The sequence below is a fragment of the Erithacus rubecula genome, assembly GCF_903797595.1.
Source record: "Erithacus rubecula genome assembly, chromosome: Z".
Taxonomy (NCBI): Eukaryota; Metazoa; Chordata; class Aves; order Passeriformes; family Muscicapidae; genus Erithacus; species Erithacus rubecula.
In genome coordinates this window covers 14,213,317-15,163,448 of record NC_136661.1, presented here as the reverse complement: position 1 = coordinate 15,163,448, position 950,132 = coordinate 14,213,317, and the positions used below count along the sequence as shown (strand labels likewise).

The 950,132-nt window shown below is 37.2% G+C and overlaps 7 protein-coding genes across 24 annotated transcripts; 2 read left to right on the top strand and 5 right to left on the bottom strand.

Annotated features, from left to right (window-relative positions):
* The first annotated feature begins 26,017 nt into the window (after nucleotides 1–26,017).
* RAB3C (RAB3C, member RAS oncogene family) lies at nucleotides 26,018–155,023 on the top strand. The gene is made up of 5 exons (XM_079330623.1): nucleotides 26,018–26,123; nucleotides 34,935–35,162; nucleotides 86,644–86,762; nucleotides 133,444–133,568; nucleotides 146,852–155,023. Exons 1-5 carry the CDS (start codon nucleotides 26,100–26,102, stop codon nucleotides 147,037–147,039), a joined length of 684 nt encoding a protein of 227 aa, XP_079186749.1. The 5' UTR covers nucleotides 26,018–26,099; the 3' UTR covers nucleotides 147,040–155,023.
* A 25,655-nt stretch (nucleotides 155,024–180,678) lies between these two features.
* On the bottom strand, nucleotides 180,679–692,127 carry PDE4D (phosphodiesterase 4D). 11 transcript variants are annotated; one of them, XM_079330593.1, is made up of 17 exons: nucleotides 691,908–692,019; nucleotides 608,567–608,687; nucleotides 546,157–546,392; nucleotides 275,864–276,055; nucleotides 264,266–264,302; nucleotides 262,226–262,299; nucleotides 261,429–261,478; nucleotides 227,190–227,302; nucleotides 197,566–197,659; nucleotides 193,950–194,122; nucleotides 192,927–193,025; nucleotides 192,673–192,837; nucleotides 190,902–191,001; nucleotides 187,185–187,339; nucleotides 186,552–186,674; nucleotides 185,898–186,080; nucleotides 180,679–185,352 (listed from the first exon to the last, which is right to left on the bottom strand). In XM_079330593.1, the coding sequence occupies exons 2-17, from the start codon at nucleotides 608,606–608,608 to the stop codon at nucleotides 184,939–184,941; spliced, it is 2,250 nt and encodes a 749-aa protein (XP_079186719.1). In that variant the 5' UTR covers nucleotides 608,609–608,687; nucleotides 691,908–692,019; the 3' UTR covers nucleotides 180,679–184,938. The 11 variants fall into 11 exon arrangements, with proteins under 11 accessions (XP_079186719.1, XP_079186723.1, XP_079186726.1 ...); XM_079330597.1 differs by lacking the exons at nucleotides 608,567–608,687; nucleotides 691,908–692,019 and adding an exon at nucleotides 562,067–562,087; XM_079330600.1 differs by lacking the exons at nucleotides 546,157–546,392; nucleotides 608,567–608,687; nucleotides 691,908–692,019 and adding exons at nucleotides 419,975–420,237; nucleotides 420,913–421,140.
* A 32,803-nt stretch (nucleotides 692,128–724,930) lies between these two features.
* Nucleotides 724,931–743,004, bottom strand: DEPDC1B (DEP domain containing 1B). The gene is made up of 11 exons (XM_079330639.1): nucleotides 742,915–743,004; nucleotides 742,254–742,519; nucleotides 738,345–738,480; nucleotides 736,041–736,168; nucleotides 733,186–733,316; nucleotides 732,243–732,290; nucleotides 731,638–731,778; nucleotides 728,382–728,548; nucleotides 726,718–726,894; nucleotides 725,863–726,048; nucleotides 724,931–725,548 (listed from the first exon to the last, which is right to left on the bottom strand). Exons 1-11 carry the CDS (start codon nucleotides 742,960–742,962, stop codon nucleotides 725,387–725,389), a joined length of 1,590 nt encoding a protein of 529 aa, XP_079186765.1. The 5' UTR covers nucleotides 742,963–743,004; the 3' UTR covers nucleotides 724,931–725,386.
* Nucleotides 743,005–747,019: 4,015 nt separating this feature from the next.
* On the bottom strand, nucleotides 747,020–777,955 carry ELOVL7 (ELOVL fatty acid elongase 7). Of its 7 annotated transcripts, XM_079330777.1 has the most exons (9): nucleotides 777,771–777,824; nucleotides 767,613–767,670; nucleotides 758,556–758,644; nucleotides 756,435–756,625; nucleotides 754,112–754,192; nucleotides 753,506–753,562; nucleotides 751,707–751,812; nucleotides 748,778–748,914; nucleotides 747,020–747,460 (listed from the first exon to the last, which is right to left on the bottom strand). In XM_079330777.1, the coding sequence occupies exons 3-9, from the start codon at nucleotides 758,617–758,619 to the stop codon at nucleotides 747,257–747,259; spliced, it is 840 nt and encodes a 279-aa protein (XP_079186903.1). In that variant the 5' UTR covers nucleotides 758,620–758,644; nucleotides 767,613–767,670; nucleotides 777,771–777,824; the 3' UTR covers nucleotides 747,020–747,256. The 7 variants fall into 7 exon arrangements, with proteins under 7 accessions (XP_079186903.1, XP_079186904.1, XP_079186902.1 ...); XM_079330778.1 differs by lacking the exons at nucleotides 767,613–767,670; nucleotides 777,771–777,824 and adding an exon at nucleotides 777,860–777,955; XM_079330776.1 differs by lacking the exon at nucleotides 767,613–767,670 and having other exon boundaries at nucleotides 777,771–777,879.
* Nucleotides 777,956–793,194: 15,239 nt separating this feature from the next.
* On the bottom strand, nucleotides 793,195–826,928 carry ERCC8 (ERCC excision repair 8, CSA ubiquitin ligase complex subunit). Of its 2 annotated transcripts, XR_013777099.1 has the most exons (13): nucleotides 826,761–826,928; nucleotides 824,761–824,856; nucleotides 824,516–824,617; nucleotides 816,441–816,564; nucleotides 815,154–815,235; nucleotides 814,513–814,581; nucleotides 813,302–813,368; nucleotides 811,926–812,029; nucleotides 810,739–810,863; nucleotides 808,311–808,508; nucleotides 801,709–801,795; nucleotides 799,911–800,081; nucleotides 793,195–794,432 (listed from the first exon to the last, which is right to left on the bottom strand). XR_013777099.1 is itself a non-coding variant. In XM_079329839.1 (12 exons), exons 1-12 carry the CDS (start codon nucleotides 826,835–826,837, stop codon nucleotides 800,013–800,015), a joined length of 1,200 nt encoding a protein of 399 aa, XP_079185965.1. In that variant the 5' UTR covers nucleotides 826,838–826,927; the 3' UTR covers nucleotides 799,709–800,012. The 2 variants fall into 2 exon arrangements, 1 of the variants encoding a protein (XP_079185965.1); XM_079329839.1 differs by lacking the exon at nucleotides 793,195–794,432 and having other exon boundaries at nucleotides 799,709–800,081; nucleotides 826,761–826,927.
* Nucleotides 826,929–826,960: 32 nt separating this feature from the next.
* NDUFAF2 (NADH:ubiquinone oxidoreductase complex assembly factor 2) lies at nucleotides 826,961–880,491 on the top strand. The gene is made up of 4 exons (XM_079329840.1): nucleotides 826,961–827,216; nucleotides 859,119–859,208; nucleotides 868,097–868,137; nucleotides 880,136–880,491. The coding sequence occupies exons 1-4, from the start codon at nucleotides 827,090–827,092 to the stop codon at nucleotides 880,391–880,393; spliced, it is 516 nt and encodes a 171-aa protein (XP_079185966.1). The 5' UTR covers nucleotides 826,961–827,089; the 3' UTR covers nucleotides 880,394–880,491.
* Nucleotides 880,492–882,504: 2,013 nt separating this feature from the next.
* Nucleotides 882,505–883,071, bottom strand: SMIM15 (small integral membrane protein 15). The gene has a single exon (XM_079329841.1). The coding sequence runs from the start codon at nucleotides 882,947–882,949 to the stop codon at nucleotides 882,725–882,727; it is 225 nt and encodes a 74-aa protein (XP_079185967.1). The 5' UTR covers nucleotides 882,950–883,071; the 3' UTR covers nucleotides 882,505–882,724.
* Nucleotides 883,072–950,132: the final 67,061 nt, after the last annotated feature.

The following is a 950,132-nucleotide window of genomic DNA, read 5'->3' as shown; positions in this document are numbered from 1 at the left end:
TGTGCACCTCCCCTGCCACCTATGGACAGAAGGTACCCAACACAGAAATCTTTGGTGGGAAAAACAGGCTGCCTGAATGGTCTTAATTAGGCAGGAAATGAAGGCTTTATTTTATTACAGAAGATGCAGTGTATGTTAATCATGCATTGTTCCATTTAGCAGAATTAGTAAGTGCCTTACTTAAACTTGTATTAATTAAAGAAATAGGTAAATCATCAGAAAAGAGTTGCTAGAAGATTCTGAAGTCTAATTTATTTCAGAAGTATATTTCAAAATTGGAAAATTAAAGAGTAGAATAATGTGTTTTTGTAGCCCTTTCAAATGCTACAATTCTCCTGCAATCCCTTTTTAGGAGTTGCAGCCTTGATACTTGAGAAGCCCTTCAATAGCTACAGGTCTCTTAAGAACACCATAAACTTTCTGGGCCTCAGCTGCCTTCCAATTCCTGTTTCTAACCTTCCTCAGGCACCCTAGTCTTGGCAAATACCAGCCCTTCACAGGCATTTCAGTGCAATAATTGTAAAAAAGAAAGTTAGATCTTCTTTTACAGTGTGTGGTGATTCAGCTACCTCCCCACATCACACAGGTACAATAATCAGTGGTACCTCTATTATGTAGACCTTTTCTAATGGAAGGAATTCACTGTTTATCAGCACCTGCTCTTCCTCCTAAAACCCTGGATGCAAACACCAAATCTACTTTCTAACATTATATATACTTAGCAGGCCTGATCTGCACCTCTCAAGAAGAAAGTTCTTATTTTCTCCTTAAAGAAATTTGATAATTGTTGCAAATATTTATGTGTGAACTTGCCTTGGAAGGAAAAGCTCCCTGCAGGGGAAACTCAGCCCAGAAAAATGTGTAGATTCAAGATGGGCTGGTGATGCAGAGCTCTGTGGCTTGCAATGGCTAAGTTGCTTATTCACAAGCAGCTTCCAAGTCTCTGATTGCTTTGAAGCATATGGCAACTATGAAACAAAATTAGGGTATATTAAATATTCAGGTCTTTTATTTCCTTTGGGAATTTTGCTTTTTTACTAAACCCAGCAATGACCCAGATTCCTCATTGGATTTGTGTTTGCTTTTGAGAGCTGGAATAACAATTACAACTTTTTGGTGCAGATCATGAGCCCTTGCCCTAATTCTAGATTTAAAAATTCCAACCCTTGCAGAAACACTTTTATGATAGTGAGCAGGACCAATTACATTCTTTGGTTGCTTGGCAAATGGAGAAGAGCCTGTGATATTAAAATGGGCTTCTATTAACTCCCCTAATTGAAACTTTGCATATTCCCCAGACTTCCCTACATTTACATCTACAGATGGTACATGTTTGTTTGCTGCTGAAAGATATAAATAAGGTTTCATCTTCTCTTCGTGTGGAAATTCACAAAGTAATATTGGACAAAAGAGTATTAGTTGTTTTTGTTGGATAGAAATCCAATAGAGCATTTGAAGACAGTCCCAACCTTCCCTTTTTCTCAGTTTTTTAATAAGGTTACAAAGTGATTCAGATTTAAAATTATGACAAGGGACATATATGCTCTATGAGAAAGTTGTGATATGTAGCTTGACCTATCTTTGATCATGTACTTCAGCTCCAATTGTTCCTTTTGTGGGTGCCTTCCTTAAGGGTAGGGGAAAAATGGAGTGAGTTGTTAAAGCTTCAAAAGCCTTGACAGTGAAGAAGAACCCACTTTAATAAGCAGAGTTTTCAAGCTTTCACATCATAGGCAAAGAATACTGAGGCAACAATCTCATTCAGTGGGAGGTTATAATGTTAAAAATAAAACAACACAGTTGTTATGGGGTTAGGAAGGAATAAAAACAACCAAAAAGTGTCTGATTACCAAAAGCAATATAAATTTATATTCTTTCTCCTTATATACTAATATGAGACAATTAAAGCAGACATCCATTATAGCTTCTTTTTTTTCTGGTTCCAGAAAAATATGTGTAGCATGGAAATAATGAAAACCAGGATTTTAGCTAAAGATCAGGGACTAAAAGGATGGCCAATTACTGCTTACCATTCACAGCATTTTTCACACTGTGACAAGAGGCAATCCTGGGTGAGCACTGTACCTTGAGGGCTCTTCCAGTCTCTGGCAAGTCATCCTTTGGAGGAACAGAGAAATCTTTTTCCATAGTCTAGGGTATGGAATACTGTAAATACCTCCTAGGGTGAAAACAAGGTTGCAAGAGGCAGGTGATTGTTGTTTTTAATGGGAGTGCCTCCAGGGTGCCATCTGTAGGGCACATTTCAAACTTGTGCTTTATGGCAGAGCTGTAGTTGGTGACACTGAACTGGAACCTGTTGCAATCAGGAAGAGAATCAATGACACCAAGACTATTCTTTGCAGGTTACTGTCCTCTATTCAGAGAGAGGTATTGCTAATTCCTTCATTAGCCCTTTCTATTACAACCTTTTCTTGTGCTCAGAAGTTTGCTGCAGTATATAAATCCATCATTGCCAACCCCATTTCTGGTGAATATAGGGAAATATTTCTAATTTTACTGCTTTTCAAATATTTTAAGAATGTTGTATTGTCTCCCACTCTCTTCTTGGTTAAATTAATCTGTTTTTCTTTTTGTCGCACAATTTCTACACCCTGCCAGTATTTGCTGTCTGGACCCCTCTGGTTGAATTTATTGATGCAATGCCAATTTTCCTGGAACCAGATTATTACAGGACATTATTTTCCTGTGTTTGAAAGAAAAACCCAAAGTGACTTTCTGCAACAGTGCACTTAGCACTTTTAGCCATTTAAACCATTAGCCATTTAAAATCCCAGAAATAGGTATAGTATTATATATCCCCCATAATCTGCCAATACTGTCATTCCTACTAAGAGCCATGCTAGTAATTTAGTTTCTATAACGGAAACTACTAATCCAGCAGACACGCAGAAAAAAAGGACAGAAAAATTTTTCATGCTGAAATGACAGAAGTGTCACAATGAACAGCTACCAGATTAGAAAATGAGAATTTATTTAAATATGTATATACATGTATGTCCATCATACCATTTTGATTGTGCTTTTTGGAAAGAAATTGCTTTTATGAATAAGAGAATTTACTGAAACCTTCAGGATTCACATCATGGCTACCATAATAACTTATTCATCTATAAAGCATACGCTGGTTTTTAACAGAAGCTGCATTCAACAGGATTCTTTCTATTTTTAAGATGAAAAGAGCAGTCCTGGCTTGGAATGACCAAAACATTTGATCAGAAATGAATATAATGGTTAAAATTCACTTGCTTTTTTTGTAGAGGTTTAACACTGGCTAGAGGCCAGGCACCCACCAAAGCCTATCACTCCCCTCTGCAGCTGAACAGGGGAGAGAAAATATAACAAAGGGTTCATCATTTCAGATAAGGTTGGGCAGAGATCACTCACCAAGTACTGTCACAGGCAAAACATAGGCTAGAATTAGAGATACTAATTGAATTTCTTATTAACACAATTGAACCTGGATAATTAGAAAAAAATAAGACCTTAAAAACACCTTCCTCCCACTGCTCCCTCCCTCCCTTCCAGCTCTACTCCCACCCAGTGGTGCAGGGAGACAAGTCTGTGGTCAGTTCATCATGCACTGTGCCTGCCTCTGCTCGGGGAGAGGAGTCCTCCTGCTGCAACATGGGATCCCTCCCAGGGGAGACAGTTCTCCACTAACTTCTTCAATGTGAATCCTTCCCATGGACAGCATCCAAAACGCCTGCAATGTGTGTCATTCCCCCACAGGGTGCAGACCTTCAGGCACAACCTGCTCCAGTGTGGGTCCCCTGGGGTCACAAGTTACTCAGTTCCCAGGAATGTTGTCCAGTGTGGTCAACATGGGTCTCTCCATGGGTGTGCCAGCACCTGCTCCAGCATGGGTATCCCACAGGGCCCCAGCCTCCTCTCGGGCATCCATGTGCTCCAGCATGTGTCTCCTTCATGGACTGCAGGTGCATCTCTGCATCTCCTTGAGCTGCAGGGCACAGCTGCCTCACCATGGGCTGCACCAGGGGCTGCAGGGGAGCCTCAGCTCTGGCCCCTGGAGCACCTCCTGTCCCTCCTTCTGCACTGACCTGCGTGTTTGCAGGGCTGCTCCTCTCACATATTCTCATTCTGCTCCTCTTTGGCCATGATTACATATGTGCAATAACATTTTTATTTTTAAATTTGTCATCACAGGGGCATTGCCACCATTTCTGATGGGCCCAGACTTGGTGAGTGGCACTTGGTCCATCCTGGAGCCAGCTGGCCTTGAATGGGGAATTGGAGGAAGCTTCTCATAGAAGCCACCCCTGTAACCCTCCCCAACAACCAAAACCTCAACATACAAACCCTTTCAGCTAAAAAGCCTTTCAGCTAAAAAGCCTTTTGCAAGTGAGGGAATGTTTAACTCAAGGTAACAGAGCTAGCTTCTGTTCTTCTGCTGGTTTTGGTTTCTTCATACACTTTTTGGGTAACTTTTCAAGGTTGCCCCAGAGCAGCTGTCAAGTAAGATGATGTGTGAAAGGTAGAGCTTATATCTCTTATCTTAATGTCAATAATAAAGGCAAGAGATGAGTTCTATTTCTATACTTTGACCTACAAGACTTTTACTTCAGATTTGTTGACTTTGTATCTCAGGATAGTGAGTCCTATGGGCTGTCTCGAAGTGAAGTGAATGCCCTTCACTTCATGTAACAGTGTCTGCTATTCAGTAATGACATCCTGAAGCCTTTCTCAGACAGATGGCTTATCTGTTTTGTGTCCCCTGACTTTTCATTTTCTCCTCTCTTCCTACTACTAATCTCACATCTCAAACAATACTTGTAATTTTCTTATGATTTTTTTAGCCCAGAGGAAGTAATCTAGTCTCTTCTGTCCTAGAAATACGGGTCAGAGAATTCTACCTAGTGATGGCACATTTAGCCCAAATTAAATTCTCCTTGACCTGCTGGATTTAATGTGGAAAGTCAACCAGTGTTGATGCTTGCTTTCTACCACTTGGAATTCTCTGTACCCTGTTATCTCCTTAAACGTTTAATTGTTCTTTCTGCTAATCTTGCTTTACTCTCAGTTTGAGCCTTGATGACTTCAGCTTCATACTTCTTACATCTTGCCTTTCTCTGCTATACTGAAATAAAGTGCTACTATCAGCTGTCTTCAGCAAGGCCTGCAGAGTGCAAGTAAAGCACTCTTACCCTGTTTCTCACAAGCTAACTCAGCTAGGAATCTGTCAGCTGTCAAAAGAAAAGGCTTCATTTTTTTGATCTTTCTAAAAAGAAAGGTTTTTTAACTATGTGTGATTGAGGCATGTTAAGGACATGGGAAGAATATATAAAGGAGACAGACACATATGCATAAAATACTGTGGTAACCTTAAAAGGCAAAACGCAGACTCTGACCTTCCATGTGCTCCGTCACATGTGGAATAGCATCAGCACCCTATGGCTCAGAATCCTTTTACCTTTATTTATTAACACTACATGAAAGGTGATAGACAAAGCATAATCTTAAAAGGCCTAATGTTTCAATATCTAAAAGCCTGAGTTATGAGTTGGTTTTAATATAAGGTGAGCATCAGCCACTAGAGGTCCTTCATGTCCAGGAGACTGGCTGAGCCAAGAAATCATAGAGTATCCCTCTGCTTAGATTTAGTACACCTGGTGGCGAAATTATAAACCACCCAGCTGAGAAGCAACATACAGACTGTCATTATTAGATACCTCTGAGAGGATCTGGTATCTTCTCAGCTGGTGCATTACTCAAAAAACCACCCTTGAAATTAAAGTCCTTCTACTCGGGCATGTATTTTCATTCCTTTCTCTTCATCTAATTTTCTCAGTTGCTTAAACTGGAATACGAATGCTGATCTTTTATACTGCTTCTGGTGTTAGTGCCAAAGGCACCTTGTCTATAAAGCAGGAGGGGACCCTGGGCCCAGGTGGGAGAGGCATCAACAGGGCACATAGGCCACACTGCTCTATGTATGAGCCTCCCTAGTTGAAACAAAGTACATCAGGCTAGATCTGCCACAAAAGAGGACTCAGAACTGCAAAAATTGTTAGTGTGCTAGATGGAAAAGAGTTACTTTTCATGTAAGAGTGAAAATTTTAATTCAAGAGTAAGTAATTCAAGTTTCATGGCTCTTTCTGATGTCCTCCTGGGAAAGAGGACTCACAGTGAACTACAATTACTTGTGTTACTACTTTGCCAGTAGGAACTGGGGTTTTTTTTTTTTGCTTGATATTTTTTGAATAATAAATTGTATTGCCAGCATATAATGCTGGTCCAGCTCTCAACTCTAGAAAGCAGAGCTTGGAATATACTGATACATTGAGAAAAGTGGTTGCCAGGAGAAAAATTATCCTTTGCCTTGTAAAATGTCTAATATATTCTGCAGATTTGCTTCCTGAAGGTCAATAGTGATGCCTGGCTCGCTGCCTCCTTCACAACACCATACAGGACAATTACGAAAACCTAGTACTGTAACCTGCTGGGTTTTTAAAATGTGTTTGTCTCTATAGCAATTATTTATCACTCCTGTGGTCTTTGGTGCTATGATAGTCACACAAAAATTAAAATAATCCCAAATGGAGAATTAATGACATTTCAAAGTTGTAATTAAGTGAGAAAGGAGTTCTTTTAAACAACTCACACCTTGTTCAAGATCAAAATAACCCTCTGAAATGGCCCAGCAGAACTTTGAAAGGCTGATAAGATCAGAAGAGTTATTGAGCTACTCAGATGAACAATAAGGATCAGAAGAGCTATGTGTTATTTGGAATGTTGTAATGTATGAAGGATAAAGTCAGTTCCCAATGTGCTAACACCACCACAGAAGAAAGCAGATCTGTGTGAAAGAAGGACAACAAGTTTCAGAAGGACAAGAAACACATTATTCAGTAACACTCTAAGAAGCTGTAATGAATCAAGGATCCTGTCTAGGGTGCACAGACTGTGAGCTGTAAACAGAGTGATTAATGCAGAGAGCCTCTTAGAGATTACCAGCTTTAGAGCTTTATAACAAACAAACTGTTCTGTGATTGTGATGTGCCCAGCTTTGTTTTTCATTAGTTTGTATTCCTTCCACTTTCAAAAGGGTGTATTTTAAAGAGAGCCTTTTCTTGTACTTGCCTATTAATGTGATGCACCAGATGCTGGCTGATTAGCAAGGAAGATAAAATGTTTACTATTTTGCAGAGTAATAGAAAGAAAGCAGAAGTCACAAAATGGACTATGACTTGCCGAGACATACTCACTGACTGAACAGAACAGAGTGTCAGTGAAAATGCATTACTGTGGGGAGAAAAGAATAGCAGAGAAGAGGCTTTTGATACTTTAAAACTTCCTAATTGCACAAGAAAAAAATAATTGTGGGGGGTATCTATTGGTGTTTTGATTTCACTGCAATGTACATCTTTGCAGCTCTACCCCACTATTCCTTTCCCTTTCCCTTTCCCTTTCCCTTTCCCTTTCCCTTTCCCTTTCCCTTTCCCTTTCCCTTTCCCTTTCCCTTTCCCTTTCCCTTTCCCTTTCCCTTTCCCTTTCCCTTTCCCTTTCCCTTTCTCTTTCCCTTTCCCTTTCCCTTTTCCTTTTCCTTTATATTGCTTCTCTTTGCATACATGAATTTGCAAAAGGGGAGAGAAAGCTTTTGTGAAGTATTAGGGCTGCTCTCCAGTTTTTCTCCCAGATTACCATGGCAGGGCATAGTTGGAGGGAAGGCATGAAGGACTACCAGCACCCCTGCCCCAGCCTTGCCAGTGAGCACAAAGCCCCTGGACACTTAGAGCAGGAGCTGTGGCACACCAACTTCAACAGCCAGATGTGGCCAACCTGTGAGTGAAACTTTTCCTGAGCTGAGAAGTGCCAGTGCCCGGAGGGGAGTCAGCAGATCCTCTGAGTTCCTGAGGTTCATACCTCAATGAAGGCGGGGGCGGCTCTTGCGCTTTTTCTCTGCTTTATCAGGCTGTGACCTTCTGAGGAACATTTTCCTGGAAAATCAAGTCAATGTGGCCTGATGAAAATTCAGACCCCTAGGTGATAGAGTAGACTATTCATTCTCTCTGTATCATTATAGAATCCATCTGTGCCTTGTCTCTGCTGTGATTTTCCGCTGCAGGCAGACATGGTGCTGCGAAAAAAAGCCTGAGATTTCTCCATCTTTTCCCATCTAGGTCTTTATCCCTGCTTTGAGTGCTTCCCTATAAGCCCAACCTATGGAATAATGAGCACAGTTTAAGGGTATTTGAAGTCTTGGTAAATTTCCTTTTTTCCTTTGGACTCTTTTTAAACAAAAGTTGAGGTGAAGCATGTTAATATTGGGCAAAACTAGGAAAAGTACAGATCTTGACCTGACAAGATCTCCTAGAAGAGAGGTGGCATTATCTTGTATAGCACTTGCACAAAATAATTGTTACATGTTTGTCATTGTGGACGAGAGGAAAGCACCAAGATTCACTCTCTGCAAATAAAAGTATTTTTGGGGATCCAGTGTCTTAATGGATTTTATTTTTCCAAATCGGTTTGTACAAATGTATGTATTTAGGAATATTTTCAGTATAAAAATGCATGGAATGAGTACCAGAAAACATTATTAATAATACATGTCATGTACCCCAAAGTGGCAAAATTAAGGCTTTCTGTGCAATATGATTCAAGCTCTTTGTGTAGCTGTATTTATGATAATCTTCTCTATTTCAGACTGTATGTGCATTTTCCACTCTCTTTGCATAGGATAGATGTAGGCAGCACTCAGTTAATGATCTTCCAAGTAGTAATTATGACCCACAAATCATTCTGCCCTGAAGACAATATAATGAAGTTTCTTCTTGCCAAATTACATGAACTTGAGAAACCTTAAAAAAAAAAAAAAAAAAGCAAGCAGAATTTAGCTATTCCATTCCCATTTTATAGCTGGTAGGACAAAGGCTCAGATAACAGACCATACATTTGTTTTTTTAGATGCAACCTGAAGAAAACTAGCACTATTCAATTTTTGTGACATAGATGGCTTTCACTAGAGTCAGTATTACTGCTTAGCAGATTCTATTTTCATGAATTTAAGAGATTAACTCTGTTATTAGGTAACATTAAGTTTTGAAAACACCACAATCTTACCAGGGGACACCAGATTTTTAATACATTTAAGCAGGAAAGTGCAACATTATTTTGAGATATTTTCTACCCACAGAAACTGAAATTCTGAAGCAGAATTTCAAAAAAATTAGAAACTGACAATAGTCCTAAAATGTGGGTGTCTGGCAGTCCCAGAATAAGCTGTCAGTCACATTTCCTCTAAGTGCAGAACTTACTGTGAAGTAGTGGGGGTAGCTTAACTTCCCTTATTATTCCTTTTTTTCTTTTTTCTTTCCACTTTTAAAAATAGCTATTGTAAGAAAAAGAAATGGTAGAAAAGAAAAAAAATCAAGAATGTGATAAAAAATTGATTTCTTTTTTATCATAATCTTGCTAGACCCTTTCTGGGTACGCCTCACTTAAAAAAACTAGCTACCTGTTGTGAAATCCATGGTTGTTAGGAAGGAAAGAATATAAAGGTTATCATTTACAAGCTCCTAGTCTTTATCTCTTCAAATTACTGCAGCTGCTAGAACTGAACTTTGACAACTCATGTCAGACTCTTCAACTTATGCTGACATCTGATCTTTAAGATATTTACTTTAAAAGCAATTTTCCTTAATATTCTTTCCCCAAGGGCTCAGATTTACATAAATTAACAATTACTGAGAATAGCTTCATACGCAACTATATTCTTGAATTCAGTAACAATATTATCCCTACTCCTTATTGACAAAGCTATCATTTAATCAAATAGTCTTCTAAGCAACATATTTAATGAACAGTTAAAAACCCCCACCAAACCCAAACCATTGTGCAAAGTCCCTAGTGATCAACAATAGCTGTTATGTAAATGAAAGGGTGTTTGTTGTTGCCAGGATGCAAGCTGGAAAGCAAAATCAGGCAGTGCTCTGAAAAATTGTAGGAAATGAGTTGGGTTTAAATTCTTAAAGATCAAATGAATATATAAGAACCTTTTTGGCTTATCTTTTAATTGTGTTGCTAAAATGATAGATTTTGAAATATTTATGGTTTTATGTTGCAAACCAATTCCGTGTCTTATATTAAAAAATTTTGATCAGTATAAGAAAAAAAAAAGGATTATCCATACAGAGATAATCATCTTTACCTTTCCAATTTTTATGTTTCAGATCACTTTGGAATTGTTTAATGGCTGGTCAAACTGCCTCACAGAGAGTTAAAACCTGCTGTTAATTAAGCCTTATAAAAGAGATTCTCTTTTCCAAGAATCATTGAGATACACTTCAGGTTGAAAAACATGCACTAAGTGTTTTCCTGGTAAGTGTATTTTGAGCTAGAATGTGATTTATGTCCTGTAGCATAATGATTGTATTGAACTATTTCGGCTAAGTGTTCCTGACAAAATGGTGTGCACACTATTTTGCCTGTTCCTCTGTAATTGACTTCCTGGATTTTATTGCAGTGAGAAATGATTCAAAAGTTTTACTGTGTTATATACCCTTGGATACTGTGGCTAATTCAGGCACAGGCACGGAAGCCTGAGAGGCTTTCAAAGGGCACAAAGGAGGGGCAGAACAAAGGCTCAGATTTGAGGCTCAGCCAGGAGGGAGCTGCAGTTGTGTCAGGGTCTGTGGTCAGAGGAAAGTCAAGGGAAGAAAGTAATAAGTATGGAGATCAGAGAACTCTCTGTGTAGAAGGTCCAGCTGCAAGGGCAAGAACCAGCGTTTAAATTAGGAAAGTAAATCAATAACTGAAAAATAAAGATAGCATGGAGTAGGCAAGATTGGCATTTTAAAAGTTATTAAATTAATTGTGATGAAAAAAGGTTTAATAAAAGGTGTGCTTACCCTCTCTTAAGGTACAAAAGACAATAGGAAGATGAGTTTGTCCAGTTAACAGAACTGAAAGAAAAAAACCTGGCACTAGTGTATGAAGAATAAGTGTATACAGAATGTATGAAGATACTGGAAGAATGTGGTCAATCATGAGAAATGAAAGGAGTGACAGCAGTCAGTGCAATCTGGATTGAACTAGTGATTGGATTCAGTGCTTTATAAAAACTTAATTGAAAACTAATTAAAAATACCTCAGGAAAGAGCTGTGTTAAAAGAAATTCCCTTCATATCTGTAAAAAAATGATGGTGACAGGAGGGGGAACTGCTTGGATGATAGCACATGTGTATACATGGGTGTGTGAAAAAACATTCTCTTCCAAAAGACTGTTCTGCTAAGCCAAATTTCAGTTCTTTGTTAGTGATTGATCCAGGAGATGGAGTAATTTTTTAACAAGTACTGTACTGGCAAAACTCCCTGTGAACATTTAACTTTCAGTAAGAAATTAATAAACCCAGAAAACATTTGCTATTACATTTGTGAAAAATCAATTTCCTAACAAAGACTCACTGGAACAGTAATTACTCATGAAGGAGAAATGAGACACCACATCAACTGCAAGAGGAGAAATACAAGAAAGGTACTTAGAATTAGTTTGCTGCTAAACTAGTCATTTAAAACATTTGAATAAAAACAGAAACCCAGCCAGTATAGCCTTGGATGAAATGTTAATATATTTTCCCAGTTTGGAGTTTAATGTCATTGATTTTCCATGAACATCAAATTTCTGTGTTGAGATTCCTTTCTTCATCCCATTTAGCTACAGCAACACAGCTATTGGAAAGGAGAGCTGAGAAACTGCCAAACTGGTCACAGGGCATAGACATGCATGAAAACCCAGTAACTCTTGACTCTTGAGAAAATATTATGATGTGAAATGTCTACAAGTAAGAACTTCACATGAAATGTTAATATATTGAAGAGTTCAAGATGCAAGAGGCACGGATATCCACTCCCTTTGCTTTCCACCTGGATGCATAGTGTGGGATAGAGAAAGAGTTGCTACTTAGGCATTTTCATCATCAAAGCATCAAACTTGGAAGAAACTGTAGCAGGAAAGGAAAGTTAGAAAGCTGCCTTGGTGAGTGTTCAAAATATGATGTGATGTCACAGTTCTAATAACGATTTTTTCATAAACTCATTACATAGAACTCTGAATAAGAAATAGGAAAATGTTCTAAAGTAAATAATAGGGAATATTCTGAAGAAGAGAGTGACACGAGTATTTGAAAGTAACGTATGGCAGCAGAAGTGTGTAAAGAGCACTATTGATGATCTTAATTGCCATGAGACCTGAGTATTTTGAGGGTTTATTTTCAAGAAAAAACATTTGTTGCATAGATAAAATGTGGTGAACAGGAGCATAAGTGTTAAAATTGTGTTGGAAATTAGGCTTTAGTTTAACAAGTATTTAATTTGAAATAACGTAAACAATTTGGATATTGGGATGGAACCAAATATAATGGGAGTCTGTAGGAAGGGTTTATTTTTCTTTCTGTGCATTTGGGGATTTCTATGCAGAAGCTAACTCATATAAAGCCATAGAATGAGTTAGACATAAATCCCTTGTGAAAGAGATCTCTGTGGATTCAAAAGGGAAAATATGAACAACATGAATTCTGTAAAATTATTCTGCGGTGCTGATTAGAAATAGAAGAAAACAAGTCCCAAGTCCATTTCAAAAGATGCTGTTCAGTAGCAAAAACATGCAGAGCTCATGGAAAGTAGTGGAAAAACTATCCACTTTTTCAGACCTGAAATTAGTTTAGCCACCAGCTGAAATAGTTTTTGAACTAGTTCAAAAGCAGACTGCCATATGCTTTTTAACTCTCCTTGTTAAGAGAGTAATCTCTGCATAACAAGCAAACCAAGGGCACTGAGGCATATGAGAAGTCAAGGGACCAATTATACCAAAAGCATCTTCACAGGCATTGATGCTGATGATTAAGATTCTGACGAATCTTGTCCAAAAAGTATTTCTAGCTTGGAAGAGTCTCTGACTAAAGAAGGATCAAGTAGCATAAGGAAGCAGTGCAAACTATTTTTAATACCAAAAAATCCTTAGTCGAAAAAACGGTTAAGTCATTGCTTCATTTAACTATGTGACACTAGCACAGGAGCTAGAGGGGCTCAGCAGGAGAGCTCTAAATGAGCTTGGAAGGGGGAAAAGGACAAAACCAAGTTCACCAATGATGAGCAATGGGATGGTGTGCCAAATCTTGTAGAAATGAGCACTAGCAGGAACCCTCAATTTGCTTCACCACATTTTGGCTATGAAGTACCTCATGTGGAAGTGTTTCTACACCACTGCATGCAAGAGATGAACAAGAAGAAGAGCTTGAGGCTTTGGCCCACTCCTAGAGATCTGACATAAGTGAAACCTGGTGGAATGAGTCCTGTGAGTGGAGTGCCCTATTGGATCATGACAGGGTCTTCAGGAGGGATAGGCAGGGCAGAAGATGCACAAAGGTGGCACAGTGTGTAGTGGAAGGGGTAGAATGTATGGAGCTCACAGGTGGCAATGGCACAGTTGAGAACCTCTGGGTAGGAATCAAGGTAATACAAATAACCTGGATGTCATTGGGGAAGACTGCTCTATGCTCCTGGCCAGGACAATGGCACTGATGAATTGTTCTTTGAGGAAATAAGAGATGCTTCCATGTCAAAGGCCATTGTCCTTTTAGGGCAATTCAACTTGCCAGAAATCAACTAGGAGTGTCACACATCTGGTGCAACCTGAGCCAAAAGGTTCCAAAAAAAATGGATTATAACTTTATTTATGGAACAAGTCCAAAGGGAGCTGACTCAGAAAGATGCTGTCCTTGATCTGCTGCTGTTAACAGGGTGGATTTGTGGAAATGGGGCCATCTTGTCCATAAACCACAGCCACAGAGATTAAAATCTCTATTGACATGAGGAAAAGTGCCAGCAAAACATCAGCGCTGGACATGAGGGGAGCAGACTTGAGGCTGCTCAGGTAATAAATAAATAAAGTCCTCCTGGGAAGAAGTTTCTGCAGGTGCAGGGGTCTGTCAGTGCTGATCATTTTTTAAACATCACCTCCTTAGTACATAGGAGCAGGAAATTCCCCAATGTCAGAGATGTTCTCAAGCAGGCAAGGCAGAAGGCCAGATTGGCTGAGCAGGGATATTCTGCTGAAAATAAGGCAATAAAAAAAAGTGTCTGCCCAGTGAAAGCAAGGTCAGGTGACATGGGAATAATACAGAAATGCTGCTCATCATAGTAGGGAGAAAATTAATGCAGCCAAAGCTCAGCTGGAGTTGAATGGCAAAAGGCAGTGTAAAAATAATTATAGGATGAGAATGGTGATCTCACAAACAGGGGAGTGGACAAGGCAGAAGTGTTTAACATATTCTTTTCCACTTTCTTCAACACAGATGAAGTAGCAATAGGGTCTCAGCACCCTGAGCTGGAGGATCATGACCGAGAGAATGATCAGCTCCCAGCTGACCCTGAAATTATGCAAGATCTTGGTCTGATGGGATTAATCCGCGAATCCTTGAAGATTTAGCTGTATCACTGCTCAACCTCTCTTGATGATTTTTGAATGATTTTGGAAATCTGGAGAGGTCCCAGCTGGCTGGAAGTTTGCAACCTGAGCTTGTCCCAGTTTTCAAGAAGGACAAGGAAGAGGACTCTGGAAACTATAGTTCTGTCAGTCTCAGTTCAGTGCCCTGTAAAATAATGGAAAAAAATCATCCTGGGAGGTATTGAAAAACACTTGAAAGACAAAGAAGTCATTGGTCACAGCCAACATGGCTTCATGAGTGGAAAGTCCTGCTCATCAAATCTTATTTCCTTTTCTGACAAGGTTGATCAAGGGAAGCCAGTTGATGTGATCTTTCTGCATTTCAGTAAATCTTTCAATATTGTCTCTCACAGTGTCCTGCTCTGCTCAGCACCTGGAGTGCTGGGGGAAGTTTTGGGTACCACTGTATGAGAAAGACATTAGAGAATGCCCAAAGGAGCGGCAGACACTGATCTCTTCTCTGAGTGACTGGTGACAGGACCTGAGCAAATGTCCTGAATTGTGTCAGGGAGGTTTGGGCTGGATATCAGGAAAAGATTCAGAGGGTGGTTGGGCACTGGATCAGGCTCCCCGGGACAGTTCTCACAGCAAGCCTGACAGAGCTCAAGAAGCATTTGGACAATGTTCTCAGGCACAGGGTATGATCTTGGGGTGACCTGTACAGGGCCAGGAGTTGAAATAAATGATCCTTGTGAGTGCCTTCCAACTCAGCATATTCTGTTATTCTGTGATTCTAGAAGACATCCACCAGCCCTCTGGGCAACCTGTTCCATCACTAGATAGCCAAGCCAATATAGTGTGGCTTATATAAACTAGGCATTCAGTCAGGTTATACAGGCAAGATTCCTTGGGTTAAAATGTGTAAACAAAGCAAACTGTCAAACTAGGTTCTGAAAATTAGCGTTATACAACGTTTGAACTCCAGGTTCAGGATCCTAGAAAGAAGAAATTGGAGGACACCATTGAAGGATAATAAGATTAAAATACTCATGGCATTTTTTCCTCCAGTTATCTCAGTTTCTAGAGGAAAAATCTTCAGCAGAGAACATTTTGTACTGCCATAAATTATACTTGTTACACAAGCCAAGAGCTTACTTACCTGCTTAATATTTTCTTGTTCACTGCTCCACTAATTTCTCTTTGACAGTTACGACAGTCTGCTAAAGGAGATACAGCATTAGAAGTTGAGTTGCAGCCATTCAAGGCACACAACAGATAAATATATTTTCTGGACATAATTACATATGAGAAGTCAATTCTGATTTCATGGGGTGAATGATACATGGATATATTAACGACCTTGCTTGCTCATTTGGTGAGAATAAAGGCAGTGCATATAAAGAAAAATATTTCATAGTGTTCAGGAATACTAATATTAAGCTATGTTTTCATTGCTGGCTGGGTGAGAACATTTAAAGAAGCAGCACACATGATCCAGCACTGTTTAATTCAATTTTTTTTTCTGTTAATGAGATCTATGATGTTGACACTGTTTCCTCAGAGAAAGTCATTGAAAAATCCATTTGAAAAATAGTCAAATGTTTTTTGTTAGCAAATGCAGAAAGAGGAAAAGGAATAGGAAGAGTCTGTGAGCAATCTGAAAGAGTTGTATCATGATATTAGCCAGCTCAGATGTGATATCAGCCTTTACCAGAGTTCTGGGAAGAAGCAGGCAGGAAGGGAATGTGGAGGATAAAGACTGTTCTAAAGTATCCTAAAGAAACTAATTTTTCCTGCCATTGCTCCATGAGGCTTCAATAGCCCCCATTCTCTCTTTCCTCAAAACAATGAAGTTTTATGTGGCAAAAATATAGTGTCACATGTTTATCATAATGTCTTGGCTCTGGCCCAAAATGAGCTTCCCTCTTCCTTAGTCATCTATAATTATAACCTTAGTCAAAGTAATTCTGGAAGAAAGGAAACATATATGTTATTTGTGTTCCCAGTTGTCCTGTCTTTAAGTAAAGTGATACATAGTTAATACTATTGTCCTTGTTTTATCAAAAATTTCAGAAAAAGATTCTGATGCCTACAGATATATATTTTGAAATATATTCCTGGCTTTATGCTAATAGTAATCAATATTTTACTCATCTAGCATAAGCATTAATTTATTACCTTAAACCAGACTTCTTTTATGGTTGTTATTTTGTGTATGAGGGAAGATTTTTAATACACTTTATATATAATCTTCTTGTCTTCAGCAGTTGAGATTGTAAGAGGTATACAAAACACCTATATTATTATCATATAGGAAAATGGACTATAAACACTTAAATGTTATGAATCCTCTTTTCTACTTCTGAATTTAGCACAGATAGTACAACCTTCTACAGCATAAATACAGCACAGCTATCAGTATTGTACAACACAGACCTGCCAACTCTGACTTCTGTCACTTAAATGGATAACTGCAGTAGTCAGATATGAAATACAAACTAAAATATCTGCTGGTCTGTTCAAAACAATACATATGTGGTCTATATGCAATTCTGGTTAGCATAGAGAAAAACCTCCCATACTGAATATGTCTTTAGAGCTTAATTCTGACTTTATTCATGAGGAAACACCAGAGACCATGGCTGGAGTTGACCATTTAGGCCAAAGCTGCTGAAGGAAAATAGTCACCCATTCTTCCTTAGCCAACTGTGTTGCAGTACTGAGCATCTTTTATTGCTAAATGCACTCAACAAGATTGCTGACACTGCTTAGGGCCTGAAATACTGTATAGACTGCATGTTAAAACCCTGGGGTGCAGAGCCAGGGACTTTGGGAGAGACTACTTCAGGCAGCTGAAGTAATCTGAAGCAGCTTTGCAGGAGCAAAAAAAAAGCATATGCTGGGTAACTAGATTTGATCTCTTATGGAAAAGTGTTAGGAAGCATGGGGCACTGGTGCAAGTATTTGGATTTGAATCTGAGATGGTTTTACTTATGATGTGTGGTATTTAAAATTATGTTTATTGTCAGCTTCAACTGGTACTTTTTGTTCCACATTAAAGACTATTCTAAGGAATAATCCTGCAGTCATGAAAAGTTTGTAAGAACTTTTCTCTCTCCTGGAAATATGTGTTAAGTGCTCACCAGTCCCTAGGAAGGAAAACTTCTTTCCTCTTTTCCTTATTACTCCCCCACCTCTCATCCACACACATGAAGGCAAACACAATCAACTTCTTCCTGGAGTCATTGCAGAAAATCAATTTCCCTGATTGTCCACTTTTACATGAATTTCCAGTGCCTCTGTTGCTTATGATGTTGAAATACGTGTTTGTCAGTCTCATTGTTGTTCAGGTCTGGGCACTGCACCAGTGTATTTTCCTGAGTTGTGGATGCAGGTCAGAGAGGTTTCTTGACATTCTTCCCTATGACCAACCTGTTTTGGTTTACCAAAATTGTTGCTGCAAATCAAATAGACTGTTTAGCAACTTTCTACTGAAGAATAGGAGCAGGTGCCATGTCTGTGATAAATCTTGACTCTAAAGCCAGAAAAGCAAGTTTCTTGAGTGCTTTTTGGCATGGCTGACTCAAGAGCTGTTACATACATGCAGTGTATTGACTGACACACCTGCTTTTCCTCTGCACAACAGGAGCTCCTGTTGGCTCTAATCTTCATTTTGTGATGCGTTGCTTTTAGAAAGCAATATTATGTTTGTTCCCTGTGTAAAACCCACTGTTCATGCAGTGAAACTATTCCTGTTTGAGAAGCATATGCTGCAAAAGTAAGCATCAGTGACAAAATTTACATGGATGTGGGTCTCAGACAGAATGACAGATTCAGCCTTCTCATTATTTCCATCTAAAGGTTTAAAAATACATGGAAAACAAGTTTTCTGCTTAGTTACACTCCAAGCTTTTTGATACTAGAATTTTAAAATAAAATATAAAATATATGGGGTTTTTGGTCATATTTCTATAGGTGAAAAACTAAAGGCCATCTAGGTCTAACAGATTACTTCTTTCTCCAGATCTGGTCAGAGGAACCAGATCTGTCTTCTTGCAAGATATTAGAGCTCAGAGGAATGGTGCTGAAAGACCAGTGCATGAAAACATGTGCTTGTCCCCTGAATGCATTTTTCCTTCCTCTTTACCAGTGTCTGACACTGCATTCTGACCATCCTAAAAATACATATTTGAACAGTAGAGGTCTTGATGTAATACTTTGCCTGTGTGTCCATAATTAGAATGTTCGTTGCTATTGGTTGACTGAGCCTGTATTGTATTTAAATAGTTGTCAAGGGCTGCAATGATCTGGTATACTGGATGAATACAAAAAAGTTGACATTTCCAAGGCTGATGGGTGAGTAATTATGAAGGCAATCCTAGTGGCAAATTAGATTATCATGCACAAACCTGCATTTCATTTTCTAGAAACTAGAGCCATATGAACTTGTTTTGTGTTTCTAATCAGATAAGAATATACGGACTAAATCTGAGGAAGCAGATAAAGTAAATCCTTCCTTCTGAGTGTACCCAAACCAAGAGCATGAAGAATGGCTCTTAAGTTAGAAGAAATTGTTAACATAAACCGTCAGGCCCTAATAGAAGCTAACTAGAATATCTCAGTGGTAATTTTTTAACTGTGTATGTCATAGAGATTTTTGTTTTCCTTCTGTTATGCAGAGCAAGTAGCTAAACTTTGGTAAACATTAAAAAAATATAATATTTTCTAGCATAATGGAATTTTCTTGAAGTAGTATTTTTTACTTGTAGTTATTTCAACAGGCAAAATGCTGTCTGAAAAGCTGTACCAGTGAATGCTAGAGAATGCAAAGCAAGATTAAAATTTATTGCCAGCACAGCAATGATAAAATTGTCATTCCTCTGCATTTTGTTACAGTTACCAGAAATATGGGCAGAAACTTCTCAGAGAATAGAGTTCCAACTGAATAATTAATTTGTTTTTTTCATCATATATAGACATATGCTTCTTTAGGAGTAATTGTCCACTTATTTTTCTGCTCTTATTTGTAAGTATCTCACATTTCATGGATCATAATATGCACAATTTTCAAAGAATATGATCTAATTATTTTTTTTTCTTCCAACTTTTGGTATTTTTCTGTTCCTATCATTCCTATCAGAGCAGCTATGACGAGATAACAATATAGTCTTATTTTACAAGAAAGGAAACAGGGACCAAGAGACTTTCTTAAGCCAACAATCAATCAGTGGGAAAGGCAGAATCCAGACTACTTTCAAGCAATTTTCTGACCATGCTTACACTTCCATAACAAGCAGCTTGGCATTTTGATTGCACTTGTGAGAATGTATGCAATTAGGCAAGCTAAAATGAGAAACATGGAAGTTGACTGTAGTGACAGTTTCTCTGCATCGTAGCAGGGTAAGGGATCTTTCCCTGAGGACTGTTGAAAACTGACTATGGAAACTGGTCTTCTCTATAAAATGTCTTAAAATGACACAGTGGTTTCTGCAGTGAATATCTAACTGTGCACTCTATGGCCAGCTGCCAGAATTTTGCTCAGTACCTTATGCAGAAGTCTGGGTTCATTTGCAAACATCAATCCAACACATCCTGTCTTTATCTACCTGCCTTTATGCTCTAATTTCTGCACAATTTGCAAGTTCCAGAGCACTTGGGACAGACTATGCAAACAGGCTGATTAATTCCCTTCCTGATTAATTCCTCTGCACCCTCAGCCCTGCATACCAAATGAGCCCATAGGAGTGCCAGGCACAGTGAGCTAAACCAAGGTACCATGGCTGAACTTGCCCTTAGGTTCAGATGTTTGTGTTCTGTCATTTTGTTGAGGTGTGTACAATTTTGCTGTAAGTAAAAGCAAGAGAAACAGACATCCAAAATATGAATGTACTAGATAGATCAAGAGGCAGTTACAAATATTTGAGATGAGATGTGATGATTTCTCTGAAACAATGGAAATGCTCCACTGTAATGGAAATAATAGTGACCTAATGCCAGAGGCTACTGCCAGGTCCCTAGCATGATAATGTACTGCATGTATAACAAGGAACACAGAGAATTGTGGAAGCATTTAACTTGGAAATAAGGAGTAAAATGCAGATAGACAATATGTCATTAATCATGTATGGAATCTGACAACCATTCAACATCTCTACTCTGGTGAACAAATTATTACCTGCTTTTAAAGACTCCAAACGATTACGAAGTTGATCTGATATTAAAGACTGAGTTGGAGCTCCTTCCTTGGTTCTGATTTTCAGCTTAAGTTTTCAGATCTGAGAGAAGGTGAATGCCTCTAACTGAAAGCTAATGAGATCTACAGGGGATCAGCATCTCACAGAATTACATCCCCACATTTGACCTCCAGAGGCTTATTCTTAATATCCCTGATGAAACAGGACTTATGTCTGAGTAGATCTGATGATTGGTACTTTAAGTACCTATGCAGAATAGAAAATCAAGCAGTGATTCTTTTTCTTCCTGAGTCATGCACAGCTATGGGACCCAAAAATAGCTATTAGGTTGTTTCCTGCCACAACAGCCTCTTCTAACACAGCTGCAGAGTATTCATGGGAAGTACTTGATAAAATCACCATGATATCATTAGCAGCACCGGTGCTTCTGTCTTGAAATGCTTTTCAGAGGAGAAAAAACAAGAAAAACTCTTACATTAGAACTATATGTGAATATATTTTTTTCTCATTCATTTTTATATTTCTGATTAAAAAATATACAAGCTGACTATATGTGGTTCTTTCAACCATTTATTCTTTTCACCTTTTTACTTAAGTTCTATAGTTACTATAGCAGAAATTTTTTAAAATAAAACCTAGTGAACTGTAGAAGAATTAATGAACTGTAGCTACTCCTGTAATTTCCATTAATTATTGGGAGCTTTGTGCTAACATCATGCTGAGTGAAGACAGACAAGTCAGATGCAAAATGAATAAACACAATATCTACACATCTCACTGACAATGTGTATATCTGATAAAACTAGTCAGATTCTTTCTGTAACCAATCAAACTCTCCTCAAGAGTAGAAAAAATGCATTACATAAGAAATACATTTGGCTTGTAATTTAAATCCATTTTTAAATTTGACTATGCATGCAGTGATAGTAAATATCTCTACAGGTATAGGCACAATTTCAAGCATGGACTTTAGTTCCATAATTTTTATTATCTTTAACCACTATCTACCCATCATGATGAATACACTTCACTTTGAACTCCTCTTGAATGGTTTACAGACTTTAACTGTTAAGTCCCTTTTACAGCTGAGCAGATATTTTTAAGATTTTGAAGCTAGAGCTGGAATCGAACTCTGTGCTAGAATACATGTTACTGCCATCTTCAGCTCCAGGTCACTGGATATGCAGATGCATAGTGGTGTGAATGCTCACATTAGTGATGGTGAGTCAAGAGTTAGATGTTTCTATTCTTCAGCCCCAGGACACACAGCATAGGGAGATGCCTTCAAAGGGAGAAGTGTGAAACGCCTCTTTGATCTCCACAGGCCTCAGTGACCTTACTGCACACAAGGCCATGGTACTGTGCAAAAGAAAGTGAAAACCACAAGCTCTCCCTTTTCTACACAGCAATGAAACCATTGCATATAGACTATGAGGATGCCTGAAATGTGATGGTGTATGTGGTGCTGTGACCCAGTAGCCATGGCAACAACAGTGCAAAGGCAGATTAACCCAATGCTCTTTTCTGTCAACAGCAAAACTGTGATTTATGCTGGTCCTTTATACACAAGATGAAAAGCTGCATTTCAGTTCCAAGTTATAGTTCTAGTGGTTGCAAAGTTTAAAAGTGAATAGACCAACAGTATCTTCTGTTATGAGAATCAGAAGGAAAAGATACCATCCCTGACAGAACTGTTTGCTTGTCTTTCATTGTAATGCAGGCCTGTCGCCTCGTGTGATGAGCATCAGACTTGTTCTTTTAGCAACTGTTTCTCATTCCCTCCTGTGGCATCTCCAGTTCATGCATCAGCAGTGTGCTGTCATGTGGCCTGATGTGTGAGCCTGGTCTGTTGGGATTTTAAGGATTTGCAGAATCTGCCAAGGTCACAAACCCAAGTATCTATACAGCAGTGAAAAATTTTCATCTGTTGCAAATACACCATGGTTTACCCCATGACAAGATTCTATGTTCTTTGTTTGTCTTCTAGCCCAACAAGAACTCCCCACAGATATTCTTTTCAATGGCTGCATATTGGAGATCTGTACTTGAGACAGATTTTGTCTCAGTGCCAAATCCACTATCAATTTCTAGCTTAATTTCATATTTGTATTTTGTTAATTTATGCCTGCCTTCTTGATGAAATGATGTTTAAAACTGGAAAGAAACATTCCTGAGATCTGTAATCACCATTTTCTTGCACTCTACATTTCCTGTTTACCTAGTCAAAAGATATCATACTTTTTCCTTTTTTTCTTTTTTTCTTTTTTTTTAAGAAGTATCTAAAGAAGGCATACATCGACATTTACATTTTACACTCATAAATCAGATTTGAAAACATGACAGACTGAGTGAGGATGAAAAAACCTTTATTGGTTTGTGAAATATTTGTGACTCCCTTTTTTTCTGTATTCAAAGTCCAATTCCAGAATAAATCAAATGGCATTCTGTAGTAAAAGAAATACTGTTTTCTAAAAGCTCAGGGAAAAAAAAGAAAGCTATTTGACCTCATGGAAGAGAACATGACAGAAAATATTGTCAAGTGGTACTGATTTTCATAATGACTAGAATTATGTATCTAATAAGAACCTTTATTTTCTTTAATCAAAAATTGAAAGGATTTGTATGTTGATCTAAGAATTACAAGAAATGAACCATGACAGTTAACTGTCATTGTCTTATTATTCTCCATATTAACTCAGATTTTGTCTACATCTGAAACTTACTGACTTGCTAGAATTACAGCATGGGCTACACTTTGAAAGAGAATATTTGCTCCCAATATATACACAGAATATATGATGTTATACTGCATCTGTGTTATCTTTACCAATGTAGACCTCTAGTGCAAAACTGAGAAACAGCTTTGCTAATGTCTCCATCATTTCAGAGTTCAAAACAACTTAGTTGGTTACAAACCAGCTGCCTCCTGGTGCCTTTATTATTACAAGTTTTCTTACATCTCATATGCAGGTCTGAAAGTTATTGTTTATCTTCCATGTGTTGTAGAAAAGTGTTTTGGACAAAAAACCAAACTGTGTTACAAAGATTAAAAAGTGTTCTAAAATCACACTGTTCTACATCTACATAAGTCAGATTGGCTATATGAACTATTTTACATGCAGCATGTTCATTCTGAGTTAGCTTTTGTGATGACTTATATTATTTGAATTACTTTTCTCCATAATCTAAAGAAAACTAATGCTTCTCTTTTGTTTCAATTAGCAAATAATAACAAACTATACTATTTCATTCTGCTCCATTTCTCTCTGGTTCTGCTCCATTTCTCTCTGATATTCTTCAAAAGGCTCTGAAGAATACAGAAATAAAAAGATAAGTTTCTGCCACACAACAAAGAGACAAAAATGGAGTAATAAATTATCCCAATATCATCTCTTCAACAAAATGACAAGGCCAGGCTGGATGGAGCTCTGAGCAATCTGGTCTAGTAGGTGTGGTCCCTGCACAAAGCAGGGAAGTTAGAACCAGATGACCCCTTCCAACACAAATTACACTATGATTCTACAAAATCAGTGTTATTTGTGCATTTTTATGCATTTGAAAATTAAAGAAAGAAAAAGTATTGTTTATGTATATATCTGTTTAGTTTAACATTTGCACTAGAAGAAAATAAACCCCATGTTTTACAAAAGGACATATGATAATGCAGAAATAACACAGCTTTATGGTCTATTAATAGTTGCCTGTATGGAGATTTTAGGTGGGAGACTGTTTCAAGACTTCAATGCTAAGATAAATGCAAATATAAATGAAAACTGTGGAGGATCTCTGTCTTGGGATAAATTTAGGACCTGGCATCATCTAAGTCTTAATTTTCTAATGTATCTGCAGTAAATCTACTTTAAAGCGTTAATATAATAGCAAATCCATAGTATCTATTTTCTAAATTCCATAATGAAAAACTTCTACTGCTTCAAATATCTGTTCAGCTAGGATTTAAAATGAATTTCCATTTTATGGAAAACTAAAGTTGGTGAGCTCCAAAAAATGCACAATGTCTTTGGAAAATACTTGCTTCCTCTATTCATAATATAGTGGGATAAGTATAAACAGCTGCAAATGAAATTAAAAACCTGCAGTTAGAATGAAATTTCTTCTGACATACACTTTAATCCATATTCATGTCTCTATGACACAATTCGTTCATGTCCCAGCTCCTATGGGCGCTTCACTTCATGCAATGCATACCATGTATGTTAGGGGGATAACCAACAGGGCAAATTGCTGTTTCCATTCTGCCTCAGCCACCACTGCCCTTTCCTCAGCCTGGGATGTGTCCAGCTCTCAGACCTTGGGCAGACATCCCCAGAGTCACCCATGGCTCATCTCCACCCTTTCATTAGAGCAGAACTTGCTGAATCTGAAATCTGGCTCCAACACACTTTATACATTTTTCTACCCTCTATGGAGCCGTCCATTTTGGCCCAAGGTAAATATGGCCTCTGCATTAGAGGATGGGACAGGTATTTAAAACGTCTTCTTGGATGATCAAACACTACCTCATAATCACCTCAGGACGGACATCAAAAACGGCTGCCACCATCCAGAAGCGATGTTCCCGTGTCCCGACGGGGCTATGGCACGGCACGGAGCTGCCCGACCCTGTTTGTCAGCGACCGGGTAAAAGCCAAGCGAGGCTGGAGCGAGCAGGATAGCGGGATGCGAGGAGGGGACAGCCCAGGGACTGTCACTGTGCCCAGCGGGGACACCGACCTGCAGCCCTCGGTGTGAAAGGCGCTCGGCCAGCGCGGGCTCTGGGCCCCGGGGCGCGGCCGTGACAACGGCACCGGCCCGAATGCGGGATAACGGGGCAGGATAAAGGGAGCGGGATAACGGGGCGGGAGCGGCCCGCAGCCTGCCGGCGCGCCTTCCCCCTGCCCGCAGAGGGCGCTGTGCAGCGCCGCGCCCGGACCCAGCAGAGCTCGCTCCGCTCCGCTCCGCCGAGCGCCTCCCGCAGCCCCCGAGCGCCGCCCGCGCTCCCCCGGCCGGCGCTGCTCCTCCTGGCTGCGGCCGGGCCGGGAGGGCAGCGCATCCGCCGAGCCGGCGGTGCCTGCTCGCCCGCCCCGTGTCCGCTTTCCGCTCAGCACGGGCAGTGCCCGCCGCACCCCCGCCCCACCACGGCGGCCCCCTCCCGGCCCCGCCGCCCTCCGCGGCCCCGAGACGGGATCGCGGGGGCTCCGCGCCCGCCGCGCTGCCCGCTCCGGCCCCGCCCGCTGGCGGCCTGCCGCCGAGCACCCCGGGAGCTGTAGTCCCCTCCCCCAGTGCCAGGGCGACAAACCCGGGCAGCCGGACTACGACTCCCGGGAGGGCACGGGAGCGGGGGCGGGGCGGGCCGGGGGCGGAGCGGGGACAGCTCCGGTGCTGATCTCGGCGCGGGTTTGCCGGCAGAGCCCGGGCGGGCGGCGGCGGCTGTCGGCGTGCGGCAGCGAGCGGCAGCGGGCGGGCGGGGGCCGCGCCCAGATATGAGGCACGAAGCGCCCATGCAGGTCGGTGCCCGGGCCGGAGTCGAGCGAGGGGTGCGGCGGGCGCGGTGCAGCCGAGAGCCGGGACGGGGCAGGAGCCCCTCCGTCCGGGCCGCCGGGCCGGCTCTGCTGCTGCGGGCGGAGCGTGAGGACACCCCCGGCGTGTGCGAGGGCTCGTGTCCCGGAGGGAGAGCCCCCCGAGGGCCAGGGGTGGGTTTGGAGCCACTGTCGGGCACATGGAGCCCCTCGAGGCCGGTCGCCGCTCTCCTGGGAGTGACTGTCTGTCGGGTTTGGGTGATGGCTGGACCGCGCTGGACCGAGGAGCGCAGGAAGTTGGCACGATGCCTCCAGCTGTGCAGCCATGGAGCATTGTCCACCCACGGCGGGGCTGCGGCTACAGCTGGGGCGAGCAGAGGGGCCTGTTTTCAGCAGTTTTTACACATGGAGAGATGTAATACTGCTTAGCTCTGGGTCAGCAGGTGCTAGACAGATATAAGTTACATTATGCACAGTTTTTAGCAGTTTCTGTGTTGTTATCTCAAAACATTTTTTTGCTGGTAAACTGTATTCAGTCATTAATTGTGGCCTGTTTTGTAATCCCATACAGGAGCTCTGGAGCCCCCATACTGTACATTTGAATATGACTCTTTTTCAGTAGAGAAGTGGATTGGTAACAATCATTTTATGATCGAGTACAAAGAGCACTTTTGCAGTCTGTTGTGATTTAAGTTATGAGCTGCGGCCCTGTTAGCTAATGTTTTTCATGCTTGATATCTATTCTGGCAGTAATAAAATTCCAGGCTAAGGGTAGATCTGCAACCTTTTTGCCGGCTGCATGCATGTGTCAGAAATTTATACACATGTTTATTGATCTACTGAAGACATGTTTAGTATGTACTGGCTCTGGAGAGCTTTTCATTAAAGGTAATTTTGTTAGTAAAGGGTGCCTATTGTAGATTGGTTGCTACTGTATTTGACATTTTTGACACGTTGTTGAATTCTCCGAAGTTTTTAAATAGTTGTAGAAACAAAATGGTAGTACAACATCATAACAGAATCTAAAGAAAAGAGAGTTCAGATATTAAGGAAAAAAAAAATCTTATGCATGAATCAGAGAACAGCTTCTTTTTTTTTTTTTTTGAGATTGTCAGAACTGGAATTATTGTTGAACATAATTGAGTAAAAGTCAGCAGAAATGCATCCTCAGAATAAAAAGAGATAGCAGAAGGATGTAAACCCCCAATAAATTTCATTTTTTCAGGACTGCTGACATGGTCAAACAGTGGCTATTTTTAAGCATATCACATTCAAAATTATGATCATACACATCTGGATTTTTCCAAAATGTGAAAATGCAGTGTAGCACACAGAGCTTGATTTTCAATTGTAGTTTCTGTAGTTTTTGGTTTTTTTCTTCTTCTACTTATATTATTCCCAGCATACTTATATATTATTCCTATTACTGATTCCAGTAAAACAATTTTCTGTTTTGGGGTCTCCTACAGAATCCCTTTTTCCCCAACATTAGGCTTATATGGTTGAACCTTGTTCAACAGGGTTTAGATTGGCTGAACTAAGTGCTAGATTTATTTTTTATCAGCTATGTGATTTCCTATTGCATGAAACTAATGTAGTTGTTTTGCACACAACAATTTGCAGCAGTCTGTTAAAGAACTACCATCTCTGAATTGTAGAGCAGGAGAAAGAGTGATCAAATGTATGTCTTTTGATCACATCAAAACAACTCAGAGGAGAGTGTAAGCATATTTTTTTGCATTTCCATCAAGAAATAATTTAAAAGAAAACTAAAACGTTAAAATAATTTAGCAGGATGAAAAAAGGGCCTGAGCACTGTCACCATCTTTCTGTGTTTTTGAGTTCTTTGTTTCAATCTCAAGTTCAGGTAATTTCTCTGAAGACAGGAAGGGCCAACAATTACCCGAGAAATAGTCCTTCCAGGAAAGACTTGTCTAGTGAAAAAGTTTGCTGCTGTCATCTGCTGTATCTGGATCACAATTTATGACTATTTTTTATTTCTTTAGCCATGCTGTGAAAGAACAGACACAAGTCTTAGGAGTGCTTTTGGCCGTAGAGGAGTTTTTAGTTTTAAAGCAATTAACTTTCTTTTCTATGAAACACTGAATTCCTTATGGTTTTTGCATATTCTTTTTAGAGTTGGTCTGAATTATGTGAGATACCTATGCATCTATGTATCTTTCTCAGTAATGTCCCTAAGGATTTCATGGTGCTTTTAAAAGTGCAGGTTCAGTGGGAAGTTTTTAGAGATTCATGCACCAATTCACTCTAGTGAATTCTAGTTTCATTCTTGTCTGATTGTAGCATGCAGGTCTTCCACATACCTGCACTTTGGCAAAATACAAAAAGCTGTAGTTTGGATAACCTGTTTTTAGTGTTTATTAGAGTGCATGGACATTAATGGTGGCAGATTGTAGAAAACACTAAATCTCTAGAGACATCCTCTTGCATTTGCCAGGGCATTAGATCAATTCAAAGGTAGCTGAGGGGAGAAAAAATTAGAAAGATAATGTGTAAATTATATCCTTGCCAAGGAAAGAACTAAAAAAGATTTTCCTTAGTTTTTCATATCCTGTTGTCACTGACAATAGGTACATCTAGACAAGGCATGTTTATAGCTGGCACATCCAGACACAATGGAGAACAGCAATAGCAAGCCAAAATGCTGCTTACAGGTATTTAAGAAGTTATTATAAAATTGTGATAAAAAGGCCAATGAAGCCTAGATAGAGGAGTTTGCATGAAAATTCAGCACCTATGCCTCAGCAAAAGTATTAGATATGTCAGTGTTAGTTCATAGTTCATACTAGAGTCTGCCAAGCCAGTAAGACCACAGAGAAACTTGCATACACCTTTTAATTAATTGATCTAGCTGCATCTGGAGTTTGGAGTCCTCCTTCTGTCACAACCCCTTTTGGAAGTGTACCGTGGAAGTTTGTTCCCTTACTGGTTAGATACTTACTAACCTCCAGCTCAGAGGTACTCAGCTAGTTTATACTATTGATAAACAACCAGTGTCTGCTCCAGTATACATCAGTCTAAATAGTCCTTATTGCATCATGACCAGATTATTATCCAGAGAAACAAGCTCATGCTTTGTTTACTGTGTTTTTGTTTGGTTTTGTTGTGTTCGGTTTTTATTTCTGCCATAAGTTCTTTCTTCTAATCTTCCTGTTAACCTTTCTGAGTGTTTTCCCATTTGAATTTGGCATTCATAAACACTCTTGATCAGAACTGTTGCTAATACTGTCTCACCAGTGCCCTACACAGTGGCATTAGTATTTCATTTAGTCTCTTAACCTGATTCAGCTTCTCTGGCAGGCAAAACTTTCCTAGTCTCATGACCCTGAGTGCTGCACTAAATAGAGTAAATGGCAGAAGGCTTTAGCCATCTCATTTTCATTCTTTTATATTCCTCGGTAAATATAAATTTATTTCTTCTCGAGTACCTAGGCTGACGCAGCTTCTATTTTTTCTTTTCATAGCTGCACTATTTTGGAGGTCTCCTAACATCCTGTGTTATACTAACTCACTTAGGATTGTATCTCTGGTTTTGCCACTGTTTAATAAAGGGCTTTTTTACATGCTACCTAGAGTGGGAATTAGAAATATGCTTCCTAAGCTACCCTTTTCATAGATAAAGTAAATTAAAGTTAAAGAAAGAGAAATGAGGGATAATTTGCTAGCTCACCACAAGAATCCACATATTAGAGCCTTGCCATAACTGTTTTTTACTCACATTCTAGTGCCCTGAGCACATCTTGGCAGTGTTCCCATATTCATGCTAGTTTTGCTGATATGAAGCAAGTAGAGCTTCTCTGAAGTGTTTTAGACCTAACATCTCAGTGTCTTCTTGGTATTCCCCAACTTCACCTTTCAGTATTCTGCTTAAAAACACCCTGTGCCTTTCTAACCTCGTTTCTTATTGTGTATTACACATATACATGATTCTGACCTCATAATACCTTGAAGCAGATAAGCTTTTCCTGATGCTGCCAAGTACATTAGTTTACAAGCTGTGCTCTGCAGATGGCTGGCAATCAGTAAATTCCAAATAAGTGGCCAGCGCATTGTGTACTAAACCCTGTTAATTCTTATTAATTGGTTAAAAATAAATGATAAAGATTTGTGAGAATTGGCTGTGATCTGCATCTGTGGATATCAATGTATTTGTTGAGAACACACCAAAAATACAAGAGAGTAAGCAACTTCCCCATGATACAGAAAAGAAGAAAACAAAAGTCATAGGATGCCTCCGAAAGAGTTAAGATTAAAATCCAATCCCTAGATTAGTCTGATATTTCACCTCAAAAGTAATTAATTTCTTCATGACTAGGTTGTTTGTCACAGTGTTCTTATGAGGATTTTGGTAACATTTTAACTACTCTGATGATGTATGTTGATCTACACCTGAAAGACAACTATGTGCAGTGAGGGTCACTCACTTGCACATCCTCCATATAGTTTGGTAAGTTACAATAATTGAATTTTTCCACTGTATTCTGTTGTTTCAATATCCATTGATTATGTTTGATGAATTACATTTTACAAAAGACAGAATGTCCACCTCGAAAAAGGCTGCATATTCAAGAAACTCTCTTTTTACTAAAATACCAACTAAAGTCAGCTGCCCTGTAGAAAGAAATAGAAGTGTATATATTTCTAGCCTGTATATAGGAAAGAACCATTTATCTTTCCCCTGCAACTATGTATGTGTAAACACTATGCATGTTTCACTCTAGCCTGACCAAAGTGATCTATTTAAAAGGACCTCAGTAAGCCCACTTTCTGGGGCAGGCTGTAACAGCACTAGGATAGAATGAGTGTTGCACTTTGAAACAACTTAAAGTTCACTAATCAGTCTCTATGTATCCTCATTGTACATGGAAGCAAGACCTTTTCTTTGGACTTACTGTTGATCTTTCCCTTTAAGACATGACTGTTATTAGAGTTTTTAAAAGAAAACAACATATCTACTAAAGGTGTGAAGGAATGAATCTCAGTGTTTTCCATGTCATATTTTATTGCCTTTTGCACCAGGGGCAAATCCTCTTACACTAAGCATGCAGAGTGGAGTGCACATATAAGTGCAAGCTAAAGGTGTGTGCAGGCCAGGGAGGTCACAGCATCCTTCACTGCTGAAGTAAGAAAGCTGTTCAAATTGATTCTGTCAAAGAATGAAGCCTGCCAAGGCATAAAGAGGCACATAGCCAAATGTTTCATTATAATGAAGGTGGCAGGTAAACAGTTTTTCTGATATTTGTTCTCAACCCTGCTCTATTTTCACTTCTTGTTTTGGGATCAAGGAAACAGCTAAACATAAGACTTGGAAATCACGTGAGTCTGAACAGAAAATTCTGCTAAATGATTGAACTTGCCTCTGCTCTTAAATAATCCATGTGTAAGGAGTTTAGAGATGTGGTGTAAGCAGGGAAGCATACAACGCTATCCTTTATTTGTCCTTGTACCTTATTCAAGCTGGCCACATAACTCCTCCTGGCTTTGATAAGGAGCAAACATGTGAGATCTCCTGTCTATAGGTCTTCTGTTCATTGTCTTGAGCTTAGACTTTTCAGTTGAATTTCAAGTTTGTCCTAAGTCCTCTAGGAAGGGGCTTGAGACTGCTTTTGGTGCTAATGAAAATAAACCTGTGCATTTTCTCTTCAATTTTACTGAATAATGGCGGTGTTGTACTGAAAACTCAGCGTGCTTTGTTGAAAGTGATGCTTGTTTGATATATCCATTTAACCTTCAAGAAAAGAACTTTGTCAAAATCCATTTTACTTTATTGGAAGCAGAATATCATAACATTAGTGAGGTTTATTTGTTCCTCATCCATGTATGTGGTGTTTAATTACACATGGGAACACAGCACTCCTAGGGATTGCTTCCAGCATAATTTCCAAAGCATGATATTCTTCATATTTTAAAAATGCCTCTAATAGGGTCAGGAGTGAACTGACATATTATTACCTTGGAAAGTGGATTACAGTGCGTTCCATACTTAATTTTTAAGTCAGCAGGTTATATTTAAGAAACAGAAACACTACAGGCTTATTCAAAAAGTTCAAGAGGACCAAGCATCTATATTTCCCTCACAGTCATCAGAAATACAGATTTTCCTTTAAGGTGCCATTTTTATTATGAACATAATGTAGATTGTGCTTAGAAGAATTTGTCAGTGTGCTTACCTCAGAAGGAGTAAATTTGGAAAGTAATGGCAAAGTCTTAGCAACTGCATGGAGTTTGATGTTTCTTTGCACTAGTGCAGGCTCATTTGGATTTTGGCAGGAGAAAGGATCACTATCAGTAGTCTAGGGAGACTGGCTCACTAGGCTAAATTTAGTCTTTCCAAAATTTAAATTATTAAATTATTTAAATTTAAATCATTACCTCGCTAATCCTCTTGGAGAAATCAGTCCTTTCCCATGCCTTTCAGACATAGTCCTGTGCCCAAAATAAGAATAGATTCAATTCTGTGTTCAGCATCCTGTAATTCTGCCTATGATGCTGCAAGTAAAAAAATTAGTTTACGGCACAGTGAAGGTGTTGGGTTTTTAATTTATTTTTTTCCAAAAATGTTAAATAAACTGCTGCATGAGTAATGCATATAGCCTCAGTAATTTTGAGGAGCACTGGAATTTCTGTGACTAAAGTCCGTATTTAAAACTATCCACAGGAAACACATTATTACTCAGGAAGGCTACACAATGTACATGGTCTAGCAGGACTATTATTAGAATCCAGGTCTCCTGATTTCTCTGCTCACTGAATCATGCTGTTTCTGAAGTGTTAGGCACTAAAGTACATGGGGATGAGTTGGAAGCTTCATAGGGCTCAGGGAAGCAAATGGATGAAAGCTTAAACCTCTCTTAAGCTGGTTGAAGAAGCTATGTGAAAGGCTTCCTAGGAGATAAAATCAGGAAAGAATAGGATATTCCTCCTTGCCACAGGGGTAACTTCTGCTTTCAGCTGCAGCACAACAGAGGGGAGCCAGAAGGGCTGTGGAACAGGCTGCTGTAGCAACACACAGTGGGCACACATCTGGCACCCACAGCCACTGCAGTCTTTGGTCAGATAGACCCCATTGACCTCTTGTTGCAAACTCTCTGCAACATCAGCATGCCCTGTGTTATATGCTTTATAGCAACTTGTGAGTAGACTCATTTAATCAATATTTGATTTCCTTTTTCTTGTGTTCTAAGCAAAATATCCCCAAATAGTTATGCAATATGGGACAGTAATGAAAGTTTCCGTGTTTTCTATAGAAATAATAAAGCTGAAAAATTAGTAATGTGTATGATTGACAATATTCAGGTTTGTATTCTAAAGCCTCTTTGTTGCATACCTGTGGAAAAAGTGAATAAATGTTAAGGGCAATGCAAGCACTCAGGTTAGTAGTGTGTAAGTGTCCAGTACCGCATTTAATGAAGAAGGTAATTCTGAAATCAAATACTCCCTGCTGTGTAATTCATAAATCTAAATTTTGTATTAAAAACTTGCTCCTTTCAATGTCTTTTACAGAACTTTTTGTCTCCACTCCTGTATGCCTCTTCAGTAGCCCAGAGAATCTGGCATAATATTTTTAATGCTATCTAAAACAATTATACAGTAACTAAAATTTTGGTGAGAGTGTGGGTTAGTGCACAGCTGTCACCCTGGTTCCAGTTGTCCTTTCTGATTGTCCAAATGTGTTCTGAGATGCCTAAAGTAGAAAGCTTTTACATGAGCTGCTTTTCTGTAAGCCTTTATGTTAAGTTATTGTGTCTGTCTGTCTCAAATCAGCATGCAAAAGTGTTGTTCTTAGAGTAATCATATAAAAAAAATTCCACAGACTATCAAAATATTGATGAATTTTCTTAAAAACTCATCTTAAACACTCCAAGTTCTTTATTTTTGCCATTTGTTTTTGAGCAACCTAGGAAGAACTTTGGTCAGGTTTTCACACAAATCTCTGCAATTTTCCTTAAAGCCTAAGGTGTACTTTATAAATAGAATCCATGATCTTTGAAGTGCCTAGAGCAAAATAAGTTTCTCTTCACTGTATTCAGTAATCTGTGCTTATTCAGGTGTTTTATATAGATTAGAAACTGTATTTTAAGGACTCAAATTTCCAAATGTTGATGTCATCCAGCAGGACCTTGACACAGGAGGGAGATGAGCCACTGCAAACCTCAGCAAGGCAAGTGCCAGCTCCTGCCCCTGTGCTGGGGCCAGCCCAGACACACAGGCTGGCACAGGAGTGATTGAGAGCAGCCCTGTGGGGAAGGACTTGGGGGTGGTGGCTGATGGAAAACTCTCCATGAGCCAGCAGTGAGTGCCCCCAGCTCAGAAAGCCAAGGGAATCCTGGCTGCATCCAAAACAGCCTTGGCCAGCAGATTGAGGGAGGGGACTGTGCTGCTCTGCTGAGATCCCACCTGGAGCACTGCATCCTGCTCTGGAGTCCCCAGCATGATGACAAGGAGTTAGGAGCACTTAAGCACCTCCCCTATAAGGGCAGGCTGAGCAAGGTGGGGATTTTTAGAATTTTTTTTTTGTTTGTTTTGGTACCAGTCACCAGTCATTTTTACATCCTCTATTGCTACCAGAACTACTACTAGGTATAAGAATCACAAAAAAATATTAGATCTCTCTAAATTTCTTGAAGTTCACATTGAAGCATACACATTACTAATCTTTCAAGAAGATATCCTTCTTGAGCTTCATTGATACCTGGTATGGAAAACTCCAATAAAATGTAAATGTTTCCATCTTTTATGAGAAAAGAGACAATATTTCTTTTTTATTTTTAATTACAGATGGCATCCGTTCAAGATTCCAGATATGGCCAGAAAGATACGTCTGACCAGAACTTTGATTACATGTTCAAACTGCTCATTATTGGCAACAGCAGTGTTGGAAAAACCTCCTTTTTGTTCCGATATGCTGATGATTCCTTTACATCCGCATTTGTAAGCACGGTTGGGATCGATTTCAAAGTAAAAACAGTTTTCAAAAATGAAAAAAGAATTAAGCTACAGATTTGGGTAAGCTAAAAAATAATTCTCTGAATTAAGTGAATTGTAGTAGTTTTGATAGCATTTACACAGCTGCAGGCTTGCATTGAGTGTAATAATGCTTATCTATATACAGAGAGAGCATGGGAATTAAATAGCAATTAATTATTTATTGCATAATTTTTCTGTCTTGAATATTAGAGTGCAAACAGTATTTTTAAGGTATTGAAGTACAGTTCTTTATCATTAATTAAATTTCTTTCAGAAATAAAACAGGTCGATAAATATTATTATCTGTGCTATAATATTACCTGAGCTATAAACATCTGTGCAATATGTAGACTATTGAAAGTGATACATATTATATCAAAGTAACTTGAAATACCAATACATATTATATCAAAGTAACTTGAAATACCAGTTTTAGGATCTGATGTCTACCCTTAAAAAATTATGAATTCATGTAGGAGCTATACTATTGGATACATAACAGAAGGCATAATTTTTTTGCTCCGTCACTCTGACTACCTGAAACATCTTCCATCTTCTGCTGAGGAAGGAAACTTGTGCAAAGAGATAGTGTTACCCATGCTTATAAACTCCTCCATTCCTTGCCTATACCTTGGAGACAGTAGAAAGATGCCCAGTGGAGAAAAATGACATGCCAGGTAATAGGTTTCCTTTTCCACAAGCTCTCATCAAAGATAAATGACAGCCAAAACTTATTCCATAGCATCATAAAACATTCTGAGTTGGGAGGGACCCCCCTCCTGGCCCTACACAGGACCAACAATCCTCCATTGTGCCTCAGAGTCCTATCAAAAACTTATTGAATTTTGACAGACTTGGTGCCGTGACCACTTCCCTTTTCCAACACCCAACCACCCTGTGGGTGAAAAACCTTGTCCTAATATTCAACCTAAAGCTCCTGTGACACAACTTCATGCCCTTCCCTTGGGCCCTCTCACCAGTCATAGAGAGGAGAGATCGGTGCCTGCCCCTCCTTGTCCCCTCCCAAGGAAGGTGTAACTGCAGTGAGGTGTCCCCACAGTGTCCTTTTGTCCAGGCTGCACAGACCAGGTCATGTCAGCTGCTCCTCATACAACTTCCTCTCAAGGCCTCTCACCACTCTTACATCCCTTCTTTGGATGCTTTTGAATACCTTTGTATTGTTTTTGTATTAAGGTGCTCAAAACCACACACAGGACTTGTGGTGAAGCTGCCCAGTGCATGATGCCTTGGAGTGGCTACCTAGAGCAGGTGCTAGACAAGGTTAGGAGAGTAAAAGTGGGTATTTATTAAAGGCCTTCAGAAGGTACAGCTTGGGCAATCAGAAACCTCTGAGAGGCTACACCCAGGATAGATGATGCTCATGAGTTTTTCAGACTGATATAAGTTTGTTCTATTTACATGCCAGGGTTTAATCCTCCAATTACAGCTTCGGGTAATTCAGTCATATACCCCCAGTTTGCTCCCTGCCTTCAACTCACTTTTGATTATACTTTTGGGGCCTGGTACAGTAAGGTGTCTTTGAGCTTCCAGCCAGGAGAAATTGTTTTGTCTGACCGTTTTGTCTGTAGCTAATGCTCTATATAGAGTTTTAGAGTTATACACTGAAGCAATACAGAATTTGAAAGACAGAAAAGCTAAAATCCTAAGGCATCATTCCCTTGAAGCCATGATTCCTCTAGGCTGAGGAATGCAGAGCAGAGCAGGACAATCCCTTCCCTTGCCCAGCTGTGGCTGGAGCATCCCAGGACACGGTTGGATTTAGGACAGATTCACTGATGCTTACATCCCCTAATTCTTGGGTGATAGGCAATAGTAAAAGGAGAGGGTGGAATAGCAAGACCTTTAGTAATGTGGAGATAAAACTTCAGGTATTCCTGGTGTACTTGAGGGCTTTGAGCAGTGTTTCCTTTGTGAGACATTTGTAAGGGCCTTAAACCTCAGATTTTCTTTTTTATTTTTTTCTCATTAATACAAATTATTTGAAATTTGTTTAATAATGAGCAGCCATTAAATCTCAGAATATCTTGGTCCAAATCTGACCTGTTCATCTAACATGATTTAAACAGCAGATAAATTGACTATTTTCTTAATGCTGTATAATGGAGAACTTCCCAGGGTTTGCTAGACTCTATCTCATTAGGCTTCAGCCCTTGGTATCTCAAATAATGTGTTATTGTGTATATATATATTAAATAAATAAATAAATAAACCTCAATAACATGCTGGTTTCATTTAGCCATTAAATGCTGGATGTCACATTGATATAACCTTATTATTTTTTTAATGTAGAAATTAAAATGTGTTCATATTAATGTTTTTACACAGTTCTTCTTTTAATCGCCAATCATTTTTTAACCATTACAGTAGATTTTATTCTTCATGTCTTTCTTAGCAAAAGCAGCAATTTTCATTTACAGAGTTATCATGTGATTAGTTTGGCACCAGTGTATTTTTCACCTCTCCATGTCACAAATACACACTTAGCTCAAAGCTGTCCAGTGATCTAAATGCATTCAGGTCTATCTCTGGTGTAGATAGGATGTAGCAGCTGTATTCTTCCCAGTTCTAGCAAAACGTATTTTGTTGTTTTTTGCATGGCATTAACATCAGAGTCCAAACAGGCTCTGACAGTTCTTGCCTGAAAAAACTTACAGCCAGAACGGTTGAAGCAAGCCCAGGAGCTCTGTGTTCCTTAGGGAAGAGGAAACAGAGGCTCAGGGCATAAAAGAGACCTTCCTGCTTTGTGAAGACTCATCTGCCAGGATGTAGGGTTAGAGACAAGACTTCAGATCACATTTTCATAGGCAAGGGTTTTATGCCAGCCAGTACTGCATCTTTATTTGTGTTGGTGGTTCTTTCTTTTTATTGTTTTTTGTTTGGTTTTTTTTTTCATTAAATTTCTAATGCCAATTCTTAAAAGACCTTATCATTGCCCAATTAACTCAAATTGCAGCAGCTCACTTGTAGCTGTCTGTGCCTCTGAGATGGAGTGTTCTGTGTTGGAACACTGTGTTGCACTTAAGCTTGCTAGTAAATCTTTTGGTTGTTGCACCTCTGAGACCTTCAATAAAATCAGTAAGGGATCTCATGAAGCTATTCTAGTGCACAAAATATAAAATAGGGCACTATTACCCTGTCTCCTAAATTACATCCAGAGCAGAATTGTTCTTTATAGGCATTGTCTATATGGCTAACTTTTGTCTATATTATATTATACTTTGTTATTATTATTGGATATGCAAATAACTTTCTAAAATGAATAATGCTCTTGCAATATCCATTTTCATGTATTAAGTTATTCATTTATGAAAGACAATTCATGTTAGATAGAATATAAAATCCAATTAATCATAGCAGGTGTGGTTTGATGTTAAATCTGAGTAGAAACATGGGGTTATAATACTTGCATGAAATTATAGCACTTTTCTCAAAATCAATGACGAAGTACTTGGTGGCATCATGTGATGGCTGATGTTCAGCATATATGAAATAAAATATTACTGAAAATCTCACTGTTTTGTAAACTCAGAAGAATGGAAATGCAACTTTAATATGTGTTTTGAAGGAGAAAATCAGAACTGAATTACTTTGCCATGCACTTACGTGAAGAAATACATGAAATTATGCTATTTCTGTTTGACAATAAAATGCAGAAACTGTAAATAGTAATGCTGTTAAGTCACTGAAATTCCCTATCTAGATACACAATCAAGCCAATCCAATTTTTCCTGTTATGATATTCTTCTAGGTTAATGTTCTTGTTTAATAGTGTTTTCAACAAGATATATTGTGTTCAACTTGAAGCCAGTTGGAGCTTGCAGATTCCATCAGAAGAGGGTTCTCATATGCATACCAGTGAAGGTTACAAGTTTGTTTAAAGTCAGGATGGGCACTCAAGGAAGCAGAGTCATTATTTAATAATAAAACTCACAGCATATTTTCACAGATGAACTATGAAGGGTTATCACATTGAGGTAGGTGCTGTTTACATACTGAGATGCTCTAAAATTCTTTTCTTTCTTTGAGGTATTTTCTTGCTTGGAGGCAATAGTGTCTTATTCTTGAACTGTCTTCTTCCATTTTTCAAGTCAGGGAGGATGGGTCTCCATCTAGTCCTTGCTGTAATATCATTTTCTAAAGGTCAGAAAGAGCCTGCTGGGACCACGGTAACATTTGCTTCTTTTCCTTCAGAGCCAAACATCTTCTTTCCACAGCATTTACTGCTGGAATTGAAAGAAGTTCAGAAGTCAAGTGGTATATTGATTAGAGGTCGCACATTACCTTGTCATAGGACCACCATCTGTCTCTGAAATTTTGTTTCACAGGGTGTTATAAGTGTGAAAATCTCTTATAGACATTAGAAAGACAGAATATTAAAATGTTTCCTTCATTTTAGAGGACAGGAATTCAAAAAATATTGTGCTTTAGATAAAAAGGTATTAATTCCTCCATTGAGACTATAAAAACATTTTGTGAAGAAAAGTTGTCTGCATGCTGCACATACAGACACAGGATAAAAGTTCATTAGAACTTTAGGATGTTTTACAGTGAAAAATAATAAAAAGTAATATATATTTCCTCTATTTGGTTTGAATTAGTAATATTAAAGGAATGAGCTGAAACTAGAAGGCTATAATGTTTTCTCACTTTCAAATTTACATTGAATTTTAAAAAAATTATTTCTCAATATTAATTCAGACAAAATGCATTATAACTAAAATAATTAACTGCTCAAAGGTGTGTAAATCAGAAAATAAAAATAAGAACCTTTAAAATCTATTGGTAGCTGTGGTGCTATAAATCCTTGCATTACTTTTGTGAACTGTCAATGATACAGTACAAATAACAGCCTGCAAAAGTTTATGGACAAATTATATGGTTCTTTGGACAATAGAATTTGTTAGCTAACGTGTCAAAATAAACCACAGAATAGAGAGGAAAAAAATAAGGAAAAATGAAGTCCAGATACTGGTTCTTAGAAGAAAGCATAAAATTTGCAAAGACAGGTCTAAGTATTTGACTGACAATTTACCCATACCTCCATACCATATCCATACCTGGCTCATTTTTTAAATTTACTTGATCAGAAATCTCAGTGATTTCAAACTGATTTCAGTACAAATTTTTTCTGAGGTGCTAAGTATCAAGTTTTCCCTCTGTGATCGGTTTACTGCGCAGAAGATTTATAACTTCATTTATTCAGCCATATCTGATTGTAGCAATTTGGTGCAAATTCCAAATGAGAACAGTGCACTGCCTTTTGCTGCTTAGTTGGCTTTTGCTAAGGAGTAGCCATAGACTTCAAGGACTAGGTGCAATAATCACAGAAATATATCCTCCTAGAAAATACAGGATAAGAGCTGCTTGTGTCAGCATATCCTTCTCAGAAGTGTCTGTGACAATTTCATTTGATACCCAAAATGTTGCTTCCTTCACATCAACAGCTTCTATAAATTATCATAGGGCTTGGGGACTAAGTGAGGAATATGTTTTACAAGCTGACAGAGAAAATGCAATGTCATCATTCAATAACTAAAACTACTGTAACTGTTAAAAGAAAATCTATAAATATTAGACACTTGATTTTTCTCTACAAGCTTCCTAACAGTCCTTTAGCAATAAATAGAATTCAGATATTGGAAAAAAAAACCGTATGTGTGTGTGTGTGTATGGTGGAAGGGTCTGTAGGAGTACCAATATGCATGAGAATGCCTTGATATTGAAGTCTTTGAGGGGTATCCTGCAGTAACTTCAAAGTGTAGAGGCAGTGCAGTATTGCAGAAACTTCCTGAAATACTGTGGGACTATAAGAATCAGTTCAAGAATCACTAAATACACTGTTTCAGTAGAAAGATAGTGAAAGGTGAAGCAATAAAAGTGGAGGCAGGAGTAGCAGGTGGAGAAAGAGGAAACAAATATAACAAGTATTTCATTGCAGGATTTTCAGGTCCTGACTTTGTCACATCTATCTCATCTGGATGTTTTTAATTCCTGTGATAGCCACTGCAAACTATATTTCATTATTCCTTTCTCAGCTGCTGGTGACAATGTGTAGCTGGTACTTGAATATACAATATTTTTAGATGAGGATAATAAATCTTCCTCATCTCAGCATGAAAGTCATATGTGTATACTGTAATACATCAAAGTGATTTGAAGAGAGTGATGTAGAATCATGGAACATGCTGAGTTGGAATGTACCCATCAGGGTCATGCAGTCCCGCCCCTGGCTCTGCACAGAATGCTGCAAGTGTTACATACACCATGTCCCTGAGAGCATTGTCCTAATAGTGGTGTGACACTTTCATGAGGACACCATTCTGGTGCTGGAATTTGAGAATTCTCTGGGTTCAGCTGTATTAGTAAATGAAACATTCTAAGATCTCCTTTGGCACTGGTATTCAGCTGGTATGGAATAGTCTTTGTCCATATGTTTAAACGCTTTCAGTCTCTGAAAGAGAATGGGCACATCCAGATTTTGTGTTGGGAATGGTCTCTTTCTTTGCTAAGTCCTGGACTCTGCCCAGGAACTGTTAGTGCTTGCAAGCCTGGGTCAAAACTGTATGCCAAAACATGCTGACAGTTTCACAGCATAGACAAATTTGATAGCCTTGAAATACTTCATGTCACAACTTAATTTGCTGTTACAGACATGGCCTGAAAGGGCAGCAGCTCCAGGCAGACCTGGGTGGGGCTTACCTGTCCATGTGATAAGCAATACAATATGTTCACAAATGTTGGTCACTTAGAAGGCCCTAAAAAAACCATTGCTGAGAAAATATGGTTAATGGGGAATGTGATTTTGACAGATAGAATACAATCTCTTTTTGGACTTTTGCTGTTAGCTGAAGCAAGGGAAAATTCTGGGAAGCTTTTGTTTCATTTTAAGATGCCCTTCAATAGGTTATCCAGCTGTAATTGGATATGGTTTGCCTGGACTATTTAGTTTCTCTTGTTTGCTTATTTCTACACAACAGAAATAATTGTAGAGCCTGAAAGTCTTGAGGTAGGATCATATTTTCATACTACAATAGTATTTCATATAATGCTTATTACATATTCATCGAGAGTACTTCCAGTTATGTGCATGTCATATTTGGTGGGCTTTATTTCTTGGAAATAATAGTGAAATTTATTAATCATTATTTTTGCTTAATTGTTTTTTACCCTTATTTTTCATAGCATCTGGAGGTGTCAACAACAAATATTGAAAATTTGTACAGTCAAAGGAAAGCCTATTATCATACAGGGACAACTATTGTATTCAGATCTATCAGAGAACCACCAGGAATTTTTAATCTCTGTATAGCTTTAAGAGAGTCTTAGTTAATTTCAGAAGTTGGTTATTTCTGAATTTAGAGATTGGTAGTGCTCTTTTTACCTTGTCCTGTTTATTCTCTTTTCTGTTTCCTGTACTTGTTTTTCTGTTTATATTAAAGTTGCACCCATGGATCCAATTCAGCTACAATGTGCCATCATCTTAGGTAGGTAGCCTAAAAAGAAATTGTTGAAAAGTTCACTTTCAGCCATTCAAGTGGTAATGAACAGTAGGAAGGGGAGATGCTGCTTACCTAAAAGGAGACAAGACAGTTTGTCTTTTCTCTGAACTTTAGTACATACTGATAATTTGAATAATCTATATAATGTATGAAAATAGAAATAACTAGTATAGCTTACATGTTAAGGGCATCAGAGCAGAAGGAAATACAAGCGGGGACTGGAAAGATAATATGTGTTCTGCTGTTTGAAGTTTGGCTACCATTGCTCATACTATGAAGTAGGATGTGAAAGAAAGCACCAAGAACTTGAGTGAAAATGGGACTAAGAGTTTATGAATTAGGCATCATAAATGGTGTGAAAAATGAGATACTACATACGATGATTAGTATTTTTTCACAGACTACAATACACTACAGAATCACACTACAAAAGTGCTAAAAGATGTGATACTGCAGACCTTTGAAAACCCAGAACCACACTCATTAAATTTTTTTTGCAAGAAATGCTGCCTTGGGAAGTATTGAATGTGTAAAAACATAGATGCATTCATTATAAATAATACCCATCTTGTAAAACTAACTGCACTTCTTGTATGGAACCAGGGTTCAATCTTCAGTACCAAAGATCTTGGCAATTTAAAAGGTATGTTCAGACTTCAGTGCAAAGAGCACATGCTGTACACTTTGTGGGACAGGCCATGTTGGCCAGTGATAGTACTTTAAAATATTCATATGCTATTTATTTAAAATGTAGCACTGGCTGTTCAAATATTTATGAGATATTACAATTTTATTGCTATTAAAAAGTGCCTGTCTTGAGGCTTTTAAACACTGTCTTTAAACCCAACTCAAAAAAAGGATGGTAACTCTAAGTTCAGCATCCTGTCTATACAGCCCTGTGTCCTGCTGCATGCTTGCATGCTGATGCTGCATGGTTCCTCTAAAACACACACTAAAGTGTTTGCAAATTCCTGGCCTCAAATAGTTTGGAGAGGAAATGTGACGTAAATGTTCTGCAACTGCAACCAGCATTAAGTTCCTATATTTCTCAATATTCCAACAGTTTTTTGAAGGCCTTTTGTAGACTCTTGGGTCAAGGATTTCACTCTTTTACAAAATCCTGTGCTTTACAGAGCCCTCCAATGTTAACTTCGCGTTGCTGGACTTTAAATATTTTTGACAAAGCCTCCTGTTATTAGCAAAATGGTGTATCTGTATTCAAAGGCATTTATTATTTGGAAAGAAAAGGTGTCATTTAGCATAATTGAGATTCCAAATAAGGCTTATCTCACTGTTTAAGTTGAAGCTTATGTGGGAATTCTTTGAGAGAAACTTACCTAGCCTAGGATCCATCCCAGAATAATTTTATATAGTGTATCTTAGGCAGTTTTCTTCACTGAACTCCAGGGAAACGCATCCTGCCATGTTTTAGGCCAACAAATCACCAAACTTCCACACTTCAAGTAATTGCAGCTTCTCCTAATCTGTAATCAGACTGCTTTTTGGCATAATATTTTTTCAGCTGCCCTTGCCTTTCAGATAATGATCTGTGAGTCACCAGCTTGTGACTGTCAGGATGCATATACCAGTGGAAGAACTGTCATGACCCAGCACTTGCACACATGAAAATATCATATAGATCATATATAAGTTATATTAGTTATATACTTTGGCCTCCCTAAAAGCTGGCAATGAGAAAAGGAAAGAGAAGATAGAAGAGTCTTTTATAGATGTGTATCTGAATATCAATATTTTAGTTTAGTTTAGTTTAGTTTAGTTTTTTCAAGAGAGGAGTCAGGGTAGGAAAGAAATAATGAAAGGAATGATTTTGCTGGAACAGGGAGCTGGATCAAGAACAGTTACGTTGGACTAAATTAAAAAAAAACAAACAAAACAACATTTTAATTGTACAAGCTCAACAGTATTCAGAGAAGCCTGACAGTGTACTTTAAACTGTCAATATAACTTATACTTACCAAGTTATCATTGTAATAAGCAAAACTAAGCCTATTTCTAAAATGAAATTAATGTTGACAGCACTCCTAAAAGTGAAATCAACTGTGCTGTGAGTCCCATGAGCCATTTTAGAAGCAAATTATTAACATCTATACAGCTGCAGTGAATCTACAAAGAAAAAAAAAAGAAGAAAAGAAGCCAATACATGCTCTTTGCTGAATTTAAATAAGATTCATGTTGTAGATTAGAGCAAAATGTTGCACTCTTGCTGTGCAGTTGTTGCTTTGAAATCACAGGACCAGAGCCTTGGACAGGAGCCATAATATAAATACCATGAAAAGGGGAGTGTAGAGATAGTATTTAAAGCTCACTTTTGCCCTCTCCTGCTGCTCAGTGCAAGCTGTTTCCCTATGCTGTGTTACAACATCTTGAAGTTGTTCTGAAATCATTCTGCATTGAAAGGAGCACAAGTGACTGAAGGAGGATATGGGAGTCATATAAAATGAACTATTTATTTAGTGCTAGTCAATTTGCATTTTGTTCAGAAGGCAAGCTTAGGTGCATTTTGTAAAAGCACAGAGCCATCAGGGTCTCTGTGTCACATGAGGATGTTTGTAGCAGCTTACATATATAATGGGCAATGAAAGCAGATTTTACATGTGAAATTATGCTATCAAACAAAACAGCATCTCTGGAGAATTTAGCTCTGTATTCACATTGCTATTTCTTGGTCAGATAATAGAAAGCAGTTAGTATATCAGTTGCAATTTTTTTTTTTCTATTACAGAAACTGCTTTTTCCACTTTTCCTTCTTTTTAGTGTAGTTGAAGGCTAATCTCCTTCAATCTTTCCTGAATAAATGTATTGTTCTTTTCTAATCATCTTGGTATTTTATGGTTTAACCCAGATTGTTTTATTACTCACTTTTTATAAACAAATTCTTTCCCCAGTTTTTACTTGTTATGACTTTATTTATCCATTAATTGCAGTTTGAGAAATACAGAGAATTTTATTTCAATGAATTCAGTCAGTAACTGAAATGGAAGTTGTCAATGGTGTAATTTGCTGACTTGTTAACTCTAAAATTAGTATTCTATCTATCTATCTATCTGTCTATCTATCTATCTATCTAGGTAGCTATATATAGGGAGAAAGAGAGAGAGAAAGTTCTTACTTTTTTGGTCATCAGGTTATTATTTATGTGCATTCATAAAAAGGAAAAGGGATTTGGGTCTGCCACAGGAAATCAATTTTTCTCTTGTGACAGCAAAAATGGTACTCAATGGGCACTGTTTCCCCATATAGATTAGTTACTATTGACTTTGGTTTGTTTTATTTGGGAATAAAGCCCACTCTGCAAAAAAATGAATATGAAGTAAACTCTCATAGGTATTTCTGGTTTTCTTTTATAGCTAGTTTGATTTGTGATGCTGACTACCAAGGCCTATATTTGTTCTTATATTATTATATATATTATATCTTACTGAAGCATTCCAGAATGAGCTGAGCTAAATCAAACACCTGGATATTTAATGTCTCAGAATTCTATATTCACCTAAAATGAGGGCATGTACTTCCTGCAATGTCCTGAAATATTTTGGGACTGTTCATTTCTCACTTCTTCTCCAAAAGTTATTAAAATTCCAGTCATCCTACAAGACTTTTAAGCAGCCATTTATGTAATTTACTTCAGGTGCAATTTCTTTGGAGAATTCTGTGATTAGGGTTTCTAGATTTTAGTGGATATGATCATACATGATATAGCATCACATATGCTAACCATGAACTAAAAAGTGGGAGCTGAAGTGTGAGAGCATCTTACCTGACTAAGTGTAAATGTATGATTCTTCAACTGTATGAGCAAAAGGAATCAAGATAATTTCCTGGAGGGCACTGGCTTCAGTACTGGAAAAAAGAGTGGATGAGGAACTAACGACAAGCACTTTTGGCAGGAGAGGAGATCAGACTTAAAATGTATTGTGTAAAGGGTTTAGAGCTCGAATAGTTAGTAAACATAACACATAGTAGGTATATGCAAACTATAAATGATTATAAATAGTGGGAAGTTGGAATGTGTTACTAGTATAGAAGAGGATCCATATATCATTCTTTAAAAACCCCTACTAGCTTTCAAGTTTCAGGGACTAGAACTGGAATTTAATTTAACAATACCAAACTGGACACTGGGAAAACAAGAATAAGAAGAAAGTACTTTTTAAAATATAAGTTATTTAGTTAATGACTACTGAATAAAGACATGATCTGGGTATATGAGAAATCAAAGGGATTCCTACTAACCATCCAAGGGAAAACAGTTATGACTTTTGCTTGTGCCTGGTGAAGTATTTCCAGAGGAAATAGGACTATTTCGTTATCTTTTGCACTGAAGATACTTCATGTGGAGAAAGAAGTTCAAACTGACAACAGGTAAAGAAAAAATCCTATTGTACTACATAGAGGAACTAAAGGAAATAGAAGGAGACAAATAATATAAGTTTTTTACTCCAGGAAACAAAGGCAAGACTAGTACTTTAGTTTTTTATAAATCTTGTGATTTGGTTTGGTTTGATTTGGTTTGGTTTGCTTTGCTTTGCTTTGCTTTGCTTTGCTTTGCTTTGCTTTGGGTTTTTTCCACAAACACACTTAATTTTGTCCATATATGCACAAATGCACAATTCTCCACTGAGAAACAGTTTAGATAAGAAAAAAATGTATAAGCAAGCCCATTACTTGTTATGTCAATATGCTAAAGAAACCTGTAACAAGTGAACAGGATATGCACTGAACATCTGTATAACAGATAGAGTCAAATTTGATTTAAAAAGCTTCTTTGGATTTGGGCTGACAAGTGGCACTTGGACCTTTCTGAATCATTACAATTGCTACTTCCCCTATTGTATGATTGTATGATACTTCGATTATGGTGGTACTCTTGTGTAGAGTACCTAAAGGATTCAGGTATTTGTCTTTCTTCTCTTTGTTTCTTGAGACAAAAACTTTTTTTCTCCTCTTATTTAGAAGCAGAAGTAATCAATAGGAACTGAGCACATGATGTGTCTGGTAGACAAAGAAGCTCACTAAACAGCTGCTGAGTGTAAACATGTCTTTTGCCATGATGCAGGTACTATGGAAGGTATTGAGGCAGAAAGATATTAAAAAGATTACATAATGGCAAGTGAGCCTATGGTGTCCTTGGCTGGGAAATGGAAATGCTGGGATTGTAGCCAGTATTGTGCTAATTAGAGGAGAAGAAAGAAAACCAAAAGGAAGGTGTGATGGATACATATATAAGGACTCCTGTGAAAATGAGTGTTGAACCTGAAGCAAGATTATAATTAGGAGCCTAAGGGATGAAAAGACCCTACAGAAAATCAGATAGTCCAGGACAAATGGCTCTATGCTAAAGATTATGAACGCCATTATGATTGTACAGAAACAGGAACCTAAAGGTAAGTGGAAGAAGTGATGATAGAAAATGGCATTTGTACATGGAAGAAGCAATGATAGAAGGCACATAACACTCTTAATTGGACCTCAGCTCTGGAGATTAAACTTACATATATTTAGAGCTTATTTTTCTTTTCTTGCTCTAATTGGAAGGCTAAGGCATTCTAAAGAAATAACCTGTTTTAAACCAACCATCATAATAGCCAGTCTGCATGAGAAGAATGAGCCTGTGGTTTTAAATGGATTGAAAAGGGAAAACCTGGAATTCTTCTTAAATTTTGTCAGTCCCATACACATAGATAAACAATGGCAGTTCTTGATAAAAGTTTATGTGAATTAAGAGAAGTCTGGGACAACTCATGTTAAGAGATGTTCACTGAGAGTACTTTTAGACACAGAAACTACTTCTAGCTCAGGAAACTGGAGAGCTGTGTGTGGTTGGAGATTGGTGGCATATTAAAAAGGACTATATATGTCTATCTTGTTGCAATTTTCCCAAAATATTTAATAAACACTATTAGAGAAGATACCAACTAGCTATAATGTTTTCCATTTGACCCATAAAGACTGGCCCTACATACAAGTATATTATCTACAGTTCTTTGCCTTCTCCCAGGAAAAGCTTCCCTGCTTTTGATGAAACTGTATTTCTTACCTAGACAAGTGCAAGATAATTCAGTTTTGGCCATTTTGTTGCTCAGGCCTCTACTATATACACGTGAGTCTTAATACTTTGAAAACGATGGGATCCAGGACTATAGGAAATTTGCCTGCCTGTCCCTTACAATAAAGATTTTTATGAGCTTGTGGTAGTTCACAGGTGATCACAGAAGGGGTTGAAGGTAAGGCAGGGCAGGATTGCAGTCTTCTTTCACTGTGGTGAAGGATGAGGAATCAGACACTGGACGGATTCCAGAAAATCTTCTGGTAATACCTGTGCTTTGATTCCCATTTTTAAATATTGTTGAGAGCTAGATTTTTTTATTTTTTAGTGTTTAATAGATTACATACTAGCCTTCTTTTGCTAAGTTATAATTTTAAAATTTTTTGAAGTGTCAGATATCACAGACTATTTCTATCTGAATTCTTTTACAAATTCTTGGCTCCAGTGCAGTTGTTCTTAGCCATTCATGTTTGGGCAAGTGGTGTCCTGTAGGACAATCAGACAGGAAGGAACACAAATATGAAATACATTCTTGTTCATGTAAGTAAGGAACGAAAGTGAGAAAAAAGTAGTAGTCTATTATTAGCCCAGCTAGTACACAAATACACTAATACACTAGCTTAGTGTATTTGGCTAGAAATAAAAATTCTTGTGGGGCATGCTGGAAAAATAAGTTGAGTAACCTTGACTTGGAAAGCCTTATTTATCCTATGCAAATATAGGGACACTACTGTCTCCCACCTGACTTGCAATTCTTTCTTGAGCTTTTAGTTTTTTTTCTTCTTCCTTTGTATAAACTATGGGGTTCACTCTGACCACCACACAGCCCCTGGGACCTAGTCCTGTGATATTTTTCATTTTGTGTTGCCAGTTAGGAAGTGAAAAAACTTTGGGTGACTTCCCTTTACTGGGTATAAAATAATAAATTAATATATACACCTTCTTTAAGGGTGGGAGATATTCAAGCAAGACTGAGTTGAGTATGGATCAGGAGACTGTTGTATTTTGAATATATTCTGGCAAGATGCTAGGGGCTGTCTGTTGACAATGATGAACATATATTCATCTTAGACAATTTTGTTTCAGTTCAATCACTGTGTAAAGCAGTGTTGCCATCACACAGCATGCTACCACACCAAGGTTCTGAAACATGAAGCAATGACACACAGGTACAGCATGACCATCCTTACATTTTTAAGTTTGTGGAGTTTTTTTATTTGACCTTTGTTTTTCTTTACCTGATTTACTTACGTGTAATACAGTGAGAACATGCAGAGCACCCAGTGCTTTGCCTTAATTTGCAGACCAAGGCAGATAAATTGCTGAATGCAAAAGTAAATTTGTTTTTTTTTTTCCCCTTCTGTAGATGAGGTCTTGGAAAATGGGATTCTGTATGCCAGGAGAACTCACTTCCTTACAGGTGTTTTTTTCTAATCACGTAGAAGAAAGGCTGAGTGAGTTGCCCAATATAACTTTCAACAGAGCAAAATGAGTGTATGTTTCTTGTGAAAACTCAGTTTTTCAAAAGCAGCACTCACCTTCTACTATAGTATTTCTCTTTGGAGGATACAGTTAAATCTAATGATATTGGAATATCTTCTTTAATGACATGGCCTGTTTAGAATGGAATTTTTGAATACTGGAAGTTTCTCTTATTTTACAATTTTTTCCCACATAAAGTGTCCATTAGTATATTTTCCATTGTTTTGTGTCAATGACTATAACTACAAACCTAAGTAATACAGGATTTTTTTTGCTTTGTTTTGTTCTGAATGTCTTGTGGATTTTGTCAATGCAAGGTTTTAAATATAGTTGACTGTTTCATAGTTTTTGATCACATATAGACTAATCATAGAAAAAAATCCTTTTCTATGGAAATAATTTCCAAGACAGAGGGAACCAATGTTGGATCACTGTGATTCATCCCCTTGGTAACCCAACTTGTATATCAAGGGCTACTAGACTTTTAGCATTTAGGAGATTCATATGCTCTATTTTCTGTATCTGAAGTGGATTTTGTTGTTGGTCTTTGAGTAGGTAAGGGAGAAAGAAACAAAATACATTTAATAGCTTTTAATGTCCTTGGAAGTCTTAATTCAAGTGATTGTACTTCATCTAGAACTAAATCAACTGTAAATCTAACTTAGCCATTAGTGCAGTGACTTTGTGATTAAGTTAACAGCCACGTTATATCCAAGTCAACTTCTAACTACTGCATCAGAAAAATGGTCTCTTAGACAACTAAATTGTTTCCTGTACCTATGATGAGATTTTCCACTCAGACTTCTAAATCTGGTAAATTTATGGACAGAACTTCCAAACCTGATGATTTCGAGTAATTCAAACCAAAAAAGCTTTCAGAAAAGTGTACAGCAGCGACTTCTCATTTAATCTGTTCTGAAAATGTAAGTAATGCTTACACAAAAGGAGAGGTTCTCAGTTGGTACACAGCTGGTTCTCAGTGTTCCCACAAAGTGAAAAGATCCAAGTTAACAAACAAGCATCATTAGATGGGGATACAGGTATAAGATTAGAGAGTGAGGGAAAGGGAGGTAGTGCAGAATTGGAATGAGAAACTCAAGATCTTAATAAGCTAAAATTTAGATATTTGTCTGAAGTTAGTTGTTTACCATGGCTCTATGACTGGAAGCCAGAAATATCTATCTTCAGAAGATGCTTTATTCTGTACTAAAATGCATCTCTAGCTCCATCTAAATTTTTTTTCTCTCTGGAAATATGTGTCCTGTTAAACACAGAAATAAGTGGACATAAATATAGTAAAACAGATGCTTACATTTTTGATGTCTGAATCACACCTTTATCAGTTGAAAAAAAAAATAAATAAAAAGGAGGCCTTTGCCTTTATCAGCTGGAAAAAGAGAGGGCTTTGACAAGAAGAACAGCCAATGGTTAAGAGAATAATTTCAGTTTAATCATGGCTTTTCAGAATTTTTGTAAAAATCAGTATGCTGTAAATTGATGACCACCAGACCACTTTGGGCAAATTATGAATGGCACAAATGATATTAAGGAGACATAAACAAACCAATGAATCACTGTTATGTCTGTAGAAGCCTCCTTTAGTTGGATGCTATTGCAGAGATGTTGCCAATAGTTGATATTATTAGGGCATTTTTTGTGTTTATTAGAACAAGGTGCTTTTGTTCACATTCTGAATTTCACTGTCTGGTGGAAAAAAATGGATTTTTTTCAGAAGGAATACTAGGATGAATGGTAATAATTATCAGTCAGGAAAGTTTAGAGCACAAAGATGTGAATATACCAGCTTTGTTAATTTTTCAGAAATGGCTTGAGAAAAAGCATAGCCATCAAAGCAGAAATTGCAAGTGAAACAATAAATCCTAATCCCACATCTATAATGTATATATTGATGCTTGCATCCATTTTAGTGAAAAAACAGACATATATTGATTATTTGATGTGATGTCTCTATGGAGACCAAGTGCTTGTCTGAATTTTATTTTAATCATGGATGTTTATTGGAAAACCTTTGCAGCAGAATCCAGAATATTCTAGGAAATCTATACTTTTGGTCCAGGAAATGATGGTGTTGATGCTATATTTTTACAAATACATGCCAATTTGTTTTGGTGCAAGATTATATTCCAATCTTTTGAAGATAGGTGACAATAACTGTTTCGGGCTGATAAGTTTAAAATCTTCTGTAGCCCACTTATAGTTTCCAGTTTATAGAATCATAGAATCTTTTTGGTTAAGTGTTTGGTAAGAGACCTTAAAGATTATCTAGTTTCAACACCTCTGCCATGGAGAGAGATACCTTCAACAAGGCTAGTCTGCTCAGAGCTCCATCCAGCCTGGTATTGTTCCGGAAACTTTCAGGGATGGGGCATCCACAGCTTTTCTGGGCAGCCTGTTCCAGTGCCTCACCATCCTCTTCCAAAGCAAAGAATTTCTTACCTGTTTCTAATCTAAGCCTGCCCTTGTTCAGTTTAAAGCCATTACTCCTTGTCCTATTACTGTCTGACCTTGTAAACACTTTTCTTATAGACTCCCCTTTAGGTACTGAAGGGTGCAACAAAGTCACAAAGCCTTCTCTTCTCCTGGCTAAACAGCTGCAGCTCTCTCAGCCTTTCCTCACAAACAGGTGCTCAAGATCCCTGTTCATTTTCCCTCACCTTTGCTAGCTTCAGCAGATCCAAGTCCTTCTGTTGGTGGCCCCAGCTGGGCCCTGCTGCCCCAGGGCTGTGGGTGCACCCAGCACACGTTTGGCTCTCTGGGCTGTGAGTGCCCATGGCTGGGTCATGTCCAGCCTCCCATCCACCAGCTCCCTGAAGTCCTTCTCCTCAGGGTTGCTCCTAAAACATTCCTGCCCAGCCTGTATTTGTTGGGATTGCCCTGGCCCATGTGCAGGACTTTGCGCTTGGCCTTACTGAACTTCACGAGATTCCCATGAGATTCCCTCCTGCCCAGTCTGCCCGGGTGCCTCTGGATGGCATCCCATCCTTTGGGTCAGTCTAAAGCACCACTCAGCTTGGTGCCATCTGCAGAGGGTTCACTTGATCCCAGTGCCCATGCTACCATGTGTTGTTTGTGATTAATCCTGCCTATGGAGAAAGAGGCTGTAATTTTTTACATTTGATATTTTATAAGCATTTCTGGGCACGATTTTTCGTAAGAAAGAGTTACTTTATAATTGGTGGCCTATAAACAGCTTGATGAGGAGTTTGTATGATTTAAGTCTCTTAGAATTTTTTATTGGTAATTTTTTATAATGCTTTTAAATGTTGTCTTCTTTTCCCAAAATATTCTACAAATGTCTATGTTTTCATGTTTGGAAAAGGACAACATAGATCCTAATGGGACATGAGCCAGGCAACAAAAGGTCTCCTGGGGGAATACATTAGATCAGGAAAGAACTTTAGAACAAACTGGCAAGGATTTCTTTGTTTTCTCCTGTTAGTTATGGGGGCAGGAATCTGTGCTTCATAACCATAGCTTTGGAAAAAGATACATAATTAGTTTTCTCAGTAGTGAGTTCTGCTCATCAATCCATTTTCTCATTTGTTTATATCAGAGAACACTGTGTAATGCTTGCTGCCATTCCTCTTACTGTTAATTATCTGGACTGTAATTTAATTGTCCTTTGTAGTGTTCTGCATTAGAAATCTTAAATAGTTTATTTCCTAAAAGCCAGGCATTTCCCTTGAACCCAAGCCAAGATTTTGCAGTGTATGACTTAAGTAAATGAGTTGCATGTGATACTAATCATTTTGGTTTTGTCTCTTTCAGTCTATAAAAGACTTTGGCACAAATCTGTACTTTTCCTTGTATTTTCAAAATTATTTCTGTGGTTCTTCAAAGAGGGGAGTCATAAGTAATTTTTGTGATTTGACTTCCATGCCAGTATGCTGCTTATGTGTGAGAAAATAGCATGCTTGCCTCTACCATGCACAAGAACATGCTCAGAAGAAACTCAGTTCTTTGTCTTTGTGCTCCTTCCCATTGTCAGGAGTTTCCAGAATTGAAATCACTTCCAAGCAAAAATCTGAATTTTCAGTTTTAGATCTCAGTTTGCATTCTCTATGAGATTCCTGCTCACACAAATAGGACTATTGCAAAATAGTTAACTTGGACAAGGCAAATAAAGGCTGAAAAACAAGACTATATTATTTACCCGCTAAAGTGGGGTCCACATTTTAAATAATTCAGTTTCAAATGTTACCATCAGTTTATCTCATGGCTAAATATATCTCTCTCTAGTAGCAACTAATTCCTAGTGGCAGCTGCTGTTCTCAAATCACATTTTGTACCCATGTGCCTGTAACACATGTAGTTAATTATGACAAAGGACCTGGAAATGTTATTAGAGTCCAGCCACTCAGAAACCCTCATTAATTGTGTGTGGGGCTACTTGTGATTGGTACATTGGTCCTTAGCTACACTGGACACTTAGGATCATCTGTGTACTGTTGAGTCTGCATAGAGAACAAATCATGAGAATTAACATGTGGAAAGAAAACACCTACATTTTTCTCTGATAAGGAGAATATTGCCTAAGGATCTTCAAAAATAGGAGAAAAATTCATATTGATATTTCGAGAGTGCCTAATTTGTGGTGGAATATCTGAAGTACTGATGTTAGATGAGTACATATGTTCCTTTCTTTTTGTTATAAAATAATTACCTTGTCATAAAAAATTACTGTTATTTGTGAGGAACGTTAATACTCCTTGGGTTCCCTACGGAGTTTTTGGGGAAGGAGGGAGGAGGAATAACATTAGGTGAAGGGTGCACTTACAGACATAAGAAACCTTCTACTTTTTACAGCTGAATGTCACGTCTTCGGGACTTGTTAATCTTCTTGTTTGTACACACATCACCTATTCTTATAGTGTAGGCTGAGGTGAGACCTTTTTTCACAAAAAGAGGCAAAAACATTGGAGTAGCAGCTAGGGTAGGACAACATAAGAGAGAAAAAGTAAATTTAGGGTTAGAAACTTACTATGAATTTTTTCCCCTCTTAAACTATCCTTTAAATATTGAAGTGTCTTCTCTCTTGTTACTATTTATTTTTATGAATGTAATTTTATGTTACAGTAGATAAGGAGAGATTATCCTTGTGGTTGCTAGGAATGTGCTTTTGGCAATAATGTGAATAGTGGTGTCTTCCCCATAACACTGACAGCAACAGGAGAGTGTCCACAACTTGCATCAGAATTACAAATAAAAGCCATAATTATTCAGTTTTCCTCTTGCTTCTTGAGGTTTCTTGTTTCTTACCATAAGCTTTCGAAACATCTGTGAAGAAATCAGCATATATGGTCTTCCTATATGCTTGCAAATAAGTTTATTAAAAGCTGCAGCACAAAATTACAGTTGTATCTTATTTTTGCCTGACTTTGCTGGGCTTTTAATTGCAGTATTTCATAACTTTGCCATGTTATTCTATAATGTTATTTTAAAATAGGGAATTCAGTGAGCAGGGTATACTTTGCTTAACAAAAAAGTTAGATAACTTTTACTTAAAGCATTTAGCATTTCTCCACAGATCTTTGCTGTAAAGAAATTAAATAAATGACATGATAAATGACAATCCTAACAGTAAAACAATGGATTGTGTAGAAGTTAGGAGCAGCAAAACAAAGTGTAGGTTATGTGCTAGCTTGTTGCATAGGGATAAATATCATTCTTGTATCTTAAAATATTGGCTTGATATCACAGCAGGGTAAGGGACTATTTAAATAGTAAAGCATTTCTAGCAAAATTTTAAAACAAAATGTGTCTGCCAGTACTTGTGAAAAAGGGCAGGTAGTAAACTGGAAATCTCATTCTTTCTAGAAAGCACTCATTCAGTAATTTTGCATTCATGTGTTTTGCTTTATTTTCATGTGTTTCTCTTCTGGCTTTCAAGATTTCTTAGTGTGTGATTCAATCTAGTTTGGCACTTTACTGTAAGCTAAGAATGATTGTTGTGCTTCGTTTTTCCGTCTTAAGGGCCAAAGTCCACAGTGGTAGGAATTAACTGGAGCTAACAGCGCTAATCATCCCCCTTGTATGGATACTAGGAACAGCTGATTTAGTCTGCTCCATTTTCAGTAATTAGCTCATTACTTTCCTTCTCCTATCATTGTTCTGATATTCATCAGATCTCTGCATTTGCAGTGACTGGATTTTAGATAAGAAACTTAGCACAGATGAAAGGTCACAGCTAGTCATTTTAAAATGATCTCATATTTAAAACACAGCTCTTTGGTTTTTCTATAAAGCCTCTCTTTCACTGGGGTATGATTTGTGTGAACTGGGAATGACACACGTACATTTTTGTATTCACTCTTCAAGGAGGCAGCAACTGGAACAAACTTGGTGTCCAGATACGTCATTGCTGCTATTTTCCAGTAGCAGAACCTTTCATGATGCTGTTGATCTTGGGACAGCAATGTACAGAGATTAGTGCAAAGCTATTGTCAACTGGGAAATAGTTGTTTTTATCACCTGCAATAGCAAAATAAAGCGATAGTGTTGCTGAGTATGGTGCTTCATCTAGTATGGGTTGCCTTTTCAGTGGTTAGGAAAGTGCTTTAGGTTCAAGTGGAACTGGATTCCCTAGCTATCTTCATAAAAGCTTTTTAAAAACTAAAATTAATTTTATCTGTTAACTTTATCTATCTTAACTTACATTACTCCATACAAAAAACATGTATACATATATGTGTTGTGTGATCTTTAATAATATTTATACTATATTCACCATTGATGCTGCTTGTCCTGGTTTGAAAAAGACGGGTGTATGCTGGGAAAGAGCTGGGCCTTCCCTCGAAATGGAGCTAATAAATCCCTCCCTCTGAATTAGTATACTTTTGGAATTAAGGGGCTGTCAGCAAAGGTACGGGGATAGAATTAACAGTTCCTTACTAATGATTATGTATATACGTATATATAACAAGGCAAAAAAAAAGCACAAACAACTCTGAAATTAACAACAAACAACAGGAACGCAGTTGCAGTTCTTTCGGTTGTAGGCACCTTTCTCCTGTGGCGCAGCCGCTGTCCCAGCTGCAGGCAGTGCCTCCCGTTCCCGGTACAGGGAGATGCGGTGATCCCGCAGGCAGAGCCGCCGCTCCCGGTGGGCAGAGGAGATGCGGTGATCCCGCAGGCAGAGCCTCCCGTTCCCGGTACAGGGAGATGCGGTGATCCCGCAGGCAGTGCCTCCCGTTCCCGGTACAGGGAGATGCGGTGATCCCGCAGGCAGTGCCTCCCGTTCCCGGTACAGGGAGATGCGGTGATCCCGCAGGCAGTGCCTCCCGTTCCCGGTACAGGGAGATGCGGTGATCCTGCAGGCAGAGCCTCCCGTTCCCGGTACAGGGAGATGCGGTGATCCCTCACAGCTGCAGGGGCGCTGGGGGCGATGGCGGCTCTGTCCCGAATGGGAAGGGTGGAGGAGGGACGCTGCTCACGGATCCTTGGGACAGTGTCGGTCTCGCTGCTCCAGCAGGAGCTTCAGCAGGCTGAAGCAGGAGCCCGTCCGAGAGAGGCTTGTGGGGTCCCACAGCCGAGGAAAGCGGCTCCCGGCGTTGGGATGGCGGGGGTCGGGGTAGGAGCTGTGGCTGTCCTCTCCCTCCAACTCCGCGAGCAAACGGGGCGAGCCAGGGCCTCCCTCTGCTTTCCCTGTTTCTGATCTCGTGGCTTTTTCCCCCCTTCCCCCCTGCCCCCTGTCGCTAGCCATCAGTGCTAGGGCCTAGCCTTCTTAGGCTTCTTAATATGTCAATGGGGAAAATTCCACAGAGAGGAAAGTGAAAACCACAACCCCCAACACTGCTGGGAAATTTATAGAAGATTTCTCTAGCATTGGGAGGTCTATTAGCACGAGCACAAGTCTCTTAATTAACTGCATGCATGACACTGTGTTTTCCATTCCCTCCCACTTTCCCCATGGATGACATACTGGAGCAAGTTCAGCAGAGGGCCTCCGGACTGCCCAGGGAGCTGCAGCTCTTGCATTGTAAGGAAAAGCAGTAATTTAAGCTAGCTGGAGGGTGGTAGGTTTCAGAAGGACTTCAGAGCATCGTTCTCATATATATAAGGAGGTATCAGGCAGTATGTCACAGAATCATAGAATTGTTAAGGTTGGAAAAGACCTTTATGATCATTAAGTACAGCCATGGACATTCTGCCAGGAGGAAGTATATCTCTTTGTATAAGAAAATGTTTTTCTCCACAATGGCAACAGTAAAGTAGTGAAAGGGATTGCTCTGAGAGTTTGTGTAATCCTATTTTTTGAGGTTTTTCAATATCCAGTTGAATACAGCTCTAAGCAACCTGATCTGTTCTGAGAAATGACCCTACACAGAAGTGACGACTGGGTTAGATGATCTTCCAAGGAGCCTTCCAATCTGAAATAGTTTATGGCCCTACAATTAACCAAATAATTGAATAATTGATCAGTCTGCAGCTCGATTTACTGCAAAATAGTAATTGCTGCATTGAAATTTATATTCCTGTGGTCCTTAGAATTTTGTAATAAATTCAAACAAAATTTGTGTAAAATTGGAGGGATAATTATAAGTAGTATCTTCTTTACACTTAACCAAATATTTATAAGAGCTATTTGGTATAGTTCTGTTGATTGAGGAATATGTATGGTCATGCTGCTAGTAATAACAATATCATAAGAAGTACCTTTGTCTTGGTTCTAGCTGTGCTATACAGACAGTTTTCCTGTGGAAAAAGTATGCCAGAAGATCAGCCTCTTGGTTTCTTGTGCACTGTGTCCTGTGAAGCCATGGTATTTTTGCTCAACAAATCATATCAAGATTGTTATGTGGAGAGGAGTAAGCTCTATTTCTTATACTGTTGGATGGGTCCAATTAAGTTTGCAGTGTCATGATACCCAAAGAGAGATTAAATTTTGCTTTCTGTGGCTATATTCCTGCATATACTTCTGGCATCTGTGGAATAAGCATTCTGGAGATGAGCTTTATCAATCTTTTGAGGTCTTATAAGTGAGATGTACTACACCTCTAACCAACTGTTACAGTAAAATAGAATCAATATTATCAACAGAGACTTCATAAGTTGATTTTACACTCAGTAAAACACTAGTTTTTCAAAAGTTTGCATAAAACTACCAAAATAAAATTGATAAAATAAAGCTAGTATTACCAATATAAGCTCCATAAGTGGAGTTACACTAACGAGACATTAGTGCCACTTCCATTTCTGGGCTGCATGACTTAACTGCATATTAAAAAGGAATAATCTAATTTTCAGCTGTCATGGTTATATGTACAGGGAGCAGTAATAACAGTGGTGTGCATAGTCCTATGAAAAACAGAGTGTGGTCAGCAAATATGGGTGAAAAGTGTTCAGCAAAATGTGCCCTGAATTTAGCAAATTCAGCAGATTAAAAACTGAGATTTGACATAACAATACAGAATTGCTAGCTTTTGTTTGAACTGTGACTCAACACTATTGCAGGAATTCTCTATGCCCACCAGTATCTGAGGTTTCTAAGTGTAGATCACAGATTTGTTGCCAAGCTGTGGATATTATAGAATCCAAAGAGTCAGCCCCTTTAGTTACAGGTTGTCCTGAGAAAGCCTCCTCTGTGTGCTACAGTGCTGAAGAGCTTGACTGCCAGCAGTTCTTGTCTCACTCCTTTCTTTTCCCTATGAGATGAAAGGAGTACCCAGGAAGCACTTGCAGAGTTCAAAGCAGATGGGATAACATCCTCTGAGTGGGGATCTTGTGGCACTCTGCCAGCAGATAGAAAACAGGCTGTGATAGGAAAACAGATAAAGCTGAAGAGTGGAAAGAGCTGTGGGAGCCAAAATTTATTGCCCAAATTTGTAAGATTCAGAGGTATGTTCTGTACGATGTATGTCATACAGAGGCACTCTTAGCAACCAAGTCAGTCTTATTTATTTGAAAAATTAGATAAATATACCTTCTCAGATCACCATGTCATTCACTGATTTCAATGTCTTGGCAACAAATATCAGAATAAAAAAAATAGAAAGACACAATCTTAGACACAAGGATCTGTCAGATAAGGCTCATTAGCTGGCAGGTCATAAAGTCTGGTTCTGTGTCTGGCTAGCTGCTTGTTTGTCCTGTGTGTAAGACTTTCCCCAGCAATGATCTTCCAACTCTCTGCTTGATGCAGTAGGCAGGTCTTTTAACCAAACCTTTTGAACCTACTTGCCCTTACAGAGCAGAGAAGACCTCTTTCCATTTTTTGTTGTGTTTTAATTAATCATGTTTGGGTTTGGGGTTTAATACTTGGGAGAATCTTAGTGGTGGAGAACAAAAATTCATTCTCTATTCAAAGTGAAATATGGATGATATTTTATAATTCTGTTAATGCTCTTTTGTACAGGAGCTAAAGAATTAAGAAAAATATCAATTGGATAGTATATTGGTCCATTTCATCAAAGTTTGAAGTAGAAGTGTTTTTATTTTCACCTGGTTTCTGTCCATAAGTTCCTTTCTAAAGTCAACATTTCTGTTATGTGAGATGGAAACTTTCTAATGTGTTTGGTTGGCATATACCTGCAAATTTAATAATGTACTATTTATAGCATTTATATTGCATATAGAATGCATATGTGCATATTGCATATAGAGTATATGTCACTGTCTGCCAGGATCTCCTGATCCTGAGATCCTCACAGCATGACATGTGTGTGGTTTTCAAAGTCTGTGTTCTTCTCAGCCCCAGTGCCAAAGAAAATGCTGAAGGCTGTTTTTCAGGGTTTTCCATGGTTGTTTATTGTTTTCTTACCTAAGGAATTTTTCTCTAGCTGACAGCAGTCTGTCCAGCACATCGATCCAGGGCAGAATGCCCCAGTCCTGGGCTGGGCTTATCTTTTATACTCTAAACTACGTACCTAATATTTACAATTATTTTCCAATAGACTACAATTTTATTATACTGTCCAGCTTTGCCCCTGTCCAATCCAAGGATCCCAGCATGCCATCCAACATGGCATGGAGAAGAAGAAGGAAGAGACATACCACATCCCAAATTCTCCATGTTAGCTAAGAACCCTCTAGTATAAACATTCCTAAAAATCCACCTTTTCTACCTTCTGACAGTCTAATTTATACTCTGCTTATCTTTGTGGCTTGTATTTCTTCACGCAATGTTGGCAGATTTTTCCAGGGGCTTAAATCCAGCCCCCAAGACTCCTGGGTACCATGAGTACCCCTGCCAGGGGGGGTTTAGAGGCATTCAGGGAAGCCAGGGGAATACCCTGGACTCCCACAAGTATAGGCAATGGCAGTTTCACAGAATCTGTGGGAACACTGTCCCCTCATCCCTCCCCAGCAATTGTCCTGATACTGTTTCTTCCATCAGCTGACATCAACATGAAAATTGGAATAATTTTTCTCTTCTCATCTTCATTTAAATTACAAAGTTGAATCTATTTTACAAATTTCAAAAACATTTTTGGGAAGGTGCTTGTGCAATTACAGCAATCATGATTTTTATCTTAATACGTAATCCCTCTTAAAAGTACATACAGTTGGTTATGTGTTTAATAAAAAAGGGGACCTGGTGAGAAGAACAGAAGAATACCCAAATATTTGAGAAGTCAGGCATTCAACACAAGAGTTGTAAATGTGCATGCAATAGCAGTGAAAGTTTAAACCACCTGCCCAAGGTGATGAAGACTTCTCTTCTAAGATTGCATTTGCTATCCTTTCTTGTCTCCTTATTTAAAATGGATTATCTGTAGACTTATTTCAGGTTAGGGGATTTTTAAAGGCATTCATGTTGTCTTTTGTAGTGGCTTGTAGTGGCTTTTGTAGATGAAAATGCCATTATTTAATGTTTTCAACTAAAAATATTCTTTCATATAAAATGTTTTCCAAACTTCTCATACTATGTCAGAAAAAGGCCTTTATTTTTTTTCCTTCACACTACCTGAATAATTTGTGGTTGATTTGAAGGCAGTTAAAAATGGGCTTTGTCTTCCCTTTCTTTCCACTGTACAAGGGATCCTTTGAATTAAAAGTATTCAACTTTCTTACCTCATTTTTTTTACTCTAGGTATTTTTCTATATTATCTTTATATCAGTGGAGAACTACTATTTTTTCCTTTTATGAAACTTTTAAAATGTTCCCCCTTTACTAGTAGATGCAAAAAGTGCTTTTCATCAAGGCAGCTGATTCATCTGTGTCAGTCAGTTTTGAAGCAGAGGCATTTACTGATGATAATGCTGCAAAAAAGCAGCATATTGGGTCAGAATGCATATCCTCCAATTTATTGCTTTGGCTCAGATGCCAAACGCTCCCAAGGACACTAACAATACAGATCAGTGATTTCTTTCAAAAACTACCCTTTGTATATATTTTTTGGATTCAGAAAAATATTCTTAACAAGCCCTGTTCATAAATAGGTGGAATGCATTCTGGAAACTTAGTGAAATTGATGTTCCTAATTCACTGTAAGTAGAAATATGGTGTAGGCTACATTAAATCTCATTTCGTGACTGATGCTCTCTGCTTTTCAGACAGTTCAGATATATTCTTAGTGACCTCCACTGTGGCAAACATTATTCCGTGAGGAATCACGGCCGAAAAAAATGACTTAAAAATTGATTAGAATTTGAAATTTTGAATTTGATTTGAAAAATTGATTTGATAACTGTTGGTGTAATTCTGGCCCCTGCTCTTAAGTCATAGAATCAGAATCATAAAATCTCTTAAGTTGGAAAAGATCTTTGAGACAACTAACCCAGCACTGCCAAATACACCACTAAATCCAGAGGGCCACATCTATATGTCATTTAAATATCCTCAGAGGTGTTGACTCAGCCTCCTCCATGGGCAATCAGTTCTGATGTTTGTAAGCCCTTTTAATGCAGAAATTTTTCCTAATATTGAATCTAAGCTGCCACAGCACAACTTGTGGCCATTTTCCCTCCTGTCACTGGTTAACCTGCGAGAAGGGAGTGACCCCCCACCTGGCTACCTACCATCTTCCTTCAGGCAGTTGTGTAGAGTGACAAGGTCACCCCTGAGCCTCCTTTTCTGCAGCATAAACACCCCCAGCCCCCTCAGCTGCTCCTCACAGCTCTGGTGCTCCAGACCCTGCCCCAGCTCCATTCCCTTCTCTGCACTCACTCCAGCCCCTCAGTGTCTCTCTTGCACTCAGGCCCAGAGCTGGACACAGCACTCGAGGTGTGGCCTCAGCAGTGCCCAGGACAGGGGGACAATCCCTGCCCTGCTCCTGCTGCCCACACTATTGCTGATCCAGCCAGGATGCCATTGGCCTTCTTGGCCCCTGGGCACACCCTGGCTCATGTTCAGCTGCTGCCACCAGCACCCCCAGCTCCTTTCCAGCCTCTCTGTCCCAGCCTGTGGCACTGCCTGGGGTTGTTGTGACCCAAGGGCAGGACCCAGCACTGGCCCTGTTGAACCTCACACCATTGGCCTCAGCCATGATCCAGCCTGTGCAGATCATAGCTTGAAATTAGTAATTGTGCACATCTTCTCTTTCTGACCTTGTTATCTTATATTGGCTTTGATTATGAAATTTTCTTGGTGGGTTTTTTATTTTGGTTTGTTTGTTTTGGAGTTTTTTTTGGCTTTTTGTGGTTTTGGGTTTTTTTGAGGCAGGAGGGGGTCTTTTATGTTTGATTCATGTTTGCTTGTTTGTTTGAGGGGGTTCTTTTGTTTTACTTTGGTTTGTTTTTGTTGTGGTTTTGGGGCTTTTGGGGGGTCTTTTGTTTTGTTTTGATGGCTTGGTTTTGGTTTTTTTGTTTTTGTTTTGTGTCTTGTTTTTGTTTTTTCCCGAGGTACTGATGAATCTGTGCTTTCCTCAAATGGTCATTTTGTAATCTGGACATGACTGAAGACACAAACATAGCTAAGAAAACATTGCCATAGTTCATATATAAGCAATATTTCCCCACATATATTCCTATGACATTGCATTTTTTTCATAGCAATGACATTTCTTTCCCCCCAAAAAAGTAGTTGAAGGACATGTGTGGAAGAAGCAGTAAAATGAGAACAGGAACAATTGCATTCTAACCAGAATAAATGTAACTTGTTTATGAGTAACAGTTTTCACTATTGTTCCAGATCTGCTCGTCAGTAATTAAAAATGGAGGAAATTCCTAATCTTTTAATTAATATATTAAAGAATTAAATACTAACTGTGCATGTGCAGATGGCCATCTCCACTGTGAACTGTTATGCTTTAGTTTAAAGGGAAAACTGGATAACTCTACTAGAATATAAATGTGTCTGTGGACAGTGAGATTACAATTGTTGTCTTTCTGGCATAAATGAAGGTAAACCTAATTACTTGTGTTCTGTGAGTGGCTGAGATGAACATGAAGCAGTGGATCATGAAAATTCTTCTGATACTCAAGACAGAAAGTCTCAAAGATCACTTGATGTTTTCATTACCCTTACATTGCAGATCCACAAAGTGAACAAGAGCTCAAGTTTGGATTTCCTAACTTGGTCTCATGCTGGTGGGTTTGACTCTGCTGACATAAGTACCAAGACCTCCTTCCTGGGCAGCAGAGAGAAGGGAGGGTTTTCTCTCACAGGCATGGCTTCCTGCAGGATGCAGGTGGAGTAGGATTGTGTATCAGCTGTGTTGTAGCTAGAAGATTAGGAAGGAAAATATTTCAGGGGAAATAACATCACTACTCTTCTGAGATAGCAAATCTGATTCTAACCACAGAAGAACAGAAAACTGAGTTTTAGTGAATCATAGGTTCCTATTTACATATTTATATCAGAATTTCCATATTCTGTTTTGTCTGCCATGTGTTCCCTTGAGTCCTAGGTGGAAAATACTTTGTCTTACTAAAGAACCTTCCAGTAGATACTTTCATTCTGTTTCTATGTTAAATTTAGGTTTCTCTTCTTTAGAGCATATAATGGAATATGACTTAGATCAGTTTTAAAAAACCTCCATTTTATCAATGTAGTCTTTAATAGACTCTCCATCAGACTTTAACTCAGCTGTCAGCTTTTCAGATAGCTTCAGTTGGCATCTTAGGCAGCTGACAGTCTAGCAAATCCCTGGCCTGTATCCCTGACTTTTTTTCCCTGCTAATGTATAAAGGAAACTCAGCTGTTTTATATAGTTATTCAGTAAGTCAATAGTCTTTTCAGAGTTTATTTTATTATGCCTGTCTGGGCAATAAAAAAATCTTGATCTGAATATCAGCTTCTGCAGTGTGTTGTCTGGCTGACTTTCTGGCCTTTCTTCTGTCATGCCTGCTTCAAGCTGATGAACCTGTGTTATTCTGTGATTGACATTCCTCTTGTTTTAGCTGTCTTCAAACTGTATCTTTCCTTGGAGTTTACTTTTTATACTTGCATCTTTGCTTTTCCTTGTGCACTTAGCACTTCCGTAACTTTTTTGCTTGACCTTCTAGATTTTCTTTCTGATCTGGCCACACTTTTACTCCTGATTCTTCTCCCTATGACCTATGTTCAAGCCAGAAAAAAATGACACTCAAATATTCCTATTCCCAAATGCTATCTTAATTTGTGTTTTCAGTTAGCCTCCAAGTCCCAACTCAAATAGTAATTGAGGATGAAATCAGAGGATGTCAGTGTTTAAGAGTTAAAACAAGACGTTTATCAAATTTATGTGGAGAAGGAGTGTTTGCATTTATATATCTATGAATTGACTAAATATTCATGAGATCTTCTTCAGGTCTTTCTATTCTCATAGGAGCAGGCCCATAAATGCTCTTAACATTTCTTCTACAGCTTTGTTTTTCAGTCCCAGCAGGACCTGTGCAAGACATTCTTTTAATATGGACGAGGTCTTAAGCATTTTCAGTACACTTCTGAGTTTTTTAGACCAACTTCAAGTGGAGCATCTCATTCATTGGGGAAATGCTTCAAGCACTGTGGATTTCTGGGCATACAATACTCTGTGTACAGCACTGAGTATTAAATCAGAGTCTTGACCACACCACTGCATATAGAAAGCACTGATCTGGTATAAACTTTCAGGGTATCATGTTTGCTTGCTAAATGTTTGAGATCCCATTGGATGCAACAGCTTTATATCATATTTGCCCAAGTTACTCTAATCTTAATAATGTCTATCATTCTGCAAGTTATGTACAATCATGATGTCAAATTAATTTCTATAAAGATACATTCTGGGCAATTGAGTAAAAATTTGCCAAATTGACTATTCTGGGTCTGGATCAATTTCATACTTCCATATGTTCTCTTATATTTGTGGAACTGTAAATGTCATTAGCAAATAACTCCAAAGTTCCTAAAATATAGCCAAAGAAAACAAAAATTCTAGCAGAATTCAGTTCTTCTGATAAATTAATGTATTTTACACAAGTCTTGATTAAACATACTTTATTTAAAAACCATGCTATAATGCACAAAAAGACTACCCTTTTCACATTTAAGTTTGTTACTTAAAGCAGTGGAAATGTATTGATTTGTTACTATCACTGGGACATGGAAAGATGCAGAGAAGATGTGTATTTTCCATATTGAGGTATAATGCAAATGTTTATCACCTTCAGATTTTTTGTTGCAAAACAAAAAAAAAAAAACAACAAACCCCCATCAACAAAGCAAAACAAACAAACAAACAAATAATCAATCCTCAAACCCTAAAAAAAAAAAAGGCTTCACATGCATATTATTATCTTAATATTCCTTAGTTAGAGGCTTAATTTGTAAAGGAAATATCGAATTTGATATTTCAATTAAATTGCTATAATATTAAAGCTGAGAATTGTGTTGATGTGTTTTTTCATGAAATTGAAACAATTTTCAGATTTTTACCTATGAGCTTTTGAAAAAGTGCTGAATTGAAATAAATCACCCATATTTAAAGGAGACTGTCTAAATAATTTCCTCTCCCTTAGAAAGAAGCTATGGGTAGATACCTTACAGCATGAAGAAATCAATCCTTGTCTCTGCTCACCTTGACCTCATTTTGGTATTAGTTCAGGATACTAAGATGTTAATTTCTTCCTGGATAGGTGCTTTCTGTTTTTCTTGTCAGATAACTTTCTCATTATAGATAATATGGGAATTTTGGTATAAATATTTGTAATTTCTCTGATGTCTGTCCTATCATATGTGGCTAGTTTAACAGACATGAAAGGCTCTTTCTTTAAATGTCTGGTGTTAAGATAATTTCATTAGTTATTTACACAATAGGCAGTAAATAATGATATTGACAATCAAAATTGACATAGTTATATCTTGATAGTGCAAATGTTAATGCAAATGTCATTATGCAGCTCTCCTCTCACAAAAATTAATTGGGAAAGTAAAGAATTTAAATTAATATGTGTTTTTCTGCTAGAATTCACATTAATTTTATCTGTTCTTTGAGGAATTAAAATATCCTAAAAGAATACAAGAGGCAAAGGAGTTGGTGTTGTTTCAGATTGCCATCATGAAAATTATTCTGAAGGTACTGAAAGCCTAATGCTGCAGCTCTTACAAAATGATCCATCTGTTGCAGAAGGATTGAGGAGAATCTTGTTAGGAATCCGTGTAAATATAAAACCTTGCAATAACTCAAGGCTTCTTTGACATATATTGGCTGTGTGATTTAAATCACAGAATTTTCACTTTTTAATAAATGGGAAATAAATGGCTTAGTAACTGTTAGAAGAACTATACAGGCAAGAAACAAAATAAACACAATGTGAATGATGAAAATCTTCATGCTAAGGATACAGAATGTCAGCCTTGAGGGTCATGAACAAAGCCAAGAACCAAGTTAATGTTAGCTAAGGTTACAAACATTTACTCATTCTGTTTGAAGTGTAATTCCCATGTAAAGTGTGGAATTAAAATGACATAAATTAAATATGTTACTATATTTACTTTTCACACAGTTCTCTTCTTTAAGACACAGTGTAGAAAAGTACCTATTTGTAATAGTTTAGAAAGAAAACTGTCAACCAAATGAATCATAATAATTGTCTTATTTACATATATGTACATATATGTAGGAAAAAGCAACCTACTTTATTTTAGCTCATTTACTGGGCTCTACAAATTGTGACTTACAGACCTCTTTAGCTCAGGCTGAACTTGCACCACAATACTTGGTGTTTTAGTGAAGTAAATATTCGCCACAGGTCAAAAAACAGTACAAACTTAACACAAAATAGTAAGAAAAATGACAGATTTAAGAGTTTATCTTCCATAAATACTTTGGGGTTTTTTTTTTTTACCCTTAGTGTTAGAAATCAAATAGGCATTTTATGAGCTACACATTTTTCTCTAATTTACAAAGAGCTTCACCTCAGAAATTAGGCTATTTAAAGAATAAACTGTGACTTTCAATGCTTGTCGAAAATTGACAGCTCAAATGGTCTATTACAAAACAGAAGTTTAAGTAACTCATATCTTTGTAAATTGTTAAATATTGTCTCGTTTTTATTTTCTTTTCTGTTTTGTAAGGTAGTGGCACTGTCAAATATTCAAGATCTACTCGATTTTTTCTTCCTGATTAAATTAGGGACTGGCTCCTTCTACTGTTGTTCTAAATTTAAATAACCATGGTAGAGTAGACATGTCAGCTGTGGGGAAAACATTGCCAATTTCATAAAGTGGCTATGAAAGAACTCTATGTAAATCTCAGTGGCTATTCACCAGCATAAAAATGATGGTACATGCTATTGGGTTTTTGCTGTTAATCTGCAGCAGAGACGTTTATCACTATTTTATTTAGTGTTTGTATTTATATGAATTTATTATACAAGTCATAGCATAGAAAGATAGAGCCCTCGAAAGATCTGGTCCAACCTTTCATGGAAAAGGGAGCCTAGATTTTGTAAAAAAGTATTAAATTGTTAAAAACAAATGGACAGATTGAAAATGCAAAGGAATTTTATTATAGTTACTATTTTTAGTTTTTTCCTAGATTCCTGGAATTCTCTGTAGGATATGTAAAACAGTATCGGTATTGGCAACAGATTTTTTAAAAAGGACATGTCAGTAAAGTCTGCCTCAGAAATCCATTCCTCTAACTCAATAAAATGCATTAAAACATTGCTAGACATAAATGGCTTCTATGTTCTTTATCTGTGTGTTGAACAACCAACTTACTCCTAATCTAGGGAAGTCAAATTCAGTGCTTGCTGCTGCCAGAGTCAGAACCAGTGTTCTGTTCTTCAAAAAGTCCAACCTGCAGGGTCTGGAGATAAGTCTTGATGTCCTCTATATGCTGCGTGGATCAGAGTTGTATCTGTGAGGTTATCACGTAAAAATTATGACTGACAGTACAACCACCACAGAACTGAGGTTTTTGTGAGAAAAGTGGCAGCAGCTGCAGTGTTTTGTGCTGAACTCAATACTGTCAACACGTCAAAAGCCATTGTTAAGGGAAACTCCTTGGGGTTTAATTACCTAGGCATTCCTAGTTTGCAATTTACGAGTATATTTACAATACCAAGAGGGACGCTTGACCTAGGCAGTGGGGTACGTTTTACACAGGTGTAATTACATCATTAAGACAACTATTAAAAATGGTAAAATGGGCACATATGTTGTCACCCAGGCAAGAAAGGTGTGGATTGCATACATGACATTTGAATTCTCTATCCTACATGTCCACACAGCAATAATACAACTGAAGAGATACTTGATAGTCCCTGGATTTTCAGAGAGGTCACAACCATGAATTTATGTGATGCATATACCAAAAAAAAAAAAAGAGGGTAATAGCAAATACTGAAGTACTAGCAACTAAATTCCCACAAAACCATGAACATATATTTGAATATCCAAATAGATACTGGCTATATCCACAGCTCTTATTAAATGTGGGGAATTTCTTCAAATAAGACCATCTTTTTTGTGTTCAGCTATACATGCTGTAGTTCAAATGACCTTACTTATGTTAATGTAATTTATAGATTGCCTTCTGGCAGCATTCAACAGGAGTTGGAAAGATCACACAACTCACTATTAGATGGCTTTCAGAGCACCACTTCATATGACTCATGTTGCACACCTTTGCACAGAAAACGTGGCTCACAATTATAGTATGGCTCTTTATTTGCAGTAGTTCCCACACTGAGCTTCCTGTTTTTCATTGTGCACAGCTCTGTCTCTCAGCAGTGCATCAGTATCAGCGTGATGCTGACTGGAGTGGTAACAGGGCACTTCACAACAGGAGACTATGGGAGATCAATGGCTAACTTTAAGCAGTACTTAACTGAAGCAGAAGGGTGTATCAAAAACCAGATGAGATAGGGCTAAAGCAGAGCTAAGGAAGCCACCTCACACACAGTGCAAGCAGACACAGGGAATGAGATGAAAGTTGAGTAATGTGAGTGAGGGAGTGGATGAAGCTGGTCAGCAGAAGCTGGTTGTGCTCTGGGGATGTTGAGTGCACAGCTCTTCTCTCCGGGCAGTGATGTGTGGTGAACAGCCACAGCAGAACATCCCATGGCCACACCCAGCTGACAAATGCTGCTTTGTCACCTGTGAGCAGTGGCTGCCAGCTGGGGCAATAGATACTGAAAATGAAGAGGGTCACTTCCAGCAAGCCTGAAGGCCTAGCATGCTGCACTGGAGCTGAACCAGAAAGCCTCAGCAGGAATAGGTTTACAGGTTCCCCTTTTGCTGAGAGGTCTTGAATTCACTCTGCAAGATGTCCTCATTACTGTGGCTAACAATTACTTTTTGAAGATACCAATTTCCATGATACATTTTCAATTTTCAGAAACGGGTAAATAGCTCTTTTGATTTTCATTGAAACATATAAGAATCCCCCTAAAAATACACAGCATTTATGATCCCTGTCCCTGGTTAAGAAAAAAGCTGTTTGATGGTGATAGGTTTTTAATTGGAAAAGATGTCATGATTGATTCTTAAAAAATTTGAAATGTAATATAGTCTAATCTTGATCTAAATTTTTGTTGAAGTTATAGTTTGAATTGATACAGAGCGCATTTTTATATACTAAATGCCAGAGGATAATATCTATGCTCTTGTGTCTTAATGACACAGATCCCATTTATAAGTTTATTCTGTGTGGTGTGTAACATGCAAAACACAGTACCCTGTGTATACAAGATACTTATTATAAAAAGGTTATCTATATTTACAGAAGTAAACACTTTAAACTATATCTTTCATAAAATCCAGTCCTTAGACCTATGTTAATTAATTTTAAATAATGTAATAAATTTTTTGTGTACTAATACCCATTACAATTCTCTGAGAATTAACATAAGTAATATAATGTGAGCTATATAAATATAGTGTATAGAGGTATCCTTTTTTTCCCCCACTGCAGTCAGGCATCATGTTGCAATTACTGTCTTTATGAGGAAAGACATGGAATGATACTATACAGCAGGTTTTGCTGGTTTAGGGGCAAATAAATGATATACTAAGGATACAGTTAATTCTTAGATAGTTGGAAGGGAAGAGAAAAACTGGCACATTTATAAAAGGTTTGTATATTTTGGATATGAATATCTTGGATTTAATATTTTGTGTCATTCTACAAGGATAATTAATTCAAGATATTCTATGTTTTAGACACGCCACCTGGGAGGTATGCAGTTTGCCTATTTCTTTGTTCTGTACAAATGAACAGGTTATATGTGCACAAAGGAGACTTAAGAGTCAAAGAGAAGACAGAGGGGAAAACACATAGCATTTAAAATGCAAAGTATAAGAGTTATATTGGGCATTGAGAAAGAAAAAAAGAGATTTTTCTAGTTTTAGTCTTCAGCATTCTGTTATAAAAATTAGAGAATTAAAAGATAAACAAACAAAACAACCTCCAAACAATTCTGAACTTTCTCAATTAAGTGGAGCTTTAATAAGAGACCACAATGGAGGATGAAGTATCTTAGGTCATCAGTTAGGACCCAAGTTCCTTTACTGTCACTAGTGCATTGTGATCTCAGACCCTTGCTCATGCTTCTTGCCATGCTTCAGCCAGTTCAGACTTCACTAGCCCTGATCATGCTGCCTGGATCCTGGGGTGATGGCCAGCAGAGAAGAGAGACATCTGTCTGTGTGTCATGGGCTGAAAGTATATCATCCCCTCTTAAACACTGTATTTCTGCCCTATATGTTTTCTTTGGTAAGATTTAGTCTAAATCATCCTCCAAAAAATGGAATTGGCATTTTTGTGCTTGAATTGGTATAAGTTCTTTTTTTTTTTTTTTTTAAAGGAGAGTTTATATATCATTATATGTAAGAGATTTGTTACTAAACACTTTTATGATACACATCATTGAAATGGATTTAATGGGTTATTTTCAGCAGTGTTTCCAAAGACTTGTTAATTCACAAGATGTTCTGATAAAACACAGGGTGACTATGATGTTACAGTTATTCTATTTTAGATAAGCATATGGCAAGTCTAATAAAAGATTTGAGGACAGAGAGTAATTTTTGTGGTTGGTACTTTTGCTCCAAGTTCAGTTAAATTGTTTTGTGAGATTAGGATCCTTCTTGGGTGTATGAAGTGACTAGATTGAGTGTATTTTGTTTGAATTTATGATTTAAAACTACTAATTAGTTAGTGATTTCATCTACTATTTCTGTATATTACATAATAAAGTACATGTTGTACTTTATTCTGAAGTTTCCATGCTGGAACCACCTGAATCTCTTCAGTCTTATTGAACACCTAATGATGACTTATGGGGCTGTCCTCATTGAAAGTTTTGAAGACTAAGTACCTAAAGTATTCAGGAACTCCTGTACATTAAAGAAGTTTGGTTTCATAATTTTGGAGAACATATACTTCGTGCAGGATCTAGTAACTTGATGGTACCTGGCCTCAAAGAAAATGTAATGTGAAGCCAAGAGATTGTACTATGTCCATCTTAGACAAAATTATGTGTCACAAAGATAACATTTTCATCACATTAAAGATTAAAAGGAAAATAATCATGTGTTCCTCATATTCATTTGTTATCTCTGCTCATCAGTAAATGTGGCTGTTAAATCCAAAGCAATCAGGTTTAGGAAAATTAATATCTTCTGTTTGAGCTGTGGGCTGAAACAGAAACTCCTGGAAGCCTATGTGGAACAAACCTGGCAGGTTATAGTCAAAGCACCAATCTTTGAACATGCTTACATGTGAAATGACCAGAATTTTTTTTCCCATCATAGTACAGTAGAAACTATATATTAGGAAAAAACCCCAACCCTCCTTTCTCACTTTGATCTTTATTCAAGTCTCCTCTTGGATGTCAGTCTGCCTTTTCAGTCACAGAAGCATTTTGTCAGCTGATGGATGATAATTCAGTTATGTTTGCACAATGAAATAACATGTTCCACAATTTAATCAAATCAAGGTAGAAAAAATCTCCAGTTTTTATCTGGGATCAAAGAACATATGTTTTAATGTCTAATAATGCAATTTCCAGTTAATAAGCTGGTCAGTTCTGTGTTCAATGAGCAAATTACTGGGCTTTTTATCTAGATGGCAGAAAAGGTAAAGTTAGCATCAAGGAAAAATACAAGTCCACCCAAAAAGGTGTCTTTTGCAGTGAAAAAAGCCTGGAGAGGCGTTGTTAAGGAACCTGGAGTATGTTCTCTGCTGTGTACTTGAAAGCTGCCCTGTCAGGGGAGTTATGGATGTGGCTTTTCAAATAATTTAATTTAATCTGTATTTGGAAAAGATTCATTTAATTTGCTATCATTTACATTTAATTTTATATTGATTTTCTTTGGTAAATCATATATGAATTCAGAATAATTCCAATGTTTTAGTATGTTTGCGGATCTGGTTCACACTCATGAATTTAACTCTCTGTTAGGTAATTCTACTATTTGTTTATAATTAATAAAATGCAAATGTATATAGCAACAATTATGGTGAGGTACATTTCCCTCTCCTCATGCTTTGAGGAGGTCAGTAAAAATTCTGGAACCATAGGCACAAATTTGGAATGAAAAATTTGCATTTTTCTTCCCTAGCGAAAAGGCATAATACATAGGCGAAGTTTACAAAAATCCCACACCACTTTGTATCACAATAGGAATAGTGGAATATGTACGATTTTTGTTATATTATACGTACATATATGCACATATATACTTGTGAATTACAGTATGTACCCAGGAACACTCCCCTTTGGGACTATATTTTAACAAATTAGTAAATACTACTACTACTACTACTACTACTATTACTACTACTACTACAGTAGCTCCTCTAAAACCACTATTATGTGAGAGTTATAAGAGTCATTCCTGGGAAGGAATGGGATAGAGATGTAGTAGAATATGATGGCTTTCAAGTACCTGTCTCACTGATTTTTTAAATTACAGAACAAATATCACAATGTATAAATTAATGCAGAATTTTTGTGATCAGACATCCACTACTGCAATGCAGTCAATGGTGCACTGTAGGCAGCAAAGCCCTTTGAAAGTTATTTACACTCAATTTGCTTTTAGGCTGTTCTTTGACTGTGTATAAGCCCAATGTCTGGTTTTGAAGTAGCTAGTGCTTTAATGTAGCTCTGATTATAATTATACTTGCTACAGATTTCACAGCTGGTCATTTTTCCTGCTTCCATTAGACAGTAATTTCCTATTCCTTTATGATGCATTAAGACAGAATAATTCTGATTTCTGAAAGAACACCTGTCATTCAAGAATCACAGCTGAAGAATAACACTAATTATAGATCATCATATATGATCTAAATCCTACCTCTAGAAAGTATTTATACCAGCACATTTATTTTATTGAAATATTTGCATTCAAAACTTCAAATAAACTATGGCCATCATTCTGTCTGATAATAACTATGAAAATTATTGAATATTTAGGAAGGAATTGTTCATTTCACTCGGTCCTTTTACCCTGACAAGTCTAAACCTTTTTATTGTTTTGATTTGGTATTTAAACTCTTGTAATGAAATTGCAGTTTCAGGATTAATGGGATTCTACTCCTTTACTTATATCAGCATAAATGATTTTTGTATTTTCTAAAAGGTTAATTAATTTATAATAAGGATCCAGTGTTTCTGCCTTTTAATATACATTTTGTTACCAAAAATAAAGTTAAGAATGGATGTGATGTAACTACAAAAGCAAGTCTCTGTGTTCTGCTTGAAAAATCCATGTTAATTGATAATTAACTGTTTTGCTTGCTTAAAAAATAAAGCAAAGGAAGATAAATTTAGCACTGTGAAATTGAAAACACTGTGAGTTCTTCAGAAAACTGAGAGATCTATCTGCTTGGATTCTAAAAGGATCTGTCATTTTTGGGTGACACATTAGAAGTGGGTCATCATAAATTTTCAAGTGTAAAGTGCTGGGGCATCTCAAGCCTTTGTGGATGTTGTGCTTTATATGCCTGTAAATGTGAACCCAAAACCAGACTGGGATAGCCATGTTTTCCATATCCAACAATGTCTTTCAGGAAATGTTTTTATGATTCTGCTACTCCCTGGATCTCTATAGCCTCTGACCTCTTTCTAGAGGAAGTTATTGTAAGATTCTGGCCTTGATGCGTTTTAATCCAATTACCTACTGTAATGAAACTTTTCACACAAACATAAACTTAGCAAAAATTGATTTGAGTAGTCCAGCATTTTCCAGTGAAATAAGCTTGCACCAAAAATCCCAAGTGCTAGTATTATTTCTTCAGTTAATTAAGCAGTTAAATAATGAACTTTTTATATAATCTTTTTCTTTCCATAGGGTCTTATTATTTAATGTCTGTGACTCATAGCAAAACATGTTCATCACTTCTAAATGAAAAAGAATTAGCAGCTTCACATTTTTTTCTGAAGTTCTAAATACAAAATATAAATTTTACAAATTTTTTAACCCTCACCTGTTTCTTTACCTATATCTAAAAAATTAGATTTTCTTAGAAGTCCAATGAGTAATGTTTGCCCATCTGATATTTTATTCCAGTATGTGATTCCTGTTCTAGTCATTATCCAGCAAAGCACCTGAAACTTGAATTCCTTATAAAAATTACTTTGCTTTATCAAGATTTTTGAAAATGTCTCTGTCAAAGTGCATTAGCATACCAATGCATTTATGAAGTTTTTTGTTAAGAATCAGTCTGTATTCTCTTGCCAGGTTCCATGGACACTTTTAAAACTTCAAAGGCTATTCCTTGAAGTGCAGAGGTATTGCTGCTCTTTTGTTTGCCTGGTGCTTTTTGAAATAGATATATAGGAGGAAAATCTCCTAGCTAATAACTTTCATCTTTGATACATGTTCATTGCTTCACTTATTGCTCTGTTTATTGAAGAAACTCTTGAATATTATTTCTTTCCCTCCTGGGGATGAGGTCCCTACCCCCAAAGCTGTCAGTGTTTAAGAGTCATTTGGACAGTGCTCATAAGAACGTGCCATAACTTTTGGTCAGCCCAGAGTGGATTGACAGCTGGTCAGTGGTCAGATAGTTGGACAGTCTCTTCCAACAGAATTTTTCATGGGACAGTCCCTTCCAAATGAAATTCCCTTTGCCTTTGCCTTTTACTTTGCCTTTGCCTTTTCCCTTTACTTTTTCTTTCCCCTTTTTCTTTCCTTTCCTTCTATCCCTAGGTTTAGCGTTTATGCTATCTGGTAAGACTGTGATTTTTCTCCAAAGTTTGATTTTAAAATTACTAAGTCATTAGAATTGCCAAATATGCTTATGCATATGCTAGGCACACAGATCTCAGTCTGACCTAAAAGAAAAAGAGAGACTAAGAGCTAAATTAAACAGCAATTTAGATGATATCTGATTTAATTATGCCACTTTATGCCAGAATTCCCTACAAAGAACATGCAAATATAGGGGCACTGTACTTGAAACAATGCAAGATTTGTAGATTAATCACATCTGCTATATTTAAATTATTTTTGCAACTCACTCTTTAACTTGCTGCTGTCGCATTTTCATGATAAATAATTATTTTCTTATAATAACCTGTTCTCTCTTCAATTGCATCTCTCATCAAATACCAGGACAATAGACAAGTGTTCCAAGCATGACCTTTTGATATGCAGCCATAGTTCAGAAGTTTTTATCGACAAGCAAGAGAACACAATGTCCTTTTTTTAAAATGAAAATAATATATTTTTGGACAAAACCCTGCTCTCACATCATGTAGTAGATTAAATTTTACTTATAGTGTATCTAAGAATTCAAAGTTGCTTTGATGGGAGTCTTTTTGGTCACTTCAATCCAATTTAGAGTTTCCCCAAATTAATAGATAAATCTTATATGTAGGTAATTCTAGCAGCATATTGATAACAAAAGTATCTTTATGTTAAAAGTATCTTTATGTCCTCTTATTCTTTCACAAGAAAACTAAAATAATTAAGGGTAAAGAAAAAGTGTTTACCAGCCCTCATAAAAGTTCTGGGTGGGATTGGACTTCTGCCACACCTGAACTCTTCCAGAAATATTGTGTTAATAGCTTCTTACATGAAGTAGATAAAATGTGACTGGTTCTGTGTTGCAAGTTGTCTTCTTTCCTTTAACAGATTTTAAGTGGAAAAAAAAAAAAATTAAAAAAAGGGGGAAATTACAAATTCATAGTAATTCCAGGGAGTCTTTAAACATGTTTTTTAAACTTAATATTCTGACTAGAAGTGCATTCATTTACTCCTGGGGAGGTTTGGAAGGTTATTAATATTTAATAGAAATGTTTCTCTAATTTGTTCCAAATGAGAGAAACTTCACTGCAGATTTAAATGTAGAGGTGGGGAGGGAGTTTCTGGCAAGAGTGCTTGATTTATGGTTTTAAAATGTCCTTTTTACTACCAGATATTTTTCTCGTAGAGTTGGAGTGTTGTAAGACCGTGCTTCTAAAAAAGACCCAGAATAAAATGTGCTAAGCTCACTGTTGTCATGAGGAAAGAGTTATTTTCGTAGCTCTCAATAGCCAAAAGGTACTTCTAGCTAATCAATAGACAAAGGTTTGCATAATATTGTAATATGATGGAACTATTATGCAAATTTTTTCAGTACAATGGGCCACTAACATAGAACTGTTATCAAAGGGTTGGTCAAACTTTTTGCTATCTGTGGATCCCAATTCATCTTGAATAATAAGGGTAAGTTAATTAAATATGAGTAATGAATATTAATAGAGAAAGCTATTAGAGATGCAGAATAGGACTGAATAACAAGGGGAAGAGAAAGATGAAAGGTTATTATTTTGTGAAGAGAAAGGTCTAGAGAGAAGCAGTTAATCAAAAGACTTATAAGTATATAATCAAAGTGCAGAAATGGGAAGAGGAGTGTACTCTGGCATTCCAATATCCCTCAACATTGTTCCTTGTTTATATGGTAGCAGTTGACTTGGCTCCATGTCTGTTAACTTCTCATATGGATCAGTGTTTTTTCTGCTCTCTGCTAAATGAAAGGCATTTATGCCTCTTTATCTTGCATCTGTGGATGAAACAGCTCTACTTCTTATTTTCCTAATAGGAATAGGCATAGCTCCCATGGCATTAGGAAGGACCTTTCCTAACCAAACCCATCCCACTGTAAGTGTGGCACTGTTTAGTGTCCAAATTGCCAAGTACAGTCTCGGAGCTTAGGGACACTTTCTCTCAAGTCTGAAGTCTGTCTCTAGGTGTGTATGAGGTTTTTAGGATTACTGTTCCTTTTAATGTTATCATAGATCTTATATTTCTTCTTCTTCTCATGTCTTGTCAAATGCAGGTTGTTCTGATCCTCTCAAGCTTTCCAGAATTCAGTGTCAGATTTCAGCATTCTGAAATGGTTTTTGTTCTAGAAAAAAATTTATTGATAATACACTTATTTTGTTTTATATTAAAAATTGTTTTTGCTTTTTTTCGTTATGCCCCAGGACACACTTTTGGTCTCTGAATATAAAGATTAAAAAGAAAAAAAAAAAACATTGCTTTTCTTGTATGATCTCAGAACTGGGAGCAGGAGCTTTAAAAACAAAAAAATTATAAAACTAAGAATATCACATTTTTTACATGTGCTACTTCTTCCCATATGACAGTAACTACCTGTAAAACAAAGATACTTGCCACAGTATTCTTTGATAGTTGCTGGTTTTGATTGTATAGAACTGTTTTTTTCAAAATGGGTCTCTGTTGCTTCATTATTTTTCTGAAGAATGTGAGAAAATTTTTAAAGTCTGATTTACAAGTATTTCAAAATAATACAATTAGAAAGTTATTATCTCATTTTTTTTCTGCAGATATAGTGACGAGCTGCATTCCAATATTCATTTACATTTTAACTCTAAAATATGCTTGCAAAACTACATTAAATGAAAATTAGATTTTATAAATTCATTATTTCCACTATGCAGTTTTGATAGCAGTATATAACCCTTTATAAAATAAAATAGAAAATAAAATATCTTGAAAGCACAACCTGAACCTTTTGAGAAAGAAGTTCTTCTTAAGACTTAACATGAAGTTTGGTTAAAATATAAAAGAGTACTTTAATTTGTTTTACTTTTGAGGATAAGGCCAAGTTCTACTCGTCCAACACATGTCCAAAGCTGGACAAGAGGAATTGATACTTACATCCAGCAAATTAGGATAGATGCTAGGCAAAGTGAAGACAAGACCAGGAGAAAGCTACAGCCTGTGGTGGGAAAAAAGGGGGGCATACTCTGAATTGGCAGCAGGGCTCAAAAAATTAAAGCCAGATCTGATGGCAACTGAGGTGAAGTTCCACTGGACTAGAAAGGTGACAGTGCTACCCTGCTTTCCTAAATTTTGTGCTTTAGGAAGGCATGGTAGCTGAACTGCAGAGAATGGACATATTATGTGAATCTTAAAAATAAAGGAGAGAGAAGAAAGAGCAGGAAAGGAGAAAAGCAGAAAATTTAAAATTATATTAACTTCAGGCACAATGAGCAGCTCCATAGATAGAGTGGGAGAAAGTTAATCTGGCAGCAAAATATTTTCCAGTGGCAGCTCAAACTGTCTCTTAGTGTAGTCTCTGCTGTTCCTTTGTACTGCCAGGACAGCCTCTCCAGGCTCCTTTTTGTTGGCCACATTTGGAATAATGTCTCTCCCCACTGCTCTGACCATATTTCCATATTTCCAGCTAACCCTGACCGTATTTCCAGCTAACCCTGCCATGTTCCTGTATCCTTCCTGTTTGCAGAAGGAACTCTCAGTTCTGATTTTGAGGTGAAGTTCTGAGGACTAGGACATAAGGTTAGCAGGTATCTGTTGGCAAACTCAGTAGCTGGCTTTTCAAGATCCAAATGCTTATATATATGTGTGTGTGTATGTGTGTGTACATATATATTTCTATAAATATATGCGTGCATTCACAGATACACTCATATATTTATACACGTATAAACACGTGCATACATACATATATATATGTACACCTATGAATATAAAAGACAGACTTCCAGGGAAAACAAAGCCATGAGAAATTTAGAAAGAGCTGCTGACAGGAAATATGTACATAAGCAAAGACTGAATTGGCTGTGTTGCATTTTTCGTGTATACATAAACTAAAATAAGTGTTTTGAACTGTGTTTTCCTTTCCTTGTTGTAAGTGTTCATCTGCCTATGTTTCTGCATGCCTAACACTCTCTGTTGAAAGTGTTGTCTGTTGAGAAAGAGTGCTCCTGGAATAATCAGCTCCTCCTGCTCCAGTAGCTTTCTCTCTGTCTTTTTTCTCTGTGCCAGTTGCTTCTCATATAAACCCACAGCTGCTCTTCCTGGTTGGTTAGCAGCAGTCTTCAGGTAGGTTTTCTCCTCATCTTGAGAGGATTTTTGTAGAGGACATCTCTTGCCCCTTTCTTGAATAACTTTTTGTTTGTTTGTTTGTTTGTTTGTTTGTTTGTTTTGAGGTGGGTGAACATTTGGGGTTTTGGGTGGGGTTTTTTTGTTTTTTTTTTGGCTGGTTGCTTGGGTGGGGTTGGGGCCAAGAGGCAGTTATGGTTTGTCACACTTTTATTTTTATCCTTTTTTTCCTGAGACCTCAGAAATACCTGAGGAGACATCAGAACAGTTAGAGAAATACAGAGTCTCTTTAATTTGTGTAGCAGCAGCAGGAAAGAAAAATCAAACTCAGTGGGGTGCTGAGGTTCTTGGTTGCTGTGCCAGTTATGCCCAACAGAAAAATCTGGTCTGCAAAGTGAGGATTCACCCAACTCATACTTCTTATTTTATCTTTCTATTTGCTTTACCTTCCAATGGTGTGGATATGAAGCATAGGTATAAACAGCACCAAAGAAATCCTCCTCTACTCTTGACAGGTTTATGGCACAAGGAACATGCTGTATTATGATATGAGTAAAATTTGTAGTGGGGAAGGGGATCTAAAGAAGATATGTGTGTTTGGCATACAGAGCAGAAATGCAGAGGCTCAGAATCACTCAAGCATTCTAAAAAATAAATTTGTGTTTTGCAGGCTGAACATCCATGACAGTTTTCATTAAAAGTTCTTGCTGCCAAATGCTGTTTGTTTTCATCTTCAGGACTATGTTAATAATGAACAACTTCCCTTGCAAGTTATTTGCACAAAGTATTGTTCCTGTCACTGGTGCAGTGCTAGGTGAGCATGAGATGGAGGGCACACAGCAGATTATTTCAAGTGTCTGATTTAACCCATTGCAAAAACATTGGTGTAGTCTAAGCTGGAATGGCACATCCTCAATGAAGTCTATCTTAGCAGGGCTTAACAGTAGGAAGGGTTTACTACTGTTGAATTAGATAACTGCTCTTTTTAAGTAAGATGCTAAATAGTGTCACCAGGATTACTATCAAAACCTTGGTTTTTATTTTGAGACCTTCCCCTAAACTCTAAACTTCATGTGAAACACATGGTTGCTCCTGAGTCAGCTAACTTCCTCTCCTCAAGTGTTTCTACTTTCACAGATGGCTATTACAAGTTCTTTCTCCATTCCTATGGGAATATTCTGTCAGCAGCTGGTGCATTTCCCATACCCAAGAGCCTCCAATGATATTGCAGTCCCACAGTAACAATCAGAATCTGTAGGAAATTTTCCATAACATTATTAAAGAGAGGAACACAGGACAAACACTTATTAATGTAGTTACTGTACAAAAAAACTAACATATTTTTTCTGATTGTTTTATTGTATGTCAAATTTCTCAGTTATAACTTTGACACAAATGAAAAGCCAAGGTACTATGGAATTATTTATCTGTCTACCATTTGATACATATATCAAGGAAGAATGAAATGACAGTTGGCCAAAAGCATACCAGATGCTATCATGATCAAGAGGCAGAACCAGATATTTTGCATTCAATCTATACCTCTGCCATTCTTCTTTCTCTGTCTACAGATCTACACCCTCTTCAAGACCTTTACTGGTAGAAAACTTTACTGGTCCTTTTAACTATCAAATCACTCACAAAAACAATGAGTTTTTCTAATATGAAATCATACTATAAGGATCTGGAGCATGAAAGTATTTGCAGATGAGTAATTTCCATTATACATGAAAAAAATCAGCTTAGAAAAGAAGCTGAACAAAGCATACTAGTGGCATCAAAACATGACAAGGAAATCTGTGCAAATACCAGTATCTGCCAAATACTCAAGGCTGTGGGATATTAGCCAGTGTGCTGGTATATATATGTGTGTGTATATACACACACACATATATATATGTACAATGCTCAGAAAATGGACAATTTCTAAAGTACTGTGACCACTAAACCTTACATTATGTGATTAATAATTAAAATCTGATGCCTACTAAAAAAGATTCACAAAGATAGGATCGTCTAACTAAAAGCTAATGGAATAGTGTAGCTGTATTAAAAATTGAATTTATGAAAGTGAACATAATATTTGAAAATATTTATTGTAATTGGTAAGGTTTGTGTGCATGTGTGTCTTTTGTCTAAGATTTGTAAAATACCTCTTTTTGTGTTTTGTGTGTGGTAGTTTTCATAAAACATTCCCTCACCCTCATTCACTCTCCTCTGCTTTCCCACTCGTTTAATGAACAGTCATCTGTTCCTACCAGACATTAACTAAATGAACAAAGAAGTCCCCAACATCATCTGTGTGTCTTATTTTCTGCTCATCAAAGATAAAAATGCTTAAAATTGCAGTCAATAATAGACCAAATTTTATTCTTCTTAGGGCTTATTTTATTTAGTTTGCTTAGAAATAAATGCCGGTCAGTGCAAATGCAGATGTTATATTTTAAAATTTAAATCTAAGAAGACAGTTATCAGATAAATTCAGTGATCTTGCCAAATAAGACTAAGATAACATAGCAGCAGAGAGGAGACCTACCAAAATTGTAAAACGTTTTCTCCAAGTGCAAGTATGTAACAGTACCTGAGGATAGAATCACAGTGATGTACAACTGATTAATGTAATTACTGTACAAAACCCCCATACTTTATCATATAAATATAAATAAATATAAATATGATAAAGTATGGAATTCTGTTATTTTCTGTTTAGTTCTTCCTTAAAAATAAAAGCTAATAAACAGGTTAGGTACATAGTTGTATACGTTTCCAATAAATAAAATTAGTGTAATGACTATAATATTTAATATTAAAGTATATGATTTTTTAAATATGCTGTCTCTCCTGTCAAATGATATTTAAGTTCCTGAATGGTCATATGAAAGGACCTCTCCTTAGGGCACTTATGAATGTGTGGAACACCAAAGTTTTAACACATTGGTTATTTATATTTGGTTCATTTCTTATGACCATAAACACTTTACTGCATAAATTTTGCATCAGGACTGTTAAAATTTTAATTGTTTTCTCATTGCCAGTGAATATAAAATAATACCAAGAAAAATGTGATTATCTATGTTAGGACCAATGTGCCCTCTTTTATTAATGGTCATCCATCTATGTCATATATACTAAAATATCCCTTTAGAAAATCTTTTTTTATCATCCTATTAATGTAGCATTAGTTATGAATTTTGAATTATGAATTAGAATTTTAGAACAACTCCAAATACCTGATTCCTCCCCAGACTGACAAAATCCAATGCTTGGTTCTAGACAAATATCTTCTGTTCCATAATCAATCAGTGTTTGGATCATTATCTTTATCTGCAGCTACACCTTTGTGTAAAAGCATGTAATAACTTTCCTCTCGATTTGTGTTCTTTTAAACTCATTCTTTATTTTCATTATTTATGTTTATAATCAAGAGTTCCTAAGTCCATCCTACATGGCTTTACACTGCACAGAGCATGGTGTCTTGGGCAGAGAGCATCATTGACTAATGGCTGCATTGCTAGGGCATTTCACTGTCATGCAGTGAAGGTGGGCTTCAGTGGAAACCACCCAGAGCAACACAAGCCTGTCTTCAGTAAGAGTGGCCTCCTGCTGCTCATACTGTCACACTTACTAATCAATATGTCTATAACTAAAAACAAAGCAGAGAGACATGATGAAATTTGTTTGAAAATCCTCGCTTTTCTGTACAGGCTGAATGCTTGCTGTGGGCCATATTTTGCTTCTGTCTCTTCCAGATGTTTTGTCTATTAACAAATCAAATGAATGAAACCAACAGCAACAACAAAAACCCCCACAAGCTCAAACACCAAACCAAAAAACAAAAAAAAGTGAAAGTAAAGCTTTTTAAATTAATGAAATATTCGCCTTAATGCACATCTTAATGCCTTAATATTCAGGAACACCAGAAAATCTGGGAGCAGCTGTCCAAGCTCCAGACCACAGCTCTTAGAGGCTCAGCCAGTTCAGAGCACAAGCAGAAAAAGTGTAGGTCTGTCTTGCCTTTCCCTCAAAGATGTAACCTAACTTCATGGGAGACCTGCTAAAGTCTAACTACTACTTTAGCTTTCCATCTTGAACCACTAAAACTACCTCAAAGCAGCAGCTGCTGTAATCCAGTGTGAATAGCAATCATATATCCTACCTAATATTAGTTTCAGTAATGACCTTGGATTTTTTTTTAATATAAAAGTAATTTCTGTTGCATGTAGAATTTTATTATTTTATAAAATGAGTAGCATATTTGCAGAAATGGAGGCCCATTTATTTTTCTTTTGCTTACAAGGGAATACTTCTAGCCTAGAAACTATTTCAGAAAACATACCAATATATTTGCTACTGGTTAGTATTCTTTGTAGGAAGGTAAATGAAATAGATTTATCTGTTTAGTAATCTATTTCCTACCTACGAAAAAAGCTATATTAATTTTTATTATTATAATTTATATTAATTTTCAAATTCTGTTATAATTAAATGTACACAGATGATCTGTTAATTACAGGATTGCATTGACACATGTCTCCTGTAGTGCTAATAATATTAATGGCTTAAAAATTTTAAACAGGTATGCTGGAACATGAAATAGTTATGCATTTCCTGTATTTCAGTTATTGTTGTTGTGTCTCAGTTTTAGTGCAGACATAGGTGCTTGTATCACAGAATCAGAGAATATTTAGTCTCATCTCTTAGTGAAAGGACCCCTGGAGATTGTATTGTCCAAATGCCTGCAAGGAGGGGTCACCCAGAGCAGGTGACACAGGGACACATCCAGCTGGGTGTTGAGTGTCTCCAGGGAGGGACCCTGCTCCAGTGCCACCCTCAATGTAATGAAGTTCTTCCTCAAGCTGAGGTGGAACTTTTTGTGTTTTAGTTTATGGCCATTGTTCCTTGTCCTGCCACTGGGCACTTTGAAAAGAGTCTGGTACCATCCTCTTGACACCTGTCTTGAAATATTTATATTATATTTGTAAAAGCATTGATGAGTTCTGCTGCCACCCTTCTTTTCTCTAGACTAAACATTATGCTAGACATTGCATTGAATATATTAAAAGCTAGTTGCTATCCTGAAAAGTTTTAAATGGAAATAAGGAAAGCAAGGAATAGGAAATATGACTTACATCTCTACCTTTCTTGCTTTAAAGACAGTTAATTAAAATGAGTGAGAAAACTGGTTTGAGGTAAGGGACTGATAGGAAATTTCTTCTTTCTTTTTTTGTCAGATATCATCCTTGTTTTAAGAGCATTGTCTTATAGTCTTCTGTTGCAAAAGCTGTGTTGGTGCTTGTTGACATGAGCACCTGTGCATTAAAATCACAAGAACAGAACAATTAGACATTGAGTTTTTGTTCAAGATGTTTCCTGGCTTCAGGAACCATCCTGTTATTGTAATGAAGGCCCTAAGGGTGCTATGTTGTTCCAGCATTTTATCCAGATTTTACTTCTGTGACACTGGGGAGATACAAGGCAGGAGCAGAAGTGGAAGTCCTTACCCAGCTCTCAGGGTGAATAAAATCAATCCCTAATGACTCGGGATATGTGGGCTGACAGGGGGCCATGCCTTTCTGCAGCTCTCCACTCTCCCCTCATAACAGAATTGATATGCCCCTCCTATTATGATCCACTGCAGGGTTCTCCAATTTCTACTTATTCTCAGGGTTACAATAACTCTTTTCAGACTTTTCTTTCTATAACAGAAAAAAAAAAAAAAAAGTTGGCAATTTATGTGCTATGTAAAAATTTTGTTTGTTACTGTTTCAGGACACAGCAGGCCAGGAAAGGTACAGAACAATTACCACAGCTTATTATCGAGGTGCAATGGGCTTCATTTTAATGTATGACATCACAAATGAAGACTCCTTCAATGCTGTGCAGGATTGGTAAGTAAAAAATTGGAATTTATTGGAATTAAATAAATACTTAGAGAGTATGTGTGATATCACTTATCTGGTGTGACAGTGTAAATTGTTTTGGAAAACTTATTTCCAAATAAAATGCTCAAACATTGTTATACCTGAATATATGGGTGGTTGGGTTTTTTTAGTCAGGAAAGATAATGAATATTTAAGAATGTTTCTCATATAATTCATTGTTAACCATTGTGCTTTTCTGTAATTTCAGTTCATGTATGTTATTGATATTACTAAAATCAGAAACAGGCTAATCTGGAGATTAACTGCTAATATACCAGAAAGTGTTGCCATTCTTTATTGAAAAAAAATGAGATACCATGTTTGTGGGTAATTTTTTAATTTATTTTTTTATCTGTACCTGTATATATATGGTTCTGTCAGTCCTGTGAATCAAGTGTTAAAAGAGTGAACTTTATCAGAATAGCCCCTAGAGTGACTGGAATTTGATTTACCTGGTGCTACATGAATGTCCAGATGTCTCTATAAAAGCAGAGATATCATTTTAATCACGTATGGGTCAGTCAGCATACAGACAGATTTTTTTTGAGTAAAGCTAGCTTAAAAGGAAAGCCAGAGTTTCCCTGAGTGATTTTTTTCCCCTGTACAAGTTATTTTAATATCCAAGAGCCTTCCAGCAGTTTCTGAGTGATATGAATAACATTTGTCATGTGTGCTCCACATGCTCTCTTGCATGTTAGTTCCCATGAAGCAACTGTGTTTGAAAGAGGATTTTGTTCAGCATTTGTGTGATTTGCTCGGTATGTTTCTTTGGCTTTTAAAAATTTATTTTAAGATATGTTTTAGTGTTTACTTCTCTCAGGACTGACAAGGTCAGAAGCACATTTCACACTCAAATGTAGTCATGTCGTGAGGCCTGGTTTTACCAGAAATTGTTACACAGCATTAAACAATCTAAGAAAAATAATTTTCTCTCTTTCATACTCTTCTACTTATTATTGTGGAAGGAGATGTTGCAGAACCCATGGGACACTTTCCCTCTCTACACTTGGAGTTTTTCTTGGTCTGTATAACATGAAATTGGTTATTTATCACTCTGAAAATAATAACTGAAAACCTTAGCTTGACTCTGCTGTAGTGAAATGGGATCTTGGGTTGCCCAACATTTCCCATGTAAGCATCAGGAATGTAGCCATTCACAGTCCTCCAGGGGAAAGGGACAACTCCAAACTGCTTCCCATCTTTTCTCTATCAAGTTATCTGTATGCCTCTACACCAAATTGCTCTTATGAGCAGCTCCTTCCATTTTTGAGAGAATCTATGAGCTCACATGAGTAGTATAGATTGGATAACTATCTTTGAACAACTGAATGTGTCTGAGTGGAGTCTCTGATTCTCCAAGAGGAAGGAACCTTTGCTCCCTGAGAGTTGTTATGACAAAGGGATGTTTGGCTCATGTTGTACAACCTGGAAATATTGTGTAAGTACTTGCTGTTAACACATTTGTGACTACTGTTCTGTTCAACAGCATGAGACAGAATCTCCTACCTAATGGGAGCTAGCTGAAAGTGTTAGTTTCATAGCAGCTGCTGCAAAAGATAAACAAAAACTGGGAATCAAGGAGTACACCAAGCTGAACCTGCAGATGTGACTTCCAATGGCACTGCTTCCTGGTCCTGCCGGTTGAGGCTTTTTCTTGTTTTGCCCTGCTTTTCATTGTCCATGGGCTGATTCTATTCTAGCACTGGGTTGATAATGTCTTGTCTAGGACCAGCTGTGATCTGAAAATTTCATTGTCCCATCTCCAGGCAAACCAGATGGCACACCATATATTATCTCTCTTCCTGTAACACAGTCTTCTTTTATATCAAGTGTAAATATGAGTACTTATTATAAATTTTCCCACCCGTTTGTTTTCCAGTCTCCTAGATCTGTTATGTTTGGCACTCTTTATCTCCTGGTAAAAAGTAACTAGGCTTCACACTAAAAAGAAAAGAAAAAAAGTCACTGTAAAGTGAAGCAAGAAAATATTTTAAAGTTATGGAGTTCTTGAATAGATTCATTATGAAATATGATTTTTCAGTACTTTTTATCTAGAAGTTTTATGAGTTGGCAGCTCTTACAGAAATTTGGTGGAAGGAAGGGATTGCAGCATTATGTGTCGCGAACTACTGAGAAGTCATCTGCAGGATGAATGACAGATATGTTGTCAGAATGAGACATAGATTTGTATGTTATCTGTATTTTTAATGTCATAAGCCCAGTTGCTGTTCTTTCTTTTTTTCTTTACTCCCATCTCACAGCTCATAATTAATTTTGATCAGCCCTGGCTTCAATTTTGATAGTAATTGCACAACTTGCTTCTAAATGTGAGAAAAGATAAAGAAAACTGGGAATTACCAATTCTGCAGAAAAGGAAGCATCACTATGTGCAAGTATTTCTGTCTTTCTGAAAGTTGTATGAGGAGAGAGCGGGGGCTTTTAAGTCCATTTGGGGTTTAAAGTGCTTTTCTCTGTGATAAATGTGCCTCTGTAAGCAGTAGTGTCATTTCATATACATGCACAACAGGTCAAATCCAAGTTCAAATCACATCACATCAGCTTCAAGACATGATCTAGAAACTGCACTCCAGTCAGGACAGTGAATCTACAAGTACCTTTTAGGTTTGGATAAAATACTTTAATTTAAAAATTATTATGGGATTATTTTTATATTAAAAGATATTTTTTGCAGCCTGAAATATGACTGACATTTCTCTTTTTTAACTACAAATATAGATAAATGGTAGTTGTACCTCTGGATGCCATATCTAAGTCAGCATGTGTCTATTCAGCTGTGAAAATTATATAGCCAATGTTACTACTAACATTTTGCACGAAAAAAAAATCAGAATCCATAATTTTTCTGTATCTATTAGCATTTATATATGTAATATGTAGCCAAGAATTCAGAGAGAGTGGATTTGTGCTGATAGTCTGTCTGCTAGCAAAAACAGCAAATCATACATTCTCTGGCTAAGCAGCTCTCCTATGAAACTCTCCCCAGGGTCTGAAGCTGCCTTTACTAAGAGGCTTTTTCTTTCAGTAGTGCAGCTAATGCTGCAAGATGTGTACCTTGAAATAGCTTGATGTGCTTTGGTCATGCTCTCCTAAAAAGATGAAGATTTTGGGAACGGATGTATTCCCTTTAAATAGGAATCAGTTGTAGGGCTTAATTTTCTGCTTGCCTGAGTTTTAAAGTAGAAAAAGGGTATAACCAAATAACCAAAACTTCACATTTAGCTGAATTCTTAAGACAGCATCCATATTTCAAGAAAGAGGCCTAGTGGGATCTATTCCCTTTAGAAATTCCTTCTAATTAAATTTGAAGGGGAAATTGTTTAGAGTGGCTTAATGCCGCCTCAGTGAGTAATTTTTAGTTCAGCTGTAATGCCACAGTCCTTGCATTAATTTCTGTTTTATACTACCACCTGTAGCATCTACATTCTTTAGCCTTTTACCTCTATGCATTTCGTTGGAGGTGTGATGCCCCTTTTCATTTTAGTGTTTCAGCCCACCTAAGTTGTGGCCTTTACACCAGTGGTCCCTTATGGTAGAGAGGGGGAAGGCTTTTTACTGTCTTTGTAACTGATACCAACTCAATATGCTGAGTTCTGTAGAAGTTTCAGGAAAATAAATGTCTTGAGTTGAAGTAAAATCTGTTTTTACAAACACTTTTCTAAAGACTGAATTAGAAGGAATTTAAACATCCTTATACTCAGCATGTTTCTAATGCAGTATCTTACCTAGGTCAGAAACAGGAGGTATCTAAAACATGATCTAAAAGGATGAAGTTTTATGTTCCAGGCTGAAACCCTATATGTGAAACTTCTCTAGGTCTGAAAGAGGGATGGTGATAGAGCACATAATATAGAGTTTTTTTACACTCAAAGTTGCTCCTCTGCACCTTATCCCAACTACAAATATTTTTCCAGCAATGTCTTCATGACAGTCTGGTGGCTCTGAAGACACTGCTGTGTAGGGCTCCCCTGTGCATTGATTCAAAATTTGAGAATTTCACTTTGCTAAAATCTCAGATTCAGGAATGATTTCTCAGGAAACACATAAGGCTGAAGGAGTCAAAGAGACTTTGAGCTGTTGATGATCTGTGTTTTGTAAACCTGCCAAGGTATACAAAATCAGTTTTTCCTGCATTTTTGGCTGAGCTCTGTGTGAGCAAGGAGGAAAGTATGCTAGGGAACACTTTGATTGTCCTCACCCTTTAAAAAAATATAGCATTTGTGAAAAATTATAGGATGGATGTTTTTTAATATCCCTGTTGGAAAGACTATGGTTACATATCTTCTTAAAGAGTTCAGAGAATCTTCCACTGAAGATACTTCTCTTTCCTTTTCTTCTTTTCTTTTTCTAAGGTGTCATTTTAACTGCCCCCTTCTCCCCTGCTGCAGACTGCTCAAGCTCCTGATCTTTGAGAAGAAATCAGCTGTCAGAAGATACTATTTCATGAGGTGACAGAACCTCAGTTCCCAGCAGACAATTTGTGATTTTAAGAACTTCATCACACTCTATTTACTTCTGTATTTAGACAGAAATTATTTGCAGAATTTATACCAACCAATATACTCAGAGCAGCATGAACACTAATTTAATTTCAAATAAGAGCACAATTAAATACTGATTTTGCATTCTTCATCTGTTCCCTTAACACACAGTAGATAATTATTGAGAAGTAGGTCTAGGCAAAGACTATAGGAATGCCATGAGATAACACCAGAGCAAACTTTGAATTGTGCAATATTACTTTAGACACTACAGGAAATATATGGGGGGTATGGGGGACTGGCTGTTCTTGTGATATGCATATCTTGATTAAATTTTTCAAGGCATAATTTTAGATAGCTAAAAGTAGAATCTTAGAAAGAGTCTGTGCTACTTTCAATTCAAGATAACACTGAGAATTAAGGCATGAAAAATATGAAAGCTTTCACTTTCACATGACATTTGGCTGCTGGACTTACTAGGTATGTCAGTAGTAGTTATCATTCTGCAATAACATAGTGGAAGAAATTCTTCCATTTCCTTGAACATTTTCTGTCTATTCAACACCACAACTGAACTGAAAGTTGGCAGCTACAACTAGAAATTGGGTGTCTATGTGTTCTGTTATGTCTTGCAATGGGAGATATGATGGCATTTTTTCAATAGTCATTGAAGCAAAGGAAAAAACCAAACTGGAAAGGATGTTAACCTGTTATGGGCAAATGTAAGAAGTCCTCAAAGCAAACCAATTCATTAAGTTAATGTCAGCGCTGCTGCACACATTTGTCAAGGGCATGTGTTCATACCTTCTATCTTCCACATCTAAAATTTTAGTCTAATATTCATTAGATGAAAATGTGTATCTAAACTAGCAAGTTTGGTATACAGACAGGCTACTTTTCTTTTACCTCCCAATACTGAACCTAGTTCTATCATTTAAGAAAAATCCATTATCTGCTGTATACCAGGGAACAAATCCGGAAACTGCCTCTAGGCAAATTTAGCCTCCACCTCTGTTTGCCAAAGCACATGAGCTGTCCTGCAGCAGCTGCTGGGTGCTGCAGGCAGACACAGAGGGCAGACACGTGTGAGTGTGTCCTGGGGAGCCCTGTCCCTGGGAACACCGTGGTGGCACTGTGCCCACTGTGACCTACACAGGGCTGAGTGTCTGCGTGGGGCTGGCACACCTCACACAGCCACACAGCTGGAGAGACCCTGCCTGGAGCAGACCGTGTAAAATACATACACAGCTTATATTGTATCATACACGTATTTAAAAATATATAGAATAACTTGTGCTTGATGCTGACACATGTATAAGCAGATTGCCTTCGGTTGTTTTTGACATATTCATAGTTTGCAGCAATCGAGGAGCAAGGAGTTGCATGCTGGTGGATAATTTAATATCATTCTCCTACTTAAAACAAAAGACATGGAAATTATGTCCTGCGAAAAAAGGAGTGAAATTTATCACAGTTTGATACTATAATTTCTTTCTGCGTCTTTCATCTGCACAATGGATAAGGGGAAAGAGAATGATGTTATTTATGGACTCAAATATAAGAAACAAAAATGTATTTTTCAATTTGAAGTATTGATAGGAGTTGCAATTACATGAAATTTACTATTTTCTTTCTTAATGCTTACTATTAAAAATGCACTTTCTTATGCACAAAATAGCTCTAATATTCTTTTCACTTTTTACCTTCACTTATACTTTTAAAGGACAAAGACCAGTGGCAAACTGGATGTTCTTTCTGGAAAATAAATTTTCTTATTTAAAAATATTATAAAAAAATGTGAAAAAGTTATCCTTGGCGGAACAACTGTTTTAAAATCTGTATTCCAGACCAGTTTGCTTAGCCACTCTTCACCCTTAGTTTGCTACATAATTCCTGTCATAGGAAATTGCATATATGAAACAATTCTCTGATTTGACATCTTATGTTTTCCCTCAAAAATCTGTCATCAAACTTTGTTTTACAAATGCTAAATTGATGCTAGTTCAAACTGCCTATATGCTTTCCAGTTTTAAGACCTGCTTCAATGTCTTCCACAATGTTTCTCCTAACATATCAAAAAAATAGTATCCCCCCTTTTCAAACTGAAGGGTAGGGCATAGCCCTGGATATTTGCAATTGAGTTTTCCCAAGAGGAAAGAAACATGTATTTAGTATAGAAAGGAGAGAAAATCTTGGAAATAGGTCATCTGAAGTTTTTTAATGGTCCTGTAATTTTCAGAAGATCGCTCAGGATAGACCAACAAAAATACATTGTGTCATCCAAAATATTTAACAATATAACAGAATCATAGAATATGTTGAGTTGAAAGAGACCCTTGGGGATCATCAAGTCCAACTTCTGGCCCTGTGCAGGACACCCCAAGAATAAAACCTGTGCCTGACAGCATTGTCCAAACACTTAACTTCTGTCAGGCATGGAGCTGAGACCACTTCCCCAGGGATCCTGTTCCAAAGCCCAGCCACCCTCTGTGTGGAGAACCTGTTCTGATAAACTGAATTCCCCTGACTAAATTTCATGATGTTTCCTCGGGTCCTGTTACTGGTGACAGTGGTGAAGGGGTCAGTGTCTGTCCCTCTGCTTCCCCTCATGGAGATGTTGAAGACCACAGTGAGGCCTCCCCTCAGTCTCCTCCAGGCTGAATGGACCAAGTCACCTCAGCTGCTCCTCCTTTGGCTTCTCTTCCAGACTTTCACCATCCTGTTGTCCCTCCTTTGCATGCTCTCTAATAGCTTGATATATGTCTTATATTGTGGCAAAGCTGCCCCAGCTCAGAGCACAGCAGGACAATCCCCTCCCCTCCCTGGCTGTGATGCTGTCCCTGATGCCCCCAGGACACACTTGGCTGACAGGGCACTGCTGGCTCAAAGTTTTGTTCATGCCATAAAGTATTACCCTTATCACTGGCATTGCCAATGCATGGCTTTAGGAAAACTCTTCATGAAAAAAAGACAAACATATACCTGTTTTTCTAAAGGCTTTTCTTGATAACATTTGATGTTAGTATTAAGCATCACTCTAGCCTGAGCTACTCGCTTTGATGAAGACACGTTTTTCTTCCTATTAGACCCTGAATTTAAACATGCACAATAGGAATTTCTACAAATGTTAAGTTTTCATGGCATTTTTCATTCTTTCCTATCTTTATGCCCTTAAACCACAGAAAGAAACATGTTTGTGGAATGGAAATTTTTTGTGGTCCTTGGTCCAATTGGCCTTTATTCACCCTTGCTCCTTTCATTCATTTTGTTGTGGGACTAAGAGCTTCTGTTGAAGGTTTTACACCACTCCCTTGAACCTCCTTCACTGTAGATATGACATTTTCTTAGATTCTAGGCATCCACCCAGAGTCATGGTGTTCATTCAGCTGTCCTCAGCTGCATCAAACCCTACTAATGCTGTCTGTGGGAAGTCTAATAGGAAAGAGACGTAAATACTGACAGGGTGTACTGTTTTCCTTTTCTCCTAATGTGACCTCAGGCAGTACAGTCAGTAACCCACTGACAGCAATCACACACCCAGGTCCTACTCAGTCACCAACTGGTGAGTGCAGCTCCTTAGTGGACCTTGTCTCAACCACATGCTTTAGGATTAAGTCACTCGACTTCCACTGGACCTAACTGGCTTAAATAATTTTATCTATCTGTCTATCCATCCATCTATCTATCTATCTATCTATCTATCTATCTATCTATCTATCTATTTATATATCTAATCTATATCTATATCTAATCTATATCTATATCGATATCGATATCTATATCTATATCTATATCTATATCTATATCTATATCTATATCTATATCTATATCTATATCTATATCTATATCTATATCTATATCTATATCTATATCTATGTCATCTATATCTATATCTATATCTATCAGCTGACATACTAGTTGATTAGGGCAGCTGTTGGCCATAACTGGACCTGCTATTACCACCACATTGTAGCCTCCCTGTTAGCACCAGCTGCAGACTGGCAGCTACATTATGAGCGTGGCTGCATTTTCTCTGCAGCTGCCACCCCTTAAGATAAGGGTTGAAGTTCTGGGGATTAATTTCTTCTCTTCTTGTTAATACCTGGTAAGGAAGGCTCCATCACTCATTTCCTAAGACCTTCTTCCTTAGTCATAGAAATGTTTTGGTCTGTCTGATATGAAATGACCAAAATCTTTTATCTGGAAAAAAAGATGTCAAATTAGCAATATACTCTTCATTCCTAGCAACATCTGGTAAGAGGATGGCTAAACTATCCCCATAAACTTGCTTTGTTGGATTGGAAATTTCAAAGTGGAGATTCATTGTGCAGTTAAAGAGGTAACATAAATACTCAGCCCTTGAGATAACTGTTGTTTAATAAAGGAGGTGCCTTCCAATCTGTACCACATCCTGCTCTTCTTCAGATATGATCACTGAGGATTACACTGAGGTGGATAAAAGCAAGCCAGATGATCAGATAAGTATCCGAATGCTGCTGTGCTGAACTTCTATCCATTAATTAGATTATGCTAAGGTAATCTTAATGAGATTTTCAGTTTTGTCTGTTTTTTCCAATGATAATGCTTTTATTTTTCAAAAGGTTAGAGTGGAAAATATCTCTGCCCAGGCTAGTGGTGAGCTGCTGGAGTTTATCAGAAAAATAAACAAACTTAGGGATGGTAAAATACAACAGTATGCTAAAGAAGGTATATAAAAAACTGAGTCTAATATTTAGCAATATTATTGTCCATTTTATAGCTACACACTACCAATAGTAAAAGAAACAAACCCTTGTGTACTATTATCAGCTCACAGTGTTTATTTTTGTTAGTGATAAAAGCCATACAATCTTGTGACAATAATAGGTTTTATTGGCAGAGTAGTAACTAATGCACTCTTCTTATCACCCTATAACTGTATGTTGACAGAATTACACGTTGCTCAGCATTCCCAAATGAAAACTCTGCTGCCAGCCAACAACGCGAGTCCAATCAGTGACTTAGTAAGGTCCCTGAACTATTTCCACTCTCATCTGAAGCTGCAGATTATTGACTTTTCTCAATACTCTAATATTCTGAATCTGTTACTCTTCATCAGAATATCATGGTCCCTGTACCACAGTCAAAGCTTGAGATTTGCTGATGGAGCTGGTTTTTTGGGGTTTCAGTTTTGCAGGTATCTTCTGTGGGGTAGTATATCTCAGTAGTATTAAGACTGCAGTTTCATTCATGCAGCTTGGATGATTTGCATTCAAAATCTCAAAACAACCAGATTGTGTGAGTCAGTAGTAAAGCAGTGTACAACTTTGTGGGCAGTTTAACTGAATCCTTCTCCCTCATGAACTTTCTCACCTCTGCTTCTCTGTCCCCTCCTTTCCTCTGCACATGATTTCAAGATGCACTGTTTTGAGCATCAAGCCTTGGCAGTTTTGAAAATATATTAGCTGTGTGAGATACAGTCTATATGTGGGGGATTACGAGAAGTTTTATGGAAATTGATCCCTCTGGTCAAAAATTATCATTAATATTATTGTATTGAAACATAAACTGCAAAGTAACCTGCTGGTAGTGGTTATTTTTAAAGCATATCCAAATGATAAGTGATTTAGGTTGTCTTTCAGAACATGCAAGGCCTTGGCCATTAAACTAAGGCATTTGTAGTGAATACTTAAAAATGAAGGTTTTCAGCCTTCTTTTTAAGTTAATTTTTTTTCCTAATTTCATTTGTTTGCCGTGTTATGCTAATCAAAAAATTCTTAATTAAGAAAATGTTAAGAAAACAAAGCTTTAATTGTAACTACTGTTCAGTCCAATTAACATTCTGCCAACGATCCCTGAAAGAACTTTTCCTCTTAGTGTCAGGTGACAGCATGTTAAAGACAAATAAACATTTCTAATTTGGTAGATTTATTAATATAAAGTAATTATAAAATAAGGAAGGGAAAAAATATTTTCATTCCAAATTAAAGTTTCTACTTATACCTGGTGCTTGCTCATATTTTCCACAATACAAGAGGGATTACAGTCTCTTTAAGTAGAACAAAAAAGCCTGCCTGCTATTTGGGCCAAGATTTTGGATGCTTATTAAATACACTTTAGCAGAAAACACAGTTTAAAAGCATTTATCCAGACATTGTGAGATACACTTGCAGAGCAGGCAATAAAAATTGCACCTTCAAGGTCACAAAAAGGGTGTTAAAACTCTTCACATGAACCAGAGGAGGGACTGTCATTTTCTGCTTTAATTCTCTGTGTTGGCCACCAAGCAACTGAGGATCACCTCAGGGCCTGAATATGTGACAGTTGCCTTTGGCAAATAATGCAGCACCACAGAAACCTGCAACCAAGCTGAGATGTCCCAGGGACAGTCTGGGATAACAGTGTTTCCAATAAATTTAACTGCTTCTCCCGTACTTGGATATCATGGCGCAGTGCTCAGTTCATACAAATTTTTCTTGCAAAGTTGTGCAGTTGTCCCTGAAATTTAACCCAGTACACATTGCTTGAGCAATTTAGGACTGGCCATTGCAAGGGGTCAGGTGGTGTCAGCTCAGTGATAACTGAGTGTGAAGCATTTGGTCTCGACATCATTGTTTCAGTAGGAGATTTACACCTATAGTTTAATTGGAGTTGGGGATATGGTTTTATTTAAGTTGAGGAGGGGGAAGAGGGGGAAGTAGAAGGCATTGGTCTGTGCACAGCTCAGGGAACAGCAAAGAAAGTGTGGAAAAGCAGATACTGCTGCACAGCAGATTAGTTTTAACTCTACCAAGGACAGCTGTGATTTATCCTTTCTTCTTTCTTGATACCACTGTGATTTTAAGAAATCAAACTAAAAGTTGATTCCCACATGAAAACACAAGTCTAACTGCCCAATGTTCACAGCAGGGAAGGTTTTCTTAAGCTCATCGCTTCCCTCTACTTGTAGCAAACATGCTCTGCCATAAGGTCATATCATTAAGAACTCCAAGGAGAAGAATAAATCAATGTTTTTTTATTTTCAATTTCCTTATCCCACTCATATGATGCATCTCTGTTTACAGTGCATTGGACAAAGAAAGTGAAAAGAAAATATTATATAATTAAAAAGCAATTTATATAGAATGGCAACCTTGGAAAATCTTAATACTGACAAAACTTATTTCAGGCCCAGTTTGGCAAAAAATGGGCATGACATTTTCAGTTTTTCTCTATTTGCGTGATTTCCCCAGTTTTGTTTTTTAAAATGGGCCATTTAGGTGATGCCTGTAACGGGCTTACCTAGAGACAGAGTCCAAACAAGGTTAAAAAGAAAAAGCAGATATATTTATTGAAGGGCCTTCAGACATTAAGGGCAGACAAAGCCTCACCAAGGGGCTACACCCGAAATGGACAATGGTCACAGGTTCTTCAGACAGATATAATTTTGATCTATTTGCAAAATAGGGGTTAATTCTCCAATTACAGCTTCAGGTAATGAAGCCATATACCCCCAGTTCACTCCTCCTGCCCCAACTCACATTTTTTAATACTTTCCAGAGCCTGAGGCAGTGGGTGTTCTTGGTTCTCAGGCTTACAAAGATTGATTTTTCTGCCCAAAACACTAAGAGATCTTATTGCCACTCTATATGGAGCTCAGAGTTATACACCAATGTAGTACAGGATCTGAAAAATATAAAAGGTAAGATCTTAAGGCATGAAGATGTACACTAAGCAAGAAAATGAGCATCTGTCACCACCTCATCTGTCATTAAGTGGTTATTTTTTCCTATTGGTCCTGGAGGGAAAAACTCTATAACAAATTGAACATATAATTGAACACATTAAATTCTTAATTAGATATGTGTGCACATTAGAAGACACAAAGTGTAATAAAGAAAGCTAAAATAAAGGAAAAACATAAGATAAATTCTGCTTCAAAACAATACTGAAGAAAGCACAAGACTCTAGCAGTTTCTTTTGCTGGTCAGTGAGAGGAGCCTGTGTATTACAGCTCACTTGTTAGGAGCAAGGAAGTAACAGAACTGACTGTTAACAGCCTCTGGGAGAAAGGGAGAGAACAAAATACAAGCCAGGCAGAATAGAGGGAATCCAAACCCTCCTTTGATGTAATATTTAGCATTAATCCTTTCAGTATAACAGAACTGAGTGTTACGGCCTCTGGGAGAAAGGGAGAGAACAAAACATGAACCAGCCAGAATGGACGGCAATGCCAACTTTCCTTTGATGTAATATTTAGTGTCAGTCCTTTCAGTTTTTCTTGCTGGGAGAGAATCAGCACACTATTAAGACTCAATGACGAGAAACCTGTACCTGCAATTAAAAAAAAAAAAAAAAGAAAAATATGTAGGTAAAATTGTTTATATAAGTTGTGGTAAATTTGAGAGAAATTATAAATATTTAACTTAGAGGTATAACTTATATATATATATGTTATATTTCTGTTTATATAATATATAATTTTTGTATTATATTTTTAGATGCATAATTTGCAATTAGCCATTTTAGCCTCTGTCCTTATTTAGTACATCCTTTTTAATCTGCGTATTTTCTGAGCTTTTAAGCCACAAATGCTCAATTCCTTTCATAGAAGTTAAAGTTATAATTCTAAGCAGATTGAAACACATTTCCTTTGTGGATGAAGAAAAATCAGTATTGGTAGTTCATCTACAATACAAATGCTTATTCAGATTTTATAATCTCAGAGTTTTGTTGTCTATGCATATTTGAATGAGTTGATTACAAAATATAGAGAAGTAACTAAGAACGATTGGGAAACGTTGCCTCTAGCAACTCATACAATATCTGTTAAGAGAGATTTATATTCTGAAAGTCATGGGTGTTTAAAATTACTTTCCAGTCTCCATGGAAACTCTACTGAGTTAGTTATTGCAGTCACAGCTTAGATATATAAACAAAAGCAAGAGTATGATGGCTAGAGGGAAAGTCTGTGTCTATCTGAGTTTGTTAAAAGGCTTTTCACAGTGTATCTACCATAGTAAACCAGTCCTCTAATCCAGTGGGCTATTAAATATCCAAAACCTACTCTTTTAAGTTAAGGTTTTAAACTTTAAATAGTTAATTAGGTGTCTTCAATTTGCTTTGCCAGAAGAGAAGAACTCTCAGGACTCATATTTTCAAGAAGTTTGGGATATGGTACAAGCTGTTTTATGAGACTATCTAAACTGTAATCTTTGAGCTAAAGCTGAATTTGTTTTATTCCCATATCTATTCTCTCTTTCCCAATAAAGTCATACAAGGAAATCTATTCAGAATTCACAAGATCTGTCCTGTCAGCTTTATTTGAAGTATCTCAGGAGGAAGAAGGGAACTGTGGAAGAGAGTGATAAAACTGTGATTCTCTTCAAGATTCCAAAAAGTGATGCTGATCTACTCAGCTAACAGGGACTCCAGACAGGGAAAGTGAATGGTCTGAGACCCTGTCTCCTCTTTGGAGAAGATGGCAAAATCTCAAATGAACAGAAAGAAGGTTTTTAAAGAAGGCATGTGAAAAAAGGAATAAATAGCTCTTCTAAGTCAGCCAAGGAAAAGCAAAGATGTTTATCCAGAGTGGTACTTATGCTGAAGAGTTTTTGTTGTTTTCGCTGTTGCTGTTCTTTTTGTTGTTTATTTTTTGTGGAGAAGGACTGGAATGCAATCAGACATCCTTCTGAACTTTCCTCAAGCCAGGCTCTGCAGCGGGTGAAGGGCAGAAACTCTTGCTGAGGGTTATAGTATTTGTAGTGGAATGGGGATCACAGATCTGTGGGAGCTAGTGCAGTAAATGCCATTAATCAGGGGGATCTGAGTAAGAGCTGTGGAATGAGCTTGAGCACCCACTGTGTCTGGGTGAAGCAGGCAGGCTCACACACTAAAATCACTGGGGAATGGTTTCTGTAAGCTTGTCTTTGTTTGGTATTTCTGTTATTGATGTTTATTTAATTCATACATTCCCTCATGCTGATTTCCCACCTTAATCTCTACTGAATCACTTTAAAAATAATTCTTCACTGTTTTCTGACTATCTTCCATATCCTCCTTTTTTTTTTTTTTTTTTTTCTTTGTGTGTGTGTGTGTGTGTTTTTCTCCTGAGTCCAGAACACCAACATCTTTTTGAGAAGCATCTTCCAAAAATGAAAGATTTATAAAATTTATCCCCTCCTCACTTAAGTGGTGAAATACTTTGTGAGAAGGGAAAAAGGAGGAAGGAAAAAGGCTTTTTCTTGGAAGAAAAATGCTGAAGACTGTGAACACACCATAAAGTAGATTTGTAAAATATATTTAAACCAGTCTTGAAATGTTTCTGTTTTTACTTAAAGTCTGCCAGAAACCACTTATGGACACGTGTCTTGCTGGAAAGTTTCTGACACAGATTTTTTGTATTTCACTCATTTTTTTTCAATAATAAATTGCTGAAGTTTACTTTTCTAACTGCAAAGATTATCTGGAAAACCATGCAACAAAAGACCAAACTACAGCATTTCAATATTGATCTGGTCGATTCATACCACAAAGCAGAAGCTGATAATAACAGTCCTTTCTCCACAAAATTGTTTCCTGAGCACTGACAGCTAGCAGGCACTTTCAAAGCACACTCAGCTTCAAACAGCAGAGATCTGGATTATCCCAGAAGTGCAGGAATGGCTTGGAGAAGCACAACTATCCCCACTTGTATGGGCAACTCCCTGCTGTAAGAACATGGTCCATGTCTCCCTGGGCAATAATAACACACACTGCTCTCAAGGAGCTGTTTCAAGCACTAGTGTTCATCCCATGAGTTACTGAAAGGTGATGAACACAAAGGCTTGTGCTAAATACTGTGTAGCTTAGTGCAGTTTGTATTTCCATGAGGTGTGCAAGGTGAGGACAGCTGGACACTGTCACATTGTCATAAACAGAAGAAATGCCTAAGTTTGCTTTTATGGCTTCCAGACTAAAGCTTCCTCATCTGGGGCTACCTTATTCCCCAGGCACAGACAGAGTTTGCTAGCTTCTCTTGCAGCTCAGCCAGACAGAAAGAGCTGAGATTGTGCTTTGAAGTGTGAAGTTGCACTCTATGCACATGCTGGATGAAGATGCTGATAGAGAACCCCACAGATTCCTGTCACAACTTTATTTGCTGCAGGTGATTTTTGCCTTTGTAAAGGCAAAAGTCTTCTCGTGTGCACCATTTATACATATACTGAAACCAGTTTATACATTTATCTAATAAAGATGTTGGAGAAAATTAATAAAAATTAAGCTTTACAAATTGCAAGACCTGTCAAGGCAAATTAACATGTGAACTTATTCTTGTTTAGTACAATGTTCAAATAATTACCTTATTCTATGACATATATGCATGTATTGTATGTTTCTATACTTTTTATGCCTATTCACCTTTTTAATAGTCCAGCAGAGTCAGTACTGACCTCTTCTAGACTTCGACTGACTTGAACCAGAACCTTGATTTCAGTTTTGCAAAAAAACCAATAATTTCCTAGCAGTAAAAGCCATAAGGATGTGAATGGAGTGATAAAGTAACTATTTTGATATTTGAGTAAATTCAAGTTTTTTATTAGGGATTACTCTTATTATTATTAAGTAAAAACTGCCAGGAAAGTGGCACTACTTTCTTGTGTGATAATATTTCAACAGAAGGATAACATAAGAATCCTGGGAAAGGAAGAACTTAAAAACAAAAATGTTTGGATTCACTTTTCAGCATTATTAAGTCAATCATTCAATACAGATTTCATAACCTTAATTTTTAATTTATTGGTTTTCAGAGTTTTTTGTTTATGCTGAGGGCATTGTTGCGCTTTCCAAAGCTCACTTAATTGAAAACTATTGATTCATTACATTGGTTGCTCTCCTTTTTTTTCTTTTTCTTTTTCACAGTCATGGTGAATTCTGTACACATAAAAACCTGGTGTAGAGAGAGCTGAAGTCCTCCACATGTAAAAATCTGGTCTTAAATATCTTTTGCTTTTAATTTTTCAGCTATGACTAAGGCCATCAGGCCTAAGGAATCAGCCAATCCTTCTTAACTGAGTGCCTGAAATATATGAATGCTTGGAGTATTACTTGTTTAATAATTAGCATTAGTCACTATTTTAGGATTTAATTTGATTGCCATTTCATGATTTATTATTTTTAATTGAATTCTGCATTCATAAAAAAACCTCAGGAAACCTAAGAAAATGAAAGCAGAGAATTTGTGTAAAGAGTGTGCACATACCTTACCATGATGTATGTAATTTGCTTCTGAGACTAAGCAATGAATTCTGCTGGAAATATGCTCTGGCTTTGTTTAGCATCTAAAGCAAGGGGGAAATGGGGCAGGCATAAGGGGAAACAAAAGCATCAAAAAATTGAGATGGACTCTTTGCTGTTATATCAGGTGACTATTTTGTTGTGTTTTTTGTTTTTTGGTTGTTTTTTTTTTAAATTAATTTCTGTTTACATAAAGGTGTAAACCATGATACTTGGTGGATGGAGATTATTTTATTGGGCTCTGGCTTTTGGGAACATGGTTGTATAATAAAGGAGCAAAAGCCTGACTGCAAAATAAGAGGCCCAAATAAAATGTCTAAACAATGAGTGTGGAGGGTGGCATGTGTTTTAAGAGTGAAAATCATGAGAACTGTACTTAGGAAGGGTAGGATAGGAAAAACATAGTAAGAATTCCTCTTTTGAAGAAAGAGAATTAAGATATAAAGTTGCTCTGGTGGGCTGTCATCAGGGCAGCAGCACTGCCTGTTCTCATTCCACACACTCTCCATTTTGTGAAACTCCCACTTGCCCACAGATGTCTGACAAGCAATAATCATGTTGTGCATTTGTGCACCTTTTGCTCTCCGAGATGCAAAAGGGCAATTTTAAGCCAGAGCAAGCTGCCGTATTTAGAACCTGCAAGAGCTTTTCTGCTCACTCAGGGCAAAGCCAGGACTGGCCAAGTTTCCTGGACTGGCAGCATGCTTGCTGCCACCACCAGAGTTTTAGACCTCCAGGGGATGAGGGTCAATAATAAGTCAAGGTGTAAATGAATTCCAGAAAAATTATAAGGAAAAAGATAATGTTCAGAGAAAAAAAACCCAGTCAAAAATATATATAAAACTGTGGAGATGAAAGACAAGGATAAAATAAAGTGTAGCGTATTCTGTTTTTCCAGACATTTATTCCTTTGCTCTTTGTATTAATTCATGGCAACAGCAGTGAATATTAATTTCATTAATTTATTTAACCACAATATGCAATAATGTGTCTGTAACTTAGTGAACAGCTAGCAGATGTATTATAATATAGTAACAACAAACACTGGAGAGTGTGTTGAGCAAAGCACATCCAAACATTTGGTGTCTTACACACATTAAGGAGAGACACTGGGTTTTAAAGCATCTAGAAAAACTTCAGCCAGCATGTTACTTTCCATGGTAATCAAAAGGACATGGACACATTCCTTCTATGAGCTTATGACTTAGGTAATTTGTAGAGCAGCATTGGTACTGTTCAATTTTTTTGGTTATACATCACTGTTGTGAAAGAGTGTGATGTGAATGAGGCAAGGAATACATTCATAGTGCTTCATTGTTATTTTGAAATATGTATGACTGTTAAAGGAGTACTTGGAAAATTAGCAGTGGAACACCATTTTTCACTGCCTCGAATTGAAGAAATAATTTGGTTTAATCTCTTCAGTTTAAGTAACTCTGCTTTTGATATGCAACCTGTGAAGTATCAGTTTTCCTTGATACATTTCAACATGATTTTTGATGTTTCTGATCTGTACTAAGCCATGAAAAAGAAAAAAAAAATCTATGGAAGAATTGGTTCAGAAGCATGAAAAAAATCTGTTTTACATAAAGTATATACACCATTGACAGATGTTCAAGGAAAGAAAGTGTTAATCTTCTGTGAGATAGATTTAATTAAAGTAATAGAAGCATATGAGAATGAGGGCTCTAAAATGCAGTACTTATGCTTATATGTCAATATATAACAGGAGAAACGGACAATTGAACTTTGGGACAATATGAGCTGCAGAGAGATTATAGCCTAACTGGTGACATTTTATCCATATGAATGATTTTTATGATGGATTTTCAAACTCTTTTGTAATAGCTTCAATAATTACCTGGCCTGAACCCAACACACACTGAAGAAGGACAAAAACAAAATGCTCTGATAATCATTTTAAGCTGTCCTCTGCCAGATATGTGCCCAATGTTTTAAAGACAGGCAGGTCCCTGAACACAGGTAGGGAGTACATCCTATTAGACCAGCAGCTGGAATCATCACTGGACTGGGAAAGTTCTGATTCTGTGGCCAAACTGAAAAAAAAATTTAAAATTTAGTCTGTCTGAGAATCTTTATAACTCCAAAAGAATATTGTTACCCAAGTAGGATCTGAATGGAAGAGGAGGGAGAGGTTGGTATGAAATACCAGAGTGAAATAAATATTTGGGTCTCTCTTAAAACTGGAAAGGGATTTTGTGGCTTGCAAAGGACTCCATTTTGTTTTGTTTCCATAGGCTGAGGTCCAGAAGTACTTTTTTTTTTTATTTTTATATGTTTTTCAGATCTTTACCTTGACAGTCAGAAGTATCCCCTTTTAAAAAAATGTATATAATATCTCAATCTCAAGAGCAAATATTTAGAAGGAAATGCTGAGGTTTATGATATTTTTAAAGAAAATGTGCAAAACTATAACCTTTAATGTATTTCCTAGCAAGAAACATACCCCACCACAAACAAATCCATCTGTTCTCCCTGGAAATTACTAAAACATGTACAGCCTCAGAAAACAGGATATATACAATGACCTTAACAATGACTCCTAAGATTATGTTATCATTATATATGATGATTTGAAACAACTTTATGCAGTTTGCAATAATTTCCTTCATTCAACAGGTCCAGTTGAATTTAATTTGGTGAGCTCTTTTGCTGTGCTCTCTTTCTGCTCCTTGCCTTGCTTGGAAAGCTTGTGCTTTTGGTGATGCCAAGGAATATAAAATAAATACACACAAACCAGTTTGGACCAGATAATTGATATAAGCACCAGGCAGGGAATCTGACTGCTTCTGGGATTCAATGCCATGTCCCTGTGTGCATTGCTCTGTATTATTTAGACATCCAGACTATCTAGGAGGTTCCCTGAATTAGTAACACATGATGCTGTGCACATGCTCTCCATCTGTATTTTTGTGTTTATCAACCCTATAATAATGATCCTTTTTATGTTTTCCTCAAATTTAATAGAATATGATGAGAAAAGTAGATTGATTTAGCTATAGTTACCTTTCTGCTGTTAATGCACTGCATTCAAGGTCTTCACAGATCTGACTGCCAGTTGTATTAGGCTTCAAAAAATGTCATATAAAATGTCACTTCTTACAAAAAGACAACTTTGGAGCTGAGATGGTGGAAGACAAAATAAAGCTAAGCATCTGCACTTGTCTCAGAAACTCTGTAGTTTTAGGTTTTGTAATGGGACAGGGAGTAGCTGTTTCCATAAACAGCTTTTTAACCTATATTAATTAAATTATTATTTGAAAGAAGATAATATAATGACCAAAATGTTTTTAGGGGGTTTTTTTAAAGTTTTTTTTTTGGTTTATTTTTCCACAAGTACTTCATGTACCTTGGAAACAAATTCTTTTTGAGGCTAAATGACAGCCTTCTTCAATTTTGCTTTTCTGTTCTCAAATGTTTTTTCTCACTTCAAAAGCTTAGTGGTATAGAGGAAACAAATGAATGCTTTTATCCAGTAAATAAAGATTCAGTGTTGATAGTAAGACCTTTTTCTATAAACTTTGCATATGTAGTTCCACCTTAAATCCATACAGCAGTTGGAAATAGGTCAACACTGAGCATCTTGTTGTTTGATGAAAGAATGCAAACCTGTTTCCAAGGTAACCAATCCCATCCACTACAAATCTCTGCCTTGCTTCTACCTGTTTTGTGAAGCTGAATGCTTTTTTCATTTCCTGAGGTATAACTTGAACTTTAACAAACACATGTGCGCACACACCACATGCTGCTTTGTTTCCACTGTGCCAATGGAGACAACAAAAGTAAATAGGAGTTGGTTAATATTTAAGCTGTTAATGCAGGCGTTTCAGTAGTACATTCATAGAGCTTTTGTAAGTGGTGCCAAGCAGCCCTTGAACAAACAGCTTTTACAGGAATGGCAGATTAATTTTGGATGAATTTCTGGGTACCTGGGCATCAGGTCATTATTGTCTCCTTTGTTCTCTGTTCTCTACACAGGCTAGGAAGGATACTCTATTCTGTGGAGAATAATGAGGATGTGTCAATACAGGCAAATTATATTCAGTAATACTGTTTAGTGCATAAACTGCCGTGTCTCAATTGCTTTAGATAATTGCTCCACATATCTGCATGAAAGGACAGAACCCTTATTTTAGCAAGTTTTCTTCGCACATTCCAAATGCATCTACACACATTAAAACATTTTCTGCAAAAGTTCAGAAAGATTATTTTTATGTTTTCTTTTGAGACACTGAGTCTTTGAGATGGTTGGAACACAAAAATACATGGCACTAGAACACAGAAGAGTACAGAGTAAAAGAGATGTGTCAGGCACTAAAAAACATCCTCAAAAACATCTTTTGTCTGGAAAAAAAACTGTGAACATGATACCTGACTGATGACATTCTGAATATTCCCACTATTTTAAAGAAAGCATATTCAACTTTATTGTTCTTTTGCCTTATTTATTTACATATGGACCACATAGATTTTCTTAAATGGATGAGGGAGTAAAGTAAAACAAAATAATTGCTGCAAAACAAAAACTGCTCCTGCTCTGATCAATAGGAAATGTATCAGTTCTACCTCTGATTTTTAAGGGAGGACTTAATAATGATATAGAAGATTGTTGGTCTACAGAACAGTCCTATACAGTATTAATCAAAGAATATCTGTCTTCACTTATTGCTAATACACTTCCCTGAAGCATGATATACACTTTTGGTTTTGCTTTTGGAAATTTAATTTGCTGTCTGAAATGTGACCAATTGTATCACCTACGTTAGTAAATTTAGACTCCCCATGACAGACTGTCTCTAATGAAGGAAACAGGCAATTCACTAAATTCAATTGTATAACTGCATGAGTGAATACACTGTTCTTCCATGCCTTGCATTTAGTTTTTAAGACTGAGGATTATCTTAAGCTTCAGCTTGAAGTGTTCTGAAGTGTTGAAGATTATTGCTGGTGGAGTCTCTTCTCTGGAGAAGAGATTCCTTCTGGCCAAGAAAACACGGTGGAGGTAGTTGACCAGCACTGTTTATTGTTGATTGAGGAGATTTTCCCAAAGAATTTATTTTATTTTCTTATACTCTCTATCATTGATATTGCTCATTTTCTCATTTCTGTTTCCAGTAAATTGCTTATCTCACTCTGCAACCTTTGCCTTTTGTATCTCCAGCTCCACTGGAGACTCCATCCCCCTGCAGCAGGAAGCAGGAGGTGAAGGGATGCAAGAAAGTGACCTGTGGGAATCTCACTGAGGGCTTAGTTTTCTATTGACAGAATTGGGAGCAGAAAGCAACTACCATAAGTAAACATCAAGAACTGATATTGCTCTGAGTAAGTCTAATGAAGGTGACCTTCAGAAGCATTTACCTCTGTAATGGAAGGTGTGCAGAGTTTCAGTGTGAGGTCCACAGTTTGAGAAGCAGTGGAATAAATTCATGTTCACTTTATAAAAAATCATATTCCTCTAGCTCTTCTGTAAAATGTCTTTTTACAGAAACATATCTGCCTACATAATTAGTAGCACAAAATCCACCATTTTACATAGGCATATTTATTTAAAAATTGTTTATTTTGAAATTTTATTTAATTAAAGCTGTTCATATAGCCATGGCCTCTTTAGGTCTTTTATAATAGCCTTACACATTTTGGCTGCAGGACACATTGTGTTATTTCAAAAACTGCTTGTTATCATAGTCATATAGAAAACTTTATGTTCAGTAAATTCCTCTTTTAGAGAAGTTTTGCTGCTTACAAGTAAAGATTTCTATTGGTAATTACTAAGTCACCACTGGATGAGAGTTTTCTTTTACCTTTGATCTCCATTTGTATTTCTAGTCCAAAGCTATTTTTTTTCTCTGCTCATATTTAGCATCTTCAAATTCTTAAAAGTCTATTTACTCACTGTAGGCATTTTATATTAATCAACGTTCATTTGTCTTTTGCTCTTCAGATCTGTGTAAATTTAGATGATTAAGCAATATAATATGCTGGAGTTTTAATAATAGAATCAATCTCTCTTAACTTTGAATCTCTCTAAATTTAGGTTTTAGTCCAATCCTGTCACCAAGTGTCTATGATAATCAAATAAGAGAAAATGGAACCTGGGACTGGTTCACTCTATAGTGATTGTAGAGTGGATTGAACTGCTGTATTTGCTTTGACTGTAGGTTGAACTGTGCCTTTGCTTTCCCTGAGGAAGGACTCAAAGCACCTGGATTACACTGGGTGTCTAGGCTTTCAGATGCTGAAGTTAAAAATATTGAATTCTAGCCTTGCCTTTTTTGGATTTAGGATTGCTCACAACTCCATGTAAAAAAGCCCTGTAGATATTCAGGATGAAAATATCCATCTGAGGTTACTTTTTTTTTTTTTTTAAATCTGACTGGAGTTTTTTTTTTAGTGTTTTAGAGTAATCCCTACTGCCACTTTGTCTACCATAATTTCTAAATTCAGATTATAATCTAAGATTAAAATCCTTTATTATTTTTTCCCAAGACTGTAATTCTTTGTTCTATCTTGTTTCTGTCCTCTACAATCTCCTAATTTGTCTCAGGACTGAGGCATTAAAATGTAGCAAAAGTCCAGAAAATGCTGAGTAGGATGAATAATCTTTGTTCTTTATAATATCTCTTAATTCCATCAGGCATCAGATTTGTTTCATCACTTTATAACTCACACTCACTTTTTGGTCAGTTCAGCCCATCTCCTTTTCTTTAGAAACATCATCTGGTCACTTGTCCCAAAGCTCATATTTATGCATTTTCTCTCTTTTTGCAGAAGATAGCACCTTGCACTCATGTTAAATTCTATCTCATTGATTTCAGGTTACTCCATCAGTCTAACAAAACCACATAGAATTCTGATTCTGTTCACTGATATTCATGCAGATACTTCCCTCCAGCATGGCCTCTACAGAATGAATCAGTGTATTTCCTGATTTGTCATCCAGATCATTAATACAAGAGCAAATGGAATTGACACCCCATGTCCAGATTGCCCTTTCTAGCTTCAGTGAAACATTCCTAGCTAACCTGAGAACAAGTTTTAAATTGTAAATGTAATTTAATTTTTTTTTAAATTTTAAATTTTTTCAGAATCTTCTCAGCATTTCTACTTTGCTGCTGTACAGAAAATTATGTGTTAATCTTACTAAAATTAAGAGGAACATCAGTCATTTCCTCCCCTGTAACTGCCAGGTTATTTTGGCTATCAGTGAATGCAACAAAATCGGCCTGGACTGTCTTTGTTACTGACATAGCAATGTCAGTAACACTCTTCAGGTGATTTTTATTTCCAGGCATTAAATGGAGTTATTTGCCTGCAATTCCTCAGCTTCTGCATTTAACTTTTTTGTTTGTTTGTTTGTTTGTTGTTTTTTTAAATATGATTTCTCTGCATTCCTGTGCTTAAATTCTTGGGGACATACTCTAGGAGTGCTCAAAGGAAATAGCTATAGAAATAGAGATCACTTCAACAAGTTCCTTAATGCCTTTAAAAGAATCACACTCTCCTTTAAAGTGAAGAATTTCTTCCTAATATCTAATCCAAACCCTCTTTCTTTCAGTTTGAAGCCATTCCCCTGTCCTACAGGGGACTAGTCCATGCTCCTGTAAAAAGTCCCTCTCCATCTTCCTTGTAAGCTCCTTTCAGGTGTTGGAAGGCCAGAATTAGGACATCCTGAAGCTGTCTCCTTTCCTTCTGTACAAACTCATTTCTCTCAGTCCTTCCTCATAGAAGACATGATCCATCCCTCTACACCAATTTAGTGTCCACCCTTGGATTTGCTTCAGCATTTCCATGTCATTCCTGGGGTCTCACAGAGCAGAGCAGAGCAGAGCAGAGGGGCAGAATCCCCTCTGGCCCTGCTGCCCACTCTGCTCTGGATGCACCCAGCACACGTTTGGCTCTCTGGGCTGGCAGTGCCCATGGCTGGGGCATGTCCATCCCCTCACCCTCTGGTACCACTGTGTCCTTCTGGCCAGGGCTGCTCTTGGTCTGTTCATGCCCAGCTTGTGTTGATAGTGGGGGCTTGCCCCAGTCCAGGTGCAGCACTTTGTGCTTGGTCTTGTTTAACTACATGGGCCCACTTCTCCAGCTTGCCCAGATCCCTCCTGATGTCATCCCATCCTTCAGATGTGCCAACAGCACCACTCAGCTTGGGGTCACCTGGAAATCTGCTGAGGGTGCACTTGTTCTGTGACTGTTTATATCACTGATGAAGATGTTTAATATCTCTGGTCACAATACAGATCCCTGAGGGCACCACTTGTCACTGAAGTCCATTGGGACACTGAGTCTTTGACCACAACCCTCTGGATGAGACCATCCAACCAATTTCTTTTCCATCTAACAGTTTGCTCCTCAAATCCATCCAATTTAGAAAGGCATATTTTTTTATTAGCAGATATTCTTCACAGAAAAATATGAACAGGTTAAACACATCGATAAAAATTGATTTTGACTGAGAATAGACAAAATGGTCATACTTTGTACGTACATTCTTGGCACAATGTTAAACCTTTGAGATGACTGATTTCAAAGGCTCTTGCCAAGGGGTATCATAAAACAGTGATGTATGATGGCATGGGCAGGGCAACAATACCTGGAATAGTGTGTATTGCTCACCTTTCTGAGAAATACTTTTTAGGTCTGCAAAACTTCATGATTTAACAAAGATATTTTGACCAAAATGCTGGAAGAATTTTACATACCAATTATGACAGACTTGACATTGGTGCCACATCTCTTGTAATCAGTTTTGCCTTCTCAGGTTTCTCTGTGTAGCAATGTTATAACCCAATCAGAAATATCCTAAACAAATAATTTTGGAAGAAGTCCACATGTTATATCAAAATATTAATTTCAAAACATCTTAGTCCTCCTACAGGCAATCCCTTTTATTTATGCATTTGTCTGTTCCCTAAATAAAGTAGGGAAGGAAGGAAACAGTCATGTTGAGCACGAACCTGCTCCTCAGACTGAGGAATAAGAAAGAAATGCAGAGACAGTGGAGCAGGGACAGGTGCCCAGGGCAGAGTAGAGGCATGTGGTTCAGGTGTGTAGGGAGGGGACAAGGAAAGATGAGCTGCAGCTGGAACAGAGCTTGGAAAAAGATGTGGGAATAACAAGGGATTTTATGTGTACAGAGATCAGAAAAGGCCAAGGAGACTGCATTTCCTCTGATAAACAGGAAGAGAACTGGTTACATATATGGAAGAGGCTGAGACAGGCAGAGAGTTCTTCCCCTCAGTACTGGTGTCAGGCTTCCCATGTCTCTCAAGTCCCTGAATTGGGGGAGTGAAGCCCCTCTCACTCCAAGCAAAAGACAGGATCAGTTCCAGTTGATAAAACTGAATTACTACAAGGATACAGGCCCTACATCCCAGAGTTTTGAGGCAACTCTGATGATCTAATTGTTGATATTGCCAAGCCACTCTCCATCATACTTGAAAAGTTACAGTACTCAAGGGATGTCCCTGGGACCAGAAAAGGGGAAAAATTTTTATAAAAAATGAGGAATGGCAAATACAGGGAACTACAGAGCAGTGAACCTCAGCTCTGTGCCTGGGAAGATCATAAAGCAGATCCTCTTGGAAGCAAGGTTATGGAACATACAGAACAATGCAGAGGTCTGAGACAGCCACCATTACTTCACTAAAGGAAAATTGTGCCTGAAAAGTTTGGACCTTCTAAAATGGAGTGACTTCAACAGTCAGCAAGTGAAGACTGACAGATGTCATCTATGTAGTCTTCCTTAAGGCCTTTGACACAGTCATATACAACATCCTGATCTCCAGACTGGAGAGATATGGGTCTGAAGGATAAGGAATTGTCTAGCTGGACAGAGCCAGAGTTACAGTCTATGGCTCTGTGTCTGGGTGGTAGCTGGAAGTGAGTGGTATCCCTCAGGGCTATCTTGGGACCAGGACCCTTTCATCTCTTTATCAATGACACAGACAGCAGGATCAAGTGCACCCTCAGAAACTTTGCAGGTGACAGAAGCTGAACAGTGCAGGTGACATAGAAAACATCCAAGTTGCCATCCAGGAGAAATGGACCCACAAGAACCTCATAAGGCTCAACAAGGCCAAGTGCAAATTGCTGCACCTGTGTCAGGTCAATCCCAGATTTGAGTAAAGAGTGGAGAATAGCTGATTGGCAGCAGCCCTGAGAAGGACATTGGGGTTCTTGTGGCTGAAAAGCTGGACATGACCCAGAAATATGATTTGCAGATCAGAAACCCAATTGTATCCTGGGCTGCAGCCAGAGCAACATGGGCAGCAGGGCAAGGGAGAGGATTCTGCCCCTCTGCTCTGCTCTGGTGAGACCACACTTTGAATGTTCGATCTATCTCCTCATAAGGAAGTGGAGCCCTCAAAATAAAGAAGCCATGAGCCTGTTGGAACAGCTCAGAGGAGGACCTAAAAGATTTTCAGGGGCTGAAGCATCTCTCCTATGAGGACAGACTGAGGCTTGATCCTTGAGAAGGTTCCAGTGAGACCTTTCAGCAATCTTCCTGTACATAAAGAGGGCTTATAAAAAAACAAGAGAGCAACATTTTGCATGGACATACAGTGACTAGACAAGGGGAAATGAATCTTGAATGAAAGAGGGAATATTTAGATATTAGGTGGAAATACTTTACCATGAACGTGGTGAGACATTGGAACAGGTTGCTCAGGGAGGTTATGGATGTCCTGTTCCTGGAAGTGCTGGATCAGGTTTTGGTCAACCTGATGCAGTGAAAGATGTTCCTGCCCATGGAAGAGAAGCTGGAACTAGGAGATTTTAAGGTCCTTTCCAACCTAAATCATTCTATCATATCATAATTCTTTGCATAATTAGTAGAAAAATTTGTACCATCCAAACAGAAAAACATGGAGATCTGACCAAATCCTTCATTTTTTTTACAAAAATCAAATACCAAGGTTTACACATGCATGGAGGATGGTACAAGTGGTATTGTAATTGTAATAATCTAAAGACCTAAGTAGACAGACATTGATATGCAAAGGTGTTCATTTTATTGAGTCACACAGTATATTTTAAAATACAGAGAAGACTTTGGATTGTCTTGAATAGTCTGAAGTCAAGCACAGTAAGGTAGGATACAAACTGCTATGCTTAAAAAGCACAATATTGTTACAAATTTTTTTATAGGGAAGGGTTGTTGAGCTGAAAAACCCAAAACATACTTGGTCTGCTTGCACAACAATTTAATCAAAAGGATGTTCTCCTCCTGCCTATTTGGTTTTTTGCTGTAAAGCACACTAAAAGTGTTCTGGCACTGAAAAAGTTCCTGCAGGATGTATTTTGCTGTGTTTCTCTGACCCCATAGTTACCTATGAGAAATGCCTGAAGAAGAACCTTATGAATTGTTCAAGCTCTCCTTCCTAACATCTTCAGAAATCATCATGTTTCTGCTGTCCATGGATTCAAAGACTATTGAACTTCCTTTTGAATTTATCTACAGTTAATTGCAAGCTTCCACCTTCAGTGTTTTGGGTTTTTGTAAGACATACTTGGCTATGGGAAGGTTGAAAACATCCCTATTAAGTCTATTGGACAGAAAACCTTGATTTATTCAATTATGTAGCAATTATGGCAATTGGTATCAGATTTAATGGGAAAATTGCATGTTGAGCAAGAAAAAAGGTATTAATTCCATGTGAAATGCTGAAGTCTGGAAAAAAAGAAGTTAAATACTCTTATTTTTGAGGCCTACAAATTTGTAAGTCTGTGCATTTCTTGGACAAACTTATTGGGGTTTTTTGCTTCCATCTGCTACTTTTTTTTGTTGTTTGTATTTTTGCTTTTTACATTCAGTAACCATCAGTTACAACAAGCTTAATTAAGACTTTTGGCTTATGCTCATGGGCCCTAAACTGGACATAATTCTGGCTTGCAGCTAAGACACATAAAACCCTAGAATAGTCTTTCATCCAAGTACCAGACAGCTACATTCTACTCAGTTAAAACAACAGATTGATTTATTTTTTTTTTTTTTAATTTTGGAAGCTTGATAAATAGATGAGCAGTTTTCAGAATGACTATGGCATGCATCAGTCATTTTTCATTACTGAAAGTAGATGCAAATGTAGTAATTATTTGTTATAGGTATAGGACATTATCAATGCACAGGACACAAAATTTCCAATTTCCATACTGTGTGCTTTTTCTCAAGTCTTGTTTATACCTCAAGGCTGATTTTATTTATACTTTTCTGTGCCAGAGAGACTGGAACTGAGCATCTTGTTCCAAACAAGCTTCTGCAAAAAAAAGTTTATGTATTGGAATTACTGGGCTTTTACACTGTAAATATCTCCATTTAGACAAGATGGAGCCTATTCTATGTATTTAAAGACAGAAGACAGAGAAACAGCCAAAACAAATACTCCCCCCACCTCCAAATATGAAGACTTGACTTCCAAGAAAATGCAAGGAGTTCTTTATGTAAGGATTTCTTTTGGGAATAGTTTGGGTTTATGACATTTGGAGTGGTGAGAAAAAATAATATCTTCTATTTAATTTCTATTGTGACCTCTGCTTTGAGCACATTTTTGTATGAAGAAACTGCATCAAAGATATATGAGGTACTCTCCTACAAAAATGAAAAAATAAATAAACCAACAGAAACACTCAAAAGCACACTGCTGAAAAACCCATGAAATTGGCTAGTGACCTTAGGCAAGAGGATTTTTTTTAGTATTCTCAGCTGTGCTATGCATGCAGCAAGCATCAGTTGTTTAACTGTTGCAGCATATTGAACACTGATTTTTGTTAGGCATCTTGCAATGGCACTTGAGATTTTTCCTAAGTGGTTGTAATTCATTTAGACTTCATTAGAGAAGATTAGTAGTACAGATTATCTCCTCTAATGTGCATGTTTTAAATTTATAAACACTAAATTTTAGTAACTGTGACTCTGTCCATTCATTTTGATTCCTTCACTCATGTAGAAATGACTCGGTCATTTTCCATCCTGGCTATCTAACAGGGATTTTCCATGCATTCTCATTTTATGTCAGTATTATTATTATTATTACTGTTATTTTTACTGTTTACAGTTATTTTTACTGTAACATTGGAGACATTGCTGCTCTTTTTTCACCAAATTAAATGTTGATTTTCTCTTTTTCTTGTGTTTACTATCCAGTTTTTATTTGATAATGGCATTTTAGGGCTTGTGCTTTACTGGTTTGTTTGGGTTTACTGCACAAACCTCTGCAATAGCCTGAGATGTTAGTTCCCTACATCACCTATCTTTAGCTGCTCTTCCTTTATGTTGTTGTTATACACAATTCAGCAGGACAACACAGCAGCTCAACCAGCTCATATCCCAGATTTATAGTTAGTCCTCAGTTAAGTTTATATATTGCTGTGGGTGAAAATATCTGAGAAAATATCTGTTATGTTTAGTCTCTTACACTAAACCTCTGGCAGAAAAAGTAGCTAGGTGATTGGGGTTTCATGTGCCCAAATCCTTGAACTTCTTTTAAAAGTTTCAAAATTTTAACAGTCCAAAGGAACTGTGCCAACCAAGTGATTCACAATTAATAGGAAAGCAATTACTGAACTTTGTGTATTTCTTTGGAGTACTTCAACTGCATATGAATTTTCCATTATGGTTTCTGTTCAAAAGAAATCTTACTCTCTTTGACCCTGTAGAATCAGACATAGCATCCTTGAAAGTACAATAAATATCGAGTTTATCTGCTGCTTTTATTTTCTTATCAACATTTTAGAATGCTAAAATAGGGTGTGTGTATGTGTATTTTATGATGCCCACATAAGCACCCTATATAGCTTATATTCAGCCTTTAGCACAGCTGTTTCTTTCTGATGCAGAGATTTGTTCCCTATTCAGGTGTAATAATGATTTCATTTACAAATACTCATTAAGTGTCCTGTTTCCATGAGCACAACAGAAGCCAACAAGCGCCAGAATTCTTCATGTGCTCAGTACATGAAATTTCCCCTATCTTTCTCCTGCATCTATATCTGGTTCTGTTTACCTCTCTTGCTCCTATTTGCCCCCAAAAATGAGACAGACCAATACTATATTGTATTTCCATGTTCTTTGCTCTAACCTGTAGTCTGGCTTAGTCCTTGGTCTTTTCTTGAGTGTTTGCAGCTTTCTTTGTTATTGTCAAGTCTGGAGTGTGTGCCATACCATTATGTTAATCACTGCACATTACTATAAAAAATTAAAAATAAAAATTCCTGCCTAAAAGAGTCTGAGTAAAGAATGAACACAAGCATACAGAAAAAACACAGGCTGCCAGCAAAACAGCAAGAATTAGTGCAATATATTCAGTCCTAACATGCCAATTGGCTATTCATTGAAGAGGGACATGACTACAGAGGTTATTTATCAGCAGAGATTTAAAGAAGGATAATATAATGCTGCTTTTTTTTACAAAAGACAGATTGGAAGAATGTGTGGAGGTTACTATTAGAATAATGAAACGTTGCAATCCAGGCTTTGACTCAAGTCAGAGGTGGGGTTTGATGGCGTCTTTACATATAAGAAATGTGAGGGGTTTTGTACAGAAACATTCCAACCAGTAGCAGTTATCTGGGATTTCAGAAAAAGAACAAAATCTTTCATCCATCTGTTTTGTTTTGTACTTAAAGATTGAGCCAGATCATGTGAAGATTATTTTAATGTTAATTATGTGGATGTTTCATGTCTGAATATTACACACTATGCTGAAAATCATCAGGAAGCCATGAAAATGAGAGGCTTGCAATTCTTCTCATCACTTGTGGGCACGATAAAAAGGAGGGATGATTTACTATTTGAATCCATTTAATGCATCTGTGAGAGGTCGTGCAGAACATAGCTCTAACCATTATATGATCTTCTAATTGATAGTCCAAAGACAGATTTATAAATCTATATTGAGACAATTGAAGAATCAAGCTAGTTTAGCAGAACTCAACACACAAATTCACAGCTCGGGATAGCATTACTCCAAATTTTAGATGTTGTTTCTCTGAAAATGTCAACTTTGAAGTATTGCAGCACAATATAGATTGCAACCTAACCAAATCCTGTTAGGACACTACAGTTAACATCTGTCAGTAATTTATATGGTAATATTTGAGATTACAAAAAAACCACCCAAAACCAAACAACTTATTTTCCTCTTGTCCTAAGTCAGAGAATGAAGAGTTATGATGTGTCTACTTTTTCTTTCACCTTTCTGATCAAAGGTGTTAGGCTCCTGCTCCTCACAATGAGCCCTAGGGACTGCCTGTGCACCTTACTCCCTGCCATGCATTTGCAGGGAGCAGCCACATAGAGGATTGCATTCAGAATACCTGTTACCTCCAGGACTGGAGCCCAGGCCTGATGCTTGCAAACTGGCACTTAACAGAGCGAGCAACACTGACTGTTTTACCATTAATTTAGCTCAAGATCTGCACACAAGGAATGAGTGTGCAGCATACCTGAGGTATAATTTGGGAGAAAAGCTGTTTGTACCATGTTTCAGGATCAGGATAGGGAGCATTGTCCTCAGTTTTCTTTTGTGCTGGTGTAGTGCATTGTCTCTCTTCTCTCAGCCTTTTAGCCTTTTTACCTGCATTGAAAAATATTACGTATTCTTTTTAAAACCCTGAACAAAGGTGAGGGATAGAGGCCTGTAGAGATCAATTGTGCATTACCTATTGTTTCTCTGCATGAGGCTTTTATAACATAAGTCATTTATTTGATTGCTAGGTATGCTTAAAGTGGTTGGCTAGAAAGCTTTGAACTTCAGTGAAGTAAAAGAAGCAAGCTGTTCATTTAATCAGCACATTTAATTCATCCTGCTTTGCATGCTGTGCCACACTGTCTTCTTTCCATATAAGGATTCTGTGGTATCTTCCTGCAGCACCCCTGCCTCTCTTCTGCAAGCAGCCAAAGATGGCTTTGTGCATATTGCTTATATATACGCTATAGGCCCAACTTCTTTTTGGTGTGCAATGTAGCAGCTACCTCCTTCTTGTATATCTCTTCTTTTCAGGTGAGTTGTTTATATTAAAGGTTGCTTCTTTTTTTTTTTTTTTTTTTTCTTTTCTTCACACTGACTGGGAGCATGTTCTTAATTTATCTTGCTTTTAAATATTTATCTTTGCATTATGTGACTAAGTGGGAAGTGAATCAACAAACTGAGTTTTAGTTATACTAAGAATTTATAACATTTTTAGGTGTCCTCTACCTTTAGATATTTCATTTTGTTTATTGCGAGTAATTAATCAGATTTCTCTTTAAGCAGCCATTGTTTAGAGTGCAATAAGGATTTTCGAATGCTATGCAAAAATTTTAAAAAAACCTTCAAAGAAAAAAGGAGGAGAGGGAGGAAAGATTTTCTAATTTAGCAATCATATTATATTAAGGAAAAAATTAGCATATTTGTTTTGTGGTGTAGTAATATTAAGGCTATCTATTTTTTCTCTCAGGCTCACTCAGTCACATGTAATACTTAAACATATAACATGTAATTTTCAAAGAATTAATAGAACCTCTTGTGTCACTTTCAGTAATCTTCATTTTTTTTATGTGGTCTACCTTCATATTCAAAATTGTTTAAGTGCAGTGAGGCACTTCAGAGCCTTCAGAGATCATCTACCACAAATGTTAAAAAAAGGAACTTGGTTATCACTTAGTATCTCTTCATACCTTTTTTTTCTCAACTGAATGGTTTTCAGATAACTCATAATTTCCTTCAGTCACTTCCTCTTTTCCTTCTAAGTCCTTCCCCTGCCTGATGCCCAAAGAAAGAAGTTAAAAATTATTTATCAAATAATTGATCTATTTAGCACTGCTGTGGGAAATGGGAAAGGAAGATACAGATTTCAACTTTGTTGTTCAAATTATCTTCTCTTTTTCCAAGTGGAAGACTGAAGCTGTCAAAGCTCACCTGGGGGTCAGAGGGCTGCCATGAGAAGCACTAGTCCATGAGACCAACCCTGTGTACTCTGCATGTCCCCCACAGGCTCTGTGGCTCTCAAGAAAAGAGAATAGTTCAATTGCATTGCAGTTGAAGTAGTAGTTTAGTTGCATTCTTCTTTCCCTGCCAAACCTCCCACATCTGTGCTTCAGGTTGGCTTGAATTGCATCTATTAATTTATATGGACTGCTGAGAAAGGCAGTCATCATTTGTGTCTTTGAGCACAAGCCTTGATGAGACCACACACCCTGCTTGAAATTTCTTCTCTTTTTTGATTGTTGTGGGTTTGTTTGTTTTTGTTTTTTTTTTTGTTAAAAGAGCACCATTGATCTCCTCTTCACCCCTTGGTGTGTACCCCTGGTAATTCCCCAGTCTTTACATTCACAAAATCCATTGTACAAAAGCCTACTCATAGAGGGCACCCTGTGTCTGTGAGCAGAGCTATCAGCTAAGTCCTTGTTTTAGAGGACGATCTGGAGGTGACCAGATTGGAGGTGACTTGGTCAAATCTTGAAATCTACCCTCACACCGCAGTAAAATTTGGCAGAGCCAGGAACTGCTTCCACTTCAGTCAGTGTGTGTGGTCTGTGACCCCCATGCTTACAGGGTTAAATGACCCCACAGCAGCACACATTGCTAAGATGACAGTGAGGGTAGCTGAAATTTCTGAGGTGTAAATATTTTATATGCAGTGATTTCATATTCTAATCCCAGCAGATGCTGTTTATACATACAAAGACATGTATAAATAAAGCCAGGTTTACTGTGACCTCCCATTCATCTGTGAACAACAGAGACCTCACTTTCAAATGTTGTTATACAGATTTTAGCTTCATTGAAATACAGGAATTTTTCTAGATTAAATCAGCCACAGCCTCTCTTTGTTGGTTAATACCATCAGGTTTTTCAGATTTTTTGCTCTTCCCTTTCAATCTTTCTTAGCTCTGCTGCTCAGTGTAGGAAAACAAAGGGTTATTTCCCCAGACACAGTGTGGTTGAGGGACAGTTTTGGGTGAAGGGATCAAGTGATGAAAGGAGGCTGGATGACAGGAGGTGCTAACCCTCCACAGTTCTGCCATGCACACAGAGCTGTACTCAGCTGACCTCTGTGGAGTCTGCCACAAGCCAAGCCCTGCCTTTTTCCTTCTTTCTCTTCTCCATGTCTTATAAAGATCTGGTTGTTAAGTCATTTATTCATGTTTGAAATTGCAGACTTTGATTTCTGGCCATGCATAGGAAATTTATTATTCTTTTAATCTTTCAATAAGTTCCTTCTCTCTGCCCCACAATGCAGAGCAATTCTAATGAACTTTTGATTTTTCTGATGCTTATCCTTTTAATCTTTCCATGCAAAGATTACTATCTAGGTAAACACCTGTTTAATGAACATAGTTGTGTCCTCTGAGAGGGGTTTTACTCACTGAAGTCAGTGACAAAGTCCCAATAGAACAACATTAAACTGTTCTTCTTTCAGAAAGAAGTTATAACCTTTGAAATTTGTGAGCAAACATAGTTCAAACAGTATGGTTTAAAGACCTCTCAGGCAAAGTGAGATAAACTTTAATTTTTGAAAGTTCAACATGAGCCCTAGGAGAGGGCTGTAGCTTGTTGAAATGCCATGGTGTTCAGTTTTCAAGAGTATTAAAAAGTTTTCTATCTAAGTGCCAGGTTTTGCTAGAATGCTTTATTTATGCCTGCATGTGTTGCTGTTAACTTCTGCAATACTCAGGATCTGTCTTTTGGGGTCAGGGAAAAACACTATAATTTTGTTTTCAGAACAGAAAAACAGTAAGAAAATGAAAATAAAAATATATACTAGCTAGGGCTGGAGAGGTAAAGATATGTATATATATTTACCCATATGTATCTATAAACCCAGTCTTTTGATTTGTGAATCATGGAGCAGCACTACTGACATTCCGAATGAATACACAACCCTTTCCCCTGCCTTTTTTTTTTTTTTTTTTTAAATCCTACTTTATTTTTAATCCTAGAAATAAAATCTGAAGTCCATCTTCTGTGATTCTGCAGGAATAAACCTGCAGTTTGCTTGCTTGCAGTGTGAGTCAGCAAGACAATTCTGCCACCCTGTGCCAGACAGGATGTAGACAGGGAAGTGGTTTCCACTGTTGTCTTTGGTCACTGCAGCCCTCACAAAATGAATTTTAATCTGCAGTACTCCAAAAGCAAAATGTGGTCAGACAAAAATTTACACTCATGACCTCAAAGGAAGAAAAAACAACGTACCAACCCCTCCAAAATCCCAGTACAATTGTGTAAATAATTCTCAATGAATTAACCAGTTAGCATCAGTTAACAGAGAGATTAAGATAGTTGCTTTTTCCCAATCCAGTTCCAGATATCTGTGATAAAAGTCAGAAACTCAGATGTTCAACTTAAAACTAGGCCACATTTCAAAATTTTAAGCCTCAAATCCGCTATGTTTTCAAGTGTTTAGCACATAGTGAAATTACTTCCAAAGAGATATGGTTGCAAGGACACAGCAGGAGAATCAAAATTTAATACTTCACTATAGTTCTGAATGTTCTTATTGCTCTGCTTCCAGAGGATAGCAGGCTAAACAACCTTAAAGACAAAATACTGCCAGGATAATTTGTGTAAAATAATAGTAAAAGAAGAAACACACCCTTGTTTCAGTAAAACAATGCTGTCTCTCCCATCAAGAAGTAAAAATTCACATGGTTGCCCTAATACTTCCAGGCTTCATAAATCCTTAACAAGGATAAGTCCTGATAATTTATCACAGGTGGCTTCAATAACCTGGTAAGATTTTTCAATGATTACAATTAGGTATGATATATTTCAACTCTGTTTCTAATACTTAAACACAGCACTTCAAGATTCAATTTATGTGCATATAAGACTGAATTGTTTATAAAAGAGTTAATGCAAAATACCAAAGGAGAAATATAATCCACAATTATCTAAGACAACTAGACATAAGAGGAAAAATAGCAGAGTTCATTTAAACTTCAAAAAAAATAGAGAAAGCTAAAACATTAGAGGAAATGAAATGCAAATAAGTAAATTTGATAAGTGAGAGAAACTTGGAAGATATTCCTCATGAAATAGGTAGAAGGGGATTAAGAGTGACCAATGTGCAATGCATTTCATAATGAGATTAGACAGTGAAAAGTCAGAGTCAACTCAAAATTCCTGAGAGCTGTTTAATCAGAAGTTCCTTAAAATAGAGATGTTCTGTTGACAGATATTTGCTATATATATTCTAAATATGAATCTGGATTTGTTATTTAAAAGAGAACAAAAATAAATAAATAACTCTGTGTGATCCAGCTCAATTATTCCTATAGAACTCTCAATATTTTTACCAAACAAAGGAACTTGACTGCCTTTAAGAACTTCACTACTCCCAAAATGCCAGTGTTGGGTAGGTGCTCTTTGGGGCTGGAGATGAGAGGCTTGTCAGTAATCCCAGAGGCAAGAGCCTCTTTGGTAGGCAGTGCAGTCCAGCAGTAGGGGACTATTGTATGTGCAGTGAAAAGGAAATTATTAGATATGAGAATCTAGCACCAAAAGAACTTGTTCAGCATGAGTATTGCTTGCTTAACTGTATTTTTTTTAAATTATCAGAAGTCCATCACTATATGAAAGAAAAACAGAAAATGAGGACACATACATGTCTGTATCTGTTTCCTTTTATATATATTCTTATATATAAGAATACAAAATAGCAAGAAAACAAATTAAGTGACATTAAATTGCTCGTTTACTTGAAAATGCAATATACTCAAGCAGATGCCGTAGTTGTTTTAATAAATTTCTTCATAACTCCCTTGTTTTATAGCTCTGTTTTTCAAATACCAGAGCTAGGATCAGCTGGATTGATAAGGGTCATTACTTGGAATTCCAGTGACAGTCTGGGCAATCAACATAAATTGGTGATAAACAGAATCATTTATGTGGAAGCATCTGGAATGTGAAAACAAGGGGATAATCAAAAGATATGCAAGTGCAGTCTGTATTTTGCCTTTTATTGTTTCCATGAATATTATTTTCCTATAAAGACTTTTTTCCATCTCTTTTCAAATCCCTTTTTTTTTTTGGATTGTTTTCACTGTGCCTGTGTGGTAGCAGCTTTGAAGGATGATAATTTAATGGTGGGTTTCTCAGTGGGGAGAAAATTAAAATGTACAGCCTTTTGTCTGTGTGGCGAGTTGTTAAATCACTTCCCACAATATGACACAGCTTGTGGCATTATGCATGACATAAAAACTCTTCATTAACATGTGTCCTACTGTGAAAAATGTGCTGTATTAGTTGGCCTGCCCATAAGTAAACCTTGTTGTAAGAGAGGATTTTGTGCTCCTGTGAATAAGAATTAAATATTGAGATGTATTTATATTGTTTTATCTTGACAAAAAAATACAAGGAAGTTCCTTGGAAGATCTCTTTGCCCTTAGTGTCTAACACACTACTTTTGTCTATTATTCACTGTTTTTATAAATATCCATTCTATTTTTTTAAACAAAAAGTCTGGAAAACCAGGATGTAGTATACATTAGTAAAGGAAGAAATGTGATTGACAAGGAATTTCCTCACTTTTATGAATTCTGCATACCTTCAGCCAAACCCCACCTTGTCTTGGATTAGATCATGAACTCCCCCACAAATTCTCTGCTGTGTGTCTCCGTGACAAAACAGTCTCCAGTGTGTGCAATGTGTGCAGGTGTGCTGTGTGTGGTGACCTTACCCTGCTAGGGCTGAGGTGTGCTGGCTCTGTAGGTACAGGAAAAAGCACCACCTGCAGGACTTTTCCTCTAAAGAGAGGGTCATCAGAATTCAAGCACAGGAGATACTGGGAGGGAGGATACAGACTATAGTACTAACTTACAGCACAGCCATTTTTATTTTTATTAATTTCATACTGGGCTCTTGCTACACTAGTATTGGAAAGCAGTTTCAAGGTTTGACAACTGTGAAAAGAAGCATTTTGCAAAGATTGTGCCAAAGATGTAAAAACTAAGGACATCTACAATGTGATTAATACAAATTGAATATGTCCTGTAGACTTCTAGTCCTTCACTGTAATGCCAACTGAAGAGAAGTACGTAAAAATTAGAGTTTAAACTTAATGTCTTTCACCAAAAATATCTTCATTTGATATCACAGACTATTATCCAATGGATTTGCATTTTAATATCAGAAAATAATTTTTAGACAATAACAAATGCTTGGTACTCTTATTTGAAACTGTACAGAAAAGGCACTAAAGCTATAACATGGACTCAAAAAATATTTGTATATTACATGAAAGATGAAATGTAACTCAATGAAGTGCTCAGCAGAGAACTCTGGATGGGAAGGCACTTCCATGGGCAGAGTAGGAACAGATAGAGATGGTTGACTAGAAAGACAATTCTGATTTATGAACATCTATAACGCCTTACCTTTCATCCTAATTACCACACAGAATTGTGTAATTATTAATGCTGGGTCAGTTCTTATTGCATTCTATTAAATGCAGACCCAGAGTGGACATCACTGGGCAAGCATATAATTCCTCATTACAATTATGGTAATTGAATATCACAAAGAATAAATAAGAATAAATGTCATAAACACACAGAGAATATCAGGTCTTACATCTTTAGCTGTTGTCCCTTACCATCTTCTTTTTTGTTTTTAGGTAATTAAACTTTTTGCAAATTGTCTTATTTCCTTGCATAAGGTTATAAAAATGCACATATTAAAGACCTCAAAAAAACTGGATTAATTTTGAATATCTTTACAGCCTGTCAAAACTGAAATGTAACACATGGTTTTCTAAAATGAAGTTATGGACTCAGAAGCTTGTAGAAAAGTTTGGGGTTTTTTTATTGAAGTAGATGCAGTTCTTACCAGAAAAATGAAACCCCATGATGCTCTGGGTAATTTTGACTGGCTTTCTGGCTGATAATGAACCATAAATTTGTTAATGTTGCACCTGTCATGCAGCTTCTGCATCATCAGTCTATCTTCCTCCAAGGAAAGGTTAAATGTGAAGCCTTTCTTTGCACGGTGTGCATTCTTTGGGTCTGCACAAGGAAGATAAAGCCTGTCAGAAGAAGTGGTGAGTAATTGGCATTGTTCTTGTTTCTTCAATATCAGTGTTTTTTTCACAAGCATAAGGCATTTTTCTTCATTTGCCCTTCCATCCAGACAGAAAACACGGTATTGTATAAACAACAGCTGACACATCAAACAGAGTCAGTCTGGAGCAACATTCATATATCCTGCTCTGTTGCAAGCATGGAGGGGTTGATGTATCCTACTTTTGCTATTTTTTATCTATATATTTTTTATCTATTTTACCCTATTTTTGCTATTTTTGCTGGGACCAAAGTCTCTTCACAGCAGGTGGCCCCAGTGAACCCTGCAGGTGCTTTGACTCCCTACACACCCCACACTCACAGTCAGACCAGATTTCCTCCTTGAATCTCCTACCTTTCCCATAACACAGCCTCACACATCCACAGCAGACTGTCAGATGTCTGTATTCTTAAAATAATTTAATCATGGTGCAATAAAGAATTAACAGCTCAAGCTGGTGTCTTTGAGGAGGGACCCTAATAAAGACATGCTGGCTTTTTACACCCTCAGTCTAAGCTCTCAAAAGTCTGGGGTCAGCAGTTCCTGCCATGCCTGATTGTCCAGCCCCCAGAGGTTCCCAGGCCTTTTCTTATGCAAAAAGTAGCTCAGGTTTACTTTTCCTGGGCTCCTGCCTCACAGAGTACAATCTACAGCTGGAACTGTCCTGCTTACTGAATTACCCACACTATGCATATCCTTAGCACATCCACTTCTCCCCAGCAGAGAGATCCCCAGATCCTTTTCCTCTTGCTGTTTTGTGATACTGAGGCTGGAGTAAATTTATTTTTCGCATTTTTGTTCCTCTTTAATTGCCCTTCTCCATCAATTTTCAGTACTTCTTTGTTGCTGGGTTGTCTTTGCCTCTATCATATGTTAGTAATCACTTGCAGTTAGAGGGTGCCAGTGCCATAAGTGAAAATAAACATCACAAATTCAATACACCATGCATTCTGGATAGAAGTGAAGATGCTAGAATGTCTGCTGGATTTTAAACCCTTCTTGAGAATGATTGAGGTACAATTTCTCCATTCTGGTTACATGTTCATCTACATTAACTTTTTATTTTGCTAATTATTTCCTTTATCTCTTGCTTTCCATTGTTTTCAGTAATGGCTTCAATAATTACTAAGGAGTTCATAAATGCAAGAGCTAAAACTATTTGCATTAGCCACAATCATGGAGATTTTATCGCCTGAAGGTAGAGTACACCAGAAAGATGAAACAAATAGAAAAACTCCAAAAGTTGCAAATATCCAAATTTTCCTTGTCAGTAGAGGAGGAAAGATCCTGGCTGTTTCTTAAAGATAACTCTATTTCTGTGTATGGCTCCAGCTATTCATCAGTTCAATTAAAATCTGGCAAATGTTAGCATATTCTTTTTTTTTAATTAATGCCATTATTACTAATTATTTCTAGTATGTTTCTGCTATGTCAATAACTGTGGCCACAAAAAGTCTAGTATTCAAGTGTACCAGGACCCTTTGTCTTGATTTTTTTGCTAAGCTTTTTAAATTTAGTACTCTCTTCAAAATCTCTATTAGAGAGCAGAGTTGGTTGGTAAGCTTATATATTTTGAATGGCTTGTCACCCACTAATACTAGATTATTTACTGGAGAACAGATGAAAAGCCTGAGGCCACCTCTCTCCCTGCCTTGCCTGCAGCAAGGTCTAAGCACCCAGTGCAGAGCAGCTGGTACAGAGCCAGATTCCAAATGGCCATCAAGACCATTGAACATTGCAGTCATTTTATGTGCCATACAGAATAATCCAATTTTCATCATATCCAAAAGATAAGCATGAGAGAGAGAGGAAATAGGTAAACTCCAAGATGCTGGGGCATCCTTAAGGCACATAACCTGTCAGCATTGCTGGCAATTATAAGAGTTTAGGAGACACAGAGGCATCTATGCATAGATGCACAGAGCATCTCTGGTGCTGCCTCTCACCAAATAATTAAACTGAGAGAGGATAACCTGTGCTCCACCTCAGATCCCACCACTACACCATGACCTCTAATAATTCAGCTAATGGACTTTGCAGTCACCATGCTGCAGATAAAAATGGCAGAATTTTAAGGATTAATCAGTGGACTCAACATAACAGTAACTAAAAAAAAAAAAAAAAAACACAAACAACTTTTTTTTAGAGGTAGTGGTTTCTTTAATTTGGTTTCAGTTTGTTTTGAAGTTTTTTGCTTAGGTTTGGGGTTTTTTTATTTCTTTTTCCTGGCAAGATGATGCACCTCAGTACTCCTTTCATGAATCAAAACATCAGAAGAACAACAGGTTTCCTGAACTTGCTATAATAAACATTATACATAGCCCCCTCTGGAGCATTTTCTTTAGGGTGCTTTTCTTGCTGTCTGTGCATGTGACTTACTACATAATTAATCTAAAAAGTCTGTAGATACCAGCCTCTCTATGGTAGCCAAACATCCTTGGAGAACTTGGTCCAAAGAGTTGTGAATAGATTGAGACTATGTCTAAAAGTTCATATTCCTGATATATTTATTCTATGGATATGTCTTTACTGAATATATTTGCTTGCCTTCCATGCAAATGCATGAAAATACACTAGTGACTGTTCCAGGTTATATGAATATTTCCCCCAGACATAGAAGAATTAGTAAAAAATGATTGTCTGAAGAAATGCTAAGAGTAAACTCAAGTATGCGTGCAAACTGAAATATGCTAAGTGCAGCGAGCAGCATGTTTGCCTTCTGTAGCAGTTTCTCCAGGAAGCAATGCAGTGTTATCAAGACACACCAAGTTAAGCCTGAACTCAGGGGAAAATATATCCTGCTGGATCTGACTGAAAGAGGAGAGGCTGCTGCAGCTCCATACCCCAGGTCCAACCTGGGGTATGTAGTGAGTAGTGAGGCTGAAGATTTATTCCTAGCAGGCCATATGCACATAACTCACAAAGGCACAACACATATATGTGCATATACACATGACCATATACACATACGACCATGTGCACACTCATATTGCAGACAAAACCACCCAGGACCACCCAGAGTGCTCCCAAAAACACCAAGAGCATCATCACCCTCACACTGTTCCCCTCCAAAACAGTGCAGCATCAAGGTCCACTCATATGTATCTGTGTAGACATACACATTGTGACTCTCTTCATCAGCTGGGCTCATAAATTCAATCTGCCCAGTAGCTGCCCCTGGATCCCAGTCTCCTCAGTTTCTGGCACCTGGACATAAACCTCCAGTGATGGCTTGCAGTGATGGGTTTCATGCTGTACACTGGGGCTAGGATTTGCTTGGAACAATCCTGGAAGGGGCCTGGCTGTGGTCTTTATCTGAGTCCTGATTTGGTAACCTGCTTCAGTACACTCCTGCTCTACCAGGCTAGTGGACATAGGTTTTGGATAATCTGATGTTTCCTGCAATAGGCCTGGGAGCAGCCAGGGCTATGATATTACCTGGGCTCTTTCTCATGCCATAATCTCTCTGTGCTTCTTTTGGATGTACTTTTATCACCTAATCTGATGTGAGCAGTCTAGTTTCCACAGCAGCAAGATCAGAGCAGCTCCCCCATATTGCTCTGTGCTCTCTACCTTGGCTTCCAGCATCTCAGCTGCCTCAGCCAGCCAGGGTTGTATGTTCCTGAACCCCCCTCTGTCACACTGGGCAAGCTGACCAAGAGCACACACAGGCCCTCACCACTGCTGCCTGGGCAGTTATTTGAATGTCTCACCATTTTAAGATAAGCCAATAGCATTGCTTTTATTTCCATTCAGGAGGTGCTCTTTTCTGACAAGGGGCTGGTAGAATTGTAGTACAAGGAGAGCAAGCATGATGTGGATCATAGGAAGTAATGAATCATTGCACTCCTCCATCAGTCTGCCCCTCTGGAGTCTATACATGATAAAAATTCAAGTATGATGCAGATTGCCTGCCTACCATAGGACCAGAAAGGGAAAGATTTGCAGGGTAAATTACTATTGACATGCACCAGGTCACTGAGAATGAAGAAGAACTGTCTTTTTCAGCTTACTTCAAACATCATCTTTGCCTTTTCATGTCTTCAATCTTCCTGAGCCTGAGGTTCTTTACAAGAAGAAATGTTTGTGTTTTGGATTAATCAGAAGCCTTGGTCATTTGAAAAGTCATGTATGCAAGGAACAGCAAAATCTCTTTTTTTTTTTTTTTTCAAGTAACCTATGTGTTGGTTTTGGTGGAGAGTTGTGGGAATCAAAAACTACATAAGTCTAAAAGAAAACGTAACAATGATAAACTTATCATGTCCTTTGAATCGATCTTCTGCTGATGTGGTGTTGGGTATGAATACATTTCACTAATTTTCAGTTAGTTATGTTTTTTCACTACAGTCTTGCAAAATGTAAGCCTTTCGTTTTATTTGCAAGGACAAGATCTCTTCCTGTTACTTAAAAAGGTATAACTAGAAGATGAGACAAAAGCAAGACAGACTTAAAAGTGTTTATGGATAAAATAAGTTGCTTTGGTAATGAGAAGAATTTGAACGTATTTGTATTTGTACTTGTATTTGTAGAATAAAAAAAACCACATCTGGCTGCTGTAAATGAAGGGACCTTACATTCTTAAAGAAACTCATGTAAAGCTCTGGAGGCGGTCTGTAAAACATGGCTGAATTAATGCTCTTTACAGTTGTGTGATGATATTTCTTCAGGCTGTATTTATTCATCAGTTTATTCCATTTCAACTTTAGAGATTATGTAACTTATTCCTTCTGTAAAGCTTAAAATCTTTATTGCATATTTTGCTTTTGAAATGTATTTGATTTCCTGCTGACATAAAGAGAATAAATTGGCTCCCAACTAATAAATTGGCTCCCAACAATATACTTGTTCAGTGCTAAGATCTTTTAGAGTCCTTAATGGACTAACATACTCTGACATTTGAGGTACTAGTGTTTGCAAAGTTGCTGTGGTGACAAATGTAATTCCAGTTAAGAAACACTGTAGTAATTCTGCTTTGCTTAACCACTCAGCATGATTCCAAAAGTGAATTTCACCATTTCTGACAAAGTGATTGCATGTTGTCCTTTTTTTCTGAGAAATGGTATCTTTAGTAAAATATGAGTGTATGGGGAAATCTGACTTGTCTCTGACTTGATCATACTACCTTACACATACTCAAATTACTATTAAAAACATATTTAGAGTAGCACAGTGTCCACTTCTTGAAGAAAAGATCAGGTCAGGTCCGGGGGAACACTCTGTAGCACAAAATGTCTGGGACTTGCCTCAGCTTCTTTTTGGTCATTGTGATAAAGTGAAATATTCCTACAGGCAGTGATCCTTTGCTTTACATTTCTCTGCCTGGCACTGCAAACCCATCAGACATGGCCTAGAGGTTATTTGACTCATGCACAGAACCTGTAGGCAGTGGCATTGGACCCAGGGTCACAATGATAGCAGCTTTTGCCTGTGGCAACCCCTCTGATTTTGCACTAAGCAAAGCCATCTGGGGAGATTTGATCCATTTTCAGTCTTTCATTAGAATCAGTTGTCAGACTAGATCATGATCTTTTTTTATTTTTGAAAGTAAGAGTCTGCAGGCAGGGGTTTCAATGTGTAGAGATGATGGCTGTGTTATGAGAAGGGGTTCTAGTGAATGTACCCATGCTGTACCCATGCAGACCAGCTTTCAAGACATTTAGGTCACAGATTTTTGAAACTATTTCATTTTGTGTCCGAGGGACTTTGAGAAAAAAGGTCTAGGATATGCCACAGGATCCCTTTCCAGGCCATTCTCTCATAAACGTGCAGTTATAGAAGATGTTTCTATTCTATTGCCATTTTCCTAAGCACCGAGTATTTTCCAAGGAGGGAGGGAGGAAGAAAATGGTATGGGACAGGCTGGCAGAAAGAGGTATGCTCTCTGTCTTTTTCTCTTTCCATTGATCATATAGAGACAGAAAAAATATCCGTACCTCACCAGAAAATTAGAGCCTAGAACTAGACATAATCACAAGTCCAAGACAAATCTTAAGTGCTTGGACTAAGTCTCCTGCATTCTGTGTTACCTTCAAGGGCAAGTACTGCTCCCAGTCAGAAGGTGGTAACCATCAGCATCCCTCTTGGCTGAGCCTGGAGCCAGCTGTGGAGATTTCCTTCTATGAGCAGGTCTGGGTACCAGCATGATGGTGTCAGGCAGCAACTGAGAAATACCACGAGTATGGTTCTAAGTCACCTACTCTCTGCTCATGTTCAAAGAGAACATTGTAAGCTGTTTCACCTGCAGCACTCAGCCCCTATGGTGTTTCAAGGCCTCAGATACTTCCACTCAGCTGCAGTCATACTTAAGGCTTCTATAATTTAAATGTAAGGTAAATCAAAGTTCAGACTCAGACCCTGCCCATGGCTTAACGCACAATGTAAGTGATACTGACCTTCTGGGAGATCAAAGATGTGCAGACAAATGTGCTGGAGAGAAACACCAGAAGGAAAACAGACAAACTCTGAAATTTTTAAAGTTTTTCTGCTAAATTTACATCCTGATCTTAAAAGTAAAAGATAATAAATTAATACATTGCTGACTTTCTTTCAGAGCTCTGTTTTTAGATTATGAGGTTTGTATTACAATGTGAAAATGGAAAAAAGGAACATCTCTTCTTTCTAAAAGTATAGGAAAAATATTATTTTTTACTATGCAAAACCTGTATTGATACTATCTCCATAACAGTAATGCCTGAAAGATAATCATTAGTTTATTTGAAATTTTTAATTCAACAGAATCACGTTACCCGAGTTGTTCAAATCAGTATTGTCTTTTTCATCTTTTTGCAACTCTGAAATTGAATTAAGGGGAATTTACTTTGATTTGACTCCTCTCTCCCTCTCTCTTTTAAGGTCAACTCAAATCAAAACATACTCTTGGGATAACGCCCAGGTTATTTTGGTTGGCAACAAATGTGACATGGAGGATGAACGAGTGATCTTCACTGAGAGGGGAAAACATTTAGCAGAGCAACTTGGTAAGAAAGACACAACAAAAGCTTTGTGATTGTTTGTGAGAATGCACAAATAAATTTCATTAATTCCTACAGTACTTGTAAATACTTGTTTATGACACATTCAGTGTAAAGGAATCTCACACACTGCTTCCCTTTTATTTCTACAGCCTTTATGATATGGAACAAAGAAACAAGTAAATAAAAAACTCCAAGCACTTTCTCATCAATTAAGAAAAAAAAAAAAAGGAGATGGGGAGGGAAAGGAAAAAGAAAAGAAAAGGAAATAAAAAAAAAAAAAAAAAAGGAGAGGAAAGGAGAAAATGCAGAAAAATCTTACGAGACCTTTGACCTTTTGGCAACTTGAGTAGATTTGGGTTATGACTATCAATACCAGTAATTCAAATACCTGCTGTCCAACTCCCACTGCTAACACTTCATCCACTGATCTACTGTACAGCCACAGAGCTGTAGATATGAACTAGTTTCATAAAGTCTCCCTCTGGGAAGAAAATTCTGTACACACAGAAAATTGCCAAGCTGTGAGTACCTTTGTTGTTTCTGTTTCTACACAACAGTGTAATCCTTTCATAACATGAAATGTTTTTGAAGTGGCACTGGCCAAACTTTGATGGCAAATCTCCAGAGCATCATTGTAATACTACTACCAGCCTCTTTTCTCCTTCAAATTTCCTGATCTCTGGAGAGTAAGCTTAGCAGGTGTGTAAATCAAACTCTGACATTGTCAGAGGTCAATTTATGCTTGGAATCATAAATTATGGGCATAGGTTTGCCATTTATTTTAAAACTGTGTGGTAAAAGCACAATCTGGTCAAAATATGTGTAACTAAGATCTCCTTGTTGCTACTGCTGTATAGGTAGGTTGATGAAAGGATGTTTTAAGAGATCTAATTTTGTGCTAGTGGTTCTTAGGTTATGTATATTTATAGGTCAATGACCTTATTTATAAAAAAGTACTTTTTTCTCCTTGTACAATTCTTTTACTAGAAACCATTTCATCAGAATAACATACCTTTATATTGCACCTCTCTTAGTAACTGTTGTGTACGTGAAAAAAGCTCCTTGAAAGAATACATTAAAGATAACTATAAGTTAGTCCTTGAAAGATGACACGAAATATTGAACAGGAGATTATATCCATAAAACTTTCCAATATTATTTTAAAATGGAGTTTCTCAAACTTCTTGCAACAAAACCATTAACAGAGGATTAACAGAGGATTTCTGTCTTTGCAGAAATACCTGTCATATTTTTACATATATTTTTCTATATCTGTTCTTCTCATTTATGATATTTACTCATGGTACTAGAAGATAGGAAAGTGTATTAATGGGACAAATAGATCCCAAAACCCTAATGGTATACTTTTACCACAAATTTTGACTAGGTGCTGAAATGTTTAGAGACAGCCATAAATTGTCACTATAGAGTTTGAAATTTTTTTTAAAGTCACATAACAAATCTGAATTTCTATTCCTTGAACCATATTCCTATATTAAAAAAAAATTCAGTGAATTGACAAAACATCCCCAAGTTCATGAATTTATGAAGACAAGAGGAACTTGGATGCTGTACAGTGAAGAATCTTCACATGTAATAACCAATGCTCGAACAAAAGAAAAAAGGGTAATGTGATAGATATCAAAACTCATGTTTCATGCTTTAAAACAAGTTCTAACTCCTGGGGTTTAAAATTCAGTCTTTATGGAAGAAGATTATTCTTTATTTCCATATTTGTATACTCAGGGGGTTTCTTTTCTCAGATATATATCCTGTGTCTCTCTCAAGGGCAGATTATTGTATTAGATAATTTGTGTCTCTGATCCAGTCATTTACTATAGTCAGACTGCATACACAAATGTTTGCATATTTCCTGTACAGCTGTAATATCTTCAATCTGCCCAGAAACTGGGTGAGATGGTTTCAGGAAGAGCAGAAGAAAGACTTTCCCTTAACTGCAGTAAGTGCACTGGTCTTGCTGGCTGTTTAGGAGGGCACCCATTGTGTTTTACAAGTGGGACTGTCTTTTGCTTCTATGGCAGTAAATTGATACATCTCTTGCAGACAAGCTTTAAAAATAACAATACAGATTTTTTTGTCCACCCAGTCATTTTACAACTGTGGTCCCTTTGCACTCAGTGTTGATCACAAGCAAATACAATTCATGATTGCTGTACAAAAACTACATTGTGACACCTCCTGTTCTCAAGTGTGGTTTGATTTTCAGCCATTTTTATTTAAAGTCACTGAAAACATAAACACATGCACCTTCAGGGGTGAATATTCTAAAGGTCAAAAAGAGCACTGGGCATTTAACCCTCTGGGAAACACGGTGCTCTGTTGAGAACAGTGTTATTGGAAAATTGACCCTATTTTCGTCTCTTCTCTGAAAAGTGTGTGTAACAAGGTGTGTAATCATTCATTTATTTAAATCTCTGTGCAGGTTTATTTCTCAAGTGTAACCCAAACAAGGGGTCTAAATGAACCAGTAATAGGTGTCATTACTGGTGGAGGAGATCTGCTGGACTAGTCAAGTGTTCTGTGGTGCCTCTGCATACCTCTCTCATGGCACTCCTCAAAGTTCTCAAAAAAATGAAGGAATAGTTAGGAACTCAGACCTGTCCTTGAGGGAAAGTTACAGAATGTTTATGAGGTCAGAATCTGTCTTGTTTGCTTTGAAGATTTTTTTAAACATTTATTATTAATAACATGACACGGGCAATACTCCCATGAATCATGGCTACAATCAGTGTATGTCAGTGCTTTGTGAAGGATCTGAACTGGTGAACATGCAGTGATGCTTTCTAGGACCATAGCAAACTATATGTGGGTCTCATGAACCTTATGCAATACATTTATATTCAATCGCCCATTCGTAATTTTTCTGTGCATTTGTACAATGATGTCTTTGAAGCCATATAGAATCACATCACCCACAACATCCTTTAAAGATGTACAGTTCATCTGTTGTCTACTTCTCCTTTGAATTGGCCCCCAATAGTTTTATTTTCTTTTTCTTCCCTGTTTTATTCTTAACAACCAGTGTACAATTGTTTGCTGTTACCTGCTGTGTACCTCTATAGGTTTCAGAGACCTCAGTCATAATACTTTTTTTTACATATGGCAATTCCCAAAATATTTAATTTTTCCAGCGTAGACACAAGGACTTGCATTAGTCATTCCTTATCATCCTATTCAGCACTTTTTAAAGTGCTTTTTCCAGAAATCAGTTCACGGTTGTTTAACACAATAGAATCATTAAAAGATTAAGGTTAGAATGAAATGAAAATAGATGAGATCAAATAAAGTCAAGTAACTTTTCCTCACATAAGTATTCCTCATTCTTGAATGTGTACAAATGTGACAAACCAGCACAGAGAGAAATAATTAATGCAAGATTAGTATTGATTTGGTTATCACAGCAAACACATTTAAAGTAGTTTATTCATTAATCATTACCAAAAAAAAGGCATAGAATATAATTTTAATGATCCTTTTTGTCTTCATGAATATTTGCTCTCAGCAGTACATGGATTGGCTATGGAGTGAATAGAAATATAGTCAGCATTCACATGCTTCAAAACATTTTAGTAAAACAGAGTTAGACCTTGCAAGCAAAATGTATGCATTCTTACCAGCTGAATTACTTACAGAGTTTTCTGAGATATTGCTCTCATGCCTTTCAGCAAAAGTCATATATATTTTCAGAAGAGAAAAAAAAGGAGTGACTCAGAGGTGGCTTGATGTCTTGGTTCTTCTATTCATGGTCTGTATGATATATTCATATTGTTATCCACATTCCAACTAAGGATTAGCAGGTAGAGGTGTGCACAGACCTTTGAGTAGAGTCTGAATAACTGCACAGGCAAATTTGCATATGAGTTTGACATACAGTTTTTCTATTTGTTTGGGACATTCTGCTGTGTATGTTAATTAGATACATCAATTTTTATGTGTTCTTTGGTTTCTCAGGTTCTTCTTATTCTTTGCCATCCAGGATCAACCATACCTAGGGGCATTCCTCATGTCTAAGCACGTCCTAGGTTGCACTTGTCTGTTTTCTATATTTATCCTGGCATGCTATCTCTCCTAGAGGTCAGCATCCAATGTCAGGAAAAAAAAAAAAATTAAACAGGCCCTTTCTGGGTGATTCCTCGCATTCTTTTCTGCAAGGGGCAGTAGAAACCAGCCTCACACTCTATTCAGAGAACCTGCAAACGCCTCTGAATACAATTTGTGTCATGGTCAGTAGTCCCTTCCCTTCCCTTCCCTTCCCTTCCCTTCCCTTCCCTTCCCTTCCCTTCCCTTCCCTTCCCTTCCCTTCCCTTCCCTTCCCTTCCCTTCCCTTCCCTTCCCTTCCCTTCCCTTCCCTTCCCTTCCCTTCCCTTCCCTTCCCTTCCCTTCCCTTCCCTTCCCTTCCCTTCCCTGAAACTTCCCTGAAACTTCCCTTCCCTTCCCTTCCCTTCCCTTCCCTTCCCTTCCCTTCCCTTCCCTTCCCTTCCCTTCCCTTCCCTTCCCTTCCCTTCCCTTCCCTTCCCTTCCCTTCCCTTCCCTTCCCTTCCCTTCCCTTCCCTTCCCTTCCCTTCCCTTCCCTTCCCTTCCCTTCCCTTCCCTTCCCTTCCCTTCCTTCCCTTCCCTTCCCTTCCCTTCCCTTCCCTTCCCTTCCTTCCTTCCCTTCCCTTCCCTTCCCTGAAACTTCCCTGAAACTTCCCTGAAACTTCCCTGAAACTTCCCTGAAACTTCCCTGAAACTTCCCTGAAACTTCCCTGAAACTTCCCTGAAAGTTCCCTTCTCTAAAACTTCCATTCTTTGAAACTACCCTTCCCTTCCCTTCCCTTCCCTTCCCTTCCCTTCCCTTCCCTTCCCTTCCCTTCCCTTCCCTTCCCTTCCCTTCCCTTCCCTTCCCTTCCCTTCCCTTCCCTTCCTTCACCTTCCCTTCCCTTCCCTTCCCTTCCCTTCCCTTCCCTTCCCTTCCCTCCCTTCCCTTACCCTTCCCTTCCCTTCCCTTCCCCTTCCCTTACCCTTCCCTTCCCTTCCCTTCCCTTCCCTTCCCTTCCCTCCTCCCTTCCCTTCCTTCCCTTCCCTTCCCTTCCCTTCCCTTCCCTTCCCTCCTCCCTTCCCTTCCTTCCCTGAAACTTCCCTTCCCTGAAACTTCCCTTCCTTCCCTTCCCCTTCCCTTCCCTTCCCTTCCCTTCCCTTCCCTTCCCTTCCCTTCCCTTCCCTGCCCTTCCCTTCCCTTCCCTTCCTTCCCGTCCCCTTCCCTTCCCTTCCCTTCCCTTCCCTTCCCTTCCCTTCCCTTACCCTTCCCTTCCCTTCCTTCCCTTCCCTTCCCTTCCCTTCCCTTCCCTTCCTTCCCTTCCCTTCCCTTCCCTTCCCTTCCCTTCCCTTCCCTTCCCTTCCCTTCCCGTCCCTGAAACTTCCCTGAAACTTCCCTGAAACTTCCCTGAACTATCCCTGAAACTTCCCTGAAACTTCCCTTCCCTTCCTTCCCTGAACTTCCCTGAAACTCCCTTCCCTCCCTTCCTCCACTTCCCTGAATCCCTTCCCTTACCCTTCCCTTCCCCTTCCCTTCCCTTCCCTTCCCTTCCCTTCCCTTCCCTTCCCCTTCCCTTCCCTTCCTTCCCTCCCTTCCCTTCCCTTCCCTTCCCTTCCCTTCCCTTCCCTTCCCTTCCTTCCCTTCCCTTCCCCTTCCCTTCCCTTCCCTTCCCTTCCCTTCCCTTCCTTCCCTTCCCTTCCCTTCCCTTCCTTCCCTTCCCTTCCCTTCCCTTCCCGTCCCTTCCCTTCCCTTCCCTTCCCTTCCCTTCCCTTCCCTTCCCTTCCCTTCCCTGAAACTTCCCTTCCCTTCCCTGAAACTTCCCTTCCCTGAAACTTCCCTGAAACTTCCCTGAAACTTCCCTGAAACTTCCCTGAAACTTCCCTTCCCTTCCCTTCCCTGAAACTTCCCTTCCCTTCCCTGAAACTTCCCTGAAAACTTCCCTGAAACTTCCCTGAAACTTCCCTGAAACTTCCCTTCCCTGAAACTTCCCTGGAAACTTCCTGAAACTTCCCTTCCCTTCCCTTCCCTGAAACTTCCCTTCCCTTCCCTGAAACTTCCCTTCCCTGAAACTTCCCTTCCCTGAAACTTCCCTGAAACTTCCCTTCCCTGAAACTTCCCTGAAACTTCCCTTCCCTTCCCTGAAACTTCCCTTCCCTGAAACTTCCCTGAAACTTCCCTGAAACTTCCCTTCCCTGAAACTTCCCTGAAACTTCCCTGAAACTTCCCTGAAACTTCCCTTCCCTGAAACTTCCCTTCCCTGAAACTTCCCTTCCCTTCCCTGAAACTTCCCTTCCCTTCCCTGAAACTTCCCTTCCCTGAAACTTCCCTGAAACTTCCCTTCCCTGAAACTTCCCTTCCCTGAAACTTCCCTGAAACTTCCCTGAAACTTCCCTGAAACTTCCCTGAAACTTCCCTTCCCTGAAACTTCCCTTCCCTGAAACTTCCCTTCCCTGAAACTTCCCTTCCCTTCCCTGAAACTTCCCTTCCCTGAAACTTCCCTGAAACTTCCCTGACCTGAAACTTCCCTGACCTGAAACTTCCCTGAAACTTCCCTGCAACTTCCCTTCCCTGAAACTTCCCTCCCTTCCCCTCTCCCCTTTCCCTCCCTTCTCACCCTCTCTCCTCTTGATTCCCAGTGCTCTGAAAATAATTTCCACCAAAAACATGGAGAAAAATCCTTACTGCAAATAGAATCATCCTTCCCTGATTATTTGGTTTGCATTTTGTTCTTGGCTCATATATTTATGCAGGTTATGGTGTTACCAGGGAGACAACAGAGACACGATGGAGCTGTGATTGCATTTCTTCAAATTAAACCATTTAGCATTCCAGTAAGCCTGAAAGTGGGGCATAGTGTTGTAGTCAGGGCTTAGAGAGGCTACAATTTTATGTGGTCTGACCCAGCCTGCAAGAGCAGAGCTGCTGCTGAGATGGAGCAGGAATGACTTCTTTCAGAATCCTTCCAGGGCTAGAGCACAAGGCAGCAGCTCCCCAGCACCAGGACTGGGGTGCACCTTCACTTGCCTTGGGGTCTGAGCCCTGGGGGCAACGCTACATTCGGCAGCTGTGAGTTTAGGCACTGAACTGAAGAGGCATTTTTAATGCTGTAATTTTGGCTTGTAAATCAGGGACCAAGTGTGAACTGACACCTCAGCACACAGCTTGCCAGAACAGTGAGTTCTGTTTTGCCTCTGTAGCTGACTGGAGGCTGTGGTGCACAAGGCAGGTCACCCACAGCTGAGAGAGCACGGACATATGGCTGCATCTAGCTTTGCATTAAAAATGAAAATAATTGGCCTGTGCTATAATATGCCTGTTCAAACTTCCATCCTTCACTGTTTTTCAGCTCTTTTTAATGGCCAAATGTTAGTTCCAGGGGAAAGAGACAGACTGACAGCACTGACAAATACCAGTCTTCTGTTTAGTTACATCACAGACAGAGTATTGGCAGAACAATTACAGGCTCCTGTCCCCAGGATGTTCTTTTACTTGTGGGGGGGAGGGTGGGGGAGCCAACCTGCCATTGCCTTCACATACTGAGAGCTGCATTACAGCAGTAATTTAATAACAATGGGGAGCAAGGGATTGCTCAACCTGTAAACACATACACAAAAATCTTTGCCAGAAATCTAATTTATTGCCCAACTGCACTCATTTAAAAGGTATCTGGAAACCAAAATCTAAATAAATACAAAATAAATAATAATAAATAATTATAAATAATACAAAATCAAAATAATTTCACAAATACTGGAATTTATATGAAACCTTCTGTTCTAAAAGACTGAAAATGAGATGTTAGCTAGAGCATGACCTGTGACTGTTCCTTGTATCTGTCCATTCTGCCACAGCTGGCAGTCTTCCTTTAGCTTTGTTTTTGTTAATAAATTCAGCCATCCTAAAGAATGGATAAATACCTTAGCATTTCTGTTAATAATCTTTCCTTTTAATTCTCTATCTTGAATCTATCTTTATGACCATAAAGCACCAGTCTTCACCGAGATAATATTAGCAGAGTCCTGACCTGAGGCTTAATGGTGTTTTAATAATTTTCTTATCATAGTTCAACGTTTGGGCTTGTTAGAGCAGCAGAGATCCCATCCTAATGATTTAGAGAGCAAAGCACAACAAACCAGAACTGCTGCCATAACCAGATAGTTGCTAGTGTAGGAGATACTTCAAAGAGCAGAAGTCTCCAGCTACTTTTTCGCCCAGTTTCCTAGGAGAGGTGACCTTTGCAGTCATGGCATGTGTGTCCTTTCTCTCTTTAACTAAAAGATATTGACAGTTCTGAGGAAGTGGACATCTGAGCAGAGGAGAAAGGTCTTGCAGTTGCTTTGACTGACAGACTGTGATGTGAATGCAAAACTTATTAGATACTATTCATAGCAGGCAAGAAGGTAAGGCCTCCCAGTGCACCCCTCAGAACTGCCCACAGGATACAATTCCAAGAAAATAAGGCCTTATTAACATATCTCCTTTATATATAATGATATTGTTAAATTATTAATTAATGACTTCCTGCCTTTTACATTCCACTCTTACAAAGGGAGCAGCTTCCTCCAACCATTTTTTCCTCTGATGCTGCAGTCTCCTGCTAGTCAGAATTTTGGATTGAACAAGACACTGAGCAGCACTGAGGACCACAATTCAAGCTTGTCTTCATGAAAGTTTAGAAGGGTAGTTATTGAGGGAACATACCCTTGTGTACATCTGTAAAACATAACATCAGGGGTGATAAATTATATTTTCTTTGTTGTAGACAAACACTCTGAAACCAAAATGCCTTCCTGATCAACTGGTGAAACATCAGCATAGTTCTTGTCTGTATTGTCTGTGGAAATATGCTTAAAATTTACAGTCTAGCCTATGCTCTTGATGTCATGTTTTCTCAGGAGGATGAGAGGGTGCAGAATGTTCTTCTCTTTGTGAATGACTCTGCTTTTTGGGCTTTTTTCTTCTCTGTGTTTTGAAAGCAGACATAAATAAGTGTTAATGAGCAGTCATGAAGGAACCTCTACAGAGCCAGAGCACATGTGAGGCAGAGAGGGTACAAAGTCAGTAATTCTGGCTGTATGTATGATTTAGGAACAGTAATTCTGGCTGTATGTATGATTTAGGAAAGTCATCTAGCTGCTGTGTGTGTGTTGTAGGTCACCAGGTGAGCAATAGCACCAGTTGTGCCCTGCCTAGTACTGCTGCTGTAGTGCTCTGTAGGACCTGCCAAGAGTTTGCCAGCTTTCAGTCAGTAGTAGAAAAGGAGGGAAAGAATCAGCAAAGGAAAACAGAATTAAAAACAAAATAGGCATTTAAAATGTTGTATTGCATGTTCCATACACTTTTTACATACACTCAGACAACACTTGGATGTTTGGGGTTTTCTGAGTTTCAGCTCTGTTCTGCCTTACCAACTTACCTCTTGGGCTTGTCATGTCTTTGCAATAATCTCCTCTGCCTGGCCTCATCCACGTCAGTAGTACAGATCATCACAGGTGGTGGGAACATGGTGTGCTTTGAGCTCTGCTTCCCTGGGTATCACCAGATAGCTGCCTAGTTTCACATTTATACCCTCATAGAAAATGTTTTCACTCCATTAACAATGAGCAGTGGAAGAAAACCCTGAAGAAAGTATTGAAAGTTATAGAACTTAGGCTGTCATACACAGGGATTTATGAAGCTTAGGGTGTCTATGAGCCATTAGTAAAATAATTGCAAGATGAATCAGGAGAGAAGGAGATGTCACGGGGATGAAAGATCTGCAAAATCTTCTGTAACAGAATGAAAACAAACAGAATTCAAGTGCTGATTCCAGGCACACTGTTAGGAAAAATTCTGTATAGCTCCTAGAGAAACTGCTCCACAGAGAGAGTTTTGGTTAAACAAACAAACCAGACAAAATAATCTATCTAAATGGGATATCTTGTACAAGGTAACACTCACATGAGAAATTGAATCCCTTGCCCAGGACATTCACTTGCTGTTTGGGTGGCTACAGGAGCCTCTCTTGCAATGGTCTTTGTAATGGTGTCTTTCTCTGCATCAGATGGGATTCTGAACTCCTGTTCTGCTGAATTTTTGTAATTCAGCTGGTCCTGCTTGCTCAGTACATACCAGATGCTTTGACAGTCATTGCCAGAAACTGTACAAAGCTTTTCTTAACTGTCTTAATTGGCTTCAAAAGATTGCTGTGTTTCCATTTCTGTATCTGTGAGAACAGTTTCCATGGACCATCTACAAGTGTCTCACCTGTGTGCAGCTGTATCTGCTTTACTGAAGGAACTGCCTGGAAGGAGCTCACATGTGTGCCCTGTTCTCTCCATGGGAAGATGGATTTTATTTCCACATCCAAGCATATAGATAGCACCTCTCATTGGCCTGCACAGAGCAGAAGCTATTTGGCCTAATTTCCAAGACTGTCCAAAATCCCACCTGTACAGTTCCAGTAAAGAATAAAGCAATAGTTTTGTTGTGGGGCTGACTGGGTATTCAGCCACTTTCTCTCAGGTCTGTCCATTGTCTCATCTATGCAGATAAGCCTAGCCTAGAGGGTCCAGGCAATTAATGTCTAAGATGATGGAATACTATCATTGCCTGATATCCAGCTACACCACTGCTATGACTGCAGTTTCTTTCCTATATTGAAATAATATCTGAAATTCCATAGAAATCACCACAGCAGTACTTTATTTGAATCAATTATTTTGTGTTTGGCACTCTCTAACCCTCCATTTGACTTGGAGAATGGGTGCCTTGTAGTTTTTCATTATGTTCTCATACAAAACATCCTCACCATGACAGTGGCCCTTTCTTGATCTTATCCTTGTTATATTTCTTGACATGAATGTCCTCTCTTCTTTGTGAGTTTCCTTTCATTTTCTGCTTTCCTCCATCCAGGTCTCTTACCCACATATCTGATATTTCATGATCATCTGATGTGCTCATTATTCCATCTTTATAATTGTAAAAACTGTTGCACTCCTAAATGTCTTTAAGATTCTTTGTTCTTCCTATCATCTCCAAAGCTTTCATCTACCATTCCCCCATTGTCCCTCAATCCTTCTGCCGTGGGTTTCTGCTAGTTCCTCTGTGGAAAAGCTGCCTTCCTCTTGCTTCCTGCAGAGAGTTGTGGAAGATTCTTGATTGTGTTGCTGGGCTAGAGTTCAACAGCATACTGAAATTGTGGAGGATCTTCCTTTCCCCAAGCAACTCCCAAATGATCTGAACAGCTTTCTCCTGCATGGAGCTCTGCAGGAGGCCCAAAGTCACCAGCAAGTGATGCTGCACTGGCTTTCCTCATTTTCCTTCTAGTTTAGAACAAAAGAAATATGCAAGAAAAGCTAAACTAAAGAAATATTGTATAGATACTAACTGTATTCCTGTATGTAATTTTTCTAGAAAGTCTTTTATTATTCACAGTTGTTCTGCTTTGCAGAGAAATGTGTAATGGAAAAGTTTTTATGGCAATGTATTCTCATACTGGTGAGCTTGTCCTTACACTTCTTCCTGATACTAAGAGGAAGACTTCCTGTACAATATTTGTAGCTGTTGTTATCTAAACTCCCTATAAACACTTGCTTTCACTGGTACTTACTTAGCTCTTATACATTTAAACATTTTAGTACTTTGTGATGCTTCATCCAGCACCTTACATAAATTAAAAATACAAAAAAATTCAGAGCAGAGTTGAGTTCATACATTGCTTATTACTTCTCACTGGGTTATCATGCCAAGCTAAATATAATTATCTGCAGTAATTCTAGGGTAGAACTCAAATTGCAAAAGCTGTGTGGAAAACAGTTATAGGACTGAATGTGGAGATTACATTCTGTTTAGATGGCATACTGAATACATAATACGATTGTGATCAAAGTACTTGCATTTAAATTTCATGTGGCTTTTCAAAACAGAATTAAATACAACATTAATAAAACCAAACCAAACCAAACCAGCAGACCCACAAAGATCTGTTTTCTGTCCTTCTGCCAGGAGTTTCAAGTAATTGAAATTTTCTGACAGGGATTTTTCTCATAACTAAAGACAGTGATAATTGCACATTAATATTTAGATTTAATCAGAAGGAGTCAAAATAGTTATGCAAAGGCTAAGCCAGATTGTGCAAAGGCTACTGTAAAACTACCAGTGAATCAGATGTTTTGTAAAGTGTTTTGATATTGAACCCATAGGCAACGGAACAACAGGAAAGGAGGAAAATTTAGAATTATCAGGGAATGGGTGAGCAATGCTGTAACTGGCTGAAAATGTAGGAAAAGTCCTATAAAATTATAATTTAAAGAACACAAATTCTTTGCAAAGGAAACAAGCATGTGGGAAGACCCAGCACTAGCAGAAGCCCTCGAGGTTGCAGGCTGATGGCCAAGCTGCAAACCTGGCCTAGATGAATGGGACACATGTGGGAGGTGAGCTGGGGTACAAATGGAGGCAAGGAAGAGAATTCTAGGAAGATTGTCTCTGGAGAGCTCAAAACAGCTGTCTCTGCTCCATAAAGACTTCCAGCATCCCTAAAGGGTTAAGGACAGCTCTGGTTTTTGCCTTGGGGTAATCACACAATGAATAGATGAAAAGTCCTAATGTATAAATGACTTAAGATGTTTTCTTCCTTATATGCATTTCTGGGTTTTTTGTTCTTTTCTTTTGTTTTGCTTGGTTTGGTTTGGAGGTTGTTTTTGTTTCTGTTTTTGTTTTTGTTTTTTTTAATTAGTTCTATTTGTGGAGTTAAGAATCCTTTTGGTCTCCTGGGTTTGTGTCTGACTTTAGTAAATATCAAATTGCAGAAATCTTTTTTTTCTCTTGCTTGGCTTTTTACCTGTACTTTTCTATGCATTACTTTGTATTTTGGCACCACCTTAATAACACAAAGGAAATAGCTGTTTCCAACTGAACAATGCTCAGAGGAACATGTTACCAAGAGATGGAGCAGCAGATTACTTGCTTCCAATGGCTTTAGGGCATTCCTAAAATAATACTTTGAAAGAGGTATCAATTTTTAGATGAAACTGTGTTGAAGTAGAATTTTTCTAAGGGAAGATATTTGAAGTGGTTGCAACTTTATCTGGCCTTGTATAAAGCCAGAAGCACTCGTGCATTTCGATTGTGTTACAATTTTGACTGCTCTTCTTTCATTTGTGTGTTCTTACGTGTTTCCTTTCTGTCTCTTGCTCAAGAGAAGTTTGTATATTATTGGAGATACCAAAACATGCCTAGACCATAAACATGTTGTTTATTTTCTTAGGATTTGAATTTTTTGAAACAAGTGCCAAGGAAAACATTAATGTCAAGCAGACGTTTGAGCGACTTGTGGATATCATCTGTGACAAAATGTCAGAAAGCCTGGAGACGAATCCCACCATTGCTGCCAGCAACCAGAACACACAGCTAAAGGACACCCCTCCTCCACAGCAGCCCAACTGCAGCTGCTAATGCAGCTATCAGCAAAGGCAGCTCCAGTGTGTTCTATTGCCAACAGAGTATTTATGAATGGTCTATATGCCTTTATTTATACTGTCTTATTAACTTATTTGGCAGAACAGTCTTGTTTAACATCAAGCTGTTTGGATATGCATATGGGGATAGAGCAGTTTTTAGTCTGAGTCTGATCCATATTTTAGAACCTGGCTTTTGCATGCAGGGTATATATTAACTTCTCTTTCCTTTTTACTGTTTTATGTCACACTTCAGCTGGTGCCATGTCCTCAGACCACGTTTGCCTATAATTGTCTCTCGCTTCATAGTTGAATCTTTAGGGTAGTGGTCAGGGTGTTTTGAGTTAGCTTCCTGATGCCACTTGCATATTTTCCTGACTGAAAATGAATTTAGAAGCATTCCTGTAGTGAGCCAATCCCTCATTCTGTCCAGATCACTTGTACAGGGAGCACTTCCTGGAGCACATTGCCTTGGCAAACTGTGTTACACATCCTGGCTGACCGAAAACTGCAGAAATTAGAAGGAAGTTAGATCCTGGGCCCAAAGCCATTAAAATTCCCAGTGAATTTCTGAATGGATGTGGATATTCAGTCCAGACTCTCAGAGATACTAAGTACTTCATCCTGTTTGGATAGCTAGCGTATTTACTTTTACATAGGAGCTTCATGTCTATCTAAAAATTTTCTGAAATTGGACCTAATTTCTCATTCCATCATTATAGAGATCCCAGTTTTACCTGCCCCTGTAGTAGAAGGCTAGCTCTTTCTATTTCTGCCTGCATGAGACATTAACCATGCAGTCCTATATTATGTCTGACAGAGCCAAATCCATTGTGTTTGATTGTTCACAGCCAAAAGCTGCCTTGTCATGTTGCTGTCAAACCTGCATGGTTCAGTTTTCAGGAATTTCCTCTCCCATTCAATCACTGAGACAGCTACCACCACAGTGGCTACAGATGTCTGTATTTTGCTCAGACCTGTTCCAGAAATGCTGATGGTGTCAGTGAACTGAAGTTTAACCTCGTTTTTTCCCATTTGTTTTGGCAAAAGAATTGGTATTTTTTAAAACCTTAGGAGTAATAACAAATTGTCAACATTTCTAATCTTAGGCTGAATGCATTGAAGAGATCAGCAAAAGACTGTGAAGATAGCAGAATAAAGTACACAAATTCTTTTATGATAAAGTGTTAAAATAGTTATATTTCACAGTTTTTTACTCCTCTAGTAATTGGTGGAAGTTTCTTGCATCTGGGTCTTGAAGTACTTTGTACAACTCTTTACTAGCATTACAGTGACCTTTTTAAATTAACAACATAATTGAAGAAGCACTGATTATCTTATTTTTCCAATTAGACAGAATTTAAGACAAGGCTGACATTTTTTAAACTGTCAGCAATAGGAAAAGTTTGAAAAATAAAAGAAAATTAAATAACATAGTATACTGAATGACTCACAGCTGCAAAGAAATCCTTCTTTACAGTTTATGTTTTTTGAAGGTAATTTATAGAATTCCTGATACACACAAAGAGAAAATGGCCACTATTAAAAATTTTGATTAAATAATCTAAATACACTTTGACACAGTAGAAGTTGCTTCCAAACAAGGCATATAGACACATGCAAGATGGATATGCCAGGAGGCCTCTACCTGGGCTGCCTAACGTAAATGAACCAATGCTGTCTTCAGTCTGGGTATTCAAACCATCTGTCCTGTTAGCTAGTTTATTTAAGAGCTTTTTCCCCTGGTAGACATGGAGACTGATTTACCTCCATAAAGAGAAAGCACCCTCCTTTTAAGAGTGAAGATCCAGCCAGGTGGAAGAGGTATTTGCCATCCAAACCATGATCCTGTCTCTCTCTTTTTCTCTCCCCCATTTATGACAGCAGGTGTTGCCAAGAGCGCTGAGACACTTTCACTAGCACATTTTCACCCACTAGGTGCCAGCTGATTGGAAAAAACAGAAGTGATATGAAGTTGAGCAAGCTTCATTTGAAATGGCTACTGGGCAGTTTTCCATGCTCTTCTTGTTATGTCAGGGATTTCTGCTCAAGAAGAAGGAGTAGGAAAGCCTTGAGAGACAATTCAGCTTCAGCTCTTGAGTTCTTTAGACAAATTTTAGGTCGTAATATTAGTCTGAGGCATCTCAGGCAAGGAGGGGAAATACTTAATCACATTGTCAAGGATCTTGGGCATATCCTGAATATGCAGCATGGCTAGAAGTGTAAGTATTCTTCCAACTTTGCTCTGAGATGTTTGATGTGAAATGGTAATCTCCTGTGCACAGTGCTATAAGGAAAAGAGACTTCAAGTTGTCCCTTGCTGCAGCCACACTTTGCTTGTATTCCATTGCAATGAATTTAAGACCCTCCCTGCCTGGCTATAACCATTTAGACTCTAATTGGTGGTAGAAATACATTATTAGCATATATATTTTTAAACAAATTGAGTGGTAGATAAATAGTTCTTTATGTAATGGGATTCATTAATTGCTTTTAATTTTCATCAGGAGTCTGGGCAGAAGAGAAACAGCAAAATCTAAGGAGAACACCTGAGACAACTAACCTGTTAGGTGTCCACACATATTTGGCCTTCTGCCTGACATGGAGTGGCTGGAGGAAGCAGCTCTCAGAGTAGTGCTTTTCCTTAGAGTGCTAAAAATGTGTGAAAAGGAAAAAGCTCATCTGAAATACAGCAGCAGAATGAGTCGGTATCTAAAATCTCCTCAGAACTTTGTACCAACACTTAGACATTGTCATGGAGTGCAGTTAGATTCATTTTTTAAATGTTCAAATAAAATGCTTGGAGTTTTTCAAGATCAGACTGTCCAAAACTGGGAAAACCACTCAGCCCTCTCAGCTGACACTGTTTTGAATTGAAGGTTGGAAAAAATGACCTGCTGTGGTCCCACCAAACCAAATTTATCCTCTTGTGACTTTCTCTGAACTTGAAAATATGTGGAAGTTCAAGCAGGCTTTTTCTTTTCAATCTGAGTTACCTACTGTCAGAAAAGTAGGCATTGATTTTCCATCACAGATTGGCTTTTGCAATCACATGCTAACCAGAAATACTGAGTTTTCTGCTATAAAGTTGGTCACATTTAGATCATGAGCATCATGAGCATACCTCTCTCAACTAGAACTTGCCTTTTGTAGGGAAACAGGGAAGACAGAAAAGCTTTTGAGGAATAACTCACTTTTTCTTCCCCAAATATTCCAAGAATTCTGAGGGGACTAGCAGTGTTAGAATTTTCATTCTGTCTAAAATTATTTCTTGGCTTCCTACAGGATAGAATATCCAATAGCAGCCTGTGTCTGGTTCAGCTCCTCCTGACTTACATGATAGAACTGTAGTTATCTTGAATTCTGGTAGGCTGAACATTTTTGAAGAACCTTTCATAACTTGATCAAGGGTCCAAATTTAAACAATTAATGCCTTTTTCTTCACATATATCCAGTTGTCACTGATTATGAGTTCCTTGAGAAGACAAGCAGGTTTTGTTATATCCCTGATCTATCCAGAAGTTTGGCACAATTCCTTCAAGTACCAGGTTACAATACAGTGTATTTTGTGATGGAAGAGGAGAGGGCTCAGAGAAAAACTGGAATAGCAGAAGCAAAACTACTTTCAGCCTCATCACAAATATTAGTGAAAAATTCTTGCACACTTTGCATTAGTTTCTTGTCACTTCCAACATAGAAATAAGACTGAATGTCACAGCAAATAATTGGTCCAGCCCTAGATACTCCCCTCAGCAGAGATTTATTCACTTGGTGAGATACAGCAGTTGATACATAGAGTATGTTAAATTTCTGAGAGATGAGATGCCTTTGGGCAGAGAGTCCTGAGCTCCATAGCACCAGCTGAAGCTGAACTAATACAGCACAATCCTTTTTCCAAGTTATGATCTAGACTAAAGCTTATAGCAGCAGGCTAATCCTGTGCATGGGCAATGTGCCAGCCTTATCATGCTCTGACAATGTGCTGCTTGCTGCACTTTCAAGCTACTGGTCAGAAAATACCTTGGGAGCACCCGGGAGAATGGGGATTGACTGGTTCCTGGGGTGCACTAACCTGCCAAACAGCTAGCCAGCCCTGCTGGGTAAACATTCAGATGCATGTTTTTCATTATTTTAAGAGTTCATGTTCACAAGTTACAAGTGCAACTGACTTATTATTTTATTTGTTATTTTTGATGGTGGTAGTTAGTTTATTTAGATTTGTTCATTTGGTGTTTTAAATAAATATGAACTAGCCTAATTTTCTATCAAAAATACTCTTTGAATGACCTTTAAACAACTCTGAATGGTGTAAGTGACTGTAACCTGGAATTGTTTGTTCCTTTGTGCTTATACTTAATGCAACACCTAAAGAAATTACCTGAGCAGCTACATCTATTTTCCAGAGGCCTTTTCCAGAGCACCAGTCTGAAAGATTAAATTTTCTTCCCAGTCTGTTCAGCTCTGCATATTCAGCCATACCACCGGCATGTTCTTTATTTTAGAAATAAAGTGCTATTTCAGGATGCACAAAATTTGCTGGAGTTTGAGAATTTGCTGGAGTTTGAGAATTAACTTTGAAAATTATTTAAATCTGCCATTTTTAGGGAAAAAAAAGTAGATAAAATTCTAGATATGGTGGTTATACTCTTGTTTTTTCAAAGCAGAAAAATTATTTTGCAATTGCGTTCCAAAAGTAACCTCCTAACAAACTCCACCCCTACTGAGCAATTCTTTTCTATATTTGTTTTTTGAGAAGTAAGTTTTATTATATAACTTTTTACAGGCATCAGCTAAATTTCAGTTTTGATGACAGACCAATTCCTCCTTGGCCTGCTCCATATAGAGTCACAATGTACGAGCCTAGCTCTTCTTTAGCATGACAGATTTAGCAATGTGAGACCATGAGTTTGAAGCCTCACAGATACATCCTCACGGGGTTTAGCAACATATCTTCACTTAGGCCAACAGGATAATAAAGTGTGTTAATTTGCACCATTGATCCATACATTCTGACTCCAGATTCTCCAAGGCTGATCACTTGTCCAGTCTCATTTAAAAAGCAACACATTTCAATTATTTGAATGAGCTCTACTAGTTTTATTTAGGAGTAAATGTAGTTCACCTTTGCAAATTAAGCTTGCTTTTTTTTTCTCCCTTTTGTTTATCCAGGGGTATTCAGTAAAGCAAAATGTGTGACTACACATTATGGACATATATACAGTAGTACATCTCTGACACTCATTCATTTCCCACTGTTGCTTGTTTCTATTCAGTGCCACCTTTCCCAAATTTACCCTTAAGTTGTCTTTACCACTGGAAATCAAATGTGTTACATTTGAAGACCAAAGGTTTATTAGCCTTGGTTCCAGCAGAGGTAGATGGCTTGTCATTTGTACAAAAAGGTACTTGCTACCTGATCTGGGGGAGATGCAAAAGTCCTGATTTTCCCATAACTTCTTATTCACCTATTACACATATAAATGAAAGTTAGATAGAGATTGTTTACCACTTTTGGTGATAAATTTCCTCAAGTAATTCTGACATGTACCTGCAACTAGTGATATATGAAATGTTTGTTCTGTAACTCCTGTTTGGTATTTTGTCAGTAATGTCAGATGTGTTGTGACTCAGTTGGACTGTCACAATGTGTAACCTATATACTAGCGTTCGTGAATTTCAAATGTCTTACATGTTGCATGAAAAAATGTTATAAAAATATATATTTTTTCTATTTTTTAATACCTCAAGAATGAGGAATCATGGGCCAATAAGTGCAATATTTAATTATTTACTCAGTGTATATAAACTTGAGTGAAAGGGAGAAGCATCATGTATGTGTGACAAGCTGTTGATGCCTGTGTGGCTTAGGATTTCTAGTAAATGTACACGTCTTGTAGAAATATTATATAGTAAACACTTTACCAGTGTAGTATAAGAATACTCTTGAGTAACTTAAACTATTTTTCATATATGAGACTATGGTTAAATATATTTGTATGTTTACTGCAAGTGCATGTCAATTTTACTTTTAGAGTTCTGAGTTCCTTTCCTGAGAATTGTCATGTTACACCACTAGTGGGACAGGCCTTCTGTCAGAAATTGCTTAAAACCATTTACAAACTATCTGCCTATGTTTTTTAAGGCATGTGCTCTAGAAGCATTAAAAGAATCTCTTAGAGCTCAGCATTTATGGTGAGTTAATTGTTTATTCTTAAAGAGTCAGTTATGTGCTCTGTCTGCCTGTATTACATAATATCATGTAGACATATTTTCTTTAATCTGATACAGTTAACTCATAATACTTACCTGAAATAATAAATAGTGATACCCGATATTCTTACAGATGACTTGCCAAACTTCTGTTGGTGCCCTGGTTTAACATGCTCCAAACAGCTTCAACCATGGTCAGCAGAATAGCAGACTGGAAGGTGACCTTAACTGGTCACTTTTGAAAATTCAATTTCTTATCTTCTCTAGATACTAAAGATGGAAGATACCTCCTTAAAGATACTGACCCACTGCAGTTTTGCATGGCTTTCAGAGTTCAACAATATCTCCACTAGTAGGCATAAAGCTGAGGTACAAATGGAAACAAGATGCAGGCCAGAATCTAACCATGAAATTAAAAGGACACACCCAATAATTTATTCCTGCTTCCTTGCATAATTCTAATGGTTCTCTAAGAACATGAGCAAGGCCATCAGTACTCAGCAACACTTTTGAGTACATTTGGAACCTTAAACTCTGAATCACTGATGTGCCATGGGTTCACAGCAGTGCCCATAGAGCCCGCAGAAAAGCTCATTCTGTTAATTCTTGCTAAATCTCCGGTTTCAAAGGCATGTATCATCTACATTGGGGATTTACTAAACAGAGATAGGCCACTGAGCCTGGGCCATGGGGAGGAGTTGGGGAACTGGTTTTGCCAGGCAGTTTTCCTGAAATATATATTTATTAGTACCATACTAAAAGGTACATAAATATATCTTTTGTTTGATCTGATGCATTTTTGTGACAATGTACGAGGTTGAATAAGTTGTGGTTGTTTGTTGCATTTATTTGTTTTTTCTTTGAATTTGCTTGTTCTGGAAAAGAATGAAATTCCAAAGCCTACTGGAAACCAGTATCCTGGGTTTCCTTTCCAATGTTATCAAATACAGTCTCTGAGGAAGCAAAGTAGCCAAATTGCATTAAGAAGCACATGACAGTACTTGCAATGATGTGAAAAGTCCTTAAAAAAGACTTTTTTTGTACCTAATGCCATTAAAACTTCTACAAAATTATATAGACCAGAGCGAAATTAAGATGTATATAGATAGAAATTTGGGATTGCTTAATATAAAAAGGAAATTCTTGACATCATTGTTGCTGAGCAACAAAGTAAGAGTCAGAATATGAGACACCACTAAAATGGAAATATACAGCCTGCTACAGGACTCCCTAAACTTTTTAATGTTAAGTGACCTGGCAGTTCAAGGGCTGGCAGATAATTTTACCCAGCTTTTTTATAATTCCTCATAGACGTGATTACATGCACGAAAATAAATGCTTACCTTGATAACATGTAGCTGTTCTGGTTCTCTCAAACCAACTTGTTTGCTGAACTATTCTTGAAGAAAAATTGAAGTACGTGTTTAGGAAACCTTTGTGAGGGGTTGACACGCAATCTCTGCCTTCTCCCCTGACTCTTACTGCAATATAGCTACTGTGGTTTTAAAAAATATGTTAGCTAAAATGCTGCTGGGTGATAAATTTTGTGAATCTTCTCCATAAATCCGTGGAAGCTCTTGTCTGAATGTTCAGTACAAGTTTTTATCCACATGGAGAGTTCTAATTCTGTGCAGACGTAGCGACCATGTGTATTCCATTGGATATTCTGTTTGTATGTGATTTCTGTATACCAAGTGGATTTTGCTTGTTTAATTCTTTTGCTGAAAGTTTTTTTTTCCCTTTTGCAATTACAATAAATATTCAAGAGACTATATTCACGAATATCTCAGTTGTGGTGACATGGTCTTACACCCCACTTCTCTCCCCTCATTTAGTTTCTTTTACTTACTAAAAGTGGAAAATAATAACTTCATTTTTTTTTACTAAATGATTAACAAAGATACTATATCTGCAATAATTCATTTCACTAATATCCTCTCAATAGCACTGGTGACTGTAGCTCTGTATGAATTTCACAAAATTTACTGAAGACTTTGCCTTAATAGTCAGAAAGATTTTTTAGACATTTCCCTAGCAAAAGCACGCTGACTCTATGCTGATCCTTTAAAATTGGGCCAAGCCTTTTCTTTCGATTTTTCATTATCAAAATTGTTAAAGAGTATATGTGCTTTTTGGATACTGTTTTTAGTTGATTATGTAATCTTAGTTCAAATGCACCATCCCAGTTGTGGTGGGTAGTTATATCACACAAATCATGATGCATCACTGTCCAGTTACTGCTTTTTCCAACACTTGCACACACACTGTGCTAGTTTGAACCCTGAGCTTATTTTCCCTCCACATAAGTCCTAATCTTCAATCAATCTGTGGATCAGGTTGCACCATCCCCTGTTCCCCCAAACTCCTGCAAGCAGGTGTCTACCTACAAACTCCTTTAGCACATGTGCCTTCTCATTGTTCTACTGTGTTCTAGCCAAGTCCTCCTATTTTTTCGAGTATACTTACAGTTCATCTGCAAAGTATCTCATGACAATTGCTTAATTTTCTCTCCACACTGAGTGTTTGCTTCCTTGCTTACAGCTTGTGATCCTGTATCTCGAGACAGGTTTTTGCTGAAGGGTCTCTTTGTGCAGCTCACTGCCATCACTCATAGACTATCTCTTTATAGAATGGACTCTTGTCATCATCTGAGAATGAAACTCCTTAATTCCTTCAAGATATTGGCAAATGTAGTGTCTTTTCTGTCTACCTCATTCATTCCATTGCTTTCTGAGATTGGCCCTTATGTACTTGCTCTGTGTATCACAGAGAGTAGAAGACAAAAAAAAACAGGTGTAAGAGAGGAAGGATAGCAGGGAAAAACCAGATCACTTCTGATGGATAACTTGAAATGAGGGAGTTTTTGAATTAATTTTATTTTGAACATGCTGAAACTTTTAAAGAACTAGACTAGGGAAAATCACAAATCGACAAATCAGTAGATGAGAACCATGATCTACCAGGATAAAACCTCTCACAGCAACAGGTATTTCTTGCTAAAGGAAGACCATTTTTATCCTATTTCCAGTCAGATGGCTGAAGACAAAATGTTTCTAATGAAAAAAAAAAAAAAAAGAAAAAAAAAAAGGAAAGGAAAAATAAAGAAAAAAGAAAAAGAAAAAGACATGGGAAAGGATACTGGAAATGGGAAATATAAAGAGATGCAGAAAAGTGTCCCAGCTTTGCATAAAAAGGTCAAAAAGCAGAATATCCCCATGAAGTAAGAGTGGGTGGCTTAGCAGTGTGATTCACCAAAACTGAGAAATACAAACTCTGGCTTACACCTAACTAAGGGGACTCAGCAAGGTAATGGAAAACTGAGAGTTGTTTTTTGTATAGATGTGTGCAACCCTTGAGCTGCAAATTAAAAAACAGAAGTGTCTTCAAAAATGTGAAGTGCCTATCTACATCTGTGTATCTCTTGGCACCAATGCAAGATCCTGAAGAAATTAACTGTAAGACAGAAGATTTACAGTTTGACTGTCTCATGTAAGAAACGGATGTGCTTTAAACCATGGCGAACACAGGTCATTGGCAGCAGGCACAGGCAGTAGGAAGCTGGTATGAGATCCTGTTCTCCATGATATCCCAGCCAGAGGGCCTTCCATTGGGTCTGGTCTTAATGCTCCCCTGGCACTGGAGAAGCTGGAGGTGATGAAGGAGGATGAAAAGACACTCTGGCCCTGGCTAAGCCTAGGAATGTAACCCACTTCACTGCAGTGGAAAATGAGACCAGAGATCATTCCACCTGTGGAAAAATGACAAGGAAGGTCCAAACACCATCCAAACTCTCAGATTTTAGGAAGATAAAAAAAATTGTCGTGGAGAGTTCTAAACTCTGGTATTACACTCTTCCTAACAGCTATCCCTGGGGAGGCTATCTGGGGCCTCCCCAGTCAGCAACTTGGTTTCCTGAGGTGATGTGCCTTTCCCACATGTTCAAGCACATGTGAAGAGTGTCCTTGGACTGCAAAATTAACACCCCTGTTGAGGCACTGCAGCTAACCCAAAGCAACTTGGCCAGGTGCAGACAATCAGCACACTCAGCAGAGCAACCTCACTCTGGGATCCCTGGATATTCTGAGGCTCCACAAAGTGCATACTGTCTTGATTCAAATCAATGGCTGTGGTTAGAAAATAAACCTCTGAATAGCCATAAAACATCTGGGGGTATAATACAGAATTTGTGCCTCTAACCAGACTCGAGAGATTTTAAAATTTAGATAGGCTTCTAGGAATAAAAACTGCCCTGCTATTCTTTCAAGAAGATTTGCCCTAAGAGATATCTTCATTTTTACTGTTTTCTTTAATACTTACCCAAGCAGGAGAAGGCTCAGCCCCCGAGCCAGCAGCACCAGCCCCTGTGCAGGCCAGCAGCACAATGCCCACAGCCAGCCAGCCAAGCCCTGCAGCATCGGCTCAGGAGCCTCTCAGAGTCCCAGGTGGAACCTGCCTTTGGGCCAGCTCTTTCATTTCTATTGAGGAGCTGCACCATAAATCGTGTCGAAAATAAATCCTACTTCAAATTGAAGTTTCCCTCTTCAGTAATTAGCAATAGGGAGATGAATTTTTTGATGTCTGTGCATGAGCGCACATAACCATCCACATGCCACCTACATGGTTTTCTGCATGACAGATAAACACCAGGGTTTTACTCTATAGCTATCAACATGGAACAAAAGTTGCTTTGTGTCTATACAGGTTGAAAATATTTATCTAACATTACTGTCAAGATGGTTAAATAGCTTCCTTTAACCTTGCAGGGAATGAGGACCATCTACCAGGATGGTACTTGGTGTTCATGTCAAGTCTACAGGAGCACACACAGGATTTCAGATACAGCTATTCATTCATTTCAGGAGTCCTGTGCCTTTGGTCTGGCTGCCATCTGCTTTTATTGTATTAATGCTCTTTGTGCAATGGTATTAGGGGACATAGGATGAGCATTTCTGCCTAGAAACTGTCTAATTCCTCTTCTGCATGTGACTCCCAATTTTCTTCTACTAATCATTTTCCTGAAATGCAAAAATAGAGATTCCCAAGCCATAAGAGGAGGGATTTCTTCCCATTTTCTTAGAAGATAACATTTTCATTATTACATTTCAGAGGAAGCCAGAAAGACAATTTATTAGTCTGCTAAGCATTCTCTCTTGCCTTATCAATCTTGGCTAAAGATAATCCATGTCTGCACAGCCCCATAATGCACAAATCACTAACTCAGAGTGGCAGGTACCTGGCCACTATTAACAAAGAGAAAGGGAGAATTCACAGAACTACATTTTGGAGATGTGCTGTCAACTGACATTCCTCCTGCACTAGGCTCACTGTGGATTGGGTAAGAAACCTTAGTGTCTCAGTGCCAAGCAAACAGACTCTCCTCCATTCCTCCATTCACCAATTCACCACTTATATTCCAAAGAGAAACTGATCATTTTGTGCTGAGATTCTGGAAAGTGAGGTTTTTCAGGGCTTTTTTATTTTGGTTTGGGTTTTTTTGGTTTGGTTTGGTTTGGGTTTTTGTTTGGGTTTTTGGTTGTTGTTTTTGTTTTGTTTTGTTTTGTTTTGTTTTGTTTTGTTTTGTTGTTTTTTGTGAGATCAGATAACCAGAAGAACAATTCATTGTATCAGGAGATCTGTGGATAAATGTTGTACCCAAAAAATATGCCACAGCATACATGAATGCTGATCATGACACACAAGCCACGGAGAAAAAGAGCTGGGCCTGTATGGTTTTGGTGACCACAGATACCATCCAAAGCTACTTTCAAGCATGAGCAATGGAAACTTTGATTTTGTGGACAGCCACATTTCTGGCTGTCTGTTTGCCTTCAGACACCCATCATGATCTAGGCATGAGGCTTCTGAGCACTGCATTTTCTCAAAGGTGCTGCTTCAGTGCAACAGGTGGGAATCACACAGCTAATGGTCTTAGTGCTAAAAGAAGATATGGGGAAAGGGGAAAAGGAGGGTGTGTCCATAAGAGTTGCACAAAGTCTCAGTGTAAAGACAATACTCTTCAAGTATAGGAATAAAGTTAGTAGATCAACAATGACCATTGTCCATTTTAGCAGTCCAAGGGTTTTTGGCTAGTCAGAGCCCTAGTACAAGCACTTTGTAAATCTTGCTGTGGGTCCTACACCCTGGCCTATGCACACCTAGGTACAGAGATCCCAGGGGGTAGTCAATAGAACCTGCTGCTGGAGCCTCACTCTGCTGTGATCCAGTCTAGTGATCCACTGCTGTGACCCATGGCCAGTTTTCAACCAGCTGTGTTATTGCATCTTCACTTTGAACTGCCAGGTAATGACAGGCTCATCTAAAAATCTTGCTTTTCTCCTTCTTTTACCTTTTCTTTGCATTGAAATGAAAATCAGATGCCAGAAAAACCTTTAATTCACCATATTTTCTGGTCTCACAGCAAGAATCTTCCTTTGTGTTATTTCAACACCCCATAGAGATACCAGAGGGTAAATCTCCCCCCCAGCTGCCTTCCAAGCCGCTTTCCTTCCACCCTTTGGGAAAATGCAGTAGGTGTTTTCTGTGCAGCTCATGATTTGATAGCCCTCTAATGTGTGTGTGCTGCAACAGCACCTTGCTGTGCAGTGCAGCTGCTCCCCACCACCTGGCAGGGACCTGTCCTGTCACCTGTCGCCTGCTGGCAGAACATTTGGCCTTGGGAGCAGTCTTCTGTCATTTCAGCTTTCATGGGAAGAAGTTTCAGTTTTCAAGCCACACACTCAACCCCAGGTGCTGCTGAGCCTGGTAAACAGATTGACCTACCCATCTCGTGAATCCATTTTTACCATTATGTTTATCTCTATGGCTGAATGTCAGTCCTGAGAACTAAGCCTGGCTGCATTTTCTAGCTGTGCATTACCCCATCCATTCTCTGCAACACACAGGGAAAGCACACATGCAACACAGTCTGCTGGTATAAGAGGGGTTGGCCCCTAATTCTGCTCTCCTAACCAGGGCAAGAGCTAAAGTGAGGGCTCAGAGAGCTTGCAATGCACACTGCTGCACCAGTCACAGCGTGGAGTCACCTTGACTGTCTTCCTGACTCCTGCTTGACAGTGGCAGTGTGGGCAGTGTGCCCAGGTGGGAAAGAAGGCCAGTGGCATCCTGGCTGGATCAGCAATAGTGTGGGCAGCAGGAGCAGGGCAGGGATTGTCCCCCTGTCCTGGGCACTGCTGAGGCTACACCTCGAGTGCTGTGTCCAGCTCTGGGCCCTCAGTGAGGGGCTGGAGTCAGTCCAGAGAAGGGCAATGGTGCTGGGGAAGTTCCATGAAGAGTGGCTGAGGAAGCTGGGGGTGTTTAGCCCGAAGAAAAGAGATGACCCCATTGTACATGAAAGGAGGTTTCAGAAAGGTGGGGGTCAATTTCCTTTCACAGCAACAAGACCGGAGGAAAAGGCCTCAAGTTGTGGAGGGGTTTAGATTGGGGAGAAGGAAATATTTCTTCTGGAAGGCTGGTTAGGCATTGGAACAGGCTGCTCAGGAAAGTGAGGAAGCAGCAACCCCAGAAGTCTGCAAAAGGTGTGTAGACAATGCACTTGAGGACATGGTTTAGTGGTGGACTCGGCAGCGCTGGGTTAAGAACTGGACTTGGTCTTAAGCATCTTTCCCAGCCTAACCAGTGCTCTGACTCTGTGCTGTGATTCCTGTGCCTCACTACACCACAGCCGTGTACAGACGAGTATCACTATATCCTAGGGACAGCGCAGCTCTGAAAACTAACGGGGTCATACCTGATAAATGCTCAGTTTGCCCAAGCCATGCCCCCACGGTTCCCGTTCCGAGAGCGGAATTTAGGGATGATTCTCGCTGGGAATTCCCAGCCGGGACAAGGTCGGCAGCAGAGGGAGCGCCGGAGCCGCACAGTCCCGCATCGCATCGCATCTCATCGCATGGCATGGCATGGCATGGCATGGCATGGCATCGCATCGCATCGCATCGCATCGCATCGCATCCGAGCGCAGCCCCGGCCCGGCGCACCCCGGGGGTCTGCCCTGCCCCTCTGATACTTCGAACAAAACATCTGCGCAGCTCGCTCCCTGCAGCTTGTCTTTACACGAGTGCCTAGCTTTCCCCGTTTTCCTGATCAGAGAGGCGGGAGGGCTTTGTTACCGACGCCTCGCTTGGCCACGATGTGGCGACAGGGCTTTTTTCTTAGCTTATGGCCGTCTGATGGATCCCTGGCAGGTATCCTTCTCTGCTCCTTGCAACCCTCACGGATCCAAGCGTGGGAAAGATTTCTGCTCCACTCCAGCCTTTTCCTTTTTTTTTTTTTCCCATGCATACCACATCCTGCTCCCACCGCAGCACACATTTTGGTGGCAGCTGTGAACAGTTTTCAACTCTGCATTTAATTAAAGGTTTCAATATTGTCATTCTTGTAATTTCCCAAACCATGAGTCTGACTCCGGGAAAGCTGTGAAATAGGCGCCTAAAAAACCATACAATATGTTGGTTTCATCCCTTCTATTGTCTGGTACATAGGGTTTCTTGTCTGTACTCCAAGTGCGTCTGAGACGTGTTTAGTGTGTTATGAGTTGCTGCTTAGGTGAAGGGTAGAAAGAGCAAGGAGAAATACTTCATGCTGTCAGCTCTCAAGAGAAAGGAAAAAAAAAACCTCTTCTAAAGAAAAATGATCAAAGATGATCTCCTATCCCTTGTGGGCACCCGGATCTGAAACTTCGCATTTCAGCTCAGCACCACAGTGCTGCATCTCCTTATAACACCTCCCACATTGTCAGCCTTTCTGCAAGGACCAGGGACTAAAAACTCTCTGGAGAATTAGTGCCATGAGACTCTTTAATCGTTTCTTACCAACCCTAAGGCAAGAAATTATAGTTCCATTGCCAGAAACAACTCGGCATTGACAAGCTCAGAGGCTTTCAAAATTCTGCTTTTTTTTCAGGCAAAAGGTTAGTTATGCATTTGCCAGCACTTCCAGATGGGTTCACAAGGACACCCTAACAGGCTTTCTTGTTCAGGCCCTGCAATTCAGCCAGAAGCAGAAGCTGCTGTGGCACAAACAGCTTGTTGTGGCCTAGGCATGGGTCTGGAAGGCAGAAAGAGCTTCTCACCCACAGCAGCTGCAGAGAGCAAACACATTGCTTTAATGTGGGCTCCATAAGGCAGATTACACTGCCTGTGTGAACAGAGGTTTTGCGTCTCTCCCTGACATTTTTTGGTCCCATCTGATCCCAGGATAGGAGTAAGGCAAAGCTGGTTCCAGTTGTGAAACAGGAAACATCTTTTGCCTGGAAACTTAATGCGTCTCATTTTCTAGTGGAAAAGTATCCTGACACAACATGGGAAGAGGATTCACTGAGATAACAAAGCAAGGAAATTTTACTCAGTGTTTTAGGTTTATCACATTATAAACTACCTTTTCTTTGCCATTTGGCAGGCATGAGGTACACAAAGTTTCAGTCTATTAAAATGATGCATTCTACTGCTAGTTCACATGATGCTATTGCAGTTCACATTTTCTGGAGTTAATTTTAAAACCCTAGCTCTAACAGTAGCTCCTCAGAATACTCCAAAAAAATGTTGATGTCTTCCCATACATTTATTACACTGGTAAGTTCCCAAACCTCAATTTTAAAGGTTACCACACAGACCCACTAGTGAAAGAGTAGGAGCACCAAATGTGTTTCTTATTAACTCATTGCCAGGAGAGTTGGGCCTGCTCCTACCTTGTGCTCCTCCACCTGGGCAGTACATGCATGGGGATGTGGAGAGACTAGGGACAGGCTGGCCCTACTCTTCATTGGGCACAGACTGTGGACATCTCAGGCCTTTTGACAACCATCCTTTCATCAACCCCAGATATGATGCCACCAAGTTTGGAGGCCCTGGGCAGGCATTTACATTAAATAGAAGTTTAGTTTTGAGAGGGAGCAGAGCTGGCTGCACATTCTTAATCAATGACCTCCTGAAATATCTGGGGGTCCTGTCCCCATTCCCATATGGGAGAAGTGATTTCCATGCAGGAATGGAAGTGATCCTCTGCTCACAACCCCCACACTTAAAATGTTCCCCCAGGCAGCTAGAAGGCAAGGAAGACACTCAGTTCAGACAGATGATGCACAATTCTCCTGCCCTCCCTAGTGAGCAATGCAAGTCTCCCAGCCCCAGTCTCATGATATCAGGAGGAAAGGTGACTAACAGCACAAAGGCTCTCTTCATGTGGTACCTGGTGCTGTGCCCTCTGAACCTCTCCTGCATACAATGCAGAAATATCTCTTAACAGAGCCACATGCAAAGCATGAATCCCAGTGTTGCATTCCAGAGCCATCACCTGCCAATCTCATTTCTGAGGGGATTTCTTAGGGGAGGAATATGTGTTCTTGCCCTTTTGGCTGAGTGGAAGAGAAGGATGGCTGAGGGAAAGGCACTGCCAATACTATTACCCAGAAATTTTCTCATGGGCTGGGGATGGAGGGCAGAATCTATGTTCCATGCAAAACCTACTAAAATTATGGGTTTCTCCCTCCCAACCTTTCCCATCACTTCCCCATTCATTTAAAGATTAAACTTCTTCTATAATCCTTTTCTTCTCAAGGGAGATATCATGGCACAGCTCTGCTGTGCAGGTTCTGTGTTCTCATATCAGAGTATTCTGCCTTAATATGCCTACAAAAAGCAATTAGGAGAAATACTTCAGCTCTAATTTATATGCAATGGCAGTAATCATTGCTCACAAGAGCATGAAGCATTAAAAAAAGGAAAATAAAAACCCAGACACGAAGGCAAAGCAACTCATTTGAGGCATGAGTTGGCTCTGCAGTGGCTTTTCATGGAGGGCTGTGACCTGCCAAGGGACTTGCCATGCCCATGTTCACTCTCTTATGCCCCTGCTTTGTCTTGGCTGTCATTTGTTTGTTCTAGTGGCCAAGGCTTTGCCTCTGAATGGTGTGTCTGAGAGAGAGTGGTGTTATAAAAACCATGCTTTCCTAGCAGGCCAAGAGCACCTGGAAGAACTCATCCCTGCTCCCAACAGACCCTGGTTCTTGCATCTCCTACATTCTCTCACTTTCTCAATTTAAACTGACTGAAGAGGTCCCACAGCAGAGCAGGGTCCCAAGTGTCAGACAGGGAGAGGTGCTTGCAGCTGTAAGAGGCAACATGGCAGAGTTTGCAAATTTAGATCTTACTGAGATGTCTGGAAGGAAATAAAGCCATGTATTAAGTGTTGGGTGGAGGAAATTGTACATAAGAATTTGGAAGCATCAGGCTTAGAACAGATTTTGAAAATTTGCGGACACTGACTGAAAAATGAAAACAGTAAGAAAAGATGAAACATAGAACATGGATGCAATTTCAGACCATGGAAGCATCTTATCTTTCCTACCACGACATTCTGTTCCTGGTTCTTTTTGAACAAGAGAAGATGTTGCCCTAGTGCCTTTCTCAAGGGGGAGCAGAGCTCTGTAGGATGGGGAGATGAGGATGATCAGAGCTAAACATTATGTGGTCATCCACATCCATGTTCTGCACCTGTATTTCATGAGGAACCTTGTGAGCCTGCTGGGAGTCCCTCCAGCAGACCAGCCCCAGGGACAGCACCACTGCTCTTATGGGGTCAGCTGCTCCCCTGCTGCCTGCCCTAATGCTGGGTGAAGACTACTTTGCTGCAGAACCAGAAATGGAGAGGCCCAGCAAGGACTGCACAGAACAATGCACCATGGTCCAGTGATCCCAAGAAATGGACAGCCATAAAAATATGCTGGACTTGGTAACCACATCTGCAGTGGGAGCATAATCTGCTTCTGCAGCAATGCCTTTGTTGATGGCCAAAGGGCACTGATGCAGTCATGGAAAGTCTTCAGTCAGCAGTCCCTCCCAGCAAAATCCTGAATGAAGAGGAGCCTCACAGAGGGAGAGACAATTCTTGTCATTTTAGTGGAAAATCTCTTCCCCAGACTCATGGGGTTTACTGCTAGCTCTCCCAAATTCTCTTAACATTAAATCACATGCTGACATTTGGAGGAAAAATAAATGTCTTGGACTTTCCATGGGGATCATAGAATGCTTTGAGTTTGAAGGGACCTTAAAGATCATCTAATGTCAATGTTGCCCCATCATGGGCAGGCCACATTTCACTTGACCAGGGTACTTAAAGCCCCATCCAACCTGTCCATGAATATTTTCATAGACAGAAGAGCTAATACTGATTCTTGTGCTAGATGGTTCTAGTTCCTTCTAGATACACAAGCAGATTCCCCCTCCCCCTGTACCCCTGCCTTCCAGCAGATGGAATTTCAAGTGACAATTGTCTAATGAAAACAAGGCTATGACTCTCCAAATAAAAATAATTTCAAGCATCTGCTTGCAATCTTATAAACATTTTACAGTCCCTTTAATTCTTCAGTACCCAGGCTGAAGCTTCTTTCTCAATTTATATTTCAGTCTTTTGGAGATTAAAGTTTTACCTGTACTACAGTTACTTAATGCTCATCAAAAACATTTTCAGGTTTAAAACAGGAGGAACTCTACAGTGAAAATATGTTTTCACTGTCAAGTTACTGTGATGACTCTCTCTGGAGCAGGTTCACAGTGTCACATTTTCACCTTTCAGCAATGCAGAAGAACCTTTGCTCCTCTGGCCCATCACACTTTTCCAGTGGAAACAGAGAAGCAATTTATCATATAATCTAATATTATAATTTTACATTATTTAATTAAATATGTGTTGAATGCCAAGCACTTCCCAATATTTTTACATTCCTGCACGATTTTTTTTCAGCTATTTTTTGATTTTTAAAATAGTTTTGGATCAGCAGAGCAACAGAAATTAAAGTCTGCTGTTATGATGTGCAATGAAAGGTTATCTTGCTCCTGCAAAAAGGTCAAAATTTACACAAAAGGAAGACAAAAACAGCAACATGTATAAATAGATGTGTTCAACAAGTAATAGCAATTAACACAGTACAGCATACATAAGAGTGCTTAGTAAATGTGTGAAGACTGATTCACCTTTTAAATAATGTTAAACATAAGTATCTCTATAAAAATTAGAAATTATCTACTGCAATGCTACCAGTTCACAGTGTGTTATTTTCAAAAAGGGCATTTCAATGATGCAAAGGGAGAGGAGAGGAGAGGAGAGGAGAGGAGAGGAGAGGAGAGGAGAGGAGAGGAGAGGAGAGAGAGAGGAGAGGAGAGGAGAGGAGAGGAGAGGAGAGGAGAGGAGGAGAGGAGAGGAGAGGAGAGGAGAGGCGAGGAGAGGAGAGGAGAGGAGAGGAGAGGAGAGGAGAGGAGAGGAGAGGAGAGGAGAGGAGAGGAGAGGAGAGGAGAGGAGAGGAGAGGAGAGGAGAGGAGAGGAGAGGAGAGGAGAGGAGAGGAGAGGAGAGGAGAGGAGCAGAGAGGAGAGGAGAGGAGAGGAGAGGAGAGGTGCAAAACCAAAGAGGTTCACAGAGAGAGACACAATTTCAGGTGGGTTTGATGTAATCAGGTTAATTTTACTTTGGTTCAGAGGAAGAGAAGGACTTTAGTAATGACTAAGGAAAGGCAGCAAGAAGTGTTTTGTGTACTTCATACTCCTGTACCTTTTCAGTCTTCAGCTACTCTTGTGTTGACTAAGACATTAGTATCAGGTCAGCAGCTTTCCAGACAGATGTCCATGTCCTATAATTTCAAAAAAAGCTGAAGCTATTGGTGGTTTCATTTTATGATTCTGGTCAACCAGAAGCAACCACATTGGTATTACTTTTCAAAAGTCTGTTTGCTGTATCAGCTCCCTTCTATGTCATAGAGCATAGGACCAGGTACCTTCACCATCAACTCTTTCCCCAAGACCTCTACACCAAAGCATTACCTGTATATTCTTAGTGGTGACCCTCTTGCACTCCAAGAAGGCTTTCTAGAGCCCACACTGTCACTGTGCTGTTACTTAGTTTAAGGTTCTCAAAGATTCCTCTCTTTCCCCCAGAGAAGTGCCCTGTCAGATTCAGGGCTGACCATGCTCATGTTCTCTTTATACAAATAAATCCTTCTCTAATGGGCTGCTAAGCAGCACTGTGGCAGCCTCACAGACTGATTCCTCACTCAGTATAGAAACTTGGACAATGTCTAATGTAGAGACTTGAGGTGGGACTTCCTTGTCCTCAGCAGCACCCTTGTGCCCTTGCTCAGACACCCAGGGCTTTCCTGTCTTACCAGCTCAGACAGACTTCCTGCATGTAAGTGAATTTCATGTTTGAAGATGATGATTAGCAAAACAATGAATTACATGTGGCTGGGAAGCCTGTCAGTCCAGCTCTGACAAAAGTTGCCCTCTAGAGAAAGAAGTCTCTTCAGAAGAGATAGTTTCTCCAAAAGAAAGATAAAGCACTTTGGAATAAGAGCTTAAAAGAAAAGTATTCAACTACTTGAATATAATACAGGAAGATTTTCTATTTTAAGTCAAACTGCTTTGAGTAAGTACATGTAAGTAAATGAGGGGGGAGTGGGGGCTTATGGCCCTTCTTATCTTAATGACACTGAAGCCACAAAGAATTCCTGCCTCCATTTTCAGTATCTACAGTGCTTCCTCCACCAGGACTGACAGCTTCCTTCCCCACCAGATCATGTCACTGGCTTTCACCAGTGGATTCACATGTTGCCTGGTTCATATGCGACATGCTAACTAGAGTAGCTTAAAACAGGCATTTATGAGTCACTTGCTATTCATCTGTGCTATCAAAAAAACACAGTTTGAATACATAAGGTATGAAATAAACACTCTTAAAACACTGAATAATTTTCTCTGACACTATTCATTCTCAAGTTGAAAATGCTGCAAGTTCCTGGAGCAGTGCAGCCTGGTTTTATCACCACAAGCACATCTGAACACAGGTCAGGGCTATTTGATATTCCTCAGCATGACAGCTTCGACCAGTACTCTGTAAGCACGAATCACATCTCAAGGCAACGTGCCCAGCTTCCCACTGCTGACTGCTGGCCTGGAAAACCACAGTTTTCCTACTCACATGTTTTCCTAGCTTAGGAGCTGCTAAAAGGTGGAGATATCAACAGAGAAAATAAAGGGAAGAAGAAAAATATCTCTCATGCCCACAAAAGTGCATATTTTTGGCTTTCAGCTTGTTTTCACATTAGACCACACATTTTCAGTACTTAGATAAAATAATTTCTTTCATAAATTAATTTACTGCAGTCAGCTTAGTGAAAGCAAGCTTAAATCAGTTATCCGTGGCAGGCATTTGAAACTCTTCATGTTTCTGAGCCTGCATAGCTTCAGGTTGAAGAGAAAAACATCCTTCAGGCATGTAACTGCACGTACCCCATGAGGTCTACATAGCAAGATTTTTACTTTCAATTGACTAAATTATGCTATGACCAGGTGGCACTGCCATTCCTTAATGCAACATGTGATGCTGGCTGCGTTGGAGGTGATTCAATAGAGGCAATGAGCTAGAATTATAGCACGCACTCTTGGTTCCTGTTGTTCTCATTAGGAGCCTGAATTTCCGACGCACGTTTATGATTCCAGTTATGGGAGAGCCAGATGCAATTTGCACCTGCGTAGGAGGTACAGGAAGAACAGTGCTCTGCTTACGTCTCACTTTTAAGCAGTGCTTTGAACAGATTACAACTTTTTTACTGATTCTTGGAAAGAATCACACCTATTTTTGAAGAAGGCAAAGCCACTGCACACATAGTGGTTTACAGTGGTTCTGCCAGGTGACTGCAGATTCAGACCTAACCATAACCTCCTCCTGAATGTAGCAAAGATGTCAGCTTCATCTCCCTGCTCTGTTCCAAACATCTTAAATGCTAGGTGGAACACAGAGTTGTGGCCAAGCTAGAGACTTCAAGTTTTGCAAGGTTTCAAGAAAAATGGACAAATCAAACAAAAATATCTTATTGCTTATGCTTGCTCATAGCATCAAGTCATGAAAGAGACAGGAACATAATGATCTGTCTTAACCTCATCCTTTTGCATATTCTCCATCCATTCAAAATTTCCAAGTGCTGTAAGAAAGAGCTGGGAAATAGCTAGCTTCTGACAGAATTTTTGCTTTCATACCAGGGTGCCTTCTGTGTACTGAACTAAAAGTCTGTGTCAAGATGTAATACTGCTGTGGGATGTGAAGCCTGAGTCTATTGTAAAAAAAAGGGTTTGTGAAGTTGGGCAATGGATGTTAATACTGAGGGGCTTTGGGAATAATCTTTTCTCCACGACAGAAGGAAGCTGGGTCTGCCCAGCACAAGTGGCCTGGACATGAGCACCCCAAGGCAAAACTCTGCTGTGGTCAGACTGATAGTCATATGCTGCAGAAAAATGGGGAAAGGAGGTGCTGTAACAGGGACATGCTGGGACAGACTGGTTCACACTGCTTCAATGGCAATCACACACCCTCACCTGTGAGCTGTGCATGACCTGTGCAGGCAAACTAGATTATGCCTCTTCGCCTTGCCCTGCCACTTCTGCTTCTATACAGGTATCCATAAGCATCAGATGTCACCATGGGAAAGCAGAAAACAACACTACTTTTTTTCTCCTACCTATAAAAATACATGACCTCATCAGCTTTGTTCCATTTCCCCCTTTTTTTTTGGCATGCTACATATACCCATTCCGACGCTGGAGATGAGAAAAGAGGATGAGAGGCATCAGTCATTGCTTGAAATGGTTTGGCATTAACATGTCACCAGCGTATCAGGGGATTCATCAAAGTCAGGAATAGCAGGTGACTCACACCAGTGTCTCTGCTTTTGTACTTGCCTGGTTCAGGTAACATGTTCACTCATCGGATTTTGTGTGTCATGCAAGTGAGATGGGGGATTTGTCAAGGCTGCATCTGGGTTTGGGTGTTGGAGTAGAGCCTCCACACGGTGCAGATCCCTGAACTGGGCCTAAGCCGTGTGTGCTAATCACATTTCTGAATGGCTGCACCCAGGACACTGAAGGGCACAACGAGCACTGTCCTGGGAGGAACATCCATGTCCACATAGCTGTGGCTCACTGCACAGAGACACCCTCAAAGAGCTTTGTTCAATGGTTTGTACTGCACAATTCCCATCCCAATACTTGGACTCTGATTTAGGTTGGCAAATTTTCTTGTTAAGGTGGTAGCTGATGGAGACTGTGGGAAGAACTTGGTGCCTTGCAGTCACTGTTTTTTATATCCCTGAAGGAAAATGGAATATCTTTTCTCTCCACACCCTCCATTTTCTGCGTTCTTCCCCAGTGTGGCAGATGGAATCCTCTCAGAGACAGACAGGATTCCTCAAGGGGTGCCTTGCTCTGTATCAGGTTTGAGTGAATTATGAGTGTCCTGGGGACCTGGTGGATTGATCTCTGCCAGCTCAGCAGCTGCCTGTTCATTTCAGCAGCAAAGAACAGCCTGCTGTTTTCAATACTGTCTCTAATAATGGCCAGGACTAGCACTAAAGCACCCAGACACAATACAGCTACTACCACACTTCCCCGTGATCCAGGTACTGCCCCATATGCAGAGGAAATTCCTTTGGTTGGGAGATCCCTCTATGGGATAGGGCAAAGCCCTGGGCTTTCTCCACAAACCAGAGGAAGGCAGCTTGCACAACAGTTCCCTTCAATTTTTGTTTACTTTTCTATTGCTTTGCAGAACCCCTCCCCTTGGAACACACGCTGAGGCTCCTGTCAGAGCCTGATGCCCTGTGTCCAGGTCAGCCACTGCCCTCAGACATCCTTCTGTGCTTGAAACATTCCTGCGAAGAGCTCTCTGAAGCTATTCAGTGACCCCACCTACATTTTGGTGCCACATGAAAATCTTTTCTCAGACCCAGTCAGTGGATTCCTTTGCCAGGCTGGAGGGACAGTCTGGATTGACTGCCTGCAGACACCAACTTCCTTCTGGAAGGAGAACAAACCTCTCCCCTCAGTCACTCTTGCAGACCTGGTGCCAGGGAGGGCTGGGCACAGCACTCCCACCTAGACAGCCCACAGTAAGACATCATGTAGGCATCAAAACAACTTTTTCCCCACTCAGCCCACTTTTGGTTATGGCTATCTTTCCAAGTGCAGTGTGAGGAGAGGTAAAATCAAACAGGGTTTCATAGCATGGTCCAAATCCTGTAACCTTAGATTTAACAGGCATCCTTACAACTAGTAGTAAGCTTCTGCCTTGTTTTTTCCAGACAAATGCAAATAGCTTAATTGCAGGCAGATGTTCTTTACATAGATGCAGCTCAAAATATAAGCTTGAGGCCAGGTTTCATCATTTTCTGATTGGATGACCAGGCACTGAGAACCAGCCTTTAAAAACTTTTACGCTGCTGGGACTCCTTGATCAATCCCACAATTGTACCTGGGCACTTGAGCTTGTTTAACATTTTTGCTGTGCAGACATCTGTCAAGCTCAGCTTTCAACTTTTTGTTTGTTTGTTTGTTTGTTTGTTTGTTGCTTTTGTCACATTTCTCCAAGCAGAGGAAAAGTTGTCTGGGTGATTCAGTGCAAGATGTCTTCCTAGGTCTGATGGACCACAGCCTCCTGCTCATGGAGCAGCAGAGAGCCTGTGCATGCACAGTGGCCCTTCCCACCCCACCCTGCACAAAGATGTGGACAGACTCGGTGTGAAAGCAGCTACACCTACCTGGGAGGGTGCGAGTATGTGATGGCAGCAAACCATTCACACTGGGCTGGCTGCTACACTCTCTGTGTAGCAGAGTGTCATCTCCACTGTTTGTGAAGATGCCTTTTCTGTGCAGAGACACAGGAAGAGAGCAGGCACCAAACAGTAGTTGCTTCCTTGCACATTTCTGTGTCTTTTCACAACTCCAGCTTCAGTGTCAGTGTCATTGGTGATGCTGGGCTTTCTGTGGCAATGGTTGAATCATAGGCAGTGTTCCCTATGGGTGACTGTGCCCTGGGAGAAATACTTTCCCAAGGGGACAGGAGGCAGGTCAGAGATCCCACATGCTCTGTGTGTACTTCATCAGAGTCATAGGAAGGAACCAAACACTTCCTGCAATCTGGAGTGAGACAGCTTATGCTTTGACAAGAGAATGGGGCAAAAATCCTTTTGCTTAAATGCTGTACGAGTTTATTTTTAATGCAGAATCAAAGGCACATTTTATGGTTGAAAATACCTGTTTTTGAATGATGTTTACCAGGAAGGAACATCTGAGGAGGCTGTTTCTGGGAAACTCAAAGCCACAAGAAGAATGTTTGTCTGTTATGTACCAATATCACCCACTTCAGGTATCTGTTCTAAACAACATAATATGGTAGAGGGGCATCATCCCATCCTAGCAATAGCAAAGAAAGAAGAACAACCTTCACAGTGTTTAACCAAGGAAGCTGAAAATGTGAGAGGATCGAGATGATGATGTGAAATACAAAGAAAGAAACCTCATGGGACCAGGGAAAACCAACAGTGAATACTCCAGCCTGAGAGGAAAGGACCCACGTGTTCAGCAAATCTGTGAGCACAAAGGGTTGCTGAGAGGAAAGATGTGAGAAGTGATAATGAAATGTAGTGAATATGATGAACTGTTCTTAAAATGCAGTTGACAAGTGGCTTAGTTCTGCAGAGGTGTGAAAGAAGTAGATTTGTAGGGTGGTCAGACAGAGGCTGTAGCCCCTCCTTTGACTGCAACCTCATCCAGCTCCTCCCCTCCTCCTGGAGGCTGAGAATCACTTTGGGAAATGGGTTTTGTTGCAGCCTAGCTACTGGAAGAAGAGTAGGTTTTTAGTCCCTTTTTTAGTGCCTGGCAGGAAAAGGAGGTAACAGGCAAGAAGAAGAAAGAGAGGAGGAGGAGGAGGAAGAAGAGGAAAAGGAAGAAGAAAACGAAGAAAAAGAAGAAAGAAAATAAATTAAAAAGAGGAGGCAACCACCTTCACTGGCCTGCACAGCCAGCCTCTCTGATACCATCTCACCTTTTCTACAGCTAGGGTGAACCCTGAGCCAATGGCTGTGTGAACTTTATTTTTCTGAGTGTCAAATTTAAAGTAAATTTTAATAGTTAAAATGTCACTACATGTTTGATCCTTGAAACTTTCATGACTGCTCCACTGTGGAGTATATGACACACTTTCAAAGTGCAGACAGAGTTTGCTCTGTTGCACAACTTCCCCATGGCTCTGTTACTGTGAGCCATCTTCAGGAACGTCTGAGCTGTGCTCCTCATATATAGCACAGGAACATCTGAGCTGAACATATGTGCCTCTGAGAGTGTGTGTGTTTGTTATTAACTGTGCTTAGCTATGGAACTGTCTTTAGTCTTGCATCTAAGCCATGTGCACTTTGCTGCTTATATCCAGAGCAAGGGAATGGTGCCTCAGGACATGCTCATCCCCCAGCTCTCTGCCCCCTGCAGCAGAGCTGGAGCTGTGGGACCAGCCACATCAGAGCACAGCTTCCTCACAGCTCTACTCCTATCAAAGGTCATGTCAGTCAGAGCCTGCAGGACTTGCATTGCATCTGTCAATAAACATTCACAGGTTCCCTCTTGCTGACATTTTTGCTGTCCTTTATTATAGGCGTCTGACCAGACATTCACCCCCTGTAACTGCTGGAATTGCTCTAGGGCAGACCCACTAATTGGCTGTGGAGGGTTCCTGTTTTCTGCAGAGCAAAACTGCTGCACTAGAAAAGTATATTCATCCATTCATTCATGCAGAATTTCCTCTTTTAACCAGTATCTATTTCTATCTCTATCTCTATCTCTATCTCTATCTCTATCTCTATCTCTATCTCATCTCTATCTCTATCTCTATCATCTCTATCTCTATCTCTATCTCTATCTCTATCTCTATCTCTATCTCTATCTCTATCTCTATCTCTATCTCTGTCATATCTCTAATCTATATCCATATCATCTATATTAATATCATCTACATCTATATCTATATCTATATCTATATCTATATCTATATCTATATCTATATCTATATCTATATCTATATCTAGCTATATCTAGCTATATCTATATCTACATCAATATAATCTATATCTATATAATCTATGTCTATATCTAATAATCTAAATACATCTATATCTTTATCTAATCTATTATCTAGCTATCTAATCCATCTCATCTCATCTCATCTCATCTCATCTCATCTCATCTCATCTCATCTCATCTCATCTCATCTCATCTCATCATCTCATCTATATCTAGCTCTGTCTGGGTGTATGTGCATCTATATGATTTTTCACACCAAACATGGATTAGAAGCACAATAATCTTCCCTAAGGAACTAGTTTCAAAAGCTCATTAAAGTATTATTGACTTCTGTACTGTACAAGCTTTTCAGAAAACCCTAACTTGCACACATGCACACACCTTTACTGAATTAAAGCTTGTTAACTGATGTTGAGCAACCAACCCATCATCCTGATATGGATAATTGCTGAAAGTAATCAGACATTAATTTCCCTCAGTATTGGAGGAACTTGCTATTTTATCTTGGTGAGAAGAGATGCTAAAATAAGTTGTAGAGGGACTAAAATAGGATCCTAATCTGCCATGCCAGTCTTCACCACAGCTGTTTACAAGGGCCAGATTTACTCCAAACAAGTTATCCTGTAGACATTCCTCCAAGGACCGTTTTCCTCCATGTGCTAGCAGTGTGACAGCAGAAGGTTCCTCCTTCATCTTGTAAGTGTGCTGTGACCCCTGCCTCTCAATGCTTGCTGCATGTGCAACTTTACTGCTACTTTAGAGATGCTCCCATCATCCTTTATCCACCATTTCCCTCTGTGCTCAGATACTCACAATAACACAATTCCTCAGCCTGGATTATGCATGGGAGTTTGTGACTGGGCAAGCAGCCAGGCCAGCTGCATTTGCAGGGTGGGTCCAGGAGGCTGTAGGGCACCAAGACCCAGGCAGTCTTTATTTTGCTGCAACCTGCCTCATGAAAAAACTCAGGGGTTTTTTAGCTGTTATTTAAGAGATTCTCAGAAACCTCATTTCCCTTTCCTCTGAGAAGCATGATTGTGCTGCTGTGCCAGCCGTGCTGCAGATGTCAAGGTTGTATTCTCTACTGCGTGTTTGTTTTCTCTTCCTAGAGAGCCTTCACTCATTCACCTTCACTTCACCTTGTATGGTGCCTTCACCTTTTGTCACCTGCCACTGTTAGCTACAGCAAGAAGCACAGATTTCTGTTCCCTTCTCTTGCACACAGAGTGGTTCTTCCCAGAGCCTTGATGTAAAAGCAGCTGTGTGGATCTGCAGACATGCCCTTTGGCTGTGACAGAAGATAATGTGGCTGAGCCCCGCTTCCCCACTGAATTAATTATTAATGAAGCTGAACATAAGAGCAGTTCACAAAAATGAAAGGAATGATTCACCCTTGCTAATGCTTTCAGATTTACTGGATTTCCAGTGGCCCAAAATTATATCCCCATTCCTTCTCTTTTTCTTTCTAAATCAGGTACAAAGCTCTATCCAGCTAGAGGAAATTTCAATTTCTTAGAGGCAGAGTGATCTCTATATGACACCATCAAGTCACATTCAAAACCCTCCAAGAGCAATACCTGGAAATGCAACATGGGGTTTTGGATAGGAAGTCTACTTCAAAGGGCTTTCTGATCTATTTTTCACAGTAGCATGCTGTTCTGTACTGAAATGAACGAGTAAAGATTAGCATGTGCCCAAAGCAGCATTTTCCTCCCATTATGAGCACAAAAGAATCCCATTGCATTGGCCAGGGGCTGGCTACACTGCTGCTCTGCAGTGCCGCGGCAGCAGCACAGGATGTGCAGCCCGGGGTTGTGGCACAGCCAGCAGCACCCCTGCATCGAGGGTGTCCCCAGAAGGAGTGGGAATGCACTGCCTGCTGCCGAGTCACTGGGATTTCATATCCATCCCTCCCGAATCCAGCAGAGGAAAGTTTGGGTACCATCGTGAGGATACCTTTTGCCAAAAGGAGCCAAATTCTAACGTCTGCTCCCCAGGGAAATAAACACCATTAGTGATGCCAGGGAGAGATGCAGGACTCTGCAGAAATGCATCAGAAAATTGTTCAAATTTATCTGAAAAAGACCCTCCAAGTTCTTAGGTTAGCTGTGGGAAACAGTACGGGTATCCCAAAACATCACCCTGGCTGCTATACCCAACCCCCACACTCACCCCCACAAAACAGAGCCATTGCTTTTGCTTGTGATTTCCACCACTCTCCAAGCACAAAGCCCTGATGATTCTGCAGCACTGAACTGATCAAAACTGTCAGAGAACAATCCTGCACCACTATGCAGTTTCTCCAGCCTGGCAGCTTGTGCAAGCTGACTGTCAGCAGAGGAGCTCCAGGACTGTGCTTGCTGCCATCCCACAAGGAAACAGCGTGGAAGACTCCCACTGCTCCTGGATGGTGGAGCCCTGGAACCAGCAAACCCAGCAGACTGGAGGGTCTGAGGCTTGTTGCCAGTTTACACACAAAGGCTGAATGGTTCTTCAACAATGAATTTTTAAAGGGAGTCCCCACTAGTCTCTCTGGACTGCAGCTGGCATCGGAGAAACACCAGAAGGTATTAATATTCATGGAGGGAATTCTGGTGAGGAAAAAATGGATAATAGTATCAAACATCTCTAATGAAGCATGAACTCAAGAGTTATTTTACTTACCTGCAGGGAAAAGATACCAAATCATAACTAGTTCAGTTAAAAGTCATGCTGCTGAAGGCTTTTTCAGCTTTGACAGAATAATGAATAAATTGAATAACAATGGTGTTCATTATTACTAATTACTGACTGTGGAGGAGGGTGCGAAGAGACAGCCTGTGTCCTGTGCCCCTGCTGGGGACACTTTCAGTGGATTACATCTGCCCTGACCTTGCTGTGCTGCTGAGTGCTGCAGATCAGAGGCTCAAAAAGGTGTAGCACCCCATTCCCATTTGGAAAAACAAGATTTAAAGGCCTTTGAAATTTACAGAGTGCACCAGCTACTGCTGGCTAGTCCCAAGTGAGGGGGCAGTGATACTCCACAGCAACCCACAGGAGCACAGGTTTCTCCCTGGACAGCTGCTCTTGACAGCACCTGAGAGAGTTTTAGGGGTGCATTTCAGCCTCAGGACAGTTTTCAGGGATATCCACCCTTCCAATGGCTTCAGAGCAGCTCACACCACGGCAGCATGCTGTGTTGAGCAATGAGCACCAGCCGTGAGTCTGGCTGCACCACGGTGTGGGCAAGGAGCACCTGCACAGCCAGAGCATCAGCATGCAACACACAGCTCAGTGTGGGGTTTGGATGTCACCTGAACCTCCTCTATCTTCCCCAGAGCAGCAGTGGTTGTGCTTGAGCCATTCCTTGAGTCAGAGCTTTTTTCTTGCTTTCCTCATGTTTCTCCCTCTCTGTCCCCACTTCACCAGCCCCTCCACTGCTCTCAGTGTGAAGGCACATATGCCTACTGCACAGAACTTCAGAAGATGCAGTTGGAGGTTGTATCCCCTCTAAGAAATGTCAAAACCCTGAGCCAGTTTGCAACAATCTCTTTTTCAAATTTTCTTTTAATCCTTTTTTCCCAAAACATTTCCTTAAAATATTTCCTCCTTCTCTCTCCTAACCTGTGTGTTTCTCTGAGTTTTATAGTCCCCTTCAAGGAAACTCCAGACAGATCCCTTTTGATAGGTTTCAATGAGATCTTGTCTTGGTTTAACCCCAGCCATCAACCAAACTCTACACAGCTGCCCCACAAATGGGGCTGGGAAGGAATAAGAAGAGTAAAACCTGGAGAACTTATGGGTTGAGGTACAGACAGTTTAATAGGGAAAGCAAAAGCTGCACATGCAAGCAAAGCAAAACAAGGAATGAGTTCAGCGCTTCCCATGGGCAGGCAGGTGTTCAGCCATCTCCAGGAGAGCAGGGCCCTGTCACATGTAATGGTGACTTGGGAAGACAGACACCACCACTCCAAATGTTCCCCCCTTTCTCCTTCTTTCCCCACTTTATATGCTGAACATGATGTCACGTGGTCTGGAATATCCCTCTGGTCAGCTGGGTCACCTGTCTTGGTTCTGTCTCCTCCCAATCTCTCAGGCACTCCCAGTCCCCCTCACCAATGTCGCAGTGTAAGAAACAGAAAAGATCTTGGCTCCATGTGAGCTCTGCTCAGCAATAACAAAAGCATCTCTATATTATCAATCTTGTGTTCAGCACAAATCCAAACTGTGAAGATAATTAATTGTACCCCAGATAAAACCAGCACAGGGTAAAATAACAAATTTAATTGAAGTCCTTAAAAGATTTGGCTATTAGTTTTCTGGAATCTCAACTATCAGAAGATTCTGGGGATTTTAAGCTAACTTTAACTGTCTCAGCTCAGCCTCTTGCAATGATGGCTCACAGCCATTTGCTGCAAGCCAAGCCCTTTTACAAAGCTTGTCACTGTAGTTTGACTACTACAGCTGCAAACCCATTCTTTTGTTTCCCAGACTTCTTCAGATAAACAAAAGATGGTCTCTGCTGCACATTAGAGATGCTGATATTGTAGGCATCTGAACTCAATGCATGTTAGAGAAGAATGGAGGTAGGACTGAAAATAATATAACCAATGATCAATTCTAATCTCAGTATTTGCTGTCTGCCCAGCTCATCAGCACTGGATAAATAACACTATCTGGAGTCCTATGCCTTCTTCCTCTTGCTTTCACTAAGGGGTGTTTACTCAGGTGTGATGTCTCCCACACCAAGGGCTTGTTTGTCTGAGACAGACATCCCACATTTTGTCTTTAAAGCTGAGATTAACTCTGCATTGTTCTAAATTTGTATACACTCAAATGTATCATCATCTTCTATATCTTTACTCCATAAAATGTTTTTTACCACTACCACTGTAACTTCAAAGAACTCAAAATATTTGCTCAAAAAAGGCAAAAACCCATACAGCTTTGTACCCAGAGAACTGAGACAAAAATCAAGCTCAAACTCAGTCCTCCTAATGTATCAAATTGTATTCAAGCTATGAGATGTCTTTGATGAGATGAGATTATTTTAGAGTATTTCTCCCTGCTCAAGTTTTGCTCCCAGTTTGTCACTCAGATTTCTGTTTGGACTTTCTATCCCCCTGTATTACTTTTGCAGATTTGTCAAACAGTTTTACAGGAGGAAGCTAGAGATTTTCTCTTTTCTTCAGACCAAACTAAATTGAACTAACCAAAGGCTTTTATAACATCTTTGAACTTTTTTGATTTTTCTTTTCCTGGAAAAACCTAAGCAAAATTAATCACAGCTGGAATGAAATTGGACTCATCATTCCAGTAAACACTACGTGTGCTAGTAGCTGTGACTTTCATTTTCCACCTTGCAGAGAGATTAAGCCAACAAACCTGCAGCTATTTAGACTATTTGTCTCATTAGGAGATAGAAGAGTCATTTGTTCATAAATACATTGAATTGCCACAGCAGCAGCTGTCTGCACTGAAACAGAGGATACATTTTGGTTTTGCTCTGAAACTTCTCTATTCTGATTCATTATTTGCGTGGACAGAGACTGACAAAGTAGTGCCAGAGGATGTAGGAAGGAAGCCATGAGCTGCTGCTGCCAGCTTCAGGCTTATGCATGACTGTGGTACCTGATCTGCTTACTGAAAAGGCTTTAGCATTGTCAACAGTAATTTGGGACTCCTTCTTCCTTATAATAATAGCCATGGTATATGCAAGCCATTTTCTTATTAGAGCTGCTGGAAACCTGTGAGGAGGAGCCTGACAGGAGTGACAGACATCATATAATTTATCCACTAACTGTAGCATCCTTCATCTTCCCCACATAGCACTTACCAGCCTTTTCTGACACAAAGGTGTGAATAAAAAGGAGTCCTAAGAATTTATTCTCCTTGCAAACGAAACCCTTAATTCAAAAAGGGTATAAGAAACTTAAGGAAAAAAAAATGAACATAGACATTTTTTTTTTTTTAAATTCAACCAGGAGATATTTTCAGTTAAGCAAAGAGTTACACAAAACCTCACACTCACACTGATAGTGAAAGCAAAGTACCTAAAATGTGCCTGAAAACCACTTTATGATTTGGACTTGCATTAAGGCCTTATTTCTTCCACAAGAAAACACTATAATTTATGAATTTCATTTTCACCAGCAATTTCTTTTTATCATCTGTTTGGAACAGAGATTGTGACAATGTTTAACAGTGGTACACTTTTTTTTGTTTGTTCTGATTTGGTTTTGTTTCTTTATGGTATCCCAGGATATTGCTCCCCTAGACATCTAGTTTCTTTAAAGCTGTTGAAGCCAGTCATAACATTTCCTGAAAAAATGTGCATCACAGCTTTGTGGATTAGGTTCCTTAAGAAATACCATACATGATTGATTTGCTCACATTTATTTTGTATTATCTATGCGAAACACTATTCTGGCAAAATACAGTAATTAAATTATTCTGAAAATGTGTTTTCTCTTAAACTTTTAAAACTATGGGATGCATGTAAAAAAAGTTAACTTTCAAAAAAAAAAAAATCAAATACAGTAACTAGGCAGAATCAACACATGCTTTTATTTCCATTGCATATAAAATTTCATATGAAGGTATTGATGTACAGTACTAACCCATAGGCTGTAAGAGAGGCTAAGAAACCAGTGAAAGAATAGCCATGTGCAATGTTCACAGAAGTTGCCACTCTCAAGACATCCCCAAAGAAAATACCGAATTAAAACAGTAACAAGAAATTGTTCAGGATTTCTGTTTTTGTAGTGTCCCTTTTAGACCATATAAAACAAAAGCATTCGAATTCCTTTGGGCCAGGGCTGCTAAAATCTACAGTTTGTGTCAAAAAGGAGACTCTGGTTTTTCTTGGAAAAGAAACTCTCCTTTCATGAATAAGTCGCAAGTTACAAGGGCTGGGCATCACTGGAATGGAGAAGAGGTATTTACCTCAGTCTGACAAATTCAATGATACCAGCTCTGAGTTGTCTGGAGCAATGTGGTAAGCCAAACAGCAAGAGTTGCTCAGTCCAACCTGCCAACCTAATAGTAGTGTTATTAAAACATCTAACAGTTTGCTGCTCTTCTGGAGAGCTAGTGCACTATGCTACACACACCTGCACAAAGCTTTAGCTACACCTATATAAAATAAACTTTGGCTACTTGTAACACTAATATTGGAAAGCATTTCCAAGACTGAATTTGTACATCCTACTATGGATTCTGCTTATACAGTGATCATTTGTGCTACTAAAGAAGAGACATTACAGACAATTGTAAAAGTGTATGAGTTACACCCTCTTAATTCTGACCCTTCCATTTCACCATATGCATTAAAATCAAATGTTTATTAGAGATGCTTTCCAAAGCTGTTTCAGCACAGTTCAGCGCTGAAATGCAGCATCAATTATTTATCATTTTTTAGGAACAAAAAATGGCTGCAATAATCCCCAGTTACAGGCTGTAAAAAGATATTCAGAGACAATACAATTACATTACCAGAAGTCCGCAAAAGCTTGAACTTCCAGCAGGGTCAAGAATGAAAGTTTATTGTAGTATTACACATATTAGCTCGTAAGAGTATCCCCCATCAGTTAGCAACTAAAAATATGGTAGAAATGCCCAGCCCCAGCCCCAAGGCTACCTTACTTTCAAATGCAGCTAAACAAGAAAATATTGTGTAAAGTTAAGGCACAGCCCTGGGACCAAAGACCTGCAGCTTTTTAAATCGATATATCTTTATGTATTTTATACTTTTCTTGAATCTTCCATAAACGAGCTCTATGGTGACACTGAATATATTACAGGAGAAGAAATGTACAAGGAATATGTATACACAATAGTCATTCTCTCACCAAGAGTTTCCAGATACAGCAACACCACCCTGGACAAGGATGATGTTATAATAAGAACTGATAATTTACAATTAACATTACAGTATGTACATTACAATAAATACATGGTTGTAAACAGAGACAAACAAGACTGTATTACAGGTAAGGTCATTTGGTGAGAAAAATGCATGGCACAAAAAATAAATAATGCATTTGAAAAGAACTGTCAAAGCTTTCTATAAAATCCTTTTCATTCAAGTTTTTAAACTTCTGAATGCTATTTGTTCTATCTATATTCTTTCATTATCCTTTTTTAATGACACAAAACAATTTAAGAATTTAAATACAGCATTACTGAGTACAACAACTTGCAAGCTAAAGTGTACTGTTATAAACAAAGTGATTTTTTCTTTTTTTCCTCCCACTCAATATCCACTCACTGCATGGTTTTATGGCAAAAATATTCACAACACATAAAGCCACTTGTAAATTGTATTGTTTTAAAGCAGTGTACAATGCTAAAACACACTTTGGCAAAAGAGGAAAAAAAAAGATTGTACAGTGCATTATATCCCCAACTCTAAGAAATGGTATAATTTTCTATGATTTGATTGTCCACATGTACAGGTGTATATCTCACAACATGGTTTTATGTTTATTTACTTTCCATTAATGCAGAAACAAAACCTTCCAGGTCCTACTGGTTATTCTGGAATTTATATTGCTTTTCTGCTGCTGAGGCTCCAGGCACTCTTGGGGGCTGAAAGGACTTTTAGATGTATCAGGTTCAGAAAGAAACAATGAAAAAAAAAAAAAAAAAGATACGCAAAAAACCTAATGAATTACCTTCATTCTTTCACTCCTTCTACATCTTTTGTGCTAAGGCCCTGTGAGGGTTAATGGTAAAGGAAACTATGGCCTGGATAAAGGAGATGCAAAATTTACTTAAAAGTTGATCTATTACACAATTAGTTTAAAACAGGGTTTTATTCTAGATCTCTGGTAATTCAGAAGTACCTGCATTTATCTCTGCAAATCTGCCACAAAAAAATCCAAAGGGAAAATAATGGTTGATGCTATCACCTTTTGTTAAGAAATTATCTTGATATTGTCATTTTAACAGAATTTTACAGTATGGAAGTCTGCTAGCCTCCCTAGGCAACTATTTCCCATCTTCTACACCCAAAACTACAGTTCTAATGAAGAGTAAAGTGGAGAAATTACAATCTTCTTCCATGTGACCAAGTAACAAGACTGAAAAATTACAAATATGAGCTCCTACCTCCCTTTATCTTTACAAGTTATGGAAGCTTTCAGTACCAATCAAACTGAAAGGTAGGATTCCCTTAGCACAAACTGAATAAAGGATGAAAATATCTAAGATTGAAATAATATGGAAAAAACTACAACTTTGATGATACACTGCTCACTTACATAGTAATATAAAAAGACAAGACTGGCCTGGCTCTTCTTGCAACAAAGACACTAAAAAATAATTCTAATCATTATTTCTATGTTGCCCACCTCTCAGATTAGCAAATGGTTTCTCTACATAGTCACCCAGGTTAAAAGTTACTGGGAGTCATAAACTAAAAATATTACACTAATGCTTTTTTGCACCAGAACAAATATTTCATACATTTATTAGTCTGTTCTGATTTTGCAGTCTACAGCTCCCAGCCAAAAGCAATCTGAAAAACCTTGTTTCAGAGGATCAAATTTTATTAGAATAGCAAAAGAGGTGCTTTTGTATTGATGACAATTCATTCCTCTTTCTACAGGCTCTGGTCCTGTGAATCCTATACCCAGCTGGTATCACTGGGACCACTTCTTGCAGTAAGAGAGAGTCTGTAGGATCAAGCCACTATGAGGGCAAAAGCACTACATAAGTCCACTAACACATCTGGGAAAATTGTGATGAAAAAACAAATAAAACAAGCTATCATACTGAAAAAGTTTTATGTAACAAAGAATATTCATGGAACTCCCTAATATATATAATAATAGACTTTCAAAGCTCAATATTACTAAGATATTCTAAGGTGCCAAAAAAAAAAAAAATTAAAGACAAAATCCTTAGAAGTATTATCCAGTGTAGTACAGAACTGTACTGAAAACTTGTAAGTTACTCTTTCAAAAAAAAAACCAAACCCAGTAGCAGATGAAAGTGGGTTTTTTTTTTAAATATAATACCTCCGTATATTTAATAAAAGTAAGTTTTAAAAAATATCTCTCTTTCACATATTATACAAAATGGAGAGGTTACTGCAACCCACTGGGTCACATTTTTTTCAGTCACGTTTCAGAAGATTAGAAATTAGAAAATTATGCAATTTTCACAGCTTATATTCATGTTGGTAACAGAATCCATTTGTCTCTCATAATTTTTGTGAATTTGTTTTCCAGTAGGAACCTCAATGTTTTTTCTGTCTGTTTCCTCTACAAATGAACATTAACCAATGTCTCACAATACAATACAATGAATTCAAAAAATATCAAAGCACAGCAACATTTTTTTGGCAGGTGCTACTCCTCTGAAAGCATTTGCTTTATTTAATAGAATCTGCCAAATAGAGATCTTATTAAAATGTAATTTATGGATATCCTCCCCCAGCTTTCTGACTCCATGGAGGTGAAAATTCTGGTTACAATATTCCTGAGTGCCGAACTGAGTCATCAACTTCAGTTTTGATCAGCAATCATCCTGGCAGATAACACCAAGTTCTGACAATGGTTGTAGTATGTGACATGTACTTCGGCAATAATTACCTACATTAAAAAAAAAACAAGAACAAAAAAAACGAAACACAAAAAACCCAAAATCCAAAACAAAACTGAAACTGCCTCAACCCCATCCCCCAACCCCATACCCCCCACAAAAACAAACAAACAAACAAACAAACAAACAAACAGCTAAAAGAGAAAAAGGAAAAGAAAGGGAGAGAGAAAGAGAGAAAGATACTGCGTTTTCATTGTTATGTGTCAGGAGAATGTTCTTCTACCATACAAGGCTCCGATGTTTGGTTCTCCTCCTCTTCCACTTCTTCCCCTACTTGTTCATCAAGAGGAATTTCAGTGGACTCTGAATCCTGGGTGCAAAGAGTCTTGGAGTCGCTGAAGCTGGTGTCTTCTTCTACTTGACTTCCACTGTCCTTTTCGGTGTCTGACTCACCATCTTCCTCCAGTGTTAGTTCAAACTGGAATTTTTCAGTTTGACCCTGCTTTCCCTCTTCTTTTTCTTCAGGAGCAGGAGAGGGACTCCGAGGGATTGTGCTCTGGTACCATTCTCGGTTGTCCTCCAGTGTATCTAAGATATCCTGGGCGTCCGGGTGAACAAGATCTGCCCATGTCTCCCACAAAGGATGAACAATGTAATCTATAAAACCCACCTGTTTCAAACAATAAAATAATATGGTTATTCACAGAGAAATTAATGTCATGCAAAGTATGAGAAATACATTGTTACAAAGAGACACATGACATATTACCCTTGTAGATGGCTGAAAGGAAATCATACTAGTTTATATAACAGATAAGATCTTTTACTTTTCAAAAGTCTGATTCAGGATATTGGATAAGGGCATGAAAAGGATTTGTTTTCAAGTGAACTGCTCATTTTAAACAACTCCACTGCATCTAGTGAGTCAAATATCTGCTTTATATTTAATTCTGTTTTTGAGGGAAACCCTAATCAGCTGTACTGTAATCTCTTTTGGTGTGTATGCTGCTTTTCAGGCCAGGACAGTGATGGAATCCCTTCAGCAAACATACTGCCATGCACTATGTTTTCATAGTAAAAGTCTCAATTTGCCTCACTTACTACTGAGAAGCTGAATTAATTATCTCAGAGGAGGAAAAAGTGCATGCAGAAATTATTCAAAACATGACTATTCTTTTATTCCAAAAGATATGACTACCTTATCAAATCAATTACCTGCGATTTTTCTACAGACGCATTGTGCTTATCACACATGGGACTTATCTCCATTCCCCTCTCTCTTTCCCGGTCTCCCTGACGGAAAAACTCCTCCATTATTCTGTCTGTCCATTGGCGGTAGAGATGGAGTGGCTTGGTGGGGTTGCTCAGATCTGCACAGTGCACCATATTCTGGAGAACCTAGAACGGATTGAACATCTGTGGTGTCATTACACTGAAGAAAATCAGCTCCTTTTTTACTTACATTTCTGATGACTGCAAAACAAAATCTTTAAAATACATATAATGCAAGATTTATTCTAAACAGCCCAAACTTATGTGCTTGTGTGCTTTTTACACTTGCAGTAATAGCTGTGAATTACCTGGCTTCTGCTGTTTCTGCCACCATAAAGGTGATAAAACCCTTGTGAGAAAAAGGATCACTTTTGATAATTTGAAGGGAAGGACAAAGTCTCATTTAGTCCTGAGATACTCTAGCACTTTGTTAGTCTCCCAGAGTCACTTAGACCATGTCACTTAGACCAGGGAGGAAACAGAGGCAGCAAATCATGGTGTGAAAGAGACAGCTCCAATCCATGCTCCAGAATGCAGAGGACAATGTTATTAAGTATGCAATACAAGCAACCATTTTTTTCACATGCATTTCCTTACCTGAATCCTGTCTGAATAGTTATCAAGAAGCAGGACACCAGAACTGGTCACTTTTTTAGTTTCAACCATAGTTTTTAAATCAGCCAGTAGATTCATATGCTTAGACATATCTGTTGCAAGCACCTAGAACAAAACAAACAAAAAAATGAACACTATATAAATTATTCTACTGAGGTTTTTTGAAACTTAATTGAACATATAAAATCAACAGTTTTGGAAGGAACCCATGGCTTCTATGTCTGAATACATAATGCAAGTATGAGCCCTGTATGTTCATTATAGTAGGTTCTCATATTAGTTATTTTAAGAATATGACAAAATCATTGCTCTGCATTCTTCAGAATAGACTGATCAGCCCAAATTTATAATTGATTCAGTAGCAAATCTTTAACTCTGATGGTAGAAAAGCATACATGTCAGTACAAAACCAGTTTGAAACAGAATTGTATACCTTTTAGAAATGCATAGAAAGTTACTGAAACTTAAACAAATCCACTGTTTGTGTTTGAGTAAGACATGACAAAACTTTCACTTCATTGTTCACAGGCCTGACGACATGCGATTTATCATAAAATGCTTTTGTGCTTTATTATTCAATGTACTAGCTCTATGGAAGATGGAGTCTCAACTCACAATGTCAATGACCATTTTCCTCAATGATTGTCTCTGTTTTTTGGTCAAATTCTGGAAAATGTCACAATTTTCTTCCTGCAGCAGCTTGAAACCCACAGCTAAGTGATGATTCTCCAGGACTGATGAGTCATTGTACATCAAGGCGAGTTCAGAATCTGCAATAAGAATTGCAGGGCAGAACGTTACTAAAGCCTGCACTTTTATCAAATCTCTTAAGTTTTTTTTCAAATTCATTAGATGCATAACAAGATTTACAGATAAACTTTTAGTAGCAGCCCTGAAAGTTACAGAATTATTGACTGAATGTCTTACTAGGTCAAGCCAAAGTATGTTGAACAAAACAAAGAAAAGGCTTTGCAATGACGCATGTACATGTGCCTGGAGTGGCAAGTTAGAAAAAATATAAGAAAGGTAATTTTCATATCTGCATGAGGTAACTTAGAAAATATTATATGCATAATATATGCACAAGCACATCTCAACTAAAACATACTCTGCTGTCTTCTCATGCCTCTCTCCATCACAACACCTAAAATTCTATTGCTAGTCAAGTTTCAGCTTTCCAGCACTTTGACCTGGGAATACACAGCTGAAGCTTTTCTGCAGGTCTGCTGCAGAGCACACACTTCTTGGTTTCCAAATCATGTCTTTCTGCAGTTATCTAAGATGCTCAGATGCCTAGTGAACTAGGCTTAGAGTTGTTAGTCCATGACAACTGGAAGCTGGTAACAGCTCTGCTTCTGTCTTTTTCATGAAATGTCATGTGGAGTGAAACTGCAGCAGTGGCCTTGCCTGCTGCCTTGTTTGAGTGTGGCCAGCCCCTGATGCTGTCTGTAATATTGCCTTCACCTATGGAATCATTCTTACCTCAGTCACCCCATACGGCTGTGAGAATAGCACACACCTTCCCAGCCATGCCTGTGCTAAGGCACACCTGAAAGGTCACCTTAGACCTGCTGAACAGACAGCTCTGAAAAATGGAAGCAGTTACAAAACTTTCTGCACAGGTTTAGCTTTAACCCAGGAATACTGCGGAGTCAGCTTGCATATGCTTTAAGATTCATCTTGCTAATAAATCTATCACAAAAAAGTCAAATACTTTCTCTGCAATCATACTTTCCATGTGCTATATTAACTTCTATTTATTACAGCTGTTCTAGCCTAAGTCTAAACATACATCAATCTTCCACTCTTTGTACTCTCTTTTTCTTTTACAGCAGCTATGTTTTAAAATGCTTCCAGTTCAATGGGAGGCCTCTAAAAGCTTTGATCTTCAGATTTCATTAATCTGCTGCATAATCTCCTGCTGTCTTCCTCTCCTGTCTTGAATAAATCGATCTGTTGAATCAGAAAACTCTTTCTGTGCCCTGCCTTATCCCAAAGGCAGCAAGACTGTAACAGCAGAAGTAGAAAGAAAGCAAGTCTGTAAGATGCTCTTTCATCTTTCACAGAACACATACAAGGCTTGCACACTTGTTCTTCTTATGCAGAAAACAGGCAGTAGTTTATTTTCCTTTCAAACAGCCTTCTAACAAACACTCCATATTGTCAAAATACTTTGGAAGAGCTGGAACTACCAAAACAGCTAAAATGCACTCAAATTCAAAATGGATGTAAAAATGGAAGAAAATTTCCCTTTGGCAACCTGTATAACACATTATAAAATACAAAAATATTTTTCTGGAAGGACAGTTACAATGGCAAAATAAGCATCTTCTCTGATGCTAATATACTTAATATTTTTTTTATTCTATAGCAGCATTCAAGAGGGATCAGTTTAGCTGACAACTCTATAATAGACTTTAAATAGGAAAATAATAGTCCAAAAAGTCACAAGACTAATTATAAAAAATAAGATGGAAATATGGCAAATATGCACATGCTTCAAGTAAGTAGGTCTATCTTCTTTTTTTTTTTTTAATGCTTTCATATATTTACTGAAATCTTAATACATTGTTTGGTTCACTGGAAAAACAAAATTAGATTGGAAGCAAATTATCTTCTGAATATTTTGGATTTAAGAAACCAACATTGGATTGTCTTTTTCTGTCTCTGTCCCTGCAGTTTCTTTCTTGTACACATCAAAAAGAAAAAGAAAAAAAATCTTTGTTTCTTTCAGCCTTGCAACTGCAGTTTCAATTAGTGTTGTTATTTGACTGACACACAAGCCTCCTTTATCAAAAGCTGAATTGAGAAAAACAAGATATATTTTCTAAGCTGGTAATTATCAGCATGAATATGACTCCTACATTAGATGAATTTCAATCTGCCTAACTAGAAGCAAAAGCTTTATGCACCACTACTCATCCCCTCAATTAAGTCAACCCCCTTAAACCTAAACAATTCATTGGTTTCCTCATAGAACCTTGCACCCACCACTATAACCTGATAATCAATTTCTGACACAAAAAGCAAAAAACCTATACTTACCTATGCCCCCTCTAAAGAATTCAGATATTATATACATTGTTTTTTGCACAAAGCTTGACTCACTCTCTGCCTGTACTGTCCTGCTGAACTGTACCGGTCCCCAGTAAAGCACAAAAATCCAGAGTCAATCTTAATCCTCTTCCATGTAGGTGAGTCATCAAATTCAATTTCATTATAGGTGGCCATTGAGACAAACAAAACTAGGTGCAGGATAAACTGAAGTGCATGTCTTGTTTGAATATACAGCAGCAATGAGTCAGAGGAGAGCTCCCTTCTTCAAACTCTACTGCTGATTTGGGGTCACTCTCTTTTAACACCTGTGAAATAGACTCACCCATGTGCAGAAGTGACAGTATCTATAAATGTGCAACCAGACAGGTCAACTACACAAGCCTAGGTATGTTTCCATTTCTGTTGCTTTTTCTTCTTCTGTGCTTGGATTATTAGTGCTTTCCAGTCAGTTATAAAAGGAGAAGTTGACAGAGAGCAGAAGAAATAACATAATATGATGGAACTTGTACTGACCTACAAAGTGCTGCCCACTGATAATAGTGACATAAGTCAACAAAATCCAAGCAGGCTGCTGCTGGGCCAACAAACCATTGAGTAAATATGTCATGATCAGGTTCAGTAAAGTGTTTTTCTTTCAGTAGAGGAATAAAGAGGGGATAGAGGTTCAGCAATGCTGCAGACAATAGCCTTGAGGAATGCAGAAGTACATTGGTTTTCAAATTTGGAGATGACATTAGGGTCAGAAAAAAACAAACAGGTTTATCATAGCTGCAGAAACAGGGTGAGGAAATTCAGTCTACAAGGCATGAGAGATCAAAGCCAAATACAGGATCCAGGCAGAGATCATCCTGACTGTCTGTTTGCTAAAAAGAAACTTGCTTTCCTGCTTTCTGAATTTCTATTCTTGGTCATGTCATATGTTTCCAATGCAAACCTTTAAAAAAAAAAAAAAAAAAAGCAAAACATTTCCTTCATTCTCTTCCTGAAATTTTATCTATTTAATGTAAATCAACTGTATTTCCAGGACAGACAACATGGAAACAATGCCAAGTTTAGAGTTCATACCTTAGTAATTCTTTCTAAAGTGTACTATATAAATGATTTCTAAAGTTACAAAAAAAGTAAAGTAATATCAGGTTTAAAATATAAACATCTATCTATTCAATGTGAAAAGTTAGAGACAGAAGCCAACAAGGAATGTACTGTGTATTTTCCAGGTGCTATGTACAGATCACACTGCAAATTTTTGAGAAAACCACTAAACAACAAACTTACTTGTGTTGATAAGAAACTGGTTTGAAACTCCAGGATGATCTACATCATGTATTGCACTGGCAAAAATTGCTGCAAGAATCTCCAAATCAGTAAACACCGCCTAGAATGTAATGAAAGAGACATGACAATCACCAGCCAGTGAAAATGTGTTTTCAATAGAAAGGGCTGTACCTTGAACCTGGATGTCAACAAGCAAAACAATTTTGAAATATACCATGACTTCCAGAGACTTTACAAACAAACACAAACTATCAATCCTTTGTAAAATCATCAATTACGTAGAATTTCATAAATATTTCAAGTTTGGCCAAAGAAAAGTGATTTGTATTTCATACAGAGGGCATTACTAAATTCTGTCACAAATTCTGAAGTATTTTCAGGTTCAGTCTGTAAATAAATCCACATTTATTAGACAATTAAGTACAGGTTTCTACTTTATATCACAGATTAAATATTGATTAATTAAATTATTTATTAATTAAATATTTCAACTTGACTCCTGTATTGTCCTTTACTTGAAAGATGCACATCTCCTATATAATGCTAAAGGAAATAGTGAACAGACTACACAATATGTCACTTAGAATTTACTGATTTTCTATTTGCATGAGATTATTAGGAAGACAGGAAAAGAGGACTGCAATGGTCTTGGAATGTCACTGAGCTCAGTGTCCTGTTGTCAGAAGCATCCACATGATGCAAATGCTTTCAAAATTGATCCAGGACAGCTCAGAAGTGCATAGACCAGCAGTGGCACTGGGCAGACATTGCCACTTCATCGATAAAAGCTCCACTGAGAAGAAGGCCATGAACAAAACTGATCTGGGAAAAAAACTCCAAAATTTTACTGATGACTAGTTCAGATGTGTGGTGAACTGAGTGGTGTTTTAAGAACTTTGTCTGATCTTTCTTCTTGAGGGTAAGAAATCTTTGAGATTTCCAAGTATTTGAGGATACAAACCTGTCAACAATCTCAAGGTCCACTTATAACCCTCTTTTTAAGAAGAAGGGAAAACAGATGTATTTAGTAACATGAAATATTGGCCATTATAGGAAAGAATCAAAATGCAGCCCTTCTTGAAAATGGAGGCAAATCCTTTCGAACTAATAAAACTTATACTGCTTAATTTACTTGAATTTTTCTAACCATTTGCTGGGATGCATCAATGCATCAATGTTAAGACCTGAACTGGGCTCAAAGGAGGGAAAATCTCCAGCTTTCACATGCTTCTACTTCAGAGATTTAAGAACTTTCAAGAAGAGAATTGCTACAAAAAGAACAGATTAATTTTTTTCCCCAATCAATTTTGTAATATTTATGGGGCAGGTAAAAAAAAAGAGATAGGTAAGTGAAAATCTAGCACATGTTCCAATCTGTCTTAGAAATAAATACAAAAGTAGTCTTTCCAGATCAGAAAAAACTTTCCTAAGAAATTCCACTTACTGCAGTTACATAGAGTCCCACTTGGGAAATAACTACAGAACAAGATGTAGCATAAATAATAAGATGGTGGAAACAAGATATGCAATGTCTTATCTTACAGTGAAAAATGTTATGATAGCAAAAGTCTGCATGATTTAAAATGAAAAGTCATGATATTTTCTGCACAATATTTACATGTAAGTTCACAAAGTATCTTTAAAAGAACTGAGTTCATTAAAGAGATGACAAGATTTATTTTAAACTAAGATCTTGAATATTTAGTTTAGAAGACTCTCAGTGCATCCCCTTCTCTCACAACTGCCACTTTTCTTCTTCAGTGTAGTTTACCTCTAATGCTGGTGTTGATAGTAGGACATGGGTTGACTGAACAACATCTGCAGCATGTATGTTATTGTGGTATGCCACATCTGCATGGTAGTGGTCTTCCAGAGTCATCAAGTAAGTTATTAAAGTATCTACTGGAATCTTAAAAGTTTTTAATAAGTCCCGCTCCTATAAAAGTGAAGGAAAAACAGTTAGATTTCAAAACACAGAACAATCTCCAAGATAAGAAGAAAAGCAGCAGGACTGCAACTACTTGCCTGAAAAATAGTGTGCATGATGACAGTCAGAGGTCTGTTTCCAGATAACTCTGCTACTCTGAAAACCTGAAGGCCCCACTTGTTCAAATCTTCAAGTTCCTAGAGTAGAATCAAGCAACGAACAGGTTGAAACCTAACACAAAAATTCCTGAAATTTTTGAGAGAAGCAATTATAAAGAGAGGACTTATTCACACCTGGCCACTGTGCAAGTTACATGCTAAACTTTGCAAGGGCTAAACTCTAAACTCTGCAGCTGCTGCTAATCCTGCAATATCGGAATTTACATCTACACGTGTTTCAGATTTTACTTGTCTAAGCAGGAAAGACTGCCTCTTAAGTGGATTGCTCCAGAGGGAAAAATTCCACAGTATCTTGAATGAATTTAACTGACACACTTTGCTATCTCATTGTCCATTGACAAGGCAGCTCAGTGAGGAGAAAACCTCCAGAGATACTGCAGTTCTGCTGCTCTCATCCTGGTTCTCAGCAACTCTCTTCAATGTTAAGATAGGCATATTTTAAAATGCAAAACTCCATCAAAAATCCCTTTATACCTGTTGCTGCCGGTGCAAAAAATAGTAAGAAATTTCATTAAGAAAATAAGAGAAAGGATGTATGTAAAATGACACAGCTAAAAATAGGAAGGGCAGTTCTAATGCTATATACGCTTGTGCAACTTAAAAAAATAAGGTTGCTATCCATACATTTTCATTTCTGTGATATTATAAAATACATTTACTCTTCAATCTTCAGATACTATTTATGAATTGGCAGTTTTCTTAATGCATACACGAATGATAATTTACATTCCATCTCCAGATGAAATTGTCTTCATGCTGAAATTAACCCTTATGGTCTGATTCTGATTTTACTTGCTATTCTACTCCAACAAATTTGGATTATTTCAAGTGATATCAATGTTTGGTGCTGCAGCTTGAAATCAATGTATATAAGCAGAGGATGGAATAATATTCAAAAGGCCACACTCTATTTATATAAATTCAAGGATATATATTCTCTACCTTGGCAAGGACATCTTCTTGGTCTGTTTTAACTCCGAACCTGGGAATACTGGAATTAGTTAGGCTGGAGCTGTGCATGAGTTTTTTGACTCCACTGATCTGGGACATTGGCCTCTTCTTTTTCTCTTTCTCTTTCTGTGTTGGAGAAGGGATTTCAACTTCGTGCTGCTTGTCTTCAAAAGAGAATAAAAAGAGAATAAATAATAAAATATTTATAAATATTATAAAATTAATAAGTTGCAACTTGTGGACTTTCTAATTCTTAGCAAAACTTCTTTTATGATTTTGCAATAGATTCTATCAAGATCATTAAACCCATGAAAAGTTAAATATAGACCTATACTTCAGTACAAGCAGACCTCTTTTACTCAAATTGCCTCATTATTTCTGAATTGGCTTTAAAAGCAGCTTGTGATTGTCTGATTACCACTTCTACCATATCCCTTGTGCTGTAGAAAGGGTCAATCATCTCAGTCTAAAAACGATATTACAACCACACAGGAATGTATTTTTCAAGAAAAAACAATTTTGTTTCTTTTTTTCAGGAGAAACATTCTCTGAAATTGTGTTTCAGAAACTGTCTATGTGTGTCCTCCTGTAAACCTTTAGAAAACTTTTTCAGGACTCGAAGGATTTTCAGACTTTTGGATTGGTCCTGTCTATGAAGGCTGTAAAATTTGGAAAGTCTTTTGCCAGCCACATCTACGAGCACTTTGGATTGTTGGCACCAATGCAGTGATTCTGCACCTCCCAACTAGAGTCAATAACAATGACAAAACGAGTGCTTTGTTAACCTCTGAATTTTTTACCCTGTAGCAGTATCAGCAGCATCACTTAATAAAACTTATCAACATATGTGACAGCAAACTTTAGGCAAAAATTAAACAGAGAGTAAAGTATATTTAGGCAACTGCCCCAGGATTGCTGCAAAAAACAGTATGGGGTTGTGAAGCATTGCAAATATCTGCCCCAAAGAAATCCAAGTTAGTGCAATAGAGGGCTTTTCTGTCAAAACTACTAAAAACATGAGCTATTTTTGTTCCTTTTATCCATGCTGCAGTTCAATCTCCCTTCAAACTATCTCTTTTTGTTTGCTTTTTCTTTTGCTGAAATGTATCTCCACCTTTTCTAGATCTCAATGAATATACCAGTAATACCTCTAAAATCCAGAAAATATGTTTCTGACAATGGGCATGAGCCAAAACAGCTAAAAAAACATCTTAAACCAAAATAAAATTTTAAAAAGAGTAAGAAAATTTGAATTTTTACATGTGCATATTTTCCTTTCTGCAATATTTATTGCCAATGCCACCAGAGGAGGTTAGAAAGTCCATTTCTAATTGCCAGCTTGTTATATGTTTACTTCTTCACTTTCCTTTTTTTTTTTTTTTTAAATGATCTTTAACAGATACATTAATGGACACCTCAAATTCCAAACGAATCACAATGAAGAAGACATTCTGGAAATGTCACCAAGTTGTAGCCTGCAGCACTGAGTCCCCAATAGCCCATCATACCTCCTTTGTAAGGAGGGAAAGGGGAGGTGGAGCACGCCAGCCCCTGTCTGTGCACACTGACAACAGATGAGGAGCTGCGACTTGTGCTTGTGCTCTGATGTTTATGGTTTCAGTCATATGCACAAAGTTTAGACCCATCACACAGAGGTTCGTTAGCTGAACTGTCAGGACAACTCAAGTGAAAGGAAGTGTGTGTCTGAATGACTTAAGATCTCCACAGAAACTCCGTGGGACTGCCTCTGCCCCTGTAACTTTGAGCACATAGGGCTGTGCCCATCTGAACATCCAGAAAAGACAGCTTGCCATTTTGACCCTGTTTAAGCTATGCTCAATGACAGGTTTTCAAACATTTTCCATTCATAGAAAACAGGTTAATGATGCTGAAAAAAGAAAACATTGCATGTTACTACACACAATGTAGGAGCCTTATGTCTTATACACAGATTATATTTCTTGTCATTATAAATAACTTCATATCTTCATATAGCCCTAAAGGAAAACAGTTTGGATTTTTTTTTTGGGGTTTTTTTTTTTTGGTTGTTTTTTTTTTTTTTTTTTAATAAGAAGAATGGAAAACCCAGTTTTCTCATGACACCTTCCTAAATTACAAATGTGAGAAAATTGTAGATATTGAGGAGATAAATGATGTATTTTAAAAAATGGATAATAAACTCATTAAATATTTCTAGTAAAGTTTTCTCTTTACATAGATAGTCAGAATCTATATACTTAGACCGTATATTTTGAAAATATTGAAGCAATATATCTGTAGACGAGGTGTTTTCACTATTGTGCTGCTCTTATATCTACAAATTTAAATATCCAGTTTTTCATGCAGAGAGAAAATTGTGCCTATGGTCCAGTAAAATAGGAAGGATTGACTTTCCAGCCCTCTTTCTGCTCAAGACTGAGATCTCAAGTGAAAGGCTGATGGATGCATTTCTTTCCCCTGTCAAAGTAAGTCTTAAGCTTTCAAGTGAAAGCAAGCAGAAGCTGGCATCCCAGTCTCCAGAGCCTAAGTGGGTCATCCTTCCAGGCAACTGCACACTGTGGTTTTCAGGGCATCTGAAGCTGGGCAATATGCTTGTCCATGAGAGAGGTTTATCCTTCTCCCACTGAGAAGGATATCCCTCCATCCTTTCTCTGCTGTGCTACAGCAGTTTTCTCACTACTGCAACCATGGGCCAGCTGAACAGACACCTTCAGCCATCCATTTTGGACAGGATGGCAGCATGAAATGTGCTTTACAGAAACCCCACTTCTTTCAGGAAAGCCACAAAAAGAACCTGCTATGTTATCTTACACACAATAAGATGGGTCTAAACATGTATTACTGTCACTTTTTAAAGTCCTTGTTATCCTAATTTAGATGCATTTGACTGTGCCTCTCTTATTACACTGTCTTTATGAACCAACAGCATTTTGCTCAAAATATATTTTGAGGTTAGTATAGTATCTTTATATTCATGTTCAAAATCAACAATATGGAGCTAAGTTTTCTTGATTTTCATTAATTTGGGGTGGGGAGGGGGTGGGGAATGCCATGGTGAAGGAGCCATATTCTTTGTGATATCGTGTTGGGCTTTTGTCAATGCTTATATCCCAGCATGCCAAGACCTGGAGCTGCAAAATCTTCCAGGAAAAAGTCTATTCAGATGTTTATTTAGTCACACGCACTAAACTGTGCATGTGCAGGTAAGGAATACCAAAATGTCTTAACTGCTTGCTGTGAGATTTTATGAGGTTACATGTACCTATGTGCTCCTAGCACACTGAGACCTCTGAGTAATTCCAGTAGGAAAATACTGTGGTCAAATTCTCTTTACTATATAAATATATATATATAATTACCACTCTGAGATTAGCCTAGTTGGTTAGTGCATGGTGCTAATAAAGCCAGGCTTCTAGGTTTGAGCCCTGTATGGGCCATTCACTTAAGTTGGATTTGATGATCCAAATGCTTACAACAATATACTAAATGCACAGTTTCTGAAAGAAGAAATTAGTATGGAAATCAACTTCATTTTAGGCTCTAACACAGCCCAGAGAGATATAAAAACCACCCAAAGGCAAAAAAAGTTAACTCTTTATAGTCTTACCTAAGAAAGTGTTTGATATAAATTCTGAGACCTGATTGCCTGACCTGCTCATTTCAGAGAGGTGGGTCAGCTCACGGTTGAGCATTCTTTTAAACTGGAAAAAAAGAAAAAAAAAATTGTAAAGTTAGTTACATCAAGACATATTTTAGTTAGGATAAGAAAATGCAGTCACTTTATATCTGGGGAAAGAACATGGCATTAGGAATACATATTAAAATAAGACAACTGTGAAAGGAGAAATTCCATGTACCAAAGATCTACCCAACCAACTGGATTGAGCAATGTAATTCTTAACCTCCTAAAATACACCACAGTGATTCAATGACTAAGGTACAGTGTCCTACTAGTAACTGAAAAATGAGGCATTTGCACACACACAAATTATAATATTGTCTTTCTTTTTTAATTTGGAAAGTGAATACAAATGTATTTATAAAGGAGCTATTCTCAACTAGTTTTCTCACAAGATTTGCAAATTAATCTATTTTTGCATTTTTTGCAATTCATTAGGTAATTTCAAGTCTATCTTACCTCTCATCCTTAATCTACTCAATCATTGCTCCAAAATATCTGAATATCTTATTGATTTCATACTAGTCAATATGAGAAGAGGTAGGTTTTGTTGTCTCTGACTTAAATTATTATATTCAACCAGTCCAATGACTTGACCGTTCCACTATCTCAGAAAACTGCAAGCATCTCCAAGAAACATTGGAGTGGAAAATGCCCATCTGTGGAAACACCTTCTATTTCCTTCTTAGTTAGCAATTGAGTCTAGGCACTCTATAGGATAGAAGCAGGTACTTATATCCCATGAAATGTATAATTAATTAGGTACACATCACTGAGCCTTTCTTGATTCCTTCTAGACTCCAGAGTGAAATGATATCCTGTGGCATTATGTTTGACAGGTTAATTGCATAATACAGCTCTCACTGTCTTAGATGGATTTTCATTTACTATAGCTCTGCTTTGATATTACCAACAAACAGAAGGCAGCAATACTTACTAACAAACTCTTGCCAATGAAAATTAGCATGCATCTGTCACTATTGAATTTTGCCTCCTATTGTGCCATCCTTTCATTTTGTTGTTAGATTTCTCAGTCATCTTTTTTCTTAACAAAGCCAAATTTTCTGTGCCACTTTCAGAATCACCTTTTATCTTGTTCATGCAGTCATGACTATCTGTCATATTAAGGAATAGCTACACTTAAACTATATACATGTAAATAGTCCTCTTATTTGAAGACTGGTCATTTATAGTTTATTCTTCTTCAAAGGAGATAAACCACTGTAGTAAATATTAACCATCCCATTTCCATCCCACTGGAATCATCAAAGCTATTTCTTCAAAGTGGCCTTGCACAGTGAAAGGTGCTCTTTTCTTCACAGTATCTTTGTAAGCCACCAATTACCATATTGCTCACGTGTCCAACAAAATTACCTTTAATAAAACATTCTAGCCATTAGTCACTGCATTTTCCTGCCATCTTGACATGTCATCAGCTCAGGGAGTTCCAGAGCTGCAAAGACTGGACCCTGCTTTAATCACAAGCCAAAGGTATAGCCATGTGCTAAGAAGTGCTCAACACACCTGAAAATTAGAACCATACTGCAAATACAGCTACACATACTATGAGAACTACAGACCTATACATTCTAGACAAAATCAGTCCCAATCTCTTCAGCAATCTCTAATGTTTGTCACTAAATTCAAATGTTGAAAAATCAAGCCAAATTTACCATACAATAAAATGACTGGTCCAAAAATCCCAATATTTTATTTAAAAGTCAGTCTTTAAACTTTTAAATACTTAGCACACTTAAGTCATGCTTACATACTTTTTCTTCTGTTCCCACAAAAGGTGAGAAATTATAAGATTGAAGATGTCATAGAAGAGCTTGTCTCCAGATGGCATCCAGAGACTGCAGCTTCAAATTAAATATTGCATATAGGAATCTTAATAAAATGTCAGGGGTTGACAAAACCACATTAACTTCCAGGCATGTCATCAGTTTATCCATTATACTTCAATATTCTCTCTTCCCTAATTTAATTAGCTAGTTCATTGGATCCTAACTTCTATAGATCCTCATCTGCCTGGTTGTAAGTAAAGCTGGAAGTAAACTCTTCTATACAATGCCCAACATGGTGATGCTGCAGAAAACCACTAATTGTGTCATGTTCCACACTCATGAAAAAAAAAGACGATCTAGCCACCTGGCATGTATTACTCAGGAAATCTTTTTAAAAGTTTCCCAGCTTTGAAAGTGTTTGCAGTAACCTGACACAGAAAATAGGAAGGATTCTGTCCCCCCCCCGCCCATCCCCCACCCCTTCCCCAAATAATAAATTTAACTGCAAGGAGTGGGTAGAGGGGTTTGTTACTGCATACTGGGAATCACCTTATGGAACTTACGGAGCATACGTTCTCTAAGAATTTTCATGTCAGTATATTTTGCATGAATATCCACAAATGGATAGGTACATAACAGTCTTTTCTAATGCTATGTCCCCCACTAGTCTGATGCAAACCCTCCTCTCCCCAGCTCCCATCACCCCACAAGCCAACAGAACATAAAAACTCAACCATTTGCATGAGAACTGCAGAGGAGTCTGTGTTACTGCTGAAAAAGGGTGTAAAGTAAAACAAGTCCCTCAGCCTCTGCAAGGCCCTCCTGCTGAGAGCAAATTCAATTGGAGATGCCTTTGGCTTTGAAGAACTGTGGCTGCATGACTTCCCCATACTCTTCCACATGTTGCTGACGCCACAGGACCAAGACTTTAATTGACATTTATTTTGAAAACTTCTAGACTACGCAGGAGTTTAGAGAACTGTTTTGATTTTCTAATTATCTGACAAAGCCCTACAACCGTCATTGCCATTGAATGAGATGAAGCTGAAGACCATATGCAGACAGCAGTTTCTGATGCAGAACAGTATTTCTCTTTGAGAACATTAAAAAAATCAAACATGAGAGAGAAACAGCAATCAAGATACGCAGGCATTATTCTTGTTGTTTATACTCTTTTTCACTATATCTGTACATTGCTCAATCCCCTTATATTTAATAACTTGTCCTTTGAAGAAAAAAATCATTTTTCTAAGGAGAAAAGAAAATTAAAGCAGCAAAACCAAGTTTAACCTCATTATTTTTTCCAAATTTCACCTATTTCTCAAAGATTTAATTTGGGCACAAGTGCGCCCATATATAATTACTGTTCAAAGATCCACATATTTACAGAGCTCTGTGTAATTACTTTATAATGAAATTTTGCCTCTCATATGGCTCCCGCAAGCTCTTATTGCCAACCAAAGAAGTTGGTTATGTCCATGAGCCAACACTGTTTTACTTATCCAAGAAACATCCTTAAGTGCTTGAAACTTGGCTAGACTCCACAATCTCATAATTTGGCCTCCTGGAAGTAACACTTTGCATGTTATGTTCAAAACAAGTCAAACAAGGCATAGAATCACCTTATTCCTAACAGCAGTAAATATTAAAGATGATAGTTTCAATGAGAATTTCAAAAATCTGAATGCCATATACTTTCCAAATTCACAAAAATAAAGCATAAAGATAAAAAAATCTTATTACTAAATATTACTAAATATTTAAGCCATACACTTTGATTATGATATTGTCAGCTCAGCACAGGGAGGAAGCAGAGGTTTTTGCCTGATCAATATGTGTATTTTGTTCTTTTTTAGAAAGAAAGATTTTCACACATCCCACTAGGCATTGTTAGATTGGAAAAATGACACATACATCCCTTTGGAACACCACAGTCCTTAACTATAGCCTTAGAAAATCCCCCTGAAAATGACCTGGCTATTAAAAGTCCATTAAGTCAATTATATGGTTCCTCACTGCCAAATACTGCCAGAGCAATGGAGCCACAAACTCTTTTCCAAAAAAAAAAAAAAAAAAAAAAAAAAAAAAAGTTCTGAAAATATTTCCTTAAGCTGAGCTTTTAAAATGTCATTTGTTTCCATCTATTTTAGATTTAATCTTAGCTGGGGTTAAGGGGATGGGGGAATAAGATGCAGAGCCCCCAACACAAATAAGCATTCAAATAGCATTAAAAATGTCCCTAAAGTGAAAAAAGTAGATGTGCACCTCTATCTCCCTTTATAAGTCTAAGAAATCTGCTGCAGCAAAAACTGTAATACACAGGAATAAAGGTGCACACATTAAAGATAATGAACTGAGAACAATTTCCTAAATTGTGCTCACTTCCCAAGAAGGGGTTTGTAGTTTAGCTCTTTTGGGGCTGAAGCCAAATGTGTGCACATCTCTGCATTTGTATTACTGCTGTCAGCCTAGGATAAACATACACGGAGGAGTTTTTGAAAAAAAAAAAAAAAAAAAGATACTTTTCTGATGTCAGCAAAGATACATAGAAAAACACAAACTTTTAGAGAAACCATGTTCCCAGATGGCAACCAGAGCACTGATACATTTCTAGGAAGAATTTGAATGCACGTTAGAAAGAATTAACAACTCCAAGATCCAAATAGAGTTGATTCATGGCCACAAAGAAGTTTGGGCTGCAAGCTTTATATATACAGGGGTTATTGTTTACACTTCAGAAGATTCTACAAATTTAGTGTAAAGTTTTTCACTCAGTGACAACAGGCTTAAGTAAAGAAGCAGCCAGCAGCTGGGGGTGTCTAGAGGAAGCCCTGAGTGCCACTCTTTCTGTAGATTCCTGCAGCAGCAGGGTCTCCTCCATGCAGGCTTCCTGCTCCTCTACAGAAACCTGCTGCATCCTAGGGACTGTACAGAGGCTGCCTCCAACACAGCCTTTGGCACCAATACTGAAGGTGAAGCTAGAGTTAGAAGGCAATCCATGGACCAAAAAGCCCAGTCCCACCTGGCCTTTGGTTTGGGCGTTTATCAAGTCCCCAGTCCAGTGGAGGCTGGAATAAAAATGTTCAACACTGACAGGGGATTCTCACAGCACTGGCTTCCAAACCCACAGGGCCAAGATCCCAGTTTCAGCATTTCTGGCTGCCTCTTTTCTAGGTAACATTTCTAAAAGCTTACATCAACAGAATAAATTTACAGAACATTCAATTAATAGTTGTAATATTCAACTTACGTAACTATATTTTGTTTCTGAAATATCTACCAATGTTATTTTTAAAATATGCTTGTTATCTCAAAGGGAATAAACTATATTATATCACTAGATTACAAGAAATGCTTGTATTCTACAATAAAACAAAGAAGGAATTTTAAGCAAGTCAGCCTTAGAAATCAACATAAGGCTTCTCTCTATACTACTTATTGATGCAAAACTATCTTTGATTTTAGCAGCATTCTGGACACCTGTACAGTATTCTTAATAGCTAAAGGTTTGGGCTGGAAGCCCATGGGTTTAATTAACATCAAGGACAGGCACTGTTTTTCATAATAAGCTACAGAGAGGCAGATATCTCTAAGGCTGTCATTGTGATAGTAGTGCTCACTTTTTTCAAGAAAAGATACTCAGCAAAAATCATGGGTAAACATTCTCATTTTTCAATATATAATTCACAGGAGATAAGCACAGCCTGAAGCACACAGAAATATGTGAATAATAAGGGACAGAAACATATATAATGTTATATCTGACAGTACATACAACACAATATCTGAAAATAAGATATTTCAACCCTCAGAAATTTGTAAATACATAATTGTTTTGAATGTCATAAAAAACAGAATATATTTGCTTCTTCTCACATTTTTTCTCACAAAAAGCACTGTTATAAAATTGTGCTCAAACACGACTTAGCTTCTTCACTGAAATCACTGTATGCTGACAGTATAGGACTCTCTATACAAAGGACATTTTTCCCCATATGTACTCAATTACAGCTACCATGATCTCTACTAAACTTCTGTTGGCAAAAAAAAGGCTATGAATTCTAAAGGCTAAACAGTAAGAGGGAATTTTTTTTAACTGGCGATAGAATTTTTCTGATTTAGCAAGGAGAAACATGACAGCAGCTGCCTAGAAATGCAGGAAATACTTTCTAGTAAATTACAATACATCACTTTTACCTGAAATGCAAAGTAATTTCATCTTATTGTTTAGGAAGCAAGAAAGGAATCTACCTAGCTAGCATAATAGGATGAAATTTCTTTACAGGTGACTGATCAAAATCCTTAATAAAATATTGTAACAATTCAACATTAGCAGAGAATACTCATAATTGGACATAAGCAGGCTTTGCATTTCTATTTTAAAAGACAAAAGACTCTAAAAGTAGGTATTAATAAAAGAAAGCATAAGATAATAATTTGTGCAAAAACAATTCTTGTGTAATTTTTAGTCATTTAATTCAACATAAGCATTATTTAGTTCAGGAAAAATAAGAATTTTTTTAAAGCAGAATGATTTGGTACATTTATTGTATGTCAAGCAGAAGATTATTTTTTTATTTTTACACACTCACTAACAATTATAAAAGTATAAAAGCAGCTGCATTTCTCTTAAGCACAAACATAATTTTTCGGAATAAACCAAAGCTCAAATGTGGTTTTCTATTAAGTGGATTTCAGTTCTGTGTGCTGACAGGCATACTGATTTAACTCCTTGATGCAAAACTTTTCTGTAAAAGAGATAAAGCCTATTTAATTCCATTTTCTAGCAGTACTGGCATTTCACATTGCTCCACATAACAATATAGTTCAATATTAGAATATGGCAATTTCCAGTGTTTTAATCAATATGCTGTCACACACACGGAGGCTACCAAAAAATGCTGTGAACTCAGTGTTCCTAATTTCACCTTTCTTCAGCAATTAAAACTCAGTATGAGTCATAAATACACCCATTATCCTCAGCTTCTTTACTCATGTCCTCTTCTGTTGCAAATTATCTATGTTTTGGAGTATTAAAACCTTTTAGTGGCTACAAATACAGTTTTGTAGCAACCTTTTTCGTAAAGAACACCAAACTGTTCTGAATTTCTTTGGCTTTAGACTTGGTCTAATCATTCATGGCAATAATATTGTTTTAAAAGTCCCAGCACAGTTTCTAAGAAAGACTGTACTGTGCAGTTTATTCTTCTTGCTGAACAAAGGCTTGTTATCTGTTTTTTTTACTTCACATTATTCATGATCCTACCACCCACAAATCCTCATGCTATCCAGTGATCATGCAATCATGCACCATAAATCAAAGTTCTTAAAATGTAAAGTAAAATCCTACCTTTATGTAGCCCCAAGAAACTGAGAGTAAATAGTTTGCCTCAGGCATTTTTGATTTTTTCAATACTACCAATCTAAGCTTATCAGTTCTTTGCTATCTAACAATGCAAAAGACTTCCAACAATAAAGATTCCTTCTTTCCTCTCCTAGTTCCTTTTGCTGGTCTTCAGGTTCTCAGCAACTGAGTGCTCAGGAGGCACACTGAAATGAAATCCAACCGTGTGCTCTTCCGATTGTTTAAATGCCATTTGTGAAACTCCAAGCATTCAGAGGCAACGTTGAAGACACATATTGCAAGAACTGAAAAAATTTCTGAAGAGCTAGGGATATGCATATTTCCTGAGCACCAGGATTTAATGAATAATGTATGTCAAGATGCTCAGCTGCTCAAAGACTTGCTCTATCAACAGCTACCAAATAAGGACCTGAAGAGGAAGCCACAGACAGTGGCAGCAATCCCTCCCATAGAGCCATACTAGCAGCCAATAGTGTGTCACCCTAAAAGATATAAATCTGCAGGGCTGGTGTCATGATGTACGGTAATTTCTCATTGGCTGATGCTGGGGCCTCTCCCGGGCACGGGATATTTCTTTTTTTCTTTTCCTTTTATTTTTTTTCCCCCAACAGCAAATGCCCTTTACTAATGGCATCCCTGCCTGCAGCATTCACATGCCATTCAGAAATAATTGGGCTAAGGTCTCATCGCTTCAGCGGCATTGAAATCAAGTTTTCAATGGATACACCGTCCAAGCAGTTAAAATCAGTACTGTGTGTATATCCCGATTGCCTAGTGGGTTTAATTTGAATATGGAAGAAAAATATATTTTGAGGTGTTTCTTGTGGGGAAAAAACCCTGCATAAATAGATTAATCTCATTTCTCCAGCAGCTTATGCTGTACTTCAACAATGAAAATTTTTTGGCTTTTATGCCATGTACATTAAAAACCAATCTACCTCAGACTATCGGGCCAGGCTACTACTTACTAATGCTTTTTTATTTAAAGAGATAAAAGCAGTTACTATTAAGCTAAAGCAAGTCACGTGTCTTACAATTCCCAGTAACTGTTAAGCTTCCATGGAGATGTAAGAAGTGAGATAATAAGAGTCTTCAAATTCTCACTTTATTTATTCAACTTTTGCTCTTTCTGCCTCAGCAGATTATTATAATCAATTACAGCTATACATCACTGAAAAAAAGAAGGGATTAATTGAAAGTGGAATGTGTCAGTGAGCTGACTCAAGCATTAAATAAAAGATCCCACCATCTGCCACTCAGAGACCAGAACTTGAAAGGAGGAATACATTATGCCCACAGCAGGGGGGTTGGAACTAGATGATCTTTAAAGTTCCTTCCAACCCAAACCATTCTATGGTTCTGTGATTATCTTGTTCCACTCTGTGCAAGGCACAGTGCTGCAGTATTGCAGCAAATTTCTGAACCTTTGTTGTGTCAAAAGAAAGGGAGAGTTACCTTATATGACAATGGCAAATGCCTAAGGACAAACTGAATGAGGTGCAGCATTCAGCCTAATCCCACACTGCTGATTCACTGGAAGATGCTGACTGAGAATGATAAGAGAGGTTTTGGCTGAAGTAGTCAGCAACACTAAGTGCTTCAAAAAGAATTGAACCTGCAAAAATCAATAGGGCAAAATACAGTGTCAACAAATCTCTTCCTTACAGGAGAGAAATCTAGAGAAACGTGACAACTGGATACAATCAACAGATCATCAGTACTCAAAGTATTTTCATGTGGAAGGCATACTGATTGCCTTAAAATAGATAATATAAAACATTTGTGACACATTTTAATATTTACAGTTATACCTGGTCTGGATCTATGAAGCTAGATGTATATAAAACAATTAAGTTTAGAAAACAGACCTGGAATTACTAAACACTTAGAAAGACATTAAAGAATTCAAAAAGTACTTGTAGAAAATATTTCCCCTGATTCTTCCAGCTCAGCTTTGCAATGCTGAATATAAAGCTTCACTACATCTGTGTTTCATTGTCTTCTGATCATCCACAAGAGAGCACTGCTGCCACCTACCCAGCATCAACACAGAGCTGGAAATATGATGCCTCTTTTCAGGAAGGAATTCCAAGCATGACTTAAAAAATGGTAAAATAAATTTTGGCTACTTTAGGAATTAAGTATGTGGGTATGAAATTTTGGTTGCAATAGGTAGTATAAGAAGGCTGTTTCCACATGCAATATTAACAACTCTTCCCCAAAGATCTATTCCCAAAAGAACTTGATTCAAATAAGGAATATTAAAATGGTTGGTATGTAAATTACACCAGCTGTTTAGCATGCATTAAAAAAATCACCAATTTTTTTTCTTCCCCACTAATATATGAAACGAAGATACATCCGTAAGAATTACTGGATTACAGTTGGTTGAATTTATTGATGGATGGTGTTTATTAAGTTATTAGCTAGGTCATTTTGATATAAAAACAGGAAAACACATTTTCCTCCAATGCTACATCACTTTCCTCCAATATGTTACATCAATTCAATCTAGCTGCATACTAACTATACTGATAATAGGAAATTACACCTGATACACACTGCTTATTACTGACTTGTATTAGTTTTTCAAGACTCATAGTCTCAACCTCATAAAATTAATGATTTCTGTAATAGAATTTAACTGTAGGGTGTCACTGATTTAGAAAGCATGCCCTTACTTCGGCCACATGTAGTATAATCTTAGATGTGGGTAGTCCAGAAATTCACAACAACCCTGATTTAAGGGAATGGTTTTGGCTGCTTTTCCTCCTGAATTCCCAGGTTGCAATCATTGAATAACTAGATTTAGAAGAGGTAATGGTGGATAGATGAGTGCATGACAAATATCTGCCACTAACTAAATACCTAGAGGAATTAAGACAAGTAAAACAAAATTTAGAGATTCTTGTTTTTATACAAATATGCATCCACAAAGAAAAAACTAGGGGAAGAAGGACATAATGACATTTTCTGCAGTGGTTCCAATTACGCGAAGTATATGGAAATGGGAAAGGTGCAATTTGAAATTATAGTAAGTGAGCAATAAAATAATTCAGGGGGAAATTAAAATAAAGAAAGATGATCACTGCTACATGTTTTGAAAAAACCAAAACAATGAACTTGAAAGAAAGAAAGATTATTAAGTTCCTTATTACCCTTTGCAAATGTTAGCTATTATTTATCTATTTATCTATTTAACTATTATTATCAATGATTCTGGACAACTTTCCCCAAGGAAGTCTTCAAAAGAGGTGACAGAGATCCCAGGAGCTGTGATGTTCAGTTTTAGAACACTTTTAAAGACTACAGAAATGTTAATCTGTGCTAATTAAAATTTGCAAGCAGGATGGATGGGTAAATTCAGGCTACTTAAAAACCCAGTCCTGGGTATTTATCAGAAAAGCTAATATACATATATTCCATGTTTTTGCTTGATACAGAACCGAGACATAAGAGTGTAATTAACACCAGTCAGTATAATTTATGTATTTGAACATGTAATATTCTTGTACTGTCATGCAGCATTTGATTTATTACTGTAAAATATTCTGCAACACCACTCGCAATGTTGAGAGAAGGTACATTGAATGGGCAGAGAATCTGATTATAGACTAATTTCTGATGTTTATAAACAGGCTGTCTTCATCTAAATGGGACTGTTTCAAGTAAGGCTTTGCAAGACTTGAAACTTTTTGTGGTACTAAATTTCTTCTTTGGTGATCTGAAATTAAGTCACTACCATGAAGATTTCCAGTGTGAAAATTTTCTGAGAACAGAAACAGTTGAGGGGAGGAGTGGTTCATGGGATAAACTGTGAGGATGTGAAAATCACCACCAGCAGCCTCACTTGTTTAGAATGTTGAAATCCTTCATGTAAACTACAGTTCAGAGAATTCAACTGCAAAGACATCAGCAATAAGGAACATGATTAATGACTAGGTAAACTGTACTGAAGAAAGTAGGAACACTGAAGAGTTTATAAAGTCACAGCAGGACATTTCATAGTAATACTCTCCCCCCCCCCCCCCCCAAAATCTGTCTTCTATGACTCTAAATAGAGAGGCCCCAAGCTTCTCATTCTGGCAACACAGGTAATGGAATACTGGACACAGCTTTAGTGTATCTTTTCCTAATTGCTATTGTGTTGGAAAAAGACTTGCAAATATTATTAATGACAGAGAAAATCTTCTGTAATAAAAGAAAAACCTTAGTTTGTTCAATTTATAAGCCCACAGATACTGTGGAGAATCATGACAATAAGAAAGTACAGCACACCATAGCTGATCCTCTAGCACCAAGGAAGCATCAAGAAGCAATGGAAGGCAGGTGAAACTGCTTCAAACCAAACAAACTCTACTCAGCCCCTCACCTGGAGTGCTGTGTCCTGTTCTGAGCTCCTTAGGATGGGTTAGACATGGGACTCCTGGAACAAGTCCAGAAGAGAGAAACAAAAAAATCAAAGCATCTGTTACAATGAAAGGCTGAGGAAGTGGGGCATGTTCAGCTCCAAGAAGAAAAGGCTGAGAGGGGCCTCATCAATGTATACAAAATCTGAAGGGAGGGTGTTAAGAGGATGGGCCAAGCTCTTCTCAGTGGTGCCAAGCAATAGGACAGGGGGCAATGGGCAGAAACTGCAGAGATGCACAGAAAGTTCCACCTGAACATGAGGAAGAACCTTACTATGTGGGTGACTGTGCACTGGAACAGATTTCCCTCACTGGACACACTCAAGCACCATCTGGACTCAACCCCATGCAATGTGCTCCAGGATGGTCCTGCTTGAGCAAGAAGATGGGACCAGATGCCTCATGGAGGCATCCAACCTTATTCTCTGATCCTGTGACTCAGCTGCAGTACTTTCATGAATTGTTACATGGGAGACTTACTAGGTTGGTCTTTCCTACTACAGATAAGTGGTGGGTAATACAAAAACATAATTACCTTTGAGGGAAGAAGAGTGCTCTCAAATGCAGCCCTTGGATTGATTATGAAGTTGCACTAAGAACATTCTGAGAGATGCCTGAGCATCAAATCTGAATACAGGTGTGCTAGATGTATGCATATCATCTAGTAAGCAGAAAAAAGAAAAGCAAAGAAGTGGATATCTAAGCAGACCATCAGTTTTAGTTTTTAAGGTTCTATGCATATACAAACAAAAACAGATAGCCTGAAAAAATCTCATAAACAAAAAAAAGAACCTGTGAAAACATGAAAAAAAAAACAAACCAACAAACAAAGACCCTTGACAGGTGGGTCAGAACTGAATAATCTTTAAGGTCCCTACCAACCCAAACATTTCTGTTTCTCTGATTTTTAGACTAACCTTCACACACCAGAGAACAGAAATAATCTCCCATGTCAAATCCAACTCCTACTTATCACAAATGCATGCAGCAGTGTTTTCACAGCATTAGCCAGCTCCATCTGTGAGTTGTGCTGGTTTGCACACCACCAGAAAGTTTCTCCACAAAATGGAAAGTCTACTCAGCACTGGAATACCACAGCAGAAAAAATGGTCATTTCATCCTGCAAGCAAGAGCATGTGGATGGACTCAGCCAAAAAACAGAGCTGGACTAGAGGAAGCAGCAGGACAGCCAGAAAAATATGCTGAATCAACCAGCCTCACCAAAATTCTCTTGGTACCACATAAAACCCCCCAGCTAGGAGAAAAACTGCAGGATTTTAGTACAAAGTCCCAAAGAAACAATCAGTAATTTTACAAATATGAGAAATTGTTTCAACTGCAGCAACCTGCTGCCACACACTGAGCTGCAGGGGCAGTGAGAAAACTGAGTCTCATGCTGCTACCAAAAAGAGATGAACTTCACTGGTGGCTGAGAACTGATGACTCTAAGTGGAACACTTCTCCAGTTCTTTTGAAGGAGTCTCAGTTTTAAGTGTGCTAAGTGTAGCATGATTATACTGCTTCAAAAAGGTTTTCTTGAAAGCCTGCTCCCTCCCAGAATCACGTTTGTTAAAAATTATAGACTAGCCTATGCTGTATCATTTTATGGATCTTTTTATTTGGAATATATAATTCTTATGCATAAAGTATAAGAATTTTATGTTCAGACTGAGATGACAATGTTCATCTGAACTATTTTAGGGAAAATAGGTAGTAAAACCCAGGAGCTAAGGTGTTTTATAAAGAGTTAGGCTCCCTTATTATTAAAAAAAAAAAAAGGAAAAAATTAATGCATTCTGAAAAAATACATAATTCAGTATTTGTATTTACTGCCATCTAGTGATAATAAAAGCATTAGCTAGGAATATGTAAGGAATATTGAGCTTTTTTCAGATCATAAATGTCACAATGTGGCTCACTAATTTTCAACCATACCAGAGTAGGATCTTCACAGGTATTATCTACAGCTGCAGTATTTTCAACAGACAGCCATGAGCAATTGCACAGGCAGCAGAACAACACCCTATTTAAACTCTTATTTTGGGGACCACTGTCAATCCTTTATGACACAATATATACTAATCATTCTCTTGAAAGTTTTCCACATAATGACAGAGCACATATGTATGTAATAGTCTCTAAAGCACCCCACACCACATGAAGTTTAATTTCAACAAATATTTAGCTTTTTACAATATTCTGCTATGGATTTATTTTCCCCTGAATCTGATACTAACAAAACTGTAAAATACAAAGAAGCTACTATTAAAAGCTAATTTAGATCAAAGGAAAGTCACCCAGGGTGTGACAACAGCTGCAGTTATGACAGCATATTTGAGGAGACAGAAAGCAGCAACGAATAGTTCAGATGGTTATTGCTCTGACAGATCAATAATCCTAAAAATGCAGAATCTATGAGAACCTTTTTTCTCTTTTTGTATGTAGATGCACCCTGCAAGTAAAGAAGCACCCTGTGTTTACCATACCCACGAAAAAAGTTTATACCTACATCATGCATTTTTGCAGATAGCTATATCTAGAAAACATGCAAAGAGGTGTAATGCTTAATTCAGAGAGCTGCAATGGCTCACTCATCCTGAGACTGATACAGCTGTACTAGTACAAAGCCTTACAGGGATTCCTATTTCATACAGAAAGCTGGTTTGTTATGTAAGAAACCTCAGCTTTTCACAGGTATTGCTGGACTAGTCTTACTTCTCCTGTAACACGGCATTCTTATTTTAATGATGTGTTCCTACTGTAGACCTTGCCAAAGTCAAGCTTTAACAGTTCATCAGAAATACTGCTGATTGGTTGTAATTCAGTACAAAAAGAAACAAGTTTTTGTACATCTTTGTACAGTATGAAAAAAGAAAAATATTCCACAGACAAAAGCAGAGCTTTGTGGAAAATGAAGTGATTAATAACACTGCAACAGGCTCAATACAGCCCTGATGAACATACCTTAGCAAATGCCCATAAATCACACACTGTAAACACCAACATTTTGAAAGCAAACTGCAAGTTGTTTCATGAGATTTTGTTGGTTCACGCTCCAGTTCTTATTAAACCATGGCTGTTGTATTTCTTATTAAGGTGCATGTGATAGCATCATTGTTCTTTCAAGGAAGGTTACTCACTAACTAATACTCTTTTCAATGTGTCCTTCATACCTTTCATTTGATTATTTATTTAGGCGCTATAAATATGCTCTACACCTATAGAGATTCACAAAATAATGAACATCTATTCATCTGGAACAAGAGAAACAACCAGTCTCATCCATTACATCCTTGTCTCATGCACACAGGGAAACAAAACAAAATTTCATGCTTGTTTTTGTGTGTAGGGGAGCATTTCACCTGAATGCCTCTAGGTCAAATTAAGCAAACAATCAAAAAAACCCAAATGATTTCCAGTCCCAGAGTCAGGTGTACTGCAAAGTTGGGTTTATGGGTCCACATGAGGGAGATGATAACCAGGCTAAAGGCAGCTCTGTGGTTTCCTGAATAGCGTTTATTACCTCTGTGATTTAAAGCCCTCTTACAAGAAGTTTCAGTACTTGTGTGAGGCAGCTTGTGGTGTGGCCATGTTTCCTTGCTCCGTGTCCATCAGTACCAGTGCCCTGCCTCTCACCCTACACGCAGAGTGCCTTTGGGTCTCTGCCTTCTCGCGCGGTGGTGGCAGCACATGCTGGGTCCTGACCAGGGGGACCCTGCCTGCGCTCAGCTCATCACCAGGGATGACTGCACTCACACACAGGGCTTAGCAGGGTCAGACCAGCCACGCTCACAGACCCTGGGCAATGCTGACAAGAGCCAGTGACGTGCCCACACCTGATGCTGAGCACTCCTCACTGTCCCCAGGCACCATGTGCCCGCTCGTGGCTCTTCCACCAAGGCAGACCTGCAGCATCACTCTATCCCAAGAGCGTTTTCATCCTTCCTACTCCAGAGCACAGCACAGGTTGCTGTGAGACAGAAGTGTTAACCCAGAACCATTCTTGTGCCCAAAGGCTCACACCTCGCCAGCTCAGAGTCCATGGGTACAGCCAGAAGCCCTTCCAAACACAGCCGGGTTTGCACCAGGTTTTAGCTAAGAGAGCTACAGCTCACACAAACCCTGTATCTGTTAGGCTCCAACACAGCAATCACAACACTAGAAATTGTTTTGTAGAAGCCCTCTTACCTGCATGAATTTCTTCTTTTTTAAACTAATCTAACACCAAAGCAAGCACCATGACTATCTCAAATCACACGTATTATGAGTATAAACTTACACATTTCTCATTAGCATTGTAGAAATTTATTTTGGGTGAGAGACCCCCATTTACTCATCCTATGGGATATTTTTCCAATATTTCTATAGTATTCACAACTGACTGTTCAAATGTAGAAAATGCTTTTATGCTAATTTTTCTTCAAGAATAAGCATTGCTCCTGAGAAACCTCAGTTTGACAACAAATCCATATTTTCAAGTAAAGAGTTTAATAATTAAATCAGTATTTCCTTTTTAAATACTTAAATGTATTGTACTTAGCAATTTCTACTATGTACTGTAATATCAACACCGCTTTTATACATGGTCTATAATCAGTTAACATTTTGTACTTAACAAACATTAAAAATGCATTCATAAGAAATTAATTAATATACTTTAGCTTTGATAATTTAATTCACTTATGAGCATACACAGCACAGAAAAGACTTAAAGAAAATTTAATTTAAAATTAAAAACCTCTGTTTAATCAAAGATAACCCATAAATGATCATTTCTTTTCTGAACACTAAATGAATGAATCTGGCCATTCATACAGAATTTGAAGTGAAAAGAAAATTGAAAAGCATGAAAGTAACATCGTATACCGAAAACTGATTAGGCTCCATTGACTGAAATACAGGACTAGATCGAGGTGTATTCTCTGATGGACTCACAATATGGACACAAAATACACAGACATTATTCAAGTGAAAGACATTCTATTAATCTTTCATTATTATTAGGTATTTTAACAAGAAACAATGCATTTTTTTATATTTCGGTTATCTTAAATAGATACTCTTACATCTCTGTAAAAATCATCCCTAATTTGAAAAACATCTTAAAATCAAGCAAAACCAGTAAGTGCTAATTTGGCATGGCATCATCATCTTTGGCTCACATTTTCATTTGTGGGGAAAACAAAAACAAAAACAAAAAAAAACACCCAAAAAACAACCTGAGAAACTTTGTCTGCTTTTTTGGCCATTTACATACAATATTTGGAGCAGCTCAAAAAGCTCTGAGCAGTGCATGAAACATTGGAAAGACCTCGGCAGATGCAGAAAGACATCAGCCTATCAAGGTACTTGGCACCCATGCAGAAACCCACTTTTGCCTTGACGAGGCTAGAAAGTTATAAATGCTCACAATCTGCCTCTAAATAAACTTTCTCCAGTCTTCCAAAGAAGCTCATGTGTAAGAGCTGATTCTATCAGCTCTTTATCAAAGTGACAACAATGACAAATATAACCAGCTTTGGGCTCCAATCCCAGCCTGATGAAATAAATGCACTCTTACTAACTCCTGACAGTCGAACTCACACAAAGTGTTAAAATGTCCCAGGCAGCAGGAGGAACAGCCTGATACATCAGCCCTGCCCAGCCCTGTCCAATGCCATCTTTTGTTCAATCTCCAAACCAGAGAAAAAAACCTGAAAGGGAGTAATAAGTGCAGTTTATCTGTGAAGGCCTGTAAAGTTAACCAGTTTGTCTCATCTAAGGCAAATTCCATTCAAAATGAGATACAATATTTGATAACTTCAGTGAATATTTAAGTTAATTTTCATACTCACTTCATGAGATTAGTAGACCTATATTGTTGACTGCTTAGTTTACTGCTACACACATAAAAATCATAATATAAGCTTTTAAATACAAAACATTTCTTATTTTTCAACTCCTCTCCGTGTATTAGGCCATGAGAATTCCCAATATCACCCAGTCCAGTGTAAGCACACTTACTTTTCATTACTAAAATGAGGATTTGCCTTGGCTATTGTCTAGTGCACCACTAGACAATAGTAACCATATTAGTAACCTTGTATTAAAATATAAGTCACTAATACCAATTAAAGTCCCAGAACTCGAATACAAAATTTTCTGTGAGAAAAAAGACTATGAAGCAAAGCAGAGCTATATGTCCAAGGCTGAAAATAGACTTTGCAAAGACCCCTTGTCAAGAAGTTAAGAAGTACAAGTCAAAATGGATCTTATCCCTTCCAGTACTGCTACCTATGAGTCCATCACATCAGCAACAATCAGCAGACACAGTACATGTCTCTGTGACCATTCAACAAAATTACGTGCAACACCAAAGGTAAGGACAGGTAAGACCACTGGGCAGGATGTGGGGATGAAAAGAGAAGCTGGAGAACAGAAAGATTTGTATAAGAACACTATTCCACAATATCCAAGACACTGTAGAAGGAAACAAAGATAGAAAACAAAAACAAACCCCATATAACACATCCCTCGAGTAATTAAGGCATGGTTTCATACTTAGCCACACTATTGTAATGATGGGTTGTACTAAGATTCAAAACTTAACATCTGTGCTCTCATTCTGCCTCTGATCAGTAAGGCAGTTTTAGTTTTCTACAACTGGGACATTTTTCAAGCTCTGATAACAATTTCAAGAACAAACCAGACCTGCCTTTGTACATCAGCAAGCTTTTATTTATACCACATCTATACAATCTAAAAGACATATGACCTCAGGAATAGTATCTATCTCAAAAGACAAAACACCACAACATAGTTATCAAACTCTTTTTCTTTCTGCAGAGTTTTATCCCAACAGCACAGTTGTAATTTGTATTATCATTCCTATAACCTATCTTTCACAGGCCTGAGAGAAAAAGATCAAATTACAGATGTATACTCCTGACAACAAAAAAACAATTAATTTAACATCCAAATGCAAAGATTTGGTTTTGAACAAATTTTTGGAGCACTTCATCATTTTGTATTTAAAATTTACCTGTTTGATTTTTAAAATAAATGTAAGTACTGAAAACCAAGCTAGGAACACCAAGCTCTAACTCAAAAACTTCTTCATCTTGAAACTTTTCCAGTAACAAAAAAAAAAAAAGAAAACCCATCCTGGATAGAAAATGCACATAAGTGTTTACTGATGATAAGAAAGGGGGGAAAAAATTACCAAATTTCAGAATGCAATCTAACCTGGGTCCAATATTCAGACACGCAAAACATCAGCCATGCTTCAGAATATAGGAAAAATACAGTCATTTTGCTGAGAAGTTTGGGTGTTAGACTTTAAAGCTTATGTAGCCAAACAGATATTCAGTGATTTGTCAAAAAATAATTCACATTTACACTTCTAGGACTAAACATGGTTGTAAATTTTCCAGCTAAAGCTTCCATTGCAAGCCAAAAATAAATAATTTAAAGGTACTCTTACAGATTTAGTTTCATCTTTTGTTTTTTTCGAGCTGTTTTCCTGCAAGCGGTGTATAACAGCGAAACTCTGACGCATACACACACAATAGCTCTGTAAAAGCATTAAGGGTACTTTCTGCCTTCTTGCTGAGACCCATAGGCTACATTTACCAGAAAATGGCACCCTCATCTCTGCTTGTTGCCTTGGCCACGACATAGGTCAGGCTTACACTTTTCCCCCCAGGACCTGTTTGATTAGGACAGGCCCAGGCTCTTCCTCTCAGGGTGCCTGGGCCAGCAGGGCGAGCATCCGCAGCAGCAGCAGGAGCAGGAGCTGGCTCTCTGCGAGGAGATCAGCAAGCAGCAGAGGGCAGGAGGGCAGAGGAATCCGAGCACTCTCCCTGCAACACCAAACACAAGCTCTGCTTCGACACACACCACATCCCATGCAAAAAAAGCACCCGGAGTAGCTGCAGAAGCACTTTTAAGCTCCAGTTCTCCGTGGCAGCAGAAGCTGAACAGGGGTGAGGTAAGGGTAAGAGGGAAGAATCCCAGATAGCTACAAGTTTAGAAAGCAAAAAACCACTGCATTTTGCAAGGTGTTAACTACCTGGCTGCCCCCCTGGTTCTGAGATGCTGCTATTGAACCTCAAAGTGAGCAGTTTAATTCAAATAACATGAGCTCAGTAAAGAAACATGCTTACAAACATGCTAACAACTAACCTTCATAATTATTTTACAGCGTTTCGTTCATTTCAGCCAGCAAACTGAAAACATTATTTCTTGCAAACTTTTAGAAGAGGTCCCTTTGTGAATGGAGAAAGTACGGCCAAAACCAAAGTGTTAGAGACTCTCATGCGACCATGCATCACTTCTTATGTATCAGGGTGTCCCCACTGTACGGAAGGTAACAAAGTCACCAATGCCCCTATAGCAGCCACAAAGCTTTCCATAGCCAAGAATCCCACTACTGCTGACATACCAAACAACATCACCCACCTGCAAAGCCAGCAGTAGTACACCTGCATAATCATTTGCAAATGAAAAGACCATTTTTTTTTAAAGTTATCATATCTTTAAAAATACAAATTCAAATGTTGCTTGTATTTGTCGTTACCTGTCACAGTGCCAATAAAGTTTGACAAACACATCAACTACTCAAAACAATATTACATGTGCAAAAAAAGTCTGTGCTCTAGTCTGTCTTGGCAATTTTTCATTAAAACATACTCTAAGATGCTCAGGTCCACAATGTCTATCCAGCAGCCTGCTTTATATTTGTTTGTGTTCCATAGATTCTTTTTTACTCTATGCCTTCTACTCAGAAGTCAGTGATGAAGTTTGTAGGAATAAAGAACATAAAGAACATAAACCAAATGAAACCTAGGATGTTTATCCTTTGTTTATTCTGATCAGCTCTGAAAACAACCAACTGCTTCCTTGTGTCAGCAAGTACTCACATCCTCAATTATTAAAAATTGCTCTTCATTTTGATGACTTTCTGAAGCACCAAAGCTGGGGGGGTAGCAATATGTTATGAAAAGCCATTCTTTCTTCACAAAGTAATCCTTCCATTTATATTTTACAATGTTCAATTTAAAAACCAATACATTAGGAAAGAGTAGGAAAAAATATCTGACACCTTCATACCTAGTCCCTGCAACTTAAATAACTTTTTAAATACCAACTGGTGCAGGAGTTCTGAATCTGTTGACAGGTATCAGCATAGAACAAGAGAACTGTATTTTATTATAAAATTCTGCTACTCAGTTCGGAGTCTTCTTAGAATTAGATTTATGGTAACTAAAGCATCATTATTATTGATTTTACTCTTGGTCATTAGAAAGACATCTCTGCTACAACTGCTAATTCTGGATCACAAATATTGTGTTTATGAAATATTAGTATCTCAGCTGGCAGTGTGAGGTTGTTTGTAACCCTAGGTAAAACTACTGAATTAAGGCTGCACAGCCAACCTTGAACACAGATAGCCTGGTTTAAGTACATTAATGCCTGCTTTTACAGGTGCTGTAAATCATGTAAACAATTTCAATTAAAAACCACACATCTTTACATGCATCAAAAAATACTCCTGGACTTACATATTTCAGGACTATGACCGATGTAGTGGAATGGTTAGGGGGCTGCAGTTAACCATATGTTTCTCCTGTAAGGCTTGGCTGTTTAGTCCATAATAAAACTAACATTTATTTTATTTTGCATAAACCAGAAGTCTTTCTTATTGCAATTCTGAGTGGAAGGTTTGGTTGATGATATTGTTTTGTTGTGGGATCGTATACAAGTGTTCAACCAGCTCATTTTCATCAAGTGGACTACAACTTAAAAAAAGCAGCAAGCTGTTTAAATTTTGTTTCTAGATAATCTTGTAAATATTAGCTTGATTCAGTGCTGCTCCACACCGCTGCTGATTGGAGATGGTACTATTGTCTGCACAGCAACAAGTGGAGCAAGCGAGCAGAGAGAACAACAGGCAGAACGTGAACTTGCCCCAGCACAGACACGTCCCTTGGCTGTGGATCCAGAAGAAGCAGCAGACCCCAAGGCAGCCCATGGTGCCCAGCAGGCTCTGCAGCCACAGGGCAGGCTCCCTCTGACCTGCTCAGGGGTGAACAAGCTCAGGAGGCAGGTGCTGGACACCACCCTGCTGACATGGTTCCAAGGCAGGATGAGCAGCATCACTTTTCATCATGCCTTAGCTTGCCCAGATTCAGTTTTGCAGCTCATTTGGAGACTGGTTGTGAGTTAATCAGAACTGGGATCAATTTCTACTGAGATAAGCTTTATTTAACTCCCCCCCCCCCCAAAAAAAAAAACCCACCTAAATCAATAAAAAATCACAGACCAGAAAATATATATCTACAATATATTTAATTCGGTGGTGAGTCTCCTAAATGTGTAAAGTTTTAGCAGATTATACCAAAACCCCAACTAATATAACTGAAACAGGAGAGCAGTTTCTTAGTATACACTGTCTTTATAAGACAAAGTCTGACGTGATGTTTCAGCAAACACCACATTTTTTTGTACCAAAATTTCATATAGTAGTAGAAGATGCCTCTTATTGGAAACACAAAATTGATGGGAAAAATATGGCCTCTGGTTTCCTAAATTCTTCATATGTTACAGTCTAACATTGACTAAAGCAGCACCCTAGCAGGAATACTATGACAACATTCTTGGCTCTAAACACTGCTACAAGGACCCACAAGTATTTAGATACTTCTCATGCCTTTCAGTTGTCATGAATACCACCTTATTACTAAGAAGGAAGTTGCTAGATACTCATACCCATGAAGAACCTTCTCAAGTAAGAGTTTTGGAAAAAGATTATTTTTTTCCCCCTAAATGCCAAAAATAGGCCCAGTGATGTCTGCAATGTAACTAAATAATTCAACCCCTGGAAAAATTTCATAATTTTAAAATCCATTATGGTGGCTGAAAATAATGTTATTTTCCCACATTAAAACCTGATTATTTACTCTGTAACATTTTGTCTGTGTTTTTCTGTCCCATTATGCTAAAGGAAAGAATCTTTCATACTGAGGTATTTCCTATAATTAAAGAGGCTACAAAAAATGTATGTTTGTATGTTGGCATGGACCAATTGTTTATATTTCTGGAAAAAGTTATCAAGTTACTAGGGACTGGGAAGCTTTGCAATCTTAGAAGCAGCTAAAAAGCTGAAAAGTGTTAAATAATAGCAACCCTCAGAGAGGCATAATGCCTCTTTTACACATCTCTTACATCCACGACCTTTCAAAAAAGCAGTGAATGAGAGATACAAAAACCTACTTTTCCTCTAAAATTTAGCCCACAAACTGAATATGTGAGATTAAGAGTTCCCACCTTGTTTTTGAGCCTTGAAATATCAACGTTCTTTCTATCAAATGTTATGTCTATGAACTTTAGGCTCCTTTCCACTGGTGCAGAAGTGCATAATTCTGTTGGAGAAGAGCCCCCAAAAAAGTGGAAGGGGCTGACCCCACCACAGATTCAAGATGTTTTGAAATTACACTTACCTGCTTGTCATGGCCTGAGGACGCCAGTGATTGCCACCAAGTACCCACACAAGGAGCAAGGGCTGCTTACAGCTCAGTTGCCTTGAGCCTCACTCACCATATTTACTTCACTATCCTAGCAGAAAAACTATGTTTCATGATTTTTCTTATCTGGCAGCAACCCCATAACCTCTATGGAATCAGCAGGATTTGTACAGAACAGATTCAGCTGAAGTGGCATCACTACTCCATCCACTTGTTTCTGAGAAGATAGAGGTGTCCATAAATCATAAAGAAAGGCTGGTGCAAACCATCTGCAAGAAAGCAAGTTTCACTCTTTATCTTGCTGGAGCACAGCCTTGTACAATACAGCCAGGAAAGTGCTATCTCCTTTTATTTTTTTATATATACATATATATATATACACCTCACTCATCACTGCAGATACCCAAGGACAGATCTGCTCTCCAAAAGCATGAATAGTCTTACATGAGAGCAAGTAAAGCTGAGTATAGGGAACTGCACACCAGCCCAGAGGTCTTAAAATCCTTCCAGATTGGTTTCAGTGAGTGGAAGAAAGAGCAGTCTTCCTAGAAAGCCAGTCCTTCCTTACCTCCACAATAGTCTTGCCTTTTTCTTTGGCTATAAAGAACAACAAAACTGGTATTAAGTATGCATTAATTAAAAATCAGGCTTGCCACTTATCAGTATACCTTTGTTAACTGAAATCCTCAATGAATAAAAGATTGCCTGATGCTGCACTGAACAAGCAGTCTTTTGCCAACATGTGCCCCTTAATCATAATCTTCACCAGAAGCAGCACTCTAAACAGCTAACCAAATCCTCAGATTTTCTTAGAGAGATCCGAGAATTTAAGACACAAATAAATTATCATGTCAGTCAATCAAATGCAATGGCACTGTCAGACGTTATATAAGAGGATTGTCACATAACAAACCCTATATTTACTCATGAAAGCAACAACTTTTTTTTTCTACTGCTACGTTTCCATTACTTATTTTATATGTGCAATAGCTAACCCAAGTGAATGACCCACGTTTCAATCCTCTTAAGTGGATATGACATATTATCTTGTCCCTTAAGTGGAAACAGGTCAATCCAAACGGTCGCTGTGACAGAGGAGACAATTTTACTCTGGCTGAGCTTCAGCATTAGAAAAACCATTGCAAAAAACTTATGCTTTTGCATACAAAAGGTAATTTCTGAAGACAAGCTCCTTACTGTGCCATGAACCTGACCTCAAAGTTGGAAGCAAGAACACAAACAAGACAATGCTAAAATCTAGCCTGTTAACAAAAGACTGAGTCACACTGATGAGTTCTAGACACAGCCTATCTAGGACCATACAAAAGTACTGGCCACCATAGCACTTAAGCTTTTTCACAGAACAAGACTAAGACAAATAAATGGATTGACTAAATCAGAAGTCAGTCTGTCATCAGTTATATTTATTCTGGGCCTGGGTAAACTCAGAGAGCTACTGTCATCCTGGGGTAAAATAATAATGCTTCTGCATTCAGTGGGGGCCTTTGTGAAGAGCTGCCAAGGGGCTCTGGCCCTGCTTTTTTCACAGTGAAGGTAACACAGTAACTCTGTTTGAAGCATTTTAAGATTTACACATGATCCATTATTTGACCTAAGTAACAAATTCAGCCTCACTCTTTCCCCAGACATTATGTTAGTCAGCTCCCCATTACTTGTGTAAGCTTTTTAGTGTTGAAAAGATGAAAGGAAAAATACTTTTTAGCAGCAAGAAAATATGATTACAAACCAGCTCAAATTAGCTGAGGAGGAAATGTAAAAAAAGTAACTGAACAGATTTGAAGTTGCCTTCAAATATCATTTTAGTTTACATTCAATATTTACAGATAAGTAATTATTTTTTAAAAACTATTATTAATATTATTGTTTGAATGTGCATAGTGGGTGACAATACAGGGCTATAAAGGACTATAAAGCAGTGCTACACTAGGGTAGGCTTTCGATTTTAGTTGGTTGATAAACTTAATGCTTTGGGTATTTTCAAATCACTGAAAAAAATCTCAAAACATTTTTTAAAAAGTAACTAGCACTAGCAACTGTCTTTAAATAGACTTCTACTCTAATCTGTAAACCTACTAGTATACAAGCTGGATCATGATAAGAAAACCTATAGTTAAAAAGAAAACCTATAGTTAACATGGTCTGACTAAATGAAATCAAAATTTTCTCAGTTCTGATACCTAAAAGAGACTCCTGGAGAAGGGTATTCTCTTGCATTTGTAGTGGGAATGAATAATATCTTCTAAGCTCTTTCTCTTTACCAGTTATTAGCAAATCTTGCAGAAAGCATCATCTGCAAGAGAACTAAAGCTGAAACAAAAACTACTCAGTTTGAAAATTTTCCCATGCCTAAGTTCAGGTACTTAACATGCAAGAGCACCAAACAAGAGATGCTCACAAAAACATGAATACAGAAGTGAAAATACACTTTTGAAAAGAAGCTTCATTATACACTCTTCCATGTTTGACTAATCTACACATAATGCTATCTAACATCTTTATCACTAGAATTTTTAATTTGTGTATTTTCTATCACAGAATAACTCTCAGATCCATAAACTAGGTAGTGCTAAACTGAATACTGGAAGAAGACAGTTATCACAGAGAACGTAAAATCTATTAAATTTTGCTTTAATCTTATTTAACAGAAAACAAAAACCAAAACCAAAACCAAACAAAACCCCCAATAAAACAGGAAACAGGGTGTTACTCATTAAAAAAAAAACTATTAAAAAGAAAAAAAACAAAAAATTATCAGTTGAAAATTTTAAAATAGCATTTGCTTGTATATGTGCATGAAAGCACTGCTGTTTCTGAAGCTAGAAATCACAACAAGCTAGAACCCCATAATTTTAGGAGATATTACTCAGAATTCAGTTTAGCAAAAAGTGATACGTGTTAGGATCTGTGGAAATCTCTCTGAACAGTTAAATATTGACATCTAATTATGCCATGGGATCCTATCTTTAATGATCCAGATTTGTAAACTATTTCCTAAACTTATTTTCGGTCTGTTCAAGAAATCATTACTCAGAAAAACATAGCAATACCACCATCCTCTGACATTAGGCAATATTAAAAGGACATGATATAGAAAACCAGAAAGAGTTCTCCAAAAATGAAAGACATTTTAGTAAATTTTCCAAATTTAAGGTGTTTCTTATGTGTGTGTGCGCTTTCAAAACTTTTAAGGGTTTCTAGAGGAGAACTAAGATGACAAACTTTCTGTGCTTTTAAAAGCTGTTTTTTTTCTTGCCAGTACCCAATTTCAGAAGCTAGCAATGTAAGCAAACACAAACACCAAATACTCTAAGATTTATAACAACATAATGACAAGTGTCCTCTCAAAATCACATTGATTTACAAACTCTGCCTATGGATGCACCAGAGATCCATCAGTTACTTCACACAATGGCTGCAGGCTTTTGGAAATTTTTTGCATCACAGGGATGGCTGGGAAATGGGAAATTATCTGGATATCACAATTGTACTGATGTAATGTAGGCAGCCAAGAAGCACAGCAGGCTTCCTACAGAGCAGACCTACATTCTGTTTTCAAAGTTTTTGGGTAACACTTAGTCCCACAACATGCTGGGGCTCATCCAGAAGTTGCGGATAGCACCCTGTCCCTACTGCTTTAATGAATTTTAAACTTCTTATGTACCTGTGTCAGTCCACTTTCTGTCATCCAAAGCCATGAGCTGGGATGTCATGGACTATTGCGAATTGAGTAAGAGGGGCATTTAAACAAAATAAATATCCCTGGATTGGGATAAGCTAAAGCTAGTCCTACACAAGCATTACAACAGTAAAGGGATCCAAACAGATGAAGCCAACAGTTCAGACTGTCAATTCACTGCACAGAGAGGGACTGGACTCACTCCCTGGATTACTCCAAGCATTCAGGACATGAAGCACTGCTCCCACACAGTTTTTTCACTCTACTACAGCAGCCTTTCCACAATAGGCAAAAGTTCCTTCCTAGTGAAGAGCTCAATTTTTATGCCTACCCTTATGTCTTGCATGTGCTTACATAAATAAGGAAAACCAATGCTGATGAAAATGCTGTTGCATACAAAATAAAGGAGAGAGAAATAAGGAAGGGAAGTGCCTGAAAGTCCAGGGGAAAAAAACCCCACACCAATAATCAGTTAGTCTTGTGGGCTGGTTCCTGAAGAAACTCAGATAAAAGGAAAGAGATACATCCAGTGAGAAACTATAACATCAACATTCATTTTCCTGACTCTCTCATCTGATTTTACAGGACCTGCTCTTCAGATAGAGAACAGAGCACCCTTGCATGTTCACTTCTCTACAGAAGTCTATGTTGTCAGCCTTGAGCAAAGCATTTCTACTTCAGTCTCTTAGTAAACTAAAACGGTGCAATTTACCTATATGCATCACTGAGAGGTCAAATTTTGCAGTTATATTACAATATGAGGTATAAATTCTGGGTATGTTTCAGTAATCAGAACTGAAATTATTTTTTAGAACAATCTGCTGTACCCCTGAAATGAAAATCCTCCTGCACTAATTTTTCTCACACTCTTGTATAGGCTTGCTGTTTTATATTCAAGATAGTTCACAAGATGGTTAGGCACAGATTTACACTTTGTTTTTGTTGGTTTCTTTTGGGCTTTTTTGTGGGCTTTCTTTAATATCTTACTAACCAAAACAAAAAACCTCTCAAACAAACACTGAAAGATGACACAAATTTGTATAGGAGCCAGATTTCGAAAAAGAGAGTGAAGATGCTTGCTTATTCAAACAAATACAAACAAAGCATAGTATCAAACTCAGTAGCACCTCTGAGTCTACAGATACAAATACAAATCAGATTTGTATCTACAGATACAAATCAGTCATCAGATTTTATTTTTAAAATGTCTTCTCTTTGTAAGAATCTGAATATACTTGGCAAAACTTAAAAAAACCATTGATTTGCAGTTAATTTTACCTCATTCTAGAAACAGCTTACCCTCACTGTTCAACAAATACATTGTATATCTTACCTATTATAGGGAGTTAAGAAGTAAATACTTTGGAGAAAAAGCAGCATTTTGTGAAAGATTGGTAATACAGATATCACAAGTCAGGAAATCAACAGGTGTCCAAACTTGTCAGCAAGGAAATACTGGGTTGCACCTGTCGGTCTGGTCTCACTCCCTTTGGAAACAAAGTCTCAGACTCATACAGTGCTGAAACAGCCTTGGAAGCTCTTGACTTTATAACTTATCGATGCATACACAGTAGGTACTGAGTAACAAAATCTTTCAGCTGCAATAAAAACTGAAAATGCAGTTCTGAGAACAGTGTAATGCCATCCAGGTAACCCTTAAAACAGAGATAGAATTGGTGCTAAGAGTGTCGAAAGCCATGAAAAGCACAGGGAATATTACATTGTGGGATTAAACTGCACAAGTGTAATAATGTTTCATATCTGACAAGCAGGCATACTTCAACAGGAACTTAAAAACAGTCAACAACAAAGAGCAGATACTTCATAAAAGCAGTCACAAGATAGGAGAGTATTAAGAAGGCATAAACTGAGTCCAACAAAATATTAATTACAACTGAAATGGTTAAAAGATACTAAAACACCATCAGGAACTTTTGAAGACATAAGAGTAGGAAAACTAGCCTGTTTAATTAAAGCTTTCTTCTCATTCCTATTTGAACATGTTGCTGTTCAAGTACTAAGTTGATAAAAAAATATAACAATACATTTTAAAGTAACACAGCACTTTTATTAATTCACCTTAAAAATATTAATTCCAGAAATGTACCTGCATATTCCCTGCAAATAAAAATCAGGAAATAAAGTTTACTTGTAAATTGAGGATGTGAACCCGAAGCATATACCAACCATAGCAGATCCTGGCACAGAGTTCCCAGATAATGCAAGTCCTCAGCTTCCAGGATGCGAAGGGAGTGTGCACTCTGTTGCAGAAGCACACCTCTGGATGTAGGTGTTTATTGTGATGGCACTTTGGTTGAGAGCGTGTTCTTTCATAACAAATAGCATTATAAATGCTGTCATCATCACTGTTTACAAATAGAATTCACCATACAGCTGCTCTGGGCTTAAGAACTATCTTTATCACCTTTCATGCTACTTTCTACATCGTTTCTAGGAAAGATCCCTAATTCTGTAAGGGATTCTGCGAAAAGAAGGAGCAACCGAAGAGATTATTGCCAGTAGCCCTGAGCAATCTCTTTTTGTCTTCAAACTGACACACACAAGAAACTAGCGTAGCTTTACAAGACCTGCACCACTTTCACAACTCGCACTGAAATTAAAAAGAATGCTATACAAAACCACATCAGGAGCTTCTCCCGCCCCTGCTCCCAAACCTCCGTTCGGACAGTGCTTGATCACGCCAAGTTTCTCCAGCGCCCCGTCCCCTCCGGCCGCCCTGACCCCGCGCAGCCCCGGCTGCCGCGACCCCGGCCCGCCAGGGGCTCCTACCTTGTTCGAGGCCATTTCGCTGACGGAGTGCCTGGTCTGCAGGGTCTCCAGCTGGTCCAGGCACCAGTCCAGCTCCTCCATGGTCTCGCTAGCCAGTTTTTGGTAGGCCTCCTCTGCGAAAAGACAGGGAAAGGCGCGCTCAGCCGGCAAGCGTCTCACGGGGCTCACGGGGAGCGGCAGCGCGCCCATCCTCCGCCGGCCGGTGCCCGGACACGGGCGGCGCTCCCTCATTCCGCCGCCGCGGCAGCGCCTCTGCCCCTCCGCGGCCGCGGAGCACCGGGGCAGCGCGGGCAGCTTCGGCCCTGCAGCGGCCCCGGGGCCACCGCCGCCCGCAGCGCCGCCCCTCGAGGGAGGCGTGCGGCCCCGCTCCGCGCCCCGGCCCCGCTCCGCGCCCCGGCCCCGGCGGGACAAGGACGGCAAAGCGCGGGGACACGGCCGCCGAGGGCACCCGCGCCCACCGCACCCGCCGCAGGGCGCTGAGCCGCGCTTCCCCTACCTACCCACCGCGGCACCATCAGAACTAGCGGGTTAACCTCCGCAGAAGCGTGGGGAAAGGTACAAGAGCACATGCAAGTGCCCTGAACAACGCTGGCCCGCCGAAGCGCCAGCTGTCAAAGGCTGCTGAAATAACTGCAGTCGTGCTTGTTGTATCCCAAAGCCTGTGTGTGTGTGCTAGAGCAGGCACAAAGTATTGCATGTTGGTTGTAAGCACAAAAGTACCGATGAAAGTTTTGGAACTGGACATTGGAACACAGTATGGGAAATGAACCCGATAATGGTATGGAAAACCATGGTTTAACCAAAACTGCTCAATATTCAATAGTAACTAACTCTCTTGCAGAAATTTCAGTTACAGACAGGAAGACCTACTCTTCTATAATTCCCCAACAACAGGAAATCTGTCAGTATGCAAATAATTTTAGAAAAATAGTTCTATATACAGACTGCCAGCCTCACCTACCAAGCCTGTCTATTTTTTATTCTATTGTAGATCTGAAGACCAGAGTGCTTCTCCACATTGATCTCAGAGCTGAGTGAGTTTTAGCCCAGGTATCCAGGTCTTGCAAGCTGTGTATCAGAAACATCAAGTTTTGAAACTGCTGGAATGGACATATCTAGATCAGCTGCATGCAAACATCACTCCAACACAGAGAAATGTTTCTTTGGTCGGCTTGTTGTGGACATCCGTAACATCTCCCTTGACTTGCTTCACATCTATAACATCTCCCTTAATTTGTTTCACATCAAATTAACATTATTTTCAAAATGTGAGACAAGCAAAAACTCAGAAGAAGAAATTAACTACAACTCCTTTTCAAATAAAACACCCCATCATGGACTACTGCTAAATAGCTCAGTGCATTGCTGTACAACATCCTGGATACCAGACCTATATCTTTCCTATGTTTCTGAGCACATGCTCAGAAACTTTAAGTTCCCTCATAACTATTAAATTTCACATACATGTGGCTATTGCAAAAGGACCGCACAATTTTGAATAAAGTTCACCTCCATCTGAAAAAAAGTACACAAGAAGAAATTTGAATTGAGATTAATTGGCAGAAAAAATTAATGAGAATTTTGCAGTGCTTGCCATTCAGTAAACACATTAACCAACACTCAACAGAAACCATTCCCATTAGATTGTAAATCCTGTCATTCAGATGCATACTTACTAGAAATGCTCTCTCATCCAAAGGAATTCCCTGGCCAATAAAGTCAGGATTTCCAGACTGTTTATCTATCGAAAGAGAATCCATGACGGTCTATAATACAATATACATCACAGATCACTAGTTCTTGATCACAATAAAACAAATTATCCTGCTAGCTTGCCCAACAGCTCTTTTCAGCTCTTGAAATTTAGATACTGGGAACCATATTTTTCTTAACAAGATCGTTTTTCTTAATATTCCTGCTAATATTTAAGGGAGTATGTAGATGAGGTTTTTTCCCAAGAAGTATGAAAGCAACTAAATAAACTCAATGGGTACAATAATGAGGTAAAACTAATAAAATGCTCAGTTTGCTATTTATTTAGCAAAAATAAATACATTATAAATGGCACCTTACGTTCAGGCATCTTTATCAACTATTCACCTTCCCAGCACATCTCAAAGAACATTAGAAAGCAGAATCCATCACACACAAGTATCTCACCCTCAGGATGCTTCTCACAATCTCCCACTTCAGACTGCCACACTTCAAAGAGTCTGTGACTGCTGTGGGGACCCGACTGACCACTCAGGCTGAGTAAAATTCTGATGGCCAATGCTAGGCTTAAGACTTGCTGGACTTGGCACCTCCTGACAATTCTTAGAACTCAGAGCTGTCAGACCAATCTTAAATGGAAATAAAAGGTTTTCTAAATGATGGCAAAGTACCCATCAAATAAGCACACCTGCAGTTCTGAAGGGCAGAACAACCGTAGGAAAGCTTTTTTCTGAACCGTACCAAAGCTCTAAATTTGGCCCACACTTTTGTTGTTATACAATGTGGTGGAAAATGTTGAGGTTAACAGCTTTTCAAGTATAACACTCTGGTGCCACTAAGCTAAGAATAAAAGAATAATTATCAGCTGTGCAGCTTTGAGAGCCTCACAACACTGTTTCTGACTTCTCTGTTACCTCTAAGACAGCGTGCTGTAATTAGATCCAGGACTGATCTACTAATATTTTTTTTTTTGTTTTAGACATAGACCGTGATGATGAAGTCCTAAAACAGATTAACTTCTGTAAATGAGAGGTATCTTGAAAAGTCAAAGGTTCTTTTTATGTCTCATTAGGCCCTAATATGAGGAAGAGAACATTTTAACACCAGCTGCTTTTAGAATTTGCATGTTATTTTGTATATGCTTGTAGAAAAAAGGAAGTGACAGCAAGTGTTCCCTTTTCAGTTTACAGATTACAAGCAATTCCAATATATGTAGCTTTCAGTATGGTACATGAAAAAAAAAAAAAAAAAACAAACCAGAAAACACCAAAATAAAACCAACAAATGTAAGGCTAGCAGAAAGAAAACCTCTGCAATAATAATTTGGCACTGCACAGCTTTTTTAAAGAGTGCTCTACTGTCTGTGTTTATAAAAGACTTGATTCTTAGCACAGCACCTAACACCACCATAGATGGCTGCACTTTAATTCACATCATTATTTGAGGACAATTTCTGTTCAAAAATTTTGAATGTGGCAATATTTATGTACAGTGCCCACTTTACATAATGTTTTGTCATGATTTTACAACATACGTTGTTCGGTTGCTCCTGGAGAACAAAAAGCAATATACACTTTTCTACCCAAGAAGAAAAGCACTCAAGCATATTTGTACTAATTTTTGCAGTATTTTAATGAATTTCAGCAAAATAAAAAAATTAGTACAGATTCTCCATTATTGTCTGATCAGTTGAGATCATCTAAGTGATACGAAGAGACTGGAAAAGAGTTGACTCAGCAAGCACACAGCAAAGGGCTTTGACCACTTGCCTTAAAATGGGAGTGTCTTGGAGGCAAGACAAGTACTCTGCTGAGCAGTGATGTGATCCAGATAGTCTTGGCATGTTACTGTCTTTTGGAGCTGCACACTGCTGGAAGAAGCTCTGAAAACCTCCAGGCTATTCTAATTAACTGAAGATCTAACCAGAAAAGGAAAGTCAAAGAAGGTGTGCACCTTCTTAAACAATGCTAAAAATAAACTGGCCACAACAAAAGAAAAGAAAGCTGAGGTACTCAACAAATTTTTGTCATAATCTTCATTTCTCTTTTCGCACACCTCTTGAGCTAAGTCCATTGAAAGCAAAGAGTAGGTTTGTGATTACCTAAGGAACCCTAACACAGATAAGTCTATGGGACCCAACAGGATATATCCCAGAGTCCTCAGATAAATAGCTGATGTAGTTACCAAGCCACTCTCCATGACATTTGAAAAGTCATGGCAGTCAGGTGAGAAGTTCTTTGTGACTGGAAAGGCGGAAGCATTATGCCCATCTTTAAAAAGGGTAGAAAAGAGCTGGGAACTACTGACCTGTTAGGGTTACTTCTGTACCTGGGAAGATCACAGAACAGATCCTCCTAGAAGCTGTGCTAAGGCAGATGGAGGACAGGGGGGTGATTTGAGACACCAGCACAGCTTCACCATGGTCAAGTCCTGCCTGACAAATCCAGTCCTTCTGTCTGTAGTGGACTGACTGCATCAGTGGACAAGGGAAGGGCTGTGAATGTCCTGAACTTCTGCAAACCTTTTGACATTTTCCCTTACAACATCCTACTCTCTAAATTGGAGAGAGATGGATTTGAGAAGTGGACTGTTCGATGGATAAGAAATTGGTTGGATGACCACATCCAGAGGGTTGTGGTCAGGGACTCAGAGTCCCAATGGACATCAATGACAAGTGGTGCTCTCAGGGTTCTGTACTGGGACCAGAGTTATTTAATGTCTTCATCAGTGGCATAGACAAAGGGATCGAGTGCATCCTCAGCAGATTTGCAGGTGACCCCAAGCTGAGAGGCGCTGTTGACACATCTGAAGAATGGGATGTCTTCCAGAGGAAACTGGGCAAGCTGGAGAAGTGGGCCTATGTAGTTAAACAAGACCAACCACAAAGTGCTGCACCTGGATTGGAACAAGCCCCCACTATCAACACAAGCTGGGCATGAACAGACCAAGAGCAGCCCTGGCCAGAAGGACTTGGGGGTGCTGGTGGGTGAGAGGATGGAGATGCCCCAGCCATGGGCACTGCCAGCCCAAAGAGCCAAACGTGTGCTGGGTGCATCCAGAGCAGAGTGGGCAGCAAGAGGGGATTCTGCCCCTCTACTCTGCTCTGCTCTGGTGAGATCCCACCTGGAGCACTGCATCCAGCTATGGGGTCACTAGCAAAGGGAGAACATGGAACTGCTGGAGCAAGTCCAGGGAGGCCACAAGCATGATCCACAAGCATGATCACCTCTCGTATGAGGAAAGACTGAGTTGAGATAATTCAGGCTGAAAAAGAAAAGACTTTGGGGTGATCTAATTTTCAGTTCCCAGTACCTGAAGGCAACCATCAAGGAAGATGGAAAGAGAACTTTTACATGCAAATAAAGTGACAGAATAAGGGGAAATGGCTAGAAAAGAAAAGAAAAAGTAGGTTTAGACTAGGTTTTGGGAAGAGCTCTTTACTGTGAGGATGCTGAGGCACTAGAACAGGCTACCTAGAAAAGTTCTAGATGCCACCCCTGGAATTGTTTAAAGACAGGTTGGATAGAGCTCTAAGCAATCTGGTCTGGTAAAAAGTGGCCTTGACCATGGCAAGGGGTTTAGAAGTAGGTAATCCTCCAACCCAAACCATTTTATGATTCTATGATCTACTCTGAGATTCAGACCCTGGGCATCATCCCATTTTCTGACCAACTTTTTGCTCTTCAGCCTACTGCAAGCTTGAAGTTTGCAGCAATAGAATTGCAGAACCAAGATTTTCAGTTTCTCTTACAACTACCATTTAAAAAAAATCCTTCTTTTTCTGAAAATGTGGATGTTCATACTTAAAGACCTAAAATTGAAGTGACTGATATATTTAGTCAATATTGGTAGTTTCTATTAATTATAGCCATGCTAGTTCCTATTCGCACAGAAATAACATCTGTTTTCTTACAACTTTTCTTTTTATATCTTACTGAGAAAATCACATATATTGTGCCTTAAAAGACTATCTTTGTCAAGTGTTCACATTTCTTACTGTTGAAAAAATGAAATTATGAATGATATTTTTGTTCAACATGTAGAAATTTATGCACATCTGTCCACGATCACAGATAAACCAAAATAGTCTTGATCAGATTTTTTTAGAATGTGCATCTGAGAAAATCACTCAGCTGCAGCAGGTTTCTCAACAAGTGTCTTTATGGTCCCACTCATAATACTCAGTTTTTCCATGCTAGGAATCTCTCCAAGTTTATTCTCCTAGTAAAGAAAATTTTCTTGTACCTGTTAGTAGCCTTACCCATACAAAGACTGTGTCCAAATGACAAGGATATACTGCTTTATAAAAGTAGCACTAGCCTTAGGCTGTGAAAACTGCCTTATCTCCTTGAACAGAGAAAGTAGAAACTTTCAGGGTACAATAGGAGGAAAATGATAAATTGCAGTTATACTCAACTTGTCAAAATACTTGATTAACATTACATAATAAAAAAGGAGTGCATAAGAATTGTATGAAGGAAACACACATTATATTAGGATCTAGGAAAAAAGTAATTTTTATTCCTGAAATAATTTTTTATTTCTCTCATGGTCTTAGAACAATCAAATATCTCATGTGACAATATCTCTGTATACTAAGACTCTGTGTCAAGGGCAAAAAGATGAAAAGTATGTGTTTATATTGTTATGAAACCAGGTAACAGGAACACTGCAGATATCTAGGAAGAAGTTGGTGAGCTCTTGAAACAGGCCTATAACAGTTGGTTTAGAGTAAATAAAACACTTGTGATTCCTTTAAATAAAGAACTGTATCATTAGGCTTCTTACTATGTGGTTCGGTTTCTCTGTGTGGGACTGCTAACTTATGCTTTTTTTCCCCTCTAATAATTTTATGTATTTCTTGGAAAAAAGGTCTGGAACAAAGTTACTCTACTGATGTATTTTGCCTCAAAATCTGGAAGAATTTCTGTATGAGGTATTTGCAAATTCTCTTGAGTCTTGAGATGCGATAGTAAGGCAGAATATTGAAAAAGTGTCTTCAGTTGAAGCCAAGCAGGAAAACATGCATTCAGTACAGACAGTATATTAAAGCAATTTACTGCCTCAATGGAAAAGCACACCAAAATTTTGCAGTGTGAATGTTTAAATCCACTCTTTCCTATATCAAATATCCAACAAGGCCAAATGAATGTTCTTTTGTTACCACTCATCCCTACTCAGTGCTCCTTTCCCCTCTGACCAATTTGGCAAAGCACTAACACATTCCTTACTCCACTGCCTGTAAGAATTTGCCAGAAGGACCACTGTCAGTTACTCACTGGCAAAAAGAAACAAGCTTTTTCATCAAGCAATCAACCTTGCCCAAATCTAAGAAAAAGAAGGAAGCTCGAGATTTTCAAGTAGCTCAAGTAGTACAATGTCCTTCTAATGTACTTTATTGCTTCCTTTTCATGAACAAACTCGATTTTGAGAAAAGGTCTGTTTCTTTTTAAAATCTCTTTTTCTCACAACAGTTGTGAGAGAACTGTGTCAATTCTATTGCCATGTGGACAAGGAGTTCAGTGATGGAGTCATTGCTCAAGTTGCTTTCTTATCCTATTTCTTGTATCATAGAAAAAAAAAATCTTCTAGTGGAGAGGATATATCCTCAAATCAGTTTTCCCTGTAGCTGTAAGCCAGTTTCTTTCCAAGAAGGAAACTGCTATTGATTCAACATAATGAAAGCAGTGAAAGATTTTCAAAGTGGAACAGAATCAGAGGCAACAGGCACAGACTAAACTACAGGATGTTCCCTCTGAACATTGCAAAACTTGTACTGTGAAGGTGACTGAACACTGGCACAGGTTGTTCTGTGGAGTCTCTATGCTTGTAAATCTTCAAAAGTCATCAGGATGTAATCTAGGCAACCTGCTATAGCTGGCACTGCCTGAGCAGGAGAATTAAGACTATATGGCCCACAGAAGACCCTTTCAGCTTCAACCATTCTGTGATTAAATTAGCAATTGTAAAGAATAAAAGCCATTTTTGCAAAAAAATGTGGGTGGCTCAAATGACCACACTGTCATGTTTGCAATTCTGTAATAGTCTTTGTCCTGACTAGAAGGGATCAAAGGATATCAAATGATATTAGTTCTCATTAGCATTTTGATCAAGAGCTCATTTCATGTATACTATATGGATGTTATTATGAACTCAAGAAATACAAATTACTAAATGTAAATGTGTAAAATTTCACTGTTAAAAACACCAAGTCATAGTTTTGTTTTCCTGCTTTCTTAGGGCATATAATCCAAATACGAAGGAACAGCTCAAGTTTTCATTAAAAAATGCCCATTAGAAATCATCAGCTTCACTTTTAAGCAGATTGATATTGATTTTGCCTGAGATGTCAACAGGTCCAAAACCTAGAAATTCTTCTGTTACAAAATGTTTATTATCAACTGGAATTTGCTTAGATTAAGCTGAAATGAGAAAACTCGGGGCTCCATTTGGGAAAGAATTTTATAATATCAGTTTGGTTTTGAGTACTCTTCAGAAACTTTACAAATACATATTCAGATATCACTGTGGAATAAAATAAAAATAAAGTAATATGTAAGTACCAAAGCAAATAATTTCCTTAAGCTTTGGTGTCTTTGTGTGTTTGACTGCTGAACTTCCTGACTTGCAATGGTGCAGACTGAAATCATAGTACATTAAAAAAATATAAATGCCAAAGTTTAAAAAAAGCTTAATCTGTCTCTGCCAAAAAATCTGAGTAGAATTCTTAGTGTCCAATAAAGTGAGAAAATTGAATGAAAGCCTTCCAAGAGTTAAGCAATTCACTCGGCTTTTCTTCATATAAATCCTTTGGTGTCTAACAAGAAATGTGCTCAAGCTGCATGTTGTGGGTTTTTGTTTGTTTGTTTGTGTGTTTAAAGACAGTGTTAATGGTCTCTTCTACTAATTCACCATTTTTGCATGGTTTATAACTAATACATTTTATAAATCACTACCTCACTCTCAGATTCAGCTGGCAGTGGTCAGTGATTTAGAAAGTTAACAGGTGCTGGTAATGTGCACTTATTTCCTAAGGGAAGCATTCTAAAATGTCTGACTGGTTTTGGCGTTAATTGTAATTTGAAACAGGGGTGCATGACATTGCTGAGATAAACTAACTTGACTGATGGAAAGAGTGAGCATCTTGTGAAGATAAGATAGATCCGTGATGAATGTCTCAAAGTAACAGGAAGTAGAAGTTCCAGAGAAATATGTTGATCCCTTCATTTCAACCAGCTTAGTCTCTACTGGGGACCTGTGCAATAAAGACTTATGCTAAAGGTCCTTAGTAGAAGTATCTTTTAGGTTTGCATGTCCAGGTTGTGGTAGCAGGGAGGCTACAGGGGTGGGTACTGTGAGAAGCTGACAGAAGCTTCTTCTGTGTCTGAAAGATCCAGCACCAGGCAACTCCAAGATGGACCAACCACAGGCCAAGGCTGAGTCAGTGACAGTGGCAATGCCTCTGGGATCATGTGTCTGAGAGGAAAAAACAATTTATTGTGCAGAAACAAATTGTGACGAGAAAAGAGTGGGGTGAGAATACGAGAGGAACAGCCCTGCAGACATCAAGGTCAGTGCAGAAGGACAGGAGGTGCTCCAGGGGCAGAGCTGAGGCTCCCCTGCAGCCCCTGGTGCAGCCCATGGTGAGGCAGCTGTGCCCTGCAGCCCTGGAGGAGACCCAGGCCAGGGCAGGGGATGGCTGAGACACAGCTGTGACCCCACAGGAATCCTGGGCTGGAGAAAGGTCCCAGCAGGGACCTGTGACCCTGTGGGGGACCCTTGCTGCACCTGAAGGACTGCAACTCGTGGAAGTGATACATGCAGGAACAGTTTGTGAAGAACTGCAGTCAGTGGGAAGGGCTCACATTGGAGAAGCACACAGAGAACTGTCTTCTGTGGGAGACATCCTGTAATGGAGCAGGTGAAGGAGTCTTGTCTTGAGGAAGATGCAGTGACAGACACAAGTATGATGAACTAACCATAATCTCCATCCCCAGTCCTCAGCAACAGTGGAGAGGAAGAGGCAGAGGAAAGTGGGGAAAAAAGTTAAGCACAGGAAGTAGGGGACAAGGTGGGAGGGTGATTTTAAGATTTTGACATTTTAAGATTTAGGTTTTAATTCTCATTATCCTATTTTGATCTGATTGTTAATAAACAAAGCTAATTTTCCCAAGTCAAGTCTGTTTTGCCTGTGATGGTAATCAGTGAGTAATAGCTTTCTGGCCTTATCTCAGCCTGTGATCCTTTTTTAATTTTTCTCTCCCTGACCAGTTTAGGGAGTGATAGAGCAGGTTTGATAGGCATTGGTGTCCAGCAGAATGCACATCAAGTTTATTGTACCTACTAGAGGGAAGCCCCCTATATGAGGAGTTAAAAAATACCAAATATAGTTATGATGAACATTTTCTTTGATTGTTTTGGAAGTCATAACATTAGATAATGAAATTCAATGAAGAATATAGGAGCTGATTGAAAAAGAGTAATAATAGCTATAAAACAAGATGAGAGGCTCAATGTGGTCAGACTCCAGAATGAGACAGTGAATTTTCCAAAAGGGAAAATGTTATAAGATGAAGATTATAAAACTTCTTAACATGAAAAGAACATCAGCTAAAACCACAGCTCCAATGAATTCTTGCGCATAAGTCCCACTGCCTGCAACAAACAAGAATTTCACTGAAGAGTCACTCCACACAGTTCTCAGGAGTGATAGATAGAAGGAGTGACAAATGAGGTTGTAAAATGACAGTGGTGGTTGTGTTTTCTTTTTTGATCTCTTAAGGTGTGGCCTCAGCAGTGCCCAGGACAGGGGGACAATCCCTGCCCTGCTCCTGCTGCCCACACTATTGCTGATCCAGCCAGGATGCCATTGGCCTTCTTGGCCCCTGGGCACACCCTGGCTCATGTTCAGCTGCTGCCACCAGCACCCCCAGGTCCTTTCCAGCCTCTCTGTCCCAGCCTGTGGCACTGCCTGGGGTTGTTGTGGCTCCAGGTTAGGCTGCAGCACTTGACCTTGTTGAACTTCATACTGTCAGTCTCAGCCTATCTATCTCTCCAAACTCCTCTGTAAAGCCTTCTGATGCTACCACCAACATGATGTGGTCCCCAAAATTACTGAGGGTGCACTCAATCCCCAAATTCAGATAATCAATAAAGATACTGGACAGGACTGGGCCCAGTTCTGAGTCCTGAGAAACAATGCTACTGACCAGAATAAATTAAAAACTGATTATTTTAAAAGAAATGTGTACTCACTAGAAATAAAGACATAGTAAGCTAGAACAAGTAGCTGAACCTTCTGCCATAAGAAACACTAAATCAGGCTTTGATTATCAAGTAAATTCTCTTAATCTCTGTAGCACAGCTATTATAGGGCTCCAGATTGCTTCTTAATGTGTTTCGCAACCTTTTTTAACCTTAAATGTGGAAGAGAGTTCTGATTTAAATTCCATTAGGTCCAGTGTAAAGGTCACCTTTTTTTTTTAAGGCAAGGAGTGTTTTGTACTCAGATATGCTGTTTTAATGCCTTATCCTCTAAAAAACAGTACATCTCAGCAAAGGAAATCATAGAAAAACAAATGGCTACATCTTAGCCAATAGGTAGGCATCAGATTTTAATAGTGGCACATTGATTCACTGTAGGTGAGGATGTGGCTTGTAGCTTACATTTGTTTATACAAATGAATTCAAACTCAGGAGTGAGAAGTCAAATCTGTAAAGTTAGTCCAGCAAACAGAAGAAGCCATGTGTTCCAGTGAGTTTGGACAAGTGGTCAAGGTAACAAAATGTGAAAGGCAAAAATGAGTGTTTTACATAATCTACAAAGTTACCTCGCACAAACCTTAAAACAGTTCATTGTCAAGGCAGCATTTGTTTCTCAAAGAAAAATAGCAGTTCCTGAGCTTGATTGAGTGCTGATGGCCCTGCTTGCCAGGCACAGAACACTGGTGAACAGCAGCTTGGGCCACCCCAGAGTGTCTAATAGGAGCAGTCACAGGATGAGGCTGTGCTGGTGCACTGTGTGCTGCACAGCTCACTGCAGGAAGGTATGTGCTGTGCACAAAATCAGACAATCTGATCTTCTCCTCTGGGATCATGCATTGAAGTGAACAACATGCACCTTGCCATCATCAAAGTTGTGTGCTTTTTACCTCCTGCCAGAGATGCTTCATAGATTCATAGAATCATGGAGCAGTTCAGGTTGGAAGGGACATTTTAAAGGTTGTCTAGTCCAAACCTCTCGCAATGAACAAAGACATCTTCAACTGGATCAGGTTGTTTAGAGCCCTGTCCAACCTGAATTATTACTGCAGAATCCTGTAAAATTCTGACAGCTTCCAACTTCTGGGATTCAGATGATCTTTGCTTTGACTGTGGATAGGTAAAGATCTAAGTAGTTTAAAGTCTTTCAGCTTTTCCCTGAGGATAAGGAGAAATGCACCTTCAATCTCTCCTATCCCTTGAAGCTGAAGGAGAAAAATATCAGAGCACAGTCTAAAGGAACACATATAAATAAAGAGTAGGAGAAGCACATTAAAGGTATTTGGAGACAAGAAAACAAGACAGATTCAACTGACCAAAGAACTCTAATGTCTCTGCATGTTACATATCGCAAATCTGAACTGGCAGAAGCCTGCTTTTGAGAACACTGCAAAAATTTAATAAATAACATTTATACAAGGATGTAACAATTCTTTCATCAATCCACAGAGAGCTCCACAACTACTCTTGCTATCTACCTCCATGTGCCAGCAAAGGGGTTTTAATGATTGGCAGAATATGACAGTCATTAGAAAAAAAATTGAAAGAAAAAGACTCAGAAAATTTTCTTTATATCCCAAATAGAACTCTGCCCATAGCTGGCAATGAGAATCTCTTCCTCAAGTGGTACATGTAGGTTACTCAGTAAATACATAAGGAAACAGCCCAAAGGAAGCTCAGCTTGCTGCTGCAGATTAATGAAATGCTTTGAACTACAGTCAATATGCACACCCAAATTACATACTGTAATACAATATCTGAGCTGCTCCACACAGTAGAAGCCAATTATTCTTGGCAAGCATCTTCATCATGCCTTCCAGCTCCCCATCCTTAACATGTGGAGTATTGTCACATGAAAAGAACCCAGCCAAAAATTCTGTAATTTCTTACAGATGAAGATCAAGTGGAAGAAATACTCTATGCTTTAGAGTAAGATTTTGCATAGGAGTAGCATTCATCTGCTCACAGGTGTTATCAATATAGTTTTTTGCAAGCAAGAATAACAGCTGGAAATTCAGTCTAGATAAACTTATGGTGCCTATCAGTCTAATGACTTTGTGTTTTACTACAGAGAAATAAAGTGAAGCAATGGGAAATATGAATTACATTACATGAAAAAAATCAAATAAATACAATTCTTGTTATGGAGTTGTACGTTTCTACAGAAGTTTGGTCACTAGCTGGCTTAAGGTGCATTAATTATACATACTATAGAAATGTTAAACAAGTTAAAAAACTGAACTTCAAGTCTCAAATAATACTTACTAAAGAACATTGCATTAAGACACAATCCACAACCTAAAGCATCTGTTTTCCAACAGAGAGGCACAGAGGGGATAAAAAGTTATGAAATCTATACCATATACCTTGCTTATCCACAACCATGATCAGAAGTCAGATCTCTGAAATTCAGCTCAAGATTTCACCTAGGAATCACACTTATCTAGAAGTAATGTAATTAAAAATGGTTCCCAGGTACTCTGTTACCTTCAAAATCTTCTATGTTTTCTTCATAAAACAAGAATCATTTTGGGTCACAATTTGACTTGCATCACCAGTTACAGGAGAATGATATTTGGACAACATATGACTTGCAGATAAAGTTAATATAGTAGTGAATATAGGAGTGACAGAGAATATAAAAGACATGTCTATCTCAAGTGTTCCACAACACTGCACTACCAAGGGCTGTGATACTCCAATGACAGTCCTCAGTGTATCCAAAAGAGCAAAATGTTATGTTTGGGATGGGAGCAAGTACTCCATTTATATCTGCTCTAATAAATAAAAATATAGGAAATTTCTGTTTGAGTCTGCTAGGGAAGCAAATTTTAAAAAGAAAGATCTGCTTGCTTATTATGAGAAAAACCTTATTATTAGCAAAACTGTTAGGTGGAAGAAGAAATTCATGATGGAAGAGAAATTAAGAAGAAATGCAATCTCCCTATCATTCATGCAGAATATGATATACTTGCTAACAAAGGTCAGGCTTTGCTGGTGCAAACACAATTAGTGGCTGACTACAGCCATTAGTACTGCATCAGGTCTGGGGAAAAAAAAACCCCTCCAATTGTTGTCGTATTGTTTAGCAGGATAAGGAGGTGTGTGCAATTACCTCTGTCAGAAAATGGAACTTATTACTAAGAAGGAAAGGACATCAGATTACAATGCAACATCATCAACACAACAAAGTCCTGGGATGCTTGGGCTATGCAGCCACGATGTGACAGAGGAGGAATATGCTGAAGGAAGTGTATTCCTAAAGGAATTTTGCTCTCTGCTACTCCATGGAGAAATTTGGAGTGGAAGAAAACAGACAGTTCTGTAACATTTCTTTTGAATTTTAAATTATCATTCCACCAGAAAAAGATTTAAATCATTTCATCAAAATTCCTAATGTTTGCTACACTTTGTTTTAAATTTAAATATAAAATTATATTTTATAATAAGTCCCTAAAGCAAGTATGAGCTTTTGGATGGGGTAAGAGCACACTATTCAACAATGAAGGACAAGGACAAAACATAAGTGTTTCTAGGAACCAGGGATTGTATTTACCTAATCTATCACAAATGAATCTCCTGCCTACCGAAACTGGTCCTGAGTTAGGTAACTGGAAATAGAAACTTTTATCATCCTACAACAAATTCCCAAATGATTCAGTCCTAATACATGGCTAAAGCATATTCCATGTGATTAGTATCTCATATTTGCAATTATTTTGGAAACTTAAAGTCAACTGTTATCCAAAAGGAAAAGGTTTTCAGGGTGAGCTCAACACCACTGTATCTTACATCATTATTCCCACAGATGAGTGCAACAATGGGGTATGTCCTTAGATCCTCACACTTGGTGATGTCCTGAAAAAGGCTAAGGTTAATTTTTCCTTCACTTACATTTTCTCTCCTACTTTAAGATAAATGAGAGCAGTTTTGGCTAGTTCATGATTTAAAATAATTCAGATTACTTCTGTTTACTATTTTAGAGGCAAGTAATTCAGTTAGTATCTTTAACTAAGCTCTAAATTGCTCCCAAAATTTGGCACCGAGTTTATAATTTTCTTACTTTGTTTTCTTTCTTCTTTTTACATAGACATTGGTTTATACTCCCTACATATAAACTACAAATGATTTAACTGCCCTACTCAGCTTGACAAAGACTTTTTGAGAAGCACTTCATAATCTGCCCAGATTAGCATTTTTGATCACTATAAAGGCTGGTGTAAGGACACTATTAAAGTCTCTAATATGCATAAACATTCAGAACCACTCACTCAAATTCATGACATCTGTAGCACCAAAGCTCATGAAGGTAGTCAGTGGTGAGATGTTAAGAAGAAAGAAACCTGTGCTCCATACTATCATTTAAAGGTTTGAGACCAGAAAGTTGTTTGTCACTGTGCATCTGTACACATAAATTAAGTCTCCCCTGCCATGTCTTTCTAACTCAGAATCACAGAAGCACAAAATAAGCTGAGCTGGAAAGGACCCACAGGCATTACCAAGTCCCACTACTGGTCCTGCACAGCACCATCCTCAAAAAATCCACCACTGGTAAGAAGGTTGAAAGAGTAAGGGATAATAGATGTCAATAGACTTCAAAGAGAATGCCAAGTTCAAATGTAAATAAATGTAAAGCACTAGGAATAAAATTCAAGTTAGTGATGTCATGTTACAGTATGATGTCAGGCCTGAAGAAAACATGGTACAGGCAGAAAAGTGAGGCATTTTTGTCCAAAGTTCACAAGAAAAGACTGTGTCTTTACAGTAGGTTAAAATAAAATAAAATAAAATAAAATAAAATAAAATAAAATACAATAAAATACAATAAAATAAAATAAAATAAAATAAAATAAAATAAAATAAAATAAAATAAAATAAAATAAAATAAAATAAAATAAAATAAAATAAAATAAAATAAAATAAAATAAAATACAATGCAGTACCCAGCGCATGATGCTTATTATTTTTAAGCTATTATTCTGTAAGTGGCAGTGTATTAATTTCTTTCTTCCTCTTTGTCTGTTGGAACTCACTGACACAAAAGGGATATTTTTGGTACAGTTAATGTAGCTGCATGCACATAATGTCAACGAAACAAAAGGTTGTTATTGATTTTATGGTTTCTTTCCAGTTGTGTTTTTGATGTTCAGATAAACTACCTAGGAAAAGCAGTTTATTCTTCTATCATCAAGTTAAACGCAAGCATGACCTTTAAAAAACTCTCTATAACAATCTTCATGGATGCCTAATGGTTTTTTATTGTTGAACATTTCCTGAGCTATTCTATTATTTCACTGAATATACTTGCACAACCTGTATGCTTCTCTTTTATTTCATACCCCATTTTGCTATTATTTCTCTTATTGGAAATTATGAAAAAGTCATAATGACTTACAAGGAATTCCTGTATTTAACTATCAGAAGTCATAAATAAACATTAAACATGCAGTTTTATTCTTAGAGTTTCCTTGAATTCAAAGTCAGAGCTATTTAATAGCAGCACAGCCTTATCCATTATTATCTTTAAACACAGTCACCAAAGAACTTTAAATTGTTCACCTAGCTAGCATGGAGGCATGGCCTTTCTAATTTTTCTCAAAATATTGCCCAAAAGACCCTGGATTTTATTGTTTATATCGATTAAGTGTAACTTACTTTATGCTTTAAAGCCTATTGCTTTTTCTTTTCATGTTGTTAGCATCGATTTGCAGAACCTAATAGTTCAGGCTTGCACAGGCAAATCTAGAAAATAAATAGCTCCTCTTATGAGCTATTACATGTGTTAACCTGATCAGTGGGAGACCTGTAAGCATCAATGCAATTCCAGCAAAAGTTACAAAAGCATCATTAAGGTAGAAAGAAACATGTTTATTAGATAGTTCTTAGAAACAATTTCAGGGCTTGAGTAAGAATATACCCAGCAGGTGCTTCATGGCAGCAGGATCTGGCAATTGGCACAAACCAAGCCATAACTTCCACCAAGAAAATAGGTAACAAAATGGTTTTAAAACTTTGTGAAAAAATGAATATAGACCAAATCTCCATAACTTGCTCAGTCTCTGTATGTTCACATTATTCATAACATCCCTCTTATGGCTACTTCTTTTCCAATGTGCCAAAAATTATCTGTCTGCATTAGGGTCTAAGTAAATTACAAGCTGTTTTCTGATCTCATTCCTGACTCAGCCCTAAAACATTACTTATCTGGTCTCTTCACCTTTAAGCTGTGACATTTGCAGTTCTACTGCAGTTTCACAGATCAAGGATCTTGTCTGTATGTTAGCAAAATTTTGCCATTCAAAGTTATGCCCCTATGTTCCAATTGCTCTGATGTATCTAAAACTGCTAAATCCAAGCCTCTTCTGTTTTGCATCAACTGCCTCTTGTGCCAAATAATGCCACCAAGGTGTTTTATCCCTCATAATTTCATCATTCCTTTCTTCTGAATCTACCTATCTATACCATCTGCCTTCTTCCTTTTCATTCTAATAATAACAAAAACCTCTTTGAGAGACAGACCAGCAGCTATAGCTTATCAGTACAAGCCTCACCTAGGCCTGGAGCTCCTCACTGGTAGAGTGGTACTGGCAACAAAAAACAAGACTTCTCTTGTTATTAAATGCCAACAATCAAGAGCATCAGAGTGTGGAGTCAAACACCTTCAGAAATACTGAAAAATCCTATTTTAAAAAGTTGATTAGCTGCCACTAGTTAATTCTTCCAGCATTAAAATATTTACTGTTTTTAAAACTTTAGCCAGAACAAGTTAGTCCTGACACTGCAAGTTATAATCAGGTGACAAAAATAAATCAGCCTAACATCCTTATTATTTTGACTTTTTCATACAGAAAGTCCAGCTAACTTCACTGCCTCTATTACTGCCTTCCTACCTCTGATTGTGTATCAGAGGATAAACAGTTAACATCCAGAATTAAAACTAAATCTTCCAGGATGCCCATGTTAAGTGTTAATCTGGTTCTAGATTTAGAAGTCTGCATAGGAACTGGTGGAGGGCAAAATGTACAGAAATTATGTATGTGCTCATTATTCTCCAACATCAATAATATTCTCTTACAGGATTTTCTTTATCAGAAATGCAAAAGTTAAAGCCTAATAATGAATATTTATAATAATAACAACTATTAGATAACAAATTTAACTAATGATAACAGCTTTCTAATTCAATAATTCACATGGTAACTGGTACAATTCAAGGTAGAATTGCTCAACTTATTTCAAGGACAGTTCAATTACAATAAAGTTGCTGTAACAATTAATGTACATTGAAATGGTTCTGATACCATCTAGGGATTTTATGTGGTAAATGAAATCAAATCAAACACCAAATAAGGACTACAGCTAATACCACTTACAATGTCCTTAGCTGAGTTATTTAATGGAGCACAGTAACTAAATGTAGGAAATTTGTCATTAAGGAGTTTGGGAAAACCCTTTGGAGAAATACAGAAAGTATTGTACATTCTCTCTCTCTTTCTCTTTTTAATGTATAACACTTTTATTTCCAAGATATTTTATGGATTACTGAGCAAATAGGTGTGATATTAATTCACAGTATCAGATACATGATGTATAGGCTTAGGCTGAAGAAAACTATAAAAGTAACTAGGAAAATTAAATAGGAGCTAAGCAAACTGAGAGTGTTTTACAATGGTTGATGTGTACTCAGCAAACAGGGGCATTCTCATTTCAGGGCAACCACTGTTCTCTGGGAAATCAGTTTAAAAGTGTTTCATTTAAGTGAATTCATGTCCACATCCATAAGGCTATAGAAAGCTAGCCAATTTAAGCAGCATTCAGTTATAATCCAGTTATAGAGTGCCACAGTTGGACAGGCACAAACTGTCTCTTCCAGCTATATTTTCTAGACTATCTCATAAAGTATCTACTTTAAAATCTGAAAATGGGAACTGCTTCACCTTGCTAGCAGGGGGATTTTCAGAGATCACACTGACACATCCAAAGTCAACTGAGGGAAAGGCACACAGAGTTAGAAGATCCTCTAAGCAAATTGCTGACTTCCAGATGTAGGAGGAAAGGAGTTTTTTTGATCGCATGTTCAGACAACTTTGCCTCTTTCCTGGTACTATTGCTGTCTAATATCTTAATTAATGGCTCTAGGGTGGACTTGAAGAACAGTATTCTGAATCATGGCACAGACTCTCAAGATCTTTAGAAATGTGTACCTATCCCCATATATGCCTTATGTGCAGTGTATAGCTAAAGTCTAAACCAGAAAAAGTGTCATTCTACCGACACTGAAGCCAATTTTTAAGCATGCATTAAGGAGTAGGGATACTAGAAATATCAAAAATCAAAAAGGAATAAAACATGAATAACATTAAATGGAACTGATGGGGTTGAATAAGAGATGCTGAGATTTACATGCAGATGGAAAAGCACTCTGACATCTGATTTTGATTTGACACTTTATAGGGAAATTGTTGATGATTTTTTTGACTTTACAGGGATATTGAGGAATTAGAGTAGTTAATTCACTAGGTAATATATAAGGAAAAACCACTAAATTATTACTACATTGTATGGAAGTGCATCTGTGTATTTTAAAGGTGATTCCAATTAAGTTAAGGGAATTGTGATTGTTCAGCCTGGGAAGAGAAGACTTCAGAGTGACCTTATTGTCATAACCTTATTGTTACATAAAGGCAGCTTACAAGAGAGCTGGAGAAGTGCATTTTAAAGCAAGCGTAGCTTTAAACATAAAGGAGAGAGGTTTGCATCAGGTGTCAGAAAGAAATTCTTTACTGTGAGGGTGGTGAAGCACTGAAACAGGTTGCCCAGAAAAGTGGACACCCTGCTCCTGAAAGTCTTCAAGGCCAGGCTGGATAAGGCTGGTCGAGGTCTAGTCGAGGTCTCCCTGCACGTGGCAGAGAATTTGGAAGAAGATAATCTTTAAGGCACCTTCCAGTCAAACCATTCCACGGTTCCACAGACACGACCACGCAGATTGCAAACACGTAAGAGCTCGGTTCCAACGCAGGGCCGCGACGGTGACACAACTCCGGCTAGATGTTCCCTGTTCGGAATGTTACTGGGCACAGACCGCGCCCGGAGGGAGGGGAGGACAACCGGGAAGGACGCTCCGAGCGCCCCTTCCCCGCTCCGCAACCCCGCTGGGGTCATTGCCATCCAGCCCCGGGATGTGCCCTCCGGCCGGCTCCCCTCCCATCCAGCCCCGGGATGTGCTCCTTAGCCGGCTCCCCTCCCATCCAGCCCTGGGATGTGCTCCTTAGCCGGCTCCCCTCCCATCCAGCCCCGGGATGTGCCCTCCGGCCGGCTCCTTTCCCATCCAGCCTCGGGATGTGCTCCTTGGCCGGCACCTCTCCCATCCAGCCTCGGGATGTGCCCTCCGGCCGGCTCCTCTCCCATCCAGCCCCGGGATGTGCCCTCCGGCCGGCTCCTCTCCCATCCAGCCCCAGGATGTGCCCTCCGGCCGGCTCCTCTCCCATCCAGCCCCGGGATGTGCCCTCCGGCCGGCTCCTCTCCCATCCAGCCCCGGGATGTGCTCCTTGGCCGGCTCCTCTCCCATCCAGCCCCGGGATGTGCTCCTTGGCCGGCTCCTCTCCCATCCAGCCCCAGGATGTGCCCTCCGGCCTCGCCCCTCCCATCCAGCCCCGGGATGTGCCCTCCGGCCGGCTCCTCTCCCATCCAGCCCCGGGATGTGCCCTCCGGCCGGCTCCTCTCCCATCCAGCCCCGGGATGTGCCCTCCGGCCTCGCCCCTCTCCCATCCAGCCCCGGGATGTGCTCCTTGGCCGGCTCCCCTCCCATCCAGCCCCGGGATGTGCCCTCCGGCCGGCTCCCCTCCCATCCAGCCCCGGGATGTGCCCTCCGGCCTCGCCCCTCTCCCATCCAGCCCCGGGATGTGCCCTCCGGCCGGCTCCTCTCCCATCCAGCCCCGGGATGTGCCCTCCGGCCGGCTCCTCTCCCATCCAGCCCTGTCCCTGTCCCCGGCAGCGCCCGGACGAGCCGCGTTTCCCTTACACGGGTTACCCGGCCCGGACCCGGCTCTCGTCGGGTAGCCGGCACCACGGGGAGCTCAGCCGAGAGCCACGGAAAAGTTTTTTTCCTAAAGGCATTAAAGGTTTAAACAATGCGGCTTCCAGCCGAAGTGTCTGAAACATTCACCTCGAGTCTTTTCCCTTCCATGGCAGTGTCGTGTCACACCTGCTTCATACATCATCCCTGTTTTCCATCGCATCCCTCCTGACTACAGCAGCAGAGTATGAGAAGTACCTGGCACCGCATGGTTGGTTATTTTGGCACCATGGGTGGTGGGGTTTGACAGCTGACACTCCTTCCGGAGTATTTAAGCTATTTAAGTATTATGGAAGGCTTGAATGTTCAACATGATGCTGGGAAAACCGTGTGGAAAGAACAGGCATTAGAAGTGTACGTGGCAGCTGGGAGATCAAGGCAGCTCATGTGGACAGAGTATTGCATCACTGCAGACACTGTGTTGTAGAAAAGAAAAGGGAAAAAGAACTTCTGAGAATTTACGAGATAAAACATATTCCAAACCTGAACTGGTGGGAAAACTGTGGGAGAGGAGGACAGAGTTTGTCAGACTGGTTTGATGATACCAAGTCTTGCAGGATTTACATTGAAATCTGCAGCACCCTCATAGTGTGTCAGTCTGGTGTGCCCCTCATAATGTGTGGCTCGGCTGATAATCCCTTATCCTTACCAGCTGTTACTATAAATGCCCCCAAATGCCTGTTCATACAAACTTTCCTGTCCAAACCTCTACTATACCTTGTCTATACCTCCCCAACATACTGTAAACATATTCCTATGTACAAAATCTAACAAACTCATTTTTATAAAATTACTCCGGTTTATGTCCTTGAATCTAAACTAAATTACCCTTTGAATCATTTAATCATTTAAGCCCCAGGTTTTTCACATACTAATACCAATTTCTGAATTCTGATTTTACAGTCAGATCCATTTTAACAGTTTGTAACTGATGTACTGTGAATGTAATGAATCATTAGCACTCCCAGCCACCCAAAAGTGAGAGCCAAATGTTCAGTCCTAGTAAAAACACTTCAAACTCCATTACTTTTCAAAATAATTACAGCTGTTGGTCCTGTATATGACTTCAGCCCACAGAGTGGGCTTTGATGGACTTTCAGAGGTAAAGCATAACAGACTGGCAGAGCTGTAGACACACCTGCTGCTGCTGAGGTTCTTGCATTGTTTCATTGTAATGTCTGCACTTCACAAATATTGGTGTTACTTCTGTTTTAAAAAGTGGACGGTTACGCATGGATAAGGAGATAGAAAAAGCATGTAGAAATTACACATGTTCTCTTTCTGCTAAACAAGCACATCACTCATTTCAGATGTATTTTTTTCTTCAATTATTGGAAGTGAACAATTTCCACAGAAAGCAATAAAACTCAAAAAGGTTGAAATAGAAAAGAGTGGAAATCTAGCAGCATTTTCTTAATCTGATAGTCATATATTATCCTTGCTCATGGTGGCATCTGCCTCTTACAAGAATGTAAGGGAGAAAATAGAAAAACAGGGCCTGTCCTATCTGTGTTCTTCAAAATAGTGATTCTTCTTCAGAACGGCAGATGTGTTATAAAATTGTCCTGCTGCAGCAACAGGATTAAGCTGCAGTTGGCCTTTGCCTTAAAAAGACTGGAAAAAACTGTCAAAAATGGTTTGAGGCAACCAGGCTTAATCCGTTTATAGACAGCTTCCTACAGCCATGACTAAATTCCTTAATTTTTAAAATTGGACTGTTGTTGTCGTCACTCTTCCAGCCACAGCAATAAAGGTGCAAATACAGACCAGTCATCACCTTTTTCAATGAAAACAGCTGTGATACTACCAAGCAGAGAGTTGTGACAGGACTGCTATCATTTATACCACCTGTGTTGTAACGTGAAAATCCAGAGAAACAGAAAAAAATTAAGTGAAAACTTGGTCAAGCCTGAAAAAACATAATTAAATTCTACTCCCTGAGGTTGCTACTTCAATTCCAAACTGGACAGTCAAACCAAGAGCAGTAACCGAGAAACGAGTGAAATGAAGCCCAGATTTCCACTCATTAAAATTTAAAAAAATGGTTAAGATTCAAGCCTAATAGTCAATGAAAGAATCTTCAAAAACTATTTTGACTTAATTCTCTTTATCTTGAATGCAATAGTATAGGATCCAGTGGAACTGTCATCTCTGAATGTGGAATTTTATAGAAATCCCTTGATTATTGCTTGTGATGAAATCAAGACTCTCTGGCTCTGGGAAAACAATGTATTTGTCTTTATGTATAGATGTCAAAAGAAATTCAGAAGTTATTGAGAGGTTTCTGAGTCTAAGCTAAGAAAAAAGAATTCTGATTGTGTAACTCTTTCAAATGAGATAAGACTTTTATTTGTCTAGGACATAGAAGACATTTAAGATCATTAGTATAGCAGCAAAGACTACCAGAAAACAGTCTCTACATCATATAAAGTGATTTGTCTGTGCACTTACAGGAGAAAATAAAATTTTAAATTTACTGTTCTTCTTATTATATCTTAAAAAATGAACTTGTAATAATTTTGAGTCAAACATGAAAGTAGTAGAACATTGAATTGGCAGGTAACTACCTATACAAAGTAGATATGTACAGTGTTTCAGGATAAAACTGGAAAGTAAAGTAATTTTCAATTTAGAAGCCAAAATTTTTTCACCAGAATTGGTAGCCAGAGGATATTTATTTCCTCAAATGTAATTTTTAGCTGGGTGTTTCTGATAAATCCACCTAACAGACTCATGCACAATGACAACCACTGATCCATGTTCTTTGCCTTAGGAGTGGCCTTGAAATTCCATTTCCATTTTCAGCTGTGATGGACTACAGTCTGTTGTGCTAACATTTCCACTTCATAGGAGAGCCTGACATTTATTCCCAGCTACACATTTCCCAAGTGTTAGTAACACTGTATCCATGTTTTCATATTACAGGAGTTACTGTAATGGTGAGAAGCAAAATCTGAAGCCTTGAAATATGGCCAGATAGAAATAGTGGCCATGTTAGTATCATAAATTACATTCTCTTCATGGAGAAACTCTTTACAGAAGAATACAGTAAGCAGAACCCCTTCTTCTCTTCCTGCCCCTTTAAAGCACAGTTTCTGTTTCCAGCCTCAGCTAACAGACCAGACTGTATGAAGTGAACCAAGTCAAGAACACTATTGTCTGAGTCATGTTCCTCTGCTAAACAACTTCACTATTAAACAATAGATGTAGGAAATAATCTTTTCTATGAAACAGTTCAAGCTTTAATTTACTGTGCCAGTATTAACAAAGCCTTTGTTAATGATCCTGACCTGGTAACAGTCCATCCTCCAGCAAGGCAGCCAGCCACACAACACAGACACAAGTTTGAGAACTTCTAGAAGCAGTCTTGTGAAAAGGAAAGTGGCTAGTATGGACTTTATATATGTGATAATTTTTTATTTAAAGCTATGTTGCTACTGATGCTAGAGACCTGATCTCAGGTAAACCAGCTTTAATGTGCTGGCCATGGATCTGTGGGAGTGTGGTCTTCAGCCAGGGGATTTACTGTCACTGAGCATTTGTTCTGGTGCATGAAAGCCACACTGTGCTTCTTCATTTCTGTTGGTGTCTGGTCACTAAACAGAATGAGCTCAGGGGTATGTGTACATAGCAGTTCTCCTCATTTGCAAGGCTGCCTGGGAATGCACTAGGGAAGCTCCTTCCCTGCACTGAACACTAGCTTCCAAATAACCTTGTCTAAGCACTGCCAGATGAGTAGCTAATCAGTAACTCAGAGAGTAAAATGGTTATCTGCCTTTTCCTAACTTGCTGAAAAAATGTAAAAAATTACATTAATTCCATCTTATAAGGAGAAAGATGGATTTTTATGGTGTCTTTTTGACTGATGGAGTTGTTACTTTGAAAGAACAATATTTATTAAGAAAATTTTATTATATTTTGATTTTATTCTATGGAATTTTAGTCTTTAGAATACTTCTGCAAACCTTTTTTGCTTTGCAAATGTAATGTGGACATAGTAGATGTTTTATAATTCAGCTCTGCAGGATTGAGCTGTGATTGGAAATAATGCTTACAGGACTGACATCTCACAGAACCATCAAAGCATACAGTTCTCAAAAATGAATACATATGAGTAAATATGTATACTGTGAAGTAGAAATATCTATTTATTTTAGTAATCAAGCTTCAAAGAAATTCTTGGAAAATAAGTGCAATTTTTATAGTCCTTTTATAGAGAAAGCTAACTTTTATAGAGAAGGCTAACTAAATTCTTGAAGAATTTTAAAAGTAGAACTGACAAGTATTTTAGTGCACCACAAATATATTTGTTGAAGCAACATTTATTCCTTTGACCATCAACTCTGCATTTCAGTGGATATGTTTGGACAACAGTATTTGTGGAACAGTTCTGTTCCTTTTCTTTTGGACTGTGTACTGAGGCTACAAAGAGCCAAACACAGAACTCAAGGGAGTATAAATCTGCAAGGAGAGTAGAACACCACTAGACCAAAAAAATAGTGTTGTAAAAAATTAATTGGTGGTGCAGTTTCAGATTTTACTCAGCAAAGCAAAAACTCACAGATTTCATTGTGAGAATCAACAGAAGCAAGGCAAACAGAGTTTGGATTCCCAATACCATACAGTGAATATCTATGGCTGATTGGTAACATGCTTACATACATCTTCAACAGCAGAAGCATGTGATAAATACATGGTTTAACCACTTGACTGTTGTTTCCCCATGTGAAAGAAATACAATAGTAACTAACTCAGCTGTTTGCTGTTTGAAAATACCACCTCCAACTGCAAGAACATATATAGCTGTAGGACTAATGCTTCTCTACACACCTCTTTTATGTGGCAAGCTTTTAGAGTTGAACATTAAACGAGGAATGATGAGATTCCAACAAACAGAAGAGATTGTGATGAGATTCATGAGATGAATTCTGATGAGATTCAAATTCTCTTTATCTTATATCTGATATGCAAAAAATGTTTTGAGATTCACCCACAAATACACCAAAAATAAAATATATTAAAAAAAAAAAAGAAGAGGAAGCCACTAGAGAAGAAATACATTTCTGCAGCTGAAATGCTGAAATAGATGATACACATAGAACTCTTTCTGTTCAGGGCAGAATACTAAACACAGTTTGGGGTTCAGGTATCAATTGCTATTGCTTGTATTAGCTGGAATACAGTTTAAAAGAATGAATCTACACAAAATTCTGATTTTTCTTTTTACCTCTGAAAAGCAGAGTTCAAACTCAGTATTATTAATAGCAAAACCAACCACATCTACAATAATTATGACAACAATATTGAAGACTCTTCCCCAAACAAATAGTGTTTTCTTTTCCATTAGTTGCCTACTGTTGTCTGTTGGACCTACCCAAATCCTGCTCATAGCATTTAGTTAGCTCATCATTCCAGATTTTTAAACTCTGGATTGATTTTTTCCTTCATTTCTACAGCACAGACTTCTTCTTAGGCTTTTTATTCTAGTCATCTTCATACTCCTTAAATCAATAGTTCTTACAGAGTGTGCACTAAGTAGGCTATTAGCATATTATTTACTTGGTATGAGGGGAATTTGTAAATGCTTGCTAATCCAGTAGTCACTTCTGTAATATGCTTTTGATTTAATTAACTTATTTTTTTAGCATAGTAGTAAGTTACATAGTGGCAAAATTCACTTACTTGGATATAATCTTACCTTTCTCATTATAATTAAGAAAAGAAATATTTTACTTTTATCATAATATCCTATGATTTAAGAGATAGATCATGAATTTTTTTCTCTCATCATATTTAATTTACATGTTTAAAAATAAATATCATTGCAGAAATTAATTTAAAATGTGTGGAAAATTGATCAGATTGGCAATTTCATGCTAGCAATTTAATATAAATATTTGGGAATAATTTTTAATATTTTATAACAACTGAAACTATATGCATGTGACCACAGATACTTCATTAACTCAGAATATCATCATAAGGAGAATAAAATCAAGACTTTCCCAGTATAAAAAAATTTCCGTCTACTCAAAATAGAGATTAATCTTCTTGATGGTGAGCTGATTAAGGACTATGACAAAAGCATATAAATTTTACAAGTCTGTTAACAGAAAGCAAGAGTTATTTAGCTGTGAAAACCTGGCTGAATACTATGGTGTGGGTTTGATTAGGAAATTTTAAAGTCATATCCTGGCACATTTAACATTTCAAGTGAAGGTTCTGCAGTAAGAAGCACTGGCTCTTCCAGCATTCCTCCCATCATTCCTCCCAAAGCCCCAAAGTCAAATTTGGTGAAATTTTCCCTGCAGCTCTTCTTGAAAAGTTTCTGGTAGAGAATACTTTAGAATATTTGGGACTTTGCTAGGCCACCCACTGCTGGTGTCTCTCACGGATGGTGACATCGAAGTATTGTCCTTTGTATAACACAATATTTTGCAATGGGGGGTTTAGTGCCTCTCAGGGCATGTGGGCTCCCTGAGATGCCTGCTTGCTTCCCCTGGCTGTAAAGAATGCATGTGGCTGCTCAGAGGGATTTGATACCAAGAGAGCCAACGGGAAGGATGAAGCACAGGGGCATGTCTGAATGCATGGCTGGATGCCAGTCAGTTGCTTCCATGGTGATTATTCCCGTTATCAAATATTTTCTGAGTTAAGTTACCTACCACTGGAAAAAAAAGGTCTTTTTGCATGAATATGTTGAAACTTTACACCTGAGAGCTGAAGACTGAATTTTAGGCATTACTTTTTCTTGAAATTTTGAATTCTAGTTCCTGAGAAAGTACAGTAAGTACAAGTGGATGCTCCTACAAGAGCCAGAATTACACCTTTCAGTTGAAGATGAGTCATTTTGCAGAATGTGAAGCAAAATACACGAGGCCAGAGAGACAAAATACAGAAAAGGAAGGCTTTGTTGTAGCTTGTCTCCAGGGTTGTCTGACCATGGCTTCTGGTCCTTCTGATTCCCTGCTGTGTTCAGGCTCCTTACTCAGGAACCTGCATATAATAAAAGCAGAACTTATGCACTTTAATGGGTGATTTCAGTGTAGCCCTTAATTTTTAAATGGATGCTCAGGAAAGTGAATAGACTTGAATAGGCCAGTTTCTAAGTAATCTATTACAGGAAAAAAAGATCTACTTTCAAGTATATCCTTCAAACTGGACAGGTGAAAATGTATCCCTGACCAGAAATGTCAGAAGCTGGATGAAAATGTGAAAAGAAAGTAAATTCAGGCTTCATTCAACTGTCATACCAGAACCCACATCTAATTCAGTTTTATTTCCTATATTCATCAGACAGAGGCATCTGTAATAGGAATGAGAAAAATGACACAGGAAAGAGTCCTATTTTTCTTTCTGATTCTTCTTGACTCTATCCTAAAAACCAAACTATGGTTTGGTATATTCACTCTTTTCAGTTGTTTTGCTTTTGTTTTGAGTGCAATAAACACATACGAATTGGGGTCATGTCTCTGCTGTGCTGTACTACCAGTGCCTCTAAGTGGAACAGGCTGAAAGGAGAAGCACAAGAAGCTTGTCACCCTGTCTCTCTAGTGAGGAGAACAGTTTGGGTGAAATGATGATATAAGGACTTTTACTGGTGCAGCAAAACGTGAGACCAATTTGAAGGTAAGAAGCAAAGATTTATGTGGGGTTGCATATCAGATTAGTGATGTGGAGATTGATAATGTTTCATTTTTAAATGGATCCCTAATCTAACTTCAAAATATGTGAGTCTGTAACAAAATCAAGGCTCTGCTACACTGCAGTCTTATGAAAAAGTAACCTGAAGTACTAGATGAAGGTAACAAGCAGAGGGCAGCCCTATGATGCATTCTGGTCTCTATGTGCTTTAATAATCACCACATATTTCTACTAAAACACTCTGTTGAAAATTTGAATTCATGCACAAGGTCCAGGTGTTGCCATCTACACACTACAAAACATCTACTTTTATTTTCTAATTTTTTATTCAAATGATTTGTTTTAATTATACTATATTCTTGCCAAAAATCTTGTAAATTATGACTTATATTTCTTTGTTTCACTTTCTATTTTATGAAATCTTACATATTTGCCTATCAGGTATCAGTATTAAAGAGCACTATTCAAATATAAAGAGTATTCTACTTTGTACCCTGGTTTTATTCACTTCCTTGAAAGTGAGATGATACATGAACATCTTATCTGGTTCAAAATCATGTCAGTCCTCTTCCTGCTCTACTGCCTTAAGAAGGTTAATCAATGTTTTACAAACCCACTGACCCCAAAAGAGCCCTACATAGAGATTTCATTTGAAGTCTTACAGTTAGAAAACTTCTGCAATGTTAATTAAAATTCTACAAATCAAGATGAAGAAAGCATTCAGCAAGCCTTCACAGCTGTATCCTGTTAATAACAACCTTTTCCCTAAGTTAATGTGGCTGAATTGGAGACAATACATGCTGAAAAGGAAAATCAGAATTACTCCATTTAAGCAGCTTTTTTTTTTTTTTTTTTTTTTTTTAACTGTAGCACATGAAAATGCTGCACCATCTGACACTGAGAAATTCTTTCTGAATGCAAGTAAATATGGCTTTCATTTATTAATATTAAACACTCACAAACTCTGCATGGGCAGGAGATAAAGCTGCTATTCAGCCCCAAAGATGAGGGAGGAAGTAACTGTGAAAGTCAGGGTGGGGAACAGACTCCAGACTCTCTGATGCCTTACCTATTAGTGCATACCTTACTTCCTATGGGTCAGGGGATATATGAATGAATTTCAGTCTGAATGTAATTTGTGCCCTGTATCTCAAAGCAATATGATTTTGTTTGTGTTGCGGCTAACAAGGCTATAAGTGAGATAACTCTCTGTTTGGTTATCATGACCTAGATAAGGCCTTTTAATGATTAACTGAAAAGAGTACCTGGTGTAAATATGGCTGGATTCCAAATCTGTCTTATTTACGAAAAATAATATTGATTGCTTAAGAAAACAATTTACAGGTCACTTTAAAGTGCTTTTCACAGTAATGATGGGAAACTGGTTCAACTCCACTAAAATTGCTCAACTCCACTAAAGCTGATAATTATCAATCCTATATTCTAAACACTTGCTGGAAAAAAAATGTAAGCTTGTTTTTGAAAAATGAGATGATAACTGAAACTAGCTAAAACAATGGATATCTGCATTGCTGCTAGATTACTGAACTTCATTGATCAGATGAAGGGATTTCAAGAGAAGATAAATCTAAATATCCCCTGGACTGAAAAATAGAAATGTGTTTATTTTCCTCTACTATTAGAATTCAGAGAATCATAAATGGTTTGTGTTGGAAGAGATTTCAAAGATATCTAGTTGCAACACCTTCCACTAGACCAGGTTGCTGAGTCCCTGCTCAAACACTTCTAGAGATGGAGCACTCAGAATTTCTTCCTAATGTCCGCTGTAAATCTGTTCATTTTAAAACCATTTCCCCTTCTTCTATCATGGCAAACCCTTGTAAAGAGTCCATCTTCAGCTTTCCTGTAGGCCCCTTTATGTACTTGAAGCCTACAATGTGATCACCCTAGAACCTCCACTTCTCTGAAGAGAGCAATGCAATTAGCCTGTCCCCACAGGAGAGGTGATCCAGCCCTCTCTGATCATCTCTGATCTTGGCTGCCCCTGGACTGGCTCAGTCCTTTCTTATGCTGAGGGTCCCAGATCCAGGCACAGTACTCCAGGAGGGGTCTCAGCAATGACTTCAGCAAGGCCTTTGACTCTGTCTCTCACAATATCATCATAAGCAAACTCTGGAAGAGTGGACTGGATGAATGGACAGAGGTATAAAACCGGGAAGCTCAATCCTTAAGTCACAGATAGTTTCATTTTTTTGAAAACAAAATTTGTATTTCACTGGTTGTGTTAAGAGAATTACTGTCAGTTTGAAATGAAACACCAGGAAATATCTATACTTATATATCTATATATATATATATCTTTTGGTTGAACACCAGAACACCAATCATGAGAGAACTGTTCAGCAAACCCAGTTATCCCAGGCTGGTCCTAGTGATGAGAGAGAGATGGCACTTGTAGGAAATTCATATCCCTTTGAAGACTTCTAATAGAAGTAAGTTTCATCTCCTCTTATTTCCTCTTAAGTTGAAAGTGATCTTTACTACCTATAGAGTCTAAAGCAAGTATGAAAAGTGCCATCTAAAAATTCTATTGTTACATGAAAAGCTCCCATGTCCTACCCCCTAATTAGTCTGCAAAAGGAACACTAGGCATGCTATAGCATAGTTGTCTGATAATGAACATGGCATTGTATGTCATTGATATTCATTAGCTCATTTCAACACAGTTTCCAAAAGGGATTCATGTGGATATACTGAATAGAAAAGACTTTATTTTGATCACAACTTCTGCATATTTACATTGAAAAATCACCATACATTCTATGGTGGCTCACCATGGTGGCTCTTGCTTCTTAGAATTTTAACATATGATTCCTGTACTGCTTCATTCCTCAATGTCATAGTTTCTTACTTTTTTGCTAAGGTATGTTGCCACAGATTTATGCCTCGGGGTGAATTCTTAAAATAGCAAATGAGAGAATCTTGCTCTTGCTTTTTTAGTTAGTTAGCTTTACAGATTGCTTTTCATGTTTCCCTTGTTGCTTCCCCAGTATCTTCTGCAGTAGTTCCCTTCTGTGATCACCTCTTTCCTCAGAGAGAATCTTCCCAGAGATATGCCTTCCAGGAAGTTTCACAACGTAAAATTTCCATCTTAACTGTCTGTTTTCTGGTTTATCATCAATATAGCTTAGTGACACTGTGCTCTCCAGTCACCTAGATTGCTACCTTGCCAATAGGCTCTTGCTGAGAATGCAAGCTGAGCCATCTGGATGACATGATGATGGTTGTATTGCTCAGGATACCCCATGGTACAAATTCTGAGGACAGCAAAACCAGCAGGATTTCTCAGCAGGAAGAATCTGTATAAGCTACACTTTGAACATTCCTCACAAGAATTAAAAAAAAACTTAGTAGCATCTGAAAGGGTTTTCAATTATTACATAAAATGTAGCAGAAGTTTTTTTAATATATCCTCCTTCTTAACATGCTGCTAATATGTTTTACTAGGATTCTATATGCCCCAAGAACAAACCTATGCATATTTCTGCACCTATACCGTGAAATTTGTTGCCATGGAAATATGAAAACCAGCTTATAACTAAGAATAGGCAAACCCTTTCATGCAAAATAGTATCCAGCCTCAATTTCCATTCAATAGCCAAAATGAATTGTAGCCATTATCATGCTTTATAGTGGCTTCATATCTATGTTATATTATTAAAAACTTTCAAGCACTTATATCTAGTCTACACAGGCTACAGATTATCTGATTCAATGCATAATTTGGGCACAGCAATTCCAGCAGCATCTCTGAGAAATCATACTAAAATTAATTAGATTAAATTGCTCTCACTATTTTTTGCCTTTTCTTACTGCCTTTGAATTCATTGGTAAAGAAGAATTTTATAGCTTGAATGGAGAACTGACTGTAGTATCTTCCTTCTAAACTTTAAAATTTCAGATGATTTATGGCTGACATATAGAGAACAGTCTGAGGATTAACTGAATGGAAACCTTCAGATAGGGGAGAATATAAAAAGAGCAACAGTATCTTCCAACAGGGAATGTCTTGGGTCCTGCTGTCTGAACAGCTTCTCCTGCTGGAGAAAAGAAGTTGACCTCAGACAAATAGCTGTGGGACAACAAGAAAGGTGGTGTTCACAGGCATGCACATCTTCTCTTCTGGATGTAATTTTCTTTTATTGTCATGAATTTCATTGTGTTATTGATTTTCTGAAGTTAGTCCCTTGGAGTAAAAGAAAGAGCCCTATTTTTGGATATCTCTGTCTCTGGTTAACATACTTCTGCTATGAGACAAATCACAAAATCAAATGAAATGGTTTATTGTGAGCAAATTGAAACCAATGCCCAAAATTACTTCTTCAAGAAAAATATTTTAAAAGGATCATGAATTTAATAGGTCTGCATATATATCTCTATCTTCTTACTATGATGCCCTTCTGCTTATAAAATAGATTTAAACACATAACATTCTGTTCCCTGATGAGCCCTACACACAAATATTCATACTGTATGACATCCTAGGAGGACAAAACTGTACAGAACTGCCAAGATCGGGTCCTTTTAAGGTGAGAGGCTAGCTGAAAAAACCCATTTATCTTAACACATTCCAGGGCCTAAAGGAAGAAACTATTGAACATTGAAAAGCCACACAACTCCTTAAAATTGCTGAAGTACCACTTTTTCTTAGAGATAAAAATGCCTAATTCAGGCATTTTGAAAATTACTGAAATTTGCATTTCTAGTTGTGGTTTAAATGATCATTTGCCTGTTTAGTAAGAGTCTGTATACTTTCATCAAGAAGAAAAGCAAATGCTCTTTCACTCTGCCAGAACATGATAGAGAAAGTAACTACATGTAAAATTACACAGTGTAAGTTGTGGATTAATGTGATGTAAAAAATACGGTGTCCAATAAAGAATATTTCCATAAAGACATCCAAGACCAAGTTGTCATCAAAATAACCAAAAGTAGTGTGAGGTAAAATTTTCCGAAATATTAACTTAATTTATGCTGCTAGTCTTGTTTTTAAGTCAATGTTTCCTTAGAAATAATACTATCTTTTAAAAGTATTTTTTAGCCCATACAAATATCATAAAAATAAGATTTGCAATTCTAAATCAGAAAATTCAGTTTTGAAAATTTCTCCTCACAGCATAAGCACTTTTAAAGTGAAGACTTTGTGTCTATATAGCTACAGAACTCCATGTCCCTAAAAGAAAGATGAATAGATTCTACATATGTTTTTTTTTCTACTAGATTTCCTTGCAAAAAAAACCCCAAACTAATGAATGCATTAATGACACAGTCACACACTGATATATAAGGAAAAGTAATTGGAATAGAACTTAAATTAAACTGGAATAATGAAACAGAAGTCAGAAGTTAACAGAATAGAACACCGAAAGTCACCAAGTTGAGTCATTATGTGACTCAAAAAATAAAAATCTCTTTAATAAAACTAGTATAGGGATAGGAAGCAATATAAGGATATGAAGCAATATGTGTTTATTATTATAAAATGCATTTTTCAGTTATATCTTTTATAAATAAATTATTCTTACCTGTTATAGTTGCTTTGTTAATAGATGGTTGGCTACACATGGGTGATCTTCTATTAAAAAAGAAATAAAAAAAGGTTTAAGCCTGATAAATTCACTGATGACTGAATCCTTCAGCATTATAACCTGGGCATTAATTTAGGAACTCCAGGACAGGAATATTTTAGGAACTTAGAAGTTTATTAAAAGCCAGCCTAATCACATCTAGAGCTTATACATAGTTTGAAATGTGACTTATAAACATATGCAAAGACATTTTTTCCTTTGGAATTCTAACTACTTCTAGGTCTCCAGATACATGTTTTGGGTAAGCGAAATAACTTCACTCTATTTGCCAGTGTAACTAACATTAATGCTAGCTGTGATGCTGCAATATGACTGAAGAGAGATCATATTTATAATGCCTAATTTATAATTATGGACTACTGTGGATAGGTAGGGTGTCACTTCCTTGGATGAGTGAAGTAGAGTTGAGATTTCAGTGAGTGCAGCTGCCTGCTCACTCTGTTTCATTTGCAAAACTCAGACAATGCCTGAATGATCATCTTTGAATGATCTTAGACATATGACTACTTAATCTAAAATCATATAACTTGAAAAAATCTACTCCAAGTTTGAGCAATTAGAAGGCAAGAGGGGTCTTGTCTCAGCTACCATCTACAACATCTTCAGGGGATTAATTAAGGTATTCCTCATCATCATTTCATGCTGGTTTGGTGGCACAGACTGAGATCTGTAACATCCATTTGTCTTCTTAGTTTACATTTTAAAAAGTATCACTGCCAAAAAGTGACACTCACTTGCTGGGTGCCCGGTCTTGTAAATTGGTTAATGCAGCAAAGTTATTCCGGACTGTTCGCAGGCTGGCCAGAACCTGGAACAGAAAAAGGGTTTCAGTACAAAGCTCTGCACAAGTGAGACTTGTCTATCTCTGCTCCACTGTGCTGAAAGAAAATGGAAAGCACATTGCAAAACCACTGTAAAAGGTTTCCTGGACTGGTTAGTCTGGAACCTTTGGCTGTTATTTAACGGTAATGTGTCTGTAATACAAAGGCAGTAGTTTATTTCTATTTTCTGTTCCCCTCATAAACTGCTCATTATCTGTTTGAAGGCAGGCTGACTTGCAGGGGAGGAAAGTTTTTACATAATTCTACTTATTTCTTTAAAATAGCAATAAAAGCATTTGACTTTGGAAGATAATAGCCCATTCAACGCTAATACCTCATGCATAAGAAATAATTACAGAATCTTAATTGCAGTTCAGTCCTCATAAACTCCGAAGGACAAAGGGAATGAGATTGTCTAGACTGCCAGGAAAAGTAAAGAAGTAAAGGTCTCTCCTCTGAGAGGCACAGCTGATTTGGAGACTTAGTGCAGAAGGCTAGAGAAAGAAGAAGTTATCTCCTGAGAATGTTATAAGTGGTATAGGCACTCTCTTCTGAAGGCAGTTGGGTAACATGCAAAAAATTTTTTTTGAGGCCCCATGAGTAGATTTGAGCTAGGCTGGAAATGGGAGAAAAGCAGCAGCACTAATCACTGGTATGTCTTTGCAGACTGGGCTGGGTTCCTGGTGAACCCATCTGAAGAATAACAAAAGCAGCAAAGGGAAGCTGGGTTTCAGAGATCTGAGCTGAGGAGTGCACTCACTTTTCATAGCACTTTAAATGCATACAGGAGGTAGGAATGGAGTAGGACTCTGAAGTACAAAAAAAAAAAAAATTAATGGAAGCTTGTAACAGAAAGTATTTAAGAACTAGCAATGAATGGCAGTGTTCAAATTATTGGAGATAATTTCCAAATGAGTTAGGATAATAAAAAATACATTTGGCTAACTAAACAGCATTAATTTAGTTATGTGTTTCTTTCCAAAAATCAGGAAGCAAACTGACGTATTTTTAATTCAGTGTGGATCAAAACCAATTATATATGTCATCAAATCTGCATGTTCAGGATACAGTGGAGATTTCAGAGTATTTTTATAAAAGACCCTTGCTAAATCTTTTCTCTGCTAGCAAAAGATTATGGTTTTATTCATATTGAGGACTTGAGTCTTATAAACATTGCATCTATTTACAATGTAATTAAATATATAATAAACTATTAAATGCATATTCTTTCAGCAGCTTATTATTCAACCAAAGCAACCTGTATAGTGTGTCTGAAGCTGACACTTTATTCTTATTTGAATCTGCCGTGTGACTCAACCTTTCTCTTTCCATCCACCTTCAATCTCATATGACTTCATAATTACAGTGATTTGACTATAATTCCCATCTGTTTTGGAGTAAAACCCATCAGCATAAGTTCAAGGAATAGCAATGTTAACCTTTCATACTTTATAAGGCAGCTCTATTATGAACAATTGTGGCGTTTTTATCTGAATTATAAAGAATCTTGAGATGATATTTTATAAACCAGAATCTGAATAGAAAAAGCAAACCTGGTTTTGTAGAGGAACGTAAGTGTTCTGGATAAAATTTATCTCATGTCTAAAAATCTCATTGTATTTAATGCATAAAAGATATTCAAATGGAGAAATTGTAATTAGAAAAATAACATAGTAACAGGAATCAGAGATTTGTCTTAATCATGACTGCTGGTTACAATATTTAGAAACGGATAGAGGTATTTTACATGCTGTTGCACTTCAGCTTCTCAGATGACCAAAAATTGTTAAAGAGAGGTACAGTTAACAGAGTTGAAGATTTATAACTTTCTGTTAAAATACTTTTCTCGTTTCAAGCCAACATATGTAATATCAACAACAGAAAACAAGTGGTTTGGCCATTTCATCTTTAAATTACAAGGCCATGTGAGAAATATGGCAAAGCTGTGCCTACCTGAGCAAATGGTGTCACAATCAAGTCATCTCCGTGTCTGAAAAAAATAAGCAGAATTGTGAGTTAGATATCACCAAAAATTTGCTGCATGAACAGAAAGAAAATCAGATTTTACAATGCAGTATAGATAACTCCAGTTTTATTCTTCTGCAATTACACTCTATTATTGCTCCACACATTCTTTGAAAAGCAAGCACCAATTTAGTTATTGCCCAGTCTATGGGAAGGTTGACAGACCACTTTCTGTGCTGTGGGTTGGGCAGGTGACTGAGTGTCCAGCATTAATCTGCAGACATGTCACCCCAAAGGATAGAGGTGAACGTTCCAAAAGTGACTCCACTGAGGGTTATCACCAGGCTTATGAGGACAGAACAGAGGGATGGCTGGACAGCCTATCACAGATGAATAGAAACACCCTAAAACTTCCAAACTGACTGTGACTTCTGTAGTTATGGGGCCTGTGACCAAGGGTCTGCTGTCACTGTGACAACCTCACCTCCATGAGGGGAGATGCATGGACAGGGTGCCCAGATGATGCACTATAGGGAAAAAGGCAGGAAGAGAAAGTGGGGCTCCTTCTCTTCAGCATGGACAACTGCTGCTTGAGGTGGTTGTCAAAAACTACAGTCCTGTAAAGTAGACTGAAGGGCATAAAAGTAGCATCTGCAGCATTGAGGATGTAGAGTCAACACACAGGGACAGGGAAAATCTGGCATTTGCAGTTATCCCATCCAGTACATGACAGCAATCAAGGTGAAAAGAAATTTTCCAAAGACAAAAACACAATATGTTTTTAATTTTCTTGTATTTTCCTGCAGCAAATTTATGATGATAAATTGCAAGTTGCAACTTCTAACAGAAAATCCCATTGATTTGGCACTATTTCAATGTAATTTAAGTTTTAGTATAAAATATGAGTTTTGAACATTGGATTTCAAGTCCATGGAAATATAATTAGAAAAAGGCTGATAAATGGAGAACTGTGACTTGTGTTTGACCTACTACAACATTATTCTTATAATCTATATACTGTCCACAAGACAGCAGTGGTTTGCAGATACTTTTTGTAAAAACCTAACTAAAAAAGCAGTGTGTGCAATCTGTACCACTGCATAATCTGTCTGTAAGGATGAAACAAAACTCCCAAATATCATCAAAATATTAAATAACTGTGCAACCATTTTTATTATAATTTCTTTTATTCTTTTTGTAATGGAAGAATGGATTTTTAAACACACCGTGGAAGAAATCTGCACTTTGAACACAGTCTTTGCAAGAGTGGTTCAAACAGAGAGTTGCTTCAGGTGAAACCAGAGGCTCAGACTGGATGGAAAGCATTCAAATCTGACTCTTACAATAAATCAAAAGAAACATGTCCTCCATGGCAGGAACTCAGAGGCTTTAATTGCTCAGGGAAGCCAAATCCAATCGGGTATAATAGACATGAATCAGCCCTGAGTATTAACAGGAGAGTTAATGACCAGCTGGGTTTAGTACCTCTTTATGTTTTCATTGGGTCAGGAAAACATTGGCAAATGCCCTACACTATAATTTTAGATAAGGGTTGCTTAATGAATTACACAAAGGCTTTAGCAGAAAATAAGCCAAATGCATTTTTTTTTCTTTTCTTTTTTTTTTTATCCTGTTCTCCACTGAGAGTGTGACTATGCTACTTCACTTCCAGGAAAATTATGCTCTTTGTCTTCGAGTTCTGTGAAATGGCATTATCTGATATGTGACAGCTGGCTTCAACGTTTCTCAGTACTCTTTTAATTTCTTATCTTTTATAAAGGATATTTTTATTATTTGCGTAAAGCAACTCCATTTTTTGCTTCTGTTTTAACACTTAAAGGGAGCCCAGCTCAAAACATAAAACCATTTTTTAGTGATCTTCTCTAATTTGCACATTTGGAAATTATGAAAGGGCAGAATTCTGAAGATGAAGTGTTTACATGCAGCAGCAGCACTGGACAAAGAACAAAGTATTCAGTTGTTTCTATCTGTAAATAAGACAGTGGAGACATGGAGATAATTCTTTCTAGCATCTGCCAGTAGTAAACACTCCGAATGCCCAATATATGGCACAAATGTACAAAATATTCACCAGTGCCTCAAAGTACCAGGTAACTCCTGAAACATAGTCACTAACAGCTAAGGTCAGACTGGCAAAAAATGTGAAAATAGGATTGTCCCCCTCAAAATCCCTTGTGTGATTCTTTTTTGGAGGTGATAATTCCTCTTCTTCCCATTTAGCTCGGGTTTGCCATTCCTTGGATGCTGAGGTACTCATAAAATGCAACAATAGTTACAGGTCTTTGGTTTTCTGCCCTGGAAGATCTTTTTTTTTTTTCTTTTTTTTTTTTTTCTTTTTTTTCTTTTATGTAAAATAACATGATCCCATTTTTCACATTTTTAAACAATTCTATTTGAGTTGTTTCTGGACTGCATTTTACTGAAGAACACTGATATCATACTGTAGCTTGTTATTCTTTAGAAGAGACATAATTAAGTAGTAATTTAATGTACTGAAATCAAGCCAGGACTTGATTTTCACTTTTCAAATCCCCCTTGTGTCAAGAGCAACAATTCCAGATATTATTATTATTTTGGTGAGCCTGATACTGAAAGCACAGATATCCAAAGCTTTAGCAAAAAAGTTTAGTACACACCAGACCAATTGAACTTCAGTTGAATCATCAAAGGTGATGAGCAATCTTTGATCCATGTTGGGTCAGAAAATGTGAACAAGGTGAGAGTGGTCAAAAATGGAGCAGTCATGTCCAAAGAAGGTGTGGTAATTTTTGTACAGATGACCAAGAACATGTGATTCAAAATGCCATTGATACACTGTACTACAGGGGAATAAACACTGCTATGTGTAAGTGTTCTCTTGTTTGTAGATGACATGGAAGCTGATGGGTGATTCTTGCTGGATTATAGACAGGATAGTGCCACATACATGTTTACAGAAGCTGCAAGAGGGCATGTAAATACTACAATATGGCATAAGCTTCTAAATATAGACAGAGGTATTAGCCATTAAAGTTAGAAGAAATTGTTCACACCAGTGTTAGATTATCTTAACTAGAATGCCTGGCACACTTGTTCACATCTTCAATTTTTAAAGTAAATACACATTTGAAAACAGAATAATTTTCACATTAAAAATTATCAGTTCTCCACTGCCAAAGAACACTGCTAAAACCTTCACTGATCTACATGATATGAATGACTGCTACATAAAAAAGGAGCCAAACTTTCTTTAGCAGACCAAAGTTTATATACCACATTGCCAGCTGTTAGCCACAGTAAAGTGGTGAAGCCTAGACTTCTGCAAATTTCTGTCTTTTTATTCCTAGCATTTTCTATATGGAATTTAAACTTGGACCATATAACCTATGATAATCCCCATCCTGAAGAAGAGATGAAAGTTCTGTATTGTGTCAGAAGTTAGTTGGACATGTTCTGTACAAGAGTTCTACCTCCTTTCCTCAGGATTTGCATCAATTTTTCTCTTCAGTCCCAACCACAGAACACTAATTAACTTTTCCCTTATTAAAGAGGAACTTAGAGATGCATGGACAGATAGAGAAGTAGGCAGGAAGATTAACACAAGGATAACAGGGTGACTGCATAACCTATACTTCATAACTAAATTGTCACAATTTAATATAACATCTAATAAGAGAAGTACTAGAGAGATATTCAGCAGATCCACCAGGATACAGTTAAGAAAGAGTGGATTTTTTTTGTAGTGGTCAGAAAAAACTCACGATATCCATTAAGGAGAAAGGAATCCCAGGCTTTAGAGACCAGGAGGAGAGTGAAGGTTTGTCTTTCCAAAGGCCATAGCAAACACAGATTAAGGCTTTCTAGGTGTTTCTAAACTTACACATAAATACTGAGTGATCTTGAGGACATGCATTGAAGTTGTGAGATATGAACAGGATATATAGGAGCTCTGCCTTATTTGGAGAGGAGAAAACATACAGCACATATTCACACCAGTTTGACACAAATGTATCAGTTTAAAGTATGATCTTATTGGTTTGCAACACTCCTCCACTTGAAACAAAACCTTACTTATATCCCCAGGAGAAATACTGTCTGTGGATGCTGGTCAGGCCTTAAATCCCACTGGCATAGTCCATGTTGGATTCTCTGGCTAAAAGCTTTGGACACAGACCATTTGAAAGAATAAAGCTGCCAAATGAATAGAAAAACCCAAGAGGACAGTGGCTGTATGGAATCCCTGAATGAAGCTCAGCATCAAGAGCTCTCATGAATTTATGAACACTGCCAAATGAATTTACTCCATTTTTAAAGCATCCACACTGTCTATATACAATGCAAAAAATAGGAAAGGAGATGAATACTAAGGAAGTATCTTTCTGTCACAAAATATATGGCAGCTTTTGCAGTGTAAACATTTAGATTTGGATTAAACACAGCATCCACTTGTTTCTGTATACAATGCTGAATCAGACTTACTGTCCCATAGCATGTCTCAGCTTAGATGAGACATTTGTGCTTTGTTTGCATATATGCTGGAACACAATTATACCATATACAAAACCACAAATGAAAGACAGAGAATAAGCTGGTAGAGTACTCTGACAGGATTTTTTTTCTGTCCCAATAACATTTCATAGTTGAAGCCAAATATGCACACACAAAATGTATGAATTAGGCATGCTGAAGTAATCACATTGCTCAGATTCACATTTTAGCAGCAATGAAAGATGATTCTAGATTGAACCCTGATGGGGCAATGGAAGCATCATGGAATGGTACTAGCCATCAGAAGCTGTGCTTTGAGGACAGTGAGCATCAGTGGCTGCCTGCCCCATCCAGATTGATCTTTATCATCATCATCTGCATTAGGAAAATATAAACATGGTGGTTTGCAGAATTCAGAACTGCAGAAATCACAGTGCTCCAAGCCAGCTTATTCTGCAAGAATAATGCTTAAGTCATGTCATCTCAATTTTTAAAGACTTTGAGAAAAATTTTCTAGTCCTGAGATCGCTTAGGCCTTGCTCAAAAGCAAAGACTAAATGAGAGTAAGTGTTTTGCCCACATTAGGAAATGGGGCTACAGCTTTTTCTAGATAGCCAGTGGGTTATTAGTGATTTCCATGTCTTTGAAAGGGTAAGCACAATCTGGGGGATGATCAGGTATCTCAGGCTGGGTATAGAGACCATGGCACTGAGACCAGGCTGGGATTTAGGGCTGAGAGAACAGGCAATTAAAATTGTGGCCATGAGCTAAGAGGAGGGGGTTGTTTTTCCCAGAGCATTTATTTATTTCTGCGAACGTGTATGTAAGAGAATTGTTAAAAATGAGCTACTTGAAACCACAGAAATTAGACCCTGAATGAAGCAGACTCTCAACAACTATTGTCTGAGTGTTGCTGAACACCACAATTTTCTATAACACTATGCAGTTATGTCCTCCTGATACATCTGTCTAATTCAGCAACACAGCAAGCCCTAATTAGCAAAAAAGTATTGCTGCAATATTGGGAGTTCAGTACAGTTAATTTAATTGAGCTTTACCAGATGAAGGAGGATTGGCTCAGAAGAGCCACAGCACCTGAGAAGTCCATTATCCCAGGAAAAGGAAATGCTGGTTATAGTAATTCTCCTTGGAGTGCCTAACTAAGAAAGTGAGATTTAGAAAGACTAAATGGAGAAAAACATTTTCCAGCATAACATCACTAGTAAAAATTTCAGATGTAAGTCTTTCCAAAGACCCCGATCGACTTCATAGGAGCACAAATTACAAGTTACTCCACTATGATGTTGATGTAGAAAACAATTACTGTCTGCCTTACAATCAGAGATCCAGAAAAACCACAAAACAAATGTGGATTTTTACATTTTGCTAATACACATAAGTTATGAACTAAAATATCCAGAGTCTTCCAGATACAAACTTATATTTTATATAAGAAAATACTTTATTTTGTCATGCTACCTTTTTAGTATCTCATGTCCTGAAGATACTCTTGATTAGGTTTGAAAGAAACCTCTGAATTCTTGGAGTCTACCCTATTGCAGTCATCAGTGTTAGGTTACCCAAGCTGCAATCTTAATTCAAACTGCATTAGCACCAACAGTGAGAGACTCTCTCAAGAATTGAAAAGACAAAAGGACCACATCTGTTACAGATGTATCATATTTCCCTAGTCATCCACCAAGCTTCACTTATTTAATTTATATAGCAGACCATATAGATTATAGGAGACTTGTGGCCAGCTACTGAGCAACAGGTCAGTATTAAATATGACAGAATTACTCAGCCCTGAAGGGAAACAGAGGATTGCCTTGCCAGAGTATTTCACTGCTGCAGGTGGTTTTCCTTCTAAAATCAAAAGGTAGTCTGCCTGGGGGTTACTGAGGCCATGGCAAAGGGAAAGAAGCTACAGCAGTGTGGGGCTTTGTTTTGTGCATTGGAGGAGAGGCTGGATTAAGCCAGAGAAGATAGGATTTTGAATGAGAAAAATGCTGGGCTCAATCAGAGGAGCCCAGGCCAATTCAGCAGTGCCACAGTTGAAAATCATCACTGAGCTATATTAAGGCTGAAAAATAAACAAGCATCAGAGAATGCAGAGCAGTTCTGTTTTCCTCTCAGTTCAAGAAAATTAGTGACTGGGTTTGCATACATGACTGGAAGCAATCAAGTTAGTGTCATTTAATGAGTTACTATTAGGGAGTTTTGATTGCATTAACTGACACATAAACTCTTACCTTGGTGCAAATGAAAATAAAATGTGTTGCCTTCAATTACTTTCAATCGCCTGGTATTTGGTTGCTTGCTTGTCCCTGTCCCACATGTTTTAAGTGTTTGAAACTGGTATGGATGTGCTACTTCTGAAGAATAAGACCAGGTGACTTTCCATGTGAGCCTCCAACTCATGCAGGCTGAAAGATTCACTCTTTAGAAGAAATAGCAGAGATGCTGAGAACAAGGCACTCATGCAATGCAACCCACCCTGAGAGAGCTAGGTACCAGCCAGCCACAGAAAGTTTAAAAGTTTATAAAAAAATGGTCCCTTAAAAACCCACAGAGGTCCCTACAAAGATCTGTGAAAAGAAACAAGCTAACTTCAAGAAAAGCAAATAAAATCCATTTTTAATTGTATATTTTCAGGGATGTACAGCTAATGTTATCCTGGGTTTTGAAATAAATTTGATCTGTGCACTTAGGTGATCACTGAGCCAGAAAAACAGTCCAAAAGGATCCCCCCCTCAAAGCATTCAAGTCCCTTTTTACAAAGTTTTCTTTGTTAACAATTCTCCCATCCTTCAGTATTAATGGTACACAAAATTCACGTGTCCACCCTCCACTGCAGATCATTGCTGCAAGCCCAGAGAGCAGTGGTGTTGTGATGTACCTGAAATAATAACTAAGAATTGGTTTTGGTACCATGTCTTTAAGAACATGCCACCTCTGTCTGAAAAGATGTAGGAATTCAGTCTGGTTTTGTTGTAACTTCAGTAGTAACTTGTTATTTTCCTTCAAACATCCATTATTTACAGAGCAGAGAAGTAAAAAAAGCCTAAAACATTAGAAGTGTTTAAAGAAGAAGTGATGCATTTAACAACTGAAAGCTATGTTTGGAAAAATGTAAGTTTTTAGCAAACACACAGAATCAATCATGATTCTGTATTGAAAGAAAATAAAATAAATTTACATTTCATCAACAAAAATTCTCCCCTGAGTAAAAAGCAGATAAAATCTTCTCAATGCAAGATGCTTTATTTTTGTTTTCTGACATAACCAGTTTCCTGATGAACAAAGTTAACACAAATTTATTATACAACTTTAGGCTAGTTACATTCTAAGTTGGGTTGTTTTAAATTCCACCAGGAAAATGTGTCAAACAACCAAAAATGAGAGACATCCCTTTTTTTTCCCAAGCTTTTTTTTGTTTATAACTCAAAAAAATCTTGTAAATGACTTGCAAATGACTTAGATTAATTTAAGCTGCAACCTGAAACTTCATTAAAGGATCTTAAAAACAAAAAAGAAAAACACAATGAAGCAAAACATTTGCCTGCTTTTCCCAAAGTGATGTAGCTACATTTCTTTCCATGGACAAATAAATGTATCAACCAATTTAATGTATTTTTTAATTAGAGATTGTTGCTAAACAGAATCACACAAGGAAGATTATTCTTAAAAGATATTTTTAGAGCAGGCTGAATTTTGAAGCTTAAGTGTCCATTTTCAGTCAGTAATACTCATGATATAGTAATATGAGAGATTCCTAGAATATAATACAATACATCAAAAGTATTTGAGTTGCGATTTTTCCGGAGAAAAGAAAATTATTTCTAATTTCTTAAACTGAAGTTCAATGACTCCTCTCAATAAATGCATGTCTTGTCTGCTGTCCTAGAATCCTGGCTGGCACCTTTCATGAAAAAGGTGTGTTTTTCCTCCATAACTTAAAATTCATAATCACAATATTTTACCAATAAAACCAGGCCTTACTGTCTCAGAAACAAAAGAATAAGCTTGCTTCAGATTCTCAGAGGATGAGAAAATATTTCCTCTGTAATAGTAGTTATAGGGAAAATGTCATGGAGTAAACTTCATCCTCTTGATGCTGCTGTCTTCAGAAGTTACTGACAGGGCAGCAGCAGGGTGTCCAGTTTAGGGAATGGGTGCCTGGTGCCATTTGGCAGATCCCCAGAGCAGTGACCCTGCAGTTCCCCACAGCCAGTGGGGGGAAACTTTCAAGCAAGTTTTAATAGAAATCAGCAAATTTTGTTTATTAATACTAGTTGGAGGTTTTAGTGATAAGCTGATGGAGAAAATAATGCTGGGCTTCTCTAAAGAAGGCTGTAAAACTCCCCCAGAGTTGCTTTTTTATGAGCGAGGCTCAGTTGGCCAAGGTTTGAGAAGACCAGGATGCCAGGTCCGAGCTGTGCTCTGAGAGCTTGTGGAAAAGGAAGAAGAACAGACTTAAATGAGAGGTCAGGATGTCTTCTTACACTCAGAAGAGCTTGGATACACTCTGTACTGAGAATGCCTTGGTCCTCTGGTCTAGTCTGCTATCCTCTGGTGTACTTTTTCCAAATCACAGGCTATACTTGTTTTCACCCTTCAGAGTGGCATAAAACACAGGCTGTGACGCAGAGTGGACAGCTTATTGGCTTTTTTTCTAGGAACCTATTTTTTTAACCTGATTAGAGACCTGAGTTTTGCTAGAACAGAAATTCTTTACTAATTTGATCTCTTGCTCCATTTACCAGGGCAGTGATCCCTTAACAAGAAGGGCACAGAAAGTGTTATCACTTCCACCTCTTACTGGATTTATAAGTTCTGGGCAGCCACAGCAGTTCAAATGAGGCAACACTAAGCAACCAGGCTTCTTCTGCAAGACATCCTCACAGCTCTCTGCTTCACTAATGTCTTCAAATATATGCCTGACAATTTTTCCAATAATGATTTTGCACATCTTTCATCTAGATGCTACTCCCTTTCTCATCTGTGTTTCTGTTGGGATTCTTTTTTGTTGTTGTTGTTTGTTTGGTTGGTTTTTTCCCATTCTTTATCCTCCTTCCCTTTAAACTTGCTTCCCTGTCTTTCATCACAGATCCTGAGCTATAATTCCTCATATTGTCTCACTGCCTCACTCAGTTACTTCTTTTTCTCTTGCACATCCCTATCTCTGCTGGAAATCCCAGAGAGAGTCTTCACAACACACCCATGCTCATCTGCCTTGGACCTTGCATCTTCCTGTCTAAGATGTTCACCTTTCCAGTTCACAAATTTTAGCAGTTTTTCCTAATCTGTTTATATAATCTCCACATCCTGCTTTTATTATTCTCAAAAACCATGTTGTTTCTTCCAAAGGATTATCAAAACAGTGTTACTGACCCCCACTCCATTTTTATGTGCTTTTCCTTTCTTAAACTCAGCTGCTTTTTCTGCCTAACTGAACCGATAAAGTCTATCAAGATGTGAGGTCAAATAAATTTTAGATGTAAATGTATTTCCAGAAAAATTTGAAAAGAAGAATAGAGAGGGAAAAAGGGGAAAAATGTGTGCTGTTTCAGTAATTATATTATTTATCCAGTTTACTGCCATGTGCTGAAATATTACCCAAAATTCTAGGAAATTAAGTGGATTATGAGTTCAAGGATGGAGCACTAATTGAATTTTTCATTGAAATGACTCATCTAAGCAATGCAGTCAGCTGGATTGTCCTCCAGAATGTAAAAATCTTTACAAATGTTATCCTGGTACAGGTGCCATACGAAAAGCTTGAATCTTCTTCCTCTAAAAAAAAGATACCTCTCAGATGAGGATTTTCTGGAAGGGGTGTACTATTCCCAAGAATAGTGGTGATTTGTTTGGTTTTTTTTTTTTTTTAATAACAAAGCATGATGAATTGCTCTTGTTCTAACCCATTTTGTCTCAACAAAAACTGGTCTTGTTTGGCATAAAGCTTACTGAGTATTTCAATCCACAGATCTTAACTGAGTCATAGACCTTACACTAACACTCTCTAAAGGCAGGAATTTTTCTTACCTTGACACTCTACATAGAAAAAGAGCTACAATTAAACAAAATAACAATTCTAAAAATTATATAAGTGGAAAAAAAAGGAGTGTTCATTTATGACCTCAAGTTAAATATCAGCTCTAATTTCACTCATTATTACAAAAGCCCTTCCTCTTTTAGATGCCTAGTCTGATTATTATCTTATGGTCTTTGTCTCATTAAAATACAGCATTCACTGTAGTATTGTGACAAACCTCTTCCTTTATTTTAGATATATATATATATATATATATATATATATATATATATATATATATATATATGTATATTTTGGCCATAAAATTTGGAGCCAGGTAGGGGAAAAAATAAACTGAATTAAATTTAAAAAATTATTAATTGGTCTTACTTAGAAATGACTAGAAGATGAAACATTTAAATATTTTTGGTATCTTACAAATAGACAGTGATTTGCATCTGGCTTCCACTATACATGGGACCTGGGGTCCAGACATACTTTAAAAGCATGTATCTAGCAGAAAATACATATTTCACAGACAAGTGAGAAAGGACAGAATAAGCTTAGAAAGGTCTTTTATTAGAGGTTTTTTATTTTAGTTAAGAGGGTATTTGAAATATTTTTTTCCCTCTCAGATATATTATCTTTTGCCAAGTGGTAAATCTTTTCTCTAAAAACTTAAAAGACCCCTGTTGTAAATAAATGGAATCTATTTCTTAAAATCATGAAGAAGCATAAATTGAGTTTGTATTTTTTCTCTTGAAAATACCTTAATAGCAAGAAAATAGTTCTCCTTAGTGCTTTAATACACCAGTATTGACTAACATTATTATTCTGTCAAAGCTAATAGAGTGCATAAACATGTCAAGTGCACCCTCATGATATCCTTCAAAAAGCTGCAGGAGCAAGTATAATCTTCATTAAAGAAGTAAACAAACAATTTTTCATTACTTCACTAGCATAAGTGATTGAAGTCTGATCTTTTAAAGAAATTTCTTGTGGCTGCAAAAATCTTGATATTGAACAAATTATAGGCTAATAGAATTTTACAAGGTACTTACATATCACTGGCAATGGAGGAATTCCTGCTCATGGACTTTGGAGACAGATCATAATCACTGTCTGACCGGTAAAGGAAAGACTCCCTACGCTGACTGTGGACAAAATTTGCCTGAAGAATTAACCCTGACCCAGGGCTTGTCATGGGGTCCAAGGGACTTCGTCCTGATGATGTTCCATTGTCTACATCGAAACTGCAAAAAGAAGAGAAAAATTTTTTATGTTATTGACCTAAGAATTTTAAAATTTAATAAACACCCTTCTGACAAATTATCACAACTAATTGCTCCTTGATAGTAGTGGAGAAATAAAGACCTGGTTGCATCTATTGCTATGAAAAAAGAACAAGTCACACAAGGCAGATACTTTAAAATTACTGATAAACAAACACAAAAAAACCAAACCAAACCAAACCAAACCAAACCAAACCAAACCATAACAAAACAAGAAACAAACAAAAAAATAAGTCAGAAGGAAAATAAAATTGGCAGAGAAAAATCCCATGCTAATAGAAATACAGGAAGCTTTATATTTCTCTGCATGTAGAGTATCTACGAGCTCTATACTAGAGGGAACATGATGTTTCATTATTTACTTCTTCAGGTCCCATCTCTCCTGAGCTGGACACAAATTATCCTGCCTCCCACTGCTAAGGCAGCTGAGGGCTTTTTCCTCATTGAGCCCCCAGTTCTAGTATTTTATTACTATAAAAGTATTTTGAGTCCATACTTTGTTTTGTCCCAGTAAACAAAGATCCAGGGTGGCATTGAGGCACATATGTGTGTTTGAGCACATCTGCCTGCATAAGATTTGCTGTTTTACAAACAGATAGAAGCAGGGAGTCCTTTTTTAAAGGCCAAGCAGCAAAACCTCTGTAGCCATTTGTGTCTTTGAACCACACAGTTTAGATTCAGCGCTTGGTTGTTGTGTGTGGTATGAAGAGTGGTAAAGAGGCTTATCATTCCTAGAGAACACTTTTCTCATGAAAGGCTGAAGGACAAGGGAACAGAAAGAAAGAGGAGACAGTGAATGCTGTTTTACATAGATGGTAATGTTTCCACAGAGGGCTTTGAAAATCAGTGCAAAGACCTTGAAGAGGAGTCTGCACACAATTATACACTGGTACAGGGTGGGTTGCTGAGAGGAGGTGCTCATGGCAACCAGTTTTGAACAGTTGAGTTTGGTGCTGTATGGAGACTTTTGCAGCATGTGGCTTCATGTTGGGATGTCTTGTGGTATGCAATCTGAGAGGTCAGAAATGTGTGGATTAGCTAGACTAGGTCTCTAAGCCCATTCGCCATACTAATGGGGATAAAAATAACACTGCTAAATCACTTGAAAATGAGGGATGAACAGAGGATCTTTTATGATTTTTTTAAAATGTAGATAAGCACCATACTAGGCATTTTTGCTGAACCCATATAAAGTACTCATTTTGAAAACAGTGCTCCTTGAAGGGCACCCACAGGTTTCCAGTTACAGCTAATGACAGCAGAAAATAAGAAGTGCAAGTAAGCTGTTGATTAGGCTTCAGCCTAGCACAAGCATCAGAGCTGGTACCTGCTGCTCTGTACCAGCTTGTTTGACATCCCATTGACCTGAGATTCCAGTGAGGTTGCTGCTTCAATTCTATGGTGAAGTGACTGCATTCCCATGTCCTTTTCCACCCTTTTTTAAAATGAACTAATCAAAGAAACATATGCTGCTTATTTTGACACACATGTAAATTTGCCTGGCAAAGGATAGATTTTTGCTTCATTATTTATTTCATTGTTTATTTTTTACTTTGAACATATTTCTGTAACTGCATGCTTACTGTCACATTCAGACTATTTTCTTTGTATTATCAGTTCCAGATTGAATGTAGAAAAGAAAATGCAGTCAGTTTGTTTTTCTTTTTTAAAAAATAAATGCAGAAAATATTATTTTAATGCTTCAGGAGAGCATAGTAATTTAATTCTCTTTTCACTGTAGTTTTCAGAACAATTACCTGTCAGTAAATCCAAACACATAAACTTCTTCCCAGGACTGACTTAATTTGATTATGCCTGTAGACTTTCTTCTGTATTTTTAAATGTTCTGCTGCTTTATCAACCTCAAACCAAGAAAGCTTAAACCATGAGACATCAAAAAGTTCTGCCACCAGCCTTCTAGGTAATCTTGGACTGTGCAGAGCTCCTATTTTTTTCCCCCTATTTTCCCAATTTTTGCATCTTTGTGATAACTGAGATCTGATCACAAAGAATATTTGAGAATGTATTGGAAAGGTCAGGATACCATGAATGCTCCAGTAAAAAGTCCTTTGCAGCTTCTAGTGCCTTCAGTTCATAACCACATTACCACTTGCATGACTGTTATTACTTGTTACCAATCAATATCCTTTTAGCTTGTATTCCTAAGTATTGCAGGAGCACAAAACAATCACAGTACTAATGAAGGGTTTAGCTCATCATACCCAAATTTACTAGCATTTATATTGCAATGCCTGAATAACTTTTTTCCCATTTAAACAGCTTCGAGAAAACACAGGTTCCTAATAAATACATAGTCTGTATATTTAGTTTTTCCATTAGGGAAGGAAGGCAGATGATTCCTGCAATTTTAGGTAAAACAGAAGATTGTTCACAGTAAGTCTAATTTCTGCAATGGCAGTATCATTTCATATGATATCAATTTAAAATTTATATAAATTTCAAATATATATAAACTTGCCTGGGAAGTTTAAAAACTAGGTAGAGCTGCAATTTCACCAGCTGGGAGAGGCCCTTTGGTTTGCATCACCAGGAAACTAACCACAAGATTGTGCGAGGCATCGCTGCCGTGACAGAATTTGTGTCCTGTTGTACTGCCTGGTCACCACTAGATGGGTGTAAAAAGTAAAAAACGGGACCCAAAAATATCAGCCGGATTTGCCTCGTGCTGTTCTAAGAAAACGTCTTTTCTGAAAATATGCCTCAAGAAAAAAATTGTTCAGTTCTACAGTCAAAGGGAGTGTGAATACAAAAACTGTTTTTTCAGAACCCCATGTATATATTAAAAATATTCTGAGGTGAGGCAGTAGTAAAGTGTCTTATGCAGATATTTCTGAGACATTTGCCAACTTTCAGATACAAAAGCTTGCAGAACTATAAATCAAAAGAAGGGTTATTACAATGAAAATTATATAAATTGCTTCTTTGTCTGAATCAAAAGTCATATTTTTAAAAAACTGTACTTCTGACTACACTGTATCAACAGAAGAGAGAATCAGAATGGAGAATCAAACACTTTCACACCAGTTCTTTGCTCTTTGTTGTTGCATACACTGAGAAAATCAAAGGTTTAAGACACAAAATAGGATAGGCTCTTTAACTTGTCTGAACAGAAATTGCAAAATGTCAGCTGTGTTTGCTTCATATCTATCTTTTCACTCCCAATTAGTTTAAGCTGAAGAAAGAATATACTGTGAATTAGAAAGAACAGAGAAAATGAACATCTTCATGGAATTTGTTACTAAAGAGGACAAACTCTTTTGCTTTCATTTCACAGGCAGTAAGTGGCAATTTAAAGACAGAATTTTACACCACTGCTCTGCAGCCAGCTCCAGGCACTTTGCATAATGCATGCAACTGCCTTTGGTGACAGGAGCACTTGGCACAGACATCACAGAATTTTATATGTTCAAAGACCTTTGCTGCAACTCTGGAGATGCCAAAGCCCTGAAAAGTCACTGGTAATTCAGCAACTTTTGTGTCTGTATTTTGACAAAATGTCTTAAGGCATTAGGGGATAGTGCTTTTCCTTAGAGCCTGTCTTATTCAGTGTTCAATGCAGACAAACCTGACATGAGATGAAATTCAGAGGTTTTTTCCCTTGTTTGGCTATTCATCTTGTTTGTACTTCTTGCCCACTTTCTGTCATCCAGAATCTGCACTAACATGGGCACAAAACTGAGTGATTTGTAAACATTCATGGCTGATCTTCCCTGTCCTCCTAATGCAGCAAATACAAGTAAAACCACAAGAAAATTTCAGGAAGATTATTAGAGATTTGCTTAAGACAATATTAGGACTCTGTGTAGCAGCACTTCTTCACTGTTAATGACTGCACAGCTTCTTTGCATGTTGAAAGAAACTGTGGACTTCCTTCTGAGTCCCTAAAAAATGGTTTTCTACTCTCCAAGGCTGCTAAAAGATGTGGAGGTCTGTATATAAAAAATAGGCTTCAGTTGCACAAGTAATAATGGCATCATCATTACTATACCCAAGAGTTTGCAATTATGGCTGCATGAAAATCTTAGTATTGGTTTTCCATAGTACTGATAATATAGCACTAATACTGCAGCACTTTTTTGGTTGTTTTTTTTTTTTTTTTTTTTTTTTTTTTTTTTTTTTTTTGTTTTTTTGTTTTTGTTTTGTTGTTGTTGTTGTTGTTGTTTGGTTTTTTTTGTTTTTTGTTTTTTGTTTTTTTTTTTGTGGGGGTTTTATTTTTAGAGAAATACGCAATAGTAGGAGAGAGAAGGAAATTTCACCCTAAAATTAAGAACCTACTAGAATTTTTAAGAATGCAAATTGTGCTCGTGCTGTTCCCCCTTTAGTGTCTGCCCATTTTCATCTTATCTTGGAAATTACAGGGAGGGAGAGCCAAAATAATTGAACCTCTTGGGGACATCTTATCTTTTAAGGCCATCTTTAGCATTACAGAGGGACAGGCAAGTTCTAGAGGAGCAATATTTTTCCACCATCAAAGGAGTCAATTGTACTAGTATCAAGCAATCTCTCCAGCCATCTGTGCTATGACCTATATACACATCTCAATGTCCTCACTTCCAAGAAATCATGTCCTGTTTATTCACCTGGTAGCACAATCCCAGTATCACACAAAATAGATGCATTAAGTATAGCAGCTGTAATTCATCAAAATTATCACAGAAGACCTGTTCTGCTGCAAATCCCTTTGAGCAGGATCTAATTTATGGCAAAAGCAAGGTAGTAAAACTATAAGGTTCCAAGGAAAGGGTGAACTATTTATTGCTTTTGCCCCAGGACAGGAGCCCATCTCTGGGGAAGGAGGCCTTAGCAACTGGAGAAAGGGAAAGATTGGATGCTGCCTTCAAAAGCAGAATCTGAATTTATTGCTTAGATTGTTTCAGTTTTAAATAAGCAGTGGGTCACCACAGCTGATGGCATGCACCATGAGTATGGAGCACTGTAGAGAAAGGCCCCAGTGTGCCTGTATTTAAGATTGCTTGGTAGGTCTTTGTGATTTCACTTGGGCCTTTTTATTGCTTTTTAATAAACTAAGCACTAAATTGTGACAACAGCTGACTTGGGTGTCCCTTTTTTCTTGTCAGGCAAAGTTACCCCTAAGTGAGAGATGAAACTTCAGAATTTTCTTTATCATAAATAAATAATTTTTCACAAGTCTGCTCCTGCCATGGATCCCCAGAAGATTTTAGATGTTGAATAGGTTAACCTGCAGCATCAGAAAAGATCAAATAAAACTAAATGAGTGGATTTATATAATTGAATAGCAGGCTAAGTCTTTGTTTGAAACCTTTCAAAATGCTTTCTTATTGACAGTAATCCAGAAGAATTTCTCTTTCTTTCTGTCTTTTTCCCCAAGACTAGTAAAAATAAAGAACCCAAAAAATAACCAAACAAAAAAAGAAAAAAACAACAGCAAAAAACCAACAAAAAAACCCTCAGTAAAATGAGGGAAAAGAAGAGAAATATTTGTATTGCTATTTAAGAAGAAATATAACACCTACTTTCTACATTTGAAGAAAAAATAGGTTTATATGTGAACTGATTTTTTTTGTAGCAATATTAAAAAAAATTTTTGCCTTCTATTACTTAAATATTTCCAGTCAATTGTAACCAAATGATATTAAAAGGAACATATGATCTAAATCTGAATTTTCATGTACCACTGTAGAATTCAAGCCAACTATATGGTTGTGGCTTTGAGTTTCCAGTTCAGTGATTCAGAAAGCAAGCCCTATGATTAACTCCATATTTAGAAGTGGTGTGGATAAATTTTCCAGTATCAAAATTCCAAGCAAAATAATAAAATGTGACATTTTGTGATTTTTATTTAGCAATAGAACTTGGCTTTTGCTCTTGGCATAACTGTTTTTAGAAACATTTGAGTGTAGAAGGTTTAATATTAGATCTAAAATTACAAGATTTAGTATTAAAGGCCCAGAAAATGGGCAAAAAGAGAAGTGTAGGACAAAAAGACAGTGAAGCAGACTGGTTTGTGAAAACCAGTCAAATCAAACATGTTAACAAAGGAACTCCAACTATCTATTTATCTTGTGTGTCATGTTTTTCTATCAAGCATCTCAGGAAATCCAATCTCTCAAAACAAAGTGCTTCATATTTCATTACGAAGTTTCCAAGCAAGGAGTTTCCTGTGATGACTATTCAATTTCTTTGGTACTTCAGCTTTGAACAGTTTCCTGGTACTCAACTGAAGATGTGCTTTCCACAATCTCACCACATTATTCTTAATTATATCTCAGTGGTCTATCCATTTGGCATGATACACTTTTTTAAGCATCTACTAAATCAAATTGCCTGTTGTGCTCAGCCATACTGGGATTCCCTTTGTTATCCCTTTTATTTTTTTCTCAGAGAGAATATAATTCCTCACCTACCAAATTTCACTCTTTAAACTTGGTCTTGGAGTGAACTTCTTTCTACTAATGTGATGTTCAAATAGGATGTGAGATTCCAGATCCTTTCACGTGGATTTGATATTTTGATGTTTCTTTGAAGTTGAAATAGTTGTCTTATTTTAGTATAACAGTTCAAACAAAAGCCACAAGAGAAATGAAATGAAAAATAATTTCCAAGAAATGCAGTAATCTGTTCATGCTTTTAGTAGATTTATATCACTATGTATGGTTCTTCTGATCTAATAGACCTAATGGGAATAATATTCCTACTTTTAGAGAACAAAAAAAGCCACCAAGTAATTATTTTTCCCAATATTTTTGTTAAAGTCTGCATCAGCTTAAGATCTGAATGAGAAAATCTGCATTAGAAGCATTTAAGCATTAGAAGTATTTTGAGCAGTTGGAGAAAAAGAATGTTGAAAAACAGAACCACTTGATCCAGACATGAGAAAGATTAGGCAGCAAGCCCTGGGGTGCTCCAAGTACCCCACAAGCCTGCTGGTCTCTGCCATTCCCCTATGCCATTGCTGCAGACACACTTCAACTGCATTTCTAGGAGTGCAGTCTCAGCTGGACTGATGTTTTTCCATTCTATTACTGTCATTATTTGATTTCAGTTTATCTATCACTATTCACTTTATTCATACCACAATCCTATGGATTCCCAGGGAGGGAGCATCCACAACTTTTCAACCTGTTCCAGTGCCTCACCACCCTCACAGTAAAGAATTTTTTTCTAATATCTAATCTAAATCTACTTTCTTTCACTTTGAAACCATTCCCCCTTGCCCTGCCACTACATGCTCTTGTGAATGGTATCTCTCCTTCTTACAAATTCCCTTTGAGCACTTGAAAACTGCTATTAGGTCTCCCTAAAGCCCTCTCTTTCCCAGGCTGTACAAACTTAGCTTTCTTAGTATTTCCTAACAGGAAACAGGACATGATCATCTTGGTGCCTCCTCTGGCCTCCCTCCAGCAGATCCATGTCCTTCCTGTGCTGGGAGCCCAGAGCTGGTGCAGCACTGCAGGTGGGGTCTCAGCAGAGCAGAGGGGCAGAATCCCCCTGGCCCTGCTGCCCACTCTGCTCTGGATGCACCCAGCACACGTTTGGCTCTCTGGGCTGCCAGTGCCATGGCTGGGGCATGTCCAGCCTCTAAAGTCCTTCTCCCTGGACCTGTTTTTGATCTGTTCATCCCCTCAGGTTTGCCCTCTCCAAAGTCCAGTATCTTGCACTTCATCTTAATAAATTTCAAAAAATTCCCATGCACACACTTCTTGAGCCTGTTTAGGTTCCTCTGGATAGCCTAAATACTGAACTACCTTCAAATAATTTTTTAAAAAGTCACTTTACTAGTTTCTCCAAGAAGTTCAATAAAAACTGTTTTTCTTTTCAAGGTGAGATTTGATCCAGCTGTACCAACTTGTTTTTCTGTACCTCTACTTTCTGAGCAGTATTTGTATTCTGGGATACAAAACCCACTTGCACTGAGTGCAACCATATGGCATGAATTTACTGTAATACACAGTGCCATTAATTTTCTCCTATTTTAAATGTAGTAGAACAAAATTTCAAAGCATATAAAAATATTTATTTCTCAATTCATAAAAATATGCAAGCTATCCACCAAACATATTTCCTAATCCCAGTTAAAATGCAGTTTTCCTAAGATATTAGCATGGTTGAGAACCAAACTTGTACCAGAGAAGGAAAATTAAATACACTGAAAGAGCTCAGCCTCCTCTTTCTGGAAATCCAGTTGGCTGCCATTATGAAAGCTATTGAATTGCTTGTATGTTCTTTATTAATTACTAGTGTGATAAAGCAAGTGTTTAGGAAAAGAGGTAGTTTCTCAGACCTATTATATTTAAATCAACACTCTTCAGTACTGATGAAAACACAGAGTTCATAAAACAGGTAAAAATATTCCAAGGGATAACATTAACATGCATTACAAATCCTCCCAGCAAAACAAGTCTTTCTGAAGCACCATCATATACAGACCCAATGGTGATAAATGCTAGGTCACAGAAGACATGGTTAAATTTGCCCTGTGATTAGTGGAAAAGATCTTTTACAAAGAGTACCTGTGGCAAAAGGTGGCAGGACTAAGCTTTCATGGTTACTCCATACTACTCTGACATGCCAGAAAATACAGCACAGAATGATAGGATCATAGACTGGTTTGGTTTGGAAGGGACTGAAAAAATGATCTTGTTTCAACCCACCTGCCATGAGCAGGAATACACCCTGCACCAGATCAGGTTTCTTAAATCTCCATCCAACCTGGCCTTGAACACTTCCAGGGATGAGGCACTCACAACATCTCTGGGCAGCCTGTTCCAGAGGCTAACCATCCTCACGATGAGGAATTTCTTTCTAACACTTTCTAAACTTATCCTTCTTCATCTCAAAGCCATTGCCTTGTCTCTGTGACTACATTCTCTCATAAAACATCTCTCTTTAGAATTCTTTCAGGCTGCCTTCAGGTACTCCAGGAAGATGTTCTCCCTGATGTTCTAAGTCTCCCTTCTCTTCTCCAGGCTGAACAAGCTCTCTCAGCCTGTTCCTCTAGAAGAGCAGCTCCAGCCCTCTGATCTCTTCATGGGCTACTCTGAACTCATTCAACCAGGCCCGGATCTTTCCTAGAAAAAGATCCAGTGAGCCAGGAAGTGTGATCACTATGACAAGAGGATCTGCAATCCTCAGCATCACTTAGATCATAATTATTAAATCTTTCCACAACCGACCTTAGGCCTTTCTTCAAAATTTGTGCATTGAAGAGAATGGATAAAGGCTGTGGACAGAAGGGGCCAAAGAGAAAAAGCTCTAAAGCCCAAACTATAGGGACCATGAACATGAAAATGATTAGTTTCACCAGTAAAATGTGCACACAAATATCAAGCCAGTTCAGGGAAGGGTGGACAGGAGACAGCTGGATAAGGGATTGCAGTTGTTTCTTTAGGTATGGTTCTAGATTGCCCATGACAACGAAAGCTCTAGGTAAAGAACACATAATTATATTTGACAGGAAGAATTTTTCTTTTCTTACACCATTGTAGTATTCCTCTCATTGCAATAAGAAATTGGTGGCAGCAAACCACAACTGAATTCTACTTCCACAAGAATTTGAGTTGGAATATGTTAACAGGAATTGTCACTGGAAGCAAGCTATGTATTTTGTAAAGAGTGAAAATTCAAGACACTAAAAGCTTCAGAGTTCTAAAATTTTTGTACTTCAGTTTAGTAAAATTGTTTCATCCTTTCCACTTCAACTCATTTCAGGTTTTTAAATTCTGGGTATTAGAACATTTTTTCCTTTAATTTCTATATTTTTGTGATAGATTTTTTGACGCTCCCTTCCCTAGGCTTCTACTAAATGCATCAAGGTGCATGTAGTGATTTGAGTTCTGGAAGTTCTTTGCCACATCCAAGCAACCTTTAAAAGGAGACAAGTTCAACTAATCTCGGAAGACTGCTGAGATGAATTATCTTGTGTTATTATCTTACAGACACGCCTCTGTGAGATTCACATTTTAAAATGAACAAACTTCAGGAAAGTTCTCTTGACCTTCTGGCCACAGCACAGGTAGCACCAACCCAGGCCCTTTCACATGGTCCAGGAACATTGTTTAGGATGATTTATCTTATGCAATCACACTAGTGTTAGACCCTGAACACATTTACTGAATGCATGTAATGTCAAAGATAATTAATGTCACTAGTTCAAAGCAAATTATAATCTAGTACAATGTATAATTTAGGTCTTGTTTTTCCTGATTTTTAGGACATTATTTTAATGTTAAATATATTATTACAATGCCTAATAGCCTTACCTAGGAGGGCTGCCTGATGTTCCACACTATAGGACTGCATTTTCTTGTTGCTAAATTACTAAATTGTGTGCTGCAATTTTCTTTTCAAGTTTTTAAGAGAGAAAGAGGGTCAACTGTTTATACAAAGTGGAAGAGAAAAAAAATAATTTTTGTAGTTAAGACATTTTGGACACTGTTTTGTGAGACATTCTAGTGACTCATATTTTACTGCATGAAGTAGGGTTTAGCCAAGTATCTGCAAAATGTTGTGTCTTTTTACTGATTCTGTGAACCTCTTTGTAAATTTCAAAAAGTTGAAAGTATGGGCCAAGCTTAAGTCTGCCACCTCATGTATTAGCATCATTGAAAAAATCAGAAGTGCAACTCTAGCATTTTTTTTAAATTTCGTGTCTTGCTCAGAGTCCCAGAGGACTCTTAGGAAGAAGCCCCTGTTGGTGGGTATTTTTGTCTCTCACTGCAGAAGATAGATACTGATTAAAGGGTTATTGAGAGGTAAGAGTGATTTTTTCATCAGGAATTGGAAATATTATTTGCTCAAGCTTCAAAGCACCTGATAATGAACCGGTCACACCAACTTATCGTGCATCACTAGTTAAGTGTTTTTCATTCTTGAGCTATCCACATATTGGCTTAAGTCATCACCTCTCACAAACAGATTGCCTCAGAATGTCTGAGCAGCTGCTCAGGACAGATCAAAGGTCCATCAGATCCATTATTCTCTCTATAGAACTGCTAAAAGTGAATGCCAATGAAAAAGGGTAGGGAGAAGCAAGTAGAAGTGCTACATCTCCCTTGTAACCCAGCCCCTCATCATTTGCTCACCATTTCATTGAAACAATGCTCTGAATACAAGAGTCATTCCAGGCCAAAGAGATAAAAACAAAAAGTCCTAGAAATCACATTTTGAATGTTTGAGTTAGGTTATACTTTCACTTTGATCTCTGTTGTTTAATACCTATTAAGTAAGGATGATAAGAATTCCTTCAATCACAAGGATGATGTGAAAATTAATTCGATAATCTGTGAGAAGTAATAAAGTGTCACAATGATGAGCAACATAGAAAAGATAATGAAAGAATTAGGGCTGCTTTTACAATATATATGAACAGCAGATTGTCAATAAATCATGTGACCATATAATGAGAAGCAAGAAAATTATAAAATACCGAATATCTCATTAATTGAGTTGCATTCATTATGAGTATTCAGTGAAGTAAAAATAATATAGAACTATACAGGTAAATTATAAAATTATTTGTGCATGGGACTATACCCAAGTTCCAGATTCAAATGCAAACTTGGCTTTTTAGCTTGACTTTTCAGTCATAATAACATGGATATTAGGTTATTGTGTATGTATTTGAGCACATGTTGAAGAACCTGGCATTTACTATTGCTTATTTCAGTTTTCTATTTCAGCCTGCTGTAGCACTACCAACAGCTGTTAATGGTAGACCATCAGAAATCTCAGACTTCAAAGGCAGTGTTGCAGGTTTGCCTTCTAATGGTTAGTACACAGATGAAGAAGAGCACATTCCATTTTGGTTATAATGCCTGTTTGATTAACTGCATATTCTGCTCATCCTCCAGATCATTGGAACACTTCATTCACAGAATCATTTTGATTAATTACTACTTTAATATAAGCATGTTGTTGTTTCTTGTGCTTCTACATTATCTGTTTCTACCAGTCACTCTAAGATCCCTATTGAGCACATGACTGTTGGACTCTGAAAGCAAATGTGACAAAGCAAAACCTACAGAGCTATAAATATAGCCCTTTAAGTATTAACAAAATAAAGAAAATAATATGAGGTGTGAAGTTAATACACATATTATACAACTCTCAGTTGGTAAAACATCCAAATGAAGAGAAGTCTAAAAATGCCCAAGGAATATTAAAAAGCAAACTAGAAATGAGTGAAAAACCTCTAACACTGTTTGCTACAGTCTTCAAATGCCACACACAGTGCTAAGCTAAGCATGCCTCATCAAAGAAATGAGTCTCAGTGAGGGAATGTAGTAACAGAAATGCTAGTTTACATTGCTTGCAGCAAGCATTTTTCCCCATAAACAAACCCACAAGCAGATTATATGTAGTTGAAAGAGAAGCTGAAAAAAGTACGCTTTTTAAAATAAATGTGAGCGACCTGGCAAGCCAAAGCTGTTAAAAAACACTGTGTATTGCAAAACAAAAATCTTCTGTGAAGTTCTTCTCACAGAGCAAAACCAAATCATTCTATTAAAATTTGCAATTCAGCCTTGACCCATGCAGAAATATCTGTGGATCTATCAAAGCCAAAAAATTTCTCATTAGCTACAGTTATCTGTAAGCACAAGCCAGTTCCATAGTATAAGATTTGTGCTACAATTTGCACAAAAATAAAATTGGGAGGGGAGATGATTGCTTTGTACTGTTCTTGTCCATCAACCATCCTTTCTGCTGTAACCATCCTCATCTGCTGCCATTCTCCATTGGGCAAAACTTGCTATCTTTTCTCATCCTTTCCACAAACCCTTCTCCAAACACCAAAAGAACATATGTTCAAACTAACAAAGTCATGGCAAAGCCTGGGAAAATCATAGCAACTGAACTATGTAGAGTTTCAGTTTCTTGAGACAAAAATCATTATTAACATGACATATGTTAGCAGAAAAAAAGAAATAAAATGCATAAGTGCATTTTTTGTATGAAGAAATTTCATGTTACCGGGGAAAATTATTCATGATTTACTTTTTACTTGACTTAGTGCAAAAAAAGAGTTGTCAGGCAACTTGATTCCAGAAGTCTATTTTCTTGATCCTGATGTCATTACTAAAATTGGGATAGGACATGCCATAATTGCTGGCGCCAAGGAGGTGATTATATCACTCAGGAAACATTACAAAATGCACAATCCAAGAGAGCAAGGAGAAAGCCCACTATCTCTCATCAGTCCCTTCTGATGAAAAAAATGTCACTGTAACATTGTTGCTTTTGGAACAACGTCTTCCTCTCTTTTCCCCTGAAATCTTGTTATTTCACCCTGTGAAGTGCTCCCAGGAGAATCAGCATTTTGCCAAATGAAAACCACTTTCCAAGTGGTGCTTTCCAGCAAACCAGAGCAGGATGTGACACACCCTCCATCACTTGCTAACCAAAGATCTGGGTGAAATCCATGCTCAGCCTTTGCCTCTCCAGGAGAAACCCTCAGCAGAGGGAGTGAGGTGCCCAGGCAGCAGAAGGAGGCTCAGACTAACAGGATATCCTTTGTTACATTTGCTTCTTTTGTGGGAATAATGTAGGATAAGAGGATGCAAAAACCTGTTCACTGTCTGGATGAGTCATCCCGACTGAATCATTTTATCCCCCTCTGTGGCTTACATTTCCCTACCTGCAAAATGGGAACTTCGTAAAGTGCCAAGAGTTCTGATCCCTAAAAACAAAACAAATAAAAAGTTTCATACTACCCAAAATTAATACCAATTAATTTTGGAAGGAGTGGTTTTAATTTAGTAGTAGGAGCTTGGGAGGAGTAATGAGACCAGTAGAAGTATCAGAAACACTGTTTTTAAGGATCTATAAAAAGCAGATATAGGTGAGAAAAGCAGAAATTTAGAAAATTTGCTGGTTTTCCTCATAGAAAATGTGAAGGAACAGGAAGAATAGAAGACTGACTTGTTTACTTGTTTTGGTAGATGTGTTTTTCAAGATCCCCTCCATAAAAATAGAGTGGAAGAAGACATTAGGCCATGTATTTCTGTAACATTTCCATGTTATAGAAGGGAATAATGAAGAAAAAAGGCAACCAAACAAACCACCAGCAAACAAATAAACACCCTTTACCCTTTACTTTTATTATAAGGAATTTTATGAAAAATGTTTCAAAAATAAAGAAGAAAATCTTTCTCACTTCAAGGGAGAAGTTAATTAAGTTTATTATAAAATGTGTTTGTTTTTTTTTTTTTTCCCCCAACATGCCGTACTTCTATAAGACACAGAAAACCATTCTGAATTCTCCTTTCAGACAGAATTAAATGGGTTTTTTTGTTTTTTGCTTGCTTTGGTTTGGGGTTTGTTTTGTTATTTGTTTGGTTTGGGTTTTTTTTCCAGAACAATAACAGAAAGAGATAATAAAATAAAATAAAATAAAATAAAATAAAATAAAATAAAATAAAATAAAATAAAATAAAATAAAATAAAATAAAATAAAATAAAATAAAATAAAATAAAATAAAATGTTAAACAGACAATTAATGCATCCGATGAAACACTACTGAGGTAGAAAGGGGGAAAACCTGCCAGTGGCTAAATATGTGCTTAGAATGCCCTACTACACAGCCCAGCCAGGACAGCACTTGGGCAAATATCTCCTCCTGGGTATCTTGTAGTTTTGATTTAGGAAGCCTTGTCAGTACATATCTTCCCACACTATTCTTTTTTTACCCTTCCCAGTCATGACTTTTTGCCCACAGAGGAGAGCCTGTCTACCCATGAGAAAAACAGTTATTAAAAAAATAGCACGTTTGTGTACTCTTTGGAATTTTTCTGAGATTGATAAAAGTTAAGGCAATGAAAACAGCAAGTGATTTGTATCTGGCTTCTCTAATGCATGAAGTAAAGTGTGCAGTAAAGCAAAATAAAGTAAAGCATTAAGTAAATACAGTTTTTCCTAATGAACCTCAGCATAAAAGTGCAATTTAGTAAGCATAAATTTTCAGAATATTCATGAGTTTGTACAATTTCAGAGATAGCATGCTTGAGAAATTAAATGTTTGATTAAAACAAAATAAATTCCTCAAGGAGTATTTAAAGTAGAGAGGGAAGACAGAGAATTTTTGCTTATATTTTAAATTTTAAAGTTCATACCATTCCGTGGCACCTGAGAAAGTGAAATAAACAATTATGGGAATATCATTAAAATCTTCAAGAACTACTACATTATGCAATAATGTCTGCGATTGTTTCTATATTCCATCCTTTATGAGAAAGTAGATTTAATTTATTTTATATCCCAATAAAAAATATTGCACAAGACCTGATTCTGAGAAGTTAATTTCAGGAAATGGGTCCTTTAATTTACCATCAATGAATACAGTGTCTGAGGCTAATTTAACATCAAATGAACTAGAAAGAAACTCTGAAACCAAATGCTGGTTCTGAGCCACACTGAGATAGCAAGGTCAAAGATGTTCAGAAGTCTGCTCTCAAAATCATTATTTCAGTGGTCTCTTCTGAGGGTTTTTGAAAGCAACTGGAAAGTTCTTGAAAACTAACTCTCTCTTCATTTTGTGATGCTGGATTTCCATTTGCCAACAAGTATTTAAACTAAAATAAAATCTTATATTGAAGCACAAGCCCAAATATTACCATGCTCTACACCTCAAATAGAAAAAATGGAGAAGACAGAGAGAGCAGCTGGCCTATCTGAATGTTAAAAAATATCCAGTGTTTTGCTCTCAGTTACAATGAATCATACAGAATTTCTATTTCTAGTACCAGGAACTCATAAGAACATAACTACTGGTTAGAAAATCAATCAGTTTTAGGTGATGAAGCAAAACATTCTGAAGAGCTACTGGAAACTGAAAAATGCATGCTTCCATCCATCTAAACCCAGGTAATGATACATATGCCATACTAATGGCATGAATAGCAAGCAATATTTTACTTTTTATATAAATAACTGTTAGAAAGTTGTAAATGCACAATATCACTCACAAAGTCATGCGGTCATCTTATTAACATGGGGAGAGACTGTGGGGGATGGAATTCTTTCTGTGGTGGAAAAGCTGTTTGGACAAGATGAAAAGCTGTGATGGCTTTACAAAATGTCATTTCCTAGTTATTCATTTCCAGCCTTTTTCAAGAATGGATATTCCAAGGAGAAAAATACATTGCTTCACAGCTGTGAACATCCTGCTTGCCAAAAATGCAAATGTAATTACTATCTGAGAATCAAATAAAAACTGTGGCACTGCTGATAAATACGAGTGAGGCCCAAACCCTGGCATGTTCACCTCATCCCTGGAAGTCTTCAGGGCTGTGCTGGATGGGGCTGCCAGTAACCTGACCTAGTGGAGGAAAGGTCTCTCTGCCCATGACAAGGAGGTTGCTGATAGATGGTCTTTAAGGTCTTTTCCAACATAAACCACTCTAAGGTTCTATGGCTTTATGGAAATGCAGATCTCTAGAGGTGAAATTCAGATTCTTTGGGAAGGGCTCTGTGTGCATGTTTGTAACAGCAAGAATATCAGTTACAAACTCACTGATACCAGGATCACAGCTTTAAGAGAAAAAATCCTTCTAATAGGCAATTGTGGTATTTGAATTGCCACAAATGTTAAGAGTTTATGAAGGCTGACGCCACCACTAGCAGTTCAAAGAGTGGTTCCTCCTAATGTTTTCCCAGCTCACATCTCTGACCCTTAAAGAATGGAAAGCATATGTCAGCAATTAAGTCACTAATCATACTGTTACCAAGCATAAAAACAGTGACTGTGCCAATATCAACTGAGTCACTTAATATGTTTTCTCAAATGCCCCGGACTCTACATGGCACCAAACCTAAACAGTCATTTTGGTCATACTGAAACCTAAGCAAGCATAGAACTTCCCTTAACAGCAGGGAATTCAGAGGAGATGGCACTGAGGTGACTATCATGTCCTGACTAATGTCAAAAGGGACATTAGAACTAAAACTAAAACAGAGATTAGCTTGGGCAGTGTTCTCCAGAGGATAAATCAAAACACAAGCTTTTGTGGACTAGTCTGTAAAGAGCACAGTTTCAATATCACTGAGCCAGCAGGCATCATTTTTCAGATCTTCAAATAAAGGGTATCTGAACAGTTTGCTTGAGAACTGACACAGAATAGGCTGAACTTTAAAAAAGTAATCAATTATAGAATGGTAGTGCCTTTCACTGATGATTAGCAAACTTAGACCAAGGGGTCCCATTGGCTTTGACACGTGTTCTCTTCTAATGCCTTTCAAAAATATTCTAACTTTTAAAAGATCCCTTATGCTGTGTATATTTCCCCTTGAATACTATAATTCCCACTCCCCCTTGGCCCCCACCCTGTGTCAATTACTCCTTGATCCTTGACAGATTTCCTCTATGTGTGGGTAAAAATGAAAGATTATTATCACCAGGATTTCCTGTAATAAAAAGAGTGGTAACAACCTGGTATACAGTTTTACTGTCTTTGGGTTCTAAATTACAGATTCTTTCTATTGTGAAATATATTTTGAACGGTCAGCAAATTAAGGCAGACAAAACTATTAAATCAGGACTTAAATATAATAAAGAGAGGGAGAAGGGAACAATGCAGTGACCTCTTTGGACACTGACTGTCTTCCAGAGCTAATAGAGTAGTTGTAGAAATGGGCACTGAACATTGAGCAGTAATACTAAAAATTTGGAGGTATTAGGATACTTATGGTGCAGGTTTTGGTGTATCATAAGCTGCATACTAGGGACACATCTGTTTTCTAAAACACAAGAAAAGAACTGAGGATTATGAAAGCATATGAGGACAGATCCAAATTGTTTGCTATCCAAGACACAAACCAAAGAACATCTAGAGTGACTTGAGCAGAATGTTTTTCCCTTATCACAGAAAAGGCACACATCTACTATCTCATTATCTTATTCATGCAGAGGTTTACACTGCAGAATAAAAGCAGAAAAGAAGTCAGGGAAACATCATTGTTATTCAGTCTGGACAGAAACAAATCACAATAGTTCCTGACACACACCCAATTCTCCTTTCAGCCCTGTTCTGTTGACAGAACACAATCAGGATTGGTTTGACTTTTTCAGAATCTCTGAGAAATTAAATTGTGAAACAGTGGGTATTAAAGGGTAAATAAGCCTTAAGAAATTTAGAAAAGGATGGAACAAGAGGTAGAATATGAGCCAGGAATGAAAAGCTATCAAAACCCAAAGGTCTGCTGCTATAAATAAGCATTTACTTAATTCATAATGCAGACTTTTTTTTCCATTTAAATGAACAGTTGTTCCCAAGTAAACAAAATTACAGGACTGAGCAGAATATGTTTGAAACTGTAACTTGCATTGAACTGTTTCATGTCCAGGTGGTTGAACAACTGGCAAGAGATAAAAAGGATGGTAGGAAATCAAATTATTTCAGTTTTTATATTTTAATTTCAGAATTCAGTACTATTTTAAGACTAAAATACTATAAAATTGAGGATGACATACAGAAAACCTGTAACTCATTTGGAAGCATTAACAACATCTCTAAATGCTCCTTTCAATCTAGCTGCCAACTGCAATTTAGTTTCAAGCTATGTTTTACAGAAACATGCTCAAATGGAATGACGTTTGTACATTTTCAATTTCTTCTACATCACTGAAAATTATTTGAAGAAAACTTGGGCTATAAGTTTTGTAATGGGTGGGAAAAGGGTCTTCAGCCTCCAGCAACAGATCTCTTCAGGGCCTTAGTTCCACTTACACACAGTGAGAACATATGTTGTTTTTTTCCTTTCTACTCCTGAACTTAGGGTAACTCTGTCTGTGGTAGCCAAAATAAGCATGCAAGGAGTGCAACAAGGGTCTAATATGGCCACTGCCACTAAAAAAAAAAATCTGCTGATTAGTACAACCAGATATTCTACCAGCTGAGGAACTGGTGTTAGTGCTGTTCTTTTGTGATCTGACATTTTAATTTGTCATAGGCAAATATGCTTAATTTTACTCTCATTGGGTCTGTCAGAGGAAGTTTAAATAGAAGTCTCACACTCTCATGGCAAGCGCAGGCCTGCTGATTTTTAAATGTTCATCTTTACCTCATCATATTTCTGTTCACAAAATGCAGCTATACCTGCCAACAATTTTTTTTTAAATGCTGTTTCAGACTTAACAGAGGAAAAATAATTAGAAACTGCACACAAGAATCAGACAAAATTTATCCAGCATCTGTGAAAGAGTGGTTCAGTCTATCAAATGTCCTTCCTCTGTATTTCCTTTTTCCTGTGTACATTCAACACCAGATAAAAGCATTATCACAGCATCTTTATGCATAACATGCAAAGTAAATATACATGTGAATCAAGAATAAAAAGTAAATACACACGCACACACACAAAAGGTCCCAAACATCACTTGGCAAAACTTGAAAAAACATCTTTTTTGAGATCACACAGGGAAAATTAGCAGCACAGGTTTGCACAGATGTCTAAACTTGAAGGTCAGGCTCCTCAGAAGTCACTGGGGAGAAAGCTCAGAGGATAGCTGAGAGCACCTCTCTGTGTTAGGATGTAATTTCTGTTTTCTGAACAGTCTCTAGACTTGTATGAATTCCTGTGTTGACTATGCAAGCATAGGTGAAAGGACTGTCTTAAAATGCTAAGATTATGAAAACAACAGATCTTTTACTCAAGCTATTGTGTTCCTAAGGGGGAAAACAATAGAAGAGTGATGAAAGAAAGATTTTTATGAAAAAATATTATTTGACAGGAACAAAAGTTAGAATTGGGGAAAGAGAAAAGGTATTTATGCACAGAGTTCAAATCAGACACCTCTTAGGATGGTAAGCAATGAAATCAGCAAGACTAAATACTAGTAAGACCAAGAGGTTCACTTATGGAAATGTAGTGCTCTACACTTGGTCTTACAGAACATTATGAAGATATACAACTAGTGAGAGGGAAATTTTTTTTTTTTTTTTCACTGGACCTGGAAAATATGAAGATACATGCAAGGAAACTGCAAGTTACACCATATAATATAGATTATATATTTTAAGTAGATATGCACATTTTCACAAAAGGGCTTTTGATCAAAGTCAGGCATTACAGGCATTATATATCTAAAGTACAAATATACTAAAAGGATTAAATTGATTTGAACATATCTGCATTTTCATGATACAGCAATAAGGCTGCCAAACAATATAGGAGATGTTGAACTAGGAAGGATGGAAGCTGCAGTTTCACAATTTCTCTGTTTTACATACAAAACTCCTATTTTGTATCTGGAAGCTTTGAAGGCTGAATTTGAAACCATTATTTTTTTCATTAAATGAAGATAACACTATGAGAAGAACAGTTTTCTAGCAGTCTTGCCAGAAATTTTAATGGCATTCAAATGGCAAAGTCTACTTCGAACCCAGCTGGAAAGGAAACTCAGTTGGAAGGAAAAGGTGCAAATGGGAGGAAGTAATGGTAAGCTAGTTAGAGTGTCAGAACCCAGCAACAGGGCGGGTAGGACAAGAGAAAAATAGATGTTGGCTAAGTCAAGGAAAGGCCACACATCAATGAAAGCATGGCTCACAAGCTTAAAAGTACTAAATGTGGAAACGTCTGAGACAATAAAGATGATTATTAATATAAAGCTCTGAGAAGATGATGTTATATAACTGATCTTGTGTAGGGGACACTTCAGGGCAGCAGCACCCACGGAGTTTTCACAGTGACTGGCTGTGTACTTCTCAATATGTACCTCTTGGAAAGAATTTCCTCAAAGTGCTTGCTGTGATCTGCCCTGATGTGTGAGGAGGTGGGTGCTGGCAGCAGCTGTGAGACATGGTTCACACAGCACCACGTGGAATTAGTCACTGGGGTTCCACAGGCAGCCTGCCACGGTGCCAGAGGGTAACTGGCCCTGGTACAGCAGCATCCCACCAGCCCCAGGGCAGACAGAATGCAACTCCCTGCCACTGTTGTCTTGTACTGTAGGAATGCAGCATCTGTGTCCTTTTTTTGAAGCTTTTTGTGGGTACACACTACAGAGATTTCTTAGTAGGGTATTATATAACTGTATATGGGAAGTTCTTCAAAATGTAGATAACTAACCAATGTAATTATCCTAAAACTGAGACTTTTCCAAACCTCCCCCTACCAAAAAAGAGTTTACAATTATTTAAAGAAATTTAAGGATAAATTTCACAAATACTGAAAGGTTTTTCATAAAAATAAATTCCTTTTTCTTTTTTTAGTCTAAGATGAATTTTTATTCAAATAGTGTATTTAAATAATGACTTTAAATTACTAAAGTGCAACAAAGCACAATGAAGATACAAAATTATTTTTTTAATTGATTTGTGCTGGATTTATTTTGAGAAGTCTGACAAAGAAAAAACAGTAATTAATAATACTGAAGCAATCCTCTTTTTTTTTTAATGCCTAACACTTTGAAAGAAGTAAAACAGTATTTCTTAAATAACTGTATAGAAAACTATTTTTGAATTAGTGTGTGAGGTTTTGAATGTATTAGTATTTCAGTGTATTTAAAAAGGCACCAAAAGGCACTGTTATAAAACTTGCAAATGAAATAGAGAAGCAACAAATTTAAGTCATGGGTTCTCTGTGCCTCTTGAATCCTTGAAAATGAAGTCAGATGAACAAATCTTTTTCTGCCACTTAGCTTCTGAAACTATTCTGTCTTTTTATATATTATAGATCTGAAAAGCTTTCATGATTTTTGATGACTGAAAAAATATTCAAAAAATATTCAAAATACCATACTATGCACCTAAGTAAGGAACGCCCCCATCTTCACAGTATTAGCAATGGTACCAAATAAAGGAGTGCAGAAATTTCCTTCTACTTGTGTAATGTGAGCTAAGAAACATGCTCTAGTGCATTTTAGTCTGAATTAGAAACCACCATAGCTGAAATCTGATGGGAATCACAATAATGAGAGGAAGACATTTGTGCTGTCACTGGAATGATGACATCACTGCTCAGTGATTTCATGGCTGTGAATTGACCTCACTTTGTGACTGAAAAGTTCTTTCAATATTATATTTAGCCTAAGTAGTTGGTTTATTCTTGCTGTTGTATTATAATACTTTCTATTCCATACTGGACTTTCTTTATTTTATGTGGATGTTTCCCTTATATTGTAAGCTAATAATGCAACTGCTAAATTCTAAGGCATGTGTCCAGCATAAGTTAAGTTAGTTGCATCAGAAATAATTAATCTGGCTGTATATGCACATGGCAGGTGTCCACATACAAGTTAGATTTCACTTATATGTATTACTGTATGTTGAGTGGAGTTTAGGCTGATAAAACCAGTGATATAAAGAGTACCTCTTTTTCTGAGGTAGACATCTAAAACATTCCATAGACATGTCATACCCTGACAGCAAGTATTTCTCTCCACCAAGAGGTTACTAGATCAGGTGTGATAAAAATCTGTCTAGATGAGCTGAATCCCACATGTTATGCCTTACACTGTAATTGTCCTTCTCAGAATACAAGGTAGGAAGAAAGGTAACCCCTTAATGTGGAATTAAATGCAAAAACTGGCATGTTGTAGTGGAAGGCAAGGGAGAAGACTTCCATCATGGTATCACAACATTGATCCAGGTTGGGAGTACCTTCTATCCTCACTTCAACTCCCTGTAAATAGGCTTTTGGTCATTCAGGCTGAGCTGACAAGTGAACTCCCCATGAAACTTGCTGTTCTCCCCTTATTTTATATGAGGAACAGACTATGAAGTGCCACATCTTCACTGGGCCTCGTGGTGGTTGGATTTGAACAGAGCTTTGTCCACAAGCTGGTAACGTAGCAGCACTCGAGAAGGTGTGAGAACTGTGCTGTAAAGAGAAATTATATTCTCAGGAAAACTGAAAACAGATTGTGAATAATACTCAAGTGAGAGACAGAGGACTGAATTGTGTAGTTGTGTGTGGTGGAGAAAGAATTTTTCATGAGTTTATTTGAATGTAGCTTGAAAGAAGTATCTCCGAGGAAGTGCCTTTCTATGCAATTTCTACTCTTTGGCATGTTTTGCAATGTTTTTTTGTTTTAAAATATCCACATTTGTTATTTCAAGACAGGAGTTCTTATCACATTGATGTTAAAGTAACTGGATTTCATGTTGGCAAGTCTACAAAAATACAGAGATGGGAACATGCCAAAAAAATGGCTTAAAAACCAGTAAAAACTATTTTAAATCACTAACTCAACTTGAAATTACAGTCAAAAAAAGTTACCAGCACAGTGGACACTAACAAAAGTGCCGAGAAAAAAAAAAAGCAGGTATAATTTTACCACTGTGTGAGGACATTAGTGTGTTCAAATCTTGGGTAATGCCTTCCCTCTGGTCTTTGTATTTCCAGGACACAGTGGTCTGTGAGGAAATACGATGAATGGGAGCTAAAAATGATGGGGCAGTAGCCTGTTTAGGAAAATATAAGAAGGCTACAACTTTTCCATTTCTACAAGAAAAGGCTGAGGATGTCATAACTGAACACTGCAGAATCATGAAGCTGTTGGATAAGTGAATGCAGACTCATTCATTAAATCCTGCAATGACAGAACTAATTTTAAAGAATAGTGAAGAAAGTGTTTTCATGTGGCAAGTTGTTTCAAGTGGTGCATATGCAGAAAGGTTGTCAGGAGGCTCCAGGAGAAGACAATTTATTCAGAAAAGAGATTAGGCAAATCTCTTTTCAAATCTTAGGCATACAGGTACATAGACAATCTGAAAATGAGAAGGCCAGGGTGAACTCTGTAATACCCCTAATAACATCAGAATATCCGGGGCAACATAATGGGCAGCAGAAACTGGACAGGGACTCAGGTATTCCTGTTGCTACAGGTGATGACAGAATACTGGATTAGGAAGACTATTGGCCAGGTCCATTAGAATACGTCTTATTCTGTTTGAAAACAGATTACAAGATCATTCAAAATCCACCACTACTTTGTTGACAAAATCGCATTTTTTCCATTTCATTTTGTAAAAATAACAGTTTTTAACATATTGCACTCTGGAAAATAGTGTCATGCTGACTGTGCAGACTTCCTCATTTTTAGCACTGAACAATAAATAGAAACATATTTAGCACCTTGACTTTCTATGGCTGTCTGGATTTGAGGCCCTATTTTTCTTAATGAAGTCACCTATGAAGTCCACCAAAGTGAGATTTCATGTAGGAAAGGCTATCTATAGCTTGCAGGCTTTCATCAGCATTCAGGAATCCCACTATTTTACACAGGAAACTAGTACTTCAATCCCTGCCTATGAGTTTGAATGCTGGGCAGATTGCATTGAACTTTCCCAGTGTGCTGCATTCAATACCTCCAACTACTAAAACTGCAATTAGATATTATGTGAGGTCCCAACCCTCTTTTGTTTAAGAGTAGTTTTGTAAGATATGGCAACAAGGGACAAGTAACATCACCAACAATGCCTCACAAAGTCAATCATGACACTGGACAGGTAAAGTGTTCTGTGTTCACCCAACACAGAAATAAAAACCTTAACCCCTTAGCAGCCAAGTGATATGAATGTTGTAAATATTGTTCACAGTTATATTTACCTGTGTTTACATTCTCTGCCCTGTAGACAAAGATTCATTCAAGGAATACCATGGTTTTGGTGTTGATCTCATCAGCACTGGGATTCCCATCCTGGAAGTCAGCAGCTGACTTTAAATATAGGTCTGATAATAATAACCTAGACATTCATGACTCATTCAGTGTCATTTATTGAATATATTCATCATCTTTGCAATGGCAATGGGCTTGCAAGCACCAAAGGCTTAACCAAGGAACTGAATTGTTTTGGGATGGCCAGAACAGGGTGATGTGGCCACAGAGTTCTCTTGTCAGACAGAGCTACCAAAAGACTGGGCCACACTTACTGCAGAGTTCCACTTCACAGAGTCAGGAAACCAGTGCAGATACCTGAGGTCAGCACAGCTAAATGTCAGCTTGTTTGTTTGTTCTACCTCTTCTGCCCCAGAAACAATGTTATTCACTAATGTCAATCCACAAGAATTTTACTGTCTCCATTCAATAAAATTTTATTTAGCACGCCTCTTTTGGTCCACATATTAAGGATCAGAGAAAGTCCATAGAAGAGATCAGGTTTGTCCCACTTATCTATAAATATTTCATAGATTAAGAAATACATATTTGACAGTATCTTTCAGTAATTTCCAATATACCAAACTTAATCTTATTGCAAATGAGCAATATCACCTACTTCTAGAGCTAAGTAAGAACAGATTCATTGTCACCACAGACTGAATTATTGTCCGGGCCACTGGACAGGCTGTGCCCTTTGCAGATCAATCAGCTTTAAGTTTCAAAACCCAGAAAAGCCCAAACTGGCCAACGTTACAAAAACAAAATAAAACCCAGTAATGTCAATTCACAAAGTATACAGGTAATTGTCTCTAGTCACATCATGCAGAAAGAACTGTGGAAAAAACCTGACAATACTACAGAGGCCTATAGCTCTTTTGGGTAGCTATATGTTTAGTGAAAAACAAAGGCTGTTCTAAAATCTGATCAGCTCCACCATTTCTAGCCAGTAAGTTCTGTCCAATTGAGGCTGCTTGCCTCACTTGCCATCAAGCAAACATTTTCAACTTCTCATTTAAACCTTCAAAATTTTAATTCAGTTCTTCCAAATAGATTTTTAAAAAATACGTTTAAAATTTTCTTTCATTACAAAAGGAAAAAATCAACAGAAATATGACATTTTCAGTGGAACACTACTACTTTATAGTTCAGTGGCAAATAGTCAAGAAAATGTAATCATATTCTCATTTGTCACTCTCAGCCAAAGTTTAACTTACTGTCATTTCCTTACTTCCTTGTTATTTCTTCTCTGGAATAAAAAGACACAATTGTCTTACTTGAAAAGTTTACACAATCATTTGTCCCTTCTAGATTATTCTCCAGAAGATTTATGATATAAAACCATACTTCACAATAACACCCTGAACTGGGGAATGAGTAGGAGTGAGCGATAGAATTGAGCAGCATTAATGTAACTGGTAATAATCATTATATAAGTCACTTTCTTGTTCTGTGTAAATACCAGCTTTTAGTTCAGTCACATAACATGAGGATAAATTTACCAAGGCACATTGGAAAGAGATTTGCCTCCAGACCCTACCATCACACTTAACAGCAGCTATCCCCAAAGCCAGCTTTAAAGGGGAAGCATCAGCACAGCCTGGGCTCACCTGCATCTGCTCAAAGTCAGCTGGGATACCCATCACAGCACCACCAGTGGAAACACCCTCTGATTGTTTTCTAATACTGATACTGAAAATGATATGATGCTTTTACCACACATACACTTTTATGTTGAACTTACTGTATCTTTTGGACAAAGAAGGACTCTGATTTCAAGGCACCAAGAGCAGAGGTTTCTTTTTCTTATATTTACACCTCTTCTTTCCCTGGCCTCTGTGTGTTGGGACCCTGGTTTCTGATCTTCATAGGAACTTAGTCACATGAGAAATAGAGGAAATCCTGGGATCATTTTTTCTCAAACCCTTGTAAGAGGGGTATCCACTTTAAAACAGTCCTGTCTGTTCTTGAGATCTGTCCTCTCCTTCCTCTCTGCTACTCCTGCTCTTCATACATAGAGTGGGACCACTATGTCAACAGATTCAGAAAGGAAAATTATGCTCTTCCTGCCTTCTGGCCTGAACACCTACCAGTGCTTCTGATTTAACCCTGACTTAATTTGTCTCTAAGCACCAATGTTTAGCAAGATTACAGCACTGCTATTCTCTCTTAGAGAGCTGCAGGAAGGGGCTGACCCGTGGGTACAATCCTCATACTCATGCAATAATGCTCACAAAGTGAAGTCAAGCAGATGTTTTGGGAACTGGTGCCCTTCAGGCCAGCTGGAATGCTGCTGGCTGGGCAGGGTGGGCAGGGTGGGTGGGCTGGCCTCAGCTGCCCCTGCCCAGGGCAGCCAGGAGCTAGCCCAGTGTGGAGCAGCAGCTGCCTGCCACTGCTGTTATCTCTGCCCTCCCTGTGGCTGGGACAGGCCTGGCTGGGCTCCACGCTGCCACAGAACAGCATGTACCTCTCCAGCTGCCTTCAAGTGTCTCCCTGAGAGCCACCTCTGAGCTCAGGTCGAGTTCCCAAACAGCAGGGCAGCAGAGGACTCCCAGTTTACAACCAGCAAAACAGGTATTCTCAGATATCAGATTAGCACTATAACTAAAGGCAACAGCAACAAAAGGGAGGCAGAAAGGTATTTTAGACAGAATACTTAGTATTCAAATTACCCTGCAACTATCAGTTACAAGGACTTTTTTTTCCTTTTAAACTATTTTTTTTCCTGTAAGAATTCATGAAGGCAGTCAACAACCAAAAAAATTAAAAGAAAGAAAGAAAGAAAGGCAGACTTAATCAGAGTTACTGATTTATTTGCATAGTTGTACGTAATAGCTAAGGTATGTATGTTTTAGCTCACTTCCTTGGAGACACCCTGCAGAGTGCAGCACATTAGCAATACTTAGTTTACCAAGATGGCATTGCATTTTAATAGAGACACTACTTACTGCATTTATTTCAGCAAAACTCTGCCTTCACGCTTTCTGAGAACAAACAGGACTCCTCATTAGATTGAGCAGGGTACTTGTTTAATTATCTTTTACTACAAATTAGTTTCAGTGAAATATAACTGGGAAAAAAGTACTAACTGCTTTAATGCTAATACTGATATGGCTTTAACTCAGAGCTAAAACTATTTGAAACATGAAGATTTTATAAGGATAATATGCAATTAACTGGATGCATTTCCTCACAAAGAACTGTACTTACATAGTAGTCTATCCCCCAGTAACACATCAGCCATTAAATATTTTGAAAAGCTACATTTTAAAATACATCTTCTATACCTATAAAATATAGCTCTGAATAAATAAATTATGTGTTTATTAAAATTATGGTGTTTGTTTTAGGATACAGAGGGGAGAAAAAAATGTTTGACACATTAAGAGAGTAAATGGAATTAATTTCTCATACTTAATAGGAAACTGTCCTGTCAGTGCCTATCAAGTTTTAAAAATCATAAAGGGATGCTTAAAAAGCATAAGGAAAAAAATTATTCAAAAGACAAAGCTTTACTGATTAATAACTGAAAAAAATCTGCAAGAAAAATCATACAGACAGATCAATATCAAACACTACTTCCACTCCTCTAAGCCTCAGAGAGCAGGGGAGGCACGTAAAGCATAACACAACACAGTCTCACACATGCTGCTACAAAGCCTGCTGCTTCACAGCACACATCTCTACCAGCCAGTCTATTTATGCAGCAAAACTACATGTAAGCATCCCAAAATAGCTCACACGAACTCTAACTTCATTTTACTCTCCAGCCTCCAGTAATGCCAGCTTTTTGTTACAATTTCTCCTACTGAAATAAACCTTCCTCTTACTGAAAAAAATCTGAAGATTTTTAGATGGTATCTCTAACTGTAAGGATTGAACCTGACTGCTGAATGGATAAAAATCTCTGTAATGTACTTTACAAAAAGTATGAACAGGGTTTTCTTTTTAAAAAAAATACATTGTATTTTACAACAAAAAGCTACATAATTTTGTTTCTTACTAATAATTGTGCAAACATTTGCTGAACATATTCAATAACCATGCAAAATCTACCAAATCAACATCAGAGCCTGTGACTTTCTTGGGACATATCTCTGTGTCACAGTAGGAAGGAGAGCCTGAAAGAAACAAATGAGCCACATTACCACATTGCGTCGGCAGTCCTTAAGGAGCTGGTAGATCGGGATCTTGGCTTCATAACAATGCTCATTTTGAAAAATTCCTCCAGTGTTACTAGCAGTCAGATGTCAGTTGTCCTTAAAAAACTCATTCTCAAAGTACTCCATTTCAAAGTATTTTTAAAATCCTCTGCTTTTTAGCACCCTCCACATCCGTCTTGTGTAAAAATCCAGGCTGTGGAGGAAGAATTCTAACATGCTGCAACTCCTTCCTTTTTCATGCTGAGTTTACTCTAGCACGGTGCTGTTCGGAAATGACAGTGCTTTTCTCTTCTGTCTTGTATTGCCCTGGGAGGAACTAGTCTATTTTGAACCTATTCTCCCTTCAGGTCACATGAGAATGAAGGCAGCTGAAAGGAGTCCCTATCTCTTTCTTGCAGTTTGATAACAACAGGTTTAAAGGTCAATAACATTAGAAAAAAGAAAAAGAAAAGAAAAAAAAAAAAGGGGGGGGGGAAATACTTCTGGATAAAAAAATGAAAGGAAAGGATGAATATAAGTTACAGTAACATTTATTTCTGAGTTTGCAGAAAAATTCCACTGACAGACATGTTAGATAAATTAGTCTCTGTAGATTAAAGAAAAGAACAAAGATTTTTTTCATTCCAAATCAACTAAAAAGCTTAACCAGAAATGTAATTATTCCCTTTCTCTTTCTCATAACTCTCTCATTTCTTAGATAATGTGAATGAATGCTATTGTCTAACTTCACAAACTAGAAAGTATTCCCTATCTGAAAGACATTCAAAACTCTGTAGGGAAGTTAAGTAAAAGTTAAATTCCTTGTTGACTGTTAAACACACATACAGATAGTTATTGTTATTAATCACTGAAGGACAAAATACCTTAGTTGAAGAACTTTAACATGACATCCTTTTTGCTGTACTGCAGATATTTTTCCCTGTTATAAGTACATTAATACTTTATGCTTTAGCAAAAAAATTGCATTTATAGATTCTAGCAAAAAAATTATCATAAAAACTTTGAGAGTCAATTTATGTGCTGATATATTTGGCAATTTCAGCATTAAAAGAGGGGGAAATTAATAAAAAATAAATAGGGGTTATATTGTTTACTTCATAAATTTTTGAAAATACCCTGAACGGTGTTAGAATTGGTTTTAAACTGAAAGAACAAATTTATTGCTGAACAAGTGTTTGCATGCTTAATAGCCATTCCTTTGCAGTCTCAACAAGTGTTGCAGTACATTATTTTGGATGGTAGTGCATCTAGGTTAATAAAGAAAACAAGCACTGAAGATTGCATTTATAAAATTTATATAGACTTAGCGAATAGAAGGAAAATATGATAAATAGATTACATATCAAAAAAATCAAAAACTTAATCCAGTCTGAATGCTAGTAAGGCTCTCTACAACCTTTGCACTTTATTTTATAACAGGACAATAAAATGCATTAGCAACTACACTGTATATCAACAGGAAAGATCCTAACTGCCCTGGAGGCTTTTGCCAGTGATCTGCATATAAAGTGATACACAACAGCAGGAGGAATGTCAATAATGTTTCCTGTTCTGCATTCTTGTCCTTCACGTTTCCATGTTTTCTGGACTTATCTCTCAAATACCACCTAGTGACTTACAAAGGACCATTTGTAGGGGTCCTGTGGAATCCAAAAATTAACTTCAATGGATGGAGAAGGCATTTGTGGCAAACTTGGCTCCAAGGGTCCTTCAGTCACACATCCTTAAGTAACAGCTGGGTCTGCCACTGTGCAGGTCACACGTCTGCACAAGTGCACATAAACCAGACATCACATTGTGAAACTTTTTTATTCCTCTAACAGATGTGTTAGGTCATGAAAAAATAAGTCGGATAAAATAGAGATCCTCAACTCTGTTACAGAATACCTGGCAATTTTAAAGCTGGGGTTTTTTTTGTTTTTGGTCATTTTTAAATCTTAGTTTTCTTGATTTTTTTAAATAAATACAAACATTATTCCAATTTTGTGTAAGCAAAACAGAGCTTTTGACTAAATTTTTTGCAATACCATACTGAAATGGAATATTCAGACTATTTCTGCTTTGCCACAAAGTAAATATCTCAAGATGGTCTGTTTTCAGTAAAGTATCAGATAATATGCTGCCTCTTACTTGAAGTTACTAGAAATAACTAGAAATATTAATGTATTTAGATACTAAGCACTACTATACAATATAAACACACTCTAGTTGCAGGCACTCAAATATTTGAGTTATGACAATTTCAATGGCAATTCAGAAGAAAAATTCTCATGGGATCACATTTCTCCATCTCATTAACCAAATACTAACACCTACTGCAAACCTGCTTTCTTCATTAGTCTCCATTCTCAGCTCTTTGGAAGTAAACTCCTATTCTCCTGGTGCCTACTAACTTCAACTATTATGAAATATATATTAAGCAACCATACTTCAAATCAGAGATTGTCTTCAGGGAGCAATCTTAGAATCATAAGCTTCCCACGAAAAAAGGGAGGGGCTCACAGACCTCTGGGGAATGTTAGTTTTATCTGAAATGTATCAGTTGACTTTATCAAACCTGAAATAAAGAAGCCTCTTAATATTTATTATGAGAAAGGCCAACCTTTTTCTAGAGAGGTTTCTAGAGCACACATTAGTACAGCTTTGGCAATTAACAATAGCTTCTAATTTATACATAAAATCTGTTGTGCTGCAATTAACATCAAAGGCAGATTTGTCTAAGTTTTACATAAAGAGAGGAGAATACTAGTCCACCGTGTTCACAGAGGGTGGTATAGCATTTATTTTTGCATTTGGCATGGGGCCAAAAAATAAAAATACTCAATTTCTCTTAATTGGAGAAATGAAGAGAAAAAACAATTAAGAAGAATTAAGAGAATAAATAGAGAGAGAAATGGTAATTGTTTAAATAGTTGATTTGTGCATGTAATCCTGCAGTTAAAAAAAAAAAATAATAAAACCTAGCAGATCCATATTTTTTCCCTTTTTGGAATCTTTTTTTTTTTTTTTTAATTATGGCAGGCTTTGCAAAAGATGTCATGTTGGGATGCCACCACATTTAGAGAAAGTGTTAATTTTATAATAAAAAAATTAAGAAAATATTTAAAATCAATGAAAATACTAAAAGGTGGAGAAATTCAGTACCACTACACACACTAATAGTAAAAGTATCAATAAAAGCAACAATATTTCTTATATGCATGTATCATTAACCCAGGTTTTAGCTGTATAGATAAAAGGTCTAAGGGAAAAAATATGCAGAAATAAAACAGCATTAAATGAAAAGTGTTCTGGATTCAGCCCAGTTTGAACATGCTTACATCTTAGTTACTTATCTTCAAATTAGTAACTAATTGAATTAAACCAGTGCTACAGCACAAAGAATTGAATATTTAAATGAATTGCCAAAAGCGTGGCTTAGGGACTGACTGTTCTGTTCCACGCTTGGGAACATCTCTTTCATGAGGTTATGGAAAACTTGCTTAAGCATTCTGAGTTTTGTCTTCCTAGTTTGTAAAACAGGGATAACCCACATAATGCTGCTTGAAAAGTACTTGGACATCAAACTCATGAAAAAACCTCATGCCATATGTGCCAGGTTATTATTGCTGCTCTATGCAAGCTGAAGAAATGGATTCACAACCTCAAGCCTTCAGACATAAATAATGACTGGGCTCTTAACTGTGGTGTTTGGAGTACACATAGCCAAATGAAAGCTATAAAACAATCTGCTGCCTTTTGATATGCAATCTTAGTTTCACCCTGTCTCTTTTTTCAAGTAGATAACTAAAATATCTTTAAAAACTTGGACTGGGCTCATTCTCTCAGGACTATGCCTTAGCTAGTTATTTCTTAGCAACTGCTGTATCTAGTCTTGCTCACAGTTTGTATCTTTGCTTTCTTCATTTATACTTTCCCGTTTCCACACTTATATGAAATACATTTTTTAATAAATAAAGAATATGCATTTAAACTTGAAATCAAGCGTTCCAATCTGCTGGAGCACACATTCCACTGCACAAAGCAAAGCACCACATCAATTAGTTTTGTGAAACTCTTGAGTTGCACAGTTCATTCTAGTTCATCCACAGAACTAGCTTATCCTCTTACTGTCCTCCTGCATAACAAGCTGAAGGACAGAAAAGATTAACAAAATGTTCTTATACTACCTTTGTAAGTGGGCCTGAGAACTAGTAATGCAGGTGTAGGTTCAGGAGACATATCTTTCAAAACAAGTATAAGAAACAAATTTTTGACCCTGCCGCAGATTTTGCCACTCCTCAACATAGCAAGTGATTTTTAAAATATTTTTTTTTAGAGCTAGAATTCCAGTAAACTAACTTTTTCCATTCATGTCGAGGTAACAGCAAATTCCCTTTGACTGGAGTTCTTTGGCAAAGAAGAAAAAGTTACACATAACTGCATAAATAAGAGAACTAAAAAATGTAATTATAATAGATCGTAGAATTCGTAATAATGAAAAAAGGCAAACCAAAGGCCTCAGAAGAAACATGATGTATGTCACTGGTGCTTTCTTCCTGCATCCACCTATATCTAGCTGCCTGGATTGAGCTATCCAGTTTATAAATATGGTTTATTAGCTCAGTGCTTGCAGCGTAAAAAAAAAGTTACTATGTGCTCTACAAAGGCCTTACACAAAGTCAAATGTGCAAAATTCCTCATAGACTGCATGGCAGAGAGGGTCTTCTGTAGGAATACCCAATTCTAGTATGGTGCCTTGTCTGAAGATGCTCAATCTCCTTTGAAGTTGCTAGGTGCTGCTGCCTGAGCTGTACCACCATGAGCACCAAAGGAATATGAGACACACAGAGAATTTGGAGTGCCTTGCTCCCTTACATAGCACATCAGGCTCTTGACACACTGAAAAGGACACTGAAAACGTGTCCCTCTGCCTTTAGTGCAGCCTACTTTGATTTAATCAGTTGTGCAATTAGAAGTTACCAGCCTCAGAACTGGCTATTGCTGGTCAGCATAGATTCCATTGCAGAAGGTAAAACAGAACCTATGCAAAACTTCATTGCTAAAGATTCAAAATAGAGTTATTTTTTAGGAGTAGGAGACTACTTTTATTCTGAGAAACATTATATTCTAGGTAAACAGTGCCATCAGCTATGCTGTGGCCTATGGTTATGTCTGTCATTAAGGCTGGAATAAATTATGTCTGTTAATGTTGAATTAACATTGTATACTAGCAAATAACCTAAAATTAAATACTACCCTACTGGAAGACTTTGGACTTCAGCTGATCTAAGGCTGCATAGTGTGCCAGGCTGTTTTTCTCTTTCTCTAAAAATAAACATAAAAAATTCCCCCAGATTGATCCATGGATAGGTATGTATATATATATATGTACACAAACACGCAAACATATAAAAATATGGGTTGCATTATAAAAATATGGTCTTTTTGTCAGATCTAAATTACTGCAGTAATACAGCACTAATTACAAGGTAAAATGAAAAATCTATAAATCTTTCCATCAAACCTTCTATTTTTTAACTATTTGCTCCACACAAACTTGCACTACAATTTCTTAGATAAATAGCTGCTTAAAAAATAATTGGTGGATCTTACTTAGTAGGGAGTTAAGCAGTAGCTATTGTTTCCAAGAGTAACATGCCAGCTCTTTCAGGCCAAAAAAAAAAAACCAAAGTAGACTAACATTTTTTCCTCTTTGGTTATTTTTTTGGGTTGTTTGTTTGTTTGTTTGTTTGTTTTCTTTTGTTTTTCAAATGCAGCAGTGGCTTCTAGGAAAAGACAAGACAATTGTACTCCTTTTACAAAAATTTCATAAATAGGTCTGGTCCCAGAGAAAGTTACTTTTGAGTATCATGCTTATTATCTGATGACCATTGCATTTTGTAAGACATGCCCTCTTTCATCATTATCTTGTTCAGAAGAAAGAGGTAGTGTGAGATTAACAAGAGAAGGTTGGAAGACCTAGGAATACCACCATTGTTAGACTATGTATGTATATCAAGAGTACATACAGACCCCTGTTTCAAGCAAACAAAACTTGTATGCATAACCTGAAAATTTATTCCTAAATTTTAAGTATGTTAGCTAGTCTTATATAGTAAAGTGTGCCTTTTTTTTCAAATTTTGTCTTGTCTAGAACAGAAATCAAACATTAACAGAAAAGCTGCCCAACCCAGCCATGCATACTCTAAAATGAATGTTTCTCTAACATTTTGTCTTTTTGAAACAAGCAACTTTTACAGAAAGTCATCCTGAAAGCAAATCTGGGGTGAGATAAGTACATGAATATAACAGAAGAGCTCTCTACAAAACAGTGGAGTGGATTTCTCCATGTCCTTCACTGGAAACTTGGCATCCACAGGTATGGGACCATGACCTGAATGAGTCAGACATGGATAAGGCTCTTGTTTTGTAGAATGACCTCATCCATACTTCTAAGTCCTTCAGAAAAATGTCAGGAACTAAAATTAAATCTAAATTATTCATTATGTTACAAAGCCTTTCTTGAAGAGAAAGTGTACCTCTGTATCACTTGTGTTTAAAAAAAAAATCCATTTGAATTTGTATAAAATTTGCTAGTCATGTTTCACTTCTGTTTGTTTTTGAGGTATGGAAAACTCCAAAGATTTAATATGGCTTTTATGACATGAAAAAACAAAAAAAAACCCCAAACATTTCATAGGAACACTCAAAAGTACAAAATGTGTTTGACTTTTAATGCAAAACTGTCAAAGTCAAAACTGTAATTAAAAGAAAAAACTATGCATTTAAAAAAGGTGCAAGTTACTGGAGAGCTTCTATGAGAGCAAATGAAGGTTACATTGAGAGTACATTACTTGTCATGAATTATTCACTGAGAGTTAAACAAGGCACACTAAGAAGGGAGTTTTCTCGCTAGCCAGAGGATTGGTTGCTCATTTAAATGGTCAGCTAGGCTCCTGCTAGAGCCAGCTCTGATAGGCACTTGCTAGGGTAGTCTGTTTCCATGATTCAGACATCTATTTTAAGACAGACAGAACTGCTTCTCTCAGCTGTCTGTCCTTCTGCAGTCTATGGTTTCCTGCTTATTTTGTGTTGGAAACCTAAGTTTTGGGCAATTCAAGATGTACTTGATAAATTCTACGGTACCAGGATAAAACATAAAAGTTTTTATAACATGAGAACAGCAGACTTTTTGTCTCTCTATCTTAGTTGTAGCAATTGAACTGAATGTAGAAAGGATAAATATTTTTCCTTTTATAGAAATGTAAACTTGACATATTTCCATATTTGGCCTCACATCTTATCATATCTGGATTGTGTGCCAATGGCACCACTGTCCCAATCCATATTTAATATAGTAAAAAAAAAAGAAAAAGCTGAGCTTCTGACCTCTCCCCCTCTTCCTTCTCATAGGGGGAAAAGCAAAGTGATCAAAAGGAATATCCATGCGTATAGTATAGCAGTTATACCTACCACTGAAGATTCATGTAAGACTTACTTCCCCTGAATATTCAGGCATCTGGAGGGAGAGATACAGCATGTTCTGATAGTCATTGATTCTAAATTTCTTCTCAGTTTAGGACTAATTTGTTAGATTTATCTGAACTCTTTATTCCACATTTATATGTTTTAATTTCTCCTTATTCAACAATGTACCAGGCACAAGATAATAATGTTGCACTACAAATAAATCCTCAGCAACACTGGCTGTAAATACCACCAGACATGACAGTAGCCAGAACCTTCATGTTTTTGTGGAAATATAAATTGCCTAAATTGGATACAAGCATTTCAGTATAGCCAGCAGATTGCCATGGACAATGTGCATCTTTCCTCTTTACTCTTCTGTGAGTAAGAGATACTTTGTGTGTCACCAGACATGGCACAGCTTCTCCTATTACATGGATAGCCACTGAGAAATATTTATATGTAGACCTCAACATACTTCCTGTAGGACAGTAATTCTCAGACTAGTACAATTTTACTTGATATCTAGCTGGTGTTTCACATACTCTAATGACAGCCTTCTAATATAGCAAATCAATCTATTTTTACTTGACGGTCTTCTTCAGTATTTGAATAACAAAGCTATCTCTATTTTTATTGAATTCAATCCAGCTAACTTCTTTCTAGATATATGCTGCTTTGTTACATGCAGAAAGAGAGAATCCCTGACTAAAATAAGATGAAAGGGATCAAATTTTCCTTTTTATTTAGTGTGTTCTTTTTTTAATTAAATGGTGTTCATCAAATATACAACATATTTATTTTAAAATAGGAAAAAAATCACAGAAACATAGAATGGCTTGGGTTAGAAGGGATCTTAATTATCACCCAGTTCCAGCCCTTCTGCCACTGGCAGGGACACCTTCCACTGGACCAGGCTACTCAGAGACCCCTCAAACTGACCATGGACAATGCCAGGAAAAAGGCACTCAAAATGTCTCTGAGCACTCTGTTCCAGTGCCTCACAGTAGTAATGGTAACTCAGATGGTAATCTGGATAAATAATTTCTTCCTAATAGCTAATCTGTCTCCTTTTTTTTTAATCTTAATTTTCCCTTGTTCTATCACTATCTGTCCCTGTAAAAACTGGTCTCCCTCTTTTGTCTATGTCACTTGAACTATTAAAAGGCTGAAATGTCAAGGCTCTTCCTGGAGCCTTCTCCTCTCCTGGCTCAACAATCCCTACACTCTCAGCCTCTCTTCATAGAAAAGGAGCTCCATCCTGCTCATTATCTCCGTGGCCTCCTCTGGACTTGCTCCAACAGATCCTTCCTCTGCCAGAACCCCCAGAGCTGTGTGCAGCACTGCAGGTGGAGTTTCAGCAGAGCAGAGCAGAGGGGTAGAATGCCCACCTCTCTCTGCCAGCCACGCTGCTTTGGATGCATCCCAGGACACATTTGCCTTTCTGAGCTGCAAGAATACAGTGGTGGGTCATGTCCAGCTTTTCAGCCACTAGAACCTCCAAGTCCTTCTCAGCAGGGATGCTCTCAATGTATGCTCCTCTCAGTTCTGTATTCAATTCTGGGACTGCTCTGGCTATGTGCAGTACTTGGACCTTTTAACATCCTTATCTTCTCATGGTCTCAGTTCTCAAGCTTGACCTGGTGCCCCTGGATGGCATTCCACCTTTCTGTAGTGTCCCCTGCACTGCTCATCTTCTGTCACCTGCAGATGTTCTGAGGGTCCCTTGGTCCCACTGCCTCTGTCACTGATGAAGCAGCACTGATGAAGAGCATCAGTCCCAAGGCAGCCCAGAGGGTCACCACTCATCACTGGCCTCCCCCTGGCACAGAGCCACTGACTGCAGCTCTGGCTGCACCCATCTCACCCTCTCAGTAGTCTACCCTTAAAATCCAACTCCAAATCTCCAGTGTGGGGCTTATCATTCCATGAGGAGCAGTGTTTAAAGCATTCAGAAGCCCAGGCTGATCTTCACCAATTGGTGAAGATCACTTTTTGTGCATTGCAGTCAGTCCTTCACAGGAGAGCCCAGACACTGGTCAGGCCCTTTTTGTCCTGAGTGAAGCCATGGCTATCTTGGTTCACCTCCTTGCTTTCTATATGTCTGAAAATTGCTTCCATGAGGATCGATTCCAGGAATATAGAGAAAATAAACCTAAATTGCAACAGTTCTTATTTAAAACAACTTAATTTATGCAGCATGTCTAACAGAATGTGCTCACTGTTGGTTAAGACCATATGGGCTGTATTTCAGTGTGTTTGCACAAAGCCTACAAAAACTAGAGTCAGCCCTTTTAAACTACTGTCAGCATTTTACATGTTACTTTGAAGGGTGGTTTGTTTGGTTTCAATTACATGTCTAAGGGAGGATGAAAAAATAAAACAGATTGCTGTGAAAAGATACTTCTGAATTCTTTTAAATTATCACCTAAGATTACCTATGAAACTGCTGAAAAACAAAGGAATCTCTAAGACTATGTGAAAGCTTTAATGGAGTTTCATTTATAGAAAATCTCAGAAAAATTTGATCTACAAATATTGTAATGGTGAATTTTTATTTCTTTTATAATAAATCACTATATTAAAAATTCAGAAAATGGTTCTGTTTTTATATTTTATATTTTATATTTTATATTTTATATTTTATATTTTATATTGCTAACATTGCTAAAGCCAACTACTGATGTTAAATGTTGGCTGTAATAATATATTATTTTAATTTACATGCTCATAGGTATGTATTTCATAACTCATAATTTCATTTGAACTGGCATTCAAAATACAGTGGCAGGTTTACAAATCACAGCAAGAAGCACATTACTGTGTCTGGAATATGAAGTTATAAAATACTGGAATTTATCTTTGCTGCTTAAGCAATTTTATATGTGTAAATAAAGTCAGTCTAGCAAAGTCAATCCAGCTGATCATAATCCAGATAAAGTGACATTTAAGAAGAGAGAAATTGGCAGAGATTTTTTTTTCTTTTTTGCTTCTATCCATTGTGTTCTGTTACTTTGGACAAGAACACAAATAAATTATTCACTTTTGCCTTTTACAACTTAAAAAAAATCTTGGCATCTAAAACCTTTCTCAGTAAGGATGCCATTTTTGCAAGGATGAGCTAAGCTGCTTTGCCTAAAAAATTCTCAATCTGATACATATTGCACTGACTCCAGAAGAAAAACTAGGATTTCTTCAATGTTTGTTTCAAACTGTAAATAACAGTGTTGATAAATTTAATAGTGTTATGAATATTTGGAGTTTAGTTATCCCATCTCTTTTCTTCAAAGTCCTCTGAGCAGTGTGTTGGAAGTTCTCCTGGTTTGTTTCTGCACTGTGTTTTCCTTCTAGCATAGCAGCTTTCCCCCCAAGCACTCTGTTGCTTACTTTCTTTATGACCCTTGCCCAGATGATTCAAAAGAGTCTCAATTTTAGAGAAAGCTCTGTGCAGAAATCTTTATTCTGAAAAAAATTTACATAGAACCATTTATAGCAACCACTTATTCTGGCAATATTCTTTCTCTGAAAGGCATCAAAGGAAAATAAAGACTCAGAAACTTTTCTAATAATTAATAAATTTTCAACTACCTAGAGCAACAGAAAAGTATTATTTTGACTCAAGCAAATGAGAAACACATATTTGAAAACATGATTACCAGAAGTATGATTGTGTTTCTCAGCTTTGTAGTCCATGAAAGGTTCATGCCCTCTTGTCTGAGGATATGCATGGGTTTGTTTTTTTTTAATGGAGACCCTCTGCATGCCCCATTCCAGCAAATGAAGGAGAAGGATCTCTGGCTGAGTTGCTTGACACTGACATGTGCACATCCATCACTGGAGGGGCAGAGGTCTCAGGGAAGAGGCTGAGCTCTCAGAATTGCAATCTGCCTTCAGATTGCCACTCATAGCCTTGATAGGGATGACCACAAATTTCTGAAATATAGGTCAGTAGTACTTGTACTAAACATCAGTTCTTAGCTTCTAAAAGAGTAAGGATGTTGAAGAAGGATTGGTTTTGTTTTCAAAATAAAGCTGGCTAAGTTTTGTCCTTCTAAGATCTGAATGAAGGTTTTCAAGTATGTAGATACTGACAATAAAACCTGCAGTGCCAAAATAAGTCAGAGTTCAAATATGGTAATGTTCTAAGTTCTTAATCAATGAAAGACATTTATAGAGATGTCACATTTGCAGAAAAAGATGTCTCTCTAAAAATGATTTGACAATGCTAGAATAAAATGAAACTACAGGAAAACAAAACAAAAGAGCACTCAAGAAGAAAGAGATGCTGAAAAAGGAAACAAATGGATCTGTGGAGAGCAAAAAGAGAAAAGTAGCATCTATAGAATAGAAGGTGACCAGTGGAATTATAAGGAAACTATAAGATTGAAAATAACAATGACTCTGTGATTCTCTTAATTTTAGTGTCTAGCAAAATGACAACTTTCAATTCCCTGTCTTGCCCTTTGCATGTCACATTGGGGGATGAGAGGCAACAAAGCTCCTCTTGTTTTTGACCTTCCTCCAATGCTTCAGAAAGAGGATTCTAGGTTACAGAACTTGTCTATTTTGATTCACATGGTTTCTATGACAATGTGCAATGTAGGGGATAAAGTATTTTACAGTAATGAGAGTCTGTGGATTTTAATTTTTTAAAAAAGGTATTGATTAAGGTAGATTAGGAGGTGCATTGCATTCTTAATAGATGAAAAAATTCAACATGAAAAATCTCATTTTGTGAGTCTAAGGCTTTTGCCTTTAAGCTCTGTCAAATCCCTCTTGGCTTGTCTTGGCACGGCTTTGTTTTGTTTTTTTGGAGAATGCCATTTAAAATATTCCTCCTTCTACTCTGTAAACTCCTTAGCTAAGGGATTTACAGAGCATTGGAGAAAAGAATAAAAAAATGCATTGGCGCTTAAGAATAATATGAGTAATTTCCCTGACAAAAAGTTCTCTTCAACTCTTATCAACAAACAAAGTCTTAATGAAGAAAAGCCATTGAACATTGAAATAGTTAAATTACTTTTCAAAACAATCTTTAGGCCTCTCCTATAGTATGGGCATCCTTTCATCCTTTATGTATCCTGGTTTTGGTCCAGTTTTAGTTTGAACCTGAAACTTATTTAATCTTTTGTCTCTTGCAGTATGTAATTAAATGCATAACTTGAATCTTTCTGTCCTACAGAGATTTATCCACAGATATATGGAACTGATAGAGCTTCAGAAATTCCAGTTTGTGGTGTGAACATGCATCTCTGGTTTAAATATGAATATGCATAACAGCACCACATCCAAAGTTATCCCACCTCAGCTCTTTTAAGAGACGTCCTTTTGATAAGGCAGAGCAGCTACAAAAGAGTGACAGAACCTGTTTCTCTTCCCTTGGCAGATATATCAGTCAAAAAAGTCATAATATATGTAAGCTTTATCCCTAAAGTGGAAAACATGACTCATATTGCAAAAAAGCTCTACTAATAGTGTTACTGCTACACAAAAATTAATGTTAAAATAATAATTTCCCACCATACTTGACTTGCTTTTCTTCAATTTAGACTTCAGATCTCCCTTCTGCCTCTATGGTTTGTAGTCATCCTCAAGTCTGAAATCAGTCTGTGATCTCTTTCAGGCTCAGCTGATGGGCCATTATTCCTGAACAACTAAGCCTTGCTACAGCTAACATGGCTATTAAGTACACAAAGTGGTATTTAACTGCTCGATATATTTAGTTTACATGACAGATTTTAGGAACACACATGGATTTTTTACTCTGTTACAATTGATTTATAAATTGAAGTTGATGATCGCCAACACTTTCCTGCCTCTTTTTGCATTGTAACCAGCAAGCACTAACTCTAACCACTCAGTAAACTGGCAGTTTATTTGCACCATTAGAGAAAAAAGCACAGCAATAATATATCATGATACTCTTTTTTAAAGTCAGTTCGCAGAAAGACTAAGATAGAAACCTCACCAAACAACAAGCCCTTAGGTTTAAAAAACCAAACCATATAACTATTAAGAATGAAATATAAAATAAATAATGAAGAATGAACCAAAGCATATGCAGCTTTTGTAACCAGGTTTGTATTTGAATGAACAGTTGGAGACCCTCTTCACATCTCAGAGCTGTGTTTTCTCACGTGTTCCACTGTCACTTCTCTCTCTCTCAATATATGAAAGTGAGAAATCCAACTATACTATAGACTATACTATATAGACTACCTATGGTGAAGTATCATGCATTTGAATTTTGGGCTAAATGATTCCCTAAATCTCTTGCAGTCCATGTATTTCCTTGGACAGAATCGACTTGAATTACTCATCCTGATACGACACTTTCTCAACAATCACCTCAGCATGGCAGGTTCAGTTCAGGTAACTTCATTTCCTATGATACTTGAAAAATATTTTTCTCTGTAAATTTATTGGTATAAGTAGCAAGAAGCTGAACTACCTCAGAATTTTCTTCCCTGACTACTTTATATTTTTTTACTATTTTGTATATATCAAAGTCTCACAAAACATGCAAATTGTAAAGTTGAACCAAATGAAATAGATATCAAAGACCCAATTCTGCAATTATTTTTCCTGTAATTTTGTCTAACACATCAGTGGACCCTAACTGCAGTCTACTACACAACATTCTTCATGAATTTGAGTGCATACCAAATTATAGGTAAAATATAAGTTTGTTTCTATACTGCATGTGTCGTCTGTTTATAAAGTTCAGGAATATTCAACTTTGATCCATATCTTAGAGCTACATTGTAGGGTCCATTTAAAATAAGCCTCTCTCTTTTTTTTTTTTTTTTTCTTTTTTTTTTTTTTGAGGGGAAAAATGCAAGTTTTGTTTTGAACTAAAAATAGAAAAGAACAACAATAAAAACTCTTAATTTCCTTATCAGCAAACACTAAGTCATTGTACCATTTCAGAATGATTGAAGATTAAATTCAAGATTTCAAGGCAATGCTTTACACAAGCTAAATTTTACAGTATTGACTACTTCACTTTACAGCAGAGAGAGAGGAGAGAGGAGCTGAAGCAGTACTGGTTTACTGTTCATTACCCCAAACTATGCAGACCTACAGATGAATGGTGAGCAGGAAAGTTGTTTTGGTCCTGTGAGCTGATATTCTAGGAAATTTCAGTAGCTGCAGGCCACTTGGGTGGCCTGGATAGTACATCAAGTAAGTTTGTAAATTGTATTTCCAGCAGTGTTGCTTAAATGGTAATTCCTTCATTGAGGAGGTCTTTAGAGAGCCTCTAAGCTTTTGCCATATTTTTGATTAAATTTAATTAAAAGAGGCCTCAACAGCTACCTTGCAGATTCTAAATATTTGCCAAAAAGAATCACAACAATTTTTTTTATAGTAATACCGAATTCTTCATGGTGGACTAGGTTACAAAAATAAATTAAATAAATATCTCTGCAATTACAGTGGCTGAGAGAGATACAGAACATGTAAAAAACCATGTAAGATATTATGGTGGTTTGAGGCTGGAAACAGGAAATTTCTGTGTGCTAGCACCACTGGCCTGCCATGTTTGTCTATTCTACGGGGTTTACCATAAAATTTTGCCTTGAAAACTGTAATGAAGCTTATATATGACTGTAACTGACACCTGCATCTAGGTTCTACTCATTACTAGCAACCTGGGATGGCTCTGACCTGTCCCTGGCCATTACACATATTACTAGCTGTTTATTAGACAAATGCTTATAATCAGTTAATTTATATTAGTGGAAGGGGAATCCATACCATGGATTGACCTCATCAAGGTGCAACCACGAAGGTGATTGCCACCTCCAGGAACTCCTGGATCTTAGGAGCTCCAAATATTGACAGGTTATAGGTATATTACTATCTGGCATTACAGGTCAAAATGTTCTAGGCAGCTGGGAAACAATTTCAGCCTTTCAAACCAGAGAAATGAAAAGGTTGAGCTGCAGCAGTGTGATGTGCTTTTTGCTACTGAGTGAATAGACAGAGGTCTTACTGTCATACCCTGTCTCTTTCATTGCATACTATTCCCCCTGAATAGTTCGTTTCTCCTTTCTGCTCTTTGCTCTATAGGTTTCTGTCATGTTGCAAATACAACCTGTATATCAAACCCATAACAGTCTGCTCTTTTACTCCTCTGAATTTTCTGTAGCTAAGCACTTCTTTAAAGTGCAACTCTGAGTCCACAGGTATTTCAATGCTGCAGTGAAACTTGACATTTGTATTTGAAAAATATCAGATTGTTTCAAATTTTAACTTAAAGTTGTGCTGACAAAGCCTAAGGAAATCACTAGATTATTAGAAATTCAAAAAATAAAGACAACAATTTCTCTATCTTCCTGTGATGAATGAAAAAATATTTTTTCATAGATATCATATTGACCAAGCATTAATCTACCAATGGTAAAGGAAATCATAGTGTTAGTACATATTCTTAGTGACACAAGAAATAGAAAGAAGGTAACTAAAGCAGGCAATTCGCTAGCCAGAAATAAATTCCTAACACAAGACAGGAATTCTACAGTGACTTCAATTAATGAACAGGATAACAGCTATAATTAAAAGCAATTATTAGGTTTTACATAAAAACATTAAATACAGATGAACTATAGATGTAAAAATTATTGAATAAAAATACATCCCATTTCTTAAGGAAATAGAACCACAATGTCTAATATTACTTTCACACTTTACTTTCCTAGAAGATCAACATAAATGCAAAAATTATGCTACTGCCCAAAGTTAAGATAAGCACTGTAGAACTTCAAGTGCAGATGCCCAAGAACACTCATTACCACGAAGAGTCTTACATTTTTTTATATTATTACCACAGCTTATAAAGCAATTATTTTGAAGTGACTTTGTAAACCCAAAGAGCTGGCATGAACAAGCTCATGTCTCACTGAAACAATATGTTCTTGGAAGCAGTTTTATCCTTTTATAGTAATAGAGTGTATGACACTTAACGGTGAATTAAATGTTCCAGGATCAAATAAAATATATTGCACCAAAAGGAAATGTTATGTAAACCATTTAGAAGCATAATATGAGAAAACATTTACAATAAATTGCTAATATAATCCATCCATTTCTCTTAATCAATGTTAAGAACCTGCTGAACTGCAGATCAATTAGACAGTTCTACACTGTAATAAATCCATTTCAGTTCATCCTCTGACTGCTTTTTATCCTCCTTCATTTAAACTTACATTAGCTACTGTAGACCATAACCAGAACAACATATTAATGCAAAATGAATGGTCCAAATTATAAAATATCTTCTTGGTCAAAGGCCAGATGTATCTTTGAAAGAGTGAAGAAAGTACAAATCCAGCAAATCTTTCTCTTAGTGGAAAGAGCAAGCACAGCTTTTCCAGGACTGTCTGCTGCTTTCCCTACTTCCTAAAACAGTTGCATTAGATGGCTTGGAAATCTGCATCTTGGAAGATTGTCAGGGAAGAAGATGCTGATGAGTTTTGCATGGCAACATTAGTCTGGGTGAATTCCTTTACTACTGCCCAACTGCTCTCTCCTTTGAACCCCAGAAGAAAAAACATCACAATGACCACTCAGGGTCACACATCCACTCTGTGCAGTGAAAACTAAAATTTTAGATAACTAAATTTTTCAAGGATGTGGATGTCAAAGTCACACTATTCTGCCTTGATACCCTCTGGAATTATATTTCTAGTCTCATAAACTAAATATTTTCCTTAAAGATTCTAAAGTCTAGGTTTTAGAAGAAAATCTCAAAGGCTTCTTAAGAAAGCTCCTGGCTATAGTGGTTTTGATAAACCCTTTAATATTTAGTTGCTTGAGGACAACAGAGGAAAGAAAGACTTTTTAAACAAACTTTTGTGATTCTCCAAGACATAACTAAAAAAAGTTGGAGTTGACTGTACTGTAACACGTACAAGTAGAAAACAATATAGTCCTGTAGGAAACTGTGATCAATCAATTCTAATGCAGTAGAAAGGCTGAAACCCCTTCTTGGTTTGTATGCTACTGGGGACCATCTGATCCCTGAAGCAAGGACCTGTCCAGAGGGGTATTTTGGCCCCTCCTATTCCATTCCAGGGAGCAGGAGTGCTTAGCATTACTGACATGGCCCCATACCAGAAGCAAGAATTAACTAGGTTGGAAAAGACCTTTGACATCATCAAGTCCAGCCTATGACCTGAAACCACCTTGTCAACTAAGCCACGGCATTGAGAGCCATGTCCAGTCTTTTTTTAAACACCTCCAGGAACTGTGACTCCACCACTTCCCTGAGCAGCCTATTCCAATGCCTCTCAACCACTATTTCTGTAAAGAGTTTTTTTCCTAATGTCTGGCTTAAAATTCCCCTGGCACAGCTTACAGCTGTGTCCTCTGTTCTGTTTCTGGTTGCCTGAGAGAAGGCTCCCACCTGGCTACAGCCTCCTTGTCATGTCACATCATCTAGTCACAGTTCACCACTTGAAAAGATTTCTGGGTTGTTTTATTCACTCTACAGATTCAGCCATTAAAACACCAGTGCCCTCACACAGTACTCAGTAAAATCAGAGTAGTTAGCATTTTGTTAGCATCAAGCTACCTAAAAAAGAGGTTTGACATCAGCTTTTTACAAAAACATATAATTTGTGACTGTCAGCATTTATAAGGCTGTCATATCGTTGTATCATTAGATGTTTAACAGACACTACCTGTATTACTACATATTTATACTTAAATATTACAATAATTTTTAGGTTAATATATGGTGCATTTAGTAACCCAGACTGAAGTTTATGTACAGTATAAACAAAACTTTATATGAAGAACTGTGAGAGCAAAACTTAAATCTTTTGTGTGTCATAGAAGCATTTGTTCCTCTGTATGTGAGGAAAAAATTTGTCAGTATCATGAAACAGGTTTTTAGTGACATAACACTACATTTTGCTGTTGGGCCCATCTACAAATTAACATACCACCTGTTTAAAATAGTTTTATCTGTAAATAAGCACTCTTTTGGCATTAATGTGTGCTTGTACTTGTACTGTGAAACCACTCTGCCTAGAATTCCTTTCATCTACTGTGATCCCAAGCAGAGCTCATCGTAAACCAGAACTACCTATTTTTATGCCAAATGAGATAAGCCTCAAATATGTCATGTTCCATGCTCCAATTTGCAGTTTACTGTGTCATGTGTGAGAGAGCTTAAACAAAGACTGTGGCCAAGAGGAGACATGGAACAAACACCATTTGCCAGCCACTTACACGGTCATTAAGATTTCCTCATTACGAGAATCGTCTCGATGTTAAGAGATTATATTCCCTTTTTATCTCTTTTTTTCCTCTCATTTTTCCCTCTTTTTTCTCCCCTCTATTTGAAACAGAAACATTTCTTTACAAAGCAACATTTTCTTTATTAAGGGTCAGTAGATTAACCACATATGCTAGACTAGTGTAAATTTCTTCCTGATTCTCAGGTGCCAATGGCACTTCTCTTGAGGAATCCATCTCTTCTAGATATTGCATGGCAAGTTCATTGGAGTGTTTTTCTCATGTAATGCTTAAAAGAAAGTTAATCTTCTCCTTTGCCACTAGTAGAAACTTAGCTCAGTGGATTTTACCTCCACTGTTTTAGAGACACAACCCATTTTCCAAAGAATCATTTCTCTGATCGTTTCTCTAATTGTTCATTCCCTAGTTCAGTGGAGTGCAAATGATGTTGAAACACTTGAATTGGCCTCCAGTGCATGATATAAACCAGATTAACTTTGTTACTTAAAATAACCAATTTTTCTGAGTTTCCAATTTAGTCTGCACAACCATATTTACATTTCCTTTTTATGTCACGAGGAAGAGCAAGAAGTAAAGAAAAATCATGCCATTGGTGGTTGCCTAGGATTTTAAGCACATTTCACATACTTAGGAAAACCAAGTAAATTTAAGAATGCATCCACACCTATTAGTACATAGGAAGGTAAAAAATGCATCTGTTTCATGGTGCCACACAATGCTTGTGCCTTACACCAGAATTGTCTAAGCAGGAGATTCTGCTCCTTCTGCAATGACCATTTCCCTGCAGCTGCCAACTGAGTTGGAGTCACAGGGTAACTCATAGCATCTATCAAAGTAATGCACGTGTAGCTTCAGCTGGAGTTATAAATTTATTTATTTGTTATATTTGTCCCTTCACCTACATCTGCTATAACAAAAAAGTTAAGCCTCCCTTCCTCCACCTGAAGACAATGATATCCCTTTTAAATAGTTTGGGGTTTTTTTCCACTTAGGTTTCTTTACTAGCTAAACAACTTCAGCTAGTGTTCACAAGACTTTATCTGATCCCTGTGTTTGTTCAACTGTGTCATTTACTTTTATAACTGCAACAGAAATTTGTACCAAAGCCTGTGAAAGCTAAGTCTCTGAAGAGCCAAGTATTGACTGGAAATGCTACAAAGGTAAAACAAATAAAGGAAAACCAAGTTCATGCGGACAAACAATAAATAATAAAGTAAGTGCTGCGTATTCAGCTCCTTCCTGGAAAACCTCTGATAGTTTGTACAGCTCAGTGAAGGATACACCCACATGTGTGTGTTTGTATGTGTGCAGACTGTTTACACAGTACACATGTATATAGTGATCAAGTGTATGGGTGTGCTGATGGGAAACATCTGTCTCCTTCTATTGCTGAATCCCCACATTTCTTCAGCTGCATGCATTACGACATATTTCCTGAAGGACTTCCTAGCCTTCTAACACATCAGAAATCCTGAAAAGAGACACTATAAAAAAAAGAAAAACTGAATAACATTTTGTATTTCCTTATTTTAAAATAAAAATGCTCTTCCCATAGAAAAATACACAAAACTTTTTGCTACAAGGTTGGGGTTTTTTCCATTTATAAATGCAAGATTTCCAGTGAGACTTAAATTCCGCCTACTGAAATCCTTGTTGTCTTTACATAATTCTGTCCTGGTAAATTTATCTGAGAAAAGAGAACGGGGAGAGATGAACTAAAAAGTACACAGTAATGGAAGCAAGACTGCCCAACAGGGTTAAGAACACAAAATATGTAGCCTGGCCAGTGCAGACACTACTAGGAATGGGAGCTTATTTTTCATCAGTTAAAACCACTTAGACAACAAGTCTGTTACTCAACATCAGAAATGAGATATAGGGGAATAATAGAAGTTTCATAAGGGATTATTTTCCCATAAGAATAGTAGTATTTTAATTTCTGACCATTTCTCCTCATCAGAAGCTCTGTGTTTGCTTCTGGTCATTCTGCATTATTAAGAGCATTGCAATAGGAGGAGGTGTTAAGAGATTTACAGAACAAATGATATGGACACAAAATATTTCCACAGGAAAAAATTAGAAAAACTGATGAAAAAGAGTGGCCTATAAATATATAAAATAATAAATCCTTGGGTCACAATACTTCTACTATAGGAAATTTAGACACCAGGATGAAGAAAACCTTGTACATTTCATAGGGTTCATCAGTGGAAGTGACTGTCAAAAAATACTGTAAAAGAGAAAAAAACAGTAATTTTTTTTTTATTGTATAATGATCAAAATTTATTGTAAATAAGTAAAATACTTAGAATTTCTAGTCTAAGTAATATACACAGTAGGGAGAGTAATGGCATATTCATACTCAGGGAACTACTGAAAATGCTGTGCATTTTATCCCTCAAGAAAGATTATACTGTAACCACAGAGTTTCTTACTGTTGCCATTCAAATATTTGCTGCTGACTTCTAGCAGAGACCAAGAGCCAGATTAGCTTGCATGGACTCCCCGAGTGCTAAAGTATAACTGCCCCTGTTTCTGAGGGCACTATCAGCTAAGGCTGAAATTTGTGACAGACCCCTCTAGATGGGCTGGAGCCTCTTTTATTTCACTCTTATTTTCCTTTATTGCCCCATGAAGCAATGTGTTTTAAAGCATTAAATAACCTTTCAGAATATTACAGAATTAACACTCAGAAATTCCTCTCATAGAGACAACTAAAACACAAAATGACCTGGAGGTTTCTAGGGCACAGAAATTAATTGGATTTACTAGTTCAAACAGGAAATGTCAGTTTTCCATTAAAAAAAAAAAATCTATCCAGATCCACAGTGGAAAAAGCAAATTCTAGAATGCCATGAAACAAACATTAATATGTTACCCTTGTACTACTTCTCTTATTTAATGAGGTATCTAGAAATTAATTGCAACATTTGGATATGGCACACGCTGAACTTGCGTCAGCTTGTTGCTGATGTATTCGGTATCAGATTGAATGATAGGTCTATTTATAGTGCTCCCAGAATTTGTGACACATCAGGGAATTGCAAGCCAGATACTTATGACATTTACATAAATATTCATGAATATCTGCAATTTGTAAATCAAACAGAGTGTTTCCTGGTGTTTATGGTTACTGCAATCTTTTCCTGCATCCCAAGAGATGCTAGTGTCTGTGCCTAGCCCCATCTCGAAGGTTGGCTTTGTGTGGGGACATTTTAGCCACAAACAACAAAGCTCAGCCATTTATTTATTGTAAACTGTAGCAACACTAGTCATCATTATCTCACTGTACGAAGATATGTTTCCTGTGGCTATTCATAGAAGATCTGGCTTTGGCTGTCAGAACATATTTAAGCTAAATTACAAAAAAAAAAAAAAAAAAAAAAAAAAAAAAAAAAAATTGCTAATAAAGCACCTATAGACATGCTGTTTTCTTCTGTTTATTTCACACTAATTAAATCACTTCCAAGATTTGATGCAGCAAAAACCACAAGATTCCACTGAATAAGCACTCAGGTAACAGTAATCTGAAGAAGTGATAAGAAACACTGACAGATGCAACCTGTCCTACTGTGATAGATTAATTTAACCTATCTGTGCGATGATATCAAAAAAGTTTTAATCAAAAACTAAGGCTTGTGAACATGTCACTTCTCTGCATTTTTTTTATCGTTTTTTGGGATGTAAGGACTGGAGCTTGACTTTCTGAGCTGTTAGGAAATGGTATTGAGACTACATTTATTCACTATCTGTATGCAGTTTTCCCAAGGATGTAAGTCTGCAGCAACACAAAGAGTTAAGTGTGATTCACTTGCACCTGGTCTCTTATCGATGCTTAATCTGACTTGCAATGTGCTTTGCTATTTTGCCACTTTTCCCAAGACTTCAAGTCAACATTGCCAAATGTCTGCATTGTGTAGATGATACTTTGGCATGTAAATTCGTCTAAAATAAGTCTGAGTGAGGTTCAAAACAACTGTTTAGTTGTGACATGGCTTTCTATGAATTACAGAATATAAACAGCTGAATTTGAAATAAAATGTGTGACTCACACTTATGCATACAAATATTTTATTTCCCTGAAAATGTTGAATCGCTGGTCAAATAGAACAAAGATATTTCCAGTGAGCTGGGACTGTAATGCCTAATAAATAAAATAATAAACTTTAATCTCGTTTCTATTTCCATATCATCACCAAGCTTGTAATAGCAAAAAGTTATAATATTACACTCTTCTCACTAAGACAGCTTTGACATAATTAAGAAATCCCCTTAGAGAAAGGATTCCTGGAAACTGCTGTTTAAGAGAGATATGCCACTTTCCAGCCCAGTTCCCAAGAGTTTAGTGGCTTGGAGTACAATTATCTGGCAGGAGGGAATCTGCCTCCTTATGTACAAATGCCGTGAGCAGCTGGCTGCAGAAGTGGTGTTGGCAGCAGCTTCAGCCACATGACTGTTCTTCTAGTCCAGGGAAATATGCCAGATGGCAGCCAAAGAGGAAAAACAGAAAGAATGCAGAACAAAAGAAAATCATATCTCCCATCAAAGAACCTCCCTTTCTTTTCCAGGTGAAGGTATAAGTGTCATGATTGCTGTTTCAGGAAGTGTACCTCCACAGCCAACTAATGAAAATGATGAAGCTCTGACAATGCAATAATTTAACAAACTTACTAATTATTTGATTTTTCAATTTAATGTATCTTATTGTCCATGCCATTTCTCCATAACACACATTGTATTTTGGAGCTTACCATCTCTACAAAATTGTTTCCAAACAAAAGGTCTTACACAGCTGATAGTGATTCTGCTTTTCACAAATGCTGAAATAATTTACATACAGTGGAAAAAGACTTAATCACCATCCAGGGAGATCCTGATGCCTCTGGAGAATCTTCTAAGTGATCTGGAGGACCTGTCAATAGGTCAGTGGGAGGAGTGTTTATTATCTAGCAGGATTGAGTGTCATATAACATGTTCTTATTCATACATCTGAGTTATGTGCAGGCAATTTTGATAGGCACTTTAGCTCTTCATCCATGTGTGACAGGATTTAGGGATCATGAAAAAAGCTTCTAAAGCTTCTATCTCTATTCATTCTTCAGAGGTTTCAGGAGGCTCTAAAGCGTGACTGTGCTGCTGTTATGATACAGTTTTCACAGTCACATCTAGTGCTATTTTCCCAAGAAAATCTAAAAGCAGCTGGAAAACCATATCCCTATTTGCATTTCAGTAAGGGAGGTGTGCTTCAGTTTAGACAAACTCAAGACTTTAAAATGAAAGGCAAAAAAAGGAGAGGGGAAGCAAAATGGAATAGAGGTGAATTTATCTGTGTGTTCTGGAAACAAAATAAAGATGCACACTTTTTTTTGTAAAGGAGTAGAAGAATGTTCATCTTCCTGGGAATAGAGTGGGGACACGTCCCTACAAAACAACCTAAACAACCCTCCTCCTCCAGCCTTCAAGAAGTTATGTAAATTGTAAAATATTTGGCAGTCTCCTGAGTCTCCTCTCCTGGCCTTGGCTCTACATCCAATGCTATGAATATTTGCATTTCTAGGGTAGAGTGATTAAGAGTACCTACCAGCTCTTTTAGTCTAATTCTTTGCTTTGTTTGATTCAATTTGCTGAAGTTCTAAGATATGTTTTTTTTTGATGGGACAGGTGGAGCAAGAAGTGTCAGTGACTGCATTACATTCTGGCTCTTCCTAGAAAAATTGCATTGTTTCAAGGCATATTTTTCCCCTATTCTGGGAAAACTTGCATCAGCCTGGGTCTTCTGTTACATTTTGAAAGCACTTCCTGATGAGCTAAGAAATTAAATTCACTATTTTGCCACAAAGTGCCATTTTTCATTTGCCTGTAAGGGGGATCAATGTATCACAGAATCTCCCAGAAATTAAAACATGATTTTTTTAAATCTATTGATGATGAGTATCTCAAAAAGAAACATTCTGGATTTTCCCAGAATGTATGAAAAGGAAATTTAAATTGATGGCAAGCTTCACGGTTTAAATGGTTTGCTGAACAGTGACCATCATGGAATGGGTGGACAGCCCTACCAGACATGCAGTTTTAGAAACCAAAGTCCCTTGACATCAAATGTTTGGGTAACGTGAGCAGAACTGTCGGTTGACATAAACAAGGTTATTAAATTACATAAGCACTGAGTACCGTAAAATTTTGTAGTAGATTTCTAAATATAACCTACAGTGTGAATGGAGCCATGGCAGTGACATGGCTATATATATATATATATATATATATATATATATATATATATATATATATATATATATACATATATATATATATATATATGTAAAGGATTTTTTTCTCCTCTTAGAGACTTAAATTAAATAGTAGCAAATAATATGGATCAAATTCAGTAATGCAACTATGATGCTTTTTAAAAAAAAATTATCTTCAACCTCATCCTTCTTAAAAGCTCTTGAAAAACAAACATGTAATACTCTAGGGTAGCACAAAATTCATTCACACCTCTGGACTTTTGATAAAGGTTTGTGGTTTTCTTAGTTTAATTAACAATTTTAAAGAATATTTTCACTTTGTTATATTGAAAAATTAGAAAATGTGCAATATGTGCATAATAATGAAAATAATCAGATTCTATAATAACGTGTTATATGAAACGTTTCTTTTTGCTTTTAAAGCATTAAGATAGATCAATAGATAGATAGATAGATAGATATAGAAACAGAAATAGATATAGACAAAGATATATTGATACAAATTCGTAAAAGAAATATAAGCAGCTTACTTTAAGCAAAAAATCCCCCATAATAAGATTTCTTAAGGGAATCTCAACTGAACTCTATGATCTAGTTTTGAACAGATACCATATTTTTATTTTCCTTTCTACTTTTATCTGTTAATTTTTCTTTTTGTCATAAACCTAACTCCCTCTGTATAAACAGACTAACTTTTACAAAAGAAAATGCTGAGAGAAGTTGGACAGTACCTTGCCAGTTCTTTTTGACAAAATTTACCTATACAATGTTTAATATCAGTAATCTTACATAAAGCATTTATCCTCTGAGGCATTTTGTAATTTGCTTGTATATAAATAAATTCGAATATTTCATTGATTAAAAAGTTATGATTCAGATGACATGAAGTAAGTTTTTCAATTAATTATATACAAATTGGAGATTCATAGGAATTTTTACTTGAAAATACACATTAATTTGTTATAAATAAATGTAAGGAAGTTGAAGAACAAATATTGGTTAAATTGCCAAAAGTAATGTGACAAATAATGAAAATCAAGCATTGCTAGTGTTATTTTTAAACAATTATTTTGGAAAAAGTATAATCGGTGTGTTTTTCTCATTTGCTATACTTTCAAAAATGTTTAACACAAAAATAATTAACAAATATGATTTTATGGCAAAAGCCTCACAACTATGATTACTAATTCAGATTTGGTATTCTATATCAGTGTGTTGTATTTTAATTAAATATGCTAACTTATGATAAGTACTCAGAATACTTAGAATTAATATTTTCATAAGAACACTGGCATAAACCTTTTCTCCCAACTCAGTATGCCAAAAATATTCAAAGTTATAATTTACTTGAAAAGAGCAGTTTCATACACTTCCATGATCATTTGTTCACAGTATTTTTTCCTACACAGAAACAATACCCTTTTTTTCTGATACACCACGTTCAGAGAAACCTTTATAAGCTCAAGACAACATGATTAATACAATCCATTTCCAATTTTCTTATATACTGTAATCCTCTAGAAGAATAAAATAGATCCACAGTTGCAACTATTACCACTGACAATTGCACTGTAAGCCACCAGAAGAGATACCTGTAGGACTTCAAAAAGCGAAATCTCATCTTATTTCTTGGAGATGGACGAGGCATGTAGGCTCCAGAAGGATCCCACAGAAAGGCCATGGGAAAAGCTAATTCTGAAACTATCTAATAAGTATAGCCCTGGGAGGACACAGGACAGTAGTGCTGGAAGTGCCCCACACTAATCATGAAACACTTGTAACTGTGTAAGGGTACGTCCTTTCCCTATGGTATGCTTTGGCAGAGATGTGGCTGGCTGAGAGCACAGGCTAAAAGGATAACTGGGATTTCCTGCTGTGTGAGGCTTGCCCTTTGCATAAACATCTCCTATGTCCAGGGCTCTTATCGCATTATTCAAGTGAGAACTCTTATGGTAAACCCTTAGATAGTTACAGCAGCCACTAAAGAGCACAGAACTACAGAGCTAAAGGAGACCAGAAATAGCCAATGCTCTGATTATTCACTGCTGCCCAGACAAGACCCCTCAAATTCTTAACAGTCTGTTGAAAGTATTTTTAATGTGGGTTATATTTGAACAACCTGTTCCAACTGACATCAGGCAGCTAAGAGCATGGAGGGGAAAAATAGCCAAATGAACAAAAAAAGCCCCCAAATTAAAATCTGCTGCATCATTCAGAGTGTGCCCCCAGCACAGCAAGGAGCTAGTAAACAGGGAGTAAAACTGCTACTGGAAAGACGATTGCAAGTCCCTCAATTGCCTCTTTGTTTAATTCTTAACTCTTGTCAAGTGTGTCTTCCATCCTCATAGTTTCTTAAGAGAATCAATTTATAACATTAAGCAGCTTTCCTGAGAGGACTTAATGATCTTCAAGAGATCAGCCACTCTAAGAAAGCACATCTCAGTCTGGTGGATGATTTTCAGGCCTCTCTGCAGCTTTTCTCAATGACATCACTCCTGCGCTGAATTACCAGCAGTGATGATGAGAATTGAACTCAGTTCCTTCCTACCTGAGGTCATTTCAGTTTTTTTTGTTGTTTGTTTGGCTGGCTGGGTTTGCCCTGTTTTTTTTTTTTTTTTATTGGATATTTTTGTTCATGCATCAACTCTTGCATTGTTTAGCCTGCCTTCAGTAGTGCTAAAAGCAAGTGGCTCTCAATGTGGCTATGATCTCTCAGCACTGGTAGGCAGAGTATTCTCCCCTTCCACTGATCTTGAAACAAAATAAATTCAAATATTTTTATTCATAAGAAATGTGATCAAAAAGAAACTGAGTATTCAGCCAGAGCAAGGTTAAAGATAAAAATTTAAAATTACTTAATGCTTTACCAGCAAAGTTCAGAGACTTAGAAAAATTAATTTCTGGGGATACATTATCCATCAATCGTCTGATAAAATGTACTATTTTCATGGTGAAGTGTACTGTGAGTAAGTACACCCTTCAGAAAGATTGTAAATGTATTATAACTGGCTATATTTTTCTCCTTGGAGGAACCATTTTTCTCCTTTTACACTGACAAATGTGCTACAGTGTCAACTGACAATATCTTCACATAATAAGATTTCAATATGTGGGATTCGTAGGTGAGAGCCTTGAGAAGGCCAAAAGTAATTTTTTTTATTTGAGCACTTAAAAGTATAGACTGTATAATTGAATTAAAATAATGTAGCAACTAATTTTCAAAGGAATGGAATTGAAATCATTCCAACAGTGGTTAGTAAGGTGCCTCCTGAATATTATAAACTATAGTCTTCTTCAAAATCATCATATGATTAAAGTATGACTAATTAATAGATCACTTTAAGCATATTAGTTTGAATAATACTGAATACGAGTGTTGCCAGGATCAATATTTCTCTTTTGGCAAATAATGCCAGGGTAGATTGCATTTTTAAAATTGTATCCTAAGTATCTTTATATTGCCAGGTATTATTCCTTTTCACATTCTGTTTCTAGAAAGGATTTTGCACAACACCTTAATGCAGCAGCAACAGTTGCCTTTTTATTTATTTTCATAAAGAAAATTGAACCAAATAATCTGAACAGACTTATTGTGAGCTTTCTTTCCTCCTTGGTACTTTTCCTTCACTGTGGCACTAAATCTTCTAATGAAGGCAACCACAATAAGGTCATAGAAATAAGCTTCTTACAAGATTACTAAAGACTAAATTTATACCTTGATATCAAAACCACTTATTGTCACTGTGTAGTGGCATGCAGTAAATCACTGTACCAAAACATGTCACAGTGCTTATAGAAATTCAAGGAAATGAAGGAGCATATAAGTCTGTAATACACCTTGACTTTTACAGAGGAGCTGCTAGACTCTTCCAGCCATTTCCCTTTTCTTTCAGACCAAATAAACATTTATAGAAACAGTCAAATAGCATTAAATGATTTGACATAAAGTTTCTGCTTTTTAGAGTTTTTTTTTAAACAGCTCAATAGTGTGAGTAAAGAAATTCATTGTTTTATATAAAGAGGTATAATCAATATTGCATTCAGTGACAATTCATACCTCTTACAGAAATGAACACTGTAATAAACAAATATTGTGCCATATCATTGACATTCCATGCAGTTTTGTGATTTCAACTTTTCCTCTGTAATTTTTGACAGGTAGTGGGATATCAGCCCCACACTCCTAACTGGTCAATGGTACTGCTGTAGTGTGCTATGATGGCTTCAAGTCACAAAAGGTGAATTTTTAGAAACATTTTCACTATTCTCCCATGTATTTCAACTGCTACTTTATACAGAAGATTTTCATATAAATAAATAAATAAATAAAAACCCAATATTTAGCATCATTAAAGATTTGAAACTTAAAGTAATAATGAGCTCATAAACCCACAAGAAATTAGACTTTATTTTGGTCAGTCTAAGTCAGGTAAGCGTAAAATCTCCTGTAAGTAACTAGGTCTGATCATAACCATAAATATCCTCACAGACATGGCATGCATTCTATTTTGACAGATGAAGTAGTGGTAAATGTAGGGAGCAGAGGAATAAAAACTATGAGGGTATTTTGAAGCTGAGGGCTTTTTTGCCTCATCCCTTTGTGCCTCCTGCACAGTCATGCTCCTTCTCTGGGCAGCCTTCCCAAAGCCTGTATCCTCTGTGTGATTCTATTGTATGCAGAGTTTACTTTGAGAAAAAGGATGTTACAGTTCCTATTATGACAATAGCAACCGCAGGGCTGAGTTGGGATGTACTGGTCAAAATAAAAGAAAAGAAGGAACTGCATAGACAGTTGGAGCTAGGGTGCGTGACACAGGAAGAGTGTAGAGAAGGATTATTTAGGATGGGGTCAGAAAGACCAGGGCAAAGCTGGAGCTGAACGTGGCACAGAGCACAAGGAACACCAAGAAGGGCTTCTTTGGGTGTGTTAATAAGAAAAGGAAGGGGAAAGGAGGAGTAATGGCCTCTGTTGAACAAGGCTGTGAAACTGGTAACAAGGATGAGGAAAAGGCTGAGGTACTCAACAATATTTTTGCTTTGGACTTCAATGATAGCCTCTGTTTGCACCTTTCTCAAGTGGATGGGCAGTAGGATGGGGACTGGGGGAGCAAAGTCCTTCCCACTGTAAGTAAAGATCAGGCTTGTGACCACTTGAGGAATGTGCATAAGTCAATGGGACCCAGTGAGCTGCAGCCCAGAGTCCTGAGGGAAATGGCAGCTGTAGGTGCCAAGCCACTCTCCATGATATTTGAAAAGTTATGGCAGGGAAGTGAAATCCCAGGAGACTGGAAAAGGAGAAACATTGTACCCATATTTTAAAAGGGTGAAAAGGAGGACTAAAAGTATCAAGCTGTCACAGGAATGATAGGGACTGGTGGGAGCAAGTTCAGAGTTCACAAGAATAATAAGAGGGATGGAACATATCTCCTGTGAGGAAAGACTGAGACAATTGTATTTATTCATCTTGGAAAAGATAAGGCTTTGGGGTGACCTTATTACCTGAAGGGAGCTACAAAGAAGACACCATTCACAAGAGCCTGTGGTGACAGGGCAAGGGGAATGGTTTCCAGCTGAAAGGGAGTAGCTTTAGAATAGGAATCAGGGGGAAGTTCTTTGCTGTGAGGGTGAGGCAGCAGTGGAACAGGTTGACAGGAAAAGCTGTGGATGCCACATCCCTGGAAGTGCTCAAAGCCAGAGTGGATGGAGTTCTGACCAAGCTGATCTAGTGCAAGGAGTCTCTGGCCATCCAGGGGGTTCAGATGATATTTAAGGCCCCTTCAAACTCAAATAATTCTATATTTCTGTGGTTCTATGATATAAACTCTGTCATGTTGTTTAAAAGATTCTGATTTATCAACAACTGGAAACTCAGAAAGAGTTCAAACTGAGGTCATTACAACAGGCAGGATGGTTTACATTAGCATACAGAATTTTACAGATGCTTCTCTCAGAGTTATTTCTCCTCTTTTCAAACACTGTCTCACGGTTTAATTAGACACCTCCAAACAAAATGTCACTGAATTTTGTGCAGCCAGTACCAAATATTTACCCACTATTTCAAATATATATCTTGCATAATTCAAATTATAAAACATTTAATAATATTAATGTAAATTTTTTTACGGACTAGATATTTTTCCATCTTTTTTTTATTTCTCTCTTGCTATCAAGACAACTGAAACACAACCTTCAAAACAAGAATTAGGAGGGAACAATTTGAATATGAGATGAAATTACATTTCAATTGTCCACATTAGAATGATAGTTTTTAGTTTCACATGGAGATATCTCAATAAAAATGTATGCTGGATAGCTAAAAAATATGTAAGGCCCAGAATGAAATTATTTTCCAGAATTCATTTAGTTTATAGACAACTTCAAGCTTATTTTAAAAAATATTCTTCTAGCTTCCATTTTTTACATTATTCCTGCTCAGAATATAATAATTCATAACAGAGATATTTTCCTTTGTAATAAACACCCTGAAATTTGAAGTATTCCTTTTTCACCTGAAAAAGAAACCCAAAAAGGGTCCCCCTAAACAAAAAATCTTAGCCATATCTGATTGAATTTTAGACTGAAAACCTGAACTTTCAACCCCCTCAAAAGGTGAGCAGATTTCCTTCAATCTTTCATATTTCCCATCACCCTGATCTATTCTAGGGAGTCTGATACAAGGTTGGACCTTTTAAAGCATGCAATGCAAAATAAATCACAAGTTATTTTATTTGGGGTGAGGTATTAAGAAAAAGACATGTTCTCTCTGTGTTTTCTTAAGTTTAATAGTCTATCCAAAACTAGTACCTCTTTGCACTGCAAATACTTTCTGATTATTATTGCTTATCATCCCTCCTTAGCTTAGTCCTGCAGTATCTGTGCCTGTGAAAAAAATCTGGCTAAAATATTTCTTTAAGATTTTTTTAATTGAACAACTGTTTCTGAAGTGGTTGGTAGTAGTGACACTAGTCTTGTGATTTGAGCATCCATAAAAATGCTCTGCTAAGAATTTTTTGTGATTTCTAAAGAGCCAACATATCCTGTAGCCCTTCTGTCAAGAGGGTTTCTTCTATATCTAGCCTACTTCATTTGTGAATTTCAAATAATTTAATTATCTCCCAGATTCCTACAAAACAATTACACTAAAGGGTTAAAAATTATGTTGAAGGAGTACATACAAATATGCATACACAAGAATGCACTTACACACATTCATTTTCTAATTAGGAAATATATAATAATTCTGAAAACACCATAAAATATCTGAGTTTTGCTTTTTCAGTTACTTTTATAATAATGTATTTTTTGATAGTGCTAGTTTTACAGATATATGTAAGACATCCATGTTATATAGAGTTTTGTTTCATCAGTTGTTAAGTATTTGTGCCCTCCCATTTATTTATTTTGTGGAAATTATTGTAAATAGTGATTACCAATTTAAAGTGAGAGGAAGTTTAATGCTCTTGTCATTGTCACCAGAGTCATTTGATGAAGCTCTCACTCAGAAAGTAAAATGACTGTGTCTGTGCTGGAAGCAAATCACATGAATAGATAAGTTCATGAAGGATTTAAAAAGTGTGAAATTCTTTCCTAGAGATTAAAGTACTAATATTGGAGAGCAAGAAGAGAGATGTCAAAAATGTACCAGCCTAAACAGATAGCTCTTCCATTAGTCATGCATGCAGGCACTACCTACCATAGGTGACAGATATCATCAAGAAGGGAATGTCAGAATGAAAACCAGGAGAGACCTGAGCTCGGAAGTAAGTTCCTTTAATAATGAAGTTGTTAAGCCATACAGTAATGTTAAGACTATTGAATTATGTCTAGCAGAGTTTTTATGAAATTCCCACAAGCAGATTTTATTGAGCAAGGTTTTTGTCTGAGTTTCTCTTAAAACTCCCGCAGCCTGTGTAAACACATTATTCCTGGTACACACTATTCTGGTTATCTATGGACATTATACAAGCATTGTGCATTATCTTCAGTTTACAGAGTTGCAAACTACAGAATTCTGTAAAAAACACATTAGAAAATTTTGGGTTGTTTTTGTTTTTGTTTTTTAATGGTAGTGATATAAAATGTGTCATAGAAATGCAGTGACTCCTGATAATTTTCCAATAAATTTTATTTTATTTATTAAATCTATATTTACCCAAAAAAAATGTTTTACATAAGAAATGTGTGTTGTAGTCATTTCTTTTTAAATCACTGCTGAAATCAAAGCTTTTCTATTTATCTGTTCTTTCAAAGGATGCTGATAAACTTCAAGGACAAATGGTGTCTCTAGAACTACTGAGGAACCTAATTTTAGTACAAATGAAATTGAAGAGCTTGTGCAAATGATTACCAGGCACCTTTGACTCATGTTTGGAGCTGGCTTATTGAAAGGGGATTTCACAGATAAACAAAATGTATATTCAGCAAACTACCTAAGAAGCCTTTCAGTTTTCCTCTGATTCCTCAAAGGTCTGCTAGAGAATTATAATCATCCCTTGCCCTGAAGACTTAAAATCCTATGTTTTTAGTGGGATTTCAAGAACTATTTGGCAGGAACATATTCTACTTCTAGGTGACTGCAACAGAAGCAGCATCAGAGTCACTTAGATCAGAGCTAATTTGAGAAGTGCCTTAGGACAAGGGCAAAAAATGGGACAGCTCTGGACAGTGCTGTAATGCAAAAGAAACAAGCTTAGTTTATAGTCTACTTTTCATTTATATTAATATATTTATATTCAGCAAATATGTTTACTGTTAACACATATAAGAGGTTCTAAGTGATTAATTAATAATTAAGTGATTTTTTTTTTTTTTGTAAAAGTGGAAATAAAGATCCTAGTTCAATGCCTGAGCAGTAGAAGACAGAATTAGCTGACAGCAAGACTTAGGAAATATGAGTCTTAAAGTCTGTGCAACTCAGTCCTGTTTGTCTGTGTGACAGTGGATCAATTCTCCTGCTGCTCAGAGAGGTGCATCCATCTGTATTTTAAAGAGGATGAACAACATTTATAAGTAAATTCTTAAACAGGGATGTTTGTCTTATGCCTCAGTCTTACTCAGAAGAAAGGAACAATTAGAGAAAAGGCATTAGGGCTGCCCAGGACAGACTTTTTAGAGAATTAGCAAACCATGGTTTACTTTTATTCTCCAAGAAAATATAGCCTGTGAAAATGAGTAGAGTGAATTGGTGGTCTACATGGCAGAAAAAAATTCTGGAAAATCCCAGAAGCAATGCCTTCAAAGGAAAAAAGGGAGATAACTCTCTTGTCTACAAACCTAAAAATTGATTCAAAATTCAAACTTCCCTGGTATTGTTAAAGGTTTAAAGAAACAAATTAACCAACATTTTACAAATTTAATATTTAAAGAGAACTTTAAATAAAGTGCTCAAGAGAACACTTTGGGCCTCTATTTTGTGTTTCAACAATTTATTAAAATGAAAATTATCCTTATGTAAGTAAGTATTTTTTCATGCAGTGAAAATGGAAGCTGAAGTAGGGAATTTAGACATTTGAACCTAAACCTAAAAGCTTATCAGTATCTGAACTAGGATCAGAACCTTGCTTAATGTATGCCTCTAATGTATAATAATAATTCATAATGTATAGTAATGTAAATATAGTAAATTTAATTTTGAAACAAGGAATTATTTTGCAGGTAAGAAAAAGTATTATATTTAGTTTTTAATAATTTTTCATCATATTTATTCCCATTCAATTTCTACTTTAGCATATTAAAATTAAGATAACTATATTTATAATTATTTCCTTTAGCTCTACTAACTTATTTAATTGCACAGTCCTAACACAACAATTACTATATTAGATGATAAGAACAGCTTATTTACATTTTATATTGAAAGCGATATCATAAAGTTCCGAGCATAAAGTATGAAAATTAACTTAGGAAAAGAATGAAAGAAGCAATACTTGGCATTGCAAGTTACCCTAAAAACTGAGCAGATGTGAAAGTAATATTAGACTGTTTGTTACTGCAGATGGCTGAAGAAAATTCATTGGTACGAATTCAGTGAAATATTTGTGACAGAAATTTTAAAAATTATGCAAAATTATTGCATAATAGTTTTGGCCACTTCACATTGAGAGCACACTGAAACTGCATGCAAAATCATGAAGATAACAAAGTGCATGGTCTAGGACCACCTGCTCCAGGTGACCCTGCCTGAGCAAGGGGACTGGACTGAAGGATTTCCAGAGCTGCCTTCCATCCTGAGATTCTGTGATGCTGTAAATCAGTCCCACTTTTAGTAGGTTTTGACATCATGAAAATTATGGGATTCAGAAGTGCTTTAACATGCTTGCAAAGCATTTCTCCCTCTGTAAAAACACGCTTTCATGCCCTCTGGTGTTCAATGAAATAAAAAGTGTTACTCTCAGAACAAGTACTTCTAAAATAACAATACAACCATAGCCATGTCATTTTCTTCTTTTGGAGGGGTTTGTTCAGCTACCTGCCAGCACATGTGTCTAAGTAGGGAGCTCAGCTGATCTTTAAGCTAAAATTGACTGTTTTGACCAGCTGCCTCCTGCCTGCAGTGGCTCCATCACCTCTTACACATGCACAGACCATACCTTCATTTAGAAGGTTGTCCTAAACCAGAGCAAGTTCCTTACCTGGTTTCCTAAGGGTTTAAAACCCTCAGGAAACATAGGTTAGACAACGTTTTTCAGGGCAGCACAATTCCCAGCATTTAAAAATGTGAGCTGTGCAAAATTCAAAGTGCATTACATAATATTCAATCTCAACACTTTGTAACTGTAACAGCAGCAGTAACAAATAAACCAATTTAAAGATGATTGCAGCAGCAAGGTTGACATATATCTCTCTTCCTAGTAGGTGGGGTAGAAATATATCTTTTCTTAAAGAGGAAAAAGCAGCAACCATTTGTACATTACTTACTTACTTACTTACTTACTTCTTCAATATTTGAAACTGTGAGGAATATTGAGACTATCTCCAACACACAACTCCCATACCGACTGCTGACATCCATGAATCAGAAATTATAATTTAATTCAGCAGTTTGGGAATAAGTCCACCAGTAAAAGTGTGTGCTCGTTAAAAAAGGATCAAGCCCTGCTGGTTCAAAAAGCAGAAGCCATATATTTTCAGGTTATTGACATGGCTCAGAGTTTGCTGGTGTCTCTTTGTCACTGGTCACTTGATGTCCTCCTGCATACTGCACTCCTGGCCCAGCAGGAAGGGGCACCCTGGCTCCTCCAAGGAAGCCTAATATTTCAACAGGCAGGACTATATCTTTATATAAACTTAAAAATACACATGTATTTTATATATATAATTTGAATATACGCATATATGTGTATATGTATATCTTCATATACGTTTAACCAACCCCTAAGAATTTCACTTGCCATGAAAAAGTCAATCTGAACCCCAAATCTCTTCACTACTAATAGCACTCCATCCTGTCAGTTGCTAAAAAATATATGGAAACTGAAGATTAATTCTAAGCAAAAAAATATTTTTTAAATACAGATTCTGAAATAAAGACAGTGAAAACATCTTTTCCTCTCAAACCCTGATAGAACTGAAAGAAAATTTCAATGATTTCCTTCCATCCCATAAATTTTTAAAATGGTTATTTTGGTAATGCAAGTAGGAAAAGAACTATCAACATTTACCATGATATGAGGTTGTAAGACACAGACTCCTGTAGAGAATTCAGACACAGCTGCTCAACCACAAATAATTCCTTTCTCATGAACATGTGAATAATCGATTTATATAAAGTTTTCTACCCCAAAGAATTGGACTAGGAAGTTGGAAGAGAAGCAGAATAAAGATCCAAACAGACTTTTTAAAAATTCTTTTCAGAAAGAAAATATTAAAAACTATCAATAAGAACACATGAAAAAAATTTAGCAGCAGAGATTCTCCAAGCAGATAAATGCAGTGATGGTACCTTTAGATAACCTTTATTAAAAAGTTATTTACCAAGTGCTTTTTTCACATTGCATTTCAGGTTATAAACCAGATTAGATTATTTTGCACTATGCTGCCTTTTACTTATTTGTACAGCAGAATGTGACTGTTTAGTAAATGTGTTTCTTAGTTTCACATATGAAATTACATAGAATGCAGTGTGTGTGTGCCTGTAGAAGCAGACAGAACTCTTTGCTCAGAAGAACAGCAATATTTTTCATGAGAAACCAAGGCCCAAGAGTAGAGCCAGGTGCCAGTCTTGGAGTCAGGTGCATCTAGCCAAAAGTTTGAGTATGCAGAAGATCCAATTAAAGCCACAGGAAAGGAGAATAAACAGGATTCACAGAGATTGATGTAATACTCTGAGAAAATAAGGAAAGATGGAAATCTACCAGAAGAACTGTAAAACCAGGTTGGAGTTAGCCGACAAGGAAGGAATATGAGATGTGATAAGAAGCACAGAGATGACAGAGGAAATATGACTGAAGAAACCTCTGGTTTAAAATTCAAATAAATTTCTGGGGAAGGGAGGAGGTAATTTCTAGTCTAAAATACTTTTGCCCCGTTTTATTTTTCTTTCTTTCTTTCCAGTTCCTGGGAGAAACTGCTTCATTATCATATACATGTTTTTGGTGAGAGAAGAATTATGTATGCCAACCATTTTCAGCAAAAAATTGTTTTCCCCTTATACAAAGTCCTGGTGAAAGCCCATACAAAAATCTAAGCTTTTCCCACAGACTTGAAATATTTTGCATGACTTTGGCTGCATACCTTGGGAATCTGTGCTAGGCTTTTATAGGTGCATTAACTAGTACAGAAAATGTGTTCATGCTAAAAATATAAATTTGGAACGAAATTGCCATAGTACTTTTAAGAGCTCAAGTTAAAAGAAATACACATCTGAGAGTTCCTGGCAGTGATTATTAACTTGGTTTCATAGTTTTTCTTTATTTGCAGGTGTAAGTCAGCACTTCTGTTGCTCAATATTCTCAAATTATGTAGAAGTTGTGATTATACATTGTATTGCAAGATTACCTTTGAAAACAATGTTGAGTATTATGCTGATTTGCAAAATTGGTTGCCAGTACACTGAAACATTTTTATCAGCTTCACAGTTCTGGAGAAAATAAAATATTTAGTTGAATGAATAAAGACAATTTGGAAATTTGTTCAATGATATTTTTGTAAATTGACAGTTGACTGTAACAGATGAAGCTGAGTCATCAGTCAGCCATGGCTGAAACTAGGAAATACAGCTGTAGAATACATTTATCTAATATCTATTATGCTGGTAAAAAATCTTCAAGACATTCTACCATTTCTGATCAAATTTTAACTCAATGAAGGTAATTTAGTATCACTTCATAATTTTATCTGCTTTACAATAAAGACTTTGCTGATTGTTAATGTTTCTCCTCTTTTTCTTATTTTGTCAATATTTCTCCACATTAGAAGTCTAGATATTTAAAATATTTTCAACCATAAACTTTTCTGATGGATTTGCTCTAAGAATCAGTTGAAATGCAACTGTTAAATTGGGTATAAGTGAAAAAAAAAAATGTGATTACTATAAAATATGAGTTTTTTCTGTTTGTAGAGCTACCTTTCCAAGGCTGAGACACCTTAACTGTGTCCATCCATTCTGTGCATTCACTGCTTTTTTCTGGTAAAAATCCCAAACCTAACGATTTCCCAATACTGTTGGTATTTTGGCAGTCATGGACTATCCTGCCCATCTGACCTCAGACAGGCAATGCCACCACCAGAATAGGTGTGAGGCGCCTGGCTCACCTCACATTATCTTATTCTAGCCATTTGAAAACTAAAGACACTAGTGATTGAAGTTCATCCCATGAACTCGGCTGAGTTTTCCTCCCTAGTTTTAAGAGTTGAAGTTCCATCTTGCCCTAAAATCATTGCACAGGGATATTGGTACAGCCATTATTTGACAACAATAATATTTTTCAGCTAACTTCAAAGTAAAAGACAAAATGAAACACTGACAATTCAGTATTAATGCTGCAAAAACTTTCTAATATCTCTTACATCATCCTGTAAAGAAGCAACATATTCTTCACAGGGAGGTTCATCCTGATTTGAGGGCAACAATAGGTTTAGAAGTAGATAATGTGTCTAGTATTTAAATAAGATAAATTAATTGTGTAATCATTTTTTAATTATCTTTCAAATAAGATTACCTTATTTATTCAAAAGCAGCTGTTAGGAGAGTAGAAAGAGTGCCCTGGCATTTAAATTCAAAATGTACCTATGTTTTTCTATGTGATGCACCTGCTATGGTCTGGTAACTATGACTGATATTAAGCCTTCTATTTTAACAAAAATATTACAGTCCCTGTCAGCAAAAGCTTGTTATGTAAATCCAATAATACACATTATTTTTTTAACATAATTGCCTCCACTCATAGTTACATTTAACAATTTAATTATATGTTCATGAAGACGCACAATGCAAAACATTTAATTTAAAAAACCTCAAACCAGGACAAGAAAAAATTACTTTGTTTCCAGGATTCTAATTCAATACACACTCAAGTTTAATACGGTATCTCAGAAATGTTAGCAATTGGCTTCTGTGAAGGGAAGAGAACATTGGAGCCACTTGATGTTGAAAGTCTAATTTCTAGTTTTTAATTCAAAATGTTTCGCATGGTTTTGTTTTAGACCCTTGGGATTATGTAGCCTGTTGTGTAGAAGACCACTTTTCACTTAATAAGAGCAACTATGTAACTCACATATGACATTGGACATTTAGATTTATGTAATTGCTGCCTTTGTGACAAAACTGCCTATCATATGGCAGAATGAAAAAAATGGTGATTCTGTACTCTTTGGGTCACTGTGTTGTGAAATTTAGTGGGCAAAACAGAGAATTCCTTATTCAGTGTCCACAATACACACACGTATTGGCACTGTCTCAACAAGCCTGGATTCAAAAATCTTCAAGAGAATTGGATTATACAAACTCTTCCCTGTCCTTTGAGGTCTCTTATCAGTTATTGGGGGGAAACACAGAGAAATCTTGTTTTCTACTAGCCCTTTCATGAATCCAATCCTGACTGTTCATCCAATTAATATTAGTAATCCAAAATTCGTTACATTTTTCTGCTAGCTTATATTGCTTAAAAAGTATTCACCTATCTTTATTTCAAGCAGCTAAGATGCAAAGAGGACTTCTTGTGTTAAAAGAGCACACTGAGAATCAGAACGTGTATGAACACAATTAACAATATTTTCAATTATAAAGAGCTGTTTCAATTACAAAATACCTATTATTGAAGAAACTTGCAGCTATCCTTGTCTAGCTGTTATTAGCCTCTTACTGCTGGCTTCAGACCATTACACTCCTCCTTACTTCTTCTTTCCTACTTGAGTAATTTTAAACATCTTTTTAGCCCTCCTTGCAAGCTCCCTTACTGATGGCTTCTACAAATCCCTCTCTAATCAGAGCTGCAGATCTACAGGAAATATTTCAGTAACTCACAATTTATGATGAAAATAACTGCTTTCATTGATTGGCTGGCCACAGATCTCCTAATGTATCTCAGTATGGAGCCTGTTTTGCTCATGGTGAAAGTGTGCTATTAGCTCATATTCAACCAAAAATCTCCAAGTCCATCAAAATCTCTAGGGGCTTTTCAGTAGAATTCCCAGCTAGCTATTCACTCTCTGGGTTTTTGTGACCCAGCACCATGTATTTCTCCTTATTGAACTTCACGGGGTTAGCTCAATCCTCCTGTCAGTCATATCACATGAATTGCTGACATTTGTCATCTTGGTCACTTTCCTTTTTCCCCCACAAATCAAAATGCCTTCTGGATGTGCTTTGCTTGTTTTGGAATACATATGGTCTTACTTTTATTTAATTCTATAAATCCTAAAAGCCATTTATCCAACAAGTGGAGTCTTACTTTAAATACTGAATATTTAAAAGTTATTAATTATTTAGTGCTGTATTTTATGCTATTTCTAAATTATTTTGAATTGGAAGACTAAATGAAAATGTTCAAGTGAATTTAAGATTAATAAACAAGTAGTCAATCAATTTTCCTGCGTTGATAAAGTCAGATAAAAATTTGTTTAATTCTTTAAAAAGTTACACATGTATTGACAACAACTCATATTTCACATGTGCATTTAAACCAGCAAATCTTAACTATGCATAATAATTTTTCATTCTTAAAAATGAAACTTCTATCTTCAAGGATAATTCTGTGATCTCCAAACTTTCCTCTTTTAGTAAATAGGATGTCAAGAACTTGAACACTCACAGAGCATCAATATGGACCTTTTTGCAGCAGTCACTATACACACACAAAGCAAATGCAGCAATCTTCCATTTCATAAAATTGAAATTACAGGAGATTATTCTATCAAATTTTTAAAGATGTTGACTTCTCATCTGGTGTTTTACATTGTTTCTGGTAACTCAAGAAAAACTGTTCTAGATAGCTTTACTTGTTCCTATTGCAAATGATGGAGGACGAAAAAATCTATTTTTTCACATGAAATGTATTTGCCTGACTTACTTTCAGTTATTTAAAAGTTCATTTAATCTGAAATATTTTCACTAGTCTGTGTATAGTAATGAACGAAAAGGCATCCTGATAATGAGATTAATTTAATTTAACTTAAAGGTCAGTTTTTGACAAAACTTTAGAATTGCCCTTCTCTTTCTATACTCACAAAAGAAATTTGGGTGATTATTAACAAAGATGCTTGTTTTTAAATGACTGGGTTGGGAGCTGAATCACAATCCAAATGATTATTGCAGGATGTAGCTGTATTAATTAACTTTCTTTTCTTGCTGAGTTCCTTTTTTTCAATCTTCTAATCATAAAAACACATTATTTTTTGTGAAAGAAATTACTTGCAAACCATACAAAAAGGATAGAAATTGAATTTGGCATTGTGACTATCAAGGCTTATTTTAATTTCTAACCAATACTTTTCTTCATTGTGGAATACTGGAATGCAGAGTATGTATTCTACACTTATCTTGCTACACAGGAAATCAAACACATAGTGCTACTCCTTACTGTAAGCACCTTTCTTCACACAACTTATTATGCAGTGGTTAGAGGATTATCTTTCCCATTTTCCAAACAGTCATCTTGTTGGCCAGTTTATTACCTATTTTTAAGTTCTCATTACACCTAGTTCTGTCACACCTTGCAAATAAAGGGTTGGGAATGGGACATTGGTTTTTCTGGTTCTTTGCCCAGTATGGGAAGGGAGGGGAATTGGCCTAGGAAGTGTCTGGCTTTGTTCAAGCTCTGAAATGCTACAGCATCAAGGAAAAGACTATTACAGTATTAGAGAATCATGATGGACCTGTCTCAGATGAATTGTCATAAAGCTTGCTCTTTCTCAGAGAGACAGCATATTGTGCTGTGATAAATCACAGACTGTGTCCCATTACAGCTGTCATCTTGAGGAAAGCACATTTAGTGATAGTCTTGGTAGTGCCTTGTGTGTGATATTTCCTTCTATTTTGTGATAAAGAATCCACATTCCTAATAATTTTATTTTGTGAAGCTGAATGCTATTCCATACAACCATAAAAATGTTCTTTTCAGCAGCTCAGATGTAGCTTCCTTTTGATAAGTAACATTTCTTCAATAGATGTTTTATTTCAGAGGCCTGCCATATCACACATTTCAGCAATAATCAGAACTAGGAATGTCTACCCCATGCATTTACTTTCTCGTCAGTAAAACAATAGCTTATCTCAAAGTTCAACAACGGCATTTTTTATTATCACTTATTAGGAGTCACTGTAATACCTAGGAGCCTTCAAAGTGACCTGGGGCGCAGGGTTATTAGCTGTGAACCAAGAACATTTCAGCCACACACAGGCTCTGATACTCAAATAACTCCAATACACTAATCAACTGACCAATAAAAGAAGGAAAAATTTATCTAAATTTATTAAAGTTGACATTTGTGTTTTCACTTCTTTTTTTTTTTTTTCCCCTTTTTTTTTTCTTCAGGAAAATACGGGTTTTATAAAGCTTTAAATTAAATTGAAAATCTTTGGGTTCCCAAAATTTTCTGATTAAACTGAGCATATTTCACAATTATCTATTTCTGCAGTATCTCATAAGCAGAAAATAAAAATTTTTCAAGTATTACATTAATTCTGATAATTGCGGCTTGTAAATAATTTGTAGTAATATCCTCTTATGCCAAATAAATAAATAAACACATAAATATAAATTGCTTTTTTGACCCATGTAAACTCAATGAAAACATCCTTTGATGAAGATTTCCATTCCTTAACCATGCATTTCATGGAAAGGTGTTTTCCTTGCTCTGTTACAGGACTGCTCTCTGCTCCTGAGCTTTGTCATTGTTCTGAAGAAGATGCTGAGCAGCTGTACCCCAGACATACTCTTCATAATCTTTCTCAAACTTTCCAGTTGTCCTTTCTCTAGCCTTTAAAAGGCTAGAGAAAGGCTAGAAAAACTCTAGCCTTTGTTCAGTTTCTAGGATGTTCCTGATATTCATCATATTTGCTATCATTTTCTGTAGCTGTTTCAACTACTCTTTTTTGGGAAATCAAGATAAATCAGAGCAGCTAACATTCAAAACATGCCCATAACATAGCTATAAATAACAGCATAAAGTTTCTTTTTCTGTTCCTTATATTTTTCTTCATAACTCTGGATAGAATTTTCTTCTTTGGCTGCTAAACAATGCTGGCAGAATATTTTCAGGGAGCTATTAAAACATCAAGATTTTGTTTCTGAATGGAATTTTCTTTTTTGGCCACCCGTCTTAACCTCATATTTATTAGGTTTTATTTAAGTCTGTTGTTCTGTTAAATATTTGCCACACTGAGGTCCTTTCCCAGCTTGTTTCTGTTGGTATATTTGAGATGGATTCATCTCCTAACAGCCGTCTGCAGAGCTGCCCACTGATTTAAACTGTTTCTTCTTTCTAAACACTTTGTGTTTTCTACGCTGAATTTCATCTGGATTTGATCTCAGCCTTCTAACCTCTCCTCAGATTATCATCAAATTTCTTCCTGTTTCACCACTTAGATCAAGATCTCCACAAAAGTTCATTTAATTCATCCTATTCGACATTAAATGTCTGCTATTTTCTGAAAATACATTTAAATGTAAAGATGGATACTCAGTTTATACTAATTTAATCCAAACCACCGTAACTGTTCTGCTTGCAAGTCTCTCAGGGAACAGTAGAATAATATTTCCTATAGTTTTCCTCAATGCTAGTCCAGTTATCCTGCTAAAGAGCATTACATTGGTCAGTCACCATTTTCTCAGGTCCAAAAAACCTGTCAGGGCTTCTGTTCATTTAATTGTCTGCTAGGTGCATATGTAATGATTGTGTGATAAATCATTAACTAACCTTCTCACCATGAAGAATAAGACTCAAATATGCAGCTACACTTGAAAAGTTTGCTTTCTTCTTCAAAGCCAGACTTCTGTGTAACTTTTTAGTTACAAGCCACAGGCTAAATGTTTTAAATTTTGACAGACAATACATTATTTCATCTAAAAGATAGAAATACAAGAAGGTACTACTGCCTTACTAAGCTAGACAGTAAATTAATACCCAGGGTGAAATCCACGCATGGCTGAGGTTCAGAAACTGATTGATTAATAGATCAAACATCTGTTTAATTGTTATAAGCAGAACAGCTGGCTGAGGGTACTGACTGAGAGTTTGAGTTATCTAATTTTACTTTCTGTATGTCTGTCCAAGCTCTCAAATCACACTAGTTGACACTGAAGGTGAGTAACTTTTTCCTTCTGACTACAAAATGCAGGAGTTGTTACCAAAGATCAAAGAAATGAGGTAACACAGCCCCGTGCCTCAGCCATCAGGATGACTGCTGTACTCCAGGCAGCTATTCCCTCAGCCTTTAAGGATGAAGCTTTGTTTGTTCTCATTATTCCTCTTGATCTATCTCACTGCATGAAAATAAAGAATTGCCCATTTATTTAGGTAATTTCTTAAACATGTTCAAAGTTACTAGGAAGTGCACTGTCAAAAATCTAAAATTGGTTGTTAGTGACAGAGCTGCTTTTCTCTTAGGACTGAAACATTCACATTCTCGCTGGTAGAATGACAGCCTTCAAATTTCAGGACTTTTTCTTGCCCATCCACCTAAGTCCACCATCAATGTATTTGCCTGCAATACTGTGTTACCTAAGCCAGGTAATTTAGGAAACATCAGTACTTGTTTTCAGAACAGTTCTTTCAATGAAGAGAAAGTTTGAAATCAGACCGTACTTTCAAGCTACATTGATATAAAGAAAAATTACTCAGTTGGTCTTACCCTTTTCCCCTCATCCTCAAGCACTGCTATTGACTATGTAATATTTAATTACTGGTTAGCAAACTGAATTCTAAATGCAACAGACCATGCACACTTCAATAATATCTCTCCAGTACTTATTGTGACAATCAAAAAACACAACTACTTATTTCCAAACTGCTATGAAACTCTGTTAGTCATTGAAATTCCTGACAAAAAAAAACCACTGCCATCATTTCTTTGCTGGACTAGTTCTACCTTTGTTCAGATTGCTCCCAAACCAGGCAAATACCATCCAGGGAAATAGAGTATGAAGTAGAAAAATGAATGGGAATTTTACCACAAGGATCAGTATTGTAAGTCAGTTGAGGGTCTTTCTCAGTTTGCCCCTACACTTTTTTGATCACATGATAACCTACTAAAGCAGCATCTCTTCCAAAGGCTTCATAACTTTAATTTCAAAAGTAATCTACACAATGGAAAGTTACAACAGGGAAAACAGAAAGAATATGGCACAGTTTTAATGTGATGAAGCAACTCACTTTAGAATTGCACCAAATAAAAAAGCAGTTTTTAAAGATAATTTCAGACAAAATAGAGTACTAAAATGTTGCAATGCTTGATCTGCTTGTGAAATGAAGTTGCTCACACCAAATGAGAACAGAACAGAAATAAATTAAACAGTAATTCAGCTCCCTGGTTTGTGTCTGCCTGTGACACAGATTAAGAAGCACTAATGATAGGGTTTAATGCTCAAGTTTTATATCAATATCTGACTAGCCAAGTGCTCATTAAGTTGTCACTTCCAGCTCTACCAGACCACCAAAGCACTACATTAACAGTGTGTATGATATATTGTATTTTAAAAAATATATATTTTCCCCTTGCATATCAGATATAATTTCCCTCTGGGGTTCAGGGGTTGGTTTCTTTCTATTTTTCATTAGAAAAAATAGGTCTTCCTTCTTAGAACAAGATGAGATTTGCTACATGGTTCCCCATATATTGGGATTCACTGATTGTTTCGTTCTGATTCTATGGACTTGGAGATGTAACTAAAATATTGCCATGAGTCTAAGTCCTACCACTGTGCCATTGCAATTTGAACATTTAAAAGATATAATTAGAAACTGGCAACTAGCTTGGTGATTTGACAAAACCCCCTTCTTGTACTCAGGGGCAGGACAATATCAGGAACAGTCCTTTTGCATCAACTGAAAATATTGCAATTCTTAAATTTCACCCTATTCCAAAACATAATACTAATGCAGAAAATTCAAGTGACTCAAGATTTTAAAAGGCTTGCATGTAGGTTAATTGGAATGTATTTGGTATTAGAAACATTAGAAATGTTTCTCCTATTTGCTGGGGTTTTTTTTTTTATTAGTGTGTGGAAGCCTTATGATATAAAAATCTAAAATCAAAAATCTCTTTGAAACAAACATTTGCACATTTCTTCCAAAGGACAATAGGAAATACCAGTTTGAAAATCTTCAAGGAATTTGGTGTTATAATTTCTGTAAAAATTACTCACTTTCAAGGCACACTGGGAAACATACAGCTAGCACTGCTGAAATAGAGAAATGCTTATCTTAGTTTTGGCAACAGCCCTGAAAACAAGCATTACATCATTTCAGAATGTATATATTTCTGTGTGTGTCTATGTAGAAGGTTTATATGTGCACATATAAGTGATTGGTTTTTTCCTCTAAAAACAGACATCAAAATTTATCAAATTAATTCATAGTTCTAACTCCACAGCCTCTCACCTCCTGAGTTCCTGGTTGGGAGAGATTCAATTACTTCCCCAAGCCATGATAGTTTGCATTGATGACAAAAACCAAGTCAGCTGGGAGACATCTTGCATGTCAAGGAGCACAGAGTATGATCTTTGAGAAAAATTGTTGTATGTCATACACCCACTGGAGGCAAGAATAAACAAAAGCTACCTAATGGCAAACAATACCCATAAAAGTTCTATCCACACTATGCTTTTTTTTTTTCTATTAGCCATGGAAAGTCTTTTTTGTAAGTACTCACTAAGAAATACTAACTTGGTGTGTTTGGAGGAAGAAACATTCTCAGTCATCTTGGCATCTTAAATGTTGGATGGTCTGCTTCAAGTTCTGGCTTCAAAGTTACAATAAATATTTTCATTTCCACTATATAAATACTCCCATTTGCCTTAATACTTTTAAATAGTTTGAATTCTACTCTCTTACAAGCTCCTAAATAATATTTGGCATGAAAAAACTAATCATTATATTTTGCTTGGAAATTCTTCACCTGCAATTTTTACAAGTCCTGCCTCAAACTAATGCACTGAGAAATGTGATCCATATGCATTTTGTGTATATTTCAAATTAACTTGTACATAGAACCTCTTCTCTCTGAAAAAGTCAGCGAGTGTCCCAACTGTGAAAAGTATGGTCCTGAACTCTTTATGAGTTTTCTAAAGAAGGTGAAACAAGTAAAAACCAATGGAACAGTGGAACATCTTCAATTACTAATATTATTTTGTTTTTAAACCAATTTAGGTTTGAGCTGCCACAAAAGGAAGAAGAATGGATAGTCATACAATGCATCAACCTCTTAAAAAATGAAGACCCAAGTACTATAGCAACTATAATAAAGGATAAAACTTAACTAGAACAGTTATTAAACAAGAGAGCATAATAATTCTGAAAGGCAGTAGTGCAGTAGCCTCCAGATTAGTGTGATACCTTAGAAAAGCCATGGAGATGGAGAATGATAGATATATCATATCATATCATATCATATCATATCATATCATATCATATCATATCATATCACATCATATCATATCCAGCAGATGCTAGTTTTTTAAAGACAGCTGAGACTGAAATACATTTCCAATTTTTAATACAGTGTAACAGGAAATTTGTCTGACTTACAGACAAAAAATAAATCACTGATTGCAAAATCAAGTTATGCATTTGTACAAGACCATTTGTATTTCACTGTTGGTTTGGTTTTATTCTCCTCATTATATCACCAGATCTGATGAAGACATATTAATATGTATTCAGCAAACATGGAAATCTAAATGGTGGGAAATCATCTACAGACCAGAGAAATACACCCTTCTAGTACAAAATCAAAACTCAAGATTAAGCATACTATCTTAGGATAGGGAAATAAAATCCTGGGAAAAATTATGTATTACACTGAATTTTCAAACTGTAAACAATTAAGAGTGAAATAGATATTGTAGCAAAATCATAGTGTTTTCTAAGCATTAGATTTAAAAAGCATTACAATAAAAAGTACCTATTAGTGTGGTTATATTTTAAACAGTATTTTTTTTAAAATTAACATCAGAAAATATTTTAAAATTTTTCAACTGGAGAAAGATTTTCATTAACTTTTCCTGTAGATTTTTCATTCTCCTACTCAAAATTTTATTTTCTATTTAAAAGCTAAATATAAACTGGGAATTTCAATAAAATGTACTCTGAAATATATAAGCACATGTAGGATTCTGAACTATAAATATTCATTTCATCTGAAATTACTTTTGGTGAGGTAGCTGGTATAAAAATTCATTTTTTTTCTTAAGACAACATTTTCATTACTATCTCACTTTTTTTTTTTTTTTTTTTAATTTCTTTTTTAATTCAAAAAAGCCTCTGCTAAAACATATCACCATTTCTCTGATTGGACATGGAACTTTACATCCTTTTTTTTTTTTTTTTTTTACCAGTGGGACAAAATCAAGGAAAACTGATTATTTTCACAGAAGTTTCAGCAACTCTTTCAATTCCATTATTAAAGAAAGTTTCTCTTCATATCACAATTTGATAAAATTGGATGGAAATTCTGCTGCAATGAACAACATGCAAAAGTTTCAGCTATTCATGTTTCAGCTATTTTGCTAAAATATGTAACAAATATATTCCAGACAAAAAGATATAAAATATCTAATGTTGTACATAATGTACATAATATCTGACAAATTAGATTAAGAAATAATCTGTCACAATTTTTAATTAAGAATAAATAGTCAAGTTCCTGGTATATTTTTCCTTGAAATTTAAAAACAATAGCCTTAGTTACCCATACTTAAAAATTAAGTTACCTCTTAGCCCTGAAAAACTTTCTAATTATAGCACAAATATAACTTACTGCTTTTTTTTTCTGCTATCTGATATTGTACCTTTTTCTTTTTTCACTGCACTCTTCCATGACTCAATACTGAGCACAACAGTGAAATGTGTTTTATAGCACACCCCTTCTCCCCCTCTCTCTGCACACAAGCACAGAAGGTTTAGAGGCAGAAAGCTGTGGACAAACACTTTGCTGAAGAATAATGAGTCTCACACGATCCCCTTTGCTGTTTAATATCAACTGGCTTGCTAATAGCAAAAGGTGACCTATGAGTGCAAACATTCTGGAATCTAGCCACTTCCCCAAAGCCAGGGGATCAGAACTGGTGGTAAACTCATTTTATCCCAACAGAAAGAGATGGTTTTGCGTGTATCGAAAGATCACACAGGAAGAAGGAGGATATACCCACTGGTAGACTTAAAAAGATAAATTACTTTCAAGATTCACAATGTGAACTCAGACTGCTTAGATTTGGTCTACAAATTATTTCAGAATTTTATCTCTATGAAGACAAAATTGAGATAATGTAATTTATTATATATTTTTTTAAGTTTTATATTCTGAGGTGTGTGTGTTATTGCATAGCAAAGCATTCTCCACTAATACGAACTAACAAAATGTGAACAAGCCTATCTGATAACCTACTCTAAAAACATCAATGTATAAAGTTGTTTACTCATATCTACAAGATATTTTATACAATTCTACAATGCAAAATTACCTGTGGAATTACCTTTATTTATGAATCTACATCTACTTGGCCTCCACTATCTCAGTCTCTGTGCAAAGCTCATAGAGGTCTCAACTACAAAAAAATCCAGAATAGTACTACAGTGCTACTTTCACACACAATGAAATTATGAAGTGCATTTTACAGTATAGCATGACAGTCTGAGGGACAGAAAATATATTTATGTTCAGCAGAGAAAAAAAGTAGCATGGAGAACAGGAAAACGGGGGGTGTGTTTTATGTATCATATGCAAGTATGATAAGCACCTCAATCTATCTGGCTGGTATTAATCCCCTTGAACTCTCAGCATTAAATCAAAGGATGCTGCAAAGGTGAAAACCTAATAGGAAACAAGACAGAAAGAAAGATAAGGCATCTTGTGAGAACACAGGGCTGCTCCCAAAAGGGGAATACCTTGTGTCTGTCCCCAAAGGGGGTGACAACATTTACCTTTCCCAGCCTGCAGCTCACTACAGAAGGAAAAATAAGTGAATGGCAAGAATGTGCCCAACACACTCAGTGAAAGCAGACAGGTAGCAGACGTGTCCAACAGAATGGGCAGCAGGATACCTTGCCTTGGGACTGCTAAAATGAAGTGGAATCAGGGGTTCAAGGGTTCAGATGGACCAGGGGGTGCTCTGGCCTGCAACCACAATGCAGCTGCTCCATGTGCTGCCACCCTCAGTGCCAAAAAACCAGAAGGAATTAGTCATGGAACCTTGGCAGATGTCAAAGCCCTCACAGGACTTTTGAGATTATGAAAAAACCAGGCAAAAGATGGACAGTCATCTATAACATGTGCTTTCCTTGCATCTAATACAAACAGATAAATGTACAGTTTAAGACTTTTTATAGGTGGTTCATAGTTCTATTTGTGTCCTGAATCTTTTTTTTTCTATATAGCTAGAGTATAATTTTGCATGTACATGCATTATAATATTGAATTCAATCCAATTAAGCTTTCTATTGCATTAACAGCCACTCTAAGTAAAGAGGAGCCCATTCCTTTAGAAAGACAAAAATATGACTGATGTGAGCTGAAAATCTACACTAGTCTTTTAAATATGACATTAGTATAAGGCTACATCTGATTCTACTTAGGATAGAAAATACCAACAGTTAAAGAGTTATTTTAATTAAGCTTTTTACAACAGAAAGCTAAAATAAATAAATACATCTAACCTAACCCCCAAGCAGCTATTCTCCAACATTCAAACACAGTTATTATGAAGAAAAAAAAAAAACCAAGCTAAAAAGCAAGCAAGCTGAATACCCTGCCTATTAGCTTTTTAGTTAAGAAACAAAAAGAAAGGAGGAAAAGGTAAGGAAAGCAGGCAAATCTAAAAATCATTTAACAAAAATCAGATCAAAGGAAAATTAGAGGATTTTTCCTCAGTTGTGCCTTTTTTATTGGGTTCTTGTTTGGCTGGGGTTTTTGTTTGTTTATTTATATTTGGGGTTTATCTAAGTGCAACTGAAGTTGGCTGTAAACCAGTATTATCATATATGAAACAGTTTCTCCCTTGTTAATGAAGGGGAATAGTTTATTTTCATTTCATAATGGGTACATACGCACAACTCTGAATATTTGTTCCAGACACAAAATTGATTTAATTTATGCATTGAAGATTCTTCGCCGAAGAAGGAATTAAAGAGGGCACAACAGCACCTCAGGAGCCATGCTGTGTCAGTAAATTCTCCACTGCAATGCTGGTGCCTGATGCACCCAGCCACCAGGCTGCCTCAGCATCACTGGACTGGAAGCACTGGGAGGCTCCCATCTTTCTCCCAGTCTTCTGTCTTTGGAGGCCATGAAAATTACTGGGAAATTTACAGCAAACTATATCTTCCCCTCTCATGGTCTGTGATGACATGTGGGATTCAAAGTATGGAGCTGTTATAATTTTGGAGTCTCACTGGTACCAGATACTCTCCACAGAACTTGACTTTTACCCGAGAGTTCTTTTATTCCTCAGTTAAGGGTGAATTTTCAAAAAACAATGTGTTAAACACATCTTCAGCTTTAACGCCTTTGTAAAGTATGTAGCCAGAAAAAGTGAATTTACTTTGACATCTTTCCAAAATAATGTGTGTGCAGGTAAATAGACCATGTTTAAATTATTCTCAAGGGAAATTTTAGCGGAACAATTTACCATAAGGATATATCAAGGCATTTTGAGATTGGATTGACTTTTATGGAATTTTGGCAGAAAAATTAAAAGATTAAAATTAAAACATTTAAATTTAAACCTAATCTTGTTATCTTAAGAGCAATCTAAATTTTTCTATAAAGACATGATCTCCATATGTTACAATACTCAAAAATTCTCTAAAATCAACATTTATGTGAACTAAATATCTTCAGTTTTTCAGCCTGATATATTCAAGTTGATGTAAAACTTATTCATCTGAGATTTTACTGTGTGGATGGATATTGATATTTTGGATTGGCAGTTTAATTTTAATATTTAAAAACACTTGAAAAAAATTAAAATAAACTTAATTGTAGTTTGTGCCCATAATATAGTTGAAGATTCAAGTATTACAGAAACATCTTCCTATTTACTTCACTTATGAAAAGTTTTTAACACTTTTTTTTTAATTTTAACTTTAAAAAACCCTATATTTCTATTATGCTTCATTCATATGCCCAAGTCTCAGTGAAGGGCAAAATACTAACCTTGTGTCTTTTAAGGAATTACAATCATTTTGGCATATGGTATATTTGTATTACTATTTTATATATCAAATTTTAACAATGTTTGCAAAACTTTTAAAAGTAATTTTGATTTTTGTTTGACACCAGGAAATAACTAGATATTGAATAATAATTAGCAAAGTGTTGTCCTGCTGTATAATAGAAATTACATAAGATTTTGGCTCCTATCACTGCTGTTACTACTGCTATATTGCAGAGTTTTAACTAGATGGCCCCAGCCAATGTCAAGGGCTTCACTAGACCATTTTAACTAGAACATTTTAAGGGAAAGTCAAATGTTCTTCACATTTTTTCCATCCCAAATCTATGAAAGGATTTTTCTTCATCTGTATAGTGTTAGTCTCTATCTACTGACTAGACCTTTTTCCTTGTGACAAGACCTTTTTTCCAGAAAAATTACTGACAAAGAATTGACAGTAGAAAATGGTTTGGCAACATGTAACAAATTTTTCTGAGGTCTATTAATTATAATTAAGAATCTTCATTTCTAGGTTGAAAGACTGGACAAAGCTCCCTTTCCCATAACTGTTTTGAATATTTTATCTTCAGATATATATATTTATTTCTAAATAATTATTTAAAATATTGCTTATGAACATTCCCTGAGTGCTGAATATGTGCAATTATTTAACTCTAAGTAGAAAGGCAAAAGAAATATGGGAATAAAAGTATTATTTCAAAACATATCTTCTTGATTGGTGAATATTTGATTATCTCTCCCACTTTTAGGTAATGGATTTCCTAAAGAATGTACTGCTAATTTATTTAAAAAGGAGACTATTGCTTGAATTGTCCAAAACTATTTACACATGCTTTTCATCCAGTGCTAATGGGTAGTAATCTGAGAAAGCAGGTTATATGTCCTACATAGTGCCAGCCAAAACAAACACACAAAAAAAAAATCATAACATATGGCTCATATAATAATGTGAATAAGAACCAGCTCTTGCTTACACTACTGCACAGATTGCACAGACATATTGTGAGTCTTTCTGTTACATATGGGGGTAATGAAAATGGTTTTATATAGTCTGTATCAAAGACATATGGAAAAGACCCCCAGTGGAAAGGAGTGACACAAATATTCAATAGTAGCATATACTTGGCTTCAATTTTTAATGTTTAAATTTGTCTTACAAAGATGGATCTGGTTTAAACATATGTTCGTTTAACTCTGCCAATACACTTTTGCTATTGAAATGTAGGGCTACATGCTGCTGCCCTTGAAGACCTTTTTTTTTTTCAATTGACTCCTACACACTTTTTCTTCCCTTTATCTCATTAAATAACACGGAATCTTTAATGACGACCTTCTTTTCTCTACCTCACATATCATTAAGCCATTAGAAGAGCTGCAGTGGGCCCATTCAGCTCAGAACCTCAGACCACACTGGCCCAGAAGCCTGCCCTTTACTTGGCATGCATCTTAAATATAAAACCTAAAAGGTTTGAAAAGTTGAACTTCTGCTATCTACTGCAAGGAAATCATGTTCTTCTTACAGAAAAATCATTTAAGAACATAAAAAGCTGGTGAATAGAAGCAATTAAAAAAATCAGGGGTTCTTATTAAATTCAGTCTGCAAGCATAGATAGTGTCACTGTATATAATGTTACTCATTAAAAGACATGAATGACATACTGCAGTAGTTGCACAGCAGAACAATTCTGTTTATTCATCTCACCAAATGAACATCTTCTTTAAACATTGGCTGCTACTACTATATTTAAGATATCAAGTTAGTATTGCCAATGTTGTTTATTGAATAAGCAAAATAAAGACATTTTAGAAATGTTAGGTGCTGTTAATATGCATTACTTCTATGGCATACTAAGTACAAATTTGTCTATTTAGGAATAAATTTTATGTTTTGCATATTTGGCATAGATTAATAATCAAGTAATTTCTGGGGGCATTTTTTAGGCATATGCCTCTGCTCTTTTTATTTATTCTATTTATTGTTTTATTTACAGTGTTGTCCTGATTTCAGCTGGAATAGACTTTCTTTCTTCTCAGTAGCTGCTACAGTGCTATGTTTAGGATTCAGTTGAAAATAGTGTTGCTAACACACTGATGTTTTGGGTTTTGCCAAGCTGTGCTTATCCTAAGTCAAAGAATTTTATTTTTCCCTTGTCTCATGCTCTGCCAGTGAGGAGATATGTGAAAAAAGAAACAAAAAAAAACTTAACAAAACTGGGATAGAGCACTGCCAGGACAGGTGACCCAAGGTGGCCAAAGGGATATTCCACACCACAGAAATCATGCCTGGGATATAAACTGGAGGGAGGTACCAGGAAACATTCCTGATGTGGGCTCAGGAACAGGGATCTAACTTTGGTCAGCAGGTGGTGAAAAACAGTATTGTGCATCACTTGGGCTTTTTTCCTTTTTGTTATCATTATTACTTAAAATTTTAATTTAATTTTATTTTCAATTATTAAACTGTTCTTACCTCAATATACAAGTTTCATTCTCCTCCCCATTCCATTAGGAGTGGGTCAGGGAAAGAGAAAAGGGGTTGGGCAAGAGGCTGCATGATGTTTCATCCATAGGTAGGCTTAAAAACATGGCAAATGCACAGTATGTACATTAGGCTGTGTATTACACTACAGATTTCCATGGGTAATTAATTTTCAAGAAAGATATTTTCCATCAGAAATTGTTAATTTATAATGGCTATGACTTCTTGTTACTTTTCAACTTCGTTGTTTTTACTTTTTTTTCTTTTTTATTAACAGCTTCATGAATAAGGTGAAGACACTGACCTTATGAAAACTTTCTGATTCCCACAGAAAAACTATGAGGATATCTCTAATTGGTAAAAATTCACCTCCACATTCCGTAACATTTTAAAATTTATAGTATGGATCTAATAGTATTCTTTATCTCTTCCCAGAATGATATAACCAGGTTGTATTAAACCTTCCCATAGAACAAAACAAAATAATAATAGAACAAAACTCACTGTGATACTGTCCATATTCCTGTCACACCCCACACAAATCCCACATAAGAGAAAGAGCAGAAAGATGTGCCTTCAACTTAACCTAGCTGCTGGGAAAAAAATCCTTTCCCGAAGGAAAAGGAGTCTTAATTCTACATTGCCTAGGAAAAGGAGGAACTTTTGCCCTAAAAACAGGGTGATCTAACATAATTGCAGGATGCAGCTTGATACATATTCTAACAAGCTGAGTTCTTCTTGCTCTGAGGAATTTTCACAGTACCTTGTGCTGTTTGCTATGATATATCACTCTAAAGAGTTAAGGGTTTGTTTAGGAATCAGGACTAAAATATCTTTTCCTTATGTTTGAAAATAGAATACCTCTTAAGATGCTGAATGTCTCACAACAGTTTTGACTGTCCCTCAACCTGCCAGAGTTGAGCCTGGATAAAGGTGCATGTGTGTACAGACACAAAACTGAGCTGCCTCCAGCTTCCCTCCTGCTCTTGTTGGGTGAGTTAGAGTGCTCATTTGAGCCCCTGGTGAATTGATTCCAGTTATTAACTGAAAGAGCAAAGAAGGAATTGATGTTTTGCTAAGATGAGTATTCAAACTTCTAGAATGAAAGATTTTATTCCCTAAGAATACTGATGTATTTTCCATTAAAAGTGCTCAGTACAACATCCCCAAATCTAATGTCTACAATAGCGATGCCTGCCTTTACTCAGGTTGAATAAAATTTATCATGGGATCCTTTTTGCCCCTATTCTGGAAATGCTGAACATTAATTTGTAAGTATTTGGTGAGCAATATGGGCAAAAAGAAGCCATAAAAATACCCCCACAAAATAAAACAGTCAGATCATTGGTTTGTAAATTAAATATTCAAAATAAATAGTATATGTTTTTGCCATTGATCTTCCTCTGTCAGTCAATTGAAGAGTTGCTACCAGGTTACTGTAAAGATAAATGTACAGATCCAGATATTATGATGTTGAACATTTTAGAAAAATTAACAAGGGAATAATTTTTTTTTATCAGTCAGGACTCACAATGCTCTATAGTCTGTGGGACAGAATTGCTTTTTCAAAGGGCAAAAATGGTAAGGTGATTCTCCTTACAGTGAAGATAAAATAAGAAAGTGTCCTGTCAATCTCATTGAATACATAAGGTCCTATGTAAAAAATCACAATCAAATATCTGAAGACTATCAGTCCATGTATGCACAAATAAAATTAACTTTAGTAGATAAGGATAATTTAATCCTTTATAAAACCAGAATCCCAAAGTTTCCAACACATATGTTTCTTAATGTTTTTCTTTTGGTATGGAATTTAAAGTTGTAGCAGATGAAGCAAATTAAAAAGATGATAATGTTCACAGTTATGAAAACACTGCATAAACCAAAGTCTGTATACAAAAAACAAATCCTCTTTTTCCTACAGAGATCTTATAAGTACTGCACTTTAGCTTATTCACTGTGATAGCTGCAACACTTCACTGTGCAGCATCAACCATGTTGAGTATTGGACTCTTTCCTTAATGCCATCATCCCAATTCCTGATCTCTGCTACAAATGAACTTCATGCACTGTAGAGAAAATTACATGCTGATTTGCAACTGAAATGAACAGAGAAACTGCTTTCATACACAGGGACACATCTTCTGTGATGCTGCTCCTGGTGTTACAGATATGCTATTATGGTTTGTTTTTTACAATAAAAAAACAGTTTTATTTCTGTGGTAGAAACTGCTGGGTAAGGTTTCCTTTCCCCTTATCAAAACGCTTAAAATATTTAGTATTTAGTCATCCTCTCTTCCAATATAATGAATGTACCTGTTTGTATTCTGTGTCTATTATGGAAAAGTTCTGATTTCTATCATGATGAAATACAAGCCATCAGCACTGCATAGAAAGCATTTCTTTACAAAATGGTTTTATTGTATGAAATGAGTCATACTGCTTCCTGGGGTGAGATGCAGAGCAAGAGCTAAGGAGAACAATACAGTCACTAAGTATTTGCAAATATTACTTCACGCTCCTTTCAAAACTTATTAAAAATTAATATATATATATATTACCTACTCTTGTGTTTAAATCAGAGATTTAAACTAGTGGAAAAAATGAAATAAATCTGCTCTGTAGTGTTGATTTTAATTAATACATTATAAATAAAAATGCTAAAGTGACATTTGTCAACACTTTAATGTTTTTTATGGCTGGAGGTTAAACCTTAGAACAGCCCCAGATGATACATTATGCCATCTTAGGTATAACTGCAGCAGGTAAAATGCCAGGGAAAAAAATCAGGAACACTGCCTAGCAAGCCCTGAGAGTAAGTAAGCAAGTTATTTTCAAAGCTGGAGTTGGGCTGGAGTTATAAAGATCACAATCCCTTTTGTTTTATGTAAGTGTCAGTGTAGATTCAATTGTGGACAACTGACAAATTTTACCCCTGCAGGATGGTGGAAATGAGGAGTGCCAGCATAATCAGTCAGACTGTAATGCCACTCTTAAATCTGTTATGTGATCCTGTTAACTTTATATGTTTGACACAGATGAACATCATGCTGCTTCTTAGAACACTTTGAGAACTGCTCTGTCTCCAAGATAGACTCTGAGAGTCTTATTGAATATGGGTATGTGGATAGAGCAAGCCTTCATTCTGATGGAAGATAAACTCAAATATATACTCTGTGATCATAGCAGGACAGAACTCTCCCTGCAAACTTAGAGTTCTTCAATGTATTCAGTCTAACTTGGTCATGTTTTTTCACCCCAGAAATCACAAAGACCATAGCGTTTTACTTTCAATACAATAAAGCATAAACGAAATTAAAATTTTGCAGACTTACCAATTAATTAACACCTTGATTTCAGTGGTGTTTTGAAGGTAATTTAGTAACTGATTTCAGTTCATGTTACTGTGAAGAGTCCTTTAGGGAGGCTTAGCCATTATTTTGCTCAAAGCCTTTGTGGGCTTCCAGTTAAGGAAGAAGCCACTTGGAAAAGAATTGGAAAAGAATACTACAGAAACAAGTGGTGTAAGCAGAGCAGTTTGAAAAAGGCCAAAATGAGACTGCTCGTGAATCACAGGGAACTGATTTTAAGTTTTGAGGAAGGAATACAGTATAAAGAGAAACCATCTTTGGAACAAAACATGTAACAGAGTCAGTTGTAGAGGAGGCTTTTGGATGTCATAATAATGTGAAATCAGACCTTGGAACAGCATGAGCACAGAGTGAATTTGTACCCTGAATGTACATCACAGTTGCATTTAAAAAAAAGACATGGTCTCATCTAAAAAGTTTCAGAATATGACGGAATTCTCAGTTGAGAACCCCAGCAGCTAAAAACCCTCAGAGTCACAATGGTTTATGTCTGACAAGTAACTTGCGTGTGAAGCTCTTGAAGCAAAAAGGGCTAGGATGTAGGAGAAGAAGAGTAAAATTTTGCAGTATAGCATCATGATATAGTATAGGGGTGTACAACTTATGTGTACAATACACAAGTTAGATCTCAAAATATGGTCTTCCATTTTTTAGAAGCCTAAAGTATATGTAAACACAGGGCAATTTTTTATTTTGTTTTCTGGAAGCTGCCAGTGGACCACAAGGCTGGGGATAAAAATAGCCCAGAGGATATCTGGAATAAAGGAGAAAATTGGGAATAGAACCATGCTGATAAAACAAGGCAGATTGTGCTGAGTGAAAGGGCAGAGAGCAAGACAAAAAAACCCATGTCCATCTAACAGCTCTGAAAGTTTCCTGTGCATCTCTGATGACAGGGTGCAGACTGGCATGCTGGACTGTGTTTGTTTGTTCCAGGTCCAAAATGAAAGAAGTAAAAGCACACAACTTGTAGAAGAGTCAGGAAACAGGTTATTCTGGCCTCAAAAAGGTGAGTGATTTAGAAAAATATACCTAAGTATACTACCCACAGATCAGTCACAAACCCAAAACTAAATGGAAAAACACAGGTCCTGTAATTTCCCTCTAGATACCCCACATTTTCTATATGCAAGAGGGTCACTGTACCAAAATCACCTATCTCTATAGTGCAGACTTATTTGTATTAGGATTATGCAGGAGTCTGAGCAAACTATATTATGTTAGTAATTTTACATGCATTCCAAATATGGAAAGTATGCAGTACACTTAGAGTCATCTGATACTATCTTAAACACGTGAGACTACTTGCCACAAACTGAGATAAGAACAAAAATTCTGAGCTTATCTTAGAAACAACAGTGCAAACCAGGTACATTTCCATTTCTGCTGTCATCATCATGTAGTAGAACCTACTACCCATGATTGCTCCTTTTATTAGTCCATTTGCTCCAAAACAGCAATTTAATACCTCTGTCCTTATGACTTCACAGCTAAAATTCCTGTAACAGCCTATGAGAAGATATATTATTTGGTCTTTTGAAGAACACATTCTCAGTGCTAAATTCCATACCTGTAGTATAATGCAACAAGTATGGGGATGACAAAGAAAATGCATTCAAAACACAGTAAAAGCCCACTGTGTGCTCAAAAAAAAAAAGGTTTAATAAAAAAACCTAAAACAAAACAACAACAACAACTAAAACCCAAACAAAAAAAACTTCAAGCTTTTAAGTCATTAAGATTTTCCCACTAAATACGTGATTTGCATACAGCTTTCCTCCAGCAGAAAGAACAGCTGCATATTAAATTGATTGACAAAACGTGTTAGGAAAACAGCAGAAGTGGCTAGAATGTAAAATGCCAATATTTAACCCCAAAAAAGATTGGGTTAAAAAAATTTAAATATTAGAGAGAACTCCAAAGCACGCTGCATTCTATTTCAGCTTGCTCTGTATTTATGAGAATGCAATTATGTTTGCACCATTTGTCAATGCTGTCACTTGTGCATGCATGAGGTACTGCAAGATATCATATGTATACACAAGATACTACCTAAATAGTACAATTTGCACAGTTGAATGGTCCCTGCAGAAATAAATAAAAGGTCTTGCTTGAAATATGTCTGTTACTTTATTTTGCACGGTACAAAAGAAACTCATTCTACCTTCCAAACCCCAATTCCTTTCCTCTTAAGGAGCCCTTTCTGAATTGTTCTATTATTTGTGCCTTGAGGATGGCAATACAGAGATCACAGTAGGCAGTTCTCAACAGGCTCCTTGTCAAAAAGTCACAGAAGTCAGATTCAGCCTAATTTTCTGTCAGAAAGCATACAGCACTATGCAATCTGCTAGCACCAGAAAATAAGAGGCTGCCAGACCCATTTGTCATGGCTGATTTTTACCATAACATAGAACTTGTTCCTCTCCCTCAAAGAGTGTTTTAAATTACAAGAATTTTAATTTATGGAATGGATACATAATCATAGGTGTGTTCTATACATATTTATCTACATACAAAAGAATGAATTTAACCTCTCCCTTTACATACGATGCATTAGTCTGAGGGAAAATATTGTGGAACGTGGTTATAAAAGCTTTACAAGATTTTACTTGGTTATTTAAATGATTTTGCTTTCTTGCTTCTTACAAGAACTGCAAAGCAAAAGACTCTTAAAAAAGAAACTAAAAATCATCACTTTGAAAGATAGTTTCTATTCCATAACAACTCAAAACAAAATACAATATTTTAGTATTTTGAGCAGCAAAATCTGGAAACAACTTGCATGATTTTTAAACTCCTTATACTGAGGCCTGAGTGAATTTTCTGATTCCTGATTCAGCTAATCACTTGATATTCTAAAATCCCTATAATTGTACTCTACAGGTTGATTTGGTAACATACTCCTTTTTTTTTACCATTTTTTGCCTGAAGTACATTATGTTCCTTATATTTTAACAATGACATCTATGATGAAAAGCTTTAAAAAGATGCCTTCATCATTATTTTTCTCCCTGATATTATCAAAACAAATATAAAAATTTTAAAGATTTCAATACAGAGTCACTATGCAGACTCACCAAGAAGTCACTAAATGAACATGTAAAATGTGAAAAAAACACAGCATGTGTGGCTTTTGATTTGTTCCTCATTGCTTCTTATTTAATTTTCTTTTAGTTAGAGGAATATCTGATTTTACAGCTGGATTAAATAATTTATAGACAATGGACAGAAGTTTGCATTTGCAATAGTCATTACAATCTCCTGTTTTCAGTAACCTGTAACATTTTAAGGCAATATTCCTCTATGTCTGAACTTCTTGAGGTGTAAAAAGCTGAAGTAGACATTCTTTAAAATGAGAGAAATACTAAAATATTGCTTCTATTCTTTTTACTTTTAATCAAGATGGAGATGTTTGTCCATCATACCAAAAACTGTAGTAAATATTATTTAGTCTTGTCCTTTTTAGCCTTTGAATCTTTCTTCAAGAAAAATTTTTTAAGCTGCTTTAATTTTCATTTTCCAAACTATCTACCTCGAAAATAATGTATTTAACTTTTTACTGCAGTTTCCACTGGTTTTTTTGCCACAGACGTGCACTTGTACATCTATGTGTGTGTGAACACAAATATTGTGACATTTCATGTAGGCAGTGTATAATTAGGCAAACTAAATTAGTACAAGAGTAAAATTAATGATCATTTTTCAGATGTGCCAAAAAAGCTTTGGTGTCTAGAAAGCACAAGAACTTGTGTTTTGCAGTGAAACATGTATTGATTCCTAAGGCAGAATTTGCCAGTCTGACACTGGTACTACAAAGGTCAGGTAGATAGATGGGATTTATCTGGACCCCTGGAATCCCCTTAGCATCACTAAGGGTTCAAAAATCAGATTTGGAGAATGAGTCCAGAGGACATCACCACTCCAAATATCTTTAGTTAGGCCCTGGAAAGAACTGGAGTGTGAGATTTGTGTTTTCTGCTGTAAAAGCATTCACTTGTGTCATTTTCCTTGTAATTATCCTCAGTCTCCTCCTCTGCTGGCTTTTTTTCCTCTCCTTGGCCTTCTAACAAAAAATTATCAGTCCTAGCCTGGTTAAGGGTGCATCCTGCATTTTTGTAACTGTAACATCACTGAAGCCATCAGTAATGCCATAAAAAGCTTCAATTCAGTACAGAAAACCATATTTTGGACAAGTTCAGAAGGCCATCTGTTCTACTGCTTCATCAAATTGTTATGAGACAAACCAAAAAAATCACAGTTAAAGGCATTTTCCCCTATTCTTCACTTTTTGCTATTGCCTTGTAATTGCCTTGTTTCTCTTCAAGGAAGCAAGATCAAATTGTGATTTAGTAAGATCCTCATTACTGCTTCAGATACCTTGTGCAACACCTTTTACAAAAGGGCAGTTTCTTGCATCATTGATATGAGCCAAATAACTTTCAAACATAGAGATTTCTGCCAAGAAAAGTCTCCAGAAATATATTTCAGCCTTATATGACATAGAAAAGCCTTTTCACTAAGGGTGTGACCTGACCCAGGAGGGGAGGCAGTGCTGCCTGCAGCTCACCTGGGCACTCTGGCAGTGCCACCAGCATTTCATGAGCAGTTCTCTGAATGGGGGCTCTCACCCATTTTACACAAACCAATCCTTCTAACAGGTGTGTTGCCTCAGTTAAAAAAAAAAAGAAAAAAATAGATGAGCATGCAAACCAAAGTAAATTCTTACCAAACCGTCCTTCATTTTTGTTGTCTTGACTTTTACCTCTTTCACTGAACTTCAAGAAGGCAGAGAAGAATGTTAGGAAGAAAAATACAGAGTACTTACCTAGGAAATAGAACATTAAGAAAGAAATCATTAGAACATGGAAGCTTACAATACAGAAGCCCTAGAAAAAAAAATATTTCTTCTCCTTAGATATTATTTATATTTTTTATATTATTGCACAATTAATGTAAAGTTAGCTCATAAATATATACACAGGACACTGTGTGTCTTTGGATAGTCAAAAATCTTTCTGACTTTTGTCAAGAATCTTCTTTCTTATAATACTTAAAATTTAACACAGCACTTATTTTTGATAGCTTCTGTACAAAATGTTTATGTCTTTCTGTGAACAATATAATAAAAATTTTTATTTCAATTACCAGCTACTGTCATTAGCTTCCAGGACATATTTTTGTGGAGTTGAATTTAAAATTAGCTTTACTTTAGTAATATTGAATATAAGTGTATTTACTAATATCAAAACATGCAAGTAAACTCATATCTTCATAGAAAAAGTACTTTTTCAGTCATTGTACATACAGATGGATAAAATTTTAGATATATTAAAAGGGAAATATTGAAGGCATTTTAAGATCAATGAAGTTTCTTTTCTATTCTTATTTATTTGCTAAATTCCATAAAAATATTCATGCCACAAATTGGAAAAAGACTAAAAACATGCATGCAGTCATCTCAGTTACACGTGCACAGAAACTCCTGGCCAAATAAAGCTCTTCACAAGTAAAAAACTTAAAACCAAAGGAAAAAAAAATCTTATTATTCAGTACTACTGAATTTACAACCTATTATACTTTCAGGAAATATGCTGTGAAAATACGATTAACACATGTCTGAAAGTTCAGTCCAGAAGTGACACTGAAAACTCCCATGAGGAATACAAGGCTATGAAAGTGAATTTGACACACATTAGAAACCATGGCTACTGTAAAAAGCTTTTCTCCCTGCTTTCCTATTCATCATTTTGCTGTCCCGTTTTTAATCCTCTTTTCCTCAGGAAATGCCACCTGGTGGTGTTGTCAAGCCTAACATCTGGACTCCCCAAACTTCATGATGTACCTGCTCTGTGCCAGCCAGACACAATTAAAGAGACTCCAAGCACCATGCAATCCAGATGCCAATCAGTGACCAAGGCAAAATGAGGAGAATAGCAGAGGGGAGAAGGTATTTGTAAAAGGTCCTATAAATTGTTGTGGAAGCAATTGTGTATGATACATTCCTACAAATGCTGACACTGTGTTTTATTAAAAATACTGGGGTTTTTTTCTATATTTAATAGTTCGTCTTAATGAGTTAGAAATGTAAATTAATAAAAAATCCTACAATAAAAGTGTTACAAAAAGCCTGTTATTAGACTTAAATTAGAGCTCTTACAAAATTGAAGTTTATATTGGACATAACTCTTAGAATAAAAACAGGAGTCAAATTTTTTCTGGAAAAGGTACAGCATTCAGCAGAAACAGGTTGAAAAAGCTTAAGTGGATGAAAGAATGACTATTATTAAATTAAATTTCTCAGTACATAAAGGCTAAGAATATTTATAGTCAGGAGAACCTGACAATTGATACTTTCATGTTTTACATCTGTAGGTTGACTTACATTTTGACTGTTTGCCAAAAGAGGTTTTTAAGACGTCTCTTTTAATCTCATTACATCTATTCTTTTGCCCTTAGAGAATAGCAGAAATAAGAAGATTATAAGAAAATACCTGTGATAAATGCCACATAATAAGACCAAAAGAAAAATCAGCAGAAGCAAAAAATCCTCATTTTAAAGAGAGGGTTTTTTTCTGTTTTAACACATTAAAGGCAGTATGTGGTACTGGTGTAGAGTACAGCTAACTTTGCCAAGCAGAGAAAATAGATTTGGATACTTCTTCAGACCCAGAGGATCAAAATATGAGCAAAATATGAGAAAAATATCCCTGTCTGCTATCCTAAAATAGCACAATATGTCTCCCTATTTTCTCATGCTTGTTTCAGTGATAAAAGAGCTGCAAAGGGGCTAGAATAACTGGATTAGCTTTAATGTAGCTAAGGAGGCTATAACTGTCATGTATAAAGCTGGAACATTCATGATTTTCAAATAGCCAGACCTTCAAAGATACCAGCTTCTGACAAAGAGTTGTAGGTTTGCTTGCTGAACTACTGTGGCAACGCTTCATACCCTCCTGGGTGCTGTGCAGTGTCAAAACTTCTGCTGGCAGACCTAGGTGCAGGAAAAACTGGAAAGCTGTGCTGAGTAATTGTACTGGACAGAGTCAAGCCCAAGTTCGTATGTTCTGTTTCCCAGTGGGGCTTATTAGCCCAGGTTAATGTGTTAACATCTTCAGTGGGGTTTATTAGATTGTCTGCTGGACTGGCTTTTATCTCAGGCACTTCTATTAATGACTATTAATGGAGCCATCACAGAACTTTTCCATTGGCAGTAGGAAATGAGAGTTGGATGGAGGAATGTCTTGCTGAGACACGAGGAGAGGAATGGTGAATGAACAGGGTTCAGGAGTGGTGAGATAGCAGGGATAAGGGGAGAGAGATATAATTACTGTACTCAATTACCTATGGGAAGGATATAGAGAGGTATAGCTGAACTCTTCCCAGTAACTGATTCATGGAGATTAAAGAAAGAAGCTGCAGTTTGCACAAAGTAGTATTTCAAATATTACAAGGAAACGCAAGAAAGAATAACCTTCACAAATATGATGATTAAGAACAGAAACCAGCTGACTAAACTCCCATGGAACCTCCACTCCCTTAGATACTCAAAGCTTCAATGATGAAGACCCTGGAAAATTTGATCAAATTTCAGTGTTAGCCCTATTGTCAGTAGAAGATTGGAAGAAATAGCTTAGAGGGAAGCTTGTCAAGTTGGCTAATTTTATGATTCAATGATTCTAAATCTGTAGTTACAACTAACAATGTTTTATAAAAAGATAATAGAAATGAGAAGGCCAAGACATTCTCTATACCTTTCCCTCTCCTTGATGTGATGCTATGCATTCATCAGCTGTAGGCATCACTCCAGGCCCTCCACACAGCAGGACAAATTTTATTTCCTATGTTTAAAACTAAGAGCTTCCTTATTGCCATCATTTTTGTGCCCATATGCTCTGCAAACAATACCATACACTTAGGCTACAAATACCTTCTCAGAACACATAAGTCTTGTTAAACATTTCCTGTTTCATTAAGTAACATGTTATAAAACAGTTTTGAAACTCAGGAAAAGGATTTGGAGAGTTCCTAAGAAGCAGACATTCTTATCAGTGTCCTAGTGATTTGTGAATTGATATTTAGTTTCTGATCTTTTTTAATCTAATCCAAAATTTGTTACAAAATTTGTTTTTAAATACCTAGGACTATTCTGAAATGTATTTATACTTTTCTTATTGTAGCTTGTACTTGTAGATTCTGGGCCAGGTTCTTTCATTCCAGGGTTGAGTTGAAAGAATGTGATGGAAATGACACATAGGAACAAACCCAAGGTATGATATTATTGACAACAATGTAACATTGCTACATTTAATTAGTGTTAAAAAGCATTAAAAGTGTTATTTCATAATGTTTGTCTACTATTATTCATTTTGCCAGTCAGACATGCCCCCTAATGCCATATGAGAAGGACACATCCAGGAAGCACTTTGGCAATCAGTGTTTGCATGTTGATATTTGTATGTATCTGCAGATGGAAAGGATGCGCTTCTGTTACCATTTAGATGAGATTCTCTGATAGTTTAAATATTGCAGCCGAAATCATCATAAAGCCCAAAATTGCACATAACTCCAGAGAGAAGTTCCATCTTAGTAAACCTATTTTCTTTACATGCCATAGCATGTACATTTATAATGTTCAAACATTGGCATTGAAGGATAGTTTCACAGTGGTGCTATCACAGAACTAATTAAAGCCACAGCTGGAGGAATTACAAAGACAAGAAGAAATCTGGAGCAATTTTAGTTCCTCCCCCCAAATGCATTCAAATCCTCTCAGCCTTTTTTGTAGAAACTAAATGAAGAAGTATAATTTGCTTCTCACTAGATGGAAGAATAAAAACGCTTGGATAATGAATATTTGAAAACTGACTGTTATATGGTACTGCCACAACACACAGAGCATTAGCTCTCCTACTCTTTCATGTGCTCTTCTTAGTAAAGATCAAAGATGTTCACTCTGATAATAATGGTTCTCAAATGCTGAAGGCAGATATTAGGCAGAGAAACTCTTCTCTGCATGCTTCTGTTTATAGTTTATGACAACATTACACAGATAGAGGAACTGACAGCAGAAGAGGCATGTATGGGCTAAGGTTGTATGAGTATTCATCTCAAAAAGAAAATGTTATTTACTGTGTACAACAGTATTTCTACTACCCAATAATGTTTTTCTTTCCTCCTCCCAAGCACTTCCTGACTTTTGTACACATATCTGTGTTTAGTTCTGTGTAAAATCACTTCTTTCAGGTCCCTTCAGGTCCCACAGGGATCCTGTGTGACTGTGGAGAGACTGAGAGCTGCAGTTCTGCTGCCTCTGATAATCCTGCTTGCTGCAACAGCTGTGATGCAAGGGACATTAGGCCTTTTAGGAAAGCCTGTTTCCCACACCTATTAGGCAAGATAAAGATAAAGCAGTGATGAGGTTTCACCTATAAGTACATAATTTGCACACTATTTATTTGAGCCTTAATTATGGGCATACCTTAATGTGCTCCCACTTGAGCATTATGTAGGATTCTAAATCACATAATTGAAAATCACGACGGCTAGAGAAGAAGATATGTTTCAGAGAGATTAATTAAAGGATTTTAGAGAAGTTGTAGTATTGAATTGCCTTCCATTTACTGCTGCTCTACTTTCCTCACTACTGCAATTCCCCTCTTCAAAACTTTCCACATATTTAAAGTGTGGATGTGGTAGTTGTAGTTCCAATAGTTTTCAAACATTCCACTGAAAATATACCTCTGTAAAATAAATGCATTTAGCTGATAACCTAATCTCATAGCTCCTTTTTTCAAGATTATATATTTCTCTGTGCATAACACTATGGCTGTCCTAGCAGTAAGACAAAATTAATATGAAATTTGTGTTATATTTTGCAGGACTTCATTCCAAAGAAACAAACATGTGATACACTATATTTTAAGGATTTCAAAAGTTGCTATGGCAATGAAAATCCTGTGTTATTCTCAGAATTTAGGAAAAATGACCAATGATATCACCAACATACAATCAAGATAACAGAAACAGCATTAAAATAAAGGGAAAGAACACAAAAAGGTTCCATGCATCAGAAGGTATGGATGATACATTTATGACAAGATTACCATCCTCCATATTTTCCATTGCCAGTACACCTTATTTTCCAATTAGTCATTATTTTGATAATGCCTGTATCTTTTCCTCAACAATATTTACAGAGGTAGGATAAAGAAGTTTTACATGAGAAGCTGCTGTTGTATTGCACATAACCCGTGAGACAGCACTTCCAGAAATGTGTTAAGAGGGGCCAAGCAGATGGAAGCACTTGCTGGAAACACTTAAGAAATAAAAGACACAGAACAACTGCTTTCCCCAAGTCCTAGCTGAAACAAGTCTATAATCCATCCTATCTAGCACCAGATCAAATCTAAGAACTTGTAATCTAAAGTTGCATTACAATACAGGGGGAAACAAATCTCTGTTTAGCAAAAGTTACCCAGATAAATACTTTAGAAGTTTAGGCCATAACAGTAAATGGCTAAAACACTAGTTCTGCAGTAAATATTTCTGTCTGTGGCTGACCAACTCCTCCATCACCTGGAGAAGTGTTACAAAAAGCAAGGATAGTCTATAGTCAGATAGTGACAGGACAAGGGATAATGGTTTTAAATTGAAAGAGGGCAGGTTTGGATTAGATGCTAGCAAGAAATTCTCTACTCAGAGACTGCTGAAGCACTGGAGCATGTTGCCCAGAGACACTGTGGATGCCTTATCCCTGGAAGTGTTCAAGGTCAGGTTAGGTGGGGTGAACAGCCTGACCTAGCAAGTGACACCCTACCCATGGAATTGAGTTTGGAACTAGATGACCTTTAAGGTCCCTTCCAACCCAAACCATTCTATGATTCTAATTCTCATTTATATGCACCCTGATTTCAAACTGCTTAGAGATTCCAGAAACATTTGCACTTTGTAGGGTATTGTATTATGAAGAGTCATTAATATAAAAACTGATGAGCATTCTTTAGGATAATTGCGAATAGAAATGAAGCACAAAAAAATTCTTTATATAATTTTTATGCCATCACTGTATTTCTTTTTCTGGGCAACTATTAAAAAAACGTAAGAAAAAAGTTCCTTAATTCCAGGGCTTACCTAATCGTCCAAGTTTTGTTTCCATTTGCTTTGAATCATTTAACATCTTAACTACAGATGCATAGAATACAACATTCATATAGCTTTACAGGGTTTTTAGTTACTCACAGCAGAAGTCACTAATGTAGAAATACTGATTAGCAAAAAATAAGTCACTATTGTATCTGTGTCAGATTAATTCAAAGTGACATTCATCCCTGTCCTTTTGGATATCTCAGAATAGTGGTTTTTATGAGCAAAATACAGTTAATTTCTTATTTACTAAGAATATTTAATTTTTCCATAGTAAATGTCTTCTAAATGCATTGCTTAGATATATGAGATTTATGATAAACAATTTCTGATCAGTAGATTGAAATAACAATTGGTGAATGTTACAACTACATACAACACACATTAAATATAAAGAGATGCAAATTTATTTCTAGAAATAAATTCTAGAAATACTCCTGAATTCAACATGCATTCCTTGGTTTCCACAGGTTGATGAATTAGTGCTGTAAGAAAACCTGTGAACTGGTTTCTGGGAAGCACAATAAGCCCCTTTGCAGGTGTATTTTGATAGTTCCTGTGTCATGCAGAAATCTTGCAATTACTGAATGTAATAATGCATCTTCTTTGGTTATAACAGAATATTTCTTTTTATTACACCATCATAAGGGATAAAACTTGTTCTAGGTCAGAATTGGATACTTTAGTTTTTAAATAAAAATAAATAGTGTTTCTTCCCTCTTCCATCAGAGAGGGTATCATGTAAAGCACAGTGTCCATATACTTAAAGATTACAAAACAGCATTCACACTGAGAGGGTGTACTGAAAAAATTACCTTTATATTGACATTTTCTGATTCCCCAATACTTCACTTGAAATCTTTTTTGAAAGTAATTAGATACATATTTGCTGTTCTGAAATGTGAAGTCCGTGACTGTAAGCCAGGAAATCTGTTTGCTCCTTGTTTCTACCCAGTAAACTTGCATAATCTGGGGCAAATTGCTTCACTTACTTGTCCTTTAATTTCTAATAGCTGTCACTTCATTAGGTAAGAATGGGAAGTTGGGCTTTAAAATAAAACCCTTTACTGAAAGTTAGAGTTTTTGTCTATCAAGTGTCAATAATTAGGGCACCAAAACCATTCCATCTGTAATGTCTCATGTCTCTTGATATTAAAGCACCCAGAAGACAAATATATTTGGGATCTACAATCTGAAATATCCTTCACTACATTTTGATAAATGTTTTAAACTTTCTGCAGATCTACCCTCAATACTCACATAAGTTAATTTCAGTCTAAAACGTGTGTTTAAAATGCAACAGACCCCATATTTTCTCCATCCTAAATTTTTCAAGAAAAATTCAGGAGCTAGCAATCACCTGTATTCAATATAGATTTTATTTAATCCTTTATATACCATGTCCTCTTTTAATACATAGAACTCAGAATAGTGGGATTGAAGGGAGTTCTGGAAATTCCTCCTAAAAACAGGGCAAAACTCTGTGAAGCTTTTAAGAAATAAATGAGGCAAGTTGGTGAAAGCATCAAACTTTTAGTATTTCTTCACTCTCATTGGACTTCTCATAAAATTTCTATGGATTACTTGTCACAAAAAGCAAATCAATCTATTTCTCCCTTAATGCTTAAAAAGATACTTCCAAACATCCAATCAAACACAGAGCTGCTGCACTCCTGCTTCTGCTCTCATCTTTTGTACACCTCTAAATTCCATTTATTTCTTGCCTGCACCCAGTAGAGTAAGTAGAAAGAAGCTAAACCCCAAGAAATTTAACCTTGAAACTTTTAGTGTTTATTGGGAAAAGCCATGATCCTGCAACTGGACCTACATGTTTTGGCTGGACCACTTCTGTCTGGATACGCACCTGTATCACAGAGTTATAGAACAGGAATAGAATGGTTTGGGTTGGAAGGGACCCTTAAAGGTCATCCAGGGCTACCCCCTCAGCCGTCAGCAGATCAGAGGCCTGTCCAACTTTATTTTACACATTTCTAGGCTAAGAACATCCACCATCCCTCTGGGCAAACTGTTATATTGTTTAACTAACCTTACCCCACAATATTTCATTTTTCTATCAAGGTTGAACCTCTTTTAGTGCTGTCTTTTCTTTCCAACTTCTCACCAATCAACCAAATATGATTTGCTCCAGTCATCTGGTTTTCTGAACACTTGAAAAAACATAGTATTTCCAAACTGCAAAATCAAGCAGGCTGTCTTTGAAAATACTTGATAAGACAACACAATTTTCGATGAATTGGCATTTATTTTATTTTCATCGGTGTTAGCTATTTTTGCAGTATGCACACTCTACCTACATATACAACGTTTGCCATGTATTTTTCTGATATAGCTGGTGCAATTTCAGACATAACTGAATATACACTGAAAAACTGAAATTTATTTAAAAACTATTGGGTTCAAATAACTAATTGAAGACAATAGTGTCTAAAAGTAAAGTTTCAGAGAAAACAATGTTCAACTTAATTTGCAAGAAGTTGATGAGCAAAAACTCAATTCCTCCAAATTTATGTCTAATGGAAGAATAGCAAAGTCAGAACAGTCTTTGCGGAGTTTATGAATCACTATTTGTGAAAATTCAGAACAGAATATATATTCAAAATTACATGAGTATATAATGCATTCCTCTTTTTACACTGATGCTCAGGTTACCTTTACATTACAAAAAATTAAAAGCATAACATGCTCCTTACCAGAAGAACACCCACAGAAGAAAACTTCAAAATTGCTTTCAGCATTCCCAGCGCCACTGATGACAGGTTGCCTTAAAAGCTGCAATTTGCTTGGCTATCTTCTGACACCTGTGAGAACCCCACCTCTCCAAAATTATTTCCAGCTAAAAGCTGGCCATTATAACTTTACAATATCAGGACCAGTGATTACTAGAATTTTCTCATTTCTAGGATATTTTTCATGACTTTTTTTTTTTTTTTTTTTTTGTGTGTGTGTGTGTGTGTAATAAACATAAATGTTTATTTCTTATTAACTTTTATTCAAATTCACAAGAGCTGAGACTTTTTTGGAACTGCTTGGAGTTATTTGGGACTGATTGGGAGAGTCCTCCTCTTGCCACAAAAAAATTCTAAGCTTTTTTACATATTTTCCTGCATGCTTTATTAAACAGTCTTTAAGGCAGATGCCACCTGCACCCAGAGCAGCAGAGTGCCTCTTGTCAAGGAAACAACACCATTCTCATGCTTTCTCTTCTCTTACCTCCTCCTCTCCTCATTCACATGCCTCAGCATCAAGGGCAAATAGAAAAAGGCTTCCACGATTGCAAACATCTGAAAAAATTACATCTTCACATACTTGTGTAAAGTAGAACAGTGTTACAATAATATGAAAAATTTTGAAGTCCTGTTAGCAAAGCTGCAAATTACAAATTGTGACTTTCCATTAAAATTTTACTTTGCCATAAATATATCCTATAGATATATTGCATATATAGATATATATAGATATATAGGATATTTATGCGTGTTACATTCTTTCTATAAGCTCTGGATTGCAGACTGTTGATCCTGCTCAGTGATGCACATAGAAATAAAGATACTTTGAAGATGAACTGAAGAGGATACTCTGAAAAAAAAAGTTCTTCCACATAACTAGCTGTGGCCCAGTGGAACAACTCACTTAGACTGATTACAGTGGGATGCAATCACAGGTAGAAAGATTTTTCTTACCTGTGCAGTCAAAATTTAGTAGTCAATTAATTGCAACACAACACTTGCAAACAAATCTTAGTCCAAATTTAAACAGTAAAGCTGTATCAAAGTAAACTCTGTATTCTTATATTTTCTTACAAGTTCCTTGTTTTCCAACAGCCCACTCCTATTTCTCTGAGCACCTAAATAAGAGGTGAAGCAGCCTGACCTGCGGATGTTTAACTGCATTTTTCTAGAAGCACATTATCTCACAGCATTTTTTTTTAGGAAACAAAACAACTTCCCAAACATTGTAAAAAACAAAAACAGAAGAAAAGAGGAGCCCAGGCTCCATTTAGTCATTAACACAAAGCCACAGAGTAAAAAAACAAATGCAGAAAAGGACCCAGAAATGGACATCATTATTCAACCCCCAGAGAAATCGTAGCTTAACTATTCCCGACTGCAACAATAACTGCATACATTTCTGGCTCCAGGAGATAGAGCAGGGATTGCAACCAGACAGTAAATGTTTCCAAACTTCAATGCCATTAGGAAATAGCAGATAGATGCTGCCAGGGCTGTGGGTGCAGCTATGCTTGCTCTTCCCAGGCTGACTTCCTCTCCAGGAACTGGTCCATTCCTGCTCCTCACAGCCATTCCAGCATGTAAAACCTCACAACCCATTTGCTTCAACAGCTGAATGTGCAACCCAGAGCAGCATCCTGCTGCTCACCACTGCTGATCAGGGAGATGGAAAGGAATGGTCTTTTGCTACAAGGAAATTTTCCCCAAAACTCTCCTGCGAAACCTTTTCACTTTATCAGTTTAAAAATTAACAAGGGCACTGCATCCATTAATATTAATTTAGTGGAAAACAGATCTCATTTATTAATGTGCCACATATTATGCTCAGGTATTTTGTACCTGCAGGTGAGGATATCTTCACTGATGAAGGAGAGAATCCCAAATAAGAAAATACTGCAGCCATGAAGGGTCCTACACTAGTCCTCTGCTGCAACAGTCAATGCATTAAAACCAGTATAATTTATTCTGCTAATTCAAGTTTGGAAGAATTTTGAACGGCAAATTAACTTATGTTTTCTTTAAGAAATCTGGAACAAATTAGTTTCTCAAGCAGAATTTAATGGAGATGATCTTCTTACCCAGATTTTCCCTACTGGATCTCCTGGCACACTATGTGACCTCCTCCAGTGACACAGCAGCAATAAACACCACTGGTGGGCTCAGATGGCCAATAGTACTTACAAAATGAATCCCCTTTCACACTGGATGTTGTGTATTTAACTACACTAATAAATGTGAAAATGAATTGTTTGGACACTTCCTGCCTATTTTTTGAAATATTTTTATATAAACTGAATATTGTGCAGGTTGATCGTATTTAGGGCTTATATTTCATTCTAAAATACTCCAGATGAATTAAATAAATTACAGTTTATATAGAGTTTATAAATAGAGTTAAATAAATTAGAGTAAATAAATGAACCTTAAGTTTTTCTAGGTGCTTCCATTATGAGACCCTATGTGTACAATAAAAAAGGGATTTTAATCTCTTTTACTATGCAAAAAAATTAATTTACAGAGAGAAATAAGCAAACTAGAAGCCTAAGTTAATTTTTAAAATCCTTTAAAAAAGGCCAAAGAAACTATTATTTCCATAAGTATATCCTTATGAAAAAATAATATTGATAATTTAAGGAACAGTATCATCACAAAGCCCATTTTGAGCCCATATTTTAGCTTGCCTAACATAATAAAATCAATATATGTCAGTAAAATTAATAAGTTCAAGAGTATTTCTATTAAAAACTTTAATCAGTTATGTATCTAATTTATTCTATAAGTGAAAATATCTATGACTAGAAGTAATATTTTCATATTGTTCCAAAACCATTAGCTTATAATTCCGTAAGAAGCATTGTCTTTTCTGGCAATATTTTTCTCAGTCACAGAAGATAAAAATAACCTGCTTATGACCAAATAAACATACCCAAGCACTAATTTTATTTACTTTCTACTTTTCTTCCTCAATTGAAGGAAGATTTACTTTTTCTCCTAAAAGTTAACAATGTTAACAGCCTTTCATCACAAACCAGAGATTGTCACAGCAGGAAATAAGACAATCAGAACCAAGTAATAAAGCAATCTTTTCTTTTCTTTCTTACATATTCCAGTCCTACCAGGAGGTGATGTTGAGAAGTTGAAAAGAATAAGAATAAATACGAGTGTACAGTGAACTATGACATTGTGCCAAATTATCTGCTTATAGGTGAGCAAAACTCCCACTGAAGACACATCAATAGATGTTTTAGTCTTTTATGATATCAGAATTTGTTCTTATAGTGTAAAAGCATGCTTCATTTTTAATGCAGTATCTCACAAAATCTGTCAGAGTTAGAGAACAGCAGTGACATGAGCATATTCTACAAAAGAACAGCAGGGCTTCCTCAATGCAGCACATCTTGATGCATGGACATTTTCCAACTCTGCCACACTTCAGCTGATGGACTGCTACAGCTCAGAGGGACATGCAGATAGGGTCCTAGCACTTAGTGTGGTTCAAAGGGCCTTGGGGATTATTTTGTTAATTAGAGGTATTTTGGGAAGTGGTGGGCAAAGTAGCCATTTCCTTAGCACAAAAACTGCACGCACACTGAAGAAAGTGTATCTTACTAGTGTAGTAACAACTCTATGAATTTTTTCAGGTCATCAAATCTTTCAAGTTTTCCTTTTCTTGGATTTGTCAATAGCACTGTGCCACTAGTACAGCTTTTCCAGCACCTTCTGCTTGTCTCAATACATTTCTTGAGCTCAGAGGATTGGTGTCACCCTCTTCCTGACTTTACTTAATCCTGAAATTATAGGAAAATTTAGGAAATCCTCAAACAATACTTAAAAAAAATCAAAAAAAACAAAGAAAACCCAAACAAGTATTATTTCACAAACTAAAGTTGAATGGTTTTATTTCAATATTTAATCCTTCTTCCTCCTTTATAAAAGCATAAATCTTTGCTCTGCTGCCTCAGTTAAGAAAGCTGCAGGATTGTCATCACAAAATTCTTTCTGAAAACCAGACAGGATCACAGATCCAGCCTTTCAACTCCATGCATTACCAAGGATATAGCCTACTTCTTCCCTTCAGAGATAAAATTTTTCAGCTTAGGTTTTTTTTTTTGCCTTGCTACAGTTCCTGACTCCTCAGTCTAGTTTGTTAAGAAGATTGTAAAGATACTTTTTCACAGAACAGGAAATCTAGTAATTTTGGCAAGCCCTGAAGCAAAGAGAGCCCATCAGAGCATTTAGCAATATCTATTATTCTAACAATATCAGAAAATGTCCACCAGCCAAATAAGGAATTGATTTTTCCATCAATATTCTTTCTGGAAAGGCTGCTGAAAGATGAGTATAAAATTAAATTTCTTTGCTACTTGATTGCCTCTCACAAATACATTATGGGAGTATGCAGAGCATCAACTCAAACACCAATATTTTCAGAAAACACATAATTTGGTAAAGAAAAGAAGGCAAATATTTAGCATATAAAACAGCATGATTTTGAAACAGAAAATAAATCTTCTGGAATTGTCTTATGTCTTGATCTTCAGAAATAAAATATTCTTTCCTTCCTCACAGATCGTGTTTATTACCAGATGCATAGGTTTGGTACCAGGGATAGTTGGATGTCTCAATATTTGTTTTTCAAAGTTCTCCTTTCACTGTTTAAAGTACAGACTGGACAAGGCATTATAACATGACTAATAGGGATCCATGTTGCTATGAAGTGACTCAGGCTTGCAAGGAGAAATTGTCTTGGTGCTGTTTAACACTTGGATTTAAATTATAAACACACAAAATAAACATATTGTAAAAAGCAAAGAGTTTCAAATCCTAATGAATTCAACCTAGTAAAACAAATCTTGAAATCTTTGCTGAAGTCTCCACTGAAATCTTGCACTGACTGCAAGCTCCCCCTATGCCTTTAGACAATCATTTATATGAGTTATTCCTTGGGTGGCTAGGAACAAATGGCTTGGTCTCATGTGTAAAAGAGAGGTAAAATTTCAAGAAAGGAGCAGTTTGGCAAGGCAGAATTAAGAGCTGCAGCCAGGCAAGCAGAGTGACTCTCAGAGCATCCTGCAGCAGAGGGAGCTCCAAGCCAGGCTGTGCAGCCAGCCCTGCTCCACAGCCAGGCTGGGATGGGAAGGATGCGGGACAGAGGGATTCTATGGTGCAACCACAGCCAGGCAGCATCTCCTAAACATATGTGGGACAGAACAGAAAAGGGTTCAGCGAGGGTGCCTCAAAACGCGATCCCAATTACAGGACTTTATCTTACGGATTAGAATTTTTAGAAAATAGCATGAAACTATTGAATAGTTCCTATTTAGAACTATATCCTGAGGTAGGAGGTGAAAGGAAAGTCAGTGACAAACATGAAAAGCATTTTGACAGATTCTCTAAAAGAAGAATTTCAGAAAAGCAAGCTCTGAGTTTATCTGTGATTTCTTCTAACATCAACAAAAGCATGTGAAGAACAATCTTCACTTTCCCCACACACTTAACAAATTATTTATATCTCAGTAAAATACACATGATTTTTTTTGTGTCTTCATGTTGATTTTACCCTTCTTTAATTATTAATTTAAACATTTCTTTTAATGACCCTTCTTTAAATTTTTTTTCTTTTTTTTCTTTTTTTTCTTTTTTTTTTTTTTTTTTTACTCTTTGTTTTAAAACTGGTTTTTGTTTGGCTTTCTTAAAATCATGATTATTGTCTTACTCATTAACCTTAGCCTTGGGGCCAGATAATAAAGGCATAAATAAATAAATCTGCAGGTTTAGCTCTTTAAACAATTATATGTAAAAATTGGAAATAAATAATATGCCCAAAACAATAGTGTTGTACCTTTTGAAATTAACAAGTAGTAGCTGGTGAAAAAGCATCGGTACTCTTTGGTTCTTGGGGTTTTTTTTTGTTGATTTTTTTTTTTTTTTTTTGAGTAATGTATACTGTGTTCAATTCTATTACAGAGTGAAAAATTAAATCCCCAAACGGGGACATGAAAAATGAAGAAATTAAAAAAACTATAGTAACAAAAGGCTTTTTTATTTATATCAAAGCAAAAGAAAATCTGATACAATGAAATTCCACTACCAGTTGTTTCCCAAGTTAACTAGACAATCATTTACACATTTCAAGGAAATAAGTAAAATGCCCAAAACTGATGACAATCTCAGGATAATTCTGTGAATGGCAACAAAAATTATGAACAGCAGACATTTTGAACACGTGTAAGAGGACAATGACACAGAGAATCTATTTATTAAACTTTCTTGTCCTGCAAGTGTCATTTCCTAGCCTTAACAGCTGTGGAAACAGGGAAATTGCCACTCATTTTTAGGCTATAAAGAGTACTCTGTGAAGTGCCTTGTGCATGCAGGTGAGGGAACTCCTCACATGGGCTGCAGTAAATCAGCTGGCATTTGGAAGCTTATCTAGCTATACCTCTCCCAGCAGTAAGATGCTAATGCTAAAATCTTAATTCTAAAAATATTTGGCTTTTTTGAAATCCCCTACTGCACCTGCTTCTATAGTAATATCACAGCAGGGAAATGCACAGATCAATTAAAACACTGTTTCTTGAATATATTTTGCAATTTTATTGCATTAGAATGTATATTATGGACATTATTGTTGATTCTCTAGGACAAAGATTACAGTCACTGTTCTTTTTTAATAACTCAGAACATTTAATTTAACTTGCAACCAGAGACAGTGAGTGGTCCCATAATTCTAATACTGATGTTTTTTCCAACTTGAGACTGTACAGAACTTCTGCACAAAAATTAGGGCTTGGCAGCTGAGGCTTAACAGCTTTAGCTTCATCACTGAAGATTTCTCCTGCCTAAATCTCCAGTGACTAAGCCAGGATGTCAGGTATCATGCTAGGTCTTAGTTATATTCATCTTACTCACTTGGGGAAACTACAGCTGTATTGAACTGGTGAGAGCAGTTCTGCCACTGACAGATAAGCTGCCATTTTTAAAATAGAGTTTACAGAGCCTGAAAGAGACATGACATAAGCCCTGGGCCTAATTTACATAACACATTTATCTCCTTCCTGAGAAATCATGCTAAAAAGATGTTGGTGAACAAAAAGTACATGCTGCCTGTGCTGACCTGCAAAACTTGAAAAGGTTTTTTACTTGAAAGAATGAAAGGACACAGTTCCTTCCTTAACTCTGCCACAGAATTGTGATTAGAGACTAAATTTCCTCAGTATCCCCTCATCTTCCTTCACAACATCCTATCCCATTTTCAAGACTGTAAACAACTTATTAGGAATAGACAAATAAATTTGGCTGTAAACAGTAAAAATGAAATAAAATAAAAATATGGATCTAACATACATAGAAAAAAGACTGAAAAAATATTTTGAATCAATGGCATTGATATTCCAAATTATAATTTCTATTCCAGTAATTTCTTCAGATCCCCATGAGTTACTGTACTTAATACTCTTTGGAAATACATGAGAATGTTGTTCTATCAAAACCTCTAAAGTTTAAAGGGGAAAAACATTGGTCAGCTGGACAAGGGAAACAGTGATAAAAATCTGATAAGTTCAGCTGGTTTATATTTTAGCTTTTTGAATAATAAAAGACAAAATAATGAAATAACTTCTCATTTCAAGTTTTTCACATCAGAAAAAGAATACAGGCAGTCACAAAGAGCTACTAAACTCAAATGCTTTATTTCTGTGCTGAAGATCAGAATATTCTGAAATCACGGCCTCATAATGAAAGGTGTTAGGGATTCCAGAGCCATGGAGTTAAAGATACCAGATGATTGTACAAAATACATTCCCTCCCTCACATATGGGTGAAAAAATCCTGGAAAACTAAGTTAAATAAAACAGCATTTTTAAAAGTGTTGTTATATACAGATGTGCAAAAGAAAGTGCACATGCAAGAGAGAGAAATTGCCACTTTAAAGATTGCATTTACATCATTTTAGAACACCAAAGGTAAATTTAAAAGGAACATAAACAAATAACATAAAGTATATCATCAGTTGTTCAAGAAATTTATGCCCTCTTAACAGGTTTCAGAGTGCACTTGAATAACTTCTTGACTTTGTTTGTGCTGGTTTGAAGTCTTAGGCTATTTTTCATCAGCAATACCTCACTTAGTTGGATTGCACCAGTGGTTTGGGATCTTAAATAAAAGTAAGTGGGCACTAAGAAGAAAAACGTTTTCATTCATTAGGCAATCCATCACAGGGAAATAAAACAGGCAGATAAATTGCTACAAGTCTAAGTTGAGAGTAAGGAACTGAATAATTGCATAATCTTTCGGCTCTGTCAATACAGATTCTCCAAAATTGCTATAGTTAGGCTTGCACAAACCTTTTAAAATTTTTTTTCATACTCAATTTAGTACACTTTTGCACTAAACATCTAAGGAATGTGGTGGCTTTGTTAAATGGTACAATACACAGCAGTAAGAGAATGTGCATTACATTATTTTTGACCCAAGGTAAGTTCAAACATCACTTTAGAATATGATTCTGTGAGCCTGACCAATATGAGGTGCTCCAAGGTTTCCCTGGAACTTTCAGATGAAGGCCAAACCTGGTCCACATTGTTTCATTATTTATCTATGCTGCTTTAACAACACAAGGTTATTAATCTTTTCTGCAGAACTGAATCTACAACAGAAGAACTCTTCTGAGTAAAATGTCTTCAACCAAACAGCTACATCTTCACAAATCAGTGTTGAGAAATGGTTTCATCACAGTTCAGAGTAAATATGTATCTCAGAGTGTAAACCAAATTTGGTTCATTTTTCTTCATATCTTGAGAATATTTGTTGGCTATGTTGAATAACACTTAAGTAGATCTGTCTTGCACATATTAGTATAATGAGAAGTTTAACAGATTATTAGCAATATTTTAAAATTCTGCCTCAGTGCACTGAAAAGTATGAACTCCTATCTGAGTAATTTGAAAGTCTTTGTAGCTTCAAAATTCTAAGCACATTCTGCAGCCAAATGAAGCAATTTTTTTTTCTGCTACTCTTTCTTACAAAACGAGTACATAAATACCTGCTGAGTTAACTGTAAAATGCACTGCTCGTGTGGTTATCCCCTAACCAACGAGCACATTCACATACATATATAAAACAGTATTTAGTGAACCTTATCTCCTTCTTTTCCTGGTGAACAGTATCAAGAACTGAAAATCCTAGTTTAGGGAATATTTTATTTGCCATGTTATATTGGCTAAAAGTTGTTTATAACTTGCAGCACCTTGAGTACACGTAAAATATGCACATGAAATCTCTCCATCACTGGCACTGAAAGTTTTAAAGCTTGTCATTACTGGTACTTTGAACCAGGAACCCACTATGACTCAAAAGAAACAGAGACAAAAATTATAATTAACAATTTTTATAGAAGCTTGTTAATAATTTTCCCAGTTGAAATAACTACTTCAAAGTCTGTTGAAAAACTTTAAAGCACTGTTTGACATTTTTCAAAACACAAACAGGATGTGCTCTTTTCTCATTTAATACAAATGGAATAGAAGTATTGTCATATTATTAAGTATCAAACCATTTAAAAATAGTAGCCAAATAATGACAGTGTAAATACTTAGTAGAGAATAATCAGGAGAAAGTGAAATCTACCCCAATGTGTTTGTGTCTATCACATCACATCAGATCGCATCACTATCTGAAATATTATTTAGGTAAGTGATTTTTTTCATGACCTGCAGAATACCAGTGAGAGCTCAGGGTATTGGAGAGGGAAGACAATCCCAACATGGAAAAGAAGGACCCAGCTTAACTCCAATGCAAAAAGTTCACAAACCAAGACTCTAAAGGATAACATTTTAATAAGCAGACAAAATAACTTAAAATCTTGCCAGATCATTATGACTTTCTCTGGCAAAATAACCAGTCAGATACAGGTAGAAACTGAAAACTGTAGGTTTCATCTATTTTAGGTTTAGCAAAACTTTATGTAATGCTTTATATGATGTACACAGGAATGATTGGGTTAGATTCAATTAATTCAATTAATTTGACAGAAGAAGATAAATAAAAAAGTGAATATAGAAAAAAACTTCTGTCAAGTAGTAACACCACATCTTGAATTAGGCTGCATCATGTTTCCATTACTGTCTTGAAGTAAAGCATGAAGTGACTAAGAGTTGATTTTATAAGTAGAAAACGAATGGAAAACATTTAAGACAGATGGATTAGCAGGCTATTGATATTGGTAACCTGGACACTGAGAAACAACACTGGGAAAAATACACTGACTGATTATTCATCTTGCTCTCTGAGTTTAGACAAGAAGCTTGCATAATTTGGAGCCAGGGAAATTTGGCCTTGATGCCATTTTAAAGATAATGATGCCCAAAACCTGAAATACATTTCCTGCTCATTGGATACCATACAGGACAGATCTACTACGTTAATTAAAATCTTCATAAAGTTTCTGGAGTATGTGATCCTGCATCACTTAATTACATAATAATCTCTTCAGTTACCTTCATCTCTTTCATTCTGATAGAAGTAATAACACCCATTCAATTCAATTTTCAAAATTATTTTTGAGGCAATTAATATGATAGCTAATCTATGAGTAATGGATGAATATATTAAATATTAAACGAATACTTGTAAATTAGGTGATAATTTGAGTAAATTATGCAGATAATCAGAAGGTATAGAAGAATAAATATATGTGTTTTTTCAAATTTAAAATGGCAACCAAAATGACAACTAAAATTTAGCCACCTGAAGGGTCTCCCATAGCTATCAGCACCTTTACTTTTCTGTACTAATACATGCTTTAGGAACCATAGATCCACACTGTTAGTTGCTGAACACAACAGCAACAAACTTAATCCCTATCTCCAAGTCCTTAGACTCCAAGGAAAAGAATTTGACACAGGCAGACCCAGATAAATAAATATGACCAAGAAAACAAATTATCACCACATGTTATTGTTGGGATGGTAGGGAGTAGGCATAATCTATCAGAAACCTAAATCTAATAGTTTAGATTTCTGTGTGTTGTTGTACTGAGAAAGGCATAAAGACTTACCTAAGAACCTGAGCAATATTTATCAACAGAGCAGATAAGCTACTTTATTGAACTTAAACAGGTTTGGTTTATATTCAGCAGTCATAGGATAGAGGTGAAAAAAAAAAAGAGAGAAGCAGATAGGCAAATTAATTTTTCATTTCCATTTGACTGCTTCTGAAAACTAATACCTTTTTTTGGACTCTCTTCAGACTGTTCTCATGGAAAATTAAAATACTGGCTGCCAAGCAAGGCACTGGAGATTTTGACTGTCCCCTCCAGTTCAGGTACACAACTTCCTGTATCAAAATCAATAGGCATTAGACACATAAATGCACAGCACTATGGTCAGAATAAATTATGCTGAGATAAAGGTCACAGATCTCAGGTGTGTTGGCAGGCAAGGGTTGTCCTTTTGCCACTTTCTTTTTCTCCTTTATTGCCAATATTTTTGATTATTTTTGTTGTGTTTTAGTACTGTTTAATAAGCGACCAGTTGATAATTTTGGATTAGACCTAAATTTTCAAAGGAGAATAGGCTGGCAAGTCTCTCAACTATTACTGTGTGAACATCACATTGAATTAATGATTACACATTCAAACTGAAAAATAAAATTAGGATAGAGTGAGAAGCAATGTACAGATGTGGCAAAGTCAACTATACACAGAAAACAAGAAAATGAGAAAAGTTTGCTTTCATTTTCTTTTTTTATGTAGAAACAATGAAATGAAAAATTATTTGAAATACTCATTTGACCTTTGCAATTCTTGTAAAAAAAATTCTCAAAAAAGTCCTGGTGAAGCTGTGAGATAAAGGCATAGTCTAAAAAATAATGGAGCTGGACAATATCAAAACAGGAGAAGGACTGAATTTAAATTGAAATGTGCTTATGTGACTTTGTAAATCACCATGTGAGAAATTGTTTTTTTCATTTTTCTCTCTTTTTCCCCTTCAAAATAGATGAATTCAAGTGTAGATTAAATTGCCTATAAAATACAAATACCAAGAAAGAGAAGAGCTTCATTCCAAATATTTTTCCAGCTAATTTAAAAGGGAATACAAATTCATTTAAAAATAGAGAAGTCTGTGAAACATAATAGAACAATATAAGGAAACCCCCCTGGCACCAATTTACTCAGTCTAGGACTATAAAAGGTACAGAGAACCCAAGCATACATCCTGCATGTGGTTTTCCTTGGCATTATTTACTTCAGGAAATGTTCCTGCCTGCTGTATAAAGTCTGGCCAGTGTTCATACAGAGCACTGGGATGCAGGATTATGATGAAATTTTTAACATTATAAAAGGCACAAGAATCACAAGAAAGGGAAATTTGCTCTGCAGCCTGCATATTGCTCTTCAGACAGACAAAAGGAAGGAAAATCTAGTCCTGCTCAATATGCAGATATGCAAATATGGCACTTGCTCTGTAGAACCATTATGGTGTCCATGTTACTGGAGCTGTGTAGAAAATCACTAGTGGGTCCAAGCAATTTAAGCATGTCACTAAAGGGTTAAAAGTACAGAATATTTTTAACAATTCTTTCTATCTCTAAAGAATTTGTCTCAAACACTTTTTGAAATTGTCAGCTGTGGGAGATCAATGAGAAAGTTGATATTGGCCCCAGCAGGATCTGATTTTTACTTCAGATATCCATAGAAAAATTTAAGATATTATTTACTACTATAAAATCACAATTTTAAATTGCCAAGGCATTTTCCTGTAGAATGACACCAATCCTGTACACTTCCACCATATATATGTTTGAAAGCATAAGCATTTTCAAGATTCTGAGATAAAGCATAATACAGAGAACAGCAGAACTGAACTTCAGTGGTGTACAGCTCACAAACTCTATTTAAAAAGCCTCTATTCCATCAGTGTAGTTCAAATTTCTTTTCAGGATTCACTTGAAATATTAGCTGTTCCCAAGTAAAAGACATTTCTACACAGACTCTATGAGAAGCTGAAAGGGGCCTTTTCAAGCAACAGACCATGGATGCTTTCTACTACATCTTGCAGCTGTCATTTCAAAACCTCACATTCTTGGGTTACTAGGTAATTGCCTCCATGTCAGCTATTCTCTATTTCAGTAAAGGTGATTTCCATGCAAAACAAGTCATCTACTTGGATTATACTAAAATCAGAAAATGTTGCTTTCAGGGATTTTCCTCTTTAATGAAAAAATACCATTACTTAGCTTATTTTAAACAGCATTTTGTTAAAGCAAACTTCACCATTAATTGTCATTAAAACCTGAAGCACTTCTTGTTTCTCTTCAAATTTTAGGATTGGAATTTTAGGAAACTGGACCAGAATTTTTAGGATTTTATACATAAGCATACTTTCCCTGTTATTAAAGTTACTTCAAAAAGGGTGGCGGGGCGCAGTTACTTTCATCTCCCTCTTTTCTTAGAGACAGAATTTCATAATTAATGCAATATACTTTATATAATTTGCACAATATATGAATTTTTATGTTGTTTCTGAAATTTTTTTGAGAAAAAAGCATTTTCTCCAGAACATTTATATGTTATATTGAAGTTCTGCAGGTATAGTTAAAGTAATTACCTTAATAAAGATTAGTGTGTTCCCATTCAGACTTTTTATTTCTACTCACCAAACTTGTCTTCTACCTAACATTACTCTGCAAGTCTTTCATTTATTGTTGAATACCTAACCCTTTCTTTGTGCTGGGTTTCAGATATTTTACTTTCAAAATTATCCCTTGTTATCTTCAAGCTTCATACAAATAGAGAGTAGTATTAATTAGAACATTTTTCTACAAAGTAGCAGTATTTCTGCAAAGTTGGTAGGAATTTCATTGTTCCTCATATATAAAGAGTCTGACAAGACCTTGAATTTTTTTCTAAAACGTCAGCTAAGAAAATAACTGCAAGAATCTCAACTTCTAGTCACACAGCCTGATCCCAGCTTCTCTAGGGAAATTTGAAAGTGCAGCTCTGATCCCATTTCAAGACTGTCACCACAACTAACAGTGGGGATCCAGGGAGGCAAGGGAGTTCCCCAGGCTGGCAAGAAAGGGAGAACTGCCAGGGCAGCACAGTCTGCTTGAACAGCAGCATGTTTTCTCCTCTTCTACACACAGAGCTCAGAGGGCTGCATCCTCTCATGTGGCAGTGGAATGTTGAGGATGGCTCTGCATGTGAACACTGGCCCTTATAAACAGTGAATTTACTACTACCAGCTCCTCACAGGCAGTAGCCAGGGATGCAATTCCATCATTCTAGGGCATGCAGGGCAACTCAGCAGATGGAGCGTATTACAGTTTTTGTTCTGGAATGACAAACCTCATCTGTATTACTGAGGAGCCTCAAGCATCAACCCTAGAGCAAAGACAAGAATTTTTGGGGTTTAAATCCAGCAGTATTATAGAAAAACTTAGGATTTTTTTTTTTTTTTAAATTTTTGATCCCTTAAGGTTATAATACATTTGGTTAAAATAAGTGAGTTTTTGTAGATTTTTTTACACAAAACGAAGGCATTAAGGCACTGCTATACACTACAGAAGTTCCTCTTTCCTCCTTTACTGCTCAAGTTTTTACCACTGGGAGGAAAAAAACAAAACAAAACAAAAAAACCCAAAAACAAAGAAAAAAAAACCAAAAAAAACCCAGCAACAACAAAAAAATGGAACATAGAAAATAAAGCAATGACACAGTAACACAGTCTTGGTTTACCACTACCTCACTAATCCAAATTTCTCAGAAGCTGAACATCCAGTCCAATTTTTGCAAAAATATTTTTTCTCCTATACCAGATCAATAAAAATTTTACTTAAGTATTACATTAAAATCAGTATTTTTTTCTACAATTAGCAATAGACTTTTCACAGTGTACATTTTCTTCCAAAAATTAAAATATTAGGGTATGGCAAATTGGTAACATGTACAGACTAAGACCTCCTTCCTCTGTGAGACCAGGAAAAATGCTGCTGTAGGAACCAATTACCTGGCTGTGATGCTAGCCTGCTGCACAAATACTTCTGCCAAGTCTTCAGCTCCAGCTACTGTGCAATCATTCTTCAAATGCCCAGGCTCAGTTATTTATTCAGGACAGCTCATTTAAACAGCTAAATAATTGGTGGAGTCAGACCACATTTGGCCTCCAGCATTCCTTGGATGTCTGACCTCTAGAAGTGTACAAAAATTTATTACAAAATGTACAAGTCTGGAGTGGGATTGCAGCAGCTATTTGCCTTGACAAGCTCTCTGTCAATGCCACTTCAGGGGTGCTGTTAAATCAGAAAGATATTTACCCCATTTTTTTTAATGAGATGAGCAATAACACAGCCACAACAGCTTGCAAAATATCCAATATATTTCCTTAAAATGCTTACTAAAACTATTTAATGATGTCTTAACATAAAAAACTGGTTTTTTACATCTCTTTCCATTAAATAGCTTGTAGGGCCTTTTTTGAGCCAGTAATCCCCCATTACAGTTATTAGACAATACTTCATTTATTTCTGCTGCGCTTTCCTACAAAATACATTTATTTTTTCAGTCCATTTTTAAAAATGTCTTTCTTTCATGTACATTTTTCTTTATATATGCTTTTAACAAAGACTTATCACTTAGTTTATGTGAAACAATGCAGAAGTTGCTTAAAATGCCATTTTCAGAGTAACAATAGAACCATACAGAGAATGTAATTTATTTCCACACACGTTCACAGACAAGGAGGAGCACAGAGCCAGGATGGGAGAAGTGATACCCCAACAGCCCAGTCACACAAAGGGAGTCTTCACCTGGCCCCTCCCTGGGGAACTGATTGGAGAGGTTCCCACTGCACCTTACAGACTGAATGGTTATTGCCATGGGGCAGGGAACAAGTTATGGAATATCAGGGAAGAGCACTCTGGGCTTGGATTAGATTTTGCCCGGAATGTCCAGGGGAGGAAGTAAAAGTGGGGGGAAAGACAGATAAGGTGGTTTGCAGAGGAGTGAGCATGGCAAAACAGAGGGATAAGGGGTTAAAAAGGTGGCTGGTTCCTTTGTCAGACTGTGCCCTGTGCCAAATCCCCAGAGTCTGTTCGGAATGCTTATTAAACTGCACATCCTACTCTGCTCCTGGGAAAGGGAATATCCATCCTATGCCAAAGCAACCACAGCCAGATGGTTTATAGAGGTGTCAGGAACTGGACAAAGTCCCTGTGTATTTGTCAAGGACCATCCAGACAAGGTGAGCAGTCTGAGCAGCCTAGGAGCCTGTGCTGCACCTGGAGAAGGCAGGGACAGGGATCAGCCAGGGACTCTGGTAGGATCTGCAAGGGTACAAGGCAGCAGAGCCTGCCAGGGCTGGGTCAGGCTGGGTCTCCAACCTGGCCAGGAGGGGATCCAAGTGTGTGTGGGTGTCCATGTGCACCCATGCACACTGACACAAGTGAGGAAACCAGGGACCAGCTGCTGGACACATAACAACTGGGGCTTCAGGCCCCTGGAGAGGCCATCAACACTTGCATGTCCCAATAACAGACCTTCATGCTGATCAGCCAGGCGAGGACATGAGATGCAAACAGAGCTGTTTGGGCTTGCCTTGAGTGCCAAGGGGTTCTAGCTGTGCTGATACGTGTGGCCATGACCATAACCATGTGCTTATCAGTGCTGCACCCCACTGAGTGCCTATGGGGAAGGCAAGCTCCAGCTGCGTCCAGGCAGCCCTGATAACACCAACCTGCAGAACCGCGCTTCTACCGGGCACTGCTCAAGATACAAAATCCAAGATCATTTGCAAAACTGTACAATTTGTTACACTGCAAACCTTTAAAGCAAAAACAATATTACACCCCATAAAGCTAGAAGGACAATTTAAAACAGAAACCACTACATTGTTTCAAGAACAAAAATCAGGACAAGTGAAGAACAGAAATCCTTGATGCAATCACCATTCGTGTTGCTGGAAACTTTAGTATCCATTACTAGCTCACTAAATAAGTATGAATTATTTACTCTTTCTTTGTTTTTAGTGCTGTAAAAGAAAGAAGAAAAAAGAATCTGTTCAATCGGATCTTTGGTGGCTGGCTTCATTTGAGCTGTGGAGGAGTTTTCAGTAATTAATAGCCAGCTGCACATCCTGATATAATGCCAGATGGGTCCTGCGTCATTAAGCATTACTGAAACAAGTTGCTGTTTATCAGGTAATGGTCCAGGAAAATAAATCCTTGGAAAAGCAAAACAGTTTTCTTAAGAGGCAAAGATGTATTTAAGGATTAACCTGGTGGTCATTATTTAATTCCATTTAGGAAAAAGTAAGGACATGAAATGCTGTTTCTTGTGCAAATTATTCATATATGAGAAGGACAAAATCTAGTACTAATCTGCATTTATGACTCAAAATAAGTTATTTTGACAAAACGATGACACAGTTGGATCTTAGAATTCCCTGATACTTCTTTAAGATGTTACTTTTTAGTTATTTATAGATTTGCCTAAAATTTTTCACTGAGCCAGAAAATTTTATATTGGGTATAAATCCCAAGATTTTTCATTATTGACAGTGTAGTTGAGTAAAATTATATTTTTGGGCGAAAATGGGGCACCTACTCTCAGTCACATCCACATCCTTCAAAGATGATCTCCACAGGCACCTCCTTCAATTTTGGCAGTGCTTGGCTCTGAACTTTGGAGACAGATTAGTAGAAAGAGCATTCCCAACTGCAAAAAAAAGTTGATTTCAATATATGCTTTATGTTTTGTACTATTGAAGTACTAGAAATGTTGGATAGTTTCTGAATATAGCAACTCACTCCACATTAATGGACAGTACTTCATATTCCAAATCCCTATCTGTAGAACAGACCTGACAATATTTTGTCAGTGCTGTTACAGCACAGCTTTAAATCTTTGTAAAGCACATAGCTTCTACAATGGGAAGAGTTTGTGAAGAAATAGGCCTTTTCAAATCTGGTGCAGATTGTAAATTGTTTATTTTGAACAAGAAGTGCTGGGTTGTCGATTGAACTAGAAATATTGGGCAGCTGCCAAGGCAGTGAAGGGATAAGGTGTGCTGTGGAAGATACATTGTGCTTTGGTGCATTTGGAACAAGAAACTGACACGCATAGGAACGCCCACTTCCCAGTCACCATAAGGTGCAAATTGCCAAAGCTGTAACATTTCCTAACTTTTCTTTCAAATCTTCTTCTTTTAACAAGATTAGGTTTGTTTTCATGCAAGCTTATAAACCACAGTTTCATTCTTTGGTACAAAGGTGACTTATACACAATGCTAAATTTATTCAAACAGCTGTATGTGAAATCATGCCTTTGTACATTCTGTAAATTTCAATGAGAGGAAACAGGGAGTCTATTAAAAAGCCTCTTTGCAACTACTTCATTTACATGTGCCTAACAATGAGAATGTAACTGGTGATTTCCACATTCCCCATCATTAAACTTCTTGAAACGCTTGAAATTTACAAGGCATGATTGGTTTGGTACAGTCAGGAAAAGTATTTAAACACTTTAAAATACTTTTGTAATATTTCAACTCTGAATCAGACTAGCAGCATTATGTACCACTATATGGAGGCACATGAAGTAAGGACAGATAATTGTTGATAATGATATTGTCTTCAAAAGTAGGTATAAAATTTTTGGCCTTATATTTCTGTTCCTGCCTACCCCTGACTCTTAAAGGAAATAAATTAAAAAAAAAAAAAAAAAAAAAAAAAAAAAAAAAAAAAAAAAAAAGTTTCTCTATAGAATAAATGACAAGACAGGAAAAAATAACTGTAAAAATAAAATTTCTACAGCAAGAACATTTAAAACAGTAAGAAAAAAGTCCAAGCTGCTAATATTCATCTTTGCTATCAGGTACTATCTTTTCACCTGAACACAGATAAATAGAGGGCAAGGAACTGCACGGCATCCATAATTTTTTAAAAGCTGTTTTTCTCAGGCTTTTGGAATCACCTTATTTGAAAGAGGTCAAAACAAGATTAAAGGCTGACAAACAATCACCATCAGCCTCAGAGATGGTCTATTTTTTACATATGGTAACTAAACAAGAACACGAACAAGATTTTTTTCAATGAGAAACTGATGATACCTAACAGAACCCAGTATTCTGTAAATTTTATAAATCTAAATTTCAGTGAGTAACCAGTTCAGAAAAAAAATATTAAACTACATTCCAAGTGAAAACAGAGGATGTTCTCTATACAACAGGTAGCTGTTACTTGAGGGATTTCCTCCCAAAGGATGTTGAAGATGAAAAGGTTTTCAAAGTTTCCAGAAGACACTGGACAAAAGCTTAGGAAATACTTGAGCTGAAAATAATTGGAGGTGGGAGAGTAGTTGTGGGAAGTATCATGTTGCACTTTCTCCTGTGAACATCTGCTTAAAGGCCAGAATGCCAGCCTACAGGTACCATGGGTCTCATCCTTTACATCCTTTCCTAAAGCACTGTTACACAACAGAACCACCCATACACAATGAGATTGAACTAAAACATCGTCTGGTGTCCTCTGGGCAAGATGATGGAGCACGAGATACAGAGTTACAAACCAGAAATTAACCTTCAGGACCCCACAAACATTTTGTCCTTATTGTGCACTTCTCTCTACCTTTGAATTCTACCCTGCCCCCTGAATCTGGATTAAACTCGTCAAGGCAGAGGTTACTTCTTGCCATGAATTCCAACAATTCCAGCTCTCAAAACAAAAATTTTAATCTTACTTATAATCTTTACAGTCGACTGTAATAGCAATAAATAACACATATTTTAAAAACAAACACAACAGGTAAAACTGCTTCCTGTGCTTCCATTTATCCCCCTCTAAATTTGGTAAACACAAAGAAGTGTTGGTAATTACCTTTCCAAAATGAACTTCGATATTCTGATAGGAAAAAAAAATAAATTAAAAAAAAAAAAAAGTATCGTTCCAATGAAATATCCTAGAAAATACAGAAATTAAATAAATAAGGATTTTTAAAAAAAAAAAAATCCTTCAGTTCTCTCACACAATAAATATTTTTAATAATAAGCTACCCATGGAAACATAAAAGTATATTTAAGTATATTTAAAATACTATGTTCCGGATTTCTTTCTAGAGTAGTGTTCATCATACAACTGGGTCACTATTACACTAAAGTGAGAGAAGAACCTTAGAACTGCAGATCCAAATTCCAGATTTCTTAAGAAAAGAGTAAACAATTTTCCAACATCTGTGAAAAGGATGTTGAATGTTACTTCCCACCTTTTCCCCCACTCCTGTCCCCCTGCTTCCTCCCCACCCCCACTCATCCCATCCCCCCCTCCCCCATGCACAAAAGCAACTTATAACTCTTACAGGGAAAGATATGCATTTTATCATTTTCAAGACTGGGGAGGGGGAATTCAGGAGATGGAAAGTGACATTCCTGTAGTTTAAATATAAATTAAAATATACCTTTGGCATTTAGATTAGAAGTTGTCTTTTATCTTTCTAGTTCCAACCCTGACAACCAGAGAAAATCACTGTATTATCAAGGGAGATTTGAGAAATATTCAAAATTTACATTTATCTATAATCTTCTCATATGAAATGTAACAGAAGACAGTTTGATAGCCTAGAACTTTTTGAGTCCTTCCCAAATCTAAATCTAATGTGACTTGTGCAACAGCATCATATTCAAGAACTGGTGTCAAACACATCATGCAAGCTGCTAAGATGAAGACAGAATTGAACAAAGTTGTGTTTTTTCAGTATTTGAAAGAGCTCTATTAACCTCTGACACATAGTCCTTCCTGTAAAACATCTTATAAAGCCCAGTGCTTCATATCTGCAAATGTCATATTGCACAGAATGGCTGTAATACCTGCTATAAAAAACCACAAAAATTAAGATACTAGATTTTCATTACAGACATTTCATTATTTCTTCCAAAGGAAGGAATTGAGATAAAGATATAACTTAATGCTTCTGTTATTCTAAGTGCAAAATGAACTTAAAACCAGATATGTCTTTAGTGTCCTTATGACTGAGAAACAAACAGGATGCATAATGAAACATGTGAAAATGAAAATTTCAAATTTTATGTCACGGGGCTCTCTTAATCCTTTCAAAAATCACACTTTGTATAGTTAATTTAGTGGGACAATAAGTAAGAAAAGAGAGAAAATCACAGTAGATGAAATTGGGCCCTTTAATATATTGCAAATATATTGATACCCTTGAGATTTATAGGCCATCTCATTCCCCTCAAATTTTACATGGGTGTGTTTTTGTTACTAATATACTTAACCTGTATCTATTGAAGAAAACCATGATGCAGAAAGGCATTTCACAGTGGAAAGAACTAGCCTGAAGATCAGTGAGTCTCATCTCCTAATGGTAGTTATAAAAATTTGGTTGAAAAAGACTCTGTTTTCATTACATATAAAGTGGTAGGTAAGACCTTAAAGTGACAAATGAGGCATAGCACTTGTTTTCTCTAAACGTTTTTCTGCTTTTCTGAAAATTTCAAGTAATCCATGTTTGACCAAAGCAAATCACAATAAAAAATAAAACATCATAAATCCTTCTTTCTTAGTTTAACAAGATCATATATCACTTCTTCTGGTTGAGCTGGAGGCAGAAGCATTTGAGCTATCTTAAGAAACAGAGCTATACTATTCTCTCAGGAAGAAAAATTCCAGCCAGTAACTCCTAACTATATTCCCAAAACAAGTTCAGCATTCCTACAAGTGGCACACAAAAATCAAGTACTTCAATTTTGTTTATTTGTATGCAATTTATAGTTTAACTGTTCTTTATTTCAAAGAGAGAATAAAAGGTGTTACTTCAAAATTAAGCAAAAGGTCTTTGTCCCTAAAAAAAACAAGCTATATAATGTACAGTTAGCCTTTTAAAATTATCACCATCAAGTTTGATAATATATGGATTTCCATTTACTTCCACAAACTACCTCTTGATCTGTAAGAAACCTTGGCTTATTGCATAATAATATGTCCCTCAAATTTAGCTACAAACTTGGAGGATACCAAGGCCTCATATCTTCTGACTCTTATCTTTAAAAAATGATATTTTCAAAAAGAAGACTGAGTGAAATATAAAACAATAATTTTGAAAAATAATCTTAATAGATGAGATTTAGTGAAAATTCGAATATTTTAATTGGCATAAGACTCTAAGACTTGTGAAAAAGATCTTCCCAAAGCACTTAAGCCACAGAGTGATACTGGACATAAAGTTTTGTGAAGAATAATTAGTGTATTAAAAGAGAGGCCAATTGTGTAATTTATACACAAATTTAAATATTTTATTTTATGGCTCATGTACAGGGCAGACTCAACAAAACCCAAAATACTAATATCAATATTTAGTCTATTAGATAAATAATCAGCTCTGAAAAGAAGAAAATAATGTACTTTAAGAACCTTGCTGAAACACTGATTCACAGAAAAAAAGCCAGTAGTTTCAGAATGGTATTAGAGACTGCTACTGATTCCATCTCTACACTTTAAATGGGTATTATTAACACCATGTAATTTTAGGCTAGTTAGTACCTTGTGAAAACATAGTTTCAAAACTATTCAGAATGCTAAAAAACAGAGAAGAGTTTGACCTCCAAGAGCTGCCATCCTTTTACAGAGGACATTATCATGAGTAATAAGCACACTGTGGCTTTGATGAGTGTGAGCCTCAGGTCCTCCACCACACACAGCCCACTGAGCTTAGCACTGGGCTGTGGCAATTTGGCTTTTTCCTTGCCACAGCAGAGCAGCTGAGGACTTTAGGGAATCCCTGAGAGCACAGTCCATGTGCTATTTCTCGTATACAGGGAGGGGGCCACTTCCAGGCAGAAACCCTAATGGGACTTGGTGTCCTGTTTAAGACAATAAAATGCTGTTTGACACAACATCTTTTGTTTCATATTCCTAAAAGGCAGAATGTTTATCCTCAGGAATTTGGTTTGACATTGAAAAGTATACAAACAATGAACTTACTAATTTTGGTGATAGCTAAAAATAAAATAATTCTCAACTATCATAATAAATGGAAAGCTATCCAGACATAGTTTTCAAAATCACAACTTGGAGGTGGGAGCATACAAAATAATGCCTTCATCTTGACAAATATTTAGCAAGCTCAGCTCTCTTTGACTCATGTGTATATATTCTAAAATTAGAATTATTTCACTGGTTCCAAAAATCTCTCTTGTGCCAGCAAGTGATTTTTTAAAATTTTAGTTTAACTTTTAAAAAAATCTTCCAATTTTTAATTAAGCAAAGATATAACTGAACTTTGTGGGATAGGGATCTTGATTATTTGAAACACTTTTTAACCAAGATTTTTTATTCAAGCATGTTGATTTCATTAGATCAGGACTCAAATACAAAAGATATTACAGTGAAAGAAAAAACTGAGAGAACCTCCACCTCTTACACCAGACAAAAAAGTGTGTGCTAATTTAAAAACGGAAACCATTCTTTTTCATTTTCCTCAATCTGTCTCAGTATGTTGTTCTGTGCTCAGCAGCCAGTGGTTGGGAAGACATGACCATGGTACCGCAGGCTGAAAATAAGAAATAATTGGCTACTTCAGCAGTAACACATATCAATTTAAAGAGAAATAATTAAATGTCAAAGAAACATAAACATTTATTTAAACCTAGCAAACAATTGCTAGAGGAAAGGAGAAAAAAGAGAAAAAGGGAAAAAGAGAAAAAGAGAAAAAGAGAAAAAGAGAAAAAGAGAAAAAGAAGGGGGAAGGAAAAGGGGGCCAATAGTCCTACCTGATGTTTAATAATTTTATAATTATGAAACAAAACTCACTCAAAAAAACTCAATGTGAAGTCATGGTTCTGCAGAATCAAGCCTTAAAAAAATCAGTTCACTAATTACTGTACTATTTTCAAAAAAATTTAAGTGGGGCATTTGAGAATCCTAACACAAGTTTTCATTCCTGCTATCAGAATGGAAAGAGCATTTTAAAATACCAAAAAATTTGACAGAATAAAAATTAAATCAGGTATGCAGGGTGTTTTGCTCCTACAACTATGGCAATTTCTCACATACCTTTTGAAAATATTTTTCTGAACAGAGATCTATCAGAGACAGCAACTGCATTGTAGTGCTTCTGAAAATAATTTAACACGGGCATAATTTTCAAATTATCTACTTCTGTGTTTTTATAGAATATCTAGAGCATCACCATCTCACCTAATTATTTGCACAACCTAATCAAGCTTTCCCCTAAATCTAACCTGAGTTTTTGGGTTTCCACTGTAACAATTATCTTTTAGAGTTGTATTTAATGTTCAGTCAGACTGGGTTCATGCCTACTGAAAAACAAAAGACCATCTACTATAGAGGATTTTTCATATCCTAATATTCCTTATAGCTCTGTACATTTCATCCTGTTAGCAGATCCATAAGATTATTCTGCAATTAATATGATTGGTAATATTGCATTACTTTGGCTTGAGTTTTCTGTTTTTCCTTCCTGACTGCAATGAGAACACAGGTCCTTTTTTACCAAAAAACTTAGCCCAAAAATCTGCACATGATCCTTTTTTTTAGTAAGTGAATGTCAAAATAAAAGGGCTTAATGATGGCACAGTAGAAGTGAAGTCCAATTTTATTAAAACAGGTGTCTGATGTGTTGCAAAGTGAAAGATATCATTAGGAGTAGAGAAAAAGGAGAAGAGTAGTCACATGGATCCTTAAGAGTGATAGCAGCAACATTGGTGAGAATAATAGCTGCTGACGTCTCAATGAAATTAGCTACAGCAGAGCTGGATTATGAGGCACTGAAATAGTACCCTGAGAACTCAGAACTGACCTATTAATCACATACAGAGCTAAAAAGCCCTACTGGGTACTAAAATCTCACCAATGAGAATACAATTCACTAGAAACTTTCTGATATTTATAGTCATAGTCTATACACAGAAGTAGGGTATGTGAGAAAAAAAATAATCATGCAATAAGTATTCTGAAACTTCTGCTGGAGGTATTTCATCTTGAATGAGTGGAGGGGAAAAAACACACCAAGAAAATAACGTGAGATGTTTGCCGGTTTGCCATTTTTCAGAAAATGTTTTCTCAAAAAGCTACTGTCCTTAAAAAAATTGAGAAAATGCTTCATTAGGTTCCAGCAGCAGTCATGATTTCCATCCTGTGTGTTATTTGAATCAGTGTTCTGTAATGCAAGATATGCAGCTAGAAACTACATAGAAAAAACATATAGAAGTACTAATGTTGTCTTATGAAGAAAAGATGCAGGTATTTAATAGGAACTAAAACTAACTCAAAATATAATCATAAAACTACTAAAAATAATAGTGAAATATGAAATGTAAATAAGCACCAAATGTACCAAGCATTATTGAAGAAATAAAAAATAATGCATTCTTAATTAGGATTCAAATTACATGCTTGAAATGTTATCTGGAAGCCATTGAACAAATAGTTTATAAAAATAATCTTTTAAATCATCTATCCTTTCTGTCTAGTGAGGAAAAGCAAAAACTATGCAACATACTCAAGCTAAATCAAAATAGAAACTATTTCTATAATTAAATGAGATAGAAAAAACATAGTATGCTTGTCACTCTATTTCAGATATTACATTACAATAGAATATGCACAAAGGAACTAAAGTGATATAAAATTTCACCCAAATAATTCATAAATAATGTAAGAGAAAGTCAGACTCTCAGTAAAGGATATACAAGCTCTTATTAGCATTTTAGCATGTTAGCAAAAAACGCCTTAATATATCACTTTAGGTTATTTAGTTTATTAGAAAACATTAGAACTCAGAAATTACAGAAAAGCATGCCTTTTGTCCGGGCATAGAATACACACAGAAAATCTTCAGCAGAAATAACAGAATTATTAGATATGTGATGCTAGGATAATAAGTACACTATTTATTTTTTATTTAATAGATTAGTATCTTGAGACCAGTCTAAAGAGATATTTCATACTGGATCAGGTTGAAAATACTTAAATTACACAGCATAGTGAAATTGAAAGGTACCATCAAAGTTATGTTCAATTAGAGAAAGCAGTTGTGCTCAGCCATGTTAGTTTTTTTGATCCAAATGAGGTGTGAGCCCTAAGTATTAAAGGATTATAAAATAATCTAACTAGGAAAGGGAAAAGAAGTTTCCAAATAATATTGTCGAAGTAAATAGATTTTTGATTTGGTTTCTCATTAAAAAAAACAAACAAAAACTAAACAAACCAAACAAAAAAAACTTAAAAATCAATTTGGATTATTCATAAATTATTTTTAATCTGTTTTTCTCACTGAGATGAAAAACCCATTGAGATAAGAAGCTGCTGCTAGGGGCATCATAATTTATTAAGCAGCTCTGCCAGGAGACAATAGGATCTACATTTAATTGCTTCTGCTGTTTGCTGATTGTCCTATTCACCTTGATACAGAACCACTAGAGGAGCATTCTACATAAAATGTAAAATGTCTCAGCAAAAAGAACTGCAATAAATACTTGTAAGATTACTATGTGGCCTAGTATTCAGGGCATTCTACAAGTCTGTGGAATGTGAGAAAACAAAATCTCTGCACTCTTGCTCTTATTTTTGGTGGACAAGGATACCATTAGAACCATAAACTCTCATTAGAGCAGACTGCTCCAGCATAGAACTACCTTTATTCAATGAACAACCCTTTTAAACGTCTAAATTGCTAAAGTAATTTAAGCCAAAAGTGCTCCTGGTATTGATGGGGACCAAAGAATGGTTTTCAAAGAATGCCTTGATGAAAAAGTTTTCTACTGCTATAAATCCCTTTTTCAAAGGTTTAAATGACTTTTTGAACTTTCTTCATAAGTCTATTATTATACCAAGAATCTACTTTTTTCACAGTTTCATCAATTTTTTTTCCTTGTTTTCATAACTTTAAAAGAAGTAGATGATCGCTAGCCTGTAGCAATTAATTTTTGAAAAGGTAAATTATTCATACATAACTTTAAAAAATATATATTATTAGTTAAAATATGAGAACCCAAATGCATATCAAGTATAATTTGAAATAAATATTAAGTCTACACATTTTACATATCACTTATACTTACTTACATGAGCACCACTAAAGCAGTTCTCCTAGATCCCTATTGTTCCAAAATTTTAATCCTCAAAAATGGCAGGTAAAAGAAATGAAAACAAAGAAAGAAGGCAAATGCAAAAAAAATCCCCAACCAACCTATCAACCAACCAGGCAGGAAAAAAAAAGTAGTTAAATTAATTCATTCACCAAAATGGATTTTCTAGCTGCCTCGTTGTCACAGGCTCCACATTGTACAAACTTCTTCATGGCTATTTTTAACATGCAACAGTCAATTATTTTCATGCCTTTCTCCAATATGCTACTGAAAGTCTGTTCCAACAGCCAATTAAATCCCATTGATTTCTTCTATTTTGCCAACACAGCTCTTACAGTAAAGTATTAGAAAATCCAATGACTGTAGCTAAATCTGCCTAGGTGTGTTGGTTAAACTTGCCCTTAAAACTTTTCCACAGTAGAGAACCCACAGGTGAGACATTCTTTTACCATCTCAAACACATCTTTATCAAGGGCTGCTTTTCTAAAATCATGTTGTTTTTTTCTTAATAAGAATTCTCTTAGATTCTGCCATCACCTATCATTGCAGATATGTATTTAGAATACAAAAATTATCTAGTATTTGCCATTCTATTTCACAGTGCACGAGGAATTGTGTTGTTCAGTAGTTGAAAACCTATGTGCAATAACAATATATATATTACCAAACATATTTGCACACTAATTTTTTATTTCCCTGTCCTGACTTCTAATGTAAAGAAAAATAATTCAATAATATCATAAATTATTTTCTCCTGATAAGAAAACTGCAGTGATTCATAAAGGAAAGTCTCACTTGCAAGTCCTTGGCAATGTCATGGCGGTCAGGTGAAGTCCCTAGTGACTGGAAAAAGGAAAACCTTGATCGATTTTTAAAAAGGGTGAAAAGAGGACTCTAGGAACTACTGACCTGCAATCCTCCTGGAAATTGTGCTAAGGTTCTCAGAGGACCTGGAGGTGATTCAAGACAGCCAACCTGCCTTCACCAAGGGCAACCTGCCTGACACACCTGGTGACCTTTTATGATGAAATGACTACATCAGTAAACAAAGGAAGGGCTATCCTGGACTTCTGTAAAGTCTTTGACAAGGTACCCCACAATATCCTTCTCTTCAAATTGGAGAGAGATGAATTTGATGGACAGACTATGTAGTGGATGAGGAATTGGCTGGATGGTTGCATTCAGAGAGTAGTGGTAACCAGCTCAATGTCTGGAGGGAGATCTGTGATGAGTGGTCCCACAGGGATCTATACTCGGATCAGGAATGATTGCTATGTTCAATTACAGAGAAGGATCATGTAAGTTTGCAGACGATTCCAAGATAAGTGGGGCCATTGACAGGCCTGGAGGATTGAATACCAGCCAAAGGGACCTGGACAAGCTCAAGAATTTAAAATTCATGTGAATTTTAAAAGACTGAATAAGGGCAGGTGCAAAGTCCTGCATCTGAGTTAGGGCAACAGTCAACATCAACACAGGCTGGAGGACAAAAGGATTGGGAGCAGCCCTGCCCACAAGAACTTGGGGGTGCTGGTGGGTGAGGAGTTGGACATGACCCAGCCATGGCACTGCCAGCCCAGAGAGCCAAACGTGTGCTGGGTGCATCCAGAGCAGAGTGGGCAGCAGGGCCAGGGAGGGGATTCTGCCCTGTTCTGCTGAGACCCCACCTGAAGTACAGTGTCCAGCTCTGGAGTACTCAGCACATGTCAGAAAGACATGGATCTATTGGAGTGAGTTCAGAGGAGGGACTGATCAGAGGGGTAGAACAGCTGAACTACAAATACAGACTGAAAGAACTAGGATTGTTCATCATGGAGAAGTCTCCAAGGTAACCTTAGAGTGGTTTTTCAGTACTGAGAGGGAGCTTATAAGAAAGATGAGGACAGACCTCCTAACAGAGACATAGGGGCAAGGGGTAATGGTTTTAAGCTGAAAGAAGGCAGACACAGTCTAGAACTAAGAGAGATTTTTTTTTAAATGAGGGTAGTGAAACATTGGAACAAGTTGCCTAGAGAGGTAGTGGACACCCTTTTCCTGGGAACATTCAAGGTCAAGCTGGAAAGGGGCTCTGAGTAACCTGATCTAGTTGAAGATGTCCCTGCTTATTATGGAGAGGGTTGGACTAGATGACCTTTAAAGGTCCCCTCCAACCCAAAGCATTATTTGATTCTATGTGACCCCCCCCAAGACACTCAGAACAGAAAAAAAAAAAAAAAAGAAGAAAGAAAAAAAAAAAGAAAAAAAAAGTTCTCCTCATTTTTTTTTACTTTTTTAAGACATGCAAGCATACTTTTGCTTTTTTCAAAGTATCCCTTAACAAACATTAATAGTGCAAAAGTTATCCAGGATGCCAAAATCTGTTTTAATATCAGAAATATGATACATCTTAAAGCCTGTAGCACTCACTGCTGCTACGGCAAATCTCATTCCAAATGTATTGATGTCCTCAACTTACATTCCTGAAACCTAAAACTGAGGCATCTTGAGTACTCAGCGTTTTTAGAGAACCTCAAGCAATGGTGAATAGCTGGAAAAGAAGCAAATGTTTTTATGAAATTTAGGAATGATTCTAACTATCTCATTCTGTTTTCTGTAACTGAGAGTTAAAATACTGAGCACATTTTTGATAGGAGAAATGTTACATCATTGTTCTGACAGGTTCAGGTGCTTTTCCAATCCGTTCTCTTACCTACAATATTGACAATGCAGAAGGATAACACACCTGGACTAGCCTGCCATTCTGTATGTAAGGGCATTCCTCTTCAAGAGTTCAGAGGCAGCTAAAGCACTTAAGAGCTGTATGAGGGATTCTTGAAAGCATTCAGACTATGATGCTAAGAGACTAACATACGTGACTATCAGAGATATGGACTAATCATCACTGCAGACTCCATTCTGTTTCCTGAACATGGACAATGTTTGGACTGTGCTATTTCTCACCCATTTGTAATAACAGACTTCACTGGCATCATTGTCATAGTACACCTGAATTGCAAGAGTCAGTTGCTCCATGAAGAATTTGAAGCTTAGACATTTCCCCAGTGATGCATCAGTACAAGCTCAGTTTGAGGTGCAGGAGGCAGGAAGCACTGAGCTGACAAACAGCTCTATAAGTGATTTGCTGGCCACTGCCAGGACTCAGAAGTCATTTCCATAGGGATAGCACAAACTGAAGGCATTTTCTAACCAAGACTGTTTTGTGAAAGACTTAAGTTTTAAAAATCTGTCTTTTAAGGTTTGGTTGAAATCAGACAACAGGTTCCAAAGGTTAAAAAAGGCAGAGAACAGATATATTTGATAATGTAGGCCTCATTTCTTCAGGAAATCAGAAAAATCCCCCCACATATAAATACTTTCAGATTTATATGGGAATTTCAAAGGACTTCTTCCTGCTTAGCATTCAGTATCTGTTCATTTGATTAAAATCCAGTAAAATACCTGTGAATGGAAAGTAAAATGGCATTTCCAGAAAGCAGTGAACTTAAACTCACAGTCACAAGTATGTTTGTGTATTTTATATTTTTCAAGTATCAAAATCTTAATTAAAAGTACTGGATAAGGAGATAAGCTTTTTTTCTCCTTTTTTTTTTTTTTTTTTTTTTGTCCTAGGGGATGCAAAAATTAAAGATTTAAATGACAGTTGCAAAGTGAAAGACTGAAAATTTGCAAGCGTGTTTGTTTTACCCAGTGATTTAATTTTTATTTATTTTCCTATATACAAGTTCTAAAGGCAGATTCTGATACATTATACTGTATTCTGTTCCAGGAAGTACTTTCATTTTGCCTCTCAGAATTTTTTTTAAAATATATTGTATAGCAATTTAAACAATGGCCTGAGCAACTGATCTTCTAGTAGGATTGCATGCAGCCATGGTTCAAAAGCATTCATTATGCAAAAAACCTCTTAAAACTTTTATTCATAGTCACTTTGCAGGAGATAAGCAATGCTCTAAATCATCTTCTCTAAAACCCTTCTTCTACTTCATGGAACAAACAAGGGAGCCTCTATCTGGTACAATCCCTACCTTATTATGACTTAATCTCTGACTCCTGCTTGGTTGCCAAAAATAGGCAGATACTAGCTCAGCTGCAGCTCAGCATGCACACCTTTTTGTGACTGTGGCATTCCCAGTGGCAGTCAGCTCACAAGCCATATCTCCTTGCAAAATGAAATCCTACAGAAAAAAACATGATTAGGGTTTGAGGATTATACAGTGTATAGAGATCCCACTCTTGCTAACGATACTGTATAGTAAATAGCTCACCAATGTGTGCTTCAATGATTTAGAATAACAGTATTTAAAATTTAAAAATACTTATTATACATATAATCAACATAGAACCTCAACTTTATTTTTATGCAGATATCATGTCTTACATTCCAAACTAAACCCCCCAGTAAAAATCTGCCTAATTCTGGAAAGAGTAATTTCAGTATTCGTGGGACTGGATATTCAAAATAATGTTGAATTAGAAAGGGGAATACAACCCCAAAAACACAGAAGTACTTTCCTTATCTGGGCAATCTCTAGGATTATACCTTCACAGGGCAAGTTACTCTTCCACAGATATTCCATGAGAAAGACCACTTTCTACTCCAGTTACTCAAAAAGATGAAAAATTTGTGGGGGAACAGCACAATATCTGCTGTATTTTTACCCTGAAGACCATTCCCAACATATTTCAGGTGAAAAGTCAGAACAGTAACAAAGAAAGAAGTTTTTGATTTGTCACCTTCCCAAATCTCCAAGATTTCAATGTTAAAGACAGAAGAACTATACTCTCCCGGCATTTGAGACAATCAGTAAGAAATGTGGAAGGCCTGAACTTATGTCCAAACATAAATGGATGTGTGGCTGGGTATGTCACAGCCTGCACATGAGAATATGCATTTCTGTATGATGCTATCCTAACATCCAAGGAATTTATCTCCCACTTTTCTCTCAGTTGTTAAGTATTTCACCTCAAAATTCTAAGTAGAATACAGAGAAATTTATAATTTTATTTAACCTTGTGCGCTGGGTTTATTTGAAAACAAGAAGACTAAAAAGATGACATGATGGATGCCAGAACAAAAAAATTTCATGCAGTAGAAAACATAAAAAAGCCAACTATAGCAAATGAAATTCTGTGGCTAATTTGGAATGTCTGTAAAGGTTCAGGCTCACTGTTTACAAATCAAAATATTGAGGAAAGGCAAAACCCAGAAGACAAATAGCTGTTAGAGGCAATGTCTGTAAGAACAGTTATGCCATGAGACCTATTGCATGAAATGATATTTGATAATGGGCAGGGAAAAAAACAAGTGACAGATTTCAGACAGTTGCTGGGACCTTTTGGATTCCCTATTAATTGAAAAGCATTTAATAAAATACCTCTATCTGAGTTTAAGGATTAAATAAAGTATCTGAAGTTAGAAGACTAAGTTATTATCTAGATGCCTAGATATAAATAAGTTGATGAATGGATGCAATCAAATGCAAAGCTTAATATATTTACTTCTCATAATGATACTATTTTAGTAAGTAAACCTGCTAGATAGGGATGGTGTGATTTGTATATTGTTATTTTGTTAAATACATCCTATTAAAATTGCATTTTTTGTCCTGAATATGTACATTTTAGTTTAGTTGAGCATTGATTTCCATACATTTCTGAATGTATCTAGATAATGAATGTGACATGATACTTGTTTCTCTGTCTGAAATTCTGATACTGGGTATGGATGACATATTTCACTCCTTTTTTGATTATTGTCCTTATACTGTTAAAGACAAATTATCTCAAAAATTAACAGTAGAAGATGACATTCTTAAATTCACAGACCTTGAAAAAAAATTTTCAAAAATGGCCTAAGATGCATAAAAACTTTGATCTGGAGAACAGATTGAGAACAGTTTTGGAAAAAGAGACTTCAGGGTATTTGTGAACAAAAAGCTCAGTGTGACTCAGACATGGGCACTCCCAGCCCAGAAATCCAAAAGTGTCCAGGGCAGCATCCAGACTGTGGGCAGCAGGGCCAGGGAGGGGTTTCTGCCCCACTGCTCTGCTCTGGAGAGACCCCACCTGCAGTGCTGCACCCAGTTTTGGAGTTCTGAGCATCAGAAGGATATGGACCTGTTGGAGTGGATCTAGAGGAGTGCCATAAATATGATTAGATGGATAGAACACCCCTTCCATGATGAAAGGCTGGGAGGGTTGGGATTGTCCACCTTGGAGAAAATAAGGCTCTGGGGAGATCTTACAGCACCCTCCAGGACCTGAAGGGGACCTACAAGAAAGCTAGAGAGTGACTTTTTACAAGGATATAGAGAAGGAGGAATGGCTTTAAACTGAAAAGGAAGAGATTTAGGTTAGGTATTAGGAAGAAATTTCTTCCTATGGGAGTGGTGAGGCACTGGAACAAGTTGACCAGAGATTGTGAATTCCCCAGCCCAAGAGGAGTTCAAGACAAAACTGAGTTAAACTCTGAGTTACCTGGGCAAAGTACCTGCCCATGGCATGAAGTTTGGAGCTAGATGAATCCTTAAGGTCCTTCCAATCCAAACCATTCTGTGATTCTACAATTTTCTGTATCAAGATAATTTTTTACTGGTCAATATTCAGTAAAAATAAAAAATAGCAACTGAAGTCATGATCCACCAAACTAAATCCTATTACAATATCAGTCAAAAACACAGTCAACCTCCTATTTTTAATATATCTCAAGTATTTATTTGTACACTACATGAAAATAATGCTGTAATCAATAACTAAAAGATTTGATAACTAAAATTGGCTCACTTTCCTGAGGTCATTCCTTGTTCCCTGAAGGCATAATTCTGCCTATAGAGAAAAAAATTGTATACTGTAGAGGGGGAGGCTGTCACAGATACAAAGGCAAACAAAACCAACTTTTAAAACATTTTTTCCTTAGTATCCATATGTGTATATCATGGGGGTCTATAAGCCTCTAAGGTTGATGCTTCTACTATTACAAGAAAGGCAGTATCACCATGAAGGGCTTGTCCAGTTCTGAATCTCCAAGGTATATAAAAAATCAGCTGTATTTTTTTTTCAAAAAAAAGGAAGTTAAACTGGAAACTTTTCCATGTTTGGGAGTAATTGAGGGTATGCTGACAGTAACAGAAAATAAATTGCTCTTAAAAAAAGGATGGTTTTAGAACTTGACCTTTAAAATCTGTTCAAATAAATTTATAAAAAAAAAAATCCATTAATAATGTGAATAAGGCACATGAAAGGAATGGAATATGAAGTGTTATGACAACATGGAATTCTTTTTTTTTTCTTAAATTGTTATAAAAATCACAATTTTATTCAAACATGCATAGAGCTGACCTTAGAATTTCACCACATAACTGTTTTGCCAAGACAAACAGCTCACAAAGGACACACAAATGTTCTGTAAGACTTACATCTATGTGATAATCCATATGATTGAAATCTCAGCTACTGAGATAAAAAATGTATCCACCTGTCATTTCAAACATTTGGTAGTGGCTAAAGCTAAGAATTTGGTCAGTGTTATACAAAACTCATTACATAAGGAGTTAGATTTCATTGCAGATGGAAAGAATTAAAGTCATCTCTTTTCACCTCCTTAAGAATTTCATTTTCATGAAGGGAATAAGCCATCATCTGTCATACCAAAGTAAACCAATTAAATGGAGACAATATGAAATAATGCAATCTAAACTGATTGCTGCAGACAATTTAAAATATGAAGCCATGCCACTTTAGAAAAAAAAATTAAATCTTCCACACTTTTTGTAATGTTACTGAGTAAAGTCATTCAGTAAAATTAAAATTTGTGACATAAGTAGACTAGAGATCATCTTTGTGAGAGATTAACTAAATCAAACAGAACTAAAATAAACAAATTCCTCCATATAACTGAATTTGAGACTTGGTTATCCTCAATTTCCCTATCGCTTTCCAGAGGTTGAATATCTTAAATATTCAGGGAATTGTTTTATTCAGTTCACAATGGCAGAAGAGTTACTGCCTAAAAAAGACAAAATACAAATTTTCATACCAATTTTCACTATAAATTTTTAAAAGGAGTAATAAATTATCAATTTAGCTAGTTGTAAAATTAAATAAATAAATGTGCTTTCTTTCTCTTAATACTTTTACATTCTTCAGAGTATAAATTGATCAGATGCTTGAAAATAATTTCTTAAGAAAAATTATTCATTCCTTTTTCAGATGTTGTGCTTGGTTTTATCCTTTCTTTTGAAGCCCTTTATTTCATGCCCTCCATTTTTGCTAATTTCATGTAGTGAGTCATAGAGGGGAAATTATTCTGTTTATTAACATCTACTGACAACTAGATTTTACTGGAAATATTCTTGTATTTTGTAATGGTTAAAATAACAATTATCTTAAAACATTTGCTATGATCAGAGAGTTAAGTGAGTCACAAAAAAATATCTAGCATCATGTACTTAGTTTAGGTTTCAGCAGGGAATTATGAATTAATATTAGAACAAAACTTGCCATTCAGTGTAGTGTGTCCCTGAAACCTAACTAATTCTATTTTAATGAGATGAAAGTACAATAAACTGTAAATTATAATTGTTGACCAACCTTACTAATTTTTTGTCAGCTTTCAAGATATTTTTTCTTATCTCTGCCTCTCTCTGCTCTCCTTCCAGCCTGCAAATACTGTGCTAAAAATATCAAACAAAATAGTCAATCTTCACTTACAGACCTGGACAATTCTTTGGCTGTCTATGAATGCCAAATGTAGGTATTTCAAGTAAATCTGCTAATTTACCATGTTATTTAACACTACAACTTCTCCTTCCAGTGAAGGAAGGAAGGAAGGAACAAACTCCTCTGTGAATAAAGACCACACCCATTAAAGTCAGGCTGCAATGTTTAGAACCAATATAAGCACCCACTAACCTACATACAAAATACTTTAAAAATGAAACAACATAAATAAATAATATGTAATTAGTTGTACTTAATGTAACAATAAATTAATGGGTTTGAAGTTTTATTAAACTAGACCTAGTAGGTAGGGTTGCAGGGTAGTTTCTGTTGACTGAAATTGCACTATGGATTAACTCTTCCCAAAGGAAAGGAAGCTCTTTGCAATCAGTTGAGTGAAAAGACTGTAGAAGAACTGCATGAACACTCAACAGGTGTTTTGTAAGGAGAAGAAAGTTTATTCCGTTTATTTTCTACTAATGTGACTTGATTTTCCAAGAAGATATAAATCGGGATTATATTAAGTGACAGTTAAAACTTTCTACAAATTTATAGGATTCTTGAAAAAATTACTTCAATATATCCTGAAAATGATGGGTTAACATATGTTTCCTATTTATAATGAGACATAGTGTGTCAAAGTGTTTTGCAACCAAATTGACAAAACCAATAGTACATCAAAAGGATTGAGCAATACAATAACTGCTTCATTGCAGATTATATACTGAGGACAGAAAACCAGAAAATAGGGCTTGGCAAGATCCATAATTCAAATATTAAAATGTTTAGTTTGAGTCAGTTGTGGTAATATTAGTAAAATTGTGATCTGAAAATGCAGGTTATGTGATCTCATTATTGTGGAAAAATAGATTAGGATTCCAACAGCATACTCATCTATCTAGGACATCCAAAATGAGACATTAGAGTTTATATTAGCTTCCATGGCTTAATTGTCATACCTGAGCAGAAATTCATAAGTGGCATAACTATTTTAAGGAAAACTACAGAACACTTCTGTGGTAAGGGGTGCAATTTACATACACATCTATAGATATATATCTAACCCAACCATCAAGGGTTCTGTCAGGCTTAGCTGAGTATGGTACCTGGAGCATTTTCAAATTTTCACATGCAAACATTACAGAAAGTTAAATAACTGCTAAAAAAACCCAAATGAACCCTTGCCCTGCTTCCAAACTGCAGAAAATATTTAATCTCTTATCTGATATTCAGAATGCTGAATGCTGGTTAGATGCTATTGGGCAGAAAAGGTGTTATAAATACAAAGGAAAAGGCTTAAATACCTTAAAATTAAACTCTTTGTATCAATCCTACTACATCTTACTGCGTTCATTCTAACTTGAAAAACAGACTTTGACTATGCCCAGAGAAAAGTTACACCTTTCCTAAGAAAACAGGGATTTAGGTGACCTTTCATATTTAGCAGTACTGTCAAAATCTACTGTTCAGAGACCAAAATTCTTCACTCTTAAAAATATTGCTTCTTAGTTTAAGAAAACCAATTATTTTTTTCATAAATTCAGATTCAAATCCAGATTTCAAAAGGATAAACTGAGATATTCCTCTAGCGTTTTTATGTTAAGTATAAACTATGTGAAAGCTAATTAAATACTGCAGTGAAACGCAGTTAGGAAAGAAGCCTTTTTTCTTACCCCACTATTAAATATAAATAATAAAATTCTTCCAGAAAAAGCGGATGAATAAATACTGCATGAAATATTTTGATTAGAAGTGAAGAGCTATGCCATGAGAAGGGCATAGCACTGGTCAAATTCAGTTCCCCATGATAACTGCATGAGCTGTGGTGACTCATCACATCCTAAGAACATAAGGAAAAGTTGATTTCAGGAATTACCATAATATCTTCATTTTCCATCCGTTCTCTTTACAGTTACACATTCTACTTTTACAAACTGGAATAACTTGCATAATAATGGAAAGTCAAACCAATTTTGGCTGGATGATAAGGAGCAAAAAAAAAAAAAATTGGCACCATTATTTTAGAATACTGGCAAAAACAGAAGATTGAAGTTTATCAACAATTGCATTATTTCAGGGGTTTACTAATCACAGAATCATTTGACTTGGAAAAGACTCTGAAGATCATGAACTCCAACTTCAAACTGACAATCTTCAACTAGACCATAGAACTAAGTGTCATGTCCCATTATTTCTTGAACACGTCAGGGATAGTGACTTCAATGTCTCCCTGGGCAGCCCATTCTAAAGTTTAACAGCAGGGTTCAGTGAATACACTCTTCCTGATAAGGCCATGTCCTCTTATCCTGCCATGTGTTTCCTGGGAGAAGAGATCAACCCCCATCTGGCCACACTCTTCCTTCAGGCAGTTGTGTAGAGTGATAAGGTCTCCCCTGAGCCTCCTTTTCTGCAGGATAAACACCCCCAGCCCCCTCAGCTGCTCCTCACAGCTCTGGTGCTCCAGACCCTGCCCCAGCTCCATTCCCTTCTCTGCACTCACTCCAGCCCCTCAGTGTCTCTCTTGCACTCAGGCCCAGAGCTGGACACAGCACTCGAGGTGTGGCCTCAGCAGTGCCCAGGACAGGGGGACAATCCCTGCCCTGCTCCTGCTGCCCACACTATTGCTGATCCAGCCAGGATGCCATTGGCCTTCTTGGCCCCTGGGCACACCCTGGCTCATGTTCAGCTGCTGCCACCAGCACCCCCAGGTCCTTTCCAGCCTCTCTGTCCCAGCCTGTGGCACTGCCTGAGGTTGTTGTGACCCAAGGGCAGGACCCAGCACTGGCCTTGTTGAACCTCACACCATTGGCCTCAGCCATGATCCAGCTTGTGCAGATCCCTCTGCAGAGCCTTCCTGCAATCCAGCAGATCAATAACCCACACAGCTTGGTGTCATCTGTGAATTTACTGAGGCTGTGCCCAACACTCTCATTCAGATCATCAGTAAAGAAACTGAACAGGGCTAGTCCAATCCTGAGCTCAGGGTAACGTCACTTATGACTGTCACCAGCTCCATTCACAGCCACTTTCTGTGCCCAGTCATCCCGGTTTTTAACCCAGCAAAGAGTGCACCTGTCCACTCTTCGGGCTGCTAGCTTTTCCCAGAGAATGCCGTGGGAAGCAGTGCTGTGGTGGGAAAGGCTTCCCTGTAGCACAGCCAGGCTACATCCACAGCCTTTCCCTCATGCACCTGGTCACGTAAGGCGACCAGGCTGATCAAGCAGAACCTGCCCTTCCACATCCATGCTGGCTGGGCCTGATCCTATGTTTGCCCTGCAAGTGCCACATATGGCACTCCAGATCGTCTGTTCCATGGCCTTCCTCAGCACCAGGGTCAGTTTGACAGGCCTGTAGGTCCCCAGATCCTCCTTCCAGCTCTTCTTGTGGACGGCCATCAAACTGGCCAACCTGCAGTCATCCATGACCTCCTCTGTCAGACAGCACTAATGATAAATCATGTTAATGGTGATAAAAGATGATACTAGGAAGTTTTTGAAAAAATAGTTAATAATAAAATTAATAAAAGGCAAAGGGTAATATCTATAATCATGCAAATGCACTGATTTTCATTTAAGTATAGAGCAATAATAGTCAAGTAAAAATGGGAGAATTAAAAAGGAACCAAGAAAGGATTTTTTTTCTTTAACTCACTGCCTTGATAAGCAAACTAAATTTTATTCAGTCTTAAAAGGCTGGAATTTGATAGAAAAGGATGAACAGTCACAGGTTACATTTTTGATTTTGAAGTTAAGGAATTAACTTGTGGTTTAATTTCAAAGCTTTGCCAGTTTAAAGGGAGACTTTTCACTTCTATTATCCTTATGGTAAAGCTAAAAGGCACACAAAGTAATTGTTTATGCAATTAAGCAAGCTAAAATTGAATACCATCTTTATTTGGTTTGTTATCACAAATGCAGATAGAATGCAATGGAAAGGAAGGCCAGGTTACATAACTCAGCAGGAAATATTTCTAAACTGATTTTCAATGTAAATGGCAGTAGGCTGCATATTGTTGATACATAATTTATGCTGTATAGTGTGCAATGTGCTAAGTCACTATAAAACTCTACTCCTCCAATTATCACCACACATGTCACTATTTCCAGGCCTAACTTTATCCTCACCCAGGACATGACTTGTTCCAACCACTGCACCTCCTTAATATATTTTCAATTCGCTTCTCTGTAATCCAAACTCTGAAACAGTTTCAGATGAAATACCACTTTTGCTTACTCCAGTCTCAATTTTGTAAGCTGTTTAGAGTCTATTCTAGCTAGACTAGACTAGACTAGAGTCTATTATAGCTACACTTATCCGTCTGATATAGTTGTGGTCCCAGTCATACTGCCTAAGAGCATACACATTTTATAGCTGCTTCTTGGAGGTAGTTGATTCCTACCTATTGCTAACATTATCAGGAGGGTTCAGATACTGGAATTTTCACTATATTTACTAAAGGTTATTGATTCCAAATCAAACCTTGCTCTATAGGCCATCACATTTTTGCCTGTTCTTTCCCTAAATCCAAATAGAGGGCCTAACACAAAAGACATGTGGACACCCTTAACTTGTTACACAACATTAAATCCTGGATATTCAAAACAATAAAATGTATTTCAGAAATACATTTTTATTCCCCACAACTCTTGCTTCTCATATTCCATGCAAGACAAACAGTAACCGGCATATGAAGGTGCAATGCATGTCTCTAATGTATAGAAAATACCTTTAATGTCAATGATCTAGTTCTAAAATACTGGGTTTTGCATGCTCATAGAGGTTACAAACATCATGAAGCATATGACACAGGCCACAGGACACCTCTGATGTGTTGCATCAACGTGAAAGAAACATTATTAAAGATGATCAACCAGTATTTGTATTAATAAACATAAAACTATTTGTGTCCCATGAGAGATATTCTTTCCTTTATCTTCACTGTCATCCTTTAAAGCACATATGAAAGTAGCATGAGAGACTATATATATATAGAAAGAGAGAGAACACTTCATGACAATTTCCATTCCCAACAGAAAAGGACAGCATACCTTACAGGCATTGTATGGATTTTTGAAGGTTCAGAATGAAACGAAAAGCAGTGACTGGCAACGTAACATCCTGACACCCAAAAATTCCTCTTACAGATCTACTGTAGCATGAATAAGCAAACTTGCCTATTCTCTGAGAGCTGAGATTAATAATAGCATTCTAAAAGTATTTGCATTCTAAATTAAGGCTTGTGATTAGGTAAGCACAAATGCAGGCAAAAACCATAGTATGGTTTGCATTCAATTAAAATAGCAAATATAGAACATATAATTATCTTCCTATGTCTTCCCATTAAACACTTCTGCTGGGCTTCCCCAGACAATGGGGCAAGGGCTGGCAAGGAGCAGAGAGGGAAGACAGGCACCAGCTTTTAGGGAAGATAAAAAAAATCACAGTTTGCTCCAAACGTCTTTCAGCAAACTTCACTGTTCATGTTTGAAAAATGCTTAGGAGCTTAACCTGTGGGTTAAGGAGTGCTTAAAACACTTCTCTAAGTCAATAAAAACAGAAGTAAACCATATCCTTAGAAGACAATGGAAGCGGTTTCTCTGTCAGGTGCGGGCACACCTGCAGTGTCCTTTCCAGCACACTCTGCTTAAAAAAAAAAAAAAAAAAAAACACATCCGAGATCTCGCTATTAATTTTCGGGGGGGAAATGGTTTGAAGCCGGATCTCAAAGGGCTTTGCAGAGACTGGAACGGTCTTAGGGCAAGGCGGCATCAGCTGTAATTAAGAGCACAAGCCGAGGCGCCGGCAGCAGCGCGCGCCCGCTAATTGTCCGCGCGGCGCCGCCCCCCGCGGTGACGCGCGGGCCCTGCCATTGGCGGCGCGCGCTCCCCGCGCGTCCCCGCGCGTCCCCGGCGCGTCCCCGCCCGCCCCGCCGCCCTGCCCGGCAGCGCCGGGCGCGCTCCCTCAGCGCTCTGAAACACCCCGCGCCTGCCCGAAGGGCAAAAGTTGTGCGGGGAAGTGCTTCTGCCTCAGCTAATAATCTTCATTAAGCGCCAACCAAGACACTAATTCCAGCATCAGGAGGAAGACATGACGCAACAGCCACTGGTAGAATTTATAAGCAAGTTGACTGCACTGTATTGCGAGGCAAGTAGAAAGATTTTTCAGTCAGGAAGAACTATAGATGCCTGTGATTCAAAGAGGAAACAGATGTTTTAGCCATGATAAAGGAATTTTAGTGCTATGTGATTGTCTTTCAAATGACCAATTTGAAACCTCCCATACAAAAACATTCTACAGCATTTACGCATCTCTTTAATAAATGACTACTGAATTGCCATATGAATGAGCATCTTTCCAGGTCACTTGAAAGTATATAAATAAATAAGTTCTAGGACAAAAAAATATGGGGGGAAAACATGCCCTTGTTATTTTCTTCAAATCAGGCTAAGAAAGAAACGTGAAGAACTGTTCCTTTGATACAGGAAGAAAATACATCACCTTGCTCGAAATACTTATGTAAGAAAACATGACCATAACAATACCATTTCTATGACTTGCCTATTTTGCAAATATGAAGTGCTAAACTCCTATTACTTCATCACTACTATCTCTGTCTGATTTTCATTTTTTCTCACAGTTCTGTTAGTCCTCACTTGACATTTATTTAGGTAAAAACATAGCATCTAGTCATTGTCACAGTATTTTGCAAATAAGCATTTTGAGTTTAACAGTGTATAATGTGTATTGATTACTCACCATATCCATGAATGCCTCCTAAAGGGGAAATTATTCACATGCATCATGTTCACAGGTCTTCCAACATTAGTTTTTTTCCTTGTCAGACTGATTTATCTGTTATGGTATTCATAGATGCATGCCAGAACAACTGCATGAGCAGTCAACAGCAGGGATTATTGCAAGAATTACTGTAATCCACAAAAATAAAAATTCCCAGGATCCAGTGAAAGACTTCTCACAGGGTTTTCTAGGTACACGTCCATCCATTTATGCATCACTTGCTATTTTAAAAAAAACATTAAACTAATCAGTATAGAGAAACTGTTCTGACAATGCCAATAGTTTGCCTTGATAAAAATCCAAGTGCTTTGACTGTGAATTAAAGCATCTTCATATGCAGCATTTTGAACAGTTGGAAAAGGTTAGTTAAAAGATAGTTTCTTGCCACCAGTGCCAAATCAGTGTTTAGGGAGAGATGTGTAACTTCAGATTGCTTTGCCATGTTCAGAAATGAATACTGCTTTTTCTTCTTTCTTAGACACATATTCATCAATGATCAATTTAATGCAGTTTTCCTTTCTTACGAGCCTGGGGAACAGGAGGATGTTTAATAGCCTTGTACAACAACCCCAAACTTCTTTCTGAATTTGGTACTGTGACTTTGTTTCTTCAGCTAAGAAAGAAGGAAGGAAGTATGCTTTTTCCACTCCATAGGACAGGACTACAGTTAGATACCATCAAGGGATATGATCATGTCAAGGGATATGATCATGTAACGATCAAATTCATTTTTGCTGTTTAACCCCGTAATAAGGCTGCTCCCTTTAAGTGAAATGACTAAGCTATTGACTCTCACTGCAGAGTCTAGTTCTGTTTTGATATTATACTGTATATAAACCCACGTGCATCAATTTGTATGTTGCAAAACGAAAGCAAAGCTATAAGTCCCGTGTTACCTAAGCATTCTTTCACTGCTGTCCTTTTTTCCCAATTCAGCTCCCAGACAGTAGTTATCACTCCTTACGCTCTGGCAAGCATCCTCGGGAAGATTCTTAAGCCCAGGCTACAGAGACGGCATCTATTTTGAAGCAATGCAGCGTCAACAGGCTCACACTCCCCTTTCCCGGACCAGAATCTCCAGCCTGCCCTCGGGCTGCTGGTCTCCTTGCCCAGCAGCAGCAGCAGCAGCAGCAGCAGCAGCAGCAGCAGCAGCAGCAGCAGCAGCCCCGGACAGTGTCGGGCTGCGTGGCACTGGTCCTGCAGCAGACTGGCTCGGCTGCGGAGAGGGCTCTGCCTGGCAGAGGCTGCGCTGGCGTCAAGGGGGCCCTCTAGGTGGGTTCTCCCGGCGCCGCGCAACCTGCCCTGCCGCTCCCACCCGCCCGGGATGGAGGGCAAGGACGGGCCACGAGCGGACGAGCCTTCCTGAGGACGGCCCGGGCCTCCAGGGTGGCAGAAAGCACTGAAAATGATGCACAGAAGTGCAAAAATCTGCAGGAAAAGAGACGCGCGGGAAGCAGAGTTCACCATGCTGATCTGTACTGAGATGTAAAAGATTTCTGGACTTTTATACTTCAGCATACTCAGGTCATACATTGTTTGCTTGCCGTTCTTCTAAATGGTTTACACTGTACTAAGGCTTCCTAGACTTCTAACATCCCCTTGCCCTTTTGGACAGGAAATCCTGCAGTATGGAAGCCAGCTGCAACTTCAATGACATTAAAACGTGTGATAAGACTTTTTATTTGATTAGGGTGTGGGTGAACTTGGGAGTAACATGATAAGGTATTGCACGTCACATTTGTATAGATCCTATTTCCTCAAGATCAGTTCTGTCACTTGTCACAACCCTATTCTACAATACCCCAAATTAGCCCTAGTAGAGTTGATGCCACTCTAAAGACAGAATAAAATATTGAAGTACTTGAATGTCACAGTGTATTGACAGTGAAATGGCATGTATTTCAATTCATTTATAAAAAGGGAGCCTATACTGCCACACACATTTTTATGTTGCTGAATCTTCATAATATTTGTAAAAGTGTATTTGTAATAGTATTAATATCAGTAATATGAAATACCATTTGAAGACTTACAGTGCAAAAGTACAACAGATTACAACATTTAAAGGGGCTGTAGCATAATTTATGTTCTACTACTCTATACAGAAGGTGAGATTTTTTTTTTTTGTCCTAAGTACAACCATGCTAGAAAGCATACTCTGACAGTTAGTAATAATGAAAATGCAAATTACCATTTTTCACTAAGATGCTACAAAATAAAATATATAATCATTCAGTAAAGATAAGTATTTAGTGTGACTTTTAAGGGAGCAGGCAAGCTGTTATGTTCCCACTTAGTTTGGGAATATATACCAGAGATATTTGAAGAGAATATAAACAAAACTCTAAAAACTGCAACACTGCATGATTCATCTGAATATGAAAAAAATCTATTTAATACCTATTCCTGTTGTCCATTGGTTCCTCTAAGCTAGATAAACTTATTATGAAATATTAACTGTAGTGAATGCTGCACTGGTCTGCACCATCATTACTATTTCATATTGCACTTATCTCATTGCATACTTGCCCGATCACTCACAGGCACTGACATTTTCAACACTAGACTTACATAATGACTTGTACTATCTTGAGAAATAGCTTCTCAGCACTGACCTGTCACTTCCCACATTTGAAATCTGTGAATGAGTCTACTCTGCATATGTGTTACAATTTCTCTGTTTTTCTTTAGTGTTAAGTTCAGCACAAAGCCTAGCACCCATTGACTCAGCTAATTTCATTCAGAAGCAGAGTTGCAGAAGGAGTGTGGGTGTATACAAAGTTACTATACAGTATTACAAACCAGTTAAAGAACTCACCAGCGACCTGGAATGCACAATATATGGGCTTTCCTTAGCAGGGATAAATCAAAGCTAGAGACTTTACCCAGAAAAATAGGTTGCCTTGTGAAATTCTTCCGGTTCAAGCCCATAATAACTTGTCAACCACTCTGCATGTGAAAAACAAAATAAAGCAAAGCAAAACCAACAACAGAAACACAACGAACAACAAAAACAAAAAAAAGTTGGAAACAGATTTTAATTTGATTCCTTGCTTACCAGAAGAATGCTCAGACCACTAGAATTTAGGCTATATGACAGTGCAGTCGCTCTTCCCTGTTCAAGCAGAATCTTGACTACACATGAAGAAGTTGGAGGGAGAATGACACAGACACAAACAGAAGTGTACAAGTGATTATGAATCTTTCCCGATGTGGAGGAACCCTAGATTCCAGTTCTTATACAAAATCTTCTTGAATATTAAATTAATTGGGACAAAGTATGTTTGTAGCAGGAATCAGATTATCTAAAAGCACGTCTCATTTCTAATAATAGTTGCATTGGACTACAGAGCAAGGATCTTTCTCTCTCTTAATAGTCTTGGGAATCTTTCAGTTCTTACTGCCCAGTGAAATATCTAAAGAGGAGGGATTAAAGAGTGTCCTATAAACCTTATTTTTAACCAGTCTATTAATACTGCAAAATTGCAAACACCTTTCCATTCTGTTTTTTTGGTGAAGGAGAACCAAAAAGAGGATTATTTCCATGTAGTCTTCCTCCCACAGCACTCAGCTTTTCAATTACTAGCCATACCAGAAAATTCACTTAAAAATTGACTAAGGTCTATGTCTCTTGAACTGAAATCCCCTAGAATAGTTTCTCTGCTTCTCTTACAGATGCCAATGCATTAGCAGACACCAGAGGAAGAGTTTACCTTGTGATGGTTCTGGCCATTATCCTGCCTGGAATGGTTTTGGTTGGAAGGCACTTTTAAAGGACATTTAGTCCAAACCCCCTTCAATGACAGGGACATCTGCAACTAGAACAGATTTTTAGAGTCCTGTCCTGCCTGATCTTGAACGGTTCCAGGGATGGGTCATCTACCAGCTCTCTGGGGAAACTTCCAGTAGTTCACATCGTAAAAAATTTTCTTTCCTACACCTATTCTGAATCAACTCTCCTTTATTTTAAAACCTTGTATCTTATGTCCAATCTCTGCATACCTTTCTAAATGATGACAGTACTAAGAAATATTTAATAGTAATAATGGCAAATGGCAGATTTTTTTGGACTATGCAAGATGAGTGGGTGACTTAAACCAGTAAATTCTGGAGAAGTATCAATAAAAGAAAACTTATCAAACTTTCAAATTCCATAAAAAGTTTCAAAAAGCCCTCCAAGTAATGAATGGTTGTGGAGCCTGAAATATGCTACCACTAAAAAGGAGAGTTTCTGGAGATCAACTCCACACATGTAAGAAATACATTGTTTACATAAATGACCAGTGCAGAAGGCAATTTCAGGCTTTGGGAAGAAGGCTGAAATAAAAATTCTTATTAAAAAAATAAAAGGATAGTATTTTAGAACGCATTTTTAAGGAAAAAAAATATAAAGAGATTCTTTAAAACAGATGGAAAGAATTGAAAAAAATAGTCACCTAAATTCTAATATGTGTTCATCTGCAATATTATAGAAATATAACACATGGATGTGAAAAATCTCCTTATTTGGGATTAATTTCTATATTTTAAGTGTTAGGATGCCATCATTATTCATAAACTTTCCATGAAGACCACATAAATTAAAATATCAGTGTGGCTAATGAAATAAGAAATGTATCCCACTGCACATGTGAAGGAAATCATGCAAATTATAGGGTTTTTTGTCACACAATGTTTTAGGTCCCCAGAAGTTGTCTTCAGTAATAATAGCATAGAAAGTAAAGGCACAAATTCATCTCATCAGGATCCTCATCAGAGTGAGCAGATAAACCCAGTGGAATCCTTAACATATTTACATTTCTTAGCTCACAAACAAATGTTATATGAGTGTGTGTCAAGACAAGAAAAGCTTGTCCTGTGTTCTTCCTCTGCCATCTGCCCTGCAAGGAAATTAGCTCTCTATTGGATCCTCTTCTGGAGTAAGGAAACTAGATGTTCAGAAAGAAAGAAACACAGATTCTAAGATTCAGCACATAATCACTTGCTCAAGCAGTTCAGATAACAGTAGTTTTTCTCCATTCTTCCTATACAATCTTGTTACATCCTTACAGACTTTCAACCCTCGGATATTTTCCTGACGAATCATAAGACAAGCCACATGCATTTGGTGTCATGCTATAGAAACATCACCCCAGTGGGCTCTGACAGAGCCTCACATGATTTCAGGCACTTTGAACTGAAAAATGACAGAAAATTTGTTTCCTGTACCCAGAGAGGTCTAAATGAGCACTATGCAGTGGAGAAATAACCCACACCACATAACTTGCCCCGAGGGCTTGAGGGCTTAGAGTCATAATTATCTCATTGAAATGACTACTAAAAGAGAAATCTTCAAAAACATACAGTTCACTTTTGAACAACAATCATGAATTAGGTAATGTTGCTAAGAGCTTGCGGCTATCCCTTAAGAACAAAAAGAGCTTAGTTATCAAGTATATTTTTGTTCTGAAAATGATGTGCTGAACTATAAATGTAATTTGAGCAGAACATTCTCCATCCAAGGCCCCTACCCTTTTTGAAGTCCAAAGAATCTTCAGGTCAAAAACTTTAAAAAATGAATATTTCATGTGTCTTCTATTAAATCCTTAGCTTGTTCTGTGTCTTGCTCTTTTCTCTTCAATTAGAGCAAGAGATTTTTTCAGATAATCTCATTTTAAAATGTAAAATCTTCTTAGGTGTATAAAAAATTGTTATTTTTCCTCATCTCATTTGGTAAGCATCAGCTGTTGTTATACTTTTGTTGTGCCATTTATGTCTTATAACTGATATAAAAATATCCCTAGAGCTCCATAGATTTAAACTGGCATTGAAAGAGTGGTGTGGAAAAGAATGCCAGGGCATCTCAGGGAGATTAAACTATTTTTGATCTCATTTGAAGAGAAATAATTTTGCTATCCTACATACCACTGATTGGTGATACCTAAAAAAAATACATGTCATTCATAGCAGCATACTTCCCTGGATTAAGCACCACTGGTTTTGCTCAAAGACTCATTTTCTTACTATTGCATAAAACAGGGTACAGATGCCTTAAAGATCATTCAAGAAATATACAGAGAAACTACATCTATGCAAAAGAAATGTAAATTAGAGGTGCAGATTATTTTTTTCTCTTTTCCCATTGTACTGCTTTTCCTACCCACTGATCGACCAATGAATTTTATTTGCCTTAAAAAAAGAAAAAAAACCCCATAGTTATTCTATTTTGCTAACAGAATATATATTAACATATATAATTAACAGATTAGGCTTAACATATTAAAAGGAGTGATAGTTTAGACTAATGTTTATCACATTATTTTGCCTCCTATATCCTAGATATCTTAATTTTTGGGCAGAAGCAGAGGTTGAGCTCTGTGTAAGGAGTCACTACTGCTATGGAATATGGGCCTGGTAACACTCTCAGTTTGGATGTATGTCTGCTGTGAAATAGGAAGTGACTTCCAGTAACCACAAATTCTAAAATTTTACCTCAGTGAAAATACTAGATATGACCAACATTGCCAAAGACAGTTTGGAAGCATTTATACAAGAAAACAAATTGTATGTTTTCATAACTGTAAAATGACATCTTTTTATTTATATAGTGTTAGCAAAATGAGGTCAGATTAAATACACTTCCAGCAAATAGTCATGACCTGTTCTCTAATATGGAGATTATTGTGCTTATTTTGGTCAACTGCAGTTCAGAGTACTTGAATCTCAAATGACAAGGTAAGATGAAATTTTAAATTACAAGGCAGGATGAAATTTTATTTGCTAATACTTTTTGTTTGACTTTATTTACCACATCTGGTAATGTTTACATTACATTCACTACCCAGTTGCACATGTGAAGATGGCTTCTTTCTACTTTACCAAGTAGAATATGTGATTCTGGACACAAGAATATTTTGTAAAATGAATGATAACTACTGAACTGAACAAATCAGTTATGATTTACAACAAGAAATGGAGAGAAAGGACTTTTCTTGGCAGCTCTTGTTGAATCTTACTTAGACATACTTTTTTTTGGCACTTTCCTATCTAGGTAGTTTCTTCTCTGGGATGGGGAAAGAAAAGCAGTGGAATGTAAAACACAGGACAATGCTTTATTTTTTTATGAGATGTCATTTCTCCTAATATATCTTATATTTCTATCAAGTATGCTTTTCTGATGTCAAATAAAAAGTTCAACCAACTAATTTCAATGTATGATTTATAATATGGTTTGCACATTTGAATAACCATTTTAATAATTTAATAATAATTTAATAATCTCAAAAAAGCTTCTTGAAGATCTAAGTTTTAGATGACCATCTAGAACTATTAATGACCCATTAAAATAATTCTGTTTTGTCTGGAGCTGTTTATTCACCAAAAATTTTTATTATTATTTTTCAGATGGAAATACTTCAATATTTTGCCTTTTAAAAAATGAAAATGAATATTTTCTGTGTGAGGATTCCTAAAACTTCTTCAGATACCTTAATGAATTTTGAAATTTTTACTATTATTTTCATAATAAATAACCTAGATCTTTCAGCTTTTTATCAAACAAGAACCTTCAATATAACTTTTCTGAGGAAAAAGCCAAAAATTACCCACATTACTATAATTTCTTTCTGAAATCAGAATATGAAGTTTGGTATTTGAGAGGTAATGTACACTAATTATTTAAAATATTTTTTATTTGATGTGACTTGCCTTGGTTTTGTTGCTTTTAATTTTATTTATAAGCTAATAATTTCTGCCTGTTTGGAACTTAGACATAAATAAATATTTTATGTCAAAACCTTCAGGTCTTGCAAAATCATATAATTTCAACATTGAGATTATGTCACATAAAAAAGGCTAGTAATTATGAAAGTAAAATAAGTAGTGTTGAGTCACTGAACTTGCCTTTCAGTTGTGGCCAACCTGTGCTCATTGTTATCAATAGACTTTGCATTTTCCTTCATAGTTTCAGAAAATTTCAAGACATCAAACATGTAAGCTTTACTTTCCCTCCTACTGAACTACTGCAAGATTCTTCTCCATAGTGGTAGTTTCCTACCACTGAATCATATGAAAATGTCACTTGTGCACTCCATGAATGAAAGCACTAACTGAAATATTGAACTCTAGTAACATTTTACTTGGGAAATAATATTACTTTCTTACAGTTCTTTTTTTTCTTCTGTTACTACCTCCTAATCTGCCTTAAACTTCTTTACTTATACTCATGTTTTCTATTATAAATAGTGATTTCCCAAGTAAAATTATAACAAAGATCACCTCTATGAGCCCACCTACTATTTTGTCTGCAAAATAAGGCTGCAGAGAGCAAATTAATTTAGTAAGCTCATAACAATTTAATCCAATTTCATATTTGTCTTGATGATTAGTAACCCTTCAAAAGTCTTCAAAACTTTTTTCTTTTTCTTTCTTAAATGAAAAATGCTTTCTACTTGCCTAGATCACTGCTGATACCTTAAAATGCAAGTAACATGTTTAATATTATTCTGTTCCTGATTTTATAATCTTATTAACAATCCCTACTATAAGAGTGAGATTTCCTGTACCAGTTCTTTCAAAGTTTTTGAGCAAAGGACATCCAGTCCCCTTAACTTAAGAGCATTATTGCTTGAGATTTGTTTCTAGATAATATTTGTAATTTAGATTTAAATACCTTTGTTCCTATCATCTACCATGCCTGTCTTGATGCTCAAAATAATTTTCCTTATTAGCACTATGCACCTTCTGCTTTCTGTTCATTCATTGAATATTGATAAAGATAGTGATGAGTTTTATCTTGTCAGACTATTCAGCCCCTACCATATTTTACAGATTCTTCCATGCAACACAAACATTGAATTTTTAAATCATTCCTGGTACTGATTTCAGGAAATATCCACCCAACACACCTTTTTTTGCATATCTGGAACATCTTCCTTTTCATGTTTGGTATTTTCAATTCATCAAACTGCAATTCCCATGCCCCTACCAGTGGATTCCAGAGAGCCAATTTCTGCAAGCTGGCCCTTTTTTATTTTCCAATTGCCTTTCCCACATTTCTCTAGAACCAGTTCAACAAACTCCAGGGGTCTGCAGATCATCTTTCATGCACAAATATATAATGTTGTCCACACACCTTTACACACATGTACTGATAAAGAGTTCTTTAGACAGGAATTATCATGATTATTACCTTTCTACACAAGTACTTTTTTTCCTTTCTGTCAGATGCTGCCAAAACATGAATTTGTGATTGTGCATTCTAAGTCTGGCACCTTCTAGCTTTAAGTGACAACTTCTATTCTGACAAAGATATATATTTGTAACTTGAATTAGAGTATAAGAACTAAAACTCAAAATTGAAAAGATATTAAAGATAAAGTAAACTTCTTAAGTAAAAGCTGTTTAAGAATGAACACCTAATTTAAATTGCTGAGTGTCTAAAGGAAAGCTAATTCAGGTAATAGTTCTGTTTCCCTGCTACATGTAAAAGGGAAAAAAACCCAACTAGACTTTTTGTAATATTAAGAGATTCTCACTGTCCCAGGAATTATATACAGAACTTGCTCAAATATATACAGCTGAATGAAAAATTGTTTGTGCATATGTAGCTGAGTTGTAGCTATGGATAAGTAGAATATCATAGTACAGTACTTTATAGCTACATAGAACCACAGATTCTTAGGGTTATTAAGAAACATAGAAAATACAATATCTTTATCTCAAACAGTTTACAGTCCTAAAATAAGTAGAAAACAGAGGGAAATTATTATCATTACATAGAGAAGTGGACTAAAACATTCTTAAAAGAAGCAGAATAATGAGCTGATTATGAAGTACTTAATGAGATTTATAAGATTAATATGGGCCCGTATTCCCTGTATACAAAGCCATTCTTAGTTTCTTTTTAATGTTTTAAAGGAGTACAATAAAGAGCAAGCATGTGACCATCTAAGTAGCAAACCTCTCTGATTTGCAGATTGAAGTACAAATTTGCATGAGATTATATCAGCCTTTTCTAAAGTTTGAAGTCCAAGTCCTACTGCATTTATATCACTAATAATGCTGAATACTCCAATGCCATCCATGGTGTTAACTGCTAACAGTGTGACTGTGAACAAACTGAGAAGTTCTGAAGCCTCACAGATTTCCTCAAATATATTTGGTAGAAATGGAAGTCTTTCCTCACAATATACCTCAGTCTTTTTAAACTGCAGTGCTTAGAAACTGCCACTTTTAAAAAGCATAAAAAATTACTGAAACATGCCTTGTTTTTCCTATATGCTCCCAAAGTTTTTGAAGAACAGACTCCAAAACTGAGTATCTGTGAGACAGACCACAGCTTTAGGTGCTTTAGACAGCTCGACTACAGACCTGTCTCTTGTCAGACTACTGAAATATCCTTCAGAGAAATCCCTCCATTTTGAAAATTATTTAAGTCAGATGAGATGAGGAAAAGCTATAGGACCTGTACACTTCAATTCAGACATATATGTGATGTATTTGCAGGATCAGTTGAATCTAGGCCTAGCTCCCCATTGTATCTGAAGACCAATAGCAAGGCATTGCATTATATCCTATATTTACACACTAAATTTTAGATCTAATCTAGGGAAGTAGAGAATTAAATTATCACTGCAAACATAAGACACCTCTTTGACATTTGTTTTTTTTTTTTTTTCCTTGCATTTGATGACAAAAAAGGAGCATATGATTGGTACAAAGGCAGACATGGAAAGGTCCAGTCAGAAGATTAGGTCTCTGAAGTCATGCCCTCTAGTCACTAGCTATTAAGACTTGGGAAATTTGGAAAGCTCTCATGACATGGATTGCTTTTACTGTACTTTGCCAACATAACCTATGAGAAACAGAAACTTTTTAGCATTATGGAAAGCCAAGGTAGCACTGCTTGAACTATAAACCTTTACTGTAGTACTATAGTAACCACACTGCTTGCTGCTTTTGCTATTTATTCAAAAATACAGATATTAAAACAACGTCTTAGTAATAAATAAAGTCAAGTGCACTGCAGACAAAATCTTAGAGATTAGAAGAAGAAAATCAAGAAAGCTATTACATTTTAAAGACATTTTACCCTGAATATACATCTTCCAGACTTATTTTAATTAAAGTTACTAGAATACTACTATTTCTGATAGAAAATGCTAGCAAAAATTATTCTAAACACTCATGTAAATCCATATTTAAACTCTAAACTCTACTTAAAAATTAAGCAGGTTTTTTTTCTGGCCATTTGATCACTTGAAAGGCCATGGTGCCATAATTTTTTACTGAAAAAATGAATAGAAGTTTTGATTTTCCAAAAGAAAAGGTGAAGGCGAAATTAATATTTTTCAAAACTAGGAGAATAACAGAATTACCTAAACTAGAGCTGAATATTTGAAATTGTCCTCTACAGGGCTGGACATAGAGCAGCTCCACTGAATTAATAGGAATTTGCAAAGCTCAGCTGTTGAAAAAACAGGCTGATTGACTGTGCTGGTAACACTGAAACCCATGTTTAATTTTTTTTCATTGGAATATGTCATATTAAATTAGCACAGAAATCATACCCAACATAAAATTGCTGGCTGCTATTACAAGAATGAGGTAGTTGTTGTAGATATGTAGTTGTAGATTTCATCTGCACAGAAACTATGACGTCTGTATGGAAGGGAATAGTAACTAAACCCAGGATCACCTACTCCTCAGTCTAGTCCTTAGAAAGCAATACAGAAATGGACATGAAACTCTTGGTTCCATTATTTGAGCACTAGGTACCTCCTTATGCTCATTCTTTAGAGTGCTCACTACTGAACTTAGTTTTATATTATTTCTTATATGCAACAAAAATTCAAAAATATCTGAAAACCTGAAAACATCTTTAGATTCACAAGCAATAAAGGTCACAGGAAATTTTCAAACTTATTTTATAATTACTGTTCTGTTGTAGCAATAACTATTTAAAATAAGTCATGTAGTCATTGAAGCATAAACACATAGCATAAAATCCTCATTTTTCCCAGATGCCAAGAAGCAAAGTTATGTTTAATTGAAGAAGATTTTTAAACTGAGAGCTGCTGCACTGTAATAGACCCAAATGGAATTTCTGATGGTAAATCAAGTGACATAAAATCTTGGCATGTAGATTTTCTATAATGAATCCAGGATGTTTAAAATTTTTATTTGAAGTCACTAATGCAACTTATCTTGACATAAAAGCATGTTTCAAATAATTTAATGCAAATTTATTGGAAGGTAAAGGGCAGAAATTGAAGTTCAATGAAACAGCAATTCACAATGCATCTACAGGTTGAAATATTGAAATATATCAATTCAAGGATGTTTCATAGGCTTATGGATATATTCTGAATCCTCAATTTACAGTGCTATTCATTCAGTCTTCTTACATTTCTCCATGGTAATATTTCAGAAGCACACAGATAACTTCTGCATATAAGGAATTATGTGCATATATGTTTCAATACCATATAAGAAACAATTATTAAGGCTTTTATAACAAATTATGCATAAATGTTGTCAAAAAGAATGACAGAAAGTTACAATATAGTTTGTTTTTTTTAGTACTGTACAATACCTGATCTATCCTACACAAAGAAATCACCTCCAGAGAGCACATTTTAGGTGTCATTTAGATTTCTTACGTCATTTTGCAAAAATTAATCATTCTTCATAATCTGTTTTAAAGATGTAAGGCTATCTGTGACTGCCAAATATAATTAATCTAGTTAATACACCAACAGTGCATGTAATACTGTTCAATAATAAATGCCTTTGTGATACTTACATGAGTTTGATGGCCCATTGCAATTAACCAGTAGAGTGTGCTATTTTTAAACTGTGGTAAGCTTCCTGGAAGATCAGTTCATCACCCTTCACAAATTTTTTTAAGATTCTATATATAATATTAGAAAATTGACAAATATCTGAACATATTAGCAATCAGTACTTAAGCACTATTTGACTAACTGAAGACTTAACATTCAATCAGCAAGATTTCCTTGTAAAAAAATTACTACTGAAAATATTTTTAAAACATCATCTCTTAATTCATTTCTTAACCGAGCTGATGACTGTACAGAAGAGCAATTCTTTATTTTCAGGAAGTAGTCATGGAACTGGGATCACACATGGATGGACAAAGAAGGTCCGATGGCAGGTAGTGGTTTTTATTACCCAGGCAGTTAATAGCACACACCTCAAATTACTTGATAAAATTTCAGAATCATTTGATAAAATATCTTTGGGTTTGGACAAGGAAGTTTTATGAAAACAAGCTTCTTCCTCTGCTCCAAATTTATTGTCATATTTTAAACACTGGGTGTGGAATCCTATTACATTGACCCAGATGAAATATCTAGAAGGGCTGTCTTTTTTATAGCAATAAAAATACAGCTGCCATAAAATGCAGCATACCTAAAACCTGACATTTTAGCTGTGAAGTTGGTGGCAATATTGAAAGAAGGTGTATTCAGTCACATCTAAAATTGCTCTCATGCAAATACTTATTATAAAATACATCAATACATAAGATTTTTTTAAAATTCTAAAGATGTAAAGAAATACTGTAGAATTTGAAGCATGTTCTTAAGGAAGGCTTAAGGATATGTTCTTCTTCATGAGCGTTTTAGATAGGCATGCATTCATTTTTCTAGGAAAGATACTTTTTATATAGATTCTGTAATTTTTTCATTGTTCATAAAAAGCTTTTCTTCCTCACAGAATTCAATTCAATTCCAGCACAAATGCAAAGAAAATATAATTAGAGATTTGTGGGACAAAATTATTAGCTTCTCATGTAAGAACACTTGGTCCTCCTTCCAGCACTAAATGTTTATATTTTTCCCTAGAAACTTTTTGAGTTTTACAAGTGTTCATATGATAACTATTTTGCAAGTGAGTAACATTTCTGTGGAAATCTCAAGGCAAAATCTGGAGTACACAGGTTAAGCATTTTCTAAAGTCATAGTCCATCTGTATACATTCACTAAAAGTTATGTAACTTTCAGGTCTCTTTATTTATAGGCACATGCATAGCTGAAAATACAACAACACAAACATGTTCAAAACTGTGACTGGACTGTCTGGTAATTAGCTTACAAGCACACTGAAAAGAAAGCTCCTAAATAATAACCCATTTATTCCAGAAATGCAATGATCTGAAAAAGCCAATGTTTGAAAGAAATCATAAACACACAAATTCTGGCACAACTGAGCAAAGTTTGTAAGAAGGTACAGTAAAGGTATGCAGCAGCTTGTGACATGTCTGTAAAAATGGAAAATATAAATTGGCTGTCTTTCTTTTAAAAAAAATGTAAATAAATTCTCAGGAAGATCAGGCATTTCTGGTTTACTGCTGGTTTTTGTTTGCGTTGTCTAGGTTTTGTGTGTGTGTGGCTTGTTTGGTTAGTTTGTTTTCAATGTAGAGAGACAAGCAATGCTTCACTGATCAACATTTATACTGAGCTGAAGGTCAGACTGTCAGCATTTCTGCAAGCCCATATATCTGAATTAATAATTGTCTTTCAGGTACTGGTGAGCTACAAAATCATTACACTGCCATTTAGAATCATGGAGGCATAAAACAGACCAGGTTGGAATGGACTTCAGAAAATCACCTCGTCCAGTCTTTCCTGGGGAAGAGATCTTGTATTTGGTACAAAAAATAAAAAGAAAAAAAAATTGTTACAAAGCAGAATGGAGAAATTGGAAACACAAATAAAATATTTTCCTGTTGCTGTTGCTATTGCTGTCACCTGGAATTCTCTGTTGGATATATAGGGTATTTCAGTTCTTATATTTTCAACCTGGGAGAGATCACTATAGGCAGGAGTTTTTAAAAAGAAAAAAAATGTCAACAAAGCTTAGTTCATGAATTTTTTCAGTTAACCCATTAAAATGTAGTTTAAACTTTTCACATGCTTTCTTGTTTTTCTTTTGGTTTTGATGGTAGCTAGTTTTTGCTTTGTGGGGCTTTTTGAGAGATTAATTTAAAATGCCTTTATATATCTTCCTAACTTTGTACAGTGATGGAAGATTGTCATAGCTTTCCCTGCCAGGTTAGAAAGCATATGAATTTTAAGTATTTTAGTGCTGTGTTTTCTCAGGTAGTCTTTCCACATTTAAAATTCAATAATTATTTCTTAAATTATCCAATAATGTCCTTTATAGGATGTGGTGTGGTTTTGCCCAACAGTGTCTGATCAAAGCTTTGGTGCAGGTATATTGCAGTGCATGCTGTTCCATTTGGGTAATAAACTCAATTCTTTACAACATCACCACCACCACTGCCACCACCACCACCAAAAACTTCTCATGAACAAGATGAATCTTTGTCATGAGGCTTTACCAATAAAAACATTCAGGTAGGAATACCTCCCTAGCTTTAATTATAAATCTATTCCTATTTAGTCCTTTGGTAAGTCCTGTCCTATTGCATTCCTATAGATAGCATGAAAATATTCTCCATACTTCCAAATCCTTCTTTGAAACATTTGTGGACTTCACTTTTTAAAGTAATAATATCAAGAATCTTCTATTTCCAGTCACCAAATAACCTCAGACACAAAGATTCAAATTGTGAGTTTGTCTAGCTCTACACTCAGATCTTTTGATCAATACACATACAGGAGGAAGACTGACCTTCCTTAACTACCAGCAGTGTTGTCACCTGCAGTACTGCCAGCCTCAGCATGGTCTGTGCTCACACTTCACAAACAGAGACAGCCCATGAGCTGCCAGGCTCTGGAGCCACAGTCTCTCCAGGGCTTTTCTTCAGACCACTCCAGCTCATTCTCTCTAAGACAAAATCAGGATAGGGTCCTGAGGTAGTTCATCCTGAAGATGAGTTCCAGCAGGGAATACAGACCAGAATGCATCAAGTTTGGTTTCCTTGGACCTACATAATCCTCCACTGCTACCCTAGAATTTTCTATCCCCAAATGCCACTAAAGCTATGCAAAAGCCCAAGCCACACAATGTAAGTGACACTTGGCAGGCTGCAATACACCCTGGGTTATCATTTCAAACACTTTCAAATGAATGTATACAAAAAAAAAAAATATTACCTTGCTGTCTTAAGGGTATCATGTAGGATCCAGAGGGAATTCAGAGTCAAATGCTATGGAAAGACAGCCCACTGTAGGGCCCTGAGCAGCCTGGACCACTCTGTATCATTTAACTTATACATCACAACCAGTAATTGATGCATTTTGCAGGACAGATGGAAGATTTCTTCAATCTTTGCAGAGTTCAGTCTGTGAGGACAGTCTGATCAGATAGCTGTGAAATGGCCTTAGGTCTCAATCCAAAATGCACTCAGAATATTAGGCAGAAGGTCTTGATATCTTGGGATAAAAGTTCTTCAAAGAGACGGAGGAGACTAACTCTCCTAAGTTTTTTGGAGAGATTTTGAAAAATATTTAAATCTTAAAAGTTTAACATAATTTAAATTAGCAAATGGAAATAATTTAAATATTTTAATCATTGATTAAAAAAATTTTTGTTAGCATTTTTGTTATTTAACCTAATGAAATGTTCATCTCCTTTAAATTTCACACTTATTTTTACTTATCGAGATACACTATACCTGTGTATATTTGAAGTAACTCCATGGTTCAGTAGACATTTATTTTTCACACTATTTTTGTGATGTTTTAAAATTTGATGAGAAAATTTTTTTATTCCAAGTTTCTGGAAAGCCACATTTCACTGGAAAATAGAATTCTATTACAATACAGAACACAGCACTTTTGAGTGTTTGTTGTTTATTAGAGTTGTTTTAATAGAAAATAATTAATATGCTATAGATATTTAAAGATAATAAGTGGTGTGTATGGATTTCAACTAGCACAAAAACAATTGAAAGTATTGCAAAAGACTTCTTTGTATCCTTCAAGACTTCACAACTGAGACTCAGCCTCGAAGGTGTTTAGAGAACTCTGTGTTTGAGTTTAGTTTGTTTTTTTTTCTGTTTTCTTAACATGATTAGGAGAAGAAAAATCATGGCTGATAAAGCAAAAAATCAGATTTGCTATTTCATTATTGACAAAACAATCTGATAAAATAAACATTTTTAATACACTCTTTTTTTTCCTTCAGCTGTGAAGAATAAGCTACTGCTTCTTATAGCCAGTTTAACTTTTCAGGATACTGATTTTAAATGCTCAGTCAGGAATTAGGATAACTTTAACTTACTGCAAGTTTTGACAGCAGACAGAATAGTAACAAAACTACTCTTTCTAAATACTGTAGTTGGGTTTTTTGGTTTGGTTTGGTTAGGCTCTTATTTTAAAAATTTTTATTTCTTGTGGTCTTTCCAGGTCTATAATCTGCAGTAGTATGTCTTTCCATTTTAGGGTTTTTTTTGGCATTGTATAAGTCTACCAGGATGTCAATAACATATTGCCAAAGCCTGAATAAGACTCTTAGTGTGTCATCAGGTCTTGGAGAAGCATTCTTTTAAAAATGATTCTTTGTACATTGTTTCGTGAGTGAGTCTGCTGTGGTTCTAAACTTGGGGACAAGACAAACTTACTTGAAATGCCTGACAACTACACTAATACTGTTTTCTGAAGCAAAAGTCCCCAAGGCAACATCTTTCAATCCAAACCACACCTAGGACATGTTGTAAAAAATTTGTGAATAAATCTCTCTGACAGCTTTTACAATGTAAAGAAGGAGGTGGAAATGGGAAGTTTTTTGAACTAACATTTCCTGGCATTGAATTTATTTCTTGGACTATGTAAAAGACACATTTTATGTCCTAAGGTAAGCAGCTTTCAATAGTGCTAACTCATACTGTGGTGGCTGTGTAGTGTTAAATATATTTAATAGATATTTCAGTTGCTGGGGGCTGAAAATGCATTTCCATTTACACTTAGAAATTTCACGACATTTTATTCATTTTGCTGTCACTGCTTCATATTTTCATCAACTGAAACCCCAGACATAAAATTTTGCAAGTTTGCAAGTACTTTTTTCATTATACATCAGAGGGACATCAGAAAGAATAATGATATTAAATCATATTATTTGAAATACTGCATTTTAATCCTTTTGATTCAGAGATTCTATGTTTCTTATGTCTTTAGGCAATTGCTTATCTTTGTTTGCTGTTACAATAGAAGTAGTAGTTACAAGATATATTAACTTCTGTAATTACTGTCAATAAACAAATTAATACAAGATTTACAAAGAAAAGGCTATGTGTTCTTTCTTGTTTGAAAGAATTTCTTGCTGTTCTTGCTGTTCTTCAGTGTAAAGATATATTACACATCCCGAATTTTTTGGGGGGCAAGAAGAGATTAAAATAGACTAAAATTAATAAGAAGTGGGAGCTAAATTTTTATTGTTATGACAATAATAAAGAGGCTATACACAACAGCAAAAATAAAATTAATGGGAAAATTAAATATAAACCAAAAGAATTTTCTTTATATTTAACACAACCTTTTACAGAACCAGCTTAAGAGAAACACTCAAGAGAAATTTGCCTCAAGCACATTACATAAATTCATTATCACTTCGGTGCTGTAAATTAAGTGGTCTCCTCTCTTTGGTGTCTGTAATGTTTTTCTGTCTTTACCCTCTGCTGCTTTTTGCTGTAAAATTGTTTCAGCTGGTCCTATTCTTCAATGAACCTTGACTGTGCCTGCCAGCCAAATGGGTTCCAAATAAAAAAATAAGATTAAGTAATTAAATGCTGCATCATTATAGATTTATACAAAGAGCAAGAATGAAAGTCACCTGTCCAAGCACAAAACTGAAATTTTTTTATTTTCCTATATTCCCATCTTGCTAATTAATGCCTCTGGAGTGGGAGCTAGGTGTGAGCACTGCTCAGGAAGTGTTAACTCATCATAGCCCTGATCACACCTGTCTGCTATAGCTTGGGCAGATGATGAGTTACCAGTGCTGTACCTGCTGTGACAACACACTGGCTTCCAGATTTGACCACAAAATCTGCTGCTGTTGCCTTGTTGACGCGGCAAACCTCCAGTTTTAGAAATGTGGAGTGTATGGTTATTTTGGTAGGCTGCCTGCCAAACATTTCTGAGGAAGATAGTCAGCAGAAGGAAAAATGGTACTTCAAGCAGTATAATTAAGTTAGCTGAGCAGAATTCATCAGAAGGATGAACTTCTCTATCAGAGTGATTTTCAGTGACTGCTGAATTTTAAGAAATCTTTGGTGGTTTTTCTGCAAATATTGGAAATATGAGAAACATATTTTATTTTGCAACTCTTTGTAAAACACTGTTTTACAGTGTTTAAAATAGTTACACAGTGTTTAAAATAGTGTTTTAAATAGTTACGCTATTTTAAAAATATTAAAAACAGCAGAAAAGAAAACTGTTGCACTACAGGTTTTATAAAAAACCTGCTATAGAAAATTCACAGAATATTCGCTGGAGAGTGGGAAGAAACAGCAGGATGCTGATTGCAGTTTTTTGCTCTATTTTGATACCTATGGTGTTCTGATTTTGACAATTCTACATTCTTGAAATTATAATCTATACTACAGTGGTGAGATCAGAAGGAAAGGGACAAGGACAAAGCATGTTAAGTATTAAAGGAGATAAAAGAAGATATTTTGCTTTGACCTCATTATCTAGAAAATGAAAATCGGACATGTTGCCCTGCAGATCATGAAAGGATAAACAGATTGAGAAAATGTAAAAATCAGACTGCATGCTTAGGTTGGGTTTCCAGGAATTCTAGTTATCCCTTGCTAAAGGAATGAGCAGTGTTGTGGGAAATGCACACTAAATTTCAATGCTGGCACATGCAGAGAAAGAACTTGTACTTCATCTTCCTATATCACAATTAAGCACATTTTTATACATTTTCATATTGGAGAGCATGGGGAAATGGCTGTTCACTGTCACTTAAATTTTCTGTTTATAAATTTACAAAGTTTGGGTTTGTTCCAGAAATACAAAAGAAATATTAAAATTGCTTCTCCCCAGGAGCCAATTCTCATTTTCCAGCCAGATCTGGGTATTCAGGGCCCTACTTTTGCCCAGTGAAAGCACAAATTATTTTAAATTGTTAGCTCTCCCTTACAGATGCATATTGCTCTCATTTTATTTTTCCCCTTATCTAAACATTTTTCTCTCCTCATTGCTAAGTCTATCAGGTATCATTAGTAGGCATGCACAGCACTTGCAGTACTGTATCATGCTGTTTTCAAGGCAGTACAATATTAAATATGCTCACCAATAGTTCACTGTGCACAATATTATATTTCATACAATGTATTTTGAAAAATAATGTTGACTAGTTTCTTTAAGAAAAATCTATAGAAATTTCTTTGCTGCATTTTTTATCTCTGACAATGTCTACTGCTCCCCTTATTTCAGTAGTGGCTAGCACACAGTATCACATCTACTTCAGCATGGTCCCCAAACTGAATAATAGAGATCTTTATTATTAGTACATCTCACCACTGAACTGTACATTACTGCTTGTCATCTTACTTGAGTGAGCTGAAAAAGCTCACTGATTAATACAGTACTGGATAACTGAGAATCACAGGATCACAGAATCATTTAGATTATAAAAGACTCTTAAGAACATCAAGATTGATGGTTAAACCAGCATTGCCAAGTTCCATCACTAAACCATGTACCCAAGAGCCATATCCATATGATTTTGAACACTTCCAGGGACACCTACTCCACCACTTTCCTGTGCAGCCTGATCTTCACATTTCAGTGAAGAAAATTTTCCTAATATACAATTAAAGCCTCCCCTGGTAAAATTCAAGGCCATTTCCTCTTGTATTATCTCTTGTTACCTGAGAAGGAGGTCAACCTCCACCTGGCTACAGCCTCCTTCCAGGCATTTGGAGAGAACCATAAGGTCACCCTGAGCCTCCTTTTCTGCAGGATAAACACCCCCAGCCCCCTCAGCTGCTCCTCACAGCTCTGGTGCTCCAGACCCTGCCCCAGCTCCATTCCCTTCTCTGCACTCACTCCAGCCCCTCAGTGTCTCTCTTGCACTCAGGCCCAGAGCTGGACACAGCACTCGAGGTGTGGCCTCAGCAGTGCCCAGGACAGGGGGACAATCCCTGCCCTGCTCCTGCTGCCCACACTATTGCTGATCCAGCCAGGATGCCATTGGCCTTCTTGGCCCCTGGGCACACCCTGGCTCATGTTCAGCTGCTGCCACCAGCACCCCCAGGTCCTTTTCCACTGGGCAGCTTTCCAGCCACTCTAAGTTTGTATGGTCAGTAGACCCTTGCTGGACACCAGGTATCCACCTATCAGTCCCCTTTGCCACTGGGCAGGAGTGAGAAAATAAAACAAAAGGCTCATGAGTTGAGATAAGGTCAGGGAGATATTGCTCACCAATTACCATTACAGACAAAAGAATCTCAACTTTGGGATATTACTTGAATTTATTAACACTCAAAATCAGAGTAGGATAATGAGAAGTAAAATTTATCTCAAAAATATCTTCCCCAATCCTAACCTCCTCTCCAGGGTCTACCTCCTCCTCCACAGCAGCACAGGAAGATGAGAAATGGAGGGTAGCCCCAGTTCATCACAGATTGTTTCTGCTGCTACTCAGGAAGAGGAGTCCTTCCCTTGGTCCAGCATGGGGTCACTCCCAAAGGAGAGTTCTCCCCAAACTTTTCCAGCAGGATTCTTTCTCACAGGCTACATTCTTCATGGGTGTCTACCTGCTCCACTGTGGGTTTTCTCCAAGGGCTGCAGGTGGATCTCTGCATCCCCATGTTCCTCCAGGGGCTGCAGCACAGCTGCCTCACCATGGGCTGCACCAGGGGCTGCAGGGGAGCCTCAGCTCTGGCCCCTGGAGCACCTCCTGTCCCTCCTGCTGCACTGACCTTGGTGTCTGCAGGGCTGCTCCTCTCAAATATTCTCACTCTCCTCTTCTCTGAGAGTGACTACAACTGCATAATAACTTTTTTTTTTCTTCTTGTATATGCTATTACAGAGGGGCTACTACTATCTCTGATTTGTTTGGCTAGAGGTGGGTCCAACTTGGAGCCAGTTGTCATTGACTTGGACATGGGGGAAGCTTCTCACAGCTTCTTGCAGAACCTCTCCTGTAGATTCCCCACCACTCCTCCTAGCCCACTTCCAAAACCTGACTCTGCAAACCCAATACAGCCTATGGCACTGCCTGGGGTTGTTAAGACCCATGGGCAGGGACCAGCACTTGGCCCTGTTGAACCTCACATCAGTGGCCTTGGCTCATTGAGCCAGCCTGCCCAAATCCCTCTGTAGAGCCTTCCTACCCTCCAGCAGATCAATACTCCTGCCCAGTTTGTTCTTCTGTGCAAACTGACTGAGGCTGTCCAGATCCTCTTGTCCAGGTGATCAACACAGACATTAAACAGAGCTGACCCTGATACTGAGCCCCTGGGAGCTGCACTGGTGGCTGGCTGCAGCTGGAGGTAACTCCATTCAGCTCCACTCTCTGGGCTCAGTCACCCAGACAAGTTTCCAGCCCGTGCACAGCACACCCACCCAAGCCATGAGCAGACATTTTCTCCAGGTGAATGCTATGGGAGATAGTGTCGAAGGCTATGCTGAAGCCCAGGCACATAACATCCACAGGCTTTCTCTCACCCACTGAGTGGGTCACCCTCAAAGAAGGAGGCCAAACAGGATCTGCCTTTCACAAAGCCCTTCTGGCAGAGCCTGGTCCCCTGGTTGTCCTGCTTGTGCCTCATGATCACCCTCTACATAAGCAGCCTGTGACCATCCCGGGTACTGAGGTCAGAGATGTGCAGAAGTCAAGATCTACTTTCTGTACCTCATTCATTTCCAAAGCACAGAAGTTTCATTCTCTGCAAGAACTTGCCTGTTAGATTGTCATTATGCAAAGAGGGGAGTCAAGTCAGAATCATAGCATTGCTGTGGGAAGGATTTGCTAATAGAAATATGTGAAGATTCAGAATTGTCTTTAAAAGGAAATGCAGGCATAAGGACAGGTCAGCAATAGATCTGTTCATAATTTTTTTTCCATAAAAGGTAGCTAAATGCTTGTTTTATAAAAATATACACATACAGTCTAATTTTAATTTCAATAAATGTAGATACTGAGAACAAACATGGCTGTTTCATCTCCAGCTATAAAATCTAATTGTTTTGAAAGATATATTGTTTTCAACTTCAGGTTCTAACAAGAAGGAAATTGCTGAGTTTAAAAGGTTCCTACTGATAATCCATTTTCATGCTTATAATCCCCAAGAATGTAACTCCCTTTTTGTTTGTACAGTGCCATGGGCTTTCATGGTTTAAAGCACTATAGCTTATAATTAGCTAAGCTATGTCAGATAGATGAAAAACCTCCAAGGCCAGCCTTGGAGTATAACTATGCTGATATGTTCCTCATTAATATGGCAACAAAGTGATAGTTTTGACTTCATTTTTGAGTCTGCAGAGTTACAGATTTCTTATTTATAGCAAACACTGTAAGGAGGTATGGATACATACTGAAATGGAATTCAGTTCAAGACATCAGCAAGTGAAAGTTTTATCAAGGACACTAAAAAGAAGGACACTCAAAAACCAAGGCAGCAATTTAAGAAAAGAAAATAAAAGCCATGGCTATATTCCAAACCCATTTTCTTATTACTGATAGGTTTGAAAGACGTTAATGGCAACTACCAGAGATTATTGAATGTGGCCTGTAACCCACAACTATAAAAAGCTAATTCCAAAGAGTGTTTCAAACACTTTTGGGCTCAGTAATGAGGACAATTAACAGAAGGCAAATAACAGAGGTGAAGAACTGTGAGTTTCTTACCAGTATCTCTGGTATCGTGAATAATTGATTACAGAGATGTTAGCACTTCTCTTTGACACTGCTGAGGGAATTAACTCTTGGTCAAAGTCATGACCTGGGCTACGCAGTCCAGCATTATGAAGACACACTCCCAACCCACACTTTTTCCATTCAATCTGTCATTGAAAATAATCACACTAAGAAATTCACCTAGACATTAAGGATAAGTTACAAATCTGAATTTTTAATTTGCAGTGATACCAGTCAGTTCCACTATGAAAATTTGCTTCAGTTTCAGAAGGAAAATTCTACCTCTACTTTTATTTTTGCCATGATAGACTTGATATTAAAACTCATAGTCTAAATTGTAACAAATAATACATACAGAAAATACAAAAAATATTGATTTCTACATGATGCAACGTTAGACAAGAAATATCTTTGAAGTGAAATGAATATTTTTGTATTACAATTATAAAAAATAATAATTAACATTAAATATTGTTTATTTTGTAGTACATCCTGCATAGATGGATTTGAAAACATACTGCCAAAGATTTTAAATGCTGCTAACTAACAAACGTTATGTAGCCAGCACAACAACCTGTGGCTCACATTTTGTCTTGAAATCCATTCAGAAAGTAAGGCTTATAGAAATTTAAAGTAGCAATTTTTCATTGGAACAGCTTATGATATTTTTGTTTGATGTTCCTATTGAAATAGCTTTCTGAGATACCATTTGCATCTGCCTGCTATAAAATAAATTTGAAAGTCACAGGGGTTTTTTCCATAAGATTTAGAAAATAAAACTAATGTCACAGTATATAAAATCTCTAATGTAGTTGTTTTAAAAGAAGAATCTTAAGCCCATAACTCATGTACACATGCATTAACCACCTAATTTCACAAAATTTCCAGAAGAGGTTTATCTAGTAAGGAATTAATATACTGTATCTTATATAAGAAAGTGGAAAACAGAGTTGAAAGTTCTAAGAATTTGCTTTTATAAGTGATCAAATTGCCCTTATTCAGGAAAGACTACTATACAAATTTCTAACACTTTTTTTGCAAACATTATGGCTATGAAAATTGAAAAAGTTCTCTTTTTATAGTAATTTTGGGCAAATAATATCTATCTATCAGAACCAACTTATTTCCTAATTAATTTAGCACATATCAAGCCAGAAAGCAAGATTAACCTGTAATTACTTATATCTTTTATTGACACACTGAAGACAAAAAGACTAAGACATTCACTTAGAATGTGATTAGGAAAAAAAAGAAAAGGAAAATAAAAGATAGAAAAGCTTAGCTCTGACAATTAGTTAGAGATATTTGAAGCAGGTGATCTTTGCACACCCTCACATCAGATAGCATAAGGTGGTAATGAGATTGTCTCAAGCAGCTCTGAGAGAGCTTTGCTGCATTTTATCTTTGAGACAGACACATTGAATACCCCTGAATGATGCTTAATCAATAAAGATGACTTTTTATCAATAAGGTTGACCCAGACCACAGAGTGAGTTCCTCCCTTACAGTTCACCCTCAATCAAAAAAAAAAAAAAAAATCTCCTAATCATCTGCCAACCACGTATTCCCAGCCATGCCCCTGGGAAAAGATTTGTTTTCTCCTATTGTTGTGGTCTGGTCACTCATCCTGCTCTTTGTCTTATTCAGAATTTTTGCCTAGCTCTCTTCACGCTGTGGTTTCCCTGACTTTTTCTCTCTCGGGCTCTCCCATGTCCCACTCATCTTTAGCTATTCTCTGCAATAGTACAAACAATCTGTTCTCCAGAGCTTCATCTATTCATTGTGAAGTGGTTAGAGCAAGGTGAATGGGCAGCCTTCATTCCTGCAGCCTGTGCACAGAAATTTACACAAAGAGGAAGAAAATCACAACCAACAAAACAAATTACGCAAGGCATCTCACTTCCTTTAAAGAACAAAACTCTCTTCTTTATAACATATTATCAAATTATACCCACTGAAATATTGGACATTGAAATATTGGTCTACTAGCAGTATTGTTGAGAAAAACAATGACATCTAGTGACAAGACCGAAAATCACAACTCAGTCTTCCCTGTGCAGAACTAAATGAATACACATCCACCTCTACACTTATGGCCACAATATACTCCCTGGAGCTTCAAGATGAACTGCTTTTTATGTTAAAAATCAGCACAAAAGGAAAACGAAACAAGACTTAAATTGTCTTGCTTACTTGAATCTGTATCCAGCAGTATTCAAATCCACAACATTTCAATTTTGCAAAGCAAATGTCCCCCAGACTCTAAGTTCTTACACACTGGCATGTTCAGAAAACAGTAAATTATAACTTGCACTTGACAGATTTTTTAAAACTAGCAAAAATTAGTGTACTATTTATATTCTTCCATCTTGCACCCAATATGGATGCTACACTAAGAAAGGCAAGAATTTATATTATTCTGTCCACATCACGGAGAATAAGATAAAAACTTAATGGTAGAACAGCAGTTGTAGATTTACATGAACATGAGTTCAGCAACATTAGTCTCTTTGATTTTTTCTAAACAGTTGGTGTTTTTTTCCTCCAGAAAGCATAACTTCCTTCATAGTGTCCAAGACAGCAAATGAATTTCTAGGAAATAAAATTTGTACTTGCATTTCTGCATGTCAGTTCTTCATAACATTGCTTGTATACTGTGGAAAGTTTTCAGCTTTTACTTTAGTAACCTGAGAACATTGTGTAAAACAGCATCTGTATTATTTAGAAGTTCATTTTATGTTCTATCAATTATGTGTTGGTAAAAGGGCACCAAACATCACATCATTGTAGTGTAGGTGGCTTTGTTGTACCATTCTGGATGTTTTTCTATCTGTCCTTGATGGGAAATTTGTTATAGAAACCTATAGCTTTTATTTTCACAGGACCTACATTATACAATGGGTTCTATATATATATATATAACATTATGGTTCTTCCTTTTTGTCTGATAAAATTTACAATTAACTTGGTTGCTTCAGTAATGACACAGTAATTCAATTGTCTATTTCTTTGTTAGACAAAAAATGCACAAAATATACCAGGCCATTTTAGTTCACTGGAGCGTATTTCTGCAATGTGTCTTTTTATCCCAATAGCTAATATATATAAATATAAATTCCATTGGATAATTATGAAATCTAGACATATTTTCAAATGTGTTCTGAAGAGTAGCACAAATGAAAATTTATACAATTTTTGTGCTGACCTCAGATCATCTTTCTCCTGTTATGTATGTAATAGTACTGTTGGAAATTCCTAAAAACAGGCATTCTAAAATAGAAGATTTATTTACATGCATGCTTGTTCCCATTAAAAGAAGTGGGCAAAGATATTTTGCCTTTTGAGTGTGCACCAAGTTTTAAAGAGAGCACCTCTACAGAGATTAAAGGAATTTGTAAACATATCTCATTTCATTTTAGCTGACTCTTAAGAGAGGCACTAGGGAATTTTGGAAAAGCAATCAAAACATCTACATCAATAAATTCTTACTATTAATCCTAGTTGTCAAAACAAAGATTCTAGTTTAAAGACGTCTCCATCTATTGTGTTTCTTCCTGCCTAAACAACCAACATTTAGGTTATAATAAAACAATAAATTATTAATAAAATAGATTGCGTAATTCAGATACAAAATGGATTGTTTCTAATTGCAATGGAAAACCCAAACCACCAACTTAGCTGAAGTTTAGGATGATGATAAAATTATGTAATTAAAACCAGCTCTAGTTTGCCTAAATTTATTTACAAAAAATTATACTATAAACTCCATCTATTTTTTCACATTAGAAATAAAGTATTGAATATATAATTGTAGTTGCAAAAGATGAAATGACTTATTTATTTACCTGGTCCATATGGTTGTTCAGTGTAACAACAGTTATATATAACCCATTTTCATATATTTGACCAAACTTTGAAAGCATTTTAAAAAAAAGCATAATTTTTCCCTCCTTTCAGAGTTCTTTTTCTCGATGACCTATGTTATGGTGCTGTTGTTTAAGGAACATAAGCACATTCTCTTCCCGTAAAACACCTTAGCAAAATCAGCAAATTAGATTAAATGCCCACAGTCCAAGGTTGCATCTACATTTGTGTTTCGGTTTGGCTCAGGAGTGCATTGTGAAACTAGTGCACCTTTACCACTTGGTTGTGCAGAGTAGAGAATTCCTGCAGTACATAAATAGAACATAAACAAAGTGAGACCAGAGGTCTGTGTACACAATAAGAAATAATCTCAAGTATGGGCAATGTAGGCACTGGTTTATCAGTACTGGCTGCTTGAAGCTGCAGTAACCTCCCTGTTATACCCCATTTCCCATTAAATTACAGCCTAAGAGGTGTTTATGAGATTATAATCCCTCTGAGAAAACCCCCCCAAAATACTGAGGGTGTCTAAACCTGCACTGTAGAAAGCACAAATTAATATCTGTTTTACCACATACAGTAATTGAGATTAATTTCTTAGTAGAAGAGTCCCTAACACCTATGCTGCATGAAGTGAATCTTCCAGTCTTCCTCTACACTGATCTAGGAACACCCAAAGGGATCTGGATATAGTCTGCTCCCTGCCTCTACTGAGATAAGATCATGCTTTGAACACACAGGCATAGAAATGAGTACCTGACACAGGATTCTGCATATGAATTTCTAACATGGAACAGTGGAAATCCAGGAATCTTGTCCAGAGTAGACTGGGGAGGGTACAACGAAAGAAAAGTGAGTTTAGCCCACAGAAGTGCTCCACAGAAGTGGAGGCCAGCAGTGATTCACATCTTCAAAATATATAAAATATCTGTACAGTTCATGTAAGTCTGCTGGTTCCTGAATGTGTTGCTGCTTTCTAAGGCAGAATATGTATAGACAGGTATGTATGAGTTGCAAATAGAGATGAAAAGCATCATCTTCAATCTTGTATCTTGCAAATTTTCTTCATTTATTTTTTCTATTTCCTAATATGAATTGAAAATGAAACTTCTGACAATACAACATGGTTCAGCACAAGTTTTTAAGTAGCTCATGTACCTCCATATAGTCCAGAAAATGGTTCATCAGAATTACTGTAATATAAAAAATGCTCCTTTTTTGCTGAACATCATGTGAGCATTGGCTTAACAGTTTGTATTCTCTCCTAGTTTTCTTCCTTAAAACTCTTTGCATATAAGCTTCAAAAACTTTGGAAGAAGTTCTGGTATATTTACTGATTTCTTGATATAAATCTTGATGCAAGTCTGCAAAGCAGCATCATTCAAAGTAATTCATCTGACTTCAGATTTTCAGTAGAATGAGAGTAATGAGCCAATACCACTGCTAGCTGAAAACACCACAGTTAAATCACTTACAGGTTTTTGTACTTGAGTTCTAAACACGGAAAAATACCATGAATATTGCCTTACTTGGCAGTCATTTGAAGCAGTATGTGTTAGAGAAGAGGACAAGAGTGTACTTGTTGGTGTATTCCTACAGATCTCATGCAAAATCCAGAGAACACAGCAGAAAGATTTAATTACACGTGACAGCATTTTCTGATGAGTTAAAAATCTCGAGACATTAAAATATTCTGTATGCACTCACTGGACATACGAATTCACAGGAGGGCAAAATGCAAACACCCAGCCAAACTATGTGCTACTTCAGAAATGGTATGTAACATAAAAATCAAATAAACAGAAAGAGGCATTAAGTACATATGTAGAGACACATGTACATATTAGCATAAAAAATTCCACAATATTGTACTCACAAATTTTATACTGGCAAAAGGTTCCAGCCAAAACATATTTCTGGATTTGCAATTTATAATCTGTTCATCATGAATATTCAGATACATTAAAAATATTCTCCTATCAGCTTTGTTTTCCATCTTTCCCTCTTGATTTTGGAAAGTCACAACTTTTAAGGGCTAAAAAGACTTGCAAAATTCTGCTACTTACCCTACATTCAGATTTTCAGAATCAATTGCAACAGAAAAATATTTTGAGAAAGGTTTTAGTCACAGAATTAAACAAGTAACAAAACCCAGATGTATTTCTAAGCAGCTTATTTAAAAGGTCAAGAATTTGTAATTTTATGCAGTTTTATATTCTAATTTCAGAGAATGCTACCCTGAAATTCTAACTCTTGACAGTATCTCAGCTCAAAAACTTGAAAATATTTAACATTAAATAACCTTATATATTCATAGATCAAATTTTTCAATTCCACGTACTGTTGACAGGGTAAAAAAAAAAATGAAACAACATAGCACAAAATTCACTTGTTCAACTTTGCAAAAGATCAGTCAATAATCAAATTGAAACAATAGTCCTCAAACACACAGTCATGTGACATGTAATGGAGAGAGGACAAACATGATTAATCTAGCTCTTTAAAGTCATTTAAAACCACTAAATTGTGAGGCATTCTTTTGTTTTCAGTTCTGGCAGAGAGGAGGGGTAAAAAATAAAGAGGAACACAGTAGAAATTTCTTGATGTGTACAAACTTCTAAGCTGTGAATTTCTTGCTTGAGCTTAGACAGAGGTTACCAGAACAGATCTAGTTGTGTAAAACAGTCTCCAAACTGTTGTATGCACAAACATGAATGAAAAAAAGAAAATAACCAAAAACCCTTACCAAAAACACCAAAACCAGAAACTGCAAAAACAAAACCAAAAGCCTCCAAAACAAACTTCAGTTAATTTTATGACCAAGTACTTCTATGTCTGCGTGGGGTTGATCCATACCCCAGTAGTGCTGCACTTAATTATTTTGTGTTGCTGTATATAAATGTTTCAATTCCTTTGCATCTGCAGTCAAAATAAATCAGTACTCCACAGCAACAGAGAACCTGAGCATTTGTCAAGTAGAGAAAGGTTTCAGTTCCTGTTAAAACTAGAGTTAAGAATGTGATTTGATACAAAAGGTATGTTATGACACCAGGCAATGTAAGACATCAATTTATTTCACACCATGCTTTGTTTGCTGTGAGCTGCTTCTGCACAGCAAAACGCAGTGTCAGGATCCACTTCAGGCCGAGCTGTATTATGGATTTATGAAATAGCAGTGAAGCTGCTGCACTGGGTGTTGTAATGCTCTGCCCAGTAACCTGGTTACAACAGTAATTGGCTTTTCTTTTTTCTTATCTATAACACAAATGCTCCACTTTTGCCAACCAAGGAATTTTGTGGTTCCAGCAAACATGCCCATCTGTGCATGACGTGCATAACAAAGCTGGAAAGATATGTGTATACTCTTTGCCTTTATGACTTTCCTTATCCCAGTCATGATACGCAGATAGAACAGCCAGAACACCACCAGAAAAAGGTGTCAGCAAAGATTTTAGCCCAAACTAAAACTCAAAAAACCAGACATATATGTCTTAAATTCAGTCAAAACAATAGAGAGTCCTGCTTCACACACTTTTTATTGTAATCATTTTAGCTTTTGAAAATTACTTACATCAAGCAGAAAAAAAAAGAGGTTATACAGATCATGATTTGCCCTAATAATAAAAAATAATGATATTTTAATAATAATACATATAATAATATTTATAATACTTATAAGAATAATTAATTAAATAATGATAATTATGATGATTAAATAATAATAATAATAATATAAACAAATAAATTCAGAGAACGTAAGGATTCCTTATAAGATTTATATTATCTTCCAACATATCCTATTTTCCAACATACCCTAGAAAAGTCTTTACAGACTGAAAGTGTGCCTGCTGTCTGTTGCTGTTGAAACTTCTACCTAAATGATGCAAGTTTAAAAGCTATTTCACAGGCAAATTGTACGAAGTGCTTAATACAGATTATTGAATATATCCACAGAAAATAAAAATAATGCTATGATTAAAAAAAATAATACCAGATAAGAGGGGAAAAAAGAAAGAAAAGGAATACCAGGAATAATTTCTTTGTCAGTTCTCAAGAACTGCAAAATAAAATTGGAGGCTCTAGGCCTGCCTACACGAGCCTGAAATCACATGAGCCTGAATGAAATGAATGAAATGTCATTCATATCCTGAGGAGCACTGAAACCTTATCATTGCTTAATTAAAAATAAAATAATTATAATTCTTAATACTGTGTAGTTCCAGGATTTTTGTTGGGTTTAGTCAATTTGTGAGTTCACTGAAACAGTTCAACAGTGTGCGTCAGCAGGGAGTGGCCATTCTACCTACACAAATATGCCAAGAAAACTCACTTCTAAGCCACAGATTATCTCTCCTTCCACTTGTGCATCATTCTTAGAACAGAGCAGTAAATATCCTAACATGTGGTGTGGGTTTACAAGATGGTGTTAACATTACCAAATATTGTGGGTTTACAAGATGGTGTTAATATTACCAAATATCCTTAAACATGAATTTTGAGGGAGATTACTTGTTTCACTCTATGTTATAGTGTCAAGCTGGCTAAGCATTTAAAATCATTCATAATTCACGGTTGTAAGTAAACATTTCTTGTGGCTGACACAATGGAAAACAGGTGAGTATTACCCTGGTTATGTACCAGCCCAAGTGTTTTCTTGGTTGTTACCTGATCAACTGAGGTCTTTGTGTGGTCTCTTCTTCTTTTTTTCTTTTTTCTTCTCCCCTTAAACATAAACCTTAAATTTCCTAATTTCCAAAAAACTTGAGAATGTTTGCATTCTTCCTGTTAAAATGCATCATTAAGAATAATACAGAAAATGAACTGGAATATTAGGACTCTACAAGGACTACCAGAAATTAAACTATTTTAGGCAAATTACTCATATTAATTTCATGGCATCAAAAGGACTTCAAAATTCTTTGCAAACTACATCTTTTGCCTAATGTAATTGTATTAGAATGACAGAAATCATAGCAAAAATAATCAAAAAGAACAAGCACATATTTTCTGTATCAACTTCTGCAAGTTTAGCTGTTGGGGTTTTGCTTTGAAATATTATTAACGCTGAAATATAAGGAAACCAGAGTTTCACAAAGCATAGTGAGCTTTACAACACGAAAAGACATAATTATGGAAGTCTGCCAACAAACTAACAACCTAACTGTGCTATGTATGAGATATTACACAACAAAAAAATAATTATGAGCTTAGTATAGTTAAAGAACTAATTCAATATCATTAAACTTACACTGCTTGCTTTCTTATGAATTATAAAAACTGGAAAATATGCTACAAAAATAATGTAAATATTCAGATGGAAAATAATATAACCCAGGAGTTATTTTTCCTCAGTTTAATTAATCAAGGGCTTTATAGACTATCCATTTATTTTCCTCCTAATTTATAAAATAAGGACTTCCAACTAGCCTGAGGCTGGCTGCCTACCTACTAAATTTTGAGCAAAATAAATAGGAGCTGAGAAACTATGACCTAAACAGAAACTTGATCCTCCCATCACACCTGCATTACATGTCCTCTTTTAAACATTAGAATCTCATGTGCAGGATGTTGTATTTCACTGTCCCTTTGGTTCTCAGTGTATGCAACTAATGATGCAACTACCCAAAACAAATTATAAGGGAATCCCTGATAAATATTTTAAATACAAAAACAGGGTGGTATTTTTATTTTACATGTAAGTATAAGTCTTACACATTCAGCCTGATAATATGCATTCGAATTTGTTAGCATTCTAAAAAAAACCTTTCAGTTGCTAGTTTTTCTTCTGCTCAAATACAGGCAAGAGCATCCACATGTTGTATTCTTACAAGTAACACAAATTAACCACCTCGTATGCTATCACCAATGATACATCCATTGGAGCAGAGAAGCAGAGTTCACAGGCATTTCTGAGAGCCCACAGGGAGCCCTAGTGATGAAGCTGTTCATGAGCAGAATATTTTTTGTGTCATAAAGGGGAAAAAATAATTCCAATACAGTAAACTAAACATTTACAATACACTGAACTAAAATATTTTTATTATTTATGTATGATATTCATACAAAATGAAAAATAATCATCAGACTTTGCACAGTGCAAAGTCACATGTGCAGGACAGGATTACTCCTCTAAGAAGTCTAATAGCAAAATATTGTCTGCCTCCACTTCAGAAAGGCTTTTGTCTCCCATGAGTTCTTCAGAAACAATCTAATGGGGCATGGGCTGGATGAGTAGACAGAGAAGCAGATTGAAACTGGAGTAGCTGGCTCCATAGGTGGTGATTACTAGCATGAAGCCAAGCTGAGCCATCTTCTAGGCCAACATTCTGCACCCCAGGCACAGGATCCAGCTTCACTCAATTCTGCATTATTCTCATTGAAGGTGGAGCATTCCCCAAGAAGTTTGTCAACGACTCAAAACTGGAAGATGTGGCTTCCACACTCAGAGGTTCATGCTTCCATCTGCAGTAATCTCAAAAGGCTGAGAGAACCTCCTGCAGTTACAAGGGTTAGAGCAATAGAGCAGGAGCTGCTGGGGGGCACCTTTGGAAAGCAGCTTTCCTCCAAAGCCCCAGCACTGTGCCCTGATGGCAAAGAGGGTTCATGGCCTGGGCTATGCTGGAGAGTCACATCAGACTGAGATGTGATCCTTGTGAAGACACCACCCTTGGACACACTCAGGAGCTCCCTGGAGGCTGTTCTGGGCAACCTGTTCTAGGTGGCTCTGCTTGAGAGGCAGGCTGGACTAGATGACCTTCCAAGGTCCCTTGTGGCCTCAACAATTCTCTGGGTCTATATAAAAAGATACTGAACAAGTAAGTCAAATTTAAATTTAATAGAGAATAATGAATTATATAATTTTAAATGTCTTTTTTACTGAACTCCATATGCTTGTCAAAGAGGTTGTCTTTTTGACAGGCCTTTTTAATACTAAATTTAGATAAGTGACTCAAAAAATATTACTTGTTTTAAAAAACCCTAAATTTTAATAGTTGCCACATGAAATGATTACAAATCATTAATATTTTCTTTCAATCCCATTTAAAAAAAAGGAAAACCTGATTATTTTTCAACTCATTTATGTTCTGTAGACTACTTTAAGCACTAATTGTATTGTTTATTCACCTTCTTCGGCAATCTTTTTTTTCTCTAGAATATAAATTCTCTGTTGCCCTTTCAGCATTTATAGAGTCGCACTGTAACCCTTCCAGTATCTGTATAACAGAAGAAAAATAGTCTCAAATTTGACAAGGGCAAATAAATTGTTTTTTATTACTTTGCTTACTAATTTTACTAATGATAGAAATTTCTATTCTGAGGAAAAAGCAAATACACTCTGTTTGTTATACACAGAAAGTATTACTCTCTTACTATTTTTCTTTTTCCAATTTTGAAATGCAAAATCAAGATTTTCAACAGAAAACATTGGCATTTAAAAGTTCGAAGGGTTTTTTAAAAGTACTTTACTTATAAATCTCATCCATATATGCACTTCTCTTTGTCAAAAGCTACATCCTATAATATCAAAAGAGCAAGGGATGGTAGGAAGAAGCAAGCTTACAGTGTGGTTTATACCTTATGGTATGTTTGCTACATGCAAATGTTCTGCCTCACATTCTGCCCTAAATTGCTGCCTAGACTAACAGGAAATTGCTTTATTTCTGTTCTAGCATTTCTGTATGAGCTGCTTTTTACTGTATTCAAGACAACAAGTAGTTCAATGAATATTGTAAATTAGCAAGTCATGCAAGTCATGTTATCTTTCATCCAATATTATAGTACAATGATTACTTTAATGACAATAATGGACTAAAATATATGTATACAATAATGGATTTGTTTCAAGTCTTTGTTCTGCAAATAATAGGGACTAATTACCTTATGAAAAGAAATCCAAGTCACAATTAAACTTTCTTTAAAGATTGTAATTATAATCTACATTATTTCATGACTCACTTTTTCTAACATAGTGTTGGCATACTGCTGCTCAGAAAATCTGAGATTTTCTCTTATTTTTGCTGCAGTGCTCATAGAAAGCCTAATGAGACAGCTTCATAGGTAAATGTGCACTGACAAGGTAGGGATTCACAGGCAAGCTTAGGTAACTGGGCTGTCTCCAAAAACTGACAAGTTTATCATGCTCATCTACCCAATTACACACCTAATTCTAATTGTTTTAAAACAATGGATTATTTTTTCTCTCTCTTATTAGTATCATTGTCTCACACTGTTTCTAACACTGTGCTCTATTACTATTATTAATGCATTGTAATTCTACCACCAGAATACCCCAAACATTGCTCAACCTAACACCCTTTATGAACCAATTTTTTTTTAATTTCAAAAGTCACTATACTAGTTCTTTACAGCCACAAAATAAGTAGCAGAGAATATACTTATATTCTCAACAGTGACTTGCACCCTCTAAAAAGCATGTTTCAATTGCTTCTTTCCTGATAAATTTGACAATTTTCTATTGCGAACGATTTGCACTGGTAGTCCACATGACAAATAGAGCTTTGCCATAAGCTTCCATTCTCAATCACAGAACTCTTGGCTAAGTTCTAGGATATTACATTTCAAAGTATCTGGCAAGCCAGAATGTATAAATTGAAGTTCTAGAAATGCTAGGGCTCAGGTCAGGAAAGTAGAGGCAGCGTAATAACTTAAAAACTGAAACACTGACAAGTCTTCCTGGGGTTAGAAGTTTTTACAAGTTTATTGCTCTGTGGTGTTTGCTCATATGCTCATTTTTACTGTGCAATAGATAAGAGACAATGCAATATGTCTTTTTTTTCTTTGTAAGAGTCAGTTCTCCTATTAACTAAGGCTCTGCATTCAGTGTGACTGATGATTTTTAAAACACACAATACCTAGGCTTGTCCAACAAAATCATTTTACCAAAGAGTATACTTCCCTGATATTTTTTATTTTAAAAGGAGAAAAAAAAATCTCCCCCTCAAATTTTCCTTTTTAATTTTACTTTCTTTCTTTTTGCTTTACTGCTGGAAGCACACTCTTAAAGAGTGACATAATAACTTGAGAAGACTTCAGGCCTGCTGTGAATCACCACAACGCTCATCTTCCTTCAGCTCTCACTAGAACTCCCCATTCTTTCATTCTTACCTAGGACTCAGCAAACTTATGAAAAGACTGCACATCAGTTCAAACACATTTCTCAGCAGACTGAAAAAGAGGGGGTGAGGTTAACCCCCATCATATTCTTCTCTCTGAAATTGATGTGGAGTGTCTGTGGAAGCAGCTACTGTCAGAGGGAGTCAGGAAACAACAGCAGAGCAGGACCAAGCAGCAAACACAGAACAACTTCCAAAATGCTGCACAAAGCACAACAGAGGTATCACAGATGCTGAGTTTGTGGCTAAATACTGATGTATAGCTTTATATTGTTTTATTATGTGCAAAAGTGACAATAGATACTGGAACATGGGGCATCAGTGACAAATACATGAAAAACAGGAACATACCGTTAATTCACATGGTGGTTTGCTCCACTATAACAAAAGATGAAGTTATAACAGCTCATCAATTGTTAATTTTTAATCAATTGTTAATTCAGAAATTCTGAGGGCAAATTAATTTTTCAGGATCGCTCAGTCTAGAATATCCTAATTGACATAACCAATACAGATTAAAGCTGTGAATCAGCTATTGCTGTTTTATGCTTCTTCATCTTAAAACTGACTAGCAGTAAACATATGCTTTTTATATACATGTAAAGATACAGGTCCATGAATCCATAAGTCAGCTAGATATGTTTCAAACTATTTTTAAAATTTTCTTCTTGATTTATTTAGCCCATAATCAAGCTATAGACAGTCAGGTGAAGAGTGCTAGTTTACTACAAAAAATGCCAAATATGCACAAAAAAACCCCCAGATAAGAATAAACATAATTGATAGCATTATGTCATTTAATAAAGGGTAGATTTAACTACATGAACACACTAAACCACCTGAAATATTTCCATGGGAAAGCAGGTAGAAATTCAGTTAATTCACTTATAAAGTAAAATTTAAACCACATTTTATGCCTTCTGCAATAGATTAAATGGTGCAATATAACACTACCCCAAAATGTCTTCTAAAGTGAGAAAATATGTGACAGTTTTCCAATAAAATGAATATCATAAATATATAATCAATGATCACAAAAAAAATCTCTATTCTTAATCAGCTTAAATACTGTGAAATTCCTGGGAAATTATTTTTATCCGACAGCAGGCTACTGCCTGTTTGCCAATCTTTTGAATAAATTAACCACTTTTTTGTCTTACACATTTCTGATGCATATCACACACATGCCAAGTTTATGCACCATGGGAAACAGCAGTGGATTTTACATTATTCTACAAGAAAAAGGGAAACAGACAGCACAGTACACACCTGAACCAATTCCTCCCTAAGCATTCTTACTCTAAGTATTCAATAACATCAATCTTTTAACAAATGCAACATAATATGCCCGTATCCTAAAAATATTGAAAATCTTCTGCTTTGTAATTATTTAATGACAAGATAAATCTACCTAGGCATGAGGAACAGCATGGTATTTTCATCTACTTTCTGCAATACCAAAAAAGACTAGTTTGAGCAATGAAACAAGACTAAGATATTACCAAATCTCTACAAGTAAGCCTCACCTGTGTTCTGTAGTCCCACTCAGTCCCACTCATACCCGCACTAAGTTTTTGGTCTTAAACACAAAGAAACCCCTTTAGGATAGAAATCAATCAAGTAAAAGTAATAAATGAGATCAATCAAGTTATCAAAGAGTCAAATATTAGTTAAAAGTCATCAAGCTGTTTGAGTTCTTGGTAAAGGTTTGCTAGTGATTATCCAGGTTGCTACAGGCACATTTATTTTCCTTTTTCTCAACTCAGTTTGGCCAGTGTTGTTATAAGTAACAAAGGAGGTTAAGGTATGATGTTGCTTCCGTTGAAAGCAAGTGTAAAAATCTTTCAAAAGACGAATTAGTCAGTCTTCCCATGGACTGAGCAATGATAGTAATTTGACAGAATTTGAGGCTGATGAAATACTGTCTATTCTGCAGATAAAAAATATTCAGGATACATGAAAATGACAGGCTTGCAGGTGAGCAAGAGAAGCTGTCACAGGGATTTTTATTAATTACTGAAAAGCATTAAAAGAAAAGGAGAGATTTCCTGCCTTTGATACTGCCAAATTTCACACTTATGTATTAGGGAAAAAATTCAATTTTACATGACACCACTGAATTCATATGAACAGTTCTAAAAATATCTTTTCTCTTTGGGTACCCTCTAGCTAGGACTGGTTGGACACAGACATACAAACTCTCTAGTCACACACACACATGGACATAACCTCACTGGGCTGGAGTATATATTGACCTGAATTTTTGACCCTCTGAGGGGGCTGCTAAGAGGTGCTGACAGAAAATGGGAAAATAGAACTTCAGAACAGAATGGCATTTCTCTCAATATGTCCTGTCAGAATATGGAAAGATTAAACTGTGGTTTAATGTATATAATCAATGTGTTGAAAAACTCTCAACAGGCTTTTATCATTAGATTTTACCTAAACATATTTTATTGCACATATACTTTGACATTCATATAAATGTATTTATTATGCTGAGAAAAAATAATTTATTTGAAACCTGATAAGTACTGAGTGACCTGGTTTTTACTTGAGAAATAGCTAGTGACTTTTTTCAATTTCCTCATCATCTAACACCTGTGTATATTTCTGCAGAAATCCAAGCTATTTTCCAAACTGAACACCTTAGCCTATCTGATCAATCTTTAATTTTTCATTATTTCTTCTCAAATAACTCCTAACAATCTAAGTATCTTTTAAGACTCCTGCTTAGCACCAAGTAGATATTTTCAGACAACCACCCACAATGATTGTTAGAATCCAGGAGTGTTATTTGAGATCCATTGTTAGCTATGCATAGCTAAAGTTGTTTTTTACCCTCTTGTATTCTTGTATTTATTGCCAATGAACTTTCTTCAACATGTTTCTTTTCTTGAAATCATTTGATAGTGAAATTGCTTGATAGCCTTGACTCTAGGAACTCTTAATGGGTACAATATAAAAAGCTATTTTGAAATTCATATATATAAAAATAACTGGATCACGTTTCTTACATTCACAAAATCATTAAAAAAAATAAAAATAAATAGGAAAAACAGCAAAGGAAACTCCATAGAAACAAAAGCATAAAACTCAACATTATCCCCTTCTCCCCCACAAAAAACCCCAAACCAGCCACACCCTCCAACTAGTTTTGAATAATGCTTTTCTTCTATGAAAGCTCACTGCAGTAAAAAGGTTTTTTCAATTCCAAAAAGTTTCTGGAGTTTGCTCAATACAATACAGCATTAAGGCATGCTTGCTAGAAATACTCTGGATTCTCCAAAAACAAATAATCCTTTCTTCTCTAAAAGCAATCCTACTAAAAATACAGCATCATGTTTGCCATATTATCTTTAGGTAATAACACTGACAGATGGAAGTAATAGCTTTATGGATTTGAATTATTTTGGAAATACTGAAAGAAAAAATCTGAACACATAATCTTACTAATTTTGGTTTTTCATTTTGAGCAGTCACTGGTCTTTGTCTGAAGCAAGCATTAAATTCATCACTTGCAAACAAAAGTTCTCCTGCAAAACACAGCCTAAGTTATTTTTTAGTGAACTATGATAGAAGAAAATTGGTTTGTTTTTCTGCTCTTGCTTTAAATTTTTTGACCATCTTCTTATCTCTCAATCCCTTATCAGGTGATATATCAAATGTTAACACACATAAACACTGAGTCCTTTCCAAAAGGAATTACAGAGTGGGCTAGAAAAAGCTCATTATCCAACTGTGTGAAACCACAAAACCTGAAACAAGCTCTGAAGAATTGAAGATACATTAATGTGTTGCACAGTACACTTGATTCCAACATATAACAGAATTTACTTCAGAATACTTCACTTTAGAAATACTAATACTGGCCTTTAATATTTGGAATTAGGCTTGATTAAGTATAAAGCAAAATGTAGTCAATTTTTGCTATTTAGAGAGGTATGCAGGGACTAGACCTTAAGCCAGCCCTGTATTCTTTTCTCTTCTATTCTTTGCTAGACTGAAAAATAACACTTGTGGAAAATTATTCTTTTTGTCCAGACAAATATTTCGAAGAGTCTTTGACTACAAAAATAAAGTTTTACTTAGAAACTGAACATTGTCAGACAACATTAGCTTCAATTCTATAGATATTTAAGCAGAAAGATCTAGTCTTTGAAAATAACTTGCCCAGTAACAAAAAGTTTGGGTTTATTCTTTGCACCACAAACACATTCATTTTTTCTCTCTTTTTTTTTTTTTCTTTTGGAGTGAGGGACAGATGAGGGACACTTGGCACAAAAAATAGCTAATTTTAATTAAACTATACAGGATTCACTTGTCTTTCATTGAGACTATTAATGCTACTGTTTTCAATAAATATTTTAAATATCAGTATCAAAGAGTTAACAGTCCAAGACTGTTACTTCTCCCTTTAGCAACTGGCATAATTTGCCAAAGTTTGTCAAGCACGAAACCTATTAATTTTTCAGACAGGAAATTGACATTATGAATGTTGGAGTTAGTTATATTTTTCACTGAAAACACTGTGCTGATTAACAGAACTGAAATTGTCCTATATTACCTCAACTGAAAATTTATTTCTTATTTTTTCTGCAGTATTGTACTGAAATGTAGTAGAACTAATCACACTTTAAAAACCCCCACACAGTTAATGGGTTTACCTATGTTGTGTTCTGTTCAGTACATATTCTGTTCTGAGGTATCAAACACTTCAGCAGGGGAGAGCTAGGGCAAGCTGCAAATGAACAGGGATATTTCACTTCAGTTTCCAGGCAACACAGGAAAGTAATGGCTATGCAGCATGCTGGTCTTTGTTCCAAAAGGTGCTAGAACTCATAATTACCAAGCAGTTTAAATATAAGCATTTGCTTCTTCCACCTCATGTATTCCAGTCCTTCTCCCTTTTCTTTTTCTTTTTATTTTTTCACTTTTTTCTTTTTCTTTTTTCATTAATTCCATTCCTTTTAGCTATGTTGGAGGACAGCCTTTTTCTGAAATAGTGTCCATGTGTATAATTCGTGTAGTTCCTTGGAGAAAGTCACTTAATAATCATCTATACTTAAATGATATTAAAATCAAATGGTAGTCCAGAGAAGGGCCACAAGGATGGTCAGGGGATGGATCACTTCTAGTGGGAGGAAAGGCTGAGAGAACTGGGTTTGTTCAGACTGAAAAAGAGAAGGCCTAGGGGTGGCTTAATTGCAGCCTTCCAGTACCAGCAGGGAGCCTACAAGGAAGATGGAAAGAGAGGGCAAGGGGCAATGGCTTCAAACTGAAAGAGGGTAGGTTTAGATTAGCATTAAGAAGAAATTCTTCACTATGGAGGTGGTGAGACGCTGGAACAGGCTGCCCAGGGAAGCTGTGGCTGCCCCATCCCTGGAGGTGCTCCAGACCTGGTAGCACTGGACTCTCAGCAGTGTGGTCCAGTGGAAGGTGAACCTGTCCACAGCCCACCTTGAACTTCCTCTCCCTTAATACATCTGTGATATAAATATAGATGTAATATATAGATATAAATACAGATATATAGATATAGATATATAGATATATAGATAAATATATAGATACAAATATTTATCTAGCATAAATACATGGGTTATCTCATAATAGTGATTATCTTATGAAAGTGATTCCATGAGGCAATTTATTCCTCAAGCAGCTATAATTTTGGTTTCAGATGTGGAAGAAGACACCCTCAGAGCCATGGCCAAGGTATCAACCCTCCAGGCAGCATCGGCTCACTGCCAAGTGATCTCCAGCCTGAGTGGATTAAGCAGCCAGCAGACTGCTTCTGACAACATACCACCCACACCCTCTCTGCATGTTCAGACCTGGTCCTTGCCTGGCACCCACGGCCTCCAACTACTGACAGCACTGCAGCTCAAAGAACAATAAAGTCTCACAGCTCCACTGTCTGTGCTTTGTTCAGCGACTAAGGAGAATCAGCTTGCAAGGAAATCAGTTATTTTGCCATGTTTCTGTTAATTAAATACATTCATTCTCCCACACAAATAAAACAGAACTTCTACATTTGACATCTAAGCTGGTCAGAAACAGCAATAGATAGATTCTGTTTCCTGAACTAAGTTGTTTTCACAACTGATCAGTTTCTAAATGGATGGATAATTATGATAAACAAAAAAAGAAATCAAAGCTTTACAATATAGTCATGCAACTTTAATATATACAAAAATACTCACAGGTTAAGACTCACTTCAACAAACTCAACAAGACAATTTCCTTTGATTATTCTTTGAGTACTCTTGGGCCTGCTGTCTTTCCTTTTATGTATTTAACTGTTGTATTTTCCCTTGCCTTTAATTCCTGATTTTTTTTAATGTGTTCATTTTATGATTGCATGCCCGTCTTTCTAAATTGGCAGCAATAAATGTTCAAGTATTTGAGTATTTTGTTTAGGAGATAAAGAAATGCAGTCTACATTTTAAAAGAATATTTACATTTCTATGTTCTTAGATTTTGGACAAAGCTTACTTTACAAAACAATAGTCTTTGCAAAATTAATTTAACTTGATTTCTTTTAGCAAAGCTATCATAACATTTTACCCACCACTCCCTACACATTTTTCACAGTAAGGAAATAATCAGCATGACATTAATTTTCTATTTTTTTTTCCCACAGAGTGTAACAGCAAGGAGAATTTCAATGACATTAAATTTCCAATGGCTAATTCAAGTTTGCCATGTTTAAATTATTTTTCATTTAAAATTGATTTTAATTAATTCTTTTTATTCAATTTTTTACCTCTAGAGCAATCTCTGCAGTTATCATTAGCAAATATTACAACAGGACTGTAATATTTGCACTGCTCCAGCTTGAATTTTAGAATTGATAAAGATGTTTTTGCTACCATGCAAATAGTCCTAGCTTGCACTGGAAGAAAAATATTTTGTGCTTCTTATGTCAGTATAATTACTATAAGAATGGGAATATTTTCTTTTATCTTCTTCCCCAGTTTCCATTTTTTCAGACCTGTATAGAAAGAATAAATTTTTTACGCAATTTCAGTGAATGTTCTGCAAAATTCAGGGGTCTTACAGGCCTACAGGTGCAGATGTAGCACAAATGAAGGTCTCAGGAAGGTTATAACATACCTTACCATATGCAAGAGACATCAGAATGCAAAGACATTGTTTATTTTGTTTATTTATTTAACCCCTTATCTGCAAAATGAGTCACCACATACATGATAGACATTTCATGGAAAGTAAAGCCATGAATAAAAACTTTGGATTAATTACTGAAGTTGTGAGTATGGAAGTACATACAAACAGGGAGCAGAATGTAAAACTAAAATTAATGAAACCCCCATAGAATATAAAATGATATTTGGACTTTAAATGTTCACCTTTTAACTCTTTAGTATTTAATTTGTATGTCTGTTTTCTGGAGGTGATTTTTTTTTGTACTTAGATCTTTAGGAGAGAAACTAGAACCCTGTCCCTTTAAAATACAAAACTTAAAAAAAAGAGTTTTAGACTTCAAAAAATCCCCATAGCCCTTCTAGTTAAATTAGTAATAGGTAAGCATTGTAGAAATATGCCAAGATCAGTCAAGAAGACTTTGCTGGAAAAGAGCCATCTTTTTTTGATCCCTAATGGTTTAGATTAGTTCCAAGTAAAATAAATTATATTGAAAATTAAATATTTAAACTTTCTTGCCCAATAAACATCTGAATGCCTGGAAAATAAAATCCCACAAAAAAAAAAAATTTTAAAAAAACAAAAAAACCAAAAAAAAAACCAAAAAAAAAAAAAAAAACCAAAAAAAAAAAAAAAAAAAAAGCAAAAACAACAACAACAAAAAAACCCATACAAACAATAAAAACAAACAATTTCTGCAGTGTTGCATGTTCACCCATCTTGAATATATCGATACATGTCTAATGTACTTAGCCAGATATTACGTGGGCTCCAGCATCCCAATATTAGAAAATTATTTCACCTCTCTGTAAATCCCTTTTAATGTAAGTATGGAAGGCAGATACAGTACAGTCAAGCCTGCAGAAAAATGAAGAAGATAGTATAAAATAATGTAATTTTTTTTTTCATTAAAAAATTAACTAAAAACCCAAACCTGCACTCAGGAAAGGCCTACAGGAAAGGTTATAAAGATTTTAAGACAGGCTCTTAAGTGCTAAAAATGCTAAAACTGTTTATTCAAGCATCCATAATTTGCTCTTTGTGTACAGCATACATAATGACAGTCATGCTCTTTAATAGTGATGACAATCATCTTTTCCATCAGACCAGCAATATTTTGGGTGAGCAGAACAAATGTATTTTCCAAAAAGTGAAAGGGCCAAAGGGTCTCAATTGAGGGGTTGCCCCTCAGTTTTTGAAACTGTATTGTAAGAAAGGAAAACTGTAATGTAAAAAAGGGGAACATACACACTGTACTGAAGAAGGAATCTACTTATTACTCCTTTTACTTACTACTTTGTCAAGCTCATGTTTCACATTTTCTCCACCACAGAGGATGTCTGTGCCTTTATCAAAGCAGGTAAACTTTTGCATTGACTGCTCTTCCTGTGAATCAGACACAACTGAGCTTTGGACTGCATAGTCAAGGTTAGTGTGGCACATATCACCTCTAAGTCTGACCACAAGCAAGAAAAGTTGGTTTGTTTGTATTTCTCACACTCAACTACTTTAATGTTTCAGATTTTTGCTGCAGGTCAGTTGGTACTCTAACAATTACATGTAATGCTTTAGGTTTCTGCTGCAGTTAAAAAGTTCAAAATTGTTTTTTTAGATTCCTACAGTACCTGGAATGATGATACCATAAAAAACTATAAATCAGTATTTCATATTCAAAAGATGAAAACCGAACATTTTCTTAACTTGTACACAATGATAACATTTCATAATTCTCAATATTTTTCCAATATTTTCCAAAACATTCTCAAGATAAATATTATAATGTTTTATGTCAAGTATTTAGAAATTAGGACAATATCTTATTAACAAATTTGTTCACTCAAAAGTATAGAAATTAATGACACAGCTAGGTTTAAAATCACAGGATATTTTGATTCAGCCTCACAACATTAATTAATAATGAATGATAAAGTGTTATGAATTAACACTATATTCAAACAAATTAATGGACCAGGAGCAGGTTTTGCAGAAATGCTTCCTAATCATTACCCAAAAATTTTACCCAGAAAAACCAGCTGTAAGGAATGTTGTAATGGTCTTTCTGTAGAAAAGCTGGACTTCTCTTCTTGAATTTACAGGCAGGAAATTATTATCCAAAGATATGATTTTGTGATAGCATTTTTAAACAATTTAAATTAATTTTGAGTATCACATTTTAGTCTAAATATGATATCGGTTATTTTTATTAGCTATTGCATGAAAATGCAATGATATTCAAATACCATCATTTTAGGGGCAACAAAAATCCTGAAAAGGCAAAATAACTTCAAATAAATACCAAAATCCATCATGTTACATGCAACCATATAACTATGCCAGGATGAGTACTAAAGCAATTAAGATTTCTAGAGAATTAGTGATAAATTAGTATTTATTACAGCACACAGAACAGGGCCTTGCTGCAGAAAGAGTCATCATTTCTCACTCGTTAGACTGGATTATAATAGGCAAATAACAATTGTGTTTAACAACTTCACAGGAATTAGAATACTCTGAAATGAGATGGTCATTGATGTGGCCTGCATTGCAACCTGTTTGTCAACATACTGAGGCATTATTAGTCCTCTAGAAGCCAGAAGTGAGTCAGACAATTTTACTGGCTTTCAGTGAAATGACTTTCATATACACCCAAGCATTACAATTTTTTCCTCCAGCCTTCCTATGCCTCAGGTCTTAACATTGCTGACAAGGCTCTACTGCTAGCTGGTTGAGTTTTGTGTCATATCTCAGCCAGGCTACTTCACCTGTCCTCAAATGCCCTAAAGCCAGCTACCTGTACACCTCCAGTTGTTCATCTTGAATTCCTTATCTAAGACTACTGTTCCTCATGAAGCCTTTATTTTACCATCTGCAAAACATAACATATTTAACAGGCTACTTTGTAAAAGTCACACTTAAACTGTAAGCTTCTCTGTAAGTTATTATATGGATGGAACTGAGTATGCAAAAGTATTATTTATCTTTGCAGATCTATATGAAGAGCTAAGCCTACTCCAAGGTTTAAACATCCTTAAGAGGATTAATTTACATTTCATGTAACTATTTTGTTTTACAAATGAAGACTGTATCTATTAGTAACTACATCACTTTTCTATTGAAGAGTTTCTTTCACATAATATACACCATATTCTGGAAAACTATATTCTCTTCTGATGTAGGCCTTCTGAACTTTCCAGCCAAATTTTCTAGACTTCAGTTCTTGCATACACTAATGTATGACACCCTATTGATTGAAAAGAAACCACTGCCTTTATAATATTAGGTGATTTCCATTTCAAAGTCATTCTTTTTTGTCTTCTTTATAAGTCCTTCTGTGATAACTAAAGCATAATGTTCTGTTACAGAAAGGGTGTGGATGGAAACAGCAGCTACTGAACAGCTTAACTTCACAGCACAAGATCGTATGAAGAAAACATTACCAAGCAACTTTTACAGGCCAAGGTCAGTTCATGTTTTTATCTGCCCTTGTCATTGCAACAATGATAGTTCATCGTGTGCATTCAAATAAATGATAATATTTCTATATGACTTTTAAATATTAATAAATATCTTTTGTTTATTTCTGTTTGGTGATGATCTTTGCACTTTGGACACGGAAGTAGCAACTTGTAGCAAAGACACAACACACAGAGTATCTTTGATTTTGTATGGCATGTATAGATCAATTTTTATTTAAATGTAGCACATAGTCTGCAGAACTATATATGTGAGAATATATGGAGAAAGAGGCTTCCTTCCTCGGAATCAGCAGGGTTTTTATTTTTACTCCTCCTGCCTCATGTGAGAAAAGGCCTCACACCAGAAACTGATACTCCCACTCATTATATTCACAAGATTTGCAATAGATGCTCCACAGTCTGAAGGAGTTGTGAAAACACTTTCTGATGCTGTCTATTCAGAATCTGCTTCAGTTAACAAATTAGTAATTAATTATTAAATAGTCACATCTCAACAATTCATCAGACATTAATTAAACTATTTTCACAATGTGAAACAATTGATTTTAAAAGTTTTGCTTTTATTGATCTATTCACAAAGATCCATAAGGCATATATTTTAAATTCAGCAGCACAGAGTCCAACTTCTACCTTGTTACATAATCTCTGAAAGAAGCAGAGACTGTCATCTTCTGGAAAGCCTTATAATTAAAAAACCCACAACTGTTATATGAAGAGAAGGACAATGTGATGGCAAGTCATTTGAACTAAGAACTAAAAGGAAGTTCCAATAACTTATCAAAAAACAATTTTGACAAAGATTCTGTAGAGAAGATTTATAAATTGTACACTTTCAATTTTTTGTGTTATATATTTTTTGAACAAAAATACTGTGTATTTTTAGGAATTACATACATTCAGGGTTGTTGGTTTACAGGCCAGATTAAAAGATTCTCACACAAGTCATAAAAATTTGAATAATTGTCTGAACAAAATCAGGTTAAAATATTATTACTAAATAAATAACAAAAATATTTACTTTTTTTCTCACAGAAGGACTTACATGTAATGAAATATTGGATATCATGCTTCTGAAAGCATGGTTGACATGATGCTGACCTTCTCAGTTGGAATAATGGGTATCAGAACACTTGTGAAGAGATAGCAGTGCATGTGATAGTGTTCCAAGGGAAGGCCTCCAGACTCAAGCAAAACCCAACAAAATACGTCAGAAAGTTATTTTGATAATGTAAAAGAGACAATTAGAATAATTGGCAGATTGGCCACTGAGTATACAGTGAATTTACTAAAAGACAAGATGTTGAAACAAGGCATTCCTTGCTCTCAGCAATTTCTTGGAGTCAGGTGGATGGGAAATTCTGAAGCATTTCAAATTAAATATTTCAGTTACAATAAATTGTAATTTTGCAATATTTTATCAGAAAATTCCTCACAAGTTCTATCTGAAATCTATCTTATTCTGTTGAGATAACTTTTTACACACGGGAAGATTCAGTCCAATCTTAAACTCAGCATATTTCAGTGTTAGTGCTACATTTCAAATTGCTTACAATAGTCACATGATGGGATTTAATTTTTCTCATACTCCACTCCCCTCCCCACAACAAGTATTGTTTCTACTGGCTAGTTATAGTTGATGGAAGGCCAAAAGTTTGAAATTGTCCCTGGTGTCATGCTATACTAGTGCCACCACATAACACCGACTGTTGTGTGGCTTTGGCTGCAACTCCCTCTCTGATACATAGACACAGACATAGAGATATAAATCATATACCTGCACAGCCACTGCAGACAATGCTGGGGCAATGTGCTCCCCAGACCCAGCCAAAGCCAGTGGGGCTGTGATGGCCACATCCAGCTTTCTGTGACTTTGGGGCATGGATGGACCCTGGCAGCCAAGGGCTGTCTGGACCAGTGACCCACAGCTCTTGCTGCAGTGCAGCTGTGGCTGCAAGGCAGTCAGCTCCCAGAAACATGGGCAGCCCAGGCAGGGATGCTGGGCTGCACCCCAGCATCTCCCCAGCAGGAATGTCTGTCCTTGCAGCAGCACATTCTCAGGATGTGATTAACTGCGTGCTGAGCTTTGACATCTCAGCTGAGTGACACAAAGGCTCGATTGTGTGTACAATCCTTCAGACAGAAACCACTGCCCAAGTCTGCCCTGCTGGGGCTGGATCCAGCCCCACCTCAACTCCTTTCTGAGCAGTTTAGAAGCAAGGGGGCCCTGTCTGAAACTGATGCTCAATGAATTGCCCTTCCTGACATCTTTGTCTGACTCTGCCCTTTCTGCTGTAAATGACCTTTGAAACAGTCACATCTACTGCTGAAATTTGCTACATCAACAAAGCGTATCATAACTTGTTTCTTACAAGTGAAGTGCATGACGCCATCCTTAACACACTCACTGGAGAACCACATGGAAGGCTCCAAACAGCAACTATTAGCCACAAAATGTGAGAAATATTAAAGTACACAAAGAGTCTTAGAATGGTCACCTTGTAGCTGGCATAATTAACTTAGCTCTCTCAGACGTATCTTGCACTCCTTGAAAATGAATGAAAAATACAGTTATTTAGAACTTTCAGATATTTCTTCCGTGGTAAACATTTTAATGTGGCAAATATAGTTCATTGTACAATCATTTCTTAGGCATTTTAATGAATATTTTTAGTGATCTTACTGGATTTCTACATTTAATTATGTGGTCCATTCTATTTCCCATGACAGCATGCATTTACACAACTCGTTATTGTTTTTTTTTAATCTGTAATGTACCACATGCTACGATTGCAATTAACACCTTTGGAGAATTTAATCTCTATCATGCCAACGTGCATAATAATGAGAAGGTCCAAGATGCACGTATTTTAAAATAATTTATACTTTATTGCTTATGATGTGCTTAAGAACCTGCAGCAGATTGCAAAGGTTCTTACAGTTCTGTAAAAAGACTGGAAATACAACAGCCAATGTGTCCGATTCATCATTCAGTGAACCACCCCAACCTCAAAAGAAAATAATATATCCTATCTGTGATTGTATGTATCTTATTCAACACAATATTATTTTTATAGTAAGAGTCAAATAAAGCATTTATTTGCATATATCTGGAAGACTCTTACAACATTAAAATGCACATCAGAAATGTGTATTTATTTAATATGAAAATACATATTTTTTCAGATGAAGATAAAAAATGACAAAATTTATTTTGAATAAAAAACATTAGCTGCCTTATTCAAATTTAGGGAGGGAATAAAAATATATATATTCTTAAAACATTTTGTAGAGATTCATTATCTAGCATATTCTCACATTCTGGGGATTGTCAGGTTCAGCAGATGCAGATCTATGACAGCAGTCCCATAAAGCATAAACCACAAAAAGCTCCCACAAATATACAAAATCCAGTTCATATGTTCAATCACTTTATTCACGATTATTTATTTTGGGTTTTTTTAATTAGCAAAAATCTATCAAGAGATTGTCCTGGAGATAAATTAGTCTATGAAGGAACACTATGACAGTTCCTGGACATTCCAGCTAAAGTTAGTCTGGCCCATAATATATTTAATTATATGCCATTCATTTTATATTTTATGACACCTTGAAGTATTCCAACTTTATTTGAACAATAAAAGTCTGTTACTAGCTGTCTACAATAACTTTACTCCACTATCAGGAATACACACCTGTTAAGCACTGGTCACAGGGAGATTCTAACTGATAAGTTCTACGTTATAGTAGGAATATTTAATTAGTGTTGATAAATTTGGTATGCTGAAGAATACCAAAGAGATGTGATCACTAAGAAGAAAATGGGTTATAAGTGAAACATTATAAGATGACCATGAGTGCTTATTTACTAAAAATAAAAATACAAATAAATGAAACAGAATATATCCTTTTTTACTTACATTTCACCCTGTGCATGTAGTTCTTTTTTCTTACAAATTCTGTATGTGTCCTTTTTAAACTGAATGTAGCGGTTTAGTGAAAGCAAATAATTGAAAATAAAAGATAGGAGATACTCAGCATTTACTAAGAGAAGTATATACTACTACCAGAAGAAAAGTTTTCTGCTAATATAAAGTGCTACCCACATACTGTCATGCCCTGTTTGATGACAGGGAAAGAGGATAAGAGAGCTTGATGTATTTTGAGGGTTTAGAAGATGAAAAGTCAACACACAATGGATTTACTCAGTTTACTATATAGTACAACACTGTATAACACAGTATATAGTGTAATATAATATACTACACTACACAAGATAGCAATAGAAGTTTTACAAGTTTATTCCCTAAAATTCTGCAGTGACAGCATATTACAATATTAGCAAGCTTCTCTAGTGACCAAGATCAAAAGTTGGTAGACAAGAAAGAAAGAAAGAAAGAAAGAAAGAAAGAAAGAAAGAAAGAAAGAAAGAAAGAAAGAAAGAAAGAAAGAAAGAAAGAAAGAAAGAAAGAAAGAAAGAAAGAAAGAAAGAAAGAAAGAAAGAAAGAAAGAAAGAAAGAAAGAAAGAAAGAAAGAAAGAAAGAAAGAAAGAAAGAAAGAAAGAAAGAAAGAAAGAAAGAAAGAAAGAAAGAAAGAAAGAAAGAAAGAAAGAAAGAAAGAAAGAAAGAAAGAAAGAAAGAACGAAAGAAAGAAAGAAAAAATAGTACTTCAGTAACTAAAATTTATGAAGAAATTCCAAGTTTACAAGGCAAGCGGGTCATAAGCAAGGGAAAAAGGCTCAATCAAAATAGTTGAGATACATTTTCTTTTGAAAGAAAAGGAGAGATGCAACAGGTATTTTTTTTTTGATAAGTGACAATTCCTGTACTACCAAATCTAGTCAGCCAAATGTAACATTTTTTTCTTTTTTGCTCTGCTCTTCCTTGCTCAGTTATTTGTCCCAGTACAATAAAAACTTAGAATTTACTCTTTGATTGTTCACTGATCTCTCTGAAATGGTTTTCAATTTCCTACCCTGTGCTACAAACTCTCTTTAACACAACTCTTATTTGAGAAAATGCATCTTAGCCATTTCTTTCTTTATGGAAAAATTAACTCTCTCCTCATCTGTCTTTCTTCAGGTCTGAACTGTGTAGAAGCAGTATTATTTCTCTGTGGTAAATAAATTTGTCAGCAGCTAATACTGTTGTGCACCATTCTTAGCTTACCACAAACCACTCTATAAAATATCAAAGATCATCACGTTTTCAAAGCTTATTCTTTTTCTCTGTCCCACTAACCTACAAGCATCTATACAGGTATGCACCTCCATATGTATCAGAATTTCAAGAGTGGATATGTGGATTGAGTTCCCTAATATAAGACGGTATGTCTCTGTGAAAATATTGTGAATTAAATTATTTCCTGGCAAAGATTTATGCACGAGTATGATGCTATGCATCTGTTATATCTTTACATTTTATCTAAAGTGGTTCATGTATTTTTCTTGAAAAGGAGTGTGACAACTCACTCTAAAAAGTCTGAAAAAAGGGAATAGAGTCCATTCTAATATGCCAGGTGTTACCTTGACTACAGCTTTATGCAATACTGGTGATCTGATTTAGAAAGTGTAAATAAATTTGTGTGAGAAAAACAAAGAAATAGAGGAAGAAGTTTTTTCATTGAATAAGAACAAGTAAGATTACATAGGCATATATGCACTTTATCGTCATAGAATTATAGAATATGCTGAGTTGGAAGAAACCCAGCAGGAACATCACGTCCAACTCCTGGCCTGAGACAGGACACTCCAAGAGTCACACCATGTGCCTGAGAAAACCCCATACCCCAAAGAGGTTTTAACTCTGCCAGGTTTGGTGCTGTGACAACTGCACTGGGGAGCCTGATCCAGTGTCCATCCATAAACAGGGTGAAAATTTTTTCTGATATCCAACTTAAATATCCCCTGGTTCAGCTTCAGGCCATTTCCTTGAGCTCTGTAACTGGTCATGAGAATGAAGAGATCAGTGTCTGCCTCTCCATTTTCCATCACAAGGAAGTTGTAAATTGCAATGAGGTCTTCCCTTAGTCACCTCCAGATTAAACAAATCAAATGAGCCACTCTTCACATTTCTCCTCCAGAGCCTTCATCATCCTTTCTACCTTCGTCTGGATGCTCTCTAATAGCTTATTGTCTTTTTGTGTGTGTGTATTATGGCACCCACACTGCCCCCAGCACTGGAGATGAGGCTGCCCCAGCTCAGAGCACAGCAGGACAATCCCCTCCCTTGCCTGGCTGCTGATGCTGTCCCTGATGCCCCCAGGACACTCTTGGCCCTCCTGACTGCCAGGGCACTGCTGGTTCATGTTTCAACTTGCCATGGACCAGAACCCAGGGCCCTTTCCAGCTCTCCAGCCTCTCATTCCCCAGTCTACACACAATCAGCACCTGTCTCAGGTGCAGAATCCAGCCCTTGCCCTTGTTAAACTACAACTTATTTGATGGAAATCATTAAATTGATGGCAAACTTCATCTTACTCAAGCAATCTCCTCTTCTTAACTCTATATGAAACCTCATCTCCATGGTGAACAACCCCAACTCTACAAGCCATTACTCATAGGGGAAGCATCCCATCTTTCTGAACACTTTTTTGTCTCTTCTTTGAACCTGTTTCAAAAGGGCCATGTAATTCCTTGCGGGAATCCTAGAACTGCATGCAGTACTCCAGGTGGGGTCTCATCAGAATGTAGTAAAGTGATAGAACCTCCTACAACCTGATGAACATGTTGCTGTGGATGCAGCCCAGTATATATATATATATATATATATATATATATATGTATATTTGTTTTTCTGAAGTAGTTATTCACTTACTATCTTGGATAGTTATCTTCTTTGATGTTTCTTCCTTTTGAAATTAATTCCATATGCAAAAATGTAATTACTTTAGTTCCTGAAAAGTGCTGAGTAGTGAAGGAGAGGAGAACATAGGTATTAAAAATATTTTAGGAAAATTTATTCTGAAAGAAGAAAACAGTAGTGATAAAAAGTGTATTGATTCAGTACAATCAGCTTCATTCTGGTTCCATAGCTGAAATGCATTGAACCAGGCTGTGTAGAATCACATCAAATTAAATACGTTGCTCTTCTGCAATCCACATATAGTTAGCTATACTTAAGTATAGCTAGTTAAATTATATAGTTAGCTAACACTTAAGGTTTTGTTGTTTTTTGTAATTAGCAGTGAAAGTGCATGAAAAGATATTGTGCAATAAAAATGAAGACAAACCTGGTTTTATGGGTAGACTTATGACAGTTACATTCCTGAAACTTAAAATGGCACACCTTACCCATATCTAACTAAACTATTTCTAAGGCATCTATCGTTTTCATATCTGAATGCCAAAGTCAATGTAAAATATTTACTATGGGTGGGGACAAAGACTGGCTAAATTCAGATGAAAGTACTCCATCTAACTGAGCACATACTTGTATTTTTACAGTTGTATTAAATGCTTAAGTTTGGGGGCACGTGTTTTTACAAAACATCTAAAGAGCAAAAACTCTGAACATCAGGAAGTACTAAAATGAACTCCACAACAGCTGGAGAAGGAACAGTTATCAGAAGGGAACATTCATACTGGACCTGTGAATAACAAATCCACCTCATATGACTAGTTTCTGTCTGTCAACACACACACAAATAAATCACAAAGGTAGCAAATACACTGTCAAAAGTTATATACAACATAGAAAAAAACAACTGCTCAATCTTTATATTTTTATAAAGATATATAAAGATTATAAACTTTATATTCACTGAGAAATATTAAGGCAGCAAACCAAACTCAGAAAAAACAAGCACATGTGTTCCATTACTTCATGCTTTCAATTAAACTGATATAATTTAGTTGGTATGTTCCACTGACCTTACTATCCTGCTCCAAATATTTATGTTTCATGCTTTTCCTCCCATCACAGAAAGGAATTTTTCATAGGAAGTTAAAGAAAGCTGAATTTCCACATGAGTTGACTAAGAGTGTATGATTTAAAGTATTTAAGCATTCTTCCACAGATCCTTGGACAGTGTGTGTGTGTGAGAGAGATCACACACATACAGATGGGAACTGACAGTCTCTTCCCTTGATATGAACACCCTCTCTCCCCACAAATCACAGCACGTGATCAAGATATGTCCTGCCAAAAGGCCTGAGGTAATCAGCACATTTAAAAAGCTTTATGAAGAGCAAACCAAGACAATCCAGTAACTGATTTTGCCAAGCACATACCAAAGGACATAATTTATCTTGTCCATGTCCAGCTGTAGGATGTGCTGCGATGTCACTATATTGGTGAGATCTTAAAGCATTACAAATAGTTTTACAGGAATGCAATGTAAGACAGATTTCTGAGGAAATGGAATTTAGATTTGGGTAGAGGTTGTTTGAAATCCTGGCCACAAAACTTTCAAACACTTGCAGTTGCTGCAGTTTTTTCCTACAGACTGTAGACTCATATTGTTTACAGACTGAGAGGAATCCAGGCTAAAAGTTCAAGATAAGTAGTTTTAATTTCAGTTTAAGGCAGAACTAACATTCTCTGAAATTGTAAGATATTCAGAAATTTCTCCAACAAAAATGAAGGCTTTATGCACCTCTGCCTCTTAAGCCCTTCTATTTCAACTCTGAAGGCCATACTTTTTCATCTCTGAAATCCAAAACTAGCAGTTTATTTTTCAAATGCTTGAAAGGAGTACAGATACAGAATAATTTTTTTAAAAAAAGGAAGAAGAGAAGGACAAGTAAAATTACTAAAAGTGATAACCCAATTATTACTGTGAAAAGGCAATGGTCATATGATAAAGAAAATGTATTTTGGTGTCAAAAGTTCTACAACCCAAGCCATTATAGAGCGTGAGCTACAAAAAAAGGAGGATAAATAGGTTTCCAGAATGATTAATGAAACTCCCACTCACTTCTTGACTGTATGTGAATGCTGTTTCAAAACCTTGAAATCAGGGAGCTAGGTACAATCTAAATTAGGGGGTTTTGGCATTCTGGATCTGTGGTGGCTGTTGCATCACTGCAACACACAGCAGCATCCTTAGTGTCATGCATTTATTTCTTATACCCATATATAAAATCTTTCAATCACCAGGAAAAAAAAAATGAAAAAAAAAAATAGTGACATTTTGCAAAGTCAGAAAGGCTTACCAGCTTACTGGTGATTTGAATAACATCATGTTATTAAAATTTTTAATGCCTGTATGAACAGTGCACTAAACAAAAACATGTATGAATACATGAATGTATATGGAAATATGCATGAAATACATTAATTCAACAACTTTTCTTATATTATAAAACTGATCACATTAGAAATACAAGATAAATAAAGCAGTGATGGTCATTACTACAGTGTGCTAAACTAACCCCAGAATGGATCCTTCATAGTACAACATCCATTTTCAAATGAACTGTTTTCCTATAAGCTGACTAAAGTGGATTAAATGCATATGGAATTAAAACCACTATAGCACCTATGTAGCCAAAATGTACAGAAACCACAGGTATATCAAATAACATCTCAGTTTTCTGACTAAATAACCAAGTGAGGACATATCAGTAACTACAGACCTGATAATAACAAATAAATTTTGTAGGTCCTTCATATGCCTGTAACTCTGATCATGTATGTTACTGCATTGTGACATCAGAAATACTATTCTTTGCAGGTTCTTAGATAATTTATTGTAACTTGCAGCTTTACTCTCTACTTGTCTACGTGCTAAAAAAAAAGCATCATTACTCTGATCAGCCCATCTCATAAATCATAACAATGAAGTATTGATTTCAGATCCAGTATTTCACATACTTGGGAAAATCTCAAGTGTTTTCCACACTTATCCTGATGAAAAAGCATTCCACAGAAACTTCAGAAGCTAACTAGACAAAGTGCATTTAAACAAAATTTTATTTTTTTAGTGCTGTGCAACTATTAAAATATTATTACATGTCCTTTTATGTTGCCCAAACATGTTTTTTAACTTCATATTTTTCCTCTTCATTTGTCACACAGGACTGGCTACACATGCATAATCACAAATGATAACCTTCCTTCCTAAACTTTCAGATTTTTTTTTTTCATTTTACACTGTAAGCCAGATCTGCCTGAATTACTTTTTAAAGTACTTAATTACTTTTTTCACACATTCTTATGTACAGAATGTTTTATAAATTACTAAAACACAGAACAGCAGCTGAGATTTCTGCATAATTGTTAAAGAAACATGAAATATCCTGATTTCATTCAGTTGTCTATTTTACACATGCAGGATTTGAACAGGTTGGCTTCAAAAAATTATTCTTATATTATAAAGACACATGTTTTTTCTCATGCTTTTCAGGGGTAAAAATATTTTATACAAGAAGTACTTTAGCTACATCAATACATACACAGTAAAGATTTAAGCACACTAATATACAATGTGCAATGCACATACCAATTACATAGCTACAGTGTAGATCTAATTTCAGAAAAATTAAGATAAACTTCAAGAGCAGATTTTTTTGCTGCTTCGAATGCATTACTTATTTTCTTTGAACATTTTCTACATCCTCCTTTCTTTATATTACATTTTTGTGAGATGGGTAATGGGGAGAATGGAAGAATTCACAAGCAAAAAAACCTAAACATCACAGGATCATCAAAGCAAACAGAAATGTGTTTCTGAATTACAGTAATCTCATACACAACATCTTTTGAAATAATAATTTTCAAAGTATAACAACACTGTTTTACAGGAGATAGATGGAAAAAATGAGTGTCTTTTTTAGATTTGATCACAAGTACATCTAAGTGTTCAAGTTACCAAAGAAATACTACTAGTCAATCATTTACCAAGGGCTTCTCTTACTATCTTTCTTGTTGATTCTAGCAACTGCTTTAATAAAAATCACTGTTTCACATGAAATATCTGTTCCTATAATTCTTCTCTATCATGCCCTTCTTAATTAGAGCACTGTTTAAAAAAAATAGACTAATGCTATTCTTCTAAGAGGATGAGGGGTCCAAAATAGGCAATAAAACAATAAAACATTTTCAAAAGACACGTTAAAGAAAAGAATTGCCAAGTCACTCTGACCAGAACAGCACAGAATGAAATAATTTTTTATTTTGGAAGGAGAGGAAAGAATGGTGCTACAATCTAAGAAATTAGAGGAAAATTGGCATCCTTTGTGCATGGAAATATGTATTTTCTTACTTCATAATAATTACTATCTTAAACTTCTGGACTGCAATTAAGTTTAGTCACAAATTAGAACTGTCTCCTTCAACCAGAGAGAGATTAATGCAGAGATCAAACTAAGAAAGAGAACTACAAACATCAAGGAGATAAATATTCCATGAAAAAAAAAATAATATTTTATCTCAACCACTTCGGTGCTTACCAGGTATGTGCCACAGTGAAACGACGCTGTTTGGGTATGTTGCTATTTAAAAACATCCTTCTCAAGAGCCTTGGAGAGTTTCGAGGAGAAATAACTGGACACAGCCGGGAAGAAGCAGGTGAAGATTTTTGAGCTGTCCTGGACTTTTCATGTTGCAACAGGTTTTCCCTCAGGGTCTTCACAAGATCTTCATTTAGCCATGGATTTTGACTCTGTGTATTATCCACTTCAGGAACAGGCAAATTCTCTGGGCTTGTCTGCTGAGCCATGTTTCTCAAGTAACTTTGTTGTTAAGGTCTAATACAATCGAATGTTGGCTTAACTGCTTAAAATATTTCCGTTCTAAATCAGCTCCCAAGAACTGTTCAGAGACCCTGCACTAGTTCAGCCTATTCTGTTTTCAACATGGTGTGCCTGCCCTTAACGTCTTTCTATAGATAATGATCTACAAAGGAAAAAGCAAGCTAACTCCTCCACAGAAACCGATTAAACATTACCACTCCTTTCACAGCCCTGCTGCCAAAGATCACTTCTGAGCTATCATAGCAAGTGAGCATGAGAGGAAGAAATTGCTTCAGCACAACCTTTATCAGAGCTGTAAAGCTGCCTGTTAAACTATCGTAACTAATGTGCTGCAGCTGCTTGAGTGACTTCTGGTTATGTACATAAAAAGTGCTGGAGGAGGGCTTAAACATCAGATGTGTGCTCCTTTTGTTTGATTATTCTTTCCTCTGCTTATTCCTGAACCTTCAGGGAGATGGAGAGGAAGGGGGACTGCTGAATAACCTCTTCTGCTTTTTCAAGTATCTACCATGTTTGTCTTTGTCCCCAGGAAAATTTCAAGATTCCAAACTATTACCTCTTAAGCTAGAAAATGCTACAATTAAATAGTGCAAAAGGGCTTAGTTTCTCCCTTCTCCTCCCTGCTCTCAAGTCACTTAATCACATGCAGTTTCCAAATGCATTTAGCAAAGTCAGATACTTGGTACATATATTTTTCAGAAAAAAACCCCTAACATTTAAGAGATGCACATCAAATAAGACTATGTATGTGTTTAATTAGATATTCTTATTTTAGTATTTTCATCATATTTCCAGTGTTTGAACCAAGGAAATGCCTTTTTTCTATCCATAGATGATGGGGAGATAAAATATCAAAAGCTATTCCAAGAGAACTTTCAGAAGATAAAATGGCAAAGCTGCTTGCATTTATTTGGCGAATGCATACAGCTAATAAATTCCATATTTATTTTAATGTAATTTTGCAAATTAGATATTGGGGAATTTTATGATACAACATTTTTGTAAATCAAACTTGAGCCTTACACTTGTTTTCAGTTTTAATAAAATAACTTACTTCATTTATAACAAAAGACAAAGATTTTATAAATATGTTAAACTGTGTTGATAACTCGCTCATAGGAGATGAACTCTAATAACAGGAGGCAGGTGAAAATTTGTTTAAAATTTCGTTTTATAGCAACAGTAACAACAACAGTCTTTTCAGTTATAACCATACTTCCTGTTCATCCTACAGGAACAAAGAATCAACATTTTGTGAGAGAATTCTCAGTGAGAGATTTCTTTTTAAAATCAGAACACCGGTTTCATATAATTTTCATTGTTGCAGTATATTGTTCCTCTTATACTTTGTCTCAGAACCCAGCTATCCTTTGTGAATAAGAATTTCCTTTGAAGCACACACAGTGTCTTGGCTTTCGGTGAGATGAAGGGCATTTACAATTGCATGACCAGGTGTGAAAGGCAAATACTGCTCCCTGTTTTGCAGCAAAATCAGAAATCCTGCAAAAGCAGCTTTCCCTCACAATGGAGAGGAATCACCTTTGTACTTAGCACTGAAGCCACAATTCCTGATGAGGATTATGAAGAGAACATCATGATGCTGACAGGAGTAGATCGGAACAGCAGAGGAAAGGTCAGCTTACATTAAGAATGACATTGCTATCAGGTGCCAACCCCATTATGTAGACAAGTTTTAACTGTACTGCGTCATGTGTGAAATTTGATAACAATGTACTTGCAAATTTAACTCAGTATTGAACAGCACTACACAATGCAGAAATCACTGTGCCTTGTGTTTTTGTGTATTTTTCTAAGGTCTTATAGAAAATATGGAAACTAACACTTAAATAAAGAATAAAGCCCAGATATTATTAAAACTTTAAAAAAACCCACAATTTTTTAAGCAGTTTCAGTAAGAATAAAATTTAAACTGGAAATAAAGTGTTATTTCACAGACAGAAATAGAATTTGATTAAATCATAACTAACACATAACTACCACAATAACTGCTTCCACACCTTCTTGATTGGAAGAGTAGTACACACAGAAATGGTCTTCAAAAAGTAGACAAAATAAAAACATGATATATTAAAATGTTTTTAACTGTGAAAAACAAACATCACCCTTTGTTAGATTGTTATTTTTTCATATTTAGTAAAACCCACTAGCAACTACATCATAACAGCAGGTACTTCTTCTAAATAATGCAGTCTGTATAGAGAGAGTTCTTTTATGCTAGGAAATACTGCCACCTGATGTCTATTCTAAAGCATAGTCTTCAGATAACTGCAGTGGCTATATAAAACTAGTCCAACTGGCCCATTGGAGATGAACAATCAACACCACCATTAAGACAATTAACATTTGTCATAGTGGGCCTGGGATCACATTTTAATATGCTCTGTGTTTCAAAGGTAATTATGAAAGAGGAAAGCATTAGTCCATGTATTAGCAGTTTTATTATCCTTTTTCTTAAACTAGATCAACAAGGGCCTTTGACACCTTGCATTACAAGTGGGCTTGTTACATTTTCAAAGAGGTAAGATATCATGTATATAGATAAATCTTTTTAATAGAAAAAGTGAACTAAGTCATTATTTGCATGAATAGCTAACGAAAATGCTTTTCCTGACTGTGTTAGTAGGCTACATTTCTGAACACAGATGATCCAAATACCTCTTTCTGGCGTATGCCTACCCATTGTCCTACTCTTTGTCCTCAAAGAAAAAAGAAAAGCTATGAAAAGTATCAAGCATGCTCATAAATTTAAATTAAAGCCTGCAGACTGACTTTATTATAGACCAGAAACATGAGCAGTCTTCACTGTAATAAAAAAGCACAGGTCTAACTTCCAGCAATATCAAATAATCATTATGTGAGTTTCACAAAATACCCCATTTAGGAGTCAGGAACTGGGGGAAGATAAAGTAGAAAAATGGCATGATGCATGAGGTGTTTACACAGGTACTAGAATAAAGACTTATAAGAAAACTGTTCCATAAAGAAAAAACAGCTTTTCCATTTTGTGTTAAAAAAAGACAATGAAGTACTTCTTTTTCTATTAAGATTTAGAAACAGGTCTACTAGACTGTGTTTTAATAAAAACACCTCATTTCCTTACAAAGATCACCAAAATTATTAATAAAACTTTGAAAAACTTCCCCAAGTGAAAAACAGTGTTTTTTCACATATATCAAGAAAGCATAGGGTACAATTAGAAAACTTCTCAAGAGGTTTTAACCAAGATTACAAAAAAAAAAAAAGGTATTTTTACATACTTTTATTCTGATGAGTTAATTTTCTGGTTCCTTCCCTATTGAAAAGAAATAACTGAAAATTTCTATTAAATTCAATTTTTAAAAAATTACTGGTCCTTTTGAAATAAAAGCATTTGAGAGCTGATACATACCTAATTTCCAAATATTCATACTGACAGTGCTTTGAGCATGTTGTATATCTATTTTAAAGCAATGACAGTTAAATTTAATTTTGCAGATTTTGTATAGTCGCATCTCATAGGTAAAAGTTCTATTAAGAACAGATGTAATTCTGCCTGCTATGCATTCAACTGAATCATTATAAAGCTCAAAAGTATAGAATCTCCTAAAAAGGGAAATTCATTACAAGAAATCTAGAAGCAGCAGCAGCTTTTAATGTCTTCCAGTGACCACCTAAAGATTAAGGTGTTCAGTTCTTCTACTTCTCACAAACTTTCCTAAGAAATATGTACTGTATGATAAATGTACTTTAAAAAAATACAGGCTTAAAGTGCTTACTTTTATGTTAATTACTGAGACTTTCTGAGCTGCAGCATATAGAAACAATAAGTTAATTGGTTCTGTAGAGAATATTGTGCAAGATTAAACAAGTGTTTGATCTCCCATAAAAGACACCAAACAAGATTTTAAAGTACTTTCTTTGTAACAACGACTTTGTATACAGAGTATGATAAACTTACTTTCATATTTTAACTGCTAATCAACATATAAAACCAATTATGTGATTGCATCTATTTTAAATTACCTTGAACATGGTTTTTCTTATTAGAGAATAAATGCAGTCACTTGGAAGGTACAGAACATTTTTCTACATCTTACTTGGGACCAAGTAGAGAATTCCAGACACACAGGAATGCAAGCCAAAACCAGCCCTCCAATGGGTTACAGCCTTGAAAGCATGAAGATAACTATCACAGAAGTTGATAATGACCTCCCCTGATCCAGCCCACTCTCCTGCTCAAAGCAGGAGCAGCTGTAAACCACACCACACTGAGGTACTAGAGCATCTGAGAGTGGCACAGAAGTGGAGAGAAAAGAAAAAAGCAGAGGTGGTTGTGAAGAATGGCTGGTATGCCATGATTTAATTTTCTGGAGCAAATAACATAATACTGAAGGTATGGCGTGACTGAAGAGAATTGTTCCAGATAAAGTGAAAAATGAGAATCTTGGATGGCAAAATGATTCTTACTTGGAAAGAGAGGTTAATAAATGACTTAAGGAGCATAATAGACAGGAAAAAAAGGATAAAAGAATTATCAGGTGATAGAAGTCTTAATAAATGTTTTCTATCAACAAAGTTCAATATCTGCCAATTGTCACATTCTCGAGGTAGTGGCATGGTATTTATGGATTTGCCAAGTGAAGGGTGATGTTTATCAAACTGTTTTCCTAGCAGTTACATGTATGTCCTGCTGAGGAGACCATAGGTACCATGCAGCTGCCAACAGGTAACCAAGAAGGGGACTGCCACAGAAATGCAGGTATCCACCAACAGATAAAAGTTTAAATAGACAAGGTATGGGAAACACATGCACCTCTAAATATTCAAAGGAAATTCTAGGCTGCTGTTTCCACTTTCTGTCTTTGATCTGAGCACATTTTTAACATCCTAACAGAGCAACAGTACCTAAAATGGCATTAAAAGACCTTTCAAAATCATAATCATATACACATACATTTACAAGTATATTTTCAGAAGAGGAACAGAATACACATGAAGCCAGGTATGGTATTTTTACCACTATAATAAAACCATTTGCTGTCACTTAAAATTCTAGAGCACTTCTAATCCTGAGAAGTTTCTAAAAAAAACTTTTCAGAATATCAGCTCAAATTCACTTTGCAAGTCAGTAAAATGTGACTTCATCAACCAGCTTTTTTTCCATGTTTGTTAATATCATCACGATTCCACATTAAAAAAAAAAAAAAAAAAGACAACAACAAAAAAATCAAAGAAAAATAAGCACAACCCCACCTCCCCTTCAATAAAAAAGTCCCAACAACAACAACAAAAAAATAAAACCCCAAAGCAACAAAACAGAAAGCCCCCACATATCATGGGATAAAATCAAGGGAAATTAATGTACTTCTACACAATTATGTCAAAGAACAGGCAGAAGTGTTGGGCAGCATTTCTGCCACCGCAATGCACAAATATATCTGGCAATTATTAGCTGACTCCAAGGAAAGGACTTGGCCCACATGAATAAAAAATAGTTATGAGCATGAATTTCTTTGAAGAGCAGTCCTGAGGAGAAGGGAAAGGAGAGGTCAGTGGAAAGGACAGGGCACAGAAGGAACTATGCTGAGTCCAAACCCCCAGTCTGTGTTTCCCAGGGATATAGACGTCATTTAAAGGAACTGCAGCCAAGCAAGTTGCTGGTTGTAGTCCTAGATCTCTAAAAGGTAGACTCAAGGCAGATACTCTTAGAACATTCAGAAAACTGTTTAGCTTAATCATAGGACCATAATTTTGCCTATTGATAGCAGTGAATGCATGATGGCTTTTTAAAAACCTAAGGATTATAAAGTACCGTAAGTACTTGGCAAAGAGTACATCGACATTCCAGATTCCTAAACTTTATAGTTTATTTCTCAAGCTCACACAAGCAATATGTCTTACCAAACAAGACTTAACCCAGATTCTCCAAGTATGGTAGTTAAGCCAGAATGTAATGTACAAATAAACAAGTACATTTCTCTGAGGTCACACACACGCACAGATAGTTTACTTTATAAGAAATCTACACCATCTGTTGTATTTCAAACAATTTTTTATTTTGATCATGCACTAAAAGCTGAGAAGAATTCAAAGAAATATTTATAAAGTTGTGAGACAGTAGAAGACAATGTCTAAAAGTCTACAGTAAGACTGCATAACTAATTCATTGTCTGGAGATAAGCTACTAAATGGCAAAAAAGTAAGGCGCTGAATGAGGAATCAGAGCTATTTAACAGGGTTTAGTATCACAGGATGCCTCAGAGCCTGGAGATTCCTTTTTACGCTGTTTAACTTATAAAGGCTTCAGTTCAAACCTGTTACTGTAAGTTGCTTTTTAGAAGTGTTTTCTGTATCTTTTCTATACACGTCAAGCTGGTCACTTTGCAAATTTGAAAGAATTGGAATGTAAACGACACAAAGGATTTTCTTGTACAGTGTTATTAAGAATTAGTACCCTGAAAGAGTTTCAAGGGGAAAAAGTTCCTTTCCTACATGGAAAAGCTTGGGATTGTGACACTTTAAATGTATAACACTTTTTCTTTTATAGAATTTTCCCAAAACGTAGTATTTTCAGAAACCTCTCTGGAATCAACATGAGGTATTTGTGTGATTGCCAATTCTATAGTGTGTCTATCTTAAGTAGGACTTCAGTAGGTTCCATACATCTTTAACTATAATTTAAATTTACAGAATTCTTGCAGAATTCTACCCTGCAGTTTTAAATACTCCTACTTTTTTCTAAAAGTACTTGAAAAGAAACTTTTAAAACTCCTCCTGGTTGCATACACCATATAAATTTCTTTTGTATAATAAGAGATCTGTTCTGTGTGAGACTAGAGCATAATGCACAGTATAGAAAGTTAGTATATAAAAAATGTCTTAGAGAAAAATGGAAACAAAGTGGACATTTTAATACACCTATATGGAGACATCCAAAATAGTTTATTGAGGTACATTATAGGGTAATTGTAATTAAAGAAAAATAAAAATATATTTAAATACAAAATATATTTATTTAAATCTGAAATACATTTAAATAAGAACATATGTTTAAATCCGAAAATATATTTCAATCTTCAGATTTAAATCTGTTACCAGATACTCCAAAGAACTGCAGTAGTCTGTGTGGCGAAGAAAGCTAATACATTTAGGCAAAAAATATAATTAGCAGAGCTTTAAGATCACCTTATAGACTGGCCAAAATTATTACTACAACGGGTTTTTTTCTGAGCTTATGTCTACTGACTTCAAATGGAGAAAGGAACAATTTCTAGGACCATGGAAAAAGATATCATTAGTTTTCTGTCCCATTCTACAGGAAAAATCCTAAACCAGAGGGAGTTCTTAAAGCAGAATTAAACAAATCTGTACCACCACTTCACCATTGATTCAAGAGACCTGTATTTTCAGATAGGTTAAATGTTTCAAGCATTCTTTTCAGGTCTAACTATAATCAAAAATGTCACTTTTTTCATTTGATGGCAAGAACAATTGTCAGATCTTTACAGAATACATTAAATATTTTTGCTACATTAACATCCCTGGATTACTGACTGAAATCAAATCATTCTAACTTGACAAAAAATTAAATTAAAGAGTTGCAATTGCATAATCCAAAATTCTAAGCTGAATTTTAAATTACACTTTCTGTGCTGTTTAATATTGGTAAAGAACACACATAAAGCTCACAAAAAAACCCACATTTGCCAGCAAATTGAAAAGAAACTAAGGATACAGTGGGATTTCTTTTCATATGAATGTAAAACATGAAATCTATTAACTGAAAGAGATAATCCAAAGGACAAACCATAAAGCAGCTTAGTGTTTGTTCAGTTTTATAATTCTGCTCTTTGTTTCTTATTTTTCACAATGTCTGGGAGGTTTATTATATTTGAGATAATTAGATATCATCCTAAGATAACTATTAAGAAGAATTATTGAGTCTATTTATACCTTGACCCTCTGAGACCCTGGAATTTGAGAAACAAGGAAATGAGGATGTGGATGAAGGTTCTTCTGGGATGGAGGGATCACCTAGGGAAGGACAGCCTACCCCTTGCATCACAGTCTCCTCAAATATGAAGAAAAGAAAGGTAGCAGTCCCCTTTTAAGAGGAATGGAGGCCCTAATACACCAACCAGACTCAGACCACAGGGAGGTGTACTATCACTGAGGCCCAGGTAAGAGACATCACCAAGAAACTTCCTAAACTGGTACAGCCCATGAACTACCACCTCCAATGGTTTTCTCAGTAAGCACTGATGAGGTCCTGACAGAAAGGCTGTAGGCAATCAAGACAGAAATCAGGCCTTGGGACAACTGGTCAAGGGATCTGGAGCACATCCTGTATTCTCTCCTGTCCTGTCACTTGCTCTGAATGATGGGGCAAGAAACAGGATAATTATGCAGAAAAATATCTGGCTTTGAGACAGGTCTTACCAGGAAAAAATAGGAGGTTTTGATCACGGTCAGTTAATACAACAGAGAGCCTGGTAAACAATGGGGCTGTCTCAAAGGTGGTAAAGGATCTTAGCTGACAAACTGGAAGGGAGAGAGAGGCCCTAAAACCAGATTTGAAGGAGGATAGGAATATTGCCAGTCTCCAAGAGACAAGATATGCAAAGCAGAAAGCCATAGTGATGACCTCAGTAGCAAAAGGAGGCTCAAGCAAGCAGAAGCAGTGAAAGACCTAATTACCAAATTAAGACAGGACTACGGGGCATCCCTTTGCAATCCAACTGAGAAATTGACACAACCAAATGTAAACCAATACTTGCAGCATGGGGAACAAACAGGATGAACAATAGATCTGTGTGTGCAGTCACAGGACTTTGATTTCATTGTGATAAAAGGAGTTGACCCTGCTCATCAGCTCAGCCTTGGTGAGGCCTGACCTGCAGTGCTGTGTCCAGTTCTGGGCTCCTTTGGATAAGAGAGAGGCATGGAACTCCTAGCTCCAGATGAGGGTAAGAAATATGATTAATGGACTGGAGCATATCTCTTATAAGGAAAAGTTGAAAGGAGAATTTGGCAATGTATCAGGTATATGACAGAAGTGTGTCAAGAGGATGGACCAGGCTGTTCTGGGTGGTGCCAAACAGGGCAAGAGGCAACAGGCAGAAACTGATGCACAAAAATCCCATCTGGGCATGAAGAAGAACTTCTTTACTGTGCAGCTGGCCTACTGAGCACTGGAACAGGTTATCTGGAGAGGTTGTGGTGTCTCCATCACCAGAAATATTCCAGAACTGTCTGAACACAATCCTGTGTCATGTGCTCAAGGGTGCCCCTGCTTGAGCAGAGGGGTTGTACCAGATGAACCACTTCCAACTTTTACTGTTCTGTGGTTCTTTCACTCTACAACCAAAAGGAAAAGAACACACTGAGAAAAAGCTAAATTCTTCCTGAAGTTATATAATTTTCATTGCTAAGGGAATAGTTATCTATATGTATATATCAGAAGATAAGGTGATTAACTAGAAAGTGTGGAACCTGAATGTATTGTAAATGATATTCAATAAGGGGTAAATACAGTCCTGGTTTTGGCTGGGAGAGAGTTCATTTTCTTTCTAGTAGCTGTACAGTGCTCTGGTTTTGGATTCAATATGAGACTAAAATTGATAACACACTGAAGGCTTTAATTATAGCTAATAGTGTTTATTTTGATTCAAAGCTTTCTCTGCTTCTCATGCCCAGCCAACAAGAAAGCTGGAGATACACAAGAAGTGAGGGGACACAGCCAGGTCAGCTGGCCCAAACTGTCCAAGGGCTCATACTATATAACATCATGCATAGTAGATTAAAAAAAAAGGAGGAAAGATCGCTGGAGACACTGCTTTGAAATTGTCTGGGCATCAATCAAGGAGTGATGAGCAATTGCACTGAGCATCACTTGTTTTGTGTGTTCCAGCTCTTTTACTTATATTACATATAATGCTTATATTATAAGCATTACTATTTACTTCCTTTTCTGTGCCATTAAAAAGCCTTTGTATTAATTAATGAATTTTCTCACCTTAACTCTTCAATTCTCTCTTTCATCCTACTCATGGGATGGAATGAGCAAGAAGCTGTGGGATGCTTAGTTGCCAGCTGGCATTAAACCACAGCAGTGCTATTCCAATTTTCCATGCTGCAGCCTCCACTTTTCCTCTTAATTTTTGTCTTCTGAACATAGCTAGAAATTATAAGCTGCAATACAGATAAGGAGAAGCATAGCTGCAAGTCCTACAGTATGGAACAGTAGAAAGGCTTGACTCAATTAAAAATGCAAACCAAGTTTTAAAGTGGAGGAACCAAAGCAGAAAACAAAAATAATAGGTTTTGTCCAATGTATCTTGAATAAGAATGGCAGGTAAGGAAACATCATGTTTACTGCATAAAATAAAATTATAGAACAGAGTAAAATTACATATGAAAATTGGCAAGATCATTCCCAAATTCAAGGGAAATGCAGATACTTAATCAAGTGTAATTAATTCAAGTGGCTCTCTTATACAGCCAGTGATACTTCATCTCAGTTGAACTGTATCTGCTTGTAACCACTAGTCAGTAGAAAAAGTTTGATTCACACTTTCCACCTGAAGGGGCAAAGTTTGTACATTTCAAGCAGAGTTAAACATGTTGTGCCTGGTCATCCTAGGTAATACTGGAAGTATGGAATATCTTCAGCCAGCAGTTCTTTTCCTCACAGGATGCTAATCTGTTCATAGAACTTAATTTTTTTGAAGTTATGAAATTGGAAGCACCGAGGATATAATTTCTTGTGCACACCGTGTTAAAGTGACTGGAGGATGGGAGGAATGACAGGTCAGCTGTGTGAGAGGCAAAGTGGTGGGCACTAGGCTGAAACTGTAAAATCTGCTTCTAGCTGAGCTTCTCTGAGTGCACTGCAGATAAACACTGTATGGCAAATATGGTCACTGCAGAGGCAAGCTGAGCAGGCAGGGAGGCAACATAGGAACACAGACAGGAAGAAAAATATAGTACCTGAAACTTCCCTAACACCCATTAGCAGCATCTGCTTGACCTTTGCTTTAAATATTGCTTTGCACTGCATTTAGCAAGAAAGTAATCTGTTGCACTTCGCTTCTATTCAGTGGCATTCACCATAACAGTTTAACTGTTCTTTAGCAGTGAAATTACTGGTAACTTTTAACCAATAATAAAAGTTTTCTTTCTTTGTTCAAACACATTTAATTTTAAACATTGATAAACTTAAATTTCTATTTTTAACCTGCATCTCTAGACTGCCACAAAACCTGAGTTTTCTGCATCTGCAACAGAGAGCTGCAGTTGTGACAACACCAGACTGGGGGTGATTGATAAATTAAAGGGAAGGCTGCTATTTGGAGCATAAAAGTATTTTGATGCCAGGATTGCCATGGAGTTCAACAATGATTAAGTGCAAAATGTTGTAGCTGGAATGGGATAACCCCATGTAGTAAGTACAGGCATTTTTCTGTCTAGCCAGGTAAAAGCCATCCAGAAAAGACACAAGGTTTCCGGTGGACAGGAACTTATTTAGTAAACTAATAAACTTCCACAGTGTGTCCTTGCAGTAATGAAGGCCTCATATTCATTCATTTGTATTAACAAAATTGTTCTCAGCTGATGAAGGAAGTGATTTTTAACTATCTTAAGACCACATGGCAAATAGCATGCAAAAAAGCATGCTTTCGGGCCTCTAAGTGCAAGAAAGACACTGACATAATGGAACAAGTCCAGAGAATGGCTCAAAGACGAGACCAACAAAAGTAAATTTGTTCATCTCTAAGAAAAGTTGGGACCTCAGCACTGTCTGCAATCACTTCAGAGGAATGTACAGAGAAGAGGGAGTGAGACAGAGCAGAAGTACACAGATATAGGATAAGTGGCAGTAGATGCAAGTTGGAGCATGTTATATTCTGACTGTAAGTATAAAAGAATAATTCCCATGAAGGTGGCTGAACATGAGAACATGCTGTCCCAAGACACTGTAGAAACCCTGCCCATGGAGATACTCAAAACCCTAGTAGGCAGTGCCTGAGCAACATGCTTGTAGCTGGAGGCTGGCTAGAGATCTCATATGGGAACATATGGGGCTTTCTGAGCTGCCTTACCTCTTATGGACCACAGAATTCTTAAAATTTAATACAGGTTTTCATAAGTAGGTTAAACTCATGATAATGCACTGCAAATGTATAAGAAAAACAGAATGTAAGAGAGGTAAACAAGATTATGTCTAAGGAAAGGGGATATGCTAAATATTTTGTTCTGTTTTCTGATTTAGGGACTGGCATGACCTGAAGCTAGTGGGGATGAAGTTCAAATATTAACAATTCAGTTCTTTATGTAACAGGCAGCTGATCTCTGGAAGTGAAGAGTGGCTACAGATAACAAAAGTTTGTATGAGCTGAAGGACACATTAAACAAGTTCATGGAAAAAAATCCATGTCATGTTGTTAATTCAATAGGATCCACATCCTGAATATAAAACTCATAGATGAAAATGTCTTAAAAAGGTTTATCATATATGCTTGTGCTGTTCTTAAACTATTTCTTAAAAGACTTTTTCTTAACAATTTGCCTACGGAGAAATCACAAAGAAATTTTGGACTTAATGAACCACTGCCCTCTCCAAAAGCAACTGCTCTAAGGTAAAGATACACAGTGCTCACCATTTAATAGTTAAAACCCGTGGTAACATGCAAGAGGCAAAAGTTAGTAAAAAAGAATTTCTGAAATGGAAACCGCACAGATTTGAAGATGAACAATTTGATTTTTAAGTTCATATGGAGTGGAAAAGAGAGGAGGAACAAATGCATTCAATAATATGATTAGGAACAAAAGGAAAAACCTCAGCTGAATCACAAAACCAGACTTTTTTAAAATTAGTGTTCTGCATAATACACCAGAAGTGAAAAATGAGGACACCAAAAGCACCTAAAGACATCAAAATAAGCATAAGGTTTGCTTTTGGATCAGAAAGTGAGAGTAAGGAATTTAGAAACATGCATAAAGAAAGTGGATGATTTTCAGAGTGCAGTTTTCACAAAAAGTCTTTATTGCAGGCCTGAAAGTTTAGATATGCTGAGGTACCATAGAGTAGAAGGAATATAAGAATATAAGAACATGTAAATGTGTGTAAAATTATAAAGAATTGTGAAAATTTATAGTGATGGCTCCCAATAACTGTTCCTGCAAATGCCATTTCTTATAAATTAGCTTGTTTTTAGTCATCTTCAATTCTGAATGGGCTTGGAGTAGATTTGTAAGTGAATCTGGATCTATATTTTATATTGATTGAAGTTATTTCAAGGAAGAAAACACTTCTATCTCCATTTGCATAAAACATGATTGTTGGGCTATAAAATAACAGTAATGTAATCATTCTCAAGGAAACACAGACTTTTAGAGATATCCAATAACAATGTTATAATCTTCTTAAAGTGTCACTTGAAGATAAAGCATTTTACATTGCACAGCAGGAGAGAAGTGTCACCTTAGAAAATATTTAAGAGAACTACTTTAAGAATACAGAAATATAGTATAAAAGTCTTTTGAACAACTTCTTACAACATAGCCTCAGATTCTTATGTACTTCTTATGTTCAACTGCAGTATGTGTATGCTAATCCAAATCCCATTCTTCAGTAATAAACGGAGTGAGTATTCAGTTAGTTTGTCTCAGAGTGCAATTAAGAAAACTCCAGTTCTTGCTTGTATTAATGGGGCATGTACTACAGTAGAAATGTCTTTCCTAACCTTTTTCAACAAGTACCAAAGTTTTCACACTTAAAAGATCCAGCAAGTGGATAAAAGAAATCTTTCTCTTTGCATATGACAAAGACCATCTTTCATAAGTACCTCTTTATATTTTAAAATAAAATCTGAATCATTCAAAGGACTTAAAATAAATCTAGCTAGGTTATCATTACAGATTATGAAAACTCACACAGAGATAAGGAACTGCCCTCATAGTGTTAAAACATGCCTTAAGAAGTCTTTTTATTAGTACTGATGAAAGAACTTTTAACCCCCCATATTAATTGAAAGAAAAACAACAAACAGCCAAGTTGCTATTCTCAAAACAACTATGAAACAGTTCCAGAGAAGGCAGTCTTCAAAAGTGTAATTTTGATATATTTTTTGTCAGTAATTAGCTAAGTAACCTGTAATTGAGACATCTCTTTTATTTTCCAGTACTAGAAAATAAAATTACACATTTTTTTCAGGCACCACTGTAAAAACATGGCTCTCTGGCACCCTGTGCTGAAATTAAACTTATTTTTTAAAGGTCACTTCTATAACAAAAGGAATATAATTCAAATACACACACACACACACACACACACACACACAAACACCAAAAAAAAAAAAAAAAACCAATCAAACACAAAAACCCCAACAACAAACACCAAAAAACCAGTTCCTGAAGCCCAAGTGAAGTCTCACAGACAGAGTACAGACGTAAAATAAGAGTGCCTGCAGCTGTGCAGCCAAAACATGAGAGTTACACATCTGACAAGTGAAGTCGCCAAGTTCTGTACACTGTTCTTTTCTTTTTCCCTGAGATTCTACAGATTGTGATCACCATGCATTAAATGAAAATATCATGCTTCGTCTTTACATCTAATCCCATGTTGTATTATGAAGAAAGGAAAAAAAAAAATCAGAGATGTTGATTACTGCATTTTCCCCAACCGTTCCTGTGTTATCTTCGTATTTGTACTTACAAAAGGAAAAACCTCCATGCAACAGCACTGGCGTCCGTCTATCAGTAGAGGGGGCCCACTGCCTGAGAAAAAGATCCCGGGTTTGCCTCGACAAAGTGGAATTTACTGTCTTCACTACTATTACTAGTGAAACGGAAAACGTGAAAAAAACACTTGCAAGCATATTATCGAAGAGAGTCACTGTGCATTGAAAATCAATAGTTATTCTAATTCCCCACAAGTTCTGACTTACTAGGAAAACCCATCTTAATTTTACCTAAATTGTTTACTTTATATAAAAACAGGTGTAGAAAATAAGTCAGAACAATAAAAAGAAGGGAAGGCTATTACAACACACAGTTGCCATTATCTACCCAGTGTAAATGTGAATTTTCTGTCCAGAAAAATTATTGATTCATTCGGGTTTGATGCCATGTTCTTAATTAGTTGCTTCAAGAAAATTAAAAGTAAATAAGACCATGACCCCACATTCTTTAAATTAGGTCAGTGGCACTGTAATGCTTAAATCGCCATTCTGATTGATCCCACTAAAGATCCATAGAAATCTTTAGTTCTTCCCACTGAAAACATAATTACCATTCCCCAAAACAAAAATTGCGATTTCCCTTTTTTTTTATTCTTCCCCTTAATTACACATATTGGAGCAGCAATCTTTTTATTTCTCCAACATCGTAAGTAATTGCATATTCCTGTTACCTGGGCTGTTTCATTGACCATATATTTAACCTAACCCTATACAAATGAAAAAAAAAAAGGAAATAACCTACAGACGCCTGCAAGCTACTACCATTTTCAAAAATGTATGGCCTGAGGTGCAATTTAAATACTAAAATGCAAAACCAATACTTTTTCTGTTTGGTGTTTAAATTTCCAGACATGATCCTGTTATTTTTAAGAAAACACAATAAAATATGCCCTCTTTCTGATTTGCATACTGACACCCTAATAATAGCATTCTTCTATTTTCAATGGCTGAATTTCTTTGTCACCAAATTACAGTGGCATATATTTTATAATAACGGAATCACTTAGTTGTTTCTTGGGGGAGGGGAGAAATGTCTTACTAAATATATTTAATAATGATCAAGTTTGTTCAGAATAATTCTTTCAGCACTCCAATGAAGGTTACTCATATGCAGGTTACAATGGTGATCAATCATAAGCATGTACAGAGGTGAGGTACACTTATAATACACCAATAAAAGGGTTTCAATATAATACTAAGCAAGTTTTTCTTGTAGGAAATAACATTCTAATTAGTACTTGCACTTTAGCAAGATCACGATTAAAGTGTTAAAGACAGATTTTGTTCAAATGAAGTACTTTGCTTCAAAGGTATCAAAAGCTGTTTCTGGCTATCTCTCTCTTTTTTTTTTTTTTTTTTTTTTTTTTTTTGTCTTATAGCACACAACTTCTCTCTGGGACACTGCTCAAAGTTATAGCTGTAGTGCACTCTACTAAGTCAGCATATAACTTTTTCTTCAATCCTCACAGCAGAATACAGTGTTCCCCACTACAGCAGTTAAAATGCCACATTTCCAAACCAGCCCCAGGAGCTACTTTTCAAAACCAAAACCAAATAAATTACACAGATACTTGTGATTTTGGCACACCACTAGAAACTAACCAGTTATCCATATAGTTAAAATTAGATAAACTACAAAATTGATTTTACAGGGAAAGCTTCATAAGAAAATACGTCTGCACAGGGTGGTTAGGCAGTTAAAAGGGACTTGGAAGAGATTTGTTCACACATCAAGCACATCCAGCTCTCAGAATATGAAGCAACAACATGATCTTATAAGTGCTATTAATTTTTTATATGGGCATCTATTAGTCATTTCTTACATAACATAATAAACATTTTTACAGAAATGAAAACCCAAACAAACAAACAAAACCAAAAACAAACAGCAGAAATCCAGGCAACCTAATGGATTTGGACACGTAAAATACATGTTTTTTCTGTAGATTTGAAATAAGGGGTAAACCAAATGAAGACAAAAAGGAGAAGAAAACATCCAACATACGACAAAATAATTGCATTAAAATAGTATTTTTAAAAGCCTAACTACCAGAGAACTAAACTTTTCCTTAAACTATAGATGTCAAGTCTTCAGCAGAAGCAGTTATGGGTACTCAGAACAAATTTATTTTAAAGTTGCTACAATGTGGGAAGCTAGATTCTTCTCTGCTAAAATTAGCTTGAGATAAAATTTTTCCCCAGAACAAACTACTGAGTACAGAAAAAATTTTCACAAAACTCAGATGCCCAGAATGTTACTCCACTGTAGGCACTTTTTGTAGGCACTTTTTGAAATGGGGTCTCCTTGCTTCTCAAGCAATTTTTTTTCAAGGTAATTTTTACCTTGTCCTTTGAATCACCCTTATAATTTGCACAGTAAATCAGGTGAGAAAGTTATGTCAGATGAAGTTATTCCCACCAAAATCCCCACAGAATCCAAATTAATTTACAACTGAATTAAATACAGAAATTAGTATATTCTATGTCATCTGGAGTAAAGGAGGCAGCTGGAAGGTAGATTTATTAAACCTGCCCTGAAATAATAGGAATGAGTTCAAGAGATTCTACAGGTGCAATTAAATAGGTATCCCTCTCTTGAAACTTAATTTTACAGGACAAAGTTTATAAACATGGATAGAGGATTAAACTTAAATAACTATGTATTTCTAAATAACTCTCAATACCTTTTTTTTTTTTTTACAATTACAGAAAGCTGGGATTTTAGGTTTTTTTTTCTTGGAATATTTTCCATAAATCAAATTTTGCATTTTGAGATGAAGAATAGTTTTATTCATAAAATTATAAACAAATAATTCAAATAGAAATTTTTCAATTAACGCTATGCAAAATAAACCTTCACCTAGAAAGAAAAGGGTCTTAGGTTAAAATATTAAATATCATGCTACCAAAAAATACCTCAATACGTTTAGTCTGATTATGTTAATGTCCTAGAAAGACATTAAAAAGTCTTTAAAAGACTTTTTAAAAAAGACATTCCAAAGTCATAATGACTTTGGAAGAAATTGACCAATTAAAGGATGAAACTGTAAAAATTAAGAAATTCAAAGCAACAGTATTTATTGACTGCAAATTCTCTAAGGCAGCTAAGGTAAGGGAGAAAAAATTGTAATTGCAGCTTCACTAAATAGGTTTAGGGTGAACTTTGCATCCAAAGGAAACACATGGAATAGAATAATTATGGATGATGCAACTTCATTTAGAAGACTCATTTTGAGAACACACTGCTTCAGACACCAAAACCAATCAATTGCAAGACCCCAATCTGTAGCTAAACAGGCTCTCTTACTTCTGCTATTCCTTAAGCTTATTCTTCAAGCCTAGAAAAGGGTAATCTGGGTTATTAATGCTGTCAGAACAACAGACTTTCTACTCCTACTATTGGCTCACATTGGAATTATATCTCTATTTCTAAGAAAACAAAGTTGTTTTGATAATGAAGCACTCCTCCCTAAATTTGCATATACTCTAAACTAGCATGAATTTCTGTAGAGCTGCTGCAGGTAGGTCAGACATAAGACAATAAATCTGATTTTTGCAAATTAGCTTTAGATCAGTTTGAATTGTTATCTTGAAATGAGGTGCATATTCTAACAAACATTCTTATGTTGTAAAAAATGTACAGTACAGTAGTTGCATTAACAAATGTTGATTAAGAATTTAAATCTTAAAATCATAGTTGCAATTGGAAGAAATGTTGAAATATTATCAAAGCTCTACATAGAGAAGCATAAAATTATTTATGCTTCAAATATTCTAGGGAGGAGATGGACTGCATCCTCTTTTACCAAGAAACAGCTTTACTGAATATTTTCTACAGTTGTAACTTCAGGAATTGATCAAAAGTTATATTAAATGAAATAGTTTACTGGCTAAATGTTCTATTCTAAGGATTTATATCACGTGTCAATTATTTCTTTCTGTAGTAATAGCATTCTGCTGTTGTTTTTGTACTTCCTGATCCAATTTAAAAGTGTATTCTCTGTTCTCTACTTTTACTTTTTCGGAACTGCTAACTCCTGTTCCCTGGAATCAGTCTCTTTGCTGGCTTGAAAGGAAATGGCACAAAGGACTCCACAGTCATATTTCTTCTTGGAGTGGCCTGCACAAATGAGAAAGCAACTCCATGTACCTTGCCACTTAAAATATCTTTAAATACAGGGACTCAAGGCAGAAAATGGTACCAGTTTACCAGCAGGAGAAGATACAGATGTTGCCTTGCTGCTCAGTTTCCCACTGTGTGATACTGAGTTTGGGTCTTCTTCTGTTTATGACTGAAAATTATACTTGTGTCATTGACTAGTATTTAATTAATTTTAGATGGGGTAGAGGGATATTTAATTCTTTTCAAGATGAAACATTTTTTTAAAAAACTCCTGCATCCTTTCATTCATTTTGTAGTTGACATTAAATGTTTCCTTGAGGAAACTTGTGTTTATGCATATGACAACACAAGCAAAGCTTTTTATGATAAATAATAACTATAAGAAATATTTTGAGAGTATAGAGGATAAAAGGTATTCAGCTTGCATATGCAACATATACCCAATGTTCCCATTGTTCCCAAGGTAGTCCAGCAATGCTGAATAGATGTGAAAACAAATAATTCAAATGGATGCCTAAAGCAGACAAGATTTCTCTTGAAAAATCTGCCATCTGTCTTACACTACTATGGCCATAATCTTCAAAAGTTGTCTGATGCTGAAATTAAAATTAAAATTAAAAGTATATATGAATGCCAAAACAATATTTTAGAGTTTAGGATATACAGACATAAACAAATCTACAGATATAAACAATGATTTGGATATACAGGCATATACAAGCATAAAAAAAATTTATATTATAGAGTGAACTTTAATTCAAAGATGAGATACTTTTCACATATAAATATGGGTCAGCAATCTTTAAACAATGAAAATGTTAATAACAAAGGCAGGCATTTCTGTTGCCCATATATGCCCCTATCCACACCACGGGCTGTAATCTAGTGTTGTGGCAAAACTAGCATTAAAATGTACAAAGGCAATAAACAACAGAAAGTGAAACATACAAAATTAATGTAAGAAAATATTATTCTGTTTTTATTCCTGGCAGCTGAAGCTCATATACTTTTTAATAATGTGAAAATTTATCTAAAATTTGGCAGTATCTCCAAGTAATCATTTTCATTAAAAGCATTACAAATTTGTTTTTCATTGAGCTGGAAGAATAATTACTGTCAACAAAAAATGAAATGTTGTAGTGCACAACATGACCTCGTGCAATAAAAGTGTTTTAAATGGCAATAAACACAGTCTGCGGAAATGTGATAGTGGTTTTGCTACAATATATCTGTAAGGGTTCTACTTATGTATAGTAATGACAAAATATCATTTCAATTTGTTCTGTCAGGTTCCTGTCAAACAAATGGCAAATTGAACACCAGGCATTACAATCAAAACTTAAGTAAAATTGATCACACAAAGAAAAATAGTAGTGACCCACAGTTTTTTTCAACCAGCTGAATCGTCCCAAAACCACTAAAGTTTCAACAGAAGATCAGCAAAAATTAGTAAATTGCACAGTTGCAACCATTTCAGTATCTTTACTTCAATTCCACAAAAAAAATATATAATCTAAGCACACATTTTGAGTTCAAAAATGTTTGTTCTTGGTAATGTATCTTGATAATGTTTCTTCAATGATTAGCTATGACCTAGGCTTAACTAGATTACTGTTATTATAGTGCTGAAATATTACAGCTTTATGAGAAGAAGATATTAAAATGTTATACAGCTACTATGGAAAAAAAACAAACTAGATTCACAACAAATATTATTCACTACAATTCTGTCTCTGTCTTCCCCAAAGATTTTAAGCATATTTTATGTACCTCTAGTCTTAACTTCTTGATATCTGACCTTGAATTTTATCATTTAAAAACTGACTTTAATTTTACTGCATTCTAAATCACTCTGTAGAATTTGGATGATATTTCATCTTTGATACTATTTAAGTGTTTTCTTAATCTCAATTGAAACCTATCTCTCAGGGATTTTTTTTTTTTTATTTTACTCTCCAAACACTGTTTATAAAGTACCAAAACAATGTGACATCCTCCTAGAAATATGTACATTGGAGATACTCTATCAGAAATTGGCTGAAATTAGTTTTTGACATTGTCAGGTAGGTCTTACTTGGTGTTATGCTGATTCTTCACTAGTTTAAATGTACTAAATCAGAGTTTTATATAGATATAAGTCAAATAGCTCAAGCAATGGGAAGAATAAATGAGACGAATTTGTTAGCCACATTTATTATCTCATTTAAAACTAGTATTAAATATATAAATGTAAAAAGAAAAATAATGAGAGTGAATATAATATCAAATATCAATCAAGATATGCTGAATATCCCATAGAAGACCATTAAAGAAACAACTTACACATGAGAATTTCTTCAAAGAGATTAATCATCAACAAAGGTTTGCAACGCAGTACTCTTCAATCCTTTGTATAATGCAACATCACCTTAGCTGTCCATTCTGATCCTCTCAGTACTAACATTTCTAAACTGCACTACAATAAAAATATTATTTTAAAATAATCTGAACTACAAATTACAATTTGTGTTATCATTTCCACCAGATAGTATTCTGCACACCTTTCCTTTCTCCAGGGAATCACAGGATCTGAAATATGAGTCATACAATAGGCTGTCTTCTACAGAGCTGCACATATGAGTTTATTGTAAAAAATATTAGAATTCGGTAGTTTATAGACTTCTACAATTACAAATACATTATATCATCATTCTTCCATAAACTCTTAATACTAAATTCTAAGAATTTCCTATTATCTGCATGATAGTAGGCACCAGACAAAGTAACATTTTTATGAAAACTATAAAAGGCCTGGGCAAAAACCACAGCTGTACCTCATTTCACTGTTCAGTAATTCACAGTTTTGTGCTATACCCTGCCATGGGATGTCTAGATTGACATGTGAGTCACACAGCTTTCACTAGCCTTTCAATTTACAGAAGGTGGTAGAGCAGAATTTGAGCTAACTGCTGAGTTAGAGATGTAACCTCTGCCCCCAAAGGTGTCTTCATCTGTAGTCAGAAACTTTGAAAGTTTTTTTCAATAGATTTACAGATTTTGGGGTTTTATTTAAAACTATGGTAGTTAAATTGATTTAATAAAAAGCAAAGCAATGAAAGGTGTAGTTCTAGGTTAGGTACTTTCTCTCTGCTCTTCAGACAGCACACTTTTCCCCTGCACTAAATAGAATACCACACAGTGGATCTGACCATATCATTTGCAAAACTACCTGCAAAACAGGGTAAGTGTAGATTTCCCTGAAAACACACAATTATAACTAGTTCACAACATTTTACAAAAAAAAACATTATTTTATTTTGTCACATTTATTTGCGACAGGAAAAAAAAAAAAAAGTACACATTGGGTATCATAACATAATTAGGTTTTGGAAAAGGGTGACTCTTTTTAAAAACTGTCCATCGTCTTGGAAACTTTACAATTTAATTAAGAGCACTTCAGATTGCTCTTCAGATGGCTAAAGTGTGAGGTTTTCTGGTCAATTCTACTAAATAGAAAGGAAGTGAAGAGTGACCAGAAATGACTATCAAACAAGGTGTAATTCAAAAAACAAAACACATCCATAGTAATTCAGAAAACAAAACACATCTATAGATTGCAAAACTGTCCATTTGTCTGCATTTTTAAAGGAGTTCTGTCTTTCATGTGAAACTGGGGGAAAACACTGAGAAAACATCATCATCACCATATTCAAATGGGACTTATAGTTTAATTTCATATATGCAGAGCCATATATAAAATGAGTAATAGGTTACTTGTCATATATGACTATATAATCATTGAATAATAGATAGCTTGAAAGAACTTGTGTTTGACACCATTCTCTGGGTAGATCTATTTTATAGTCTCTGAGGTGAAACTTAAAATATAGACTTGATGCATGTTCCAGTTTTTAGCTTCCAGTTTCAGTTTCCAGTTTATTTGTAGGAATTCCCACTGCAGGTTAAGAAAATAAGAAAGTTTTCCTTCTTTCTTGTGCATCACTTTGCATGCTAAGTAATCAAAGCAGGAACAGAGAATATCCTAATATATCCCAAATTTACAATAATTTAATTTACAACTGTATTTATCAATCCTGTTATTTATACAGCAACTACAAGAATAAATTATATATATATAGAACTTGAGATTGATCCCTAAGGAAAGCAATTTTTCCTAGACTTCCTATTTTAAAAGTGAAAGTGAACAACATTTGTCTGTTAAACCAAATTCTCTATAAAGTAGTGACTGATTTATTTCAATTTCTTCCTAACATATTTTCTCATGTGCTTATATAATCTCCATTTTCATAAAGGTGTAACAGTTGTAATTAATGTACATTGCTTAGTCTCAAGATGTTTCATATTCATTCCATTATTACTAAGTTTACAATTTTCATTATGTTCTATACAGAGAGAGAGAAGAATGTCCCTGCTCCATACAGACACAGATAATGAAAGCAGTGCAATTACTCTTAATATTAACACAGAATAGCTGTTTGTACAGACATTTAACTTACATTTACAACATCTCTGTTGCTGGTCTTTTTATATACTTTCAGTAAATCACCAGAATCATACACACACGAGTGTTCAGACAACACATATAACAGGTACCAGTATTCACATAAATATAAGAACACATTAATAGATATATTTAAAAATTCTTGCAAAACCCATCTACCCAAATATTATAAAAATTATCTCAAGGACAAATACTTGCTCAACAGTCCAAATTTCTGACCTTTTGTATTTTTTCATTTGGAAGAATGCAGTATTTTTAAAGGTGAAGCAGATTTTATGTGAAGAATAAAGCCTGTGTGAACAGTACTATATAGAATTATCATCAGGTATCCAAAGTTTAAATGTCTGTTATTTACCCATTGCATAGAACTGTATTAACTAATTGCTAGGAATTAAGCAAATATATCAGGTTTATATTACCACTCTCCCAGTATCAAATTGTTTTCAACCCTAACCTGATAGAAAATGTGGAGTATCTTATTCTTCAGTTGCAGTTTTTCCAGTTTTTCCTGAACTATCTTCTCCTCACATATCTAATGAGAAATTATTTTGAGTTAACTCTAAAAGAAACTTTTGTAGAGATGCATCTAAACAAAACTAGAATATTATTTTGCATGTCTTTCCATTTTAGCTGGCAATTTTTGTGAAAGTAATTTCTGAATTTTCAAAATGGGAGTTTTGTGAGGGCTTTATGAATAATTGAAGCACTTTGCAGGCTATAGTCTCTGTGCAGTGTGCTAGAAAAATCTAGGTTTGTAAACCCACTTCTCTGTAAATGAGTTACTTGAAGTCCTTTCCCCAGTCAGGTGTAGGGAAATACTTTTTATATATCACTAAATTAAATGAAAAAAGAATTAAAAGAAACAGAGAAAAAAGAAATTCATTTTTGCACAAATATCTAGTACTTCTCAAAGTATCCTTGATAAATCAAGTTCACCGTCATTCTCAGATTTCTAGGATATTAATGTTAGTAAAGAAAGTCTAAAAATGGTGGTCTAGACAAAATAAGAGGATGATGTGCCATTATGTGATAAAATGAAGTAGTGTAGGAGTCTCATTCTCAAACAGTAGAGTGAGATAGTTAAGGACAATAACACCCACGTGCTGGTGAAACAACAGACCTTCCTGGCAAAATAAACATAGAGTTTCACTGGAATGCTGAACATGCTATGAAAATATCTGGAGCTACGTTTCTCTTTCACTGATAGACAAATTCTAGACATGCTGGGAGGCATCCCTCAGGGCTTTTTATCATGTTTCACTTACAAATGGATAACAGCATAAGTACCATTTCATATTTATCTAAAATCATGTTATAGGATTCCTACCAAAATACAGTATAAACCAAAAATACTTATAGAAATATACAGGAAATAAAAGACATCAAGTACTAGAGAATACATATTATTTTGAGCCTATAGAATTCCCAAAATAAATTCATATAATGCACAACTCCTCTACATGTGGCTGAGTGTTGTAGAAGAAGTTACAGTTTGTAGCAGCTGAGGTTAGATGATGCAAGGATGGTTCAGCCTGGAGAAGAGACTGAGGAGAGACCCTATTGTAGTCTGCAACTTCCTCATGAGGGGAAGCAGAGGGGCAGGCACTGACCTCTTGTCTGTGGTAATCAGTGACAGAACTGAGGGAATGGCCTGAAGTTGGTCAGGGGAGGTTTAGGTTGGGTATTAGGAAGAAGATAGGTAGGCACTGGAACAGTCTCCCCAGGGAAGTGGTCACAGCACCAGCCTGACACGTTCAAGAAATGTTTGGACAGTGGTCTCAAGCACATGGTGGGATTCCTGAGGTGTACAGCACAGGACCTAAAGTCCAGGATCCTTTTGGGTCCTTTCTAAGTCAGGTTATTCTATGATTCTATAAACTAAATAAAACTGAATGCAGTTGCCTAGGAGTGTAAATATATTCTGCAACTGATACTTGTTCAGGACTGTCCTATGTAAGGCAATAGGTGCATAGCCAAATGAAAAACCCTTTTTCCAGATCTCAGATGCAATTTTTCCTATTCATCTGTAGAGATACTAACCTCCAGATTGTTATTAATTTATACCTACTTTATTCACACAGAACACTGCTGCAAAGAAAATTCCCTAATCTCCTGTTGTCTTTCCTCACTTTCTATAGCATCAAATAGAAGCTGCTCCTTTCAAAGCTGTTCATTAGTTATTCCCTCCTTATCTAGATCTTCCTCTGTGAAAACTCCCACTTCCAAATCACCTCAGGATACCAACTCACAATTAACACGTGTCAAGTTTTCAAACAAGCTGAAAATGTTCTTTTCTTTCAGTGAGAAATCCACCAGAGAGTAATTTGCTCAGCTAACCCATTACTCTCCACTGAAGTGACTGCTTTTCATTTATATTTGCAAAAATATTGATAATATTCTAATGAATATGACTTGAAGTTATTAAGCTTGACCAGTAAAAAATTCAGAGGGAATCAACCTGGGTACTGTAGATTTAATTGCAAATTATATATCCTGCTATACATTGAGCCTATTCAGATAACCGTTAATATCCACTATTAGCATTCCATAGAAAATAATCCTTCAAGTAAGAAAATAATCCTTCAATATCAAAGTAAGGCCTGACATCTGAAACAGTAAAAATATTATTTTGAAACAAAAGCTACTTAAAATTAGCATTTGAATCACTTACAGTATGCATAAATTTTACTGGTGTTAAATTTTAATACTGTCCCAAAGGTTGGTCCATTAAGTTCCTTCTAAGTAATGAAAAAAAGGTGATTTTATCGGACTCCACCACCTTCCTCCCACTCAGATATCCTTCTGCTTGTCCCAAGAGGCAAAAGTGCTCACAGATAATACAGAAATTCATAAAACTCTGAAGCACTTACAAAATCAGTGGAAGCAGAAATGGAAGTTCCCATAATTTAAAAGCTGCACAGTGCAGCACTGTAGAGATGCTTTCCTTCTGAGAATAATCAGAGAGTGATGCTTTTTCGGTATCATCAATATCAATATATCAGCATCAATATATTGGTATTTTTCAATTACATTGTTTTAGGTAAATACTAAAAACCTGATTTTTTGTGATGGTCCAATATTCCAAGGCACTGCAGATAAGATGATTGTCCCTACAATTTTAAGAGACAAGAAGGTTTATCTATGGAAGGAAATATTTTTGTGACACCTTGTTATTCTGATCTAGGCTGTTTCCCATAAGTGCTGTCTCTCTTCCTTGCATCTGCTATCTCCTTCTATATATCTAAATTCTAGAATCTTTTGACTTATTACAGGACAGTTTGATCTGTGGAATGACTCGTCATTCCATCTGAGGCTTCAATGCTACCAAAACTAAGGCAATGGTAGCCTAATAACAGATATAACGCAGACAGGCTATAAATAACCACTTTCTTTTATTGAGTCAGTTTTGAAGGGAATACACACTTTTTGGCTTCTAAACTTTAATATCACGTCTCAATAAAAGAATGTCTCATATCTCTTTGAATACCCGGCTATAATCTAGCCATGTAAAATTAAATATATGCAATACATAAGGTGCCAGAAATTAGGAATTTTTTCTAAGAAAATGGAGTAAAATTTGTGCAAGTTTCAAAATGTAACACCTAATAATGTAAAAGAAAATATATCTATTTTAATTTCCACCTAAGTATCATTTTTTTTAATCAAAACAATTTTAAATGTTTTTCAACCATATGTTTATTATACTAGATGTCCTGTGTAGCAAATTAATTACCTATTTAGAATATATAAATATTAATTAATCTTAATTTAAGTAGCCCAAATGTTTTTTTTTTTTTTATTTGCAATAGTTTATCTTAGTTCCTTTGGCTGGAACTTTGGAACCTTCAAAAGAAGGCATAGGCAATTCAAGAGGACTACAACATCATGAGTCCATATGAAAAGAAAGTCAGAAAGGCCAAAGCCCAGCTGGCACCTAATCTGGCTACTGTAGTAAAAGACAACAAAAAAGGTTTCTAAAAATGTATCAGCACCAAGAAGAGAACCAAGGAGAACTGCCTGCCTTGATTAGTGACAAAGGGTGAGGAAGAGGCTGAGGCACTTAATGCCTTCTTTGCCTCAGTCTTTATTGGTAAGATTTGGTTCTTTGGGTATCCACACTCTAAACTAGAAGTCAGGGACAGGAAGCTGAATGAACCCCCATAATCCAGGAGAAAATGGTCAGCCACCTCCTAGACCATTTTGACCTGTACAAGTCTGTGGGGCTAGATGGATCCACCCTGGGGTTCTGGGAGAGCCTGCAGATGTGCTCACCATATAACATTCATCTGCCACCCTGCTCAACTGGGCAAGTCCCAGTTGACTGGATGTTGGCAAATCTCTACAAGATATTTTGGCCCCTCTACAAGAAGGGTCAGAAGGAGGACGCAGAGCAATACAGACTGATCTTGGTCCAGGGAAAGTCCCTACAGCAAGTGCAATCAGACAATCACGAGGGTCATGAACAGTCATCATGAGTTCCAAGCCAGGCAAGGCAGGTCCTGCTAGACCAACCTGATCTCCTTCTACAAAAAGGAGACCTGTTGAATAGATGAGGGAGAGTGTGGATGTTGTCTGCCTGCCCTTCAGTAAAGCCTTTGACACCATTTCCCACAGTATTCTTCTTGAGAAACCAGCTGTTCAAGACTTGGATGGCTCATTCCTTCCTGGGTTAAAAAAATGTCTGGATGGCCAGACCCAGAGTGTGGAGGTCAACAGACTTACACCCATTTGGCAGCCAGTTACCATTGGTGCTCCCAAAGAGTGAGTATCAGGGCAGTCATGTTTAATGTCTTTATTCATCACCTGAAAAAGGGGATTGAATGTATCTTAAGCCACTCTGCAAATGACACCAGGTTGGGCAGGACTGTTGATCTGCTGGAGGGCAGGAAGGCTCTGCAGAAGGATCTGGACAGGCTGGATCAATGGGACAAGGCCAGTGGTGTGAGGTTCAACAAGGCCAAGTACCAGGTCCTGCTCTTGGATCACAAAAACACCACATACACCACTACAGGCTTGTGGCAGCATGGCTGGAAAGCTGCCCAGTGGAAAAGGACCTGGGAGTGCTGGTGGCAGCAGCTGAACATGAGCCAGGATGTGCCCAGGGGCCAAGAAGGCCAATGGCATCCTGGCTGGATCAGCAATAGTGTGGGCAGCAGGAGCAGGGCAGGGATTGTCCCCCTGTCCTGGGCACTGCTGAGGCCACACCTCGAGTGCTGTGTCCAGCTCTGGGCCTGAGTGCAAGAGAGACACTGAGGGGCTGGAGTGAGTGCAGAGAAGGGAATGGAGCTGGGGCAGGGTCTGGAGCACCAGAGCTGTGAGGAGCAGCTGAGGGGGCTGGGGGTGTTTATCCTGCAGAAAAGGAGGCTCAGGGGTGACCTTGTCACTGCCACAACTGCCTGAAGGAAGGGTGTGGCCAGGTTGGCCTCTTCTCCTGGGTAGCAAGGGAGAGTACAAGAGGAAATTATTTGGATATTAGTAGGTAACTTTTCACCAAAAGAGTTGTCAAGCATTGTAACCCTTGCCCAGGGAAGTGGCTGAGTCACATCTCTAGAGGTTTTTAAAAGACATGTAGATGTGGCCCTTGGGGACATGGTTTAGTGGTGGACTTGGCAGCAGCAGATTAGTAGTTGGACTCAACAATCTTAAGGGCCTTTTCCAATCTAAATAAATCTATAATAAAAATGCAACACTAAAAATTCTCTGGACTTAATCCAGTTCCTTTCAAATCTACCAAAATAACATAATCACTGCAGCAGATTTTATTAACATGGATTTTAGGAATTACTGAAAAAGCAGTTATTTTAACTACAGTTTTCAGAAACACTTTTTTAAAGTTTAGAACAGCATTATAGAAATGCAATTATCTTCTTTAAAATACATAAAATTAAATTAAAGTAAATTAAATAGGGTGAACCAATTTAATAATACATAAATGACAAAAAGAGACACTAAGTATGTTGAAGATGATAACCACAAGTGAAATTAATGCTGAAAAATCCAGCTGGGAAATTAAGTATTTCGAAAGTAATTTATTTTTTAATCTCTGTTAACATTCTTAATGTTAATATGATCCATGTCATAAACTAAAATAGCTATGTAAGTCCTAGAACAAAGTAATTTCTTAGAAGCAAGGAAACAGGTATAGGTTTAATACACAATTGGTTAATCATCATTATTATCTAGAATAAAAGATAGTAAAGCAGAATTCAACATTTCCAAACTATTCAGTACCAATCAGTTTTGTATGTTTTAATTTCTGCTCAAGACATGCAATTTTACACGGATATAATGCTAAGAACTTTGAGAACAGAATGTTAACATTACCTTAGTCTGTCTTTAGGCCTATTTTTTCATGCTGTGGCCTACATATTCACAAACAGATTCAACATTCTTGCAGTTTACTTATATGGGGTAAGAGTTGATCAGCTGGATATATATATATATATATATATATATATCCTTTCTTACAGGCAACAAACTACAAAAGTGGGAATCAGATACTGAAGAACAGGTCTGCTGTATTGAAATCCTTGCACTAATGAAATCAGCAGAAGGCACAGGACATCTTGGCATCTTTATTAATTTTTCTACTGAAAACAGCATGTTCTACTCTAGAAGTCACCACTCACTTTAAACTTATTTTGGCAAACAAGCTATTCCAGGGAGTTTTAAATAATTATTTGTTACATTTTTAATACATTCCACTCCTCAGAACATGAAGTTCATATTGAGATATTCATTATGAATTTTCATTGATCATTTTAATTTAAAGTTGTGGGATTTTTTTCCTTCCATATATATATATATATATGTATAAATATATATAATTTTTTTTTTTTTATTTCTGAGCAGCACAGCAAATTAGGGCAAAACTGGAGAAGTAAGTATCTCAAAATAAATTTAAATAATTTAATAAATTAAATAAAAATTCACACTGCAGTACATTTGAGCTAGAGTCAGAATGGTGGTAAATTGCTACTAGAATTGTTACTTGATACCCTGCATTTAAAGCATGTGTTTAGTCCATTATAACACATTGCTAATGGCTGTAAACCCTGCTCTCACAGAGCAGCATTTTGGAAACACATTTAATTTCTTACCTGAATAAAACTATAGAGCTAAAAAGTGTTAGAACCATTTGAATTGTATATTTTTATTTTGGTGAGAAGGGCAAATAAGTGACAAAGCTGGCTTTGCAATGCTAAGGCTCATATTAAGCAAAAAGTCCTTTAGTTCTAATAGGAGTGTTTTTTTCCTTAGAAATAAACTTGTAAAAATACCAATACTCTGGCACCTCTTGGCATTTTCATATCTCTGCTGAAAAATCTAAAGGGACAAAGTTTACTGAAATTCAGACTTCAATTAGTTTATTACACATGGCTCTTGGAAGGGGAAGCAGACACGGAAGCAGAAGTATTTTTCACTATCTGGAACATGGTAATGACACATTACCTTAAACTTAATGCAAAGTATATAAAAGCAAGAATTTAGATGATTAAGTTCTATAATTTAAAATAAATTGGAATCTACTTAATTGTACTTTTTCAGTTAATATCCAATTATGCACCAGTAAAAATTTTTTAATATCATGTATTTTGAGGACAGAAAATGCATGTGTTTCGATCTGCTCATTTCTCCAATTTTCTGTGCCAGTTTAATTTCTGAGTTCTTTCAGTTTTGTTACCACCATCTCAGACTAAGTTGTGTTTTTCTCTGACCCATGTTTCAAATTACACATCAAGTTTCCTTACTCTTACTAAGGGCAGTTATAAATTTAACAAAAGATGGGTTTTTTCAATAGAGAGAAAATCAACTACTTTAATTTGCTTTTTGGGCACCAAGGTTTTCTAAAACAATACAAAAAATATTTGCCATATCTGATAATTTTCTTTTTTCTTGGTCCAGTCATTAATTTTTTAACCACATTTCTTCTCATTAAAAGTTAAATAGGTCTAAAAAGATTTAATGTACATTCTGGACAAGTGTATAGAGGACTTTTACAGCTGAAATTTTGCTGATATAATTTTCCTTCTGAGTGTGATCCATGTAAGGATTAGTCAGTTGTTTCCATTCATTGGATTATGCTATTATTGCTGCATTATTTAATAGACATAAGAATTTCACAATGAATAATTTAATTATTTGCTTTATATTTCACCCCAAGAAAAGAGGCACTTCAAGTTACTTCCTTAGTTTGTTTCCTCCGAGTATGCATTTCTCAATATAAAAACCCAACCAAAAACTATGGGGTTTTTTTTTATACTACCCTGCATTGTATTACACTAATACTTCTATTACTATAGTATCCATGTTTGCCTGTTACTTCAATGGGACTATCAAGTCCCAGGCTTTATTCTAGCTGTTTATAGACTACTAAATGTTGCATCAAAAGTTTCAGCAATCTAATAGGGCATCCTATAGACCCTGGATTACATGTTACTTGGTGTAACTAAAGCTGTTTAGATTACAGGCATTTTTCATGCTTCATGAACTCAAAGTACTTGATATCTATTTGGGGATTTGCAAGAACACACAATTGGTGGAAACTGTGGAACTTCAGCATTAGGTAGCAGTTTTATTGAAGAGCATTTCAGATTACTGTGCATTAAAAGCCATTTATGATAGACTACATCCATGCCGTTGGAAAAAAAAAAATCAATCATCAAACTAGGATAAATATACAGAGGCATATCTTGCATGACACTTTATATATGCTTCTGCTCTTTGCACATCCAGCATAGTGCTGAAGGCTTGAAACAGTTTTGGACGTGTTACATAATGAAAGGTGTGTTTAAAAATGTAAAGAGTGTAGAAGAAAAGAACTACCAGATTAGACCACCAAAAATATGGGAATAGAGAGAGAAAAACAGAGAAAGAAAGACAGAGGAAGAAAGAAAGAGAGAGAGAGAAAGAAGGAGAAAGAGAGAAAGAAAAGAAAGAAGGAAAAGAAAGAAAGAACGACAAGAAAGAAAGAAAAAGAATGAAAAGAACGACAAAGAGAGAGAGAAAGAAAGAAAGAGAGAGAAAGAGAGAAAGAAAGAGAGAAAGAAAGAGAGAAAGAAAGAAAGAGAGAAAGAGAGAAAGAGAGAAAGGAAAAAAAGAGAGAAAGAAAGAAAGAGAGAAAGAAAGAGAGAGAAAGAAAGAGAGAAAGAAAGAGAAAGAAAGAGAGAAAGAAAGAAAGAGAGAAAGAGAAAGAGAGAAAGAGAGAAAGAGAGAAAGAGAAAAAGAGAGAAAGAAAGAAAGAGAGAAAGAAAGAAAGAGAGAAAGAAAGAGAGAAAGAAAGAGAGAAAGAAAGAAAGAAAGAAAGAAAGAAAGAGAAAGAAAGAAAGAGAAAGAAAGAAAGAGAAAGAAAGAGAGAAGAAGAGAAAAGAAAGAGAGAAAGAGAGAAAGAGAGAAAGAGAGAAAGAGAGAAAAAGAAGAGAAAGAGAGAAAGAGAGAAAGAGAGAAAGAGAGAAAGAGAGAAAGAGAGAAAGAGAGAAAGAGAGAAAGAGAGAAAGAGAGAAAGAGAGAAAGAGAGAAAGAGAGAAAGAGAAGAAAGAAAGAAAGAAAGAAAGAAAGAAAGAAAGAAAGAAAGAAAGAAAGAAAGAAAGAAAGAAAGAAAGAAAGAAAGAAAGAAAGAAAGAAAGAGAAAGAATCTGCAACAGGTATAGCTGATTCTGCTATGTGCTCTCTTCCAGCTATGAAATCTCTCTCATTTTTAGGATTCTAAGCCAATGATGGAAATTTTTGGCATCCACAAGTTTAAAACTTCTATATAAAAGATCTGCTATGCCTATAACAAAAAGTTATTTTGAGATACTGTATAACCTCTCCAAAAGAAAAATACAATGCTAATACAAAATCTTCCTTAATTCAATGAAATCTGACACTCTTCAGGAGATCAACATGGGACGTTAGCTTATTTGTACTTTCCTAATGATATGTAGAGTTTCTGATAGTACAAGGTGGGAGAAAAACTACTTTGCTCAGAACAATCTCCTGCCATACACTTAAGCTGCTCTGTTGGCTACGCTAGAAAAATTTGTATTTTCCAGCTGAACACCCTTCCTGTTACTGTTAGTAACTGTTAGTTACAGTCATTAAGCATGACTGGAAATGTATTTATTTCCTAAGGAAAGACAAAAAATCACTGCAGAGATGGATTGACAGAAGCTAGTGAGAACACCGGCCAAAAAATTGTGAGACTTGCCAGACAATTTTAGTGAAGGTTTAATGGTAGGCTCTGTTTCCTCAAAACAATTTCTATTTCTCTCTTCCAATATCTTTGTTTTGTAGTGTCCTCAGAATGTTACTAGTGGTTAATGTTAGTATTTCTTTAGCATTTTTGTAAGTCATACTAAAGGAAAATAGAAATTCAGGTAAACACCTGAGTAATTTGTATTTTATGCTATTCAGTATTCCTTGCTCATTGATGAAAATAAAATAGATCTTCAGTGAAATTTCTGCAATGTTAAATATCCCGGAGGCATTTTTCTGCTCACATATGAGAAACCCTATAAACAATGTAGATATATCAAAATACCTATCTTAACTGTAAACTGTTTTTATTCTCAGCCAAGCACAAATTATGCCTAAAAATTCCTAGAACATTGCTGCATAGAGAAATGGATTTGCTGATAATCAAAGTTTTATAAGTAGAAAGAGGGAAATTAAATGAGCATCAGTTCCTGGAGCACATATGCACATCCAGCCACCCTTTATATCATTATCCTGTCACTGGGTAGGGCATTAGTAATGTTTTATTTTATGTTACCTCAAGTGTTAGAGAGAGATACACAGAGAGAGAGAGAGAGAGAGAGAGAAAGAGAGAGAAAAGAACACCCACAAGTGCATCCACAAAAAAGCAACTCAAATCTGGTATGTTTTTATTTGATATTATATGAGTGAGTAAAACTGTTAAACAGAATGTTTATCCCCTTTCCATATACTCTCTCACTATACCATTTCTTTTCACTTCTATAAAAACCCCCTTCACTGTGTCTTAAGAACCTAGCTTTACCTTGAAATACTTGATGCTACTTCATTTCCTAAGTGGAGAGAAAAAATAAAGTAAAACAAAAAACAAAAAACAAGGAAGTTCATGAGTTTAACCTAAAATTATGTGTGTAGAGGTAATACTTGAAAACAAAGGTAAATAACTAATTACCTTTCCAAAACAGTAAAGGTTATTTGAATGGCAGCTGCTGATGTAAACAAGCTGTGCTGGTTCCACATGGAAGGGGGGGAGGGATGGAGCTGCCTGAGGGAAAGCAACACCAGGCAGGGGAGCAGGAGGGGCTGTCCCGTCTGTGGGGACCAAACAGAGCTGATTTAGTAGTGGACAGCTTGGGAAACCAATTAAAAAGTTATTTCACTTTCACAAATCACATGGATAAAGTTAACTAATCCTCTTTCGGCTTCCAGCCTCTGCAGGTGCAGTGCTCTCTGGGCGGAGCCTTGGCCTGGCTCGGCCGCATGGCCCCAGCCCGTGGCCACATGGCTCCGACACGGCCCCTGCCCTGGCCCTGGTGGCTCCAGCCCTGCTCGGCTCCCTCTCCACATGGCGTGGCCGAGCAGGGAGATGAGGGAGCCACCAAAGGCTCTCCCTTCACCCCCTCCCCATTCTGAGAGAAGAGGCCTCCAGCTGCCCACCTGGCTTCTTCACAATCTGGATACAATTTTAACTTCTCAATGCCTGGATAAGATTCTCGATCTCCTGAGCTCCCCTGAATGAGAAGAAATAAAGCATGGAGTGTACGGAAGTCAGTGGAATGAAGATAAAGTTCCTGATGGGAAGAGATTGAAAAGATGCAACTGATGAATAGCTGAAAACCTTTTGTTGTGGGGCTATAAGGGGACTGTGACTACACTGAAATTCCTTTATACTGTGAAATATACTTGGGGAGGTTTGGGTGCTTGAAAAGAAGACATTTTGCCTCGGGGAAATGGGGCTCTCTGTTTTGGGACTGGAATATTGACAGAGACATTTGATAGAGAAGGAGATGAAGAAAATTTTGTTTTTCAGCAGCCTGCCTTTAAAAGTAGTACCCCATGTGTGCATCATAACCCATAGCACAGCTATGGAAGGACTGTGGAAATGGGAGGAGAGTCATAATCTGCAATATTTTCCCAGGCAGATGCAGACTGTGAAGGTGAAGACACCTCCCTAAGCCTAAACTAAAAAAGGAACTCTTCTCTCTAAGTGAACTGAAATTATTATTTAAGTAGATAACTGACTGAAGTGTTTTCTGTATGTAATTGTTAAGAAATGTGGAATGAAGGGAGGGGGACGAGGAAATAATCTAGAAATCTTACTCAAAATCTTTTTGTGTTATTAATAAATTTCTTCTTATACCCTTTTAAGTTTTCAGCCTGCTTTGTCTCTACTCCTAAATCCTATCTCTAAAAGAAATTAAATATATGAAAATTGGCAAACCCAAGTCACACCGTGACACAAGCACAAATGTGAAGGTATGCCAAAATACAGGTCTGAAAAACTGTAGTGATACTGAGTAACAATGATCCAATGGTTTCTCAGTTCCAGAATCAGACATGAGATTTTCATCCCTCTGCTATATCCTACAAAAGTTGAAAATATACCTTTGCCTCATGAGCTCTGCATTTAATGAAAATGTATTATTAATTGAACCCTTCTAGCTTTAAATTTACACAGTTGGACTTAATTCTCTGTGACTAAATGGGTTTTGGTTCTGTATGTTCAAATATACATCCAAATAACTCCTGGATGTTTTGAGGTTTTTATTACCCCTCCTCATATGTGACCAAGCACTCATTTTATACCACTACTTTTTTGTATGAATAATGCTCTATAACTTCAGTTCAGGAGGAATAACTAAACAAAGCTAAGCACTTATTACATATATTTGGAATTTTCTAGTGCCTTTCAAGTCCTGAAAGATGGTAGACTTCTAAACTTTTTGACCTCTAGACTTCTCCTGTTACATCAGATAAGCTTATGAGAAGTTTTCTACACTGTACAGTTCAGAACAACGTACTTTTTTCCCAGGGAGGCTGGATTTTGAAACATCTTTTGGAAGAGGTTATAATGGCAATGGGAAAAAGAAAGTTAGTAATTGGGGTTTCAAGATCCAGCTTGCAATCTCCAATTTTCATGGCATTGTGTCATGTAATAAATAATTGAAACCTTAGAATACTGGAAGTAACAGAAAGTCAAGCTCAGCAGTCAAAGGCATAGATTCAAGTATTGGATCAGGGATTTTTGAATAAGGTTTGGTTTGCATTGTTTTAGTTTTTGGAATTACAAGGGTGGATGGATGGTGCAGAGAAAACCATTCCCATCATGCTTACTTTTCCTGTCTGGAGCTGTATATGGCCTTAGATCATCTTGGCCAAGCCAGGAGGGGAAAGAGTGGAAATATTCATAACATCTCTGAGAGATATTAAGTAATAAACTATTTGATTGGAAATCATGGTGGTACTTTCCCGTTATTATTCCTCTTGAGTATTCTTGCTGCTGAAATCTCTCCCTGAAATCAGAGAGAAAAGAAGCTATATATCCCAGAAAAGGAGAGAGTCAGGGGATAGTCTATGCAAACTAATCTACCAAAGGAATCAGTCATTCCTAGAATTGTGTATATAATAAATGGTACTTGAAAACAACACTAAGAGCACTAGACTTCCCAGTAGAGCTGTGAAATTCCTATTACACATTTGTGAGACTGCACCAAGGGAACTATGCTACCTCCCTGATCGGAGAATGGATACAAAGAAGATGGAGTGAGACTCTTGGAAGTGCACAGTGATATGATGTGAAGCAAAGGACCCAAGCCAGAACACAGCAAATTCTGACTAGATATTGGAATAGGGTTCTACCATGAAGTGGTCAAATCCTGCAACAATTTATGTAGAGAGACTATAGAACCTCTTTTCCCAGGAATGTTCAAGAACCAAACTGAAATGAACACCACACTGGGAAATCTGCTCTCAATAGATATTCTCTGAGCAATGGTTGTACCAATTGACTTACAGAGATCCTTTCCAACATAAATCATTCCATTATTCTATGATTGTGAAGTGCTATATATCCATATTTTTTCTTTGGCCCTTTCATATCTATTTGCATGTACTAGGTTAACTCAGCAGGCCGATTTGTCTAATTTATTCTTCATTACTGGACTAAAAGATACTTTGCAACTTTGGGACAAGTACTGTCATGTAACAGTGTAATACAGACCTATTTAAAATAATTTTTAAGTAGCCAGGCACATATGCACAATGGCTGAGCTAAGAGGTTAGTCTGATATTTCCACAGCAGGACACACTAAGTCATTAGGAGCACACAGGAGACAGGGCAGATACCTCTGAAAAGAATCTTGGGAATGAACCAACAGTGGGACATGTCCTAGCTACTAATAACTGACAGCTATTGCTCCCCTTCTGTAACCCTTGCTACATATAACTTAAGGCCTTTAAGCATCAAGGAAGAGATGCAGGTAACAGGATCAAAATAAATATTAACAGAATTTAAAATCTTATCTATACATTTTCATTCCTACTAGCAAATGTTATTGTAACCTTGTCACCTTTAAATATGCAAACTAAACATGCATTACTAAATCTAATTACTAATTACTGAAACTAGTTTCTTTAGATTTCCAGAAGAGCTTTGGATTTGATCCTGAAATGGTGGCAGATCCACTCCATTACCAAAAAACATCACCAGTTCTAAGAAATTACCTGTATTCTTGTTCATGAAGAAAAGCTCAAAGTTCATCTTTTCTGCTGAATACTTTATACTGACTATGGCAAAGGAGCATTGACACTTTTCACACTGGCAAAGACCAACCTACTTTCAAATCACCCTATCAGCTGATATAGAGTTGTGTTCGTTCAACACCCTTTTTCATTAAACCCTTGCCTTCCAGTAGCAAAAAGTTCATTCTTGGAACTCATCTATTGAGGCAAAATATTTAGCAGTCAAATGGTATTGCCTTATGCTCTTGTATGTGGCCAGCTTCCTCTCACATTCATAGTTTTATTATTTTAATTATTTAAAATTAATATCACAGGTTTTCCTGCTATCTTCAAAGTCTTCTCTAAAGGAAGACTACAATGTAGTCAAAATTATTTAACTCTGTTCAAGATGACTGTTAAAGAAACCTACTAAAGTTCTTTTAGTGTTTAGACTAAGTTTCCATCTAAATTACTCTTCAGCTATGCACCTGGTGTCTCCACATATATAGAGCATCAGCTGAGCACCACTGACCCAACACCATGAGACTGTGTGTTCAATGGACACCTTCACTAACTCTCAAATAATATTGCTATATTAAAACCTATTTAAATATAGGGATACATTAAACAGTCATGTTAATAATCTTAGGGTATATGGCTACATCTTTAAGAAAAATTGTTTAAATCCTGATTATTCACTGTTCGGTTATTAAGAGATTGTCCTGTTAAATTATCAGGTGTATACTCATTAAATTAAGAAATCTGGATCATTCATTTTCAGAAGTATTGATATTAAAATATATTTGAATATTTAAATTTTAAATTCATATTTTTACAAGTTCCAACAGCATGAAAGTTAATGCTACTCATATAGCTCAGGTCACACAACTCTAACAATCAGAAAATGTAACCCTTGCACACCATGAAAATAACACCCTTAATAGTCTCTTATTTAAAATATTGACAACATTTTCTTATTTAATTTATCTCTATGGAAAATTATAAAGAACAGTAATTCAACAATGTTTACTAAACTGTAAAATTTATTTGTCTTTGAGGAAGTGCTACCATATGCCAATTATCTTAACATCTTGGGTGCCAGTACTATATAGTAGTAAACAAAGCAATAATACACTGCCAGGCAAGTAAACAACAAAATTCAAAATTAGTAACTGTTACTAAATTCTGAGAATGTTAAGTTGGAAAACACTCTTCTTATTTTTCCTTTGTTTGTGTGGAAGTAGCTAAGACATAATAGATCAAGAGAAGCTTTCCAAACCAATCAGGAGGAAGGAATGGGGCTTAGGATGGAAAGAGGTGTGTATTTTACTGGAGAACCAAACAGATTTGCAAAGACTCCCTTATTTTTCCATGGGCTCTACATGTAGCTACAAAGCCCAAGAGTTTATCTATCTAAACTATTAAAGTGGTATACAGTATCCCAAACTTCAGGAAATAGAGAAACTAATGCATAAGCCTCCTTTCTTCTCCTAATAGAGAATAAAGCCTCTGGGCAACTGAAATATTACACTGCATCCAATTTTGAGTGTTATTTTGGTTTATTAACCATTACTGAGTGGTATAAGGACAAGATTGACACTTTAAGAAAAAGAACCATACTTCAGGGCAATGTTCATATGTAAGCAATGCAGTAATGAATGCTACTTGGTCAGACCAGATCCCATACATGAAATGGAAAGAGGGCAAGTAGGTTTTTTTTTGACAGCAACTAATTTCAATGGTCACTTATGAAAGTAGTTTTTTAAACATACAGCAATAGGGAACAAACACAAGGGTTACTGGTTTGTAAAACCTAGTGTTGCCTCACCATTGTGCAGATGTTTATGTTTGAACATTGATGAAAAGTTGTTTTGGTGAAAAAGCCCAGACCAAAATAACACTTGAGATAAAATTTACAGAAGACCTATTGTAAAATAATAATTGTCTGAGAAACCTGACAAAAAGAAACTGAGACACTAAGATATATTTTAAGGATACAAAATCCTGGGAAATTCCACTAGCGGAATTAGGACTGTTGGTGCTTGTTCTCCAGTTTTTCCAGTCTGAAATTTCAGTAGTGAGAAATAGAACATAGAAAGATGATATAATAAGATGATTTAATTGACATATGACTAAAGGCCTTTAAAAATGCCAAGGTGGGATTTTTTTAAACAACTAAGCTGTGTGTATAGACCATGTAATAGTGCTAGTTATGTGTTAAGAGGTACCTGATATTTTTAAGACAACCAGAATAGCTTCATTAATTACACAGAATATTTGGTATTATTGACTGGAAAATTATTTGAGTTGAAGTACTTATTTCCCAATTCCACTACTACTATTTATTATTACATGGTACTTTTTATTCTATGAACTAAAAATTCACTTTAGCATGAATTTTTATTCTATGAACTAGAAATTCACTTTAGCATGAACCTGTAATTAACATGTTTCTTTTTTTCTTTTACATAAGAGAAAATATGATCAGAAAGAGATTAAATGACTCGCACAAGACCACACAGTAAACAATTGGCAAAAACCCCCAGATCACAGATAATCTCAGTCATCATCTTGACTATCCTGCTTTTTGTACAGCTCTTGTGTATATTAATGCAGAGCACTTACCTTCTCACTTAAAAAAGCAGAAATAATCTTGACTTTTAGCAAAATACATTGGCTGATGATCCTGATATATCCTTCTGTATAATGAAATGCTACTGTACTCCTTGAAGGAATTACAGTGCTGTTATAAATAAGTTGAGTGCAAAGTTAGGGATGGTCATGAAGAGACAGAGAAAGCATTGGAATGATTATAAGCAGTACTTAATAGCAAACTACAAGCACATAGCATTTTTCAACTAACTCAGTTTAGAACCTTTGCTAGTTGATTTTGTCTTTTAAATGTTAATTTTCTTCAGTTTGAATAATAAAGATGTACTAGTCAGGTCTAACTCAAATTTTAACATATGTAATTTCTCCTCATTTTTTGGAAAAGCTGTAACTGTTGCATATTTTTAAGTTCTTTACCAAAATTAAAAGAGAAAATATTTCAAAGTTGTATAATTGACTTATTAGGTGTCCTTGATGATTTTCATTGAGGTTTTCAGAATTGTGATACATTTAGAGTGAAACAAAATAAATTCCAGAAAAACAATTATATAGATATATATTTTTTTTTACATTCTAGACATCAGTGTATAACATTACATCTATCTTCTGATACATTTTCCATACTTTTATATACAATTTTGCCCAGTTCTCAACAGTTGTATATGCCATATCCAGAGTAATGTGAGGTCTTCTGAAATATAAGCTTGTCACCTTACATCGTAATAAATCCATAGGAATCCATTCAGAAATGTTCTTCTGACAACAGTTTAAACAAGGGAGAAATATAAAAAAGTCTAAATATGAAAAGTGAACTGCAATACTTCTAAAAGGACAGGTGTCTTTGTGTTTCCATAATATAGTTGTTTGCTTCATTCAAGATGTTTTACTGTGAGACTTTATTCTAAGAAAGTAATTTGATTATATTCAACTTTTTTTCTCTGCTTTGCTTTACTACTTCCAAAAGGGAAGCATTTCTGAATGAAGCCTTTTTACTAATCCCATAAAATTAAAATAAAATCCAATGACCTCAATTAAGCAGCATGTCTTGTCAAAACAACGTTTTTGTGTTAATAAATAGAATGAAGGTATAAAAAACAAAAATACTTTTCATGCTGAATTTTTAATTCCTGTTTAACTAGGTGTCATATGAATTGTAATTTAAAATGGCCCTGAAATCCTAATAAAAGAAATAGTATGTGTACTCTCCCTTTCCATCTTGACTTAGTATCCCCTCAATAAGTAATTACTTAAGGAATAATGCTGAATATATTCAAGCCAACCATTATGATTTATAAAAATTAAACTTTTCTGCAATTAGAAAACAGAAATTCAGCAGTCAGTCCTAAAGGTCAAAAATATTAGATCCCTTGAGGTTTTTTTATATAAAAGAAAAATAAATATATGGGAAAAAAGCTTTAAATTGAACATTTGTTAATTTTTTAAGCTTATTGCTTTTTCTTTAAAATCTTACATGCTGAAAAATTTAACATAATTAACTTCAGACAAGCATGAGTTCACAGAAGTGATACAAATGTGTAGCAACAGAACGGCTTCTTGAAAACTAGAGATACTAAAAGACATATTTAAAGATCACTTATTTGAAAATACAGTTCTAATTTACAATTGATGAATCTCTTATTTCTTAATTATATATTAAGTGGAAATGAAGTGATTGTTAGGTAGAAATAGAGCTAACACTGCCGGAGAATATTCAAGTATGTCTTTTTCAGATTTATGGCCAAGACTCCATAATAAAGAATGCGGTGTGCACCACAGAAACACACAAAGCAATCTTCGTTCAGAAAGGATTCTATTATTTATTCATCAAGCATATCACGCTATAAACATCTCATTATCCAGGAAATCAAAAAATCTACATGGTACCTCAATATCAAGTATTGTCCCTCTGCCCACCATTCTCTCCATAAATCCTTTATTCACAATGTCTGCTTAAAATTCAAGTGCAAGCGTGTGTCTTTCTTATAAAAGGAAGTGGTTCCAGCTACTAAAAATGAAGTCCGAATAATAAATTGATTCTTCAGATACAGTATCTTTTTGATTTTGACGGAGAATTTGATTTTAAAACAGATGCCTGTTACAGCCATCAAGGGTAAAATAGGCATTGGTAATCTACACACTAAAAAATAAATCCACAGCTCATTTAAAAGGGAACAATAGACTAGTAGATGACGGAGTCCTCCCTCTGGCTACGAAACCATTAGCCTATTTTCTCAACTAAGCTCATTCAAACTAACAGGACCCTAACCCTGGATTTGCCAGGCTGTCTCCCACCCCCCAGAGCTCTCATTATTTCAACTTTGCGAGGCCGTCACACGGATTGCGTCCCTCCCGCGCGGCAGCAGCGCCGGCGGGCGGCGGGGAGGCGGCGGGAGCAGCGGAGCGGCGCCGGGCGCAGGGGCACCGCGGCCCGCTCCCCGCCCCGCTCCGGCTCCGCGCCGCCACAGACGCCGGCCCGCTCCCACCCACGTGTTCCGCGCCCGCTTTTCCACCCACAGACAGGCGTGTACGGGACGAGGCGGCGCCGCCTGTGCCCCGGTCACGCCCGCTTCAGGCGAGCCCTGGCCGGGGGTTCCTCGCAGCGTCCCAGCTCGGGGTCCCCGGCGCGGCAGCGCAGCTCGAGCCCACCTCCCTTCCGGAGCCTCCGCAAGCCAGAGTGCCCCTTCCTTATTATCCTTGCCGCCGGGGGAAGGGAGGCCGGTCGGACGGGGGTCCCGCGGTGCCCAGCCCTCAGCTGAATCCCGTCCCCGCGGCCCCTCACGGCGCCCCGCCGCCGCGCCCCCACACGCGCGGCCGGAGCGTTTGGCCAAGCCCTCTCCTACCGTCTGAGTCCCTGGAAGGAGGAGGGCCAGGACATCCGCGATTTTTTTCAAGCCGGGCCGGTGGCCGGTCTCCACGGCGTAGGAGGCGCGGTCCATGGCTTGGCAGTAGAGGTACCGCTCCGTGTCGGAGTAGCCGCGGTGCCTGACGCGAGCCCCGGCCAAGCATCGGCCCCGCGACACGGGAGACGGCGGCGGCTGCCCGGGGTGCTGCTGGTGCTGGAGAAACTGGTGCTGCCGCAGCTGCGGTGGGTAGTGCTGATCTTGCCGCCACAGATGCTTGGGGGCTTTGAGACCCCCGCTACCGTCGCTGCCGCCGTCGCTGGCGCTGCCGCCGGGCATCGCGGACAAGCCGCTGCCGCTCTCTGCCTCCATGCTGCCGGCGGTCGGGCCGCGCCGGGCGGGCGGGCAGGGGCGGCGGCTGCCGCCTTCCTGCGGGCAGCGGCGAGGAAACTGTGCTGAAAAGTTGGACAGCTCCTGCCGCGCCACCCCTCGCCCGAGTGTGGGAGCGGCTGGGGCAGCCGCGCCGCCGGGTCTTGACTGCTCCGCGGGAGGGGAGGCGGGGAGAGGGGGAGGAGGGGGAGGAGGAGAGGAGGGGCCGGCATCCCGCTCGGAAATATTTAAAGCCAGGCTGGAGCGCGGGCGGGGAGAGCGGACCCGCCAGGGGGCTGTGGTCAGGGAGCGGAGAGCTTGGGGGTCCGCAGGACGTGAGAGAGGCGAGACGAAGATGCCGGCAGGGCGCGGGGGTGGGAATGGGACCGGGAGTGAATGCGGAGGGGCCCGGTGCCGCTGATGCTGCAGCCCTCCTCTCCTGAGCTGTGCCTCTGCCTCCCTGAGGCCGTGGCTGCGGCCGGACAGGACTCCCTCCAGAGGGACTCACTGCCGGGCGGTGGCAGGTGTCAGAGTTGCTCACGCCTCTGTTCACCGAGAACTTTGAGGTGGGTTAAAAATGGGTTCTAAGTCCTTTAACTCTCCCTCCCGCCACCCCTTATTGCCTATATCGTGCTGCCAGTTCACATCAGGTTCAGAAATCGTGTTTCCCAACTTAAAACCTTCCATTGGTCTTGTCTTCGCCGATGAGTAAGCTCCCTCCACACAAGGAGTAAGACTGGCTGCAAATCAAGGCGAGGAAGGTTTAATTATAGCGATGCTGAGCCTACTGCTACAGAGAAGCTTTTACATGACATACCACTTGCTCCAGGACATTGTAACTGCCGCGGGAAAAAATTATTTAAAGTTAAAATCCACAGAACAGGAGCTTCATACTAAAGTGATCTTTTTAATTAGTTTTGCATTTCAAATTCTTTTCTGCTCACATACAACCAGTAATTCACACTGGAAGGAAATTGCGCTTTATTAAGTTTCTTTTTCTTTTTCTTTTTTCTTTTCTTTTTTTTTTTTTTTTCCAGCACTGATATTTGTCCTGCATGGCAATATTCTAAAATCGAGCAGCTGTTATTCAGAGCAAAATTATAATCTCCAGCTTCTTGTTAAAATATGAGAAGGGCACATGCAAGTGTTCATTTGAGAACTAATAATACAAATTTGTTAGGACCTTCTCTTCTGTTTGCCAGAGTATCAGTACTAAGAAAGCAAGTTTTGCAAAAATATCTCTCCTACAGTATCTTCACAAAAACATACATCTTCTAATCAATGTTCATCTACTCATTAGAATGTTCTGATTAGCTTCATGCACAACTTCTACTTTCTCAGTCATAAAATTGGTCTTGCCAATCCCTTTCCCTTTCCATCACAGACCTGCAATTATTTTAATCCTCATATATCTTTCTCTGAACTAAATTCATTATTAATGCAAAAGTACTCTTTATTGTATTGATGTGATTTTTCTGTTCTCCATCTTAAAAGTCTGCCTTCGTTTCTAAACATACAGTGCTCCTAAAATTAAGATTCATCCTCCAGATACATACATACAAGATTTTGTTGGTCAAAACTCCCAGTCTATGTTTCTTTGAGCCATGAGTTGCTACATAATCATGGTAATCATGAACCATCCCTTCAAGTTTTCTCTCCTAATCTAAAAACCTGTTAGTTTCAACAAAATATCTCCCAGAAAATAATAAATTGAAATAAATATTGCAAGTATCAGAAAAGAGCCCAAGTAGTACTTCCATTGAAGGAAACTTGAGCTTGAGCTCACATTCATCAAGTTCTAAGTCTCCTGCTATCTATCCAGACATTTAAGACTATTTCCAAGGCAGACATCTTAGATGCTACCATTTTCCCAGCTGTTTCAAGCTATTTTGACAGCATGTACAGGAGACAAAAGTGGGACAACAAAAAGAAAATACACTCAAAATGTGACAATGGGGATAATTGCATCATGCAATTATAGGCATATAGGATGCAATTCTGTGAAAAACTCAGAGAAGAGAAATAACTTTTTATCCTTGTTAACCTCCACTGGGATATTGCAAGGGGTCTGTATTTCATAACTGCTTGTTCCCTCTACCTTAAAATTAGACAAAGCTTTTGTGCCAATTTCACAGAATCACAGAACTGCCATTTGGAAGGGCCTTTGTAAGATTGTCCAATCTAGCCTCAAGCTCACAATGGAGTTCTCATCAGTACTAGATCACATCAGCCACAGCTTTCTCTGAATCTCAAAACCCTTCAACAAATTCACCAACCTCTGTGGATGGCCTGCTATGATGCTTCACCACATCCCTAATGAAGACAATTTTCCTGATGTTCAATCTGAACCTCCCAATCAGGGGTTCTTGCCCCTCGTTAAACAGCATGCCACCACTGATGAGACCTTAAATTTGCTGTCTGCTGCAAATATCTTCCTAAAACTGAAGGGTCCCTTTGGAGTACCTTTTACCTCCTCCACCAGACTCAGTAAGCTCTGCCCCCTCAAGCACTCATCACTGATCATGTGGCCCAAGCCATCCCGGTCACCTCTTCTGGGTTCTCAGCATTTCCATTCATCCATGATCTGCAGTCACTTTGGGACATAGTTTGCTTTACTTATGATGAAAGGTGCACGATTCAGCTGTTACCCACCCCTACAGTCCACGGAAGCTCCCACATCCATTCCATGGGGCCATGATCTAGTCAGTCACTTGCCAGCCAGTGCTTCAGCTGATCTGTCTGGGTACCAAACTACAGTTCAATATGAGTATCAGAACTGGTATTAGCCAGTTCTACTGATGTACTGTTTACTACCAGCCAGATTCTGAAATACCATTCTCTACACTTCAGTCCTACCTGGGTCTGTTCATCCAGTTGACACTTCCTTAGTTTCACAATTAAAATGTTTTGAGGAATTATTTTAAAATCTTTACTAAACTGAAAGTGCCTTACACCCAATGTTCTGTATCCTGAACAGTCATTCCATAATGGAACGCAATCAGGTCAAATACACATTATTTGCCCTTGGTAAATCTAAGTGCTGAGTAGTCCTAACTATCTTCCTGCTTTTACAGGTCTTGAAATAGATTTATCTTTCCAGCAACAGCTGTGAGATCAGTAAGTCTATAGTACTTTCATTATTCTTCTTACCTTACTTAAGAGTGGGTGCAGCAGTGACCTTTTCCCAGCTGACAGGGACTTCCCTTAACCATCACCACTCTCCACAGATATAAAACAGCAGCCTCATGGATGCCCTTTGATTTGACTGGCACTGCGTTTTGGCAATGAGCTTACATTTGAGCTTGTAAGGCACTTTTGGTATTCCCCATTCAATCTCAGAGTTTGTCTAAAGTTTTACACACCAAGTTCAACTTGACAGATAATCAAAGCACATTAGCATTTTAAATTATAAAAACATGTCTCTGAGAAACAGAAAATACAGCAGAAGTACAACCTCCTGTACAATAAAATGCCAATACTTGCACAAGTAGAAGCTGAAGTTGCATTAGAATTAATAATGAAATCTACGTTAATTCTTACTTTTTTCTGACCATTTTGTTTGTTTTTTGTTGTTAGTTGCTTGGGGGTTTTTCTCTTTTTATTTTTCTATTTGGGGTAGATTGGGGGGGGTTTGTGCAGAAATCTTACTGTACCTTCATGCCAATGAGACTTCATAAAATTAGTTTCTTCTTTTAATGACAGCATTGATGTATTCCATTTGAATATCCATTTTACAGTATTAAAAATGTGGTTTTGAATTTACAAAGTATGTTTCAAAATCTTCATCAAAAAGATAAAAATAGAATGTTGCTTGCTACAGTATTTCACAAGTAGAATCTGAACCATAGGGCATAAGATATGGCACAGTAAAAAGGCCATGTATAAAATATATGGAAAAAAGTATAAGTATGTTCAGATGCAGTTAAATATCTGACTTTCATTTCACCAACCAATCTTTGTATTTACATTTTTATAATTACATTTATATGACCAGATTTTTATTACACCAGTATGCTAAGACCGCACAAGAACATTTACAAAAAATATTTATACTTCCCTGCAAAATGCAATATAAATGGAAACTGGTAGCTTTATCTAAAAATCAAATAGACAAGTAAAAAAGAAGCATATAATACCTTTTTGTCAGTATTTCCAATATAAAGTCAAGACAGTTTTTTCTTACTGGCCTAGCTTATATCACACACAATCCTCAAAAGTACTAAATATGGTGACAACTCAATAGCAATAGAACAGTGTACATTTGAGAGTTGTAACTAAAAATTATTTAGAAGAATACCTTTCTTTCCATTTTCCTAGAATGTGCCTGAGCCTCCTCAAAAGAAACTAGAAACTCCTTGGTGAGTTGAGGCTCAAGTATGAGAATTACTTCTCCAGCCACACCCAGCTTGAGAGCCTTGCCTTTTCAGAGATTTCTGTGTACACGATACCAAAATGCATGAAGATTCATTAAATATGTTGAAACATTTTGTCTCATAAGAGAATGCCATTTTAAGTTATCCTTAACCTTTCAAATATTCTTTAACAATATGTCCTTGATTTCAAGAAGTACTTAGAATAATTGAAAGAATTGCTCTCAAAAAAATAACAATTCTGTTTGCTTTTGTAGCTTTGTTGACAAAGGTTTTGATAATATTTTCAAGGCTCACTTCAGCTGATGGTGCTAGTATTCACAGTGTACTAGATAAACTGCTATATCACTTACACCTTCAGAACAGCACTGCAATTCTTAGCAGACATTTGTCTTAACAGATATTTATAACAGTACTGCACTAAAGAGAAGTATTTCTGACACACAGAAGATAATGGGGTTCCCCCTTATTTTTACCTTCATTTCCTGGTGTAATAATGGCATCCAGTCCTTACAAACCAATGTATTTTATTTTTGGACAGAATATAAGCAAATATACTATCTATGTGCAATAGAAAAAACATTCAAAATTGAGATAGAAACATATCATTGAAGGAGAAAACAATATATGAAGGAGATAAAAGGTGTAAGTGGATTAGGAAGGAAATTATTCAGCTATTTAATTAAGAAACTAACAACATCCACCCACTTCATGTCAGAGAAGATGCTTTTTTAATAGTTTACAGACCTTGTAAACAGTGGTAAAGGGAGAGGAAATAACTTGCATCATCTCTTCAACAAAATAATGGTAACACCTGAACATAGATGACAATAAATTTTGTTCAGTAGAATTCACCACTGATTTCAGCATTGATATTAGTCCTTATTATTCAGTGCAATGGCACTTAAGAAACTGAACCATATTTACATATACAGATTCACTGAGGTCTTTTAAGTCCAATCAGATTGAATTTCAGATACAGTGAAGAGTCACTAGCTGTTCATATAAATTTTTGTATCACATCTGACTCATAAGACTGAAACACATTCCCACTGCTAGCAGTGTAAAAGGAATTCAGCAGATCATCATTCTGTAACTCAACAGAAAGCATGAATTATTAAAAAGGAAAAAAAGAATGAGTGCTTTAAAAAGTAGAGGACTGAGTAAATATAGAATATTTTATTTAGCTGTGTAACTTCAAATCCTAGAAAAAGAAAATATTAATATAGCCATATAAGTATCACACAATCTACTTGTAGAATGTTTTTTATATTACACAAACTTTTTTGCCATTGCAAGCAAGAGGCAGTTAGACTAAGAACCACTGTATCTGTTTCAATATATATTCTGAAATACTATTGCAGAAAGAAACTAACAACCAACAGTCTTTTTTTTGTTGAATGCCTTTTGTAAATAATGGAACAACTCCGTAATCTAATTCTACTGAAATTACTATTATCCTGATAAAAAGAGGATTAATCTTGAATTGTATAAATATGAAGGTTTGATTCTTATCCCTTATTAGGAAGGCTGTTTTTACCAGTTTATGAAAGATATTCCTGCAGGTAGCTCCATGGGGATATTTTTAATATAGTTTTAAGTCAGGAATAACACTTTCCATTTTGAAAGAAAAATTAACACTGCAATATGATTAGCTATCTTATCTTGTGTTTTCTATACATAAGTATAATTAAAGTGCTTAATTACCCCACAGATCATATTTTTGAGTACTTTTTAACTTTCCTGTGTTCAGTCTCAATGGATTCAAAGATCTGTTTAGACTCAGTGATATATATATACCAAATAATATATAATATATATATTATATATATACACCAAATTAATTTATAATATAAAGCAAAAGAGAAATCATATCCATTTGAGTATTTGCTGCAATAAAAAGTACTACATAGCTTTCCAAATCTGAATATAAACCCAAAGCTAACAATTTCTTGTGAGCACAGTTTCTATTTCTTACAGTTTATGCATACCAGGAGGATGTTTCTTTGAATTTATTGACATTTCAATTGTAAAAGCATAGCTTTTCTGAATAGATTGTATTCTTGCTTTGTATATTAAAACATTGAGTTCAGTCCAGTGCAATACATTCATTACAACCAGCCACAGAGAAATACCCTGACATACAAAACCAGCCCTCTCCTTTTACCCAGGTAGTTTAAAATATGTCAAGTATGAAAGAATCGAGTATTTGATTGTGCAGTTACATGGACAGACGTTGCTAAAGCCTGGGTTTTGACACCCCCAGGCTGGTGCAGAGCTCTAGTGATGAAAAGCTGAGCTGACTGAGATGAAAGGCATTTTGCACCCACCAAGTTCACAATTTCTTGTAACCTCCCACTTGGAGCAGTGAGCAGACTCACTCTATTTCAGAAGCTAAAAACCACAAGTTCAATTCTCTCTTGAACTGTGTAATTACTGAACATAAAAGGGAACAGATCTTAATATTTACTTGACTGCCTTGATTTGCAGCTGGAGTAGGAAACAGCAGCAGTTATTACTTTGCCAGTTGGATAGCACAAGAGCAAGAGGGGAGGGATTTAGTACAGTTAGTGCTCTTCCCATTGCCCCTTCTCCCCTGTGCCACAGCAGCAGATTAAACAAAGCATAAACCTTGAGACAGCCTCTGTGGAGTCTTTTTATGTAGCAATAGGGTATGGTTCTACGTTGACAGGAACGTTTTTCCAAAGTCGTTCCCAGATAATACAGCTACTCTTCATCAGCCATTGATCAGAGAAAATATCACTAATTGAGCACTTAATCCATTTTGAACAAAGTTTGAAGGATAAAGATACTTCTGCAGTTTCTTTTACATTCTATCAGTTGAATTAGTGATTTGCTCACTTCAAACAGAGGACCATGGGTGGTATCCAAAATATTTTTTTAGGTTTACACTTTTATGGAACATGTTGGTTTCAGGTTTCAGAGGTTTATGAGCATTTATTTTCTGTAAAACATTATTGCACACCTTGAAATCCTCTTGATTTTACTCTGACTTCTGACAAGCACGAAATCCTACCAATTAAAAAAAATCCCTTAAACCTAGTTACACTCAATTCTTGGCCAAAAAAACCATGAAACCAAACTGAAATAACAAACACTAGGACAAAAACTTACAAAAAACCCAAAACCTGGAACCAGGCAAAATCCAAGGCAAGTGAGTGTTGCATGGTTTAAAGTTTTAATCAATCTCTTTTTAAAGCTGCTAGAAAATTCAAATTCTAACTGTAAAGGTTGAGCTTTTGAATAAGGATAGATAAGATATTTATTCAGATCTAGGCAGTATAATTCCAGGGATTCTTTATGTCACCCAAGCCATAAGTGAATCTTGCTACTCATTTTCTAAATGTATTTCAAAACTTCTAATCAGAGTTTGGGTTACTGAACCATGCCTTATATCTGCTATTTAAATTCTCTTGAAGATACAAAAACCAAACAAACAAAAAATAGGGGCTACTACATATCCCATCAATTCAACTGAACTGATATTTCTGGTAGGGTTGATGTTGAAACAACTATTTTAATTAGATATTTTTCCCTCTTCATTTCTTTAATTTCTTTAAGCTCTCACTTAGATTTAAATGTTTAACAGTCTCCAAATTTATCAAGCAGGATAGAAAGTAAAATTATGTTTTAAAATTAGCTCTAAAGTAGTCACTTTGCAGAAAGAGCAAATGCATGTATTTTGGCTGACTGTTCTCAGGTAGTAAGAAGGCAAATTAATGGAAAGGTTCATGCCAATAGATTCCAGATAATTATACTCAAGCCCTTCTAAAAATATATATTATCCTATTTTATTTGTATTTCTAAATAAAAGCAATAGATCCTATAGCCATCATTCTAATGAATAATAGAGTTAATTTTCTTGAAAACAGCATTCAGAACAGCATTACATTCATCTGTATCATATATTTCTGTAACTGGACTTCTTAAGATGTATCTAATCTTAACTTTGTAAGACACAGACCAAAATTTTAAAATATAATACTTTTAAACTAATTAAGGTGTAAAAATCTGTAGCAGGGGAGAAACTTCATATTTTTAATTATATATTCAAGAATAAGGATTAGTCATTTTTTAAAAATAAATTATTCTTAAACAAACAAGTCATATAGATGTAATTTATCTTAACAAATTACTTTTCCAGTAAAAATCATCCTTTTTTACTTGCTTTTGATGAATCAAGAATATTAAGAGTTTGAATTATAAAATGTAATTTTGCATGTCGATGGATTTCTTGTTATTTAAATGAAGCATAGAGGAGAAAGTAGCACCCATTAATGTATGTGAGTGTAAATATTGGCAATTTCATTTCCCTCTGTAATTTTCCAAAGTAAAGGTCTTTATTGAAGGATATTAACTTCAAGATTTAAAAGGGGTTTAAATCATTATTTATCAAAAATTTCATTTGTTACTTGTTCATCTTACACTCACTGAAGATTCTTTGATGATATTAATGGCTTTCTTTTCTTAGCTCAGGTCATATTGGTTTGATAGTCCTCCAGCTAAAACCACTAGGAGGTTTTTCTGCTCTCTTCATTGAAACTTGGATTGTTCAGCTCATATTTGAGCTACAAGTGAACATTATTTAAATTGCAGTACTTGCCTGAAGCCTGTATATTATATCAGGTTTAGTTATACTCTGAAAATATGAAATTCATTGGCTGAAAATTCTGTCACATTTGTCAAATTAATCACTTGCATAAGAAGAGTACTGCCCTCCAGAGACAAATGTGGAAGATCTCATAGGCAACTGTTTGCACAGTAAAATGCCATGTTTTTCAAATTACTTCTTTTACAGAAGTGATGGAATGCTATTATCTGATCTTATCACTTCAGCTAGCACCCACCCATTCTCTTCACCTCCTTCTTTCCTCTCATCAGTATTTTCAAGTGGAGAGAAATAAAGATTGAATTATTAAAATGTACTTTTCAGTCCTTAAAAAAAAAATTAGAAATTTGAGCTTCTGCTTGATATTTGCAGAATTTATAAGCCCTATGGGCATGCTAGCCAGGTTATCACTATCCAAGGCAGCAAACACAAAGAGAGAAATCCTGAAACCATTCATAAAGCTGTGTTTCTCCCAGGACAGTGTTAACTGAAGCACTGTTACCCTGCTTCTCCTCTAGCTCATCCGCAGCTTTACAGAGGTAATAGTAGACTTAGAAATTATTACCTCTTTTAGAGTGCTGTGACTACATGCTGCTTGTACCAACATGGCCCAGTGCAATCAGAATGTGTTAATTTTGTACTCAAAAAGAGAATAGGATGGGGTCAAGGATACTGGAAACTATCAATGCCCATCTGCTATTGTTAGAATGTGATTAACACCTCAGAATTAAGGGGGAGCTCTTGAAAAGTTTTATCTTTCCATTTTTATTACTGATGATTTGGAGATTATATGTCTCAATGTTTCTTTAATAGAGGACTCTTCAAAGAAATAATGTTCACATAATCAGCATCATGAGGGTATTCTTGAGCAAAACAGCGCCTTTCTATGCTCATAAAATGTTGCTAATGAATACTTTCCCAAAAGTAGATGTAATCTGTATCCTTGTAGGAAGCAACAAATACTGCAATATTGACCTACAGAATAAATTAAGTACCAGTTTATTTTCTTGCAATGTGAAATAACAGAAAATTATTTAATGGCATTAGATACAAGCAAACACTTCATACACCAGGGAATTAGAATTTTGAGCGACACTGATCACTCTGGTGATGAAATAATCACTTTTGATCTTACTCACAATTAATAGCTAATATTAATTTAAAGTAAAAACCACCACCAGTAGTTCAACACTCATGATTTCTCTGACTGAGAGGCAGTGCTCAGTAATACACTTACTTTTTTTATTACTAAAATAATTGCTGACATAAAATTGCTGTCATAAAACAGGTAGTGTTGGGCAATATCAGTTGAAATAATTGAGATTAAAAAAATTTCCAACTATAAATTCTAAGTGAATTTTATATTCTTAGTTAATTCTCTTTCACTACTCAACTGGTATTAAAAATATTCCCAATATTTCCAAAGCATTTTGCACTCTTTAATGTGTTGTGGCAAACCTTTCTAATTCTCAGTTCAGCACATTGTATATTTGATACATTTGTGTTACGTAACTATTAAACATCATACAGGTCTTGATTTTTTTTATATGGAAAATGCTAGGATGAGGAGAAATTATATAAATTTTAAAAATTTAAAAAATTTAAACACTGTGATTTATTAATTCTCATCACAGTTCTCTGGTACTCCCTGTTATTTCAGTCATACTCCATGCACATTTTATTAGCCTTGACAAAATGTATGAAAATGGTAGCATAGCTTTTCCAGGAAATTTCTTTGCTTGTCTTCACCTTGCTTCTTGGCAAATGCCTTAACTCAATCAAGCTTGGCTTACAAATTTGAGTTTCTGTGTTTCAAAGAGTGAGAAGTTTTCTCCAAATATCTTCAAAATTTTTTCTGGAGGGGAGGTATTTATCTAATAACCTTTCTAAGCTATCTGTACTATTTAAAGTAATTTTAATTTTTAATTAAACAAAGCAGATAACAATTACTGAATTCCCTGTGTTAAAGCTGCTATTCCTATCACTTGGAATCGAATGATCAATAAAATCTGTTTTGTCTTGTTTTGTTTATTTTGGCTTTTAAAATTGGCTTTCTAAATAAGCTTTAAAACCAAAAGTGAGTACACAAAAATTATTTTTTCTCATTGTAATGCTAATAACATCTAATGAATTGGTGCAACAGAAAGTAACAATTGCTACTGCTGTGTCAGAGAACTGTATTACTTCTGTTATCCTGCACTATCATCAAGGCTCATTGGAAAGCATTCTACAAAGGCTTTGCAAATTTTTTGTTTAATTGACTATGCTGACACACTGAGACTGAAGAGCAAAGATTTATTGTCAGTTGAAGCACAGCTATTCAAAAGTCTAAATTAAAATTAAAAAGTTCTAGGCTTGGATGTCCCTGATTTCAATTACTTGTAGCTACACTACTGTGGATATTCAAGCTGAAATGCAGAAACCTCAAATGCTTTTTGAAAATTGAAACAACTACAATTGTATTTCAGTTTTCTTTAATACATGCTCTATAACATTACCATCCTGGTCATCTCAGATTACTTCTGCTCAATATTTAAAAGAACTATAACAATTTAGTGTTTATTTTCTGGAGTTTTTAAACATAGTTCAAGGTCTGTTTCTCATCTTTACTTGGTAGATTTTGCTTTGGTAGACTGCTCTCACTAATATTTTTCTTTATTGCTGGAGCTTTTTGTTTGGGGGTTTTATTTCAAAATTCAAGGTGTATCAAGGCTAGGCAAAACAACACAATATTGAATTCACTGTTCTCAAATAAAAGGGAAACTCTTACACCTAGAATCTCCTAGAAATTCCTCACCTTTTTCATAAATTGCAGATTTCACATCAGTCAACAGTTGTTATGTAAGATCAAGCACATATCAAAGGAATAATGGCTCTTAAATTCAGCCTGTAATTGAAATGCTACTTAGAGTTGACTTGGGATTTGGGATGCTCAAGTTCTATTCAGGTTCTATTCTGTGATGGAGATCCCAAAAACCACAACAGACATGATTTGATTACACACTAAGGCAATTGGCAAGAGGAAAAATCCTCTGAGGTCAGGTCATCACAATCATAGAAATTTTTCTAATAAAAATTCAGTATTAACTAATATTGAAAGAAATACAATTTTCAAGTGTATTCATCTGTAGGGATAAAACTGTTTTTCAGGTTGGCAACTTCTACTTTACTTTGTGTAAATCTTCTCTAAAATACATGTAACCTTTGCTTTATCCAGAAAACTGGTAACAATCATCTGAAGTATAAGCATGTTACTGAAGAGCTTAAAGATTTTTAAACTACAGAAAGCCCAACTTTTCTTGATTTATGCTTTTATGTTAATATTAGGGGTTTAAAGGCTTTTTTAATATCTCCTTCATTTTTGTGTGATTTCCTCCTCTACTGTTAAATTAAAAATATCATAGTTCTATTGATATTAAAATAATTGCTATTCACTTTAAACCAGCATGTAATTTACACTTAACAGAGAAAATCTAAATATTCTTTTTTCCTCTATTTTCATTTGAGGCTACATTTATGGAACTATCTCCAGAGGAAACCGTCGATTACTGATGTCTTTACATTAATCTCCCACACAGCTTTTAGCACCTCTGTGTAGGCCACGTCCTGTCACCACTTAATTAAAAAGGATTTTGCCACCATCTCTTCATGCAGAAGAATCAGGCTTTGCAAGAATGTTCTAAATCAAGAAATTTTAGCATGAAACATAAACGTGACAAGAGCATGGCTGTTGACAGAATTTACACCAATTAATCTGTGAATCAAAAATCACAATTATATACTCATACTTGATGCAGAAGAGAAATTGCTACTGATTCATGCATACATAATAAATGAAGCATTTCAACAGCAATATTTGGGCTGAAAATTTTTCATACGTTTTACTTTTGCAATTATAAAACATGATTAGACCTTTGTGGAAAATAACTAGCATGACATCAAGCTTTATTTCTATTTATTTAATACCTTGCTGTAGTTTCCTCTCTATATATATATCAAGTGTTGCTATTCACATTTGAATTTATGTTACTTATAAAAAAATCTGACATTTCATTTCCCACAGTTGCACAATGCATTAAATAATTTTAACATCAAATACCTCAGAAACCATGGTACTCAATATAAGTTACTGATACCCATTTTGTAAGTTACTGTATGCAGTCTACCCAAAATACTCCATCAGTCATGCCTGTGTCCAGAGGTAATAACTTCAAAACATATTGAACTCAGCTCTTCTGTTGAAGATAAGGAACAGATACAAAAATGGCACAGACCATGAAATACAGCTATCTTATGGTGTGGCAGGCTAAGAAAATCAGAATATGTGTGATCAATAGATATCTTAACAGTTTATGGAGAATATAATAAACATTAGTAGGAATGGAAACATCTGGAGGAGAAAGGAGATATGAGCTGAAACAGATTAACAGAAGGAAACTAAGGAAGGAAATGCAGCAGTATGATTGCAATCAGAAAAAGACACAAAACACACTGAAAGACACTTTTCAGATAAAGTTGTCATAAAAGTCCAATTGCTTGTATATAAAACTAGATAAAAGTCCACACTGCTGATTTGTCTCAACTGAAATGTTTCAAACTCTACTGTTCAATGAATTTCTGGCCTTACACAACTATCAAAAATTATCTTTATTTTCTGTTAAGGATATGCAGACAACTCTGACATGTTTGATCTGATAAGGCCACAGTGTGTCATAATGAATCTTTTTATTGTAAGGGCTGTGAGGTTCTCTATCCATCTAATCATACTTTTCTCATAATCAAACTGTTGTATTTAATCAACCTGTCACCTATATCAGAAGAAAAGAAAAGAGTTACTTTTGAATTAAAGAAAATTATAGTTGAAAAGGTATGTGGCAAGAGAGAACAGAATAAAACTATTACCTAGCCATTACCTGAGATTGCACAGAAATTTATTTTGTTGAAAGTAATAACTGTCAACCAGATCTTACACTATCTCATGGAGTAGATAGTCTATATTCAGAAGTTAAAGCAACAGACCTGAGAAAAACATCCATAAAATTTATTCACTGCTTGGAGAGAGGTAAAGCCAGAGTCACAACCTTTCATGGTTTGGCCCTTCTATTTTCTTTGCTATAACAATAGCAAAAACTATCTGTCCATATATTTTTTAAAAAGAGATTTGAAATTGTTTCTTTCAATCTGAACTTTATAGACTTGATGTCTTTTAAAAAAGCCCATTTTATGGAAAGTTAAACTATGGTGATTCTTCTGAAGAGGATCTGATTAATTTTCTTTTCAGAAACCAAATGTCCAGTCTTTATCTGAAATGAAAGGAATACCAGGAGATAATCCAGAGTCTTAGACTAGAAACAGAAAAATAAAGTTATTAATTAAATGAATTTACTTTGAAAACTGTTCTCAGAGAATACACCTAGTGTAAAATATGTATAGGGAAATTGATTTCTATGGTGGAGTATTTCAATGTATCATTTTAATTGCAAGTGTGAAGAAAACAACTTCCTGTTTTCAGAAGATCCCATTTATTCCCCTGTGTTGCAAACTGGAATATTATTCATTTTCTGCTCTATGAATTTTCCACTTATTTTTTTAATGGGAATCAAAGAATTCATAAATAAATTTAATAAATTCAAATGTGAATTTCTCCATTTAAGCTTTATACTTTAGAAAATATTATATTATTTAAAATGAAAAAAAATCCTCCATAATGAAAAGAAAATGAAGTTTCATCAGTAAGAATACAAAACGATCTTTTTCTCTAAATAAAGTTTAAAAAAATTATGTCATTTAATGAAATAGCATTTTGGTAGGACTTTCTCATTATGCAAATTCTTTTTCCATTGCACCAATGTGTAATCCTAAAAGAGAAATGCCTTATCACCACAATCTAAATTACTCTATATATACTTGGATTTTATATTTTACACTATTTAAAACATCAATCTTGTAAGGTGTTGGATGTTTAAATTCCAAAGTTACATTTGGAATCTGCTTTAATTGTATAATTTGCTAATAATGTGAACTGTTACTGGAAACACATTACACGTTAAAAAGATAAAAATCATAAAACAAATTAAGGCCTTGCTATGCACATGCTTATGTATTAGTTAAGCTATGGTTATCAACAGTCTGAATATGGATCAAATTTCTGCAGAATCAAGCTGAAGAAATGCATATTATTAACAGAAGGCCATGGACTATCCTAATTACCTGGCTATGTGATCAGATGCTCCTCTCCACACAATTGTACTGAAGAGATGTAAGAAATGCTGACAACCTCTTGGTTCCCTACACAGCCCACACCCTTTCTTTGCTTGTACAGCTCTATGTCTATACTGCTAATTTAAAGAATCACAATTGACAACAAAACCTCTAAATCAGTCTTAACAGAGATCACACAATAGCAACTCCATATACAGACTTATAGAAATATATAAATGCTCATAATTAATATGTTTCTGAATTGATTTTCTCTCTTGTATGCTTTGGTTGTTCAGAGACTAGGCACCATTCTTTATACAGCCACACCAGGTGCCTCTGAGCTTCTCTTTGCTCTCCCTCAACAATCAACCATATCCTTCTGGACCAAGGCAGCTTGGATGAACTTGTCCCAAAGGCTGGATCACCCACAACTGCTGCTCACTTGAAGTGATTTCTTTTTTTCCCTTAGCTTTATGTGCCTTTGACAGTCCAGTTTCTTGTTTGTACTTAAACACTGCTGCTATAGAGGTGATTGAAATGTCAATCAGAGAGAGGCCAACAAATCATCACTAGTGAAGCTAATTTCCAACATGAAAAAATCCTTGTGAAGATGTATTCTTCTGTCTGGATAACTTTTCTGATTTCTTTTGTCATCTCTAAAATGGTAATAAATATGACATACTGAAGAAGTATATATTAAGATAATATTGTGTTATGCATTACTTTCCACAGTGCACTATCATTGGTGAATCACTATGTTCAAATTTGCACAATTTTAAATAGTGTGTGCATTTGGATTTGATTGACTGTCCAAAGAAGTACTTTAAGAAAATAACTACCTCACTGATTAACTACCCAAAAAAACCCCAGACAATACCTGAAAATTAGAAATCTTTTGAGAAATATTAATGACATGACACTTATGGCACAGAAAGTAAAGCTGTGTTAATGAATGCCCAGCCTTCCCCCACCTCACTGAAACTTTAACCCATTAGAAACAGTCTTTTACTTTTGAGATATCCCTAAGAAGGTGAATCATTGTAGCTGTAGACCTTGGCACTAATAACCATCTAAGCAGATGACTGTTGAAGAGATGAAGAACTATCAAGAGAAATAATTTAAAGGGGTCATTTTGCAAATTATCTGTGTCTTTAAAAAATCAGATAAGCTATGGAACAAGAAAACAGTCTCTAGTGCTCTGTTTAATACAAAGAAAATTATGCGAATGCAAAAAGAGTGTAGTTATATTAAAGGCCCCCCCTTTGTGGAATTCATAAAGGAATTTCATAAAAATTGAAAAATAAAATAATACTTTAATTTTAAAAATACTACATAATCAGTCATTGACTTGTTTTCCTCTAATATGATGGATAAACTGTGATTAAGGGCGTAGAAACAATAGAAGGACACCAAATTGGTTGAACAGGCAATCTCTGATAGAGATAAAAAAGTGCAAGTGGTATAAGAACAAACAAATTTCCAAGTAGGAATACAGAAGTATTCCCTGGATTTTTAGTCATGGCACCAAGAAAGCCAAAGCTCAACTCAAGATGAACTTGAACAATGGAGATGAAGGGTAACAAAAAGGTATGTCAAAGACAAAAATGATAAGAAGATAAACATGGGTCCACTGCTGAAGGGAGTAGGAAACCAAGTGACAAAGGATGTGGAAAATGCTGAGGTATCCAAATTCTTATTTTCCTTATTTTACTGGCAAGATCTGTTCTCAGGCTTTCCAGGTCAACTTGTCCAAAAGCAAAGTTTTGAAAAGAAGATGCCAACCACTGTGGGGAAAGATTAAGTTAGGTTTAAATTCCTGGAACCACATAGTATTGTTTCAGATTTTTTCAGATTATCCACTGTTTGAAAGTAACTGTTCCAAAATGTGTGTTTTGAACAAAAATTATACTTTCTTTTCTAAACTAGAAAACACATGCACACATAGAATATTCATACACAATTTACAGTAATGTCTATGTTCCAGTCTATGCTATATAAATAATTACATAAACTGAAAAATTAAAAATTCAACCGTGACTAAAAAGAGCAAGAGTTGATCAAAATTCCAATTTTTAAAAAGGATTTTAGAATAATTAATGCTGGACTGTACACAATACCTTCTGTCCTCCATGTCCTCCACCCGAGCATCAGGACTAAATCATTCACTTAATGCTAGAGATAAGTTTTAAAAAATCCTTTTATTTGGGAGATGAGGGGCTGGAGGTAATTGTGTCACTTGAAGTTATCCTCAAGTACTAAGAATACTATTATGCAAATAAGTGTTCTGACACAGGATCTGACATCCTCACAGCTTCCTTACATCTCTTTAGCACCAAGTCACTCCAACTCTTGACCAACAGAATTTTTTTAATATTGTTCTTTAAATTTATTCCAGGATCCATAGAGCACCATAGAAAATGTGAACACTGGTCACCAGAAGAGAAAAGCCAAAGCTCGGATTCTACAAACATTAAAGCTTCTAGGATTCATTTTACCTCAAAAATTCTCACTGACTTTTCCCACTGAGTAATGTGCACTTAAATGCTCAGTTCTGGTTTCCACAATAACTGAATATAGTTTTCCTCACAGATACTGTGGTCAGAGTTGGGGGTGACTGAGGCAGTCTGTTAGAAACACAGGTTAAACGTGAGTGTCGATGCATAACGACCATGATGTGCTTAACTCCTACTACTAACAGTTTAAAACCTTCCAAGACCTGATCTGTAAAATTCTCCCTGACATAGGAGAATTAGTTGAAAGGTTGAGACGAATGTAAGGCGTGGCTTTTTTCCCCCCAAGAGCTATCCTCAGCTAACAGGTAGAATAAAGCAGACACAAAAACAGGATTCAAAAACTCTCAAATTCTCTCCATAGTTTGATTCCTGGCTTGTTCCTTAGCCTTGGCCAGTGGCACTTCCCCTTTCTTTGCTTGCTTCCCTATACTCTAATTGGAAAGTTTATCCAAAGGTATCATGAAGATTTTCTCATGTTTATAATGCTTTTAAAATACAGAAATACATAAAATAAAAATGCTAAGAGTTCTTGTGTTGCTCTTCATAATTCTTTACTAGTAGGTGACTCAGGGAACACAGATGCTGTTAAAGAGAGCTTAGACTCATGAGAAGCTTTTTGAGAAAAGTTACTACTTGGCAGGCTCAAGGTTAATTCTAAGTTAAAGATAAGTGAAATAACAAATCTTCTCTTTTTTTTCCTCTCTCTTTCTCGTTCTTAAGTATCTAAACCATAGTTCCCAATTATTTTCACTATATACATTATTCTACTGAGTAGCAAATAAGTAAATCTGAAAAGCAGCTTTTTTTAAATTTTATTTTTACTGTGTGTTACTCAGCTATGGTCAGATCTTAAAGCTTTATGATCTCTCTGTAACACTTAATTCCTTAAAACAATAATAGAAATTTAGCATCCTAGCTTTTCTTTTAAAAATAGTTTGCTAGTAAGTGAATGACAGCAAAATTATGGCTCAGAATTCACATATTTCAGTTTCTAACACTTGAAAAGGCTTTTTTTGCCCTGAATATAGAGGACAGAATCTGGTCTCTGAGGTATTCCTTGGACATGAAAAAGACCATGAGCAAGCAACTGGTAGGCATTAAGACATATTTAGCTTGAAACTAGATGGATTCTCTATTGCCATAGTATCAAACTTACAGTGATGCTAATAATAAGTTGCTAATATTTATTTTCAAAAACAGATATTAAAAATTTTAAGTTCATCTTGAAAGGGCCTGGGGATAGTTTTGAATCAAGTTTTTATCTGATTTCCAGTATAGAGAGTGTTGATTGCCTCTTTAGTAGATAATAAAACACAGAAGTTTTAAGCAATATGATGACTATCTAATCCACAGAACTTAAATTAAGCAAAAACATAAATTAAGACAGAAAGAACATTGCAAAAAAGATACTTCAGAAATTAACTGTCATGTAAGTTGTTCTTGTAGCTCCCTAGAGTTTCATAAACACACTAATATGCACTCTCTAAATTGTACATAAGCAATATGAAAGCAATCTAAAATAGATTTTATGTTGTACAATTATAATAATCTCTCCCAAATGATGTTTGAGCAAAGGCTAGGATAAATAGAAAGAGGAGACAGTATCCATACCAAATAATAGACAACTAAACGAAACACCAGATTATTTTATATATTTTTGCTATTAAAGCCCTTTGATTGCAAAACAACTTTTTGCTTTCAAATAATGATTTTAACAAAATCTTCAAGTGTTTGATATACTCTTATTCTGGAGTTTGCATGCAACGGACATGACATTTTCCACCAGATATTGCCTGTCGTGTTACGAGGATACAAGTATCACAGCAACAACCGGCATAGTTCTTTTTCACTGGAAAACCTATTCTTAAAAGGCAAAACAAAGAAATACTTCAGTCCCTGACGCCTTGGTTCTGTACTGTGGAAAGGGAAGGTGTATGTGCCCTGGCAATTCACAGTGCTCAGCAGGGGCTGTGTCCTATCCCACCTTCTCATAACCATCTCTTCTTTGCAGTAAGACAATTGAGAGATTGTTTCCAGAACAAAGGTGACTGAATAGACTTTCACCATATTTCAGGGGTCTTTGGACAAATCAAAACCACCATTACAAAGGATTTGATTCATTATTCTTAATCACGAGTTTGAAAGAAGAAATAAAAAAATATTTGAAAGAAGAAATCAAATATATGGTACCACATGCTACATAATGTAAATATTCCCTAGAGCATTGTATCAGGGTGAGAGCTGTGGCTATTGGTTAAATACAGAAGTAAATAAACTTCTGAAATAGTTATTATAAAATAGGTAAGATAAAAACCTTAAATATCTTCAAATAAATAACTTTCCATACAAAACAGGCCCTTACCACTTTAATACCAGCTACTTTGGAGAAAACAAATGTGTTCTACTGTCAATCATTTCTTATCTGCGCATCCCCTATTAAATGCCATTATAGCTGTTGCTCACACCAAAGCCATCAGTAAATTTAGTTGCAGTTACTTGAGGGAAAGCTGGCTAATGTATGCACCACACCCCAAATAACCAAGCTATCCCAACCTACAGTAAAATATCACAATAAATATTATATGCATACAGGTTATTGCTTATAAAATAATAAAAATAAAAATAAAAATAAAAATAAAAATAAAAATAAAAATAAAAATAAAAATAAAAATAAAAATAAAAACAAAGGAAGAACTGACATATTAAAAGCAATTGTCTGCCTGTTTCTAATCTTTCCCCTAAAAGGTCTGACAATTATTACATTTCATAATTGTAAGGACCAGCTGCAGGGTCAGTCTAACAATTTTTAAGCACTTCTTCTTATAGTACAATAAGCATTTCTGGACGCGATACTTCAATAGGAGACATAAATTCTTCATCTTAACTATGATCTTTATTAGGGTCTCAGTCTAACCTGGATTAAAAAAAAATAAAAATCTTTATCCATGTACTCATAGAAGGAAATTAGAAGGGTGAAAGAAATGGCAAGGCATTGTGATGTCTGAGAGTTGGAAGGATAAGAATTGAAAAAGTATGAAAGATTAAGAAAAACATTACTGAACATCTGCTTTCCAGATTTCAGCCTATGCTGCTATTAGGATTTTGTTTCAATTTTTTTTTTTTAATATAAACTTTGTTTTAATTCCTCTACAAAGCTAACATACAACCAGAAACAACCCTATGACAGCACAAAGAGAGAGAAATTGAGAGAGAACAAGATATTGAAAATGTGCATGTCTACAAATAGAACCCTTATTTTATTTTAAAAACTACATCCCCATCTCTGTTTTTAATTTTGCCCATTGCAGTCATATAATCAAAGCATAAGTGCCTTATAATGCTAGAGTTTTTGAATCTTTTAGTATATTCTCCCAAAACCATACATTTATAATTTAGGATGTTTTCAGTGGTGAAACTCTTCTGCTTTAGAATTAGTTTCTATGACCCAAAAGCTTTTCTACCTTCATTTACCTACTGAAGACAGAGAATCTTCACACCCACACTTTGATTCCCTTTCCCCAACTTCACATTTCAAAGGAAAGGGAGGTAAACTGCATTTCTACAGACATAATAGGACCCCTAAGTTTATGTACTTTCATGCAGATAAGAAGACAGATAAAAGGATAGCTTTTTCCAGCTGTTTGGCTGGTATAATAAGCATATAAATGGGAAATTCATAGCTGCTTGAGAGAGAGCTAACAACCGAAAAACAGCACTAAACATCTAGAGAAATTTAATTTCCTGAACAATATTCTTCCTGTATCACAATAATTGCTCCTTAGCTAAGAAAGAATCATATAACCTAAAGATTTTATGCTACAAAGCATGATCAAAATTACAATTGCTTTTGCTGTTTGGATTTAGTTTATTTGTTTAAATAGCTCGGCAGTTCCATTCAACAATCTGTCTGCTGTTTCCCTGTCACTCTCAGAATAAATCTTGTTTTGCCCATCTCCAAAACTCTTCAATTCCTACCAACCACAGGAATAAATGGCACAGACATGGTACAAAGCTATCTCTTACTGCTGAGGAGAGATTCATACCCACAGAGAAGCCTCTCAAAGAAGAAATCATTCTCTGAGTACAGCAGATAGTTGTGTATAGAAACCACAATGTTTTAGATTTGTTCAGTAACCTTCAAACTGTCTTTCTCTGGTGTGTTTGAATCCAGCCTAGAAAATAATGCAGTCTCCAGCAATTTATAATCACTTAGCCACTTCCATAAGACGATATTTTTCATTCTTTTTTCTAATCTGTCTGAGGCATCACATCAGAATCACACCTTTTTTTTCCCAGTCAGTGTTACTAGAAGTGTTGCATTTATTTTCCTTCCCTATCTCAGACAATCTTCTCTCCAGAGAATGGATCCACTCCATGGATAAAAACAAAAAATCAAGACACAAGTCTATCATCAAAACATCACTAAATTTTGTTATATTTAACTGTCCAAATAATATTTTCATTTGTAAACAGTCTAAAAGTGTACATGATTTTATGGATGTAGTCAGTATTTTTATGAGCATATTTCAAAAATGGGTCTAACTTCTTCAAAAAATAAAGACATCTAGGAAGAAATAAGATATAGGAAGTGGTATTAAATTCAATGTTAATATTAGCTGTCTTTTTAGCTAATCACCCTAATGAATACTTATGGGTTTACTTATGTACTACGAGTCTTACACTCTTTTTATAACTACATTATTCAGAATATTCTCTCAGAACATGTGTTCTAAAATTCTTAAGAACAGCATTTAACACTCAGTGTGTTCTTGTTACCTTTTCCTTATGTATTATCATACAATCAAACAGCTGTAGTGCCTTCATTTGGTAAGCAAAATTTTCATACTAAACACATTATAATTTGGAAAATAAGGACAGACAATAGTATGTCATCAGAAAATTTTAGAACACTAAAGTTTACTTTGGAAAGCATGTATTGTATAAAAATTCACAGATGTAATATGAAGAAACTACAATAGAGATCACTATAACCATATAGACCATTTATGTTACAAATAATGTGGATATACAAGAGCAGGCAAAATCCCCTTAGGATTTCTTGAAACTAGTTTTGAAATTGTATGATTTTTTAAAATTCTGGGTATAAAAAGCACCTTTCATTCTCTACCTCCTCCTCCCCTTCATCATCATGAATGGTTAATCAAACCTCCAGAAATCTTCTTTTGGAATATGAAATATACTATTAATGTTCAGAAAAAAATGTTTTTTACAGCTTGTTTTACTAGATATGATCAAAAGCTTTACAAGCAGTTTTACCAAGTGTCAGGCACAATTTTACAGACATTTTATTCAACTTTTTCATTTAGTGGCTTTAGAAAAGAAATATACTTTTTTCCTAGAAGCAGCATCTGCAGCCCTGTACCTGCCACAGGGAATATTGAATAAATAACAAATTGCTGGATCTTACCTGCTGGACTCAGCTGCTGTAATGGCAATCAGAGGAGGTATCCTTAGTGGAAGAGTCGTGGGCCTTGGGATAGTCTCAGTGTCATTCTTTTTATCCCAGTCTGCCTGTTCTAGCTGCCTGAAAGCCAGAGGAGGAAGCTGAATGTTACGGGACGATAATCTCCGCACGAGATAGGGCTCCATTCCCTGGGAAGGCTCTTCATCCTCAGTGCTCTGATGCAGAGCTTCTTCTGAAACCTATGATGAAGGCAAAATCATATCCATCATATAAGAAAATACTCAAAATGTTAATTCGATAACTCTTTTATTTCCTTTTTGTAACTTAGTTTTTAATAAATATTATTTGCTCTTTAATATCATTATTGAGAAAGTTAAAATGAATGACAAAATACAGTAAAAATTTCAGGGATTTAAAGAATCTGTTTTTAAAAGCAGAGAGAAATTATTTTTATAATGAGATTAGCACACTACTATCTAGAATATTTATTCATACCTCTATAGTGAGCAATAAACTTTGTATTAGATTAATTTCTTTCCTGTAATATATATATTTCCCTGCAAGTTATCTACCTTTTGGAAGAACTGAAGGTCTAAAGACTGAATTTTTTTTAAAGTAGTAATCAGAGATTTAAAACTGTACTTTCTTGGCTAACAACAGCAGAAATTTCATCTTATATTTTCTCAGGTGTCCCAATTCCCATCTTTTTCTTGCTCACAATAATTTCATGCTAATAGTAAGAACTGAGCATTTAAAGCAGCAACTATAGATCTTAAAAGCCTCTGAAGGTGAGACTCTAATTGAGCCTTCTGTTTAAACATTAGCAAACATTATTTTCAATTTAATCATCTAAAGATAATATTAAAAATAATATTCTCTGGGTCAAAGAAAAATGATAATTCAATAAAGAAAACTCAACTGATAATGATTTGAAGGGAAAAAATTTGCTCTGAATGTTTCTGAAACTTTTAATAAACATCTTACTATTGTGAAAGAAAATTCTCAACAAGTTTACATTTGGAGAAAGCTTGGTAGGGGGTGGCTCCTGCGAGAACATGGCAGAAGTTGTTGCCATGTCTGACAGAGCCAGTGCCAAACCAGCTGCACGATGGACACACTGCCCAGCCCAGCTGCACCTTATTGCAGAAAGGGAAAAAGCCCTTGAGCAGCTGCAGCCAGAGAGAGGATGTGTGAGAGCAGCAGCTCTGCAGATACGCGGCTCAGAGGACAAGGACAGGCAGGAGGTGCTCCAGGGGCAGAGCTGAGGCTCCCCTGCAGCCCCTGGTGCAGCCCATGGTGAGGCAGCTGTGCCCTGCAGCCCTGGAGGAGACCCAGGCCAGGGCAGGGGGATGCTGAAGGGAAGCTGTAACTCCATGGGAAGCCCTTGCTGGAGCAGGTCTGATGTCAGGAGCTGTGGCACCGATGGCGAGCCTGTGCTGGAGCAGCCTGCTGCTGAAGGACTGCACCTCGTGGAAAGGGCTCGTGTTGAAGCAGAACTGGGGCTTTTGAGAAGGACTCAGGTTGTGGAGGACCTTCTCCAATGGGAGGCACCAGAAGGTGGAGCAGGGGAAGAGGGTGAGGAGTACTCCCATGGTGGAGGAGAGAGCAGTGGAAACAGCATGATAAACTGCCTGCAGCCCCCATCCCCCATCCTCCTCCTCCACTTGGTGAAGAGGAGGTAGAGAACTCTGGAGTAAAATCGAGGCTGGGAAGAGAGAGGGATTGGAAGGTGTTTCAAGATTTAATTTCATTTTTCTTGCTAACCTGCTCTGATTTTATTGGTAATATATTGAACTTCCTTGAATCAAGTCAGTTTTCCTGTGATGGTAATTGGTGAATGGCCTCTTCCTAGCCTTATCTCACCCCCTAACCCTCCCATCTTTCTCCTACTTTCTCTCCCCTGTCCAGCTGAGAAGGGGAGTGATTGAGTAGCTTTGGTGGGCATTTGGCATCCTTACAAGGTCAACCCACCACAGCAACATTAATGAGAGCTCCATTTGTACTTGGAACTTGAGCAGTTGCTGTAAGCAAATGGTTTCCAATTTTTAATCATCAAATCTTGATTAATAATTTAGCTATTTTTCTTAATCCATCTGCAATATAATTTAAGAAAACAAATATTATAAAACGATATGCATTAATGCAAATACTCTGAAGGAAGTCAAGAGTAAAATCAATCACTATAAAAATACGACAAGAATTAATGTGTTATAGCTATCCAGGGAGAAGTTTAACTTCATGGTTATTTTTTCAGTGCGTGCATAGTGTATACTTAAGACAGCTGAATAAATTAAAAACAATAATTAAATTAATTATAGCTCTGCAAGAAATGAAAAATGCTGATATCAAAGTTAAAATAATCTATCACATGAGGTTTTTGATACATTTCACCAGTTGGGGTTTTTTGGGGCAACTCCAAACTCCATAAAAATCCTGGAACTGGAGCCACGTAAAGTCAGAACTAAATAGCTGAATTGAGAAAGTAAACTTACTGGGCAGCTTCTTCAATTCCTATTCAAAAATTAGAGAGGTGGAAGAATATGATCTGAATAAAGCTAGAAATAAATGGAAAAATTCCAACACAAATATTAAAGCCAAGCTTTGGAGAAATGAAATTAAAGGCACCTAATGTGGCAATGAAAATTAAATCAATTTGTGGAAAAACTGGCCACCTATTCAAGTACAAATGCTCAGGCTCTAAACCAGGAAATGTTCATTATAATGATTTTATCCATCCTGGGAAACAGAAGAGAAACATGCTTTGGTAGATATGTCTAATTTTTCAGATTGTTTTTAAGAAGCATTAGATGTATTAACAGAAATTTAGGCAATTTATACCAGTATTCCATCATTAAATTTTTGAGCAATCATAGTTAAAGCCATTGCTGTCATTACCACAAAACCACTCACTAAGTATGAAAACCAAGCTTTGGCATGGCAGGTGCATCATCTGCTACATAAAATAACCCAGGATCATGATTGCTGATAAAAAGAAAACAAGAAATAGCCTGCTCCTGACATTTTCTTATCTCTGAGAATGTATAAAAGAAAAATAAAGTTTCTATAAAGTGTCTGTTCATTAAATCAGTTAAATGGAAGATATTAGACTTTCTTTTTTACCTTAAAGGTCTGGAAGACTCTCTGTTAATCCCTGCCCTGTAACCAATTAACTGAATTCTAGAACATGGCAACCTTTCAGATACCAATTAACTTACTTCAACATTTTTTGTCCAGAGCAGACTCTGGGCTGGGACATTTAAAGTGTCTGTTTCCTTTTTCATTTTTTCCTGGTTGGTTAACTTAACGCTCAAGGGATCGCTTGCTAGCCTTCTAATTAGCAGGCATGTTTCTTAGTTCTTTTAAGTAATTGCTCATTAGTAGGCATAGATTTTTGTGCAAAATAAGCCATTGTAACCTAAAGAACAAAAGTCAGCGACATATCACAAGTTTGCCAGAAAATAGAAATAGCATGAGAAGTCAAAAAGTGAAGAGTCCTGACACTGAAATGCAGACTGTTTTTTCTGCCACTTCACTGCAGACCACTTGACACACTTAACAAGATTATCTATTTCTCACCTCCCTTAGCGTTTTGTTAAAAATATTTTTTTAAAAGCATCACCGTATACAGATCTGACAAAGTGTGTAGTGTCAGTTCTTGAATCATCCCTAACCAACCCACCCTAGCACAGCTTTCCATTCTTTCCAATTGAAGCTCAGTCTTGTGTCATGGATCAGATGACTGCTTGTATCCTAAAGTTTTTCCTTTCTCTTCCAAGAACAAATAGGAAAACATGAAAGTACTTTAAAAACCCAGCACTGCAGTCATTCTTCTAACTTTGACATTCCAACACAGCGCTGTTTAAAAAAATACTAGTCGGGGGAAAAAGAGGGTACAGTGCGTTGTGTTCTTGCCTTTCAATGTCATGTCCAATAGCAGAATTGAATCATAAGTTATCTGAAAAATAGGCTAAAGTAATCACCTCAGTTTGTTTACCTGCAGCCCAGAGGCAGGCTGAGTACCAAAGAGCCAGAGGCTCATTTTGGAGGCTTGACACCATTTCTCCTCATGAATAATAGGGTTGTTACTGTCCCACCTACAAAACAACTTCTTGACTCAGCTCTGTGACTCAATACTCGCTTGAGTCAGAAAATAATAATCTCTAATAATTCTATTTACATCTGTACAAAATAATTTTCTCATTTACAACAGAATATTGTGATTAAAACACCTAAATACTAATTTTATTCTCTTACTTACAATAAGAAGTACTGATTTTATGTTTTATTAAAAGATGGAGTAGCATTATTTATGATTATCTTAAGTGTTCAAACAGTTCCTCTAAAAAGACAGTGGCTAGGTACTTAGTGTTTTACAAACCAATAACATATCTACAAAACACAAAGAATAGATGCTGGCTTGACAGTATTATTATCCAGACTCTCTTCTGCTTTACTGCAAATGTTAATGGCACTGGCAATACTTTCACCACGACCACGCCTCAGCTCTCCTGTACCTGGAGAACTGATACAATTCCCATCGAGCTATGACTGTGTTTGAGATCCACAACCACTATTTATTAGCACAGCTATTTTAGATCTAGACTAAACACACTACTCTTCGTTCAAGCAATGTTCTACTTTCCATTTCTACATTCTCTTCACTTCTTTGTCACCGGCGACTATTTAAATACTTTGAAAATATAACTCAAGGAAACTATCAAACCAGTAAATGTTCTTGCTCTTGGATTCTCTAATTTTTATTAAAAAGTAAATGAGAATATATTATTCACAGACCATTTCAGAGATGCATTTCACTGTGACTAGATTTATTGCTATTCATTACTTCAGTATGGAAAAGAAGAAAACAATGATGATTCATACTCCTAAAATCATAGTTAAATAAAATTAATTTTTGTTCGGTCAGGCAATTCTTTTCCCCTTTTTTCTTTTTTTTTTTTAATGATGAAAATATTTTTAGTGAAAAAAGCCTCTACTTATGTTCAGGATAATTTTTTTGCTATACCATTCTACAAGTGGCTTAAAATAATTAGACCATTTAAAATGTGATTATGCATCTCAGTATAAATTAAGGAGTCATTTACTTTAAAAAATTCAAAATTTTTAGTCATAATATAGTTAATCAGATTGAAATAATGAAACTATTAATGCTATAAGGAATACCTATGTTTATTCCTGGTATGTATTTAGAAGGATGAAAATTATATACTTGAGGCAAATGAAAAGGAAATAGTTTGCAGGTCATCAGTGTGTAGAGTTTTCTAAGGAAAAAAATTGTTTTCATTCAACAGAACAAATTATTTTCACAGAAAAAGTCAAAAAACTACAGTAAAGGGTTCTTTATCTCTTTTAAGAATGATGAATCCTGGGAAGCAAAGGAAGTCTGAAAGAACTGGAAAAATACCTGTTCTAACAGAGCAAATTAAAGGCCTCAAATTCCAGTAGAAGCGTGGTCCTATCAATATCGCACAAATAAATAAATGCAAGAAAATGTAAGAAGAATCCAGTGAGTTTGACTTTGTAGTAAGCATCACCTCAAACAAACTACTGTCATTTTGTTGGTATATATGACAAAGTTTTGCAACACAGCAACATGAAACTGATGACAAAAATAATGCTGTATGAGCATCTCTGTCTCTGAGGCAGACACCCTGGGAATTTCCTACCAGACTTTCAGGTTCCCAAACTCATCATGAGGTTATTCTCAGCTCAGCAGAAAACTGAGATCTAAGTGAGTAAACTCTTTTTGATCCTGAACTGCATTCTTAAGAACCATAGAATCATTTAGTTTCGGAAAGATTTTTCAGATGATCCAATTGTAAAACTAATGCTACCAGGCCCAAGAGTAAGCCACATCTCTAAGCACCCCATCTTCACACCTACATCTTCTAAACACCTTCAGGGACTATGACTCAAATACCTTCCTGGACAGTCTGATCCAGCACTTGGCAGCACCTTCAGTGAAGAAATTTTTCCTAATGTTCAGTCCAAACCTCCTGTGGTAAATCTTGAGACTGTCCTGTCATTTGTTTTCCTGGAAAGATATAGGGTAGGTCTAGCTCAGAGATTAAGTAGATCTACCTATCCCAAAGGTGTAAAATCCAAGGCTCCAGCCTGTGGACTTTGTGTACCCTTCCAACATCTTTAGCCCAGGTGCTGATATATTAGACAATTTTCTTAGTCTTGCACTTCTTTGATCAGAAAATTTCCCACAAACCCTTTTTTATCTCTAGCAATTATTATTCTGACAGCTTTTTTTTTTTTTTTTTTTTTTTTTTTTAATTATCTGCAGATAGGGATATGCTCAGCAACGAAAACATCACGCCAAAAAAGCAAGGATAAAAGTAACTGAAGCAAGTTCTTCAAAGTCACGTTGATGACACAGTTTTGAAATTCAGATCTGTTCATACAGGAGATTATGCCAAGAGTACTGCATTCTCTGCTGCACATGCAATGAAAATCCTGTAGGTATACAGACCTAGGTTTTGTGGGTTTCAGTAAGGCAGAACTAGTCTCACTTCAGCTTCATGATGCATTGTCAGTTGCGTAGGAGGACCTCATTCAGTAATAATCTCAAATCCTATGGAATACATAACTAAGCTACATACTTGTCAGAACATTCCAAAAATGCTAGTAAAAGATTGAGCCTTCTTGATTTTATTTGAAAAATCAAGAAACAAAGGCTCATCCATTCTTCCTTAAGTGTATAGTAACTGCTGTTATTAAAAAATGTGGGGTTTTGCTATTGTCTAGGGTTCTGTAGAGTGTACTCAGGAATACTTGCCTCTGCATGAGAATGAAAGTTGAGATCCTCATGCAAAAAAGAGTAAAGTTCTTCCATCCTATTGCCTAAAGAAAAGAGTTATGTGGCAGGAAATATGTTGAATCTTTCAGGATAAGTTAAACAAATACTTTACTTGTTGCTGTAAATGCACCTTTATGACAAGGACATCCAAGAGGAAGCTGACAAAATGTTGATATTAACATTTTTCCTTCCAATCCTGAAACACATGACTCTCTTACCAGAAATACTGGGTTGAAGTCCTTTCACTGCTCTCATCCAAATTCTGGAAATAAAACTATGCATTTATATATATATATATATATTTTTTTTTTTTTTTATAAATATGCTTAAGTAGGGTCATAACATTAGGGTCATAACATTGCAAGCACATTACAAAATGTTGGGACCCCCTGGTAGCAGAGATTTATTTTAGGACATAGCCACAGCAAAGTAGTGTACAGAGATAATTTGTTTTCCAAAAGGGAAATTCATATTTTTAAATGAGAATCCATTTGCAACTCTGAGTATAAAACTTTACCCATGAATCTTTACAGCATATTTTTCCACTCTAAGAATCAGTTATTTAGCAGGTCATGTGATTATTTATATATACTAAAATACAGATATGGTCTCTCTGTATTTCCAGTACACATTTTGAATTTTTTCAATTAGGTATTGCCTCAACTGACATTGCCAAATGTGAACTCCATGCATTTTAACCCATCCTTTAATACACCACTCCAGCTCTTCTGCCCTGCCTATCCTTCCTGAACAGCCTGTAGACATCCAGCAGGGCAGTCCAGCCAAGGAACTCATCTCACCAGGTTTCCCTTATGCCAATTATGTCAAATATTTGGGACTGGGACAAAGCTTATGTATACTCTTATGTCCTCAGAAATGCAAATTAAAAACACATTAACCTCAATATCAATGAAGTAAGTTTTGTCCCTTTTTTTACTACACACACTACCCTTGTTCATTTTTATCATCCTTCGACCACACAGGTATTGGATGACTGAGTTTTTCAGGATATTCACATATCTGAAAGCATTGCAATTTCCCTGTTGCCACAACTAATGAATAATTTTTGCAACAAATTTCCATTACAGCATAAGAAATTAGCAAGTTCTAGGGAAGTCTGAATGAAGAAAAAATATGTAAAAAAATGTTCCTTCCAGCAAAAAAAGGATAAATGAGGCTAGTTTCATGATTATTGATTACATGCAAAACAAGCTGAAGAAACTTAGCTGCTGGAACAAAAGGAACATTACATGAAGAAAAGATACAGACTCATTTCTGTAAATGAGTTTTACCAGAATATGTTTTGTGACTCACCTGAGAAAATCTTTGTCAAGCTGAAGAAAAAAGCATAAAACCCACCAGTATCAGCATCCAAAATACTCTTGTAATGTTCTGAGACTACAGATTTTTCAAAGGCTGAGTTCTGGATTAACCTGTCCCCCTATCCTCTCTCTGTGACTGGAGCTGAATAACACAATAATCTTCTAATTGCAGAGAAAGTAAGTCTTAAAGAAATAGGAGTGATATTAAAATATTCTGTCCTTCAAAAACAATAGAGTAATATTTAAAAATTTCACAACAGAACAGATTATCCATTTGAATAGAGATCTCTAACAGCATCAGAGAGAAAAACTATTTCTGATCTAAATGTAATCCAGCTAAACCATATCTATTCTTGCTTTTACGATGCTCTAGAAATTTGCAAATTTAAATACACTTTCATAAAGTTTTAGAATATTATAAAATTCACCAGACTTTAAAAACCAAAAAACATAAAGTTTTAGGCAAACAAATGAATATCTAGCATTAACTCACTTGAAAGATTTCATTTTCTTAAAGAAAAACCCAACAGAGTTAGTTGAATTAAATAAAATAATGCAAAACAAAATAACAGGACATAATTTTCTGTAATAGTGCAATTATTTCTTGTTGTACTTAAACAAGTATTCCTGACAGGTGTTTACTGCTCTTGGCTGGGGTAGAATTAATTTTCTTCCCAGTACCTGGCATGGGGCTGTGTTTTGGATTTGTACTGAACACAAGATTGATAATATAGAGATGTTTTTGTTATTGCTGAGCAGAGCTCACATGGAGCCAAGATCTTTTCTGTTTCTTACACTGCCACATTGGTGAGGGGGACTGGGAGTGCCTGGGAGATTGGGAGGAGAGAGAACCAAGACAGGTGACCCAGCTGACCAGAGGGATATTCCAGACCATGTGACATCATGTTCAGCATATAAAGTGGGAAAAGGAAGAAGAAGGGGCACATTTGGAGTGGTGGTGTCTGTCTTCCCAAGTCACCACTATGTGTGTTTGGGCCCCACTCTCCTGGGGACAGCTGAATTCTTTCCTGCCCATGGGAAGCACTGAATTCCTTCTTTGCTTTTCTTTGCTTATGTGAGGCCTTGGTGTTCCCTATTAAGCTGTCTTTATTTTCAACCCACGAATTTTCCAGCTTTTACCCTTCCAATTCCCTTTTCCATCCTCCTGGTGGGAGAGTGAGTAAGTGGTTTCATCATACTTGTTTGCTGGCTGGGGTGACACTGGGACAGATACTAAACTACAGGTACAAAATCTTCTATACACCAAAATATTATTTTTCAAGTTTTCCCAGGTAATACTTTAATATTATCTTTTTATGGTCAGGCATCAGAGCTGGCTTAAAGTAGTCCAGCTATGGTTTAAAGGGGAAAACAACTTCATCCTTCTCGTTGGGGTATATTTCTTGCATTTCAAGCTGTTCCTAAGCAATTTCATAAGCAGGGAAATACTAAACTTGACTATGTATACTTTTGGAGACATGATTATTACTTTAAGAGAATGCTAATGCACAGTTCACTTAATCAGGAAACCAGATCAGTACCAGATAAATATGCTTCTATTTTACACTAACAAGAAATACATTACAGAACCTTCTGAAATCTTCATCATGTACTTTGAAATTGCAATCCAAGGTACATAATTCATATCCTTTTAGCTCACCAAGATTCAACTACTGCATGAACAAGACTTTTAGTTATTATTTGTTTACCACTGCCGGCCTTAGTTTTACTAGGGTGTTCTGTTTGCCCAAAAATAAGGAATCCCCACCAGGAAGTTTGTATTCAGAACAAATAAGTATTTGGCTCTCTATTTAGAATAAATAAATATACTGAGTTTTAGTTCTGTAATTTAAAAAAAAAATATGAACACCACAGCTTCTTACTTTGTTTGACACAGGGAGAGATGGCCATACATCCCATATTAATTCTACACCTACCCCAGCAGCCATATGATGGCACTTTGAAAGAGATGATTAGGGAAACTGTGTTAGAAAAAGACCAGGACTAAAAGTGATCCACCTCCACTTTGCTAATATTTATTCATTAAAATCAAGTTTAAGATATTCTTGCATAGAGGTTTCATTTGGGCTGTTGCATTTAGGATTAAAACTCATAGTTGATTCTATTAATTTATATGCTTTTTCCCAACCTATTTATACAATTTCCTCTTACACTTTGCAATTTTTATTTCTACATTTTCTGCAAAAATATAGTCCCATTGGCCTTTAAATGCATACCACTTGTATTTTTTTTTTTTACTTTTCTCTCTATGTCCTTCTGAAAAATACCTAATATTTTATTTGACTTTTCACTGTGGGCTATTGAAGTGATTTTTGTAGATGAACACTCACAATGTCCAATTCTGTTCTGAGTTGAAATAGGCAATTCAAAAAACCTTGGCTACATACTCCTAGTAATTTTATATTTCCCATGTACATTTTTATTTCTTGCCAACAGAGTAGGTAAAGCAGATAATGTTTTGAAATATCTTAGAATCATAGAACTACAGGACTATTTGGGTTGGAAGGAATTTAAATTTTTTTTTCAGAAAATTAAGAACTATCTTTGATTTTTCAGCCCATTACCTTGCAAACAGTTATCTGTACAGTTCCTAAGTAAAGATAATTGAGAACAGTCTCTGACAAAGAATCTTCATTTGTGCCTATTGGTTCAGACTAATTTTTAAAAGGAAGACAACTAACAAGAGAGGAAGATGCTCTATTTTAAGTTCTTAGGTTTATAGGGAAATGGAATGCCTATGATTTTATATAGGGAATACTTTGAATTATGTTGCAGGAAGACAGGCAGGAAAATAAATTGCAATTCATGGTGATTTATTTAAAATATTGGAATTTCTTGCCATCAATAGCTGTCAATTTGTTGAATCATGAGCTAGAAAGACCATCTCACTCAAGTTAGATGTTATATTCTATTAAGTAATAGTAATCAAAAATTTCTTACTGCATGTAATTGTAAAAAGCATAACTTGACAAACACACATAAAACCAAGTGCACATAATACAAGTTATAATTTCAGGATGGTCCTCCTGTGCTTGTATGTCATGATTCCTTTAAAAAACCAGAACCTTCACAAACCAGTGTGCCAATAAAAGTATATGGAGAGCTCTGCTAAAGACATGTTTGATAATTAAGAAGGCACTGCCATATCTAAATACTCAAAACAAAGATAGGAAAATTAAAAAGTAAGGAAGAAGAATTAATAAAAGTCTTAAAGCAATTTACACTGAGAAGCATAAAGCCAAAAAACCACCCAAATATATTATTTTATGAATAAACTCAACAATCTAAATCTATTACTATAACCATCTTCTCTTCACAGGCTTTTCTTCTTGAAAATCAAAGTACAGTTTACATGCAGTTAAATTCTGGCACTTCCATCTACATTATTTAAACTCAGATCACTTGAACTGCCAAGGTATGGGTAGAAATTCAAATGAAAATAGCATTTGAGATTGTAATCTTATAGAGGGGTCAGATAGGGCTGCTACCTCTCTGTGTTCATGCTTCACCAGGTCACTAATATTGCTTGAGTTAATTCAATCATAGTTCAAGGTAAAAATATGATATAGACCAGTTCCATTACTAGGACATTGTGTAGATATTTTATATAATATTGCACAAGTACACTCTCTTCCAAGAACACTTATGCCATCAGTTGAGTAGGAAATTGGTTTTGTATATTGCCTAACTGTTCCATCTCAGAGATCTTCTTATTCCATGACATATGAAAAGAAAGTTATTTCAACATTTTCATAAAAAGCATGGTACAAGATGTATGTTTTCTCCAACCTTTCTCCTCAGAGTCAAATAGTCCAGGACACCAAAATCTCCTGGAAACCAAATCAACCAAAAGTGAATGTCCTAATCACTGAGCTTGGAAGAACTCTGTGGAGGTCATCTCTGTTCAAGCTCTCTCAGAGTTCAAGCTCTGTTCAAGCCAGCTCAGAGAGTAGTTTGTCAGAACAGTGCCAAGTCAGGTTCTGGACTAATCAGTAGGCTACTCCTCAGTCTTTCTAGACAACTTGGCTCAGTGTTTGACCATCTCTCAATAGGATAATTACATTATTATTATTATTATTGTTATTATTATTATTATTATTATTACTATTGTTGTTGGTAGTGGCGGTGGTGGTGGTGGTTTAAAGATGCATAGTTAATAAATAAAATTTAAAACTTCAAAAAGGTGTTTTGTTGTGTTCAGATTAAATTTCATGTTTTAATAGTTAATATATGCCCATTGCTTTTTGCCTTGTCATTCAGCTCTACTAAGAAGAAACTGGTTGCATTATGAATATTCCCCCAAAAGGCATTTATTCACATTGATAACCTCACCCCAAAGCCTTCTCTTCTCCAAGCTAAACAGTTCCAGCCCTCAGCCTTCTGTGTCACATAATGTTTCCTTAATCATCTTTGTGATTCTTTGCTGCACTCATTTAATGATCCATGATTTTCTTGTAGTGAGGCACCCAGAACATAACACAGCACTTCAGATACGTTTCCAGTAGGGCTGAGTACAGGGAAAGGATAGCTCTGCTTGACAAATTAGAAGTGCTTTTACTAATGCTGTCCAGCATCCTCTTACCCTTTTTTGCTACAAAGCCATACTGCTGCCTCATGCTGAGCTTGTTCACCAGGGTGCCCAGGTATTTTTCTGCCCATCTTCTTTCCAGATGGTGATCTCCAGTGTGTACTTTGGGTAGTTTGGTGTTTTCCCTCTTGTTTGTTATCAGGTTCCATGATCCATTCAGCAGCAGACCCACATTTTCCCTAGTCTTCCTCTCATTGCTGAAGTACCTGTAGAAACTTTTCCTGTTGCCTTTTATATCTTTCTCCAGATTCAACCAAACATGAATTTGGCTTTAGTAACCCCATCCTTGTATGTCCAAACAGTATTTCTATATTTTACCTGAGTCACATGCCCCTGCCTTTCCTTCTTGTATGCTTCTTTTTAATGCTTGTGATTATCAGGAATTCAGGAGTTCTTTATTATGTGCTGGCCTCCTCCAACATCTGCTTGATTTTCCCTTTATTGTTTGCATGTACTGTTCTTGAATTCAGAGAAGGTGATCCATGAAAATCAATCAGGTCTCCTGGTCCACTCTTCTCACCAGGGCTGTATCCCATTTTTAGGAGACCCCTTAATGGTCAAAGCCTACTGTCTAGGAGCTATGATCTTGTTATTTCTCTCTTCTCTCCTCTCATGATCCTGAACTCCACACGTCCCACAGCCTTTGCAGTTAAGGCTGTTGCCCACATTAAATTCCTCTATAGGTCCCTTTGTTTAAATATTAGGTCTACTTGAGAGTTTCTTCTTCTTGGTGCCTTGATTACCTGCACCAGAAGTTGTCATCAAAGCACTCCAGAAGTCTTCTAGGTTTCATGTGCATTCTTATGGGGTGCCTCCATAGGACTAAAACCTGTAAATATGAGTCTTCTTCCAGTTCATTTTTGACCTACTACCTCTTCTTGACAAGGATGTCTGAAGAAGACTCCTACCAGAATACCACTGAAGTATGTCTGACCACTAACCCCAATTCATAAGGTTTCAGCTGCCTCATCACCTCACAATATGCATAGCTCCTTTCCTTTCTTCCTGCTGCTCTCCTAAATGAAAGGCAGCTTTACTCCTCATTTTCCTTCTTAAAGAGCCAATATCGATCCATCAAAGCACTCCAGTCATAAAACACAAGGACTTCACTCCCCTGCTGTCCTCTCAGAAGGATTTCACTAAAGTATTGGCTGTACTGGGATAGGCCTTTCTCAATCTCTCTTATTGAAACAGATCATTACCTACAATTTATTACTTCTGAGGTGGGTGGGAAGAGATGTACACTTCATCTACATAGATAAGTTACAGACTAGTTCATGTTCAAATTAAATATAAATCAGAATAGCAAAATGCATGTGGAGAGAAAAGCAAGGAATTGAATTATTCTAATGAGAAATCCAGTTTTGTATCCAGGGTAATCTTCAGTGAATGACTCATCAGGTCCTGTCTACATTTGTATGGGAAGTTTCAGTCTTCACAAATTGTTTTCTCTTTTAATCATAAAAGTAAACTTAAAATCATACCACACACATGTTATGGGATGTTGAAAATGCAAGCTGATACTATCAATGTCTACAATGATGAAACAGGGTGTCATAATGCAGGACATGCTATTATGCAGAGTGAGTTAACCAGCCTGCACCAGCCTGAACGAGCCTGCAATGACTCAGAAAGAGAGGGATAGTCTCAAAAAGTTGCATAAAGCAACAACTACAGGAAGCCTTACTAGAGGTGATGTTTCAGCAGCTGCTCCCTGCAGTAGTAATTTCTACAAAGAAAAGTATTGCTTCTTTCTTCTTTTTTTTTTTTTTTAAGTAGAATTCCATGATGAAGAAAGCTATACTGCTCTCTAAAGAATCAATTTTCTAAGGGAAGAAAGCTACTCTAATAATCTGCTTATTATGTCTTAAATACTTTGAAGTTCTGACATACTGAGTTCCAGTATTTAAAAACCCACAAAACTTGGTTCATATTAGAATGCACTGTAGGAACTGATCATCCAGAATTTTTGTTTAGCAGGAGGTGTGATAGAGGAACACAGTGATACAGGAAATGTTTCACTGAGTATCATGGTGGGGCAAATCCAGACAGTTACTTCTGCTATGGCAGCAGAAAAAACATAGCATTGTCACAAAATTGCAACTTTCATCACAACCCAGACAAGACTGGAATGAGTTGGACCAGCACACCCATTTGCAGGCACCAATAAACCCGGTCCCTGCATTGATATAATCCAGTTTTTAGAGGTCTAAACACAGAGGGTCAATAAAGAAGAAGCAGCAAATATGATATATAATTGCTTGAGTTTTTTGCAGTTAGGGGATGACAATATTTTATGAAGGCTCTCTGACTCGTGGTGGGGAATCCTTCATTTCCAGCACCTCTTTACTGCCTTTAAACCTTGCCTAGCTGCTCAGGACTGGAAAAGACATGGGGTAGAAGAGAAGAAAAGGAATTTCTCAACATGATAGGTAATCATGTATCAGAGCAGAACCTCAGGAATCCTCAAATGAGAAAAAAAGTTCAGCTTTTACATATTAGACTAAGTGATTCAGCTCAACATGACTCCAAGTAATACTGCTGCTCTGTCATATCAAGGCACTGAAATTTATCAGTATTTTAGGCTATAATACTTTAATATTTTATATTAGACTACAAAAATGCATTTCTATCTCTTAGTATCCACTGGCAAAAGTACTGCACTTTTTAAACCTCATTTATAGTTATTTTCTGAATAATCTCATTCATTTTCTTGGGGTTGCATAAAAATTCTACTAGCTCACGTCCTTAGGCACCCATGTGTATGTCATGCTTCTTTTTGTTTCTGCTTCATATTTTCTTCTGAGAATCCTGAAAACTGAAATGAATCAGCCTGTCCCTGATGAAAATGTATACAATTTTTCTCTACTACAAATCTCTTTCATCACATTATTTCTTGTTCTGGTGCTCTGAATTCTGAAAGCAGTGTAACAGATGACTCACCATCAGCTATCAGTCATTGTCATCTAATCACTTATTGAATTTTGAGGTTCTTTATTAGAAGTTCACACTTTATCTCCCATTTAATCTTAATTCATATTTTGAACTATTTCTAATTTATTTTTTGTTTTCATTATTAAACTGCAATAGTTTAGTGGCACATAAAATCACTGATGTCGAAAGTTATTACTGTTTATGTACAAAAGCCAAATTACTCACCTGCATTCATATTTTGAATGTATTCAAGATTCAATACTCACAAAATACCTGTACCACTAGGTGATAGAGCTATTTCTTCTGTATTCATGTTCATCTGTTGGCTTTTCTTATGCATAGCTGTCTATTTTCTTCAAAAAAAGCTGGACTGTACAAGCACCTTTCCTTTTAGCAATTTGTTGAATATTGCTCTTTATATGCTAATAAAACTCCCATAAACTTGAATTTTTTGATCTTGATTTAACAGCATATAAAAGAATACATGTACATTTCCAGGCCCTTCTCCCTCTGTCTCTTGTTTTGTATAAAAATTACATTCCTTCTCCACCTGCAAAGCTTTAGAGTCATGCTAGATTTTTCTTCCCAGTCCCCATAGTAAATATTCTTGTGGGAGTAAGTCTTATACACCCAAAATTATTTTGTCACATATCACTGCATCCCTAAAATTAGTAAAATTACATCCTATTGACACTGTTTGAAATTTCTGACATTCCAAAAAACAATTTCTTTTTGCTATTATCTTTTTTGCAAAGTTTCTCTTGTCATCATTTCACTACCTCAAGGTTATGTAATTTATGAATTTTCATGCTTGCTTTTTGCTTGGTTTCAAATGTACTACTGTAACATCATTTCTAGTTAGAGAACTACACATCATAATGTTTCTTTTGTTTCTTGTGCAACAATGTTAGCTCAATCTAATATTTTCTAAAATACTTTTAATAATTATTTAATTTGTTTCAAGTAGTCAAATTAATATTGTTTAACTATTTCAGTATACCTTGTAGGTATTCACTTGTTCTGCAACCTCTTAGACTACTTCTATGCAAAAAATGGCAATATGTGACTCCCAAAATGCTGAAATGTCAATTTCTCCTTATTCCTTGTTCTAGATTCAACAGCAATTTTATGTTTCTGTGGACATCTTCATGAAGAAGAGGTTGAAACCTGGTGAATTTTTGTTTTAAGTCTTCTTGAGAAGACACATCAAGGATTACTGATTTTTAATTTAAAATATTTATCCCTTAAATCTGTTCCAAACTCTGCCAGTTTTTATTATTACTCTAACTGTGTGTACTTCTATCAGTTTTGATGTACTTTAAAACACTAGCAGTAACAACATATGATCGAAAAATCTTTAAAACCAAATAATTTATTCCTGGCACTGCTGTTGCTGTTTTTTCCATAAGACCTGTGACAGGAGAGAAAAATGTCAGCTTTAAATGTACTGGAAAAAGAGCATTTACCTTTAACAGGATGAAGTGCTGGATCCTGCTCTTGGGTCACAGCAACACCCTTATACCACAGGTTTGGGCAGCATGGCTGGAAAGCTGCCCAGTGGAAAAGGACCTGGGGGTGCTGGTGGCAGCAGCTGAACATGAGCCAGGGTGTGCCCAGGGGCCAAGAAGGCCAATGGCATCCTGGCTGGATCAGCAATAGTGTGGGCAGCAGGAGCAGGGCAGGGATTGTCCCCCTGTCCTGGGCACTGCTGAGGCCACACCTCGAGTGCTGTGTCCAGCTCTGGGCCTGAGTGCAAGAGAGACACTGAGGGGCTGGAGTGAGTGCAGAGAAGGGAATGGAGCTGGGACAGGGTCTGGAGCACCAGAGCTGTGAGGAGCAGCTGAGGGGCTGGGGGTGTTTATCCTGCAGAAAAGGAGGCTCAGGGGTGATCTTACCACTCTTACAGCTGCCTGAAGGAAGGGTGTGGCCAGCTGGGGGTCTATCTTTTCTCCCAATTAATAAGCAATAGGACAAGACGAAATGGCCTGAAGTTGTGCCAGAGCAATTTTAGATTGGATATCAGGAAAAATTTCTTCATGAAAAGGGGTTGCCAAGCATTGGCACAGTCTGCGCAGGGAAGTAGTAGTCACAATCAATGGAGGTATTTAAAAGACACATAAATGTGGCACTTAGGGACATGGGCTAGAGCTGAACTTGGTAGTGTTTTTTGCAGTTTGACTTAATGATCTTAAAGAGATTTTGCAACTACAATGATTCTGTGTTTCTCTCTTCTTTAATCATATTTGAAGCATAATCCTACCAGCTCTGTCATGTTTTGTTCCTTACAATAATAGCAGCACAATTTCAATTACAATAGAAATAAACCAAGAGGAAGATTATGTTCAAATAATAGCAAGGTATTTTTTCTAGCCTCATTTGGGAATTGGTGAGAAAGGGTTATTTAGATTAAAGATTAATTGAAAAGCACTGGAACATAAAAATATAATTTTCCTATTGCATAGCCTAAGAGTTTGACTCTAACAGCTCCTATACTTGTAAGTTCTCCTTCACTGGTGATTATGAATTGTATATAATTCATACATCTACATACACACACAAAGAAACAAAAAAACAAAAGCAAAAGAAAACATATGTTGCAAATGTCATATATTTAAAGGAAAATCTAGTCTACATTTATCAAATAAATTAATTAGTGTAATTTCCATATTAGACCAGATTTACAGCTAATTATTTCAGGATTGGCTAGTGGTCAGCAATAAAAAAGTCTATCAGAAGCAGGTAAAAAAATCCCCTTGTAAAACTGAGAGCAAAGGAAATCTGATCCCTCTAAAGTCTTACCTAACCCTATTAAAAAATTCTTAAACACAGAAACATTAAATTTTTATCCTTCTCATGTTTTTTTCATTCTATTTCTTCAGCATTAGTTGTTAAAATTTCAGATATTATTCCAGATCTATATAAAAAGTAATCTATTTATAATTCAAGTTTGTAAAATTAGGGGTTGCAACAGTATATTGTGACAATTAATTATGGATTATGTTAGTGGATTTAATACCGAATTCCTGTTGTTTGCCTTTTTTTATTGTTGTTTTTTTGATCCAGTCTGTGTTCATTTTGTTTTGTAACACAAGTCTTGAGTTCTCCAATGAGGTAATCAACAGTTCAAATGATAGATCCTGGTCAAGATCTCAGCAAATTCTAGCCAATTTGAAAACTGCATTAATATTTTTAAATAGGTATATATAGGCCTAGATAAATTCTATGTTTCTAACTACTTTTAAATTTAGACTGATTTTTAAAAGCTATGGATTTTTTTTTTAAGTATTCTATTTTTACAGGAATCAGGAATAATGTTATATTTGTAGGCTGACTCACTGGATTGCCCTGCCATGGAACTCAAGCTGGAAACACTCCTGAAGAGTCAGCTGGCCTGCCAAATTTCCAGGAGTAATTTTGGCAGTTACCATGCCCTTTATGTGTCTTTTGCTGTAACCTCAACACCTTTGCCAAAGTATTTGGTCAACAAGTTTTATGGGGAGCATCTGAGGGAGATGGGATTGTTTAGCGTGGAGAAAATGAAGTTCAGAGGAGATCTAATTACTCTCTACAATTACCTGAAGGGAGGAGGGTGTAATGAGGTGTTGGTGTGCATTTTATTCCAAGTAATAAGTGATAGGACAAGAGTAAATGTCCTGAAGTTGCACCCAGGGAGCTTTAAACTGGATATTAGAAAAAACTTCTGCATTGAGAAATTTTCAGTAGGACAAGCTGACCCAGGAAATCATTGTCCCTGGAAGCATTCAAAAAACATGTAGATGTAGTGCTTAGGGACATGGCAAATGATTCCGTGATTCTATTTCACTAGAAAAAACTACCTTGCTGTACTCTGAGTGCAAACCACCATGTAGTGTTTTTGGTTAAGCTCATTCATGAATTAGCACTCAATTCCTAGTGTCATCCACAATAAGAGAGAAAAATGTTAATCAGTAATGCCCCAATTGCTTTTCTTAGATTTTCATGTAATTATATGAGCCCTCTAAGCACTCTAAGTAGTTCAGTAAACTTAAGATAATGAAATACTGAAATAGCAAGCATCACTTCGGAGGAAATAAAATGCCTTGGGAAAAAAATCACATACTTCTACCCAAAGAGTCTCCTGTTGTGAAGGTAGGACCACACCGGTTAATAATTCTGTATAAGATCCTGTAATGCTAACTACATAATTTAGTAAGTTCTGCAACATTAATGAACTGGAACAAAATATCTTTTTTTTTTAATAATTGTGTCAGTTTACTGATGTATCACAGTTTCCTATAAATTCCCATGAAGTTCATGAAGAAATAATAGAAATTCACACAGAAAATTATAGCCAAGCTAAAACAATAAGAGACTCCCCCAGTGCTGAACATTTACTTTGTATTTGAGCATTACAGTTCATTTGGCATGTCAAATCATTCTCTGCTGTGAGGCCCCCATAGAGAGCTGTATCATTAGGAAAGCTAACACCACGAGAAGTTAACATCTATGTTTTCATTTTCAATCTCAAGATCTTGAATTTTGAGGTTTGGGATGGGTACACTGTCTGACTGAAAATATCTGGCTCTATGTAATCTGTTTTCCCTCATGGGATGGTGAGTTTCCCATACATTCTCAATGTAATACTATTTCTAAATAAATGACCAGCAATTTTATAACTTGAAACTTTTGTGGCAAAAAGAACAAGATTTTCAGTGAAAATTTATAATTTACAATGATTGATAGAAGCTAACATCTGCAAATAAAAGTGAGAAAGAATCACAGTGCATAGAAGACATATACCTTAGCTCCAAAGGAAAGCAATGCCTGCATTACAGAAAACCTACCATTTTGGTGAAATTAATGGATGTATACAAATAAACTATAGAGCTTAATTTCTGCCTTGTGCATGTTTTCCACTAATGTGTATTTCCTTCAGGCAAAAAATTTCATGGCAGCAAGAAGAAATCATATTTCATCTCTGTTTTCACCTGAGTAGTGTCTGTAGCACTTTCCATGTACAATGAGAGGTATTGGATGGGTGCTGCAACATAGGCATAGGTCACACCACGTAGATTTTACACAGTAACTTCTTTTTCCTTCATTCCTGTATGGGCTAATAAGGTTCTCATACACTCTTGATCACCCAATTACTCTCCAAGTTGCTCAAAGCAGCACTGGGCTATTTCAAACTGTACTGTATCATCTTGTAATCATATGATGCTGTCCAAATACTGCAGTCCAGCAAAAAAAAAGAATTATTAAAAATGTCTTAGATACAGACAGAACAGCTAAGGTACCAGTATTTGTACTCTTAAACAAAAATTGGTGCTGCAAGCACCTCTTCAACTCTAGTGAACTGGAGCTGGTGAAAGGGCTGGAAGGCATATCCTGTGCGGAGCAGTTCAGGAGCTGGAGTTTGTCTGTTTGGTGAGAAGGAGGAGACTGATGAATGACCTCATGGCTCTCTGCAGGCCCCTGAGGAGGAGAGGTGAAGAGAGAGGTGCTGATCTCCTCTCCCTGTGATGGGACACAGGAATGAGGCACGGGAGGTTTAGACCAAAGAGCATTTATTGGCCAAGAGGGTATTATAACCCAGGAACAGGCTTCCTATAGAGGAGGATAGTGCCCCCAGCCTGTCAGCGTTTAACAGGTATGTGGACAACAAATGCTGAGGGCATGTTGCTATTTTGGTGAGCCTGAAGTGGTCAGGTAGTTGGTCTGGATGATCATTGTAGGTCTCTTACAATTGAACTATTGCTATTCTATTGTATTCTAATTCAGGGAACAAATCTAAGGTTCTGCCTTTGCTATTTAATGTACCAGAAGGACTTGCTCCAAAGGTAACCTTAAATTGACAGAGATGGTTTTTTTTTGTTTTTTTTTTTCAGTATGTGAGTGAGTGAGGTTCTTTTATAATGGGGAAGAACAAACCTATTTACTAATAACTGGGCATGTAGTTTTTTGATTAATTGCCTTCTGAAGAAAAAAACAGTATGAAAACACTAAGGATGAGCAGACAATATCCAAAGCTGGGGGCAGAGTTCTACAATGTCAGACTCTGCAAATCCAAGTTCTTTTCAGTACTCAGATGAACAAAAAACCTGTGGAAAAAAGCAAACCACTTTAATGTCTGCAAGCATAGACTTTTTTACATTTATTTCCTCAAAAAGGTTGAATATGAAGAAGCAGCTACTGATGAAACAAAGCAGTTCTATCTTCTTTTTCTGGGATATACTAAAAGTTCAGAAAAAAATTTGAAGTGATTATAAAATTGATGCAAAAAACACTCAAGAAGTTTATAATGAACATATGAAAGAGTTATGCTTAGCTTCTGTGCAAAACAAAAGTGTGTTTGTATGAATAAACAGCAGCTTCACTGCTAATTTTTGGCTACTACTGTTTTATCAGTGTTGGCAAAACTAAGTATTTATTTTCTAAGTACTCCTACTCAGCTACAATACACAAACAAGAAATAGATAGAAACTATATTATCATTTTACAGGACACTGTGTGGCCATCAAATAAAATACTTACTTAAAGTGTATGTTTGCAGAGAGGAAACTTTAGTTTAATGTCTTTCCTGTACTGTAGCAGCCAGAATTGCCCCCAGCACTGGAGGTGAGGCTGCCCCAGCTCAGAGCACAGCAGGACAATCCCCTCCCTTGCCTGGCTGCTGATGCTGTCCCTGATGCCCCCAGGACACTCTTGGCCCTCCTGGCTGCCAGGGCACTGCTGGCTCATGCTCAACTGGCCATGGACCAGAGCCCAGGGCCCTTTCCATGGCACAGCTCTGCAGCCTCTCATTCCCCAGCCTGTCTGTACATCCAGAGCTGCCCCAGCCCAGCTGCACCTCTCAGCATTTACCCTTAAACTTCATATAAATGAGAGTCACTTGGGCCCTCTCCTTTATATGACTTGTACCTTGTATGAATTCCCTTTACTGTACTACCTATTGCTGCTGAATGTTGTGACAAGATTATTAAATGTATGATACATCCTACTGGGTAATAAAATAAATTAGGAACCACAAATGAATCATTGGTAGCTGTTTAAAACCACAGTCCTCCACCTGGCTTCATGCTCCTTTAGGGAGCAGTTCAATCCACTCCCCATACCAATTAAATCTTGCAGACATGGTAAGTGACTGCTCACTTCTCCATCTAAAATTTGAGCATTGGGCTATTTTAACCTCTCCCTCTATACTTCATAACTACTCAAGTTATAAGAAGAAATAGACACTGTAGCTGAGTCTATTAGCCAGCATTTGTGCAGCTTTAGGACATTGCTAAGATCTGAGCGTGAATTCTTGAAAACAAGATTTCAAATAGGCTTGACATGGATTCCACTGGCTAATGAAATTATCTCAGCATTTTTCAAAATATAGCCCAATAAAAGGACAATGCATGTCTAAAGACTGGAACAATAACTAACCACTGACCCTCAGTAATTTTTGTCAATCAATCTTTACAGCATTTTTATGTATCTTTAAAAATCTTCTGTCTTTCACCTACCTTTTTCTGCTTCCTAAGTTTTTTACTAATTATAATTTTTGTCATGTTGGATTTTTATGCTGAAGTGTTAACATTTGCAGCAAGTGTGTACATGCAAGTTAGATGCAAAAATTAAACCTTACTTTTATATTTTCCTACCCTGAAATTTATTTTAATTCTTGCAGGCAATATTAAAGGTGAAAAGAAAGCTCACATGTGGAATATTTGTCACAACTTTTATGATGTATGTTACTTAAAAATATTATTTTCAAGGTCATTCATAAAATGGTCTTGAACTTCAGCTGCTTAATAAAATCTGTTTGAGCAGGTGCAGTGACAGATTGATTCAATTTTTATTTAGTATATCCTGCACAATTACTGTCAAACACAGCAAAATTAACCCACTACACATACAATTTTAATTAATTTATTCATTCATTAAATAATAAAAAATGTGACCAGGTTTTCAATTAAAAATATAGCTATTCTGACAAAAATATTACAAATAGCCACCTGACAAAGAATTAGAAAGGTAAAGGCCATGATTATTTTTCTAACACAAGGTATGACATAAATTAAAATAATATATCACACAGAAGGATTTGTGTCTGTTTAAAAAATCTAGCAATCTAGAAAGTTCAGCAATAAAAAAATCTCCAAATTGATTTCATGATATAGTAAAGAGAGCTATTTTTAATACTTCCACCTATTAATAGTGAAATATGTGTTTAATATCTCTCACAAAAAAAGAAATCTTGTAGAACCAGTGTGTCAAGTAACCTATTAGATAGCAATTTGCTTATTAGGCATGAATGGAGTGCTTTGGTCAGGAATTGTTCTGACTTTTCCATTCTAGGAGACCACTTCCAGCTCAAGAGCAGAAGGCTGGCTGGTCTGTCTGAAGGCCAGGGGAAGTCACACTTGAACACCTGCAAGTGAGTTCTGAGGACACCCATCAACACCCCCACTCACAACTTTAAGCCCAGTTACTGCTCAGATTTCTGTCGTGTTCTGAGTCATGCATTACAGAGAAACAGCAGATTGTTGCCATAAAGCACTGATTAGAGGCTAAGGTAGAAAGATTACCTATTTTCATTACCACCAAGTACAGATTTCCTTTGCCAAATGCTAGTTAAATAGGTGTAATCCTTGGCCTCTATGCAGCATGAACTGAAAAGAATGGTTTTGTGTCTACACAGTAAATGCCTCCCCTTTTTTGGCTACTCTGCCAAGTTAGCCTGTTCATTCTGCCTGTTCATTTTCTAAGCGTGTTTTTCTGATCCTTGTTTCTTTTCAGCTGAGCACCAATAATGAATGGTAAACACTTGAAGCAAAGCCCATTGTTACTTATGCAGGCAACCCAGAGCAGAGGGGATAAAACAATAGGAATGCAAGGCTTATCAGGATACCCTCAGACTCCACTGTTGTGAACAGATGCTTTCCCTCTGTACACAAAGATCATGTACTCTACCCTCCAAAAAAATAGTACCACCCACAAAATAACACATCTGAGCACACATAAAGCTGAATTCACACTGATTTGAAGATTTATTTTAATTGCTCCTTTTGTTACACCTTGATGTTACAGAAGTGTATGTACTACCCTTTACCTTCCTATGCTACCTGAATTAAAGAGGATACAACACTGAAATTTCCTTCTCTTCAATTACAGAAGCTAGAAACACCATAGCTTTAAATTAAGCAATTATCTTTTAAAAAATAAGAAAAACAACAAGAAAACACAACACTTTTTAAAGAAATAAGGCAATGCTTTTACAATATGAAAAGTGCATAGTTGTACAAGAAAATACACTCATCTAAATCAAAAAATTCAAAATCAATATTTACAAAATTTAGCCTTTGTTCTAGACTAGCTTTTAGACAGTATATTTAGGATTGTGCATATAGACAAAGGTAGACCAAAATACTAGATGAAACACTATGAAGAAAGGTGTACAAGGCAGTTGAAAAGTGGAGTTCCACTATATGGCATCAAATCCTGAAAGAACTAAGAGCAATCCAAAGCAAGGGGACTCAGTGTAACAGAACCAAGTGGAAACAAAATTACTTTAATGATAAACCACATCCAAGGTAGCAGTGAAATTTTAGGTAGGCCAGATAAACCACTGATTCAGATGCAGAATAATTCCATAGAAGGATAAAGTATTTAAGTTAGAGGGACAAAATAATCACTATAATTATTCCCCTCAAATAAAATGAGCTAAGCAAAATCTTAATTTATTCAGTTATTTAGAAGAGAATCAGCTGAAGCTGAAGCTGCCCAAGAGCTCTCAGCTGGCCAGAGAATGGTGCTGACAATGCCATAGTTGTGTGTTTATTCCCTATATGGGCCATTTACTTCAAAGCTGAATCGATAATCCATGTGGGTCCCTTCTAACTCAGAATATTCTGTAACTCCTGTTTGCTACTCTATAATGCACAGGATAAAAGCAATAAATTTATGTTCTCTTTTCAGATCATATCCATGTAGGAAGAAAGAACTCTCTTCGAAATGGTCACCCATTCCCAATTCCTGATTGATGGAAAAGGCAGAAAGATTTCACATTCCCCAGTATTCATATCAATCCTTTAGACTAGGGAGATTTTTTTTTATCCTTCCCATTTTAAAATACATCCAAAGAGGTTATAACTTCTGCTTCTTCAGAGAACATTCTTTGTTCCAGAAGGAGGGTCCACAATGCACATTTTGCCACATTCCCATGGCTATGAAAATAGTATTATTTCTAATACCAAACATTTTCAATCTTAAATTAATCTTGCCTAATAGATCAATTTCTGTAACAGCCAAAGTGAGAACTCTAAATCAACCAACTCCTCCTTTCACTCTCTTAATAACTGTCTTATTAAGAGTTTAGATATTACTAAAAATCCATTTGTAAATATGAAAATCTGAAGGCTATTTCAGTTAAAACTGAAGAATACACATTGATAGCCAAGGTTGCCAATGACAAGGAGGGCTTTTTCAAATACAATAACAAAAGGGAAACAAAGGACAGGACTGTTACTAAATGAGGTGGGAAGAACCTGGGTAACAGAGAATACAGAGAAGGCAGTGTTAGTGAATGTCTTCTTTTCATCCATCTTCACTAGCAATACCAGCTCTTAGATATTGACCTTAGATGTCAACCTTAGATGTTGATTTGTGAGTCTGAGAGGATAAAGGAATGTTGGAAGGAAGGCTTTCCCTTGGTCAAGAAGGATGGGTTCTCATGACACTGGGCAAATTTGAGATTGTCAAGTCCATGGGCCCTGACAGAATCCATCCCTGAGTGCTGAGAGAGCTGGTGCACCGTAGTGAGGCCAGTCATTGCATCTTCTTTGAAAGGCTGAGGAGGAAAGGAGAGGCTCCTGAGGCCTGAAAGAAATAAAATATCACCCGAAAAGAAAAAGAAGGGGGAAGAGGGACCTGATTTCAGTCAGCCTCACCCCAGTCCCTGGAAGTTCAGATGGATAACAAGGTGATCAGGAACAGTCAGCACGGATTCACTGCAGATAAATCATGCTTGACCAACCTAATTGACTTTTATGATGACACAACTGTCTGAATGGAAGAGGGGAGTGCGGTGGAACCTCAACTTCAGCAAGGCTGTTGACACTGTCTCTCACAACATCCTTGTAGGAAAACTCAAGAGGTGTGGGCTGGATGAGTGGACAGTGAGGTGGGTTGAGAAGTGGCTGAATGGCAGAACCCAGAGGGTTGTAATCGCTGGCACAGGGTCTAGTTGGAAGCCTGTCACTGGCAGTGCCCCCCAAGGTTCAGTACTGTACAAATTTTCCATAGAGGTTGTGGTGTCTCCCCCACTGGAGTCACTCAAGAACCACCAGCGCCTCATACTCGAGGGTGGCCCTGCTTGACCAGGGAGATTGGCCCACTGTGGTCCACTCCAACCTTATCTATTGTGGGATTCTGTGATGCAGATTAATTTCTTACTCTGAACATGTCTATTTCAGCATAGCAGCATCACTGTATACAAAAAATATAGCAAAAACAATAAAATAATGTGTTGGGTTGATGGGTCCAGAAATGTGTATTCTACCACCATCTGTTAAAACCAGATGGAGTGGTGATTCCTTATCGCTGTGGCACATACCATCTGCTAATGGGCCATCTTTAAGACAAGATGGGGCAATCATCTTTATCTTTTCCACAACCCATCCTCCCTCCAGGAAGGATGCTGGAAGGATGCTGCTGCTGGGCCATTAAGTCTCACTGTATGACTGATAAAATTACATCATCCCACTGGGAGATGCTCCAGCCAGGGGGAGAGGCCAAGCCTTTCCTAACTAGATAAAAACTGAGATTTTGGACAGCAAGGTACCTTCTTTCCAGAGGAAAACCAGACCTTTCCACATCATCCCTGAACCTTTAAAGGAAAACTGTACCTTCTACAGGAGCACTGCTCCATCTGAACCACATCTGCCATTGCAGGAGGACTGTAGACACCATTTAATGTGACTTCTACCAACACACTCACTGACAGGGTGTCAGGTTGTATTCTGACTCTGTAGGGATACTATATTTCTATTTCAATTTTCCCAGTAAAGAACTGTTATTCCTAATTCCCATATCTTTGTCTGAGAGCCCCTTAATTTCAAATTTATAATAATTTGGAGGGAGGGGGTTTACATTCTCCATTTCAAAGAGAAGCTTCTGCTTTTATTGGTAGATAACTGTCCTTCAAACCAGGACAAATAACTTTCTACACATAGAAATACATCAAAGACCATAAAAATCCCAGATCATTTATCCTTGAGAATCTTATGAAACTTATATTCTTTCCCTTCAAAATTAAGCAATTCAGTGGAATTTATTACCTGATTTACACAAAGAAATTGCTTCAAAATAGACTAGTTCATGTTTATCAAGTGAATGAGCTGTCTACTTGGGGTTTTTTTACTGACAAATTAGTTTTTATGGGAAATATATATAATTCTATCACACCAATTAGTGTACCATGTAAGCAGGTGCATTGAGACCAGGATTTATTCCACTCTTGCAGACACAGCAACCAGTCAGCAGTCTGCAAATCATTAATCTAATTAGCAGCACATTGATTCTCACAATGTACCCCTTCCTTTTGCACAACTATCTGGCCAAAAAAAGCTAAACATGAAAATTAATATAGCTTCCCAAAAATTAATATACACCCTGAGTTCCCTGATGAAACCCAAACAATTTAGGTAGTCGAAAGTACTCTAACCAGTAGGGGATGAAAATATTTCAGTAAGTGTTCCCATGTGTTTAGTATATACTTGATGCACTAAAAATATCCCTCATTCAAAAATTCCTTTGTATTCAATATGAACTACTTGAAAATTGTTTTGTGATAGTTTTTAAAGGTATTTAATATGTTTTTATTATATGTTTGCAATTGACTCTGATGAAAGATCTTCTCATGTTTAGCAAAAGAGAGAAAAATTGGCATCTTGTTGTCTGAGAACCTGACAAAATAAAAAATACTTAATAATAAGCCCTGTCATCACTTCCCCACATTAATTAATGAAAATGTATCAATTAAAAACCATCCCAAATTGTCTGTTTTATATACTCTTTTTATGTATATAAAGATTTTTTATATAGTCATGGTCATGTAATCTTTATGAAAAGTTAACAACACAAAAGCTTTAGCGTTGCTGGTTAGAATCAATAGGATTCACTGAGAAGCTTTTCAAATAGCAAACTTCACATATATCTGAAACAGAAAGGGGGAAAAAAGGCATCCCAGAGTCTGAAATGATGAAATTTACTCCTTTCTAGAGAAATGTTATGGCAGGATATTTACTTTTGTTCAGCCATCCTTCAATTGAAGAGTATTCTGAGTTTATGGTGGTTGCTTTTAAAGGTTCAGGCTAAGGCAGGTAGGCAGTGTAGTGAAAAATTGGAAGACAGGGTTGGCTACATATTTTACAAATTTAAAAAACACTTGGACAAGTACCCAAGGAAGAAATAGCTGCCAGCAGTTAAAAGTAATATTTCTCTTTACATCCTGTTTGCTGAGGTTGCTACTCACAACACTGGCATATCAGCAGAAGGGAATTTTTGTTGGCACCCAAGTTGCTTCAATCCAGAATTTAGGTTTTAAGCCATGATTCATTATAAACTGATGGTCCTTAAATTAATAATTTTACTTTTATAAAATTAATCCCTGTGCTGGGTATAAAGCTTATCTTACAGAGATGTGTCAAGGGCTTCAGAGGTGATAGGAGCCAATAGGTGAGTGCAACTGACATATTTCAGGAGAGTTAAGGCATGTCCTTCTGGAAAGGTGACACGGCCAACAGCACAACTGAAGTGCCTCTACACTAATGGATACAGATGGACAACAAACAGGTGGAACTGGAAGCCACTGTGTTGCTAAAAGGCTATGAACTACTTGCCTTTATTGAAAGCTGGTGGGATGAATCCCATGAGTGTGGCTGTCAATGGCTACAGGCTGTTCAGAAGGGACAGGCAGGGCTCTCTGTGGGTTGCCCTCTACATAAGAAATGAAGGGATTGTGAAGGGCTGGTTCTGAAGAACAGCCACACACAGGTCAGAAGTTCATGGGTGAGAATCAGAGACTGAGGTAACAAAGGGAACCTTGTGGACAGTGTCTGTTAGAGGCTGCCTGATCTAGGGGAGCCTGTTGACAACACCTTCTTACTCCAGCCACAGGAGGCACTGAGCTACCAGATCTCATCCTGCTGGGGCACTTCCACCTCCCACATCTGCTGCAAAAGCAGCACAGTGAGCTGTAGGCAATCCAGGGGACTACTGGAATGCAGGGAGGAAAAATTCTAGGCCAGGTAATGGAAAGCCCTGACAGAGGGGACCTGTTACTGGACCTGATGGTCACAAGTGCAAGTGAGCTCGTGGGTGATGTCAGGGATGGAGGCAGCCAGGGCTGCAGTGACCATCACTGGTGGAGGCTGCAGTCCTGAGGAATATGGGGCAGGTGAATGACACAGTCAGGACTCTGAATTTTAGGAAAACAAACTCCAGCTGTTCAAGGAATATCAGTAGGATGACATGGGAAACTGCCTCAAGGACAAAGGAGCTGGCAGATCTTTCAAGACAATTTTCAAATGGCACAGCAGCTCTTGACTCACAGTAAGAAATCAGGAAAGGAAAGGAAGAAACTGGCATGGATGAAACAGGACCTGCTGGTTAAAGGGTCAAGAACTCACAAGACAGGACAGGTAACCTGGTAAGAGTATAGAATGCTGGCTGGTTATGTAGGGATGGGTCAAGATTGAGGTACAGCTGGGGCTGAGCTTGACAAGGGACAAGAGTACAAGGAAGGCTTCTACAAGTATGTCAGCTAGAAAAGGCAGGTCAAACTTTGTACCCTTCTGATTAATGTGGCTGGCAAATTGGTAAAAATAAAGGATGAGAAAGCTGAAGTACTGACAACATCTCTTCTCACACCTCTTGAGTAGGTGAACCTCAAGATGGGGATGGGGGGAGCAAAGTCTCTCCCACTGTAAGTAAAGATCAGGTTCATGACCACCTGAGGAACCTGAATGTACATAAGTCTTTAGAGCCTGATGAGATGAATTGAGGAGTCCTTGGAGAAATGTAGCTGCCAAGCCACTCTCCATGATATTTCTGAAATCAGGGCAGTCAGGAGAAGTCCCCAGGTGACAGGAAAAAGGGAAACATTTCACCCATCTTTAAAAAAAGTGAGAGGAGTGCCCTGGGAACTCCTAACCTGCTAGCCTCCCATCTCTGCCTGGGAAGATCACAGAATAGATCCTCCTAGAAGCTGTGCTAAGGGGGACAAGGAGGTGATTTGAGACAGCCAGCACAGCTTCACCAAGGGCAAGTCCTGCCTGACCAACCCAGTGGCTTTCTATGAGGGACTGACCAAATTGGTGGACAAGGAAGGGTTACAAATGCCATTACCTGGACTTCTGCAAAGCCTTGGACACAGTCTCCCCCAGCATCCTTCTCTCTAAAGAGGAGATAGAGGAATTGCATTGATAGGTGCAGTAAAATCCTATCACAAGGAGTATGTGGGCAAGTGGCCCAGTAGAAATAAGTTCGGGCAAAAAAAACAGGGATAAAACACAGTAACAACATTTTAATTAAACTCTATGCTTATAAATTTCCTTACAATAGTTTCTATTTTTCTAGTTACTCAGAAAACAAAATTACATGCTGAGTGATTGTGATCAATGCTCAATACAGATGTGATTCACAGTCAACACTTGTATTTTGCGGGTATAGTGACAACAAAGAACATTAAATTCCATTTTCAGAAATGCTAAAATTTTAGTACCCTTAAAGATACTAGTTTTATTTTACTGTAAATGAATGCCCTAACTGTCTGCTATTTCTTGCTAACAGACATGGAGATGTGTCTCCTTGTCACATAGCATGAAAATGACTGTGTTCTTAAGGAACACAGAATTAATCCTTTATAATACAGGATAAGTTGTCTCTTTCTCTACTAAAACGAGAACTCTGAAATGGAGGCAAACTTCATTTTTCTTATAATTTTAATCTTTTCCATGAAGGGCTTGAAAGAAATGAAAAATTAATTTGTACAGTATGATAAGGCAATTCAAGTGTAAGATTCCAGTCAGGCCTTGCAGACCAGATGGCTTTTAATTTTCTGGCAATGATGTTGATTGGAAGCCAGGATGCAAACTTCTTATTTTAATCAACTTTAGGCAACTGAGGGTTTTTTCTAATCATAGAAGCAGCTGCATACTGGAAGTATCTCAGTATCAATATTACCTTGTGCAGTACATATTAGCTAGGACAAGAGTAACTATAAACAATAATCTGAAGTACAGTTCTAGATCAAAGGTCACTACTTTAAAAAGTCAAAAATATAAATTTTTGGGTTTAATGAATATGCTATTCTTCATTCTCCATTTTTCATTTCTTAAAAAAAAATTCAAAAAACCACAAAAATTCTTTATGTTGGTTCAGTATAAAAAAAATAAAAATAAGTAAAATCTCTGATTCTTCCTATAAAGCAAACAGTTGAGAATTAAATGAGGTTCTCTTTTTGGCATACTTTTAAGAGAGTGTTAAATAATAAAGAGTGTTAAATAATAGAGTGTTATTTGTGTTAGAAAGCTAATGATTTGTTTATTCTTTTCAAATAAAAAAAAAAGTAGAGGAGTTATCTTGCAGTAAAAATAATGTTATAGTATCAAATTAGGAACTATTTATAGAATAAGAAAAACTTATTTCAAAAGCTAGAAATAGGTTTTTGCATTTATTCAAATAGGCATAATTCCAGAGGATATTAATTGAAAGAAACAAAGTAATTGAAATTATTTGAACAACTTTGCTTATCTCTTATTTTTATCCTAGGAAGCCTGGAAAACCAGAAAGGTTCTAGATTGCCTAGCTGAATTATCTTCTTTGGCAAATTTTGCATGTTACTATGATAATTAATGTAATGTGTGACAAATATTTTTCATGCATGCAAAAATGATCAATGTTGTCAGAAGATGTACTTAGTTTATCCTCACAATATTTTATCACAGGCCAAAGATTTTTTTTTCCTCTCCTGGTCTATTATTTCATATTTTTGTTACAGTAGTACAAAGAACTCCCCATTCCTAACAGCTCTAAGTAAACACTGGTCACAATATAAAGAAGACTGTGTCTTTCTAAGCATTAGTGAACACATTCCATATTTGCTCCACATAGGGCATTTTTAATGCACATTATCTTACAGAAAACCTGTTGAGGTATTGATGTTTCTTGGAATAGACTTCAAACAAATGCCAGGCTGCAAGAACACAACGAAGAGAAGTGATTATTTTGCTCCTTTCCTTTTCCTCTTCATATCCATGGAGCTGGACAAGAAATGTGCTGGATCCAGCTTTAAGCCTACCCAGTGCAGAAGGCAAAAGGACAAAATGGAGAGAGTCCAGCAGAGGAAGGTCAGTGAGGTCAGGAGCTGGAGCTAATGGCATTGAGAGGATGCTGAGTGGGTGGGCTGGTTAGGTCTGGAGAAGAGAAGGCTCAGCCATGGGGGAAACTCACTTCCCACTTCCACAGTCTTGAGAGTGATTGAGAGAAGAGGTAGACTGTTTCTGCCCAGGAGTGCCCAATGAAAGGTCAGAAGGAAATAAATTGCACCAAGGGATATCTTGTTGGGCAAAAGGGAGAAAATTCCCTGTAGGATGTCCACTACTTCCTAAAGCTATGCATGGGACTTAGGGGATTTCTAAAGTTTTGAACTCATTGATAAATCCAGCAAGAATAGAAATGGCTATGACTTCTGATTTCATCTTCAAATCACTCATTATTTTTTATCAATGCACTGCAACAAGTCCTCCACCTCCACATTTTGAAAGAACAGCCTAGTCTGAAACTTTGACTTTAAAATGTTCCACATTTGATTTTTTTAGTCTTAAAGCTCTGCTTGTTTTTTCCCAATATAGATAGAAAAACATGAGATCAAAAACATGAATTATCAAAAAAATATTATTATGCATATAAACCCTGTGTGTCACTTCCATCATTATTTACTCCTATTCTTGAGATATTTTGTTTTTGAGATATTTTAGACTGAAAAGTTTCAGTGAAGTTTTCTGTAATAAGCAATTACCTTTAGAGGAGAATTATGTATTATTATTCTAGAAAAGAACATTTATGATTAACTACTGAACTGGTAGTTATAATTTCTTTCATCTCTCTGAATAGTGCAACAGTCAAGATCATTAAATTAAACATTAGACCTTTTCATTAAGGTTGTGGTATTATCACAGGTATCAGCTACTCATGACTCTTGACCACACTCATGAAAAATAATGTAAATAGCACACTGTAGCAGCTGATCTGTATCTATCACATCTCTTTAAACCACCAGTTATTCAGATGGACTGAACTGAAGTCTGTCTGGCAATCATTTGTGACACTTTCAGTGTCACAGAAAAGAGATAACTTTGTGTCTACATTCTTCTCATTTAAACATTGCTACTTTAATAGATCTCTGTTCTATGACATATTAACTATCTAGCTGCCATTTTTCTTTCCCCACTTAATACTTTCCTGACACACTCCTACATTCCTTATTATCAGAAAATCAGACACATGGCAAATGGATATTGAAATTTTGTCCTGATTATTGTCTAGAATCACTTTATTTGGGACTAGATGCTTCAATTCTGTCAGGACTTTTTACTCTAATTGTTTGCAGTTCACTTCATATTGCCCTTCTTCATGATCAGATTTTTAAAAAATAACTTGAATGCAGGTATTTGTTAACAAAGCTGAGGTAAGTGTTCATAAGACAACTAACATTTAACTAGATTATGTTAAATTTCCTTCTTTTTTGTTGACAAATGTCAGGTCTTCTGTGGTGCAACATTCATAACTCTTTATTGTGATTAAAATATTATTCTAGCCAAGGAACAATATCAAATATATTGGCTGAAATTTGAAAACTTATATCTGTGATAATAGAATTATATTTTTGTGTGTTTACACAGTTTTTCATAGGTTAATAGTGATAGTTTAAAAAAGTATTGTGATTTGAAGGCTTTTCTTATGTCAAGTTTTTATTTATGATCTCCAGAGTTCAGCTGGTTTGTAACTCAGATCAATTTTATTTCCTTTTTAAAATATGACATTGCAAAATATTTGGACTGCAGATTAATTTTTAGAAAAAAAAATTGAGCAGAAAAATTTTAAGTAGTATTATAAATTACTTCTATTTTATGGAATTTGCTCATAGTGGATAGCTAAAGAAAAAATATGTCAACCAATCATCCTTTCAAAATGGTGACATAGTCTGTGCACTGGGAAGAACACCAAACTAGTCAAGGTTTGCTTGAGTAAGAGACGTTTTCTAGCAGTTAAAGTTGTGAGGGTAAGAAAGATAAATGACTTCATTGTGGCAAGATATTCCTGCCCCTGTGGAAAGCCTTTGTGCAAATGTATCACATACGTGCTCGTGTACACAAAAGCTGGACCACTGAAAAATACTGAAATAACCAACAGGTGAACTGCCAGGATTAAAGCATCTGGGGTGGATGTGGATTGGCAACATAGCATTGAATTATAGAGATAATTCAACATTGAATTAAAGAGATACAGCCTGTACATGGGCTCATGGCTGAGAGGTGAACTTAGCCACAGGCACTGTTGCACAGAGTGCAAATATGTGAGTGCAAAATGAGTGCAAAATATGTGCTGCAATTAATAAGACAAGCGGTTAAAGCCCTCTTGCATGGAGAATGGTGGCTGAAATGCAAATATGGGAATGCCTTGCAGCATCCATACAGCAAAATCAAACAATGCAATGGACAGCTAAAAACTACATGGAGAGCAGTGGGAGGTGGAATCTTCAAATTCTGGGATACACGTTGAGTAAAAGCTGCTGCACTAATCAGCTCTTGGGGACTGGTCAGTGGGCTGGCCCTGCTCAAGCAAAACTTCTGTGTACTGTAGTAGAACAACAAAATTCCAGTAGTGCAGTTAGAAAGTATTCTGAGAAAGCCATTCTGGGTTATTTCTCACTCAGACAGAGTCATTTGTGGAACTGCTTTTACTCAGGGACACAGATGGACTTTATGGATAATGTAGAAAGATGAGAAAATCCATTGTGTACCTTAAAGGGATTTGATTTTGGATGAGAATAGCAAACTAATTATATTGTATTCTGTTAATTGCTATAAAATATTATATATTATTACTTCTCTTGGAGCTACAAACATCCTTTCCCACCATTACAGATGTTGGGATCTGAACTTACCTCGCTTTTTGGCCAATGTAACAAGAGTATTACTGTAAAAATCATCCAGACTAAGGAAGGATGAATTTTGGTGAAGCTAGACTAGTACAGTGGTGAGGGACTCAGAACTGGCTTTGTCATGCGGTATTCTAGCACCATACACAATTTTTCCTGAAAGACTGATAAAGTAGTTGGTGCCCAAAGTCAGTCAATGAAAGGAAATCAATGGACAATTTTAGGGCTGACCCATGGACTTATAGAGTGCCTCTTCTTTGTAGTACCTGGTACCACTACTGTGTTTTGGGATTAATATGAGAATAGTGTTGATAATTCACTGACCTTTTATTTGTTGCTAATTAATGCTTACCCTAAATAAAGGACATTCCAGTGTCCTGTGCTCTGCCTGTGAGCAGATAGAAAATAAGCTGAGTTGCAGTGTGGCCAAGGAAGCTGACCTGAACAGGACAGAGAGATATTCCTTGCCACAGGATATGATGCCTAGTATATAAACTGGGGAAAGTTGGCCAGGAGGAGCCAGTCACTGCTGGGGGATGGGCTGGGCATCAGTCAGCACGTGGTGAGACCTGGTGCTGTCTATCACTTGTTTATCTGGGGTTTTATTCCTCTTTATTTGCTATCTCTCTTTTCATTACTGCTAGTAGCATGTATTAGCTTATTTCAATTACTTACCTGTTGCTTTCTCAACCACGGGTCTTACATTTTGATATTGTATTTCTGACTCTCCTCTCCATGGTACTGGAGTATGTGAGCTAACAGCTGTGTGGCACTTAGTTGTCAGCTAGAGCTAAAACATGAGGTCAGTCATAAACAAGCAATTTTGTACAGGCCTGTCCAGTAACAAAAAAATTATCCATCAAAATATTTAAAACATGCTTTTAAATCAACAATTAATACTCATATTGATGCCCAACTGAAGAAAAGAAAACAAAAGGTTTTAAAATTATGGTTTTCATATGTTTTTGAAATGTTTGGGTTTGTGTTGCCATATTAAAAAAGAAAGTGGAAAAAAATTTTAATACTTCTTAAGGCTTTGCAGAGATTATTTTTTCCATGCTTTCTCCTCTTGAATTCTTCCATAAAGGAAGCAACAGAAGAATTAGCACTCCACTAAAACTCAGTATCAGTGAAGTAAATAGTGATGGATTCACTCTCTATGAATGCTGCAGAAGCTGGTAAAAGGACCAATAAAAAGGAACATTTCTGAACCCTTCTGGTAGTTTATTATTCTTTACTGAACTAAGGGAAACCTCCAACACCATTTCAGACTAAGCCAGAAGAAATTACATAAATTAAATCATCTATACTGTTTTATTGACATCATACATATGCAAGAAAGACAGATCTAGCAGAAAGTACAGAAATGCAATCTCCTCTCCATCACTATTAACACCACTTCAAGAAAACAAATAGTTCTGTTTTGATAAAGTCATCATACTCAAAGGCAGGCAGCTACCAAGAACAACTAATCAGACTCTGGATACCAGCAGGATTTCAAATTTCAGCTTCACCTACACAATATTAATGACATTATCCTACTTTTATTCCTTTACTAATAACAAATGTAGCAGTTTTTCATTTATATATTTCTATGGTAACTAATCCAGGGAAAGACACAATAGGCACTCTTGCAATATTAAGTATGCATATTCTGACATCTAGCATGCAGTATATGTGCACATTCCTTCTGTGTGGGCATCTAAATATTATTAGTAAGGCTCCTTGCATATATACATCTATGAAAAAGATAAATGAAATAAACACAAAAATTGCTTTTCCAAATATGCTAGCTACTAGAAAAAAAATTCCATTATCACAGCATATGCATAGTCCTTGATTTATGATTTGCCTTTTTATGGACACCTGTTGTTAAGAACATTGGGACACCATTCTGCATTGGTAGCTGTGTTCTTCCTGTTTTTATTTCTTTCCATTATACTTGAAACAAATAAAGATGCTTTCAATTTTCAAGGAAACTAAGAAAACACAAAACAAAAACCCATTGAGGTTTCATATTGTTACCTTCAGCTCTGGAGAAAAAAAAAAACTAGGGTATCTCCATTGCTGGGGGAACTTGTATAAAACCTGTTAATGTTTATACAGATTCAGGGTCACTTCATTCAAGGAAAGAAATTGAAGTGGGTAGTTAATATATTCCAAATAGGACCTGGATTCATCTACCCAGACAGCAACCATACTTCCAAAAAACTTCCAGTTTCTTAATTCCAGAATCTTCGAGTTCCTTTGTTTGCAAAGTAGAAGCTACAGCATCTCATCATAGCTATGAGTTCTGCTACACAAAAGTTGTACAGTAGATGCTTAATCCACAATAGCCAGTTCAGCTCAGTTTAGACACTTAGGTTTATTTGAACTGATCACTGAAGCTCCACCTTGACTGGATTCATGCTAGTAAACTGGAGTTGAAAGTCTCTGTATCCAATAATCTTCCAAGAATATCAAGTGTTATTAGACATGTCTTAGCAATTTTTAGTCACATACAATGTGCTAATAAAAGACATAAATCACCAAACTTATCTGTGAAAACTATTTTTTCTAGTGGTGATCAGAAAGAGAAACTTTATGCTCTCATTTCCTCACTGTGTTCCAGGTATTAAGGGCTATATTGAACTGGCTTTCAGCACTTGACAGAAAAGCTCAAGCTTTTCAGGCTTCATCAAGCATGAAAACAGCATTCAGCCCAATCCTTGCCATTTTGTGCTACCATTGAAAAACATGTAACATAACATGACATAGCAACATAACATAACATAACATAACATAGCATAACATAATCTTGAAATCTCTGCACAATGCTACTGAAAATTATTTTGGGAGCTAAAAATTATTGAAATGCAACTTCATGTAAAGAAAAGTGCTTCTGTAGTTTAATTTTATAAGATGGGCAATTTATTGTACTCTTTCTAGTGGCTTACATAGACAATTTTTTTTTTTTTGTTCTTTATTTTTATTTCTTTATTGTTCTTGAGAGTTCAGTATACATAAATAATACACACGCCTCATAATCCAGTATATGCTGTAAGCATATTTCTGTCATTCCTATGAAAATCTCCTAGGAAAAGGAGTAACATTTTCCAAGGCAGATTCATAACATATATATGTTATGCAATAGCTAAGGAACCAGGTTGTGTCATAGATGGGACATCCAGGAAGAACTCAGTTGCGTTGGGAGAACTTATCCTGGGATATTTTTGGGTGCCCAGGCTGGCTGGCTGCCTGCCTTTCCCTTCTTACTCTTTGTGACAGGATCAATGGATCCACCTGTAGCTTTTCTTCTGCGACACTAATATATCAAAACATTTTTGAAAAAGTATGCTGTATGTGCCACTCTCTTCTAATATGGGGTTGGTTCCTAGCACTAAATTGTGTTTTCATGATAAGCACCACTATCTGAAGTCCATTCAGCCCTGTTCCCCAGGTACTATCCCTCATACTATGACCTAGATGCATTTTCCCCCTGCTCAGTGCTGGGGTAATGTGGCCTGAAAAAGCAGCTGAGATACTTTCAGATTTACCATTCTCTACTCACCTCCTCTTTGTGCTCCTTGGCAATTCACCTCTCAAGTGCTGTCCCAAGCAGTACCTACCTACCACTTACAGGGTGAGGCAAGGTAAGAATTATTGCAAGCCTTAAGAGAAAGAAAGACACTCAAGTACAGCCTCCAATATAAAATTCCACTTAGTGACTTCTAAAGGGGACTAAGGGGTGAGAATCACACATACCCCATAGCCTCCCACCCACTGTCCCCAAAGTGCTGTTTTCTTAAAGAAATGAATAATTAAGATCGCACTTGTGATCCCTATGAAAAAAAAAAAAAATAAATGGAGAGCACCCCTACAGGTTATCTATCATGATATCTTTATGCCAATAGGGCTGGCTTCAAAGCCAGGTGGAATTGGGGCACACCCCCTTTTCAGATATCCTCCAGACTCTATGCACAGCTCTTGCAAGTGGTGGACCACACTGACAGGAAGAATTTCTCTCTTTTGCCCAACAAGTTATCCCTTGGTGCCATTATTGCTGCTTTTTGATGTTTCACTGGGCAATCCTGAAGAGAAACAGTCTACCTCCCCTCTAGAGCCACCCTCTAGACTGGTAGCCCATCTACCTCAGCCTCCCCACTGAATGCCCACTCCTGGCTGCAGTTCTGGCCTTTGTCTACTGGGGTCTATTTTGTCCTTTATTCTCTTGCACTAAGTAGGCTTAAAGCTGAGTCCATAATAAATTCAGAAATTATATTAATGAGCGCCATTTCCTGTTCTTACCACCCATTTATTCTGATGTCATAAAATACCACCTTGTAAGAAAGTTAAAACAGCTTTTTTTAGGGTAACAGCAAATTAGCAAAAGTTGCAGCAGCAGCTACTAACAATGAAGCACTCTGACCTCAGTAATAGATAAAAGAAATCAAACTGTAGTGACTTTGACTTATTATATTGCATAAAACCCAAACTCAAAATATCATGTTATCCTGGGAAGTAACTTTGAATTGCAATGGGCAAACAATGGTGAGGTGAATTCAGCACTACTCACTTCTTTCCATCTGTGCTTAAAGAAGCCAGTGCCTATGCCCCATATAAATGGTCATAGATATGATAAAAATATGAAAAAGAGGATTAGCTACCAATTAGTTATTAAATAAAAACTGAAAGACCAGCATGTAAAAAAGTCATTAGAAAAGTATCTTCGAAAAAGAAATCCCAAGAGCAATTATATTCAGGTGCAATTAAAACTAATGTTTTACAAAATCAAACCTTACACATTCATCAAAATTGAATTTTAGACTGCAGTCCATAAAAACAAAATTTCACTACAGTATCTGTTTGTAAAGGGGTTTTACTGCTTTTATTTGGCTTTATATTTCTTGATGTATCACCTAAACAATCTCAAGGTAATCGTGGCACTTAGTGCTGTGTCTAGTTGACAAGGCAGTGATTGGCCAAAAGTTGGACTTGATGAACTTAGAGGTCTTTTCCAACCTAAATGATTGTGCTGAATTAGGATACAGTGTCTGAAGAATCAGAGGGTAAACCATGTGTAAGACTGCTACACTTTGATTTATTGCACATTTTTTCCTTTTTTTAGCCTTTATTCTAAAATTGAATACAGTCCTGAAATAGATGCTGCAGCCAGAACAATAGTACTGCTGTGCAAAGCAGTGCAGTGATCCAATGAACTTCAGATTTTCCTCTCAAGCAGGAAATGTGCAGTTAGAGCATCATCTGCCACACTGCCCTTTGGAAGGAGGGAAATTACATGGATTCAGTGTCTATGAATATTTCAGGAATTGTTTTAAAAATAATTTTAGTTTAGGATGAATGCAGTAAGTGATACAGGTATTGGATATTCCAGTGTTAGGAGTAGGATGTGGCTTCTCTGCATATCACAATCACAAAAGGATTTCCCAAACAAAAAGGTATGACAAACAATCTATGCATATTAATGATTTCATCTTGTGAAGCAGTTCTGCTTGTTTTGTCTACACTGATTTGAAGGAATAATATAAAAATTTGGGGGAGCTGAACTATAATATTCTGTGCTATGGGGTTTAGAGTGCAACAGATTCCAGACACAGACTTCAGCCTGCTCTAAGCACTTTAGCAAGGAATTTAATTTGCTTTCTTATTTCATAATATTCAAGACAGATAGTTCTACTTCATGAAGAAGAAATCCATTTCCAATGAGCATGTCTTTTAAATAGTCTATAACTTGATCTTGTTACTTAGTATCCTTACCACTTCTTTATTCAAAAGGAAAAGTTTTATATCCTTAGCACCCTGTAGAAAAAGTATATTGTATTAATAATTCTAAACTTAAATTGACAAAATAATTCTCTGCAGATGCATTCTGTATACCAACTTTATTTTAGGAAGTAGCATTTAATGATAAACAAAGATGTCTATTTGTACCAGCAAGAGTGTGCCAAGTGATAAGAACTTGGTGGTCTATATAGCAAAATCTGGAGCTATATTTATAATAAGGAAATAATAATCACAGCTTTATTTTTAAGGAATAGTTAAATAAATTTCTGCTGACACAGATTAAGTTATTCTTATTTACAAGCAGCTCTTTTTTCATTACTCTAATCAAATTCTATGCCTCAGAAAATCTATCTTGGTGAAAAGCCTCTTGTGCTGTCATGATTAACTGTAAAAATAACAAAAACAAAACATACATAAATCAGGAGCCAGGAGTTATATTGGGCAAAGGCTTACAGAGGCACTCAGGGTGAGGCTGAATACAAGGCCCTTGAAGATACACTAAAACACCTTTTCTCCAAAATATACAGAATTATGTATTGAAATTGCTAGAGGAAATTGTCTGAAAGAGTTTTAAATCTGAACTAAAGTTCTTATTTTAAAAATAAACAGAGACTGAATGAAAGGAATGGTTTTTGCAGGGCACTATTCTCATAAAAATTGCACAGGTTACATTTTTCATGTAGTGCTAGTTCTGAGCAAAAAAAAATGTATTTATTTGACTTCTTACTGTACAACCACATGGAAATTCATAGGTCTATTAGCACAGAGAGCTCTTCTGCATTACATTGCACTTACTTTGTAAACTTGGGACTCAATTATTAAATATTCATCTACAGTCACTCCTTGATTTGTCAGACTGCAAGAAATAAAAGTAAATGTAAATTAATGGAAAGTAAATTAATGGAAATTAATGGAAAACCAGTAAAAGCCAGTGAAAGCCAGTGAACTAGACCATCTTTGACAATATCTTTTGTATATAAAGTAAATATAAAAATTTTAGGGACAAATCATCAAATGAAGATGGCAGGAGTAAGGTTCAAAGGAGATAAAGGGACAGAAGCCTCCATACAGTTGGCTGAACACTGGAATTCTGCTGAAATTATTGCAGATTGTAATTTTTTTTTTTATAAAAGAAGAGACTCAGAATATCTACTCACAGAAGGGTAATGGAGTGAAGCTTCCTAATGAAAGTTTAAAAAACGCGTTATTGACTAAATTATCCTATGTTCTCTCCTGACATAACTATTCTTACATCAATGTGCTTTAAACTTACAATTTTTGGTAACACATGACCTCAGCTGATGGTAATCTGTAGGATCCAATTTTTCAGATCAGTTTTTCTCTTTATTAACTCTATGCAATGATAACCCACCTCCCTCCCTGGACTTCCTTATGCAATTGGGTATCAAACAAAAGTTTGATTGGGTATCAAACAAAAGTTTTCACAGTTTTAAAAAGCATAATTCTGAATTCTATCTCTGTCAAACTCACCTATACTGGCCAAAGACCCAAAGCATCATCTCTTGCAGGCAAGGGAGGATTTGTGTAAAAACCATCAAGGCTCAGGAAGCATTACACATAATGGTTCTGATGGGCAGGAAGCCCATCCAAGAGTGTAGACCTCATGCTGATATGAAAGCAGATCTCAGTGCTCTTGAACACTATGGATTAATGCTACTTGTTACATTCACAGTGCTCCTAAAATTCCCCAAAGTGCCTCTTCCAGGGCACTTACTATCTGCAGCACTAAACACATCTGGTACTAAACTTCTCCTTGGTATATTTTGTTGATCATTAAAAATTGTTCCAAATGTCCTGTCTTGTAAGTTGTATCAACTGACTCCAGAGTGTAAATTTATCAGCCTGGAAGGGGGAGGGAAAAAGATAAACCCTTCATACAAAAGCGAAAAAAAAAATTCAAAATTGAAGACCATAATTATCCATCTCAGAGAAGTTTTGCTGTTTGTGAGGCTTCCTATAAAGAAGCAGATCTTTAAGTTAAAAGCTTCTAATTGGAGTATTTTATCAAAAGTCAACCAAAAATACGAATGTACCATAACTCTTTTAAAACTGATATGTCTGCTTTTATGAAGGATGCCATTAATTATTTTAATTAATTATTTTAGTTTAGACCAAAAAATCCTGAAGAAATCATCAAATTTGACATATTAAGCAAGAAAATAGCACATACAGGGAAAGACAATGGTGGAGGAGCATTTGTAGCTGGGAAGAAACCACTATATTGTGCAGAGTCTATGTATGAAATTTAATACCCATAGTTTTTATATTTACTGAGCTGGGTGTTGACATTTTGAATATTATAAAATGCTATTTGAATTCATGTTAAGATGTGAATAAGTTTCCTATAATGTTTCATTGTAACCTAAAGCAATTTTAGATCTTGCTGGACCAAAAATTACTTCAAAGATAGAAAGATACCGTTGGGATGGGGCAGCTGCTGTTATTTCCTGTGGAATATTTTTTGTTTGTTTGTTTGTTTGTTTGTTTTTGTGGGGTGGGGTTGTGTTGGGGTTTTTTTTAATTTGTGGAGGGGGTTTTTTGGTTAGTTGATTGGCTGGTGGGCCTGTTTGAGATTTTCTGGGGAAATGGGGCTGGGATGGGCTTTTATGTCCATTTTTATCCTGGGTGGCAGAAAAGTGTTGAATAACCCAGCAGGCAGAAATGTTAAAAAGCTAGCAAGAGAGATAAAACCACATTAGAAAATAAATCCCTTTTCTATAGAGAAAGGTTTTATTACATTGTCCTGTTTTCACTTGAAAGGTATGCCAAATATATATCTTTTGAAACAGAGATATATCTTCTAACTCTACCAAAGATACTTTATCTACCTTTAAATAGTTTATACAATGCCGTCTAAAAGCTCCATGAAATCTTTCATTGCATCAGTCATCATGCATTACATCATTTCAGAACATACACTACTGAAAGGAGTTGTCATATAAAACCAAATGCAAATCCCAGCAGATGAAGTAAATCATGTACTAGGAGTTACCTCCAGATTTCCAAAAGTGAATCACCAAATTTCACTAAAAGCAGGAATTAATATCATAAAAGTCAGGGCATGCACATTTATGTTTGCCCCTCTCATAAACTAAATTCTTATCTTAAATGTTACTAGATTAAGAAGAGTATTTTTTCGCAGAATGAAGACACAAGATGACGTTGTTTTTCTAGTTCCAGACACTTCCTTGCCTAAGACTTGATTGTATTACGGCAGCCACACAGACTTAAATAAAAGCAAACACATTTGGCAGCTGCATTTTTCTCCACATCCACAGTCTGAATATGTAGACTTTGCTGAAAAACCAAGTGTTCAAGTAGACAAAAAAAGTCTGATGCTGTCTTAACATCACTTATTTTCCTCTTCTACTGTCTTTATATCACTTATTGTCCTCCTCTTTCCTCCACTTCCAGTAGCCTCTCAAACTCTTGGAAATAAAGGCCCAAGTGGAAAGAATCTAAACCCGAGGAAGTGGATGGGAAAGACAGGTTAACACAGACATCAGGATCAAATTGTGGATATTCATCATCTGAATGATTAAATGTAATCTTCAGTCTGGAAGCAAGGTTCCTTATCTATTCAGCAGAGAAAGGAGTACATTCCCATTTTGGATATTCTGAATTGCCCTGGAGTTTTCTTAATCAGAATGAAACACACCTTCCAGTCTGGGACTTGAGCAGAGTACATTTGGTATGACTGATAGTTGCCCTCTTTGTGTCCCAAAAGTGACAGTGTTCCAAGAATTATTTTTTTTATATCCAAAAGTTCTCTTTATCTGGATGCCACAAGAAAAATTCTACCATTTAGAAAATTTGCTTCACCAGAAATTTTAACTATCTTGTCACTAATGAAACTTGATTAAGAAACCTATCAACTTCATATTCTGTAAATCTGGAAGGCCTAATTATCCATCCACTGACCACGAACTATAACATGTTCCTTATTTTATCTTGCTGTTAAAAATTCTAATAATTATATTCTGTCACAAAAATGAGCCTTCTGCTATCACTACAGCCACATAATTCCTCTTACAAAGTAATCAATATTATTCGTTCTAACTCATGAATGAAAAATGAAAAACTTACAAAGTCTGCCTTGAAATCTCACTTTTCTGGCACCTTACACCTGAATACCCAAATTTCTTTATAGCCACTTCATTCTTTTTATTTTTGGTGCTGATATTTCCTTCAGTTTAAGCAAGGTCCTATTTTTCCTGGCTCCCAGACTCTATTTATCCCTTCCTATCACTGCTAATGTCTTCACTAAGAGTATTCAGCAGCACAACATCGTATGACTAGTCCACATATTTCTCCCAATATGGAAAAACCTTTCACCAACTCAAGTAATGAGAAATGTATAATATATTCCAGTGAGATCGTTTTCCACTGTACAATAAAACAGTATTTCAGTCGTAGAAAGAGCTTGCCTTCTATGTTCTATAATCCTTTCCTGTTTTTCACAGCAGCCTCATGTTAACACATAGTCAATCTATACTCTGCTAAGAGACTGAGGTCTGTCTTGTCTTCTGTACTTTGTAGTTAGTAAGACTTCAACTTATAGCAGAAATATTTGTAATTATGTCCCCTGTGTGCATGATTTTTTATTTCAAGTTATTAAATTTCCTCATATTTCAGCTAGGCCACTAAGCCAGTAACATCTTCACAGGAGATAGTCATATACTTCCATTTATAGATGATGCATCACGACTTGAAATAAATCAAGTTGACCAAACCACAAAGGAAATCTTTGTGTAACCTCCCACTAACATTGTAGATATCACTTCAATAAAACTTGCTGCCTGTCCTTTAGATAATTCTTTGTCCAACCTTCAGTTCTTAAACTGATCATTGTCTTCTCCACACTAACTAATCAGCACATTTGGGACGTCATATCAAATGTTCCAATAAAGTCTGGCTAAATTAAAGTTGTTGCATTTTCTTCTCCAGAAAATGAAATGAAATAATTATTTTAAAACATTCTATTGCAAAACAGTGACACATTTTAAAATTATTCTGGTTTAAAACTCATATTTTTTAATTATACTTCAAAGCATGCTCCATGAACTTTTGGGCACCACAGTCCACCCACCCTAAATGACATTAAGCAACTAGTAACATTTTAAAAGCCATAATTCATAAGGGGAAAATATATCAGGCACAGCAAGCAAAAATATATTTAAAAAAAAAAAATTCATTTTGTGCAGAACTGTTTCTCAGACATGACAAGAAGGAAGAACATGGTAAGAAATTAGAGGTATGATTTTGCATTTTTATGCACTTCAAACTATCTTAAATTATTCTATAGGGACTTTATTGTAAGCAAATATTTTAATTTAAAATTTGAAATATTTTATGAGAGTTTTTTCTACTCAACAATATTCTTCATGATTTATCATTTTCTGATTCAGCTGAAATAAAATTTTCTTGCAAGAAAATCATTAATAAGAACACATTTTTCTGATTCAGACATTTTATGACCTATACAAAAATTTTATATCTAAATAACTTTAAAATGTTTATGTATTCCTTTTCACTGCTTTTCATATGGCTTCCAGAACATCACATCACTCTTTGCAAGCTACTACTACATATTTCCCTATTTGAACATGCTTGTATGCATGGGTAACTTGAAAATTTCTAGACTTATCTCATGCTTGGAATTCAGTGTTATAGCTCCTTAGGAATTTTGCCTAAAGGTAGTAATGACTACATTCCACAGAAATTTCATTTAGACATTATTTTGTAGGAAGTTTTACGTGATCTGTAAAATTTGATAATGCTACATCTCTAGAACAGTCAAGCTCTGATATGGACTAATTATGTTTGATATACAATTATCTTTCAAGTTACAGTATAAATTTACAAAGAACAATATGTATAATTTTACACATATTTAGTTTTCATTTTTATCACTTACAGGTGTTCCAATTGCTTCATAAGTTCTTGATTTTGGAGAAGAAAGCCCAGGAGACCTAACTATATTACCCCACAAATTTCAGGTAGTCAGGTTTTAAACCAAGTCTTAGATTTCAGGTGGTTAAAAAGGCCACAGGTCACTGGCAGCTGTGAGGCAGATGCATAATTAAATTCTACTGGCCAGTAGTTAGAGATTAATACCCAATTTTAATCAAGAATGGCCACTTTTCCAAAGTGATATTTTGATTGAAAGGTATTTCAGTTGACTTTTAAATTCAGAATATGATGACATGAATAGATTTCCAAGAGAAGACTTCCTTAGACCTCTATAGAGTCATATTTATGAGAAGAACACGTAAAACTCCAGAGTTAACTAATGCATATGTATATTAAATTTTGTTGCTTCATAGTAGTACTTGCTTAACCAAAGTATTACAGCCAAATTATACAGTCTATTGCAACAAAGGCAGTGCATGCAGCAGGCATAAATCCATACTGCTTGATGCATGATTTAACACCAGTGAATAAATAGCCAGAATCAAACTACAAATTATACTACTCTCTTTAGTAACCTTTAGCAAACTGTATGAGGTTCAAGAGTTACAGACTGTCCATTTCTTTTACAAGCAATAACATCTTCATGCTTTTCATCCTAGCAGTGAGAGGAGAGAGATTGATAGTTCCATCTACTCAGTCGAGTGTAGGGTACATAAAAATCTGACTGTTGCTCCAATGTCTCAGACCACTGTGAATGTACCACACTACTGATGAATAGCATTTCATATCACTTCCAAAGTTCACATTAACTATGTGAAAAAACATAGGGAAATCTCAATAGTTTTCATCTGCATGGCAGTAGAAGTGCCCTCTGTGTCAATACAAGACCTTGATTATTTCCAGACTGTATTACCTGTCACGTTTAATAACAGCTGGTCAAGCAGCAAGAGCTGCAGAGTGCTAAATTTATCACTGCCATATCAGCAACTTATCCTAAGGTCTGACTACAAGGAAGGCCTGCTCCAAAACCAGATTTCCAAATGATTTCCACAATAGATTCCTTCCTGCAAATATTAAAAACTGAAAAATGGAAAACTTGCTCTGAAGAGGACAGAACTGGGGCTGTAATATAATCACTATCATCCTAGATTCTTCCTCTGCTTAAAAAGTAAAAATAAAATGAGATATGATTTATGGCATCGTAAACACCTATTTTGCATATTTTTTAGCTTAATATCCGTTAATTTCCAAGCAGTAAAGAGATTTTACTCTAAGCATCTTAAATAAAACTTCCATAAGGTAATTCCTTTGGAAAAAAAACAGCAAAAAAATCAGCCTGATTTATTTAATTTGTTTTCCGCTGGAATAACCAGCATAAAAATGGTGTTATGATGCCAAAATATATGACCTCATCTAAACTGTGGAATCACTTCAAATCAAAGATATTTCTCTCACTGCTTTCCATTCCTCTTTACACCATCAATCTCACTGGCAATACACAGATCTTTGATTACAGAAGTGTTATATTTTAAAAATATACGTTTCAACAGCATAAAAAAAAGAGATTGTAACTGTAGGCATATGTACAGAGATTTCTGCTGTTGAGCACCAATAAAATCCACACTTTTTTGTGCACTTCTAAAATTTCTGCTGCTCTTAAAATATAGATTTACTGTTTGAGCTCTGAGTCTCCTGGAGAATGGGCAATCACAGTGTAGCACATTCCTGGTACTACATACAGTTCTGTACAGACATAAAAAGTGGCTGTATCTCAACATGTGGGCAGGAAAATTTCCTGAGAATGTTGTTTTCACCTGAGAATCTGGCAATTAGCATCTAACATCCAATTTCTCACAGACAATAAATAAATATACTTACAAGTATAATCCATTTTACACCCATTGTAGACATTTCATACAATAGCATTATAAATATATTATTTGTAGAGATTCATTGCTTTCAAAAATAATATAAAAAATCTCCATGTACTGTGGGGAGAGGAGGAAGAGGAGGTTGATGGTTTACCACTTGGATAGGTGTGAGAGATAAAAATGGACAAAATCTAAACAAAATTTGTAGTGCCATATTGTGGAACTCAAGGTAGACAAATTGCTTATCTCTGTCCATTCAAGCACTCCATGTATTGACAAAATTTTCACCTGTTCTGAAACTGGCACTGTACAAACTCAATCAAAAAACTAAAAATTTAAAGTTTTTTTCTTTTACCAAATCTAAAACTTCTCTAGAAACAGTATGCAAACTTTCAAAAACCAATCTCTCAGAAAATCTTATGTATCCATTTACTACTGTTAAAAATGTTGAAGGACAGTTATCTGAAAAAATTACAGAGCAAGAGGAATCATTCCACATTCCACATTCCACATTCCACAGGTGCTTTCAAATACATCTGCTACTGCTACTGTGGTGTCTGTAATTTCAATTTATCACACCTCTAATGAAAGCATGCTTACAGTGTTATTTCAGAGTTCCTTGGTGATGCTATTAATGAACCTTACTGCCCATAAAATAGATTCTTACACTAGAAATAGATTTTGATTTTAGTAGTACTGGACATTGGTGATAGACCCCTGAATGTGAAGAACACCAAGATAGCATTTTGGTGCAATTTCTGTAAGTCCTTTACATTATGTATAATTCTAACACCCAACTTTTCACCTTAGTTGTAACCCCAAACTTTTCACCTTCACATCAACAAAGGTAAATTGAGCAATTATTTCCCTTGATAACTTCCCCTCAGTAAACACTTCTGTAGCATGAGTGTTTATTTCAAAGCTCCAGAAGGAGCTACTTGAGGCAGGGGGCTACGTGCTGTCATGGACAGAAAAAGGCAAAATGGAGTGCTAATGCTTAAAGCAGTTGCCACTATCCTTGACACACAGCCTGAAGTATACACCATTGAATTGGAAATAAAAGTATCCTAGCAAATTGTTGTTCACTATTGGATAATTCAAGAGTTGCAAAACTTCTATGCATTCTTTTATTTTCCCTGGTTCTTGCTCCTGGAAGAAAGCAAAGAATATTGTACACTAAAACAACCACAGGTACTTCTGTAGCTTTTATTTCTCTAGGTTTTTAGACTCAAAAAGTTCCAAAGATTGCAATGCAAATTGTCCATGTAAAGAAACATATTTCTTTTTGGTTCATCAATTGCCTTCTATGCCCATGTGAAACCCTCAGCTGCAGTGCAGCATCCAGCTCTGGGGTGCCCAGCACAGGAAGGTCACCATCCTCTTGCAGTGAGTCCAGAGAAGGGACACCAAGATGATCAAGGGGTTGCACCTCCATAGAAGAAATGCCTGAGAGAGTTGGGGTTGCTCAGACTGGAAAAGAGAAAGCTTTGGAACAACCTAATTGCAGCCTTCCAGCACCTGAAGAGAGCCTGGAATGAAGATGGAGATGGGCTTTTTACAAAGGCATTGATAGGACAAGGCAGGGGTGGTTTCAACTTGAAAGATGGTAGATTTAGAGCAGATATTAAAAAGAAAAATTTTATTGTGAGGCTGAAGAGGCACTAGAGCACAATGCCCAGGAAAGCTGTGGATGCCCCATCCACAGGTCAAGGGCAGAATGGGGTTTTGAGCCCTGTTCTAGTGGCAGACAGGTGTACTGGCTCATGGCAGGAAGTTGGAACTAGATGATTCTTAAGGACCTTTCCAACCAAAATAATTTTATGAAAATATAGTCAATGTTTGATTAACAAATCCATGATCCCTGGCTGAGAAGGCAGTAGTACTTATGTCTCTGCTCTCACATCACCATTTAAAAATTTAACTTCCACCAACATTATCCTTTTCTTAGTGTCTCATAGAGGCTGAGGCTGGTAGGAGAAAATATAATTTTGTGCAGACAGTATTTATGGTTGTATGTTACAGTTCTTTTAGTAACTGCATGTTACTCACCACCCATTCTTTAACTGAGACTGCTCTTGACTGAAAGCCAGCATGCAGGATCTCATTACAGGTAAAGCATAATGGAAAAGGTAAAAAAACAAAGCTAAGTGTGAAAGGGACACCATCCTTATATCCAAAGGTATCACATATCGTAAGGTACCTTACCAGAGCCATGGCAAAAGTAATAAACTGATTTCAGATATATTTTACATTGCACTCTACCAAGCTCTGAGGATCCTTTTGCAAAGTTTCAAGGAATATTGCTAAGCCAATAGATGATTTTTCTGAGGGACTGGTTTTGTTCCAGGGGAAATAATATAATTCAGCTCTATTAAAGTGGTACTTTGGTCTACTTAACCATATGATACTTAACTGCAATATTTTTCTTTTTTTTGTGTTTTCCTTAGTGATGGAGTGATGCATAAATTCCATCATATTAATTCTTTCAGTTTATGCATCACAGATACTTTGCAATGTTTTGATAGACAGAATAATATTCTCTCCCATATTCACTTCTCTTACTGTGGTTTTTCTATTACATCTCTATTCATTGATTAAACCCTAGAACAGTATAATGGATTTTTTTTCTTTTTAGTTACTTTGCATTTATCACTTAGAGGGATTATTCATGGAGAAGCATAACTAGAAGAGAAGTTAAAGCTTAAAATGGAATCACAAAGAGTAACTAGAAGACTAGAAGTAACAGTTATGCATGGAGGAACAGAAAAAGAACATATGATTAACTAAACAAAAAAATGAACAGAGACCTAGTACTTGTGAACACTGGGGAGAAGAAGGGGAAGGAAAGATTAAGATATAAACACCAATATATTTATTTCCAAATTTGCATCCTGTTTTATCTTGATTACTCTGATGAGTGATGAAGTCTGTTGGGCAGCAACTCAACAACTCACGATATTGTGGTCAGCACTAGCTAATTAATTAGTACATATTTCATAGCAATAAGACGTTTTTAGATGGATAAAAAAAGGAATAAAAGAATAATAAAGTACACTCTCATTGGGAAATCAGAAAAAAGACAGGAATTTCCTATCTCCAAAATAAATTTTGTGAAGACTGCAGGCAGCTCTTAAGAATTCCACATTATTAGCTATTGAAAAGCAATGCTGCAAGACAACAGTGTTTAACTAAACTTGGTACACAAAGTAATTGAAATAAATTACCGAATTTTAATTGTTTTAATTTCTGTTCATCCACAGAGGAATCTCAAACTGCTGACTTGTAGTTGAGTAGATCACATCTGTTGTCTGTTATTTTAACTACTTTAATTAAATCTTTGTGCCGAAGTGCAGATGAAGAGGAAGACACAATCATGAAAATAGCAGATGCTTGTAAAATAGCAACAGTTCTGATCAGACTTCTGATGCATTCCTGATTAGGAAAATGTAAATGGTTAACTGGGGCTGCTTCACTACACACTGTACTGTGCAAGAGAAGAAACCAGAGGACAGTTTGGAAAACATGAAGCACTTTCAATAAAGATATTTATGGCTTCTCTAATGAGGTTCAAAAGTTTTTAAAGTGTTCCAATTATTTTTATCTGCTACTATCACGTACCAGTATAGGTAGAAACATAGCAATTTTTATTTGATCAAGATAAAATGCAAAAAGAATATAAAATACTGCTTTTTCTATATATTTTTATGGACTGAGATTTTTCACTCTGAAGTGACCCCAAAGGCACAGGATGGAAAAGAGCTGTAAGAGTAATTACATGGGTAAGTGACAGGTATCATTATTGTCTCTCCTTTACATGAGAGAAAAAACACTCCTTTAGTTTTTCTAAGATGTAGTTGAAGATGCAAGAAAGAAAAAAATATGCAAAATATGCAACACATAGAGAGAGATGCCAGAAGAGCCTGCAAAGCAAACTGGATGAAGGTCTGGGTACAGCCATAAAGCTATGCTGTTTTTTGTGATCACACATGTCCTCTCACAGGTTTTATGTTATAAAACATCACATTTTAAAAAAATATTATTTTTCTATGCTTTATCTAACCACATTTTCCAATCTAGTTTCTTGTTTTTCTTTCTTTAAAACACCTCCTTCCTATAACAGAGGAGCTACTCTTTCAAAAGTGGAACAGAGAAATCCTAATTTTCTCTCCCAAAAGAGGATCATGAAGTAAGAATATTTGCACTGAGAATATAGTTTTATGTTGAAAAGAGCATAGCAAAACCGTTGCAACTTCATCTTTTACTCTCTGGATTGTGACAATGCACTGGGCCAGTTTCTAATAAAGAGAATAATAAGTGAAAGTTATTTCTAGAGGAATCTTCAAAGGTAACAAGAAAAAAATCTAGCATCTCATTTCTGAAGCAAAGACACCAAAAACAAGGCCAGATATATAGATAGATATATTGTAGATATATAACAATTTAATGTAAGTTTTTCCTCACTATCTGTCCAAATTTCCCTTCCCATCCTTATTAGTTTGTTCTTTTTTTTTTTTTTTTTTTTTTTTTAGAGACTGTTGTTACTAAGCAAAGTCTTGACATGCATCATGTAATGCAGATATTGATCCCTGGTAAAAAAGAAACAATGTTATGCAATGTTCTGCTCCAGAAAGAGATGAAAGTTTGCTATTAATTGTCATTATTTATGAAGAACATGCAGAGTAAAGGATGTAGGTAAGTGTCACAGCCTTTTTCTAAGTTTCAAATTGCATTTATAGAGAGTTGTAGTTTATTTACTTAACAGAGAAATTGGACATTATTGCCTTTAAGTATTTTCAAAAGTACATTTGTGTTTTGAAATAAATTTTCTCAAGGGGTAGTTATTTAAAATGCATAAGAAGCATAACATGTATATGAAAAAAATCCCCCATCTCATACAAAATAAGATGATTTTTTCAATCCTTCAGCCAAAAAATATTACGTATGCTAATTCACTTTTTAAAGTCATCTTGCAATCGTTGTAGTTTGTATTTACTTAAGACCATACAAATTACCTGTGTTTCATTGAGACCAAATTAAGTGTTTCTTTGATATTGCTGCACTGGATTTTTCAGGTGAGCCCTAATTTTTTTCTTAACTCTGTTTTTGTTACTATATTTTACAGTAAAATGTCCAGATGAGGAGTTGTAATTTTCTAATCTTTAATATCTGGTAAAATAGTTAACTGAATTTGGCTTAATTTGCACATTTTAACAGACTAATTATTTTGTACACCATTGCCTTTGTTGCTTTCTGGATCTTAAACAAGGAAAGGAAGATGGGGTGGTCTAAAATCCTAACAGAGACCTAGAAAATGCTCCAAAAAAGTAGATGGGACCATGAAAGAGCTATAAGCATGTGTCAAAAGCATAAGTGAAAGCTAACAGCTAGGAACCCAAAGCAAAAGAAAAGCTTGGAAGTTACACCTAAGAATGCCTTGTGTCCAGGAGGGCCACAAATCACAGTGAAAATCATCAGATTCAAAGGTTTCTATTGTTTTATATACTTATAAAAAAAGGTGAAATGATAATTAATTAAATCTCTAGGCAAGTTATTCTGACTTTAAAATAAGGGGGGAGGTGGGAGAGGGGAAATGAGAACAGAACATAGCAGTATAAAAAAAACAGATCTGAAAAATCAAAATCAAATAATTTTCTAGAATGTATGATCCGAGATATGAGATATGAGTAGTAGCCCTAGAGCAAGTCTGAGTCTCCTTTATTTTTCCAGCTTAGGGCTGACAGGGCAAAGGCAATAAATCACAGCCTTTTGGATATTTCAAAATGAAAAAAAGACATTTTTGTTAGGATTTGCTGAAAGTGTGAGACAATACTTATAGGCTGTATGAAGAGACAAAAGGAGGAGTTGGAAAATTTCTAGTTATTATGCCTATTTAAATGTGAAAATTGCAAATAACAGAAGTGAAATATGGAAGGACAAACTGTGAAATTTTATTCCTTTGACACCTCTCTTTACAAAGATTTGAGACAAATACCTAATAGGCCTCATTTGGTCTTTTGGAAACACTATTTAAGATCTACTCCCAAATATTCAGTTGCTGACCAAAAAATTTTATCAAAAATCTTGGAAAGAGGTTTTTCTCCACTTTGAAAATCAAAATCTTTGCATGAATCAAGTCCCAGTTCTGAGGGTAGAACTTCATGGGGACTTTTGCTGCACATACTTGGCTAGAGATAATGATGCTTGTCATTCTGTTAACTGTGTTCTCAAACTGTATTGAATCATTAAATCAAAGCATTCAGTGAAAAGCAGAAACTCACCAGGTCTTCAACACATCCTTCCTTCTCTTTAGCTGACTTTTAGTTGAAAACATAATAAAATTTAAAAAGGAGAGAGAAAGAAAGGAAATAGACAAAACAGATATTCCTAGATTCTGCAACGCTGAAAGAAATAGGTGAGAATGCAAAGATATAACCAGCCCTTTCATGGATAATATTAGGCTTTTCAAACTCAAGCCACCAGATGCTCAGGGGTTACAGGTTATACAGTTTCACTGCTCACAGGCAGTTTGCAGTGTTCCTGCTGAGGTCCTATGTAAGGCAACAGACTTCAAGTTCAGTGAGAGAAGCCTCATATTTCACAGAGAAGCAAGTTTGATATCAGCCCTTTCCAGAACCAGTTTTTTTTTTTAATGGAACTTTTTATTCATTTAAGGAAATCTGATCATGTTCTTTCTTCATTAAGGACTTCCTAATGGACATACATAGCATATGTTTTCTGCCTTTCTAGGCTCTATATAGATGTGTACAGATGTATGCATACATAGATAAAAGATAAGACATTCTGCCTGTGCCACAAGGGAAAAACTGTACAGCATTAAGTAAAAAGATCTCATTTTTTACATACAGTTGCAACAGCTTCCAAAGCCATTGCTAAACAAACAAAATAGAAATTGCAAAACTCCAAGAGCAAGACCACCATCTAAGAGTTGAAGAAAAGTATTAATTCTGGGATGTACTGCTCTTGTCAACCTACTCAAGTTTTAATACTACTCAGCTGTTCATTGTTCTTAATTCCTCATGTCTCCTGTTGCTGTCAGTGGCCAAACAGCAGCAATCCTTGCCAGGGAATTATCTGTTTTTTTCATTACAACTAATATGAAGCCATTTCCATTTTCAACAAAAACATCTAGCAAAATTTTCTGCCATAAATTCAGTATTTGTTCCTTTAAAAATATTGTCCATGTGACTGCTGCTTTCCACTCTTTAGTATTCTACATCTATCATGCTTTCAAAGTCTTGAAATTTTATACTTCTACTGAATGTATTTAATACTTATAAATATCTCAATGACCTTGTCATGCAGGAGAACCTGAATATGCAATATCCATTGCACTCTGAGAGATACACAGATATTGACAATAACTACCTGCAATTTAAAATGACAAGTGAAAGACAAGTAAGAACAGAATGTACATTAAAAAAGGAATTACACAATATAGCATTTCCCTCCATATATAGTGTGCATCAGTTACATGCTCATTCTCTGTATCCCTCACTCTGTCAGCATCAGTCAGCCTTCTCCTAGGCACCATTTCAAAATTTAGTCTGAAAGAGGAAATCAAAAGATGCAGTGTTTGCAAACTAAAGAGCCAGAAAGACTATCTTCATATTTAAAGAGAGAAGAGTGTCTAGAAGCTCAGTCGTGGATTAGAAGTATAATGTAATAAGTAAGTGGGAAGCAGAAGTATGGAGATCATTACATCTTTAATGTTATCCCATTTTGATTACATTATCCACCACCTTCATGCCTTTCTTTTACTCCTCCCTGACCACTAGCTGCCTTCAATATGAAGTGCAATGTATAAAGTCCTTTATTGTCTTTATTCCTAATTTGCCCTTTCCAGGACTCAAAGGTCCTCTACCTGTGTTTTCCTTTTCTAACCTTTTAGCATTTGATTTACACTCTTTAGGTTAAGCATATTTTCTTATAGAGTGAGATCTTCAGGGTACTTTAATGTTATTTTCACCAGTGTAGTAACTTATTCCAATGGTAGGAGCAGTTTCCATCAAACAGGGGTGTCAGATATGGGGCAATTACTCAGAATATAACACAGAATGTAAGGTGTAATTCTGGTACAAATGGCTGGCAGGTCCCAGTCCTTTCGATGAAAGAGGGGTGAATGGTGCCTCTTCATGACACTTCAAGAGGGCCTGAAATCAAGCACTGGGCAGAAAATTTGTGAGCATAAATTTATTGCTGAGAAGATATAACATCCCAGCAGACAATCATTGTAGACAGGAAGAACTGGGACAAGGGATGATAGTGACACAAACATGCAAGAACTCCAAAAAGTGGAGCCCTAGGTGTAATTCAGGAGTTTGCTGGGGTAGCTGAGCTATAAAACTCTCTGTCAGACTCACTCAAACCATTAAGAGATTTTTCCTGTTGATGCAGTTTGGACTAAATTAATATCATTGTCCCACAGATTTTTCTTTTTTATCTGCATAATAGTGGGTGACATTTGAGTTACAGATTAGGATTTTTATGTCTGTTAGCACATAAGTGGGAGTATTTGCATGTTCCAAAAGGGTGCAGTTATGTCTCAAAATTTTAAGGAATGCCCAGGCCCTAGATAAGGAGGTGAGACATACTTCAAAAAGGCTGGAGCTTAATTAGGAACATAGGCAGGATATGAACTAGGAGAAGAGTCAAGAGAAGAAAAGAGAGATTTATGACAGAAATATGTCTATTAATCTCAGAAATATCAGAGTCAGAAGGAAGAAAAGCAAGAAGAATAGATTTTGAGATCTGAACAGAATAGGGTAGCTGGAAATGTTAGTCACTACTTCAATGAAAGATTGGAGAAAGTGGAAGACTAAAATGAAGAAATCCAGGATGAGTGGGAGGAAATGAACATGTGCAATATCTTTGTCAAGAATAAACTAGTGTATTCCTACTATAGTACCTCTCCTTTCATTCCAAAAGATAATCCCACTACTAAAAGGATATTATCAAGTACACATATGTAAGTACACATATGTGAGTACAGCAAATTAATATAAAATAATTAATTTAATAGAATCCAAATCCAGCTATTGTTTCTCAGACTGGACTCTCACAATAGGCATTAATTACTAGGCCCTCTAGAAGAAATGTTTGAAATAAAGGATGAAAGCTGTGCCAGGCATTTTTACTTTCTCTTCAGAAATTCTCTGCACATAAACTGCTGCTTTACATAAGGAAACATGCTGCCTAAAATGTTCCATTTTGCCAGTCAACCAGTGACATTAAGTGAAAAATAGCACCACTGTATGAATTTCAGTTTGCCCTTTAGCAATGTCCCACCTTTGCCTTTTCTATCCCTTATTTCATTTGCAAAGGCTGTAATACAGATAGAGAGGTGGAAGAAGGCAAAGAATATGTAATGTAATTGCTTCCCATTAATTAGGAATTTAGTCCAAGCAATCTCCCTCTAAGTATCCTTCTATCAGATAACAAATGGACCTACCCATTGGTGATGAGAGAAAAACCAATTTATTTGTAACTAATGCAATTTTATTATGAAAAATGCTTCTGGAACACTGCAAGTTTGTATTTGACAAATTGCTTACTTAGAACTATTGACCTAAAGCAAGAATTTTTGTCTGACAGAGCTACACTGTGCCAGAATAGGGCCTGGAAGAACTTCTTTGTAATTCCTTCACACTCTCAGTAGACAACTACATCACTCTACTTTTTTGTATTGAGTGTCTTACTGTGCTGCAGACTAACTGTCCTAGCTGGTGGGCAGAGATTGGAGTGCATTTGTCTGGGGTAGGCAGGATGACATTCCCTCTCCCTGCTGGAGTGGCAGACAAAGAGCCCTTGGCCCTTGTCTTCTCTGAGACTCCTAACACAAGGAAAAATGAGCACAGGAATACAAGGAGTGTTCAACTTCTCTCCCCCTCATCATAAGCAAAGGTTATGACAATCTCGCCCTAAGAATTTGGAAGCAAGCATCTCTGTGAGTCAGATGCTTGCAAGGAGCTCTCTGCCCTGCTGTGCTGTTCCCTAGAGGTGCTCCTGGTTTGCATTCCCACTATTTGCCACCTCCACCTCCCCCCTCTCACAGCTTCTGCATGCAGATGAGCTCTCAGACCCTTTCCTGCAACCTCTCTTTGGAGAGCACTCCGCTTTGAGGTCTGCCATTTTTTTACCCCAGTGGTCAAAACTTTGTTTTTGAAGTTTTGATCATAAAATGTGAGCTGCTTTAGCTCCTATTAGTGGTCTGTAGTTTACCCCAAAGCTATTGTTGAACAAATGCTTTTTATATTTATAAATTCAAAAGTATTCAATTTCTAAGCTTTTACAGATAATAATAAATTAAAATATAGACAAAATACCCTTAAAGTTCCAATTTTGCTTTCTGCCCCCCAGCTCTTTTCTTTTGTTGAAGCTGTTGAAATGCCACGGTTTAAGCAGACCCAGTTGCTAAATATATCTTCTTTCTTGGTTCATTTTCTTGCAATACAGCTACTTTCAGATTTCACAAGGATTGACTCACTTCCGACACAATGTTCTAAGATAAGATCCCACACAGTGTGACATTCAGACTTCATTCTTGATACTAGCATGCTCATCACCTGAAAGCACTCTTACTTCCTTTAGATGACCAAACATGATCCAATATTCTCTCACAGACATCTAGTTATTATAATACTTTGTTGAAAAAATATTTATTATAGATGGTGTACTAACTGTAAGCAAAGCTATACTAGTATCACTGAAAATAGGCTGGAAGTCTGATTTTGAAAGTATCAATAAATATATTTCATTGTGCTTTTTGCTGAAGAACAAATTATATTCACATATGCAAAACTGTAGAAAAAGTGTGTGGAAATACTTTGTCTTGCTTATATAGTCATGAAAATAATGTGAAGCCCTTCTGAAACACACAAAAAAATCAAGTTAACTGTTTTATTATAAAAAATATTTTTAAAAATCTCATTCTGTGGTTGATCAGTACTAACTAAAACTCCATTCTTTACTATAAGTAACTTTGTGGCTGAGAGGGGGTGGGAATGGAGGAGGAAAACAAATTACAGTGAGGGAGAGAGAGAAGGAGACAGGGAGAGACAAAGATTTAGCTGTCTTTTCAGAAGTACCAGATGATAAGTTATGGAATTATGGGCATTAGACCATCTAGAATATTCTAAGAAGATGAAAATGCTGGAAAAAGAGGAACAAAAAAGGAAAGGAAGAAATAATTTAAGAGGAAAAGTTATAAAATATATAAAAAGCTACTTAAGAATACCTAGGGAAAAATATTAAGAAAATAGTACACAGACTGAAGAGGCATGTATGCTGACGTCCTCACTGAATGCTGTGAGCAACACTGAAAGAAAGAAATTACTACTATATAAACCCTTTTCACAAACACAGTTAAAGGCAACTCCATAGGCTACCAACAAAGGAATGAACAGCAATACTATGCAAACCATCGAGGAGAGTAAAGGTCTAGCAGGATTAGACATATTGTGCCATCTGAGGATAATTCAAGTAATGGAATAAAAAAAATCTATTAGAAGAACAGTTAATAAATAGCAACTACATATTTTTATTTACAAGATGACTTGCAAATTATTTTAACAGTGCTAGACATATTGTATTGTCAGAAAGGTATGGAAATATTTAGGTATTTTTTACCAGCAATTTCTATTATGCTACACTGTTAAAGCTAGCTTCAGTCAGTTCATGATGCAGAGTGAGTTCTATATTTGGTGAAAAATACCCAAATGTTCACACATATCTGCAGGTTCATATTCTATATTAAGTAAATTATGTTCACTGACATCTGAAACCACTGAACTAACACCTTGATTCCTATGCTTCCTAAAAGGATAAGAACTTTCATGGAACATATGTGACACATCCCATTAAAGAAAAATAGAAGTCATATTCTATCTTTTTTAAAAATTATTTCATTCAATTGATGGCATTTTTACTTATCTACCAGTTGGTCTTTTCAGGGAATGACTTTTCTGACAGAGCAGGGATGACAATGAAAATTCAAATTGACAGGCATGTGGAGTGATGGAAAATGTGATATATGATATGAAATCGTTGGCTGTGCTCAACAAGTCTAATCAGGCTTCTCCAAAGTCACTTTGTTCAAATAGCATAAATAATTTCACTATTCCCCTACAAGCAGCAGTCACAAAAATATTTATGTAGCATGACACTTCATAGTTTAACATAATTTCTCAGAGATTGTGTTTTTACAATTTCAAAACAACAAACACTAGGAAATATTCTATGTACCCAGTTCAAAGAAAAAATAGTTGCAGATGGTTCTAATTAGCAAGATATGCTGGGATTTAACACCAAAATAAGGAAGTTTATTTTGCAGGTTAGAAAATATCTTTCAGAGTCTGAAATGTCCAAACCTCTCTGTTTCAGGAGTACTCTTAGATACAAAGAGATGTATATGTATGGGACAAAACACATGACAAAGACCAGAAAATAAGCAAAATTAAGCCTTATCCAAATCTGTGCTTATATAATTAGCTAATTTTCTCATTTATCTCCAGGAACATTTCACAGTCAACACTTTGTATCAAACTAAGTGCAGTCCCTGACATCAGCACAGGAGCATGCGTTCACAACAGAGTACAATGTAGGCACTCTATAACCTTATATCTCAATGAATGCTCAAGAAAAAACTAACTTCTAATAACTTTTTTAAAATAAACTGTGGAAAATGAATGTGTCAGTTACAAAAAAAAATAAAAGGAAAATGTTACTCAAATCATTCAATAATCTTATCTCTGAGTGTTGAAGACATACATATTTATTTAGGTTACAGATATAATAATAAGGTACAAGTAACAAAGATTTTATAATTCTGCCTCAGAAAGTGGCATTTGAAAGGCTAATGCAATGTACAAGTAGTGTGGAAGAGTATTGATATTAAATAAAGCAAGAAAAAGAAAAGCTTCTACTTACACTCTTGCTCTTCCCACGCAGACTAGATGCATTCTTATTCATGGTGACTAGGACTAAATCAGGAGTATTTTGCAAGTCAGAGGTGAGGTTTTATCCCTCGATCATCCAAGTAGCTTCTATACTGTAAGAAATGAATTTACATCATTAGATCAAAGGTCTTTCAAGTTGTTCAACATTCAGGCATAAGACACTTCATCAGTGTATAAAAGTTGCACACTTTCTAAGATCCACCAGATCAAATGTTTTGTGTATCACTAGATCACTCCACACACAGTCACCCTGAACCATACAGCAAGGATATCTGTGAATAAATCATGCTTTCCAGTCAATAATTGGATACCAACTCAAAAAATTGCAGAAGATTACAGGCTTCTGATTACAGGTTTTTTGCCACAATTATATTTAACTAGACATTGGCAGTATTGTTTGTAATAATAAAATAAGGCTTATTGGATATTTTTATCCAGTTTCTCAGTCTAACGGCATTTTTTTACTTATATGCTATTCAGACAATGGCATATGCTAAAAATTCAGAGGAAGAAGGTCATCTAGAGTAATTTTCAAATCCAGGAGCCTAAGAGTGCTTAAACCAGCAGTGGGGTACCTTCATATAGTTGTCAGAATTTGACAGATTTGCCACTGTATTAAAACAATAACTAAGGAGAAACCCCTAGCAGCTGATGATGGCATGGCATCACAGCTTTGAAAAGAAGCATTCATCAGCCTCTGGCTACATGCATTGCAATAATCATGGAAGAGTGGAATTAAAGGGAAATTCAGATGCTCTGACATCAGGTAGTTAAAAGATTTATCTTGTCGTTTAGGCAGATACATCTCTGCACACTTTGTTTTTTTCCTTAGCTCAGCCTGCCACAGAGGAGATAAAGTGTAATTTCTGACCAACAGAGATGCTACAGTAAAATCTCCTAGCACAGTATCAACTCTATCAGTAAAAATCGGTATCTGCAAGAGTATCCTCACATTACTTTTTCAACAGATACAAAAGTAAATAAATCATTGCTCAATATATTCTAGCAACACACACAAGAGAGAAATACACTTAGTTAATTAAATTAGTTGTTGCATTTAGCAAGATTCATAGAAGTCTAATAAAATATCTAGAACTATGTATGAAGTTGAGGGACAGGTTTGTGGCTTTAGGTGAAGAAAGCAGTACTAGCACATTAAATGGGGGTCAAATACTTATTCTACATATTACAAAACTTTCTGTCTTAAACACTTTCAGTCATGTTTCTATAAACAACCACAATAGATCAGTCCATATCACAGAAAACAGGATAGTATAGCTCTAAAAATCTTAATATAAAGGAGAAAAATGAAAGCTATTCAGTACTGTGTTGAAGTCTGGAGAGGTCACTTCTTATCCTGAATACATTTAATTGAAGAGACTGAAGAACTTTCCCTAATCTCCATTTTTCTGTGGGTGCAATACCTAGAGTTTACATACAACACCACAAGAAAAGATCTCACTGCACTAGCCTGGAGGTATTTCCAGCAGCCAGACTGGTGCCATTTATTGTAACAGGGACATGACTCATACAGACAGATGCCCTTCTTCCAGACCTTACAATCTTTCCAAGTTTTCATTAAAGGATTACGGATTTTACTCCAGTGGAATATGATATGTCCAAAATATTAGCCAAAGAAATAGTGCAAACAGAAGATATTCATTTTGGACTATAAGCTGAAAAAAGCTAGTGACTTCAAATTGATTTTTTTTATTATTTCTTATTTTCTATATTATAGGGGACAATGAAAAGGTAAACTCTTCTACTGAGCTGCTTGCTCAATTACAATTTTTTTTCTTTTTCTGAACAGGTGACTAAGAGATGACAAAATCAATAAAAACAACTAGCCCTTATGATCTGTTTCAAACTAGTTTTCACTACTTTTTCAAGATATTTTCACGGTGTGGAGTTCTATTGAGCAAAGTGACACATTCATACAGAGCAAAATATTATCACTTCAGGTTCAAAGAAGTTTAGAAAAAGATGAGTAGAGAAATATCATAAGAGGATGAATAAAAAACAACAAAAAATTCTGACAGAATGCTTGAGCAGATTCTAGGGTAAACCAGGAGATTCATGTTCTTGTGACATCTGGGATATTGTTCTTTATTTGTTTGTATGCGTGTCTGACTCTTTACAGAAAAGCATATTTTCTTTAAAGAGAGTTAGAGAACACTGCAAAATAGGAGTTGCTGCACAATTTGACAGACTTACACTATTCCTGCTTGCTAGATAACCTCACATTTCTTTAATGGCATTTATTTTTTTAAAACTCTATAAAATTTGCACCGGAATGCATCACACTACCTGGGAAATTCTTATGCCATTTTATCACATATGTCTTGACCTTGAACAATCTCTCCTGTGTGCAGCAGGTGTCTGTCCACCCTCTAACAGGCATTTAGCAATCAGAAACTAAGATGAAGACATTTTCTTCCATCAGGAACTGACACTCTGTATGCTTATGTGTTGTGTTTGTTCATTATCATATATGACGTTTAAGCTGGTTTATCTTTGCCACATATATAAAACCTGAGCAAAGGGAATTCAATATATTGTGTAGAAAGAAGTGATTTTGGGGAGGAGACTGCTGGAAGCTGGCATTATAGTCAGAAAAACCAAGTCTGACTCTAGGGTCACCTGTGCCTGCATCAGAGCTGTGTTTAACAAAATACAGAACTAGACTTAAAGGTTTTATCTTCCTTTCAGATTGACAACTATACAATGCTATGTACTTAATCATTTGGAAATATTCATGATCTAGAAAGATTTTCAGTGGTGATTTGAGCTGCCAATCACTGCCTAAAATCTTTCTATAAAAGTTACAGCGAAGATTTGAGCTAAAGCTGAATCCCTGTTGCCACCTGACCTCCATTTATGTGAGTGAGATGAAGAACTGATGCTGACTACCTCCAACACGTCTCTGTTTCTGGTAAGTTAGCCAAATTTCTTCCAGTTAAGTAGACAGGGAAAAAACACATTATCATACAGGACAGAGAGCTCCTGCATGATCTTCTGTCTCTCCAATCTGCTGCAAGAAAACTGCCATTTCTCTGAAAAAAAATGTGTTTACAGACTTTAATCTCAGAGCCAAGCAAAGCACACTCACAACTGAAGATAAAGGTCTGAAAAGTCTGAGCTTATATCTGCAGAGCATGCCTCATTCAGTGGCCAGGACCACTTCTGGAATACTTTAATGTGTTTTGTATAATTTCAGTTGGTCTTGTTTCCCTAGCACATGCACAAACAAAGGAAAAGAAAAAGAATTTTTAAAAAAACAAAAGAGCAGAGACATTCCAATGAATCTAGTAAGCTCTACTGAAGAAATTTTCCAAAGCAAAAGGCTGTGAAAGATCTAGGCAACTGGAACAGATGTGAAAGAAAGGCAAAAGCTTCATCAGCACGTGCTCCCTCCTATGCTAAGCAAGCCACTGTATTTTCCCAGTTATGACTGACTGGGAAAAGCAGCAGCTTATAGCTGAGACATGAGAAATCTGTTATTAAGGAACTGTGCAAGTAAACACGTGAATATTCAGATATTCCTATTATCATGTCATTTGTTTCTGTAAATGTCTTACAAAGCATAACCCAAAAATCACTCAAACTTGCCTAGTTAGACTAGTTTTTGCCTCCTTTAATTCAATCATATATTTTCTATACAGTTTGTTTCTCATTTAAGGCCTTTTTCAAAACACTTCAATATTCATAAAGCATTTTTACTACTTTAAAAAAAATTAGAATAGGCATGAGTGTGAACATTCCACTTTACACATGCTAAATGCAGAGCAAGCAAGACTACAAATGTCACACCAAAAATCTTGTTAGATGAGTTAAAAAAAAAAGATAAACACCTTGTTTGCATAATTTCTACTTTCTTTATATTCTCCAAATTTAAAAACACTACAATAAATGCCATTGCTCCAAAACTACATGGAAGCTACATGGAGAAATATAGACAATATTAACAGAGACAATATTAACATGTCTGAAGAGTGCATAAAAATGGCCTTTAAGCTTGTCAACTAAATCATAACTGTTTAGTATTTTAGTGGGTTTTTTAAACTTCCTGATCTACAATAACCTCTTCTATAGTCATGAACGAAACATAAACAGTCTCTGTCCAGTGGAGAAAATGGTAATTTGGAGGTTAATCCAAGTAACACCAACATTTTAATTCAGCAGGATGTACATGAACTCTTATCATACTTGCAGGGGCAATTTTCTTTAATTTTTCAAAGCAAAATAGTATTTATCATTATCTGTTTTTTAATAATAACACCAAATAATTTTACTGTCAACCCTTGATTGTTAAGCACTGTACTCTTTTGGTGATACAATATTAATTCCCAAATATTATTGAACAGATTAAGTTAACACTGGAGAATTACTTTCCCATAATTTTTTGCCTACATTTGAAATACAGGTTATGACAACCACTTCTCAGGAAACACTAGCAGCCTACAGAAGAAGAGCATATTTTCAGAAGTTTTTTGAAGACATATTGCTATATGTCTAACACGAGCATCAACTCCAGATGATTTGGAGGACTTGTTACTGGAAATATCATTAATCACAGGTATGTATTAGATAATGTATTTCCCAGTACGATGCTGGATTTTTAATACTGTAAAAAATCTGTACCAGGTTATAAAGCACTGAGGAATGTAAAAATATTGCTATATTTTCTATTTCTTTCCTTGGATATCATAAAGCCTCATTTTTTGGAGACAGGGAATATGATTTTAATAGAATACAGCTTGACCTCTAGAGAGACACTTTAGTCCTCTTAGTGCATTTTTTTTCTTTTTTTTTTTTAAGTAATTCCATTCATCCCAGGATACATGTCCAGCACTTACTCCAAAATATGCCCTAGAACAGGTAGATAGAGACACGAAAGCTGGGGAAATTAGGTTTTGAATCTGGAGAAGGAACATGAAAAAGCAATTTGGGTTAAGAGTATTTCCATTAAATATGTTTTCCTTATGACTAGATATATTTGATAACTTTGTTTATAAGCTTATAGACCAATTGCTAGTATTTTATTCATCTCCTCTATGTTAGTACTGAGGACTCAGCTGTTGGGTTGATCTGATTCAGTCCTAGTGATTGTATCAAGACTGAACAAAATAACACAGGCTTTCCCCAAAGTACATGCAGTCCTATTACATGTACAAGGTTAATTTCTACCATGAACATTTTGACTGTTACACATGCAAGAGAACATTGTGTGTGTCCTGACACTACGCATCACACAACAGCACTGACAAGGTCAGGCACTGCTAGTCCCAGGTTTATGCCTGTTAGGTAATGACTGTTTCAAGATTGCATTCTTCTTAATGGAGGAACAGGCTTAAAATAGCTGTAATACTCTGCAAATCATCCAATGTGCCTATTCTCCCAGCAATGAATGGGTATTTAACAAAAATGGGTACCCTTCAAGACCACTGACCAGAATGTCCTACACTGCTGATCGTGCAGGCAGTCTTGGCACACATGCAGCAGCATAACAATACCTCATATTCTGCTGGTTTCCACACAGTTCCTAATATTTCAGCTTCTTCCTTGACCTCTGAGCATCAAGCTAGCATATTCATACAGTTGATTGCTTTTGTTCAAAGACTCTTTTCTACACAGTGATGTTCAAGTCCATCACGCAACATCAAGCTTGCCATACTCCCAATGAGTATGATTTCACATTTCATTTTAGATTTCATCTGCTATTTTACCACATTCTGCAGTTTTCCGATTTTGCACAGTTGTCTTTAAAGGTATTAATAGCTTGGAATTGCCAGATTCTTTTTTTTTTATCCCAAACCCTATTTAGCATATAGAACAGTGCAAAGCTCTGCTTCCTGGCTTGGCTATTTTACGTGTTTATTTAGAAATTTCTTCTCCTATTACCTAAATGTGGGGCAGGTTTTGATGTCTCTTACAACAAAAAATCCTATCATAAGAGACTTTGCAAGTTCTCCTGTACTGCATCTTTGTTAAATTTTCCTTTTATTTTACTTATGCCCTTCCAACCTATCTAGCTGACTTCATGATCTGGAGGAGATTTCTTAAAAGATTACTATATCTTTATACCTTTGTTTCTATTGCCCTTTTCTGGTCTTTCACATTAGATTTTTATACGCAATATTTCAAAATTTATAATATATTTTATTTTTCTCCTTTGAGCAAAACTTCACATTTTTGAAGCATGTCTTTGAATGATCTATCTTTATCTTATTTTTTCCCCATGAAAGATTTCTTTCACTTCCTAAAAAAATTGCAAACTTTATATTCATATCCTCTCAGTTGTTTCTCTTGGGTTTCTACAAGTTTTACATACACACACACACACACACACACACACACACACTCTCTCTCTCTCTCTGTCACAGAAAATTTACAGAACCATGTCATTTTTCTCCTTCACTGTGTCTGATAATCCTGTCACTGCTTTTTTCCTTTCCAATTTCCTGTTTGATAAAAATTTTCTAGCTCTACTTTTCTTTAGAGGAAATACCTAGGGGAATACACGTTTTGAAATTATCTTCCTTCCCAAAATCTTGTATTTGAAACCTCAGATAAAATTCCACCTCAAAGGGTTTAAAATCTTAATACAATCTTCTGATTTGATATGTTGCCTACTTCCTTTGAGGTTCAGATAAAGGCTATCCCTCTAAATAGAATTGTCCTGTTCTAAAAGCATAAATCCCTTGTTCTTGATTTTCTCATTCACAATGCTGTCCCTCTGCTTCTTCTTGCATTTTCTCCTGTAATAGAGAAAGCTATGGAAAGCACTTGAGAGAATACCACTGCAGAGATTGAATGTTACTTATACAAGTTTTGAAATCTTTTTCTAGAAGTGTTTGCACTTTCCCCATCTCTTCATATACTCATTTGAATAAAGAATAGCAGTAACACCATTTCAGATAACACAACCACCTTTACTTTTCTTTCTATAACTACAGCTCTTAAAATCTACTGAGGCAGTTCTGGCACACCAAATTCATATTTGATACCTTAACTTAAACAAGCAAATATATTTAAAAATCAGTATACTATCCAGCTTAAAAATGTTTTTACTATAAGGCATCAGTAATTTCTGCCTTCAACCCAAAACATGCATTTACATTATGATCTTACAGAGCAACTCAGTGGCTGTATAATGAATGGGTTTTATTTCTTTTATGGGCAGCGCTAACTTTCACCTGTGCCTTGAAGCACTATAATTTCTTCACACTTTGTGCTTTTCTAAAAGCCATCATAATTTTCCTCCTTCTGTTCACATTTGCTACTGCATATATTTCCTATTTTTCATAGTTCAAGTTTATTAAAAAATAATCCATTTGCCCCAAGCTGATCAAATTTATCTTTACTGGGCATTTTCAGAGAAACTGGTCCAGACTGTAGTAGTAGAAAAGCACTGGAACTCTGAATTTGGCTTTGTATCAAGACATATAACACGCTGCATACCAATGACTGTTTAAAAAGAAGTGTGTGATCCAAGTGACAAACCCTTGAAACTTGCTATGCAAGGCTAACTGTTGTGCCATTTAAGACAGATGTTTTCAAGTAAGATTCTTCACACAGGTGAGGGCTGGGAACAGATGAAGAGATTTCTTGAAAGCTGGAAGTAAAACCTTTACGTATGATAATTTCCTATCTTGTACTTGAATAGAACTTTGCTACAGAAGAGTGGAGTAAAATCAGGGCTGGCAAATTTAAGCTGAGAGATCAACAGTGTCAGCTATGAAACAGCTACTATTTTGTCTAATAGTCAAGTAGATACCTAGGAGATTTTGTAGACTAGAAAAATCTGGGACATATTTGCTACAAATAAACCTCCTGCTTTATATTCCTCTCACATGCCAATGACTGTCAAGGTCAAATTGCTAATCTCTGCTTCTTGAACTCAAACACAAATATATTAGTAACAAGGATCTTAGCATTCATAAAACAAGACACACATCTACCTTTTGATGATTTTACATAATTTACTTAAATTATGACCAAAATGAGAGGCATATTACTCTGAAATTTTTTGAGGTGACTGAAATTGAGCTATCCTTATGTTTGACAAACCTGAATTTGAAAGTTTATTATTATATGATAGTAGATTGAGAGGCATATAAAATACAAGTTTATGTCATTCTTCCTTTGGCTGGATTTAATTGAAGGAGATTGGAGCTCAAAATCAATTTGTTTTAGCTGCTGTTCAATATTTTAAAAAATATTCATTATTTTAGATTCTAGATTTTTATTACAAAAGAAGTTTAATTTTCTGCTTATCATATTTATAGTCTGGAAGGCAATGGAAGGCAAGTTCCTTATGGAAGAGGAGCTAATGTGATCAAAAACAGTAACAGAAGGATCTTCACAGGATAGCTAAAATAAAGGTTTCTGAATATACTAGCAATTAATTTGTTGTTTCCAAGAAAAAAACATTCAAATTAAAAGTATTTGAATGAAGTATAAAAGAAAGGGAAAGAGCATTTGTAAAGAAACAAAAAAACAAAAACATCCCCAAACACACTTTCAGACAACTGCAAATGAGAAATCCAAGTTTTCTCTATATCCAAGGTCTAGTCTAGCCTTTTGGATTTTCCTAGCTTTTTATCTCCAACTGAACAGTAGCTTTCACAAAAACAGCTGGCACTAGTTTCATGATATCATAACTTTTATCAATCCAGCAGTGTAGATAAGATTTCGATCAGGACAAGAATTGGATTTTGGATACAGCAAAGATAAACCCAAATCTTTATCTTTACACACTCAGGAAAGGCTAAAAGAACTTTTATTTGATCAAATTTTTCTCCTTCTTCTGGCAGAAGAAACAGAGCAATTGAGAACTCCAAAAAAATAGTCCTCAAGAAGAGAGGACTCAGGTTTGCTGGTTTTCTTACAAGCTCTTCAGGAGGGACAGACAGGGTGGAAGAGGTGAAGGGGTGGCATCATATGTAATGGAAGGGTTAGAATGTGTGGCACACTTGGCAATTACACAGTTGTCAATGGCACAGTTAAGAGTCTCTGGATGAGAACCAAAGGGCAAATAATTAATCTGGATGTCATTGTGGAAGTCTACTATAGACCTCTTTGCCAGGACAACGGCACTGATGAATTATTCTTTGAGAAATTAAGGGATCCTTCCAGGTCAACTGTCCGTGTATGGGGGACTGCAGCTAGCCAGAATTTAACTGGGACCATCACACAGTTGGTGCAGCCTGAGGCAGATGATTCCTTAAAGACCTGGATGAAAACATTATGGAATAAGTCCCAAGGACAGCTGACACTGTCCTTGATCTGCTGCTTGTTGACAGGTTGGATCTCATAACCAAAGCAGAGACTGGGGCCATTTTGGCCACAGAAAACACAAAAAGATTGAGTTTGTAATTTCTGCTGACTTGAGGAAAAGTGCCAGCAAAACCTCAGCGCTAGACATGAGGGGAGCAGACTTGAGGCTGCTCAGGTAATAAATAAATAAAGTCCTCCTGGGAAGAAGTTTCTGCAGGTGCAGGGGTCTGTCAGTGCTGATCACTTTTTAAACATCACCTCCTTAGTACATAGGAGCAGGAAATTCCCCAATGTCAGAGATGTTCTCAAGTAGGCAAGGCAGAAGGCCAGATTGGCTGAGCAGGGATATTCTGCTGAAAATAAGGCAATAAAAGAAAGTGTCTGCCCAGTGAAAGCAAGGTCAGGTGACATGGGAATAATACAGAAATGCTGCTCATCATAGTAGAGAGAAAATGAATGCAGCCAAAGCTCAGCTGGAGTTGAAGCCACTCCGACTTCACTTTTATTGTGGGGAACGACAAATAGGAGATTATTTCAAATATATTAATGGCAAAAGACAGCATAGAAATAGCATCAATCTATTACAGGATGAGGATGGTCACCTCACAAACAGGGGCATGGACAAGGCAGAGTTGTTAACACATTCTTTGCCTCTGTCTTCAACATTGACAGCAGACCAAGGGAAGTCCCAGTACCCTGAGCTGGAGGACCATGACTGTGAGAACAATCAACTCACAGTTGACCCTGAAATTGTCCAGTATTGGCAGCTCCAGCTGGATCCCTGCAAATCTATGGGGCCTGATGGGATTCAACTGAGAATCCTCAAAGAGCAGGGGGTGTGTTCACAGTGCCTCTCTCAGTGGTTTTTGGGTGGTCTTGGGACTCCAGAGAGGTCCCAGCTGACTGGAAGCTGGCAAACACGGTCCCTATTTTCAAGAAGGGCAGGAAGGAGGAGTCTGGAAACTACAGACCTGTCAGTGTCACTTCAATGCCCAGTAAAATAATGGAAAATATTTTTCTGGGAAGTAATGAAAAATACCTGAAGGGCAATGCAGTCACTGGTAACAGTCAGCACAGCTTCATGAGAGGAAAGTCCTGCTTGTTGAACCTAAGACAGGATAGCTCGGGTAGCTCTCCAGCCAATTAATGGAACCAGTAGAAGTGAACTTTTAGGACTTCAGAAATGTTTTTGATACCATTTCTCACAGTGTGCTTCTGGACAAAATGCCCAGCCCACAGCTGGATGGGGTTATGCAATGGGCAAACAACTGGTTTCCACATTGGGCACAAAGGGTTACAGAGAGTGGGGTGACATCAGACTGGTGACCTGTCACCAGCACGGTTTCGTAGGGCTCAGAAGAATACTAAGTTTGATGAGAACACCTAATTCAGAGGAGCTGTTTAAACCCCCAAGGGGAAAGAGGCCCTGCAGAGAACCCTCAACAAGCTAGAGGGCTGAGCAATCACAAATCATATGGAGTTTGAAAAGGCCAGGTGCTGGATTCTGTAAATACAATGGCAACCCTCTATGGATAGGGTGGAAAGTGAGAGGCTGGAAAGCAGTACTGCAGAAAGGTCCCTGGAGGTTCTGGTCAAAGTTAATAATGAGTCAGCAGTGCCCCAGCAGCCAGGAGGGATATACATGTCCTGGGGTCAGGATCCATGGCATCAGGCACAGCATCACCAGCTGGGCAAGAGAGGGGATTGTCCTTCTCTGTTCTATACTGGGCACCACCCTCACCTCGAGTCCTGTGTGCAGCTTTGGATGCTCAAGTATAAGAAATGACTGCTAGAGAGTGTCTGAAGAAGGGCAACAAAAATGGTGAAGGTCTGGAAGTGAAGCCATATGAGGAGTAGCTGAGGTCAGTTGGTCTTTTCAGCCTGGACAAGGGGAGACTGAGGAGAGATGTCACTATGTTCTTCACTGTCCTCACAAGCAAAAGGAGAGTACAGCTACTGATCTGTTAATTTCTATGACCAGTGACAGGACTCAAGGAAATGGCATGAAACTGAGTTGGGGGAGATTTAAGTTGGTTATCAGGAAAAGGTTCTTCACTCAGGAGCTCGTTGAGCACTGGAACAGGCACCCCAATGTTCACAGCACCGAGCTTGTCTGAGTTCATTTGGACAATGCTTTCAGACATATGGTGTGATTCTTGGGGTGTCTTGCACAGACCCAAGAGTTGGGATTGATAATCCTGATGGGTGCCTTCCAGCTCAGAATGTTCTATGATTCAATGATTCTAAGAATATGATTTCTAATTTTTAGAAAGAAACTGAGAGACTCAGAATGTGTACATCCGCTGGCTTACCGCACAAGAACACGTTCACAAATCCCTAATCATAGAATGATTATTACATTAATCCCCCTGAGCAAGATACCCGTTAAATCTTCCTTATGGAAATTTAGACAAGAAAAGCACTAACTGCCAAATTCTTCGCTGCTGCCCTTCATGGCAAAATGAGCCAGTAGCAATTTTACAGATAGGGAAACCTGAGAAATATAGGTACTCCATGGACACCAACAGGGGACAGAAAATGGGGACCCACAATTTAGGCCTTCATATGAACCTGTTACACAAGCAACAAGACCTGGAATTTACATATTGGGGGCTTAAAGCTCTTACTCAGATTTCACAGTAGATATTTTTCACAGTGTTATTTCTTTTGCAGTGTAAAGATAAAGAAAATTTTAGGAAAAATTAAACAAAACATAAATAAATAACAAAATGTAGTCACAACAAACTCAGTAAAATTACTTGTAAGTGCACCTAGATGATGATGTACCGAAGTGCTGACAATATTTCTCTAAGTTTATCCTTTGAACTGAATACATTCCCATCTGAACTATACCAAGAACCATGATAATCACATGCAGACTGCAAGGCCTGGCCCACTGGTTACACCTGCAGCAATGCAGGTCTGGCAAACAAAGAATTTGCCTTTTACTGTATCCTTGTTTTAGAAGCATGGGTTTTTACTAGATTAGAGAAATGGCATGAGTTTATACTGGTAAATTCTTTAGGCTTAGGACTAATCTGAAATACCACAAAATTGTACTTAGGAAATGCAGGCATGTGTGTGGTCATGGTTTCCAACACTGTGTCACTTTATGTCTGAATAATTAAATAATAGAAAATTATATAATCAAATCTACATCAGGCACAGACCCATGCTTGTTTTCCCATTCTAGTAACCTAAGTGGATCTTTAGAAAGTAAAGAAGAATAATTGTGCACATTTGACAGTCTTCATTAGATGTAATCTGCTCACTACTGGATGAAATCATCCTGGTACAAGTGGAAAATTGAACTTGTTCAAGGAATAGTATTTTGGGGTTTGATGAGGATTTTTTTGTTCTTCCACCAATCAAAATATTATTTTTTTTTCTTTCTTTAAATTGTTCCTAAAATATCTGGCTTTTTCTTCAAAGACTGTGTTACAAACGAATGTTACAGTAATTGTTGTATGAACAATTCACAAAAAATTCTGCTTTTCTGAACTGTCTTCATGTCCAGCAATATATACATAACCATCTTACTAAACTAATTCTGTATGCCTATTTTTTCATTATCTAGCTATTGCTAGACCAGGCAGTGTAACAAAGATCTGCAGTTGTTTTATATCCAATTGTTTACCACTAGAACACGTAGTTTTAATCACAACTAGTTTTCAATCCTACTGCTTTCTATTTTGAGAGCTCAGTCTGGAAGAAATCTATGAGGCCTGTTATAATTTTACATGTTTTCATATATAGAGATACACACATATATTTGCCTGTGCAAAAATACACACATTTTGCTATATTTATGATGAGTGGGAGACAGAATTCTGAAATGCAAACACAGCTCTCATTCTATTTAATTAGATTATGACTAAGATAATTTGTGTGACTATGACTTCATGAAGCACTTAAAAAGAGGCCATAAAAATTAGCAATACTTACATCCAGAAGGGATTTAATTCACAGCTCAAGCAAAACACATGAAGGTGAGAAAGCATCTGAAATCATCTCATCCAGAAGAAAATGTTTTCCCAGCTAGATAAGAGAAGCTGCATTGATCAGAACTTCTGAATGGATGATTCTGCATCTTTAGATTTAAAATCCTTGGAGCAAAGAATTGCTCAAAATTCATTTACTATGCCACTTCTGCCACAAACCACACAGTTTAGCTGGCATACTCATTTTAACAAAATATCAAGACAAAAATATTCATAATATATCCATTTCTTCCTAGGTCAAAGTTATACAAATTATTAAAATGGCAGTTCTCTAGTCTATGAGATGTTAAACAAGAACACTGGGGTACCCTTTGATTTAACTCTATTAAGTTCAATAAAGGAAAAAAAAACCCTCAACAGTTATACGAAGGAGAGATTGCAACCAAAGGGAAACATCCTATAAATGCTGCAATTTATGGACATGTTTTAAAATATGTGCATACTTAAATTCAAGAAAAGCATTTCTTAAAATTATCATAAATATTTCTGACCTTTAAATCTGAAGTATAAGAATATGCATATATTGGTATGGAAACAAACAAATTACACAGAAAAACTCACAGGAAATTTGTTTCAAAATTGTCATGTATGTTTAAAACATAGAGGAGAAGTTTTTCCATATGTAAATATCATGTATCCCTTCCTACTTAATGCTCTGTCTTCCTTGTCTCTGCAACATCACTTTACAGTGCAGCATACCTTTGTGATGTTTGACATTTTGGGGACAATAAAAATAGCTTCATTTATTTTCATGTTGCCATTCACTAAATCTACTATTAGTTTGTGTATTTTTTGCTGTTCTCACTTTGCTACATTGCCACAGCATAACTTTTTGTAAATTTGCATTGCAAATGCAAAGGGAGTCTGCACTGGAGTCTGGCTTCTTCTAGTTCATTGGTTTTGTTTTCTTGTTATTTGACTTACTCTTCACTAGCTTGAAGTAGTTGTCCTCCATTTCCATATTCTCAGCTAAATCCCACTACTTGGTATTCATCTGAGCATTTTAGCTTTCTACACAAAGAAACTAACAAAATTATAAAAAATCTGGTAGGCCATTGCATCTTGTAGTATATCCCAAAAGATTCCTGGAATCTTCCCACTGCAGTATTCACTGCTTTGATTCAGTCTGTAGCTGCCCAGAGAAACCACTGTCTACCTGTCCTTACAAGCCTCAACACAATAGTGCCCCTGACTGGTTTTCCTTCTGTTACTGTCCATGGAATTTCAGCAGATCCCATTCCTTCTGCATTCTGAAATCCAATCCAAGCATACATATATTTGAATATAGTAGTGCTTCTGTCAAGTTGTCCCAAATCTCAAATCACAAATCCCTGTTATGTCAATTAAGTTGTAACGTTAATTGTGTGCATTATTACATTTATCCCTTCTTCCTCATTTCTCATTCTTTCAGTATTAGCATCCAGGCTGATTAAAAGAAAAAAATGAATAGGTAGAGACATACAGTAATAGGATGTGTGAACAAGGACCTTAATGATAAAGATGGTAAATCATAAAGATGGTAATGGTAAAGATTTCACAAATTTTCCTTTAAGAACTGAATATTTTTAACATTTTTATCCACCTACTTGTTCAATTTCACTTTGCTCCATGGTAAACTTCTGTCTGGGAACTTTCAAATTTTCTTTTTCAAATCTAACTTACATCTGTGTAGCAGAATAAGTTTCTAGAACACCTAAATTTTAAGGAGACCTAACAGCTGTCATTCAAAATCAAGTTTCTTCGCTGTTCTTTGTATAAGCACAACTGGAACATCTATCCTTGCACCTGTGTTGACCCTGTGCTATGAAGACAAATATACATGAATTAACTAATTTTGGGAAATTGGAAACAAATAGAGAAGAGGGTTCTTAGGATCCTTCTCTAGGATCCACAGGTTGGAGTCAGTTAGCCATAGCAATTCTCTGCTTAAATTGCATGAACCAAAAATATACAAACAAATCCAATACAGCTGTGCTGTGTACAGCACATGGTTAACAAAGAAAACAAAAAAAATTATTACTTTGTCAATGTCCTCTCTTAATGGATCTTCAGGGATTTTGTAGCGTAGGAGTTAGAAATACCAGATACAAAGTGCAGCAAATGCTATTACAGTTAGAACACAAGGTGGTGAAAAATTAGAAAAATAGCTTATGTTTTAATACATCAGGGAAAAGCAGGAAAAAAAATATCTCTTGCCTTCTTCTCTCACCAAAATTATTACAAGCTCTAGAATACATATTGATACGCTTATGTAAAATGCCCATTCTCAGAAATTGTAAGAACATTCATAAGGGATTTGATGACACATTTAATGACAAAAATCTTGCAAACTATTTTTATAAATATTTAATTTTCTATTTTCAAAATATGACTATGGCATTTGCAAAGAGGATACAGCCAAAGATTCACAAATCATATCACCAAAGAAAAGGAAAAATTTTATAATAGCATCAGGATTTTTTCATCTCTGATGCAGTCAGAACTATTCTTGCAGGTGGGTGAGATGAGAGTTCCTTTTCATTTAGCTCATCGCAAAAAAGTAAAACTCAGTACCTCTCCTCAGAGGTCTAACTCCTGACTATAAAATGATTTGCTGCACCCATATTTTTTCTAACCCTATGCTTCGTAGTTTAGTCCTGCCAATCTTAAAGAGCACCAGCTCTTTTACTGTTTTAATAACTGAAGTAATTTTTCACTTTTCACACCCCGTCTTTACTTAGTCCATTCTTCAGACAGACTTTAAGGGTAGTGGCCCCCACTGATTAAAGAAAAAAGGTGATTCTCTATTCCCTGAATAGAAAAGTAGCTGCTATACCCATGACACCAACCAGTTACTGTTCAGCACAGAAATCTTAATGGAGATGACTTAGACCCATTTGTGTTTTCAGGCATCTCTAAATATTTTATTCATTATTTGTTTCTTCTCTCACACAGGATGGGCTCAGATGAGTTTCTTCCTCAAGATGTTTGTGTTAAAGTTGAGATTTTATTTTCTATTTCCAAGTCCATATCCTACTCTTTAAAGATCTAAGTATCATATCAGATCTGAAAATATTAAAAAGATGAATGATACACCTGATTTGTGAATAAAAGTAAATATTTGTAAGTCTGAAAATTAAAAAAAAAAATTTAAAAACATACAAGCATGGTCCAAAAGCCCAAAACAGACTATACACACCTCTTCTCCCAAAATAAACAATTAGCCCAGGCCCTGCAGATGCTTCTTAAAAAATGAAATGCAGCTGAAATGTTTAGACTTAGTTTCTTTATTTCCTTTTCTCCCTCTAGCTCAGTTTATCTAATCAGGCTGTATCTTGTCCCATTGCATACAAAAAGCTTCTAAGAGCATCACTAATTGATCTGGAAACAGCAGTAACATCACAGTCAAGGAATTATTGCCAAAGTTCAGGCATGGTACAAGATCAGAAATTATCTGCAAGTGGATGTTTGGATGCCTAGGAATGTAAATCTCATTGAGGAAGAAAAACCAAACTATGAAAATGCAAATATATATCTTCCTAGATTACTTCATGGCTCATTCTACAGCTTGACCATCACTATTCTGTCTTTACCCTAATTGAGAAAAATATGGGTCTTTGCCAACCTATGGTCCTCACATTGAAGGAGATTTAAGTCATCAATTTAAATAGAAGTATTTAAATACTGGTAGTCCATCTATTTTCAAATGACTAATAATAGCTAACATTTTAAATCAGGATTTACAAAGGTTATCTTGAAAAGGAGCTTAGCTAAGCTAAGGAATCAAGCACATCAATACAGAAGTCAAACATGTCAAGCTCAAAATGTCCAACATGCTTTAATTAAAATAATTCCCTTCTGTTTGTGTACAAGCACATTATCTAGCACATTATCTGTCACCAGGCAAAGGAAATGCCATGCAAAATTACTTTCTCAGGGGTGGACACAGGCAGAGGTTATACTGATTGCCACCATATGAGGCTGGAGAGGCAACCATTCCACGTTGTGTGCAAGATGGAGTTAAAGGTTCTTGGTGTTCAAGGACCACGAGAAGAAAAAGCCAAGCTCTGGAGAGGGTGTTTGTGGCAGGGACAGACATGCACTCTTGGCATGCATTGAAACTGCCTTGCAAACCAGAGCTCTTAGTGCAGCACAGTGGAAGAATTCACAAAACCCTAGGAGAGGAGGCAATGGCTATCTACACTTTACTAATCTAGGAGAAAGTTAAACAAATGTCCATGAACGCTGAGAAAGCTTCATTTACAATTCTTTCATTTTGCCTTGGAAGTAGAAAGGTGCTCTTACTGTGGTATTACTTACTCCAGCTAATGTGGTGAACATAAGGGTGGTAACATTTTATGATACCTCACTGGAATACAGAGTCTGACATTAAGTGTATCCTGCATATTAAAGGAAGGGACTAAAAATGACAATTAGAAATAGAGATGGCATGAAAATTCTTGCATAAGATTACTTATCCAATTTTTGTTTTTTGTTTTTTAATCATGGCTATAACTAAATAAGCAGAAAAACTGCTCAAAGTTATCAGATTAAAAATCCATGTCATACAATCTATTTGTTTTTCACTGGTAAATACCAGATGCCCATGAAGGTGCAAGAGAATATATTATGTTATCCTTGCATATTCTCTGAGACTTCAGCAACTTCCAGGACAGGAACAACTTAAGCCAGAATAATGTCCTGGTATTCAAAATGCCTCTGGTACATTTATTTTTATAAACTAATATAAATTAATATATATAATAGGTTAAGTCACCTGAAGTTTGAATAAGCTGTATCAGTTAGAAAACTACAGATATATTCATGCTTTTCAAATAAATAAATTTTCACTTCAAAGAAACAATAAGGACAGGCAATAGATGAGGTCCCTTTCTTCATTCCATGTTATAAGTGCTTATTTTTCTACAATGTATATAATTTCACAATGCACAGAAGAACAAAACATAAATACCATCCATTTCAGTTTCTAGATTATAAAGATAACTGCTGTATTTCACCTGGAAATACTTTGTCTGTGTTGATGAAAGAAAGCAAAATTCTCCTGGCTTAATTTTAATACAGCAATGTATTGACTATTGTTACAGTATATTTATATTTATATTTATATTTATATTTATATTTATATTTATATTTATATTTATATTTATATTTATATTTATATTTATTGCCTAGAAAAAAGTGCAAAGATAAACATGCAAGCCTATATCACACTCATCAAAAAGCTATTTCTTGAAACAGAACTGAAGTAATTTTTTTCTATTTCTTCTTGGGGGCCAAAATGAAATAGGATAAGAAGAGTAATTGAATATATTGGTTAAAAAGAAAAAATGTGTTATAAAGTAAATATTACATTATTTTTTCTTACAGATTCAAATAATCACTACTCTCTTCTATACAATTTAGATAAATAAATGTCATGCTACATTGTAAGTTATTTGAATAGAAAGAGACTGGACTCTAAAAATGTTCTCTCTAAGATTAATGAGTAATATAGTAGAGGTAGTAAGACAGGTAGAAAATACTGACAATGGTAAGTCATTACATTTGTCCAGCTGAAAGGCTTTTGGAATACATCATGTCTTTTTCTCCTCAGAAAAATATGTCCTCTTGCTCAATGAAGAGTGAAGAGGAGAATCCACCGAGGATTTGATATTTGTATTTGAAGAAACTTTTAATATTTCTCACGTGGCTGCTTCTATCTTTGGTCTTCTTTCTTAGCAAAAATTTTCTCATGATCGAAACAAAGAGATAAAATTAGCGACATGGTACCTTGAGAACAGCAAAAGATCCACACTCATTTACCATAAAAGTCTTAACTAGATGTCTAACAAACTCTGGAGTCTAACAATAAGAAATTGGAAATCCTATCTCTGAGCTTGGTGTATTTCAAGTGACCAAGACAAAAATAAGCTGACAATTCAGGAATTAATACTCATGTTTTTGAACATTTTTTATGACTGTGAAAACAGTCAGATCAAAGCCATCAAATAAAAGATAACAATACAGAGTAAACAAACTGAAATTAAACTATTATGCCAACAGAAACAGGAAAAACACATCTAAAAGATGATACAAATTAAAACAAATATTAAATGTCTTAGAAGACTGGCATTGTAGTGGAGGTGTATAAAATGTGTCATGTATGGTGCAATATGTTTTTAGCTGAACTTCTAACAGCCTTACTAAATGTCAGCAAGCAAACAAAAACTTCTGAAGCAAACGGCTTTTTCTTTACCTCAAGAAGAGAAAATACTGCACAATAGAAATCCTCCCAAGACTCAGAGGTTCTTTTAGTAAAACACAATATCTAAAAAATATCTAAAAAATTTCAAAATTTATTTCATTTCATCCCTATGTGATTAATTGGAAAGTCTTTAAAGACTATAAAAATTTTACACACATGAAATTTTCTAAAAGCATCCCAATATGTTCTTCCTTTCTCTATTCTTAATTTAAAACACCTTACATCACTACAAAATTTAAAGTTATCATTTTGATCAAAATCAATTACCTGCGTAACACAAATGATCATGTAGATTTAATTGTCATTTAAATGACAAGATTCACTCTTAAAATATCAAAGTTTGATTAAAATGTTGCCACATTGAAGACTCCATGACAATCTTAACAACTAATATTGTGATTGACAGCACTCAAATTCTCTAAAAAAATTTATGTTCCTCAATCATCCAAAATTATTTTGCTTCTGTGTTTGGTACTTTAATGCTGTGCTACTTTCAGTCTTCTCTAATCCACTTGATTGAACTCCTTGAGTCTTGTCATGTCAGGTCATTTTGCCCAGGTATTTTTTAATTTTTCATTATCCTTGAACTTAAGTCTCCATAATTCAAAACAGCACTCCACAAACTCACTCGCAAATTGAAAGATAAATTGAGTAGGAAGATTGGCCTTGTTACAAATCTAATCTTAGAAGAATATAATAGGGTCTGCATCTAGATCATTCTTCAAGTACTTTCACACAAAGCATCCATGTATTGCATGAGGCCTGGAAAGCAAGTATTTTACATTTTGGAGTAGAGGTAAATGCAAGGCACCTAATCAGAGACCTCAGGTCTCCTGACTCCCATGACTCCCATGAACCTGACTATATGACATTATATAACCCATTCATTTTAAGCAAAATACATTCTTATGATATTTCATAAGACATAGCCCTAAATGATGAAACATTTTTTTATAAATACTTGTTTCAGATATTGGTTCAAACATGGAGTTTTACATCCTTGTTTTATTTCAACAGACCTACATCATTTTGAGTGGTGAAAAGTGAACAGGACCTCAGTTTCACACCTCTGTCATCCCAAAGCAGTACTTGTATTGATGCAACATAAGCCTGATATTATTTTATAACATTGTATTTTGGCAGGATTGAAGACTCTAGTTCAAATGCAGGTGGATTCCCTACACAAGTCAGCAAATCCTTAAAAATGCATGAAGTTCAGAAATGGTGTTATGGATCTTTGACTATGCACAAAAACCTTAGTCTTCTATTCTCATCTCCTGTTTTGCCTGATTAAGTAGTTGCATAGTAATATGCATTGTGTGATTGATATTGTAAATAGTCAAGCATGCTTATGCAGCAAATTAAACTTGCAGCAATATTTTTCCTACCAGCAGAAAAGGTGAATAGGGTTTGATGGTGAGACCATTCACTGTACATGCATCTGGAAAGATGTAGAAGTTCGAGAAATGAAAAGAAGCAGCACGGGGTCATGCTAGAATGAGGAGAAAGTGACAGAGACTTCCTCACATCAGAATTCCAGAATAAGTGGCCTTTGGCTGTGGATTTTCCATCCCAGACCAAGTAAAATAAAGCCTCAGAGTCTGGGACCCAAACACAGGATTAGTCACTCTCCTTTCTGCAAATTTTTGCTTCTTCTCTTTTCCTTAATATGGTCTCCAATAAACATATACCCAAGCCCAGATTGCAAATGATCTATAGGAGGACGATAAGAAAAATTTATTTCAGCAGTTCTGTGATTTAATTTAGCTTTGACAGGCTCAAACTGAAAGGCTCAAACTGTACTAAAACATGATCTCATGAGGAAAAAGCAAACAAACAAACAAACAAATCTAAACAAGCAAACAAGGAAACAAAAAACTGACTGACTCATCACTAGCATGATAAGTGCCATTTATTGGAAGGCTTTAAGCAACAAGCCTTTACTTCCTTCATACATTCTTCTATTTTTTTGAACAGCAACACTCAGTGTTAGGATTACATCATTTTTGGAAGGCACCCTGCTCAACTATTATTATATTTTTCTAATTTCTCTTCAACATGCTGTCAGAATACACAGGAAAATAAAAAAGGCAAAAAACTGATGTTTTAGAGGGAAAACAAGGAGTTAATATTTGTGTGAAACTGAAGAACTCTGACTTGACATGTAATTGTAGAGTAGCTTAAAACAAAAGGGCTATTTAAAAGAGAGCAACGAAGTACATTGTATTTATCATTGCAAGCCTGCCATGTTTCTGTTTTTGTCCTTTCTGCCCCAAAATGCAAGATATTTGGTAGAAGATAAAGAGATAAAGAAAGGATCACAGGAGTTACTGTCCTTCACCCTTCCCTGTTCTGAGCATTCTGTGCAGGCCCACAATGAGTGCTTCATCTCACTGCTTCTCACAGCCCTTCCTGACATTTAATAAGAACAGGATAATAGGAACAAGACAGGCAGGTGTACGTATAGAAATAGATCATGAATTGTCCCACTTTGAACACCAACAAGACATATACCAGGGTATGTCATGAGCAGTCTCGCTGGGAATCTCAGGGAACAATTATGTGGTCACAAAGAGATTAGCCACAGATTATTTTTAAAGCCTCAGACCGCTGCACAGAGTGCCATTGCATCCTTTAAAGAATGTAATGCTTGCATTCATTTTGTTCCTCTGCTTCAAGAAACATTGAATGCCAACTATAAAATTGTCTAAGTGGCTATTGAGTTTTCAGTGGAGAAAACTAAGAATCAGTGTATTGACGAAGCATCAAGAAAATAACAGCTTAAACTCAAACAGAATGTGAATTCTTAAGGCATTAATAGATTTTTTTAAAGTATTTTTTGAAATATATATGTAATAGCAGCTATGTAGGTGTTCATTCTCTGTCTTCCATTTAAGTCTCTCTCCTGAGAGGATGACAAATAAAAGCCTGCAACATTTTTTCAGATGAATACAGTTTCTAAAATAATAGTATTACCACTAGCTACACTACACTAAAATAACACACATGCAGCAACCAGACATAGCCAAATCACTTAGATACCACCTAAGAGCTAAAAAACTATTTAAGACAGTGGAATTGTGTACAAGCTATATCTCACAGTTATTAAATGCTGTGCCTACTTTCTTTGTTTCTTTGAAAGTTAAAATGATAATTAAATTGAGAATGTTCACAGCATAGACAGAACCAATTCTCACATTATTAAAAAAAATTAGAAATTCTTCCTGAAATCATAGAGGGACCTCCAAAAAAGATAAATCAGTAAGTTAATTATTCATAAACTCCACTGTGAATTAGCACAAATTCTTGAGATGAGGAAGACACGACTTGTATTACTACCTTTAAAGTTTGACAAAGAAATAATATCTGAGAGAGACTGCATTAAAAAAATAAATAACTATAAAATATCAACACCAGTAATACCAGTCTATGTATCTTAGTGTATTTAGTACACAAATAACCTCACAGACAAAATGTGGCTAGCATTAGCTGCTCTTCATTCTAGAGAATAACCTATATATGGAAGTGTACACAGCTACAGTTTCATTAGTTTTTAAAAAAATTATTTGATTAAAGCCTTTGGCCTCCCTAATGTCTCCCTAATTTTACCCCCTTCAAGCTCAAATCTGTGCCCACACCTTTACTCATTATTGTAAGTGTTATCATTGATAATATGGTTATTCTGCATGCAATTCCTTGATAAAGAAGCCAATTGTGTTGTTTGATATTGTAAAATAAATGGCAGTTTCAGCTCGGAGAAATGAGTAGTACTGAGAAACAAAACAGGAATCCATGTACCATGTTGGATTTTAAGTGGAGTCATCAGATACTCCACATACTAACACAGTGAACACATGCTTTTCCAGGGAAATTCAGGGTGGGAAAGAAAACCCTTAGTAACTGTAGGAAATTAGAGTGCATCTGCAAGCAAGAAAAATTCAGCAAGTTTCAGCTATTTAATTTGCCTCCCCTTGATTTACAGAAATATCTCAATTTAAACCAAGATAAGGACAGCATAGCATTCCAAAAAGAGATTAGTCAAATAATCTAAAAAGACATTCATTTTTTGTACAGCAAATGGATTTACTCCTAATGTTTCTACTACTTGAGTAAAATTTTTCCCAATAAAAAAAACTGCTTCAAAGAATTGGAAAGAAGACTTAAAACAGCAACATGCAAAACAGAAAGGTGGAAGATAGACAGCCTCTAATCTAGTATTAATTAGAGCACTGTTCCTAAACCATATTCTATAACAATTTTAAAAGAGAAGTTACAATTAAAGTAACAAGCTCTTCTATTTGAAACATCTTAATCTGTGAGTACCCGTACTTTGCAGGCAACTTGATTTTGAAAGCAAAGAAATGTTTAATAATGTAAGATATATTTAATATTTGGTTATGAATTAGGAATAGTTAAATTCCTCACAGTTTTTCTATTAAAGCACATTTTTATCAGGCTGAAGTAGTTACCACAAAAATACCACCAGCTATAATAAAAGTAAAAAAAAAAAAAATTCAAAAACTGAATCCCACACATGAAACAATAAAGGAAATGGACCTCACTCTCCACTTTCTAAATCAGTATGTGTCATTTAAAACTTTTCATCCTTTTTTAGGCGTATCTGGGATCAATTTTCATAGAATGATAGATTGGTTTGTGTTAGAAGAGACCTTTAAAGGTCATCGAGCTCAATCCCCCTGCAATGGGCAGGGACATCTTCAATTAGATCAGATTGCTCAGAGCCCAGTCCAACGTGACCATGAAGGAGCCCCGGGGGTGAGGATATTCACCAGCTCTTTGGACAACCTGTGACAGAGTTTCACCATCCTCATTGTAAAGAACTTCTTCTGTTTTCCCTGAAGAAAACATTTTTGCAGTTGCTGGAGTTTGCATTTGGTCGTGAGAGTTGCCGAATTATTGTAAATGCCCTCTTTATTTTTGGAATACTATAAAAGCTGGCAAATGCATCATGCTTAAATGTGAGTCAGTAATTCTAATTGGTAATAGTTGAGATTCTTCACAGTATGTAATGCAAAAGTCACCAAGCCTGTCAGAAGGTGAGATCACATCACCTACCACATCAATTAACATTTGAGCATTTGAAGAAAACCACCACACAGTTTAGCACAATCTGTACTTTCTGTTCAAGAGAGCCTTAGACTGGACCAGCAGGAATACCACAGATTTTTCAGGCATTTCACTCCTGTCTTGTATGAGAGTTTGCACAGACGTGCCTAATCAATCATTTCCAAGAGCACTAGCTGAAAGCATCCACTACCTTGAGTATCAATTTCAACCCCAGAAAGGGTGAAAGGAAGGTTTATTCAGGTCAGCTATGCATAGACTATATAATTTAACTGTACTCTCAATATTCCAAACCAAATTTGCAATCCTCTGCTGTAGTATCTGTTGGGAGACCTAAGTGGTACTTGAAGCAATCTTCTCATATTAGGGAGAATTGGAAAGAAGTGAATCCCTGAATCTAAATAGGTACTCATAAGCAAGTCACCACCCTTTTTAGGCAGAAAAATAAGTTTAAATTTAAGCAGACCACTTAAGTGCAAAGCACTGATGTGGTGAAGTGTGCCTGAGCTGACTACTAATTTCTTCCTTTGTTCTTTACTTATATTTTAACCTTACTGCCATCTGCTCATCACACTTGAATAGCACCAGGATGCTGAATCCATGTTTAGAAACATGTTGAGGAATCTAACCACTAGAAGGATCCAACTGGCATTAGATAAATTCAACCTACAAGTAAAAAATACAATAATGTTGTGTAATCATTGGGCTATTTGTTAAGGGGCACATCTGGTTAATCTCAATTGAAGTTTTTATTTCAGGTTGGATGGCTACTGGGTCCAGTAAAAGACTTACTGTAGACTACTAGATCTTATATTATGAGGGTGGGATTGTATGGCCTCAATGCTCTTTTCCAGCCTTTAAAATATGCTGTTTATACACAAGGCTATTACAAATATATAATGTAAATGACTTTAGCTACAAGCTTCTAATCAGTCTGCAGCTGTTTATCAATAAATGCAACTGATCAATTCCAGACCAAATTTTGCAATAAATAACTTTATCTTCTGCAGACTTATTAGTCCAGTAAATGTGCTTAAAAAGGCAGTAAGGTTTGTAAGTTATCAATGACTGTTTTGAAATCCACTCACAAAGAAGTTTGAGCAAAACTCTAACTTTGTTTTAGGAAACCAACAGGAATGAACTAAAACATTCCTCTGGAAAGCTGTACATACTGCTAAGGATTGTAACTTCACTTCACATGTTCTTATGTGCAATTATGTTCAGTGGAATTAGGGGAAGCAGCTGCTACCAAACAGCTGAAGAGGTTTTCTTGGCAAGACAGAGGAATATGGCTTGCATCAGGTAGAATTCTAGGACAACAGAAGGCAATACTGGAAGAAAAAATGCAACTTTCAAACAGATTGGAGAGACACATCAAACAATTCCATCTGGAATAGTCCAGCCAAGCAGCTCACTGCAATATCAGCAGTTTTACTTATGGCCCCCAGGTTCACTTCCTTTACTAAAGTATATCTTGACCTTTCGGTCCATTATCTAGATATTGAGTGAGGTCTGATTCCGGTCATGCAAACAAATAACATCTATGCAGGCGAGTTAGCTGAGATAGGAAGGAACACAGTGAAAGGAAGTACTCCTTTTAATTGCACCTTTCTAATGCAATTATGCTACTTAGGAAGATTAATGAGAGAGGAAGTTACAAAATGCTTACCATGTTAGTGATGATTTTTCTTATATGCCCAACTGCAGGCAGTATCTTGTTAAATCCACTGAGATGAATCAGACATTGCCCATGAGTTTAGGATGGATTAGCAACTACTACAACCATAAAATTATTAGAAGGAAGCTTGTTTTGTTGCAGCTGGATTTTAGAAAACTGAATTAGGTCTCTGGTATTTTCCCTGGTTTTAGAGGAAGTGGAACAGAAAGTTAGATTTTTCTCTGTACTGAAGTTTAAGAGCGTGCAGCACAAACATAAACTTACTATTATGTTAAGTTTGTAAATTGTCTCAGTTAAGTGATTTTGCTGCAAGCTGCTTTAGTCTTCCTTTTCAGAGCTGCTGGCCCTTCACTAAAATTTAACAATACAACATATTTTACAATAATTATTTTACAATAATAATTAGTTACGTGTATCTCTCTGCTAAATGACATTAGTAGAACTGCTAAAATCAGCTGTGCTAGTTTTCCAAATTACCGTAGAACTTAAGGCTTCTTGTGCATGGAATTACTAAACTAGATAGTCTTAGAAGTTGAAATGAAAATGTTACAATAGAACAATAATTAAGCATACAAGATATACATTACAGGGGTTTACGCATAGAAAGTGTTAAATAAATAAATCTATATCCTATTTCCCCTCTCCACCTCCTTATATCTTTTTATTACACCTGTTTAATAGGGGGGGCAAAAACTACAACCGATGTAAAAATTTCCTTGGACTATTTCTATGTCTATGTCTATTTTGTTTATGATCAAATAATTTTGTCTTCACGTGTAAACAGAAGTACAGATAATTTAAATGAAAACATTGTTAGAATTCAACTAGAAGTTCTTCACCTACACATTCCACATTCATCTGAGTCATGAATCTCAGGAAAAAAAAATACTATTTTTCTTCTAAAAATGCTGCTTTATATTAATTTATTTTAACTGAGGTATACAAAGCACTTCTTTGGCAAAAGATTTTGTTATGTTTTTCCAATAAAAGAAACTTCTGTAGAATTATAAATTAAATATTAAAACCTTAGTTTTCAGCTACCTACCAGAGTGCCATGAAAGAAAAAGTTCTCTTTATGTAGCTCAAAGATTACTATTTTATATCTATGGCAGTTATGACACTAAAATGTCATAAAGAATAACATAAATGAAATTTTAATCTTAGAGGAAAATTTAACAACTTCAACTACTTTTCCATTTGCAATTCAGCTGACTATGAAATAAGTATGGCCTGTAGATATACAGCTGGTACTAGTGGTAAGATTTCTAATGCTGGCAGTTATGAGAAATATTAATTTTACAATCTGGCTCCTATGATTCCTCTGGTAATTTGTTTCACGTCAAATTACTATCAAATTTTAATTTCTGTCCTATTGGAAACATATTTTGCCTTATGGCTGAGTCTTTCATATTTAAAGGAAATTATAAAAAGTGCTTTTCTCCCCATTATTGAAATGGTTGTGTAATCTCTTGGTATATCATCATCTGTAAAGAAGGTTTAAAACTCAATCAAAATGTAAATTAAGTCTTGACAATGCAGCTACTGCTTCTCATGAACAAAAGGCAAAGCCAAGTTCAGCCAGAAGTGAAAATATTTGAGTTTTAATTGAATTTGTAATTATTTTCATTGCCTTCACAAATAGCATAGTAAATCAGTAGCGAATAAAGCCAAATGCAAATACATCTGTTCAGTTACCAGAACCAGTTCATAGTTCAAAGAAAAAAAGGTGAAAAGGCAGCATTATCTTCCCAATTGCTAGTATTCCTTATTACATTTTTAAAATGAATAAAAGTAATCTCTTAATAAACAATTACAGGGGAAGACAGAAATCTAAATTTTTTTGTGCTAGCAGGAGCAGAGATTTCTGCCACTGTATGTTACAATGGCACCTGAAAAGAACAGGATTTATCTATTATTGAAGGTTTATCTCCAGTTTTGTGTCATTTTTTACAGAATCTTAGCAATTTAACTTCATTCAAAGTCTGCAAGAAGATTGCTGATTAATATAAAAACATTTTTCCCCTTTTTAAAAAAAAATTAAAAATATATTTTAAATAGGTGATAACACTAGTTTTTACACAAAAATCCATGCTATGATTACAGAAGGCTTCTATTTAATTCTTCATTTGTGCTTTTTTGCAAGGACAAGAATCTATGAGCAGCAGAGGTTTAGCATATTCATGCCTCAGATATGTCTTATTCCCAGGGTGACTTGAAAAACATGAGCAGAGTTAGGCTGAGATAAGAATTGGAGCAGCTGGAGAAGGCCTTTTTTTGAAAAAAATTATTCTCTTTTATTACCAGATCTGACCCAACTTACTTGCTGTCGACAGTATTTGTAACCCCTCATTTTAGATTTCTAAAATACCTTTTTTTAAACCTTTCATATTAAAATATAACACAATTGCACCAAAATAGGGATAGGGGAAAAAAGCAAACAACCTTTTAATGTTTAAACTGGAGAAAAGCAAAACCACACATCACTATTATTTCCATGGAATGAATTAATTCATTTTTCAGGTGTTCTATAATATTCCTCACAAGGGCTAGGAATTAATGGACAGTAAGTTTTCCATTAGAAATTTCTCATTTTATGTTTAATATCTATAGTTAGTACTTGCAACTTAAGAAGAGTACAGAGGGTGCCTACAACATCATGCTACACTTTTATCTGAGGGGTGTAACTGTGGTGTAAAGTGCTGACAAAGCCACTCAGCTCTTCCAGTGAGCCACACAAAGTACATGAGTGGGGAGGTGGCAGAACACTCCACAGCAAGGAGTGTCCTGTCCCTGCCTCTGCAGCTCTGTGTCACAGGGGCTTGTCTCATCACAGCTGCACCAGCACAGCACAACCATCCTGGCTACATTCCAAACCAAAGGTGAGTTTCTCACCCCACGGGTGTTTTGTAGGGGCTGTTTCATTCCAGACCATGGCAGTGCAGCTGCTCTGCTAAGGCAGCTGACAGGACAGTGAACTTCTGCCCAGGGAAAAAGCTGGCTGAGGTGGGATCTAGCCCTCAACTGCCAGCATTAACTGTGGATGAGATTCCCATCTCCAGCTGTACAATATGAATGGATGCCTAACCTGGGCTTCAGAACCAGAAATTTAAAAGGTGGTATGTTTTTTGACTACCCAGTTGGTTATGCTTACAGACAGAAAACCTGAGTTATACTTAAAAACGGGGTCTAACCAACCTCTCCCTTGCAACATTTCTCCCTTAAAACTGAGTATAGTTAGAAAAGGATTTTGATGGGTTTCCAATAAAATTGAATGCCTCAGAATTTTCCTTTATACCCTAAATATTCTCTGCCCCACAAAGTGAGGAGGAAATAGTATTCCCTTTGGTCAGTGTGGAGTAAAAACAAATCTGAAAAGTTATATCTTCTGACAATTTTAAAATCCAACCACATTCTGGGTACTTACTGGCCCAGAAGTAAAAACTATATTTCATAACCTACCTCCATTTATGTAAACAACGTCTTTTTTCACACACCATTATTCAAGATGCCATGTTCAAGAGGCTATGAATCATGACACCACACTTGGAAATTACTGCAGTGACCTTAAAGAACACAGACATTTTAGAAAGTGTTTTTAAACCTGCGTAATAAACATTTACAAAAGACAAAGAGGTTTTATAATAGCTTTTTTACACCACAGTCTTAATACTATCAAATATTGTTACATCTCTTAAGTAAGTTTTCCTTTAAAAACAGTGTTACCTTGAAATTCCAATTTATTTGTCCATTATTAACTAAAGACTTCATCATGAGTCTTGTTAGCACAGATCAGGATAAAAGACTGTACTTCAACATCAAAGATATTCAAAGAATTGCTAGTTGCAAAAATTACCTAGTGAGAGCTTTGAAAGCTTCAAGACATCTGTATTTCATTGGTTTCCGTGGGTTTTGCAGGAATAAGTACTTTTTGAAGTACCAGGAATGGCCCAGCTCAGTCTGTAAGTGTCTGTGGGACTTTTGATAAAGAAACATGTCTCCTGGGGAAGCAATTACTTCTAAAAAATGGGCCTAGAGTATTCTCAGGGTTTTGAAGCAAATGCCCAGATACATAAGATTTAGACTTTTTTAGTATAAGTCAGTATTCATAGAATATCAGAGATCATTTATTGAGCTATTTATTGCTTGAGCTTTTCTATGCAACAAACAAAACAACCAGGCTGGCAATTAAATCAGTTTTAAAAATGCTGCTCCATTTTTTTCCATCTGACAAATAGCTAAAGAAGACATCTAAGAGAAATATTTCCTTTTAAATCAAGATCTATGCCTTACTGAAAAACAGAATGTACAGGACAATTTACTTGAACCACATTATGAAAAAACTCCAAAGTTTTCAAAGTCACACTTGTTTAAAAATTTTGTAAATCATGCTCACAGAAATGGACCTGTTTATGCTTTTTGGAGTTACTTTTCTTTTCCAAGTCTGGTGTATTAGAAGAAAGATTAAATTGCTTGCATGCAATAACCACAGAGAAGAAGAAAACATTTAATAAAATGTAATATAAATTAGAGTTATCTAGAAAACATGTTTTTGTTTAACTGTTTTCTGATTTACTTGAGTTAAATAAAAGATTTTCTTTTAAATGTTAACATGATAAGCTATAGACATGATAGCACAGATTTAATGATCTAACATTTTATCTGCTGACAGACTAAAAATGAAAGATGGTTTTCAATATTTCTTGTTTGCATAGTCTAGTAAAAGCAATAGAGTATTTGCTCTTAATGAGTCACTTCAGTGTTTAAAACACAATGAAATGCTGAGGTGCCAATGAAGTCCTTCTGCAGCTTTCATCTACAAAGAGTATGAACAGCAACATATATCTCTGAGACAGGTACCAGTAAGACTAGAAAAACATAAGCCAAAAGAAATACTTCCAAGTGTTGTAACATGCAAAGCTGAAAATGCCAGCAACTTAGTGCTGTTATTAAATCTGTACATGAATTTTTTGCTTTTACCTTCCTCAAAGGCAAAAGTACCTACCCAGATATTCTCACAACACAACGAGTGCAAGAAAGAAAAAAGATGTAATACAACTGTAGCATAGTATATTGGAGGACATGAGCCTACTTCCACAGAAATTTATCAACAAAAAGCAAACAAAGAAACAGAGAAATGAAAGATAAAAAATAAAAATAAAATAAAAATTTAAAAAAGAAAGGGAAAAATATCAAGGAGAAAAGACAGAAAATCACAAAACTCAAAAATTAGGTATGTACTTATTAGTGAAAAACTGCAAAATATTTTTCCTCTATTGCTGGCATGTTAATTCTTTTTTTGACAGTTTACCTTTAATTTGCAGATCAAAAACCTCAGAAGTTTTGTCTGCAATACAAAAACCTTAGCAATATTTGGTAGTAAATAAAATCCTGAATATCTGGCATTGTCAAATTGCAAATCCATGTAAATTGATTTAGAAGAAATTTTCAAATTAAATAATTAATGCATGAGGGCATTTCACAGTTCTTGAAGAAAACCATTGGCAAAGTATCATTTTGTATGCATAATTGTGACTCCTGAGTGTATAGTATACTTATATGCAAGTTAATTTTCACTGGATTTAGTGAATTGATTCACAAATATGGTATTAGGAAGAGAATGGGAAAAAGGAAATTGAATTCCACAACGAGTGCACTGACATTACCATGATCATCTAAGTAAATTACAATATCTGTGGCATTTATCTCTATGCAGCAGGAATAGCAAGAGTGCCTTTTGTTCACATATTTTTTTCTCATGGCTTATCTGGACCCTAAATTCCCATTACAGACACAGAAGCTGCCAAGATTGATTTATGAATTAGAAATATATATTCATCAAAATTTGATAAACAGAAGCAAAACATCTTTTTTAGGTTTGCATAATTCAGACTTGCAAAGAAATCACCAGCCACAACACTGAACAGCCAGCTGGTGTCTTCAAGTCTGTCCCCTCAATATTTAACATAAATAATGTTTAAAATAAATGGAACATAAATAGCTGAACATCTTTGGAAGACTTTGACCAGTTATGGCAAAGAGAATTGAACCCATATATTTCAGTTAGAAAGATAAAGTGCTGATATTAGGGGAGCTTTAGCAGCACACAAGACAGTGTAATGGAATACACTACGTGAAAACCCCTTCTCCTTTGGAAGGCTCCTAGAAAACCTCTCTTTCAAGTGGAAATATAGGTACATCTGTCTGTGCTGAGGGACAGCGTCAGAAGCTAACAAACTCTCTTCCAATCCAGTGACTACAGCATAGTTCTGTGAGCTAGTGAGATCCCGGGCAGATAAGTGCTCAGTGCAGTGGAAGTTCCCTACACATTAAGTACAGCCCAACAAATTCAAACAGCAAGATGAACAGTGTTCAACTTTAACACACAGGAGTTTTATTTTCACCTTCAAGTCACACGCAATTGCAGAGCCTCTCAAGAAAATAGTGCAAGCACTCAGTTATAGCAAGTAAAGATCTGCTTCCAAGGCTACCAAAAGAATCAAGGACAATGCATTGAAGTTTACCCTGTCTTTCCCTGGTTCATGACATAATTGCAAAAAAATACAACATGGAATCTGAATTAATTGTTTTTGTCATCAACAAGGTAATGAAATATCAGACAGTAACAGTACCAACAATGCTGGGTTGGAAGGGGCCCAGGAGGATCATCCCTGGTTCAACTCCTGAACCTGCACTACATGGGACACCCCAAGAGTCACACCATGTGCCTGAGAGCATTGTTCAAACACTTTTGGAGTTCTGTCAGGTTTGGTGCTGTGACCACTGCCCTGTGGAGCCTGATCAAGTGCACAACCGCCTCTGGGGGAAGAACATTTTCCTGGTATCCAGCCTAAACTTCCTGGCACAACTTCAGGCCATTCTCTTGGGTCCTGTCACTGGTCACCAGAGTGGAGAGATCAGTGCCTGCCCCTCTGCTTCCCCTTGGGAGGAGGCTGAAGACAGCAATGTGGTCTCCCCTCAGTCTCATCCAGGCTGAATAAACCAAATGACCTCAGCTGCTCCTCCTAAACTTCCCTTCCAGACCCTTCACCATTTTTATTGTCCTCCTTTGGATGCTCTCTAACACTTTAATGTCTTTCTTATATCGTGCTGCCCCCAGCACTCAAGGTGAGGTGCATGCACAACACCAGCATAACCCTGTCACTTAATCTGTCTTTAAAAAAGATGGGGATGGGAGGAAAACACCTCCCCACCTCTAAAGAAGCCAACCACAACATGTCACTCCCAGGTGACTGCATCGCTAGTGCTCAGCTGAGCCCAGGCATCCTTGTTGCACAGAGAATAGAAGGAGTTTTCTCGATCCAGGCAGGAGTTACTTTCAAAGTTCAGATTCATCCTCTGCTCGTACAATGATGTTAGCAATAGTCTTTAACCCTAACACTCTAATCATACATATATGTTCTTAGAGATTCCACACATGTGGATAGAAATTAAAGTCCATAGTTTTCCTTTACATGGGCTCTAAATGATCCACCTTTTGGTGAAGAGGCAGATAAGTATGTTAATTGAGTAAAGATGCAATTGAATTATGCTGACATAATGATCTGGTACAATTCCATATTTTCTGAGCATTGCATATTCCACTGCTTGTCTTTACTCACTTCCCACTCTGCTGCCTACACCTGAAGGCACTTTCTAGTTCACATGCAACCAGCATTTAACCCTTCATTCCATGCAGCACTTTCTTTTCTCTTTGCAAACATCTCAGTGCAATACTCACAGCAAAGGCCTGCCACGCAGGCTGCCAGCTGAGCAGAGCTGCACAGGAACAGGCTGGGTTTGCATGCTTAGTTAGAGCCTCCTTGCTGCAGTCCAAGCATTATCCGTAACTCACAGACTGTTCAAACAGCCTTGGCTCTCATTCCAGCTCTCTGATGAGCAGGACATAGAAGTGAGTCAGCTGTCCTTTGGGAGGCTGAACGCCCTGTATATGCTGTTCTTTGGATGGTGATTCACATCATCTGACATTTAATCACTGAGACCAAGCTCTGACCCAGCTAGTTACTGCATCTCTTCCATTTCAGCACAAAATCCAAGAGTCTGATCTGTCTGGCCGTGCAGCAGAAGAGAGCAGAGCAGTGTAAGCACAAGAGGGAGCAGTTATAACTAAAATACCTTAAACACCTACTAAACCAGCCTAAAACTCTCTCACAGAAGAGTGCAAGTGGCAATGAAGCAGAGTATCTAAGAGCATAGATAACATCTCCCACAATTTTGAAGGTGGCTGCCAAAACTCCCTGCTTCCCTGCCACAGTACTAAAAGGTTTGACCTTTCATTTCACCATTATTTTCTCAGCAGGAACTTCGTGGTTTTATGCTTTGAAACACTTAGGACTGAAACAGTAACTGAATAGATACATAAATTACGTCTATTTTGGTGTGTACAAAGTATTCCAGACATATGTAGTGTCATGGATGGATAGGCTAAGAGGAATCTTGCATTCAGAGTCCAAAAATCTATTCAAGGCTAAATATGAATAATTTGTCATACCACAGGCAAATGCTGTTGCTTCAGCGTTGCAAGAGACACAGCTAAGTAAGACTAATCATCTTTAATCTCTATTACAAAAAAACCAAAACAAAACAAAACAAACAAACAAGCAAAAAAAAAAAAAAAAAAAAAAAATAGCAAGAAGTATGGGGAGAGAGGTTTCCTGGTTTTCTGGATCATTAAAAATTACTGTTTGGGAGCATGCTGCTTGTGGTGAAATTTGGTTTATCTTTCATTTTAAGGATAAAAAATATTTACTGCCAAGTACCTAGGTCAGTACAATCTGTCACTCTCCACACAGTCTTTGTGGCTGTGCTGCACCAATCAACTACAGTCCTTACCACTGAAAATTTGCTCCTGGAAACCTGGATTATGTAGTCCTCCTGCTAAATGTTCTGAAAAAGAGGTGTAGGGCATTTTGTGGAGATTTTTTGCTGTTGTTGGTTTGGGGTTTGTTTTTTTTTTTTGGTTGTTGTTGTTTTGGTTTTTTTTTGTTGGCTCGGTTGGTTCTTTGGTTGGTTGGTTTTTCATGATGAATGTGCTTGGCTGCTCTGATTTATCTGTGGTGTGACATTTGGGGAACAGCCGCAGTTCAGCTGTTAGCAGCTTTCTGCAACACTCGCCACACTGTCCCCTTTGATGATACATGCTGCTAAATTTGACTGCAGATAAACCTAGAATGCTTAAAGAGCCTTTTTAGTGAGGCAGAGGCTCCATAGTTTTAAGCAGAGGATGGATGGGGCTGCCAACGGCTCCATTCGTGTTTATTTCATCTGAAGGAAAACAGGCCTTCTTTTTTCTGGGAGGTAAACTCCAGATTTCTTTGGCAAAAAGCATAACCCATGCTTTTCCAGAGTATCCAGTGTTGCTTATTTACATATTTTTGTGGTTCTTTGAGGTCTCTACAGAAACTCTTTTGCCAAAAATCACAAAGCAAGATTAGTTTTGTTGTTCTCAGAATGCCAGCTATACCTAAGAGATGTTTGTCCTGTCCAAGGTCCTGCTTAGAGTCTGTACAAAACATGACATCAAAGATTCAAGTTGACTGCAGTATTGCATCATATACAAAATTAGTGGAAAGGAAAGGTGCATTTTTGCATACCAAGGATGAAAGAGCAACACTCCTTAGTTTTTCATTTAATAGCTACAAAAAACCCCAAAGAAAGGCATTTGCTAGACTTACTTTCAGTACTGAGATCTGCAAATAAGAAATTTAAAACTATCAATTCATTTCAAAGTGGCCTGAAACTAGTTCTGTGTTGGCAACTATATTTTGCAACTGTTGAATTGTGTCAGGGTAAAGTAACTAATACATTTTTATGCAACAGTATGTTGCATGATCTTTTCCTGAGCTGTTTCACTGAAAAGAAATTTCTCTGAAATTTTTGTAATCACACCTTCTATTTCTATGAAACATTCTAGGAAAATATCTAGAAGATTAGGTATCCAGATGTGTTGAACCAAAAAGCAACGTCTTTAAGGGCAGCAAAAAGAAATATAGACACTTCAGTTATGAAACAAAACTGGTACATTTCTGATGCTTTGTCCTGGACTTTGAGGACTCACATATGTATTTCTATCCTCTACTACAATCTGTTATAAGAACAGAATCTTAGCCACACATGTTCAATATAATGCAGATCACACCAGCTTCATTACCTCTGCGGTAAGAGAATTGTTGGATTATCTGATAAGAATTCTTCTCTTACACTTAAAAAAAACACAATATGTTAATATAACCCACATTTACTCTCTGTACATTTAAGCTGCCTGGTGCAAGAGAAAGCCCTGGAAGAAGAGTCTGCAACATCACAGGACACTCTACTCTGACATGGTTTTGGGGTCTTTTGGTAGGGGTTTTTTACTTTTTTTGGTTTTGTTTTGTTTTGGGTTTTTTTTATTGCAACCTGTTTTAGCAAAGTACATTGCTCGTTAAAATGTTTCCAGATCCTTGCCCTTTAAGAAAGTATTCTGTATTCTTTTTGGATCAGGAAGGTAGAGGATGTGTGTTCAGGGTCATTTCTGACATAACGAAGGCCACACAGCTGATTAGCACACTTGCTGCTCTACACCCACGCTCTGCCAGTATCTGTCTGCTACATAACAGCCTAGAGTGCCTTGGAGCAGCAGGGAGCTGCCAGAGAAAAATCACCAGAGAGGCCTCATGGGTGGCCAAAAGGAAAAGATAGCTTGAAAACAGACAATTGAGAAGTATAGAGTAGTTCAAGATTGGACTAAATTCCAATTTCCAGCTAGCAGAAATGAAGGTTTATATGTAAAGGGACACACATCCTGCAGAGATAACTTCTGGAGTGTTTCAAAGCTTCCCAGTAAATGCAAACACTGAAGTCTGTAATCTTTTATTCTATTGCTACAGTTTCAACAGATTTTAAAAGTGCAAATATAGAAGACAACAAACTACACACTTTTGCTTCTGCTACATGATGTTAAAGTGAATACATTGGAAATAACCCACAATCTTACAAGCACACTCTCAGTTCATATGAGAGGCGTCTTTTCTGTCAAATGTGCATATTCTGAGCTGAATCATCACCATAGTAAAGGTTTTATATCCAATTCTGCCAAGATATAAGGTTGAATGACTCAGGGAAGAATATTTTGTTGTAGATTGCTCCACTAGCCGTGAGAAAAAAATGCACTGAATGCTGGAGATTCTAGTGAAAAATCTAGAACTCATTCAGGGAATGGATTGTTTGTGAATATTTTTATGGCGAAAAATTCAGTGGGTTTTGAATAAAGCAAGCAAGGAGTTCCCACACAAAGTGGGAATAGCTCTACAGCTGAAAAGGTGTATTAAAAATTACTTGATAGAGCAAGACACAATTTGAAAGTATTTTTAACAATATTTCCTTTCCATTCATCCAGCTAATACAATACCACATGTCAGACATGAAAATTACACACAATTTACATAGATACCTGTAAAAGATGTGAGAGTCTGCCCTTTAAGTATCTCTATTTTTAACTCTTTCTTGAATCTACCAGTCTAGGAGTGACAAATACACCACAGCAAAACACAAGAATTATGCATGTCATGGATGGAAAGTAGAAACTCTTATCAGTTGTTAAGAGACACCCGAACATTTTGAAGATTTTGTTGAACTCTGAAGGAAATATCAGTGCAAAGTAGAAAACACTTTCAACTGCAATCTAAAGTTCCTGAATTTTAATGCTTTCAGATCTAACACAGTGACAGCCAAAGAGAAAAAAATCTAGGCAAAATAGAACTAGAAAGAACAAACAATTCCATTTATAGAAAGACTGCAAATCTCCAAGGCACTGACATTAAGATTTGTGGCTCTCACCACCTGATAAATAGAAATTTTTCAATAAACAGGAAGTTTCAGTGAACAGCAAGAATTTCAGTAGGATAAGTGAATTATCTGTGAATTCATATCAAATGCAGTCATTCAGGTTAAAGAAATGGGAGATATCCTTTGATGCTATTATAGACATGGATTTTAGAGGCAAGATTCAAGTAAATGAAGGTCCCACAGCATTTTAACAGACTACAACCACCTGTTCAAATTCTTTTGAAAATTAATCACTACCATTTCTCAGCTCCTCAGATAATGAGTTGCTCAGGGACTAGACAGGAATCATTATGTGTTATATATTTTCTTGCTGCTGAAGGCCTAGGGACATGCTAAGACAGAGGCACCCTGGTGTTAGCCATCTCACCTCACTGAGACCACAGAGAGGATGAAGCAGGTCTAGTTGCCAGCTGCCTGTCTCCTCAGAACTAAACATTGCTGATATTTCTTCAGTCATTTCCACCTTGGAAGAACATACTCATTAAAACATGATTTCTGACCTTCTGACAAAATTAAACTGCATCATGATCTGCTTAACACTGAGTCAATCAAAATTTTGGTGTGGGGCATTCAAATCACTGCAGGTAGCAGCTATTTGCCTTTATTTTCTTTACTTATTTTTTTTAATGGTCCAACTACCCTGTTAATTGTTGATTTTAAAATTGGTATTTAAAAACTAAATTTAAGTGCTTTGCAAAAAATACTTACAAAAGTACCACCAAATGAGACCTTGAGACAATAAAAAAGGAAGGCTGCCACCTTAACTAAAGTATAATCTCTCCTTCCTGCTTCCAGGAGACATACAGAAGCAGAGCTAGCTTTCCTATCCAAACAGTGAATACTGAGCTCATAACAGGAATTTTTTTGTCTTTGTGACAAGATAACAGCTGCAGCACTATTATAATGCTTTGTCACTTCAGTCACCAACTTCACATTGCAAGGCCTTTCCTTTATACCCTGTAGAAAATCTGTGTTTACTTCCACCCCCACCCTGTACTAAAAGCACAGAGAATGACAGCCAGAGTTTTCTAGATTCATTTTCATAAAGGAGAGAAAGGTGGAGAAGAAAAGTGCTTCTCCTCTTCCCCCAAAATTATCCCTGGCTTTGATTTAATTTTTTTTCAAGTTCTTATGATGCCATTTAAAACAATTCAGAGGGACTTTTTTCTTAAATAAGTACTGTCATTCCTGTGCCAAGCAAATTGCTCTTAGATAGAGCATTTCCAGAGGACTACCAAGTGCATCAGACAAGTTGGCACCTGACTTGAGGCCTGGGGAAAGGAGCTCTTGTGGCTCCCTCATTCACCTATAGACACATGGGGTTGCATAACAGCAGCTCCATCTGGTGTTAAGAGACTGACTCATGCTGGCAGTGATTGTCAGAAATGGGTCCCCTCGAGCACTGTCTTCTCTTCACTTGCCACTTCAGAAAGGAGGAAATGTGGTTAACTAGTAATTTAGGCAGCATCAAGTGCTTGCAAGTGTGTCTTGAAAACCTTGTAAAAATTGTTACAGTTGTTAGTATTGTCAGACTGTCCCAGAAAATCCTTACTAATAAGGTAGAGCATTAGCAAACAGACTGTATACCCCAAACAGTCTGGTGAAAGACACTGTGCTGAGGGGGACATTTTATGTAGTAAAAACCTTTCTTAAAAATATTTCTCCTTCTCACACTCTTATTCCACAGGTCTCCATCACATTTCTAAGGCAAAGATGAAGCAGTCAAGGACAACTCTATATGAGCTGCTTGACTGACTCTGAAAGGCACTGCTGAGCAGTAACAAACAACATTGCATCCCAGAGTCCAGAGGGAATTGCCTGATGTAGCTGCCAAGCACTTTCCATGATATTTGACAAATCATGGCAGTCAGGTGAAGTCCCCAGAGACTGGGGGGATGGAAATATTGCGTCCATCTTTAGAAAGCAGGATGCTGACCTGTCAGCCTCCCCTCTGTGCCAGGAAAGATCACAGAACAGATCCTCCCAGCAGCTGTGCTAAGGAGGAGCAGGAGGTGATTTGGGACAGGCAGGGTGGCTTCACCAAGGGCAAGTTGACCAATCCAGTGGCCTATGATGCTTTCTGATAAGACAAGGCAAGGGCTACAGATATCATTTATCTGGACTTCTCTTAAGTCTTGGACATAACCCCCCACATCACCCTTCTCTCTAAACTGGGGGGAAAGGGTTTCAGTTAAGACTATTCATTGGATGAGAAAGTGGCTGGATGGTCACACCCAGACAGTAGTGGTAACCAGCTCAGTGTCTGGGGGGGTATCAGTGACAAATGGTGACATCAGGGGATTGTACCAGCAGTTGGGATCACTGTTATTTGATTTATTAGTGACATAGAGGGGTTTGTACACCTTCCACAAGTTTTCAGATAACCCCAACCCAAGTGGTGCTGTTGACACCCCTGAAGGACAGGGTCCAGAAGGACCTGGACAAGCTCAAGACGGAATCTCAGGAGGTTTAGTGAGGTCAGGTGCAAGGTTCTACATGTGAGTCAAAGCAACTCTGATATCAACACAGGCTAGGGGGATGAGCTGATCAAGACCAGCCTTGCCAAAAATGGCTTGGGGTACTGGTGGATGAAAAACTGGACCTGACGCATCAGTGTGCACTCACAGGGGGCCAGTAAGAAAGATGGGGACATGGGGACAAACTTTTTTAATGGGGTCTGTTGTGATGCCACAACAGGTAGCAGAATTAAACTAAAAGAAGGTAGATTCAGTGCAGACATATGAAAGAAGTTTTTATGGTGAGGGGAGTGAAATGGTGGAACAGGTTGCCCAGAAAGATGTGGAATTCAAGGTCAAAGTCCATTCAAGGGGCTCTGAGCAACATAATTTAGATTAAGAAGTCCCTGTCCATTTCAGGAGAATTGGACCAGATGACCTTTGAAGCCTTCCTCAATCCAAACCATTCTATTGATTCTATGATCAGGAGCAGTAGGCAGTCTCCTAAAATAGGGTAGTGTTTCAAAAACCTAACACGGTAGGAGTGGTCTGAAATTTAGGTGCTCATGTGGTAAAGAAATATGAACATGTCTGAATTCAAAGGAAAAACTGACTGAAATTGTCAATATCCTAGTTATAATGTTTAATAATCAGAACCAATAGAATAGCAACTAAATTAAAAAATATATTTTAAAAAAGCAAAACTACAATCAGATAGTGAGTTGATAAGCATAAACACAAAGAAAATTTGTACAAGGCAACGTGGTAAAAATTAAGGACTGTGTGCTACTATTGGCAACAAGATAAAAGTTAAGGACTGTGTACTACTATTGCCTTTGTCTCAACTTGTGTGTATTTATTACTTTTGTACAATTTAAAATAAACCCTGAAGCTGAAACCAAGAGTGGCACTTGTTAACATAAATTCCACACTGCAGCCTTTGGATGTGAGCATGGGGCATGTTGAAATGCTATTAAATCTATCCGAAAAATTGTTAATATTTCCTGATGGATCAACAACCAATTTAGCAAATTTCTGCCATAACTTAAGATATTATTTGTCCCTGAGTTGGTTGTTACCATCCATCTAACATAACCTCGCAATGTTTTTGTCAGTGGAAGGGATGGGTTTGGGGCACTCGGAATTCAGGCCAAGTAGGGCAGCTCAGACCACCTTCACCAGGTGCTCACTCTTGCCCACCTGGCTGCCTGAAGGCAGTTTCACAATCCCTTCGTTCAGAGGCAAACCTGTTGATGAGTATGGGAAACAAGATGATGAGGAACACTGCAGGAATGTCTTCAGGTGGATTCAAAGGCCTACACTTGTGTTCCTGAAACCTCTCAGACTACAGACAAAGTAACTCACTAGTAGCCTAACTTTGACAGGATGTGGGGTTACATGGAGACACTTAATATTCTGCAATATTACATCACAGAAACAATTACGGGTCTTTTCAGTATTTTCAAGGTTGGAAATAATCCAGGAAAATAGATCCTGTGTTTCTAAGTTTCCTTCAACTCTCTCCCCAGTTTATTTCTTTTCTTTCCCTAGCTTGGCATGGAAACAGACAGGATAAATAAGCAGGAGAACAATTATGGTAGAAGAGAAAGAGAAGAAGAATTAAATCTTCCTGAGCAGGAGGGGAAGGGGAAAGAGAGAGAGGGGGAAATTACAAATAATTTTCTATCTGGTTCAGTACAGATTATGAATGTACTTTATTCCAATTAAGACTCTTCTTGAAGGAATAATTTAAGAAGAGGTAACATTTGTTTCACCAAAAAGGAGAAATGCAAATGCTGGGCACCTCGATGTAAAAGATGCGTGCTAATTATTTTCCTCACAAGAAGGCAAATTGTCACTATTAAAAATGATCAGACATTACAAGTGTGCAGTTTTTCAACTGTTGCTTGTGGCTGCCATGGGATAGCTTCTTATATTTTAGGAAACCATTAGTCATCTCCATGCCTGAATATCTTTAAAGTTACAAAGAACAAGGTGCTTATAAAATCTTGAGAAGAATTAAGACACAAAAGCACAACACAATTGTGTAGTTCCATCTCATTTTCAACTAATTTTGCATTATTTAATAATGTCTGTCTCAAAAAATGGTTTGTTTCAATTACTGCGATCATGAGAATCCATAAAAACATTTCTCTTGCTATCTTGGTCAGGTCACAGGCAATAATAAATTTTTTCCCCCCCCAATTCCAAAACTTGTCATTCTTTTGCAAGATGTTTTCTAACACAAGTATTTCTTCTGCAGCCACACAGGGGAAAAATCTCGCTCTACAAACAACCAGTTAGTGTGAAAATAGCTTAGAAATAGTGTAGAACAAGGTAACAAGGAATGCACTTTAATAGTAACCTACACAAGTGTAGCTGTATTTTTCTGATCAATAACATTTCTTTTCAAAGTTGCAGCGTTTTCTGATTTCAGATAGCTTAGTGCTTCCTCCATTTCCTTAGCAAAGACTGATTGAATGATTACTTCCTTTCACTGAGAAGAAATGAGTCTGAATTGGTGCCATTCACTTCTTCACTGGCTTTCTCAAAAATTGAGATACTTCACCTTGACTTACTTAAAATCACTTCACCAGAAGTCTAAATTGCTAGAGCAAATTTTCTGAAGTCTATATGATATAATATACTTCTTGTCCACAAAATTAATGTTTATTCTGCTGATATGTCACTTCTTCAAATGTTAGCTGCCTGGAAACCAACATGATTTCTGCCCCTTTCCCCATCCCTGAGGTCACCTGCTTCCCCCCACCAAATGTATCAGCACCTTTGAAAATAGCTTCCTTTTTCAGAGGCAACAAGTCATTTTCAGACATATACCATGGTTCATAAAAAGTCAGTTTCATTCTTCCTATTGTCCTGCTTTGTACATTTTTTAAGGAGTACACACTTTGCAATTTTTATATCCTTTATAAATAGTTAAAAGTATTTATAGACAAAATGATGTTGCGTTGCAGTAAAGTTATAAAAAATGTCAACTTTCTTTTAATTTTGTAATTTCACAAACAATTCCTTTTCCTACACACTTTGAAAATACACGACCCTAATATAGATATCAACACAGAATGCTTACTCTGAATTAATTAAAATATTTTGATTAACAAGTTAATCAAAAGCAAAAAGCTGCAAAACAAAACAAGTGGCTGGTAGGTATGTTCATCACAGTGAATATTCAGGAATAGTAGCACTGATTTTATAGAAGTCAAGAGAACACTTGACACAACACATTTTCGATTAGTATTCATAGGAAATATTTAATACTCTTGATCTAATGGATACAGAAAGATTACAGTGCTTCAGGCCCACTGAACAAGAAAATAAGGCCTACAATCACCAGGCTAGCAAGTCCAATTTGAATCATGAAAAAATTAATGAAGAGATGGGGTAAAAAAAGGATGCCAAAAAAGATAGAAGCATAGGTTTTAAACAAGTGTTGAAAGTCATGTCAATCTTAAACACACATAAGCAGTGTTCCAGAGAAGTCTTGATTATGTTGAATCAACTCAATTTAAGTGACTTATTTTATAATACAGCAGAAAAGTCAAAATTTACATAAAATCATTAGTAACACATATAAAGTAAACTAGAGACACAGAAGAAATTTTTTTCAGATAAACTATAAAATCTCATAGTAATAAAAGGGGCATTAACCTGGATCTGTTATTTTACATTAGCAAGGCTAACTTTGCTACTGCAGGGATCTCAACAGAATGAGGAATGCCCAGCCCTTTCTTCCCACCTTACCAGACAGACCACAATACATTGTTGCATAAATATCATTACATTAAATATATATATATATATCTCAATGCTACCTCCTACCAGCACCTTACTACCTCACCTCCCTTGTTTTTATCCCATGTCCCTTATGGTCTATTGTGTAGAAGTACAACAGCCACTATTTCAACACTCTGTAATGTCTAATTGCTTGCACCTATCACAGGCTGGCTGTTAAAACAATGTGCAAGGACTGCAGTAAGCTGAAATCAGGCTGAAGGCCCTACATGATGAACTTTGATTATGTTATTAAGGAGTATCCCTCAGAGTTTCACAGAATCATCTACAATCGAGTCTAAACTTTGACTGATCGCCACAATGGCAATTAAACCATGGCACTAAGCACCACATCCAGTCATTGCTTCAACAGCTCCACAGATCCCTGGGCAGCCCCTTCCAATGCTTAACAATTGTTTCTGTGAAGAAATTCTTTTTTGTGTCCAACCTGAACCTCCCCTGGGGCAGCTTGATGCTATTTCCTCCTGTCCTCTCACAGGTGCCTGGGAGAAGAGGTCAACCTCCACCTGGCCACAATCTCCCTTCAGGCAGGGGTGGAGAGTGATAAGGTCACCCCTGAGCCTCCTTTTCTGCAGGATAAACACCCCCAGCCCCCTCAGCTGCTCCTCACAGCTCTGGTGCTCCAGACCCTGCCCCAGCTCCATTCCCTTCTCTGCACTCACTCCAGCCCCTCAGTGTCTCTCTTGCACTCAGGCCCAGAGCTGGACACAGCACTCGAGATGTGGCCTCAGCAGTGCCCAGGACAGGGGGACAATCCCTGCCCTGCTCCTGCTGCCCACACTATTGCTGATCCAGCCAGGATGCCATTGGCCTTCTTGGCCCCTGGGCACACCCTGGCTCATGTTCAGCTGCTGCCACCAGCACCCCCAGGTCCTTTCCAGCCTCTCTGTCCCAGCCTGTGGCACTGCCTGGGGTTGTTGTGACTGAAGAACCCAACACTTGGCCCATTGAACTTCATACCCTTGATCTCAGTCTCAGGCTGAGTGCTTCAGCAGATGAATAGACTACCATAATTTCCTTCTTAACCTTTGGTTAGAGCATTCAGTCAAAACTGAAAGTATAGGAGGTGAAACCTGAATAATCATATGTTCTCCCCCTTCTTCTGAGAACACTTTTGCCTTCTTTAGAGCAAGAAAAATAAGATGCATCTAGAGGCACTAGAAACCATTAGAGGACTTCTTGCTCCTCCACTACCAATTGCTATGGAAAAATAAAAGTATGGTTTTGATAGCATTCAGGTAAGTAATAGCAGCACAAAATCACATGAATGTGGACTTAGATGTAACTTCACTTAAGCAGTTTCTCTACAGCAAGGCATACATATAGCTATAAAACAGTCAGTAAACAACAATAATTATTGTCACCACTTAAGGAGAAAATAATTTGATGCTACTTACCACGTTGTTTTTTAGTACAGAAATACTACTACTTTAGCTTAGAAACACATGCTTAAAAATTGTCTTCTTCCATTTGAGTGGTTCTCACACAAATAGGCTTGCTAGTCATTTGGGAGGTGTGCTCCTGCTTCCAGCAGTCACTGAGCCTGCTGGCACAGAAGCCCTTATTCCAGCCAGGAGCAAACTGGGACAGAGCCTGCATATGCAGCAGAAAGTCATCATCACAAACCACAGCCACCTGCAAGCTTCTTATTCCTCATCTTCTCCCCCAAGAAATCTATGCCCGAGAGCTGACTTGTTTGTTTGATGTATGTCAGGTTAGATAAGAGGAACATCAGTGGATTTAACCCCCCAGTGCTGAGGACTGGACTAAAAAATCAGAGCTGCTTTACCATGACATTACCTACCAGCTGCCTGAAGAAGGTTTTCATATTCACACACAGGAGAATTTAAACAAGAGTCTCAGAAAATAAGCCATGATTTTCATTTAGTTTAACCATCCTTCAGAAGTAATATAGAAAATATTTCCTTTAAACGACAATTTAATAGAAGTATGTAAATATGATAAATACTAAAACAGTTTAGACATAAAAAGTGATAGCAAGAGAGCTAAAACCAAATCAATTTAAATGCTACCTATGTATAAATAAACTAGTTGCACTCCTACATCTTTCTTCCTTGTGCTATTATATTGTCATTCTGTTTTGGGGAGAAGCGGGGTGTTAGAGTTTTTGCAGAACTAGGTGGATAAATGGTCACATAATAAGAAAATTTTGTTATATGTCACTTGGCTTTAGGGTCTAATTCTGCATCATTTTTCACATCTCTTATACTATCAAATAAAAGCTGTTTGGTGGCCTTTGGGAAATGTGTGGAATACCTTAATCCAGTTCCTCATCCTCTGGTTTTATAGTTGACACAAATTAGCTACCAAACAAAATGACCAGCTTGTTTTCACTTAAGACCACTGAAGGCAAAGGACTGAACAGAATTATAAATCTCTTTAAAATCTGTTCTTTGTCAAAGACTGAGCATGAGGGAGACAGGGTGTGTTTGTGTGTGTGTGTGTGTGTGTGTGTGTGTGTTGAGACTTAGAATTGATATTTAAAAAAGAGAACTTGGAAACTAGTCCTTATGAGTTTAGCCATCTGAATTCTTTGAACTAAAGGTGATCATCAAAATTCCTAAAGCTTGGATATTCCATGCTACTTGCTCAGGCAAACCTAAAGGCTACAAAGATAAGGAAGGTTATATGAAATATGAGAGCATACACAGGTTACTACATGCATGGATTTTGAAACCAATTTTTAAGCTAGCAACTAACAAATTCATAAGGAAAAAAAAACCAGACTTGTAGGTATTCATTACAAGGACTTGTGCCCTTAGCAAGAATTTTATTGATTTTCAAGAGAATATGCCACAAAGCTGATATTATAGGAACTATTTTAGGACACATGAAAAACAATTACACAGTTTCACCAATGATATGCTGCAGGCATACTGCTATGGCAGCATATATCAGCAATTGCTGTTATCATACCCATTTTGAACACAGATATTGTCTTCAAGCTGTTAACTCAAGTGTATCTTAGCTGTTTTCTTGCAAGTTTTGGGAATAAATATGTATAATATGCCTCAAAACAGCACGTTTGTATTCTAAGTAAAAGTGGAGAAAAAAGTAGCATAAGCATACATCTTAGATAATAAGCAGGATGAAATGTTATATTTTAATAAGTATAGTATAACAAATCATATTAATTTCATCCATCAGAAATAAAGACCCTGTTATTCATACTGCATTCAAAATTCTAATTATATGAAGCAAGTGGGAAGTTATTCTGCAGCCCATAAAGCACTAAAACACATTTTACTCTTAAAAATATATATTTATTTCTAGTTAATTTTATTGGAAAACCCTCTATTCTGCAGATGATATCTTATTGAAACATATTATGAAGTGACAGGATATTCACAATGCATTAATGACTGGTTAATAGTGCCTGCAAAGCAACAGCCCTTTATTCATCAAGAGGTGGGGACAGTTTAATATTTGGAATTGAAAAAATCCACTCATTTATGGTTTTCCTTGTTTGGACTGTTTTGGAATGAACCCAAAACAAATCAGTTATTTGAAACACAAACTCCTAGCTTAATTTGCAATGCATATCTCTGTGTCAGAAGCTGGGAGGTTGTGTCAGAGAAGGCATTGTTCTGTACATGCCCTCTTGTGCTCCTCTGTAAACATCCACTTCAGGCCACTGTCAATTACAGGATCCAGCAATCAGCAGAGTTTTAGGGCAACTGAGACTTTTATGATTAACAGGTGACACCACTGACACAGGAGAAAAGAGAAAAAGGGCAAATGAATAAAAAGTAATACAAGAAGAAAACAGCAGGGGAAAAAATTAATATTGATTATTTTTATTCCTGGAGCTCTTCATAGATTCCACAATATCAGCTTTTTTCATAATCAGTTGAACTACTAAAAAATGGACTCAAAAATGTCAAAAACTGGAGAACATCTAAGAAAGATTTTTCCACCTCCAGAAGCTGACACCATCATTACCTTGAAACTTGATAAAATATTACAAGTTCAAAGCTGAAGTTTTCCCACCCCATCACAAATAAATTCTGTACAAACTAAGAGGATAAAAAGAGAGTTTAAAAATATAGCTTAATTATCCTTATCTAGATTAGCTTCATTACACTCACTCAACAACAAATGAAATACCTTACGTAATGTTTGCTTTTTTTGCTCACTCCTTTGTCAGCCATGTAATTGTGCCACTAAGTGTCACTGCACAAGTAACAATTCTTCATCAAACAGAAAAATTATGAAAGAGAGGTCCAAAAAATGCATGTTCAAGAAAAGATACATATAGGAATAGTAGGATTTGCCTGTATTAGCCCACAGTGCTTGTATCCATAGGTGTATATCTCATGGCTCTCACGTTTTAATCTTTGATCCTTCACAACCATTCACACTAGAACAGAAATATTTGATGTAACCTTTAATGACTGAGAAGCACCTAACAGAGAATTTTCACATGTCCTAGGCACTCATGTTCCTCTGACCACTGACCTTCAGGATTATGCCAGGAAGAATGGGAGCCACAAGTGCATTGAGACAAGGCAGACAAAGAATAGGCAACTGAACACCCAGCAAGTAGTTCAGGAGCCATGCAGTACTTCATCATGCTTATGTCAAGTCTGAAGTAAAGAAATCACAAGAAGGTAGTCACTCCAACTGAGACAGTCCTTGGCCTTCATGTTTTGCATTCAACCTGAGGTTTTGTTCTAACTTGACAGAGCTAATTGTTGTTTGATGAAAAACTTTTTAGCTTATTTCTCCTCTACTTGTTAAACAGAGTTCCCTGAACTTATTACCACTCTAATGTTCCAGAGTAAAACAATATTTCTTAAGGAAGAATAGGTAACAGGAGCAAGCACTTCCATGAAAACAAGATTACGTATATGAATAAAGAGTCATAACAAAACTACCTCTACAATTTCTTCAGCCAAACTGAATTTTTTTAAAAGTGATAATTCAGCATCAGAAAAGAAAAATGCTTGTCATGCTGATTTAGTAATCTTAAAAGTGATAATTCAAATCAATTTCACCAAGAGTTCATCATGAGATGTATCAGTTCTGTGCTGAGAGGTGCTGGTTAGTAACTTCAATGTAATATAGAGATGCCAGCTAGAAACTCAATACTAAAGATAAAGAGTTGTTCTAATAAGAAATTTTATTTATCCATTTAAACTTTTTACTTTAATGACTGTGAATCTGTCAAGTTCAGCAGCTGAAGATAACCTGTGTGGGACAGACTTGCCCCAGACTATCTTCCATGTTCTTCTCTCAAAATCCAATATACACCAGCACCTTAGAAGCTCAAATATTTAATGAAATCTGAGCTGAGACTTCAGGGAAATAAATAGGTTCATTCCTCTGGCAGTTCAATAGCTTTTATCTTCTCTTATAGAAAACACATATGCCTTGCCTGCACACACAATCTGGTTGAGACATCCCTTGTGCACCTACTTTACAGTGTGAGCAGATACTGATATCCATTTCTATGAAGAGTGTATTGAAAGCAGGACAGTTTAAAATCACCCATCCAACTAAAATATTTTTATAAAATAAATAGAGATTAATAAATCTGTCTTTTCACTAAAAATTTGTAGCAGTTTTTGCATTTAAAAGACAATCCAATTTTAGAAAAATATCAGAATGGCTTTACCTTGTAAATAAAATAAAATACTAATTAAATAAATAAATAAATAAATAAATCAGATTTTTTTTTTTAATTCCCAGAAACAGGCAACTGGATATATTTGGAATTGCAGTTTCTCTGCTCTCATTCAAAATAGCTTACAGCCTTTTTGACATCTTAAGTGATAAAAGCTCTCAGTGAAAGGCAGCAGCTAAAGACTATTCATGAAAAACGCAAAAATCTACTAATGTACATGTTGACATATTTCATGGTACATTTCAGACATCACAGTGATTTTACCTAGAAATATATCTTGGTTGACTGAATGAAAACAACTACCAGATATAAGGATAAAATGTAGTCCTTAACAAGCTAAATTCAAAAGTAAACAGGATTCTGCACGTTTTCTGAATGTATATATCAAAGACATTGGACATCATCCAGTGGAACTGGTACAGCTGTGTTCTATGATTTCTTCTGTATTTTAAAAACAAATTAACCTGAACAATACTTGACTCCTTTAATACAACATTCTTAGTGGATGAAGGTTTCAATTTTAACCTAAAATTCTTTAAGTTTCAGGTCTCTAATGAAGCTGTATTGTGAAATGTCTTTCTGATCTCACATTACAAAGTTTTGCCACAAGAGAACATTACTTTGGGAAGAAATATCACCAACTTTTATCCTTATGGTACTTGCAATGAGCTGAGCAGTAATTTCTCTAAAAGCCTGTGTTGTGATATCAAGCTGCTGGTATTTAATATTCAAATAATGGGCACGGGATTTTGATACTCAACCCAAATGGTACTTCGGTGGGCAAAGGTCTTTATCCTAACCTGTGTAAGTTGAATGTTAATTTTAGTTCAAGCTGTTGTGTCTAGTGCATAGGATTCATAAATAATCCAGCAAAAATGTGTGAGTGAAATTTTTATTACCACATATTCTTCATGAGTTTTATAAATATTCTCTCCACCTTCCTACAAAATCATCACAGTGCTGTGTCCAGGAGGTAGAAAGAAAGGAGACAGATACAGATTTTAAAATTACTTTCGTATCTAGAACACTTTTGGAAAAACTCTTTTTTATATATATCATTGATTGGTTTTTATCAACTTTCTCTTCCATCAATGACAATTCAACAATAGAAGCAACAATAGTTGCTTCTTTCACAAATTAAAAAACAAACAAACAAACAAACAAACAAACAAAAAACCCAGCAGGTCTCTGTCTTTGCATGTTAATAATATGAAGAAAATAGTCATAGATGATATTGCAGTCAAAAAAAGTATTACCTGAAAGTTAGCTAATATAGCAATGGAGGTTAGGCAAGGCAACATCATGTATTAAGTAGTGGCAATGCTCAATATTCCCTGTTGAATGCAAATTAATGAATTTGAATAGGATTCACTAGAAGAGATGCAAACGAGTGGAGACTGCCATATTACTAGATGTGTTACAGTAAACAATAGTCTTAAATACTCACTGCTTCCATAGTCCTAAACTCATTTCCAACTTTCAAGAGTCTCAGCTCACAGAGTCATTCATAAGTGTCAGAAAACAGCTTGTGTGTACAGCAGAAATTGTAGGTAAAGGATTTGAGAAAAAAATATCCTATCCTGAGTAATGATGGTAATCAAACAAGCAAAGAATAATGTTATGCCTAGAATTGATTGAGAAATTGAACTATCCCAATGTTTCTAATGTAACAAAGTAATTTTTGTTCAAATGAAATGTAAGCACATTTTCTCTTCTCTTGAAAAAAAAAAAAGCACACAATATAAGGGAGTGGGGGCTTTTAATTTCGTATTAATTATACTCTCAACAACAAGTCCCACTTTTTCCTTTTCAGAATCTCAACACTAGTCTTTGCTGCTGCCACTGTTGTACCAGGTTTATAAAGGATGAGGGGGAAGATTGATTGCTCTGCTATCCACAGGCAGGTTACATAGAGTTTAGATCAAAACCAAATTTAAGAAAGTAGCAACAGGTGTCCGAGAAAATGGGTGAGAGGCTGAAGCAATAAACAAGCTTCTAACAGTTTAAAAAAAAAAGAAAATTAAAATTGCAGCTCAGATTTGAGAGATTTGTCTTTTTCCAAAGACATCCACAGTAAATAGCCACAGATTTGTGCCCAGGGGATCTTACTTAGAGCCCTTCTAGCCCCATATTATGGAAGATGCCATATTAATTTACAGCTAGACTGACCCCACACAGAGCAAAATACTTAGAAGCAGAAGTAAGGAAGCAGTAAATATTTAACAGAAAATTGAAATAATCATATGGTCAAAGCATGGATATGAAATGCAAAGTCTTTTATTTTGATTTCTATAGCACCTCCAGAATGACTGTAAAGTTTATCTCACAAAAGTCTGTTAATTCTGGTTGATTTAAAGAAGTTATTGCAATACTGAATATCAATCACAAGAAATACACAATTTTGCTATCTAAGGTTAGATAGCAAAGATTGCAAAATTTCTATAAGAGGGAGACTTGGGATACTCACTCCTAATGGCTTCTGGGATTGCCACAATAGAAAAGCCAAAAACCTGTGATCTATGAAAGCAGGTTTGTTCTGTCTTGCCTGTAAGGGCAGAGAGTGACAGAAGGAGGAATGCAGCAGAATTTTCTTGTAGGAACTGAAGTCTATTCACAAAAAAAAAGAAAAAATGGACCCAGGAAAATGCAGGGGGTGGGGAAGGAAATTCTGGAGACTGAGGAGGTCAAAGAAGAATGTTATGCTTTAGGAATGTTCCACATTCCATGACAAACCTGAAATTTTGAAAGGATCCTGATTCAAAGTCCAAAGGGTATACAGAAATTTGAACCAAATAGATGTAAGAAACGGCAGACATACATGTCATTGACTTATCTGGTTTAAAATTATTCTAAAATATTTTAAATAAATCACTCTACTTCAGTGCAAAGTCTTTACTTCATTTAACAGTCTACTGTTTCTGAAAAACACAAACAAGAACAATGTCAGTGTCAGCTCACAGATGTGTGCTTCAGGAGCAGCACAATGCTCACTGCCACTGGCCCCACTTCAGGAAGAGATGCAGCAGACTCACTCATGGAGGGCAAGGGGTAAGTGGGCAATGTGGATTTCATAGCTCTGGGGCTGATGCAAAACCCAAGGGAGTTTAAAAGTCCAAGCAGGCAGCTTGCAGACCTAATAGCACCCTGTCAAAGTGCCACTGGGAGATTTTGAGCAGAGCTGCAAGAAACACTGCCTTAGTTTGAACATGGCCTAACTGACAGGACATGGGCCAACCAACCTTGCTGAAAAAATATAATTCAGCTCAGTCTTTTCTCTGATCAGTAGGGAAGAAACAATGCTCAGTAACCACCAGCCCATTAACCACTCCCAAACCTACACATGGCCACCTAATCAGAACCCAAACAGCCGGATACACAGAAGTGGAAGGAGAGAGTTAAAGATTCTCCATATCACTGTGTCAGGCAGTATGTGGAAACTGGAGAGCAGAAAACCAGTGACTACCCTGCTTTCACTTGTCAATCCTGTGCAAGGCACTAGAAGGTGAAATTAATCCTTATAAAATACTTTGGAAATGGGAACGGGATTTTTTTTTCCTTTGTTTCACTTTTTAAATGACTCAGGAAACAGTGCCAGCATTGTCGTGTCACTTAACACTTTTTTGGAAAAATAAACCATTGAGTGGAAAATGAGAACAGATGAAATGCAAGGAAATCATGCTTATTCTGCTTTGATAAATTAGAGATGCGATGGCAAGGGCTTGACAAAATCACTATTACTTATCAATCTGATATCAGGCTTGCATTGGAAATTGCAGTATTTCTCCTACAGAAAGAAAACTTGGATGAGAACTGTTTTAATGCTTCCTGAGCTCAAAACAGACTTTTCTGCTGCTGAAAGCCCCTTGTAATGCCTAGGAAATAGACTCTATTTGTCATATAGCCTGAGAACAAGCATATGATAGTGAATAAATTGTGCTAACATTCCCTTTATGCCCAAAATGTAATAGAAAATGACCTTGAGTCACAAAAAAAAACAGCTATGAAGATCACACATATAAACCTATCTGGTTGAATTATCTGTACCTCTGCTAATGCTTTTGAATTATACTGAGGGCTTATCATGTGCCAAACAGATTTTGTGTTAGATTTGGAACTTTCTGCAAGAAAGTTTCCATATAGAATGAAATAGGCAAATAGGCATCTGAAAGCTTCCAAACTTGGTGATGTTATTATCCTCCCACCAAGTTAAATTACTAACAAAAGAAAAGAAAATATATAATACTTAGCAACATCCTAGACAGTTTCCATAATTTTACATATCACAGGATGAATCTGGCTTTGTGAATTACTGTTGTCATGGCAGCAGTGTCATGGTCCCAAAGGGAAATAAATCCTCCTAACAAGTTGTGACAAACCAGCATAACAAAGAACAAAATTACTTCAATCTTGCTCAAGGATTATTGATTTATTATTTGAAACTCAGAATTCATTACAGAAAAATCACTACTCTCTCTTTTTTGGGAGTGTTTTCAAGAGCAGGATAGTAGATAACTAAGATTTTCTGAAGATTTTATTTCCACACAGGATAAAATTTAATTTTAAAAAAGAAAAAAAAAAACCTAACTAAAAATAGGCATTTAGTTTATTGAGTTCTGGTTTATTTGAACAAACACAGCATATTCTGGAAGAACTGGAAAGAGGAAAAACATTTCTTTTAAAACAGTCTAATATTAAATTGAATTTCTCACTCATTGCCAGTGGAAGAACTGCTTGCAGAAGGAGGTGGGGAAGACAAAGCTTGCAACAGACATGTTTTTACATGAAAAATTGATCTGTATGATTCTGACCCAAACAGAAAACATGTCTGATTCAGGAAATTCTACATCTATTTCAGCATAGGGACACATTGGAGTGCTTTGGAAGTTGGAAGAACAATATGGAGAAGCATTATCTGGGCTTGTTTTGGTTCTGCATCCTTCTCTCACACCAAAACTGAGATGGGAAACTAATATTCAGATTTCAGGAATTTTTCTTTTCCTTTTTCCAGCAATTATCCATTGCTGGTCCTCCATATGCCACAAAATGCCTCCATACAGCCACAAAAATGCAAGACATAGTCCAAAGGTGAACAAAAGAGACTTCAAGGCACTGGGACAGTTTTTGACAATCAGAATCTTAGGTTATTCTTCTGTTTTTCCAGGTGCAGATGATGACATAGACAGAAAACAGGTGGACTCAGACTACTAACAAATGACCCTGTGACCAGTGTAATTGCCAAAATTTGGTGTTCTTTGATAATCGGATGGCCTACACGGCACCAGACTTGCTGAATTCAAAGAGGATTCACCTCTCTCAAAACGGAAAAATCATCTTTGGCCAAGACTTGTTTCTAGATTTTTAAATGAGAAATGATGGGAGAGGGGGAAATCATCAGGTTTAACTGTGATAAGGCATGAGATGGCATGGCCATCCACTCACACCAGTGAACCAGAGACAGCAAGAGGTGCCTAGAGTCTGGAGAGGTTAGCAGGTCCAGAGGAAAACACCTGAGGCACAGCACCAAGGAATTTCAGACACTCCAGACAGAAAGCCATAAGGCACTGAGCTTGGGGAATAGCCAGGAGGAACTAGAGACTTGCACCTGCCTGCAGGGCTCTGATCTTAGTGGCATTACAGACACTCATGTCAGACTGGAAAGATATGAACTCTTTGGGAGGGACAGGCAGGGGAGGTGAGAAGGTGGTGATGCCCTCTCTGATAACAGAGTGCATGGAAATCCAGCAGGGAATAGATGAGGATCTGAATGAGAGTTTATGGATCAGGATTAAATGGAGAGCAGGGACAAGTGATTCTATAGTAGGTCTCTGATACTGCCTGAATAGAAAGATCAAGCTGATGAGGTTTTCTACACAAAGCAGGCCTCATATTCACATATCCTAGTTCTCATGGGGAACTTCAACCACCCCAGTACCTGTTGGAGGGACAACAAAGCCAGGCATAAACAATCCAAGGAGTTCTTGGAACATGTTGATAACAACTTCCTCCACCAAATGATAGAGGAGAGTGAATGAGGAGAGGCTTTGGGTTGGACCTTTTTGTAACCAGCCTAGAGGGGCTGGAGGGGAATGTGAAGCTCAAGCTCAGCATGGACTACGGTGACCATGAAAAGGTGGAGTTTGAGATCCTTAGGACAGAGAGGAGGGCACACAGCAAGCTCACTACCCTGGACTCCAGGAGAGCAGACTTTGGTCTCTTCAAGGATCTCCCTGGTAGAGTGCCATGGGATAGAGTCCTGGAAGAAAGAGGAACCCAAGAGAGCTGGATGATATTCAAGGATTTTCTCCTACAAGCTCAGAAACATGCTTCCCTACAAAGAAGAAACCAGGGAAGTAGTTCAGGAAGCTTGCATGGATGAACAAGGACAAACAGGAGGCTGAAAGAAGGAACAGGGATCCTGGGAGAAATACAGAAAAATAGCCTGAATATCAGGAAGATTGTTAGGAAAGCTAAAGCACTGGCAGAAGTAAAACCTGGCCAAGGATATGAAGAGTAACAAAAAAAAGCTTTTTTGAGTGTATCAATGATAAAAGAAAGACTAGGGAAAATGTGCTACTCTCAGGAAGGATATACAAGACTTGGGTACACAGACATGGAGAATGCCAAGATAGTCCATGATTTTTTGCATCAGTGTTTTACCAGCAAATGTTGCAGCCATATTGCTCAAGTTGCAGAAGTTCAAAGCAGGGATTGTGAGAATGAGGAACATCTAAGGAACCTGAAAGTAAACAGTGTGAAGAGATACATCTGTGAGTCCTGAGGGAACTGGCTGAAAAATTGGCAAAATCACTCTGTCATACTTAATCAGTCATGGCAGCTAGGTGAAGCTCCCATTGACTGGAAAAGGGGAAACATAACCCCCATTTTTAAAAGCAGAAACAAGGAAGACCCAGGGAACTACATGCCAGTCAGTCTTAGTGCAGTGCAGAATCTGGGAGTAGATCTTTCTCAAAACTAAACTAAGCCACATGGGAAATAATGAGGTGATAGGTGACAATCAACACGATTTAACTGAAGGCAAATCATGCCTGACAAAATTGGCTTTCTGTGATGGAGTCACAGCAGTAGTAGATGAGGGAAGCGCAACAAATGTAATCTACCTGAACTTGGGAAAGCATTTGTCACTGTTCTGCATGACATCATCATATTTAAACTAGAGAAACTAGTGGAAAATTAGGTGGATGGTCACACTCAAAATACTGCAGTCAACAGCTCACTGTCCAAGGGGAGACCAGTGGCATGTATCATTCCCCAGAAGTCATCATTGGGACCAGCTCTTTTCAACATCTTTGCCAGCAATTTGGACAGTGGGATTCAACTTCAGCAAATTGCCAGTGACAGCAGGCAATTTGATGCAGTTGACACACTGGAAGGAAGGGCTCCCACCCAGAGGGAGCTCGACAGACTTAGATGGTGCAAACCTAATAAAGTTTAACAAGGGCAAGTGTCAGATCCTGCATGTGGGTCAGGGCAGTCCCAAGCACAAATACAGGCTAGGCAGAGAATGGGTTGAGATTAAGCCTGGTAATACAGACTTGGTATTTGAGTATGAAAATCTGAGTATGAATCAACAATGCGCACTGCAGGAAACCAGCTGCATCCTGGGCTGCATCAAAAAGTGTGGCCAACAGGAAAGGAAATTATTTCTTCCCCTCCATTCTGCTGTGGTTAGATCCCACTCAGGTGGTCAACTCTGGAGTCCCCCACACAAGAGAGACATGGACCTGTTGTAATGATTGAAGAAGAAAGCCACTAAATTAATCATAGGGCTGGAGCACATTCCCTGTGTAAAACTGAGAGACTGGGGGCTGTTCAGGCTGAGGAAAAGAAGGTTTCAGGGAGACCTTTACAGCACCTTCCAGTATTTAAACAGGGCTTACAAAAAGGCTGGAGAAGGGAATGGACACAGGAGATGCTGAAGGAGGGTATGATTGGATTAGATTAGATTAGATTAGATTAGATTAGATTAGATTAGATTAGATTAGATTAGATATCAGGAAGAAATTTTCAGCTGTAAGGGTGTTGAGGTACTGGAACAGGCTGTCTGGAAAGGCAGGGGACTCACTGTCCCTAGAGGTGTTCACAGCTGGGCTGAATGGGGTCTAAGTAAACTGGTCTCATGAAAGGTTCCCAGTCCATGGCAGGGCTTTTGGAGCTAGCTGATTTTACGGTCTCTTCCAACCCAAAACATTTTGTGATCCTATGATACATGGAAAGATGGGCCTTTGACCTTTGTCTCTCCTGATACCTCAACAAGATTCCAGTACCTGAATTGCTTGCTGGAGCTATACTTTATATCTCTAGATTAGCCCTTCTGGGGTGAATCAGACTTCTCTTCTAAATGGCCTTCTGTGGTGTGATATAATCATTGGCATGAGAAATTAAGGAACAGTCCTCTCAAGGTAGAGGTCATGTAAAGACATAATTTAATAGCACAATAACTCAAACATCCAGGAAAACCTGGTTTAATATGGAATTGATTTGATATTAAAGACTTAGATTGTTCTGAAGCTGAAACAGCATATCCTCAAACAATAAACGTTGAATATTGAAATTATCTGTATGGTGAAAAGCCTTAATTTTCCCAAATGCACTCCTATTTAATTTACTTTGATGATCTCTCATTCTCCTCAAAAGCCATTCTGACTTCCAAAATTTTATTTCTTTTGGCAATTAAGAAAAGTTAATTTCATTATAGCTGAGGTTGAATATAATTATTTTAAAATTAATTACTTATTATTCCAAATTGAAAAAGTAATTAGCAGTGATAAAATAATAATACTATGCTTGTAAAGATAGCAAAACATTTTCTTTTTCTAATTCATTGATTCACAACTATATATGAACCTTTTATTCACTGCCCTTGGGTAGTGCCTAATAATATTTATGATAATTCTTGTAGCATCATGCCACTATTCTGGCAGGTCTTCTGGTTAAGGTTAAGAAGAGTCTATCTACATCAGATAGAGATATCCTGTGATGATCTCTTCCTGTTCAAGCACGGCTCTGCCACAGCTCCTTCTTCCTTAGGTGACTCATTTGCCCTCCGGCTCTGTGTTGCTGTCTCAAAGAAGAAATGGAGCCCCGGTAACAATTCCCTGAGATATACCTGCCCCAGATTAACAGAATAGCTGTTTTGAAAGGCTAAATCAGAGATAAAACTTCAGCAGATATTTTAGGCTTCTGTTCAATATTGCCAAAAATAAAGACTCCTCATGGTTCAGCTAGAAGACTCAGTAAACCATGTGCTCAGCTGACACTGAGTGAGACTCAGCCATGTCCCTGTGTAAGCTTCCATTTCACTCAATTCCCAGGTCTGGAAACACAGGATTACTAACAGAGGAGGGGACTTCCTTCTTCCTTGCCCAGCCCACAGTGCTTTTGCTTCCTGACTTCCTCAAGTCACTGGACTGCCCAAACCTTCAGAAGTTTACCATGACTTGTCACACCCTCCAGGTGACACAGGTGTAACGAAGCAAGCAGACTTTTAAAAGCAATAATTTTGAAAGACACCTCAGCTTTGCTGATCTGTGGCAGGCTTCTTTATTGGCACACGAGCCAGAGAATCAAATGTGCAACAGAGAAAGCAAACAGCTGTTGAGCACATTTAGAGGAGGGAGGGAGTAGTGAGGACAAAGGACGGCAGAGACAGGAGCCATCTAAATTGCAGAAAGAGCCAAAAAGCAAGAAACCTATGAAATGAAGAAAATTGCCACAGCAGAGTGAGCACCATGGGGCAGGAACTCATTCCTCATGAGCAACTGATTGCAACGGGCTGGGACATAAGGCTGAACCAATAGGAAAGAGTCCATTGTGTGTAAGAAAAGTTGCAGATTATAATTCTCAGCTAAGAATTTATGTAAAGTTTTACATTCCTTATTTAGGGATGATCATAATTCTCCTTAACACAGGAACAAGGAAATTGACTTTACAGAATTTTGTACGAGCTTCTCCCCTCAGCAGAACTGAAGCTTGCTTGTGCACTCCCACTCTTGTTTTTTAAGTGCTCTATGAGCTGTCATACATTTAAATGCAATATTTTATCCTGTTTCAGTCCAAAAGCAACAAATCCAAAGTCTCATAGGAAGAATCTGAAGATGCTGGCAGCAGTGATGTGGCAAACATTGCTAAAACTTCCGGAAGTTTGGGCAGAGATTAGAAAAGAGCCTAAAAGATTTCCTCCCTGGAGAGCAGGAGGGGACAGATGACAACATAGATAAAATTTAGAGTTTAATGAAGAATAAATGTGTAAAGGAATTCAAGTTAACAAGAAAGAAAGAGCAGGAAGAAGGATATTAAAATAACCAATCTGCACAAGTACAGCTGAAGTGACAGTACTTTTCATTTGGTTTCCAATCTATTTGTGACAAAGTTTAGCTTTGAGCATCTCAAAATATGATAGTGGTCCCAGTCTAGACAACACATCAGCCTGACATCTCTATGTTTGCTTTTATCTATATCATGTTTCAGTAACTCAGTCTCTGGGGTACTATTCCTGATTACCTCCAAATTGTTATAATCTGAAAAGGTTATTGAACTGTACCCTGCATGTAACAGCAGAAGCTATACTTCACTGAGTATTCTGAGGCTTAATGAGTGTTCTTAATGAGCTTTCAAAGATCAAAACAAAGTAACTACCTCATCAGCACACAGAAAAGTGAAATTAAAGTAGGGAATCATTACGCATGTGGGTGATTGTTCATATGCATTAATTTCATCTACCATTTCTCTACATGTTCCTTACAGTTCTATAATGAAGCAATTTCAAACCAGACATTGAAGTTTACATCTGCAGCTACATTTTAAAACTACCAATTTAAAATTCTAAAGAGCCATGTCCATCATTTCTAATTTCAATTAAATATAAAAAGTATTTATGAGACAGTTATTGCTTTTACCATTACACTATGGCAAATTGAATAATCTGCTAGATATACTCCAGTTGATCAAAAGAATTAGAGTCAATCACTTGGAAATAAGGGAGTGAGAGACCCATAGGCCTGACAGTCCAGCTTAGCAATATTATGCTAATTTTGTGTAATTTTTTTCTGGAAAGAAACATTGCTAATTTTCTTCTGGAATTTTTAAATGTGGCAACTACTATAAAACACTATGTCTAAAGGTTTTATTTTTCTTTCAGAATATTCCCTCATGGTAAATCTACTCTCAGTTTTATATTTATTTAGTCACTGTTGATTTTCCCCTTGCATTTCCTGTTGCATACTTACAATAAGAGAATTCAATATCAAGAATCAACGTACTTTTCCAAACTGGATACTGTCGTGCCTCAGTTTCCTTGCTTCTTTAGAATGCATCTCAAATCTTCATCTGAAGACGAATTTCCCTACAGAACTCTCTTACCAATTACAAATTAACTCCATCCTTTTCTTTGTGCCTGTAGCTAAATCTTTTCCTTTGGAAACCAGGCATTTGGAACCAGGCTTAACAGTCATTCTCAACTTTCTCCTGCTCTTCATCAAAGTGCTCTAAGATTGCTGCCAACCTAATTTCTAAACTTTGGACTGTGTTTGCTGCTATACAGAAAATTTCTTGGTTACCTATTTGGCCTGTGGTTATGCTTGTCTGTCTGACACAGATGCTTGGTTGCTTTGCACAGAGAGAGTGTCCCACACAGGGTCCTTGTAAGACTTAGTCCAGACTAGGTGAAACTATTGGCTGCACATCACACAACTTTATTCTCACCACTGAAAAAAAAACAGGAGTGCAAACCTGAGGCGTGAGTGCAGTTATAGATGAAAAAATCTTCCATCCAGAGGCCTAGAAGTATGACCTATTACTGGGACATTTCTCTAGGTACTAACTAAACTAGTTAAAAATTTTTCAAGTAGGTATTTCATCAAGGAAAAATGACTACGTGGAAATTTATTCATTTCAAAGTAAATCTGCTTCAGGACGGCATTTTCAGAGCTAAGATACATTTTGATATAGCTGAAGAATTGCTTTGACCTTTTTAAAAAAGGAACATTTTTATCTGCCATTTAACAGAACTCATATTTTTATAGTTTTAGAGGACATAAAATTATCATTAAAATGGAAACAAAACATCTCATGTCACCTGAAAGGAGTTTCCAGAATTTGTTTTACTGAGAACACTGAAACATATTGTTTTCATTAGATTTGGTGACAGACATGACCTTTTTCTGACTGTGGATTTGCAGATAAAAACGAAGCAGTTTTTAACCACATAGTTCAAGTCTTTATTGTGCCAAAACACACCATTGAGGGAAGCTGCAAATATTTTGCCCAATACCAATACTCCAAACATTAAGGATCCCCCTCCTTGCTTTCCAGAGGACGCAGAAAGAAACAGACATGTAATGCTGGTTTATCAAGCCATGACATATATTAAGAGGAGGATCCTAAGTGCTGCTCATCACATTCATTGCTATGTAGGGGTGGCCACAGGTCAGACTGGAGACTAAAGTAAATCTAGCTTCAGAATTCATGGAACAACTATAGTTCACATGAATTACTGAAGAAAAATTTGCTTACCCATATACAAGACTGTTGTTTTACTTTAGCTTACATTTCTCTTTGTGATATTTAAGGTTTCTGAAAAACAATGGTTGACTTTAACTTCTCCAGGAGTAAAGTATGCAAAAATCATGGGAATATGTGAACTGAGTCTATAAAAAAAATGGTGTGATTTAATGTAAGAGTTCAGAGTAATTTCTAGGTATTTGTTTTCAAGACTTTGTTTTGCCAGAAACATTCCTGGAATTTAAGAGACAAGGATGCTGGCCTATGCATACCTACTCCAAATAAGGAAATTTAGTGACTGAGAGAGAAAGACTTTTAGTGCACAGACAGTCTTCACCTAAAATAAAATGTAAGTTAAATCTTGTTGAAATCCATCCTTCCTTATTTTGCTGGTAGGAAGAAAAGAGGCAGGTCAAACATAAAATAAAGTATCCAGCTAACAAAAATATATTATAAAGGTGAAAACTGTAAAAAAATCAGGAAGCAATAGATGCACGCAACTCTTGGTAAGCAGGAGCTTTAATTCCCAGCAAAGCCAAAGGAAGCTAGTACCACAAAGGAGCCAAAGCAAGAAGGAAAAAAGCCACCTGGAAAAACCTTGGTGGAAAAGGGTGCCAAGTCCCTTGAACATTCAGAGGTACGTGTGACCAGAAATTGCCAGGAAATGATTCCTTGTGCTGCTCACATTCTATAGTCAAACTGAGCTTGGGTACATTGCTACAAAGCAATAATCCAAACAGCCTTAATAATAACTGCACTGATTCCAGCAGCAAAAAACAGAGCCACACTGGACTTCTACACCTACACAAACTACTGCCTATTTCACTTGTACTTTCTGAAGACAAGGGCATTTCCTTTAAAAATACACCTGGAAAAATATTGCTATTTGATTCCTTTAATCTGTTTTCAAAAGGACAAAAAAGAATGCTAATGCAGAGTGGGAGAGATGAGAAACAAGGCATACGTGTTTAAATCACTGGAAGGTTTGGGTGATGTTTAATACTTACAGCCAAGCAGATTGCAGTATTGTGCTACTTACTGCTTATGGACTCTTGTAAACTCTTCTGGTTTGATTACACAGCCTTTGTTTCTGAATGCTTTTTCAACTCTTGGGCAGCTAGATGACTGCTTTTCTTCCTACATCACATTGGAAGAATGATGGGCATCTGAGCACCACAAGGCAGTAAAAGATGGTCAATGCTGTCCTAAGATAGAGGCTGTGCCACCACCTTTGACAACAGGTAGCTGCTGCACATTCCTGAAAAGAGCCTGAGTTAGTAAAATTCACCTGACACTCGCCAACAGGGACAGGTTAATGTGCTCCAGTGTTTCAGAGGCTCTCAAAGGGGTCAGCTCCTCTCCTGCTGGGATGGAACACATGGAGCACATTTCTGTAATGGAATACATTAAGTATATGATTAAACTTTGGAGACCTACAGCTTGCTTTCCTTGTCCATCATGGGTCTGCTGTCATCACAGAAAAGAAAGGAAGCTGCCCTTCTTGTTTGTTCTGAAGTAAGGCATCAGATGATGTTTTTACCCAGAAAAGAAATAAACAGTAGAAACAAATCCTCAGAAGAGAGGACTGCAGGTCAGGATGATACTGACCATCAAAGTGTGGGAATATAGCAATGGGAATGCTGTACTCCCAGAACTGCACAGTGAGGGGGAAGGAGGAAGTTGAATACTGTTTTGGTCTAAGACATATATTTATCTAGTTTGTCAAACTTTGCAGCTCCTTACTACCCTGTAGATCCTGAGGGGGTGGATGGAAGAATGTCATGACCAGCTTCATGAAACTCATAACCTTTCTGAGAGACAGACAATGATGTTCTGAGAAATGGTCTGCATCTCTGCTGAACTCTGACTAATGGGACAAGAGCTAATATCAGCTCATGCAACAGGGTCAAACAGTACAGATCCAGGCAAAATTTACCCAGCAACTGGTGGAACAAAAGGCTCAGAAAGTGACTGTTACAAAATGAAACTGCAATTCAGCATTGAGAAGGACAGCAAAAAGCCTTTTTTATAGCCCCTTTAGAAAGCCAAATTCAATATCTGCAGCTTTGACTGCAGAACTCTGCACTAGGCCACTCCAGACCAAGAGAACTCTGGACCTGAAAGCCAGAAACCTCTCAAAACCACAACCACATTAAAACAGGAACTTTCACTATTACATTCCTATACATCTAGGGAACACCATTGCATATATATCATCCAAAACAGAATCTTTTTTTTATCCACCAAAACTGGGTGGTGTTATACCAATAATAAACATGTTCATAGTGATACTTTTAAGGGTTACTACTAAACATTAGCTTCTGAGAAGATACTGTTTGTTTAAATAAAATAAAAAATAAAAAACAAGGAGTTTATTCAAGCTCTTAAATGGCAATGTGAGAGACCATAATTTAAAATGATGGTTCAATGTCTTTATGAACACACATATATTATCAAGGTTTGTGTCTTTTTAAAATGAGCTAACGTTTACTTTTACAAATCTTGTTCCAACTAAGCAATTTTCTTAGAGCATTTCCTTTTACATAGATTTCTAAATAAAGCAGTCCTCTGCCCTGCATCTCCTTGATTCTTATCAGATGCCTGAAAATGCCATATACAGTCTGCACAGGATTTTCCCTAAATCCCTAATTATGACATGTCTTAAATCATAAGGATCCAAACTACTCTTAGGAGAAGAAAAACTAAATAAACATCAGATAATATCTGACTGACAAAACATCTAAAATCTGTTTCTGCCCCATTTTACAGTAAATAAAGGACTCTTCTGACACAAGCAATAGAGACATGAGAGAATAAACTTCTTAGTATTTAAGTTTAGAAATGCAGATTTCTTCTTTTCTACATTGAACCAAAAGGTTGCATTTGTTCTTATTTCCTTTAATTAAACACTGTGGTCCCCCTGTGAGCATTAGGTTTTTGTCAGAGATTTATCTCTACGATTGAATTTCAATGCAGACAATCACCTTTTCTCCACCTTAACCCTGTATCTCCCATAGAGCAGTAGGGAACATTTTGGGTGAAATACCAGTCTCATGCCCTACTATACCTGGGACAAATTGAGGACCTTCACTCTTGCTGTGGAGGAAAGGGGAGAAGTAATTCTGAGCTCTAATTCCATTTGGTGTTCTTGCTTATTTTCCCAAGTACTGGCCTCAGATGCCCATATTAAAATACAAGGGGGCCCAAATGATTTTACTGGACAGCCTCAAAAGGCTTGAAATACACAATTGATGATAATTACAGTAATGAAAGCTTTTTCCTTAACTCAGACAAATAATTTAACTATTATGTGCCTAAATTTGGCTTGTTAAATTAGGACTAATAAAATATGTATAAGGACAGAACACATAAAGAAGATTAATTTTCAAATTAGGTTTCAAATCATAAAACAACCTTAAATGAAACAAACCTTATAAGAGAGCAATCTTATTTTGATAATAATGATATTGTCATTTATTGTAAAATTCTTCCATTCAGAAAGGTACAATATTTCTTTAATTAAATTTTTACTCTAAAGAGTGGTTTAATTTTTAATTTTCTATTGAAATATAAGGTTATGCTTTATGGGCTGGAAGATATGTTTCTCAATTTCTGAGATTTGTTATAGTTTGCCATAAATAGCCAGAGCATATTCTCTGAAAAGTACCAATTTTAACTTACTTTGAGGAAAAAACAGAAGATCGGATATAATTTTCCTAGCCTCCTATTATAAATCATTTTTTATTGTTATTTGCATTCCATTTTAACATATGATAATGTGTGTGAAGGGTAGCATATGAAAGTAAATAAATATTTTCAAATTTTCTCTGCAGAATGCCAAGTTTACTTGAACTATTCTTATTCATGTCTGATATATTAAAAAGACAGTGAGCAATGCTAGCTAAGCCAGACACACTTGAAGATGAATTATTAATAAATTTCTGGGATTTTTCTGTGAAAGATGCATAACAAAAACTTTGAACTGTCAGGAAGAGAAATACCTTCAATTTAAGGGCACTTTTCCTATTTAGCTTCTTGCACATCTTTTTCCAACATACATAATGACTGTCATAATAAAAACACATATAAAATATAGCTAGGCACTTACTTGTGTAAATGCACAACTAATAATTTTTTCAAAGGAAACAGGAGCATAAATTCCCTTTGTAGTTTTAATCTTCAGATACCTTGAAGTGTACAAAGGACAGCCTAAAATTTTCTTGTGTGGGTCCCCATGTTTAGACATTTGAAATCATCCTTCACTACTTAGTTAAGGCCAAGTTTAGAAAACTTGCCCCATTAAGAAAATAAATCAGCATGAAACATTAGTATACTTGAGCAGCTTTATATACCAGGCTGTCTTGTTAACCCTAAATGGCACCGTCTTGGCAGGCTTGCCCACTCATAATAAAATTTCCTGCATGAAGCATAGCTAAACTAAGAAATGCAAAGTCAGGGAACACAGGCTGTAAACAGTAAGTTGCAAGTTCCCACAGCTTAAACATCCTTATTCTCATTTTTGGTCAACAAAATCCATAGCTATGTTTTAGTGCAATTGTCACCCTTTCTTTGAAAGCGTTGAGACTGGCAACTGAGTCATCTTTACTAGCTTATGAGTCATATTTGATTTCTACTTTGCAATTAATTTGGACCAATTTTTGTTTTCACTCCCTTCCTCCTTTAACTTTCTCATACTGAAAATAAAAATAAATTAAAAAAAAAAAAAGTTTGGGTTTTTTTGAGAGGAATATTTAAAGGAGTTTTTGTTCTCAGCTTCATTACATTTGTGCATGCTGCTTGATGTCTGAATTGCTTTTGCAGGGTCCTCTTTGCATCTCAGAAAGGCATATTCAGTTTCTTACTGACACTTTGTTCTCTGAAAGTTTTCTCCATGTAATCAGCGACTGGTCACAGGCTAAAAATTCCTGTTTCTTTGTACTTTTATCTGTATCTTTTATCTTCTCAAAAGCTTTCACACAGTTCAAATGTACTATTTTGTGTATTTTCTACTAGTAGTTTTACATGGCTTTTGCAAGATTTATTTGGACCATTACTGACATACCCGCATGGATCTCTCTGCAGCACTACATTGATTTCTCACTTTTGGCTATTTACCACAATTGCTTCTACACAGCCTGTAAGGACAGCATCAGCAGAAGCCCTGCACATATATATAAAACATGTTTACAATATACATTAAACATACAGTCCTGTATATGTGTGCAATCACACCCTCATTTTCACCACATTTTGTAGAAGCCCAAAATCCCCATTCACTGGTCAGCCATCAGAAGAATCACCTTGAAATCTACATATCCACATTTCCAACTGAAATATATTTGTTTAATTTTCCATATTGTACAATTAGCTATTCATTGGTGCACTTTGTCTAGCTTTCACCCCTCTCTTCAGGCTGTCATACAGGAGCTGCCTTCAATGCCAGATTGCTGGATGAAAATAGGAAATTTACCAAAGAAGTATTTCAGACATGCTGTTTCTAAGGACATATTATCAAAGTGTAAGTCTAAATACATAGGCAGTTCTTGTAAAGAAGGGGAAAATAAGAATGATTCTATGTAAAGAAGGGGAAAATAAGAATGATCCTATCAACAACTTATTTGAGTGTTTTTCATTCTCAGTGCATTTTAGTACAAGGCAGTAGTGGAAAAAAATAATTAATCCTGAGAGCACTTGAGTGCTCTTCACTTCAGCATCTACTTCATGAGAAGAGAGGTGATCATGCATAGGTGAATAAATGTCTAGAATTCCCAGAATACCACAGGGCATGGCTTTAGCAGATGACCCCATTCAACCCATCTGTGCACTTATCAGGTCCTGCAAGGCTTGGAGCCCTTTATTTGCTCAGCAGCAAAACCTACATTTGACAATTTTGAGGACAAACTCTCAAAAGAGGTATTTACCATCCCCTCTGAGCCCTAAGTTTTGTTCATTTAAGTGCTATAAAATTTTCTTACAAATAGTGTCACTTTTTTTGTTGTAATTAGCACCAAGCAATCTGAAAAAACAAGAACATCCTTCTCTAACAAGTTTCTCCCAAGTGAACAGTTCCTTCAATTTTCAGAAATATCCCAGTAATAGAAAAAGGCAAATATGCTCTTTTTTCTCTCTGGCATATCTATTTTACCCAAAGCATCAACCATAGGTGGTGAGAGGGAGTCTTATCTGGACCCTGGAGAGAAGGAGAAAATCCTGACTCACATCCTTTATTGAAACTGACAAGAATAAAATGGCAAAAACCTCCAATAGAATACAGCCAGCATCAACACTATTGCCTATAGCAGAAAATATTTAAGATACATTTATATATATATTTTTAAACTACAATACTGAGAATCAGTCCACAAGAACACTCTGTATATAAACTTAAAATTAATTTGTGTCTTGATGGAATCTGTCATCCAAAGGCCAACACTTCCATAATTCTCAGTTCTGCTAGGTCCTGGTTGTGTTTCTACTGGTGTTTATTTAGCAACAGGTGTTTTTGTTGCTAAATAAACACCAGCCAAGATAGTTTCACACATCAAGAGGACTCACAGGAAGCCATAAGAGTTGCACTGCAGCACGATATTACACAGCTCCTTATTGCATCCTGTAGGTTGTGACCCTTCAAAGAATGTAATAAATAAAGTTTGAGACCTACTGCTGGCACAAGTCAAAGAAACATACTTTCCTGAATATTTAAAGGGTAGGGCTGGAAGGGGTTATGAAAGAAGAGGAAGAACTAATGATTCAAATTATAATCAGAGCCTGAAACATTACTGCTTGTTAATAAAGTTATCCTAGTCACATTGTTCAGCAAATTTACTTCATTACTCCAATCCTATCAGATATCTTATTAGGTCATGGGGACTAAATATGATTTCCTTTACTGTTGTTTGAGACTTGACAAAGACTTTAATTATCTTTGAGAGGAAATTTGAAAGCATTTGACAAAAGAACACAAGGGAACACTCAAGAGACTTGCTCAGAGCGTCAGTATGATGGACTGGTTGAGCTCAAAGGAAGGGACTACCCACATAGGGGGAAAAGATGAGGGATTGGTCAGTTACCAGTGACAAGAGAAAGCACAAGGGATAAGAGCTGAAATGCAGATGCCACTGAATAGTAGGTGGGTGACAAAGCACGTGCATGAGCTGCCCAGAGAATCTGCAGTTCCCTTCCTTGCACATTCTTGGAAAGGGTCTGTTCATGGTCCTGGGTAACTGGCTCTAGGAGGGAGCCCTGCCTGAGCAGCTGGCTGCACAAGGTGACCTCCACAGACCCTTCCAGATTCAATCCTTCTCTTCTCTGTGGGGCTTCCCCAGTGGAGTCCTTCCCACATGACAGCCCTCTGAGAAGCTGAGTCAAGGCTCTTCTTTGCACCAAGGAAGTCAGCAGGGTTCCCCACCTGCATGGTCCCACTGCCCAGTGCCAGGCCTTGTGTGCACAGTCACTGGCCTCTCACCTTGGAGTCTGACCTGAGTTAAACCATCCCCACCAGGCCACAAAAGGAGGACAAAGTCCTCTGAAGCAGGGTTTTTCTAGCTTTGTAGTATCTGCTGTCCTTGCCTGAGCCCTGTAACGTCTCTGGGAATTGTCTGCCATGGCACTGCCCTCTCTGCTCTTACTGTGGCTTTTAGTCCAGAGCCCTGGAAGGCACACATGAGGCAAGGGAGGGGTGCTGTGGTCCTAAACTAGGAGTGCTGCATTTGGGGAGAACATTGGCAGTCCCAAAACCGTGGGCAGCAGTGGCACCTCTGGCCTATTCTTCTGCCTTCCCCAACCCCCCTCTGCTATCCCAAGTCATGCTGACTCTCTGTGGAATGATGGTGGAGACAGCACTGGAGACAGCCCTCAGGACTGGCTGATGACTTTCGAACCTTCAAGGACACCCCTGGGAGGCCCTTACCTCCCATCCTCCACTGCCCTCATGGGCTTTGTTTGCATTTTGCTTGTGGTGCCAGAAAAGATCAGACAGATTCAAAGCATCTACATCTTTTGGCAGGACGTGTTGGGGTGCCAAGAAGGCTCAGGGGGCAGAGCAGCTCTGTTGCCACAGCCAGTCCCAGCAAGGGACAGCAGGCACACAGCCACAAGGGTGGCTGTTCACCAGCACAGATAGCCCTAAGAGACTGTGAGTGCTATTCTGCTGAGGGGATCATCAGCCCAAATACCTCTAAGCACAAAAACAATCCTACCTACCTACCTACCTACTTACCTACCTACCTACCTACCTACCTACCTACCTACCTACCTACCTATTATTGTGACAGCTCTACAGCAAGCTCTCTGAGACACTTTGGCAGTGAGACAAGTGGCTTAACATAAAAGAAAAAATCCTGAAAAACTGTCTTGCAAAACATAGCTGGGGCACAGACTGTGCCAAATATTTATGGATTAACTCATAAACTTTAGAAGAGACTGATGGTATGAGACATCACTGAAGGACATTGACTTCCTCTCAACTATTGATTTCATGACAAAGACATCTGGAAAGATCATGGTGCTCATTCTTTTTGTTTGACTTTCTATTTTACACTATAGCAGTTTCCAAAGGTCTGTAACTTTTAATGCAAACACATAAAAAATACTCTATTTACATTACCTGCTACTGTACAAGAGATTTATCCCATGCGCTTCTACCTCTAGATCCCCATTCCATTGCATTGACAAAGAGTTAGACAAAAGGTACATTGAGATTAACCTGAAAGTTAGAAATGCCAACTTCTGTGCAATACACAAACATTCAGTAAAGGAAGAACGCAAGTAAAGAACAAACTAGGATAGGCAATGCTTACACTCCACCATAGGTAAATATCCAAGTATTTACTGCTCCATTCTTCTCAATTTGTCGATGTGTATTTTACTATAGAAATACATAGGAGGACCTGAAGGGCTTTTATCTTTTTGTCAACAAATATCAAGTCTGTTCCTCCCATAAGTACATGCCTTAATGAAAATAACCTTTAATCTAAAAGCTGTTTGGGGACAAACTTGGATACAGGTTCTTTTTCTTTCCTGTTTTCCCCAGTTTTTGCTGCCTTAGTCAAGATTCCCTGTTATTTATTGTAGATCACCTTGATTATTTTGTAGACATAGGACTGTGTTTGTGACAACTGGGTGAACCTCCAGGCAATTCTCTCATACCAAATTTTCTTTTGAAAGAATATTCAAACTTTCCTGTTTCCATAGTCTGAGAGCTTTTTGTGTTCCTGATGTGAAAGAAAGACATATTTTTAAGAGAAAAAACTTCTGAAATAAGTTATTTTCCCACTAAAGATAGTCTGGTCTAGGCAAACAGACTATAACAGGCACTTTCACGTACTGAACTTAATTTGGAAAAATATCTTGATTAAAAAAAAAAAAAAAAAAAAAAAGAGAATAAACTAAAGTCCAGAAATGTTAAGGGAGCTACCTGACTGGACATGGATCTAGCTAACCCAGTCTAGGTAAGAAAAGGATTGAGCTAAATGATCTCCAGAGGAGCCACCCAGCCACAACTACCCTGTGATTCACCCTATTGCAATTAAGAGCAAACAGGAGATTGTTAGGCACAAAATATGGTGAACAGAATTTATGATTTTAGGTTGCACATGGAACTTAAAAGTGTCATAAGCATTAGTCAGTTGTTCAACAATACATAAATTCTCTTAAGGACCTGAAAGAACCCTGTGCATTTTATATCTTTCAGTGGCTTTAACATTTTTTTCAATAGAAAGATTCATTTCTGACTTTGCTTTGGAAAGGAGAAGTTGGATCTAGGGAGCTGTCTTCATAAATCTGTCTTCATTTAGCCAAACTATCTATAGTTTCCTGTCATCTTTCACCCAGTAGTGAAGTAGAAAAAAGAAAATATTATTTTTTATTTTTCTCAATGTTTTTAAACAAAACTAATACAAGTATCATAATAGTGGTAGTTAATATTTTAATAATTTCTATAATGTAATAATTTACATATAAAAAAAAGACTGTGAGGAATTAAACTCATAAACTTCAATTTAAAACTTTCATTTCCTCTGAAAACCTTGTGCAAAGTTTTTAAAAATTATTTTCAGTCCACAGTCCTGTTTTTATTGCAGTTTGTCTAAGACATTTTAAAAAAAATCTGCAAACATTTAGACTAAAAATTACAATTTGCTCTTTAAAACACGAGGGTGAAAACATCCTGCTGTACAGGATATGCCCAGTATGTATCAGCAACATATTTCCCAAGAAACAGCATTAAAACCAGATGAATATGGAGCAGAGGGGAATGCAAATCCTGATTTGGAAAGAATCCTTTAGAAATTCAGTGTCCAGATGGTCAGCTGCATCTCAAGCCGGGCTAATGCTGGTACACAAATATGCTTTGTCAGACAACAACAAACACATGCCTGTCCTGGTCCAGGGGTCAGTGTGTGAAGCACCTCCCAGTACAGAAGGCAGCAAGACAGCAATGCTGCCACAGCCACAGCTGCAGTGGTTCCTCACAGAGAAGCTGCTGCCTTCTTTCCCAGCCCCACTGTGACTTTGGGGTGGACCAGAGGCTCCCCTTCCCCCTGCTCTCTGAAGACACTTGTCATCCTTAGGGGTACAGACACAAACACACGAGGCTCATGCTGAGCACCCTCCAGCTACACTTCTTACATAAAAAGTTCTTTACTCTTTTTCTCATACAAACATATCTTCAGTTGCTGGTGGATTTTGCCAGGCTTCCTTTGGGGTGAAATTTCTCTTAACGGATTTGCACTTCAAACTGAAGTTTTAGGATACAGGTTAGCTGAAGAGGTCAGTTAATATGGAGAAAGCAATAAGAAAATTTGTATAAGTAAAGCATGTAGGAATGTAGGAAGCTCTACAAATATTCCTAAATAATAAAAGGTTCTCCTCAGAGTCTTCTCCAGGCTGAAAAAAAACCACCAGAAAACCTGAAAATAAGCCCAGAATTCCAGTGTCCATAGATGGGTCTGTCCCAAGGCAGTAAATGCAGATGAAACTGCTGGTCATACCTGCTTTCTTTTCCCTTCATGAATCCTCTACACAGGAGTAACTGACAGTAGGAGTCCTAAAATTTTGTTTTACCTGCATTTTGCTTTCAAATTTTTGAATTGAAATTAGCAGGGACTGGCTGCACAACATGTCTCAGCCCAACTGGTTTATATTTCTTAAAATCTAGTTCCACATAAAATCTTGTCATGTAACTGTCTTCGCTCAAACATTTAGAATTACCAAGATAATTTCAAGTATGGATCAATATTACAAATTATTTTAGCATTATGCTACTTCTGAAATAGATGATTTGAAATTTGATGATTTATATGGTTTTATATAAGCTCTTTCACTGAATTTTATTAGTAAAAGTATAATTTAATTCCAAAATTATTGTTTGACAGTGGATGACTTAGAAATCTGAATGATGAGAAAATGAGTTTAAGTAGCAACTAGGGAAAAAAGAAGAAAACAAATAAATTACCATAAATTGTCATTGTGTCATAATTATAATATGCCTTCCGAATCAGTTGGCCTTAAATTCAGTCACTAGTGAATATCTGATCATCACAGAGTGCAGCTTACTTTGAAACATTTTCAGTGTATGTGAGCAAGAATTTGCACATAAATTGGTACCTGTAAGATTTGGTTCTTCAGTGGTAGGGCTCAGATTTGGGTTCAGATTTTTCTCACACAGTGATATATCTCTTGTTGTGTGTTTGTTTGCATGAATTTATATATTTAGAGTGTATCTGTTCATGGATTAACTCTCTCAAACAACATAATTTCAGACCTCCTAAGCAATCACCAATCCAAATTTTTAAATTTTTATTTAATGCACATATCAAACAATTCCCTGAAGCAGAATGATAAATTTTTTTTTCTCCCACATGACCCACATGAGAGAATAACTATATCCAAATCAAAGTACATATGTAATATTGAATAGTTAGACATATAATGGTGTAAATCAAATCAATAACAGACTAAGAAAATACAAAATGATGAAAAAATTCCTGGACATTAAGCTGTCATGGGTTATCTATGATAAACAGAAAAAACATTCAGGCTTTAATATGAATATACTGCAAGTTACAAAAGCAGCCAAAAGATGCATTTTTCAAACTTTTCTCTTTTAGTGAGTGTCTGAAATACATTGCTAACCCAAAACAGCAAGGAAGTGTATTAGTACCTAATCCTAAACAGGCATATGTACTGGAAACCATCAACTGAAGCTCAACTTCTTGTTTAAACTTTAAAATATTTTGTACTGTTTCCTTTTTTGCAATCTCTGCATGTTGCAAGCATAAACAATGTGCGAGTTCATATACAGCTTCCCCTGCAAAGTCTCAATCCAGTGCTAACTCACAATTTTTTTGAGTCTTTTTGCACAAAACTCGCAGAGCAAACTTGCAGCAAGGCATCTGAAGCAGCGGCTGTCCTGGAGCCACACCTCTGGCACTGTCAGGTCAGCCACCTACTGTGCCCAAAGCCCTTTGTACAAATTTTGTACAAAGCATGCAGTGGTTTCCCCTGTCAGTGTGCATCCTGTGTGTGCAGCCCCTGCTCTGCAGAGAGCATTTCCTCTTACCTGTGGGGTTTTCTTCATGTACATGCCCTTCATTGGACAGCTAGAGGGCTGGTGGCTGGGGAGGACCTGCCTTTCCCAGCAAGGAAAGAGCAGCTGACCAGGAAGCTGGCAGCTGGTGTAGGAAGCAGGCTGAGAAGTTATCCAGACAAAAGACAGCATGGCAGCTTGGTAAGTAAATGCACTGGACAGACCTGAACACCCGAAAGCTAAACAAACTGTGGCTGAGGCACAAGTCTGAACCCTGGACCACTGATCCACTACAGGAACTACAAACGTGTTTCCTGGCACAGTACTTTGTCAGCTAGCATGGTCTGGAATGCAGGACATGGTGGGGCCTGTTCCCAGTAGGAAGAACAGACGATTTTTCACTGTCTTGTGACAGGTCTTACTGTCCTAGGCTGTTGTTTGAGCTTTAAGTACCCTCATCAGACTCCAGAGGATACTGGACATATCAGATTTCATACTACTCAAATTTAACATGCAAGAAATTTTCGGCATAGAAGTGTAATTTCAACATAATTTTTGATATTTCTCACAAGGCAGGTGGGTACAGAGAATGGAGAGAGAGAAATAAATAAATGAAGTCTGAGCTGGTTTAGGACCACAAGACACAGAGCTGCATAACATGGGTTAGTGTGTGGTCCTAAGTTCATAGCAAAATTCATACCTGAAGTATTAAGGATACTAAACTTGCAGTCCTGCAAACAGATCTCAGTTTTAAAAAGAAAAAAAAAAAAAATCAGAGGAGCAAAACAGACTTTGCTTTCTATCAGCAAAGTACAGTTATAACTCTTAGTGGTTCACTTGCAGCAAACCATGACCATGAAAGAGCATATTCCAGGGAAAGTAAGTATGGGGTTTTTTTCCCAGAACAGGCCATCCTAACATTAATGCAACTGACATGCTATATTGCTTAGTATCTCTGAAAGTAGAAACTTCAATGAGCCATAAAAACCTCTTAAGTTTGAAAAGCATCCTCAATGAAGAGAGGAATTTTTAAAGTAATGCTCAACATAGTTTAGATAGATCAAGAGTATCTAAACCCAGGGATTATATTAAAAAGCTTAGAATCTTAGCCAGGACTGGGAAGTACTTAGAATGATTTTATCACATATTAATAGCAGAGTTTGAAGGTGATATTTTGCTCTTAGCTGCAATAAGACTCACTAAGAGAGTCTTTTTAATTAACTATCTAATTAACTAACTAATTAACTATCAGTAGCTGAAGCTAGAGGAAATAATATCCAAAAGTAACCAATTCTTCACAGAAACAGAATATTCAGAAAGTAGATACAGTAAGAAAAATCAGGCCTTTTAGCCACAAACATCACCTTCAAATTTCTGAGTCTAACACATGGCAAAAGTAAACATATCCTGGATTATTTTCTATCTTTTACCCTATTAAATTCCTACACTACCAAATATGCCAATGAATGTTGCTAAACAACCTTTTTTTCCTTTCTACTCTTGCTGAATTTTTCTATTGCACTCCAAATCTGAACATAGGAGGTTATATTCATCCCATTGCAGTGATGTAAATATTTTCAAGTGCTACATTTTCCCCAGATTTTAAAAGCCATCTTTCATTATTTCTCTTGCACAGCAAAATTACTAGACTGCTGATCATTCTGTATTGTATTTTTTGGGAACATCAGAGTATCTCTTCCCATGGATTATCCTATACATTAGTATCCCCACAGCTATGCACATGAAAAAGCAATCCAATCAGAATATTTGAATAAAGGGCCTTAGTGTTATTTCTGTGAGAACACTTCAGGAAATTATTGAAATGACCACGATTTATATTTTCAGACTTTGTTTTGTCAATGGGAAAGCTATCTTCATCCAAAATAAATTTAAGAGGTTATTCAGAGCAACAGATGCTTTTTCAAAGGAGAGATTTATGTTTAAATAAAAATTCCCCACAACATCAATTAACAGGACATTAGGTACATTTTCCTGTAACTTTTAATTTTAATTAAATTCAAATCATATTGATATCTGGTGTTTTCAGGTCTCAGCTAATTGTTTCATTTGCTGTATGCACACATGCTGTGCTATATCCACTAACTGGGAATCTATTATAAAAAAAGGTTAGTGATTAACAACTTCCCCTCTCTTTGTAATTAAATATCTTGATAGAAAGCGTCCATATGGAAATAACAGAGGCAAATAAAAGACTCTATGTTCCTGAAGATCAAGGGCTGTACACTTCTATAAATTTCATATACAAAAAGGCTGGAACAAGGCCAGACATTTTAATGGTCAAAAATGGATGAGTGTACAAATACGTTTCTGCCAGACACCACGTTTCACCACAAGTGCCTGGGACATCACAGATCTCACCATCTGTTTACATGGATGAGCCACAGATGTTCAAACCTCCATATGAGCTGAGTCCAGAAGCTGCATACAGCATTCAGATTCTGAAAAGTGCAGATATTAAAAAACTCAGCCCTTGATTTAATTTTTAGAGGTTTTTCAAGTACTTTTTGCACTTTATAGATTTTTTTTTGTATGAGTGGTGTTTTGTGCACATAAATATTTAATCATCACACTAATTTCATATCAATGTATGTGTGTACTGAGTGTAAAGAAAGTAGAAAATACATCCTCATACAAATATATTTTCTTTTCTATATCAATTTACTCGTGAAGCCAGAAAGAAGAGATGGACGGATAGGAATCAGTGCAGACTCCTTGGCTATAAATTAATGAAACCACAAACCTTGACATCAATACCCAGAGCTCAAAGAATTTAGGGAGAAGATCCCTGTATAATAAAACAAGGAATAGGCAAACTACATTTGAATATCTTAATTGTTAGATATTGATTTTGAAGAAAAATTTAGATTTCTTTTTTTTAATGCAGATTGAATGAAATTCTATATTCAAGGTTTAAAAACAGCAAGCAAAATCAGGATCCAAAAATTCAAATTTTAACTGAGCATCTAAGTTGTTGTACATATACAACCACACACTAACTCTGGTTTGGGGGTAAATCATTGTAAATTATCACATGTAGTACTTTAAATACTATAAAAATAAATATATTAAGGCATTTAATGTTAAAAAAGATCCAACGCGTTCAAATTTCTAAGATAAAATGAAACACTGTTATTTTTAATTGATTTGCAAAATGTCGTACCTTAGGGGAAATATAGTTATTACCAAATACTGATTGAGTCACATATTGAAATTCTTCATAGCAAGATCAGATGTACTGCTTTTCCCTTCTGTGTCAGACATTTATGTGCTGCAGTCAAATGCAATTTTTCTTAACTAACCAGAAAAGATTTGGGAGAACTGTTCAGGATAACTGCAACTGCAGACAAACATAGATTTGATTAATCACACTTCACAGCATGCACATCCCTTATGTTCTCAAAATTCTGATTTACCAGTGAAATGGAGTATAAAACAGCTTTGAGGCTTTGTCAGCTCAATTTATACAGCAGAGTCCCTTTATTCCATCTCTATCCTTTTCTGTCACAGGCCACAAAACCACCTTCCACCTTCTTCCACTTCAATTCCTATCTTACCCTCAGACCACATCCAAACACACATCAAATACCATTTTTGTCATCCACACTTTAATCAAAATTTTTACACAGCTAATTCCTACAAAAAGCTGCTTTTCTCCCTTTAGCTTTTCAAATCCATTACTGAACCCAAATAATTTCATTTTTAGTTTGGCAAACTACAAAATGCATATTTACAGTCCTTACTCAAGGGCCTATGACCATGAAAATTCAAACATATTTTGGTCTGCTTTGTCAGAGTTGTAGATATAAGTGAGATTGTATTTAGAATATGATGCATCAAGAAAGCTAACAGACTGTCTACAGGCTGAAATTCAGATTCCAGGTTAGAGCAAGGTTGAGCTTTGCTAGCTCTCCAAATCATCATGTCAGGTAAAACTTGCTAACAAATTATTTAATGCAGAAGACACCATCATTTCTCATGCAGAGAACAGCAAGTTCCAGCGAGCCCTGAGTGAACAGCATGTTCTCTGCACACCAGCCAGGAGCTGTGCTACTTGGGCAGAGTGTTTGTGTTACTGCCTGAAAATGTAAATACATCTGTATTCTACTTTGGGTAACAATACTTTCATTCAAGCAGAGCAAGTGGGGGCACAGGAACAGAGAATTACTTTTTCAGATGCAGAAAACTCGAATCTTGACACAATAAAACCAAGGCTATTCTGTCCTTGATCCTGAGAACACAAATGTCTGCAAATAGTAAGGCTTTCCCATATCTATACAAATGTAAATTCACACCTACTATGAACATCCACATATTCATCTTTGATGTGTATTTTATAATCAGTAAGTTCACTGCATAACTATCACACAGAAAGTGGCTACAAAGACAAAATTACAGAAGCAAGCCAGTAACTGCTTTGTTAATGTGATTTAAGATTTTTCTTTTTCTCTCTGGGCCAAATTGCATCACATACTTTATTTAATACTATAAATCAACACTGTTAATATACTTTTAAGGTACTGGTTGGAACAGCTAATTTTCATTTCAATGTTCCCTGTTATTCCCTTTGGTTTTTTTCCAAATGTGATAGGAATTTAGTTGTTTTTACTTCTAGTCCACTTTCTTTCCTCTCTCTCTCTGCCCTCCTCAGTCCACACTTTTCAGTCTGCTGGGTGATCCACTAGAACATACACACATCAAAGATGTATGTTCATGTTGTTTTAAAAGGATACAAGGAATTATTGTACTGACATGATTACACTTTCTTGCTTGTTTCCAAGACCATTTAAATGATCATGCAGGAAGAGGGCAAAATATTTTCCAGAAGAAAAGCAAAGAAAAACACTTTTTTTTTTTATCTTAACCTGTTTATTTATTTTTCAAGCTATGCAATAATCTTTATAGAGTGCAGAATTAATTTAGAAATACTAAGAGACCACTGTAAATGAGAAAAGAAAACGTTCAGTATACATTTGGCTAAGCAAAATTCTTTATCTTTTCATGCAAAAACTGTAGTTATAAGTTCTATAATGTCTTGTATGACAGATTACAATATAGAACCATGGCAATACAGTCATATAAATGCATTCTTTATGAACAAAAAGTATTTTACATCTGTAAAATTGAGGTATGCAGAATTTTTTTTTTTTTTTCAAAGACAAGCAGTGCCATACACAATGTCACTTGATATTTTCAAACAAAATAGCTGTAGCAAAAGCAACAGAAGGCCCTCTCTGATCCTCTAATAACTTTGACCAGTGCTTAATTCCCAAGACTGCCATGAATTACTGAATATGGGCTAATTGTTGCTGACATGGACACCTGCATTCACACTGAAAACACCAGATCTTCAAGGTTAATGGGGAGTTGCTTTATTTTTATAAATTCTTTCAAAGTATCTAAAGTACTCCTTCATATCAACCTTAAATTTCAGGAATTTTACTTGCTTCAGACAAACACCAGTACAAACAACAAAGACAGAAAGGCACAAGGTAGGTACTGCGTAAAAGCTGCAGTTTCTGCCACCTTCCTTTTGAAGTTAAACTCCCTTGCATTTATAAAGAGCCTCTGGCATGTTTTAAACAAGACTGCAAATCTGAGACTCTCTTTTAAACACTTGAGAAAACCTTTCTAAGGAGTTCTAAAATTCTAGATATTCAGCCTTCCTGAAGTAGATGTAAAATATTGCAAGAATTATTTAACCTAAGAGGAGACAAAAAGTTTCTTTTTAAGTAGCATCAGAGGCCCTGAGCTATGAATTATGGGAGCCTCTAGACAAGAAGCATTAAAATGTTCAGTGCAAGCTAATTCTGGCCTAATTAGCTTTGGCACAATGCACCTATACTTCTTCTTGGATCAAACAGGTGTCCTAATGTGGGCCTTCACTGCCTCAGGCCCTTGCTACAGATATATATAATACAACATCACATTGCAAATATATTCCAGAATTTCATTCCTTCTTTAGCTGTCGACCTGCTCCGACTTGCCCAAGGTTATGTTTAAGTTGTGCACATACCCATCCTGTGCCTACCACCCTGTTTAGTTTATAATCTCATGAGGGCAAGTACTTCCTTTCACTACTTGTTTGAACAGCATCCAGCACAACAGGACTTTGATCCAGCCTGAAGGCACTGCTTATGCCATGTTAGATTCCAAATATCACATGTAGAATTCTGTCTCAATACAGTTTCAGCTGGAAACATGGTATTAACAGAATTGTTAGCAATCCATGTGCTTGGATATAGCACATTGCTTGCCTTAGAATCACACCAAACACAGCATCATAAGAATCTCACTTAAACTTGTAAGGTTTTTGCAGAGTCCCTCTTTTTTGGAGCACAGAAGTAAAGTAGCAATGTTCAGAGCTAAATAACCTGACTATAAAAAAAAAATTGTCCTGGTAGAAATATCTTCCATTCAGATGAGACATGACAAGTCATGCATCTGTTCAGACAAAAATACCACATTCTCCAGGTTTAATGCCTCACCAGCTTAATTCCTTGTGCTTCATATACGTCAGAGGAGCTCTGATGAAATCAGGTTACATGTCTAAGAGAACTTTGGACTCTTATTTCTTATTCCATAAATATCGTAGAAATTAATAATTTATAACTTTGTTAATTATCTCATTTAATACATATAATCTCAGTCAAACTGACTTCACTGTCATTTAGGTTTAACATTACCATAAAGAATAGCATACCTACTTGCTTTATCTGACCATTGTGGTAAAGTTAGCAAAAGTTACTTCAAATATTATCTGTGCAAGCAAACCCCTTGTTGAACTTCATAAAGCAATTTAGAGGAGCTAAGCTCTCCACTTTGCTGATCCACATCTAACAAAATTACTTGAGACAGAATCCCCATAGTGTTCACTTTCAGTTTGTGATGGTTGCTTCAATCTTACAAGCATCTGGGCATTACAATGCGAGACATGCAAGCAGCAATATTGCTAAAATTACTGTTCTATTTCAGGGTCGAAAAATATTTTCTTTGCTAGCAAAAAAAGATATCTAGAGAAGTTTTACAAGGGCATTTTATATACCCAGAAGCAATAATATATATTAGAAAGAGCAAGGCGGCTATCTGAAGAATATTTGCTATTTAAAATCATTTAGTCATACAATTCCATCTGAAAAGCTAAGACATCAGAAATGAAAACTAGTAAGAAAGAGCACAGACTTATATCTTGCTAGAATGTCTGTGCTTCTTGATATAACCCAAGCTTTTTAGCAGCAAACACTAGTTTTATTACACTGCACAGCAAAGGGATATTTCCAGTGGAAAAAAGAAACAACCTGGAAAGTTCTTTGCATGGACATGTGTTTATAGGAATGAATGTGATCTCACAGCATTTATGAAAGAAGTGTAGAGTGTTTCCCTGGTAGCTTTCTAATTTCTGATTTCAATCTGTTGCTCTATTGTTTTAAACCTGAGCTGTGCAGAGGTAACACTCGACAATCTCAGGAAACCAACAAGGGAGTCACTGTGATAACTCCATCTGATTAAACCACAGATCCTGTACAGCGTTTCCCACAGGTTTCTAGTTCACTGTGGGTAGAATTTTCTTTTAAAAGTCTGAACTCCAACATGCTGTCATTTTGCTTGCCACAAAAAAATAACTCTAGAAGTTAAGGAAAAAACACAGCACTTAAAAAGGGGGGGAGGGGAGGTAGGGGACGGGACAGGGAGGGTGTTAAGCCCTGCAGTTGTTTAACACTGTTGTTAAACTAGTTGTTAACATTACCCTGCCTTTTACTGATGTCTGTTCTTATTTAGAGGAGATGCAAGGGGGGAGTATGAAAGGGGTGGGGACTCTTTATCATATTACAAGCACAGAACTGTGTGCATTTCTTCATTAGTTCTATCACAATTGCTAGTATACAATACACTCGAAAATGTGAGGCATGCCACATGTCTTAATTAGGAACAAATGAGGTGTAATGCAACACCCCTGTATTTTATTACAGAAGAACAAAAGCAATGAGACCAAACAGTCTATTTCAGACATGCATGAACTCCAAATCATGAACATCATGAAGCTGCTTTAAACCTAGCAAGAGAAGAACTACAAAGTTTACTTACCTGATCTTAAACAGCAGAGAATCTCAAATGTCAGCTGCCAGTGAACTACTTCCTAAACACAAGCATTCTTGTTTACAGTATGTAATTAACAGAGTAGAAAAAGTCAAAATTACTCACAGAGTCCTGGCGATGCAATAGCAAACTATCTAAGACAGGAAATTCCAGTGCAATATTATAAAACAAATAGAAATGAACATGCATAAAGTCAGGAACTGACAGGCCTCTGGATTACTGCAACTGTAGGAATCATGCTCATGCATGCTGGGCTATAATTTATGAAACGGAGCCCAGGAAACAACCAATCACTCAGCTTCTCCTAACAAGTCCAACTGGCTATGAAAAGCTGGAAGTGCTGCACAGAACAATGAAGAGAAGCTATCCCACATATTAATCTGCTTATCTAGGATTGCCTTCTGTGTAGAGAGAGGGAAGCATGTAAAAAGGAGAGGGGAAAAAAAAGAAAAATCACTGTTTTATTGTTAACAGAACAGAATAAATTCCAGTGAACATGAAAATCCTCCTTTGCACTCAGATGGCCAGTACTGTAGTCAAGCATTAGCAGCATCTGCTAAAACATTTCAGAAGACCACCATCTTCCTGAGCAGTGACTATTTTTTATAATACTGGCTGAAAGCTGTAAAAACTGGATTTATATTTCCTATGCAATCGTTTCACTGTTCTGCTGCTGTTAATTTCATGTTACTTCTAAACGTGAAACATCCTTCCATAAAATCTGATTAGAGTAAGATTATTCTTTTTACAGATGGCAGGTGGCTTCAGTGTATTAACGAGCCATCCTTCCTGGAAAGCCATCTGCATGGTCCTGGGATTTAAGATTTAAAAGACCATCATTTACAAGAAAGAGGCACAATAGAATGTGTCTTCAATTAATAAGCAAGAAAAAAATTTAAACAATATGATCAGACCAGAAATATTAGAGCATATTAGAGCATATGGAGCCAAAGTTTTTCTTCCTGGGAAATTCCATGATTTAAAAACCCAGGTTTGACCAATTTGAAACTAACATTACTTTGGCTTTTTCTGGTAAATAACCTTAATGAAGTGCTTTAGACTAAGAGAAAGTAATTTTTGAAAATTTTTATTAAACATTGAATATTAAATAAACATTGACATTTTTATTATTATGGTTTATTTTATAAAGTAGTGTAAAATAAAATGTATACTTTCATCTAATGAAATCATAATAATAATAATAATAATAATACAGAGAAATCTGTCAAGATAAAAATTTGAACCTTACTGAATTATCTTTCTATAAATACTGAATTCTCTGTGTTGATAAAAATTCAACTACTAAAAAAAGTAAGAAATTATCCTTAATACATAAAAAGCTACAGTTGTTGAAATGAGCTCTCAGCCTGTTTATACAGAAATCATAGTGATACTCAATGAAAATATGGATAACCTGGCTGAGTTAGCATGAATTTGACAATAATGGAAATCATGTAGGTTTGGTTTGTCAATCTTTAAATCCTTTTTAGATTGAGCTATTCTTCATATTCCTTTCTTTTTCTTCTTCCATTTGCAATACATGCCATAATAATTTCTGAAATCTCCTGGGAAAAATGCATTTCATAAAACAGACTTCTGTATTTGCTGTCATGGTACCATCTTTGACAGATTCTACAGATATTTTGCAGTTTTAGATTCTTTCCCAGAAGATCCCTGGTAGCTGCAGATGACCGTCAGAACCACTTTGTCCTGCTGGGCGCCATAATTTGAATTGGAGAGACAAAAGCCTTTAATCTCATGAATCACAACTTTTTGCATACCTAGGCAGGCTCCTCCTCAGGTTTACAATCTACTCTTGTAATCATGAAGTTTTTCAGCATTGCATCCTTTTAAATGTGCCAAAAAACATATTTAAAAGGCCACACTCAATAGATGAAAATTTACAATGCTAAAAGAAAAACCCCAGCATGCTGAAAGTGAAAAATTTGTAACAGACACTGAAAGTGCTATTGTGTTATTTCTATTAATTAGAAAAAATTCTCAAGGTTCCACAGATTCTTGAGCAACAAATCAAAGGAATAACTTTGTTCCAAAATTCTACAATTCCCCCAGGACTAAAGAGCAGCCACCTCCAAAGAACAGCATTTGTAAACCAGAGGGCAAAGTTGAATTAATTGCATACAAATATTAACTTTTTTTTTTTAATTGAGGGATAATATTACACCATTTGAAAATATTCTAGTCACATCTATGGGATGCATATAAAATCTTCAGTAATCTATATTCATTGGCAACCTTGCCATCAGCCCCTATTCTATGTGACAAAAAAAGTGGTTCCACAGATTTGGAACTTAGTAACCATTGCAAGTCATGTCTCTGATCTGAAAAAGAAAACTCTGTAATTTTCAATTTCAGCTCCCTGCTTTCCAAAAATAAGGAAAATAAAGCAAGTACCAGCTGATTTCTTTCTGTGATGACTGAGGAATAACCTCCTCCAAAGAAGAGCATGAAAGAGGTAGGCGAATATATTTACACATATGCTAAAATGCTTTTTCTCAGATTAATTCAAATAGTGGTCTGTCTTTCCCCCCAAAACAGGCTTCAGAGCTGTCCCTTCTATCCCACCATACACTGACTTTATTAAAGGCTTTGGTTGGGGGGGGGGGAATGCCTCCCCCATATCTGTGTCTAAAACATCATTTTTACACCTTTTGCTTCTTTTAATAACTTTCCCAAATAAAATTCAAGTGTGTTTCCTCTAAGTCATTCAACAAAGAAATGTACCACAACTCTCAGATATATCTTCAAACAGTGGCAGTCTCTCATTTTGCTTCCCAAGATCACAAAGAGCATAAACTCCTACCATTTCCACCATTGCAGGACTTACATGTAACCTGACACCCACATTCATTGTTTTGAAAACAAAATCCACCAAGTACCACAAGAAATTGGTACATTCCCTTATTTGCTCTATAACTGTGGACTGTATTACATTGCCAGTTTACTGTAGTTCAATTTAAAATCAAATAACTTAACTGAAATAATATCTGCACTTGAGAAAAGTCTTCACTGAATAACTGGATTGTCTGAGGTAAAGTAATACAGTTAATCCTTCAGTACTTAAGATAACATATCCTTTTTTCTATCTTGTTAAATTATTCATCTCCATAATAGGAGTTTTCTGCATGTAATTCATTCTTTCAGTACTTGGCTGCCTTTCAGAAGTCTCTGATTTATTGTGCTTCTGAGTCTGCCACACTGATATCAACTTCACATAAACTAATAAAATCAGCACCCTTAAAAGTAATGCATTTCTCTGCCAGACACAATTTTTTTAAATGGTTCATCCACAAATTATTTTACTTTGCCAGTGTTTGAAATTATACGTTAGCTGAAAACTTTTTTAAACTCTATAGCTTAGAGCTTAAAAGGAAAATGTCAAGCAGGAACTTCAGCACTTATCTGCCTGGAGGTTAATCTTTCTGGCAAACTGAAGGGGAATCCCATTTTCATACATTAGAGTGTCTGGGCATAGTGGAGTGATTTGGCTAGAAGAGGCAAACACAGCTTAGATATGAGTGAGGCAGCTTGGTAGCTGCAGCTGTCTTTATGGAAAAAGGCTAATGGGAGGCACTTCATTCCTCATCTCTCCTTAGCTAACTTGAGACCTGTAGAAAAAGGGGTACTTTTGAGAGTGGCAATTAGGCTGTCCAAAAGAAGAATGTATAATCAAGTTAACATGCTGGTTTTGACTGGTTTAGTTTTCTCCATAATAGCTCGCATGTGTTTATATGTGGGATTTTTTCTGGAAACAGTGTTGATAACACAGACATAAATCAGCTATTGCTGAGCAGGGCCCACACAGCATCAAAAATGTTTCTGTTACTCACTCACCTCACCAGCCAGCAGGCTGGGGGGAACAAGAAATTAAAGGAGGCACACAGCTGGGAGGGCTGGCCTCCGCTGACCCACAGGATATCCCATTCCATATGGCATTGTGCTCAGCATATAAGGATGGCTGTGGAAGGAGGAAAGGGAAGGATGATTGGAGTGGTGGTGTTTGTTTTCCCAAATGACTGTTAAATGTGATGGGGCCCCACTCTTCTGGGGATGGCTGAATGCGTGTCTGCCCTTGGGAAGTGGTTTTCCCTGTTGCACGTTATATCAATCCATAAGTTTTCTCACTTTTGCTCTTCTGATTCCTCTCCCCCATCCTAGTAGGAGGTGAACGACCTAATTTAGTTACCAGCTGCTGTGAAACTGTAGCAATTACATTTCCATATTTATAAATTTTCTCAACCTACTTTTGACCCCATTGTGGATTTTGCTGCTCATGCCTTAGATTTCACACACCTTTATTCCTGCAGTTCCAAAACTGTCTTGATGACAAGGTATTTGCAAGCTTAAAAATGAGCAAATTTACTTGCTCTCACAGAATGCATTTATGCTTGCCTTTCCTAGGGTTACCTACAATCCAGGAAGTTCATAGGGAAGTAGTTGTTACCAGTTCCTCTCTGTGGGCTAACTGTATAAGCTACAAAATGCCCCCTTGCAATGCATGCATAAAATATATGGACAGATAGACAAATTATCACACCCTGCTCTAATAATGGCAGCAAAATTCTACGTTACGGCATATAAATATTTGCATATATGAAAAATGGAAGTAATATCTACAGCTTACAAGAGAAATTGTGACTGTTTATTCACCTGATTAATCAGCAGGTATAATCTGCTAGTGAATATTACATGAAGAATAAGGTTGCTCTGGTACTATTTGGGAACAAACACTGTCTTCTGAACAAGTTCAGGTATAAGCAAGAATAGAGTAGTTTAATAAACGAGTTGTTCATGCCTCCAGATGCTGATTCTATTTGAAACAGCAGCAATGCCAACAAACACCAGGTCATAAAATAATTTTGTACTCTTTATGGTAGTATTGTGAAGGAAATCATTTGAACTGCACACAAGGAAACACGGAAAATATGCAAGGAATGGAACATATGATCCATGAATACACATCCTACGTCAGAAGCAGAAGGACTTCATCCAGCATGTAACTCTATAAAGATTTAGCAAGACACTATATAATAGAATGTGAAACTCCTGCTTACAGTAAACAAGAACAGCCTTTAGTTCAAGTTACGTTATGTGTCTACAAAAAACAAGCTGAGGAAACACTATACACATAGCAAATTTTTTTAGGAAATAAAAAAATTTAAAAACCGAAAATATGTGTAAGTTTGTTTAGGAACACAGGTATTCATCTGTCCTATGGCATGTGCACATGAAAAACCTCAGCCAGTGCTAAAGTTGCTACAAGATGCACAGTTAAATGACAAATTCAATATGAAAATAATAGAATCAATTCTGAGTTCTGCATAAAAGGAGAACAGAGTTGTACAGTTTAGTTGTATTACTAACAAAACTTAAGCCTGCATTAATATATTATACACATGTGCTTGTATTTTGTTCAGAATGGAGATACTTTATACTTTAAGTATCTTCTAAATCAGATTGGTAAATATTTTTATTTCAGTAGTTCACCAAATAAGTTATCACTGTTTGTGTTAATAGAACAGTTGATTTAAGTCAGACTGACTAAATCAGTGTCTTAGGTGTGAAAGTGAGCTATATGGGATATGTGAAAGACATGCCCACCATCTCCAAGGAATAGAAAAAAATTAACAGATAAAAAAGAATAAAAACATTATTTTATAAATATAATTTTAATAAAGCCTAGATACAGAACTCATTTCATATGCAAAGAATGGAAGTATACACACCCAATACCACACCTATTAAATAATATAAAGTGTATAATTTCTCTCACATATGTTTCACATATGTTGAGAGAGACACAATATTAAGCAACTTTTCCCATGACCATTGACTCTGGAATTGTATTCCATCTTCTGACTCAGTCCAGAATTTAAGCCACAAGATGCCCATCTCCATCCCTATGTACTGCAGCAAGCTACAGCTTAAACTACCCATGAGGTCATGAGGTTGTATGAACTGCTTCTGTAGGACTGAGCATCCTGCATGTGTAGGATCAGCTGTATGCTTTCAAAGTAGTATTACCTACATCCCTGAGCAGCAATGATGAAATACTCTTAAATCTCATTTGTCTGCTGGAAAGCAGCCACATTTAGACTAATGAAAGGCTGAAGGCAAGAGAGATAAGTTCTCATGTAAGGCTGGTACATGAAGGTAGAAAAGTAATAAAATTATTCCAGAAAGAGAAGAAGGTATGGGGACATTATAAGTCTCATTAGCTACAGACAAACAGACTTGTGCAGATCCACATGAATCTTGATTGAAGGGACAGACTCACAGAAGACAGATATGTATTCAAAAAATGTTTTCACTAAGACGTATTCTTTCTTCCACAGAGGTAAGAAATAAAGAGATGGAAGACAAACTCCATAATCCAGAGAACTAATTTTCTCCATAGTAACAAGTAACATCTGGTCAGAAATGAAGAAACTGTCTCCAAGAGACTAAGAGCATGTCTTTAAAAGAATGATAAACCTTATGCTCAGACATATGCCAGATAAGCTAAGAAAGCAGCTAACTGAAGTTCAGAACATAGCACACCCAATCTGTTTGCCACCCTGTTGACAAACCTTGTAAATATCCAGCTGGGGAAGCCCTACAAAGCTTCTGTTTTCTTACTCTCAGAAAATTGTGGTTGTACTTGTCTGCATTGACAACCAATCTAGACACTAGAAAGTTTAAAAATGACAGCTGTACATTTACGCACAAAATTGATGCATTCCAGTCCAGAATGGAAGGAAGTTTGGAGTCCTTTGAGAAGGGATTGCAGTGGTGTTAGAAACTAGCTATAAAACTGTAAAACCTGGCCTTTCCAACTTCTGAGACTAGATTTCAGAAACTATAGTATTTCATACAGGATTTTCAGAGGAGGCTTTCCTTGATAGGAAGAAGGTGATTTTTATGTAACTTCCTAAGTTTATACTCAGTGATTTTTATGTAACTTCCTAAGTTTATACTCAGTAAAAAAAACACCATACATTACCTGCCACTCTAAAGCTTACTTGATGGTTAGGGAGATCTAGAACTTGCTGGTCTACACAGCAGAATAAGCACAGAAGCACAGTTACCATTTAAAGGTATTACTGACAATACCAGGACCTTGGTAGCCTGTTGGCATGGATGGATCACTCAGGCAAAGCACTGGCACTCAAAGAGTGGGAATGAATGAACCCTGCCACTCTCTCTGCCTATGTTAAGCTGGGAATATCAGGCTTTTATTTCATTGTTTTCAGCTGGGTAAAGTAGAAATATTTGAACTACTTGTTGTATGTTAATATTCTATAAATAGAACTAGGTACAAAACAGTGGGGAAGATTAAACCAGCAAGTTTTCTGCCTAGTGCAATTCCCCGAGTCAGGAGATGCATGCAGAGTGATGTTAGAAGCAGAGAGAAAAAAAATACCTTCTGAAACCCCCACTGGGACAGAGAAGGGAGAAATGGAAGGCTATCAGGAAGAAAGTAAAGTTACAAGTCAAGAGAGAAGAGGAGGGGAAAAAAAAAACCAGTCTGCACTTTACCTTTTTTGGAGCCCCACAAGTTCAATGGTAGTGACAAATTTGTAAGGGTCTGGACTATTGCCCCAGTCTTTCTTTTCACCCCCTCTGGCAGTCTCAGTATTCTCAGTGAAGCAGCTATCACTCTGGCAGCAGCAATGTGAACCCAGCTCACTGAGTTCATATGTGCAGTTATTTTAGCACATTGCCTTTTTCTTTCTTCTCAAAAAAACCCCTGGCAATTAAATACTTTGGATAGCTCAGCTAGTTCTGGATAAGATTTGAGTGAGTAGAGAGAAAAAAGCTATAAACAAAACAGTTCTCTCAGTTCTGGTATTCTTTTTCTCAAACAAATGTTGTGAACGAGGATGTAAGAGATTTAAGAGGAAGAGTTTTGTCTCTGGTGGGAAAATATTAGGCAATCAAGTTGTAAGCAGAGCAGGTCACACCATTGGTTGCAAAACACTAACTGAAAAGAATTGTCTTAAGAGCATGAAATAGTTTTTAAGAACTAGCAGTGTCATCTTTAAACCACAATCAAATTTTATAACCCTATGACAGGCAAAACAACGCTGTCTCTTCCTTTCTACCTTTCTTCTGTCTTTCTCTGCTCATAAAAAGCAATAGCCTGCAAGCTGAGTTATGGTTTAAAGCACATTCTGCTCAATTCATCCTTCTTTAAAGTCATCACAGTATATTCCCTGTCTAGACATAGATCATACACAGCCTCTTCTGGAGGTTTTCAACTCATATAGAGTTGAAAAGTTCGGAGAGAACACTTCAACATGCTGTGTCCTCTTACCCTTAACCCCAAGTGAGGCAATTTCATTCTGTCTTCGTAAGAAGTTTCAATAAATGTGTAAATACTATGACCTTGAGTGCTGTGTGTGGTTCTGGGCCCCACAAATTAAGGACATTGAAGTAGTCAAATGCATCCAGACGAGACTCAGAAGACTGGTGAGAGGACTGGAAAGAATGTCTTACAAGAAGATCAGGACTTTGGACTTGTCTAGTCTCAGGCACTGTTCTTTTCTCCCTGGTGTTTAGACAGGTTGTGGAGTTTCCTTCTTTGGAGATATTAAACAACATCTGCATACACTCCTGAGTTACTGTGCCCTGGGGGATCCTGCTGGAGGAGAGAGGGTGTACTAGTTAATCTCCAGTGATCTCTTTGAACTTTACCATTTCTGTATTTCTGCAATGTGTGAGAATGCTTCAAAGATTTAGACTGTACATTAGCAACCATTTCATTAGCAAGAGATTGGTCACATCCTGGAATAGGGTTCTTACAGAGGTAGTTGACGCCCCCAGCCTGTCAGTGTTTATGAGGCATTTAGATAAAGCCTTAAAAATATGCTGCAACTTTTGCTTAGCCCTGAAGTGATCAGACAGTGGGACTGGATGCTTGTTTACAGAATGACAGAATAATTTATATTGAAAAAGACCTCTGCAAGCATCAAGTCCCACTGAATACCACCACACTGTCAATTAGACCATGGCACTGAGTACCACACCCAATTTTTCGTTAAACATCTCCAGGGGCAGTGTCACCACCACCACCTACCTGGGCAGCCCATTCTGATGCTTAATCACTCTGAAGAAATACTTCCTCATGTCCAACCTGAACATCTCCTGGCATAGCTTAAGGCTATGTCCTCTCTTCCAGTCACTGGTGGCCTGGGAGAAGATGCCAATCCCCACCTGGATACAGCCTCCTTCCAGGCAGCTATAGAGAATGGTCTCCCTTTTCTCCAGGATAAAAAACCCCAGATCCCTCAGCTGCTCCTCACAGGACTCTCTCCAGAACCTTCCTCAGCTCTGTTGCCCTTCTCTGGATTTATTCCAGTATCTCATTGTTCTTCCTGAACTGAGGGGCCCAGAACTCTGTTTAAATGTGGCTTAACCAGTGTCAAGTAGAGCTGGAAAATTTGTTCCCTAGTCCTGCTTGCCAGATATTGCTGATTCAAGCCAGGATGCCACTGGCCTTCTTGGCCACTTGGGCACACACCAGCTCATGTACAACCACTGTCAGCGAGGATCTCCAGGTAATTTTCTGATGGGCAGTTTTCCTGCCACTCTTCCTCCTGCCTGTGGTGCTGCCTGGTGTTGTTGTGGCCAAAGTATTTGACTTACCTCACTGTTGTGGTATTGTCTTGATATTGTCAGTATCAAGTATTGGTCTTGTTGAACCTCACACTTGCCCTGTGTATCTCACTTCTCCAAACCCTGTTTGCAGAGCTTTCCTACTCTGTGCAGATAGACACACCAGCTGTACTTGGTGCTGTCCATGGAGTTACTAATTTACCCAATATTTTCACCATCCAGATCATCAATAAAGACTTTGAACCAGACTGGGCACAACACTTAGCCCTAGGGGACACCACAGTCACACTAGAGATTCCTTCCAAATGAAACATTCAGGTCTATTATACTCTACAGAAGGTAAAATATTTGAAATTGTGTTAGACTGAAGCTTCATTAGTTTCCATAGCAGTGAACAGCAGTGTGGTAAGAATGGCCACACATGTCAAACTTAAGTTGCAAAGTTTTTGGGGTCCTCTCTCACATGGACAACTAGAAAATGTCAATAAAATAGTGAACAGGTGATAAACATCTCTCCAGAATGCATTTGAGCACTCTAGCAAGTGGTGGATTAGCAATGCACTGAGATAAAACATTATGGATTATAACTCCAAATTAATTATTTTCTTCTATTATTTTATTGCCACACTTAAATCCACATCAGCCTTCAGCACTAACCAGAACTTGCTAGAAGGAAGTCCACAGCTTAACTAGAGCCTATTAAAAGCCACACCTTTTAGTTCCAAATGCCATACCTCACCCAAAGGTAAATTGATGATTCCCAGCTTTTCTATTTGAAGATGCAACAAATAATTGTTCCTTATTCTAATTCTCTCTCATTGTATCATAGATATCAATTCTACTCCTTCACCATCTGTTCTCCTGATGATTGTCTTTATTAATTTCTCATGTAGTAGCCCTCCCAATATTCTCTGTAAGGCTATACTAACAACTTCTCTCTTGGTGCAACAATATCCTTTTCATAGTAAATAGCTATATATGTTATACTGAAGGAAAAGAATGTCTTATCCATCAAACAATTCTCTGCTTGTACTCTTTGTAGAACTGAAAGAGGTTCTCATCCATCCTCATTCTCTTCCCCCTTATATGGAGGAATATAAGAATATATGAGAGAGGGATGGCCAACACCAGGATATACCTTCTTCTGTAGTAATAAAATAACAGAAAAGCCTCTTGTCACACTGTCAGAATTTTAGATTTATACTAAAGGACCAACAATTTGAACCACAGATAGAAGGAGTTTTATTTCTAACTGAAGGTCACTTCCAGAAATTTCATATATTTCTCTTTTTAAGCTTGGAATAAGTAATTTACAAGCTGCATCATTACTGTTAACATTGCTGAGTCTCATCTTTTTGGTAGATCTTTTTCAGCACTTTTATTATTTTTCCCTGTTAGTGTAAATTCCTTTGGCAGGAAAGGCAGCAGTTTTAATAGTTCTCTTCCTTGTGCTATCAGTTTCTCAACCATCCTTATGATAAACTTATTTTTTTAGACATTATTAAATTCATCAAAGGTTATTAAGTTCCTGGATTCAGTGTAGTTCATTTTTAGACAGAGTGTACTAGCTAAAGTCTTGAAAAAGTATTATATTCTCTGAGAATGTCTCTATCACTGTTGGAACTGAAATCTGTTCATCCCACTTGAGAGACAGAATAATGACTAGTTTTGTTTTATTGTCACATACAATGAAAACTTAACCTTTGCATTTGAGCACAGGTTGAGTGGGAGAAATTAGTCTTCAGGGCCTCTGTGTAATCAGCCCCTAAATGAAATCTGAAGCTTTAGCAGTAAGAAAGACCATTGTTTAAGTCTGGTACTAAACCTTTAACCCTGTTTCACATAGCAAGATAAGCTATTTGACAGTAGACACTGAAAGTGCAGGCACCTTTATGAAGTTGGATGAGTTCAAGAATTACTAGTTTAGACTGTTATTTGAAGTTGAAGAGCAAAAAAGTTGAGGGATGTGATGAAAATTTCACTCAATTTCACATAACTAACAGAAGACATTCAACTCAGTGTAAGAACATCAATTTATACACACTAATTTAAAAATTCTGAGTTGTTTTTAAAGAATCAACTGGCACTTACAATAGTTCTTTGGCCTTTAAGACCATATATCTGGCTGACCTGTTTAAGATGGTATCTCTCCATTGCAAGTTCTCTCTCTTTGGTAAATATATGTAAATAATTTCTCTTCCTTAAAAAAGTTATGATACATTTGGAATAGCAACCATTTCCTTTTGTACATCTTTCAGCTCCATGTGATAAAAGTGCTTAAGAAAAATTCCCATGACATTGCTACTCATTATGTTCTGCCAGATCTCTGAAGCAAGGATCAAACATCCTAGAAGACAAAGTGTACATTCCAATTTAATGTTTCCCTGCAGTGGTTACTTGGAGCTGGGGAATAGAAAGAAATCTCAATTTTCATAAGTTATCACAATACCAATAATACTCTGAACTTTTCAAAAATTTACCATTCTGAGACAATTCCTTTCAACACACAATTCACCTAAATTTGGTTTGAGAATAATATAACTGATAAATCTGTGTTAGCAAAGTAAAATCAGTTGACTTCCAGGCTAAAATATATTTCAGGGCCAAACTGAAATATTTAAAGTATTTAAAGGCAGCTCATCAGTGTCCTGCTGTTGTCTTTCACATACAGATATTTAGTCAGTGTACAAGGAATAAGAAGAGATTACAAATTAAACCCTGTGTAAAACTGCAAACAAGCCAAAGATTTAAAGTGATTTTAGGAGATCTAAAGTTTCTGGATGTACTGCTTTGCAGGGACAGATTGTAGAAGTGAAGGTGTCTAGGGGTGGCTTCCAAAAGGAGATGCCAGAAACTTTCCCTGTGCCCCAGAAATCCAATGCCTACCAGCTCCAAGACAGAACTGCTGCTGACCAAGGCTCAGTAAATGAGAAATGGTGGTAGCTCTGTGGGTTAACATCATTAAGAAGAGAGAGAAAACCTCACAATATCAGGAGAGAGGGTCGAGATATGAGGGAGAAAGAGCCGTGCAGACACAAGGGCCAGTGCAGGAGGAGAGGGAAGAGGTGCTCCAGGTGTCAGAATGAGGGTTCCCCCACAATCCATGGAGATTCATGGTGGAGCTGAGATACACCCTTCAGCCCATGGAGGGCTCCATGCCACAGCAGTGGATGCCCAAAGGAGGCAGTGACTCCATGGAAATCCCTTTCTGGAGCAGGCTCCTGGCAGCCCCCGTGACCCTGTGAAAGACAAGCTGATGCTGCAGCAGGTAGGCTGTCAGGATGTGTGGCTCTGCAGGGAAACCTCTCTGGAGCAGGCTGCCAATGATGGACTGCTCCTAGCTGGAGGAATACATACTGGAACTATTCATGGAGAACTGCAGAAGGGACGAACATGGGAGCAGGGCAGAGGGAGAGTGTGAGGGTGAAGGAGCTGCAGAGCTCCTGACCATGTTTCCTATTGCCTGTTCCTGATGCATCACTGTGAGGGAGGAGGTAGAGAATTCTGGAGTGAAGTCAGACTCAGGAAGAAGCGAGGGGTGGGGGGAAGGTATTTTAAAATTAGTTTCTTTGCTAATAATTGAATTCATTTCCTCGAGTCCAGTCTCTTTTGTCTGTGAGACTAATTGCTGAGTTATCTCTCCTTGGTCTTATCACAACCCATGAAAGTTTAGTTACATTTCCTCTCCCTCGTACAGTTGAGGAGGGGTGTGACAGAGATGACACCTGGCATCCAACCAGGGTCAACCCACTGAACTGGAGAACTATATAAAGCAACAGAAAGTATTTATTCTGAAGATTATGCACATAAGATGAGTAGGAGCCATATGGTCTTGACTGGATCCTTATCTTTCCTCCTAACAGAGGAAACATTTTACTACATACACACAGACACAGAAATAAGATACTGTAATTTCTAGTCAATATGAGAAATTTTCATACTAGACCATGAATGTTAATTATGTTGTACTATGAAACACCAATTTCTGTAATCATTGAACATTTCAACAATCTTGTTGTGGCCTGATTTTTATAGTAGCAAGAGAAAAGAGAAGACTGTTGCTATAGACTCCTTAAAAATAAATTCATATAGTATGAAGAATGCTGCTCAATTACCCTTAGGCTGTACCTTAAACACCTCAACTACAATACCCAAGATCAGGAGGAAGAGTCAGGATACTTTTAAAAAAACCCACAAAAGGCCAGAAAAGCTATAGATAACACACAAAAAAATTATTCAACCTTGATTTTTAAACAGATTCATACAGATTTGTCTGACAAGCAAGAAGTGCCAAGTGGATAGTCTTAGGCAGCCGTTGTCCATCCTCTGAGCCAACAGGAAAAAAGTCATCTTTTTAAAAACCAAGATAATATGGCAACTTCTGAAATATATATATATTAAAAGAATACATCCAATTCACTCTCCCTATGTTTCTAAGAAAGCTGTATTTACAGAGAAACTAAAAATACTGTTGAATCAGATTAAATTCTATGATAATTTGAGAAAAGTATACAAGTTGATAACAATGATGAATTTTGTATTAGAGCTCAAAGTGCCTGATGGCTTACTGGAGATCACATTGCCCATAAAATATATTGTGAGTCACAAGTAAGGGCTTGCAAAGCATCCACAAGAACCTCTTCATATTCACTGGGCAAAGAAAGTGAGCAAATCATCTTATTCAAATGGAGAGCAGTGAGTCGTGCCAACTGTATTCTATAGGCTCAGTCAGTCATGAATCAAAACCAGCTTGTGGTCAGGTCTGTGTATCTTAAAAAGCTAGCAACATAATGAAACAATTGGCACAAAATGTGCAAGCTGCCAAATGTCAGAAAGAAAGTTAAATTGTTTTTAGGAAAGAACAGAGTAAGAACTGAGAGTTACAGTACCACTGTATTTTCTCATCTCTGCAGTTCTGATCACTCAGTAATAAAGACAATACATCATAAATGGGAAATAGGAAAGAGCTACCATAGAGTTTAGAGGTGCTGACAATGCTATACATAAAAACTGGCTTAGAAAAACCATGATCTAAGCTCCCTTTGGATAAGAGAAAACATATTTTCCCAAAAAAATGCCCCAGAACTGGTGGACATGTACTAAAATTAAAAGGCAACAAGGTCTAAAGGTTGATTTGTGGTTTGTTACTACCTATTCAAAGTGTTTAGAATCACAGAAGCTGGTAGGGACTTGTTGGGATTTGGAAGGGACACAGTGAATCATCAAGTCCAAATCCTGGCCCCGTACAGGAACCCCAAGGGCCACACCATAGGCCATTGCCCAAATGCTTCTTGAACTCTGTCAGATTTGGTGCTGTGACCAGTGCCCTGGGGAGCTGTTTCAGTGCCCTGCCACCCTGAGTGAAGAATCTTTTCCTGATATCCAAGGCAAACCTGCTCTGACACAACTCCAAGCCATTCCCTTGGGTCCTGTCACTGCTCACCAGAGAAGGGATCGGTGCCTGCCCTTCTTTGGATGCTCTCTAATGGTTTAATGTCTTTCTTACATTGTAGCACCCATTTCTGCCCCCAGCACTGGAGGTGAGACTGTCCCAGCTCAGAGCACAGCAGGACAATGCCCTCCCCATCCCAGGTGATGCTGTCCCTGATGCCCCCAGGACACTCCTGGCCCTCCTGGCTGCCAGGGCACTGCCTCAGTTTCACTCACTGCACTCATTTTCAACCCACATGTCCCACAGCTCTTCTTTCCAGCTTCTTAATCTCCAATCCAAACATACTTAAATATATATAAATATCAATAAAGATATTCTATGACCAATGTGAAAGTTTAAATAACTTTCCATTTTTCATACTCAAGAAAATATGCCAGGGAGGAAAAGATTTTTTTCATTTCTGGTACAGAATACAAGTATTTTTCATTGGTATTACTTGTTCTTTAAAAAAATAAGGCAAAATCATCAGTGTTGAAATGTGTCTGGGTATTTATATGTAATTTATACTATAACCTTTTTAGATGTCACAATGGAAGAGCATTGTATCTTTTCCTCTTTAAAAAATATTGTTCAAATTACTTGGCAATAAAAATGTTAGACAGTGTACTCAAGCCAACTGACCTTTAAAGCATATTTGCTTGGTTATCAGGCACTTTTCAATATGTATGGATTTGGCCCTAGACACATTCTTGCATAATTTCTCTTTTTGTAATACATGTGATGAAGTTCAGGAGCTACTGAAAACAAACAAAGAAAAGAAAAACCAAACCAAACCAAAAAAAAAAAACAAAACAAAAAAAACCAAAAAAACCACAAAACAAACAAAAAAAAAAAAAAACCCCCGAAACCCTAACAACAACAACAACAACAAAACAAAAAAAAAAAAAAAAAAAAAAGCCAACAAAGCCCAAAACAAACAAAAACAAAATCCCACAACCTTAGAAAAAGGAGCCTTTGTCACTGGCTGAACCACAGCTTTCCATTTACTGTGTTTCCTCCTTAATGCCCTCAAACATCAGCACAAAGGAGTTATTCATTCTCCCAGGCTAACAATGGACTGAAGAAGGTCCAGTAGATTCTTTGAATCTTCTGCCTTTTTCTTCAAAAGATCCTAACAATTGGAAACTTGTCTTGCCTTCATAAGCCAGTGTAAGCATGCATTTGAAACAGGGTTTTTAGATCAATAACACCTGCATAATTAATATTGTAGGGGGTCTCAATAAAGAGATATTTATTCATATTTAATTTTATTTGCAAATAAAAGAATTGTTCTATGAAAATTATCCACAAACTTTAGAGACAAACTCTTAAATGCTTTTAGTGAGTGTATGTCAATATCCTAAGTTCTGAAGGATTTATCCAATGTGAGAGACATTTGAAATTGAATCTGAGTAATGAGCCATCCAATAGGAGAGAAGAAGGGTTTCTGTTTCATTAAAGTAAGTGGCCTAGGTAGTCCAGTATAGAAAGCAACACCTAACTTAGGTAAAACAATTCGTGTTTTAATTAAGAAAAATGTCTGGCTGACTAAGAACAGGGAAAATTTGACCTTTGGGAAAAAAGACTAAAACTTTATAAATTTTTCAAGTACTACTTCATACTGATTTTAAGATTCTGACTGAAAAGTCCACTAAAAGACCTTTATAAACATTTTTAGTAGTTACCTTTTTCCACTAGTATGAAAAATAATTGGCTCCTAAATTCTAATCCAGATTTGTCTGGGTTGGATTTCTAATTGATTTAGTTTGCTATGCTTCATCTCTTAAACAATGAGATTCTGTTACTAAAATTTCTCTCTTCATAATGATGCAATTTTCTCTTGAAATACTCTGAATGTTATGCAGTCCTTTTGTTAGGAACATCATTACAAACTATATAATAATTTAAAAGGGCACATCCAGAAGGAAATAATGACATTTAGGCATACCAGATGAAAATTCTCAACTTTTATATAGTACAGAAGATAAGCCTTTTTTTGAAACTTCAGCTAAAAGAACACACACTTAAATCTTTAGAACAAGCTATCCAGATTGAAGTAAAAAAAATCTATAACTGCATATACATGACAGCCCTTACCCAGGACAGTTTGTTAGGATTCCTAAATTTGCTTGCTAAGAAAGGGATTAACCGAGGCATCGACTAGAAAACAGTTATAAAGAAATACAGTCACTAAAGACAGAAGTGTTCACAAGAAAGAGGAGGAGTGAAATAATTCAAGAGGCTGTAGTCAGAGAAGCAAAGTCAGTTTGGGTTTTTAAGATGGGGGATGGCAGGGGAGCAAAAGGCTTGTTGCAAAGACAGAGATGTAGCACACTGGGGTTAATGCTGAAGAGCTGTAGCTGATGTAAGCTTTCATGCTTGGACATTAGCCTGGAAGAAGCATGAATCTCACTGGTATAAGGCTCTGGATAAAAACTTACCTATTAACTGAAAGAATGCAGAGGAAACAGAACTTGGAAATAAGTTCTTGTGCTTTTCAAAGGCGTGGCAGTAGCTTGGCACACACTGGCAGCCCTGCAAAGGCAATTGCATGGTGCCAATTCAGTGAGATCCACAGGAAACTGCTCCAAGCAAAGGAGAACCCGTGTGTCAGTGAAAATCCCAAGGATTATTAATGTAAGGCATTTCGAGCACTGCGTACAGTGTGATGGTGTAAAAAAAAAACAGAAAACAGCATTTTGTTTCTTTACCATCTAGGGCAATGCCTCAGAGCTTCCTGTAAAATCAGGACAGCCTGCAGAAAAATGATTGTTTTCCCAGAACTAGTGCCATTGCCGGGCCTCCAAAGATACAGTGACCCTCCAGAAGAGGCACAGTATCTTCAAGACTCCCCTGAAAAAAGATGAAACAGAACAGAATTCCAAATGTAAGATGTTTCAGCAGCATTGAAAAGACTAGAATAGCACAAAATGGGAGAAGTTTTCTAAGACCCTCTCAGAATGCAGGCAATGACAAAGGCTCATTGAAAGAACATTCATTGAGGTCTGAGAGACAAAGAGAAGGTGGAATAGGGTGCATAAAAAGGAAAAGAATTCCACATTACCAAAAGATTGCATGAGCTACAGTGATAATAGAGTATACTTTAAAGAAAAAAAATATGAGCAAATCTTGTGCAGTTTGTTATTCATATACAGATCATCTTAATGATACTTCTTTGATAAAAAATGAAAACAAATTGCTGTTATTGTCATATAGTTTGAACTTCTCCCTGTAATAAAATTCTCATACATTCCATGCAAAAGAATGGCAGTTAGAACCTTGGCTGATTTTTGGCTTTTTATAAGAATTTATAACCGTCAGTTGCAATTGTGAGTGTTAAGATCCTCAGACCATTTGAGCAAAGATAATTTCCTGATCAAGGCTCCAGGAACATAAAACTTGCTATGTATTACCCAAAGACAGTATACCCATTCTCCATACATTTTCTGAGGCAGCTACAGAGTAATAGGAAAATGCTCTCCACAGACAGCAATAGAGGACTGTGAAAAATAACTGATGAAAAAGTTTCTAGTTTAACCCTCCATTTTGTATCTCCCAAAAAAGATTTCACAGAAACAAGGTCACAATTAGCTTGTTAACAATCGGTTAAGCTTTTAAGTCAATTTGAGGAAAGAATGGTCCTACTGCTATCAAATGTTCTAAAATGGGATCCAAAATAAAAAGATATCTCTGCTCATGGAGGCATTGCAGATGCACACTATCCACCAATCTCTTTCTTGAAGCCCACAGCAGTCAAATATGATTTAACTACAGCACAGTATTGCAAAGCAAGCATCCTTGCAGAAAATATTTTCTGCAATATATAGAAAGGCAAATACTTACAAGACTAAAAGCAGTCTTGGCATATAATTTAATATTTCCTCATATTCTTTAGATAGGGAAATGTATGTAATACTGGAAAGGTTCAGTGGAGATATGCCTCTAATCCTAGCAGTAACACAGAACCATTCATAGCTTCAGCTTTGTTTCTGAAAATGCTAAGTGCATTTTCTATTTCTCTCTTCAAGTAAAGTTTCAAGGGTTTCTCTGAAAACAGAACACCACATGGTTCTATTATTGTTTATTGCAAATTAACAGTACTTTAAAAAGTTGAGCATGAAAGATGCCTCCTGAGCACATGTTAGCTTTCAGCAGTTCTTCACAAAGAACTGTTGGACACCTTTTCCCTCCCACAGTTTTATATTTCATTTTGGCAAAGACAGAAACATGTTCCCAGTAGAAAACAACCCTGCCAACTGCTGGCCTTCAAAGAGACCTATGAAAAGAAGTGAAAGATAATGGGCTTTCCTCTTCCCTGATAAATCCCTAGCTACCCACAGGTATCCATCTCTGCTTTGCAGGTTTTCTCTTAGTTTAATATTCATTAAGAGAATATCAAACTCAGCTAGTCTCATTACTGAATCTTTTTGATTATCCTCTAGTGTATTATTTTAATTTCTGTTGTTCATGTAAAAAGCTGAATGAAACCATAATAAATGCTAACAGTTTCAGAGAATTCCCTCATAACAATAGCAGATATCTTGACAGCTAGAAAAGGCTCAGCTACTTCCATTTAATATTACTCCACTGATTTGGTCCAAACAATATCTACTTTCATGTCTCAACTTTATACATGAACCTGCTTTCCCCCATTGTCTCTTTGCATTAACCTCAACGATTTCACTTATTTTTCCAAACTTGCATAACCACAGAATAATTAAAGCTGGAAAGATCTCGAAAACCATTGAGTGGAACCTTTGACCAAACACCACATTGTCAGCTAGAACACAGCATTAAGTGCCATGTCCAGTCATTTCTGGAACACTTTCAGGAATGGTGACTCTATCACCTCCCTGGGCAGCTTATTCCAGAGCTTGACCACCTTTCCAAGGAAGAAGTTCTTTATGTCCAGTCTAAACATCTCCTGGCACAGTGTGAGGCTGTACCCTCTCATTCTGGAAGTTGTTGCCTGGGAAAAGAGCCTGACCTTCGCTTGGCCACAAGTCATGAGCCTCCTTTTCTCTGGATACACACCCCCAGCTCTCTCAGCTGCTTCTCACAGGACTCACTTTCTAGACCCTTCTCCAGCTGTTGACCTATGGTCCCGTGCAGTGTTTCAAGCTAACACCCACATGGTCTTGCTACTCTAGCAGGCAATCAAATGCAATCACAGATTCATACTTAGAGAATTTGATTAATGAGAAACAAGTTAGGAGTTGAAATTACAGAGCTCATACAGAGTCTGGTCCTTATAACAGAGCATGTCTAAATGCTCAATATATTAGCATCAGAACAAAATGTGAATGCTATGCAATTAAACTCTGCAATACTATGGTTAGGCAATTTCCAATTTCTTAAAGCCTGCAGTGACAGTTTTTTGGCAGAAGTTTGTGGTTACAAGCAAAAAGATATTGTTCCCCAAGCAAAAACAGTCACATATGTTGAAGCACCCTTCCCACCTTGGAGAATATATGCTCAAAAAATCATCTAAAGCTCTTCCTTAAGTTCATAAAAAGGGATGATTCAAAGTTTGTGTCTTTGTCCTCTATGTGGAATGTGTGGAGGGCCTTTAGCCTCCTTTGCTCAGTACTAGTCTCAAGACAGGTTCTGCTGTGTAAGCCTTTAGGTTGATATCAGCAGTGTTGGTTAAACCCACTTTTGTCTCGCTGCTGGCTCAGCCTACCAGCCCCAATGCCCTGAGATACCCACTGCATACTGCAGCACCACTTTCCAGACACCTCACACACACAAGCTTTTGGGTAGTTCCTTCATGCGGACGGAATGACAGCAGACAATATCCTTCTTTACTTTCAAAACAAAAATAAAAGTAAAGAATGATGAAATTTCTCATTTAGCACAACAAAGACAATCCAAAACAGAGAAATCCACATGCTCTCTGTCTTTAGCAAACAATAACATCACAAATGTGTCCCTCCTATGCGAACACTGGAGTCTCTTCAAGCACTACTTTTGGCTGCTCTTACATGTCAATGAAGTATCCAAGAGACAAGGCTTCAATTGAAAAAAATTACATTGTATACTTTGAACTACTGTCTGTATAGTTTTCACTTTCTTGTAGATTCATGTTCATGTGGGGCAAAATATTTAAAATTTTGCTGTGTCACTGTCCACTCAGGGTAATTACCCTTGACTCTGATTTGATCTTCAAAAATAATAAACGAAGGAAAAGAAAAACTTCTGCTGTATGTTAGAAATCAATAAAAAAATTTTTGAGGACAGTATCTCTCCTGCTTCCATGTCTTCTACTTAAAGACCTTGAGTTGTTATATAAATATTTATGCAAAGTTTGTTTGGCGTTTTTTTTACTCCTGTTCAGTTATTTGATGGCTGGATACCCCTCTTATGCTTTCTGTGTCAGGTTGATTTTTCCCTAACAAAATCTTTTTCTGCATTTATGTTAAAGCACTTCTTGAATACACAAATACTGAGAAGCAGAGAGAATTTTAGAATATGATAACCATTTTCAGATATTTCATTTTTATTCTAGGTGTATTTGTAAGTTTGTAACTCACTACAATACTCTTTCAGAGATGGCAAAATCTTTATTTATCTCATTAATCATGTACAATTACCACTTCCTTTACTTAAATGTGTTTATGTGCAATTTTTATGAAGGTTTTTGCAAGTTAAATATACAAGTCATTCAAATTACACCCAAAACAATAATCTGTAAATTTGTGTTTGAATTAATGGGTTCATAAAAAATTTCTGCTCAGATACTCTCTGAAATTTCCACTTTGCTAAAAAAATATTTCATATACTTAATATGATGAGGAGATAGTCCCATACTTGCATATTGTGATTCCCACTTCAGTAAGAATAATTAGTCTGCCAAGTTTTCTCAATAATTCCAACTCATACACTTCATTTTAATGGTTTCAGACAATAGTTTTGCCATTAACAGGAGTCTAAAAAAAAGTAATAAATCAGGTGAAAAGTACAAAAGAGGATTGCAATAGCTTGCCCTGAGAGTGTAAACTTGATGTCCAACTGAATTTAAAAGTAGCAAGGGAAAAAAAATTATATTTTACACCAACATTACAAAACTGATATTATATATAAGAATATTTTATTCCAATATGGAATCAAGCGTTGAAACAAGTATTTTCTTAATGGAAGCAAGGTAACAGTAATCTTTCAGTACTTCATGTTTTTCAGAACAAATTTGGAATATATTTTAATGTGATTAAATAAAGCTTTATAGAAAGAAAACTTCTTCTGATTTTATAAACAAAATCTATTTTGGTCTTTCCTTACACAGTTGACATTGAAATACTAAAAGTCTTTTCTTCATTTGGTTCACTTTCCTGACAAGAAAGGAACTAAAACCTACCAAAATTTTTATTTTTGCTCTTAAATACTTGTAAAATAAGCGTACAGGTAGTCTAGAATAAATACTTTGTTAATTTATCAGTTAATATTTTGCAAATATTATTAATATAATCAAACACAAGTATACAGAATAGTTTGGGAAATCAGGCAGTAAAACAGGATGCCTGGCTCAAACCGTGACTTTGTCCTTTTTCTTTCCTAAGAAAGTGAGAGCTCTGCCAGAAAGTGAGCACTACCATGGTAAGCAGCTGCACATCATCCCAAATTAGCTGGCTACAGAAAAAACAGAGCCAAATATGAACCTGAAGCTCCTGGAGGACCCACTCTAGGGCCTAAAGGAGGATGTGAATGGGAAACCCGTGCTGGAGCAGGCTCCTGGAAGGACCTGTGGCCCCAGAGAGAGGAGCCCACTCTGCAGCAGGACCTGTGGCAGATGCTGAAGCAGGCTGCTCCTGCAGACCCACACCCTGCGGGAGGGACGGGCACTAGGGCAGGTTCTGGGGTGCTCCATCCCCACAGGAACCCACACTGGAGAAGTTCATGGAGGACTGTTTCCCACAGGTGGAACCCCATGATGAAGTGAGAAGGGGAAGGAGTGCCAGACATGACATGATGAAGTGAGTCCAACTCCCACTGCCCATCCCCTTGCATCACAGGGAAAAATAGGGCAGAAAATTTAGGAGTAAAGTTGAATCTGGAAAAAAGGAAGGGATGGGAGCAAAATGTTTTAAGGTTTGTGTTCTATTTTTTTTATTATCCTACTTTGATTTGACTGGGAATAAAATAAACTAATTTTCTTGAGTCAAGACCCTTTTGCAGTAATTTGTGAGTTATCTGTCCTTACCTTGATCTGGGAGCCTTTTGTTATCAGTCCTTTGCCCTGCCCAGTAGAGAAAACAGAGAGCATCTGTGGTGGGCACATGCCAGCCAGCTGGGGTCAACCAACCACACTCTCCTCTTGCCCCAAAGCAGGAAAAAAACCCCTGGATTTTGCCAGAAAAATAGCCATTTTGTTTATCTGCCTCACAATCTACCATGCTCTATTGCTAAGAACAGAAATTAGTTGTTTTCTCTGTTCAATTCTATGTGTCGAAATTCCGAAATGCATGCTGGATAGACGCATTTCCATCTTTTGAAGATTTAGGATGTGCTTCGTTGACAGCATCCCAAAAGAACCTAAGAATAGCTGTGTAGCTGAAGAGGTTGCTAGCTGAGCCTTACACACTGGTGTGACACCTTGAGAAGCAGGCCACTCATTCCAAAACACACCAGGCACTTCTGCATTGCGTTCTGCAAAGGTGTGGAGGGCAGCATGGTGCAAATGTCTCAGGGCTTTTCTGCCTAAACAGTCTGACTTCAATTGTGTTAATTTTAGTTCACCTGGACCCAAGCTAAGTCAGTTAAGAGCACCTGCTCCTGTACCTACTTCTGTTTCTTTTTGCTAAAGGAAGGCTTATTAAATTAAGAGTTTCTCACAATCCTGAGGGTTCTATATAACAACAGAATTCCTGGGCAGCAGTCATTGTGCTCTGGACAAAAACATGACTTATTAAGCTACAAGAGCCAAGAGCTAGGAAGAGCACAAAATGATAATCATTCTTGCAAAATTATTTCACAATAACCCTTCTTTTGCACACCATTAGGGTAGGGCTTAATTACAGAAGCACATACTGTTAAGTGCACAGGCTGGTCAAAGCATTCAACACTATTTTCATTTCAATTGAGTGGACAGGCACGAGAACAACATCACTGTTGCTGATTAGCGTTAAATAGGATTTTTTCTCTTAATACTGTGGTTTCCTAATCTCCAGCAGATAGCACATTCAAAAAGAACATATTCCAGTATTCTGGTCACAGAAAATTAATAAAGTCTTTCGTTTAAAAATTCTTATTTTCTATCTCTAATTGGAGAAGATTTCTGTAAGATAATACTCTGACTGACAGTTTTTGGGTAGTTTGTAATCAGCTTTTGAAGAAGATAAACATGGTATCTGCTCTTGCACCAAGCTGACCTTGACTCCCTGATGGCAAGTTAAAAATAATAAATAAAACAACAAAAAAACAGAGAAGAATGAAGAGGTTTTTAAAGAAAAGCAAGCATTAAAAAGCAGAGTGTTTATTCCTGAGACTGATTTTCACATGCCAGCTAGCTGCTGCAACAGACACATGATATGTTATCAGCCACTCCAAAGCCTCCCAATATTCTCATCGTAGGGTTTCTAACATCTGAAAACCAGCTTCAGAGTACACAAAATATATTAACAATAAAGGAGTAAAACATCTTTGAGCAGTTCAGAAAATGAACTGGCTAAACAAAAGACAACAACATGTTTTTCTGGTTCCCAATGTCATGCTCAAGTCATTTAATCATCTTCTACTGCAGAAGACTCAGCTGCAGCCTTGACAATAACGTTATTGCATGTTCTCTTCTACTGTTTACCTGGATAAAACAACTTTGGTCTCAGTTCAAGGTACAGAGATAATGCTCACGCAGAGCAAAGAGCAATTAAATCAGGCACTCCTGAGACTGCCAATTAAAACTGAACTTACAAACCAGTAATCCAATTTAAGACAGGACAGCCGCTGTTCTTGAGGAGGATTATGATCTGAGTCATCAAGTTTATAAAAAAATAGACCCTTATTAGTATTAAAGAAACCACCACTGATTATTGAGATACAAAATGGGAACAGCATTTTACAGCATGGATAAATCATTGGTGCTTTTGAGCTGGGGAGTACGTAGGGTATGAATGCTGTTTTTTCTCAACTCCTTAACTTTCAATTTTTTAAGCATCACAAAAGAAAAAAGGCTGTGTTTGTAGGTGTTTCACAATACCAGGAGGCAGACATTTGAAGCTATTTGTAAAAATTTCATAAAACTATTAACGTCCCTATTACATAGATAGAATTTTCACTGAGATGTTTATGTCATACATTTAACTACACAGGAATATCACCAACTCTAATTTGCAGAAAAGCATTTCATGAAACAAAATTCCAAAGACTTGTTATAATAAGAACTTTGGCTCTGCTTCATTTCTTTGAGAACATGTTTTGAAAAATGCCACAAGGCTGACCTCTGCTGGGTCATAAATTATCAAGCATGTGAAGTGGCACACAAATATTAACATTTTATTGAGCATGAGAGAAAACAGCAACTTTTTAGCATTCCAAAATATTTTTTTAGATCTAAATATAAAAAGGACATATTATTCTTCATAGTCAAGCAAGTTATATTACAGGAAGTTAATATGCTTCAAGTCATTGTAATAAACAAAAACTAATGATCCCACTACTTATTTGCTGACTAGTATTTGAACATAAAATCAGCTAAAGCACTCAGAACTACTATTTTTTATGAAATGAAGTTTAAAAGTTATCACTGCAAATATAATTTGAAATCACACAAGTCTGAGTCATTCACAAAGCCAGATCCTCACAAGTTCAGGTAAAAAAAAAAGAAAAGCAGGGGGGAAATACATTATTTTGTGGCTTTTATTCACCTTTGGAGTCTGCCTAGAAGCATCAAGGTCAGTTCTTCCTCTGTTCAGCAGGAAAGCTCACAATGACTGCCAGAAGCTTCTCTTTCTTTAGTTACCACTAAAGTTTCAAAGAATCCTGGAGTGATTTCAAATCCCAGTTATAAAATGTAAAAAATTCACAGAAAGATACAGCAGTACACAGCCTTAGACAGCCTGAAATTAGCATCTGTGCTACTATAATTCATACCAGCCACCAGATCATGCCTCTGTATCTTATTCTCTGCCTCAACCCCAGGCAAAACAACTGCAGCATACTAGAGACATACCTTACCCTCCTTGACCAGACTACCTAGGCAGAGCAGAGATGATTTCCATTATCCTTAGAAGTAGTCATGCCATGGCAACTCAAAATGTGACCCCTACCTGCCATAAATACTAGGATTTGACTGAAGACCAAACTAACTAATCTTGTTTTCTTTAGTGGCCTCAAAAAACAAGAGAGGAATGAAAAATCAACTGTTTCCCATCACCCCCTAAATATCAAGCCACCGACTGAAGCTAATGAATGTAAATAGATGTATGACTCACATATGAAAATCCATAGCATGTGAACTGAGGAGCCATGAGATTTTGACCAGTCTTCTACAAATGATGAGTCATTATACTTACCCTTTTCTCACATGCCTTTAGCTCAATGACTTGGCTTTCAGTAAATATCTACAAAAAATGTCTTCTGAAGACACAAGGAAGAGTTTAAATTCACCATATTCCATCATTCAGTAGCCTGAACATAAAAAAAATCCCAAAACACATCCAGCTCCATCTTCTACCTGAAGAGAATTATAACCCCTTCTCAAATCTGCTTCTTATCAAGTACTGCTTTATTGTAATATACCCCATAAGATAATCAAGTGAACTCCTGAACAAGCTTGACAGAGTTCAAGAAATTTTCTGTGATTCTGGGGTTTTTTTCTGATAAATGGGAAAGACTGGTGTTGTGCAAAATCTCAGTTGAAGGAAATAATTCCAAATACTAACCTTGCATAATATATGGTTTTATAAAACTGCAAAAAATGCAATTCTCTAATGTCAGACAATACTGAGTGTAGAGGTCACATGAGATGAGTCACTTGATTTTATGTAACAATCTCCAATTTAGACTGTCAAAAAATACATTAGTCCCTTTGCCTCAGCATTATACCAGGAAGCCTTGTTGACTATAAAAAACTTTTTACAGACCTGTGATTTTCCAGAACACAGTCTTTCCTTCCTTTTATTCTTTTCTTTGTTACATGATCTATGTATCTTTTTGTCAGATATTTAAGCTAGAAGTAACCATGATAGAGTTTATTTTAAACCTGCACTGTTCCATATTAATGCTTCTGTTGTTACTGAACAGCCTGAAAACACTGATTAGTGTTTGCATCACCAATGATGCAAACAGATTTTTGTCTTCAGATCCTCAAAGAGAACTAACTGATATTGATTTCATGCAAAAATCCATAGGGCATCTCTCCAATATGATCCCTTGTCTATATATTTAGGCAGTTCTTAATCATTAAACACTTACTGACATTACCCAATAATAATTTTATCAAATGCTACTAAATGAAATGCTTGTTGTATCTACAATATTTGGCCATATCCTTGGCTCCATCAGTTCTTCCAAGAAATCCATAAAAAACAGGTAAGAGCTAAGTCAATTGTTAATTTACATAAATCTTCCATATAAATACGTCGCTTACATGAAATTTTCAGCAAAACCCAACATTATAAAATAAATGTGTAACTCCATCACTAAGGAAAGGAAGTTTGTCATGAAAGTTATGCCTCCATAAAGAATGAAAACAACACATTTATTAGACTTGAGCTCTACTACCGTGCTTTAGATTTTCCCACAAAAATTCTGAATCTTTTTTTTTCCATTTTGACCAGCTTTTCCATGAAACTCATCTGAAAATTTATTTGGATCATTATCAATTATCTTCTTGAAAAATAGTATATTTGACACTGTTCTACTATTATTCTGCCTTTGTCAGGATGATCAAGAGAATTTATCAGCTTTAGATACCAAAAGTAAAAAAAAAAAAAAGTAAAAAAAAAAGCAGAGAAATTGAAAATTACTGTCTGGAGCCAACACTGTTTAAATATCCTGCCTCTTTTGATTACTTTTAAAACGGACTTGACAAACATGTACCAGCTTCCTTCTTTTTAAACACACAAAATCCTCTCTTTGTCATTTAGTTTGGTAATATTAAATGTGAGTTAAGCACACAAGCAAAAACTCATGAAAAGGAAGTGGTGTCACATAATTTTACCTATTTAGTAAGTTTGTCAATTCCTTCTAGTCAGTAGAATGCAACACTCACGTTCAAAACATGATTTATATAGAAAATGAAGATGTTCTAGATGCACAACTATTCTATAAACTGAGATTCTGCAGGATAAAAAAAATCAAACTCCAAAATTGACATCTAATACAGGAGGAGATGTTGATTAAAAACATCATACTGCAAATCCTTGGAAATAGATTTGCATTAAAACCCATTTTATAGACTTTCTTCTTCTGAAAAGACTCTATCCTCCACTTCTGCTTCAAGACTAATGAATTTATGAAAATAGTGTTAATACATGACAGCTATTATAAAGTACATCAGAAGTTCAATCTCAGAGTTGTATCTGTGAGTTTATGGATTTTAAATCTAAGACATATGAGGTTATGTAGAGCTAGAATCCTAGGCTCTCAGGCAATAGGAAACTAAGAATTGTGAACAAGAAATAAACTGGTTATTTGAGTTTCAGTCTCTGTGAAAGAAAGAGATGGTCTTAGAATGTAAAACATCTTCTTATAAAAGATGGCAAAAAAAGCTATGACATATCACCACAACAAATTTAAAAGTGTGGTATCTTCTTCACTTTAGTTGCTGTTTCCATCTAGTAGAATATGAAGGCAAAATCACACAGATTTTGCATAAGTTTCCTCTGATATGAAGTAATAGCTGAAAATAATTCCAGAAATAATGTTAGTCATCAATCATTCTCTGTAGCCGTGAGTGCAAACAACTAATATCACAATCCTGGCAAATCAATCAGCTATTAAGGAGACCTCTCACAAAATATGAGTAATTAAATAATCCTCATATATTAGCAAATAAGAATGGCAGCTATCACTCAATTAAAAGCACAGGATTAGACTACACAGTTTTGCAGATGGGTAATTGTTAATTTGGAACAAGATGCATTTGTGTAAGGAAAAAGAGCAATGTTAAGCAAAGATTTGGCTCCCCTATCAAGAAAGGAAGATAAATACCATTATTTCCTCTTTGAGGAAGTGCTGGAACAAAAGCTGTGTCACTAATAACCAGTAGGTCAGGAGAGAAGTTATGCTCAAGGTGGAGTAAAGGGTGAAGGAAAACAGATTGCTCTACAGGGGTCAAAGAACACAGCAAAAAAATGAAACCAAAATCAAAACCAAACCAACCAACCAACCAGCAAACACCCCAAAAATTAAAACAAAACAAACAAGAAAACAAAAACCAAAACAAAAATCATGAACAAAAAACACCTCCTAAAAATATTTCTGCTCAAAGACCTTGCTCAAAAAGTCTAATAATACCTTGACAACTAATGGTGTTACACTAGAAACTTCAGTACTACAAAGTTAAATGTTATCCAAATTTAACAAGAATTAGCTCCTACTTACAAGCAAGACTACACCAGATGCTCCACTTAGATGACAAACATACATTTAACCAGCCCAAAAAAGCAGCAACATCTTCTGCCTTTATTGAGTCTTCCTCCTGATGTGCTTTAAAAGAATGTCTGCTACCCTCTATTTAGTGAGGGATTTCAGAACAGCCACCAAGATAAAGAGTAACAAAGTTTGGCTTGAGGGCCTCATGGTTCAAGGCAAATAAACCCAGGGGAGGCCAAGGTGTTCAGTCTTGGCAATATCAAGATAATACAGGGCTTTAACACAGAAATAAATGTTAAATTCCTGAGAAAGTAAATTCCTTAGAAAGTTAACACTGAAAGTGAAGTTTCTATTGCCTACAGTTTAGGGTTAGAGAATCTCTGTTTTTTATTTTTATCAAGCCTACAGTCTTCTCTGAAGTAGCTTTCAAGCTAAGTTTTTCTAAGCTGCACCCTGAAAGGAATAGGCAAATCTACCTAGCAAACTTTACTTTTGTGCTCCTACCCTACTCATCTTGCATATTTGCACTTGGTTCAGCTGCAAGAAGGAGACATACTCACATAACTTCTGTTATTGAAATAAGCTTTTCTAAAGTGTCTCCTAGGACAGGAGCATGGTTAAAATTCAGTTCTGTGATATTATGGCCTCAAATAAAGTTCCCTCCCTACAGTTCCTACAAGTTTTTCAAAGATACTTTGTATTTTTCACAGCCTTGGAAATTGTGAGCAAATTAACCTTTTTGGGGTTTTTTACCACAGTCATGGAACTAGATCTCTGAAACAAAAGAACAATCAATTCATAAAAAACAAACTACTTATTTGCAACTTCTCATCATGAAAACTAATCAGGAACTTTAATTGCTGTTTAAAATAGACTCAGGAAGTTTACATTTTTTTAAAGTAACAATAGGGAAAAATTCAACAGGATAGCAGAAGGCTTATTGGCAGACAGTAAGATTATTTCAAAGGGCAGATAGATTGGCTTCAACTTCTCCTCTGCAATTTAGGAAGTGATGGCAGAGATCACTTAGATGGGTTTCAACTTTTATGCAAGACTTGTTTCCAACCAGTCTTACTCATCATTATACTCCATGGATTAATGAAGTAACAAAATATATGTGAGTAGTCTAGTTATAGTCATTGACAGCAAGTAAACATACACAGAATACTACAGCACATCTAAGATTTTTTAACCCTTGAAGATATAGCACAAAAGGTTAGAAAAGGCCTCAGACCATTTTTAAAAGGAATTTTTATATTTTCTCAATATTTAGAAAGTGTACCTTTCCGTATCAAATTTGCTTAAGAAAAAGATTATTGATGTCCAAGTATTTCTGTGAGAACAGGTCATGAAAACATGTGCTATTCAATATCACAATGCCCAAGAAACAACCTAATCTATTAAAGCAACCACCTTGTAATGTACATAATGAAACTTATTGACTAGCTAGGAAGTTAGCAGGGTACAAATCCTGTCAATACTGCATTACATTTTCTACTAAAATGTCAGAAATTTGTTGAGATGTCAGCTGTCTTCTCTCTGGCATAGACTACCCTGACATTCAATAGGCTGTGAAATGCTGTTCTTCAAATCTCGACTGGATAGCATGAAATCATGACTCTAGGTACATACAGGAAAAGGACAATGCTTTAACAGATAAAAAAGTGCTCCCAGAATCAGCTGTGTAATATGTACAATCAGGTTATAGGTACACTAGATCTCATAATGCAAAACTAACCAAATCAAGAAATGCATGTAGGCTACAGTGTCACTTCAATACTTGAATTCCATTTTTAGAGGAACCTCAAGGCTTTAAATTTTTCTGACAAAGTATATTCTGTTGTCAAGCACCCAGCTTTGTACAACAATACGTAATAAGAAAATAGGGGGGAAAGGCTGCATTGCCTATCAGAATAGGTCAGCATTACATAAAGTTAATGGGATTTCAAAGGATGTTCACTCAAGCTATAATGCACCATATGATTCAGAACATTGAGAATTGGTTTTCAAAAATAAATCTGCCACGTTAGGGTCAGCAATGTTACAACTTGCCCCTGAGGCATGTTAACTGAGGTTTTTGTTAATAGATCCCTCAGGGCAGACTAGAGTGACACAACACTGAATGAATGGTGGGGTTTCTATAAATAGATAGATAGACAGACAGACATAACAGGTTGATTTTAGAATAATTTGCTTAAAATGGAAAGTACATAGTAGATTGGGTTATCTATACAGAAATACAGCAAAATAAAAGTATAGTGATTATATTTGAGAAAATATGCAAAGAAAATAAAAAAAGGATAAGAGCAGATAGTCATGAGGAAAGATATCACCACCCTATGAGACCTGATTGCTGCAATTTAGATGTCCAGGTTACAATTTTGATCCATCTGGGGCAGAGGAAATCCCTGAAACACTTTCAGGTGGGAATGCCCAGGTACTTCCCCTCAGGGAGGAGTTTTACAGTGTCTCTTGTAACTGTGTGGATCAAGTACAGTCCTCTGGGGGCAGCTCTGTTTGTCAAGCCAGAGCCCTGTTTTTTATGCCAGCATAGTTGAGCCAGTTCTGCCTTAACAGAAAGGATGAATATCCTCAGACCTAGATGTGGATGTGCCTGTATCTCTCGGGATGGGAGAGAATTTCTACTGGAGCCAGTTGTATAAGGGAAGAAATTGGCATGATAAAAACCAGTAGCCCACATTGCAGCATCTGCTTCTTGGAGGTGTTTTCCCTTACCTGTCTCAAACCCCAGCTTGCTGCTACACAAAGGCAGGTTTGCTGTGGTCATCCTCTTGTGATGGGAGCTCATGCTCTCTGCACCCAGGCTGCTCATATGCAGGTTAGAGGTTTCGTGACCACATACCCAAAAACAGTCCCCTTCCTCTGTGGCTGAGGGGTACAAACAAAGCAAAACCTGCTGCTTTTGCAAACGGACAATTGGTTGTGAGAGGAATGTTACATTTGTCTTTACAAACAAACTGTAGATCTGTTGGTAGGTAAAGTTAGCACCTATAGATAAAAGAAACAATGGGAGGGATTACACTGATTGATGAATGGAAAAAGAGATTTGCCTTTACAAACTGTAGGTTTGCTGGTAAATAAAATTGGGTAACAGAAGATGAAAGAAGCAACGGGGAGGGGGAAAACTGAATTCTACAAGAATTAAAAATTAAAAGGGAGGGTTATACATTAGAGGGGAATGTCAGGTGTCAGGCGTTCCGGGAAGTCTGTGCCTCTCGAGTACCTCAGCCAATGGGGAAAGAGAGAGGGAAAAGCGGCCGGGAAAATAGGATAAAAACGGAGGCTGCGTCCTCCAAAAATTCGAGAGATCCCAGGGGAATGCCCCATGGCCTCTCCCTTTATTCGAATAAAGCAAAAAGGACTCCTCTGTCTCCTTTTTGGACATAAACCTCTGGTGTTTGTGGGTTAATTTCCCTTACAGTTGCATCATTAACTTTTAATATTACAGTTTCTCACAAAAAGCAAAGCAAAATCCAGTGTTTCATACTTACACAAGCATGTACGGTAAGTCAATTCTTCACACTATATGTGTACTAATACAGCCTAGTTTATGCAAGACACTGATTTTCAGAGAGGAAAAAAAACTGTTGACTAGTTACAAAGAATACATTACATACAAATACATTTCAACTTTAAAATGATAGTCAAACCAAACCACAGCAAGTATACATTATCACCCACATATATAGAATAATCCCCTTGAGTGTGTGGTGGGTTTGTTTGTTTAGGTTTTTTTTGTAACTGTTTTTTTGTTGCTTGGTTTAAAGTAACAGACATTAAAAAGAAAAATCTTTACAAAAATACTGATAACGGTTCACATTACTACAACCTCAATACTCTCCTCCTCTTCGTACAGCATTTTCTCTAATTTTAGCAGTATCCCCAGTAGTTTTTTTTTGAGTAACCACATGCTGCTCAGGCTCCTTTTGCATGTGATCCATTGACAATACATTCTCTGTTCATTTGCTGATATATTTCAAACCATTTACATCCGAAAGCTTCTGGTTCTGTGAAACGGTTGAAAAGGTTTTTTTAAGGCCCACATCAGTATTGGTGGTTTCTGTTTAGTTTTTTCAGGAAATAGCATCGCTTCAGTTTCAGGGCTAGGAAATCGTACTCTGTACACTTCAGGGTAAGATTTCTGAAACTAGAAAAGTACATTAATTCAAATTAAGAATTTGTTCAAACGCATACAATAAACTATTAAAGTGAAGCTTGCATTTCTGAAACAGGGAAATTATTTGTCGAATGGACTTGCTATGTCTCTATATATAAAACTAGGCAATGTTTCTGATTTGGGTTGATTCATCCAGCATAGTTGTTCTAAATTATTATAAATCTTGAAATCCCCAAGTGTAGTCACTATTTTCAATTTCAGTATTTCTCTAGAAGAATATGTGTCTAAGACTTGATAAATCTTTTTAATTTGAAATTAGAAACTGTGGAGAAATTTTTATTTACTTGCTTGAGCTTCTTCTTTTTATCTTTGACAGATATCTCTTTATTCATTACAATTTCTTCCAACAAAGCTGCCAGTGGTTCTTGAGAGCCAGTTGCCCTTTGGTATTCAAATTCACCTGTAGTGATTTGGTGACAAAATGATGGAGGAGGAAGTGCTGCATCACTATCAGCTCCAGCATATTTTATCTGAAGATACAGTAAAAAATAAAAAAACAAAGGTAGCTATATTTTCTGCAAAACACTTGCATAAACTGGCTTAATCAATTGACCACCCCAAGACATTAAGCAGAGGAAATACTGAATAGAGACCCTAAACTGTAATTATTACCTCCAGCCCTAACTGAGTGAGTTCCAGTAAGACAAAAAACATGACACAAAGGAAGCCTGTTCAGCTCTTGAAACAAGTTTAGAGTTTTCCAGCAGAATATAGATAAAAGAACTAAAAATCATCATTGAACAAGAACAAAATAGGTATCAGGAAACAGAAAGACGAAAAAACTGAGCAAGTAAGGATTGTTCTAAAGAAAAAAAATGTCAGAACATTAATGGAAACACTTTATAATCATTCCATCTTCTTCACCACCACAAATATAGTTTGTCCGTTCCATGGGAAGATAATGCTGACAAACAGGAAAATATATTCGAGAGTTCTTGTCTCTAAACAAATTCAAGATTTGTTTAACTTCATTCAAGCATGTAGTTATGGTTGAATACCAGCAGTCAAAATTAATTAGCTCTTCAAGAGCTAACAGAGGCAGAACAAAGTCTTTTAAGAACTGTTGATCTGCAGAGAAGAAAGGATAAATTCAATCTAGAAACAGAGAGACATAAAAGGTTTTTTCACTAGATACTTACTTGGACTCTCTGGAGATGTACGACATGATCCTCTATGGAAGACTTTAAAGCAGAAGGAACACTTAAGATCTCTTGATAATTATCCATGAGAAAAGATACTAGTTTAGCAGCAAGAAGTTCATCCAAGTCTATCTCATCCTTTGAGCAGAGAATACAATGGGAAAACACCTGAACTATCTGAGAAAAAAAATCACATCATTATCATGTATTTTTGTGTTTGGGAGTGAGGAGCAGAGAATCAGGCTACATTTAAAAACTGATCTTTTAGACCAAATATTTAAACATCACAATATTTACTATACTTAAAATATTTCAATATTAAAAAAGAAATATTATGTACAGTCACATTTTGCAAGTGCCCTGAAGATTGCTCCTGTGCCTCATACAGATAGTCCAATCCTGACTTTAGATATGGAATGGATGAATTACATTTTATTCTCAAGACTTTGTCAAATAGCCACTCTATGAGGCTATTTAAAGAGGGCATATGTATTTAGAGATTCTTTTTTTTTTAATAACACAGAAATTTAATAGAAATTAGGCACCAGAGGTAAAACTTAATACAACTATTCTGAAATCATCAAATCAAGTTTCAGGTCCAGTTAACTTTGTGTAGTCTTGTGCTCAAGTGCTTGGTCACAAGAGTTTCGATTTGTGCACCAGTCACTTGTAACATTAAAATCACAGAAGGCAATAAAGATTTCTGTCATGTACCATATACCACATTGCTGAATTAAAACTTACTACAAAATACTTAGACTTTAAGGATTCACTTCTAAAAACATTTCAATTACAACAATATTTTTAAAGAAAGACCACTCACAGGAAATTATAACTTTGGCAGTAAACAAAATTATTATTTTAATCAATTACTATTCAGAGTTCACTACAAACTTAATTGCCGTGGAGCACATTTAGATTTGTGCATGCTACCATAGGATTTTTACAGAATGGCTCTGCAGCTTAATTTTTCATTGCACTTAATTTTCAAAGACTTTTAAATTAACCAAAATGAATACATGTTGTTAGCTAGTTGGAACTGTTAAGTTATGCCTAATAACTTTGTAATTAGGTGTTGTAAACATCAGTGTAGTGATACAGTGATATCACATATCACTATGGTCCTACAAAAGAAGCATTAGCAAAAACTGGAGGTTACTTTAAGAGACTTCTGTGTGTGGTGAAAAAAACACAACTACTGAAACAAACAGCTGGGATTTTAATTTTTTTGAATGGCTGAAAACAGATAAATCAGAACATTCAGTTCCATGTTTCTAGCTATGACTGAAACAGGCAGTCTTTTTCATTCACATTGCAGTAATAAAGAACAGAGACCTCATCTGCTTTTTTTATTAGTTGATTTTGCTTGGTTTTGGGAGTTGTTTATTTGTTTGTGCTTTTTTTCTACTCAGTAGAGAAATCAGTGGTGATGTAATCTTGAAAGATAAGGAAACCTCTAAATTCTGAACAAGTTCTTTGTGTGCTCACAAATTACCATGAAATTCTACTTTATTCAAATGCAGATTAGCTTTCCAAATAGCTGGGATAGAAAGCTGGTTCCTTTAACATGCAAACTGTATTTTGTTCATACTCTCCAGTAAGAATCTTTAATCTGTGCTGCTCCAAAAGCCTATTTGGATCTTTTACCTTACACTTATACCTACCAAAGTTCTGGTCCTCATTGATTCAGAAAGAGGTGGCAAATCCTGGTTTAGACTAATTCTTGCCATCATTCTCACCAACAACTGTAGTCTTTTTCTATTTTCTGGTGGCAGTAGGAGACAAGATATCTGAAGAGCTTCTACAGCCTTGCTGGGTTTTTGCAGCAATCCTGGTGTATAAGAGATCAGAAAGTTGGGGAACATTCTTAGTTATATATTTCCATAACATTTAACATAAAATTTCTAAATCTAACTCCCAAAATTCCTTTCTTACTCATTCAAGATTGCCTTAGATCTCCACTTCCCAAGGAGACTAGAAAGATATCACTAGAACTGGACAACTAGGACTTGTTTAAGTTTTTAGAAGATTTTCTTCTGATGTACTGGAAGACATTGATAGTCAAAACTAACAATTCTAGATATTAGAATACATGAAAAATTACACCACTTTGTTTCATCCTTTGCTCTTTTGTTACCTTAGCACTAAACACAACTCAATGGTACACACAGATACAGCAACCATGCTAAATAATATGTTAAATCTGTGGCAACAACCAGAGGGAAAGAAAATGTGCTTATGCATCAGTGACAGCTATAACAATATCAACATGTGCCTCACACCTATAGATATTAAGTCTATATCTAACTGTCCTTACAACTCCTGAGAAACATTCCAGATAGCATAGTAGAGATATTTGAAAAATGGACAGGACCAGTAGAAAGTAGTTTAGGCACCTATAGAAAACCACCAAAATATCATCTTATCTTATTTTAGGTTCATAAAGCTCAGCCAAGGATTTTGTCTAAACAGCACTAGTATCAGAACAAAAGTCAGGAAACAAAATATCTGCATTACTGAGATCTAGCTGGAATTTCTGTTAGAAAAGGAACAAGGAAGAAAACACAGACTTTTTTTTCCATAGGACTATAGAAGCTGTAAGAGATCCCTGGAGATTATACAGACTTCTCCACATGCTCAGGGGAGGTTTATCACAGGAAGGTGCCCAGGACTATGTACTGTCAGGTTTTGAACAGCTCCAAAGACAGACCTTCCACAGCCTATCTGGTCAACTACTTCCACTGTTTGATCGCCTTCCTATTAAAATGCTATTCCTTTGAATATTCTATTCTGTGCTTCTGTTCCTGCCCATTGACTCTTGCCCTGTCATTGGGTATCACCAACAGAAGCCTTGCTCCTTCTTTACTCCTTCCATACCAATCTTTTATACGGATTATTTAGATTCTCTCTGAGCCTTCTCCTCTCCAAACTAAACAGTCTCCCTTACCATTCTCTTCCCACACAACATAGGTTCCAAGACTTTAATAATTTTCAGTTTGCTTCACTGGACTTACTGACAAATGCTGAGGAAACGTCACTCTCAACCTACCAGCAATGCATTTTATGCAGTTAGGGATGCTGCTGATATTCTTCGCCTCAAGGGCACACTGCGGGCTCATGGTCACATTAGTGCCCACTAACACTTCCAAGACCTTCTCAGCAAAGCTGCTTTCAAATCAGTCACCCCCAGCATTTACTGGTGCATGGGATTATTCCTCCCTAGGAGAGGGCTTGACACTTCTCTGAACTTTATGATTCCTCTTTACCCATTTCCGCAGCCAGTTGAGGTCACCCTGGATGGCACTACAAGCCCCTGTTGCATGAGCTACTCCTCCCCATTTTAGTTATTTGCATGCTTGTTTAGGGCACTGTGCCCTTGTTCAGGACAGAATGGTGTTACCATCCTGGTCATTAACAAAGTGTTAATCATTACTGGCCACACTACCAGCCCTGAGGGGCTCCCCACTGACTGCATCCAGCCAGACTTTGTCCCACAGACCACGACCCTCTGAGCCCATCAAATGCACCAATTTCTGAGTTGACCTCACTACCCACCTATCCAGCCTGTGGCTCCTCAGGTTGCCTATAAGGATGCAGGAAGATGCAGGAAGACCTCTGGAAAGCTTTACTACTCTCAACATAAACAGTATTCACTGCGATCCCCTCATCCACCATTTTGGTCAACATGTAAAACATGGAAATTGTTTCTTATTGAAAAAGAAGTGTGGGGTAGGTAGGGCATTCCAAGAGGAGGGGTAAAGCTCTGAAGTTCATTTTCATAGTAAAGCTTTTTCTAATCTCAAACGAAGATTTAGCAAGCATATTAATGCATATGTTTAGAAGAGTAAGGAATGATTCCATATCAACGCTCTACTTTTTTTTAAAGAGACCACAAAATTGATGTTTGACTTCTTGAAACATTGAACAATTTTCATTGATTTCCACATACACACTGGCATGAAATCTTTCTTCTAATTTTACTTTTATGAAATACTGTGAAACAAGCTAGTAAAACCCAAAAGATGTGAAAAACAATGGAAAAGCAGACAGAAAGAGTATGAAAGCAGAAGAATAAGTTTTAAAGATAAACAGGAGCTGTCTAAGAAAAATAAGTCAGAAACTGAACCATATTCAGTATGAAGCAAGACTGACAAATCACGACGTATAAAAATACTAAATTCCAGAAACAAAATTATTGTTATTCTATATTCCTTTCTCATCTCAGTAGTTTACTCAGAACAGTGTTGGTCACAAAGAAGCCCAAAAATCTGACCTGCTACAAAGTGGGCTTACTTGTTTTACTTACTCAATTGTTCTTTCTGAAATTTGATTACATAAAATGTAATTAAATATTTTCTTATTTACTGTGTTTCAGCAAGCCATCTATAGCATCAGAAATAACAATTCTAATACCCCCAAAAAGTTCTAGTTAATAAATAAACCGTTTAAAGCACTACATTAGTTAATATAATTGCTCAATTTAAGCAACAAGGTATTTCAATTCCTTTCAAATGTTGTATTTCCAGGGTTAAAAACAGTGCTTAAAGCCCTAATCCTTTATAATCTAGACTTCAGTCAAGCAATCTCTAAAAGCTTATGAGAGTTTTTAAGATATTTAAGCATTTGTAAAAAAAGAAAAAGCTGTTAAAATCCATCTGTTGGGTGCTGAGCAATGAACAGTGGCCTTTAATATTATAAAGACAAGCAATGAAAGATTTTTGAACTTATGTGATCAAAAAGACACAAAAAATAAAACCAGTGTGTGATATGAAATAAATTTAAATATTAAACGTTTCTCTCTGCAGAATGGAAAGGACGGGTCCTGAAGAATTCATCTGTGATAGTATTTAAGTAAGGTAAAATAACTCCAGGAAATTAACTCTTAAGAATAGTTTTGTCATTACATCCCAAACTACTTACCTAACACACTAACAAAAATATCAAAAAAATTAAATGTGAGAAGGGGCTCTTTCATCTGGCCAAAGTAGTCCACTATAGTTTTGAAGACATCTCTTTCAAAGCCTGAGTAAGTAGGCTGCTTCAGATCTGAACAGCTGGGCCCTACAAAGAACAAAATCAATAAAAATCAAAACAAAAACAAGCAAAAAAGAGACAGAACACTGATTTTCAGCCACCAAGTGGACCAGTGTATTCTAATCCAGCCCATTAAAATGGATCGTTAGAGAAAAAGAAAAAAAAAAAAAAAGATTCATTCTTTAAAATAAATGAAATTTTATTGATCTGCTACTGGACTGATCTATTCCCAATATGTCTAGTGAAGATAAACAGCAGAGGAAAAGCATTAATAGAATAGTTAAATCTTCCTATAATTCATTTAAATAAGCTGCACTGGAAGGAGAATACACGCTGACAGATCTTTTCCAATTTTCTTTTACAAAATCATCATTAAAAAAGACTAAAAGTGAATATAAACAGGATTTAATAAAGTGGTGACAGTCAGTTCAATTTAATTTTTGGGGGTTGGGTTGTTTGTGGAATATTCTTCCCCTTCTGAATTTACTTACAATTTGCCAGACATTTCATTGCAGATAATATCCAATGAGGTAGTTCCTCTGCACAGGAAAGAAACAGAAAATAAAAGGAGAAAAAAAGGAAAAAAAAAAAAAAAAAAGAAAAATATTCAACTGTTAGAGAAAAGCAAAGCTGACGACACTTTAACATGCTCCTCCTGTGCAGTAAATCAAGTGACTCCAGAGGCAGGCAATATGTTAATGTAGGATCTAGCTTGAATTACACCTATATTTCAGTATCATTACTGCTTTCATGGTTACACATTCTGCCATTGCAGCTCTATCAGCAAAACAGGTCATATCATACATCTTTAACCTACTAGACTAAACTAGTTCTAGATACAGCCTTCCCCAGTGCTATACAGTGAAGTGTTTACTGTTTCAACATCATATTTAATTACAAATCTTATGAAAAACATGGTGGCAATAATACTGTGATATATCAGAGGAGCAAAGATTCTTTTTTTCTCTGATGTGCAAAACACAGTTTTAAACACAGTGCAATCTTCAAAACACATTGACTGAAAACTCAAAACTCTCTCAATGTACATTCTGGCTCTCTCACAATTTTTAACACGTTTTTTCTTCATGTAAACACTCCAGTCCAGGTAGTTAAAAGGATAGGGCCAAGAAAGTTACCTTGAAGTGATTAATATCCCTACATTTATAAGTAAAAAGTCATTGTTGTTTTATATTCATTTTTAAACCCTACAAAAGCCAGAATATGTTTAAGAGTGTAAATATGGAATAAACTCTGATTCTTACTATTGGGATATCAGAGGAGAACAATAGCATTTTATTTTTGTAAGAACTTTAGTTTTTACAGATGTGGTCACACAGTATAAAGGTGCAACAGGTTAATGCAGATTAGAACGAATACTTAAATTCCAGTAGATTACAATATAAAAAATTAAATGAAAATTTCTAAAATACTCACTTGATTTGTCCTCTAAAGTAACAATGCCTTGCTTATTGACATTATATACATTTTGAACTATATGTTTTGAATTCACAAGTTTTGTGTCTAACACTTCATCCAGAGAATCCAAACCCAAGACCTTTTGTAATCTGCAAAAATACATAAACATACAGCTCATACACCATCTAATCTGGAAAAAGCAAACATGAAGTATTAGGATACAATTTGGAAAAAAAAAAAAGAGACCTTCATTTCATAGAGAATATCTCCAGTTGGATGACAGCTATAATGATAATTCAGTGCAACTCCTATTCCCCACAGAACTGCCTAGATTTATAGAATATCCTAAATTGGAAGGGATCCACAAAGATCAACTCCTGCCTCTTCACAGCACAATCACAAAAATTATACCACATGCTTGAGAGCATAGTCCAAACGCCTCTTGAACTCTGTCAGGCTTTGTGCTATGACCACGTCCCTGGGAAGCCTGTTCCAGTGCCCAATCACCCTCTGGATGAGGACTCTTTTCCTAATATCCAACCTAAACCTCCCCTGACAACTTCAGGCTGTTACTTCAGTCCTGTCACTGGCTACCAGAGAAAAGACCAGTGTATTCTCCTCCACTTCCCATTACAGATTGCACTGCAATGTTCCCTCAGCCTTTTATTCTCTAAATTAAAGAAGCCAGAAGATCTCAACCACTCCTTGTGTCCCCTCTCTAGACACTTCACAATCTTCATAGCCCTAAGAAAGTTTTGGTTTAGTACCTAGAAAAAGTTTAGTAGTTTTAATACCTAAAACTATACCATATAACTAAAAGCACTGCCAACATGCTCCTTGAACTCTGTCAGGCTTGGTGCTGTGACTACTTCCCCAGGGAGGCAGTTCCAGTGCCCAATCACCCTCTGAGTGAAGAACCTTATCCTAATGGAGAAAAGGAGTCTGAATTTCCCCAGGCACCACTTGATTCCACATCCTTGTGTCCTATTGCTGGTCACCAGAGATCTTACACATCTCCCCCCACTGCCTCTCTGGAAGTTGTAGGCTGCATTGAGGTCACCCCTCAGCTCTCTCAAAACTTTTGGTGACTCTGCAGCTCTTTGCTCTATCCAAATGTCACTGCAGGCCCTATCTACCCTTGAAGGAGCACAAAGTTCCTTCTAACCTAGTATTATGGACAAACAATGTACATTTGATTCCTACATCCATATAATTTATTAAAACAGGAAAGAGCACTGGCCCTAGAATTCAACCCTAAAGAGCCTCACTGATGACTGCTCACCAGAAAAAAACACATTTACTACAATCCTTTGTACCTGACCCATGAGGCAGCTGCTAACCCAACAATCTCAGGGACTTATCAAGCTGCATGATGGACAGTTTTCCTAGGAGATTGTGAGAGACAGTATTTAGCTTTAAGCAAAGTATAAAGCTTTGCTTAAATATGAAACGACCACATCAACTGGCTTCCCTTGGTTAACTAGGTGGGCGATCTTGTAATAAAAGAAAATTTAATTGATTACACAGTATTTTCTCCTTCTGAACTGTGCTGGCTATGACCAAGAATTGCATGTGTCTCAAACTTTTTTTTTATTAACTCCCATAACAACCTTTTCAATAATTTTACAGGCACTGAAGTCATACTGGCAGGTCTGTAATTAACAGAGTCTTTGCTTTCTAAAAATTGAGAAAATATTTACCAGCTTCCAGACAACAGGGGCCTCTCCAGACTCCCAAGATAAATTAAAAAAAAAAAAAAAAATTAGAGAGATTCTGCAAAAACTTCATCCAGTACCCTGGGATGAATCTCATTGGGCTTCATAGATCTAAGCACATTCAGCTGGAGCAGAAAGTTTCAAACAAATTCAGAGTCAGTTGTGAGTCTCCCCACCCCCACAGTCATACTCTTCCAAGAGCTGTGGGAATGTCAATTGTCAATGTCGAATATCAATTATCAAACTTTTAGAGGCCAGAACTTCCTGTCAGGTAAATGCTATTGCACCCTGATCAAGCTGTCAAGGTTTTCAGCATCCTACCACACAATCTGCTGTGCCAACCCTGTTTGCCCAGCAGGTCTTTTGGTTGCTAGAAACTCCATGGGGGCTTTAAGTGAAGGCGAGGCTTGGCCACCACTGGCCCTGGTCTCACTTGACCAGGTTCTGTCAGCTGCTACCATGGGTCTCTCTATTCCCCTGAAGTTTCCTTGGTTCAGGAAACCTAGGAGTACCTATGCACTAAAGCCCTCTGCTGCCCATCATGCTGTCACCAAAACTGCTCACCTCAGCACTGAGTGTGTTTCATGCAGATAATGTGCTAGGTTTCCACTGAAGTGATCAGTAGTAAGACCTCAACTATGCTGTTAATATCAGCTAGCGTATATTTTTTTTCCCTCTGAAGAAATAGTCCAAAGCAATCACTTTAACTTTGTATAATAACTTCCTTTTGAATATAGTAAAGAATATATGAATCTCAAAGCTTCAGCACTCAATTAGCTACTCAATTTATCTCATACAAAATATTGTACACGACATTGAAAGGTTTCATAGCACTTCTACGTAAGTGCTTTTATTTCCTAGCAACAAGAAAAAGAGACAGAAAAAAAAGTGATTAAACAAAACAAAACCCACACAACAAAGACTTGTATAAAAGCAAAGTCAAAAGTTAAAAGGTACTAAGCACAGTAAAGTTTTTTTGCAGGCTTTATTTGCTGAATTTGCTAGCCAAATAACAAATGGTAGAGTTAGTCTAGACACCGTGGCTTTGCCACGAAAAGTAAGTGAGTGAAATTACAAGTGTTACCACAGAAGACAGACAAGACTATTACTTACTACACAGTTTTACTATAACAGCAAATGACTCATAAGTATACTCACCGTGATAAAGTCATGGATTTCCATATGTCTTCTATATTTGTTTGTGTTAGCTCTCTGCGCAACACAAGTTTGCATGCTGGTACTTCCCCAATAGCTATGCTGTGTCGCTTGTACCACATCTCAGAGTTCTGAAATCAGAAAAAAAACCTCTCCTCATTAACTGATGATTTTTCAAGTGTAAAACAGTATAAAAGATTTATAATACAGAATTGCAAATGTTCCTAAATTCCAGTGAAGTCTTCAGGATGCAAGTAAGTACTTCAGAGAAATTAAACATTTTCTTAATCTTGCAGACACATTTTTTCTCAATTCCATAACGTGGTGAAAAATTATGCTGAAAATTAAGTGTGTCAGAATAGCCATTAAAGTTCAAGAGTCAATAGCCTTGAATCCTATGTTCAGCTCTTACCTGTGATTAAAATCAGTTCATGCACCATTTTAAGATTAAACATCAGTTTATAGAAAAGTTATTGGAGAATTATGAGATACCAAAGAATTTGAAAAAATTAATCCTTGTTCAGTATATACTGAAAATATTGAAACATTAAGTTCAATAACAGGTTCTATATATAAAGAAAGAGCAAATCACTACATCTGAAGGCACCCATCAGATGGAATCCACCATTCTAACAGTGCAATGTAAAGCTGAGAATGCAGGAGACCACTATCCCTTATGCAACCTTCACGTGCAAGCTTGATTCTTGAAGACTGTCATCAAGGTATCAATGGGTGGACATACTTTGCAGCTTGTATCAGCAGCATCCTTTTCAAGGCAAAACTCCTAATCATTCCAGTTCTTTGATTTACACTACAGACCAGTACTAAAGCACATTACGAGTATTCTTTGTGATCACAACCAAACCACAAAATGTACTCCAGGAATGCACTTAAATATTCCAAGCACTAACTGTCCTTCATTCCATGGCAGACTAGACTAGAGCTAGTTGGAAGAAAATAGAACCCTCTGAAATTAAGGGTCTGGTCTTCCACATCACTATTTCATGACACAGATCCCTGCTCATCAATCCACACACAGACACTAAGTGCTCAGATTGATGCTGAAGCTATTCAAGGTACCATCATTTTCAGCTGTCTACTTCAGCATTCCAGTGGAAACTAGACCTAATTATAAAAGAGGTAGCAGAAATAAGGTTGTACCTTTGCCTCACAGTCCACCATATTAATCCAAACTGCCAATGGAAGAAATTTTGAGCTGTGCCAAACTGTATGCTGTCGCATCTGAGTCAGATGCAAAGGCAGACTTTTGTTAATTCTTATCAGGCCAGGATGCTTGCTTGGAAATTTAGAGCACACTTGGAGGCTGCAACACACTACACCTCCAACAGATACTTGCTCAGTAACTAAAATAATCTATTGTCTTTACTTGTCTTTGGCACCATCTTTTCTTCTATTTTAATCTTCTACCTACTATTGAAGTTCTAAGAACCATGTTTTTCCTCTTTAGTACCTTGTACATGAAGAGTGGACTTGATTTGTACACAATGAATTGTAAATTTGGAATAACCATTCATTCAGAACATTTAAAAGTCCATCAAAATGGTAGGAGCTGTTTTTCCAAATAGACTGAGATTCATCAAGAAACCTAAAGTCAGAGTCCTGCTAAGTAATGAAAAGGCTAAAATCATCAAAGAAATCCTGAATTCACAAATTATGAGAACACACACAAATAACATACACTGAAGGAAGAGCTTAGAATATATATAGCTCCAGAAGCCTAGACTTTTACTATATCCAGGTGAACAGAGCTGATACAATTTTGGGTCACTAATAAAAACAAGTATTTTTCAACAACATTACAAAAGGCGGGATCAATCCAGAGAAGCATGAGGTAGGATGATTTTCCAAGCTTACAAAAGACAACTAAAAAATCAGGACCACTTTTTAGCCAAAACACATTCCTAATGAAAAAGGAAATAGAGTCAGTAACAGTCTTATAGCAGCTAGGAACAATGCAGTACTGCATATACATGAAGCATCCAAATGAGAGTTGCAGTGTGACTATTTTGTCCTGTAATATAATAAACCCCCTACTGGAATTAGAGCAAACTGGAATAAAATATAAGAAAACACACCCATGAGGAACTCAAATTGCTTAGGACATTGTAATGTGTAAAAAATCTTACTTCTCCAGCAAATGGTAAGAAAAGCTTCACAAAAGTTTAAAATAAAAGTATTTTGCATTTAATTTTATAACAAGCATTTTGTGACACAGCATAGAGGTCATCAGTTCAGTTTTGCTTTCCAAATATGGTTTGCTGGGGGAAATAAAACTGGGTGCCTTACCATTGTGACAGATTTCACTGGGATGTGCTCTTGAGAAGGGCCAGTCTTCGGTTCATTCCAGTCTGGAAATTTAATTACTTCCTTTCCACATGAAGGTTTCTTTGGATATGACTTCAGTGGTGAGGAAGGAGGAAATCTACAATTAGAGAACATTTTTAAAGTCTCTGAATGCCAACCTAATCCCTATTTACCAATGCAAAACTGTAGTCAGCCTTCTCATGCAAAAGTACAGCAAATGCCTTGGACATTCGTAGTCCAACTTAGACTGGTGTTACATGATATGCAAAACATTGTGGAGTGTCTTGTTTGACCTCCAGCAGCTGCTCCAGAACAGTTCAGGTCCTTTGTACCTCCCATGACATAGCTGAGCCTTGGGTGAATGTCTGATATCCCAGCACATCTCATATAGCAGTAGCTGTCTTTACATAGACAATAACATAGGTCTTCACTACAAGGTATTGATTCTGCTGTAAAAGCTGTGGGTCTGTTTTCCCCCATGTCAAGTGCATTGTTAGCATGCATTTCCTAAAGCAAAGCTAAATACCTAAGTTGCATGACCAACACTCAGATTTAGTTAGAGTGCATGCAAGTGTCTACATAAAAGTTTTGCCCACATTACCAGTTTCTTCTGCGTTTACATGCTTTCTGTGCGAAGATCATATCCTGCAGTTCTTTTCTGGAGTCTTTTCAGTTGGTTTTGCGGGTAACTATTTGACTTCTTAAGGCATTTCAAGAAGTGCCTTGAAGAAATTAGCAGAAACAAGCCCTAAACCAGCCCTTGTAGAAAAGAAGGAAAACAATCTATCCAGCTTGACCAGCACTAAATTATTGCTAAGGTTAGGTCAGAGCATGTAAAAAGGAACTAATGACAGCACTTCAGAAAGACAAATTAGTTAGATGGCAACATCTTTTCGGCTTAAGCCTCACTCACTCTTTTAAATCTGAATGCAAAAGACAGGTAACTCCATGACTTTGCAACAAAGAGCTTGTACACTGCTGGATAGCATGCATACGGTATTCTACCAGAAAACACACTTGAGAAATCCTCAAGTTTCTCCAAAATGTCGCCTCAACCTATAAAGACACTTAAAACATTTAATAAGTTTTTAATTTATATTTGTACTGCAGTTTAGTTAGTCCAGTACTGTTACACTGAATGGTTAAACACACTGATTGTTTTGACCACATACACTGAGCACATTCCACAGTGCTGTTCAACAGCGCATCCATAATACAGAGATAGCACTTCTGTCAGACAAACCCTCAGAACCAGCAGCAAGCATTTCACTCTAATCTTGCAAGATTTACTCTGTTTTTAAAGGTGACTCAGACCAGATGGCAGATGCTCAGCTGTTGTGTGTTCTCAACCATTTTTCAGATATTCATTATTTCTTCAGAGTTTAATTTTAAAATAAAACATACCCACATATCTGCAGCCTTTTTCTTTTGCCTTACACTATTCTCAGTAGTTTTCTGTTTCTTCTCCAGTTCTTCACAATTTTAAGCTTTGTGTCATTTGCTGTCCTGATTCACAACCAATCAGTAAAAGAATAAGTTCTCACAGGCAGAAAAAGGAGGTGCATCCCCCTTTCTCAGGTAGCATTACAAGTTCTAGATGTAGAAGGACTAATGGCACTCAAAGTGAAGGACTGAGGAGCACACCAAGGCTGACACATCAAGGTCAGAACTGGTTATAGCAACTGGTTATATAATACTAGCAACACTAGTGTTTTATAAAAAGAGATATCTGTTTGTGTCCAGAACAAAGGATACAAAACAAGATCAACTAACAGTGATGTTCTGATGAGTTTCTGACAGGTATTGCTGCTGAATTCCCAAAAGATTGTTATCACTACAGGATATTATTCTTGTAATAGAATGGCTTGGATTAAAAAAAAAAAAAAAAAGTGTAAAGCCCAATAGCTTCCAAAACAGTAACTAACTTCTCATCCATTTGTAGACTCAACCGAGCCAGTAGGTCAAGACACATTGACAAGTCTTTGCTATTTTTAGAAATCACATTAGATCTTATCTTCACATTTAATATTTGCCAAATATTCTCACACAAACCAACTTTTGGCAATATTTCTTTTGCATACTCTGGGGACGAACAAGAGCAGACAAGTACACTTATATGTGAGGTTAATGAATGACACAACTGTGTAGAACAGTGTGCAGCTACAGCATGCTAACTCATACATTTATACAGAAGGTATGAAGCATGTAAGTATCTCCAAAGTAAGCATTGTCAGTAGAATTGACTGATACCACTACCACCATTAGCACTGCGAGGAGAAAAAGAAACGTATTTTACAAGCAGCATTAGGAAAGTCCACCAGAGGGAGCTGCCAGGACATTGAATACATGACTAAAATAGGCTGGAAAAACATTGTTTAGCTACTTTATAGGAGAGACGCATGGTTGGATACTTAAAGCTGCGAGTAATGTATATAGATTATTTATGTATCAAGCCCAATGAGGAAAAGCTGACTGCAGTTCAAGATGCATGAAAGGTATGCACGTTTAACTGAAAAAAGTTCAATTAGTAACTTAGTTATTTTTTCAGTGGGAGAGGCAGAAAGAACATCACAGCAGAATATATAATGAAAGAGATCTGTTGTCCAATAGCAGATCAGTAGGCAGAGCACGTGGAAAATTAAAAGAACAGAAATATTTCGCCCAGTCAACTTCCACAGACTGCAGCCCAGTAAAGTCATGACTGAAAATACAAAGAAATAAAAGAACAAAATAATTTGAACATATACTCATGCTTATGCAAAATAACCAAAAAACCCTACAGCCACACAAACACGACAAAACCAAACCAAAGAAATATAGCATAACACCTGCAGTTAATTGCAGTTAATCCCATCTTAAACATTTGACAAGAATTAAGCCCCAGAAATAAAAAACTGAAGATCAACAGAGCAAAATAAAAAATTGACTTAATACATATGAAGTGGGAATTCAGTACTATCCATTCCCCCAAAGAGAATATTAAGAAATCATTACCTTGAAATTAATATGTAACACTTGAGTATGTAATAATAGCTGTAATAAGTAGAAGCATAAACATATTGCTAGCCTATTTTCCCTAATGTTTTGCATAACAAGAACTCCCATTCCCTCGAAAGAAGGCTCACCATGATACAAGTCAGAAATCTATACTTGAAGTAATGGTTATCTCTATAATACTTCTGCACCAAACAGGACATTACGAGATGGTACGAATTCAGAACCTGCAACTTCTGTCCACCCAAACCTTAACTGAGGTCACAAGAGGTCAAAGAATCCAGCCCAGTAATGCTAAGCTTTCATTACAAAGAAATTTCTTCTCCTCTGTTAACAAGCCATCAGCTGAGATGCTCAGCAGGGATAAATAAGCAACCGTCCTTAAGGATAAACAAATAAAGCTTTGCCTCTTGTCCAAGGAGCAGAAAAAAAAGTCACATCATAAACGTCTTCGATTCAGAAGGCCTTTCTCTTCTCTCAGAAGTGGAGACAGCAACCAAAATAGTCAGGGGGTTGGGTTGAAGGACGATTGGAGGTGGATGGCCAATGGCATTCTCACTCCCACCTGTGTATCTTAGTACGTACTCTCCCAGCAGCAACAAACCTGATGTCTGCCACCAGCAATTGGAATACCTTGTGAAAGCTGCAAAAGCTTTTGTTGATATGCAAAGAATGTAACTGAACAGAAGTGACCTTCAAGAATACTTCAAAACAGACAAGAAAACTGAAGGCAAACATTAAATCATGGCAGTTACTCGTTACTAAGTTAATTAAAGTCTTTAAAAGGGAAACACGTTAACCCCTTTTCAGAGGCGTTCTACAAAAGCACTTGTGAGACATAAGCAAGAGTAATTACACCCTGTTTACAAAAAAACCTGTCACCATATACAAGCTTACCGATATAAATGGCCATCATCTTCAAAGTCCTCTTTTCCCCACCTTCCTTTAATATCTTCGATAACATGATTTTTCAGGAATTTTTTTAGCAGCTTGACCGTTTGATCGCGAGTCACTTCTGGGCCAAAGTTTTGGTTCGAGCCAAGCAGCTCATGCAAACAGTCCACTGCCTCCGAGGCTTTGAAGCAACGCTCGTAGCTCTTGAAACGACAGCGATGCTTCCGTAAGGGCATCCCAGCTCGGAAGAGCTCGATTATCTCGTTCCACTGGGAAAGAACAAAGCCAATCATTACAAGAGCTCTTCTCCCAGGTTTTCCTGCGGCCAGGACGCAGTCAGTTCTGCAAGCCGAACTACACATCTTTTTGGCCATCTGCGCTCACAAGAACAGGATCAAAACTGTCGAGACCCGAGAACAGGTTTAGGAGGCTAAGATACTTAGAGCCCCATACTACCTGCGGATCTACCGATACGACTCTAGCCTCCTTTAGGTTTTACCGGAACAAAAGACTGAACCTGCCGCTTCGTCCGGCCGGCCTTTGCCCCGCACCAGCCCCGGGCGCCCCCGCATCGCAGAGACGAGGCCTGAGAGCACCGGCCGGCACCCAGGAGGCCCGAGGCGCGGGCGGGCGGCGGTGTCCGGGATGGCGGCGGGACACTCACCAAGCGGGTGGCGCGGTACGGCCCGGGCCCCACCAGCCGCGGCTCCATGGGCGCGGCCGCGCCGGCTCCGCGCCGCGTTTGAATCCGGCCGGGCGCCTCCGCCTTCGCCCATTGGGTGGCGGGCGCGTCACGTGATGGGTCAGCACCGTCCTTGATTGGCGGAGACGGTGCGGCCGCGCTGAGGGGAGGGTCGGAAGCCGAGCGCGCGAGGGGCGCAGTGGGTGGTGCTGTGAGTGACGCTGTGGGGCCCTTGGGTGATGCTGTGGGGGGCTCAGAGGGTGGCGCTGTATATGGCCCTGTGGGAGCCCTGTGGATGATGCTGTGGGTGGCGCTGTGGGGGCCCTTGTGTGATGCTGTGGGGAGCTCAGAGGTTGGCGCTGTATATGGCCCTGTGGGAGCCCTGTGGATGATGCTGTGGGTGGCGCTGTGGGGGCCCTTGTGTGATACTGTGGGGGGCTCAGAGGGTGGCGCTGTATATGGCCCTGTGGGAGCCCTGTGGATGATGCTGTGGGTGGCACTGTGGGGGGCTCAGAGGGTGGCGGTGCCACAGCCCGCAGGCTCCGGTGGCCCGGGAGCGTGCTGGCTCTTCCTGGTGGTGTCGAGCAGCAGGACGAGAGACAACTGGCAGACACCTGGTGCACTGCAAGTTCCCCATGAACATGAGGAGGAATATTGCTGTATGGGTACTGTGCACTAGAACAGATTTCCCAGAGACGTTCTGGAGCCTCCCTCATGGAGATATTCCAGAATCATCTGGACTCAGTCCTGTGCCATGTGCTCTGGGCTGGCCCTGCTTGAGCAGTTAGGTTGGACCAAGTGACCTGCCGTAGTCCCCACTGTCTGGTCGTTTGACCAATCTGTGTGTGGCAACAAGTTAAAGCATGTCAGAAAAATATTGGCCAGTGAATTGCTGCCCCGGTAAAGAGAACACAGCCTTTGCATTAACTAAACAAACAAAGCAAAAAATCAAACTAAAAAAAACCTTCCAAACCCTCAATTTTAAATCTTTTTGAATTGTTTCCAAACGATTTTTTTTTTTTTTTTTTTTTTTTTTTTTTTTTTTTTTTTTTTTTGTTAAAGCATTTTGTTTTGAATTCAGGTAGCGTGTGGGATGATAATTACTTGCAATTGCATTTGATATTATTCCTTCAGAAGACAGGGGTTGATGCTGCTGCCACAGAACTCATTGAGCTGCATGTTAGCTTTTAATGAGCATTTTAAAGAAAGTGTGATTTGGAAAGTAAATAGGAAACCTCCATTTTAAGACAGAAGATTTTGCTAACCAGGACACCTATCCTGCACGGGCAGGGATAACAGAGGAGCTAATTGCCAATTTTTAGGACTCTGACAGGAGAGGAGTGGCTGGTAACAACAGTGTTTCTTTACCACCAGGTTTAAGGAAAACAAAATTTTAACCCCATTCCCCCCCCATTGTCAGTCAACATTCACCATAACATGGATGGACTCTATAGTCTAATGCAAAAGTACACACTTAAGCATGTGAGATGCACAGTTTTTTTGGTTGAGATAAAAATTGTATGATCCTTACGTTGTGTGTAGGACAGGATTTGTTTTGAGCTGATGTCATTGGCACAGTTACACTATATGCATCCTCTGAGGCTGCACCCATACAACTCACTGTGAAACACTGTATTCTCTTTCTCCAAATGCATTATAACTCACAGAAGACTAAACCACTGTGCAAGATATTATGCAGCAAGAATCTGACATAGCACTTGCTGACAGGCCACAGTATGATTAGCATCTCCAGTTTCTGCTCCTCCTTATTAGTTTTTAATCTCAAACAACTGACTGTGGAAGCCTTTGGCTAGTGTACAACTGCTGGAATTGGAAGTTTTCCTGTCTCCTTTCTGTTCAGCACCTGTCCACATGCAGCACTCCTTACTTCTGACTGTGCATAGTCTTAGTTCCAAGTGAGTTTGAAAAATCAGTTGCAGATCTAGCTCCCAAACCAACAAACAAGAACCTGTCCCTTCAGACCGAGATGCAGGATGCATTCTTCCATTCGTATATATGGGGCAGGAAAGGAGGTACGATTGCAAAATCAGAGACCAGAACTAGGAGTTCCCCTACCAGCACAGAAATCATCTGCAAGGCTACAGAGTAATGCCTGCTTCCTTGCACAAGAAGCAGAGGGTACTATTACCCAGCTTTCACTACAGACTAGCTATTACAGCCTTTGCCTCATAAGGCCTACATTTCTGAAACACATTTGAATGTGCAGGCCCAAGAAAGCCCAAAAAAAAAAAAAATCAAATTGTCCTACTTCCCTCATCACTACTTATGTAATAAATAAATAAATAAATAAATAAATAAATAAATAAATAAATCTATTTAAAGATAACATATACAACTGGCAAATCCTTCCCTGCTATTTGAAAAAACAGCAATAGGTCTCTGTCCCTAAGGAAAGCCCCCTAACACTGGAGGCCTGGGGCATACATACAGGCCAAAAGAGCTGGCTAGACTTGAGACTTTGAGCCAATAATGGACTGCATTTCCCACCAAAAAGAGATGTGGTCCCTGATCAGCATCACAGCTGTTTAGGATCTTGTGATAAAGCATCTCTCTCCACTTGTACTGCCAGGGAGTTGGGAACTGAACACTGATGATTCTAGGACCAAGCATCTAAAATTCAGAGGTTGCAATTCAAATCTCATGTCATCCCAATACTTTGACATCTACTTTCAAATTGCCATGAGAGCTGACAGCTACGGGGAGTAAATAGTGAATACATGAAATATAAATTATTTTTATTTACTTTTTAAAACTTGATGTAATCTCAGAAGAAAACATTTGCAACTCATGTCAAACCTAAAGTTTACATTCCTTTAGCATTTACAATGCACCATAAATGTCAGTAAAATAAAAGTGTGACAGGTAACAAAGCTTACTCTGTGTAACAGGCAGGCTATGAAAATCTGCCTCAAAGTTTTGAGTAATTGAAAATCCCACAGATCAGATCAAGTAAAAAGCAAATATTCCAAGTTTAATTTTTTGTGTGTTGTAGAAAACAGTACCCTTAATGGTAATATTAATTTAAACAGATTTAATTCCTCATTTCCAGGTCTGTTGTGTGCACCAATTCCTTAATAAACTCGTGCAGTACAAGTGCAACATACAAACAGCAAGTTCCTTTGATTTCCAAAATAATGTGACCCTAACAATCTGCCTAACCTTGGAAAACAACATACTGTTAATCCTACACAGAGTGGAGCATGCCCAGTCATCACTGCCTGCCCCGCTTTCAAAAGCTCAGAGAATGTCACATTTTTTGCCTGGCTCCAGATAAGACAACTGGAGTGATTTTAACCTTGAGCTGATAAAAGCAAGCCCTAATAATAAAAACAACCAAGATGACACAAACTCTTTCTAGACATGTATTTCAGTAGATAATGGAAATGGAAGAAAATAGAGCACAGTACAATCATGGTAGGTGACATTTAAGCTTAAATCATTAAGTCAAAATTCTTTTACATTTTATTTGAGTACTAAGATTTTGGCTATTGAATTAAAAGATTCCATAATCCTCCTAGCCCCACTTCACAAACAGCACAGGCTACCAATATAAAGTATATCCATAGACACATTGAATAATATTTGGCTACTACAGTGAACAAATCAGTAAGATGTTTTGATCACTATGCTACAAGACAATTCAGATAATCCCCATATTAGTAGCTTTCCAACATTTATGATAATGTTCAACTGCGTAGAACATGAAATGAATTCAGTTCTCCTAGTAAAAGACAGTATATCCAAAAATCTTTGATCTTCAAATGAAACGCTGTCTTTACAGATTAACATACAATCCTTCCTTTAAAGTAATATAGTTTATAAACAGATGTAACAATGTTTATGTATTAACTATATTAATATGCCTTAGAGTCTATAAACAGTACTTACTGAAGAATCATTCTTACAATAAAATGCAGCTGACAGTCTTAGCAACTTACAACATTTAAAGTGAAGTAGATTTTATCCCCCTCAAAGTGTGTTCAAAGTACTCAGTACTTGTCATACACATTTTAGTTTTTCCAATTAACTTTATTTTTGTGCATTTCTTAGATAGAGATCATCTATCTTTTTTTTTTTTCTATTTTTTTTTTAATTATTTTTTAAATCAGAGATCCACAGTTCTTCCCCACTCCCACGTTCTGAATCCCAAATAACTTACGGTAAAAATACAAATTCTGTTTTGGAAGAAAACATACAAAATATACACCATGTAGTGTGCGCACCTAAACATCTTGATTGTCAAGTAGTGCAAGTTTCCCCTTTGACATATACAATTCTTTGGTTTTAGAGACAATAATTTGTTTCACTGATCTTTGCTGATGCCATTTTTTGCCATTTTTGGCAGTCTTTGTCCCTTGGTGTAAGCATGGTACCAGAAGTGGAGAAACAAGACTAAAAACATAGAGCCATAAAGCCAAATAATAAACATGAAAATTGGATACTGGTACGGACAATCATCCATGACGTAGATTTGTCCTATATGGACTGTAATCATAATAAACTGGACCTGGAGGAAGAAGGTGAAGAAAATAAGTACTTTTAAAATAAATTACAACCTTACTACAGAAGTTTAAAATACTTCAGCATAGCTTGTTTGCTGAAAAACAGATAGTAGGGGTAGAGTGGGGGGGAAAGCAGGAGCAACAGGGACAATACATCTTCTTAATGTAACACAGATGCACCTTTATAGCCCATCTCCCCACAATATTACTCCATTGAAAAACAGGTTTACGTAATGAAGGAAGAGAAGTTCTGGGACAAACTAAGAAACTTATGGGAGGAGAATAGGATTCTACCCTGGCCAGTTCAGATAAAAAGGAGGGAGGCAGACAATGTTTTTAAATGCTAAATGGGAGGCTCTTTTAGGAAAATTAGCCAGGAAAAAAAAATTTAAAAAATAAAAAAATCAAGCAACCATTACAGGATTAGCGAAGAGTTCCCACCTTCCCTGCACATTAGCATGTGACAAAAAGACACTCCACATGAACTCCAAGTTAATAGTCCACTGGTAGTGCCTCCAGGTTAAAAAGACCAAGTTATAAATATTCAGGCTACATTTTCAGAGTTATACATGGTTATATGAACTCTGCTACTAAAACCAGCCCTGGTGCAAGCAGGCAGGATGCTCCTTTACTGCCTCCATCAGCTTCCTTGCTCATTCTAAGCCAATTCTTTAGCCAGAAACTGAATTTTGAAAAATCTACCTATTAAATGAGGTAGGCATGAAAGAGCACTCATAAGAGCAACCTTTTGAATTTGACCTAAAGCTGATGAAACAATATAATTACTGCAAGAATGAGTTTCAATGCTCTGGGTTGGAAGGAGGTAAATTTTCTAAACACAAACATTTTCTATGAAAGAACATCAAATGCTAAAGAAGTAGTTTTTCCCTTTCCTTACTACATGTTACATTAGTTACTAGTCACATGTGTATCCTGTACATAAATTGTATTTTCTTGGTGCTTATATTTTGAAACTTTTTATACAAGCAATGAGTCTTGTAAATATATTTATCAAGTACTGCATAAATGAAAAGCTTATTTGTCTAAATCTGATTACAGTGAATGCAGAAGTCAGCAGATTTAACTATATTACTGTGGAGCGCTTTTGTTATACCTTATAACCTATATATATTTTGTTATAACCTATATATTTTGTTATACCTTATAACCTTTTGTTATCCTCAGTTAACACATTAGTAAGTCTTATACCAACTGTAAGCTCCACACATGGGCATAACTAAAAGAAAAAAAATATTGCATTAAATCTGTGTTAGCTACAGTCAGATTTTTGAGAGATGCATATGGCAAAGACAATTACTCACAAGTTGTATAGTTGTCATATACTTTTTCCACCACAAATATTTATGATAGGCTGGTCCCAAAGAACAGATTCCATAGTAAGTGTACATGACAACATGCACAATACAGTTCAGCAAGGCGTGAAATGTTCCTAAACCACCTGTAGAAAAACAAAACATAGTAGTAGTCTTACAGCAGGTATTTAAAAAGCCACTGTGGTCCTAGCAGATTGCCTTCAGCCAGGGTATGGAAAACATGTACTACAAAATCTAGACTTTGACTAACCCTCAAGTGTTTTACCTGAATTGGATTGATACCAGTTCTGATGGATCATATCAGTTTCTTGCCTCAGAAAAGATTTACCTAAGCATTCCCAAAACAGCAATTAAACCCAGCTGATCTAATAACATGCAATAACATTTTAGTGGAATTTTTGTTCTTTCGTTTCATTTTTAAATTATTTTTTATTAAACCACATTTGATAGAGACACAGAAAACTTATTCTTCCTGGGTTTTGCCTCCTTTCTAGACATCATGATGAACTTCAAAAAGTTGTAGAGGATAAGTAACAAGTCTCTTGTCAATATCGATTTCCAGATTCCCCAGGAATGAAATACAGTTTCAGACAGTAAGTTTTGATAATCATGAACCAGGGTCCCACAAATCCATTGTCAATCTCAGAACATACTTACAGTGAAAGGGAAACTTTAATAGAGACCATGTTGGGATAAATTTATAACTGAAACTGGTAACACAAGAGCATTTCAAAGAACAAGTAAGGAAACACTTCTTTTTCATTGGATTATCCATGGAGATACATGATCCTGCTCAAAATAACTTCATTTTAATGAACATAGGAAATTAGAGGTACAAGTGATCCAAGAAGCAGCAGACAGCAAAGTATTTTCAAAAGAAACATGGACATGGAAACAATGATCATCAAAAAGAAAACAAGAAGACATAACAGGAGACATTTAGTGAGAAAAAAGAGTGCCATTTTCCCATTTAGAATCATTCCAATTGAAAATAAAGCATATTTTTGTTTTGAGTAGCTCACACTAATCTTCCAGCTTGAGCAGGCATAACTCCTCCAGCTGTGATTGCAAACTTTCTTTGAAACTTGGCTATTTTTATTTTTAAAAATAATTTGAATGTTCTTACAGTTCAAATATACATACTTTTTTTTGGCTTGTGCAGTGAATATTCAGAAGAAAAAAATAAATAGCTGGAGCAGAGAAAAAAGGAACCTACACAACAGTACAAAAAAATGTTCCAAAAAGCAACACTATACTAAGCATGATTTTATAATTCTCTTTTTTTATCAGATCAGAGAAAAAACAGCATCGCCATCCAGAACTGCTGGGTTTTTTACAAACAGGTTGAAAACTTGACAATGCTGCTGCTTAGAAGGACAAACACTGATGAAACTGAATACAAGGTAAACACCAGCAGGACTGAAATTCTTGGAAAAAAATTTAACTTACCAAACAACAGTATTTGGAAAGATAAGTGTAAAGATAAGCAATAGAGTTTTTGGAATAAACACAACTCTGCATAAATATGAGGGACTATTACTATCAGAGGACAAAATTCTTGCACACTTTGCTGAAAGTATTTGTCAAATTATCACATGGGAAATTTGAATCTGATGCAAAATCAGAAGCCTGTAGCTGGTATACTGATCCAACACCCAGATAAAAAGGAGAAAGTTAATCACCATAAGTGGAAAATTTTCAAGGTTGAAGAGGAGGAACTGCTATTTGCTGCAGGGTTCTCTTCACAGACCTATAAAAACACTGGGGTGTATGCTGAGACAATCATTCATAGTTTTAACTTAATACCAGTCACTCAGCAAGATTTGAGAAATACATAATCAATCCACTCAGCAAATACAACAGAAGTAAATCCATTTATACAAAATGAAAAGCTGCACACTGGAAAGATTCAAAAGTCTACAAATTTTCTGGAGTGCTTTCTGGGCCTGTCTGTTTTTATCTAGAAAAAAAACCAGACACAAAACAGACACTAAGATATCAGATTGAAAAGCAATGGAACAACTGCTTCATTAATTCATCACCATTTTTCTGGGACAAAAAAAGCAAAAACACAAAACATGTTTCCAGGTAATGAAACCCCACTATTTCTCAGTAGCAATTCCTAAAAATGCCTCAACTGTCGCAGAAATGGATTTATAAATTACTGTGCATTTCTCCACTCTGTGCTTTTCATACTATTATCATGGCAAGTTATATTTATTGGCGGTGCACACTGATAATGTGGTATAAGAAAATGCATGCAAAGACACACCAAGCAGGAAAGGAGAAAGTGAAGGTAAGCTGGTAGTGGTCAAAGAATTTAAATTCAGAACAATTCAAATATGTTTCTTTTATAAAGAAGGTCCGAAAAAAATATTTCTGTAGTTTTGTGAAAGCTGAAATACCAGGTGTAAATAAATCCCATCCATACTACTTAAAGCCAGTAAAAGTAACTGCAAAGACCAAGTAACTTCTCAAACAGGAAAAAAAATGAACACAATCCTCCCTTCCAACTCAGTTCTAACATTGTAGGGGGCGAAATGGTTATGAAGTAGTTTCAACAGAATTATTAGTTTCATGTATTTCCCCTAGCACTTATGATTTTTCAATGACTTCTCTTTTTCATGCAATAATGTTCTTAGCTTGTACCCAACTCTCTTCTCTGCACCTCTTCCCCCATAAGAAATCTCAACACTGAACAAAATGCCATCAAATAGGAAAAATTATTAATCCCCACCCATTTAAATAATTATGGTGATCTCAGTTGTTCCATAAAATACTGTAGAAGACTAAATTTAAAAACACTGATGTTTCCAAAGTGTTTAATTCTGTTCCCTTTTTTTTTTTTTTGGTCTACCATAGGTAACTTTCACTACCAGAAGAGATGCTCAGCTGTAACTCCACTCTCTCTCCATACCTGCAGCAAATTTGACTCCAAACCACCAGGTCCATGGCATAATGGAATGATGAAAAACATGCAGGAATGTAACTTGGTTGTTTTTCTTACGCAGTACAAAAAATATCTGAAACAGATTTTTAATGAGCAGAATGTTATAGAAGATAATCAAGCCAAACATATTTAAAGAAAAATGTCCATATCAGTACTGGTTGCTCGCTACTATACGTTTTAAAGTTCTGCACAGTTACAGTGTTGGGAGAAGAAGGAAAACTGAGTGAGTGTGCGGCTAAGCAAACTAGTTTTCAAAAATACTTAAAACCAATAAGTAAAATCCATAAAGCCAAGACAACCTTTGAAACTAAATGTCAAAGGTTGAGCCATCTCCTACACATGCAACAAACCATGTAAGATGGACTAGCTTGGATTGAGAAGTCTCTACAAGCATCACATTTTAAGTCCCCTGAACTATTAATGAAAGGCCATTTGTGAAAATTAATTGAAGAACTAGCAGTAGAAAACACTATGGCAGAGAAATAGCACTTTATTATGAACTCTGACTTAGCTACCATCAGAAAACATAAAAATTGTACAGAATATTGTACAGAATATGTAGGTATTCTTAATTGTTATTGACAGGCCCTATTTTAAAGGGCAGGCATCATGCAAAATGTTAAGGGAAGATAGTAAAAAAACTTTAAGGAGAAATCAGGTCATGAAAAGTGTAGTATCAGATACAGAAAAAAAGATGTCTGGTGTGCCAGAGAAAACATTTGGAATCAGCTGATTTAAACACAGCTAAGAAATTACTTTTGCAATAAAACAAAAAAGCTGATGAGGAACAGGTATCTAATTGTCTGTATTCAAACAAAAGAAATTTAAAAATTAAAAAATCAGACTCAGGACTAATTAAAAAGGAGCACTATGACCTGAGGCAAATAAAGGCAAATAGAGGAATATACTTGCCCGGATTTTCTAGTTTTAGCATTCCTGACACTTGCATTACCATTCCATTAGGTTTAGTTAGTAAGATCTTCCAGTGTTGAATTGTGAACATTTGCAGATGACCAGCTTTGCTCAAAGGATGTAGAACATCCTCACTGCTAATGAGTCAGGTCCTGAACCACCAATATTGTGCCCCAAACAACAGGGCAAATAGAACTGCAGCTGACTCCAACACTCAGAAGGTGATTTGAAAATATCTCAGTCAGTCCTATCTGGTACCAGTCTTGGGAAGATGGCTGCTGGTGGTGAGTGAGGTCTGCATTCTGCTTCAATGTACTGCTGCTCAGACTTTCTTTAAAAGAGGTTAGAATGTCAGCCTGTCATCATACTTCTCTATAGTCATGACACTCAAGACCATCTGAGGAATTTAGAGCAAGAAGGTATGGCAATCTTGTCCCACTTTCAAAGCAGTTGATGATATTGATGGGGAAGACAAAATCTGAAGATGATGTAAAAAAAATATTCAGCATGATCAACTGTTTTTTATCTGCAGCGTTGAGACAAGCATTGCCATAGCATAATAGATTAGTGTACTCAGCTGTTAAACAGACAAGTTATACAGAATTCCTAAATATTTAAAGGTGTGTTCCCTCATTAACATTTTTCCTGATAATGAAGGAAGCATAGTGTAAAAGGACAATGTCATGCAGAGAGATAATAGGGGTAAACATGATGGTAAATGTAATGGTATTCTAATGGTTTAAGATTGAATTATTAAATAAAAGCAACTTGTATCCTCAGCCCTAAACAGCACTGGTTCTTCATCTATGAAAAGGAAACAGAACCACTTCTTTTATTGGGTTATAAAAACTTACAGTGTCTAATAATTCAATGAACTTGGAAAAGAAGTAAAGCCAACAAGTTCGCACCATCTGCAAGAGTAAAAATCAAATTGTTAAACCATAAAAGTTGTAAACAAAACTGAGCAGGACCAATAATAATCTATATAAAAGAAAAATATCTATATAAAAGAAATCACTGGGCTGAGTGATGTTCCAAGGTAGACAGAAATATTTAAATGCATAGTTTGGTTGGTTTTTCTTTAAAAACACAAAACAATTTTTAAACTTAAAGGAATTTTAAAAGCAACAAAAACAAGCCAATGAATTCCTTGCCTCTTTCTTTCACCCAACCAACCAACCCATCCCTCCAGTTAACTCATGTACTCTACATTATGCAAGAGGACATTTCCATTTAGTGCATTCCACTCTACAACAGTGTATTCAAAAAGCAGGCTGTTCCAAAAGCATTTCTAAAAATAAAGTAAATGTATAACACACTACTTTGAACAACCTGGTCTAGTGGAAGTTGTCCTTGCTCATATCAGGGGTGTTGGAACTAGGTGATCTCCAAGGTCACTTCCAACCCAAACCATTCTATTGTTCTATGGTAACAATTCACCTTTGTCTTTGGCAACTTACTCTGAGAGCTGTCGGTGACCTCGAGTAGTCAACGATATCACACCGGAATGAGTATCCTGTGGCCCAGCCTGACATGAGAAACTGGAAGAAAGAAAAGGGCAAAGATTGTTTACATATTTTGAAAAATTCATTAATCTTGGATTACTTTTGCAACCACTAAGCAGGAGGGGAAAAACAATATTAAAAACACCTTAAATCAGCATCTTTGTCAATCATCTACCTGTGTGTGGGATAGCCACCACAAAAATCCTTTGCTGTTGCAGATTAATGAATTTCTAATTCCAGTACCACACCCATAGACAAGAATTTTCTTCCTACACCCATTATTTCAGCATTAGTAACTGAAGAGAAGAAAGAGATGCATCTCAAAACCAGTGTTAAAAAACAACTTACTGTGTAAGACCACAAAACCAAATACTATTCTTTTGAAAACTGCTACCACAGCTAAGTATCTTAATGCAAAAAAGACTACAACACAGCATATTAATCATCTTAGTACTCTAACAAAGCCAGCACAACAGAAAGCCATTGTTAATTATCATTAAAGACAAGGAACAAATCCATATGCATTATGTATATTTAATATCACAATTTCTAAAATTCTGCTTAGTTAAACCTAATGTTTTAATTAATTTCTCACTCATAAGGGTGACAAGAAGCTACAACTGAGAGCACACACATGACCAAAGGACTATATGTACCAAATATAATATAATCTTTTCTCTTGGAATATATTAAAGTTTGGACAAGAGCAACAATATTAGTACTATAATACTTGGTTTATTCTACTGCCAGCCACTATGACATATGTATTTTATATCTTTGTGATTCTTCTCATTATCACTATCCACTCACACATCCACTCAGTAAGAGCTTCACCTCTCCTAACAGAAGCAGGCTTTAGTCCTTTTAACCTCCAGAAAGGAATGATTGCTTAAAAAGAGCATGTTTTTTTGAACACTAGCAAACTAGCACAGTACTAAAATGTCCACCAAATGACTTGGTTCCAAAAAGGTAAAGAATCAGCTTCTTGCTGACCACCAGACAATAGCAGACATTCAATTGGTTACATTCTGTCCACCCACTCTTTCATGAAATTGTAACGTGGAAGTCTTGGCAGCAGACTCACTGAATACCATGCCAGGGATAGACACTAACAGAAGCTTTTTTTTCTGTTATTGTTTCTTTGTAGGATTATTTGGTGTGGTTTTGTTTGTTTGAGGTTCATAACTAAAACCAAACTTGGAACCCAATTCCAACAGGAAATTTGGCAATTTTTCAGCAAAATGTCAAAATAGCAAAAAGTGTTCCCACCACTTTCCACACAACAGTCATGACACAAAGTAGCTGCTGCTGCAGTGCCTCTAGAGAGGTTAGAAGAAATGCCAGGTAGTTCACTGCAACTCATTATTAAGATTCATGCAAAGTAAGCTAACAGGAACATATCCTGCCAATTTGTCACAATAATCTGATAACTTTTTATTACTAGCTTGCCAAAGCTGAAATAGCCACTTAACCTGAGAGTCATGCACAGGGTCAGTACTAGCACAGTGATGTTCCACCAAGCAAACATATAAGGCTGTCATTCACACAATACCATCAACAAATAGCTACCCTTCAAAAAACCCCACCAAAGCCCACCAAATCCCAACAAACAAGTAAAGCCCAACAGCACCAAAATCTCAACATTGCTTTTGGAAAAAAAAAGAAAATTTGCTATTTTGGGGTTGTGGGGAAAATCAGTGTTAAAGATATTAATAATTCAGACTTGGGGGTAAAAGCAGGGGGCAGAGGTTGAAGGTTTTTTGTTTAGAAGGGTTTTGTTCATTTAAAGGACAAAAATATCTTGAATTAGATTTTGTTAACCTCTGCCAATGATTTGTATAATTTAAAAGGTAAATCTAAATGAAGATGATTTCATAGTAGACATACACTATAGAGTGTTTGAATCATTGTTGTTCCTTCCCCTTAAGGGCAGGTTATCACATTATCACCTAGTAGGACAGAAACAATTACAAGATACTAAGAAAAGCATATTGTCTGCTTTGCCTGCTGCAGTGCAAAGAAGTTAAATGATGAAAACTTTAAACTTTTTATATTATGTATAATGACACAAAATGATTCATGTTCTCTCTTTCTGGGTATGATTTACTCCCTTTTCCAAGAATTACAAGTTTAGCATACACCTTGGAGGAATATAATTACTTCCATGACAGTAATATTTTATTGAGAATTGCAGTGTGAGAATTATATTAATAAATTTATTAAAAGTTAGTTGTTAAAAACATGAAATACAGAAATACATTTCAAACACAGTACTTACTTCGTAAGTCATATATAAAGACAGGGCTACCACACTAAAATTATAAAACGTCATGATCTGCCTGAGTTCAAAAGGTTTTTTATTTTCCATGAGTTTGGGTCCCAAGGAAGTGACAAAATAAATGTAGGTTCCAATGATAAAAGTTGTTGGAAAAGGTGAAGACATGAGTGGCCAGCCTTCCAGTCTTGGATCTAGAGAGGGTGAGGGGAGAAGAAAAAAGAAAAATCATATGTCTACAGTAGTTACTAAAACAGATACAGAAAAGTATTTAATTCTTGATGGTCTAAGCTTTTCTGTCACCGATTATGTTTCAGAATCCATTCACCTCAAATCCATATTGATTGGATAATGTGATTTAACCCATATAGGATTCAGTGCTTCTTTCTTCACATATAATGAAAAGACACAGTATCACAAGTGACATGATTTTCTGTCTTTACAGCAAGACAAAATACACACTTTCATACAGGAAAGTTATAATACAACAAGCAAATATTCCACAGTTATGTCAGAGAGCTGTACTGAAGAGGCACCTCCTCCTAAGCACACCCCATTTCCTCTCCCTGCAGATAAGGCTGGCAGGTATTTCATCTGAGCATCACTGTGATTCCATTGCACCCTGTTCTGGTTCATCAGCGAGTCCTAGGATCACCAAAGATTGTCACATTTCTCCATAAGCAGGTGGCCCTCATGTAATTTTTATTTTCTTTAATTTTCTTTTTATACTGACTTTTGGAAGATTTGGTTCAGAATGATCCCAAACTACTGACTCAGCAAACATTCATGGTTTGCTGCTGTATTTTAAGGATAAAATTATACGACTGTTATTTTTGTCAAGTGTTTCATTCATAGCCAAATGTTTCAAATCAGCGAATTTTTCAACCCACAGCATTCAAGCAACCTTTCACCTCTCTGATGTGGCTAACAGCCACTGGAAGTGTAGAAACAGATTGAGGAGGAGAACACATTACAATGCTGTTCACAGCTTGCAATGTGCCAGCACTGCTGCCCACAGACCAACGACTGTGACCCGCAGCATGAGGAATCTGCTCCCTCTTCTACTGCAAGAGAACCACCATCTCTTCACAAGTGACTTTTTTTGTTGTATCCACCCTTTCCCTGCTCCTACCAAGCCTTTCCTGCTGTTCATCCCAGCCTGAACCTGAGAAAACCATGTTCTACCACTAACACTATGATACAAAATGCCAAATACAAGCACTGTTGGGCATGGAGACAACTCAGGTTCTGGGGTCACAGTCACTGCAGCAGGAATGCTCGCTCCATCCAATCCACTTCACCCCATGAGTCACACTGATTGTGCTCCCTGCTCACTTGTACACTGTGTGTTGACAGAACAAGAAAAATGGTGCTCAGCTATGCTAGAAATGATAGATCTGCAATCATATCCATCAAACCTTAACCACTTAATTTTTTTTTCCCCAGGAATTATCTAATCCCTGTCACTATCTTTCTACCACAGAGAGAAATACTGAGACTGATGGGTCTTAATCCCAAAATCAAGATCTTCAATATCAACTTTTGCTGATACAGAATAACAACATACAGAATAACAGATTGGCAACATAAAAGCAAAGTGTGATTAACATCCCTTACTAACTACAAGTTAGTTTTTCAAAATACCACTGAGACAAGAGTTAATTACTCTGACGATTATTTCAAAATACTGAAACTTACCAGGGCTGGGATTTTGATTTTTTTTTTTTCCATTTTGTGAGAGCAAAATGCAGTAATGCAATGTGCCTGCACTAATTAACAGATAAAATGCAATTGCTTGGTAAGGAAAAAGAGTTTAAACTATACATTCAGCACCACAGGAAAAACTCAAACGATATTCTCAGGCAACCAAAGACTGACAGGAGAATCACTGCCTGCACTTAATTTACTCAGAGTCTATATTCATAAACTGAGTTTTGTTTACTTCCTATTTTAAAATGCAGAAACTAGACTGCCATGTTAATAGGTAACCTGGCAAGCCTTACAAATATTCACATGACAAACGACAAAGCTACTTCTAAGCTGATAAACAGCACACCTAGCATAGCTACACATTGCTAGTCAAAATTATTAGGAGTTAGTAAGATTTAGATTTAAGTGACTCACCAGCATCTTTAATCCATTCATCATACAGTAGTATAGCCTTTGATGTCAGATTGCTAAATGCCATTTTCACTTGATTTTTATGATGCTGCCTGCAGAAAACAAACCAAAAAAATACAGATTTTTGTCAATGAATAAAGATTAATAAGAAAAAAGATTTTCAGGAAACAGAGTGGTAATAAAAGAGAAAAAGCTAACAGAGTACCATATGTGAAATACAGATCAGGAAGCATTAGCTGGCCACATCCCACTATCCTTGGGTCTAATTTATAGCAGAGCTGTTATGCACAACAATACAATTTTGCAATCTCTACATACAAACCAGGTGTTTCCGTGCCATAAAGTGTTATCTCAAGAAACTGTACTGTGGTTAACCATTACAATTAAGAGGCAAATATGAATAAAGAACAGATGATTAAATTATTTTTTATCACCATCTCCATTTAAAGTCCAAACTGCTGATATATGAGGAATTTCAGCTTTGCAAGGTTTATTATTGAAAAAAAAAAATTCTAAATAAGAAGTATTTCTAAGGTTTGTGGGAAGGAGAAAAAAGTACCAATATGTCAGAATACTCCTTTTGAATACAATAATTAGCCATATTATAATTAGGATGTAAATCCCACTCTGATGAATCAACTGTTTCCACACCAGAATCATGGAATGTCGTAGTACCAATGGCAACACATTAACCCACAAAAATTACCCAGCACATCCACTTTGCATGCAGTACCTCCTATTTATGTCAAATTTTTCAAAGAAGTATACATACAGGAATACTGACTTCTGGTCCACAATCAAACCCTCATCAGCCCTTCCCTTGCTTCATTCCACCTAGAAAATACCTTTTAAATATCCCAGCATATTTGACAGTGTTTTTCCCCTACCCACTCAGTGTCTCACTTTACCAGATGAATTATCTCGATACCCCTGCAATGTTCACACTGTATTCACCTTTATTAGTAGTATTTATTTATTATTTTAGGAAGCAGCACACCTTGATAACCAACTCCCTTCCTCTGCAGCCCTTCTGCATCTCCTCCAGGTTAACAGTGCTAGTTCTACCACTCCTGATGCTAATGTATCTCTCTCCTCAGATCTCCCCATTGTCATCTTCTCATTTATCTTTACCTTAACAGTGCATGAAAACAATTTCATCCTTATTTCCACTTCTACAAGTATATCCTGCCCACTGACATTATGCAGGAAGTTTTAGCCAGTACACTCACCCTTCACTGCCAGATGCAACCCAGACAAGCCTGCCTCCATTACAGTTCATCTGACCCACCTCATCTTCATCTTCATTCTACTGCCCACTTGTTTTCCTGGTTGCACTTCTGTCCTTTGTCTCTGAATATCTGCCATATCACCTGAATATCACCAATTTCACATTTGGAAAATGCTCCCTCTGCAAGTCTCCTTAAAGTTCACATTTTCAGAAATATCATCCTGCAACATCAGCATTTCCCAACCCAATGTCACTGCTTTCACGCTGACCATTTTCACGCATCCTGTATTCATATTACAATATTTGCTTCAGAGCTCTATGCTGATAAAGGTGCTGACAAAACAAGTAGGGGGCATCCTCTTTCTTTACTAGTGGAAACATGAGAAGCATTCTTGTGTTTAATGCTAGCAATCACATGAGAGAAAGGATTTTATGGTTGGAGGCAAATTATAAATATTATTGTCACCTTGCTCCATAAGCCAACTCTGGATGATATCAAATACACGTAAATCCAACCCTGTCCTGAACACCAGGTACTTCAGGGTACTCAACTGTGACAGCCAAGCAATTCAGCCATAACTGGTTCTGGGGAGGAGCCATTAAAAAAGTTTCCTTTATAAATAACTATTGTATTAAATTGTTAGACCAATTAAAATAAATTATCATTTTCATCCAGAATCCTTTCCATTTCAGACACATGAGAACAGTCTGTTAAGAGAAAAGGCATGGCAAACTGAAAGTACATCATGCAGTGGTTAAAACAATTCTACCAAAGCCCACAGAAACCTTGTGCAGAGCATGGCCCAATTTTTCAACAAACATATTCACTGAGTACAAATAATCATATTATATTTAACTGGTTCTTTGGGAAGAAAAGTAGTGATTTCACTGCCACTCAGTTTTCCCACCCTCACATTACTGGCACTCAGACTGGCTAGCTCAACATGCTGACCAAGACTAAAGTTAAACAAGAAATCTGCTTCAAAAAATGATCTTAAAAATCCAGAAAATTCAGTGTGGCTTCTAGCATTAAATCAATTGCTATTAAATATCCTTGTATTTGGTTTGCAAAGGCAAGCTTTGGTAGTGGCGGGGCTACAGGCGGGGCTCTCTACGTCTGTGAGAGGCTATGAGAAGCTTCCTCAGTGTCCAGCACAGCCAGTCTCTGGTGGCTCCAAAGATGCATGAACCTCAGCTATGGCCCAGCCCATTAGAAAAGGAGGCAATGCCTCTGTGATAACAGATTTAAGATGGAGAAGAAAATAAACCCCAAAGTTTGTGCAGTTGTAATCGCAGCCAGAGAAGAGCAGAGTGAGAATATGAGAGACACAGCTCTGCAGACACCAAGGTCAGTGCAGCAGGAGGGACAGGAGGTGCTCCAGGGGCAGAGCTGAGGCTCCCCTGCAGCCCCTGGTGCAGCCCATGGTGAGGCAGCTGTGCCCTGCAGCCCTGGAGGAGACCCAGGCCAGGGCAGGGGATGGCTGAGAGGAGGCTGTGACCCAGGGAAAAAGAAGGGCACACTGGAGCAGGCTGTGGCTGCAGGACTGCAGTCCATGGAAGACTGACCCATATTGCAGCAGCTCATGGAGAACTGTTGCTTATGGGATGGACTTGGAGAAGGTCACAGAGAACTGTCTCCCATGGGGGAGACCCCATGGAGCAGGGGAAAGACTCCTCTCTCTGAGCAGCAGCAGGGACATGATGAACCGACTACAACCTCCATTTTCCATCTCCCTGCACCACTCTGGGGGGAGGAGGCAGATCTGGGAAGGAGGAAAGGTGGAGGGGGCAAGTGTGTTCAGGTCTTATTTTACTTCTCATTATCATGCTCTGATTTAGTTAGTAATAAATTCAGTTTTACCTTTAATTCGAGTCCATTCTGCCTGTGATGATATTTGGCAAGTGACCATTCCCAATCCTTATCTTAACCCTTTGTTGTGACCCTGTCCAGCTGCAAAGAGGGAGTGAGAGAAAAGCTTTGGTGGGCATCTGACACCCAGACAGGGTCAACCCACTACAATGGGCTTGAGGTGTTGATTGTTATGTCCTCTTACAGTTGTCACTCAACAACTGCAAACTCACAAATAGACAATTCTTTACATTTACCCACTTGACTTCTCAACTTCACTTTAATTTTTGCATCAGAAGTCAGACAAACATGTTGTCAGTGTTTAAATAGCAACTCTTACACCTGCTAGGCATTGAGGCCAAATGTGAGACTTTTATCTGTAATTGGACTATTTCCAATAGATTTCTTCTAGTTGTAGTAGAAAGGCAGATGATGAAAATAGTGAAACTGGCCCTAGCCATAGTGATGGTGAGGGATTTGCCCCACTCTCCTGACTCCAGCACCCACAGGTCCTCTTCCTTTAAAACAGCCATCAAAAGTTTAGGCAGCAGAGGGTCTCAGCCTTCAAGATTTCTTTTCTGTTCATAGTCAAGCAAGATAAAACTCCACCACAGTTACCAGACTTCTTCTGAAAGTTCTGGAGTTCAATAACTTGAGAGAAGGATTTACAGAGAAAGTAGCCCCAGCCTCACCACTCAATAGTGACTGATCAATTAATCTGAATCTAAAAATAAGCAAAATACAGTAAGTTAACTCCAATTACTTTAAGAAATAATGTCTGCAAGAAAGACAGAGTTGTTCAGAACTTTCCTACAGTTAAAACATTTAACACCAATTTTTATATATGACATTTCTATTTCACTTTCAATGTGCTTTACAATTTACCTATTTTTCTAACTAGCTACCAAGTTTCCCTTCTTAAATCCACTTCTGTGAACAATAGTTGACAATGTTTGGCTCTCAGGATAATTTTTTTGTTAACTACTTACAAAAGGAGAGTTAATGGCAGCATGGAGGATATTTCATCTTACCTTGCTATACTTAGCTCACACACATTCACACACACTGGAAAATAATATGATCAAGGCCTGCCTTCTTCTTAATAGCAGAGTGGAAAAAAAAAAAGGAAATCACATGCCTACACACCAGATAAACAACTACCTTGTGCTTATCAGGAGAAAAACAAAACATTTTTGAAATACTGGGCTTTTTTATAGTAAATCTGTGTTGTTAAGAAGTAAACTGATAATGCTCTGACCATAATGCAATCTTTCAAAATGTTTTTTGTAGGCTACAGAAATTATTTTCTAAATGTGAGACTGGAAAGAGTTCACCTGAAGAGTCAAAGACTTGGAGCCAGAGAAGGTCATTTGTTAAATACACAGTTTTAGTTCTTCATCCTATAAACTCATCTGCCCATTATGCATTTGTACAGAGATAGTTGAGTCAGAAAAACATACATTTGGTTTACCTATCTGCTAATGTACTTACAGAATCAGTACATCAGCACTTTTCTTTACAATCTTCCCCTTTCTGCTTACATCAAAATTTAAAAATGCCATAAAAATGCTCAATAGATTTTCCAGTTTGTAACAAACTCTCTTAAAATTAGGCAACACTAGCAGACTCATTTTCGAAACTGGATTATTTTGAATGATATATTGCAAATAATACACAAACTCAAAAATGTAGTCATATAAGTAGTCTGCCCAGCTTGAAAAGTTCCAAATAACAGAGGAAGGCCTCTCAAACACACGCAATTGGAAAATAAGTGTCAAAATCACCTCAAAATGTATGCAAGATATTCAGCTCTTCAAAAGAAATAAACCCTAAAAATTTTCTTTTTGTCAATGGAAATAATACTGTGCACCTAAGCCCAAGTCAGTGTAATAGCATAATTTCTGAAGACATCTTTAACAAAATGTGCCACCAGCACTATAAAAAAAAAGAAGATATAAATGAGGCAAAGAAGGAAAAACTTTGTGATAAAGAGCAAAGTAATCTGCTGTGCTCTGGTTGCCTGCAGCTCAGCAGACAGCTGGCAAAGCCCACTAACTGCAGCTGAGCTAAGACACACAGCTTGGTAGAACCAGCTCCAAGTTGGACCACCACCTTTACTGGAGAGGCAAGAGCAGATAAGATTGTTTACACCAACAAAAATGCCACAAATTCTACAGCAAACCATATGAGAATGTCTGATGATGAGAAGTGGTGAGGAAACAAGATGCTGCAAGTGCTCCAGTTCACTTAGCTCAAAAAACTATTAGTAAATTTTGTTACTGGAATTACTGATATACCTCAAATATTTCTAATTTTTAAATGAGAACAAGAAGTTTCTCACATTCCTTTGCTTAACCCACATGAAAAATATTTGCCATTCTTTATGCTCATTTATTCCCCCTACATAGTTTTTAAATAATAAAACAGATATCAAGATTTGCTTTTAAATAGTAATTGTACAACAATTTTTAATGTTAATGGCTACTAAATAAAATAAGCATACAAAAGAACTTCACAAAAAACCCCTAAAAAACCACAAACACCCCCTCCAGAAAATAAAAAAAAATTCACACAAAAAAAAAGGAAAAAACCCACAACAGAATGAAATACTCTAATGCAAGCTCTGTCACTCCAAAAGGCAATTTTCAATTCAGTGTGAACTTGAAACACTTAACATTAAAAATTTACATTATAGAAAAAAGCTTATTAAAAAGACAGACAGACAGACAGTGATCCTTTAGAAAATGTCTGGAGATTATGAAAATCCAGTGCAGAATTCAGTGGACTAATTTCCACCCAGGACAGGTCCCAAAAGCAAAGTTTCTGGCATATCACACCTAGCCTGCTAAGACAGTGCTGGGGACCCAGTGGTTCTGGAGGATCACCCACCCTGCAGACCCCACTGGAAGAGGTGGAGCCTACATCAAGCATTGACCCATGCAGGTCTGATTTCAAAATTATAGCTTAAGAAATGGCAGTAATACCAGCTTACATATTCAGGCACAATTATGAAACTTTCATGTTTCAGAATCACTTTGTATACTGTTGTTAATTCTGCTCTTGAAGTTCAGAAGGTAATTAAATTAGGACGTTTCACAGATGGTATCTTAAGATTTACCTGGGAAATACCAGCTCTGCCCTTCCTATTTCCCAAGGCTGTGTGTTACATAATTGCAGTTATTTTAACTACATCACTCCCCTTATGTCACATGGCAAGTAACTACAAACTGCCTATTATATTACACAGATTACTCACCCGTATTCTGCAACAAAGTTTTAAACTTTAGCTGGGTGTCACCTGTTGTTAAAAATTTTGCGGACAGAAGTTTCTGTCACTGTTTCCATTTAATGCCTTCTCTCAACCATCCAGCCCAGTTTTTGAGAGATTCATCTCACATGCAAGTTTGCTACATCCTGCTTAAAATTGGATGGCTATTTCCTTTTTGATAATATTCTTATAAACACTGCCTCTGATAGATGAGAGTAGATATCCTAAAAACAGATTACTGATGCTTAAAAACTTTTATTAGAACATCAACTTATAAAATTCCTCATTGCAACTATCCAATAAAATATCTAAAACTTAGTGGTTGCCCATACTGAATTTTTTACATAGCACCCCTTTATTTCATCCTTTGCTTTTTAAACTGGTATCAAACTTGTTATTCACTTATGGGACTAAAGTACTCTAATCAGCAGAACTAGTGAAAACAGGCTTCATTTCAACCACACTTCACACTGGTTTTCTGTCTGGGAAACTGACTTCCCACTCTGCTGCTGTGTAAAATAAAGACCAGTTTGTATTTGCTTCCACATCTTTCTGTAAATTGTTAAAAGAACAGATACTGAAGACTTCACAGCAAAGCTGGACAGTAACAGTAGATGTGGAAAATCCCCTTCTTATGGGAAGAATTTCAGGAGTACAGCCCTGCTTTGTACCCAGCTCCCAGCCAGAATTACACGGCCACTCTCCTGGATCACATACACTGAACCAACCACCAGTGTCTGAATGGGAAAGGCCCCCAGTGCAGACCAGTCCCACAGCATCACTGCCACTGGGTCTGCCCCAGGCAGCTGCAGGAAAGCCACAGCAGTTCAACAATCTAAATGAAAGCTCAGGCTTCGAGAAAGAAAAAGAAATATATCATAGTCAAATCAGACTTGAAAGACTGAACTGGCTTGTGCAAAGGAAATACTAAAACTTACAAACTGAAATGCCACAGGAAGGGAGAAAAGTGGGAATAACAGCCCTGTCATAGATCCCTTTAAGCTGATAATGAAGTAATGTAGGGAAGCCACATCATCACCCAGTCCCGCCTACTCAATCCTGTACTAGATCCCTTGTCAAGAACTTCACATGCTCCACCTTTAAAAGTCATCACTCTATCCACCAGGGACACTCTACAAGATGAGATGTGAAGCCACAAAAATTACATTGTGATACAGTAAGGCAGGAAAAAACCTGTCATCACCAGTATCTTAAATATCTTAAATATATCACCTGAGGTTGCAGGGATGCATGTGAAATGATCCTAGGGACTAATCTCCTACATCACATAGAAAGACTTATCAAGTCTAAATAGCTCTTGCAACCATAGCCTGGAAGGAAATTTCTTTACAAGTCTGAATCCAGTTATCAGTTTAAATCCAGTTATCAGTTTAAATGAGACTCTGGGCACATCCCTGAAAAAGTTCTCAGTTTCACTTAGGAGTTGAGCATCAACTGTATCTTCACCAATTTTCTCTCCCTATACTTTCAATGTTTTAGATAAAACCAAAAACATAAGCAGGGAAAAATTCCTAATATTTTAACTTATTTTCAATGCTTGCCTGCCTTTAACAAAAGCTCTTTATTTAGCACTTAAATGTCAGTCATCCTTCAGCTTCCTGGTATCACCTACCTGCCCTGCTGCAGTGACTCCTCACACACCTTAGAACAGAAGCTTGCCTTGGTGCCCCAGAGCACAGGTTACACTTGGCTCCTTTGAGAGTGATTCCAGCTCAGTGACACCAGGTCACAGTGTCACCCAGACCTGCATACACAGTGACTCCTGTGGCACACAGCATGACAACTTTCACTTAGAATTCAAAATAAGGTTGTTAATGCAACCTCACTTCCACTTGATAATGGTATATCATTACCCTTATCAAAGGCCTTTGGTAATGCATTGATTTAGTAACTGGGCCATATCCAACCCAGGTTAATATCTTCCTTCCCCAAAGAACTTAGACTCTCCTTTTTCCTCCTTACCTTATTGTGCAGCTAGGAAAGCAGAATTTCAAATTTTCTTTAAAGACCAGATCAACTAAGCTTTAGGTCACTTTAAACAGACTTTCACAAAACAGGAACTAAGGGCTAGAAAGCAGTAACACAATCTGGTATTTTCAGCCGTGCTGCACAATCATGCTAACTCATACCCCCTGTGCTCCCTGCTCATTCATCTACAAGCCAACATCTTTGTAACACACAGAGCTCTCACCCATTCTGTTTGTTTTTCCTGTACAAACAGCTATGGTAGAGACAGTTCTGATAAGGATATGTAAGAATTATTTACAGCTGTGGTGTAAAGTGTATACACATCATTAGTAACCAAGCAAAACAGAATATAGGGCTCTGTACTGAATTAGAAGGGTAAGGACTGCTATTTACCTGCATGCAAAAGATAGCACAGACTGGGGTTTTTAAGCTGCCTAGGAAGCACGTTTTTAACACTCAGTTTATAGGTAAGCTCTAAAAAGAGAGAGGGAGTGCAAGTGCCAACTAAATACTTTGAATGAAAGGGATCAAGGACATCTAATGTCTGAGACTGTCCCCTTCCTTTAACAGCAAGCTGAGTCACTGAGTTGGCTCCACCATATTGTCTATCCTAAATCAATGTTGAGAGTTAATGCATACGAGTTAGTTGAATATAAAGCTCTCATACAGTGCATTAATCACAATAGGAACAGTTTGCTACTAAGGGCTTGGTTCGTGTTTACTCACCTCTTAGTAGAACAACAACATAAATTAAATTGTCACAGTGGGGGTCACTCCATGGAAGCTAAACAGAAACAGAACAGCTGACATAGACTTCGGCTTCCAGAGAAGACTCCTTAAAATGAAAGGGAACGGGACTTGTTACATAGGTAGCATCTTGCTAATCCAGCAAATGCCAACAGAAAAAAAAAAAAGCAGACAAGCTTTTTTATTTCCAAAGGCATGTCAAAAACAAGTATCAATGGCAATATACTAGTTGCTATTCAGCACTACAAAAAAAAATTAGAGCATAATTTTCACCTGCAGTACACAAAGACAGGTAGATGGGACTGTCTTTGTAAAATGAAAATACATCAAAAAAGAGTTTTACATAAAGAGGAGTTAGAAAAAAATGCTAATCATTGCCTTAAGAACACAATATTCACATTAAGAAAGAAGAGGTGAGCAAGTGAAGTGAGAAATATTCATAATTATTGAAGGAAGAGATGTTTTTTCAGTTACATCTTGTGTATAGCACACACTCAGCTCTTGTCACTGTAGTTACCATGGCAAAACAACATTGCAAAATCAATGCCATTTTATGGAATTTTTATTGCACCAGCTCTAACCTTGCTGGGTTCAGAATATTAGTAAGTAGTAACACTGATAACACCCGTGCAGAGTTGCAACACACTATTTTGTTCACCCTCTAACGCAGCAATTTACAGCAGTTGAACTGCTCCCACACCGCTCTCCCATGCTGACGCCAGCTAATTTGCTCTGCCATTGTTTCCCACTGCCTTGCACTTGCCCAACCTACCCACCCTCTGGGTCCTGGGCCGATATCCTAGGCAGCAAAATAATGCATTCCTTCTGCTCCTATTTTGCTTGCATTGCAGTAGGCAGGCATAAATTTTAAAGGCAGCTGACCTAGAACTGACACCCTCCCTTCCCTCCCCCCTCTTTTTAAGCTACCATGCAGCACAGTGGACATGCTGCTGAGCATTGTAAACATCAGCAACTGCACCCTCCCTGGGAGGCTCTTCCAAGAGAGCAGGAACCAGCTGTGCTACACCTTTGGCAGTGACCCACACAGCACAGCGTGAGCTTTGGGAAGTGTGACACGGGCAGCAGCAGCGCGGCGACAGGCAGAACTCAGGGGGACAAAAGCCACTTTAAAGGAAATGTGCTCAGTGCTTTTTAAACTAAAGTCTCAAACACTCCTCCTACCCAAGAAAGCATGCTGACAGTATCATTTAAAAAGCTGCTGCTCCCAAGTCCAGCGTTGGCAAATGTACTCTTTGGAGCACTCCAGGAAGCAGCTACACTGCCACATCCTAAATCTTTCCAGTCCGGAGATGGTAATTTATACAGCTGCAGCTGGAAGTTTCAAATCACTGAGGAATATGCAGGAAGGTATACAGGACGTAGGTTGTTGTTGTTTAAATTAACATTCTTCAGCATGATGAAAGGTTTGGTTAATCACTATGAAACACACTCATGAGTATTAGCACCAGGCAACCCACGAAGGCATGTTATACCATTGTTTGGAGACTCAGGCCTCTCAGTCACAACAACTAAATACTGCAGCAAAGCCCACTTCTCCTGGCACTCCATTTTTTTGTTTCTGCATCCCAAAGAAGATCTCCACTTTAAAAAAAAGTAATCACGCCTGATGAAAGTTATTGTGGAAGGGAAAAAGTGAAATACAGTTTCTGAAGTGGAAAAGCCAGATGTTTCTAGTGTAGTCCATACTCAATGGAGGAATCACAAAGAGGTGGAGGAATGGAAATGTACAGCAGAGAGGCATCTGAAGTTTAGGGATAACTGGAGGTAGTGACCCCACAGGCTCATCCTGAAGTCAAAGCCACTTGCATTGTCCTTATATGTTGAATCTAGAGATGAATGCATGGAAATTAGTACATTATAAACCCCCATTTGATTCTGTTCAAAATTTGAGTAAGCTCTGGGTGCCACTCAGGCCATCTTGCATGTTGCTTACACTACTTGCCCTATAACTTTCCCCAGTACCTCTTTCTTTTGAGATGACTCACCCATTGGAGGCAGATCCAGTTTGACAGCTTGGGCACATGGGGTGAACAAGAATGGGAGCACCTTTGCTTTCACCCATGCTAGCAGCAGTTCCAAAAATACCCTTTTCAACTTGCTATGCAGATACTCTTCTAAGGACTGTGGAAGTGCCTGACTTTCAAAGGGTTCTTGCAACAGACTTGGAGGCCAGAACTCAACAAACAGTACAGAATAGGAATATTCATGGTTGCCTATAAGCATTAGAGTGAGGAAACATCCAGACCCAGTGACCCAGAACAGTCAATGGCCTATGGAGACTAAAGAAAAACGTTGCGTGGGCAACACAATGTTGCATGGACAGTGTTCAGAAGACTGCCTAACCTCAACAGCTTGCATGAAAGCAAAACTATCCATCACCTAAAAACATTCACTGGCTTGATCAGCAAAAGTATCAAGATTTTTTAAACCAGATACAAAAATCCAACTTTAAAAATATATCAATTTTTCAATCAAATTTCAGGAACACAATATGCAGGTGTTTGCAAAACTCTGTTTGCTAAAATATTATGGGCAAAGATACCTTAATGACAATACACAGCTGTGAAGGCATACTTCTGCTCCAGATTTAGTTATCTAGACCTTAGTTTCTTTGCTAATGGGGATTTCTAAAAGCTCATTATTTTGCAGTTTCAGGAAGCTCAAAAACAGCACAATGAGCAGCACTATGCAGGACATGAGTTTAAACAGCAGCCCAGAACACCAAACAGTAACTTCACAGAGAAGCAGAATCAAACAACACATCCATGCACAGGTTTAATCACAGGTATGTAGTAAGGATTTTTCATCTTCTATCAATATTTTCCACTACCACAATAGAATGTACTTTTTACCATCTTTCCAAGCATTTGGAGACCACCCAGGACCACAAGACATCTCTGCAGTCTAAAATACAACAGTCCATGTAGGGATGAACCAGCTATGTCTGGCCTAGGCGACTGCACTTTTTTTTTTTTTTCTCTTTTCGATCCTGAAAGATTGCCAAGCATAAATAGCTTCAAAAATAAAAAATAAAAAAAAAAGATAGATCCCATCAACAAAGTGCATTAGGCAATGGATGTGCAACATCAGAATAACACAGGAGACAATAATACTTGCAACAAATAAGCTTGGCAAGCAGCAGAGTACTCAGCCTAATACTAATGTTCCTTTAAAACACCAGTATACTAGAAACAGACAAGTGTCTAACAGTCTACTCAGCATGCCACAGCATTATAACAGAAGAAAACTGCACTGTCTCCAATACAGAAGAAAATCAGACTTACTTATAGATATGCACTTAAGTAAACAAACAAGGTCTTAGTATTTTTGACATACAGGTTTCAATGCCTTGCAGAAAAGGTCAGTTAGTGACTTTGGTTCACTCTTTGTATGGATTTTCAGATCCCAGGGAAAAATGGGCGTATCTTCTACCAGTCAACACAGCAAAGCTGCAAGCAAAACTAAAGTGTTACTGGTTCAATACTCCAGTGAATACACAAAATTAGCAGGCCACACCTCCCTTCCTGAACCTAAAACAACACTGTAGCTCTCATCAAAAAGCAAATGTGGTTTGCTTCTACTCTTCTTCTCCCTCACTTCAGCATGACTCTATTGCTCACACTTGAACCAAACTATTTGCTTTCACACACATTCTTTGTCTTATACATACATTATTCAGGTGCAGGTTCATCCAGCTGACCATATCCAAGAAGTGTGATGCTATCCCACTGACTGGAAAGGAAGACTGGATCTCTTCCCACTGCACTCATCTCAAAGAATGAGCCAAGGTCATACAGTTTCACAGTCTGTAGAAGTGACTCCCTCACTTATCACAAGAAAGTCTTTCCAGTTTCAATCAAGTTTTGTCTGATGCTTCAGCACCTTGGATGAAAGCAGCTGATGAAATATCACACTTTACAACAATATGCGTAAAGTCTCTACAGGATAAAAGCCAGAACACCAGATTGCACAATTTCCACACCTCCAGAGGCAATTTTCCATTCCATACTTTTAAATGTAGTTCAAATGGGGTATACGAGATGTTCAGTTTTAAAACAAAGTAGCAACTTCATTTCAAAACTGGGAAAAATTGCAGAGCAAACCAGAACTCAGCATGGTCTAGTCTATGCACAGGAACATTTTCTCCACAACTTTCTGAGAAGCTTCCCTAACTGGCCAAGTGGATCACTTCAGTTTATGAAAAGCAGTTTCAGGATAATCTGAAATTCAAATAGAGAACACTTCATCCCATAAGATTTCAAGCAGTCATTAAAGGACTAGTTGAAGAGAGGCACAGGATATTCTAATGGCCCCTGTATTTTACATTCCCTCCTCTCTTTCTAAAATCTGCCATGTTCCTAGTTAGAAGTTAAACTGAGTGAACTTCCTGAACATCACAGCTATGGCACGAGGCTATTTACAGCCTTGCCTTATAGTTTTTCTCTTTTTCATGTAAAAAAACTTAAGCAAACTCCTTAACTTGACTTGTTACAGAACAACAGGTGCTACAGAGACAATGTTGTCAGCACAGCAGAAATAATGAGAGTGGTTGCAACAAGGCAATGAGAAGTTCACCTTACAAGTAGTTTTATGAAAGGTTTCATTTTACAGTTGACAGTGAACATTTGAGTTGACTTCATTATCCTCTTGGCTGTGGTCAACTATATTCTACAATTCTTGTTCACAAGAGACAAAGGGGGACAGAGCACTTCCAAATTAAAAATAATAGTAGCAATAATAATTTCATTAAGCTTGTCACACCCCTTCTATACAGCTAAAGACTAAAGAATGAATTTTTTTCTTCAGCACTGAGCAAACAAGCTAGAATTCTGACTACAGGATTAATAAAGAAGGTATTAAATCTGGATTTTTCCAACTGTACATCTAAACAAATACAAAAGGGACTGTTGTGGATGTTAAGAATACAAATACTGTAAAACCCTCTATTCTCTTGCAATATACCTGAATTCAAGTAATTTTCACCTGTACAAAAGGAAATATTGCCAGCTACTACTTCTCTGAACTGACTACAGACATTTCCACGTGCCCAACCCCACCTATTCATAATGCCATATGGTAAACAAATACTGCAGTATTTACTTAACAGAATAAATGAGCTCATCTGACCAACAACCCTGATAATCTTAAGGCTTCAGCCAGTTTATTTTTGTGAAAAATAACGGAAAAAATTTTGCACTTCCTAGCAGATCAGGTGAAAACATAAACAAACAAACAGAAAAGTATGTGCCATCTCAACTGACTTTCCTGAAAGAAAGAATACAGTACCAATGGGAACCATTCCCATACTCTAAAAGCATACAGAGAACCACTGAATCAGGTTTTTGTGACTTTGCTTTAAGTCATTTCAGGACTGATGATACAATGCAAATTATTTCCAAATCAACAAACTGATCTTTGTGAGTCAGACTCCAGCAAGAGTCGTCCCCTTCTTTTGTTAGAAAACAAAGAATGAAAGGAATAGAGTAAGCTATATTTTTATCTCAGGCATAGCCATAAACCCTGAATGCTATCTCTGGGATAGGAGCATTCTCTTGAATTCCAGCCCATGAGATGCCTGTTGAAACTTAGCAGCTTTTTGCACAGTGCATCCTATTTCTTTGCACAGGGTTTTGCAGTGCACTAGACAAAGTTACGCTCACATTCACATGCATTCAGTGAGGCATTGCTTCAAAAAAAAAAAAAAAAAAGTCTTTGAATAGAGGCTTCAGGCACAGAGCCCAGTGTGCAAGGCCCATATCAATATAAAACATAATCCAAACTACAAAGAATTCACAATACAATTAAACACAGGCAGGCAGCATGTAGGAATTCATAAAGCTGCTACAAGCAGCTTCTCTTTAGCACAGCCTGCTCAAGCAGAGCAAGTCTGGCTGTTTACAGGGTAAGCTGGCAATTATAAGAGCACTTTTAATAGTAGCAATGTAATTTTAATCAACCTCTCTCCCCATTACTCATACCTGCTCCTATGTCACCCTTGAATTCTGCTGGAACAACCATTTTTCTGGCTGCACAATAAAACAGCTTGAGAAACAGACCCAGCACAGGAGAGCAAGCCTCCCAGAAAAAGAAAGGGTATTTTTTAACCTAGACTGTTTCCTCAGTACTTCTTAGTACCAGCTTTCACCAACAAATACTCCAACACAAAAGAAAAACGACACAAGAAGCACATGCACAGAAAAGCATAATAGAATAGGAGGAATAATGGAAATGTTGGTGAAACATCAGCCTAAGTAGGTGTCACAAGTGGAGTGGAGATAAGGGTCAATATTTGCTGCTATTACCCTGGCACAGTTAAAAAGGGCAATCTGAATACTATTGCTCCTAGCAAATAAAATGGTTCATGGAGTTTACTGACACCTGTATTTGTCCTCCTTGTGACATATGTGCCTCTTTGCAGGTGGAAGCCAGAGTTTGCTTTGGGCTGGATAGGCTTTACAAGCAGGTTTTTTTAGGAGATTTGTGCTCTACCTCAGGATTTTAAATGCTACTGAAATTCAATTCCTCAGACTCTCATCAAGAATCAAGATAACACTTAAAGACATTTAAGTCTGTAGTTCTCTAAGCTGTGTATCCATCTCATATTACTCCATTCATGAACCATTTACAGGTATTCTCCAGCAACATGTTCAATGATAAATTGCTGTGTGTAGCCATCATAAGCAGACAGAACAAAAATGACAGAAGTACACACAGAGGAAAAAAAGACAAACTGACAGACATGTTGAAAGTATTTTACTTGGTGAATTCAGTAAAAATAGAAAAAACTGACCAAAAACCAAAAACAACCAACTATTCATTATTCCCATGTCAATAGTCAGCATTAAACACTGAAAATAAAGACAAAGATAAGAGACATCTGAGTTATTCTGGTGTCTATCATTAGTGTAAACTCATGTACTTAACATTTTACTTCTTGGATTTCAACTAAATGCCACATACATAGAAAAAAATTCTTAACTGCTACACGACTGATAACTTTGCCAAAGTTTTGGCAAACTGGAAATGTGACAACAGGCACTAAAACTACTGCATGACCCTCTAGCTTTAGCAATATCATTTAAAAGAAACTGCTTTAAAAAAAGTACAGTCAGGTTTACAAAATTAACTACTTGTTTTGTTAATTCCTTTATTCTAATAATCTCATATTTTTGGGAAGTAAAAGGTTTCATTTCCACCATTCAGGCTGCATCTGCCCTCTACATGCAGCACTCAGCCTCAGTACTGGGCAAGATCCCTGGGCAAGCACATGGGACTTGCTCCCTAGCACCGTGCAACAGTGCAGAGTAATCACAGCTTTCAGTGCAGCTTTCAAGCACAGACCAAGTCCCCCTTAAGTACTCAGAAAGGCCTACCAAAACTGCTGTTTGAAGTTAACAGTCGATAAACTGCAAAGAGAAAAGCATAACTAAGTCTGCCATTTCTTGAATCTAATACTTGGGCAATGAGAAACTGATAAAAACACTGCCTGTGTGTGTCACATGCTGTGACTTCATAAAGGAAACCAGAATAGTGAGGAGCTGCAGTGAGGAACAGAGGAATAGTGAGAGGAACAAGTATTTCTTTCTTTCCAGCTACCCAGACTTTGAGAAGCAGCTTAAAGTTTCAAACATCCATTAGCCTGAAGTGAATATGAGTGCTGGGCTACAATATTATTTGTATAAAGTATGCTGTGTCACTGAAGAGGTCAACATTCCATCTATTCATACTTGCCTATATACTAGAGTTCTACTATTCATATTTAGCAAATTGTCCTTGATCCACTTCAGACAAAACAACACAGTTGGTCCAAACCCATAACTGATAACCAACCCATCTTATTTTAGCTGGAGCAGACGAGGGAGCTCACACCAGCCTCCACCAGGAAAATTACGGGGCAGCAGCCTCTGACAGCCATGCTGAGGCAGTCATCAGAAGGGAGAGATGCCGCATGAAGTCTGCCAAGTTAGATTCAGAACACAATAAACATGATTTCACAAGCAGCTAATGAAGATCCAGAAAGGGGTCCTGGCTCCCTTCCACCTCCTGCCCCTGATCATGGCACAGAGGTGACATCCTCCCACTTCCCTCACCCCACACATGCCTCCCATGCCCAGCCCATGCAGTGCTTCTGCTTCTGCCTCGCTCTGCATCTGCCCACACCTCCAGAAATTTGTGTGTTAGGCAACCAGATATGGGCAGGCCAGAGGAAGAGATAAGACAAGCATTAACCCAGACACATTGGGCAGAAGCAGCTTCAAGAGGAAGAGCAGAAGTCCACAGCAGGGAGGAAAAAAAAGATTACCAGTTTATTGCAGCAGAGAGAAACAAAGCCAGGAAGGACAGAGAGAGGCAAGGGGTGCACACTCAGCAAAAGCCACCAAGTCAGGATACAGAACCATCCCTGATTAGCTCTTTTACTGATACACAACTAGTTCATAGGTATTTCATGGTATTTGGTGAGCTTCATAATGAGTTAAATCCTATTTGGCTTGTCTTACTTGACTAATGCTGTGGCATCTTTCCCAACACATTCCATGAATATTGCTTCCTGCACCAGAACCTGTCTTGCTCTACCAATAAATACTTAATGGAAAGATCACATGTTATACTGAAATACCATAACGTTGCATTATTCCTAGTATTTTCAATAGAGGTGATGCCTAGGAAGAATTTCAAAGAATGATAGAATGGCCTGGGTTGGAAAGATCACCTAGTTCCCAACTCCTGCCATGTCCAGGGACAGCTTTCACTAGACCAGGTTGTTCAGAGCCTGAGTGCGTCCTGGGCAGCACCCCAAGTGTTGAGCAGCAGAATAAATCAAGCAGCATGCTATTCCCAGGCTGCTCCCAACAACCAGAAAAACTTGTTGAAACTTCTCCCACATGTCAGTGTTCAGTACAGACCTACACACGGGACTGGGGAGAACTGAATTACAATGAAGTAAGGAAGAGAGTATCCACACATGACTGTAAGTTTTCTGGTTTATCTGAACAGCATTTATTAACATACCTTGACTTCTTATTCAAGCAAAGAAAAAAAAGTCAGTAAGAGCTGGTTTGCAGCCTCACTATGACTTTCCAAGCATCACACTATTGTGTCTTGGTGACAGCAACACCCAAGACCCAACCAAAGCCTCAATTCAGAAAGTATTTACAAAATAAGTATCCACAAATTTACAATTCTGTAACAATATATATGACAGCTACAGTTGTAAAGGACAAGCCTGCTCCAGTGTAGCCTCATCAACACCCCTCAAGCTGGCACTGACCTTGCTCTTGGCTTCAGCGGCGATGTGGCTACTCCTTAAGGATGGATCTATCCCACATGGCAGCAAAGGTCTCCAAAGATGAGGAAGGCAGCAAGCCAGACAGCCACCCTTCCAGCCTGCCAGACAACCCCTGGCTAGACATCACCCCTCCAGCCCTACATTTTAATATCAGCATCTTAAGCACATGGGCCACACCTCTTCCCCGACTTTCTCCAACCTTCACCCTTGAACAGAAAGAAACCTCATCTTCCTGATGCATGGGACCACTCTTTGGGAGAAAAAGGTGTGGGAAGAGAAGAGCATTTTTCAACAGTAAGGTCCCTGATGCAGTGGGGCCATGCACATACCACGATTGTAACTTGCTCCTCAGGACAGGAAGGTGAGCTCTGTTCATGTGAGACATAGCCACAGGCCCTTGAGAGACAGGCACCGGGAGGTGTGGGGCACAGGCAGAGGGTTTGGAAGAACAAGTATTGCTTAGTTCCAGACACAGCCAAAGGGTTTGGGGGCACAGACAAGGTGTGGTGTAGGGCACAGATAGCAAGCTTGGAGGCACTACAGGGTGAAGTACATTCGGTGGAGTTGGAGTAGGATGCACCACAGGACAACACCTGAGAGTGTGGAAGTATAGCACAGGAGGGTGCAAATAGAGAGAGGGACCAGGGATACAGGTGCAGCCAGAGGAAGAAGGTGGGAAGGAAAAAAGCTCAGGGCGGCACAGCCAGGGGTTTGCGGAAGAGAGAAGAGGTACGCGGGAGCAACCGGGGAGTTTGAAAGGAAGGTGGGGAGGAGGCAGCCCGCGCCCCATCCGTCCCGCCCAGCCCTGCGCGCCCCAGCGCGGGACAGACCGTGCGGAAGAACGCCGAAGGCTCCTCTTCCCCGGATCCCCGCTCTCCGCTCCCGCCGGACCCGCGCACGTGGCAGCAGCGCTCCGCACCTGCTCCCGCTCCGCCGGGCGGCAACTGCGCGGCGGCTCCGCGCCGCCCGCCGAGGGCGCGGGAGGGGCGGGCCGGACCGCCCCGGCACCGCCCCGAACCGCCCCCCGAACCGCCCCAGACCGTCCCCGAACCGCCCCGGACCGACACGGGCCGCCCCCCGAACCGCCCCGAGCCGCCCGCAGCGCCTCCGGCAGCGCCCCGCACGATTCTGAGCGGGGGTCAGGGCTAAGGGCTGGGAACCTTTGTGAGCGAGTTCAGAGGAGGCCGCAAGGGCAATCCGAGGGCTGGAGCATCTCCTCTGTGAGCAAAGGCAGAGCGAGTTGGGGCTGTTCGGGCTGAAGTCTTCAAGGAGATCTTAGAGTAACTTTTAGCGCCTCAAGGGGGCTGTAGGAGAGATGGCAAGCGACTTTTAACAAAGGCGTGTAGTGAGTGATATGACAAGGGGAAATGGCTTTAAACTGGAAGAGGGTAGGTTCATATTGGGTATTAGGAATAAGTTCTCCATTGTGAGGGTGGGGAGGCACTGGCACAGGTTGTCTAGAGAAACTGTGGATGTCCCATCCCTGGCAGTGCTCCAAGCCAAGCTGGAGAGGGCTTCTGAAAAAGCCAGTCGAGGGAAAGGTGTCCTTACACATGGCAAGGTGGTTGGGAATAGGTGCTCTTCATGGTCCCTTCCAACCTAAACTGTTTGGTGGTCCTGTGACAACTGTTTTTTAACTGTTGTGATACCCACTGTTGTTGTGTTGAGGAGCTCTCCAGATTCTCCTAGATCTCGATCTCACTAGCATGGAGGAGGGAAAACTGATGTGGCAGCTTTGGGATCCGTGGCAACTAAGTGTCACTCAAGGCAACACCAGGAAAATGTAAATTTAAAAAAAAAAAAACAAAAAAAACCCCAAAACCAGTCAGCTTTGGCTCTCTGCTTTAGGAACACTCCCACCCCCAAAAAATGTAGTACTCAGGATGACAATGTTCAGAATGTTCAGGATGACAATAACTGTCTTCAGTGACTCCCATCTAGAGAAGTATGGGGCGCAAAGTGAGGTAACTGGAAATTTCTAGTGTGTAAACAGGTGCTCCATTTCAGTTAGTCTATCACTTTAGCCCACAAATGCTAGAAATTACAGCTTTTTGAGATGGTTAGCATGGACATGATTGCTTGAATCGAAAGATGCTGCAAAAGCAAGGAGTAGGGAGAGGATATGAAGGCAAATTGAAGAAAAGATGCTAACTCATTTGATGATGTACAGAAATGCACAAGATTAATGGTTTGTGAGCTAATGCTGTAAAGTGAATACATGGTCAATGTCAATGCAGAGACGAATAAGGAATCTCTGAGTTGGAGGACAGCAAGAAGCTCAAAGCTCAAACCTGAAGTTTGTGATAACAAGAGGCAGAACCAGCACAAAAGCTTGCTAAAAGTGTCGAAACATTATGAGAGGCTGACAAACAGATGTGGAAAACATAGCTTGTAGCACAGATGCCATAAAAGCTCCATAACACTGAATGATTGATTAGGGTGGGGATTAGGAGGAGGATCTTGTCCTTTAGGATTTGCTTTATGCTTCTATGGAATTGTTAGGATTATGACAGATGATGAAATCTCTGGGCTTTTGAAAGAGCGTCTTAATAAGATCATTGGGTTTGGCCAAAAGGGATATGTCAAAATATGATAAACCATTGAGCAATATGGTATGTCTCACCTAGGAGGGGAAAATCACATAACGAAATTAAATAATCACCTTTTCCTTCAGCACTCAGAAGTTAGAACCTTTTTTTTAATTATTATTTCTTGGTTCAAGCCCCCTATATTTTTGCCTGAAATACTGGGCAAGAAAAACCACAACCAGACCTTAGGAGCCACCACATTCCTGCTCAGGCAGAGTACTTGGGAACCTCAAGAGTAGTAGGTCTTGACTTTGTCCAGAGGGATGTGGCTTAGCCAGCAACTAATATTCCTCCTGTGTTGCAAAATCTGTTTTGGCATGCGTGATAGGGCTGCTTTGGCTAAGAAACAGACACTGGGGTGCATAGCAGTAAAAAGTAGGTTACTTGTAGGCTTCAAAAATACACAGCTGTTGTCATTCATGCAAAAAATAAAAGCAAGCCAGAAAACAATAACCAGATGCAAACTAACAGCTCTAACACACTTGATGCCAACTGTGTTGGCATCAACAGCTTTTCTTTCATCAGAGCCCATAAAAAAAAGTCCTTGCTTTCCATGCACTTCAGGAGCAAAGGTAATTTGAACCATCAAGCAAGTCTGTGAGGACAGAAATAATGGGAGAGGACATAAATAATGGTTGACCTGTTCAGGGCAGGTAAATCATTAACATGTATCAGGAAAAAAGCAGCATAAAGGAGACAGCTGTGCCCTAAACACACAAAGAAAACCGAGACACACGGCAAGTCAGAGACATTTACATTGTAAAAGAGGGAGCTAGCAGCAGACTGGTTTTCTGAGTTCTTAGCATGTGAGAGCTGCACATGATATTTACTGTAAATTTAAGTAATCTTTTAAGTTCCCTATATGCTTCATCCAAGAACAGGACAAGAGGTAAACATAGACTCTGCAGACAGCCCAATGGACTTTACAAGATGCTAAAGACATAACTACTGGTGAATAATGAATGAAGAACTGTGCTTACCATAAATAGTGATAGTCAGTGCTTTACCTTATTTTTTTACCTTACTAGATTCCAAGTAGCTCATATTCTTTAAGAGTCTTTCAGAGATAAGTACTCTCTAGGGGCTGTATTTGAAGCCTTCAATAGGTGATCAGCAGAAGAACCACAGGAGTCACTTTCTAATCCAGCAATGGTGTTAGGTGCTTTTGCTGACACAGTACGAGGTAATAAGAACCCCAACAGATATCTGCACAACAATCTTAAAGAGATGCAAGGGTAACCCAAATTTTGTTTGCAAGCTTTGCTTTTCTGGAGAACACCTGGTTTGCCTGTGCACTTGTATCAGTGTTCTGAGTCACAAGTGTCAAATCTGTCTGAGGCAGGTTCTGCTGCAGGTGCCCAGTCTCCCACAGCTGTCACAGCACTGTGTTGGGCAGCTGGACTGGCAAAAAGAGGGTCTCTATGCCCCTTCTAATTTTTAGTTTGAGTTACTTTCAGAATTTTCTTACTGCTTGTTGCAGAAAATATTGCTTCTTCTCCTAATCCTCTGAGCCAGAATAGTGCCTTTCATTTAGCTGAAGCTTTCTGATAATTTTTCTACCTAGGTCTCTTCCAGAACACCATGGATGGCCCCTTGTGTAATGCTTGCAGTGACTTTCCAGGAGCAGTTTCTACACCACAAAGGAATTCTTCCTCAGACATGTATCATCAGTTTTTCTGTGGGACAAGGTGAGAAGATGACTCAGTCCTGCTCATATCTCTCTGGATGAGCTGAGTTTTGCAGGGACATTTCCCCCTCCATCAGGGGACAAACATTGCAGGTGGCTGTACAGAAGTGAGTAATCACTGCTGGGTTTGCGTGGCTTCTTGGCACTACAAACACACCACGGGTACTCCACTATTAAGTCAGCCTGTTTCAATAGTTGTGTTGACCTACATGTTGGGTTCCAGATTTAACATTTGAATAACAGTGAATTTGATGACCTCTTGCAAATATGATATTCAGATAGAGAAGCTTCTATGTAAACCCATCTATCTCAAGTAACAGTATTAAAATCATTAGGCCCATAGAAAATTGTTTTGTACCTGAGATTGATTCTAGGCAGGAATAAAGAAGGTGCCACAAAAGTAGGGTGAAAAATTACTATTGCAAAAGTATAAGAAATAATATTAAGTGTATGAAAAATATCATTAAAGTAGATGTTTAATAGAAGCAGTATCATTGTATCATACATGCATAATATACATATGTAATATATATATTCTGCTATGTATGCATATATTTTAAACTTTCTGCATAATGTATATAATACAACACATGTAGAATATACTGTATATACAAATAAACTTAGAATACGTACACACACACATTATATGATACACTTTATCATATACTCACTGGGCTTCTCAAATGAAAACTGGTAGTGACTCACCTCCTCAGAGTGTATTGCTTGAATGCAGGCTGATTGCAACTCAATCTATACCAGGAAGGAAAATTAAATCACCCACAAAAAGTGCATTGCAGTCAGGCCAAAGAAGCCTGATTGAACATAATGAGAAAAACCAAAGCACACCTGGCCAGTCTGTTCCCAAAAATCATCCTTGCATCAGCATTTTTTTTATTTTAGTCCACCCCACGTCTGAAAATTGTATATGGAAAAAGAGCTGGACAGTGGCTGTTCTGCAACCTACATCTTACAGCTTTTCACAGCTGAGAATTCTAATTCAGATGCTATCTGCCAACTGTTTTAAATCTTTTGTAAGTCAAATTTTACCTGTATGTGTTACTGACAGTGACAGGAACAGAAGTTTTATCCTGTAGGAACTCACACAGACAAAGCTAAAGGAAGTAGCAATTTTTTAGGATGCTGGAGGACTGTGGGACATGTTTGTTGTCCCTGGGCCAGAACAGCATGCTATAATCACAGTCTTATCTATGTACTGAGTGCATAAACATGTCTGGAAACATAAGTTCCTTTTAGAGAGTAGGAATTCCATTACTCCAATAGGATTCTAACATGTATTAAAAAAAGAAACAAACCAACTAACAAAAAACACAAAAAAACATCAACAAACAAAGGTCAACAAATAAGTGATTGCCAGCTTTGGAGAACACCCTGCACTGTTGCTTGTTGGCCAAGCTGAGAGGTGCATGTTGTGGTGCAATCCCACACCAATGTGTGTGTGCTTGGAGCTTAAGAAGATCAATGACAATAAGCCACTAGTACATGTTATACCATCTCCAAATCAGAACAATCAAGGAGGATTTTACCTGATTAAAAGTTTGTTTTGGGCTTTTAGACACAAGTGAGTTAATGAGGCAAGCAAAGATAAACCAATACAACCTACGGAAACTCTTTGGTGCTAATGAAGACGTAGCTGTCTTGTCATCCCCACATGCCATGTGCTGCACAACATCTGCAAGGGTAAGGAAAAATAAGATCTTTGGTGTAGGCTTGAGTAGCTGCAAGTTTGCACTTTGAACATGAAAGAGACAGACTCTTTATCCAAGAAGCATGTGGTGACAGAGAGATGTATAAATAGCTCTCTCTCTCATATAATTTTCCTGTTTCTTCACTAGTGAATCATCACACTCTAGAAATTCATGGGCTGCCATGTTCCTTGAACTGGAGGGACAGGGATGCTGTCAAAGAGTTCTCTCTCTGCTGTGTTCAGTGTCCATGCAAAAGCTTCTAATTTTGCCAGATTGCAGACATTTTGCTGTGAGAATGCATTACAAAGATGGTACATCTGGGCGAAGCAAAGAGAACCGGCCTTCAAATCAAAGCCCTTGGGTTACTTTGTTTCATACTCAGACCAACAAGGCTCAGGACGTAACTTGTAAGGCAACTGAGCATCACAGTGAGAAACAGAAATCTAGAAAGTTTCTGAGGAAGCCATTGAAAGCTCACCTCTCTCTATTCAAAAAGCAACCATCTACTTTTTTCTCCTGTTTCTTCTCATGTTTGTTATGCCAGTCCACAAGGATCCCATAAAAGTCACTACATTGCATAACCTTGCTAACAGTAAAGCAGTTTCTCTTCCCTTTCTCTGCCAGTCTCTGACATATGAATAAAAGTGAAAGACCAGAAAAGGGAGCTTTATGATTAATTATAACAAATCCACAATCCATTCTGCCTTGATGATGATATGACATTACTCAAGAAATGCAAAACTATAGTGAAATCATACCAAGAAGTTACTTTCTAAAATTGATTCTTGATCACATTACATGCACCTAACAATGTATTGTGGAAACCTAATCCTTTAATGGATTTTTATTTATTTATTTATTTATTTTTTATTTATTTTTATAAAAACATTCTGCAGATGGGATTGGGAAGAAAAGCAGGAAACTAAAAGTAAAGAAATGGATATTCAAGGGAAAGTGATATTTAACACATTTCTGGGAATATGTTAGAGTTATGCTCAGCTGGAGTCCCCATCTGATTTTAGACAAAGAAAATTGTATTGTTCCCATTCTCCCCATGACAATTATGTCACCTGTGCTTAGTAAACAGGCCAGAGATTAGGAAGTTACTTTGAAACTGAAGATACATCTACTAATGCTCAAGGAAAGGTAAGCCATGGGAAAATAGTTGAGACAGGTATGCTGTTCAAGACACTTAGAAAAGGAGCCAAAGGCAAGATATGTTTCAAATGTATTAAAATAAATACTGCCTCTTTTACAATTATGGTTCAAATAAATTTAGAAGTGACCAGTTTATTAAGTGTAAGAACTTGCTAATTAAGATTAAGTTTTGGAGAAAATGCTATGAAAAATAGGCTGGGAATTTCAACTAATTTTTAATTGTGTGGCATGTAGTTTGAACTGTCTTGTCATGGTTGTGTTCCCCACACAAACAGGTTGATATTGAAACTGAGCATCTTCACTGGCAATATGCCTGTGAGACAATTCCTGAAAAAGAAATTGCATAAGCTAAATACTAATCAATCAAACAGAAATTGTTATTGTATTTCATAGCTAATGACACTTCTGTGGTCCCTCATATGTGTAAGACTACATTTTAAATTAGGCTTTTGAAATTAAGCAGAAAGAATAAACAAAATAAAACAAACAAACAAGCCCCAACCAAAACAAAACAAAAAATGTGCCCCAACAAACAATAACAAAATTCTCCACTCATGTATTTGTTTTTCTAGCAGTGTTGCAAAAGGCATAATCTATCTTTTCTGATGATGCAGAAATGTGGACACCCAATGGCTTTCCTTTATGAAAGGATGCATTGTGCAAGCCTGCAGTTACATCCCCAACCTCTTATAGTCACAAACACTCAAAAAGTCACAAAAACTCACCACCTTCCAGTGCACATTCAGATGGCATGCTGCAAAATTTTAGTGGCAGTCACAAAGAAAATGCTGGAGCAGTCATGGATCTGTTTTAATCTGGAGAGAGAGAGTATCATATGCCACCCTCAGTGGGAAGGACACTCGTTGTTTCCCTTTGGAATGAGGAAGACACTGATCAGAACAGTTAGATAAACAAAATGGTAAGATCTTATAAGGACTTACCTGAAACATCTTAGAGAGATTTTTTGCTAGGACAAGTTACAGTCTTCAGTCCCTTCTAATAATGAGCTGAAGCTGTGCAGGACAAATAGCAAACACAGAAAATGTGTGCAACAAAATTCTGGATGGAGGAGATGACAAAGACTTCACCTCACAGTGTTGTTACCCAAACAAAAACTCTTTCATGCCCAGTTCTGCCCAAGATGTTCTCCTTCTTCTTCAGCAACAACTTCATGCCATGGAAATAGGCATCAAGAATGTAGTCCTTTCTTGCTTCTTCTCTCTTTGGTGCTTTTTCAGCATTCTCCAAAGGGTAGCAGAGTTTTAAGACATCAACAAAATAAAGGGAAAATAAAACCACATGCTCAAATAGCTAATAGGTACTCAGCATTCACTTACATAAGACTTTGTAGCCTTCTCCAAACAAAAGATTCTGATCTTGTCTACCCACTCCTGACCAGCTAACACAGCCATGCATACACTTCACTATCTTTTCCTCCATGGGGTAGAAGATACACAGTGTTACAGAAAATTTTAGTCCTGCATTTCTTGTTGTACCCCTCTTTTCTTTAACCTTTACAATCAAATCTGACATTTTCACAGAAAAAACTCATCCAACACAATGCAACCCGCAAATGAAGACATGCCTATTGTGATTAAAGTTCTCCTTCTAAAGGATATGCATTTAGATATGCATGTCATAAGAGTTCACATGAACATACCTGAACTCCTTTCATTCTTCCCAGCTCAAGTGTCTGTAACCACAGCAACAATAAACCCAGAGCAAGGAACTTAAAGCCTTCCTCAAGGACTGAGTAAACTCTCTTCACTCTGCCTAGCCTGACCAAGCTGTGCTGTATTTAATAAGCACCATGCCAGGAGGAGAGGTGACAGGACAGGAGCTGACCCCATGAGGTTATCAAACAGTTGCCCAGGCTGTTATTTGTCTGTGTATCAATCCACTTTGGAGATTTTACTGGCCTGACTTTATTGTCAACTCAAGCAAAAAACCCTGCATACCCCTTTGCAAGCCAACACAGCTTCACTTACATTGCCATTATTATCCTTGATCTTCCAGAAAACCATGAGAATCTCTTTAAAGCAGACACTATTAGCAGGCAACGCTACTGCTAATAGAGATGTGACATGCTAGCAGAGATGGACTAAGTAGTCTGATTTTCTCACAAAGTGCTTGAAATTCCTTTATTCCATTCCACTCACCAAAAATGGCACTTGGAACATTTCAGAACAATGAATTTTACAGATAAAGATGCTACATAATCTGTTTAAATGAGGGAAGTAGAGTTATCAAACAGTGAGGCTCCACGCTTAAATATAGTTACATGAACAGTTACATGACTGGAAAAAGACATTCTGCCTTGGAGAATCTGGAGCATAATTGAGTATTGAAGAAAGAAAACCCAACAGAGTGGTGAAACATATAGTCTTAGAAACCAAACAGTTTCTTCCCTGTCCCTCCCACCCCTTCCCCCTGCCCCCCCACCCCCCCCAAAAAAAAAAACCCACCAACTCTCTATTCCAGCTGAGCAATTCGACTTCTCAGCAAGACACTTCAAATGCAACAGGGCATATTTTTGTTACCGGATACATTCCAGGCCTATACTGATGCTGAGAACCTTTTCCCAGGCAGACTGCTGTCATATTTCCCCAGACAGCTGCATCTGGGGACATATTAAGCACCTGCATGAGGCACCATTATGTCTTCCAGTATGTCTTAATTCTGTCTTCATAGTAGCACTGTATTTATTTCTCTCCTCCTACTCCTTCTTTACTGTTGTTAAATAGATCTAGAGTAAAATGTGAAAGTGGGAATGTGGCTTCATATCAAATGGCAGAGAATTATTTCACTCTTACATGTAGGTGGGAGCTGAGAGAAAAAATCAGAGTTTGGGTTGGAAGATACTCTAAAGATCATCTAGCTCCAATCCCCCTGCCACATGCAGGACACTTCCCACTAGACTGGATTTCTCATTCCTCCACCCAACATGGCCTTGACACTACCAGGAATGGGCATCCACAGCTTCTCTAGGCAACCTGTTCCAGTACCTCAGCAGCCTCACAGCAAAGAATTTCTTCTGGAGAAGTCCTTTTAACAATGCTTGTTTTCATACCTCCCCCCATTTTGACATGCCTTTACACTCACTCTAAAGTAGCCACAGGCCAAAGAATGGGCTGTAAGAGCACTTCAAACAAAGATAGGCTGAGATTGTTTGCAATTGAATCTTATTTTAAAATCTCACCATTTCCAAAAGAAGCATGCAATTCCTCTCCATCAGTCTGTGGACTGCTATGGAATAATTCATAGTTCAATGCTTTTCATATGGAGATGTTTTGCGGGCTAAATCTTCAGGGAAGTTTGCAAGTCCTCCAGTCATAGACCAGTTCTGCACATGAGGTACTCTGCATGTGACAGCCACAAACTCAAAAACTATGGTTTCTAGACAGAGCATAGGAAAAATTCAGTACTTCCAGAAGTTAAAAATTTCTCTTAAACTGGATAGCAGAAAACTAATAACTGATGCTACTTGTAATTTCTGTGATTATGACATGGCTTCTCAAGTATTTCTAAAGAATGTTCTGAAGCTTCCCCTTTAATCTTTTCCCTTCCTGAAAACTATTGTTTTCTAGAGAGACTTACTGAAATTGAGATATTATATTTATTATATTTGTTGTGTTCACCTTTTCTAGTGAGAGTTGCAGTAAGAGAACAAAATGGAAATTCTAAACTTAGGTTAAGATTTTCAGACATTTCATGTTCTTGAATGCAGCTGAAATGCCTCTTGATAGATATAATGTAACTGTAACCAAAAGAAAAGGACTATTACTTACTGTTGCTTTCTAGTCACTCCTTCCATTCTTAAAGCAGCCTTCTCTTTGTCAGATAGTAAAGACGAGGAGAAGTTACCTCCAAGCACTTTTGGTTTTTTGTGGTGGCAAGACTTTCATACATGAAGCCATACAGGAATTGATGCCCTTTGTCAGGACACACCCCCTAATCCTCTGGTCTAAGGTTCTGCAAACTGCAGAGAATACTGAAGAAAATTATCCTACATACACAGAGAAGTTAATGTGACAACAACCACAATAACAATAACAACAACAACAAATTAAAAATACATAAATGAGAAAAGCCAACAACATCCCCTTTCTTCCACTTTCTTTCTGATTATCAGTTGGGTTACTTCTTGTTCTTGTATATCTAGTCTTTGTCTCTGCTAGGGGATCCAAATCACAAATCACAAATTAATATACAATATACAATAAAATATACAATATACAATAAAAGTTATTACTTCTAATTTTAAGGCAAAAATCAGATAGCCACTTGAAATTTCACTGAAATTCCTAAAACACTCAGAAATTTAGCAGTCTGGTCTAATTCAATTTAAATTTTGAAATGGTTTCTACCGTTATTTTTTTGTGACATATAGATAAATATTTTAATATCACTAAAAGAGGACTATGTAAAATACCAAGTAGAAACTTCTCAATGACATTGGAAACTGCTTTTCATCAACTTGCGTACAGGAAAGACCAAAATATCTGTTGATTCAGGTAAACTCAGATATAATTGTAAAGTTTGAAAATTTGAACATATTTGACACCCAAATTCAACATGCATAAATACCTTTTGGAAAATGCCTAATAATACCAGGGCATTGAGTTTTTTTATCTGAAGTGATACTACATGATCTAAAATACTAATTCCAAAGCTTTGCTTTCCCAGCTGCACATATACATCATTGTATAGGGTTTGCATGTCCAGGTTCTGGTAGAATGGTTTCTGTGAGAAGTTGCAAGAAGCTTCCCACATGCCAGACAGACCCAATTCCAGCTGGCCATGGATCCACTGCTGGCCACGGCCAAACCAAGAAGGAAAAGGAAGTTGTTGTGCAGATGTTAATGCACTCAGAGAAGAGCAGAGTGAGAATAGGAGAGAGGAACAGCTCTGCAGACACCAAGATCAGTGCAGAAGGACAGGAGGTGCTCCAGGGGCAGAGCTGAGGCTCCCCTGCAGCCCCTGGTGCAGCCCATGGTGAGGCAGCTGTGCCCTGCAGCCCTGGAGGAGACCCAGGCCAGGGCAGGGGATGGGTGAAAGGAGGCTGTGACCCTGTGGGAAGCCTGTGCTGGAGCAAGTGCTGGCAGGGACTTGCCCACCCATGGAGAGAGGATCCCATGCTGGAGCAGGTTTCCTGGCAGAACCTGTGACTCTGTGAGGGACCCACACTGCAGCACGCTCCTCTTGAAGGACTGCACCTTATGGAAAAGGTCCCACACTGGAGCAGTTTGTGAAGAACTGTAGCCTGTGGAAGGAATTTGTGATGGAGAAGTGTCTCCCATGGGGAGAGGAGCACAGTGAAGCAAAAGGACTCCTTTCCCTGAGCAATGACAGGAACAACACGTGGTGAATTAAACATAAACCCCATTCCCTGTCTCCCTGCACTGTTACGGGGAAGGAGAGACAGCTGGGAAGAAGGAAGGAGTGTGGAAAGGTGTTCTCATTATACAGCTCTGATGTTTTTAGTAATACGTTCAATTTCTATCCCCAAGTTCAGTCTGTTTTGTGACCTATGAGTGATCACTTTCCTGTCCTTACCTAAACCGATGAGCCTTTTATTTTCGCTCCCCTGTCCAGTTGTGGAGAGTAATGACATCCAGCAGGGTCAACCAACTAAAAACTACTAAAAAGCCCTTTAATGTCCCCTACTTGGGCCTGATTTGCGGTATTCATCCCTTTCCCTCTGTGCACAAGTACTCATGCAATCCTCTGTTCCACTCTGAAAATGTACAAGCCACTCTCAGAAAACTCAGAAGAAAACTTCATTACAATCAAAACCACCAATAAATGGTGCCACTGAAAGACAGGTCCTACACCCATTCATGGTTAGAGCATTCGCGGCTCCCGACATTATAGGGCACGACATTAGCCTGTTTTTGTGCCTTCACGGCAATCTGGTAAGTGTGAACAAGCTATTGAAGCGTTACAATAGCAGAGTTTCTCAGCGTGGCAGGATGGAGTCAAATGTCAGAGAAGTGCGTGCTTTTTCACAGATGCTTTACTGGTTAATCTTTAACAGCTAAAAGGTTTTTAGATCAGAGTTTCCAAGAAAACACCTTATTTTTTTCAAACAGGCTACAAAGAAAGGTGGGGAGAATAGTCTAAGAAATGTAAAAAGGAAAATAGATAAAGCAGAAAAAAAAAAAAAAAGTAGCCACAGCAGATGTAGTGGAAGAATTTACCTACAAACTCGTTTCATTATGCTGCATTTTATTTTTAAGATTCTGCCAAGACACAAGAGGATTTTCATTCATGAAGAACAAAGAAGCAATCAAATTTTGCACCAGAGCTCGTTTTCTTGCCATTTGAGGAGAGTGGACCCAAAGTAAATTTTAATAATTTTGAACTCTATCACTCAGTTGCCAAGGACATCTGTGTACCCGACTGTACTGTCTTTAACAGCCCTGAGAGATTCAAACACTGCAGGCAGGCAGAGATGGCAGTGCAGTAAAGAGGGCTGACTTTCCCTAATTTTATCATGTCTGGTAATACCTTTGTCTTCTTGAATAGGTGACAGTTCTGTCTGGAATAACATTTGCTGGATTTGGAATAATACAGAACATTACTTACTGGCAGATTGCTGCAGTCTAATCAAAGAAATCTCGGTTTGTGTACTATGAGCTCAGATTTCATAAGATTTGGGAGAATTCATACTTTCTTCAAGACATTTTTGACAATAGCTTTTAACAAAGCAAGGTGTCAAGGCACTGTAAAGAAATGCTACTTAGCCCCTTTATTTCTTGGATAATTATCTCATAACAATTTATTATACAACTTATAGTATTTATGATCTGTGGATGCAATAAAATACATTTTTGCTTTTCTGTTAGTGTTAGATTAAAGTTTTCATCCTTTATAAAATCATTCATATATTTAATGTGCCTCTGCTAAAAGTATTCAGTGGTATGAGAACTGAAGGGGTTAAAGCTTTAGGACAGCAGAAAGGAAGAGGAACGGATAATATGATCATGAAAAAGAAGCAAGGTCTAATGTTTGTCAGCTATGATCAGTTGTCCATTTTCTGGGTTAACACTGGCCTGGGACACCAATAACAATGGGATGGCACAGGATGCTGCTGAAAGCACAACGCATAATCCTCTTATAAAGTGGTAATATCTCAATTCTGCATGGAGCACAGCTTGCAGCCTGGCATCATGGAATCTTCTGTCTTGGACATAGTGACAAGAGATAAGACAATGATAACATCTTAAGAGAAATTAAATAATAGTTTGGACTAGTGAAACTAACAAATTTGATTTGCATTTAACAAATTCTGATGTGAAAGGCAGCAGTATTAGTTTGAGCAAAGAAGGAAAGATCATCTATGAATGAGCATAAACAACAAAGCTGATGGTTTACATTGCAGAAGTTATTATAAAACTGAGAGATATTTTAATATAGCAATTAGTAGTAGTAGTTGTTATGATAATTTACAAAGATTTCTATAATACCTCAGCTATACTTTTATTTAACTAAGTCTCATTAGATAACTAGACCTTGATTTATATAATTGCTTTTGTATATGACTGCAAGATTTTAAGAAGCTGCAGGTGTCTGAGGAAAATAATGAACACAGATCAATTATAAAATGAAAAAAAAAATCAATGCTAAATTTTCAAGACAACATTTTTGAATTACTTTAATGAATAAATGCTCCAAGTGTGAAAACCAATAAACTGCTAGTTCATAGAAAAATACTGGTACCTGGTCCAAACAGCCAGTGTGATTCCAGAAAGTGCATGTATATGTTAATAATGGGTTATAAAACAGCTAATGAAATCTCCCTCCCATTTTCCTTACTCTGTGGTACATTTCTGCTCTAACACAGTCATGTCTTTCAGATCAAAGTTTTCGTGTTCCTCTGCTCAAAACATTATTTGAATTAGCAAACCTCTGTATGCACCTAAGCACGTAATTAAACGGAAATAGAGAAGAAAGGGGAGGACATGCCTAAGCACTCCCCAGAGAGGTTGGGTGATACTTCAAAAGCAAAGAGAACTACCAGTTTTAAGACAAGCTTGATGAATTATATTGGATGTACAAAGGATTGAGAACTTTGGTGTAAACAGGACAGGATTATGTCCTGGCTTGGAAAGCTGTGTAGTCATGGCTGTATGCAACAGTGGAAAGAGATGCAAATTAATAGAAAAGACTGAATAGCCTGTTGGGGGAAGAGTGGACAGGAGTGGGACCATGAAGGACCTGTATTTAATTCACTGTACATAAAGCAATGGAGATAGAGGGAAGATGGAGCAGTGTGAAAAGCCTTGCTTTCACAGCTCCCATGACCTGATCCCTATGGAGCATGACTTTCACCCCTAGGTTTGGAAGATCAGGCTGGTGCACCACTGTAGCATGGAGGACTGCTGAACTTGAACACCCTGTGTATCTTGTGGCACAAGTAGGATTCTACCTTTTAATCTGTTAACTAGAATAGCTCCTTTGTTTCTTCTATGTACTTATTTTGTCTGGGGTAGAGTTAATTTTCCCCACAGTGTCTGTCACGGAGCTGTTTTGTATTTGTGCTGGAAACAGAGCTGATAGCACAGGGATGTTTTAGCTGTTGCTGAGCAGTGCTCACACACAGTCAAGGCCTTTCCTGCTCCTCATCCCACCCAACCTGCGAAGAGGCTGAGGGGACACAAGTAACTGGGAAAGGACAAAACTAGGCCAGCTGCCCACAGCTGATTAAAGGGATATTCCATCTCATATGGCATCATGCTCAGCACATAAAGCCAAGGGAAAGTGAAGAGCTGGGAGGAGCATTGGTCAGGGGTGAGCAGTTGTTTTTATTTGTGTCAATTGTCTTTCTTGATTTTATTTCCATCTCTTTGTGGTTTGGTGTTTTCTTTGTTTGGTTGTTCTTTGTTGTTGGTTTTTTCTTTTTTTTTTTTTTTTTTGGTGAGTGTGTGTTGTTTTTTTATTTTTCCTTTTAATTGCAATTTATAATTTTAACTGCAATTATATTTTTTTTTCCATTATTAAACTATTCTTACCTCTACTCATGAGTTTTCTCACTTCCACCCTTCCATTACCTGCCTTCCTCCATCCTTCTGGGGTGGGAGGAAGTGAGCAACCAGTGGTGTGATGCTGAGTTGCTCTCTGAGCCATGACACTCTCATTTTACTTGTGCCTTAGTGCTTGAGCAGCCTTGTGAACTACTACCTTTTGACTTGCATAATTTTTCCTCTTTCTAGCAGGCAAAAAACTTTGCTGGCACAGTTTTCAAGGCCACTAGAATATATAATCAACCTTTTTACTGGTATGAGATGTAAGACCCTTTACATCTTTAGGGCATACAAAGCAAGCCTCTTTAAGTAGTAAAACCTACAGTCCAACACAAGGGAATTCTGCTAAGCAGAAGTATAATTCTTATACTACAAGATTCAGCAATTATCACAGGTATCTACATTTAATATAGAAGCTCATTGCTGAGTGTTATTTAAATTACTTTGATATACTTCATTAGTCAACCTAAACTTCAATAGTTAACAGAGTGGCAGAACAGGATGAAGCAGCTATTTCAAACATCCATTTAGGCCCTGAGGTATATTAGCTGTCTGCAACACAATTAAGTGTTCTGGAAACTTACTTTATAAATAATGATGAATAGTATTCAGATGTCAAAGTCCCATCCAACTCTAGACTACGTTTTTCTTGGGAAACAATTTGTGCACTACCCTGAGAACATGCAACACATTCCAAGCACATGCCAAATGTGACCATTTCCCAGAGATGCATACGAGAACTGCTCAGTCTAAGGCTCCTGCTGCAGTAGTGACAGTCCAAAACCACGGAACAGTATCAGACTGTTTGAATGCTTAGCTTAACTTCAACTCTCACAGGCAATAATGCACGATTCTGGTATTAAAATATATTCTCTGACCCATCGACTCCCCTGGAAGAACTAGTGACAGGGAAAATCTGTCCTTTTATAAAATCCCAAAACATTTTTTTTCATCTTTGCTAGCATGAGAATAATCCCCAGCTGATTTCCTGCGGTATTACAGAACAGTGTGGGAGGTGATAGCAACAGTAATTAACTGTTGAGCAACACCAGACACTCCCTTCTAACTGCCACAAAACATGAGAACTCGATATTCTTAACATACACCTACTCTCTGGTGTATCTTTTATCACAGCAAACATGGGCTCTCCAAACAGCTATGTTCATTGTGTCCTTTGACACAGTGTACCTACAGAAAATAGGAAAGAAGCATATCAACAAAGCACCATCCCTCCGGGTGAACCAATGCAGTGCCCCCAGGCAGACAGATCAGTGTGGTGGGGCTGCTCACATCCGCTGAACTCAACAGCTTTGTGTCACACTGCTGCCTGCAGAACAGAAGTGTTCTAAGCCTGACAAAAGGATTATCTTTTTTTCTCTCATCTCTGTGTTTTCTTCCAAGGCTCCCCCTTTTCTGATGTTAAAGATCCATCATACAGACCAAGATACATTTGTGTGGATGAAATTAAAATACTGTAGGCAGGCATTAATAGCTATATTTCTTTCAGAAATACTAACAGATCAGATCGATACTAATTCTGAAATACTAACAGAGAAGATTAAGAAACAGCCTTAAATTTTATACACAAATAGAACTGGCTGGCAACTAAATTTAATTATTGTCAGTGATATCCAGCTAAATTATAATATATTTATTTATTTATAACGAATATTTATTTTGAGATAACTTTTCTAAAAATATGATTCAAAATTTTCTTAGAAGGTTTTAACAATTCTGTTGGGAGCTTTAGTTAATGTAAAGTAGTCAATTCAATAAGTGCTTTGAAATTAGAAGCAATAGAAAGAGACAATACTCAATATTTTCCAAATGTGAAGAGAACAGCAAAAAAATCTTTTAATAAGACTCTTTTCTCTGCCTCCCACATTAATTCAGTTTGTATTAAACAAAGGCATATATGTATCATTTTTGTTGCTGAATACATTACCTGGTTCTTGCTTAAACATGTTACTTTAGATTACAAACACATGGCTGTAAAAATAACTGGTTGGACTGATTTTAACTGCTGATTATAATCTCCATTTTGGCATGAGGAAATTTATTACAAAACCTGTTTAGGACTGCAGATGTATCTCTGCCTCACAACTCTAAGAAAAGGGTGGATTTGTAACCTTCCCAGTGTACAGATCTCAGTAAGTGTCTGAAAGACTCCTTAGCACAAAGCTAAAATGCGTCACTAAAAATAAACTGGTTTTTTCCTAACTTAATTTGAAGGCAAATGGTGATAAAATGAAAATTAGGAACAATGCTGTATGCCTATGCAATTAAAATATTCTTTCACGTGTAAATAAAATGCTTCCTTAATAGCCCCAAATACCTTCTTTTCAGTCTTTTGGGTTCAATGGAATTTGGCAGGACAGGGCGTGGTTGAAGGGCTGCCGGCATGTTGGATGACACTGGTTAGTTGTCATCTGGGCAGAGCCTGTGGGCTGGTTGGTAAGGCTGACTACACACACAGACATGATTAGAAGGGATGAAGATGTGGGGACTAGTTATACACCTGCCTGAATTCCTGGCCACTCAATCATTCCTTTTTATCCTCCATTCCCATTATTTTTATAAAATAGTCTAAAAGAAAACAAAACCGGTGAAGGATGAAGGAAGGCATGATCATTTCACAACTCAACCTTAACCACACAAAAGGACTTTTTTGATATGTTTTACATACTTTTGTTTAGTTGAGTATTATAACCACAAATTGCTGCCCACTGAAACTAATATACTGCTTTCAGGAACGTCTCTCAGGTGCCAAAACCTCAGCACACATCTTGGTGGCTAAGTATGCAGCCAATACTCAAGCTCTTTCTTTAACGACTACTTTAACCATGCTAAAAAAAAAAAAAACTATTTGCACAGATGTTGTCGTTTAACTGGTATGCCCATAATGTGACTAGGTATTGCAAACTTTCTGTGTACTAAGCTAGCAGTAAGCTTACCCACTCACTACAGCAGATGCTAGGCCAGTGTGCACTGAGGAGCTTACCAACGTGAACCAGACCTTGCCTCCATGCAAAAATGAGGTAGGAACAAAATCAAGAACTATCCTCCAGTGGTGCCAAAGCAGTGGTATTTCAAAAACTTTTATATCTTGTGTGCATAGATATATGTGTATGTATACATTCAAGGTCAGATAAGAACTACAATACAAGTATTAAAAAAAAAAAAGGGAAGAAAAACTTAACAACCAATCATATTGATGTTGCCAAATCTGAGATTTTTTTCAGGTTTACTTTGACAGGGTTCTAAAATTTTAGGTCCTAAGCTGACTGAGGAAATCATTCTTGATTAAAAAAAACCCCAGATGTCGTGAGAAGCCTGGCCCAACTATAAACAATGAAAAAAAGGTAGCTAAGAATTCCCTAAATTTTAAGACTTGTGAGTCTGTGTGCAAGAGCTAGTACACCAGGCACAGAAAAGAGGGCAAAGGGAGGTAAGCATATAGTGTTAAACTGTTTTTCCCACTACTTGGGAGATAGCTATATAGAAATTCTCATGTGCTAATGCTTTCTCCCAGATCTGTCTACAGGAAGAATAAAAGGAACAAGGTTTTTCTTGGTTATCATAATATCAGATACTTTCTGAGCATCATAACCTAGGCATAAATAATCAGAGTTCTATCTTACTGCTTCCACGGAACTCAACTTCCACTTAAAAGCTGAAGGAGACTTGTCTTAGGCTCTTTGTATTTCTTCAGTTGGACTAGCTCATTCTGACTCCATTGTGTTCTTAGGCTAGAAGGGAAAGAAAACTCTTTGATCTCTTGTAAGAACAAATAAATTTTTCTGCATCTTTTGATACTTACTGTATCAAACTCAAATAAAAATCTCTACCTTGGCAGACAAAGAAAGTCTTCTAAGCAATATTCAATTCCCAGAACAGCCTGAAAAGGTAAAATTCTCTAGAATCTAAGATTAGATTCTCTATGTTCTGTGATACAGTAGGACTACTAAATCCCAGTATCACTAGTGAGATAAGAAAATGCAGTTCATTGCAGCCTAAACTCTCTTCTTAAACTCTTAACTTCTACAGCTCTTAACAGCAGTAAAAATCCAGTTATGAGCTAATTGACTCTCAAGTGAATAATTTTACTCCAGTATGAACAGAGCATGCATTTTGAAATCTGATTAGATTTTTAGATGTGGTTTTTTTCTGACTGATGGGTAAGGATGGGAAGTGTGATTAAGTCTGTACCACTCTACTTGCTCCATTTTGGATTCTGAAAGAGTTTTGATAGTACAAAAATTAATGCCATAAGCATATAAGCAGAAAGGCATAAACAAAGGGGAAAACTTAGATTTAATTATAACATTTACCTACAGACAAGAAAGAGAATGCAATTGCAACTGATGGTGTTGGCTTAGTACCTAGTTCTTGGCAGTGAGAAAGCATATATGGTACACCTTCACTGCTCTTTATAATTTTTCAGTTTGAAGACTCCAACGCTTAGTAATTAAGTACAGCCACCATAAGAATGCAGAAGATATAAAACACATTTTTTTTTCTAGAGAAATCTTAAACAATTTAACACAACTACAGAAAGAGTTAGTGAAGGAAATAATAGCAAAAATGCCATTCTTTGAAGTAGAATTTTCACACAAATTGGTGTTTGAGATGCTGGCTAGTACTAAGAGGTTTTAAACCTTGCAAACTGAACACCACATATCAGCAACTGCCATTACTTAGAAGGCTTGCAGGAGCTGGGCTGCAGAATGAGTCTGGATTCTTGCCCACATGAGAGACAGGTGTTTCTCATTTCCTCACCAGAAACACCTCTAATTCTAGCAGAGAACAACAGCCAAGAGGGTTAATAATACCACCACCAACTAATATCAGAAGAGGATTTGGAAGGACTCTTATGAAGAACATATTAGCTGCCAGTAGGTGCAAGAAGCCCCCAAGGCAACTGATTTCTATGTTCAACTGTTTCTGTGTTCAACTAAACCTAAAGGCATCTGGGTAAGAAGATACTTGGACAGATATTTCACAGCACATCTCTTCCTTGAGCTGAATCCCACATTGCATTAATTCATGATGCAACTCAGGCAAAAACTGGTGTGTAGAAAGTTATTTGGCAATAGTACATCAAATCACTCTCCTGATGAGATCTGAGGAACAGCTCCTTAGGAACAGCACCCAGACTGAGCCTCTCTTAACTTACCAGTAAAAATACAGTCTGCTCCCAGGAATTTGTATGTCTTATGAGCTCCTGTGTTTTAAATAACAGCCTTGGACACTTTTTATGCCTGAATAAGAACCCAAGTAGGACAATATGTTTTCTTCTCACACTTTCAAATAAAATTTCCAGCCTGAAGTGTGGCCAGAATGGAGCATTGTTTTGACCAAAGCCCCCTCACTTTCACTCTACAAACAGTGCTCCAAAGTGAGACCCTTTGAGCTCTCCTGGAGCAGCAGCTGTGACCAGCAGACCCCTCTGAGTGGGGCCTCTCAGAGCCAGGGAACTCCCAAGTTTGCTGCACTCAGAGGATCCCTGAACAGTGATTCCTCCAACTCCTTGAGGCTCCACCCTTCACAAAGGCATCTGAAGTGGCCATTTCACCACCTTGGAGGGGAATTTTTCACCGTGTACAGGCTCTTTGTGTCTGCATGCAAGTGTGCACATTCTGCAACAAAAGCACAAGAAATGCTGCTCTTTTAGATTCTCTAAGAACTTTAGATTTGTAAGTCAGGTCTGTAAGAAAGATACTGTCATGGTATAGTAAATCCTGTATATGTCCTTTACTAAATCATTTAACTTCAGTTATAAGTTACGTGGCATAATTTTTAGTTTATTTTGGACTGGAGTGATCAACTCTGAATTTTTGTTTGCTTTTTCTCAGTGTGCCCTTAAGAATGAACCTTGTCATACTGTTGCTTTTATACTGCACCTGTTTTTACCAATACCTTTGCTGGTGATGCTTTAAGCAATCTGAAAACATTCTTTAGTGACAGAGACTACATTATGTCTGAAGCACAAACTAGTGACTGAGATGAGGTAGCAACCCCACAAAACTCCTCTCTTTCAAAACAGAGCAAGCATTAGGACCACAAAATGTTTTAGATGAAAACAGTTTGAAAGGATTACATTTGATATTTTCAACTTGAAATGTGATCTCTGCCTTCTACTGTACCTCAACCCTCTTTCTGTCCAGGAATCCTTCATGTTTGTTAAGCATGTGTGATTCATACATAGAAGACTGTTCTTAAAAATCTGCTAACAGGAGCGACAAAAACTCTAAAATAGTTTCTGTTCTTAGCTTTCTGAGGCAGATTCAGATATTAGATTATAGGGTCACCATATAAATACTTAAACAGAAGATCCCAGCTATACCTCTTTCTGAAGTAAATACTGGATTTATGGAAAAAAATGCAAAATTGAAAATGCAAAAAGAACAGGCAAAAAAATCTGTTGACTTCCACAGCCCACAAACACTTAAAAATGGTCCACCAAGACATCAATAAAGTAAGTTGTAAGTATTTCTGAGCTAGCCCTCTTTGATGGAAAATCCTCTGTAATATATATCTTGAAAATGAATGGGTTATCTCCTCACGTATTCATGTACTAATGATAACAGAAACAGTGTAATATTGACTGGTCCCAAGGGCTTTTATTTTTTCTTTATCACCTGTTCAACACTGAATAAAGTATACCAATGTGTATGTACAAAATATTTAAGTACAAAAGTCAGCAAGTACGGAAAAGTAATTCTTTGGGTTTAACTTTACAGTGACAAACACAGAGAACAGTGGAAACTTATTTCTGAAAGACATAGCTCTAACAGAACTGTACCTAAAATCCAGCTGTGATTAATCCAACAATGTTAGATTCTGTAGATAAAGTCTGTGAATGCACTGCCTGAATGTCAATTTTATATCAGCTCATAATTTAAATTCAGCCTTCATTATCACTGCTGCTCCATGCATCTTCATATGCTGGATTTACATGTTGTTGAGGCAGAGACTAGAGAAAATAAAAAATTTCAGTGTTTTGCTTAGTTAAAAATACTATAATCAAATAAAAGTAAAGCTAAATATACTTTTAAAATTACTACATGTAGACAAACTATCTTTCATGAGTACTGGATTATTTTTAACTACTTTCTTAGACATTCTACTGATTAGAGGCATGATAAATTATGAAAAGAAGTAGCACTATATTTAATTCCAATTTCAGCACAAACTATCTAGAGGACTGATGGAAGTATTACAAATGTTTGGTACAAAATGTTAACAAATGTTATAACTGTGCTTATTGTGTGCCACTGTTTTAATTTAGGTCATAATAGCTTCAGCCCATCATAACTTAGCACTACAGTTTCAGGAAGCAGTCCTGGCCTCTATCCACAATCAATAAATATTTCTCACCTCAGCCCCATTAGGGTCCAACTACAGGGTTTGTATGCAGTACACTGAATCACAATCACTTAGGGTAAATACTTTTTCTTGTTTACTTCTATTCTGGGTTCAGATTCTGTTCATACAAGCACTCAAATGCCTGTTCTAGCATCTGAGAGGCAGCAGGAATTAGTGGCCTGTGGACAGCAGAACAGCTTCTCACAGAGACAGGGCTCATCTACAGCATTTGCTAACAGCAGCTGTAGCTTAACAGATTTCAAAACAATGGTATATATTACATACTGCCACTGTGTCAAATTTAAAGTAGTAGCTCTAATCAGAGCTAAGTAAATAAACTTCTTGCTGTGGATTTTTTTTCAGACTAAAAAAATTACAGTTTATTCACATCAAAATTTTCACAGCAAAAATGTTAATTTCACGTCAACACATTTTGAGTTTAGGGTATCAAACCTTTGGAACTCTATTTTTTCTCTCTGCTTAAGCATAGGATAGTTTTGAAATACAAAAACTTACAAAAAGCAAATGTTACAACAATTTTATGCTTCTTACAATTTCCCCATCTAAAATGGAACAATGCTGAAATTTTAAAAACTGGAATTTTCATATGCTGTGGGCCAAAACCCTTATTTTTCAACATTAGTACATTTCATCAGACTCTATAAATGGTTTCAGTGCCTTAAAATATAGACATTTTTCCACTCAGACTGTTCACTGAAATATTTTTTGCTGAGAGAGAAAGTACTCTACTAGAAAACAGTCATATACATGATCTTCCCTGCAATCACCCTGAATCTCTTGCCTTGGGCACAAAAATAAACTTATTCAAAAACTCCTTTATTATATTTTCATATAAAAAATATTTGTGTATGAAGTATTACTGGTTAATACACAGTATATTCTTAAACAATTTAAAACACAATCTAGCACCTCTACAAGTAAAAAACAGGACAAGCTCCAGAAAGCAGTTTTGGAAATTAAAGCAGCAGAATTTGAAAGAGCCATAGTCGAATGACATTAACTACTCTGAACTAAGTAGGAAGTTAGCAGCCTGCAGAAGATTTGACTGGATTATAAGAGAAAACATCTTCTAAAAACCCTACAAGAATCAAAAGATAGATGATTCTCCTCTTCATTAGGAATTGTTAAAAATGCTGATGGTGAATCACATACTTCATAACCTGCCCAAACGTAACAGCCATAAAAAATACAGTTCAAACTGAAAGATTCACTACCTTTTCAGAAATATCATCAGGAACTGCCTCTCGTGGAGCTGGTATCCATGCAAGGATATTGCAGTCTTTGCTACCACTATAAAGTTCCTGTAAAAACACAAGCAAAAGTTACTTTCACACAAATTTACTGAATAGTGACATAGATACCATACTGGGCAGAAAAAAAAAAGGTAGAGAATATTATTAAAAAATAAAGGCAAATAGTAATTTTCTAATTTATATTATAAACTGGTTAAGTAGGCATATTTTAAATAATATGCCAAAACAAAATATATTTTTTATAATTTTGTTTTTATATTTTTTTCCCAGATTGTTCACCAAAACAGCAAAACCTACATTGAAATTAACTTTATTGCTGTTGTGTCCAGAAAAGACACCTTTTTTATCAGATAGGAACCATAAGAGATTGTTTATGGAGAAATAAAATAACCAAAAACAGAACAAAACAAAACAAAACAAAAAAAACACCACAAAACCAAAAAAAGTCAAAATATTTTATTATCATTAAAAACCAGGAATGAACTCAGAATAATCAAGAAACTAGTAAACACCAGTGTATCTAGTAATACACGTCAGAAAAGAGCATATGTAAGGAACAAAGAAGTATTAAATAAATGTAGTTTCAGTACACCTAGGGAAGGAAAAGAACAAGTATAGTGTGAGGCATGTACTCTGTTGGGAAGGCATAGATCAGAAAGACCAATTCATTGGTTTTAATATAAATAACTCTATTTATTATGGAAATGACTAAGGACTGAGATCCAAGGCGCCCTGCAATACATGGCAACAAACAGTCCTTACACCAAATAGCTGTGAGCCAAATACATCTTAATTTTCTTAATTCTGTACTAAAGGAAATACAGACTTGTCTGTCAATTTAAGATGAGGAAATTTTGCTGGTGAGAAACACTAACACCATCTTTGCAGTAGATTTTGTCTTTTCTAAAGTGCTACTTAAATGAACAGGTATGAAGATCTTCTCATATGCCTTCAATATTGAATTATATTCCTGCCTATTACATGCAATGTCTGACAACACTTGAGTGTTGTCATGTATTTAAACGGCCTGAATGAGACATATAAAGTTTTCTTTGTGGTATTCAGGGTGACAGTATGAAAGCCTTGCTTTAAGCATGCTGACTTTTACACTTAAATTAGCAGCTCTATGCATATGTGCATGTTATGAGTACGTTGATTCAATGTAAGCTTAATACATTATCACAGGTCTGCCTTTGCAGGAAGTTTCCTATATAATTTCTATATAATTAGAACTACATGAACTATGTTGACATTTGGTGCAGAAACTTAATGCTCAATTTCTATAAATCTTTATGTGCGTAATCTTCTTCAAGTGAGCTGCCATGCTTTTAAAAATCTGAAGTTGTTCACACAAAAAAAAAAATTCAAGATTAGAGTTTACAATTTCAAGAGAGATAACCATTTAAGAGACATTACCTTGCTTAAAAGAAGGTATGTTACACCAAAGCATAGGTCAATTTCTACTTTATTCTGACAGCCATGCTCTACTTGGCCTTCTGTCTTTGATAAAATATAGAATATCACTAACAACTTTAAAAGATCTTTCCATGACAAAATAACTCCTTATGAGCAATGTCTCAGTGACATCAGCATACTTCCATTTTACTCTTCTTACCACTTGTCTCACTTTTTGATCCTGGTATGGCAAGATCTACAGTTAATATCCACTGCATTAAGCAATACTTACAATTAATCATTACTACCTAAACTAGTGACTCACACCATAAGCCAGTCAAAAGAAGAGCTAGTGACCTCTATGTAGAAGTATGGTACAATACAAGACAGACACATATATTGCTCTACAAACATGATCTATGCATGTTTATAGTACAAAATACAGAAAGATTGTGAATAAAACCTGATTTAACTATCAGTTAACTTTACCTAACAGCCTACTACTGGATTTGCCAAATACCTCTGCAGATGTCACTAGCATTTCTTGAATAGTACGAGCAGCTATAATTTAAATCAAAATTGCTTCTTGTTGCATGCTTACTATTTTATGACATGTTATTCATGTATGATGATTTACGCAATTTCTTTTTCTGAAAGGCAAACGTAGGTCTTGCTTGTTTATTTAAATCATTCTAAGCAGATAATATGGCACACTGGTATCCAGTGTGTTAGATCCAACTGTAAACATCATCTAAGATATTGCACAATAAAGATTTTCTCTTCCACACCACCCTTGAAATTACTGACCTCCTATTAAATTAATGCTTCTTATTAAAGGGCCAAATTCTGCAGTTCTTATTACTCAAGTAGTCTAACATCTTATTAACTTTACAGAGATATTTATGTAAGAACAGTATAGGCAAGCAATAATGCAGTTGATTTATGGCTCTGTTCCTAGGATCAGAAAAGCCATACATACACACATTAACTAAAGCTCACACCATTTTCTGGAGACAGCTCTGTACCATACCTCAAACATAAAAGGTATTCAACACAAACATGCTAATTAGTTTGTATAAGAATAGATAAAGACTAGTATAATTGAATTTCAAATAGCTAGCTGCTTGGTTATCAGTGATCACATTTGATTATACGGTTCCAAGCAAACAGAAGACACTTCTCACCTCAAATACATAATTGGTGCAAAGTTTAAGTTTCTTCTTAGAGCCTATTCTAGTTGTGAGGTGAAAAAAAGCTAGCAATTAAAATACAGTTAATGAACAGAAAGAACATGAGAGATTGACAGCAATCAATAAGAAATTCTGAACACAGTAAAAACTAGTGAGAAAAATCTAAGGACCAGATTCAAGGATGGGTAGGACACAACTCAGTGACCAGGTTAAAGACAGCAGAAAGAGTTTAGAAAACCGTCAATATGAAAAACACTCTAAATGACAAAGAATACTAGATGGAATTGGCCAAAACTACGGAAAAGATCTAGACCTTGTTTCCCATGAACACAGTGCAGTAAAGTCCAATTAAGTGCTAGCAAGTAACAAGAAAGTTACAAAGTCATCTGCTACACATTTCACCAGTGTATACATAGCTTGCATCAGAGAGACTTAGTAGAACCATCAAGGAAATCTTCTGACTTGCTTAATTATGTTTTGATATGTACTTAAAAATTCCAAAGCTGAAACTGACCTAACATGCCATTCAAAGAAAAAAAGGCTGAATAATACAGACCAGAATGAATTGACATTTTTTTGTATCTTAAACATGACAATGGAAAATATTATTAAATTGTTCAGTTACTGTAAAGTTAAAATAGAGGTATATAAATATTCACCAATAGAGTTTGCAATAGAGCAGGTCTTATTAAGCAAAATTGATTTCTCTTACAACTAGTAAAAATTACAAATGCACAGCTGTGAATAATTTTGCAGAAGGTTGACTTAATGCTTGAGAGAGTAAAATAGAAGAAGTAACTATAAATTTTACAAACAACATTACATTCTCAAGAAAGGAATTTTACTGGCAAAATCATAATTTTTATTGGAACTACATGATGACTGATGAATGCACTTAATTGTCTCAAGATAGGATAAGATATTTGGAAGTATATGTGTAAACGCAGTGAAAATAACAGAACCACTACATTGGGGGTTGACATCCTGATTAGAATGTGTTGATTTGGCATGGCCTGGTTTTTTGGTGGTGAGGGAGGGCAACAGAGGTGGCTTCTGTGAGAAGCTGCCTGGAGCTCCCACCATGTCTGACAGAGCCAATCTCTGATAACTCTGAAGATGGAGACGCTGCTGGCCCAGTTAGAGGCTGGTAACTCCTCTGTGATGACACATTTCAGAGGAAAATCAAAGCCACGCACACGCAGCTGATCCCGTGGGGAGGCGCCGGGGCGAGCCTGGCCTGGGGGGCTGCACAGGGGGCACAGGGACAGGGGCAGGGGACAGGGGACGGGGGCAGGGACAGGGGCAGGGGCAGGGGCAGGGGCAGGGACAGGGGCAGGGACAGGGGCAGGGACAGGGACGGGGACGGGGGCAGGGACGGGGGCGGGGGCGGGGGCGGGGACAGGGACAGGGACAGGGACAGGGGCAGGGGCAGGGGCAGGGGCAGGGGCAGGGGCAGGGGCAGGGGCAGGGACAGGGACAGGGACAGGGACAGGGACAGGGACAGGGACAGGGACAGGGCGGCTCCTCCAGGCTGGCACCCGCTCCAGGAGAGGCCCCAGAGCCGGTGCCACGGCAGGGCCGCCCGGCCGCAGGGAAAGCACGGCCAGCGGCTCCCAGCGCGGAGCCAGGGATCAGCTCCTGAGCGCCGAGAACCTGCAGCAACCTCTGCACGGGCAGAACTGGCTGGCAATGGGACCTACGAGCAGCAGCTTTTCTGCTAATCAGAGAAGAGGAGGAAGTGAGGACATGTGAGGAGAAAGAACGTGGTGACACCAAGGTCAGGGGACAAAGAAGGGAGAAGGTGCTCCCAGCATCAGAGCCGAGATTCCCCTGCAGCCATGGGGAGGACCACGGTGAAACAGACTGTCCCCTGTAAAGCACAAAGCCCACAGAGGATACAGAGATCCCTGCAGTGGGAAAAGTGCTCACCCTGGATGCCAGAGAAAGCTGTGATCTAGTGAGAGACCTGAATAGAAAGGGCTCCTGCTTCTAGAGATGAGAGAGGGCCCTTGTTTCCAAAGCAGAGCAGCCTAGAGGACTGCAGCCCCTGGGCTTGTGACCCACACCACAACAGCTTTGGGAAGAATGTTTGCCTGTGGGACCCCACGGCACACCAGAGAAAAGACTCCTCTTCCTGAGCAAATGGAAAATGGTCTCAGGTGATGAACTGACCAAGACCCCCATGCCCTGTCTCCCTGCACTGTTGGTGGAAAAGAGGGAGGGGCTGCAGAGAAAAAGGTGTTCCAAAGGCCTGTTTTACTTCTCATTATTCTCCTCTTATTCTGTTAACAATAGATTTGGTTTATACCTTTAAATTTGAAACTGTTTTGCCCTTAGAATGTTATTCTCCCAATCCTTATCTCAACTCATGAGCTCTTTGTTAGTTCTTTTTTCCACTCTCCTCTGCCTAAACTGTAGTAGGAGAGGATAAACCAATGACTCTTGTTGGGTGCATTCGGCCAATGTCACACCATGACATATAGCAATGCTGTTTCTTAGACTAACTAATACAACTGAAAGCACAACATTTACATTAAAAAAATCCAGTCACAGTTTTACAGTACAGAACTGAACTCTGGAAAAGGGTGCTTCTGAAAAAGAATCAAGAGTCACATTAGATAGGAAATGAAGTTGTTGACCTCACAAACTTCTAGATACAACAACTGATGGAGTTCTTGTGTGCATATGCACACACGAGTGATCTTATACCATGGATCTTAAAAGGCAGAGACACCACATGTAAAACAAGTAAAACATGTTTTACAGACAGACCTAATTAGCCTCACCTCTTCAGTTTATTAAATATAACACCAAAGATAACTTTATAAACACACTAGAAGTTTTGTTGGGAAACTACTCTTGAAAAGGCAAAAAGCTTTTCAAGAACATTCTGGAAAATATGTACTTTAGCCACAATGTGAATATTGTAATTGATGTATCTCACTGACTGTTCATACCAGAATTGCCTTCCAGGTCTAGCAAGGCTTATTAGCATGGGTCTATAACATGTCCATAACGTGTCTGTAATTCTCAGTGAGATCTGTCTCAGTGGTTCAAAGTTACTCAAAGCAGAAGCTACCAGAGTCACTTCTATGAGGCATTGTATGAGAAGTCATGAAAAGGTATCTACATGCCCCTTCTGCCTCAAATATTTCTGCCTGATATTTAGAAACAACAGGCAAGGAAGGAGCAGCTCAAACATGAAGTATGATCCTTAGCACATGAGAGCAAACATTATAATGGCCTGAAAATCTGTACCATCATCCATTCTGCTCTTGGCACAACACATGCCATATAAACAATATGTTTTAAAGTATCTCAAACAAACTAACCTTTGTCATCCTTAACTCTTTTATTACAAGAGAAAAATATACCAGAAGGGGATTGGAAAAGAAAAAAAGGCAGAGAAGAAGAAAAAAAAGTATCTGTCAGTACCATGAGTCCCTGTAATGCTATGGTATTTCTCAGTTGAAATGTTCTCTGATTAATTTAAGAATCTCATGATGTTGTCAACACTTTATTTAAAGTGTAACTACAGGCATTTGAGCAAGATTATCTTAGCAAAGTACTTGAGAGCCTTCAGAGTATTCACAGCAGTACTAATGCACTTCACATTCTTTCCTACTGTGATTAGCCTGAGGTATCTCTGAGAAAGAAAACTCTCCTTCAGTTTTACAGAAAACAAAAGCCTTCACACATATGCTTTATTAATGACTATACAAGCCAAAAAATTACTAAAGATATATTGAAAAGTTACATAGTGAGACAAAACAAGCAGTGGAAGGAACCTAATTCAGAAAACGTAATCTGAAAAACTTTACTAAACTTTCTCTGGATGACATGTAAACCACAGCACTCCCTTTAATGATCTTTGATTAAAGCATACCCCTGAAAAGTGAATGCTTTTATAGTGCAAATGGTACGTCAATCTGCATACATATTCCTGTTTGTCTGGAATACTACTTGTATTTCACTTACCTGAAAATGAGGTTGAAATACACAGCAGTTGACAGTACTATAATGCCCTCTAAGCATAGTTATCAGTTCTCCTGTGAAAATCGTATAAACAGCAATGATACTTCCATGTGGAACAAAGGCAAACTCTGGATTACAGCCAAAAGAGATGGCAAATTTGAGTCCTTTCCTACTTCCATTACAGACTTTCCCATAGTTCACCTGCAAAATGAAAGATCACATAGATTACGTAGTCAGCTATTAAGTAAACACACAGGAAACTACGTGAAAGAGTCTATTTCACTTAATGTTTAACCCTCAATAAAATTATTTTTGGGTTATATTAATTTATCTCCTGATATTTCAAACTAGAGATGTCTATCAAGAGTTTTATTTTTATGTTCAACACAGTTTACTCTTCTTAATATCAATTTTAAGAAAGGGAAATAAAGAAATGCCTAAAAATTAGCAATTCCACACTAAGAAATAGGATTTTCACAGGCCATTGCATGACAGATCTGCATCAAGCATGTCAATCCCCACGGAAATTAGACAAGGTTCAGGAATTACTACCTGTTGTGGTTTAGGAATGGTATTTTCCAATTCAGTAATAGTGCTAAAACCACTCACTAACCCACCTCAGATTCAAAGAACAAAAAGCATAGATCACAGGTTGAGATAAAAACAATTTACTTGAAATAGCAATAAAAACCCAAACAGTAACAGCAACAATACTAGTAACAAAAGATATGAGACAAGGAATAAATTTAGAAGTTCAACAAAAGAATATTGGACTGTTTGCTCCCAGGGTAGCTTAGATAGAAAAAAATGCCAGGTGAGGTGTAAGGGAAACCTTGCAAATTAAAATAGTATAAAAGCACTTTATTAACCCCTGTATTAATGTCTCAAGCTATGGTTTTATAGAGTTTCAAGTAATTGACAAGTTTTATACAGATAAAAATCTCACAAAAGACTGAAAGTGAAGTTTCCAAACATGTTTAGAAATATCGGTCTAATAAGGGCCTAACAGACATCAAAAGTGTATTTATGAGGAAATAGAGAAATAAATTCATAGAAAGAGTATAACCTTCCTCTAAACAAATTTAATTAAAACAAAGCAATACAGTTTTGACTATTTTTTTTATTAAGAAAATGTGTTGTGTTAGAATATTACCTGATGAACTTCACAAATTTCTTAGCTTATAGTCAAAAGATTTCACAATTGGGATAATTTTTCCTTAACTCTAGGCTTCAGTTTTAGGTAGAGGGATTTAAGATTAACACAGAGAGCTTTGTATACATTGTACACAACAGTGAGTTGTCAAAAGAAAATCATATGTATGGCTTAATTTCTATACCTTTTGAAAGATACAGGAAAAAATTATATAGGTTAGAAGGATGGGCCAGTCAGGGAAATAAAAGGACTATGGTGTGAATTTGTATTACTTGTACAAATAAATATTTATTTGCTGATGACTTAAAATTATGTTAAGCAATATGTCCGGGCAGTATGTGAAAATACATTACTCTGGACAATACAACTCTGGACTTGAAAAAGCAAAGCAGGGTCAAGCTATTCCACACCAAATTAGAAAATTCTAAAACAGCCTATGAAAAAAGTCAATGAACTAACAGGCACAGAAAAACAAAAAAAAAAAAAAACAGTGATCCAGCTGGTAATAGGTGAGTGAACAAACTATTATCTACTTTGCTGGTGGTGATTTGAAGATAGAAAGATGTTTGTGTATGAAGTGCTGAGAACAAGCTGGCAAATACGGGTAGCATGGAGAGAAGTCTTTTATTTAAATATCTATAAGGAATTATTATTGCTCCATTCTGAAACTAAGCAGCAGAATTAAAAGATTTCTGAGGTGTGGCAAAATTTATTTCCTTCCTGATTGCAATGACAGACCATAATTAGAGCTTACTAAAATTCCATGGATACTGACTTACCTAGTATGTTCTTTCAAAATAAAGAAAACAATTTTCTTTACTGAACAGAAAATTAAAACATGAACTTTCAGCACAAAAGATTCCACAAAAACAGAAAGAGAATTGCAAGAAAAACAGGCAGCCAGTGAAACTCTCAGGTATGGCCAACTGCTCTATAGATGGTACACTGGCAATAATAGTTTAAAAAAACCCAAAACTTTCTACCAACAGTCACTGTTTGTTAAAAATTTTGTTACTGCATGAAATGTTTATAGCATACGCTCAAATTATGGATACTCTCAAATTCATAACTCTAAATTATCATATCCAATCTTTAATACTCTTTTCTTCATACTCTTTTTCTTTATACTAATTAGAAGAAATCTGGAAGAAAAACATTTTCACCAAATTTTCTAGTGATGAAATTGAGCAGCGACATCCTTTACAAAAATGTATTACAAGTTCTACTGACACCTGCAGAAATTATGAAGTGGAAGTAAGAACCCAACTGAAAACTTACTAAGGTGTTTTCTCCAGTGGAGCTGTTCCAGAGTCGCATCCGATCATCTGTACCAATGGTTAGCAGATGGAGCCCATCATTTGTATAGCATAAACCATTAACTCTCCCATTGTGAGCAGTGCTTGCTGCCGGAAAAAAGAGCTCAGGTCTCAGGTTTCTACAGAAGAATTACTACTTTGTATATACGTTTCTACTTCCATTACTCTACTAATGTGGAACACTGAAAGTGCTGTTTAAATGGCAAATTCAGTTAAAAATAATTTAATTTTTTGTTCATAAAAGCATCTCGCCAGCTAACAGCCACCAGCAGTGCTCCTCAGGGTGCAGTTCAGGGGTCAGATCTGTTCAATTTATCATCCAGCTGTTGAAGCCCCCAGCCTGTCAGTGTTCAAAGAGGCATTTGGACAATGTCCTCAACTACATTCTGCAGCTTTCAGTCAGCTCTGAAGCAGCCAGAGTAAGATCTCTCTGTATTATACTGCAGGAACTAATTTAGACCTACCTTTTAGGTAGAAATGTGTAAAACTGCTTTTTAAAGACTTTATTATAAAGTAATTATTACCTGCCGTTGGCTTAGTTCATGGTCATTTCAATAAATTAAATACACTAGCCTATAAAATTGATATTAGGTAACAAAAAAAACCCCATATCGAACCTTTCAGACAAATATAAAGTTGAAAAGAAAGATGATGTGATTGAACAACTCAACATGGTATTCAAAGGAATGCATAAAATAGCACCAATTATCTTTGGAGTTACATAGAATTTTGGTTTTCATTAAACAATATTTCTCTTTTTTTGACCAAGTACTAGCCTTCTTTAGAACATTTTCCCATCAATAACTTCTGGAATTTCAATCAATTTTATATTTATATAAAAGCTAATCCACAGCATAAATTGATTCTTCCACTCAGAAAAAAGATAACAGAATTTTCCTCTTTAAAAGAAAGCCATTCAGAACAGATACACTGCTGTTGTTAAGCCAATCCTTCTAAACAAGGTCCCAAACAACAAACACTGACTCTGTAACAGAAGTAACTAAACAAAGCTGAATGGCCTCTGTTATGCACTAAGTAACAACTGGATTATCACTACTCGCCTTGCTAGTCTTAGTATTGAAAACATTCATGAAATACAAGAATTATTCTAGTTACACATGGATTACCACCAGTTATATTTTGTATTACCTGACTCAGAAGATGCTTTGGACTTTTCCCCATTGTGCTGATCAAGTGTACTCAGACACCCAGAAGCTCTCCTCACATCCCACAATTTTACTCTGCCATCAGCACTAAGGAAAACATATTTGCATAATTAGGGAAACTGAGTGCACCACTCAATTCAGGACAGTCCAGGAATTGTCTTTGGTGAACTTCTTGGCATTCCCCTTGGTCCAGCAACTATTCTGAACCACTCATTCTGTGGGCACATCAACAAGTCAACAGAATTCCATCAAAATATTTTAAGAGAGACATCAGACTTTTATTTACATGTATTAATAACTTTAGCTGGTGCACTATCAGGACCTAAGGGTGAATCGTCATCTGTTAACACAATACACTTGTCTCTTTGATTATAATTTACCACCCTTGCATACATACACAGCCTGGGAATAAACTTGCTAATTTTTTTGTTCATTTAACTGTAGCTACAGACCCCAGCATTGTCTGTAATAGTGGTCTGAGAATTTGGGCTTTTGTTATCACAGATCTATTGTACAATTGGTACAGAAGTTGTCCACAAGCAAACAATTTTCCATCTGCTACAACAAGACAAATAACAACAAAAACCCCACAAACAAGCAAACTCCTGTTAAAACATTTAAAACATTTAAAACTTTGATGAGTCTTTCTGAAGCCTGACTTCAAAAACCAAAGATTTGCAAACCTGGTAGCTTCACTAAACTTTTTAAAAAACATTCCACTAAGCTTATGAAATAGCCATTCTTCTCTGTAAAAGAAAAAAAACCATGGCATCTAAAAGGGGAGAAGAGGAATGTGACACTGTAATCAAAAGCTAACATACACAAAAGTTATAGAAAAGCCAAGAGGATTTTTTACATTAAAAATGTCTGGACAGAAAACAAAAAAGGCCCACAGATATCAACATATAATCCATATTCACTGAATTACTGTAGCTTAAAAAGTTACATCAGCTAAGCTATTCAAGTTGTTCTCTTTGACATAAGAAAGTGTGAATAACAGAATGGTAACTTGAGCTAGACATGTTTTACTCTATTACAACAAAGATCAGCAATGCACTCACTAATGAACAGTAAGAAGTGAGTATCTCCTTAGTATTCTACCATTTCTATTCCTATACAAGTAGTTACAGTTAGTGCTCCAAAACTTTGTACAAACTTGCTATAAAATAAGCATGACTTCTACAGCTCTTCAGGTTTCATTTTTCTAGGGAAAAGCCATAAAATTGTGAACAGGTAAAAATCAAAGAAGAAAATTATCTCCAAAAATGCATTTGAATTCAAATAAGTCTGCATAAAGAATATATAAAATGTTTTCTGACCAATATTCCAGTGCATTTAACAGTTCAGCAACATCCCTACCTTCCTGTTGCCAAAATATATTCGTGACGTGGGGACCAAGACACTGCCAATACTTCTTGCCTGTGACCTAAGAATTACACAAAAAAGCTTATTATATACACCATTAAACTTACATTAAATAAATACAGACAATGGGAAGATAAGATGCCCTAAATGGAAGGACTGCAATGACACCTCATGTCATAACAGAAATACATTGCTGAAAAATAAACTTAATCACACAACACATTTTTGTTAATGAAGTTTAGAGGTGCGATGAACCATCTTGTTCCTGGTGCATCTTCCAGTAGGTGCTTTCCCACTACCTGAATTAATCAAACCACTATAATGACCAGGTTAATAGGAAAAACTTCCTAGGCACAGGTACTAAACAGAACATGACATGCCTGTTGTAGCCAATTCAGTTCACAGAAGTTTGATGGCTTAAGATCTGCATCACAAAAAATCACCTGGGCTCGTTTTAGACTTAGGCAGCCAGTGAAGAAAAAAAAGCAGCATTTGCAGATTGACTTAATGTTTCTCTACAGTTTGAAGCATGACAATTCGCCTCACAATTTATTCTCTTGAACACCTGTATATATACTGACACTCCAAAAAGTACACATTAGAAAAGGGCCACAGAAAAATTCTCATTGAGTGCCAAAAATAAGATTATGGAACAACAAAACCTTACATTTAACTGAATCAGGCAAATCCAAAGGATTTGATAACATCCTTTTATAGAAAGCTTGTTCTACAGAAATCAGACACTTCTAAACAAATCCATTTTAACACCTCCATGGGATATTCTGTTAAAAGCAGTGAAGTTTTCTTTTTGTTTTGGTAGGGGGTTTCTTCTTTTGGGGGTGTTAGGGAGTTTCTGTTCTTTTTTTTAAAGACCAAGTAAAACACCACTTATTGACACTTCATAACCCCCAAGCCAACGACCACATTTTACCATGTAACCAATAGTAATCAGTATTGATTAGGTCATGTAAATGGACAAACATCTGTATTATCTGCTCATTGATTAACATTCGTATTCAACAATTCATATATTCTAGAAAAACACCCAGAAGAACCATTTGCCACAGTGTAACCTTCACAACTGGCTATAAATAAATTAGTCATGTTACTTACAAAGGATACATTGTATACAGTGTTTCTTTACAGAACTTGTTTTTACTCAAAGTAGTTATTGTTTAACATTTATGTTTCAGACTAAAAAGTACCCTGCAGAATGTGAGAACTGGATCCAGACTTCAAGTCACAGAGCTGTACTTTGGGGCTTTTGGTACCAACTGAAACAAGAGAAACAAAGACAGCTAAAAAACTCCCCAGCATATGAGAGAACAATAACAAAATAATCTTAGTAATGACAAAAAAATAGAAGCTAGAAACAAGCTAGCTGTTCATTTGGTCAGAGCAATGCATCTATTAATAGATTTACATTTTTAATCCAAACAAATTTACCATGTAACAAATAAAATTTAGAAACTGCAGGTAACAGGACCGTGCTTAGGAAACTTAAGAATACCTCCTATTTACAAAATTTGCTATATTTAGATCAAATAACCTTTAAATGATAACTTATGTAATGAAAGAATCTAATTATAGCTAAGAATTTTATCCATAAGGAACTGATTGCTGCATTATTTCAGAAGAACAAATATGATACTCTCATTGACATCATCCAACTAATGGATAGCATTCTATTGTACCAGTAAACTTAAATCTTATGAAGACTTGATGCATGCAAAAATAAGACAGAGTAGAGAAAAAAACCCAACTGAAATATTATTTGCTTATTATTATAAACCTTACCTATTCATCTATTTCTAAACATATCTGTTTCTTAGAAACCAGTACATACCTGCTATTAAACAATGCTTTGTAGCAACTGGAGACATGTGATGGCTATAGACTGTTTCCTCAAAGTGAAATATATCTGCAGGCTGATAATAAAAACAATAAATTAATTACAATGCAAGTATTTTAGCAGAATGCAAATGCTCACCATTATTTTTTTCAATTTACAGCTACAGGTAAGACTAATACAAATATTACTTTTTACATAGTAATGACAACTCTCCTGGTTAGAAGCCAGATGACATAAACATCACAGAGTCAGCCTGCTTCCAACAGCAGGACAACACCAGAGCTCAGAGATGACCCAAAAGACTAACCCACGAAAACTGACAAACAAGAAGCACGAATGGAAATTATTACAGTTATCAAATATTAATCAAGCTAGTAAATAAACAATATGGAAATAATAACATGGAAAGGGTCAACAGGAAGAAGGTACTTAAGACTAAGTTTAAAGACTCTTTTCCTTCACAAATACCACACACCATTTTCAATTCCTAAAAACATAAAACACTTCCACATAAAACTATTATCTGCCTTATGAATGTTTAAAACTAATGGAAGATATTTACTTTAATAAACTTTAATACACTTCAATAAGTACAATAGCTTCCAAGTAAACTGCTTTTATTGTCTCATTCTAAAATACTATATATGAAAAATCACTTCAAACTGAGCTGTCTGTACTTTCAAAAGCACTGTTTAGTGGCAGAACAGGTCATTCAATAACCTTTATGTGTCCACTGTATCTTTCAAGAGAGGCTCACAGAACTACCTAAGTGTTTGGAAATTTAATTGTTTATGAGAAGATTTAGCAACTGCAAACATAGTTTTGAATAAAAAAAAAATTTTAAAAAACCCCCTTATTATGACCCAAGGATGACAGACCACTTTTCAAAAAATTCTTTCATTGTGTATTACACAGCAGTCAAATTGTATCAATGAAAATTCCTTTTCCCTATGAATATTTACATATCAGTGATACTATGAATCCATGTGAATGCTCATTCACGTAAATTCAACTAGCTGTATTCCTGTTCACAGCAAAAGCGGAAAGGAACTGCCCCAACGTTCCAAGCTCTCCTACAGTTTAGACATTCAGGTCCTCAGAAATGGGAAGGCACAACACGAATGCCAGGACCACACCACCCTGCTGCTGCGCCCACAGTTCTAACAGGAGGCTGGTTCCCATCTTCAGGATGCATAGTCCTATTCACCTCTGCACGAAATTTAGATATGCATTAAATAACATGTACACAAAGAAGGTTGCAATCTGCTGAAACACTCTTACTTGTAAAGTATTTGTGTCCCATATTTTCAAGGTTTTGTCAAATGAGCTCGATGTAAACATGCCTGTGTCATGAGGATACCACTGGACTGTCTCCACACTGAATTTATGTACATCAGGATGACTCCTAAAATAAAGGAAAATATTCCAACTGATTCGTTTTGATAATCATCTTATAGTTGTCACAGTATTTGATGACAAGTTGAATATAAACATTTTTCTTAATTTGCCCCAAGGTTTTCAAGAGAACTATATTTTTGTTGGCTTGATTTTCATTCAATGAATACTCATTACTTTGAAGAGTCTTCATTTAAGGAAATCACAGATCATTACCTTTTCAAAGTATGGTAACTATAGCATATCTCAAAACACTCATAAAGCACAAAAAATGCCTTTTGAAATCTTTAATTTGCAATGTTTACAGATCTTATGTTAAATGTGATGGCCTAACACTAAAAACCATTTGTGCTTATTAGAAATGGATCCACTGAAAAATACAATCTCACTTATAGCTCTAAAGATTCATTAGTATCAGTGAATAATTACACCTACATAGTTATTGGCAATCCATGTCTGAGAAAGTCACCAGAGAGCAGCAGGCCAAGTTACTGAGAGCCATTTATAGCTGCATTCAGAAATGAAAGAGGAAGAACAATAGGAAACTTTAAATTGAACTGTGAATATTTAGAGACTTCAAAATAACTAATAATTAACTGTGGCAGAAAGAACAGGCAGCAGAGCCAATCTTGACAGCTCCAGGATACAGACTCAACTGACCAGGCCCTGAATTATATATGTCATTAAAATACCTGGTAGATGACCCATATCTGAGCTGGACTCACAGGCATCCAGCTTCAGGGGCCCAAAACCAGCTGTTTGTTCACTCTACCCTCTGCAATGGGATGAGGGACAGTATTCAAAGGGTGAAGATGTAAAAAGTTGTGGATTGAGATAAACACATCTTAGTAAGTGAAAGAGAATAAATCAAAACAAGCACTGCTCCCCCTGGGAGAAACAAACAAACAAAAAACCAAACAAAACAAACTCCCAACCAGAGAAATGATGCAAAAGTCACATTTCACCATAGATTTAGACTGCTGCACATGACATTTTATAGTATGGAATATCAGTATGTCTCTGGTCAAAGTGGGTCAGGTGTTACAGCTGTTACTCACAGCCTACTATCCACCCCCTAAAGGGGCAGTGAGGAAAGCTGAATGCCTTGACACTACCAGCACTGTTCAGCACTCACTAAAACATCAGTGTGTTACAAGTTCAAAACATACCACTATACAAACTACCATGAAGAAAATTAATTCCATCCCAACTAAATGCAGTTCAACTGGCTCCAACTGGAGCTAGAAAAAGGCTCATGAGATTTCTTTGCTTCAGCTCTTATCTTACATTATCATGTCTATCAAATATCCTGGCCTCCACAAACAGTACTGCAGGGGTATCATGCAAACAGAGATGCAGATCTTCAGCACTGCCATGGGTAGAAGAGTATGTACTTCTAGGTGTACCTGTGCCTGGCCTAAACTGCATAAACACTACATTTTAAAGTCAGGAGTGGATCATCACAAAGAATAAAAAAAATCAACACTTTTTACCTCTGAAAATTAAATTAAAGCAATTTAAGGAGACATCATCTCAACAGGATGTTGAATTCAAAGTAACTAAATACTTGACAACAGTCTTCCACATTGTTGTGACCTACGTCAAAGTCTGTGAATTATGCTGAAGAGAAAAAAATATATTTACTTGTTCTTCTAAACATGAGTGTTCACATACCTTTAAAATATCCCATCCAATACTTGTGATTTGTCTCTGAACTATCAACTGAATGAGGGCCTTAAATTCAAAATTGCTGAAGTGCCATTTTTAAAAACTCAGCCTTGTATCAACTGTCACTTCACACCTATAGCATCAGTTTCTCCTTCATCAAGAATATGAGTCAACAGTAAATGTTATTTAACCCAACACAGTCTCTCAAATAAGTTGAACTGTTGATGCAGAATAATGTTTCCACAATCTAATCAGCTCACTTACTGCTCCTGAAAGCCTTTTATGCAGGATGGATAGAATGGCTGCATAAACATATCCTCACTTCCTCCAGGCAAATAAGGAAGGATGTGACTGGCATCTTGGGAACAGGATGGGGAGTTCTAAATGGCATAGACTCTGACTTACTAAGTAACAAAACTAACCACAATAATAGTGACTTAAATAAACTGAAATACCCTCTATGATCTTCCCTTCTGGCTTTGGGAATTCTAACCAATGGTTTCAAATGGATATATTACCTTAGTGGGAGGGAGTTAATGAAAAAGACCATCAACTGATTACAGATGCACTTAGCATAGTTCAAAGTCTCTTCAGCTCTTACTTCTATCCATGCTTAACTATGGATGCACTGGTGACAGCTACAATCACAATAAAGGGTGAAGAAATCCTTACTCATTGAAATTCAAGGTAATTTGGGATAATACCATTGAATTTCAAAGAAAGTACCAGTTTTGCTGGTAGTTAGTCTATGATCCCATCAACAGCACAAAAGCCACAGCTTTTGTCTTAACAATACACAATGCTTCACTATATGATATATACCCAGTCATCGCATCAGGATTAAACCACAGCAGAATAATACACATCCTCTGGAGCCTACAGTATGGGTCTGAAAAGATGGGAATAAATGGGAGACTACTGATGCCAGCATGTACATTGCCTAAGAGCAACAAGGATACACTTAGGAATGCAACACCATCAAAACCCAAGGCATTTTTTTCAACACCAAGCAAAACATTTCTCATTTCTCTCTGAGATTCATCCTAATGAAAACTTGGAAACTGTGTATATTAGTAAAGGATACACTTCTGTAAGATCCTCTTGTGATTGTGTGTTTGTAGATAACACTACTGAAGACAAAAGTAATCACTCTCATATTTGTGCTATAACTTTGCCAACATATGGAATGTAATTTTATTCAGCTCCTATTGCATTATATTAAAATATTAGAATCAAATTATATTCTGATTCAAGACTGCAGCCTACTCCCATTGGCATGAGCCACCTGCTGGTAAAGAAATTGTTACAGCACAAAGACCTGAGCTGCTTGTTGAAAACAAACCCCAAAAAATGGACAACAAGCTTTGTTTATTATCCATCATGATGTGGAAAAAATAAATCACATGATGGAGTAGGTGAAGAAAGTGGTGGGAGACCCTTTTTGGATGGTCACTAAAAGCTACCAGAATTCTCAACCGAGTGCTTCACCCTGTTGTCATTTTGCTGATGGCAGCTCTTTTGTTTTTTGTTCTAATAATTATATTGTATGTTAAGGTTTGGATAAGTATGAAACAATTAGCCTATTGGCTACTCTCATTAATACCAGATAACCACACACTAGAAATGTATTAGATGATCCGCACTGTACAAAAATGTGAAACATTCTCAAATTCTATTTGGATATTGTAAAGATTGAGTGACTAGTCATGGGTTGATTATGTGAAAAGATGACTGGCAGCAAAATTAGAGGAAACTCAGAAGTTATATTCACATCCTAACAAAAGTTATAATGATATGGGAATTATAGGATGAAGTGCAGTTGCTTCCTCTGGATGGAATGTGGTGAGCATTACTGAAAGCTATTCCACAATGACTCCCCATACAAACAGCCTGCAACCTCAAGCATCTGCTAAGGGGGATGAAATTGGGGGTGGAACCAAGACACCATGGCCAGGCACTGTTGAAATCCATGCTGGGAGGGGTACTTTCTATCTGATAAACCACATAGCACCTGCCCACCAAGGAAGATAGGAGAAGATGTCTTGCTGTTGAACTAGTAACTGAGGTAAAACCACTCCTTGGATGAACTTGGTTCATTATCATCTAATTGTAGTACTAACATAGACCTCCATCCCAAAGAATCACAATATTCTCAGTTGGAAGGCAGACACAAGGATCACCAAGTCCAACTCTTAGGTGAATGGCCCATATGGGAGTCAAACCCACAACCCTACCATTATTAGTACCATGCTCTAACCAACTGAGCTAACCTCATTACCCACCTCCATGGTAAAATCACCCCTCACCAAGTATGTGCTCTGCATTCCATTGACTGTACTTAAAGAGCAAAGAGAGAGAATTTTACACCAATCACTAACAAAGGAATAATACCTCAAGCTCCAACTAAACACAATGGAATACTCTAAAAGTTAAGTCAAGAATAGTGAAGTTAGGGAAGATGCTATTGTAACTTCTGGGATCAGCCAACAGGTGATCTGTTTTCTTCCCCAAAGGAATGTCTGTTAGTAAGAACCTTACTCTATGTGTGCTCTATTAGGGATTAAATCTTGTCTGTATGTTGGTCTGAACATGTTTTTGCAGCCAGAAACAATCACTAGCAGTCCTTTAAGCTTAACCTGTCACAATTTTCTCTTACTAATATGTTATTTCAAAGTTAGAGTGAGTCCTTCATGGACACTGGAACTCACTGTCAGTGGGTAATATACTTGAATAAAGTGGGAAACTGCCCTGAGAGGGTCTCTCTTATGCTGTTGGTTGTGTGTCTCTGAACAGGTCAGTTGAACCATCCCTTGACCCAGCAGGATTATTCAGTGAAGGGTCCCTGTGACAGGGTGCTGAGGGGCTGGCTGGAAACAAAGGTGTCAGCTTTCCCAGGGCACTGATAGATTAATCTAACGCTAGGGGTTGAGTAAATCTTCCCTTTGCACATGACATCTATAGATCTGATTTCATCTGAGCTAATAAACCTTTATGCTCACTTGGGCTGCTACAAAGCAAAAAAGACACCTTTAAGGAGAGTTAGCCTGAAGCCAGCACTGACAATACTAAGAGGTATTGAGCAACTTTTGAGCTTTGTTTAATGGCTTCTTCATTGTTCCTCCACCTCTGAGGCATGTCCTAGAATGGCCTGTTACTCTGGTACAGTGATAAAAGTCAACATATTTCATGCATCTATTATTCAGAGAGGTGTGCTGCGAGTAGAATCCATTTTCTTCACAGAGCCCAGCATGGGACGCGCTTTGGACTTGTGCTAAACGGAGTTGGTAACACAGTAACAAAATATGCTTTTGTTATTGGTGAGCAGGGCTTACAGAGAGCCAAGGCCTTTTCTGCTTTTCACACTGACATGCTGGTGAGCAGATTGGGAGTGCCTGGGAGGCTGGAAGGAGATACAGCCAGGACAGTTGACCCCAGCTGCCCAAAGGGATATTCCAGACCACATAACATCAAGCTCAGTATACAGAGTTGGAACGATGACATTTGTCTTCCTGAGTAACCATTATGTGTGATGGGGCCCTGCTTTCCTGGAGATGGCTGAAGCAGTGAATTAATTCCTCAGTCTGCTTGTATTTGCAGTTTTTGCATCTCAGCCCAGGAGTTTTCTAGCTTTTACCCTTCCAATTCTCTCCCTGATTCCACAGGTAGGGGAGTGAGCAAGCACCCATGCAGAACTTGGTTGCTGGCTGGCATTAAACCATGGCAAGTTAAAATCTTTAGTACCTCTACAGCCAGGAAATCAAGCTTGACTCAGAATGAGCTTAATCCTGGAGAGGCACTTCTATGCACTGTGCAGAAAAATCTAAAGCCACAGAACAAATTATCTGGGTACAGTAACTGAAAGTGCACAACCCTGGACTGTAATCAACTCTGCACAAGGACAATCAATTCTCCCATAATCTACAGGGCTAAGGAATGAACTAACACACTCCTGAGTAGCTCTGCAGGAATAATCTTTGATCTGGCCAAGCTTACTAGTGGCTACATGCCATTCAGCCTAGTTTCACGTCTCAGGATGTACATTATTCCCAGTTCATTTCATATGAAATATTTTCATTCATTACTCAAAATAACAAGCCTTTTCTACCAAAGACAAATACTGAATTAATTCTATGGATAACAGCTCACTGCCATTCATTTTTCCTAGACATGTTTTGAGTAGTAGAAACTACCTTAAAGATGAGCATTATCTGCATATTATCTAGAAACTGGTAATGTTTGGTTATTCTCAAATGCCAGTTTTTGTCACAGGACATCATGAATTACATGAAACCAGGTAAAGCTCTCTGTGCTGACTCCCAGGAAAACAGGGAAAGTTTAATTTTTGTATTTGCAATAGTGGCCCTATATTCTAGATGAGAAACATGGGGTAAACCACAGCCTACTATCAGGAATTCTCTCTTGTGTTGTTCCATACTACTGGATCATCAAAAACAGGCCCCTAAAAAGGGCCTCTAGCAGCTTACTCTTTAAGCAACTTTGCAATCATACCTGTGTTCTGCCCTGCAAACTTGGAAGACAGGCAAGACATATCAGCACTATATCCTTCAAAGATATGAGCTAGCCAGTCAGAGGAAAAGTATTTCTGAAGTATAAATTCATTTATTAACTCAGGAACTCCGAATATTATTCCAAATATCCGAAGATATATATAAACTGTAGCTAATTAGTTATACTAAGTATTTAAAACCTATTAGGAAGCTTCACGAATACTACAAATAAATGAGGCAAGAAACCTACTAAGAATATTTAAGTAATAATAATCACAAACCTCTCATTTAGAGTAGTGTCACACAAAATTTCATTCTACTATAAGAATTTATGCCTTGAGTGTTAAGAAATAAAAGACTATGCAAATTAACACCTACTCAAGAAACAGACAACCAGCTAACCATTCTTCTAAACAGAATCTTCAAGGATGGAATATTTCTATTGACCTAACTGAAGTTAATGATGGCCTGATTTTAGCACAGATTTGACAGCTTTTACATTGTGCCTTCTTAGCATGAATTGCTACAATTTGCTGCATCTGTTTCATTTCAGTTTTGAGAATTGGGGATGTATAGCCATTACATGTTCTTAACCATAATTTCAAATAATTTTGTGCAAGCCCAGCCATCAACACTTGTTCTATTAGCTATGTTCTAGCAGCCCTTTTCTTTCTTATGATCCGACATATTGTTAAGGCCTTTTATTGCTACAAGTCTGTTCTGTTCTTGTATACCTGACTCATGAAGACCCTGACTCCTAGACCTCAAATAACTTGTAGACTGGGAAAAAATAAGGTGGAAATGCAACTACCAATCTTTTACAAAGTAAAATATCTCTTACTGTGAGTTTTAGGCGAAGTTCTAACCTTCCAGACAAGCTTATTATCCAAATAAAGGAGAAAACAGCTTTTGCTAGAAGACTTAAAGTCTATAATGGAAAAATTTGTATTGCCTGTGGGGACAGCCTGACAAATCAATAAGGCTTTGACTCTTTATAAAGATTACACACAGCATGGTAGCACCCTGTTCTTTAGAAAAACACATCCCACTTTTTCAGTAACACATCTGTCTTCATTTAAACATGTTCTTAAGAAGTTTTGTATAAATTACTTCTGTACCTGCTGAGCATCTGATGAACAAAAAACAGCTACTAGTAAAGCTGGAAAGAGAAAGAGAGGAAATAAAACAAACAACTGCAAACAGGTATTAATTTTTTTTTCCAAACAGATTAAAAAGGATTATGCAAGTGATTGCATAATTATCCTGCTTAAAAGTATATTTACTCAAATATATGTACTACATATATTTGGGGAACACAGGGAATATTTCTACAGCAATACCAAAACTTCTTTCTCAGTTACTGGCATAAAGGCACCAAATTTCAACATGAAACAGTAAGCAAACAAGTGAAAAATTATGAGTTAGAGAAGGTTTGGGGTTTTTTTTCCTGATTTTCTCTTTCTAGTGTTAAAATTGAAGGTTAGAGTACTAGGTCTGACTTCTTTTTGTGGTGTCCACAGCAACACAAGACTGTTTAACTTTAGTTTCCATATAAGTACAATTGATATCCCCCATTTTAACTTACAATACCAGAGTCACTGTGCATATATTGTAACTATAAGAGCAGACAAATCAAGAAGAAGGAACTAGCTCCTGCTACTAGCCTTCAAAAATTTCTAGCAGTATTTTTATCCTAGAAATAAGAACAGATATTTATTTGCAAGTTTAATTCTAGCCACACAAGAGCTATATCATGTACTTTTAAAAGACGTTTAGAGTACTTACCTTCCAATAGAAAAAAGTGCTTTACATGTGTAACTTGGTTTCCTGCTCAAGTTTTCAAGGTCATAAAGTACAATAACGCCATCTGATCCACCAGATAACATGCTGAAAGTGCAATAAAGCACAAAAGTTAAAACACTCACAATTTCAATATACGCAGTATAATAGAGAGCTCAACAAGACAACAAATCCATAGTACTATGAATGAATTACTTATATACATTTTACCAACCAAAGTATATACTTACTATCTTCCCTCAACAGGCTCAATATCAAGGGTGTTGATACCACTTCCATGTATTCTTTCCACATCTCTGTCTTTATTTAATTCCAAACTTAGAACCCTACCCGGAAAAAAAGGGAAGAAATAGAAATTAACAAGAACAGAATTATTAGATGCTACTATGTAGATCTAAACAGCTTTTTAGAAATACAGAAACGTATATTCATGGTTCTTCAATGCATTTAACTCATCCTTGCTATTTTTTTTCAAAACTACACTTTTTTTTTGCAAAAATACAGAGATGGAAATAAATCTTGAGAAAACCTGGCAGAAAAAAATACTTTGTTGTTTGGAAGGTAAGAGAGAGAAATAACTATGTAAAACAGACTCAAAGAAAAAGCAAAACTGCATTTTGGGTCAACATATTAAAAAAATACCCCAGAATGTATTTGAAAACACTACAAAAAGAAACATTAAGAAGCTTATAATCACATATATTGGCTACTTTGAAGCTTCATCATGTAGCATCCTTTCTGGCTTCATCCTGCTTGGAACTACGGACACCTAGTGGGCAAAGTATTTTGGTTTATCAAGTTACAGTATTTCCTTCAATGTGAAGCTTGTATCCTACATTTCCAGCAATACTCAATAAAAACTAGGCTAACCCCAATGATGAAGCTCCCAAGACAACCTTTTCTAACCTGCAATTCTTAGCTTGTATGTTTGAATACGCTAATATTGCATAGTACTAAAAGAGAATCTGCTTCATTAAATCATACTACCTAATACAGAACTTAGCCTTGCAACATGATGACTGCCTCCTACAGCACCATTTTGTACAAATCACACCACCACCAAAACAAAAACCTAACTAAGCAAGTAACTGAAAAGCTGTGAGGCAGAATGTCCCTACTCAGCTTCAGCTCAAGGGGAAAAAAATCCTGATGTAAGAACCTTAGGCTGCTACAGCCATGTCCCCAACATCAAGTCTGTAGACATGCTATAAAAGCAGCAAATCATTTAAGCTCTCTTAAACTATGTGAAATATAAATATGCAAGAGTTCACCTAGAATAAGAATTCTGACATATACAATATAACCAATTAAAAACCTCTTAGCTCCAGACGGAATTTCAGGAAGTGAGAAATCTCCCTGTGGAAATGTGTTAAAACATATTACTTCAAAATGCAGCTATAAATAAAATCTACTTAAGACTACAGATTTTTTAAAGTCAAAAATTAAAAAGTTTAGGAAGGGAAATGCTAAGCAGACTACTGTCCAAGTAAGGTTAAGTCTACCCAGTATGTTACTGCTCTTAACACTGTATGCTACATGAATGCTGAGGGCACAGAGGGACATAACTGTAGTCACAGCACACTCAGAAGTTTGCCTGAACTACTAAAACTCAATTTTAAATATTTGTTTTACAATGATACAGCATCATAAAGCCATAAATCATAATCAGAAGTTGTGTAACCGAACTTAAGGTAGGCTTTATTGGATTTATCTTGAAACACATCCGCAAAGTAGATTCTCTGATATTGAACAAATACCACATTATATAACTTTTAGCAGGAATATTAACAAATCCGTCTATGCTGCCATCACTTCCCACAAAAACCGCACATCTGATTCTTCTCCAACCTGCCAAAAGGCCGGGTTTGAGAAAAGGAAGGACGAGCAGATGGGAGCACAGGAGCATGACAAACACCTGCTTCCTCACAATGGAGCAGAGCCGCACGCAGACAGCACGGGCGGTAGCTCCGGGGCAGGAGGGAGGCACAGCTCGCTGCGCCGTGCACAAACACCGGGGCTGCTGACCCACCCGCCCCACAGCGCCGCGGCCGCACCCAGCGAGGCCTGCGTGCGCGCCGCTCCCCGCGCCGGGCCCCGCTCGGGCGACTGCGGCAGCGCAGCCCCTCGCCCCGCCGCGGGCCGGGCCAAGCGAGGCCCCGCGGCAGGGCGGAGCCAGGGGCTGCCGCTCCGGTGCTTCTCCTCGCAGGGAGACCCGCCCCGGCCCCGGTACCTCCGGGTGCGCTCGGCCCGGCGCAGCTGCGCGGGGTCGTCCAGCCCGGCCTGGCGAGCAGCCATGAGCGCCAACATGGCGGGAGCGCTCGGTCCGCTCTGCGCCGCGCCTCCATCTTGCGGCGGGCGCGGCCGGGATTGGCTCGGGCGGGCCGGCCCGCGCCAATGGCCAGCGGCGTAGCTGGCTCGCCCGGCGCCCATAGGCGGGACCGGAGCGGGCGCGGCGCTGCCGGGAAGCGGCGCTCCCGGGAAGCGGCGCTCGCTCCCCGTGTCCCCGTGTCGCCGTGTCCCCGGGCGGCAGCGCCGCGGCCTTGCCGTCGGGATCCCGGCATGAGCCGCGCCTGGCAGGCTCTCCGCGCTCTGCGGCTGCGGCTGGCGGGGCCTGCCAAGGAGCTGGTGGGCACCGACCAGTTCGGCAACAAGTACTACCGCGTGCCCAAGCACGAGAGCCGCGCAGGTACGCACCGGGGCCGCGCCGGGGGGAGCCGTGCCCCGCGCCCTGCTTGGCCCCTCAGCCGCCGCCCGCTGTCCGCTGCTGGCAGGGCGGCTGGACGGCGGCTGATAACAAATTGCAGTAACGCCAAGGAAAGTGCTGCTCATCGGGAAACACGCGCGCGTTTCTGGTGCTTTAATGCCAGACAAACCGTAGAGCCACTCACTGGAGGGTTTCAGAGCTCAGCCTGTACTAGGTAGGTAGGCAGTAATTCTTTGCTCTTATTGGTAATTTGGAGCGCTTTTACATAAGCTTTTAAAAGCTAGAGTGCAGAGAAGGGCAGTGGAGCTGGGGCAGGGTCTGGAGCACCAGAGCTGTGAGGAGCAGCTGAGGGGGCTGGGGGTGTTTATCCTGCAGAAAAGGAGGCTCAGGGGAGACCTTGTCACTCTCTACAGCTGCGTGACAGGAGGGTGTCACCAGGACTCGGCCCCTGTCTCGGGCAACTGCTGACACGGCTAGAGGAAATGCACCAGGGGAGGTTCAGCTGGACATTAGGAAGAATTTCTTCACAGAAAGGGCTGTTAAACAATGGAACGCCTGCCCAGGAAGTGGTGGAATCACCATCCCTGAAACTCAACTGAGTATTTTGGGGCCATCATTTGTTTAAATCACTTAGTGCTGTGGTTTGGTGGACATGGTACTGTTTGGTCATAGGTTGCACTTGGTGATCTCAGAGGTCTTTTCCAACCTAACTGGTTATGTCATTCTGTGAAAGTAATTCTTACATGTACGTTTATCCCACTGTTATAGAAAATACTTCTCTAGGTTTCCTCCCGTGTTCCAGGAGTCCAGATGCCCTTATGCTCGATGGATATACTACATTATAAATAATTCATGGAAGGGGGGAAGCTGACCAGGTGCACATGCTAAAATGTTTTGCTGTCCCCTTTCCTGGACAGCCTTGTTTGTCTGCTTGCTGTACTGCACATCTTTTGTATGACTGCATCAGATAGAGCATCCTGAGACTGTGGATACTTTTTGTTTGTTATTTTTCAGGATATGAAGAGAAACAGAAAGTCTGAGACTGTACAGTTACCTCATCACTACACCTGCTCTTTAGAAACACATCAGGTCTGCTGGAGTAATTTTCCCTTTAGAACAGTTCCCCTGACCTGTTTTGCCATGCAACTTCCTGAACAACTGGTAGTGGCTTAAAGCAAGTGTCAAACAAGAATCTGGGAAGAGATTGTGAACAGCTTTTTTTCAGTAGTGTGTTTTTTCTCAGGATTGATATGCTGTTGTAGTTAATATGACTCCAGGTTTTCTTGCTCTTGCTTTTAACCTTTAGTCTTCTCACTGCTGGGATTCATGCTGACTTTAAGGAGTCTTTGTCACCTCAAAAAAAGGCTTTGTCTTTTAGCAACGAGAAATAATGAAAAATACAGATTTCTTCTGTATGATTGTTGCAGTCTGTATTAGCTAGTTTAAAATTACTTCTATCGGAAATAATATTAGGTTTTTTTCCTTGCCATTAGTACTTATGCTGCTTATTTTCTGTGTCTTTGTCTCTGTGCTTTAGCTTGGCCTAAAAAACCCTTAATCATCCAGCATCAGCAAAAGACAGAACTCTTGACAGAAGTAAGCATGCCTACTGCTAACAACGAAGAAATTGATGTGTTTGTTTTTTTTTTTTTAATGAGAGTGTTCAAATGTTGGTTTTTATTCTGCTGATTTATCCTATGTTACAGTAGTTGATATTACTCACTGTTGGACATACTTGATCTTGAGCTGTGGGTTTTAACATTAGTCATTAAGGAGAGAGGAAAATAAGTAGAATGAAAGCAGCATCAGGCTTCAAAAAATTTTGAAAACAGGTAGGAAATACCCTGTGAATGTCTTGCGAAGAATCAGTGAAAACTCACATAGGACATATTATAGCTTTACCTCTTCCAGTGGTTAAAAGAACAAGTACAAATTATCCTAATGTGGGTGGAGGTCAGGAAGTATAGAAATAAATTAACTGGGCTAAATAATAAGTTTTTAGTGACCATAAAAGAAAAAAAACAGACCCTCCCTCCATGACTCATGTTAACTAGTATGAGTGCTGGAAAAATAGAGGAACAAGTAATATCTTCTAAGTACATTCACAAGGTGGTGAGTGAAAACAGATGTGAAATTATCAATTTGAGAATGTAGGTTTGTATCAATTTTTTTTTCTGCTTGGACAATACTTCAATTTTTTTTTGGACCTTTTTATGTGCAAAATTTAAGGATATGGGCAATGGAATTGCTATGCAGTTCATGACAGGCTAGCAACTATCCTTGGAATAGTCCTAAATGCTACCCTGTCAGATGCAGGGAGTCCACCAGCTGCCATTTAAAGGCAGAACTACTCAAAAGTTATAATGAGGCATTTGGATGAAGAACAATAAAGTATTTTTATTACATTTGGAGATCAAACTATGCAGGAGGAAATGGGAAGTAGGTGTGAGCATCTCATGGCAAGTCTCTGTCAAACTGTCATACAATTCAACTAGGGGACCGTCTGGAATCAAAACATGCCTGTTTATAAAGAAAGCCTATAATTTATTGGTTAAAGGGTTCTGAGAACAGGGATCTACACTACTGACAAATTGTCTGTAGTACAGCCTGTATCAAAGTATTGTGCTGTTACGAATTTAATTTCAGTGACCTCTAAATTTGGATACCCATTTTCTTCCTCCATTTCCAGTTGACAGACTGCCATCCACTTTCCTGACCAGATGGACTTCCTTGTGAATGTTCATTATCGTTTTAAGATGCAGTTCTCACTGACCTTTGTTGTTTAGGCTTATTTGGATGTAGGAGATTCTATTTCCACACACACTGGTTACTCATTTCCACTATAATTTGTGCCTTTACTTCTGTGAATTTAACATTTTTGCAGTGACAGTATAGAAAATATACGAGGTTTCATCTATTTAGAGCAGGGGAGTATGCCAATTCTCCCTCAGGCTTGTGGCTGAGCAGAAAAATCATTCTGACACTAGTGAAGTGATTACAGATGGGTGGTGGTAACTAACTGCCTGTCACAACATTTTTGAGCAGCATCCCCTGCTGTACAAACAGGGTCACACCTGGCATTTGTCGGCTTTTATAACTTTGTGAAGAAGTTTGCAGATATGGATGGTGAAGGTAATAGAAGTCGAGGAAGGTCTATAGAAGTTAACATGTATACAGAAAATTTCTGACCATCAGTTTTTAAAAGAAACTAGGAATTTAAAAGTGCTGAGAAAACAATGCTCTCTTTTTCAAGTGTTGTTCATTAGGAAGACCTGCTGCATGTATAATTCATGGCTCACCCTGTGTCCTAAGAATATAGAGATCAGTATGCAATTGGAGCAGCACTAGAAAGAAAACGAGTTGTAGAGGAAACCAGTGAGATGTTGTGTGCAAGTTTTGCTGCAAGGTCACTACAGTGTGTCTGCACCCTGCTTTGCTGTCTACCCTATGGATTTAGCTGTACTGAATTCTCTAAACTAGAAATGAATAAATAAAGATGAATTTGTATAAGTAAAAGTACTAAGTAATCAGTAGCATTATATATATATAAATTGTCCTGTATATCTGATTTAATCCAGTCTTCAGTACAAGTATGTACACTTTTTAATGAAAGTTAGAAAGATTTAAGGTTCTGCTGGACTAAAGGAATCCTCCATGATAGTTTTAGTTGCGCTTTGTTTCATGTCTTAAGTAATGGCCTGTCACCTTCCTCTGCATCAGAAGTTTAGAGCAGAATTCCTACTTTTCTTCAAAATGCTTTATAAAACACAGCTTTTTATTGGAGACTAGACTGAAACAGTCCTGTAATGTTTTATAAGGAATTCCAGAGGGTGGAAGAAGCAACAAATCTCCAAAGCATGTCTTCAGAGATAAAAGATACGGTTTTCTTCTGAGTCTGAATGTTAGCTTCCTCACTAACTGGAATGAAGTCTGAGGAAGAGATAGAAACTGGTTGCAATTGCATGGGGCATTTGTAACCTGATTATTGAGAATTGCTATTTACTGAACATTAAAAGTAGTTTCTCAAGTTAGTTTTCAAATGTTGGTGGAAAGCTAATATATTTTAGTTTTGCATATCCAATGTTAAGATACTAATGAAATACAGAATTCAAATATTGATTCCTTAATAGAAAACCAAATTTTAGAAGATTTCATTATCTTGGTTATGGAAATAATTCTATGGAGAAAGTGTGGGTTTGTTTTTTTTCCAGATACAGACTCTGACACCACAGTTTGTCCAGGTGGTGGCAACGTTGTTTCAAAAGCAGAAGAACAGCAGGTACTGACAGCTCTCCGATATCCTTTATTGAGAGATTATAGAATACAGACGTAGTTCTAAAATAATTGCATGTATATATGTGTACAGAAATGAAACTTGCACTACAGACTGCCATTTTCTAGGACAGTAATTCTGGAATGACAAAATAGCTTTTCGATCAGGTGATACTTTATGTAGCAAAACAATTAAATTTTGAAGACCTCATTGCAGATTATAAAAGCATTAATATTTGAAAAATTTGTTTGCAGTGATATAGAATATTTGTTTGTTTGCAGTGATATAGAATCATGAATGTATGAAAGACTTCCAAGTTCATGTAGTATAAACTTTGACCAAACACCATCATGTCAACTAAACCATAGTACTGAATGCCATGTCCAATTGTTTTGTCAACAGTTCCAGAGATGGTGACTCCACCATCCGTTCCAATGTTTAACAGCCCTTTCTGTGAAGAAATGCTTCCTAATGTCCAACCTGAACCTCCCCTGGTGCAACTTGAAGCTATTTCCTCTAGCCATGTCAGTAGTTGCCTGAGATAGGAGACCAACCCCTTGCTACACCCTGTCTGGCAGTTGTAGTGGTATAAGGTCACCCCTGAGCCTCCTTTTCTGCAGGATAAACACCCCCAGCCCCCTCAGCTGCTCCTCACAGCTCTGGTGCTCCAGACCCTGTCCCAGCTCCATTCCCTTCTCTGCACTCACTCCAGCCCCTCAGTGTCTCTCTTGCACTCAGGCCCAGAGCTGGACACAGCACTCGAGGTGTGGCCTCAGCAGTGCCCAGGACAGGGGGACAATCCCTGCCCTGCTCCTGCTGCCCACACTATTGCTGATCCAGCCAGGATGCCATTGGCCTTCTTGGCCCCTGGGCACACCCTGGCTCATGTTCAGCTGCTGCCACCAGCACCCCCAGCTCCTTTCCAGCCTCTCTGTCCCAGCCTGTGGCACTGCCTGGGGTTGTTGTGACCCAAGGGCAGGACCCAGCACTGGCCTTGTTGAACCTCACACCACTGGCCTTGGGCCATGATCCAGCCTGTGCAGATCCCTCCAAGAGATAACACTCCCATCCAACTTGGTGTCATCTGCAAACTCACTGACAGTGTATTAAATCCCCTCATTGACATCACCGGTAAGGAAATTGAACAGGGCTGACCCCAGTAAGGAGCTTTGGGTTACGCTGCTCGTAACCAGCCACCAGCAGGTCCTTACTCCATGCACCACCACTCCCTGGACTCAACTATCCAGACAGTTTATAGTGAGGTAAGTGCATCTGTCCGAGTGCCAGTGCCAGCATTTACAGGAGATTGCCCTGGGACATGCTGTTGAGAGCTTTACTGAAGTGGGAGCAGATAACATCCATAGCCTTTCTCTCATCCACTAAGCGGCTCACCTGGTCATTAAGGGGGATCAAGTTGGTCAAGCAGGACTTGCCTTTCCTAAACTCATGCTAGCTGGACCTGATCCCCTCATTCTCCTGGACGTGCTGCATGAGAGCACTCATGATAATCTGTTCCATATGTTTTTCCTTTATCTGCCAGAAGCAAACTGGAAAGAGGCAGAGTATGTTAATTTCTCTGACTTGAAAAACCAGGAATAGCAATAAGTAGTCATGCAGACAGGTACTAGCTTCCATATGATATGGCCATTGCTACAGCCAGGTTTGATCTTTAGTGTGTATATTTGTATTAAACTGAGATGCTGATCTTGTTGAATTCTGTTGTTTAGGTTTCTTTGCCAAAAAATCAGGTAGTAAAAACTAAAATTTTAAAAAAATTCCTTGTGTTAGTTACTCTTTTCTATGGTATATATAGAGAAAAAGGTGGTGTAGTACTAGAAAGATAGATGTTTTTAATAGGTGGAAAAAATCTTAGCAGTGTTTCAATTATGGCAGTTTGAACACGTGACACGTGTAAAGCTGAGAGTAATAGGGCTGAGTGTGTTGCAGACATAATCATTATATCAATCAGGATTGTTGGCATATCATCATGCCTGCTTTGTGACTAAATTCCATGCCTTCTATTATTCTGAAATACAAAGAGAATTCAACTTACTTGCTAGTTCCAAAGGGGAAAAATATGCATAAAAAGAACAAATTGTGCTACTATGGAAAGTTTTAGGGTTTGAAATCATGTTCAGAAATGAAAGAACAGTTTTTACAGAAGAAAGTCCAAGTATGTCAGTAGCAAGTACAGGAAGTTTTTCTAATATATGTGTATAATTAATTTCAGTGCATTGTTTACATGAATTTGTTAAACAAGATTATAAATACTGAATACATGCATTATTATTATTATTTGTGATTCTGATGTGAAAATTTACAGTGTCCATTTTTTGTGATGTATCTTTTTTTAGGAATTGTTTGTTACTGTAAAATAAGAATGCAAATAAAATTAAGCATTTAAATAAAAGTAGTGGGGCTACCCACCAGTGATGTAATTTTAAAAAAGGAGATAAAATGCCAAGGAGCTTAACAAAAGAGTTCAGTTGAGAAACCATAAGGTTAAAAATAGCTAAGTAATGTTAGCATGCTACCCTATGGACCACTTTAACCTTTTAAGGTTTTCCTGTAGAATAGAGAAGATGGTCAAGAATTAGATCTGGCTTCTGCTTTGTGCAAGACGTTTATTGCATTCATTTCATGAGTCTTTAAAATAGCAAAGTTTCTGTCACCAGAGGCTTTATAGTTTTAAGGTCAGGTTTGCTGATGGAAGAACTGCTTTGCTTGAGGAGAGGGAAGAATCAGTTTCATATGCAGGCCCTGGACACAGGGGATCCACATAAGGGAAGAACACTGAGAAATTAATAGGACAGGTTGAGGGAGTGGAAATGATGAAACAGATCTTGAATTCTTAGTGTCCCTTGTTTATGGCCATATATGTTATTTCAATAACAATATACTATTGAATATGTTATTTGAAATAGCATATTGCAATTTCATCCTTGAAGTGAAAGAGTGATTTGACTAGCCTCTTTCAACTAAATGATCTGGAGACACCATCAGCAGGAATTGCAGTCAGTATGAAATTTAGAAGAGGTCAAAGAAAAAGTGGACTCTGACAGAATTCTGTAGGGAGTGGTCAGTGCTGTAGGAACTGAAAATGTCACTAGCTTTGTAGTAGGCACATATACTGATTGATATTTTGTGTCTGTAAGAGGGATATCAAACACCAGGATGAAGAAAAGTTAGTGCAGACAACTACAAGCAGGAAGATAGATTGGAAAGATACATAGCAATATACAGCAGGATGTTCACTGAACATACCATCTGCCACAGGTGTTACTGAACAAGTGATATTTCTTCAAATAGAAGTCTGTACAGCAGTGGGGGAAGATGTTGGAAAATTCTTTAAATTTTAGCACAGTAACGTATTGTTCCAATACTCATGGTTAGTGCTTAGTTTTGTACGACACAGTGCTTAGTACAAATACCAGAGATCAATGTGGCCTTGTCCTAATTCCTAAGTCTTGTGACACCTAATGCTTCAATGTTAATTTATATTAGTAATTAATATGTACTAGTTGATGTCTCTGTTTTGAGAACAGAGATAGAGCACTGGAATATGGAATGATAAGAGAAGTGCATCATGACCTGACAACATATTTGAGATAGACTCAAGGGAAGGAGATTCGTCAGACAATCCAGGGCCCTAAAAGGGAATTTTAAGGAATGGAATGTTCCCAAATGACCACAAGAAGACCCTCAAAAGACTCATAGCCAAATAAATTTGGGCTAGAGGGGAATCTCTCTTTTTTGGCACCTGGATCACCTTCTTACCCTTGTTCTTTATTTTACTTTGGTGTCTGCGGAGTTTTACCTCCCGCATATTCTTACTCTTCTCTGGTTGCAATTTCATCTGTGCAGTAACTTTTTTTCCTTCTTAAGTGTGTTAAACCAGAGGTGCCACCAGTGTTGTTGACCAGCAGTGAGTCTGTCCTGGAGCTGTTTGGCATTGCCTCTGTCAGACATGGGAGAGCTTCTCATCCTGTTGCCATTTCCCTCCACTAACAGAACCTTTGTATGTGTGTGTATGTGCATACACACACACACATACACACACATACACTCATATATATATACACATACATATATATGACAATGACATTATTATAGTCAAGAATACCCCAATTTAACAGTTGTAACAGGAAGATATGCAGTGTAGTGAGGAAACTCAGATAAGGAAATTGACCTCTTTCATATCATGTTTTGCTCTCTGGATTATAATGTGCTACCCAAAGATTGATAGCAGTCAAGGTGAAGGTTCTGCCTGAATCAGGAGGAATTCATCCAGGAGTATAGTTCATCTTTGATTCATTCAAAGGTTAGTAATGGTGGTTTGATAACTAAATTTACTGCTGCATTGTTAAATTTAAGTCAGCTGAATATTGCTATTGTTTCTCTGAATGTACAGTGTGTAAGTGAAATTCTAAGTCTTGTCTTAATTCAGCATCTTCAATACAATAAGTTGGTACTCAGAGGAGACTGCTGGCTGCTTCTGCATGTTGTCCTGTAAAACAGACCTACTGATTAGGAATTGAGGAAATGGGAAGTAAAGTTCCCAGCACTCAGAATGTCAAGATCTGTGTTTTCCAGTAGGACTGCTGGCATTTATCTGGAGCAGATGCATCCAGTAACAGGGTACTAAAGGAACACTTGCTCCTCTGATCAGATGGTCACGAACGATTTAATTGCTAACAGCAGCAGTTAAGTGGGGGGACACACACTCACAAAACCATAGACAATTTTAAAAGACCTTGCAATTAAGGATAATAGGTGTTGTCTGCTTGGTCATCCTGCACTCTCACTCAAAATGGTCTTTTCTACGACTTTTCCAGACTAGCACAATGCTAGCCAGCAAGTTCAGTGTTAGCCTAATTTGTATCTAGAAGCTTTCCTTGTTCTCCTATCAACAAGCCTTCATTTTGTGTTGAAAGATGCTGAAAAACAGATAAGCCTGTTTCATGCACAAGAGCTTCATTGCTGTATGAGATTTGTGAAAGGTTCAGGCAGAGCAAGGGAGAAGCCATAGGGCTGTTTATTACCAGGAGACTAGGAAGACTTTAAATATGCCTGAAAAGGGCTGGAGTTGATGTTTAGCCATCAGATCTTATATACTTGTACTTTAGAAATGGTGGCTTTTCCCTATTTGTTAGTTACATTGCTGGTTAGTGTTGTCATCACAATATTGAAACAACTAAAGCTTCAGATGGGCTGGTCCTCCAGAAACATTTAAAAAGTTTGGTATTGTGTCAACAGCCTCTAATTGTGGAACTATGAATATTTCAGACATAGTGACACAACTTTCATAAGCTGTTAAAATATATGTTTTCCTATTTTTAGTCAGTTAGGAAATGTTTTTTAATAAATGATGGCTTGATTATAGTCAGAATCATCTTTTTTTTGCTCTTTTACTACCTAATTTTTTTTTAAATGCAAACTTTGTATGGTTTTCCATCAGAAATGAGACAAAACTTATTCCTTTTAAGTCAATGACAGAATGTCTGTTATATTCCAGAACGTCACTTTTTGCCATTTTTCCAAAACACCTATTGAGACAGTTCTGTATTTAAATGGTAGATTTAATGCAGATAGTGTGTTCTGGTGTTTAAACCAATATATAAACACAAATTGTAAATACTTCATCTAGGCAATGTAATAGAAACACTGAACTCTAAAATTGCAAAAATTTAAACTGCTAATGGTTTCATTTCCTGCAAAACTACTTGGCTATATTAAAATTGTCATCCATGTTTATTTGTGTGATGAAGTAAATCTCTGGTCTAAGAGTTAGTAGAGTCTAGTTTTTCTGCCAAAACACAGTAGTCCTCTTTCTTCCTCTGCCTGCTCACATCTGCTGTCTTGTACTCATTACAAGTGTTTGTTCAGCCTTGTGCTAAGCTTGTTGTCTGTCTAGTGTGCTGATTTTTTTCAGCAAGGGGAGTTACTTGGTCTGGTTCATGGCACAAGCTGTGTAAAGAGCTAAAAAGCATCCAGAAATGAGAACAATCCAGGTTGGCTACTTTCTGTGGCTCCTCCAGTTTGAAATGCTAGTTGAACTGCTAATCCAGGTAATTCTAGTCATTCTAAAAATTCAAAGGCTGTATTTTTACCTATGTGTGGATATTTGCAAATGCTGGTATTGTTTTTATAGTTCCCATTTGTAATAGCAATAGAACTTTGCCACTGTAGTCTTATACAAAGCAAAAGTCTAAATCAAACCTATGTAATGATTATAAAACAATCAAAAGAGTGATTTTAGAAATAAGTTGTGATTATTATCTGTTCGGGGGTTTTTTTGTTTGTTTTTTTGCTACTCAGTGTAATACCTTGTATCTGTGTAACAGTTTCTTCAGATCAAAATTGAGACATTTTTCTGTGCTACTAAAATGCACTTGATATTTCTATATGGGTGTTTTCTAATTTCAGGGGAAAAAAATTACTTAGTCTATCCCTGATTTGAGAACCAAGAATCAGTATCCATAAGCATTGACAATGGTTCAGTGTAGCATCCAAAACTTCATAGGTTGTTCATGAAATAATTAAGTGGGAGATGACAGGTAGTTTATGTAATCAGCTGGTTTTGTGACATTTTCATAATCTCAAATTGAAAAGACATGCTGTGTAAGCAATTTCTGAGCCAGAGCTGGCAAATGGGCAGCTGCGGATTTGAGTCTGACTCAGATATGTAATAGCATGGGAAAAAATAAAAAAACCTGGAGCCAGAGTCTGTTGTGACCCTGAAGGTGAAATGAGGTTGACTGTTGATTAACATGAGTTCGTCATTGATGAAAGGGAGATACCTTATTCAACCTTTACCTTCTCTTCCTCGAGCTGACAATAGCATTCATGAGAACTGTTGCTGAGCTAGTTTAAAAAGTTGAACGTGTGGTTGCATGTGTTAAGAAGGTGGGACAAAGAAAGAGAGTGTAGGCTTTGAGCTAAAGGTGGGGTGGGAGACTGGTGGCTCTGGCTGGAGGAACCTAGAAGACTGCCAGGGGAACACGTGCCTCCTTATGTAGCTTACTACTCCTTAGTGGTTCTATAAGATTACTGATGAGTTTCTGATTTTTGTTTTGTCTTAGATTAAAACAGATATCTGGTATGAAAAATAAGTGGTAATATTTGCTGAAATAGGAAGCTTACTATGATTTATTGCTATGATTACAGGGTTTTGGCAAGTACATTTAACTGTTTTTCCATTCTGGGAGAAGCCATTTAACCCTGTCATAAGAAGAGAAGATTATCAAATTGAGTATTTTAACAAGCTTTATAGAAACTTTTTGTTTGAATGTCTGCTGTAAGTTTTTTGTGGTCTGTGCAGATCTTGTACAATAGTAAGGTAATGCTTCTGAGGAGCTCCTTGTGCGTTCCAGACCAGGACTTCCCTCTGAGAGCAGAAAGAAGTGAGGAAGGCATGGTCTCTTGCAGAGCATATGAGATTTTAGACTTTTGCAACAGGCACAGTATTCTCAAGTGTGACTAACTCCATCCTCTGAAACAGACTATAGGTATTCGCAAAGAGGTGTTATTATTTTCCGGAGTAATTAATCAGTTAATTGATTTTCTGTGCAGCAAGACAGTTCAGTAGAGTCCATAAGCCTGATTCTTCCATGTCCTTTGGTTGTTCACATCTTCCCCTCAGTAAAGGAAAGTTGGCTAATCCAAACCAGAGTTAGAGGCCTTGAATGCCTAACCATACCAGCCTACCAAAACAGTTTCAATGTACCAGGAAACCAGCAGCATGCTTGTTCTATAAACACATGCTTGTTCTATAAGCCACAAATTAATTGTTGTATATTAGATTTGCTTTAATAATATTGAGGTAGCTGGTGAACAGACTATTGAAGTAAAGAAATATGCATGTGTCACCCAAGCACCTTGGAGCCATTTACAGTTATGTCTAAAAATTAAAGAGAGCTTCAATTAGTTACACATCCTGACCTGTCTCCTGAGTGACAGCTTTACACTGTCTCTTGCCGTCTGTTTTTTGCAAATTATGGATGTATGTCTAAACTTTAGCACAAAGGGTTGTCATCAAACTATCTTGTAGTAATACATTTGTAAGTTATTGAAGGACATAAGACATCAGGTTTTTCAATATGCATTACTATTTCATGACCCAAAAAAGACTACATTGAGTTTTACCACAGCATTGGTTAGGTTATAGGTATTGTTTAGCTGGCCATTAAAGGGAGTCACTTATCACAACTGCTATGGTTGGGGGAGCTACAGAGTAGGGGCAGACACTCATGTTGTTCTACCCAAGGGAAAATGGAGATCTCTCAGAGTCTATTGCACTGGTTGTCCAATATAAAAGATGATCTAAGTTTTCACCTGAGGGCCTTCTGCTATCTTACTGCTGTTGCTCCTGAACTTTACCATGAAGAACTTTAGGAAAGTAGAGATGTACTTTCTTGAGTTTCCCACCTTGCCTCTCTTTTGGATAAGAAAAAAGAATCAGGTGATGGGTGAAGATGGAAATTCATTTTCAAGCATTTGTATTAGCTACTCCTTGCTAAAGTTTATGAATCTGTTCTGATGGAAAAACTATTATGTGGAATGCTTTTTTTGCCTTGAAATGTTTCCAAAGACTTCTGCATCTTGAAAAAATTGGTTTGAGTTGTCTTTAAAAGTCTAAAAGAGCAAGAAGTTTAGATATAAACTTAGTTTCAGACTGCTTACCAACATCCATATACTTACCATGCAAACATACATTCTGTAATCTGGTTTGTGGTAAATGTTTACAGCATGGCTGTAATGGAAATGCCGGCGCGAAGTTGCATTACTTCTGTTAATCAAGACAAAGGAACTGGGGATTAAAATACACCAACTTTCAGGCTGTGTCCTCTTTTGAGCTGAAAGGCATTGTATTTGTTCTCAAGTGTTCTTGAATCCCTGTAACTGTATTACCCTGGTGTAGAGCACATAAAGGAAATCTTTCTTTGGTAGCAAGGTATAGCATAACATGAAGCAGGACTACAACTATATAAATGTAAATGGACAATTAGGTGTAAATAAACTGTGTGAGCTAGAAGAGAAGAAATTGATAATCTGTTATAGTAAGACAGTGGAAACCAAAGACAGACTCTGTGTGATGCTGTGTCCAGTTTGAATGTGTGAAGTGCAAATGCAGGTCTTCTTTATAGATGGGTGAAAGAAGGAAATAAATTGAACCTGCTGTTCTATAAAACTGGTTTGGTTTTTTTTTTTCTTCTGTTGGCAAACATCCTGAGATTAAGTCTGGCTTCAGTGTCTAGCTTCTTGGCTCTTTAGGTGTAATAGATGTATTTGATAAAATAGTTAGGCATTACTTAATGATAAAATCAATGCTGCTAGATCATGTGTTCTGATGTTATCAAGTGAGGATTTATGGAGGCTTGTGGTTTAACCCCAGGCAGCCACCAAGTCCCATGCAGCTGCTTGCTTCCTCCCCTACCAGCAGAATCAGGGTAAGAATTGAAAGGGTAAAAACTGGAAAACTTGAGGGGTGAGATAAAGACAGTTCAGTTGGGAAAGTGAGTAGAAAATGTATAGAAAAAAATCAGCCATCTCAGGATAGCAGCATAATGGTTACTGAGGAAAATAAATGCTATCACTCCAAACATCCTTCCCCCTTACTCCTTTTTGCCCCCACTTTATATGCTGAACATGATGTCACAGGGTCTGGAATATCCCTCTGGTCATCTGGGGTCACCTGTCCTGGCTGTGTCTCCTCCCAGCCTCCCAAGCATGCCAAGACCCCTCACCAGTGTGGCAGTATGAGAAGCAGAAAAGGCCTTGGACCTGTGTGAGCTCTGCTCAGCAATAACAAAAGCATCTCTGTATTATGAACCACATGGTTCAGCACAAATCCAAAACACAACCCCATACCAGTCAAGAAAATTACCTCTATTCCAGCCAAAACCAGCACAAGGCTACTAAGTGAATTATAGACAGACATCTTGACTCATGCACTGACATTGCTCAGTGTAATGCAATAACATTGATGGTTCCTTGTCATTTTTCTATCAGCTTCCCTTACTATATCTTTCTCCCTTCAGGTGTTTAAAAGCAAACAAAAAAGTAAGTTAAGGAATCTCAAACATTTAACTTCCTCCATACTGCAGATTCATTATCTGTAGCTGGATGTTTTCTATCTTCCATATTCTACCAAACAAAATAAATACTTTGCAAAGAAGCACCTTCTCCTGAAACTAGAAGAAAAATAATTAAATCGGAAGAATAGTGAAGTTCAGTTTCTGCTGGTGAAATATATTTGTTTATATAAAGTTATTTCAAATTTTTGCTCTTGTAGAAGGAAAACACCTGCTATAGAACTACTTCAAAATTTTCTGTACTGCTGAGGAACGAACAAAAGCAATATATACTTCTATTTTATCTTCCTGGTTATTGGCACAATTTTTACCACCTGTATTGTTTAAATTTATTTTCAGATTTTTATTATGCCTGAACAGTGTCTCACATCTCTATTACCTGCTTGGTCATTGAGATGGGAGGATAACCTTTATTCAAGGTGCTGAAAATTGATGCTTAAGAAGAGGCACTGTAGTAGATATGGATAGTAATGGCCATCATTATTAGCAAAAACACTTATGGTAGATATTTTATGCATCACATCAAATAGAAGGTAAAAAAAACTTTGAAATTACTTTGTGGATATGGAGTTCTTCCATTTAGTGAAGAAGACAGAAAATGGATTTTGCTGGATTGATACAGACCCATATGTGATAGAAATCCACCTATCTCAGGCTGTAGGAAGAGGAGAAGGGTACAGAGGAGAGTCCTCCTTGCACAGGAATTTGAAAATGAAGTACACTGTAGTCCAAGGGAAAAACAAACCTTGTAGAGTGTCTAAAGACACAGTTAGTTCCCACAGTTCATGACCAAATAACCAATCTTTGCAGCAGTGTTATAAATTCATGAGTAGGGTGGGATGCATGTGCCATGTCAAGGAAAAGTTATGTTATTGTAGTTGTGCCTGAATGGCAGATTTAGCAGTGTGGAAAGTCAGGAAAGTCTTCATGAAAGTACCTTACACAGAAAGAACCTACACATTGGAGAGAAATCCTGAGGACCAGAAAGCAAAGAGGAGAATGATGGCATTTATCATGAATATGTGGAAAGAGGATAATAAGTTGTGGTTTAGACATGCTACTTTTTATATGAATGTTATACACGTATTTGGGGGAGCCAGAGAGAGAGAGAAAGAGCGAGAGATGGTAAGAAGGCAAGACTAAACTCTTAGTAGAGAGGAATTTGCTTCTGTGTGCAAGATGGTGAACAGTAATAGAAAACTCAGCAGAGCTGTGGAAGGTGCTTAGCAGTAATTTGAATCAAAAAGAAATAGTAGAAGTGATTTGAGTTAGGTTGTGGTATCTGTACTACAAGTACTTTTCTGAAGGGTGTTTGTGTTGCAAAGATTGTCTCCAGAGGTGAAACACAGGAAGACAAGAGGGGATGAAGGGCAGGCAGTTCCATGAGGTCTTTTAAGTACTGCAAGATAATTATGAGTTGCATATTTCTGAGAGTAGCTGTTAGAACAATTGCTGTAAATGCAGTACTGCATTGAAGCTTTTCTAGCTCATTTTGCTGATGCAACAGAAAAACCTGGAAACCAATGAAGTAGTGTAGAGAGAACATGTAACTATACTGAAAAAAGATGTACTGGCAGTTTTTTTGAAAGCAATATTGTTGAAGGACTGTAAGGAGGAAATACCATGAAAGGCCAAATAAGTTAACATTGGCAATAAGATGAGAGGCAGAAAAGGATTAGATTGAATCAGATGTTTTCCTCATTATGAATATAAATGAATATATAAATGAATTTAAAGGACTGAAAAGTTTTAAAAAACACTCTTTGGTGGGAGCTGTAATGTCAGATGGTGATTGGTATTTAGATTTGGTTCATTTGTAACTGGTTTTGGAACCAGTGGAACAGTTCAGAGGGGAAAATTGAGCAGAAATGTATGGGCATTTGAGATTTAGAGGAGTCTATATGCTGCAGTGTTTTAGTGTTTTTTTTCCTCGGCTGTCTTGGTTTGACACTAAAGGTGAACACTCAGAATGAGTTGCTTCCCTTTATAGCTTCAACCAATCCCTCCCTTTGTAGATTTAACCAATTCCACCAACCAGGAATGAGTATGAGTAGATGCAAATGAAAAAAATAACATTTTCTAATAAGCAGAGCAGCAATGGGCAAGAAATAACGGCAAATAACCACCAGACAACAAATTGCTAAATTTCACAAGCTTCTCCTAAGCAGAGACACAAAATACTGTTTACCCATGACAGCTACCAATATGAAATGTGGGTGTTTTCGTTCGAATTAAACCACTGTGTATTAATCTTTAACATTTTGTTTAATTATTGCATTAATGTATAATGTGAATAGTGATGTCACTCAATCTCTACAGCAGTCATTATTTTTGGGACAGTGCACCTCTCCTTAGAAGGCAGTATCTTTCAGTTTAATTTAAACTATATTTTAGGTATTGATCAAGCTAACAAACAATAAGAAATTCCATCTGTTCAATTGGGTAGAACATTTACTCCCTGAAGCAAATTATAATTTCTAAAACTGACAGCTTATTCTATTCTTTTTTGGGTTTTTTAAATTTTCTTTTTACCAAGGTGACTCTTGGTACAGTTTTGATTAAGAAAGAAGTGATTTTATATTTGAAACTAGCCTATCTCAAGTGACAATCTTTTTTTCTGTTCCTTCTGTGGCTCTGCAGTGGCCCCACAAATTATGATATGACTGCAATATTCACTAGACTTTTCACCTACCCCCCCCCATACCCTCAAGCTGTGAAAAGTATAGCAACCACTGTGCATAATTTTAGTAACGATTCACAAGTAGCAATAACATTTTACCCCTTTTGACTACCTGTCTTGTCTGTAACCAGCATATCTCTGAATAGCTGCATACACCTCTTTTTCCCAGGGTTGTTTCCTGAGGCATGTTCTGTAGTTTGCCTTCTGTCCTGCTGAAGGAGCTTGCCAACAATGAATTTCTGTGAATTTAGAAAATTTTGTGTTCTTAGATGGCAGTTTATCATTCACTTAGTGTTGCTTTGTTTTGAGTATTTTCAAAAAACGTTCAAATTTTTGAAGAGATGTTGGCAGACTCAAAATTTTATGTTGAAGTTCACTTAATAAAGTGATGCTAGAGTTAAAGTTAGCATTTTAAAATAATTATGCTATCATGAAATAGTATGTAATAGAAGACCTCAAAACTGCTAGTGAAATTGAAACAGTTTATAGGAGATAATTTCTAGGCAAGAATGCATCGTCTGCATGAATAAGGTGGCAAACTTTTGGACTGACATTGGCACAATGAGATTCTGGTGCATTTTATAAGTGAACAAGGGCAGATGCAGAGATTTTGAGGTGTTTCTATTAAATAATGAGCCATTTCTGTGCCATGAGGTTCAAGAATGTGTCAGTTCTGGATTTGAATCTGTAAGTATATATGTCTACATGTTTTATCTAGTTGGACTAAATGAAATTACTTCAATCAGTTCAATTAAACTGGGAAGAAAAGAGTGGACTAGAAGGAAGATGGAGCTGACTAGAAAAAATTGTGATGTTGCTAATTAGGAAAAGATACAGCATAAGGAAGCTGGCCAAAAGGATCATAAGTGACTTAGGGTTGGCTCAAAAGAAAAGATGCTATTGCATCTTAAGATTTGGGTAAATGTGATGAGTAAAAAAATGGCTGAAGATGAATGAGGTCTGAAACACACTATTTAATTCTATGTAGAGAAAAAGAACCTGCAACTTGTAAAATGAAAGAATGTAAAATAAATTTTAATGTGGACAGTAGAATTATTACTCATTAGAATATTTTTAAAAGTATAATAAGGACCTAACAAATAGCATGTCTGCATCTGAAAAACAATAAAACAGTGAACTAAAAGGAAAGTGATTGGTAGTTTCTTCAGTATAGTATTAATAAGTGTGTAGATAGTGTATACCTAATAAGTGTTTCATAGGTGCTAAAGAAAATTAAATTATGAAAAAAACTGTTAGAAGACAACTTGTCTGACGGATGTATAAGATACGATGTTGGATTAGTCAGATAGCTACTACCCTGTAACATAGACAGAACTTCCACTGTGTGCCTTCAGAAAAAAGGTGGATTTCCTATGCTTGCCTCTTTTTTGTTCCAAAGGTGTGGAAAGCCTTCGATGGGAGAATCCATGAAAAGAATTCCACATTCCTGTTTTCCTTTTCAGTGTGCTCTGGTTTGAAGGACAGGTGTCTGCCAGTAAAGGCAGAAGCTTCCTTTTGAAATGGAGAATGTAAACCCCCTCCCTCCAAATTATTATAATTTTGAATTTAAGGGGACCTCAGGCAAAGATAGGGGAATTAGGAATAACAGTTCTTTACTAGGAAAATTAAAATAGACACGCAGTATTACAAAGAACAATCCCAACCCTTACAGAGTCAGAATACAGCCTGACACCCTGTCAGTCAGGGTGTTGGTAGCAGTGCCATTCAATGGTGGCTACAGTCCTCCTGCAGTGGCAGATGTGGTTCAGCTGGAGCAGTGCTCCTGTAGAAGGTGCAGTTTTCCTCTGAAGGTCCAGGGATGATGTGGAAAGGTCCAGATTTCCTCTCAAATCCAGTGGAAAGAAGCTACCTTGCTGTCCAAAAATCTCAGTTTTTACCTAGGTGGGAAAGACTTAGCTCCTCCCCTTGGCTGGAGCATCTCCCATGGGATGATTAATTTTATCAGTCATACAGTGGGTCTTAATGGCCCAACAGCAGAAGATATCTTCCTGGAGGGAGGATGGGTTGTGGAAAAGATAAAGATGATTGCCCCATCTTGTTTTAAAAATGGCCCATTGGCAGATAATATGTGCCATGGAGATAAGGGGCACTACCTAGCCAGCGTCAACAGATGGTGACAGAATGCACATTTCTGGCCACATCGTGTACTGCAGCCCAACACACAGTGAGTGCTCCTCTTTCAATGCTTTCTCTGTTGGGCAGTAGTGTGTACCTGCTATTTGTGATGCAGATTACAAGAGGAATTAAATGTAGAGAGTCTTTAACATCTCTGTCTGTATTGTTGACTGCTAAATTCTGTAAGACTCATGCCCTTCAGGTAGGGAAGTGTAGAGAAGATGGAATGTCACAGGAAACAACTGTGGAACAGTTTTGATAGTAGTTGGTTAGTGGGTTTTTTCCCTTTGTCAAGAGAAAGCAGGCAAATAACAAAGCAGTTTGAGCTAATCTTTGAGTGAGTGAAAGAAAGACATTGAAACTTGTGCTAGTTTTAGTGGGGATTAGGAATGCAATTGTAAATACTAATGAGCATGGAAAGCTAGTATTTGGTGGCAGATACCTAGAAATTGTATAATGATTATCTTTTCCCTTTTACATCAAGCTTTAGAGAACTCTTGTATTGTGCACACTGCCTGTTTAGGATCTTTGGATGATTCTAAATTATTTTTGCTGATCATCTCATTGCTGAAAAATATTTGAAAATTACACTTAATGCATAGAATAACAGAAAAAGAATAATGTTTGCTTGATTATGTATGAATTGTCATGGCATCACTCCAGTTGAGGCTTTCGAGGCTATCATAAATAGTGGTATTGGAGGTCACTGAGCAACATCATTATTCTTACAGTTTTGCTAATGGTTTAAAGGGCTGGAACCACAAGCATTTCTGGAAACCTGAGCACAGATTGCTATTAAACTGAGAAATATTTTCAGAGAGACTGGATATTAACCATGTTTCCTTTTAAAAGATAAACCTTGTGTATATTAGGGGTGATGTAGTATTATTATAGATGCCATTATCTAAGCAATGCTTATAGAATTCTAGAAACGAACCAGGTTTTGCCTGAGGGATAAACTGACATTCCCATTCACTTTTTAATTTTCCTGGGACTTTACTGGGTTAATGTGACAATTTTTCTCTAGGGGTCTATCAGCTGATGGAAGTGCTATGATTGTTTCCTTCTGTCTCAAGGTGACAATTATAATGTTTCTTTTTTACTCTTCTTGCTGGGATCTACCTGCTTTTCTATAGGCTTTTCCTGGGAGAATTTAGGTACAAGGTTGTGGCATTGGACACTGTTGCAATATTCTTTGTGTGTCACATCTCTGCTTCCTTGTCAAAAGAAAGAAGGCCACATAGAACTCACGTTCATGTTCGCAAAGAGGGTGTGTATTTTATGGCTAAGGTGAATCAGCTGACTGTCCTCCAAATAATACAGTTCTAACCACTGTGTGTGCCTGCTTTGAAAACTGTTTATTGTTTGCTTTATAAGACTTGGTTAAACTTCACATCAATTTTCAACAAGATACTTTTCAAGTTTTTTGTGAATGGAATGATTAGATTACTGCTTTGCAACAGAATACTTTGAATGAGAAAGTAATGGATCTTTTGTTTTTTTATTATTCACTTCACTTTTTCCTTCTTCCAGTATTAGCCATGATTATGCTGTATTTTAAAAATCAGCTGCATTAGGTGGTAGTGCTCCCAACCTTTTAAAGTGGCCTTGCCATTTACAATCTTATCTAGTTGTCTTATGAAGAAGGTGAGAAAAAAGAAATCTTCATGAACTTCTATGCATGTGTGCATAGGAGATGTTATTAAATCAAGAGCAAAGCTTTTAATGTGGGAGGAAAGTAATGCAATCTACAGGTGATGCACCTTAAGGCCATAAAAGTTATTTTTGTTTATTTGTGTTACTTCTGATACCTTGCCAAAATGTAAGTTTAGTGTCATCCAAGGTTATATTGGAAAGAAAAAAGGAATCACACTTCTTCAGTGCTTTTACAGTGCAGAAGATGGCATTGGGGAAATACATAGATCATACTAGGTTTTCAAGGATCACAGTTGGGTATGTGCCACTGTGGGTTTTCTTTTATGCAGCTTTGTGTGGCTTATTAACACTGTTTTCAGTTTTCATGTACTTCATTTACTAAGTTTTGAATTACTTTGGTGTTTTCAGTTTTGGTAGGATGCCTAGAGGTTGCAAGCCCGGCTCCACACATAAATGAGAAAACTGCACTTTAATGTATTCAATGGAAGTTTATTCAGCTTCCTTTGGAAGTGCTTCAGCACCCTGCACTTTTAATAAAGTGTCATGGCCTAGAACTTGGAAGATGCGGATAAAATAAAAGAGTAATTGTTTTGAGAAATGGTTAGGTTTTGAAATAATGCAAAATAAAGTTAAATCCTAAAGAGGGCAGTTATTATACAATGATTAATACAATTAGGAAGGATTCTTTATTCCTGTGATTTGCAATTATTACAAACTCTTATCAGAAGTACTCTCAATATTTTATGAAATAGAACTAGATTATTTTGTTATACCTACCTTCCTTTCTGGTAGGCTCCACAGATAAAAATAACCAAATAATATTAAAGAATCTGTTAAAATGAAAGCTATTATAATACATGCAGTAATTTCTGGTCATACTACCTACCTAAGCTGAGTTTATAGCTAAAACTTGTGACTTGTGATCATATATAACAGAACATCTGCTTCATTATATAAAATTACTTGTATTAGAGGAGAGATTGGTGTGTCTGTTTTGCTGTTAAAGCTAATAAGTGTATGACAATGCAAATGTGAAAGTATCAGAATTATTTGATCTGGATGTTGTATCTCAATGAAACAAAATCAGAGTTCTGTTGAAATAACATTTTCAGCAAAGTTGAGAGTTGTTTTTGTCGTGCTGAGTAGAGAACATTCTAAGAATGGCAAGTTTATAAGGTTCAGTTTAATAAGTGTAGGAAGCCCAGTAATTTTCCTCTGAGCAACATGCCCCTCTGACCTGCCTGTTTGCCAGAGCATAAGATTTTGCCTAACTAGTGCAAATCCTTCTCCAGCTGCATGCCAGCATTCTTTCCTTGGGTGTTTTTTTGGAAACTAACTTTATTTTTTTACATAGGCTAGTGCTCTTGCATATTTATTGATTTTTTAAATCAGTGAATTATACTTCAGTTTAAGAAACCAGTCAGGGAAAGTGTATAGATCAGTTTTGAGGGTTTGGAATTGTGATCATCTCTCAGGTCATTCCAGTTCACATAAACCAGAATGCAGGGCAGGTAACAGGGAATAGGGAATGACTAAGCTGAAGAAATGATGCAGTGGTAAAAGGAGTAGAAATGATAAAGTGATAAAACCTTATGCTAAAAGTCTTTTGCAATGGAATTGCTCTGTAGCTCACTTACGGGTTTCTTTCCTCATTCTAATAATGAACTGGAAGGTTGATGTATACAAAAAGATGATGCCCATTTGAATTTTCTCTAAGCTGAAAGATGGTATTGTGTTTTAGAATGTGGTGTTTGTTATGAAACATCCAATATAATGTCATTATTTTCAGCGATGGTGAAGTGCAGTTCAGTAAACCCTTCACCCATCCCACCACAATATTTATCCCCAGAGAGAAGAAAACAAACAGAAAGTCATTTCTCAGTTACATGAATAGATAAATCATTAGTAGTTAATTTCTCTGTGTGAATTTTTCTTACTTCCTTTCTATATAATAAACAGACAAATTAGTTTGCAAATTGGTAAAGCAGTACTGTTTTACATATTTCATGTCAGTGATTACAGAAGAGAGAAACAAATGTTTCCCTAAAGCAGAATACTTGAAGTGCTATAAAGTACTTGGTAAGCTGTGTGTGCCTCCTAAGGTACTACATCATGAATGAATGAGAAACTTTTGTTTCATTTTATTCAGGAAACAGTAAACAGTTCAAAACTCTAGTCAAGTCTTGATGTTTGTAATTTGTTCATCTATTTTCTGCTTTCCATCAACATTTAATGTAAGCTGGGACTTAGAAGAAACAAACTATCTCTATGAACTATTTTGGCACCATAGGAAATTCTTTAAGATCTATTGCAACTAATTTCTGGGGGTTTATCACTGCAAAATACTGAAAAAATAATTGACATTTCAAATAATTGATTTGAGAGTATTTGGAGTGTTTTGAAAGCCTACTTATTTTTCTTCTAAAAAGAAAAAATGGGATTTTTTAGATGTAAAATAAAAAAGAAACAATTTTTTCGTAGTTATTTTTAACCCTTATATTGTCAGAGTTGAGATAATGAGGGGGAAAATTACCTGTCTCGATCTGGCAGGCACTATATCTGGGCTGGCTCTATTTTAGTGCAGCTCAAGTTCTAACATGAGAAAATTGCAGAAATTTACAATTCAAAGTGTGTTTCATCAGGGAGAAATCCACAGATTGTTTTGACATTCAGTTAGAAATTCCACATGAAGATGGACGTCTCATGAAATTTGCAGCTGCTGATTGAATTTATATTTCCATAAAGGCCATCAACAATAGCAGCCTGCAGGGGAAGTGGGGGGAAAATGACAAAACTTGTGAAGCTAGCATTTTTTACTCAGCACTATAATAACAAATTACATATAATAAGGTCCCATACTGACCACGATTAAAGAGAAATATAGGCAGCCAGAGAGGAAAGATTTTTCAGTATAATTGATTTGAACTAAAAATGTCTGAATTTTGATATTTAAATATACATACAGTCATCCCTACAGTATGTAAAATGAAACTGTAAATCAGAGAAGTGTCCTTAAACTGAAAAATAAGACTCTTCCTGATAATTACAGCAGGTTTATCACACATGTAATTTGATTTTGTAATAAATTCCCAGGATAGAAAATGAATGGTATTGAAACACACTAGAATAGGTTATCTTTATTAGGGGTGAAAATCTCATCTCGTTTGTGGCATGCTCCCTTTCATTCACACACAGATAGAAGAGAATGTGTAAGATATGAATTTATTTCTCTGAGTGACAAGTCTCATAATGTTGGTCATTTAAAAGAAATAAATATGCATTCACATTAAGCAAATTCATGTTACCAAAACAATTAATAAGAAATGTCATTGAGACAAATGCTATAATAGTATATAACAAATGTTATCTTATTTGGTTACAGTATTTTGTATATTTGTCTCTTTCTGGTTTTATGGAAAAAAGAGATCAGGAGAAGGAAAAGGTCAAATATTTCTGAAGTATCTCCTATTTTGATAGAAGCAGTAAAGCTGTATCTTGTCAATCCGTTGACAACTTTGTTTCAGAATATCTGTGTATTTTAAGACTGTGGTGAGAGAAGTTCAGTGTGGAGCTGCTTGCTTTAATCTTGGTGTTAGAGATTTCTGCCTGCAGCTCTCAATGCACTGCAAGGCAGCAACACACACCAAGCATTGTTCAGAAGCCTTTTCCTCATAGTTTGTAGTCTGCACTGGTGCCATCCTTTGCTGCAGTTAAGGAAGGTCAACAAATATGACTTTTGAGGTCAGTAGGCACTCAAGTGTTGCAGCAATAAAAATGCGAGTTCCAACAGCTGGACAGTGCAGAGTTGTGGTTTAGCACGGTGAGACACAATTCATGTAGTTTTGATATTTAAGAATTAATGTGCTTGTGTGACATCTTAATATAAAGATGGGGATCACATATCTTAGCTGCTCGCACTAGAGAAGAATTAGTTAGAGTGCTAATTAGGTTAATTGAGCAACTTTGCAATAATGAAAATCTCTGAGTGTCTCTATTTCTGAGAGTTTGCATTTTAGAGATTAAATTGATAAAGTGTAATAGAGTAGATGTGTAATTTTTGGTTATAGTATTTGCAAGTATCACAGCTTGTGGTTTTGGTGGCTGTAAACTCTGTGTATTAAACACTTGTATTAGAGTTGTTATAAACTATACAATTCCAAAGGTTGCCATCCAAAAGTATTTTTTCTTCTTTTCTTTCTCTGGCATCAGGGTAAATGCTTTTACTTAGAAATTTTTGTATAAACTTACTGACAATTATTCAAATAGCTTCTTAAACCAATGAGTATTCAAATAGGTATTTAAGTACTTGATGATTAGGTACTTAAACACTGTGAAAGCACACAGACCTCTGGTTCTTTCTTTTGGTCTACAATTTAGTTAAGCTGGGATTGCGAAACTGAAACAGGGAAAACTCAATATGGACTTTATGCATTTGCTCTTAATTGAAGGGAAACCACAGAAAGTCTGAGGGTTGAGTGAAAAAATAAAATTAATATGTTGACTCAGATGTAAAAAGCTTTGACTTACAGTTAGTCCTTGTTCTCAGTTGTTGAAATTTAAGTCTTTTTCTACTCAAAATATCTTTGAAAGATGATCAGGTATTGCTGCAATTCCTTGGGCTTTTTTTTTTTTTTTTTTTTTTTATATCTTCACCACCTACACCACCCTGAGCCTGCCAAGTCAGCTAAACTTATAAGGTTTTTTTTCTCCAGATCAGTGTTACTGGAAAGTAACCCATGCACCCTTAACTTAATGGGTGCATGCACAGAGGCCAGTTTGAAGAAACAAACCTTTGAAGAGAGTGTAAAAAAAAATCTGTTGAATGGTAAATGACTTTACATTGCTAAATATCAATTAGGGTATTGCTAAATATCAATTAAATATTGCTAATATGTGTTGTTTAATATTATTTTTAAAAGTGCCTTTGAAATGCTTGTTTATCTTTGAACTCTAAGCAAATAAACAAAACATTATTCATTTCTGTATAAATGAAAGATACCATTTTGTAGAAAAAAAGAATAACATTTAAGACTCTTTAAATGTTTGTAGAATATGCATATACATGAAGTGGGTAATACATCTCAAGTACTTTACCTAACTTTCTTCAGAAGTTGAACTGTTGCGTTGACTGTGGCTGAAACTGATGAGTGTTCTTCCCTAACCTCCACAATGAAAAGCAAACACAGTAAAATAAGTATTTTTTAATCCTTCAAGTGCAGTACACTATTAGTTGTAATTGTGTTCAGACCTTGTATAAGACTGAATTTTCTTTGCAAATCTCAACACCTGTAATCCTTTTGTAAAATCTGTTAAAATATACTAAACCCCAAAAGTAGCACTATTACTCTGAGAATATGTGTGCAGCTAGTTGTAGTAATTCTATTTATTCTGGAAAAAGTGGAGATGGTAAATGAATTTTTGCAAAAGATTTCTAATTGAAATGTAATGACTCATCCAAACCAGTCCATAACACTGCTGTGTTGGGTCATATTGCAGAATAGATATTCTTCATGGCTGTGATTTTCCATTTTATTTACAATTCATACATCTACTGTCATTTACCTGTTTCTCTTCCCTGTATCACCACATTTTTGTTTATTTCTCTGCATTATGTTTTTATTTACGAGAGTACAAGTTATTGTTCACTTCTGCTTGCTAAATTCCCTTTATACAAGCTAAGTTCCCATTTTAAGCCACATTCCATACATTTACAGAATAAATTCAGCACCTTATTCTTGGATTTATTCGCATTTTGACAGTAATTGGTAGGAAAGTGTTTCTTGAATCTGATAGACCAAAAGAAACCGAAAGATCAGTTGGGAGAAAGCTTTTCTGTGACAGACCACTGAGCTTCCATCAGCTCTCCAAGGAATTGTCATTTGTGCTAGTATCATTTTTACTTGTATTCCCAAAAGAATGTAATATTGCATAATTCCAGTAGCGTTATTGTAGAATCATTTACAAAACAGTGCTTCTTTTTAAAGACATGGTATGTTTCGGGCCTCACAGATGAGGATGAAGACAGAAGGCTTACTACCAGTAAGCAGGGAGTGGGAACTGATGATGCTGCATCCTGCTGCCAGATTGAGAGAGCTCAGGGGCTCCAATGGCAGTGGATATTTAGCAGAGTGATTTGTCTGTCCCTTGAAGAAAGTTGTTTCTCAAACAAATGTTGCTTTATTTAGCTGCCGCAGTCTAAGATAGAGCAGGTTTTCCAAACATAAGATTTGTGTGAATATATATAAACTCCATGGGCACTAATCCCAGAGGAAGTTACTGACTTTGTCAGCTGGCAATTCTTCTGGGAAGTAAAAACGGCCTGTGATGTTTGTAGTGTATGTGAGTCTCTTTCTTTGCCAGTACATGTTCCCAAAAATGGAAACAATTTCCCTGGCTTCAAACTTTCAGAAGTCTGAAGATACTTGTCTTTCTTTGGGAAGAAATTAGTACTTGCAGACAACTCTGGAAAGCCAAATGTATTTCTGTTGAAATGTAAATAGAAAGAGCAAAATTTTATTTTTGATCATGAGTACTTACAGCTTTTTTGACTTGCTGAACCAGCGCTTAACAAGTTTAATATTGCTTGATCCTGCTTTGTTATAAAACTGGAAATCAGTTCAGAAATCAGTTTGCTGTAAAACTGGAAGTCTGGTTCATTTCCGTTTGATGGAAATCAGAACCATCAAACATCTGTGGCCTTGCTGCTCTTAAAAGTTGAAATGTGTTTCTGTTATGATTTTATAAAGCATTTTAGATCATTTCAAGTGTGTTAATTATTGAAGAAATAACTACATGGGTAAGTGATAGATGTTAGGGGCAAATACTTAATGTTTTTGTATTTCAGAATACTGCATTTATTGTATGAATAAATATAATGAACTGGGGTAGGTTACTAATTTGTCACTAAGCTAAAGTTAATTAACCTCATAGAAATCTAGATTTGGGAAAAAAAAAATCACAATTCTTTGGGGAAAAAGATACTATTTTAAAATATTTATGTCTTTCCTAAGGTGAAGATAATTATTACAGAATCACTGGAATTATGACCACAAGGTAACATGAAGACAGTCATCAGTGAACAGACTCCCTCAGCTAAAAATCTGTGCAAAGGGATGATAGTGGTTTCACAAATTAATACTCACCTTTAAAAGAGTTGTCCTTACAACAAACTTTTTCTCTTCTTCAGTGGAGATGAAAACTCTTATCTTGTTCGGACATTGGTGGGCTTCTCCCGCAGCCTATAGATACATAAATCTACATTTGTTACTTCTCAAGAAGTAGTATATACTCTACTTTGTATGATGACCTGCTCATAGTTCAGTTGCTTTGGTAATTTAAGTACTGTTTCACATTTACCAAAAACTACAGTTTATTTGGAAATTGCCTAACAGGGAGTAAATGGGTAACCTGTTTCTTGAGTGTTGTAAGATACCGCTGCAAAAAAATTAGAAACCTTTGTTTTGAGTAGGAGAAGTTTATGTTGGGCTGCTGACAAGGAAATAATAGGCTGTTAGGGAATGAAGTATAATTTTATCTCTTTAAAGATAGCACTTCAGTAAAAAGGTGTGCTTTAAAAATGCTTCTTTGGTCATGAAGTTTGGACCACTGCCATGCAAAATGGTATGCAGGCCATTTGCCTTAAATTCACAAAGGCTGCATATTCAGTCTGTGCATTTAAAAAAAAATAAAAAATCTTACTGTAGTGTTTCTTCCATGGTCTCTTAGCATGCAGACACTGCAAATCAGCAAGCCAAAAGAGTCCTGGTCCTGAGTTCTCATGAATATCTGATATTCATTCAGTTTTAATGTGAATTCTTCCTGTCACATAGTAGCGTGGAGAGGGAGATCCCATTTCCATCTGCTGACTGCAAACCATGATGATATTTTAGATCTCACAGGGGCTCCTGTTCAACTAGCTCAGTTCAGGTACCAGAAATATCCAGTTCCCTGTTGCTGGTCCCATTTCCGCTCTCACTGATTAAATGTGCCATAGTTTGTTTAGCTGTACGCATTGTACAAACTTGTTTGAGGGTTAGCAGGAAACCTTTCAAACAATGATTTTGTAAATGGTGAAAATCAATCTAGGATTGCTGAAAATCTTTAGAATAGTGTTTATACTTAGTTTTTTTAGACAATTTGTATCAGAATAGTAATAATTTGATTATAGAACACTACAATTTCAGGATTCATTATTTATTTCCATCTGCAAGTTTCTTCAAAGGCTTTTTCTAAATGTAAATACATATATATATGTAATATTTAGTGAGTGCAGTGGATTAATTAGGATATTTTGCCTATAGAAAGAGTCTTTCTTAGAAGTTAGTGAAAAATTGAAATAATAATTTTATAACATCTGTGCCTATCTACTGTTAACCATGGATATTGTTGTGAAAATATAACTTGGTTTCTAGGCTCCTTGGTCTATAGATAAGGCTGGCCAACTCTGTTTCACTATTTCCTTTGCTGGCATTGACAATCCCTTCTTATGCCAGCAGGCACAAAACTTCTGCTAAACACTTTAATTTTCAGGCTTTTATGCAAAGTCACTTCAGTTATGAGGCATTGGTTTTTTGATAGAGGGGGACTGAAAGGTTTAGAGAAAATATGTGAAGTAAGAAAGTGTATAAATGTAACATATGTAAATACTGTATCACTTGCTGAAATATCTGTCAATTGCTTAGGCTTCTTGGCCCTTTCGAAGGCTTGGACTGCAAATCTTGGCTACTTTGCTGTTCAGTGTAAAGGATTTTGTATCTGATATTCTATATGAATATTCTGTACTTCTGGTAAATTCTTTCTGAAGTGACCTGCTTTTTGTTTTAAGACACAATTGGCTATATTTTATTATGTATATAATATTGAATAATATAATATTGAATCGTTAATGGTTCATCAGTGTTTCTAACATCCACATGAAAATGAGGGTAATTTTTAAGTTAGAACTGTCTCTTGGTGCAATTTTTAATTGCTTCATGTGTGTGCCCATACAAGAGAAGTTTCTTGCATTGCTGTGGAAAGGATCAAAGTATTCGTTTGAAAATATGAGAATGAATTAATAGGAAGCAATACAGTGTATAATGTCAATCTTTATTATGAAAAAAAAAAACCTTCCCTAAACTGTAAAATGTTTTAATTACATCTAAAGAGGCCTCAGTGTGATCTTCCCTACAAAGGCCTATGTAAATTATTTGTCAGTGGTGGTCTGCCTGCCAAAAAAAAAACCTAGGGGACAAGGCAAATCAGACTGTTGAAGTTAATTAGTGTCATGTGTGCATCACAAATGCAGAAAGGCTTAAAACCCACCAGCAGTATTCAAAAGAACACATTTGGGAAATGTTTCTGAGTTTGGCTCTACAGTGTGATTTGACTGTGGGAACTGAAGGATGAATTTTTATGTGAATTTTATGAAAGCTTGCAGCAGAATAAGAAGTGGAATATTTTATTAAATAATACCAGTCACAGATTGTGGTGGCAGTTAGGAAAAAAAATGGTTCTTCACTATTCTTTACAATGGTGATTTATTCAGATGGCATAATACTCAAATTATGGACAGTTCTTTAAAAGATGCTGTTCTAACAGTAAAGTCTAGTAACTTTACAAGACTGGAGAAGAGTGGGTTTTTTCTGAGACTTGTGTAGAATCAGTCCTAATTAGATACCTCTTCAGCTTTTCTGGAAATCTTCTGCATGGGAAGAAAGTAATTCTGTAGTTTTGTTTTGTTTCATAGATAAACAGTATAAGAAATTCAATCTTCCACGATATTGTTGAAAAAAAGTTGTGTTACAGCAAGGTACAAGCTAGAATTTTATCAGCATATAGGAATTGTATACTTATAAAACAAATAAATATCAGTCATATAACTTCCAACACAGATTAAAAATATCTAATTTTGAAGATGAAACATTCTACAGAATATTCTTTGCCTGATGACACATCTTGAAAGAATAAAAATATTGCATTGCTTAAAAATAAAACATAAAGATAAGAAGAATCTTAGAAAATTAATTTCAGATTATATGCAAGTTCTTATGCTACTGTATTAAATACTTAATAATGAATAATAGTGTAGAGTTTAGCTACTAATGGTTCCAAGTCCCAACTGGTATGAATTTTAAAATAACTTCAGTTGAAGTACTTGTTGAAAGCATACTGAAGGAATGAACTGCATTAATTACTTCATTATAAAATGAAATATTTTATGCAGATGTACTTCACGTTTCTTCAAAATGTCAAATTTCTCAATATCAGCACCCCAGGAAGAGGAAAAAGGTGGTAGAAAGAGCTTAGGGAATATTGTTAGGTTTTTCCCTATGAGGGATGGAAACCCTGCATATATTTCCAGTACTTCCTAATTTTAAAAGCAAATTAAGATACTATTTCTCCATACAGTAGCATAATACCTGACAGTCAGTCTGCTGTGTACCACCTTACTTTTTAATTCTTCTTTGTTAATAGAATCAGAAAGTGGATATAGATTCAGGTTCACCACACTATCTCCCCTTTTAATAAACTGAATGTTCCCTATCAGTTTCTTATATACTATTTTTTTGTTTTTAGCAAAAAAACATCTAGTTTATAAGCAGTTGAAAAAAATCTCACAAGCACAAGGCAGTTGCCAGTGATTGGAGATGATGTGGCTGCTCTGCAAACCTAACCAGTGAGCTTTGAGTGCTGTTTTTCATCAATAATACAAGTCAACTTGGAAATAGAAAATAGAAGCTTTTCTTGAAGTTACCGAAATATAACATTTCAGATTGACATCTAGATGGTAGTAATTCTCTCAATTTTAATCTTTTGTTCTCATCATTTATGCCATTTCACTCACATGAATAAATACATTTCTCTCAAAATGATAAGCTGATCAGCAATTATAAATTTATATAGAAATACATAATATCTAATACATAGTATATATAAATATATATTATACATAATGACATAATTGTACATTATGTTAAAATATATAACTATATAAAATTATATATAAAATATATAATATAAATATATATTTTTTTCTTTCTTTTTGTTTTTTTTTTCTGCTATAGGGCAGATTATACCAGAAAGAAGATTTGTAGAAGCAGTAAATCGTGAAGCATATCAGTATCAAATTGGTGACTTTCCAGCAGAATGGGAAGGTAAATATTTTGGTTTCATTTCAAGATAATTTTATATTGAATATAAGTTCTGTATTTTTAAAGGAAAGCCCGACTGTGTGAAAAAATAACTTGTTATCTTTCATTTTAGGTAAGACAGGGTTTTATTTAACTGCATAACAGTTACAAATTCTTAAAGTAACTTCTTTAATAGGATAAATTTTGTTTGAGAAGTTGTTACTTAATAAAAGTAAAGCCTATGTGGAGATGATTTTCTCCTATTAGATGTGAAAATATTTGTGCCTGTGGAGATTCTGGTTAAATAAATAGCATGAAATGCATTAAATAATACAAAACTTCCTTATTATTCCTTCTCTGCAATATTAATATGTAGATCTAATAATTGACCTGTATATTGGAGGCAAAGTGATGGGGCTGCTTTTTGTATGGTGTATTTGGTTTCCTATATTCTCACTTGTGCAATCTAGTAGATAGTTGGAGAACCTGCTAATAATTAACCATTTTGTCCAACTGCTACTGAATTAAATTCGTGTCTGAAAATTTGGGATATAATAAAATTTCAGGGAAACTTTTGCATTTTCTTGGAATTAGCTGGTCAGCTCTTGGAGAGAGAGAGAAAAACAGAAGCAGTATATGTTGGTCTTTGAGGCTGGTAGGTGCTTGAGCCAAGTGTGGGGTTAAACATTTTGAAATCCAGGACTTTGCAGCATAAGCCAGAAATCCCAGGAATCGCCCATCACTCAACATGCTTTTTGGAGAGAAAAATACCAAGGCATCTCCGAGAAGTTGGTAGGTTTAAAATCAACAGATTTTAAGCAGTCTGTATTTAAGCTCTGGAAATCCTTGTCGTCGACTATTCTGCTTGCTAGAAGTTTGCATGAGTTCCATAAGATATTAAAAGTATTGATGGAAGAAAGATTGTTCTTATACACAGATATTACTGTAGTTCAATTTGTCCACGAGCTGCAAATGAATAAAGTCTGCAAAATGTTTTGAGGAAATGTCTTAGTATACCTGCTTTACCTCATTCTTTTTTCTCTACGTTTGATGCTCTTCTCTGAGGGAGATGATACTGAGGAAGGAGAAGACTTCAGGCCCATTATATTCCTTCATGGAATAAGTAGAGAAATAGAAAACATTCTTGTCTTGTACTATCTATCATTACACTAATTCCTAGGATTTTTCCTGTGATCAACTGAGAGCTGAAAGCTTCTGAAAGGTGTTTCAACACTATTGGCAGTGTTTGCCAACTGTGGCGTAACTACAGTATCAGCAGTTTCTGTCATCTACTGCTGCAGTACCCACAGGGGTTGGCAAGTCTTGATCTAGTTGTTTCTGTTTCTTTGTCAGTCCAAGAGAGCCATCTTCTGAAGGAGAGCAGCAACCTCTTAGGCTTGTCCTAACTAAATCATCTGGTGCTTGAATGGATGAATGCTATTTATACAGCTTTCTGAAGGTCTTTTAGCTCATCCAAAAGTTCTCTAGCCATCAGTGCTCATCTTAGTTCTCTGTGACTGTCATGCAGACTGCACCACAGACACCAAGAAGCATGTATGAAGCTTCAGGTAACTATGCTTTCCTTCTCTCCTTTTCATCCAGGACAGTTCAGTAGTCTCTGTCTGAACTTGGCTGGAATTAACAGGAACACAATATAAATGGCTATGGGCTAATCATCCTATCACAGATGGTCTTAAAGTGTTCAACCAAATTGCTATACAAACCCATTTCTTCATGCTATTGGGATCTGTGTAGTACTAAAAAGCCTTTGCTATATCTCTCTTCAGAAATTTAGCACAAATCCATGTGATTTGACAGTGTGGTGCCTGGAAGATTTTCTGGGAGGCTGTGTGTGACAAGACCTTGAAGTCAAATATCACATACCCTCATAGTCGTATGGACTTACCTAAAGAGCTGCAGCTGCCAGACCTGAAACACACTTTTCAAATCAAGACATCCTGTTCTGGTTTGTTTTAGGGAAGAAGTAATTAACTGGCCAGTCCTGGTTTTATCAGCTATGTTTATTGTTTTATTGTTTAACTTCCTCATCTTTGCAACTGTGAGGTTTTTCTCTATTGTCAGCAAATACAAAAAATTCACAGAGGAAAGGAAAATTTGCATATTGAGTAATAGTTTTTTCCTCTTAAGTATTTGTTCTATTATAGCCAAGGACAGAGTTAATTTTTTTGCAATCACCAGGAGAGGGTGTGGCTGATGGGGTGTGACCAGAATCCAGGTGTTATACCACACCACCTCAGGCTTCTGAGAAAAAGGGTGTGGCTTCTGGTTGGGAGAAAACATGGCTGTAGCCATCTCACATCAATCTTGGTGAGCCTTTTGCATGTAAATTACTTTTGTATGCTTTTATTATTAGTATCAATACATGTTTGTTTTCTTATCTCATTGCTGTTTCCAGTAAATTGTTATCTCATCCTGTGATCTCTGCCTTTTGTGCCTGCCATCCTCCTCCTAGGCCATCTTCAAGTGGGGAAGGGTGGAAGAGGAGGGGGAGAGGGAGCAAGCAGGCAGCAGTGTGATTTAGGGAGCTTTTGTGGGAAAACTAAATTAGGGAATACCATTACTCACCAGCAACACTACTGAATTTCTCCAGAAAGAAGAGATACATGCGTGCTTTTTTTCCCTGGTGCATTTATTAAACAGAATGAGTGTGTAGTGTATGTTTCTGAGAGATAAAGATGGGAATTCTGGAAAAAACACTAACCTGTACTTTTTTTTGTCCAGTGCTAGTCTAACCTTTGCAAATGGTTTTGTGGATGTAGAATTCTAAAAAGCCAGAACTGGTATTCTGCTATGGGTATGGAAGCTGTTCAAAGACCTATTATGTCTTTGCTATATATTGCAAGATATGAAGGATATAGGATGCTCTGAATTTCAATTCACCATTGCTTCTTTTTTGTCTCCTCTAAAAAAACCATTCTGAATTAGTTAAAAATAAGAAGGAATGAAAAGTGTAGATAGTTCAAATATTTTTATAGAAGCCAGTTATCTGAGTGAGAACAGTTTAATTCAAGATTTTTTTACATTCTTTGCTGAAATGCTCATTACATTTCTGTCCCAATTTTTTTCACTTTAACATTGGTCTAGAAGTTTCCCAGGCCTACAGGACCTGTGTTGAACTTTCACTGTGTCTTCTGTCCAGATGCTTGAAAATTTCCCAGTACATTCCTTCTGTGGGTGTTCATGTTACAAGTTGTGCTATTATGGATGCTGATCATTCCAGCAAATAGCCTGAGACTTTGCAGAAGGAGTTCTACAATATTTGCTGTTTTCTCTGAACAGTAGAAAATGAATATAAGGTTAGAAACTTATTTAGTATTTCTTACTTTGTTTTCTATTTGCTCTTGGAGTCTGCTAGGCACACACACCTCCAGGGCCCTCCTTTTCAAGCCCTGTGTATGTATTTTGACATCCATGTCCTCTGGTTAAGTTTTGGCTAGCTCTCCTTCCTATCTCAGGCTTTTCATTTTTAGGACTGTCCTGAAGAGTCTGTTGCCTTATGTCCTCCTTTTCTGGGACCTGTAGAGAGCTGCTTTTATCTGTACTGTCTTTGTTCTGCCAGGACTCAGTTTTTTTCACTTCTGGACAGTTCTTAGTGGCCACCTCATTTAAAAACAGTCATCCCAGCACCCTTTCCCTTTCTTTGTTACCCTGCACAACCATAGGACCGACTGTATGACTACAGAAAGAAACCTCTTGTGACCAAAATTAATAAAAGTAGCATCCCTGGAAATACTTACAGGCATCACTTGTGTGAGGAGAACTTTCACAAAACCAGGGACAAAGAATAGTAGAAGGAGTGGCAACAGAGAAGCTGGAAGAGGGACCACGTTAAATCTGATTCTGTACCTCAGATATTCCACTTGGGCAGCTGGTAACCTAAGGAACTGTTTCTGGTGCTGTATTTATCAAGTTTTAAACATGTAATAAGGTAAAGGAGACCAAGTAGAAAACTATAAAGCATCATCCAGATCACAGATGCAATCTATGCAAGCTGTTTCTTTGACTCTGTGTACTGGACCTGGGAGCTTACTGAATACAAGGCCAAGGGTTTACTCCTGAAGGACTTGTCTGGAAATTTTATCCTGAAGATGTTAGTTTTAAGTGCTCTTAATTTTTGAGTTGTCTATGTTCTCAGACCAGTGAATTTTATGAAGAGTTGTGAAATGTCCATTCAGGCTTTTGTAAAACTAAAGTAGAATTGCTTTTGTTATCATTAGTGTTAGTTCTTTGTACACATAAAATTGAATTAATTTTAATATTAAAAATCTAAAAGTATATTTCCTCTTGTACTATAGTTCTAAATTTAGAATGCAATCCATATGTATAATACAAATATTGCCTAGTTTTGTTTCAGTGAAGTCTCCTGTATTTCACTTCCAAGTGTGAGTGCCTACTTTTCCTTAGGCAGTATGGATGCACACAACAGACAACATTTCTGTATTTTAGTTCTGAATGTTCACCTATTGGAGAATGTGTAATTTACCTCCTCAAGACATGCCAATAGTGCTCATGAGGGAAGATCTGTAATTTTACATACCACAGAGATTCAGGAGATGGCAGCTTCATGGAGCATTTTATTGCCATCTACTCCTAATCTCTCTTTTCTTTTTCTTGGTAGCATTTAGTGATTAATGGGATTCTTAATTTACATGGGAATTCTTTAATTATATTATCTGCCAGTAGGAGTCTTAAAGTTCAATGAAAATTTCATGCATGCTAGTAAGAATGCAAATGAGTGCTGATGAAAAAATGCAAATGTCTCAAGATGGGAAACGTCCAGCTTAGTTGCAAAATTCCTTTTAGATAAAGGTGGAATTAGAATGAGTGCATCCAGATAAAATTGCAGAAGTTTTAAATGGCTGCAATAATTCATTTTGCCAAGGCTCTGAGGTCCAGATGTTTTGGTTGCACTTGTACATACATGTTACCTTCTCTGCTAGGTTTAATACATCTTGGCTGACAGTGGTGAATGCATTTTGTTTTATTAACTTGGGGAATGGGAATGTCATGTAACAATTCTTCCCAGCTACAACTGTCAACTTCTAATTAAGTATATGCATGTGTTCATATGTTTTTCAAATAAAATGTAATAAAGCACCTACCTACCTACCTTGTTTCCATCAACAAATATTTGACTATGGTATAACACTGTTCAGAAATTTAAAAGTGCATTCACCAAAGGTGTAATGCAAATCATAAAGAAAGGTGCAAAACTTTTTCTTTACTCAACTATATACACAGATATATTTCTCAAAGAGAATGCAAATTATATATACTTCAACATATTACTTACTTGAATTTTGTTAAACCTAGTGGTAACTCAGTAGGAAACTGGTTGTATTTCTGTACATTCTCCCTTTGCTACCATTAATTTCTCTTCTACCTGAGTTATGAAGTGTTGGTGCTTTTTTTGAACCATATGTTGGGTGCTCAAAATTTTATTGATAACTTAAAATCAAACATGTGAAAGGCTTTTAAAAATCCTCCTGTCTCAAAGAGAACAACATAAAAACTGGTGAGAATTAAGTATATTAGAGTCCTCCCATTCTTATCCCCAGAGATTAAGGAGTGGCCAGGTGAATTATTAGTAAAGTGTACTTTTTTAAAAGACTGATCTAAAAACTATTAAATGCTAAACTGCAGTGTGCTAAAATGTACTGAAAACAGATTATGTTTTCTTTGCTTTTAAACTTGTATTGCATCTTGAGCTTTATGAAGAATATTTGAGAAATGAATTTGCATAGAGGAATATGATGATGTTAAATCTAATTTCACCTTCTGGATATAAAAAGATTTTAGTAAATTCTTGTACTATATTCCTCCCTCAGCTACATGGCAGTGAAGAAATCTTCATTACATAATGACTTTCTTAAGCAGTTCATGAGAAATATTAAAATTAATTTACTTGTAGTAATTCAGAAAATAGTATCAATATTCGTGCCGACAAGTTTTATGTACGGTTATGCTGAAAAAGATTTGTACTCCTGGCATTTATTAGAAAAACTGAAGGTTAATAGCTCCAATAAAATCATGTATTCAAGTGTTATAACTGGAAAGAAATGGAGCACAATGTTAAAACTGTGTGCATTATTTATGTGCTTAAATAGATAACAGTTCTTTTATGGTATGCTTGTTGTGAAAAGTCTGCCTAATTTAAGGTTTGTTTCTTTGCTTTTGTGAGTTGGTACTGAGTTCAGTTAATGAATGAAAATATGTACTGCTCACAGAACATACGTGCTTGTGTTGCCTTCACTGTTTTGTTTGCAGCTTTTTAGACAAGGTAGATAATTAAATGATAAAATCATGTACTAGAAGTGTTCTGTTCATCTGAAAATCATTAGTCAAATAGCTGCTAAAAGTGACACACTCTTAAAAGAAAATCTATTGTAATGTTTATATTTCAGAAGTACTTTCTACCTGCAGCTTAAGTCTTGGGGTATTTAAAATTCTTTCTTTAGGGATCAGTTATTATAATAATTTGAAATCAAATGTAGCTGGTGTTTTAAGAGAATACTATTTCAAAAAAAGTAAATAAATTTTTGCATGCTGAGAGCTGTGGAATTGAAAACTATCCTATCCCATAGGTCAGAAGCAAAGCATGCAAGGTAGAAGATGATATTTTGTTGAAAGTAATCTGTTAAATTTTGATGGTTCAAAGCTTTACTTTTTATGAGACATTTTGAACTAGTATTTTTCCTTTTTTTTCTCCAGCTGTATCTTTTATTAATCAGTGTCTAGTATACAGACTTCGCTATAACTGAAAACTACTTTTTGCTTTTTTTTTTTGAATGATGTTGCTAAGTATTTCAGTATTCTAAAACTGTTGCTAAGTACAGAGAAAGGTAACTTCTGTCAGGAGGAAAGGCTTATTTGATAAGATTTTCCTTCAATACCCTGGGTTGTTTTTTTACAGAGTGTATGCAAGGCTACCAGCTGAGAAGTGACAGTCTCAGTTTAGTGTCTCAGCGTGCCAGATTTTGCAGTTTGAAATCCTTGCAAAATTTAAATGTTTGTAAATGCTACATGTACATGCAAAAAATTCTGTAGTTCTGTAGATTTAATAGAAAATCACTTAGTCGTATTTTGAATTACCTTAATGAGCTGTTTTTCTTTCCACTGACGTAAAACTTGCAGAAAGGGTGATGTTGACTATTCATAGCCCTGTCACTTCTCCACAATGACAAGTTTGGATCTATTTTTTGTTAGGACCACTGAGAAGAGGTGACAGGGACTGCTTTTAAGAAAAGTAGTTTGAGAAAGACATTTAAAAGTACGTATCTTTAGGAAGTGGCATCTGATATACAAGAACCAAAAGTATTACCTTGCTTCATATCTTTACAGGTATTTTACTGTTAAAATTTACTATTAGCCAAGGCTGTTGACCTTGCCATCCTGGCTAAATTCCAAGCTGTTCTATTGTTTGTTCATATGTTAATTGGAAGGCATTCTCCCTAAAACCAGTTGTGTACTGCTGCTGAAGCCATGGTGTTTCGTGTTTCACCTTCTGAACTTTTGAGAAGTGAGATGATATTATGGCTCTCTGCAGTATTTAGTGTCTTAGGCTTGTCTAAATCATTCCTTGGTTTTCCTCAAAATATAGCACAGATGGTATTAGAAAATTAAGAGTTACTTCTTAAAGCATTCTGAAACTTTATAGATTGCAACAAGTGAGGCCAGGAATTTGAGTGCATTATAGCAAAATGTTATTTTTTCTCTAACTTTCAAGCATGGTAACAAAAATCTTAATTATCAAAACAAACATATGAAATAACATTTTGCTGCATCTCAGCACTTGGAAATGGCTTTCCTTACATTTGTCATTCTGTTCATTACTGGCTACTGGCTACTTGCATTGTTCTACTAAGAAATTTGAAAAATTTGGGCAGAAAAGACCAACGTCTTTGAATTATCCAACCAAGAACCTACCAACTGTGTGGATTAAAAAGGCATGGAAAAAATGGTGGAGTAGTGGTATTTGTAAAAAGTGTCAGGTCGTTCCTCTAACTAGTGTCTGTAGTAGTTGGAGCTCTCTCCCTTGATTCATTGACTGTACAAAGGGAGACCTGTCAGCATCTGCAGTGAGGTATCTGGATTGTTGCCTCCTGACAGTCCCAGCTAACACAGTAGTGTTACTGATGGGAGTGGGCAAATGTCTGTGGACTTGTTCAGAAAATCTCACCCACAGGACAACTGTCATTGCCACTGCTTTTATTCTTCCATCCCTCTGCTGTCTTTTCCAGCACGAATTAACTGGAGGGTCCTTCCCCCAGTCACAGTACCCATCCCTCCTGGGAGAGGGTAATCCCACAGAGCCACATGGTGTGCTTCAGTCCAAGGCTCTGCAGTCAGGTCTGGGGCTGTACCTTTCATGCCTGTGAAGAAATTCTAGTAGTAACATAAAAAGGTTACTGCATTACCTGGTGGTTATTAAAAAGGATTTCAGCTTTAAGAATATCTGAAACATGTATAGAAATCCCTTTTTTTCCAGAGTCTAAGGCTAAGGTCTAAGGCTGTTCTTACTTTCCATTAGTCAGTTGGCCATTTTCTTAGGGTGCACCTCAGCTCTGTATTGCAAGCTCAACAATAGCCCTGTGCCAAAAGCCCTGCTTTTTAAGCCCTGTTTTGGTGACTGAGGTGATGTGTAAACTGTGCCCAAGGTGTCTGCACAGAGGTGACACCATCCCTCATGCCTCCCTTCTCTGATGATGGAGTATTGAAACAGGAAATAACATCTTGTGCCTACATTTTGGGAAATTACAAGTTTGGCAGGTTGTGATGAATTCTATTGTAATTTTTTCATAAATATTTTCTTTCTATTATAAATTCATAATAATTTTGGGTTTTGCTGCTGTTTATAATCTTTGAAATGATCTTTTTATTTTTTTTTTCAGCATGGATAAGAAAAAAGAGAGAAGATCCACCCACCATTGAGGTGAGATGAAATTTTCAATTGTTGTAATGAAACTACCATAATTAATTTATAGTGGACTCATTTGTGCAGTAATCTGTCACTTATAGGGGAGAATTTAGTATATTCCTTGGCTAATTGATGAAAATACACACTGACTAGACATCTAGTAGTAAATGTGGGTTTGTTTTTCTATTTTTTAATTTTTTTCCCTTCCCTCCCCAATCTGGTTACTTGTGTAGAATCGTGGAACTGATACAACCGTTGTTGCATCTAACATTGGATTTATTTTAATTATTTCTGACTTATACCAACTGTATGCAAACAACTTTAATTGTTGAAATTACCACTTAATGTGATAGTTGAAGATGGGAGGTGTTGTGTCTTTTGTTCTTTCATTTCTGTGAGCCAGGCTGCTGTGATAGTTGCTGTAAGGTAGACCTGCTCTGAGGCAAGCAGTTTTGGGTCTAGAATTGATGCAATAAAACTCCTTCTGGTGCTAGAGATGTTGGTTCATTTTTGAAATAGTGAGCAAGAAGTCTCCACAGGTGAGAGAACTGTGGAAAAATAGTGTTCTAAATATTTTACCTTCCAGAAAAAGCAGTTTATGGAGAGTGAAAGATTGCTGTGACTAATGGTGTATTCAGAGTTACAGGACTTTTTATATTTTTAGTTTTGTGAGGTAATAGATCTGAGAAATAATTTAACAGCTAGGTACTTTACCTGCAGGGCTGTGCACTGACTGTATCACAGAGCAGAAATTATAAACTAGGAACTTGAAAATAGTTACCTTTTCCAGTGATCTCTAAATAGTTTTTCCCTGTGTAAGAAAAAGTAGTTCAAATATATATGCATTAAAAATTCTTGCTAATATTTTGAAGAGTCCTTATGTCATATGTTTAATATGTGATAGTAAAGCTTAATTTTTTCTCTATATTACAGAGAATAGTGTGGGACATTATATATGATCTAATATTCTCCTAATTTGAAACTGGCACAAACCCTTCATCACAATATCATTGTAAATATAATTATAGCAGTGAAGCACATGTAGCATACTGTTTTGTCCCTATTTGTAGGGCTGATTTGCATTAGTGTTTTAGCTACATAAACTTTACTGGCTACTATTCCATATTATATTCTCCTTTTGACAGTAAAGATGGTATGGTTTCATAGCTGTTTGACAGCTATGAAACAAGGGAATATTTGTGACATATTCCATGTTGAAACCCTGTATAACAAATCTCCTTGTTTTTTTGTGTATTTCTCATGAGACCAGACTGTTTTTGAAAAAGGATGTAAAGCCCACAAATTTTGCATTTTTGTTTTAATGACATTTTGCTGTCAACATCTTATTGTAACAAGCCTAAAGTTCCTAAAGCATGAGTTTCTGGAGCTGTGCCAATGTCCTGCCTTTGCAGTCTGCAAAAATACTTTTATGGATGGTTTTCCTCTCCTTCCTATCTGTCCTTTGCTTGTAATTCTTCTAATTTCTAACATCAAATGACATATGTTAAACTTTCTTACAATTTCTGTTCCACTTCTGTTAGCCGACCACTCCCCCTTGTAAAGTTTATATATGTTTTTGGGTTTTTTTAAATATATTTGTCAATATATCAGTATTATGGGGTTTTAAAGATATTTGTCTATCTTATCTTTTATTAGCCCTTGGCTGTTGATGATACAGGATGCCCAACTGCTCAGCTTACCAGGTTTCATGATGGGATCTGTGATGAATTTTTAATTGAAAATATTGCAGAGATACAGCTTCACAAAGTGGTTGGATCTTACTGGTCACACTGATAACCACATGTTGGGAGCCAATACTGTAGGCTACTAAATGTCATTCATAATCATCAGGACATGTCAGTCATTAAAGTGAGAATAAATGTGAGTTGTTCCTCCTGACAGTGGTCAGAGTAGTTGGGTCATGGCATCAAGTTAAGTCTCTTGGTGATTTTCTTGAGACTTGATCATGTTTTGTATTCAGGCCATTCTTTCTCCCACAAACACCTACCTGATTTTTGGTTTTTGTCTATTTGCTTGTTTCCATTATAAAAGCTTTCACTTTTGCTCAGAAGGAGTTGCTTTACCTCTTTCTTTCTTTAGTTCCTCTCTTTTTTTTTTTTTTTTTTTAATGGAAGAATACTCCAAGTGAGTATGTCCAGTGTTAAATGTACCACATCCCTAGTGGTTTCTTTACTCCTTGCACCCATCCCTTTTTCCCCATTTTTGCAAGAAATCACTTGGCCTTCTGTGTCTGGCTAGACATAACTCATGAATGCTGCTCATCACCTTGGTTATTTCTAACCTGGCCAGTTACATAAGAAATGCTAATACTGGAAGCCTTGGGCTCTAAGATAATTTTCTGGGATACTGGTTAACAGTTGGTTGCCTTTTGATTTTTCTACAGTTTGAAATTTAGCCAAGTCTCAATTCAGTTATAATAAGAGTGATAACTTGAAAAATTAGTGCCGATCATATTGTTTCTTATGTTCTGCTTAAACATACTCTGATCCTATGGGAATCAGGGAATCTGTCTTGATATAGAATTCTGGATCATGCCTTTGCCCTGTCTGAGCATGTGTACAGTATGTGTACAGTATATTTACCCCTTAATAGCAGTGAGAATCTGAATTTAAATAGGTATATTTTTGCAGTACTGTAGCATCCTTAGTATGTATATTGAGTATGATCATACATGGTTGGTTGAGGAAAATCATTACCTTTATTCCTCTGCAGCTCTATATTTTAACCAGTTTAATTAGGGATCCACAACGTTGGCTAATGCATTTCTTTATTATGTGTGTAGGAAACTAGATGTATGTAGCAAGTGTTTTGACAAATAGGAAATATGTCATTGTTTAGGGACCTTACAGTTTTAAATTAATGAAAATGTTTTAAAGCCTGCTAGTATTAAAATAATTTTAATCAAATGCTATTTTGTGGGAGCAGATTTAATAATTTATCCCTTTATATGCATATTACTTCACCTGCTAAGCTTTAATGTTGTCAGATTTTATTGAACATTGTCTTAAGATACAGCAGTTGTTTTATAGAAAGGATATTCCATCCATGCAAGTTATTTTTATAAGAGGATATTCCCTTCCATTCTTTGAGCCATAATCCACCTTCTATATAGCTCATCCAAAAATTTCTAAGTTAAATGCAAATGTGCTGTCTTGCATATGCTCCTACCTCCCATATTTTCTTTTGGATACAGATTTCTCTACTGACTTTAAACAATGTCATCTTCATATTTTGGATTTTTCACATTTTATTTGGAAAGGAAAGAAAGTATGCTTTTGAAGACAGGGAAGAAACCTTCTCTCTTCAGGCCTTTCTATGCCTAACTTCTATTTGATTATTTTTCTTATTTCAAAGGGCATCAGATTTGTAGAGGTTTTTAAAGAATTCTGCCATCTATAGCACAAGATATCCAAATGTATTTAAAAATCTAACCCTTGTTTTATCCCATAACAGATTTTATAGCTACACACTACTTCTGACAATGTCCTGAGGTTCAAGGGTATCTGAGAAACTTGACATTGTTTAAGCCATGTCTGTAGAATGGAGACAGAAATAAATTTACAGACTTTCTTGGTGTGTCAGAAAACTACTCAGGAAACTTGCAATTATGGCAATGCTGAGAGGAACTGGTATGGATTGAAATGTGGTTTATCTCTGAACACACCAAGGTGGTATCCTGAAAGTGGTAGATGTGAACCCATGGTAACACATTTTTGTGCACACAGATCTTTGTACTAGATAGCACTTCCCTGTTGACATAGTTTCTGCTTCCTCTAGCACACATGGGGCTGCACAGCCACAAATCTGTTTGAACTGAAACCTCTTCTGTTGCTCTGTATGCTTGTGTGTGTTATATTTATATTTCATGGGAAGTAAAGAAGAATTGCATGTTCCTTTAATTAGCATCAAGATCCTGAAAATAGTTTGAAATTGGAAATCACAATAATGGCTCCTTTTCTCATGTAGTGTGTACTTGTTATACACTCATAAAATTCAGTGAGTTCTGAATTACACAGTTGGATAGAAGGTGGAATGCTAAAAAAAACCACTTCTGTGATGACACCTCTATTCTTTCAAACTGTTTCTAGGATATCCATAATTATCTGTTTTGGCAAACACCTTGTCAAGCGAGGAAAAAACATACTTCAGTGAGTTGTAATAAGCATAAGGTTTCTTCCTTTAAACCCACAAATAATTACATTGAAATTAAATTCTATTTAGTTCCCACAATGTATATCCAGTCTTCCCATTTGTGTGATCGTAAGTATTACTTATCATAATACTTATGGTATGAGAGGTGGTATGATCAAAAGTAGGGTCATTCATGTAGATTAGTTTACACAGTATTTAAGGAGAATGGAATGCAGTTTAGAAAAATGCTTTGACATTGTTGGGATTACATGTTATAGTTTTGCATATAGTTATATGATTTCAGATGCTTCAGTTGAGAAGTTGTAAAATGAGAACACTGACATGGAGATTGTACATTCTTACATAGAGACCAGGGCTTAGCACATGAGTAATTTACTCCTGAAGCCACCAAAAGCTGCACAGTATGATTAACAGTTCAAGGAAGAAATACTTTAAGAGCACATGGATAAACATGTCTCTGAGCAAAATATTTCTCACCATTATTGTCCAGAATCACAACCAGGAGTTGGGCCATTTCAATTATTTAGGTTGCACTAACTAGCTTTGGCCATATTCAATTATTTAGGTTGCACTAACTAGCATTTTGCATAGTAAATTATGCATTATTCCAGAGAGGATTATTATTTAGTGTAAAAAGGCAGTAGAATTTGACAATATAAAGAATTGAGCTACAAAGACCTTAAATAGAAGGGAATAGTCCTAGAAGTCAATAAAAAAAATATAAATTCAGCATTTGCAGGAATCATCATCTTTTAGATTTGTTTCTTGATCACTTTAACTTTCTCTTGAAGTTTGAATATAATTGCTTGTCAACTCCACAGAGGAATATTGAGGCACCAGTTTGTCCACTGCTTCCAGATTGCCCATGCTGCAGATTCCAAGGCTTTAGAGGAAAGGGCTGCTGGTGCTCTTCTTCCCCTATCCCTGTGGAAAGGAGTGCATGGAGCACTGGCTCTGTGTCCTGATTCACTGGCAGCACAGCTGAGCGGGGGTGGAGGGCAAAGTGAAGCGTACCAGGAAAAGGGCTGGTACAGATTGCATCATGTGTAGACTAGGGGAAGCAGGGACCAAACTGTGACTGAGTCACAGCTGCAGTTCCTTGTTTGCTCTGTGGGGATCAGGGCTATGCACTGCCCTGTATTCAGAGCAGGGTGCAGTGGCGCCAGACTAGTTTGTGGTTTTTGCTGCTTCTACAGTTTCATCTGTGATCTTGAATATATATGTAGTTCTGGACAAATGTTTGCAGAATTCTAAAAACAGTTCAGGCACAAACCCCTACTGTCTGCACTTGTTAGTGATATGCTTTACAGTCCTTTTACCTCTTCCTACATGTTCTTGCCAAACACATATGTGCTACTCTGCGGTGCCCTAGAAGCTATGTCAGCTCATGCCAGGGATTCATATCTAGAACTATAGTACTTCAGTAATAATAAGCACTGCTTGTCTGCAGATTTAATTTAAATATGAACTACTGTGAGATGTGATTAATATTTAACTGATTTAGCTTGGTAGTAAATGCAGTATTAGCACTGCATATAAAACTAAATATTGTAACTGATCAGAGATTTGCTCAAAAACGGAACCTGTGTAAACAAATCTTACATTGATTTGATTAATGTTGTTTCTTGATGAACCAAGGATATTTAGTGTATGTTCTTTATTAAATTAGCAGTCAGTTGAGTCAGTATTTGATTTAATTAACTATTTTGGCTAATCCAGATAAGCCTTTCTATTTCAAACTGCTCCTCTGTTTCTGCCATGCAGTGACAGCTTTTCATTTACTGCATTATTTCTCATTCCCAAGCTGGTACTGCTGGCCTCGTGTTCAGTTGCTGACTTATCAAGACCTGCCCTGGATAAGAACATTCAGTGCTTCCCAAAGATGAGATCCTCTCTCCGCCTCCTGCTCTTGAAATATGATATAATAGCCGATTATTTAATCTCGCCTATTTAACTTGTCAAACTGGAAAATGGAGTTTAGTTTAATTGCTTGGTGATATTCTAAAAAATAGTGATTCAGCTTAACTTATAGCATTTCGCCTGAGTTTCAGTAAATTTGATAATGAAGAAAAATTTTGACATGTTTAATTATCTTACATCAGTTTTTTAATACTCTGCCCAAACATTTTTTTTTCATTCCATATGTTATTTTTTAAATTTTTTTCAACTACAGGTATGAGTTTTTAACAGGCAGAGTTCTAAGTTCAAGTTCATTCATGATTAAACATAAAATATTCAAACTAGACACAAATGTAAGTATTCTATGAATTACACTGTCTACAGTTCAAAAATTAATCTGTTCATTAATCTGTTCAGCTGTTTCTCAATTCTGGCATCCAAAAGTAACTAGCTAACATGATTCAAATCAAGAGAAATCATGAGTAATTCAACTTATGATAATTTTAGGAGTTGAAATAGTTTCTAAGACAACATAAATTTAATTTAATAAAAATAAAAATAAAAATAAAATAAAAATTAAATAATTAATTTAATCCAAATACAATCTCATCTGAAAAGAAATATGACATTTTCCTCAAAATTAGTAATTAAATATAGCTCTTGTAATTAAATGGTTAGGTTTAGTGTCTTTAGAAAACCTTCTGGAAACTGCCAGTCTTAAAGTAATCTTTAAACCCTTCCCCTTAGAAGCTGCACTTTGGTTCAGAGTGTCTCTGTGTCTAGAGAACCTTCTTTGGTATTCATGACATCTTCCTGCCAAGAGAAACTAATTAGGCCATAAGTTTATTCAGGAAAGGCAAAGAAGTGACAGTATGGGAGTCTTGAAGAGCAAAAGAACATTCCAAAAGTGCATTCCAAGTATTGGCCCTGCAAAGCAGGTCTTCCAGTACAATCAGGTAGGCATCTAAAATCCTTTATCTGAGTTTTGCTCCTTGTGTGGAGTGGAGGTTTCTGTGCCACCATGGATACTTTGTGATATAATTCAGCTGCTGGAGTTACCTGAGAGCTTTGAAAGATACATAGTTTGCAACAAAAGTGAAAATTTCATTCTGGTGGCAGGAAATACAGCCCGATGCCTTTTGCAGGAACAGGACACAGGGACATGTCTTGTGCTTGTTGCTCCTAGGAGCAGGCCACCTTTCATTCTTTGATCATGCAGCTGCTACCAATACTAACATGTCAGATTATGCAGAAGTCAGCAGTTTTGTGGATGAAAAACAGCTGCCTCAAACTCCACAAAGGGCTACTTTGGTATTTCCTTAATAATAATGTTCTTCAGGAAAACCTTAGACATCACTTTCTTAATCTCTGCCTTCCTAAGGAGGGAAGGCATGCAGCTCCAAACATTAAATTTAAAAACCTCATTCAACTTAAAATAATCACCAAAGCTGGACAACCTGCAGTGATAAAATGTCTTGTTTTTCTTTCCACCTAAAAATAAACTGGAGAACATGTAGCTGGACCTAGCTCTTGGCATATCATGTGTATCCTATTCCATATGCTGGGAGCTGAAACATTTCAAAGGGAATATCTGCATGTAGGGATTTCAACTGCTTTAAAATGTGGCTGGATATCTTAAGACTTTTTTTTGTTTAGTTTTGCAGCATAGCCTCAGTTCTTAGAGTTTTCTTTTAATAAAAATGTTGAAGGACATTTCTGATGCTCTTGAGATGCCATGTACTTCCTGAGAACTGCTGCTTCAAAGAGCTTATATAATTTATTTGTACAAAAAGAGAGTGTTGGAAAAACAAGCTGATCCTTAAAAAACTCCAGCTGTATGTTTTCTGGGTTGAATAGAAGGATTTTGTATTTCCCTTAATGCACAGAGCACATTACATGTTTATGTACTTATATTTTAGCAGAAAATTTATTTGGGGGCAGTTTACAGTAAAGATAGTCATCTTATAAAATACTGTGATTCATTTTGGAGAAGGAGAGAATATAAATGTTCTGAACCTGACAGTGTAACTTAAACACACAAACAAACGGAAAAGCCCCACAAACAAACTAACTTTTAAACAAATTAACCTCGGTGACTAGTTAGCAGTGGAGTCTCAAGGTGAGAATGTGTTTGACCCAGTTTTTCTAGCATGCCAATTGACCCAATATTTCCAATTCATGTTTTCTTTAATTTGAGTACAGGAATCCAGTGATTTCAGTATGCATGTTAGTAGCATGAGTTTAATGCCAAAAATGAATGTGTACATTTTGTAGTTGAAAAAGTTTGTTCTGGTCGATTGTTTAGAGAACTGTGGATAAGTTAATTCAGTTCAGGGTGGGGTTTTTTTGCAGTTGCTAGAAAGAATAATTTCTCATGTTGTTTTGGTTTTTTTTAAGATCCTCTTTTTCATTTTACTGTATCAGATTTATACTTTGTCCACAGAGAGCTGAATATAAGAGCCTGGTTTGACTGAAAACCAGAGAACAATTATATATCAGCATTTAAAATGGACTTGAAGCATTTGGTGTTTAGTTGCGGCTGCTCTTACCTCACTAAGCTAACTTTGTGTTGAAGTAATCACTTGAAGAGATTTTAAATTAGAAATAGCTGTTCACAGTAATGGTTATGTTTGTATTTTAATAAATAACTTCCCATTGTTTTAGGAGAGACAATGAGGCAGTCTTCAGTTGTCACAAAGGTGTTTGCTTTAGTTGTTTCTTAGTAGTGGTTTAATACAAGCACCATAGGAGTGCCTCCTTGAAATCAATGATTGTGGTAAACAAGGATAGAATTGAGAGATATCACAAAGAGGTTTTGCTATACTGACTGTTGAAAATTTGATCTTGTAATGCTTGACAATATTTCTATTTGAGCATGTGAGAATTTTCACCCTTCTATGCAAAGTCATTTGTGTATTACTTGTGTATTTCCATCCATTTTCCATTTGTATGCTAAGGGTTCCACCTCTGTGTATCTGTGGATTTAAATACAGAGGCAACAAAGAACTAAGAAAAGAGGTTACTTTCCATGGTACCTCTAAGATAAGGTATATGGGGTTTGTGTACTCAGTTTTTGGTAGCAGGGCAGCTACAGGGGTGGCTTCTGTGAGAAGCTGCCAGAAGTTTCCTCCATATCTGGCAGAGATAGTCCCAACCAGTTCCAGCATGGACGTGCCTCTGATCAAGGCTGGTCCTATCAGAAATGGTGGTCATGCCTGTCTGGTGGCATATTTAAGGAGGCCTAAAAAAGTTCTGCAGAGTTCTAATTGTGCTCAGAGAAGAGCAGGGTGACAATATATGAGAGGAACAGCCCTGCAGATACCTCAGGTCAGTGCAGAAGGACAGCAGATGCTCCAGGGGCCAGAGCAGAGGTTCCTCTGCAGCCCCTGGAGGAGACCCAGGCCAGGGCAGGGGATGGGTGAAAGGAGGCTGTGACCCTGTGGGAGGCCTGTGTTGGAGCAGGTTCTGGCAGGGACCTGCCCACCCATGGAGAGAGGAGCCCCTGCTGGAGCAGGTTTCCTGGCAGGACTTGTGACCCTGTAGGAGATCTACGCAGGCACAGGCTATGCCTGAAGTACTGCAGCCCATGGAGGAGGCCTACACTGCAGCCATTTGGGAGGACTGTTGCTCATCAGATGGATTCATGTGGAGAAGTTCATGGAGAACTGTCTCCCATGGGTGGGATCCCATCATACTGTAGGAGAAGGACTCCTCTGGACCCTGAGCAACAGCAAGAATGTATGATGAACCAGCCTTAACTCCCATTCTCTGTCTCCCTGCACTTGCTAGGGAAAGGAGACAGAGCTAGGAAGGAAGGAGTAGTAGGGGGAAGGTAATTTTAAGATCTTACTTTGCTTCTCTTCATCCTGGGATAGGATTGAGTCTGTTTTACTTGTGTTTGGTGTGTGATCTCTCATAGTCCTTAACTTGTGAACTCTTCATTATATTTTCTCTTCTCTGTCCAGCTGTGGAGGGGAGTGACAAGCTCTGGTCGGCATCTGGCATCCAGCCATGGTCAACCCCCTACATAAGGTTTTCTTTAATTATGGTCTTCTAAGCTTTCCTAGGTATTCGTAGTTGCTATTTCAACTCTTGGCAGTATCACATGTATTTTAACACCTGAATTCCTAGCATTGTATCATGGTCTTTTGCTCTCAGAGGAGTGTACTGGTACAGTTTAACTCTTCTGTATACTTGTCATCTGGAAAAAAAAGAATTCAGCCTTTTTCTTAATTTTGGAGGCTATTTCTGTCCACATGGATGACTGGAAGGTTATCAGGAGCAGTCAGCATGGATTCACTGCAGATAAATCATGCTTGAGCAACCTAATTGACTTTTATGATGACACGACTATCTGAATGGAAGAGGGGAGTGCAGTGGAACCTTGACTTCAGCAAGGCTGTTCACACTGTCTCTCACAACATCCTTGTAGAAAAACTCAAAAGGTGTGGGCTGGATGAGTGGACAGTGAGGTGGGTTGAGAAGTGGCTGAATGGCAGAACCCAGAGGGTTGTAATCGCTGGCACAGGGTCTAGTTGGAGGCCTGTCACTGGCAGTGCCCCCCAAGGTTCATCACTGGACCCAGGATTGTTTAAGTTACTCACCAGTGGCTTGGGTGAAGGGATAGCAGATTTGCTGAGGACAGAGAGCTGGAAGCAGTGGCTGATACCCCAGCAGCCCTTCAGGAGGACATCAGCAGGCTGGAGAGATGGGCAGACAGGAACCTTCTGCAATTCAGCAGAGAGCCCCAGGCACCAGCACAGTCCAGGGCTGACCTGCTGGGGAGCAGCTCTGCAGAGAAGGGCCTGGGGCTCCTGCTGGACAATAAGCTGCCCATGAGCCAGCAGCGTGTCCTGGTGGCCAAGAAATCCAATGGGATCCTGGGGGACATTGGCAGGAGCATTGTCATGGAAGCTGATCCAGCCCCTGCACTCAGCCCTGGAGAGGCCTCACCTGGAGTGCTGTGTCCAGTTCTGAGCTCCTCTGGGCCAGAGAGACATGGGACTTCTGGAACAGATGTAGCAGAGGGCAATGAAGTTGATTGAGGGACTGGAGCATCCCTCCTTCAAGGAAAAGCTGAGGAGAGATGACTGAGAGGAGACCTGATCAATGTCTTTCAGTGTCTGATGGGAGAGTGTCAAGAGGGTGCAGCCAGGCTCTTCTCAGTGGTGCCAAGCAGTAGGACAAGGGGCAATGGGCAGAAGCTGATGCCCAGGAAGCTCCACCTGAATGTGAGGAAGAGCTTCTTTACTGTGGGGTTGACCGAGCACTGGAACAGATTGACCGGAGTTGTGTAGTCTCCCTCCCCAAAAATAATCGAGCACCATCTGGATACAAACCTGTGCCATGTGCTCTGGCATGACTCTGTTGGAGCATGGAGGTTGAATGAAGTTGGACCAAATGACCCACTGCACTGTTTTCCAACCTGATTTTGTTATTTTAGTTACTTTGTACTCTTGCACTAGCAAGACCCCAAAGGTTGCACATCTGCTTGTCCCAAAACTGTGCCCTGAAGCACAGGTACCTAACACCACAGCCATAGTGAATTACAGGAAGAGATGCAAATGATATATAGCTGTAAGTATCAACTCTACATAGGAAACAATGCAAAAAATACCCTTATTTTTAATGTACATTCACATTCATTGGTGACTGTACTTAATTTTTAAATTTCTTCTTTTTGATCCAACAGAATAGTGAAGTGGACACTACAGTGCAGTTTTTTTTTTAAGAAGATGATATAAACATTAAGAACCTTCTGAAATGGGGTTGAATTTGCAGTTGTAGAAAGCCAACCAATTTTGCCACATTTTATATTTACCTTAATACCTGAAATTGTGGATTATAAAATTAAGAAATTACTGCTTAAAATGTTTTATTGCAACACTGTGTATTGCATTTGTTTCTGACTTACCTAATTGTCTTTCTACTGTATTCTTAGGAGATTCTTAGGAATGAAAATTACAGAGAAGAAATGAAACAGAAAGTCAAGGATGTATCTGAAAAGGATAAGCTGCTTCAGGCCAAGGAATATGAGCAAGGACTTATTGCTGAACCAAGTCATACTCAGGTTAAAGGCCACGCCTCTGCCCCGTACTATGGAAAGGAGGAGCCCTCACAGGACCCCACGAGCACTGCAAACACCTTCCAGCCAGGTGCCTGGATGCCACCAGGCAGTGGTAGTAGTAAAAATAAATAAGCAATTTAATGGACAGATACCCCTAATGGATAAATATTTTAACAGACAACATACACAGCTGTTATATGCAGGAGTGCAATAAAGTAGTATTAAAGCAGTTTCAGTTACTTTTGCAGAACTTTTCAAATGGGCTTAATCATGACTAAGTATTGTAAATTGTTTGGGTTTAGGGAAGAACAGGGTGTGTAACTAAGTTTGGTTTTGACAGTTGCTGTCCATCAGTTACTCTTGACTTCATAATTAAAAGACTATCTAAATTTTCTTAAAGTCTAAATTGGTTTTTTCCTTAAAGACTAAGTTAGTTTTGAAACCCTTCTTGATGTAAGAATTGTAGTCAGTACACTCACATCTTCCCAAACCTTGGCCAGGATGTCTCTTCAGAATAAATCCCTTGGCAGTGCCAGAATGCTTTCTGCTGGCAAGCAGATGGAAAAGTTGATTTAATTAACAAGGAATCACTACGACACTGCACTCACTGTACTTAGCGTAGAGATGTTCTTGTGACTTAAAATAGTCAACATATTTGATTTGCAGACAGCAATTTTCACAGGGTAAAATCAATTACACTACATATAACTGCTATAATAGAACCTAGAAGCACTTGATAAAGTTGCTGGAAAATAACACTAGGCCCGAGACAAGGGACTGAATATTTAAAAAAACAAATCAGTTTTTATTGCTGGTGTATCTGTGGGCTTCCCTAAAATGATTAGATCATTTTGGCCATAGTTTAGATACAAAAAATGTGCAGATTATTTGTTCAGAGATGGTGTTTGAGAACTTCAAATAAAAATAAAGACCACACAATTTTTTTCCAAAAAGTATCAAATTTATTTATGGAGTGTATCCCTCATCAGTTCTCCCTCTGTTTCAAACTATGTAGGTATCAAAGGTCAAACACATACATATTTGACAACACTTCATACAAAACTCGGAGACTTGATATCACATATTTATAAAATGCCCAGATGTCATATTTTAATAGTGCTTGCTTTCACCAACAAAATTGAAAGGGGAACAACTTCACATTTACTTAAAGTAATTTCAGTTAGACTCCCCACTTCTGATCCCCCTTGGTGTCAGCCAGCTCTATAGGTCTCCTCATTTGAACAATGATATTATTTTAAGGTTTTATTTTTAAACCTGATCAAAGAGTAGCTGCTAGAATGCACAGCACCGTGCTGCTGTTTAGAAATATGCACCATGTAAAATCCTAATGACTGCTACAAGCTCTTTTGAACTAGACTACATAGAGGCCACCACAGACTATTATTAAAAAATTAGGCTTTGAAAAATTTATCAGTTCTATTAGGAAGAGATTAATAGGAAATAAGGTTAAATAATTTTGATGCATTTACAACACACACCTGAATTTTTTGACTATGTCAGAATCTTGCAACCTGTAAGGCAGCTAAGTTTCAAGGGCCATGAGAACAAAAAGTCTCAGATCAAAGGTAGCCAGAAAGTTAGTAACCAGCTGGTGCATCATCCTTGCACAGCCATCTGCTATAGGTCTCTGGGACTCAGAACACTAGGCCCCCTGGGTCTTTGGTCTCATCCCATTTATGGCTATTCTTTGAGGCATAAAAAGTTTATGAAGGCAAAAACAAATTAGTTACAAGTGGAGCATTCAGGTGATTGTTAAGGAAGACCAAGCAACAGTACTGTATTTTATAGAGTGTGAGTGCCTTAAGAGAAATGAAGCTATTAAGAACACGCAATCAGCTTCCTAAGATTTGGGCTGAAGTTGAAGGCTGTTGGTGGCCCCTAGTTCAGGAAACAGGAAAAGATAAGGTAGGTTATTTCTGCAGACAAGCACCACCATCAAAGACACTGCAGCAGCCACAGGCAGGGACCTTAAAGGAAATCAGTCATGTCTGCTATCAAATGCTACAGCTAGCTCATCACTAAGGCCCTGCTCAAGGTATATCAAAAATTGCATTTCTGCAATCCAGTTTATTACTCACATTTTCCCCTAAACTTGACAATTTTAAGACACTTGTTAAGTCATAGATAAGCTAAGAGAAAAAAAATAGTCTATCTCCAGAGCCAACCAAGAGGTTAATTTTTTAATTTAACATGCAAATTTAGAAAAGCAATCTGCACTAGAATACAAGTAATAAATTTAATTACTCTAACAAGTGTCACTTGGGCAAATTTTAACACAAATCAGCAGGAAAAAAAATACATTGGAAGTATTAAATTTCATACTTCAAGAAATAACAGGATCAAGTATCAAAGGACAGTTACAACACAAAATGTACAAGTATTTCATTTTAAAAGTGGATTCTTTGCACAAGAAAGGCCATTTTTGCCCAAATTTTGCCCATTTTAATCCTTCTTCGTTCGTTTGGCTTTTGCAATGTTCTCCTGGCGTTTCTGTTTCTTCTTTTGCTCTCGTTCCCGGGCCTCAATCATTTTTGCAAGCTTCCATGAGAGCGCCGCACTGATTACGAACAGCGGCGTGAGAGCCAAGATCACCGTCGTGAGAAAGCCGTAGGGGTCCTTGGCAGCCCACTCCACGACGTACTCAGCCCAAGCCTTAATATCCAACATCTTTCCTGTTTTCCTATTGGGAAAACCCTGTGGAGTATTAAAAAAAATAAAAAAGAGTACTCAGCAAAATAAAAGCACGCATACACACGAACAAAACACAGGAAGTTCCACCTTCACGTGGGAAAGAACAGCTCTACATTGAGGGTAGAGCACTGGAATAGGCTGTCAGGGAGGGCGTGGAGTTTCCCTATAGAGGTACACGAAGCTCACTTGGACAGGTTCCTGTGTCACCTGCTCTGGGTGACCCTGCCTTGGCAGTGGGGTTGGACTGGACGATCCCCAGAGATCCCTTCCAACCCTAACGATTCTGCGATACCAAGTATCATTTTAATATAGGTTGTCATTGTTCACCATCAAAGGGCAAGACCATTTTCGCTAGAAATAAAAGCAGCGCATAGTATGTGGAAGTGTAACACAGAGCACAGAACACTTTAACCCTACGTTAAAGTTCAGTGCTTATAGAATAATTAGACATCTAATCTAACACAGCTGCAAATGCCACCAAGAATATATTGCTAAAAGGAGTGCGGTGTGTGGTTCTCTGGAAGTGAAGGAAAGCCAGCCCGGCGGGGCTATCTCCGTGCAGGTTTCCCCGGGAGCCCCGGCGGCGCTGCGGGCGCTGAGCCGGGGGCGGGCGGGCAGCCAGAAGCGCCGCACGGTGCCGGCCCGACCGCCCCCCGCCCCGCCGCGGCCGGCACCGCCTCACCTGCGGCCCGGCGCCCTCGGGCCTCCCGAGCGGCGCAAGGGCGAGCCGAGCTCCCTGCGGAGAGAACACACGGGCCGTGAGGGGACGGCGATGTCCCCGCGCTGCCGAGGCCGCCCCGCCCGCCGCTGCCCCGCGGTACCGCGGCCCTGGAGGGCTCCGGGACTCCGAGCGGAAACAGGAAGGAGGCTGCGGCCCCGCCCAGCCCGGCCGGGCGGGAGCGGGAGCGGGAGCGGGAGCAGAGCCCGCCCGCCGCAGGCTGGAGCGGCCGCGCCGCGCCCCGGGCCCGCCCGGAGCCGCCGCGGGGCGGGCGCTGCTCCTGCCGGGAATCGCGCAGCGGGAAAGGGGAGGGTTCGTCAGTCCATTAACAAAAAAAGCTAAGCCGGGAAGAAGGAGTTTCCGAGGTAGCCGTATGGGTGGTTCGCCTTGTGGAGTAGCCTCTGGAAGCTGGAATGCCGCTCGCAGCAGAGCCGGGAGCCCCGCGGTGGCTCCGTGCGCTCGCCCGCGTTGGGGCCGCTCGGTGCGGGGATGGATCAGGAGCGGATCGCGGGCAGTGCCTCGGCATGGTGTCCCTGTGTGTCCCGGCCCTTTGGGGACTGCTCGGTGCGGGGATGGATCGGGAGCGGATCGCGGGCAGTGTCTCGGCATGGTGTCCCTGTGTGTCCCGGCCCTCTGGGGACTGCCCGCCCGCTCGGTGGCACCGCGGGGCTCCTCGGCGCTGCTCCCCACTGCACTGACCTCAGCAAAAATACTCAGCTGATCTCCGTTTATTCTGAGCCTTTAATTTTTTTCATACTGAAAAGCTATTAAAAAAAAAAAAACAAACAACCATGTTTTGCCTTTGTGCTGCACCGAGCCTTCTCCCTTTGCACAGAGACGCAGATGTGAATAACAACTTCGTTATGTTTCCAGTGCAAGAAAAAGTGTGGATTAGGATATTAGGTTAATGAGAGGATATTGCAATCACTCAAATTGTATTGAGCAATTCAGAATCAGTTCTCTGTACAACACCAGCAAATGCCACCATGGCAATATGTTTTCATTTATATTTTCTTTACGTGAATATTTCTATTATTCAAGGGCAATAAACAGGCAAAAATTTATATATTTTCCTAAGGAATTACTAACAGGATACCTGACTAATAATCTAGATTGCTTTCGTTTCAGTGCAATTTTTTGCTGTGTGGAAAATTGCATTATTTCTGTGTTTTCATTAAAAACCTGTGTGTTGTGTTGTGTTGTGTTGTGAGGAGAGGAGAGGAGAGGAGATGGTTAAAACTCATAGAGAAGTTATGGATCCCTCTTTGGTCTGTAGTTTGTAATTCTTGGAAAAATATAACAATATCAATTTATTGGGTCTTAGATACTGTTTCTGCAATGTTGTATCTAATGGTATCGAGATAACAAGTTTGTGCTGTGTAGCTGTAGAAGTAAGTGCTGAGTAGCTAAGTTAAAAGTAGGTGGGCTATTGCATAAGAATATCCTATTTCTGGTAAAATTGCCTATTAGACTAGAGGGGACACAGTTACATTTCTAATGCTTGAATGTCAAATACAGATACATCTTCCAAAATAAGCGCTGACTTAGTCAGCAGCTATATGCAAGGTTTTGAATATAACCACTGCAAAATTAATTTCCAGTTCCAGTCTTTCACATAATAGAAAGTGTCTCATCTGTCTGTCTTTCCATGTTTTCTCTGTCTTATAGCTTTAAAGTACCTGATTCATTGTGGCAGGGAAATTTAAAAAAGGCTGGAATTTTAAATTCACTTTTCCTAGAAAACAGCTTTATATAATTATTATTCCTGCTGTCATTCTCCCCGTAATAGCATATTCACTTGTTACACTGGTGAAGTAGCAGAAGTCTTGTATATAATAATTTTACTCCTTTTAAGATTCTTTTAAGAAAGCACATGGCTAGGTAGAGAAGACAGGCCCAGACTGCCACCTTGACTGAAAGCTGCAGTGCATCTTTAACAGGAATGAAGTGTTATGGGAATACTAGCAGATAGGGAGGCTTCATCTGTGGCTCACGCTTTACCAAATTCAAAATAATTCTACCATGAGGCTGTGGTAGATCAGGATGCTTATTTTGGTTTTCTGAATTAGTCAGCTGTTGGACTTTAAGTTGTCAAAGAGAGAACAGGAATTGCAGAATTAACTATACCTTGCACAAAATACCACAGCTCTCACTACACCATCAGAGTACTTTAAAAGGCCACATTAAGCATGTGTTTGTGTTAGGCATTGTTTTGTCACTGAATTGCTACTTTGCAAATCTGCACTTTCTCTTACATCTAATCTAGAATTCCTTTAAATGACCCTATTTTGTTATTTGTAGTGATGTCTGTGCCTGTGTGTATTTTAAGACAGTCATTAATTTCGTATCTGTCAGGGAAGGATCCACTGATCGAAGATCACAAACAGGGAGTGGGCAGAGAAATGGAAACAGCACTCCAAGAATACAGAAATAATAAAATAAGATAGAATGCTGGGAATGTTATATATATAGGCATGGAAAATGGGAGAGTTACTTGCATGAAAGCAAAGCCTTTTTCACACCAGCAGTGACTGAAGGGTCTGTGAAGTGTTTGGCTGTGTGCAGTGAAGACGAGTTTGGGTAAATGTATTAATTTTACTCAGATGTGTTGACACATATCAGTACTCCAGAATCTTTCTGTACAAGGAAGCTGCTAAATATTTCCTTCAGTGTCATCTCTAGCTACCCTTCTCTCATTTGTACAGTCTGAGAATAAGCTAATTCCTTGAAGCTAGTTCTTTTCTACATGCAGCATGAATTCTCCAGCAATCTTTATGTATTATTAATTTCCTGGGCATGGCATAGTCCACTTGCTGAATATCTCTGTTTCTAGAAGAGCTAGGTGGAATTCTTGTGCCATTACACAATGGTGGGGTTTTTTAGAGGTTTTGCAAAGTAAAAAGACTATTTTTTTTTTCTCCAGCCTGTTGAATAGCTAAACTGTGGAAGTTTTATTGGCAGTTTTTTGACCATGTATGATGCATTCACAATATGTGCCAGCCAATAAATGTTCTGTTTTTCTGTTTTTCACAATTGTACTTAAGCCAACAAAAACTTTGCAGCACTGGGGATTAAGGATTCTTTTTCTACTACAAATCCTCAACTTTGGTGTTTCATGTTGAAGTGGATTTTCAGTCTATCTTTACTCTGTAAATTGCATGATCAACCCCAAATATTTGTAGTTTGGCTATTATTCCCAAAAGTTATGTCTGAGTATCCAAGATGAAAGTTATTAAATTCATGATTAATACTGCTGCTGTACTAAATTCACTTCAAACAACCCTTATAAATTGTTCTACTCCTTTATATACTCAAGGACAGGACATGCTTGTATCTTAAGAAGGTACCATGACACAGAAGTACTTTTGAGTAAGGTTTAATAAAAAAAAGGCCAAATGCTTCTGTTCTATAGGTGGACACATTTATGTAATAACATTGTTTTTACTACTGTTGTAATGAATAGTATAACTGAAGAACTAAAGTGTATTGGACCTTACTCTAGCCTTCACTTGTTCCTATTGTAGGTCTTACTGCAGTTGGAAAAGGAAGAATAATTATCCAAGATAGAAAAATAAGCTATTCAAATGCTAGGGATCTTTTCATCTCCTGGATCTTTACTGCATTCTGCTATGGTCATGACTGATACAGGCATTAATTTAACTGAGTTCTAGAATTGTATTAGAATTATATTTATATTATATTATATTATATTATATTATATTATATTATATTATATTATATTATATTATATTATATTATATTATATTATATTATATTATATTATATTATATTATATTATATTATATTATATTATATTATATTATATTATATTATGTTATGTTATGTTATGTTATGTTATATTATATTATATTATATTATATTATATTATATTATATTATATTAGTTCTAGAACTGTAATCTAGAATTATATTAAAGGGGAGGAGAAAAAAAAAAGTCATTACCAATGCAGCTTTATAAATCCTCTGATCTTTTCTCAGAGGTCATTTAGTGTTGCAGATCAGATAAGGAACAGGGATCACAGTGTAATATACCAGCTGTGACATTAGGTCTGGGCTAATTTGGAAAATTTGAGCCATCTCCACAGAAGTCTCATCTCCATTTCAACCAAGTTGAAGGGCGCTGGAGAAAGATTGGTGCCTCTGGACAGTAATTTAGGCTTTCCACAGTGCAAGTCATTCCCTGAAGCTGCCTGCTTCTGCTCACAGACCTGGAGGGCCCTAAGGACTGGGGATTAAACAGCTCAGTGAAATGCCAAGTTGAAGTGCAAGGAACATGAACCAAACTGCATATCTTCCAGTGAATCAACTCCATATATAGTAGGTGCTAATATTTATTCACCTTCTTAAAATACTTTGAGGTTCTTGAATAAAAGAAGCAGTATTAGCATGCCTATTAGTTTAACTTGTAGGATTCAGGTTTTCTATGATTTTGTAGACGATTGAGTTTAACAAGCAATTTATGTCTGTTATAAAGATATATGCAAGTAAGGGTTTTAAAAACGTTTTCAAGTTTAGGGAGCAGGGTTTCTTTTCTAAAACTTCTATTCCTGTTTATAGATGTTAGTATTTCTAGTGTGCAGCTAGACATCTCAAATTGTGTACAATCAAGCTAATTTTTGTGGCTTCTTCAGCAGACAAGATAAAATCGAGAAAAATAATTGACATTTAACTCTTAAATGACATCCTTTTTTTAACTTGACTGACGTACACTCTAAGGTGAGACATTTAGAGTGTACGTAACTCCTTTTGTATGTTCTGAGAAATAGAGAATGAGATTCTGAGAACTAGAGAACAAGAGCCACTCTTCATTATGGGAGAGCGGCGCACAATTACTGTTTTCACAGTTTCTTTCCAAGAGCAGCAAGAGTAACAATACTGTTTCATTGAGTGGCACAGCTGCTTTCTGCAGGTTACACTGTCCCTAACTGGAGACGAAAAAATGTCACAGGGTAGTGTCTGCAAAAACCTCTTTTCTTGAATCATCATGATCTGCATATTTCGTAATAATGCGTTCCTGATTCTTCAGTAATAATTATAATTGTACTGTTTATTGTTTCAGTCCTCTGAAGTGTTCATTACATAGTCAGAGTGCATCTCACAGATCTTCTAGTGTCTTTGCTAAATTCAAGTTCAAATAATACAAAATTCTTTTTCACACCTCCAGTGATTTTGATTTCCCTTTTTCAGGACACCTGGTAATCCAGGATAAAAGTGAAGTTGGAAACTCTCATAATAGGATGTACTTTAATAAGTCAGGACTGCTGTAATAGCATGGCACTCTAATTCTAGCTCATATTCCTTTTTGGCCAACTAGACCTTAAGGTACATTTTTCCTTGTGGTTTATAGTTTTGCATAATGATCCATCTGAACATAGTAGAATTTTTAATTTTGTTTTGTTTTGTTTTTGTTTATATGTGCTTATAAAGTTTACACTTTTTATAAAGCATTGTGATCTCTCTGCTGCTGAAAGACACTGTATAAATCTTCAGTATTGATAATGAGGGCCCATTTCATAATTAAGATAATTTAGAAAAGTAGTGTGTGCATGAGTCCCTGAGATCTGAAATGCAGTCAGCATTGTTGGCTGCTTCCTGTTCTATCTTACATGGCAAGAAACTCTTTTCAGTGGAAGTGTGAGTCTGTATCTTATATGAATACTTAGCTCTATGAAATGGAATGCTTTAGCCATCTGTAACATTATGTGTACATCCCTCTCACCTTCTGCTTTTTAGCAAAGGTGTCTTTAGCAAAACAAAAAGAAAATTCTAGTATGTTCCCCTACTTAATTTTCATGCTAGTATTAGAACACCTAAAACTAAAACCTTTTCAGCTCATTCTTAGCAAGGAACATAAAGGAACATCATAAAGGAATATCACCTCAATTAAAATATCTAAGTATTAGCCAGTCTTGATGCTGATTTTGTTGTCTAAAGAACCTCAGTCTCAAGATTACATGATTAAATTGTATTGCATGCTCAAAAGATAATCAGAAAAGTAATTCCATTACTATGGAATTTGTACTAATTTATTTCTTCATCAGATTATAGGAAATAATCTCTTTTTACAAAGAATCTTTTTACAAGAGTCTTCACAACTGAGAAAATTTACAGACATAAATTTACCTTCATCATAACAGTGGGGGTCTGTTTTGTATGTAAATGTGAAAGTGTATGTTCCTGAAATTGAATTGTTCATGACACATATCTGTTTATGTAGGTAGGTGTCAGCTTGTCTGTCCTTGCCAATGCCAGGTCCACTCCTAAGTTTCAAACGTATGGAATATACTTTTACAAAAACAAACAACTGAACTTTTATAGCTTGTATTGTCCCCAAATAAGGCATACATCTGATTTTTTAGAACCAGCTCAACAGAGCAGCTTACAAAGCTCAGACAGCCAAAAGCTGCTGTCAGGGCATTTCACACTGCAACAAAGTTCAGGTGCTTTTCCCTCTGTAGTTTCTCCATTCTAAGGCATAGAAGAGCAGTAGATTCAAATGCTCATCTGACTCTCTTGGTAGCAAAAATTCTATGTGAAGGTGAAGGTGAAAGACCAAGCATAAGCAGAAACTGAGAGCAAGCACCTGAGCTTAGAAGCAGCTCTACAGCAGAAATGGACAGAACCCCACCACCCCCAGGTTTTTTCTCACACCACTCTTCCTAGGTATACCTCTGACTCAAGGTTACAGAACTGCATGAACCAGTGGTGAGCTTGAGCCTTAGGCTGCTAGACCATAGAATCAGAGAAGCACTGGATATCTCCAGCTGAAAGGAAGCTTGCAGATTCATCAACTCCAAATCTCTGCTCCTCACAGAACTGCTTAAATCTGAATCTAAAAGCATCATCCATGTGCTCCTTGAGCTCTGGCAGGCTTTTTGTCATGATCGTTTCCTTGGGGAGTCTGTTTGAGTGACTGGCCACTCTCTTTCAGTGAAGAATCATTTCTTAATGTCCAACCTGAACTTTTCCATAATGCAGCTTGGTTCCAATTCCTTGTGTCCTATTGCTGGGACCAGAGGGAGGAGATCAGGGCTATCCCCTCCACTGCTTTCCTGGAGGAAGCTGTGGTCTGCCAGGAAGTCATCCCTCACCTTTGTCTTCTCCAAGCCAAAGAAGCCAAGTGAACTTAGCTGCTGCTCCTGAGTTTCATCCTCAGGGTCTTTCACCATCACTCTCCTCTGGACATACTCTAATGGTTTGATGTTCTTCACATATTGAGGTGTGCAAGACTTTGAATGGTGCTTGAGGAGAGCCCGCTGTTCCTGGAGAAGAGATGCACTTGAGGCCCTAATAAAGCTTGGTATTCCAACTATATCCCTATTCAATAGCTATTCAATAGTCTTCCTTTGATGTCTGGAGAAAGAAATTAAGATCCACACACCTGTAGTTTTGGCCATGGTAAGGTGAATTGTTCTGCCCATAGCTGATGCAAGTTAATAAGCTGGTCTCCAGCATCACTTGCCAAATATTTTATGTGAGGGACCACCACCTATCTGGACTTATATTTGTAATTGCTCTCTGGCAATTCTGTTGAAATTACCTGGTTTAGAAACTTGTTTAAGCTAACCTGTTTAGGATCTTTTTAAGATTAACTATATAATTTAACAGAACTGGGTGAGGGAACAATTACATATATGCACTAATGCTGGTAGGCCTTTAGGGGAGGCAAACAGTTCAAACTGTTTGTGCCTAGATCAGGATGTATGAAATACCTGTGCATTCTTCATGCTCTAAAAATCCTAGTTTTGAAAATTAAGAATAGAAATTGTCTTCTGATAGGATTAGTCTTACTACAAGCAAATGTGTGAAACTATCTTCTAATACTTTGGTAACTCATCAAATTCAACCTTTAAACTAGGAGGAAACTAGGTTTCTAGATAATTGCTTTATTTTGAAGGTCTTTAGCATTTAAATTTCTGATCTAAAGTGTTTATGGCTATTTTATAAGGGTTGGTTGGTTGGTTGGTTGGTTGGTTGGTTGGTTGGTTGGTTGTTTCGATGCCAACATCATCCTCTAGATTCACAAAATCACAGAATGGTTGAGGTTGTAAGGGATCTCAAGATCATCTAGTCCAAACTGAGCAAAGCTCACTAAAGCAAGATGCTCAAGACCACATCCAGCTGGGTTTTGAGCATTTCCAAGGGTGGAGACTTCACAATCTCCCTGGGTAATCTGTTCCAGTGTTTGGCTGCCCCTGCAGTGTTTTCCTACATAGGAATAGATTTTCCTGATTCCTGTTCATTGCTGCTGGTCCTTCCTTTGGGCACCAGTGGGAAGAGTCTGGTTGCATCTTCTCTGCACCCCTTCTATTCCTCCCTAATCAGGTATCTGTGCAGGCTGGTAGGATCCCTGTGAGCATTCTCCTCTCAGACTGATCTGTGTTGGCTTGTGCATCCTTTTTTTTTCACATGGTAAGTACTCCAAGCCCTTAATGATCTTTGTATGCATTCACAGGGCTTGCTTTGAACTTCATGTCTCACTTGAACATGGCAAATTACAACTGAACACAACACTGCAGACACCCAATTTTGTCATCAAGACTCTACATTTTATGCTAGAAAACTAAAAAAACCCAGATTAGCAAGGTTAATCCATTCAACTAGGAAAAATTTACATTTATTTTCATTACTAAATGGTGCCACCCCCATTTCTTCACCTGCAATGAGCCCTATTTTTAAGCCATTTCTTTTCCTTACAGAATTCCTCTTGTTTAATAAAATGTGTTAGTTAATATGTATCCTTCCTAAATTGTGTTTCATGTCTTCTTGTCTCATTAAATAATGTTGTAACTAGTTAAAAGATAAATAACTTAAAAGGAACAGAGAAAATATGAATTATTTTAGAAATTTTTGAAGAAGTTTTACTGGACATGCTAAAATCAAAAATTAGATGATGCAATCTAAAATAAACCCCATATAGAGAGAAAACTGTTTGTTTCAGAAATAATATATATCAAGGAAGGGGAAACTAAGTATTAATTCTTATTCTATAACAGAAGGTAAGAATTACAGAAAGGTGGTGAGAGAAGAAAGCAGATGAGCTTATAGCCAGCAGAGTTAAGGATAACTAGGAGATAAGATTATATTTTCTTCTAATGAAATAATTCATCCAGGATGTGTTGAAATATTTAGTAAATATTTACTATGTACATCTGGTGAAGATCCTTGTTTATCAGCCTAATATATATGAACACTTATTTATTAAAGGATGGGACAGGTTTACATATCTCAAAAGGACTCTTTTATGGGGGAAGAAATATTCTACGCAAAGCTGGTTCTAGGAAACCTCATGGAATCAAACAGTATGTAGAATAAATGGCCACAGGAAACTTCATCTACTGCATATTTAGTGAATATTCTGTTAGACTGAAACCAGTGCTCCTAGTAGCAGCAATGCCTGTTGATTGTGGCACCAAAAGAAAATTTTTGTCTCCTATATATAGTTTTTATTTCCAATTAAAAAACAATTTTATCATTATTTCTTTTGAAACAGTCTTAGTCAATAGTATGTTGCATTGTGTAATGATCTCCAGATTAAGAGACAGGCCTTTTCTGTGAGTCTGTTTCACTTTATTTCCCAACAATGGTATCTTTGATCTAGCTTGGGTGATGAGGTAGGTGTTCATGCTCTGTGTCACACCTCTCCAAGCTGTTTGTTCTGCTCTTGTACACATTATATAATGTTTGCTGGAGGAAGCCAAGGGCTATGACATCCTTTTTGTATGGAAGTGTTTCATAATGTGTTTGAAGACTCTGATTCAGCCCAGCCTTTTATGTCATGTGGGTACTGAATTACCTGCTCTCACATTTCAAGACTCCCTCAGCCCATGACACAATGTCCTTGATTCTGAGACTTGCCAGTAAACTGTGATCAACAAAGAAACACCTGCATGACTAGGACCATTTTGCATTCAAAGTTCTGCTTCATTTCTGTCCTTATGTATGCTTTTTCCTCCAATTTGCTTCTGAAATGGAAGCCTTTTCTTCCCTGCTGCCATCAGGCATGCATTATAGGAAGCAATGGGTTTTCTCCAAGAAGAGCTTCCACTTCATCAAAAATACCAAGGAAATATTCCAAAAACCAGGCACAATTTTCCTGCTCTGATTTAAAAGATTTTTTTTCATTAATCACAGTCCTTTTCAAGGCAGGGAGAGGCACGGCCCCTAGTTTTCACTCTTAAAACATTTTGAACCAATCAAGTACATTTGTACTCAGTCCTGAAGTTAAACTTCTCAGTGTTTGTTGTGTTTATTTAATTGCTGAAACATTTTTTTAGGAGATTTTACTCTCTCTGTTTTGGAACAGAGAACAAAAGATATGTGAATTCTGGTAGCTCCCACAAATTGCTCCAAGCAGTGGGAAGATCAGCCCTCAGACTCCTTGGTCAGATGAAGGACATTCATGACTTCTAGTCCAATTCTGCATTGCCCATGTTGGTACTGAATTTCATATTGACTTGACTGGAATGAGAGTCAAACTCGCCAAAATGACATTGAGGACCATGATACAAAATATGTACTCAAAAATCATTGTTTCCATCAGTCTGGGAGAGGCAGGTATTGAATTGCTGGGCTCTTTTGGAAGCTGCATCTCCATTTTACAGCACTGGAGAACCTGCAGAAAAAAGAAACTGAAGGCAGAGGAGAGGGCTGCTTGAATTGCTTTGTGATGATTGCTGAATTTCATGTTGGGCAAGTGCTTTACAAAATGCCTGTGCCTCAGGGAGACAATAAATTAAAACAGATGTGCATAATCAGGACAGGTAAAACATGTAGGAGGACTTCCTCCTTGCACTGCTTTTGTGCTTTTCTCAAAAAGTACAAAGTAGTTGTGTCCCAACCCCCTGTATCAAGGATTTGGATAACATCCCTTAATGCTGGCAAGTAGCTGACCAGTGAGGAGATATTCTCAGACGATGTTTTATTTCTTTAACGTTCTGGTGGGGCCAGAGAAGCATAAAACAGCTTGAAACTGAGCATTGGAATGTCACAATGGTGGGTTTGTTGATTCCTTCATGGGAAAGACCTGTATTAATAGTCCCATAAGACACAGATAGCAAAAACTGACAGTTAAATATCACTATTTTGCTGCCATGTTGACAGAACTTAGGGCCTTACTTGATATTGGCAGTTTGGAGTGAAATCAGCAATCCTTCCTAAGAGGTGCTGATAAGCCACACACAATCAATTCTGATCTCTTTTTCAGAAATCTTCTGTCCTGATTCTACTATGTTCACTAGTAAGAAATTTTAAAAGACTATGACTTTCAAACAACTGTAGGCCATGCAAAAGTCTTTTGAAAAGAAATCTACTGAAAGCAAAAAATATATGGAATGCTACATAGTAAATGCAAATGTACACAGGGAGTGATTTAATTAAATGGTATATAAGTTCAGTGTTTACTTGAAACTAATTTTTTTATTATCTATCTTTCGTTTTTTGAAAAGTTGAGCAGTTCAGTACTGTGGTCATTAAGTATGGAAAAGCACACGAGGTTTTGACATTTAGCTTCTGCATTGGAATGCATCACTTCATTCACCATCTCTGAGATGTTTTCCTGTAGGCAGGTTGCACTTTGATCTTGGTTGCAGTTCTCATATATTTGGAGTTCAATATAGAAATTTCTTTGACTGCATCTTAGCCAGGAGTTCTCCCATGGCCCCACTCTTTTCTAGCTGGTGAAGTCCATAGTGAGAATGCTATAAAATGGCATGTGCTGATATTATTAAACCTCTAACTTTAGTAAAGTTCAAGGTGGGAAATGTCAAACATTTTCAGAGGTGTCTCTTCTGGCATTTTGCACTTTTACACCGTAATAGGGTATTGCATTGCACTATCCCAAAACTTCAGATTCCAAGATGTGGCATCCCACAGTCAAAACTGAACTGCACAGCTTCCTGTAATGAGCCATGCAAGTGTAGAACTATATGCATTTATATTCATATATAATATACGCACATATATATCTCTAAACATACATATAAACAGAATAGTGTTCTATCACACTGTTTTTGGGGATGTGTATTGTATGATCATGCACTATGGAAGAACAGTCAATAGTAATGCCTACCAAATCTATTTTAATGACACTTGGAATTATCCTGTGTGAACATCAGAGAGAGTTAATTTAATGTCTTTGAAGAAAGTGGTAAAATAAGAGGAAATTTAATTCTGTATGAAGAATTCTCAGTTAGATCAAAGCTTATTTAAGAGGATCCTAGTCCTATCTACATTTATATCTTCTTTCTTGCCCTGGTATTTTGTTTGCATTAGATTAAAGAGCTAAAATGTGTATACATTTGTCTTCATAGATGTTAAAGGTTTTTGTTGTTTTAATTTTGATTTGGAGGGCAAAATGGTGTATAATTGTTTATTAGTTATTTGGTTAACATTTGGAGTATAAATACAATGCACTAAATTACCTTACAGTCTGCTGAAACTACATACAACTCAGACCACTTCAGCTTCCAGACCACCTCAGTATTACTTCAGCATTATTGTCTGAATCTTTCCCAGTTACAGTTTGTGATATTTGAGAACGTTATTTTAATTGACCTCAATTCCCTCAAACATTGCATGTAACTTTTTCTCATTAAAAAATTAAAAAGACAACATTGTAGATTACTTTCTTCTTACAGTGTCCATTAATTTTTATTGATTGATTTGATTTCTGCAGCACCAGTTTGATTCTATAGTGTATAAGGCTATACTAGTGTCTCTGTAAATCACTTGCACACCTTTTAGTTACACAGTTTAGTGCTTATAGTGCTAATGGTTCAGAGAAGCTGCCAGAAACCAGCAGAGCAGCAGCATGCCTCTAGCTATATCTTGCATATTTGTGTATTATTTAGCAGGTGTGTTTGTTTGGTTCAATTACACTGCATGGCTCCTTCTATCTCATTGTGGAACAAGTGGAAGATGTACAGGGACCCACAGCTCTAAGCACTGTCACCACCTAGCCTGGTGAAAGCTTTCAAGGTTTCAGTGCATACTTCAGTTCATCAGAATTTCCTGTTCTTGATCATATTTGTATATTCTCCCACAAAAACCCAAAGGCACTCTGGGGACCAGTGTTATCAAATCCACCTGCCTTGTTCTTCATTGTTTCCAGCCCTCCCACCTCTCAGGCCTCATCCTCCTTGAACATCAAGACCAGAGGAACTGTGCAGCATGCCTGGAATGTTCCTAAATCCAGAGACTAATAGACCAAAGAGGGAATCTGATCCCAGAGCTTATTCCTCACTTGAGGAATACCCCCTTATTGCCAAGTAGTTTGAGAAGCTTCAGATTTGGGGCTCTGCTTTTGGGCCACATCTATCTAACACATATCTAGTGATAACACACAAGAAATATAAAGAAGGAAATAATGGATATGTAATTCTTTTTTCTCAGTACTGCTCAGCATTCCTAATTCTAAAGGCTTTTCAAACAGAACTAGATCTTCACAGAGAAGGAATATATAATAAAATGTTTTCTGCTTATTAAATACAGCTCTCATTGTTTAGATATTGAAAGAGGAGAATTCTAAATTAAATGGGAGTAAGAATATGAAGTGTCCATCTGAGAGAGACCATGACCTTTTGTATGATTTGGCTGTGATTTATTCTTCCTAGAACCCACAATGCAGTGATCAGAGCCAAGTGTTTGCCCTGTAGTTTGGTCTTATACTGAAGATGTGTGCAGAGGCTGTGGAAGACACAGTCTTCTTTATGGCCTTGGTTGAGCTATCTAATTTCCTACACTTCGCAGCCTTTCCTAAAAACCTGGAAATGTATTTCCTATAATCAGAACCTGTATTTTCCATTTTTTCCAGAAACTTTTTCTGAAATAAGCAATTACTTTAGTTCAGAGCAGTTATATTTTGCCAAAGCAGGAATTGACACTAGTGCATTTTGGGACAGCTTTTATTTAGATTTATTTTAAGGAAGCAAATGGAATTTCATTTTTCATGTTTTCATGAAAATGTTATTCATGTTTTTATTAGCTGAGTATTCTTCCATGTGAAAGATCCTCTATAACTACTAACAGAGAGTCAAAGTGTTTTTATTGTAAAATCCTTGATGCAAGCTAAAAGATCTCCTTTCCTAGGTTAGATTACTACCAGATTTTTACCAACAAAATAGGTGGATACTTGGAAGTCATCTATTTGTGACTGTTAATATAAAATAATGTGAGATAAGTGTTAAAGGATTAGTCTGTTTGCAGACACTCACATTGTATAAATTTCTCTTTATGTTTTCTGCTTCCACAGTGAAATAAAGGCAGCAAAGCCCAGTTTTCTGATGCATGCTAAGAAATTTGGATCTGCCATTTTCAGTCCTATGACAAATGTTAAAAAAAAATTTCTTATTTATGACAGGCTAGTTTTGTAACTCATTTTGCTGCTGTGCTGACAAATGCTGCCCCAGGTGAAGGGCAGGACCATGTGCTAGCATTTCTTCATACACACACCACAGCTTCTCCTTCCTTGAGTCAGAGAGGTTTTCCCAACACACTTTACCACATGCCAGGGCATGAGGAGCAAGTAGAAGAGGGGGGAAGAATTGCCAGTGTTGGTAGCAGCTGGCTGTTAAATTTGTTTGTAATGTCAAACTACATTATCAGTAACCTAGCCAAGAAATTAATGTCATACAACAGAAACACATCAGGTCTTCTGTATCCAGGTCCTTTAAGGGATAAGATAGGATATGAGTCTCTTAAATAGCAAGAATAATAAGGAACAATTGTACTCTAAAGTATGATTTTCAGATGGTGACCCATGGGACATCTCTAGACCTTAGGGCACATCAGCAAAATCTGACTCCAGTGATTTCCAGCCCTTAGAACAGATTTATGTTGCAATGTCACCCAGTAAGTGTTTTGTGTAACCCAGGCTGAAAAGCCTCTAGAAACTCCCATTTGAATTGGCTCTGCTAGCCTTTGTTATATCTACCACTGCATTTTCACCTCTTCTGCTGCCAGTGGCACTGAGGAGGTCAGAGAAGGCTGCTGAAGTGCAATTTCACACCTTCTTCTGTACTGCACTATAGGCTGAAGAAGAGTCATTTGCATTTTGGTGCTATGCCAGAAAACAGCTATCCTCTGAGACATCACTTCTGTCTGTATGGACTCCTGTCAAGCTGCTGGCTCTGTGTCCCTTAGCCAAGGCTGGGCCTTCCAGAGACAGATGGATCCTGTCCCCAGTGCTCCATCCCACCCCCAGCCTGAGCCACATCCCGTTCACACAGACAACTTTCCCCCTACTTCAGGCACTGGATTTTTCTTATGTGCTTCTAACTCAGCTGTCTCTAACTGGTATTGGTGTAGGAGTTCATCTTCCCTACCTGCTACAATTGAGCCCTAATTCCTCATTATAGTTACTAGAAAGAAATGATGGTTTAAGGGTGAAATTTATTTGACTGAACTGAAACATTCAGTTTGGGAAAGAATTAACTTTAATTCTGGAAATATCTTCTTGTTTTTGTAGTGCTAAAGGAGTGTCATGTGAGTAGATCATCCTTAAGCCACTTACTATGAATTTACAAGTCATATAATCCCAAATATATGTACTACTCTCTCCTCTTCTTCTCATGGTACAGCATAGCAGTCCTCCCACACAAAATGATGTGACTCCCCCTCATTGCTCCAGAAGCACGTGTGGGTGCTTCAGGTGGGTGCTTCATACTCTTCAAACTGGACACCTTCAAAAGCTGAAAAATCTAGCATAGCAGTCCTCACAACCCAGAGAATGGCATTCAGTTGACACTTTTCCTCCAATGTAAAATGAATTTGCACTATACAATTTTCATTACTAGAGCAGGCTTGCTTCTCACACCCATAAGCATTTAGTAAAAAAGATTGTCTCCTTCTCTCCAGAAAAAAACATAACTTTATATTTCTATGTTTTGTCTTTCAGTATAAATTTTTATATTTTCTTTGCCTACCTTTTTACAGAGTGATACTCTGCTTATCTCTGTTTGTTTTGTCATAAACTACTTGGTATTGACTACACTGCTTTGAAAGAAATTTGTAAACCAAAAAGAAATATGCAGGAGGGCTTTTATAAATACACACAAGGCTCTTCTCATTGCATTTGAAAAGTAAAAGTGTTTGTATTGAGATCATATGGCAGACATTAGGGAATCAATTTTTAACATGCCTACTTGGTTAACCTGTTTGTCTATGGGGGAAAAAATACCAAAAAAGGAAAGAAAAATATATAATATATTTTTAAAAAATGATATTTACAATACAACCAGTTTTATTAATGTCAACACTGTGTGTATAAATCTCTATACAAATATGAGTTATTGCTCATCACATAAAGGAGAGTAGTCTGGTCTTTCAAATAAGTGCCATCCCAAATAAGAATAAAAGTAGGGAAAAAATGCTGCAGCACCCTGGCAACAGAATCACCTGGGAGTCATACAATGTGGAGGTGGAATTTTGTGCTCTCATGCATACCCACAAAGGAAAGCACATGGAAAGAATTTCACCAGCTGAAAGAACACCAGGGTACCTGGTGGTCCAGTTGCTTGTGTTGTTGTTCTTTGTCTGTCAGAGTGATCCTGGCAGAGACAGGCAAGTCCCACATCAGTTCCTCATCTCAGGGCAGGGTGTGGGTGCTGCTGTGAGCTGCAGAGGAGTTTAAAGCCCTGCCTGACCACGTCCTGTGGAATGGGATGCACAGGGTCATCTTGCTTAGGATTGCTCTCACTTTCCCCATGTTTATTACTCTGAAAATGAAGTAAAAAAAGTTGTGAAAAATTATGCTGTAAGCACCATACCATCCAAAAGTACCTTTGAGTTTAAACTGGCAAAGTTATTGTGAATCTCTCTGGAATCTTGTACCCTGTACCTTCTCACTCTACCTCCTGTCCAATACCATGGAAACACATGAACTGAAACATGAACAGAACCTGGCCATGCCAGCTGCTATGCCACATATGAAGAAAGTATTTCTTTAAATAATGCTATGCTTTTTAAGTATTCCTTGTACATGCCTAAGTCCTTTTCTTATTGGAAGTCAGCATCTTGCCTCAGAATATCCTTGAGGTAACCCAGAGAGATGTTGGCATAAATTTTTCTTGTTCCTAGGGTATAGAATGCTTGCACAACAAAAGCACATTTTTCTTTTGGCTTTAGAAAGGATAATTTTCTTTTTAAATTTATTTGGTATTTACATTAATAAATACTTAAAATGCAGTGGATGTTGCCTTGGAAGGGATACCCTTGGATTTCATGCACAGCTCTCACCTTTGTTAGTAAACCATGATCAATTTTTGGTTTTGTTGTCTGACATAGTTTACTATTCATAAGAAAATAAAAAAGAAATTTACTTTCTTTCTATTCTTCTATACCAGAATAAAACCAGCGTTGCTGGTTTTAAACTTGGTTGCTGCCTTCTTTCCTAACATGGCAATAGAAAGCAAGGAAATAAGTATATGACAACCTCTTAAAAGTAACCTCTTCCTTTATGCATACAAAACTATTCTAATTTAGCTATTTTTGGATGTGCAAAAGTTTCCTTTAAAAGAATGAATCCCTATTTTCTGTTGAGCATGTGGAAAAATTTGTAAAAGGACTTCACAATAGTGACCAAAAAATGAGCATATATATTTATAAGACGAAGCTACCCATCTATAAGTAGATTTAAACTCATGCAATAGTGACTAACTGGATGATTCAATGCACTTAGAAGTGAGTGGACAGACTTTATCAGTTCCTGCCTGAAGGAACTGGCACTAGGGACCTCCTTTTGGGGATCTAACCTGGTTTAAGCTTGGGTATATTAATGGCTATAGTTGACTTCCTGTGTTCACAAGTGTAATACTTCATCATTTTAAAGAAAATAAAGCAATGGAAATGAACATTATCTCCTGCATTAAGTGAGGTTCTGACAATATTTGCTTTTAATGGCTGTTTTTTTAGTGCAGCTGACATGGAGCATAGTCTATTTTATTCACAGAATGACATTTCCAAGTGTTGAGTATATGCCTAAGGAATTATAAAATTAGTTATTTAAATTTAGCCAAATGGATGATGCCAATTTCTACATACTGTGTGTGTCTTACAGGTAGTAAGTAGTTTTTGTTTCATTGCTGAAGTGTAACAAACCAGCTGCAAACAGGAGTGTTGCAGGATTTTGTTCACCATTTTTTTAAATAAATACTATATTATATCCTTTTTCTATGGCTTTTATTTTTACATCATATTGAACAAGAAGTATAAAAAAAAACCTCCCTGAGATTGTTCATACTTTTTATACTGTATTTTCCATGCAAAAATATAATATAATTGTGAATTCAACAGTGAGCACAAAACAAAACACCCTGTTAGGTTTTGTTTTTTTTTTCTTTCCCCCTCTCATGTTTATTTTATAGAATACTGCCCTTCTATTTGTAGGATAATATTTCACATCTCAAGCTGCCCTGTTTCTCTTCCTGCAGGAAACTTCTTCTGTTCCCACAGTCCTCGTACTTCATCAGTTTAATTTCTCAGCTTTTTATTTTTCTCCTTCTTCTTTTTAATGAGGAATACTTCTAGATGTGTGGTATTGATGCAGGCCACTTGCAGGTGCTGAAAGTAATTCTTACTGGGTGTACTATACTCAGTATAGTAATTACTATATATATATATATACATATATATATATAAATACAAGTAACTGCTGTGATTTTAGCTAGATGGTCCTAAGGAAGCCTTAAAGTGGTTGTATTTAGATATTAATCCTTATTAATGGCTATGTATCATCAGTTATAAATAAAGCATAATTTTGTGGATAATGGTATGCATTTTATATAATGCAGTAGACATAGTTTTTTTCCTTATTAACAGATTATAGGGACATTATGGGAACATAATCACATATCACTGACTTTTAATTGTTGGTCATATTTTGTGTTTCAGCCAATAAATCAGCTTACAGAATAGCTGCAACAGGAATTGAAATGAATATGACTGGACTGGTTACTGCTATTCCTGTTACCACTAAACTGCATAATAAGACTACCTGCTCTTGTGGAAAGAAAAAGCCAAGTTCACGTGGGGTTTTTTATGATTAGTTGCTGACAAATGTGTCTTGGTGTTTCCTGTGCTCTTCTTCAGTTACTCTTTCAGTCTGAAATTTATATGAAATCCCCCCATCATACCTTTCAACACCTGCTAGCTCTGAGTATGATTCTACCATCCTTTTCTCATAGCCATGCTGACATATCTGTCTCTGTGGGGGCTGTCATAGTGAAATAGTGGGTGGTCCACTATGTGCTTTAAGAGCATTAATAAGGAGAGAGGGGAGAATGACTTGGTGATCTCAGAGGTCTTTTCCAACTTAAGTAATTCTATGAAAGAAATATAGCAGATACAATTGGGAAGAAACACGAGAATAAGAGCATTGTAATTAAGATTTGTATTCATTTATCCCAGTCTTTGTACTTCCTCATTCTTATGCCCATTAATGTGGTCCTACAATAACCTGTATTCATCTCAATTTTGGTGAGCCGGGGCTAAATTGAAACAAATGAATGGTGAGATTAAGACATATATGTTCAAATTAGTCTCAAAATGTGACTTCCTCAGAGGGAATCCTTACTTCTCCTTACTGCTTCTGTGCTTCCCTGCACTCCTCTAATCCTCCACATAGGAGGATGACTCAAGGAGCTAATCCAGGAGATATGTAAACCCCCACAAGTGACTATTTCTGCCAATTTTGCCCCGGGCTTTCTGAGGTCAGACCTATCCCAAGAAAAGAAATGCAGCTCATGGGAGAATCAGGTGGGAGCAGGGCAGCTCTTCTACCAAAAGTTTTCTTTTTTACCAATACCAATCTTTTTTTATCATAACATGAAACCTCACTCCCAAGCTATTCAGAACTTGGCTTGGGATATTTATGACTTCATCCAGAGAATATCCCATCTGATTAGAGGCAGAACTGCAGGTGTCCAAAGCTTTTGAAAAGAAACTCAATGTCTAAAGCAAAGCATCTGGAATTAGAAGCTGCTCTTGAGTATTTGAATCTTTGTGATTCACTCAGAAGCAAGCCACTGGCACAGTCTGAAGTAGACCTGCTGCCTCCTGCCTCTCAGCCACGTTCCCTGTGCAGCAATGCTCATGCCAGACCCGGCCATCTCCCACATACTTTGTGACTCATATTTGCACCTGTTGCTTTGCTAAGAGTGTAATGGTTAAAAATATGGCCTTCAGAAGAGTTTAATTAAACCACAATAATTTTCTTATCATAAATCTCCACACTTTTATCCTTTGTGTGTTGCCCAGTATCTGCAGCCTTCCAAGATAATTTGCCTTTGACTCTGGTTAGCAGCAGCTATGCTCAAATGAACACATTTGGGAGCAGAAAATATAACTTTCATCTTTCTTGTCTCTGTTTCCTACTTGGTATGTCCAGTGTATTCTTTATTACAATTAAATCCATCTCCAAAATTTCATCCTTCCATGAAGCTCTCATCTTGTGCTCCTCACCAAAGATGCTCTCTGCTTTTTAATTTCTGTTCTGTGTTGCTAAATCAGAGTAAATATCCTCAGAGCTGGCACAGCATCTGTATGCTTTCCTAGAAAAACAAAGGCATCTGCAGCCCTCATTTTTACTGCTGACATGGCTCTCCTTTAAGTCTTACCCCCTTTTACAACAAAATAGATTCCCTTTGTATGGGTTTTGTATATCTTCTGGCACAAAATTAGGCAGAGCTGTGTTTGTGAATGTGACAAACATATCCCAGAAACTGAAAGGAGAAGTAATCTAGCCAGCTAGCTAGAAATTCTCTGGTACAGAAGGTATTTAGGATGCTTTGGTGGTAAAGGCATAATATTTACAGAGAAGCATAGTGAGAATATTGTGAGTATATTGTGAGCCTTCAAATTAACACAGTGTGTATCCTTGTTTCACTCCTTCCTCTCCAAATTCATTTGGAGCTTGTAATTGGAGCTGGAGCAAAGGTCAGTTCTGACTTTTTTCCCAGGAGAAGACCTGTGACCCACTGTTGAATCATGCCCTTTACTTGCTACTCTGCTGTCCAGTAAAACTTTCTTTTTTTTGCTTCATGACCTGTGTCCTGGGCATTTATACTGCCTTCTGCAAAGGAATATTTGTGGATTCGTTGTGGTTAAAGAAGTATCTGAACTTGTTTTTTTTTCATTTCACACAAGTGCTATGGGTCTGAGATTGTATACATGAGTTACCTGTGCCACTAGGAGCAGAGTCTGAAAAGGATTAACAGAGCAGTCTGGAAAGGATAACAAATGCAATTGCACCCAGTGAAGGATCTCATTCTGTCATCTTCAGTTAGGTGTGCTTGGGGAACATGTACTGAGCAAGGCTTGTCTGTCACTCCATGAGTTTCTAGGTCTCATGGTGACACTGTAGGCTGATCTGATGGGATTTAGGTAGTGCTTATGGGATTCTACAGCCCAGAGGCTGTGAGACTAACTTATAAAATTAACACTGTGTACATGAGGGGTGGCATCACAGAAAGGGAATTAAAACACCTCAGTCATGCCTACATTTCATTCTGATTGCTCAAACTCATCTAACTAAGGCTGCAGGAGATAGTAGGCAGTAAAGATGAGAGCAGAATCCAGGGATCAAGCTCTTCTGCTCAAAACTCTGCTTCATCAAATCTTGTGTATGTAGGTCTCAGTGCTTAAATTTTCACTTCAACAGCCTGTTAGGGATTTAATGCATTATATCCATCTCAAATTAATTCTTTCTTTCAAGACATTTACTATTTCTGCTTCTGGCTCCCAAGGACTTCACAGAAAAATAAAAACAGTAGGTCCAGGCTGTCAACTGAGCTGGTCAAATGAGGGGAAACTTTGGGTATCACCCAAACAGAAACAAAGTTTATCCCTAGCATTTCAAGTTTTCAGAATTTAAAGTGGAGAGGAAAGCAGTTTTTAAAAGGAAGTATTTGCCTTTCCTGCAAATTTTCAGTTGCAAAGTATGACATCTGATTTCATTAAAAATAATAAATTCATTCTCAAGTGGAGCACATGAATAACCAGCCTCAGGAGGAAAGTTCTTGGAGTGACATTTCACATACTACAGTGCCATACTTTTACTAATATACTAAGAAGTCTGTGTTTAGTGATCTAAAATTAGCATTGGGGAAAAGGATTGGTTCTAAATGAGACTTCAAAGTATGTGCATAGTTGACTAAATTTTTATAGGACAACATTTTTTAAAGTGAAGTCAAATTTGGAGTCAAATTTGCAATCAAATCTGCAACCAGTGAAATCAGATCCTTCCTGTCAACCATAAGAGATGAGGGGTTTCATTCTGTTCAATTTTGTGAGCCACAGTTAGTGCATTCACAGCTCTGCAGGGCCTTGAATCCTACCACCAAGAAATAGTTCCTTTCTGTGAAAACGACCAACCTAAACTCTGCAGATTCAACTGAAAATGCAGATGGAGTCTTTGCTGATCACAGCTGGACTGGAAGTTCATTTTTATTCTAAGTTACAGTTATCTCCTAATTTTGTACTGTTTTTGTGTTATATTTTTAATTTTGAGAAAAATACACTGTGATGAAGAATGAAGAATAAGAAGTGCTATATTGGATTCCTAGATAATTACACCAGTCCTGGTAATGGCAAACACATTAATGACCAAGGAAGGCCAAAATAGGAGAACCACTGAATTCTTTCCCTTGCATTTCTTGGGTTACTAGCTGTGTGTCCATTTCACCAAGACAAAGGCATTCTGTGTCTTACAGGTTTAAAACAAATTATTATAATGTGGATTTTACTGGTCTGGGGGCAATGATTAATGATACACTCCTCTGAGAACAAAAACATTAAGTTGTTAACAAGTTGTAAAGTGTGTGCCTGTAGAGTTTATAGTGAGATATTGGATGGCTGCCATGAAGTGTTTAAGAGTGACTGAGCAAAATCCTGGCAAAGTTCAAATCAGTGCAGCTTTGCCACTTACTGCAGCAGATTGGGTTTTCATGTGCTGGGGAGGGCTACTGGAAAGAATTGTGAGCAAAATTGTCATCCTGCTTTCTCTTATTCAAGATCTTAACCTAAAAGGCTTAGCAGTGGCTTTTTGATAAGTGTTTACAAATCTTGTGAACACTGAAAAAGGGAGGTATTTAAACTTAAATAAAAAATCTTCACTAAAAATGCAGGAAGGTAAGAAAACATTAATGCACATGACCTCTTCTCTGGGGAACAAGACTGTCTACCACTCTGGATTCCAGTCCAGTTACTTGTTTTGGAGAATCTGAATATTTTGAATTTTCCTTCCTGAATAGAAAGAAATCTCAAACAAAATCAAACAATCACACAAAAAACCAAACAAAAATCCGCCCCACCAAAAAAAAAAAAAAAAAGAAAAAAAAAAAACCACAAAAGAACCCCTCTTCAATAAAAAATTTCTAAGATACTTCATATTTTCAGTAGCCAAACAGATATGTTCAACCAGTGTTCTATGGAGTGTGTGGGATACAGATGCCAAACAATAGAGCTGATTATTTTATTTTGACTTCCTTAGCTTTTAGCTATCAAAATCGTTCTCTATTCTCATTTCAGTCTTAATGATTTTATATTTTTAAATCCCTTTGGACATTTAAATCCATTTCTCTTTAATACCAGTTTTCTCTATCAATAGAAAACAAGCTGATGAATTGTCTCCTCTACCAGGCCTTTGCCCATGAAATGAAAGAGGGCTTGTCTGCTCCAGCTCCTAACACACTTGCATTTCTGTGTCAGAAGCCTCTTTACCAGCTGTACAGAATGGCTGCTGAGAATGACTGACAAGCCAATCTTCTCATCTTCACACACAGCTCTTGGAAGACCCCTGGCTTCAAAAATGCTTTGAAAATTGAGAAACACATTCTGAAAACCACATATTCAAAGTGAAATTGTCTAGTCTTTTCCCTTTAAATCAAAAAATCTGGGACAGCCCTAAGGAAAGTTGTACTTCTTTAATTTGCTAGTGAGAAATTCACTTTTCTGATCAAATGGTTTTGAAGATAGCAGTTAGAGATCATGCAGTACTTTTCTACTGGAGCTGATCCTGGATGTTCTTCATAACTCAGTATGTCCCTGTGAATAGAGGGGATCAGGGTGCATCTCAACAGTGTGGCTAAGTACCTGATGGGAGAGAATGAACAAGGAGATTATTCCTGGATGCCCAATGAGAGCACAAGAGGCAGTGGGCACAAACTGAAACACATGGAAGTCTCTCTGAACACAAGAAAACATTCTTTACATTTTTAAACTTTTTTTTAGTCAAATACTGAAACAGGTTTCCCAGAAATGTTGTGAAGTTTTCATCTGTGGAAACAGTCAAAGCCCAGCTGGACATGGTGCTGGGCAAACTGCTGCAGCTGATCCCAGCTGAGCATGGGACATGGATCTGCTTTCCCTTTGTTAGTTTTTTAACTTATACTTTAATTTATACTTTAGAGGGACAGGTACTTATTGCTGAAATTTTCATGTAAGAAGTATGAAACCTCCCATATAAGCTGCAACCATGTAATTAGAGAGAGACTTAAAGACAAAATGATGATTGCATTTTTTTAAATTCTTCCCATATCCATAGTGGGTTTAGATATTTGTGGAGTCTAGATACAAATGTTAGCCTTTAGCATCAACTCACGTTGATGTTTACTCCATGAATTATGTATCTAACAAATAAAAATTATTTTAAGGGGCATTACATTATTTCAATGAAAAATCCCATGTCTGAAGTCAATGTGACAAACAAATGAAAGTTAATTTAAATGTTTCTGGTATTGTTGTCAATGAGGAGTTAAAAATAAATACTCAAATAATAAGATATACTTTGTAAGAGTAATAAAAATAATAATAGACCTAGGACTAATAAATGCCAAATGCAACTTTAGCATCCTTGTCACAGATCCGTTTGCCATGTTCCCTTTTTAAAATTCAGATTTATTTAGCTAATTGGACAATACATGGCTCAGGTTCTGGCTCCATTACAGCCTTGTCCCTTTACAACACCAGCAGCCAGTATAACAGCAGTTCTGGAACACTGCCAGGACAGAGCCACTCTTGGCTAAGTCTAAAACATTTTCTGCTTCAGGGAGCAGTGGATGTTGAAGTGGAGAAGTCAAAGCACTCTCAGGAGACTGGGTCATGAGCAGTCTGTGGGCAGCTGAGCAAGGTGATCCCTTGCTGATCCCTCATATAAGCTGCAAAGCTGTGGGAAGAATCTTAGCAGGTCACCCATACACCCATCTCAACCCCATGGTGTAACAATGCACATATTGGCCTTTCTTCAGGATGAGACGAACTCCTCTGTGTCATAACTAGCTTGCCAGGCATTGCAGTTCTCACATGCCATGGACAGTTTATTATTAATTGATAGTGCAATACATGATTTGTCAGATATTACAGTTCTTGGATCCAATGGAAAGTGTCTCCATGGGGCCAAACCCATGTGTCCTCTCACTGGGTTGCAAGGAGGGGCAACATTTGCCTCTTCAATTCCACTCCTCAGGAAGCTGTAGAGAGGAATCAGTTCCCACTCTTCTAAGTAGAGAAGCCCAAAGTCCTCAGCAGTTCCTCCCAGGACGTGCCTTCCAGCCCTCACACCACCTTTGTTGCCCTCCTCTGGATGCACTCAAGGACCTTCACAACCTTCTTAAAATTGTGGGGCACAGAGCTGCATTGAGCCCTGCAGGTGAGGCTGCACAGCATTGAGTACAGGGATGATGCCCTCTCCTGTGGCAGGCAGTGCCATGCTCAAGGTTCCCAGATGCTGCTTTGCCCTCCAGGCTGCCACTGTGGGCTCACCCTGAGCTGCTGTCAACCAGCACCCTCAGATCCCTCCCTGCAGGGCTGCCCTGCAGCCACTCCTTTCCTGCATTTTTGTGTTATTAAATGCCATGCCTTGAGTATTGCCCAATGTTCTAAGCCAGCTAGATCCTTCTGCAAGGCCTCTGGCCCCTCCAGAGCTCTGGAGTCATCAGTCAGCTTGCTTATGGTGCATTCCAATCATCACTGATAATCAGTGGAACAGAACTGGCCCCAGAGCTGCATCCCATGAGCTCTGCCCTTCAGCCAGGTCTTCACCCAACACACTGTGAACCTGCTCATCCCACAGCTGCACAGATGTCCAGAAGGATGCTGTGAGGGACAGTATCAGAAGGCCTAATCCAAGCATAATCCATTAAGAATACTTAATCCTTCCTAAATCCAGGAAAACTACATCCACATCCTTTCCTTCACCCACTAGGAAGGTGACCTTGTTATAGAAGGCTATCAAACCAGTTAAACAGGATTTGCTTTTGTGAAACTGTGTTGATTCTGTCTGATGATTGCATTATTCTTAAAGTGTCTTTAAATCTTTAACTGCAGCCAATGTGGTCTTCTCCATATTTTTTCCAGATACTGACCTTAGACTAACAAAACTCTAGTTCCTTGGGTCTTTCCTCACATCCTTCTTATGAAATGGAATAACGCTGGATACACTCCAGTGAGCTGGGACCTCCAAAGGCTCCCAAGGTCTTTGGCTGATGATCAGGAGGAGTTCTGACATAGCACCTTTTATCTCCATCAGTACTCTGGGGCCAATGCCCTCAGGTGCCATGGACTGGGAACATGCAGCTGATGCAGCTGCTCACTTACAGTATCAGTCTCCAGAAACAGCAAATCACTGTGCCCACACTTGTGCTTCTCTGCCTCAGGGCACCATGCTCAATCAGTGTTATTAAAATCTGGGGCAAAAAATGTATTGAATACCTCTGCTGTTTTTTAAATCCTCTCAGTCAGACACCACCTGCAACAAGTACCAGTCCAATGTTCTCTGTAGACCTCCTTCTGCTGTTAACATATATAAAAACATCTTTTCTGTTGCCTGATATAAAAAGGCCAATTTCAGCTCTGAGCTTTTGTGTCTTCTGCATCCTTACACAAAGCACAGACCTCCACCCTTCCTGTGAGATCCGACCTTGCTTCCAGAGATTATGCAGGTTCCTTTCCCTCTTGAGCTCCAGGAGAACTTCCCTCTTCAACCAAGCTGGTCTTCTGCCACACTTGCTTGAGTTATCAATTGAATTGAATTGAATTTCCTGCTTCTGTGTCAAAAGGTAGTTTCTAAAGACTGAGCAGCATTCATGAGCTAAACCCTCAAGTGCAGGTTCCCAGGGTACTCTGCTAAATAGTTCCCTGAATAGCTTGAAATTTGCTCTCCTAAATTCCAGGGTGGCAACTATGCTGTCCTTTTTTCTCATTACTCTGAAAATTTTGAACTCAACCATTTCATGTTCACTATGGCCAAAGAACCTGCTACCATCACATCTCCCGTGACTCCCTCTCTGTTCACAAACACTGAAATACCAGAATAATTGAAATAGGTGCATGTTGAAATATGGAGGAACAAAGTGTTGTCCTAGCAGATTAACAAAATGTCCCGAGTTAGTCAAAATTGTTTCAGTATTTGTTCTCTTTTCAAAGTGATCACAAAATCTCATGCTATTATGCTGTACAGACAGTTTAACCAAGAATGATGATAACAAACAAAATGGAAAAGGTGTGTGTGATGAAGGGAAGGGCAACAAACATTTTGACCTAAAAACATCTTCCTGTGTTTTATGGAAGAACATCACACACACCCACAAAATAGAGACAAAGATGAGAAAAATCATAACAAGGAGAGAGGATGAGTGTGAGCACAGAAGAACATGGTTCTGAGCACAGGCTGTGAAAACAGCTGTTGCTTTGCTGTGAAGGGTTGTCAGCTGGATCTTATTTGAAAGGTCACAGCCCAGCCCCTGTGTGATCTGCCTTCTGCAGTAAGGCTCCTGTTCAGAGGCTCACCAGAAAGGCCATGTGTGTGTTCACACCAGTGGATCCCTGAGCTGGCATAAAAAAGACCCCTGACGTGGGCTCAGGGTAGCCACTGAGCCCCCTCAGGCCCATATCAAGCCACGGGGTAGAGGTTTGCTCAGTATTTGGGCAATAATTCTGCTTTTGACTCTGTCATGGGAGTCTTGGACAAGCAGGGGCTAAACTTTTCATGTCTTTGTGGCTTCCTTTCCCACATTGTGGAAGTGGGGTGGAATGGAAGAGAGACTAGCTCCAATGATAAAAAAAATAGCTTAAGTCTGAAGTCCTGAAATTATTATTATTTAATGTTTTATTATTAATTTTTACTATTACTCAGCAAAATCCCTGAATTCAGTCATTAATACTGGCCATGAATTGACTGAGTGGACAGACATTTCATACAGCTATATCTTCATAAGTACCTAAAAACTGAATTTTGTAATCACGTCTAAAAGAAAAGCTGAGACCTTTTAAATTAATGTTTAATGTTATGAACACTCACAGAAAACATTTCCAAAATATGTCACTGTCTGCACTGAGTTTGTTTATGAAACCAGAGTGTATGAGTACATTTTCAGTGTACACACCCAAGTGCAATTGCTACTTCTAACCAATGCATTTGGAAAAAGTTATTTTCTGTTTTAATGCAATGTGCTCTTTCTTTGCTTTGAATGGAACTTTTACCAACATTACAATTTCATATTAGCAAACAGTAGACAAAAAAATTACTATAGATAGGCTTCTAATGTATACAAACAGCAATTGGATGTGTGCATATATGACATCAGAAACACCACCTAGTCATCTAGGTTGTTTATTGGTATTTTTGGGGGGGGTTTTATTTGGTTTGTTGGTTTGTTGATGATGTTGCTATTTAAGAAAACAAGGAAATGTCTTCGTTTTGCAGCTCTGCAGCAGACCTGTGATTGACTATTTTTTCCCATGTGCTTCTTTGAAGTGCATATGTATATGTATATGTATATGCATATGTATATGTATGTGCTTGTATATATATATATATATATATAATATATATATATATGGTAGGCTAAAAATTACTCCCAAACATGTCACCTGCGTTGAAGTTGTTTTTGACTTGAAATAGTATGGAAAGGGAGGAATTCCCCTGAAGCATTCCAAAAGTAAATCTGATTTTTTTCATCTTGAGAGAAATAGCTGATAATTCTAAGGGAACATTTTCACTTTTTTACGTCAGGAAAACACATTTTCCTCAACCACAAAATTTTCTCATAATAAAAATGAGCCATTCCCTAGAAGCGTGGTTATCAAAATAATCTCACCCAATCTGATTAGAAGCATAAGGCTCATGCCTCAAAATGCTCCAGGGTATGATTATCTTATGATAACCATACCCTGTATCATACCTTATTGATTAACTAATAAAGCTTCAGCATTATTATTTGGGTGAGGAATTAAGATATCAGCAGGAAGTCTGATTCTGGAATGGAAAGATTATTTTAATAATGCATAACTATAACACAAAAAAACTCTCTTGTTCTGATTAGAGCATCACAGAAATTATGGGCTCCCCAGATGCCAGTTTTTCCTTCTTATTTGTCATTATATCAGTGTGTCTTGGATTGATGTGGCCAGAAATGTGTATTCTGTCACCATCTGTTGAAGCCGGGTGAGGCAGTGCCCCTTATCTCCATGGCACATATTATCTGCTAATGGGCCATCTTTAAGACCAGGTGGAGCCATCATCTTTACCTTTTCCACAACCCATCCTCCCTCCAGGAAGATACCATCTGCTGATGGGCCATTAAGTCCTACTGTATGACTGATAAAAATTACATTATCCCACTGGGAGATGGTCCAGCCAGGGGGAGCAGCCAAGCCTTTCCTACCTGGATAAAACCTGAGATTCTGGATAGCAAGATACCTTCTTTCCACTGGATTCCAGCGGAAAACCAAACCTTTCCACATCATCACTGGACCTTCAGAGGAAAACTGCACCTTCTACAGGAGCACTGCTTCAGCTGAAACGCATCTGTCACTGCAGGAGGACTATAGGCACTGTTTAATGTTACTGCTACCAACACCCTGACTGACAGGGTGTCAGGTTGTATTCTGACTCTGTCAGGGTGGGATTGTTCTTTGTAATACTGTATTTCTCTTTTAATTTTCCTAGTAAAGAACTGTTATTCCTAATTCCCATATCTCTGCCTGAGAGCCCCTTAATTTCAAAATTACAATAATAATTTGGAGAGAGAGGGTTTACGTTCTCCATTTCAAAAAGAAGCTTCTGCCTTTATTGGCAGACACCTGTCCTTCAAACCAGGACACAATAGTAAGTCAAAACTCAATTATACCCGGATACATGCTTATCTAAAAACACAGTTGCACACAACTGCTTGCTTTGCATTTATATTGCAGGTTTAGGTTACACAACAGAACAGAATTCCACTCTCTGGAGAAGATTTTGTAGTCCAGACACTAACTGTGCTCCTCATTCAGAGTGACTCCAAGTTTTGGGAACAGTTACATTAAGGAGGGATCTCTGTTCTCACAAGGAATTGCTTCCTCCTTGCCCACACACTTAAAAAAAAAGGAACAATAAAACCAGCTCTTGGGCTCCTGAGTCTCCCAGTCCAAGTCATCCAAAGCCACAGGCTGAGTAGAACTGTTTATCCCCTAAATCTCCTAAACATTGTACAAAGTGGCCTTAGACCAGAACTGGAGCTTTAACTGCATAGCCACCTCCACCCTCTCTGTAGTGCAGTTTGTTCTATACAGAAAAACTTGCTTAATTGGTGTGGGACTTGCTTGAGCAGGCAATCTGAAGGCTAGTGCTGCAGCCAGCACAGCCTGGACTCCTCTGCATCAGTAAAAAGCTGGAATTATTTCACTGACTTCAGTGGAGCAAATCTAGGTTAACAGACTTACCTAAGAAGAAAATGTGGCTGGTCTATGCAACAAGGAACTCACTGAAAATTCCCTCACAAGGCAACTTCTACATACTGAAATCAGAGGAGGCAATATGCCCCTTCTGTTAAGAGTTAGAGAATTTTTTTGGAAACAGGAGGAAATATTTACATCTGTGTGCAATTTCCTTCTCAGATAAAAACTTAAAACAATTAAACATTTGATCACACCTCTCATATAGGGGTGTGCAGCTTAAACCTAACAAAGGGATCTCAAAAAAGATCTAATCCATTCTAATGAATTCTTTGGCAAATCTACTCTGTCTTGTCACAGTATTGTCTTGTGTTGTCATCCACTCTGCTAATGGACAATGTTTATTTCTGGGACTAGCTGGAGAAGTGTCATCCCACCCTTTCCTGCTGCATAGCAAAAATGGCTTGCTGTTCCTACTTGCCAGCACTGCTCCCTTTTATCTAGTCACAGCAGGAACGTGGATATAGACCAGGCTCTGAAAAATGGTGGCATTTGCACTGTCATGAGCCAGCAGTGCCCTGGCAGCCAGGATGGCCAGCTGTGTCCTGGGGGCATCAGGGACAGCATCACCAGCCAGGCAAGGGAGGGGATTGTCCTGCTCTGCTCTGAGCTGGGGCAGCCTCACCTGCTGTGCTGGGGACACTTCTGGGTAGCACAGTATTGTAAGGATATGAAACTATTCCAGAGCATCCAAAGGAGGGCCATGGAGATCTGGAGGGACAGCTGAGATCACTCAGTTTGTTCAGCCTAGGGAAGAGAAGACTGAGGGGACACCTCATGGCACTTACACTTTCCTCGTGAGGTAAAGCAGAGAGACAGACACTGATGTCTTCACTCTTGTGACCAGTGACAGACCCAGGGAAATGGCCTGAAGATTTGTCTAGGAAGGTTTAGGTTGGAAATGGTTCCAGCACCAAGCTGACCAGAGTTTGAGAAGTATTTGGACAATAGTCTCGGGCACATAATATAATTTTTGGGTTAGTTCTTTGCAGGGCCAGGAGATGAACTTAGTGATCCCTATGCATTCCTTCCAATTCACCTTGTTCTATTGAGTCTATGATTCTATTATTATTACATAATCTATGAGTCTATTATATTCCACGACCTGCAGCATCCTGAAGTAGGTTCACATAAAGTAGGTTCTGCAGCTGAAATAGTTGTTTTCCTTCAGCATTTTCACAGATGCTTCCACCATTGTGACAGTGCTGACATTTTTAATTGGGACCTGCTAAAATCTCTGAAGGAGACAGGGTCATAAGACTGTAACCTGTCTCTTTCAGAATGAGTCATGTTATCCTAAGGCATGTACCTATAACAGGAATGATAAATTACTTTTCAGAGTGTCTGTTTCTCACTATTGACAAGAGGGAAAGAACCAAAATTACTAGTTTGGATGGGATGACTGGTTTTTACAGAGCCTGGGGACACAAAGGGACTCCTGCTTGTGTTGTAGCAGAGACTCAACAGAAACTTGGGTTATTAGTATACAGCCTCTGCTGTTACCATCCTTTCCTGATCTGCATACCAAGAATTGCTGTCAGGCTGCACACCATGGAGCTCTGTGCAGCAGATCTTCATGCATTCTGCACTGAAGACTTAGTGCCAACCTTGCTCTCAACTCTTATCTTCCTCTGTACAAAGGTTCTCCTGAAAATAAATGTACTGGTCTTACTAGGGACAAATCCTAATACTCCTGGAACTCTCTTCCTTCAGTGGCATCTTTCTGACTAACTGGTGATTTGTAGGAATGGAGTTCATCCCGAATCATAATATATGTTTCTCTTGTCTTGAATTGGTCACAGTCCAGGTGGCAGAAAAAGAGAAGGCAGGGCGGATTTAAAATCTAAAAAGCAAAAAGTGTGCTAAAGTGCTCTTTTATAAAATGCCAAGATACTTGATCACTGTCTTTCCATTCCCTATGACAATTACAGCTTTGTTTTACTGTGATGTATGTGAAGTACATTTGCAAAAGTGTTTGTGTTTTGGTCTGTCCTTTTGTAGTGAAATATGCCAATGTCTTGGTTTGAAAAGACAGATGTCTGCTAAGGAAGGCAGGAGCTTCTCTTGAAATGGAAAATGTAAACCCCCTCTGTCTAAATTATTATAATTTTGTAATTAAGGGGCTTTCAGGCAAAGATATGGGAATAAGAATAGCAGTTCTTCACTTGGAAAATTAAAATAAAAATGCAGCAATACAAAAAAAGTACTGACAGAGTCAGAATACAACCTGACACCCTGTCAGTCAGGGTGTTGGTAGCAGTCCCACTAAATGGTGGCTACAGCCCTCCTTCAGTGGCAGATGTGGTTCTGTTGAAGCAGAGGTCCTGTAGAAGGTGCAGTTTTCCTCTGAAGGTCCAGTGATGATGTAGATGAGTCTGGTTTTTCCTCTGGAATACAGTGGAAAAAGGCTGCTCTAGTGTTCCAAATCTCAGTTTTTATCTAGGTAGGAAAGGCTTGGCTCCTCCCCCTGGGTGTGGCATCTCCCAATAGAATGATGTAATTTTATCAGTCCTACAGTGGGACTCAATGGGCCATTAACAGAAGATATCTCCCTGGAGGAAGCATGGGTTGTGGAAAAGATAAAGATCAGGGCCCCAACTGATTTAATCAGCTGGCCCATTAACAGTTATCTCCCCCAGAGTTATAAGGGATGGGTCATGGAAGAGATAGAGAACACTGCCCTACCTGGTTTTAACAGATAGAAGTAGAATATATACTTTTGGTCACATCATGCTTTACAACCTAAGACAGTCATGTCCTCTACTTATGTACAACAAGCTTAATCTAGTTCCAAGGCAGACAAACAATGTCACATAACCACCCTGAACATAAAAAAAAAGTCAGCATCTTTCCTTTCCCTGAAACATCTTTGAATGAAAAGCACAACTTTGAGACAGGGCAAATGGTTAAGCACTAAAACAAAGGAGTCTCATGATCCCCAGTGTACAGCACACCTTCTACTCATCCTCAGCAAGACCCCAAGAGGCACTTAGCAGTTCTGCTCCCTTCAATTAAGGTGGACAAGGAACCTGACTTGCACTTGAAGAGCTTTTTAATAGTGCCAGAGCTCTTTTGAAATTTAAGAATCGATCATCTGTTTTCCACAGAATGACTTTATATGCAAAAAAAGATTTAGTGGAATATAAAATCTCTACTTTTTCAAAACCCAAGACATACAATTATGAATGAAAAAGAATCTTGTGATACTCCCTATCAATTTCAGGCATATATGCAATGACTGGACTGTTTTTTTCCATTGCTGCACAAGGATATAAAGCCAACATCAGAAGGTGTGAGAATGTCCATTTGCCTTCATTTCTTCCTTTATGATTTCTCTCCTTCTGATCCTGTTACTTAGCTGCCTTGGTCCACAGTGTGCATTCCTGTGTGGAATAAGCCACAATGAGGCCTTCAAGGAGTGAGCAGCAATGAGCTGAGAGTCCTGTACAGCCTGCAGAGTGTTTATAGGACTACATGACATAACTGATCTTCCAGTCCCCTTCATTGCCAGCATATACAATCAGCAACAAAACAAGACACAGATAATACATCTGAATTGTGGTGATGGCCTAGAAAAAGATATGATACATTATTGTGAGTCTAAATATCTGTGTGTGTGTGCATACAAAGTGATGCCCTAGAACAAGATATTCTACATAATCATGAGTCTAAATGTCTCTGTGTGTGTGTGTGTGTGTGTGTGTACACAATGAAACCTTAGAACAAGGCATATTACATTATTGTGAGTCTAAATGTGTGTGTGTAATCTTCAGAAACTGGTGATACATTATCTTAGCTTCATGTTTTCCAGACTTCTTGACGCATTTTCTCCTAAACACAATATTTTAAACATCTTGGAAGAGTGGAGCATATCAACAGACTTTCATTTCTACATAATATTTTAAGCCAAGTATTTGATTAAATATTTCTGTGGAATAAAGACAAAGTATCTGGAAAATACTAAGTCAATAAGTCATATGTAGTTTGTTGCCCATTTAAATGTGAGAGCATGTAACCCATGAGGAAGCATTTACTATTTGTTTGCAAATTCATTTAGGTTTTTTTTTGTGGTCACAATCCTAGGCAATGTATCTGGTTTGGTACATGACAGCAGTTCCAGAGACACTGCTGCAATGAAGAGTTAAATATCAAGGTCTTCACTTTTCTCTAATGGTGCCTTACTCCAAAGATATTTCCACTGATTCAATAGAAATAATTTTATCCACCAGAAGTTGGAGAGTATTTTTCAAAAATGTGTCTGTTACTTTCATCCCTGCAATAGGAGATTCAACTACTTAAGACAACACATTAAAAAGGCATCTAATGGAGTTAAGCATAGTGCCTAAAAGTAGTAATGCAAGAGAAATGATGCTTTAAATGCTTCACAGGTCTATTTTTAGCAGAGGCTTTTGACGGTTATTAATTCTTTGTAAAGATCACAAAAGTGTTTTTACTGGAGAAAAATAACAGCTGCAAGGGAGACCGAAATTATTTTGGAGATAACAAAGAACAAAGGAAAGACTTTAAATTAGGATTTGTGTCATCTTTAACAGCTAAATTGTGCTCTCAGTTCAGTGGGCAGGATTGGCACTGAAAGCATTGTGGGAGCATGTTAGACCATGCCCAAAGGCAGAATTTGGCCCAAATGGATGACCAAATCCAGGGCTGAGGGCCAGCAGTCAGTGAATGAATTGTCCTTTCATTGAAACCCTCATAAAGTGAAGAGGCTCATCCCTAAATCTGTGTTCTCTGACAGAATGGGAGCAAGAGGGATTTAAGCCACGCCAGTCCTCTGCCCTGGCTGACAGTGCAGCCCAGAAAACTCCAGTGCAGCACAGGTGAGGAAGGAGTTCACAGCAACACAAGACTGAGTAGCTACCCTTCAGAAGGGGAACACAGCTGAATGACATATTTAGAGTGCAGATCAGTTTTATGACTGGTCAGAAAATGAGTAATACTCCTAATTGAAATCTTTTGTTTTCAGGTCTAGGACCAAACAAAAGGCAATTCAGTCCCTAGATCCCTAAGCCAGAAATGGGCCTCTGTGCATGGTGTGTATCAGTCTGGAAGGTTTATTCTGTGCAAACCAAAAAACAACTGAATAGAGCAGAGTTTGCTGATTCCTTGATAAATTAGTGCAAGTGTCCTATGATGATGTTTTTATCTTGCATATTTTGGTCTATCAGCTCTTTGATCAATGGCTTCAGATAATTATCCTTTCCTAAGCCTTTAACATAATTTTTTAATAGCTGGGCTAGTTCTGAACATTTTGACACTGTAACATGGAATGAAAAATATGAATGCTGTAAGAATGTATTTTAAAAATTATTAGAATATGTGTTTTATTTCACTGCAAAGACTAAAGGCAGAAAGGACTAGCAATGTAAATTTCCCTCAGAGACAGAAGTTAGCAAGTCTCATATTTTGCCCTTGAGTGGTGTCCCTCAAGGATCCAGAAGGCTGAGACAGAAGGATGAAACTCCCATCAGCAGAGGCAGTGCCAGCAGCCACTCACAGGCCACCAAGGCCTATACCAAACTATTCTGATGATTTTGAAGTTATATTTTCAGCACAACCTCATTTTTTCTTTTGTTTTGACCTGCAACATGGACCCCTGTGAGATGTAAATGTAAGCATGAAAATAAATCAATCAATCCAGCACAGATAAATGGTACTGTTAAGAAATACATACCTAAAGACAGAGCAAAGAGAATGAGTAGATGTACAAATATTTGCTTAAATATGATGGATATGTTTATGGGCATTTTGTTTGCTTCTAACAAATATTCCCATGCTCTTTGTTCGTTGCAAAGATTTAATACTAAACAAGATATGAAGCAAATAAGCCCTTGCACTGAATCTGTAAAAAAAGCAAACCAGCCCTTCATGAGCCACTAGCACCTTTCCCACTCCTCCAATCTGAGTCACCATTGAGGAGGCCATGAAGCACAGGAGGTGAACAGGAAGAGCTAATGAGAGGGGGTAATGAGCTAAAGTTTCTTCTCAACATGCAAGTATGGGAAAATTAAAAACAGCCAGGATAATTCCTGTGCCTTTTCTTTACAACCTGAGCCTTCCTCTGGCAATGATCTCCTGGACAAGGGAGCCCTCCAGGGTCCGTTGCATCCAGCTTGTTTGGCTTCTATGTGCCTTTGGCCCTTGATGTAGCATATGCCCTATGGATATTGCTCTAAAGCTGGAGTATTTTTTTTTATCTCCTTAGAAAGAGCTATACTGAACAACAAGCACACTGCAGATTGGAAACTGACAACCTAGATGGTGATATACTATTGCTAGCTAAAACATATGTGAACAGCCTCTCTGTTTCTCTTTCTATGAGGCCTTTCAGCATCTTTGGTCTATAGCCAGAGACCCTTGGACATTATACTGCTGAAGGTCATAGTTCCTGAGTTGTAGACACCCAGTGATATTTCCAGCATCCAAATCTGATCCATGTCTGGAAACTTGGCATCTTGGAGTGGGATTTGTGGAAGGCAGCTTAGTGAGGATCTGCCAAAGCTAAGCAATAGTGCTGCCAAGGGGATGTGTTTTAGATTGCATTCTTTGCTGAGAATTGACACATTTACTCTGTGCAAAAGATGCTATTTTCTAATCACTTTACTAAGCATTATCTTTTGTGTGAAGGAGTAGAGAACCTAATGCTTGGGTTTGAGAAATGGCATCTTGCCTTGTTTCTCTGGAGCCCACTACAAATCTCTGTATAATGCCTGCTTGTCTTCATCAAGCATTTTATTTCCATGATATTTGCAGAGGCCTGAATTCAGAGGCTGCTGAAGCCCAACATGTACTGTCTGTTACCGACATTATTCCCATACTCCTCTGTGCCTGCTTATTACATTTCTTTTTTTTTTTTTTTTAATAACAGAATGGAAGGTCATTTAGGGGAGGATATGTCGTTTTCATCTTGGTTTTTCCTTTTTGTCTCAAATGTCTTATTTCACTGTGGTCCTAGACCAGGAAAGAAATGCAGATCTTACTCTGTGTGTCTTCTTGCATCTGTTCAAGAAATAGTCTCAGCTGACCTGTAGCCAGGAGAGCAGAAATTAGGACTGTTGATAGTGAGCTTTTTACAAAGAGTTTCTTGGCAGCACTTGCTGACCGCCATCACAGGTAATTTGGAAATCTGGAGTGGCGTGCAAGTTCAAAGAGTCTATACACTACATACTGAATATTTATAACACTACATTCTCTATATATGGCCCAACTTAATGCCTGAGCAATTCTTTGTTGTCTGCTTAAACAGCAGGCAGTGGAAGAGAAAAATCTTTGTGTCTTCCCCTGGGATGTCATGAGCTATGATATCTGGCATAGACTTTGATTAAAAGGCTATCATGGCACAGAATAGAAATGGTATATTAGTTGTCCTATGTAGTAACAAAACTGCTGCTAATCAGGAGAGAAATCTACAATAGCTGGTATGACCTGTTTCACTACTAAATAAATGTTTGGGTCCAGATAACAGTAAACATTAAAAAGAAAGAAAAAATCAACATTCGAAGAACACTTAGGGGATGATATTACCATGTTTATTTTTATCTATATTGAGCTCATCAGACTTAATTTTTGCTACCTAAAGGTTTAGTCTCCCTCTCTAGTCTGTGGAGAAAGCACTAGATGGGATGAATCACCTGCCAGGGCTGGCCTCTTTAGATATCTGTCTCAGATGGTGTGAATGTGTCTCAGGAAGTGCCTGTTCCTCTCCTGTGTCTTTTAGTGGAGGCTTGTGACTACCCCAGCTAAAAGCCCAACTTCTAAACACACACAGCTGAGAAAAAGCAGCCCCACCCTTCCATATGGGCACACCTCATTTTTCCATCTTTTCTCTTTCATAGGAAATGGAAAATCTTGTTAGGTCTCCTTTGCTGAAGTGGTGAGGTAGCATTATACAGTCCCTCACTTGTAATCATCCAGTCTGGGCAGGAAAAAGAGGACCTGGACTGGAGAGACTCCTCATCTCCCATGAGAATTAATGGGATGTGCAGGGCTCCTACCTGTGCTGGGTGAACCCAGCATCTGCCAGCCTCACAAGCAATCTCGTGGTGGGACCAGCAGGGATTTTCAATGTTGCTAGTGGCTATTGTGCCAAGCATATATGCATGTACCACAAGAGCTAAATGAGCTGGGGAAGCACAAGGTAGATTTGCCTAGGGAGTAGGAAATGGGTTTTCATGTGTGAACAGTGAACAGAAATGGAAAAGCATGTTTTTTTCATGGGCAAGAGAGACTGGCAGAACTGCTGCTACATTCCCTCCTGGAGAGCTCCTTCTTTGCACTAATTCCACCTGCACTAGACTTTTAACTTGGGTCCCTAACTTGGGGGTGTGGAAAAAAAATCAGGCTGTGAATGCCTCTCACTTCTGCTAATAAAGCCAGAGTCATTCAAGTCCTAAGTTCAATGAAGCAATATTTAGTTCTGGACAACTGTGATGATTGAGAAATTTCAATTTTCTTAGCAAATAATTTAATAGACAGCATTGTAAAGTTCATATAGAGCTAGCCAGCTTAGCCAGTTGTCAAACCTAGCTAGAGAAAGAAAGCAGATTAAATCCAAACACATTATCACTCCATCTTAGCCAGCCTGTAGCTCAAACTTCTTTCTCTCCACTTGTCTGCCACTCAGACATTTAGACAGGCTGTCATTATAAGCCATCCGCTGCCCAGCTTCGCCCCAATTTTTTTAAGCCCTACAGCACTGTCATTTGATGTGTCTGGTGAGAGAATTAAAGTAGATGAAGACTGAGGATACCACTCCCTTAGGTAATGATATATTCTGATTCCCTGCAGCTATCTTCCTGACAACCCAGTCCTCCTCAACCTGGCCTTACTTTCCACTTCCACAGACTGAAGAATAATTAAACTCCTCTACAGAAAGTATGGCTTTATGCAACATCCAGCTTAGACTCTGTTAAAAAATGCTTCTGACACATGGGGTATATTCTGTGCCATAGCAATAAGTTAGTTAGCTTGCAATAGCCAGCAGGAAAAGAAGACAAAAATACCTGGCATGGGAAAGCCAAGAAGGAAGGGAGACAAAACCACTGAAGTATTGCTTGAAATGAGGCCTCATCAGTTTAAACAAATAAAGTGCTAGAAATTATTATGGAAGTACTATCCTGAATGCATTCATCAGAGATAAAACCACTGAATTACATCTCATGATCCATCAGGTGTTCAAGATATTCCAGAACAGATGGGATCATACAATTATTTAGGAGATCCATCAGTACTACAAGTCATGAGAGTTGCAGCTTGGAGGTCACGAGTGGGTCAAATTTCCTTGCTCTGAACTGTTCTGGAAAGCAAACAATAGATCTTTAATCAAAGGAAGCACAATCACTTGAAGTCACCTAATGAGGAATCTTGTAAAGAAAGTTTCTAAAATAAGTAGTTTTATAGTTTTAAGCACCATCAGACCACCAAAAGACGCATGTTGGAGTGATCCTGGAAATTATCATTCTCATACCTGTTCTTCCTACCAACACTAGCACTGATTGTCTCTGGTGTGATTAGTCACGTTCAGATGCAGCATTTAGCAATAGGAAACATGCTTCCAATCTTAAAAACACAGTCAAGGCAATCAAAAATTGTCCCCAAAAAACCCTACAAAACTAATTTTTAACCCAAAGACATCCACAGCCAGTCATTCTGGCAAGATGATACTCTCAAAAAGTAAAGCTCTCATGACATGTGATGTTATCACAGCCTTGGAATGTGTGCACAGTCTTACTTGCAATGTTACTGGGGATTTTTTGTTCATAATTGTGATGAATAGTTGATATATCACATGCTATTATAACAAGAAAAACAGGTTTGAGAAAACAAAACAAATATGCCAGTCTACTCATAATTTCATTTAAGAGATAAAATAGACAAACATGAAATGTAGGACCAGAATAAGACTGAGTGTGCCATGTTTCCCTAATTATGTAGACACAGCTTCATGTTTCTCAAAGGTGGTTGATACAAAGGATACATGCTGGCTGCCAGATGATTTTTCTCCAGGCAGTTTTTCTTTCCTGCATATTGGGTGAGGCAACACACAGGGCTCTAGCCCAGGCTGCAAAGGGAGCCAGGGCTGTGGGGAGCCAGGGAACCCTGCAGTGTGCGTGCATTCCACTCTACAAACTCCCCATCCTTTTCAGAGCAATCTGAATTGTCCACTTAGTGTCAGCAAAGCAAGACTGAGAAAAGGAGATATTCCCATGAGACTGATATCCTGTGAAGCTGTCTTTCCTGGGTAATAGCAGCTGAAAGGTACTAAGTTTTAAATTAACTAATAGGTAAGGTGATAGGTGAGCAAATTTAAAAGAGGAAGGAGAATGGCAACATCCATGAAAGGGGAAGAAGTTTTGCACCACATCTTGGAAAAGTGAGCACAGATACAGAGGAAGCAGTTCTGTCCAGGAGCACTGAGGACCACAAAATAACCCAGTCTTTTGTTCAGGTCTGAACTCTCTTTAGGGTTTGTTGTTGTTGTTTTGTTTGTTTGTGGTATGTTTGTTTTTTCTTGCTAACTCCTAGATACAAAATTTGTTTGAGAGGGCTATAAATGTTCTACCCATTATGTATTTCCCAGACAATTTGACTGGGAGCTGGAACAGCCATGTTATTGACTACATAATTCCCAGAGAGTGTACCTAACTGAGTTCCATGAAGATATTGTAGGCTTAGACACTCTGTTGGTGCAACTCCAGCTGGCTTGAAAGCAAATACAATCCAAAAGGCAGATCCACTACTTCAGTCCTGGGACTACTCACAGAGAGGAGCTCAGCTGGGGCTTTGACAAGCCCTCCTGTAGGTAAGAGACTATGGCTGAGGATGTTAGAGGTTCCCAAAGGTAAGGCAGTACAATCTTTGTGGGTTTTCTTTATTGTTGCATTAATATATTAAATTTTTTGAGGTGTAGTTTAGGTATCAGAGGCAATTATATACTTGATTAAAGTTTATTTTCCTATAAAATATATATCTTTTTCACTATATAATTTAATTAGCTGTCAGCTGTACCTCCTAGCTTGTTGGTGGTCATTACAGCTTTGGGTTACATGGTGCAGGAACTGGAGGGATTCATCAGGGTGGTGGCTGGGTAGAAGTTTTATCACCATGCATGAGGTATTCACTCTGTACAATTGTATCTGTAACTAGCCAGTATACAGAAGAAAACAGACTGTTCCTGGCTACCTGGTTTCAATTTAGTGGCTAATCAGAGTTCTTTTCTGCTAAACTAATGAAAAGGGGAGTATATGTGGGAAGGGGCTTCCAAGAATGGGATCTGTTCAGGATTCCTAGGGAGGGTGGTCAGAGCTGGTGGATATCCTTCCTAAAGACAGTTTGTGCTGAGCTGGCTGGATTGGGAAACAGAATTTCTCTCATCTGTAGACTTGTTTTGATATTTTCTGGTTCACTATTGACCTTCTTGCCTGAGACTGGGAGGAGGTTTTGTGGGAATGGCTCTGCTGAAAGTATAGGGCTTGATATGGAAGATAGTGTGTTTCCTTGCTTGCATCTGCAAATAATAAAGAAATAGAAGTCACTTTGCCCCATATGAACTTTACACTCTATTGTCCATTACTCATGGATAAATATGGGATAATAAATGACACACAGAGTAGTGAGAGACTGACTATCTGGAAAAACATTCATAGCAGGGAAAGCAGAGGGGAGTGCAGGAGACCTGCTAATGGAATGGAAGGGCAGCCTTGGTTCCCAAAATGGTTTTTGTAGAAAACCCTTCTAGATATGGGTGGCCCTGATGGTTCTGTTTTTGCTTAAGGAAAATAAGCTACTGCAGAGCACACTGCCTATTAATGATTGCTAGCTATGCCAGTTGAAACAAATTTGAGAGGATATGATTAAAAAAATTAAAAACAGATCACATTTTGCATTTTCATGTGAGTACATCAATCTGGGCTTTGTTCTTTACTTGAGAATATGACTTTTTAATAAATTTTAGTGATTTTGCTTAACTTTCCTTACAACTCTTTGAATATATAATATGTGATTTAAAAGTAATATTGGGATTAAGAGACTAAATATGAAAATTCATAGAATTCTACAAATTCAGAGTTCAGTATTAATTTGTTGGTATGCATCTTGTATGTTTTGTGCAGGCAAGCTAATAACAAATAGCCCTAGGCTTTTATTAGGACTGGATGTACCATATGGTGAGAAAACCTTGGGTATTCCTAGGCATTGCCAGCCACCTGAACATTCTGCTTATCTTAGCCAGGGAGTCAGAGCACATTTGAGACCAAATGGTTTCTAGATCTGCCTTCCTGGTGTTACACCTCCACCTCCCTGTTGTTGCTTCCCACCCATCTCCCTGGCTATGGTTTCCCTGCTGGAATTTTTCTCATTGCTCCTTCTGGAGATGATCCACTACCTCCCACAGCTCTCCAGCCTCCCTCACTTGTTTACCTGCTCTAGACACTTCCCAGCTCCTGTGACAACCTCATAGCTCCTGTGGGCCATGCATTTCCACCTTTAAATTTCATTGCTGAATGCAACAAAAAAGTGAGAACTGTGAAAAACTTTGGTCAGAGTTGTGAAAGCTTTGATGATGCTTGTGCAAAAAGCCTCAGTGTGAGCCCAGATGCATTAGTTGCCTTCTGCAGTGTGATTGTGAGTGTGTGAATCTGCTAATCCTAGCTCTGCCTGCATCAAAGGTTGCATTAATTTTCATTACAGAGCTATTTTTCCTCCCCTTAGTCTTCTTTTCATCTATCCTTGCACAATGTACTAGCAGGCATGCTTTAAGCCTCCAAATAGAACAGTATCAAGAGTAACAGAGATTATTGCTAGCTGGAATGAGAGTGAACTAGTGACAAGGGAACATAAGAAGTTCACTGTTTGTGGGGTTTTTTTAAATATCTGAGAGGCACTTGGAGACATAGAACTTTATGTCTTCATTGATGCAGCTCTAAAGAGATGTTAAACAGTGCACTCGAAGAGGGAAAATATTGCTGTAAATAATTTTGATAATATTGCAAGAGGAAATATTAAATCATCATTTAAGGCTTTTTTTAATGTGACATGAACATTGCTACCATCATTGGTGGCACTGAGTTTGGATTGGACAAGATGGCTTAGAATGGCATGAATTTTGGGCTAAAATTAGTGGGAAGTCTTTTTAGAAATGTCACACTGTAGTTTTCCTCCGGGACTGTTCCACACATTCACCTGTAGTTGTAATCTGTGGTTAGCACTACAAAACTCAGCCATGACCAAGTGGATGTGAAATAATTGAATCATTCTGCCTTGCTCCAATCTCTCTTCCCTACTCTTCTGTTCTTTGTCCTATAACAGAGGTGATATGAAAACCATCTGATTTTTATGTAGGATGCCTTTGAAACTCAGCTTGAAAAATTGCAATCACAGTGGTTTCTTTTCCCCTGTGCTCCCCATTAGGGAGTCCTGGGAGGAGAAACTGTGAATTCATCCTGTGCAGATTGACATGAATGCAAAGGGTGAAAACAGAAGGAGCTGGTGTTTCCAGTCTTGGAGGTAGTCAGCTGCTTCTGGCTTCCATATAGACAGTGATGTTACTTCCATGTATCCAGTGATGTGGGCACCTCAGCAAAATGATTACAACAACTAATGCAGCATGGTGCTCTTTGGTCTGCAGGATCCGTTCTAAGGCAAACAGAGCGATAAAAATGTGTCATGCAGGTAATGAAAAACTTAAATCCTCAAGAAGAAAACTGACTCCTCAATCCTGGTGAGAAATCCTCTTTCCATTTCCTTTCTGCTTTTTCAGGCACTGTAATCAGCTTAGGCAATTACTGTACAAATACATATCAGCAATGCATTGTGTATGGCACCTGACATTTATTTATGCAGATAAACATATCACTAAGGAAAAAAGCCTACTCAGTCTAATTGCATATTACTCAGATTGCAGGAGCCTAAAAAGTACAATAGGGCTTGAATTCCCTGCAAAGTACAGAAGGATACCCTATCTCCTTGTGCCCTACTGACTACAGTGTTTGCTGGGATGTAGCCTGGCACCCTTCACACCCTGGCTGACCACCAAGCTGCTGAACTTGGTCCTGGGGTTTACCATTGCAGAGAGGTGTTTTCTGTTTCTCCAGAATGACCTGCTTGCCTTTCTAGTCTTCAGGAGAAATTGATGGATGGTCCATGGAATCCCCACCGAGGTTTTGGCAAAGCAGGACTACAGAAGGGTAACACCAAGTGGTGCAGTGAGGGATGTAGTATTAAAATACTTCCATTTGGGGCAATAGAATATGCACTTGTTTTTCATCTGCACCAAGCAGATAATTTTCTCTTGTTAGTTTAGTGATTGCATAGCTTGGTGGATGCCAGTGATTTTCAAATTTGCAAGGAGCAAATAACTGCTTTTTTACTGTGTTTATCTAGGCAAGAAAGACAAAAGACACTGAGACATTCTAACACTAGGTAAGGTATTGAGCAATCTACATGGCGTGATATCCACATTGTTTCAGTATTCCAAAGGTGAAGTGGGCTTGGATTCTAGCACAAACCAGCCACCATCTGTATATTAAACAGGAATCATTTTTAATGACAATGAGTCCTAGCAAGGATGCTAAAAATTTTTCCAACACAACCAGCTTGTGCATCAGTTCAATTAGGATTTTATGCACAATCATCTTGTGGATCTTCTTTATTTATTTTACTTTATTTTCTTTATAAAATTCCAGTTTCCTTACCAACAAATCTGGAGTTGAGCAAGAAAGAAAAGGAGAATTATTCTGATTCCTCTTCTTTGTTCCTGTCAGGAGAAAAAGAAGGTGACAAAACCCAAAACTTAGTAGAGTAATAGTAGAATAGTAGAATAATTCTGTTGTCTGTTGGATCTTTTCTGAGGACTTTCCATATCCCATCCCAAATCATGAATTCTCACAAAACAAAACAAAACAAAACCACCACCACCACCACCAATATATATAGCTATATAACTGTATAGGTATATATAGCTATATATCATTTATATATCTATATATCTATCTTTAAGAAGATTTTCCATACACTGAGTGTTATGAAACTGGTTGATGATTCACAAATGGAAATTATTTGGTGATTTAGGCCAAAACTTGCTGCTGAAGTATTGGTAAGATGATGCACTAAAACTGAATCTCTGTTCATGAAAGTGATCATACCAGAACACATATATTTAAACATTTATTAGAGGAATATTTAGACTGGGTCTCATATGTCAATGAGGCAGATATAAGCAAACAATTTTTTCCACTTGAAACACAGTACATTAGCTTTTCTAATTAATTTGCAGTATTGTTAGAAGAAGGCCCTTACGACCAAACATACCTGATCCTAAATAAATGTTCCTGCTTAGTAAAAGCAGGGAGTACTGAAATTGGGAAGAATTTAAATTCTGGGATTGTTGTTGTTGTTATTATTTTTAACTATTAAAAAATCACTTTTCTCATTTACAGGACTAGTTTTACATTATATATAATTCCATCCTTTTCTGTAAGAAGGGTTGTTCTAAAAACCACTAACCAAAAGGAGAAGAAACATACTTACATTGCATAAGGATGATTACCTTGCCAGATTGCAGATATTTTCGTACCTAGGTACCACAGAATAGGTAGGAAGGCCAGGCTTGAGCACCAGCTACAACCTGGGGCTCCCAGATAAGACAAGCTCCTATCCATCATGCCACTAGAGTGTTTTGTACTATAACAGAACTTGTGGGTCAAAATCAGAATTGAATGTCACTGACTACACAAAATAAAATGTGAAATGCCAGCTCCTATCCTATCCTGTAGATGTTCTACACTTATGGTCTGATCTAACATGTTTCCATCTCAGGCAACCAGGGTGTGGGATCCAGACTGTCTTTGCCTTCACTGGATGGCTTGTGCAAAGTGACACTGCTCTGGGCATTCCTGTTCTTGCTTTTCTCTTTCTGCATGCTTGTTTCTCCTCAGTGCCCACCCTACTGCAGGAACAGGGACAGGTTAATTTGTGATCAACACTTTTCCCTCTAAACTATGTCTAGCTTATTAATGTTTGGACTATTGACTAGTGCTGGGCTTTTTTCCAGCTAAACCTGAACAGACTCTAAATACTAACATTGTGCTATGGGTTTTCCATATTCTCAAAGCAATACTAAAATGCTGTTGAGCCTGCTGTGCTGCTGCTCCTAACTGCATGGCTCTGTCCCATCTTTGTCTGTCTGACTGGAATAGCAAGAGCAGACTGGTTTCACTTGCAGGTTCTCACTGATAAGTACATCATTATTATTCTTGCCAGAACAGCAGCATTTTTTTCATCATTAGCTGTTACATTCACCTCATCATCATTTCACCCTTTCTACCATTAAAAATAACAATAAACCTGAAATGTGTCCATCAAGAATAGTAGGTTCCCTCATTGTATCACTGGAGAACTGGCATACTTTCTAGTCCAAGAGTAAGGAAATACAGTAATTGATTTGATGCTTTTAATGATCTCCTCCTGGCAATTTTAAAAATTTATTTCTCTGTTTTTCATATGGAAGTTGTGGGTCTTTTAGCATCACTTTTCACACTCTTTATGTATTTCCTGGGTCTGAAGATTATTGTTTCATTAGTAAGAGACAACTGAAGAAGAAGAAACGTGAAACTTGTGCATGGTACAGAAGCACTATCTCTGGCATAGAGACAGTGTATATCTATATAAAGAATCTTTGTTTAGATTCTAATAACACCTTGTAAAAATGCTGTTCCTATAACATTTTCCACATATTATCTTGAGTCAAGTACGGAGCATTCATGTGTTGAAAAAATGTACTGTATAAACAGCTCTGGGGAAGTAGAGTCTGTATTGCTCTGGAAGCTGTAACATGGAAATCCTTGAAGTGTATCTTTGAAATATGATGATACATAAATTTTTAGTCCTTCATCATCACTACATCACTACAAAGATGCTTATTGGCATGGTAGAAACCTTTTGGAGATTGAGAACTGCTTTCTTTTCCTCTTTGTTTGGTTAAAGTGCACTAAAAATGCTGTGAGGATCAGATCTCAACTTAGAGAATTCCAGACGGCCTTCAGTCATGACAACAGCCTGTCAGTTTTTTGTCACATTGGATTCTGGCTAGAAAACAAGAATTCTGTCTATGAAAACATTCACGATGTCTTTTATTTCTATATTCACCAGATAGTTTGTTTCAGATTTAAGTGTAAAATTTCATTTTCCAACAAAAGCAAGAAAAAGTAACCAGAAGATCCTGCCCTAACCAGGTTCTGCAGGAGCACTGGAATTTCCAGATGTGGGGACGAAGTTGGATCAGCTGCCCTACTGTGGGGGGCTTCAGCCCTGGTACCTTCCTGCAAGCCCAGCCCAGACAACTTGTGATTATTTCTCTGTAGTGGTGTATTCACAGCAGAAAGACGAGGACAGAGAATGGCTGCACAGTCAAACACTGCCCAGGGTGGAGGGAAAACCCTTTCAGTCCCAAGGAATCTGACTGCTGTGAGTGTGCACCCTTTCTTCTCATCCCACAAAATTGCCCTCACTCAGGTTCTGCCTCTCTGTGTTTCTCTTGCTGTTGTCAAAACTATGCCTTTCCTGGAAAATATTCAGCTTAACCAACTGTCATTTTTAGATGGAAAAAACCCTTTTCTCAAAAATGCTTCTACCTGCTGTACTGAACACGTACTCACTCCTGTACACAACTCTGTTGCTTAAGACAGATTTTTCATAGTGGTTGGTTTTTGTGAAACCCTTATCCTGGCCTGATGCCTCATGATTTCAATGGGGGAAAATAGTAGCACAAATCTGAGGGGGAATCTTATGAATTCTTTGAGACGTTTAAGCTGCCACTCAGAAATCAGACCCTAAAAACACAAAACTACTACAAACATCAAGGTGGCCACCTAATGAAATAAACCAGTTAAAACAAATATTGGCATTTTTTCTTCGGATTTCTCAGAATTAGTAGTGCTGATGACATCTGCCAACTTTACAGAAACAGGAAACCTCTTACACTTGCCCATGGAAATTTTTATAGATTTTTTTTTAATTTAAATAGAAGCATATGACAAATGAGTACCATAATTTAAAATATGGCTGTCTTTGTGCAAATACAGAGCAAAGCTTGCTGATGCCTTGACTGATCTGACAGAAGCATATCCAGCTAGGAGAGGACTTCAAATGAAAAAAGAGAATAGGAGAGGTGTCCATTTTCATTAGTCACTGTCTTGTCAGGGATCCTTTCTTCCTTTGGAGCAGTACTAGGACTGAGTGGTGCACAGCTGCCTGCAAACCAGCCCAAAATGGGGAGCTCTGCAGATGCAGGCTGATCCCCTGCCTCCCTGCCAAGCACAGCACTGCTTCAGAAAGCTGCCCCTGGAAGGGCAGGAAGGGCTGGCAGGGTAAAAGAGGCAATTTAGCTGTCTTTAATAGTTTTTTCACAGAATTGCTTGGTAATTACACAAAATGCATTCTGATTTGGTATTTATATTTTAATTTGATTTATCCAGGAAAATGATTTTGGATTTGGTTGGACAAGGTTTGAATTGCAGAACAAGCTTTGCAACTACATTAATCAAGTAAGCCTGCTATGAGAATGACAGCTTATTTTGCCACAGTAGGACTTTTCTGTTGGTAGACTTAAGTGTCAAAATAAGCACAGAAATTATGTGCTTATTCTCTAGGAGAAAATATAGAGCAGTGTGTTTTCAATTCACCCTGTGAAGGCCTACTCACAAAATCATATAGGTGTAAGCTTTGTCAGAGGCTCCTTGCAGCTGAGAGGTCAGCATGGGAACTCTCCATGCAGGAGTCTGTGGAGCAGGCAGTCTTCCTCTTCAGCTGCAGCTCATCTGTGTGGGAAAGCTTAGTTTAGGCACAGCATTTTCCTCCACTAGGTGCTTGGGAATTCACATGTCCATACCCATGATGGCCTGAGGGAACAGGGTGTGTAATGCTCTCACTTCTCAACACATTAAGATGCTGCGGCAGAGTGGCAGAAAAGCTGCCCAGTGGAAAAGCACCTGGGGGTGCTGGTGGCAGCAGCTGAACATGAGCCAGGGTGTGCCCAGGGGCCAAGAAGGCCAATGGCATCCTGGCTGGATCAGCAATAGTGTGGGCAGCAGGAGCAGGGCAGGGATTGTCCCCCTGTCCTGGGCACTGCTGAGGCCACACCTCGAGTGCTGTGTCCAGCTCTGGGCCTGAGTGCAAGAGAGACACTGAGGGGCTGGAGTGAGTGCAGAGAAGGGAATGGAGCTGGGGCAGGGTCTGGGGCACCAGAGCTGTGAGGAGCAGCTGAGGGGGCTGGGGGTGTTTATCCTGCAGAAAAGGAGGCTCAGGGGTGACCTTATCGCTCTCTACAGCTGCCTGAAGGAAGGGTGTGGGCCAGGTAACCAGTGACAGGACAACGGCACAGAGTATCAAGCTCCATCAGGTTGGATATCAGAAAAGATTTCTTCATGGAAGGGGGTTGTCAAGCACTGGCATGAGCTGCCCAGGGAAGTGGTGTTCACCACACCCAGCAGTGTTTAAGAAATTACTCGGCATGCCACTTTGTGCTATGGTTTACTTGAAAGTAACTTGTGTTTGGTCAAAAGACTCAATTACCTCGCAAATATTTTCCAACACTAATGGATCTAAGAAAGCTGTGGAGCAAGAGTCTGTGAGTGTCCCAACAGGAAGTAATGCTGCCCATGACCACTAAAGATTAGCTAACATAATAACTGCTGCTCTACCATAATAAGACCTTATAATGGGAATGTTCACAGATTTGAAAAAGTCTTTGCCAAGGTCCCAGCCTTAACTGAAGGAGTAGTCCTGTTAACTTCACAAGTTTACTAGCTAACTACATACTTCTCTTGTGAAGAAAGTGGTATATTATTTAACTCTAAACAAATTATAATATGCTAATATGTTAGGTGAGGAGACATTTAAAGATGAGAAGGGATTGGAGTTTGTTTTGTTTTGAAAATTTGTTTGACTACTCTTTACAAGGGTAAAGAATGGAAGCTATTCACATCTTATTTTTGTTAAGAGCAAAGTAAGCCTTTCCTAACCTTCATTTTAGCAGGCAGAATAAGCCAATTTATGAAAATGTCCTTGATCAGCCTTTTCCCTTCTGCAGAGTGGCTACTGTACATCCCTGGAACACTCTGCCTCTGGAGCAGATCACTCCCTTTCCCGTGGCCAGATACATCTGAGATAGTCTAGAAAGCCTCTGCCACTGAACCTTACAGCCTTTTGGGGACATCTGTGCTCCTTCAGTCTAAACTGGAAAAGTAGCAGCTAGAAAACAAAACATTCTTCAGAAAGTTAGGTGCACTGGTGGTAATACAAAATAAAAATAAGAGAGGGAGCATGCTGATTTCTATTTAAATCAGGGTTTCAACAGAATACCTTTCTGTCTACAGGGATACTCAACAAACTTCAAGCAATATTTTTTTACTATACAACGCTCAATACAAAGACAGAATTAGAGAGAAATAGAGAAGTTAGCACTCAGCCCAATAGCAGAGCACCTTCTGTATGTCCCATGGATTTTGTAGTTACTTCAGTTGAATGTCAGTCTTTGAAAACTGGACTTATGTATATTCAGTAACAATTGTTCATATTAGCATTTCACAAAGACTGTTAAAAGCCCTGCAGTTTTTAATCTCATTTTCTGCAGACAGGTGTTTATCTGCAGTCAGTCTTGAGCAAGCTGAATCCAGAGAGGTGCTACATCCAGATGCTTTTGCCAAAAACATGCCCTAGAGAAAAAATTTTGTTGAGGATTTTTTCCTTTATAAAATTTTCTTTTTCAGTTCAGTAAAGAGGTTACACTAAAGGTGTTACTTGCTGGTGTTAGTTCATTCCATTCCTTTGCCATTGCTGGCTACTCACAGGCTATTTCACCTTCTACCCATATTGAGAGTTGGAGTGTTTTTTGATAAGAGGCTTTATAAAGATATTTAATAGTTTATTCTATTTCAGTGAGAAACAGTTTATCATATCACTTCTTTCACTAAGATATGAACCTTGAACCAATTTAATCAATGATACAGGAAAAGAACATAAACTTAGGTTTCAAAGCATCTGACAAATCAAATTGAAATTAATAGGAATAAAAGAGATACAATTTTTTTTATCTGCACAATTAATTTCTGTAGTTTCTGGGGCATTGTTTCAAGAACACTTTCTCTTATAGGAAATATTGTCAAGTATAAAATAGGATAATAGCAAGGAATTTTCCACAATATATACTAGTGCTTTTTCACATATACCAGGCATATGGTTTACTGCATGTAGGTTTTTAGATTAAAATATTAATTTGGACCATTTAAGTAAAAAGCCCTTTAAGGTAACTAAGACTTCATTTTAATTGAAGATTTACTTTGTTATCACATGTTTATTAAAATAATTCTCACTAAAATTAATTTCCTTTCAAGAGACAAAGCACTGAAGGAAAACAATTCTGAATCATGTGCTAAGATACCCAGTAGTGGCTAAATTTAATCAGTAAGCATTGCATCTAATGAGCTAGTTGTACAGCTACTCAATTAATGTGTCCTTGTTATGTTGGAGTTAGTCTGAATTAAATGCAGACTACCAAAAAGGAATTAGCCATTTAATCAGCTCTGTTAAGACTAGTTTTTTTAACCTAAAACTACATATTTGCTATATAATGAGGAAAATATATATGTTAGTAAAGACACAAACTTTATGTGAAAGAGTGAGAAATCTGTTTTACAACACATATCCAACCAGAATGTAAATTTTCTTCAGTATTGGCTTAGCCTAACCAATTTATATAAAAAAACAAAACAAAAAAAAGGATGGAGCCATGTCTTGAATGAGTGCCTGCCAAACTAAGATTGAAGAAATCTTATTAATTTAACATTGTTGTCATGAGCTGAGTGACAAAGCAGCTTGCGAAACAGTGAGTGGAACAGAAAGTTTTAAAATGCTGTAAGCTTTAAATAAAACATAAAACAATTTTGTGTGTATGTGTGTGTAGGGAGGACCATTACACACAAGTTGGTGTTTGATATAAGGCATATAATTACAGAAAGTAAGTGGAAGGTGCCATGATACCTGTCAATTATCAGCAGGCAGAAAATGAAGATAACATACATAATTCATCAGCGTACTGCCCTTTGTTGTTAAGCCAGCTGATTTGGCTCCATATCATAACTGCTTATTTAAAACAAGACATTTAAATTCCAATAAAATACTGCTATGTTTTCAAAACGCGTTATTATTATTTAAAAATCATTTAATATACTGATCCACATGCATGTTTATGCATTTCTAAATGTTAGCAAGGAAAAGTGAAATGACTTTAAAATTGTGTTTAAAAAGGTATACAGGTCAATTCAGATTGATTTCTGTAGCATTTAATTCTGTCTGCTTGAAGTCAGATGTATCTTTAGAAAAATGCCATCTGGATAAGGGCTACCAATATGTACTGATCAGATATTATGTGGAGGAATGTTTTTTCTGTCAAGGAATGTCCTCATTTAAGATTAAGAAAGAAAAAAAGTTAAAAACTCGCTATGTAAAAAAAACCAAAAAAAATTACTGGGTATGAAGAGACTGCAATTCAATCCTTGAAGGGGGATAGAGCTGAAAGATTGTATAAATTTGTGTATGGCTCAGAAAACATAGAGAAGAAACTTATGGATTTTATTTATTATTTCAGAATACAAGAAGGAGAAGACTCACTGTGAAATCAAGAGAATATCAAAGAGATATGAGAAAACTCATCAAGGGAAATGGCTTTCACAGAAAAGCGTGTCCACAGTTGGAGTACATTTCCTCAAGATGAATGGCAGCAAAAAGCTCAGTTGCATTAGCAGGATTTCTACAAAGGTTAAACTTTAAGAGTGATGAATGTATTCACACCCATATATGAAGGAAGCCATGGATGATCTCATTGTATATAAAGTTACAAAGTTCCATTGTACACCACAGCCAGTACACCTGATGGATGCATTTCATTTAGAGGAGATTGTCAGCACTTGCCTGTGCTGGGTTTGATCCTACACAGGAAGATGTACCATGCAGCTAGAATGCAGTACACCATGTGTTATTTCTATATAAGCATAAAAATTTACCTAGTTTTCATACAGAAAATTATTTTTCCAGGTAGAACATGTAAAAACTAGAACATAGTAAATCAGATAACGTGAAGAAACACATGTCATGAAAGTAATCTGAAAAGAAGAAGAAAGGTAAAATGGGCATGGGATCCGTCTTTTCCATGTAATTGAGCAAAGATGTTCACTAGCAGCCTGGTCTTGGCCTGGAACCCTTTCTGAGTTTTTTCATTTCCACTGCTGGCCTGAATGAAGCCTTGAACAAGAATAGTTTCTCTCACATCTGAAAGGGCAATTTCTCTCAGTTCAGCTTAGGGAAATGTTTAGGGTTAACTTTTCAAAAACTGTTGATGAGACTAGCAACACAAGAAGCAATTGATTATACAAAAAACAGGAAGCAATTAATTATATAAAACAGGACAACAGCAAAACTAGCTTTTTTTGGGATGGCTAAATCCCCACCTCTGAAGGTTCTCCTAGAGTCCAGGTACTTTTTCTGCAGCTACAAAGGTGTTTATCCTTGCTGGATTCTGGAGCCAACATATTGCTCTGTGGCTGGGGTATTCTTGGTCCAAACTTGAGGAGGAGTTTCAGCTATTGCACCTCATTCTATATTTTATCATCCAAACTCATCTCTGATATAAGACATGGTCTATTTGTTCAAGCAAATGCAAAAAGGAAAATCCATATTTAATAGAAGGTTTTGGATATGGTACTTTGGTTAGCTGCAAAGAAATTTAAATCAATTTGTCATTATGTAAAACAATACAAAGTATTGCTGTATTTGTGTCCAACACAAAACATACTTTATTTATCCATCCATAGTGGCATTGTAAAAAGCAGCACATTTTAGAACACATGCAAAAGAAAGAGTCATTTCTCATAAGCAGGTAAAACTGTATTCAAACACATCTGCTGGATAAACAAAATATTTATTATACTCACAAATCATCTGTATACACTAAAAAATTACTACACTGCTGATTATTTCTCCTGAGTACACATAAAACAGTGCCAAAGGGCAGAACAGTACCAAAATAGCTTAACCACGCTTCAGGCTTCCTGCAGGAGCACTGGAACTATGATCCCAATACATTTATTTTTCTTGGTTGCACTTTAGAATGGTGGTTACTTTTTCCACTTGACCACCACATGGGAACAAGACGGTAGAGCTGGAAAGCAGCTGCAATTTGGGAAGGGCAGAGGACCTTATTCCTCTGTAGTGAGACAGGGTAACCCAAACATGTGCACCATGATCAAAGAGCACTGACAGTAAGGATATGGGGAGGGCAAAAAAGGAAAGGACATGAGAAGTCTGGGGACATCCTTACTTAAGTGTAGCACTAAAATAGAGACACTTTGGATGCACTTCATGATGTTTTTTACATCTTGGCTCAGCTAGGCAATTTTTATTATGCTTCTGTTTGTACCTCCAAAAGCTTTCTAAAGGGATAATGTATTCCTTTCACAAGTTCTTGGTTCTGCTGGGTGATGCAGCTACGTCTCTTCTCCAAAACAACTGACCCAGGGTCCCCTGAACAAGTCCCATGATTGTAGTAGAACTTGAAACATATTGCCATAATACCTGTCAAAATTTGTGATTTCGAGCACCTAGTTGCTCTTGGTTGGTAGGTCATGACTACTCATTCTTGTACACACATTTCTAGGAAAATTTGACACATTTCTAGAAAAATTTGAGAAGCAAAAATGCTTCTTCAGACCTCCACTCAGCATCACCATCATTATTAGAGGATTTGGGTTTTAGAACTGGATAGAAATGAAGTACATGGTAGTGCATTTAACAAAGGAGATGATGCAGAGCAAACACCAAACAACCAGCCCTATAAATGTAAAAGATGACCTTTGGGTAGCAGAAGAAGAATTAATCTCCTTAATTCCAGCATTCTGTCATTTATCAATGCTTCTACCTAGTGCTTAACAGGAAAAGGTACTTTAAGATCTAGATGAATGTAAAACCTTTGCAAGACAAAAAGAGAATCAGACAAGTGATTTCTGAAGAACAAGCTGGAATAAAATTGTTTTCTTTTCTTGCTGACCTATTAAGGATGAGTTTAGAGCAGGGACAGAAACTTCTGCTGTTCAATGAAAGTACCCCATGGGATATCAGTTGTGGAGTATGCCTGAGCCAGAACCAAATGTGATTTACAGTAAAGATGGTGTTTATTGCTACTAAAAGAAGAAACTATGACTGCATATAATTTTTAAACTAAGGGGGGGGGGAAATTTGATACTTTATGGAACAAAGGGATCTTTATAGGCAACCCTACATAATATACTCTAGGGCATAAAAAATGGCAATTGTTCTGTGTAGACAGTTAAAAAAAAAAAAAAAGGCAAATAAAAGGAAGCCTTCTCTTCAAACTTTATTTACAATGTCTCATTATGGAATAGAATCACAGAATGATAGAGTGGATTGGGTTGGAAGGGACATTAAAGACCATCTAGTTCTAACCCCCCTGCCACTGGCAGGGATGCAGCCCACTAGATCAGGTTGCTCTGTCCCACCCAGCCCAGACCTGAACACTTCCAGGAATGAAGCAACAAGCAGTGAGACAACTTGTTTCAATGCCTCACCACCGTCACTGTGAAGAATATCTTTGTAACATTTAATACAAACTTGTGCAGTTTTGTCTGGGGTAGTTATTTTTTTTCACACTGCCTGGTATGAGGCTGTGTTTTGGAATTGTGCTGAACACAGAGTTCATAACATTGAGATTTTTTTGTTATTGCTGAGCAAGGTTTACACAGAATCAAGGCCTTTTCAGCTTCTTGTGCTGCCACACTGGTGGTGCCTGGGAGGCTGCTAGGAGGCACAGCCAAGATAGCTGATCCCTGGTCAGTTGACCAAAGGGATATTCCAGACCATGTGGCATCATGCTCAGTGTATAAAGTGGGAGAGGGAGAAAGAGGGGAAGCTTGAAATGATGGTGTCTGTCTTCCCAAGCCACTGTTGTGTGTGATTGGGCCCTGCTCTGCTGAAGATAGCTAAACACCTGCCTGCCCAGGGGAAGCACTCAATTCATTCCTTGTTTTGTTTTTTCTATTTGCTTGCTTGCATGTGTGGCTTTTACTTTCCCTGTTAAAAGGTCTGAGATTCAACCCACAAGTTTTCCAACTTTTACCCTCTCCCTGACCTCACTGGTGGAGCAGTGAGAGACCAGCATAGTTGCTGGCTGGGGTTAAACCACAACAAAATCTTTCTAATATTAGCTTAAACCCATTCTCCCTTGCCCTGTCACTACCTACCTCTTTAAAAATAATCTCTCTGGCACTCCTGTAGCCCCCTTTAGGCACTAGAAGGTGCTATAAGGCCTTTCTGGAGTCTTTTCTTGTCCATGCTGAAAAATGACAACTTTCTCAGCCTTTCCTCATAGGAGAGGTACTCCATCCTTCAGACCATCTTTGTGGCCTCCTCTGGACCCAATCCAACAGGTCACAGAATGACAGGCTAAACAGAGTTGGAAGGGACCCACACAGACTATTGAGTTCAATTCCTGGGCCTGCACAGCACCAACCCAAGAGCTGAATCATGTGTGAGAGAATTGTCCAGATGCTTCTTGAACTCGGCAGGCTGGTGCTGTGACCACTGTCCAGGGAGCCTGGACACCCTCTGGATGAAAAATATTTTCTTAGTATCCAACCTAAACCTCCCCTGACACAGCTTGGTGACATTTCCTTGGGTGCTGTCACTGCTCACCAGAGGTAAGAGATCACTGCCTGCCCCTCCAGTTCCCCTCCCAGGAAGCTGTGATTGCAATGAGGTCTCCCCTCAGCCTCCTCCAGGCTCCTCACACGGCTCCCTCCAGGCTCTTCACCATCTTCATGCCCTCCCCTGGACACTCTCTAGTCCTGTCCTTCTTACCCTGCAGCACCGACAGTTCCCTCCTGTGCCCCCAGGACATGGGTGGCCCTCCTGGCTGCCAGGGCACTGCTGGCTCATGGTCACCTTGCCATGGCCCAGAACCCCAGGTCCTTTTCATGGCACTGCTCTCCAGCCTCTCATTCCCACCTGTCTGTGCATCCAGGGCTGTCCCATCCCAGGTGCAGAACCCGGCACTTTCCCTTACTCTTGAACTTCATATGGCTGGTGATTGCCCAGCCCTCTGATTTGTCAAGGTCTCTCTGCAGGGCCTTCTAGCCCTTGAGGAAGTCAAGAGTTCCTCCCAGTTTTGTGTCATCTGCAAACTTGCTTAGCATCCCTTACAGTTCTGTATCCAAGTCATTATGAAGCTGTTGAGCTCAGGGCCAAGGATGGAGCTCTGTGGAACCCCAGCAGTGGCAGAACCCCAGTCACTGTAACCCATTATGCTCAACCCTTGAGCCAGCTGTTCACCTGTTGCATGATGTGTTTGTCCAGTTGTGGGCTAGAAGAATTTGGTGCTAGGGACCCCAGCTGCAGGTGGGGTCTAAGCAGAGCAGAGCAGAGGGACAGAATCCCCAACCTGGCCCTGCTGCCCACAGTGCTCTGGGTGCACCCAGCACATGTTTGGCTCTCTGGGCTATAAGTGCCCATGGCTGGGGCATGTCCAGCCTCTCCCTATGTTCTTTCCAGCAGGGCAGCTGTCAATCCCATTATCCCTCAGACTGTGTTGATATTGGGAATTACCCCAAACCAAGTGCAGCACTTGAACTTGGCTGTGTTAGACCTCATGATATTCACATGGAATCATTTTCCAAGCTTGTCCAGGCCACTCTGGATGGCATACCTTCCTTAAAATGAATAAGCTTAAGTTTAATAGATCAGATATTTATTTCTCTGCAGGGGTCCTAGACCATGTGTCTTGGGTTGAAAGACAGATCTCTCCAAGGGAAAGCAGAGGCCTCACTTGGAATGGAAAATGTAGACATCCTCTGTCTGAATTATTACAATTTTGAAATTAAGGGGCTCTCAGGCAAAGATTTGAAGATAGGAATAATAGTTTTTTGCTAGTGTGTATAACAAGGCAAACAAAACAGCAACACCTATGGAATTAACAACAAACAGAACAGGAACCCAGTTCAGCCCTCTGGGCCCGGGCACTTTCCCCGTGGTGCAGTTCTGGGCACGGCCAGCAGGGGCGCTGCTGGCTCCTGGCCGGGCAGGGCGGGTGTGGTGATTCCCCTGCGCCTGCAGAGGGCGCTGTGGGGCGGCTCGGGCAGCACACGGGAATGGTGGCGGGGCCTGGACGGGGACAGGTGGGACAGAGGCTTTGGTTCTAAAAACCCCTGGGGCAGCCAAACTCACTGCCCAGACAGGAAGGGATGGAGAAGAGGCTTTGGTTCACAAACCCTGGGGCAATATCAGTCCTAGTGCTCCAGCAGGTTGCTCAGAAACAGAACGCTGAAATGACAGGGTGTCCTGGTGGGGCAGGGGTGTGGGGTCCAGCAGCAGCAGAGGATGCAGCTCCCAGCTGAGTTATGGTGATGGTAGCTTCCTCTTCTGAAGCCAGGAGTGAGCGAGAGTGCGCAACTCCCCAACCCCATCTTTTTACCTGCTTCTCCTCTCACTGTAACTTTCTTCCTCTAAGAGAAACTCTCCCCAAAAACAACAAAAAACTGAACAAAAAAACAGAGGGGTGTTACCAGACACCTTGCTCCCCTGAGACCTGGCCACCTCTCGGTCTCAAGCACCCAACCATCAGTGCTTCTTAGCAACTCAACGGGAAAAATTCCATGAGTAAATAAGGAAGCAAAGGAAAGAAACACAATCCCCAACACCATGTTTTCAATGAAACACTACAAACTCTTATCATAGTCTTGATGGAAATACTTTATATATATGTGATCTCATGTTCTTCACATGTTCAAACTGATACTAAACTTCTAGTAATGCTCGTATGGTTTGAAGATGAACATAGAAACCAAAACTAAAATACGTTAAGGTGAAAAACTCAGCTGCCTAAAAATTGCATATATGTAATGTATATTAATATATATATTAATATATAATGTTCCTGGCCAGTATAAAGGTAAGTTTAACTTCTAGCAGAGCCAATCTCACATGCGTTGGTGATAGAGTGTGGGCTTTTGGGTCTTCCCAAAAAAGTTGCTGTCAAAGAATATGGTAGTCTCCATTCAACTTTCATTTGTGTCAAAATAATGAACATAACCCCACTTACTCCAATGCAAAGCAAAGGATGTTAGATCTCCTGTATGTAGGGATGTGCTGGCACTTGAGTTACATGTACTAAGACAGCTAGACTCAGATAGTTGCTTATCATTTTTCAAATTAGTTAAAAGTAGCAGCTGCTTTTTGTTACAGAGTTTTCAGATGCAGAACATCAGATGGCATAAATCATCAAATCCATTGAAGTCTACCGGAACTATGATAATTTACACCAGATGAGAATCTAAATTATCATTGGAGATACAGACTCAATACCAGAATATAAAATGAGATATGCTGCCTAGTGGATATAGCAAAAAGTCTGGAAAAGCATTTGATCTGATTGTGTCAGTCAGTCCATATGTTAAAAGAAAGGTGTGATAGTCTGGGGAATGCCTGACAACTTGTGGATATGATTTAATGGTAATTCAAAGTGCACATTAGACTCGCCATTTTGTAGCAGGAACAAGATTATAGAGTAGTAACAGACTTCAAGAATACCTCAGCCAGGAATACTTTCAGCCTGGAAGAGCAGGCTGAAAACATCTTCTGCTATAAACAGTTGTTATCACAGCATTTTGATATAAGTCTGGTGTTTATCCCAGGAAAATCTCTTCTCGAGTCAAAGAGACTTGGGCTCTTTTAGAAGAGAAACCTACTTCAGTCTAAAGGCAGAAAGTAAAACCAGAGAAAGAAGGATGGAAAAGACTTTGCCTCCTTTCCCCAAAAGCACAGATAAAAATTTTTCCTTCTGATGTTCATAAAAAAGAATGATATGATGCAAATGCAGTTGCAAATACACGAGCAAATGTTGTGCTGTTTTGATGGGTTTCTTCTTGTGAGCTTGTTGCATCTGAGATGCAAGACTCTAGTAGGAGAAGGCAAAATTCAGCCTGGAGGTATGAGATATTAAGCTATCATCTCATCATGTTGTACTTTGGAGCCTTCTGTGGCAGTGAGAGCTGTCTGGCACCGTTTTTGCTAGGGAGGAGACACACAGAGATTCAATATTAAAGGTGACTCTTAGAAGCATCTCAAACTTAAAAGCATTTCAGTACAGCAATGGATTTCCCAAGGCATGAAACCATAGGACCACTCATCCCAGAGTTTCAGACATAAGATATCAGGAATAGTTAACAGTCTGATGATTTGCTTATTCTGCTGGTTTTGTCTGGCGGAGAGATAATTTTCTTCATAGTAGCTAGTATGGGACTGTGTTTTGGAATTATGCTGAACAGAGTTCATAGCATTGAGATTTTTTTGTTATTGCTGAGCAGAGTTTGCATAGAGCCAAGGCCTTTTCTCCTTTTTGTACTGCCACACTGACAGGGAAGTTGGGAGTGCCTAGGAATTTGGGAGGAGACACAGCCAGGACTGGTAAACCCAACGGACCTGAAGGAGAAGGAGCTCTCCTGGAGATGGCTGAACACCACCTGCCCATGGGAAGCAGTGAATTAATTCCTTGTTTTGTTTTGCTTGCATGAGCAGTTTTGCTTTCCCTATTAAACTGTCTGTATCTCAGTCAAGTTCTCTCTTTTATCCTTCAGATTCTCTCCCTGATCCTGCTGGTGGAGCAGTAAGTGAGCAGCTGCTGGGGCTTGGTGGCTGGCTGGGGTTAAACCACAACGCTTACTACAGATTCCCAGAGTAGTTTAAGCACAGCCAAACAGCTATTCTGATGTGAAGAAGATTAGGAAGGAGTTATACATACAGGTACCTTTCAATGAGTGCCAACCAGTGAAACGACAAAGGACATGCAAGGCAATCCAATTAGAAAAAGCTACTGCTAAAAGAGAAAAAATAATATCTTCAGAAGTAAAATATTGTTCAGGAGCTTAGTGAGAAATTGGCTTCCTCTGAATAGAGGCTAAGCTATGGAGCTACAGGTATCAATGGCAGCAATTAGCCCAGCTCCCTCCTGGCCAATGCTGAAATGAGGAGGTGATCAGTGTTACCTATGTGCCAGTGTTACTGCACCACTACTGTGATTCTTCCTTCTCTTGACTTCCTGAGATTATGCAATTTATTAGCTTCTTCAACACGGGGCAAGAAAACATCCTTTGTGATGCCTTGTTGTAAATTAAAATAAATAAACAAATAAATAAATAAATAAACACATCCCTTTTTCACCAGTATCAAAGTAAAGAAGTCAGGAGACTTTGTATAGGATACCAATGCAAACTTTGTACCAAAACCTTGTTGACAGGAATTGCTATCAGGTATAAGGTTTCAGCCTGGAGAAAATGTAACACAAAAATTCAGATGATCTGTCATAAAGAAAAATGAGTGACAACAGAGAAACAAGTATTTAAATCTTGTTAGAGATTACTTAGAATGCTGATCTCATTGAAACATGCTCCTAAACTTATTTTAAATTTCTTACGTAAAGATGCCCTGTTTTCAAGTTCTTGTCACTGCACAGAGGTCCCCTTTGTGTAAGTTCATATTCAGGTCAGTTCAGAGAATCTTCACAGGCATCAGAGACAAGACATTGTCCTCCTATCAATGTGGTTTTGCCCCAAGCTGCAAGAAAGCTGAACTAGCCACTGTAAGGGATATTTGCATCTTTTATTGCTTTCAGAAAGGACATTTTCAGCCAAGGAAGGATAAACTTTATTTTCTGTGCACAAAGGGGGAACTGACTTGCTGTAAATAATGGTAAGGTAATGTTGCTAATTACTTCTGCAGTTTTTATTCAAAGGATGAACTACCACTTTAAAAACGGAAGACAAAACACAGGTTGCAAGTTTTGGATAAAAAAGCCCAAGTGTCAATGTGGACATACCCTTGTTGCATTTAAAATTATAGAGGCATACAAAACTTAATAAAGGATCTTAAACTATTTATCCAGAGTGGTATTCCACCTTCTGCACATGAACAAGACATACAATGATGCAGAATCGCAAGATAAACTATTAATGCAGAAGACTATTGCTGAGAAATGGAAATAAACAGAACAAAAGAGTGCTAAAAGTCCATGTGGGGCTGGTTCTCTTCCATGGATATCTTTAGACTAGATTCTTATGCAGTCTGGATCCCTTGCCACACTACATACACCATTTACAAATTATTATGTCCTTTCTTAAACAGCTGCAGCTTCCCTGGAGTTCCAGTACAAATGGTAACCTCCACAGGCAAAACAATAGATCATGAAGTAAACCCATAGGAGAGCTGAAAGAAGAACCAAAAGAATTTAACTCCCCATCAAAGATAAGGCTAGAACATCCACTTTGACCATCCACTAGGCTGATCTGTTTTGTCACAGAAGTCTCTGTGCTGTCCTGAAATATTGCTGAGTTGAGCTACAATACTTATTTTAAGACAGATTTCTCCTGAGGTTAAAACTAGAGATGGAAAGCAAATTATAATTTTTAAGTTGTTTCAATAGTTAACTGATCTGTATTTAGGGAAAATTGTACCAATCAATTCCAGTCTGATCCTGTTCACCTTCCAACTTTAAGCAATCAGATACTTTTATGTCTGTCAACTACATGGAGAAGCCAGGTATCTCAGTTTCTATTTCATTGCAGACACTTTTGGACTGCAGTAAATACATGGCTTTATTTGATAAAGAGAAAAAACTTCCGTGTATCATGCCACAAGAATCAATGACTTTTCTGGCTTTTGTCTCCACCTTTCCTTTCTACTATGTATTCTTGAATCCTAAACTGCAAAGAGCAAATTTTAAAATATTCAGTGCAAACTAGTATTGTCTGTGCAGGGATTTCTTTTAGTATAGCCAAGAATTACAAAAGGCATTTTAACCAAAGCACCATATTTAAGAGTTCATTCATTGTTACCCATCCTGACAAATCTCTCTGCATCTTTTCATTCCTCTTCCAAATCCCCAAATAATAACACATGAAAAAAAGGAAGAAAACCAGCATTTTCAGTTCTTCTTAGGTCCAGCAAAACACAAATTTCTGAAGATGAGGAAGGCAACAGCAGCATTAGCTTTGCAATAACATGACTGATGATTAGACTAAAGGAATTGTCTGCAGATGTGGTTTTATTTCCTTTTTTGTTACAGCTGTACCAATACATATGAAAAGAGTATGCTAGGCAGAGAAAGGGTAACAAAAGTAGCAAAGAATCCAAGATAGAAGGCATATTTAAAAATACTGGCTCAAATTTCAAAAGTAGAGTCAATTTATAACCTGGGCATGTTTCAGCATTACTCTGAGATGCCAAAAAAAAAATCTGCAAGCACACAACATAACAGAACACTCTAGAGATAATCAGAGCCAAAGTACACAAGGAAACCCAGGACAACAAATTATAGGCTTAGACTCACCTAAAGCAAAAGACTGTTTACTAGAGAATTTAACTTTTAGAACAGCTTGTTCAACTGGCCTTCAACAGCTCCATGCTTGGGTGTTTTCTCTATTCTAGATGGGCAGACTAAAGGTAAAGGTCATAAAATATAAGAGTAAATGCTACTTCCTGTGTTCACAAATGTTTTACTTTAATAGTTATCCATAAAGCCCTTGTCTGTTTGCCCCAAATTTATTAAAGCCATTTGGTAAGTATCAATGAATTATCTTTGCTGTTTATTAGAACTCCAATCTTTTGGGTCATCTGTGAGTATAATTAATAATTTTGTACCATGTTGATGTAATTTAAAACAAGCATTAAATAACACATAACAAAAAATAATTCCTAAAATAATCTCAATATGAATATACTTGCTCAGTTAGGATCCTCCATTTACTGCTCTGTTTTTGGCTGCCAGTTTCTCAATATCCTACTAATTAGCAGGTCATATTTATCCAATTAGTATGACATATAAAAAGTGTTGTGCAGCAGTAAGTCAGAATGTTTTCAAGAAATCTAAGCATTACATATTACAGTATTGTCATGTACACACTACACTTTCTGGTTAGTGTGTTAATAAAATTGTAGTCAGATCTGTTTCTCCTATACCCATATTGACAAACATCACCTCTACTAATTCCCTTTAAGAGCTTATTTATCAGTTGTAATATTTTTGCCTACATGGCAATAATCATCTGGATTATTCTCATTACCCTTTTTACTGCTAATACTTTGCACAAATCTTCTGGATTTTCTTTCCTAGTTTCAAATTTTTGAAAACAGACAGTAGCAATACAGATAGCCTTTTGTTCAGTTTTTGTATAAAAACATAATTGAAGTTATCTGAATGTGTTATTTTAAAATTAGTTTTAATGGCTAACACGCTCCTGAGTTATTGCTGGAATAGGATGTGTTTTCTCATTTTGTGAAATGTAAAATGTTGGGATTTCCCCAAATGCTACAAACACACCAGGGCATTCATAAGCCCTAGTCTTTATGGGGGACTTCAACCACCCCAATATTGCCTAGGGGAACAACAAAGCTGGGCACAGGCAATCCAGAAGGTTCCTGTGGTACATTGATCATAACCTCCTTGTCCAAACAATAGAGGAACCAATAAGGGAGGTGCTATGCTGGACCATGCTCTTGCTGACAAGGGACTGGTGGGGAATGTGAAGCTCAAGCACAGCCTGGGAAATGCTGGATTTTGAGTGAGAAGGACACACAAGAAACTCACTACCCTTGGCCACTTCAGGGGTCTGCTTGGTAGAGTACTAGGGCACAGACTCTTGGAGGGAAGAAGGGCCCAAGAAAGCTGGGTATTCTTCAAAGGTCAAGGTCCTCCAAGCCAGAAGCAATGTAACCCAACAAAAAGGAAGCTAGACAAAAGTACTGAGAGACCTTCATGGATGAGCAACTTGCTCCTGGACAAACCCAAACACAAAAGGAAGCCTATTGAGTGTGAAATAAATGACAGGTACCCTGGCAAAAATATGGAGTGATTGTCTGAGCAGCCAGGGATCAGGCCAGATTTTTTACTAGCATCATTTCCATAATTTCTATAGATCCATGATTCTGAATACTAACTTAACTCTTCCAAATGTACCACATTTACCTATAAGAATAGCAAGGGATATGAATGATGCTATGTTCTTTGCAGATTTAACTGTCATCAGCATTGTCTTACATGAAGCAGCAAATCCACATAAACCTAAGAATTGTCATTCTTCACTTTTTTCCCCAGGTAAACTTGGAAAAAAGATTTTAACTATCTTCGCACTATTGTTGATATAAAAAGATAGTATTTTTTATACTCCACACAAAATTATAGCTGTTATGTAGTCTGAATCACCACTGGATATTAGTATTTATACCAATATGCTTTCGCACATCAAAGTAAGATCTATATAAATAATACCACAATTACTCTTGCTGAGATCAGCATAAGATGAACTGATAAATTTTGCACGATTTTCATGCTGCAGATACTGAAGTTTATTCCCATACGCACTGTAGTCCGAAACATTATTTTTCAGCTCTTGAGCTACTTTTAAACAGTTGCCTTCTGAATGCTAATTTCAGAATTACGTTGGCAGATCCTTACAGTCCATATCCTAAATGTTGCCATGGTTATACTCTTCATTTACTAAACAATACAGAATAAACCCTCATTCTCTGGCAATTATGTAACTTAGACCAATCCCCAGGTACTCTTAAAGTGGTTCCTCTTCATTTACAC

What these genes read in the sequence shown, in the direction of transcription:
- RAB3C (XM_079330623.1), top strand. Translation starts at nt 26,100, where the DNA reads ATGAGGCACGAAGCGCCCATGCAG. An exon ending in GGCACGAAGCGCCCATGCAG is followed by an intron (nt 26,124 to 34,934) that starts GTCGGTGCCCGG and finishes TTTTAATTACAG; the next exon opens with ATGGCATCCGTTCAAGATTC. An exon ending in ACATTTAGCAGAGCAACTTG is followed by an intron (nt 133,569 to 146,851) that starts GTAAGAAAGACA and finishes TTATTTTCTTAG; the next exon opens with GATTTGAATTTTTTGAAACA.
- PDE4D (XM_079330593.1), bottom strand. Translation starts at nt 608,608, where the DNA reads ATGAATAAGAATGCATCTAGTCTGCGTGGGAAGAGCAAGAGT. An exon ending in TATCAACACCAGCATTAGAG is followed by an intron (nt 191,002 to 192,672) that starts GTAAACTACACT and finishes ATTACATTCTAG; the next exon opens with GCGGTGTTTACTGATTTGGA. An exon ending in ACTATTCAGACAGGATTCAG is followed by an intron (nt 186,081 to 186,551) that starts GTAAGGAAATGC and finishes AATCCGTTCTAG; the next exon opens with GTTCTCCAGAATATGGTGCA.
- DEPDC1B (XM_079330639.1), bottom strand. Translation starts at nt 742,962, where the DNA reads ATGGAGCCGCGGCTGGTGGGGCCCGGGCCGTACCGCGCCACCCGCTTG. An exon ending in AATGAAATGTCTGGCAAATT is followed by an intron (nt 731,779 to 732,242) that starts GTAAGTAAATTC and finishes TGTTCTTTGTAG; the next exon opens with GGCCCAGCTGTTCAGATCTG. An exon ending in TATTTTTGTTAGTGTGTTAG is followed by an intron (nt 728,549 to 731,637) that starts GTAAGTAGTTTG and finishes CTTATACACCAG; the next exon opens with GATTGCTGCAAAAACCCAGC.
- ELOVL7 (XM_079330773.1), bottom strand. Translation starts at nt 759,665, where the DNA reads ATGACAATGGGGAGATCTGAGGAGAGAGATACATTAGCATCAGGAGTG. An exon ending in GAAGGGAGTTGGTTATCAAG is followed by an intron (nt 758,645 to 759,549) that starts GTGTGCTGCTTC and finishes TGTTTTCTGCAG; the next exon opens with GCAGCATCATAAAAATCAAG. An exon ending in CTTTATATATGACTTACGAA is followed by an intron (nt 754,193 to 756,434) that starts GTAAGTACTGTG and finishes TCTTTCTTCCAG; the next exon opens with TTTCTCATGTCAGGCTGGGC.
- ERCC8 (XM_079329839.1), bottom strand. Translation starts at nt 826,837, where the DNA reads ATGTTGGCGCTCATGGCTGCTCGCCAGGCCGGGCTGGACGACCCCGCG. An exon ending in GGGACACAAATACTTTACAA is followed by an intron (nt 815,236 to 816,440) that starts GTAAGAGTGTTT and finishes TTTTATTATCAG; the next exon opens with CCTGCAGATATATTTCACTT. An exon ending in CAAAGCATCTTCTGAGTCAG is followed by an intron (nt 810,864 to 811,925) that starts GTAATACAAAAT and finishes TTTTTCCGGCAG; the next exon opens with CAAGCACTGCTCACAATGGG.
- NDUFAF2 (XM_079329840.1), top strand. Translation starts at nt 827,090, where the DNA reads ATGAGCCGCGCCTGGCAGGCTCTCCGCGCTCTGCGGCTGCGGCTGGCG. An exon ending in CTTTCCAGCAGAATGGGAAG is followed by an intron (nt 859,209 to 868,096) that starts GTAAATATTTTG and finishes TTTTTTTTTCAG; the next exon opens with CATGGATAAGAAAAAAGAGA. An exon ending in AAGATCCACCCACCATTGAG is followed by an intron (nt 868,138 to 880,135) that starts GTGAGATGAAAT and finishes CTGTATTCTTAG; the next exon opens with GAGATTCTTAGGAATGAAAA.
- SMIM15 (XM_079329841.1), bottom strand. Translation starts at nt 882,949, where the DNA reads ATGTTGGATATTAAGGCTTGGGCTGAGTACGTCGTGGAGTGGGCTGCC.